Source organism: Ursus arctos, unplaced genomic scaffold (genome assembly GCF_023065955.2).
Source record: "Ursus arctos isolate Adak ecotype North America unplaced genomic scaffold, UrsArc2.0 scaffold_3, whole genome shotgun sequence".
In the NCBI taxonomy this organism is placed as follows: domain Eukaryota; kingdom Metazoa; phylum Chordata; class Mammalia; order Carnivora; family Ursidae; genus Ursus; species Ursus arctos.
The window spans coordinates 12134846-13288278 of record NW_026622985.1 but is presented as its reverse complement, the minus strand read 5'-3'; the positions used below and the strand labels follow the sequence as shown (position 1 = coordinate 13288278).

General features: G+C 39.3%; 3 protein-coding genes, 1 non-coding gene and 2 pseudogenes across 14 annotated transcripts; 4 read left to right on the top strand and 2 right to left on the bottom strand.

The window, feature by feature from the left end:
* The first annotated feature begins 7819 nt into the window (after positions 1-7819).
* On the top strand, positions 7820-8132 carry LOC130542078 (10 kDa heat shock protein, mitochondrial-like; annotated as a pseudogene).
* A 42105-nt stretch (positions 8133-50237) lies between these two features.
* CDK13 (cyclin dependent kinase 13) lies at positions 50238-168753 on the top strand. 3 transcript variants are annotated; one of them, XM_026502864.4, is made up of 14 exons: positions 50238-51648; positions 78027-78686; positions 84991-85161; positions 86559-86698; positions 88162-88332; positions 126047-126236; positions 127458-127514; positions 145748-145849; positions 145946-146023; positions 155018-155134; positions 155705-155836; positions 162018-162223; positions 164524-164796; positions 165731-168753. In XM_026502864.4, exons 1-14 carry the CDS (start codon positions 50435-50437, stop codon positions 166579-166581), a joined length of 4362 nt encoding a protein of 1453 aa, XP_026358649.1. In that variant the 5' UTR covers positions 50238-50434; the 3' UTR covers positions 166582-168753. The 3 variants fall into 3 exon arrangements, with proteins under 3 accessions (XP_026358649.1, XP_057160138.1, XP_026358639.1); XM_057304155.1 differs by having other exon boundaries at positions 164353-164796; XM_026502854.4 differs by having other exon boundaries at positions 164344-164796.
* A 27494-nt stretch (positions 168754-196247) lies between these two features.
* On the bottom strand, positions 196248-203362 carry MPLKIP (M-phase specific PLK1 interacting protein). The gene is made up of 2 exons (XM_026502839.4): positions 202736-203362; positions 196248-201679 (listed from the first exon to the last, which is right to left on the bottom strand). Exons 1-2 carry the CDS (start codon positions 203198-203200, stop codon positions 201479-201481), a joined length of 666 nt encoding a protein of 221 aa, XP_026358624.1. The 5' UTR covers positions 203201-203362; the 3' UTR covers positions 196248-201478.
* Positions 203363-203469: 107 nt separating this feature from the next.
* SUGCT (succinyl-CoA:glutarate-CoA transferase) lies at positions 203470-959926 on the top strand. 9 transcript variants are annotated; one of them, XR_006409930.3, is made up of 24 exons: positions 203512-203664; positions 225387-225438; positions 226481-226554; positions 233190-233275; positions 233808-233858; positions 238368-238488; positions 288476-288567; positions 321257-321400; positions 366020-366115; positions 487893-487964; positions 494324-494421; positions 537255-537357; positions 787707-787770; positions 883614-883934; positions 885043-885153; positions 886394-893407; positions 907538-907786; positions 909527-909708; positions 913845-914005; positions 922581-922711; positions 933204-933275; positions 934660-934877; positions 935164-935348; positions 956999-959926. XR_006409930.3 is itself a non-coding variant. In XM_026502829.4 (14 exons), exons 1-14 carry the CDS (start codon positions 203565-203567, stop codon positions 883775-883777), a joined length of 1317 nt encoding a protein of 438 aa, XP_026358614.1. In that variant the 5' UTR covers positions 203470-203564; the 3' UTR covers positions 883778-885039. The 9 variants fall into 9 exon arrangements, 5 of the variants coding, with proteins under 5 accessions (XP_026358614.1, XP_057160134.1, XP_057160135.1 ...); XR_008956284.1 differs by having other exon boundaries at positions 885043-893407; XR_003317135.4 differs by lacking the exons at positions 885043-885153; positions 886394-893407; positions 907538-907786; ... (5 more) ...; positions 935164-935348; positions 956999-959926 and adding an exon at positions 884728-885039 and having other exon boundaries at positions 203498-203664.
* On the top strand, positions 415489-418707 carry LOC113258171 (E3 ubiquitin-protein ligase RNF13-like; annotated as a pseudogene).
* Positions 737136-737238, bottom strand: LOC113267482 (U6 spliceosomal RNA). Its single transcript, XR_003320828.1, has one exon. It is a non-coding gene; the product is annotated as a U6 spliceosomal RNA (small nuclear RNA).
* Positions 959927-1153433: the final 193507 nt, after the last annotated feature.

Genomic DNA, 1153433 nt, shown 5'->3' with positions numbered 1-1153433 from the left:
CTGCATGCCCAGATGCTCTTATTAAGATTTATATGAATGAATAACTATTCTCTAATAAGAATCCCTCCCAAGACATTTCTTGGTGGTTAAATTATTTTATTTTTGGAGCGACAGGGGTCAGTTAAGTGTAGCTTCTAGGCTAAGTGGTAGTAACATAGGGAAAATTTGAGATACGGTTTGCCCTAAAAAATAATGAACATGCACTGTGGGATAATTTTTTATTTTTTATTTTTATTTATTTATTTTTAAAGATTTTATTTATTCATTCGACAGAGAGAGACAGCCAGCGAGAGAGGGAACACAAGCAGGGGGAGTGGGAGAGGGAGAAGCAGCCTCATAGCGGAGGAGCCTGATGTGGGGCTCGATCCCGTAACGCCGGGATCACGCCCTGAGCCGAAGGCAGACGCTTAACTGCTGTGCCACCCAGGCGCCCCCCCCCTTTTTTTTTTTAAGGATAATTTTTTAATTAAGACCTGGAGGCAAAGCCTTCGGACCTGGTGGATGTTTATCAAAACAATTCCTCTGGTCTGTAATGAGACTATCCAGAGTTGCCAGCTGGAATTCTAGAAATTGATTTTGACCACTTGTTTTATTTTAAAGAGGTTTTAGGAACTATTTTGTCCCGTTCTGTTTCTTTTTTACTTCAAAATTCTTCCACATTTTAATCCAGTTTTACAGAAAATAAAATATAGGCCCCAAATAATGGGTTCCAAGGCATAATTGCTGTTTAATTTGGGATAAGAAATTTTCTGGAAAGGTAGCCAGTATCGCTTCAAAGCCTCAGCTGATCTTCCCATGCCCCATCAATCTGAAGTCAGATCGATTGTTTTTAAAGGAATAGGTCATCTGTCTTCCCTTTCTTTTCCTAAGGCTTATCTTCCCTATTAAGAAACAGCCTCAAGTTTACCTTGTGTTGGGTGAAGAGAGCTTGGTCACAGGAATCTGCCTTCTTCCCTTCCCCTCTCAAAAGGAATAAAAGTATCCATATGAAAGGAAACATTTTATCATTATACTAGGGAAATTTATACGAATAACATCTATCCGGGCAATCTGAATTATGAGATCACAAATTTACGGTTATTTTTTTCAGGAAGACGCCCTTTGTCACTTCTGGGAATTATGACTTTGGTACTAAATTCTGAAGTTTTTGGGTTTTTGTGGGGGTTTTTTTTATATATCATGGTCCAACTTCCAGAAAGTATCTGTGGCTTGGCTGTGGTTACACAGCCACCTTAGGACCCAGGTGTCCTGTGTCCATATCCCAGGGCTCATGCCCCTTCCCTGCATCCTCTAACACCTCCCTAAAACACTCCTCTGCATTTTTCTCCTTCAGATCTACAAGAAGGGAAAGATGCAGGCTAGATCATCACTGAGTTTCCTCTGTTTAATATTTGTCCAATTGTTTTTTTGGTTTTTTTTTTAAGTATTTATAATGATTTTTTATTTTCTTATGTTAGTCACCATACAGTACATCCCCGGTTTTCGATGTAAGGCTCGATGATTCATTAGTTGTGTATAACACCCAGCGCACCATGCAATACGTGCCCTCCTTACTACCCATCACCAGCCTATCCCATTCCCCCACCCCCCTCCCCTCTGAGGCCCTCAGTTTGTTTCTCATAGTCCATAGTCTCTCATGTTTCATTCCCCCTTCTGATTACCCCCCTTTCTTTATCCCTTTCTTCCCCTACTGATCATCCTAGTTCTTATGTTCCATAGATGAGAGAAATCATATGATAATTGTCTTTCTCTGCTTGACTTATTTCACTTAGCATTATCTCCTCCAGTGCCGTCCATGTTGTAGCAAATGTTGAGAACTCGTTCTTTCTGATGGCTGAGTAATATTCCATTGTATATATGGACCACAACTTCTTAATTATTTGTCCAATTGTTGATTAAGAATGGAGAGATACTGGTTTAAATTGGATTCTTTTGTTTTGTTTTGGTTTGGTTTTTTAAGGTATTTCTGAACTCTGTTGAGTGGAAAATAAGAAGTTAATTACGGAAAATAAAAATGAGTACATTCCTACATCAAGGAATGGTAGGACTTTTTGATGTTTGATGACTACGGGAATAAGATGTGTGTTCTTCAAAGTACACTAACTACTTAGGTTCGAAAAATATTTTCCCAAATACTCTTTGGATGTAAAACAAGAGATCCATTTGTCCTGGTGCAGATACATCTGGGAGGGTTAATGCTTCTGGGCTTAAAGAAACTGTCCTGGGGAGCACAACTTCCATAGGGTCTGTTATGATGGCAATTGATCATTTAGAAGCTTTACAATCCAAAGAAAAACAAGCATGAGAAGAAGTGTGGAACAGCCACAAATCATCACCCTACACCAAGAGCCCTCTAGTTTCTGTGCAAGATGAAAATCCTCTGTCATTTGCAAAGGCAGGAAAATAAACATTCTAACAATGACAGTTTGTTTGTTTGTTCTTTTGTGAAACTGAGAGAAAAATATCTGCAAGTTCTTTTAGACAGATCACAGTTTCAAAAAGACCTGTAGGTTAGAACAACAACAAAAGCAAAAACTGGGCTTATGTTTATTTACTTGAGTAACATTTAGTGAAATTATTTCAATTATTTTTCAATTATTTTTTAGTACATACTTTGCAAAGGTAGGATAAATATGCAATTTCCTACTGCTACCTAGAGCTGAGAGTTAGTTCAGCTGAAAAATAAAACAAAATTAGACAGACCAAAATATCTCTCAGAGTAAGTGGTGCTACAAATAAGAGAAGAGATATTAAAATATTTACTGCATGAACATGAAAAATTAGGTGGGGATCTACCTATGTTCTGGTTTTTGTTATCTCTCACTTTCACCACACATGGTAGGCATTTATTGTTTTGGTATGTGTGACCATGAGGCACCCATTATGGGGAGAATGTATTGGATATTTGTTGCTGTTTTTGTTGCTTTCATCCAGTTCTATTCTGTAGAAATAGTATTCCAATTCTGCCGTGGCAAACCAGCCCGCCCCCCAGTCTGAGCCCAGCCCTGAATACAGCCATGGGCTCCCAGGGAGTGATGTGTAACCCAGGCTAAGCTAATCAGTACTGTCTACTTCCCCTGACAACAGTAATTGGTTCAGGAAAGAACACATGACCCAAATTGGACCAATCAGGGCATAAAAGACTCAATTCAAAAAAATTGATGAGTGACCTGGACCTTACTGGATTCTTTCTCAGAAGATGTGAATGGATAAAGATGTGAATACACACACACACACACACACACACACACACACACATATGCAATGGAATATTATTCAGCCATCAGAAAGGATGAATACTTACCATTTACAGCAACATGGATGGAACTGGAAGGTATTATGCTGAGTGAAATAAATCAATAAGAGAAAGATAATTATCATATGGTTTCACCCATATGTGTAATATAAGAAACAGCACAGAGGATCATAGGGGACGGGGGGAAAACTGAATGGGAAGAAATCAGAGAAGAAGACAAACCATATGAGACTCTTGACTCCGGGAAACAAACTGAGGGTCGCTGGAGGGGAGGTGGGTGGGGGATGGGGTAACCGGGTGATGGACATTAAGGAGGGCACGTGATATGATGAGGACTGCATGTTTTCCACAACCATTGAATCATTGAACATTACATTAAAAACTAATAATGTATTATATGTTGGCTAATTGAATTCAAATAAAAAAAAAGAATAGAGCTACTGTTATCATGCATTGCTGGTGAGAGTGCAAGATGTTCCAGCCTTACAGAGGGGAATTCAGCATTACCTAAAAAGACTGACAACAGGATGCAATTTATGATCTGTGGTTTTCTTTGTCTATAAAAGATGTTACCAGGACAATTAGTGAAATTGGAATAAGGTGTGTGCATTAGCTGATATTTTATCAACTTTAATATCTGGATTTTGATCATTGTATTTTGATAACTGTATTGAGGTTGATATCCTTATTTTTAGGTAATACACACTGAAGTGTTGGGCATAAAGGGTTATCACATCTGCAACTCACCCATGGTTCAGGAAAAATTACCTTATACACACACAGACACGCAGAGGTAATAGATTAAAGTTGGGGACAAGAAAAAGAATGGTAAAGCAAAGGGAATAAAACGTTAGCAGTGGAGGAACTTGGTTAAAGGGTGTGGTGTAATAAGAGATACTTTTGGTCTTCATCCATGGTTCCTGGGACAGAATTCTGAAAACCCACGGCATTTTGTCATTCATCACAGGCCCCTCTTGAGCATATCTCAGTTTATGCTAAAGAGCTGACTTAGGCTGGGCCCCAAAACTAGCCTGAGGATGGAGCTGGTCACCAGAGAGACCAAGTAATTAGAGGGTTGGAAATTTCAGCCACGCCCACCAACCTCTGGAAAGGTGAGGGGGCTGAAGATGAAGCTCTATAAAAACTCTTGAACAACAAAGCTTGAGGAGCTTTAGGGTTGGTGAAAGCATCCATGGTTTTGCACCCCAGTTCCACGGGGACAGAAACTCTTGTCCTCAGGACCCTTCCAGACCTCACCCTATATATCTCATCATCCGGCTATTCATCTGTATCCTTTATAATATCCTTTATAATAAACGAGCAAATGGAAGTAAATGTTTCTCTGAGTTCTGCAAGTGACTCTAACAAGGTGATTAAACTTGAGAAGGGGGTCATGGGAACCTTCAATTTATAGCTGGTTGGTGAGAAACAGGTGAATCGTGATTGACACGTGAAACCAGGGAAACAGTCTTGTGGGACTGAGCCCTTCACTGTGGGATCTGCCACTCTCTCCAGTTAGTGTCAGAATCGAGTTAACTTGAAGGACACCCAGGTGATGCTGCAGAATTGCTTAATGTGTGTAAAAACTAGCACACCTCGGTGTCAGAAGTGAAATGTGGGAGTAGTGTCGAGAGTAAAGGAGACACACAGGAATTGAGTCTTCCTTTACAGAGGATATAAAGGGATTCTTTCCTATTCTCATGACTCTTCCGTAAATCTGTAATTATGTCAAAATAAAGTTTACTGAAGGAAAAGAGGAGGGGGGAGAGGAGGAAGTGGCGAAAGAGGAGGAGGAAAAAGAAGAGAGTTGCCATTGGCAACCACACTGGGAAAGGCTGTCTCAAAATGGAAAAGACTCAGAGGAAGCAGAGCCAAGAGGTGGATCTGGGTGACTTTGCTGGAGCCCCACGTTAAGCTTTAAATCAGTGAATCAGCTCTTCCCCTATACTTTTCAGCTTACATGAGTCAAAAAATTCCTTTTTCTAAGACTTGCTGGTGAAACGTAATAATTCACCAGATTGCAGTTGGAAGCTACTGCATTTCTATTGCTTTCTTCTATTTTTATTTTTTAAGTTGTTTTCACTCCTAAATAAACACTGAAACTACACAACAGAGTTCAAAGAAGCTACACGCTTTGCTGGCAAAATATGAAAAACTAAAAAAAAAAAAAAGGAAGAGGAGGACAGAAATTACTTAGAGAGGGGCGCCTGGGTGGCTCAGTCAGTTAAGCGTCTGCCTTTGGCTCGGGTCATGATCCCAGGGTCCTGGGAATTGAGTCCCGTATCAGGCTCCCTCTGCCTCTGCCCCTCCTCATTCCCTCACTCTCTCTCTCAAATAAATAATGTTTTTTAAAAAGAAATTACTTAGAGAAACACGACCATCAAGAATAACATGGGCAACTCAACAGCAACAAAAAAGCAAACACGTGATTTAAAAAATGAACTAAAGACTTGACTAGAAATTTCTCCAAGGAAGAACGGCCAACAGATACATGAAAAGATGCTCAGCTCATGAATCGTTAGGGAAATGCACATCAGAACCACAATGAGATGTCACCTCACACCTATTAGGATGGCTACTATTAAAAAAGCAAACAAATAAACAAACAAAATAACAAGTGTTGGCGAGGATGTGGAGAAATTGGAATTTTGGGGCACTGTTGGTGGGACTATAAAATGGTGCAGCCACTACAGAAAATAGTATGGCAGTCCACCCCCCACCCCCAAAAAGCCACCAACATAGATGTACCATATGACCCAGTATATACCCCCAAATAACTGAAGAGGTACCGAGTAATAGAAGAGTGTGCACCCCAGCATATCAAAGAGGTATTTATATACCCATGTCGGTAGCAGCTGTGTTTACAATAGCCAAAAAGTGAAAGCAACACAAGTATCCATCGATGGATGCATGAACAAACACAACGTGTCATATCCATACAATGGAATGTTATTCCGCCTAAAAAAAAAAAAAAAGGAAAGTCAGACACAGCTACCATGTGGATGAACCTGGAGGACATGATGCTGAGTGAAATAAGCCAGTCACACAAGGACAAATACTGTGTGAGTCCACTTAGATGAGGTACCTAATGTCGTAGAAAGTAGAATGGTGGTTGCCAGGGGCCAGGGGGAGGGGAGATTGGGGAGTTAGTGTTGTTTTTTTTTAAAGATTTTATTTATTTATTCGACAGGATAGAGACAGCCAGCGAGAGAGGGAACACAAGCAGGGGGAGTGGGAGAGGAAGAAGCAGGCTCATAGCGGAGGAGCCTGATGTGGGGCTCGATCCCATAACGCCGGGATCACGCCCTGAGCCGAAGGCAGACGCTTAACCGCTGTGCCACCCAGGCGCCCCTGGAGAGTTAGTGTTTAATAGTACAGGTTTCAGTTTCGCAAGATGAGAAAGGTTCTAAGAATGGATGATGGTGGTGACTGCACAATGTGAGTGAACTTAATGCCACTGAAATTTCGGTGCTTCTTTAATGCTTAAGATGGTAAATTTTATGCTACATGTACTTTACCACATTTAAAAAAAAAGAATTATAAAGACAAAGAACTTGCTGTAGGACAGACTAAACAACTTACATAGTTTGGGCAGAAAATGACTACAGTGAAAAAAAAATAGGTCACCGAAAGGAAGTTTATCAAAGTTTCCGAAAGGAAAATTTATCAATCCCGAGGAAAAGTAAAATTTCTTGTAAAAATCTAAGATAAATCTACATAGAAAATGTAGCAGAAAATCAGGAAAACTTTAACTAGAAGGGAATTTGACCCTAAGACATTGGTGTTATGAGATTATAAGCAAAGGATTACTAAATAGGGATCACTGGATGTGGACTCTCACTTCTTATTCTAGAAGCTCTGAGAGAGATTACCTCTGCCAGCATACTCCCCCAACCTTCTCACTGATGCCTTCCCTTTCAGTCCTTGAGGTTTATTACTTTGGCTTAAGGCTTTTTTCCTCTGTCCTAACCTTGGTCCTAAATTCCAGCACTACATTACAAAAGCTTATTAAACACCCTCCACCGGTTCTTCAAACCAGTATGTCTAAATGTATTATCTTCTCCTCAGCATCCACTCCTTTAGATCTTGCCATTTCTGCCTATCACTCCCCCTTGCCTCCAAATCTTGGAGTAAATTTTCCCTCCCCCACCTCCTGTGCCCCTGTATCCACGTGGTGATTCCCTCCTGGCATGTCTCCCTCCCTGACTCTCCTTTCTGTCTCTTCTTTCCCCCCTCATTGCCCCTACCCTACCTTCTATTCAGGCCTAGGTTGCTGTAGTAAATCCAAACTGGCTCTCCTCCTCCAGCCTCTCCCCTGCCCCATAGGAGAAAGACTAAATACTTGTTGACAAGCCCCAAGAAAGCAGGGAGGAAGAGAGGGAAGGATGAGGGATGATAGGAGAAAAACAATATCGGAAAAATTTCAAGAATTTGAAGATAAAATCAAAAGACTCCTCGTGGGACTTTTTTTCCCCCACATTTGTGTGGCCTGAGGGTCAGACTGCAGGTCTCGTTGACCTGGCACCTCCAGAGACCAGAGTACAAACTGCGGAGGCTGCAGTCATGGCAGGACGGGCGTTTGGGAAGTTTCTTCCCCTGTTTGACCAAATTTGAGTTGAAAGCCATGCAGCTGAGACTGTAACTAAAGGAGGCATAATACTTCCTGGAAAAATCCCGAGGAAAAACACTGCAAGCGACAGTAGTAGCTGCTGGATCGGGCTCTGAAGGAAAGGGTGGAGAGAGTCAACCAGTCAGCACAGAAGTTGGCGATAAAGTTCTTTTCCCAGAACATGGAGGCACCAAAGCCGTTCCAGACGACAAGGATTATTTCTTATTTGGAGACGGCGACATTCTCGGAAAGTACGTACTGAAATAAATCACTGAAATGGCAAAAGTGAAGCTGCCCACTCCAGTGAAGCTGTGAAATCCTTCCTCATGTAAATAATTCTCACGACTCTCCTTTATCCTAAACCAATGGTAACCAAAGAAACTTCATCACGAGAAAAATATAAAAGCTATGTTCCTTAACAAATTCCATTCCTCAGACACAATCCTTGTACCTATATTTTTACATATTTTTCCCCAAAATTTCCTAAAGAAAATAGTAGATACTTCCTAGGAGTCCAGCCAGACCACAGTTTATGAATCGTTATGATTAAATAAAGCCTATAAGAATCAGTCCTAATATATAGAACATAGTGTGTTGAGTCTGGGATTTTGTGTCAAAAAATCCCTCTAAGAATTACCAGACTTTTAGAGACAGGGTGTCTTAAGAGGGTTATTATTATTAACAAATATTATTGTTTAATAATAATTTTCCAAGTTCTGATCTACATTTGTTCTCTGTATTGCCTCACTGACCCTTAGGTAAAGCTTGAGGGAAAGGGAGTTCAGCTCAATGCAAGAAAAAAAATCAACAACAATGATGTCTACGACAGAATGAGCTGACTCAGAGGAAAGTAATCTGCCCCTCACTGGGGGAGACAAGCTAACACAGGAGGAGTGTTTGTTAGGAAATTGTAGAATGGATTTAAGCATTAATTAATGGATTTAAGCATTAATGATGGAGAGAAGTAAAGGAACTCCTTGACCAATGGTTCTCAAAAGAGCCAATCATCAGGATCACTCGGAGAGCATGTGAAAATTCAGATTCCTTGGCTCACTTGTAGAGATTCTAATTTAGTAGGTCTGGGATAGAGCCAGGCAGGTGTATTTTTACAGAAATCCCCAGAAGACTCTAACATAAAGCCAGCTTTAGGATCCACTACCTTATGTTGGTTTCTCAAACTGGGAATACATAGTCTCCCCCAAATATGCACCCCTCGCCCCTGTGTCTGTAGCCCTCATTTTAAGAAATGTTACACCAGGGGCGCCTGGGTGGCTCAGTCGTTAAGCGTCTGCCTTCGGCTCAGGGCATGATCCTGGTGTTCTGGGATCGAGCCCCGCATCAGGCTCCTCTACTAGGAGCCTGCTTCTTCCTCTCCCACTCCCCCTGCTTGTGTTCCCTCTCTCACTGTCTCTCTGTCTGTCAAATAAATAAATAAAATCTTAAAAAAAAAAAAAAAAAAGAAATGTTACACCAAATGTCAAACCGAAACAATCAACCTGCATTTGTGATTTTTTTTTTTTGGTGGAATTATTTTATCAGTTATAAAGACAAAACATATTTTAGAAATAATACACAACTGAAAGTTTTATAGATTGCCTTTGATTTCTTGATGTGCTGTTTTCCCAGCCTGAATATTCTTAGCTTCATTCTATATAGTTATATTTTTTCTTTTTTTTTTTTTTAAGATTTTATTTATTTATTTGACAGAGACAGCCAGCAAGAGAGAGAACATAAGCAGGGGGAGTGGGAGAGGAAGAAGCAGGCACCTAGCATAGGAGCCTGATGCGGGGCTCGATCCCAGAATGCTGGGATCAGGCCCTGAGCCGAAGGCAGACGCTTAACAACTGCTCCACCAAGGTGCCCCTAGTTATATTCTTTTTTTTTTTTTTTAAGATTTTATTTATTTATTTGACACAGAGAGAGACGGCCAGTGAGAGAGGGAACACAAGCAGGGGGAGCGGGAGAGGAAGAAGCAGGCTCATAGCAGAGGAGCCCGATGTGGGGCTCGATCCCAGAACGCCGGGATCACGCCCTGAGCCGAAGGCAGACGCTCAACCGCTGTGCCACCCAGGCGCCCCTAGTTATATTCTTTTTTAAAAAGATTTTTTAAAAATTTTATTTGGGGGAGAGAGAGAGCACGAGCAGCGGGAGGGACAGAGGGAAAAGCAGACTCCCTACCGAACAGGGAGCCCTGTTTGGGGCTCGATGCCGGGACCCTGGGATCATGGCCTGAGCTGAAGGTGGTTGCTTAGTCAACTAAGCCACCCAGGGGCCCCTATAACTATATTCTTAATAGTGAATATATTTCCTATATTCGGAACCCAAGAATATAGTTGGAGAAAGTGCTTTGAGGAATATTGTACTAGAAGTTATCCCAAGACCCTGAGATTCAACAATCTGGTAACTGGAGTTTCTGCTTTGGGTTCAATTAACTCCTAAAAAAAGTTCTTAGGTGGGAGCTGGGGGTGGTAGTGCAAGAGTGGGTAGGGAAGGGGGCAGGTGACCCATTAGTCCTTGAGGACAGGCCCTGTGGCTTTTAACAGCCCGTTGCCACAGCCCTGGGTAGTGCCTGGTACAGGCAGTCAATAGATATTTGCTAAATGAAGGGGGGAAGGCAGGAGGGGAGGACAGACATGTTTCTCAAAACCGGATCCTTTGCCTGTATTTGTGCCTAAGCTAGCCTCATAAATTTATAAAAAGCCATTTTTGAGATAATCAAGGAAATTTAAATAAAGATTGGAGTATTTCCTGTTATTAAATTATTATAAATATTATTCATATTGGTTTATTTGTTTAGATGTTACTAATATTACTTTTGTCAGGTGCAATAATGGCAGAGTGATTATGGATTTTTTTTAATTTTTAATTTTTATTTTTTTAAAAGGAATTTGGAAGCATTTCTGCCTGCTTCCTTTTTTTGGAATTATTGTTTTTATTTTATTTGTTTATTTATTTGACAGAGAGGGAGAGAGCACAAGCAGGTGGAGCGGCGGGCAGAAGAAGAGGAAAAAGCAGGCTTCCTGCTTAGCAGAGAACCCGACACAGGGCTTGATCCCAGGACCCTGGAATTATGACCTGAGCCAAGGGCAGACACTTAACCCACTGAGCCACCCAGGCACCCTGACTGATTACGTTTTAAAAGATCCTTTCCAGTGAGAGATGTATCCTCAAGTATTTACAGGTGAAAGTTCATGATGTCTCAAGGAAGGGATGAAACAACATTGAGAAACTGTTGCTAATTGTTGGAGGTAGGTGGGTGCATCCAGGGTTCATTCTAGTTCGTATACATTGTTCTTTCTATTTCTGTGTATGTAACAAAAAAGTGAGTAGACTCCTGAGAGAATCCAGGATATTTTGCTGTCCTAAGGCATGTGTGTGATGAATTAATTTTGCTGCTATGTATCCAGCACGTTGAGAAAACAGTCACTCAAAAAAAAAATTTTTTTTTAGATTTTATTTATTTATTTGACCGAGAGAGAGACAGTGAGAGAGGGAACACAGGCAGGGGGAATGGGAGAGGAAGAAGCAGGCTCCCAGCAGAGGAGCCTGATGTGGGGCTCGATCCCAGGACCCTGGGATCAGGCCCTGAGCCGAAGGCAAATACTTAATGACTGAGCCACCCAGGCGCCCCTCAGAATATTTTCTGTATGGCTTCCTCCTCATGGGCTGAGAAAGTTGTAGAGAGTTCTAAGAACTGTAATCTCACAGGAACACCCCGTTAGGAAATGGTTCTAAGAACTGTAATCTCACAGGAACACCCCGTTAGGAAATGGGGAAGCGGAGTCAGGGCTTCCTTACCCTCTCTTTGGTTGCGATGAAACACCTGCCCTTCTTGCTGTCTCGGACAATTGGTTCTGCACCATCTGAGCTTGGTGGCTTTTGACCAAGGCCAACCCTGGGGGTTAGGGACCAGGGAGCAATGGAAGGAGGATAGCTAAGGGCTACTCTCTGGACGCCTCTCGCGCGTCTCTGTTCTCTGATCCGAGGCCCCTATAGAACTAAGCCTCATCTCCCCGCTTCTCTCCTGTCCCTACAGCTGCACGTATGCCTTTCAAGATTTCCTAACCGTGCCTTGGGAGTTAATGGACAGGTTTTGTAGTGGAAAGTGCCGGCAAGGACTATGCAGCCGGCAAGGACTATGCAGCCGCCACGGACCTGCTTTCCTATCCTTGACCCCATGACTCTGGCTGTGTGATCTTGGGCAATTACTAACCTCTCTTGGCCTCAACTACTTCTGCTGTGAAACTACGGCGGTACCACCCAACACGTTGGAAGGACCGAGTGAAGCATTATATGTTCTGTGCCCACCGGATTGCATGGTACACGGCAGGTGCCCAACGAGCTGGTGGCAAGGGCAGGGAAAGGCTCCCGTGGCTGCCTCTCCACATCCCCCCATGGCCACTCAGACGTCACAGGATGATGTGCAGCTTGGATGTTAGACGCCGATGACTGGCTTCTATGAAAGTCAGGGCAGAGAAGATCCAGGGAAGGGTTGGTATGCTGATGGCAGGGGTTTAAGTGAGGAAGATGAGGTTGCTTGCACACTGGCCAAGGGCAAATGCGGGGAGGGGAGGCGGAGCAGGAGAGAGGGATGCTCCAAGGGGCGCAGGTTACCCGTAATTATGAATATATCCTACAAATAAGTAGAAGAAATTTAGATAGTGCTTCCTGTATGCTGCAGATTATTCTAGGTCCTTTACACATATTAACTCCCATAAACTTCCCAGTGACCTGTGAGATAGGTGCTATTATCCTCTTCATTTCACACACAAGCGACCCTGGGCAAAGAGGGTTAAGTAACTCTCTCAAGGTCCCCCAGCAGGTAAGTGGTTGGGCTGGGCTCAGACCAGGCAGCCCCCACTAACATCCTCCCACCAAATCATGAAATTGGTTTTTGTGTGATCTTGTGGTGAGGATAGCACAAAAAGTCAGGATTTGTTCATCTTTCTTCCCCTGAAAACTGAGTCATCCTGACAATCCCCTGGTTCACTCAGCAGGGACACGCTGAGTCTCCAAGATTTTTTTCCTCCCTGAGCCCCGGTTCCTGTACCCCTCCCGGCTTCTCCACTATCTGTTCTTAGATGGGATGTGTTTGTGTTTCAGTGTATCAGTCAAGTTTCCAGGTAATGATGGTGCTGCTGGTCTGGGGGCCACACTTTGAGAACCATTGGCTTTTTGGTTATCACAGGCTTCCAGGTCAGACTCAGTGGGGTGGGCTCCCAGTTCACCATCCATGGTGTGACCTTGGGATATTCACTATCTCATGCCTCAGTTTCTTTCTACGTAAAATGAGGATAATAATGGCATCTATTTTGGGGGGGTTATGGTGAGGATTAAATAAGTTAATCCATATGACGTATGGGTACTGTATGTAGCCATAAAGTATTTCATCCACAAAATACTTTATCTGCATAAAAAATGCATATGGCATACAGTAAATACTCAAATGTTTGTTATTATTTTAATTCAGAATTCATTTTGTGAGTCAGTGATTATACTGCAAATGCCTATTATAAAATATGCCAGATCCACAGATCTTTCACACTCGTAAAGGCTGAGTCTAGAAGAAATTGAAGTTTTTAAATTTAATTTCTTAGTAATTAGTTGTGAAATTTTCATGTCTCTTTATATTTGTCTTTTCCTATTTCTTTAGTGATGATCATGGGGCTTGCAAATACCAAGCAAATGAATTAGGAAAACAGTATTATGAAAGAAATATACCAAGTGCCAGCTCTTTTACAAAATACCATTTTATCGGAAAAGCCGGCTTTACAGACCATGCGAGTTTAATTCCCTAGTTGAACAGAAGATGGCAGCACTACACGGGAATTTTGCCGGAGACTATTGCTCTGCGCCGCCTGCCCCGCCCCCTGCCTCAACGCCACGAGGCCAGCTTTTTGCATTTTGAACCCCGTTTCCTGGGTCTCAGACCCTTTCTTATCCTCGTTTAGGCTTTAGACCATCAGCGGGCCGAGACCCCTTCCTAGTGGGGACTCCAGTGTCAGTTCATGGGTTAAAAAAAGTTTCACCTCGGCCGCCAGTCTAACCCGAACAGGTCCCTGTGCTGCTCTGAGCCTCGGTTTCCCCTGTGTGAAACGAGAACACTGGAAGAAGGACTCTCCGAGGTCAACAGCCCCGACAGCTGGGGGTTCCGAGTTCAGGGTCAGAGTTTGCAGGAGGTGGCCAGCAGGGGCGTGGGTTCGCGTTCCCCAGCGAGTCTGGGCTGCAGGAATCCAGGCTGGCGGGTCGGCGCCAGTGTGTGCCGGGCGACCAGCGTCCTCTGGAGCATCCTGTTTACTGGGCATAAGGGATGTAAAGCATCATATGCTACATTAAAACAAACCAGGAGATTCAGTGGAAAGTTACACCAATTTTTAACACAACACTGATGACATCAACAAAATTGCATGCCCTCAGGAGACTTTTAAGGGGCCACCTGTCCGCTCTCTTCTGTTTTTAGGGTTATTTCCGTGGAGACTGTCCCTTTGGGCAAGTATTTTATTTAATTGAAGGCTAACGGGTTTTAGGCAACAGAAATTTCTTTTGGAGAAGGATGCTCTAGCGCCCTCTGGTGACGCATCCCAAGTAAGGCATCACTAGCCTGACAATGCCTTGGTTTCAACCTTTGACGCCAAATAATCCAGTTTTTGCCTTTCGAGCTCTATGTCACTGGGCTTCTAGACTGTTAATTCTACAGCTAATTCTATGACCCTCCAAGATTCCACTTTGGTAATATGGGCTGCAAGCAGCGTAGAGCAGAAGCAATCATAAAGTAACTTGGTGGAACGGCCCAGTCTTTGGTGTTGGCTCATTTCATAGGAAAACAACATGCCTTCCAGAGCCCATTGTGGGTCTAGAGGGGACAGCGCACGTCTGAGAGGAGCCTCGCATTTTCTGGGCTTGTGGTTTAGGTAGCTGGCTCTCTGGAACCCCCTTGCCCTTATCCCTATCTCCCATCTCTGGGCTCTCCAGGATGAGTAAGCGTCCACCTGACTCTATGTTTGAGATCCCAGTTCCTCACAGGATGGCTCCTCTTGGGCCCTGACATCTTTCCTCGCGGTCTTGGTGCGTAAGGGGCCAGATCCTGCTCCTTGTGCCTGGAACTGTTGCTGGCGATATCAGTATTTCTCCAGGGACCAAATGCATCGGAGTCTGCTGGGGTGCTGCTTACATTCAGACTCCTGGGGTCCAGCTCTGAATTTACTCCATTAGAATCTCCGAAGGTAGAGGGGACACCTGGGTGGCCCAGTCGGTCAAGTGTCCAACCCTTGGTTTCAGCTCAGGTTCTGGTCTCAGGGTTGTGACATGGAGCCCGTGTGCGGCTCCGCGGTCAGCATGGAGTCTGCTTGAGATTCTCTCTCCCTCTCCCTCTGCCCCTCCCGCCTATGCTCTCTCTCTCAAATAAATAAATAAATCTTTTTAAAAAAGAATCTCCGAAGGTAGAGATTAGAATTATGCGTTTTGAACCAGATCCCTGAGTGATCATTAGGCCAGCCAAAATTTAGGAATTGCTTCATAGATATGTGACTCATCGTCATGATGTCCTCTGTCCACATAACAAATGTGTGCGTTTCTGCTGCCACTTCCCCACCCTGATGCCAACAGGATTGTACCTTCTTAGATCTGAGCCCCAACCAGGCTGCACAAGCCTGAAACTCCGGGCTCCCACCGGAGTAGATTTCCCTGCTCTTCCCTGGACCCCACTTTCCCTTCATCAGCCTGGTGATTCTGAGGTGGCAGCGAGATGCTTGGCTGAGCAACTTGAAGTTATATGCCTAACGTTAAAATAAAAAGGGGCGTCCGGGTGGCTCAGTGGGTTAAGCGTCTGCCTTCAGCTCAGGTCATGCTCCCAGGGTCCTGGGATCAAGTCCCACATCGGGCTCCTTGCTCAGCAGGGAGCCTGCTTCTCCCCCTGCCCGCTCCCCCTGCTCATGCACTCACTCTCTCTCTCTCCCTCTGACGAGTAAATACATGAAATCTTAAAAAAATAAGGTGTCAAGGACTAAGAGATTACAAAAGTTTACGTAATCTGATATACACATAGACACAGAGTCATTCATATTTCAGCAAAACAAAGCTACTAGCCAAAGCAACCGTGTGCTTTGCTCAGGTGAGGCCCCTTTTATCTCTATTTGTGTGTATGTCTGTCTTTCTGTCCGTGGTAAGTATGGCACTGACTTCGTGCACTTGACATTGAGCACCTGCTGTTTCTGTTAGAAACAGTGAGGTCAGGGGCCTGAAACCCACCCTAGGCTCAGGCACTCGGCGTCAGGACCGACAAAGCCCAGCTTATTTTCCAGGGCAGCAGTCCGTTCCCCGCACACTCACTCAGGGGACAGTATCTTAGACGTCGCAGCTGTTGCCCTTGGACCTGTTTTCAGGTATACTTTTCCTCTAGCCCAAGTGCTTCCTTGCCCACGGTAGCCACAAGCCACATGTGGCCATTGAGCCCTTGAAATGTGTCTCACGCGAAATGTGCTGTAAGTGTGAAACACACACCAGATTCTGGAGACCTAGCAAGAATGCAAAATATCTCATTAGTAATCATAAATATAGATTGCATGTTGCAATGATGATATTCTGGATATACTGGCTTAGATTAAAATATATTATTAAAACTAATTTCAGTTGCTTATTTGTCCTTTTCAAATTTGGCTACTAGACAGTTTAAAATTACGTAATGTGGCTCAGACCCTGCTGATCTGAGCCTGTGGTATTTCTCTGATGGTCCCTACTGTCACTAACCTTTTGGGGCTTAACCACTTCCCTAAGCTGTGTGATCTGTCTGGTTCCTTCTAGTTCTTGCCCTTGTGGCCAGCCCTATCCTGTTGCCCACAGTGTGACACATGACAGCTCTTGCTGGAGACCTTGCTGGAATGCCCCAGGTGGCTCAACGCACAAGTCTAGCTGTCAGGAGATTCTTTCATAGATAAGCTAAAATATGCTTCCCTGGGACAGCTTGCTTGCTTGCTTGCTTGCTTTCTTCTTTCTTTCCTTCCTTTGAGGATTCTGTTTATTTATTTGACAGAGAGAGAGAGCGCGCACAAGCAGGGGGAGCAGCCGAGGGGGAGAGAAGCAGGCTCTCTCAACTAGGAGCCTGACGCAGGGCTCAATCCCAGGACCCCAGAATCATGACCAGAGCCAAAGGCAGATGCTTAACCAACTGAGCCACCCAGGCACCCCCTGGGACATCTTTCTAGAGAATAAATTGAGTCATGCTTAATGACTAGATAGTGACAATTTATGCCATTTCTTTAACCAATTCCCTGTTGTGAGTTATTGAGTTATTTTCCGGTTTCTTTTTTTTTTTTTTAAAGATTTTATTTATTTATTTGACAGAGAGAGACACCCAGTGAGAGAGGGGGAACACAAGCAGGGGGAGTGGGAGAGGAAGAAGCAGGCTCCCAGTGGAGGAGCCTGATGTGGGGCTCAAACCCAGAACGCTGGGATCACGCCCTGAGCCGAAGGCAGATGCTTAACCACTGCACTACCCAGGCGCCCCTATTTTCCGGTTTCTAAAGTTGTCTTATGATAATCATCCTTGCAATCAAATCTTTACACATGTTAGATGATTTCCTTTGGAACAATTCGTATTAATACAATCTTAAATGGTTTGACACCATTCTGTATTATATGAACACCATTGGGTATTATGCTTTTTTAAATCCTTGTAATTCTTATAAAATGGTCATTTTTGTGAAAAATGTTACATGAAAATGGTTTAAAATGAGTTTAAGATGGTAAATGTTTTCCTTTGCTTTATTGGTACGGTATTTTACCTTTCTTTGTTTCGAACTTTATTTCTTCTCAAGCTCCCGTTCTGTTGGTAGAAATGAGATAGAATTCATATATCAGTTTCTTCTAGAGGCGTCCACACATGGTCCACACAAAGCTACCATACGATACACATTTTTCTACGCCCCTCATTTTCGTGTTTTTTTTTTCTTTTTACCCCTCTTTAACAAATGTCACCTGTTATTTTTATCTTGTAACAACCACAGGAATCACTTTAAGCAGAGGTTTCCTTTCCTTTCCTTATTTTTTTTTTTACATTTTATTTTTATTTCCTTTATTTTCATTTGTCTTTTCTTCAGGTGGAAGAGGAAGCGGTTGGATCCTGAGTATCCGGGGGACCCATGAGGGACAAGTTTGCTCACCCTGGAAAGGGAGACACTGAGCCCCTGAATCGAGCTGCAGACCTTTCTCCTTCAGCTAAGACCTGCTGGTGGAGGCATCAGATGAGAAACGACCAATTTCTCCTTCTTACAAGTAAATCCCAGTTTCTCCTCCACGAGCCCCTAGGTCCATTTCTTTCTTTTATTTCTCTATCTTGGTCTAACAATACTTGTGTGTAATCAGCTCTATACAAACGCTTGTGGAATGAATGAATGAATGGATGAATGAATGAATGAAAATAGCAGTGGGTGAACACTAACCCTGAAATCCCTGGGTAGGCTTGTTCAAGCAGCACCGAAGACTGTCATCCACGTGAATGGCTTACCGTGAAGGACCAATGACAGGGTTGCACGAACACTATTGGGATATTATGGAATCCTATATGGTTAGAGCTGAAAGAGGCCCTTGAGCTTTTCATGTCCCAAAGTCCCAAACTGGTAAACACCATTAGACTTCGGCTGGCAGACTGTTTATTTTGCCTGCCTAGTCTTGCTGCGGCTGATGTTGGTTACCAACATATAAATGTTGGGGGGGCGCCTGGGAGGCGCAGTCGTTAAGCATCTGCCTTCGGCTCAGGGCGTGATCCTGGCGTTATGGGATCGAGCCCCACATCAGGCTCCTCTGCTATGAGCCTGCTTCTTCCTCTCCCACTCCCCCTGCTTGTGTTCCCTCTCTCGCTGGCTATCTCTATCTCTGTCGAATAAATAAATAAAAATCTTTTAAAAAAACATATAAATGTTGGAAGATTTCACAGAAAGCATGTTGGGGCTTTTCTATTTTTTAGCTGGAAAATCTGGCACCCCTGGGTCCGTAGCTATACGTAGCCCTTTGCCCTTTGTACACACCGCCCGTCGCTACTATGGATTGGATGGGTTAGTGTGGCCCTCAGATCCGCCCCGCCGGGTCGGCCCACAGCCCTGGCGAGCGCTGAGAAGACGGTGGAACTTGACTACCTACAGGAAGTAAAGGTCATAACAAGGTTTCCGTAGGTGAACCTGTGGAAGGATCATTAACGAGAACGCGGCAGCGGCCGGCCAACAATGAAAGTCTGATAAGAATCCCAAAAAACTCTTTGTAGAAAGTGCCAAGATGGTTCTAAAATTTATCCAAAAATGCGTACAATATAGAATATCCAAAACAAATTTAAAAAAGAACAAAATTGGAGGACTTACGACTTCAGTACTTAGTACAAAGCTTCAGTAAGGAAGACAATGTGGTATTGGCATAAGGGTAGACGTACAGATCATTGGAACAGAATGGAGACTTGAGGAATAGACCATATATGTAGAGTCAATCGATCTTCCCCAAGGCAATTCAGTTCTACCGGGTGCCGGCATGAAGAGAGTGCAGAGGCGTGTACAGTAGGAACTTCCCAGGGTCCCAATAGGAAACACATGGCACGCGCAAGTTGGGATCATTTTAGATTGGCTTAATAAAGGGACTACTTAAAAGATGATGGAAGGGACCCTCTGCCAGCTCCAGGCCTTGAACCTTAAGAAGGTCCGTCAGCTTCTGCCTTTGCAATTTGGGGAGCCCTTGAGTCACCAGGTCCAGCTACTCTGCTGGAGAGACCACGGGAAAAGAGCTTGTGGTGGGCGGTACAGAAGGGGCAAGGTTCTTGACCGCTTGGGGAGAGAGAGAAGTTTTCCCTTCCCAGAACCCCTGCTGGGCCCAGGCTTCCTGCTGTTCCCACCAGACAGGAGAGTGTAGACATCTTGGGTGTTCCAGCCCCAGCCGCTATGTGACTGCAGCTCTGTGAGAGACAACTTGTGAGACCACTGGAAGAATCGTTCAGCGGAGCTTTGGTCAACTCCCAGAATCATGGGAAACAATAAAATGGTGAAGATTCTAAGTCAGTTGGTTGTGGTTTTTTTAAAGGATTTATTTATTTGAGAAAGAGAGAGAGAGATCATGAGTGGGGAGAACGGAGCGGGGCAGAGGAGAGAATCTCAGACTCCTGTTAAGAGTCCAATGTGGGGCTCAATCTCACCACCCTGAGAACACGACCTGAGCTGAAATCTAGAGCCTGATGCTTAACTGACAGAGCCACTCAGGCATCCCTAAGTCAGTCAGTTTTTTTTTTTTAAATAAAATATTTTATTTATTTACTTGAGAGAGAGAGCATGAGCAAGGGGGGAGGCAGAGGGAGAGCAAGAAGCAGACTCCCCGCTGAGCAGGGAGCCTGAGAGGAGCTCGATCCCAGCACCCTGGGATCATGACCTGAGCCAAAGGCAGACGCCTAACTGACTGAGCCACCCAGCTGCCCCAGTCAGTCAGTTTTTGATAGCTAACTACAACAGCCATGGCAGCAAACTCCCCGAGAGCGATCCTGGAAATAAACATTTCAACCTCACTCTTCTCCCTCCTTCTAATCTCCTTATAGGTGTTCCCCATAATTTGAATTTAGTCAGAAGCAGAAGGCAAGGGAGGCTTCCATGCTTTCCATAAAGGTTAGCCTCTTAGAGCACAGAGCAGGGGAGAGGAGAATGGAGATTGGATCTGGAGAGGTGAAAAGAAGATATTCAGCAGGGTCCAACCCCTCCCCCTTCAGTGTCAACTCTTGCTCTTAGTGCAGGTGAAAATTTGTCTCCCTGTTACAGTAGATGCTCAAAGTCCTTCGACTTCCATGTTATGGGAAAATGTCTGTTCAGTCATGGTTCCACCTGAAACCTGAAATATTAGCTAACACTGGTGTTCTTCACATCAGATGGCTAGGATACAGGTGTGGAAATGTAACTAATTAATATGAAACATAGCTCTTACCAGCTTGTTTCTGTGACTGGATATGAGGTCTAAGCAGGGGGTGATCATATCTGTTTTCTTTCACATTCACTTTGTGTTTCTCTTATCCTCTGAGGGCATCAGCTGGGTGGAGTTCTTTTCCTGGTAGGGGGACTCAAACCCTCATTCTTATGGGACTTGAGTCCTTCGTGGTCTGGTTTTATTTGGTGGCTACCACTTGGACACCTGAGTACTAGGAAGCACCCAGCAAATCCTCCACGCTCTTCACAGAGTTCTCGGCCATCCTCAGGAAGCAGCAACCCAATTTCTCCCTGGTCACCAGGATCAATGACCCATTCTTCGCTTTCCTCCCTTGGGCACTAGGATCTTTAAATCCACAGAGGCCAAGGTCACAGGGACAAGAAGCAAATATTCTTCAAGTGTATCATGTAATAGTGCGAGAGACCACTTCCAGCTCCAACCCCTGGTTCCCAAGCCTGTGCATTCTGGTTAGGAAAGAGAAGACACCATATATTAGGCACTGGCTGAAAGTATACGTTAATTTATAGGTCAGCAGCCCTACCTCACAGGGTGATGTCCCCCAGCTGGAGTCAGGACTAAGCTTTCAGCAGGCCATTCCACTGTTCTGTCACACCAACTGCCTCCATGTCACGGGGCACGTGGCAAGACAGTGAAGTTCATGGACATGGAGCCCATTGCTCCACTTCTTTTGCCATAAAACGCACGGCCTAGTCCTAGGCAATTGCTGTGTGGGATTTGATGGTGGTGGATAAGGTGTTCTGAGAATCCAAAAACTGGTGGAACCGGCAAAAGCACTGAGATCTTGCCACTGATTTTCCAAAATCAATCTCTCCAAGTCCCTGACTGATAGAGTTACTGTCCCTGTATCACCATAGCTCTGTACCTCAGGCCACCTCTTCTTCCAGGTGAAACAGACAATGAGATGCGGCATCCAGAGCTCTGTACCTAGGGATTCGTCTTTACCACGGTCTTTCTGGGCCACCCGTTGGCAGACGGAGAGGGTAGCAGCCACCCGCTTCCAGCAGGTGGTGGTGTAACAGGTGGCTCCAGCAATAAATCCAGCTTCTGTCTTTTTCCTCTATTAACTGGCCAGAGGGAACTCCTCACAGGGCCCTGGCGTAGGCTGAGAAAGAGGCAACCAACAGCAGGAGCCATAGCATGGGAGTCTATGCCACGAGCTCATGCAGGTGACTTGTGTCTTCCAGACCTGCTTCGGAGACGGAGCACACCCTTCTTAGCTCATAAGAAATCTGCTGTGCATGTCTTATTTTGATGTTTTGATGGAATATATAACACCCGGTTCGTGATGGGCAGTTTGGGTCCTAGGGGACAGCCAGGGCCCCATAGTAATCTGAAAGATGTTTGTTTGTTTGTTTGTTTGTTTGTTTGTTTGTTTGTTTGTTTGTTGTTAAATAGAGAATAGTTGGAGGCCTTTCCAGAGCTGAGTCCTTCCAACAAGCGGTGCAGCCCATGGTGACTTCTTAGAGAGGGAGCTGGAGGAGTAAGTATCCTCACCTCCCTCCCTCCTTCCCTTTGATCTCCTTCTGGGTTTGCCAAGGGCTGAGCCCCAGTGGAATGCAGACAACAAGGGGTTCGTTGAAGACTGTAGACCATCTATGTCTGGATCTAGAGGGGCAAATGAAAGACATCTTGCCGCAGGTGAATAGGGTAAAGGGAGGAGCAAAGGAATTAAAAATAAAGTGATATAGCATGACATTGAAGCAGAAGGGGGGATGGGGCGCCTGGGGGCTCAGTAGGTTAAGTGTCTGCCTTTGGCTCAAGTCATGATCCCAGGGTCCTGGGATCGAGCCCCAGGTCAGGCTCCTCGCTCAGTGAGGAGTCTGCTTCTCCTCCCTCTTGTGCTCACGTTCTCTCTCAAATAAATCAATAAAATCTTAAAAAAATAAAAACAACAGGATAAGGGGGTTGATGAGGACACGCGAAAAGGAGGAAAGCCAGGAGAGAATGCAGGACCCGTGCCTATGGGTCCCAATGCAGGTCACAGGGTAATTAAGTGAAGTTACTAGAGCAAGTTGGAAAGATAGAAGGCGCCTGTCCGAGAAGGGAGCTGCTCAAAATAGAATTCTGTGTGAAATATTGGTTTTAGTTCAACGGAATTTCTGCAATGATGGCCATACTCTACATCTGTGCTGTCCTGCACCCGAAATGTGACTAGTGTGATGGAGACCCTGAATTTTAAATTTTATTTAATTTTAATTGATTTACATTTAAATAGCCATGCAGGGCTAGCAGCTACTGAATTGGACAGTACAGGCCTAGTGTAGGATCATATCAACTGTTTTTTGGAGGGTGCAACCCTGGGGCAACAAAGAGCGATAGAAAGAAAAAAGGAAGGAGGGGACGCAAACATAACGTGGTGAATTCCTGAGCTGGTCACAGCTTCACAAGCAAACACACCGGTGGCATGGCCACACGGAAGTCTCTGGTGATGTCATGTAGCACTGTCAAATGTGGGGACAGCCCATCATGGGGAAGAAGGGAGATGCACCCGTCTACTGGCCCCTCGCCATCTCCTGCCTTCCACTGTCCAACACCCTCCATAGGGCATTAACTGCCCCATTACAAGTTGTGCAGGGAAAATGGCACAGGGCTTCCTCTAATCTGGGAATGGCGGGAAAAGCCAGTTGGTGGGTCAGTTTGGACTTGGGTGCTGAAGCTGCTGCTGCTTCATGATTGGGTATGAGGGAGGCCAGGAGAAAGCCAGGCCTTCCCCCTGGGGGAGTCTGAGTCAGCTGGGATGTTAGGAGATGGGGCCAGCTCATTGAGCAAGAGGCCGAGGTTGGGGTGTGGGGTCAGAGGAAGCCTGACCTGAGGTCTGGGGTGGTGCATAAACTCAGTTTGGAATCTGATAAGTGACCTTGGGGATATCACATGGCACTTCAGACTTCAGTTCCCTCTTCTACACAACGGGTAACAGGACCCACCTCACATGTGGGCTCACACCGTTCATACGTAGCGCCCAGTATTATTACAAGAACTTTGCAATAGGGCGCCTAGGCGGCTCAGTCGTTAAGCGTCTGCCTTCGGCTCAAGTCATGACCCCAGAGTCCTGGGATCGAGCCCCACATCGGGCTCCCTGCTCCGCGGGAAGCCTGTTTCTTCCTCTCCCACTCTGCCTGCTTGTGTTCCCTCTCTCACTGTATCTCTCTCTGTCAAATAAATAAAATCTTTAAAAAAAACAAACAAGAACTTTGCAATAGTAGGTGAGGAAGCTGTCGTTCTTGTCATATCACAGGAGCGAAAATCGAGGCTGAGAGAGATTAGATGAAAATACTTATTCATGACAGAACCAGAGTACATCTGACTCAGCCTCTAAGTCCTGCCACCTTATTCCAGTTTCCCTAGAGATTTCATCAAAGGACTAGATTTCAAAACTCTAAGAGAGAAAAAGTTTCAAGTATGAAAGTAAGTTAAAAGTTATACACGGGTGCAGATACGATAAAGGGTAAAATGTTGGGGGGGGGCAAAAATCAATCCTAAAATGTCTTAATTGATTTTAACAAAGTAAAGATGTGCCTTGAGAGCAGTTTACAGGGATAGTTTTAGAAGGATTCCAGAAAGCGTTTGTTTTGAAATAATTTCTTTCTGTTGAATTGCAGTGATCTGTCGAAACGTAAAATAGAAGACTCAGTGTTCCAAACAATTTTCAGGGGAACCGATCTCCTTTGCCAGGCAAGCACAGCAGGGGAGCAGCTACCAGTGAGATCACGCGCCCTCTGACTTGTCAAGACCTACCTTCGGGCTTCCTCCTGCCAAGGAACAGGCTCAGCTGTCGTGACCTCTAATCCCTTGGCCTCAGCTGCCTCTCAGACTGCGAGAGCTGAAGTCGCACAGCTCCCACTGCAGCAAACCTCTTGCAGATCTGAGTTCCGAGGAAAAGAACACCAGAGGAAAGATTAATTGTGCAAAAAACAAACAAACAAATAAATAAAAAATAAAGTAAAATCCTCCAGACTGCTCTGTGTAAAACCCAATAATTACAATGAGCTGTGAATGCTTTCATTTTTTGCAATTCATGTAAATCCAGAAGGAAGTCAAGACTTTCTTAAAAGTAGGGTAGCTGCTTTCTAGCTTTCAAACTCTCGGAGAAAAGCGATCCGGGGGTGACTTTACTGTGATGGATCTAGCCAGAACTCTTCAAGAAGCCTGCTGGTTCCCTGAAGCACACAGCAGAGACGAGCCCTTTCATAACGGAAGGCTTCTGTACATTGTACGGCTTTCCTAAGGCTAGGGAAACGAAGCCGGCACCTCTGAACTCATGTTCCTGCCCTGAGAAGCTATTGCTGGGAGGGATGAGAAGGGCATCCAAATACCAAGCTGAGTCGGGTGTCCTGAACACCTAGGGCCTCCTCACCATGAGGGAGACAAATGGGGATTCTGCATCTCCAACCTGACTCCCCTAGCCCTAGACCAGAACGTGGTGTGGCAGAGCCAAGAAGTACAATGATAATCAGTATGCTAAGAGGTACAATGGTAACCAATCAGCTTTGCGGGGAGCTGAATGGTGGGCTACTACAGATGTGAACACCCCCAAGAACCATCTCCAAGGCTGTTTTCAGGGATAGGGAAGAAGAGTCTCGATGACGCTATATTGTGGGACGGTGGAATGCTGTGTCAACAAATTTCAGATCAACCTTCCACCCAAAGAGATGGAAGTAGGACTCAACAAATCTTTGTCATCAATGCTGGTAATAAAAAGGCTTGATTAAATTAAAAAATCTATCCTGGGCTTTCCAAAGAAATGATCTGTTTGCCTTTCCCTGTCGGTGGTCAGGGGATGAAAACGTGTCTGCTTTGACTTTGCATTATCTTGGGAGGCCTTCGCTGGCTGTCATTTCACAAACAGCTGTGAAAAAATGTTTCAAAGCCCATTTGCCCTCTTTAGACTATCATTTCATCTCCTCTCCTTTATCCAGCATTTACAAATGTCACTTGAGGTTCTGCTCCTTGCTGGGTGTGTGACGTTGAGAAAATGACATCATTTCTTTGATCTTACATTTCTACATTTGTGAAGCAAGGATGATAATAATATTAATACCTATGTCCCAGGAGTGTTCCAAAAAATGAATGAGCTATTGTCTGTGAATGTCCTTAGGAGGGTCCTGATGCAGTGTAGCTGTTCATAGCACTTTTGGATTACCAAATGTGCAAAAATGACAGTTAGGTTTTATCGATGCTAAAACAATTTCTCTTTGGACTTTGATGTGGATATCAGCAGGAAAAGAGATCGGAGCAGGAAATGTTCGGAAAGCACTTTTGATAAAGTCAATGATGTAGGACCGAAAACTCTTCTCAGATTTAGGCCAGTTCTGCCTTTTCTGAAAATATGGGCAGTTTGAGTTTCCTTTTGTTTTTGGAGAATTTTTATTTAAATCAAAGACCTTCATACATCTGGATTCTTTTCAGAGCAAATACTAAAAAATCATCAGGAAAAAAAAATTCTGCAGAATTTCTGGGTCCACCTGGATCTAAATTGACACATTCTAATCATCTGTTTTATACTTTTTTGTAAAATGGGGCAAACTGTTTAACTTTCATGAATCCTGTCATTTTCAATTAAAATTTTGTGCAAAAAAAATTTTTAAAAACCCTCATGCAATGTTTCTGCTAAGTCCAGAGATTGATGGAAATCAGGTCATTTGAAAGATCATCATCAGCAGTAAATATTTAGTGATTGCATCTCATTAATGCAAAATGCTACACGATAAGACATGATTCAAGCCTCTAGGAAACTTATATTCAAATCATTCAAAGGGAAAGTTAGGAGAGTTGATTATGAATGCATTATACGATGAGAAAACAATCCTCTTTCTTTTTCTTTTTTGTCTCTTTTTTTCTCTTTGTATTTTTATAATTCTGGTATTAAACGGGGATATCTGCCGTGGGGAGTGGGAAGAGGACAATTGGATGTGAAGGGATCTGGGGGTAAGGTTAGGCAGGACAGGCAGGGGCTGGCGTATTCATCTGGCTTGAGATCTGTCTTTTTTATACATGAGCTAAGAACTAAAATCGTTATTTAGAAACAATCCCTCATTAAACCCAACTTTTATGGTTATAAGGTGACAAGTCCACTAGTGAAATTAGGGTCAGGAGAGAGGGAGTGAACACACCAAGCTGTGATGAGTTATCCAACAAGATCCTGTGGAAATACCCAAGACAGCATACAACCCAGCTGTGCAGGGATGAAGAAGGCCCCTTCTTGGAGGAGGGGCAGACCTAACTTGAACTTTCATGGATAAGTAGGAGTTAGCCATAGGAAAGAGGGTTGAGAAGGGAAGGAACTTTGTATGTCCAGAAGCTCAGATCCAAGGACCAGCAACTACCACGTTAGGATTGGTTGGAGAGCTAAGAGATGAGGCCAGAAAGGTGAGCAGAGGTGAGCTCATGGAAGACCTTAACTGTCATGAAGGCAATGGAGATTCAGTTAAGGATTTAGGTTGAGGGAAGGCCTTAAGCAGATTTGCCTTTGCGTAAGGACCTTTGGGACTGGTGTGAACAGACTGAGGGACATATTCTGGCTATTGGCCCAGTTTTCCTACAGTGTTTCAGAGGGAAGAAAGTGACATATAATAAACCTGTTTCTCAAGTTTAATATAACTTAAATTTCTGAATGTTGTTCTTAGAAGCAATTCAGAGATCTCAAATAACTACTTAACTATATAAATTCAACTTGTGAACTTCATGTAAATATATACTGAGGGTGCGTTGGTAGGTTTTTATAGAAACAAGAATTTCAAGATAAGCTGGGTGTAGTTCTAGAGATGATTTTCCCCTTGTGCAATCTCTATGGTTTGGTTCCTTTGATTTATCATTTAAAATCATTAGTCATGTCAGATGTCATGAACAGTTGTATAATTAGGGATCTATACTCCCTCTTTGAAGGGCACAAACACCTCCATGAAACACAGATGGTACCTCCAACGTTTTTCCTAGGTGATTCAAAAATGAAATCAGAATGGGGCGCCTGGGTGGCTTAGTTGGTTGAGTGGCTGACTCTTGGTTTCAGCTCAGGTCATGATCTCAGGGTCCTGGGATTGAGCCCCACATGGGGGCTCCATACTTAGTCGGGCTCTGCAATCAATGGGGAGTCTGCTTGTGGATTCTCTCTCTCCTTCTCCCTCTGCCCATCACAAGCTCACTCTCTCTCTAAAGTAAATAAATAGATAAGTTTTTCTAAAAATGAAATCAGAATATATTTTTAATTATTTAGTTTCCCAACATTGTAAAGCGTAACAGATTACATTACTCAGTGGTTTCATTTCCATAGTTCAAAGTGTGGAAACATATGCATTCTTTCTGTTCTTTCAAAAGTGCTAAGACCTATTTATCTCCAGAGAAAGGCAGGGCCTTTCGTTACAACTCCAAACATTTCTCAGCCAGTGGCCTCTTCTATTATTCCTGGCAGAAAAATTTAATCCCTCACTTCTAGACCAACTTCTTAGCAAGCCCAATGCCAACCTTTCAAAATCAAAGAATATAAAAGAACTTACAACAAAAAGTAGAAGTCACCTGCCCAAACCCCTGCACATTTTCCAGAAGCCACTAGTTTGCATCATTTTCTTACTGTTTCCTGATTAATCAACTTTAGACATTTCCTTTTTACTTCCTGCTGTGGCAGATGAGGATTTAGCATATTTATGCCCCGTCTCAGTTCATTTTACCTCCGTTCTCATGCTTGTTAATCATATCCCTTTACTGTGTTTAGTTTCTTTATGGTAGAAGTTGCAAATGGATAGCCTGGAGGCTAGATGCATTTTGTTTGGATTCCCATTAGTTTAAAAAAAAAAAAAAAAAAGCAAAGAAACAACACAGCATTGAAAAATTGTTAAGATTTAACATTTAAAAAAATCCAAATGTTTAGCTTCTCACAAAAAGTCAGATGGGGTGGCCTAAAACAATAGAAATTTATTCTCTCACTGTTCTGGAAGCGAGAATTCTGGAATCAAGGTGTTGGCATGGGCCATAATCGCTCTGAAAGCTCTAGTGAAAAATCCTTCTTTGACTCTTTCCGAGCTTCTAGTGGTTGCCAGCAAACCCTGGTGTTCCTTGGTTTGTAGATGTGATCACTCAAATTTCTGCGTCTGTCTTCAAGTGGCTGTCCTCCCTCTGGGTCTGTGTCTCTTTGTCCAAATCTCCCCTTCTTGTGAGGATACCAGCCATTGGATTTAGGGACCATGCTGATCCTGTGTAACCTCCCTTAACTAATTATATCTGCAAAGACACTATTTCTAAGTAAGATCACATTCTGAGGTTCCAGAAGGACATGAATTTGGTGGGGGTCCGGGTGGGGGGCACAAAGGGGTGGTACGAACCCAGTACATGGCATATATGACCCCGTTGTAAGAACAGAGTAAAGCTGGTCCAGTGGCTGAACTCTCCAGGTGGGGCAAGCACCCACTAGTGGGGCAAGCACATATGAGTATGCCAAAATTTTCATCACATCTATGAAGCAAACACTTGCACCAATACCTGAGCTCTGTTTCTCATTTATGTTACCTGCTTTGCTCCCATAAACAGCTGTTTGCTACCTGTGCTATTGTTTACCTTTCTAACTTCTATCTATCTATCTATCTATCTATCTATCTATCTATCTATCAGCTCCATAGGCTCCATGACCAATGTGGGGCTTGAGCTCTTGACCCTGAGATCAAGAGTCGCATGCTCTACCAGCTGAGCCAGCCAGGTGCCCTTTATAACTTTTTAATCATATGCCAAAACTCCTATTTCATGTTTTATAAGCTTTTGTCAGTATCTCAAAGCTCCCTTCTTGTTTTATGAGACCAAGATATGGGTTTTTTCCACTTTCCCCTCTCTCTTCTAGTCCCTTTCCATCTCACAGATTTTGTCAGAAGCACCTTAATTATTGTTATGGGTTGAATTGTGCCCCTCTCCCAAATTCATATGCCAAAGTTCTAATCCTCAGTACCTCAGAACGTGGCCTTATTTGGAAATAGGGTGATTGCAGCTATAGTTCGTTAGGATGAGATCATAGTGAAGTAGGGTGGGTCCCTAATCCAATATGACTGAGGTCCTTAAAAGGGGGAAATTTGGAGACAGACATACCCACAGGGAGAATGCCAGGTCAAGGTGAATGCAGAGATTGGGGTGATGCATCAGAAGCCAAGGAATACCAAAGATTGCCAGCAAACCACCGGAAGCTAGGGGAGAGGCATGGAAAAAGATTCTTCCTAACAGCCCTCAGAGGTAACCGGCACTACTGACATCTTCAGCTCCAATTTCTAGCCTCCAGAAACCCAAACGTCACTAGATGATCTCACTGAGCTGATGAGTCAGAGATAAGGACTTGGGGAGGTGGGATGGCTGTGGTCTGTGGGGCAGAAAATCAAAGGGGAGGGAGAGATGCAGAGAAAGAGATCCAAAATCTCTTGGATTCCCTTCTTATTTGACAGAATAGTCATCTGAACCTATGTAAGGTGAAACTACATGGGCTGAGCAAAGTACACAACCTGGGAGCTATGAGCTAAACAGTCCTGCAGCTCAAACAGGTTAAGAGACACAATTGCCTCCTAACCATGTAAAGAAAACACGAAAAACCTGAGGTATTCAATAGAGAACCAAGAAGTGTTATATCTTGTAGAGGGACTAAATAAGCATTAGACTAAAAGCTACTTTATTTTTTTTAAGATTTATTTATTTATTTGGGAGAGAGAGACCAAGAGTGAGGGGAGGGGCAGAGGGAGAACTCCCCAAGCAGATAATCCTTGATCTCACAACCCTGAGATCATGACCTGAGCCGAAACTGAGAGTCAAACACTCAACCAACTGAGCCACCCAGGTGCCCCAGAATAAAAGCTACTTTAGATCTGCCTGAACAAAGCTTTATTTTTTTTAAAGATTTTATTTATTTATTTGTAGAAAGAGAGAGAGAGAGAGACAGAACACAAGCAGGGGAGCAGCAGGCAGAAAGAGAAGAAGCAGGCTTCCTGATGAGTGAGGAGTCTGATGTAGGACTTGATCCTAGGACCCCGGCAACATGACCTGAGCTGAAGGCAGACACTTAACCAACTGAGCCACCCAGGCACCCCTGAACAAAGCTTTAAACTAGGTCTTGAAGTAATTAAGCCAATCCTCAAGTAACTAAATTGCCTACCAAGCAAATTTAACATTCATTAAAAGAATACAACAAAACTCAAATATTCAACATAATAACATTCATAATGTTCATAGTGAAAAATCACTAGATAAGTGAAGAAGGTAAAAATATGACCTCTAACCAGGAGAAAAATGAGCCAATGTCTCTTTCTTTCTTTTTTTAAAGATTTTATTTATTTATTTATTTATTTATTTATTTATTTATTTATTTGAGAGAGAGAGTGCAGGGGGAAGAGCAGAGGGAGAGGGACAAGCAGACTCTGGGCTGTGTGTAGCCTGAGATGGGGCTCCATCCCACGACTCATGAGATCATGATCTGAGCCGAAATCACAAGTCAGACACTTAACTGACTGAGCCACCCAGGCGCCCCTGAGCCAATGTTTCTAAGAGCTGTTGTCTGTTTCTAGACTCAGAAATGACAGGTGTGATTAACAGGCAAGGAATTGAAAACAGCTATTATAAATATGTTCAAATGTTTAAAGGAGAAGAAAAATAATAAAGAAAAAATGGAATGTATAAAAAAAACTAAATGGGTACATCCAAAGGTTAAAAAAAATACAAAATGTGAATCGAAAATTTCACTAGATGAATTTAATACCAGTTTAGATACTGTAGATGAAAAGATCAGTGAACTTGAAGACACAGAAATAGACATCATCTGTATGGAAAAAGATAGAGGAAAAAATTGAAAAATAATTAATGGAGCCTCAATGACCTGAGATAATTTCAAGAGGCCAAACATATTGAGGTCCCAAAGGAGAAGAAAGATGTGGAGAAAAGATCTGAAGTAATGGTAAAAAAATTTCCAAATATGATTAAAATTATTAAAAATCCATAGATCCAAAAAGATAAATGAAAGTTGAGCAAGAAAACCATTGCAAGGCACATAATAATTAAATTGGTAAGACCAGTGACAAAGAGAACACTCAGTTTTTAAAAAGATTTTATTTATTTATTTGACAGAAAGGGAGAGAAAGAGCAAAAGCAGGGGGAGGGGCAGAGGGAGAGGGAGAAGCAGACTCCCCACTGAGCAGGGAGCCAGCTCGATCCCAGGACCCTGGGATTATGACCTGAGCTAAAGACAGATGCTTAACCAACTGAGCCAGCCAGGCACCCTGAAGAGAACACTTATAAAGTAAAGTAGCAAGAAAAAAAGAAAAAATTTTCATAGACCTCTCACTAGAAACTGTGTAAGGCAGAAGACAGTGAAACAGTTTTCAAAATGGTGAAAGAAAAAGACTGTCAATCTAGAATTCTATATTTTAAAAAAATGCCTTTCAAAATAAAGAAAAAAATCAAAACTTTTGGACAAACAAATCTAAGTGAATTTGTTGTTTGCTGACCTGTACTACAAGAAAGGGTAAACAATATTCTTCAGGCTGAAAGAAATGATATCAAATAATCTTGGATCTACACAAAGGAGTCACAAGCTTCAGAAATGATAAATATATGGGTAATTATAACAGATCCTTTACTTAATTTTAATTTCTTTTAAGAATGTTGATTGCTTACAGCAAAAGAAACAATTTGGGTTCTGTTAAATATGTACAATTAAAATCGACAAAAACAGCACAAAGGATGGGAGGGGGAAATGGAAGTATATTGTGGAAATGTTCTTTTTAGAAAAAAAGAAAAAGATTTTAGTTATTTAAGAGAGAGAGAGTGTGGGCATCAGGTAAGGAGCAGAGGGAGAGGGACAAGCAGACTCCATGAGGAGCACAGAGCCTGAGGTGGGGCTCCATCCCAGGACCCTAAGATCATGACCTGAGCCAAAATCAAGAGTTGGACACATAACTGACTGAGCCACCCAGGTGCCCCTTGTGGTAAGGTTCTTACCCTAAACTCGAAGTAGTATAATATTATTTGAAGGTAGCTTCTGCTAAGTTAAAGGTGAATATTGCAAGCCCTAGAGAAAGAACACACACACATACACAAAAGAGGTACAGTTAACAAGCACAGTTAACAAATAATGGAGATAAAATGGAATACTTCAAATAAAAACAGACTGAACACTCTAATTAAAAGTAGGGATTGTTGAACTGGATTTTTTTAAAAAAGCAAGACCAAAATAGATGCTATATATAAGAGATTTGCTTTAAATACAAAGACACATATAGGTAAAAAGGATAGAAAAAGATACAACATGCAAAAAATAATCACAAGAGAGCTTACTAGCTGGCTCTAGTAAGAAAAAGTAAACATCAAAACAACGAATTTGCCAGATATAAAGAGGGACATTTAAGTATGAGAAGGGGTGGAGGGTTAAATTCATCAGGATGATATAATTTCTAAATGCATATGCAGCTAATAACAGCATTTCAAAATACATGAAGGACAAATTGGTAGAATTAAAGGAGAAATAGAACAATCCACAATTGCAGTGGAAAGATTTCACTCAGCTCAGTAATTGATAGATTAAGTAGGGAATCTGTAAGAATATACAAGACCTCTAAGCCACATTGACCCACTGACATTTATAGAACACTTTTTCCTTATCACGGAACACTATACCCAACAACAGAAGAACACACATTCTTTCTAACTGACTTAGAATAATCACTAAAATAGGTCATATATTTATCAAAACAGGTTTTGATAAATTTAGATGTACTGAAATCATAGTGAGTAGGTTCTCTGACCATAATAGAACTAAATTAGAAACCAGTAGCTGAAAGATATATGAGAAGAGTCTAATTATCTGGGTATTCAACACATTTGTCATTAACTAATGGATTCAAAAAGAAATCACAAAAGGAATTTTAAAATGTTTTGAACGAACTGATAACAAAATTACAATGTATATTTGTGGGATGCAGCTAAAACAGAGCTTGGGGGGAAATGCATAGTTTTTAATGCTTATATTTTTTAAAATGAGGTCTAAAATCAATAATCTATGCTTCATCTCAAGAACTTAGTAAAAAAGGAGTAAATTAAATCCAAGGTAAGTAGAAGGAAAGGAATAGTAAAGAGTAGAAGTCAATGAAATAGAAAATGGACAAACAAATATGAATTACCAAAAGCTGGCTCTATGTAAAATATCAATAAAAATAATAAGCTACTAGCTAAGCAGGTAAAAAAATAGAGACAACATAAATTAAAAATAACAGGGTTGAAAGAGGGGAGATCACAACACACACTGAAAGATAATAACATGATACTATGAAGAACTTTATGCCAATAAATCCTATAACTCAGATGAAATGGACAAATTCCTTGAAGGACAAAAATAACTAAAATTGCATAAGACTTAATAACTATTAAAGAAATAAAATTTGTAATTAAAAAACTTCCCACAAAAAGATCTAGTCCCAGATGGCTTCACTAGTCAAATCTATCAAATATTTAAGGAAAAAAATAATACGAGGTCCCAAAATGGAGAATGAGGGGTTAATTCCCCTCATTTTAAGAAGCTAGTGTAGGGGCACCTGGGTGTCTCAGTTGTTAAGCCTGTGGCTTTGGCTCAGGTCATGATCCCAGGGTCCTGGGATCCAGCCCCGCGTGGGGCTCTGCTCTGTGTGGAAACTGCTTCTCCCTCTCCCACTGCCTCTGTTTGTGTTCCCTTTCTCACTGTCTCTCTGTCAAATAAATAAATAAAATATTTTTTAAAAAGGGAGCTATTGTATATATGATACCAAAACCTAAAAGACATTGTTTAAAAAGAAGTTTATAGACAATATCCCTCCTTTACTTAAGTGCAAAAATGCTTAACAAAATACTAGCAAATCAAATAATGATATATAAAAATGATAATATATGCTGACCAAACAGGGTTTATTCAAGGAATGCAAGGTTGGTTTACCCTTTGAAGAGCAACTGATGCAATTCATCATATTAAGAGACTAAAAAAGAAAAACTGTATGATTATCTCTCTCTTTTTTTTTAAAGATTTTATTTCTTTGTTAACAGAGAGAGAGATAGCCAGCGAGAGAGGGAACACAGGCAGGGGGAGTGGGAGAGGAAGAAGCAGGCTCCCAGTGGAGGAGCCCGATGTGGGGCTCGATCCCAGGACTCTGGGATCACGCCCTGAGCCGAAAGCAGACGCTTAACGACTGAGCCACCCAGGCGCCCCTATATGATTATCTCAATCAGTTTATTTAACCATGTTAGTGAAATTAATGATAAAAAGCCCATTGCTCTGTCAATAGATGCGAATAAAAGCATTGAGAAAATCTGCACTCATTAATGATAAAAACATACAGCAACTCAGGATTGAAGTGGAGCTTCATCCAACGTATAAAGAATCTCTATGAAAAATATACACCTAACATCATAACTTAATAGTGAAAGACTAAATGTTCTTTCCCTAAGATTGGGAACAAGGTAAGGATTTGGCTCTTACCATTTCTACTCAACACTAGAGGTCCAAGCCTATCAAAAACATAAGAAAAAGCAATAAAAAGCAATGCAGAATGAAAAAGAAGAAGTAAAACACTTTATTAGTGATAGCATAATCATATTTGTGGAAAATCCTGAAGAGTCCATGAAGAACTTAATAGAACTAATATGTGAGTTTAGCAAGCTAAAAGAATAGCAGGCCAATATAAAAAAATCAGCTGTAATTCAAATATTAGCAATAAACTGAAGAAATGAAGTATTAAAAAACATTTTATATAACTTTCATGGAAATTAAAAATCAATTGCTGACCAAATATTAAAATACAAAACTATAAAACTTCCCGTTGGAACACAGGAGAAAATATATTTGACTTCGGGTTTGGTGATGAATTTTTAGATACACCAAAAGCATGACCTATGAAAGAAAAAATTGGTAAGTTGTACTTAATAAAAATTAAAAACATCTGTCCTGGGAAGACAATCAAAATCAAGCCTCAGATAGGCAGAAAATATTTGGAAAACACATATCTGATAAAACACTTGTATGCAAAATATACAAAGAATGCTTAAAGTTCAACAATAAGAAAACAACCAAAATTATATAAAGGTGCACCAGATCTAAAAAACAAAACAAAACCAAAAACTCCCCACACACATCAAAGAAGACATACAGTTGGCAAATAAGCACATGAAAAACGCTCAATAGCATGTGACATAAGGGATCTTCAAATTAAAACAACAATAAGATACTACTGTACACCTGTTAGAATTGCTAAAATCCAAAAACTGACAATACCTGTTGCTGGTGAGCATGTGGAGAACAGGAACTTTCATTCATTGCCGGTGGAAATGGAAAATGGTACAAACATTCTGGCAGTTTCTTACAAAGCTAAAAATAGTTTAGACATATTATTATATGATCCAGCAATTGCACTCTTAGGTTTTTACTCAATTGATTTGAAAAATTATGTCTACACAGAAACCTGCACACAAATCATTATCTCAGCTTTAATCATAATGACTGAAAATCGGAAGCAACAAAGATATCCTTCGATAGGTGAGTAGATAAGCAAATTGTGGCACATCCATACACTGGAATATTTCTCAGCGATAAAAAGAAATTAGCTGTCAAACCACAAAAAGACATGGATGAATCTTAGATACATATACTGCTAAGTGAAAGATGCCTGTCTGAAAAGACTACTGTATGATGACAATTACAAGTACATTATGGAAAGGGTAAACCATAGCAATGTTAAAAAGATCAGTGAGTGGCCAGAAGCTTGAGGGGAATGGGAGAGGGTTAAATAGGTGAATCACAGGAGATTTTTTTAGGGCTGTGAAACCATTCTATATGAGACTCTAAAAGTGGATACGTGAATGTAATAGTTTTATACATAATAGCTATTAACTGGAAACAACCTGAATGTCCAACCACAGGTGAATGGATAAACAATGTGGTACAACAATACAATGCAGTTCCTGATAAAAGCTACAACATGACAAATCTCAAAAACATTACATCCAGCAAGAGAAGCCAGTACTGCATACTTTATGATACAATTCATCAGAAATTCTAGAACATGAAAACTCGTTGTCAGGCGCGGGGTAGTGGTGGTAGTAGGGAGTGACTGCAAAGGGGTAGGAGGAAAATTTTTGTTTTTGTGAATGAAATATTCTTTGTGCGGTGGTGATATGCCTTATACATTTGCCACTATCTATACCTAAATTGATTTTACAATGAAGTTGATTTCATTTTTTTTTTAAAGAGGCACCAATGAGACTGACTGGATGATTTGTACACAAAGGAGATTCTCAATGGATAGGGATCCCTTGAGACTACAGGTCAAGGGCTGGTTTTTATGATGGAAACGTCTCACGTGCCAGAAGGAAGAGCTTTTCTCTTCTGTACCAACTCCTTCCTAGCAAGCCTAATTCTCTCTCGGCAGTTCTCTAGAAAGGAATTTCTCCTCCTAGAGGAGATCCTAGAGGAATTCTCCTGCCCCACCGCCAGGTGTAATCCACCTGGCTGGCAACTATTCTCTTTCACAGATGGTCTGTTCCCTGGACTCCTTGAGATCATTCTGATTCTGCCTCCCTTCTTTCTTTCCCTCTGTAATACTTCCTATACCTGAGTCTGAAACCTCTCCAAAGCCCTACAATGCCAGAGTTGTTCATGTGTTCTTAGGATTTTTATTTTGTGATGTGTATCCATTGTTTTAATCCTAGTTGAAATGCATTGTATTCGTTATCTATTGTTGCATAACAAATACTGCAAAATTTACGGGCTTAAAACCACAATAAAAAGGACGTGAGGATCATTGGGGTTCATCTTGGGGGCTGGCTAACCCTGTCAGTAAATACTTTCTTGTGTGTTTATGTCTATCTACTTCATTTTTATTCCCCAGGATGTTTCACCTGCCACTCATGAAGAAAATGCCGATCAGTTTTCATTAGTATGATAGATACTACGATAAACATAACTAAGACATTTATAATATTTCAAAGTTACACTTGTATGTGCCTCTCTCTTTTTAAAAAAAGTAATAGACTTTATTTTTTTTTTTTTTTGAGCAGGAAAATGGAGCAAGACAGAGAGTTCCCATATACTCCTCACCCTCTGGTTTCTTCTATTAACATCTGGCATTGCTGTGGTATGTTCATTATAATTAGTGAGTCAGTATGGATTCGTTATTGTTAATTGAAGTTCATGGTTCACATCAGGTTCACTCTTTGTGTTGTACATTCTATGGATTCTGACAAATGTATAATGGCATTACCTACCTTTACAGTATCATACAGAACAGTTCACTTCCTTAAAAATATTCCTTGCTCCACCTATGGACATCCCACCCTCCCCCAAGAACCTCTGATCTTCTTACTGTCTCTAGTTTTGCCCTTCCCAGAATGTCATATAGTTAGAATTCTACAGTAGGCAGCCTTTTCTTTCTGTTTTTTAAAGATTATATATATATATATAATATATATATAATATATGTAATATATATATTATATATATATGTATTTTAGATTATATATAATATATATATTATATATATATATTTAGATTATATATATATTATATATATAGAGAGATTATATATATATATACATATATATATATATATATATACATATATATATATATGTATTTATTGGAGAGAGAGAGAGCACGGAAGGAGAGGGAGAAGCAGACTCCCCCTTGAGCAGAGAGCCCAAGGTGGGGCTCGATCCCAGGACCCTGAGATCATGACTTGAACCAAAGGCAGAAGTTTAACTGACTGAGCCATCTACATGCCCCTAGGTAGCCTTTTCAAATTGGCTTCTTTCACTTAGTGGTATATGTACCTATCCTCCATGTCTTTTGTGGCTTGATAGCTCAATTCTTTTCATTGCTGAGTAATATTCTATTGTATGGTTGTACCACAGTTGGTTTGCCCATTCACTTATTGAAGGATGTCTTGGTTGCTTCCAGATTTTGGAAATTCTGAATAAAGCTGCTATAAACACTGATGTGCAGGTTTTTGGGGGGACATGTACTTCTTTTTCAACCCTGGTTCTTCAGGTTTATGCTAAACCTTTTTTTCTCTTAGGTGGTTCATTTCTTCCATATCTGAGAAAAACCCTTCCTCTTGTTTATATGAGCCTGTATCCTTGTTGGTTCTCAATAAGTATTAATCACTGCAAGTTTTCCTCAAAATTCAGACAGACATTTTTAACTTTGTTGCGTGATTTTCAAAGTCCTTGGGCTTTCTAGGCTCATGCCTATTTCCACAGAAAGGTAGAACTGTTGAGAATGGAGCAGGAAATAACCTATGTATAATGCGACCCAGAGTACTTGAAGTTCTTTTCAGTTGCTGTTTTACACGTCTATTTTGTGATTTCTCTTTCTAACCTTAACTGAGCTCTTCTTTAAGTAAAACTTCGAGCATAAACACATCTGCATTACTGAATATTCCATTTGACAACGGAACAAAGATTATGTTTCTCTGAAAACATCACACTCCATTCTTGCATTTCATTACTTTTTAAGCTATTCTAGGGGCCCTAAATGCACACATGACACCAAAACAAAGTACTCTGTACGGGAACACATACTTTGCTTTAGTTCTAGACAGCTGTAAAGGACAGCTGGACTTGCTTGGCCGCACCGTAACCATCCCCGCTTCCTGTTTGTGGGAATTCCCTACTGTCTTGTTGAGAGCCAGGCCCTCCTCCCCACTCTGGAAGTGGGAGGGGCCATATCCCCTAGCGGCCTGCATGGGCACAGGAGCATTAGCCAATGGTCATTTTTTTTTCAGAAATTTGAATCTTAACCCAGTGATGCACAGATAAAGAGGGAATGAGATTTAATTGACTGCGGTGGGAAGATTATCTCCAACAGCAGTGCCCTGAGACAAAGATGGCTGGGTCCTTCCACAGCTATTCCTGCTAACATTTTCCGGCTTTCTTGCTGTCTGGACTTATCTGGGCCTTTAGCTACTTTTCAAGCCTTGGTATTAGAGCTTCCTGTCAATTCGTGAGTCCTTTACATGTCTCCAGTAAGTTCCTTTGTAACGTAAGATTTTTAGAGTAGCTGTTAACTTTCAGTGGAATTATTTTAATGGATAAATCAGAAAAATCAATCTAACCATTCATTAATTCTCCCCATATTCATTAAGCACCTACCAGGTACCATAGGTAGTGTGAGCCTTGAGGATAGGATGGTGAGTAAAGTAGACACTGTCCCTACTATCTTGGACCCTACAGTCTGTTGGAGGACATAAATGAGGAAAGAGATGATTGCAGTACAACCGTGGTAGAGAAGGACACTATTCATCAGCAACATACAGGAGGGACATTTGCCCCACTCTTAGTGATGGGAGGGGCAGGGGGTGTCAGAGAAAGCCTCTAGGGATATCTAAACTGAAATTTGGATATGTAAAAATTAGACATAGTTGAGAGGTAGGAGGTGGGGTGAGTATTCCAAATAGAGTGGAGAGCCCATGAGAAGGCCCAGAGTTGAGAGAGGTGCAGGACTTTCAAAGAGCTGAAAAGAAGTTGTATGTGACTGAAGTGCAGAGTTTGCACAGAGATAAAAAGATAAATGTGGAGCAATAAGTGACATTCAGATCATGCAAAATAATATGAATCCCATGAAACCTTCTCATACAAGCAGTTTGTTTTAAGGAGAAGGGTTTTATTTTATTTTTTATTTTTATTTATTTATTTATTTATTTATTTATTTATAAAGATTTTTATTTATTTATTTGACAGAGACAGGCAGCGAGAGAGGGAACACAAGCAGGGGGAGTGGGAGAGGAAGAAGCAGGCTCCTAGCGGAGAAGCCTGATGTGGGGCTTGATCCCAGAATGCTGGGATCACACCCTGAACTGAAGGCAGACGCTTATTTTTCATTTTTAAAGACTTTATTTGTTTATTTGTCAGAGAGGGAGCACAAGCAGGGGGAGCAGCAGGCAGAGAGAGAGGGAGATGCAAGCTCCCCGCTGAGCAGCGAGCCGCGGTGGGGCTCCATCCCATGACCCTGGGATCATGAAAGAGCCAAAGGCAGCGGCTTAACCGACTGCGCCACCCAGGCATCCCAAGGAGAAGGGTTTTAAGCAGAAATCTCATATAGCAACCCGATGCCTTGGTGCTTGGGAATATTGTGTAAGAAAAGGTTGCAAAATTTAGGGGTGGGAGCAAAAATCTCTGTTATTTCAAGACTTCAAAACAAATTTTTTTAAAGAGCAATGATACCGTATTTTCTTTTATGTGTAGAAATGATAGTAATGAGTTAAAATTAGCAGACTTATTGAGGATTTTTTTTCTACGGTGGTAATGGATTTTTATGAGTCACTTATATTCTACAGAGGATGGTCTATAGCAGTAGCCTTCAGGTTTTTCTGCTTGTACTTCCTAAAATAATTTTGAAACCCTATATACCTTCCCACATTTTATTATTAACATTTAAGATTCTTTTCATTATAAATCAAAATATTGGCAAAGGAGGCAATTTTCTGTTGTATTATAAATATTAACATTTATTTTTTTAAGAGTCATTTATTTTAGAGAGAGAGAGAAAGAGAAAGAGAGCTGGGAGAGAGGCAGAGGGAGAGGGATAGAGAATCCCATGCAGATTCCCCGCTGAGCATGGAGTCCGACCTGTGGCTTGATCTCAGGACCCTAAGATCACAACCTGAAACTAGAAGTTGGAGGCTCAGTTGACTGAGCTACCCACGCGCACCTATAAATATTAATATTTACAAATAAAACTATTAGATCACTTTCTGTATATCCAAGACTGTCAAATGATAGCTATTTGATACCCACTATCATTCTTTTGTTTGTTTGTTTTGTAGGATTTTCTTTTTAAGTAATCTCTACACCCAGCGTGGGGCTGGAATGTATAACCCCAGATCAAGAATTGCATGCTTTACCAACTGAGCCAGCCAGCCGCTGCCCCCACTCTCATTCTTTTAGAAAAACTGCATCAACCTTCAATAGGCAGAATTTTACAATGTTCCTTTCTCTTTGAATTTGTATTTGCATTCAACTTCTCTCACGTAATTTTATCCTAATGTAATATACTAACATACATTTTTGCTATAAAGTTTTTAATTGATCACCTTATCTTAACACGCTGCTATAGAAATATGTATTTAAGTAGAAATTTATGAATGCAAATAATTTTCTCCTAGTGTGAGGCAAAATTTCAACTATCAGTAATACACAATTGACCAAAACAGAAAAAATATTTCATGTTCGGATTAACCATTTTTAGACTAGTTCATATGCCCTCTATTAATTCTTGTGTCCATAGAAATATGTTACCGACTACTATAATAAGACAGATTGTTTTTATTTAAAAAGCCTTCCTCACACTAGTGTCTTGATTTGTGACTTGGTTTGTCTTTGTTCTTACACTTCTGGGCAACGTGTCATTAACATTAGAGAACGAGTGTTGTTGTCTTTGTTTTGTAAAGTGGAAGGAGGAGAACCCGCAAGATACCTTTGACCACAAGAACATTCTCAAGCAGATCAATTTTAGAAGTATGGAAGTTGAGGATTTGACCACTAATTTCTCAAAACTTTCCCAGCACATACGCCCCTTGGAACGTCTTTGAGTACCACTAGTGAGTTTGAGAACTGCAAGTCTGATGTAAAAAGAGTACTGGATGGGAGACCAAAAAAACCTGGATTTCTTATACAAAGTAGTAGTAGGACCTTAAACAAGACCTTTCATTTGTGTAAATCTCAGTTTTTCTTTTTTTTTTAATTTAAAGATTTTATTTATTCGACAGAGATAGAGACAGCCAGCGAGAGAGGGAACACAAGCAGGGGGAGTGGGAGAGGAAGAAGCAGGCTCATAGTGGAGGAGCCTGATGTGGGGCTCGATCCCATAACGCCAGGATCACGCCCTGAGCCGAAGGCAGGTGCTTAACCACTGTGCCACCCAGGCGCCTCAAATCTCAGTTTCTATCAATGAAGGCAGTATGGGGGGATTGAGTTGAACTTTAAAGATTCTTTCCAGCTCTACAATCCCTTGATTTCCACTGGAAATTCTTAGCTATGCTCAGGTCACTGAGTAGAAGGCCAGGCATCAACAGGAGAGAAGAAGAAGTAATGGATGACATTTGTGTGGTCACTGAGGACACAGTAGAGGAAAAGGAAAGGATTACGTGGCTATACAGCAAAAAACACTGTCTTAAGTGTTTTTATTTGTGTTTAGAATACATTTTGCAGTGGGGCACCTGGGTAGCTCAGTTGGTTGAGCGTTGGACTCTTGATTTTGGCTTAGGTTGTGATCTCATGGGTTGTGAGATCGAGCCCCACATCTGGCTCCCTAGTCGGTGGGAGTCTGCTCTCTAAAATAAATAAATAAATCTTTAAAAAAAGGAATATATTTTCCATTAACATTCCAATTTCATGGTATTGTTTATGTGGCTGTAGAGACTTAATCTCTTTGAGCTGTACTTTCCTTAACTGTTAAATGGGAATAATACTGTCTACGTTGGGGTGCCTGACTGGCTGAGGCCATGGAGCATGCAACTTTTGATCTTGGAATTGTAAGTTTGAGCCCCACATTGGTTAGAGAGATTACTTAAATGCAAAATTTAAAAAAATACTGTCTACTTTGTAATTTGGGTGACAATTAAAAGACAGAAACTAAGGCTTATTTTGGCATAATGCTTTCAAAGTTCATCCATGTTGTAGCGTGCATCAGAAATCCATTCCTTTTCATTGCTGACAAATACGATATTGTATGACTATGTCACATGTTGTTTTTCCGTTCTTCTATTGATGGACATTGGGCTCTTTCTACTTTTTGGCTATTAGAATTATCCTGCTATAAACATTCATGTACAAGCTTTTCCATAGAGATATGTTTTCACAACTCATAGGTATATACTTAGGAGTAGAATTGCTGGGTCTCATTGAAATTCTATGTTTAACATTCTGAGGAACTGCCAAACTGTTTTCCAAAGCAGCTGTACCATTTTTACATTCTTACCAGCAATGTATGAAGGTTCCATTTTCTTCACATTTTTCAACAGAACTTGGCTATTGATGATAGCCATCCTGGTGTTTGAAGTGGTATCTCATTGTGGTTTTTATTTGAATTTCCCTAATCGCTAATGATGTGGAGCATCTTTTCATGTCCCCAAATCATCATAGAAGTTGCTCCAGGACAGGCATGAAACAAGGTTTAATCGTCGGTATCTCTCTGACCTGTTGGTAATGGGCCTCTGAACCATGTGAGAGATGAGCATGGGAGCAGCACATCTATTACTTCAGAGTTTTACTAGTGAAATTTACCTTAACATTTTATCACAAATATTATGTTATTCTGAAATACATTACCTCGCTTTGTCTCTCCTAGGCTTCTTTAAGAACAAAGTGATGACCGATGTATACATTAAAATCAACAGCATCACTGAACTTCACCTTCCCTCCAACCAATTCCTCAAAACTCCTTGTCCCCACACCCTTTGTGTTCCCAATTCCTTTCTTAGTGAATGAAGAACTTAATCCCAAAAGCCCTGGTATAAACCCCAGGGTTCTCTTCTCATAGCTCTCCCCTCTCCTCTTTCCCCATTCCTGGGAGAGGGCAGGCATCTCAGGTTGAATGCATGGGGGAGCCCAAAGTAGTGATAGACACACAGGGAAAGGGTCTACCCTCAGGGAAAGGGATCGAGGGGTACAGCTTAGAGGAGTGAGGGACTTAGCCTGGGGTACCAAAATCAGGCCCTGGTGCTACAGAAAGGGATACTGGTGATCCTGAGATAGGACACCTGCAGCCTCAAAATCCTCTCATCCGGAATAGTCACTGCTAAATTGTTTGCCCTTCTGGTGAGGGCTGCAGAACCACACTTGGATCATGTCCTTCTCAAGCCCGAGCTGCTGGGCAATGTGGCTGATCTGCTCCTGTGTGGGTTCCAGGCACTTATTTTGAGATGGAGTCTGAGGCTATATTTAGAATGTGCCAGCAAGGAGTGCTGTCATTAATTAATGATATCCATCGTGAAAGTGGAATGAACATGGGGTCACACTGCAATATTTAGGAATTTAGTTTGACTATAATAAAATTGGAAAAAGCAGTGCTTAAACATATTACCAGTTTTATGTCTTTTTTGTCCAGGGTTGCTTTGACACATGCACAATGTCCTCAGAGAGACAAGCCCCTCCGGCCTCCCTTCACCTAGTAATCCTTAGCACATGCTTGCTCCTTTGCAGTCACAACATGGCTGCTCAAACTCCAGGGTTGCATTTGAATTCCAGACGTAAAGAAAAGTAAGGATGAAGGGCAAAAGGCACAGGGCAGTTAAATTTGCCTTTCATTTTAAGAAGCATTTACAGAAGCCTCATCCAACAACTTCCACTCGTATTTCATTGGCCAGAACTGCATAATATATTTATGTCCTTCATCTGCAAGGAGTACTGGGAGATGTAGTTTTTAGCTAGGCATATTTATACCCTCTGCAAAACCAGTGTTCTGTTACTTATGATCAGGGAGAATCCATATTAGGAAGGCCTCTAGCAGTTTAGTTCACCATTCCTGTTCTATAAATAGATACCCTTCATCTTTATTGAACCAGAAAGAACTCTATTCCTCCCCACATCCCCAAATCCCCACATGTGCTCACACACAGAGGCAGCATTGCTCTTCTGCAAACGATTGATAGCCAGTACGGGCTCTAAACTGTGTGAAAGATGAGCATGGGAGAGGCACATCTTTTATTTCTGAGTTTTACTAGTGAAACTGATCTTAAAATGTTGTCATAAATTTTGCATTATACATTTTTTTTAATTGGGGAGTTTATTACTATAGTTGTGTTCAATATAAATTTCAGGTGTGATATCACTGTAAAACATCTTGTAATTTTTTTTTTTTTTTTTTTTTTTTAGAGAGGGAGAGAGAGAATCCCAAGCAGATTCCATGCCCAGGCAGGTGCCCAATCTCACAATCAATGAGATTAAGACCTGAGCCAAAATCGAGAGTCAGCTGCTTAAACAACTGAGCCACCCCGGTATCCCAGGAACATCTTGTAATTCTTAAAAGACTGGACTATAAAGCTAGACAGATTTGGGTTAGGATCCCAGATTCATATTTACAAGTGATGTACTTTGGGCAAGACATTTAATCTATCAATGCCTTGGTTTCCTCGTTTGTAAACTGTGGATAATAATTTTTACAAGTAGGATGATAAGAAAATTTATGTCCAAACTGGAAAACTTTAATGTGATGGAAAGGGGATAATATTAACAATTATGCCTGAACAAGTGGCATAAGCCCAGAACTGTGGTCACCCTATTTCTAGGTACTGATGAGAGGATTAAAGGAGAAAATAAAGCTCTTAGCACAGAGCCTGATACACAGCAAGTACTCAGTAAATTTTAGCCACTACGTTTTTATTATTGAATTGAAAAGTTCCATTGTTTCAGCTTTTCTAACAATAATATGCTGATAATCTTCCTTATGATAAAGAATAGTGGACTGACATAAGAAGAGCTTTATTTTTTTCAGGTGGAGAAAAACCTAATTGAAAGTCAAACAACCAAATTCTCCGGAGGAGGAACAGTGTTGAAAGACACTGCAGAAATCATTAGAAGCATGAAGCAGAGAATCAGATTTTCAAGATTTTGGGTCTGAAGATCCCTTTATACTCTTAAAATTTTTTGAGGACCACAAAGAGTTTCATTTATGTGAGTTTTATCTATTGGTATCTTTTTTTTTTTTTTTTTTTTTTTTTTAGTTTGAACTCTATTATTAGTATTTCAATGTATGCAGGCAGGTATTGTTGAGGAGCTCATAATGCTTCATTTCTTCCTCTTCTTTCTATCCTTCCCAAGATAGAATCTTTGCAGAAATATGCGGGCAGTAAAACCCCACTAAAAATAAAAGTGGAGAAAATTAAAAAGTATTCATTTAAAATAACAATAACCCCATCATATATTAACACAGTGAATACTTAAATTAACTATCTTTACAAACAAAACAACAAGAGGATTAATGTTTCTGCAAATCTCTTTATTGACTGGTTTAATAGCACTGAAACTGATTCTCACGTCTGCCTTTGTATGCAATTTGTTGCAATATGTTGTTTCGGTGAATACATGAACGAGATAGGTTGTTGGGAAAGGGAATATTTTAATAGCCTTTAACAGCCTCCAGATATCTGTGGTTATTTTTTGATACTACACCAAAATTCACAGTTTTTTAAAGGTTAGGTGTAAACTGGAATCTGAAATCTTATCAATGAACTTTTTTGTACTGTTTCATCAAAGCCCATTGGTCAGTCTTGCACTTTGAATGAATGTTTTACTCAAAATTTTGTAACATCATCCATTGGTCACTTGGAGAATATTAGTTCATTGAGTTATGCAGATATTCCAAATGTTTACACGTTTGAGAAACCTAATACAGTAGAACATTCTAGAAAACATATGAACACACAAGCACACATTCTATTAGCCATCAGAATGATGGTGTCATGTTGCCTCTGGAAAACTCCACTGTACATTTGTGAAACAATGAGAGTGATAAAGACAAATCATGACTTATTAATATGAAAATAGTTTTGACTGCATTGAGTCACTGAATAGGTTTCAGTCTCAGGCCACACTTTAAGAACAGCTGATATAGTATGATATGACCATCAGATAAGTAAAGAAAGCAAAAAACTTACCACCTGCTTTTTTTTTCTTTTAAAATCAGGAGGCAATAGGTTATAACACACCAACAGCAAGATACTAAAATATAGTCCCAAGTGGAAATTTCAAATGTTTTTATACAAAGAAAAGTAGACAAGCTTATAGAAATAGATGGCTTCTAATTCAAAGGTCTTCTCATTTTTTTTTTTTTTTAGTTTGAACTCTATTATTAGTATTTCAATGTATGCAGGCAGGTATTGTTGAGGAGCTCATAATGCTTCATTTCTTTCTCTTCTTTCTATCCTTCCCAAGATAGAATCTTTGCAGAAATATGCGGGCAGTAAGACCCCACTAAAAATATTTTAGTACATCTTTTCTGTTTGCAACCTGGCCCGGAAGCTGCCCATTTATTATGGGTCAAAGTCGCTTTTTGTTTTTCTGCAAGTATAGATGACATTCTCAAGTGAAATTGGTTAGAGACTTGAGAAACTGCTAAATAAACCTCTTATTTTGCTCTCCTCTTGTGTTACTCCATGCTTTTCAAAGTACAATGATAGTAGAGGTCAATCCTATTTTTTGGAAAAAGCCACTTGCTAAATGGTCTTTAGCAGGCTATAAGATCTTCACTAAGTGTTACCAAGGAGACATTTGTTTTAGGCACCCTGCCCCTTACTTTTCTATTCAGTTTCCCAATGCCCTTACCACTTCCTGCTGGCTGCACACTAGGCCCCACTGTGTGGCCCACCCAGGTCTACCTTCCTGGGCAATGCTTTGCCTCCTCCTTTATCCTTCAGCAAACACACACCCTTTGCACTCATTCTTTCACTGAAGTCTGATTTTTCGATTAGTCCAGTCTGAAATACAGTGTTAGTGGATGTCAAGCCAATTAAAAATATTTACACTAGGGCATGAATGATGGATGGTACCAAGTGTTTAGGAACTAAGAATCAACCGATGATCTGAAAAAATAAACTTGCAAAGGGCTTCCTGTATGTGGTCTTTGAGTGGACTGCTTAGATTATCTTTTCAGGCACATGAAAGCCACCTGGCTGGCTCAGTTGGTAAAGCACTGGCCTCTTGACCTCAGGGTAGTAAGTTTGAGCCCCATGTTGGGTGTAGAGATTACTTAAAAATAAAATCTTAAAAAAAAAAAGTAAGATATTTCAAGCATATTAAGAGCCAATAACCCTTTTAAACTTTAATCCAATTATCCTATGAGCCCAGTCTATCTCTGAAAGGTAAAGCTTGGCAAGGCAAGAAATGAGACAAGAAGTCACTGAATGGCTACGTTTAGTGGTTCCACAGGTTTAGATATTAAGGAGAAAGCGGGTGAAGTGTGGAGAGGGCAGCCCCCATTTGAGCAAATATTTTGACTTGAAGCTGCTGGTAGTAATTCTGGGATTTTCAGTTGTCCTTTTTGACGTTTCATTTACTCCCCGAATTAAAGGCTTTTTCTTTTTTTAAAGTGAATTTCAGTGTTACTAAAGCTCGAGACTGTGATTCCCAAGTGTGTTTTTAGATTAAGATGGAGCCTCAAACTTGAGTGTAGGTAAGACAGCTTAACCAATGCCACCTCCGCCTTCTTTTGCGGGGTGCCCTCTCTTCTCCCCGGGGTTTGGCAGAGGGCACATGATGGGTAACTACCCAGCCCAGAAGGCCCCTAACGGCATTATTAATGAGTCCCCAAATTCTTGCTGTTGCCGTGACCTTTCAACAGGCGGGCGGTGCAACTGCGCGTTGCACGCAACAGGCACGACCGGCGTGCCATCACTGCGAAGAGACTGAAGCGACAGCAGTGGGCGGTGCACGAATCCTCTCCTTTCTTTAACCCTTCTTCACACATAGTCCCATCCTCACCGGAAGTGAAGCCGTGTCTACGTTACGCCACTTCCGGCCCGCACGCCCGTCTCTGGCGGGAGCGAGCACGGTGGTGCGCGGCAACTTTGTTCCCGCCTCCTTTGCCCCAACACCACTCACCTTCGGCTTTCTCGGAGCGTGACGTGCGTGCGCGCCCCCGGCCTTGCGTCAGGGCCGAGGGGAAAGGCCGAAAGAGCGAGGCGAGAAGGAGGGGTTGTGGAGGTTAGGGCCCAACCAGCAAGTCCCGTCGCCCTCCCTCCTCCTGACGAGGATCGGAGAGGGAAGGGGAGGAGCGAGCCGGGGCCGGCCGCGCACACCAGGAGCCTCCTCGTGGAGGGGGGGGGGGGGAAGCAGAGGAAAGGGGAGCTCCGCCACCTCTATTCGCGGCGGCGGCGAAGGAAGAAGAAAGTCAGGGCCCGTACCCACCGCCACAGGCTCAGAAACTTCCCCCCCGCCCCTATCTCCCCGGAAACAGCCCCCCGCCCAGCCCCGCACACTCGCTGCCCCAACCGTGAGCCGCAGCCCGGTCGCCCCCGCCTCGCCCCGCCCCGCCGCCCGTCCCTGCGGGCGGCAGAGTGCGCGAGGCCCTAGGCCGGGAGTTGTTGTCAGGCCCAGGCCACTTCCGAGGCGCCCGCCGTGTGTCGCCGCCACCACAGGAGGACGACGTCGACGCGGAGGAGGCGGCGGCGGAGGCGTGTTGTTGTCTCGCCCACTCCCCTCCCCTGAACTCGCACCCAACGTCAGGGTGCGATGGAGTGAAACGGAGACGAAGGTGGTACTTCCGCGTTGCGCTGCCCGAGCCGAGAGCGCGGCCGAGGCCGCTCCCCCACCCCCGGGGGCACTTGGAGGACTCCGGACTCCCCCGCAGGTCAGCGCCCGGCGCATCTGGTGTTTTTGCTGCTGAGAATAGGACGACGAGCACGATCGCGAGCTCTGCCACCCGGATTCCTGCTTCCCTCAGGCCCGGAGGCCGCTGCATACCCGACTGTGACCTGGAACCCAGGGACCCGAGTCCTGACCCGGATTATCGTGGCGCGTCTTCTGGCCAGCCCTGGTGCTCGGTGTCCCTCCGCCGCCGCAGCAGTTCCCGTTTCCGGCGGGGGAGATGGCCAGGATCTGACCCGGGAGGAGGCCGCACCCGCGCCGCGCTCTGCGGCGGGCTCTAGGCGATGCCGAGCAGCTCGGACACGGCGCTGGGGGGAGGCGGGGGCCTGAGCTGGGCGGAGAAGAAGTTGGAGGAACGCCGCAAGCGGAGGCGATTCCTGTCCCCTCAGCAGCCGCCGCTGCTGTTGCCGCTCCTGCAGCCGCAGCTCCTGCAACCGCCGCCGCCCCCGCCGCCTCTGCTCTTCCTGGCTGCTCCCGGCACGGCCGCCGCCGCAGCCGCCGCCGCCGCGGCCTCCTCCTCTTGCTTCAGCCCGGGCCCCCCTCTGGAGGTCAAGCGGCTGGCGAGAGGCAAGAGGCGCGCAGGAGGGCGGCAGAAGCGGCGCCGCGGGCCCCGCGCCGGGCAGGAGGCGGAGAAGCGTCGGGTCTTCTCGCTGCCCCAGCCGCAGCAGGACGGCGGTGGCGGTGCTAGTAGCGGCGGGGGTGTGACCCCGCTGGTGGAATACGAGGATGTGAGCTCCCAGTCCGAGCAGGGGCTGCTGCTGGGGGGGGCCAGCGCGGCAACGGCGGCGACGGCTGCCGGGGGAACGGGGGGCAGCGGCGGGAGTCCGGCCTCCTCCTCCGGCACCCAGCGGCGCGGGGAGGGGTCGGAGCGCAGGCCCCGCCGGGACCGCCGCAGCAGCAGCGGCCGCAGCAAGGAGCGCCACCGCGAGCACCGGCGGCGGGACGGGCAGCGCGGCGGCAGCGAGGCCTCCAAGTCCCGCAGCCGCCACAGCCACAGCGGCGAGGAGCGGGCCGAGGCCGCCAAGAGCGGCAGCAGCAGCAGCAGCGGCGGCCGCCGGAAAAGCGCCTCGGCCACGTCTAGCAGCAGCAGTAGCCGCAAAGATCGAGACCTGAAGGCCCACCGGAGCCGGACTAAGTCGTCCAAGGAGCCGCCTTCGGCCTACAAGGAGCCGCCCAAGGCCTACCGGGAGGACAAGAGCGAGCCCAAGGCCTACAGGCGGCGGCAGCGGTCCCTGAGCCCGCTGGGAGGTCGGGACGACAGCCCAGTGTCCCACAGGGCCTCGCAGAGCCTGAGGAGCCGCAAGTCCCCCAGCCCGGCAGGAGGTGGCAGCAGCCCGTACTCTCGGCGGCTGCCGCGCTCCCCGAGCCCCTACAGCCGCCGCCGCTCCCCCAGCTACAGTCGCCACAGCTCCTACGAGCGGGGCGGCGACGTGTCCCCCAGCCCCTACAGCAGCAGCAGCTGGCGCCGCTCCCGGAGCCCCTACAGCCCCGTGATCAGGTGAGTCCGCCCCCCTGTGCGTTCGTCTTTTGCTGCGCTGGCCAGATCCCCAGGAGGCAGGGAAAGTAGTGATTGGCCTCTTCAGAGCTGCCGAAGTCTGCAACCGGCGCTAGAAAACCCAACTTCAGACCGGGCTTCAAGCGGGAGAGGCGTTTTCGCGCGCCCATGACACCTTTTAGTGAGTTGGAGGGACAAAGCAACAGGTCCATCAGAGTTGTTCTCCTCGCTCCGGCAGGGAAAATTTCGAAGAAAGAGTTCAAAGTTGTAAACTTGTTGCATTAACATACTAACAGGTTTCTCTCAACTGCTCTTTGCATTTCCAGCAGTTTCTTTGGGTAAACCTAGAGGTGGTTTAATTTGTCATAATTTTGAAAGCTCTCTGAAGAGGTTTCATCTTTGGAGACTTAGGAACGGATCCACATACTGTAAAGGAGAATCGGAATCACTTGCTGATGTCAGAGTTAGATGTGGATTGCAAATGTTGCAGGTGATGAATACAGCGTTTGAAAAAGCAGCTTTTCTGTAAAGTTTATTCTTTTAATATGTGAAAAAAGCTTATGTGGAAACTTATAGTTCTAAATTCTCAAGATAAGGAAGATGCCCATTTTGTGATATTCTTGTGTGGAATGGTTTTTTAAGTGTTAACAAGAGAAAAATGACAAGATTGTTGTTTCACTGTGGGTTTGTGATGACACCCAGTTGCTAATAACGTATAATTAATTGGTGTAACCAAGTGAGTGGTCTAGTACATCCTCACGGTATTACACTGTTTACTATTATATTAAATTATTATTTACATTTACTTTAAATTTTGCTATATTTTTAAATATCACGGTCTTTGTTTAGAAACCTTTAAAAGGTATAATTTAATCTAGTGGAATTGGAGTAAATCTTTTCTGTAGTTGTTATACCTTGCTTGTTATATAATTCTATTCTTCAGAAAAAGTGTGAGCATTGATCTATGCATACCTGTTAAGCAAAATGAATTAAAAATAACTTTTGAATATTCGCAGGTTCTATTCCTTGAGCTGTCTGGAAATTCTAGGTCTTAGAGTTTAGGGTATTGAACAACGATGTTTTCGTTGGTTGTGTTTTTCTTATTGGTCTTAGTTTTCAGTAATGCCAAGTGGATGCAAGTACCTCTAAGTAGAAGTTACGTTGAATCTCAGTACATATACCTGTAAAATTAGCAGGTCACTTTGAAGTGTCAGCCTAGTAAATATTTGTCAAGACGGGATTCAAGTAGAGATGTGGGTGTGAGTTTGTCCTTAAGTGAAAGCAGCTGTACAAATCTCTTTATTCTTACAGTGTGTAGGCACACTTAAAATGCTACTTGATGCTTTAAGCAAAGGTCTGTCAACGCTGAAAACTCATTTCACCAAATGCAGTTTCTTGTAAGACCTTGCCTTTTACTTTTAATTAAAATATTTTAGGTTTGCCAGAAGGTTTGCATTTTTGTTATTGTTGTTTGTTTTTTGCAATTGACATTGTTTTTGAAAACTGATTAGGTTAAGTTTCAGGTCTTCAGATAGCAATTTTGAGTGTGTGATGCAATTTTAAGAATCAGGTGTGTGTTTATCTGAATTTTTAGTTGCTGGATACTTCAGCAAGGTCCTGTCCTTAATAGTGCTATGTTATGTGTGTGTGTGTGTGTGTGTGTGTGTGTGTATATATATATACACATATATATATATACATATATATAATGTAGTAGTGATATGTATGATTAGTATTATTTGTATTACCAAATATTTACTCAGCATATCATATGCCAGTAACTGTTCTAGGGACTGGAATAGATCAGTGAAGGAAGATGAGGTCCTTTGCCCTCATGAAGCTTGCATTCTAGAGGACCATTCATTACTGAATCTTTTCATGGTTTTTATACTGACCACCGGTATTACTAAAGGATCGGATTTGGACGAAGCTTTAGAGCATCTTGGCCAACATTCCAGACAGCTGTCCATTTGGTGTGTGCCTAAATACATCTAGACGTGGAAAGACATTACTTTGAGATAGCCTGTTCCATTAGATTTGGGACTTGAGTTCCAGACCTCCTTTGCTCAGTATCTTAGCAAGACCCTCCCTTGGAGACTCAGTTTCCTAAACTATGACAGGGAAACAGTTATTTTTTTGGATTATTTCAAGGATTAAGTGAAAATTTATGTTTTGTAAAGTATGGGAGTAGTATAGATTATTATGGAAATGTAATGTGGTTGAATTATTATTGAATAGTTTGAATTATTAGAACTCTTCACATTGACACAGAAATCTACCTTCATATAACTTTCTACCCACTGCTTCAGGTTTAACCAGAGCAAACTTGTATGTTACTGCCTCTTTAAAATATAAGACACTTGCCATGTCTTCTGAGTCTTTTCTTCTCTGGGCCAAAAACTTCATTTGTCATGAGGTATGGTTTTCAAATTTTTCACATTATACCCGGTTTGTCAACCATCCTGCTTAAAATACGGGGCCCAGAATTTACACCTAACATAGTTGATTGGAAAAATTTAAGATTTTTAAATACAGCGAATATGTTATTACTGTTTAGGAACAGTTAATTGAACTCACTTTTTTTTTTTTTTTTACTTACTTTTAGAATTTAGTAATGTCTTAAGTAGTCCATGTTATTTAATGAATAGACTGCTAGATTGTGAGCTCTGTGAAGGCAGCTATCCTGTCTTAACGCACCATTGTATTCCTAGTGTTCAACGGAGAATTTGGCACAAGTTGTCGCTTAATAATTGTTGAATGAAGGGATGATGGAGTTTACTGAGCATATGAAATATTGTGGGCCTGGATTGCATAAGTATTTAATAGAGACCATGTGTTATGCTATAAGAAAGAGCACTATGATCTTTTACTCGCCCAAATGGACCTTATGTATTAATGAATTGTCAGCGTAGCTATTTTAAGGAGATGCATGCACATTGAAAATAGTATTCAAACCGTAGTATGATGATTTTTCTTGGTGTTAATTCCTAGACTGAATCCTCTCCATTCTATGGAGTTTTAATCACTGTCTGTTCTAGGCCTTCGTCTGAATCTTCAGTTTTCTGTTCATGCTTTTCTTTTCATCAGTCCCTCCTTAGTTTTACATTTCTTCTGTATAACCCGTTTACCTTATTTTCTTTACTCTTTGACTGTTGGGGTCTGGGAAGTCACATAATATTGCCGATTGACCCTACAATGTGAGAGTGTAGTAGAGCTGTTTTTAAAGGGAGGGAATGTTACTGACATTGGGTTTTACTATGTGCCAGGTATTGATAAATACTTAACAACATACATTCACCCCCTGCATTTCTATTGATAGATTGGGAAGCTGAAGCTCTAAAAAGTTATGTGATTTGTTCCAGGGTCAGTTTGGATTCAAACCCTGGGCTGACTGAAGTAACATGCTCTTGATATTAGGTATTGATACTGTCATAGCATGTCGTGAGCTGACCCCCTCATGTAGTGATCTGTTTGCTAAAATTCATCTCCTGTTTGGGTATTTATGTATTGATTTCTTTTCCCCAGCCGTTCTTTGCAGCATTTTCAGGATTGTAAAAAACAAAGAGATTCTTTTGTCTCATTAACTTGTAGCTTTTATGAATATGAGTCTAAAAACATTCCTTGAAGACTTTAATTATACTTAGTTATTGACAGGTTTTTTTGCAATGGGATATCTTGATCTGAAGTCACTCAAGTCAGATCAGTTACAGTCAGGACAATAAATTGTTAAATATACTGTTAATTGGTTCTCTCTGAACTTGTGGAGGTTCTATTCCACTGAGGAGCAGCAGAAGCCTCCGTTATGGAATGGTATAATGACCCTGGGAATCTAAAGATGGGTGGACCAGTAGTTGTGAATAAGTGAAGTTACTAGTATTTACTTGTGTATGATATGGGGTACCTCTGTCATGGTTAATTTAGTGTAATTTTCCTAAAAAACTTTTTTCACAAATATGTAAAATGACAGTTCAGAATAATGAAAAAGCTCCTGTTAACTCATAAAATGATACTGATTTACTTTGTACTTAATAGAAATAAATCATGAATATCCTTAGATGAATGTAATACTTAAAATGCTTTTAAAAAATATCAGATATATAGGATACTAGTATAAATGCAGAAACACTCAGAAGGAGTAGAAATTTAGGTGAAGTCTTAAGTCTCCAAACCTGTAATCACTTATTCTCTAGCTGGCCTTGTGGTTTGCTCCTTCTCTGACCAAACTTTACCCAACATTTACATCTACTAGTCTTTATCATGTATTTGTTCTAACACTAATATTTATCCCATTTCCATTTTCAGCACCTCAGTTCAGGCCTTTGTTTTTTTTTTTTTTTTAAAGATTTTTATTTTTTATTTATTTGACAGAGAGACAGCCAGCGAGAGAGGGAATACAAGCAGGGGGAGTGGGAGAGGAAGAAGCAGGCTCATAGCGGAGGAGCCTGACGTGGGGCTTGATCCCACAACGCCGGGATCACGCCCTGAGCCGAAGGCAGACGCCTAACCGCTGTGCCACCCAGGCGCCCCCAGGCCTTTGTTTTTAATCAGACTTCCTATTACCATTCTTTTCTTCCCCGTTCTTCCATTCCTTTCTTCCCAATTCATTCTTTTTCAGGAGAATTTTCTTAAAGTCTTGGTCAGATTGTGTTATTTCCATTGTATAGAATTAAGTCCAGACTTGGCAATGCATTGTCAGGTAATGCCTTTTATGATCTGGACCCATTCTATCAGAATTCTATTTTAAGGGGCACTTTTATTTCTCTATATTTTTACTCTTGCTGTTCTTTTACCTTGAAATGCCCTTTCCCCCCCTTTTTTCTGCTTCGGACTTTGCATTCAAAACCCAGCTCCAATTCAACCATCTTGAGATCTTGCTCCATTCATGTAGAAAAAGTTCATTCTTATATTCCTATGGTACTTTGCTTTATCTTTGTTACAGAGCTTTAAAAAATTCTATTTAATATTCTGATTATTTGACGGGCTACATTTGTAGTTTCTCTACTAGACTGTAAGCTCCCGGAGGACAAATTTTAATGTGTATTTATTCATGGTTGAATTAATTTAAATAGTATTTTTCTCCACAGATTAATGCAGACCAACTTTGCACAGTTTGCAGTTGCATCTCTGAACTTACTTGCTGTTTTGGTTCACATATACTTTAGGATGGGTGAAGTGATTGTTTTGTAAGGAGAGAATTTAAGAACCTCCCCTTTCCAGCTGCTGCTTTACTGGAATGAGTTGAGGATGCTGGGAGTCACTTTTAGTGTGAATAGAATAAATTCAGACCTAGTGTTTATGTCTGCACTCTGCTGTACTAATCAAGATAAGTGATCTGTTTTTCTTGGTGCAAATTTTTTGAAAAAACCGTACACCAAGTTTTATTTCCTAACTCTGAAAAATTATAGCTATTTCTAGAAAAATCAGTTGAAAATTAATATTGCTTAATACTCATATTTTAGATCATTTTAATCTCTTATTCTATACTTTTTCTATGAATATCACTTAAATTTTTATTTTTGTTGTTTTTGTTTTTGTTTGGCTTTGTTTTATAGGTAGATATTTATAAACTTTAAAGTGGATGTTAGAAGCAAAAGTATCAGGCTAGAATCAGAAGTATTAGTTCTTTGTGGTGATTTTTGTTCCTTGAATTTCTACACATCTAAATTGTGAGAGAATCTAGTTTTCTTAGTATATGTGGAAAACAAAATGAATGTAGATTAGAGGATTAAAAACTGGAATTTATTTATTTATTTATTTATTTTAGTTTTTATTTAAATTCCAATTAGTTAACATACAGTGTAATATTGTTTCAGGTGTACAGTATAGTGATTCAGTGCTGCCCTGCAACACCGAGTGCTAATCACAGCAAGTGCGCTCCAATCCGCATCACCTATTTAACCCAAATCACCTGTTAACCCATCCCCTGACCCCCCTCCCTCTGGTAATTATGCTTGTTCTCTGTAGTTAAGAGTCTGTTTCTTGGTGTGCCCCCCTCTCTCTTTTTTTCCCTTTGCTCTCTTAAAAACTGGAATTTATAAAATGGAAATGAAAAAGGTAGTGAGAGGAACTGAAAACTGAAAGTATAATGGGCTGCATGCCTCCCCACTTTTCTGTTTCTGCATTTTCAGTTGCATAGGGGTACTTTCACTGAGATATTTTATTGACTCTCCACACTTATTTTACATTAAATCAATTATTTCATCTTTCTTGGAGTCATTTCTTTTTCCGATATTGCTCTTCATTATTTTTCATCTGTTCACAAAGATACTGCAGGCTCAAGGTGGAAGTTTTCAGTTAGTACAGAAGAGTGTGAGAGATTAAAAGTCCTCCTGAATCCAACCACCTGAGATGATTATCTTTGATGTTTTGAATAACGTTCTTCTGGATTTCTCTCTGCACATATGCATAGGGACAAAAGATTTTATGTGAATCTTAGGAATTATGGGAACATATTACAGTGCTGCTTTGGATGCAGTGCTCTGTAATACATTCTTCTTGCTGGCTTCTGGTAGTTTGTTATACGCATGTACTGTAACTTGTTTGGCTAAGTCCATTTTACTAGATTCTTAGTTTTTTATTTTGAAAATTTTTGAGATGTGTATGTATCTGTTGCAATTAGTTGCTGTGCACATTTGTCCCATTATCTCCTATATATTGGATTTCTTGGAGGTAAAATTGTTGGGTCAAAAATGGTATACACATTTGTAATTTTGATACATTGTCATATTGCCCTTCAGAAAGCTTTTACCAATTTTTTTTTCCCAACAATGTGCCAGTGCTCATTTCCTCAGTCCCACTATCACTTAGAGTTGTCAAATATGCCATATTTTTCATTTGCATTTCTTTAATTTAAGACTGAATTTATTTTAATTTGTTTATTGAATGTTTTAACTTCTTGATTCATTTCTGTTATTAATTTATAAGAGCTTTCTGTTAGAGGTATTAACTGTTTTTGTGGCATAACAAATATTTTTCATGAGTTTGTCTTTTGTTTTTTAACATTGTTTATGTTAATGTTTGTTTTTTTATTTTATTTTGTTTTTAAAGATTTTTTTATTTATTTACTTGAGAGGGAGGGAGGGGGAGAAGCAGACTCCCTGCTGAGCAGGGAGCCTAATGCAGGGCTCCATTCCAGGACCCTCAGATCATGACCTGAGCCGAAGGCAGACGCTTAGCTGACTGAGCCACCAGGCACCCCCAAATGTTTTAAGAACTGTTGACTTGTGCCTATGTTCATGTGTTTTAAGTGACAGTAGTTGCTCCCAGGCACCCAGTGCCAAAACTTCAGTAATACTTATCTCTTCTCCTTCCCTGGTTCTTGTCAATTGCTTGTTCTATTGGTCCTTTTGCAGTGGTCTTTATTCTTACTTAGTTTGAAACTCCTTTGTTTACATTTTTATTGTTGGGTCTGATTGCTTTGGGTTTTTCCTCTTCAAGCCTCTCCTGTTTTCTGCATTCAAATTAATTTTAAGATACCACTTTGATTCTATCATTTTTCTATGAAACATACTGAAAGAATCAAATTCTTGAGCTGGGCACTTAAGATTCCTTACCTGAGACGGACCCAAACTACCCTTAATTCTCAGTATGTATGCTGATCACAGTGCAAACTGGACACCTTTATTTTAAAAACGTGGAATTGCAGGAGCTCTACACTTTAGTTTATGCCCTTCTCTCAACTGGCTAATCCTACTTGGCCATTCTTCCAGCCATATTTGAGGTTTCATCTTCATTCATCTCATCCAGAAATGATTTCTCATATTCAGACTTGCATTAATTTGAGTTGTCTCTCCCCCCTCCCCCCGGTATATTGACATGTTTCATTCATTCATTTAAAACAGTTTTATTAAAGTATAATTTACCAATTTTAAGTATACATGTAAATGGCTTTTGACAAATAGATATACTTGTGTAACCACCACCACAATCATGATAAAGAACATTTACATTACCCCAAAAAGTTTCCTGTGTCCCCTTTGTAGTTTGTCCCCTACTGTACCTGTGGTCCTTGGCAACTGCTACTCTGCTTTCTGTCACATTAGTTTTACCTTTCTTAAACTTCATATCAATAGAATTATATGGTATGTAATCTTTGGTGTGTGCTCTTCACTTAGATTCATTGATGTTATTGCATGCTTGAGTGGTTTCATCCTTTTTATTGCCAAGTAGTATTCCATTTCCTTATACAGTCCATGGATATACGGTGATTTGCTTGTCATTACCCCATTGATGAGCATTTGAGTTGTTTCCAGTTTTGGGCTATTACGTTCGAATCTGCTGTGAATATTTGAATATAGTTCTTTTGTTTTTATTTCTCATGAGTAAATTAGGAGGGGGATTGCTGTGTTGTAAGTGAATTTTTGGCTTTATAAGCAGCCTGTTTTCCAAAATAGTACCATTTTGCATTCTAGTCAACAGTCTGTGAGCGTTCCAATAGCGTCACATCCTAACTAAGACTTCAGTTTTTGTCAGTCTTTGTTCTTAGCTGTTCTGGTGGATGTATAGTGGTACGTCATTGTTGTTTTATTTGCAAATGCCTAATGACTGATAATGTTAAGCATCTTTCCATATGCTTATTTGCTCTTCATATCTTTTGTGAAGTGTCTTAAAATGTTTTGTCCATATGCTTTATGAATTGGGTTGTTTTATTGAATTTTAAGGGTTCTGTACATATTCTAGATACAAGTTCTTTGTCAGATACAAATATTTTGCAAATGATTCTTCTCATTCTGTGGCTTGCCTTTACTTAACAGTAATTTTGAAGAGCAGAATTTGATGAAGTCCAGTATAGCACTTGTTTTCCTTTATGATGCGTGTATTTTGTGCCACCCCAAAATAAGACTAACTCATGGTCACAAAGATTTCCGTTTTGGTTTTATAATATACATCTTTAATTTATCACAGTCAAGATCTTATCATATGACAAGAGTATGCTTACATTTTTTCTTATGTACCGTTTTGTGATATGTCTAATTTCTATATGTATATATGTATATTTATATATGACTTATGTATGTTATTTATAGACATGCAATTTAAAAATGAAAAAGATCATTTATATCTGCTTTAATTTCTACCTTTTCAAACACTTCTCATTCCTTTATGTAGATCCAAGTTTTGATGTAGTATTTTCCTCTAGTGAGAGAAGTGGCTTTCAACATTTCTTATAATGTAGCTCTGCTGTTTTATTGGTCTGAAAAAGTCTCCATTTTGGAAGATATTTTTGCTGGGTATGGAATTCTACATGGACTTTTTTCCCCTCTTTAGTACTTAGATTTATTCTGCTTCTGGCTTGTGTAGTTTGACGAGAATTTACATAATATTTTGTTTTTGCTTCATCCACTGGATTGTAAGTCCCATGGGGTTCTTTTTTAATCTTAGGGTCTCTTAAGCACTTACCGCAGCATGTGATAGGAAATAGATACCCAACAAATGGTGTTAAATAAATTTGTATAAGAAAATGTCTAGCACCTTAGACTTTGGGGAAAAAACTTCTGATATTAATAGGGTCTAGTATTGGCTTATGAATACATTTGTAATGACTGGAGCTGGACCAATCAAAACAATGTGCTTTGGTGCAGATAAAGTATTAAGCCTTTCCTGTACTCTTTTTACCATCTTTCCTTTTTCTCTCTTCAAAAACACGTATCAGGGCATGGTTCAGTGATACCTGAAGACAAATACAGTTCATGTGCTCAGTGGACTAGAACTTGTTTGCCTGAGAGAATCTGCAAAAAGTCAGTCATGACTCTTTTATTTCCTTAACTTTTAGTGTTTTACAAGGAATATAAAGGAAATAAACACAAGCATTTCAGTTTTATGTTACTTAATTTTTCTAGTTTTTAAAGTAACATCTTTTTTGAGATATAATTCACCTACCATGCCATTTAATTTTAACTGGTACAGTCAGTAGCCTTTAGTATATTCAGGGTTGTGCAGCCATTATGATTAATTTTAGAACATTTTAATCACCTCAAAAAGAAACTCAGTGCCTGTTAGTAGTCAGTCCCCATTCTCACCTCTGCACGTTTCTGGCAACCACCAGTCTACTTTCTATCTCTCTGGATTTGCCTATTTTGGACATTTCATATAAATGGGATCATATGATTCATGGTTTTTTATGGCTGACTAAATTCATTTAAGCATACTGTTTTTAAGGTTAATCTACGTTGTAGCATGTGTCATCAGTTATTTCTTTTTATGGCAAAATAGCTAGTATTCCATTGTATGAATATTCCACATTTTATTTTCAGCTGATGGACGTTTCAGTTGTTTTCAGTTTTTGACTGTTGCGAATTATGCTTCCATGAACACTTATGTTTAGTTTTTGCATGAGTTTTTTTTCATGAGATATGTTTTTATTTCTCTTGAATATACATATATATATATATATATATGTATATTTCTCTTGGGTGTATATTTCTCTTGGGTATATATGAGTGGAATTTCTGGGTCATATGGTAATTCTGTGTTTAACATTTTAAGGAATTGCCAACCTATTTTCCTCAGTGGCTGTATCACTTTTATATACCAACCAGCAATATATGAGGGTTTCAGTTTCTCCATATCCTTGACAATGTCTTCTTTATTATACTTGTTCTGATATCTCCTTGTACTTTTGATTTGCATTTCCCTAGTGACTAATGATATTGAGCATCTTTTCATATGTTTATTAGACATTTATATATCTTTTTTTGGAAAATGTTTATTCAAATCCTTCACCTATTTTAAAATTGGGATTTCTTCTTGTTGTTGAATCTCTAGAGTTCTTTATATATTTTGGGTACTAATATGCCTGTGACATTTCTTCTAGAAAGAAGAACTCTTATATTTGGGAGAGTCAGTTTTAACTTAGTGCAAAAATAGACTCTAACCTAGGTAACTTGTTTGTAACCACTTAGGTCATTCTAACAGTGTAAACTTTGGACAAGTCACTTAGCTTTTGAGTCATTGTCTTTGGACCCATAAGAAGAAAAAAAGGAAAGAATTTTTAGGGTGAAGTGTTTACAGAACAACCAAAAGACTCCTATCTAGTTGGCAGATCTTCTCTCTTGGGTTGACTGGGTAAATATCCGCTCTAAAGGAAAAAGCAAAGACTAGAAATTATACAGATGTGGATTTAGGTATGAATTCTGGTGCATTCATACCAGAGCACTATTAAGCAATTCACTTATCCTTTTTGAACTCTGGTCTTTCTGCTTGTAAAATCAGAGGAATGATGTCAACCTAGTTAAAGAAAAAATCTGGGAACAACCTAAATACAGTGACTAGGGAAGCAGTTAAATTATGGTACAGATAGATGACTTGCAAAAATTTTTCCCATTGTATCTCTTTGTTGACATCCATTAATGCACAGAAATTTTTAATTTTGATGAAGTCCACTTTATTTTTTCTTTTGTTGCTTGTGCTTTGATATCATATCGAAGAAGACTCTGCCTAATCGAACATCACAAAGATTTATTCCTATGTTTTCTTCTAAGAGTTTTATAGTTTTAGCTTTTACATTTTGGTCCTTGATCTATTTTAAGTTAATTTTTGTGTATGGCAAGAGAAAGTAGTCCAACTTCATTCTTTTGCATGGAAAGCCATTTATGCCAACATCATTTGTTAAAAAAAACCTATTCTTTCTCCATCGAATTGTATTGGCATTCTTTTTAAAACGCATTGACCATAAATGTGAGGGCTTATTTCTGGGCTGTCAGTTCTAGTCCATTGATTTACATGTTCATCTTACGCCAGTACCATACAGTCTTGATTATTCTAATTTTGTGTTAGTTTTTGAAATCAGGAAGTGCAAGTCTTTCAACTTTGTTCTTTTATATTGCTTTGATCCCCCCCCCCTTTTTTTATGGAGGGGGTGAGGGGTCCTTTGGATTTCTACATGAATTTTAGGATCAGCTTGCCAAATTGTGCAAAAAAGGCAGCTTGGATTTTCACTGGGATTGTACTAAATCTGGAGATCAATTTGGGAGTATTGCCGTCTTAATGATTAAGTCATCAAATACATGAATATTAAATGTCTTTCCATTTATTTATGCTCCCTCAATATTTTCATTGGTAATTTGAAGTTTTCAGGGTACAGTCCTTGAACTTTTTTTGGTTAGATTTATTACTAAGTATACATTTTAAGGCTCTTGTAATGGGAATTGTTTTTGTAATTTCATTTAATTGTCCATTGCTAGTGTATGGAACTGCAATAGATTTTTCTACATTGATCATGTATCCTGCCATCTTGCTTACTTGTTTATTAGTTCTAGTAGTTTTTAGTTGATTTCTTAGGATTTTCTATGTACAAGATTATGTCATGTGCAAATAGTTTTACTTCTTCCCTCCCCCCCACTCCATCTGGATTCCTTTTATTTATTTTTTCTTGCCTAATTGCAGTGGCTAGAATCTCAAGTACAGTGTTGATTAGAGGTGGCAAACTTAGACTTCCTTGTTTTGATCCTGGTCCTATAGGGAAAGCATTTTAGTTTTTTTTCCACAGAATGATGTTGGCTGCGAATTTTTTTTATAAATGCCTACTTTTATTTTGGTTTAAAATGATTTCCAATCAGGGTCTAATTTTTGGTATCAAAAAAAACCCTCTAGATGTTTTGGTTGACCCTAATACATGAACTGGTGTAATTATTCATTACTGTGCTAGGGTCTAGGAAAAGAGGAGAATGTATTTTGTAGTTTGTGTAATGATTAGCTATATTGATTTCCTCAATATGCATGAAGAAACATTTGAAAAGTGTTTTATTATGAAAACTATATGCATTCATTTTTTTTTAAAGATTTTATTTATTTATGTGACAGAGAGACAGCCAGCGAGAGAGGGAACACAGCAGGGGAGTGGGAGAGGAAGAAGCAGGCTCCCAGCGGAGGAGCCCGATGTGGGACTCGATCCCAGAACGCCGGGATCACACCCTGAGCCGAAGGCAGACACTTAACGACTGCACTACCCAGGCGTCCCTATATGCATTCATGTTTATAGTATTTTTTAAATTAGTGTTACTTAAGTACTCATGATATTCTAAATTTAATTTTTTAAGGTTAGCAGTTGATATACTGGAGTAAGAATAAATTTGTACAACCTTTTTTATTTTTATTTTAAAAAGTAAGATTTCTTCGTACCATACATTTTGGTTTGTTGTAATTTCTGGTGTTCATCTTTAAACTTTTCTGTTGGTGTTTATTTTTTTGATGAGTTTTGAGTATTATATTGATGTTTTGGGTTTTTGTGTGTTTTTTTTTTTTTTTTAAGTAATCTCTGTGCCCAACGTGGAGCTTGAACTCATGAACCCAGGATCAAGAGTTGCATGCTCTACTGACTGAGCCAGCCAGGAGCCCCTGGTGGTGGTTTTTTTTTTTTTTTTTTTTAATTTATTTATTTTTACTAGCAAAAGTGGATTTATTTGGGAATAACAGAGTAGTAATCAGGGACATACAGGCTACGACAGAACCATAGGCAAGTTCTGTTAGTGTTTATTTTTAAACTTTACTGTATTTTTGAGTTCTCTACAATGAAAAATTGTGTTACGTTTTTTTAAACCCATACTCTGTATTTAAGGGTTATATGCAAGATGCTTGAAAACAGTACAGAAGCATACACAGCAAGATGTGAAAACTACCCTTTATGTCCTTTTCATTCCTATTCCTTTTCAAGTATATTACCATGTCAGTAGTTGGTGTTTATCCTTTTTCTGTGTATGTGCTTATATACAAACATACATACATACACATAAACATTAAGAATATTACTATGCCATAAATTTTTTTACATGCTTTTTTTGTTTAGCAGTAGGATTTGAAGATCTTTCCAAATGACTACATAGAATTATAATAATGAAATGTTTCAGATGTTTTTAACTATCAGATGTTGGGCACTGTTTTTTCATTTTTTCTGTATTACAGCCAGTCCTTTAAAGAATATCTGTGTAGTAACTTTTTGACAACATATGGAAGTGTTTTTGTCGGATATGTGCTTATAGGTGAAATTGCAGATCAAAAGCATTTGATAGATATTGCCAAATTTCCTTTTTAAAAGTCGGTGTAGGGCACCTGGGTGGCACGGCGGTTGAGCGTCTGCCTTCGGCTCAGGGCGTGATCCCGGCGTTGTGGGATCGAGTCCCACATCGGGCTCTTCCGCTGTGAGCCTGTTTCTTCCTCTCCCACAACCCCTGCTTGTGTTCCCTCTCTCGCTGGCTGTCTCTCTGTCGAATAAATAAATAAAATCTTAAAAAAAAAAAAAAGTCAGTGTAATTTTATATTCCCTCTGATAATTTATGTAAGTGACCATTTTTGTGCATTCTTATGAATAATTGATATTTTCAAAATTCCTATTTTTGCCCTTATGATGGATACAAATTTATTACCATCCTTTTATTTTGCCTTTTCTGGTTACAATAGAGAAGGGAGCATTTAAATTTCTTTACTGGCCATTTGTGTTTCTTCTGTGACTATGTATTTTTCTAAACAAGAGGACCCTCTAGTTATTAAAAATAAGAAATGAAGATAGTTTTACAATAGAAAAACTAGTTTCAGTCATTAAATCCCTGTGGGATAAGGATGTAAAATGTTTGATTGTTAATAAAAATAATAAATTCATCTTAATGTTTATATGAAGAAGCTAATTAGCTAAGGGTTATTTTGTCTCCTAAGTCTTTTTAGTTTAAGTAGAATTTTTCAGTGGACCTATGCCTATCAGTTAATTAGCTGGATAGCAGTTATACAAAGCACTCTGCTAGTATTTGCAGACAGCATTTAGAAAAGTAGTTAATAACATGTTCTTTGTTCTTTTGTTCATCAATTCAATAAATATCTTTTGATCTAGGCACTGGGGATATAGTGATGAACAAGACAGTGGTGGGAAGAGAGGGGTGTATGATGTGTTCATTTACCTTTCTGATGAGGGAGAGCCTCACTATGGGGTTGATAAATAAATAGACCCCTGAGTGACAAGAAAGAGCAGCTATGTGATGATCTAAGCATCCCAGAAAGAGAAAACAATTGCTAAGACATCAAGTCAGGAAAGAAGCATAACTTTTTGAAGAACTAGAAAAGAGGCTAGTGTGGCTAGAGCCTAGTGAGTGAAGGAGGGATAAAGATGAGAGGCAGTTTGGGTCTTGCAGATCACAATAAAGATTTTTATTTTTATTCTAAATGCAGTGAGAAGCCATTGGAGAGTTTTAGGCAAAGGTATAGCATAATCCAATTTATGTTTTTAAAAGACAAAGACATAAAATACAAAGCAGTATGTCACAAGCGTTATGGGATTTTAGCAAATGGGGAGTTTATAAAGGAGATGGGACTTTAACTTGATCCTTAAAGACAGATAAGAATTAAATAAATGGAGGGGAAGGATATAATTTGATGTGGTAGCAAAAAAATAGTGCCTGGCTTTGAATTGGAAGACTTGGTTTTCATATTGACTCTATCTCTTTATAGCTCTTGAACTCTAAATAAATTTCTTAACTCTCTTCTTAGTTCCCTCATCTCCTTTCTGTATACCTTGTTGCTATGAAGAACAAGTCAAATGAAAAATGTCTATAAAAGTGTTTTGTAAACTGTGAGGTTTACTGTATGTTTGTTTACTCAGTAAAAGACTACTGTCTGTATGGTGTTATGCTAAGGGCTGTGGATAGATAAAAAAGTGAGTTAGACCTAGTTTCTGCTCCTCAAAGAGGATATAGTCTAATAGACAATGTGGTAAATATCTAAAATGCAAAGTTATGAATAGTTAGATCTTAAGAAAGATGCAGATAAAGCCCAGTGGGGGTTCACAGAAAGGGAGAGCCTTCTTGGAGGTGGTGGTAAGGCTTTATGAGTAAGTAAGAACTCTTGAACTACATTCTTGAAAGATGGATGAGACTTCAATAGAAGATGGCGGGAAGAGAATATTTTCAGTAAGTGAGTTTGTGGGAGTCAAGGCATGGTAGTGTTAGACAGAATCAGAACTTGGTAAGGAAAGGTCAGTTAGAACCAGGAAGATCATGCAGCACCTTAATATTAGGCTAAGGAAAGTGAATTCTGTTCAGCAGAGATACTCTCACCAGTGTCCTTAATTCTACAAATATTTATTGAGTATCTGCCTTTGCCAGGATTGTGCTAGTCAGGGCTATGGAGATACACTGATCTCAGTCTAGTTGGGAAAGACAGATTATATAATTATTATTCTAATGAGGTATGAACAAAGTGTAGTAGGATCATAGGACGAGGAACATCTCCAGCTTTCATAATGAGGGAAGGCTTGATAGAGGTGTGGTAGACATTGTGCTATGATATGAAGTATCCCTGTACTTAGCTAGATAAAAGAGGTGAAGAGAGGAATGTGAGAGCAGCTTTCTATGCCTGATACTTTGTATGTTTTGGGCTGGCTGGACAAGGTCTTTGTATGCAGTGCAAGGTTGTCAAGAGCTTTGGTAGAGGGGTAACTGAAAGATTCAGGTGGTGGTAGGGAGAATAAACTGGAAAGGATAGAGATTGGAGGTGGGAAACACAGAGAGGAGACTGTTGAACTGGGCCAAGTGAGAGATGATATAGGACCTAATGAGAAAGAATAGCTTTGGGGACAAAGAGCCTGGAAAACTGTCGAGATGCTTAAGATGTTAAAAATAGCTGGACTTGGACATCAGTTGGATATGGAAGAAGAAAGGGACCATGTGGAATATAGAAGGATTTCTGGATCTTTGCTATTTCAGAATTTTGGAATCTGCCCTTGCCTGAGAATAGGGTATCTTTAAGAAGAAAAAGGATGGATTTGGAGAGGAAGCTTAATCGTTTTATCTGTATTGTGTTGAAGTTGCATATAGGATAATTGGGAGCCGGGAGGATAACTTTGTGAGGTAATCAATGTTTAGGTGATAATTTAAACCATTCATAGCATAATTAGACTCTTGTGGGTGGATGAACTTAGTGAAGAAGAGGAATCTTAAGAGAGCACTGAGAAAATAGCCATAGAAGTAAGAAAATAATCAGGAAAAAGAAGGTACTAAAAGTGGTTAGGAAGTGTTTTTAAGGGTGTGGTCAGCATTGTCATCGCAGGTATTGATATTTCCCCCGACCCCAAAGATAGGTCATTGGTCACCTTGGTAATTTCAGTGAGGATACAAGCCAAATTACTGTGGTTTGAGGGATACATGGGGTTGTGTATGTATGAGAATTTGGCTGTAATTGGAAGGAGAGAAAAAGATAAAATATCAAAGTACCATTATTTGCTTGTTTTTTCTTGTCTGTTTTACAAGATCTTAGAGACTTGAATGATTTAATCCTTGCAGGGAAATAGTAAATGGATAGCAAAGGGTTGAAGTCACAAGTAATGGAGTAGTCATAGAGGAGCCTAGCATAGTGCATCTCAAACTTCAGTGGGGATCTTGTTAAAATGCAGATTCTGAATCGGAAGGTCTGGGTTGGGGCCTGAGATACAGCATTTCTGACAAACTCCCAGATTAGACTGATGCTGCTGATTTGTGCCCCACACTCTTTGAAGTAAGATCTAGAGGGGCGCCTGGGTGGCACAGCGGTTAAGCGTCTGCCTTCGGCTCAGGGCGTGATCCCGGTGTTGTGGGATCAAGCCCCACATCAGGCTCCTCTGTTGGGAGCCTGCTTCTTCCTCTCCCACTCCCCCTGCTTGTGTTCCCTCTCTCGCTGGCTATCTCTATCTCTGTCGAATAAATAAATAAAATCTTTAAAAAAAAAATGAAGTAAGATCTAGAGATATGGCAATTGATAGCGTTATATAAGAGTTAGCCCTGGATAGGAAGAGAAACACCTCTATTCTGAGCTCAGGTAAAATGTGAAGTAGATGGAGATACAGATTAAACTTGCAGGCAGGAGACATGCCTGATATTTTTTGTGTTTTGTTTTGTTTTTCTGCAAAATAGAAGTAAAGTGATGTTAAGATGACTTTGGAAATTATTAACTTGAAGACAGGTAGAAAGGTGTGGAATAACTTGTGAAGGTTTGGAGCAGCTATTAAAAAGAGAAGGAAAGTGAATGAATTTAGGGCATGTAATAGTCACTGAACAGTGAAGATTAGTTCAGTTATAGTGTCTATAGAAATAATTGGAGCAGGGAGAGACTAGATATGAAGATTTTTAAGACGATAAGGTAGCCCTGAGGGGAGATAATGAGGTCTGAAACAGAACAGGGGCCTTGAGAAATGGGAGGGTGTGCTAGGCTAAATAATGGCTCCCCCAAAGATGTTCCTATGAACCTATGAGTATGTTACCGTACATGATAAAGGGACTTGGTAGGTCTGATTAAAATAGGGATCTTGAGGGGTGCCTGAGTGGCTCAGTCGTTAAGCGTCTGCCTTTGGCTCAGGGCTTGATCCTGGCGTTCTGGGATCGAGCCCCACGTCAGGCTCTTCCGCTGGGAGCCTGCTTCTTCCTCTCCCACTCCCCCTGCTTGTGTTCCCTTTCTCTCTCTGTCGAATGAATAAATAAAATCTTTAAAAAAAAATAGGGATCTTGAGATGGGGAGATTATCCTGGATTGTACAGGTGGGTGCCATGTAATCACAAGGATCTTTATAAGAGGAAGCAAGAAGGTCAGCAGAGTCAGAAAAGGGCATGTGAGGATAGAAGCAGAGGAAGAGGAAATGTGATAAAGGAAGCAGAGGTCAGATTGTTGGAGGACTGAGAGCCAAGGCATGGACCTTTAGAACCTGAAAAAGGCAAAGAAACAGATTTTCCCAGGGGACTGCAGAAGGAACAAAGCCCTAGTGATGTGTTGATTTTAGCCAATGAGACTGATTTTGGAATTTCAACCTTCAAGAACTGTAAGATAATAAATTTGTGTGGTTAAGCCATTAGATCTGTGGTAATTTGTTACAGCAGCAATAGGGAACATGCTTAGAAGCATGGATGTAAGGGAATGTAGGGTTAGAACTAATAAAGTGAGACAATTGATAGGATGTGGTATGGGCTTCAGGAATCTGGGAAGATTTCTAGCCTGGGTAAATGGGTGGAGGAGAGTGGTGAAATTAAAATCACAGAATTGCAGGGAGTCGATTGTTAGAGGAAGGTGTTCGTTTTGCATTAAGTATGGATTAGATAGGGTGAAGGAAGATCTGAAGCAGGGAGATGAATTTAAGAGGCTGCCATAGTACTGTTAATAGTTAATTGAAAAAATGGAAAAAAAAAGTCGATCGAGCTGTTCTAAAAGCAAAAATGGCAAATTACATAGGAGTGTTTAGAATTTTGACTGAGAACGTAGAAAAAGGGGTGATTGAGAAAGGTTTTTGAAAAAGTGTTACTACTTTATTGTTCTTCAGTTTAGAAAGCATTTTTTCTAGTTTTATTAAGATATAATTGACAAAATTAGGGGCACCTGGGTGGCTCATTGGTTGGGTGTCTGCTTTTGGCTCAGGGGCTCAGGTCATGATCCCAGGGTCCTGGGATAGAGCCCATTTTTCTTGCCCCCCCTTTCCCCTCCCCACTGTGCTCTCTCTTGCTCTCAAATAAATAATCTTTTTAAAAAAGATATAATTGACAAAATTATATTTAAAGTGTCAACTTGATGATTTGATACATGTATGTATTATGAAAGGATTCCCATAATCAAGTTAAGTAATACATCCATCATCTCATACATTTACTTTTTTTTTTTTTTTTTTTGGTTTAAATTCTGTTTTTTTGAATTTCAGGTATACAGTATTACCAACTGTAGTCACCATGTTACACATTAAATTCTCATACCTTATTAATTTTATAACTGAAAGTTTGTATCCCTTTTCCCCTTTTCCCCTCCCTCTTAGCTCCTGGAACTCACCCTTCTATTCTCTCTATGAGTTTGACTTTTTTAAGATTCCACACGTAAGTGATACCGTGCAATATTTGTCTTTCTCTGGCTTATTTCACATGGCATAATACTCTTCAGGTTCATTTCTGTTATCTCAAATGGCAGAATTTCCTTCCTTTTTAAAGCCTGCATGGTATTCCATTACACACACGTATACACACACACTACACTTTTGTTTATGCATTCATCTGTTGATGGACACTTAGGTTGTTTTTTTTCCTTGGCTATTGTGAATAGTGCCACAGTGAACATGAGAGTACAGGTATCTCCTTGAGATAGTACTTTCATTTCCTTTGGCTTATATACCCAGAAGTGGGATATCTGGATCATTTGGTAGTTCTATTTTTAACTTCTAGAGTAATCTCCATATTATTTTCCATAGTGCTCTATCAGTTTACATTCTCACCAACAGTGTACAATGGTTCTTTTTTCTCTGCATGCTTACCAGCATTCGTTATTGCTTATTTTTTTGATGATAGACAGCCTAGCAGGTTACCTTTGCAGAGCATAATTTTTTAGTTTGATGAGTCCCACTTGTTTATTTTTGCTTTGTTTGTTTTGTTTTTGGTGTCAAATCTGAAAACCATTGCCAAAAACCATGTCAAGGAGCCTATGTTTTCTTCCAGGAGTTTTATGGTTTTGGGTCTTACGTTTAAGTCTTTAATCCATTTTGAGTTGATTTTGTGTATAATGCAAGATAGGGGTCCAATTTCTTTTCTCTTTCTTTCTCTTTCTTTTGCATGTGGCTATCCAGTTTTCCCAACACCATTTATGAAGAGATTATCTTTTCGCCATTGTATATTCTTGGATCTTCTGTTGAAAATTAATTGGCCATATATATATGGATTTATTTCTGGGCTCTCCACTGTGTTTCATTGATTTATGTCTTTTTTTTTTTCCCAATGCCAATACTGTGCTTTGTTGATTACTATAGCTTTGTGATACAATTTGAAATCAGGAAGTGTGATGTCTAAATTTGTTGTTCTTTCCCAGTTGCTTTGGCTGTTCTGGGTCTTTTGTGGTTCCGTATGAATTTTAGGGTTGTTCTCTCTGTTTCTGTGAAAAATGCCATTGGAATTTTAATAGAGATTGCATTGACTCTCTAGATGGCTTTGCATAGTATAGACATCTTAACAATACTAATTCTTACATTTCATTAGCCCAGAATATCTTTCCATTTGTTTGTGCCTTCTCCAATTTCTTTAATCAGTTTCTTTCACTTCCTTGATTAAATTTATTCCTAAGTATTTTATTCTTTTTGATGCTGTTATAAATAAGATTATTTTCTTTCTCTTTTCAGTGGTTTGTTGTTAGTGTATAGAAACACAATTGACCCTTGAGGAGCACAGGTTTGAACAGCGTGGGTCCACTTATACACGGGTTGTTTTTTTTTCCCCCAAAAGTTAGACATAGTACTGTAAATGTATGTCTGTTTTCTCTTCTTTATGATTTTTTAAATAAAATTTTTTCCCTAGCTTTTTTAAAGAATACAGTATATAATGCATATAATATACAAAATATATGTTAACCAACTATTTATGTTACTGTTAAGGGATCAGGTCAGTGGAAGGCTATTGGTAGTTAAGTTTTTCGGGAGCCAAAAGTTAAAGGTGGATTTTCAACTGTACAGAAGGCCTCGGGCTCTCGTAATGCCTGCATTGTTCCAGGGTCAACTGTTGATTTTGTATCCTGAAACTTTATTGAATTTATTAGTTCTAACATCCTTTTAGTGGTATCTTTGGAAGGGTTTTCTACAAACAGAAGATTTTACCTCTTTCTGATTTTGATGCTTTTTTTCTTTCTTTTTTTAAGATTTATTTATTTTAGAGAGAGTGCACGCACACACACATACACATGTGGGGGGGGCTGAGGGAGAGGGGGAGAAATACTCAAGCAGACTCCCCACAGATTGGGGAATTGTTGCAGGGCTCAATACCAGGACCCCAAGATCATGACCTGAGCCAAAATCAAGAGTCAGACACCTAACCAACTGAGCTCCCCAGGTGCCCCAATTTCTCTTGTTTTTTAAAAAAATTTTTTTGCCTAATTGCTCAGGTTACGACTTCCAGTATTATGTTGAATAAAAGTGGTAAGAGTGTGTATTGTTGTCTTGTTCCTCATCTTAGAGGAAAAGTTTTCAGCTTTTCATTATTGAGTATAGGATGTTAGCTGTGGGCTTGTCTTAAATGACCTTTATTATGTTGAGGTATGTTCCTTCTATACTTTGTTTAGTTTTTATCATGAAAGGATGTTGAATTTTGTCATGCTTTTCCTGCATCTACTGAGATGATCCTGTGATTTTTATCCTTCATTTTGTTGATGTGGTATATCACATGTATTGATTAGCGTATGTTGGACGATCCTTGCATAGGAAGTGGTTTTTATATCCTTTTGGGGAGGGTAATCAACAAGTTTTTGAAATGGGTATAACCGCTGTTAGCATGTGAAATAAGCAGGGTAGGGGTGCCTGGTTGGCTCAGTCCTTTGGTGTCTGACTTTTGATTTCAGCGCAAGGGCTCACACTGGGCGTGGAGCCTGCTTAAGATTTTCTTTCCCTCTCCCTTTGCTCCTCCCCCTTCCCACTCACATGTGTGCTTGTTCTCTGTCTCTCAAATAAAATAAAATTAAAATACTCTTTATCAATACTAAACCCCCATATTAAAAAGAAAAGAAATAAGCAGGCTAAAAAATGTTGAAAATAGTGGCTACAATATCAGACACAACATATATGGAACACTGTCATTCCAGAAAGTTCTTTTGGATAGCACTGTTCAATATTGTTTTTTATAATAAGGGATTAGATCTTATAGTAAAATTTTTAAGAATCAGTGTTTGCTAATTATGCACCATTTCAGAAGACCTGGACTCTTGGAGAGATTGTGTGATACAGTTGAGTGAATAGTACACCATGCTCTTTCTAAGGAACACTAACCTAATTAACAATAAGCACTAACCAGTTGAGTTTCAGGATACTGAGTTTTTATTGTGGTTCTGCTTTGTGTTACATGAATTTGGAAACTTGAGAAACATAGAAAGTTCTCTTAACTTCTTAAAAAGATACTATCATCTCTTAAAGACATTGGGACGCCTAGGTGGCTCAGTTGGTTGAGCATCTGCCTTCGGCTCAGATCATGATCCCGGGGTCCTGGGATCGAGTCCTATATCAGGCTCCCTGCTCAGTGGGAAGCCTACTTCTCCCTCTGTATACTGCTTCCTTTTCTTGTGTGCACTCTGTCTCTCACACAAATAAATAAAAATTTTTTTTAAGATTTTTTATTTATTTATTTGACAGAGAGACAGCCAGCGAGAGAGGGAACACAAGCAGGGGGAGTGGGAGAGGAAGAAGCAGGCTCCCAGCGGAGGAACCTGATGTGGGGCTCGATCCCAGAAGGCTGGGATCACCCCCTGAGCCGAAGGCAGACGCTTAACGACTGAGCCACCCAGGTGCCCCCAAATAAATAAAATCTTAAAAAAAAAAAAAAAAAGCTTAAAAAAAACATTAAAAACAGACAAACAGCTAATACATATTTAATGCAGATTTGACAGTATAGAAATATTAGGAAAAAAACAGTTTTAGAAAGAAGAAAAATCTTATCTTTAAAAGAAGGACTTGCATGGGGCACCTGTGTGGCTCAGTCATTAAGCATCTGCCTTCAGCTCAGGTCATGACCCCAGGGTCCTGGTATCAAGCCCAGCACCATGCTCCCTGCTCGGTGGGAAGCCTGCTTCTCCCTCTCCCACTCCCCCTGCTTGTGTTCCCTCTCTCGCTGCCTCTCTCTCTCTGTCAAATAAATAAATAAAATCTTAAAAATAAATAAATAAAATAGAAGAAGGACTTGCGGGGTGCCTGGATGGCTCAGTTGATTAAGCAATTGATTCTTGGTTTTGGCTCAGGTCATGATCTTGGGGTTGTGAGATTGAGCCCCAAGGTGGGTGGGCTCCGTGCTTAGTGCAGAGTATGTTTGTCCTCTGTGTCTCCCTACTCTCGCTCATGCTTTCCCTCTGTGTCAAATAAATAAATAAAATCTTAAAAAAATAAGAGGACTTGCTATCTACCATCCATTTCAGTTCTTTTACTAAGACTTCATGACATAATTCATTATATAGTCTTAGAGTTGCACTTCTTTCTTACCCTCATAACTTTATATGGCTGAAGTATAAGGTCATTAGTAAAAATGACCTAAACTTGAATTTCATGATTATATTTAATTTTAGGTTCCCAAATCATGTTATGAACTGTAAATATATCATTGACATTTATTAGTAAATATGCACTATGTGAGAGAATGCTTGTTTACTAGGACATGAAGTTAAAAAGTTAAGGAACTTTTGAAGAGAAACAGAAGAACTGGAGAGGAATGGAGGGTATGTCAAAATTTTAAGTCTTTGCTGGTAATGCTTACCCAGATTCTTTCCAGAAAAGAATAATTTAATAGGCCAGAGGAATTAATTGTGTTGGGATTTTACCTAGTACCTTTGTCTCTCTTTCTTAGGTGAGACAGTGGTCATAAATCTTTCAGTTAAATATAATTTGTGTGTCTATATGAATTGGGTGACCAGAATCTTGCTTGTGTAGGAAAGCTAATTTAACAAAAGTTCTGTGCTGTTACCTCTGATGAAATGATAGTCTCTTTGCTTTCCTCCTGCTCTGTACCTTTCTGCTGCTCTAGAAGCATGGTCAGACTTGTTTTGAGGTCTCAGTCTGAAGGGAGAAGAAATAAAAAATGTGGCTGAGTATTTATTTCATATTATGACATTTTTGGTTCTTATACTGAAGTTAAGATATATACCACTTTATATTTAACAAAACATTTCCTCTCATTTCCACAAATAGTTGTAAGCTCTTTGGTAATTTTAATGAATATTTAATGATAAGCAAGTGTTAGATTTGAATGTTTTCTAAACAGTGTTCCCATTAATCTAAAATAGTGTTACATAAATACTACATATAAAGGATGAGGTTTATATGAAACAGTACCTCAGTGCTAAACACAAGTTGGCCCTTAGTACATTTTGAAATCTTTTTTGAAAGAATACGGGAGAAGTTGAATTTGTGTTTGAGTTTATCTTAAACCTAATCATCATTTCGTTTTCATACTAGAATTGTAGAATGTTTCCTCCATGCTTTATTAATGTCAGATATAAACAGAATTTCCAGTGCTTCCTTTTCTCTCTGCCCATTTTAATTATGGGTTCTTAGGAGTTTCTTTGCTGTATTTACCCTCTCCCTGTAACTTTACAAAATTTCAGCAGGAGCTGTCTCCTTCACAGTGTATTAATTTGTTTCTTGTGTTGACCTACCTACTTGACAGACAGAAGGTCTGGGTTTAATATGGCATACAACTAGATCAGGCAAGGTTCTAGAAGGAAACAAATCCAACTGAGATGGTGCAAGAGACTTTAATGAAGGATTGCAGAGGTAGAGGTGGATTAAGGGAACCCACAAAGGATGTTTTCTGTAGTTACAGAGGGAAGGTTAAAGAGGCAAGGAACATATAATGTTATTAGAGCCTGGGGAGATCTGTGGAGAAAGGGGTGCCTGACAGGGGCCATGGTGGTAGGGTGACAAAGCTTCTGTCAGAAAATGTGACCAAAAGGAGGGAGAGTGCTGGGAAGGAATAATCCAGCATTGTTCTACCTTCTGATCTACCAGTGACAGGGAGCACTGAAACCCAGAAGATGTGTCTGTTAACGTTAGCCTCCTTGGGCACAGAGTTGGGCAGAAGAGTATTGGAGGAATAGGGTAATGGCAGTAAGATAATTACCAGTACAACTACCGATCAGTATGGGATTGATTTTAGGTAACATAGTATTTTAGATTAAATTTCTAATCTGTAAACTTTAGATATATCACTCCGGTTGGTGGGAGCATTAAAACGAGACATGGCAACCATGTCAAAGTAATATCATAGTGCCTTTGGTGCAGCTTCCTTTCACGTGGCGCTGTGCTGCATTTGTTGTATAGGAATTTTGGTTGCCACCATACTTTCAAATGTATGATAGTTTTTGTGTTTTCCAGTAATTTTGGGGAGGTGAAATACACAGTTGTTATTAAGTAGTTTCCAGAATTTAGAGATTGTATTTACTGTCTCATGATAGACATTTATCTTTTTCACTCTTACTTTGGACAGAGCACTACTGACTTCTGAACTTGGGAGATGAGGATGCTTTTCAGGTGTGGAGATGGTCTCCCTGGTGAATGATTGGTCAGACTTGACTCTGCTACTGCTGTCATTGGTGTGTCCTTGTTGCATACTTCTGTTTTCCAAGACAGCAGGGACGCCTTGTCACACTTTTTCTCCTAACCGTACAGTATTTCTTCTCACAAAGATCTGCTTTCATCCATTTTCACCTTTGAGCATTCTTAGGCTAGACCAACATCAAGATAATCAGTCTATTTTCAGGAAACCTGTAGCTACCAGACAATAATCTGCTTAAAAGCATTTTCTGTTTTTAAAAAATCCACAAACTGTATTATGATTTTGAAATCAAATAAATTTCTGTTTGATTTCACAGGCTTGAGTTTGCAGTTTTTATAAAGTTCAAACTGAACTTTTCTGAATTACTGACTAAATCTTCATTATTTTCCACCAGACGTTCTGCCAAATCCCGAAGCAGAAGCCCATATTCATCTAGGCATTCAAGATCTCGTAGCAGGCACAGATTGTCTAGATCCAGAAGTCGTCATTCTAGCATTTCTCCTAGCACACTAACTCTGAAGAGTAGCCTGGCAGCCGAGTTGAACAAGAATAAAAAAGCCCGGGCTGCAGAGGCGGCGAGGGCTGCAGAGGCGGCGAAGGCTGCAGAGGCGGCGAAGGCTGCTGAGGCCGCTGCCAAAGCTGCCAAAGCTTCCAACACTTCTACGCCTACGAAGGGGAGCGCAGAGACCGGGGCTGGCGTGTCACAAACCAACCATGTGAAGGATGTGAAGAAACTGAAAACTGAACATGCACCTTCTCCCTCCAGCAGTGGAACTTTAAAAAATGACAAGGCAAAAACAAAGCCACCTCTTCAGGTAACAAAGGTGGACAATAACTTGATTGTAGATAAAGCCACCAAGAAAGCAGTTGTGGTTGGGAAGGAGAGTAAATCTGCTGCTACAAAGGACGAACCAGTATCTCTTAAAGAGAAAACCAAACCACTTACACCAAGCTTAGGAGCCAAGGAGAAGGAGCAACATGTGGCTTTAGTGACCTCTACATTACCACCGCTACCATTGCCTCCCATGCTGCCTGAAGATAAAGACGCTGACAGGTAGGTTCCAGAAAGTGTTGTCACCAGCAGTTTAAAGAAAGAAAGAAAAGTTTGAAGTGAGAAGTTATCTGATCCCCCCAAATAGAAAGGTTATTAAAAAATCATAAGTTATCTTTATTATGTACACCTTAAAATGAAGCACATCCTTGTAGGATGACAGAATTAACGTTTAAGAATTCCAGGAAAAATTTGCTGTTGCCTTGGGATACAATGTATTTTAGCTTGGGAATTAGAAATGCCCATACTGTGTTTTCTTTAGCTTAGTGTTCCTTAATGACACTATCAGAAACGGGACAATTTATGAGAGAATCTGCCCTGGGTGATAATAGCAGGTGTGTTGGTTATTTCTAGGTTTCTTCAGTGGTCTTATAAATTTATCACTCTGGGTAGCTTTATGAGTTTATCATTTTTTAGACTTTTCTTGAATCTTAATTTTTTGCAATTGGAGATTAATTTTATGTTACAGAAAATCCATAATGTGTTTATGTTTTCCTTTAACATGTTTACAGATTTGTATTGTGAATATTGGGGATATGAGGGTTTTTTTATTTTGAAACATTTTATTTTTTAGAGGATGAAGGTGAGTGTAAAGTAAGTGCAGTTCTAAGAATATTTCTGAAATGTATGCTAGGATAGAAGCATTATGCTATTGTGTAATATCTATTATACCACTTAACCTTTTTCATTTTTATTTTTACGGAGAAATTAGAGCTGTTTTCCCCTCATTTTCTGTTAAAAAACAACTATATGAGTAGTTCTCCTAGCTGACATCTTTATAGAATTCGAAAACAAGTGGATAAAAATGCTGTGTGGGTAGTCTTTCAAGTGCTCACTTTGGCTGGCATTATGAAAATTTTATAATTTAAAACAAAAAAAAATCATAATTCTTGTGTTTCGTGCCCTCTATAATGTCTTTTTTCTACAATCATTAATGTTGCCAAGAGATCTCATCCAAGAAGTATTCTCCAATTATACCACTCTAATTGTGGTATTTACAGGTTTGACTGTTCTCTAGGAACACTGAAGGTTCATAACAGAGTAGTGATCTATAATTTGATGAGTCCCGGAATGGGCTTCCATCACAGAGAGGCATGAATGCAGAATTGAGTCACTTCATTAGTAAGAGAATAACCCAGTTGCCAAGAATCCAGTGATTCTGGGGGTGCCTGGATGGCTTAGTCAAACATCTGACTGCAGCTCAGGTCACAGTCTTGGGGTCCTGGGATTGAGCCCCAGTCAGGCACCCTGCTCGGTGGGAGTCTGCTTATCCCTCCCCACCTTGCCCCCCCCCACTTATATAAACAAGTAAAATCTTAAAAAAAAAAAAAGAATCCAGTAATCCTGGGCCAGTGAGACTTGTTGTTTTCTACTTTATTCTTCATATATGCTTTGGAGATAAATTTTAACTGGTGAAATTTTCAAGAACTCCAGATACATGCAAATGAGTGCTTAAGGAGGGTATTCTTTGTGCATCTGTTTTTAATGAGATGGTGGTACATGTCATGCTTATCATTAAAAAAATTTTTTGACGCACCTTCTTTTTTGTCTCTTCTGCTTTTCTCTTCTGTTGTGTTTCTGCTCTTCTTTCTTTGAATGTGCTTTGTTTGTATGTTTCATGGATATAGAAATTTTTAAGACCCCTGGGTGCTACTACTAACATGTGTGGCCAAAGATCGATTCAACACCAGTCACTCTTCTTTTTGACGCTCTAAATGTCCTTGGCCAGTGGGAACTCCTTTAATCCGACTGCTTTGTCCTTTTGACATGACCTATTTATTTTTGAGTACTTCTGGCCAAGTAATATCTTTTAGGCTCACTTTGAACTTTACTTCACTTCCAGACCTGGAATTTATTATTCTCCAAAAATTACAAGGTAGACTGTTAACTATATGCTTTCATATAAAAAATGGTTTTATTTTTTTTTTAATTAGGATCTTACTATGCAAAATACTCCTTTACTTGTTTTTTTCATTAATGTGTTGGACATCTTTCCATGTTGGTGTATAGATAGGTTCAATATTCCTATCTATAGGAATGGATAAATCATGCTCTTATTAACTATTCAGCTGTTGATTAAGGGATACTTAGATTTATAATTGTTTGCTATCAAATTTTGTATTGGTATTTTATGTATATGAGAGCAATTTTTTGTAGGATAGTTATCAGGTTAAAGTATATACATTTATTTTTTAATTTTTATTATTTTTTATTTATTAATTTTATTTTTAAAAGATTTATTTTTTTATTTGTTAGAGAGGGAGCACAAGCAGAGGAAGTGGCAGACAGAGGGAGAGGGAGAAGCGGGCTCCCCGCTGAGCAAGGAGCCCGATTTGGGACTTGATCCCAGGATCCTGGGATCATGACCTAAGCCAAAGGCAGACACTTAACCGACTGAGCCACTCAGGCATCCCAATTTTTATTATTTTTTAAAGATTTTATTTATTTGAGAGAGAGAGTGCAAGCAGGCAGTGGGGGGTTATAGGAGGAGAGGGAGAAGCAGACCCCCTGCTGAGAAGGGAGCCCAACGTGGGGCTTGATCTCAGGACCCTGGGATCATGACCTGAGCTGAAGGCAGATTTTTCACCAACTCAGCCACCCAGGCATCCCCAAATTGTACTTCAGTAAGACTGTTACCAACTTATATAGTCTTTAAAATATGTAATTATTTAACTTTGCATTTTTCTGATTATTGAGATATAGCATCTTTCTGAATACTTGTTGGGTATTTATTTTTTCCAGTGAACTACTTGTTCATATCTTATGCTAGCTTTTCCTTAATACTGTTTTCCTTCTTCTAATTGATTTATAGGTGCTCCTTATGTTAGGGATCTTGATCTTTGCTTACCGGAATTTTTTGCTTGTCTTTGACATTTGTTTGTTTTGTTTTTGGCTATATGGATGTTTTTCATTTTTAAATATAGTCAGATCTAATCATTTTTCCTTTATAACTTATGGGTTTTTAAGTTAAGAAGATCAAGTCAAGTCATACAAATTTGGTTTTGGCTATTATATGAAGAAGAAAGATGCTCTCCCCCATCACTCTGTGGATTGATAGATTCAGTTGTTTCTAACATCATTTACTGAATATTCCATAATGTGTGGTGCCATATATAAAAATTCTTATAGATACCTGTATTTCTGGACTCTCTTTTCTATTAACATGTTTTGTTATTTCTTTGCTGGTACTTTTTTGTTTTAACTTATTTAGATGCATGGTAAATTGGTTCTCAGACTCAAATTTCTGCTATGGGGTAGGCAGGTAATACAAAAGTGAAGGGATGGGGGGCGCCTGGGTGGCACAGCGGTTAAGCGTCTGCCTTCGGCTCAGGGCGTGATCCTGGCGTTATGGGATCGAGCCCCACATCGGGCTCTTCCGCTATGAGCCTGCTTCTTCCTCTCCCACTCCCCCTGCTTGTGTTCCCTCTCTCGCTGGCTGTCTCTGTCTCTGTCGAATAAATAAATAAAATCTTTAAAAACAAACAAACAAACAAACAAAAAAAACAAAAGTGAAGGGATGGAATAAATTAAGGATTAGTGAATAGCTCTGCTATTCAGTCTCAGCTTCAGTGCTACTGAAGCCCACATAAATTTGGGCCCAGTGTTGCTAGAGTTTTTAATTTTTTTTTTTTTTTTAGGAAGCCTGAAATCCAAATGTTTATGTAAATCTTCTGATTTAAAAATATTGGCAATTTAATTCATAGTTTTTTTTTTTTTAATGTTGGGTAGACCATAATACATATTCCTTGACTTCAACCAATCTTGGGCTTCTGATTTGGGATCTTTTAAAATAAGTTGAGCACATAACAGGGCAAATCGTACTTTTACTCTTTTTCAGAAACTTTTTGGCAAATTTTTGCCTTTATGCTTAGACAGTCTATAGTCAGTCTGCTTGTCAAGTTATATTAAAGTTGTTTGGGACTCAACCGAAGGTGGTAGATTATTTTGGAGACTGATAGCTTTACAGTATTACAGTTTTCCATACAAAAACATGGTTTCTTTCTATTCATTCAGATCCAGTTTTATGTTCATCAGTCATATCTTTTAATTTTCTTCTATTGATCTTGTACATTTCTTGTTAAGGCATTTTATTGTTTTTGTTGCTATAATACATGGAACTTTTAAAAATCACACTTTCTATTTGGTTATTGTAAGTAGTCAATTAAAATAATGATGTTTTTATTATATAGTGTTATTCTTGGAAAGTTAGTATTTCATTTCTCTGAAGTCTGGGAGGCTTGCTGAATTTGGTAGTTCATGTAAAAATATATATTAATTTAGGCAGTTTTTTAATTTATAAATTATAAATAAAATTAAGACTTTTAGTTTTTTCCTCTAGAAATGTTGATTTGAATGTTCAGACAAATGAGAATTTTTTACTAAAACCTTACAAGTAACAGACTACAGTTTTCTAAGTAAATTATGGGAAATAGATTTATTTTCAGGCACAGTTCAAGTGGTACCTTTTTTAGAAAGAAGCCTTTACGGTCTTTCAATTCTGATTTAGCAACCCTTCAGCTGCATTACTCTAGGAACTCCTTTGTGTAGTACTTTATCCTGCTGCTTATTTGACTGGGTTCTCCAAAAGACTGTCCAAGCTTCTTTCTGAGAGTTCTGTCTTAATGTATTTGTTATTGTTTTTGCTGTTAAACTCCAGTGCCTTACCTAATACCTAGCACATAGAAGCATAAAATCAATGTGTTGGATGGACAAACATTAATACTGAAAAGTGAGCTGTGTGATACTTTTTTTTTTTTTTTTGAGAGAGTGAGTGTGGACGCATGCGTGAGCATTGGGTGAGGCAGGGTGGGGCAGAGGGAGAGAGAGAATCTTGAGCAAACTTCTTGCTAAGCATGGAGCCCCATGTGGGGCTCAGTCCCACCACCCTGAGTTCATGACCTGAGTCAAAATCAAAAGTCGGTTGCTTAACCCATTGAGCCACCCAGGTGCTCCCATATCATTACTTTAAAAATAAAACTGCAAACCAATTTCCTTTTGAGCATGTTTTTGCTGTTAAAGAACTTCTGGGGCCCCTGGGTGGCTCAGTCACTTAAGACTCTAACTCTTGATTTTGGCTCAGGTCATGATCTCGGGTGGTGGGATCCAGCCCTGTGGGGGCTCCGTGTTCAGTGTGAGTCTGCTCTGGGTTCTCGCTCTCCCTCTTCCTCTGCCCCTCCCCCTCCTCACTCGTTCTCTCTCACGAGTGCTTGCTTGCTCTCTCAAATAAATAAATAAAATCTAAAAAAAACCCCTTCTAGTGAGTAACATGGGGTTCTGAAGAAAAAGCACAATTTTATTATAGTTATTGGTAAATGGTTTTTATCAGATGGTATTAAAATGTGTTTGTACAATATTAATGTTCAACATGAATTGAAGAAGTTATAATTAAAATGAAATGGTTTACTTTGATAATACCATTTGTAATTTGTGACCCAAGTGGTGTAGTCTCTCTAAACTTTTCCATTATGCGACTCATAACTGCTATGAAACTGTGTGAAGTCCAAATTCTATTATCGTTATAAGATTCTCTTTCAAGAAATATCTTATTATTAAACAGGTTTTTTTAGTAACTGGGAGGCTCATTACCTATTTAAGATACACTTTTTGCATTCAAAAAAGTACAAAACTAACTGAAAAATTTTTACCTGTAGTATCGGTAAGTTAAAACCTTAAAAAAAATTTAAAAGAATCGTTGTCCACTTTAAGAAAATTAACCCTGAAAAGGGGCAAAGCTAAATTATTTGTTTGTGGTTATTTAAATGGGCAAGATAAATAATAACGTGTAGCGTTATTTCTTGAAAAACCTCTTTATGTCTCTCCAGTAGAGTAAAACAAAATGCTATCACAAAACTAAGGAATTTTCCTGTGAAGCATAACAAGTTGACTTTTTTAGTATTAATTTACAGTTTTATAGTAATTCTGTATCATCTTTAAAAGTATACTCTTTAGAACAGTTCTAGATTTGCAGAAACATAATGATACTACAGAAAGTCCCCATATACCCTGTAGTTTCTTAATATCTTATATTAGTATGGTACATTTGTTACAATCAGTGAACACACATCAATACATTATTGTAACTAAACTTCACACCTTGTTCAGATTTCCTTAATTTTTATCTAATTCTGTGTCATTTTTACCCCCAAATTTTGTATTTTGCAATTGAATATAGTACCTTATTTTAGCCGGAAAGTAAAGAAACTTAGTTCGGTATTTTGCCTTTGCCACTCAAGTTTAAGATGTGGCTGCATTTTTATTTCTCAAATAAATGTTTGGGTTTTATTTGTGTGACTCTCTTTTGTTTTAGCTTACGAGGAAATATTTCAGTAAAAGCGGTTAAAAAAGAAGTAGAGAAGAAACTACGATGTTTACTTGCTGATTTACCACTGCCCCCTGAGCTACCGGGAGGAGATGATCTCTCAAAGAGTCCAGAGGAAAAGAAAACAGCAACACAGTTACATAGTAAAAGGAGGCCTAAGTATGTGCTTGCTTTCTGCCTGCTCTTATATTGACCAGAAATGATTCTGGGTCATCATAAAATCCTAAAACAAAAAATTAAGATTTAAAATAATAAAAAGTATATTTATTCTTTAAACTTAAGTATACGAATAAATTCTAGAGTTTTGAAAAAATTTAACAATTCCCTGCATACCTATTCAAAAATGACTAATAAACCGAATTTAATTTTCTCTCAGTTTGTAATGTATTAATTTCTTGGGTTATTATATGTTAAAGATAATTTCTATAATTAAGATGTTTAAATAACGCAAACACTGAAATTGGAGAAGGTGGAAGTCAGCATTCAGTGAGCCCAAACAAAATTAGTAATGGGCAAGCTGCTATGTTTTTCTTTGCTTTTTAGCTCCATTTGCTCCCATAATTAAATGTATTTTTCATTCTGCAAGAGGTGGAGTGGAAGAAAGTTTAAAATCTGTATCCTAAATTAGCTTCAAGTAAGTGCCTAGAGATAACTCTTTCCCTTGAAACATGTTTGTCAGTTAAAGGGGGAGAACATTGATTGTTTTTTTTCCTTCTACTTAACCAAGGGAAAGTGTGAGTAAGACTTTGAGTTAGATCTGATTTTAGAATTGCTGTTCCGGTGCCTAGTGTGAGTATGAGGTGATTTTTCTAGTATAGAGTAGAAAACTAGAAAACTTTTAAAATCATCTTTCTGAGTATTGTAGCTTTATTCCTTTAGTTGAATTTCTGTTACATACCAGAATATTGAGAGACTACAGAATTACCTATTTTTTTGAGGAATGTCAAATATTTGTCATATACATACATATATATGTATATATGAGACACACAGACACACATGCACAGTGTAGATTCCTGAGAGTTGATTATATTAATACTCTTGTACTCTCTTGGACTAAAAATCTTTCTTGTGTTTTCATTTTTAAGGTAATTTCATCTAGCCATAAGTCTAAATTTGTCAATAAGCTTTATAGTGAGACTTTTAGTAATGTTCATTATCAAACTTGTTTTTCAAAAAGTGAGTGACATGTATATACAATGGATGGAAAGGAAAACTTCCTGGAGTTTGGTTAGAGAATTTTGACTCTTTGTATTAGTGTTGGTTTTATCAATTCATTGAAAATTACATTTTATTTTTGAAAGTTCTTCATACAAGCTTTACTTCTTTTTCTCAGCTTGTTAGTCTGTAGAAGAATTGGTGTGGAGAAATGATGCCTTGACTTTCATGATAATTTATAATACCAAATTACAGTGTTACTTGTCTTAGTGATCACAAATGTGCAAGGGTGGGGGGAAATAAAGGATATAAAATTGGGGGAGGGTGGATATTAAATATTAAACAGTTTATTCAACTTGCTTGATTGTATATAAAAACTTCAGAACTATATTTGATAGAATATGTGGGCCTCGCTATGGTGAAATCAAAGAAAAAGATATTGACTGGGGAAAACGCTGCGTGGATAAATTTGATATCATCGGAATTATTGGAGAAGGTACCTATGGACAAGTTTATAAGGCCCGTGATAAAGACACTGGTAAGTATGTCAACTGCTGTGGATCTATAGATCTATTGAATGTACTTAATTTGTTTTTCTCTTCAGATGTGTAATTTGAGGTGTTTTGTTTTTTAAGTTAAATTTGAATTTATCATGCTTTTGTTTCATCTTGTTTTTTGTTTTATATGTACACTTAATGTAAGATATGAGTACATGTAAGTGGGTATGTAAACATTTTTAAAGTTTTTTTTAGTATTTGTGGTATGGTGGGATTTAGGTTTCTTTAATTGTGAATAAATTCTTATGTTGTTAGTAATCAGGGAACAAAAGTATCTTGACCGTCTTAATAGTAAATTTTGTTATATTAAGCATTATGTAACACTTTTTCTTTTACCCAAGATATTCTTTTTTCTGTCGAAGTTACCCTTTTATTGGAAGCTAGATTTAGCAACTTAATCTTCTAGAACATAATCAGGAACCTGCGAGAAAGTTTCAAAAGTTTTTACAGCAGAGTAAAAAGTAACTGTGTCAGAAGCTATGTATTTTACCAAATAATGGGTAGAGCCAGTGCTTAATCTTTACTTATAATTCCTTGTTAAAATAAACCAGTAGATTAAAGTAGCAGAGCTATTTGAAGCCGTTTAATATAAGAAAACTCTGGAGGGCATTATAGCATACAGTAATAATATTTATAATGACGATTCTACATTATCAAAAAGATTAAATTATAACTTTTAAAAGCTGTTTATTAAACAAGGAATCATACTGTATTTTAGACTTCCATCAAAAAGAAACAAGTAAGTTTTGATAATTAAAAGGATAAACATTGTTCTTCGGAAAATTTGTAAGTACAGAGTTCCTTTTTTCTCCAAAGAAGTGGAATGAACAGAACTTTATAATAGTGAATTTTTTTCTTGTAATAGGATTTGTGTTTCTGTGTTGTATTTAATAGTTAGATCTTATCTGATCAGACTCATTCATGTCTGAATTGTGAAGCCATTTAGTGTAGTGGGAAGAGCATATACTTTTGAGATAGCTAAACCAGATTTTGAATCCCAGTTTCACTGCTAGGTAACTGGGCAGCTTTGGACAAGTTAATATGTCTGAGCTTATTTTCTCACCTGCACAATGTACAGAATCTTCTCATCTGTTCAGAGATTTTATGCATGTATAAGCATATTGGGTAAATTTATCCTACCCTCCTTCACTTTTTAAAATTGGTAGTGTAATGCATCTACTGTTCATCATCATCTTGCTTTTTTTTACTTAATATATCTTGGAGAGCATGAAATAACAATACCCATGTACCTACCCCATCCTTTTTAACAGTTGTATTACACAGTTTGGATAAATATCTTATAATTTTTATTTAACCAGAGACTTAATTTCTTGAACTATAAACATTGTAATTTCAAGAGGTAGGAACAGACATTATGAATTAAAATAAAATTAAAATTAAGAAAAACGTCATTTGGTAACTTGATTTTATTTAATTTTTATAGGAGAAATGGTAGCCTTAAAGAAAGTACGTCTAGATAATGAAAAGGAAGGCTTTCCAATTACAGCAATTCGAGAAATTAAAATTCTCCGGCAGCTTACCCACCAGAGTATTATCAATATGAAGGAAATAGTGACTGATAAAGAAGACGCTTTGGATTTTAAGAAGGATAAAGGTATGCATGCATATTTACATAACCAGTTCTGCATAAGCATGATGTTGCTAACTTGCAGATTTTGTCATAGGTATTGACCAGTTGAGTAATTACTAGGTACATAAAACTATTACATTAATGTCATACTCTAATTTTAAGTGTAGTTGAGTTGAAGAATTATTTATTTACTTACGTGATTTTTAAGTCACAAAAAAGCATATTTGTCAGTAGTAGTGTTTGTTTTTGAGCATCAATGCATAATTTTTAGTCTGCATTTTTTAGTTATTGAGAAATAGTTTATAGTAGTATAGAATATATTTACCTTACGTTTTTAATATGATGCCTTAACATACAAGGAAACTTTATGGTAGACATTTATATTATTTTGGAAGGTGTGGAGGCAAAAATCTTACCTGAAATTGCCTTTAATGAACTATAGTGGCATATGCTTGACATTTAGCAGAAAAGCTAAAAAGAAATTAGCATGCTTATTAAAGTAGTTATCAAAAGGCATATGGTGGGTGAAAGGCTCTACTTCTAGTAGCTTTTGGATCTTCAAAGTAAGATTTTTGGAACCAAAGTTGACTCCATTATAATCTGTGGTTTTCAAAGAGCAAAATTCTTTTTCAAATTAAATCTAAGATAAGAGAGTAAAACAGATATGTTCTATTGAATGTGGTACTTAGCCCCCTGCCATCCCCAACTACACACACACACACACACACACACACACACACACACACTTACTCTTCTGGGGAACAGTATAAAAATGATTGACATAATACATGGTAATTTGTGGATAGAAACTTTTTTTGACAGTATTCTGTATGTACTATGAAGATAACTAGAATCATCTTTTTAATTGGAGTCCTTTCCATTAGTTTTTGTCCATTATAATGCCCATATTCCTTAGCTTGATTTTTAATCTAGTTTGTACTTTTCACCTTATTTTTCGTTGTTCCTTATTGCATAGTAGAAAGGTTTGACTTGTGTTGCAATGTCTGGAATTTGTGACTTTGCTTATGAACAGTGCAACCTTATTAGGAAGGCCTTTAACCGTTACTTTTGAGCCTGTGACCTCTTCATCTATTAAAGGGAAACATTATTTCTCTTACTTTGTAGTAAGGATTAAATTACGATCTTATACACGAGGATTGTGTGTAATGTTTTTCATTAACCTAGTACTGTAGTCAAATTAATATATTTGTTCTTCAGCATACCCTGAACCTCCTGCTTCTTTGATCTTTGGGATCGTGTCCCTGCCTTTTTCTTTAACCCCATCTCTGCCTTTTTCTGATTGTCCACCAAGCTTCAGTCATATAGGTGTTTTGAGTTGTCAGATATGCCAATGCACTTCTCTGTCTTAAAAGTCTTTATATATGCTGCTTCCCTGGGCTTAAACCTGTCTACCCCCAACAGACATGCACGCGCACAGACACACACGTGTGTGTGTGCACACCGTTTGAAAGGCTGCTCTCATCCTCTGGGTCTCAGACTGAATGTTACTTTATCAGTGAGGCCTAACAGGACCACTTTCTGCTCTGTGTAGACACATGCAATTTAAAAGCCTTATTTTGTAATTCATAACTTTTTTCAGAATAATTGTACTGATTCGTTATTTATTTGTTTCTCCACATGAGGATGGGAATCATACCTGTTTTATTCATTCTTATAGCCTCTACGTAGCTCAGTGACTAGGCCATGGAAGGTCCTATGAGTAACTAATTGCTGGATGAGTAAATTAGCTCCACTTAAAAGTAACTTTTTAAAAGACTGTTATCTTTGAACATAAAAGTATTCTTTTCCTTGTATTATATTTATGGCCACTGTTTATTTTTCTTACTATATTATAAATTCCTTTGAGTCCTTTATTTTTTGTTTTGTTTTGTCTCCCACACAATGCCTAGCACTACAATTTTACAAATTGTAGATTTCATATATTTGCTTCCTCATCTTCTTTTTCCCCACCATAATCCTGTTTGTAATTATTGGAATCATGATAAATAAAGTGTTTTACTATGTGAGAAGTTACATTTAGATGATAGGTATTAGTTAAATATAGTACAGTATGTCAGGGAGTATGGAATTTAAAACATAAAATCCTCTTTCAAAATAATTTATTTTATTGAAATATAATTGACATAATATTAGTTTTAACAACATAAGGATTTGATATTACATATATTGTGAAATGAGTACTGCAATAAATCCAGTTAATGTTCATCAGCACACCTCGAAGTTTTTTTTCTTGTGATGAGAACTTTTAAGATCTCTCTTAGTAACTGTCAAATATCAATACAGTATCTTTAACCATAGTTACCATACTGTGTATTACATCCTCATGGCTTATTTATTTTATAATTGGAAATTTATACCTTTTGACCCCCTTCATCCATTTTGCCCACCTCCTATTCCCTGCCTCTGGTAACCACCAATCTGTTTTCTGTACCTATGAGTTTAGAGGGTTTTTTTGTTCTTGTTTTTGTTTTAGATTTTACGTATAAGTGAGATCATATGATATTTTTCTTTCTCTGTCTGACTTCTTAGTACAATGCCCTCAAGGTCCATTCATGCTGTTGCAAATGACAAGAGTTCCTTCTTTTTTATGGCTGAATGATATTCCACTGTATATTTAAAATACATTTTCTTTACTCATTCATCTTTCTTGACAGACATTTAGGTTGCTTCCATGTCTTGGCTATTGTGAGTAATGCTGCAGTGAATGTGGTGGGTGCATATATCTTTTTGAGTTAGAATTTTATTTCTTTTTCTTTTTTTTTTTTTAAAGATTTTATTTATTTATTTGACAGAGAGAGAGGCAGCCAGTGAGAGAGGAAACACAGCAGGGGGAGTGGGAGAGGAAGAAGCAGGCTCCCAGCGGAGAAGCCTGATGTGGGACTCGATCCCAGGACTCTGGGATCACGCCCTGGGCCGAAGGCAGACGCTTAACGACCGAGCCACCCAGGCGCCCCTAGAATTTTATTTCTTTTGGATAAATAACCAGAAGTGGAATTATTGGATCATATGGTAGTTCTATTTTTAATTTTTTGAGGAACCTCTATACTGTTTTCCGTAATGGCTGCACCAATTTACATTCCTACCAACAGTGCACGAGGATACCTGTTCTCTACATCCTCACCAACACTTACTATTTCTTGTCTTTTTGATAATTGTCATTCTAATAGGTGTGAGGTAACACATAATCCTTTTTATATGACTCTGTTAATTTTGATGGGAACCATGATGAGGCAGCCTGATTTGGTGAAAAGGGAACTAGATTTGAAGTCCTTGGGTTCTAATCTAGCTCTGTGCCATTATACTAATTGTGATTGCTATCCTGGAGCAGAAAGACAGTATGGGAACTTTGATTTAATAGTTCATATTAAAATTCATAAAACTAGGAAAAATAAAATCAAATACCTAAAACAATTTAAATATGAAAATTATAAACACACATATGAAGTAACATTGCTAGTATGAAAATATAAACATTTGCATTATTATAACACAAGTTTTTGGCTATATAAGAATAACGCCATAAAGAATTTTTGAAAGCTTGGCTCTACGTAAAAATGAAAAAAATTAATTACAAAAAATTGAAAAATTGAAAATAAAATACCATTTTGTTTTAAAAAAGAAATCATCTTTAAGAAAACAGGGTTAAGTAGTATCAGTAAATCAAAGGTGGATTTTTGTGCAAAATCTTAGAGAGGCTGATGAGCTTTCTCTGAAGTAATCTGGGGGAATGGAGGAAGGCTAAACTAATTCTCAGTTTTTTCCTAGTATTCTTTATCATTAGACAGTCCCATCTTTTTAATAGCTGAGGGGTTCTTTGAACCTTTTTGTCTGTTTTTCAGTATTTTTATTGTTAGCAAGGGAGAGCTTTTGTTTCAAAGGAAACATTTTCTGGACCTCTAGATTTTTAGTTGATCTTCAAGGATGGAAAGAGAGTGGGATGCAATTATGGTATTAATTTTAGTACTCTAGTGTTCATATTTCACTGTTCATCAAATGTTTGAACTAGAGTGTGAACTATTTTGCAGTAGAAGCTTTGCTTTTATTATTTTCTTGCCCCCGCTGAGGATTATGAATTTATAGAAAGATACTTTCTGAATGAATGTAATTATATTCAATTAAAAAATTTAAAGCAATTTGGGGCCCCTGAGTGGCTTGGTTGAGCATCCAACTCTTGATTTCCACTCAAGACCGTCATGGTCTTGGGATTGTGAGATAAGCCCCATGTCAGGCTCCACATTCAGTGGGGAGTCTGCTTGAGATTTTTTTCTCTCCCTGTGCTCCTTCTCCCACTCACACTCACATGCTTGCTCTCTCAAATAAATAAATAAATCTTTTTAAAAAAATTTAAAGCAGTTTATAATTCTCTGGGTAGAGAAGACTTTTTGTTTTGCAGCTATATGCAGTATAAGATAAATCTGTTGTCATTGATCTCCATCTCAAGATGTAAATATTTAGTATTCAGATTTTTAAAAACCCCGATTCTGATATCATTCCAACAAAATACTGTTTTGGTACTTAAAATTAACACGATATCCTGGACAACCAAAAGCCAGTATTATAATTGCCATGTTCAAATTAAGTTAAGCTATAATGCTTTCAGTATTAGTATTTGTTTAAAGAGGGAATTTTAATTTGGAATTTTCCTAAAAATGAGGGGAAAAAAATCTATAGTAAATGCTTATGGGAAAGTGTCACTATATGGTTGAGGGGAAAAGTCTCAGTGTCACTCTTCTATAATCTGTGATTCTCATATGGTGCTCCCTTGCGCTTATATCGCATGTTATAGACCGTTCTCTTAGACAGTGGAGTCAGATTTCCTTCCATTCTCATATCTTTGTACATAAAACTCTTAATCACATTGGATTATTCCCTTAAATAAATTAATATAAGTAGGACTACTAGGTCAAAGGATTTGAACTTTGAAATCTCTTGACACATGTCACCAAGTTGTTTTCCAGAAAGGTTGTGTCAGTTTATAAGGCAGGAATAGAAAAAACTAGAAATAGAAGGGAACTGTCTCAACTTGATAAAGGACATCTATGAAAAACGAGGATGTCTACTCTTACCATTTCTGTTCAACATTACCAGGACAATTAGGGAAGAAAATTAAATAAAAGATAATCAGATTGGAAAGGAAGAAGTAACTGTCTCTAATGTGTGTGGTGCACATGTGTGTATATATACACACTTTATAGAGAATTCTATAGACTCCACTAAGAAACTCTTAGATTTAATAAATGAGTTCATCAGAGTGGAAGAATACAAGATCAGTACCCAAAAATCTGTTGTAGCTTTTTACACTAACAATGAAGAGTCCAAAGTGAAATTAAGAAAACAGTTTAATTTGTAATAGTCTTAACAGGAATAAAATATTTAGGCATAAATCAACAGAGAAATGTAAGGTCTCGTACCTTGAAAACCATAAAACATCATTGAAAAAAATTAAAGAATACCTAAATAAGTGGAAAGACATTCCCTGTTCATGGATCCAACAAACTTAATATTACTAAGATGGCAAATTGATCTGTATATTCATTTCAGTTTCTATCAAAATCCCGGCTGGCTTCTTTTTGGAAACTGACAAGCTGATTTTAAAATATATATGGAAATTCAAGAGAGGTAAGACAGTCAAAAAATACCATTAAACAGAAGAACTCAGACTTCCTGATTTCAAATCTTACTATAAAATTAGAGTGATCAGACTGTATAGTACTGGCTTTAGGGTAAACATAAGATCAGTAGAGTAGAATTGGAAGACTAGAAATAAAACACTAACATTTTTGGTGGTCAGTTGATTTTCAATGAAGATACCAAGACAATTCAGTGGTAAAGAATAGCGTTTTCAGTAATCAGTGCTGGCTCAAGTGGATCTCCATATGCAGAAGAATGAAATTGGGCCTCTTCCTTACATCATACATAATAATTAACTCAAAGTAGATCAGTGACTTAAATATAAGAGCTACAACCTTAAAATTCTGAGAAGAAAATATAGGAGTAAATCTTCATGACCTTGGATTAGCTAAAGCTTTTTTTTTTTTTTTAAAGATTTGATTTTATTTATTCGACAGAGATAGAGACAGTCAGCGAGAGAGGGAAACAAGCAGGGGGAGTGGGAGAGGAAGAAGCAGGCTCACAGAAGAGGAGCCTGATGTGGGGCTCGATCCCATAACGCTGGGATCACGCCCTGAGCTGAAGGCAGACGCTTAACTGCTGTGCCACCCAGGCGCCCCTAGCTAAAGCTTTTTTAAGACATCAAAAGCAGAAGCAATAAAGGATTAAGTAGATAAATTGAACTTCATCAAAATTAGAAACTTTTGTGCTCTAGTGAATATTACTGAAGAAGTGAAAAGACCATTCACAGAATGGGAGAAAATATTTGTAAAGCATCTATCTAGTAAGGAACTTATATCTAGAGTATATAAGGAATTCTTAGAACCAAATAATAAAAAGACAACCTGTTTAAAAAGTGTACAAAGGCTCTGAATCAATTTTTCCAAAGAAGATATGCAAATGACCAATAAGCACCTAAAAAGATGTTCAGTATCATAGCTATCAAGGAAATGCAAATCAAAATTACAGTGAGATTCCATTTCATATGCGTTATAGGATGGCCATAAGAAAAAGGGTAGATATTAAGTGTTGGGAAAGATGTGGAGATTGGAATATTCAAACATTACTGGTGGGAGACTCACACATTACTGATGGGGTTGTAAAATGGTACAACCATCTTGGAAGACAGTCTGTCATTTTTTTCAAAATAGTAAACACAGAGTTATCATGAGACCTAGAACTTCTACTTTTCGGGGTATATCCAAGAGAAATAAAAACATATGTCCACACAGAAACTTGTATACTAATGTTCATAGCAGGATAATTCATGATAGCCAAAAAAATGCAAACTCAAATGTCATTCAGTCGATGAATAAATAAAATCTGGTATTGCACATACAGTGCTATATTATTACGCCATAAAAGGGAATGAAGAATTTAAACCAACAAATTTGATAACCTGGATGAAATGGACAAATTCATGGAAATGTACAACCTACCAAGAATTATGAAGAAATAGAAAATCTGAACAGACCTATAACTGTAAGGGAATGAATCTGTAACAAAAACTTCCAGCAGTCACAACTAATAAGTCCAGGACCAGATGCTTTCACAGGTGAATTCTACCTGTCATTTAAAGAAGAATTAACACCAGTCCTCTCCTGACTCTTCCAAAAATTTGAGCATGAAGAAACACTTTCACACTCATTCTATAAGGCCTGCATTACCCTGATACCAAACCCAGGCCAAGACACTTCAAGAAAAGAAAACTATAGGGGTGCCTGGGTAGCGCAGTCATTAAGCGTCTGCCTTCAGCTCAGGGTGTGATCCTGGTGTTCCAGGATCGAGCCCCACATCAGGTTCCTCCGCTGGGAGCCTGCTTCTTCCTCTCCCACTCCCCCTGCTTGTGTTCCCTCTCTCGCTGGCTCTCTGTCAAATAAATAAATAAAATCTTTTAAAAAAGAAAACTATAGACCAATATTTCCGATGAATATTTATGCAGAAATCCTCAGAAAACACTAGCAAACTTGATTCAGCAGCATATTAAGAGGATTATACACTATGACCAAGTGAGATTTATTCCTGGAATGCAAAGATGGTTCAGCATATGAAAATTAGTCAGCGTAATACATTACATTAATAGAATGAAGGAAAAAATTCACACAGTCATCTCAGTAGATACAGAAAAGCATTTGACAGAGTTTAGCACTCTTTCATCCTAATGACACTCAACAGACTAGAAATAGAAGGAAACTATGTCAACATATTAAAGGCCCATATATGAAAATTTTCACAGTTAATATCATACTCAACTGGTGAAAGACGGAAAGCTCTTCTTCTAAACCAGTGAGAAAACAAGGGTACTTAACTTTTGTCTCACTGTTCAGCATAGTGAGAGCAATTAAGCAAGAAAAAGAAATAAAGGCATCAAACTTGTAAAGGAAGAAATAAAATTATCTTTGTTCATAGACAGTATGATCTTATATGTAGAAAGCCCTAAAGACTCTACCAAGCCAAATGTTAGAATTAATAAATGAATTCAGCAAGTAGGAGGGTACAAAATCAGTGTGCAAAAAACATGAGTTTCTGTATTCTAACAGCAAAAAAATCTGAAAAGGACACGAAGAAGACAGTTTCACTTACAACAGCATCAAAAAGAATAAAATATTTAGGACTAAATTAACTAAGGAGATGAAAGACTTGTACATTGCAAATTACAAAACATTGCTTAAAGAAGTTAAAGACACCATAAATTGAAGACATCTGTGTTCCTGTATTAGAAGACTTAATATTATTAAGATGTCAATACTACCCGTAGTAATCTAAAGATTTAATGCAGTTCTAATGAAAATCTCAGCAGTGGTTGTTGCAGAAATGGAAAAATTCACCCTGAAATTCATATGGAATTTCAGAGGACCCCCAAATAACCAAAGCAGTCTTGGAAAAGAACAAAGTTGGAGGTTTCACACTTCCTGATTTCAAAACTTATTACAGAGCTACAGTAATCAGACTGTAGTACTGGCATAAAGACAGATGTATACACCAGTGAAACAGAATTGAGAGCTCAGAAATAAACACTGGAATATATGGTCAAATGATTTTTGACAAGGGTGCTAAAATGGGGAAAGGTAGTTTTCTCAACAAATGGTGTTGGGAAAACTGGATATCCATATGTGAAACAATGAATTTGGAGTCTTACCTAACACCATATTAAAAAAAAAAAACAGCAACAAACCTCAAAATGGATCAAAGACATAAATATATGAGCTAAAACTAGAATACTCTTACAAGAAAACATAGGGGGGAACTCACTACATTGGGTTTGGCAGCCATTTCTTGGGCACGATGTCAAAATCACAGGCAACAAACCCAAACTAAAAAAAAAAAAAAAAAAAAAAGGCAATTGGATTACATCAAAATTTAAAAAACCTTTTTTTAAAAAGTAAACTCTACACCAAACATAACGTGAGGCTCAAACTCATGACCCTGAGAAAGAGTCACGTGCTGTACCAACTAAGCCAGCCAGGCGCCCCAAAATTTAAATGTTTTGTGGGGGCGCCTGGGTGGCTCAGTCGTTAAGCATCTGCCTTCAGCTCAGGGCGTGATCCCGATGTTCTGGGGATCGAACCCTGCATCAGGCTTCTCCACTGGGAGTCTGCTTCTTCTTCCTCTCCCACTCCCCCTGCTTGTGTTCCCTCTCTCGCTGGCTGTCTCTTTCTCTGTCAAATAAATAAATAAAATCTTAAAAAAAAATAAAATAAAATGTTTTGTGCATCAAAGGACATAAGAGAGTAAAAAAGCCACTCATGAGATAAAATATTTGCTAACCATATATCCGATAAGGTTTCATATTCAGTGTAAGAACTTCTACAACTCAACAAAAATAAAAGGGCAAAGGACTTGAATGGATTTTAAGCATATGAAAAGACATTCAACATCACCATTAGGGAAATGCAAATGAGAACAACAATGAGTTACCACTTCATACCCATTAAAATGGCTATTATCAAAAGAACAAAAACAACAGAAAACAAGTGATGCCGAAGATGTGGAGAAATTGGAGTCCTTGTTCTTTGCCAGTGGGAATGTATAATGACGAAACTGCTGTGGAAAGTGATACAATAATTCCTCAAAAAGTTAAAAGTAGAATTCCCATATGATCCAGCATTTCCACTTCTGCTTATATACTCAACTGAAAGCAGCATCTTGAAGAGATAGTTGTACCTTATGGTCATAGCATTATTCGCAGTAGCCAAAAGGTGGAAGCAACCCAGAGGCCCTTGGATGGATGAATGGATAAGCAAAATGTGGCATATACATACAATGAAATATTATTCAGCGTAAGTCTTAAGAGGAAAGGAAATTCTGACACAGCTACAACATGGATGGACCTTGAGGACATTATACTAAGTAAAATAAGCCAGTCACAAAAGGAGAAATCCTGGATGATTTTACTTATGGGAAGTACCTGAGGTAGTCAAATTCATAGAGAAAGAAAGTAGAATGGTAGTTACCAGGGAGTAGAGGTGGGGGTGCAGGATGGGCAGTTACTCTTTAGTAGGTACAGAATTTCAGTTTTGCAAGATGAAAATTCTGGAAATGGATGGTGGTGACTGGTTGTGCAGCAGTGTGAATGAACTTAATGCCACTGAACTGTACATTTAAAAATAGTTACTGTGGTTGATTTATATATATTTACCACAATTAAGAATTTAAGGAAAAAAGAAATGAAGAACTGATATATATTATAACATGCGTGAACCTTAAAAACAATGTGCAAAGTGAAAGAAGCTAGTTAAAAAAGGCTATGTATTGTATTATTCCATTTATATAAAATGTCCAGAATAGGCAAATCTGTAGGAAAAAATAGAGTGGTGGTTGCCAGAGACTTGGGGAGGGGCTGAAAACGGGGAGTGACTGCTAATGGGTGTGCGGTTCTTTTTGAGGTGATTCATTGTGGAGACGGTCGCACAACTCTGTGAATACATTAAAACCCAATTGAATTGTATACTTCAAATGGGTGAATGTATGGTGTGTGATCTCAGTAAAGCTGTTATTTAAGACAAAAGCCCAAAGAGCTCCCCCAGATTCTTTATTTGGATGAAAATACTGTGTAAATTGAGAGGGATAAGTGTAGTGGATAGGGTGGGTGGGTCAGTATAGAAGATGAGGCTGGTGGGGCGCCTGGGTAGCACAGTCGTTAAGCGTCTGCCTTCGACTCAGGGCGTGATCCCTGCATTATGGGATGGAGCCCCACATCAGGCTCCTCCGCTGGAAGCCTGCTTCTTCCTCTCCCACTCCCCCTGCTTGTGTTCCCTATCTGGCTGGCTGTCTCTCTGTCAAATAAATAAATAAATAAAGAAGATGAGGCTGGAAAGGTAGGTTAGGATAAAAAATGGCGCTTGACCTTAAATACAATGCCTAGGTACCAAAATATTTTTTACTTTCTTGAGAAAAAATAACACCGAGCAATGATTTTGTTAGATCTTTGACAGTTTGGATAGGTAAAAAATGGTATCCTGTGTGTTTAATGTGTTTCCAATAATTATTTTCTTTATTGCTATAGAGATTGGACAGTTTCCTGTGCTTACAGGCCATTTATATTTCTTTATGCATATATTGCCTATTTTTATGTCCTTTGCCCATTTTTTTAAGTTAGTGCATTTCTAGTGTTACTGTTTTTCTTAATTGATTTTGATTGTATTTGTAACATAGTGAGAATGCTCGTCTTTGGAGTGATTTATATAAAAACTATCCAGGCATCTGGTTTCCTTGCTCTGTTTGTTATGTTAGTGCTCAGTAAATGTTTGAGTTGAATTGAGGAGGAAAATGTTTATAAAACAGATTGTAGTCTGTTCCAGAATAACCAAATGAACCTTTCATGATTGTGAATTTTGCATAATCAGTTAAAGGATATAGGAAAGTATTTAATGAAATATAGCATATAATGTTTTTAAAGGAAAAAATGTAAAATCTTAATTAGGAATGACTCTCTTCTCAGGATCACAGGGAAGTATAGAGTTAGCATCTTGTGTTGAAATTTATAGTTTACTTTCATTTATTTATTTTTTTTAATTAAGGAAGCTCTACGTCCAATGTGGGGCTTGAACTCACGACCCCAAGATTAAGAGGTGTGAGCTCTACTGACTGAGCCAGTCAAGCCCCCCTGAAATTTAAAGAACATAGAGAAATCAGAATGTGTAGTTGCCCATCAGGAGCTGATTATGGCAAAAGGATTGTGGAGTTTCAGGGACAAGGTATCTGTGGGAACGTTGGGAAGGAGTAGATGGGCATGGAAAGTGGGGAGTGCCTTTCTCTTGGCAATATTTCCTGAGCAAGAAGTATGTTCTTTTAGGGCCGATGTTATAAGGTAATAGTAATGAGAAATATGTGTAATGGTTAAGAATATACTTTGAATCCATGCTTTTCCATCATTATGTACTTTTTGGTTTCCTCATATGGAAGATGGAGTAATAATGCCTAATTCATAGGTATGTTGCATTATATGAAATAATGCATGTGAAGCACTTAAGAATATTGCAAACAGTAAGCACACAGTCAAGTTTGTGTTTATTATAGTTTGATAGTCTATTGTTTATGAGGGCAGAAATAGATCAATAATACAATAATTGTTTATAATTGAGCAGAGAAGATGGAGGTTTGGGAGAGCTAAATATTTTAGTTTTAGTCCTCTAGTGAAATTTTATTATGTGGAGAGCAGATCCAGAAATTAAGAAAAAGAAGCTTTTTTCTGAAAGCTTAAAAGTAGTCTCTAATTATTAATAGTAAAAGTTGTCAAGAAGAGTGAAAAACTTGTCACATATGACTAGCTTTAATCGACTAGTTAACCTACCAGAAGTTAAAAAGTGAGCTCCTCGGTCGGATCAAACCCAGGCCTAGAAAAGGAGGTCATAAGAATGAAACAGCAACAGGGCATGTAAAACAGATGCCAATTTCAGAGGCCGTGGTATCACTTTGAAATGGAGAGTAGAGGGGGAAGTGAAGAAGCAGGTGATTGGACATTGAGAATACTGTGGCCATTAATAAAGAGAAAGAATTCTGCACTTGAATTCTGCAGTGGGGGTGGTTAGGGGTGGAAGTAGTAGAGCACCATTTAGGGGCATCATCACCATTAGAGCAGTAAACCAAAAAGTTCCAAGATTTTTCATGTTTTTGCTATTTCTTCTGTGAATTGCCTGTTTCTTTGACATTTGCTTACTAACTAGAAAGATTTATGACAATATAAATGTTTTATGTGTTTTACACATAGATAATTTTTCCCATTTCCATTGTTTGCCCTTAACTTTGTTTTTCTGTGTTCTTTGTTATTCTGAAACTTGTATGTTGTCATATCTGTCAGTTTGGGGGATTTTTTTGAGGGAAGGTGATTTGTCTCATGCTTAGGAAGGCTCAGCCCTCTGGAAAATTATAAGAATGTTTTTTAGTTTTTTAATTGATTAATTTTCAGGTATTAAAACAATTTAATTTAAAAAATTTTTAAAGTTTTAATTTAAATTTCAATTAGTTAACATACAGTGTAATACTAGTTTCAGGTATACAATACAGTGATTCAGTACTTCCCTACAATACCTAGTGCTCACCACAAGTGCGCTCCTTAATTCCCATCACCTATTTCCCCTATCCCCCCACCTCCTCCCTCTGGCAACCATCAGTTTATTCTCTGTAAAGAGTCTTGTTTTGGTTTGCCTCTCTCTCTCCCCCTTTTTTTCCCGTTTGCTTATTTGTTTTGTTTCTTAAATTCCACATATGAATGAAATCGTATGGTGTTTGTCTTTCTCTGACTTATTTCACTTAGCATAATACTCTTTAGCTCCATCTATGTTGTTGCAAATGGCAAGATTTCATTCCTTTTAGTGGTTGAGTATTATTCCGTGTGTGTATGTATGGGGGTGTGTGTGTGTGTGTGTGTGTGACATCTTTATTCATCAGTCGATGGACACTTGGGCTGTTTCCATAATTTGGCTATTGTAGATAATGCTGCTATAAACATCAGGGTGTATGTATCCCTTTGAATTAGTATTTTTGTCTTTGGGTAAAAGCCTAGTAGTGCAATTGCTGGGTTGTAGGGTAGTTCTATTTTCTGATTTTTAAAAAATTTCTATTTTAGTTTTTAAAAATATTTAGATATCTAAATCTTTCTTATGCTATTCTTTCATGTCTCTTCTATATAAAATTTGTACATGTTCTGGGCTCTCCTGTTCTGTAGATCCTTTTGCATGTCCTGCTGTCGTACATTGGTTTAATTATTGCAGCCTTATGTTACATTTTAATTTTTGTTAAATAAAGGTCTCTTCCCCAATGCCACTTAAAAAGAGATCTTGCTTATTTTTATGCATTTAGATGTTTATGAATTGTGAAAACTTAACAATGGAGATTTCACTGGCATTATGTTGAGGTTTATTTGGGGAAGGGCAAGGATTTTTTTAAAAAAATTGTCAGTGTAAGAAATCATAGGTAAATTCATGTAATGCTTGAGAGTGAAAATTGGTACAATTTCCATAGAGTAGGGCATTGTATGGTGCCTGGCACATATTAAATGTTATATAATATTTAATGTTGATATTATAATAATTTTAAAATGTCATTTTTAAGACATTTAACTTAGCATTTCCATTATTAGAAACACAGAAGGAAGTAATCACGAGTTTACATAAATACAGGTATGAGAATGTTCTTCATAGTATTGCTTATAATACTAAAATGTTAGAAATAATTTAAATATCTAACAACAGGATTATTGAACAGAACTATGGTATATTATTACTGTGGAGTACTGTGTAGCCATTAAAATTGTGTAAAAGTTCAACGATAAGGAAAATTGTTCACTCTATATATTATGAACTGGAAAAAGTTTACAAAGGAATATATAAAATTTAATCCATTTTTTGTGTTAAAAGTGTACTCCAGGAGGACAAGGAAACCTTTTGAGAGTGATGGGTATCTTAGTTGTAGCCATAGTCTCACAGGTGCATACCTATATGAAAACTACTTAAATTGTACCTTCTAATTTATTATTGTCAATTAACACATTGAAACTGTAAAACATTTTTGTTCTGTTAAAATACAATAAGCTCAAGTGAAACTATTGAGTTTATTACTTCAGAAATAAAACCAATAGAATATATGCATATATAGAGATTTAAGAAACTGGGTCATACAATTGTTGAGGCTGGCAAGTCTGAAATTTATAAGAGTGGCTAGTAAGCTGGAAATTCTGGCGGGAGTGTGTGTTGCAGTCTTGAGTTCAAAGGCATTCTGGAGGCAGAATTTCTTATTTGAAGGACCCCTGTCTTTTCTCTGGAGGCCTTCAGCTGATTGGATAAAGCCTACCCACATTATTGAAGGTAATCTGTCCTCAGAGTCTACTGACTTGAGTGTTAATCACATCTAAAAATACCTTCACACTGGTCACTATCGCCTGGTCAAGGTAACACATTGAATTAACTATCACACTATCGGTGATTTCAGCAGAGTGACAGAAAATTCAGTTGAAATGGTTTAAATCACATGGGAATGTATTAGCTTGCATAAGTAGTGGTCCAGAGATAGGGCAGGCTTTAGGGTTAGTTGATTCAGTGGCTTAAGGATGTTACACCATCTATAGTGTCTGTTTCATTTTCACTGTAGGATAGCTGGAAGAGGCAGCTGTTCTTATCTGGTGAGGGGGGAGCCTGGCTTCCCATGGCTTTCTAAAGTCCATGAAGGCTTCTCTCTTAGGGGCGTTCCTCAGCACCTCAGTAGGCCCAAATCTGCTCTGCCTGCACATCTGTGAACCAGTCCACCAGCAGGAAGGTTATTAAGAATCTACTTAGGGGGGCGCCTGGGTGGCACAGCGGTTTCGCGTCTGGCTTCGGCTCAGGGCGTGATCCTGGCGTTATGGGATCAAGCCCCACATCAGGCTCCTCCGCTGTGAGCCTGCTTCTTCCTCTCCCACTTCCCCGGCCTGTGTTCCCTCTCTCGCTGGCTGTCTCTATCTCTGTCGAATAAATAAATAAAATCTTTAAAAAAAAAAAAAAAAAGAATCTACTTGGGGTGCCTGGGTGGTTCAGTTGGTTAAGTGTCTGCCTTCGGCTCAGGTCATAATCCTGGGGTCCTGGGATAAAGCCCCGCTTTGAGCGTGTTGGGCTCCCTGCTCAGCAGGAAGTTTGCTTCTCCCTTTCCTTCTGCCCCTCCCCCCCCACATTTCTCTCTCTCTCTCTCTCTCTCTCTCTCTCTCTCTCAAATAAATTAATAAAAATCTTTTTTAAAAAAAGAATCTACTTACCATAAAATGTACTGGAATTAGAATATAATTAAAAGAAAAGAAACTAAGAAAAGTATCACTTGCAGTACTCAGGACTTTGTCAGGAGGGAGGGAGATAGCTGAGTCGGACAGAAGCTGATTCTTGGCTTTATATGAAATCTGAAGACACTGCAGTAGTACAGAAGATTGAGAAATACCTACTCTGCCGTGCAAGTAAAAAAGTTACTCAAACTTTCTTCTGTTCCAATTAGTCTGTGTCTCTAGGACAGGTGGGAATTGGCAGCCAAAATTCTGAGTCCTAAAGTTAGTGGAATTAGTGATTGTTTTTAATTTAGGATATAGAAAGTTGCATCGATATTGTCTTTTAATGTTATGACTTCAGTGTTTTATTTTAGTGAATGTAGTAATTATTTCCTGACTGGTGCTCCTATCACTGAGCTTGTTCATTAGGGTTTATGTTCATTTCACTCTTGGGTTTTCAGGTACCAGACTTTTAATTTGGGGATTTTGGGTCATTTTTGTGTATAACAGGATTTTCTAACAAATGTGTAATTGTAAGATTTGTCCATTAGTACAGATATTTGGGGTAACAGGAATTGAATGAGTTTTGCATTTCTCAGCTTTTTTGTTATTGTTTCTGGGTGTAAATGAGTTTTCTGAAAGTGAATTGGAATTTTACATTTTGTTCTAGGTTTAATATAACCAATAAACTTTTAAATTCCTCAAGTTCAGATTCTTTTATCACCTCAGGTAATTTCTGCAGCAGCCACTTTGCCAACCTGGACTCCCTTCATTGATACATCTGCACACTTTTACTCTTTTATTTTAAAGCTGTTCCCTTTCCCCCAGCGTATTCAGTTGCATAAGAAAGCCTGGACTGGCATGCTATCCCTAAAATGCTGATTATATTTGTCCCAGAATGTAATTGAGGTTGCACAGACTTCTCACTGTCCATCCAACTCTTAACAGCAGAAGCTGCATTAAATGATGGCAGTTTAATGGAGCACTCATGATTAAGGTAAATAAAAGTTGCTTAAACATAATAAAGATACTTTTTAAGGTGGTGACAGTGTGGCTGTGGGTAAACAGGTGGTAGGTAACATTTTTAAAAAGCAAGGCAACTTTAGAGATAAGATTACTTTAAACATATTGAGATGTTATAAATAATAAAGTTATAAATTAAGTTAATCTGAAATTCCCAAAGAGCAGTTGATGTCCTAGTCTTCAGAAATGATAATTTTGACTATGTGAACTTTAGACAATTCTCTTCGAGGTAGATAAAAAAAATTAATTATGAAAACACCACTAAAAAAGTAGAGTGAAGGGGCACCTGGGTAGCTCAGTCAGCTTAGGTGTTGAACTCAGGGTCATGAGTTCAAGCCCCGCCTTGGTCTCAAGGCTGGGCTGAAGCCTACTAAAAAAAAAAAAAAAAGTAGAGCCAAATACATTTTTTGAAAGTTAATTAGAAAATTAATTTACCAAATCTGAAAGTTGAAGTAGTGTTTTATTTAGTAATAATAATAATAATAATTATGCTTACTGTGGGCCAGGCACTATCCTAAGCAGTTTATAAATATTAACTCATTTAATCCTCATAAAAAATCTGTGAGGAACAGAGAAGGAAATGAGATACATGAAAAGTCAGAATCACTCTCTGATACACACAATACCTGATATTTGAAAAATAGTGACTAGAAATACTCCTTTTCAAGCAGATAGTCATTTCACTTGGTTTGATTTTAGTAGGATGTGGGAAAAACTGTGATGTGTCGCAGTGTATTTATGGGGAAAGACATTAGAAATACAAATACTGAGGCCAGATACACGCCTGTTTCCTCCCATTCCCAGTTGTGCTGGCAGTAAATGGATTTCTCCTCTTTCTGCTTCTATTACCTTTCACATAGTGTGAGCATGTTTCCTAACCTGGCTCACTGTCACTGGTAGTGGCCTTGGAGGCCTGAAATGAGGAATGGAGAACCTCAGGTGATGAGCCAGGAGCTCTCAGGTTTTCAGAGTTGGAGGCTTTGGGCTCTTTCTTGATAGAAATATCTCTGGATTTGAGGTATTTGCTTTCAGGCTGGCATAGTCATCAAACCCTCTCTCTTCTGCCATTTCAGAACTGATCTATTTCTCTTTTGATTGCTACTGACTGCCACTCTCAGCCACAACTTCTTGTAATGTAAAATGTGTATATATCTGCTTTTTGTTTTCTACCACTAATACCAATGAGAAAGAGTATCATTGTCTGTCAATACCCACACCCCATCCCCTACCCCCAGACACGTTTTTCTGTCTCTTTGGCCTATGGGAAATGTGAGTTACAGAAGTGACTTTTAGGTAGATAAAAATGCTGAGATAAATTGTCTGGATACTTTTAGAAGAGATTACTTAAATATTTGTTGAGTACCTGTCATATACCATACATTGTTCTAGGTGCTAGGAATAGGCAGTAAATTAGATAGACAGGGCTCATATCTTATGGTGCTTACGTTCTAGTTGAGTAAGACTCTGGCCATTTTGGATATTCTACCGTAAGAACTGAGGATTGGGGTTAGGCTGGGAAGGATTTAAGGGAATAGGGAAATGAAGAAGTTGTTTTTCTCTGCTCCAACTTGGAACAGAATACAGAATCAAAGGAGAGTGGAGGAATGTCCCCCCTCCACCCCCAGTAGTACTATATGGCTTGGGATGCTGATGTTAGGTTAATTACTTCCTCCTGTTAAAGCTAGAGATGTTTTCTGACAATTACAGATTAAAGGCAAAGATGACCACAAGAAGAAATATTTTTGCTTTTTTTTCTTTCTTTGCAGATTTCAGGCAGAAATGTTTTTGAATTTTGTATAAATGTCTTGAAAATTAATACATTATGAATATTGAGTCTGTATAATTCTTTTACTTGTTTTAAGTAAAGAACAGTGTACTTCTTGCAGTCCTTAGTTTTACAGTCAGAACTGTTAAATCATGTCCATTAACTTTTCTTCCTTAATTATTTCTGATGTTGTACAACTTACACTTTTTGATTATACATTTTCATAAAGTAAAGATACTTCATTCAAGTCATAATTACTGACTTTGGTCAGGAAATTCCTGCCTCTTGATTTTTGTCCTTCTGTCATACCTGTCTCCCCTAACCTTCAACCTTGATCACTTTTTTGATACTAAAGTGCTTGAGAAAAATCACACAACTGTAAGGGTTTTTTTTCTCCCCAGATTTATGGTTTGTATTACTGGGACTTCAGGGCTCCTTAGACAGTCCTTAGCTCCTCCTTCGATTCTACATAGCCACGTTGATTCCTTCACGTTCCTAGGATCTTAGTTGCATGTTATCTCTTTTATATTTCATCCTTTTCCCTCTTCTCTGGCTCCTTTCTTTCAGCAGCACTAAACCTACTCAAATCTCTTCTATCTTGACCAAAACAAAAAATCTTTCTCTGAGTCTACTTATGACTCCATTACTCTGTCCTGTTCCTTTCCTTTGTTGCCAGACTTTTGGAAAGAGTAATCAGCAATTGCTGTCTATACTTCCTTACTTTTTCATTCACAAATTGGAGCTGAATTTTCCTTCCACTTTGTTAAGATAAGGTCACTAATGATCTCTTGCCAAGCCAGTGGTAATTTTTCAGGTTTTTTTTTTTTTTTATGTGGGCAACATTTATTATGTTGACTTGCTTCTTGAGTGTCTTGGCTTGTCTGAAAAATTCTGGTCAGATATGCTTTTCTTCTTCTCTGTAGCTTCATAGCCTAATTGTTGGCACTTTCTTTGTCTTGTTCTTAAATGTTGGTGTTCCTTGGGTTTATGTCCTTGGTGGTCATTGGCTACAGTTGTTATCTTCATTGACTCTATACCATTACCTTGTAAAATATTTCTACACCTGAGCTCCAGATAGTTACAGGCTATTCACTAGATATCTCCATATTGACATTTCACAAGCGTTTCTCAAACTGAGCATACCTCTTGCACCCATCAACCTGCTTGCTCTTAGCCCTGAGTTTAAGCCCAGCTTAAAATGTTTCTTCTTGATTCCCTAATGAGGAAATTTCAGCTGCATTTTAGGCCTATCAGTTAAAGCATTGTAATATTATTCTATTTGCTTAATGTCTGCAGTGCTACCTTATTAGGCTCTTGATGTCAGCAGCTCTTAGTCATCTTTGTACTTGTAAACAGTAAACTTCTGTTGACTATTTTATTGAAAAATGTCTCAGAAAGGTAAAATTCTAAGACGATTGATATCGTGTAAAGAGCTTACATAAAATATGTAATCTAAAAAATAATTTAAATTAAGATTTACAATTGGAAACTTGTAGTTTCTCATTCATATTGACCATTTCTATTCCTTGTGTTTGCTTCCAGGCATTAGTGATTTATTAGCCTTGAACATGTAGGATCTAGGTTAGTACAGATAATTTCTAGAATGGATAATTGAAAGTAGATTGGTCTTTCATATTCTTTCTTGAATAGTTTTCCCTATTAGGAATAATCTTACTGTAAGAATTTTAAAACATTTTTATAAATTGTGCTAGATGTGATTTTTTTTTGAGAGAGAGAGAGAGAGTGTGCATGCATGGGGTAGGGGAGGGGCAGAGGGAGAGGGAGAGAATCTTAAGCAGGCTCCACACTCAGTACAGACTGGGGCAGGGGCTGGATCTCCAGACCCTGAGATGATTGGTGCCCCGCCAATTATTTTAAATAATACTTTATTTTATCTAAAATTCCCCAAGGTGCAGTTGGTGGCTTAGTCAGTTAAGCCCCGACTCTTGATTTCAGCTCAGGTCATGATCTCAGCGTCATGGGATCGAGCCCCCTGTCAGGCTCTGCCCTCATCGAGGAGTCAGTGCCTCCCTCTCTCTTTCTCCCCCCCCCCCCCAATGCACTTGTAGGCACTCTCTCTCTTTTAAATCAATCGGTCTTTTTTAAAAAAAGATCCTCTCCCTCTTGCCCTCTCCCACCCCACACACACTCTCTCTAAAAATAAAATAAATAAAAATAAAGTACCCCCAAGTACTATCATTTCAACATGTAGTGAATATTTAAAATTATTGAAATATTTTACACATTTTTGTACTAAGTCTTCAGAATCCATGGTACATCTTGTGTCATTGAGTCTAGCCACATTTCAAGTGCTCCATAGGCACTTGTGACAGATGCCTTTGAATGGACAACAGAGTTCTAGAATGTAGCTTGATGTTACCTTTACTTTGGGGTTGATACTGTATTTGACATGTTTTGATGTCTCCTACCACCAACTTACCCTACTTCTTATATACCTTACTTTCTGTAACAGCTGTGGGCTTTTTGTTTTTGAGGATCCACCTTTTACCTATTCTCAGTTCATGTAGCTGTAGAGCTGACTCCACTTCCAGCTCTTTAGGGGCACATCACTGGCCAGTTACAGTAAGGTTTTCCTGTTCATGAGATTGAGACTTATTCCTAGGATTTCATGCATAGAGCGGGGTGCTCTTACCTGTGAGGTGTAAGCCTGAGAGCAAGAAGGAGCTGTTGCTGCAACAACCACCTTGTGACAGTATGGGTTCTGAGTATAGAGCTAGCCCTGAGAGGTAGAGAGAGGGAACCTGGACTTCTGCCATATGACTTTGAGAACTCTGTTTCACTTTGTACCCGAAACAATGCTTAGAAGATTGATAAATTATCTCTTTCGTTCAGGTCAGTGTGCATTGGCTTGTAGGTATGGATTAGGGAGGTCCATCTTAAAATAGCCTGTGGTCTTAGAATGCCCTAGTAGCATAGGGTTGTTCTGGGATCGATTGGAGGGTTTCCACCAATTATAATTCAAGTCAAGTTGTGATTCCCAGGCCTCAGATTCTTGACTTCTTATAAAGGGTTGTTTCAGATCTTTTGGTGGGGCAGAAATTTAAGGATTCAACCCAATTACAATGAATAGTAGTGACTCAACTGTCTATTCAGTGAAAGGTATCAGAAATGCAAGTAATACATAATTTAGTCCCCCCAATTTATTTGTTCTCCTTATTGCATTTTATTGCTTTGCCTGTGAGTGTAGAGCTTATTGTGATTTGCTTTTACTGAATTTAAAATCTCTTGTATTTTAAGGAATTTTACCTATAAATTCTTTATTTAAATATTCTTTTGAAAATAAAGTTCTATAATAAGTATAAAAGTAAAAATGATTTTATCCTAATCATTGAAATAATGCAAATATATATAAAGAAAAAAATTAATTTCCTGGTTTTTTTTCTTGTTACTTCCCAATCCAGGGTTAATAGCCTGTTACATATCCTTCAAGACCTTATGCTTAAAAATGGAAATAGAATTAATAGAAAAATATATTTAAATATATAAATTGAGAGAAAGAGAGACAGAGTCAAAGAGTCAGTGAAGCAGAGATACAGAGAACCCAACAGTTTTGATAGAGTCTGAGAGAGAGTGATAGAGACACAGAGAAAGAGAGACAAAGAGGCACAGAAAGTCTCACAGACACAGAGAATTTAACAGACCCATGCAGAGAATACTTTCACTATCTTAAAAATTTACCCTTGTGTTCCATCTGTTCATATCTACCTTTTGAAACTCTGGCAAATACCGATTTTATTTATTTATTTATTTATTTATTTATTTATTTATTTATTTATTTATTTATTTCTGTCACCATAGTTTTACCTTTTCCAGAACATCATTATAATTGGAAACATACGGTAGTAGCCTTTTCAGATTGGCTGCTTTCATTTAGTAATATACATTTAAGTTTGCTCCGTGAATTTTCATGGTTTCATACCTCACTTCTTTTTAGTGCTAATATTCCATTGTATGGATGTAGTGCATTTATTTATCCATTCATCCACTGAAGGACATATTGGTTGCTTCCAAGTTTTGGATAATTATGAATAAAACTGCTGTAAACATTCACATGCAGGTTTCTGTTTGGATATAATTTTTCAGTGTCTTTAATTAAATACCAAGGAGCACGATTGGCGGATCATGTAGTAAGAGTATATTTGGTTTTGTGAGAAACTTTCAAACTGTCTTTATTTTTTTTAAAGAGAGAGAAAAAATTTCATTAGGTAACAGGAAAATAAATAGATTCTACAAAACAAAAATGATGGCATTCTGTGTAATAATTAACCACCCAAAAAAAGAATAGACTGGGAAATGACATCTCACAAGAATAATTGACATCTTGACAATAATAATTAAGATCTGGTTTAGTAGTCACAAACTCCTTTAGTCCTTGTTTGTCTGGGAAATTCTTGATCTCGCCTTCGATTCTGAATGGTGCCCTTCCTGGATAGAGTCATCTCGGCTGCAGATTTTTTCCCATTCTTTTTTTAAATTAATTAACATATAGTGTATTGTTAGTTTCAGAGGTAGAGTTTAGTGATTCATCAGTTGCGAATAACACCCAGTGCTCATTAAATCAAGTGCCCTCCTTAATGCCCATCACCCAGTTACCCCTTCCCCCCGTCCATCTCCCCTCCGGCAACCCTTGTTTGTTTCCTGTAGTTGAGAGTCTTATGGTTTGTCTCCATCTCTGATTTCATCTTATTTTATTTTTCCCTCCCTTCCCCTATGATCATATGTTTTGTTTCTTAATTTCCACATTTATCTGGAAAACAGTACAGAGTTTCCTCCAAAAGTGAAAAATTGAGCTACCCTACAAGCCAGCAACTGCATTACCCAAAGGATACAAACATAGTGATCAGAAGATGCACCTGCACCCTAGTGTTTAGAGCAGCAGTGTCCACAATAGCCAAACTATGGAAAGAGCTCAAATGTCTATCAACAGATAAATGGATAAAGAAGGTGTGGTGTGTGTGTGTGTGTGTGTGTGTGTGTATGTATGTGTGTGTATGGATTAGGGACTGTTCCTCAACCATCAAAAAAATGAAATGTTACCATTTGTGATCAGAGTTTTCTTCCAATTCAGCACACTGAATAGATCATGCCACTCCCTTCTGGCCTGCCAAGTGTCTTGTAGAGAGATCTGCTCCTTCCATCCTCGTGTTCATTGGATCAAGTGTTTCCCATCTCAGTTGTATTTTTCATTTCTGACTTTTTTTTTTTAAACTCTTTTAATCTCTGTGGGAAGGGCTTCCCTGAAGTCCTCCGTTCTTTTCTTAATCCCAGCGAGTATCCTTAGGATTTTTGCTTTAAATTCTCCATCAGACGTGTTACTTCTATCTGTCTCACTTAGATTTCTAGCCATTACTTTCTCTTGTTCTTGCATTTGGGATGAAGTCCTCCATCTTGGCATTTTGTCTAAGTCTCTGCCTTCTTCTGGGTGCAAGAAAAGTCCATTTGTTTCCCACTTTGGAGAGAAATGGCTTTATGAAGCAGAGAGTATGTTGTGCCCGGTGTCTGGCATCTCTGTGAGTACTGTGTGCGCTCTGCTGCTGTGGTTTGGCTGCTCTAGCCTTCAGGCCGGTCATCTGCAGAGGGTCTCGCAGCTGCATGTGGACAGTGTTTGGTCCCGGCCAGAATGTGGCGGGCGAGTTTGCACTAGGTGTGCTCTGCTCTGCTTGTGAAATGGGACCTGAGGCCGCTTGCACAAGAACTGCAGCCCCGCAGAACTCTCTAGTCGGGACGAGGTATATGTGGGGGCTTGTGCTGCTCTTCTGGGCAACGGGCCAGCCACTCTGGGACTGAGGCAGGCTTGACTGAGAAGGGCAGCTCTGCTAGGGTACCAGGGTGTGGGACTTGGCATCAGCAAGTTAGGCAGCCCGAGTCCTTGCTGTGCTGCTTACAACCTCAGGTGGCTCTGTGGCAGGGGAGGAAAATGGCACCAGCCACCTCCCTTGTCCCTGGAGAGCAGTCTGCCTCTCAGGAAAGCTGAGAAGAACAAATCATCTCCTCCAGGTGTGTCCCAGGCCTTTTCCAGATTGCTGTTTCCAGGCCATCTGCCCCTGGCTTGTGGGCCTGCCTCCTCACTAGGAGTGGCGCAGTGCTCTGTGGGGTCTCTCCCAGCCAAGCGTGCTGACTTTTCAAACTCCAGGCTTTAGGGATATGATGTGGGCAGGGGCCTGCACTGGTCTTCTGGGGGAGGGTCTCACTGCGCTGGGCCTGAGGCAAGCTTGACCTGGAAAGACAGTCTCACCAGAGTGCAGGAAGTGGGGTTTGTTGGAAGCAAGTGAGGCAGCCTATGTCGTCTCAGTGCCGCCTCCTGCTGGTGCATCCGTGTTTTTGCTGAAGGGTGGGGAGAGAAATGGTGCCAGCGGTCTCCTGTGTGTCCAGTGAGGCCTCTCCAGGAATACTACCTCTCTTCGATGACGCTAGGAAGGGCAGATCATCTCCCTGCCATGTGCTACAGGACTCTTCAGATGGCTGTTCCCATGCCCTCTGCCCCCAGGGTGTTTGTCTGCCTTCTCTCCAGGAGCAGGGCAGCACCGTCAGGGCTCTAGGCCAGCCCAGCCCACCAACCTTTCAAACTCCAGGCTCGAAGCCCTACTGGCTAAAAGAACTCACAAAACTCAGCCCCTCTCTTTTTCCCAGCACATGGCTTTGGGGAAGTGTTCTCCTTGTGGGTTCCCCTGTGTGCTCCTCTGTCTCTCTTGCTCGCTCTGTGTGTTTCTCTCTCTCATTTCCTCGACCAAGGCTCCCCCTTCTCCACAGCAGTCGTGATCCCTTTCTGCCCCAAACCACACCTCCGCCCTTCCTACTCTCTTTGATGAGGGTGCTTCTCTCCCTTTAGTTGTAGAGTTTGTCTGTCAGTCTTCAGGCCTATTTCTGGTGTACTCAGGATGAGTTGATAGTTACCTCATTGTGTTCCACGGACAAGACCAGCCTAGGGTCCTCCTGCTCTGCTACTATTTTAGCTCCTCCTCAAACTGTCTTCAGAAGTGAGCTGTATCATTTTGCATTTCCACATGTAATGAATGAGAGTTCTGTTGTTACATATCCTCACCAGCATTTGGTGTTGTCGGTGTTTTGGTTTTTTGCCTTTGTAATAGGTATGTATGGTACCCCATTCGTTGTTTCAGTTTGCCATTCTTTAATGAGATGTGATGTTGAGAATCTTTTCATATGTTTATGTGCCATCTGTGTGTGGGTTTTTTCTTTTTCTTGATGAGGTATCTGTTCACATCTTTTGCCCATTTTTTAATTGGCTTGTTTGTTTTCTTACTGTTGAGTGCAACGACTTTTTTGTACATGTTGTATACCAGTCCTTTATCAGATATGCCTCTCCCTATGAACTGTAGAATCAGGTTGTCAGTATTCATAAAAGAACTTGCTAGGATTTAATTGGGATTGCGATAAATGCATAGCTGTGGCTGGGAAGAAATGACATCTTGACAATATTGTGTCTTCTGTGCATGTACATGGAGTATCTCCATTGGTTTAGATTTTTGCTTCTTTCATTGAGGTTTGTAGTTTTTCTTATATGGATCATGTACATATTTTATTAGATTTATAACAAGTATTATTTTTGTTCCTAATGTGAATCATATAATGTTTTTAATTGGAAATTCCAGTTATTCATTGCTGGTAGATAAGAAAGCAACTAACTTTGTACATCAGTTTTATATCTTACAACCTCGTTATAATTGTTATTAGTTCCAGGACTTTTTTTGATAACTCTTTGGGACTTTTTACATATACAGTCATGTAATTTGTGAACAAAGACATTTTATTTTTTCCTTTCTAACAGTGTATACCTTTTATTTCCTTTTCTTGTCTCACTGCATTAGCTAGGTCTTACAGTATGACAGTGAATAGAAGTGGTGAGAGGGCTATTCTTGGCTTGTTCTTTATTGGTGGGAGCTCTCTCACCATTAAGTATGATATTAGCTGTAGGTTTTGTAGATATCTTTCATAGAAGTTCTGTATGTTTGGTTTGCTGAGTTTGGGTTCTTTTAAATCATTAGTGAGTGCTGGATTTGGTAAGATGTTCTTCCTGCCTCTGTTGCTATGATCATATGATTTTTCTTTGTTAGCCTTAATGTCATGGTTACATTAATTGATTTTTGAATGATGAACCTGGCTTGCATACCTTGAACTAAATCCCATTTGGTCATGGTGTATATATTTTTTCATACATTGTTGGATTTGATTTGCTTAAATTTGGTAAGGATTTTTTTTTAAAGACTTTATTTATTTGAAAGAGAGAGAGATTGCCAGAGCGATTGGGGGGAGGGGCAGAGGGAGAAGCAGACTCCCTACAGAGCAGGGAGCCCCACATGGGATTCGATCCCAATCACGACCTGAGCTGAAGGCAGACGCTCAACCAACTGAGCCACGAGGCGCCCTGGTGAGGATTTTTACATCTATGACGATTTTTACATCACAGACGAGAAATACTGGTCTGTGTGATTTTGGTTTTGGTATTAAAGTAATGCTGGCCTTATAAAATGAGTTAGGAAGTAGTCTGTGTCTCTATATTTTCTGGAAGAGATTGTAGAGAATTGATGTAGTTTCTTTCTTAAATTGTTGGTAAAATTCAGTAAGCCCATCTGGGCCTGGTGCTTTTGGTCTTACAAGGTTATTAATTATTGATTCATTCTCTTTAATAGATACAGGCCTATTTAAGGGTGCCTGGCTGACTCAGCTGGTGGAGCACGCAACTCCTTTTTTTTTTTTTTTTTTTTAAGATTTTATGTATTTGAGAGAGACAGCAGAGAGAGAGAGAGCCAGCATGCATGAGTTGGGGGGGGGGAACAAAGGGAGAGGGAGAAGCATGCTCCCCGCTGAGCAGGGAGCCTGACCCAGGGCTTGAGCCCAGGACCCTGGGATCATGATCTTAGCCGAAGGCAGATGCTTAGCTGACTGAGCCACTCAGGCATCCCAGAGTGTACAACCCTTGATCTCACAGTTATGGTTTCAAGCCCCCCATTGGGTGTAGAGATAACTTAAAAATAAAATCTTAAAAAAAAGACATAGACCTGTTTAGATTGTCTATTTCTCCTTTTGTGACTTTTGGTACATTGTGCCTTTCAAGATATTTTTCCATTTCATCTACATTATCAAATTTGTGGGCATAGTATTGTTCATCTGTTCCTTTGCTATCCTTGAAATGTTTTGTTTTTTTTTTAAGATTTTCTTTATTTATTTGACAGAGAGAGAGACAGCCAGAGAGAGAGGGAACACAAGCAGGGGGAGTGGGAGAGGAAGAAGCAGGCTCCCAGCGGGGGAGCCCGATGTGGGGCTCAATCCCAGGATTCCAGGATCACGCCCTGAGCCGAAGGCAGACGCTTAACGACTGAGCCACCCAGGCGCCCCTATCCTTGAAATGTTTTTGAGAGAAATAGTGATGTCTTCTCTTTCATTTCTGATATTAGTAATTTGCACATTTTCTCTTTTTTCCCTTCATTATCCTGGCTAGAGGTTTTATTTTACCAAATTTTATTTGGTCCTTTCAAAGAATCAACTTCTAATTTTCTTTTTATTTTCTGCTTATTTTTATTTTAATTTGCCCCTTTTCCCTGAGGTGGTTGCTTAGGTTCCTGATTTTAGATCTTTTGTAATATATGCGTTCAGTGCTATAATTTCTCTCTCAGCAGTATCTTTGCTTTCTGAGGAGAAATTTGATACGATTTTTGTTAGCTTTGCTACTTTATAGGTAAGGTGTTTTTTTCCCTTTGGTTTCCCTCAAGATTTTTCTCTTTTTTTCTTTGATTCTCAGTAGTTTGAATGTGAAGTATGTAGATGTAGATGTTTTTATATTTGTCTTCCCAGATATTTTTTGAGTTTCCTGGTCCTGTGGTTTGGAGTTATCACTAATTTGGGGAAATTTTAGCCATTGTTACCTAAGATATTTTTTGTTTTCCCTTCTCTCTTTTTTCTGTTTCTAGTATTCTCTTTACATGTGTGTTAACACCTTTTATAATTGTCCCACATTTTTGGGGCATTTTGTATTTTTCGTTCTTTATTTTTCTTTGCATTTCAGTTTTGGAAGTTTCTTGATATCTTCAGGCTCACAGATTGTCTGCTCTGCCATGTCTCATGTACCGATTAGCCCATCAAAGGCTTTCTCTATTTTTGTTACAGTGTTTGATCTCTAAGTATTTCCTGTTAATTCTCTTAGAATTTCTGTTTCTCTGCTTAGAGTATCCATTTGTTCTTGCATGTTGTCTGCTTTACCCATTAGAGCCCTTAGAATATTAATCATAGTTTTTAAAATTCCTGGTGTATTAATTTCAGTTTTTCTGCTGTATCTGACTCTGACTCTGACAGTGCTTACATTTTCTCTTCAGACTGTGTTATAGAATACCTTGTAATTTTTGTTTGAAAGCCAAACACAGTGTATTGGATAGAAGGAACTAAGGTAGATTGGCTTTTTGTGTTAGGTTTTATGTTTATCTTCCTAGTGGTTAGACTGTGCTTATTATTAGCGGAAGCTCTGTCAGAGGCTAAGATCTCCCCTGTTGTCTTTTGTGTTCCCTGGAGACTTCTTAAAATGTCTGGGATGTGTAGTTCTTTTAGTTGTATTCTTTTGTTATTATACAGGAGCCCTATTTATATGGTGGTAAGTTATGGAGGGGGAGGGAAAGTATTTTATACTCGTATGATTTGGTCTGTTAGTGAGCCTATAGTATTGAGCTGTGTCCTTCAGAAGTGTTTTCTCAGTTTTCTTGCTTTTTTCCCCCCTCAAGTAAGACAGGAATACTAAAGGATGCTGCAGTGGAGTATTTCCTTCCTCTGAGTCAAAGGCTAGAATGTTCTGGAGTTGGATATTTTTTTCTCTGTCAGATCACAAAGATTCTTGTGGAATCCCAGTCGGTTAATCTCTGGTAATAAAAATTTCTCTTGAAAGCAGGCTGTGTTAAGAACAGAATGCTCTGGGTGCATTTCATCATGACTGTTTTCCCCCTCCCCTTACCAGAAGCACAGTACGATTTTTCTGTCATCATCAGTGTGATAACCTGGTAGGTTTCCTGGTGGTAAAACTGGCAGAAGTATGGGAGCCTATCTAAGGCTGGATCCCCTGGAGTTTTTAACTGTCAAACTTGTTCACACAGAGTATCCAGCAATTCATCAGTTATGGTTTGGGCTTTCCTACCCTAGTAATAGTTCCTATGGAGAGTTGTGTTCCTGGGCTTCTGCTTTTATGAGTTGTGACTTTTGTATCCGCCTGTCTCACTCACTAATTTGGGGGGCAGGGGTTTGCTCTGTGACCTCAGTTCTCTGTGGATCTAAGAAGAGTTGTTGATTTTCAGTTTCTTCTCCTATTTTCTTGTCACGATGATGGGTATAGTAACTTCCAAATTCCCTGCGTGTCAGACCAGAATCAGGAAGTCCTGGTGCTAATTGTTTTTTTACTCTGTATTTTACTTTTCTTATTAAAGAATACAACATATCTCTAGGTGATAAAATTTTTTCACATAGCTCCATAATGTGCCACAGTATGAATATACAGATTTATTCAACTATTTCTTTATGAGCATTCCATTTTTCCCATTGTTTTTTCCATTACAAACAGTACTGCTAGAAATGGCCTTATACATGTATACTTGCATACTGGTGCTGTTAATTCCTTTGGCTTATTCCCAGATGTGGGACAGCTAAGTCAACAGACATTTGTATTTTTAATTAACAGGCAATCAGGTTATTTTGCCAAAAAGTTGTAGTAGTTGTGAGTTTCATTTGGAAATCACTGGATATTGTCAGTCTGATAGGTGAAAATGTACTGTCCTGATTACTAGTGAGGTATAGAGCATCTTACGTGTTTAATCATTTTGATCTCCCATGTGCATTCTTTGTGACATTGCCATTTCTTTCAGTTGCGTTATTTGTTTTTTTTCCTTATCAAATTGTATATTAGACATAGTTGTTAATATATTTAAAAATCACTGTTTGTGTTCCTCGTAGTAAAGTCAGAAAATGGCAGCATAAGAGGAAAGTAAAAATCACCCATCTGCTCACACAGAGATAAACTGCTCTTAGAATTTTGATATTGGACATTTTGCTAACTCTATGTATTTATATAAGTTCCTACCAAAATGAAAGTTTACTTGCCATGCTATATTTTAAAAAATATTACCACATATGATTTTACTACTGTTTAAATACAATGTAAGGAAAAATAACATGTAATAGAAAAAACTTCTTAAAAATACAGGTTGTGAGACACCTGGCTGGCTCATTTGGTAGAGCGTGCAACTCTTGATCTTGGGATTGTGGGTTTGGGTTCCACATTAGGTGTAGAGATTACTTAAAAATAAGATCTTTAAAAATAATAAATAAAAATTAAAATGTGGGTTGTGACCTACTAAATTGATTTCATGACACAGTTTGAAGCGTTTGAAACGATTGGAAACGTTGACTTTGAAACATTGCCTAAAATGATATAAATATATAACCTTGATAAAAATAAAACCGAAGTTAAAATATGGGAAGAATATATCCATTAATTCTGGATAATTTGAAAGCCTACTAACATTTTTATTTATTCATTTTTGTTTCAGACATTTATTGAAATACTCAAACATACTTAAAAATAAAGAAAATGGTGTGATGAACCCAGTGTTGCCTTTTCTCACATTTATCTTTACCACATTTTGCTAAACTTGTTTCATTTCTCTCCCTACTTGTTTTTATTTTGCTTGACTATTTTTAAGTGAATCCCAGGCATCATATTGTAAACATAAATACTTGATTAATCATCTGTCTGTAATAGATGATGAAATTGTGGTTATGTTAAAAAAGAAAGAGGGCCTTATACCTAATAAAATACACAACAAATTTGTGATATTATCTAACAGTCAATGTTTACATTTACCTAGTTACCTTAGAAATATTTTTTATAGGAGCTTTGTTTGACTCTGGATGCAAACAAGATCTATATTGTATATGGTTAATTATCATTTTAGGTCTCCTAGAATCTGTAGTATCTTCTCTTTGCTTTTTAGAAATTTCATTCCACTTTTTGGATTTGGCTAAATGCTTCCTTTCCTTTTAGCTTGTTCTTCTAACTCACATATTTCCTATAGATGGTAATTAGATCTAGAAGCTTCTTTAGATATAATCCAATTCTTTGGCAGTTATACTTCAAAGATGATGCTGGAAGCTATTATCTCTTATGGTTTCTATGGGCAGGGATTTGGGAGCATCTTGGCTGGGCAGTTTTGGCTCAGGTTCTTTCATGAGGTTGTCATGAGATGTTATTAGGGCTGGAGTCACAAGGAGGCTTGCCCAGAGTTGAAGAATCAACTTCCCTCACATGACTGGCAAGTTGTAGTTCCATTATTGGTGAGAGGTCTCAGTTCTTCGTCATATGGACCTTTCACCGGAGTTGCTTGACTATCCTGATAGCTTGGTGGCTGGCTTTTCTCAGGGAAGGTTATCCAAGAAAGTAAAATGGAACCTGCAATGTTTATGTGACTTTGCATTGGTAGCCAGTGACATTATCACTTCTGCAATACTTTGTTGGTCACACAGACCGTCCTGGAATCTGGGAGGCCATAGATACTGGGAGATAAGAAGCATTGGGGGCCATTTTGGTGGCTGGCTACCATAGATGATTTTTTTTTTTTTTAAAGAAACTCACTTATTTTTTATTTTAAGTAGGCTCCACAAGCAAAAATCCCAATGTGGGCCTGGACTCACAACCCTGAGATTAAGAGTCACACGCTCTACTGACTGAGCCAGCCAGGCACCCCTACCAGTGATGATTTTAATTTAAAAGAACAGGGTTTATATTTTTTTGATCTTATACTTGTCTTTTAACTAAAAATCTTGATTCCCAAGATATTAACGTAGTCCTACAATATACATATAATTTTAAGATAACAATACTAATATTAATTACTAAGAAAACCACCTTATTCAGTAGTTTTAGATTTCTTAGTCCCCATTGGGGATAGTTAGTCAAAATACTGTGATACAGACCATATGCAGCCAGTTTGATACACATTTAGGTTCATCTGTTTCCAATTTTTAGGCATTACTTTTTTACCCTTTGTGGTTTAATGATGTATATTAATCATGTAAAACATTACATGAGTCCAAACTCAAAACCTTAATATAGGCCACATTCAGAATAGTCCCAGTTCCATTTTCTCTTATTCTTGTTCTCGCCCTTACCTATGGGCAACTGGGTTTTATTTTTAAAACGTTCCATTCATCATTTTAGTTTCTTTCCTATATATTCACCCTCCCCTCTGTGTATAAAAGGAGCATAATAGTAAATGCTGTACTGTACTTGGTTCTTCACATTTAATCATGTATCCGGAAGATTACTGTATATCGGAAGAGATTGTCGTCATCCCTGTTATGGCTATACAGTACTCTACCGTGTGGTTGTGCCACAGTTGATTCTGTCAGTCTCCTACTGATAGACATTTGCGCTGTTTTCAGTATTTTACTGTTAGAAGTAATGCTGGGGACGGCTGGGTGGCTCCGTTGGTTAAGTGTCTGCTTTTGGCTCAGGTCATGATCTCTGGGTCCTGGGATTGAGCCCCACATCGGGCTCCCTGCTCAGCAGGGATTGTCCTTCTCCCCCTCCCCTTGCTGGTGTGCTCTCTCTCTTTCTCAAAATAAATAAATAAAATCTTAAAAAAAAAAAAAAAAGAATGCTGCATTGAACAGCTCTGTGCCTACATCATTTTGTATTTTTACCGTGAATTTTGGGACAGGTTCCTAGAATTGGGCTTAAGTCAAAGGGAAATGCTAAATGTGATTAAACTAGATATTACCAGATTCCTAGCAGTGTATGAGAGTGTTTCTCACAGCTTCTTCAGTAGAGTCTGCTGTCATTCTTTTGGATTATTGTCAGTTTGTTATTGTGGTGAAGTTTCAGTTTGAAAAATAAATTTTTCTTATGAGCAAGGTTAAGCATCTTTCCATTGATTTAATGGCAATTTGCTGTACCCCCCCCCCCCCCCGTGGGTTATCTGTCTTCTTTTGCCCACTTTTCTGTAAGGTTGTTAATCTTTTTCTTTCCAACTTAGAGGGACTTTTTATAATGGATATTAATTTGTTATCTGGAATATAAGTTGTAAATGAGTATTTGCCAGTTTGCTTTACTCTTCTAAATTTGTAATGTTTTTAGCCATGCAGATTCTTATTTTTACATAGTCACATTATCAAAGTGTTTTCCCCTTATTTCTTCTTGATTTGAATCCTAGTTAGGAAAGTTTTCCTCACTCTGAGGTTATGAAGAAATTCATGTTTTTTAAAAAATGTTTTCATGATTTTATTTTTTATATTTAGCACTGGTTCATGTGCTTTTTTATTGCTGGTATATGTTGTGAGGAACAGATCAGTTTTATCTGTTTCTTTCTCACTATTCAGTTGCTCAAATATTTCTGATTAATAAGTCCATCTTTTGTCCCAATGAATTGATATGCCATTTTTATCATATATTAAAGTTCTATACGTGTTTGGGTATATTTCTGGATTTCTGTTTTATTTCATGTTCATGTAGTAGTATTACACTTCTTAGTTAAAGACCTTAATTAATATCTGGTAGAGCCTCATGCCAGATTCCCTTTTCTCTTTTAAGTGTTTTCATTGCTCTTCTTATTTATTTATTTTTCTATGTGGATATAACGTCAACTTTATGTTTAATTGTAGGAAAAAAAACTCTATTTTTAAAAATTGAGCTTGTGGGGGCATCTGGGTGGCTTAGTTGGTTAAGCGTCTTACTCTTGGTTTCAGCTCAGGTCATGATCTTGCGGTCGTGAGATTGAGCAAGCCCTGCATGGGGCTCCGTACTCAGCACAGAGTCCCTTGAGATTCTGTCTCCCTCTTTCTCTGCCCATCTCCCTGCTTGAGTTCTCTCTCTGAATAAATAGATAAAATCTTTAATAAATAAATAAATAAAAATTGAGCTTGTGCTTAATTTATAAATTATTTAGGGGAAAATCGACATCTTATCATGTTGAGTCTTCCTATCTAAGAATGTATGCATTTTTTTGTGTATAGGTTTCTGTCTTATATAAGAGTGTCTTACTAGTGTATCTTTGAAGGATTTGGTACATTTCCAAAGTTAAAAAAATTAATCTCTTATTAGAAATGGATTCTTCCCTTTTGTCTTTTAACCGGTAGTTATGTTAATGACTACTGTATATTTTATTTCCGCTATTTTTCTAAATTGTGTTACTGTTTTTATAATTTTTTCGTTGAATGTTTATGTCTTTTTCAGGGACCAGAAGATCATGTTATCTGCATAGAGAGAGAATTTTAGCTCTCCTATTTCAATTCTTATACCTCTAATTCAGTTCTAATAGAAACAGAATGCAAGCCATTCTATTTTAATTTAAAATAATCTCATAGCCTCTTTTAAAAAAAATCAGTTGTTACGTATTTTTATTTAACCCAGTATATCTAATAGATCAATGTAATCAGTATAACAAAGTATTGAGTATTTTATATTCTTTTTGTTGTTGCTGTAGTAAGCCTTTGAAATCTAGTGTATGCTTTACACTTCCAGTACATTGGTCTAGCCACATTTCAAGTATTCAATAGCCCCATGTGACTTGTGGCAACTGTATTGCACTGTGCAAGCTCTAAATACGTTCTCTGTTATTTAATACCATCAAAGATAGATCAGTCAAGTACCTATTATTTTATAATCTGCTTTAACTCAACATCAGTAATACATTTCCACATTGATATTATACCTCTACAGTAATTTTCAAAGTGCATGGTATGGTGTAGATATACCATAATAACCAGGTTTTTTGTTTTGCTTTTAAATGTTTCATACTACATTGCTTTTAGTGAACATGCTATAGCTGAATCTTTGCAATCTTTATTTCCTTATGCTAAATATCTATTAATGCACTTGCTATGTAAAAGGATATGTAATTTTTAAAACTTTGGTGTATATTACCTAATTATATTTTATAAATCTTCTAATTAACTAGCACTATATAACTTTATCTGTTTACCTCACAGTATTGTTAATACTGTGTATTTATTGTCTTTCTTTTTGAAATCTTTTCCCTTTAGTTAAAAGTGTTATATTACTTCGAATATTTTGGTTAATAGTGAGATTATTTTCATGTATTTTGGACAAAAATATCTTTTATATATTGACAGTTCATTTTATATCTCATTTTCTCTTGTGGGATTGATGGTCTTTTGTACTGATTTTTAAAACTTTGTTTTATACTAAGGATATTAATCCATTTTGTAGCAAATGTGTTTCTCCAATTTGTCATTTACCTTTCCCTCTCTTCCATATTGTTTACTTATGTATGTGATTCTAAATTTTTATTTAGTAAAATCTGTTGGTTTTTTAATGGGGTATTGTTTTGTCTTTGGTATAACTCCCCATTTTCCTATGGTGTTACACATTTGTCCCATTACCAATTTTGCCTCTTTTTTTTTCTTCACTGATGGTTGCTTTCATAATTATTAGATGTGTATTTAGGCTCTGTTTTCTGGTGTATATTATATTACACTTTTATGTTGTCCCTACAGGTCATAGTAATCTCTGGTAGATTAATTTTCAGAAACATTTTAGCTGGTACTTTGGTTCTTGTTTTCTTTAAGGTGAACTTTAGAATTGTTCTGAGAAGATAAGTATCCTCTCAGCAAAAGAAAATAGAAACAAATCCTTGGTTCTTTTATTGAAACGTTTTAAAATACAGAATTTTACAGTTTGGTATTTAATGAATTTGTGTACTTGTTAAAGTTTATTCCTAGTCCCTTGTAGTAATTTTTTTTTCCTTTTGTGGAGTTATTTAAATTTTATTTTCTAAGGAGTTGTTACTTACATGTAGGAAGTCTTTTGCTTTTTATATATGATTTCCTCTAACCCAGGTACTCTGTTTTTATTCTGTTGGATTTTCAAGGAAGATAGTCATCTTTATCAATAATTATGTTTTTCTCTATTTCAGTGTTTATATATTGTCTTCAATTTTGCTTACTAACTTCCAAAAAAATAATGATAATTTTGCTTACTAACTTCTTAGAGCATTTACTAGTAATGAATGTTTTTGTCGTGTTTTACTGGCATTTTACTGTTCAGTAAGACTTGGTTGTTGATTTGAGAGAGGTACCATTATAAACTTCTAAAAAAAACCTTTTATTTAAATTACTGTTAGTTAACATACAGGGTAATGTTAGTTTCAGGTATGCAATTTAGTGATTCAACACTTACATATGCAACGGTCAGTGCTCATCATAAGTGCACTCTTTAATCCCCAACTTTCAAGAATCATTCTAAGTTTACTAGGGGTGAGATCTTTGCTTTTAACTAGGAACTGATTATTAGCTTTCTTCAGATGACTTTTTTGGCATATTAATAGCTTTTTTCTCTGATAGATATACTGAATGTTATTAGGTTTTCCTTCCTTGAATTGATAAATTAAACGTAGTCTGATTGGAATATTTTTGGATACAGCTTTGGTTTCAATTTGTATGAGCTTCAGTAGGATTTTTGAATCTCTTACAAGTACAGTTGTTGTGTATGTGCTTTGTGCTATTTTAGGTTTTGGTAGCAAGATTAAGCTGCTTTTATAAAATAAAGTTGCAGTTTGTGTGCTTCCAAATGCTCTGGAGCTGTATAAACAGAATAAATTATATGTTTATTGAAGGCTTAATAGAAATCATCTAAAGTCCCAACTGGGCCCAGACTCTTTTTTAATTAAACACAATTCTTCTAACATTTTCTAAATTTTCTTTGATGAACTATACTGATTTTCTTTGATGAACTATACTGATTTTATTCAGCTTCTGCTGAGAGACAGTTTGTTCAATATATAAAACAGTTAATTTATCTTATATTAATCACATCCAGAAACTATGCACTGTAGGGTTGATTTGATATCTTAACAGTTTTCTTCTGAAGAAGAAGAAAACTGAGAGGTTTCCTTGGGATGCATTTGATACTAAATTCAGAGAGAAAGATGAATGTTATTGAAGTGACAAAGTAGTACTATTTTTCATGGAATAATTTCCTCCACAGCATTTTGTTTTTAAAAATTTTGAACCTATAGAAAAGTTATAAGAATAAAAAATTTTAATGAATTAATTATTCTTGTTCTTAGGTGCATTTTATCTGGTGTTTGAATATATGGACCATGATCTGATGGGACTACTGGAATCAGGCTTGGTTCATTTTAATGAAAATCACATAAAGTCATTTATGAGACAGCTCATGGAAGGTCTGGATTATTGTCATAAGAAGAACTTTTTGCATAGAGATATTAAATGTTCAAATATTCTTCTAAATAATAGGTATGATGTCAGTTTGATATATGTGTTTAAAATGAGTGTTATATAATGTATACCTTTATTCTGTTAAAAAGACTTAAAATTTATTATATTGCTCAAACTGTTTTAACATAATTAGCAATATTACTGCTTGAGGTGTATCTGAACTTGTGTTAAATATACTTTAATTAATTTCCTGTAGTAGTTTTTAATGTACATAAAATAATACTTAGTTGATTGTCTCATTTGATATTCTCCAAATAATGTGAATAGATATTCTAGTAATTAATAATATGATTTCAGCTTCAGGTTAAGAATAGATCTAAGAATTTTTTTTTATTTAGAAATTTTTTTACACCAGTATCACAGTTTTATGGTGAACTTTTTTGAGGTGTGTATACACATACATATGCATAAGTAGATTTTTTTTTTTTTAAGAGAACGTGCAATTGGAGGGCGGGGAGACAGGGAGAGGGGGAAAGAGAGAGAATCTTAAGCAGTCTCCACATCCAGTGCAGAGCCCGACACGGGGCTCGATCTCATGACCCTGAAATCGTGACCTGAGCTGAGATCGAGTCGGACACTTAATTGACTGAGCCACCCAGGTGCCCCTACATAAATGGATATGTAAAATGTATGTTAAAATCGTTTTACTGAGAGCATAACATGAGCTCTGATAATTCTGTTGTAATTGGTGTTACTTGTTAGTTTAAGTGAGGCATGCCTGGTTCTGATTTTAGTTAGGCGAAAGGGTTCTATGGACCTTGCCCATCTAAGAACTGAAAAGTTTAGCATAAATTTAAAATGTTGTGGTTTGGTTCTTTTGCATTATTGATTTGAATTGAACAAGTAATATGTCTAATTACTAAGCAGAAATGATCTCAGTTTATTTTCATTGAAAGGTACTTTTCTAAATAGGAACTAAGTAGTACTAAAATACTGTTAATACTAGTACAATAAAAATAGTAGTAGTGGTGGTGGTGGTGGTACTAGAATAATAGTAGCTCAAGTCACCAAAGGAAAAGTACTAATTTTTTACTTTGTTATGAGTTTATCTATTTAAATGCCTTTACTTGTAGGACTTAGGGTACTGCTGTGTGATCAAAGTTAAAGTTTATATACTTGTGATTAGTTTCAGGAACAGAATATGAATGTGTATCATATGATTAGATATCTATGAATGGATACAAATATGTATGATTTCAGAGTAGACTAATACTTTTTGTTCATTTTGTCTTCTACCAGAGGGCAAATAAAACTTGCAGATTTTGGACTTGCTCGATTGTATAGCTCAGAAGAAAGGTAAGAGTACTTTCAAGTGACTATTATAGACAATAGAGACCACTTTTAAGAATACCTTATTGATAGTTTATTATTTTAAGAAAGGGGAATTTACTTTTCATTGTTAAATATGTGAAATAATGTAATTTTCTACCATATTAGATTGACTGTTTTAATTACAGATTTTATGCATTTATCTCAATTTAAAAATAATTTTTTTTTTTTGGCATTTAGAGGTAAATGTAATTTCTTTTAAAAAACTCATACTTAAATTTCTAATGCAGACTCAGATATAAGATGTTTGTGATTTTTGTGTTTGGTGAAAAATCTTAGTATATGCTTTTTATATTGCATGTGTAAACTTACAAACTTTGTTTTAGTTATTATTTTGGACTTCTGTTTTTCTAAAACTGTAGTTTTAGCTACAATTACATTTGTTTTAATCTCATTAGAGCCTTTTATTTAAACTATTGTGAGGAAGTTCCATTGTATAATTTCTCTGTGTGGAGCTTCTGTGGCTGAAGTTGGCATGTATATCCCATTTGGCTCCTTTGGGCCTGGTGGTAGTGAAATATGACTTGTCTTATTAGAACTAATATGGGGGTACCTGGCTGGCTCAGTTGGTAGAGCATGCGACTCTTGGTCTCAGGGTTGTAAATTCAACCCCCACGTTGGGTGTAGAGATTACTTAAAAATAAAATCTCAAAAAAAACCAAAAGAACTGATAGGAATTTCAAAATAAAACACTTCTGTGAAGCACTGGGTTTTATGTAAATATACTATGGAATTAATTGGGTTTAATATATCTCTAGGGTGGCCCATTTCTTTCCTGTCAAACAGCACTGTTCCTTTGTTTTCAGATGTATATTCTGAAATACTTTGTCAATTCTGTAATTTCTTTAGTGTAACCATAATTTAATATGATGATGCATCAGTTAATTGAAATTCTTAGAAATAGGTATTTACTTTCACTGAATGTTGACCAGTTTCTGGTTGGTTGATAAAATCCTCTTGTTTGAATTTTTTACAGTGAAAAATTTGTTTATTTTTGAATCTTGCCAAGCCTGTCCTGTCATTTTGAAAATTATTTTCATTATTTAGTGTGGAGAGGTTTTTAAATGATGTGTTTCAGATCCATTAGAATTCATTAAACTTCTCAGAAACTGTGGTTTAGACCAGTCGTTTTGGACAGGGCTCCAGCCCCCTATACTTCCTTTAGCCAGAGGTTTTCCATTTTTATTTGTTTTACTTGCTACACTTCTAATTAATACTTTAAGAAAGCATTGTTTTTTTTTAAGTTTAAAACTGTTCTAAAGCTTAAAAGCTGTAACCCTCATTTTGCATTTGAGAAAACTGAGACCCAGAAAGGGTTGAGTGACTATAAAGATCAGAAAATATTTGTTGGCAGAGTCAAGAGTGTATACTTTGACGTTTCCAACTCACAGGTTGCCCCGCCCCATACTATATAATAATGCCTCTTGGTAGAAATTGAAGGAAAAAACAAACTGGCCAAATATGCACTTAATCCAAAACTTCTCTTGATGTGTATTTGTATATCTGAATAACTAAATTTTAGTGAGTGTTCTTTAGGGGGGAGATTCTGCTTAATTAAGGATTCTGTCTGCGTATAGCTGGTTGAGATTTCACTGTTTAGATCATCCTTTCTTAATACAGGTGTATGTGTTTGTCATACTTGAATGTAAATCCCTTTCTTCTTGTTTTCATGTTAGGTTTCAGGGGAGATGGAGAACAGCTAAATTCCTATTTTCATCTTATAGATTCTTTTTATGCTGATATTTATTCACATTGGAATAGATATGTTTCAGAAATACTGACTGTAAAGTAAGATTTTACCTATCAAACTCCATTTTCCTATTTATTTTACCTTTTAAAATGGAATGTTGGGTTTCAGTGGAGTGCCAGGGGTGTGGTGTGTTCACTGAGCCATTGTCCCCATTGCACTACTGAATTGATACAGGGATTTTGAACTTACAAAAGTAGAAAATTTAAAATTTGCATCTTCAGGTAATGTATACTAAATTTTTCTGCTTAACCAAATTCATAAGATAAAAGCATGGTGTGTTATTTTGTTTTGTAAGCTTTTAGGGGCTTGGGTACTCCCTTAAAGCTTTTCTTTTTCCGTTTTGAATAATTCCCGTTTCTTTAAAATCAAAGAAGTAGGCTTAATTTTAATGGAATGACTTTAAAAATACATACATTGTTTTAGTAAATTTTAATAACATACCAATTTTTACCATACTGCGTTTAACAGATTTAATACTGTCCCAACTTTTCTAGATATTTCTTGAAATAAACATGTAACAAATGATTTTTCTTTCATATTTCTTTCTTATTATAAGCAGGAAGTCAGGTAAGGCTTTACCGTAAAAACACCCATCCAAATGTTAAGTCACTTTGAAGTATTTTCCAAGCAATTAGCTATTACAGATAGAATAACCGAAGTGTTCAAGAAATTATTGCAAGGTTTCTTGTTTGTTCCCAAATAGAACACATTTCAGCTAGCCACTATAATAGCTTCAACTACATTCTCACTTATTTGGTTTCAGGATATCTTTTTTGATTTTGAGGAGAGCTTGATGGAGTGATAGTACTTCGGAATTGAGGATGGGGATGGTGTGACAAATGAGGATCTCCTCTGTCATGTGTGCTAAGTGAAAGAAAGGAGAACCACTGGTTTAAAATTAGGGGGAAATGATTTCTTTAAACTTCAGTAATCATTTTCTCATTTTGTGTATCAGTATTTATACTTCATCCTGTTTGGTTTTGAGAAATACAGAACTTGAGACCAGAGGTTTTTGCCCATTTCTTTACACCTGTTCATTTTTTTCAGTAGCTATTTTAAAGTCAACTTTTTCTGAAACTTTTAGCCATGATAATATACCCACTTCTGAGTTTTTATTTTACCAAGTCATTGCTCCAGTGCTTTCCCAAATGACGGGATATCTTTTTCTCGTTATGTGGCCATCCCATATGAATAAATATGTGCTTTCCATATAAACTAAAGATAATTTCATTTTCTAGAGGAGAAACTGTAACTTAGCACATTTACTTTTTTAATGAAAGGTACACCCTTTTTTTTTTTTTTTTTTTTTTATGAAAGGAACACACCCGTAGGGCTCAATCAGGAAGACTTTGGCTCTAGTCCTGGCATTGCCCATTATTTAATAGTCTTGGGCAAGTCACTTAATCTCTATCTTCTTATTCTCAACTTTAAGAAGAAGGATTTAAAATCTCTAAAATCCTTTTTTAAAGAGTATTGGAAAACATCTTTTATGGTTCTACAGGTTACTGTGATCAAAATAAGTTTCTTGAAAATTTTTAGGGCAATATCACCATCTAGTGGCTTTTCATAAAATTGCCATTAAAAGCAAAACTAAATTTTTCCTGTATATAGGAAAGCTATATATAGCTATCAGTGGAAGAGGGAGAAAGTATTACCTCTTGCAGTTTATCCAAGGACTAGATGAAATTATATCCATGACTTGTTACTTGTGTTCTTGTCTTTACACTCAAGCTCTAGAATTCTAGTCAGTTTAAAGACAGGGACCATATTTTAAACGTTTTTGTTTTTTATGCCCTAAAGTTTAAAACACAGTCACAGTAAGTGCTTGATCAATTCTGATCCAAGAGAAGGTCATTCTGATCTGGAGGACCCTCCTGATACAGATTAGTGCAGGGTGCTTTGGTAATTGTAGATAATACAAAGGATCTTCTGGGAGACCCTGGGCCAGTATTAGAACCATAGTAATAAGATCCTTAATAACAAATTAATAACAGTGTGACTAAACAAGCTTTAGGAATGGAAATCTCATTTAGGTTGCTGACCTAATCATAAGATCAAGATTAAATTGTACTTCCTTTGGCCCTAATGGAGTAGCTTACATTTTTGAGCATTTAAAATGGGAAAGGCAATTTAATTCTCTAGGGTATGCTGTGACCCCTCTTCATGTAGGGGAAATCTCATCCATTCCCTTAATGCTGAAGATTTACAAATCTCAATTTCAAGCCTTCATCTTTCTTTTGATCTCTAAACCTGTATGTTTACTGGACAGCTCCACCCAGGTGATGTAGGTACTTTAAATTAAACATATTGTTACAAAGCCTGTCTTCACATTCCCCAGAAAAAAGTCTGCTCCTTTTCCTTTATTCTCTATTTTAGTTGAAGGTATCCAGTCATTCTCACATACAGATATGTCTCCTATAGACCACTGTAAATAGAATTATATTGATTTTTGTGCCTCTGGTCTTTTTCCCTAACATTCTTTTCTTCTGCCATTCTTACTACTGTCCCCTGCCTGCCGCCCCCCTGCCCCCCCACCCCGGCCCAGATAATAGCAGTGTTGAACTATTTGAACTATTTGTAGTTCCCTAAACAAGTTAAGCTCTTAAGTGCCTTTGTGAGTCTACATAAGTTGTTTCCTTTTGTATGGCGTTATACTCTCCATTATCTCAGTCTGACAAATTTGTTTTTTTTCCTTCAGTTCAGTCACTACCTCCCTTGAAAAATTTACCCCGAATCCTATAGTCAACATTGGGCACATCTTCTTTATGTGTCCAGAATACATTATTCATTAATTTACATAGTACTTAAAGTTTATTATTATAATTTCTATTGCCACCAGACTTTAAGGCTTTAAACAGCTCTAACCATGGCTTGTTGGTTGGCTCTTCATTTGGTCCAGCCACCTCTTGGTGCTTCGTGCAGTACCGAGCTCAGAGTTTCAGTAAATATTTGTTGTTTATAAAGAAGGAACAAACATAGCTAGCATTTGTGCATGGTAATTTATTATATATAGTCCCATTTCACAAGAAGTATTTTAAGGGAAAGAAGTTCTCTGAAACAGGTGGTGTGGATATCATTTTTATATACATTTTAAAGATAGTGAAACTGAAATTTACAAAATTTTGGTGTATTTTCAGGATCACATAATTAGTGGTAGGGCTAAGAATCAAACTTGAATCTTTTGACAGAAAGGCTTTTTATTTTCGTTATACTGGAGTGCTTCTTTGGTAAGACTCTAGATCTTGATTACCTAAAAGGATGTTCTTTTTAAATTTCCCACTTCTTAAAGTATCTTCTAGATGCGGAGTTCTAGGGGCATCTAGGGTCTGCTTTGGAGGTACCATTAGGCTGATGGCAGGTTTTTACAGTTGTTACAACAAACAGTCGCTGAATTTTACTGTCTCTGTTCTCTTGGCCTTCAAATAATATATTTAATTTTACCCAAGGAAGGCTACTTATTTAGTCTTCCAGCAAGTTGTATGATATTTCCGTTTCTGAATCTCCCATAAAGCTCCTTAAATAACAAATTGAGAAGGCTATAATTGAGAAATATTTTGATAACATCAGATATTTTAAATAATCTTAGATTTCACATGAAAGTTTTATTATATATAAGCCTGATGTCTTATATCTTAATGTTTTGTTGACCACATTAAAGTAGGAGTTTTGAAAAAACAAAACAAAGGAAGTATTGTTGTTTTTAGAGTGTTGTTTTTTTTTTCCTTTAGCGGAAAAGAAATAGTGTCTGCTTTCTTTTCAAAAACTTTTAATAAGATTTACAGGTGAAGATATTTAGTAGAAATTGAAATTCAGAATATTTAACATTGAGACCTTTATTTCTGCATCTTTAGTTTTTACTAAAAATAATAGCTTATTGGAATTATTGTTTGGTTTTTTAAAATTTAATGGCAGAGGGATTTCGCGTGCACATGTGTGTGTTTTGCTAGGTTATGAAATTTATTACTTGGATTTAACTTAATTATGGGAGTAAGTGGGGTTGTTTATTTTCTGTGTTTGTTTTCTTTTTTTTAAGACTTATTTTAGAACGTGCAGGTGGGGGGAGGGGCAGAAGGAGAGGGAGAGAGAGAATCTCAAGCAGACTCCCCAGTGATAGGGGATCCCGAAGCGGGGTTCAATCCCAGGACCCCGAGATCATAATCTGAGCCAAAACCAAGAGTCAGATGCTTAACCAACCAAGCCACCCAGGGACCCAGGTTGTCTTTTTTAAAGTGTATTTATTCTGTACTGTTTAAGGACCTGTTCGTTTTCAGTCCTGTTTCTTTTTTCATACTAGTAAATTCACTTTTTATGGAAATACTGGGTAGACATCTCAAGAATGTAATTTTTTAGAAATTCATGAAAGAAAAAGCATCATATATGTGGTGTCACATTACTTGCATTTTCTCTTAGTGAACTAAGCAGGACTATCTTTATGATGCTGATAATGGGTAGCTAAACCTAGTAGGCAAATGTGACAGGTTCATTTTTGGAGATTCTGGATATTCACTTATTTGTCTAATTTTGAATGATCTATTTTTATATTACAACAGTACTTTAGTTTTCTTGGGATTTAAACATCCTAGTTTCAGATCATAGTTACCTTTATTTTCATTGTGTTTGTAAAAATGGTTTCATGATCATAACATGAGGTGTTTTCTTGATTGTTTGTTAATAATCATTTAGTGAATTACGTGATTTGAAATAGGCTTTATTTGCTAACTCCATCTACCTTGGAATTTGCTCTTAGGATTAAAGTCTTTTTCCGTCTGTGTATTCTCTCAGTGTTTGCTTCCTTCTCATTTAGCACTAAGGTGGAAAGTGAGGCAGGACACCTGTTTTGTAAAATTCTTGAATAAATTACGTGTTTTTTCTTGACTTTAATAAAACCATCATTTTCATTATCTTTTGTCAAGTTAACTTTTAAAAGTTTATTACAAACTACTTTATTAAGAGCTTATTTAAAATGTTTATTTAAAAAATGCTTATCTCAAACATTTAAAACATAATTGTAGCACTGCTGTCTTTCTTGAAAGTTTTCTTGCCAGCTCTGCTTTCTCCCTGGCTTTTTCTCCTAGCTGTAGAAAAAGTATTTGCTCAACCTCCTGAGGAACTGATAGTTCAGTGTGGTTGGAGCAAGAACCAAGTAATAAAGATTTTTATGGGCCTTGTGTGCGTATTCTCTAAGAGGCAGCAATGTGTTTTAAAGGTATAACATATTGACATTTTATGCTGTCACTTTGTATTTTGGAAAGTGGATTGACCTTGCAAGTCCGGAAGCAAGGGCAACCAGTTAAAAGCTGTTGTAGTAAACCTAGGTAGGGTGATGATGGTTAGAATGAGGGAATAGGCATAGATGTTAGAAAGACAGATGAATCATATCATAAGATATGAAACTGTTAGAAAGTGATGTTTGAATATGTGTTGTTAGACCCATACCTGCCTGTACCCCTACTGTAAGATTTCTGCTTAAGCAACTGGCTAAGTGGTTTGTTAGGGTAAGGTAAACTTTTACAACAAACAGAACCTCAAAATTCAGTGGCTTAAAGAATACAGAATTTATATGTATTTCTCACTTAATGATCAGGAGTGATTGTTGCTTACCTCGGTGGACAATTAAGAGTATTTAACCATCTCATAGATCAGGTGGTGTCATTCAGGGATCTAGGTGGGAAGATCTGCCATCTTCACATGCCTTCCAAGGCTATCACCACCTCTTGTCAGCCAGAAACTAGAAAAAAGGAGAGAGGAATGTTATGAGCCAGACCTAGAAATGGCACTTACCACTTATATTCATATTCCATTGGTGAGAACTTGGTCATGTGATCATACCCAGCTGTAGTGAGGGTGGGAATGTAGTGTAGGTGGGCAGCTAACATTGAAGAAAAGAACAGATTTTGGAAGACAGGTAGTAGTCTCTGCCGTAAGTGGTGATGCTGTTTCCTGAGACAGGAAACAGGCAGCAAGTGGGTGGCGAAAGATGATAAATGTCCTTTGGATGTGTTAAGATACAGGTACTTATAGGACTGCTAAATTTATATGTGTCGTAAAAACAGAACAGTATTGTAAGATGATCTCAGTTGGGGAAAAATTACTTTTGTTTCTGTGTAGCAAAGACAGACAGGGTCCCTGGTCCCATTTACATGGTGATGAGAGAAGGCAGACAATGAACCTGTGGAATAAAGAACTTAAAATACTTAAAGGCTACAAAGCAGATAATATAGTGACTGTAAGGTCACTCTGGGCATGTGGGTAATTTTTAGCTAAGATAGTTAGCATAGACCTTTGAAGAAGTAAAATTGAGCTAGGACCGACCTGAGTGATGAGAATGGGATAATTTAATGAAGACAGAGGCCACGAACATTGCAAATAGAAGGAACTCAGCAACTGCAAAGCTTGGGAATAGACTTGGAAAGTTTAAGGTCCAAAAAGCTGCCCAGTGTAAAAATAGGAAGTGAGACACTCTGGAATATGGTCTTACCAACTGAGGTAAAGTTTAAATGTTATGTAGTTATAGTGATATGATCTGGTTTTATGCTTAAAAAAAAAAAAAACAAAAAAAGTGGGGGAGGAAGGCTAGGGACAGATATGGCAGAGAAACTAGTACCAATGAAGAGATAATGATGGCTCAGACTAAAAGATAATCTTGGCTTACACTTTTTTGAACTTATGGAAAATTGTTGGATTTAGTATCTGTTTGGATGTAGAAATGACAGAAGTTGTTGATAGATCAGATGTGAGATTTGAAGGAAAGAGGAATCAAGGATGACAGAAGATTTTTTACTTCTGCGTAGGTGTTAAAAACAGATCCCAGATTTGTTTTGTAGGTTTGGTAGGTGTTTCTGCAGTAGATTGTGAGGGGAAACATGGCATTTGTGCATATGATGAATTTTGTTAGCTGAAAGCTCTCCATGTTTTTCTCAAAAATATAAGTTATAGTCTAAAAGAAGTATAGACTATTATATATGTTGAAAAAATGAAGCATTTTAGAGCAGTTTAGGAATTTCCTTTTATGTAATTCTTTTTATTTCTTAAAAGGGTCTTTAAGAAAGTTAGTAATTCTGGTTTGTCTATTTTAATTATCCAGAACCTCCCAAGTACCTCAACGGCCTAGGATCTTGCTCTGAGCATTTGCTTTTTGCCTTTTATCTATTTAGACCAGATGGGAGGCTGAGCCAGGCTGCCAGCCTGGGGACACACCCTTAAGATGGTGCTTTTGTTTGTTGGGGATAAAGGTAGGGAAGACCATAACTGTTTCTCACCTCTCCTCATCCACCCCAGTCTTTTGAGTTCCTGGGATTATCTAAGGACAGAATGTTGAGATCTGTCATTGAGCAGATAGTCATTGATCTCTATTGATATGTCATTGAATGTAAAGAAAAATTCAATGAAAATTCAGTGATGGTACTTTTTTAAATAAAAACTACATATCTGTCTGAATATTTTATTCACTTTACAAATGAAAGAATTTCCCCAGCTTTGAGATATTCATGTTTTAAAATTGAACTTTCTGGGTGCCTGGGTGGCTCAGTCTGCTGAGCATCTGCCTTCAGCTCAGGTTATGATCCCAAAGTCCTGGGATCGAGCCCCCCATTGGGCTCCCAGCTCAGCGGAAAGCCTGCTTCTCCGTCTGCCTCCACCTGCTGCTTCCTGTGCTTGTGCGTGCGCTCTCGCGGGCTCTCTGTCAAATAAGTAGATCTTTAAAAAAAATAAATAAAATCGAGCTTTCTATGTCAGATTTTACAGTTGAATGTTTTTTCTCTGTCTTTACCTAGTTCTTCTGACAGAAACTCAGAATTTGGAAATATTTGAAAAAGCCATTAATTGGTATACGTGAAATATTTTTGCCATATACTTAAAAGTACATTTCATCTAGTTTTGTGTTTAACCATTTTTTATAATATACTAAATATTTTCACTTCTGGGTTTGATAAAAGAGTTAAAAAATTAAGCTAGTCTTAATTTTAGCTGCTAAAGATGACTGTGTTCTAAATGTTGCCTAGAACTTGATACATAGTATATAAAATCTTTTATTTAAATATTCTTTTCAATAAAATTTAATAACTTTAATTTGTGTGACTTTTCTACATAATTCAACTTTTATTTTTTAAAATATATTTAAAAACACTTAAACATAAAAAGATAAAGTATTAACTGTTTACAGATAGATTTATATTAATTTAAACATTTTCTTGAGACCATAGGTTTCCAGTTACACTTGAGTTAACAAGACCATAGGTTTCATATGCTTATAGATCCTTGAAATGTTTTTGAAAACTGGTCTTTATAATTTTCACAAACTTTGTTCTCCCACCCAGCTAATTCATGTATGTCAACTAAACTTACAAGGCCATATGCATTAGTGTCTGTCCTATGCTCATCGTTCTTGGCTTTGTGTGTGGGGTTCATAATAAAGAATGGTACCTGAGGTTTTTTGTCTTCTGGGGAAGATAGAAAACATAAAATAGAATATAGTGTTAAGTATGATATAAAAAATAATGTGAAAATAAATCCATTGATAATAGAGTTTATGGAGGTTGGTCTTTCACTATGTATTGAAGGAGGTATAGGCTTGAATGAGAAAAATAAGGAGGGGATTTCAAATTTAAAAGGAGTTAAGGCATAAACAGGTGAACTTTTTAAAATCAAGATATAACTGACATACAACACTATTAGTGGGGCGCCTGGGTGGCTCAGTCGGTTGAGCGTCTGACTCTTGATGGTCGTGATCTCAGAGTCATCAGGTTGAGTCCCATGTTGGGCTCTGCACTCAGCACAGTCTGCACTGCTCTGCTGCTCTGCTTCTCCCAGCCCCCCTCAAATAAATTAATTATCTTTAAAATAAAGATTTTATTTTATTTATTTATTTTTAAAGATTTTATTTATTTGAAAGAGAGACAGGAATAGCAATAGAGAGAGAACACAGTAGGGAGGAGCGGGAGAGGCAGGCTCCCTGCTGAGCAGGGAGCCAGATGTAGGGTTCCATCCCAGGATCCCAGGATCATGACCTGAGCCACAAGCAGATGCTTAACTGACTGAGCCACCCAGGTGCCCCAAAATAAAGATTTTAAATAAAATCTGTAAAAAAACACATATTAGTCCCAGAATGTAATGATTTGACAGTTGTATACACTGTGAAATGACCACAATAAGTCTAGTCATCATTTGTCACTATAAAAAGTTACAAAAGAAAAATTTCTCTTTTATTCTTGAGACGAGAACTTTCAAGATCCACTCTCCTGGCAACCTTTAAGTATGTACTGCAATACCATTGACTGTAGTCACCATTCCACACACCACATCCCTATGACCTGTTCATTTCACGATGGGAGGTCTGTGCCTCCTGACCCCCTTTCAACCATTTTCCTCCACCTCCTTCCTGCAGACACCATTCTGTTCTTTATGTCCATGAGTTTTTATTATTTGTTTGATTTTTAGATTTCATCTGTAAATGAGATCATATGGTATTTGTCTTTTTCTGTCCACTTACTTCACTTAGTATAATACCTTCATGGTTCCCTGCATGTTGTCACAAATGACAAGATTTCATTCTCTTTTATGGCTGAATAGTATTCCATTGTATATACGTAGTCTCCCTGTCTGGGTTTTGTGTTCCACAGATGCAGATTACTGTGATTAACCCAGATGATTAGTCCAGAACCAGATGATCCTTCTGATGATAGTAGTCAGTAGTAGCCTAACGTTACATCACAGTGCCTACATCATTCACCTCACTTCATCTCATCACATAGGCATTTTATTATCTTACATCATCACAAGAAGGATGAATATAGTACAATAAGATATTTTGAGGGAGAGAGACCATATTCACAAGTTTCATTACTGTATGTTATAAATGTTCTATTGTTGCTAATCTCTTATTGTCTAATTGATGAAGTAGGCTTTATTATAGTTATGTATGGATTAGCAAAAAACATAATATATATAGGATTCAGTACTATTTGTGGTTTCAGACATCCACTGGGCATTTTGGATTGTATCCCTTATGGATAAGGTACTATGTGTACCACATCTTTTTTATCCATTCATCCATCAGTGAACACTTAGGTTGTCTCATATCTTGAGTATTGTAAATAGTGTTGCAGTGAACATGGAGGTGCAGATTAGTATTTCCAGTAGTGTTTCCGTTTTCTTTGGATAAATACACAGAAGTGGGATTGCTGGGTCATATGGGATTTCCATTTTTAATTTTTTGAGGATCCTCCTTACTGTTTTCCATAATGGCTATACCAGTTTACATTCCCACCAACAGTGCACAAGCGTTCCTTCTTCACATCCTTGGCAATCCTTATGATTTCTTGTTTTTTTTTGATAACAGCCATTCTAACAGGTATGAAGTGATCTCTCATTGTGGTTTTGCATTTCCCTCATGATTAGTGAAGTTGAGCATCTTATGTGCTGTTGGCCATGTGTATGAATCTTTGGAAAAATGTCTCTTTGGATCCTATGCATACATTGTAATCAGCTTTTGGGGTTGTTTTGCTATTTGGTAGTATGACTTCTTTATATATTTTGGATATTAACCCCTTAGAAGATACATGATTTGCAAATATTCTTCCATTCAGTAGGTTGCCTTTTCATTTTGTTGATGGTTTCCTATGCTATGCAGGAGCTTTTTAGTTTGATGTAGTCCCAACTTGTTTATTTTTGCCTTTGTTGCCTTTGCTTTTGGGGTCAGATTCAAAAAGAAAAAAAAGAACACCAAGACTTGATGTCAGGGAGCTTGTTGCCTCGCTTTTCTTCTAGAAGTTTTATAGTTTCAGGTGTAGACATTCGAGTCTTTAATCCATTTTGAGTTAATTTTTGTGTATGACATAAAATAGTGGTCCAGTTTTATTCTTTTGCATGTGGCTGTTCAGTTTTCCCAGCACCATTGATATTTAAGAGATTGTCCTTTCCCCAATATATATTCTTTTCTTTTTTTTTTTAAGATTTTATTTATTTGTCAAAGAGAGCACAAGCAGTGGGAGCAGCAGGCAGAGGGAGAAGCAGGCTCCCCGCTGAGCAAGGAGCCTGATGTGGGACTCAATCGCAGGACCCAGGGATCATGACCTGAGCCGAAGGCAGATGCTTAACCCACTGAGCCACCCAAGCGTGCCTCCCCAATGTATATTCTTGCCTCCTTTGTCATAAATTACTTGACCATATATGCGTGGGTGTATATCTGGGCTCTCTATTCAGTTCCATTGACCAGTGTGTCAGTTTTTATTCCAATACTGTACTGTTTTTGATTACTATAGCTTTGTAAATTTGTTTGAAATCAGGGAGTGTGATGCCTCCACCTTTCTTCTTCTTAAGATTGCTTTGGCTATTTGGAGTCTTTTTTGGTTCCATACAAATTTTGGGAGATTTTGTATTATTTTTGTGAAAAATGCCATTGGGACTTTGATAGGAATTGCATTGAATCAATAGATTGCTCTGGGTAGTATAGACATTTTAACAATACTTATTTTTCTGATCCATGAGCGTGGAACATCTTTCCATTTATTTGTGATTTTGGTTTTGTTCATCAGTGTCTTTATGGTTTTCAGCGTACAGGTCTTTAATCTTCTTGGTTAAACTTCTAGGTGTTTTATTCTTTTTGATGCAATTAAATGGGATTGGTTTCTTAATTTCTCTTTCTCATGCTTTATTGTTAGTGTATAGAAATGCAGCAGATTTTTGTATGGTTGATTTCGTATCCTGAAATTTTACAGAATTTGTTTATTACCTTTAACAGTATTTTGGTGAAGTCTTCAGGGTTTTCTATTTATAAAATCATGTCATCCACAAATAGTGAGTTTAATTATTCTTTTTCAGTTTTAGTGCCTTTTTATTTTTTTATTGCCTAATTGCTCTGGCTAGGATTTTCAATACTATGACAAATGAGAGTGGATAGAGTGGGCATCATTGTCAAGGATTTTTATCTGTATTCATCAGGGATACTGGCCTGTGATTTTGTTTTTTTGTGATATCTTTGGTTTTGTTATCAGGGTAATGCTGTCCTTATAAAATGAGTTTGGAAGTGTTTTCATCAATTTTTGGAAGAGTTTGGGAAGGATAGGTATTAAATCTTTCAGTGTTTGGTAGAATTCATCAGTGAAGCTGTCTGGTCCTGGACTTTGTTTGTTGGGAGGTTTTTCGTTACTGGTTCAGTCTCCTTACTAGTAATTGGCCTGTTCAGATTTTATTTTTCTTCATGATTCAGTCCTGGAAGATTATGTGTTTCTAGGAATTTTTATTTGAGCACTTTCCCTTTTTTTTTCATGTTGAGTATAGTTAAAGGTTTGTCAGTTTTGTTTGTTTTTCAGAGAACCAGCTCATGGTGTCCTTGATCTTTTCTGTTGTCTTACTGGTCTCTAATTTATTTATTTCTGCTCTGATCTTTGTTATTTCCTTCCTCCTCCTACTTTTGGGTTTTGCTTGTTCTTCTTTTTCTAGTTCCTTTAGGTGTAAAGTTAGATTGTTTATCTGAATTTTTGTTTTTTTGAGGTAAGCCTCTGTCACTTTGAACTTCCCTCTTAGAACTGCTTTTGCTGCATCCCATAGATTTTGCTAAGTTGCATTTTCCATCTTCATTTGTTTTGAGGTATTTACTTATTTCTCCTTTGATTTCCTCATTGACCCATTGGTTGTTCAGTAGCATAAAGTTTAATCTCCACGTATTTGTGATCTTTTTTTCTAGTTTTTTCCCGTTCATTTCTAGTTGCATACCATTGTGATTGAAAAAGATGCTTAATGTGATTTCAGTCTTCTCAAATTTATTGAGAACTGTTTTTTGGCCTAACATGATTTATCTTGGAGAGTGCTCATATGCACTTGAGAAGAATGCTGATTTTGGATGGAGTGTTCTATATATGTCTTTATAAACCATCAGGTCTGATTGGTTTTTTAAAGCTGATGTTGCCTTATTGATTTTTTTGTCCACATGATCTGTCCATTGGTGTAAGTGGGGTATTAAGTCCCTTGTATTATAGTGTTGCTGTCCATTTCTCCCATTAGGTCTGTTAATATTTACATTATCTAGGTGCTCCTACCTTGAGTGCATAAGCATTTAGAAATGTTATATCCTCTTGTTGGATTGACCCCTTTATCATTATGTAAAGGTCTTCTTTGTCTCTCTCTCTCTTTTTAAGATTTTATTTATTTGAGAGAGCACATGCATGACTGGGGTGGGGCGGGGGAGAGGGAGAAGCAGACTTCCTCTGAGCAAGGAGCCCTATGTAGGGCTCAATCCCAGGACCCCAGGATCATGACCTGAGCCAAAGGCAGATGCTTAACCGACTGAGCCACCTAGGCATCCCTCTTCTTTGTTTCTTATTATAGTCTTGGTTTTAAAATTTATTTTGTCTGATATAAGTAAAGCTGCCCCTGCTTTCTTTTGGTTTCCGTTTGTGTGAAACATCTTTTACCATCTCTCTCAGGCTATGTGTGTTCTTACATCTGAAGCAAGTCTCTTGTAGGTTGCAAATAGATGGGTCTTATTTGTTTTTTTGTTTGTTTGTTTTATTCATTGAGCCACTCTGTGTCTTTTGGTGGGAGAATTTAGCCTGTTTACATTAAAGTAGTTATTGATAAGTCTGTACTTATTGCCATTTTGTTCATTGTTTTGTGGCTGTTTTGTAGTTCCTTTCTTCCCTTCTTGCTCTCTTCCTTCGTGGTTAGGTGGCTTTCTTTAGTGTTATGCTTAGATTCCCTTCTTAATATCTTTGTGTATCTCCTAGAGATGTTTGCTTTATGGTTACCATGAGGCTCACACATAACAGCCTATATATATATAACAGTCCATTTTAAGTTGATAGCATTTTAAGTTTTTTTTTTTAAGTTTTATTTTTTTTGGAAATAGCACATATTCAAGCAGGGAGAGGGACAGAGGGAGAGAGAATCTCAAGCAAACTCTGGGCTGAGTGTGGAGCCCGATGCTGGGCTCCATCCCCGGACCCTGAGATCATGACCTGAGCTGAAACCAAGAGTTGGACGCTCAGCTGACTGAGCCACCCAGGTGCCCTAATAGCAACTTAAGTTTGAATGCATTCTAGAACTCTACATTTTTAGTGCCCCCACATTTTATGTTTTTGATGTCACATTTTACATCTTTTTTCTTTGTATATCCCTCAACTGATTATTGTAATTACAGTTCTTTTTACTAATTATGTCTTTTAACCTTTATAGTAGCATTATGTGATTTAATCCACTGCCTTTACTCTGTCTTTACCAGTGAGATTTATACTTGCACGTTTTCTTGTTACTAATTAGTGTACTTTTTTTCTTTGCAGCTTAAAGAATTCCCTTTAACATTTCTTGTAAAGCCAGTTTAGATGATGAACTTCTTTAGCTTTTACTTGTCTGGAAAACTCTTTATCTCTCCTTTAATTCTGAATGATAACCTTACCGGGTAGAGTATTTTTGGTTGTAAGTTTTTTTTCTTTCAGCACTTTGAATATATCGTGCACTTTCTGCTGAAAAATCTGCTGAAAGTCTTACGCAGGCCTGGGGGCGGGCAGCGGGTCCCTTGTATGTAAATGTTGTTTTCCTCTTGCCTCTTTTTAGATTATCTCTTTATCTTCTACTTTTGACATTTTATTTTTACTGTGTCTTGGTGTGGATCTTTTGGAGTTCATTTTTATAGGATCTTTTGGGCTTCCTGGATCTGGATGTCTGTTTCCCCACATTAGGGAAGTTTGCAGCCACTGTTTCTCCAAAGAAAATTTCTTCCCATTTGTCTCTCTCTTCTCCTTCTGGTACCCATATAATGTGGATGTCACTCTGCTTGATGTTGTTTCATAGGTTCCTTAAGCTATTTTCACTTTAAATTTTTTTTCACTGCTCTGTCTTCTAGATCACTGCGCTTCCCTCCTGCTTAATCTAGTCTGCTGTTGAATCCCTCTAGTTTAGTTTCTTTTCTTCCCCCCTCCCCCCCACCCCACAGATCAGTTAATGTCTTCTGAATTCAGCTTTGTGACTTCTCTTTGGTACTTTCTTGTATTTTCCGTCTATTTGTTTAAGTTCTCACTGTGTTCATTGATTTTTCTCCCAAGTTCGGTGAACATCTTTATGACCATTATTTTCACTCTATCAGGTAAATCAGTTATCTGTTTCATTAAGTTTTTTTCTTCTGAGGTTTTATCTTATTCTTTTGTTTGGAACATTTTTTTCTGTTTCCTCATTTTGCTTGACTGTGTGTTATTTCTATGTTTAGGGAAAACAGCTACCTCTTCTAGTCTTGAAGGAGTGGCCTTGTGTAGGAGATGATCTTTATCTTTCACCCTTGCCCTAGCTCTTCTGTTTCTCAAACCTTTGTGTTTGTCTAAGCAGTCTGATTTATATTTGATAGGAACCAACTATTGAGGGTGTTCCAGGACCAGTTAGTATTGCAAAGGCAGGGATCTCGTTCAGCACCTGGAGTCAGGTTGATTGGGAAGCCAGAACCTCAGGCAGCAGCTTTTAATGTATGCAAGTGTATGTAGTCATATGGGACCACAGTTGTAAATCCTCTGGCCTGCAGACCAGGTGATCTGGAGATATCCCTTGGGCTACAATTGGAAAAGTCAGAGCCTAAGATGAGTAAAAAGCTCTTTTCTGGGATGTACCAGTGAGTTGTAATGAGGGTCAATGGAGAGCACAAAGATGGTGTCCCCTGCCCTACATTCCCTGAGAGCATCTCTGTAGACTTTAGATGTGTGGCAAACAAGTCTGTCCCCTAGGCTGAAGCTATAGGACAAGTAAATAGGCCTTCTTCACAGAAAGACTGGGAGTATGTTTCAGTCTGTGTAGTGCCCTGGGTATGGTAACCTGCCATTCCTGGGATGGGAATGCAGGCCCCCTGGGCCACCAGAGCCAGATGATCAGGGAGCATCTCCCAGGTGGAGTGTGTGTGACCAAAAGCTTCAGTGCAGCTGTGGGAGAGTGCAGGGCTGGGGTGCACCTGCCAGCTTTAGTGGGGCCACAGGAGAGTGCAGTGGTGGAGTGCACCACCGGTGCTGTCGGAGTAGAAGGAGAGTGCAGCAGTGGCACCTGGCAGCGCCTTTGTCCCGGGACAGAGTCCCAACAGGCCCCTGCCCCTCTTGTGGATGGTTTAAGATCAGCAAATGAATCGTCCTCACTGCAGTCTGGTGGCTTTTCAGACAGCTGCTTTGTGCTCATCCCTGGCATGAGTGAGTCTGCATGCAAGCCTTTTTAGAGAAATATCTCAATTCCCTACAGCCTGTTTGGTCCCCTGGTTCTAAGCCCCACTGGCAAATACAGAGGTAGCAGTTTGTATATATTCTATCTTTTAGAAGGTGACAAAAGAATCATCTGATAAAGTATCATACCAATTGCCAGTGGTTCTTTGCAGACTAGACCTCAACTACTATAGTCTACATTTATGCACTTTGTATTTGCATACTAAAGTGGGGTTGCAATCATGTTCTAACAGTTACTAACTCTAAAGAGAGCTTTCTGTGTTTTTTAGCCGGCCGTATACTAACAAGGTCATCACTTTGTGGTACCGTCCCCCTGAACTGCTGTTGGGAGAAGAAAGATACACACCTGCTATTGATGTGTGGAGCTGTGGGTAAGATAGGCTTACTTACTGGTTTAATTTACTTAAAACTTTTGGTCATGAAGTAATATCGTATCATTTGGTAATGATGGATATTTTTTCCACTAGATGTATCCTTGGTGAACTCTTCACCAAAAAACCTATATTTCAAGCAAATCAAGAACTTGCACAGCTAGAATTAATAAGGTAAGCTCATTATTGTAATATTTGTTGGGGGAGTATAGTACTTCATAGAAAATTTTAAGTCTTTGAGGTTTGTGTTTTTAGGAGAACAGCATGGTTTTCTTGAAGGCTAATGATTGCTGAATGGAGGAGAAACTAGAATGTGGGTACTTTGATAATTGTTCTAGTAAAATTAAGGATCTTGCGGTCCCTAGATCTTTTTTGAAATTAAATGAATGGGGGGGGGGGGCAAAAAATAAGACCAGGAAGAAAGAGTAAATAAATATGAGGAAGGAGAGAATAAATGGTACATAACTTTTTTTTAGTATGGCAGGATGGAAGAATTAATATTTTGGAGTACTGTAAAGAAATGCTCTGTTTTATATACACTTATGCGTACATGTTTGTATGTGCCTGTTTATACACGGAAACATGTGTATGTACCCACAGGCATCAGTCTTCATTATTTGGAGCCTATTGTAGGGCCTAGGTCATAAGGACATACATGCTAATCACCTTTCTTTTCATGTAATATTTTAAAATAATTCTTTTATTTTTTAAAAAAAGAGCTTTGGCTTTCATATATAATAATGTCAATTTGCAACTTCTAAGCTTTGTGTGTGTCTCAAAATATGGATGAGAACTTTTAGGAAACATACTGGTATGAGGCACAGATACCAGTATACTATGAACCTTCCCTTCAACACACTTATTGGATTAATTGATGCTCTCCAGTCCCTCTGTAAGTAACAGTAGCTTGATAACATGGCAGGCTGAGTGTTTGCAGCTAGTAGGCTACTACTCTGTAGCAAGACTATGTATTTATCCTAGCAATTGAAGCGTGATGACTGACAGGTAGTTGTTTCCAATTTTGTATACCAACTTTTTATTATTATATATGTGTCCTTTAAATATGCACAGATGCAGTGCTTTGCAAAGACTTAACAAAGTTGCTATCAAATTAACTGGGTGGGAGGCAAGTTACTTTAAGTTAGAAAGGTAAGTCATAAAAATTTAGAAGAATTTAGTACTCAGATTGCTTTAAATCCTTGATAATGTGGTTTGTTCAAGAAAGCTAACACAGAGTTCCATTCAACGAATGCTCTGTTCAAAGAGAGGCCTTGCCCTGTGTCAGAATATTGGAGAATAAATGTACATTTAAAATTTTTCAGTTATAATAAAATGTTTAAATTATGTATCTGTGTTTCTTTATTTTTTTTTTTAATGATTCCCTCTTAACCCATTTTTTCAGTTAACAAAGCATTTGTCCTGATTCTTTGGATACTGGGGCTTCTATTAATGATAAGTTAACTTTTATGTACTTTATACATGATGCAAGCATTTATAAGAATTTCACCCGAATTAGTCTCAGTTAAGCTTCATACAACCTTCTGTCTTCTTTTTATAGTTAAGAAAATGGAAACGTAGAGAGTGAAGAATTTGTCCAGGGTCATATAACTAGCAAGTGGCAAAATCGAGATTTGAATTTAGACAGTTTTACCATTGTAGCTAAAGTTTTAACTAATTCTCTACACGATGTAGGAAATAAGACTTCCTGGAGCTTTTTAGGTTTGTATGACACACACGTTCAGTAATTGACAAAACATCCTGAAAAATTTCTACAGAATATCAATCCAAAAATTCTAAAGAAAAGATTAGCCAATTATATCTAGCTTTTCATTAAAAATCAACTTGCTGAGTCAAGTAGGACTACAAGACTACAAGAATATTTCCGTTTTAGGACATCTGTTATTATAATTCATCACTTTGGAAATAAAGTAATTTGTTTATCTTGGTAGGTGTTGAATAAGCTTTTGCTAGAATACAAACTAAGTGTAAAAGTATATTTCTTTAACATGATGAAAATACGTATTTTAGACTAATAGCCAGAATAATAATTAGTGGTGAAGTACTAGAAGATATAAGGCAAGAATGATACAAAGTGTCTTCTAGTATCATTATTTTAAGAGTGTTTTAGAAATACTAACCAGTTAACTGGTAAGTGACCCAGTAAGAAGAATAAAGAGTGGCAGGATGAAGGCAGTAGCATAATTTGTATATATGAGAGCATTGCATACATCTATACAGGTAGCGTGCAAGGGAATTACCTGAAACACCTTAAGTTAAAGAAGAGTCTGATAAAATGACAAGTGTTGAGAAAATGTGTGTGTGTGTATATTTGTGTGTATACATCTATGCACACAATATCCTAATATAACATACAAATACATATATACTTAAAAGAAATAGCTTCTTAAAAATATGTACCAATAATACCCAGTTAGAAATGTATGTGAGGGAAAAGATGCCTTCAACAAAAGCACCACCATATATACCCCAGGAATATTGAAGACTATAATATCTCACTGAAAATCGTAAAGCACATGTTAAAATCACTATTGGGAACGGCATATCTTGTTTCTGGTTGGAAGCCTTAACTTTTTTAAAGGTGGCAGTTCAACCTGTACTAATCGTTATGTCCTAATTCAAATTTCAAAAGACGTTCTCCCTCCAGATAAACATTAAAATAACCAGACAAATTCTTAAAAAGAAGGAAAATTTGGCATATCGTATGTTAAAATCATAGCAACTAAAACCAGTTTAGCACAAGATACGTAGATGAATTGGTGGATTTATATGGGAAGTCCAGAAATAAAGCAAGTATATATGGACCTCCGAATATAATACAGAAGTCATTTCAAGTCAGGGGGGATTAATTGAGCAAGTATCGATTGGCTTCTGGTTGTGTGCCAGTTCCGAGGCACTGAGGATACAGTGAACAGTGGGGGGTTGTATCCTCAGTGCCTAGTAACTATCACACAACTTTTTCTAGTTTCTAATTGGGAGAGAGAAGACAAAACAAACAAATTAATAAAATATATCATGTGGCGATAAGGGTAAGGGGATAGAAAATGATAGGAAGCAGTGTTCTAGAGAGAGTCTAGGAAAGTTTCTCCCAGAAGGTATCATCTGATCAGGGATCTGAATGAAGTGAGGGAACAGCAAAGTAATAAAGATCCTGAGGCATGAGTGTACTTGGATTATTTTATGAACATGTGAAGTCGGTTAGTGAACCATATAGGAAAAGAAAGAAAGAAAGCTCAATCCATCCACTTGGTGACATACTGTATAGGTATTAAAAAGGAAATGGTAGATCTGGAGATGTTGACATAGAAAAGCAACATCGTTTCATGATGAGCCACTTTACAAAAGGCTGTGTTTGGTTTGATTCCATTTAGGTAAAACGAATATATCAAAAAAGAGTCTGGAATTGTTATGTGAGCGTGCATTTGTGAGAGAGCTGTGAAGAGGGCTATTTTACATTCCAGTTTATAAATTTCAGAATGTTTTTGTTTTGTTGGTAAAATAGCAAATATTTATAATACTATAAAAAGGTGCTGCAATTTTGATTCTGTGGCATTAAGTATTTTTAAAAGATGAAGAAAAAAGTAAGTTTCTGACAAAAGAAACAGTTGTCTCCCTGTTAGGAAGGAGGCAGCAGAGTGTATTAATTGAAAGGGTGGGCTTTGGAATCTTACAGACCTGGGTTCTAATGCCAGCTCAGCTACTTCCTGCTCTTGGCACTTAGGGTAAGTTCCACAACGCTCTCAGCTTGTTTCTTCACAAGTAAAACAGGACTAATCATATGTTTAAGGTTATAAGAGTTAAATAAATGTAAGTTTCCTACATACTTCTTCCCCTCACTTTACTGACAGTAATGCTGGAATATATCCCCAATCTAAAGTCTCAGGAATAATGAGTTTTAGTCTGCATTGTACAAAAATATGTATGAACTAATGAAAGGTGAGAATACTAATCAGAACTGTCTTAAAAATTTTCTCACAGCAGTGGTCAAGTTATTTGTACTTAGCCTCGTTCCAGTAAGGCAAATTATATGAAGTTTTTTGATAGAAATAGTGTGGCCTTAAAAGAGATGGCTAAAGAAAGTGAAAAACAGGTGATGAGAAAACGGGATGAATGAGGGCAAAAAATGTTTTTAAACATAAGAGTCACACTTTTAACCCTAAGCCTTCTAGCAGCCAGAAAGAACCTTTAGATCACACAGTGTACATTGCTTATGAAATAAAAAAACAGAATCATGGAAAAAAAATTAGAAGTAGATTGGAATGAAAAGAACTCTGCTTCTGTCCAACCTCCACCCCTCCCCCACCCTACACACAAAGCCTAAGGCCTAGATGGTCACACGGGTGAGATTTTTAGAACTTTAAAGGCTTAGACTTTGATTGTTCTAGAATATAGGTAAGGAAAGGAGGCTCCCACATTTTAAAAAAACGAAGCATGTATATCTTCATTGATCAATAGCATAAAAAATCCTATAAATTACTTCTTTTTGCTCAAAGAATTTCTCTACACCCTTAAAAATTATGAAAGATCCCAGGAGCTTTGTTTATGCTAGTTGTATCTGTTGATACTTATTGTACTACAAATTAAAACTGAGAAAGTAAAAATATCTATTTTAAAACAATATGTTAACATTGTTTCATTATACAATGTCTGTATTTTCCAAACTGAAATAAATGTTGGTGAAATAAGTAGCACTGTTTTACATTTTTACGTCTCTTTTAATGTCTGGCTTAATAAAGTAACATCTGGATTCTCCTCTCTGTGATACACTGTTTTCAGTAGTCTTTCAGATAATTGTGCATTTTCTTGTTTGAAACTACACTAAATAAGTGGTAATTTTTTTATAGGTTAGTCATAATGTATAGTCTGAAAACATGAAGGGATGTTTTATATTCTAATATATTAAAATCCATTAGTCTATCTTGCACTCTGGATCTGTGATTTTGTAACATTGGTAATATGGAAAGTAGTGGATCACCTATTTTAGCAGATCTTCTAAATGTAACATTTCATTATATGATATTGGTTATCACCACTAATCTCATCAGAAAAGCCTATAGGTATTTATCGTGAAGCTGTCAAATCCATGGCCATAGATATAAGCTTTCTACTATTCTCATTTTCTCCTGAAAACTTGGATATTTTATAATTGAAAATAAATACTTCAGTCGTCTTCCTTGAAGTAACAAGCTGACTTTGTTCGCATGTGAGAAAATGTCTGGCAGATACCCAAGTCTGAATGGCCACCGTGTTACTTGTTCATATAGATAAAAATGACCGTCCATGAAAAAAACGCAGCTGCTTCAGCTAGCAGCTCAGTAATTGCACAAAGCGCTTCTCAAGATAACTATCAGAATTTCTTGAGTAGCAAAAGTGCTTTATGGAGTATTTTCTGTTTCATCACTGAGAATATAAAGCAGATGTATACTCTTCTAAATAGTGTTAGGGTTTAATAACTAACGGTTTTTACTGCTTCAACAAGTACATTCTTAAGTGAAATGGCTGGTGTGTCTCTCCCCTACCCCCACCCCCACCCCGGAGATGGTATAGTAGTGATAGTTTGGTGCCACTGCCTTGAATCATGCTAAGGTGCCGGTCGTTCTCCTCACTACTGGCTTTGTACCATCAGTGCAAAAATCAGCACATTGAAAAAGGCAAATAATGTCTTAGTAACACCTTTCACTTACCAGACCCCTGAAGAGTCTGTGAACCCCATTTCTGAGAACTGCTCCTGTATACCAGTCTCACATAGGAATACTGATGCAAAACGTCTAAATGAACGGGTAGAATACAGCATTACACTAAAGTGACAGTACTACTGGGACCAGGAAGTGCTCCTCTATTGAATGTAAGGATGAGTATTAGGAAAGCTCTTAATATGATTCATGCCATTAGTTACCCAGGGGGAAAAATGCAGATGATGATTATAATAGTTTCTAAAAATGAAACTAACAAAACTAAAGTATCCTTTAAAAATTTAAAAGCCACAAAAATAAAACCCATAGTAAAAAGTAACAAATTAATGCTTAACAGGATAAATGTGTGAATTTGTATGTGTGTCTCTGATTATCTTTATTATGTTTTGTTTTTCTCAAACCAAAAGTCATAATCCCTCCCAGTTGTAAACAATGAGAGTACACCCATTAAAGTCAGAAACCAAACGAAACTACCCAATGTTGTGTGACATCATTATCATTGTAACATTGTTTAGAAATTGCCACATACCATACCATATCATGATAAAGAGGTATGCATGTTTGAAAAAAACAGAGAATTCTGATTATAGGTGATAAGATTGTAAACCTGGGAAGGCTCAAAGAAACAACTATTAAAACTATAGTAGGAGCCATAGGATCTCAGTTGGCTATCTAAAACTTTGTATATCATATGTAAAATGTTCTCTTTAACGGAACTTCCCTGTTTACTGCTTGGGCAATACAATAGGAATAAGAATACCTTCAAAACAAAAAATATAGCTGATAATATATAAGATCTAATTGAAGAAACGTAAATATAAAACTGAAGGAAATATAAAAATTGGATATTTCTGGGATAGAAGTATTAAGCCTTCTGAAGATACCAGTCCTTTCTAAATTAATCTATAAATTCAGAGCAGCAGTTGAATCTGAACAGATTCTCTTACTTTTGGAGTGTGACAGTATTGATTCTACAGTTCATCCGTAGGAAAATTCTGAGGAGAGTAGTTAGAAGGCTTTGTCCTGTTGGCCTTGTAAAAAATAAAAAGTGGACCATATGGTATTGATCCCAGAGTACATAGATCAGAATAGATTCCCAAAGTAGACCTCAGATATTTGACGATTTAGTGTATGATGCATCTCAAGACCTCTTCAGTAAGTGATTTTGAGATAACTGGCTGGCCATCGGGCTAGTTTTTGCTAATACGCCGTTACCATCAATTGCTGTCCTGTCTGCTTCCTCGTTTCTAGTAACTTTCCCTGCCTCAGTAGGTCTGTGCCATCCTGTGTGCTGCTACCAGCTAGATAACTACTCAGCTATCTTCCCACAACACACAGAGTAAAATAATTGAAACTCTTGAGCTAAGAGGCAATGAAACTTACTTTTATTAAAGGGCCAGATGCCAGCTCATTTAATTTCACGGCTCCAAAGTAAAATGAATCTCTCTTTTACAAAAGAAGAAACATTCTTCAGCAATGCGGTTTGACCAGTGTCACAGACAGGATTCAGTTTTAAAGTTTGTTTTCAAAGTCTGTCTTCATTACAGTTAGGCATATTGCCTTTTAAAACACTGTGTGGCTCCTGTCTGTGCTCTCAGCTAAACTTCCCTGAGCCCTAAATTCCAACTGTTTCCTTCATCTTCCTCCCGCATGTCTGTACTTGACTACTTTCGTGCCTCTGTTTATGCACTTCTCTTTGCCAGCAACATTTCTCTTACTTCCCTTCCACCTGTCCGTGGTGTACTTATCCCTGGAGCTGTACCCAAAATTCTGTGCCTCTTCCGTAACTTGAGTACCTGTTCTTGTATTTCTGCAGTTGAAAGTATCCTTCATTTTTAAAAATTTCAGTATACTTCCTACCTCTGTAAGAACACATCAGTCTGCCTGGATAAGTATATTGATATACTTACTTGGGGAAGTACACAAAAGTGAGAGACACGTTTCCTAAACTATTAATTTAGTAAGTGAAACAAGCAGGTAAACTAAGATACAAAGTGACATGAAATATGAAAGAGTATCAGAAGAAGCAAGTAGAACGCAGAGTGACCCTTCCAAGTGGTCATGGGGATACAGAAGACCGCACTGAATAGATGACTTTTGATCTGAATCTTGAGAAATGAAAAAGATTCTCCGCTAGTTAGAATCTAGGAAGAGAGGATATGATCACAGACACAGAAGAGTTCGGTTGGTTCGTGGGGAGAGATGAACTGGGGAATGAGACTAGGAAGGCAGTTTGAGACCAGACGTAGAACCATCCTCCCGGGCTCAGCCTTGTTTCCTAAGGGAGGCACTGCATTTTTGAGGAGGTTGTAAAAATCCAGTTGCGAGGAAGAGGAGACTGGCAGTGTACAAAGAATAGGCTCTTACTACCTTTTTAGAAGCTTGTGTTTCCAAAAATTCTAAACTGTATTGAAACCAAAAAGTACATTTCAGTGACATAGCTTAAAAAACATGAGAAGTTGTCTTATGTAAATATATGTGTTTCTGAGATAGCATTCTACAGTTCAGCTAAAGGATGGCTGACAACGTTAGTCATCCCTTGTTTATACGCATTGGTGCATGCATTTCTATTTATTATGTACAGAACATTTCTTTTTTTAACCGGTGATGCATGGACATTTCTTCTTCACATGTGAAGGTCAGCTGGGGATTTTATGTTCAATGTACATGTATTTTTGAGATTCAGTATATGCAAGTTAAGCATATTTAACAAATTTTTCTCCTGCATATTACCAAATGAGTTTTTAAATGTTTACCAGCTGGAGTTACCTCTGTTATAGCCTTTCTTCTGCAAATTACTGTAACAAGGACTTACTCGTTAGTACAAAAATAGGGTTTTCAAGCTACAGGTAAGCAGAGAGTAAAGCAGTTAAAATTTATATATACCTTGGAATCAGTGGCACTACTTAAGCTGAAGAACTTCTGTGTTTCAAGAATGTTACTTTGAGGGTCCTCCTGTTGATGGAATGTAGCAGCAGACATGACAATATAGGTCCCTTCCTGGGTGTAGGAAATTCGTTTTCGCTGTTCTCACAAACTTCATCATATTCATGAGGAGATGTAATGACAGGTATACCTGTAAGACCAGAGAAAGACATAAAACTAAACTCTGGTTCCTTAATTTATTGGCATAAAATTTTTTATCTTGATTCAAGATATGGTCGGCATATTTGGAATGTTACCTGTGTTTTAAAACTTGATTTTGCAAATATGAAGGTTTTCTTTTTAGGAATTGGAATGTTTGGAGTGTTCGAAATATCCGCTGGAAGAAAATTGGTTTCTTAAAACAAGTAATTAAGTTGGGATGCTAAAATATTTAATGAAACTTTGTATATATTGTATGAAGACTCCAACTTTTCTGTGTTGAAGAATGAGGTGATATTTTATATAGCAGTTGTCTGCGTGATTTTTTTCTGTGGAGTTTATATTGATATACCTCTTTTTGTGTGTTGTTTAGCCGTATATGTGGGAGTCCCTGTCCTGCAGTGTGGCCTGATGTAATCAAACTACCATATTTCAACACCATGAAACCAAAGAAGCAATATCGTCGAAAGTTAAGAGAAGAATTTGTTTTGTAAGAAGGGGATGCTTAAGTGTCCATATCGCATTGAAATTTTTTTCTTTTTTTTAGTTATTTCTTGAGAATTCTAAATGTCACTCTGTCCTCTACTGACCCAAGGTAGACCTATCACAATTCTTCTATGTCCTTTAATTTTGAATTTCCCTTTGCTACATGCAAGTTACCATTTCATGGTCATTACGGTATCATTGATTTAGGGCTGCGTGTTTCATTTGGAGCTTACATGACCGAAGTTGAATGCCATTTCAAATTTTAATGAAGCAACTTTTGTGTTATTTGAGCTCAGGTTTTTATTTTGTTTTAGGGGAAACTACTGTTCGGCTCTTAATTGATGTTATAATCGCTAATTTCCAACAGAGTAAGAAAATACACTATTGTTGGCCAAATTTCAAAGATTTAGACTAATAGGTAAAGATTATGTAAAAATGACTATTTCTTCAAAGGAAAATTTGGGATTTATTGGAATAAAGTAGTGCAAACATGTTATAAAACGTTAGTAACTTAACAGAAGCATTAAGCTTGTGTCAAAGACCACGTATGACTCTTGTCATCCTCTCACGCCAGTATTCCTGCGGCCGCGCTAGACTTATTTGATTACATGCTCGCCTTGGACCCTAGTAAGCGCTGCACTGCAGAACAGGCTCTCCAGTGCGAGTTCCTCCGGGACGTGGAGCCCTCAAAAATGCCTCCACCAGAGTAAGTGGCTTTTTATTATGTCAGCTCCCATCTGGACAGTTTTATTAGCATCTTTATAAAATGATCAGAAGCTAGTCCATGATTAGTTAAGTCAAAAGAAATAGCCTAAATCAAAAGAAATAGGATAGTAGTAATACACATAGTTTGCACATCTAGGATGCAGAACCTTGCGTCACGTTCAGCTAACCATAGGATTAGTAAAAGCAGCCTTCCTCTTTCTAATTTTATTAATAGATTTCAACCCTAGGAAAATATTCCTGCTGCTAGTACTATTCTAGGACTACTTCTGCCAATACTAGTGTTTATACTGCTACTAGTTGCTATAGTTAAAAATTTGAGTGCTATGCTAAGCATCTTTCCTGTATTACATCCTATCAGGTGGGTATTATTATTGTCACGTTCTGCAGAGGAGGAAGCAGGCTCAAAGAGGTTAAGAAACTTGCCCAAGAATACAAATCTAGTGAAGGGTGGACCCAGCAAGTTAAGTTAGTTCTGTAAGAAAAGAGCAGTTCTGAAGTACTCCTTGGCAGACTGTCCAATAGAAAATCCTTATCATTGGATAAAAGAGCATTAGTAACAAAAGCCAGTATAGAATGGATTTATTGTATGACTCAGAGAAAATGTATAGAATTTGGGAGTCAGACTAGCTGGGTTCTTGATCCTTCATTCCCTTGTGGCTCCTATAATTTCTCTAGGATTGATTTGGGGGGGAGGGAGGGGACAAAGCAGTCCATTTGGTTCTTTTTGATAGGATCTAGAAACTTTGTAGGGATTTCCTTTGTAACCTAAAAAATTATGAGCATTGTAAAAGCAAGCCTATTTCTATAATAAAATGTTTCCATGTAATAAAATTAGCATATTGTGAATGAACAAAAATGGGCTTTGGAGTTCAAATCCTGGCTCTTCCACTTATCACTTAGATTGGGCTTATTATATTTCTAAGACCTTCATATTCAGCTTTATTAAGTTTTTATTGAACTATATATGAATTGCCATTTGGGATGGTTTGAAAGACAAAGGATCTGTCATCTGATATGTTGAAGGATCTGCATCATTCACTGTTGAATTAATTGTTCCATGGTGGGGTTTTTTGTTGTTTTGGGTTTTTTTTCCTCATCAGCAGTCTTGAAACTTTGACTCTAGTACCCCTTCGAAGAATTCTTTTCAATTTTTTGGAAACATTTCACCTCTACAGAAAAATAGGAAGAACAGTACAATGAGCATTCGTATATCCTTCACCTAGATTCAGTAGTTATTAACATCTGCTTTATCACTATATATAAGCTTTTTTTCCCTGAAATATTTGAATATTATATTGTGGGAGTGACACAACATTTATGAATAATTTGCTGTGTATCTATAAGAACGAGGGCTTCATAACTGCAGTACCATTATAAAGCATAAGAAATTTAACATTGCAGCATCTAGTAGACAGTCCATATTCAGATTTCTCCAGTTGTCCCAGTAATTTCCTTTATAGTCTGGTTTTTTTGGTTTTTGTTTTTTTTTTTGTCTTGGATGAAGAAATCATTCAACACTCACACATTTCATTTAGTTGCAATGTCTCTTCAGTCTTTAATTACTCTTTGGGTAGGGCTTTTATGACATTGACATATTTGAAGAGTTCAAGCTAGCTATTTTGTAAAACATTCTACAGTCTAGCTTTAATTGCCTTCTTGTGATCAGAATTAGTATAACATTTTGTGTGTGTGTCAAGAATACTTCTTAGGTAGTGAGGTGTGCTTCCTGCTTTATCCTATCAAGAGAAATATAAGGTTATTTTTCTCCCATTATTGGTAATACTAGGTTATCTCTTGGTTTAAGTGGTCCACATGAAAGAATTCCAATAAAAGCTATATCGAGCACATTTTTAACTGACATTTAAACTTTTTTAAATCAAGGGTTGAAATAGTTGCAAAAGATGTAAATTTCAGTGTCTGGTAAGTGTTGACACTTTTAAATGGGGTAGTTACATCACTCTTGTAAATATATCCAGTGGGATCAAAATATCTTAGGATTTTGATATTCACCAAGAGTCACTTAGAAAATACAAAGCTTTTTTTCTTTTTGATCAAATGGTCTTTGCAAATATTACTAGTATGTATTTAAGTTTTAAAAAGGCAAGAAAATTATTGAATCACTATGTCATACCCCTGAAACTAATATAATGTTGTATGTCAACTAGAATTCAATTAAATTTTTTTTTTCAAAAAAGGAAAGGAAGGGGTGCCCAGGTGGCTCAGTCAGTTAAGTGTCCAACTCTTGATCTTAGCTCAGCTCAGGTCTTGATCTCTGGGTCATGAATTCAAGCCCTGTGTTGGGCACCATGCTGGGTGTGGAGACTACTTAAAAAATTAAAAAATTAAAAAATAAAAAATATATATAGTAGTAAATTTGGTTGGAAATGCAACCACCCAGGTAATTTTAATATCTGTCAGTTAATAACTCCTTATTCTAGAGTGAGAAAGTCCCACATTAATTGTAATTTTCTTTTTTTATAAGTACCCTTGTAAATAAGCCTTTGCGAATGGATGGACTTTTGTCATAGTTTTATGTCTGAGTTCTTTGCACTCCTTCCACATTATGTGCAAAAATCCCGTGGTGATGATGTGTCATCAGAAATTATTTTAATGACCTTTCAGGTGTCAACTTTTCTCTTTTAATTTTCTTGATAGTAACGAATTGGAAACCACGTGACTTGAAAAGATTTTTTTTAATCCAGTAATTAATAATTTGAGGAAAAAAGCTAAAGAAGATTAACCAATACTTATTAAAGGACTTCTTGTTTTTGTTTGTTTTGTTTGTTTTTTTAGAGGAGGGCATACAAACCAGGGGCAGGGACAGGGGGCTGAGGAGAGGAAGAGGGAGAGAGAGAAATTTTTTTCTTAATTTTAAGCTTTTTATTTATTTGAGAGAGAGAGAGAGATCCTAGGACCCCGGGATCATGACCTGAGCCAAAGGCAGCCGTTTAACTGACTGAGCCTCCCAGGCGTCCTGGAGAGAGAGAATGTGAAGCAGGCTCCACACCCTGCGCGGAGCCTGACACAGGGCTCGATCTCACAGTCCTGAGATGATGACTTGAGCCTAAATCAGGAGTTGGTCGCTTAACCAACTGAGCCATCCAGGTGCCCCTAAATGACTTCTTATACTTGGTACTTTTTCTTTTATTAGTACTTGTTTCATCCATTATACTTAGAAAAGTTTAGGAAGTCAACATGTAATGTCAGTACAACTTTGCCAGTCCATATGTTAGATTGTTTTTTTTATTACATGTTTTTGTGAAAACCTTGAAACTGCAGATACATCCCATATAATTAATGGGAAATGTCTGTCACGTAACCTAATTGGAAACTGTGTCCATATTGTCAAACACATCACCTAAATTCACTTAAGTTTTATCAGAACACACCTGACTGCATTTCTCTATTAAAAATAAGGATGTTAATGCACATTTTGGTGAACAGGCTGTAATCCAGTAATAAATTAGGGATACATCACTGAAGCAGTCAGGTGAAGTTATAATGCTGTTGATTTAATATAGAAATTAAAAGTTATATAAAGACATAGTTTGTAATATATAATGGGTAGTTAAAATGATAAATTATGAGGCGAGGACTATGAAGAAAAGCATTGGTGTATGGTATTCCATTGGGAACTATGTGTATGTGTTAAACTCTTGTGATCATTTTTTTCAGAATAATCAAATGAGAATGAGGTATTAAAACAAAAAACCAAAACAACTACGTTAATTGTATTAGATGTGGTGTCAAATTTTTCTGATGTATTTAATGAAAAGAAAGCTTATATTGCTAAAAAGTGAATTAGAGTGACAGCTAGCCTATAATTTTATTTTTTCTTATATAGCCAGTGAAAAGCACTGAACAACTTATAAGATAAAATGTGATCAACTGTAATTGGAATAAATATTTCATGATGTGATTTGATAAAAGTAATTTTAAACTGTCGTGTTGAATGATGATAAATGGTATCAAACATGAATGTAGTGCCTGCTCTGTGAGAGGCACCGTCCAGCACTTACATATATGTTAAACATATATTACCTCTACCCCATAAGCTAGATTGTATTGCTAATCTCATTTTTAAAGATAAGGAAACTGAGGCACAGAGGTCAAGTTACTTGCCTAATGAGACACAGTAAGTAAGTGGCTGAGCCAGTATTTGAACCATCAGAAAAGCAGCTAAACATTGGGTCACGCTGGAAAACATTGCTGGTGTATCCAGAGTCAGCATCACTAACCTGTACGTTTCAGCTATTTGTTGGGTAATGTTTATCTGTCCTAGAGATGAGTGTTGAGATAATCCATAGAGGAATCTCTTAGCTTAAAATTGTGGGAGGGAACAAAAGCCCTAACAAAATCCACTAACAAGTGGATTTCTTTGCTTGCCTCTCACGGGGCTCCCCCGCAAGAGCATCAGGGGAGAAGAAGTCACCGCAGTTCCCCTAACTGCAGTCCTGCAGTGAGTCTGAATTCAGAGTATCCCCCCCGGGGCTAAGGCCACACGTCTTACGACACATACACACGCGCACACACAGAAAGGAAAGTCTTTGGCGGGTTTATGATGCCTTAAAGCTTCCCAGTATCAATATTTCAAATTGTACCTTTGTTTGTTACTCCAGGAGGTTTTTACACGCTGAGGCAATGCACCATAGTAAGATGGCTGAGAGGTATGCCTTTGTTTTGTTTCTGGACCTCAGGTGCATAGACTTGGTTTAATCATAATCCTTGTGTCACTCATCATTGGTCCATGCATGGCTCTCTTTTTTTTTTTTTTTAGTTACTTAATTAGTTATTTTAAATGATGTTAATAAGCAGCCATGAACCTACCAAATAAAAGCTAGAACCTTGAAAATAACCTACGTTAGTCATATCATACCCTCTCCCCACCCCCTGCCCTACGACCTATCCCTTTGCCTCCCTCCACCTGAGGTAACCATCATCCCTGTTTTCTTTTGTATATACTTTTGTTGCCATCTATATGTACTCATAAAAAGTTATATTTAAAATTTTTAGTTTTTAATTTTATAAAAGGGTGTCATGCTGTTTGTAATCTTTTGGGAATGACTTTTTTTACTTAATATTATATTGCTAAGATTCGACCATATTGTTGCATATGCCTTTACTTTATAACATGAGGTGCGAGTAACTGCGAAAGAGGAGGTGTGAACGAACTTGCTGTGCAGGCCTTTCTCAGAGATCGATTTCAGCAAAGAGGACATAGATGTGAATTCTTTTAAAACGGTCTCAGGTGTACCCCCTTGGGAAGCATCCCTAAGGAAACATCTCCAGGTTGAAGACGGCAGATCTATCACCAGGCTGGGGCCGCTTCAGGGCACTTGTAGTTATTCTGGGCAAGTTTATTAACCTTTCCAAGCCTCAATTTTCTCATCTTTAAAATAGATATAATAGTAACTTCCCATTGGAATTTTTATTAGGATAAGAAGAAAACATTTATAAATCAAACATTTAGGTCTTCCTTTAAGCAAAAGTTACTCTGCAGTGTTGTCATTTTTATGAAATCACGTTAAGGCAGAATTGTTTCAGAATCGTGGGTAATTTTGATAGTTGCGAGTTATTTCAGAACTCTGTTGATGGGTAGTCATGAGCCTGGATTACCTATTTTTTGAAACTTCTCTGTAGCATAGTTTAATTTTAGAGCACTTGATTATGGAAGTAAATAAGAGGGTATTAAAAAAGTAAGGAGTTTTGACCAGAAAGTTTTTCACAGACATTATCTCCTAGCTTTTACTATTTTTTAATCCTGTTTCCATTTTCTGCAAATGGCATCTTTTTTTGCCTTTTTTCCCATGTCCTATTGTATGGTGTACTGTGAGAAGAACTGGCTTTAAAAGATTGCACCAAGGATGATAGTAACATACTTTTATGAACCTGTGTTCTTTGTTCATAGTTTTACTAAATGATTAGTTACTGATTCTTCAGAAGTCATGGAAAAATAGTCCGGCTGTAAAGGTGAAGCCCTGAAGGAGGGGGGCATCAAGGATGATTTTTATTGAGGAGCTCACACAGCATGTGTCTCAAGTCTTCAGGAGCAACTGGCAGGGGCGTTGGGGGTCAGCTTTGGTGCTCTGTAGTAAATAGTAACAGTTTTGGGGTGTGGTTAAGAAGTAACGATGACACACAATTTGATGCTTTTTTTCCAGCCTTCCTTTATGGCAAGATTGTCATGAGCTGTGGAGTAAAAAGCGAAGAAGACAGAAGCAGATGGGCATGACTGATGACGTGTCCGCAATTAAAGCCCCCAGAAAGGACTTGTCTCTCGGCTTAGATGACAGCAGGACCAGCACACCGCAGGGTGTGCTGCCGTCTTCACAGCTGAAACCTCAGGGCAACTCGAACGTAGCACCTGGTCAGTAATGCTTCACGCGTGGGTTGATTTTCTTCCCTTGTTTTGTGCCTCACGGGGATTATATTGCTCTAATGTTAAAGCATTTGTGGCTAAAACATGAAGATTTATTCGCCGAACTTGACATTTCCCTGTTAATGGCTTGTGCCAGTGCTGACGCCTCACTGCTTCTGGCACCGCAGTGTGAGGCGGGCTTGAGGTAAGATGAACTTGCGGAGCAAGTGTCAGGTCACATATGCTTAGTGCGTGTCAGGTTTCTCTCTCCTTCCTCCCCTAGTACAGGAGTTAGTAGAAAGATACAGGGAAACGGCCGAAATTCTAATAGAAGCTCTTCAGTACTGTTTGTAAAATGTCCTCAGGTCACTCTTAATATACTTCCCATTATATTATAGAATCTCAAAGATTGGAATCTTCTGTTGTGCCAGAGAAGACTTGAAGTATGATAAAGAAGGATATCTGGGGGAAAACAGATTTCTTCCTCTGACTCAATCTGTTACAAGAGTCGGCTTCTTCATGAGAACAAAACCTTTTCAGTGTTGTCGGAAGTGTTATTAAACTCATTCTGTCATTTTCTTTCAAAGATCAGTTGGTTGATTCAAACAGATCTACTGATCAGATTCAACTTTTGGTGGTTGAGTATAAATATAGAGTAGATTAGCTGAGAAAGCTTGAGAAAGATTACCTTTAATGCTTCCCCATGTAATCTGCAAGCTCATACTTGACCTTGGTCAGACCACATTAAAGCGCTGATGCAGGTTACTTTACAAACCAAACCAATTGTTATTTGTTGGTCAGAGTTTCATTTTATTTTTTGTTCCCCCCTCTCCTTTTTTTAACTGTCACTGTTAAGAAGTGAGAGTTCTGGTTTTGTGAAATAGGAATGAATCCTCTCTGCTCCATTTTCATCATCATCAGGGGTCTTAAAATAAGAAAATTCCCTTTCTGTAGAGGATTCGGCATAGTTACAGAATACCTCTGCTGATAGAGACATGAACTGGAAAATGAGGGAAAGTGGCTCTTAGCGTGCAGCAAACAAGCTTGGCTCCTTATTTATTAATGGCCGCGGGTCACAAGAATTTGAAAAAGTCTGTTTCGAGTTAACCTAAAAATAACTAAGAAGTAATAAAAAGTATCTCAAGTTACATCAAGAGAGAAAATAAAAGGATAGCGTTAATCACCAGTCTTTCATCTTCTTGGAGCTTCTCTTCTACTTGCCTGTTACGCTTATAGAAATTGCTTATCGGTGTATTATCACTGAACTTACATAGTAGCACATAGCCTCGGGCCTTGTTGTTACAAGTGACTCGGAGAAGCTTGCACAAGAATCTGTGTAAGCCGTCACAAGTCTAAACTGAACATGGAAAAAAACAACCGCATCTGTTTTGCTGGTGACGAGTTAATACCCTCTTGTGTGCACATGATAAGCATGCTTCTGTAGGAGTTCTAACTCACTTCCCGAAGTGAGTTAACTTAAAAACGTGATTTGAATAACATACATTTCATGAAAGAGTCTGCAACATCCAGTTGGAATTTACTGCGCAAATAAGGTGAAGTCCTTAGAAAATAAGCATTATTTTAGATGAGCTGTGCAGTGCGTAGAGCCCCGAGTTTGGAATCAGAGCATCTGGGTTCTGATCTCAACTCAGTCGCTTACAGAGTGTGACCTTGGGCGAGTTAGTGTCTCTGGATGTCCGTTTCTTCAGTAAAAAAAAAAAGGGGGGGGGATACCAAGAGCATGGCTTACAGGTTGTTGTGAGGAGTAAAGGACATGAAATGCTTAGAGTGCTGACTCTAGCTGTCCTTCTCCTCCTCCGTTCCCGTAGCTCCTGCTTCTGTCTAGGGGATGGGCTTCCAGACATAGTCTCGAGTTTCTTTTTTGAAGTATTTACCCCTGAAGAGAACTTCTTCAAAACGGGCCACAGTTTTTGCCGTTGTTTTAACTTACGTGCAATTCCATCTTAAACGTCCATGAAATTAGAACTAGACTGAGATGCCTTTTTCACAGTGTTTCTTAAACACTGTCCCACAAATGTACATTTGAATATGGTCACACAGGGCCGTTTTGGGGGACGGGGTGTGCTATGAATTATGGCAATTCTAATTAATACACATTTTGTCTTTAGTAAAAACAGGCCCTGGACAGCAGTTAAACCACAGTGAATTGGCAATCCTACTAAACCTCCTACAGTCTAAAACAAGTGTTAATGTGGCTGATTTTGTCCAAGTGTTGAACATTAAGGTAAACTCTGAGACTCAACAGCAGCTAAATAAAATAAACCTTCCTGCTGGAATTTTGGCAACAGGTGAAAAACAGACAGATCCATCCACACCACAACAGGAGTCTTCGAAACCCTTGGGAGGAATTCAGCCTTCTTCTCAGAGCGGCCCGCCCAAAGTGGAGACGGACGCTGCGCAGGCCGCCGTGCAGAGCGCGTTTGCGGTTCTGCTGACTCAGTTAATAAAGGCCCAGCAGTCAAAGCAGAAGGACGTGCTGCTGGAAGAGAGGGAAAATGGGTCAGGACACGAGGCGTCGCTACAACTCAGGCCACCCCCAGAGCCTAGCACTCCGGCGTCGGGTGAGTGTGCCCACGGCAGACCTCCAGCACTGGTGCTCCCACCGTCCTCTTGATGTCGAGGGGCGTCCGTGATGCGTATTGTCCAGCGGCGTTGCTAGTGGACAGGTTCCGAGAATTCCGGGGTCACCGGATATAGGTTGTTTTCTTATCCGTTTATTCCTAGGAGTAGATTCTCCATGTGTGATATAGCTCATTATGATCGCCATAGCGCTTCCTCATGGAAGCCTGTGGTTGAGAAGTAGTCTTTTCCTCCAGCTGCGACAGACGGTATTGACCAAGGCAGAAACTTTATGTGTACAGGAGCTTGTGTTCTTCAAGCAATAAATAGGTAGATGTGAGATACCTTTGAAAGGTCCAGTGCAATTAAAGTTTTCAGTTACCGTAGACTTAAATGGTAGCAGGCAATATTAGTACTTAGGTCCCTTTTTCCTTCCTCCCTTCCTTCCTTCCTTCCTCCCTTCCTTCCTTCCTCCCTTCCTCCCTTCCTTCCTCCCTTCCTTCCTTCCTTCCTTCCTTCCTTCCTTCCTTCTTTTCTTTTTTCTTTTCTTTTTTTTCTTTCTTTTCTTTTCTTTTCTTTTCTTTTCTTTTCTTTTCTTCCTTTTCTTTTTTTCTGGAGATGGAACTTCTAATGTTCTTTACAACCACCCATAGGAAACATTGACTGTTTTGAACATCTAGTTTTTCACGATAACTTTTTTTTTTTTAAAGATTTTATTTATTTGACAGAGAGAGAGACAGCCAGCGAGAGAGGGAACACAGGCAGGGGGAGTGGGAGAGGAAGAAGCAGGCGCATAGCGGAGGAGCCTGATGTGGGGCTCGATCCCATAACGCCGGGATCACGCCCTGAGCCGAAGGCAGATGCTTAACTGCTGTGCCACCCAGGTGCCCCTTCACGATAACTTTTAACTCTCTTTTTTGGCTTTGTTTCACTTAGGGCAAGATGACCTCATTCAGCACCAGGATATGAGGATGTTGGAGCTCACACCAGAACCAGACCGGCCTCGTATTCTGCCTCCTGATCAGCGACCTCCGGAACCACCTGAACCACCACCAGTCACTGAAGAAGATCTGGATTATCGGACAGAAAACCAGCATGTTCCCACCACTAGCTCTTCGTTAACTGACCCTCATGCCGGAGTGAAAGCAGCCCTGTTACAGCTGCTCGCTCAGCATCAGCCCCCGGATGACCCCAAAAGGGAAAGTGGTATTGATTACCAGGCAGGAGACACTTACGTACCCACTTCCGACTACAAGGACAATTTCGGATCCTCTTCTTTCTCTTCCGCTCCTTACGTTAGCAGTGATGGTCTAGGAGGTAGCTCTGCTCCACCGCTGGAACGACGCAGCTTCATTGGAAACTCAGACATTCAGTCTCTGGAGAACTACAGTACTACTTCATCTCATTCTGGTGGTCCGCCTCAGCCTTCTGCCTTCTCCGAGTCATTTCCCAGTTCAGTAGCTGGATATGGAGACATTTACCTCAATACCGGTCCCATGTTGTTTAGTGGAGACAAGGACCATAGATTTGAATATAGCCATGGCCCCATTGCCGTCCTGGCGAACAGCAGTGACCCTACGACGGGGCCAGAGAGTACTCATCCTTTGCCAGCAAAGATGCACAACTATAACTATGGTGGTAACTTACAGGAAAACCCGGGCGGCCCCGGCCTCATGCACGGGCAGACCTGGACTTCTCCTGCCCAAGGACCTGGATATTCACAAGGATACAGGGGACACATTAGCACATCAGCTGGCAGAGGTCGAGGCAGAGGGTTACCATACTGAGTATCTGTTTTTCCTCAGGCACATCATTTTTATCTGGAAAGACTTTTCTAGCTGCAATTTAAGGCAGCAATCCAAGAGACTTGAATAATATTAATTCAACAACAGCTTTATTTTTATGTGGAAAAGGGTCTTGCATACAATAGTTAAAAAAAAAAAAAGAAAAAAAAACCTTTGCTTAAATTCATGCTGTTCTAAAAACTAGATCTGTTGATTGTACATCTTCACAAATTCTAGTTAACAATTTTATTTTGTATTCTTGCAGTTTTCAGTGGATGCTATTCTTAGGGACATAAGAGTCTTTTATGGCCCTCTTGCAGATCTCCTGAACTATGCACATTTGTGCTTTCTTTGTAAGTTTGGACCAACTTTTATGTAACAACCAACCAACCCCTCCCCCCCTCCAGTTTTACAACAATCAGAAAGGGCACTGATTTATTTGGTATTTTTCTTTTTACAAAGCTACCTTAGTCAAAGGTCACTGTCAGTCTTTGCACCTGCTTTCAGTGTTATTGTGAAAGGTGTACTTTGTGCTCACTTCAGAAAATAAAACACAACCTTTCTCTTGATGCAACAGTTTTATAAAAAAAAAATGGTCAACGTTATTTTTGTTTTATTTTGCAGATTATCATAGCCAAGCAAAATGCATTCAAATGAAATAGTGGGTTTTATATGAAAAATATGGGGAGGGGAGGGTAAGTAAGTGCCTTAACAGGTAAGCTTAAGGTCTGAAAAAGCAGTTAACCTTCACACCCATTTGTCTTCTAAAGGGAATCAATACACTGTATTGAAGAGGCAGGGAGCTCTCCAGTGTTTCGGGGCGGCCTTTTCAGTTCCTGCTAGATCCATTCCCTCTGCCTATCCCACTTTCTTCTTTCCTGCCTGTCTTGGGCTGTGTTACCTTCCACTATCACCTTGTCTTGACAGGAGAGTGAGAGCAGAGAAAGGGACTAGAACTCCAGTCAGGACCTCGTTACTTCCAAGAAGTTCTACAAAGTTACGTCATTTAAGTGGGTGAAAGTAATAGCTCAATGAGAATTTCCGAGTACCATTTTTTTCGGGCTGCCATCCTGTCCCTGTTTCCTTTTGCCATGGATCATTGGAGGGCAGTAATGTAGAGGCAAGGCTTGAGAAACAGAATTTGCCAGATTCTATTAAAGTTCATGGAGGGGGAGGGGTGGCAAACATCATATCTTAAGTTATGCAATTGCCATTTTAAGAAAAAATTAACTAGAAACATTGCCTAGATTGAATTTATTGAAGCAAAAAAGAAAAAGTAGTGAGAGAAAACCTCTTATCTTCCCTCCTCTACCTTCTGTGAGGTTTATTACGACTTCTGCCAGACTTAGAGCAACTTTAGTTCATTTTAACATTTCTTTTTCCTTTTATTAAAAGCAACAGAATGACGGACTAACCCTTATGTAAGCTGTAATGCTGTCAAGTCTAACTAACTTTTTGTGCACGCTCACGCACACACAGAATTATAATAATTCTCGAAAGGAACCAAAGGTGTAGAACCAGTGTTTCCATTATCACTAAATGGAAAAATAAACTCTGGAAATGAGAGTTGTGCCAATTAACCATTTTGTTTTAACTGTTCTCCTGGTAACTTACTTTTTGATTGGAATTGTAAATTGGAAGAACTGTTTTAGAACGGAAATTGCTCCAGTTCTGAAGTCAGTCTTTTAACCCCCATGCCCTCTATCTGACTTGTGAACCTGCATTTCAAAACAGTATATGGGAAGCATTATAGTTTGGTGACAGTAAGGATATTTTAAAGTGGATATTTTACCATTTTACTGCTATAAAATGAGTTGATGTCAGTTGATCATTTTATTTTTTCAATGGAATTTTTTTCTTGGGGAGAAAGAAATGAATGGAAGAAAAATTATTTTGCTTTTATTTGAATATTGAGTACTAACAACTTATAATAAAACTACATTGCAGGAAGTGAAATATTTTGAAATTTAGCAAAAATAGCTACAGTATTCAAGTATCTGAAATTTTAATATGGTGAGTCTTAGCGCTTTAGACTTTCCTATAAGTGACAGTATCTAAGTTATTCTTAATAGTCACAGTCGGTAATTCTGCTGACCATAGCAGCTAACCTAAAATTGAAGATATTTATGTGACATGAATAGCCTGTGTTTTAAAAATTAAATATTTTATATAAAATTGAACTGTGTTTGGATAGTTTTTCCAACATTTCAGTTATATATTTATGCTGGGCGAGTGGCTGGGAGGACAGGGAAACTGTTGGCTTGAAATTGGAAATTTGAACTACAGCTTCTAATATTACCCTTAGACATCATTGTGAGACATACCAATATTTTACACACCACTTAGAAAAAAAAGTTGCCAATTAAACAACAACACAATGCTAAGATGCATGAATTGTAAGATACTTCCCAAATTCAGAGATGTTAGTCTGTGAAAGAATCAATGAAATCGATAGTAAAAATCGTAATGCATCCCTTCCATACCATTTAATACTTGAGTAAATTTGGGTTCATAAAAAGAGCAGGGTTGGAAATCACTAATTCCATAGGTTATAATTGCAGTAATCCCGGAGTATTCTTGAATGAACTCTAAGGAACATAAAATATTACTTAAGTTTTGGGGAAAGAAACAGGTAAGTCAGATGGCAACTATGAAGATGAAAATAGAAGCCTGACCTACCAAAAGAAGAGATTTTATTGTCTCCCATGGGAAGTTCCCTTTGGTATTTCCTGACCCAGCAAGTTCTTCTGCATGCAACTCGAACCTTCAGTCCGTTATTGGTTGGAGAGTTGTAATCACCCATGCAATTTTAAGGGGCTTACTGATGAAAATGGTTTGGGGAATGTGCAGTAAGACAATGCTCTAGCTGTGACTCAGGGCTTTGTTCTGTCAGTGAATATACATTCAGCGCCTGCCGAGTGCCAGTACTTGGGACCGGTCAGTACATGCTAGTACTCGGATACGTCAGTAACCGCGAAAGGCATTAAATCATACGTGCAGTGGGCTGACAGGCTAGCGGTATTTGCTACTCAGCTGTATCTAAATTATACTTAAGTCAATGTAAGAGATGAAAATGTGAATGTGAAATTTTAAAACCAAATTTGAATAGAGAAATAACATCCCAAAAGAAATAGAACAACTGGAAACTCCCACGACAACAAATTTTAAGTTGCAATTAGCCAGTTTGTAATAGGCCGATCTGTAGGAAATACCACCATTTCTTAGGAAAGGTGGAAGGTAAAATGGGTTAAATGCTTCCAAACGATTCTCACAGAAACGTGTTAGTCAAAGTTTTGCTGTGTTTGTTGGGAGCGTAATCCAATTTTACACAACTTTTCACCATAGGTCCTTTTTTTTTCTTTTTAAATAAACCTGAAATACAAGTTCTGCATGAAGATCTGATCCTTGGGGATACTGGTTTTGGTATTTTTAAAGTCTGAACAGGATGTTCTAATAATCTAATATCATCTGGTCTGTCCCCTCACTTTTATAGCTAAGAAAAAGATTTAGAGATGGGTTGCCTGGACTGTCCTGCTGAGCCTTACCTGAATTCTGCAGAAAATACTTAAATTTTTAACAAGAAAATAGACTTAAAATAGTTACCCGTGTTTAAAATAAATTTAGAACACTCTAACACAAATGGCTTTAAAAAGTCAACTTTAAAAGCAAAAAATAGAGAAAGAGACTCAAAACTCCAGAAAACTTAGAACCCTATACAGGATGGATAGTTTTTAAAAAGGAGGCTCCTCTTTTTTTTTTTTAAGACAGTAGTTATTTAAATCCTAACAAATTAGGTAGTAAGACAGAATCTTTCATTTAAATTTGTTTTCCGTTTGTAGGAGGAAAGTCAGCAGCAGGCCTGCAAACATTGCTTTTAAATTCTTTCAAGGTTTTGTAATTTACAGTGGTGTTACGAGGGAGCGACGGTTTCTCATTTACCAAAGCCTCTCCAGATAATTTCTTAAAGTGCTTTTAGTTTAATTAAAGATAAAAACAATTAAGAACAAATTAATAAGTTATCAAGGGATCCAGTTGAAGATGGAGAAAACAGAATTTTGACCATAATGGAAAGAGCTTGTCCTTTGAATCATGTAGACCAACAAATTTTGTGGGTCTTACTCCTTTCGCTGTGTCAAATGTCCTATTAAAAAAGAATTTTTAGGGGCGCCTGGGTGGCATAGCGGTTAAGCGTCTGCCTTCGGCTCAGGGCGTGATCCCGGTGTTCTGGGATCGAGCCCCAGGTCAGGCTCCTCCGCTGGGAGCCTGCTTCTTCCTCTCCCACTCCCCCTGCTTGTGTTCCCTCTCTCGCTGGCTGTAATAAAATCTTTAAAAAAATAAAAAAGAATTTTTAGTTCTAATTGCATTCAAAATGAGGCCCTGTAAATGAATCACCCCTTGATTTTTTTTTTCAGTTAGTTTATTGTAAAGGTGTTGTACTTTTTCGCAAGAACTTTTAGTAAAGTCTTGTAACTGTGAAATCTGATGTGTTTAATATAAGCCATTTGTTTAAAAAAAAAAAAAAGGCTGTATATGATAGTCTGTAAATAAACTGCCGTAAGAATTCCAGGCCATTTTTAGCCTTGTTTTATTCTTGCTTATATCCAGAACAGACTTTCAGGAATAATCTTATCTGACAAAGAGGACTACTTGTTACCCATTGTGCCATGTTTTATGGACAAAGCTTAAAACTCAGAACACTTAATTTTCCCTTTTTAGCCTGGTACACATTTGAAAATGTAGGAACACATCCAGTCATAACCATTAATAGTTAGCCTTTGATGGGTGTATATAAATGCGTATCTAATCTGGCAACTATGGGTTTATATCGCCAATAAGTTTGTGGCTGATTTTTTTCAAGTGATAATACATTGTGGACATCCTTCTCACTCAATAATTACATCCTGCCCTCTTTTTAATGGCTGTAAATTATCCCTTTATAGAAGAACCGTAACTTAAAATTTCCTTATTGCTGGACACAAACTATTTCTAACTTTTCTGTTACAAGTAACAACACGCTGAAAATCCACATAAATACACAAACACACATGACTTCCTTGGCCTTGGTGGTGGAAGGAGTGTACTTAAACCCCTGCAGAGTCCGATGAGCCCAGGAAAGCTCTGCAAGTTCTATGTTCATCCCTATTACTTTCCACTTAGCTCTGTTCAAACTTTAAATCGGCCATTTGGACAGGTGATGGATCATCTTAATGTGTATTTCTTTGATTGCTAATGAAGTTCATTATTATTTCATGTTAGCCAGGGATCTTTTGTTTTAGTAACTATTTATATGTTTAATTACTAGGTGTTTATCTCTGTCGCTTTGAAGAGCTCTTTGTATGAGGAAGATAGCCTTACGTAAACCCTAACGTTAAAAGTACTGTATGGTGTGTTTTGAGGTAGAAAAATTTAACAGTGGTATATATGTAGTCAATTCTCTATTCCTGTGGTTTCTCCTTAGAAAAGATTTCTCCAAGATGATTTTAATTTTCACATGTTTTATTTTACTTCTCTGGCTTTCTACTCTTACACTTTAATATTAAACCATTTTAGAATTTAGTGGATTAGATGTTGGGAGGTAAGGGTCCAACTTTGTGCTTTCTTTGAGTGGCTAACCTAATTACGCAAACAGCACTGGTGAACAGTACATCCTAGTCCTGGTTTGTAAATACCATCTATGCCTTATTTGGGTCTATTTCTGGGCTTTCGGTTACTTTCCACCCTGATTTCTTCTGTTACAAGTTTGCTTGGATTATATCTTCATAAATTATGCATCTGCCATTGTAGTCTTTTTATCACTGTACTTTCAATTCTTAGAACAGTGTGTATAGCACGTTGTAGACAATACTATTGTTGTAGGACGGAACTTAAGTGTCCCTTTTGTGAAGTTTTCTATTTTCTAGTCTTGTCTGTTCACTTTCCCCTGTGACTATCAGAATCTTTTTGATCACTTTCCCATGGTGTCCTGTTGGGATCTTAACTGGAAACATTGTTTAAATTTACTTTGAGTCTTTCTATTGAGAGCATAGAATTGGGTTTTTTGCATGTTCCTCATTAAAAGTTCCAAAATTTTCTTTACCATAGTTCTGATATGTTGGGTTTTTTAAAAAGTTTCCAAAAAATATTTTTGTTGCCTTTAGAAATGGCCTCTTCATCTTATTGTAAGTACTGTAATATTTTAAACGAATCACTGCATAAATAGGAAAGCTGTCATGTGGTTTTTTAAAAAACTGGCTACATTAACTTTATTATGATTTTTAATAATTTTCAGTTGATTGAAGACGATGGGCATTCTTGTTTCTGATTTTATGAATATCTAATTTTTAGTATTTCACTCCTATGTATAATTTAAAGTACAGATTAGAAATATAATATTATGTTAAGAATATGCATGAAGCCCATTTATTAGGATCAGACGTTAATTTTTTTTTAAATGACTTTTCATTGTCTACCGTTATATTTATATAGATTTTCTCCTTTGAGCTATTGACAATAGATACCAACTATGTTAGTAGAATCTAAAATTGAGCCACTTATTTAAAATGCTGCTGTATTCTATTGACTAGCCCTGTATTTAGGATTTTGTTTTTATGTTTATGCATAAGAGATAAGTCTGGTTTTGATTAACAGGTTTTGATAGCTTTGCAGAATAAACTGGAAAACTATCTCACGTTTTATTTGATTTAGAATAGTTTATATATTGTGAGAATTATCTGTTTATTGAAGTTGACGCTGTTTTATTTATAACCAGGTATACCTGACTCTTCTGGAAGGTGATTTTTTTCAGTTTTTCTACTTCGTGTGTTCTTGCTCTATTCAGGGTTCTGTTTCTTGAGTACATCTTGGTAATTTTCCTTTTCTGGAAATTCATCATGTGGTCTACCTTGTATTTAAAATATTTTCATGGGGCGCCTGGGTGACTCAGTCGGTTGAGCTTGTGCCTTTGGCTCAGGTCATGATCCCGGGCTCCTGAGGTTGAGCCCTACATCGAGCCCCTCATCAGCCTCCCTGCTCCGTGAGACTGCTTCTCCCTCTCCCTCTGCCTGCTGCGCCCCCTGCTTGTGCTCTGTCAAATATATAAATAAAATCTTTAAAAAATAAATACATAAAAATAAAATGTTTTTAGCATAGGGGCGCCTGGGTGGCTCAGTCGGTTAAGCATCCGACTTCGGCTCCGGTCATGTTTTCCAGGTCCTGGGATCGAGCTCCCCCCCACACACACCCCATGCCTCTCCTTGTTGGCTCCGCACTAGTGGGGAGTCTGCTTGTCCCTCTCCCACTCTCGTGATCTCTCTCTCTCGAATAAATAAATAAAATCTTTAAAAAAGTAAAATGTTTTTAGCATATAGTTGCACTTAATAATCTTCAGTGTTGTAAATACATATCTATTATAATGTGTCCTTTTTGTGTCTTCTCTTAGGCTGGCGAGGGTTTGCCCCATCTGCCTCCATCCTTTCACCACCAGGGAAGAATGATCTAGTACTTACTTCCCATTTTTTTCCCAGCATTTTGACTTTGATTCCTTTCTTCTATTTCCCTTACTTGTTCCTACCTCTTGAGGATCGATTATTGATCCACACATTTTTCTTTTCCAATTCTAAAACCATGTTAATGTTATGAATTCTCTGTTTTCTTCGGCTCCATTCCATAGGTTGAGAATGGTGTGCTTTCATTATTGTTTTCTAAATATTTGGTGGCTGCAAATTTGATTGCTGGTTTGATCCGACGATTATTTAGTATAGTGTGTTTCAATTTCCAGGTGGCTGGCTGGATATTTTTTATTTTTTACTTTAGTTTTTTGTTAATGACTTACAGTTCCTATTACATATAGTCAGTGCACACAGCCTGCTTTTGAGAATTTATTAAGGATTTATTTTTAGCCTGATAAGCAAACACATTTTGTAAATACTTCCTAGTGCTCTGGTACAGGGTATGTCCTTTGGTGCAATTTGTCATATAACCATTAAATCAATATTATTAATTGAATACTGGTAAGATTCTCTAGGTCTTTACTATCCATGCTTTACTTCTCTCAAGAAGAAATGTAAATTCTCATACTGCTCTTATGTATTTTTCCTTATATGTCCAATCCTCTTTGTTTTATATATTCTGTGCTCTATTCAGGACTTACAGGTTCCTAAGTTCTTAATCTTTGTTCCATTTATTCAAGTTTTTAAAAACCTTTAATTCTACTAGGTCCAGTTTTAATATTATCACAATTACTTGGTCTTTTGTCAGTTTATTTTATACTCTCTTCTTACCTTTTTTTTTTTTTTCACATGCCATCTTGCTGGCTTTGTTTTTAACCTTTTGCTAACTTTCTTTTTCTCACTTTTTAAAATTCGTGTTTGGGGGCCTTCTGTTGATTTGTAATGTTCTTATTCAGCTTTAAATATTTGGAAGATGAATGTAAACCTATTTTTTGGATGAATAACCTCAGGTATAAAGGAGTTACTATAGACCATCACCTGTATAAAAAGAAATTGGCCCACTTTCTCTATATTCTAGCCTTCTATTTCCTTCTGCATTTTGGATAGTAAAATTCAAGATTTTAGACTCATTTTAAAAAATAATGATGTTTCAGTTCTGTTACATAACTATTATAATCATTACCTAAACCTAATGTCACATAGAATATTTTGGGATAGAATGTTAGACACGCTCACTTTAAGATCAGGAATGGACAAAGACGCCCATTATTAGTTACTACTCGGTATTCAACATTTTGTGGCAGATCTTTGTTACACAGTTAACAAAGAGCTGGGAAAAGGGAGGAAGGAAAAAAAGTAGGTTTGGAAAGGAAGAAAAAGCACTTAGTGGCAGAATGTAGGACACCAAAGAGAATCTAACAGCATTAATGTGCCATTTGAGAAAGTTGCTAGAAACATTTATACAAAAGAACAAAGGGCCAAGAATAGCCAAGGTAATTTTGAAGAAAGAAACCAAGAATTTGGATTTGCTCTACCAGACATTAAGTTTGCTGGGACAGTTGGGTATAGACAAGTACAAATATTAAAGTCAAAAGGAGCAAATGTTTAAAATACACATTTTTGTGGGTCTGAATAACAAAAATTAAAAATACTAAGGAAGGGAAAATGCCCTTTGACATAGCAATTCCATTTCTGGGAATCTGTTATTCATAAATAATCTCATTATTTATAATGTAATAAGCATAAATATCCCAAATATCCATCTATTGGAGAAAAAATATTGTTACGGATAAAAGTATAGTAAGATTCCATCTGATTAAAGAAGCATACAGTGTATAGAAAAAGATTTTGAAACCTAAAACTGTGGGTTATTACACAGCACAGTGGTTTAAAAGGCAAGCTTCTAAGCCAGCATCAAATTCTGGCTTTGCCACGTATTGATCTGTATAATCTTAGACAAGTTATTGAAACTCTGATTCTCAGTTTGTAACACTCGTGAAATGGGTACAATACTGAAGTTTGATGGGTTAAGTAACTGGATAGTGCCTGGTATATAGTGAGTGCATTATGAATATTTGGTCTTGTTCCTGACAGGCTGAGTGGGAGTGGTGAAGGGCTGACTTCCCTTCTTCATTCATGCTGGCTTTTTATCTTTCTTTTTAAGATTTTATTTATTTATTCGACAGAGATAGAGACAGCCAGCGAGAGAGGGAACACAAGCAGGGGGAGTGGGAGAGGAAGAAGCAGGCTCATAGCAGAGGAGCCCGATGTGGGGCTCGATCCCATAACGCCGGGATCACGCCCTGAGCCGAAGGCAGACGCTTAACCGCTGTGCCACCCAGGCGCCCCTGCTTTTTATCTTAATATCTTCTTGTAATAAAATAAATTTTAACTTGGAAGATATCAAGTTCAGTCAACAAATAATATCCACCCTTGAGGCTTTCCACAGAATATAAAAACTATCTTGAAGTATCTTCTGTCTGGTCTCATCTTAAACATCAGAAAGAAGTGATAACGGAGAACTGTGTGTAGCTCAGCCATTCTTTGTCCTTTAAACACTAACGTTTACTATCTTCAAATTCAGAGAAATGATTTCTTTCTCTGTCTCCATTGGAAGAGATAAGAGTTGGCTATGTTTGCTACAAGGAAATGGTCTAAGTCTTCCTACACTGGAACCACTCGCTTTGAAAACCGAGGTCTCCATCAGTGCTCGGATTGGCTGTCCCAGGCCACACTCGAATACAAAAGTTTCAGCCTGGGGTGGGCATCAGAGTTACACGTCAGTTTTAATTTCACATTTAAACTTTTATGTAAATATAAGATGGATACATTAATAGTAAGTGCATCCAATGCATTTATTTATATATGTTTACACCATGTAACCACCACCCACATCAAGATAGACATTTCTATCACTCCAGAAGGTCACGCTCCTTCCCAAACAGTACTCCTAGGAACTCCTCACCTAACTTTCATCACCTTTGATTAGTTTTGCCTGTTCTTAAGCTTCATATTAGGGGAGCCAGACATATATACTCTTATTAACAACTTTGTTCCAATATATTTGATAAATTAGATGAGACCATAACAGTTTAAGACCAGCAGAAGAAGAAATTGAAAAGTCTTATTTCTATGAGAGGAATTGAATCTATAATTAGAAACTTTTCCCCCCCAAAACAAAACAAATATAACTGTAGGCTCAGAATGCTTTGTTAATGAAATCTTCCAAACACGGAAAAAGCAGTGATTCTACACTACTCTTAAAAATTAGACAAGGAATATGGTCCAACTCATATTATGAGTTCAGCATAATTCTGAAAACCCAAACCTGACATGGACTTGACAAGAAATGAGCAAGCCAATACCGCTCATTGAATGTCCCTAACACAATGTTAGAAAATCTGTATTTAAAAAAACAAAAAACAATGATGGAGGTACGATGACCAAGTGGAGTTTACTCCAGAAATGCAAGGTTGAGTTAAAATGCATAAATCAATGCAATTTACCACATTCACGTAAGAAAAACTGTATCATCATCTCAGTAAATGCAGAAAGCATGAAGATTAAACATCCATTTATGATAAAAATTCTCAGAAATAGAAGAGAACTTCTTTAATTTGATGAAGGGTATCTATTTAAAACTAAAGCTAACATACCTAATGGAGAAACAGCAAACCCTTTCTCCCTGAGGTCCAGACAAGACTAGAATGTTTACTATCACATCTGCTGGTCAATATTTTACTACAGGTCAGAACCATAAGACAAGGGGGAAAAATGTTAAGTTTGGAAACAAAGAAACAAGTATGTCTTTATTGGCAAACAGAAAATACAAAAGAAACTACAAACAAGTTAATTTAGCAAGGAAACTGAATAAAAGATCGAGATGCAAAAATCAATTGTATTTATATATACTAGCACAGTTGGAAAATTAAATTCAGTGAACACCACTAACATTAATATAAAAATTCAAATATTTAGAACTAAACCCTACAAAAGATGTACTTCTTTTTTTTTTTTTTAAAGATTTTATTTATTTATTCGACAGAGATAGAGACAGCCAGCGAGAGAGGGAACACAAGCAGGGGGAGTGGGAGAGGAAGAAGCAGGCTCATAGTGGAAGAGCCTGATGTGGGGCTCGATCCCAGAACGCCGGGATCACGCCCTGAGCCGAAGGCAGACGCTTAACCGCTGTGCCACCCAGGAGCCCCATACAAAAGATGTACTTCTATACTAAAAACTACAAAACAGGGCACCTGGGTGGCTCAGTCGTTTAAGCATCTGCCTTTGGCTCCAGTCATGGTCCCGAGGTCCTGGAATCGAGCCCCAAGTAGGGCTTCCTGCTCAGCGGGGGAGTCTGCTTCTTCCTCTGCCTCTGCCCCTCCCCCCTGCTCGTGCTCTCTCTCCCTCGCTCTCTCTCAAATAAATACATGAATAATCATAAAAAAAAAAAAACCAACTACAAAACATTGCCAAGAGAAGTTAAAGGAGACCTAAAAGTATGGAGAGAATGAGCTAGCTTACCGAAAAATATATTAAGCTCACAGATTGGAAGCCTTAGTATTATTGTATCAAGTCTACTCATACTGGGCCATCTATAGATTCAATGCAATTCCAACCCCAGCAGAGGGATGTGTGTGTGTGTGTGTGTGAGAGAGAGAGAGAGAGACTGAGAATTGACACATCGGCATGAAAATTTAAGGGCAAGTGGGAGAGGAAGGAGGATGGCCAAGGAAACCTTGACGAACTTACACTTACATCAGATCTTCAATGCTTAATGTAAAGTAACAGCTTTTAAGACTGTGGTATTGACACAAAGGTAGACGTGGACCAATGGAATAGAATACAGTCCAGAAATAACCCCCATATATGCATTCACCTTCATGTAATTCAATGAGATAAAATAATCACTTCAATAAATGTTGCTATAGTAATTGGTACCCATGTGGGGAAAAAAATGAAGCTTGAGTCCTGTATCATATCGTATTCAAAAGTTAATCGAGATAGATCATAGGCCTCAATGTGAAAGATTGAAAAAGCAAAGCTTATAGAAAACAAGAGATTTGTTGTGACTCTGAACAAAACACAAAAGCACTAATAGTACTTCATTAAATTTAGGAAGAAGGTCATGTTTTCTTGTAGTTACTCTAAGTGGTATCCTCAGATCCAAGTAGAATTAAGAACATTTAAGTACTTCTACTGTCATCTTGATAGTTCGTAGAATGGCCTTAACTAATATTTTACTGGTGACTTTCAGCTTTTTATCAAAAGACACTATAGGAAACACTCATGAAATTTTTACTGCATTTGCTGTAATTGATTCCTTAACCAACACTACGGTGTCTACTGTGTTAGGCACGGTTCTAAGCCCTTTCTAAATATTAACTTATTTAATCCAAATAAGTCTTAGGAGCTGGATACTAGTCACAAGTACATTTTACAGAAGATGATGCTGGTGAAGAAACATTAAACAAATGGCTCACGGTCACATAATCTATTATGGGCAGGGTTGGGGTTTAAACCAGCCATAACAGAATACCACAGGCTGGGGGCTTAACATTTAAACAGAAATTTATTTCTCCCACTTCTGGAGGCTGGAAGTCCCAGATAAAGGTCCAGCAGGTTTAGTTTCTGGTAAGAGCTCTCTTCTGACTCGGAGATGGCCACCTTTTCCCTGTGTTCTCACATGGCCTTTCTCTGAGTGTGTGAGGAGGGAAAGAGAGAGGGACAGAGAGAGAGAGGGAGCTGGCATGCAAGCTCTCGGGTATCTATTCTTATAAGGACACTAATCCTAGTGGATCAGGGGCCACTCTAATGACCTCATTTTAAACCTTAACTACTTCCTTACTCCGTATTTAGCGTCACTGGGCGTCAGGGCTTCAGTTTATGAATTTGCAGGGGGTGGGGTGATGGGGACACAAACATTCAGTCCATAACAATCAGTCTTGCTCCAATGTCCACATAGAACCACATAAAAACATTTTCTTGAAGAAACTGGTGCAGGGAGAAATTAGCATAGTGAGCACACTCTCCTCCAAAAATGTGTGTATGTTTTTACAGTTCAGTAACAGCATGGGAACACAGGTCCCCGTGTCCCAGAAGTTTTTAGAAATTCTTGGAAGATAGAAAGCAAACGGATTTGGAGAAACTTGAATAGAAAACAGTGAAAACACAGCGGGAGACCACACGGTGAAAAATTTCAGAGAAATTCCAAGCTCAGAGCCACTCAATACAGATCCTTCTGATGCCAGTGGAATTGGTTTGGCAGAGAACTACTCACAAGGAATCTACTTAAAATGGCGCGGGGGATGGATTCTATAACGGGAAAGAAATTTTGCCTGGTAACTGATCTTTAATGATTATGAAAGCTTGAGAATAAATGGATTACATTTATAGCTAACAAAATCCATTATAATGGCAACTACACTGTTTTTAAAAGGATACCAATGGAATTGCTTTGTCTTTTGTGATGTAATATTTCTCAGGAAGCAGTGTGGCGACACAATGAGATACCCTTCATTCCAGGCTTCATTTTTGAAATCTCTTCATCCCTCTGACTTTCTCCTTCATGATATCTGGCCTTCAGGCAATTTGAAACGACAGCCTTGGCTAGGAAGGAATCATTCATAATCCCATAGTTTTGAGAAAGGCATAGTAGAGTCTATCTTTTTTCCGCCATCTTATCTCGTCCTACATCTTCCACCTCCTGGGGCAGAGACTCCAGCTTTTCAAGCCGCGGGGTCTTCACTTAGATTGCTGGCCGTACCTAGAAAGGACTTGTGCTTTTAGACAGGTCATCTTTGGCTGGACGCAGCTCTTTCCTGTGGGCTACAAGAAATAGCCAACATATTCCAACATCCTAATTTTTTTTCCCTATCATTTTCCTTAATACTACATTTCTGTAGGTGCACAATGAGTGTCCCAATGTGTAAGGTAACAACCCAGCCAAAGGCAAGGGTCATCCAAACCTGGAACAGGGGGGATCACGTTGTTCAATTTTCTACCTCCTTCACCTTGCCAGTTATATACACTACAGGAGGTGCTACCTGAAGCACCCCACTTCCTTTAACCACATTCTCTACCAGGTCCGCACGTTTTGGTTGCACATAACAGAAACTCCAGCTCAAAGCTGCATAAGCAATAGGGACATTTATTTTCTCACATAAATCCAGAAAAGGTTAAGCTTCAGACATGGTGTCAGGACTCCTTTATTTCCTTGTAGTTTTCTTGGTTGTGTCCTTCTCTGTGCATTGGTTTCATTTTCAGTGGGGTCGCAAGCCTGCTGTGGCTGTTCCAGTATCACAGTCAAACAGGAGCAGAAGGATCACTCCTTAAGAATTACATCTCATTAGCCAGAGCTGAGCTACATAGACACTGCCAATTCAACTACTGAAAGGAGCAATGAGATTACCATGGCTAACAGAATGTTGAAGAGTCACTTCTTACTAAGCATTCATTAAAAAAAAGAAAAAGGCGGAGCCTGGGTGGTTCAGGCGGTGAAGCTTCTGCCTTCAGCTCGGGTCATGATCCCAGGGTTTTGGGATCCAGCCCCACCTCGGGCTCCCTGCTCAGTGGGGAGTCTGCTTCTCCCTCTCCCTCAGCCCCTCTGCCTGCTTGTGCTCTCTCTCTCTAAGTAAATAAAATCTTTAAAAAAAGAAAAAGAAAAAGGCTGACAAAAGTAAGAATCAGAGTTCTTGACTGTTAAAAACATGATTGTAAACAAACAAAAAAGTGGATGGTTCTAGAACTGAATCTCTGCAGCTGAAGATCAAATCAGTGAGCCTGAGTATCAAGCTGGGAAAGGCTGGGGATGAACCTCCCCAAAATTCACCACGAAAAATTTAAATGAAGAAAAGTATGAAAAAATTGAGTAGGAATGTAGATAAAGATATCCTGCTATTCATCTGATAGGAATTCCAAAAGGAGAAAACAGGGAGAATGGAGAGGAGGAAATAAGCAAAAAAAGTATTAGAAGAAAATTTCCCAGAGTTGGAAGAGGCAGGAGGCTTCTAACTGAAGAGGCCCGGAGCAAGACTTTTGGTAACAGATTCACACGTGAAATCCACCAAAGTAATATCTCAGAATTTTAAATTTTATTGGAACTTTAGATTATTTATGTTGAGGAAATAACAGAGACTGTCAATAAAAGAGAGAATCAGCCAGCCGTCAGATCCCTCACCATTAACACTGATGCTAAAAGCTACAGCCAAGTCTAAGGGAAATAACTGTGACCTAAGAACCCCATCCTTGGTATGTTCAGGTGTAGTTGTGTCCCTGGGCCTTCCTGCTCGGACTGACGCCTGGCTCTTCCAAGGACACCGACTGCCCTGCCACCTTCTCAAGTGACGGCTGTTTTCTCTCCCTTGTACCACTGGGCCTGGGATCTAGTTAGGTTTCCTTCTTGACCTTCATGCTTGGTTTCAGACTGCTCTTGTTGCCACCTTAGGACGACATGGTTTCGACTCATGTCATCAGACTATTTCACTTGATTCTCCCATCACTGTTACTTTACTGACCTCTGAGTTATTCTTCCCTTCTCACCCTCCCCTCCCCACCCCACTCCATCCCCTACCCATTCTTTGAGAATTTTAATTCCTGGCTCACTCACTGTTGCCTATTTCTATCTTGATTTCAACACATGGACAATCCGGCAAATCTTGGCTTGTTTCTTGACCACTTCTACGGTCTTATCCTCTACCTCATCTTGTGACTCATACCCTTGTCACAGACTAGGCTTTATCAATACCAATAATATGATCAACCCCCCCCCCCCCATCTCGGTTTCCAGCATACTGCTTACACTGCTCTTTGAAACCCCTCCTAAGTTGCTGCTCACTCCCCCCTCGTACTGGGGCTCTGGCCACCTGCTTCACTAGAATCTCTCCCTCTTCTACCTCTTCAGCTGCCTTGGGCACCCCCTTGGTTTCCTGTACTCACTTGAAAAAACAAAAACTCTGTTTAGACCCAAACTGCAGAAAAACTGTTTAAATTCACTCTGTGCCCGCATGCATGCAGCTGAACATAGTCGGAAAAACAAACCATGCTGACCAGTTTCACTTTCCTTCATGATCACATCTCACTGTGGGCCCGTGGGGCTCTCCTACCATGTAATCAGTTCTACAACACACACATCTTCACAGTAAGTATCTCCAGAATGTGGGTGTGTCTTACGGGTGCCACTACGACATGTCATGCTTTAACTGGCGGGGTTTTCCTTTTCTGTGGTTCATAAAATATTGGTGTGTCTTTCAATGAGTGGCATTTAAGATTTGATGAAGTACAGCCTGATTCTCTAGTCCTTCCACATGGTCACTTTGCACTCCCCTCCGCTCCCCTCAAACCGCCAGTACTTCCTCCTATATTAGTTGCTGGAGCTGCCAGCACTGCCTTCTTGCCATGTAATCACGTGGTCCTTCTGTGTGTGCCCACGTGTCATACCCATGTGCCCAAATCTCCTCTTATCTGGACACACGTCATATGATTAGGGCCCACACTGACAACCTCATTTTAATGAAATCACCTCTGTAAAGACCTAATCTCCAGATACAGTGACATTCTTAGGTACTGGAGGTTAGGACTTCAACATGGGAATCTTGAGGGGACACAACTGAGCCCATAACACTCTCCCATTCTCACTTTCAGTTGATGACATTGTTCCCTATTTTACAGATACAGAAATGAGAAATTCCTAAGTTCCTACCACATCACCTCCACTTTTCACTAATCACCCCCATTTCATTAACTCCTTTCCTGTTACCATGGATAAACTATCGGGACTTCCAGAAAATCTCTTCTTGCCAAACCAGGAACTTCCCTCCGGCTCACCTCTCTCTCCTGCGTTATCAATTTTTCCCCATATAAACTCTGAGGGTACCATTTTTTGGTGTTGTTTTGTTTTCTTGTGTTCTTCTCTATTTCCAGCCTCTAGAAATCTGTCTGGCACACCATACAAGCTCAACATCCAATGAACAAATACTGATTTTATATGTAAAAAGGAAACCCTTCACCAGAAGTAGAATTATAACAATATATCAAATAAGACAATAAAATGACACAAAGTTAAGTCAGTCCATCCAAGAAAGAACACTTGGTAGGGAAAAAGCCTCTGTGTTCATCTCAGATATTATTTTATACCAGAGATAGGAGATTCAGAGAGAACCACGGCTGATGAAAAACATCACTTTACCGTCCAGATAGAGACCTTGCTATTCTTTTCAATTAGGGTATGTTATATGTGTGTTTTCATTTCTTTCCCATCCTAATGGAACCCTTCCTTCCTCTCTTCCTCCTCCTCGCTCCTCTTTCTCTTCCTCCCTTCCTGCCTCCCTCCTTGGTTCCTTCTTTCTGTCATCCTTCTTCATCTCCTCCTCTTCCTCCTTCTAAGTGTAAATAACCTGTCTCCTTTCCACCACTGCACATCGAGCGTGGTGAATTGGTTAGGTATGTGATTCAGTCTCTTTGCCATAAGGAGTTGTACTGTATCAAACCTGAAAAGAGAAATACAGATCATCCAGAGCTTTTCTGAACTTCAGTATGAATGAATAAGGACACAGAGTTGTCTCTATAAAAAGACGTGTTTTGTCATATATGGTAGCTACATTTTATCAGGTGTGTCTACTTTAAAAAGCGTGTGTGCTGAATGCAATGAATCCTGAATTGGATCCTAGAACAGAAGATCGGTAATGGAAGACTGATGAAATCCAAAGTCTGCAGTTTAGTATTCTTAGTCTTGACAAATGTACTGTGGTTACGTAAGATGTTAACATCAGAGTTGTGTGGAGTGTATATGGGAACTCTCTGTCCTATCCTTGCAACTTTTCTGTAAATCTAACATTAAAAATATAAACCCAAAACAGTGTATGTATAAAGAAACCTATATATGGCAACTGGGCTGCCGGGAGATGGAATGTCTTTTCTTACTTAGCATTCATTTTCCCTTTGTCAAGAATATTCAGCCTTCTATTAGGAAGCTATGCATTCCTCCGCTCTCAGTCTTCATGATTCAGAGCCACTAACTGTCCTTTGCGTCTGCAGATGGCGAGTGCCCCAGGTGTGACCTACAGATCAACACCACATTCTCTGAGTCACAGTTACGGCTTCAGGGATGGACATGTCACTCAATCAGTGCCTGTGAGACTCAATTCCAAGACTCTTGTGAAACTGTTAAGAAGGTAGGATCTCTCCTTTCCACTGGGGTTGCTAAGGGTTGTATCAGCCTTGCTGTCATGAAGCAAGTCTGCTGGAAAATGGCACCAACACAGAAAAGAGCAGAACAACTAACCAACGGGAGCAAACCCAAGAACTGGTATAATTATCTAAGCTCCTTTATCCAGCCAGCCTTGGACTTGGTCAATAAAGTACATTTGCTGTGTAGGTCAATTTAAGTTGGATTTCCTGAACCTTGCAACTTGAATCCAGACTAGTATAAAATTGTCTAACTATAGTGGGTTAATACTAACCAGTTCATCTAGTACAATACCTTTTTAAAAAAGTATTTGTGCACATAAAATCTTTGGAAAGATTTAATCCGCTAACTGGATTAGGGTCACAAGACTTTTACATCCTGCTTTACACATTCCTAAATTGTTGGGATTTTTCATAAGGAACGTATGTTATTTCTGTCATCAGAAGTAGCAAACATTAACCAGAACTGCTGTCCTATGAAGTATCTATGATAAAGAAAACAAAATAAAAAAAACTCAACCTTAGTTATTTTAATTTGCCTTGTTCAGTTAGTTTAACCAATTCAAGTCATAGACTGAGACACTAAAATTTTTTTGTTAATAAATGCCATACAGCTGAAAGTGATAAACACTTTGCTCATGATAGTATACAGAAGTTTGTATAGGCATGAAAAACATGTGGCTTTTGGGAAAAAACTCTAGCAATGTACAAACTTTTATTTTGTTAACATCTATTCCCTATAGCTTTGATTTTTGGTCCAATTCATTTTCTAGGGTTATGAATTTAATAGCATAGTACATAGTACCAAAATTTGAGATGAAGTTTGTCATTGTTTTAAATTCAGGATTCATAATACAGTATTATCCTTCAACGGGAATTTCATCACACATTCTATAGGCTCACGTCGTGATGTTAATTACATTAAAGAAAAAAAAAACCCATCACAATCATCCGTTAAACTTTGTTGAATTACAAAATTGGTCCTAACGTGTAGAATGTTAACCAACAAGAATTTCTTTATATCTACATATCTGGGGAATATTTAGAAGAGTTACTTAATAGATTCCAATCCTAGCTTAAAGAGTGACCTCCCCCATCCCTGGCCCAGCATTTCCTGAGTGACATTAAAAGCGTTTACTAAGGGACAACATGTATACATTTCTCTGCTAATCACTCAGAACAAAGGTCACAAACTGATGAGCCAACGTGGGGATTCAGCTTACACGTGGTTTTCTTTTACTCAAAGTGTTTACACATTTAAAGAATTAGTTTGAAACTGGGAGGGTTTTTGTAAAAAAGTCCAGATTCTAGGAGTCATTTGAAAAGTGGGAAAACCTGGCGTCATTGCATTTCTGCATCAGGCATTAAGTACAAACTTACAAAGCGATTAATTTCTCAGCTTCTATCACATGTAAAAGCAGGTCAGAAAAAGATGGCATGAGAAATGGCTCCTCTTCTTGCCCCTCCCATCCTTTCTCTCATAGCTTAATGTCAAAGGTGCTTCAGCAACACAGAGCTCACTGTTCTACAAGAAGTATTAGGGATTCTGACTTCCAAAGGATTAATAACAATTTAAAAGATCAAAGGGAATGGTAATATGGACTATTTATTTAATGTTGTTTCAGCAGCATCAAATTACAGATCTAGTATGTTTAAAGGTCATTTGATAAAATCAAAACAAAACAAATGAAAAGCATGCCGATACTTTCTTATGGTGAAAGCTTACCCTAATTATAAAATAAAAAAGAGGAAATGAAATTTGAGTACTAGATACTAGGTATTTATCCAAAGGATACAAACATAGTGATCCAAAGGGGCACATGTACCCCAATGTTTATAGCAGCAATGTCCACAATAGCCAAACTATGGAAAGAGCCCAGATGTCTGTCGACAGATGAATGGATAAAGATGTGGTGTATATATACAATGGAATGTTAATCAGCCATCAAAAAGAATGAAATCTTGCCATTTGCAATGATGTGGATGGAACTAAAGGGTATTATGTTTAGGGAAATAAATCAGAGAAAGACAAATACCATATGATTTCACTCATATGTGGAATTTAAGAAACAAAACAGATGAACATAGGGGAAGGGAAAGAAAAAATAAGATGAAATCAGAGATGGAGACAAACCAAAGGAAACTCTCAACTATATGAAACAAGGGTTGCTGGAGGGGAGGTGGGTGATGGGAATTAAGGAGGGCACATGATGTAATGAGCACTGGGTGTTATATGCAACTGATGAATCACTAAATTCTACCTCTGAAACTAATAATACGCTGTATGTTAAATTGATTTAAATTAAAAAAAAAAAGAAATTTTGAGTGTTAGAGTCATGAAACCCCACCAAGTATATTTACCCCAGACAATATGCTCACCTAAAGAAAAATAAAATTTTGAGTTTCCTTTGACTCTTGTTACTCTAGCCTCATAGGCATTGGTTTTTGGTGCTCTTTCTTCAATAAGTCTTAACTATTAGAAAGTTAGTGACCTATCAGGATTTGGATAATCTATGTGGCCCAGACATTCACTGATACTGTATGGTGAGGTAATGAAAGTTGCTCTGTATGTAACAATTTCAGCCTTGCAGGATTATCTATCTGTTCTCTTCCCATTCCTCATTCCCCATTACAAGAGCAAACTAAGAGGGATTTCCAGATAACAGCAAAACTTTACTTTTAGTATCTCTACGGATTGTGTTACATCTAACCAATCAGAGTTCAAGACATGAAACAAAATACACTGTATTTATTAAGTGGGAAGGTTCTCCTAACACCACTAGACACCTGAAGGAACAGGACCTAAGTTGGGCCCTGGAATGCTCTCTGAAAATACAGAAGTCGTCCATAGGGAGGTTAATGCACTGAGGGCAGACTAGAACTGGAGACACTACCAGCAGCAACTGCATCTAGATAACAGGAAGCCAACTGCATCCAGGCCCTAGGGAATAAGATAGAAGGCTGGCAAATGAACCTTGGAATCTTCTCAGGAAAACCACAATCTTTCTAAATAGTGGCACGCTGAAGACGACTCTGGCTTACTTCTGCTTCCCAAATCTTGGGCAAGAGTATCTAACTGGCAAAACCAGATTTCAATTCAGAAACTGGGTGCAAAAGAGTCGGAGTATTTAAAAAAACAAAACGGCTTTCCAACAACAGAAGGTGAATGAAAGTTGAACGCCAGTTGAAGTATTTTCTATATACATGTTTATAATATTTAATTTGTGTTGAATGATTTTTGCAAATGTATATTTAAAGGTATAGAGAATTTAGGTGTTCCAGTGACAATTCAATTCTAGGCATTGGCACTTAACACAGATTATATATAAGGTAATGGGACTGAGAGAAAAACAAAGAAGAAATAATACCTTCTCTCACACAGAAGTAAGCTGTAGGACTAATACTATAAGCCTCCTTATTCCTGGAATCCATCCATTTTCAGCTCCCCTCTCACTTTCTTAATGCAATTCATGACCATCTCTGACCCTGATTATCTCAGTGGCTTACTAAATGGTCTTCAAGAATCTATGGTCAACTCTGTTTTCCACACTGAAGTCAAAGTAAAAAAATTTTTAAATTAACAGACTTTATTTTTCTCACTTGAGGTTCACAGAAAAATGAGTAGAAAACACAGAAAGTTCCCACATACCCCCTCATCCTCCCTCTTTCCCCATTTCCCCTGCTATTAACATCTCGCATTAGTGTGGTACACTTGTTACAGCTGATGAGCCATTATCAATACATTATATAACATATAAGGTCATAGATTAGAGTTCACTCTTTGTGCTGTACACGCTGTGGGTGTGGGTCAGTATATAATGACACATTTCCACCATTAACAGCACCATACAGAATAGCTTCCCTGCCCTAAAAATCCCGTGCTTCACCTACTCATTCGTCCCTCCACCTGTCAACCCCTTCCAACTTCTGACCAGCGACTGGTCTTTTTAACTGTCTTCCCAGTTTTGCTTTTTCCAGAACGTCACGTTGGTGGAATGATAGGATGTGTAGGCTTTTCAGATTGACTTCTTTCAGTTACCAATATGCTTCTAAATTTTCTCCTTGACTTTTCGTGACTTGGTAACTCATTTCTTTTTATTGCTGGGTAACTCCATTGTATAGATGTACCACAGTTTGTTACCTATTGAAGGATGTGTGGTTGCTTCCAAGTTTTGGCAATTATGAATAAAGCTGTTATAAATACAAATGTGCAGGTTTTTGTGTGGAAATGTTTACAGCTCATTCGTGTAAATACCAAGGAATGTGATTGCTGGATCATTTGATATGAGATCGTTTAGTTTTTTACGAAATTGCCACCATTTTGCATTCTCCCTAGCAAGGCATAAAGATTCCTGTTGCTCTATGGCCTTGGAAACATTTAGTGTTGTCAGTGTTTTAGATTTTAGCCATTGGATTAACCACTGTAACAACAGTATCTCATTGTTTTGCAAATGTTTTCTCCCCATCCATGGCTTGACTTTTCATTCTCTGAACACTGTCTGGCAGAGAAATTTTCAAAGTTAATGAAGTTTAACTTACTTTTTCTTTTATGGATCATGCTTTTAGTGTTGTATCTGTCATCACCACAGCCAAGGTTACCTGGATTTTCTTATGTTATCTTCTTTTATAGGTTTGTTTTACATGTAGGTCTATGATTCATTCAGTTAATTTTTTTTTGAAAGGCGTACTTCTAGATTCACTTTTTATGGCCTGTAGATTTCCAGTTGTTCTAGTGCCATTTGTTGAAAGACTGTCCTTTCTCCACTGAATTGCCTTTGACCCTTTATCACTTGACTATATTTGTGTTGGTCTATTTCTGGTGTCTGTATTCTGCTCCATTGACCTGGTTGTCTATTCTTTCACCAATATCACATAGTTCTGGTTACTGTAGCTTTATAGGAAGTCTTGAAATCTGATAGTGCCAGTTCTCCAACTATGTTCTTCTTTGATATTGTGTTGGCTATTTTGCTTTTATAATTAAAATTTACAGTCTTTTGCTTATTAAATTCAATTAAGCTTTAGATTGATTTGTCAATATTTGCACAATTATTTCTTGGGATTTTGATTGGGACTGCACTGAATCAATAAATCAAATTGGGAAGAACTGGTATCTTGACATTATTGAGTCTTCCTACCTGTGTACATGGCGTATCTCCATTTACCAGTTTTGCAGTTTTCCTCATAGAGATCTTGTATATATTTTGTTAGATTTATACTTAGTTTTGTTTTGGTTTTTTTTGGGTGCTAATGTAAGCCATTTTGGATTTTTAAAAAAGATTTATTTATTTATTTGGGCGGGGAGTAAGAGCAGGGGGTGGAGGTGGGTAGGCAGGGGGAGAGGGAGTCCCAAGCAGATTTAGTGTGGAGCCTGACTTGGGGCTCAATCTCACAACCCTGAGATCACAACCTGAGGTGAAACCAAGAGTTGGCTGCTCAACTGACTGTGCCATCCAGGGACGCCACCATATTGGATTTTTAGGTTCAAATTTTAATTATTCATTGCTGTATATAAGAAAGCAATTAACTTTGATATATTAACTTTGTATACTGCAAGCTTTTTGTAATTGCTTACTTCAGTTTTTGTTTTGTTTTGGGTTGTGATTTTCTGCATAGACAATAGTGTCATTTGTGAATAGGGTTTATTTTCTTTTCAATTTGTATGCCTTAATTTCGTTCTTTTTTTTTGGGGGGGACTTCCAGTACATTGAAAAGTGATAATGAGAGGCGATATCCTTGCCTTGTTCTTAATCTTCACTGAAACCTATTTTCTCACCATTTAGTAGGATACTAGTTGTAGGTTTTTGTAGATATTCTTTCTTCAATTGAGAAAGTTCTTTTTATTCCTAGTTTGTAGAAAGTTTTAATCATGAATGGGTGCTGGATTTTGTCAAATACTTTTTCCGCATATATTGATAAGATCGTATGATTTGTCTTCTTCAGCTTGTTAATATGATGAATTACATTGATTTTTGAATACTGAATCAGACTTGCATATCTGGAATCCCACTTGTTCATGGTATATAACTCTTTTAATATATTGTTGGATTCAATTTGCTAATATTTTGCTGATGATTTGGTATCTCTATTCATGATAATGGTGTTCAGTATTCCTATCTTGCAATCTCTGTCTGGTTTTTGTATTTGGGTGATTCTGGCATTATAGAATGAGTTAAGAGGTCAGAGTGCATTTTTTATTACAAAATATTTTGAAGAAATGAGGAAAATAAAACAAACATGTATACCTCATAGCCAGTCTTAATAAATCTTAGTATTTAGTACTTAGTAGCTTATAATACACACCCACCTACCCAGCCACTGAAATTCATTTGAAGCTTATATCCCCTACCCCAAAATTATTACTATCATGAATAGTATTCCTTACTCTCATTCATGCTTTTATACTACTTTACTTTATTGTTTGGCAGACTTTTAAATTTTCATGTAAAGAATATTAAGAATATCACTAGCTTTTATTTTTTTGCTCTTCTTTATGTAAGATTATTTTGGATTTATTAATATTGTGTCATGTAGCTCATTAATTTGATTGCTGAATTCTATTATATTTTGCGAATTTACAACTTACTTAAGTAACCTTTTTCATATTGATGGTCATTTAAATTATTGCCAATCTTTTGCTCTTACAAATATCACTGCACAGAACATTCTCAAATTTATCTCTGCAAAGATACAAGAGCAAGTATTTTTCTAGGTTATATATTGCAGAAGAAAATAATGTTCATGTTTTAATTCTCTATTTTATTTGCAAAAATAATTTCTGCAAAGAGGTTTTCAGATACTTTATTCAGTAAGAGATTTAAATATATTTTTATGTTGAGTTCATTGTAAAGACAATGAGATCATGGTCAGCAGGTTATTATGTAAAGTTTGTGAGCAAATCCACCTACCACAACTTTAGGTAAATAAACATAAATTTTATGCACTAATATTTTTAATAGTTAACTTTTCTATAACCTCATGTTGATAGGTAATAATCCTTGGAGGACAATAATAAATACAAATCTTAAGAATATTATAGGAATGTCTTTGGTCTTCTGAGTGAACAAACACTTAACATTTAACTTAGAATTTATAACTGCTATGCAAATATTCTCTAACTTTTAAAAAACTTTTCTAAACATATTTGTATTCTCCAAAGTACTTTTGACAGTCTCAGAAAGCTTTCCTATTACAACCTTTTCTGACTTTGGCTAATGACCTCAGTTACAATTTTAGACAAGTTTGAATTACACTAATAATAATGATAATAATCTTGTTCCACAATAGCTAGATGTGGATTTGCTGGGTTTCAGGGCATTGAGCATCTTTAGCTTTGCTATATCACCAAATGCTCTGCAAAGTGGTTCTACCATATTATACTTTTTGTGAGAACTTGTGTTCATGCTCTGACAACTTTGTGTTGCTGTTAAAGTGTGATGTGATAGCTCACTGTGACTTCATTTTATATTCTTATAATTACTGGGGACTCATGTACTTATCGTCCATAGGGATTTGCTCTTCTATAATTGTCTTTCTTGGCTCATTGAGTTTCTTGACTTTTTCATTGAATTGTAGGAATTCTTTACATATTCTAGATATAATTTGCTAGTTATGTGTGTTGTAAAAATCCCATTTTTAAAAAAGATCTTATTTATTTATTTTGGAGAGAGAGTGAGAGAGAGCAGGGGGAGAAGCAGAGGGGAAGGTAGAGGGAGGGGGAAAGAATCTCAGGCAGACTCTCCACTGAGTGTGGAGCCCAATGTGGACTTGATCGCATAACACTGAGATCATGACCTGAGCTGAAACCAAGAGTCAGAAGCTTAATCAACTGAGCGACCCAGGCACCGCCCCCCTTCCTTTTAAAAAGATTTTAGTTATTTATTTTAGAGAAAAAAAAAATCCCATCTTTTAACTTTGTTTATAATGCCATTTGTTGAGTTTTTAATAGTCAAGTTTGTCAACATTTTATATGGTTTTCCTATTTGCTGTAAGAAGTCCTTCCCTGGGCCGCCTGGGTAGCTCAGCCGGTTAAGTGTCTGCCTTTGGCTCAGATCACTATCCCAGGGTTCTGGGATCAAGCCCCGAGTTGGGCTCCCTGCTCAGTGGAGAGCCTGCTTCTCCCTCTCCCTCTGCTGCTTCCCTGTTTGTGTGCTTGCTCTGTCAAATAAATAAATAAAATCTTGAAAAAAAAAAAAAAAAGAAACCCTCCCCTCTTACAAGGTCATAAAAAAAAAAATGCTTCTGCTTATGTTTTCTTCCAGTTTTTGTGTGTGTTTGTTTTACTGTTCACATTTGGGTCTTTATTCTATTTGAAAATTTGCTTTTGAATGGTGTAAGGATCCACTTTTACTTTTTTCATAAGCCTAAATATTTGACTTGTTAGCACTTACTGTCTGTCCTTTCCCCAGTGACTTGCAGTGCTATCTTAACCATATATCAAGTTTCTATAAATGTGTGAGTTTCTGAGGTCTCTATTTTTGTGTCATTAGTCTGTTTATTCCTGCGCCAGTCATTAGTTTTTTTTTTTTTAATCTGGTAGAGCAAGTCTGCTTACATTTTTCAACATTACTATGACTAATCTTGACCATTTCTTCTTCCATATAAATATTTGGATCATTTTGCAAGGTCTATAAGGATTATTTTGAGATTTTTATTGGACTGAATTTATAATTTAAGAATGGGCATATTTACAGTATTGTCTTTCCATCCATGAATAAACTCTCCATTTAGCCATGCTTTTTAAAAAGTTCTTCGAAAATGCTTTTCAGTTTTCTCTGTAGTTTCACCCCTGCAAGATTTATTGCAGCTTGCTATGGACAATGCGCCATTTTTACCTACTGTCTTCTTTGGTTGGTGTAATGCTGTAACTGTGTATTGCTCTTGGATCCAGAGCAATAGTTTAAAAGTTTGCCTCCCTTGGAGTTGTACACAGACATCATCTGCAAATAGGTTTGGTTTCTTCTCTCCCTTTACAACTCTCATACCTCAGATGTCTTCCGTTCCCACTTCTCAAAGACTTTTGTGTAGTTTTAAGAAATGCTTTGTCTTCACCTAGTGAGTTATTAGTATAGATCCTCTCCTTTAATCAGGTGTTAACATAGAAATAAATTTCCAGATGCCAAAACATCATTGCAATCCTGATACACACACTGTTAGCCTTTTCTTCACTTTTCTTTTGTTGGGTAATTGCTGAATTGTGATCTTATTAACGATTTTTGATGATTATATTCATAAGTTAAAGATTGTAAAATTTCCACATATAGGTCCTTGGTCAGGCTTCAGATCAAGTTAATATGAAGATTGTAGGCTACATTGGATATTTCTTTTTCTTTTAGTAAGTTTTTGTGATACAGGCATTAAGAATGATTATTAACTCAGTATCTATCATGGCTATTTGTTTATTCTGGCTTCCTATTCTGTTTGAGTCAATTTTGATCATGTCCTTTTCTAAAAAATTTTTCATCTGTTTTCAAATACTTTGGTCATACTATGTTTGAGTGACTTTCAAAGCCTCTATCAGTAATGTAGTTTCTTCATCTTAATGCTCAGTATACCAGAAAAAAAATAAACATCATTTGCCATCTGGGTTCAAAAGACCCTTTTAATTTTTAAAAGTACTTTAAGTTTAGCAAAATGTACAGAATAAAATATAGTGAGATAGAACATTACTAGAAATTTGAATAAAAATATAAACATAGCAAATCCAAATTTTTGTTATTTTCCTGGTTTTCACAGTATTAATATAGGAGATGTTAGGTAATGTACCTCAAATGCAATGGACATTCCTTAACTGCCATGAGCCTAAATCCTATTCAACTTAGAAATCTTGACTCCAGATTTCAAGTATATCTCTAATGGGCTCTGAATTAGTATTCCTTCTGGTTCTTCTTACACTTGAATCTTCAAAATGCAATATAGTTTAAAACTTTGATGTCACATTTTGGTAGAGGATGGCTATCCTCTGTGCTTCATACTTGCAAAACATTTTCACTTTTAGATTTGTAAACACCAATTAGAATGGCCAGTCCAACTGATTTTTCACTTTTATATCATTTATTTCATTTCAATCACCTTTGAATATGCACCTGCCTTTAAAATTTGTCTCACAAACTCTACCACGTAAATTACGATGAACAAACACAAAAGATGTTCTTATGACACAGTATTGTGTGAAGTCCTTTCTTCATTCTTGGATGACTAACTAGATGAGGATGTATTTCCTTTTCTCCTTAGAAATGTATGTTCACTCATTGATTCCTGAATTTGAGAAAAATTTTCTGGGATACTGACATCTGAAAATTTATAGGTAGGGTTAGAACCCAGAGTGCTCATTTGTCTACCAATCATGAAACACCTGTTTTTTCTTTGTCATATGAATGCAAAATAAAAAAAGACAAATTCCTAACTGTGCTCAATGGAAGCTTAAAAAGTTTACATGGATAGTGTCTCTGGACTTCTTTTATACCTCCTTAAAATATGATCCAATACTTGGGGCAATGGAATAAAAAAAAAAAATAAAGGATGATAAAATAATGAAGATTTCTTTCACTACTGCATTATCCTTCTTGGTGATTCCATCAGTATTCTTTTCCTACTATAGTCTTTTTTTTTTTTTTGGATTGTTTCTGATGTAATACCAAAGGTTAATATTGTGTATTTTTTCTTCTTTTTCCCCCCTTTGTCAATTTTCATTTAGTTTATCCAAAGAATAGGCTTTTGCTTTCTTGACATTCTCTACAGTTTGTCTTCTGTTTCATGGACTTATTTTATTTTTTTGACAGAGGGTACTTCTTGTTTTTAAATTTTGGTTAGAAAACACGGTCTGCATAGCAATCAAATCTTTGACATTTGCAGGCTCTTTCTGATTTAGAACACTTATAAAAATTATTATATGCTGTGTGTACCTGAAAACAATAATATGCGTATATTGTCTATAACTCTGTTTTGTGCATCATTTCCATCCTTACAAATTCCACATCTGTTTGCTATATCCATGTCTGGTGGAGATGTGCTATAAGTCCCCTCTGTGAATTTGAATCTTTTTATAACCCTTATTTTATAACCTTTCGTTTTACTTTTTATTTTCCTTTTTTGACAGAGAGCACATTTGGGGGGAGGAATAGAATCTTAAGCAGGCTCCATGCCCAGCGTGGAGTGGGGGTTGATCTTACGACCCTGACATCATGACCTGAGCCAAAACCATGAGTCAGTTGCTTAACAACAGCCACCTACACACCCTTATAACCCTTTATTTTAGATGTATCTTTATAAAACCAGCAAATAGATGGATTCCATTTTCCTAATCCAATCTGATGTTTCTTTAAAATGAATTTTTATTTTTCTTAGATTCATTGTAGATCTATTTGGACTTACTACTGTCACTTTTACTTTTACTTCCTTCCCTGATTTCTTTTGGATTTATAGTTTACTATATTCCCTTTCTTCCTTCTCTGCTGGAGACCTTTAAAATTTCTGGTCATATATTCTCTAAAATAATTTTGAAAAGTAATATACACTCTTATAATGTTCAAGTTAATATAAAAACATTTTTACCTAATCTTAAAAATTGTAAAGAAGTCATTTCTGTAATATTGAAATTTTAAGCTAAATCTAGTACATTACTAAGGTATCTAGCTGAACGATGTATCGCAGCAATTTGAAATTCACCATCACTCCTTAAAATAGTTATCAGAAATTTTATGCTATGTTATTCTTAATTCATATCTCCACTGTACTCTCCCATGTAATTTTATCTCATTGCAATAGTGTATTGCTTCAAAGTCTTCTGATACTCTATTATACATCTGTCTCAAAATACATGAAAAACATATATACTGAAATATTTTTAGAAATTAAAAAAATACATTTCCAACAACTAGAAAGCTCCAAGTGTTGAACATTATTGTCTGTATTATCATTACTATTCAAAAGATGAAAAAAAAAACAAAGGAAGTCTTATTGGAAATGTATCTCAATGAGATGGTAGTGCTGTATTTTCACATATTCACGGATCAATTCTGCCACTGCTAGAACACATCAATTTTACTACTATTTTTTATGTATAGATATAACTGCTGAGAAAATGCACTTATATAGTAAAAAGGGACAGAAAGAATTCTGTTATAGTGATGCCATTCAATTCTTGGACTCTTTTTAAGTTATATGCCAAAAATTATAAACCGAGTCTGTCATCAAATTATTTTTAATGATTTTAATTGACAATCTGATTGAGCTTTCTTCAATTCTGAAAGCAAAGAATTGAAAATCACCCTCACTAAAGACCTTGTTGTTCAAGCCATTTTCCTTAATTCTTTAGAAAGTTAACCAAAGATTAAGTTTAGTAAGACTTATTTGTAACTCTTTCACTTAGTCATCTTGCTTATGGAACTTAAAATTAAGACACAACTGAGTAAAAATGCCCCCCACAGAACCGGAAATCGCATAGATTACTTGAGGATAATTCTATATAGATTAGAAATTTTATGTTTGAAAAACAATCATGTTTTTTACAGAATTAGAATGTAATATAAATATCTGGAAAGGAAGAATTAATCCTAACTAAACTGATTTTCTAAAATTAAATACACTCTGTCCTAGTGTATATTTTGGGGATATTTATTCCATTTACCTATACATGAGTATATGTTCTGCTTTTATGATTATTGTTTATAGTATTTTATCAAACTAAGATACCATTTTAACATTTCTGAAATTGGGATGCATCTTACAATTGATGGCATATCATAATTTAATGGGCAGTGATTTTACTAAGTGGTATGTAATAGTGAATCATACACTAGTGTCTTAGATTAGATGAAAAATTAGATTGCAGAAATTAGGAGCAAAAAAAGATAATGAATCACTAGCAAGTTCAGGAAACATGCAAGGTATATTGATGACTATTATGTGTTTTATTTACAATAAAACCCATAATATGTTTATGTTAACTTAAACCTAAATACATGTTAAGAATGAAAAAGTAGGAAATAAGAAAGAAGAGTTGGGCCAGCTAAAAAATTAATATGGATTTACAGAATCTGATAATGAACTGGTAAAGGTTAATAAAAATGTTTCTCCTAAGAATCTGAAAAATATACAATCATGAACTTACCTTTGATATGGGATCTTTTCACTGGAAAATCTAGTATTAGTATGTCAGAAACAAACATGGAACTTCTAACTTCTTCCTCCTTGAAACTATGCTAATTATGCTGAGACAGGTTTGAGACGTATTTATCAGGCTCGTCACTGTTAGGGAGAATGGTGAAAATAGTTTGCTTGACAGCATTCACCAAAACCCATCATGCTTTTGTACCAATTTTGAATATTCTAAAATAGATAAGGCAAATAATCTTATCATTCGTTTGTTGCCTAAAAATAAGGTAACTTTACCTTCATGTTATGTTCTTGCTCTCTGCTTTACTTTCACATGATTCACCCACAGGAAAAATGATTTTTTGAAGTCAGGAAATAAAAAAGGCAAGGCCATTAAACAAAAAACTGTCATCATACTATCTCTTACTTGACAACACATCTGAATTCTGAACATCTCCACATGGGCCAATAAACCCACTTCTAAGACCACACTTCACTCATAATGAAAACGAACTTCCGCTGTACTTTCTTAAATTGGGCAGTCAGAAAGGTCTGTTCAGAACAGGTTGAAAGGGAAGGGATGTAACTCCACATCTTGATGGGATAGTGCAAAGTTCTGTAAGACTATGTGGGACCTGACGTATTGTTGGGGTTATTTTTATAAAACACAAGCTTGCCATAGTTTTCTTATGTAAAGTGGGAGAGGGTGATTATGAAAAGGCAGAGGGTAAAAAGGAGAACTGGCATAATCCACTGAACATGGAAATGTTCTTTAGACAGATCATTTTAACAAAGAGTATTTATGGGAACTGAAGATCTGGAAAGGTTTCTATGCCTGCATTTCCCTTGAAAGGCTGAAGACTCCCAGAAGTACACACACCCTTGTTTGAAGACCAACTTCTGTTCTTTAGTTACCCGAATACTTAAGATGCATACTTAACTAAAAATTTTTCTAAAAATTTTCATTTCTATGGAGGTAAAAATGTGTATTTTGGAACACTAAAAAACAATTATTCTCATTTTAAAGAATGATCCATTCATTCAGCTAAACAAAGATAGACTAATAATAGAAACAAACCAAATTATCAATGTCTCAAGAATTTGGATAACTGAATACACTACCAACTAGAGCCAAACAGTAATGCACCTTTCCCGAGGACAAAAGTTTCTCTTAGGAAAGTCAGAGGTCAGCTCTGGAAGTGGATGTTGGTGCCTTGGCAAGAAATTTTATATTTAGTTGTTTAATATTATACTTACAGTGAAATAAAATGTATGTAAACCATTAGAACTGTTACAATTTGTGTATCTTCCAAATACACTATGAATACATTGGCACAAAATCCTTCCTAACTTCCTTTTTCATCTTTGCTAATAACCCAGTGATCTCTAAGAGGTGGTTTAATAATTATTTCCAAATGCCATTTCCTAAAGATAGTATTTCTTACCTATAAAATTCATTAAAAGGTTTACAAAAGTATTCTACTTTCATCACACTTCATGACCTCAAATCATCTGGGAAAGACAAGATGTTAGAGAATAAAGACATTTCCTTTAAAATATTGGGGAAAATTACTAATTTACTATCCCTTTTATAATAGGAGACAAGGCAGAGCAATACAGTAGTTATAATCAGAATGTCTGCATTCATTCACCAAATATTTATTAAGCACCTACTATTTCCCAGACATCATTCTAGCAGCTGAGGCTCTATAGGGGTGAATGAGAAAGTAATAGCTACCATTTATTGAGTGCTTACTATGTGCCAGGCTCTGGCCTAAGAGTTGCACACATATAAACCCTTTTAATCCTCAAACACAACACCTCTATGACATGGGTACTACTTTCATTTTACATATGAAAAAATTGAGGCATAGAGAAGTTAAATAACTCATCCAGCTTTTAACTGGTAGAAATAGTCCTGGCTGTCGCGGAGCTTCTATTAATCTGAACTCCTTCCCTTCTCCTTTTCTTCTTTGCCACAGCGAGTGACCTAATAGATAAGAACTGAGTATGGCTCAAATAGGTAGTGTGACCATTTCATTTTTAGAGGTTTGTTTGGGAATGTTTAAAGAGAATTTTAACTAGCTCTCTCTTCATGATGTTGTGATCTCAAAATATCTAACAAAACTGAATGTTAGAACACTTAGTTTTGTTTAAAAATTTGGGGAGAAACAGTTAATGTAGGTATACACATGTAGCATCTCTTCCTTTGGAAAACCACTTTTCTAATCCAGGCAGGCATAGCGGGTCTAAAGATTATGAGACCCTGTCTCATTATAGGGGAGATTCATAGTTCAAGCTAGGCCTCAGTGCCTTGGGCAGTTATTGGTTCAGGACTACAGAAACATGATGCAGGCATGGACAGTGTTGGGAGATGTTTCTTGGGATGGACAGTGTTGGGAGATGTTCTCTTCACAAAGGAAGTGATTTCAGACTGCTGGTACCCATCTTCCTTGGCTCAAGAGAAAATGACTCCACAATACTGAGAGATGTTGAGAAATTCAGATACAGAACACTTTAACCTTGCTATGCAAGAAATAGGTCTATTATTGCCCTTTCCAGTTAAATGAGTATAAAAAGTATAAATACCCTTTAAGTGGGTTTCTGTGACTTTCAATTAAGTTTCAACGCATTTACAAAAGCATTACATAAAATGTGCACAAAGAACAATGGTTATAATAAATATGAATAGAATTCTTTTCTGTTCTCTTCCTTTACCCTCTTTCCCTGTGAACAAATATAGAACTGTCTACAGCTCAAAGGATGGTTTATTTCATTTTCAAAAGTAGTATGCAAAATATCTATGAATTCTAAGCAAGTGGTTACAGGCATTATTTTAATAATTCTACTTCTTTAGCATATGACAAAACCACAATATATCTAGAAAGACAAAATGTTTTATTTTAAAACATTGGAAAACCATTGAAAGACAAATGTCCATTATATAACCATGAATGTTAAGTATTTGGAAACTGTAAATCTTCTAAAATGTGATAGGCACTTCCAAAGAGCTAAATACTGCAAATTATTCTACTGTATGTCTTCTCTAATATCAACAATACTTGATATGACGAAAAATACCAAGAAGACTCAACTAATTATTCAAAGTCACCATCTTAGGGTTCAACTTAATTACATGAGTAAAAGTTTTGTCCAAGATGTTCCTGACACATGAAGCTTCCGGGTGAATTTCAGAAAAGTTAACAAAAGTATCTTCCTTTTTTGCCTGTGAATGTTTGAGTACTGCTGTATTGTTGGTTAATATCCACTACAGATACTGGTTCTAGGCCAGCCCAAGGGTCTTCAAGCATTGAAGGCTTGAAATAATTTTCCAACTCATTAGACATTCTTTTTTCTCTACCACGCCCTGATCCAAATGGTGTAGATGTCCTTGGAGAACCCTTTAGAAAAAAAATCATCAGTTAAAAAAATGTTTTGTAGAGATAACTGGCATTTTTAAAAGCTAGTGGGGAATCACATTGTTAGTTAAAAGTTGCGTTTTGAACCCAAACATGTTCAACTGCAAAGTCCATTCTTCCTTTAATCTAGCGTTTTTGTTTGTAAAAGTATTTAAGCCAATTTGACATACTCAGTTACTGATAATTCCATGTCAACTGTCAGCTCAAATACTTTTGGATTTCTAATGTAATAACTTTGCAGAACTAACGACTGGCGATGAAATAAGAAATTATGTTTCAATTTTTCCTCAAAATTTCCACCTTTTTTTCTGGAGGGGAATTAAAACTTTTTTTAAACCCTACAGCTTCAAAATTTCAAGAACCTTTCCATCCTATTATCTACTTAGCTCCAGACTCAAAAGGGGTGGGGTTGGTTTAGCACAACGAGAAGTAGAAAACCGTGCAAGTTTTAAACCACAGAAATCCTAGACACACCAGAAATACTCCCTTGGTCTCCTGTGTTCACTCTCACTGAGAGGAATGGGAAACTTCCAAAATCACCGATTTTTCCTTAAGACTTGGAGCAGAAGCCAGTGTAGTTTGAAGCTCCTCTCCCCATCCCTTCCTCCCAGGCCCCGCCCTCGCCAAAAGAGTGTGCCAGTAGTGGGAAAATTGCACCAGTCTATAACCCTGTAACTCAGATGAGCTCCACGCTGGGGATTCGTTCGCTTTTTTACACCTCGGAGAATAATTTACTCAGACGAACTGGCAAGGTCCCTGGCAAAGGATAGGGAATGAGGGAAATCTGTGTAGGAATGGCAGTGTGCTAGTTCAAAGCAGGAGGGCTCTAGAAACCGAAAGCACAGCTCTGCTACTTAAGGTCACCTAAAGTAAGTTACTTAACTTCTCTCTCAGCCTCAGTTTACTCATCTGCAAAACAGGGCCAACAATAGTATCTCACCTCATAGAGGATCAGACAAAATAATCCATGTAAAGGGATTATTATTAGTACCATGCCTGCCATACAGTAAGAGCTCGGCAAACGCTGGCTATTATTACCTGGGGGTGGGTCTGCTGCTGCCCTGGGGAGTAGCCGAATTGCTGCTGGGACCCCGCGGGGGACTTGGAGTAGGAGCCAGGGTAGCCGCCAGGGGACGGAGACCCGAATCGGCCCCCCGGGAAGCTGCCGCCGTGTCGCGGAGAGTGGCTGCTCCCGTAGGGCCTAGACCGGGGCCCGTACGGCGGCGTGTGGTGCGGACTCCCGTACCCGTCCCGAGGGGAGGGCGGCCGCGGTCCGCCTCCGCCCGGGGTACCCCGGAAGCTGCTCCCGCTACCCCAACCTCCTACACCCGCGCCGGGGTAGGGAGGAGTCGGGGGTCGAAAATTCTGTCGGTGCATTTCAGGAGACGAAGACGAAGACCTCACTGCCGCGTTCTCCCGCCGGAACTGGCCCGACCAACCCTTCCCACAGACTCGGTGGTCCTCTGTCAAAACGGTCCTCTGGCCTCCAGCGCAGTACAGCATATTGGTTCCGGCCTCACAAGGGTTCCGTCAGGCGCAGGGTAGAAGTGGGTTACTGAACTGGGTAGAGATTAAGCGGATTTAAGTACAGGCAAGAGGAAGAAGAAAGACAACAGAAAGCCCGAATACTCGGCTCCAGCAAAGGCCTTTATGGTCTTGCGGTGCTTGCTCGGGACGGACCTACGAGACGACTGCACGGACTAGAACGCACCGCCCGGAAAGCACTGCGGGACAAGCACAGCCCGTCGGGGCCCGGCCCAGTGGGCGGGGCCTGAGATGCTCGCGGGCGCCCCCTGCGGCGGCGGGCGGAGCGCGCGCGCTGCGCTCTTTCCTCACGCCGGGACCTAGGATATATGAGAGGCGCGCGATGCTGGCGAAGCTGGCGAGGGTCGCGGCTGTGCGGAGAACCCGCCTTCTCTTCCGCCTGGGCGGCGGGAGGGGTTTGTGGACCGGCCGCCCGCAGTCAGGTACCCTCCGAGACGCGGTCCGGGCGGCGAAGGGGACCCCGGCCCCAGTCTCCCCCTCGGGCGGCGCCATGGGGCGAGCGCCCGCTCTTTCCCGAAGTGTCTCCTGGCACCGCAGCCCACCCTTCGGCCTTTCCCGCCTCTAGCGGCCCTCGCTCGGTGGCCCCGCGGCCGGCCTGACCCCGCGCCCCGGCCGCCCCGGGGTCACCCTGCTCGGCGTCCCGGCCGGGGGCCGAGAGCTCGCCCCTGCGCGGTCGTACTGGGGGGACGCCTCGCCTCTGTCCCTTACCCTACCCTGACTCGTCTCCCGAGTTTAACTCACTTTGAAAAGGTACCCCCCGGCTGCATTTCAGAAAGGATTTCAGAGTGCAGCTCTGCAGAACTGGGGGGGGGGGGGGAAGAGGCTGTGGTAACTAAGCTCGGACTTTACTCCCTTCCTTGTTCTTGTTAAATGGAAGCGGGTTAAGGAGATGGCTTGGCTCCGAGGCAGAGATGCTGATTTTTCAAAGAGCACACTGACCAAAGCTCTGAAAATCTTGACTGTTCCACAGACTTTTGGTTATAAAGAAAAACGTGCTAATCCAAGCATGACGCCTAATGTCTAATAAAACGCTTTTGTACCAGACACCTGTCCCAGAATTTTATTAAGAAGATGTGGCTTAAATTTACCACCGTTTATAGAACTTTGGTTACTCCCTCAGAGTGTGGGAATGGTAGTCCGCTATGACTCGTGAAATCAGCTCGTGGGAAACAGAATCTTAAAGAACTTTAGGACTCCTGAAATCACAGTCCAGCGGGTGGCCGGGACCTGAGCTTGTACACCTTGCAGCTGCCGTTCCTCACTGCCCCTGTGACATGCCGGGTGACAAGGCTAGCCGAAGTGTGATGTCCTCTCAGTTTGCATCCTCCTTGAGGAGTGGAGACACAGATGACTTTCTGTTATTTATTCTCTGGGAATTCTGTTCGCCTAATTTCTCCTTTAGACACAAATGTACAATCAGTCAAGTCAGGATAATGCCATCAAGGCTTAGTGATGCAGTGAAGGTGTGAGGACCCCAGATGATCCACTTGAATGTGTATTTCTCTGTCTTGGCCAAAAATTTAGCTTTTGGGCGTTGTCTTTGGTGCTTAGCTTAATGTCTGGTAATTGGGCGCTCAAATATTTATTGAATGAACGATTGCGTTGGTCGCATCATTATTGTTCAGTGATTCTCACTTGTTTTATCTTCTATATCATCAACCAGTCTGCTTGTTTGGGTAGAGGGAGCAGAAGAATGAGGGCGGTGGGGACCAAAATTACCTTTGATAATTTTTTTTATAACTGGCAAGTGATTTGCAGAATTGATTAAAATACTGTATTGTCTTTTTACTTGGCTTACATTTCTAGAATGTTCTTCCCTATAGTGATGTCTTTCTTGTTCATATGTCTACACATATGAACTTTCATTAGAAATGGGGGAAGGGAAGAAATACAGTGCAAAATTTTTGACAGGTAGATTATACATAACAGTGTACCTTTCATCAGGTTTGCAGGTATATATGAGGGTTGAGGGAGAGTTAATCCTTAATAATTGTATGAAAACTCCAGATTCCACTTGGGTCACTTCTGAGAATAGGCCATTTGCCCTTTTAGGGATGAGAAATAGGCCAAGAGAAGTTAAGTGACTTGCTTAAGTTCACATAACAAGCAGAGGTGCAATCAGAACTCAGGCTTTTTGAATCTCAGGAGATTTTTTCCCCCCCTAAGTAAAGATAAATGAATTGGCAATCAGTCTGTCCTATTTTTTTTTTTTTAAAGATTTTCATTTATTTATTTGAGAGAGGGGCGGGTGGGGGGGCCATGAGCGGGGAGGAGGGGCAGAGGGAGAGGAGGAAGAAGCAGACTCCTTACTGATCAGGGAGCCCAACATGGACTCCATCCCAGGACCCTGGGATCATGACCTGAGCCTAAGGCAGATGCTTAACCGACTGAGCCACCCAGTCTGCCCTTTGAAAAATGCAATAGATAAATATTGTAAAATTTTGAAAGTGCTGTATAGCATATTATTTTAGATTTAGAGATTAGCACGTATAACCTTAATATTGAATCTTTGTAAATGTCGTTAGAGTCTTCCCATGTCTTAGCGTGGGAATTGCAGTCTGTGTGCCTGAACTGTGGGTCTGAGGCATGTTTGTATTGAATTCCTTTTTATGGTGGTAAGTTCAGCGGAAGAGAGGTGAGGGGAGGGGTAGGAAGTTTTATGTTGGGTTATCTGAAAGTAGAAAAGTGAGGAACTGGGATGGTGGATATGAGAGTATGGCGGCTGCTCCCTGAAGTCTGAGTCCTGTAGAAAGAAAAGGGCACGTCTTATATTTGTGAGCAACAGAGGTTTTGGTTCCCTCCAAAAGAGAATTACAGCACTGTTCAGGGAGGATCGGTAGTAGAAAACAGGGTACTGGATAGGCCATTGCTTTCATTGGAAGTGTTTAGGTACTTTTTTCAAGTGGCATTGTATACATAGGACATCAACAGACAAGAACTTTCTGAGTACCTGTGAACTATATGGGGAGCCCCAGAAATAATTGGTTAACTTTGTGGTGGTGGGTGTTTTATAGGTTTCATATTAATGCAAGTAAGAGCACCAAGCCAAGGAAATTTATTTGTAAATGTAAATGGAACCATGTCTGTTTCTATAAGACAAGATTTTTATTTAGGTTGCCTAAGATTTTTTGGTGTTTTTTTTTCTTTTTCTAGTGGATTTCAATTTTTTTTTTTTTTTTTTTTTTTTTTGGTTGTTGAGTCTTATCTTCAAAAACCCTTATTGGAAGCCCAAATTTTGAGAGCAGATGGGCTGTATTTGAGGCAGGAATTGGGGTTTCATAGCCCTGCTCACTCTGCACCTCTAAATGGCCCTCTGAAAAGAGGCTTCTGGGGCACCTCTGAAGAATTCCCAGAGCTCTCCAGAAAGGGTGTGAAAGCCAATATTTCAGGAGGTGTCACATATTAACAGGGGCTGCAAATATAAATGTTTTGGTTTGTTTTACTGTGTACTATCAAAAAGTGTATATTTTCATGTTTCTGCACGGGCACAGCTTTTTTAAGCCAACAAAACTGGAACCTGGGTTGAAGGGCAAGACTTGGAAGTTAAAAGATTGTTAAGAGATTAGATTGTTAGAGAATGCCCAGGAAGCTTGTTTCTTTTTTCAAAGGGTTATAAAACTCAGAGCCTGGGAGACATTCAAGATGGAGATTGTAAACCCTGTGAAGTTAATCTTCCCTGGGAGACATGTATTTACATTCCAAAGGGTTAGAACTCTGAGACCTTCCCTTTTCTAAGGAGAATTTGCTTACATTAGGAAGATTGGCTTTTTTTCTGCCTTTCTTAGGGAAAGGTAGCAGTTGGTCCTCTATAATATACATACTTCCAGATTCATACTTTTGGGGACCTTCCTGTGGTTTAACAACCCTCTATGTATAGGCCTAACCAACTGGCTCTCGTTATGATGCCTGTGGCGTATTAGGTGTGGGAAAAGTGGTACATTTCTCGGTTTAAGTAATAATAACTCTGATCTCTGCTCCAGAACCTTGCGTTTACTCTCAGGCTAAAACTGCATAAATGTAAATATTAAAAACATACGTTTTTGATGTAAAACACTTTGTATTACGGGAGAATATATTTAATAATTTTTATGTATAGAGATGTTTGTATATATACTTAGAGTATAAGCTTTACCTTAATATTTCCTAAACTTTCAGATTATCTCTGTTTTTCTTATAGAGGTCCTGTTATTAGCTGTTTCATGTTAAAGACTTCCAGTAGTGAAAAAGTCAGTATATCTCTAGGATGTGATTAGTTCACTCATTGATAGGGTTAGGCCTATACTGAACACAGTAGATCACTTACCTATAACCTGCATAATATTTTCATTGACAAAGCAAGTATTAGAAGCAGCTTGTTCTTAGGACTCTCTGAGAGCCAAACTTCACTGTAAATCATCTTCTTTTCAGCTCTAAGCGTGTTTGCATTGTCGGTGGTAGTCAAGCATGGGTGAATTGTTTTATACATAATTACTTCTTTGTAGACTAATATTCTTTTTTAAAAATTCATATATTTTTAAAGATTTTATTTATTTATTTGACTGAGAGGGAGAGGGAGCACAAGCAGGGGGAGCAGCAAGCAGAGGGAGAGGGAGAAGCAGGCTCCCCACTGAGCAGGGAGCTGGACATGGGGGCTGGATCCCAGGACCCCGGGATCATGACTTGAGCTGAAGGCAGACACTTAACCGACTGAGTCACCCAGGTGCCCCTGTAGACTAATATTCTTTATTCAGGTGTAACATAGGTGTTAAAGCATTAACTCACACTTAAAAAAATTTTCATTGAGAATAAAATTGCTGACAGAGTACTTCAATATGAAGGAAAATGTAAGAGAGTGTAACTATTGTTTTCAAGACACAAATTTTTATCTTGAAATTAGAAAATTTTAATTTCACTGGAAGGTGTATTTTCGTATTTTTCCAATTATAAAAACAATACGTACATTTTGTAGGTAACCTGAAGTGTTAAAAAAAAACAGAAAGCAAGAAAAAATATTAATTGCTTATCGAAGAAGCAAAATTAATATTAATATTGAAATAGAAAAAAAATAAGCGTTAGGTAGTTTAAATCTTTAAATAGGAAAATAAAAGCTTTTTAAATGGGAAACCCACCCATACATAAGCATTTGTGTAATCTGGGGTTGCATGGTACCTGTGCAGAGAAGAGTTAACATAGCAGGCCTCAGGCTGCTGTCTTTATTATTACTTTTTGAAATTTTTATGTATTTATTTATTTTTTGAGAGAGAGAGTGGGAGCGGCAGAGGGAGAGAGAGAATCTCAAGCAGGCTCCACACCCAGTGTGGAGCTGGATGCTGGGCTTAATCTCAGGACCCTGAGATCATGACCTGAGCCGAAATCAGGAGTTGGATATTTAACCGACTGAGCCACCCTGGCACCCCTCAGGCTGCTGTCTTTAGAAGGACCATTTTAGAAGTTTAGACCTTGGATGGCATCTGGGAACTTGGCCCTTGAACTGCTTCCTAAAATAAGGGTGCCTAGATGGTTTGTACAATCCTCGTGATTTATGGTGAACCTCCTTTTGCTCTGAGTCTGGAATTTTGGTACATGGGAAGCAGAGCATGTCTTTGTGAATAGCCCTCAGTAAAAACCTTAGATTCTGAGTTTGTAACAGACTTCCCAGAGCAGAAGCATTGGACATGTTGCTCTTTTTTTTTGTTTCTGGAGAAAGAAGCTACTTGGCGTGGCCCCTCACAGAAGGAAGAGAACATAAGAAGCCTGTGCATGGATTTTTCCAGACTCTGCTTGTCTTTTTCCCTTGCTGATCCTGTCATATATCATTTTACTATAATAAACCTTAGTCACGAATACAACTATATTCTGAGTATTGTGAATCCTTTTAGCAAATCACTGGAAGTGTGGGTAGTCTTGAGGAATCCTGAAACAATACCAGAGGTGGCAAGTAAAATGATTTTTTGAAAGCGAAGTTCCAGTATAACTCAAAAAGCAAACAAGAGATAGGGAAAAGTTACTTTCACAAAAAGTGAATGATAAAAGGTTAATATTCTCACTGCACAAAGAATCCATACAAATTAATAATAAGATAAATGTGCCTTAACTATATGGGGCAAAATAATTTATGAGAACTTATAAGAATAATTTATAAGAAAAGACATGAAACAAGAACATATATGAAAAACTATTTCAGAATTTAATTTCAGAAGTCATTAAATGCAAATTGAAATGACAGTGACATGCAAATTTTGAACTGTCAAATTTGCAACAAAGAAGTAAAAAAAAAAATTCCCACAAAACCAAGAGATCATATCCAGGGTTATAGAAGATGGTGGAGAATAAATACCATTTTCATACACTGCTGGTACCAGTATATGTTAATACTGCCTTTCTCATGAACAATTTGATAATTGGTATTAACAGTATTAAAAGAGTTTGTAACATGAACACACCTTAAGGCCTCCCTCTATACTCGGAAACATGCTCTTTGTTTTACCTTCTCCATCCTCCAAAACTCTAAAAGCCTTCAAGAATAATTTTTTCCTTTACTACTTGAAGAGAAGTTTTTGGGAGGGTTCTGTAGATCCTCACACAGAAAGCATCCTAAATTCTCTCTAGACATCTCTCCTGCTCATAAGAATTACCCACTGGAAGCTGTTAAAAACAAATCAGATTGTAAAACATGTTCTTTTTCACGTGCATATCCACCCCACACACTTCTTTCAGGCTGCCCCTTCCTGTCCCTTCTATTCATTTCTCTTAGTTAAATATTTGCAGCGTTCTGTAAAATAGGACTCAGTACCTTTTTTTGTGTCAAAAGAGGGCTCATCCTGTTGACAGTCTAATACTGCAATACCCTTCCCCCCACTCCCTGCATACACACATTTTCTTCTTTGCTGTGATTAAATTATAATTTCCCTCAAGTATTTATGACCACGTTTCATCAACAACCTAGAGTAAGCACTGTTTTGCCGGTTTCTAGAAAGGACGGGTTTTTCTAATTCGTGAAAAGAACTTACCTTTGGTTAGTCTTCTTGTAGAGGACAGCCACATCACCAACATTGAGTTCAAGGAGCATCTGGGGTTTGTGAGCACTTATATTCAGCAGTTAGTAACTATCATTTGCTCCACCAGTTCCTGGTTCAACCACTTCTGATCATCTGAGTAGTTAACTTCAGGATGGCCCATTAAGGAGTCCTGAACATCGAATTTTTTTCCTTTTGCTTGCTGACTTTTGGTTATAAATTCTATAACTCTAAATTGATTTATAAAGTCTGTAAATTGGTGGTGTTCCATCTTTCCACATACCAATCTGTAGTAGTGATCTACCTCCTAAAAGACTTGAAAAAACAATCCATTGCATATTGGTTGATATTTAAAAGTTTTTATCACTTAAATACATTTTATAATATGAACTAAGGTGAGAGTAGGCTTTGAGATGTGTGAAGAATATGCTTTTCCTTAGCCTAGTGGGGAGAAGGGTTATGAAAGAAGGCTTAGTCATAGGCTGATTAGTTGTAGGAAAGAATATGTATGGAAGTTGAAAACCTGGAAATTGATTTCTTTAAAATGATTCATGTATCTCTTAGGAAAGTCTTCCATGTCTCAGTTTGAAGACTGCTGCTAAAGGGACAGTAAAACAATCTCCCCCAGAAAAAGACTTGTCAGTTGTTAGCTTTGAGGCTGTGATATTGCTTAGAGGCTACCATTTTTCTCCTCCAATGCTGGGTGTCTCTTGTGGTCATGATAGACTTGGTTGTGCTGCAGTACAAATTAGCCCATGATCTTAGTGGCTTAGTACAATAAAAACATCTTTTTTGCACGTCTAGCTTCACTCTTTGAAACTTGCAGCCTCCAAGGTCACTGTAGTAGAAGAGAAACCTGGATGATTTCATGGGATATTTTTAAGGGTCAAGCCTGAATTGGCTTATGTTACTTGTGCCTATCCATTTCATTGGCCAGACCCCAGGCCAGACCCCAATCTGACTGCAGGAGAAAGCTGGGAAGTAGGAAGAGCAGAGGGATTTTGGATGAGCACTGACTTGTATTTTGTTTGTGGTGTGCTTTACTCAAGACTCAAAAGCCCCCTGTCGATCTTTTTACATCATTCTTCATATAAACTTCTTACATTTTCGTTAAGATAGTGGCTTCCAATGGTTCCAAAACCTGTTAGAGTGCAAATCCCACAGTAATAGCCAAGTTCTTATAGGTGAAGGACAGTTGTTAAGAAACAGGGTGTCAGCAGAGGTGGATTATAAATTATTGTAAGTTTTTACCCATCTAACTATTCTCTGGTTGTCTCTAAATGGTATGTTTGTGTTGTAACTTGAGCATCACTCCCACACCACCTTTTTACAGCTCAGAAATTCTACTTGCCCTGGAATGTCTTCCAGTGGATACTAATTTTTGAAGTACTCCAAACTCCTGCATTTACCTGTCAAGGTATACTATTAGGAACAGAGCTTTTTTTCAAGACTTCTAACACATGCCAGAAAGAAAACATCTTGCTAACTATTCTAAATAAAGCTTCAGCAGATTAAGAGAACGTGCTTTGAGAAGATGTCCATCTCTGCTTTCTCACTCCTAAGTTCTGGTAGTTAAGTTCTCTGTAAAATATCAAATTAAAAAATCCTTTTAGTGTATATTACATGTTCTATTTGATACGATATTTGATCAGTTTGTTTAATGACTTGGCCTTTTTTTTTTTTTGATGTTGGCTAGTACAGTGGGGAGGGATGCCATGATTGCTGTCACACAAATGAGCCACTGAGGTGGGCATCTGTCATTTATGTCTACTCTAGTGTTGCTCATGTTTATTTGTGTCCTGGAAACCTTAGGGCCAAATACCAAGGGAGTCTTAGAAGCGGCTCTGGCAAGCATAGAATTGATGGTGCCTTCATTATAATTATACTTCTTTGCATGATTGCTCAGCCATATCCTTATAATAGCTTTTAATCCTAGAGGCTAAATAAGATAGAACGATATCCAAGCTGCTCAATATATCACAACAAATTAACAACTGATGCCCTTTCCAACTGTTTTTCCTCCTATAATCACCCTTTATTCCCATCCAGTTTATTCTTGTCTTTCACAAATTGGCAAACTATGGATGTGCAGATATCCTTCTTAAGTATAGAGTATTGAGAGTCATTTTTTTTCTGTTCCTTAAAATATCATTTTTTTCTTGTTTTAACATTTGGAATAAGTTATTTACTTTAGTAGATGGTGTGACTATGTAATACATATATGATAGTGATAATAATGACAAAAAGTAAACTTTTAGTAGGCAATTACTGTATGCCAAAAAGTATGCTGAGCACTTTACATGCAACATTTCATTTAATCCTTGCAAACTCTATGATTGAGGTGTTTCAGATGAGGAAACAAGCTCAGAGAAGTGAAGTTACCTTGAAGGTCAGTGGGGAGTAAGTCCCGGAGCAGGAAATCGAATCTTGTCAGTCTCCAGAGTTCATGCTCTTCACTGTGTAAAACTCATTCATTGATTTTGACTTCAGTGTGCTCTGGAAGTTCTTTCTGGGTGTCTTCTCAGATAATACAAGTAAAATTCTATTGCCTGATGTGAAATGAATTCAGTTTAAAAGTTTGTGCTTCATTAAACAAAGTTTTACTAATTTATTATGGCTGTGAGATGGCATTGGTAGTGAAATATAGACTTCTCTTAATAGATTTGTAATGAAAAGAAGTTTATGGGATGAAGAGACCCCTAAATGTATTTCTTTTTTTTTTTTTTTTAATTTATTCGACAGAGATAGAGACAGCCAGCGAGAGAGGGAACACAAGCAGGGGGAGTGGGAGAGGAAGAAGCAGGCTTATAGCGGAGGAGCCTGATGTGGGGCTCGATCCCACAACGCCGGGATCACGCCCTGAGCCGAAGGCAGACGCTTAACCGCTGTACCACCCAGGGGCCCCTGTTTGTATGTTAATATCATATTTTAAGAATTATACTCTTTTTTTTTAACCTTGTAGGCTAAATATTCTTCCCTCCACAAAAAAATTTTTCTGAGCTATTCTTGATCATATACTCATTAAGATGAATTTTAGAATCAATTTATCAATCCTTCTTTACCTTTTCTTCCCCTATGTCCCACCCTTCTAAACTGTGTTTTGATGATGGCATTCAGTTTTGTTTCAAAGCTTCCAAAGGCTGGTCAAGGGCTTCCTCGTTGAGCTAACAGTGATCTTTCTTTTGCCTCTTTTATACAGTTAATTCTAGTTACTAGAGGCAGTTATGTTCTACAAACTGAACACGTGATTAGTGAATACCAAACCATTGCTCCTGGGGGAAGTAGAGGACTAAGTTCCTGCAGATCTCTGGTCACACATTTTTCACTACTGATTAGGACACATAATGTTGTTAAGTGTGTGTTTCTGTTTAAAGTCACCTTATTTAATATATATTGTTGTTTCATTCACATTGAACTCAGGGCCATAGCATTATAACTTCTATAGTTATAGTCATGCCTAAACAAAGCTCAACTAACACATATTTTCTCTACAAGGGGCACTGGGTGGCTCAGTCCGTTAGGCATTTGCCTTGGGCTCACGTCATGATCCCAGGATCCTGGGATGGAGCCCTGTGTGTCGGGCTCCCTGCTCAGTGGGGGAGTCTGCTTCTCCCCCTGCCTCTGCCTCTGTCCCTACTTGTGCTCTCTCTCTCTCTCTCAGATGAATAAATAAAATCTTAAGAAAAAGTAAAAGGCTCATCATAGTTGTCTTGCATTTAAGAACACGAGACAGCACTTTAGCCACTACTCTCAGGGGTCACGTTAAATGGTGAAATCACCAAAAAAAGCACAGAAATGTGAAAATGAGACACTAAATACACCACATAAAGGACACTTGTTTATAGTATGAGATCTGAAACAAGAAGGCCAGTGCGTTGCCTCCTTTAACTTCGGGTGGGAACATGTGCATCGAGTTACTGAAATATTTCTGCATTCAGTGCATGTCCTGGGATGACGGCAGAAGCACTGCAGTATTGATTTTGGAGTTAGCGAGTAGTTGAAATCTCAAATATAGAATCTGTGAATAATGAGACTAGACTGTGATTTCCCTCTGAAGCTGCTGCAGTGTGTGCAAATAAAGAATCAGGGAAAGCTTCAGGGTGACAATATTTATCAAAACATTGCGGGGGGCAGTACAGCAAAATGATACTTCACCTGTTGCTCATGAATTTAACATAACTTCTTTATTTTTTAATTTTTGAAAATCCAGATTTTACATATGCTTGAGATCTGTAAGGTTAATTATGTCTCTCTGCCCCTTTCCATTTCCCAGGGACAATGAATTTCAGTTCTTTCAGCTGTTTCTTTCAGTTTTTATCTCCAGATCTCTAACTAATGTGATTCTAATGCTACTATTTGGTTTTGTTTTTAGGCATTATCTATAGTGATAAAGACTTGCTTTCTTTCACCACCATTCCAACAATTACACATCCACTTTCCGTCTTACCAAATAAAAAATTTTGCTAGACCGGTATGCAGTATTTATATTGTTATGATTATACAGTTATTCTTCATACTTTGATTACATTGCTGCCCTTATACACCTTTTGTTTTCCCTTGTGTTAATATTTGTCTGGCTTCTTTATTTACTTTCTCAACATCTTTCCTTAATTCATTCCCAACTGTACCATAAGTATAAATATTTCAGCTATTGTGTTATTTTCTTTACTGTCATCCTGAAGATTCCTTTCATCTTTCTCCTCCTTTAGATCCTCCATTTTCTGACCCCATATTTTCTTATTTCTTGTTCTGTTTTTGGTGGAGCATATCCTCTAGAAATAATTTTCCCAAGAAAGGATGGGAAGGTAAAGTTTTTGAAAATTTGCGTGATTGAAAATATTCTTTTTCTACCCTCACACAAGACTCATGGCTTGACTGGGTTTAGAATTTAAAAGAGAAATATATTTTCCTCTCAAAATTTTAAGGTTTTTGTTCCATTTTTATGTTTCAGTTTCCAGTACTGTTGAGTTCAAGGACATTCTGCTAGCCAGTCCTTTGTATATGCTTTTTTCTCCCTAGAAAGTTTCCAGATCTTCTTTTGGCAGAGGAAAAAATCTTATTGTTCTAAATTCTTACATTGATGGGTCTTGGTGTGTGTCTTTTAATATAGTTTTTTAGTTTTTTAAATGTCTAGCACTTTGTCATTTTTTAATTTTTTATTTTTTTATTGAAGTATAGTTGAAACATAATGTTACATTAGTTTCAGGTGTATAATATCATGATGTGACAACTCTATATATTATGCTATATTCACCACAAGTGTAGCTACTGTCTATCACCATACAATGCTATTACAACACCATTTACCGTATTTCCTATGCTGTACCTTTCATTCCCATGAATTATTCATTCTTGGTGTGTGTCTTTATTTTTATTAATTTAATTAAATTAGTTTTTTAAATTTTAGTATAGTTGACATAAAATGTTCCATTAGTTTCAGGTATACAATATAGTGATTTGACAATCTGTGCATTGATGCTATGCTCATCACAAGTGTAGCTACCATCTGTCACCACACAATGCCATTATAATATCGTTGACTATATTCCCTGTGCTGTGCCTTTTATTCCCACAACTTATTCGTTTCATAGCTGGAAGCCTGTATCTCCAACTCCCCTTTGCCCATTTTGCCTATCCCCTCTTCCCTCTGGCAACCATCAGTTTGTATTTACAGGTATGATTCTGCTTTTGGCTTGTTTATTCATTTGTTTTATCTTTTAAATTTCATGTACGGGTGAAATCATAAGTAATTTGTCTTTCTGTCTGACTTATTTCACTTAGCATGATACCCTGTAGATTTATCCATGTTGTTGCAAAAGGCAAGATTGCATCCTTTTTTAAGGCTGAGTAATATTCCAGTGTGTGTGTGTGTGTGTGTGTGTGTGTGTGTGTGTGTGTGTGTATCACATCTTCTTTATCTGTTCATCTCCTGATGGACACTTGGGGGGTTTCCACATCTTGGCTGTTGTAAATAATGCTGCAGTATATATAGGGGTGCATGTATCTTTTCAAAATGGTGTGTATCTTTTTAAAAATCTGTGCAGGGCATGCAGAGGGCCCTTTCAGTATGGAAATTCATGCCCTTCAGTTCTGTGAACTTTTTCTGAATTGTTTATTAATGTTCTCTCTTCTGTTTTTTGCTGTTCACTCTTTGAGAAACCTGTATTATCAGAATTCCTGGGCTTATTCTTTATTTTTTCTCCCTCTTCTCCATTTTTCACTTTTAATATTTCTTTTTGTTCTGTCTGGGTGATTTTCTTATCTTTATATTTTTTTTAAAAAGATTATCTATTTGAGAGAGAGTGTGTGCAAGTGTGTTGGGGGAGGGGCAAAGGGAGAGAGAGAGAATCCTTAAGCAGACTTCCCACTGAGCAGGGATCCTGAAATGGGGGCTCCATCCCAGGACCCTGAGATCATGACCTGAGTTGAAATCAAGAGTTGGCTGCTTGACCAACTGAGCCACCCAGGTACCCCATCTTATCTTTATCTTTTTGCCTTTCTCTTACATTTTCATTCTTCTTTTTTTAAAGTTCCAAGATCATGTTTTTATTCTCTAAAATTTTTTTTACAAGTATCTTTTTCTGTTTTATAGGTGCAAGTTCTTCATGTTTCTGATAATATTGATAATTTTTTATGGAGGTAAAATTTGCATACAGTAAAATTCTTTTTGGTATATACTTCTATGAGTTTGAACAAACATATAGAGTCATGTAATCATCACCATAGTTAAGGTATAGAACACTTCCCTCAGCACATATCACATGGAGCACTGAGTGTTACACGCAAACAATGAATCATGGAACACTACATCAAAAACTAATGATGTACTGTATGGTGACTAACATAACATTAAAAAATAAAAAAAGAACACTTCCCTCACCCCTCAAAATTTGCAGTCATTGTCTCTCTTCATCCCTAGTCTCTCCCAGCTCTTATCTGTCTCTCTTGTTTGCCTTTTCCAGAATGTCATATTGATGGAATCATAACAGTAGTTTTAAAAAATTCTTTTACCTGCCTTATATGAGTTTGCTCTGAGTTTCTTTTTCATGTTTGGTTTGGTCTCTCTCTCTTTTTTATTTTAAGAATTTTTATTTATTTTTGTGTGCGTGAGAGAGCACACAAGCAGGGGGAAGGGGCAGAGGGAGAAGCAGACTCCCCACTGAGCAGGGTGCTGGATGAGGGACTCCATCTGAGGACCCTGGAATCATGACCTGAGCCGAAGGCAGCCGCTTATCCAACTGAGCCACCTAGGTGCCCCTCTTTCTTTCTTGATATAGGTTTTCCCTGTATCTTGCTGATTTTGGGCTGTTCTCCTACATGATGAGAGATAGATATTAAAAGAATTGATTGGAAACTGCATGCATGGGTAGAGCTTTGTTATGGGCTGAATTGTGTCTCCCCAAATGCATATGTTGGTGTTCTCACCCCCTACACCTCAGAATGTGACTGTTTTTGGAGGTAAGTCCCTTAAAGAGATAATTTAAGTTAAAATGAGGCTGTTCTGGTGGGTACTTGCTGATTGGTGTCTTTATAAGAAGAGGTTAGGAGAGATATCAGGGATGTAGTGCACAGAGGGATGACCATGTGAAGAGGCAGCAAGGAGGTGGCCATCTGCAAATGAAGGAGAGAGGCTTCAGGAGAAGCTAAACCTCCTGACACCTTGGTCTTGGACTTCTAGCCTCTAGAACTGTGAGAAAATGATTTCTGTTGTTTAAGGCCCTCATTCTATGGTATTTTGTTATGGCAGCCCTAGCACACTAAAATAAGGCTTCTTGATTGACAAATTTCAATATAGGGTGATATGGCTGGACCTTTATGTATGAATGGCTACTATCAGTATTTTTAGTTATTTTCTCTTGGGTTGATAAATTCTTCCCCAAAGAAGGATTTTCCAATGTTATTTGACATGAAAGCTAGAGAAGAAAGGGATTTGGAGGCTTATCAAGTGGAGAAGATTTGCAGTAGCTGTTTTGGGAAGAGATGGTTGTTGGGTAGCAATGAATTTGAAGTTAGGCATCCTGATTTTATAGGGGACAAAACTGAATAGCCTCTCTCCATCAGCTTGATGTTTATGTTGCAGTGTGTTAAGTGACAAGGATGGTAAGGGTGCTTGAAGCAATGGTGTGTAGACTCATTAAGGGAACTGAATTAAAATGGGCAAAAGTTTGAAGCAGATGTTTAGTAAAAAAGATATGATAATGGCCAATAAGCTCATCACCACTTGTCATCATGGAAATACAAATCAAAAGCACTTCGAGTGTATTACCCAGTTTCCAAGATGGCTGCAATGATCCTTACCTCCTCATACACCCTTGTGTGAGCACTCCCTAACACTGCACTGTTAGGCCTGTGTGACTGATAGCATATGGCAGCAGTGATAATATGTCACTTCTGAGATTACGTTATAAAACATTGCAGCATCCATCGTGGTCACCAAGAAACCCTACTTATAATTGCTGCAGTGGGACTACATGTATTTTTTATAATGTTCCATTATGTCAATCTATTAATACATTGTGGCAAAATGTGAGGACTTTTCCCCCTCCTTTCTGTCCTTTCTTTCCTTTCACAAACATTTATTGAGTTCTTACTACATATCAGGTGCTGGTATTCGATATTGGAAATATAAAGTCTCTTTTCTCAAGAGTTTATCATCTGATCAAGACTAACTAGTAAGTCATAATTCAGAAAAATGCTATTGACAAAGACTTGCTCAGGTTGCTGTGATGAGCAGGAATACCTTCTAAGAATGCTGACTTATGAAAGATGGAAGGACTTGTCTAGGTGAGACAGGGTGGAGGATTATTACAGTCAAAGGAAAGAGCATGTACAGTGGCCCAGAAGTGTGAGAGATTTGGAAGAGTATGGCTACTAAGACATTTCTTTTTTTGCAGTTTGAAATAGAAAAGGTGGACAGGAGTGAAACCATGAACAATAGCTTTGTTTGCAGTTTTAGAATAGACTGTTAGCTTCATGAGGGAAGGGACCATGAGTGAATGTGTGATTGAACAAGAGAGTGGCATAACGGGTTCTTCATTTTGGAAGATTACTCTGGAAGCAATGTTGAGAATGAATTGGTGGGGACAAAGGTTAGGCAGAAATAGGTTAAGATGCTTTTGCAGGCAGTTGGGACAAGAAATGACGAAGGCCTGAGTAGAGGCAGTACCAGGGAATTGGGGAAGAAGAGAGCAGATTTAACAGAAAATTGATGGCTGATTGAATGTGGGGAGTGAAGAAGAAGACATGTCTGGGAAGATGATGAAGTTAATGATGCCATTAGCTGAGATAGGGAAGAGAGCAATGAGAAACAGATATTGTTGCAAAGATTGGCTGATTTACATTTTGAAAAGTAATTCTGGCAGCATTATGGTGGGTGCTTTTTCTTTTTCTTTTTCTTTTTCTTTTCTTTTCTTTTTTTTTTAAATGTAGGCTCCACGGCCAGTGTGGAGTCCAATGAAGGGTTTGAACTCATGACCCTGAAATCAAGACCTGAGCTGAGATCAAGTTGTATGCTTAACTGACTGAGCTACCCAGGCCCGGTTTTGGAGGTTGTTATGAGGAGAGCCAAGATCGAAGCCCGGCAGAAGAATTAGTAGGTTGTTAGAGTAATTCAGGAGAGAGTTGATGGTGACCTGAGCTATAATGGTGGCAGTGAGGATGAGAGAAGAGAAGCAAGTCAAGAGATATTTTTCAGAAAGAATATGCAATAAGTGGTTCTTTATTAAATTTAAGGGGTGCAAAAAGAGAGAGGGCTCAAGAATTTTGTTTGGGTTTTTGACTTGGGTAACCGAGTGGGTAGGAGTGCCATTTACTGAATTAAGGAACATAGGAGCAAGTTTGGGGAGAAGATAGAAATGATACTGACAGTAGCTGACATTTAGTGAGCACCATGGCTAAATGCTTGTAAAGCAATGTTTCATTTAATTTTTTAGTATCCTTATGAGATAGGTGCCAGTATTATCCCTGTGTTACAGATGGGGAAATCAAGGTGGAACAAGATTACGAGTTAGTAAATAGAGTAACATTTTGAACCTAGGGGTAGTGCTCTTAATCATAATAGTAATTGTATGTTTCAGTTTTCCCTGGTAGATCTTGGAGTACTTGAGGAGGAAGGGATATGATGCCTCTCATGCTGTATCTTCATAGAATGATTAGCACATAGTAGGGACAAAGGTTGTTTAATGGGAGCTTTTACTTATGTCCTACCTCGTGTACCCATTCTATCCACTCTGCCCCAGCTCCAACTCATCCTCTTTTTAAAACTCTTCCCAAGAACCACTCACACAGGGCACCTAGGTGGCTCAGTCTGTTAAGCGTCTTCCTTTGCTCAGGTCATGATCCTGGAGTCTCGGGATCAAGTCCCACATCGGGCTTCCTGCTCAGCGGGGAGCCTGCTTCTCCCTCTGCCCTTCACCCTGCTTGTGTTCTCGCTCACTTGCTCTCTCTCAAATAAATTAAAAAAAAAAAAAAAAAAAAAGAACCACTCACACAAGGTACTTGGGTTTGTGCTAGGCCTTACTGAATTAATTTGGTAATTTTGGGTAGGTACCACATGTAATGTAAAATCTAATACTAACTCTTTGTAGTATATTATAAAAAAGGTCTGTTAGCTGTCTCGTTAATGGAAATTTTTTCCTGGTAGTTTTTCTTCTGCCATTTTTCCTCAGCTTCTTCTCTTTCTCTGTCTGATTTTCCTTTCCGTTCTAGCTGCTAAGCTTACCTGTACCTCCAAATGCCCATTGAATTCTTTGGCAGAGCATTTTCACTGTGTTTTTGTTTGACAGTGACCTTTTCTTTTCTTCTCTTTTTTCTTTTTTTTTTTTTAAGATTTAGTTTTTTATTTTAGGGAGAGAACATGAGAACAGGGGGAGGGGCAGAGGGGGAGAGAGAGAGAATCTCAAGCATACTTCTCGCTGAGCGCAGAGCCTGTTTGGGGCTTGATCTCACCAGCGTGAGATCGTGACTTGAGCCGAAATTTAAGAGTTGGACCCTTAACCAACTGAGCCACTCAGGTGCCCCTAACTGTGTCTTTTCCTACCCTATTCAAGCCCTGTCCGGTTAGAGAAAAATTAGCTATCTGGCTTTGAAGATTCTGGTCTCTTTTAATGATCTTAGTAAGTTTGGGCTGCTATAATAGGTGATCACAGACTTAAACACAACAGACAGTTGTTTCTCATGGTTCTGGAGGCTAGAAATGTGAGATCAGAATGCCAACATGGTGGATTCTGGTGAGATCCTCTTCTGGGTTGAGGACAGCTGACTTCCTGCTGTGTCTTCGCATGGTGGAAAGGGCGCAAGGAAGTTCTCTGGGGCTCATTATATAAGGGTATTAATTCCATTCATGACGGTTCCACCCTCAAGACCTAATTACCTCCCAAAGGTCCCACTTCCTAATATTATAACTTTAGGGGTTAGGATTTCAAGTTATGAATTTTGGGGGGGACACAAACATTCAGTCCATTGCAATGATTATATGAATTATTAAGTATATGAGTTCCTCCCTCCCTCCCTCGCCCTTTCCCAGTGTGACCCTTCAACTAATTCTTAGTGAGTGCCTACCGTGTGCCAGCCACTGTTCTGGCTGGAGATGCAAGACAGACAAGTTCTGCCTTCATTGAGATCACATTCTAGTGGAAAAGACAGTAAGTAGTACAATAAATAAACAAATGTATAATGTACTGTGAAGTAACAGTAGGTGTTATTAAGAAAACTTAAACCATACTGAGATCCAGAGGGGTGCTGTTTGAGATAGGATGATGAGGCAAGGTTTCTCTGAGAGTGTGGTGTTTGAGCAGAAATTTGAATGAAGTAAGCAAGACATGCAAATGTGTGGAGGAAAAGAGTTCCAGGTTTAGAGAATAGCAAGGACAAAGGTCCTGTCATGTTTTGGATTCTCCAGAAAGGAGATGTTGGGACAGTTGGAAGGACAAAGGATTTACTGGGGAGTCACACCTATGAAAGGGAAAGGAAGGAAATAGGATTGGGCAGAGGATCCATCAGATGTGCTTGCACCTGTCAAATTCTTTGCCAGCCCAATGGGGAGTCCCAGAGCAGTACACCAAAGAGAGCTGATACAACATTCCACATTGGGTGGTAGAAATGACCAGGCCTTTCTGCCCAACTTTGCTCGGTCATTTGACCAGGGACTGTCCTGAGAACAGAGTGCTCCCAGCTGAGGAAAGCTGAGGTGGGCCTTGAGGAAGCTAATACTGGAGTTGTAAGTTAACCAGGCTTCTTGTAGGTTGGGCAGAAATTCCTTTCTTTGAAGGGGAATTCAGGGTGGTCCATCTCTGTTTCTGCCACAGGCCTTAAAATAGAAGTATGTTCGGCGTGTTGAAGGAACTGCAAGAAAGCTAATGTAGCTGGAGAAGAGTGGGAGGGAGTGATAGGGGTCATGGCTGGAGAGGTAGCAGAGGGCCACAGCAAGCAGCATCCCGGGCTGTGGGAAGATGTTGGATTCCATTCTAAGTTTGGTAGAAAGCCTAAGTTAGAGGACTTCGAGCACGGGAATGACATGGGTTTTATATTTTGAAAGGATCGCTCTGCCATAAGCCATTGTATCTGTTTAGCTATTGCTATACAGCAAACCACTGCAAAACTTACTGGCTTAAAACAACAGTGGCTTATTTTTCTCAATTCTGTGAGTGTCCTGCTGGACTCACCTGAACTCACTCAGCTGGCTGGATCTGGGTGTTCTAAGATGGCTTCACCCACATGTCTGGACCTCACCTGGGACAGCTACAGACTTGGGATGGCTAAGCCTCTCTCCATTTGTTCTTTCATCTTCTGCTTCTTCATCTGAAGGTGGAAGTGTTCCAAAAAGTCAAGCCCTACTGTGTAGGCACTTTTCCAGCCTCTGCGGGCATCAAGTTTGCTAATGTTCCCTTGGCTAAAGCAAGGCAGACGTCCAAGGCCAGAGTCAACATGGAAGGGGAATATACAAGGGCGTGGATATCTGGAAGTGTGATTCCTGGAGGCCATTGCTGGAACAATTTACCACATTAAACATTGTTTTAGTTACTTCCCTTTTTCTGATCCTCTGCTCGTCAGTTTATCCTCTGCATATTATTTAGTTTCCTACATCAGTGTTTCCAAGAAAATAATGCACCAGTCACATAGACTTCACATATTTCCTATTGCTGTGATAGCAATTTCTTATTGTAAAAGAATAATTTGGCTGGTTTCAAGGACAAAATGCCTGCTATCTGGACTTTGATTATTTCTTACTAGAGAAGTGTGGCCTGGGGACCCTCCTAGTTAAGAATTATTGTGCCACTGTGATCCTTCTCAAGACTCTAATGGTGTATGTGTAAATCTGTGACTTCTGTAACTTCCACTGGTGATGCAGCTGCATTGAGATTTAAAAAAAAAAATGTATTGAACTGAGGAACTCTCATTCATTGCTGGTGAGAATGCAGAATGGTACAGCTGCTTTGGAAGATGGAGTAGAAAACTAAACATACTCTTACCATATTATTCAGTAATTTGCACTCCTTGATAGTAACCCAGATAAGTTGAAAACTTATGTCCACACAGAAACCTGCACACAACGTTTTAGCAGCTTTCTTCATAACTGCCAAACCTTGGAAGCAACCCAGGTGTCTTTTAGTAGGTGGAAGGATAAATAAACTGATATATCACGGTAATGGAATATTATTCAGCACTGAAAAGGAATGATATATTGAGCCATGGAAGAAATTTAAATGCATATTACCGAGTGAAAGAAGCCAATCTGAAAAGGCTACCTGCTGTTTGATTCCAACTATATGATGTTCTGGAAGAGGCAAATTGTGGATACAGTGAAAAGATTGGTTTCTGGAGTTCTGAGGGGAGGAAGGGATGAAGAGAGCATAGAGGATTTTTAGGGCAACGATTCTGTATATAATAATGTTTGGTACGTGCTATTATGTGTTTGTCTAAATCATACAATATACAAGACCAAGAGTGAACTCTAAATTATGTGATAGTGACGTGTCAGTGTAGCTTCATCAGTTGTAACAAATGTATCACTGGTGAGGGATGCTCAAGGTGGGGGAGGTTGTGTACTTGTGGGGAGGTACAGAGGAATTCTTTGCACTTTCTGCTCAGTTTTGGGGCTGGAATCCAAAACTGCTCCAAAAGATAGTCTATTTTAAAAATGTATTGAATCAGTAGTTCATCATTTCCTCCCCAAAAAGTCAACTTGATCTCAGTCATCATGATCTAAACTTTGTAAGCCATTTGGCAAGAATTTAACTTTGTGATTTAATGTTGATGTTAAATATTTTTAGTGAATTAGTGATATAATTATTGACCTATCTACCTATATTTATAGCTGGTGGGTGAAGAGAAAAAGGAAATACACATATGATTGTAAATTGTTGAATAAACTTTTTAAAAATTCGTATGGTCTCCCTGTCTTAAATGTAGGACAGATACTTGGAGGTCTTTGTTTTTCCTTTTTTGTTGTTCAGTTCACTTTTTATTTGTTTATTATTATTATTTTTTAAAGATTTTATTTATTTATTCGACAGAGATAGAGACAGCCAGCGAGAGAGGGAACACAAGCAGGGGGAGTGGGAGAGGAAGAAGCAGGCTCATAGCGGAGGAGCCTGATGTGGGGCTCGATCACATAATGCCGGGATCACGCCCTGAGCCAAAGGTAGATGCTTAACCGCTGTGCCACCCAGGCGCCCCTATTTGTTTATTTTTTTAAGACTTTATTTTTTTTATAGCAGTTTCAGGTTTACAGCAAAATTGAGAGGAAGGCACAGAGATTTCCCATATATCCCTTGCCTGCACACAATCCCCCCTTATCAGTAGCTTTCCACCAGAGTGGTGTGTTCATTTTAATTTGTTACAACCTATATTAACACAGTGCCCTAAAAATCCTCTGTGCTCAGCCTATACGTTCCGCTGCCCGGACAAGCTATCTTAAGTGTAGCTGTGGACTTTATTAATTAGATATTAGCTGTTGTAATTTTTACACATTGACTTAGCTGGATCAGGTCAAGGTTTCTGTGTTACATAGGAAGCAGAAATATTATGAAGGAAAACATATGTTTTTGGTAGTAATACAGATTACTTAAAACAGAATATGAAGAATTCTGCATTCTTCCTCCTGAAAATTAGTCATCAGTACTCTTCAAATCTTTTCTGTGTTTTGCCAGATACTGACAATGTGAAGCCATTGGAGGGTGTAAAAATTCTGGATCTAACAAGGTTTGTATTAATTTAACTATATTTTGGTGATTACATTTTCCCCTTCTTTCAAAAAAACATGCATTTATTTTTGGATTATAATGCTTACTATCAAAGTTTTAGAAAGAAAAACAAGAAAAAATTTTATAATTTCATTATTCTAAGAGACAATTAGTATATTTATGCATTTTTTCCAATCTGTATATTTATATATAAATTTTTAAAAAGAAAAATTAGAACCATATTGAAATTACAGTTTTAGGAGCACCTGGGTGGGTGGCTCAGTTGGTTAAGCATCTGACTTTGGCTCAGGTCATGATCCCAGGGTCCTGGGATCGAGTCCCACATTGGACTCCTTGCTCAGTGGGGAGTCTGCTTCTCCTTCTCCTTCTGCCCCTACCCCTGCTCATGCTTTCTCTTGCTCTCTCAAATAAAAACTAAATTCTTAAAAAAAAGAAATTATGTTTACTGACATTTAAAAGATAATGTTGTATTTTGAGTATTTTTCCATGTCATTCAAAATTTGATAAAAATGTAAGATGATATTTTATTATATAGTTGTCACATAATTACTCATCCCCCAATATTCCACAATTATAAATTAGGTTTCCTTTTACATAAATCTTTGCCTCAGGAAATCTTAGGATTTCTTCCTTAGCATAGAATTGTGGAAGTGGAATTACTGCATCAGTGGGAATATACTTTTTTTTTTTTTAGAGATTTTATTTATTTATTTGAGAGAGAGAGAGAGAGCAGGTGCACATGGTGGGGGGGGGGCAGAGGGAGAAGCAGACTTCCTGCTGAGCAGGGCCCTTGATGTGGGGCTCAATCCCAGGACCCTGAGATCATGACCTGAGCTGAAAGAAGACGCTTAACTGAGCCATCCAGGCACCCCAAGGGAATATACTTTTCAGACTCTTAATACATAATGCCAAATTGCTATTCTGAACAGTTTTAATAATTTTAATTCTTACTAGCATTATATCAGCTTATCTATGTTAAGAGCTATTAAGAATATAAAAATCTTCAAGGTGGTAATTATTTATCATTATTAATATTGTAGAGTACTGGCGGGACCTTTTGCTACTATGAATTTAGGAGATCTTGGAGCAGAAGTTATAAAAGTGGAAAGACCAGGTAAATCTATTTCTCCCTTTAAAACATAGAAACTAATACAATTTTTTTCTTTTTTAAAGATTTTGTTTTTAAGTAATCTCTACACCCAACATGTGGCTTGAACTCAAAACCCTGAGATCAGGAGTCACATGTTCTTCCAGCTGAGCCAGCCAGGCACCCCAAATTAACGCAGTTTTTAACTTTTTTTTTTTTTTTTTAAAATAACCATGTATCTATACATGGGATGAGGAGAGAATTGAAATGAAATGATTGTTTTTTCTTCTCCATTCCTTATTTTCCTCTGAACTTGTACTAATGATTTCTTCTTACTTTTTATAAGCGCCAAGGGCTAAGGCTTCAGCCAGGCCATTCACATGTACCTGAAAGCCTCCAGTAGAGACTGAGATGCACCATGTAGTAACAGTGATGCTAAGTTGCACTTACAGTGCCAGGCACAGGTCTCAGCACTTTGCCTATATTTATTTAGTCTCTGCAACAACCTTATGGGCTGACACTTTATTATTCCTAGATTATAAATGAGAAGACAGAGACACAGAGACATGAAGCGATTTGTCCAAAGTCACACAGCTGATAAGGAATATCATGCACTCAGCTGTAGTCCTGGCCCTCCTTATCCCCACACAAGCCTTACCATTGAGACTGAGTTTAGAGTTGGCCTGGCCACACTGCCTTGCTGGGGGATGAAGGGAAGGCCAGGAGGAGCGGTGGGTAAAAGGGAAGAAGTAGGATACACATGAAGGAGAGAAGGAAAAGGAATCAGAGTCCTTCCCAAAAGGAGCCCAGATACTCCAATCTAAGTCATTCTTTTTTGTTTTTAATAAAAGAAATGTTTTCTCATTTTATAATTCTAAAGATTTTGTGGGAGAAACACTGATGCTGAGATCAGTTCTTTGTTTTTGTTTTTCTTTTTTAAAGATTTTATTTATTTATTTGACAGAGATAGAGACAGCCAGCGAGAGAGGGAACACAAGCAGGGGGAGTGGGAGAGGAAGAAGCAGGCTCATAGCAGAGGAGCCTGATGTGGGGCTCGATTCCATAACGCCGGGATCACGCCCTGAGCCGAAGGCAGATGCTTAACTGCTGTGCCACCCGGGCACCCCTGGTTTTGTTTTTCATTTGACATCTTTCCCATTTTTCTTTCCCCGTTGTCCACCAAATTAATCTATTCTGTGTACACATTTCTCACTTTTATTTGGTATCTTATTAGTATTTTGGTGTTTAGCTAATGCTGTTATTGAAAGTTGTTTAGACCAGTGTCATGTATGCTCTTTCTCGCCTACAAGAAGGTAAAGGGCAGAGTCCATGTTCTCCAAATCATCCTATAAAGAGCTTCAAGGTTTCAAAACTTAGCATTATTATTTATTCTTTAAGTTGGATCCTTATGGATAGGGAACAAGATTACTAAATCAGTGAAAATGGTTCTTGACCCTCAATAGTGTGAGTCTTTCTAGAATACTCATAAAAGACTAGTTTATAATTATATCACCTTATTAATTTCCCATAAGTGATTAAATGCTATGAAGTAGAATACATGGTATAGAAGAGTCAACTTTCTGCTAAATAGATTTCTTTGGAGGCCAAAGCAATTAGCAGAAGATTCTCTGATCAGTATGGGGAATATTATATATTATTATATCGTATTTATTTGACACTGTGTTTTATCAGGCTCCAGATGGTAGAAGAGCCTGGCAAATCCTGCTTTCCAGATATAATGAATGCTTCATTTACCTAGCCAGTGATGTTTATGACTTTTGGTTGTTGTGTGATACATGCTGAATAATATTTATTTTCTGGCTGAATACCTTTTTTTCTTTTCCAGGTTTCCTAAAACTTTAATTTCTATGTTATTGTGTGAATTCAACACCACGGCACTTTCTAATTTCAGCCATTGGGTCTTCTAATCCTAGACAGAGTCTAGTCTAATTTCTCTTGCTATTTCAGTTGATCACTAGTCTAAATATTTGTATTTATATTAATTTTAGAGATCATTATTCCCTATTTATGTAGGCCTTATTTCTCCTTTATACTTTTTTGTTTCTTCAGTAGGGGGTACCTTCCTTTGTCTAGGCTTTTATGTCCCATAGTGATACACATGGTATCGAGCTTTGTTCCTAACAGGTTGTTGTTCATTGTTTTTTTCCTGATTGCTCTCTTTCCCTTAACCCTTCTGCATGATGCATTTTAGTGTTCATATTATGTGTTTAACTGTTTTGGATTTTTGAGATAGTTATTCAACACAGATCTAAGGAAAAGTGAGTTGGCAGGATTTTCAAAGTTCAGGAGAGAACTAGTCTTTTTTCATGTCCACTTCTCCAGTTCTTTTTACTTCTCTTCCCTTCCTTTCTTTTTTAAAGATTTTATTTATTTATTTGAGAGAGAAAGAGAGAGAGCATAAGCAGGGGGAGAGGCAGAGGGAGAGGGAGAAGCAGACTCCTCCCTGAGCGGGGAGCCTGATGTGGGGCTCAATCCCAGGACCCTGGGATCATGAACTGAGCAGAAGGCAGATGCTTCACCAGCTGAGCCACCCAGGCACTCTTCCAGTTTTTTAATTAAGTAAAATTTGGTTATAGTTTTCTGACTTGGGACTTAGACTATTCTTATTTTTGTAATCAAAGAGCACATAAATTTTCTTTTTCTTCTTTCTGTAGTAACCTAGCTGAGCAACATGGACTAGGGAGGGCAGCAAACGATGCTGCTGGTACTCGTGGATTGTGCCCCAGAGGCAGGGATATGAGGGCAGGGGTGTGGTCTTTCATTCACTGCTGTGTCTGCTCTTCCTAGAGCAGTGTCTGTGACATGGTCAGTGCCCAATAAATATTTGCTGAATTGATTGAATATGTGGAAATATCATTTAAGAAAAGCAGTCTGAAATCTTTTAAAGATTTTTTTTTTTTTAAAGATTTTATTTATTTATTCGACAGAGATAGAGACAGCCAGCGAGAGAGGGAACACAAGCAGGGGGAGTGGGAGAGGAAGAAGCAGGCTCATAGCAGAGGAGCCTGATGTGGGGCTCGATCCCATAATGCCGGGATCACGCCCTGAGCTGAAGGCAGATGCTTAACCGCTGTGCCACCCAGGCGCCCCAGCAGTCTGAAATCTTATATGAGATCTCCAGACTTTGAAATCATGGCAGCTAGTTAAAAACTTTAAATTGTGTGTGGTTCAAATAAAATATCTCTCAACTGCCAGTTTTCCCAGTTTGTGACCTTTAGTCTTTATTTCTTGTCATGTGCTATCCATGCTGATTCTTTCCAGAGGCCACTGATCCTCTCTTAAGCCTTGGGTAGGAAAGCCATGTAGGCCTCCAGTGAAGTTTCCTGACATTATCTCCACCTGAGAGATGAATGTAAACATATTAAATTATCTAATTTTGACATTGCTTTATTTAAAAAAAATTAATGTATTGGAAGCTTCAAAAAAATGGAAGTGGCTAGACTTTCTCTTGACTGTGAGAGGTCCTGTCTGATCCTGAAGATCCAGACTTACACCTGCCTTTTCCGGGAAGCCTCTTACTAGTTTATTACTGGAAGATTGCCTTCCTGGGATCTTGTAGTTTGTTTTTCCCCCTGATGTTTTGGGCATGCCATTCCATTTGGTGCTTACCATTGATTGCTTTTGTTTTGTTATTGGTTCATTTCCAGTTAGAACTAATGCTGCTACTGCTGCTTTTTTTTTTTTCCCAAAGATTTTCTTTATTTATTTGAGAGAGAGAGAGTAAGAGTGCATGAGTAGGGAGTGGGGGCGGAGGGGAAGGAGAAGCAGACTCCCCACTGGGCAGGGAGCCCACTCTGGGACTCTATCCTAGGACTCTGGGATCATGACCTGAGCCGAAGGCCGACCCTTAACTGACTGAGCCACCCAGGCACCCCTAGAACTAATGCTGCTTTTCTCCTCTGCCCTTTCTCTTGTGAGGTTGTTTTGTTTTTTTTGTTTGTTCTTTAAAATAAATGAGTCTATTCTTTGGCCTCTGTTTTGTTTTCCAAAAGGCTATGTCTGTTTTTCTTGATCAGTTTCAGTGGTAAAATCTAATGGGCTAATAGCTTAATTATATTATTTAGATGAGATTATAATTTAAACTTTAACTCATATTTACAAGTAGTCTCTTCTTGGGGGCTAGTGATAAATATTTTAATTGTAATTACTCATATAGTGATGTTTCAGATATCAATACTTAATCAGACCTTATATTATAAAATTCTTAAGATACTATTTTGTGCCATTTAATCATTGATTGATTTTCTGAGCTCTGTCTACATTGTTTGTCAGTTGCTTTTTGTGCAAAGGAAAATTTTTCTGTAACTCTATAGTGTTGTCTTTGAATCTAACACAAATATATCACTTGAAATAGATGTCCAGAAAAAAACACCCTATATTTTTATGGTTTTAAACTTTTACTTTGAAGCAAGACCTAGTTGACTAAAATTTTATTCTAGAATAGTATTTGAAATTGAATGATTCTGCTATTCAATAACTTATTTTGCCTTTTCTGATTTGTTGCTATAACACAAAATTTTTTCCCAATTGTGTTGAGAAATAATACATACATCACTGTATAAGTTTGAGGCACATGACATGGTGGTTTGAGTTACGTACATTGTTACGACATTATTACCACAATAGCTAACATCCATCTTCTCATGTAGATATGGGAAAAAGAAAAGAAAGAAGAAAAGAAAAAAGGAAAAAAAAATTCTTGTGATGAAATCTGTTAGGATTTACTCTCTTAACAAATTTCCTATATAACATACAGTCATCATGCTGTACATTACATCCCTAGTATTTAATTTACTTTTTGACTGGCAGTTTGTACCTTTTGACCACCTTCCTCTAATTCCTTCTGCCCCCACCCTCCACCTCTGGTAACCACAAGTCTGATGTCCTATTTTATGAGTTTTTTTTTTTTAAATATTCCACATGTAAGTGAGATCATACAGTATTTGTCTTTGTCTGACTTATTTCATTTAGCATAATGCTTTCAAGGTCCATCCATGTTGTCATAAATGGTAGGATTTCCTCATTTTTTATGGCTTAATAGTATTCCATTGTGTATATATACTACAGCTTTATCCATCAGTGTACACAGGTGTTTTTGTATCTTGGCTCTTGTAAATAATGCTGCTATGAACATAGGGGTGCGTATCTTTTTGAGTTAGTGTTTTTGTTTCCTTGGGCTATTGTCCTGGAAGTGGAATTCCTGGATCATATTGTAGTTATCTTTTTAATTTTTTGAGGATCCTTCATACTGTTTCCCACAGTGGCTGTACCAATTTCCATTCCCACAGCAGTGCACAGAGCAATGGGGTCTCCACATCCTCACCAGTATTTGTTATCTCTTGTCTTTTTTTTTTTTTTAATGATTTTTTTATTATATTATGTTAGTCACCATACAGTACATCCCCGGTTTCCGATGTATATCTCTTGTCTTTTTGACAATGGCCATTCTAACAGGTGTGAGGTGATTATCTCATTGTGGTTTTAATATGCATTTCCCTAATGACTAGTGATGTCAGGCTTCTTTTTCTGTACCTGATGGCCTTTTGTCTTTCTTCTTTGGAGAAACGTCTTTTTGGGTCCTTTGCCCATTTTTTGATTGCGTGGGTTGTTTGTTTTTATTTGAGTTGTGTGAGTTCTTTATATATTTTGGTTATTAACCTGTTACCAGCTATATGATTTGCAAATATTTTTTCCCATTCTATAGGTTGTCTTTTCACTTTGTCGATGGTTTCCTTTACTGCGCAGAATCTTTTTAGTTTGATGTAGTTCCTCTTGTTTATTTTTTATTTTATTGCTTGTGCTTTTGGTGTCAAATCCAAAAAAGTCATTACCGAGACCCATGTCAAGGAACTTTGTTCCTGTGTTTTCTTTTTGGAGTTTCATGGTTTTAGGTCTTATGTTTAAGTCTTTAATCTTTCTTGAGTTAATTTTTGTGAGTGATTAATGGCATAAGATAGGGGTTTAGTTTCATTCTTTTACATGTGAGTATCCAATTATCCCATCAACTTTTGTTGAAAAGACTGTCTTCTCCATTGAGTGTTCTTGGCTCCCTTGTCATATATTAGTTGACCATATATGCTTGGGTTTATTTCTGGGATTTCACAGAAATTTAAAGATTGATTGATTGATTGATTTATGGTGCCATTTTATTATAAAATCTTACCATTATTCTGATTTAAATAATAGTTAACAAAAATCTTTTGCAGACTCAGCATTTCTTTGCACATTTAATGCCAAGAAACACAGAAAGAGCTGACCTAAACTGCCAAAGCTTTTTACTTTTTGACCTAAACTGCCAAAGATTTTTACTTTTTGCTTGCCAAAAACTGAGAGTAGTTTTTTTCTTTTAAATTTGCCATTTATTAAATCTAAAGCCTGCTAATAGGATATTTCTTCCTGGATATTGACTTTCAGGGTTGGAGTCTAGTAAAAGATGCTATGAAAAGATTTAGTGAATAACATGAATGGGTAGAATTTGGACAGTTCCAACAAGTTCTTATGGCCCCTCTAGATTGCTAATTCCACTGAATTGAGCTGATTTTGTTTAGGCACCTGTGAATGTATATGATGGATGAATGTTGGTTTGAATGTCTCATGATGTTTTGGAGTTAAAAATTAATAGTTCATACTATTATTTTCAGGAGCTGGTGATGATACACGAACTTGGGGGCCACCTTTTGTGGGGACAGAAAGTACTTATTTTCTCAGTGTTAATCGAAATAAAAAAGTAAGACTTAATTTCTTTCTTTGCTTTTTTTGTGTAATTCTCTTGTAATAACAAAACTTTTCATATCACCTTGGCTCATTCATTTCTATCCTTTTTTGTATATATAATTAATATTTAAAATAAGGTGAAATCTTATTCATTCACCAGTTACCAAATAGAAACAAGAGAGCATTTTACTAATCTTCCTTCTATACTAACTTAAAATATTTCATGAGAATTTATAATGGTTTATGATGGAAATAATTTTATTAAAGAAAGAAATCATTTGATTCTTTACATTTTATTCTTTCGGAGATTGCTAATTGCCTAACATTTGGTATTGTTATTTGAAAAATTTTTACTGTAATCCTTGCTATCATCCTAATATATCTATATTGCAAATAAAGTCAGTAAAGATAATTTAAATGTTTCTTTATAAGGAAAATACACTTGCTTAAAGTGAAGAACATTGATATGAATGGCTCCCTTATTGAATGTCCCAAATATGAAAAACTTTATGATAGTATTTTAATATATATATTTTAATTTTTAGAGTATAGCTGTTAATATCAAGGATCCAAAAGGGGTGAAAATCATCAAAGAGGTACAGTATGCTCTATGGAAGACATCTAACCACCTGGGTTGTAATTGGGGATTTCAATATCAGAGTAAAAGTGTTTTAAAACTTGATTTCATTGGCAAGCTCTAATTTTGCTGTAAATACCATTTAAGAATTTAACTTTACATTTATTATAAGTAAAATCTGCTTTCTAATTTCTTGTATGTTGTGTATAATATTTCTCTACTCTGTGAAAGTTTTCAGTTATATCTACTATCTACTATTGACTGAATGCCTGCTCTGCATCAGATCTTAGGCTTAGGCACTTTTCCATATATTATCTCCTCAAATCCTCAGAATTTGACCTGTAAGTGGGTATTAGAATCCTCATTTTCATGGGAGGAAAATGAGTCTCATGGGGCTCAAGTAATGCTCCGCAGATTACAGAGCTGGTAAAGGGAAGAACTGAAATTTGAACCTGGTGATGTGGGTCACATCACTGGAGAGCCCTGGCTTTTTCTAACCTTTATTCAGATGGTTAATATATCCATCCTCAGCATCTTTCCTTGAGGGGCAAGATTGTGTGTAATAGTTTGGTGCACACCCTGGTGTTCCACTGCTGAGATCCAAATCCTGCCTTCTCTACTTAGTAGTCTTGTGACTTCAGGTAGGTTACTTACGTTTGTTCTTTTGATTATTATTTAACTTCTTTATGCCTTAGTTTCCTTATCAGTAAAATGGGGATAATAATAATACCTACTTCTTAAGGTTGTTGTTAGAATTGAGTTAATATATGCAAAATGTGTAGAAGGGTGCCTGCCGTAGTTAGTACTCAGTCAGTATTAGCTGTTATTGTTGTTCCTGATACCCATAAAATTGGATTTATCATGTGAGATAAGACTTGCTCGTCATCTTTGTTAAAGTTTAAAATCTTATCTAATAGATGTAAGTGCTAAATACCCAAATTTGTTTCATATCAAAGCATCAACTTTAACATCATTGCCCTTACCTATCTGGCTGATTGAAAGATTAGAATCACTGACCACCCACTTTGGTTCTCTTGGGTCAATCCAGCAAAGGTAGAATTTTTATTTACTAGATGTATTTTGAACACAGAGCTTGATAATTGTCTTGGTCTTACTGCCCTGTTTTCATATATCTTTCTGTAGTGTAACTTAGATTTGTTTGTTTTTGTTTTCTTTTTCAGTTGAAACTTAGTTTGATTTTTCTAAAATTTTCTCCATTACTGTTGCCCTGCTCTGTTTTTCTGCAATTGTCTACCCTCACTTTGGACCCAATTCCCATGGTCTTCATTCTCAGAACATTCTTTTTATATTCTCCTCAGTGGATATTTCGTTTTATCTAATTATTTTTAGGAGATTGTTCTTGCCTTAATTCTCCTCTTTCTGTTCTTTCTCTGTTTCATCTTCAGTGGTCACAGTTCCTGCTTCTTTGCTTCTGTTTCAGAGCATTCTGATATTTTATCCTAAGTAGTCAAGGTTTCAGATTTGATTGAGCAAATACTTTGCAGTTTCATTAGAGCTTCTCAATGGGGCAGTATTAGGTGGAATTCATAACTCTTGCTACTAAGACAGAAGTGTACAGTTGAGTATTTTAGGCCTGCATGTGTAATTCTGACCAAAGGAAACGCATCTCCAGGACTTCTTTCTCACTGTCCTTGGATCTTGCCAGTCTTCTACCATGTTGCAACAGCTTTCAATTAACCTTCATTATGGGCCTGATTTCTCTTCATGTTTGAATGATAATAATAAAGTACATTTCAAGTCATATTAAACTTAAATAGATTGTATGAGGACATTATTCATGTCTGTTTCTTTTAGCTAGCTGTATGTTTTTAGCTTTTAGCATGTTATATATCTTATTGCCTGGGGGGAAAATTATTTTTTATTTTATTTTTTTAAAGATTTTATTTATTTATTCGACAGAGATAGAGACAGCCAGCGAGAGAGGGAACACAAGCAGGGGGAGTGGGAGAGGAAGAAGCAGGCTCATAGCCGAGGAGCCTGATGTGGGGCTCGATCCCAGAACGCCGGGATCATGCCCTGAGCCGAAGGCAGACGCTTAACCGCTGTGCCACCCAGGCGCCCTGGGAAAATTATTTTTTGCCTAATCTTTTTAATCTTTCTGGCATCAATTTCTCCTTTAGTTTAAGAGTAGCAAAACAACCTCCGTATTCAGACCATAGTGGCCATGATTGCTAATATAATGAGTTTAGTTTATGGAAGCAGTTCCAAAGTAGCATACAAAGCAATCAGCTGGATACATGAGAGCTTCAAAAAATATGACTGCTTTGTCTCCTAGGCTAACCAAAAACAGCTTGTGAAAAAAACAAAACTCTGCTTAGAAAATCTATGTAGAGCCTGGGATTTTCATAGCCATATGATTTGGTAACTTTCTGACACGTCATCTATATTTCAAATAATTCTCTATGTTAATTAGCAGACAGTCACAATATCCATATTGTGTGCACATGTTATGGTCCACAGCGCAATGTCGTGGATTTTATTTTCTTCCAACATTTTATTATGAAAAATTCAAACATACAAAAGAGTTGAAAGAAGAGCATAATGAACTTTCTTTAACCCTATGTCTAGATGCAATAATGTTATTATTTTGCTATATTTGCTTATCTACATACGTATAACTATGTGTGTGTTTGTGTGTGTATTTTTGAACTATTTTATATATTTTATTCTTTTTAAGGTTTATTTAATTATTTATTTATTGAGAGAGAATGAGCAGGGGGAGGGGCAGAGGAAAGAGGGAAAGAGAATCTCAAGCAAACTCTACACTGAGTGCAGAGCGCAGTGCGGGGCTTGATCTCATGACTCTGAAATCATGACCTGAGCTGAAACCAAGAGTCGGATGCTTAACCGACTGAGCCACCCAGGTGCCCCTTGAATTATTTTAAAGTGGAAGATATGAAACTTTGTGCTTAAATTTTTCAGAATACATTTCCTACCAATACTCATATTCTTTGATACAACATTTAAAAAATTACTTTATGATTTTTTAATTCAAAAATGTGGCTAAATTATTATCACTTTCCTTTCTACTTCTGATCTCCACTGTTCTTAAATTACATCTAATGAAGAGAACTCAGAATTAGATACTCTATATTTCAAATAATTTTAGTTCTTATTTACTACTCTGTGACTAGATGGAAGATTTTCTTTGTTCCCTTTCAGAAAGAAAAAGATAGTAGCTTCTCTAACTCATACAAAATTGTGCTTGCTTTTTATTCTGGGTCAGATTCTAGAACAGATTTTTTAGATGATTTGTGAGCACTTGGATGAGGAAGAGGTAATCACCAATAAAACTGGAAACCAGACTTCTTACTTTATTTCCTGGTAGATTATTGTATCAGGGGAAATGCAGTAAACACTTGGTCTCCCCTGAAGTAATTGTCATATATGACACTTGTAGTTAGAGTGAAGAGCAATATAACTCAGAGGGAGTTTCCTGATGGCTGAAGATACTTACTGTTTGACCTTTTATGGAAAAAGTTAGCCCACCCTTTATCTAGAATCTTATCTATTATATTAGTTTGTATGTGTGAATATATCTAAATTTATGTCAAAAGGGCAATTAAAAATTGTTGAATAATTATTAGGCACTTGAATATGTTCAAAAATTACTGCAATGGGGTTCCTGGCTGGCTCAGTTGGCGGAGCGTGTGACTCTTGATCTTGGGCTTTTAGGTTTGAGCCTCACATTGGGTGTAGAGATTATTTAAAAATAAAACCTTAAAAAAAAAGAACTAGTGTAATGAATTTCTCTGGGTGAAATAGTATAACTTTTGGATGACTTTAAAACAGACCTTAAAAGATACGCAGTCACAACTGAAATTTAGAAAATAATTTTAAGGTTAAGGTTTGTGTTGGTTCATTGTCCTCCAATTCAGATAGCAGTGATCTGGGAATCACTGGGCCTTGTTTCTGACTTACTAATTCACTGGGTTACAGTTTAATCGTTTTTTTTTTTTAATGGTTCATTAAATACATTTAGAACTCTTTGGGAAGAAAGCATCTGAAAAGTATGAAAGCATTTCCGAATTAACGTTTACGTGTTAAGTACCTATATGTGCAGGTTGTGGTGAGGAATGTTACATAGTAAGGATGGAGAATATCAAAGACATTGTATTTAGTTTTTTTGTAAAGGGTTTAAGATGTTTTTCATATGTTTTTATACATACATTTTAACTTTCCTACCTAAGCTTCTTGAGACTATATTTGGACCATGTAACCTAGATATTTCTTACATTTAATGTAAGCCTATCCACCTAACACCGTGATATTTGCTGGCTGTTTTAATGGCCATTGTTTTATTGGCAGCAATACCTCAAGTAGTTGACCGGAGCCTTTATGTTCATTTAATTCTACTTTATAATTCTACTTTTCCTGTGATTTTTCTGGACTATTACAATGTGAGGATCAACTGTGTTTACTGAAATTCGAATTGTGTCATGTGGGGGTTTGTTGCAAGTTTGGAAGTCCCTTAAGAAGTCTGACTCATCTTCCCCTCTTTCCTCAGCTTGCAGCTGTTTGTGATGTATTTGTGGAAAACTACGTCCCTGGCAAACTGTCTGCAGTGGGCCTGGGATATGAAGATGTAGACAAGATTGCTCCTCACATCATCTACTGTTCCATCACAGGTATTTTGACCCCACGCCCTTGTCAGTGAGTAGATTTTCCAGTTATTGGGTTTCTTTGTCCATGTAAGAAACCTCTTGCTAGTGTTGGTTTTCTTGAAGTCATTCTGTTCTCCCTAGCCCTTGCCCTCCAATTAATTGTTAAAGAATATTAACCGAAATGAAGATTTTTCATGTATTTATTGGCTATTTGCATGTCTTCTTGAATTGTATGCCTGTGGTTTTTTGACAATTTTCCTATTGATATTTTACAGACATTTACAAAGTACAGTTATTAATTCATATATAGATTGTAGGTAAAATATTAATGGGCTTTAGGGTAGCACAGGAAATCAACATATCCCTTTAATTTATTCAAAAGTGTTAAGCCAGGCGAAGGAAAAGAGTTCCATAGTCTTCCAGATTGTTTAGCTGGGGAATATTGTGGGTGTTTGTGTGTGTGTGTGTGTGTGTGTGTGTGTTCAGGTCCAAGGAAAAAAGGTTATCATATTAGTTAGTTTAACCCATTTTTAAGCACTTAACTATTAATTAGGGATGCAATATTATAAAAAAGTGGTTCTGAAAATTCTGAGTTACATTAGTCGTTTTTATCAGAAAAATTCACAATATTTTCAGTCTTTATTCATTCATCTACAAATATTTACCGCAGGCCTATGATTTGCCAGGCTGTATTCTAAGCTTCTGGGTTGTGGCAGTGAATAATGCATATTTATGCTGTCATAGAGGTTTGCATTATAGGTTAGGGAGATAGAGAATAAATAAATGAATATATTCTTTTGTTTTTTGTTTTTTGTAACTGAGCCAGGTAGTGATAAGGGCTAAAGAGAAATAAAGTAGGGCAAGAAGGAGGGGGTGAGGAGGAGCTATTTTATACTTGGAGATAAGAGAAGGTGCCCTTGGGGGTGTGGCACCTGGGTGGCTCAGTTGCTGAAGCGTCTGCCTTTTGCTCAGGTCATGATCCTGGGATCCTGGGATCCAGTCCATGCCGAGCTCTGTGCTCAGCAGGGAGCCTGCTTCTGTCTCTTCCTCTGTCTCCCCTCCCCCTCATGCTTGCTTTCTCTCTTTTAAATGAATAACTAAAATCTTAAAAAAAAAGAGAGAGAAGGCTCCCTTGGTTGTGAAATATATGACCTTTGAGCAGAGACCTGGATGAAGTAAAGGAGTGAATCGTATAGATATTGGCAAAGATGGCTTCAGGAAGGAGAAATAGCAAGTACAAAGGACCTAAGGCAGGAATGTGCTGGGCATGTTTGAGGACCATCAAGGATGGCTGAAGCACAGTGAGCCAAGGGGAATGTAACAGGAAGGAAAACAGGGAGATGTTGGTTAGCAAGATCATGAAGAGCTTGTTGGCAACTCTTAAGGAATTTGGCTTTTACTTTGAATATGTTTATTAGTTAATGGAGTGTTTTGAACAGAAGAGTGATATGATCTGACATATTTCTAAAAGGATCACTTTAGCCAGTGTGTTGAGAATAGACTGTAGAGGACAAGGGTAGAAGTGGAAGACCAGTCGTGAAGCTGTTTAACTACTGCAGGCTAGAGATGCTGGTGGCTTGAATTAGGGTAGGAGTGGTGGAGGTCATTGGGGAGCGATAGGAGTAAAAGTGTTTCTTTATTAGTCATAAAGTAATAATAACCAAAATACTTCTGTTTCTATGCATTCAGGTTAACTGAGATATAATAATACTTTGACTATGACATACTACTTTAGTATAAATAATGCTTTTCACAGTATAATTATGTGGTCCTTTTTTTTTAAGATAAACTAAGCTATAACTGCAATATTTGGTTGATATTACTTTAGAAAGGATGAAGAGCCCAATGATCATTTATTTCTCTACTGAATCAGCATGAGAGACAGGGTCTGTGCGTAGTAGATGACTCTTTGCTGCTAAATCTGACTCTTTCTTAGATGTACTATTTTATAGATATGTAATCACACTTCAATTTTTGTATCTATGTGTCAGTATTTATATGTGTCAGAGAGAGGGAAAGATTTTTCTTTAAAATCTCACAGTCCAATGGAAATATGGAGTTCTAAATTATTAAAATAAGTAAAATATCTTCCAATTACCTTGTTATCAAAAAAATGCTACATAACTAGCAAATGCAAAATCTGTGACAGTAAGTATTTATTTCTCATTCCCGTGAATTTACACTGGCTGAGGTTCAGCTGATCCAGACTGGTTAGATGTGGCTCCAAGTTTCAGTTTGGGGGCCTGGTGTGCTTTACCTGTCTCTTCCACTTCTTGGACCAGTGGCCACCAAATGCATGTTTTCCTCATACTGAAAGGCAAGAGTACAAGAGAATGAGCCTAACCTCACAAGCACATTTAAAGCATTAGCTCAGGGGCGCCTGGGTGGCACAGCGGTTAAGCGTCTGCCTTCGGCTCAGGGCGTGATCCTGGCGTTATGGGATCGAGCCCCACATCAGGCTCCTCCGCTATGAGCCTGCTTCTTCCTCTCCCACTCCCCCTGCTTGTGTTCCCTCTCTCGCTGGCTGTCTCTATCTCTGTCAACTAAATAAATAAAATCTTTAAAAAAAAAAAAAGCATTAGCTCACATCCCATTTGCTTACATTCCTTTGGTCAAGGCAAGTCACTCAACCAAGCCTAATACCAATGCATGGTGAAATATATTCAACTCTCATGGCAGGAACTACAGAGTCACATGGCAAGGTGTGGATTCCAAGAGGGGTAAAGATTAGGAATAATAATATATTTTATCACATCCCCCAGCCAAACAAAATGCTAATCCACTTGAGGGGCCCCTGGGTGGCTCAGTCGGTTATGCATCTGACTTCAGCTCAGGTCATGATATCAGGGTTCTGGGATGGAGCTCCATGTTGGGCTGTCGGCTCTCCACGTGGCAGGGAGTCTGCTTCTCCTCTCTCTCTGCCCCTTCCCCTGCTCCTGCACGTGCTCTCTCTCTCAAATAAGTAAATGAAATGAAATAATAAAAAAAAAAAGCTACTCTACTTGGGAAACCTCACAGTTCCCAAAGTTGCACATCTATAACCAGCTATAGTTAGAGCCAGCAGTTCTTCTGGGTCTTGGCTTGTGGTTAGAGAATCTCTGCATTTTCTTCCAGTTCTCAGATCCTGTATTAACGTTTTAGTGTGTCAAAGGGCCTTGGAGATAGATTGTATAATGCAGAAGTTCTCAGCTATGGGGAGAGTGGGGATTTCTTATGCTTTTCAGTGATAGGGATGGGGGAATAAGTAGGTGATGGGGAGAGGCATTTGCAGTCTGAACAAGCACCTTCCATAATTCTGTAATCCTCTACATCCCTATCTCCTGACAATCATGAGAAAAACATCCATACAGTTCATTCTCTTTTATTTCCTGATAAGGAAACAGGTCCAGAATGTCCAAGGGACCTCTGGTCACACAGCTGTTTAATGGCAGACGGCTTTAAAACTCAGGCCTCTTGACTAAATATTAAGTGTCTCTATGCTTTCCATATTTAGACATATATCATGGTTATATGTTACATTGTTATAACTTATATTGTTAAGTGATGACATGGACTTTGTGATTACAAGACACTGAACAGCTTGACTTGAGAATAGTATATTCTTGCTCTTCTCTTTCATTTGTTGTTAATCATATTTACTCATCAGGGAGTCTAAATGTCAACAGAGTCTTTAGAAGCAGAGGTCATTTATGAGTCATGAATTTGTAGTGTGTATATAAAATAAGGTCCATCTCTTTTTTAAAAGTTTGGTATTCTTGGTAATCAGTGTTTGTTTTTGATATTTTTTAATAAGACTGATTAGATCAGTCTAAAGTTGCACATGTTATGATTGGGATCCTAGACTTTCCTTATGTTTCCCAGTGGCATTGCTGTTCTGTCAGTGCTGTCCAAGCCCAAATAATCTGTTCTCACTCACATGTTGGCCTTATTGCTGATGAGAGTAATCTTAGAATGGTTGGGAGATTTATTTTAATGCACTCTGACAGTTGTGTGGTTGAGATTGCCTCAGTCTGTGAAATCTGGTCTGCAGGACAAAAATGCTAGACTGATCACAAGGGAGGAAGGACCTGATTATTTTTGTTAGCAAGGTTCTCTTATCATTTCAGAGTATGAACATTAGGGGGCAGTGTTTAAAAAGCTATAATTCACTAGGAATTACTTTTTGAGAAAACTAGGGTTTCCTCTGTACCAGTGGGTAGAGAAAATCTCTGAAAGGGCATATTTATATTTTTAAAGAAGTTTTGTTTTTTAAACTGACCATTCTCTACCTCTCTATACTTTTAGAAGTATAACGATATTCTCCATGGCACTTTAATTTTAAGTTGTACCTTCTTTCCTTTGTTTCTTCTGAGCATGTTATTAATTATAAAAACTTAGTAATAAAAATTCTCTCTACCACATTTTAAAATATTTACTCTTTTTCTTCTTATTAACTTCATTACTCTTTTTTCCTAGAAGGATAAACATTGCATTATATTATTGAGTCAGACTAATTTTGTGGTAGGGACATTGTGTATACCCTTTAATAATTTTTTTTTTTTTTTTGGGTTGGGAAGGGGCTTTGCAAAGTACCTTTTTGATTTTTGTGAATTCCCCAATGGCATTTTCTTAATCTCTGTCCTTGTACAGACAGATTAAAGGTTTCTACTTGAGGATAGGTCCTCAAGAGGGACCTCAGAACTCATATCAAAGAGACTATTTTAAAGAGTTAGACACATTCTTTAGTTTTAAATAGGAAAAAAGTCTGAGAGCTCTACTTATGAGTTAAGAATCGCTAAGACAGCTTTAAGGAAGAACCTGGTAGGCAGATTTGCCCAGTTAGATATAAAGACTGATACAACCCATAGTAATAAGACGGAGTGGTATTAGTATGAGGATGAAGAAATTGATCGATGGAACAGAAGAGAGAGCTGAGAAACATGCTGGCATATGTATGGAAACATGTTTTTTTAGGGCTTATACTTTAGTTCATTAAAGAATAGAATATGCAATAATTGATGGTAGAACATTGGTCATCCTTTTGGGGAAAGGTAAAATTGATCTTGAGTTTATTCTGTACAGTGACATAATGTTGATTTTTGCCCTAAATATAAAAAGTAAAACTTTAAAACTTTTAGAAAACAATATAGGACAATGTCTTATGACCTTATCGCAGGGAAGAAATTTGTAGACAGCACATGAAAAGTATAAACTACAAAGGAAGGGATTGATAAACTCGACTACTTATTAAAATGAAAAACTTTTGTGCACCAAAAGCCACCATAAAAAAGCAAGGAGATGAGTCATAGAGCCTTAGAAGGTAACTGACACAGGATTAATAACCAGAATATATTAAAAATTCTTTTAAATCAAATAGAGAAAAAGAGAAACAATTCAATAGACAAATGGGCAAGCTCCAGAAAAGGAAACCTGAATGGCCATAAAAAGTTACTCAGGCTCAGTAGTTTTTAGAAAAATGCAAATTACACTGTATGTTAACTAACTAAAATTTAAATTAAAAATGCAAATTAAAACAAGAATAATATTCCACTTCACACCTAAGAGATTGACAGACATTTAAAAGTCTGACATTACCAAGTGTGGATGAAGCAAAGGAATCCGTGAACATTGCTGGAGGACTGATACCCATGTTGGAAAATGATATCCACGTTGGGAGCGATTTGGCAAGCTCTTTTGAGATTGTACACGAGTCTACCCTGTGATCTCCAGTTTCACTTTTAGGCACGTCCCTATAGAAAGTCTTGAGCATGTGCATGAGGGGACATGAAGAATGTTCATAGCAGCATTTGTTTGTAATAGCAAAAAGGTGAAAATATGAGATGAAGTATATTTCAGTATGAAAATGGCTAAATGTGTAATATAATGAATGGGATACCATTAAGCAGTGGAAAGAGTAAGCTGGAACAACATGAAATCAATTAGATGAATTTTCCAAACATAAAATTCACTGAAGAAAGCAAGTTACAAAAGCTGATATGTAGAGTTAAGGTAATAAAAATTGTATATATTTTTTAGTAATTCACTGAAGTATAGTTAAAATATAAAGACATGCATGGTAGTGAAAAATACTAAATTTAAGAGAATGATTACCCCTGGGGAGTGGGAAGGGACATAGGCAGGACTTCAACTTTATTTGCCAAATATGCATGCATATTTGTTAGATTATTCTGTATACCCTTTTATGTTCAACATAACAAAAGATCCAGAAATACCCAAATATTTCCCTCCCACCCACCCACCCTCCCTCCCTCCCTTCCTCTGTCTCCCTTCTACTCCAACGCATATTTCTTGAGCTTCTGTATTTCCTGGCTGTGTTGCGTGTACAGGGTGAACAATGCAGACATGATTTCTGCCTTTAGGAGCTTACAGCCTAGTGTTACAGACATTTTATGAAGAAGTTAAAGAAATCGTGTGGCATGTACTAATAAATTGTGTTGTTATGAAAGAATCAAACAAGGTACTTGACAGAGATTAATAGAGGAGCGGATGCATAGTGTAAATGGGATGGTCAGAAAAGGCCTTTCTGGGGAGTTATCATTTAATAGACCTAAAATATGAGAAGGAACCAGCTATTCAAAGATCAAAGGGAGGAGCATTTCAGGCAGAGAGAACACTATGTGCAAAGGCCCTGAGGTAGGAAGGATCTAAATTCCTTTAAAAGCCTGAGAGAAAGCCAACGTGCCTGAAATACCAAAAACAATTAGAATGCTTGAGAAGACACCGTATAGGGGTGCAGATGCTATGGCATACTGGGCAGGATTTGAGCAGTAGAGGGATATGATCCAAATTACATTAAAAATAATCTTTAAAATAGGTAGTAATCAAATACTGATTAACTCAGAGAAGAACTTCATTATAAACATTGGACATAGAATTACACAGCCATAAGAAAGGATGAGGTCTGCCATTTGTGATATCATGAATGGACCTAGAGCATCATTATGCTAAGTGGAGTAGGTCAGAGAAAGACAAATACCATATGATTTCACTCATATGTGGAAGCTAAGAAACAAAACAAAACAAATGAATAAATAAACAAAAAGCAGAATCAGACCTAGAAATACAGAGAACAAACTGATAGTTGCTGGGGGTGAAGAGGGGATGGGCAAAATAGGTGAAGGGGAGTGGGAGGTAAGGCTTCCAGTTATGGAATGAATAAGTCATGGGAATAAAAGGCACAGCACAGGGAATATAGTCAATGATATTGTAATAGCATTGCATGGTGATAGAAGGTAGCTACATTTGTGAGCATAACATAATATATGGAGAAGTTGAATCACTGTCTTGTGTATGTAATGTGTGTCAACTATACTAAAAAAAAAAAAATAACTGACAAACTTCTAGTCATACTAACCAAGATAAAAAGAGAGAAGATACAAAGTTAATCAATGTCAGGAATGAAAGAAGGGCCATCACTTCTGACAACAAAGACATTAAAAGGATATCATTTCTGACAACAAAGACATTAAAAGGATATCAATCAGAATATTACAAATAACTCTATGCCCATGAATTAAAAAACTGAGATGAAATAGAATAGAATAAATCCTTAGAGAAGACAAAGTACCAAAACTCACTCAAGAAGAAACAAGGTGAATTGTGCTATATCTATTTTTAGTTAAAAACCCTTTGGAAAAAACTTCAGGCCCAGATCAGGTTTCACTGGTGAATCTTACCAAACATTGAGTAAGAAATACTATCAATTTTACATCATCTCTTCCAGAACAATAGAAAAGGAGGGAATACTTCCAAACTCATTTTATGAGGCCAGCATTGCCCTGATTCCAAACTAAAGACATTTCAATAAAAGAAAACCAAAGACCAATATCCCTCATGAACATGGAAGTAAAAATTCTCAACAAAATATGAACAAATTGAATCCAGCAGTATATAAAATGATAATACATCACAATCGAGTGGGCTTCATCCCAGGAATGTAGGCCAGGTGAACTTTCAAAATCTGTGCTAACCATATTTGCGCACAAAAGAACGACATATGAGAAAAGCTGCATAACCTTTGGCTTTGGCTGTGACTTTAGACGTGTGATGGCAAGAACATGATCCATTTGGCTATCAAAAGGAGTGTAGTCCTGATTCATACTACAGTGTGGATGAACCTCAGAAACACCAAGCTGCATGAAAAAGGCCAGATGCGAAAGGCTAGGTATTGTCTGATTCCATTTATATGCAATGTCTAAGAAAAGACAAATTTATAAGCTGGAAAGCAGATCAGTGGTTGCCTAACGCTGGAAATGGGCGTGGGGGATTAACTGCCAAGAGGCATGAGGAAACTTTTTAGATTGTGGTGATGTTTGTAAAACTCTATACATTGATTTATGGACTTTCAATGGGTGAATTTAGTGCTGTATAAATTATATTTTCATAACGCTTTTTAAAAAAGTCCCAATGTTCATAGCAGCAACCCAATGTTCATAGCAGCAATGTCCACAATAGCTAAATCGTGGAAGGAGCCGAGATGCCCTTCAACAGATGACTGGATTAAGAAGTTGTGGTCCATATATACAATGGAATATTACTCAGCAATCAGAAAGAATGAGTTCTCAACATTTGCTACAACATGGACGGCACTGGAGGAGATAATGCTTAGTGAAATAAGTCAAGCAGAGAAAGACAACTATCATATGATTTCTCTCATCTATGGAACATAAGAACTAGAATGATCAGTAGGGGAAGAAAGGGATAAAGAAAGGGGGGGTAATCAGAAGGGGGAATGAAACATGAGAGACTATGGACTATGAGAAACAAACTGAGGGCTACAGAGGGGAGGGGGGTGGGGGAATGGGATAGACCGGTGATGGGTAGTAAGGAGGGCACATATTGCATGGTGCACTGGGTGTTATACACAACTAATGAATCATCGAGCCTTACATCGAAAACCGGGGATGTACTGTATGGTGACTAACATAATATAATAAAAAATCATTATTAACAAAAAAAAAAAAAAAAAAAAAAAAAAAAAAAAAAAAAAAAAAAAAAGTGAGAAAAAATTGGACATTGAAAGAAAGTTCATGTTCCAGAAAGTAGTGATTAAGATAAAATTTCTTGAGATTACTGAGGAAATCACCATGCCTCCGTAGTGTATCAGCGTCAGTAGCAGAGGCCCATGAGCCCAAATGGCTATGGCAAATCATCCAGCGACTGCATCCAACATTCATATCATGGCAACGACAAGACAAAACAAAACACTGCTGCACTTGGATTCATAGGGAGTGAGTTAGCCTGTGTGTGTGTGTGTATGTGTATTCTCATCATTTTCTGCATATTACCACATAACCGCATCTCTTTAAGAAGAGTAACTAGAAGCCTGCCTGCACTGTAAATCCATAAAGATGTTGAAGGTGAGGAAGAGAAGGAAGGAAGGAAAGGAGTGAGGAATGGATGGAGGGAGAGGGGGATGGAAGAAAGAAGAGAAGGAAGGAAAGAAGAGAAAGACTCAGAACTGAGTCAAATTAAATAACAATGGGCAAGTTTTTGTTGTTGTTTAACCTCTAAAAATTGTAGTCTAGTTTAGTTCACATGACATTCACATGGCAGTAAGCATCATTCTTAGATTGAATAAATAATCAGTATGGATATGACATTAAGAGGGATCCTTACAGTCAAAATAATTGGAAACTACTGGTCTAAATTGTGAATGTCTCAGTTGCACCCGGTTCTCTCAGGAAATGCTTTTTTCTCCAGAAATTCAGAATATTGTGGCCATCTGTCCAACTTTATAATCAGTGATCCCCAGCAAAAGTGTGGTTTGACATATTTACCATTTCATACCAAACTCATTATTTAAACAAATAATGACACCATCTCTGCAGGGGAAGAGAAACTTAGCGCATAAATACAAGATTTCAAAACACAGCCCATAAAGCTAGGGACTGAGATGATATTTTGTCTGTAGAGATGGACTGACTCCAGAAAGTGACTTTATGCCTTTATTTTATCCCCGAAGGGAATAACCTTTTTATCTTTAAATACTTCTTTTTACCCTTACACATATAACAGATGTGTTGTACAAGTTGGACTCAGTGGAGTAGAAGCAGAAACTTTATTCTCTCCCACCCTACCTCTGCAACCTGCACTCTTGACTCATTTTCCTTGCTCGTGGATGAAATCCCAGGCAAGTCCTATAGATTTTTTTCCTGTTGTTTCACTTAAAGTATTAAAAAGTCCAGCCCAATCTAAAGTCATAACTTCAGACTCTTGTGCAGTTTATGACCTTTCCTTTTCCCCAACTTGAGTCTGCTTTTTTGGGAACCCGGGGAGAGAAAAAGAGTCGGGGAGGGGGAAGAGAGAGAGAGGGAGGGGAAAAAGAGAGAGAGAGAGAGAGTGTGTGTGTTGGAAGGTGATAGTCATTTTCTTCATTCTTCCATGATTCTTCTCTTCCCTGTTGCTAGCAGTTTTGTGTAATTCCTTCAGAGTCAGGCCTTTTTAGGGAAAGGGAGTTGAGTTAATGGGTACACAGAAAGCCTTTAGTTGCCTGATGTAGTTGGAGCCCTGCATTGGAGACTTCTTTGTGCCTGAAGCTCAGTTGGTGGCTTTTTGTCTTGTGAGGAGCTTGGTAGGATCCTGAGACCTCAGACTGTGGTTCTTCCCCTTCAGCGCCTGTCTTTTTGTGGTCCTCTGTACACAGACTAGCTATTTAGGTCACATGGTCCTAAGGCAGCCCTTATGGGTAGAATTCCTTTTAAATGAGCTAGTTCTGCTCTTCTGATGGTCCACTTGGCTCATTGGGCAAACTGCCCCTTTCTCTTCATCATCATTGGTGGGAGTGCAGTTTACTTCCAAACCTGTTACTTTTGCTGCGTTTAACTGATGAAACCATAATCTCCTGCTTTTGGTATGTTTTTAGGTAAGAGTCAAGTCCTTAGGTAATTTCAAGTTCTCAGAACACAGGCCAAGATCTCAGATGTTTTTTTTGAAGTTTCCCTCAAGTGGCTTGAAGTAAGGGGGAGGCAGTTTGCCCCTCCCCTGTGGCAGGGTAAATGCATAGCATGCTGACAACTCTTTCTAAGGAAACCCTTGCTAAAGGTCTTTTTGCCTCCCTACCTTTTCTTGCATACCTTCAAATGGATGATAAGCTAAGGGCAGCAAAAGTGGTTTCATAATATTTTAGCATGGTCTACACTGGTGTTCTGACAGATACGGCATTTTTTGGGGGGTTTGAAGCTTCAGATGAACTGGGATGAGAGTTCCATTTAAACATTCTTTAACTCAAATTTTGTTAAAGAAATATGTTTTTCGGGAGGTAATGAATAATACTAAATAGAACAAACCTGAGATCTCTGTCTTTAAAATTTTAAGTATGAAATGATAATATTTAATGATAAAAGTGTTTTGATTGATTTCATATGCATTTTCAAATATTTAAACACCAGTGCAAAGGTCACGTTTTTCCATATACATAATTTCTAAATAAAGATCTTTCCCCAATAGCAAATACTGCTTTAAGCTGATACTGAGTTGTTACTGGATATAAGGAACATTATGATAGTTTCCCTTGGGAACTCTTTATGAAGCTGTGAAATTAAGAAAATCTACTGGACTGGACCATGAACAAAATGACTTCCCATTATGTTTAAAGAGACAAAATTGCTCTTCCTAAAAGAGTTCTGCTGGGTGTATTTATGGATTTGCAGTGAGTACTATCTCATGACACAATTTTATACATAAATGTATGTTTGACCTACTTCAGTCCCCAGTTACTTTTTTTTTTGCATATACTATTGATCAATAAAAGAGGAATTCAAGACTTAAGAAGGAGGTTGAGCTGTTTTCTCAATGCTTTATAATTCCAGAAGCAAAGGGATAGGCTGGGCCTAGCAATATGGTGTAAATCTAGAATCAGTTGGTTTTACCTTTGGTCTCTGATTTCTAATATATGGATAATGGTTCCCAACTTAAAGAACTTCTTGGGGTCTAGAGACCACCAGGACGGAAAAAGATGACAACGTTAGTTCATGTTAAAGTAGTAGTTATTTCAAAACCTTCACAAATCGAATGATTCACGGATCGTGCCAGATAACACACGTCAAGACTTAGCCATCATTCCAAAACCCTGTCATCGAACTGAATTGTTTCCCTTTATGGTAACAGGCCTGGGAAATAAATCCATAAATTTAAAGAAGTAATGCTAGATAAGAAGAAATGTTATACTTAAAAGGATGCAAAGAATAAATGTTAGATAAAATTTAGATAACATTTATTTCATGAGTGCTAATGGTATTTTTTCCATTCCTTGGATGGTCTTCCAAGCCAGCCTTAATGCAGTACTACAACTTTCAGTCCTTTACTTGAACTGCAATATTTTTAATCACAGAGCTTTAAAGTATGTGGAGTAAGTAATAAGCACGCAATCCTGAAAGATCAGAGATGTTGATAGAATATCAGATTGTGGAATCAGTGATTCTGATTTCTAAAGAATGTAAAACCCGTAAAAGTTTATCAAGTGAAAAAATACCAAAGTTAAAAAATTTAGCAAACATACTTGGGTATAAGGAAAATTAGTCTAACAAACAGGCCAATTAAAAAATGGGCAGAAGACCAGAATAGACATTTCTCCAAAGAGGATATGCAAATGCCAATGAGCACACGAAAAGATGCTCAACAGTACTAATCGTTAGGGAAATTCAAATAAATACCAAAATGAGATACCACCTCATTCCTATTAGGGTGGCTACTATTAAAAAAACCCACAGAAGTTAAGTGTTGATGAGGATATGGAGAAATTGGAACGCTCGTGCACTATTGGTGGGGTGTGTATACTAATGTAAGCCACAGTGGAGGTTCCTCAAAGATTTAAACGGAATTACCATATGAGCCAGCAATTCCACTTCTGGGTATATATGCAGAAGAATTGAAACCAGAGACTTGAACAGGTATTTGCACGTGTATATTCATAGAAGCAGCATTATTCAAAATGGCCATAAGTTGGAAGAAACCAAAGCGTCCACTAATGAATGGATGAGTGGATAAATAAAATGTGGTACATGCATACAATGGGATATTATTCAGCTTAAAAGGGAAGGAAATTCTGACATGTGCCACAACGTGGATGAACCTTGAAGATGTTACGCTACGTGAAATAAGCCAGACACGAAAGGACGAATACTTACGATTCCCATTTAGAGTAGTCAGATTCATAGCGATAGGAAGTAGAAGGGTCGTTCCTGGGGTCTGGGGGGAGGAGAGGGTGGGGAGATGCAAAGTCTCAGTTTGGGAAGATGAAAAGTTTTGGAGATGGATGGTGGTGATGGTTGCACAACAGCATAAACGTTACCACACTGTACGCTTAAACCTGGCAAAATGGTAAATTTTATGTTGTGTATGCTTTATCACAATTGAAAAAGTAAAAATTAGAATGAAAAAATAGAGTAAAAGAAAACATTTAAGTAAAAAAAATAGTTTAAGGTACAAGGTATACTGTGGGAAAAATTGCAATTACTATATTACAGCTGCAAGAAAATGTTTCGCTATATCTGGAATAGTGGTATGCAAATATAAGTACTTGATGACTAAGTATTGAATATATAAAACACTCCTTTGTTCAAGAAAAAACTGATTCTTAAGTGTATAAATTAAAAACCCTTTATTTCAAGGATTTTGGGTTTTGTTTCTTTTCAGTCTCATGGGATTAGCATATACTTGTAAATTAGAATATACTTGTAAATTTGCTTAATACTAAATACTGGCCAACATTCCATTTTTTTGGGGGTCAAAATCCTATTCCATAATACTACTTTTATGTCTTTAGATTCTTATTGCTATTCACCCTGTATTTATCATTCTGTTGTAAATAATTTATCATTCCTAACATTGTCTAGGAAATACTGAAAGGATTGAGGCAAATATTTATTCATTTAAATGAATACTTTCCGGAGAGAAGAATTGCCTGTTAGGATAAATAGTTATAATCATGAGTTATAATCTATGAGAGTTGCTGGTCTTCTTCGAAATAAAGATAGAATTACTTAAATATTTTCAACCTGACAAATGAAATTTTATGCTCCCAAATATTTCCATTTCTGCTACCCCAGCCAGAAATTTCAATCTTGTTTCTCACAGCTCTCCAAGGAAAGCCAAAATGGTAATGGGGGACCTACCTTCACCTCAGTTAGAAACACCCAGAATTTTATTTGTTCTCTTACCATCCTTACATTTTGAATCTTCTACTCTTCTTCCCCTACAGTGTCTCGCATGCTTGGGTCTCACGTACTCTCGGTTCTGTTTCTAACGCAGCGTATGGATGCAATGATTCCACTGAGCCGTACATCGTGTCCACACAGATACCCTCGTTTAGGTCTTCTGCCTATCAGTGTTTAGTTGAAGGTGCTCAGGATCATTTATCAGCAACAGAGTGTTCAGTGTTTATCCTTAGTGCTTCTGTGGGTCTTTGCTTCTTTGGATGGGATGCTGTATGCTTCTGTCCTCTATTCCGACTACCATTTCAGGTCTGATCTTTCCTTTGACCTTGAACTGTTTCTTACGTCTGGAGGCCATGGGGATTATGGACCTAAGCTGTTTGGTCCTTCTTTTTGACTGTCTTGAGTTACTCAGTCTTAAAAACAACCAGAGCTAGTATGAAAGGCATAGAATCACTGACAGTGTGGCCCAAATACTTCTCAGGTGAAAACGGGGTGGGGAAGAGGGATAAGTCACAGGAGGAATCTCGCATTGTGAAACATAGGTGTGGAGAGGCAACTGTTGAAATATATTTCCCTCTTGGGCAGCCTACCACTGCGCTCCCAGCATTTCACTGGATTCTTTGCATTTCCACAATTCAGTTACATAGAGTGGGGGCCTGGAAGGGCCTGTGGGCCAGATTTGTCCAATTGTCATTTTTTGAAAATAAAGTTTTATAGGAACACAGCCATACCCATTTGTTTATATGTTATCTATGGCTCTTTTTGTGTTGCAACAGCAGAGTTGAGGAGTTCAGCACAGAACATTCCATCCCCAACCCCCCCAACTCACAAAACCTAAAATATTTACTATCTGGTGCTTGACAGAATTTGCAGGCCTCAGAGCTAGAGCATTTGGTATTCATGTCCTGAAGGCAGGATGACCCTACAGGATGAAGAGGAAGAAACCCACCCTTTTGTTTTTATTTTATTTATTTGTTTCCTTTGGCTCCCTTTTTTTTTTTTTTTTGTCATGGATCAGCGTTTTATTTTTTTTTATTATTATTTTTTTAATAATGATTTTTTATTATATTATGTTAGTCACCATACAGTACATCCCCGGTTTTCGATGTAAGGCTCGATGATTCATTAGTTGTGTATAACACCCAGTGCACCATGCAATATGTGCCCTCCTTACTACCCATCACCGGTCTATCCCATTCCCCCACCCCCCTCCCCTCTGTAGCCCTCAGTTTGTTTCTCATAGTCCATAGTCTCTCATGTTTCATTCCCCCTTCTGATTACCCCCCCTTTCTTTATTCCTTTCTTCCCCTACTGATCATTCTAGTTCTTATGTTCCATAGATGAGAGAAATCATATGATAGTTGTCTTTCTCTGCTTGACTTATTTCACTAAGCATTATCTCCTCCAGTGCCGTCCATGTTGTAGCAAATGTTGAGAACTCATTCTTTCTGATTGCTGAGTAATATTCCATTGTATATATGGACCACAACTTCTTAATCCAGTCATCTGTTGCAGGGCATCTCGGCTCCTTCCACGATTTAGCTATTGTGGACATTGCTGCTATGAACATTGGGGTGCATATGGCCCTTCTCTTCACTACGTCTGTATCTTTGGGGTAAACACCCAGTAGTGCAATGGCTGGATCATAGGGTAGCTCAATTTTTAACTTTTTAAGGGACCTCCACACGGTTTTCCAGAGTGGCTGTACCAACTTGCATTCCCACCAACAATGTAGGAGGGATCCCCTTTCTCCACATCCTCTCCAACAGTTGTTGTTTCTTGCCTTGTCTATTTTTGCCATTCTAACTGGCGTAAGGTGGTATCTCAGTGTGGTTTTGATTTGAATTTCCTTGATGGCTAATGATTTTGAACATTTTTTCATGTGTCTGTTAGCCATTTGTATGTCTTCATTGGAAAAGTGTCTGTTCATATCTTCTGCCCATTTTTTGATTTGTTTATTTGTTTCTCGTGTATTGAGTTTGAGAAGTTCTTTGTAGATCTTGGATACCAGTCCTTTATCTGTAGTGTCATTTGCAAATATCTTCTCCCATTCCGTGGGCTGCCTCTTAGTTTTTCTGACTGTTTCCTTGGCTGTGCAGAAACTTTTAATCTTGATGAAGTCCCATAAATTCATTTTATCTTTTGTTTCTCTTGCCTTTGGCTCCCTTTTGAGTCAAAACTCTGAGGATCCTTAGGATAGAAAATGCATTGTGATGTTAAAGCTGGGGATCTGAGTCCTGTGCCTACATTTCCAGGAATTATTTCCAGGAAATAATTCTCCACAACGAAAGTAATTACAGACGTAATAAGAAATGGAATCAGGAAAAGATTTACATTTAGTTTGGCTATATAAAATAATACCTAAGATTTACTGAGCATTTATTATGTGTTAGGCACTGTGCTAAGCATTTATTATGTATTATCATACAAAATAGCACTAATTGGCATAATTTACATTTAGGCAAATCTTGTAATTATGATATATTAATTGCTTATCAATTATAAAAAATACCATGCAGCATAATCCAAAAAAGCTCTCAATGAGGATTTATGAGGCTTGTATTAGAGTGTCTGGTGACCTTAGGGAAGTCATTACACTGATCTGATCTTAAATGTCCTCATCTCTAAAATGGAAATAAATCTGCCTGCTTACCTCATAAACTTCTAGTGGAGTCTGAGACTTAGTTCACGAAAGTTCCTTCAGAGTTGTAAATTATTTTAGAGATATTAAGGACATTGAGTCATTAAATATGTTTCAGATAATGTTATGTAAATTTTATATCGGGTATAATACTGGTCATACCTAGAACTTTTTTTTTATGTGACTACATAATGGAGAGCAAAGGCTTAGGGGTTGGAGGACCTGGGGTGAATTCCCAGTTCTACCATTGTGGTTGTATAACTTTTGTCAAGTTTTTAATCTCTTTTAATCTTTGTTTTCTGGCTGTAATATAGGAACGTTGATGCTGGTGCCTCCCCCAGCAATGTTATTATAAGGATTAAATAAAAGTGCAAATGGAATCCATAAAAGTGATACAATCTTCACATGCAATGTTATTCTCAGACCTGAGTCTTCTACTCCCCCTCCTCCATAGTACTCCAGACATTTCCTGTCCACCTACCCTCTGCTCTGGCATGTGGACAGTGATACTCAAAACTGAAGGAAGCTTCTCTCCAGCTACCATTTCTCAGAGCAGAGACTGAACTAGATATGTTAATCCTTACATTCTAACATTTCTCATGTTCTTTGGCTCGATGCTGTTTTCTGTGCTCACTTAGTTGTATACTGTATTAAGATGAAGTTGTTTTTGCTTTGGTATATGAGCCAAAATTAAAAAAGAATACAAACAGGGAATCTTTTCTAAGTTAAGAAAAAAAGAAAATAGGAAGAATTTGTGGAACCTCTTTTGAGGTGACGGAATAGCTATCCATTCAAGAAATATTTATTGATGTAGATACTGTGATACCTAAATGGGGTGTCTTGATCGGATGGGGCCCCCCAAATGTGAGGCAACGATTGGGGAAGCTGGTGGTGCGGGCAGTGAAAGGATTCACCCAAGGCAGAACAAAAGAGATAGAAGTTTTTGTAATACACCACCAGGGAGCAGCAGGCAGGACAGCAGAGGAGAGAAACTGTCTGCCATGAGGCAGTGTGTGGGGCTGTTTTTAAAGCGGAAAGATGAGGAAGTATGGTGACATATGGAATCTTCCCTTTTTTGGGAACTGTGCCTAGTTGCAGGTAGCCCATTGGTTAGTTAGGGCCTATGGATATTTTGAGGTGGGTCGTCTGATGGGGCCTGCCTGTATTCAGCCAGATGGTCACTGTGGGCCCTTTCTGCATTCCATTGCTCAAGCCTGTTCGCCTAAAAGTGGCCTCTACAGATATTTTGATAGGTACCAGGAGCATAAAGATTAATAAGACACATGGGCGGCCAACAGTCCCTGGGGAAGGAGATAGTTCATATGGAACCCAGTAGTTACAGATCAATTTAAGGAATGGATAGAAGAGCTATGAAGCACAGATTAGGGGTTGACTAACTCCATGGTTGTGGTGGGAAGTGCTAGGGAAGTCTTAACAAAAGAGGTCATAATCAAGTTGATTTTTGAAATATGATTAGTTTTTTTTCCCCCCTAGGCAGGGAATGGAGGTAAAAGACATTTTAGATAGTAGGGTTGTTTTGGCCGAGGAATTGAGACACAACTGACATGGTGTGTTCAAAGAACAGTGCAGAGGCCTGTGTGGATAAAACGTGAGGTAGAAGATGAAGCTTGAAAAGTAAATTGAGGCTACACAGAGGACTTTATATGCCAGATTTTCAAGCTCAGTCTCTATCCTGTTATTAATAGGAAATCATCAGAGATTTTAAGCAAGGAAATGCCCTGCCTGGTCAAATCCATTTTAGGAAGATAATTAACTGCAGGTAGAGAATTGCATTTAACCAGAGTATATCCTGACAGCAGTTCACTAGTTATAGTAAAATAGTGGGAGAAACAGTCTAAACAAAGCAGAAGCAGTGGGGTAGAGTGGAGGGGGTGAATCAAAGAAGGATTTAGCACATGGATTGAGTGACCAAAAGAAAGGAGAAAGAAAGGAATTGAGGTGATTTCAGATTGCCTAGCTTGAGCCATTCTGGGACCTGGGAGAAATGAAAAATTTAAATAAGTTCAATACCGGGGGCCATGGGAAGAGAGAATTTCAAGGGGAAGATAAAATGATCAGTGTTAGTTACTGTGCAGAGGACATTTTTGACCTTGTAATTTCATAGCCCCTTTTATACTCTTTTGATAACATTTATTAGATTGTATTTATTCATCTAAATATGCATGCATGCATCCACTCATTCATGCATCCATTCATTCAGCAAAATAAGTGTCGTATCTACTCCATGCCAAGCAATATAATGTAATTCTTATTATTTTTTAAAGATTTTATTTATTTATTTGACACAGAGAGAGAGGGAGAGAGAGCACAAGCGGGGGGGGGGGGGAGGCAGCAGAGGGAGAGGGTGAAGCAGGCTCCCCGCCGAGCAGGGTCCCCGATGTGGAGTTCGATCCCAGTACTCTGGGATCATGACCTGAGCCAAAGGCAGATGCCCCACCAATATAATGGTGCCCCAATATAATGTACTTCTTTAGCTGACTTCCTTCTCCCCTCAAGTATGAGTCTGTGATCACCTTGATAGCATTACTGTGTCTTTTTTCCTATGTGCTCCCAATACTAGCATGATGTCTGTAATGCAGAAGTAATTCACACGGGTGCCTGGGTGGCTCAGTTGGTTAAACATGTGACTCTTGATTTTAGCTCAGGTCATGATATCAGAGTCGTGGGATTGAGCCCCATGCTCAGCATGGAATCTGCTTGTTCCTCTCCCTCTGCTCGCCTACCCCCACTCGTGTTCTCTCTCTCTCTCTCTCTCTCGCTCTTTCTAAAATAAATAAATAGGGGCACCTGGGTTGCTGAGCTGATTAAGCATCTGCTTTCGGCTCAGGTCATGATCCCCCAGTCCTGGGATTGAGCCCCACGTTGGGCTCCCTGCTCAGTGGGGAGTCTGCTTCTCCCTCTCCCTCTGCCTGCTGCTCCCATTGCTTGTGCTCTCTCTGTCTCTGTCAAATAAATGAATAAATTTTTTAAAATAAATAAAAATCTTAAAAAAAAGAAACTAGTAATAGCTTCTATTTATTGAATCTTACTATGTCATCAAAACTTTACATGCATTACCTCATTTGGTCTTCATAAAAATTAACGTGGTATACTAATTATTTTTATTTCAGTGATGAAGCTGAAGCCTAGAGTCTTGTCCAGAATCACAAGTCTGGTGCCAAGACTCAATCCTTAACACTAATAAATTACCTCAACTTTTTAAAATAGAAAATTGCTGTAATAAATAGCTCTAAAATCTCAATGACTTTATACATTAGAGGTTTATTTTTTTGTTATGTCACAGTCTAAGCTATGTCAGTGGGGGCTTTGCTCATTCAGTCATTCAGGTAGCCAGGTTTCTTGACCATTATGGTGAGTTCAAAAAGCTAAAGTATTCTTTGAAAACTGTCAGTGGGGAAGAGGGGTTAGGTAAGGCCCCATAGATTGGGGGGGGGGTGGACATTGGAGCAATGGCCTGAAGGAAGAGAAGGAATGCATCATATAAACTTGTATCTAGAAAAAGAATGTTCTAAGCAGAGATTAGTAAGGGCAGAGGTATTCAGGTAGATGTGAGCTTGCCTTGTTCAAGGAAACTTGAGGAGTTCATGTGGCTGGCTCAGAGTGAGTGAGTGGACAATTAATGAAGTTTAGGTTAGAGATGTGGTTGGTGATTGGATCCCATGGGGCCTTGTGGGCAGCTTTAAGGACTTTGGCTTTTACTCTAAGTGAGATGCCAAACCCATGGGGGATTTTTGAGCCTAGGAGTGATATAATCTGTGTTTTGAAAGAGTTAAGGAGTCCAGTTAAGAAAGGGCTGCCTGTGAGAGGCTGATGGCCTTGAACCAGGAGAATAGGAGAAGTGGTCAGATCCTGGACTTACTTCCTGTAGAACTGACAGAATTTCCTGAAGGATTGGATGTGGAATGCAGGAGAAAGAAAAGAATCAAAGTTTTTTGCCTGAACAGCTGGAAGGATACTGTATTGATTAGGGTAGGTAAACTGCTCTAGTATCCCCAAATCTCCATGACTTAATTATAGTTTATTTCTTTCTTGTGTCACAGATAGTATGAGTTAGAGGCGGCTTTGCAATGATATAATCATTCCAAGGACCCAGGCCCTTTCATGTAGTGGCTTGGCTGTTACCCAGAGCGTTTGAGTCTTATGTCAGATCCTTTGAAACCAGCTTCAGATGAAGAAATAAAGTGTGTGTGTGAGTGAAGAGGGTCACTCTAAATGAAGCAGGATAAGTGGGAAGAAAGCCTCATCGAGGCACATCAGAGCAAAATTATACAAAATCAAAGACAAAGAGAGAATATTAACAGTAGCTAGGGGAAGGGGAAGAGAGATCATGTGGCTCAGAAGTAGACAATATTTTCATTTTTTGGATTTTATTAATTTTAAATAGGCTCCATGCCCAATGTGCGGCTCGAACTCAGGATCCTGAGATCTAGAGTCACTTGCTGTATGGACTGAGCCAGCCAGGCACCCCAACAATATTTTCATAGCCATAATAAATACCAAAATTTGCTATATGACTATATCATAGCCCTAATAAATACCAAAATTTGCTATATGACTATGATATAAAATCACAAAATCCACATCTTCTGTTGTAGAAAGCTAATATTTAATGTCTGAAGTTGAAATTCAAGAAATAGTAATATGGATATCATTTTTAAAACTATTAAGGTAGGGGCGCCTGAGTGGCACAGTCGTTAAGTGTCTGCCTTTGGCTCAGGGCATGATCCCTGAGTCCTGGGATCAAGTCCCACATCAGGCTCCTCCGCTGGGAGCCTGCTTCGTCCTCTCCCCACTCCCCCTGCTTGTGTTCCCTCTCTCACTGGCTGTCTCTCTCTCTCTGTCAAATAAATAAATAAAATCTTTAAAAAAAACCTATTAAGGTAAATACTAGAAGAACTAGCTAAAAGAGTTGGAAATGGTTGTCTTTGGGTAGTGGGATTCAAATCTAGGGAAGTGTGAGATTGTGGTTTTTTGTTATAAATCTTGTAATACTATTTAACTTAATGAACTAAGTGTGTGATTACTTATATTTCATGAAAATTGTATTAGAGCAAACCTGAAGTTAGCAATGAGGTGTTATTGACATTTGCGTTAAATGTCTCTAGCACTTCTTGTTGGAATTGGTGATAGTAAAACTCCTTTGTGGTTTTGTCTCCACACTTGCTTGCTGCTGCACAGGTACAAGTTGGTACAAAGTTGAGATCCGTGTTGTTCATCCACACCCAAAAGGAGTACGGTACTTACTGAAGTTATGCATGATGCAATTTTGCCAGCGCTTTCCTTCTTTGAAATTACTGCAAAACGTGTTTTTGAATAGCGCACCATGACATTTGGATTCCTTTGGAACAATAAACTTGGCTGTAAACACATGGATGCATGCTTTGAAATTCTGGGGTAGTGCTTAGTTATGAAGTTGTCAATTAGATGACTAGAATATGTTGGGGTTAATTATTTTGGGGGGTTATTATTGAATTGAAAATACAAAATTCAAAATTCTCTAAGAAAACACTTATCTGTGAGAATATTTGCCAACCCTCTGCTGCCATCTTGGGTTTGAAAAACATTAACCTCTGCTCTAGTCCCTATATAATAAAGTCCTAAATCCTTAGGATATTGTTAGATCTTTTATAGGGCTGGTTTGACCTTGAGTTCAGAGATTTTTTGATTTAGCGGTGATGCATTTAACTGGTGGGCTTTCGGAAAAACTAGGCAGATACAGGATTTTGGATTGTCCAAGCTACCTTGTCTCAGCCTGGAAGGTTGCAGTAGGGTCCTACTTGTCTCTGCTGCTGCTGCTTTTTTTTTTTTTTTTTTTAAAAGATTTTATTTATTTATTTGACAGAGAGAGTGACAGCCAGTTAGAGAGGGAACACAGGCAGGGGGAGTGGGAGAGGAAGAAGCAGGCTCCCAGCAGAGGAGCCTGATGTGGGGCTCGATCCCAGGACCCCAGGATCACGCCCTGAGCCGAAGGCAGACGCTTAACGACTGAGCCACCCAGGCGCCCTTACTTGTCTCTGCTTCTACTGCTATATTCTCCAGATAGCAGCCAGAATGACTGCAAAGCAGATCATGTTACTCTTCTGCTTTCCACCCTAAGGTGGCTCCCTCAAAACCCCTCCCAAACCCCTCACTATGGCTTGTAGGACCCTTCCTCTATCTATGACCTCATCTTATAGTGTATTCCTCAACCCCTGTCACACTGGTGTTCTTCTTGTCCTTCAAACTTCCAGCTAATTCTCAGTGCAGGACTTTCGTGGAGGACTTTTATGCCTGGATTTTCTTTATCCAGCCCTTCTAATGTGGGCTTTTGTTTTTTCATTCAGGACTCAGGTAAATCTGAGAGAGAGCTGAAGTAACTCTCTTTCCAGCTCTCCTATCCCTGCTGTCACTTTGCTCCTTTTTATTATTTTGAAAGCACTTACCGCCTATATTATGCATATTTCTGGTTCCACGTCAGCTCTTGTCTTTTTTCTATGGCCTTCTTTCCCCCAATATTTCCAACAATTTCCAGGAGTACTTACATGTGTGGTACAAGCATCCCTCTGTTAGTGGGTCCTGATTAAGGTCACTTTTCCTCTAAGAGAGCAGTTCTTAACCCTGGCTGTACATGAGCATTACCTGAGGTCACTTAAAAAATACTGACGCCAGGCTCCACCCCATTCAACCAGAAACTCAGAGAGGGTAGGGTGAGGCCCGCCTCACATTTGTTTCATATGTTCACCAGGTAATTCAACTGTGCAGCCAGGGTTGAGAACCTGCCTTAGAGGTAGTGGAGGTATTAGTGGGAGGAGGAGAGAAGGGAGGACAGTGCTTTTTGTCACATATAATCTGAGCTGCTGCCCGAAGCTTTCCAGGCCTGCTGGACAGGGGTCCAGACAGACAGGGGTCTGTGGGTATTACTGTTCCTAGTTCTGTTGCTTTTGAGGCTCACTGGTTTCCACCAAATGTGATCTACTAAGAGAAAGCCTCTAGGGACTCCACCTAAGCTTGAGCCAGTCTGTTCTAGACCACTGGGCCTTAGCCCTTGCTTCTCTCCAACTTAGGTGGTCTGTTTATTTTCTAACACTTACTGGCACTCTGTGTTAAGGATATGATAAGTCCTTAAAAAATTTGTATTTTGGCATAATTTTAGATTGACGGGAAAGGAGCAAAGATAGTGTAGAGAGTTCGTATATGTTCTTTGCCCAATTTTCTCTAATGTTAACATCTCCTATAACAAGGGTACATTTGTCAAAATTAAGAAATTAACATTGATATGATATTTTAAACTCTAGACTTTATTCAGATTTTACCAATTTTTCCACTGATGTCTTTTTTCTGTCCCAGAATCCATTTCAGGATATTGCATTGCATGTAGTTATTATGTTTCCTTAAATTTCTCCAACCTGTGACAGTTCTTCAGGCTTTCCTTATTTTTCTGTTCTTGACACTTTAAAAGAGTGCTTGTTAGATGTTTCGTAGAACGTCCCTCACTTTGGGTTTATCTAATGTTTTCTTATTCTTAGCTGGGGTGATGGGCTTTTTGGGAAGAACATTACAGAGGTGAAATGCCCTTCTCATGGCATCGTGTCAGGGATACACAAAATCACCATGACCCATCACTGATGATGCTAACTTTGATGTCCTGGTTAGAGTGTTGTCTGCCAGCTTTCTTCACTATAAATTCACTACTTTTCCCTTTCTGTACTGTATTCTTGGGAAGTTCAGCCTACTCCCAAGTAAAGGGGAATTAAGCTGTACCTTCTAGTGGGGGGCAGTATCTACAGATACTTGTAATTCTGAAAGGAGGATTTGTCCATTCTTCCTCATTTATTTGTTTACTCATTCATATTAGCACAGGCTCATGCATATGTGTCTTACTCATTCGGTTATAGTCAGTTGCTATTGTTATTTATTTTGTTGCTAAAATTTCTGCAGCTTGGGGCACCTGGGTGGCTCAGTTAGTTAAGTGTTTGCCTTCGGCTCAGGTCATGATCCCAGGGTCCTGGGATTGAGTCCCGCATCAGGCTCTCTGCTCAGCAGGGAACCTGCTTTTCCTTCTCCCTCTGCCCCTCCCCTGTGCACGCTCCCTGTCTATCTTTCTCTCTGTCTCAAATCAATAGAATAAAATGAAATAAAAAAACTGTTAAAGTTTCTCCAGCTTTGTCCATGGGTTGCACTTTTAGGTTGGATTCTGTGTCTTCCTGACATATCTCCATCTTTTCCTGTCTTTTCCTCTCTGTTGCTCTCTCTCTCTCCCTCTCCTCCAACTTTTCCTCTTCCTCCTCCTTTTTTTTTTTTTTTTTAAGATTTTATTTATTTATTCGACAGAGATAGAGACAGCCAGCGAGAGAGGGAACACAAGCAGGGGGAGTGGGAGAGGAAGAAGCAGGCTCATAGCAGAGGAGCCTGATGTGGGGCTCGATCCCACAACGCCGGGATCACGCCCTGAGCTGAAGGCAGACGCTTAACCTCTGTGCCACCCAGGCGCCTCCTTCCTCCTTTTTTTTAACATCATTTTCTGGCACTAGGACATGTTCATTTTGTATTTTCCTTGCCTTAGTCCTGCAACTAAGTGCTTTTTTAGATACATTATCTCACCGAATCCTCAAGATAGCCTTCTGAGGTAGATAGATATTAACTCCATTTTTACAAATTTTGAGGCTGAATCCATGTAGTAAGTGGCATAGTGAGAACATGAAACAGCACTGTTTGAACCAAACAGAACCATTTTGTTATTGACCACTGAGATATATGCCGCCTTCTTCTGAAAAGTTCATTCTGAGACAAATCCATTGAGAAAACACTTACTGGTATGGTGCAGACGTTTTCCCACAACCCTTCTTCCTCCTTCCAGGCCTTTCTGTCCCTGGGAACTCAGCAATGAACTAAACAGAGAAAAATCCCTGCCCTCATGGAGTCTACACTGTAGTGGGATAATAATAGCAATTACTGCACATAAGGAATGTTAGATACTGTTTGTCACTTCATACATATTAAGAGAGAACTGAGGCACAGTGAGGTTAAATCCCTTGTCCATGATCCGTCGCCTGCTGGTTCAGTGACTTGTCCAGGATCGCTGCTGGTTCAGTGACTTGTCCAGGGTCGCCTCCTGGTTCAGTGACTTGTCCTGGGTTGCCCTGCTAGGAAGCAGTGGAGCCAGACTTTGAACCAGGCAGTCTCGCTGTTCTGCCTTTACCACTACATACTCTCTACTATTGCTTTCCTGTGAGAAACGGAAGCTTATGAGAGTGAGTTACATATCTGTACTCCAGACCTGTTGAACATAGGTCTAATCCCATTTGAATTATATGTAATAGAAATTCCTAACAATTTGGAAGCCACAGCTACAGCAGTTCTTTGGTTATTTCTGTCAGAATGGGGAGAGCTCACTATCTGTGCCTGGAAACCCCTTGGATATTTTTAAATAGGGTTGTGATCTGTGACGCTTTGTGTGTCAGAACTGTGGACTGGGAGCCAAGGTTGGGGTTACAGTGATGTTCTTCATTAGGCGTGTCTTGGGTCTACACTGAGACTTGAAGTGGAAAGGCTGTATGGAGATGAGGGAATGTGTAATCTAGGAGATAATTCAGGTGTCAAGTTTATAGGCCTTGATGATGTGGGGAATGAGGTAAAGGACTGAGAAAGATCCCCAAAGTTTCCAGCATGGGCAGATATTTTAGAGTCGATCAGAGTTAGTGATGTTTCCCTTTTTCTGGGCTATATTATATGTTGATATTTTTAACCACAGCAATGCAAACTTTTCAGATACCAACAAACAATAACTGGTCAAAGAGTTTTGTGTGTCATTTATTTCCTATCAAATGCAAATAATATTTAGAGGTAGCTGAGGGTTTGGGACTTTTATGTTTTGAGTGGCTCTGGATTTTGGAACAGCTGTTCTCCACTGGTAAGTAGAGGTAGGTGACCACAAGGCACAGCCCAGACCTTTTAGGAAAGAGCTGGCTATAATTATCTTTAGTAGGATAGAGCTATTGGTCCAAAAATGAAATTTACTTACAATTTCCATCCATAGGAATGCCCTATTCTACTTTCTTTACTTGTTTTGTGAAACAAAACTGTTTAAATTTTTTTTTCATTTTTCTTTTCTTGGTGCAGATACACAGATAGCTTGCAAGAAAGTATAAGGGAGGTGGGGGGGGATGGGCAAAACAGATAAAAAGCATTCAGAGGTACAAACTTCCAGTTATAAAATACATAACTCACGGGAATGAAAAGCACGGCATAGGGAGCATTGTCAATAATATTCTAATTACGTTGCATGGTGACAGATGGTGACTTGTCCTGGTGAGCATTGAGTAATATACAGAATTGTTAAATCGCTCTGTTGTACACCTGAAACTAATATAACATTGAATGTCAATTGTACTTAAATAAAAAAGGAAGCATGAAGGGACAAGCTGGCTAAACTTGCCTCAGAAGGGTGTTGTAATTTATTTGTACCCTCTTTCTGTAAGGAGGAGAGAAGGATGACAGGGCACTGGGAGGCCACATCCAAGGATATTGCTGGTAGAGTGTTCTCTTCTACTCTCTCCACTTGGATGCTGGTGTCTCCTCTCTCTCAACATTAGATTGCATGGCTGATTGTTCATAGAATCCATTTATGAATTTAGCTAGAGGTTTGCAGCGCTGAGGTTTTTAGTCTCTTGCTTTTGTTGCCTGATACTATGATGTAGCTAGGGCCACAGATACCATGTGAAGTCCCCTCCCACCCCATCCCCAGCCAACTTCCTAACCCTGAATTGCTTCCAGAATTACTCTTGTCTTTACTCCTGCTCACAGTGCTTTTGCTCAGGTATCAAAGCATCCTGGTATCCTGTCCATCTACAGTCCTTATGCAATTTCTCCTCTGTTTTGTACTAGGAAACAGAAAAGTTGAATGAGACTGATGGAGGACCCAAATTCTGGTTCTGGAAATCTTTCGTTTTTTTTTTTTTTTTTTTTTTTTTTTTATGTGCAGTTTATGGATTCTAGAATTACTGACTGTGCCAGGGTACTCTTGGAAAATCTTGCATTTGTGGACTGAGATGTTTGGCCACTTGCTATGTGATAACCCTTCTGGAAAAAGATGGCCTTGAAAAACTGTCACTAGTGTCCCTCGAGTTGGTTATGCATGGTTAGAGAGTTTCATTCCAAGAGGAAAGTTCACACAATTTAAAAGAAAGGGAATGAAAGCAAGAGATGCTTATTTTACTGTTCAGGGAACTATGCACATGTACTACTTTGTGGTAGTAATATTTCTGTTACAGAATAGAGGAAGCCTGGCTCCTGATGTTCCAAATGAGAAAAAAAAGGTTTGTAATTGGATATAACTCATTAATTGTCATTGGATGATCAGTCATCACAATTATAAACATCAGGTCACCTCGTCTCTTGGAGAGGCAGAGACCAGGCCATGTCTGTGGAGATTTTCCATGGGTGAGCCTCTATACACCAGACATGCTGTTTGTAGGGGTGGTGACTGCTGTTTGCATGTTTAAAGCAAACATCCAGCAGACACAATAAAACAAAAGTAAAAAATTAAAAAGTCCTTATCTGCAAAGGACTGAAAAAAACCATTGCAGATAATAACTTAATGTAGAAATTAAAAGGGACCTTATTAAAAAAATCCCTTTGACCAAACTTTTTTCCTTAGAATTCTTAATCTTCTCTTCACTGCCTCATAAAAAGTATCAATTAATTAATTAGGACCTTGTAAAGATAAGGAAGTCTACCCTAATCTCTGGCTGGTTTTCATTAGCATAGGAACATGTGGGGGAAAACCCTTTTTTTCCCCGATTTATTTGAAGGTGGCCTGTATGGTTCTGGTTCAGAATAGTGTGCATGTGATTATCACTCAAGAATGTGCTTCTTAATCCTTTGCACCAATGATGCTTTTAGTGGAAATTCTCCACTAAACGTTGGTGATGTTATCTTCCCTTCAAAGTTTTTCTCTCTCCCCCCACTTCCCGCCCCACCCCCCTCCCCTTGTCCACCCTGCCCCTCCCAGGTTTTGATCTTTATTCTATCTTTCCATAGGTATTTTGATGGGATGTTGAGAGAAAGCATACTGGCCTTGGTGTCTGCTGCCTTGTTAACTCAGAAGTTAGAAGAACCCTGATATTTCATCTGGCTCTAATGATATTCCCAGAGTGTTCCAGATATTTATTTACATCTGGTGCAAAGATAGTGTTAATTAAAAACATAAAGCTGGCTTTGGAACTTGACTGTATCAGGAGGAAACTTGGCATTGGTTCACAACTTTGTGATAAGTCTGTTACCAAGTACTTTCAGGCTATGGGACCATCAGGCCAAGTGATAGTCCCTGAGTGATGATGGAGGAACAAACTGCTTAATCGAAGTTGCATGTGGAGATGACAAAATCTGAAAGTCTTTAATCACTTCATTAAGGACATTTAACTGAGGGCTGCCACAGAGGATATTTTTATGCAGTGATTTTTCATATAATTTGGGAAGTTTTCTGTTCCTTGCACAGTTCCATAAATAAATAGAAATACCTATTTCCTACAAAATAATGTTATCCTCACCTTGGTTTCTAATTCTAGCATGATAAATTCTTAATTATTTATTTTTGGATTATCCACAGAAATATGTTGAACCTGGGCTGACTCCCCTGATATAAAATGTTGGGAATCATCTTCCTTTGCCCTTGTTTGGATTCTTGAAAGAAAATGTAATTCATCTTAATGTGAGTTTAGTTCAAATAATGAGGAAGATAAGTTTATTGATATAAAATCATAGTTTTATAGTGGGAATACAGTACTGGACTTTTTTTTTTTGAGTCAGTGTCTTCACCATTGGTGGAGATACCATAGATGAGTATAGTTAGATCTTATTTTGACATTTGCCATGCACTTAGAAAAAAAAGCAGCTTTTCCTTTAATATTGGGAAGTATACTTTAAGACTATTGTTCATCAGGCATCTAATTGTAGAATAAACCAGATATTTATATTATCTATGTTTTTCTTTAGTTAAAATATCTGTTATTGCTTTTTGCCAGCCACAAAAGGAATAAATGTTTATTGTGGGAAATTCTGAAAATAGAGGACTATAAAAAAGAAAATAATTATGACTTATAGTGCTACCACCCTGAGATAACTATGTATGATTTTGGTATATTTCTATAATCATTTTTAAATTAAAAAAATTTTAATCTAACACTTACAGTTTCAAAAGAAATAGTTCTGCAAATTTATAATCTTAAACCAAAGGAAAAGACCTTGAATTGGACCTCTGGGAGGATTTGGTGTTTGTTCCCTTGAGCTTGGTAGATAAGTGGATTGATATGTGATTCATGCCTGAGATATTTAGGGAGACAGAGGATGTCTGGAGGGCTGCGGTTTGGGAGCCACTGTGGTCTTGCCAATATTTCCTGTGGATCAGAGTGAGAAAGAAAAACACTGTGTGACTGCTTTAGATCCTGTCCAAGGGGGCAGAAGGAAGCTGGTGGTGTACTGATGATGTCTGGGGCTGAGGGGGGAACATAAGTGATTATTAGCTGGAAAAGAGAGATTCTCCAGTGTAAAGAGGCCCTGGAGGTGAGAGACCACCGATGGAGTAAGGGAGGTCTTTGAAGAAGCCATTAAAGTACTCTATGAAACAAGTAGGCTTTTAACCCCTGCCAAGGCTAGATCACCATGATAGTACCAATTAACTAAGACATTCCCTGCTGACTGTACTTCTCATTTTCCTCCACCCCCACCCCTTCCGGCATATGCCCAACCATTGATGCATTAGAAACTATGCTCAGCAAATGGGGAGGCTACATACAGTTGGATTCTGTTATTATTGGACACCAATGGTTTTTCTTAAATGCTACTGATTTTCTTGGAAGTAAAATTTACACATAGTAGATATTTATCAATATTGGTGGAATAAAATGTTGTAACTGATTTACTAGAAATTAGATGACTATCCAGGTTCCTGTTTTGAGCACTGTGGTGGGTGTTCTCTTCGTTCCTGAAGTTTTGCTTCAAAGCACTGGACTTAGCTCGTCCTGACCTCTTTATAGCCTTGGTCTTGTGTCTTCACAAGTGATACTCTCATTGCAGCTTCAGGGAGGTATCTAGGAACATTGTGAGGGAGAACAGTGTAGTATAGTGTTTTAAAGTTATTTAGCCTTTTCTTCAAATACCTTATCTAGAAGCCTAACACAGATAAAGCTGGAAGTGCTCAGATCAAAGCAGGGCAAAGAGAGCAGGGGCGTTGTCCACTATACAGTAGACTGTTTGAAATGTTGTCTCTGTCACTTACTGCTTATGTGGCTTTGGATAAGTTACTTACCCTTTCCAAGTGCATTTTTCTCATCTGTAAATTTTAGGGTTATAAGAAAGGGTTATTATAAGGGTTAGTAAAGGGTTATTACAAGGAAGTGTTCAGGAAATGGTAGCTGTTCCTCCTTTGCTGCTGCTGCCTTCCTCTCCTCCTCTTCCTCTTTATCTTCCTCTTCTTCCTCAAGCACAGGGGCAAGTTATGTGGTGTTCAGGTGTGTTTTAGGACTCATTACTTATAGTTTATTATCCCATGTACTTGGATATACATATACTTTTACTTTAGCCTTCTTTCTGCCTCTGTCTATCATCTATCTATCTATCTATCTATCTATCTAATACTCTATCATCTACCTACATTTTTTATGAACACAATAAGAGTAACAGAAGTGTCCCTTTCTATAACAGGGAAGATCTTTCCTTTTCCTTTATTTATATCAGTGTTGACTCTTGAATTCATGTTTTATTCAATCAGTTCCAGTCCTTTATTATCATTATTTATTTTGCTGCTCAGATTGCCCCAGATATGGTCAGTGGGAATACCTTCAAGATGTCCCCTGTGTCCTTTTGATATGTCCTCACCATTCTTTGAGCACTTCCTAAATTTTTGGCATGAGATGTTCCAGGTTATTCCTGTTTTATGTCCCCCTTCCTCCCCTGTCCTAGTCCTGGAATCGACCATTTCTCCAAGGAGCCCTGGTTCCGTTGAGTGGAGAATTGTATTTAAAAACCAAGGTCTGAGCTCTAGATGTGCTCTTAACTGCAAACTTTTTTAAAGCTTCCTTCAGTTTATTCTACAATGATTATTTTCACCAGTGCCATTATATGTTATACACTATTTGTCCTGATTTCTTGTTGCTTCCCTGCTTTTGGATTTGTTGTATACACATGTATAATACTACGTATTTCCTTGTTTAGGAAACATTGCTTGCCTAGAAGTTTGCACTTTTGGAAAGACTTCAATTGCTCCCAACTTTGGGCAGTTCCAGGATTACTGGATTTTATTTGATATCTTTCTTACTTGGGTTACTGTTACCCTCTTGTTTTATTGATCTCTATTAAATAAAGATGTAGACTGTACTTAATTGAATATTTTTCTCTTGGCAATGAAAGAAGGCTAAAGGTGATTCTTGCTAATTTGTTACTCAGTCGAGTTACCCATTTATCTGGATTTGATTTGAGATGATATTTAGTCTCTCAGAGAGGTCAGTACTGAACATTTTTATGTTCTTTGCCTAGAATGTTCTTTCACAGTCTGACGTAGTGCTGCTATTTGGGGTGTGGGAATCTAACTATAGGGAATTGGTTTTATGTGAGAGTCTGGCTGAATTTTTATTTTCTTTTCTACTCAGAGTATGTTTTATATTTCTGACATTTAAAATTTGATTTTGTACCTGAAAATGAAAAATACATAGCAATAGTCATTCTATTATTCTTTAATGATTTTATGGGACATTTATCAGAATGTGAGCTGCATGTGTCTTATAGAAAATGTTGACTCTTGGGATATAGATATTTATAACTGCTAATATAATTTCTTTATAATAGATCCCATGAAAATATATTTGAATTTTTTTTAAATTCTTTTTTAAGAGATTTTATTTATTTATTTATCAGAGAGAGAAAGCACAAGCAGGGGGAGCAGCAAGCAGAGGGCGAAGCAGGCCTAGGACTTTGGGATCATGACCTGAGCCAAAGGCAGACGCTTAACTGACTAAGTCACTCAGGCGTCCCTGTATTTGAATTCTTACTGTGAGGACAAATTCTGCAATTTATTTTCATTATATAAGTCTTTATAATAGTTTTTTTCGTTCTCTACTTGAATAAGTCTTCTGGGATTTAGGATAATTTGTGTGTGTGTGTGTACAAGATTGCAGTGTAGTTAAAGTGGCTTTTAGCAGGATGCATTGACATGATCATGGAAGTCTTTGAAATTGTAGATTCCAGTTCGATGATGGAAGTATTGAAGAGTTTTAATTACTTTTCCATAAAAACATTGTGTATATTATAGACAAGAAAGTATCTTGATACCCACTTATCCCTAACTCCAGTCAGTCCTTTAAAAACATTTATTTTGATAGTTTATGTGAAGAATATCATAGGCATGCATGAAATACTATAAAATACAAAAATATGCAGCAGTCAGGTGACAAATGTTTACATTAAGTGCTTACTGTGTGCTTATTGTTATGTTCACTAGTTGGGGAAACCGAAACCTATGCATAAGGAACAATTCTTAAACAAACATACTTTTATATATTAACATCATCAAACTGGATATTGTAAAACGAAGTGGTAATTCTGTGATAAAGACAGACATCATCAGTGTAAACCTTTTTTTAATTTTGTATTTTCTTAGTATGCTTTTGCCACATGGCAGAATACTGCTTAACTTACAAATTTACTTGCCCTTTCTGACTAGGAACATATGCTTATTATTATTATATTTTAGATGCTTTAGATGCTGTACAATTAGTCAACCAGTTTTGCTGCCTGTCTGTGATAGAGAGTGAGGGGTCACATTTCAAAGGTTATTGAGACAGCAAACCTAATGATTAATGTATCACATATTTGGTCTTGGAACAATGTATGAACTGTTGATACTCATGGAAATATTTTGTAAAAGTGGTTACACAATATTGAGTGTCCACAGTTTGATAATGACTTAACAGAATCACGGTGAGTAGCTGTGTGACCTTGGGTGAGGCACTTAGTCTCTCATAATTTCATTTTTCTCCATAGTAATTAAAATACCTAATGTACTTTTCGTGAGACTGCCATGAAGTGATACATACAAAGTTCCAGTACAGTTCCCACCAGCACACAACAGGTGCTCTGTACATGTTAATTATTATTCTTGAATTAATCGTATAAAACAGAAATGGCTAAGAAGGTTCTTCGATAGAATAAAATGCTCCTGTTCAGATGAAGGAGAACCTGATAGGGAAACTGAAATCTGGAGTGTTTGTTCTGGTTTTGCTAATGATTGGCTTTATGACTTTGGACAAGTCACTTAACTTCTGTAGGCCTCAGTTTTCACATCTGTAAGGCAAGAATTTTTACACTAGACCCATTCAGCTTTAATATTCCTTGGTGTACTTTTGGACGTACAAAGTGAAATTTTCATATCATTAAAAATTTATTTTTTGACATTTAATGTAGTTACAGGAAAGTAGAGAGAGTAGTATAATGGTTCTTGAGGTACATGTACAATCACCTCATGGCCAATCTTATTTTGTCCATAATCCCACATATTCTCCGCCCCCCCTCCCCGATTACTTAAAAGCAAATCTCAGGTTTTATATCATTTCATTTCTAAATATTGCAGTATATATCCAAAAGGACTCTTTTTAAAACATTAACACCCACTGTGATCACATGTAAATAAAAAATGACTGTAATTCCTTAATATCATTAAATATGCAGTTGGTATTCAAATTGTCCCAACTCTCTCCCTCTTTCTCTTTATAGTCATTTTGAATTGGGATCCAAATGAAGTCTAGTCATTGCAGCTGATTGATATCTATATATATATATATTTTAAGATTTTATTTATTTGAGAGAGAGAGATGCATACAAGCAGGGGGTAGGGGAATAGGGAGAGGGAGAAGCAGACTCTCAGCTGAGCAGGGAGCCTGATGCGGGCTGAGGACCCTGAGCCCAGGACCCTGAGATCAGACCCGAGCCGAAGGCAGATGCTTAACTGACTGAGGCACTCAGGTGCCCCACAACTGATTGATAAGTTTCTTAAATCTTCTGTAATTTATATGGTTCCTCCTCAGTCTCTTTTTTTCTTGTAACTTGTTTAAAAAAACAGTTTATTGTCTTGTTGAGTTGAATTTTGCTGATACATTCCCATATGTTTAATTTTGTTGTTGTTCTTCTTTAAAAATTGACATCTGTAGGCTTGCTCAGATTTTGTTTTGTTTTGTTTTGTTTTGTTGTTGTTAAGAATATTTCGTAGAAGATGATGTGTAGTTCCACTAGGGGGCACATAAAGGCTAGCTGTTGCTCTCTTTGTGTTGTTAGAAGTCTTTGATGATGCTTGCCTAGATCTATTAATCCATTAAGAATTACAAAGTGGTAATATCCTAATTCTGCCATTGCTTCTTCATATGTTGGTTGGAAAATTTCTATAAAAGGATATCCTCTCATCAACTATTTGATTAGCATTTGATTAGTAAAGGCAAGATAGATGAAATTCTTTCCCTTTATTTAATACCAGTTGTCATAATAATGAATTTATTCCCTCTTGTCTGCCAAGGGTGACTGATGATTTAAAAAAAATATCATTATGAATTCTCAGAATTTAACACATTTGTTGTGTTTCAGTCCATTGTAGCTGTTATTTTTATTCATACTCAAAATGATCTTATCTTTGGCCATTGTGGGCCTTTTCAGGTATGGATTCTGCATTTTTTTTGACATGACCAGTAGTCTTTGATAGCTTCCTTGATTTCTGATATAATAAGATATTCTAGATGAATTTTGTATGTTTCCTGCCCCATCCTGGAATCAGCCATTTCTCCAAGGGATCCTAGTTCCTTTTAGTGGGAAATGGCATTTAGTGACCACAGTCTGGATAGAGGAATGCTCATTGCCACTGGATAGCCTTTTTGGTTCTAGGCCTTTCCAGTGGACAGATAAGAAAATATTAAAAAAAAAAATTAAATCCATCGGGGCGCCTGGGTGGCTCAGTCAGTTAAATGTCTGCTTCAGCTCAGGTCATGTTCCCAGGGTCCTGGGATTGAGCCCTGCATCAGGCTCCCTGCTCAGCAGGGAGCCTGCTGCTCCCTCTCTCTCTCCCTCTGCTGCCTCCCCTGTTTGTGCTCTCTCATTCTCTCGCTCTCTCTGTCAAATTAATAAATAAAACTCTTAAAAAATTAAATAAAAATAAAATCCATCAGTAGTTCATCTTCTATCATTTTAATTCAGAAACATTTTATACATGAGAAAATGAGCAAAGAGAGAAACAAAGTCCAGATTCACTGGACCTTGAAAATGTGGGGGTTAGAGGTGTTGACCCCCCATTGCAGTTAAATCTGCTTATAACTTTTGACCCCCAGAACTTAACTACTAATAGCCTACTTTTGACTGGAAGACTTACCAGTAACATAAACAATCAAATAGCACATATTTTCTATGTTCATATGTATTATATATTGTATTCTTAACATAAGCTAGAGAAAAGAAAATTTTATTAAGAAAATCATAAGAGAATCATATATCTATGGTACTGTGCTGTATTTATTAGAAAAAATGTGTGTGAAAGTGGACCCGCATGGTTCAAACTTGTGTTGTTCAGGTGAACTGTATTTATATGTATTTTGAAGGATTACTTTATTTATTATAAAATATTTTATTGCCTTCTGATCTTCTTTCCGGTAAATAATCTATTGTTGGAGTTTCTGTAGCTGCTGGAATAGTAGTATTACCTATCTAGCGAATAGCATGCTGTTAGCTTTAAACATACTCCTGTTTTGTTTTTGATTTCATTAGCAGGATAGATAGTAGTCCTCTTTGAAACCTCTTTCTTTATTGTCCATAATAGCCCATTATCGACTAAGTCTGTATCTTGAAGGGGATTATCTTTACTAGACAGATGGGGGAGGTGAGAGTCACAAGTAAAATGGCACTTACAGAGGCCCAGAGGAATGAAAGAGCCTTGCGTATTTGGAGAGCAGCTATACTAAGTATGAGTTGCTTTGGAGGACTGACAGGAGATAAGGTGTATGGGGTAGTTAGGGGCCAGGTCACAAAAGACTTAGTTTGTCATACTAAGGAATTTTTATCCTGTAGGGCAACTTAATAAGAATTTAATAAGGGAAATGACTTGATCAGAATTACATATTTGAAAGGTCTTTGTAGCCCTGTGAACAATAAACTGAGGCCGGGGGACCAGTAAGTAAGCTATTTCAAGTCATAAGGGCTTAGATGGATTTGAGAGTTATTTAGCAGATCAAAGAAAGAGTCCGTGACCAACTGGATATGGGCAGGAACTGAAGAAGAGTCCAGGATGACCCTTAGGTTTCTGGATTGTGCAGATGTGTGGGTGAAGTTTCATTCAGTGAAGCAATTGTGGAAGAAGGAGCAGTCTGGATCGGTGGCCTGTGAGGGTGACTGAGGTGGGATGATACTTTCTGTTTAGGGCATCTTTACACTTGTGGTACTTTGGATTTTTTGGTAGAGATGTCTGTACACACACAAGCAAACATCTTTATGTATAAGGATTCAGACTTGGGTTAAAATCTTAACTCTGCTACTTCCTATCTGTGTGACCTTGGACAGGTCACTTAACCTTTCTAAGCCTCAGGTTTTATAGCTGTAAAAAGGGATAATTGTACCTAACTCATAAGGTTTTTATGTGAATTAAGTGATAGAGTGGACAAACATCTACCACTGTCTAATGCTTAATAACTTGATAACTAGTCATTATTATTCTAGATAGGGTGTTGTCAGTATCTTGTTTGGGGCTGTGATAAGGATGAAATTCATTAGAGAGAACACTGAGGATAAGAGAAGGGGCCAAAGATGTATGGACTCTTAGGAAATGTCAGTGGTTAACCCTGGGAAATTTAGTTGCCTGGACCTTCCCATATTGTTCTTCCCCCGAGCCCCAGACAGTTTATTTCAGGTATTACTAGAGGAAGTACAATTTAATTTTTGTTTTATAGCCAGTGGAAGATGTGTTATTTCTATTTCCCTAGCTTATTTATTATATTCATTCCTTTAATACATACTTGCTGAAATACCGTTAGACATTATTCTAAGTGCTGAAGATACCACAGAGAACATACACCTCCATCACAGCTAACATTCTAGAGGAGAGACATATATTCACCTGAAAAGTTAAGTATCAGATGGTGATAAGTACTTCAGGGAGAATGAAAATATGATAAAATGCTAGGGAGTTCCTAGAAACCTATGTTAGATTGGGTGATTAGGGAGTGCCTCTTTGAAGAGGGTGTGTTCAGGATCACATAATCAGTAGTAGCCAGCCGTGTGACGATTGGAAGAAAGAACATTCTAGGTAGTGCAGAGTCTCCAGGATGGAAATAAGCTGTGGGTGTATTCAGAGAACAGCAGGAAGACCAGTGGGACTCAAGATAAAGGGCAGTGGGAAAATCGATGACATTAGTCCAGAGAGCAGGCATGACTAAGACACAAGGATAAAGAGTTTGGATTTACTCTAGGTGACTTGGAAAGTCTGTAGAAAGCATTAGTCAGGAAAGTAGTACACTGATTTACATTTTAGGGAGATCACTGTGATCACAAGAGGCAAGCATGAGGGAGGGAGACCAGAAGCAGGAGGCTAATGACAGAGGCTAGATGAGAGATGCTTTATTTTGTTCCCTGTTCTCTTTTTATGATCAGGCCGAAGCTCCATGCTAGAGCTCTCATTTGCTTGGAAGCCTCACAGCTGTCCTTGAACTGATCCCCCTCAGGAGAGTTATGCTGATAATGGAGGTGCTGTGGGCCTGGAGTGGACAGAGACAAGCAGTGATTGCTTGGTGAGGTCCTTGACCTGCATCCTCAACAAGGGTGCATGAATGGGATTCGAAATATGTTCAGTTATTTTCTTCGGGGGAGAATTCATAGCTTCCTGCCAGTTTGTTGAAGGGCTATTTGGCCCTCAGAAGGTTAACCTTTGATATCATGTTGAGCACTGTGGGAGCTCCTGCTTTCTAAGCGCTTAGGTTAAGGAGAAAAAGAAAGCACAGTTAGACATAATTAAGAAGAAAGATGAGTGAAGCCAGGAGCGAGAAGGCCAGATCATCTGGTATTCGGGGCAAATATTAAAAGAAGAAATCTTTTCCCTTTAGTTTCTTTTCCTCACAATTTTGCTTCTGCCTGTGAATGTTTTGCTTTATAGTCAATGTTCATAAATGCCACAAGATGGCGAGGTTGCTCCTTAAAATGAATGTGAGTAAGGGGGTGGGGGGGAGAGAGAGAAAGAGAGAGAGAGAGAGATTTACTGAGACACACAGAGAGGAGAAAGAAAACGAGGGAAAGAATGAATGAATGTGTAGTGTTCCTCTCTGATTTTCCTTAACCTCCTTAATTTTCCTCACCCTGTTACTTGAACATACAGTAGAACTGACATGCTTAGATTTTTTCTCTTTAATTTGGATTTTGATCATGGTTGTATTGGAATTGTAAAGCTAGAATAACATTAAAAAGAACTATCTGGATCCCATGCTTACAATTTTTTTTTAGCTCTTTTTTTTAGGGTGATTATTGATAAATCACCCTCACATTGCCAACAGAGTAAGCTTTACAAAATAGCATTTGACAATATTAGTTCCCTGCTTTAAAACTTCTATGTATTGTCAGAAACATTTTTGGATAGTCCTGACAGTCAGCATTCAAATAGTTAAGGTTAAGTATAAGATGAATAGGTGGAATAATTTTGACTCCTGTTGTTGTGGGATGGTCAAGTACAATGGTCAAGAAAGAATTCTTGGGAGGTTGCGTGGTGCAACTTAATTACGTTTATTTAAGTAGCACGGGGACAGGACCCATGGACAGAAAGAGCTGGACTTTTTGCTGTATGAAGCTGGTTGTTATATGCTTAGTGCTCAAGGGGGAGGGGACGTGCAGGGAGTATTAGATCATAAATGTCTTCTTCGAATTACTACTTGTAAAATAGTTTTAAAAGATTTCTCTGGTGCTTATCATTCAGCTTGATATGAACTATCAGTGAGATGTACAAGCAGTCATGAGACCCTTTAAGAATGTGGTAACCAGCACATATTTAATCCTTATAGAGACTATGCAGGCTATAGGTCAGCCTTCTGGGCTAAAGACGAATATTTTTCTGCTTCTATCTCTCATCAGTATTATAAAATACACACACACACACACACACATATGTATGTATGTGTGTGTGTGTGTATATATATGATTAATTTATTTTATTGTCAACTTTTTCTCTAAAATGAACAAATACAAGTTTCCAAGTACAAAAACTTTTAATTTTTATGTGTTATTAACAACATAATTGCAATGCTTAGAATATTTATTCTCATCATTTCAACATACCTCAAGGCAGTTTCTTTTTGTTATTCTCCATATTTTGTGGAAAGGGTAAGCTACTATATTATTAGTATATTGATTAATGCATGTTTATTAATGAAGTATATTTAGCTCTCAAAGTAAAATGCGCTTTGCTTATGCTGTCTTATCAAGTAAAATCCTCATAAGAAATCTACGTGATAAAAATTGAATATTGCCATTTTACAGATGAAGACATGGAGGAGGTTCAGGGAGATCAGATAAATTGTCAAAGATTTAGTAGTTCACACAGCAATAATTTGAATCCAGGCTTTTTTCAATCCTGAAACTCATCCTTATTCACTGTGCCATACTACCTCCATGAGAAAAACTATATTTCTTTTTATTTTTAAAAATTTAATTAATTAATTATTTTCGAGAGAGATAGTATGCGCACACCTGAAGTAGGGGGAGGGGCAGAGGGAGAAGGAGAGAGAGAATCTTAAGCAGGCTCCACGCCCGTCCAGCGCAGAGCCTGACGCTTGATCTGACGACCGTGAGATCATGACCTGAGCGAAATCAACACTCGGTTCCTTAACTGACTGAGCCACCTTGGTGCCCCTATTTCTCTTTAAAAGAAGTACTTGGAAGTTGTAATTTAAAGTAATTAGGTATTTATGCCTCCTCTTTGTTGTAAACTGAACAAAAGAATTTGTATCACAAGGCAACTATTATGGTGTACTTTTATTTAGCAAGTTGTTTGTTTTTCTGAGCATTTTTTCCTGCAGGCCTTTATTTAGAAGACTCCCTTTAGAGTTGTGCTGATGATGAGGGGCCTGGATTTATCCCCTTTGAGGGATTTGGGCTCCTGGCCAGATTCCTGAGCACCTGATTTTCCTCTCTGAGAGCGGACTGAAACTTAATTCCTTCTCTTGACTTCCTGTTGAGATAACAGGTGGTTCGCTGAACACAGGGTTCCTGTATTATGGTGGAGCTTTTCTCTGCTCCAGGGGGCCTGTTTAATGCTGGAGATACGGGTGGTTTAAAAACTGTTGTGTAGAATACTGGAAGCTTAGTCTAGGGTGCCCTTTACAGTTGTAAACTAGCTGCCCTGGAATATGAATTCATTCCTAATGCTTGGTTTTTAATTTCTGTATTTATGGAGAATGTTGCCTTACACTTTGTTTCCCATTATGTTCCCTTCATATCCCATTTTTGCTTATCTAAAGATTTAAAAAGTAACAGTTCAGAATTTACAGATTTTGTTTTTGCAATTGGAATACAAACATGGCAGAATCTAGGATTTTGTGTGACTGTTTTTACCTGAATCAAGACTTTTTTTTAATGGTTTTACTTTGTTTTTCATACAATAGTTTTAACTGAAAAATAAATGTAGTGGAAAGAAGATTGTCTATGAATAAATAATTATGGAAGTTGCTAATGGATTTATTATATGATTTTCTCTACTTTTATGTGTGAAACTTTCCATAATAATGCATAAAGGAGATGTTGTGACATCTTTTCTGTCATCGGTAATGATAAATATAATTTAATCTTGAACTGTTTTAATTTCTTAATGCTAAGTGATAATTTTATCTGGGGATTTTGTTTTAATATCTTTATTTTTTTCTTTATTCCCAAGCTGCATGAAAAATAAATGACAAAATTGTGTATATTTAAAGTGCACAACGTGTTTCTATATCTATGCTATTTTGTATAATGCTACAGTGAATATAGGAGTCCAGATACCTTATGGAGATACTGATTTCATTTATGTGGGATATGTATACCCAGAAGTGGGATTGCTGGAACACAGGGTAGTTCCATTTTTAATTTATTTTATTGAGGAATTTTCATAATGTTTTCTGTAATAGCTATACCAATTTACATTCCTACCAATAGTGCTCAAGAGTTCCATTTTGTTCCATGACCGTGCTAACATTTGTTATCTCTTGTCTTTGATAATAGCCATCCTAACAAGGGTGTGGTGATATCTCACTGTGAGTTTGATTTGCATTTCCCTGATGACTAGTGAAGTTGAGCTCCTTTTCATGTACCTATTGGTCTTTTGTTATGTCTTCTTTGGAAAAATGTTTATTCAGGTCCTTCACCCATTTTAAAATCAGATTATTTGATTTTTTTGTGCTATTCAGTTTTATGAGTTCCATATACATTTTGGATGTTAACCCCTTATCACATACATGGTTTGCAAATGCTTTCTCCCATTCTGTAGGTTGCCTTTTCATTTCTGATTGTTCCCTTTGCTTCACAGAAGCCTTTTAGTTTAATGTAATTCCATTTGTCTATTTTTGCCTTTGCTTTTGGTGTCATCCAAAAATTATTGCCAAGGCCAGTGTGAAGGAGCTTTCTCTTTATGTTTTCTTCTAGAAATTTTCTGGTTTCGTATATTACATTTAAGTCTTTAAACCATTTTGAGTTGATTTTTGTGTATAGCGTAAGATAGGGATCCATTTCATTCTTTTGCATGTGGATATCTGTTTTTTTCCAGCACCATTTATTGGACAGACTGTCCATTACCATTGTGTGTTCTTGGTACTCCTGTTAAAGATTAGTTGACCATATATGCATGGATTTATTTTTGGGCTCTGTATTCTGTTCCATTGGTCTATTTGTCTGTTGTTATGCCAGTACCACATACTGTTTTGATTACTGTAGCTTTGTAATATTTTTTGAAATCAAGAAGTGTGATGTCTCCAGCTTTGTTCTTTTACTTACAGTAGCTTTGGCTGTTTGGGGTCTTTTGTGGTTTCATATATATTTTAGGATTATTTTTCTAATTCCATAGAAAGTGCATTGGGATCTTCATAGAAATTGTGTTGAATCTGTAGATGGGTTTGGGTAGTGTTGACATTTTGACAATGTTAATCTTCCAGTCCAAGAGCACGGTAATCTTTCCATTTAATGTGTCTTCAGTTTCTTCCGTTATTGTCTTATAATCTTCAGTGTATAGATATTTTATCTTTTTGGTTAATATATTACAAATATAGTTTTTAAAGATATTATTTATTCATTTGAGAGACAGAGAGAGCACAAGCAGGGGGAGAAGAAGAGGGGGAAGGAGAAGCACACTCCCTGCTGAGCTGGGTGCACGATGTGGGGCTCGATCACAGGACCTGGAGAGCATGACCTGAGCCGAAGGCAGATGGTTATCTGAGCCACCCAGGTCCCCTGATATTTTATTGTTTTTGATACTGTTATAAATGGGATTGCTTTCTTAATTTCTCTTTCATATAATTTGTTGTTAGTGCATAGAAATGCAACAGATTTTTTAAAAATTTATTTATTTGATAAAGAGTGTGAGAGAGAGCATGAGTGGGTGGAGGGACAGAGGGAAAGAGAAAATCTCAGGAAGACTTCCCACTGAGCACAGAGCCCAACATGGGGCTCGACCACAACCCAGAGATCATGACCTGAGATGAAACCAAGACTCAGATACTCAACTGACCGAATCCCTGAGGCACCTCAAATGCAGCAGATTTTTGTATATTGATTTTGTATCCCGAAATTTTACTAAATTTCAGTTTTTTGATGGAATCTTAAGGGTTTTCTATATGTAGGACCATGTCATTCAGAAACAGACAGTTTTACTTCTTCCTTTCTGATTTGGATGCATTTTATTTCTTTTTCTTGCTTAATTGCTTTGGGTAGGTCTTCCAATACTGTGTTGAATAGAAGTGGTGAGAGTAGGTACTATTGTTTTGTTCCTGATTTTAGAGGAAAAGCTTTTAGCTTTTCTCCATTTGGTATGGTGTTAGGTCTGGGTTTGGCATATATGGACTTTATTATGTTGTGGTACATTCCCTCTATACTCAATTTGTTGACAGTTTTTATTATAAATGAATGTTGAATTTTGTCAGGTGCTTTATCTGTATCTACTGAGATGATCATATGGTTTTTTCCTTCATTTTGTTGATGTGATATATCACATTGATTGATTGTGGATGTTGAACCATCCTTGCATTCCTGGAATAAATCCACTTGATCATGGTGTATTTAAAAATGTTCTGTTGAATTTGGTTTGCTAATTTTTGCTGAGGACTTTTGTATCATCAGGGTTATTGTCCTGTAATTTTCTTTTCTTGTAGTGTCCTTGTTGGTTTTAGTGTCAGGATAATGCTGGTCTTGTAAAATGAGTTTAGAAACATTCCCTTCTCTTCTATTTTTTGGAAGTATTTGAGAAAGATTGATATTAAATCTTCTTAAAATATTTAGTACAGTTCACCAGTGAAGCCATTTGGTCTTGGACTTTTGCATTTTAGGATGTTTTTGATTACTGATACAATCTCCTTACTAGTAATTGCTCTATTCAGATTTTATATTTCTTCATGATTCATTCTTGGTAGGTCATATGTAGAATTTATCCATTTATTGTAGGTTGTCTGGTTTGTTGTTGTATAGTTGTTCATAATAGTCTCTTATGTCCTTTTTATTTCTGTGGTATCAGTTGTAACTTGTCTTTCATTTCTGATTTTTCTTATTTGAGTTCTGTCTCTTTTTTTCTTAATTATCTAGCTAAAGATTATTTTGTTAATTTTTTCATATTTGTTCTGATCTTTGTTATTTCCTTCTGTCTGCTAACTTTGGGCTTAGTTGGTTCTGTTTTTCTAGTTCCTTGAGGTGTAAAATTAGGTTGTTTGAGATCTTTCTTTTTTTCTCATTGTAGGCATTTGTCACTATAAACTTCCCTCTTAGAATGGCTTTTACTGTATCTTACAAGTTTTGTTAAGTTGTATTTTCATTTTCATTTGTCTCAAGATTTTTTTTGGTTTATCTTTTGATTTCTTCTTTGATCCATTGGTTTTTTTCAGGGGCATGTTGTTTAATCTCCATGTATTTGTGAATTTTCCAACTTTCTTCTTATACTTGATTTCTAGTTTGATACCTTCATGATCAGAAAAAGTGCTTAAGAAGGTTTCAGTCTTCTTAAATTAATTAAGACTAGTTTTGCAACCTAACATATGGTTTATCCTAGAGAAGTTTTCATGGATATGCTTGAGCAAAATGTGTATTTTGCTGCTTTTGGGTGGAATGTTCTATAAATGTCTGTTAAATCCATCTGGTTTAATGTGTAGTTCAAGTGCAATGATTTCGTACTGATTTTCTTTCTTTATTACCTACCCATTGTTGAGAGTGAGTTATTCAACTCTACTGTTAATGTATTGCTCTCTATTTCTCCCTTCATGTCTATTAATATTTGCTTTAAATATTTAGTTGCTTCTATGTTAGGTTCATAAATATTTACAAATATTATATCCTCTAATTGGATTGACTTTTTTAATCATTATGTAATGCCCTTCTTTGTCTCTTATTAGAATCTTTGGCTAAAAGTCTATTTTACTTGATATAAATATAGCTACCCCTGCTTTCTTTTGGTTCCATTTGCATATAATATTTTTTTCTATCCCTTCATTTTCAGTCTGTGTACTTAAAGCTGAAGTAAGTCTCTTGTAGGCAGCATGTAGTTGGGTCTTTTTTTAAAATCCATTTAACTACTCTATGTCTTTTGATAGGAGAATTTAGTGCATTTGCTTTAAAGTAATTATTGATAGGTATGGACTTTCCTATGTAATTTTGTTAATTCTTTTCTGGTTGTTTTGTAACTGTTGTTTCTTCCTCTTTCGTTTTCTTCTTTTATGATTTGATGATTTTCTGTGGTGGTATGCTTAGATTTCTTTCTTTTTTGTATATCTGCTATAGGTTTTTGCTTTGTGCTATCATGAAGCTTATGTAAAACATCTTATAACAGTCTATTTTACTTTTTCTTTTCTTTTTTTTTTTTTTTAAGATTTATTTCTTAGAGAGAGAGAGCACACAGGGGCAGAGGGAAAGGGAGAGACAGTCCTAAGGAGATTCTCGCCGAGTGTGGATCCTGATTCAGGGCTTGATCTCTTGACTCTGAGATCATAACCTGAGCTGAAACCAAGAGTTGGACACTCAACTGACTGCTACTCAGGCACCCCATAACAGTCTATTTTAAGCTGATAATAACCTAACTTGGGTGTATACGAAACTTCTGAATTTTTACATTCTCCCCTGACATTTTAAGGTTTTGATGTCACAATTTACATTTTTTAATGTATCCATTAAGAAATTACTGTCATTATGGGAGTTCTTAATAAACTTTTGTCTTTTAACTTTTATATTATAGTTATATAAGTGACTTACCCACCACCATTACAACATTAGAACATTTTGAATTTACCTATATATTTACCTTTTCTGGTGGGTTTTATACTTAGATATGTTTTAATGTAACTAATTAGCACTCTTTCATTTCAGCCTGAAGAACTCCTTTTAACATGTCTTATAAGGGTGGTCTAGAGGTGATGAGGTCCTCCAGCTTTTGTTTGTCTGGAAAATTCTCTATCTCTTCTTTGATTCTGAAGGATAACTCTGTTGGATAGAGTGTCCTTGGCTGGCAACATTTTTATTTCAGCACTTTGAATATCTCATTCCATTCCCTTCTGGCCTGCATGGTTTTTGTAAAATCTACTGATAGACTTATGACAGTTTTCTTGTATGCTTTTCTCTTGCTGGTTCTCTCTTTGTAACTTTTGACAATTTAATTATAATGTGTCTGGGTGTGAATCTCTTTAGATTCATCTTATTTGGTACTTTTTGGGCTACCTGGATCTGGCTATCTTGTTTTTTTTTTCAGATAAGGGCAGTTTTGAGGCATTTCTTTAAATAAGCTTTTGCCTCTTCCTCTCTCTCTCTTCTTCTTCTAGGACCTCTTTGATGAGTATATTGGCCTTTTTGATCACGTCCCATAAGTTCCTTAAGCTATCTTCACTCTTTTTCCTGTTTGCTCCTCTGATTGGATATATTCCACTGCCTGTCTTCTAATTTCCTACTTTTCTTCCAGTTGATCTAGTCTGTGGTTGAGTGTCTCCATCGAATTTTTCACTTCAGTTATTATATTCTTCAGCTCTATGATTTCTGTGGTACTTTTTAATAATTTCTCTCTCTTTGTTGAAATTGTCACTTTGGTCATGCATTGCTTTCCTGTGAAATTCTCACTTTATTCATGCCTTGCTCGTCTGATCTTGGTAAACATTTTTGTGATTGTTATTTTGAGCTCTCTATCAGATAAATAACTTATTTCCATTTCCTTCAGATCAGTTTCTGGAGATTTACCTTTTTCTTTTGTTTGGAATTCCACATATTCCTGTTTCTCCATTTTTCTTTGATTCTCTGTTTTCTGTGTATTAGCTAAAACAGCCACCTCTCTCAGTCTTGGGACTGGTCTTGTGTAGGAGATGAATCTCATCAATCAGCCTGGTCTGAGCTCCAGGTTCCCTCAAATCTTTATGATTGCCTTTGTTCTTAGTGGCTTCTAGGGGTTGAGGGTGTGCCAAGATCCATTAATGTCCCCAGGGGGATGATAGCAGTTAGCACCTAGGTGCAGGTTGATTAGAAGCTGGACCTTAGACAACGAGCTGGGAAAGTATGCAGTCAGACCCTTCTGGGGAGTAAGTGAGAGACAGGTGTTTTTGCCTTCTTCACTGAGCCCAGATGTATAGCCATGGAGTTTGCTATTCAAAAACTACTACTTTGTTTGGTATAGCCCTGTGGGACTTGTGAATGCAAAACCCATTGTCTGTCGGAGCCAGATGATCTGGGGTCCCATCCCTTGGGCAGTAGGTGCAAAAGCTGGTGTGCCAGACATGTGTAGAAGCTCTTTCCAGAGAGACTCTGTTGACCTGGTATTGTTGGAGTGAGCTTGAGTGTGACCCACCAGCTCTTTTGGGTTCCAGGTGGGATTGTAGTCAGCACCTAGGTGTATGTTAATTACTGTCCAAATCCTCATGTAGCAGCTTGTAAAGTATGCAGTGAGACCTTTGGATGGATGGTTTTGTCTGATCCTTCTGTGCTGATCCCTGGGAAGATAGCTGTGGTTAGTGCTCGTGTACCTGTCAACAACTTCTTTTTCTGTTTGTTATAGTCCGATGGGACTTGTGAATGTAAGCTCTGCTGGGTCTCAGAGCTAGGTGCTTTGGGGGCCTGTCCCTCAGGTGGGAGCCTTAAAAGTTGGGGCACCAGATATGTGGTCCAAACCCTTCACTCCTTGAGGAGAAGCTGGGAGTTGAGGGTTCCCTCCTGATTTTATAGTGTTATGCCTGGAGTGGGGTTTAAACACCTATTTAGATGTGGGTATTTTCTCTATCACCAAATTATAGGAGTCAAACAACTAGTTCTGGATTTTTCTCAGAGGGAGTTGCTCGACGTGGAGCTATACATTTGTTGTGTCTGTGGGAAGAGAAAAATTCAGGAACCTCCTGTATTGCCATTTTGGTAAAAAACAAAACAAAACAAAAACTTCTTTAGTTTCTTTATTAATTTAGTTGTTGTAGATTATTTGTTTTTTTAAATTATTTTATGTGACAAGTATTTATTCATTTATTCAATGAATGTTATTGAATACTTCTCTAGATGCTGTGAATACAGCAATGAATCAAATAGAAAAAAGTTCTGGAGCATACATTTTGGTAGGGGAGGAGACAGAAAATAAATCAGTAAAACACATAGCTGTATTATGTATCTTGTAATAAGTGTTACAAAGACAAATGTAGTCAGGTAAAGGGGATTAAGAGTGAGAAACGAGAGTGCTCTTTTATAAAAGTTCTCTGGCGAAGGTCTTTCTGGTAAGGAAATGTTTGAGTGCAGATTTGGAGGATGTGAGGGAGTGTGAGGTGTGTGGATATATGGAGTGAAATAGAGGGAGAGTGTTCCAGGTGCCTGGAGAAGCAAGCGAAGGCCCGGAGGCACCCCTTTTTGATCTTTCTAAAGTGAGGTATGTAGGAAATTTCAGCTAATAGCTGATGGCTGTGGAAGGTTTTTCATGTATCCTATCTCTGGTTGATAACATAGGATACGGGGACAGATTCGTGTAGTACCTGAAATAACCTGTATTGTTCAACAATAAGTGCCAGGACTGAGGGGAGCAGGAGAAACCATTGTGTTCTCTTGATTTTTGTTGATGGCAAAAAAAAAAAAAAAAAAGAAAAAAGAAAAAAGAAAAATACCTTCACCTTCTTTTTGTAATCTTAAAAAGCACTGTTAGTTCATGTAATCATATTATTTATGTTCAAAAATTTAGTTGGAGCGCCTGGCTGGCTCAGTGGGTTAAGCGTCTGCCTTCAGCTCAGGTCATGATCCCAGGGTCCTGGGATCGAGCCCCACATCAGGAGCCTGCTTCTCCTCTCCCTTTGCTCCTCCCCCCCCCCCCCCCCCCGCTCATGCTCTCTCTGTCTGTCAAATAAATAAATAAATAAATAAATAGAATCTTTAAAAAAATTTATATTTCTATCTGTCTATCTATCTATATATCTGAGAAAATATGTGAACAGAATCCAGAGAGACACTATTTTATTTTACTTGGTATATTGTTTTGTATAGAACAAGAGTAGTGTATATGAATGGAGTCTGGGAGGTAAGATTAAATGAGTGAATCAGGCATAAAGTAGTAAGAGTTGTGGAGGAATGACAAGTTAGAGAATTTATTTCCCTGTGTATAGGGAAGAGCTGTTACTTAACTCTAATCGTTTGTTGTGTGGGCCTAGTTTTGAACTTATTTTCTGAATTTTCAAGAAAAGCCAGAAATTTGCATTTTATGTGCTATCTCCTGTTTTTTAAAATGTTGGAAACTAAATAAAAATGAAATTCAGGACACTCTTCAGGCCAGACAGAACATTCATCCAGGTGGGATCTGGCCCTCAAGTTACCAGTTTGCAACCTTTTGGGGCATAAGATCATAAATAATTTTTATTGCTTCCTTTTCAAAGGATGCCATCAATCTCATAGTAATAAATTGCAGCAAGATTTCTGGCCACAGAAGATTTTAACACATCATTGTACTCTTGCTCTCCCTGCATGATGCTGACTATGTCTATTCATCTCATTTTAGGGTATGGTCAGACAGGTCCACTGTCTCAGCGAGCTGGTTATGATGCTGTTGCCTCTGCTGTTTCTGGTCTGATGCATATCACAGGGCCTGAGGTAGGTATCATTCTTTAGAATATTCATAAATTTCCTCCTGTTTATTCCAAAGGGATTTTCCTATTCACTAACCTATAAGCTTAAATTTGAGTTGATTTTAGAAAGAAGCTAGGGGAAGTGAATTCTTACCGAAAATGGATGTGTTTATTACAAATGTACTTGAGGTTAAATGTTAATATGGCCCCATGGAAAATAACAATTTTTTTTGGCCCCATGGAAAATAACAGTTTTTTTTAGCAAGAAGCAACAGATCAATTAATGAACACTTGATCTGTTTTGGTATTATAATTTTGCATTTGTATCATAATTATTCAAGCTTGGTATAGGCACCTGGGTGTGACTTCTGAATATTCCTTCTGTGAAGTAGAATGGCTGACTAGAGCAGACCACATATGCCCATTTCTATCAGAGTACCTCATGTGTACACAGTAGAGGGTCTCATTTCCCTCTGGAATATTAATAGGTAGTTATGGGTTTTAAAATTTGTTACTTAAAGCCTCAGGCGGATGGTGTCTGATTGTTACATACATTAGGTCCTGACAGTGGGAGAATTATTTGATTTTAGAGCAATCCTTCTTTATTAATAATAGGTTGGGAATTTCTTAAGAAATACACAGATGGCTAAAATGTGTTTGCTTATTAGATTGAAGGCAGACTCTTAGGAAACGGACTCTTCGAGAAAACGGTGAGAATGGCATGAAAGTTAAAGAAAAGTGTGATTCCCAGTTTGTTTCTCAGAGTCCATAGTCTCTCGTGGTTCTGGGGGCTTCAGGAGTAAGGGGGTGGGGGACTGGGATAGGCCGGTGATGGGTATTAAGGAGGGCACATATTGCATGGAGCACTGAGTGTTATACACAAACAATGAAGCATGGAACACTACATCAAAAACTAAGGATATATTGTATGGTGACTAACATAACATAATAAAAAATTAAAAAAAAATAAAAGTGTGAGAGCCTAATAAATAAAAATAATAAAAGACACCCATTTCCAAAACAGCTTGGATTGGTAGGCGTAAAACCTTTTTCCACTTAGGTGTTCCTTCCCTGAATCACTTGCGTCAGTGAGTTCTTTAGGAAATACGGCTGCAGTTCTGGGATGAATGGAGACAGAGTGACCGTGAGTCTTTTGCAGCCTTTACTTCTTTTTGTCAATTTTAAAGCAGCTGGTGGGATTTCGCTGACTTGAAATACAAGTATTTGTACTTTCATTGTCTGTTTCATTTTCATGAGTCTAAGAAGAAAATGTGTGACCTTTCCTTAAAACATTTAAGGGCACCAGCTTTCTTTCCATCCGCTGGGAGAATGGAGCATGGATCTCTCTCTCCGCTCTATTCCATAGAAGTGTTTGTGTGTACAAAACATGATTATTGTGAGTGGTTTTATTTTAAGAGTTCTGAACTCAACTGTGAATATGTGAAAAGATCTCCAGGCTATTCAATTTGTATATTCACATGTTAAAATGAATTAACTCAGAAACCACTGTTGAGAAGGATTACTGTGTTTCCTTTCCTGTGCTGCACTCTACTCTCACGGGGATAACCGCACAGCGTGTGCTCAACCCCGTCATTTGTCAGCCACTCATGGCCTTTCTCTCTTCTGTTATCCTACTTGGGAGATTTTTGTCCTAGCTAAGCAAATGATAACAGCATTGATTGAGGGCTTACTAGGTGCCCAGCACTATTTCATAGACTTTACATGTATTAAGTAAACTTAACTTCCGTACACCATATTTCTTTCACGTGAACACACCCTTATGTCTTAATTCTTCGATCCAGTGACTGGTTATTACACATACTCCTGTATGCTGGGAACTGGCAGGCACTGGTGATACAGTGGGCGACGGGGTAGGCACAGTTCTTAAGCGGAGAAAACAAACATTAACAGAAAGTAAACTTTAGATACAAATAAAGGGAACTCCGGAAAAGGGCTCGATATACTATTAACATATGTCACAGTGTGCCTCAGACCATTTTCATACTTCCAAAATTCTCTGCAAAGTGCGGTTTGACAACCAGGGATAAAAGCAGAAGTGAAGAGAATTGGGCCATGTTGGGAGTTCCCCTTAAGAGAACTCCCCATTATCAGCAATGTATTATAATCCTTGTGGCAGAGGAGGGATCACTTCTGAAAGTCCTGGCTAATATTGTCAACTAGCCAGTGCAGATGCATTATTGCCAGTTATATCACGCTACTGGGGAACTTTTATCGACCTGCACCCGTGTGTATTTGTGCCATAGCGTAACTCCATCTTGTCAGATGACTGATTGAAACCCAGGCTTCTCCATCATTATCCTGAGGCTTCTCCACATCACCCTGTACAATCCAGCCCAACCTTGCCAGAATGGATGGTCGGGGAGGGGTTCTCTGAGGACCAGATGTTTAAGGTGGGACCCCGTTAGGCATTAGGCTGGTGACCAGAGGGTATCGCCATGCATGGTGTCTATCTGTTGGACAGTCTGGTAGGTTTGAGGAGCCAAAGGAATGCCAATGTCACTGGGTTGTTGTGAGCTGGCAAAGAAGGGAGAAAATTAGGTTGGAGAGGTAGGTCGTGGGAGCCGAACTTACTGTTTAGGGACTTATTATATTACTTAAAAGTTTGATAAGAGAAGACACATTAGTATATATACACATTTTTTTAGTGACGATCTAATATATTTCTGCCTAGAAAATGAGTGATAGTACCACAAATAGACTAGTATCATGAGGAAAAAACCCTCAAAATTCATGTTTGTTTGTTTTTTTATAACAGGATCATATTGTAGTTTTTATCCCAAAGGGGCATCATCTAAGTAGATAATATAGGATAAAATTTGTGAAAGCAGTCTTTATGATGAAATTTAAGCAAACTAGTGACAGTTGACTTCCATTAATCTAAAATCTAGCCTTTTAGGTTAGGTATGTTGTGGTGTTGTCAGGTAAGATTCCTATTTGATTATGGGGAAAGAGAGAACCAGTAACATGGGCCAACACTCTGCTAGACCCATGCTTTATCCTCGCATTGATCCTTCCAGATAGTTATTGATGAATTCTATAACTAAAGCTTAAAGGCTTAGATAACTTGTCCAGAGTGCTGCCTTGGTATATAAAGCACTAAAGCCAGACTTTGAATCCGGGTGTGCTCTACTCCTTATACCCTGATGCTTATATCCACACTCCATATTGCCTGAAGAATGAATCCTGATTTTTATTGTATTTGCATCTTGCTTATGCATGTTGCATGAGCATGATATGATATGTTACAGTTAGTGAATCAACCATTTGTTATCGTGAGAAAGCATTCGATTAAGAGTCTGGAGGCCTAGCTCTATCTAATTTACTCTTGTTGTGTGTTTACTGGCTGCCTAAAATGCACCCCAGGAGAGTATAAGCTTCCTAAGACCATGGTCTTTGCTTGGTTGCTGTTGTATCTCTATGCTTAGAATAGTCTGGAGCTTAGTCAGCAGTCAATAAATTCATGTTGAATGAATGAATAAATGCATACCTGGTATGTGATCACGGACATGTCATATAGTCTCTGTATTTCAATGAAGTGTATCTGGAAGTGTCACATGCTTTCTCTTCAAGATATTGTAATAAGTGGGCGCCTAGGTGGCTCAGTTGGTTAAGCATCTGCCTTTGGTTCAGGTCATGATCCCAGGGTCTTGGGATCGAGTCCTGCTCGGGCTCCCTGCTCAATGGGGAGTCTGCTTCTCCCTCTGCCCTTCCCCCGGCTCATACTCTCTCTCTTCCTCCCTCTCTCTCTCTCTTGCAAAAATAAATAAAATCTTAAAAAAAGATATTGTAATAAGCAAATAAAATGTCTTTTGTTAAACATAAAAGGACACAATTGTGTATAATGCAAGACAGTACACAAAATAATCAGCCAGTGCTTGATATCTGCAGATTTCTCAGCTCCACTCTTGTGGGCTTTAGCATTTTACCAGAGTTCATAGTTTGAGAGTCAGTCCTCTCAAACTGTGCCATTGTTTTATCAACTAAGGTTATGTCATATTCTAAATCTATTTTAGTCATTTCAACAGTCTTCACAACATCATCATCAGGAGTAGATTCCATATCAAGAAACCACTTTTTTGCTCATGCATCAGAAACAGCTTTTAAACAGATAAAACTGTTAAAGTTTTATCATGAGATTGCAGCAATTCAGTCACATCTTCAGGCTCCAGTAGTAACATCAGAGATCACTGATCACAGGTCACCATAACAAATATATAATGAAAACTTCTGAAATATTGTGAGAAGTACCAAAATGTGACACTGAGAAACGACATGAGCAAATGCTGTTGGAAAAATGGTGCTGACAGACTTCCTTGATGTAGGGTTGCCAAAAACCTTCAATTTGTAAAAAATACAATGTTTGTGAAGTGTAATAAAGCAAATTGCATTAAAACAAAGTGTGCTTGTAACAGAGATATGGCTCCTCTTAAACCCACAAACACAAACACATACTTTCCTTTTTAAAAAATTTTACTATACTTGATCATTGGTTAAAATATATGCTCCTCAACATATTGTTTTTATAACACTAGTGCCTAGTGTAGAACTTTGTACTTACTAAATATTATAAGGATTGTGAGTTCTTAGGCTCATCAAGTGTATTTTCTTATTTTGTGACTCATGACTCATGCCAGGATAATATGTTTCCTTGATCTTAATCTTATTCATTACTTATGAATATTAATATATTAATAAAAGAGATTAGTCTATATTAAATAATCAACTTGCCCTTAATTTATGTACCATTCTAAGGTGACACTGCTTAAATATAGCTGATCATTCGTTAGAGTTAGTGGTGAAGTAACTTGTAAGTTTTATTTATATTTTATTTTAAATTATTTTAAAAAGTAACTGGTTTTTATAAATAATATATACTCATTATAAAAAGTTAGTCTGTCACCACTAAAACAGCCTTCAAGAAATATTAAAGGGGACTCTCTGAGTGCAAAGGAGAAACCAAAAGTGGCAAAGACAAGGATAAGAGAAAATCTCTAGAAACAATGACAAAACAAGTAATAAAATAGCAATAAATACATATCTATCAATAATTACTTTCAATGTAAATGGACTAAGTATGCCAATGAAAAGACATAGGGTGTGAGAATGGATAAAATACCAAGACCCATCTTTATGCTACCTATAAGAGACTCATTTTAGACCTAAAGACACTTGCAGATTGAAAGGAAGGGGGTGGAGAAAGATTTATCATGAAAATGGGTGTCAAAAGAGCTGAAGTACTAATACTTATATCAGACAAACTAGACTTCAAAACAAAGACTGTAAAAAGAGACAAGGGCACTATATAATCATAAAGGGAACAATGCGACAAGAAGATGTAACAAGTGTAAATATTTATGCACCCAAAATGGGAGCATCCAAGTATATAAAACAATTACTTACAAACATAAAGGAACAGATTGATAATAACACAATGCCAGGGGACTTTAACATCCCACTTACACCAATGGACAGAGCATCTAAACAGAAAATAAACAAGGAAACAATGAGTTTGAATGACACACTGGACCAGATGGACATAACAGATTTATTGACAATGTCCCATCCTAAAACAACAGAACATAAATTATTTTCATGCATACACAGAACATTCTCCAGAATATATCACATATTAGGTTGCAAAACAGGCCTCAACAAATACAAAAGATGGAAGTTATACCATGCGTCTCTTCTGACCACAATGCTATGAAACTGGAAGTCAACCGCAAGAAAAAATCTGTAAAGACCACAAAGACATGGAGGTCAAATAACAGGCTACTAAACAATGAATGGAAAACCAGGAAAACAAAGAAGAAATAAGAAATATATAGAAACAGATGAAACTGAAAACACAATGATCTAAAACCTTTGGGATGCAGCAAAAGTGGTCCTAAGAGGGAAGTATATAGCAATATAGGCCTACCTCAAGAAGCAAGAAAAATCTCTCAAATACAACCAAACCTTACACCGAAAGGAGTACAAAAAGAACAACAAATGAAGCCTAAAGCCAGAAAGAGGAAGGACATAATAAAAATTAGAACAGATATAAATGATATAGAAACTGAAAAAAAACCCCAATAGATCAGGGATGCCTGGTCAGTCTGTTAAGTGTCTGCCTTCAGCTCAGGTCATGATCCCAGGGTCCTGGGATCGAGCCCTGCATCAGGCTCCCTGCTTTTCCCTCTCCCTCTGCTGCTCCTGCTGCTTGTGCTTTCTCTGACGCATGCTTTCTCTCTCTCTTCCTCTCTCACTCAAATAAATAAATAAATAAAAATTTTAAGAAAAAACCCCCAGTAAAACAGATCAATGAAACCAGGAGCTGGTTCATTGAAAAAATTAAAAAAATTGATAAACCTCTAGCCAGACTTATCAAAAAGAAAAGAGAAAGGACCCAAATAAATAAAATCACAAATGAAAGAGGAGAAATAACAATGAACAGCACAGAAATACAAACAATTACATAAGAGAATATTATGAAAAACTATATGCCAACAAATGGGACAACCTGGAACAAAAGGACAAATTTCTAGAAAATATAAACTACCAAAACTAAAACAGGAAGAAATAGAAAACTTGAACAGATTGATAACTAGCAAAGAAATTGAATCAGTAATCAGAAGACTACAAGCAAACTAAAGTCCAGGGCCAGATGGCTTCACAGGCAAATTCTACCAAACATTTAAAGAAGAGTTAACATGGGGTGCCTGTGTGGCTCAGTCAGTTAAGTGTCCGACTCTTGATTTCGGCTTAGGTCATGATCTTAGGGTTGTGAGATTGAGCCCTATGTCAGGCTGTGCAGTGAGTGTGGACCCTGCTTAAGATTCTCTCTCTCCCGGGGCGCCTGGGTGGCACAGCGGTTAAGCGTCTGCCTTTGGCTCAGGGCGTGATCCTGGCGTTCTGGGATCGAGCCCCGCATCAGGCTCCTCCACTATGAGCCTGCTTCTTCCTCTCCCACTCCCCCTGCTTGTGTTCCCTCTCTCTCTGGCTGTCTCTATCTCTGTCGAATAAATAAATAAAATCTTTGAAAAAAAAAAAAAAGATTCTCTCTCTCCCTCTCCCCTCCCCTCCTCTGCTTGCATGCTCTCTCTCTCTCTAAAAAAATAAATAAATAAAGCAAGAAGAGTTACTCGTTATTCTTCTCAGACTATTCCAAAAACCAGGAAAGGAAGGAAAACTTCCAGATTCATTCTATGAGGTCAGCATTAGCCTGATACCAAAACCAGATAAAGATTCCACCAAAAAGAAAACTATAGGCCAATATCCCAATGAACATGGATGCAGAAATTCCCAAAAAAATACTAGGAAACTGAATCCAACAATACATTAAAAGAGTCATTTCTTGATCGAGTGGGATTTATTCCTGGATTGCAAGGGTGGTTCAGTATTTGCAAATCAATCAATGTGATACACCACATCATTAAAAGAAAGGGTAAGTCCATATGATCATTTCAATAGATGCAGAAAAAACATTTGACAAAGTACGACATCCATTCATACTAAAAACCCTCATAAAAGTAGTTCTAAAGGGAACATACCTTAACATAGTAAAAGCCATATATGAAAAACCCTCAGCTAATATCCTCAATAGGGAAAAACTGAGAGCTTTTCCTATATGGTCAGGAACAAGACAGGAATTTCCACTTTCAACCCTGTTATTTAGCATAGCATAGCATTAGAAGTCCTAGCCACAGCAATCAGACAACAAAAACAAAAGGCATCCAGATTGGCAAGAAAGAACTAAAACTTCCACTATTTGCAAAATGACGTGATACTACATATGGAAAACCCAAAAGGGCTCCACCAAAAATCTGCTAGAACTGTTGAATGAATTTAGTTAAGTCGCAGGATACAGAATCAACGTACAGAAATCTGTTGCATATCTCTACACCAATAATGAAGTGGCACAAAGAGAAATAAGGAATCAATTCCACTTACAACTGCACCAAAAACAATAAGGTACCTAGGAATAAATCTAACCAAAGAGGTGAAAGACCTGTACTCTGAAATCTATAGAACACTGATGAAAGAAATTGAAGATGACACAAAGAAATGGAAAGACTTTCCATGGCCATGTGTCGGAAGAACAAATATTGTTAAAATGTGTATACCACCCAAAGCGATGTACACATTTTATGCAATCCTATCAAAATACCAACAGCAGTTTTCACAGAGCTAGAACAAACAATCCTAAAATTCGTATGGAACCACAAAAGACCCCAAATAGCCAAAGCAACCTTGAAAAATAAAAGCAAAGCTGGAGGTGTCACAATTCCAGACTTCAACTTATATTACAAAGCTCTAGTGATCGAAACATATGGTGCTGGCACAAAAACAGACGTGTAGATCAATGGAACAGAATAGAAAACCCAGAAATGAACTGCAGTTATATGGTCAATTAATCTTGGACAAAGCAGAAAAGAATATCCAATGGAAAAAAGACAGTCTCTTCAACAAATAGTGTTGGGAAAACTGGATACCCACATACAAAAGAATGAAACTGGACCACTTTCTTACACCATACACAAAAATAAATCCAAAATGGATTAAAGCCCTAAATGTGAGGCCTGAAACCATAAAAATCATAGAAGAGAACACAGGCCGTAACCTCTTTGACATCAGCCATAGCAGCTTCATTTTGGATATGTCTCCTGAGGCAAGGGAAACAAAATAAAAAACTATTGAGACTACATCAAAATAAAAAGCTGCTGCACAGCAAAGGAAACAATCAACAAAACTAAAAGGCAACCTTCGGAATGGGAGAAGATTTTGGTAAATGATATATCCAACAAAGGGTTAGTATCCAAAATCTACAAAGAGCCTATAAAACTCAACACCGAAAAAACCAAATAATCCAAGTTAAGAAATGGGCAGAAGACATGAATAGACATTTTTCTGAGGAGGACATCCAGATGGCCAACAGACACATGAAAAGAGGCTCACCATCACTGATCATCAGGGAAATGCAAATCAAAACTACTATGAGACCTCACCTCACACCTGTCAGAATGGCTAAAATGAAAAACGCAAGAAACAGCAAATGTTGTCGAGGATGTGGAGGAAGAGGAACCCTCTTGCACTGTTGGTAGGATTGCAAACTGATGCAGCCACTCTGGAAAACAGTAGGGAGTTTCCTCAAGAAGTTAAAAATAGAACTACCCTACCATCCAGCAATTGCACTATTAGGTATTTACCCAAAGAATGCAAAAGTACTAATTCAAAGGGGTAGATACACCCCAGCATTTATAGCAACATCATCTACAGTAGCCAAATAATGGAAACAGCCCAAGTGCTCATCGATGGATGAATGGGTAAAGAAGAGGTGGTATATATACATGTGGAATATTACTCTGTCATAAAAGGAATGGAATCTTGCCATTAGTAATAACATGCAATACTCGAGCTAGAGAGTATCATGCTAAGCGAAATAAGTTAGTCAGAGGAAGACAAATACCATATGATTTCACTCATATGTGGAATTTAAGAAACAAAACAAATGAGCAAAGGGAAAAAAAAAAAGAGGGAGACCATCTAGGAAACAGACTCTTAACTATGGAGAACAAACTGATGGTTACCAGAAAGGCGGTGGGTGGGAGGAATGGGTTAAATAGGTAGTGGGGATTAAGGAGGGTGCTTGTGATGAGCCCCAGGTGTCGTATGTAAGTGTTGGATCAATATATTGTACACCTGAAACTAATAATACACTGTATGTTAACTAACTGGAATTTAAATAAAAATTTAAAAAAAGTTAAGCAATGCAGGAAATAATGGATTAGAAAACAACAAATTATCCTAATTTCACCACTCAGAAGTTACTAGTAATAATATTTGGTGAGCATCATTCCAGACATCTGTTTATGCTTTATAAGTGGACATATTCACAAGGCATGAGGAATGGAAATAATTTCATAACAACAAGATCATAATATATCTTGATCATAATATTCTTGTTAATTTAAAGCAAATAAGTATTAAATTTAGTTGAATTTAACAGGGGAACAATAAACTGAAGTGAAATGGAACGCATTGCTCAAATTTTGCTAAATGCTTCTTTATAAAAATAATTGTTCATAACAGATCCTTTCAAGGTTGAGACGAGAGATTATGAAAACCTTTAAAATGACGCTGGAGTGATTTCATGCTTTGTTAACTACCTTCATGTTCAATTTTAAACATTATGTGTTGATTTCGTGCTATGAGTAATTATTAGCAGTCTTAGATTTCTTCCCTCTATCTCCCTTTCGTCACTTTCCAATTGTTGCTGATTAGTAGTTTTACTTAGTCAAAGTTTAGTTAGTATTTATACTTAAGTGCTTTTACTTACTCTCTTTCAGCTCTAAGTCAAGTTCCAGCACTGAAGTTCTGGAATACAACAGTCATTTCTCCAACTTGGAGTTGCTTGAAGAATAGGAATAGGAGTGGGGTGAGGTTGAAGAAAAGGTGTGGTGTGAGGCCAAGTCTTGCAGGACTGCAAGCTTTACTGGGGCTTAGTGTTGCCTTCTTTCTTAGACCCCAACAAGTGCACAATGCTAAGCCTGCTTCAGCCAGCTACGGGTGAATGGAACTCACATATGTATGGACAAGGATCCTGGTGGCACTTTTTACCTTGGTTCTGGGCCTTAGATTTTCTCCTTTAAGGTTATTTTTTAAAAAAAGATTTTATTTATTTGAGAGAGAGACAGAGAGTGAAAGCACAAGCTGGGAGTCGGGGGTGGGGGGAAGGGAGGAGGGAGGGGGAAAGAATCTCAAGCAGACTTTGAGTTGAGTGTGGAGCCTGACATGGGGCTCGATCTCACAACCCTGAGATCATAGCCTGAGCTGAAACCAATCAAAGTCAGATGCTTAACCGACTGAGTCACCCAGACACCCCTCCTTTAATGGTATTTTGTTAACTTTTCTGAGAGTTTCTTTTTTTTATTCCCCCTTTCATTGTGCTTCTTTCCTATTAGAGGTTTTTGATCTGGATTCTTAGGATTTGGTCAACTAAACCTATCTTTCCTTAATACTGTCTGGGCAAGGAAGAGAGGAGCTATACCTCATGGGTGCACCTCAATCTTTGGCTCTTTTCATGGCCTCTGACTTTCAGAGTTATCACATAAGTTTTTCCCCAGTCCTTCTTTGGTTGGTAATAGGACCAATTTGTATGACCTAGGAAAAACAAACAAGCAAACAAAAAAACCAGAAAAACCACACAAACAAGATGATGGGGAAAGTATAAATGGGTTGGTAGAATTGTGCTTTAATGTGTCTGTTCACTAGCAGAAAATAGGAATTCCAATTGTACTTGTATTTTTCTGAATGAAACGATGTGTAATAACATTTTGTTTATTAAAATTATAACTCTGTAGGTCACATGAGATTTCAAGATTACAGATACCCTAAGGATAAATCATACATTGATAAATCATAGTTTTATTATAATAAATATTTTGGGATAGCATGCAAACAATGGAAGATGTTTTGTGAGACACAGCAAATTTTAGTAAGAATTTTCAAATATTACTACAGAAGTTATAAATAATAATTCTCAAAGCACTGAATTTTTAGAATTAAGAGCATATCATTCCTCTCATTTCCTAACATCTCTCAGGAATATAATGTATCAGAAGGATTTGATTCATTAAAACTTATTAAAGCTAGTGAATATTATAACTGTGGTAAGGAACTGTAGTTTGGAAACAGTGAGGCCATTTTGATCCATATCAGAGCAGTTGTGTTTTAGTGCAAAGAGCATGGACTTGGGAGTTACAGAGAGTTTGAATGTAGGCTCTGCTATTTCTTACCTAAGTAATTTTAGACAAGCTACTGTGAACCTCCATTTCTTCATCTGTAAAATGGTAATAACATACCTATTTTTCATGATGGTCATTAAGATTACACCTATTTTGTGTCTAAATAAGAGTATGGGCTCAATAAATGGAATACTTGAATTAGTGTCCTATTAAGTAGAGTTCAGTCCTGAAAGAGCAGCAACCCTTTTAGCTTGTCCACCCATCCTACAAGATTTCCAGTTACTCTCCAACGCCTTACCCTCCTTTTTTTCTTCATCATCATTTTTGAAATGTGTGAAGTTATATTTCATTCTTATCAGTTTTATCATTACTGTCTGTTTTCACCTTTAAAATGTAAGCTTTGTGAGGTCAGGAACTTGCTGTTGCTTTACTGCCCGAATCTATGACAATGCCTGGAACATAGCGGGCACTCAAATATTGGTTGACCAAATGTAGATATACATTTACATGTGTTAAAACAACTAGATCCTAGGTCAGTTCAATGACACTGCAAATAAATTTAGAGAAAAGAAATAATCATGTTTTCTCCCCTTTGTACAGCTGATTTGTTGGTTGACTTACTGACTATTCAATTTAGTTTAATTAGTTTAAGTAGAATTGGATTTATTTATTCATTTCTTTCTTTTTTTTTAGATTTTATTTATTTATTTGAGAGGGTGAGAGAGAGTGAGCGAGAGCACAAGAGCAGGGGGAGGGAGAAGCAGATTCCCCACTGAGCAGAGCCCAACCCAGGACTCCATCCCAGGACCCTGGGATCATGACCTGAGCTGAATGCAGATGCTTAACTGACTGAGCCACCCAGGAGCCCCTACTCATTTATTTTTTAAAGTGTTATTTATTTATTTTAGGGAGCTCAAGAGAGCATGAGTGGAAGGAGGGGCAGAAGGAGAGGGAGAGAGAGAATCTCAAGTAGACTCCCTGCGGAGTGTGGAGCTGGACAACCTGGGGCTTGATCTCATGACCTGAGAGCATGACCTGAGCCTAAATCAAGAGTTGGAGCTTAACTGACTGAGCCACCGAGGTGCATCCCAGAGGAACTGACATTAACACTACTGATATTTATTACTGAAGCTTATATGATATTTTAGCCATTATTCCATAGAATGTATTTGACAATGTAGTTTTGATTTGCTTTTCTCACATTTGACCCCTAAATGGAAGTAAACACAAAGAAAGACAGAGTCATCTGTGAAATTAATGAAAGAATGAGAAAATCCTCAAATTCCTCTAAAACAGAGTTGTAGTAAGAGATTTCACACACATGCATGCATAGACACACACACAATCCCAGTTTTTCAAGAAATGAACTGCATTTCTTTGGGGAGGAAAGGACTCCTTTATTTGAGATAAGGGTTTTCTTTCAGAGAAAGCATTTCGTTTTGGAAGGATTATGTCTTATTCTGAAATAGCCAACGCTTGCTAAAAATTTCTTTATAGTATGAAAAGTCATGCAGTCTTCTATAGCTTAAGATGTTAAATTTATTCGCTATCACTGTTTCTTTTTTCTGTAACTCAGATGCTTTTAAAAATGTACCTGTTCTTTTTTTCTAGAAAATTCCTTTTTCAAAAATTTAACACATGTACGTTTAATGATACCTTAGTTTTCATAGGATAAAAATCAAATATTTGCTTTAAACTTTGAAAGAGAATAGTAATAGGGATGTCCTTCAGTTTGAATTTACCCATGAATTGCAATAGGAAAGAAGGAGGTTTAGATAAGGTGTGATTTATTTGTTTATTTTACTTATTTATTTTGGGGGGTGCAGAGGGAGAAGAAGAGAGAGAATCTTAAATAGGCTCCATCTCACAACCCTGAGATCATAACCTGAGTCCAAATCAAGAGCAGATGCTTAATTGGCTGAGGCACCCACGCACCCCAAGATGTGATTTATTTTTGCTTCGTTCCATGAAAGAGTTAAAAAGGAAACAGGCTGAGTAGTCTGCTTATAGTCTGTAGGTTTGCATTATTTTCTCTTACTCATAATCTCATTTTCCCCTGACATTTCCTTTTGATCATCAGTTTAAGATTATCTCATCTAAAAAATTGTATGTTGGGATTACGTAGACTGAGGAGTGAGAGTTTATGTGTATCACCCTTTTTTGGGGTGAGGAAGTCTCAGCAACTAGCCTGTTTGCGAGTGAGGATTCTTAATGGTCAGTAGTTCTTGTTATAGAGGCTGTTATTGTTACCATCTTTCTAAACTGTCTAGTGAATACGATCAGAATTTGAATAAGTTATTTTTATTTAGCATTTTACTCAACCAAATTATTTATGTTGATTCTTTTGATATTGTCAACATCATTTTGAGCTCCATCCACTTGTTTCACATTGCAGAGCAAGAAGATTATTATAGTTTATCTATATATAGCACTGGTACTCCTGGAATTGTAATACTGAGTTGATTTGTAAACACCAAAAATGCCAGAGAAATGTCAACAAGTTGGAAACATCCCAAAGAAATGTTAAAAAAAAAAACTTTTTTTTTAAACCAGGAGGAAAGACTAAAGTAAATATAAACAGTTTATTTAAATGTTGTAGGACAGGAGGGGCATTTATTTTTTATTTTTATTTTTTTAAATTTATTTATAATGATTTTTTATTATATTATGTTAGTCACCATACAGTACATCCCCGGTTTCCGAGGTAAGGCTCGATAATTCAGTAGTTGTGTATAACACCCAGTGCACCATGCAATACGTGCCCTCCTTACTACCCATCACCGGCCTATCCCATTCCCCCACCCCCAGGAGGGGCATTTAATACCAATATAGAAAGGGATTATAGATTGGGATAATTCTTTTGAAATATTATTTGTGTTATGTATGAGTAATATTTACTTTTTTCAAATTCCTCTCAATTGGAGGATGGTCATTTTTGGATATTGCACCTTCTGCAAACTTCAAGCTAGGGGTGGTGTCCCAGTCTTCTTGCTGTCCATCCCAACATCTAGTCTGTGGTTCTACAATGTAGGCCAACACTCACTCCACTTCCAAAATCTCTGCTCAAACTCTGTTTCCCATGCTTCCAGCTTCAGTCATCCTGGTCTTTTCTCCCTTCTGCCATGTTATCCAGGAACTTGACTTTCACAGTTGTCTTGTCAAGTCCAGTTCCTGTCATTGTCTTGAACAGTTTTTAACATCTTCATTGATGACCTGTTTAACACCTTCATTGACTGGTGTCAGGAATTAGAAATCTGGGTTTGAATGTTCATCCTGTCATTCAGTGTAACATTAGACATGTTGTCTGCATTTAGTTTCTCCCTCTGTAAAATAGAGAAGACATCATTTTAAAATGGTGGTTGTAAAGTTGTAAAGTGATGGTAGAAACATCACACAACTTATAGGTGAAACCACACTGTAGTCTTGCTCAGTGCCTGTTCTAGAGTTATGTTTACTCAGTGACAGTTTGATATACCAATTTATATGTTCACATTTTATATTTTGTATTATATATGAAGATTCCATTTTGGGTGGTATTCTCTGATTGCATCTTCCATACCACAAATTCCTTGACCATATTATCACGTAATCTTTTAAGCCCTTCTCCCTGTTCATTTAGTCATTCACCTTTCTTTTACTTCATTTCCTCTGCTGCTGTCCACAGCTAAGAATAGGATGATGAGTCTCTTCACTGTGTCGGTTCTGAGCTTGCAGTATCCTGTGCTCTAGCAATGGTTTTCATTTGGGGTACTAGTCCCCACCCCTATGCCAGGGGAGTTTTAAAATGACATGTGAGGTATTTGGGTTGTTATTAGCATTTTAGTGCTTGGAGTTGGAATGGGTAAACATCCTTAATATATGGGATGGGCTCACGAATCTAAAATTCTCCCTCCAAAATGCCAGTGGTGCTCCTAGGTATCCAGGACTTTTGTTCATCCTTTAGTTACTTTCTTACCTTTCTTGGGCAAAACTTGCCACTTCTTTCTCTATGTTCCTATATAATTTTCATTATGCTGTCTGTCTCTGTCTTTAGAATATAAGGGGCATAATTCAGGGAAGATGTCTTAAGGACACTTACTTTTGTATCCTAGAGTATAATACAGATCTCCTACATAGTTGGTACTCACTGATGGTTCGCTGCCTATGAATTGGAATCATTGTTCCAGGAGGGATTCAGCTTTCATTTGATAATAAGAGGTTGATAGAGTGTAGCAACCTCTGTAGCATTTGAGTTTCTTTCTGAGGTTCTTTAAGAGACATAAAAATAAAAAGAGAATCTTTCCAATTGGGTAGACCACTTCATGTAAACATCTCATTCTCAGAAAATGTGAATAAGAGAATTTTTGGGTTGTGACTGTTTGGAAAAATATGGTAAAAATATTTGAAAAATGTACAGCCTGAGGTAAAGATTAAAAAGTATTTAAACAAGTTTCTTTCTAATGTTTTTGTTTTTGAATCTTATAATAGAAAGATCTTTCCCCTTCTTTTTTTTCCTGTCTCAGTAAATGGTTACTTTTGAGAGCTTTGTGTTTATTTTGAGTCATCATGCTTTGAAAAAGTTTATAATCAGAGAAGATCCTGAAAAGAATGACCAAAATTATCCCAGGGATATAAAATAGTGTTTTTTGTTTTGTTTTGTTTTGTTTTTTCTCAATGAAAGCCTATAGGGACTGTATTTGTTTACTGTATAGGGGAAAGCAATGATTTGATTTCTGTTTTTATCTATGTTTGGGGAGAGAATGTGGAATAGTTATTTTCATTGTTCATAGAATAGTAAATAAGAGAACGTAAGCTCACATCAGAGAAGAGATTTTAGTTAGCTGAATGAAGAGCTTTCTAGCCATTCGGGTGTTGAACAGTACAGTGCCTAAAGAAACAGGTTATGCCCTTTCTCTTAGCATGGTGGGGTGGAAAGATATTGGCCTTGGGACAGGAATCCTAGCCACACTTAACATCTCTGAACCTCATTTTTTTTTTTTTTATTTGTAAAAATGAGACTACTAAAGCCTGTCCTGAAAGATGTCCTCAGATTAAATGAGATAATGTGTAGGCAAGCACCTGGGAGGTAATGCTAGCTCCGTTCCCCTTTCCAGCGAGTGCCTGGTATGTACTAGATACTCAGTAACGGTTCTCCTTCCTCTGGAGATCTTTAAGGAGAGGAGGATGAGCATCTCTATTGAAAAATCTAGAAATGTACCTGTCTAAAGGTAGCACGTTAGACCTGATGCGCCTTTGACAGTTTTTACAGCTTTAGGAGTCTTTATTTATTGTTTTAGTTTGGAAACTAAGTAATAGATTTTTTTTTTAAAGTTTTTTTCTGGAAAAGATTGACCAGTCAAGGATGTAGTGTTTGATTCATACTGTAATTATACACTGTAAAAAGAAAGATGCAGAGTGTCTTGAATTACCTTTTGAAACATACAGAATTTTGTTGGAAAGTTAATGAGAGCTTAAATTTTGAGTTAGCCTCTCCCCTTAGAGATTGGGCTGCAGGGCAGAACACAGTATGCGTTCTGCACCCTGGCATTTTTATCTATGGAAGATCAGGGTAAAGTGACTATAAGGGAGTTTAAAGGGGTCCCTAAGGGGCAGTCTGCAGCTTTGAGGAAATAAGATTTAGCTTAGTTAGTCTTAGTTCTGAACCACATTCTTTTTACCCATTGTTGTCCCTCTGAGTGGCTGTCAGGAACCATAACCCTGTTTGGTGGGAACTGAGGAATAGTTTCCACATTCATTTTTGAGAGGGAAGTTTAATTTTCTCTCTTTTACTACATGTTCAAAGAGGAATGGATACCTGCATTTTTGGCATGAAAAATTCTAAACTATTAGGAGGAATGATACTGAAGTCTGCGTCAAAAGCAGTACCTTTCTGTAGAGTCAAATGCGATTTTAGTCAAATGCTGGAAGTAGTGTTCCCCTTTATAGGTTGAGGATAAACAAGTGCACAAGTATTAAATACTGGGCTTGTAGTCAAAGTCACTGGAAGAGAGAACTTTGGATTTTTAATAGAGTTCACATTTGTGTTAGTAAATCATACTTCCTCTCCTGACAGGTAAGGGAGGTTAAGGAACTGTCACCAGAGAAGAGGGTCAAGAACTACAGCCATATCCTGGTGCTTCCTAGGTGCTTCATCCACAATGTGTGCCAGTTTTCTTCTTGTTCAGTTGAAAGCCCTGATTTCTCTTCTGCTAACAATTGCTGTGTAATAAGTCACCCCAAAACTTAACGACTTCAAACAGGAACAATTATTTTATTAACTCTCATAGTTTCCATGGGTCAGGAAATTCGGAAGGGCTTAGCTGGGTGGTTCTGGCTTGAGGTTTCTCAAGCAATTGTAGTAAAGCAGGAACAGTGGGGGCCGGAGCAGCTTGGGGCTGCCAGGCATCTCTCCATGCAATCTCAGGGCTTCTCCATGTGGACTGTTCATGTTGGGGCTCAGGGCTCTGTTCACACAAGTGTTTCAGTGAACCAGGCAGAGACACCATTTACATGTATGTTTTGTGATGTAGTCGTGGAAGTCACGCTCTAAGCATTTTATTGCTTCTCAGCATGTCACAAGCCCACCCAGATTCAAGGATCAGAAAGTGGCAAGGTACTAGAAGGGCATACGGAATGGGAGATATTGCAGCCGTCTCTGGGAAGTACAATCTGCCCCACAGTCTCTCAACATGCCGCAATGCTAGGTAAAGAGCAGGTGGGATTTAGGCGCAATCTTCCCACTTTCTGGAGAAATCTATTAGAAACAATGGACTTTTTGTAACTTTAATTGATCTTTTTGTGGCTTTGTCTGTGGCAAAAATTGGTTATGGACTAAGCTTCAACGATCTCAATATAAACCTTCTTTACTGTTAGTGTGGTTATTAACCTAATGGCCAAAGAAGGAACCGGGATGAAAGGAACAGAGCAGTTATCTCTTGACACATGAGACAGCAGTTTTGAGCCGGTAGAAAGGATAGTTTTCACTATTTATTCTTCACCTTTTATTTATTTTTATTATTATTATTATTTTTTTAAAGATTTTATTTATTTGAGAGAGAGACAGCCAATGAGAGAGGGAACACAAGCAGGGGGAGTGGGAGAGGGAGAAGCAGGCTCCCAGTGGAGGAGCCTGATGTGGGGCTCGATCCCAGAATGCCGGGATCATGAGCCGAAGGCAGACACTTAATGACTGTGCTACCCAGGCGCCCCTATTCTTCACCTTTTAAAACTTGTGTCTTAATGACTTGATAATCCATTTGGATAAAGCAAATGCACTGCTATAGACAGCAGAAAGATAAATTTTTTTTAAATAAGCTATTATTGTGCACCAAGATTGGCCATAACATGCTACTGGTTCTATCTAATTTTTGTCATGATTAATAACGCTAAAATAATCATTTTCACCAGATTATTTCATGCTTTTATTTGGCTTATTCTAGCAATTCCATGCATGTGGAGGGTTTAGGAAGAATTATATTGGATAACTTGTAGTACTGATGTAGAAAGATTTTTCCATCAAAAGTAATTGCACTCAGTGTTCATAGCGTGGGTCTTTGAGACATCACTTATTGATGGGAAATGAAATTAAATGAAATAGGTAAAATCATAGGACAGGAGAAGCCCTCAAGAGTTCATCTGTTTTGTTGCTTCTAGGTATGGCTTACTTAAATCGTACCAGCTATAGACTGCTCCTGACTAAGGTCTGGGGTGGTCTTGAGCCACTTGCTGAAATATAATATAAGACTGTTCAGAGGAGGTTTGTTAAATGTAGATTTGATTATATGCAGATCTTAGTGGATATGAATGTTATTTCATCTCAGAAGTTAGAAACATTGACTTTTAGTCTTCTTAAATTTATAATATTTGTTATGTCTCTTTTTATGTGATTTGACCAGGGAATTCTTCTGTGTGTATGTAGAGAAAACGTGTATTCTATTTTTCTTGGATGGGATGTTTTATCTGAATCTTTTAGAACCATGTATTCTGAAGTATGCTTCAAGTAAAAAATGTTCTTGTTGAAAAAAACACTTCGAGGGTACTCGTTTGAAATAAAGCTATCAGAGGGAGGTGGGTGGGGGGATGGGTGAAATAGGTGAAGAGGATTAAGAGTACACTTACCACAATGAGCACTGAGTAATGTTGTATAGAATCGTTGAATCACTGTCTTGTGCATCTGAGACTAACATAACATTATATGTTAACTCTACTGGAATTAAAATAAAAAATTTAATATAAAAAAGAAACATTGACTTTTAGATTTGTTTTTGCTTCTCTCTGATGCATCACAGAAAGCTATAACACAGAAACTATTCTTGAAGAACAACATGGAAAGAAGTAAAAAAATTTCCAAATTATTTCTTAGTCCATCTCTTAAAATATCACAATTCCCTAACCATCCATTCCATTTTCTCCCAGTCTTACCCTATTTAAACTCCAGAGGACAGCCAGGCGGGGTGATATTTTGGGCATCTCACTGTGGGAGTTAACTCAAAATGATTTAGATGGTATTTAATCGCTGGATAAGAAAATATTGTAATTGGTATGTTAAACATTTTTGAAAGTTTGTAATTTTGTCTATGTTTTAATTTGGTGGGCTCCCAATGAGTGGATTTTTCTAATTTTCTGAAGAACGTCTGGTTTACATTTTTCACACTGGTAAAATCACATTTTTCTCTAAGCGCATTAGATTGTTTGCAATTCACTTGAATTGCATTGAACAAACCATCCATATCAGGACTGATTACTTCTTAACTGTGGTTGTAGAAATGACAAATCACCTCACATCTTTAAGATTTTTGCTCTCTGGTTATTGTCTGAAAAGGAAAGATGATGAATATTGGAATTAGAAAAATGTATGGAGGCACGATGGCTGTGAAAAGAACAGAAGCTTTAGGGTCAGAATTGGAGAGTTCTAGTTCTACCACTTGCTTTCTTTGATTTTGACAAGCTCATGTGTCATCTAAATCCTTCCTTCCTAATCTGTAAAATGGAGATAATATTGGTAATTTGAGGATTATTGTTGAGAGCTAAATGTAACAGCATATGTTGAAGCATCTTGAAAAGCATGACATTTTATATAACATCGTAGATATGCAGGAGACTTGAGCTTCTTACTGGCTTACCAAATAGAAGATAGTTAAGAATCCAGACCTGGTCGTGAATCCGTAAGGAAGACAGTTGAATGCTAGCACATTCATCAACTACATGATTGTAATATCTTACAGTATTTAATTAACCTAGCTGTTCCTCAGTTCCTTCTGTAACAGGGATTGCTTACTTCCAAGGATTGTGCAAAGAGTTAGGTAGATACTGATTCTAAAGTGCACTATAGAATGTTATAGTCTGTAAATTTAATACCTCTAAGTTATACTTTTAATGTTTAGAAGTACAAAAAGTTTTAATTTATTACCAGAAAGAAATTTATAATGGGTAATGAAGCATTCACAAGCGTCCAGAAAATGGCATGAAATGGTTTGTTACATTTTCCCTTGAGCTGCCTGTCTGCTATGAACTCTCTGATCTTCTCTCCCTTGTCCTCTCAGTTTTTCTTTTTCTTCCCTCTTTCCGGGGTCCCAGTTTGTTGTAATTTCGGCTTCTGATTCTGTGCTTTGTCAAGGCTGAGATGGAGTTGTGGGGATGATAGATGGGTTGGAACTTCAGGTCTTTTGGTTTCTGATGAAGAAATAGGATCTTCCTGTTCCAGTCTCGAGGTGAAACATATGAAGATTTTTCTCTTGTTGGTACTGTCCACCCCTAATAGCCTAGATTTAATGTATTACAATTGGAACACTATTTTCTCTTTCTTACTGGGTATCTGTTTGCTAGTAAGTAACAACTATACACTTTCCTGCTTTTCCACCTTCACTGATAAGGGGACTGAACTATTAGATCCTTTCAACTTCTAAAAAGATGTGATTTAGGCTGGCGGGCTCCGTAGAGTCTGTGAGGCACGTGATGGTAGATTTTGTTGTGCCTGTTTATTGGTGGGAAGGTGAAGGCCCCTAGGAGTTGTATCTACAGCTCTGAGTTCAGTGTTTCAGCCATTATATGCAATTTCCTTCCTGTAAGGGAAATACTGCTTTGTAGAAATTTGTGTGTGAATGTCTCTATAAGCATATTTTTAGCTTCAATGAGTGGTTTGAGTTAGAGTGTGTGTTTAGAACAGATACTGTGTAATTCCAGAGTCTGCGCCCATGAAATGTGAAGGCCATGACTATAGTGACTGTCTGCATTCTTGTGCACTAAAGTACTTGTTTGATCTGAGTATAGCATTTTTTTGTTCTCCACGTTGCCCTTTGTACTAAAGATATTTTTCCTACTAGTTGGGGCTGTAAGTCATACTTACAGTGGTTTTCATAATCAAAATATTACTTTCATATTAAGAAACTTAATTTCCTGTTGATTGTTTTTCCAGATTAATTTAATTTTAATCTTTCTTTTCACCTAATCAGTAGTCAAAGTCTAAGAATTCAAATTTATAAGTATCTCTGGAGTCAATGCATGCCCTCTTCCTTAATTGAGGTTCGCTTTGGCTCTCTCCCTTGGACTATTGCTAAATGTTTCTGATGGGTCTCCTAGCACGACACCAAGTATCTTATAAAAAGTCACATTTGTGCATAAAGTGCTTTTATATACCTTTTCTTATTTAATTCTCATACATACTGATGAGGTAGGTTTTATCTCTACCTACCTTTGACAATTGGGAAAAAAATAGAAAGGCTAAGAACTTTTCAGAGGTTACACGGTTAGTAAATGGTGGAAGAATTCATATTTCAGAAAATAGGTCACTAAAAAATCCATGGGCCCCAAGGTAGAAACAAAATTTTCTGTAAATTGCGTTAGTATAATGAATGACTCAGTTTGAAATAAAAGTATGACATCTAGACGGATACATTTAAGGATAATTTTTTTATTTTGGAAATGAAGACAACTATTTTAAAAATAGTTTTCACATTTTTGTTGTTTTATGAAGTAATTAGGTTGAATAATATAACTAAAAAGAAAAATGCTTGCGTGACTTTTCAAATTCATGCCACTTTATTGAACATCTGCCAGAATTGATTTATAGTTTCTTACATATTTTTTTTCCAAACAAGATTTTAAATAATAACTTAGAAAAACACATGATTTTTCTTTCGCCTACCCTTCTTTCCTTTCAAAAATCTATTTGGTAAGCTCTGAAAGCAGTGGGAATAGATATGGAGAAATAAGTGAAAATATTATACAGTCTTAAATCATGCATGGGAGATAACCTTTTAAAAATCACTGTGATGACCTAAATTTCTATACCCTTTACCAATACCCTTACCTATACCCTATACCCTTCAGCCCATACCCTATACCATTTTGTAATGTTAACACTTTACAGAACTGTAGTACAATGATCAAAACTAAGAAATTAACATTGGTGCAGTACTAGTACCTAAACTCCACTTTATTCAGATTTCACTAGTTTTTTTTTTTTCCCCTAAACTAATGTTCAGTTTTGTTTTTGAAATGCATGAATGAATGGGGATGAGGGAGTTTAAGAAAGCAACATTGGTAACAGTGAGAGAGCAAAAATACATGAATGAATATGAAAAGTGACTAATTGGGAAGACTTAATTTTAGAAAGATTTTTAAAAATTATTTATAAAATTATTTATTTATAAGATTTTTATTTATTTATTTGAGAGAGAGAGCTCACAAGCAGGGGGAGTGGCAGGCAGAGGGAGAAGCAGGGTCCCTGTTAGAGCCCTGGGATCCTAACCCGAGCCAAAGGCAGATGCTTAACCGACTGAGCCACCCAGGTGCTCAGTGGCACACTGTAAGTTATTGTTACCAAACAATACCAAACAGTACCAAACTATTGTTATTTTTGAATGAAATGTAACTTCTAGAGAGTCCACCAAATACGTGTTCTTTAGCAGGACTTTAAAAAGACTTTTTAAAAACTTAATTTCTGGGGCGCCTGGGTGGCGCAGTCGTTAAGCGTCTGCCTTCGGCTCAGGGCGTGATCCCGGCCTGGGATCGAGTCCCACATCGGGCTCCTCCGCTGGGAGCCTGCTTCTTCCTCTCCCACTCCCCTGCTCTTTTCCCTCTCTCGCTGGCTGTCTCTCTGTCACATAAATAAATAAAATCTTAAAAAAAAAAAACAAAACAAAACTTAATTTTTTTTTAAATGATTTTTTATTATATTATGTTAGTCACCATACAGTACATCCCCGGTTTCCGATGTAAAGTTCGATGATTCATTAGTTATAACACCCAGTGCACCATGCAAAACTTAATTTCTAATTATTTCTATTTTTTCTGTTTTGTTTCATTATCGTCATTATAATGGTGTTTTAAAAAAATGAAACAGCTTTATGGACGTATAATTCATGTACCATATAATTCACTCATTTAAGGTGTACAATTCAATGGTTTTATATTCACAGTGGTTTTCATATTCACCAAATGGGGCAGCCATCACCATAATCAATTTAAAACATCTTCATCTCTCTTAAAATAAAAACAAAACCAAAAAACCCCAGACTCGTTAGCAGCACTTCCTGTTCCACTTCCTCTCAGCCCCTGGCTCTACTTTACCTCTCTATGGATTTGCCTATTCTGGACATTTCATGAAAGTAGTATCGTATAACGTGTGGCCTTTTGGGACTGGCTTCTGTCACTTAGCATAAAGTCAGCATGTATCAGTACTTTACTTCTTTTTATTGCTTAACATATCCCATGGTATGGCTGTCCCACACTTTATTGGTTAATGGACATTTGCGTTCCTTCCACTCTTTGGCCATGATGAATAATGCTGCTCTGAAAATTTGTAGGTAAGTTTTTTTGTGAGGACTTATGCTTTCATTCTTTTGGGTGTATTTCTGGAAGTAGAATTGCTGGGTCATATGGTAACTTTATGTTTAACTCTTTAAGGAATTGCCAGATTGTTTCCCACAGTGAGCACAGCATTTCCAATCCCACCAGCAGTGTATAAGAATTTTTATTTTTCCACATCCTTGCTAACACTTGCTATTATCTCTCTTTTTCATGACAGCTATTCTAGTATGTGTGATGTGGTATCTCCCTGTGGTTTTGATTTGCATTTCTCTGATGACTAATGATCTTGAGCACCTTTTCATGTTCTTATTGGTTATTTATATGTCTTCTTCGGAGAAATGTGTGTGTAAACCCTCTGCTCATTTTTAAATTGGGCTGCCTTTTTGTTGTTGGGTTGTAAGCTCATTGTGGTTTTCATTTGCATTTCCCTGATGGCTAATGATGTTGAGTGTCTTTTCATGTGCTTATTGGCTATTTGTATATCTTTTTTTTTTGAAAGTGTGTCAACACTCTGCTCATTTTAAAATTGGGTTGTCTTTTTATTGTTGGGTTGTAAGCTCATTGTGGTTTTCATTTGCATTTCTCTGATGGCTAGTGATGTTGAGCGTCTTTTCCTGTGCTTAAAGACCATTTGTGTATCTTCTTTGGAGAAATGTCTATTCAGATCCTTTGCCCATTTAAAAAAAATATAGGTTATTTGCCTTCTTATTATTTGAGTTGTAAATTATTGAGTTTCTTTATAAATTCTAGTTATAAGTTCCTTATCGGATATATGACTTGAAAAAACTTTCAAGTTTTCTATTCATTTTCTTGATGGTTTCCTTTGAAACACATATGTTTTTAATTTTAATGATGTTCCATTTATCTGTTTTTTCCTTTTGTTGCTATTGGTGTCATAACCAAGAGATCACTGCCAAATTTAAGATCATGAGGGTTTTACTTCTATATTTTCTTCTGCTTTATAGTTTCAGCTCTTATGTTTACGTCTGTGATCCATTTAAAGTTAATTTTTTTTTAATGTGGTGTAAGGAGGAGTTCTAACTTCATTCTTTTAGATCACCATTTTTTGAAAAGACTATTCTTTCCCCATTGAATGGTCTTGGTATGCTTGTCAAAAAAGAATTGAAAGTATACCTGAGAATTTTCCATTGTCTCTCTATCTGTCTTATTCTAATACTCTGCTGCCTTATTTACAGTAGCACTGCAGTAAGTTTTGAAATTGGGAAGTCTGAGTCTTTCAACTTTATTCTTTTTCTATATGGTTTTGGCTATGGTCCCTGGTATTTCCATATGAATTTTAGGATGAGATTTTATTTCTACAAAAAAAGGCACCTAGCATTTTGGTGGGTGAAATTGCATTGAATCTGTAGATCAATTTCGGGAGTATTGCCATATTAACAGTATAGTCCTCTGATCCATGACAGTGGATGTCTTTCCATCTATTTAGGTCTTCTTTAATTTCTTTCAACAATGTTTGATAGTTTCAAAGTATAAGTTTCTATTTCTTTTGTTAAATTTGTTTCTAAGTATTTTATTCCTTTTGGTGATATTGTAAATGGAATTGTTTTCTTAATATCATTTTTTGTTTTTTGTTACTGTGTTGGAAATACAGTTGATTTTTATATATTGTCTTGTATCTTGCAAACTTACTGAACTTATTTGTTAGTTCTAAGAGTTTTTTAGTGGATTCCTAAGGATTTACTATACGTAAGATTATGTCATCTGCAAATATGGTTTTACTTCTTTCTTTCCAGTCTAGATTCCGTTTATTTCTTTTTCTCCCCTCACTGCACTGGCTAAAACCTCCAGTACAACGCTGAATTAAAGTGATGAGAGCAGGCATCCTTCTCTTATTCCTGATATTGGGGGAAAGCATTCAACTTTTCACATTTACTTACGATGTGACCTTTTTTTTTTCACATATGTCCTTCATGAGATTAAAGAAGTTCACTTCTCTTCCTAGTGTGTTGAGTATTTCATCATTAATGGTGTTGAGTTTTATCAAATGTTTTATCTGCATCTGTCGAGGTGATCATTTTGCATTTGTCCTTTATTTTAATGATTTGGTCTATTGATTGATTTTCAAATGTTAAATCAACCTTGTTCCCGAGAAAATTGATCCCAGTTACTCATGATGTATAATCCTTTTGTATATTGCCAGATTCAATTTGCTAGTATTTTGTTGAGAATTTGTTTGTGTTCACACTCATAAGAGATATTGGCCTTATAGTTTTATTTTCTTGTGTGGCTTGACCTCATTCTTTGTGTGGCTTGACCTCAGTATATTACTGGCCTCATAGACGAAGTTGAGAAGTGTTCTTTCCTCTTTCAGTTTTTGGAAGCATTTATGAGGAATTAATGTTAATTCTTCTTGGTAGATGTATGATTTTACTCATAAGTGGAATTTAAGAAACAAAACAAAGGAGCAAAGGGGAAAAAAAAGAGAGACAGAAGCAAACCAAGAAGTAGACTCTTAACTATAGAGAACAAACTGATGGTTACTGGGGATAGGTGGGTGGGGGGGGACAGGTTAAACAGGTGATGGGGTTTAAGGACCGCATTTCCTATGATGAGCACTTGGTGATGTATGGAAGCATTGACTCACTATATTATACACCTGAAACTAATATTATACTGTATGGTAACTAACTGGAATTTAATTAAAAACTTAAAAAAAAAATGCGTGGTAGAATTTTCCAGGGCTTTTAAAATCTTGTTGGAAGCTTTTTTAATTCCAAATTCAGTTTCTCTAATTGTCATATATCTATTCAGTTTTTCTACTTATTTGTTAGTTAGATTTATTTTTTACTTTTTTTTTTTAAAGTTCAGGTACAGGGGTGCGTGGGTGCCTCAGTCAGTTAAGCATCTGCCTTCGGCTCAGGTCATGATCTCCGGGTCCTGGGTTTGAGTCCTGCATCAGGCTCCCTGCTCAGTGGGGAGTCTGCTTTTTTCCTCTGCCACTTCTCCCTGCTCATGCTCTCTCTCTCAAATAAATAATAAATAAATAAATAAATACATCTTAAAAAAAAACAAATTTCAGGTACAGATTTGTCACTTTTATTGATCTTTTCAGGGAGCCAACTTTTTTTTTTTTTGCTGTTGTTGATATTCTCCGTTGGACTAGTATTCTCTATTTCATTATTTCCTGCTCTAATCTGTATTATTTCCTTCTTTTTACTTGCTTTGGGTTTAGTTTGCTTTTCTTTTTCCAATGTCTAAAGGGAGAATGCTAAGTTATTGATTTGAAATATTTCTTCTTTTAAAATATAGGTATGTACAGCTCCAAATTGCTCTCAAATAGTTTTAGCTCCATCTCATAAATTTTGGTATGTTGTACCTTTATTTTCATTTGTCTTTTTTTTTTTTATAAAGATTTTATTTATTTATTTGACACAGAGAGAGTACAAGCAGGGGGAGTGGCAGGCAGAGGGAGAGGGAGAAGTGGGCTCCCTGCTGTGCTTCTCAGAGACCCAGAACCCTGGGATCATGACCTGAGCCGAAGGCAGGTCTACTTTTGTCTACTGATGGAAATTTACGTTGCTTCCATAGCTTGACTATTATAAATAATGCTGCAATAAATATAGGGGTGTATATATCTTTTTGATTTAGTGTTTTTGTTTTCTTTAGGTAAATACCCAGTAGCGGAATTATTGGATCATACGATAGTTCTATTTTTATTTTTTGGGGGAATCTTTATATTTTTTTCCACAGTATGAAGTGTACCAATTTACATTCCCACCAACAGCACACAAAGGTTCCTTTCTCCCCATGTCTTTGTTTATACTTGTTATTTCTTGTCTTTTTGATTTTAGCCATTCTGACAGGTGTAAGGTGATATCTTATGGTGGTTTTGATTTGTATTTCCCTGATGATTGGTGATGTTGAGCATTTTTTCATGTGTCTGTTGTCCATCTGTATGTTTTCTATGGAAAAGTCTCTACTGAGGTCCTTTGACCATTTTTAATCAGATTATATCTTTTTTTGGCGGTGAGTTGTGTAAATTCTTTCCATATTTTAGATACGAACTCTTTATTGGATATATCATTTGCAAATATCTTCTCCCATTCATTAGGTTACCTTTTGGTTTTGTTGGTGGTTTCTTTTACTGTGCAAAAGCTTCTTATTTTGTTGTAGTCCCAATAGTTTATTTTTGCTTTTGTTTCCCATGCCTTAGGAGACATCTCTAGAAAAATTTTGCTACAGTTGGTGTTAGAGAAATTACTGCCTGTGTTCTCCTAGAATTTTTATGATTTCAGGGCTCACATTTAGGTCTTTATTCTCTTTTGAGTTTATTTTTGTGTATAGTATTAGAAAGTGGTCCAGTTTCATTCTTCTACATGTAGCTGTTTAGTTTTCCCAGCCCCATTTATTGAAGAGACTGTCTTTTCCCCATTGTATATTCTTGGCTCCTTTGTAATAGATTAATTGATTGTATAAGTGTGGGTTCATTTCTGGGGTCTTTATTCTGTTCTGTTGATTTATGTGACTGTTTTTGTGCCAGTACCGTGCTGTTTTGATTACTACAGTTTTTTTGTTTTTTAAGATTTTATTTATTTGAGAGAGAGCAAGAGAGTGAGAGAGAGAGAGCATGAGCAGGGTGAAGAGCAGAGGGAGAAGCAGACTCCCTGCTGAGCAGGGAGCCCAATGTGGGACTCGATCTTGGGGCTCCGGGGTCACTACCTGAGCCGAAGGCAGACAATGACTGAGCCACCCCGGTGCCCTGATTATTACAGGTTTGTAATATAACTTGAAATCTAGAATTGTGATACCTCCAGCTTTGTTTTTGTTTCTCAAGATTTCCTTGACTATTTGAGGTCTTTCGTGGTTCCATATAAATTTTAGGATTATTTGTCCTATTTTTGTCAAAAAACACCATTGGTATTTTGATAGGGATTGCATTGAATCTGTAGATTGCTTTGGGTAGTATGCACATTTTAACATTATTGATTCATCTAATCCATGAGTATGAAATATCTTTCCATTTGTTTCATCTTCAGTTTCTTTCATCACTGTTTTATAGTTTTCAGAGTCCAGGCCTTTCATTCTTTAAGTTTATTCCTAGGTATTTTATACTTTTTGGTGCAATTGCAAATGAGGTTGTGTTCTTAATTTCTCTTTCTACTATTTTGTTATTAGTCTATAGAATGCTACTGATTTCTGGGTATTAATTTTGTATCCTGCAACTTTACTGAATTCATTTGTTACTTCTAGTAGTTTTTTTGGTGAAGTCTAGGATTTTCTATGTATAATATCATGTCGTCTGTGAATAGTGACAGTTTAACTTCTTTTTTTTTTTTTTTAAAGATTCTATTTATTTATTCGACAGAGATAGAGACAGCCAGTGAGAGAGGGAACACAAGCAGGGGGAGTGGGAGAGGAAGAAGCAGGCTCATAGCGGAAGAGCCTGATGTGGGGCTCGATCCCAGAATGCCGGGATCACACCCTGGGCTGAAGGCAGATGCTTAACTGCTGTGCCACCCAGGCGCCCCGACAGTTTAACTTCTTTACCAATATGGATGCCTCTTATTCATCTTGAGGTATTTCCTAATTTCTTATGTGATTTTCTTTGTTACTCATTGGTGTTTTGGGATTATGTTGTTTACTGTCCGCATACTTTTGGGTTTCCACAATATGCCTCTGTTAGTGATTGTAGTTTCATTCAGTTGTTACCTGAGAACATATTTTGTATGAACTCACTACTTTTAAATAAATTTATTTTAGCTTGTCTTAAGGACTATGATATTTTCTGTCCTAGAGAATGTTCCATGTGCACCTGAGAAGAATGTGCATTTTGTTGGATGAAGTGTTTTCTGTTTTCTAGATATTAGATATACTTGGTTTATGGTGTTCAAATCTTTCTTTTTTGATTTTCTATCTAATTGTTCTATTCACTATTAATATTTGAGTTTGAAATCTCCTTCTATTATTCCCGAAGTGTCTGTTTCTCCTTTAAAATCAGTCACTTTTTGCTTTTTGTTTTTTGGCAGCTCTGTTGTTGGGTGCATATTTGCTTATAGTTGTTGTATCTTCCTAGTGCAATGACCCCATTTTCTCTTTTTATTTTCTCTAGTGACATTTTTGTTTTGTTTTGTTTTAAGATTTATTTTGTCTGATATTAATAGAGCCACTCCAGCCTTCTTATGGCTGTTGTTTGCATGATATATTTTTTTCCCATGCTTTCATTTTTTCAGCCTATTTGTATCTTTGAATGTAAAGTGTGTTAGTAAGCCTGTTTTAGTTGGCATTTCACTAAAATTATTTGGCACAAATTGTCACTTTTAAAAGTGATAATGTTGTCTCTAATATATTGATGAGTTAACATTTATTTAATGCTTATACATCTCATACTGTTATTCTGGGTAATGTAATGATGTTTTTGGAATATTAATCAGGAATAGTTTCCCCTTTTCAGGAAGTTTACATATAAGATAATGGATTTATTTTCTATTTTATTCCTATTGGTCTGAGAAGTAGAGCAGATAAAATATGAGTTTATTCATTTTATAGTGTAGAAATGTGTCTATAAACTTAGATTTGAACTTGTCTCTCAGTTTTAACACTATAAATAATCTTAAATCCCAATGACAAATTTAATTTTAAATTTACTGATTCAAGCCACTACAAGTTTTTCCTATCATAATAGGTAGGAAACAGCCAGAGGTTTCCAATTTTCATTGCTATATCTTCCTTGAAATTGTGTTGAAAAGCAAAGAAAAAGTTTAGTCATTATATATTCTCATTTACTTGGTTTTAACATAATTTGGCGCTCTCATAATTGACATAGTCCATGTATGGATTGCAGGAAAGGAAAAACTAGCTTCTGAAAATGATTAAATAGCAACTGGAATTAATGAATAAGCAAGTGGTTGAGTGACTGTATCAACCAGATGAAATGTAGGCTTTTTTTAGGTATTCCGTGTGATGGAAGGGTTAACAATTCAAGGTAGTGCAAAATAGAAACTCTGTCATATAACAATGACTGATAATAATGTTAATGATAGCATTAGCTAAGTTTTATAGGATACTTATTGTTTGCCAGGCACTGTTCTAATATCTTTATATATAGGTCAACGATTGGATTGTCAAATCAGACTGACATGAATTGAAGATGTTAATCAGTATTAAGCTTTACTTGTAATTTTAAGGATTCAAGGAACCAAAAGGCACAGGAAAAGCAGACAGACGTCCTGGACATTGAGAGAGGCCCCCAGATTTTTTCTTCCCACAATAAACAAAACTCTCAATCCCAGAGCAGTAGATATGATCTCTAATAAAGTACATGTATTACCTCATACAACAGGGAACAATATAGGCTGTGAAACATTCCATTTTATACTCTAATAATTGCATAGGTGATGTCCGATTCCTTATAAACCTATAGATTCTAGGTCGTTCTCCACAGTAATTCTAAAACAAGAGTATTCTGCTAAAAGTCTTCTATGGATAAGTACTCTTCTTCTTTTTTTTTTTTTTTTAAAGCAAATACCATTAGTATATTTGTCAGTAATTAGCGTGCTTCTAAGGAGAATAGACCAGGTCTTCTGCCTTCTTTTTTCCTGGGAGAGCCTCCTACCCAACAACAACAAAAAAAACACAACTCTCTTTCATTTTCAGTAGATTTACTCATTTAAATTCAAATTCAATTATTTATTTTTTTTAGGATAAACAAGGTAAAATATTTTAAGAAGGAACTTCAGACATGTTTTTTTTTTCTTTAAGATTTTTAAAGATTTATTTGACAGAGAGAGATAGCGAGCAAGAGAGCGAGAGCACAACCAGGAGGAGCAGCAGAGGAAGAGGGAGAAGCAGGCTCCCCGCTGAGCAGGGAGTCCAATACGGAACTCAATCCCAGGACCCTGGGATCGTGACCCAAGCTGAAGGCAGACACTTAACTGACTGAGCCACCCAGGTGCCCCTAGACATGTTTAAAAATATTTGATTTAATTTGATTTGATTTGGTTTAGTTTGGTTGGTAGGAGATGGAGTGAGAAATACAATAAATATAAATCTATTCTTCCCAGCAGCAGATACACGCTGTGGCAGCTTGTTGTATTCTTTTTGTGTGTTTGCAAGCACATGTCAAATACAATTCTTTCTTCTGTTTGATCTTACAGTATTTGAGAAATCATATGATGGTTTCAATTTTCATTTGTCTCTGTTTTTCTCACCCCAACCCAGGATGGAGATCCGGTTCGTCCAGGAGTGGCCATGACTGATCTCGCTACTGGCCTCTATGCTTATGGAGCCATTATGGCTGGATTGATACGAAGATATAAAACGGGAAAAGGCCTGTTCATTGACTGTAACCTACTGTCATCTCAGGTACCAATCCAAAGAACATTTGAGATTGTGGTGTAAAGACATGTATATGGGTTATACTCGTTCATATCAAATCCTATGGTCACATGTGCAAAAACAAAGAAGAACAAAACAGAAAAAACCCACTAACGACAGCAGCAAAGCTGTTCTGTTTTGGTGTACTTAATTATTGTTAGGTTAAAATAAATAGACCATGAAGATTTTGTTGTATGTAGACATTTCTATTTGAATTAGAATTTTAATCTATTTATATTAAAATGAGTCTATTACTGCTTGTGAGACAGGAGTACATTTGGTTCTATTTTATTGTCATATGAGTTCTTTTGACCAGAGTTTCTTGACCTTATTTGTACTGTGGACACTTTGAGTAGTCCGGTGAAGTCTATGGACCTTTCTCAGAATTATGTTTTTAGATGCGTAAAATGATATACTTAGGATGGCAAGGGAAGCCAGTTATATTAAAATGCGGTTATTTCAATGTAAAAACCAATTTTGTATTGTAATAACATATATGATTTTTTACTAACACATTAAACCATAAGATCTATTATTGGGCTTAGTAACTATTGCAATTTTGAGGTAATGTTGAACATAAATGATATTTTACGATATCTGTAGTAACTATAATATGATGTGAAAATATGTGTAATATTTACTGGTGATCAAACCATAGGTACTACTAATACTCCTGTGGTTTGTTGCTGACATTCATAACTGAAGAAAATGCTAAATTTTAGTCAGAAGTTGGATGGAAATAAAGATACTATTTTTTTCCATTCAAGTTATTTAGTTCCCAGAATTCTTTCCACAGACTCCAGGTTAAGAACCCCTGGTTAAGATGGTTATCAGTTATGTTATGCTAAATACTAAACTGGTGGAATAAAAAGGGTAGACTAACTCTCAAATTGACATTTTGCCTCCTTTTTATTGGAGCAGACCCAGATGCTGATTCAGAATAGATAATTTTTCAGGCATAGAAAAAAAGAAAATACCGAATTTGTGTAAGGAGATATTTTACCAAGGGAAAAATTACTTTATAGATGGAGACCTCAGTTAGGAATTTCAGATTTAAATGGCATACATGGGAGACTACTAACTTGGAAAACTGCTTTAGAGATTTGTTCTCGTAGACAAAATTAAGGAGTTGTCTAGAGGTAAGAAAAACATCCAAATGGTTGAAAGTAAAATACTATGTATGGGGTTTCAACATTAGCTTTGAGTCACAGTGAGCATTTTAATGGTTATATAAAAGGGTAAAATAATTCTCTCCAAATGAATGAACTGTCTTCTAAATAGAGAAACACAGATGTTAGTTATGGGAAGAAGCTGAAAGCCTTTTCTTCCCTCCTCTAATTTTATAGCTGTAAGGAATGTGAGGTAGGGTAAGTGACTGGCTACAAGTTACGCATTCAATATGGATGGAAGCCAGGAAGGTTTCATGGGTGTTTGACCTATGCAATCACAGAAGGTCCTAGGCTTTGTTTAAATTCTTTGTTATCACTGCCTTGAGATTCTTACTTATTTTTGAATGAGAGGCCCTACATTTTTTTTCACTTTGCACTATTACTTGCTAATTATGTGGCTGGTCCTGGATTTGGGACTCTGTTTAAGTCTCCTGATCTTTACCTAGACTGCTTTACTTATATGTCAATGATTAATTAGTTTTGGAAGAAATTCTCTTGTAGCGTATGGTAGCGTTTCATTCTCCTCCAACACCTAACACAATGATTCACGATGTGGAGGTGTGTGGTTTCCTGGGGATGGGAGTGGAGGGGGGTGGTGTCACTGGTAGGGCTGTTTCAAAGTGAGGGTACAGTAAGTACAAACTCATGCATGCATACACACATACATGCATTCCAGTCCTTTTGGGTATGTGTCCGTGTTTGTTGTTCATGTTGTCCCCTGAACCTGTAAGTTCTGTGAATGCAGGAATAATGCTTGTTCCTGCATACAGTGGTATCCTCGAGGCCCAGCCTAGTATTTGTCAAATAGCGGGCTCTCCCAATCTTTTGAGATCAATAGGAGATTCGCTGTTAGCAATGAGTATGTGTTTTGGCCCTTAGGTTTGCTAGGAAAGGTTAGGAAAAAGTAGAAAACCATGGAGTTAGGATAAGTACTTGATAAACAACTAATGATAAGATGATTTGCTTTTAGCAAACCTGGTAGCAGTGATTTAGCCTCTTTGCTGTAGCTAATTTAGTCAAAGGTTGCTGAAGTTATTAGTGTGTTTAAGACTCATTAACTACCTTTTTTAAAATTGAGGGAAAACTGACATATAATATTATATTAGTTTCAGATGTACAACATAATATGATATTTCTATATATTGCAAAGTGATCACCACAATAAATTTGGTTAATATTCATCATGATGCGTAGTTGCGATCTTTTTCTCCCATGATGAGAACTTTTGTGATCTACTCTTAGCAACTTTCAAATATGCAGTACAATATTTTTAGCTATAGTCACCATGCTGTACATTACGTCCCTGTGACTTATTTATTTTATAACTGGGAATTTGTACTATTTGACCCCCTCCACCTATTTTACCACAGGATTTCCTTCTTTTTTTTTTTTTTTATGGCTGAGTAACATTCCATTGTGTGTGCATATATGCACAACATTTTTTTATCCATTCATCCATTGATGAACACTTAGATTGTTTCCCTATCTTGGCTATTGTCATTACCTTTCAACAATAAAAATCGATTAAGTCTTATTTTGGAGCTATGGATTTTCAGATCTACTGTTTTATATAATCTTCATATTAATCACTTGAGGTTAGGTAGGGTAGGAATTTTTAAAAAGATTTTATTAATTTATTTATTTGAGCAAGAACACGAGAGCGAGAGCAGGGTGAGGGGCAGAGGGAGAGGGAAAGAATGCCAAGCAGACTCCATGCTGAGCGCGAGTTTGGGCTCCATCTCCTGACCCTAAAATCATGACCTAAGCTGAAATCAAGAGTTCGAGGCTCAACTGCCACCCAGGTGGATAGGGCAGGAATTTTTATTCCTATTTTACTTACAAAGAAGCTGAAGCTGGGAGAGGTTGATCTGCTTGAACCGCAGAGTTACAGCAAGAATTCTGGATTCTGATATCCTGACTGGTTCTCTTTTCCCTGCGTCATAAAGACAAAGCTTTGCACCAGGGACAGGCAAGATGCAGCTTTCCTATGGTGATGCTCCAGGGGAGAAGGCAAATTTAGTAAGAGGCAGAGGAAGCAAAGGATCACTCAGTAACAAGGGCACACATAACAAGACTGGCCCCCCTGCCCCCACCCTGCATGCCAAGAGCCAGAATAAGACAGTGTGACAAAGTGGACCCCTCTGGAGCATTATTTAATCATGTTTAGATCCAATTAGTGAAAACTATCACGGAATTTAACCTGATGGACGGGTGTTTCTGTTGAAATATGAGAATTTTGAGAAAGGGAACATTTGGAGTGGGTTTTTTATGAGCTATCATCAACTGAGGACTCACTGTGTCCCAGGCGCTGTGGTAGCTCGGTTGGAGTGGGAGGTGACACATCTGTTCAAGGCTTAGTAGTAGAGGCGGCTGTGTCATACGGGAGAGCTGGAGGTGATGCATAGTTCTCTGTAGGATAGGGTTTTAGGATACAGTTGGGCCAAGAGTATTAAGGGCCTTGTATGTCATGCTTAGGAATCTGGACTGTAACCTCTCAAGGCCTCTATTTTTTTATCTAGCAATTCCATTGTTGGTGGTCTTTTCAACCAAAGACATTGTCTCCTTGGATACATGCTATTGTTGTCATGAGCAGAATAGCGTCTGAGCTGTGAACAGTGCTAAGTTTCTAAGGGCAGTGGTACAGATAATAGTTTATGTTGAAGCCAGTCGGAAGTGCAAGACAGGGGGTGATAAGACCATTTTCATTCTCTTCACCCACTGCCGCCCAAACTCTATTCATCTCTTTTTGCCTCTACCCTATTTCTTGACTCTGTGTTACTTCTTTTCTTCTCATCTCATGTGTGCTTCTCGAGCCTTGGGCATCTCTTTTTCTCTGTTTGTCTTTTTCCCACCTGTCTTTCTTTACTTCCCTGTTTTCACTCCTATCCTGCGCTGTCTGCCTTTTCCAAGTCCCCTTTTCTCCATCTTTCGTTATGTGGAGCTATCGTTGAAGCAGCTCTGGTTCCAGATCTTATATCTTTATACTGTACCTTGAAGGAAACTTACAGAATCTTTTAGCAGTTTCCATGGAAGAAAAAGGAAGGCCTTTTTTGTAGAAGTCCCAGAAAACAAGACCATATATTTCACTGGGTTAAGTGACCATTCCTGAACCAATTAATGAGGACTAAAAATTATGCTATTTAGCGTAAACCGTTCTAGGTACTAAGGATGGAGTTAACTCTCTCTAAACAATATGACTGTAACTGGGGAGATATGATGTGTGGTTATTTTTTGGCCAGAGGCAGGGGAAATATTTGGGGGGCCAAATTATACTAACAGTACTGGGTTGTTTTGAGAATCTAGTGCACAAAAGGTTGTGAAAAAAATCTTTGTAAATTAGAAAGCATTCTGATGACTAGCATTAATTTTATTAGGTTATTGAAAAAATATTTTGTAATGTTAGAAATGTGCTGAGATTAAAAAGGTGGTTATTGACATAATTATTTTATCATAATTATTTTAACTTTTCATAATAGAGAAATCTTAACTAACTTTACTTAGTCTTTCAATTTAAGATAATATTTATAGATTCTAGATCCAGATACCAAAGCACAGAATGATTAAACTCTGCTTTATGTAAATGCGAAGTGCTATTTGTAGGTACTTTTCAAAGTAACATAATAGGAAACTTCACCTTTTAAAAAATGTGTTCATTTTCTTTTTTTATATAAATGTTCACCTGCATTAAGCAGATAACATTTGAACTTAATTTCAGCTGCTTGGAAAATGACGGCGATTTCATGCAGTGGGCAAAAAACATACTTTTCTACTCATTTTGATTGCATTACATAGGATGACAAATGAATGATTATAACATTCAATATCAGTTGCTAAAAATGAAATTTTGTACTCCTTCTCTTAAAAGTGATCTAGTGTACAATTACACAAATTGCACTTGATTTGAATAGTAGCTAATTATTAACTCAGAGTTGATTGCCTCAACCACAACAAAACCATTTCATTGTAGAGACACGACAGTTGCCAGGATGTGGTTTACAAGTGGGCACCAAATTTTTCGTAGTTTCAAGGCTATGAACTTTTAACCCTTGTCATAAAATTCTTTGATTTTTTTTTTTTTAGTCTTAATACGATTTAAAGTTGTCAACTGAAGATTGTCTAACGTCAGCATCTAAACAGTATTCTTTAGATGATATTGGTAAATAACAAGGAAGTGGGTTTGGATGTGGTTCCAATTATTCTCTTGCTCTTATTCTTCTGTTGTGGCTTACAGAAATATCTTTTGGAAGTTTTAATATCCTTCCTGTACTTAATTGCAACCAGGCTCCCCTAATTACTACTACAATGAGTTTTTTTAGCACCAAACTTCCATAATTATTTTCACATATAGATTGTTTTGGCATTTTTGATGTCATTATTCTTTCTCCATGTTCATATTTAGGGTAGATAAAATTTCAGCTGTCATTATTGTAGCACACTTCTATGGATAAGTTTCTGAATTTCAAACAAGGATAGTAATCTGAAATTCATCTTTTTGTGTCTTTAGATACCTGTGTTTCTACTTTTTAAATTTTATATCTTTTCTAAAAACAGCTTTAATGCAGTATATTTTTTGAAAAATATTTTTATTTATTTATTTGAGAGAGTGATAGAGCACTAGTGGGATGAGAGGCCGAGGGAGAGGGAGAAGCCGATTCCCCACTGAGCAGGGAGCCTGACATGGGGCTTGATCCCAGGACCCTGAGATTGTGACCTGAGCCGAAGGCAGACGCTTAATCGACTGAGTCACCCAAGCTCCCTAGTGAGGTATGTTTTGCACATCATAACATTCACCCTGTTTCAAGGGACCATTTAATAATTTTTAGTACAGTTAATGAGTTATGCAACCATTACCATAAATCAGGTTTTGAAATAAATACTCATACAGTCACTTCTGGTCTGGGTTGTACCCATGAGGCTAGAAAGGAGCAGGTTTAAGTGGGGAAGGATGTAGGGCTGGGTTGACTCAGAATTCGGGGCCCATTATGATTCTGTGGGCCTTAGATGATTTTGCCTTTGTGGGTCCTTTCCTCCATAAAAATACTAAGAATTATAGCTGCATTGGTATAAAGATGAATATAATCCATTATCATGTATTATTATTGTGTTAATTTTTTTCTCATTCTGAAATTAAAATTAGAACATTTTGTGTACCTCTGAAGTATGGTGAACACTATGCCTAATTGATAAGTCAGCCCTGGAAGAAATCCCTTAAGAACAGTCTGTAAATGTGCCAGATTTGTGAGGAAAGAAATTATACATCCAGGAGGGAAGTGGAGGTTGAAAGTTAAGATTGTGCTGAAGGGTGAACAGAGGGTGGGAAGGGAGAGAAGCAGCAGCCTATGACCAAGGAAGTTGACAGCATGGAGCAGGGAGAGGAAGAAAGAGGAGCTAATATCAGAAAGCTTGAGAAATCAGAGAACTGTGAGTTTGCATTTGAACCTCCCTTTTCCGGCAAGCCTGTTGCGTTCCTGCCCTGAGCGCCTGTGTCAGCCTGATTATCCTTCCTTCGTTACTTGAGGCCAATTTTTAATCCTCGCTCAGTTTCCATTCTTTAGCCTGCATTCTCCCTAAGGCATCCCACTGCTTTATTAAAGTGCAGGGGATACAAATAGATACTAACATTTATGATATCAAGATGACTTAATTAGGAGGGTAAAGACACACCCAAAAGTGAAAAATCAGATGACTTCCAAAGAAAATTAGAATTTTTGATAATCTATTATTTTATGTTATTATTTTATACTATTGGTTGGATTGAATACAAGTTGCCTGCAACAGAAAACATGGTTTGCTGTTTTTTTTTTTTTTTTTAAAGAAAATCCAGTGAAATGTATGTGTGTTGGGAGGATACTCTGGTTTTGTAGAACTGAAATCCTTCGTTATAGTCATTGGCATTGCATATTTTTATATGACATGAACCACAGTGAGGGAAACTAGAGCTTTTAATTTGTAATAATTGGTAATTACTAGTGGGAGAATATCTCAAAGGAGAAAAGAATAAAACAGGACAAATTTCATTGTGATCTAATTTAATTCTCTTATTAAGAGACTTTAAAATAATTTGGTGCTTTCAAAATGTTCTGAAAAATAGAAGCATAATTAAGATCAAGATATAAAAGTGTTGAGGAGAAAGATCCATTGGTGTTGACAAATATTCACCAAATTTAGATTTTGTCTTCGCAGAATCTTGTAGAATAATGAGTTTAATGGACTGTTCCTAAAGGTGGGTTTAACAGTATAAGAATCACCTATATTCTCTCTTACTAGAGTTAGAACAATTTGTTTTTGTTGCTGAGTTAACTGATCTACCTTCATCCTTGTACTTTCTGGGGTTTGAAAATTTTATGTGGAATAAGATGTTGTAATCATATCCTTCTGTGTTGGCTGATTAATAGTGGCTCTATACCTGCCGTAAGTTATGGACCAACCAATTCCTAGTGGAACATGTCTATTTGGCCCCAACTATTATGCCATCATTGTAGCTAAAGGATAAGTAAACCACTAACATTAAGCATAGTGGCTGAGATTTAATTTCTAGGAAAATCACGTTAGTTCTTTACAGAATGTAGATGAAGTATAATTGTAAATATTTTTTATAGCCTTAGAGCCAGTACATGCCAGCAATATATAATAAGGTCTTGATTAGCTCAAGCACTTGGCAATTTGGATATTCTGGTTGATTTCATTTTCTAGATGACTGAAGGCTAAAAGGAAACTATTTTGGTTTCAACTATTTTCTTTCTTTCTTTTTTTTTTTTTTTTAAAGATTTTATTTATTTGACAGAGAGAGAGACAGCCAGCGAGAGAGGGAACACAAGCAGGGGGAGTGGGAGAGGAAGAAGTACGCTCCCAGCAGAGGAGCCTGATATGGGGCTCGATCCCAGAATGCAGGGATCACGCCCTGAGCCAAAGGCAGATGCTTAACAACTGAGCCACCCAGGCGCTCCGGTTTCAACTATTTTCATAGAAAATCTTCTGAAATGCTTTAATTTACCTTTCTGTTGTGGTAAATGCCATATACTAAATATATTCTCACCTTAAAAGTTATTATTCACATCTCTTTTTTAACCTATTGATACTCCCTTTAGGCAGTAAGAAGTGAAGTTAAATCTGCACTAACAGAATCTATTTGTCATCCGTCCATCCATCCATCCATCCATCCATCCATCTGTCCATCCCTGTTTCTCATCTGCTATATGCCAGAGTATACAATAAATGATAAGTAAACCAGCAAGTTCCCTGCCGTATCGAATTTACGTAATCACCGAAGATGTAGATAAAAAACAAGTAATAAGTAATACATTTGCAGATGGAAATAAACAGTGTAATAAAGATAACAGGGGCATTTCTGTTAGGCAGGGCAAAATTATTCCAGAGAGAGTGGACAATAACTGCAAAGACCTGTTGCAGGACAGGACTTGGCATGCTCTAGGAACGGACAGAAGCTTGATGTAACTGACTGAAAGACATCCCTTGAAGTTGACACTGGCACTAAATCTGGCCATTTTTTAAATAATCATCTGAAGAATAAACATGGGTTGTGCCATTAATAATAACCCAATAATCTATAGTTAGGAGGCCCATTAGAAGTTAGGAGTCAGTAACAGAATCTTTTTTTAGTGGGGAAGGAATTTATTGGCAGGGCGCTAGGTCAAGCCCATAGGGTAAGAGTTGAGTTCTGGTGCTGTTTTAGTGGGATGATAGTAGAAACAACACAGGACTGCAAACAGCTTTAATCTTTTCTGCCACTTGGGCTGATTGGAGACCAGTACTGAGAAGATTGAGACAGGACTGTTGTGGTTATTAACAACAGTGTCTGCCAAGGTGCAACTCTGGGAAAATGCTATCAACTTGCTGACCTTGGTGTGGACGCTGTATTATGTGGGCTGTTGGTTTTCTCCAAAGTTGAATTATTGAGAATGTCTTCAATAACATAGCAAAACTTGTATAATGTCTACTTTACACTAGACACTGTTCTAGGCACGTTGCATATATAAACTAATTTATTTCCTCAATGGCTCTATTCCCATTTTACTGAGGAGGAAACAGAGGCACAGAATAATACTGTAACTTGACAGTGTCACAGCCATTCACTAAGTGGTAGAGCTAGAACCTCAACTCGGTCTGGATCCAGACACTGCTACACTTTTACTCTCAAGTGTATAAGTCCCTCCCGGTATTCATTAATTTATTTATGGACTTAAATATTTAAATGTCCAATGCTAGTAATACAATGTTATGGCAAATAGGGATGTTTGGGAATATGTTTTAGCTATTCCAAAGGGTATGCAAAGATAATAAATCTTGACTTGTCTTTTGGGAGAATTTTTTAATAAGTACAGTGATCAGCACTGAGCAATAGAACTTAACATGATTGTGTATTGATCTCATATCTTGCAACCTTGCTGGGCTCATTTTTCTAGTTCTAAGTGTATTTTAGTGGATACTGTGGGATTTTCCATATACATGACTACATCATCTGTGAATAGAGATAGTTTTACTTTTTCCTTCTCAAAATGGATGCCTCATATTTCTTTTTCTTGCCTAATTTCCCTGGGTAGAAAGAACTCCAGTACAATGTTGAATAGAAGTAGCAAGAGCAGGCAACCTTTTCTTTTTCTTTATTTCAGAGCAAAGCATTACCAGTATATATGAGGTGAGCTGCGGTGTTTTCATTGATGCTCTTTAACAGGTTGAGGAATTTCCCTTTATTTTTGGCTTGCTGAATGTTTCTTTCTTTCTTTTTTTTTAAATCAGAAAAGGTGTTAGATTTTGGCAAATGCTATTTCTGCAACTATTAAGATCATGATTTGGCTTGCATCACTCATCCTGTTAATATGTTATTTGATATTGATTGGTTAACATTGATTGATTTTTGTTAATGAACCAATTTTGCAATCCTGGGAAAAATCTCACTTGGTCATGTTGTCTAATCTTGTATATATGTTGCTGTATTCAGTTTGCTAGTATATTGCTAAGGATTTTGGGGTCTATTCAAAAGGAGAATTGGTCTGTAATTTTATTCTTCTGGATTTTTTTTCCTGTTTTTGATATCAGGTATATCTCAAGAATGAGTTGTTCCCTTCTCTCTTAGTTTTTGGAAGAGTTTGTGAAGAATTGGCATTAATATTTCTTTACTTGTTTGGTAGAATTGATCAGAAAAGTGAAAAAAGCCCTGATTTTTAATTTTTTTGGTAAGTTTTATGAGTACTAATTCAATCTATTTGTTATATATTTATTTAGTTTTCTGTCATTTAGTTTCAGTAATTTGTGTCTTTGTAGGAGCTTGTCATTTTATTTAGATTACTTAATTTATAGGCATATGATTGTTCATAGTATTTTCATATAAACCTTTTTACTTCTGTTAGGTGAGTAGAGATGCTCACTCTTTTATTCCTGATTTTAGTAACTTGAGTCTTCTCTCTTTTTTCCCCTCAGTCTCCCTTAAGATTTGTTAATTTTAGTGATCTTTCCAAAAAACTAACTTTAGATTTCATTGGTTTTCTCTATTGGTGTTGTCCATTCTATTTCATTTATTTCTGCTCTTTATTATTTCCTTCTTTTTGCTAATTTTGGGTTTAGTTTACCCTTCTTTTTTTGGTGTCTTGTGGTGGTAAGTTATTGATTTGAGGTTTTTTTATTTTTAAATATTGGCGGTGTCAACCATAAATTTCACTCTAAGAACTGTTTCACCTTCATCTCATAAGTTCTGGTATGTTGTGTTTTCCTTTTCCATTATCTCAAATTACTTTCTAATTTCCTTTTGTGATTTCTTCTTTGATCCATTGGTTTTTAGGAATTTGTTGTTTAATTTCCACTCATTTGTGAATTTCCCAAATACCCTTCTGTTATTAATTTCTAACTTCATTCCATTGTAGTTGGAGAACGGTCTTTTTTTTTTTTTAAGATTTTATTTATTTACTTGAGAGAGAGAGAGAACATGAGCAGGGGGAGGGGCCCAGGGAGAAGGACAAGCAGACTCCCTGCTGAATGTGGAGCCAACTTGGGGCTCCATACCAGGACCCCAAGATCGTGACCTGAGCCGAAGTCAGATGTGTAACAAACTGACCCACCCAGGCATCCCTGGAGAACATTCTTTGTGTGAATTTCAGTCTTTGAAAATGTACCAAGGCTTGTTTTTGGCCTAATGAATGGTCTATCTCAGAGGATATTCTGGGTGTGCCTGAAAAGAATGTGTGTTCTACTGCTGTTATGGGGTGTTACATAGATGTCTGTTAGTTCTGGTTGGTTTATATGGTAATGTTATGTTTAATATTTTGAGGGCCTGTCATGTTTTCCCCTAAAAAAGCAACATGATTTTAGAGTCTCACCAGCAATTTATGAAATATCTAATTTTTCCTGGTTCTTGCTACCACTTGCTATTCTCTGTAAGTTTTACTTCAGCTACTGTAAAGTGGTTTTGATTCGCGTTTATACCCTTCTGTTTCTCTGTTGATTTTCCACGTAGTCATTCTATCCATTACTGAAAGTGAGATATTTAAGCCTCCATCTTTTACTGTTGGATTGTCTCTTTCTTCCTTCAGTTCTCTCAGTTTTTGCTTCAGGTCTTTAGTGCTCTGTTGTTAGGTTCATATATGTTTATAGTTGTTATGTCTTCCTGATAAATTGACCATTTTATTGTTGTAAGATGAATTAATTTGCCTCTAGTAACAATTTTTTGGTCTTAAAGTCTATTTTGTCTGTTTTTTTGCTACCATTTTCATGATGTATTACTCCCCGGGGCTATTATAATAAAGTACCATAGACTGGGTGGCTCCAACATTAGAGATTTATTTTCTCATAATTCTGGAGGGTTGAACTCTGGGGTGAAGGTGTTGTCAGGGTTGATTTCTTCTGAGGGCCATGAGGGAAGGATCTGTTTCAGGCCTTTCTTCTTGGCTGGTGGATGGTCATGTTTACCTGTGTTTTCACATCATCTTTTTTGCACATCTGTGTCTGAATTTTCTCTTTATTTTTATTTATTTTAAGACTTTATTTATTTATTTGAGAGAGAGAGGAGAGAGCACATGAACGGGGGAGAGGCAGATGGAGAGGGAGAGGCAGACTTCCCCGCTGAGCAGGGAGCCCGATGCAGGGCTTGGTCCCAGGATCCTGGGATCGTAATCTGAGCCAAAGGCAGACACTTAACCAACTGAGCCACCCAGGTGCCCCCAAATTTTCTCTTTTATAATAAGACATCAGTCATATTGGATTAGGACACATCCTAGTGACCTCATTTTAACATAACTGCCTCTTAGAAGACCCTGTCCAAATATGGTCATATTCTTATTTATTTTTTTTAAGATTTTATTTATTTATTTATTTATTTATTTATTTATTTATTTATTTATTTGAGAGAGAGAGTGCAGGAGACTGCAAGTGGGGGGAGGGACAGGGGAGAGAGGGGGCAGAGAATCTCAGGCAGATTCTCTGACTGAGCCATCCAGGGACCCCTCCAAATATGGTCACATTCTGAGGCACTAGGTTAGGACTTCAATGCATGAATTTTTGAGGAGACACAATTTAGCCCATGACACATGGTATACCTTCTTTCATCTTTTTAGTTTGACCTCTTTGTGGTTTTGAATTTAAAGTGTGTCTCTTATAGACAGAATATAATTGGATCCATTTTTATATGCATTCTACTAATCTCTGCTTTTTTAATTTGCCATTTGCTATTGACTTTATATATCTTATGTCTTTTTTGTTTCTTTGTTCCTTCATTAGTACTTTTTTTTTTTTTTTTTGGTTAAATAGATATATTTTCTAGTATACTACTGTAATTCCCTTAATATATATGAAATATATATATATTATTTTTTTCTTTGTTTTTAGGGCTGCTCTAGGAATTACAATTAACATCTGAATCTAAAACAATCTATTTTGGATTAGTATCAACTTAATTTGAATATTATATAAAATCTTTGCTCTAATATAGCTTTCTTTCCTTCCCTCTTCCTTGTTTTTATTGCCATACATATTACATCTTTATACATTGTATGCTTATCAACACAGATTTACCACCATAGGCTCTATTCAGTTTTCTTTTAAATCAGGTAGGAGAAGAAAGATTTATAGGCAAAATATATTTGTACTGTCTTTTATGCTTACTTATTTTAGCTAGCTCTACTGGTGCTCTTTATTTCTTTGTGTGGATTTGTGTTATGGTCTAGTGTGTAGGTTTTTTTTTTTTCTTTTCATTTCTGCTTGCAGGACTCCCTTTGGTATTTCTTGTGGGGCAGGTTTGCTAGCAACAAATTCTTTCCTTTTTTTGTTTATCTAGGAATGTCTTAATTACTCCTTTATTTTTGAAAGATAGTTTTGCCAGATATAGAATTTTTGATTGACATTCTCCCTATCCATAGCACTTTGTATATGTTACCCTATGGCATCTGTGATTTTTAGTGAGAAATGAGGTAAGAAATCTTGCTGCTTTCAAGATTCTTTCTTTGTTTCTGTCTTTTGACAGTTTGTTTCTGATGTGTCTAGATTTGGATGTCTTTGGATCCTGGTTGGCTTTCATTGAGCTTCTTGGACGTGTAGATTAATGTTTTCCGTCAAATTTGGAAAGTTTTTGGCTATTGCTTTAAATACTTATTCTTCTACTGTATTCTTTCCTCTCCTCTGGACTCCACTCTTGTTGTCATTCTTACACTTTTCTTTAATTTTTCAGACTGGGTTCTTTCAGGTGTTTGTACATAATAATAGTAGCTGATTTAAAGTCTTTGTCTAGAAAGTATAACACCGGGACTTCTCAGTGATAGTTTCTATTGACTGCCTTTTTTTTTTTAACCTGCGCTTGGCCATACTTTCCCATTTCTTTTCATATCTCATAATTTTGTTGTTGAAAACTGGATATTTTAAATAATAGAATGTAGAAACTATGGAGTTTGAATTTTTCCCATTCCTGAGGGTTCATTGTTGTTGCTGTTGTTTGTTTAATGACTTTACCAAATGAATTCTATAAAGTCTTTATTCTTTGTCTTGTGTAGCCACTGAAGTCTGTGCTTAGTTAGTTTAGTGGCCAGCTGCTGATTAGGCAGAAAATTTCTTTCTTGCTTTTTTTTTTTTTTTAAGGAAGTTAGAAGTTTTTTTTTTTTTTAATAATTTTTTATTATGTTATGTTAGTTACCATACAGTACATTCTTAGTTTCTGATGTAATGTTCCACGATCCATTATTTGCGTATAACACCCAGTGCTCCATGCAATATGTGCCCTCCTTAATACCCATCACCGGCCTATCCCAGTCCCCCACCCCCCTCCCTTCTGAAGCCCTCAGTTTGTTTCCCAGAGTCCATAGTCTCTCATGGTTCATTCCCCCTTCTGTTTACCCCCCCCTTCATTCTTCCCTTCCTTCTCCTACCGATCTCCCTGCTATTTCTTATGTTCCATAAATGAGTGAAACTGTATGATAATTGTCTTTCTCTGCTTGACTTATTTCACTTAGCATAATCTCCTCCAGTCCCGTCCATGTTGCTGCAAATGTTGGGTAATCGTTCTTTCTGATGGCTGAGTAATATTCCATTGTATATATGGACCACATCTTCTTAATCCATTCGTCTGTTGAAGGGCATCTCGGCTCCTTCTACAATTTAGCTATTATGGACAATGCTGCTATGAACACTGGGGTGCATATGGCCCTTCTCTTCACTACATCTGTATCTTTGGGGTAAATACCCAGTAGTGTAATTGCTGGATCATAGGGTAGCCTATTTTTAACTTTTTAAGGGACCTCCACACTGTTTTCCAAAGTGAAGAAGATAGAAGTTTATTGAATATACTGCAAGGGACCTGCAGGCAGGACAGGAAAGGAGAGACTGTTTGCCAGGTAGTGATGGGGGGTGATAGTTAAGAGGGGAAGTGAGGAGGTATGGGAATGTGTGGAATTTTCCTTTTTTGGTACCTGTGACCGGTTGTAAGTAACACATTAGTCAGCTAGGGCTTATGGATATTTTGAGGTGGGTCACCTAATGAGCCTGTTTGCTTCCAGCCTGGTGGTCACTGTGGGCCCTTTTACCTTACTCAAGCCTGTTGCCTAAAAGTGGCCTCTACATTCCCCCTGACAATGGCAAATTTTTGGCATTTGGGTGGAGGTCTCATCTTTAGTAGCTGGTTCATGCTGGTTGGGGGTGGGGGCAGCCTGTCTCTACCTAAACTTGTTGATCCATCAAGGGTTCTGTGCAGTTATAGACCAGAGCATGGTTATTATATTAATGTACTGGTAGGCGATTTGAATGAAATTCCTTGGTGGCCAGGTCCATGGGATTTAGGGGTAGGGGGTCCTCTGATGGTATGTGCTGGAATCCTTGTTGAATCATCATTTGTATATGGAATTCTTGGATTCACTCCAAACGTGTAAGGATGTATTTTGCCTGAGATCAAGGTGGTGGCTGGATCCTCAGGAACAAACGAAAAAAGGGGGGCCTGTAAGAAGTAAGGCAGCTGAGAGTCAGCCAGCATCAGGAAGGGTCCTATCTGAGTTCAAAATGTGTGTGGTTTGGCCCTGGACAAGCTTCTGCTGGCAAGCGCATCACGTGTTGGGAACGGAGGCCTCAGGGGGATAGAGTGGGAGAGGAAAGGAAAGGGGTTTTTAGTCCTCACAGGCATGGGCAGTCTGACTTGTTTGTCCTCAGACCTTCAGACCACACCGGGGAGCCAACCTGGCCAGAGATCTTCAGTTGTCTGAGGAGAAGTAGGGTTAGACTGCTGAAGGTAGGCAGAGCATTTCTTAACTGCCTTTAACCAATGTATCTCTTAGCTTTTGCTCTGTGTGTGTTGGGGTAGAGTTCAGAACTCTACCTTAGCCTTCACTTCATGTCTGTGCGGAATCTGAAGGTTGGCTGTTAGTGAAGCATTAGGCCTTCTCAGGTCTATCTTGTTCATGCACATGGCCATGCACATGCGTGTGGCCTTCTAGAATCCCAGGGAATATGTTGGAGCTTTTGGATATTCCCTATGGACATCTCTTTACCCAGCGTTTCTTTTTAAGTTTTTGGGTAGCCTCTTGTTTGTCACCTCAGCTAGCTGTGATATTAACCCTTATTGCTGATTGTTTTTCACAAATGTCCTCAGGATAGGGCTTTTTGTACTGAGTAAGCTCTGAGGCAAGTCAAATTAAAGCAACCCTGAAAATGGGGCTTTTCCAGGGCACTGCCAGACAGGTTAAATAGTGACAGTTTTCTGGTGGTGGGGCTTTTTCATAAGCTTCAAACTCTTTCTGCTTAATTCTGTGGCTTCTCGGTTGCTGGTGTTCTCAGCTACCCGTGAGGCTGTTGATTTTCAAGGTTGCCTCAGAACTGGTCGAGGTGGAGGGAATTATGGCAAATTAAGACATAAAGCTTACTGTTCTTAGTTGAAAGCAGTCATTTTTCTTGAATAATCATTCATCAGTTGTTCCAAGGCTTTGCTTAACTTCCAGGTTCTGAAAAAGTTGATCTTGAGAATTTTTCCAGTGTTTTCATTTTGGAAGTTGTATTGATTGGAGTTCTCTAGAGAAAAAGACCTATAGTGTATGTGTATATGTGTATAGCTACACACTATACATAGTGTGTATACGCCATACACACACTATACATAGTGTGTATACGCCATACACACACTATACATAGTGTGTATACGCCATACACACACTATACATAGTGTGTATACGCCATACACACACTATACATAGTGTGTATACGCCATACACACACTATACATAGTGTGTATACGCCATACACACACTATACATAGTGTGTATACGCCATACACACACTATAGCTATATATATATATATATATATATATATGATATAGCAATGCCAATAATGTAATTCAGTTCAAGTCTGAAGGCCCAAGAGCCAGTATCACTGATGTCCAGGGGCAGGAGTAGATGGGTGTTCCAGCTTAAGCAGATTGGATGATGGATTGGATTGGATGATGCCAGCTTGAATTGGTGAGGTGATCTTCATTTGCTCTTTATTCAAGTGCTGATTTTCTCTAGAAACACCAGAAATAATGTTTTACTAGATATCTGGGCATCCCTTAGTCTGGTCAAGTTGACACATAAAATTAACCATCAAAGAAGTACTACTTCCCTACATAGGTAATTAAAAATCTTCTAATAGCCACAGTAAAAAAAGTAAAAAGAAACCAATGAAATTAATTTTAATTATATATTTCATTTAACAAAATATACCCAAGATATTTTTATTTCACACTGTAAAATTGATACAGAATTAAGAAGGAGATAGTTTACATTTTTTGTTCTGTCCTAAGTCTTTCACATTTGATATGTGCTTTATACTTACAGCACATCTTAATTTGAAATATCCTCATCAAGGGCTCAATGGTCACATGTAGCTAGTGGCTTTTGCAGTGGGCAGAATAGTCTTAGAACTCTGGAGAATGGGTAGATATGTTGAAATTCTAGTATTAGAAATTCTAGTAAAAGAAATCCTTTGCCCACTTGTGTTAAAAGGGAAAAGTAATGTTTAACCGTTTGCTTCTTATCTGTTACCATCTATGGTAGACTGAACAATGGCCCTGAAAGATGTCAATGTCCTTATTCCCAGAACCTGTGAATATGTTATCTTCCATGGTAAAAGGAATGTTGTGGATGTGATGAAGTTAGGAGTTTGAGATGGGGAGATTATCCTTTGTACTTACAAAGGTCCTTATAAGACGGAGGGAGGAAGATCAGAGTCAGTAGTTTGAGATACAGCAGTGATAGCAGGAAGGTCGAGTGGTGTGAGGAAAGAGGCCACACGCATAAGGAATGCAGATGGCCTCTGGAAGCTCTGAGAGGAAAGGAAACAGATTCTCACCAGAGAGCCTCCAGAAAGAACCAGCCTTGCGGGCCCAGTGACAGTGATTTTTAGACTTCGGACCTCCAGGACCGGAAGATGACAAATTTGTGTTGTTTTGAGCCCTTACATTTGGGGCCATCTGTAACGGCAGCAATAGGAAACTAATTCACCACCATAGCAGGCACAAGTGACTGTGGCAGAAAGTTTGGTTTTATGTATAAATTTTTGTTGATATTAAAGAACTCATGTTCTGTGCGTGTGAAGGTCCGTATCAATTCTGAGTCAAGCTTTGCATCACCGGTTATGGTACTCATTTTTAGTTTCAGCAGTATTATATTTTAGATGACTTTTCACAAGGGCAGAGGACTTAAAAAACATTGCTGAGAGACAATTGCCAGAAATTTCAGGGTAGCTCTGGAATCCATATATTTATCTCTTAAATTCCAGGAACACTGTGTCCTCTTGGTGGGATAGTTTGTTTTCAGTTCAATCAATTCTTTGTGAAACTGAACCACACTTACAGGATAGATGATAATAGAAATGTATTCTGAGGTTTTCTCTAAAGGAAGCTGCAAAAACTTAAAGCGTGATTTGAAATCACATAAATCATCGAGTCTTTTCTGAAATGATGACTTCCTTTCCACCAAATAGTTCTATAATTTTTTATATTTTTGATTTTATTGAACTCAAGCCAGGCCACAATAGTAAGATGAGTACATTATCTTTTTGTGTTTGGTTCAGTCTGTAGGCCCAGTTTGAGCCTGAAATTTGCACTTCTTTGGGTTGAAATGTGCTTTTTAAATTCTGTGACTGTAGTTTTCCACTGTGTTTGTATATATTGTCTCAAGTTTAATAACGTGTTGTCTTGTAAGCCACTGAGCGAAAACCAAGTGCGTCTGTCAAGTCTTTTTAACCACAGAAAAAAGATTTGACCTGAGAAATCATTTTATTTCTCTGACATTGGTACTGAATCTAATATTTAGTTTGTTTTCATACACATTCTGCTTCAGCATCTTATAAATATCCCCAAACAGTTGCATATTGATTTGTAACAGTGTGAAAAAAATGTACAATATTTGTCACTTCCTCCATCAGTTATGTAATGAAACTGATTTACAATATTCAGAGCATAAGTTTTCTGTCAATGAAGGCTGGACTTAATAAGTTTCCTTTTTGTTTGGCTCAGACTGTTGAAAAACTCCCCCCCCTTCTTTGTATGTTGTCATATTGGTAATAAGTATTTTTCCATGTTTAAACCATACTTAACATTTTTTCTTAATGGCAGGGTGTTAGGTTTTATTTGTTGCAACCATGACTAAGTGGGTATTAAACATTTTTTCTTGTTGTTATTGTTAAAAACTTTAAGTTGAGTGTGCCTAGACACCAAGGAATACTGAATTTGGTCTGTGAGCTATCCCTTCATAACCAGTGCTCACACTTGGCTGCACATTGGGATCACTTGGAAATTACAGAAGTGCTGCCTGTCTCCCACCCTCAGAGAGATTCTGGTTTAATTGGTATGGGATATGGCCTGGGCATTGGGATTTTTTTTTTTTTTAAGATTTTTTAAATTTATTTATTTGACAGAGATAGAGACAGCCAGCGAGAGAGGGAACACAAGCAGGGGGAGTGGGAGAGGAAGAAGCAGGCTCATAGCGGAGGAGCCTGATGTGGGGCTCGATCCCATAACGCTGGGATCACGCCCTGAGCCCAAGGCAGACGCTAAACCGCTGTGCCACCCAGGCGCCCCGTGGGCATTGGGATTTTTGAAAGTTCTCCAGGTGATTCTAATGTACAGCAAAGTTTGAGAACTGCTGCTCCACAGACTGATTCCCAAATTTAGGCTGTATGCAAATCATGAAGGAACTTTTTTTTTTAAATTTTTTTTTAAAGAGTAGTTTTAGGTTTATAAAAAAGTTGAGAGTAAAGTACAGAGTTGTCTCATATACTTCTTGCTCCTACACTGTTATCAACATTACTCTCCAGAATGGTACATTTTTTACCAAGGATGAATCTATACTGATATATCATAATCACCTAAAGTCTGTAGTTTAACTTAGGGCTCATTCTCGGTGTTGTACATTCTGTGGGTTTACATAAAAGTATAATGACATATATCCATCATTATAATATATAGAATATTTCCACTACCCTAAAAATCCCCTGTATTTGCCTACTCATTCCCTCTCCACCCCTGCAACTGCTGATCATTTTGCTCTCTCTCGTTTTGCCTTTTCCAGGGTGTCATATAGTTGGAATCATACAGTAAGTAACCTTTTTAGATTGGCTTCTTAAGGTTTTTTCATGTCTTTTCATGGCTTGGTAGCTCATTTCTTTTTGGTGCTGAATAATATTTCAATCTCTGGATGTAGTGCAGCTTTGGTAATTATGAATAACCAAAGTTTTGGCAATTATGAATAAAGCTAAGGTTTGGAAATTATGCATAAAGCTATTATAAACATCCACACACAGGTTTTTGAGTGATGTAAGTTTTTAAGATTTTTGGGTAAATAACACTGAGTGTTATTGCTGGATCGTATGGTAAGAGTATATTTAGTTTTGTAAGAAACCACTAAGCTGTCCTTTTTTTGTTGTTGTTGTTAAGATTTTATTTATTTATTTTAGAGATTGAGAGTGTGAGTGGGGGGAGGGCCAGAGGGAGAGGGAGAGAATCTCAAGCAGACTCAGCACTGATCATGGAGCCCAATGTGAGGCTTGATCTCACGACCCTGAGATCATGACCTGAGCTAAAGCAAGAATCAGACACTTAACCGACTGAGCCACCCAGGCTCCCCAAAGCTGTCTTCCAGAGTGGCTGTACTGTTTTACATTCCCACCAGCAGTGAATGAGAGTTCTTGTTGTTCTACATCCTTGCCAGCATTTGGCAATGTCAGTGTTCTAGATTTTGGCCATTCTAATGGCTATGTTGTGGTTCTGGAGAGATTAAAAAACAAACAAAAAACCCAAACAGATTCCTGGGCCTCACACTCAAGCATTCACTTCCAGTGAGTCTGGGGCAGGACTCAGGAGCCTGCATTTTTTTTTTTTTGTTTTGTTTTGTTTTGTTTTTAAGATTTTATTTATTTATTTGTCAGAGGGAGAGAGAGAATACACAAGCAGGGGGAGCAGCAGGCTGAGGGAGAAGCAGGCTCCCTGCTGAGCAAGGAGCCTGATGCAGGACTTGTTCCCAGGACCCTGGGATCATGACCTGAGCCGAAGGCAGATGCTTAACTGACTGAGCCCCCCAGGGTGCGTCCCAGGAGCCTGCATTTTGAAGCAGCATCCCAGGTGACTCTGATGCAGTGGACCTGTGTGTTATAATTTTAAAAGAAGGTGTGTCTTAGAGTAAACCTGCAAGGTATATCTCTTCCATATATCATCTTGATACTCTTAAAGTTAAGTGGCATTAAAATTCCCCCAAATAAATTTTTTAAATAAGATTTTATTTATATGAGAGAGAGAGGGAGCGAATGCACATAGGAGCGAATGCACGTAGGGGCAGAGGGGGGAGGGAGAGGGAAAGGGAGAGTATCTCAAGCAGACTCCTCGCTGAGTGCAGGGCCCTGAGACAGGGCTTAGTCTCACAACCCTGAGATACTGACCTGAGTGGGAACCCAGAGTCCGATGCTGAATGGACTGAGCCACCCAGGCACCCTGATCCCAAATAATTTCTAATGAAAACACGAGTCATACCTGATGTAACTTTTTTGGCTGGCCTGTGGGTTTAGTTACAGGCATCACTGTACTTCAGATTTTTGCTCTGCAAGCTTCCATGGGACCTTTAGCTAGACAGGGAACTAAAAGAACATAGAGTGGTTTAGAAAGAACCTTAGTTTTCTGACCGTCAGGTAAATTGAACACAACTTTAGGCAATGACAGTGTGGATTAGCTGAAAATCAGTCGCTGACTGGTCACTGTGACTTACAGTGTCTAGGAGTGTGGGAACTCTTCTTCATTCTGAACCCTTGACTTAAAGGAAAACAGCTGGAAAGAGGGACATTCCAGGGACCACAGACATGAACCTCAAGTCAGACTCCACTTCTCACATACTGGTGACGAGAGTTCACATATTTGTCTTTTTAATCATGTTTACACCCATAGACATGTTATCAATCATGGCATTTTAAAAATGAGAGAATTTAAAAATCTGGCTTAGCTAGTAACTGGGAAATATACTCGACCAAACAACTAGATTTGTAAGTAGTTCTTTGTTATTTGTTATTTTAAGCAAAAAGCTGAGTTTTAGAAGTGTTATGTGAACATATCAATTGCATAATGATTGAAATGTATAAGGGATATATAGAAAAGAGAGATGAATGTCTTATTAAGGGCTTTTTCCTGATGACTGTAATAGAGTGAGCACAGGACTTTTCCACACTTTCAACAGAAGAAACATTCAGAAAAAATGTTAAAAATATACAAATGTGTATAACTTAGTAACTGGAAGTTTTTTCAAATTCCACTCCTTAGCAATAACTACTATTAAAAGTTTGGTGAATATTTCAGGGAAAAAAAGGTTTTATTAAAAGAACTCACTAATGAATTTTTCTTGAATGACTTCCAGGGACATATATAATTATTTTGTCTTAGGATATAACCAGCTATATAATATGGTTTTAGATGAAAACTGAACTTTAGAATTCAGTGAAGTCATATTGCAAACATTCCTGGTGGGAGAATTTTTTAAAAATAATTACCTGTCTATTTAAGTCTGTTGATAAATTTTGCCTTGTTTGATGCTTGCTCAGCTCCTCTCCCTGCACCTCTGTCTCTCTTCCACCTCTGTGTGCTACATCTGCTTCCTTTTGGAGGTCCACAGTGCAGGTACTGCTGATGGGGTCTCCCCGCAATTGGCGTTGCTCTTTGGAGTGGGTGTTTCAGCCCTCGGCCCGGACTGGTTCTGAACTCCATTATCCACGAATTGAAAAGTTATATTGAGAGGCACTGCAGTACTCTCAATGGTGACAGTATTGTAATGTGACTGAGTGACAGATGCTATGAATAAATAGTTTGAATGATTTCTTGAGGAAAATGAAGTACTCTACTAAATTACCAGCAACCTTTCTTACCCCTCAAGTTAATAGTTTGGGTTGTTCTTGTCAAAGTCATATTGTGTTTAATTAAGAAATGAGTGGGGGGAAACTTAAATGTAAGGGTCATTTGGCAAAAGTTATAGTAAATTAAAAGACAGGTATTACTCATGTAAGTTTGCTTTTTTTGTGTGAAAATTCTGGATTAGTTGTACAAAAAGATTATGGTAACCTGCAGAAGACGATGGACATGTGATTCACCTACCTTATCACTGGATGGCACTGTGGGCTCAGGAACTGCACTAGAAATCCGCTCTCTTTGGTGTTTGAAATCTTGTGCTCCCATCTTTCTGGAGAAGGCTTTTTATATGCATTTCTAATGTTTGTAATTGCACTCGTTACCTGTTGCCAAATACACATTACAATTTATATTGTGTTTATCAGGTAGAACATTTAAATTTGACTGCAACATGTATTCCTTACAAGGTAACGTCTCAGTTCTTGTTTTTTTTTGTTTTTTGTTTTTTGTTTTAGAACTTAAATTTAAACTTATTGTTGAATTAACATCTCTCCATTTGGTAACCTTCCTATTTAGACTATGGCTAGTGGGTAGGAACATGGACTCTCCAGCCAGGGTGCTGAGATTTGACTCCTCAGTGTGCTACTAGTAGCTGCCTTGGGCAAGTCATAAAATGGCTCTCTGCCTCAGTGTCCTCGTTCAGTAAATGGGCTAACAACAGTTTGCCTCCTACGGTGGCTGCAAAGATTAAAAGGCATTAATGTACGTCAAGGGCTTCCTGCAGGGCCCATTACATAGGAAGCACTAAAGAAGCGTTAACTTTTATTATTATATTATCAGTATTACCGTTGTCTCTACCTTAGTTTTCCTGTTTTGTTTCCTTTCCTCGACCCCTCTTCTGCACACTCACCGTATTACTGCCTTCCTTAACTTTGCATGTCCTGACATTCAGGAGCATATTGGTTGCAGCAGAGGCCGATTTTTTTACCCAAAGTCTTTACTTTTGATTAAGTCTTACGGTTATTTAGAATATAGACATTGAAAAGTAAAAGTCGTACTTTGCTACTGCCTTTTTTTTTTTTTTTTTTTAAGTTGAGGGAATGTGCATGCTACAATGCCTCAACCAAAATTACACTAAAAACACTGATGACGTATTGCTTCTTGTCGTTATATGCAGCTGAGACCCGCGGATGCTGGCTGGAGCTTAGTCTAGGCAGAGGGCTGAGATCACTTGTTCTAAGTCCAGGAGATACTTCCTTACCAGTTAGCTGCAGTATAAAACCTGAGAATTTTGAGTGGAAGCACTCAGGCTCACCTTGAGTTCTTGTAGTGACAGAACTCAGTACATCTGAAACTGATACAACACTGCATGTTAACTATACTGGAATTAAAATACAAAAAACCAAAAACACTCCGTTAATCTTATGGTAACCGAGGCCCAGGCCTTTAGCATCGTATCAGTGAAAATCAATAGACTGAAACAAAGCTCGACATAAATTAGTACAGCTAGTAGAAATTACTGAATGTAGGTAAAATTCGTGCTCTTTTTGTTATTGTTTTGCTTTGTTTTTGTTTTTGGCAATATCAACAAACTCCTTTTAAGTGTAGCTGGATCATTTCCTGAGCTTTCTTTTCCATTTCCCATACTGGAGAATGTCCCACATATGGGACATGATGTCGAAAATCAGAGGCAAAACGTTTTTCACAGTGATCAATAATAATATTTGGATTCTACCCCAGCTCAAAATTTATATTAAGGGTGATCTGCTGCTTTCCCTCTTCTTTTTTTCATCTTGGTCCCTTTCTTTCATGTTACCTCAAAACACGCTTTTGTCTCTTCTTTGCTCTTCCTCTCTGTGCCTCCCACCTTTCCTCCCTTTCTATTTCTTTCCTTTCTTCCTGTTTCTTTACTATCCTTGATTCGTTGCTACAGTAAAATTGAGCTTATTATAATTTTGGGGGCTAGGATAGAATTCCAAATACTTGTTATTTTGGGGCACCTTGAAAAAAAGAAAAAGGCCAGTGATCATGCTAAAGTAGATCTGAGGCTGAAAACAAGTTTAGTGGGGAGTACAGGAGAGGAGATTGAATTTTAAAAGTGCTGCACTGAGGTGAGACTCCTGACAGATGCCCATATTGCCCCTTCCTTATGGTGGTGGTGATTATTGCTAGGACAGTATCCAGAAATACAGAACCTCGGTGGGAACTGTTTTGGGAACTTCCATTGGTCTGTGTTCTTTCCCAGATTTTGTCTTCTGTCTTTGTTCTTGGAACTGTGGTAGTGGTTTCTGGAAAATGCTTTTCTTCTGGTGGGTAGGACTCTGATGCTCATGCCCCAAGGGAAGGCAGGGATAAATGAAAGCATTATTGTCTTTGGCAGCACAGACCTATGTATTAGGGCAGGAGAAGCAACAGTCATCTGTGTGTGAACCCACGTAATGTGACATGAAAGGGAGTTTTCCTGACCACTATCATATCTGATTTCATGTTCAGACATTCTTATCGAGAGTCATTTAATCAGAGGTTTGTCTTGTGTCAGAATTTTCCTGCCCAGGTTTTCAAGATTTCTGTCAAATAGCCATTTGTCTGCAGACAAACCGAAAGCCTTCATAGTTTTGTGAAGCAATGATGATCTTTTCCCCCTAGAAATAAAAATTGTTTTTCATTTTTTGTTTCTTTATACAACTAAACAATATTCTTATTTAAAAAATACCTATTTTTGCTAACTGTTTAATTTATGACTTGAAAATCATCACAGTGTTCTTTTTTGCCTAAACAACACCGTGGTTAGAAAAGGGAGAAGGAATCTAAAGATGGTGTTTCAGTTTGTCCAACAGTATTGAATTTAAGCCTGGTCTTTGTTTTTAATTATCAAGCAAGCATAGTGGGTTAGTTTTTTTTTTTCCTCCTTTGTTATCATCTAAGAGGTTTTTTTTTGTTTTGTTTTGTTTTTCATCTGAGAGTTATTTTGAAGAGAGTATGACTGTAAACCAGGAGTTGCAAAGGTAAATACTAAAATACGCCAGACAGGTAATTAAAATGAGTGAACTCACCCTGATAAACAGTAGGGAGTGGTGGTGGAGATGGGCTAAGGAGGGCGTCGTCACCACTCACTCCAGCATTTGCCGCCATGTGAGATTGTGGTCCCTAGTGTGGCATATGCTTGGAAATGTTCCACTGGCTTTCTTCAAGAAAAAAAAGAGCTGTGATTTATAGCATTTGATAGTTCTCATTTGTGTAAATTTTTCCACGTAGCTAATTTCAAGCCTCTACTGGAATTGTTAGTGAACATGTTTGGAGGAGGTATTAACAGTCAACTCTGCGGAGCCAGCATAAACTAGTTCTACCATACCACTGCCCAGTGTAGCCAGATTTCTGATTTTTGAAGTAAGAGGTTTGAATTTTTATATAAAACTTTTCAACTTTGGAAATAGTACTACATAGCCCAAACAAAATACAGTGGTGAACTGAATCATGCTCATGAACTGCCAGTTTGCAACCCCTGGCAGTCAGTCGCTGATAACTTGTCTTAGAAATCTTATTGGAAATCATTTTTTGCTACTTTATAGTCCAACTGCAAATTTAATCAATGGCTTGATTCAATCAAACATTATTTTTTTTTAATTTTTAATAATATTTATTTTGTTATATTAGTCACCATACAGTACATCCCCAGTTCTTGATACAATGTTCCATGATTCATTACTTGCATATAACACCCAGTGCACCATGCAATATGTGCCCTCCTTAATACCCATCACCGGCCTATCCCAATCCCCCACCTCCCTCCCCTCTGAAGCCCTCAGTTTGTTTCCCAGAGTCCACAGTCTCGGGTAAACGTTAATTTTTAAAAAAAATTTTAATTCCAGTATAATTAATATACAGTGTTATATTCATTTCAGGGGCAAATGTTGATTTTTAATCAACAGTTCCACTGGTAGTTTTCTGAACCAACAGCGTTTTAATGTGTGCTTAATATTTGTAAAAGTTAAAAAAATTTGCAGTTCAGAAATTTCTTTCATTAATAAAAACAATCAATATACTTGGAATTTCTAAAGCTGACTAACGTGTTTTGCCATCTGTGGAAATTGTTTTTCCTAGATGGATTACTTGTATTCATGAAAGATGGGAAACACCAATCTAATTCATAGAAATTGCTAAATTGTTATATAGTAAAACTCCATGTTAGCTGTTTGGTCTGTGTTTGCTTGGATCAAATATATTTTTTTAAAGGATAATTTTTCATGATTCTTCCTTTTGCGTACTTTCAAAGTGCTTTTACAATGTTATCCTGAAATCATACAAACAGAGCTGTGAGAAAGTTGGTTATGTTTTGCAAACTTGAGTCAGGGTTCAGAACTCTGTTGTGAGGAGCTAAGCTGAGACGGAGACTCAGGATCCAGATTTCTTTCTGCCAAACTGCTGAGGATGTCAAAAAGAGTCAGAGACTCTGCCCTCTTCAGAACTGTCTCGCCCTCCAATTGTGGTTAAGGAGTAGGTGGAGGATGTGGCTAAGAGAATGATCATTGTCTGATGAATATGAGAATTGACACAACAAAGCAGAGTGGCTCCTTAAGGGTTCTATCATATTACAGTCTTCTAGCATATAAAAACAGATTTGTGGCTATGTTAGAATGCAGATCATATGCAAATGTCCCAAATTAGGGGCATACGAGAATATGGATATATGATACAGTCTGTCATCAAAGGCTGATTATGTCGGTGTACCTTTGAGGTCTCTTAGAGGTGATGTTGAAAAGTCCAAACACGTCCACAATTTGCAGCTTAGATCTTAAAACCCATCCAGCTTCTGCCACGTGGCCTGTTGTGGATGAGTTCTGTCTGTGATGTAAGTTAGCAAAGCTCTGAAATCAGTTTCCTTGATTTTGATCTCTGGTGAGATGTTAGCAAGAACAAAGATGAGATTGTGTTTGTATAGATCGCGGAGTATTCTTGTTTCTGTTTCCGGGAAGTGACTCTCAAATTAGTAAAGATGGCTGTAATATGGCAGTTATATTTGCCAAAAGCATTTTGTGTGTTGGTGGCAGGAGGAGGCAGGGAAGTGTGAAAAGACTGTGGTTCTCATGCAAAATCAACTTCGAGACTAGTCCCCGAGGCCTGCTTCCAGTCAGATGGCTGCCCCCAAAGTCTTCACTAGACTTTACGTGTTTAACAGGTCTTCTCACTAGATTCTGCGTTCCACGAGGACAGAGAATTTATCTTTCATGACTATGCTTCCAGCACCTAGCGTGCTGCCTGTAACAAAGCAGTCACTCAGTAAATATTTGCTAAATGAAGCAATGAAATGTAAATTCAAGATTAAAGCTTTCGAGTTAAACAGAATTAGTATATAAAATTTTAGAATGTGTTTTTTTCTCCTTAGAGTTGTTTTTTTTTTAAATCACTGAGTTGGTTTTGTTAACTAACATGGCAGTCCTTGGCACTGTGTACCTATATTCATTGCATGAATTTTTGCTTGAAGTGTAATGACATAACACATATTTTACCTGCTGAATCATTTGGTCACTGACATGATTTCTTGTCCTAATTCACACTGGGCTTTGAGCCTTTCCCTTGAACTCCCATGAGGACACTTCAAGAAGAGTCACCACTAAAGAACTTAATCAGGTAGTGCGTGCAGGTGAGTCTGTTATTCTGGGAACTGTTCCACAGAAGCTCAGGAGAGCAGTGCCACGCGACATGGCTAGAGAAGAATCATCATCTGAATCACCTTTACATGCTTGGATTTTAATCAGTGAGATGGATCAGATGTAGTCAGAGTGTGTAAATTAATTTCTGTTCTCATGTCAGGGCTGGGTTGATAAGCTGTTGTTGTATGCAGGGCTGTTTTATATAGCTCTGCGACTTAGAGGTTTTAGGAAAATGACTCAATTATAAAATCTTTCTCCCATGAACTTGGGGGAAATGCCTGAAATTCCACTAAGAGAGATTCATTCCTTTAGCTCTAAGGCTTTTGTGTCTTCATTAATTTTCTATTAAAGTCTATATACCCTGAAAAAGGTAAGCTCGCGAGCAGTCTTCCCTTGACACCATTTTTGGTAATTTGGCTACACATTCCAGCTATTGTTTTCTTTCCCCCTTTCACTACCAAATTTAGTATATTATTTGTATTTGAGTTTTCTGTTTTCTACCCACTTTTCTTAATCCTTTGCATTATGATATCCACTCCAGTCACTCTTCCGACAGATACTGCCTTTGAAGGCTGATTTCTTTTTGCTGAGTCCAAGATTCTCATTGTCCTCCTTCTTGACCTCACTTGGCTATTTGACACACGTTCAACACTATTCCTTCTAACATGCTTCTCCTTTGGCCTCCAGACACCGCATCTTTCTGTTATACTTACTACCTTTAGATTCCTTACAGTTCTCTTATATTTTTTGTTCCCTCCTTGGTTGACTCCAGTGCTGTGCCCTTGTCCTCTGCTTTCCCCTTAGTACCCAGTGTAGTCATCTACTTCGATGGCTTCAGCCTTGTATTAATTCTCTATTGCCACATAGGAAAGTAACACAAGTGTGGCTTGAGATAGCAGAGCTATCACCTCATAGTTTCTGTGGGTGAAGAGTCCAGGAAAGGCTGGATCATCTGCTCAGGTCTTAAAAGCCTACAGTCAAGGTGTCTCCTGGTCTGTGGCTCTCACTTGGGGCTCAGAGTCCTCTTCTAAACCCATTCAGGTTGTTGGCAGGATATAGTTCCATGGCTGTAGAGCTCATGCAGGCTATGTTGTCAAGGCCAGTGGGAGCATGTCTCCCTGAGCTTAACTTTAATTAATTAATTAATTATTTTTTAAGTTTTTACTTAAATTCCAGTTAGTTAATATACAATGTAATATTAATTTCGGGTGTACAATATAGTGATTCAGTACTTCCATGCAGTACCCAGTGCTCATCAGGACAGGTGCCCTTCTTAATCCCCATCCCCTATTTCACCCATTCCCCCCACCCCCTCCCCTCTCGTGACTATCAGTCTGTTCTCTATAGTTAAGAGTCTGTTTCTTGGTTTGCCTCTCTCTTTCTCTCTTTTTTCCCCCTTTGCTCATTTGTTTTGTTTCTTAAATTCCACATATGAGTGAAATTACATGGTATTTGTCTTTCTCTGACTGAGTTACTTCACTTAGTATTACACTCTCTAGCTCCATCCATGTTATTACAGATGGCAAGATTTCATTCTTTTTTATGGCTGAATAATATTCCAGTGTGTATGTGTGTGCACACGCACTAGTGTGTGTGTCTCTGTGTGTGTGTGTGTACCACATTTTCTTTATCTACTCATCAGTTGATGGAACGTGGGCAGTTTCCATAATTTGACTATTGTAGATAATGCTGCTGTAAACATTGGGGTATGTATATCCCTTCAAATTACTGTTTTTGTGTTCGTTGGGCAAAAACCTAGTAGTCCAGTTGCTGGATGTAAACCGCCATACTGTTCTCCAGATTGGCTGCACCAGTTTGCTTTCCCAGCAACAGTGCAAGAGGGTTCTCCTTTCTCCACTTCCTTGCCAGCACCTGTTGTTGCCTATGTTGTTGACATTCTGACAGGTGTGAGGTGATATCTTGTAGTTTTGATTTGTATTTCCCTGATTCAATGATGTTGAGCATCTTTTCATGTGCCCGTTGGCCTCTGTCTTCTTTGGAAAAATGTCTGTTCATGTCTTCTGCCCATATTTAAAACCGAATTATTTGTCTTTTGGGTGTTGAGTTTGATAAGTTCTTAAATGTTTTGGATCCTAACCCTTTATCAGATACGTCATTTGCAGATATCTTCTCCCATTCCACAGACTGACTTTTAGCTTTGTTGATTGTTTCCTTGCTGTGCAGAAGCTTTTTATTTTGATGTAGGTCCAGTAGTTTTTTGTTTGTTTGTTTGTTTCCTTTGAGACATATCTAGAAAGAAGTTGCTATGGCCACTGTCAAAGAGGTTACAGCCTGTGTTCTCTTCCAGGATTTTTATGGTTTCAGGCCTCACCTTTAGGGCTTTAATCCATTTTGTTTATTTTTGTGTGTGGTGTAAGAAAGTGGTCCACTTTCATTCTTCTGCATGTTGTTTCAGTTTTCCCAGCACCATATGTTGAAGAGACTGTCTCTTTCCCATTGGATATTCTTTCCTGCTTTGTCCAAGATCAATTGGCCATATAATTGTGGGTTCATTTCTGGGTTTTCTATTCTGTTCCATTGATCTACATGTCTGTTTTTGTGCCAGCACCATACTGTTTTGATCACTAGAGCTTTGTAATATAAGTTGAAGTCTGAAATTGTGACACTTCCAGCTTTGCTTTTCTTTTTCAAGGTTGTTTTGGCTATATGGGGTCTTTTGTGGTTCCATACAAATTTTAGGATTGTTTGTTGTAGCTCTGTGAAAATGCTGTTGGTATTTTGACAGGAATTGCATTAAATCTGTATATTGCTTTGGGTATTATATACATTTTAACAATATTTGTTCTTCCAATGTCTTTCCTTTTCTTTGTGTCGTCTTCAGTTTCTTTCATCAGTGTTTTATGGTTCTTAGAGTACAGGTCTTTCATGTCTTTGGTTAGATTTATTCCTAGGTATCTTATAGTTTTTGGTGAAATTGTAGATGAGATTGATTCCTTAATTTCTCTTTCTTTTTTTTAAAAGATTATATTTATTTATTTGAGAGAGAGAGTGAGTGAGAGTGAGAGAGCATGAGCAGGGGGAAGGGGCAAAGAGAGAGGGAGAAGCAGACTCCCCGCTGAGCAGGCAGCCGGCCGCAGGGCTCCATCCTAGGACTCTGGGATCATGACCTGAGGCGAAGGCAGACGCTTAACTGACTGAGCCACCCAGGAGCCCCTTAATTTCTCTTTCTGATGCTTCATTATTGGTGTATAGAAATGCAACAGATTTCTGTATATTGATTTTGTATCCTGTGACTACTGAATTCATGTATTAGTTCTAGCAATTTTTTGGTTGAGCTTCACCTTATTTTAAAAGTTTCTCTGACTAGATCAGGCCCACTCAACATAATTTTCCTTTTTTATTAACTGATGGTCACTTGATTATTAATCTAATCATGGAAGTGACATCCCATCAGAAGAGGATAGGAGTTCTGGTGGCTGTCTTAGAGTCATGCCACCGAACATCTGTGGCTTTCTCTCACCATCCTCCAGGCTCCGGCAGCTGGATATATAACCAGCCATGGGTATCTCCACTTGGACATGCCAACCACACCTTAAAGTCACTATATTTCCCTCCCAAACCCCCCAACAAACAAAACCCCAGCCTGGTTCTTCAGCAGGAAAGCCATTTCTGTAAGTAAATTCACATTCCTTTTAGGGTCCAGGCTGAAACCACTGGGGCTTCTTTGTACCTTCTTTTCTATTCCCTGGAGTCTATTCCCAAACCTTGCAATTCCTTCCTTCAGATATCTCTCAGGCTTGCCATTTCTTTTGTTCTCACAGCATCCACACCTTAGACCCATGCAAGCCCGTCTGCCTACTTGCAAGGAAGGTACACAGTCTGAAGCATGCCTGCTGTTTACTGTATTCTGTGCCTGCGTAGGCTTGTGCTCGCCTCCCCTTTTTAGGTGGATAATACATTATTGAATAGTGTTGAATAGATAGTGACACAATTTTGGTGAAGGTCACCAGGACAGAAAGGCAGAGGTAATCAGAACTAGAGGAAAATTGTGGCAAATAGAGAATTGGAGAAGTTACCCTGGACTAGCACAGCTAAACAGAGTATCTGAAGCTCTTCTTAAAAGGAACCACAGCTTTCTATAGAAGAACCAGCATCTTGGGCTCCATGGAACATTAAAAAAGTTTTTTTTTTTTTTTTTTTTTTAAGATTTCACTTATTTATTAGAAAGCACCATGCACAGGAGGGGGATTGGGGCAGAAGGAGAGGGAGAAGCAGACACCCTGCTGAACAGAGAACTGATGCAGGGACTTGATCCCAGAACCCTGGGATCATGACCCGAGCCGAAGGCAGATGCTTAACCAATTGAGCCAGCCAGTGTCCCCGGGCTTTATGGAACATTGAAGGAGATCAACCGGGTCAGTGGGAGTCAGCCGTTAGTCAACTTCTTAGCTTCTGAATTCCCTCCTAGGACCTCTTGGTACCCCTATTACAGAATCACCCCACCCCCCACTCCCAGGCTAATTCTACTCACTTTTAGCCCAGTGAGGTCTTGACTCCTGAAGATTCCCTTTTTCTCCCTGGGCCACTTTTGTTGTTTTCCTTACCCTGAAGGTGAGGCCTTGGGCCCTGACATGGCTCTTTAACTGAGCCTCTCTGCTTATCCATTTAGTACATGGTAAAAGAATGATTGGATTTATTCTGTGTGACTCCAGTGGGCAGAGCCAGGGTTTAGAGGGACAAAGAGGCAAATCTCAACCTATTCTTTGCGTTCTATGAAGATGCCTCCTACTCTTCTGCTTTCCTGTGGGGATTGCATCCAAATTTTCTCTTTTTCATTTGAAATATTTCTTCATCAGGGGTGCCTGGGTGGCGTAGTCTAAGCATCTGACTCTTGGTTTTGGCTCAGGTCACGATCGCAGGGTTGTGAGATTGAGCCCTGTGTTGGGCTCTGCAATCAGCATAGAGTGTGCTTAAGACTTTCTCCTGCTCCCTCTGCCTCTCCACCCCCCACCCCCCAAAATAAATAAATAAATCTTAAGAAAAAAGAGTCTTCTCCAAAATTAGAGGAAAACTGTGTAATTCACTCATTTTCATGAGTTTAATAATTACTGAGGGCCTGCAGTATCTCTCAGGTAGTGTTCCTGCTGTTGGGGAGAGCAGCAGACAGATCACACAAGTCCTTTCCCTCATGAAGCCTCCATCCTAATGGACAGAGAGCTAGAAGAGGAAATGACTGCTGCTGAGTCATTATTTAGGGAAGACATCACTGAGAGATGACATTTTAAACCATAACCCCTTCACTCATATTTCCTTTCTTATCCTTGTCAATCTTCCTTAAGACTCCACACCTTCAATGATCCCTTGTGCTGGCCTAATTAAATGCACTTCAGGTGTTTTTTTATCTTCAAAAATAAAACCTTCATCTTCCTGCTCAAACTGTGTGAGCTGCTGTCCACTCTCTCTCCTTCCCTTCTCTTCTTCTTTACATAAGCCTCAAAAGTACTCTCCAGGCTCCTGTATTCTTTTCATTCATTCCTTAGCCCCCTTTAATCTTGCTTTTGTTCTTACAGCTTTCCTGATATTGCATCGTAATGAGCACTAATGATCTCCTGTTCATCCAGTTTAATGCCTTATTTCAGTTTTTATTATTCATTCATTCATTCATTCATTCATTCATTCAAAAAGAACCAATACTTTTCTGTCTCTGCCATGACTTTGCCTCCATTATTTCTTTCATGTGAAAGGCCCTTTTCCTTGTTTTTACATGACTACATTCTCTTTATCAAAGGGTCAGCTCAAGTGTCATTTTTTATCTCTACTTGATTTTTTTTTAAAGTCTCTTGTAGGGCTGATTATTTCTATTTTGGATTATAGATTTTAACTGTATTGAGAGAGAAAACTCTCTTTTATTGATTTTGGGATCTCTGACTGTACCTGACAGAGTGCTCTGCATGTAATAAGGGCTTATTAAATATCTGTGCTAAACGCATGAAGGAAGCAGTAAACAAAAGCGACTTTCATTTCTCATAACTTCTTTTTAAAACTAGTGTTGCAGGACAATGTATTACTTTATTCTAAAAACAGACATTAAAAAAATATTTGAGTATAGTTGACATACAACGTTACATTAGTTTCAGGTGTACAGCATAGTGATTCAACTTCTCTATACTTATGCTGTGTTCAACACAAGTGTAGCTGCCATCTGTCACCATATAGTTCTGTTAAAATATCATTGACTATATTCCCTGTGCTGTGCCTTCTATTCCTGTGACTTACTCATTCTGTAACTGGAAGTCTGTATCTCCTACTCCTCTTCACCCATTTTGACCACCCCCTATTACCCCTTCCCTCTGGCGATCATCAGTTTGTTCTCTATAGGTCTGATTCTGCTTTTTGTTTGTTTATTCATTTGTTTTTAAAAACACATACTTTAAAGATTTATTTATTTATTTGAGAGAGAAAGAGAGGAGTAGGTGTTGGGTGGGGGAGAAGGAGGGGCAGAGGGAGAAAGAATCTCCAGCAGACTCCCTGCTGAGTGCAGAGCCCAACATGGGGCTTGATCCCAGGACCCTGAGATCATGACCTGAACGAAACCAAGAGTCAGATACTTAACTGATTGAGCCACACAGGCGCCCCAAATACAAATATTTTAAAGAATGAAGTTATTTAAAATGTAAAACCATATTTGAAGAAAACATTTGAAACTGAAGACATCACAGGACTAAATAAGTAAACCATGTCATTAAATGTTACTTTTCTATATTTCCACTTACTCATCACATTTTTTTCTTTTAGTTATTTATAACCACTTTTTGAGTGAAATGATTGACTGGGTCAGTGGTTAATGGTAAGAAATATGTTTGATGTGTTATCCTAAACATGCTTTTGAAATTCTGTCTCTCTGTGTTGTCTGGTCTTACCTTCTGGCATTTGATATCTAGTTTCCTCATGTCTGATTTTGATTCAGATGAATTGGCAAAATTATTCTGAATATAATGCAAATATTTTTTTCTTTTGAGTTCAGTACATAAACATCAATATGATTTGACTACCATTAGTGATAGTTCAGAGAAGTGTGAAATATGTATGTTCCTTTCATTAAAAAATTGCCATGAAGAGAAGGATTTGATATTATGTTCTTCCTTTGCTAAACAAATAAAAGTAGAGATTTTAAAACTACGTAACAGCTCTACTGTCTTTTTTCAATGTTTACTGGTAAAATGTTTATAGGTTGAAGTTTATTTCTAATTACGTTGGAATAGAAGCTAAGACATAGTTGCAGCAAAGCAGAAATCTTTGAATCTCAAGTATTATGTAATAATTAAGGTCAAACTTATCTGTAGAGGTTTACCTAATAGAAAAGGAGGTTTAATGGCAGATTTTTCTTTACCAAGGTAGGACAATCCCGTAAAACTTTCCCAGGATCATGGCCATTCAGAAATTTTGAGTCTGATTCTATATATAATGTAGTATGAATGCCAGAATCTAGGCTAGCTGAATTCAGGTCCTGGCTTGTCCATTTACTAGGTACACATCCTTGGGCAGATTCTAAACTGTTCTGTGCCTCAGTTTTCTCATTTGTAAAATGGGTTCATCATAGCGCATCCCTCATACAGTTGTCATGTGGATGAAATGAGGTAATTCACATAAAATGCTTAGAACAGTACACAGTATGTGCTTAATAAGCATTAGCTTTTATCATCAGCTTCGAAGCTTGAAATGGTAAATGTAGTATGAATAGGTAGAATTCTTATTCTTTTTTTAACATGGGACAGCCAAAATACCTTCTCTACTCCTGAATGTTTTTCTTCCTCAGTGCTAATGATTCTGAAGGACTTGTTTACCTTAAGCTGTGAGGGACAGAGTGTGGTGGATTAAATTGCATAGGAAGTTTTGACATGTAAAGTAATGGTGTCAGGATGAAAAGGATGTCAGATCTTAACAGTTCTTTCTGATGGGAGGATAATTCTTAAAAGTCTTCATTTCTTTTTTTAGTGTATTTTCCCAGGAAGATGTTTTATAATTAGTGAATGAGTGAAGTTCAGCAGAAGAACAGGAGGAGAATTATTGATTCAGTTAGTGATGTGCTTTCTAAGCAGATGTGGAGGACAACTGAGTGATTGTGTAGGGATTCCAGTCCACTTGAGTGATCTGGGGGCCTGTGCAGGGAATATAGACTGTGAGGCCAAGGATATGATGAAGGATGCAGAATGTGCAACCAAGCATAATGAGGGTGAGAGAGTGGGAGCCGAGAGTCTGTGAAGAGAGAGAGAGAGAGAGAGAGAGAGAGAGAGAGAGGTAAGTGGTGTAGGGATGGATTGGAGAGTAGAGTGACCTGCATGTAAGTCATAATTCTGCCGTTCAGCAACTCGCTGTTTGATCTAGGTGAGATACTGAATCTCCGTAGCCTTAGTTTTCCCATGTGTAAAATAAAGGTTCTAATACCGACCTCATGTGAGATAATTTGGTTGCCCCCTTTATATTCCATATAACAGCCAGCTGATCCAGTTCTTACAATCAGTGGCTTCCCATCACACTTCGAATCATATCCCAGATCCTTCCCCAGGTCTGCAGAACCTACATGCTCTGGCACTTGCATACTTCCTTACCCTGTCTGGTACTACTGCCTCTTCTACTTACCATGTTTCAGTGCCAGTGACCTTCTTTCTGTTCTGAACTATGGTAAATTTTTACCACAGTAAAGTCTCTTCATTGACATTGTTGCCTAGAAACATTGCCCTAGATTTTTCACATGCTTTCTACAGGTCTCAGGTTAAGTTTAATATCTTCCAAGAGGCTTTTACTGCTAGTAACCTACTAGTCTAGAAAAGCCCTATTATCATTTCTTAATATTTTCCTGTTTGTTTATGCCTGAATGCACCTTACCCTGGAGTGTAAGCTTTGTGAGAGTGCAACCATGTCTGTTTTGTTCATGGCTATATCCCCTGTGCCTTGAACAGTTCCTGGCACATGGTAGGTGTGATATCAAGATTTTTGAATAAATGAGTGAATGAGTGAATGAATGAGGTGCTGGTTAACACTAAAATAAATATTTATAATATAATATATATTAATATAATATAAATAAAATAAACATTCCCTTTCTTTACCTTATGACTCCTCTTCTTTTTATGCTTTCCTATAAGACTGGAACAGGACATTTACAGATGAGCCTGGGGGCGACTGAGTGGCTCAGTCAGTTGGGCCTCTGACTCTTTGTTTCAGCTCAGGTCATGATCTCAGGGTTGTGAGATCGAGCCCTGCATCCAGCTCCATGCTTAGCAAGGAGTCTGCTTGAGATTCTCTCCTTCCCTCCCCCTCTCTCTCAAATAAATAAATCTTAAAAAAAAAAATAAAGATGAGCCTAGAGCATTTTGTAGTGCCACAAAAAAAGGAAGTGCTAAAAAGGGACAAACCTCATAGTGATGGGGGTGTATGTCAGAGGGACACAGGACCAGTTGTGAAAGAGCTTCCAGTGGCCAAAATGGAATGATTTGAGCAACAAAATAAAGTAGTATTGGATTATAACCCAAAGTATAAAATAAATACCCATGACTCTGTGCTGATACAAATAAGGGATTGAATAAATAAATAGGGAAAGAGACAAAGTTCCCGTGCAGAATTCTAATAATTTGTGGGGACAGTTCATTCTCAAGAAGGAGGAGTATAACTCCCCACCCCTTTGGTGTGGGCTGTGCTTGGTGACTTCCTTCCAAAGAGTACAGTGTGGAAAAGGGGAGAAGAAAAAAGAGTGATTTTGCCATGGAGATACCTGATAACCACCACTCAGGCAGGTGATCAAGGTCAACACCAACAGTGATAAGTCCTATCCATAGTTTGTACCTTTGATATAATGTGATGAAAATGGCCCTTTACTTTTGTGGGCTTTCATCCAAAAATCCCAACCCCCATAAATCCAAACCCATAATTTAATTATGAGCAAAACATACAAAAAAATCCCCATCGAGTAACATTCTCCAGAAATATCTTATCTGTACTCCTCAAAACTGTTGAAGTCATCAGAAGGAAAGAATGTATGATAAACTGTTACAGTCAAGAGTAGCTTGAGGAGGCAAGAACTAAATAGGGTGTGATAGGTACCCTGAGTGGGATCTGGGAACTGGAAAGAACATTAAAAACTAAGGAAATCTGAACATACGGGTTTTAATAATAATGCATCAGTGTTGGCTCTTTAATTGTAAAATATGGATCACACTGAGGTAAGATTTAATAGTAGGGGAATTGGGATGAATAAGTCATGGGGATGAAAGGCGCAGTAGGGAATATAGTCGGTCGTGCTGTAACAGCGTTGTATTGTGGCAGATGGCAGCCACACTTGTGGTGAGCACAGCATAAGTATAGAGAAGTTGAATCACCATGTGGTACACCTGAAACAAATGTAACATTGTGTCAACTAAAATTTCAAAAATAAATAAAAAATACAATCAAGCAGAGAAAAAAAAGAAAAGTAATAGGGGAACTGGGTGTGGAGTATATGGGAACTCTTTACCATCTTGGTAAGTTTTCTGTAAATCTACACCTGTTCTAAAATAACAAGTTGAAAAAAATTGTAAACGTTTCCCCACATGGTACTCTATTCTTCTGTTGTATCATTTGGAATGCCTGCTTTGTCTGCTATTACATATGGATATCGTAGTTTAACTTACCCCCTGTTTGGGGGTATATTGGCGCTGGTAGTTTGTACTTGCATCATTAGCCATACCTATGATTAGAGGAAGGGCTGTTTTTGACATGGAGACTTATCTTCTTTTGCTTTATCTTATTTCTGATTTCTTCTCTAATTTTCTCTCTCTATTTTCCCTTAGGGAATGACTTTAAATACTTTCTATATGCTGATGACTCCAGCCCAAATGATTGTCTCACAGGCATCTCCAATTCAACATATGCAAAGGTGGATTCTTATTTTCTTTCCCTTCACCTTGTTCCTCTGTCTGACTCCCTTTTTTCTTTTGTTGCCTTCAGAGCTCACCCAGATATTCAGGCAGAAACCTAGGAATTAAGTGTAGCTCCTTCTTCTCCCTCACCATCTTATCTGCCCTCCTCCTCTCATACAGTCTTTCTTTCACATGTTCTGTCCATTCTGTCCCTAACATATATCTTAAACCCACTAATTTTTCTATTTCTACTGCCACCACCCTAGTCTGAGCTATCATCAACTTATGCCTGGACTGTCACAGTCTGCATAACTGGTCCCTTTTCTTTCTTGTCTCTGTTCAGTCCATTCTTTGGATTTAATTGCAAGTGCAGTGGGAAGCCCTATGAGTTTTAAAAGAAGGATGATGTGCTATAATTCTTGATTTAAAAATGATCATGGTGAGAGGCACCTGGCTGGCTGAGTCAGTGGAGCATGCAACTTTTGATCTCAGGGTTGTAAATTCGAGCCCCACATTTGGTGTAGAGATGACTTAAAAAAAAATAAAATGATCATTCTGAAAGGTGTGCAGAGACATTTCCCGTCTTTTTCTTGTCATGCTTCCGTTACATTGGTCTACTTTCAGATTTTTTTCCTTTTCCCTTTTTTTTCTTTCCTGTATGCTACTCTCTTGCCTGAGGGCTTTCACCCATGTTATTTTTTTTTGTTTTTAAACTTCTCCCCATGGCAGTGCCTGTAACGGGTTAGTTGTCTTCTCCACTTTTCTTGAGTCCAGAGAGGGCAGGCCTGCATCTTTCCATTTACTTTTGCATACTCAGTACCCAACACAATGCCTTCTACGAAGCAGCATTCTATATTTGTTGAATAAAGAAACTAATAATTATTGTTTTCATTTGTGTGCTTAAAAAAAATTAGTGTAGAAGCTCTATGTTAGGTACTGTGAGAACGTATGAAAGGTTTGCAGTACACAGTTCTTACCCTGAAATAGTTCCAATTTAAAAGGAAGGATAGCATCGGCTATGAATAATATTGTAGCATGGAGGACACTGAAGTTGGAGTAGTTTAAAGTTCTGTCATTCGCCAGCTGTGTGACCTCAGATAAGTTATTTCCTTCTCTGTTTCTTTCTTTATCCTTCTTTAATATTAAGGGGTTTGGCTAGATTTTCCTGAGGTTTTTGGTTCTCACATTTGGTGTGCAGTGAATGATGCGTTGGTTAAATTATTTTTTTTCCCCAGGCTCCATCCCTGGAGAGTCTGATTCACTAGGCCTGGGGTGGAGTCCAGGAATTCTCTAGGTGATTATTATGATGCATGGCTAGGTTTAGGAACCAGTGATCGAGGTCTTCTTAGCTTTGCCATCTTATATGTGTAGTTGTAGTACAGGGTAGGCTATGAAGGTACAGCTGGAATTAGGCAGGTTAAGGTGTGGTGTTTGTTCAGAGGCGGGGAAAATAGTTTTTTGCTTTGGCGATGAGAGGGACTTAATGGAAATGGTGGTGTTGAAAATGGGCTTTCAAGAGTGGATGGAAAGATGGGCAGGTGCAGAAGTGAAGCATGACTGGTGTTCAGCCCAGTTCAGTTGGAGGCCAGACTATGTGCAAGGGAGCAGGAGGGAAAAATCCACCAGTTATGATGTAATGCACCAGAGTTCAAGTGTTGTTTTCCCCACTTGTCTCGTCATAGTTGATTGTCCTTTTGGAGATGAAAGATTCTATTATTGCAGCTTGATCCTCTTTTGGTGGAAGTGAGACATGGGGTGGCAGACAGCATGGGGCTGCCTTGGGAAATAATTGGGTGTATTCTTCCATGATCATGTCTTTTGGGGCTGTGCCCTTTGAGATCCACTTTGACCACCCCATTGGTTTTCTGGTTAGACACACAGAATACCGGGACCCACTATGTTATCTAAAATAATAGTTTTGCTGTCAGAATGATTATTATTAAACCAAAGTTGGCCTTTTTGTTTAGATGAAACCATATAAAGGCAACATTCTGAGTAAATTATATAGCGTCCACATGATGAAATAATGAGCCTAAGTTTAGGGGATGAAAGTAATGATCTAATGCAATATTTAGAATGGATATACAGTATGTAGTTATTAACCTAAAAGTCACATCCTGCATTCTTTTGATTTGTGGAAAATTTGTCATTAATTGCCAGGAAGCCTGATTTTTCATACATAATCACGTCATAGCTGTTGACTTTCTCCCCCTTCTTCTGCCTTAAAATACTTCATTGTAAATAGTAGATTACTCTCAGATTTGCAGTGCCCCTTTTAAACACTGGGTTGCTAAGTTTAACCCTGTTGCTCTCTTTTTTATTAAAAATAGAATTCTCCCCCCACCCCCAAATTTGCCTCTGAATAGTTACTGACAAATCATGCTTTGTTTTTGGGTGGCCCTGGCTTAAAATCTTATCTAACTTTTCTGCCCAGTGGGAGCCTGCTAGTTCTGAAATGCTTTTTTGTTTTCATGAGTTACCATTGTGTGGAGGAAATTGATAGGGCATCTCTATGAGATGAGTTTTGGCTGTCCATTCAGACTTACTCTAAATAGGGCTACTTTTATGAAATAGTTGTCAAAGATACAGCTTAGCAAGGTAGGGTCAGAAACACAGAAGTCAAAATTGAGAAGAAAGAAAGAGGTCGTGGATCAGAAATGAGGCAGTCAAGCTGATCTCCAGCCTAGAATCCAGCCCATACCTACTCCTGTCAACCACCTCAGATCAATCTAGGATTCAGAGGTTAACCTGTGATCATCCAGTCAGTCCTACCTTTTTTTTTTTTTTTTTTTTTTAAAGTTTTTATCTATTTATTTGAGAGAGAGAGCAGGAGCAGAGAGAGGGGCAGAGGGAGAGCAGGCGGGGGCTCGATCAGAGGACCCTGGGATCATGACCTGAGACAAAGGCAGAGGCTTAACTGACTGAGCCACCCAGGCGCCCCAGTCCACCACCTCCTGCAGCTATGCTAATGTTGGTCTATTGTCTATCAGTTGACTTTGAAATTAAAAAAGTAGGAATCCCAAGCCTCTTTTGATTCTTTGCTTGCAAAGAATTACCTTTATTAATGTGACTCCTTGGCCTCCAGTAACACCAGAGCAACTTGAAGAGTGACTTTCACCAGAACTTATTTGAAAGGAACAACCCCCACCCCCACTCCTAACAGAGGTAGATCAAAGAAAAACCTTTCTTAGAGAAAAATCTCAGACTTGAGAACATTTCCCCAATTTCAGGAAAAGCTTTTATGGGAAAATGACTACAATTGCATCCCTGGTACCTGCCAGACTATTAAGAACAGTACTCAGAGGTGTAGACCTTGGAAGCAGATGTAAGACTATTTACTGTTTTGCAAATTGTGTTCTGTGTTCATGCCACCCAGGGGGACATCGGAGACCTGCTTCTGCTTCAACCAGAACACTTGGGGTATTACCTGCTCACATTTTAGGATTTCATGCATTATTCGGTTTGATACAGGAATTCTGCTTTAAAAAAAAAAGAGATAGAAAACCAGCCGTTTTGGTCAAATGCCCAAGATTTTATAGAGAATGTGCCTGAAGGTCAAAGTAGTTCAATTAAATACCTACAGTCGTACAACTACTTGGAGTTGACAGAAATGAAAAACCATGAAACCCCACTTCCCATCCAGTGCATTTTTTACTACAAAATGTTGATTTGATTTTGCATTTTGGAAGACACAGAAGTGATCTGTGAAAGGGTGATTAGCACTAGGCAGCCCCGGGCAGCCCTGGAATGCTCCATGGTTCAAATGCCTGAGACCAGATGGAGGTCCAGAAGTGGATGACTCAAAGTTTATTAGTTTTGCCACCTGGGCAGTACAGCCGAACCAGCTGCCATAAGGCAGTTCCAATTTCAACAGAGCAGTAAATGAACATAAAAATGAGTGTAAATCCCAAGAATAAAGTAAAGGAGAATGTCTGCTGCTCTAAGGAGATTCATGTAGGCTGAGCCCAGTCGATAGGGCTGTGTGGGAGGCAAGCTGCCGGGCCAGGTAGAGGCCAGTCACGGGTTGCCTTCCCAAGCCCTGAAAAACCACCCCTTGAGTTGTTCCAGGAGCCAAACTCAGTCTGGGATCTGTTTGAATTGCTGGCTTTGGAGACTCCCCATCACATCTGATGATCTAGGATGGGAAAAATGAGCCCATGGTAGATCATGATTATGTTACGAGGCCAGAAGCTTTTTCTCTGGAAACTATGGAAGGTTGTTATTAGGTTTGTCTTTCCACAGTTTGGGACCCTTGGAGGCATGGATATTTGTGGGAACATAAGCTCCTTGTGGTGGGTCACCGGGAATCAAGTTCATTATCCTCCTGTTATCCTCATATGGAATTGGATTATAGGTTTTCAAGCTATGTGTATGAAATACTGCAGGAGTCAGAGGTTGACCCTAAGGTTTTAGATGATCCTTTTAATAGATCTAGGTCTTTTGAACTGAACTAAGTATAATAATGAGGGTGTGGGATTAGGACTAAGTTGAGAGAGGTAAGAGCACTTTTTGTGTAAATGAGGATGATTCACTGGGGAATTTTAACAAGTCAAATAATTTGGATCCTCTGTGTCAGTAAGAATGCTTTGGGCAGCTAGTAACAGAAAACTTGACTGAACTGACTTAAACATAATAGAGGTTTATTATTGTTATTTTTGTCATGAAATGAGAAATTTAGAGGAATATGGCTCATGACTGGTTCAGCTGCTCAGTGATGACACAGGCTCTTTTGTTGTCATCTTGACAGTAAGTAAAAGGACGTGGGTGAGGAGGGGAAAGGAATGTACTGACTGCTGATGTATTTTGCCATAGTTTTGATGCTAACGGCTGGCCCAAGGTTTTATCTACTGGGTCAACCTGTCTTCAGGTGATCTTTTCGAGTGCCGAACGTTATTCATACTTACTCTCACGCAATAACGTAATACTACTCTTCCTTTCTTTGTATGATGATGGAGTTGTTCCTCTCTCTCTCTCTCTTTTTTTTTTTTCAGTGACATGAAATAAATTCAAATGAGAACTTTCGTAGTATAATCTTCTGCTTATGACTGTGGCTAAACTATCTTTTTTTTTTTTTTCCTTCTTTTCTCCTGGCAGGTGGCATGTTTGACCCAGGTAGCTGCTAATTATCTTATTGGCCAAAAGGAAGCGAAACGTTGGGGCACAGCTCACGGCAGTATTGTTCCTTACCAGGTAGGAATGATACACACAACATAGGGTTGGGCTACTCTGATCTGCAGTTTTGGGAGATTATTTCCCTTTTTTAGAAAAAAAAACCTTTCAGGATATTCTGTTATATTTCTTTGTCTGACTACAACAAGGTTCTGTTGTTCATTTTAAATTCTGTGTTTTGCACATTTCTTCATCGGAAGATTAGTAACAGGACACTTAAATGGATCAAAGGAACTTGCTGAAAGTGAGTGACTTTTGGCCTCATATGATGGTTTGTTTTTTTTCACCCCAAAGAAAAACTGATTGTAGCCATTTTATAAAGCATGGTTTGTTCACCATGTCAATTATAAACCAAATGTTACCTACCCCAGCTGACAATAATATTCTCACAGGGTTGGAGTAAAATGAAAATTTGCATGTGACGGATCTTTATTTTCAGAGCAAAGCAGATGGTTCAGGAACTGCTGTTCTTTATTAAGTGTCTAAACTTGTCCTTAGAAATTCTTGACGTTGGCTAGTGTGAGTGAATATGTGAAGGAACTGTGATCCTTCGCAAATGAAAATGAGAACAAAAACTCCAACTCTTCTTCCAAACCCCTAACCTTTGGCTTGACTCAGTTGTATTATTTTGCACTGTATTTACTGATATATCTGTTACGTCTTCTGTCAGATGTTGGAAGTTTAAGAGTAGAGTGTCTTTTTCATCACTGTATCCTTTCTCACATCCCGCAGAATTATGTACCAGGCACCGTATTAATATCTGTTGAATGAAGGAGTGAATTTTACTGTGGCCATTTTGGAGCGAGTGCTCTTGACAGAACACATCAAAGCCAGCATTTCCCATTTACCAGCAAATCCATCAACACTGCTAATCATCCTTTTAGTCTTAAGAACATTATTGCCTTCGGCCAGACTAGTTTGCTTCCCATTTTTTTAAATACAAATTTGAGCAATTCAGTGACCCAATATGAGCCTAGAATTTTTCTCTATTTCTATTTATGGTCTCTTTACACGTCAGGCGTTACTATGATTTCCCTGTAGAACTGCCTTTTGACATAGTTACAGTTGTAGAACATTTTCTTTAGTGCCTGCCCTTTTTTCTTCAGCAGCGCGTTTATGACCAGCATTGGTGACATTTTGGTTCCCTACTTCTGAGCGCTTTGTGGCTAACCCTTACACTTCTTAGCCAGACCTACCACGCTTCACAAAATTGACAATTTTGTACTTTTTAGAAATCATCAAATTTAGCCTTCTCACTTCTCAGATAGGAAATTTGACACCTGTATTGAATACATGGATGCCAAGTCTGATCTGCCTCCTTGTGGACTAGTCTTTCAGATACTGCTACCTTTGACAGGAGGGCGCTGTGATTCCAGTGCCGCCTTCTACTCCAACCCACACCCTCCCCATCAGACTTGCTCCTAGCTAAAGGGTTGCATCAACTAACTGAGCCTCATCATTGACAATGGAAATCCCATTCACAGGCATTTTAGCAGAGGGAAACGTTGGAACCCATGGGAATTCATCGCTAATAATGGAAGTCCAGCCTTAAGTTTTTGGTGTGTGGAGAAAGTGTTTTTGACTTGGAGCTCTTTCTGGTATAATTCCACATCACATCACGTGAGAGGTGTTCACTATGTTCTAGTATAAGGTTTATAGTTTATTTTTTGCTTATTTTTTTTTAAAGAATGTCTTTTAAAAAAGTTTGTCGTAGACCTCTGCTGTCCCTCCTGAATGTTCGCACCAAGAGCGCTGACATCTTGGGTATGCTCTCAAGTATTTCACTGTGAGGTAAAAAGAAATTTAGAATCCTTGGCTTTTATTATGCTAGGCAAAGGATATGGGAGATTCTGTGTGTGTGTGTGTGTATGTGTGTGTGTATATTCTTTAAAGACAGAACGATACTTTTCCTGCTTGAATTGTCCCAGTCACATAAAGTGGATACTGTACTTATTTGATCTAGTTGATTGCAGCTTTATTATCTGTAAGAAATAAGAGAAGATCTACTAGGGTCTTTCCTCAGGAACTCAGAATTAATTTGTTTCCTCTTGGTAGAGGACTGGTTCAGCACTATGATTAAGGAACAAATGCAAATTCAGCTTGAATGAAACTAGCATACTAAGATGGATCCTAGATATGCTTCTAGACCTTGGTCTGTTTTTAATTTTTAAAATAGATTTGGGAAATATTTTTATGGGTGAGTGCCAGGATAATTATAATTCAGTTTTCTATAATAATTATAGCTTTGCATCTAATATGAGTTGTCTGAGTTTTGAGCTGAAAGTCTGTAATGGAAGACCCTGATGGTCTCAGGAATTAGTTCAGTACCCTGCTCACTCTCCTTAATTCTTGTTGAACCCCATCTGAAAGATCACAGACCTTGAATGCATGAATGTAAATTTCTGAAAAGTAGTGATCCTTGATTTGTGTGTTATTTTACATACATGCAATTTTTAATTTCTCAGATTGATTATCCACTTGTGTTCTTTCCTCACTATTCTTTGCCAACCTTTGAAAATGAGTAAGCTAAACAAAAGTAGACAGCATTGGGATAGTCCTTTTGCTGCTTGTTGAACATATTGGTGGATGCTTTTCAGATTTTTAGATTTTATTTATTTATTTATTTTAGAGTGGGGTGGCGTAGAGAGGGAGAGAGAGGGAGAGAGCGAGCACAAGGAGGGGGAGGAGGAGGGACAAGCTGACTTGGAGTATGGAGCCCAACTTGGAGCTCGATCTGACAGCCCTGAGATCATGACCTGAGCCAAAGTCAAGAGTTGGATGCTTAACCAACTGACCCACCAAGACACCCCGTGACAATTCAGATTTTTAAAAAGAACTTATAGATTTCAGTGCTTCCATTACCGTTGGGCATTGCCCCTGGGAAACACAGAGCCCAAGGGATTAATAATTACATAATGTTCATGTAAATATATATATATATATATATATATATATATATATTTTAAAGAATTTATTTATTTGAGAGAATATGAGCAGGGGGAGGGGGCAGAGGGAAAAGCAGACACCCTGCTGAGCAGGGAGCCCAACATGGGGCTCTATCCCAGGACCCCAGGATCATGACCTGAGCCGAAGGCAGAGGCTTAATCGACTGAACCACTTAGGCGCCCTGAAATGTTTCTCAGCCTTTCAGACAATTATATTTATGACAGGAGGGTTGTGGGGGATGGGAGAGGAGAGTGCAGAGAAAGCAGTTGGTGGGTCTTTAAAAAGAATATCTTTTATTGTGTAACATCGTTATCAGTGGGGCCACTCCCTTTTACATATATGGTTAACATCATAATCCCCCTACTTTCATAACCTGCTTTTATCCAAAACTCTCTCTCAGATTTCTTCAACATCCTGGGAGCCTGTAATCTGCGTGTTCTCCTCTGTTTTGTGGGCTCATGATCCTCACTGACCTCTAGCTCTCTCCAGTATCATAAAAGATCCACAAATATGTTCATGAAGAGAGGAGACTATACTGTATATTTTCAAGGAAAATGGGGGAGATTTTTATAGACGAAACTTGTACAGCCCCAGATAGGAGGCCTCACCTTTCTTAACCGTATACTTTGGCTGCTACTAGGGAGTTTCACTTTCCTGAAGAGCATATGAATCTCCCCATCCTTTCTGTTCTTCCTCTTCCTTTTTGTTTTCTGCTTCTCTTTGAGGTCAATGAGTTTCTCTACTCTTAAACAGAATTATTGTGTTTGCTGGGTGGCCACCTTTATCCTAGATGCTTAACGATGTACTTACTGCTTCTGTGCCCTAAGGAGCATGCTGGCGTGCGGTTCTGATGGCAGCCTACTCAGCTCTCTCTGTGTTCCTGATAAGACCATCTCTCTCCCAGTCTGTGCTGCTTGCAGCAGGCCCTCACGGGGAGCTCACGGGGTTCTGTATGCTCCTCGTAAAACCACAGCCTCTTCAGTGACAGTGTCGCCCTCGCGATTGGTATAAACTGCCCAAGAGACCCATCTGGAGGAGGAGACAAACGCAACTACCTCCTTCCCTTAAAAGAACAGCAGTCCCAGCATCCTTTACACATTTGCCTCAATCACCACCAGGACTCCAAGCCTTCCAGGTCACCTGTTATGACCTGGACAGTCATTCCCATATGGCTCTGTGCATCTCTTCCTTTGACCCAGTTATTTCTTCTGTCAACAATCTTGGTGGCTTTACAATCCATGTAGATGACCCCAGCGACAGCCTGGCCTCTCATTTCTTTAACCTCCTGTGGCTCTTAATGATTTTTCTTGTTTTCACTTGGCCACCACTCAGGTATTTCTCAGACTTTCACACGCATCTGAATCTCTAAATAGAGATCTTGTGAAGATGCGTTGCCTGATTCCAGGTGATATTGATGCTGTGCTAGGAGCAATAAGGTTCCCGATCGAGACTTTATTATTCTTAGGGACTATACCATCTCCTTTGTATTCAGCAGGCAGAATCCCACTGCCGATTAAACTTAATTCTCCTTCTATTCCATGCCCACAGTCACGTAGTGTATGGCTGGTGGAAAACATAGCTACCACGTTGACAATCTCACGCTCAGTTCATGACCGTCTTTCTCAAGTGGTCCCTCAGCCTTACCCACAATCCTGGCACACTACCTACAAATGTATTTTCTCTGAGATGACTATTTCACTTCTTTTCCCTCCTCAGATCTTCCCCTCCTCCTCATCCTTAGCCAAAGATGGTTTCTTGTTTCACTGAAAACGGATGCAGTTGGAAGAGAACTATTTCATCTCTCCTCTGCCATACTCCCCAAGCTCCTACTTGTGTGTTCACTTCATTCCCTCCTGTCACAATGGATGACTTGTACTTTTCCGTATTTTCCCTACTTAAAACTCCCATATTTTCCCTCTTGCACCTTATCTCCTCTAACACCTGCATTATTTATCAGTGGGTAATCATATGACCATGTCCTTAACCTTAAAAAAACCCAGCAACCTTCCTTAGACCCCCAGGGCATCTTTTTCCATCCACCATCCCATTTCTCCATGCTCTTCTTTACAAAATTCCTCAAAAGAGTTTTGGCTGTTATCTGCTGGGAAGAGGCACTAGTGTACAATTTACTTGTACCTCACAGGCCAAGAGATGTTATAGTCCTCAGTCCTCAGCAGTTTGGGTGCTGTGAAGTAACTAAGGGAAGTTGACTTTCTGAGCAGTTCATTAACATGACTCTTTTTATGCTTTTTCTTGAGCCTTTCAGATGGAGGGCCTTCAAAAAGAATTATTCCTTTAAATGGCCTGATAATTCACATGGCAATTTCTTTTAAACCTTTTTCTTTTTATTTTTTTTCTTCCCTGGAGTACCTTCTAATTCAAGAAATTGAAGAAAACAATTATTCAGATGATTAAATAAAATCATGTCTCCCTTCCCTCAGTTTGGGCTCATTCAACCAAGGAATAGAACAGGAAGCTGTACTGTGTTATTTCTGGTATGGACATTATACTGTATATTTAATTTGGCACAAGCAGAGACTCAGACAGGCAGTAAATTCCAAGTTTGAAGAGATGCAGCACTTTGCTATCATTCCTTAGAAAACGTTAAAATACTGTTCAATCATAACAGATTAGGTAAGCTTGGGAATCTTTTTTTTTTTTTAACCTGTGTTAAGGATTTTTCAAAAAGTGAAAATGTAAATGATATACATGTGCCTCTTGTGTGACTTTTTTTTTTTACCAGAGTTACACTATAAACCAATCACCGAAGTTTGAAAGTATAATTTGAATGTATTGCATATTTAATTTAAGTGATACCTTGGTAATAACAGTAAAATAATGATGCAGGCTTCCATTGAACATATACTCTGTCACCATTTTATGTACATATATATATATGTATATATATATATATATATATATATAATTTTTTTTTCTTATTTTATATTGACAAAAGGGAGACCAAGAGAGAGAAAACAACTTTGCTATGGCCGTAGGTAGAAAGTCAAAGAACCTGGATCAGAACCGTGGTTTTAATATTTCAAAACTTGTTTCCTTTCCTGCCATATCCAAACTTGTAGTTCTTTTGGTGCTTGATACATTGTGGATGCCTGTCTTTTAGTTTCTTTGATAGATGGTAGAATTCTTTTAATCTTTTTCCATCATCTCTTTGACAAATAACCTATTTATTATGATTCTAGAAGGTATCAATCCTTATAAGTGACCTGGAAATATATTTTAATTCTGAGCTATGGGACAATTAATTGTAGGTTTCTGTCCACCACGTTTTCAATTTATGCTTTCAAATGACTCTTGATTCTTCATTTAAGCAACAATTTCTTGAGTCTCACATGGAGTAGGCAGCGGTTTAGTTCCTGAAGGCTTCCAGGTGAAGAAGAACTGGGCGCTTGATCTCAAGGAGTTCAGAAGCCCTACAGCGGGCGCAACTGGGGAAGTGTGAGCTTTGGAGTCAGACCTGGGTTCATAACTTGGCTCTGCTACTTACTGACTGTGATATCATGGACAAGTCTTTTAATATCCCGACTACTAGTTGCTTCCTATGCGAAAAGGTCAATAATGATGGTTGTTTCCATGTTTTTGAAGGAATTAAATGAGATAGCGTATGCTAGGTGTTTTGTGCCGTACCTGACTCTTGTAAGAATTCAATGGAAAGTGGCTTCTATTATTATTTTTGTTGACTTAATGATTATAACTTTGTAAAATAGTTTCTAGGAAGCTACCAAATAATCTCTATGAAAACTATGCATGGCAGCTTAGGGGCAGAGAAAATAAAGAATAAAGATACGTAGCTGAATTTCTTTCTTAAGGGAATTTCTACTTCAATTTCTTTTTTTTTTTTTTTCTCAAATGGAAAGGAGAGCAATGTGCTGTGGTATTTTTGTTTGTTTTAAAAAACTGTTCTTAGATCATCTTTTAAAGAAATTATAGAGTTGAGCCATTACCAAAATGTAGCATTCTTTTTTCCCTCAATTTTATTGAACAATAATTGATATACATCACTGTGTAAGTTTAAGGCATATGATGTGATGGTTTAATATGGTTCACATATATTGTGAAAAGATTACTACAATAGCTTCAGCTAACATCCATATTTTCTTATAGTTACAAAGAAAAAAAGAGAAAAAGAAAAAAGGAAAAAAAATTCTCCTTGTGCTGAGAACTTGAGCTCTCTTATCAACTTCTTGAAAGAAATATAGTTTGAGGAGAATTGTATATACCAATATCACCTAGTTGTCAAAGAGAATAGGTCTTCTAGTTTACTGAATTATCTAGTTATTGGGATTTAGTCTAAATTCATGGCTAACAAAATGAAGCATGGCAAAAATGATTTTCAGAAGTAATCTCTGAGAAGCCCACAAGATGGGAACCTATCTCTATAGAAGATACATCTCCCTTTGAGAGCCAAAAATTGTGGCAATTGGTCCCCCAGTTTTAAAAAGTGAGAGAACTACAGAATATTTTAAACATCTCTTCTTGTAACCTTAAGACTGAAGTGAACTTTGATAATGTTTACCCAGTAAAAAATACCTAGAGATTCATTTGAAACAGAAGTGCTGATGATAGGGAAGACATTAGATTACATCTCACAGGTTTCTGAGAACTTTTGGATTACTCAGAACTGACATGTTAGAATATTCACAAGTCTTTTTTTTTTGGTAAATTAAGGCATGAATTGTCTGAATTTCTCCCATCCCCCTTTGTTCTAAAGCTTTTGACAAGGTAGCTTTTGAATATTTGTTATGAAGCTTATGTGTGCCTCAGGTCCTTATGAATTTTGGATTCTTGTTAAAACAAGACAATTTTTTTTTTTTATTTGAAGATTCTGGTTACTTTGAAGTCAAGTGGCCAGGACTTTGGCACAGTCCTAAGAATATAGATAATTGAGCAGTGTGGCAGGCAGATAAAAAAGGGCAGATATGCCAAGCTGCTGGCATGATAGCTGCTACCCTCTGGGCTTCTCCCAAGAGAAAGTTCAGCTTGCTTTGATTTCAAATAAAATTCTTAAATTTAAAATAAATTAGACAATATGATGTTTAAGGAGAACATACTGCACAAAGAATAATCATAGTTATGACTGTTCAAAAACTAATCTAATTTTTAAAAATCAGAATTGCCTCCAGCTGACAACTGTGTTTTTTTTAAATGCATTTCACTAAGAGGTGAACTAGAAAGAGACACAAGGACAGGCACTGTATGTTAAGGAATATATCTGAACTTCGTTTAGGATCTTATTAGCTTCTCTTGCATTCTCAGTATTCCCAATACATATGCAGAATCGATGGGACTGTATGTTGTTTATGCCTCTCAATTTTGACTAAAATTTGATGGTGGGAATGCAAATTGGTGCAGCCACTGTTGAGGACAGTATGGAGGTTCCTCAAAAAATTAAAAATAAAATTATCATAAGATCCAGTAGTTCCCAAAGACAACGAAAATACTAATTTGGAAAGATATATGCATTTGGAAAGATATATGCAGCATTATTTACAATAGCCAAGATACGGAAGCAACTCAAGTGTTCATCTGTAGATAAATGGATAAAGAAGATGTGCGTGGACACACACACACACACACACACACACACTGGAATATTACTCAGCCATAAAAAAGAATGAAATCTTGCCATTTGCGAAAACATGGATGACCTAGAGGGTATAATGTTAAATGAAATAAGTCAGAGAAAGACAAATACCAGACGATTTCATTCATATGTGAAATTTAAGAAACAAAACACAAATAAACAACAACAAAAAAAGACAAACACAAAAACGGACTCTTAAATACAAAGAACACACTGGTGGTTGCCAGAGGGGAGGTGGGTGGGCAGTGGGTGAAATGGATAAAGGGGATTAAGAATTCACTTATCTTGGGGCGCCTGGGTGGTGCAGTCGTTAAGCGTCTGCCTTCAGCTCAGGGCGTGATCCCGGCGTTATGGGATTGAGCCCCACATCACACTCCTGTGTTATGAGCCTGCTTCTTCCTCTCCCACTCCCCCTGCTTGTGTTCCCTCTCTCGCTGGCTGTCTCTGTCAACCAAATAAATAAAATCTTTAAAAAAAAAAAAAAGAATTCACTTATCTTGAGGAACACTGAGAAATTTATAGAATTATATTGTTGTACTCTATACCTAAAGCTAATATAACATTGTAGGTTAATTATACTTGAATATAAAAAAAGGAATAAATCATACCTAAAAATATTTGGCTACAATTATCCAAGAGAATCAAATACCATTTTGAATATTCAGTTAAAGAAGAATATTAATAAGTCATTATTCTTAATAATATTGAATTAATAATTGTAATCATCATTAGAGGTAACATTTATTGAATGATGACTCCGTTATTAACTACCTTGCATATATTAATTCAGTCTTCACAACAGCCCTGTGAATAGGTATTGCTGCTGTACTCACTTTCAGATGAGGAGACTGAGGATAGAGGTAACTCACTTGCCCCAGGTCCCATGTAAGTGGAGTAACTGGGATTCTAACCGAGGCGGAGGCTCCCTGGTATGTTGGCAAGTGATGCTATGCTACTTACTGAAACTGGCATGTTGAGTTTCATATTCTATCTTCGTCCCCCTTTTGAGAAAGAATTCTGTGACATTTTCCTCTACCTATTTTCCCCTTTAGGACTGCCAAGAGTAATTGAAGAGGTATAAACAATTCTGTTGTTTACTCATCACAGAGATCCTTAATTATGACTTAAAAGCAAATTTCCATCAGGAAATCAGGTTGTACATCTTTGGAATAAATCCTTTGATTGCCAATGCTAAAACTGTTAGCAACATAACTAAGTTGAGTTATAGTGAAACAGGTATCTCTAGCTCCATCTGGGTAATGAAAACAATATTGTCCTTGAGTGATAAAGGAGTTTGGGATAGTTTTAGCTAGTGTGAGACCCATCATTTCTGATTCAAACTGGGTGGTAGGGGGGGTGGGGTTTAGGGTGGGAAGAAGTGTTTGGGGCATGAAGAAGGGCATTCAAGGGTGTGGGGCGAGGGGCAGCCTGGGGGAGAAATCAAGTAGGCAGATCTCCAAGTATTCCAGCTCTGTTTCAGCCAAAACAGCTCCACTTTGATTTGTTTGCTTGTTTGAAATAGGAATTCCACTGCTTAAGAAAGGATCGTCTTAGATCAATCCACGTGTCCTAAAGGGTTTTACTGGACTAGAAAGCGGGTTTTGTACATGTTTGCGTGCGTGTTTGGAGAAAGAGAGACTGATTTTCCTCCCTGTTGATGGCTCCCAGAACTGTGACCTAGAACCAAAGACAGGGTCTACCGTGGCTGAGGTGGAGGCTCTGGAGCGAGGAGTCCGAATGGGGCCTGGCAGAGCCCCTCTGTGGAGCAGCTCACACCTCACCTTACAGCGGAGAGTCTAGCCTGCTGTGCGTGGAGGTCAGGGTTCTCTGGCTCAGATAAATCACATAGGACTGGATTCTGAGAAACGGCTGGATTTGGATGTAGTCACACATCCTGTTCTGTTCTTTGGGGTGTCCACAGCAAATGTTGCTGAAATTCTGAGTAGGTGTGCTCGGCGCTTGGACAATACCCCGATGGCTTCCTGCTCAGGTGCAGGGTACCTGGGGGAAAAAGAACCGAGTTCTGATATGGTACAAATTACTTTTTTTTTTTTAAAGATTTTATTTATTCATTTGAAAGAGAGAGAGAGACAGCCAGTGAGAGAGGGAACACAAGCAGGGGGAGTGGGAGAGGAAGAAGCAGGCTCCCAGTGGAGGAGCCTGACGTGGGGCTCGATCCCAGAACGCCAGGACCACGCCCTGAGCTGAAGGCAGACGCTTATCGACTGAGCCACCCAGGCGCCCCGGTACAAATTACTTTTATATTATAATTCAGTATTGGGCAAATAAAATAATAACAATGAAAGAAAACTTGCAAGGTGTTAAGTTCTGAAGTGATCCTGTGTTGGGGACTTGAGCAAATCATCTTACAAATAAATGTGGCTGTGAAGGAAGGTCTTTTCCTTCTTAGTTTTTTTTTTTTTTTTTAAGATTTTATTTATTTATTTGATAGTGAAAGAGAGAGAGAACACAAGTAGGGGGAGCAGCAGGCAGAGGGAGAAGCAGACTCCCCGCCGAGCAGGGATTCCCGATGCGGGGCTTAATCCCAGGACCTCGGGATCATGACCTGAGCCAAAGGCAGATGCTTAATGTCTGAGCCACTCAGGCATCCCCTTCTTAGTTTTGTTTCTGGCATTTAGGACAAGGAATACTGGTGTCGGGACTCTGTGCAGGCAGAAGATAGTAAGTGTGCATGCTGAGTTGGACTAGTCAACTAGGAACTAAAAAAAAAATCACGTTAATTCATTTGGCCTAATTTTAACCTGGAAATGATTCTCAAATGTCCTTTCCCACTTTTCTTTCCTGAGGGTAAAAGCAGGTGCAAAATGTCCTAGGTCCTTGCCACTCTTAAAGGTTCAGAGAACGGTGGCATCAGCATTACCTGTAACTTGTTAGAACTCATAGATTCTCCTTTATTCTACTGAATCAGAATCCACCTTTTAACAAGATCCTCAGGTGATTCTGACTTCCCTTTAGATTTTGAGAAGCCCTCGTCTGACGTCCATGTGAAATCCTTTCGGTCATTGCATTAAGAGTCCACTAGATGTCACTCTTGTAACCTGATAATGGGATGGCACTTTTCAATGAGGACTTGGAAAAGATCTGTGAATAATGAGCACATTATTAGGTGATTTCCTCCCTATCCTTAGAGCTGCTGATGTTCACATTGATTATTTAAGGTAAAGCTACCTTTCTTTTTGGTTCAAAGTCCTGGCGAGTGATTCCTGGGGTTGATTTTCATTTTGTTGAGTTAGCACTCATGCCTTCCATTTCCCTCCTTTGAGGCCCCTGTTGCTTGGGCCAGTTCTGTCATTATATAACCTTAGCACAGAATATGCTGCAGTTGCTCGGACTGACTGGCTTACGGAAGGAGCAGCATCCTGGCCCACCCAGCACAGTGATGCAGAATAAACGTAAAGGTTTGATTTCCGTAGAAGTGATTGAGAGCAGAAAGGAAGCAAGGCTGTATCCTGAAATTAGCATCAATCTCTATGTGATTGTGGGAGGAAGTCCAGACCTTTCTGAATTCTTGGGGTGTCTCAAAGGTGGTTTTACAAAAAAGATCGAGTTCACTTCTGCTTAGAAAGACATGTCCCAAGTATAATCTTGTAGGGCATTAGTCCAGCCATGAAGATGAATATAAGGGACATTTATGGGTAGTTTTTACTGTAGAGTAGACTCCACAGGGAGATGACATACTTCCAGAAACATATGAGGCCTCTAGGACAAGTCCTGTTAACAACTGGTTAGGTCTGCGTATTAGGAAAGGGGGTGAAAAGGTTAAGGACTATGCTTTACAGTATCCTTTTCTTTTTCTTTTCTTTTTTTTTCTTTCTTTCTTTTTTTTCTTTTTTTTTTTTTTGCCAGATGCCCAGCTTGAGAAAAGTTAGTTCTTGAAATAAATCAAACCCTTGCAAAACTCTCCTCCCTCTGAGTCTGATGTGGTTTTTCATCTGTTTCAGTTAACAAGGGTAGCAAACAACTCATAAAGTAGCAGGTGTGTGTGTGTGTGCTTGGGTATGTTTGGTGAGTCTATGTTTCCTCTTCTCGGTCTGTGGGAGGGGCATTTAATTTATAATATTACCATAGAAATGCAGAATGTTTAATTGGATTGATTTCAGTCAAGTAAATATTTTTATTGATGTGAAAACAACATGGTTCTAGCTTAAACATAATTTTTCTTTTGTTCAAAATAAGGTGGCCGTTATATTCTAAGCTTTCGAGTTCTTTTTGCAACTTCATTTATTATGATGTGATTCTTAATGACAAGGAGCAGAAGGAAGCATTCCAAGCATTTTACTGAAAATCAATTTCATTTTTTTTAAGCAGTATCGAAATTATGGAAAACAAGCCCAAAATGCTCATTCCCATTCCTAGCCACGGTCCAGATTTCTGCTTCTGCAGGGATAGGATTTTCCACCACCATCTCCTTTACTGTTGAATTTCCTTCCCTCCTGTCTTTTTAATTGTTGCTGCTGAGACATCAGATGCTGCCAGATACAGCAGCAGACTTCAGATGTATTATTTAAAATCCTGGGCTTTGGAGTCAGACCTTGGGCAAACTGCTTCCTTTCACTGAGCCTCAGTTTCGTTTGTAAATTGGGTTAATATTTCCTGCCTCGTGGGTGGTGGTGATAATTCAGCAAGACAGTGCGTTTAAAGTATGTGGCATAGAGTCTGGGACATTCATGGTTAGTTGATGGTAGCTTTTATCATCATTATTGTACCCATCCCACAGACCCCAGAGCTGTGGCTTATCCCCAACTCTCACCTCCACCATCTGTGGCAGGAGCCCCCGTTCCTATACTTTGTCTCTTAGACAGCTCCAAGTCAAGGAGGAGTCTTCCTTTCCTCTGCCTGGCAGATGTGTGTGTGTGTGTGTGTGTATGTGTGTGTGTGTGATGAGGAGGTGGGTCAGTGGGGAGCAGATCAGTAGGGTAGTAGAGTGATGGGGAGGACGTGGATCCTAGGACTGCAGCAAGAAGAGAAGTTCTCCCCACAGCCTACACTGCAACTCTCAGTGTAACTTTCCCTCCATGTCATAAAATGGTGATCGAGTTTGGCAGAACTGGGAGCATTGTTAGGATCCTGAGTCGGTACATCCACGTGACAGGCTGGCCCAGGATCCTGTTCACCAATTTAAATGTTGTTTCTTTTTTTTTTTTTTTTAAAGATTTTATTTATTTATTCGACAGAGATAGAGACAGCCAGCGAGAGAGGGAACACAAGCAGGGGGAGTGGGAGAGGAAGAAGCAGGCTCATAGCGGAAGAGCCTGATGTGGGGCTCGATCCCATAACGCCAGGATCACGCCCTGAGCCGAAGGCAGACGCTTAACCGCTGTGCCACCCAGGCGCCCCTAAATGTTGTTTCTAATGGACAAAAACCCCTGAGATGCAAACTGCCAAATCTCCACGTATTTCTGCAACATACGTTTTAGCTTGCTTGCTCTTTATTGGCTTAACTGCTTTGGAATGACCTTTGTGGTCCTGGAGCACCTCTGGACCGTGGGGTCACAGGGACATGACCTGGTTAGCAGCAGCCTCGGTAAGCTGCTGTGTGGAAGTCTGAGGAGATCTTTCATCCTGAGAACATCCTTGTAAGAAGAGTCTTTGCAATTGCATTGTAAGCCGCCCTATGGTTTCATTTGATAATATCCTGTTGATGAAGAACAATGGAGATTTTGATGTAACATAACTGTCTGAGTCTGCTGCCTCAAGTAGGAGAGGATTTAAAATATTAAGAATCATGAGCATGATGCATCTTAAAAATACACTGCCACGTTTTTTGGTAGACTTTTGGGATCTGCATTGGATTATTTTTTACATAGTTAATTTTAATATATATTTTTGGTAATTGTTTAAGATGTGTTCTCAAAAAACCTGATAAAGGGCTCAGAACATTCTTTTTTTTCCCTCCCATATCATTTCTTGTTTCCATTGCAAGGAGTCAAATCAGTAAGTTCAGTCCGGTTCAAAGAAGAAGGGGGTAGGGCACAAAACTTATAATGGTGTTACTGTGTAGATTGCAAAAGAATCTGAGGTTTGTTCAGCAAATATAATGGTGCATTGAGGTGTTGTGTTAATGTGGGGGGCCAGAAAATGAGCTCTGTGTGTAGCAAATCTGTTAAGTGGCAGTTTAGCGTTTAACCTAAAAATTGGGAGAAAGTTGATAAGTGCAGAGGAAGCATGAGACCCAATTTGACACAGACCTTGCTAGGGCGATGCTGGTGGGGTGGGGAAGGAGGAGTGAGAGGAGAAGGGGATTCTGTGGTGTGTTGGATGAAGATGGGATGGCAAAACTATCCATCCGTATAAACGGAAAATTGACAGTTTTGTAGAGAAGCAAAGCCTCAAGTATTTAAATGCATACTGGATATATAAACTCCAGAAGTATAAAAAAGAGTTGATAGAATGATTGGTAGCAAGTAAGGATCCCAATTCCATTTTTCCCCCCTTAGGCTTGGTAGAAGGAGAAAACTGATAGAAACTGGAGAAAACTGGTACTGTAGGGTTAGGAAATCTATGGGAATATAAGGGTGGGTGAACCAATGGGGTTATAACATTTTATATACAGAAATAATGAAAACAATAGGTATAATAAAACAGTAATCAACAATGTACACAATAGTGCTGGAGAAATAAATTCTCTGTGGATGAGAAATTCATGCTCAATAATTATATATTTGGGAACATTGTGGACCAGTGGCTCTTAAACTTCTTTGTTTGTTTGTTTCATAATTCCTGAGAGAAAATTGATGAAAACTATGGAATTCTTTGTCAGAAAAGTACACATTCCTATAGACATACATGGTTTTGCCTATGATTTCAAGAGCTTCTCAGACCTCCTAGAACCCATCCCTGGACCCCGGTTAAGATTCCCCACCAAAGACCAACCAATTAGGGTAAGGATATTGAAATTCTGTAGATAACACTGGAAAATTAGACCAAATAATAGTTATCAGGGAAATCATAACCTGAGACTGGAAGATCTCACACAAATACCTGTTTCATAAGGCAGGAAGTTTTGGAATTAAGGAAGGAATGGAATTATACTGGACTTGGGCCTAAGATTAGACAGGGATTGGTGCAGGAAATTATCTGTGACTATTGTAATAATGCTCACAACTCAATTACATTCAACCTTCTGAAGGGGAGTAAAAGGCAGAAAAAAAAATCCTGTCACATTATTATTCAGTTTTAGAGAATGGAACTATGATCAAATCAATGTGTGCATGAAGTTAACATTGAAAGTAATATTTTAAAAAGTCTGTAACTTGTAGGAAACCTGGAAATGCTTTAAACACATTAATGGAAGGGCAGGAAAATATGTCACATACCAAAGATTAGGAGCTCATATAAAAACTTTTGCATCCATCTCATGAAGTGTAGAAGAAGCAAAAGTAGGGGTGGGGAGGAGAAGTAGGCAAAAGATCGTTCAAGTGAGAACAGGGAAGGCCTCAAAGTGTGACAGGTCAGGTGTAAATAAGTCAGACTGTAAAGGAATTGAAGAAACAGCACAAAAAGGACCGTCATCCAGAAATAAAAGCTTTTTTATACATGAAAGACAGAAGGTCAACTGGGGAATCAGTGGGACTGCTTCATGATCAGGGTGCGAAAGATGTGCTCATGGGGAAGAAAGGAGATCTGGAGCCTCAATGAATTCTTTGCTTTGGTCTTTGTTGAAACATAGAAATTTCCACTGTCATCATGTCTTTTGAAGCAAAGAGGCGAGAGATGTAGTATTAGATCAAATGGCAGTAAGGGAACCGGATGTTCCACCTGCTTGGTGTGCTCGATATAAGTAAATTGCTGAAACTTTGTGGCATCCATTATAAGGGTCTGAAGAAACTCAAGGGAATAAATCCCCAAGTGTAAGATAAGTTACTGCACTTATTTTTCACTATTAGTGACTTCCACTCTTGTTTCCATTCTAAGGTAAAGACCCTGAAGTCTACTGGTGAATCTCATTTATACTGGTAAACTCCAAAAATTGTAGGATCATTGGCCACTTAGTGTAATGAATGGAGAAAAGCATTCTGTTTTCTAGAACATGTCTGAATTGTTGGAGGAGACACAGAAGCACCAGGAAAAGACAACAAACGTAATTTGTTTGGACTTTCAAGGAGTCAGTTACAGAGTTTTACAACAAAGCTGTTCCAAACTGTGTTGCAGTGGTATTAGGAGGACGATTTTGTCACACATAGGTATGAATGGAGGAAATGAAAAAAGATGTGTGAGCCTGCAGTTGATGGAGACGTGTAAACAGGGAGGCCCCTCCAGGGATTTCTGCTGGGCTTCATTAGTAAACATGTTTATAGATAATCTGGAAGAGTAAGCACGCAATGAAATTTCAGAAGGTGCAGTACTGCGCTCTTTTGGCCAGTGAAGTTAGAAATCAACAGGAACGAGCTTTTAAAAGATCGTTAAGTGGAGAAGAAGGTGGCAGGGAGGCTCTGGTCCCGTGAGAAGTGCTTCCCAATTAGGGAGAAACCAGACTCAACTTGTAAAATTGTGGGCTCCGAATGATTTAGAAACCTGCTGTCATTTAGGAGCCAGGAAGGGACTTTGGCGCCACTGTCATTTCATCCTTATGAACAGGCTACGTGTCGGAGGATCCCATGTGAAGCAAGACCATTGTGTCTGTGCAATGTTTTGGTTTTGACTCTCCAATCTTAGAAAGGAGCATGAGATATACCTGGTTTCAACTCCTGACACAGTCCTCAAAAGATTGTTACGGGGACCAAATTAAATATACGTAAAATTGCTCAGAACCACAGTCCATGGCAACTCTTGAATGCAGAGTCTCGGAGGGGACCTGATGACATCAGACCCACTTTGTTGGAAGAAATCACTCATTCTCTCACCTGGCCCAGGATATGCCATTCTGGATGCTGACCCAGCTTTTCTCCAACTCCACTATAAGGAACTCCCTTCTTACAAGGAAGACGATTTAATTTTTAAACAGCTCTAATTGTCACTAAGGACTTTATACTTAGTTGAAAGCTACCTTTCTGTAAGTTATAGAATAGCAGAATAACGGAGAAGAAAGACCAGAGATGTCACTCCTTGCTTTGTGGACGAGGGTGAGGAACGTAAGGTGAAACCAAATCTCAGGGAAGTACATGAGAGACAGATAATCAGTTTCTGAACTCTGATTTTTCAACAGAGTAATCAGTCATTAAGGTCCCTCCACACAAACGTACACACCGCTGTTTCGTTAATAATTACTAGATGTTTAACTCAGAGTGGTGGGCCCTGTGGAGAGTGTATAGAGTACTTGGCATTCATTCTCAAGAGCCTTTAAAAAAATGTCTGGGCAACTTATTACCCGTATCAACACCTTCCAGTCCCAGAATATCAGAAGTTAAGAGAAGATCCCAGTATCTTAATATTTGGTCTCCCTTAGTCTTGAAGCGAGGTAGCCTGAACTATCTTAGTGGTTTTAGAAGTATGGCATATAAGAAGCTTTCTATGTGAAGTAATGACTGTTGATAAACATCTTTGTTTGTTTGTTTAAAATCAAGGCTAAGCAATGGAGTGATTTCCATAGTTATATGCAAGTACACACATCTACATCAGCTTTTCACTCTCATGTTTATCTCAACATGTTATCCTAATTCATCTGTTAATTCCTAAGATTGTTATTGTTATAGTTATTAGAGATTACTGTTAGCTCCCTAACTCACAGCTATTATAATTACTTGCAAAATATAACTTAATTTGTGGACTGGTAACTCATGATACTTATCTATAATAATTACCAGCATGCCACCTCATAGAATGTTTCTGGGCAGGGTGACAGCAAATGAGACAGACTTGGGACTTAAATCCAGATTTTTCCAAAGCCAAGGAATCGGAAACCTCTTTGAAACTGTGACTGCTGTTTCAGCCATAGAATCTTTTAGGAAAAAAGAAAAAGGAAAGGTAACCATAGATACCTATAGAGATGATGGCATTTCACAAAATTTATCAAGAGCAGAATCTCTTGGGCTGATCCTCAAACTTGAAAATATATCTTTTTCTTCCGACCATTCCTGGCCCCTTCTTCACCTATAAAAATTTCTATTAGTAGGAAGTCTGATCTCTTTCTCCTCCCCACCTTCCATGTAAACCTCACGGCTGTTTCCAGAAGGGTGAATAGTGGCCACTCCACATGCTTGTATTAGGCCCAATGCAACTGTGGTTAGCTACATTCTGGTTCAATAATTGCACTCTGTTTTCTTTCTTACTTCCTAAAGCTCAGAAAATTATAAATTTAAATTGCCAGCTTGGGATGTGTTTCCCCACACATGAGTTCCCAAAACATTGCCTTATTGACATTTTTGTTTGCATTATTTATTAGCATGTATATTTTATTTTGATATTTACAAGCTCTTCATATGCACGCCCATCTCGCCCTTCCACTGTTTAGCATTCATTATGAGCTCCCGGTACTCATCCTGCCTTCAGGTTGATTTAGTTCATTTCCTGTATTGCAACAGGCAGTCCTTTGGAGCAGGGGTTGGCAAACTATGGCCCATGGGCCAGATTCAACCTGTGCCTGATCTTATGTGGTCTTTGAGCTAAGAATAGTTTTTACGTTTTTAAATGGTTAAAAAAAAAAATCAAATAAATATTATGTAACACATGAACAAATGGATAGTATGTAACACATGAACATTATGTGCAATTTAAATTTCAGTGTTCATAAATAAAGTTTTATTTAATCACAGACATGGTCATTTGACCATGTATTATCTATGGCGGCTACTATGCGACAACAGAAGAGTTGTGACCGAGACTGTATGCCCTGCAAAGCTGAAAATATTTACAGTGAGCCGTTTATAAAAAAAGTTTGCTGACCCTTTCTTTCAAGTGTCTCCAGGGCACCTGGGTGACTCGGTTGGTTGAGTGGCCAACTCCACTGTGGCTCAGGTCATGATCTCAGGGCCCTGAGTTTTAGTGTCACATGGGTTAAAAATGATGATGTGATGAACGGGCATTTATAGGACTATCAAAGATTTTTAGAAGAGGAAATTACCCACTTGGTTTTCCTAGCATTTTTATGGATTTGATTATTATGTTTGATTATTGTCACTTAGGACATTGAAAAGCATCAAAAGTACATCTTTTTCACTTGAGTTTAAATGTAAACTCCTTAACATGTCATAGAAGGGATGTATCCTGTTCTTTCCTATTTCAAATTCTTAGTATCTTGTCACTCTCTCCGCAGCTGTCATCAGCACCTGCTCTTTGTCTTGTGCTCTAGCTCAACCCTAGAGGTTTATATGCTCTGCTTCCTTCACCTACACTACCGTTTTTCTGTTGGTTATTGGTTAGTAAGCTTATTTGCATTTCTTGTTCTGTTAACTATTTGTGGAGTTAATCTGTTCTTATTGATTTGTAAAACTTTTTATATGTTGAAGGTATTAATCTTTTGATACGTAGTTGCAGTATTTTTCTTTTTCTTTTTTTTTTTTTTTTTAAAGATTTTATTTATTTATTTGACAGAGATAGAGACAGCCAGCGAGAGAGGGAACACAAGCAGGGGGAGTGGGAGAGGAAGAAGCAGGCTCATAGTGGAGGAGCCTGATGAGGGGCTCGATCCCATAACGCTGGGATCACGCCCTGAGCTGAAGGCAGACGCTTAACCGCTGTGCCACCCAGGCGCCCCTGCAGTATTTTTCTTATTCACATGTGAATTTTATATGTGGTGGCTTTATTTATATGGAATAGTTTGGTTTTTAAGTGGGATCAAATCCATCACTCTTTTAAGATTTATGTTTTTAGAGTAATTCTTAAGATTACTTTCATAATTTTGTTTTCCCATTTTTTGGATTTTAAATTCACCTGCAATTTATTTTGCTATGTAATATGAAGTAAATTTTAACAGTATTTTCCTCTTAATAATATGCTAATTATTCCAGAATATTTAAATAATTCATTATTTGTCCACTGTTTAAAGTGTTAATTTCGTCACATATTAAATTTACGTATGTTGGTCATTTTCTGACTTCTCGATTCTGTTGATTCTACTGATGTCTCCTCTCAAACCTGTGTCACGTTGGGACTCTATAATGTGCTCTAATAGTCTATGGTGAACATCTGCCCCTTGTTTTCATTTTCATCATTTACTTAGATTTTTTGTTGATGATAGCTTTCAAAATAGGTAAAAAGTTTTTTTCAAGTTAAAAACCCCTTTCAAGGGGCGCTTGGGTGGCTCAGTTGTTAAGCGTCTGCCTTTGGCCTAGGGTGTGATCCCAGGGTCCTGGGATCGAGCCCCGCATTGGGCTTCCTGCTCCGCTGGGAGCCTGCTTCTTCCTCTCCCACTCTCTCTGCTTGTGTTCTCTCTCTTACTGGCTGTCTCTCTCTCTGTCAAATAAATAAATAAAATCTTAAAAAAAAATCCCTTTCAAGTTTTCTTAGGAATTGCACTGAAGATACAAATTTTTGGGCAAGAATTTTCCCTTTCACTTACTAATTAATGCGTTAGTGTAATAGATTTCTTAATATTGAGCTATTCAAATATTTCTGGGGCCAATTGTATCCAGTCATAATTTATTTTTCTTTAGTATGCTGCTGATCTAATTTGGTAGCATTTTACTTAAAATTTTTACATCTATTTTTCTAAGTGTTGAGTCTTAAGTTTTCTTTTTTATGTTTTAGGTTATAGTTTGAGGGCAGTGCTAGATTTGGGAATCAAAGTAAGTTTTCCAGTTTTATGAAGCTTTGAACTTCTTTCTTTAAATCTTTTTATATTATTAGGATATAACTGACACAGAACGTTGTATAAGTTTAAGGTATACAACACATTTATTTGATACATTTGTACATTGCAACATGATTACCACCATAGCATTAACTAACACCTTATTATGTCACATAATTATCCTTTCTTTTTTTTGTGGAATATTTAAGAGCTAGTCTCTAAGCAACTTTGAAGCTGACCTTTATGTAATAGGAGAGGTATGTTTTCTTTGAATGTTTTGTAAAAAAAACTTTCCTAAAATCTCTGACTCCGGGGCTTTTTCTTGGGGAATAATTTTTAGTTCATTGTAGTTTCTTGTCTCTTCAGCTGTTCAGATTACTTTGTGACCGCTGCTCTAATTTTGTAATTTTTCTTATAGTTTTATTAATTGCCTTTATTTGTCACCAGGTCTTTGTTCTAATTTTGGGTGTTTAATTATTGCTCTTATTTCAAATAATTCAAGTTTAGTTTTAGATTTTTTATAAAAACAAATCTCATCTTTGATTTCTCAAAATGATGGGTTTTTTTTCCCTTGGAATTGAAATTTGCAGCAGGATATTTTTATGTTGGTCTTCATTTGGTAATTTTTTGGGTCTTTAATTTACAAACCTGTCTTTTTTTTAATTAAGAAGATGTGCTTCCGTTATCTTTTTATCTCTTCTTTAGAAATACCTGATTATCTCTATATCAGGTGTCTGTCTGTCCTCCATATTTATTATGTCTCCTCAATTTCATTCTTGTTCCTTTTCTTCTTCATTCTGGAAGAACTTTTGAGGTTTGTCCCCTACATGGCTTACTCCAGTCTCTGCAGTGCTGAAATTTGCTTTTTGCTTTTAATATATTTTGTCATAGTATTCTTATCTGCCTCTACTGTAATTTCTTCTGGCCTCTCAGCTCATGCTATTGTCTCAAAATCTTATGGCTTACCTCCTATTTTGGAAAGACCACACATTTCCTTGAATTTTGTTGGGCGAATAAAGCACATGCATAAATAATTTTGAAATTTTTGTCTTTTCATGTTTCTGGAGTTTTATGTTCTTTTTCTTCTATGTTGTAGAGTATATTTTTAAAAAGATTTATTTATTTATTTCAGAGAGAGAGAGAGAGAGAGCACAAGCAGGAGGGGCAGAGGGAGAGGGGGAGAGAATCCCAAGCAGGCTGTCTACCGCGCTTGGATTCCCCTTGCGGGGCTCGATCCCCAAACCCTGAGATCACAACCAGAGCCAAAACCAAGAGTCCCACACCCAGCTGACTATGCCACCCAAGTGCCCCTATGTTGTTGAATATTTTTAGGACCTCTCCATCTCTCTTCTGTATAATCCTCATTGAGTGAGTTCTCATCTGTATTGTCTGGTGTTTGCTGGCAAACAAAGTAGGTGGCTTCGCTTCTCTTTAGTGCTCATCACTATCTGTTCTTTTTCTTATTTTAAAAATCATTTCACTGGGGCCCCCAGGCTGCTCAGTTGGTTAAACGTGGGGCTCTTGATTTCTGCTCAGGTCGTGATCTCAGGGTCATGAGATTGAACTGCCCATTGGGCTCCACGCTGGGCGTGGAGCCTGCTTCAGATTCTCTGTCTCCCTCTGCCTCTCTGCTTCTCCCTGTCACGTGTGCATGTTCTCTCTCTCTTCCCCCCGCCCCCAAATATATATATATAATAAAAAAATCATTTCATGTGTGTAATAATACATCCACTCAAATGGAGGTATGGGAAGAGTAATAGATAATACTTTACACTTTTCATAAGTTACACATTGTTTAAAAAAATCTTTGCTTATTTGATAGATGAAACATACTCTTTACTGTTTTGTTTTTATTTGTTATAGTAATAATTTTGAATGTTTTTTCTCAGCTATTAAGTGTGTCCTGAATTGACTGATTTTTGAGTGTTGTGTAGTCAGTCCTCTCACGGGCTGGCTGCGCCATCAGCAATACCACTCCCATCTCACAGTTGTTGCAACTGCTTTTTTCCTCGCTTGTTTTTTGGCTTTGTTTCCGTGTTTAATGTATAAAATGTTATGCTTAGGTATTACATTTAATAATTTTCCTTTGGTGACCTTGCTGTTTTTATGCTTGAAAAGTATGTTCCATCCTGAAATATGACAATAATTGATTCCCTTTTGCCAAATTTTTATGATTTCCCATGAAAATATTTTAATATTTATTTCCCTGTTTTAAAAAATAAACCAGTTATGTTCCTATTTCCTTGAATGTATTGCTAGATTCATTTTGGGATTCCATATAATATTCTAATAATAGTATGTATTTTCTTCCACTATCCTTCCAAGATTCTCCAAGCCTTTACTAGCATTATCTCATTAATGCATACCACACCCTTGTGGGTTAGGTAATAACTGTGATCAGAGTTCCGAGGCTGTTTTTAGAAAATCTCCAGAACAAATAAGGCTTAATTTTGTCAACAAAACATTTATAAGCAGTCTTTAATGACTGCCTGACATCACGTTTAGAGTTTGGGATAAAAAGCATAGTTCTAGTTAATGGCAGCTTTGCCACCTTTTGTTTTCTGACTTCATTTTTTAGTCTGTGAAAAATTTGCTAATCTTGTACATCTTTCTTAAATGATGTAAGGTGGATTATGATTGAACAGATAGTTTAATTCTAGACTAGTGGTTCTCAATCTTGGCTTTACGTTAGAATTATCTGAGAAGCTTTTTAGAAAATACTAATACTCAGGTTTCACCCCCCAGAAATAACTGTTTGATTCTTCTGTGGTGGGACTGAGTATTAAGAGATATTAAGAAGCTCCCCAGGTGATTCTAACCTGAAGCCAAATAGTGGTTTTGTATTTGACATCACCGGTTCTCAAAGTATGGTCCCCAGACTTGCTGCATCACCTGGGAATTTGTTAGAAATGTAAATTATCAGGCCACATCTCAGGTCTGTTGAATTAGAAACTCTGGGGTTAGGACCTAGCAATCTGTGTCTGTGCGCGTGTTAACTTTTTGTTATAATTGTAGATTCACATGCAGTTGGAAGAAATAAATAGAGATCCATTTTTACCAGCTTAACATACACTGGAGTGTGTGTTTAGTTAAATGAAACTTTATGTGTCCTACCACCAGAGTCAAGATACAAGAATCTGTGTTTTCTCAAGCCTCCAGGTGATTCTGATGCAGCTAAAGCTTGAGAAAAATCACATAATAATAAAAAAAATAAAAAAATAAAGTGAAACTGCAAGAGCAGGAATAGACAGTCTAACTATTCAAGACCAGCTGTATAGGTCTCACCAGGGAGCTTGGCAGAAATGCAGAATCTCAGGTTCCATCTCAGACCTAATGAATCAGAGTCTGCATTGTACCAAGATCCCCAGGTGATTTGTGTAGACATTGAGGATGAAGGATACCTGACAAGTGGGTAAAACAAAAACATCTCAAACGAACAAACAAAAAATTCAGTTTTCAGAGATTAGGCTCAAATATTTATTTTTGTAGTAAATAACTCTTGTAGTAAAGATAGTTTCTCTTGTAGTGAAGATAAAATCAATTTTTAAAAAAGGTATTAATTATTTATTTGTGTGAGAGAGAGAGAGAGCGAGAGCATGAGTTCGAGCAGGGAGAGGGAGAGGGAGAGAATCTCCAGCAGACTCCATGTTCGGTGCAGAGCCCAATGTGGGGCTCCATCACATGACCTTGAGATCATGACCTGAGCTGAAATTGATTGTCAACCTACTGAGCCACCCAGGCGCCCCAATAAAATCAATTTTTAAGCCAAACTAGTATGTTTTTCTGCTTTTATAGCCTAATCATTCCAAGATTCTATTATGCTGTTGCTTTTGTCTGATGGAGTTGAATTTTTTTTTTACCACATAGGATATAAAATTTGAGATTTTTTCATTAATTAGTCTTAATATTATACCATCTTAAGTATGAGAAATATGACACCCATCATCAGCTTCAATATCAAACATGAATGGGTCTGAACCTCTTTCCCCATCTCTCTTTCTCTCTCTTTTTCCCCACTCCTTTCCCCACTTCCTCTCTCTTTTTTTTTCAGTCACTTCTGATAATATTGAAGATTCTGGGTTTGTCTCAGGTTCATGTTGCAGCTATTTTGATGACTATCACTATTTTCTGCTTTCATTTTTATAATATTTGTTTTGAGAGTCTGAGAAAGTATTTTAAGGAAAAAGTGCTACATTGAGGAAAACAAGTGAGGTGGGGAACCCTATCGATAGGCCATTATTTTAGGCCATTTTCCAACTCCCTCTGTCTTGCTCTCCACCCAAGAGTAAATGAAGACATTTACGGTTTTTCCTTGTCTCCTCCCTCTCTTTTTCCACATTATATAAGGTGCCAGAGATTAATCAGTGAGCAAGGTATGATTCTGTTTCTTAAGGAGCTGACATTCTGTTGGGACATGTAAAACCAATCACAATATGATGAAGTATGAGAGGAACACCAACAAGGGAGTCCTCACAAAAAGTGTTGCTGAATAGGATTTCATTGAAGTGCGTCTGTGCAGGCCGAGTGTAGAAGGCTGAATAAGAATTTGCTAGGCAGATTTATCAGCCAGGGGGTCAGCAGGAAACAAATTCAGCCCTGACAGTTTAAATGCAGGTACTGCATGTGACAGCATAGGCAGAAGGCAAAGAAGGGATGGAGAGGCACACAAAGTGGGAAACCATTCCCTCTTTATACAGCCAAAGGGACAAGAAGGAAACAGAAGTCCTGAAGCCCAGTGAGAGCTGGAACTGTGGCGGAGGGGCCCCCTGGTTGAAGCTGCAGTAGCAGAGGCACCTGGCTACTTCCAGAGATACAGTGCCTAAACTGGGAGGGAGCTATTAAGAAATTCCTTGATCTCTTCCTCTTCCCATTGGTGCCTCCCATTGGTCAAATCTAATTAAAAGTCAGCTGGCAAGGGAACTGGGGTCCTGCAGTCCTTACGGTCAGTTGTCAAGAGCACTTAGCAGGACAGAGCACACTGGGAATGGATGGAGCTTGGACAAAGTACAACAATCAGGAGATAAGGCAGAAATGGCAATTTCAGGGAGAAGGAACATTATGTGCTGATGCACAGAAGTGCAAAAGATTGGCAACTCAGGAATAACAAGGAGCACAAGAGGCAAGGAATGTGAAAGGAGAGTAGTAACAGATGTGGCTGGATAAATATTAATAATAGCTGATATTTTTGGTCCCAGGCACTTAGCTAAATACTTTCTATAATTTATTCCATTCAGTTCTCACATGGCTAGGAAGTTGGCCATCTCATGTACAACTATGACTCGTGTCCACAAACACGTATGCATTTTTTTTTTTTTTTACATTGACTCAAACTTGGCTGTGAACCTTTAACCCATCTTGGGAAATTGTATCTTAGTCGTTATTTTGGTGCTTGACCTTTTAATTGAGTTGCGTGGAAATCCAGGAGATTTGCATGGTGCCCAGATAAATAAGGAGGACTCCAATTTCCAGGCCACTGAATCCTGCTGACTTCTTCCTTGTTACTTGACTTCCCTGGATTCTCAACTAGGGACACCAAGCATCTTTGTGGAGGCTGTGGGCCCCAAAACGGAGTCCAGCCTCTTCATAGGTTCTTTCTTCATCATTCCTGATGTGATAATTTGTGTCAGATCTTTTGGTAAGAATCTTAGGAGGTAGGTCATAGTTCATTCCTCTTTCAGACAGGTTATACTTAAGGACTTTTGATTTATATCAATCATGGTCTATGACAATTTTTTATTTTTATATTTTTGTAACCTATTCTGTTTTGAGGAAATATAAACAGCTTATGCTCCTTGAAGACTGTAACATGCTCCATTTTACCATCAACCTTTTTTTTTTTTTTCTTAGAGAGTGAGAGTGAGAGTTGGGAGGGGCAGAGGGAGAATTTTAAGCAGATTCCACATGCAGTGCAGAGCCTGATGCAGGGATCGATCTCATGACCCTGAGATCATGACCTAAGCTGAAATCAGGAGTTGGATGCCTAACTGACTGAGCCACCCAGGTGCCCCATCACCAACTCTTTTGAGCAGGGGTGGGCAAACTTTTTTGGTAAAGGGTTAGATAGTAATTTAGGCTTTGCAAACCAAGAGGGAAAATTGAGGGTATTATGCAAGTACTTCTACAATAAGAGAAAAAACAAATTTTCACAAAATTTTGATTAAATAAGAAATAAAATAATTGAGTACAGTTTTTGTTTGATAAAACAGATTTGCTAATGAGAAGAATGGAATTCTTTTTTTTTTTTTTTTTTTTTTTGGGAAGGTAACATTTTTATTTAGTTGTGGTACAAATTTCATGTTCCCTATCACCAGAATTGATTGCAAATGTTTTCCCCTTAATGTTGATCTCTAGTAAGAATTTACATGTTTTGTCTTTGAGAATGTTTTTTGTTCATACAGAAAAGTGCTGCCAAGTAGTGATATCAATCCACCAGCAGCTGATTTTAATCGAGTGTATTCATTGCCTGGACAGCATTTGTAGAATTTAGTAGATTTTTCTCCTGGTCCTCTTCTTTTACATGTTGTGATATTGCAGATTAATCACTTAAAATTGAAAGTCAGGTGGAAGGTCTTCAATTGAACAATTAAATGGATTTTGAAATGTGGAAGTGTCCTTTGCAATTGGCTGGAAGTCTGAAAAACACTGCTATAGTTTGCACTCAGAAAACATATCCATTGCAAGTTTGTGTGGGAATGGAACTCTCACTTTTTAACTTTTGCCAGCATGGAAAATACATAAAGCAAGCTGACAGTACTTGTGATGCAAACATTAGTTATCAAAAAAATGACTTTATCACCACAAAAGTTTTGCATGTTAGTTCTGTTTTGTCTTATAATTTTGGGTTGAATTCATTAAAAAGTATTATCAATTCTGCAGGAAAAGCTAATTTCCAAAGCTATTCAGTGTTCATTTATAGTGGTTAAGGGTAGTTCTTTTTATTCAGAAAAGACTCATTCTTGACCCTCAGCTTAAAAAAACCCACAAACTTCACCATTGTTAAGCCATAGTACTGCTGTGTGGGAGAGTGGGTCAGGATATTCAGCCTCTTCTTCTTCTTCTTCTTCTTCTTTTTTTAAGATTTTATTTATTTATTTAGGGAGAGAGTGCAAGCAGAAGGGAGGGGCAGAGGGGAAGGGAGAGAGAGAGAGTCTCAAGCAGACTCCATGTTGAACGCAGAGCCTGATGTGGGTCTCAGGGGCTCTCAGAACCCCGAGATCATGACCTGAGCCAAAATCAAGAGACTGAGCCACCCAGGCGTCCCTATTCAGCTTTTATTTTTGAGAAAACTTCATGAGACTAACTATGGGTAAGGCTATCAGAGCAAATGAAAATCACCATTGACACTGCAGGTTTAATGTCACTTGATAGATTGAAATGTTTTCCTCAGCTGTACCTGCTGATGAATAATACAAGAAATAGCCCTTGGCTTTAAACACCGGCATTTTTACAGAGCTCTGCAAAGTTGTCCAACTAAGTCTCTTTTTGCTCCACACATATTTTTTACCACCCTAAGTCGTAACACATCTTAGCGGATTCCACTTAATAGCTTAAGTTGTATTGAATTAGTGCTTTTTCAGCTTCTTTGGAAATATTCTTGTTTGTAGTTGTGCCATGTGCAGCCTATTCATAGAGGCTAAATTTTCAGTCACTTCAAAATCAGCAGAACTGACTCTTTTTATAAAGAACAACTGAGCAGTATCCATAACATCTGTCAATTCATCAAAGCCAAGGAAAACCACTCAAAATAATGTGCCTCATTTTTAAATTGACTATTGATATTGCTCCCAGTGTCTTCAACTCTTTGAACAACTGTTCTTACCAAAAGATTAATAGTCCTAAACAAGTTTATTTTCTTTGGACACATTGCTTTAGCTGCTGCAGTCAAACACAATTTAATTAGCTCACCATTGGTAAAAGGCTTTCCTTGCTTGGCTAACACGTGAGCCACTCAGAGACTGACTGTGGTTGCAGTCTCATTTTTATTATTGTATATTTTTGTGAAGAAATTCTGTGTTGAGATACTCTGTTTTAAATTTTATGATTTTTCTGACCACTGCTTTTCCTATGAGTTGGGAATATGGGGATGAGCACTTAATTGTGTATATTGTATTCTTCTAGCATGGATGTAATATCACTGAACAATAAACAAAATACTTTGTTATCTAATTTAATAAAAAAAGAGTCCATGTTCCAGTGTGTGCTAAAAGTATGGCACACTTCTCCTCTTGATTTGTTTTGACATGATGGGTATGCATTGGTCATAAAAAATTGTGGTAAGGTAAGACATCTGAAAAGCTGTGGAGTTATAGCTGGATCCCTGTGATTTGTAGTGCTCCAGGCAGGTGTGCAAAGCCATGAGAGTGAGAGTGCCATGTGGGGTCATTGTCACGACCACTCGACTTCTATAGTTCAAAAGCAACCATAGATGTGAACAGGTGAGCATGGCTGTGTTCTAATAAAAATTTTATTTATGAATCCTGAAACTGAAATTTCATATAATTTTTATCTATTATTAAAGATTGTTTTTCTTTTGCTTTTTGCATTTAAATATGTAAAGATAATTCTTAGTTTGTGGATTGAACAAAAATGGACAGCAGGCTAGGTTTGGCCTGTAGGCCATTGTTTGCTGACTGCTGATTCTACTGATTATCTTAGAATCTCAGAGACAATGAAAAATACAAATGTTTTGGCACTGTGTAAGACTTGACATACAAAGTTAGGAAAAGCTGACTGTCTTGTTTAGCATTAAATCTCCAGCACATAGATGCCCAGTAAGTGTTTTTTGATTAAGTAAGTGATAGACAATTTCTGGCATATAAAAGCCTATAATAAGTCTGTTGAATGAATGATTTATTATATATAGTACACATATATGGAATCAGGTAATTCAGGTGTGCAGGAGGTATAGCAGGTATGCAAAACACTCTGTAGACTATTTCAATTAAGACTCTTTACCATTAGGTATTATCATCAAATCTCTTAAAAATGTTATGCAGACTCTATCAAAATTCCAGTAGCATTTTACACAGAACTGGAATAAACAATCCTAAAATTTGTATGGACTCACAAAAGATCCTGAATAGTCAAAACAATTATGAGAGAGAAGAACACAGCTGGAGGTATTACACTCTTTGATTTCATACAATATTATGAAGTATTAGTAATCGTAACACTGTGGTATTGGCATAAAAGAAGACATAGAGATCAATGGAACAGAATAAAGAGACCAGAAATGAACCCAGGCATATATGGTCAATTAATTTATGACAAAGGAGGCAAGAATAGATAATGGGGAAAGGACAGTTTCTTCAAAAGATGGTTCTGGGAAAACTGGACAGCTGTATGCCGAAGAATGTAACTGGACCACTGTCTTACACCATACACAAAAATTAACTCAAAATGGATTAAAGACTTGAATGTTAAGACCGGAAACTGTAAAACTCCTAGAAGAAAACATAGGTGGTAAGATCCTTGACATTGCTTTTGGTGATATTTTTTTGGGTCTGACTACAAAGGCGGTGGCGACAAAAGCAAAACTAAATAAGTGGGACTATGTCAAACTAAAATCCTTCTGCACAGTGAAGGAAACCAACAGCAAAATAAAAAGGCAACCTACTGAATGGAGCAGATATTTGCAAATCATGTATCTGATAAGGGGTTAACATCTAAAATATATAAAGAACTCATATAGCTCAATACCGAAAACCCAAAGGGTCCAATTAAAAAATGGGTGGAGGATGTGAATAGACATTTTTCCAAAGAAGACACCCAGATGGCCAGCAGACACATGAAAAGATGCTCAACATCACTAATCATCAGGGAAATGCAAAACAAAACCACCATGAGATATCACCTCACACCCGTCAGAATGGCTATTTTTAAAAAGACAGGCTGCAACAAATGTTGGTGAGGATATGAAGAAAAGGGAACCCATATTCACTGTTGGTGGGAATGTAAATTGGTGCAGCCACTATGGAAAACAGTATGGAAGTTCTTCAAAAAATTAAAAATAGAACTACCGTATGATCCAGCAATTCTATTCTGGGTATTTATCTGAAGAAAACAAAAACACTAATTTGAAAAGTTATATGCACTCTGATGTTTATTGAAGCATTATTTACAATAGCTAAGGTATGGAAACAACCTAAGTGTCCACTGATGGATAAATGGACAAAGAAGATATGGATGCACACACACACATGCACATACACCCCCCCCCCAAGTGTCCATTGATGGATAAATGGACAAAGAAGATATGGACACACACACACACACACACACACACACACACACACACAGAGGAATAATACTCAGCCATAAAAAAGAATGAAATGTTGCTATTTGTGACAGTGTGGGTAGACCTTGAGAATATTATGCCAAGTGAAGTAAGTCAGATGGAGAAAGACACATACCATATGATTTCATTTATATATGGAATCTTAAAAAAAAACAAATGAACAAATAAAGCAAAACATAACTCACAGATACAAAAAATAGATTGGTGGTTGCCAGAGGGGAGAGTGTGAGGGATGAATGAAATCGTTGAAGGGAATCAAGAGGTAGAAACTTCCAGTTATAAATAAGTTATGGGGATGTAATGTGCAGCATGTGGCTATAGTCAATAATATTGTATCATAAAGTTGAAAGTTGCTAAGAAAGTAAATCTTAAAAGCTCTCAGCACACACACAGGAATTGTTTTGTAGCTTTGTATGGTGAGGGATGGTAACTAGGCTTACTGTGGTGATCATGTCACAATGTATACAAAGGTGGATTCATTATGTTGCACACCTGAACTAATATGTTGCATGTCAGTTACACTTCATTAAAACAAGTTACGTAGAGAAAAGGGAAGAATTTTCAACAAGGAAAGAATTTCAAGCCAAAGAAGGTAGTAGCTAAATGCATTTTCCAGGAGGGTGAACTAAGTGTATTTTAGCTATTTAATATGCTAGAGTATTTAATTAAAGTTCCCCCTCCCCAATTAATGTGTACTTTCAGGAATGTGGTTTGACTCTAGGATACAGGTAACTGTGACAGTTAGCCAAAGGTGTACTTTATGCTATATTTCAAACTTATTTAGATCACATGCAAGTGAAGAACTCAGTCAGCTCTTAAGCTTTGGCATGGGGCTGTGTTCCATGGATATGCACTATATTATCAATCCCGCATCCTTAACTTTGTGTTCTGTTACTAGAGCAAGATTAAACGTGACATCGCTATGTAAGTACAAGTTTCCTGTATATAAGAGAAGGGTTGCTATACTGGCTTTTTCACATCCTGTGTTCTGTAGGCAAGGTGCTTACCCTTATTGAGCCTTGGTTTATTCCTCTGACAAGTCGTAATATGATCTACTTTAGAGCTTGATTATGGAGATTAAATGAGACAATATGTGTCAACTGCTGAGCACAGTGCTTGGAGAATGGTAATGGTAGCTATTATTTATATTAAATGACAGATTTCATACTTTAATATTTCTTAATATGAGATGACTAGGTGACTGTTGACACTGCATAATACAAGGTCATTATGGGCAGAGTTAAACAGTAACTACTTACAAATGTTGGGTAAATGAACTACAGCCTTTTAATATCCACAGGGTAGCCCATGGGTCTGCCGTACATGTGTGTGCAAGATTTTTTTTTTAACTACTGTTTTCCTTGTATTCTAACTTTTCTTGAAGAGAATTAATGCTAATTTTGATGAGATTTGTGAGAAGGGATGCCAAGGGCTATTATTAAATAATTAATTAATTAATTGTTTATTTCAACAATACTGAGCACCTGCAATGTGCCAAGCACTGGGTGACAGTGAAGAGTAAGACATTGTCTCTGCTCCTCAGGAGCTCACTTGTAGCTGGGAAGACAATCAAGTTAGTGATTGTTGCAGTAACAGAGTAAAGCGCATGATGATATGGGCATGAATGAAAGGGGCACCTAACCTGGTCTTGGGAGACAAGAAATTTCCCAGAAGAGGAAATCTGAAGCCAGGTGAAGCAGTGATGGGGGCATCCTGCTAGCAGCAGAGGGAGCAGTGAAAGCATCTGGAGAGGTTTGTATGAGCGTTGTAAACCGTGTTATGAAATGCGAACACTATCCTGGGGGCAGGAAGGTTTTATGTACACAAAGACATTTGCGTTTAGAAATACAATTTTGGTGGTAGTGCAGAACAAGTAAAGATTGTGGGTAAGAAGAGCAGTCAGGAGGCTGCTGCAGTACTCCAGGTGAGAGGAAATGGTGGGTGGGGGGATGGAGAGAAAGCAAACAGATAGAAGACCTGCGAAAGAGTTAGAAGTGATATTACTTGGTCTCTAATTGAAGGTGAGGGTATATGAAAGATGGAGGATTTAATCATGGTTCCTAAGTTTTTTACTTCAGCCTCTGGGTAGATGTTGGTGTCATTCATCGAGATAGGAAACATGAGAGGAAGAGCAGGTTTTGTCTGGGGAAATGGGGAAATGATGAGTTCTTTATTAGACACATTGATTTTTTTGTGTGCTTATGGGATCTTCAGATGGAGACCCCCCCCCCCCGCTCCAATGTCTGCAATTTAGGAAAGGAATCTTAGGAAAGGAAAGGAAAATTCTAGCATGTGTCTAATTTCCTGGCAGGCATTCTAGTCAATTTTTTTGGGAAACCAGCAAAGCACAGGCACCTCACACCTCAAAAAAGAGAGAGAAAATTAGAAAAATCTAGAAAGAAGTTACTTAAACTTGAGCATACTTTTAAATTTTATGTTAATTTAAAAGCAAAATTTTATTTTGTTGTTCAGTGTTTTTTTTTTTTTAAAGATTTTATTTATTTATTTGACAGAGATAGAGACAGCCAGCGAGAGAGGGAACACAAGCAGGGGGAGTGGGAGAGGAAGAAGCAGGCTCCCAGCGGAGGAGCCTGATGTGGGGCTCGATCCCAGAACGCTGGGATCACGCCCTGAGCTGAAGGCAGACGCTTAACCGCTGTGCCACCCAGGCGCCCCTGTTCAGTGTTGTTTTAATTTGAATGGTGAAGATGTGGGAACCTGAGATACAGATTTGTGAGTCATTGGCATAAAGATGCTAATTAAGGTGACTGACTGTATGAGATTATCTAGGGAGGGAATGAAGAACATTCATTTTTTCCTGACTGCACATTGGAATCTTTTGGGGGAACTTTCAAAATATTCTGATGCCTGAGACCTGTCCCTAGAGATTCTGACTTCACTGATCCAGGGTCGCCTGGGTCAAGGTTTGAGAAGCTCTGGCTTAGAGTGAGAAGAGATCCCAGACCATAACACTTAAGAGTCAGGTCACAGAGGAAAGTAAAACAGGTGGTCTGACTCAGAGTCCAAGGAAACAGTACTCTTCAGGGGCATCAGGTGTAGCTGCATCATATGTGCTTGATTCAGATGGTTGAGTTCAAAGACCAACCAACCAACCAAGCAACGAATCAATCATCGTAATCCTCGAAGGTCTCCATCACTGCCAACTAAAGTATCCCTGCTGAGATGTGTAGGATGAAAATGACTAACATGGTTAAAGACTTGGGTACTAAGTCTGCGTGCTAGAGAAGGGAGCTTGGCAAAGGCATTCATATGTGTATCTGGCCTCAGTGTGTTTGTGTGTGTGTGTGTGTGTGTGTGTGTGTAGTTATCTTTTTCTGTTGTCGTACTATATAGCCATAAGTATTAATGATTACATCACACAGAGAGGGAAAGTTGAAAGTGGAAGCTTAAGTCTGGAAGCAATAATATAGTTTTAAAAATTGAGATATAATTCCTATACAATTAAATTAATTCTTTAAAAATGTACAATTCACTGGTTTTTTAGTGTATTCACAAGCTTGTGTAACTATTACTAGTATCTAATTCCAGAAAAAAAATGTAGTTTGGACCTATGTGATAGGATAAGAATTTGGTTTTAGTCATTTTATTTGTAAAATATGATTTAATCTAATAGTATATGAGAACAGTTCTAGTTTCAAAAATTAAAAAGTGAAATGTAAACAACAAAAAAGAAACCAAAAAAACCCAGCCCATATAAAAAACTGCTGGCATTGAGATATTTGCTAAAAGTATATCAACTCACTAAACAACACCAAAAATATCCCTTATTTAAAAAAAAATGTTGGGGTGCCTGGGTGGCTCAGTCTGTTTAGTGTCTGATTCTTGATTTTGGCTCAAATCATCATCTCAGGTGGTGAGCGTAAGCCCTGTGTCGGGCTCTGTGTTTGGTGTGGAGCCTGCTTAAGAGTCTCTCTCTCCCTCTGCCCCCCCACTCCATGCGCGCGCGCGCGCGCTCTCTCTCTCTTTCAAAAAAAAAAACAAAAACAAAAAACCAAAACTGTTTTACTTCCATGCAGTGAAACCCAGCACCATTTGCCACAAATAGGAAGGCAAGAGTAAGAATAAATATAATGGAAATTAAGAACGTAAGATTTAACTAAGGTAAAGATATTTATATCCAATGTCTCTCTCAGATCTCTCCTGTTAACGTCCAGTTACCTCCATTGTTGCTGCCCCCACTCCGCTCCATCATCCCTCAGAATACTGCAGATTCTCATTGTTCCCCTCCTTCCACTATTGCCTCACAAGCATTGAAGAGCCAGTTTTTAACTTGGCCTTCCTGGCTGGCGTGATCTGTCCTTGCTTCCCTGCCCTTGTTCATTTCCCATCATTCTCTTCCATCTTTACTGCACTCCATGTAAACTGCCTGCTCATTTCCTCACATTAGTCACTCTTCTTTCAGCCTCCAAGCCTTTCTTCCTGACATTTTCCATCTCCCTGGAACACTCTCTGCCTCCTCTCCTTGCCTCATAAACTCCGATTAATCTTTTAGTCACCTCCTTAGGAAGTCTTTCCTGACCACATTCTTCCTACTGAGTCAAATCTCCCTTTGTAAGACTTTATATATATGTGTGTTGTTTTTTTGTGATTATTTGTGTAATGTTCATTATCTGTCTTAATGGATCATAAATTCAGTAAGGGCTCAAGGGCTTGATCTGTTTTGCTTATTCTTGTATTCCCCTCACATAGCACATTTTTTGGCACATAGTAGGTTCTCAGTATATATTGTCTTGAAAAAAATGAATGAATAAGTAAACAAATGGATCCATTGTGCTTGACTGCTTGTGTTCTGAGTTCTGTATTCTTTCTTATTCTCTCTTGACTGGATGCTTCTCTTCCATTGAGCTGATATGATGATGGCAGAGAGTTGTCATCTTTGTCTGTGGTTGTCTGAAGCTCAGACTTTAAGGACAGTATATTCATTGGCTGCATATCCATGGCTGACATTAGTACTGATTCTAATTTACCACTACTCGGAACTGGGCAATCACAAAATTGAAGAAAGTCCATTTTCCTATAATGTATGGATTCACCAATTTTCTGCTTTTCAATATCATCTGGAGACCTTTTCAAAATGTAAATTCCTCTTCATGGGAGATTTGTGGGACTCTAAACTCTACCTGCTCCTCTCTGCACACATATTCTTCTAACTCTGCCCAATCTAAAGGAGCAAGAGTAATTTTCCCCCAAAGGGGTAATTGCTAAGTCTCTCTGTATGAAGTTGATTGCTTTATATGTAGCTGGGGCTACAGGCTGAACTATACCTAGGGATCCTCACCTGTAGGGGTTCTTTTCACCATGCTTAGGATGGGTGTAGAGTGTAAAATGAGAAAGGGAGAGAGAGAGAAAGATAGAAGGAGGTGGAGATATACCTAAAGGTTAACTGTGGTTATCTCAGTTTTAAGATTTGGGGTGATTTTCATTTTTTCTTTTGGATCCAAGTGTTTTCTAAACATTTCTACAATTTATGTATATTACTTTTTAATAAGAAAACAGTGTTTTTATAAAGTACCTCAGCTATAATTTGCATCTGTGCAAAAATGTGAACACAATTTGCTTTAAACCAACAAATAAGAAGCTCCGTGCTAGAAGATATGAACAGACACTTTTCCAATGAAGACATACAAATGGCTAACAGACACATGAAAAAATGTTCAAAATCATTAGCCATCAAGGAAATTCAATTCAAAACTACACTGAGATACCACCTTACGCCAGTTAGAATGGCAAAAATAGACAAGGCAAGAAACAACAATTGTTGGAGAGGATGTGGAGAAAGGGGATCCCTCCTACATTGTTGGTGGGAATGCAAGTTGGTACAGCCACTCTGGAAAACAGTGTGGAGGTCCCTTAAAAAGTTAAAAATTGAGCTACCCTATGATCCAGCCATTGCACTACTGGGTATTTACCCCAAAGATACAGACGTAGTGAAGAGAAGGGCCATATGCACCCCAATGTTCATAGCAGCAATGTCCACAATAGCTAAATCGTGGAAGGAGCCGAGATGCCCTTCAACAGATGACTGGATTAAGAAGTTGTGGTCCATATATACAATGGAATATTACTCAGCTATCAGAAAGAACAAGTTCTCAACATTTGCTACAACATGGACAGCACTGGAGGAGATAATGCTAAGTGAAATAAGTCAAGCAGAGAAAGACAACTATCATATGATTTCTCTCATCTATGGAACATAAGAACTAGGATGATCGGTAGGGGAAGAAAGGGATAAAGAAAGGGGGGGTAATCAGAAGGGGGAATGAAACATGAGAGACTATGGACTATGAGAAACAAACTGAGGACTTCAGAGGGGAGGGGGGTGGGGGAATGGGATAGACCGGTGATGGGTAGTAAGGAGGGCACGTATTGCATGGTGCACTGGGTGTTATACACAACTAATGAATCATCGAGCCTTACATCGGAAACCGGGGATGTACTGTATGGTGACTAACATAATATAATAAAAAATCATTAAAAAAAAAAAAAAAAAAAAAAAAAAGAAGCTCCGTGCTAATTTATCGAGCACCTGTCCTGTGTTAAACACTTCATCTTAAGTAACTTCTAGTAACATTGTGCAACATATATTATTATTATTTTACAGATGGATAAACTGATGCTGGGAGAAGTGACATGACTTGCCCAGAGATTTTTGTAACAAACGGCACAGAACTAGATAGTCCCAACTCAAAAGACCATAAATGTTTCTTTTATGCTAATTGTTTTGTTATTACAAACATTCATAAAAAATGCCAGAAAAGAAGAATCCATTTTGACCAAGTTCTCAGCTGTGGCTTATTCAGTTTGCATTTTCTCTCTCTGTCTCTCAGTTACTTGAAAACAGTTTATTGCTATGTAAGTGCTCAGTAAATGTTGTTTGGTTACTTTTCATGACTCCAGAAGGCAAATACAGTGCAGGATGAACCAGGAACTCTTTTTTTATGCTTTGCATTCAGTGCTTTGTTTGATTTGTTATTTTGATTTCTCCTACAGCTTGTGAGGACATAGACAATAAGCAATGATGCCAGTGGAGAAAGACTAGGAAAGGTTACTGCACCAAAACAGTCAGTTGTTAACCTTCAGGAATGGAGGTGTGGAGTCAGATGAAGGCAAGGCATAATTTCCTACGCACTTCAAATTTCTAAAGTAATTTAAAAAAATGTAGATAATGAATTCATCATTTTTTGTTTTCTTTCTCCTGCTGAGTATGTTTGGGAACTTGACAAAATATTACACATTGTTTAAAAATATTACTAAGAAGTCTCAGCTATGCACCAGAGATTCATTAAATTTAATATTTTTAGAAGATATTTATTTTCAGTAGTTAAAGACTTTTGGTATTGTTTCCTTGGTACCTTAATCATCACTGCTCAGAGATAACATTCAGCATTGTACTGATATTCAAAAATATTATTAACAAAACTTCCATTTCATTTCCTGAGGTATGGGAAGAAAAGAATCTTTTGATTTTCTCCTCCCTAATTTAAAAATCATGTTCACAGGAAATTCTTTATAATTCTTTTAAATAAACAGGAAACATAATTATTTGCTTGGGGGTGTATATATGTGTGTGTTAAAAATAGTATAGGTTGAGGAGTACAATGTGTTTTGTAAAAAAATCAGGATTATGTAACATGCTTCAAATGAGATCCAGGGTTGTGTGTGTGTTTTTGACATGGTCTTACTGGCTCGAGGGTTTTTTGGTTTTTTTTTTTTAAGTTTTGTTTTTGAATTTTCTTTTTCTGACGCTCTTCCTGTTTTCTTATAAGTCCAGCAATGGAATAAGAGTTGAAGAGCTGGTGGATTCACATGGAGACAGTTTTTGTAACATCATCTGTCAGGTGTCTGCTTTTTTCTTATTAGTCATCTGGCATTTTGAAGACTGATTGAGGCCATTACAAAATGTACTGCAGATCATAGACCTTACATCTTTAATTAATTAATGTTCACAAAGCACTGTGCAATTGATTAATAAAACTGACTGTTGAAACATACTGAATGGTTAACTCTTTTCATATTTTTCTCTTATTTCCACACCAAATGCATGAACTGATTTTTTTTTTTAAAATGAGCCAAAGCTGATCTTAGACACTTTTTTCTTTTGAGCTCTTTCTACATTATTTACCATGTGTATAGGGATATCTTTCATAGTTTTGCTTCTTCTGATTTTCCTGGCACATATATATTCCTGATGGATATAGATTTTTCTCAGCTGGAAAACACCATTCAAATATTATTTTCATTTTTAATATAAGAATTAATTTTTGATGCCAATGGAAAAAAATCTGTAAAATTATTCAGGCCACTAAACCAACATCTATTTAAACTTTGAAAGAGAAAATTAACAGTCATAGGGAATGCTTTCTAAGAAAAAAGAATATTCCATGAAGAATGTTTATTTACAAGAAAAGGTACTATTCGTTTTAGAACACAGCAATAAATGTAACTATAAGGAGCAGATATATCATGAATCAAATAACTGAAAGATTCAGTGCAAATAACCTAGATATGCTGTTCTCTAAGAATTCATAATCTCAAATCCATATTGATTTTTCATAAAAATAAGTTGTAACACAAATTTATAAAGACAGAGAGGATTATTAGTTTGCAAAAGCCAACTCTAAAAGTAAAAATTTATACTGTATATAAAAATTATGTCATGTGGCTTAATTGTATGTCATAGCAGTAATTATTACTAAATAATTTCAGAGAATTCACAGTGGAAAATACTATCAGTGAAACCCGAAGGAGTAAAACTGTAATAGTGTGAATTCCTTGGTGATGTGATTTGAAGTTAGAAAGTCCCATTTTTGTCTCCTTTTACTTTGTATGGAGAAATTAAATGATTCTAGAAATAACAGGTATTTAATTCTGTGGTTTTCCACTTCACTATAATAGAGTAAGATTTATATCACATTTAGATTACTGAAAGGTAATCCTAAAGTTTTACAGATTTTATCCCTGTAAAGCATTATGAGATTTTAAAATGATTTTTAAGTTAATAATATGCTCATAATCTGAGCATATTAATTTCGAATGTGAGAATTGTTCATTGGGAGAGTATGTAGAAAGAATATAATACAAGGAAGTCCTCATATTTAAATCAGGAAGATACAGAGTGTCCATGGCTGTCAGTCTGTCTATATGTGTGTATTTCTGATTGTCCTTGATATTGGAAGTCGAATGCAAATTTATTTTTGTAAGTAACAGCAGAGATAGACAAGTGATTTATCTGTGATTGACTCATTCTGTTTGTGGCAAATCACTTTTGGAAAGTATTTTCAGGGGTTTTGACAAGATAACTGGTTTTAATAGGAATGAGTCAATGACAGGAGTAATAGAAATCTGTGAGGATGTTTCAAATATTCTGTAGATAAAAAGTATATGCAAGTTGAATTCATTATCATAAAGAGTTCACATGGGTAGGTACAAAATAGCTATATTAATTTTTTCTTTTTATGTCTGCAGTTTATCGGCATATATACGTAGGCCGCTCTTTGTATCTGGTCAAATACTAAAATGTTCTGGTAATTAAAAAAAATTTTTTTTTATGTTTTACTGTGAAGTAAGACTTGAAGCTCCTAGTGAAGCATCTGAGTCACATGGCACCATATTAGAGATGCATGGTGCTACCATATAAACCATAAGACAAAACATTAATAAAATGTGTCGGGTACTTTGCTGGGCAAGTGTTTATACAGGAAAAGATCCAGGAAAGAGGGATATTAATTAATCTAGCCCTAAGCAAAAGCTATTTCTGGGTTGAGGATGAGGAAAATCAACAATTGCAGTTTGAATTAATATTTATATGGTGATTTTTGCACGTATTTTATTTTTTAAAATATATTTTTATTGACATATATTATTTGTTTCAGGGTTACAGGTCTGTGATCCATCAGTCTTACACAATTCACAGCGCTCACCATAGCACATAGTCTCCCTGGTGTCCATCACCCAGCCACCCCATCCCTCCCACCCCCCCTCCACTCTAGCAACCCTCAGTTTGTTTCCTGAGATTAAGTCTCTTATGATTTGTCTCCCTGTCTGGTTTCGTCTTGTTTCATTTTTTTCTCTCTTTCCCTGTGATCTTCTGCCTTGTTTCTCGAAGTCCACTTATCAGTGAGATCATATGATAATTGTCTTTCTCTGATTGACTTATTTCGCTTAGCATAATACCCTCTAGTTCCATCCACGTCATTGCAAATGACAAGATTTCATTTTTTGTTGGCTGCATAATATTCCATTGTGTATATATATATATACCACATCTTCTTTATCCATTCTTCTGTCGATGGACATCTAGGCTCTTTCCACAGTTTGGCTATTGTGAACATTGCTGCTGTAAACACTGGGGTGCCCGTGCCCCTTTGTATCACTACATTTATATCTTTGGGGTAAATACCCAGGAGTGCAATGGCTGGGTTGTAGGGTAGCTCTATTTTCAACTTTTTGAGGAACCTCCATACTGTTTTCCAGAGTGACTGCACTAGCTTGCATTCCCACCAACAGTGTAGGAGGGTTCCCCTTTCTCCGCATCCTTGCTGACATCTGTCGTTTCCTGACTTGTTAATTTTAGCCATTCTGACTAGTGTGAGGTGGTATCTCATTGTGGTTTTGATTTGTATTTCCCTGTTGCCAAGTGATGTTGAGCAGTTTTTCATATGTCTGTTGGCCATTTGGATGTCTTCTTTGCAGAAGTGTCTGTTCATGTCTTCTGCCAATTTCTTGATTGGATTATTTGTTCTTTGGGTGTTGAGTTTGATAAGTTCTTTATAGATTTTGGATATTAACCCTTTATCTGATATGTTGTTTGCAAATATCTTCTCCCATTCTGTCGTTTGTCATTTGGTTTTGTTGACTGCTTTGCTGTGCAAAAGCTTTTTACCTTGATGAAGTCCCAATAATTCATTTTTGCTCTTGCTTCCCTTGCCTTTGGCGGTGTGTCTAGGAAGAAGTTGCTGTGGCTGAGGTCAAAGAAGTTGCTGCCTGTGTTTTCCTCAAGGATTTTGATGGATTCCTGTCTCACATTTAGATCTTTCGTCCATTTTGAGTCTATTTTTGTGTGTGATGTAAGGAAACGGTCCAGTTTCATTCTTATGCATGTGGTTGTCTAGTTTTCCCAATGCCATTTGTTGAAGAGACTGTCTTTTTTCCATTGGATATTCTTTCCTGCTTTGTCAAAAATTAGTTGACCAGAGAGTTGAGGGTCCATTTCTGGACTCTTTCTTCTGTTGCATTGATCTATGTGTCTGTTTTTGTGCCCATACCATGCTGTCTTGTTGATCACAGCTTTGTAATATAGCTTGAAATCAGGCAACGTGATGTGCCCAGCTTTGTTTTTCTTTTTCAACATTTCCTTGGCAATTCAGGCTCTTTTCTGGTTCCATACAAATTTTAGGATTATTTGTTCCATTTCTGTGAAAATAGTTGATGGTATTTTTTTGATTGGGATTGAATTAAATGTGTAGATCTCTCTAGGTAGCATAGACAGTTTCACAATATTTGTTCTTCCAATCCATGAGCATGGAATGTTTTTCCATTTCTTTGTGTCTTCCTCAATTTCTTTCATGAGTATTCTGTAGTTTTCTGAGTACAGATTCTTTGCCTCTTTGGTTAGATTTATTCCTAGGTTTCTTTTGGTTTTGGGTGCAATTGTAAATGGGATTGATTCCTTAATTTCTCTTTCTTCTGTCTTGTTGTTGGTGTACAGAAATGCAACTGATTTCTGTGCATTGATTTATATCCTGCCACTTTACTGAATTCCTGTATGAGTTCTAGCAGTTTTGGGGGTGGAGTCTTTTGGGTTTTCCACTTAAGGTATCATATCATCTGTAAAGAGTGAGAGTTTGACTTCTTTGCTGATTCGGAAGCCTTTATTTCTTTTGTTGTCCAATTGCTGAGGCTAGGACTTCTAGTACTATGTTGAATAGCAGTGGTGATAGTGAACATCCCTGCCATGTTCCTGACCTCAGGGCAAAAGCTCTCAGTTTTTCCCCATTGAGAGTGATATTTGCTGTGGGTTTTTCATAGATGGCTTTTATGATATTGAGGTATGTACCCTCTATCCCTACACTGTGAAGAGTTTTAATCAAGAAAGGATGCTGTACTTTGTCAAATGCTTTTTCTGCATCTACTGAGAGGATCATATGGTTCTTGTTCTTTCTTTTATTAATGTATTGTATCACATTGATTGATTTGCAGATGTTGAACCAACCTTGCAGTCCAGGAATAAATCCCATTTGATCATGGTGAATAATCCTTTTAATGTACTGTTGGGTCCTATTGGCTAGCATTTTGGTGAGAATTTTCACATCCATGTTCATCAGGGATATTGGCCTGTAATTCTCCTTTTTGATGGGGGTCTTTGGTTTTGGGATCAAGGTAATGCTGACCTTATAAAATGAGTTTGGAAGTTTTTCTTCCATTTCTATTTTTTGGAAAAGTTTCAGAAGAATAGGTATTAATTCTTCTTTGAATGTTTAGTAGAATTCCTCTGGGAAGCCATCTGGCCCTGGGCTGTGGTTTGTTGGGAGATTTTTGATGACTGCTTCAATTTCCTTGCTGGTTATGGGTCTATCCAGGTTTTCTATTTCTTCCTGGTTCAGTTTTGGTAGTTTATGCAACTCTATAAATGCATCTATTTCTTCCAGATTGTCTTATTTGTTGGCATATAGTTGCTCATAATATGTTCTTATAATTGTTTGTATTTCTTCGGTATTGGTTGTGATCTCTCCTCTTTCATTCATGTTTTTATTTATTTGGGTTCTTTCTCTTTTCTTTTTGATAAGTCTGGCCAAGGGTTTATCAATCTTATTAATTCTTTCAAAGAAACAGCTCCTGGTTTCGTTGATCTGTTCTACTGTTCTTTTGGTTTCTCTTTCATTGATTTCTGCTCAGATCTTTATTACTTTTGTTCTCCTGCTGGGTTTAGGCTTTATTTGCTGTTCTTTCTCTAGCTCTTTTAGGTGTAGGGTTAGGTTATGTATTTGAGACCTTTCTTGTTTCTTGAGAAAGGCTTATATTGCTATATACTTCTCTCTTAAGGCTGCCTTTACTCACCCCAAAGATTTTGAACAGTTGTGTTTTCATTTTCATTTGTTTCTGTGAGTTTTTTTAGTTCTTCTCTAATTTCCTGGTTGACCCATTCATTCTTTAGTAGGATGCTCTTTAGCCTCCGTGTGTATTTTAGTTCTTTCCAACTTTCCTCTTGTGTTTGGGTTTGAGTTTCAAAGCATTGTGGTCTGAAAATGTGTAGGAGATGATCCCAATCTTTTGGTCCTGGTTGAGACTTGATTTGTGAGCCAGGATATGATCTATTTTGGAGAATGTTCCATGTGCACTAGGGAAGAATGTGTATTCTGTTGCTTTGGGATGGAATGTTCTGAATATATCTGTGAAGTCCATCTGGTGGTCCAGTGTGTCATTTAAAGCCCTAATTTCCTTGTTGATATTTTGCTTAGATGATCTGTCCATTTCAGTGAGGGGGGTGTGAAAGTCCCCTACTATTATTGTTTTATTGTCGATGTGTTTGTTTGATTTTGTTATTAATTGACTTATATAATTGGCTGCTCCCATGTTGGGGGAATAAATATTTACAATTGGTAGATCTTCTTGTTGGATAGACCCTTTAAGTATGATATAGTGTCCTTCCTCATCTCTTATTAATAGTCTTCGGTTTAAAATCTAAATTGTCTGATATAAGGATTGCCACCCCAGCTTTCTTTTGATGTCCATTAGCATGGTAAATGGTTTTTCACCCCCTCACTTTAAATCTGGAGGTGTCTTTGGGTCTAAAATGAGTCTCCTGCAGACAGCATATTGATGGGTCTTGCTTTTTTTTTAATCCAATCTGATACCCTGTGTCTTTTGATTGGGGCATTTAGCCCATTTACATTCAGGGTAACTATTGAAAGATATAAGTTTAGTGCCACTGTATTGCCTGTAAGGTGACTGTTACTGTATATTGTCTCTGTTCCTTTCTGGTCTATGTTACTTTTAGGCTCTCTTTTTGCTTAGAGGACCCCTTTCAATATTTCTTTTTTTTTTTTTTTTTAAGATTTTTAAATTTATTTATTCGACAGAGACACAGACAGCCAGCGAGAGAGGGAATACAAGCAGGGGGAGTGGGAGAGGAAGAAGCAGGCTCATAACGGAGGAGCCTGATGTGGGGCTCGATCCCATAACGCCGGGACCACACCCTGAGCCGAAGGCAGATGCTTAACCGCTGTGCCACCCAGGCGCCCCCCCCTTTCAATATTTCTTATAGGGCTGGTTTGGTGATTGCAAATTCTCCTGTTGAATTCGCACGTGTTCAGAATGGTTTGATATCTAGCTGAATTCCTGGTCTCCTACTCCTCTGCCATCTTGCTAGCCAACTGCATGTATCTTTTGATTTAGCCTTCAAAGTGACCACCTGAGGTAGGTGTTATCTTATTTTACACATGAGGAAACTGAGGGTCAGAGATACTACCTTCAATCACAGGTGAGCACGTGAGTTTAACTCAAGTCGTCTGGCTCCATATTCTTTACTTTTTCTTTCTGTCAATTGGAGACAGAGACAGTGTTAGTCCATATTAAAGGGATCAGCACACATGTTATGGGAGAGGCAAGACTTGAAAACCTTAATGGAAAAGGCAAAATCTAGATGTGTGGAACTAGGGATGTCACATACTGCATGAGTGATCCATTAACTGGATTCAGCCTACAGATGCGTTTGGTATGACTAGTCTGGTGTTTTTTAAAAAGTCTGAATTTGAATGCCTTCTGTAGAAAAAGCATTTTCTAGTCTCAGTCTTCATTACTCTCCTATCTAACTGCACTCACTTATAAATGTCTGCTCAGACTCTGATGTCCTTTGAATATGCAGTCCTGAGCTGAATGAATCACATGAACAAGAACGTGGAGGAAAACATGAAGGTGAACATAGAGAGCAATTACCTGGGCTGAGCATAGGTTTTTATTTAGGGAACTTTGGTAGGAAATTGTTAAGGACCGGATTATGGATGCTGTTTGTCCTTGTATATCCCCCAACTGCTCCCACCTCTTCCATGAAATCTAGGTTGGATGAGTTGGCCACAGTCCCAGTGAGTAGGAATTATATTGTGTTCTACGAGGCTGAGTTCCTGAAATTTCAAGCTTAATTGAGGTAGGTCCAATTTCTTGGGACAGCACTAGTGTAGACAGGGTCAAAAACCTGTCTTCTGAGCTTGGAAAAGGAATCATAGTAAGTGAGGTAAGGTCCTGAGTATTGTTCTGAACATTGGCTGATGTTACTAGTACACTTTTATGGGACACTGGAAGTATGTTATTTTATTGATAAATTTTTTAAGGGGCAAGAGAAGAGTAGAAAGGTACAATCAGGTTTTTTTTTTTTTTTTTGCATATACGTAAGATTGTTTCCTGGGATACCTAATTAAGGCACAAGTCTCTTTGATTGGATACTTTGTGGGGGACATTACTTCTTTTCTTCCAATGGACTTTTGAGCCTTTGGAGGAGAAATAAGGTTATGAGTAATTACCTATGTATATCTATATCTGTATTTATATCTATATCTGTATTTTGAAATTGTGGACTTCTTTTCCACCTCAGGGCCTTTGCACATGCTTTATTTCCTGCACAGAATGTTCTTCTCTGATGGAGAAGATGGAACTGATTTGTTTTTATCCTTTAAATTCTTTACCTATCAATACAACTATCCCTCCTTTGAGAGGTTGTATCTGACCCATCTAAAAAGTAAGTTCCTATCTAAGCCCTATCTAAAAAATAAGTTCCTTCCACCTTTATTCTGTTTTTTATCTGTTGTTAATTTTCACCACAGCATTAATCAATTCATAATTATTTTGTCTACTTACATATTTGTAGTAACATTCCCTCATAGTAATGTACCTCACAGTATCTTCAGAGAATGTAAATTTTGTAAGGACAGGGATTATGAACCCAGAATCTAGTTCCACAACAGAATGGATCCTTAAATAAGTATCTGCAAATGAATAGATAGTTGGAATAAATTGAAGGAAAAAATACGATGGGTATTGATAAGAGAATGTACCATAGATTCCCATGTCAGATGAAGGGTATGGAAGATGCTTTTAAGGTATGTACTGTAACAGGAATTTAATGTGTAATAGCAACAAGGGATTTCATATATATATGATATATCTATGTATATATCTGATGAAAGTTTCATACTGCCGAAGTAGAATATTAATTCTTTAAAAAATTGTATAATGAATACACTTTGAAGGTAGAAAGTTTAAATGACAGAAAAGACTGTAAAGAGAAAGTAGAATTTTTCCTTCCCCCAGTTCCATTTTTAATCACTATTAATACATTCTTACATATTTTTCTAGAAATTTTATGTGGTATATATCTGTCATTGGTTTTATTTATCTTTTTAGATAGTTAACTAGTTATCTGCTTGTTATCAAAATTATTTTGATTATAATAGAAATATGATTCTGCCATTTGCAATTTTCATTTAATATATCTTGAATACTTTTTCATGTGAACCCATAATATCTTGTTTAGGGTGGTACATGGGTTAGGTACAGTTAGGCATCTGACTCTTGTTTTTCCGCTCAAGTCATGATCTCAGGGTTGTGGGATCAAGCCCCCTGTAGGGCTGTATGCTCAGTGCAGAGTCTGCTTGTTCCTCCCCCTCTGCCCTTCCCCCAGCTTGCATGCACACACACAGTCTCTCTCTCTCTCAAATAAATAAATAGAATCTTAAAAAAAATCTAGTTTATTTATTTATAGCCACTTCATTTCAATATTTTATAAAACTTTGTTTCTACAGCTCCATTTTCTCCATATTCCTTTTTGCTGTGATTTTCATACAAATTTTATCTTTATAATTGTATATCCATCAACATGGACTTATAATTATTGCTTTATGCAGATGTCTTTTAAACCAGGAGGAGAAAAAAAGAGTTACAAATGAAGATACATTTATACTGTCTTTTATATTTGCTTATGTAGTTGACTTACTGGTATTCTTTATTTCTTTATATGATTTTGAATTACTCTCTAATGTCCTGTCATTTCAGTTAGAAGAACTCTGTAGTATTTTCTGTAGGGCAGGTTGCTTCCAATGGATTTTCTCATTTTTTATCTTAATTTATCCTTAATATTTGAAGGATAGTTTTGCCCAATACAGGAGTCTTGGTTGACATTTAACTTTATTTTTAGCACTAATAAACAGGTCATCCCACTATCTTCTCGCCCCCATGGTTTCTTATGAGAAATCAGCTGTTAATCTTATTTAGGAGGTCCTCTATGTGATCAGTCTCTTCTCTCTTGCTGCTTTCAAGATTCTTTCTTTGTCTTTATCTTTTGATTGTTTGATTATGATATTTCTATGTGTGGAACTCTTGATTTAACCTACTTGGAGTTCACAGAGCTTCTAGGATGTATAGGTGGATTTTAAAAAAATATTTTCATCAAAGATAGGGTGTTTTGGCTATTAATTCCTTAAATTTGTTTTGTTTTCTTTCTCTCTTTTTGTTTCTTCTTCATCTCTTCTTTCTCTCTTTTCTTTCTTCTCCTTTTTCCTTTTGGATTCCCATTATGCCTATATTGGTACACTTGATTATGTTCCACAGGTCTCCGAGGGTCTTTAAATTTTTTTTTTTCATTTTTTTCTCTTTCTGCTATTCAGACTGGGTAATCTGAATTGACCTATCTTCAACTTTGCTTTATTTTGTCAGCTCAAATCTACTATTGAGCTCCTCTAAGTGCATTTTAATTTATATTATTGTAAGTTTCAACTTTAGAATTTCTATTTGGTTCTCTTTAAAATTTCAGTTTCTTTATTGATATTCTTTATTTGGTGAGACATCACTTTCATACTTTAGTTCAGAAGCCATGGTTTCTTTTCATTCTTTGAAGATATTTTAAATAGCTGATTTAAATTTTTGTAGTGGGCTGAATGGTGGCTTTGATGATATATTCATGTCCTAATCCATGGAGCCTACCTTGTATGGCAGAAGAGTAATATATGGCAAAATATGTGAATAAGTTAAGGATCTTGAGAGATGGGAGATTTTCCTGGATTATCTGGGGTGGCTCTAAATATAATCACATGCGTCCTTATAAGAGATAGGGAGAGGGAGTTTTGAGATACACAAAATAGGAGAAAACAATGAAGATGGGGACAGGGATTGGAGTGATATAGCCTCAGGCCAAGGAGTGCTGGCAGTCATCAGAAGGTGGAAGAGACAAGGAAAGGAATCTTCCCTAGAGACTCTGGAGAGAATGTGGATGCCAACCTCAGTTTCAGACTTCTGAGCTCCAGAACTATATGAGAATAAATTTATGTTGTTTAAACCCACGAAGTTCCTGATCATTTGTTATGGCAGCCATAGCAAACTAATCAAGTCTGTCCAGTAATTCCAATGTCTGTCCTTCCTCAGGAATAGTTTCTGTAGACTGCTTTTTTCATTGTGAATGGCCATAAATTTTGTTTCTTTGCATATTTCATCTTCGTTGTTGTTGTAAATTGCACATTTAATATACTATGTGGCAGGTTTGACTTTTGCTGAGTCCTGGGGATGATGCATGTCAGGCCCAAAGTGCTGTTGTCGACATGGCTCCCAGCCAGGTGACTGGGTTCTTGCTTTCAGCCTTTGGGCTGCTTGTATCTCTAACAATGTGACCAGGATGCTATCTAAGGCATTGGTGGGTCTTGGTTCTATCCATCTGGATCTCAGCCTGGACACCATGCAGAGGGGATGAGGTTTCATTCTCGTCCCATTAGCCGGTCTGGTGATTTTAGTGAGATGCTGCTCTCTATAGGGATGCTCATTCTGTCGGGCACTCAAGTCTATACCATCTTGACTGTCCAGCTCTTTGCATTCTTAAACCTACTATCTGTAGAAGCAGGTATTTTAGCATATAGTTTTGAAAATACATCTAGGATATTTGATGACTTTCCAGTAAGATTTGGTTATAGACTTCCAGCTGAAGGTTTAAAGGGTTTTTTGATTAACTCAAAACCAGAGAATGCCTAGGAACCCATAATGCCTCCACCACTGAAAGACAATTCACTGGCACTTTCGTTGTGTTAATTAGAAGACTTGATTATAATTTTGATGTAACGGTTTTAAATGCACAGAGAGCAGGATACGAAGCAGCCATAGTTCACAGTGTTGACTCTGATGACCTCGTTAGCATGGGATCCAACAACACTGATGTGCTAAATAAATGGACATTCCATCTGTCTTCATAGGGGAATTATCAGCTAATTCCCTGAAAGATGAATTCACATATGTAAAAGGGGCCATATTTTCTTAGTTCTAGAATTTAGTCTTCCTTTGGAATGCTACCTAATTCTTTTCTTTATTGTAGTGCACATCTGTCTCAGCTTGATAGTCATTTTCATGAAGTAGGTGAATTAATGTTAAATATATTTAAAAAATAGTATGGATGGTTCTAAAAATCATTGTATTGAGTGAGAGGAACCTTACATAAAGGAGTACATATTGTATGAGTCCATTTATATGGTTGGGTCTGGGAAAGGTAAAGATAACCTGGGTAGAAAAATTGGAACAGTGATTGCTTCTGGGGGCTAAAAAAGGGTGAGGGATTTACTGAGAAGGGTATGAGGGAACTTTTTGGGGTAAGTCATGTTCTGTATCTTGAGAGAGGTTTAGATTTCTGTATACTTAAATTTTGTGCATTTCACTGTATAGAAATTTTACCTACGGGAAAAAAAACCTAAAAAAACATTAAACTCTAAGTAATGATACATATGCTAAAGTATTTGAGGGGGCAGATACTGATTATCTGCAACTTGCTTTGAAGTGCACTATAAAAAATGAAGAGGAAAAGAGGTGTATCGATGGGTAGATAAAGGGATGGATAGGTGGGTGATAAAAATGCAGTACAATGCTAATTGTAGATTCTAGGTACTGAATATATGGCTATTATAAACTTTCTTCAACTCTTCTCTGTATTTGAAATTTTTCATGTTAAAATGTGAATAAAGGATAGATTGAGGACTTGAAAAAAAATGTTTTGTGGCAAGTCTGAAAATCAGACTCTTCTCTCTCTTTAGGATTTGTTGTTGCTGTTTGCCTAATGGTTTTTCTGAGCTAAATCTGTAAGGTCTGTGTTCTTTGTTGTGTGTGACCAGTGTTAGCCAGGTGACCAGTTAATGATTGGACAGAGATTTGCATAAATGCCTGGAACCAATAAGTTTCCCAGTTCCTGCTGAGGGGATCCGTGTGTGTGCTGGGCCATATGTCTTTCACACTCAGCCAGGCAGTTGACAAGTCTGCCTTCCTCTTCACTTCCTGCTTGCACAGAGCTTCAAGGTCAGTCGCAGCTGAGAACCAGGGTCTTTTCAGCTCTTTTCTGAGCATGTGCACAGCCCTGGGCAAGCGAACAGCCTTATACATGTGAATGGACCTTTTAGATTTCTAGGAATATTTTCAGGTTTTTCAAAGCTCCTTATGGACATTTCATTCCCCGAATTTCCCTTGATAAGCTTTTTGCTTAGTCTTTTGTTTGCCCTAATTGTTATCCATTGCCTCAGTCAGCAGTGATGTTACACAATTAACAAATGCCCCAAGAGACAGGGCTGTTCACACTGAGGGAAGCCTTCCGTAAAGGGTGCACTTGTCGTGATGAGCAATGAGTAATGTTTACAGTTGTTGAATCACTATCTTGTACACCTGAAACTAATGCAACACTGTATGTTAACTATATTGGAATTAAAATTTTAAAAAACTTAATAAAAAAGCCTTCCAAATGGGGTCTTCCAGATAGGTCAAATACAATTATCTGTTAATGAGGCTTGGAAAGTTCCAACCCCATTCTGTATCCCCTAGTGGCTGCTACACTGCTGTTTTTCACCGTGATTGCAGACTATTGATTTTCAAGGCTACTGTGTAGCTGGGAGCTGGGGGATGGGAACAGGTCAAGTTAAAATGCCATAAAGCTCACTGTTCTGTGATTCAGCTGTTTTTCTGGATTGCCTCAAGCCTTTCGTTAATTTTCAGAGTCCTGAAAAAGTTATTGACTATTTTTGCCAACGATTTTATTGTTATGTGGAGGAGAGGATTTTTGGGGTCTTTAGCCTTCCTTTTTTTTTTTTGATGTCACTCCAACATGTGGCTTTTGGTTAAAGTGGTTTTTTTTTTTTTTTAAAGATTTTATTTATTCATTTTTTGAGACAGAGAGAGAGAGCGAGAGAGCGGGAGTGTGTAAGCTGGGAGGAGGGGCAAAGGGAAAGGGAGAGAGAAAATCCTTAGGCAGACTTCCCGCTGAGCAGGGAGCCCGACACAGGTGATCCCAGGACCATGGGATCATGACCTGAGCTGAAACGAAGAGTCACGCGCTTAACTGACTGAGCCACCCAGGCGCCCCTTAGGTAAAGTGTGTTTAAAGGATGGAGGGGAGAGACCTTCACAATAGTTTCACCTCATGACTCCACTATAGTTTCAGCATGATTTCTTTTTTCTTTCTCTTTTCTTTTTGTAAATCCCTGTTTCTGTTCCTTTTTTGCGGTAATGAAGAGTGTGTAGCCTGCCTCCTAAACAGGGGATTGCCAAATGGCGCATCCTTTGAGTCACGCTTGCTGTATTTATGGTTTACTCTGGAGGGACTAGATGCTCTGCTTTCGAGTGGCCTTTTTACTGGCCTTTCCTCCACCCCCCCCAACATTCCTACTGGCCTTTTCTTTGGGTTGCATCTCATCCCCTAGATTCTATTTCATTCCTGATTGGGGAATATCAGTAAGAAGTTTCAGAATTTTCTGGATTCAGTTTCTCTCATCTCTACAGTGCTTCTTGACAATAATGAAAGGAGCTGAAGGTTGATATCCTAAATCTTCAGTCTCTGGTCTCTGATGGCACTTACCAAAACCCGTGGTGTTATTGCTGTCTTCCTCCATTTGACTGCTGCTTGCACATTTTCATTCTTTTTCCTTTTTGTATTTATTTTGTTAAGTTTTAGGGATAGAAGTTTAGTGATTCAGTTTCTTCTTTGTACTGGCTTTTTGAAATGATACAGAATTATTTAATTTAAAATAAATAGCAAATGTCTGTCAAATGAGAATTTGGGTTTTAAAAAATAAATGTGTGTGTAGCCTTTTCTTTCTGGTTGTAGTTTGTTAGTGAGGCCAGTTGCTTGCTGTAGTCACACCTAATTTGTGCCTCTGAGGCAATGCCATCTCCACGTAGGATATACTAATATTTCTTCTCACTAGGAGGAGTGTAGTGGAACGTGTTGAGAAAAATGAGAGATAGAATCCATTTTGTATTAACTCTTTACATCAAGCCATTTGATTCTTCAAGAGTCAACTCGATTCTTATAATAGTATTATGCTGCAGGTCTGTATGACCCTGAATGTGGCTGGATATGTAATATATAAATAATAGAAATAGTAGTAGTAGTAATAATAATAGCAATGAGAAACTTTTGATAATATGTAAATTGTATTTTTAGTTCACTTGTGCAGGAATGTTATAAGGCAGTTGTATTATTTAGATTTGTTAGCCCAAGTCCTATAGTACGTTTTCTTTTGTTCACATGGATAAAATATTAAGATGGGAATATGTCATCTTTACAATTTTATGTTCTTTTAAACTCCAATTCCTTTAAAAAAAACCCCATCTACAAAACATTACCAGTTTTGCTTTTGTAAAAAACAAAATAACCCCCTCCCCACAAGAAAACCCTAAATTTATTGATTGGTTGTTCAGAAAAAATAAAATTCAGTAATTTTTAAATCAGTATGATATTATTTCCATGTCTCAGGAGACACCCTAGACCCAGTGGTGTTGTCCTACTGTGGATGTAATGAAATGTAATACCTTGAGGATTATATTGGCAAGTCCGTAATATGTCATTCCCCTGTCTCTCTCACTGTACCAGATATCCTAATTATTAAAAAATCACACAAAAATTCCATCAAATCAGATAACTACACAACATCTGGAAAAATGATTTTGGTTAAGGAACAAAACAGTGAGTGGTCTTTTTTTCATGCTAATCATTTGTGTTTATATTTATTTTACATTTTTTTCTTTGGACAGATTTATTTATTTATTTATTTATTTATTTATTTATTTATTTATTCATTTTAGAGAGAGAGAAAGAGCGCACATCTGAGGGGAGGGGGAGAGACAAAGGGAGAGGGAGAGAAGCAGACTCCTTCCTGAGCATGGAGCCTGACACAGGGCTTGATCCCAGTACCCGGTGATCATGACCTGAGCTGAAACCAAGAGTCAGACGCTTAACTGACTGAGCCACCCAGGCATTCCTGGACAGTTATTTTAGAAGAGGTTGATGAACTGAACTTATTCATGTAACACATCATGCAAGTGCTGCTGATTACATAGACCTGGAGTAACTGTAACTCCTACCATCAAGGGGGGGCGGGTATTGTATAACCCTAGAAATTTCTTGAGTCTGGTAGTTAAGATATGGACTCTTATTTAATAGTGGTGGAATTATTTTTCAAAAAACACCTAAGATATTTTACATATAAGCACTGCCCTGTCGTATATTTACTTTCATATGTCCCTGGGTAGCCTGTTCTAAGAGTTTTATGGGCATGTGGCTTTTCTGATAGACTGAATACATTTTTCAGGATCTTGCATAATCTAGTGACTCTCAGAATTATGTTGTCAGGAATAGAATTTTATTGCTTGTAGGTTTGCTCTTCACATGTTTATACTCTTCATATATTTATGATTAAAAAAGTGAAGAGCTATTTTTAGGTGGAAGGAAGTGAGCTTAGCTCATCTTACGTTGTCCCTTGAGAGAACATCACTCTCAAGGATTTGGCACTTCACTCCACTTTATTGGATAGGAAGAGGTCATGGGTTACTAGTTTCAGTCAGTTTCTCCATTTTATGGAAAAGAATACTCCCCAAGTGTTTAGAAAGGAACATGTGAAAGAAGATACAAAGCTTTGACTTTGTGTCTAAGATCATACCTTTAACTCATAATTATAGTGCTAACGGTAATAGCTTATGTGGACATAGCGAGGAATAAAGTGTTACAGCTTATTAAGTCTACTATATTTGTGTTAATTCAGATATATTCATGAGATAAAGAAACCAGTAAGTTTCAAATGTTCATATCAACTTGAGCAATTCAAAGTTTATTTCCTACTTCTTTCATTAGCATTTTGTCCTTAAGACAAATTGTAGTCTTTCCTTATTATTCACATAAAAGATTTGCATTTGTAAAAGGTGATTTCATTGATATTTCATTTAACTAATTAAATCTGTTTAATTTTTATTTGTTGATTTAAAAATCAAATATTAGGGGCGCCTGGGTGGCACAGCAGTTAGGCGTCTGCCTTCGGCTCAGGGCGTGATCCCGGCGTTCTGGGATCGAGCCCCACATCAGGCTCCTCCGCTATGAGCCTGCTTCTTCCTCTCCCACTCCCCCTGCTTGTGTTCCCTCTCTCGCTGGCTGTCTCTATCTCTGTCAAATAAATAAATAAAATCTTTAAAAAAAAATAAATAAAAAAGTAAAAATCAAATATTAAATTGTGGCTATTTACAAAGAAACCTTTTTGTTTTTATTCTCTGCTTATAATAGGGGGTTTACTTTCTGTATCATACATAGAATCTCTAAATTGGCATTTTTACCTAACGATCCAAGAATACACATTTAATGAGTTGTTTTATAGATACATTTCTTTTAAATAGAGAAAAAATACAGATGAAAATAGCAAAAAGCTTGAAATAAAACAAAAGAGAATTTAATTTAGGTTTCATGCTTAGAAATGTCTGAGACCATATTCTTTGAATATATAATCTTTGATGAAATGTCAAATTAGATGCTTTGAAAGCTACATTAACTCTTTGAAGTTGTGATCACCTAGCTTTTGTCCATCATCTTTGAAAAGTATTTAAGTGCTGAACATACATGGTTAATATAAGTTACAAAGAAAACGACTGAAAAAAATACTTCTTTGTAAGATTGATATTCTAAGATAGATTACACTCATTTATTCATTTTATTGAATGTAGAGGGGATATACGGGGATCGACTTTAATTAAATAATACAGAAACGAATAAAAATGGTCGCTATCTTAAGACCTGCAAAGTGGAGATTTATAGCGCTGTGAGAGCATTAGGTGAAGGGATTTGATGTAGTCATGGTCATCAGGGAAATTTCTCTGTGGAAGTGATGATGGGTTGAGCTCTGAAAAAACACTGAGAGTTACTAGGCAAAGGGTAAGGAGAATTGTATTTCCTCTGGTTGGAATACATATTTTATACTATATAATATATTGACATGTTTGTATTGAGAGAGCTGCTCTAGTTCATGTCCTTTTTCAGACAGGGAAACTAGAACCCATGGAGGTTAAGTAACTTGCCTAAGATCATAGCTACTTTTGAGAAAAATTGAACTAGGATTTATGATTTATGATTAATGCCCTTTCTATGAAACCAACTTCAAGACATAAGAATAACAGAACAAAGATGCGCTTAGCTTCTTGTTTGTTCATTTATTTACTCAACTTATGAAGCACCACTGTGTGGAAGAGTCTGTGCTACTTGCTGTGAAAGATACAGAAGTGAATAATAGGTGGCATTTGCCTTTAGGGATCTTATCATCTAGTAGGGAATATAAAACAATATCTGAATTTATAGAGTAAAATTACACATATCAACAGAAAAATACAGATAAACTATGGGAACTGAGATGAGAAAGAATTACGTCCATTTGGAATGAGTTCGTGAAGGCTTCCTGGAGGGAATGATAATTGAGCTGGGCTCAAGCATGAAAATGAAGGGCATTTGGTGCAAAATGAACTGCATGAGCAAAGAAGAAGGTTGTCAGGACATCAGCAGGTAGTTCTCTTTAGATGATACTAAAATGGGTCAAGGGAGGGATAGATAGTGGGAACTAAATTTGGACTAGAGTTGAGGCCTGATTGTGTATAAATACCAAGATAAAGGAGAGCCATTATTAAGAAGGGGCATAAATAAATCGTAACTGTAGGTCAATGCTATGGGCACTGGGTAGAAGATAAAGATTGAATGCATAGGTGTTTAAGGGGTGCCGGGGACACAAAGATGAATACATGCAATTTAAGAATGGAAGTAAGTGTGATGTAGGCAATGTGGAGAAAACCAGGTATGAGAGTTTCACGCCACGGTTGGGGGTATAGCCATTAGTTCTCCTGGGAAGAGTTTTCAAAGGCTTTGTAGTTAAGTGGAGTTTCAGTTGTTCATTTCTGCTCTCGTTTTGTCTCTTTGGATCCAATGGAGTCTTACTGAGCCAGGTGTTACTACTATACCATGTGTCCTTTAGCTTACAAGGCTGCCCTGGCTCCTTCAATTATTCATTCACCAAAAGTTTATTGAGAGACTACTATGTGCCAGGCACTGTGATTAGGTGTTGAGAGTCCTGTCCTCAAGGGTCTTGTGTCTGGCATGATAAACAAATAATTAAAAATACTGTGTGATTAGTGTTAATGATAGAGGAAGGGTACTGGGAAGTATGGAAGGTAAAGCCAGGGCTCTTTTCAATGATCATAACATTTTAAGGAAATTGAAAATAGTCCTATTAGTCCATATTTTGGTTGTCAGTGCCAGAGTCTTTGATGGCCACTAGGAAAAAAATCCATATTAATTCTGAAATGCATGAACTCTTCTCACTAAGTGAAGGGTAAAGAGAGAAGGAGGACTCATGGCTGGGAGCATGGCTTTGGAGTCCAACCATCCTGGCTGGATTTCAGTCAGTACTTCCTTGCTGGGTGACCTTGTATAAGCTACTGAATGTCACTCCCCTCAGTTTCTCCAACTGTAAAATGGGGAAAATCAGATCTACCTCTTAGACTATAGTGAGCTGAATATCTGAAGCATATTGCCTTTTATATACTAAGTGTTCAATGAACGACATCTTTTTACAAAAACACAGTGCTTGTAAGAGAATGGGATCTAATTAACACCTTAATCTCCATGTAGTATTTGGATCCCACCTCCACTGATCACTATCCTTGAGCAAGAAACCTGAACTTGTGCTGCTTCTCCCATATACAGAAGGGATTGTGTTGCCCCCTCCTTTTTAATGAAGGCATAAAGATTAATTACACCATATAGTATTTTTTTTCACTTTTAGAGAAGGTTCTACATCAAGAGTGTTTTATTCTTTCCCTCAAATTTATTTTTCTACAAAAGTTGAAAATGCTTCATGTCTCTTTCTAATCTTATTTTTTTTTTAAATGCATGTGGCTGTTTACAGCTTTTAAGGTGATGTGTGGACATTTCTCACGAAACTAATAATTTGTGTCACTTTATAAAGCATTGCCCAAGTCCTTTCTTGCCAATCTTCTTGTGACATGTCACAATTGTTAGGTGGGATGGATGCATATACAGATGCTTAACCAGATTTTATTGATTATAAATAAAATAGCTTAAAAATAAAACTTTAAAAATATAATCGCGGCTGCCATTTTCACAAGAAATTTAGAATAAAGAAATATGGGGTGGTCCCTTAGGGACAGGAACATGGCTTGGTTCTTACTTCATTGCGCTTAGACATAGATGCAATCTGGAAAGCCATTTTCAAAACCATTACAGTACAAAATAGAGTCCAAAAGAAGTGTTCAGAAGACAGGATTGAAGTTGATCATGCTTTCAGGAAGACCTTGACAGTATACTCTTAAAAAAGGGCATATCCGTCTTCTCAGTAAGCGCCAGTGTTTGTAAGAAATGCCACATTACTTATTTCTTTTAAATAAACCTAAATCCAACTCTGAACTCCCATCCCACCAGCTGAAAGGGAATTTAGTTTCGGTCATGAGGGCACTCCCTCTCTCACTCACAAAGTTATGGGATTTGTTTCCTGGGGGTGTTGCACAGAACAGTGTTCAAGGGTGATCCTTGGTCTTTTGGTCTAGGTTAGTTTCCACTTTGATACCCATTGTCCACCAGTTTCTCTCAACAAAGTGGGACAGTTTTTGTGGTGTTGAACTGTCCAGTGCCCTGTAGGATGTTTTTGGCATCCATAACTCTCACTCATTTTGACAACAACGACAACAAAAGCCATCCCTACCTTTCCAGAGCCCCTTAGTTGGGCCCCCCTAATCTGCCGACTTTTATGTCCCCAGGCAATCCCTTGGGATCTGATGGTGTTGTGGCTACTGTGTCACCCAGCACGTGGGGACCTAGAGGGCTCAGGTGCTCTGAATGGAGACTTGTGTGGTCCCCTTGCCGGCATTTCCTGTGGAGACCAAACCTCTTTCCTGAAACTCTGGAAGGGGGATGCTATAGATCCCTTTACTGAAGATCCCACAGACCTCCAGCCCTTCTTAAGCTTGGGACAATCTTTTTATTCCTCTTCTGCTTGTGCCACACCTGTCTCCACCTTTATGTGTGACTCTTACACAGAATGCATTAGCAAAACTCTGGCAAGGAAAGGAGGTTCTCTTCAGGCTACTTCTGTCTCAGCCCTGCAGCCCACACTGTGGCAAGGGAGTGCGGAAGGCCTGGTCATCATTCTTAGAAGGTAGGAGTGGAGGGGTGCCTGGGTGGCTCAGTCGTTAAGCGTCTGCCTTTGGTTCAGGTCATGATCCCAGGGTCCTGGGATCGAGCCCCGCATTGGGCTCCCTGCTCAGCAGGAAGCCTACTTCTGCTTCTCCCTCTCCCATTCCCCCTGCTGGTGTTCCCTCTCTTGCTGTGCCTCTCTGTCCAATAAATAAATAAAATCTTAAAAAAAAAAAAAAAAGGTAGGAGTGGAGTATAAGAAGGCCAAATCGAAAATAGAAACTACTTAATGTTGTTTCACTCTTTTGCATCATTCAAGAGTAATAAAACCAAAAATCTAGTTAATATCTCAATGAATTATCCCACCACATACCTAAGTATAGATTTTTATATCACATCCCTCCAAAATGAATGTTCCAGACCTACCTTTCTGGTCTGATTTCTTTACCACAGGGAATCAGAGCTCTGTAACTTGGGTAAATAGGACCATGGCTGTAGGTTAGGCTGAGGCAAAGGCAGAGAATAATTAGATAGGGTTGAGGGCATATGTACTTTTTCTATTGGAGTTTTTCAACTGAACAAGAGAAAGCAGAAAACTGTTTGAACCGCTATTATTCACAATTCTCCTGTGACAGGAGATTGACAGGAGAGAAGTTAATTTGTTCCATGCAATGGATGCCTTAGGGCATTAGGATTTATTTTTCTTGCTGAACCCTTTGGAGTGGTTAGTGCTAATCCCATTTATCTGGTCCTGTTGTTCTGTGAAATAATCGGAACTGTGGTTTAGAGATGGCTTATCTGTTTAAGGAGGGTGATAATAGTACCTACCCCACTGGGCTGGTCAAGCTTAAAGGAAGCAATGTATATCAAGTACCCAGAACACTGCCTGGTACTCAGTAAGTGCTGTGTAAGGGGATCATGTCTAGGTGTCCTGGCACTATGTCCTTTACATCTTTGGGCATTCTCATTTACACTCCCTAAACCTTCCTGCGATGCATATCCCCATTCCACAGAGAAGGATATGAGGCTTCAAGAGTTTTCTACTTGCCCAAGAAAACACAGGCTGTGAGTGGATGAGTTGGTGTTGGTTACAAGTACAGAAGGAAACATCCTCTTTGCATATGGGAGGTGGAGAGTGGCTCGCACCCACCATACTGTCAAAGCTTCCATCAGTGTTGTGCTGAGTTTTGGTTTCTACATGCCTGCACCCACTTTTCAACTGAAAGTAGAAAAATGTAGTAGAAATCTAATCGGGACTGTCCTAGTGTTAAGACTGAAAAAAAAAAATGAATCTGGTTCAGTCTGGAGAGTAACAGAGTTTGCACCTGGAATATATTTGTTTGAGTCCCCCTTACACACTACTGAAAAATATGCTGTAATGATAGGCATTTAATGAAGCAGGCTAGTGGGCACGTTGGTAATAGGTTACATTTTATTTTCCTTAGGGTAATTATAACAGGCTTATAATATAATGAAAGAATTCTGGTTTTGGAATTGAAATTAGTTTAAATACAAATCACTGGAAAAACACAAGTCAGAACATTTTCACATTTTAAAAATTAGCAGATGTTCTTGTAGAACTTCACATTTTATATTTTCACATCATGCTCTGAAGTAAAATAAAAGCAGGATCTCTTATTATTTTGGGTGTGGATAATTCATAATGATTTAGTTATAAAGGATCTTTTTATTCCTCTATAAAAAATCCTCCATGGTTCGTAGTGTTCGTGTTTTTACCAATTAAGAACTTTAAAAATATGTTTGAGATGTTCATTTATCAATGAGAAAAACTATGCTCCCCTGTCTTTTTGTTGACAGGTTATCGTCAGACTTTCCTTCTTGTTATTGTTTTAATATGTCTCAAGATAATTTCTTTTTGTAAGGAAGAGATATTTGTGACCACTATTAAAACTAACTTGAGATTAAAATGTAAAAATATTTTGAAGAGTCCTTTGTAAAAAGTAAGACTACTGAACACATGCATCAAGTTTTGGGTTCTGGCTTTAAAATCAACAACAAACGTTGATAATAACTAAAATTCTAATTTGTTGGGTCTGTACTCGACGCCAGGTTATAGCATTAACACTTTATCTCATTAATTCTTAATGACAAAGCAATAAGGAGAATATTATCTCCACAGTACACATGAAGGAGCTGAGGAATTAAAGATGTTACATGATTATGTCAGGTAAGAATGTTGACAAATGGTGGAGCAGTGGTTTGAATCCAGATTTCTGTCATTAGCCAGTTTCCTCAACTACTGCATTATGGTATGAGTGAGAAACACACAGGCTATTATGGACATACAGAGGTAGACACTTCACCAAACTTGGGAGACTTGAGTCTTAGAGTACATCTATGAGCTTAGGGTGGGGAGGTGGGGAGAAGAAAGGAATTCCAAGTGGAACATTCTGCAAGTAGGAGAAGCTGTTGCTGTTACTTGCAGTATACTAAGAATATTAAATGAGACAGGAGATGATGCCAGAGAGGTCAGGTCCAAATTGTGGAGAAATCTGTGTTGAAGAGCTTAAGCATGTTCTTATATGATAGAGAGTCACTGATAGTTTTCAGGCATATAACTGCCATGGTTATATTTGTGTTTTAGGTAAATCACTCTTAAATGGGTGAGGAGATGGTTTTCCTAGACAAAACTAGAGGTAGGGAGACCTGTTTCAGTCTTTCCTGTGAAGATGATGAAGACTTTGGATTAGGTCATTGGTCCTAGAGGATCCATTTAGGAGGTAATTAAGATGCAAATTTGCAGTATTTAATGGTGCTTAGCTCTGGGTGATGAGGGAGATGAAGAGATAAAGAGTTAAGTGCCAGATTTCCAGCCTATATAACTGAGTAGATTGTAGAGTTACCGGTTAAAAGTGAGAAAAAATAGAGTAAAAGGGTGAGGGAGAGGATACAATGAGTTCAGTCTGGGACATGTTGGGTTTGATACAGCTAAGTGATAACAGTCAACAGAAATTGACTATATGAGTCTGACATTGTGGGCAGGGATTTGAGGTAGAGACAGGCTTAGGGATCATAAGCATTTTATGGTAGGTGCATCTATTACAGTGATCAAGATCGTGGTGCAAGTGAGAGTAGTGAGCTATTGATGGGCTGCTGGGGTACCTGCGTTGGGTGAACAAAGGGGAGCCTACTAAGGAGACAGAGCAAGAGTAAGCAGAGATATGATGAACCAACAGTATGTGGCATCAGAGAAGTAGAGTTTCAGGAGAATGATAAGCAGGTGTACTGTGCTGTAGAGCGGTGTTACAAGAGTTGAGAAACATCGACTGAACAAGACAATGGAGATAACTGGTGACTTTTGCAAGAGGAGATCTAATACAATGGTGTTGACGGAAATCATGAAACATTGGTTTTAGACATAAATGTTAGGCTGGCAATTGAGATGGCAAGTTAGGAGTTTTCTTTCAGGTATTTTGGTTGATAAAGGGAGAAGATTGTGTAGTAGCTAAAGGTGAATATATATATGTGTGTGTGTATGTGTATATGTATATGTATATGTATGTAATATGCATGTACATGTAGTGTTGTTTTGTTGTTTTTTTTCCCCCCCGGAAGGGAGGGAATAGAATTTAGCAGGTTTCTAGGTTGTGGGTAAAGAGGCCACTGAGAGGGAGAGATTAAAGACATAGGAGAAGATACGACCAATGTGCAGGCCCCAAATGAGGCCCTAGGGCTGGATTAAAGAGATGGGGACCTGGTATGCGATTACAGGGCTGTTCCTTTCCTGGAGGAAGGAAGGAGAGGAATGAAGATGGGTGTACTTGTAGATCACTTACAGGTGATGTGTGTTAGTCTGGTGGTAATGCAGCTGACTGGTTTCAGCCATCTGGAGGAAGAATGAAGCAATGACAATTCTTGAAAATGAATGTGGTGAGAGATGTAGAGTGTGGCGAAGCTTTGTTACTAGTCTTGAAGGGCTGTAGTTAAGAACAGCAACAACAAACACAGAGGCTTGTGCTCGGCATTGTGTCTTAGCTCCTAGTGACCACAATGCAGAGGGTCATGCACGAATAAGCTGTGAGTTCTTGACCTGGACTTCGAGCTTTGACTTTGGTGACCTTCTCTGTAGGTGCTGAGACATGGCTTCGAAGGGAATATTTCCTTTAGACCGGTGGCTTTCAAACCTGACTGCCAATAGGAGTCACTGGGAGAGCTTTCAAGAAATAATGACACCAGCATCACCCTCTTAGCTTCTGGATTGACTGATTTTGGGTGGTACATGGTCACCAATATTTTTTAAAGCTGTGCAGGTGATGTGACCATGCAGCCAGTGTTGAGATAGACTAGTGGTCAGCAAATGTTTTCTGGAAAGGGCCACATAGTAAGTAGTTGAGACGTTGTGGGCTCTACAGTCCCTGTTGCAACTACTTGACTCCGTCATAGCTCAACAGAAGCCATAGATGATACGTAAATAAGCTAGCATGGCTGTGTTCCAGTAAAACTTTGCTTCTGGACATGGAAATGTGAATTTCATATAATTTTCACATGTCACGAAATATTCTTCTTCTTTTGAAACCCACTGCCCTCCCCACCAGCCATTTAAAAAATGTAAAAACCATTATCTCATGGGCCATATGGGTGTGGGCTGCAGTTTGCTGACTCCTGCTTTACCCTCTATGCTCAAAGTGTGGTCCTGAACTAACACTGGCATCACCTGGAAGGTAGTTAGAAATGGACAATTTTGAGCCTTGACCCAGCTCTCCTGAAGCATAATCTGCATTTTAACAAGATTCTCAAGTGGGTTATATGCAGATTCAAGTCTGAGAATCATTCATCTGCTCCAGGCCATCCTACTCCCATTTCCCAAAGCCAGCTCAGAAAATAAGGGAGGGTCTTCATCCGTCCAGTTGTCTCAGCGACCTTTTAATGAAAGCTAAAGAGCATTTGAGGAGAACTCTGTGGCGAGAAGCTGTCATCTGGGTGTTCTGAATTGCTTAACAATTCAGATAGTCTTACTTTAGGTCTTAGAACTTCTAAGTGGAAAGTTAATATTCTTCTATGAAAACAAGGACTTTAATTTCTAGTCTAGCACATATGGAGGATCTGTCTTCCTACAGAACAGACATACTGTGGCTCTTGGAGGCAGAACCAAACTTTTCTTTAAGAAACACCTTGAATTTATTTAATAGCCTCTAACAAGATTTTTTTTGAAACTCCAGAAAACTACATCCAAGAGCCATATAAGAGGTCATCTTAGCCTAGCTTTGTGGGAGGAAAATCATGGAAATCACAGATGAATATTAAATGTCTTGAAATTAGCCTGTACACTCATAGTGAGGCCATTACCCAAAGAAGTGACCCTCGCCTTTTTTGCATTGCAGAGATTCAAAAAGCAAATTATTTAGCAAATAATACTTCCTACTAAGACTCACTTCAGATAAGTTGGAAAGAACATTGAAGTGGGACTCAAAACACCTTTTAATCCAATCCTGACCTGGGAGGCTCTGAAAAGTAAGAATGGATTTTTCTGATGTGGATGAGCTCATGCTACTGTGTGTTTATGAGTTGGGCTAAGGCTGTGTATTTGTGGGTTGACAAAACAACTGTTAGGATGGTCCAGAACAGTCTTCAGGCTGAAGTATTTGTTCTGTAAGAAAGAAACAATTTCCTTTTAGCTTCAGTTATTACACTTCAGCAGATTTACTTCCCATTTGACTCTGGTAAGAGTAAGATTAATAAGGGAACTGTAGCAAGACTAAAATGTTAATTCCCCCAGGATGTGGAGAAAAACCACATGCATACAAATGTGTTTAACATTGATTCCCCACATTATTTACTTTGGCTAATTTCCTTTTAAACTCACATATATGTGTAGATTTGGACACCTGTTGAAGAGAATATTAAGCCTTGACTTATTTTGTTCATTCATCTTTTTTTTTATTACCTCATTCTAACTCTTTTGTAAAACAGTGACCATCCCTTCTTTCTTTAGGTAGTATTTGGACAAACAGAGATAAAAAAGATCACAGACCCTTAACTTTTATGCCATCCTTATATGATCATCAGGGAATGACCCCCTCTGACTTCCTATATTTCCTTTTGACAAGTTTGATATTGTAGACATTTTACAATGTGAACACTAACCTGATTTAAAAAAAAAATGCAGCTGATTGACCTTACCACCAGAGGCATTAATATCACGCCACTTTGAGGAGTTGAAAGCTCTGGTGATAAATTACTGAAATGGTTAAAAATGCATGCAGAGTGGTCTTTTCCAGCCATATCCTCAGCACACCTCTGTGATATGTACATTATGCTTCGGCCAGACCAGACTGTTTCTCAGAGGAGTGTGCAATTTTCTGTGGTTGGAGCTTTGCTTATAATATTCTCTATATTTAGAAAGCCCTCCAGCCACCTTTTACTGACAAAATCCCATCCATCCTTCAAAGCTCAGCTCACAAGCGCCCTCGTTCACATATCCTTCCCGATCCTGCCAACTGGTTGTGATATTTATCTCCATTGAGCCCTCAAAGCACTTTGTATGTACTTCTCTTATGGCACTTAGCTCATTCTGCCTTATGTTTTAGTTATTTGTGACCTTGATTTCTTCCGTGCGCTAGGCAGCTGGAGAGCAAGGACTATGTCTTCTTTATTCCTGAAACTCTTGAAAGTTAATGCTCCTGTTTCCTCAAGAAGATCGTTCTTGAGGAGCCTAAGGACAGACTGGTCAGAAAAAGGACAGATTATATCAAGCATAAGTTTCTTTTGTCTTTTGGATAATATTGATCAAAAGGGAATAGATTATATTTAATATGAGTTCTGTATCTATGTTAGAAGTAGAAATATGATGATTTGTGAAGTAGTGGATGAAGAGGCTCACGGAGACTGTAGAGAGATCCACGAGACACTGAGGAGGAGACAGAAGAATGTTGGTGTTCTTGTGATCACAGAGGTGAGGTGGCTTGAAATGTGCGTAACTGTGTAACTGATGCTGTTGATGTCTCACTCCACACAGCTTGCATCTGCTTCTAAGTTTTCCTGCAGTGTGGTCACAGCTGGCCTCCCATCTCAAGCATTTGTGTCTGCCTGAGGGTTTACTTCCATGTCATAGTTGCTTGCTTAACCCACACAGGCTAGCTCAGAAAGGCCAGGGAGTTCATGCCTCCATGGGCAACCCTCAACCAGTGAGGGATGACTGCCAATGGTTATAGATCCCATCTTGTCCCTTCCCTGATGAGACAGTTTTGAGATAGATTGTCTGTGGTTTGCCGGAAGGGCCCCAGTGGGATTGAGTCTCAGCTGGCCACAGCATTAATCTGATCATTATCTCATTTTTTATTGGTTCCTCCGTCTTCTTGATCTTACTTTTATGTCTCCCTAACTTTGCTGCCCGTGATTACACAGTAAATAAAGTCTTCTTTTGGGTTAGCCCATCCTAAGACATTCTGACCAAGTAGAGCTGAGGTTTTAGAAAAGAATAAATGACTTCAGTTATGAGGTTCAATCTTTATATTAATAATGTCATGGGGTGCCTTGGTGGCTGAGTTGGTTAAGCATCTGACTCTTGATCTCAGTTCAGCTCGATCCCAGGGTCGTGAGTTCAAGCCCCGTGTCGGGCTCCATGCCCAGAGTGCTTTAAAAAACAACAGCAACAAAATAATGTTTTAATGACAATAGCCACAGATACAACAAGTATAGGGTAATCAGAGTGGGAAAAGTGTGGCTTAGATAGCGTCATTTTGCATAAGGATTTTTGTAGGAGTCTAGGAAGAATTTGTGCAATGAACCAAGGATGGACTTATAAAGGGATGTACTGGGGCTGTGGAGAAAAGTAATTGTTCTGAGACTTCATGCTTGAAAATGCAGTGTGAGCTATATACTTCTCATATCTCCTGTTGAATTTGGCCATAATCAGTATAATTAAATCCGTTTTATACATCTACACTGCACAAATCTGCCATGTCTGGGTGCCGTTCCACTGCTCTTGCAATGAGGAAAGTGAATCCAAAAGTATCGCAGATGAATCTACATTGTCAACCTTTGGAAGAGGTTTAGGGAGGATTGGCTTTGATTCACCAGTTAGAGATTAAAAATTTTTTTTCACCATATTGCATTTATTTTTCACACATGTGACAGGATAATATTTTTTATATACTAATTTATGTGTTATTTTACCCATGCAAGGTGTATTTAGAGTCAACCTTTGGGGTAGAAAAAAAAACAGCAGGAAAAGAATTCAAAAGTCTAACCCCTGCGGGGATTTAAGATATGAAAGAAGATATTAGGGGAAAAAAAAAAGACTCTTAGATGATAACCCACATTGGCTTAAGCCAAATAGGGAATTTATTATTTCATATAGCTGAACAGTTCAGGGATAGAACTCCTCTCAAACCAGAGTGATTCATGATTCAATGTCCCTACATCATTTTCAGGGCCTGCACTTAATGGGGTAGTTCTATTCACAGACCATGAGGTGGACCCCAGATACTTGAGAGTCTCTTCACCACAAGAAAAGATAGCATAACAGAAAAGAGAGTTCTTACTAAAAATCAGGAATTGGACCTCACTAGCTTGACTTGGGTCGTATGTCCATCTCCAAACAGAGGCCATGACAGTGAAATGAACACACCAGCTTATTTGGCTTTCTGTTTTCTAATCTGTATGCCAGTCGTGTCTTTTTCTTGAATTGTTGCTCTGACTAGGTCCTCCAGTACAATCTTGCATAGAAAGGGTAAGAACAGGCATCCCAGCTTTTTCCTGATATTAGAGAAAAATGGTTTAGTGTTTTACCATAAAATATGATGTTAGTTATAGGCTTTGTGTAGATTTCATCTATCAGATTGAAGAAGTCCTCTTCAATTCCTAGTTTGCTGAGGATTTTTAAAAAAATCATGAATTGGTGTTGAGTTTTGTTAAATGCTTTTTCTGCATCAGTGGAGATGATTATGTGGAAGTTCTTTTTATCCTGTTAGTATGGTGAATTATGTTAATGGATTTTACTTTGAGTACTGTCATAAACCCTGCAAGGTCATGGATAAGTTTTGTAAGTTGCTGAATTCAGTTTGTGTGTGTGTGTGTGTGTGTGTGTGTGTGTGTGCTTAATTTTTATGTTCATGTTCTCGAGTGATATTGGTGTGTTGCATTATTTTGTGTAATATCTTTATCTGATTCTGGTATCTGGGTAATGCTGGCCTCATAAGATGAGTTGGGAAGCGTTCCTTCTTCCTCTCTTTTCTGATAGAGTCTGTGTAGGAAGATTAACTTACTTTAATTCATGATCTTACTCTGATTCTCAAGGAGTAGAGTCAGTTTTACCCAAGTGCATAAATTGACAACGGGAAAGGGATGGTTCCTCTGAAAAAACGTGAGGTCCAGTTGCCACAAGGAAGAAGAGTGGGAAGCTGGGTGACAGCTTTAAGGTGCAACAACTGGACATTATACCCAATGAGGCAGAACAGGGCTTCTCATCACCAAGACTAGATAAGATTCCTTGGTGGGGCAGAAAGGAGAGAGCGGGGTAGAAGGAGGAACTAGTGCTCTTAATAAGTGGTCATGAATAGGAGCAGACTTAGTTTCTAGAGGTTGCCCAGTGCCCGCTGTGATGGGAACCTCTTGGGAGCCAACTTGAGTCTCCATCTGAGTAAGAATTTATTAATGCCTCACCTGTGGCAAGCATGTGATGAGGTGCTCTTCTGGTTGGCATTTGGTGAGGTCTTCACCCCCTGCCAGCGTGGCTTTCATTGATTTTCAATGATGTGATGCATTTTTGTGCCTCCACATTTTGCTTACTTCCTACCCTACTCTCCTAAGTGGCAACCCCCCTTTCAGTGTCCTTGTTATGCACACCCCCTTCAACCCAATTCTCACAGGTAGAGCATGAGCCTATACCCCAGAAAAGTGGTGGGGTGTGAGGCGGCAAAGATTGCCACACCTGTAGTTGGATGGGTTTGCACAGAGCCCGAGGAAACTTTCTAATACAAGTAATCAAAAAAAGCTGTTTAATTAATCTCTCTGAAGCTGTGAAAATGCTCTTATTTTATGCCATTTTTTTCATCTTAATGTTAATCTATCTGTGATTCACTCCTTTGTTGTCAATCCTGAATTATTCTTCTTAACTTCTGAGATTGAGAAAGATAATTGGCTGATGCTTTTTCCTTCTGGACTAGCCTCAGATATACTTTTTTAAAAATTGCAGTCTCAGGGCGCCTGGGTGGCTCAGTTGGTTAAGCATCTGCCTTCGGCTCAGATCATGATACCAGGGTCCTGGGATTGAGCCTGGTGTTGTGCTCCCTGCTCTGCGGGGAGCCTGCTTCTCCCTCTCCCTCTGCCTCTTCCCTCTGCTTGTGCTCAGTCTCTCTTTCTCTCAAATAAATAAATAAAGTCTTTTAAAAAATAAAAAATAAAATAAAAATTGCATTCTCCAGTCTTAAAAAGGAGAATTTCCCCTTATTACCAGCTGGTTAAAAAATCTGCTTGGGATTTTATTACACTAAACCTAAGAAATTGTAATATGACAACACAGGTTCCGGTAAAGCCCTGCTCATTTCACTTCATTTTGCTATGGGGTGTATTATATACCAGGTCGCAACCGGGCCAGACCTTGGGATGATGTAGACAAAAGCTCTGCCCTCCGGGTGCTCTGCAGCCCTATAGAGTAGAAGTGGTGGGCACTGAAGACTGGATGAGAAGATGGAAGTGGAACAGAATGTGAGAGGCTGCTGGTTTATTAACTTCATGCAGCACACTGTTAGGGGCCAAGCAGAGAAGAGTCAGTTAAATTTGTGAGCGTTCTAGAAAGGTAGGTTAAGGACTCTTTATTCTTTGGGGTTTGTACTTCAATTTTGCAGTTTGGGAGTTGGCCATTCAGTTAATCTAAGGCGTGATTAAGCCCTAGGGAAAATGTACACAATGACCAAATTCTGATTTTAGCTAGAAATGAGTTTAATAACTTAAAATAGCAAATCCTTCTTCCTAGAAGGGAAGTTTACATAAGACCAGAAATAACACGAGCTATAAATCAAGAGAAAGCAACCTGGTGAATATATACTATTTGAATAAAGAAGGATCCCTAAGGAAAAGCCGATCCCAACTCTAGAGTAGTCTAGTTTAGCTAGGGTTCCTCTGTCCTTAACCATGATCCCATTTCTTTCCGCTGATCTTTCAGAAATGCTCCAGGTTGCTCCCTTTAATATTTTTGGTTACAACAATGATTTGTTTTTAACCAAACATTCCAAATTGCCCCACGAAAAGCACATTCAGTAAGCACACATAATAATAGCTGATATTTATTGAACATTTATTGTGTCTTGGTACTGTTCTGAATGTTTTCTGTGGATTATCTTCTTTATCCCTTATGCCCAATCTATGAAATAAGTGCTCTTATCTACCCCACCCCCCAGCCTTTTTCTAATGAAGAAACGAAGGCTTGCGGAAGAAAATAAGGTGTCTTATTTTCACACTGTTAGGGAGGGTGCTTCCAGAACCTGTGCTACCGAGCATCTCCGATCCTCTCAGTCTTTCTTTGGAGCTGGTTGAGACATTAGAGATGATTCATTGTGATCTGTGTTCATTTTTAAGATGAGGGAATAGAGAAGGATTTGGGAGCGCAGTTTATGGCTGATGGACAAAGTCAAGCTGTCCTGTCTTACTGTGCTTTCTGACATCCTATGGCCTGGAAATCAGCCGCTTCAGTTACGAAGGGCAGTTTGTGGCAGAAGAAGCAGACATTCTCTTTTTTCTTTTTATAACCTTCCTTGGAGCAAAATCGATAACACAGGGAAGTAAAGCCCATGAACGATGTACTATCGCAGCGACGGCGGGATTTTTCTTTGTTCTGTAGGGACTCTTTATTCACATCCATCTTCTTGCTGCTCTTTCCGAAAAATCCACTTTCGAAAGTGTGTCTGACTTTTCTATTTTCGGCCTAAATGTGTGGGGATGGGAGTTCCTATTTGTCGTTTATGAAGCGCTGCAGTACATGGTTTTGGAAATAAAGTCTCTCTCTCCCCTCTTTCAATCTCTTTCTCCTCTCAACTTTCGAAAGTCCTCTTCTGTTGCGTCATCCTGACTGGGGAAGATCCACCCTTTTTAGGGTGAGAGGAAGTTCAGTCTCCAAACGGCTTAAGCTTTGGACTCTGCAGAGCAAGCACTGCCAACTTGGTGATTGATGTGTGGTTTTAGTGATGAGGACTACTGTCTTCCATGGATTTAGGTGAGAACACCAGAGACTTTTTACTGGAAAATTCATGTTGTACTTCACTTCATTGCCAATAGGTTAGGGACAGCTTAGTACAGAATCATATGTGGGGAGGCATTATCTGGTCTTGGTAAATGGGCCACTTACTACGTTTCAAGCTGTGACCTTATTCCTCATGTCCTATGTTCATTCTTACATATAGTTTTCCATTTTCCTTCTTTTGCCTTTGGAGAGTAGATAACTATAAACTATATGTTAAACACAATGATTTTCTTTTTTGCTGTCATTTTCCATAATTTTATTAGGTTTTATACAAAAATGCAAGGGCCTTAGCTGCCAACCCAGCACAAAGATAAGGAAGTAGAGAAGCCAAACAACATAAAAATCCTTCTGTCAGTAAATAAAGAGTCCCATGAAAGTTTTGTTCACTAATAGATAGAACAAGACTTGTCATGCTGAATGAAGCTGAGTAGGGTTTTAATCACCACACACTTGAATATGGCACAGTTTCTTTATCTTATTGTATTAAAAACATGATAACACTTTCAGGAACACAGACTTTTGCTGGAGGGACTGCAAGATTGAAGGGAGTAGCATTTGCAAAGATGAACTAATACCTGTATTTTTAACTGTTAGTGTGTTGGGCAAAAGAGGAAAGTTATACAGGCATAAAAATGGAGGATCCATTGTAAAATTCACAAGACATGTTTACATAACCTGAACATGTTCTGTGACCGGAACACAGGTCAGAGTAGCTGAAATGTTTAATCTCAGTCTGAGACTGTCCTTGTCTCTGGCTTTGATGTGCTCAGATGATTCATAACTTATTTCTACTCAATTTCTTCATAGGAGAATGGAACTAATTTGATGCAGTTTGATGGCAAGCATGTTTTTGTTTTTTCTTTGTCTATATGGCAAACAGGTTGAGTTTACAGTGTGAACATGCCTTTTTAATCTCTTTGAAGATTAATTTTGGAAGCAGCATCTGCTCCTGGTGATTCTTTCTGACTGGCTCTCTAGTTGATGAAATGTAATCAGTCTTGATGGAATTGTCATTCCAGTCTTGGCCTCCCCTCTTCTCTTCTCTTCTCTTCTCTTCTCTTCTCTTCTCTTCTCTTCTCTTCTCTTCTCTTCTCTTCTCTTCTCTTCTCTCTCTCTCTCTCTCTCTCTCTCTCTCTCTCTCTCTCTCCCCTTCCGTGTGGGCTTTCTTTCTCAGTTTTTAAGTGACACAGGAAAAGGAGATAAGGCAGGGATCAAGACAGGAACTGTACGGTCTTCATGCAGGGAGCAAACACAGTGCATGGGTACGGGTCACTTAGGAACGGAAGCAGACACAGGAACACTGCTCTGTGCAACAGGAGGGCCCCTGCCTGCATCTCAGGAAGCTCTTCTCTGACCAAATGACCTTGGGCAAGTTGCTGCATTTCACTGGGCTTGAGTTTTCTCATCATTGAGATGAATTATAGCTGATGAGTTTCCTTGCAGAGTTACCGCTCCACGATTCTAAGTAGAAGAGGGAAAGTGACATTGGCCTTACTAACTAGGAAGCTAGGCAAGGCCCCTGACACCTTTCACAAGAGTGTGTACCGTGGCCATGACCTCTGTTGTCCTTTAGCTTCCTTGGTCTGAGGTCTGAGGAAGATGTTCCTTTGGAGAGGTGCCTAATTGCATTTGTTGCTCTATCTCTGTGCATAGAGGAGTTCCTGATGTTCTGGCATTTTGGTAACATAGCTTCTTGTAGAGAAAAGTACTTTTTAGGCCAGTGCTTTGCTATGTCTGTACTGCTGACAGAGAAACGTGCCCTTGTAGTGCTGGGACTAAGTGGTTCCTATTCTTAATTCTAGTGTCTTGATGGAATTAGTTGGGCTTTAGCTTGAAACACCACAGCAAAGCTCCCTGGTATACCAAGCTGGGTTATGTGGTTTAATTTCTGGGCTTCTTCCTCACCTAACACCAAAAGCCACACCTAAACCTCACTGCCTTCCTGCAAGCTGCGTAGGAAATAAAAAATGAGAGCCCCTCAGTAGATCCCCAGAGACCAAAAGAACTGAAATATCCAGGCCCCCTCCTGGACTGTTGGGGCAAGGCTGTGACTTCAGTTTATTGATCTCTAGTCACATAGCTGGAAAGAGTCCCCTTAAGTGAGTCCCCATTAGTGAGGACACAGTGACCTCATTCACACCAGTGTTTGATGCTGGTTTTAAAGAGGTAGGAGATGTAGGTGTGGTAGGAAACTGTTTTAACTGTTAGTATGTTGGGCAAAAGAGGTTACGTGAATATGGACCTCAATTTCTCCATTTCTGTAATGACGATAATGTCTTTTCTTTTTTCATTATCATTAGGTAATGTTTCCTGCTTTAAAGTTAGCATTTGAGTATGTGATGTTTTACATTTCATTTTATGACAAAGCACATTTGACTTTGCTTCTTATAATGTCAATGTTTCTTATTATAGAAAATAGTTCATAAACTTAGCATTTTTCACAACAAGGAAATGTCCCTTTCAATTTCTGAAATCCTGTAATGCTGTCAGAGCAGATTTTAATTGTGATGCTGTTAGGGAAGTGAAGTAGCTTATTTGTGTTGGAGAGCTAATCAGTTCTGAGCTGGTTTATACAAATCTCTTTTATTCAGAAAGTTGTAACTTAGTCGTAAAGAGTAAATAATACTGCTTATTCCTATTCATTGACAGCTTAGAGAATTCTGAATTTTTACAATGATCATTTGGCTTGGGAGTAGAAACAAAAGTTCCTTCTCTTTTTATTTGCTATTTTTGCTAAGCTTTAATTTATGCATGTAAACAGAAAACTGGGAAATATAATGATAGCCTAGGTTCTTAGTTTAAAAACATGTTGAAATGAAGTTCAGCTTATAAAAATAAAACTTAAATACACTTTGTTTTTCAGTAGGCTTCAGATATGTATGTGAGATTGTTAAATACAGTTTTGGGGGAGAAAAAAAGAGTTCCAAGGTCTTCCTTTAAAAGTCTACAACAAAGAAAACAAAATATGAATGAAAATAAGGATTCATGTGCACAAGCTCATAGAAAAATACTTGCAATGGGTTTTGTCGTTATAAGATTAACTTTTGCTGTCAACACCTGTGTGTTGATTGAAGACAAATTTTCCCCTGACTTACTTGGCTCCCTGAATAAAAATATAATAAACGTAGCTATGTAGTATTTTAAGAGCTGGATGAAATGGCTTTTAAATCTAAGAGCAATTCCAGTTATTTTGTTTCATTAAAACCAAATAAAAGTCAGAAAGCATTTGTCAGAATATTATATGAAATGAAGGTAAACATATTCACCTAATTGTAGATCTTTTGATGAAGTTGATAAAGACATCAAATTTTGTGTGTACTACTAATGTGGCAAAAATTAAAAAACAAAATGAATATCATTATTTCTCATCTGATATATATGTTTGAAAGTAGTCCAATTTAAGTTGTAAAGGATAGAAATAGCTTCAGAACTTAGGAGGATCATGCCAAAAAAAAAAAAAAAAAAAAAAGAAAAGAATTGAGCTCAGTCTGTAAGTATTGAAGAATAAACGCCATGGACAATACTTTGCTTTTGATCTTTCCTCATTCAAGTTTGGCAGTCCTCACCAAAAGGATTTGGCAAGTCTGAGCTTTTAGAAGGCTTTTTAAGGAGTATATGTAATAGGAGTACCTTTTTCTTTACCCCCCCCAATTTATTTCTCAATGCACACAGATTTTGGCAACATAGACTTGAAGAGCATTTTCATTTATATTCGATCTAAACTAGACTATCTAAGCTTAAAACAGGACACATTCTCTGAAATAAGAGCCATCTGATTCAGTCCCCAAAGAGGCTGGGATAGTTTTCTATTACCGTTAACTCACTAACCTACCCCTGAGTTCAGATGTTTTCTTTAGTCCTGTTTTACCTATTTCCCTTGGAAGGATATTAATAACTTGTTGATTTGGATGCCAGCAAGCTTTTCCAAGTCATTCAAACCAACTGTACTTTTCTATGATCTTTTGGTGGTCATTATGTCAAAAAATTTAATAGGTAAATTGAAGGTAGTGCCTTTTTGAAAAAAAAAAAATGACAATGTTCTTAGAGCATTCCTTCCAGTTATCTTCTTTCTTTTAAATGACAGGCGCTCCTGATTTCCAGTGTACGATGTGTGTGTGTATATCCTATTCCTCATGTATGTTGGAGCCACTACTGAGAACCTGCTCTTTAGTGAGTTTTTCTAGAGATGCTCGTCTACCTTAGTACTAATTTAGAAAAAATAGTCACTTTCATTTGACTGTTTTTGTTTGAGAAACCTTATTAGAAACAGGACTCTGCCAACTGAGAAGGATGGGCTTTCTTTGATGATTTCTATATTTCTCCTGGGGGGTACCCCCTTCCTCCTCAGAAGGTGGCCTCACCGAACACCTTTCTGACCTGGTTCTCACTGCAGCCTCTCCCCAAGCCCTGCTTTTCCAGGGCAGGGCCCAGGTCACTAAGGCGATTTTCATCCCGTTTCTCCTTCACACATCATCTGGGTTATAGTTTGTTACCAAATCTGTTTGTGTCCCTCAGTTGCCTTTCACTGTGGAAGGAATCTCAAGTTTATAGGATTAAAACAACATATTTTTCTATTCTAATTACAACTCTAATTGAATCCACACCATTAAAATAACATTCATGAGGTTTTTCTAATTACACAATTAAAACCTTCTCCATGTTGGAAATTTGGAGAGCTCAGGAAAATATCAAAATGCTAAGGAAAGGCAAAACAAACAGAAACGCAACAAGATGAAAATTATTTGTAATTTTACTGCCTAAGTCCAGTTCATATTTTTATGGATTTCCTTCAAATAGTTATCTCATTAACTTATAACCACTCATTAACTTAATCCTTCAGTGATATGAACTAATTTTATGAACACACACACAGGCCCATGTAGTTCTGGACTTTATGTTCTGTTCCATTGTCTCCCAGTTAAACTCTATTATCATTATTTTAGCTTTATAACAGTTTCAGATTTATGCTTTTTTTTTTTTAAGATTTTATTTATTTGAGAGAGGGAAAGTGTGTGTGAGAGAGAGCATGAGCAGTGGGGAGGGGCAGAGGCAGAGGGAGAAGCAGACTCCCTGACAAACAGGGAGCCCGATGCGGGACTTGATCCCAGGATCCTGAGATCATGACCTGAGCCAAAAGCAGACGCTTAACGGAGCCACCCAAGCGCCCCAGACTTCTACTTTTATAAGCTTTCTAGCATTATTCTCTTTCAGTATTTTCTTGCCTGTTATTATCTGTGTATACTTTGAGAGAAATTTTGAGTGAAAATGTCAAGTTAAAAACATTGTTTCAGATTTTGATTGGAATTGCTTTAAGTATAAAAAATTAATTTGGCTAGAGTAGACCTGTTAACCATAATTGAATCATCTCATCCAGGAACATGACACGAATCAACTCTTATAGTACACCCCTCAGCCAGGGTTTGCATATTTTTTTCATGTTAAGTCATATGCTTTTTTCTTGTCTGTTCCTGGATATCTTACATGTTTTGGGAACTGTAGTGGGTAGAATCTTTTCCCATTATGTTTGCCAGCTAGTAAGTGCTTATGTTATATATGGCTTATAGCTGGCTACGTCACCAGAATCCTTTATTATTTCTAATTAGCAGTAATTCAGATCTTGAGCTGTATATTAACTTCCCCTCATTCATCTAGTTATTTTAAATTATTTTTTAATTTGATTTCATATTTTTTTATCCTGAATTCTACAATTTTTGTTTGCTTGTATGACATTATTTTATTTATTTGGTATGACTTGGTCCAGAAATGAAGGCTATGGGGAGACGTGACAGATCTGCAGGGGTCATGTTGAGTCACACCCCTGTCTAGCTGTCAGGCAGCAGTATTGTGACTATCGTGTGCTATGGGGCCAGACTGTCTGGGTTTGGTCATGGCTATGCGACTTACTACCTGCTTGACCTCAGGCAAATTAATTAACCACTTTGTACCTCAGTTGTATACCATCTATAAAATGGGGATGTTTTAAGGATTTCAGTCAGTAACTAGATGTAAAATGCCTGTGATGGTGCCTAGAGCTTTCTATACACTATCAGTATTTGCTATTATCATTTTTATTCTTATATATACTTTAAACTTCTTGGAATAATTTTGATTTAGATATGTCTTTTAATATATAATTTTTAAATGAATGCTTATATTCGTATATTACCAATATAGTTGGTTCTGCTACTTGGCATATAATTTGAATTAAAAAAAAAAACCTAAACTTTTCTGTTGTTCCCTTTGTTTTGTGTCTTCTGAAACTTTGCTGTATCATTCTTCCTTTAAGAAAGAGTTTGGAGGGTATATATTTGCTTTAAGTTTTACTAGAAATTATTTTGTGTTAAAAAACTTACTTAAAACTATATTTTCCTAATACCCACCTTAAGAAATAAACTGTATTGATTGTTTCTCTTGATAGGAGTCAAAGGAATTTGTATCTTTTTTTTTTTTTTAAAGATTTTATTTATTTATTTTGACAGAGACAGCCAGCGAGAGAGGGAACACAAGCAGGGGGAGTGGGAGAGGAAGAAGCAGGCTTATAGCAGAGGAGCCTGATGTGGGGCTCGATCCCATAACGCCAGGATCACGCCCTGAGCCGAAGGCAGACGCTTAACGACTGCGCCACCCAGGCGCCCCAGGAATTTGTATCTTTTGATTTTCTTCCCCCTACAACTTCCAGATTTCTGTTTGCATATTTTGTTACTTTTCATCTCAGTTTTCATCTCAGTTACTGCTTATTTTTTTTAAAGATTTCATTTATTTATTTGACAGAGAGAGACACAGGGGGAGAGGGAACACAAGCGGGGGGGGGGGGGGGTAGGGAGTGTGAGAGGGAGAAGCAGACTCCCCGCTGAGCAGGGAGCCTGACTGAGGCTGATCCCAGGACCCTGAGATCATGACCTGAGCTGAAGGCAGATGTTTAAGAACTAAGCCACCCCGTTGCCCCCTGCTACTTGTTTTTTTTTCAGTTACTACTTAACTCATGTACTACTTAACTCATGTATCAGTTCTTTCAATAATTATTATACCATTTTATATTTATATTTTAGTAGCAATGTAGGTATAATTATGAGGTATAATTCCCATTTCTTTCTTAGGTTAGTTTGCGTGTTCATGGGGGTTTTGTCTTATTTAACCTGTCTATGACTGAAATATGCCTCCAAGCATTTTTTTCCCCTCCATCATACATAGCTGGCATATTTTATAAGCCTTTGCATATCAGATAATATATTTCTGTTGTCTTTACAAGTGAGTGACAATTTGTATGACTATAGAATTCTTAAGCAATCTTTCCCCATTAAAAAACTATTTTATTCCATATGTTGTATTGTGAACAAGTGATCTAGACCAATCTACCATTTAAAAAAAATACTTAAGGACTATTTATCTTTGAAAAATATTCATCAGGGTTTTTCTAGGTCTAATTAGTTGTATCCTGTGTAGAGTGAAGCTTTCTGGTCAGATTTTGATTTTTTATTCAGCTCAGTAATCTTATTTTTTATGGAAAAACTGTGATTAAGCTGAAGAAAGAATATAGCCTTGGCAAAATGGCTTATTTCATTCTTCCCTAACCCACTGACATAAGCCAGTGAATCAGGCGTGTAAAAAAAGGAAATTTATTGAGTGTGGTGAACAAAAGAATGTGGTAGGGCATTCTTCCTGCCCCCTTCAATCCACCATCTTGCTTAGTAATCCTGATCAGGTGCTGAAATGCTCCTCTTCTGGTTGGGCATTGTTGACAGCAAATATTTTGGAAATGAATTCTGCTTGAGAATGGAAGTCAGAAGGCGCCAGTAGGGTTTCATATCTGTTCATTCCTTTTATAGTGTTCTGAACCCCCCAAATCTTGTTTGTTAGACCAGAGTTGCTGCTAGTTGTCCATAGTCCTCATCACATCAGAAGCCACTCTCCTCTCATTGACTTATTTTCTACTAAGTTTGACTCACAAATGGAGTGCTAAATTCTTATAAGGTGCATTTATTCTATCCTGTTAGGAAGACAGGGTTTAATTAGGAGCTAAGAATTTTTGGTGGCTGAATGTGCTGACCAAAACAACATTCTTATTACTGCTCAGAGGCATTGTAATTTGTAAAAGTAGCTGATGCTTGTTCTTTCTTTATTCTTCCAAGAGAAGATTAAACAACTGTTCTTTTAAGAGAGCTTTATCATGCAATAGTAGATGTTTTTGTTTCTTTTGTTTAGATTTTTTCTTTAGTGAAATACATTACTTTTATGTGGAATGTCCATTTTATATCTTCTATCTTTTTATCATTTTTGGACCATTTTAATATTTTGTCCCTTTCTTTTTCAATCTTGGCTAAGTATAAAAGTTCATTCTTCTATGACTTATTAGATTTTTTGCAGTATAGATGCTGACCTTTACAAGTTTTAGTTTTAGTGCAATTTTAAATTCTATTAAATCGCTCTCTCTTTACTCTGTTGATTTTCTTTTCCTATAAGGGTTTTTCCTTAGCTCATCTCTACTCTTTTTTGTTTGGAAAGTCCAGAACGTTTTCTTTAATTTACTTGAGAGCATAAATAAGTGCTTTCTAAAATTTACTTAAGTTTTCTGTCATATTTACATTAAAATATGCTCTTACATATTTACATTAAAATATACAGTACCTCTTACATGTTGTATTTATTTTCTTTTATAGGGCATAACATGTTTATGGGTATCATTTCATCTTTATATCGATACATTCTTAAGTGAAAAAGATGTATTCTGACCATGTATTTACCAATAAATTTCATGAATGGATTTTTGGGGGTGTCCTTGACAATATTCTCTCATATAATATTAAGATTCTTGCCTAAGCTCTACAGCGGAATGACTTTATGGGGTAAATTTATATTAGTGACCCAGCAACCTGGAAGAAGTTGGAGACATGGGACACCCAAGCTGGGAAATTTTCTCTCTGTGTGGTTTCTTCTCTAGATGTAGGGAAACTGCAGTTCTATAGGCCAGCTTTGCATAGCTAGTTTCTTTTTCTCCTGGCTTCCCCTCAAATAGACTGTTTGGCTATGTCTGTCCTCCTTCCTGGAGCTCCTGCCTGCTGTTTCAGGCAAAAACCCTATTTCAATAGGAGAATCAGATTCCTAACTCACTTCATCCACCAAAATAAACTACATATGGATTAAAGATTCACATGTAAAAAAATTAAAACTCTGTGAGTACTCAAAGAAAATATGGGAAAGCATTTATATACTCTTTGGGTGGCAATGTACATTTTAAGTCCAATACAAGGACAAATTAAATTACTGATAGATTTAACTATTTGAAAATGTATAACGTCTGTATGTGAGAAAACTCACTCCATATACACTATTATATGGTAAATAAAAATATTTACAACATAATTTGATGGTCGAGGAATAGTGCTTATATGTAAAGAATTTTTGCAAACCAATAAGGAAAATACAGAAATCCTAGTAGAAAAATAGCAATATTAAGAGAGAACTCATACAAAAGAAAATACGAATGGCTAATAACAACATGAAAAAAATCTTTGCATGTCATTAATAAGTAAGTGTAAATCACAGCACTGAATTATATTTTCTTTATTATATTGAAAAATGTGAAGAAAAGGCAGTAATAGCTATCCAGTAATAATATTTATTGTGGAATTTCATTTTTAAGATCTTCTTTCAAAGAGTTGCATAATTTTTCATGGCTTGGGTATAACATGATTTATTTCCCATTGATGGATAATATACTGTTTCCATTTTTTTTGCCATGATAATAAATGCTGTAATAAACATTCCTTTAGATATAAATAAACTATGGCTATTATATACACACGATAGGTTATCAGGAGTGGGATTGCTGTAACTAAGGGAACGAAGAAACAATTCACATTTTTACAAACAGAAAATGAAAATTCTCTTGTCCTACCTCTAATTTTTTCTAATATTGGGTATTATCACTCTTTAAAATTTTTGTCAACCCTAATGGGTAAGAAGTTGAAGAGCAATGCTGTTTTAATGTATAATATTGGATGTTTGTGTTTCCTATTCATATTTTTGCTTGTTTTAATATTTTTTCTTATCAATATGTAGGAATTCTTTTTATATTGGTATTTTCCCATTCCAACTTTCATCTTTGACTGTGTTCGTTTTTAATCTAGTCAAATATGTCTGATTTTTCTTCCAGAACTTTTGGGCTTTCTACCTTTGATTAAAAAGGCCTTGATTAAAAGATTTCTCAACATTTATTTTCTTTTTTTTTTTTTTTTTTAAATATTTTATTTATTTATTTGACAGAGATAGAGACAGCCAGCTAGAGAGGGAACACAAGCAGGGGGAGTGGGAGAGGAAGAAGCAGGCTCATAGCAGAAGAGCCTGATGTGGGGCTCGATCCCATAATGCCGGGATCACGCCCTGAGCCGAAGGCAGACGCCCAACCGCTGTGCCACCCAGGCGCCCCCAACATTTATTTTCTTAAATTTTATTCCATTTTTGTCTTATTTTTACATTTGTATCTTTACTCCATATGAAATATGTTTCTTTATGTGGTGGGAAGTAATGTCCAACTTAATTTACTTACAGATGAACAGCTACTTTTGACAGTATTGTGACTGAATAGTTTTTTATCTCTGTCATATTAAATCCTTGTATACATTGGAACCTACTACTGATTCTCTTCCATTTCACTGAATTATTTATTTCTTGTTTGACTAAGATGATGTTATAGTGTTAGTAGATGGTCGGCAAGTCTTCAATGTATTCTTATTTTCATATTTTTTCTCTTCTTACACATTTATTCTTCCATATGAATATTAAAATCATTGAACCTAATCAAAATGATTATGATTCTAACTGGATTGCTTTCAATTCAGAAGAAGTGAAGAAATGAAACATATATACTTTCAAAGTATATGCATTGGGAGGATATATATTTATAATAATTTGGTATCAAATCTTCCTTTTCAAGGACATGGTTTGCCTCTTGACTTGTTAAAATCTTATTTTGTATTTGAGAATAAAATTTAATACCTCATAGGTTTTTTCACTATTGTGAATAGCAATTTTGTTTTCTTATTTTAATTTCTTATGTTTGTTAGACATAACATGTTGGTTTTGCATATGACATACCTAGTAACCTTATAAAATTACTTTATGAATTGTAGCAGTTTTCTTTTTAGGGTCTTGAATTTTCTAGGTCTGATTTTCTAGGTATGTTAGTTACTTTATTTCTTATCTTCATCTATTAGAACCTCAAAACTCAATTTTGGCTAATTGTGATAAAGGGTCATCCTGATTTTAATGATGTTTGTCTTTTTATATAGTCTTTACTGTATCTATTTCCCTTCAGTTTTACTTGGGGCTCTTAGTAGAAATTATTGCTGAATTTTATAAAGTGACATTTAGTACCACTTATAGAATCATACATAAATATGAATTTTTTTCAAGTTTGGGATGCAATTCATTTGTTATATTTCTTGATCGTCTTTGGTTTTCCTCTTTGATCATAGCATATCATTATTTTGAGATACTGCAAATATTGATAGATTATATTTGGGATAATTTAAATAACATTGGAATTTGAGTCCTGTTGGTGGGAATACAAACTGGTACAGCCACTCTGGAGAACAGTATAGAGGTTCCTCAAAAGGTTAAAAATAGAGCTACCCTGTCCAGCAATTGCACTACCAGGTATTTGCCCAAAGGATACAAAAATACAGATTTGAAGGGATACATGCACCCTGATGTTTATAGCAGCATTATCTACAATAGCCAACTATGGAGAGAGCCCAAATGTCCATCAACTGATGAATGGATAAAGAAGATGTGCTATATATATACAATGGACTATTACTCAGCCACCAGAAAGAATGAAATCTTGCCATTTGCAATGACATAAATAGAGCTAGAGTGTATTATGCTAAGTGAAATAATTCAGAGAAAGACAAATACCATGTGATCTTATTCATATGTGGAATTTGAGAAAGAAAACAGATGAACGTATGGGAAGGGGGAAAAGAAAAAAGGAAGAAAGGGAAACAAGCCATAAAATACTCTTAACAATAGAGAACAAACTGAGGGTTGATGGAGGAAGGTGGATGGGAGATGGGCTAGATGAGTGATGGGCATTGAGGAGGGCACTTTTTGTGATGAGCACTGGGTATTGTATGTAAGTGATGAATCACTGAATTCTACACCAGAAACCAATATTGCACTGTATGTTTACTACCTAAAATTTAAATTAAAAAAAAGTACTGGAAAGAGTTCAGTTGTAAATCTAACTGGGCCTAGTGCCTTTAGAAATAATTAGTTTTAAAATTATGATAATTTAATTGCCTTCATAATCTTCATCATTAGTGGTTTGTTCAGGTTTTACTCTTTCTTTCATTAGTTTTGATAGTTTATACTTTTCTAGAAAATTAGCCATTTATGTTAGGCTTTCACATACGTTCTCGGAGCTGCATATAATATTTTCACTTTTTTCTAATTTCCTCTATATCTGTTATGTATTTGTTTTTATTTCTTTTTTGTAGTTTATTTATCTTTTCTTCTTTATCAGACTTGTGAGAATTTATGTATTTTTTTGGTCTTAGCAATGAGTCAGTTTTTTATTTTTTTCGTTATTTTTCTGTCAAATATTTCATCAGCTTTTTCCTTTGTTAATTTCTGTACTCTTTTTTCTTTTAGTTTATTTTGTAGCTTCTTTTTAAATATTTAAAATATATACTTGGTTCCTTTATTTTCAGTTTTTATTTATTCATTTTCTGTTATTTTTCAGAGAGAGAGAATGCGGGTGTGAGCACATGCATGGGGGAGGGGCAGAGGCAGAGGGAGAGAGAATCTTAAGTAGGCTCCACACCCAGCGTGGGGCTTTCTCTCACGACCCTGAGATCATGACTTGAGTGGAAATCAGGAGTTGAAGGCTTAAGTGACTGAGTCACCCAAGGCGGCCCCAGTTTTTATTTTTTAATAATAATAATTGTGTCTGTACATTTTTCTGTAAGATACAGTATCCCAAAGGTTTTGATATTACCTACTCTCTCCTTTTCATTGTCCTATAGATAATTAGTAATTGCAGTTTTCATTGATTATCTGATCTAGGGTTTACTTAGGAAAATAATTATCAATTTCCAAAGAGATTTATTTTTATTAACTTTCATTATGTTTTTCTGACTTACTGGTTTATAATCAGAAGTGACCCATACAATTTGTCATGTTTTGGATTTTTTAAGATTGTGTGTGTGTGTGTGTGTTCAAGTATGTGAATTATTTAAAAAAAATGTTCTGTGGACATTAAGAAATAAAATGTTCTCCAGTTATAGTATGTGAAATTGTATATTATGTATTTATATAAAATTCTGTTTTCTGTTTATATTATTCAGTTTTTCTATTGATTATATTACTTAATTTTTCTATGTGCTTACATATTTTTAATGTACTAGCTCTATGGTATTTTGAAAGATTAATATGTCTCTCTGATTGTGTTGTTTATGAATTTCTTGCATTTCTATTAGCTTTTGCTTTATTTATTTTGTTTTGTTTATTTTACTTCTGAGTTGCTTTACTTTGTTTATTTAACATTCTTGTTATTTAACTTTTAAGTTATGTGTTTTTGAAATTAAACCTTCCTTGGATAAATCATGTTTTGTATTATTGTGTAATGCCTTTCTCTGTCATGTTTAATCCTTTTAACTTAAATTCTGCCTCATCAAAGATTCATATTACTACTCCTGCTTTCTCTATGTTTGCACTTGATGATGGTTGTTTTGTTTTTCTTTTAATTTTAGTCTTTTTCTGTTATTTTTAAAAAAGTATTAACATTGATTTATAAAATATGTTAGTATAGAATGCATTTAAAAAAAGAAATTGCTAGGTAAAATTATCTTCATTTTATGACCTATATTATATAATGAGTTCTTGTGGGTTGAAAAGAAATACATCAATAGAAAAATGATCAAAGAACACGATTTACATTAATAACAATACAACCTATGCATAAATATAGATAGGCTATTTCAGTCTTACTAGTGATTAAACTAATGTGACTTTAAACAAAATCTTTAATTTTGCAACCTTTAAATTCACAAAAAAATAGATAATACCTTATGTTTTAATGAAGTTAAATAGTTTCGCATTGCCTTGGCCTTGTATAACTAGGTAATCTACTTTTTGAAAACTGCTTGGCAATGCCTTTCAGGAAACACATGGTGATTTTATATTTTGGCTCAAAATTCCCAGTCCTGCAAATTTTTCCTGAGAAATTATATTTATGGCAATAACTAATAACAAATCTAATATCTAATGGAGCATGGTATTTTAAATTATGATATATCAACTTGATGGAATCTTTAGGCACTGACACGTAATAGACTGTATTGGGAAAGGCTTATCTCATTTGCTTCTGTGCTATGACAACCACTGTATAAACATAAATACATGATCTATATCTATTTATCTATCTATCATCTATCTATCTGTCATCTTTCTGGATGATGAATGGAAAATGTTATGGAGAATATTTATCAGTCTTGCCTTGGGATTATGGGATTTGTTCTTTTTAAGATTATTTTTATTTCCTTTAAAGGTGTTAATTTCATAAGAACATTTTTGCAGTTTGGTAATCTGTATTGATTTTGGCAAGTGAGAGTGTATTTTGTGCTAGTTTCAGCCTATCAATAACCAGTGTTGTGGTTGGTCCATCCCTTTTGGTTCTTATGGGATTGCAAGATACCCTTCAGCAACAACCATCAAGAAACTTTAAAAAAGTAAAGGTTTATCACTTACAAGACCTAGAAATTACACAACACACCTGGGGCCATAGTGGGATCACAGGTAGAGAGAGAAAGAGCAAGAGTGGGTGGGCTAGGGGTTCTGCTTTTAGTAGGGTTGAGGGTGGAGGCGTAGGGTTTTGCCACCTCACTCTGTATTGGTGAATTTAAAATATAAGAGGGGAATTTAAAGTGAGGGGAAGAGAAAAGATGGGTGGCCAGATTTAGAAATCTACTAACATCTCTAAAAGAAAAGTGCCTTGGGGGGTTGGTGGTGGTGGCCTGACTCTTTAGTTACTCCTGTGGCTGGCAGTGTGTTTATTCAAGAAAGCCCTGTTTGGGGCACCAGGTTGGCTCAGTCAGTGAAGCATCTGACTCTATATCTCAGCTCAGGCCTTTGACCTCAGGTTCGTGAGTTCAAGCTCTGGATTGGGCTCCATGCTGGGGGGGGGGGGGAGCCTACTTAAAAAAAAAACCAAAAAACAAAAAAAAAACCCAAAACAAAAAACCCTGTTTGAAGTGGATACCTCTTTGAAATAGGTGCCCAGGCAAGCGAAGATTACCGTCAGCACTTACCCTACCAGGGTGTCTGTATGGGACTTTGCATTTTGAACTAATATTTCTTCATAATTTTCTGAAGGCATTTCCAAAGTAGAAGAATTTTGATTAGCTTATTTTGCAAACAGAAAAGGGAGAAGCACAGTACTCAGTGATAATTGTCTGAAGTGGTAGACAGAATTAGGAGATGAACCTCAGTGGTCCCATGCCCTTGTCTGATTCCCTCCCCCAGAAAAAGGTGGAACTTAGGTCTTGCTTCTCTAGCTCACAGAATATTTGGAAGGCAATGGGGCAGTCACTGCTGTGAGTATGTTGCAGTATATGACTCTGTCTGAACGGACTAGGGTGCAAAACAGTCTCTTGATGGCTATAAAGAAGCAAACGGCCATATTGTGACCTCCTTTTGTGGAGGTGTGGCCTCTCGCAACCGGTCCTCCAACCACACGGAAATCAATCAGCCAACTAAGGGAGCTTGGAAGGGGATCCTTTCCTAGGTAAGCCTCCCATGGGAACACACCCTGGCCGTCACCTGGATTTCAGCTGTTGAGACCTGGAGCAGAGAACGCAGCCGAGCTGTGCCCAGATTTGCCATATAGAAACTGTGAAATAAGAAGTGGGTGCCAACTAATATAACAAAATAAAAATTATTAAAAAAAAATAACAACAACAACAACAAAAAGAAGTGGGTGCCATTTTAAGCCACTAAGTTTATAGTAATTTATTATGTAACATAGAAAACCAATATATCTAATAAGCATTTCTATTTCATATGAGCCCCAAGCTTCACATGATGTCAGCTGGTTTAGGACAAACCTGTATTTTTGTGTGTGAATATAACCCCAAAGTTGTGTATTTCTTTCGATGTTGGAAGAGGAGAAATCTTCCTTTCTGTTACGTTTTTGAATTTTACATTTTGTGAAATAGTTTTTTTCCCCTTAATTCTGAAATAGCGATACCAGTTATCCAGTAGACACCATATTAGAAGTCACTGTTTCTGATTGCAAGCAAAGAGCCACTGAGTCAAAAGTTGTTCGTTGTAAGGACTCACAGATTGGAAATCTCAGGAACTGTGTCTTCTCTAGGAACTGGTCTCTCTGCCCGCTCTGCTTCTCCTTGGATGATACTGTGATCTCCCAATGTTGGCTTCCTTCCCAGTGACTCAGTATTGTTTTTGCTCCTTCTTTATTTTGGGGTGCATGTGTTATTGCTTTGCCATGTCCCCGAGTCACTTTCATAATGTTTTTTTTTTTTTTTTTTTTGCTACGAGCTTCACATCTAATGACCCAACATTTCCTTTTCCCAGTATCAGAAGTTTGGGAGAATAATGCAATTGGACCAGTCCAAAGTTTTGGTCAGGAAGAGGCCACTGTCTGGCCTGTCGAGCTGCCACTGCTCATCCTAACTCCCAGGGACTATGGCAGGAGAGGGCTTTCATGGTGGAGGACTAAGCCACTTCCGGTACAGGAGGTATAAGTGGGCGGATTGTGGGGGGTCTGGGTAGGCAGTGACAGCATTACTTGTATAATCTGTCAGTTACCAGGAGGTTCTTTAAATGAAGGGCATGATCATTTTCTGTTTTTCTCATTTGTAAAATAGAGGAAGTGACATTTTCCCATTTGTCCTCTGCATGTTGAACAAACTTAATTTTGGAATAGTGAGAAGAAATTAAAATGCCTTATTAAGCATCAGAATCCATAAACTGTAATGTATTTATATTCAGGATTTAAGATTCATTAGGGTCCTGAAAGAATGCTTTATTTTTTTTTCTTACTCCCTGCCTAGAGTATAATGCTATAAATGTATTTGCAAGTTATTATGGCAAGAGATGTAATTGTAAAGAAGAACATCAGTGTAAAGTATGTTAACTAAGTTTTTGGTGTAATGAAATGCAGCAGAGTCATAAAGGAATGTGCTCGTTTATGGGGCAGTGAGTTCCTGTGGCATGGAGCAAAAGGCAGAGCTCATGTTTATGTATTGTACATGGATACTGTAAATGGATAGTTCTTCATGGGTTATTGATTGAATTTCTTTGGCTGATGACAAAGTTACTAAAAAGTAGTGCAAATAGAGATCTGATAGCAGGCATTCATTTTTCCCCCCTTTTATTTAATTAACCACATCCACTTTTGTATATTGCTAGCCAGCTCTAACCCTAGACAGAATCCCCAGTATACTCATGAATCACTTGATTCATTACCAAAGGGGGAAAAATAATTTTTTGGCTTGAATTAGAAGGAAAAGGAGGAGAGTTATAATTATTAATCAGTAAAAAGCTACTTTCCTCCCATTTTTTTTTTTCCTGGCCACAACGATACACTAAGTTCGGTTTGTACTCCTGGTGTTCCCTTGTCACATTTTTTCTTGTCTGATATCTGTGGGAAGAACTGGCCAATTGATTCAAGAGCTTGGTATCTCTCTGTGAATTTATCATCCCAGTCCGCTGTTGGGGGAGGTTCACTGCCAAGAGGCCTGTCTGGATGGAAGGGGGTTGAGAGACGAGAGATCTTGACAGAAGGTCTGGTTCTTATCCTTGACTTTGGTGGTTACCTTGGGCAAGTAGCCCGGTCTGCTTCATTGTTTAATCTGCAACGGCAGCAAAGGTGTCCATGAGAGAGCTGTATGAGTGAATGCTTCTGCCACGCCAGTCACTGCTTTAGTCCGTGTCCAGGTGCAGTCGTCGTGTGACATAGGTTTTACATGCATTTTGCAGAAGAGAAAGGGGCCCGAGGATGTTATGTGAGTGGTAAACTGCAGAAAAGGAGCCTGTGCTCCTAATCTGTGTGTTCAATTTCCTTTCCCTGTGATGGGTTGTGGTTCCAGGAGGGAGAACAGAAAACGTGAATCAGCACCTCCTGTGGGGCACGGACTGAGGCAGACAATGGAAGGCTGCTGTGGGGGACACAGACTGTGGGAGGTCAGAGAACTTTGGGAACATCAGAAGCTGAGGTGAGGTTGGAGGTGTGAGAATAAAGAAGGTGGGGAGAGGACATTCTGGTGACAAGGAGTAGCGTTCTGTGAGGTTCCGTGGGTGGGTAGCTATGTGAGCTGCATTACTGCTACTAGTGCAGAGAAAGGTTCCTGAGAGCTGTGACGGGACGCAAAGGTTTAGAAGAAGGCAGGAGTCAGATCCCATTACGTAGTTGCTTTTTAGGAATGTTATGTGTGTACATTTCTTTGAAGTTCCTACGTGGTACGGGGGAGCTTCTGTTACTGGCTCTGTGCTGCCAGGATTTGCATCTCTATTTCCCTGGACACAGCCCTAACTCACTGGCTCAGTTTTGTTTGCCTGGACTCCTATACAAACTTTACCTTCTCCCTTCTTTTTTCTGATATAGACTCTTTAACCTGGAAGCAGAGCTTTGGTCAGGTCTCTCTCCTGCTCACAGACTTTGCAGAGGTGTGTGAAAGGTTTATTGATTAAAATCCAGCTTTCATAACATGGATGCTGTCAAAGGCTCCAACCCATTTTTTGAACTGACATTTCAGCATTTCCTTTAACAAGTTAGGTTCTCATTAAATGCATTTGTTCATGTTCTCACGTCGTGCTCTCTCACTGAATCCCCTTCTTTACCTTCCCACATCTTTGGATCTTCAAAGTCTTGTCCAGCCAGGTAGAGAGTTGTAATAGATGCCTCTTAACTGATTTCTGAGACCTCTGGCACCATCCTTCAAAGACCTTTAGGAGCCGCCCTCTGCAGCTCTGGGGATTTTTCTAGTTTCTACCTTCCGCTTTCCACTTACATCTAATTTCCTGAGTTTCCATCTTATTGTCCAGTTCCTGGAGATCTGTTGCTGTCTTTTCCTTTGTTTTCTCCTCCATACCTCACCTCTTGATCATCAACATTTGCATTGACAGGTTGTAGGGCGAGTGACACCTCTCTCCTTGTCCTGACCAAACCAGGCCCTAGGATACTTTAACAGAATCCAGGGCTAGTATTCCTACTGCCCTCTGGTCTAGAAGGATGGTTGGCCCTGATTCCATGGGCCTGTTCATTTCTCTTGTCATTGATTCCTTCAACAAATATTTAACAACTACCTGCTATGTCCCAGGCACTGGACATAGTGATAAGCCAAACAATAGGATGTCAGGTAAGGCTTCCTTGAGAATTCCCCAAGGCTAGTAGTTGTCACCATCCCTAAGACTATGCATTAACCCTGAGCTGTTAGGGTTAAATAAACAGTTGTCAGAAAAGAGCTCTGTTCTCCCAGCTTTGAGCTCTTTATCATGCTCCAACTCTTTTCTTTGGATATTAAAATACTGACCATGTTTTGGTGAATTCCAATATCTACCACTTGTGTCATTTGTTCCCAGATCAAGACCAGGTCTGGGTGACTGAAGGAAATATTTGTACTTTTTAAAAATTTGATCCTAGAAGTCTGTGGAACCCAATTAAAATGGATTTAAATGCTTCTAAGTTAGTCTTAAATTTATAATAAGCATGTGATATAGTGGGAGCAAGTGGGGGGTTCTTTGTTTATGTTGATAGTATGTTGTTAGTAGTTAGAATGAGGTGTAATTAAATTTTTAATAAATAAATAACCGATTGGCTAGCAGTTTTAGTGATTAGTATGTGGCAGGCACTGTGCTGAAAGTTACCATATGTATTATTTCATTTAATCCTTTGGAAAAACTGTCAACACATCTTTCACTGAATCATGTGTAAACACTTTCTTGGGCTCTTCACAATTTGGGTTACACCTTGTCCAGACTCACTTTTTTCACTATCTTTGAATCTTTTGTGACAATTAAACATATTCCTGGCTGTTTTATGTGTTCTATTAATGAATGTTTTTTCTTCTACCTAGAATGCATTCTTTTCTCTTCTTGCGAGTGAAAATCTTATACGTGGAGTTGTTACCTCTTTAAGACATTCCAGTCAATCCAAATTGGATGTGATCTTTGGTACTTCCCCTAAATAAAGTAGGGGCTCAGTGAATATTTGTTGAATTAAACATCGGCCGCTTTGGGTAGTTTTGCTAATTTCTCTCATTTAAACCAGGCAGATGTTCTTTAACGGCCAAGCAATTAATATGATTTGAAATGGTTTACTGTTCTTCATCCTGCCATCTTAGAGAACTAACCAGCTGCCAAAACAAACATCCTTTTTAAAACATATAATCACTAAGAATTTCTTCATTTTGAGCAATTTCTATGATTTAAGAATACCTTTTACTGTAGTTTAATAAAGGAAGTCCCAGGAAGTCTAGTTTGTAACCGTTTGCCTCAGTAGGTGCTCAGGTTTTTGAATGAGTGGGTCCTATGCGACATGTACTATTATTATTATCAGATTAAAAATGTGGCACGGGGCGCCTGGGTGGCACAGCAGTTAAGTGTCTGCCTTCAGCTCAGGGCGTGATCCCGGCGTTACGGGATTGAGCCCCACATCAGGCTCCTCTGCTATGAGCCTGCTTCTTCCTCTCCCACTCCCCCTGCTTGTGTTCCCTCTCTCGCTGGCTGTCTCTATCCTGTCGAATAAATAAACAAAATCTTTAAAAAAAAAAAAATGTGGCACAGAAAGATTAGATAGTTTGCTTGGCTCACATAAAGTAGCCAGTGGCAGAGCTGACACCGATGTGTCTTCCCAACTGTGTCAGCAGTTTTCAGGAGTATAATTCTAAGTTGAGCCTCATTTCACTTTTAATTCCATTATTACTCTTTGTTATACCACCTTTCTAGGAATACCTGGACTCCCAAATACTATGACAAGGTACTGTAGAAAAATATTAATGTTACTGCTGATGCATGTCGTATCTGGTAAAATAGTACATGTCAAAGTGTCTGAAATCACAGATTATTTTATAGGAGAAGAGAAGATTTAATTTATTTGGCAAAAACTTCCAAAATATATTATAAATCTAATTGCCAAAAGTTATTTATTTAGCTTTCCTATACGGTACCCGTTCCTCAAAATGATTGAAAAAATCTTCCTCCAAATGGTCAACAGTTGCCTTTTTCCCCCTACACAGATGCCAGATTTCACTTAATTGCGTTTTTATGTGCAGTCATTAACTACTGAAAAAAAGTAGCTTAAATGGAAACACTGACATAAACCTCATTACACTGGCTCCAATGTGTTGCTATCATAAAGTATCCATCTTCTATATGTGTATGTTTTCATAGGATGCTATTGAAAAGGTAATGGAAAATTAATGTTGCAATGGAGAATTTGATTCTGTGTATATATTTTTAAACACTCTAGCACAGTGTATGTTTACAACATCAAGGGGTTTATTTGGAATTAAAGTTTATCATAAACTTTATGATATTTAAAACATATTTTACTACTGGCCATATATTATTTATGCTCCCCATTTTGAAGTTTTTCTTGTTTCTTTAGCAAAATATTTCTTACGTTTCTCTCTGTAGGCTGAACAGACTGTGTATACTGAATTTTCAATAAGAAAAAAATAAGCCTTAGGATTTCAGAGTGATCAGTTACACTTTCTCTCATAAGTTCTTTTTTGACGTTTAAATTTTATTTAATTTTTAAACATTTATTTGTTTTATATATATAGAGAGAGAAAGCGTGCAAGGAAGCAGGGGGAGGGGCAGAGAGAGGGGGAGAGAATCAGATTCTCCACTGAGCGTGGAGCCCAACACGAACGTGGGGCTCCATTGATCTCATGACCTGAGATCATAACCTGAGCCGAAACCAAGAGTTGGACACTCAACCGGCTGAGCCACCAAGGTGTCTGGATGTTTTAAATTTTAATGTGTATTCTGCCGTGGTGGAGTACTGTGTCCAATGATAGGAATAGTTGAGTATAAAATAATCATTTATAAGAGATCAATGTCATCATTGTCATCATCATCATCATCTTTGACTTCACTGGTATAGGCACAGAAACTTGCCCCACATATTTTTCATAAAGAAGGGAACCAAGGGGACGCCTGGGTGGCTCAGATGGTTGAGCATCTGCCTTCAGCTCAGGTCATGATCCCGGGGTCCTGAGATCGAGCCCCACGTTCGCTCCCTGCTTAGTGGGGAGCCTGCTTCTCCCTCTGCTTCTTCCCCTTGCTCGTGCTCTCAGTCTCTCTCATATGAATAAATAAAATCTAAACAAAAAAGGAACCAAGGTGTGGGGAACTGAAGCGATTGTGGAGACAGAGTCGAGACTCCGTGATCATTTTCTTGTCAGTCTAATCATCCTAAGTATCAAATTGTAAAACTCGAGAAGAAACTTGGGTAGTTTTCCTTTAGAGCTTTCCCACATGGTAGGCACTTTGCAGGAGGGGTTTGAGAGCAACCCCTGGACAAGTTGCTTACCTTCTCTGTGATCTAGTTTCCATACCTGTAAACTGGAGATGATAATAGTGTCTAGCTGTAATGTTGCTGGGAGGCTTAAAAGGGTTATTGCACAATAAGGATTCAATAAATTTTACAACTATTATTATTTAAATAGTGAACAGATTTATTTTGAGTTATTTTGAGGCAGAATGGCAGAGCAGAGCTTGACAGACTCGGGTTCTCACCTTGGTTTCTTATTTAATGGTGTTCAGCTAAGCTACCGAATTCTCTGAGGCCTGATTTTCTTCTGAGTAAAGTGGGATAATAATATTTGGCAGTCTTTTGGAAGAATGAGATTATGTATGTAAATTACCAAGCATGGAGTCACACCCAATAGTGGGTGCTCAGTGAATGGAGCCATTATAATTACTTACAAAAAACACAGTAATAATTAGATTGAGTGCCTAAGGACACTATGTCTTTACAAAATAGCATTACTTTATTCAACAACATAAAGAACAAAGGTCAGTGTTCTGAGAAACTCATGTAGTTGAACATTACCTCTCAGCCAAAAGAAATATATTATAGAGTAAGTGGTTGTAAATGCTATGTTCTATTTATACACGATGAGGGTGTTGTGAACTCTGGAGCCACATTTTAAATATCATGTGTGAGGGCTTTCTTGTTTCTTACCTTATAAAATGTCCTCATTTTAAATGTCTGTAAGTGCATATAAACATATATAAAATAGCCCCAAACACTTGCTTTAAAATAAGCAAGATCTTCTAGACCAGACCATTTTCTTTCTTTTTCACTATTTTATTGCAATCCTCCTATCAGGATATCGTGTTTGATCTTAAAATCACAGATTTTTATAGCTGGAAGGGACCAGTCCAACACCCTAAATTTATGTGAGGAAACTGTGACCTGACAAGTTTAAGTGACCTGCCTAAGGCTATATAGTAAGTTAGTAACACAATCTTGGTCTCTTGTCTCTAAGCCAGAACGTTTAGGGAGGACAAATGACAATGGCATTCAGACAAAATTGAAGCTTTTTATAAACTTAGGGCAGGTGGTTTTGGGGTCCTACAAAGTAACCATCGGCTCTATGACATACAGCGTATAGCTGAAGGAAAAGGTGGGGGAGGCTGGTGCTGGAGACCCCTACTTGGTGGCAGAGGCTGGCCCCTGTGAAATTACCCGGATGGAGCCATACTCCATTTATGAAGGATATTTCAATCTCAGGTATGTTCAGGTAACAATTACCTAAGGATGTCAGGTTGAACCAGAAAGTCAAGCACCATGTAGACATCAAGTAGTGGGGAGGTAGATTCAAAGTCAGAAAAGCAAGAGCACCTAAACTCCAGGGAGGCTCTGCTGATGTAGGTTGAGGAAGTCACTTATCTTTCTCAACAGTAAATTTATAATAATACTTACATCTTACGGTTGTGCTGATAATCAAGCAAGGTAATTCATGAAGTGAGTTTAGCATAGTGTCTGGCAAGTATAGGAACTGCTTAGTAAATAGTAACTATCACTACAAGTCCAAGTACTCAGTCTCTCCATGGTAGAAAATCTGATATAGGAATATGAATTCTACCACTTGAGAAAGTGCCTTGAGAACTTACCTACCATGTTCTCAGGTCCTAACAAAGGCACCCACAGTTTAGGATAGCATTCTAGTCTGAACAGATAAAAGGGGTACTTAGTAGAGAAATTAAGGCAGAAACCTTTTCCCTGAGCTGGATAACAAGGTGCGTAATTAGTATTCTTAGGGACTGAAGCATCTGGAATATGAGGTTTTCCAAGATATACAAGTGAGCTGAATATACCTCAGATTCAAGAGGATCTGAGTCTAAGACACATTTCAGTGTTTTTATTCAAAGACTCAAAGATCACTGGGGAACTCTCTTCCTCCATTATTTTAGAAAGATGACTTTTAAATAACATCAGGTTAATAGCTCTTATAATTACCTACTTTAAAAACTGACTAGCAACTAGTAAATCTCTTCTTTTAGATATGGCATTTTCTAGTGTGTGTTTGTTTTTTGCTGCTGCTCCAAAATGAGTCGTCAGTGCTGTGCTGACTGGCTACAGCTCTGTTTAGGGTTGAGTCTCTAAAATGCTACTCCAGGTTTTGATAAACCCATGTAACAACCCATCTCAACCTCAAAAATATCAGCAACAAATTTGTCCCAACCATAAATTTCTGATGTATCCCAAGACCTGAAAATATATGGGTTGTCTTAGCTGTTTCTGTGGCTTAATTTCTGTCTGTTGATCATCGACTTTGATGGCAAATATGTGCAGCCTGCAGCAGCTCGAGTGAGGAAATGATGTGGGCACATTACATGCAAACCTGTGCACTAAAGATTAATAGAATGGATGTAAATAAATTTACAGTGAATAAGAATCACTTATTTGTACATTAGATCTTTCCAGATTCTTCTTAGAATGCAGACATAACTATTGCAAATTAAAGCCAAAAAACAACCATAAAAAGAAAATGTTGAAACAAATAAGACAGAAGACATTTTGTTTTTGTTAGCCCTCACATTTCTCCCTTTCTTCACTAGATCACAAGCTTTTACATTAGACTTCTTGGAAGTATATTATTTGAGTTTGTATTCCCAGTGCCTAATGTGGTACCCAGAAGATACAGTAGGTGCATAATAAATATGTATTGAATGAATGAATGATGGGGCTTGAATAAATAGTCCTGGGACAAGGAATAGCCTAGCAAATCTGGAGAACTTTTGGATGTTTCCCGCTATGTGTAGAATACTCTCTTTTAGGTCTCTTAGTAGGAGAACCTGTTTGATCAAATAAAATAACATATATGAAAATTCTTTATAAATTGCAACATGCTCCACCAAAAGTAGGCCTTGGCAATACTTTGAGAACCTGGAAAGACCACACCCTCTGAATAAAAACCAAGGTCTATGAGTAAGGAAAATACTGAAACAGACCAACCCTAACAAAGGCTAAAGCTTTTGATAAGATCATGATAAGATCAAGGTGATCTCTCAAGTAATTCAAAATGCTTGTCCTAACAAAACTTAACATAAGCATCCTGGAATTTTATAAGAGGGTAACATCAGTCAGAACCTTAGCCATATGTTCTTTATAATGTTTAACCCACGACTGAAAATTTGTGGATGTGAAAAAGCTGGAAAAAAATCACTAATAAGATAAAATCATCAATGACAACAGAAACAGAGATGATCCAGATAAGTGGATTTTTTTTTATTTTACTGGGTTTTATTAATCACGGTTAATGTTAAAAAATAAGAGGAAAAGATGGACAAAATAATGATAATTAAAAAGGTAGGCTATTTCCACAGAAATGTAAAATGAATTAAATGGACATCAGAGAATACCAAAATATATCTGAAGTTAGAACTCATAGTTGGATTTTAACACAGACTACACACAGCAAGACAGAATTGATGAATTTATGGACTAGTCAATAAAAAAACATCCAAACTGAAGGTCAAGATAGAAAAAAAGGGGCACTTGGGAGGCTTAAGTGGGTTAAGCATCTGCCTTCGGCTCAGGTCATGACCCCAGGGTCCTGGGATCGAGTCCCGCGTCGGGAGTCTGCTTTTCCCTCCGCCCTTCCCCCCATTCGTTTTCTCTCTCTCTCTCTCTTTCTTCCCACTTCTGCCAGCCCATGGAATTATCTAAACAAATCAATCACAAGGTTCTGTGGGAACTAGAGGGCACTCTTCCCTCTTGATCCTGCAAAGCCTGCTTCCCACAGCTCCTGGTTATTCACCCTATTCCTGAGTACAACCCCCATACGACCCTGTGTGGTGTGCACTACCCTCCTCCCCTCGGCTGTGGGTACAAGTGACTAATAAATAAACTGTCGTTCTTATGTGCCCAGTTTTAGGTATTATGTGCTTGACCATACCCTTAATACTAGCGCAGGGGATCCCTCCTTCTCCAGTGGGGTGAAGAGGAGGCAATTAAAACAGTCTTTCAACCTGTGATGCTTTATTTTGTACAAGGAATTATGCTAAGCGCAGGGGCAAGGGTACTGATAAAAAAGAAATCATCTCTTACTTCAAAGAGCTTATGATTTGGAGGGATAAAAGAGAATAATCAAAACCTTAGAACCAGGATTATTTAATTAAAGCAGGATAGTTGGGTCCTGCGATCAATTCTGGAGCAAAACCTGAAGAGGAGTAAGTTAGAAAGGAGGATCTCGAGGTTTAAAGGGCTTAAAGCAATACCAGGAATGTTTTATAAAAATCGCAACCCCTGGCCCCGACCCTTACCCATTCTGATCCTGTAAATATTTAAAAGGCTTTCATGTAAAGTGTTACTAGACTTGTTCTACAATTAAAAACTACCTGAAGGAAGAGCAAGCCACAAAAAGACTGATTTGGGTTAAAAAATAAAGTTACCCGTGTTAGTGGCCCGAAATACCTGTGTAAGGACTTGGTGACTTTGGCTGGTACTGACTTTTGCATCACTGAAGTGTTACTGCACAGGCAAGACAACCACCTTGCGGGAATTCTGGAGTTGGATCTCAGACTCTTAACGTTTTAGAACACTGGAGAATATCTGGGTTTATGATCAGTGAAGGTACATGGAACTAGTGGGTGCTAAGGTGTGAGTAGGAAGTATGGAAGTAGGAAGACGTTTTTTCTTTAGAGAGTGCCACATTATAAATTTCGATCAAATCACACAATGTGTGTCTAGGAGTTGTGAGTTGGGAGATTGAACGGGCGGACTTGGATTAAACTGTGGGATGTTCCAGATGCTGCTAAGGATTTGGGGTCTATTTGATAGATAACTAACAGGTGATAATAATAATAAGGATACTTGTTTGGTCTGAATGTGTCCCCCTCCTCCCAAAATTCATATGCTGAAACAGTCTCTGAGGTGATGGTATTAGGAGGTGGGGCTTCTGGTCATTAAGGTGGAGCCCTTATGAATGAGATTGGTGCCCCTAGGAGAGAGATCTGAGAGAGCTCCCTTGTGTCCCCCTCCGTGTGAAGAAGCTGCAAGAAGTTTGTGACCTGGAGGAGGGCCTTCACTTCACCATGCTGGCAGCCTAATCTGAGACGTCCAGCCTCCAGAATTGCAAGAAATACATCTCTGTTATTTATAAGCTAACTGATCTGTGGTATTTTGTTCTCGCAACCCAAATGGCCCAAGACAATCCCCTTGGAATAATCTGCACAGTATTCTAGAAGGTGAATATTAATTTTATTTTACAGAAGAGGTCACTGAAGTTCTGTGATTTGTCTAGAGTCACACTGCTAAGTAAGTGGTAGAATTGAGATTCAAACTCAGCTCTGTCTGATTTTACTCAATGCACGTTCCCCTTCAGGAGTGTGGACACTGTCTACTCTGTTTCTACATTTTATCTTTCGTAGTTAACTTTTTGAAACTTTATTACTATCTCTGCCTGCTCAGATATCAGGTGCAATGATTTAACTCTACCCATACTCACTGTTTATGTTATTGTTGAATATTGAGTTTTACCTAAACCCCATAATCAATCACTGTGTCAGTTCAAGTCCTTTCTTTCCTTACTGATCTTCTGTCTCGACGTTCTACCCATGATAGATATCAGGGTATTGAAATCTTCTACTATTATTGTGTTGCTCTCTGTTTCTCCCTTCAGTTTTGTCAATGTTTGCTTCATTCATTCGGGTGCTCTGAGGTTAGGGGCATGTACATTTCTGTTAGATCTTACTGGTGAATTGTCCCTTTTACCATTATATAATATCCCTTTTTTTATCATTTATGAAACTTGTTGACTCAAAGTCTGTGTTTGTCTGATACAAATAGATTTATCACTGTTCACTTTTGGTTACCATTTGCATGGAATGTCTTGTCCATCCTTTCACGTTCAGCCCACGTATGGACCTAAATCTAACGGTAGTCTCTTGTACATACTGTATAATTGGATCTTGTTTTATTATTCATTCAGCCACTTTATGTCTTTCATTGGAAGGGTTTAATCTATTTTTGCTTAAGGTAATTACTGATAGGGAAGGACTTGCTGTTGCCATTTTAACTGTTTTCTGTCTTTTTAAAAATTGAAGAATGAGTGACAATTTTATATTAGTATCATGAGTACAGTATGGTGATTTGACATTTGTATACATTGTAAAATGACCAGCACACTGAGTCTCATTACCATCTATCATACAAAGTTAATACAATAATATTGACCGTATTCCCCATGTACATTATATCCCCATGACTTACTTATTTTATAAGTAGCCGTTTGAACTCACTCTTGATCCTCTTCTCCCAATTCAACCCCCCTTTCCCCTGCCCCTGGAATCCCCATCCCCTCTGGCAACCACCACTCTTCTCTGTATCTATGAGTCTGGGTTTTGTTTTGTTTGTTTGTTTAGATTCTACTTATAAGTAAAATCAAGTGGTACTTGTCTTTCTCTGTCTGACTTACTTCATTTAGGATAATATCCTCAAGGTTCATCCCTGTTGTTGCAAATGGCAAGATTTCATTCTTTTTTATGGGTGAGCAATATTCCAGTGTGTGTGTGTGTGTGTGTGTGTGTGTGTGTGTGTGTGTGTGTGTGTCTGTGTGTGCTTTTGTATCTTGGCTATTGTAAATGATGCTATAATGAACATAAAGTTACATGGATCTATCTATCATCTATTTTTAAGTAGGCTCCACGCCCTGAGCCTACTGAGATCAAGACCTGAGCTGAAATCAAGAATCAGACACTGAACTGACTGAGTCACTCAGGTGCCCTGAGCATCTTTTAATGTGTCTGTTGGCCGTTGTATGTCTTCTTTGGAAAGATGTCTATTCATGTCTTCTTCCCATTTTTAAATTTGATTGCTTGTTTTTCTGCTTTGAGTAGTATGAGTTCTTTTTATATTTGGGCTATTTGCCCCTTATCAGATATATGATTTGCAAATATCTTCTCTCATTCAGTAGATTATCTTTTTGTTTTGTTGGTGATTTCTTTCACTGTGCAGAGGCTTTTTAGTTATTCAGTTTATTTTGTATTTGCTTTTGTTGCACTCACCTTTGGAGTCAGATCCAAAAAACAATGCTAAGATGGATGTCAAGGAACTTACTGCATGTTTTCTTCTGGGAATTTTATGATTTCTGATCTTATGTTGAAGCCTTTAATCCATTTTGATTTAATTTTTGTATGTGGTGTAAGAAAGTGGTCCAGTTTCATTCTTTTGCATGTAGCTGTCCAGTTTTTCCATCATCATTATTGAAGAGACTGTCCTTTCCCCATAGTATATTCTTGCCTCCTTTTTCATAAATTGACAATATATGGTTGGGTTTATTTCTGGTCTGTTTATTCTGATCTACATGTTTGTTTTATGCTAATACCATACTGTTTTGATTACTACTGCTTTGCAGTATAGTTTGAAACCAGCAAGCTTGATACCTCTTTTTTCTTTCTCAAGATTTCTTTGGCTATTTGGAGTCTCTTATGGTTTCATATAAATTTTAGGATTAATTTTTCGGGTTCTGTGGAAAATACTGTTAGATTTTATAGGAATTGCATTGAATCTGTATATTCCTTTGAGCAGTACGGACATTTCAGCATATTAATTCTTCCGACCCATGAGCACAGAATATCTTTCCACTTATTTGTGTCTTCAGTTTCTTCCAGCAGTACCTTATAGTTTTCAGAGTACAGGTCTTTCGCCTCCTTGATTAAATTTATTCCTAGATATTTTATTCTATTTGATGCAATTATAAGTGGTATTTTTTTCTTGATTTCTATTTCTGATAGTTCATTAGTAGTGTATAGAAATACAGATTTTCTATATTAAATTTGTGTCTGGCTGCTTTACTGAATTCATTTATTAGCTCTAATAGTTTTTTGATGGAGTTTATAAGATTTTTTACATATAGTATCATGTAATTTGCAATTAGTGACAGTTTTAATTCTCCCTTTCCATTTTAGATGTCTTCTATTTTATTTCTTTTTCTTTCCTAATTTTTCTGGCTATGACTTTCAATACTCTTTTGAATAAAAGTGAGAAGAATGTGGGCATCCTTGTCTTGTTACTGATCTTAGAGGAAAAGCTTTCTGCTTCTCACCATTGAGTATGATATTAACTGGGGTTTGTCATATATGGTGTGTATTAAATTGAGGTACATTTCCTTTATATATACTTTGTTGAGAGTTTTTTTTTTTAAATAATAAATACACATTGAATTTTGTCAAATGTTTTTTCTGTATATATTGAGCTGATCATGTATTTTTTTTTATTTTTCATTTTGTTAATGTGGTTTATCAGTGTTGATTGATTTGTGGATGTTGAACCATCCTTACATCCCTGGAATAAATCCCACTTGATCTTGGCATATGACCTTTTTAATGCCTTGTTGAATTTGGTTTGTTGAAGATTTTTGCATCTATTTTTCTCAAGGATATTGACCTGTAATTTTCTTTTTTTGTTTGGTGTCTTTGTCTGATTTTGGCATCAGGATAATGCTGGCCTCATTAAAATGAGTTTGTAAAAGTTACCCCTCTTCAGTTTTTGGAAGAATTTGAGAAAGATTGCCATTAATTATATGGCTAATTATATTGGTATTCTTTATGTGTTTGGTAGAATTTATCAGTGAAGCCGTCTTATCCTGGACTTTTGTTTGTTGGGAGGTTTTTGATTACTGATTCAATCACTTTACTCATTATGGGTCTGTTCGGATTTTCTATTTCTTCACAGTTCAGTCTTGGAAGATTGTATATTTCTAGTACTTTATCCATTTCTTTTAGGTTGTCCAATTTGTTGGTGTATAATTGTTGGTCATAGTCTGTTATGACCCTTTGTATTTCTGTGGTATCAGTTGTAACTGCTTTTATCATTTCCTATAACACAGATCTAGTGGTTATGAACTTTCTTAGCTTATATTTATCTGGGAAAATCTTTATTTGCCTTTTATTCTGAAGGATAGTTTTGCTGGAGATCCTGTTCTTGGTAGTCAGTTCTTTTATTTCAGCATTTTGAATATATCATCCCATCTCTTCTGGCCTGTAAGATTTCTCCTAAGAAATCTTGCTCATAGTCTTATGGGAGCCTCTTTGTGTGTGATGAGTTGCCTTTTTTTTTTTTCTTTTGCTGCTTTCAACGGTCTCTCTCTCTCTTTTTTTTTTTTTTTTAAGATTTTTTATTTATTTATGTGACAGAGAGACAGCCAGCGAGAGAGGGAACACAAGCAGGGGGAGCGGGAGAGGAAGAAGCAGGCTCCCAGCGGAGGAGCCCGATGTGGGACTCGATCCCGGAACACCAGGATCATGCCCTGAGCCGAACGCAGCCGCCTAATGACTGCGCTACCCAGGCGCCCCCCAATGGTCTCTTTTTGTTTTTGACTTTTGACATTTCGATTATAATATATTTTGGTGTGGACTTCTTCTTTTTTCTTTTAAGATTTATTTATTTACTTGAGGGTGAGGAGAAAGAGAGAGAGAGTGCATAGAGGGAGAGAGAGAAGCAGATTCCCCACTGCACAGGGAGCCTGATGTGGGGATCTATCCCAGGACCCTGGGGATCACAACCTGAGCTGAAGGCAGACACTTAACTGACTGAGCCACCCAGGTGCCCCTTGGTGCAGACTGCTTTGGGTTTATTCTAGTTGGATTTCTGGGGAGGAGTGGCTTCTTAAATCTGGATATCCATTTCTTCTCCCAGATTTGGGAAGTTTTAGCCATTTTTTCCAGTAATCCTGATCCTTTCTCTGTGATCCCTCTTGGGATACTTGTAATTGTATATTGGTCTGCGTGATTGTGCATCATAAGTTCCTTATGCTTTCTTCATTCTTTTTTCTTTTTTTCTTCTGAGTGAATAATTTTAAAATGACCTATCTTTGAGTTCACAGATTCTTTCTTCAATCTGTTCGAGCCTGCTGTTGTTCAATTTAGTGAACAACAAATTCTTTGTTTTTCAGTTCAGTTATTGTATTCTTTAGCTCCAAAACTTAGTTTGGTTCTTTTTAATATTTTCTTTGTTTTTGATGTTAGTCTCATGGTGTTCATGCATAGTTTCCCTGAGTTCATTGAGCATCTTTATGATGGCCATTTAGAATTCTTTATCAAGTAACTCATACATACCCATTTCTTTAGGATCAGTTTCTGTAGATTAATTTTATTTCTTTGATTGGACCAATATGTCCCTGTTTCTTCATGTACCTTGTAATTAACTTAGTGTTGGGATTCATGTACTTGAAGGAACATAGCCACCTTTCCAGTTTTTATGGGCTTGCTTTGTACAAGGAAAGACTGTTACCAATTATCCTGGCTAGATATTCTAGGGATTCCTCAAACCTTTTTGGTGGATGCATATTATCTTGACTGGTTTGTGTAAATTTATAATTAGAAGGATTTGCCAGTTTTGTTTTTCAGGAGCTCATAATCTTTTGCTCCCTCTGGTGTCTGTCTGCATTACTGCAGGTTCTCTGGAAGTAACACAGATTCCCAGCAACCTTTTATCCTCATCCCACCTCCCCTTGTCATCCCCTCGTCCCCCCGAGCCCTAACCCCAGGTATCTAGTGTATGTTGTGCTACATCAGTGGTCTGAGACTGGAGAGACAGAAACGAGTTCCTTGAGCAGCCCCTGAGGTGCCAGAATATTAAATGCACACTCCATTCCTCTTTCCCTGCCTTTGAGTGAGAGGCCACTTCACTGTACAACACTCTGTCTGTTATGCTGTGATTCCTCTGAAATTGTAGCATGCTACCCAAGTCTCTTTTTCAGTCTGCAACCCTAAGACATCTAGACTATGCTGTGTCCTTATATGTGTTCTGAGACTTGCACAACAGAAACTCGTCCCTTGGGCAGCCCCTTCTCCAGCTCTTTCCAACACATTCTCCAACTCTTTCCCTCCCCAAGAAAAAGCCAGGACTTGGGAGTTTTCTTTCACTTTTTCTGCAGTGAACCAGGAGGAGGGACTATGGTGAGAGAGTGTGTGCTAGTCCACACCCTCACCTTTGTTCTCAGCAGCCCACAACCTAAAATCCTTTCTTGTTAGCACTTAGACTCAGGCAAGACAAAATCCAGTTCCTCAGGTAGTCCTTCAGAAAGTCTGCATATTGGCCATACATTTTGGTTTTTTCTTTCTTTCCTCAAGGAAAATTCAGCGACTAGGGAGTTTTTCCTCAATAGTGTCTCCCTGAGCTGGTGCAGGGAGGGAATATGGCAAGTGAGTGCCACAAATTTTCCTACTGGATTTGATGTGGTTGGTTTCATACTCACTTGGGGTGCACGAGGCTTTTAACCATTTTATGAATTTTTCACAAAGTAAATTGATCTATGTTTTGTTATTGAGTCAGTGTTTCCATGGGGGGAAGGGCCTGGGGCTTCCTGTTCTGCCATTTTGCTGATGTCACCTCACATCAGGTTCTCTCTGTAAGGAGATCTTAGTGACTCATTTCCATTGCTGCCATATTGCCACCACCTCTACCACCACCGCTACTACGATTACTCCTTCCCCTCTTCTACTATCCCCCTTCTTCTTTTTTATATTAGTGTTTTAGATTAACTCATATATATTTTGTGTTTTTTCACCATCCCTTTTTGTATCTCATTCCTTCTAGATTCAGTTTCTTCATAAAACATATTTTTTAGAAGCTGCTTCAGTGAGTATTTGTTGGTGATAAAGTCTCTCAGATTTTGCTAGTCTGAACATGAGTTTATTTCAAGATCATTCTTTAAGAATATTTTAGTTAGGTATAAAATTTTTTTTTTAGAGTTATATGTCAGTTTTATCATCTAACTTCTATAATTGTTATTGAGTTTTGTCATCTAACTTCTATAATTGCTACTTGTATAAATGACATGCTTTACAGGTATTCTGCCCTTTCTGTTTGGATGATTTTAATATGCCTACTTTGGCTTTCGTAGTCTTCAGTTTTACTATGGTTTATCTAGTTGTCCATTTCTTTTTGTATGTCCCACTTGGGATTCACTGAGTTTATAGAATTAATTAATTCTGGATATTTATCAGGCGTCATCTTTTATATACTGTGTTTCCCCCATTCTCTGTGTCTTCTCCATCTATAACTGTAATTGGATATTTTCATTTTAACCTCCTTGTCTCTTAATATCACTTTAAAATTTTTGATCTCTTATTTCTGCTTAATTCTATCTAGCTTATTTTTCCAAATCTCTCTTTCAGGCAAGAATTCTTATTTCAGCTTTTTTTTTTTTTTTTTAAAGATTTTTTCATTTATTTGACAGAGACAGCCAGGGAGAGAGAGAGAACACAAGCAGGGGGAGTGGGAGAGGAAGAAGCAGGCTCCTAGGGGAGGAGCCTGATGTGGGGCTCGATCCCAGAATGCTGGGATCAAGCCCTGAGCCAAAGGCAGACGCTTAATGACTGCACCACCCAGGCGCCCCTTATTTCAGCTTTTTAACATGTCTGCTGAGTTTTAAATTTCGATAATGTTTTTATTTTTAAAAATATTTTGTTCTTTCAAAAATGTACCTTTCTTAAGGGTAACTTATACTTTTCTCATATGTTTGAATCTATACTCCATTAAAAAAATCTTAGCTATGCTTATTTTATATTCTGTTTCTAGAAATACTGTTATTTGAAGATCTTATGATTCTATTCTGCTTTTCTGATTCCAACTCTGGCTCATGGTAGCTTATTTCCATGTATATTGTATGATGTCGGATTATAGGCTCAAATACAACAGGACTATATCAGTGAAAATCCCATTCAATTTGGGGAGGGTTTCCTTCTAAGTAGGATTTATATTTGCTTTTTGCATAGTACCCAAAGGCAGTAGAAAGCAGGGACCCATTTTTTGTTAATTTTTTGGCTTTTGCAATCTATGCCCTTATGATAAATTTGAACCACTCTAAGGAAAAGCCATGATTAGGATTATTCAGGGGAATATTTTTTTTCTCTCCCCTTTTCTTATGAGTGGATCTTTCTCATTTACACTTTACTGGTAGAGTAGCTCTTTATGTGTCCCAGCTTTATGTGGGTGTTTCCTTGGTGCAGTTTCCCAACTTGTTCCTGTCCTGGTTTAGATAGTAGTTAAGTAGTTGCATTTTGATTACCAACTTTGATTAGTTTAGTACAAGAGCTTGGAGGTGGGTCAGTATTAGAAAGAGAATTATATAGAAGTTATGATTGAATCTCTGCGAGTGAGTGAGGTCACAGAGCTGAAGCACAGGAGGAGGAAGAGAGGTCAGCTGAGGAGAAAAGCTCAGGAAATCCCACAGAGTGGGAGGAGTTGGAGGAAGTAGGGTGGGGCGTTTCTCCCTAAGGTAAAATGGGAGGTTTGGGGACAAGGAGATAAAGAAAGGTGAGGACTTAAGAAAAAATATTACGATTAGGATGTCATTTCAGAGTAGTTTTGCTGGTGTTCTGGGACAAGCGCAACCCCAGGGATGGAAGGATGGAGTGAATGGTAGGGAACTGGAAGCAGAGAGGGACTACTATCTGATAAGCAAAATAATCTATTGTACATAGTGTAGATAATTAGAAACTAAATTTTATCTTATTATTTATTATTTATTTTAGTGAGATATAATTAACATAGAGTGTTGTATTAGTTTCAGGTGTAAGACATAATAATTCAGCAATTCTGTATATAACTCAGTGCTTACCACAATAGGTGTGGTCACCTGACTTTTAATTTTGTAACGTTTAGAGAGGTTCCTGAAGAATTTAAACTATTTGGTCTTTGCAAACATCATTTTCTGTTCACCTGATTTACAAGATTTCAAGGTCATTTTTTAAAAACATCTTATCTAAATAATTAGCTATCATGTTAAAAAAAACAGAGCTTATGGGGTGGAAAATACGGATTAATGTAAAATAAGTTATAGCATTTTTCTTTTGGCATTTAACCAAAGCCTTTATCTAAGGACTTGTATAAAATTGCCAACATAGTTTATCTGTTAGGGGGTGATATTAAATCAGACTTCACGTGAATCAGTTAATTTGTGAAACTAACCTAAAGTTAGCTTCCAAACTAAAGAAAACAAAAGATCACACTGTAGATTCTTCTGGATGACAGTAGGGTCTTTGCTACTATATAAATCTGATGGGTTCCCTGACCCTTTTCAAATGCCCCATGTTTCTCAAACTTATTTAAGTGAAGAAATGAAAAAGTTTGTGTGTGTGTGTGTGTGTGTGTGGTGCTGAGAGAGAAAAATAGAGAGAAGGTTGTCATTAACACTTTATGGAGCAGTGTTTTGTGGAATTAGTTTAGGAAATACCAGTTTAAAATCTCTAGTAAAAAAAAAGTTTCAAAGAAGTATGAGGACGTCCTGTATATGAGGCCCTGTGGTAGGCAAATGGACATTGAGTCCATAAGATATAGACCCAGCCTTCTTGTTCGCTGCTCCCAAAAACTCTAGTTAATGTAAGGGAACTCTAGTCATATATTGATCCTGAATGTCCATCATATAGCACAGTTTAGGAAATTGATGATTAAGTCTTTTTTGGTTCTAACAAACAGAAATGCAGTTAAACTAGTTCTGATAGAGATGAGGTGGATAAGGGGGAGGTTATTGTAAGATTTTACAGAAACAAATGTATAGTCTGGTTTCATGAGAATCAGGCTACCATCAGACAGGGAGCAGTTGCCTCGTCTGCACTTGTTTCTTTTGTGTAGTCTGGTCTTTTTTCTCAGTTGTAGTCTTTCTGAGGCTTTCTTACTTACTTACTTAAGCCTAATATGGCCATCTCAGCCCTACCTCTACATGACCTTTTGAATTCTCAAGTTGATGTAATTGACTCCCGTCCAGTGAATCTGTTAGTTGGCTTGCGAATGGTATCCCCTCTATTCTAGTCAACCAGGGATGAGGAATGGTCAGCCACATGAAGTATAGAGCTGCTTCTTCAAGCAGGGTTTGGGATGGAGTGGAAATTAAACATATTTAATGCAATTAGGATGAAGGATTGTAGTGTTTGAAGACACAGGGAATGGTAAATTATTTCAGCACATTCTGTTATTATGCATAAAAATTCTTATGCAGAATAAGTTTCCACCTTCATTACAGAACATGAATCCCAGAGGAACTAAAATATAACAGTTATTCAAATAGATAAACTCTAAAATAAAACAGAATCTCTTGCTACCTTTGACTTTTTAGCTAATATGACCTGTTAATGTTGGCAGGGATGCACGGAAGTACCAAATACCTTCTCTATAAGTGCTTATGGAGACCAGAAAGGAGTTATTGCTTTCTTCACCTTTTGACCTACTGGAAGGACTTACTGAAAATTCTTTCCAGGTTGTTTGCAAGAATGCTGTGCTGTTAAGTTACTTTGGAAGGGACAGCCTCCTATTTGGTCTAAATTTTGATGCAAAAGAACCTTGCATAACACTCCCATGACCTCAGTCATGGTGTATGTGCCCATGTGAATACAAATTTTTTGGGTCAGCGGTGACTGGAACAAGAATGTGCAGAATAATATTCAGAGTGCGTCTTGTTTCTTCCTGTGTGAGTATTTCATGAAATGTAAATGGTTAAGGGACATTTTGAGAGCTCTGTTCTCTATTAATTCAGCCTGACTTCTTCTACTGAACAAGAAGGCTCATTTCCCCCTGTTTCTTATAGCCGCACACGGAAGACTCTACTGACCTTTCCATTGACAGATTCAGGCTTGACTCAGTATTCAGATGCATGAAGACTTGAGACAAGAAGTAATTCATCCATGCTCAATTCTGACAGTTTTGCCTTTTGATTATTAGTTTCCCAGAGAGATCATTTATTGAACATTTAGTCTTCAAAGATTCTGGCTTCTAATATGGTTCTTTCTTTTACAGTGGCAATTCATCATCCTGGTGTCTACCTTAATCTCACATACATGTTAGATGTCCTGGGTCAGGCTTTCAGGTCCCAATCACCCGGAGAAGGAGTAAGTCCTTTAAGGGACTGGTCCAGAACTTGTAGCAGTCCACGTTTTCTATCACTTTCCTTAGTTAGAAATGTCTACAGATATTTAAGACAGAGCTTTCCCGTGTCCTTTAATTGACCCTTGAGTTGATTTGTTTTAGATACTTGGTTATCCCATGAAGACTACATTTTACCTCTTCCCTGTGAGTTAGCAGGGCCTTCCTAAAGTGCTTATTCTCCACTGTGTAAGCCGAGTAGCTTCCCATTATCTTTAGGCCAACCCCAAAGATGTTTTGAGAAGCTGCAGAGTTTGATTCTGAGCCTCTGTATAGGAGCCCATTTTATTGGATGGAAAATAAATTTCAATTCCAGTTCATGTCCAATAACTTGGTAGTAGCTATCTGGAGGGTTTGTTGGAAAGAAATCTAAGGATGATCCTATATATGCTCTAAGATGGAGTACCAGAGTTACATAACAGCCTCTGCCATGGATACTGGACTGGGGTGATGATGATGGGATTGGTGGCTGGAGGTAGTGGTAGTATGAGTGGATCCTTGCCTAATGTGAAATGCTAGGAGATTTCTCCTCACATCCTATAGGATAGCAACTTCCTTGCCTCCACACATCATGACGGGTTAAGAAACCCTTGGCTATGAGTATTAGGGAGATAAAGGAAGAGATCTTTCAGCCAACTAAATGGCCTCTGAAAAGGGACATTGTGCATGGGCTAAATTTTGACCATAGAAAGAAGGAGAAGTCCTTAATTAGGGGGATTAAGTCCCGCATCGTTCCAACTATAGAACCTATATTCTTCAGCTCCCCTTAAACATAATCTTCACCTTTAAGTTCAGGCAATCATCTGTGAGGAGGGAAGTTTGTTGTGGAAATCGATGCTTAGTATGTTTGCCATTCTCAGTACATGTCCATCTTTTAGTCCTTGACACTTCCTCATCTCTTCTACTCCCTGCTGCCCAGTTTTGCCACCATGACTTTTCTATAGTAATAGTTCCCGAATTGCCTAGTTTGCTGTGATTTAGCATTAATACATTGGCCTTGATTTAACAAAATGTATGAAGTACCCGTCATGCCAGATATTGTCCTTGATGTTAGGTGTAACTACAGTGGGTTCTACATTCTTATCTTCTAGCCAGATCCTAGTCCTACTGTAGGACTTTCAAGAATTATTCTGTCAGAACTTCTCACCCTGTCCCCCACCTGTACCCCCACACTTTATCTTGCCGACTGCTTTCCTGAACCATGCTTATTCAAACTTTCCATACTCTGGGCTGAAATTCTGTCACTGGACCTGTACCCCACTGCCTCTTCAGGTCTGGTGGGCAGGTCTAATGTTAAGCCTCGCCCTAACCCTGTTCCTACTGTGGGTATCCTATGTTTTGTCACTGATAAATACTGAAATATGATGGAATTAAGCTATGTTTGGAAAACCTTATTAGCAAGCCACTCTATAATTAATCCATATTAGAATATTCTTATTGTACTTATAGTTAATATCCTTTTGTAGCTTGAATTTTTTGCTTGAAAGTGACATCTTGAGTTAAGTTCTGGTCTGTGAATGCTTTGAGCTAGTCTGAGATCAATATAGGCTTGTTGTCAGAAATAATATTTTCATGGATGGTACATAACTAGTATGCGACTGTGGTTGCTATAACATGTTTGATACAAAACAAAGAGCACTTTAAAAATGCTTAACACAGGGGTGCCTGGATGGCTCAGTCAGTTAAGACTCTGACTCTTGATTTTGGCTCAGGTCATGATCTCAGCATTGTCAGATTGAGTCCCAGTTGGGCTCCGTGCTGGGCGTGGAGTCTGTTTGAGATTTTCTCTCCCTCCCTCTCTGCCCCCACCCCTCTGCTCTCTCTCTCTCTAAAAAAACAACAACAACAAAAATGCTTAACGCAGTCAAGGAATTTTTGCCTTGAAGTACTCCTGAAGAATCAATATGGACTCATCCGAGATTTTTGTTTCTTGCCATTAAATGGTAGGCACTTTTGGTAGGCTATTTCAAATAATCTGGCTTATTTTCCTTTATAATGAAATCAATTCAGGATCATCAAATCCAGTATCTGGCCCATACCTTCCAGGAAAAATAACACCATGTGCCATTTTCCATTGTGTCTGAGATGCATGATGACTGCCTTTTTGAATAACAGCAGGCTTTCATGACAAAGGACTTCTTTTATGAGAAAAATAATACCCATTGACAGTTTGTGAAGAATATAGAAACATTGAGACAGTTTCCATTTTCTTCCTTGCTGTTGTCTCTGTATCCAGTATCAGAAAGTGCATGATTGAAGTGTTTGATTTGAAATGAGATTGAACTGATTTGAAGAACCTCAAGTATATTTTGAACATTCAGATTTCCTGTGGAATTGGAAAATCCCGGCCTGGATCTGGGGTTGCAGGAAATCAGCCCATCATGTCTCTCTCAAGGCTATTCTAAAATTCAAGGCCAGGGCTTGTATTTAGAAATAGGTCTTCAAAATAGTTTGTTCACGATGATGAAAAATGTACAGACAAAGCCAAATGGCAGGCGAGATGAGGGACTCCTGGCCTTGCTTAACCACTTGTTGCCTGGTCCCATCCCATGGAGGACACTGTTCTTGAGTTGTAAGCAGTTTGTGCCTCATTGCCATCTGGCTCAGCCAGCTTCGGCACCATAAGGTGAACTGAGCTGTTTGTGGTAGGAAATAGTGCTCTATATTTGTCACGATGTTCTAGCACAGACCCAAAGTCAGTAACTGCTTGACATTCCAGAAAACATTCTCATGGCAGTGAGTTAAACTTCAGGGAATGTCTTTTTCCAGTGGATGATGAGGTCATTTAGCAACAGTTACCTTTTGTGGAAGAAACTCTTGTTAAAACTTAGGTAGCCCCGGGAGCCCTGGAGTTTGTGTTCTTGTTTTTGAAGTAGACTCCCTACCCATTGTGTGTACATTATTTAGACCAGAGGAAATACTGATACATCAATATGGTAGCTTAAGAGGGTGACACAGAAAGGTTCAGTTTTATTTTATCTTTTCATTTTCCACCTGACCACTGGATATATTGAGTTGCTGCAGAACTTCTAGAGGTCCTTCTGTGGTTTTATCCGTAGCCAGCTCAATAATTAAGATCATCCATCCAGGTTAGCATTCCTGGAAGCTCGGAAAGCAGAACATCTAGGAAGCAATAGAAACTTCCAAGAGCAATGGGAATTCCAGATTGACCCTCTTATTTCTCTGACTTCATGTCTGCTCAGTATTCTCTACTCCTGTATCTTATATCGCCACCCCTCAGTCTCTCAGTGGGGTCCCTTTTTATACTTGAAACTGCTCTAACCAGAGGAACTGAACTCTGACTCCCCATACCCTCTTGTCTTTATATTTCCCGAACTGCTTGTAAGTAGTGCAGTTTTGTTGGCACGGCTAATCCCCTGACCCATCAATATTTTTCTAATCTGAGAAACACTCCTTCCCCAAGAAAGGAGGTACATCCTGACTAGAATATGAAAAAAAAAACCCATGCAGTTTCTGTGCGATCTCCCCTACCAGTGACACTTGTCACCTTTGAATCAGCTCAACCCACAGCAAGGAGCATTTCTTTTCTTGGGAATAATAAATCTGGTGTCCTAAGAGGAATGGCTTGGGTTTGGCCTCATCCTTTTAAAACTGTAGATACTTGCCCCTGCTGCCCTCTCCCCATCATTTCATTCAGAAGCAGTGGTTTCTTTTCTCCTGAGACCTGAACTCCTTCTAAGAGAAACATGCCAACCATGAGAGTTTGTAGCTCAATTAGATGCTTTTGATGTGAGTTCTCTGTGATGGAAAGCCTGCTAGCAGTCTGTATGCATGGAATGTTGTCACTTGCTTGGCATGGAGAGTGAGACAACTAAGGGAATAAGAGGGGAGAGAGAGGGGAGTTGTTTGCAGAGTGAATGAGGGCCCAAGAGTCAGGATCTAAGGGCTTAGACGTTCACTTTAGGTAGATGCAGTGTATTAGTAATTATTTAATAATAATGATATTTATTGAGTCCCTACCTTTTGGCAACAAGTCTATGGATCTCATACTGTGGCTCTCACATCCCCCTGGATCTGCTTCACTTCAACAAGCACCGAATGAAGCATTTTCCATTCTGACCATCCATGGTCTCCTGTTCTTCCACCTTGGATGTATAACCATTTCCATCGTGACTGTTCTTTGACTTCATTAGGATTTCTTATCCACTGACATATTTCCCTTTGCCATATCCATAACCTCCTCCCATCTTCACTACCTTCTTCCATGTCCAGATAGTCCATGGCCCATCACCCAGTAACATTCTGGCCAGTTTTCTGATTTTCCTGCATCTGTATCTTTTTGTTATTTCATCTGACAGAACCCCAGTAAATGCAAATATCCATTTATTCTTGTCTGTGACTGAGAGATGATGGAGAGTATCACTCAGTGGGGCTTTCAACACAACTATGTATATTTGATCACTCTCTCCCCATTCTCTTCAGTGAGATGTCAGAACTTATCCAGTCTTTTCAGTCTTACAGTCTCATATGTCCCAACCCTACTCTCAGGTGATGACCTCACTCTTTATTTCCTAAGAAAGTAGAAGCATCCAGTGGGAACTTGTCAGCCTCCCCCAGCACCACACCACCATGGTGCCTGTGCGTGCTCAGTCTGTGTTCTCCGTGCTTTGCTGATTCTTCTCCTTCACAACCAGATTTCACAAACAGATGTTTGCATGTGCTCTCCCCATTCCCTAACTGGTACTTAGTCCCTGATTCACTTCAAAGTTCATTTGGTCCACATTGTGACACAGAACAGGATTTTCTGAGGGAAGGAAAGACCACCTTGTGGGCATTGTTCAGTCTTCCTCTTACTCCAGTGGCTAACTCCTCTTCTGCTTGGACTTGAGATGGGGGCGACCTTCAGACTCATCCCTTGGCTCACCCCCCTTTTTTCCTATTCTACAGTTGACTTCAACTATGTGATGGCTTCAGTTGTAGATTATAATGAACAACTCTCAAGTTTTATCTACAGTTCAGATTTGCATCTGGTCTCCAAGTTCTGTTCATTTTGAATTTCCACAGGAGTATCTCAAAGGCTGGTCACCATGACATCTTGACCATGACATGTCAGCTCTCCCCCAGTCTTCAGCTCTTGACCATTACATTCAAGTCATTACCAACTATAGCAGATTTTACCACCTAAATATATTTTTTGAAGTTTTTAATTTCGGTTAATTAACATACAGTATTATGCTAGTTTCGGGTGTACAATATAGTGATTCAACAACTCCATACATCAGCTAATGCTCATTACAACAAGTGCATTCTTTAATCCCCATCAGCTCTTTCACCCATTCCCTCACCCACCTCCCCTCTGTGACCATCAGTTTGTTCTCTACAATTAAGAGTCTGTTTCTTGGTTTGTCTTTCTCTTTCTCTCTCTTTTTCCCTTTGCTCATTTATTTTGTTTCTTAAATTCCACATATGAGTGAAATTTTATGGTATTTGTTGTTCTCTAACTTATTTCACTTAGCATGATGCTCAGTAGCTCCATCCATGTCATTGCAAATGACAAGATTTGATTCTTTTTTATAGCTGAATAATCCATCCATTGTGTGTGTGTGTGTGTGTGTGTGTGTGTGTGTGTGTATCATATCTTCTTTATCAACCCATGAATTGATGGACAGTTGGGCTGCTTCCATAATTTGGCTATTGTAAATAATGCTGCTCTGAATATTTCTTGACTCTATTTTTTTCCATCTCTGTTGTCAGGGCCCTAATCTAATACACCATCACTTAAAAAAATTAAACTTAAAATTTTTTTTTTGAGATAACTGTAGATTCACGTGTATTTTAAGAAATAATAGAGATGGATCTTATGTACCCATTACCCAGTTTACTCCATTGGTCACATTGTACAAAACTATAGTGCAATATCACAGTCAGGATATTGATATTGATATAGTCAAGATACAGAACATTGTCATCACGACAAAGATGATTCCTGCTGTCCTTTTTTAAAAAAAAACATAAATTTTAGTTTTTAGAGCAGTTTTAGGTTCAGAAAAAAAATTTTAACAGGAGGTACAGAGATGTTCCATATACCTCCTTCACTACACATGCACAGCCTCCCCCCATTATCAACATCACTCACCAGAGTGTTACATTTGTTATAACTGATATACGTACACTGACATAATATAATCCTCCAAAGTCTGCAGTTTACATTAGAGTTCACAACACATAACTTGGTGTTGTGTATTCTCTGGGTTTGTACAAGTATATAATGACATGTAGGCATCATCATAGTATCATACAGAGTATTTTCACTGCCCTAAAATTCCTCTGTGTTCTGCCGATTTATTTCTTCCTCCTCCCAGTCCCTGGCAACCACTGATCTTTTTACTGTATCTATAGTTTTGCCTTTTTCAGAATGTCATATAGTTGGGATCTTACAGTATGTAGTCTTTTGAGCTTGGCTTCTTTAATTTAGTAATATGCATTTAAGATTCCTCCATGTCTTCCATGGCTTGATAACTCATTTCTTTTTAGTGTGGAATAATATTCCATTGTCTGGATGTTAATTTATCCTCTTACCTACCGAAGGACAATCAGTCAGTCACCTGGCCACACCCTTGGTGTTTTCTTCTGACCATGCTTTCTCATTTTTTACAATATGGATAGACTGGGAATTTTCCAGATTTTTAATTTCTGCTTCCCTTTTCCAGAACAATTCTGTCTTTAAGTAGTCTCTTTTTTTCACATTGTACTATAAGCAGTCAGAAGGAGCCAGGTTGCACCTTCAACATTTGCTTAACAGTATCTTCAGCTGAATACCTAATTTCATCACTTGCAAAGTTCTACCTTCCACAAAAACTGGAGTATAAAACATGATTCAGCCCAGTTCTTTGCCGCTTTATAACAAGGATGGCCTTTCCTCCAGTTTCCAAACACATGTTCCTTATTTCCATCTAAGACCTTATCAAAATGGCCTTTCCTCTCCATATTTCTAAACATTCTGTTCAGCATTCCTTAGGTATTCTCTAAGAAGATTGAGACTACTCTCTGCAGCTCTTTCCTTTTCTCTCTGAGCTCTCAACAGCTCAGAATAGGCTGTTCACAGCAGTGTAGACTTTTTCTAGCATGTACCTCAGATCCCCTCCCCCCTAGTCTCTACCCATTACCTGTTTCTATTTTTTTGAAAAAAATATTTTATTTATATATTTGACAGAGAGAGGTAGAGAGAGTGTGAGAGAGCATGAGCCAGGGGGAGAGGCAGACTCCTCGATGAGCAGGGAGCCCAATGTGGGGCTCCATCCCAGGACCCTGAGATCATGACCTGAGCTGAAGGCAGACGCTTAACTGACTGAGCCACCCAGCGCCCTATTACCTGGTTCTAAATTGCTTGCACATTTTTAGGTATTTGTTACAGCAGCACCCCACTTCTCAGTATCAATTTCTTATTCTATTCGGGCTGCTATTACAGAATACGATAGTCTAGGTGGCTTAAACAACAGACATTTATTTCTCACGGTGCTTGAGGCCGGAAAGTCCAAGATCAGGGTACAGGCAGATTTGGTGTCTGGTGAGGACCTACTTCATGGTTTGCAGATGCCCATGTTCTTGCTCCTGTTAATCTTAAAAATAAAATTGGCAGTTATTTTTCCAGGAAAAATGGGTTTATTTGGGAATAACAGAGAACTTCAACTCAGGATGTGCAATCTATGGCAAAACCATAGGCAAGTCCAACCAAAAAGGGGGAGAAATGTTATTTTATGGAGATGAAGGAGGAAGTTGGGAAGGTTTGTTTTGAATAAGCGTCCATAGGAGAAAAGCAAGAGTTCAGGGTGATGATGGCTTCTCATTGGCTGAGCTGCAGGTGCAGTTGATTTCTTGTAGACGATTCAGTGGACAGGTGGCCCTTTTTCAAACCTCGACACGGGTTTGAACTGTACAGGTCCACTTATACTTGGAAATTTTTCAATAAGTACAGTACAGTACTATAAATGTATTTTCTCTTCCTTATGACTTTCTTAGTGACATTTTCTTTTCTCTAATTTCCTTTATTGTTAAAATATGGTATATAATACATCTAAGATACAAAATATGTTGACTATTGATGTTATTGATAAGGCTTATGGTCAACAGTAGCCTATCAGTAGTTAAGTTTTTGGGGAGTCAAAAGTTATACACGGATTTTCAACTGTGTTTCAGGACATTGGTGTGGTCCAAGGGTCCACTGTACATCTTTTCCTGTGGGGCCTCTAATCGATTATTCTTTCCTGTTGATGATTCTTCTGTTTGGGTCTGTAATTGACAGTTCTTTTGTAATTGACACTGAGAGGTACCAGTTTTCCTTCTAGTCTCCTGACTGCACTTTAGTGAGGTTTCCCTTTTTTAATTTCCACACTCATAAGACCATCATACTGGGGTTAGGATTTCAATATTGAAACTTGGGGGGACATAATTATTTACTCTTCAGCCAATAGTATTTTTTTAAGTTTTGACTTAAAATATATTTTTTAAATAAACACTGGAGCAATAGTAACAAGGAATAAATAAATAGTTTAAGAACTCAGTCTTACCTTCATCCTTATAAATCTATTTGGTGATCTTTAATTGTGTTTGGTGGCTCAGCTACTATTCAATCTTCATTTTCCTATGATCATTAACTAGTTCTCTGTGCTCAAAATTTTGCAAATTGTATATTGGTAAACTTATATTTCATGGTATAGTTAAGGCTTAAGGAAAAGCACTTCTTCATTAATTAAAAGGAAATGAGGATCTCCCAAAATGTAAACTAGCTAAATATCATGTCACTAATCTAAAATTTTGAAAATCTTTTTTCACATTATATTGATAACACACATTGTTATTTCACATCACTTATCCACTCCCCAACTCAGTTTTTCCCTGCAAAAACAAAACAAAACAGAACAAAACACCCAAGCAAACAGACAACGTGCGTACCTTCATAGTTATTAACTATGTTGTTGAGACATCTCTGCTCAAAATCCTATGCCCCTCACTCACAGCTCCATTGCAAATTTCCTTTCTATAGTTTGAGAAACACTAATGCGTTATTTGTAACACTAACTTTGCTTTTGCCCTGTGAACAGGGAATATAAACATTTAAAATAGTGTGTTATCTTTTTAGTAGCATTCATTACCAAGCCAAGCAAAAATTATAGAGTAAACCACATTATAGGGTTTTGCTTGAGATCCATTTTAGCCACAATCCTATTATATGGAAACAGTTATCTGAGAGATTCATTACATTTTACAACCACTTATTCAGATACCATATTAGGCCTAGTAGGTAGAATAAAAAGAAAACCGACAAACTACCAGCTTCAGTCTTCCGGCACTACACAGCAGGACTTTCAGCAATGATGGAAATGCTCTCTATCTGTGCTGATATGGCAGCTACTAGCCACATGTGGCTATTGAATGCTTGACTTGTAGCTAGTGTGTCTGTGGAGCTGAACTGTTATTTAATTTTTCTTAATAGCATCTCTATTGAGATATAATTCACATGTCATATAATTCACCCATTTAAAGTGTACAGTTCGGTGATTTTTAATGTATTCAGAGTTGTCCAGCCATTACCACAACTTTGGAACATTTTCATCACCCTCACAAGAAACTGAGTACTCAGTAGTAGTTACTCCCCAAATTCTCACAATGTTCTCAGCCATAGGTGGCCACTAAGTTTCTGTCTCTATGGATTTGCCTATTTTGGACGTTTCATACAAATGCAATCACAATATGTGGTCTTCTGTGACTGGCTAATTTAATTTTAGTTTAATTAAATTCAATAGCCACGTGTTAGAAGCAAGTGTAGTGAAAGACCACATACAGATCCTTAAGGAATGCTGAAGGCTACGGAGAAGAAACTCCTGAAAAGAGGGCATGAGGAATACAGGTCAGAGAGATTGGAGATGAACCCAGATGGAGCCTAGAGATAAGACGGGTTCCTGGAGGAAAGGATGGTTAACAGTGAGACGTAACACAGAGGGGTCAAGAAAGAATAGTGTCAGTGCAGTGATGGGATAAGAATCCTGATGACAAAGGGCATTAGAAAGTGGGGTTGGTGAAGAAGTATAGGCAGCTGGAACTTTTATGTCATTTAGAGATGGAGGAAAGGAAGAAAATTTCAAGATAGCTTGAGAAGCGTGTCACGATTGATGGAAATTTTGTTTTGTTCCTGTTAATATTTTTAGTGTAGGCCTGAGCCTAATTGTAGGCAGAGAAAAAGGACCCAGTGGGAATGAAGAGATTAAAGATGATTGAGCAGGGTTCTGAAGGATGTGAGTGAAGATGGGACCAGGGTTAGCATAGGAGCAAGCCCTGGCAAGGAAGATAGAGATCATCTTTCTCAGAGGCAGCAGTAACTGAAGAAAAAGTAGGTGAAAAGACAGAACAATTTTTACGTAGAAAGGAAGGCAACTAAAGGAACTCGTTTACTTAAGGAAAGGGGGAATGAGGCCTTCTAAGGGTAAATTTTGGTTCCTCCAAGCAGCACTGTGATCAAATGTGGAGAAGGGAGTTCTCCAGAGGGTCTAGGGCTCTGGGAGGTGGGGGGTACCAGTTACTTACATTCTTTTTGCTGCTCCAATGAATATGTCTCCTAGAAGCAACAAACATTTTTAGGTACATAAAACCACAGGAGGTGTGGAGATCCAGATGTGTCAATTTTCACTTATTGAAAAGTGGTGATTGTCCAAGAGTTTACATTTGAGATCTTCAGAGATGAAATGTATCAGCTTACACATCCTCCCTTCCCCCCTCCCGTTCCTCCTTCCTTCCATTTCTTCTTCTTACACTTTGTAGAAAGCAGTATACCCTCTTGCTCTTTGCCCTCCAAGGAAAAATGGAAACAAACAAAACACAAAACTTTGGAAAGGCCAAATATTAATCCATACTGTAATGAATACAGAATTTCATGTTATGCATTTACAACAAAACTATTTTAGTTTAATTTAGAATTTTCTTTATTTTTCCAAGCTCCAACCCCCCATGTTACAACAGTTAGTGGAAGAATCAGGAAGTGCTTTGAAAATGCCAAATAAAAATAACTATGCAAATATAAGAGCAAAATATACTAATTAATTGATATGGATTTAATTAATAATGTTGCTTTAGAGCATGCTTTCTATGTAGAAGTTTTAGAAATTAAAGCTAACTTCTGTGGTATTTTCAATATATAAAATTATATATTTATGTATTTTTTAATTTATTTTAGGCTTTTAAAACCAAGGATGGATATCTTGTGGTTGGAGCAGGAAATAATCAACAGTTTGCTACTGTGTGCAAGGTAATCTGTAATCACTGGGATGGGCAGATGATCTATGCAATAACTTGTTTTGTAGAAAGCCAGGAAAGTTCAGTTTCGCCTAGAACAGTGTTATTAGTTCTATAGCCAACTCAAGACCTCCTGCCTTCGCCCCTAACCGTGTGCCATTTTTATACTCACAAATGCCAAGGACATGGTCTGAATTAGTATTCTGTTTTTTTTTTTTTGGGGGGGGGAGGGATGGGGTATCTGGCTGTGTTTTGAAATGAACCACAGAACATAGTAGCCTAAATTATCCACCAACATGATCTGGACTACCAGTTCAGTGAAAAAAGGGAAAGAAAAAGAATTCGTTTTAAAGGGATTTTTAATGCCAGGATATTTTTCTTCTCACTTTCCTTTTTTTCCTTTTCTTTGTTAACAACATGAGACCTAATTAGGCCCAGATACAATGTAATACCAAATTTATTGTTTTAGCCACTAGAAAACTAAACATTTTTTTTTTTCAAATTGGCCTTTGTTTAATGAGTACCTTTCTGCAGAATTCATGTTTTAAGTTTTAGCAATTAAGGTTATATTAAAAATGTTGCTCCCTCAACAAGATTTTTAAAAAAGGCCTTGGAATCATTAAGGATAATTTTATGTTGAAGATTTTAAGTTTTTGGCATCACTTGGATATTTTTTTTATTTGGTATTTTTACTACTACCTAGATTTCGGGGTTTTTTGTTTTTAGTTAAGTCTTTAGGTTCCTGTTCACTTTTTCCAGTTCTCATCCCAGAAATATAATCTAGCTATAAAAATCTGTGTTTAAGTTTTTGTTTTAATTTCTCTTACAGGTAGGGAGAGGCCTCAGCTGTTGAGCATGTGTTTCTGATGGGGAATTTATTTTCTTGTACTAATCATAGATAACCACTCACTGTGAGCTTTCAGTTTCATTAAAGATGCCTATGACTTCCTTAGGGGAACCTTCTCTGTTGCCGTGAACTTCTTATGTACAAAAATTATTTATTACTGTGGCTTTTTTGTACGAGAGGTTAATGAGCACAGCGAAAAACCACAGCAAAGGGGTGGGCAGTACCACGGAGAAGGTGACAAATGGAGACAGTTCCTATTGCAGGAAGGGCTGGAACATCTGAGGTGGGAAAGAGGGGAGCTTTCTTAACGGTGACTCTGAGTAAGCGGAGAGAAAATGGATTCAAACATTTGATCTAGGATCAAAGAATCTTTATTATGAACGGTCAATGTTAAAAATATGAAACATACGGAAGCCGTTGCCTGTGAAGTCATTTGCGTACTCTAGCTGCAGAGATGTAAAAGCCAGTTCATTGCTATAAATGAGTACAGATTTTCTTCCTGGGCCATATGTTTTGGAGTTTTCTCTCTCCAGAAAGGGGGCTGGGGGGAGAAATTACTGGTTGACATATTCTTCACTGTTGAAAATAACTGTACTGAATTCTTTTTATTTTTGATTCATTACTGCTGATCAGTTTGAAACTTTTGAACTTCCTCATAAATATCCATAAGAACATTTTTTGAAAAAGACTTTTATTTCAAAGCAGAATATTTGCCATAAGTTTGAGTACTAAAATATGACTTATTGTGAGGGTGTGTTATGATACATTTTTTTAAAAGGAGACCATCAGAGGGCCTTTGGAATGGCATACTTGACCTTGTTTTTCCATATGTGAGTTATGAATGGTAATCCCTGTTATGAGCCCTTAAGACAATGTCTATCAAATTCTCTGAGAAACTCATAAGAAAAGTTTTATGTGTAGAGGATTTTAATGTTATTTACATCATTTGCTAGGCATCTTGAGCAAGCCTTGTAATCTGATTGACTTTTTATATCCTTACATGTAAACTTACTCTAAAAACCTTTTAACCTAAGAAAAATGACCTGTTTCCTTATTCCATGTATAGTGGGCTTCTTCTAAGCATTTTTTGTGTAGATTTATCTATTATTGAGGGGCTTGTCATTCAAACTGGCCTTGTAGAAGATGAGGTCCCCAGTTTTTTACAGTAAGCCCATCAATTGTTCTTTTGCCAAGTAAGGGCCATAATGAAAGATAAGGCAGCTCTACCTCCTAGGGAGAAATATAGCAGTATTGTCTGTGATGAATACGTAGAATTTACTTAGGCCTAGTTTCTTTCCAAAATGGAATTTGATATACTGGCTGACTAATACTTCTTGGGGACGGGTCCTATTAAGGAGCTCTTATTGTCAGGAATTAGAGTGGGAACAAGAGCAATGGACTCAAGGCTTGGGCTTCAAAAATCTTTCTGCATGTAAAGTGAACCTTGCTTAGAACAAATCCTATTTTATGTCTCTTAACATGATACAGAAGAGTAGGGAACATGAGCATATGTAAGCTATTTTAAGCTGATTGATGCCAACACTAATGGGTATTCCTATTTGAAGTACATTGACATCCTTTTAAAAGTCATTTAGACCGAAAGTTTCTTTTATTGGAGGCAATATGCATTGGTTCTCAACTTTAGCATGCATAGGAAACCTCCTTGAGCTTCATTCCCAAAGTTTTTGACTTAGTATGTCTAAGGTGGGTTGACTTAGTATGTCTAAGGTGGACAGGAAACTTCAATTTTCATAAGCATTGTAGTTGATTGTGGAGCAGGTGGTCTGAGGACATTATAGCATAATTCTTAGGCAAACTGTCAGTCTTGAAACTAGCCAGGTGACCTCTGGCAAGCCACTTAATCTTTGCTAAGCATCTGTGTTCTCACAATAAAATGAAGATTACAATACATAACTATCCTAATATATAACTTTTGGAGTTTTGTAGATTGGATAAGTGAAATACTCAGTTCAGTCCTGGCTCAGAGTATGCACTTCATAAATGACCTCTATAAAAATTAGGTTTGGAGATTCTGGTTCTGGGTAAGATAGAGTAAGCATACTTCTCCCTATCTCTTCCACTGAACACAATGTTAAAACCTGGATAGAATGCATGGAGTATCTCTAAGAGGATGCTGAAAAGTAAGTAGTAGTAGGTGAACTGGGGAAGAACACCAGAATTTACAGTCCCTCTAAAAAAAAATAAAGTACTTCCAAACCAGCAGTAAGTTCACCGGTTTTCTCTACAATGATTTCCTTGCATGGATACAGTGGAGCCTAAAACATGGAAGTGGGCACTAGGAAACAGAGCTGAGCCCTAAGAGATGCCCTTCGTTCCTGAAGTGAGGAGCACGAAAGTGAGCTCTAATAGCAGAGAAAGTGTGGAAATCCTGCGTCTTTGCTTCCTGTCTGTTTTCTCATGCCCTGCCCTACAGACAACCCTGTAGTGGCAGCAGCCGATGAACAGGAACTAAAACTCTGAGGAAGGAGAATTTTCCTCTTTATCTCCGAGCTGTGATTCCCCAAAAAGAAGGGTCAATCCTTGTGGCTTTGGCCTCGACCCTGGAAGAATGCTGGGAAGTAGGCTAAAAAAGGGGAGCCCCAGGGAACTGGACAGAGCCTGCAGAGAGGGATGAGCTTTGGAAAGTGAGCCTTGAAGGTGTTTGTGAACTCCTGCTCTCAGCCCTGAGCTGCACGTTTGCTGATCTGATCCTAACCAGCGCACCAAAGAAGTTGCAAGTGGAGGTAACACACAGATGACTGCCCAGGAGGCAGCCTGACCATAAGTGGGGCACATGCGGGACAGATTCGAACAGCACTGCAAGGGCTTTGAGAACTGAACTAACACTAGAACCGAAGCACACGGAAGGTGGGTAGGGGCTTGCAGCCTGGACCTCACCAGATCAATTGCTTGCTAAAAACAATAACAATAAAAGTTTGCTGTGGGATTTAAACAAGACCCAGAGGCTCATAATAAAATATTTAAAACGTCCAGGATACAATCCAAAATTACTCAGCATATGAAGAAGCAGAGCTTGCATGAGAAAAGACAGTCAATAAATGCCAATGCCAAGAGGACACAGATGTTGGAATTAACTTACAAAGACTTTAAAACAGCTATTATAAAAATGCTCCAACAGGCATCACAGATACTGTTGAAATAAATAGGAAAGGAGAAATGTCCAGCAAAGAAAGAGAAGATGTGAAGAAGAACCAACTAGAAACCGTAGGACCAAGAAATACAACCACCAAATAAAAAAAGAAACCCCTCACTGGATGAGCCCGATAACACAACGGAGATGACAGAGGAGACAGTCAAGGAACTTGAGGATAGATAAATAGAAATTATTCAATCTGAACAACAGAGAGAGGAAAAAAAGATGATCCCCTCCCAAAATATGAGAGAAAGAAAGAACAGATCTTCTGGAGCCTGCAAGACAGTAACAAAAAGTCTAACATTGATGTCATTGTAAGGCCAGGAGGAGACGAGGAGGAGTACATGCTGCAGAAATATTTGAAGACATAGTTGCTGAAAACTTCCCAAACTTGGTGAAAGATAAAAACCTACAGATTTCGTAATTTCAGCAAACCCCAAATAAGATAAACCTGAGTAAACCCAAGTCTTCCCACTGAAAATGAAGGACCAAGAAAAAAGTTTTGAAAGCACCTAGAGGAAAATGATATATTACCTGTGTGGGAACACGGACTCAGCTGACTGCAGATTTTTTTTTTTTTTTTTTTGTCAGAAACTGGAAGCCCAGAGCCAACCGGCACCAAACTGTCAACCCAGAACTCTATGTCCAATAGAAACACTCGTAGGAAATGAAGGTTCATTCAAGACATTCTCCCTCCCCTCCCCTCTTTCCCATCCTTCATCTTCAAACAAACACACACTTCATTATTTCTTTGGGGGGAAATAGCACCTCGTTGGACTACTTCACATGTATTTGGTGCTCAATGTGTCAGGCACTTTCACTGACATTGTTTCATTCCACCTCAGGCAAACTGTTTCAAGCACGTAAGGGATGGTTGTGATCACAGCACTGGAAGCAGTCTCTCTAGAAGCACTGAACAACAGCATGGCTGAGGACAGAACCATAATTACTCTGACCCACTGTTTCATACCAACTTGCACAGAGAACAGAGGTCTGATGAGTCAAATTCAGAGAACGACATCTGAGGGCGCCCTGGTTACCACTGAGTCCAATCACTGAACAGCTTTTTATGCAGCTTATACTATTTCTGGGTGAGGCCAGATTTACAGGTCTAACCTGTGATTTGGTGAAGGCACTTGCTTCTTCTGGAAATGACTTATTCACTCTTAGGGAGGGGAGGGCAGGTTTCTGTTCCTGGACAAGCCTGGAGGCTGCTTCTGGGATCAGGTGTGGTGACAGGGAGGTTTTTAGAAAGGGCGCTCTATGTGATGTTGCTTTTTAAAATCTGGGGGAGTAATGCTGTCTTTATTACTCCTTAAGGAAAGGAGTAAGTGAAGCCCGCGAAAGAGAAATGACACAGCGGAGATGTTCTCTTTACTCCAGGGGACCTCCTTCACTTCTCTGTCCTTTGTGAGATGATTAATGGATTGATTTTATTTAAACTGTGAGAAACAAATGAAACCATTAAATGTTTATATTTCAAGCAAATACATTATTTGAGGTAGTGAAGCTTTCTGTAGGCCACATGGCCTGCCCCGAGCCCATAAATGCTGCTTCTGACTTTCCAACACAACTGCCAAACACTGCCTCCACACATTCTTTATAAAACTTCTTTTCCATTCCAAATCCACTTGGTACTTTCATTATGATCTTGTTAAAATCACAAGATGTCCAAAGGGATGTGCAAGATAGATTTTCTCTTTATTGAGGAGGAGCAAAAGAGGAAGTATATAAAAGCATTTCTATTTGTTATTCCTTCAGGGAGACATATTAAAGAAAAATAGTGACACTTCTATAGGAAGAATATCATTTAATTTGACATTGTTTTAATGGTGAGCATTTGGGGCAAATGTGTATGCTTTTCCTTTATTTTAGCACCTTGTACAACATCCTGGGTAGGGCTTCTGGGACAGATATTATTATTTTATTTACATGTGGAACAAATAAGTGGATGTACCTACAAGATATATGTTGATTATGGGCTTCATATAAGTGTAGACATGTACTTATGATATTGGTTCTCAGAACTAGGTCAGTTTTATCCAGTTTTGTATCTCTGTACGTACTCTCTCTAGACAGGACTTATTATGGGGATCTGATAACTCTTGTTCTATGCTCCCATCTGTAGGCGCATACTTAACTGTAACGAAAACTTCTCGTAAATGACAAACTCAGTCACAGCATTACCCATCCTGACTGTGTGATCTTTCCATCTCTATTCCTTTGTTGCTCCATATGCCTTTGTCTGGAAGCATACAGGTCAGCAAGGAATGATCCTGGGGAACGTGTTGGTAGGCCCTGAACACTTGCGCTCACAGGCAGGTACACGAAAAATGGTGAATTATACATTAAAATCATTTTTCCCTTTTAGATCTTGAATTTGCCCGAACTGGTTGACGACTCCAAGTATAAAACTAACCACCTTCGTGTACAGAATAGAAAAGAGCTTATCAAAACACTATCTGCACGGTAAGCTTGGGTCTACTGTTGGTACATTTAAGAATGAATGTGTCATTAGCATTTGCCTGGTTTGTGTGTGTGTGTGGGGGGTTTGCCTATTTTAGATTAACTTGTAATTCTCTTCCATTTCACAAAATGGTTTGATGGAAAGGTATTTCAAAGCTATGCTTTTTCTTTATTTGAAAGTATTTTACGTGTCTTAATAAGTACTGATGCATAACAATGATATCAATAAGAAAAATCACAATGGCTTGAATTAGATCTCTTCTCTACAGCATGTGTTTGGGTTTAGTCTATTATAAATACTAATAACAACGATACTAATAAAAAATAATTTAACAATTTTTTTTTACCTTTGCTATTTAAGTACTCTACATACCTGATCCCATTTAATCTTTACAGTCATCCTGTGAGGTAAATTCTATTCCCATTTTACAGATGAGGAAACTGAGACAAAGAAAGGTTAAGTCAAAAGTTCTCCTGTGAAATTTGTCATGATGATGTTTTGAAATTGCCAGATTGAGTTTTGGGTCATAAAGGATTAATGTTAATCAATGAGAGTATTTGATTTCCAGATTATTCCGTTCATGTTAGGTTATGCTTTTGTTAAAACCTGCATCAAATCTTCCAAGTTTCCCTCAGAAAAAGGGTACTGATTCTTAATCTTTCCTACCAGTTTCACTTTTGTTTATGTCTAAACTTCTCCATCCAAAGAGTAGGCGTCGTGGTTTTTGTGGATCTAAATGCCCACATGAGCTGTTCTTCAGCGAGGAACATTTTTGTTTTCCTTATGATGCCCATAAATGAAGTCCTTTTGTTCCAATATCATGTCTTGTCGTTTGAAAGGGCCCTTGTCTTCCTCTGGAGTGTGTATCAAAGTTCTTAGACAATAAAATTCTGCTACTGTAATTTTTATTTCTGTCCCCCTGGGATTTGGGCTTCTCTGGGTGGATCAACAACATTCATTACGTATTTGCCCTTCCCTGGACTGGGAGCACTTCTCTGAACTGCTTACATCTCCTCCTTGTGCCCCAGGCCCTTTGATCAATGGGGGCTCTGTGTGGGGCTGATCCACGGAGAACACGGGAACGAGGATGGGGCTCCCCTGTCCTGGTCGTTAGTGAAGTATCAGTCTGATTCTACCAGAGAGCCTAAGAGCCCTCAATCATTAACCTTTCCCCACATGAGAATGGGTCATTTATTTCTGCTTTTTGCCTCTTTGCCTCTCCAGCAGTTTTTAATCCATTTAATTCATTGATAGGACTTTTTCCTTTCACACCACAGTTACCCAGTTTCAATAATAGGCATTTGTGAGAGCCTTATCAAAAGCTCTTTGATAGTCTAAATAAATCATATCCATGCTGTGAGAAGAGTGGACCCAAGAAAAATACAAAACCTCGGCAGATGCAAGTGTCATCTTGTTCTTTAGATGTCAGCACTTTTATAACTTCAAGAACCACAGAGTTAAGTATTGGTGTCCTAGGCCCTTGAAACGTTTATTTCTGGCTAAACTCTGTCCTAGAATTCTGCTGTGGAGAGATTTCTAGCAGCGTCTAACCGATTAATTTCTATTTTCTCTCTTTGGGGTGAATTAAATAATTTGCCATGTCTTTCTTTATCCTCTTCTATATGCGTAAGTGGAAATTTCATCATTTTGGAGCCCTTCAGGTTCTTATGTCTTAATTCAGACGTAACAAGGACTAAGGAATTGATTCCTATGGAAGAAATGAGGAGTAGCCCGAGGAGAGGAAATTTATGGGGGAGGTCACACTGTCCTAGGGTCTGCTGTTCAAACACAGACCACAAGGAGCCCGTGCTGCCCAGAGGTTGGCTTTCCTGCTCTCTGGTGCTAGCACGTTAATGGTTTTTGGTGCTCTCCTGTGGTCCATGGTTCTTCACTCTCTGCCAGCTCAAGTCTCTTCTGCCTGGTGGATCAAACAGTGATGAGCAGGGGAGATTAGGATGTGATTCGTTCCCATTTACAACCCTGTCATGTGTTTTCCTGAGCAGATGTCACTGGATTCATTAGTACCTTTCAGTGCTCGGCATTCAGAAGTGTCTGTGAAAGTACAAACGTGTATCCTTTTCATGAGATGAGTCTATGTTTCCAATGAAATATTCAAAATGTTTAGTGGCTCTCGATTATAGGATTAAGTGTGGTCTTTTTAGTCTGACATCATGGTCTTCCACAGCCTGACACGATCTTTTCTTTCCTCCGTTTTCTCAGCCTAAAACCCCTGCTAGGGCCACACTCCCATCCTGTGTCTTCTGTTCTCTGTCTGGAATGCTTCCCAGACTTACTATTATTCTGAAACACAGTCGTGCTTCAGGGTCCATCCCGTAGCTTCAGGAAACCATCCTCAGACATCTCTATTTGGTGTCCTGGTCAGACGACAACACTTTCAGAAAAGAAGATGTCCTTCCTAGCCTCAGCTCCAGTCTACCAGTTATCTGACCTAAACAGGATCCGCTTTACCTGCTGGGGATGGTGCTGTTCCAGGTGTGCAGAGCACACTGTTCCTTTCATTGGACAGCCGTCTGAGGACCTGTGAATCACAGACACAGTAATGCCCAATCACAGAAAGGATGCAGGGAGAAAGGAAGGGGAGGAACCAGCATTTATTAGATGCCTTGACTTATCAGAGAAGCGTTATTATTCCCACTTTACAGATGAATATTCTGAAATGTATGGAGGTTAGTCTCAAGGTTCCACACAGTGAATAGTTAGAATTCAAAAGGCTGTGTGTCTTTTCCATATGTCCTATTGCCTCCCCACAGAGGTACAGGGAATGTTACTCTGTTTATTTACTCAATAAATATTTATTGAGCACTGGGGATAGAGAATTAAATGAGACAATGTAAGTTGGTGACAAATAATGCAGGAAAGGAAAATGAGGAGTACCAAAGGTTGGTTGTGAGGCTGGCTCTTCCATTTAAGCTGGTCAGGGAGGTCCTCTCTGATAAAGTGACATTCGAGCAGAGTCCTGAAGGAGGTGAGGGAAAGGGCCTTCAGATAACTGGGAGAAGCTTTTTAGGCAGTAGGTACATGGGTGGGAGTTTAAGGAGTAGCAAAGAGGACATTGAGCCTGGAGCTCGGTGATCCAAAGGAAGAGTGGGGGGAAGGTAGGTCCAGAGAGAGAGAGAGGTGGCTCCAGGGAGAGAGTGTGGAGGGAGGTGGGTCCAGGGAGAGAGAGGTGGGTCCAGGGAGAGAGTGTAGAGGGAGGCGGGCCCAAGGAGGGAGTAGGCGGGGAAGGGGATAAAGGAGGGTGGTGGTGGTAGGGGGAAAGCAGGTCTAGGGAAAGAGTGGGGGGAGGCGGGCAGCAAATCATGTTGTAAAAGTTATGATAGACTTTATAATAAAGTAGTTTCTTAAACTTGTGAAATAAAGGAATTATTTTCATCATAAAGTGAGTTTGCTTCTCAGCAACCACTATGTTCTATCTAGCCTGAAGATAAATTTTTTAAAAAGATTTTATTTATTTGAGAGACAGAGAGAACAGAGGGAGAGTGAGAGGGACAAGAAGGCTACCTGTGGAGCAGAGAGCCCGATGCAGGGTTGATCCTAGGACCCTGCGATCATGACATGAGCCAGGGGCAGACACTTCACCGCAGAGCCACCCAGATGCCCCTGAAGACACATTTCAGTTTTACTGAGACATACGTGACACACGACATTGTATAATATAAGGTGTGCAACATAAAGATTCGATATTTGTATATATCGCAAAATGATCTTCGCAATCAGTTTAGTTAACATCCCTCACCTCACATAGTCACACATTTTTTTCTTGTGATGAGAAGTTTTATTTTTATTTATTTATTTTTTTAAAGATTTTATTTATTCGACAGAGAGAGAGATAGCCAGTGAGAGAGGGAACACAAGCAGGGGGAGTGGGAGAGGAAGAAGCAGGCTCCTAGTGGAGGAGCCTGATGTGGGGCTCGATCCCGTCACGCTGGGATCACGCCCTGAGCCGAAGGCAGACGCTTAACCGCTGTGCCACCCAGGCGTCCCGGAAGTTTTAAAATCTACTTTCTTAGCCTTTCAGATACACAGCATTGTTAACTACAGTCACCTTGGTGTTCTCCTATGAAATCTCTAGACTTTGTTTGAAAGCCTACCAGAAATGTCAGCCACTTACCTCACTTTTCTGTTATTCTTGCCAACTGCGGTCTAATGCTCCTTTCTGAGAGCAGCCAGGCTTATTCAGGAAAGCATGTTTTTGTCATCAGCTGAGTTGTCCACGGCCAGCACACACACAGTTCCCCTCAGGTGCTCTCAGGTGTTACTATTCCCCGACCATGGCCGTGAACAAGTTTTTTTTTTTTTTTCCTTTCTTTCTTTTTTTTTTTTCACTTAAAGGTGAGGACTTTTCCCTTGAGCTTGCCATTTTATCCAGGGTGTTGCAGAAAGTCTGTTTACCCAGCTGCGAAGACTGAAACCTATGCAAAGCTAAAGCATGTTAAAAGTCCCCAGCTTAAGCACAGACGAGGTAGAATAGAGACTAATCCAGGGCCCGTTAAAACAAACCCCTTCTTTGCAATGCCAAGGAGCAAGGACTCTGAAGCCTGTGCTACTCACGCCCTGGATCAGCATTTTTGCAATTGTAAGGGCCTCAAGGGAGAGATTGAAAATCATGGTTTGCGTTGAAACCAAGAAGAGAAGTATAAAGATGTAGTGTTGGGAGTTGGGGAGAAATAATAGGAAGACATGAAATGAGGAGGAAGGAAATGAGAAATGATGGAGAAAATAGAAATACAATTCGTTTTATTTCTCTCCCTTCCTTTCTCCACCATTACTGACCACTGACCATGTGCACTTGTCCTGCAGCTACAGAGGTGGAGGAAGAGATCTGGGCTCTTGAGGAGTTCATGATCTAAGTAGGAAAATAAACAAGTAAAGCAGTCGTTTAAGTAGTATGTGCTAAGTGCCGTGGAAAGCATACAGAGAAGGGACAACTACTTCAATGTGGGTAAATCAAGGAAGGCTTCGTGGAGGTGGTGCCACCTGAGGTGAGTCTTAAAGGACAAACAGAAGTAGGTGAAGGAAAAAAAGATACCTCAAAGGAGGAAATATTGGATGGAGTGTAATTTCGTAGGGAGAAAACACAACATGTCGTAGGAGAAGAAAAATAAAGTAGCTTGGAAAGAAACTGATGACAGCTTTTAAATTGCTTTTTGAAAAATGCTACACGTGTTCAACAAATGTATGTCAGTATAGTCCTAGTGAAGGCATAACTAAAAAGTTGGCTACACTAAGATGATATAAATAAAAATTAACAGCGTCAGATAAATTTACCTTTTAAAATGCTGTGGCCATTCCTTTGATGAAATAAGTAATTCTTTTTGGTTTTGAATGATCTGGTTTTTCTTAAGCTTCTGATATGTTATTGAATATTTACTTATTTTCAGAGTTTACTGTATTAAAATATTGTGAAATTAAATGCCATAGTTTACAGGCCTTCTAAAGGGAAGTGCTAAACAAATATTTGTTGAATTGAATCAAAGGTTTATTAAAGAGCTCCATCTTAACTGATCACTTCCAAAAACTTGTTGTCAAATTAGTTTTAATTGGCCTTTTCAGAATTTTGGAGAGTTGGACCTAGAGCATTTTTTGGCTGTTGATAGAAGGATTGTAATGTCAGAGGTGCCTAAATGTTAATTTTTAAAAACTGACATCTTGGGGTGCCTTGGTGGCACAGTCGTTAAGTGTCTGCCTTCGGCTCAGGGCGTGATCCCAGCATTCTGGGATCGAGCCCCACATCAGGTTCCTCCGCTAGGAGCCTGCTTCTTCCTCTCCCACTCCCCCTGCTTATGTTCCCTCTCTCACTGGCTGTCTCTCTATGTCAAATTAATAAATAAAATCTTAAAAAAAAAAAAAAATACCCTGACATCTTGGTACCAGTCACGCAAATTTGGTCTTTCTGCTTCCCTGCCTAGGTCTTTCAGGGGGTCTCCACAGCTTTGAGGAGAAAGTTTAAACTATTTACCTTTTTTTTTTTTTTTAGATTTATTTATTCATTTTAGAGAGGTGAGGCGGCAGGGCAGAGGGAGAAAGAGAGAGAGAGTCTCAGGCAGATTCTGTGTTGAGCATGGAGCCCGAAGTGGGGCTCGACCCTATGACCCTGAGATTATGACCTGAGCCCAAACCAAGGGTCAGATTATGCCACCCAGGTGCCCCTATTTACCTTACCACACGTAATCGCCTCCCACCTTGTTGCAACTCCTTATAATGTGGCCTGATGTTTTAATCCTGTGTCTTCTCATCTGCTCATTGCTTTTCACTAAGAGGGTGAAGCTTCTTTATCTCCCTGGCTGCTACCTTCAAAATGAACACATGATTCGGAGTTGTTCCTGCTTCACTTGTCTGTTGTAAGCAGCCCCTCTCGTGCTGCTGCGTCCAAGCATCTACTGTCCTCAACTATCATCTGTTGTCCTCCTTGACAAGACAGTCAATTTCTAAATTTCTTAATCGTGGAATTTCTTAATTTCTTACTTTTTAAAGACTGTGTTTTTAAGAGCCAGTTTAGGTTCACAGCACTATTGAGAGGAAGGTACAGAGAGTTTCCATGTGACCCCCGCCCCCACCCGTGCACAGCCTTGCCACTGTCAACGCCCCCACCAGAGGAGGACATCTGTTGCAATTGATGAATCTACACCAACGCACCATAAGAGACTATATCTTTTTTGATTTTTATTTCTAATGTCTCTTAGGGCTTCCAGCACTCAAAAAAGAAATGTTCTTTTATTTAGTGAATGTATGAACCTAGAAGGGGTAAAACCATCCAAGTTTGGCCAAAAGGAAAAGGGAAAATTCCCAATGTCAGGTCTAAATAAAAAGAGAACAATGATGGCCGGAAACACGAACTGTTTCTAAACTAACCTAAGAGGACTGTATTGTGATCACAGAAAGTCAAAAGGCCTGAATGTGAGGCCGGAGTCTTCACTGACTAACTCTCTGGCCTTGAGCTGGTCCTCTGATTCCTCTGAGCCTTGGGTCCTCCTGTGAATATGACATGCATATAACAATTCCTACATCATCCTGAGAATTAAAATCCAGAACACACATGAAAGCAGTTTCACAACACTTAGCACACAGCAGAGCTGTCTGTTTTAGGAGAATCTCAATCCCTCAGCATCCTAAATCACAGTTCCTCAATTTTTTTTACCGTCAAATTTCTCCTATATCTTTTTTTACTCATGAACCCCCCTATTTTTGAGAAATTTTTCTCTCCCAATGAATTCCACAATATTTATTTAATAAAGTTCTCTGTAAATGCCAATCAAATCCTGATCAGGATGCTTTAACAAGTGTTAGTGTACTGATTTAATTCCAGTGACAGGAAAGCATGATATTGTGTAGTTGGCCTTTGTGGCCTTGTTGCAACTAAATAGATGATTTCTGTTAAACTCTTCTGAAATATTAAAAATAGCTCACAAGTCCTGGAATACATTTAACTTTGTACTACATTCTTAATAAAGATTATTAATAGTGCTTAGTTTTTTTAAACCCAAAGTAGACCTTAATGGCTCATAGTCTATTCCCTTTCAAGAGACACTTGTTTCTCAGTGTGGGCAATGAATTGGAATTTGGGAAAACTCCACTTAAGTTATTCCTTGCATTTGTGGCTGTACCCTCATAAAGAATGAGACATTTTGTGTTCCTTCATTGCTATGTGGTATTAATAGCCCCTGTGAAAACTTCAGCCGGGGCCTTTGAACTCGGAAGTAAAATATATCCATGAGTTCCCCTGTGTCATTTTTATGGTTAAGTTTTTCAAAGTTTTAATGGATATTTTTGGCTTTCCTGAAAGCTGTTGAACTTAATTTTCTGCTAAACAACATCTATAATTTCCTTAATTTTTACTCTTAGTAGAAAACGAAGCTACAGTTGACCCTTGAACAAAACGAGTTTGAACCTCACAGGTTTGCGTACTTTTTTTCGATAAATACAGGACAGGACTGTAAATGTACTTTCTCTTTCTTGTGATTTTCCTAATAATGTCTTCTTTTCTCTAGCTAACTTTCTTGTAAGAATGCAGTATATAACACATGTAACATTCAAAATGTGTATTAATCAACTGTTCGTGTTATCAGTAAGGCTTCTGGTCAACAGTAGGCTATTAGTGGTGAAATTTTAGGGAAGTCAAAAGTTATACACAGATTTTCAACTGTGTGGGGGGTTGGTGCCCCTGACATCTGTGCTGTTCTTTTTAAAAATTTTTATTTATTTGTTAGAGAGAGAGAGCACAAGTGGGCAGAGAGGCAGAGGGGCAGAGGAAGAGAGAGAGAAAGACTCACTGCTGAGTAGGGAGTCCGACATGGGGCTTGATCCTAGAACCCTGGGATCATGACCTGAGCCCACGGCAGATGCTTAACCGACTGGGCCACTCAGTTCACCCCTAGCCTCTGTACTGTTTAAAGGTCAACTCTACTTTATATTTAATTTCTAGCAGCTGTCTATCATTTACTCCTTCCCCCTTTCTTAAGTCCCTATTTTAGTCCTTCCTCCTGTCTTCCTTTCCTGGCTCCATCTTCCTATCCTTATCCTATGTTTTACAATTTGAACTGTTTTAAAACGAAACTACAAATGGATATTATGGCACCTTCCTAATTGGATTTCGCTTATTTGCATGAAGGCTTCATTGAATAAGTGGTTTGCTTAGAAAACAGGATTTTATCAGTGCTCACCTAGAGGATAGAACTTAGAAGGACTGGAAGGAACCTCTATTCCATAGAATATAACCCTTTCTTACACATAGCTTGCTGATTTCAGGGGTTAGGCAATTATAGATTTTTAAAAAAAGATTTATTTATTTTAGAGAGGTGGTGGGGAGGGGCAGAGGGAGAGGGAGAGAATCTCCAGCAGACTCCCCACTGAGCACTCTTACTCCTTAGTGTAAGTTTTCTCAGACTTTCTCCTCCGACTAGATTTCACTGTGGAGAAAGTGGAGAAATCATTAAATCTCAGGCTGTCTAAGCGAAGCGAAGAGCAGAGTGAAAGGCTGAGAGCAGTCACAGTCAGGAGCCCCAGGGATCAAGTTCCCCTCGCTGATACTTCTGCCAGGGCTGGGAGGCTGGGGAAGTCTCTTTTAACTCTGATTCATTCCTCCCCTCTCTAAACCTGGCAACCTTCGACTCTCCCATGTCTACATGTTTTTAATATATATAGATAAACTTATTGTTTGCTCCCTCTGAAACTCTTTGGTTGGTCTACTATTCTCTTTCCCATATGATCACATTTTTAAAATCTTCCTGCCAGCCTTCCCCCACCCTGACTTCTATTAGTATCTTATGAGGCTGCATTTCATGTGATTTATGTCTATCCTCAACCTACATGTTTAGTTTATTGCCACTTCCCCCCCTACCTCTTATAATGCTTTGAATCATATTATGGTAGGTTTATCTGGCATTCACTGCAGAAGGCCGATGGGGATAAATGGATCTGATGTTTTGGTGAGGGTCACATTTGTTTTTTTATGCATTCCATGGCAGCTTGGCCATTATCAGCTAATAGATGGTTCCTTGTAAAATGTCTATATTTTATGTGGTACATTTTCTGAATGTTGGTTCTTTGGAGATAGATTTAAGTGGCTCTGTGTTGTTACTATAAAATCAGGCTGGAGGGAAAAAGAATGAAAGAAACACAGCCCTGGAATGTATCCTTTTGGCTTACAGGATGCTAGGGGAACTACTGCAACTCCAAACAGGCTCCTCGTGACCAGGGCGCTTTCCTTCCTGTTAAGAGAATTCTTTGTGACTGAGAATCAAATGATATCTTTAAGTGAGTCAGGATGAAATGGAATGTCATTTCCCTCCTCCCCATCCCCCCCCTTTTTTTTCTTTCCAGGAGGGCTGTAAACCATTCCATGCTGCCTTTTAGTAGAAAGAATTAGATGGTAGTGGTGGGATATTTGTATGTATGTGCGGGGGCGGTGGGGGGCAGGGAGGGGGCGATGGTGGTGGGAGGGAGTCCAGTAAACTCTGTTTCCCTGGATAAAACATTTAATACCCTCGTTTCTCCATTGGAACTTAATGTATATTTTTAGATTTATAGAATGTTAGAGTCCTAAACACTTGGGGAGCTGGATAGAGCTTCAGATACCGTTGGACTTAACCCCTTCCTAAGAGTAGGAACTACAGTTTAACAGCTTCATGGCTAGAGGCTCTGTGCTATCCGGTGGGAGACTCCACAAAGCTAACTCAAAAGGTCTTCCTTTTGGGAGGATGTAGGTACAGTTCTCCAGACTTTTCTGGCTGACCTTGTTTTGCTCTTGACTTTTGAATTGGACAGAGAATCTGGAGTTTGACTCACTCTCTTGACACTCTGGTTTGCTCCTCAGATTCCCAGACTCGTCCCTGCCCTGCCCGATTTCCTGCCTGCCTTAGACTCAGGCTGAGTTCTGTTCGGCAACTACTTTGCCCCTGCTTGCATTCTATTCTTATCTCCTCTTAGCTTTGGTGCTCTAGCATAGGCCTTCCTCTGGTCTTTGATCTTGCATTAACTGATGTTTCTAGTAAGAGCTGACTCCACCTCTCCTCCAGCGCTGACAGCTGACATCCCTGCTGAGGCTTGATTTCCACCAGCTGTCCAGCATCCTGGACCATTTCCCTGGTGACCAGCTGCTCCTGACCGCGTTCACCTGGACAGTCCACAGTAGTCCTGGCAAGCTGCTCACTGCTCTCCATGTCAGACTAAACCTACCTTAGTTCTAGTTTAACATGTTTTGGCCAATAACGCACAGCCCATCAGTGAGGCTCACATTGGCGATCTCCTGATTATCAGTGCCTTTTCCATAGTACAAAGAGAATAACTACTTTTTCCTCTTTAACTGTAAATGTTATATTTAGAATAATACTGGCCAGGGAAAGAAAATAAGTGGACATTCTGCACCTCACCCCCACATTGACAAACACAGACGCAGACACACACACACAACTTTTAATCTTCGAATTTATAAAATTTACATTTTCCATTCTTAATGATTTTCTTCCCTCTATTGTGAATTGTTTTTCTTCTCATTTGCTAACTTTGGAAAGAAAAATCCAGACATTGGAATGTCTGAGTTTATTTAAGTCTCAGTACTCTGTTCAATTTAATGAAGGGAAACAAAAAAGGGAAAATCAGAGTGCTGGCCTGGATCTTCATGGCCCTGCGGTTGACCCTTTCTGGTGGTCATTGATATATACTATATCTGCAAAATAAGAGTAATTGATTGTTCCAAGCTATTTTTTTTAAAGATTTTATTTATTTATTTGACAGAGATAGAGACAGCCAGCGAGAGAGGGAACACAAGCAGGGGGAGTGGGAGAGGAAGAAGCAGACTCATAGCGAAAGAGCCTGATGTGGAGCTCGATCCCACAATGCCGGGATCACGCCCTGAGCCGAAGGCAGGCGCTTAACCGCTGTGCCACCCAGGCGCCCCGTTCCAAGCTATTTTTAAACGTGTCAGGGTATAGAAATATACTCTAAAATATGGAAAGTTAGAACTGTTAGAAAATTAGGAATTGTGAGAAACTTAATTTTTATAATAATTTAACATGCTATTTTCTGAAATACATTAAGAGAGAAAAAGAGGGCTTATTGAGTGAGATGGAAGTAGTAGATCTATGTCACACTGCATACCCAGCGAACAGAGAGCACAGCCTTTTCTAGTGTCTATGGAACATTTACAAACACTGATGATAGACTAGGCTACAGAAAAAGAAAAAAAAATCGTAGTAAGTTTCAACAAAGAAAAGCCAACTACAATGAAATATTCTAAAAATCAATAATAAATTTAGAAATACAAGCATAGATAAAACTATAGAACACAGTGTATAAGTAAACAAATTTTAAATAGGATTAAAATTTTAAAATCTTAGTTAACTGTTGTGGTATGGCAAACCATCCTAAAACTTAAGGCTTTAAAATGAGTCTGCAAACTTTTTCTATAAAGGGTTAGATAGTAAATATTTTTGGCTTTTGGGGACTAAATGATCTCCACCCCATCTGCCTTAACTCTACCACTGTAGTGAGATAGCAAACATAGACAAGACCTCAATGAGTGAGCATGACTGTATTCCATAAAGCTTTACTTCTAGATACTGGAAGCTGCATTTCTTTTTTTTCCTTCTTTTTTTTAAGGTTATTTATTTATTTATTTATTTGAGAGAGAGCGAGAGAGAGATCACGAGAGAAAGTACATGGGGACGGGCTGAGGGAAAGGGAGAGTGAGAGGGAGAGGGAGAAGCAGACTCCTTGTGAGCAGGGAGCCTGATGCAGGGCTCGATTCCAGGACCTCAGGATCATGACCTGAGCCGAAGGCAGATGCTTAACCCACTGAGCCACCCGGGTGCCCCTGGAAGATGAATTTCATATGGTTCTCATGTGTGATGAGATATTCTTCTTTTGATTTCTTCCAACCATTTAAAAATACTAAATCCAGTTTATTGGTGTATATCTGTTCATAGTAGCCTCTCATGGTCCTTTGAACTTCTGTAGTGTTAGTTGTAAAGTCTCCTTTTTCATTTATAATTTTGTTGATTTGGGTTCTTTCTCTTTTTTAACTTGGTTAACTTAGCTAAGGGTTTGTCAGCTTGTTTATCTTTTCAAAGACCCAACTCTTAGTTTGGTTAATCTTTTTTAATGCTCTTCATTTCTCTATTTCATTTATTTCTGCTTCAATTCTTATTATTTTCTTTCTTCTGCTTGCTTTTGGCTCAGTTTACTCTTCTTTTTCTAGTTCCTTAAGGCATAGGATTAGGTTGTTTATTTGGGATCTTTCTTGCTTCTTCTTTTTTTTTTTTTTAAAGATTTTTATTTATTTATTTGACAGAGAGAGAGAGACAGACAGAGAGAGAGCACAAGCAGGGGGAGCAGCAGAGGGAGAGGGAGAAGCAGGCTCTCTACTGAGCAGGGAGTCCAATTCAGGCCTCCATCCCAGGACCCTGGGATCATGACCTGAGCCAAAGGCAGATGCTTAACCGACTGAGCCATCCACGTGCTCTTCTTTCTTGCTTGTTATGTAGGCCTTTATTGCTATGAACTTCCCTCTTAGAACTGCTTTTGCTGCATCCCACAAGTTCTGATATGTTGTGTTTTCATTTTGTTTGTCTCAAGAAACTTTATTTCCACTTTAATTTTCTCTTTGATCCAGTGGTTGTTCAGGAGAGTGTTGTTTAATCTCAATGTATTCATGAATTTTCAGTTTTTTTCTTGTCATTGATATCTAGTTTAATGCCATTGTGGTGAGAGAAGATACTTGCTATAATTTCAATCTTCTTGAATTTGCTAAGACTTGTTTTTGACCTAACATATAGCCTAATCTAGAATATGTTCCAGGTGCACTTGAGAAGAATATATATTCTGCTGTTGTTATATAGAATGTTCTGATATATATCTTTTAGGTTCGTTTGGTCTATAGTATTATTCAAATCTGCTGTTTCCTTATTAATTCTCTATCTGGATGATCTATCTGTTGTTGAAAATGGAGTATTCAAGTCCCCAAGTATTATTGTGTTACTGTTTATCTCTTAATTTAGCTGTGTTATTTTTCACTTTATCTGTTTAGGTGCTCCAATGTGGGATGCACATATATCTACAATTGTTATGTTTTCTTGATGGATTGACCCCGTTAGCATCACAGAATGACACTGTTTGTCTCCTTTTACCATTTTTAGTTTAAAGTCTATTTTGTCTGATATAAGTATAGCTAACCCTCCTTTTTTTTTTTTTGGTTACCAGTTGCTTGAAATGTCTTTTCCCATCCCTTGCTCTCAGTCTACGTGTGTCTTTAAGGCTAAAATGAATCACTTGTAGACAGCATATTGTTGGATCATTTTTTTTAATCCATTTAGCCATTTTATGTCTTTTAATTGGAGAATTTAATCCATTTACATTTAAAGTAGTTATTAATAGGTAAATAAGGATTTTTATCTTTTGTTGATTGTGATTTGGTTGTTTTGGAGATCTGTTGTTTTTTGTTTCTTATCCTGCTGTCTTTTTGCGTGTGTGTTTTGATGTTTTTGTATTAGTATGCTTTGAGTTCTTTATTGTGTTCTTTTTAAAAATTACTACAGGATTTTCCTTGGTGGTTACCATGAGGCTTACATAAAATGTCTTAATTTTTTAATACCCTGTTTTAAACTGATGACAACTTCAATAGAATTCATGAACTTTATACTTTTACTGCTCCTACCTCTCATGTTTTTGGTTATTGCTGCTAAAATTTACATGTTTTTAATACTGTGTAGTTAATATTGTAGTTCTTTTTACTGTGCTCATTTTTTAAAACTTTCATACAAGAGTTGTAAGTGAATTATGCACTACTCTTAGCATATTGCAGAATCTAACTACGTATTTACTGTTATCAGTGAGATATACACTACCTTTTATGTTTTTATGATGCTAATTATCATTCTTTTACTTCTACTCTAAGAACTCCCTTCAGCTTTTCTTGTAAGGCAGATCTGGTGATAATGAACTCCCTCAGCTTTTGTTTGTTTGGGAAAGTCTTTATCCTTTTTTCATCTCTGAAGGACAGCTTTGACACGTCTATACCTATGTTCTTGGCTGACGGCTATTTTATTTCAATATTTTGAATATGTCATCCCATTCTTGCCTGGCCTGAAAACTTTCTGTTAAGAAATTTGTTGATGGGTCTTATGGGGGTTCCCTTGTATGTAACTTCTCTCTTTACTCTTGCTGCTCTTAAAATAATTCCTTTGTCTTAAGACTTTTGACAACTTAATTATAATGTGTCTTAGTGTAGCCTTATGTGTGATCAGCCAATTTGGGGTCCTTTGGGCCTCATTGATCTGGATGTCCTTTTCTCTCCTCTGGTTTGGGGCATTTTCAGCTATTTTTGCTTTAAATATACTTTCTGTCTCTTTTTCTCTTTTCCTTCTGGATTTCCTATAATGTATTCTTTTTTTGTGTGTGTCTGTGACTGGATAACTTCCAATGTCCTATCCTCCAGGTCACTGATTCTTTCTTATGCTGGCCGAGTTTCCTTTTGAAACTCTGTTGCATTCTTCAGTTCAGTTATTGTATTTTTGAACTCTGAGATTTCTGTTTGTTTATTATTATTACTTTTTGATGGCTGCTGTTTTCTTGTCAAACTTCTTATTTTGCTTCTGCATTGTTTTCCTAATTTCGTTTAGTTGTCTGTGTGTTCTTATAGTTCACTAAACTGCTTTGAGAGGATTATTTTGAATTCCTTGTCTGACATTTCATAGACCTCCATATTTTGAAATTAGTTATTAAAGCTTTATTGTTTTCCTTTGCTGATGTCATATTTACCTGTTTTTCATCCTTGATTCCTTATATTGGTATCTCTACATTTGAGTAATCAGGCTCTTCTTCCAGACTTAACAGGTTTGTTTTGGCAGAGACATTTCTTCACCAGTCAGTTTGGGTTTCACGTATATCTCCCAGAAATGTGCTTGGGCAGGTAGGGACTGTTATTATGATTTATTTTTGGACAAGGCAACTGTTGAAGCTGTGAGGATGGGCATGGGGGTGCTTTGCCAATGCCTGAGGACAGTTGCATAGGACTGCTGGCGGGGTTCCCTGCCCAAGTGAGGCTTTAGGATAGGTCCACGGTTGCCTGGATTCTCTGGCAGGCTTACTGGATGGTAGGGATTGGGTACTATATTCAGTTGTTGGAGCTATGATTTCGCCTCCCTGCCCTGGTAAGGCAGCAGGACAGGACGCAGTGAACCTGTATAGCTCATTGCCTGGGGACCCAAGTCAGGCTAGGGTATGCACTAAATTCCCTGGTCAGGTGAGGCCAGTGATTTTGCTCTGCAGATGGGGAGGCCACAGTCTGTGCTCTCTGTTCAAGTGCCACTCTGTGTAGAGCTGTTGAATGAGCTCTGTAGCTTCCTGGGTGTTTTGGTTAGGTTCCCTGGTTGAACAGGCTGAACACTGTATTCAGGGGTAAGGGGGACTATGAATTAGAGTCCTGCCTGGGTGCAGTAGGAGAAGCAGCTCTAAAGCTGGTAAAGCTCTTTGTTTTCTTAACTCAAGCCAACGTGCCCCTAAGATCCTTGGCCAAACAAAGCTATTGGCTTTGTTCTCCGAACTATGGGCTCTGCCAGGCCACCTCTCCACTCGAGTCCCCCTGGGCTGCCCAGCTTCTAGGAGTTGCTGTCTGCCCTTCTGATCAGATGGGACTGAAGGACACTCCCCATAGTGGGTGAGGCTGTGTCTCACATCCCTTGCATGGGTGGGAGTAGTCGGGGGAGGGGCTATTCCTGGCTACTCTCAGTTTCCCAAACAGGCCATCTTATTGCATGAGGCTGGGAGCTGCCATCAGCCTTCGCTATGAATTAATCTTTTGCTTGTATGTAGCATGGGAGTGTTTCATGCCCAGTTCTAGCTCTGTTCTGGGGTGATTATCTCTGCCCGCCTATTTCTCAGCCTGAGCACCACTGGGCAGCATAGGCATCAGGAGCTGTCATCAGCTCTTTGGGTCAGATGGGGCTGGAAGACACTCTCCAAGGGGTGGGGCTGTGATCAGCTCCTTGCCTGGGCCTGAGCAAATCTGGCTGTAGGGCCGGCAAAACTCCTTGTTTGAGGATCCAAAATCAGGCAGATCTGCACTCCACTAAGTTCCCCGGTCAGAGTGTGCCCCTGATATGATTCTGTAGATGAGCAAAACCACTGGTTGGGATCACTACTTAGGCAGTACAAGTATGAACTGGTTGTTGCAAGTACCTCCCCTTTTCTACTTCAGGGTCAGATCCCCAGTGATTGCTCTCCGCAGATGCCCCTATAATCCCTGTGGTCTGAGATCAGAGTAGGGGTTCCTGGAAAGTGACCCAAAATGCTGGAGAGGGGTCTGGTTGTTCCCCTGGGTTCTCTTTTGCCCCTGGAGGAAACATAGTCTTGGGGGAGACCTCTGCCTGTGGCACTACACTGGCCTGGGTTAGGAGCAATATGGTCAAGGTGTAGCCACTTCTCTTAGACTTCTAATGCCGTCTGTTATGATCTGTGTGGGGCAGGGGGGTGCTTTAGCCTCAGCCCCCTGTTCTAGGATTCTCTCAGTGGTGTCTTGTTCTTAAATAGTTATTATATGTTCTTGTGAGGGTAACAAAATCAGGAATGAAGTATGTTGCATCTTGGTGATGTCACTTCTAAAATCCATTTTTAGCTTGAGGGTTGTTTAAAAGCAGGTGGACTAAATGTGGCCATGGATCACATTTTTGAGTTTTTGAGCCCCTGTTTTAAAACAACAGTGATTTATTACTTCACATGATTCTGAGGGTTGGCTTGGTGGTCCTCTGGATTTGGGGGCCCACTTAAGTGGTTGGTTTTAGCTAGTGGGTGATTTGGGCTAGAAAGTTCAGGATGGCCTTACTCAACTTGTCTGGCTGGTGCTGGCTGTTGGCTACATGGAGTCACTTCGTTCTCTTCCTCATCTTTTTAATCCTTCAGGCTAGAGAGACTTGCTTATATGGTGGTCTTTGAACACTGCTGAGGGGCAAAGGCAGAAGCAACAAGACTTCTTGAGGTCTGGACTCCAGAACTTGCGCGGTGTCCCATCTGTCACATTTTATTAGTCTAAATGAGTCCCCAGGCCAGCCACCATTTAAAATGAAGACAAATATTTTATTTATTTTTTTTGGAGAATTCCTTACAAATTAATATGCTGATGTATATTATGAATCTCTAGGGAGAAATGTAGCAAGCAGTGATTTCCAAACTATTATGGCCAAAGAAACTTTTTTTCTCCTTTCTACTCTACTCTCCCCAGCTCCTATCAACATATCAAGGGGTGTGAGCATGCTTTGGGATGTTAGCATGCCTTGAAACAGTTTGGAAATCAGGATATATAATCTAACATAATTTAGGAAACTAGATACTGAAATAATATCAGATAGAATATAAAAATATATTAAAAGAGTAAACTCTACAATTAAATAGAGCTTATCTCAAGTATTAAAGTTATAGGAAACCTAGAAATGAATTTGCACAGGGGTTCTGACTGTTACTGTTATATTGCAGCTGAGTAGAGTGATGTAGTTCTTAGACTGAACTGGATTATTTTTAACACCAGAATGAAAGGACTGTGCATTCATTACCTAAGACAGATTGGAAAGCCTACAGGATCTTTCCAAGATTTTATCCAGGGTTTGGAAAATACTAAATCCAGAGAATGGGCTGAAAGTTGGGAAAGAGAATAAAATCAATATCTGAATGCACACTAATAAATAAATGCACACGAAAATGATTATATTTGTCCGATGAAAAAAAGTAAGTATTAAAAAATGATTTGCATATTATATTAAAGGAATAATACTTTTAAGAAAAATTTACAGCTTAACAATAGAGTTAGGCGTGTGATTAAATACAAAATCAATGTACAGAAAATAATACTTTCCTATATCATCGAAAATGTAATGAAGGAGAGATTCCATACATGGCTAGCAATAGCAACCCCAAATATAAAATACCTAGGGAAAAGGGTAATAAGGTATGTATGGGAGTTACATGGGAAAAAAAACTACAAGAACTTACTGCTAGGAAAACTAAATATTGTAAAGATGTCACTTTTTCCCATTATTAATAGTTTAGCAAAATCTGAACACCATTTCAACAGGGTTAATTTTGGAATTTAGCAAATTCTAAGATTTGTCTTCAAGAATCAATAGACTAAATGAATTTTTTAAAAATATTAGAGATGACAATCCCTACTCTGTATTAGAACAGCTCTAGATTTAACACCATAAATAAATTGAAAGAAAAATGAAGTGGGGAAAATATTTCCAATGGTAACTACAGATAATGGTAGTTATTTTACGAAGAGAACCATCACACAGAGTAGAAAACAAACAAACAAACAACAACCTCAGCAGATTAACCTGAAGAAATAGCTCATAAAAGCTGAAATCCTAATGTCAAATTAATACATGAGAAAGCATTTGGTCTTACTGTTAATTAAATATAAGCAGATAAAGATGGCTCAAGTATGTTTTTCTTTTTTTAATTGTTTATTTATTAAACATAAATAATAATTAATGTGTCCTAACACATAGTAAGACATAGAAATTCATACCATGCTGAGGAGAAAGCAATTGGACAGTAGTTGTAGAGAGCATTGAAGTGACTAATCTTAGTGACTTAGTAATTCTATTTTAAAATAATCGTTCTTTATGTTCTGGTAAATCTCATAATGACACTTGTGGAGTTGTTCACAATAATGAAATATGCAAAGCACATGAACATCTAGCATTAGGGTAATAGGTAAGTACTTACTTTAGAATATTGTACATTCACCAAAAATTAAATTTAGTGATAATTTGTTTTGGAAGGAAATGCTTATTATATAATATTAATTTAAAACGGCAAAATTATAAACTATGTTAACAACAAAGGAAAGGCACTAAGAGAAGACGTATTAGTTAATATTAGTCATGGTTGTCTGAGGAGAGAATTACAATTTCACCCATTTTAAGAGAGCAAACAACATAACATCAAATATAAAACCAGAAAGTAAATTCTGTGCTCTGACCTAGTTGGTAAACATACCAATAATTTTATTACAAGTGTTTGGTCATTGAGGGCCAAGAATAGCACAGAACACAGAGGTCAAAATAAAGGTAGAAGTTAATGCTATTTAAGGAAATGCTTTCTGTCATTAGTTCATGTTCTTAATTTCACTTGGTGTGAATATCAAAATCAAAGGTATCTTTGATTTTTTTCTAACCTTAATGTTAATCTGGATAAGTAGCTAAATTTTTATGAGAATGTCCTATACATTTTACTTGTTTTCACGTGTAGTTTTCTTCCTTATAAATATCCCAAGAAAGTTGTATGTATCCTTCGCTTTGACTTATGGGAAGGAAAGTGTAAAGTTGGTTAAGAAGGGAAAGGACCACGTCTTTTGTCTGCGTGCTACAAAACTTTTCATTTTTCAGTGGGGAAAGAATATTTTGATGAAACACAGTCCACCAATGAATTCTGCCATAAATAGCAGAATCTCCTAACAATTTATGCAAGCTTTTTGTGGTTGTTTACGGTGTTGTTCAATAAAACTTACATATTTGTTGTAACAGTAACCATATGAAGTATCTTAAAGCAACATGTACATGCAAAAGCTGTATATTTGAGAAATGTCAATAATTTTATAGGAGCGGGTTACCTTATTTTTTCCATGCAACAACAGCAGTAGAAGACAACTTGTAATTATTAAAATATTATTTTTCAGGAAAATAAAAAAATAGCTACACAGTAAGATTGCAGTTAGGACACCTTCCCAAGCGGCCTTTGTTTTTCCCATTCCCAAGCTGTTCCTAAGTCTGATGTTCATTCTCTAAGATAGCAAGACCCGAGCATTACTATTTATCAGTCACAATTCACTGCCTCCTAAAAGGTGCCTCCTGGGGGAGGGGGGCAGTACTCCTGGAATTAGAAGAGTAGGACTGTGATCTATAAACACAGTAACAAATGGTGGCATGATTTGGTTTTACAGTTTGCCAGCTTGGGTTGATCTATTTTTTTAAGTACCAATTTGATGTTTGAGCTTATCCAAAAAGAAAATGATTTCAGGAACTCATGCCTCTCAGAAATATTCCTGAGAATGAGGCAGTTCTGTAATTTGGTACTGGGAGTCCACTGGTGGGTGTGACAGGGTGGGCAAAGGCCTACATTTCACTTGAGTTATAGTGATTAAGTTCAAAATTCCTGTCTCATATACCTCTTCCATTATTTTGTCATTTTTCCTTCCCTAAAGCTCTTATTGGGTTTAGTTGGTAACCTAAAAGAAAATCATGCTAACCCCTTTTAGTTTCCCCCCAGACATGCTCTAATTTAGCTTATAACATAAAACAATCAATGTATAATGAATGGCAGAGCTATCCATGGCATGATTAAAAAGACAAATTACTTAAATTCTTAAATTAAGTAATTAATTAATTACCTGAAGTTAGTGGAAGATTTAAGAGTGCTTCCGAAATAACCCAAGGTGGTATCTTGGTTGGGTTTCCCCCAAAGCAGACCCTGAGCAAGGACTTGGGTACAGGTAATTTATTAGGGAAATGATCTCATGAAACACAAACAAACAAGGGGAAAATAAGACAGAGAAGGGTACTGATGAGCAGGTTGCTGTTGTGGGCAGCTGGGGCTCAGTCATGCTGGGAACATTGAAAACAGTGTAGAACATGCTTCAGAATCATCTCACCGGAGAATGGGGATACCCATCCTTTATCCACCATCTCGTATCCCTAGTACTTGAGGATTGCCCCTGGGGGTGCGGCCCGGCAAATTCCTGTGCTGTTGGAGAAAGCCCACATAGAAGGAAAAGGTGCAGGCATTTGAGATAGGAAGCCGTCCGCAGGCTGGAAGTCTCTTAAGCAGCAGCTGAACTCATGCTGGTCAAGGGCACGTGGCCTGGGGCATCCACGGCCCCTGCAGCCATGAGTGTCCGAGGACTCGAAAGGCCGAATAGAATCGTGGTTAACATAAGTTGAAGCTGGAATTAGACTGCTCAGCTTTCAACGCTTGTCCTGTCCTATTAATTGTAAGATATTAGGCAAATTGTGTGACTTTGATAGTCTAAATTTTGGGGGATAGTAATAATAATCCTTACCTCTAGAATTGTTGAAAGCATTGAATGAGCAGATCTCAACACAATGCCTGGCATATGGCAGACCTTGTAGGTACGGGTCAGGCAGCAGTATCCTGGCCTTGTAGTGAGTTTGTTTGGGGGTAAGAATTCTGTTGCTGTCCAAATTTTCACTCTTACTTGGCAGCCCTGTGGCATGTTGACTCGCATTAAGTGACCACAAATCGCCTTTAAAAAAAACAACAACTAACCTCTGGCAACTATTAAGCCCTGTTTCTCTGTGCATTTATTATTTTTGGACTTAAAAAAAATTAAATGTATTTAATTTTGCTTAAGACAAAATTGGCTCTATTTAAACCAACTTGATTGCTGTCTCTACCAGCTTCTTGTTATGCACAAATCTAACCAACATGACATCATCCTGATTCTCATTTTGGTTCAACAACAGAAACCACCCTTACTACCCAGGATTGAAACTGAGCTCTCTGAGTGTATGGTCATCTGGCTTCAAATTTACACATTATGTCATTATGCAAACTACATATCTCCATCTTATCCACAAGCGATATTTTCAATGACCGTGTGAGTAGCTTTGGTGGAATCCAGGAACACTGCCCACAGTATTTCTCTCACAGACCTGTCTAGAACCCAATCAAAAAAGAAAATAGATTGACTTGGTGGTATTTGTCTCTAAGAAAACCATATTGGCTGCTAAATCTACAACTTCTTTTTCTAAGTATTCAAAAGTTATTTTAATGTCTTGCATTCAACAAATATACGTTGAGCTCCTGCTCTGTGAAGCGTCATTTTTGTGTCTTAGGGTGAGTTTTCCAAGATTCCACAGCAAGTGAACAAAACCCACTTTCTTCAAATTAACAAAGGGGCAGTAATAATGCATCCTTGCAACGTTGCTCCTATGATTTAGTGAGATAATGTATGAAAGCTCCTGGCACAGCCCAGAGTGGAAAACGGGTTTAATATGCCAGTTGCCTTTCTCAGGTTCCAGAGAGAGTAAATGCAAATGATTTGTCAGTCAGTTGATCAATCCATCGATCCATTCTTCCATACATATGCATATTCACCCAGCTATTATTGCTCACCTCCTCATTTAGTAAAGTGATACAGCACAGGCGAGGGGTGGGAGAAGCAAGGATTCTGGAGCTCATACTATCTGGGTTCTCATCCTGGATCTTTTACTGACTATGACGTTGCCAAGTCCCTTAAACCTCACACTGCCTCAGGTTCCTCATCTATCAAATGGGGATGATAATAGTATTTATGTTACAGGGTTGTTGTATTAAACGTGTAACCCATGTAAAGAGCTTAAAACAGTGTCTGGCACATAGAATATGCTATATAAATGTTGGCTTTCAAATGGCAGGCTCTATTCTGGTATAAGGATACAACAGAAAATGAGCCAGGCCCTTTTCCTGCTCCATAGTACTGAACGGTTAGTGGGGATCCCCATATTCTTCATGAAGCCATGAGACCACTTTAATCATCCTGGTTTCTTTTAAGGATTTGAGAAATTTTGAAGAAAAAGAGAATACGATGAACATTTAGTGCTATTTATATCTTGCCAAATTGTTTTGTGGAGTTTTGTTAATGTATATACATAATTAGATATAATTATATGCACATACAATTGTGAGTTCTGTGTTTGCATTTCCTAAAGTATTTTTGTGTATATTGTATAAAGTATTTAGTGTATATTGGCTATATATTTACTTTAAATTGCTTATGTACTAACCTGTTGTATAAATATTCTGTAGTATACAAAGGCATTTTGCTGTTTTCTAGGCATTTAAGATATTTTTACTTTTTTACTGCATTAGAAGCTTTTGATTTGAATATCACTGTACAAATGGAATCATTCAAACTGCATGAACAGATTTATAGTTCTTATTACTTCTTAACAGATTGTTTTCAAGAAAATCTGAGTTAATTTGTAGGACCTCAGTAATATGTAACCATACTTTTTTTCCCACTTCTTACAGTGTATAATGGTACCTCAAATCATTTAACTTGCATTTCTTAAATTACAAGTGGGGCTGAGCATGTTTTTCTGTGATGATTTATTTTCATCTTTTCCCTTTGAATAAAATGTTTTTCTCTACTGATGGGGAGGCTATGAATTGTTTAAATTCTTTATATATGCCAAGTTGAGGAGTAGATAAAAGATGTCAGGGTGTTTAACTTAGAGAAGAGAGAACTTGATGGAAGGCCATGATCTGCTGTTTTAAAATATTAAGTGACTGGTGTGAGGCTCCTCATGACTCAAAAAGGATCAATGGGAAGATGTTTCCAGAGGCAGATCCTAGGATGGATGTGAACAGTTGTGTTCTACCATTTGCAGCATTGGTTCTCACCTGGAAGGAATCTTAGGCTCTCCATCCAGGAAAGGAGACTGGGGTGGGTGGAGCTAGGGAGGATGGGAAAGGAGCAGAAAGATTGGGAAGCTAGAATTCTTATTCAGAATTTCCAAATGTGAAGTGAGTTCCTTCTGAAAGTACTGTCTTCCCTGGCAGAGAACCTCCTGTACTATTGACATGAAAAGCAGGTTGGATGACCACTCTCCTGGGTTCTAAGGCTTGGAGAACATTGTCAATAGAACTCTTTCTACCTCTGGGATCCTTTGGAATAAAAAAATAGCATTCTGTATCCTATAACTCTTAATCTTCATATCATTTTCATGTCAGTGTGTTGTGTACAGTTTCAAAATAATGTGCCCTTTCCTAAGGCTAGTCATTCATGGAAGATACCAGTTGAGAAAGTGGGTAAATTTGTGAAGTTGTAGATTTTCATACTCCATTTTAAAATATCTTTTGTTTAGTGAGTGTAAATCAAATTCAGAGAGATGTATTAAAAAACAGTGTTTTGAAACAGGAAAATTAAGAAGCAGTTGCAGGCTTGCATTTTACGGTGTGTTGCTTTCCATTACCATATACCTGGATTTAGGGTATGTTTGATATGATGCTGCTGGTTTAAATGTGTATTTTAAGTGAGTAGAGGAGGTGGACATCATAAATCACAAGTCACTTGGATTATACATTTTAATCCTGTGCAGGACTAGAAGCAAGTAATGAAAAGACGCCTGTTGGTCAGGCGATAAGAGGTTGATCTTGGCCAGGAAAAATAAAAAAAATCGAATCGTAAATGAGTTTCTTTGCAGCTCAAAATGGCACCTGACTTGCAAGCTATAAAGAAGCTTCTCCAAATTTTTTAAGAAATAATACCCTTGAATTTCTGGGAACATGGTGGTGGCAGTGGCAGCATTGTTTTTGGATCTCCCAAATCTCTGCATAAAAACTGAATTACTAAAGAACAAAATGAGAAACATGGAAAACATTTACAACAAAAGGACAAGGAATCTTCTTGAACTCCAAAGAACCCCCATCAAAAGCCATGGGACCTGAAAAATAGCAGCATCTCTCTGTAAGGGAAAGAATAGAAGGTAGCACTGAGGCCTCTCTCATAGACTTGAGCACAGGTCCAGAATAACCTAGAGGTATTCTTCAGAATGGGAAAGAGCAGTTTTGAAAACAGCAACTGAAACTAGGAACTGAGTGCAAGGGGTTCCTGATAAATTCTGAAGAAACTAGGGCAGTATAGCTCCTATGAATTGTTGAAAATCACCCTCCAGGAGAGGGCGCCACGCTGAAAAACTGCGGGGAGTAAAATAAAAATTGAGCAGGATATGGACATGAGAGATAAGGACAGAACATACAGGTAAAAGAGAGGAGAACAGAGCCAGGAAATTTTGGAAAACAAGCTATCCTGTATATTTTTTTAATACTACACAAAAAAACCGAAGAAGGAATTCTTGAAGTTAGGAAGGCTATTTAAACCAAACCTCCTTCTAAAAGTTTAGGAAAACTAATTTTAGATAAAAAAGGAGAAAGTAACAGGAAAGTGCTGAGATTCAAAACCTATACAGAGTTATTATAAAATTTAAAAAAGAGACGGAGACGAGCCATATGAGACTTGAATCTGGGAAATAAACCGAGGATTGCTGGAGGGGAGGTGTGTGGGGAATGAAGTAACTGGGTAATGTGCATTAAGGAGGGCAGATGATGTGATGAGCACTGGGTATTATATGCAACTAATGAATCATTGAACATTACATCAAAAACTAATGATGTACTATACGTTGGCTAATTAAATTTAAATAAAAAAGGAGAATAAGCAGAATCATATTCCTATAGGCAACAAAAATATGTCGTAAAGACATACCCATACAACAGATAAAAATGAAGTAAAAGACACTAAAAATGATAGAAGATATGAAAGAATAACTTGACTAAGAATTCAAAACACACAGAAATTAAGTGAAAGAACTCAGGAAAACATTAGGTACAAAAGAAAAAAATCAAGATTAAATTAGAAGGAACACAAGAGGAAATCAACACAGATAATTCTCCAGGAAAATAGTGAAAATAAAGAAAATTGTAAAAATTAAAAAGCAATGAAAAAATATATTTCAAACAAGAATTTGAGGAAGCACCAAATGTTGAAGATGTTGGGGGAAAAAACCCTAAGACATGGCTAATAGGAGTCTCTAAGGTATAAACCCAAAGTAGGGGAAAAGAACAAACATAGAAACAACAGGGTGTTTATAAAGTTTGGAAACACAAACTAATATACATCGTGTCATAAAAGACATTTAAAAAAATATAGGTAAGGGGCACCTGGGTGGCTCAGTTGGTTAAGCGTCTGCCTTTGGCTCAGGTCATGATCCCGGGGTCCTGGGATAGAGCCCTGCATCGGGCTCCCTGCTCAGCAGAGAGCCTTCTCCTTCTCCCTTTGCTGCTCCCCCTGATTGTGTTTGCTGTCTCCATTCCCCCACCCATGTCAAGTAAATAAATGAAATCTTTAAAAAAAATAAAAAAAAATAAAAAATATAGGTAATATTTATTTAAATGTTAAAGCAAAATAATTAATGAATTCCCGGAAAAGTACCGCTCATTCAAAACCCAGAATGTGAGTCCACCTGTGTATTACTAAACTGTGTCATCTTCCTGTTGCCCCCTGGGAGGAAGGAGCAGCTACACTGAATTTTGTGTTCATTTCCTTCGTTTCTTTATGTGGTTTCCTCACATATTTGGTAGCCTCAGCAAGAGGTTGTTTAGTTCATAAAGGACATTTTTAATATTTAAGAACATAATAATATCTGTTCTCAGACTTTTGAGATAGCTATTATAATTGAAGAAAATTTCCTGGGGTTAAAAAAAATGATTTGAAGCTATATATTGAAATAGCTTACCACGTATCTGAGAGTATTGACTTTAAAAAACAACACTAAGACGTAGTAAAATTATTGGACTTTAAAGAATTAAAGAAATATCCTTCAAGTCTTTAGGCAAGAAGAATACATAATTTATAAGGGAAAAAATTTAAGTATCAGACTTTTTTTTTCAGGAGCGCCAGAAAAAAAGTGAGTAACATTTTAAAGATACTCAAAGAAAGCAAGCTAAGGATATTCATATCCATTAAATCTGACGTTAAAGTAAAAAAGGATACAAATTGTTAATAATTATGCAAGAATTGAGTATCATCTACTAAAGACTGAGCTTCAGAGAACAAAATTGACTGTAGAGATAGTGACCTAAAGGCTGGTGGCAAGCCTCATTTATGTGAAATATATATAATATAACCAAATGAGAGCCGAAGGGAAAGAGTATAATATGCAGTGGCAATGTATTCTGACTATATAGATACAGAGATACAGAACATTAAACATGGGGGTGGAATTGGGGCCACATAGTCAAAAATTTTTTTTTAAATCTTATTTGTGGTAGGATTAAAGTAGTTATTATGAGATTATTGTGTATGTGATGTAGGATAATGCAAATGAGTAATTATGGGTTCTTCTAATTCTATTTTCACTTATGTCCTTGAGAATCAGAATTATTCTAAAAATTCTGTACATTTAAAACCACCATAGAGGGGCATCTGTTGGTTAAGCGTCTGCCTTCGGCTCAGGTCATGATCCCAGCGTCCTGGGATTGAGCCCACATTGGGCTCCCTGCTCCGTGGGGAGCCTGCTTCTCCCTCTCCCTCTACCTGCTGCTCTGCCTGCTTGTATTCTCTCGTTCTGTGTCAAATAAAAAAATAAAATCTTTAAAAAATAAAAGAATCAAAAAATAAAGAATAAAAACCACCATAAATAAAAGTTAAAGGTAAATACAAAACTTGTCAAAACCTTTGGATTAATAAGAAAGAGGAAAACCCAATAGAAAATTGTTGAAAGAATATTATCAGGCATTTTGTAAATCGAGATAAACAAATAATAAAAAGCATTAGTAATTAGCAAGATGTCTTTTTTTTTTTTTTTTTTTTGGCTTACCAAGTCGGGAAACATAAAAATAATACTGAATTTCTGAGTTTCCGTAAGAGAAACTGTTCATTCAATGCATGTGACAACATTTATTCTTTTCATTGAGACCTTCTTAAGTCATCCTATTAATGGTATAACCACTCATGGAAGGGGTTTATTTTCTGCTTTATTTTTCTCCATAGCACTTCCACAAGTAATACAGAATTTACTCATTTATCCTGTCTCCTAGGCAAACCTCAAGAAGATGAGAATTTTTGTGTTTTGTTTACTGCTATAACCCTAGACACTTCCTCGCACTTAGGAGGAACTCAGTAAATTCCTGTTCAGTGAATGAAATATAAAAATGTTCTGAAATTATGAACATTAAAAAATTTTTCATTTCTAGGAATGAATCTTGAGGAAATAAGATCATGTACAGTGATTTAGCTGTGAGGATGTTTATTGAAGCAATATTCACACACTTTAGGAAAATACAACACAAATATCCAAATGCCATGGTAGGTGACTCTTCCTTGACCATTGGACATATGATTGCCAGATTTTAGATGGTTACAAAACATTGTGAACCATTTATCCATCCATGGACACTTGGGTTGCTTCCACGGAATTTTAATGATTGTGAATAATGCTACTACAAACACACATGTACAAATACGTCTTTGAGACCACGCTTTCATTCCTTGTGGATATACACTCAAATGTGGAATTGCTAGATCACATGGCAATTCTATGTTTAATTTTTTGAGGGATATCCATACGGCTTTCTAGGTGGCTATATCATTTTACATTTCTACCAACAGCCCACAAGAGTTCCAGTCTCTCCACATCCTTGCTAACACTTCTGGTTCTGTTTTTGTTTTGTTTTGTTTGTTAGTGTTTGTTTTGGGTCGTAGCTGTACTAGTGAGTGTGAGGTGGCATCTTTTTGTAGTTTTGATTTGCATTTCACTAATGATTAATGATGAGCATCTTTTCATGCGCTTTGGAGAAATGTCAGTTCGAGTCCTTGGGCCCATTTTTGGATTGTGTGGTTTTGTTGTTGAGTTTTTGGAGTTCTCTGTATATTCTGAATGTTAATCCCATGTCAGATATGTGATTTGCAAATATTTTTCCCATTCTGTGCATTGCCTTTTTACTTTATGAATAATGTCTTTTGATGTACAAATTTGTAAAATTTTCATGAAGTCCAATTTGTCTTTTGTTTGTTGTTGTTGTTACCTGTGCCTTTGGTTTCCTATCAAAGAAATCATTGCCAAATCCAATGTTGTGAAGCTTTTGTCCTATTTTCTTCTAAGAGTTTTATTGTTTTAGATCTTACATTTAGGTCCATGATCCATTTTGTATTAATTTTTTTATGTGGTGTTAGATAAGGTCAACTTCATTCTTTTGCATCTGGATATATAGTTTTCAGTTTTCCCTACACCATTTGTCAAAAAACTGCCCTTTCCCCCCTTGAATGATCTTGGTACCCTATCAGAAATCACCGACTGTAAATGTAAGAGTTTATTTCTGGGCTCTCTATTCTGTTCCATTAATCTCTATGTCTGTCTTTATGCAAAAACCACACTTTTGATTACTGTAGCTTTGTAGTAAATTTTGAAATCAGGACGTGTGAGTCCTCTAGTTTTGTTTTTTTTCAGGATTGTTTGGCTATTTGGGGTCCCCTGATATTCCATATGAATTTTAGAATGGGTTTTTCTATATCTACAATTTTCTATTTCAATAGGAAGTGCACTGAATCTATAGATCGCTTTGAATAATATTGATATTTTAACTATATTAAATGTTCTAATCCATGAACATGGGACATGTTTCCATTTATTTGGGTCTTTAATTTCTTTCAGAAATGTTTTGTAATTTCTAGTTAGTCTTAAAAAGGAAGGAAATTCTGCAATATTCTTCGACATGGATTAACCTTGAAGACATTATGCTAAGTGAAATAAGGTAGTCACAAAAAGACAAAGACTGTGTGATTCCACTTATATGAGGTTACTCAGAGTAGTCAAAATCATACAGACAGAAAGTAGAATGGTGGGCCAGGGCCTGGAGAGGAGGAGAGATGGGGACTTCGTGTTTAATAGGTATAGAGTTTCAGTTTTATAAGATCAAAAGAGTTATGTGCATGAATGATGATGATGGCTGCATAACACTGTGAATGTATTTAATGCCACTGAACTGTACAATTAAAAATGGTCAAGATGGGGGGCGTGCCTGGGTGGCTCAGTCGGTTAAATGGCTGCCTTCAGATCAGGTCATGATTTCAGGGTCCTAGGATCGAGTCCCACATTGGGCTCCCTGCTCAGCAGTGAGTCTGCTTCTCCTTCTCCCTCGTGATCTCTCTCGCTCTCACTCTCTCTCAAATAAATACATAAAAATCTTTAAAAAAAAGGTTGAAATGTTAAATTTTATGTGTATTTTAATACACTAAAAAAGAAAAAAACAAACCCATTATGATCCCTTTTAAATTTCTCAAAATGTATATTCATACAAAAATGCTAAAGGTTATGTATAAACTAAAATTATTTCTGTGTGGTAAGGTTATCGATTTTTATTTCTTCTTTTGTGTCTATTGATATTTAAATATTTTCTTCTACAATAATTGCATATTGCTCAACTAGTGGTTCTTCATGAAGAGATCTCTATTCAAGAGGCTTACTTTTTAGTATGAGAAGCCCTGGTGTAAGGTATCACTGTACCTTGGCAATGTGGGCAACTTCCCTGTATCATGTTTGCAGTGATGCTGCTTGGGCTGTGTGGACAGTCACAGCAAAGGCTATCAAGTTGTTGTAACATATGACCCGCACTTCATTTAAAATCTGTACAAAACAGAGTATGTTTCTGAACTGTGAATGATCATTCGTATGGACCAGTGTGAATGTGGTAATAATTAATGTGAACCTTAAGAAATAGTGGCTACTCAGCCTACTACGTGTCTCGATGTGTTTAAGAGCAAGTCATAGGAAAAGTTCCAAGTGACCCTGTACTGGAAGGCAGTGACTTGATTCCCCAGATGGACTCTTACTCCATCTTTTGTGTGGCCTGTGGCTTAACATTCAGACAAAGGAGAGAGCTAGTGAATGCTAGAGGGGAAAAAGGATAATTTAACCATAATTTATCAGTAATAGTAGAGATAAATTCCTAAGAGGAAATAAGGTCTGAGAAGATTACAGGAAATATTAAATCTGTGGTTCTGTTTACCGTAGAAACGCCACCCAACTAATTCCAGCTGTTTCTCTGTGGGTTATAGAAGTGTCACAGGCCTGTTTATAGTTACTGCATTGTAGACTTCAGCCTGGATCTTACGGAATCCTATTGGTTTGGTTTGGGTTTGCTCAGATTTGTCCAAAGAGACATTATCTGTAGGCTATCCATTTATGAAATGTAGCCCTGTACCAAATTTTTGTTTTCAAAACTTCTAGTTTCTTCCCCCTCCTTGTCAACCGTTTGCCTTTCCAGTGGTGTCAGTGTAGTTTTATTTATTTAATGTAATTTATGTAGCACTGACTTGTACCACACTGTTATATACGCCTTTACATTTAATTCCTCATGGCAAACTTACAAGCTAGATACTACTTCTTAAGTCAACATGAAAAGCAAAAACCTTACAGGACAAGAATCATGATATGTCTGCATTAAAATTAATAGCTTCTGTATGAAAAGGTAAATAAGGCTAAAAGATGAGCTAGAAGAAATTTAAAGTGCATAAATAAGTAAAAAAAAAAAAAAGTCCAACTGAGAAATGTGCAAAAAATACAAAGAGGAAAGAAAAGAAAAAACAAACAAACAAACAAAACCCATCTAATAGCCTTTAAACTTGTGAAAAGATGTTTAATTTCTCCAGTTGTGAGAAATGCAACTTAATTTAAAGTAACCATGTGATACCATTTTACCTCTACAAGATTGACAAAACTTTAGTCTGACAACAAAAATTGGTAAGAATGTGGAGCACAGAAGAAGCAAAAATTGGCACCAAGCTCTTTGGAGAACAGTCTGACACAATCTAATAAAGCTGATGATGTGTCTACTTTATGACTTAGCAATTCTGCTTCTCCATATATACCTTAGGGAATCAATCCTACTGGAATAGACAGAGAAAAGTATAAGGTTCCAGTGAAGCATTGTGAATAAGAGTAAGAGACTGGAAACAATGATGGACCATAAATAGGAGAAAAGATGAACTGTGGAATATTCACACAGGAATGTGCCCAGTGGATAAAACACTTGAGCCAAATCCTTATGTATGAATACAGATAGATCTTAAAATTAAAATGTTCAATAAGAAAGCAAGTTCCGGTATAAAGTTTAAAAACCCACATGATACCTTATATCACTTATGGATTAATCCAAACAGATGTAGGATGGTGTTTCTTCTGAAAAGAAGAAAAAGGACAGTAAGGTAAAGGATAGGTACAAAAGGGGCTTCACATGTGCCAGTAACATTTTGTTCCTTAAAGATGTGAAGCAAATATGCTAAAATGTTAAGATTCTAATGATGTGGGTGGGCCACATAAATATTTGTATTATTCTCTTTTCTATAGTTTTCTCTTTCATAGTTTTCATGCACTTTTTCGCATTTTTGAAACATTTTACAAGAGTAAAATAAAAAATAAACTTAAAAATTTAAGAACTAACTCTAGTGGAAATTTTCCTGAATTTTCTTTTAAAAATCTGAGGGAAGCATTGCTATGATATTGAAATAAACTCTTCTGAAATCTTTTATGTTATGTGGACAGCATATCTTTACAAAGTTATATTCAGTTCTTACTGTCTTCCAGTGTAGTATATTTTGCAATTCTCCATTGTTTTTGTTAAGGCTCTGCAAGATATTTACTTAGCTTTCTGTTTTTTTGCAAAATTACTTGGAGTTTAAAGGCACAGTCTTTCATAAATCAAGAAGGTGGAGTGTGAAGAGAAGTTTCTCTCCACTCTTCTGGAAAGCCACCCTTAGGGGAAATCCACAAGTGTATTTATATTTTTTTATATAAGGGATGTAACTAATGTGTACAAATTTTAAAAGATTATGGGTTCTGGGTGTATAAATACCGAAACTTACATTCAGAAAACCATGGTTGACAAATCTACAACTCTACTGTAGAAACAGTATAGCAACAAGACCAGGTATACTTTTCTACTTATGCAAAAATATGAATTTTTTTTGCAAATTGATTCATATTTCCAATTATATGAATAAATCATTGTGTGTGTTGAAGATTGCTTTTACAACATAAAGTTGTATTCCAATGTTAGTTAAGTTACATTTGGATTTTCATATAAAACCTCTCTGAAAATACAACTAACTAGAACCCCAAAATAACTTACATTTTTGAGTCCTGAATTTTTATGTGGAAAAATGATTGAGGGGATTCAAAGATTTAAAGTCTTGTCACAAAGTCTCTGTATATAGTTTATCCTTGAAATACTTTTCTGTTCTGACCCAAAAGTGGGGAAAAATTCATGAAACCAATAGGGATATGATTTTACTTTTGCCACAAATCTTGCCATATTCTTAGCTCAAGAAACTCTGAAAATCATGAAGAAAGTATCTTTGAGCATCTCACAAAGTCTAGTGGGAAGTAAGGATAAAGGGCAAAGGCTCCAAGTTACTATCACTGACTTTTAAATCACCAGATTTGGTCCAGGGGCACCTAAGGACCTCTTAGGGAAATGAGACCTCACATAGCTATGGACACAGCATGACTCCCAGTAGGCATTCTCTTTTATCACCAACAGGAATTGAGACTTTGGACTTCCTCTGAACCACTAGGATGAGACAAACGAGACAAGATTTAACCTCTGTGGCTTCTCTACAAGCTATATTGATGTTGGTACCTCTTTAAATTGTTTCAACTCTCATGGTTGCTAGCCTGGTGAAATGTGTTTGCTTTATTACTCCCTGCTTAGCTTGAAATCTTTGCATTGTCACTAGCTACTATGGGATTTCCAGGTGTAATAAAGACCAGTGGAGATTCCTGACGCTGATGTCATCACCGATCCCCTAGAGGCTTCAGTACAAACACTGATATTTTCTAGAAAAAGAAATAACAACAAAGTGCATGTATATACATTTTAGAAGTCACTGACTTTGACTTTTTGTTTTTAAAATTAAAAAATAATTTTTGATTGAGATATATAGTTGACCATTGAACAACGTGGGGGTCGGGGTGCCAGACCCCCACACAGTTGAAAATCTGTATATAACTTTTGACTACTCCCAAATTTAACTAGTAATAGCCTACTGTTTACTAGAAGCCTTATTGATAACGTAAACAGTTGATAAACTCATTTTGCATGTTATATGTATTATATACTCTATTCTTACAATAAAGTAAACTAGAGAAAAGAAAATGTTATTAAGAAAATCATAAGGGGGGTGCCTGGGTGGCACGGCGGTTAAGCGTCTGCCTTCGGCTCAGGGCGTGATCCCAGCGTTATGGGATCGAGCCCCACATCAGGCTCCTCTGCTATGAGCCTGCTTCTTCCTCTGCCACTCCCCCTGCTTGTGTTCCCTCTCTCGCTGGCTGTCTCTATCTCTGTCGAATAAATAAATAAAATCTTAAAAAAAAAAAAAGAAAATCATAAGGAAGAGAAAATATATTAACAGTATATTATTTATCGAAAAAAAATCTGTGTATAAGTGGACCCACACAGTTCAAACCAATGTTGCTTAAGGGTCAGCCGTAATTGATGTATAACATTATATTAGTTTTAGGTGCACAACATAATGATTTTATAACCATAGAATATCTTGAGAGATGATCAGCAATAAATATGATCTGCTATATAAATTGTTAAAATTCCTTCCTTGGATTTGCAATTTTAGACACATTTTATTATTGTTATTTATTTTTAGTGTACGTGACATTACTACTAAGTGAAATAGCAGTTATTGAATGCTTACTATGTGCTAGATGCTGTGTAAAGCAATCTACAACTATAATTTTCTTATAGCGGATGACAAAATTGGAGCTCAGAGAAGTTAAAGAACTCACCCACCATCACAAAGCTAGGTGAGGTTAGAAAATTAAAAAAAAAATTTTGAAAAGATCAGATTGGAATATGGTGGTCAATATTATGAGACATTGTAGGACCATAGAATTGATCAATGGTCAGTGGAAAAGAAATTGGGATTATTGGAGCCTAGGTGACTCACCCAGTACAGGGTTAACTTCCCTCTGTCCCCCAACTCTGATTTGCCAGTGGCCTAAGGGTGGCACTGTGTGCTGGACTTGATTGGGTTGATGCTAACTTCTAGCAGGTCTACCTTACTGAACGAGTATAGAGAACGAGACCAGTTCAAGATCCCACCAGCTGGCAGATTTGAGCTGATAGATTTCTCTTACATATACCTCCCTACTTGGCTTTTCTATGCCCTAATTCTTTAGTCATCAGAATCACAAAACACACCTCACAGTATTATGTTGACTAGAAATAATATATACAAAGTTATTTCTTATGGTGTCTAGTACCCAAAAGGTTCTCAGTTAATAGTAACGCCAGGATGCTAGGCTTCAACTATTCCTTTTTAAGCCCTCTGGGACTGGTCTTTGGCAGCACATGACTCAGAGAGCTCTGTCTGGTCTGCTGTCCTGGACTTTGCTACCTAGAGTCAAGCAGTAGGAAGTGATGGTTAGCACATGGGCTTGGAACCCAGGATAGACTTCCAGCGTGACTACTTAATGTTGATATGACTTAAAAAGGTTACTTAAACTCTCTAAATCTTGGTTTGCTCATGTTTAAAAGGAGCATAATAATGATACCTCTCTCACAGAATTGTTTTGAGAATTAAAATTTTGATTTGAAAAATTTATCTGATATTTTTATTAAGGTCATATAGGTGGGAGGTGCTGGGGCTGTGACTCAAACCCAGATCTATCCACATCTCCTGCCTTTTCTATTGGAGCACACCTCCTATGTTTGAGTACTTTCAGTAATTGGGCTGCTAGTGTGCTCCTTATTACTAGAAATATTTTCAATATACATAACAGGATGATTTTGTAGGACACAAAAAACAATAAATAATTTTTTAAAGATTTATTTATTGACTTGAGAGGGAGAGAGAGAGTGCACGAGTGGGGGAAGGGGCAGAGGGAGAGAATATCCAAGCAGACTCCCCCTGAGCATGGAGGCTGATGTGGGGCTCGATCTCCTGAGCCAGGAGATGAGCACCTGAGCTGAAACTAAGAGTCAGATGCATTATTGACTGAGCCACCCACGCGCCCCAAACAATAGATTATCTTTAAGGTCTTTAGAATTCCTAAGATCTTATGATTTTCTGGATAACATAGTCCCTAAATGGAAATATTATGTTTATAAGTTAGTTGTTGGGAACTTGAAATTTATTTTTGATAAGACATATCTCTATGAAGAATTTAGAGACCAGTGTGGAAGAAGAAAGAAAAGAGGAGATACTGTGATATTACATTTAAACTGAAGACCCTCAAATTGTCTTCCTTCTCCCAACCACATGTCTAAATAAACATAGTCTCAGGAATATTTGGAGAGAAAGGAATCCACCCCACTTATTCAAGCTAATGTGACCGAGACCCTCTAATTCTGACCAATTAGTCATATATTCATTCAGCAAATATTGAGTGCCAACCCTGTTCTAAGTTACGGGGGTATAGCAGTGAAGAAACAGTCTGTTTCTCTAGTGTGAGAGAAGATAGTAATCCTTGGGAAAGAGAGAATTGGACAGATTTGAGACATAACTAAAATTCATTTCATTGAAAGGAGGAGAATTGGAAGCAATAAGTTTTATTGTTTAAATTTAATTTAATTTTATTTACATTCAATTAATATGTTATGTATTATTAGTTTCAGAGGTAGAGTTCAGTGATTCATCTGTTATATATAACACCCAGTGCTTATTACATTATGTGCCCTCCTTAATGCCCATCACCCAGTTACCCCATCCTCCCATTCCCTTCCCCTCCAGCAACCCTGTTTGTTTCCTATGAATAAGAGTCTCTTTTGGTTTGTCTCCCTCTCTGATTTTGTCTTATTTTCCCCTTCCTTTCTCTATGCTCCTCTGTTTTGTTTCTTAAATTCCACACACCAGTGAGATCATATGATAATTGTCTTTCTCTGATTGACTTATTTCACTTAGCCTACTACCCCTCTAATTCCATTCACGTCGTTGCAAATGGCAAGATTTCATTTTTTGATGGCTGAGTAATATTCCATTGTATATATATACACCACATCTTCTTCTTCTTTTTTTTTTTTAAGATTTTTATTTATTTATTTGACAGAGAGAGTGACAGCCAGTGAGAGAGGGAACAGAGGCAGAGGGAGTGGGAGAGGAAGAAGCAGGCTCCTGGCAGAGGAGCCTGATGTGGGGCTTGATCCCAGGACTCTGGGATCACGCCCTGAGCTGAAGGCAGATGCTTAACGACTGAGCCACCCAGGCGGCCCTACCACATCTTCTTTATCCATATATCTGTCATTGGACATCTGGGCTCTTTCCATAGTTTGGCTATTGTGGACGTTGCTGCTATAAACATTGGGGTGCAGGTGCCCCTTTGGATCACTGCATTTGTATCTTTGGGGTAAATACCTAGTAGTGCAATTGTTGGGTTGTAGGGTGGCTGTATTTTTAACTTTTTGAGGAACCTCCATCCTGTTTTCCAGAGTGGCTGTACCAGCTTGCATTCCCACCAACAGTTCCCCTTCCTCTTCATCCTTGCCAACATTTGCCATTTCCTGACTTGTTATTTTAGCTATTCTGACCGGTGTGAGGTGATATCTCATTGCAGTTTTTATTTGTATTTCCCTGATGCCGAGTGGTGTTGAACATTTTTTCATGTGTCTGTTAGCCATCTGGATGTCTTCTTTGGAAAAATGTCTACTCATGTCTTCTTCCCATTTCTTGACTGGATTATTTGTTCTTTGGGTGTTGAGTTTGATAAGTTCTTTATAGATTTTGGATACTAGCCCTTTATCTGATAAAACATTTGCAAGTATCTTCTCCCATCCTGTAGGTTGTCTTTTGGTTTGTCGACTGTTTCCTTTGCTGTGTAAAAGCTTTTTATCTTGATGAAAGCTCCCAATAATTCATTTTTGCCTTTGTTTCCCTTGGGAGGCAATAAGTTTTTAATCAAATATCACCATAGTCCCAAGTGTGAAGAACCAAGGGCCTGAATTGGGACAGTAACAGTGGGACTAGATAAATAAAACTGAACTGTTGAAAAGTTGATTGTACAGGCCAATTATGTGTAAATTATAAGAGATGATGAAAAGAAAGAGTTCCCAGTTTAGCCAAGAGTGTGAATTCAGGCAAGGGAGAAATACAAGGTTTATGGGGGAAATGGAAGTCTTAGTCATCCAGGGGCAGGTTGTGTTTCCAGGGATGATAGTGCATCTGGGTAGAAATATCCCATGGTAATTAGGAAGAGGGACTTGGGGAAAGGTTAGGGCTGAAAATAGATTGGGGTATCATCTGCATGGAGATGACAGGATTACTTAGATGAGTGAGAGAACAAAGGATATTGGTACTGGAAGGAAAAGGTAAAATAATAAAAGAAACAGAAATGTCCACAGAGATATTAAAAATCCAATAAGTAAAATAGCATAGGATATAAAGATAAGATAGTCAACAGCATCAAATGCACAGAGAGCGGATAGGTTGAGGACTATGAAAGCAGTATTGGGCAGCAGTCCCTGAAGACTCTTGGTGATGGGGCAAGAAAAGTTGTTGGTGAACAAGTCAGATTTCAGAGGCTCAGGCAGTCGTGGCCGACTGGAAATGGATAAATAAGATAGGAACAAAAGGGGTAAGAATGTCAAGAAAACTTTTTTTTGAATAAAAACTTGTTTATTATTGTTGTTATTCTTATTTGAAAGATCTTATTTATTTATTAGATAGAGAACGAGTGGGGTAAAGGGCAGAGGGAGAAGCAGACTCCCCAGCTAGCAGGGAGCCCAATGTGAAGCTCGATCCCGGAACGCCGGGATCATGACCTGAGCCGAAGGCAGATGCTTAACTGACTCAGCCACCCAGGCGCCCCAAAAACTTGTTTATTATTGATAATAACATGGAAGATATTGATAGAGGGGGAGATTTAAGATGCATCAGAGGGAGAGAGTCTGTTGCCTCCTGTCAAGTTTCTTTGCCTCTGGTCTCATCTGTATCCTTCCGTTCCCTGTATTAATGCTGATTATGTCAGCCCCCTGCTGAAAGACCTCTCTGGGTGTCTCATGGCCAGTGGAAATCCAAAATCCTTAGCATAGCAGACAAGATGCCTTGCACTCTGGTTCTAACCTTCTTTTCCCAGTTCATCCTTCGCCACTCAGAGCACAGGAGATCTTAGATTCTTTCCAGGTTGGGTCTTTGGACACATTGCTCTCTCCTTTCCATCTTCCGCATGGAAAATACTACCTCATCCTTCAGCATCTGGCTCAGATGTCACCTGGCTTTTGAACTCTTTCCTGACTCCCCAGGCCCATTCAGGTCTCCTCCTTTGGTCCTTCAACTGTAGGCTGTACACTCATTTTTGTCTCGGCATCTTGCATTGCAAATCATCACTTTCCTTAGCTGTGTTCTCCATTAGACTGTATGATCTTTGATAAACAGGGACGTTTTTATTGTTGTAATCCCCACGACTGGGACAAAACAAACTCTTGCTAAAAGCATCAGGAATGAATGAGTGAGTATTAATATAAGGAAATGTATCTTGAGGTATAGAGGATGGAAGTGAAGAAGCATTTTAGTGCTAAGTGAAATAAGCCAGACACAGAAATACAAATACTGCATTGATCTCACTGATGTGCAGAATCTAAAAAGTCAAACTCACAGAACCAGAGTGTTGAATGGTGGTTGCCCAGGACTATGGTATGGGGAGAAATGGGGGAGAAACTGGGCAAAGGGTACCAGCTTTCAGTTATAAGAATCAGTCATTGAAGGTAATGCTGTATTTTATACTTAAATGTTCTTAAATAGGTCTTAAATGTTACCCCCCCACACACAAATGGTAACCATGACGTGAAGGATGTGTAAATTAATTTGATTGTGCTAATCTTATTATGATGTATATGTATATTAAATCACTGCACTACACCGCTCTCTAAAAAACCATGGTGTACAAAATAAATATATACAATTTTTATTGGTCAGTTATACCTCAAAAAAGTTTGGGGGGAAAAAGCTTTATGAATTTGAGCAAGTTAATTTCTCCAAACCTGAGTTTCCTGTTGGTCATACGAGAATAATACTTCCCTTACAGTGTGCTTGTGAGGAGAAAACCTGCAAGATATCCTAACCAGCATTTAGTCATCATTAGTGTTAGAATTATTTCTAGCTCCACCTTCATGGCCTGTATCTCTTAATTTCTCTCTTGTCTTGGATTTGCTGCAACTTCAATCCATTTTCTAAAGAAAAGTTTTTTGTTTGTTCTTTAAGTAAAATTTTGATGCTAAGAAATTTAAACTCAGGTCTATCTTCACGTACCAATGTTTCATCTACCGAAATGATTCAATCGACAGTAAGCGAATTCAGCAAAAATCTAAAATTTAATATATGGGTTGATTTAGTAAGTTCGCAATGAAGTCTGAATTATTTTAGGAGTTTCCAGGTAATTCCCAGAGGAGGCTGTAGCTTTGAGGCTCCCTACACTGCATCTGAGGACACCCTTCCTGTCTTATCTTCAGTACTGTTTTGCCCTAAGTGATTTAGAACAACTCTTTGCATTTTTTTAGCAGCATTTTTGTGGTTAATAAAAACATGCGCTTACAGCTTTTTTGCATAGATAAAGGAAAGAATTCCACATCAGATTTAGATCAAGAGATAGATTTTCAGAAGAAAATGATGGATGTGTCCTCTGGGAGCAGCAGAGTGCCGCAATGTTCCTTCTCTGAACGCTGGAGTGGAAGGCATTTATGAACACACCCACGCCCACGCACAGACACAAACAGTGGTCACCACTGCCGCTCCAGACACGGCTTCCCTCCCCAGTCTCATTTCCAAAGTGCATCCGTTGTTTTCCATAACATGAAATAAATCCCTCTCTTCTGCCCAGTGGTGAAAAGCTTATATAAATACTAAAACTTCAACTATTCCCCTGAGTTTTCTGTTGGCAAGCCTGTAGCTATGGGTTTGTTTGGATCTTGACATGCATTTTCTGTGCAGATCTTTGAGGCCACTTGGGTGAGTCTGGTGGTGATAAATTCACTTGTCTTGAAAACTTATCAGGTTAACCACGATAACGCTCTGCTTATGGAAACTTAAATGATTGACACCCGGATTGTAAAGGCTCCAGGTTCAAAGTATCTCTTTTATTCTTTCAACATATATCATTTTGGTGATGTATGTGTCTTAGGAAGTCTTGGCTAGGAGATGATTTTAACAGTCATTGAAAAGAAAAGAAGGATGCTAAGAATCGATTAATGTAAGACATTTCATCCTGCATGGTGGTGTTCCCATGAAAGAAGATTTTTCAGGATATCGAAGTGAAATATTTCATTGTGTACTAAGTAGGGATAGTTAACATTACTGGCTATAATTCAAATGGACAATGAAAAATCTTTATTCATCAAAATGGTGACATTAGAAAAGTATCCTCAAAGTATTGATATTGTTTTTACCCTTGTTGTAAACAGTGGAAGAAGTAGTGAATTCTCCAATATAATTTCCCATGGAATATGCAAACCTAAGATTAATTCTTAGCTATGTCTAAGATTCCTGAGTAGAAGTCCATGAATACTATTTCTACTATATTTCCACTTGCCCTCCCTTAGTAGTGAAGCCTTCTGCTTGCTGCCAATAATCTATTTTACCTAGATAATCTATTTACCTAGATAACCTACCAATAATCTCTTTTCACCTAGATTATTAGTTAACTGGAAATAGTTTGCTATTTTAGCAATTAGTAATTATAAATTCTTCATATATTACAAATTATGACTGTTGAATTGTCTTTGAGGATTCAAGATTTTATTTCTGTTTCACTGTCTTAACAAGAAGAAATATAAGATGGTGAATCTCATTAATGAATTGGGTCCTCTTTACACCTAATAGAGAAAATAAAGGCAATCAAATAAGCTTTTATGTCTGTGAAGTTTAATTGTAAATTATAGAAAAAACAAAACGGAGGTAAAGGACTTGGCTGGGTTTGAGTGCTGCTGGCTAAACTGATATATCAGTCTTCACATGCCTAGATTTGTTCTGATTATAAGTCATAGTGCAAATAAGTAGCTAAAGTTGTGCTTAGGCCAATGGTAGTGGCTGATAATTTTGGTGTATTTTAAATATAATGGAGGTGGAACACACAACTTTCTTTTTTTTTTAATTTAAAGATTTTATCTATTTGAGAGAGAGAGAGCACAGAGGGTGAGTGAGAGGGAGAAGCAGACTCCCTCCTGAAGAGAGAGCCCAAAGCGGGGCTCGATCCCAGGATCCTGAGGTCATGAGCTGAGCTGAAACCAAGAGTCGACTGCTTAACCAACTGAGCCACCCAGGCATCCCAAACATAGCTTTCTTTTAAAACAACTACATTTGTTTATTTTTTGTTTTGAAGAATAATTTAGTACATCAGTCTACCTTAAACTGATGTACTATGCCTGACACCTGAAAAACTTTGCACAATGACATTATGCTCAGAATTGCATTTAATTATATTGTTATATTTATTAAGTGCTAAATACCACAAGAATTAAAACTCAGTCAAACCATTTCCCACATAGTCTGTCTTCTCCAAGGGACTCTCTGTCAAAAAACACACAGGGACAGGAATAGGAGGGATGATATCTCTAATGGTGGACCTTCAAACAATGGGAGCTGGGTGGCTATTCTTGCCACTTCTGGGCAAGTCAAGTTGTTTCAGTTAGTCAACATTCTCAAAGAAAGCCTAAGAAACATATTTTTGTTGTTATTGGTTGCTTCAAAAGAGAGCCATATGAGAAAAAAAAAAAAAACGTTGTGTTATGCTCTTTGTAAAAATGCATCTTTTTTGGGGTCTGTTCCTAGGTTTGAAAAAGAAATGACCAGCAAGTGGTTATACCTCTTTGAAGGCAGCGGGGTTGCGTACGGCCCAATCAACGACATGAAGAACGTATTTACAGAACCCCAGGTTTGGTTTTTGAAGTTTTTAGTACATGGCAGTTAAAAACACAAGAAATTGCCTCTCTTTCTTTATCCAGAGTGATTCACATAAATACACGGTGAGCCATTGGTCTTGAGCTTAAGTCACATAACATGATTTTTGACGGTTACGTTAAACCGTGGGTCTGAAGTAAAAAGAATCAGTTGAGAACAGGCTGTGTATAATCATACTTTTATGTCCATCACATCTAACATATTTCTGCAGCAGTGTCTACATAAAGTTTGCAAGGTCAGGACATTTGTTTCTCCTGAAAAATGCGAAATGTAGACAATTGAGAGGTTGGGCTCAGGTCCTCAGAGTTCATTCTCTGTAGAAGGAAGTCTGACAACTTTTATAGTTGTAGCCCTCATCTCACCAGATGGCTATCTTAAAGTGTACAAAGCAAGTCATAGTTAATTTTGCAAATGAGAGGCTTTTGTATGTTTTGATTAACAAAGTGCATTATTTGTGAAGAATCAGTTGTATTTGAATTGAGATTTGTACTGTACAATTCTTATAAGCTTCTTTTCGGGCGCCAGGAATAAGGATCACCTAAACGTAAGTTTTTTTCTATAACATTGTTCAAATTATTATTTGTAGATGTTATCAAAATAGTTTTTGATTTATTACTTTAATCAGTATCACTGCAAGCAATTTACTGTTTCTCAGATTCGAATATTAATCCCGATACGTAAAGGAATACCATTTTTTCTATGAAGCTTTCACTATGATTATTCACATATCTTGTCAGCTTCCAACACTTCAAATTTATAGGTCTAAGAAGATTCTTTCTACTGCAACCGCTTTTTCTTTCAAATGAATTATTGAAAATGGAATATGATTTTTCTAAGGGGGAAGAACTTTGTTGAAAACTGACCTACCTCTTTAACTTTGGTACCTATCTTTTACATGAGTATCTGCTTCAAGGAGACTTGACGTATTTAATTCAGTGTTTATAATATTTACTGGAGAAAAAAAGTGAATGGATTCAGGAATTCTGCTTTGTGATCTCTTCCTGCCAAGAATATGGCAAGGCTTTGTCCGCAATAAAACAATGGCTGATAAGTATTTGAGATGAGGGGGCCTCCTGGATCTGTACTGAGTTTATGTGTCAGGGTCCTCGCTGCGTCAGTGGATTAATGCCTGGTGATTAATGGCTCCTTGGCGACGAGGTAGCAGTGCGCACACTTTGAAATGTACTAGACCCGAAGGACCAGTTTTCTCACTTCATAACTTCAAATGAGGCCAAGCTTTGGCTTTAAGTCGTCGTGGGGGAATGGGTGGGTTTTACTATTATTTTCCTCCTTAAAAGTGGTACCGAGATGGGTAGGAGTTGGCGTTTGACTTGATTCAAGGGCACATCTCTGTAGAGATCATTTCTGAGAGTTTTATCATCAGCATTCCTGTCGCTCCACCTGTTTCTTCAGGCATAAAGACACCAAAGTAAAGAACGTTATTTTAGGGGCGCCTGGGTGGCTCAGTCGGTGAAGCATCTGCCTTCAGCTCATGTCATGATCCCAGGGTCCTGGGATGGAGCCGGGCATCAGACTCCCTCTCACTCTGCCCTTCCCTCTGTTTGTGTTGTCTTGCGCTTTAAAAAAAGGAAAAAATATATATATATGTTCTAACATTACCCATTTTCTAGGTATTGATGAACAAGGAACCGAGGTTCCACCCTTCAAATTGTTCACCTAATGGGCTGCTTCAGATTGAATATAGGATAATTAGGTTTTTCATTCCCAGTTTAATTGCTTTAATCATTCTATCTCAACTCTTTTGGACCCACATGAAGTTTCTAATATTGGTCTATGGCATTTTTTTTTTAGTACTTTAGTCATTTTTCAAATGGAGAAGATTGATGTTACCTAAACCAAGATATCAACTTTTGCTACTACCCCAGGAGTCTCTGAAAATTGCCTTCTTATCCACCAAAACGTAGATCCTGTTACCATTCTAACATCAAAAATTCTTAATCATCCAGTGATAATTACTGACAATTGTACTCTGTCTGCAAGAGTAGAGTTCGTCTCTTTTATATATAATTTCATTCTTTGCAGTTTAAATACCAAATGTACACAAAATTTATCTGGAGTTTTAGAAAGACTAGAGAGCAATGTATTACTGTTACATTTTAAAAATTAGCGCAGACGACTCAGGCAATTATATGTAGGACTGTTTGGCATGAGAGCTAAGGACACTTGGCTCTTTTAAAAAGAATTCCATATCATTTTGAGTTTTGAAAGGAATGTAAAATGTGAAAAAATCAGGGAGTTGTGTTTTAGGACTACTTTAAAAAGTTCCTCTGACAAACCTTTATTTTACTAACATACCAAGGGCTAGGGATTTAGCATGAATTTAGTAATTCTCTTCCCTTCTGAACAAATAAATTTAAAATCGACTTAGCAGATATGCAGTAAATGTTGTTGATGTATGAATCAGTGAATGAATGAGTTGGTTAACTCTGCCAAGCAGAGGTTTTCCAAGTGATCAAGGGGCTATTGTGCACCCCTGGGTGGGGCTGACAACCTCTCTCTATAGCCTTTGTTTGGAAAGCGCTGCATAATGGTTAAGACCACGGAGTCAGAATTGTTGGGCAGTTCTAGAAACTTACTGAGCTTTAGTTTTCTCAACTGTGAAGTGGTGTAATAGGTTCTTTTCTCTATATTGTCGTGTTACATGAGATAATGTTTATCAAGGCAGTAGGGATTGCCAGAGGTAAAGGCTCAAGACACCGGATTAGCTCTGATTACGATGGTACCCTTTAAAGTAATATTTTTGTTAAAAAACACCTTCTTCAGTGGAGACCTTTGTTAAAGGTTATATTTTTGTTAAAAAACCACCTTTGTTTGGTGGATACAAACAAATTCAGTGTGGCTGTGGGGATGGGGATCCCTAGCTTAAAAATCAAGCTGTAATATTCTTTTAAGGAAAGGCATCTGCAAACTCCGTGCCAAGAACTTCTGAACCCTTCATCATTTCTGATTGCTGACACTCCTCTTATTTTTTATTTTCCGTTAAAGTATCATTTCCGTTTAAGGTGTCCTCCCTTGTTTTTCCCCTGATGAGCTGTAGACTTTCTTGGCCCGGGGTGCGTGGAACTGGCCACTTGTGCTCAGATGTGGGACCGCGCCACTGGCGCCCGTGGCTGGCTCTCCACGCGCCCCGTGCCAGCACAGCTGCTAGCTCAACTGAAAACTGATTTGGGTGAAGTACAAGGCCTGGAACATGGAGCCGGAAGTGAGGCTTTGATGAAGTGAAGAGGGGTATGTCTAACCAAAAAGAAAAAAAAAAGTCAGAAGCATCAAAGCACAGGAGAGGATTTTCTGGGGGCCTGCTTATCAAGTGGACCATTCACATCTCATCTGTGGTTTGAGCTCAGTAGACAACAAAAATGGTCTTGATTGTAGAAACTATTTCAAACCTAAATAATTTCATCATGGCCTCATGTTCTGAGGAAACTTGATTTTTTTTTTTTTTTTTTTTGACTCAGCTGAAAGAGCAGATGATTTCTTTTCCCCTTGGGTAGATGCAAGGTTGTCTGCCCTTCAGCCTCTGATTATCTGCTGCAGACACTGCCCAATTGAAGGAATCCCCCAAGCATCCACTGTTAAGGCAGTCAAGAATACTGTGGGGGTTTTGGTCTGTATTTACAGATCGCTTAGAGAAATTTTGATCCAAAAGCCTTTTAGTGGTAGTTTTATTGTTTTTCTCCCTCAGTGATGAATTATCTGTGGAAAACTCTGTGTATGCTATAGAAGTGTAATATGGATTATCTGCATATAGATTTCAAGAGTCATTTTTTAAGTGCTTTCTTAAAATATCTTTTTTTAATCAGGCCAAGATTGTGCAGTACATTAAAGGAATTCTTAAAAAGTTTAAAAAACTTGCTAGATGACCTCAGTATGGTCCTATTTAACATACCCTGGGGAACATGTGCATGAAATACATTGTGGTTTGAGGTTTTCCAACCCAAACAAACTTAAAAGAAAATGCAGCTTTTAATAGAAACTATACAGATTCCTGCAAAAATAGGTATGGATCCCACCACCGAGAGCATTTAACAGCATCATTATCTACCATGAGAATCAAAAGAGATTGTGTTATCCTGTTTTTTTTTTTTTGTATTTTGCTTAAGACCGTGTATTTGGCGATTCTAAGTGTATTCTATGAACTGTGCAATTAAAAAATATATAGATATGGATGACCAAATCTGTGGTTGATTTTTTTTTTTTTCTCCTTGATGCCATGACCCATGGGTGGGGAAGAGAGGGCAATGGGTGTTGCCAGGCTGGTGTTATTTAACAGAGCCTTCACATTTCTACCACACAAGTTGAATCCATCAGGTGTAAGACATCACCCCGAAGCATCACTTCTGAGAACTATGGGGAGGGAAGTATCAGAACTGAAATATCACAGCTGGCCCTGATTTTAGCTGGTGCCAAACACCTGCAGGCTAAAAGGATACCAAAACAAAACCCCACCCCGTGGCAGCAAGCCATCCCTTAACAACCCTTACTTAACTTTGTATCACTATCAAAATTAAATTAATATTTTCTACAGAAACCTTCTTCTTCCTGTCCCAGAAGGCCATTACAAGTCCTTTAACAAATCTTTTCGTATGGGATAAATAGGTCATAGAAGCAAGCAGAGCGAAGTATTGAAATATTTGATAGCTTAAAATTATCTGTTGTTTTCATATCATTATTTGTGGAAGCCTGTGAAGTTGGAGGTTTTATTAATCTCTAGGCTAGCTCATATTCTCCAAGCGATTTGGTTTTTTAGCACATTCTGGCAAACTATCTGAGCATCTGGAAAAAAAAAAGCTTTCAATATTCATATAGTAAGTGTCAGAAGCACCCCAAAATACAAAGCTGTTTTTCAAGCCCTTTCTACACTCATGCATGCACGCGCTTCTGCACGCGCACATGTACACACTCACACACACACACACACACACACGCATTGTTGATGCATTTTAAAGATTGCCTTCTCCATGACACTAGCTGATATTTATTGAAATGCAGTTCTATAGTCCTGGAGGGCTTACGCACCTCAAGCACAATTATATCCTTGTCTCTAACACTGCTGGGGAATACACACATACAGTGCTCCCTGCAACTGGAAAACAGTCGATGAAGATCTAAGATAAAACAGTATGTCTGAAAATAATTCCTGGTAGACAAAGGAGATAAAAAAATAAATTTTGTGTGTATCTCTGAACATACATGACACACTTTAGATGGTGAACAAATTCACATATAGTATGTGTGTGTTTGTCTTATGATACCTGGGGATAACACTTTAAATTTTTGAAGAAATAGTGTGCTTTAGGCTTAAGTGATTAAGTGAAATAAAAATGGAGCGTTTAAACCTTCAATTTTATATTAAAATATAAAGTATTAGGCAGCAGTGTCTAATTTTATTTTGTTGAGTTTCAAAGAATCCTAATGCAAGAAGCCTCATCTCTTACTATGTAAGAGGAAACCCACTGAAATGTCAAATAAAAATTAAGGATGTGTAGTATAACATTACTGGCATTTTATGTTCATTTTTTAAATATAGCTAAGAAATTTGGAGGCACCAATTTCTTTGAACTATAACACAAATATACTTAGATATCCAACTGGAATGCCTTGGACGTTACTTGATTGATGTTGATGGAAATAAGATTGTAGAATTTATGTTAAAGAAAAAAGCCTTCTTTTGATCTTTTTATGAAAATGTGAGAGGCATGGTTCAGGGCAAAGGAAAATGTAGTTGCTTATTCACTCAGACATTCATTCACTCATTTAGCAAATAGTAATTGATGGCTGTCACGTACTTGCCCTCGCTCTCTCTCTCCCTCCTTTCCTTTCCCTCTCTCTGTATGTATGTATGCATACATATATGTAATGCATGTACTACACAAGACTATATTATGTACAGTATATTATACATATAGTCTTGTATTAGGTATTTGGCAAGGGGAGGGTATGATGGAAAACAGTGAATCAACAAAGATAAAGCTGTTCAGCATGCAAGGAAGTCCTATAGTCCACCTTAAGGTAAAGTATGTCCAGTGTCACAGAAGAGTTACACATAAATGTTCTGGGTATTTTAGCAGTGAGAAGTAATAGGCATAAAGAATCCTATTTAATGAATTAACAAAAGTTTAAAATCTGGCAAAGAGTTGCAAAAATGTCTTAATCACTTAAGCACTATTACAATCCCACTGACTATATTCCTACACTGTACCTTTTATTCCCATGACTTATTAATTCTGTAACGAAGCCTGTATCTTCCAACTTACCAAAGAACTCTTTATCCTTTTAAATACCTGTTGTAATCAGTTTGTCATATTACTAATAAATCCCTTCTCAATGATTAAGAGGAATTTAATGGAGGATTTCCACTTTTACTGTTCAGTGATTTTGAAATGATTTGTGACCTGAGAATATTGGAAAGTTTCCTCTTTTTTTTTCCTTTTTTTTTGTACAGTTATTCTCTCTGTATGTGTTTTTCTTTCTCTTACAGCCAGTATTAAAGGCTATGATTTTACAGATTTATTCAAATGAAAACATTTAACATTTTCCTTACCGTTTTATTGTAGTTATTACATTAAAAAGCATTTTAGTTGTATTATTGGTGGTACCGAACATGAGCAATGATTGAGAGGGACTGAGCACCACTGATGTTTGAAGAACTTTTCTAAAATGATGAAGGAGAAAGAGATACAAAATGGTGTATTCAAGGCCTACAGGGACCTTGAAATGGAGTTCTACATTCTTTAAGAACTCAGCAGTTAAAAATGGAGCCTGAATTAGCAATTTGTCTCTTTTACTTTGATTACCTGTGCTTTAGGTGTTGTACTAAGAAACCATTGCTTGCCTAAGGACATGGATATTTACAGCTATATTTTCTAAAAGTTTTATAATTTTTACATCTTACATTCAGGTCTATGATCCATTGTGTGTGTGTGTGTGTGTGTGTGTGTGTGTGTGTGTGTGTATGCTCATGCTATAAGGTGTGGAGTCTAACTTCACTGTTTTGCATAGGGATATATCCAGTTTTTTTAGTATCATTTTATCATTTGTTAAAATCACTAATATTTTCCCCGTTGAGTTTTCTTGGCACTGTTGTTCAAAATCAATTAGCCATTAATAAGGGTTAATTTTAGAACTTTGGTTATTTAAAAGTGTTTTTATTTCTTTCCACATTTGTATGTATTTCTCAACCTTTCTAATGTTGATTTCTGATTTCATTCATTGTGTTTGAAAAACATACTTTGAATGATTTCAGCTCCTTTGGATTTATTGAGGCTTATGTTATGTCCCAGCATAGGATCGATCCATTCTGCAGAATGTTCGCTGTATTTTTAAGAATGTGTATCCTGTTGGAATATGCTATAGATGTCTGTTAGGTCTTGTTTGTTTTTACCATTGTTTAATTCTTGCATTTCCTTGTTCATCTTCTGCCTAGTCTCTATACAGATTGAAAGTTGGGTGTTGAAATCTCCAACCATTATTTGTGAATTGTCTGTCTCTTCTGTCAGTTTTTGCTTCATATATTTTGGACTCTGTTGTTACATGCATATATGCTTACCACTGTTATATCATCTTTAAGAATTATCCCTTTATCATCATAATAAGGAATGATTCTTTATCTCTAGTAAGATTCTTTGTTTTAACATCTATTTTCTGATATTAGTGTAGCCACTGCATTCTCTTTTATGATTGTTGTTTTCATTGTACATCTTTTTCATCCTTTTATTTTCATCCTATTTGCGTCTTTGAATATAAAGTATCTCATATGTAGACATAAGAGATAAGCTGGATCCTGTTTCTTTAATTCTATCTGAAAACGTATGCCTTTTGATTGAATTGTTTAAGCCATTTATACTCAGTTACTATTGATGTGGCTGGATTTACACCTGACATTTTGCCTTTTGTTTTCTATGTGCCTCATGTCTTTTTTATTCCTCTGTTCCTTTCATTGTCTTCTTCTGTATTAAGTAGATATTTTCTAGCATAATATTTTAATTCCTTTCATAACTTTCAATGACATTTTGAGCTTATTTTTTATTGGTATCTTTAGGGCCTATAACCTATACCTTAACTTATCAGAATTGACTTCAACTTCTTTTTATTTGAGTATAGTTGACACACGATGTTACATTAGTTTCAGGTGTACAACATAGTAATTCAGCAACTTTATGGGTTATGCTGTGCTACAAGTATTGTCACCATCTGTCACATATAGCACTAGTACAAAACCATTGACTCTATTCCCTGTGCTGCACCTTCAATTCCCATGACTTATTCATTCCATGACTGGAAGTCTTTATCTCCCACAACCTTTCTCCCATAATTGCACTATTGGGTACTTACCCAAAGAAAGTGAAAACACGAATTCAAAAAAATATATGCACCCCTCTGTTTATTTCAGCATTATTTATAATAACTAAGACATGGGAAGCAACTGAAGTTTCCATCAATAGATGAATGGATAAAGAAGGTCACACACACACAGACACACACACACACACACACACAGAGGAATAGTACCCAGCCATAAAAAATATGAGATCTAACCATTTTTGACAACATGGATTGACTTAGAGGGTCCTAGAGAAAGACAAATACCATGTGATTCCACCTTTATGTGAAACCTAAAAAAACAAAACAAATGAATAAAAAAAACAAATGAAAAGCAAAATCAGACGTGTAAATACAGAACAATCTGATGGTTGCCAGAGGCAAGAGGGGTGGGAAGATGGTCAAAAAAGAATTGACTTCAGTTTTATACTGATTTAGTTACAGTGAAATCTGGAAACTTTACTCTTATCTATCTATCTATCATCTAACTATCTATCTATCTATCTATCTATCTATCTATCTATCTATCTATCATCTGTCTATATTATAAACTCAGCAATACACTGTTATAATTATTAGTGTATATAATGTTATATTAAATCTTTTAAGACAGCTGATCAAAGAAATGAGAGCAAATATATATTTATAGAATTTTTATATTAATCTTTTTATTTTATCTTGTTTTCCTAATTTCTACCTATGGATTTGAGTTAACGATTTGAGTTGGATCAGATGTCCTTTCCTTAATCCAGTACACCTTTTTGCTGTTATCCACTCCCCATGTGCTATTATTGTTAAATACATTACATTTATATATTATAGGTCCAACACTACATTTATATACATATTGTATATTGCAATAGCTTTTTCAATCAGCTAAGAGAAGAAAAAATATGTAATTATATCATTTTTATAATTGCCTCTGTGATTATTTTACTGGTATTCTTTCTGTGTATCTGTGTGTGGATTCATCGTGCTGTATGGTATCATTTACTTTTAGTCTGAAGAACTTTCTTTGATGTTTATTAAAATATAAGTCTGCTACCAACAGATTCTCTCAGTTTTGGTATAACTGGGATTGTCTTTAGTTTGCTTTCATTTGTGAAAGGTAGTTTTGCTGGATACAATATTCTTGTTTGGCAGTCTTTTACTTCTAACACTTTTAATATGTTGCCTTCTGATTTCCATGATGTCTGATGAGATGTTATATGTTAATCTTATTCAGCTCCCTGGTATGTTATCAGTCATTTTGCTTTTGCTCCTTCCAGGGTTTTCTCTTCGTCTTTGAACATTTTGAGTATTATGTGTCTGGGTGTGTGTGAATCTCTTTGCATTTACCATACTTAGAGTTCACTGAACTTCTTGGATGTATAGACTAATGCTTTTCATGAAAACTTAAATGCAAGTTTTAAGCCATTTGTTCTTCAATATTGTTCATCTCTTTCTCAAAATCTCCTTCTGGTTCTGCTATTTATGTGTGGGTTAGTGCTCTTAATGGTGTTTCACACGTCCCTAAGGCTCTGTTCTTTTCTTCCTTTTTTTCCCCTCTCTTCTTCAGATTGCATAATCTCTATTCATCTATCTCTAAATTTGCTGATTCTTTCTTCTGACAATTCAAATACATGGTTGAGCCCCTCCAGTGAATTTTTCATCTCACTTATTGTACTTCTTGGCTGCAGAATTTCCATTTGGTTCCTTTTAATAATTGGAATATTTCTATCTCTCGATTGATATGATATCTTTGATGAGACATTGTCCTCATATCTTCCTTTAATTATTTAAGCATGGCTTTCTTTTGTTCTTTGAACATATAGCTGCTTTGAAGTTTTTTGCTGCTAAGTCCACCATATGGGCCTCTTCAAAACGTGGTTTCTATTGCAAGCATTTTCTTTCTGTGTATTGGTCACACTTTACTGTTTCTTTGCATGTCTCATAACTCTTTGTTGATATCTGGACATACTAGATCCCCTTCGACCCCAGAGGCTGTTTTGTTTGTTTCTTAACAGGTCTAACAACAGTGACTTGGCTGCACCAATTCTGTGAAGCCCATTTTCCTTGCAATGCATAACCCCTGAGGTCCCAGCTCAGATGGTTTCCACTTGCTTTTATCTTTTACCTGCGGGTCTCTCCTGAGTTGACACAGGCCACTGATTGGGCAAAGGTCGTTCTTAGCCAGTTAGATTCTTATCCTTTGTAGTTGGTTGTGTGTGTGACTTGGAAGCTGCTATCACAGTAAAGGGAATTTACTTTTGTTTTTTTTTGTTTTTTTTTTTTTCTTTTTTCCTCCTTTCAGCGAGGGACTAATAGTTCGGGAATATCCTCTGTGATTTGCTTCTGAGAGAGCACAACCTTGGACACTCACACAGTTGCCCAGACTTCCAAATATAAGTGTGATATGATATTTAAGCGTAGCCTCCTAGGCATCACCCCTGGGTCAGAGTAGCTTTACCTAAGTCAGTGTTTGGTCAGAGATTGAGCCCGTGCTAGTGAGGCTTTTGATGGATGGGTCAGAATGCAGCCTGGTTAATGCTTTCAGATCTGTCTTTACGTCTTGCTCTGATTGCTCCTAGTGGGCATAGCCTGGCATGCACGCACCCCTTCCTTAACATGAAGAGTTGATTGTGATCCCAGGGACCTTTTCCCAAAGGTCTCTTTCCCTGGTTCTCTCTTTTAAATTTTTGGTGATTATCCACTGTTTTGCTTGTGTTCTGGAGCTGCCAGCTTTCTTTTCATTGCTCTCCACAAAGATCCCTCTTGTTTTCAACAACCCCCTTAGGTCATTAGGCACGGAGTTTCCATCCTCTCTTAAAAAAAAAGGGCCAGCCCCCTCAGGGAGAGCAGTGGAGCTCTTTATTTTTATGATCTACTGTGTCCTTCTGGCTGTGCCTGCCTGGGATATAGCTTCTGCAGTGCAGGCCAGGGGAAGTCATAATTACAGTCGCCTGTCCCTAATGGGATACAACTATAGTCCCGGAGTGAGAGCTGGGCAGAGAGGAAGCTCCCATTATCTTGGCCTCACCTGCTTGGAGTAGAATGCTGGGTTAAAGTTTTCATCACATGGAATTCTGGAGCTTGGTGGTGGTGGTGGAGAAGGGGATGTCAGTGGAGTGAGCCATGGCTCAAATGCCAGACTCTCACTTCTTTCTAAGATTGAGTAGATTTTCTTGAGAGAATATTTCTTCATCTGCTGTCTGCCCTTAAAATAATTTCTGGGGATTTGAAATTATTTTTAACAATAATTTCCACAACCCAACTTGCTGTGTTGTTGAGAAAAGGGTCTGCTGAGCAGTTTACTTCATCATTTCTGAAGTCCTACCCCCTTGCATTCCACTCTGCCTTTCCAGGATATCCTGAAGTTCTTTACCCTATTAGAATATCCATGTGCTAAATTTCTTTTACTTTGTACTTTGTGCTCACCCTCTTTCCACTTATAGTTGCACATTTAAGAAGGTCTGACTGTGCTCGGCTGGGCTTCTTGGTCTCCTTGTCCTTACCTTGCTAGGTTTTGTCTCGCATTCATTGCTCCTTTTGAAAGACAAGCGTAAGAGTTTTATGGTAGTGTTTTCAGAGTTTTCTCCAAAAGAACACCTGGCTTAGAATCATCCAGGGGCCTTGTTAAAATTCATATTTCTGGAGCTAACCAAGCCCAGTGGTTTTTAATGTCTTTGGATGAGGTTCAGGAATTGGCTTATGTAGATTTCCCAGAATTATTCTGGTACAAACTGTATTTTGAGAATCATTATAGGGGATGGTAGAAGATTAAGTTGGAAGTGTAACTTGGGTCCTAATCGTGAAACACCTCAAATATTACTCTAAAGGACTTGGATTTTCCCTGTGGGCTGTGTTGGAAACAAAAAATGGCCTTATATATTATATATATAGTACTAAGTATCTTCTGTGTCCTCTCACCTTTCTTGATGTATCTCCTTTTCTGTTACAGACATTTTGTGTGCTCCTCACTCACTCACTAAGGACTTAGGGTCCTCATCCTTTTTTTTTTTTTTTTTTAAGATTTATTTATTTTTTTTATTTGACAGAGAGAGAGAGAAAGAGAGCATAAGCAGGGGGAGCAGGAGAGGGAGAAGCAGGCTCTCCGCTGAGCAGGGAGCCAGATGCAGGGCTCAGTTGATCCCAGGACGCTGGTATCATGACCTGAGCCAAAGGCAGACGCTTAACTAACTGAGCCACCCAGGCAGCCCTAGAGTCCTCATCCTTTATTAGTCTATGTCTCCTCTCCTTTCTTTGCCTCTGACTCCCTACCAGCTCAGCATTACCTCATCTACCATTTCCCTCAAAGCTCTTAAAGCATCACTTTGTTTCTTTCTCTTTCAAATAAAAACTTAACAGACTATTTCAGAAATCCAAATGAATTTCTAAACAGATCTTGTGTGTATAGAGTTATTTTTAATGTGATTGCTTCTTTTACCTGCTTCTCTGTACTGCCTTCCACTCGTGTCACAAGAAAAAGGGACAATAACCTTGTATCTAAATTCTGAAATATTATCAACGTCTAAAATTCTTGAAGATTGTCAGCCTAATATAGGCATTGATTGAAAGTGAAGACTTTTCTAACAAGGCTGTGTAAATCAAAAACTTCATATGTAGGAAATATTAATTTATTTGCCAGGTGCAAGATGATTTGATGGATGCTTTTAAAACCGCAGGAAAGAAGATCTTCTAGAAAGCTTTTGCCATAGATCAATTAGAAGATTATGTTGCTGAATGATTCATCTAGGCATCACATTTTAAAAGCCTGAACTAAAATGATTATGGTAGGTCTGGAAAATAAGAGATAAAAGCCACACTAAAAAGAATTGACCGGACTCAGTGACTACTTGTATATTGGTAACCCTACAAGTTAGAGTCAAAGATACCATAAGTATTTAGTATCCAGAATATATGCAGAATTCCTACAGCTGAACAATGAAAAGACAAATAACATAATTAAGAATGGATAAAGGATTTAGATAGACACTTGTCCAAAGAAGATATACAAATAGCCATTGAGCACGTGTAAAGATGCTCAGCATGATAAATTACTAGGGAAATATAAATCAAAATTATAGTGTGATATAACAAGTGTGACTGTAATGAAAAAGACAGTAACAGGTGTTGTTAAGGGTGTAGATGAATTGGAACCCTCGCACAGTCCTGGTGACAATGTGAAATGGTATAGCTGCTTTGGAAAATAATTTGGCAGTTCTTCAAAACGTTAAACATGCAGTTATCATTGGACCCAGCAATTTTATTCCTATGTATAAGAATTGAAAAAAATATGTTTGTACAAAGTGTGCCCACATATGTTCATGGAAACTTTATTCATAAAATCTAAAAAGACACAAACAACGTGAATTTTCAACAGCAGATAAATGGATAATCAAAATGTGGTGTATCTATACAATGGAATATTATACATCCATAAAAGTATGAAGTACTGATACATGCTACAGCATGAATGGCCCTTGGAAACTTTATGCTAAGTGAAGAGAGATTCACATAAAAGGCCACCTATTGTATGACTCTATTTATGTGAAATGTCCAGAGTAGATAAAACCCATTCAGAAAGACAGAAAGTACATTATTGGTTTCCAGGGACTGAGGGAAGGATGGGGATAGGGGACTGGTTGCTAAGGAGTATGGGGTTTCCTTCTGGGGTGATGAAAATGTTCTGGAACTAGATAGTAGTGATGGTTGCACAAACCTGAGAATATATTTAAAGTCACTTTAAGAGGATGAATTTTATGTTATATAAATTAAATCTCAAAATAAAAACAAAAAGATACCATAAGAGGTTAGAAATTCATTGTCAAAGCACAAATTAGTGTTGGGAGGGTTTAATTTGTTGTATGGGGTTGAGCACGGAGAATAGTCTGAGTTAGGTCATGAGTTTTATGAAAGAGTAGGATATCTCATATACTCCCTAAAGCTGGTTCCTTTGTGTTTATTGGTCTTTGTGTCCCTAATTACAAGCACAATGTAGACCTACAATGTAGTTGTAAACAGGATGAATAGAATATTCACACATTCTTATTATTGTCCCACAGATTGCTGAGACCTTGTCGTTTTCATTCCACTCTTTTTCCCTTTTTTTTCACATGACTTTGGTCATTTCAAGGTGATTGGGTTCAGACTAAGTTCTGATTAGCCTTTGAAGGGAAATGGTCCTAATGTCAGTTCAATTTTCTAACCTTTTGAAAAGCTGTCCAAATCTGGGGGTGTATATATACCACCTCATAGCCAGTCTGGGTTCTGGGTGGTGTATCTGTTAATTCAGTTCTCAAAGTGTGATTTGTTGAACTTGACTTATGCATGTGTCCAGGTGTTCCTAAGTAATGTAATGCAGTTATATTCCCAAGTTCTTCTCTCAAGATCTCCTTGGTAATTTCCAGTTTCCTGGGGTGCCTCTTTTTGGTCGTCTGGCCAGGTACTATGGCTTTAGTTATGCTACTCTCCTGTTCACTTTCACAACTGCACCTGTCTTTGGGGCCAATTGGCAATGGGACAGTAAGAGAAAAAGTACAATCAGATTTGAGTCCATCCTTTGAAACTACAGTTCCATCAAACGTCAAGGAATGTTCCCTTCCCTTAGGATTTTGGCTTTTGCTGGCTCCTATTGCCTCTGCTTGTCAAAGCTACTGCTACCCTGTTACCACAGCATTGCCAGGGAGCTGGGGGGGTAGGAGAATAGATAAAAGAAAGAGAAAAAATGGGGGGTTTCCACACTCTTGTTGAATGTGCATTCCCTTTCCCATTCCTTGAACCAGAACTAAAAGGCTTCTCCCTGCACTTTCCCAGTTCACATCTATCCTAATCCATTCAGGCTGCTGTAACAAAAATGCCATAGACTGTGTCGCTAATAAACAACAGAAACTTATTTGTCACATTTCTGGAGGCTGGTTCAAGATCAAGATGCTGACATATTTGGCATCTAGCGAGAATCCACTTCCTGGTTCATAGCCCGCTGATTTTATGCTTTGTCCTCTCCTGTCCCCTCCTCCCTCCAAGAGGGAGCTCTTGGAGGTCTCTTTTATAAGGTGTTAATCCCATTTTTGAGGGCTCCATCCTCCTGACCTGATCCCCATCCCACCCAGGACTCCACTTCCAAATACCACCCATTGGTAGACTAGATTTCAACATAAGAATTTGGGGGGGGGCATGGGGGATGGGCACAAATGTTCAGTTTATAGCAAAGTCCTGTCGCTCACTTCTTTGTTTCCTATGTGACAAGTTCAGACCAGGGGATACAGCAGTAAAAAAATGGGTAAACTTACTGCTTGTATAGTGGTATTTGAATTCTGTTCTTCCCCAATCCATCTGCTGCTATTTACTTTTGAATCCTCAAATAGCTGCTCCATGTATTCTGTCGAGGTTTTTTAGCCACATTCAGTGGGAGACAGTGTAGAGTATACTTATTTCTCTGTAGTACCCAGAACCTGAATGTTTCAACGTTAAAGCAAAATTTCTTACTATTTTTAAAAGAGTTCCTGAATAATTTTCCTTGGAGAGAACCCTAACATAGTTAAGTAGAAGTGCTCAAAAAGTTAATATACTTTGTCATGCAAATTAGGATTTTCACGAAATGTGTGATCAAAACAAAATATAGAAATAAATTGAATGGAAAAGGTCATTAAATAACTGGAAGTATAATATAGAAACCCAGTTTTTATACTGATTGTAAGGTAAGCAAAGGTCATAGTCTTTAACATTATATTTGTATAAATATACTTATACTAATGCACTATTTCTTTTGAGTGCTTTATATATTGGGGTTTTGTTTACTTTTTTATTAAAATAAAGGGTTTTCTGCTAAAGAGAAAGAAAATCTTCTGACCTGTAGGAATGAATCGCTAGCTTGTCCTTAATCCACTTTCCATAAATATCAATTTTCTGTGTCAGGCATTTGACATGTATCCAGCACTTCTTCACTGTTCTCTGGCAAATGAAATATTTTAGAGTGTGAGGGAAAACAGAATTTTCAGAAAGGGGAATAAAGTATCAGAGCCAGCAATGGTCAGAGAGACTGAGGAAAAAAAAGTCAATTTTCTTGTTTCTGAGCAGTACTGAATCTTAAATCATTCACCCAATTTTTCACAGCAAATACAGTATAATTCATCGTGTGGTGACAGTGAGGAAGTGCTCACAAAATGATGGGAACATGGAAGAAGTACAAAAGAGCCAACTTCAAAGAGTTTCCAAGGGTCAGAGTGGGACAATCTGAGTAACAAAATAAATACAATGTAATTATAGTAATGAATTGTAATCCATAGAATATCCATGAGTCCATCCTCAAATAAATAAATAATTGAATCAATAAATAAATACAGAAGAATGGAAAGAGCTGGTCAGATTTTAGGATCCCGTTTAATAAACACAGAAGGAATGAGGGAAATGGAAAATTACCTTTAGGTAAACAACACAGTAGAAACCGTTGCAAGAAAGAACCAGTGATGGATGCTAAAATTACAGTGAAAAAGCGGGTATTTGCAGAATCTTAAAGTATCTCTCCATGTTCTCAGTCACAAAGGAAAAACAAATAACTATGCTGAGAGAGTCTTACTGATACCAATTTAACCAAGTGAGCCAAGTTAGTATCACCAGTAATAAGATCTATCAGCATCAGGACGCCTGGGTGGCTCAGTCAGTTAAGCGTCTGCCTTTGGCTCAGGTCATTTTCCTGGGATCCTGGGATCGAGCCCTGTGTTGGGTTCCCTGCTCAGTGGGGTGTGTGTTTCTCCCTCTCCCTCTGCCTGCCACTTCCCCTGCTTGTGCTCTCTCTGTCTCTCTGACAAAAAAAGAAAAGAAAAAGAAAAAAAAGGTCTATCAGCATCATGAGTCCTTTGAAATGATTCATAACATCACCTTCTTGCCCAAAATATGTAATTTTAATCTAATTGTGGGAAAGTATCTGACCAACTCAATTGGAAAGACATTCTATAAAATCCCTGACCAGTGCTCTTCAGAAGTGTCCGGGCGATGCCAGGCAGAGCCTGAGGAACTGTCCCCGATGGGAGAGCACTAAAAAAGGTATATGGCAGGTGCATGCAGTATGTGGGATCCTGGATTATCTCCTGGTCCAGAGAGAATGGCCAGTGTGGTCCTTGTCAAGATTCAGTTTCTCGGTTAGTAAGTAATAGAGTACCCATGTACTGTGTTTGGTTTTGATAGTTTTATGGTGGTTAGGAAAGCTGTTAGTGGGAGAAGCTGGGTGGAGCAGTATTTGAAGACTGTGCTTTGCAACTTTTCTGTAAGTCTAAAATTATTTCTTAATAAAAAGTAAAAAAAAAAAACCCACAAAAAATTCTGATTTCAAATGCCTCACATTCTATAGCTGCAAAAACAATGGGGCTTGCGTTAAAAAAATTAAAGTATAAAGGGACAAAGGGGAAGTCTTCTCGAAACATGCAAAATAAAATTTCAAATTTCATTGCCTTTCTCTCAGATTTCCGTCACTTTAAAACAATGCTTATTTAACTGTCAGAGGACTGTTTGATGCCATTGTTTGTGTTTTCTCACATTTCAGATGGACCGATTATAATAATTCTCCCTTTACTGTTTCAGAGACATGAAACACTGAGTAGTTGAAGCCCGAACTATTCCTGATATTTCTGCATCATAGTTGAGATTTTATTTCTGATGCCTGAGGACCACTAAGACAGCCATGCACTCAATCAAATGTTCAGATCTTCTCCACCCAATTGTAGTTGATTCCTTGTCAAAAATTTAAATGAAAGATAATTTAAATTCATTTTTCTTTACAAAACAGATTTTTGCTAATTTATAAAATGTAATTAAAATGTTACCAGAATGCAGTTACTCTTGGAAATACTTCTCTACAGATTCTCAGTTTTGCAAAATAGATATGTCTCATTTAACTTTTATGAAAAATGGTTAAATTTTCAAAATTGGTTTCAGATGCTGTCCAATTTCTTAGCGGTGCGTGGAAGTGTCAATAGTTGTTGTAAGCCCTTATATATTGTCAGGCAGTGACTCTCAAACAGGATAGTCATTAGTCACCTGGGAACTTTTTCACAACAGAGATCCTGCAGGCTCCAGCCACAGGGATTCTGATAAGACAGGCTAGTATAGAGTTAAGGATATCTGGATTTTTAGAAGATTCCCCAAGGATTCTATTGTAGAAGCACAGCATGCTTTGGAAGGCGGAGAGTGTTGTTTATGAACATGGTCTTTATAGTTGGACAGAACTGGCTTTTTTTCTGGCTCTGCCATTTCCTCGTGGAGTGACTATGGGCACCCCTCAACCTTCCCATGCCTCAGCTTCCTCCTCTGTAAAATGGAAGTTTTAATGATTTCTGCCTTATTAATTAAAAAAAAAATACTTCAATGAGATAGTGCATGTGAAGTACTGCAAGGGAAGGCACTTTTTATTAATTCTTTTTTTTAAGACGACTAGATGTTTTCTGGAAAATGCAATGGTGGACGGGTAAGTACGTCAGACAGCAGCATTAACCAAGCAAAGAAATGGGCGATGTGGAACTGCCTGGGGGGTGGGTGTGAGAAGCTCAGATGGTGGGTCATAGCTGGAGCATGGTGTGTGGAGGAGATAAGGTAGGAGATGAAAATGGGGAGCCCGAGAGTCATTTCATGGAATACTTGTACGCCGTGCAAGGGTTCGATCTGTATCCAAAATGTCAGCCCATGTAGTGTGATGCCAGCTACCGGAAGTGGAGCAGATGAACTCCTACAAGCATGCTGGTGATCCTGGGTAGCAGTGAAGCCCAGGCCCATGCAGGATGTAGACGTGCCTATGGACAACCATCCATGACATATGCAGAGTTTATCAGTTTCATGGTAGAAATTCAGGATAGAGGATAGAATTCCTTAGGTCCAAGTCGTATTTGACAGAGCCTACCCAAAAACACGCGTCGGAGTTAGTAGAAACTTTTCATTCCTTGTTTTATATCCTGTCAGCCAGAACTCTGGTCCTGAACCTCTCATAAACTCTAATTCTGCTAATAATCCAGCTATAGATGACCAGTGTGTGAGCATTGTGAAGAAGTACTCTCCAGGTAATAGGAAATCGGCTACTTTAATAATTATAGGTATTTGTGGACGTCTTGGGGAACAGTAGTATTCCTGTGTTGCAACTGGACTAACAGATCTCATTTTAAGCCCTATTCCTAGCCATCTCGGATTGTAAAATCTGTTTTAGAGAGCTTTCTCCAGGATATGGTTCAGTTCCTAGTCTCATGGAGATCCATCTTACTTATCCTCGAATTATCACTGCAGCAGGGGAAGCCGGGACACCTATATGCAGGAGCATATAGTAGACTAAGTACTAAGATGCTGCTCTATACTCTGGGATCCTCTGACCCAAGGCACACAATGACATTAGGTCATTATGTTATTGAAAAGGTGGCTTTTTTTTTTTTTTAAGTGACTCTTATCCCAAACAAGTTGACTAATGCAACTAGGGCTTACGTAAGTTAGGAAATTCTCCTGGCTGGTGATGGGTAGTAAGGAGGGCGCGTATTGCATGGTGTACTGGGTGTTATATGCAAGTAATGAATCATGGAATATTACATCAAAAATTAGGGATGGACTGTATGGTGACTAACATAATATAATAAAAAATATTATTAAAAAAAGGAAATTCTCATGCAAATAGTGGCAATTGCATGGTCTTTAGGCTCAGAGAAGTATATTTCTGCAAACTATAGTAGAAGTACAGTGAAAGAAAGACTATTTTTTCAGAGACTGAGAAATTTATATGTGGAAAAGAAGATGCTTTGGGTTATTGTGATGTGTCATTGTTGGTTCTTTATTTGTAATGATGTAATTGGTGGCAGATGTTGATAATGGGCTATGCATGTGTGCAGGATGGGGATATATGGAAATTCTTTGTACCTTCCTTTTAGTTTTGCTGTGAACCAAAACTGCTCTAGAAAATAGTCTTTAAATATGCAAAAAGGAAGGTGCTCTAACTAGAGATCCCTGTTTCCTTTAGATGAGGCTTCACAGTAATGAAATGGAGCTACCACAGCTGTTTGCTGAGACCTAAAGATCACAGTTCATTCATTGTCAAATATTTCATGAGTTACCTGAGTGTCATCTGTGTGTAAAGCAGTGTGCTGAGTGCCAGGGAGAAAGAATCACAATACTAGGTTGACTCTAAGCATAGGAGACTAATCAATAAATAGGAGTACCAAATAATTTCTTTGCAATGAGGGATGTATTTGCCTCAAGCCTGAAATATGTTATATCTATCTATCTGCCAGGGTGTCTTTTTCAGGTATTAAGGAACTTGTTGAGAAGCAGGTTAATAATTAGGACATTGTTGACAAATACTGGATTCGAAGACCATTGATGGTTTTTAAAATATTTTTTTGACTTTTTATTTAGAAATAGTTAGATTCACAGGGAGTTCAAGATGATAGAGAGGGTCCTGTGGACTCCTCACTTGCTTCTCTCAATGATTACATCTTACTTACATAATTATAGCGTAACAGCAAAACCAGGAATCTGACATCAGTAGAATGTGTATGTATATAGTTGTAAGCCATCTTATTACATGAATGTGAGGATCTATGTAACCATGACCACAATCCAGGCACAGAACTGTTCTGTAACCACAGCGATCTCCCTTCTGCTGCCTCTTTCGAGTTACCTCGACCACTGCCCCATTCCTAATGCACGGCAACCATGAATTTTCCTTCCATCTCTATAATTTTGTCATTTCAAGAATGTTAAATAAATGCAATCATATGGTGTGTGACCTTTTAAAAAACTAATAGCTTTATTGAGATATTATTCATATACTGGAAAATTACCCTTTAAAGTATGTAATCCATGGTTTTCAGCACATGCACAACATTGTGAATTCTATCACCACTATCTAATTGCAGAACATTTGTATAACCCCTAAAATAAGGCCCATTAGCATTTCCTCAGCATTTTACCCTCTTCCTAGCTTCCTGTAACCACTAATATACTTTCTGTTTTTATAGATTTGTCTATTCTGTACATTTCATATAAATAGAATCACTCAACATGTGTCTTTTTGTGAGTGGCTCTTTTACTTAGCATAATGTTTTCAAGATTCTTCCATGTGATAGTATGTACTCCATTTCTTTGTATGGCTGAATAATGTTCCTTTGTATAGATGCACCACATTTTACTTATGCATTTATCAGTTGATGGGCATTTGGTTTATGTCCATATGCTGTCTATTATGAATCGTGCTTTTATGTAAATTCATGTACGAGCTTTGTGTAGACATATGTTTTAATATTTCTTGCGTATATGGCTAGGAGGGTCATATGGTAACTCTGTGTTTAACTTCTTGAGGATCTGCCAAACTATTTTCCAAAGTAGCTGCCCCATTTTACAATCCCACAAACAATGCGTGAAGGTTGCAATTTCTTCATGTCTTTGCCAACACTTATTATCTATTTATCTAGCTACCCTTCTTTCTTTCTTACCATCCCCTTCCCTCCTTTCCTTCCTTCCTTCATTCTTCTCCTCCCCCTTCCCTCCTTTCCTCCTTTATTTTTTCTTTCCTTTCTTCCTTTCATGTTCATAGTAGTGGGTATGAAGTGGTATCTCACCACGGTTTTGATTTGTATTTCACTAATGATAATGATGTTGAAAATATTCTAAAGTGATTATTGGCCATTTGTATGCCTACTTTGGATAAATGTCTATTCAAATGTTTTGCCCATTTTTCAGTTGGGTTATTTGTCTATTATTATTGAGTTATAATAGTTCTTTATGTCTTCTGGATTCAAGTCCCTAATCAAATACATGACTTGCAAATATTTTCTTCCATCCTGTGGTTGTCTTTATATTTTCTTGATGGTCTCTGAAGCACAAATGCTTTTAATTTTGATGAAGTCTCATTTATCTGTTTTTTTCTTGTGTTGCTTGTGTTTTTGATGTTGTATCCAAGAAACCATTGCCTGATCCAAAGATATAAAGATTTATGATTTTGTTTTCTTCTAACAATTCTATAGTTTTATCTTTTACATTTAGGTCTCTAATTCATTTAGTTTAATTAACTCCATGAGTTAGTTTTTGCATATGGTGTGAGGTAGGAGTCTACCTTTTTCCTTTTACATATAAATAACCATGGCCCACCACCATTTATTGAAAGACTGTTTTTTCCACATTGAATTTTCTGGTACCCTTGTTGAAAATCAATTCATGGTAAATGTGAGGGTTTATTTCTGTTCCATTAATCTGTATGTCTATTCTTTTGCAAGTACCACACTGTCTTGAACTGTGGCTTTTTCATAGTTTTGAAATGAAGAGTACCCCAACTTTGTTTTTCATTCAAGATTTTTTCCCCAGGTCCCTTGCATTTCCTCATAAATTTTAGAAGTAGCTTGTCAGTTCCTGCTAATTAGTTAGTTGGGATTTTGATAGAAAATGTATTGAATCTGCAGATCAATTTGGTAGTATTGCCATTTTAGCAATACTGTCTTCTGATCCCTGAAGATACTGTCTTTCCATTTATTTAATCTTCTTTAACGTATTGCAAAATGTGTTTTGTAGTTTCAAATGTGCAATCTTGTATTCCTCTGGCCAATTTTGTACTTGAGTATTTTACTTTTTGATGATATTGTAAATGGAATTGATTTCTCAATTTTACATTTGTGTTTTTAATTACTACTGCATGGAAATAAAATAGATTTTTCCTTCAGTCATGCTAAATTCACTTATTAGTTCCAAGAAAATTTTTTAGGGGGCGATGTGGATTCCTTGGGAATTTTCTGTATATAACATCATGCTATCTTCTTATGTAATCTGGATGGTTTTCATTTCAGTTTTTGCCTGAATTCCTTAGGTAGAACCCCCAGTACTATGTTGAATAGAAGTAGCAAGAGCAGACATTCTTGCCTTGTTCCTGATCTAAGGAGCAAAGCATTCAATTTCGCACTGTTAATTATAACATTTGCTGTGGTCTTTTCATAGATGCCTTTTGTCAGGATTGAGGAAGTTACTTCAGATTTATTGTTTGTTGAATGCTTTTATCAGAAAAAAGTGTTGCTTTTTTGTATCTGTTGAAATGATCTGTATTCTTTGTCTTTTTTTATTGATATGGTGTATTACTTTAATTGATTTTCAGATGTCAAACCAAACTTGCATACCTGGGATAAATTTCAGTCAGTCATGGTGTATAATCCATTTTATGTGTTGCTATGTTTTGTTTGCTAGTATTTTGTTGAGGATTTTTTTTTTTTTGGTCTATTTTCGTAAAAGTATGTATGTATGCATGTAGTGTTCTTATGTCTTGTTCAGTTTTTGCTTCAGGGTAATACTGGCCTCATATAATGAGTTGAAAACTCATATAATGAGTTGGTCTCATATATGTATATGTTTAATAGGATTTTTTGTATTTAGTTAAGAGAAGAAAGAAGAAATGTACATTTATTATGTCTTTTACATTTTGGTAAAATTAATTTACTCATTTTTCCATATGGACTAGAAGAACTTCCTTTAATGTGTCTTATAAGGTCTATTAGCAACACATTCTCTCAGTCTTTGTTTATCTGGGCATGTCTTTAGTTCATTTACATTTTTTAAAAAAGGTTTATTTATTTATTTATTTTAGAGAGTGGGGAGGGGCAAAGGGAGAGGGAGAGAGAGAATCTCTAGCCAACTCCCTGCTGAGCATGGAGCCTGAGATCATGACTGAGCTGAAACCAAGAGTCAGAAGCCTAACTGACTGTACCACCCAGGCACCCCAGTTCATTTACATTTTTGAAAAATTTTTTGAAAAATAGTTATTTGACAAATAATTTTGTAAGATATATGTATGTAAGATTCTTGATTGACAGGTGTTTTTTTTTTTTTAATTTAAAAACTTTTCAATATAACATCCCCTGCCTTCTGGCCTGCATTGTTTCTGATAAGAAATCATCTGCCAATCTTATTGGTGTTCGCTTTTTGTTCTAACTTGTTTTCTCTGGATTTCAAGATTTTCTTTTTGTCTTTAGTTCTCAACATTTTGATTAAGATGTCTCTGGGTGTGGATCTCTTTAAATTGATCCTTCTTGGAGCTCATTGAGCTTCTTGGGTTTGTAGATGAATGTTTTCATCAAATCTGGGAAATTTTTAGCCATTTTTTATTTAAATATTTTTGTGCTCCTGTTTCTCCTCTTCCCTGGTACACTCACTATGCCTGTGTTGGTGTATTTAATGGTATCACATTTTTCTGAGTCTATTTTTCTTCATTCTTTTTTCTGTCTGTTTTTCAGACTGTATAATCTCTACCAATTTATCTTCAGGTTCACTCATTCTTTCTTCTCCTATTTCAAATTTACTTTTTGGCCCCTCTAGTGAATATTTCATTTTAATTATTGTATTTGTCAGCTCCAGAAGTTTCATTTGGTCCTTTTAAAATAATTTCTTTCCCTTTATTGATATTCTCTATTTGGCAAGACATTTTCATCATTCTTTCCTGTAATTCATTAGGCACGGTTTCCTTTAGTTCTCTGAATATACTTATAAGGCTATTTTGAAGTCTTTATCCATTAGGTCTGACATCTGGATACTCTCAGAAGTAATTTTTATTGCCTACTCTTTTTCTTGTATATGAGTCACATTTTTATGTTTCTGTGCATGTGTCATCATTTTTGTTGAAAACTGGACATTTTAGATAATGTATTGTAAGCAATTTGGGGTACAGATTCCTTTGCCACCCCTCTGCAGTGCTTGTTGTTTTCTCTTGTTTATTTGTTTAATGACTTTTCTGGTCTGATTCAGTGAAGTCTTTCCTCCCCCTCCCCCCTTACAGTTTGAACCCTCTAATGTTTATGTTCAGAAGGTGTCGCCTCAGGCATGTGTAGTCTCAGCACAGGATTACAGTGGTTTTAGCAGAGCTCTCTTTGACTTTCCCTAATCTCTCTGTTAAATTGTCTGCCTCAGTTGGTACCACATCTGGGTGTTAGTCTCCATTAATTGCCAGGTTTTTCTGTATTGTTTTTAGCAATGCCTTTGGGCAGGAATAGCCCCATAGTTTGATCTAACTAAATTGGTTCCTCCTTGCAGGGATAGTTTTCTGAGGTCAGTCTTTGTGGTTTGTTCTGACCCCAAGAAGGGGTCTATTTAGTTTTCTCTTTCTCTGGTTCTCTCTGATAAATAAGCTGGCCTCCAGTTTACTTTTGTTTTGCTTTCATATAGCTACTAGTCTCCTGTTAATTGCTCAGAACTGGGTGGAAGAAGACAGCCCTATACCTCTAAACATTTCTTGCCTGAAATAGAGACTTTGCAGTCCTGAGCTGGGGGGTGGGGGAGGGTTGGTGATGAGAAATGCTTTTGGCCTGCACCTTCTGGAGAGATACTGTAGCCCTTGCCTGGGAACTGGGTGGATTGGGAGCCCTGTGTTCTTGGAGGCACCACTGCAAATAGAGCTTTTATTCTGCTGATCTCAGGGGTAGCAAAGAGAGGGGGATTGTGGAGGGGGTTTGGTGGAGGGAGTCCCAAATGCCACAGACTTTTACTGTTCTTACTGAGATTTAGTAGATTTTATTGAATAAATATTTCTTCTTTCACTATATATCCTTAGGATAATTTACAGAAACTTTAAATGGTTGTTCTTAATAATGATTTTTTACCATCTATCATTGTTTCACTGAGGAGTGAATCCATGGAGCTACTCATGTTATCATTCTGGAATCGCCAAACCACCATCCCACCCCCGCTCCCACCACACACACATATCAGGTACATTTTAAGTTCATTTTGCTATATGAAAGCAGCCAGGCACAGAAGACTGCATATTATGTAATTACATTTATATTGCATTCCTGAAAAGGCAAAAATGTAGAGTTGGAAAACAGATTAATGATTGGTAGTGGTTAAGAGCTGAGGTAGAAATTGATTACAAAGGGGCACACATGAATTTTGGGGGGTGACTGCACTGTTCTGTATGGTACTGTGGTGGCCAATACAGAACTTTATGCATTGGTCAAAACCATAGCACTCTGTAGTATGAAGAGTATGTAAATTAATAAAAAACCAACCAGGATGTCAAGAAGACCAAAGATGCGCTCTTGATCATGACACATGAATGATAAACTACACCGTAAGGGAAGGAAGGACATGACGTAAGTGACTTTGGAAACCAGTTTTTTGACTGGATAGTGTAAGGCTAAAGACAAAAATGATGACACACAATACAGTGTAGTTGGTAACTTTGTTTTTCAAGTGGGCATGGGTTAGCGATTCTGAACCTAGTTTACTCGTATGATAGTGTTGAACAGATAGGCAGATCGCCTGTAGATAATGAAAGCTGTGTTTCTTTTCTTGTCAAAGCTTTTATAAATAAACATAGTAAGAATAATAGAATGAGCCCTTTGGTGCTAGATTAGAACCAGAGATATCAATATCAACCATGTGTTTTTTTAAAATATATACAGATACATAAATACAGAAATAAATCAGATATATGTGCATGCACTAGAAGGTATTCATACATGTGAATCGTATGTGATTCATAGAAGCAGTGATTCAACGGTAGTCATGAACATACTTAACTCCCAGGTCTTGCTTTCTCAATACTATCCTCTTATTAATTAGTATTGAGAGCTTCTTGGAGTAATAGTTGACTCCAGGGCTTGTGGAGGAAAAATTTGAGATATGTCTGGACATGGGGTGATGCCAGAAAATATGGAAGTACTAAAAAAAAGTGTGGGGATGCACCGAGAGGCTATAGGAGCTAATCTGAAAGAACTTTGAATGGCCAGAAGTATAACAAATGGTATAACAAATGATCCAAGCAAGAGCAGAAGAACCCAAAGTATTTGAAATACAGCTCAAATAACAAAATATTTATTTGTTCACACTGACCTAATGAATGGTTAAATAAATGAATAAGTGAGACTAAGGGACAACTTTTTCTTTTTTTTTTTTTTAAAGATTTTATTTATTTATTCGACAGAGATAGAGACAGCCAGCGAGAGAGGGAACACAAGCAGGGGGAGTGGGAGAGGAAGAAGCAGGCTCATAGCGGAGGAGCCTGATGTGGGGCTCGATCCCATAACGCCGGGATCACGCCCTGAGCCGAAGGCAGACGCTCAACCGCTGTGCCACCCAGGCGCCCCAGGGACAACTTTTTCTTACAGAAATATTTCAGTTAATGCATGCAGAAGGAATGAAGGAAATAGATCACCATTAGAACATCATCATAGTAATTACTGTAGGCAGAATCCACCAGCAAATGCTTACAATGGTGAGTGAATGTTTAATGAGAAGCAGAATATTTTCAGTACGTCTCCATCCTTCCCCAAATATTCATTAACTACAATAGGAAGAATAATAACTTTACAGCAGAGAAAACCAGCAGACATGCTTTAGCTCTGCAGCCTGGTAACATCACTGGTGATGATGAAGACGATGTAATCCTGAATTAGATCCTGGTATAGGAAAAGGACATTAGTAGAAAAACTAGTAAAATCCAAATAAAGCAAAGCTAGGTAAAGAGTAATAGTAACTCTTTGTAACTATTTTTTTAACCCTTCTCTATGTCTGAAATTATTGCAAAATTAATAATTGTGATAATAAAACAAAAAATACAGTGAAATAACACTGTATGAAAGATGTAATGAGGCATGTTGGGTGGCTCAGTCAGTTAAGTGTCCGACTCTTGATTTTGGCTCAGGTCCTGACCTCAGAGTCATGAGATCGATCCCCTAGTCAGGCTCCTTGCTCAGCAGGGAGTCTGCTTGAGATTCTCTCCCTCACCTTTCACCACCCCCCCGCCGTGCTCTCTCTCTCTTCCAAAATAAATGAATAAAATCTTAAAAAAAAAAAAGATTTCACAAGATGTTTTATGTGTAGTAGATACAAAAAATTCCTTGAGCTGAGAAAAGGAAAAGGGTAAGAAAAATCCTGACAGCATATATATGAATTAAATCTCTGAAACAGGTTGCCAGAAGAGTAGAATTTATAATAAAAAGTACCGTGATGGTGCCAATTCATAAAGAAAAGACAAGCTATTGATAAGTTTCATTAGCTTATAATAGCAAACAAACAGAGATTATTTTTGCTTAGTAATACAAGTGGATCTTCCTTCCAGTAAGCGAATCTTATGTTGCCAAGACAGAATCAGTGTGAATTTGAGGGAGCTGTAGTGCAGAATTAGAATAATTTATAAAGTTGTCCAACAAAGTTCAACTTCGTTGAAAAACTCATTCAATTACTTATTTATTCCAAGTACTGTGTAAATGAGGGAGTTACCGAAGCATGTGACTCATATTACCTGATACTTTGGAATTTGGACCATCTTTAAAAAGGAGAAGCTGAATAAGTTCTAAATTTAAAGTTTGGAAGACTATGGGAATAAACAGTGGGAAATGGGTTTAATCAAAAGGAGATAATAAGGAATTTTTACACTGAGCTAAAGGAAAAAGAAAGGTCCAAATAAGGGTTGGCACCCAATTCGTATATAGGGGATACTAATAGCATGTTTCCTAGACATGTGGAATATAAACAAAATACTAAAAAACACATCATATCCTTACAATGCTAGAATATCCATAATTTTCAACATTGACCTTGGTGAAGAGCCTCACTTTTTTTAATTTTAATTTTTCTTTATTTTATTTATTTAAAAGATTTTATTTATTTATTTATTTGACAGAGAGAGAGCATAAGCAGTGGGAGGGGCAGAGGGAGAGGGAAAAGCAGGCTCCCCGCTGAGCAGGGAGCCCAACATGGGACTCATCCCAGGACCCCGGGATCATGACCTGGGCTGAAGGCAGACGCTTAACCTACTGAGCCACTCAGGCGCCCCAGAGCCTTACTTTAAAAAACTAGGGTTTGGGGTTTTTTTTTTTTTTTTTCCTTAGCCTTATTGATAATGTAATCATGTCCTTTCTCTGTTTCAATTTCATCTTCTGGTTCCTGTTCTTCTTTTAGAGACACGTAGAATAGTGAGAGATTGTGTAGGCTAGAATCAAACATATTTGGGGGAGAGTTCTTGTTCTTCTGGTTTCTTTTCTGTGACTTGGGGCAAGTTACTGAACTTCTTGAAATTGCCAAAGCTCTCTAGGCTTCAGTTGTCTTATTTGTAACCTATCACCTTCCTCTCCTGAGTAGGTATAGAACGTGAAGATATTTGTGTCCCATGTTCATGCTCATTAACGGCTCTCAGGCAAACAAAACGACACCTTGTTTTTTATGGATGTCAGTAAGCCTCTTTTCTCAGCCACCCCAGTACCTGCTCAATGGGTCCATGCACAACATAGCCATGATGCAGGGACAGAGGCTGTGGATGGGCTCGACAACATAGATTACTACTCACCAAGGCTTAGTGCCTTGTTTAGTGCCTACCCTGCCAATAGCAGAGACTACTTCGTGGTGGGTTGATTATTTTGAACCCATTTGTCCACCACCACTGATATGTAATCCTGATACGGATTTGCCTTCCCTGCCCATATTGCCTTTGCCAGCACTGCCGTCCGTGGAATCACAGAATGTATTATCCATTGTCTTGGATTTTGCACAGCACTGTGCAGCGTGTCACACAAAAATGTGCAGCCTTAGGCTCCAGCCGATGAAATGAACTTGTCTTACCCCTTGTCTCATCACTCGGAGGCAGCTTTCCCAGTGGACAAATGGACTGGAGACAGCAGCCGGAAAGATGGGTGCTGTCTTCCAGGATGCACTGCCTTGAACCAGGAGTCTCTTGTCTGGTGCAGGCTCTCCTGTGGCCAAGACCCATGGGTCAGGAAATCAAGGAGGTAGGGATGGCTCCCTGAATTGTAATGCTGGAAAGCCCATTCTTGGAATTTTGGCTTCTCTCTCTACAACTTTAAGCTCTGGAGGTTCAATAGCCACATTCATAAGGAAAGAAAGCCTCTACCAGGGACGCAGTACCAGTTCATTGACTTGAAGACAAGGCCACCTGACTCTTCAGAGATTCAAATGCCACTGCAGCGACAAGTAAATAAAGGTGGTTCCTGCCGGCTGGAGTAACTGATCCTGATTACCAAGGAAAAATAGGGCTGGTACCACACCGTAATGGCGGGGAGGACCGTGTCTGAAACCCAGCACATTTTCTTGGGAGCCTCGACCTAGTACTTCCATGTCCAGTAGTAGAAGTTATAACAAAACCGGATCCAGACACGTCAGGAATGAAGGTTTGGGTTGCCTCACCAGGTAAAAACACTGACTTATTGATGTTTTGGCTGAGGATAGAGGAAACTTGGAAGAGATGGTAAAAGAAGGAATTTATAAATGTCAGTGACAGCCTCGAAACCGGTTGCATAAATAGCGTAGCAGCTATGTGTATTTTCCTCTCTGGATCTTACAGCTTTTTAGAGATGATTTTCCAACTAGTACTAGGTAAGAGAAAATTCAGATGGGACCGTGGCCAAATTTGGGGAGTAGCATTGCGTAGGGATAGATTACCAAAATTGTTGAGATTTTTGTCTCCATTGATTTTGAAGGGAGGGTATCTTCCTTTATACTAATACAGCATCTCTTGTACTAATACGAATTCATTTGCATCTTGTTATGTGGAAGCAGAGCTGTGTTGCTGCTGTTTATAGGAAAGGGTATCTGTGGACGTGCATCGTCGAAGGGCTGAACCAGTTGCTAAGTTGTTTCTCAGCGGCATATCCGTGCTTTTGTGTTGTGCTCTCTGATGTTGGAGTTGGGACTCTCAACCACAGTGCTGCTTTGCCACCTGACTTCTGTTTTAATCTTGCACAGGGGAGGCACTAGAGGGAGTCAGCAAGGTGGGAAGAGGAAGAAAAGAGTTTCTCTTGCCCGTTTTTCTGTTTTCTTCCCATGGACTGCAGTTCACTTGGGGTTCCTGTGCTCATCACGCCAGCAACACCCCTCTCCCCTGTGGCAGCACAGTTTTCAGGTGGCGGCAGCCAAGTCCAAGTTCAAGTTTTTCAACACTTGCAGAATTCACTTCAAAATGTCCTATCTCAGAGAAACCAGCTCTCCCTGGCCAGCACCTTCTCGGAGATCTGAGTTTCAACTCCACAGCTCCCATCTCTAAGGGCCCAAGTTTAATAATTCTGACATTTTCTTTTGTTTCCCCTGGTCCCAGAAGGGCTAACTCCTTCCTGTAGTCACTACGTTTGTAATACCTTAGAGTTTTCTTATCTGTTCAGTTACCTTGCTACCAACTTTAGGGAGAATGCTTTTTATTCGATTATCTCTGAAAAAGAGAAATGGTGTGATTTCTGCTTCTTGACTTGACTCTAACTAATACTGAAAGTCTCATAAAAGCACTTTAATTCGGAGAAAATTTTGTGTAGGAAATGTAAAATAAGCCACAAAGGAAAGCATCTCATAAATATTTGAAACTTCCCATCAAGGGAGTAACTAGACTGAGTTGTCCCGTTTCCTCTTAGTTTTGGCTGATGAGGAGACCTACTTGCAGTCACTGTTGGAGCAGCCCCGCAGATTACAAGATAACAAACTTCTTACCATTTGCATATTCACAAATCATTTTCTGTCTCTGCCAACGAGGGGTTCACACGACTGTTGTGAGGCCCTAACACCTGTGGACAGTGCCAGCAAGTCTCTTCCCCAGTAGGAAATTCTCGTGTGGTTTATTTGTTAAATTCCATTGAAGAAGTTCCACTAACACAAACATTTTGCTTACTTTCTAAAAATTTCAGGATTCAAAAATCGATTACGTAAACTATGTTTTATGCATAAATGCTCAATAATGTATTATAATGAATGTCTGCCAAACTCTTTTTTTTTATTATATTATGTTAGTCACCATACAGTACATCCCTAGTCTTTTGATGTAAAGTTCCATGATTCATTACTTGCGTTTAACACGCAGTGCTCCATGCAATACGTGCCCTCCTTAATACCCATCACCAGCCTATCCCATTCCCCCACCCCCTACCTTCTGAAGCCCTCAGTTTGTTTCCCAGAGTCCATAGAAAGTGAACATCCCTTTATCCCTGTTTTAATAATAAATAATTTCATAACATCATCTATAGGACTCAGGAAGACATAAAAAATGCCCTAATAGCAAAGACTGAGATATTTAGGACAAAGTTGTAAATTTATTTACTTCCAACCAATAATATCCAACGACCAAGATCAATTTTATATAGCATGCAGATGTCTACAGAGTTCTAAAGTGACAGTATCAGCAGATATAATGAAATTATGCATAATTAAAAAGAATCAGAAAGTCTTATATATTGATATTTAATATCTATCTGAAGAATTATAATTTGTATCTATTTCCTCCACTGGAAGGACTGTGATCTCGAAGGCAAGAGCATATGTTAGTGTTTGTATCACCTGATACAGTGTCTGATGGTATTAGTTTTCTATTATTGCTAAAACAATTTTTTACATAATGGCTTAAAACAATACACATTTATTATCTTATAATTCTGGAGGTCTGAAATCCAAAATAGGTCTCACTGGTGCTTTCACTAATGTGATTCAAAAGGAGGTAAAATTTGCATTTCATAAATGTTAGCACAAGTACTTTCATTTCCTAGATTAAAAATGAGAATGAGAATTTTTTAGGTCTGGTTGTCTTAACCGTTAAAATTCTTTGCCTATTTATCTATTAGATTTTAAGAAGTTCTTACTTTTGTATATTATGGATTTTAACCCTTTTTCTATTCATAAAGAGTAAACTGTTTTCCCTGAGTGATGCTTGCCTTTTAACTTGATGCTTTAAAAAAAAATTATTTATTTATTTATTTATTGCCCAACAGGACATTTTAGTTTTTAATGTAGTCAAATAAGTCAGTTTTTTTTTAAATTCCATTATGGCATCTGAGCTTTGTGTCTTCTGTAAGAAGACCTGCCCTCTCAAAGTAATTAAAATAGCTGTATTCGCTTTCTTTGACATTTTTATAGCTTTGTTTTTAGCTCTTTATTATATCAAAGACTTTTTTTTTTTTAAGATTTTATTTATTTATTTGACAGAGATAGAGACAGCCAGCGAGAGAGGGAACACAAGCAGGGGGAGTGGGAGAGGAAGAAGCAGGCTCAAAGCGGAGGAACCTGATGTGGGGCTCGATCCCATAACGCCGGGATCACGCCCTGAGCCGAAGGCAGACGCTTAACCGCTGTGCCACCTAGGCGCCCCTATATCAAAGACTTTTAGTCTATGATGTGAGATAAGATTGTAAAATAACTTTATTTTTCTTTTCGAACCAGGTAAAATGTCATGGATCCCAATGGCATTGATTATTGATTATTGTTAGTTTTCTTTTTCCTTCTGGTTTGAAATAGTACCATTATCAATGATAAATGTCATATATGCATGGATCTTTCCCTGGATTCTCTATTCTGTTTACTGTTCAGTCCGTATATCTCTGGATTAGTTTCTTGCTGATTTTTAGTTACCCTATTTGCATAGTATGTTAGGCCAGATTTTTTTCTTTTTCAAAAATGACCTTGCTCATTTCATGAATCTATTTTATATAGATTTTAGAATGACGAGGGCTTTCCTTTAATCTATAAATTAATTTGGGGCAAATTCACACTCTTACAATATTGAATCTTCCTATCCAGGAACATGGTGTTTCTCTAGGATTTAAGCCTTATTATATGTCCTTGGTAAGATTGACAGTTATTCTAAAAATACCTTTTGCACATTTACTTTATCTTTATTCTTAGTTATCCTGAGTGTTGCTTGAATTCTGAATGAAATCTGTATGGGCTTCATCTTCTAATTTGTGATTGTTAACATGTGAGATAGCTACTGATTTTTATGTTGATATTGTTTCCATCTGGCTTAGTAAACTCATATGTATTTTAATAATTTTCTAAATGTTTTGCTGGACATCACACTGTTGGTAGAGAATGCTAATTTTGTTTCTTACACTACATGCTTGATTCCTTATGTTTTTTTTTTCTTAGTGTTTTTGCCAAGCCCTATTTTTTGTCCCTTTTATTCTACTCTGAGAGACTTCTTATGATCTTCCAAATCACTAATTGAAATTTTTCTCATATGCATATCCACTTTATTATTTACTCATCTGTTGATTTGTTTTATTTCAGCCACATTGTTTTTAATTTCCAAAAATGCTGATTCTTTCCTTCCTTCTCTTCCTCCTCTTTCTTCCCCTTCTTTCTTATCAACTATTTTTTTAAAAGAATGCAATATTTTCTTTAGTCTCATTGATTATAATATAGTCCTTTTAAAAGTTCTTTTTATTTCTTTCAAAAAAATCTTACTTTTTAGGGATTAATTCTGTTTGGAACCCTTTAAAAAAAAAAGATTTATTTATTTATTTGAAAGAGAGAGAGAGAGAGCGTAGAGGAAAGGGGCAGAGGGAGAGAGAGAAAGAAAGAATCTCAGGCAGGCTCCACACTGAACGCGGAGCCTGATGTGAGTCTCAATCCCACAACTTTGAGATTATGACCTGAGCTGAAATCACGAGGTGGATGCTTAAGGGGCCCCTGGAACATTTTTATCACTCCATTGGTTTCCCTTAGATGTTGGTGATTCTTGTTAGTTTTTTAATAGAGTTGAAGGACTTGGTTGAATGGTTTTGGTAGTTGGACAGTTATTTCCTACGGATGAATAGGAATTCCTATTCCTCCAGCAATGAATTTGGTCAGATCCCAGGAACCTTGGCTCTAGTGGTGCTTCTGTGGAGAGAGGAAGGAGGGAGCTGGGTATTTGCCTCACATCATGACTGTGAACCTCTGGAGCAGAAGCTTTCTTCCTTTATAAACATTTTTCTCTCTGGCATCTGAAAGCGCAGGTTTAATATTTAACCCAAATGCTGCCAGATAAGCTAACCAAAGACCTGTGTTAAACTTTAGGATCTTACTATTTTCTCCTAACGGTTATAAATTCAATGTAGCAGAATAATGAAATTGGAAGCACTAATCTGTAATCAAATCCTGAAGAGTCAACAGACATTAATTTATTCTGTGCTTTAATGCCTGTTTTCGCTTTGTATTTTGGAACCTTTATCTTTTGTCTGAAGCTGTGGAGAAGGATAAAGCATTGCTGGAACATCCGTGATGTGCTTTGGAGACGATGAGTATAGAACTGCCATTTGGGTTTAGGATTCACATCAGGAGCCCACTGGAGATAAAGCTGGAGCCAGGCTGCGAAGATGCTTACGTTTATGTGTAGGGAGTTTGGACTTTACCTTGTCACCAAGGGAGTGTTCCTGATGGGTTTTGAGCAAGGAAGTGTCATGATTAGAAGTGGCTTGGAGGCTGGTCTCCGTGCTATATGAGAAGGAGATTCAGACACCATTGTGGTGATCCAGGACGAGATCATAAAGGCCTGAGATAAAGTAAGGGAAATTGGAATGGAAAAAAAGTGACATATACAAGAGTCTGAACAATATAATTTTAGGCTTTGGTGATTTCTTGGATGAGAGAATGAGGAGAAAGGAATGCTGAAAAAGACCTCCAGGTTTCAAGCCTGGGTCACTAAACGAGGTGGTAGAACTAAATAAGGGGACAAAAAGAGGCTGCTGGGTTTTTTCCCCCCCTGATTTTAGCTGTCATTTAAACACTTGGACCCCATCATCTTTATCTTTATTTTCATCTAATTTTTTCATCAGATGATTCATGCTTCGAAGTGTCAAATGATCAGAGATGAATTATTTTGTTTTCTGTCCACCGATGCTAAGAATATCCATTGATTTCCTGAGGCTGGGGGGCTGGCAGCAGGGATGGAATGTGCTGGTACCTGCCATTCTACTTTCCACCAACACTATTCAGTGCGTCTGGCTAGCTGGACTCAGTCCAGATCCCATTCTGGACCAGAAAGAAGGCTATTAGAATGGCATCATTTCAAGAAGTTGATTCATGGAAATCTAGACCTTGACCTGTTCGCCTTTCCAAATAAATTTCAAAATTTCCTGAAAATTTTTGCCAGTGAAAGTTGCTTCAGAGGTACATGAAAATCCTCTCTTCGTTCCTTGGTTTATGCCTCTGTTGCTCTTGGTAGATCTACATTCAAGAAAACCACTGTCCTCATAAGAGCACTGTTTTTTCTTAGGAACTTAATTTCGCTGTGCCCTGTTGTGCTAGTGGGTGGCATGGGCATAGCAGCTACAAGGTTGACATGAGGGTTAAATGAGTGAATATTAGTAATATGTCATGCAGAGCGCTTTGAGTGAGTAGGTGAGGGAGTAAGTGTAACAGTTAGTACCTGCTAACTGTTACAACTGTTAGGATTCACAGACAGAGGAAGAGCATCTCTACTTTTCAGTGATCATGTTGTGACGTTTAAGGCCGTGGATCTCCAACTTCAGCATGAAGATCATCTTTAGGATTTATGAAAGCACAGATGAGCCTGCCTTATCCCCAGAGGTTTGATTCAGCTTAGGTGGAGCCTGAGAATCTTCATTTCGAGCGAGTCCCCAAAAAATGTTCCTGTGGCTGGTTGGGGGCTACGTTTGTGAGAACCGGTGCTTTGGGTGTTGGGATGCGGGTAATGCGATTTGTATTTACAATGGAGTCAGTTACTTTGCCGCTAGGAATTCCGTTTCTTTTCTGGCTGTACATTCTGAACCCTGATCTGATGTGTCTTTGTTTTCTAAAGCAGCAGAAACCAGTCAGCAGGTGACAAATTTCATTACTCTCCTTTCCTTGAATTTTCCCAGGGATTACTATGTATACCACTGTTAGTGCTGGCACTTTTCTGTTATTTTAAGGATTTGTTGGTTTTTCCAAGGTGGTTTTCCCTGGATGCCAGAAGATGTGAATAGGAACCGTCACACAGTGGTGCTTGGGTCTATCTTGGTATTTGCCATCCTGTAGAATTTATATGTTTCACTTAATATCAATTTTAATCCATGCTTTTCTTGCTCACATCCTTTTAAATTCTCATTTAATTAGTCAGAGTTACAAATGGCATCATTTATAAACATCCTTGTGTAAGCAGAGCAATGTGGCTTTCGGCATCTCTGTAATGAAAGTTTAAACTACTTGGAACTTGAGCTTACATTCCTTTAAGTCTTTATGATCTAAATATTCTTTTCCATGATGCCAAAAAGGTTCTGTGTGATCATCTAAAGTTTGAAATTCGTTTTCAAATCAAAGGCACTGCCAAACTCAGAAGCAACTGTGTGAAGAAAATGTGTGGAAACACCAGTCATTACAGGTTGGTTTATAAAAAGAGTTGCAGATTGATCGGTCTTTGAAAAATGTTTGGTGACACGAAACTCTTTCAATCAGTTCCAAATCTGGCAACTCTCTTGTTGCATTAGATTTTCTTTCCTTCACTTTTCTTTTCTTTCTAACAGAGACAGACACATCCCTTTTCCTGCGTCCCATTTTAGATGACTGACGGAAAAGTAAACACCAAATATGAGCATGTGGGGATGGTTTATTTCTTTTTACATTGACTAGAAGGCAGTGTTGAAAGGGAGACACTGCTGTCATTTCACAATGTAGGAAATTTAGAAAAGGTGTGAGAGCTGTTTTAAATAATTTCTATTTTTGGATTATGCCATTCATGAGGGTATGTAGTCTTTCCTTTAGAGAAGGAATTTGTTTAAAGTATATCTGAGATCTCTTGGTGACAAATAAACAATGTGTTCAAAAGAAAGCCCTGTAATTTTTTTCATTAGATGATTCATGCTTAAAAATGTCAAGTGATCAGAAACGAAAGACCCAATGATCGGGTCATTTGAAACATATGGTTCTGGGAATTATTACGCGTGCCAACGCTAAATATGGGATCTCGGTCCCTTCTTTTGTCCTTATAAAGACAGCAGAGTCCTTGGTGCCTCTTTTCTTACACCTCATATTCAGTGCCCTCAGTTTCCCTTACCTGTGCGGCAGTGCCACGTTGTGGTTAGACATGAAGACTTGGCGGTGAGTTTGCCAGAGTTCAAATTCTGACTCTACTGCTTAGCCTGTGAGTGGTGTTGAGAACTGTCTCCCTTCCTGTGCCTCCATTTCCTAATTTACCAACTCAAAATGAGTATACTTACCTCAAAACATTGCGGCGAGGTGCCCTTATAGCAGTTCCTGGCACATAATAGCAGACTCAGTCGATGTTAGCTTTTATTATTTACTTTGGTTGGACTTCCTGGTGTGATCAGTTATTTCTCCCAGAGAAGGAAGACTGTGACAGCCTCCCTGTAAATTGCTACTTGGGATATCATTTGGGAATGGTAGAGAGTTAAAATCGCGTAAGTATTATAAATTCAGAACCGTCTTTATGAAAATTGAATAAGTGGTATTTTGGTCTTGAGTTCTATTTCTGCATATTAGAAACTGTATTCGATTACAGTAATTGCCCCATACCTAACAACGGGAAATTCTTTTCGGCCAACAGATTTCAGATTCTTTTGTTTAGGGAGATCTGTGATTTTTATTTCTGTTCTGTTTTCTCTGATGAGTGAAAAGTTTGTACAAAAAACCCCCATGATTTGTTAATTCCATTGAAACCATTAAGAATGGTTCAAGTTAAATAACTTCACAGAAATGAATTCTTCTGAATATGTATATATATTCAGAGGGGTGTATATAGTGCTTTTCCTATAAATCAGAACTTGGAGGAGGACTCGAGGAGCAGAGCAGAGCACAGATCAGCATCCATGGGAAGTTCCCACGGCATGAGAAGGAGCAAATGTCCCAGTGCTGGAGGGAGTCCCTGAAAGGGAAGTAGGTCAAGAAAGGGGACAGAATACCTTTACTTCCACATCCTGCGACCTTCAGGAGGGATCTTGAAACTGGGAGGAGAGAATTAAATATTAATAAATCTGTCTGAATTCGAGAACATTGAAAGTCAGTACTCCCTTTCACTGGGGAAAAGCATGGGAAGGTTGCAGACCCTGCCTTCATCATGGCAAAATGTCCCGCAGAGAAAGCAGCTGAAGGCTTCTTCCTCCCTATGCCCTCTCTACTACCCCTGTTCTGAGAGGACCAGTGGACCAAAGGAGGATGCGGAATGGGGGATCTCACCGCCAGCCACAGTGGCGAGGTTCATGGTCATCAGCAGTGGGTGCCAGCCAGACACCATGATGAGAAATCCATCTCACTAGCAGAGGTGTCCCAGCAGACGGCAGATCGCAGGACATCTCAGCGAAGCCAGAGAGAACCCAGAGGCTCCGGGAACCAAATGCTCCTCTTGACACAGACAACACCATCTTGGGAAGAAGGATGAGGTGGGGGAAAAAGTCTTCCTTTTAATGGTCAATTTAAAAGATTTTTTGTTTGTTTTGTCATCAGTAAGACTGAGACCTGTAAGGAAAACATGATCAGGAACAGAAGGCAAAGTAGGTGAGTTTACAACAGAAATTTCACCCCACCACAGAGAGTATTAGTCGAGATCATCATTCTGTGTTCGAAAGTACATGAAAGGTTGAGTTTTCCAAGGCCTGGAAATGCAGCAATAAACACAGCTCATTCAGCCCCACAGTGGACCACAAGTCCCCAGGATCCCACTGTTTGGAGGTTTTTAACCTAATTGCTCACCTGACTCCAATTTCTCTCCTTTAAATTCTATCCTGCATGTTTCTGCCTCTTTTGGAGTAGTTCCTTAGCTTAGGAACCCCAGGGATGCATGTGTTTGTATAGGTATAAAGTACTGTGATTCACTCTTAAGGTTTATTTGTTTCTTGCTTTATTGCTATTTTTTGTCTCTTTTGAACAGTTCTAATTATAACATATCAAGTTGGGAGTAGTTCTGTAATTTTTAGCTACAGAAAATGACTATTTGGAATCAGTTATCTTTCTTTGCCATTACTGCTATTTGAAACATAATATGTACATTTTGGCGTAAAGATATAATTGTTCTAATTAGCAAGCATATGGACCAATAGCAGGAGATCTGCATAACCCTTCAAATTCTACTGCTAAGCAATTGAATTCAGTGACCACACTGAAACTTGAGAAAAGCATGCTTACCATTTGGCTTTGTGGTATATTGAAGTCTTGTATGTCAGTTTTCCTGTTTCATGGGATTTGTAAGCTGAAAGACCTTGATGCTAACTTAATACAAACAAGATAAAACATTCTTAACAGAGTGTGCTGACCATATGTGGGGTTCATTTGATGGTGATTTTCATTTTCTTTGGAAAACATCTCAGGAACACTAGCGGTTATTGTTCCGAAGTTTAAATCGCAAGATGGGAGGGATATCATGGCAAGCATAGACTCCATCATCTCTAAGGGCTTAAATTTCAGATTGTGCTAACCGAATCTGAATCTGTACTGTATCACAATAACCAAGCCTGATGCTTTTCTGCATGTTATGCATTCATTTAATTGTTCATCCACTTCCTGCCCTCCACCCCCCACTGTGGGTTAGCCATGTGCTAAGTACCAATGATGAGATGGAAGGAGTGGAAGGCATAGTTTAGTAATTTGAAGAATGTAGAGTGTGGTCAGGGCGTTAACCAATAAACAGGTAAATATTACATTTAAAAAAAATTATTTATTTGACAGAGAGAGAGAGGGAGAAAGCACAAGCAGGGGGAGTGGCAGGCAGAGGGAGAGGGAGAAGCAGGCTCCCTGCCGAGCCCGATGCAGGGCTTGATCCCAGGACCCTGGGATCATGACCTGAGCCAAAGGCAGACACTCAACCAATTGAGCCACCCAGGCGCCCCTAAATATTACATTTGTGCAGGTTGATCTTGGGGCCCAGAGGATGAGCTGATTCAACTTGGAGATGGTCAGGGAAGGGTTCCTTGAGGGTGGTTGAATTAATCCATATTATCCAAACAGAGGAAGAAAGCTTTCAAAACAAGGGAAGAATTCTAAAGGTTCTCACCTTTAGAGAACCTTGAGGAGTTTGGTGTGACCAGAACATGTTGCATGTTGAGAAAATATAAGGATATTTCAGTCTAAGGACTAAAAATTAGGGTGGAAGCCAAGTCATGAATCATCTAGTTTAAACCTCATAAGAACTCTGTCTGGTAGGCAGTGTTATGTGTGTTTTACAGATGAGGAAACAGACTTGGGGAGTTTAGACATGCTTATGGCCACACGATGAGCAGGAGAGATGGGGTCTTCTGATCACAAATTCAGTGCTGTGGCCGAGGAGTTTATTGGATTTTTTTTAGTCTCTTAATGGCTTCTTCTGTTTTTAACAATATAATCAGCCATAAAATGTGAGAAAGTATTAAATTAAAATTGCTTTGTGCTTGTGAATAATGCTATTTAAAAAATTAAGCTACTGAAAAATGCGTTAATAATAAATAATATATAATAATAGTAATAATAATAATTCTTGCTCTTATTGTAACAGGCAAGAAGTTCCCAATCACCTCCACGGTTGGTGTGCTCACAGTTTGTACTGAGTGTGAGCATTTTAAAAATACTTTTCTGCCACGTATATGGAACAGTGTCTAGCTCAGTCCTTCTGAATATCCACCTGTCCAGAAGCCTGAGATCTGAGATCATGTAGCCAGGGGAGCAGGCCTAAGGGATGGAACATACTGGAAGGGTGGCCTCCTGTGGATTTGTATGTGAGCTTGGCTAAAATCATTGCATGGTTTCTTCAGGAATAAGGATCCAACACTACCAAATGGCTTGATTTCTTAGAGTGACTTTACCACAGCAGAAACATTATAATAATTTATTTTAGGGCACCTGGGTGGCTCAGTTGGTTAAGTGTCTGCCTTCGACTCGGGTCATGATTCCAGGGTCCTGAGATCGAGTCCAGCATTGGGCTCCCTGCTCAGTGGGGAGTCTGCTTCTCCCCCTCCCTCTGCCCCCCACCGCCTCCCCCCTCCCTCCTCATGCGTGCGCTTGCTCAATCACTCTCTCTCTCTCTCTGATAAATAAAATCTTAAAAAAATTATTTTAGAACTCTTATAATGAAACAGAACAAGTCAAAACAAAACTAAACCATATCTTATGATCCTTTGGGGACCACAGAAGGAAAATCATCTTTTTTGAAGAGAAAATTGACTAACCTGGGGCCCATTTTCCCTAGGAGAGATCCTATGTTAGGCTTTAGCCATGGATAGGTGTGTATATAACACATCGGAAATGGAGGGAAGGAACCTGTAGGATTCCTTATGTTCTCAAAGGGACCAAATAAATCAGGAAAGATTAAGAAACACTTCAAGTGTGACACCCCAAACTGAGTGTGTGTGTGTGTATTTTGGTGGGGGTGGCCTCACATTACTTTTAATTTGTAGTATTGAATTCTCCAGATTTGATCCTAAGCAGGCAAGAGGTTTCAAAAGACATTTCATATTAACATTTGACAAAATAAGGTTTTATTTTTTAAATATTGAGTGATTTTCGTAGAGTAACATACTGATCCCATTATCTCATCCAAACAATAGTATCAACATTGTTCCACAGCAGTAAAGCTTTTGGACCTATAAACGAATGTTTAATATGTGAATTATAACAGTGTTTTAATTATGATGAAATTAAATCAATACCACATCATCCGTCTCTCAGCTCATATGAATGAATGGAACAGTGGTCTTTACGTTCAGTAGAGTTGGTTAACAATTCCTGTTTTTTAAAATTTGTGACAGCCTACTAAATCTCTTGATAAACACTCCCTTCAACCTCCAAGACTTTTCAGATAATTCAGAGTAGACTATGAGTTGCTATAATAACTGTACAAGCTAAAGTAAAATACCATGCAGCAGCTATGAAATGCGGGGTGCGTTATTGTGAAGTTTGTATTAAATAAAGAGCCAAAGTGCGTGAAGGTAATTCAAGCGTACAAAATTTAATTTTATGTTATCGATAAAATTAAAATCTGGGAATCATGCTTGTGTCATCTGTAGGGTTTTTGCACATCCTCAGTTAAGTTTTTATTTCTTTTAAAGAATAGCTCTTTCATTTTGCTCAAATTATTAGTCTCAAAAGGTGGATTTAAGTTGAATAATATTGCATCCAGTTAAGCAATACATATTTCAGAATAGTAATTGAATATCAATATTTATCTTTTTTATGAGAGCTATGGAGAAATACATAAATAAAAAAGCTATAATCTTGTCTTATTTGAGAAGGTTTTGTTGATTTTTACATGCTTGGAGGATATTTTTTTATATGCTTTCTACTCTTTTGCAAATCTATTTTGAAATGTAGGTGAAGAACCACTTCTATTTTTGAAAGTAAGAAAATGTCTATAATTCTGTTTACCCTTTTCAGAAAGAAGTCTTCTAACTCAGCACATGATAAAGAAATTTTGAGTCTAGTGTAAATTCAGATTTGCCCAAGAATATTACCAAACCCCTTGATTTGTCGGCCACCTATTTGTTTGATTGAAAAATCATTTTCTACAGCATCCAATGTTCTCATAGCTTTTGGAATGTTTCGATCACACCTAATAATGCACTATGGTGCAAGTACAGCATGTTTTTAAAAATTATGTAGCTTCTTGCACATTATTAATCTCTACTTGATGATATTTCGAAAGATGGCCAATCCTTTTGCAGATGCATACAAAGAATTGCTAGTTTTGGGAACGATTTGCAATTCTTTAATTGCCATCTCCTCTGAGAACTTATCACTTCTAAATCCGAAAGACATATAAGACAGAGGAAATACACTTATATTTTGCAGCTAAATGTCTACATGTGTTCATGGCATGATATTAGATCTGGTTTAAATGTTTAGGAAAATAATTTTGAATTGGTACAATTAAAAAACATCTTATGTAAGATGATCCAACTGTTTTCCGCAGTCTTCCTTTAATATGGTTTCTGATGTCAATTGCATGTATCTGATACAAATAGATTATGTTTTTGTGGTGGACCTTTTGTCCCCTCTGATATTATTGATGAGACTGAAGGACATTAAATCTCATTAACAGTATTTGATACAAATTTGGTTTTTGTTCTACCAATGATTTTATATGGAATCTAGGCAAGTTTGTAAGAATCAAAGACGTAATTCTTAAGTTAATAACAGTTTTCTTTATCTTTCATTCTGGTTTTCAGTAATTTCCAAAAGCCTTCAGTCACAGTTGAAAAATTATTTATGCCATCTTAATGGTAAACATGTTTTTAAGAAATAAGATGTTTTCAACCATAAGTTTTGCCTACTCTCTGTTTTTCTTAACATGTTTTTATAATTTATGGGTGACAGTTGATCACAAAGGGATTCATTCCAAAACTACAACGATTTTAAATATAATTATTTGTATGACTTATGAATATTTTTAGTATTTTGTGAGTCACTCTTCTCTATAGATCTTTGATGGCAGGACAAATTTCTATTGATTTAAATGTAATATCCTAATTGTCATTTATCTAAATATTGAGATGTTTTAAAATATGTATATATTTAAAATTTTTATAATTTAGAGATAATTGTATGCATACAATATCACTTATTTTTATGCACTTCACATTGTATGCAGAATCCAGGTTAAATACAGCACCGTCGTCTATGAATACGTTGATGGCAGTTCCACATTAACAAAATATTTCAGTTGTTTCATCTTTTTGCCATTAGCATTATGACTTGACTTCCCCATTTTAATGAAATATTGTAACACAGACTTTCATTTTAACGTTATTGCTGAGTTAACTAAAGTTCAGAGGAACACTGCATCAGTGACCAGACATTGACTTCTTAATGTTTGCCAAGTTGTACAAGTGCTTGACAGGTGTTGTTTATGCAGAGAGATTTCTGGGGAGTGGGAGAGGCCGAGCCCCAGTAGCGTAGGTTTAGCTGTTCATGGAAGGGAGTGAACCAGTTAGATTGATCTTTCCAGGAGCTTGGCTGTGAATGGAAGGGCAAAGGGACGATTAAAGAGAGACGTTGGATCAAGGATGGGAGAGCCTTGCACTTCCCAGAAGGCGTTACCATCAGAGAAGAGGTTGCATATTCTAGAGAAAGAAGGAACAGAGGAAGTGGAATAAGATCTTGAACATGCAGGATATGGGAAGGGAGAAGAAAGAGAACCAAGGAGAAAGGCACTTTATGCCCTGAGACTGGCAGGAAGAAGGGGGAGATGGGTGGTGTGAAGGTGAAGGGATAAGAAGTAGAGGGAGTTTGTGCTTTGTTCATTTCCTCACTCCAGTGGAGGCAAAATGATTTGTGAATGGTAAGAGGGGAACACAAGGCAATTGTGAGGAACATGAGAATGGAAAGTTTCGGATGGTTGTTCTCAGAATTGGAGGTGAGCTAGCCAGCCAGGGCCAGGCCAGTAGTTAGCTGTGAGATGCTGAGACCCATTAACTTAATAAGCGTTTCCCGAAGGCGTGCCACATATTAAGTACTTGGTTGGGCTCTGGGGATACGGAGATGAAAGACCTGGTCCTAGTCCCTAAGGAGTTTACAGACACTTAAATCACTAGTTACCATGCGGGTGCCGCTGTGGGAGCTGAGAGAGGGATGTGTTTCTCAGCCTGCGGAGAAGAGAGAAGCTGAAAAATTTTCTTTTAAAGGAGAGTTTCGTAGGCTCTTTTATGTGCTTGGTTAGCTTTACTTTATGCATTTCAAAGAAGATTATCTAGTTTTCAAGCAAATTAGCAGCAGAAAATTCTAAGGTCTAAGTTATGCTCTCAATGACATCTGACAGAACAATAGGAAATAAGCCACAAAACCTAAAAAAATAAGTACCAACATCTTAGACTCTTTAATTGGTTAGTGACCAAAATCTAATTCAAAGTGGATTAAAGAGAAAAGAATGAAATTAGAAACACATCATTGCCAAAGTCAGGGAGGCACTCCTGGTGTCAGGAATGGCTGCATTTAGGGGTTCAAATAACATCAGGTCTTGGTCTTTCTACAGTTTTTGAGAAAGGAGCCTCTTCTTTATCCCAGCAATTTCACACCATAGTACCGTTAAGCCTGCGTATTTCTCTTTGGGAAGGAAACATTTCCCTTTTGTGTAAGCAGTGCAGCAGACCCTTGAGCCCCAGGTTCAGGAAAGCTGTATTTCCTATCAATCTGGGTCAGTAAATCTGATGGGGAGTTTTTGCCTTCCTGTGACGGTAACAGAAAAAGATATTTTTTAAGCTGTTATTCATATTTTTGTTAAAGCTAGGGATAAAACTATAAAACCCACCATTAAACTTATCATGACTTTTTTACCCTTTGTGGATTACTTGAGTATTTTTTAGGCTTTATTCATTAATCCTGAAAGCTTCATCTTTATTAACCAAGTAGCCAGTAATTACTTCAGTCTAATTCTGAATACATCCCGTGTGCAGCTCTGGTGTTCAGAGAGGGGAATTTAAACAGTAGAAAACAGAAATATACATTAGAATCTTAGATGTAGATGTAGACGAAATCGTATGTGCTTGTCTGAGCAATAATTTTTGTGGTTATACAGCTCTGAATAAAGCATGATACAATCTTTACTGTGGGGTCCCCTTTACGTTCGGATGTACTGGCCTCTTGACAGAGATCTTAAGAGTTTTGAACTTAATACCATCCAAATGACTATTAAGCACTTTTCCTAATAATGTTTAATACAGATAGGAAACTATCAGGTGGTGAGAATTTAATATTCCCGGAGATGATGAAGAAATGTCAAAACACAGTAGCATAAGGCTAGTTTTAGACTGACTACATTATGAGCGAGGGAGTTTCTATTTGGGGATGTTTAGAAAATAACATATACATGCTTTATGTAATTAATCATTATGAGTCACTTTAGTGCACCCCATTACATCTATTTGAATTTCTCTACTCCTTTGTTGTTGTTGTTGTTAGAATAATAACCAGGGATATCTACAAAACACTCTTTCCTTTACTTGATTTCCTTTAACCCTTTTACGTCCTCAGTGGCATTCATTTGTAGGTCAACTTAATTTGATTATTGGTGTTGCCCTTATAAAAAAATGAAGTAAGAAAATGTGTCCATAGTGAAGCAGACTGTATTGTGTTTTGGTAGTTCAGTTTTATTACTATGCTTAATGGCAATGATAACTATTATTATTTTTGTATCATTTAGCATTGATATTTTTTGATGTAAGAAATCATCCCCACCTATTCGTCCACTTAGCATTAATAATTTGCAATGCTTGGATTTTGAAACTGTGTGAAAGCAGTTCGAAGGATGCAAATGTTAGGATTATTACCACTTACCGAATAAATGTCCTATAGGAGGTATTAAGCAATATAAAAAGTTTAAATTTTGTGCACAGCCTACAGTGGAAAGTGAAGGGCTATGATTTGATCTTCGCAGTAAAAATAATCCTCTCCCTCCTTGCTAAAATATACTGAACCAGATAAGATTACAGTTTTGTTCCCCGAGCTTTTTTTTTTTATTAGAGCAGGACATTCTGCCCTCTAAGTTTCCAGGCGGAGGTTGAAGCTATGTAAAACAAAATAAACACCATTGTTATATAAGCACCGCATGTAGACAAGGCATGTTTAGCTTTTAAGGTACTTTAGAATATTAAAGACTAGAATATGAAAGCTGGTAAGCTAGGTAAGTGTTTGAAGAAATCTTTCTCAAAAAAATCCCAAAGTTTAAATCTCAGTATTGACAATATGAAGGAATGACAAGAAGCAAGCATTGAAATTTCACTGAGACATTTTCTTGAGTAAAGACAGAACACAGAAGACCCCTCCCACCACCCTTGCCAACCCTGTAAAGTGGGTGTGCAGGTGAAGAAAGACCGAATGAGATGCTCTGGGATGGCCCAGGGGCAGGAGGAAGACACACAGATAACAGATAGTGCTCTCCTACCAAAGATTAAAGTGCAGCCTCCAGACTCGCTCCTCCCTAGTCACTGAGATTGTCCTGTTTATTTACTTATTTAACTTTCTTCCTCAAGAAGATAAAAGAGCAAGTAGGAAAATCCGGGCAGAGAAAAATATGTGTACAAATAATAAAATATGCCTGGGAAGGGTTGAGAACGCAAAATCCTAAATGCTGTGTAGTCCAGCACATTCAGAAGTGACCTCAAATTTTGGTCTGAGACTTCTAGCCATCAGAAAGAAGGGAATCAGATCACTTACAAGCATCACCATTTTCATAAAATAAAAACAAACCATTGGTCTAGACAAGCAAACTTCTTCACTGGCACTATAAGAGAAACATTTCTCTTGTTTGTCCTTATAGAGTTAGGGAAATGGTGGTTCCTTGTCTTTTGTCTCAAATGTTAGGCAGAATCTTCTCATTTACCAAGTACTAAGTAAAAGTTGAACATCTCTCAATGATAAGGTAAAAGGAAAAGGATATGCCAACATTATTTCATTCCTAGAAAAATGCTTCTGACATTTTGAATCATAGAATAGGTATTGTTTTAGCACTAACTAAATGCCAGTAAAAACTAAGGTGCTGTCAGACTTTGGAAATTATATTAACATATTTTATGCTATTTTGCAAGTTGCGAAAGGGCTTTTGCATTCATTATGAGATCCAATTTTTGCAGTGTCTCTGCGATGTAGATAATATTATCTCTATCAACAGTGGTCTGCATACTGGTTTGAGGTTAAGGGACTAACTTGCTTGAACTTACACAGCAAGCAGGTGGTATAACTGGGACTCAAACTAGAACCAAATTTTCCTTTCTGAAAATAGTATATTTTCTCCATGCTGTATGTGCAATTCAACTTTGCAAGAAAAACCTCCCACCGAATTACTTCTCATAGGTACAGACATTTCTTTCCAATACTTATTTCATATATTATCAGCATACTTTCATCTATTGCTTTAATCTTGATAATGTGGAATAGCCTGAGGAAATAATAGGCATAATAAAACAGCCACAATTTGTCAAGCGCTATACCATTATTTCATTTGGTTATTAAAATAGCCCTATAAAGCCGCGTTATGGTCCACATTTTGCAGATGACAAAAAGGATGTCAGAAGAAAAAAAAAGTAACATAGCTGGTATGCAGCAGTCAAAATTCTAACCAGGTCTGTTGGACTCCAAAGACCTCGTTTTGATCACCATAATGTGTCACTTGGCAGGTCTCATCATGTACATCCAACAAGTGTTCCTGAAGGAACTGTGAGACCACTGTTGCTCTATACTTATCAGGGGAGTTCTAGAAAGTCAAGCTGTCTGCACTGGCGACTGGGTAAATGCCGACTCACTCTCTAGGACATACTCATCTTGGCAAACAGGGCATTTTTCTTAACCAGTCTTTGTGCCTGTGTTTAAGAGCAGGGCTTTGGGAGTTATCAAGATCAAGCTGCCAGCCTAACTTCCATTAGGTCCTTAAAGTGAGTAGTGAAGAGAATGTGCTTGCACTCTGACTGGTATGCGTCACAGTAGAATCCCCACCTTAGAATTCAGCACCTTCTCTTTCCCCTTCTCTCCCCGTGCTGCCGTTTTCAGCTCAGCGGCCAAGGAAAATCATGGCTTTAGCAAGAAGAGAGTGAACTGTAGCCAAATTATTTTAAAATTCAAAGTACTCGTTTTTCTCTGTAACTTTTCCTATCCACTCATATTTCTGTGCTTTCAGTTTGGTTTTGTATACATATTTTGTCTCTCCTCAGGTGCTGTGGTAGGCAGTGCAAAAATGAGCAAAAAACCAAACTGAAACAAAACAAGCCCACTGTAGAGGAATTTATGATCTTGCAGAGGACAAGGAGAAACAAGCAAGTATTTTAGTTAAAAAAATCTCCAGGGTGTGTAAGCTAAATGCCCAAGAAGAATAGAACCATGAAAAATAAATGCATTAGTAAGCAGAGAGATGCAAATGAAAACAACAATGTTTACACTGAATAAAGTAGCAAAAATTAGAAAACTGGATAGAGCCAAGTGTTGACAGAGATGCGGGTATATAGTGGCTAACATGTGCTTTTGGGAGAGTGCACACTGGGGCAGACATTCTGGAGGACAGTGTGGCATTGCTTAGCCAATTTCCTGTGACCTTGCAATTCTTCTGTTCAGTCTATATCCCAATAAAATTCCCAGACAGGTCCACAAGGGGTCACGTAGGAAGATGTTCATTTCTGGTGGACAGGAGTATATTGTCAAAAGTATAGGTGAAATGTGGGCGGTACACATCAGGGAGTATTTTTTTTTTAAGATTTTTAAAATTTATTTCTTTGAGAGAGAGAGAATAAGCAGGGGAAAGGGGCAGAGAAAGAGGGAGAAGCAGACTCCCAGTGGAGCAGGGGCCCAACTCGGAGCTCGATACCAGCACCCTGGAATCATGACCTGAGCCAAAGGCAGACGCTTAACTGACTGAGCCACCCAGGCATCCCACGTCATGGAGTATTATGCAGCAGTTGGAAATACCGGCTGCAACATGGAAGGATCACAGAACAACATGGAACAATAAAAGAAGCAGGATAAAATTTATCGTGGTATCCATTTCAATAAATTAATATGCATGCATAAAAACAGGACATATTTTCCAAGAATGCTTCATAAAAAGATATATATTTAATATATTAGGATGGGTTTTTGTAGGAAGAGGAGAATAGAAATGGGAATTGGGAGAAAAAGGGAAAATAAATACAACCCAAGGACTATCCATTAGCCAGTCTTTACAACATGACATTCAACAATTCGGTGCTCTACAACAGGAAAAACAAACATCATGGAGATTCAAGGTGGTAAGAGGTTACAACCTGAAGAGGTGAGGAAATACTTCATAGAAAAGTGGCATTGGACTTATGTCCTAAAGGATGGCAAAATCTGGACAGAGGTTAGGGAAGATGGGAAGCAAGTCCAGGGGGTAGATACTGGGATATATGAAAAGAGCCTTCCGGAGAAAATAGTCCCAGCAAATGCTTGGCAGTACGGTGCCCAGGGGCCAGAGTTCAGTGAGGAGGGAAGGGCTCACTCTGGCTGGTACATAGGGTACAGGTTGGGGCACTGTAATAACAGGTGACATTTAGCACGAAGTGTCAGTCTCAGTGCTGAGTCCTTTATGCACCTTACCTAATTAATCCTCACGATGGCCACATGACATCGATAGTCTACTCCTAACCATCATCAGTCATCATTATTCACCTTACTGGTGGGGAAACTTTATCTTTAAGAGGTAGGTCACTTTCCAGCCTCACGTCCTGTGATTGCTAAATTCGGGATGAAAAGCCTGTGTCCCTCACCCCCACGCTCGACTCCCTTTTGAGGGAGTCTTCCATCAGTGTAGATGCAGAAGGGCCTGGTAGTGAAGTGGTTAAAATAGTCAAAACTCAGCCCTATGCTGTGTATGGCTTTAATTATCCCTTACTACTGATTAGTTTGATAGCAAAAGGATATTCGAGAAGGAAGCTGCCCATATTATAAAGTTCTGCCTATATTGTAAAGGCCTTTCTGCTCATGTGTCTCTCATTGACATGATGGAAGGGCTCTGCCAACATTAAGCTAAATAAGGAGAAAACATTTATATGCACCCTTTTAACCCTGTTGGGGCTATGCATTCTGAAATCCCTTCAAGTAACAAGTGGGTAAGCACAAAAGGGGTAAAACTGGCCCTTTTTAACTACAAAGACTGAGGTTTAAGCTTTAGAGAACCCTGTTTACCATGCTGCCTTCATTAAACTCCAAGCTTCTATGCAGTAAAGATGGGAGAAGTGGCCCCATCTATACGGTACAGTTTTGAGTCTTGGCATGCTAACCTGGAATGCAGGACAGATCATTCAGGTCAATAGAGGAATAGAATTTGGTTTGTTGGAAATGAATGGCCTGATAAACATTTAGGCCAATTACTATGACAGTTGCCATGTTTTGGGAAGTGGCATTTGCAACCTGAGAAGCAGTGAGGTATAGAAGCCCACCAAGGGAAAACAAAAGCCGAAGTGTTTAGAAAGGGCTTTTAGTGACAGACCCAAGTGAACTGAAGTTTCAACAGGTCTGTTTTTTATTTATGCCTTCCTCTTTCTTGCATCCCCACCCATTTCTCAAATTCTTCCTTTGCTATTTGCACATCAAAACATCTGGGATTGGGCTCCCAGCACCTGCTATAGGAAGTGGAGATTTTTCCTGTCGAAAATATACTTTTCAATGGCAACATTTAAATTAATACTCCTCATTGGGTTCAGAAAGAATAAGTTTTAAGGTCTGGTTCTAAGCAAATAACGTGGCTTAAGAAACAATAAGAACAACCCAATCATCTTAACAAAAGAAATACCCAAACCTGAAGATCTTGATAAAGGCATAAAACAAATGGAGGATTCAACACACAGACTGAAAACAGACTCTTCATAGTTTAGACCTGGAAGACTCTACGGTACATCTGTTTAGCATCTTGCAAGCTGAAGAACTCTGCCTTGAAAAACCTTCTGTACCAATGACACGCAGAATGAAAGGTTATGTTATGACTTTCAGATGGAAACCTGCAAAAGTTTATCTGCTGGACGGGACCGTTAACTCTTACTACTTCTGATTCCAACTGTTAAAGAGATTTTTCATGTGTGAATTCTAATTAACTTCTTAAGTTTATATCAGAAACACCAGAAAGAATTTTTGCTTGGAGAGCGCGAACAGGCCGTGGACTGAATAGAATGTTTTAGTTGTGACGTCCAAATGGAACTGAAATCCCCCCAGTAGGGATTTTATAGAGTGCGTTTTAATAATAAGCATAAATGTCTGTATATTGGGTTGGGAACAGAAATACCATATTTGAAATACGAGTGTGTTACAAAGCCTCTATAACTGGTAACAGTCATTGAAAGTTTTGTTGAGATAAAGGAGTCTATTTGTTTCCAAGTGTGGGTGCAGAAAAATGCCCTTATGTTGATGTGGCAAAAATCATACTTGCCGGGGAGGTACTGTCATTTGTAATTAAGTCGTAAAAAAAATAGAAAAATATCCTCTTGGCGATGAGTTGGCTACCAGAATTGTATTGTCTTTGTCTGCAATTCACTTGACCCCAGGTTGGGGGGAGGTGGGTAAAACTGAAAAAGAGCAGCTTCTATACACACCAGGTTCTCCCCTGCTTAGCTGTCACGTGGATGTGCATTTTCTTGACCCGCAGGGAGAAGATACTTTCTTCTTCCCCCAGCCACACAGGAGGCTCACCGTCAAGCCTCTTTGCCTCGGTACCCCCAGCGTCCAGCACACACATCTCAGATACGCTATTTGAAGTTCTCAGTGTGGCAAGGGGGTGTGTGAGCGAAGGAGAGGTATCATTTCCTTCAGAGACATACACACCCTCCGACCCAGACGAGGGAAGAATGCTATGCAGCAGGCTTGCTGCGAGGGATTTTTCCATGTGCATTTTATTATGCTGAAGCTGACTGTGGTGACAAGCTACACATTAAATAGCTATCTGTCTTTTCTGAAATTTCACATTCTCTTCTCTTTTGTAGGGAAAGTGATGTAATACTCTATTGCTTGTGTAAACAATATCATTTAATTAGAGGGTGTCTGTTTTCTCTTGCATACCGTGAAAGCTGCATTCTCCTCGCTCGGATGCCATCATGCACTTGGTTGCACAGCGATGACCTGTGCTCTTGGGGACAGTGAGGTGCGCATACTGACACTGTTAGTAGCCAGAAGTTTTCACTGGGGAAATAAGTTTAGGATACTGTTATTAATTTGGTTTAGAAAATTGCTGCGGAGCACTCAGATGAATAAGACGTAGCAGAACACATGGTCTTCGTTATTCAATAACTATCCCTCTGCAAAGGAGACATGGTCTATTTCCCATTTGAGAAGGAGCTTACAACAAACTAGTAAATATGGAAAAAGGGCTACACATGTACTATAATTTTATTGAAGAGTTCTCCTTGTGCACTTATGTAGCCCTCCCCCACCCCGACACACTCACACAACTTGTCCACATCGATGTATTCCCAGCTGGTATTAGCATAATCATTACCACATTATAAACAAGCCTGTGGAAACATAGCTTGAGAGGTTTAGATGGCTTGTTGTATAAATGAAGGCAGGTGGGGATGGAGAACCAGATATTTTGGGAACAGATTCTTTTTTTTCTCCCTCTTTAGAAATAATAGGTTAGATCTCACAAACCTCAATTAATAGCATGGACTGAGGAGGTGGAGTTGAAAGGAGTCATGACACACTCGGCATTCCTGGATCAAAGTCAGCGAAAGGCTTACCGTGGAGCCCCTGGAAGAAGTTCTTGTTTGATGATGGAAACGTTGAGCCTCCCTGTTTTCTTTCCTATTGGAGCACAGTGGAATACTTTTCCCTGGTTTCATAGAGTTCCTGTTGGTCAAGGTCTCTGGCTCTTTCTTTCTTTCTCTATTGTACTTTTTCCTGGAGTTGACCAGATGAGAAATCTGGACTTAATAGCTAATTCCAAGTTTACTGCCAAGACCAGAAATAAAATATGATGTAAAATATGGCCTTACCTGAAAGCTTCAGGACATTAAATGCTGTTAGATCCAGGTTTAATTGTAAAAAGAACCCAAGACAGAGGAAGGAAACGAATTTTATGAAAGTAAGAGCTGGTCCATGTGTCCAGGTTCTAAGACATCAGACAACAGGCTGAAAAGAGATTTAGCATGCTCTCCTTTTTTTCTTCTTTCTCTTAATGTATTGATTTTTACAGGTATACAGAGAATAAGTAAGTATGCTAGCCACAGAAGGATCATGGGTATGTTCTTTCAAACTTCTGACCGGAGCAAACCTAGAGAACTGTACAGTTAGGATATAAGATGGCGGTGTGTGCGGTTGAGGCAATACCCTCTCTGCGGGCTTATTACATCTTCTGTGGCCTAGTGATTTGTTTGTAAGTTGCCTTAATTTGATCAGATGGGCTTAACCATCTGTACCTATAAAACCAGAATCATATATAATAAGGATCACATGAGTTTCAACATCCAGGAAGTTAATATTCGAGTATAGTACTCAACTAAGTGTCTCTCAACTTTGATTTCTCATTTATGAATAAAGTTAACAAGGCTCTCTCTTCCCAGGCTGTCTTAGACTCAGATATAGGTAACCACAGTAGATAGCAGACCTATGGGAAAGGAATGCCCACATATCAGACTGGCATGGCCGTCTGCTTTACTGGAACCTCACTTAACCCCCGTGCAGTATCCTCAAATTGCATCAAGTGCTGAAATCACTTAATGTTTCATTATAAATAAATTATCTGATATGAAATGCGTTATTCTCATAAATTGGCGTTTTCCATGATTAAGAAAGAGAATTAGATTAAAAACGGGCCTGTTTCAAAGCGACATGGCCAGTTTTCCTTTATATGTTTGCTAAGTTAATAAAGTAATTGATATTGCAAAGACTTTGCCAAAAGGCAGGGCATTTTCAGGCCTTACAATTAAACCATCATGTCCAAAAGAGCTTGCTTAATGTATTATTTATGGAGCACTGATGGGACATTCAGTGTAGTGTAAGAACAAAGTGAAGCCAGTGTATTCGCAGTGTGAGTAAAAGCATCTAAGTATTGTTTTCTATTGATAATAGAAGCTTAGATTTATAGAACAGAAAAGGACCCTGGAGGATTTCTGGTAACAACTCGTTTTATAGATGAAGAGGCAGAGGCCAAGAGAGGGGGGGAGTGACTGACTTACTCCAGGGCAGAATAGCTCAGCTGGAGTGAGAACTCAGCCCTGCTGATTCTCGGAGCACCAGAGCTGTCCTCTGTTGGTGGCTCCACCCCAGGCCGTCCCCTCATCTTTTTTGCCCAATTTCTGAATGATTTCTGAAGCGTCTTTGTGGCTGGATTTTGAGCCTTTGGCCTTCACCCCCTGCAGTCTGTCTTGCATACCAGTATAAGATGAACCTTCTTTAAACCTTGTTCTTATCAAGAATCCCTTCTGGATTAGGGTTCTCCAGAGAAACAGAACTGGTAAGGGACACATGTATGTACCCTTGGGAGGAGGTGTGGTATAGTTCCAGCTGAGTCTGCAGGTCTGGAAACCAGGAGAGCCAATGGTTAAGTTCCAGTCTGAGGGCAGGAGAAGACCAGTGTCCCAGCTCAAACATGCAGACAGGTGAAGCTCCCCTTTCACTCGGTGTCCTTGTTCTATTCAGACCCTCAGTTGACTGGATGAGGGCCACCAGATTAGGGAGGGTGATCTGCCTTATTTAGTCTGTGGATCCAAATGTTAATATCATCCAAAAACATCCTCACAGACAGCTGCCCATTACTATTCGACCAAAGATCTGGGAACCTCATGGCCCAGTAAAGTTGACACATAAAACTACCATCATACTTTCCTTAAGAATGTATAATGGCTATGTCTTCTTCTTTTTTCTTTTTAGCTGAGATTTTTATTCATTTCTTTCTTGGACTTAATCTTATTATATCATCTCTTGGACATGGACGGAAGAGGAGGGAAGACTGACTTTGAGTGCCAAATTGCTCTGAGGCACTACGAAAGTCTTTTAGGGTTTATTTCTGTTATAAAATAAATACATATTTATCATAAGAAATGCAGATAATAGAGATAAGCAAAAGAAGGAAATAAATGTTTTCCTTAATTCAAGAGGCAGAGGTAATCTCTGTAGCTTTTCAGACTTTTCTGTAGGTAGTTTTATAAAATATATAATACTCATTCTCAATATTATCTTTTTCATTTACACACCCATATACCTATGAAAGGAATATTTTTCATCATTTCACAGTATTTGCTTTATGAATCTCCCATAATTTGTTAACTAATTCAGGATTGGATACCAAGATAATTTCCATTTTATGCTGAGACACCACTTTGTACATGCAGCCTTGCATACATGTCTAATTATTCTTTTATTAAAAAAAACACAGGTGAATTTTTATTTTCCTGATCACATCAACTCTAAAACCATTTTGCCTTGTTTTCACCTTCTCATCCTATGTTTTCTACAACTTTCTAATACAAATCTTTTATTTTAGTGACCTCGGTATTCTTTACCTTTTCACATGTATTATTTTAGTACTCCAGAGAAGCTGTCAGCTTCTTGAATGGAAGAATCATATTTTATATTTTAATATAAAGATATAAACAAATAATCATGAAATTGATTGGAATTGTTAATGAAACGTACTGTGGGTTGTTAGACTATTTTTATTAGTTCAATAGTCTAAAACCTAAAGAAATGATCTTATAGAGTTCCTATCAGTTTTGAAAATTTGGGAGCTCACCACTTAAATGTAAATACTGAGTTTCTCAATCTTTCCATCGTTTGACACGTCTTACTGAGTACTTTGTGTAGATTATTGCAATGGTCATGTTTGAGAGTTCAGTGAAGCACAAGAGACTGTTTATATATCTAAAGATATAGCGAACACCTTTGGTCATATACGATAGATAAAATATTATTCTGGGCACTCTTGTGCTTCCCCTGGTATGATGTTCTATGAAGAAATTATTCCATTTAATGAATGGCATGGAAGTTGCCCTTTGTGAATATGACATTCACTGTCACTTTATTATTTGGGTTTTTATTTGATATTCAGACTGATGATCTAGACTTTCTATAGACTTGATTAATAAATTATGGATAGAAAATATTATTGCATTCTGAAAATAGAACTCTTTTTCGGTAATTATGAATACACACTAATAGGCCTTGGAATTGTCACTAAATTTAAATTGAGTATGAAATTAGAACAGGCATTAAAGAAATGCAAGGGGAGGCTGAAACTTTTTTTTAGGAGGAAAACACCTGATGATAAGACTCTGCCTGAGGAGTTTATTATCCAGGTGGAGATTTGGACACATACAACTGTCTAGTATGTCAATTTCCCAAGATGATGCAATTAGGCATCAACATAATTCAAGTATATATAAACAGGAATTATTACTGTTACTAAGAGGATCAAGGAAGGATTCATTGAGAAAAAGACACAGGAGCAGGGCCTTGAAAGATAAGTAGAATTTGGTGTGTGAGTAGTGAATTATAAGTGTTGGGGATAGCATGAAGAGGCAGATACGTGAACATATTTGTTCCTAGAACATTAAAGGGTCTAGTGTAGGGGAAAAAAGATGAGGGAGGAGGAAAATGGTAGAAGAAACAAAAATGGAAATGCAGATTGGGGGGTCTGACTCTGAGGATTATTCAGTGTTGCTCTAAGCAGTTCAGAATTCATTCTGTAGGTATTGGAAGGCAACTCTGGGACAGGATTTTAAGCAGAGAATGACATCATTGGGTTTATTTCTTAGGTTCATACTCTGACTTTTTCACGAAAGATAACTTGCAAGGGCTAGACCCTGGAGATGAAAGAACCGTTGAGAGTCTACACACAGAAGTTCAGGATGACTGTCCACAATTATGAATTTTTGTTTATAATAGTGGCTCCATCACCTGATGAAGAGATTTTTTTAATGGGATTTAAACTTGGGGCGCTTGGGTGGCTTTGTCGATTAAGCAACTGACTCTGGATTTCGGCTCAGGTCATGATCTCAGGGTTGTGAGATGGAGTCCCGGGTTGGAGCCTGATTAAGAAGATTCTCTCTCTCTTCCCGCCCCCCCCCCTAAAAATAATACAAAACAACTGTCTTGGATGTTATCTGTGACTTTGGATCTTCCAGCGCTCTTATGAGATATCAGCGCCTTTCATCTTCCCTTCTGCTATTGGCCGTATCTCTTTATAGGAGGCCATGTTTGTATTGTCTTAGGTGGTGCTAGTGGTTCTCAGTATTCCTGATCTCTGGCAGTCCAGATTTCATCTTCCCTTCAATACCTAGTCTTTTATGAGCTCGATTTGCTCTGGTGGACAGGTTCTTCTGTCTTCTACCTCTGGTCTCTTTTGACAGGAAGGCAGGAACAGAGCCAGCCAATCAGGAACCGTCCATTCCTGCTTGGGTGGAGAACAGCTACTGCTCACATTTGTTAAAACAATATCCTCACGGGGTCTTAGCCTGAGACTTAAAACTAACACAGATTTATCTGAGCAGCATGTAATCATACACGGTGGAGAAAACATTAACTAAATTTATGAAATGATGGTATGAACATTACAAACAAATACAAATCTACCCATACACTTCTTCTTGGCCCTCAGGTTGAGTTTACTGGGGAAGCTCTCCCTCGTCAGAATAGCCATGGCTCTTTTCCCTTTCTGTTAGTCTCACGCTCTCTTTTCTGTCCTGCAAGGTGCTGTAGATATCTTGCGAGGTTCACATGCATTTCACCTCTGTTCTCAGGACCCATATACTATATTCCTAGCTAGAGTGCTCCTGGCTAGGAAGTCTTACTGGGGCCTTTTCCTTCTTCCTGCTTTCCTTTTTACTCATTTTGCTTGTTTCCTTTTTCTCTTCTGTGATTTTTCTCCTCCCTTGGCAGTCTGCTCCATGCCTTTTCATCAGCCACAGCGTCCTGTGTCTTTGCAGTGACTTGGTGCTTGGAGACCCTCCCCAAGCCCTTCTCAGGCTCCCTGCATTCAAGTGGACAGGCTCTCTGGCTAGCGGGTACCCCTTGGACCCCCTCCTGATTGTTCTCTCGGGCCACTTTTATTTTTATGGATTACAACTTCCTTGTTCTCCTGTTCCCCCCTCCACAACTCCCCTCTGCCCCCCCCCCCCCCCAGTGCTTTGGTTAAATCCTCAGCAAGGGTTCTGGCCTTTGTGTTGAAAGCTGCTTTCTGGTATAACAGATAACTCAGTTTCTGCTGAATATAAAGTTTTATTTATTTTCCCTCAGAATATACTGTCTCTTTGGAGGGAGAGAATCGACTTCCAGGCTGAATGGTCCTAGGAATACCATCACCTCTATAAATATGTTCAAAGTATACTCACATATAACTTTAAAACATATTTTATTTTATTTTATTTTATTTTATTTTATTTTATTTTATTTTATTTTATTTAAAAGAAGTGGTTTAGGGAATTCATGAGGAAGTATACAATGTAAGCCAGAAAGAGAAATAAATATATACTGTGCTAGGTCATAATAAATATCGACAGTCCAGACTGAAGTATGTTTGTTTGTTCACAGAATACACACCAGTGGAACATCGTGTGTGCTAGGTTCTGTGGATGTGAGGCAGTAGAAGGCATACTTTCTGTCCACAAGAAGTCAGTGTGGTTGGAGGGACAAACACACATGGGATGATGACAGTGTGGTAGGGTGAGTGCTGTGAGACAGACATGGGAAGTAATCTTGAAAGCCCAGATAAGAATGTAAGTTATGCTCTGCAGGGCGGGGAGAGGGGTCAGTTAGCCAGCCTGAGAACCACAGAAAGAATGGAACACAGGAGTGTTCACAGGCCAGCATCACACCTGGTTTGCAAGCCGTGAGACGCCACTTCCAGCTCAATTACAGAGTTTATCAGAATCGTTAAAGTTGAGCTACGCGATCTTGGAGAGCTTTCTCAAACTATAAGGATCCAGATTGTCCAGACAACAAAAGCATCTATGAGATGCTTGAGAGTTGTTCTCAAGAGGTCATAGGTCGCTGTTTCCCACGTCACATCGACACTTTCCCTTGACAGCGTGATAGCAAAGCAGTACCATCTGTTTCGGAGCGACTCTGCTGTGAGTACATTGAAGGGGACAGGCCAGGGTTCAGGGCAGTCTGCGACTTGTAAGGAATTTCATATGGAGAGAATTTGACTCTGTGGTTCTGAAATTAGGGTGAAGAGGAAGTTGCTTTTATTGCTGTGGCATAAAAGGCCCCTCTGCCCTCGATTTCTCTTTCTTTTCCTAATTTGTAACCATTTCCTGACTGATGTTCACGTTGCATGCTTTCTCGCAAGTTCCCCGATGCTTCGATCAGTTAGTTACTGGCCGGGGCTGCACCAGGCAAGCCCGGCGTCCCGGCACCTGCACTCAGACCACGAAACGATCACATGGGGCCTGGTGCTGGCCGGCCAGGCCAGATGGAACTGTTCAACCCTGTGTCCTCCGCCACGACCATCATGCACGGGGAGCCTGCCCGGCTCGCTCCTCTCATTTTCCTTGTCAGCATGACTAAGATCAAAGTGCAAGACGGCTGCATAAATGATAACCTAGAACTTGGCCCAAACACAGAGGCTGCTATCAGGGCAACGTCCCCCATCACACTTTCCCCAAAGGCACGGAAGGAAAAGGGCAAATTATGTTTAAGTATAGCCTTGCTCACACAGCCGCCTCCAACCACCCCCCACCCTTGCTTTGTTTCCTGAACCCATCAGAGTCGTATTAATCAATTGGTTCAGGGATTTGAGATTTCCTGACCTAATCACAGGATTTGGGACATACTGATTTCTGTTTATATGAAGCTGTGGCCGTGATTGCGACGTCTGTACCTGGCTGAGCTCACATCTGTCCTTCAATATTCAGGGATTGAGATGGTTCTGGCCGTTCTCCTGAAGAGTGGGGGTGAATAATCTCTGCTTGTGTTGGGAGCAGAAGATAATTTACTTCCAGAGTACGTTTTGTTTAAAACAATATTGACAAGCAATGTTCATAATGGCAACACTAATTCGGGGAAGTGATCAGACAGGTAATAAATTACCTTTGGGCTTGTGTTCCAGATTTTTAAAAAAATACCTTGCAGTGCTTCTGAGTTTACTTATGTCATGCTATACTTCCTCTCTTCAAGTGAATATTGGTGCCTTAAAGAAAGGGAGACATGGACTGGGGATATAGCCTAAAGTTAGGGAATAACTGGGAATTGACCGAGAGGAGTCATTCTTTTAGAAAACTAACACAAGTTTCAGTTAGCAGAATTTCTAGGCTTGTTCTCTAGGTGGACGTTGACTTTAAGATAGAGCATCATGTGAAATAGGCCTGGAAGGTTCAGACTGAATAATGCTGCCCTTGCTTAATGCCATCGTAAATGCTCAGTGTTCTCTTTATCAATATGATTGATTATGTTTTATAACAGATGACAATTCCTCCCTGGAATTCCAGACATCCCGGCTAGTCCATGTGATTATTCTCATCCTTTTCTGAAAACAGGTCTCTCTATATTAATCTCTATATAGAGCTATATAGCTCCGTATATCTACTCACACCCACACAGACCGATGTAGCATTAACTGGTAGTAGAAAGCTAAAGTGTAGACACTTGCCACACTCCTGTCATCTTTACTAAGCTGTCACGTTTGTGCATGTGTGTGTATGTATGTGCATGTGCTCACGTGCACACACATTTGATCTTGAATGTATCTTCACTGCTGTCGGCTAGGCCATAGTTCAAATGCTCTGCTTTCTTTCTCAGAAAATGCTGGTATGTTTTGGAAATACTGAGGATGATCCCAGTCAGTAAGCACCATCCCAGGTAATGGGGCAGCATGGCCCCGGGACTCAGACAACTCGGGTTAAATCTTTCGGGTGGGTTCTTACTGAACTGGACACTTCACTTCTCTGGGTCTCATACTCCGTACCTGTAAAATGGTGATACTAATGAGTACCACAAAGGGTTTTTAAAAGGATTAAATTAAAAGATACAATGTATGAAGAGGCATGGCTTTAGTGCTTTGAATTCTGGCCCTGGAGTTGGCATATATTGATTTGCATCCTGGCTTTGCTTCTTAAAAGCTGTGTAACCTCAGGCAATTCATTTAGTTCTCTGGGTCTCAGCAGGAAAAAAAAAAAAAAAATATATATATATATATATATGTGTGTGTGTGTGTGTGTGTGTGTGTGATGTAAAGAACAGTGCCTGGCACATGGTAAGCACTCATTAAATGTTTGCTATTATTATTAAATTATAACAGCTATGCAGATGTTAACTTTCTTATGATGGGCCGATAATAAGACACTGTTTGACCCTGAGGGTGAGTGGTTTTTCTAAATCTATTCTAACAACTGGAGATCTGGAGAGTTTAGTGGCATGCCAGTTAGCATTTTGTTGATATAAGCGGAGAACTTTGTGAGGGAGGGAATGCATTTGTAGGTTTAAGCTAAAAGATCACATGCACGTGTCTCAAGGACCCCTGGAGTCATTCACCTTGTCCACGTTTTAAGAACCCTTCGATGGTGACTAGGAGAGTTCAGTAGCATTGGTATGGTTGCAGCTTCTCTGTGAGGATTGTTTTAATGACTGTTGTTCTGCAGGTAAGAATGAATTTGTTCATTCAGAAAAAAAAAAATCAGATGTTTGTAGAGGAGTCCTATCACATTAATTGATATCTGCAGTCTGCAGGAAAATGTTCCCTTGTCTTTCCTTAGTTAAATATTTGCCGATTTTATCTCTAGAATTTCTCGTATAGTTTTCTACTTTTCCACAGTTCTACTTCTGAGCCTCCTAAGAGATTTCCCTTCTGCCAGGATATCTTCTCTCTAACTCTTTTTGCATACCCTGTCAGAAACACTTACCTAAAGCTCAGGCTCGGTTCCTTGCATGGCCAGGCCTAATGGTTCCTCATCCTCACTTAGGATGCCTAGCCCCAAAATCATATTTCCATGACTCCTTTCTGCATATCCTGTCCCACTGAACTATGTCATTCTTTCCCAAAGCATAATTTTATATATTATTATTGTTGTTTTGGGGGGGAAGAGAGAAAGAGTGGGGAAGGGGCAGAGGGAGAGGGAGAGGAAGACCCTCTAAAGCGGGACTCAACCTCATGACCTTGAGATCATGACTTGAGTCAAAATCAAGAGTCAGAAGCTTAACTGACTGGGTCTCCCAGGTGCCCCCATACTTTTATATGTTATATATTTATGGTCACTTGTAAACCATTTGTTTATAGGAATTATCTGGTCTTTCATACAGTGTTTGATATACAATTTCAATCTATAGTGGTGCTGCCAGACCTTGTCTCCTGTTGGCATAAACGGTTAGCCTGTCATTTTCTGCCTATTTTGAGCCCCTGGAGCTGCCCCAGTCCCCAAGGAAAGAGGAGGAATAAGAACTTCTAGAACTCCCGGGAGATGGAGAGGGAGGATGGCCCGGCCTCCATAGCAGTCCACTCTCTTCCCTCTGATCAGCAAAATTGTTCCTGTGTCATTTTTTTTTCATCGAATTGGCTTCTTGGATTTCTGTATCAGCTGAGCATCGAGCTCATATGTCACAAAAGCTGCTCTCCTGCGTGGCTGTCTCTTCTTCTAGTATGAGATTCACTTTCATCCCTTGCTGTTATTTGCTCAAGAGAGGGAGTGGGGGAGCGTGGTGCTGGGCAGGCAGCAGACTCACCAGCGGCCTAGGTCACCTGCAGCTCAGAGGGGCTTCCGCAGGGCGGAAGTCAAGGTGGTGGTAGAATGCCTCCCAGCACCTTGAGTGTGCCTCGGAGTCACCTGCACGGCTTACTGAAATAGAGTGCCCGACTGCATCGCCGAGTGTCTGATTCAGGGAGGTCTGGGGCAGGGGCTGAGATTTGGCATTTCTAAACACTTTTTTGGGGAACTTGTTATATTCGGATTCGACGGTTTTGCTGAACACTGCCTGATCGTGCAAGTGCTCTGTACGGTCATTCCTCAGTGTGGCTGCACATGTGGTTTGATTGACCTTGAAGGCTCTCCCCAGAGCTTGCTGTTTGTAACACTCAGGTTAAATGCCACCTCTTTAGCGATCTTTTATGAGTCCTTCAGCCAGGGCATAAAACAGTTGTTGTATGGTCTCTTCTCTCCAGTTTCTTAGCAATTTATTTGCCCCTCATAGTAATCACCACCACCTACACACTATGAAGTAGCCATGTCTTGACTTTGCTACTTGAAGGCAAATATATTAGTCTCATTTATCTCACTCCTTCAAGTGTTCGCTACGGTGCTTTACACATACTGAGTTCTGGTGGTGTGCTCTGCCCACATCTCCTTGATCTCCTTGAAGATTTACTCTCTCTGTGTATCTATCCTCTAGCTGCTGTATATTTTGTTCCTACCAACTTGAATTTCTAGCTTTCGCTAGAGGATTAACCTTGAGCTCCTAGAGCCACTTATCTCAGACGCATGAAGAGCTAGAATTGTCTGGAAGTTTATACCCCCAGCAGAGTGACCTGCTGCTCGTGCTGTAGTACAGAAAGCCTTGCCTTGAGCTGGACGCACACACACTCCACGGCTCTCACAGGATCAGACTGAGACAGGGACCTCGCCGGAAATCAAACTCTTGTTTGTCATCTTCTCCTTTCCTATCTGCTTCTTACTCCCTCAGTGGGTTTCTCCTGAGAGCACGTCCTGAATAATGGATACTGATACATGAACTCTTGTCTCGGGGCCTGCTTCTGGGGAACTGGCAGGTATTGTGTAAATGCCTAATGAATGAGTGCTTGAAAAAGACTATAACATCATAGCTGGAGCTTGGACTCCAGAGCCGGACTGCCTGGGTTTAAATCCCCGTTCTGCCATTTACCAGCTCTGTGACCTTGGGCCAGTTATTTAACCTGTTTGTGTTTTAGTTTCTTTATGCATAGAGTTAAAATAGTTCTTTATGGGAGTGTTAAGAGGATTAAGTAAATTAATACTTATAAAACACTTAGATAGGATAAATGCCAAAACCACTAGGATAGGGTAAATGCCAATTAAGTGTTTGTAAAAACAAATTAAAAAAATGGATTTTCATTTCCTTCAGAAATTAAAGAAAACATAAGTAATTCAAAGACATATTATGTTCAATGATAGGAAGGCAATATTAAGATGACAGTACTACCTAAAGTGATTTATGGATTCCATATAATCCCCATCAAAATCCCAATGGCTGTTTTTTAGTTTTTCTTTTCTTCTGAAGAAATCAAGTCCTAAAGGGACTCTGAATAGCCAAAATCATCTTGAAAAAGAAGGATAAAGTTAGAGGACTCACACTTCCCAGTTCAAAACTTATAACAAAGCTATAGTGATCAAAACAGTGTGGTACCAGTATAAGGCTGTCCCTCACATATGCAATAAAAACCCTCCTATATGTGACCAGATGATTTTCAACAAAGGTCCCAAGACCTTTGGGAAGCAGTCTTTTCAACCAACATGTTGGATAGCCACACACAAAAGCTTATACCATATAAAAAAAATTAACTCAAAATGGATCAGAACCCTAAAATGTGAGACCTAATACTATAATACTGTTTGGGGGAAAAAAAAAAAAAACGGGAGAAAATTTCCATGACTTTGGATTTGGCAGTGATTTTTTTGGATATGACTCCAAAGTACAGACAGCAACAGAAAAAAAAATAGATGAAATGGACTTCATCAAAATTAAAAACTTTTATACATCAAAAACCACTATCAAAAGAGTGAAAAGACAACCCATGGAAGGGGAGAACATATTTAATAATCATATATCTGATAAGGGATTAATATCCAGAATATATAAAGAACTCCTACCACTCAACAACAAAAAATCCAATTCAAAAATGGGCAAGGACTTGAATAGACATTTCTCTGGAGAAGATATACAAATGGTCGATAAAGCAAATGAAAAGATGCTCATCATCATTAGTCATTAGGGAAATGCAAATCAAAACCACAGTGAAATATCATTTCACACCCATTAGGATGGCTAGTATAAACAAACAAAATAGAAAATAACAAGTGTTGGTAAACATATGGAGAAATCGAAACCCTTACGCAATGTGGGAATGTAAAATACTACAGCTGCTGTGGAAAACAGTTCAGCAGTTTTTCAAAAAGTTAAACATGGGTAATCCCATTTACAATTACACCAAAACCAATAATATATCTAGGAATAAATTTAACCGAAGAGGTGAGAGACTTATACTCTGAAAACTATAAAACATTGATAAAGAAATTCAAGACAATGCAAAGAAATGGAAAGGCCTTCCACGCTCATGGGTTGGAAGAAGAAATATTATTAAAATGCCTACACTTCCCAAAGCAATTTACAGATTTAACGCATTCCTATCAAAATACCAACAGCATTTTTCACAGAGCTAGAACAAACAATTCTAAAATTTGTATGGAACCACAGAAAAACCTTGAATAGCCTAAGAAATCTTGTAAAAGAAAAACGAAACTGGAGGTATCACAATTCCAGATTTCAAGTTTTATTACAAAGTGTAGTAATTAAAATGGTATGGTCCTGGCATAAAAATAGACACAGAGATTAACGAAATAGAATAGAAAATTCAGTAATAAACCCACAATTATATGGTCAATTAATCTTTGACAAAGGAGGAATGAATACGCCATGGGAAAAAGACAGTCTCTTTAACAAATGGTGTTGGGAAAACTGGACAGCTACATGTAAAAGAACGACACTGGACCACTTTGTCATACTATACACAAAAGTAAACTCAAAATGGATTAAAGACCTAAATGTGAGACCAGAAACCATAAAAATCCTAGAAGAGAGCACAGGCAGTAATTTCTCTGATATTGGCCATGGCAATATTTTTCTAGATATGTCTCTTGAGTCTAGGAAAACAAAAGCAAAAATAAACTATTGAGACTATATCAAAATAAAAAGCTTCTGCACAGTGAAAGAAATATCAACAAAACTAAAAGACAACCTATGGAATGGGAGAATATTTTGCAAATGACAGATCTGATAAAAGGTTAGTGTCCAAAACGTATAAGGAACACTACAACTCAACACCCCAACACCAAATAATCCAATTAAAAAGTGGACAGAAGACATGAACAGACATTTCTCAAAGAAGACATATAGATGGCCAATAGACACCTGAAAAGATGCTCAACATCACTCAGTGTCAGGGAAATGCAAGTCAAAATTACTATGAGATATCACCTCATACCTGTCAGAATGGCTAAAATCAAAAACAAAGCAAAACAAAAACAACAGATGTTGGTGAGGATGTTGAGAAAAAGGAACCTTTGTCCACTGTTGGTGGGAATGCAAACTGGTGTAACCACTGTGGAAAACAGTATGGGTGTTCCTCAAAAAATTGAAAATAGAGCTACCCTATTATCCAGTAATCACACTACTGAGTATTTACCCAGAAAATGCAAAAACACCAATTCAAAGGGATACGTGCACCTCTATGTTTATTGCAACTTTATATATAATAGCCAAACTATGAAAGCAGCTCAAATGTCTGTTGATTGATGAATGGATGAAGAAGAGGTAGTATGTATGTGTGTGTGTGTGTGTGTATATATATATATATATATATATATGCATATATAGAGAGAGGTGGTATATATGTGTGTCTGTGTGTGTGTGTGTATCTATAATGGAATATTATTCAGCCATAAAGAAGAATGAAATCTTGCCATTTACAATGATGTGGGTGGAGCTAAAGAGTATAATGCTAAGTGAAGTAAGTCAGTCAGAGAAAGACAAATGCCATATGATCTCATTCACTTGTGGAATATAAGAAAAACAAGGAAGCAAAGGAGAAAAAAAAAAGGGACAAACCAAGAAACAGACTCTTAACTATAGAGAACAAACTGATGGTTGCCAGAGGGGAGGTGAGTAGGGGAATGGCTGACATAGGTGAATGGAAAAAGAAAAAAAGATAAAAAAGTTACACATGGAATTACCATATGGTCCAGTAATTCCACTAGTAGGTACATATCCCAAAGAAATGAAAGCAAACACTTAAAAAGATACTTGTATACCAATGATCGCAGCAGCATTATTCACAATAGCCGTAAGGTGGAAACAACTCAAGTGTACATTACAGATGATGTATGAACAAAATGTTATATACAATGAAATATTATTCAGCCATAAAAAGGAATGAAATTCTGATAGATGTACAACATGGCTGAACTTCCAAAACATGATGCCAGGTGAAATAAGCGAGACACAAAAGGACAAATATTGTATGATTCCACTTAGATGAGGTACCTAGAACAGGCAAATTCATAGAGACAGAAAGTAGACGAGAGGTTATGGGGGGAGGAATGAGAGTGGAGGGTTATTGTTTCATGGGTACCAAGTTTCTGTTTAAGATGATAAAAACATTTTGGAAATAGGTAACGGTGATGATTGTATAACATTATGTATGTACTTAATGCAATTGTATACTCAGAAATGGTTAAGATGGTTAATTTTACATTACACATATTTTACCTGAGTAAAAAGAAAATGCATTAATTCTAGTCTTTCCTTTTGCAATTTCTATCCTGTCTTTGGAACTTTGATTATCTGTCTCATTAATGTTTCTTTTCTCTCTCATGAAAGAAAGACATGTGACTTGTCTATGGCCATTTAAACAAACTGCTTGAGTAGCCATGAATTTTTAAACATCCAAATAAAAGTGGAGAAGTGAAAAAACATGGTGGATAAACATGAATAAACAAAAAATAGAATATTTGAAAATTCTGTGGGTTTAGTCAGAATTTGTTATAACCCCATGAGTACAGTGAGTCAAGTTTAATTATCGATGCCATAAAGTAGTCTGAGTCTAGAGTTTTCTTCAGCTTTACCATTTATGATTTTATAAAGCTGTCCATATGGGTCCACTTGGTTTGGGCTCGTAGGCAAATTGGTCTCCAGCCAGGTGCTCCATCTTCTTACGTATCACAGAGAGCTGAAACGTTCCCCTGAAGAGAAACTTTTAAAAATCCCACAGACTCAAATTTAGATTTGGCAATCACTGTGCCGTGATGTTTAAGTGTTTTAGGCTTAGCAATAAATAATGTTTTCAGGTTTCCCATGTCCCGTGTCTTAGTTGCTGTGCTGTTTGTATCTATAAGCAAAAACACTAGACATAAGAGTAAATTAAGTCTAATAGGGTCTCTCATTGGTCAAGATTGTTCTTTCCACCTCATCATCTCGGATCCTCCTCATTTTTATTATGAATGGTGAAGTGAAATGAAAGAAGTAAGGAGGAGAGAAGTTCATTTGTTCATGAGATAGCGTTCCTCAAGGAATCAGTTACAAGTTTGAATAACCTTCATGATATTTACTCTGATATATCTTTGTCTTCACCTCTTATACTTTTACATCTTTATTTTAAGACTTTCTGGCCTTCATCTGGCAGGTCCAGTGTTAGGGGTCTGTGGGACAGAGGACTGACCCATTCAAATATATATTATCTTGCATCCAACTTAATCAGAAGGGATACAATAGGAACTAAAGGCCAAATGCCATTTAACAGCAACTTTCCCGATTCAGCCAGTCTCACACTTAATTCAAATGAAACTACTCTAAGTCCTTTCTGGAACAAGACAAGGCATAAAGAAACAAAACAGTAATATGTGGAACTATTTAATGCAAAAAACATGAATATGCAATAGTATATTTTTTATCTTTGCTCCTTGGATTCAGATGAGCTCCTCTTTTGTCATTGGCCTAGGGTTCTTTGGTGAAAGGGGAGTTTGTTATAAATTAGCCTGTTTAAAACATCTTGATGTGTGTTACTGTTCTCAGAGAGTATAAATATAATACATCTGTTCATCCACTGTGCATGGAGTTAACTGTGACAAGACATAAGTAGCCGGGAGTACGTAGCTAGGTTGACCAAGTGAGTACTTAGTCAATACCCAGTGGTTGAAAATCTGAGCATTTGGAAAGGGACACACACACACACATATGCACACATGTATATCCACGTACACACAATACATACAGGGGCAATTATGTATATGCCCCTGACAGTGACATGCCCAGTGGACAGAGAGACAGAAAAAGCAATGGGCACAGGGCGGAGGGCAGCATTCATTAAGGCTTTACTTGTCAAACTAATTTCTGGGGGTTCCTTGCTCTCTCCACACAAGGCAGAGAATTATTCTCACAGAGTTAACAGCATCACAGCATGCTCCCTTATGGCAAACACAGAACTCCTGGAAAGTCTCTGAGGAGTGATATATCTTAAGTTAAGTGGAAATCCTATACTCCAAAGATCTTCGATTCCTGAGTAGAGATTACACTGATAGAGACAAATTGGTTATTTCCACCCAACCCTCCAATCCCCACTGTTCAGCTTAGTATTGAAAATCGAAAGTAAACCTTTATTTATTTACCTTTACTGCAAGACTTGCTTGGTGGAAGTTTGTTGATGTGCAGCAAATCCCTAGTGGGAAATTACTAGAACTAACAAGACTAGGAATATTTGTTTTCAAATGGATTTTTAAATTGACCTTGATAGTTTTCAATGTTTCTTAATTAGTGTTTGCAAATCTGCTGATTTTATGAAAAATCTGTTTCTTGCTGTATTAGAGTGTAGCATCACAACAAAATTAGCATTCCATATGTTGTTTTGTTAAACATACTTGGTGACTTTCTTTAAAATCCCTTGGGAAATGTTTTGAAATTTGTTGAAACAAATATGCAACACTTGAAATTAAATGGTGATTATCACCACATTGTTCTTTCTTTAAAGCATCGCCTGTGTTTGGATTCATTTAGGAGTGCTATCACTGAACACATACCCTCCAGAAATTACTTGTGAATGGGTAAGGCTTAGATACAAGCCTTTCGACCTAGCTAAGTACAAGCAGCTTGCTACAGAATTCTAGCAATGCCATGATGCCATGATGAAGGCCATCTACCTTACCAAAGGCTGGAGTGGCAAAAATCCACCATAAAAAAGACTGTATTTAGGTTTTCTCTTCTCTAAGTGGAATGAGAAAATTCAGTTCCATTTTCCCAAAATTTCCTTCAGAACTCTGAAATAGAAACAGAGGTTGATATTTCATCTGAAATTGGACAACAGGGTTGCCTCGCATTGGTAGCACTGATCATTAACATTCAATCATTTATTGCATCTGAGGTACGGAAGGAGTTGTCATGTCCATGTCTTCATTTCAGACTTAAAATTTAGCCAACGAACAAATTGAACATCTACTATGTGCCAGGCGTTATGCTAGGGACTGAGGTTTCTGATAGGAATAGCACACAGTGGGTCAATAGCTCTAATATCAGGGCATCACAGTTTAACAGGCAAATAATGGGCCTCATATTAGGGCTAGGGGGAGGTGCTCAGAGATTTCCCAGGGGAGTCGGTGTTTAAGCATAAAAGCAAATGCAAGTTTACCAGATAGAAGAGGCAGGAAAGGGTCTTCCAGGAGGAGTGCCTGATTCATATGAGGCACCAAAGTGTAAAAGTTTGCAGGTTGTTGGTGACGGTGTGATGGCCATTCGTTCAGTGTGGCTGGAACATGGGGGTCAGACTGGGCCTGGGGGTGGGGGAAAGCATTTGAAAGGTAGGTGGTGGGTGTGTTTTTCCACCATGCTGAGGAGTTTGGATATGGAGAGATTCCAAAAAATTTTAAGGGACAGATATTGATGAGTTGTATGAGACAGAGGTGAAGAGTCTGAACACACTGGAAGTGAATCCTGTAACAGTGGGAATTAAAAGCTCTCCTTTTGGGGCGCCTTGATGGCTCTGTCAGGGAAGCATCTGCCTTTGGCTCGGGTCATGATCTCGGGGTCCTGGGATCAAACCCTACCTCAGGCTTCCTGCTCAGCAGGGCGTCTGCTTCTCCCTCTCCCTCTGCCCCTCCCCCTGTGTATGCGCTCTCTCTCTCTCAAACAAATGGATAAAAAAAAAAAAAAAACAACTTTTTTAAAAAAAAAAGGTCTCTCCTCTTTTTAGGTCTGAGAAAGATTTAGGAAGACCCGATTTCACTTGAAGGAATGAAGGTCAGAGAGAAGGAGTCTTGATGAACTCCAAAGTTTGTAGTTGTGCTTACTGAGGAGATCATGGTTAGGGATATAGTAGAGGTTTTGAGGGGAAGGAAATGAGTTCTATTTTGGACATGCTGAATTCGAGTTTAGTGTGGAATGTGTAGGAGGTACGGATCTTTGCCTTGGCTCAGATAGTGGAGCGTTTCCTGCCTCCCTGTAGCTCCCCGTAGTGGTTAGGGCTTTTCTTCCAATGAGAGGAGGGCCCAGGCAAGTGAGAGGGGTTAATGCTTGCCCCTGGTAGCAGCTGAGCGCCACGTGCTTGCATGTGCCACTGAAGGGGCTCTCTCTAGCCTCCTGTCCTTTGGCCACCCATGGAACAGAGCTTGCTAGTGTGTGGACTCCTTTCCTGTGCCTTCCAGTTATCCTGTCATGCTCGCTCATGGTCAGACTTGAAGAATTTGTTAAAAAACTTTATCTCTTTGCTTTGTAGCAGCATTTACGGCAGTCATCTCTTCTTCCCACACTCTGCCAAAGGTGAAATACTTCCTGTGCTCCACCTCTTCCCTTTGGACTTTGGTTCACCTGGTTGCCCTGCTTCTTTAAGCTCTAGGGTGTGCTCAAGAGAAGTCATGGTGTCTAAATTATTTGGCTTTTTCTCATTGGTAGGGTAAGAACCTCTTGTGGCTTTCTGAATTCTAAACGGAAGCGGTACTCCCTCTAGAGGATCAATTTTGATAATTAAAGAGCTGGCAATTGCTCTGCAGCATGATCTGGAAGGACAGCTTCTGGCAGGTAGTCACGGTAGGACCATAGGTGTGCTGGAGGGGCTTTTCTAGGTTCTTGCCCAAATCAGAGCTGTTTCCATTAGTCTGCTTTTACCTACTATTTCTCTTACCCCTCAGCACCTTGAGGATACCACCTTGCAACTGAGGGTACATAAAGCAAAAAGCAAACCTGAACCCTAAACCTCTGATGATTCAATATGGACATATTGGTTTGGAAACTCAGACTATGGCAGTGAAAAATCTAACCAAGGCAAAAGAAATATGGAGGAGGGGATAGTTGGACTCATACATTGGATTTTTCTTCTGTGAGGTAGATGTTGGGGTTGGGTGGTCCACACACTTTCTCTGTAAAGGGCCAGCCAGACTGTGAAGATTTCAGGCTTTGCAAGACTTAACAGTCTGTCGCAGTCACTCTTGCAACTGAACTCTGCCATTGAAAAAAGCAGCTGTGGTTAATACATGAATGGATGTGGCTGTGTTCTAATAAAACTTTATTTATAAAAACAGGTGGCAGCTGGATTTGACCTCAGGGCTACAGTTTGCTGGCCCCCGAGTTATAGAATTGATTCAGAAAATTTGGCACACTATGTCACCATTTTGGTCACGACAGTCTATTTACATCACATGCTTTTGCAAGGAAACTCATTGAACCAAGGCCTGACCTAATGTAATGAGTCGGAATATTTGCCTGTGAGACAGGATTCCCTATGCTATAATGTGTGTGTGTGTGTGTGTGTGTGTGTGTGTGTGTGTGTGTGTATTCATTTATATATATAAAACAACTGAAAGGAAGGAAACATACCAAAATATTAATCTTTCTTAGATTTGAGTTGTTAAATTGTAGGCAATTTACTTGTTAACAATAAGCAAAGTTTCAAACAATAAGCCTGTATGACTTTTATCATCACCCAAAAATTATTTTAAAATAAAATGACACTAATATATGAATGATGGGGGAAAGGAATGCACTTGAAATTGTTCTGTATGTAAGAATTAATGTTAATCTATTCTGTTTACTTTCTTCAAATCATTAATCGGAGTCTCCGTTTTTGTTTTTGTTTTTTTTTTTTGCTAGAGACTTATCATTCCTTTAGACTCTGCTTTAACATCTGAGAGTGAAGATAATTTTGTAATATAAAAAAGGCTTACTATTACTAAGCCCTGGGCCAGTGGTTCTTGTTAACATGGCCTGTCATAGGGGCTGGGCTTAACTTCCTGTACCCAAGGATGGAAGGACTCAGATCTCTTTAATAATTAGTTTTCCTTTCTGCTACTGAATTGGACACCCTAAGAGACATTAATTAATAAAGAACAGCCTTTAGTATATTAGGAATGAAGATAATTTTCCAACCTCCAAAGGGCCCAATATTAGTCTGGTCTAGATAAAAGGCACTTGCTAAATATATTCTCTTAGAAGTAGAACCACATCCAACTTCCTGTGCCGTGGGAAGAATGATGCCCTTTGACTAGAAGCCCTAGATCCTACAGAAGTAGGGTGGGCACTGGAAACACGTTGTGGATGTGGGCAGGTATCATTATCAGGACTGGCCTTTGGGCAGTTGAAAAATAGGCAGGATTCCTTGTTACTGTCTTCCTACTTCCCTGTTCTGTAGTGTTCTCCCGATTCTGTATTACTATTCAACCACTATTAAGATCTAAGACACAGCTTTTGTCCCCTAGATCTCTTTTTTTATTCAGAGGCTGATGAAGCCTGCTTTCTGCTTTTAGTCACACTGGGCAGAATCTGTTAGTCCACTAATTCATGAAACACACTGTTGACTTAAGTGACCAAATTGCGATTCTGCTCAGGTGTATTCTGCAGTGTTAAAGGGAACATGGTTTTGATGGAAGGAACGAAGGTCTAATGTAATGGTGGATACATTTCTGGGCCTAGTCTGTTACTGCTGTATTTGCATTCCATCTTTATGGAACGCTCTTTCTACAGACAACCTCGGGGATTCCTCCCTCATTCAGGGCTCTACTCAAATGTCACCCCAACAGAGAGGATTTACCTGACATGGTGCTCTTCCTTTATTCTCTGTTCCCTTTCCTGGCTTCATTTTCATCATATTACTCATCAACACCTGGCTTTAGATATAGATTTGTATTGTGTGTGTGTGTGTGTGTGTGTGTGTGTGTGTGTGCATGTGCGTGCGTGGGTGTGTGTGCACGTGCGTGCGTGCGTGGGTGTGTGTGCAGATGTGTGTGTATTTGTGTGTGTGCACGTGTGGCCTTTCTCTCCACTAGAATATAAACGCCATGAACTCAGTTATTTTATTGTGTTCGTGGTTACGTTTCTAGCACCTAGAACAGAGCTTGGGCATAATATACAAACAACAAATATCTGTAGATCGTTGGGTGACTGCTTCACTTGGAGCACCTACAATGCAGTCTTCTTAATCTTGGGTTCTTGTCTCCTGCCCAGCACATAATCAACTAAACAAAGAAGGAATAGCATGACTACACCAAAAATACTTACTAAGGGAATTCAGTCATAAGTCCCAGTCACTTACCAAAGACACAACTAATATTAGATCCACAAGTTCCTTTCCTAGAGCCTTGTTTTCAGGACATTTGGCCGTTGTGACTTTGGTTTGGCTCTGCTGTTATTTTTACATGGTGTTAATGTGTTCCTGACATATTTCAGAGACCGGGCTTGTCATTTACTTTGAGGGGTCCCATGAATTTCTCTCTTACACTTTTGAAATGAAATTTCAGAATTGACTCAAATTTATTGTTTCAATCAAAATGGATTTGATTTACAGATGTCTGATCCCTTAAAAACAGATCTAAAAAAAGAAAGCTTCCATCAACTTCAATTCTTGTTTTCTTGTCTCCTCTAAACAAGAACTCAGAACTTTCTATAAGACATTTTCTATAAGACTTTATTGTGTTAAAAACATCAGTGCATGTTAAATCAAGTACATTATATTTGCTCATGTTTTAAGGTTCGTTTCATCAGGGAAGTAGTATAATCCACTAGCAAGTTGTGTATACCTTTTCAGAATGTGATTATTGCTCATAAAAGTGGTTTTAATTGAAAATTTTATGTCATGGATAGCCTATAGCAGTCTTAGAGCCACATACCTATATTTATGTGTCTATAATTTATGTTTTAAGATTCCCTATACAACACTCTTTTGAAATTACTAAAGGGGTTTTCTTTATTTTTTTGTTATTCATCTGGGTAACTTAAAAAAAATATTGCTGTTATGTTCAACTGTTGGCACCGTTGCAGGCAACTAAAAGCTTAAGAAAATCATTCCCCCTCCTGTCCCCTCCCAAAGCCACATCTAAAAAGGTCACAAAAGGAAACACACAATTCAAATAATCTCCATGCTGTATCTGAGATTAACTTGGACACAGATGTTTTAACTTATAGTTTGATCTGGCATAATATATACATTTAACAAAATCCTGTTTTGTATTGCTTCTATAAACACTGAAGTCTGATAAAAGTGTATTGATTTTTCTGCTATTTAAGAGCTTTTGAACCAGTGCTTAAAGTGGGTTTTCTCCAAGGCCTAAATTAACTCTTTCAGCTTTTGACTATGGTTTCTGTGTAGGGGTGTGTATTCATGCAAGTATGTGTTTGTTTATGCTTGAAATGGATTAGAATGGCAAACCATTTTGTGGTCTGCAATATTTTACTTGCTAGGGATAATCATTAGACTTTGTTCTTGATTTTTTTCTTAGAAGATGAAATGATTCAACACTGTTCATTACTGTTCATTTCCTAACCACATTGTAATCGTTATAGGCCTGCCTATTATCTGAAATGTCACTGAAAATATTAATGCAATGTGAAGACGGTTTGCCTCCCCCATTCTGAACATTTAAATATGGACATCATATTTCCTTCTCCTGGTCCTCAGGCCTTAACATGCAGGCTCTTCCGGAAGTGACTCAGGAGACATCAGTCTAGTTTAAGTCTGTCTTGCTTTCAAAGCCATTCCCACGTCTCTTCTTTCTTGGCCCACATTCTAACACCTCACAAGGTCAGCCTCCCGCCTCGTGAGGAGCACACCAACTGCCACAACCAGACCAGAATTGTGACCTTGGTAACTCCTGGGGAAAAAGATACCCCTAAATTTAAAAGATGTGGAAAGAAATGTCACATCCAGCAACACCATGACCGTCTGAAGCTACAGAGACTGTTGCTAAGTGGAATCTCTTATGGTATGAAAAGATAGGTTCTGAGTTAGATAAGACACTGGCTAATTAATATGAGGGCTTACTAGACATTGTCATTTACAAAAGGTCTTCACACGAATGACTGTAGTTGGGCCAGAAAGTGTAACTTTCTGAAGTAGGTTCTTAGCTATCTCTACATTGCAAATGATGACATAGTCCCAAGAGGGGGAAAGTGGTAGACGAAGAACCTAAATCCTGCATTTCTTTTATTTCATCAGATAGAGGGTATAATGGACAAACAAGCATTTAATTCAGTGGAAAGTTAGGCAAATGGCGATTTTGCTAATGCTAAGTGAAATAAGTCAAGCAGAGAAAGACAATTATCATATGGTTTCTCTCATCTATGGAACATAAGAACTAGGAAGATCGGTAGGAGAAGAAAGGGATAAAGAAAGGGGGGGTAATCAGAAGGGGGAATGAAACATGAGAGACTATGGACTATGAGAAACAAACTGAGGGCCTCAGAGGGGAGGGGGTGGGGGAATGGGATAGGCTGGTGATGGGTAGTAAGGAGGGCACGTATTGCATGGTGCACTGGGTGTTATACACAACTAATGAATCATCGAACTTTACATCAAAAAAAATTAAAATTAAAATTAAAAAAATTTATTTGCCTTTTTTAAAAATAAGGGACATATCAAAAAGAAATAAGCAAAAAGATAAAATCAGGGGCATATCTTATTGTAAAATAATAATTAAAGCTATGAAAATAAAGAAAAAACCAAATGCATAATCCCAAACTAGAAACTATAAATTTTTTTTGTAAAGGATTCTCTCCATACCTTAAAGAGCTTTCTTGAACAAGACTTACAGAATGTAAACATCTATTTCAGTGATTGCCATAAAAACCACTGTACAGAGAACGTGCCTCTCAGCTACCAGAGGCTGGCTGCTTCCCTGGGACAGAGCTTCCAAGCTCCCTTAGGCCAGGGAGCAGCATTGCTCATCACTTCATTACCTCTGCAGTGTAAACATGAGGCGTGGCTTATCCACACATGGGCTGGAAGGTGACATTGTAGGCATGTCATGGCTCTTGGGAAACCCAGAACACTGTCTCAGGTGAAGTTATTATTTACTGACATCAAGATTGCAGAAGTGTTTAATGTGTTTGTGGAGATTTTCTTGAACTTCCGTTTATAAAGGAAAAATATCTTCCTTTAGTAGCAAACATTTAATAACTTCCTCGGTGATCATGGGGGTTCTACTGGCAACAGGGGAAGGCAAGAGAATAGTGTCGTTCTGAAGGGTGTGGGTTTAAATCCTGGCCCTGCTACTGACTAGCTGTGTGATCTTGGGTAAGTGAATTTTCTCTTTGAGCCTCCATCTTTCTCACCTGCAAGACGTAAATAATAACATCTACCTGGAAGGGTTGTTTGAAAAATTGTAGGGAACGTACGCATTGGCCCAAGATGACTTTGAAGAAATCACGTATTTAATTTATGGGACGAATGGGACTTTGGCTCATGAAAAGTTTCATCACGGGACATATATCCTACCAAGGACCTGTAACTCCATGACCTGAAATGCCAAATGAGGGAGATGAGGGTAGGGGGCTGAAAGGGGAGATTGTAAGGAACAGCTGAACCCTCAGGAGACGCGTAGTGACTCCCCTTCCTCCTGTGGTTGCTGAACCTTTTGCGAAGGCAGCAGTCATCAAATCAGTAGAGTGTGAATGTCATCCCTTTGCTTAATATCTCTTCCCGTGTGTCTTTGACTTATATCGGCTCATTTTATCCACCAAATTTGCTTTTATTATCTTCGGCTCTGTAGAGCCAGCACATCTCTGCAGGAATGAGCTGGATCTGCTTCTGCTTCTCACAGCCCTGACAGAACTGTCAGCTTCATTTCCATCATGAAATCTTGGTAGCTCGTCAGGGTGTCAGAACTCCGTGTTTCCCGTCCCAGGTTGAATTGGCACAGCTGGGGCGGAGAGGAATCTTCTTTAGACTTGTGAACTGAGCAACTTGGATTAGCGAATCATTGAGAAGATAAAAATGTGGGCTTGAATTTTTACTGTAAAAAAAACCCTCAATTATCTGAATGTCAAAAAGATCATAAAAATGAACTTGGAATTAATTCTGTGGGTCGTTGAAAGTTACATTATGCAAAATAATCAGACCCTCTGATCCCTTTGAGAGACCTGTGGTCTATTCTGCACATATATTTGCCTTAAGAGGCTTTTAATCTTATTAAACCTTGAGTCCTAACCCAAGTGATAAAGTTGATATCAAAAGTAAGAGGCAGAAATGTAGACAGTTCTTCTCCCACCAAAATATGAAGTACGGCATCCAGAGTTGATGATACGTAGCTTGCTTCCACAAAAGCGAAGGCTGCGTGGCCACATTGTTATCAAACTTCACTTGCGTGGAGTAAGGAAAATGTAGGTTTCAAGAGAAGTGACTGCATTTGGGTAGCAGCTCAGTGGTGTTGGTAATACATTTCAGGAAACAAGAATTTTTTCTAGTTACCTGAAGTTGCTACTGTTTTTATTCTTTTTTTAGATATTATTTATTTATTTGTCAGAGAGTGCGCACACGTGCAAGTGAGCACAAGCAGGGGGAGTGGCAGGCAGAGGGAGAGGGAGAAGCAGGCTCCCCGCTGAGCAGGGAGCCTGATGCAGGACTCGATCCCAGGACCCTGGGATCATGACCTGAGCCGAAGGCAGACGCTTAACCAACTGAGCCACCCAGGCGCCCCTCTACTGTTTTTAATCTTAAGACTGACTTATTTTAAACATCATGAGTAGATGTACAGTTGTGTATATTTCACTCTGTATTTTTTAGCTAGAATAGACTAGCGATAGCTTTTTCAGAAAGACACAGAATTAACATTATAGATATTTATTCTTCCATTTACTTATTCAACAAATATTTGCCTAGTGACCATCCAGTAACGGTTGCCATATAAACCTCATCTTGAAGAAAGGACATGGCCCTGTGAAGCCCGGGAAGGAAAAGGTTCAAAGCAGAGACAGCCTAAAGGTGGGAAAGAGCTTGGCAGGTTTGCAGAAGCGAAGAGCAGTGTGGTTAGAGCTCGGTGAGAAGGAGGAGGAGGACGGGAGGAGCAATCGCCTGAGAAAGGTAGACTGGAGCACAGTTCAGTCTTGCGGGGCTGTTAGTGGAACACGTGGAGCTATCGCCCTCAACTTGCAGCCACCAGGCTCCTGTACGTCATCACATGCTGGTGATGTTTTTATTTTGTAATGCTTCTGAGGTTCTTTCCTCTAGTGTCTTCCTTTATTATTGTTAATTCTTGGACTTTGCAGCAATGACTGCATTTGCTGCCAGGGTTCATCTTCTTTCTTTCTAATTCACTTTCTGTTGGGTCAAAGGGTCAACCAAACTAATTAGGGCTATATCTAAGGTAAGAGTGACAGAGCCATGAATTTGAGGCAGAGACAGTCTCCTCTGGGCAAAATCTATAAGGCTTTATAAATGGACCACTTTCTTCTAGACCTCAGTGTCCCCTTCTGTAGAAGCTGGCTAATGAGCAAAACACCCCATACGTGTCCTTGCAGTCTGTAATTTGACCTACAGTGGTTTTATAAAAGATCTTTAAACATTAATTGCATTTTGTTGTGCTTACCATAGTTAAGCTTGCCACATCTTAATTGTCTGGAAGTGTTAGCTATTTCTTTAAATAACAGCACCTGCGACGCATTCATATTGACTACGAGAAACTAAAAAATTCAAGTGTTGAGAATCTAAGTGTCCAAATGAGGATTGGTATTGAATTATAAATCATCTCTCTGCTTACATTTTTCTTCATCTCACTACAAAATGGATTATGAGAGAGTGTGAACTCATGCGCACATTAGAGCCTAATGATTTCCGCATTTGGGAATGTATGTTGTTATTTTCCTATTTTGAAACTCTAGATTCTAAACTTTTTGTGCACAGGAGTGTGCAGTTGCGCGCGGACACGCACTATTAACTCTTTGAGGGGAGAAGCTGGCTCTTCTCTTTTCATATCACTGCTGCATTGGCCTCAGCATTTTGAGCAGATTAGATGCTCAAGAAAATGCTTCTTGAATGAATGCATAAATGAGTAGAATCCGTTGGCTTGAATCCGACTTAGACTTTGCTAAATGTATCAAGAGTTAGCACTCAGCTGCTTTTCTGTCTTCAGAAAAGCTTTTGTCAGGCACTGGTTTCTTAAAAATAAAGTGTGAATATGTGGTATTCTAGAATTCTCTGGGATTATGTAAGAATGTGTAAGATGGTCTTCAACCGTCTCAGGAGAAAAGGGTTAGTAAGAAACACTTACATAGAAATCAAATAGTTTCAGACAGTGGTCAACCTCAGCAAAATATTTGCAAAACAGTCATCAAGTGACTTTTTCCCTTAGCTTTTGGAATGAGAAGCTGTCCACTTACCTCCAGATCTCACGCCTGGCTAATTGCAGGGAGGGATGAGCGGAAGGCAGGGTGCTGGACAAGTGCTGACATGTGTCCCGAATGTGGCATCTTATTTCCTGCAGGCTCAGGTCTGCTTAGCATTACACAGTGCTTAGCTTTGGTCAGGATGTGGTCAGTTTGTTGGAAGGTGCATAATATGAAATTGGCTTTCCAGGAGGAAAGCTCCCGAAAATTTACACTGTGCATGCAAATTTTTGTGTAGAAAATTGTCTGTAAAAATTCAGGATGCGGGGTGGCGGGGGAAGGGGGGTAGAAAATTGGTTTGGCAGCAAGGAAAATATTTCTTTTGCCTCCCCCAAGAAAAAAATTCCATAGGCTTATCATCTATATTTGGAGAGAAATAAATTCATCCCTGGAAATATTTTGGGATCACTGGCTCTCACGTGGCTTGGACTCCATTCATCAGTGGTCAGATGATTCTGGAGAGCTTTGTGGGGGTCAAGGAAGGAGACATGAAGTGGTGGGCTGGAGGGCCTTGCAAGGATGCAAGGTTACCCTTGTGTTAGAACAACCCTTGAAGATCATGAAGAAATAGTGGGAATTATTTATTGAATTAATCTGTGCCTCAACTTAATGGGGATTATCTTTAGTTTGAAGAGCAGTGGGTGGAAAAAGGCATCTGGGGAGAAACTTTAACTTCTGGAAGAAATTTATGATTTTAGTCTTATCATATTACTGTATATTTAAAGTATTAACTCTTCCTTAAGAATAAGCAGCTACATTGATGATGTGTGAGGTCCCCACCAGCTTTAGATGCTGGGATTAATAAAGAATGAAGGGTGTGTCTGAGACAGACCCGATACGTCTCCTTATTTCTAAATAAAATAGTGTCATTGGTTGCACTCATTGTGGCATCAAATTCTGTGGAACAAGAAGAGACAAGACATAAGCCGTGCGGGTAAGTGATTCATGCTGATGAAGAGATCTGTCCTCAGAATTGTTCGGAGAGTTGGCTGTGAAATCCGGGTGTGAGGAAGATGAGAGGAACAAAAAAAAAAAAAATGCATCCTATCAGAACGTGTGAGCACGGACGTTCACTTTTTCTTTCATCTTGAGCTGTGACCTCTCCAGACTGCTTGCTCAGTCTTTCCTTGTACCGGAACAACTTAAAAACAACTCCCCCCCCCTTTTTTTTTTAAACCAAAAACTGCATAAAGCAGCTCCTCTGGGTCTCTGACTTTGACAAGATTCATTCTGAAATGGTCCTGCGGTCCACAACCTATACAGAAAATTTGTTACTTTTATAACAGAATAATCAGACAAGATTTTCCAGAGTCCAGCTGCGGATCCTTCGATTGTCGTCATGTTACTCAGAACAGAACAACTGTTTGAATCGAAGCCAAAGATGTCCTTGAATCATTTGGTATCAGGGCACTAATGAGCTCTGCAGACATTTCAAATTCCTTTTCCTTCCCTTCTCTCCCTCCCCTTCCACCTTAACCAGGTGTGACTTAATCCAGTCTACTTTTCCCCTAAGTAATAAACTGTAATAACACACACGCACGCACACACACACACACACACCCCTACATGCATATGTGTATGTATACACATAAGATTTATGTATAGACAGTTATTTTAGTGTGAAGGGAGTTTTCAAAACAATGGGTCTCTTTTTTTAAATAAGCACTAGATACTTTATTGATGTGTTTCATGAACAGGTATATAGAAGCAGAGCTTCAATTCATTGTTTCCTAGGGTCTTTAGAGGTGACAGATACCTTAACGATCTGGTAAGCCAACTCGGTTTTTGGAGATGAGAAAACCGAGGCTCAGGGTTTGAAGAGATTTCCTCATGATCACTCAGGTAGTGGCTGGTAGAGCTGGACTGGGGCCAGCCTGTTGAACTCCTGTGCTCTTTCCTCTTGAACACATGATTTGAGAGCTTCGTTCATAAATCTCACCTCTCCCATTTTTCTCCACTTAAAATTGTCTGCCAGGCACGGGCCAGTTTTATTCACCTATGATGCTTCCTTTTTCTTGTTTTTCATGATGAGTTTGTGAAATTATATGATACTCAAGTCATATGTTATGTGAACACCTCGAATTTCTATTTGTCTCGTATGCTCGCTGCTCCCTCCCCTTTCTCTCACCTCATCTGTCTGATGAACTCCCACTGATAACCAAGGCTCAAGTCCTCTGCGAGTCTGTGCAGAGTGAAACCTTCCCCAGACAGCTGCCGCACCTCCCCCATCCCTCACATCTTGCCAGCTTCCCCTTCTCTGTGCTCTAGCAGCCATTTGTGTACATGACCATCCACGCTTTTGACATGGTCTTATATTGATTGATTCATTCATTCACTTCACTCTCTTTATCCCCAGTTCCACAGTATAGAAAGTGGAATTCTTTGCAGAACAGACCTCTAAATAATTTAAACCCTTTTAACCTTTATTTCTCATTTTGTTTCTGAACACATACGTCATCTCAAAGGGGGTCCTATTAGTTTTGTCTCATAGGTTGTTGGTACATCAGCTTTTACCTTCAATTAACTGACATTTATTGAGCACTTACTATTACAAATAAACATAGGAGTTGCTCCTATGGACATTCCAGTTCAATCCTTACAGCAGTCATAGGGAGGTAGGTTGTCATACTCAATGTATAGCTATGGAAACTGAATTGCAGAAACTACGCATCTTGCCCAAGATCCATTTTGTGGCTGGATCTGAAATTAATTCAAACCCAATCATTGGAACCAGGGTTCAAGTATTTTTTCTCTTACCTCTGTTCTTATCTCATTCAGCACTTTCTTCAGTACGCCTGTACTTCAATAAGATGTAAGAGTGGCTTTGGGGAGGGAAGTTGAGAGAAGTTTTGGAAATGTGGGGAAAAATTCATTGAATTATCTGCCTTGTATATATTTATTCAAAAGTCACCACCACCAAAGTGAAAAAGGTTGAAACCGTTACACTTTTGAAAGAAGGGGACTAAGGCTCCCTCAATCTTTTCTTTGCTATTATTGCCTTTAATTTCTGTTTATAACTTGTCTGGTGTAATTTCTGACCACCAATAACATATATATATATATATTTTTTGAAGATTTTATTTATTTATTTGACAGAGAGAGAGAGAGACAGCCCGTGAGAGAGGGAACAGAAGCAGGGGGAGTGGGAGAGGAAGAAGCAGGGAGCCTGATGCGGGGCTCGAACCCAGGACCCTGGGATCGTGACCTGACCTGGAGGCAGACGCTTAACGACTGAGCCACCCAGGCACCCCAGAGTTGCAATTCTTTACTCTAGATAAGCTATACATATTATTTTACTGTCTTCCAGCTTTAAGTGAGAAGTCTGATCCATGTCTGATTCTTTTTTCTTTTGTAAGGAAATCGTTCTTTCAATCCAGAAGATTGTATGATTTTGTTTTTAAATCCTTGGACTTAAGGATTTTTTAAAGTCACATGTGTCTAAATGTATTTTATCATCAATTCTATTTAAAACTCAGTGGATTCTTTCAAGTCTTTCTTCCTCTTGGAAGTTTTTTTGTTTGTTTGTTTTTTTGTTTTGTTTAATACTTATTTTTCCTCTGTTAGTTCCTCCTTCCTACCTCCCAGGGTTCCCACTGTTTGGATGTTAAGGGCTCCTGGATTTATCCATAGTTGATTTTTCTTTTTCTCATGATTTCTATCTTTTTGCATGTTTTCTCTTTGACTTCCTAGGCTATTAATTTGACTCTCGATGAGACCAACTTGTCTTTCAGTTTTTATAACAAATTTTTTTTTTACAAATTATGGTGGTTTTTGGTTTTGTTTTTTAAACACTCTGGTTAGGGTACCACAAGCAGTTGTGGTCATGGGGAATGGTAGAGGGCAGGTTGTCTCTGACCTCAATGCAGCCACAGGTGGATGGTGAGCCTTATGTCCAAACACCAGAAATCTTCTCTGTTCCTTGGTTTCCACACCATCTGTCAGCCTCAGTGGGAGAACATGCAGCCTACCTGTTCAGTATTACTCAGTATCTTGGGCTCCAAGGACACCATAGGCCCAGCTTTTCAGAACCAAGTCCAGAGACGCTCTTTGCTTGGTCACCAGGGAAGCAAGAAGGTCCAAAGGAGAGCAGTCCCTTTCATGTATTCCTAATATGACATCCCTTAGGTCTGTTTGACAGCCTGTTGGCCTCTCCACCTGCTTGGCCCAAGACAGTTGCTTGGGTTGGAGTGGATTTTGGGAATGGAGGAAAGAGAAGTAGGTTAAGCCACCTCATTTCTAGCACAAAGGCAGCCTTGATGATAAGACAGAGCATTTGTCAGTTTTTAATTCTTTAAGAAGAATGTAACAAGTACACGCTTTTTGACTGTGAGTAGTTTTCTTTTGGCATTGTATTATCAAGGTACTCTGTTCTGGCAGTTTCATGGTAGTTTGAGCCTTATGCTGATTTTTTTGTTGTTGCTTCTAATTGTTTAAAAACTCTAAACGTGTTTTATTGTTTGAGCACAATATGGCTTTCCAACAGCTTATGTGTTCATAAATTTCAAAGAGCCTCTAATATTTATCCCCAAGTAGAGGCGTTATGAAAAGATAATCCGGATGAGTTCATTCATTCATTTGTCCCTTCCTTCCTCCCTTCCTCCCTTCCTCCCTCCCTTCCTTCCTTCTTTTCTAACCAGTGTCTACTTCTTTAACCTTATCTCTATTGTAGACACAGTTTTCTTTTGCTCTAACATAGTGGCTCTCAAATTTTAGCCTACATCAGAATCATGGGGAGGGTGTTTTAAAACACAGATGGTACCCCCACTAGCATTTCTGATCCCCTAGGACCAGTCTTTGAGAATGACTTGTATAACTAGTTTTCAGACAATTCCAGTTTTAGCACTAAAGGCCCATGTCCCTGGAAGCCCCCAGTCCTGGCAAACCTGGATGACTGGTCGCCTTAAGTGGAACACACTTAGTTGTCTATTTCAGTCTTCTACAGAGTCTTCTAGAACACCAATGCTTGGCCTTCACTGCTCCATAGTCTGTATTTAATGGGTTTAGGGTGTGTAATGACATCTGGATGTTTAAGACCCTCTAGATGATTCTAATCAGAGGTTTATTAATCATTGCTCTAATTACAAGCCTCACTCCCAGATGAAGACTTTTGTACTAGCAGTTTCTTTGCCTGGAATGTTCTTTCTCTTGAGTGGCTCTCATTCCTGGGTGTCCATTAGAATTGGCTTGGAAACATTTAAATATACCAGTGCCCAGGCCCCACCACCTAAGCCTGGTGAATCAGAGTCTCTGATTCCTTAACTCCCCCAGTGGTTTTCCTGGGCAACCACAGTGGACAGGTATTGTGATCTCTTGGCTGGCTCCACTCGTTCAGTGAAGAAGACCCCTCCTAGCACCTCAATTCAAATTAGCTCCTCAACCCCTCACCCTGACACTTCTCAGTAGCACTTACCACTTTCTCATATTTTCTTCTTTATTTAATTCTCTATTTATTTGTTTCCTGCTTCCTCCCCCCACATACAAGCTCCCTGAAAGCAAGAGTTTTCTGTTGTTGATCTCTGTATCCCCAGATCTCAGGACAGTATCTAGAACATGTAAGCATTTAATACTAATTCATGCCAGCAATGTGCTAGGCACTATGTTAGGCCCCAGGGACAGTACAGTACTAACAACAGATGAAAAAAGTAGTGCTTTCTGCCTTCATAGAACTCACAATCTAGTGGATTACTGGTTTGTTGTTGTTGTTGTTGTTGTTGACATTTTATATTATTCTGTTAGAACCTCAGAAAAGTAAATAGTAAAATAAAAGGAAACATTCCACCACTTAAAGACTCTTACTAGCACCCCATCTTCTCACTGTAACTATCAGCAATACATTTACACCATTAAGTGGACTCAGTGATTTATAGAAACTGAAATGACATTTCAACCCTGCCTTCTAGCAACCTGAGCCATGGTTTCAGGGGCTCTGATTTCTTCTGCCTTCCCTTGCACCTTAGTGCTCTTGAGGAGCTGTGAGACAGCACAACTTCTCCCACACGGCGGGTCTTCGGCGGGATCCTCCTGGTGGTCTGAGACCAGAGCCGAGCCGTCCTGCTGTGGTTGGGCTGCAGGAAATACTCTGTAGTCCTTCAGTTCAGCTGGACAGACACATGAAAGGGCCCAAGAACACACACAGAGAAAACACATAAACAAGTGCACACGCACCCATTTTTATGGAAACAGACATAAATGGTGTGGGTGTGCTTTAGCACGTGGCCCGTCTAGACTCTAGAGAGTTTAGTCAGGAGACAGTGACTAAATCTTGACAGGAGAAGTTTCAGGGAAGGGGGAGCTCGTTCGGGGAGATCAGAACTGGATGGAACACGCAGGCCAAGCGAATACATGTGCCAAATCTAGGAGGCTGTAGCTAACACACCTCGGGTGAGGCCAAAGTAAAGTCCCTTTACCGATTGTAGAGTTCCTGCCTGCACTGAAGCAGGATGGTTCAGGGATGAGGTAGACTTGGAATTTCTTCATGCTGTCCTTCCTTCTGAGAGAATTCACCTATCTGGTCAGGTTTATTACAGACAAAAGGGATAATTGTAAAGCAATTTATTCATCCATTTGAAACAATCCTCAAGTCAGTCTAGACACTATAGGGAAACAAACATCAACTTTGACTAGCTTATCTAGATTTATTATGTCTTTAGTTATGACGGACGCCATTAGAACAGCTTAATCTAGGACTTTGTGTTTGCAATGCAGACGTTAGACAGAAATCCTTTAGTTGATTGAAGCATAAGGGTGAATAAGAAAAATTTTTCCGTGTACAGTATATCTACTCTATATACATATTATATATATTGTATACATACTATATTATGTATATAGTATTTATATGTCTATCTATCGAAATGGGATGACAAACTCTTGGTTTTCCAAAAGGTAGTGAATATTTTACTTATGAAAATATGTCCTGTAAGCATTTAAAATATTTATGTTTTCAGTGAACAAAGTTTTTTAAAAATGCTAGAAGACTTGTAGCTTGTTCAGGCATAACCTCTGCCTAGGTACATTGTTTTGTAGATTGCTGTGTGGGCCAGATACCCAAGCCACTCTGTCAAAGGCCACACCAGAACCCCAGAATATCCTAGGCAGTGTGTGTTGCTCTGCCGTGTACTTTGTGTAGAGTTAAGTAAGGAAATCAGCCCCCATGACTCCACAAAACGAGGGCATTCAAATGCAACGGGTCAAGAGGAGGCACATGACATTTCTTGATTCGTTTTTGATTGTACATTTGTGTGAAAATGTATTTTCTATGTACTAGCAAAGGATAGTGCAAGTATTTTATGACCACTGTATTGTATTTCTTTAAACAACTTCCTTTAAAAAAGCCTGTTGTCTGTTTTACTGCTTATTCAATTATTAATTCAGAACATTATTCATTGAGTATGTATTATATGTCCGGGTACTGTGTTGGCCCTGGGTATATAATGGTTACAATTTTAGAAGTTTACTATTAAGTGGAGGAGGCAGGGCTTTAAAAACTCTATTATGACAGGTGTGGTCTTACTTAAATGAAAATGGGCTATGAGACACTGATGTGGGGAATACAGTTTATATGGGAGATGGGGCAGCTAAGTGACATTTAAGCGTAGGAGGAGTTAGCCAGCCAAAGAGTACTTCACATTTCAGGGTTTCCACAAAATCTTCACCTTGACATATTTTGTTTTCCTTTCTAAACTAAAGGAAGAAGAGGGACAGTAACTTATTTTAGTTTTTATTGTATTTTTGGAGAAAGATATGGAAATTAATTTCCCCCCTTAAATATGGTTATTGTGGAGGAAGCCTAAACAAGATTGCTTTATTTTTGTTTCAGAATTGTGATTTTTATCCCACACATTTAATACCCTACCTCCCGAATGGTGTGTGTGTATGTGTGTGTATAATCTTTTTCCTGATACATATCAAGTGAAAGACTGTACTTGCACAGGAAATAAGAAATTGGAACACCCACAGGCTAGAATATTTGAATAATTTCTGCAAGATGTAGTACAAATAGGATCTAATTTAGGGAGGTTCTGCTCAGCCTTCCACTTATAGCCTGGGAAGGAAAAGGCCACCTCAAAGTAAGTGAAGAGAATCTCAAAGAGTTGCAAATCACCTCATGTTTGTAAAGACTCATCTATGAAACTAAAGACAGGAAACCAATGGGCACAGAAGTTAATGTTCCTCCTCCCACAAGACTAATTTGGGGAAATAGAACTTCAGGAAACATAATCTTCCTGCTTTATACTTTGGTACCACGAGTCTGGAATAGGGACACTCACGCTCTCTCCCAGATTCCATTATAAAGTCCAATCCTGGACAAACATATACCAACTCTTACAAGGATAGAGGGAAAAGCCACTAGGAGAGATTGCTTTAGGGAAACAAAGTAAGTATAAAAACATCCTCATTTTCCTCACATGGAAATTAGGGTCATCACAGATTCTACACCTACACTGATATTTGGGTCTGGAACTAGAGTCATCCCCTTCAAAATGTCCTCACTGGAAGGATTATGAAGTGCACGCATCACTGCTATAACCAATATGTTGTTTCCTAATTGAAGATATATTGACAAATTGTGTGATGGTCTTGGTGTCTCTCAACAATGATGTATTTTTTTAAAGTTTTAAAAAAATGGTGTATTTTTTTTTGTTTTTATTTAAATTCCAGTTAGTTAACATACAGTGTACTGTTAGTTTCAGGTGTATAATTTACACTTCCTACAACTTCCCTACAGCCCCCAGTGCTCATCACGACAAGTGCCCTCTTTAATCCCCATCTCCTATTTCCCTCATCCCCCTACCAACCTCCCCTCTGGTGACCATCAGTCTGTTCTCTATAGTTAAGAGTCTGTTTCTGGGTTTGCCTCTCTGTTTTTTTTCCCTATGGTCATTTGTTTTGTTTCTTAAATTCCACACATGAGTGAAATAATATGGTATTTGTCTTTCTCTGACTGACTTATTTTGCTTAGCATGATACCGTCTGGCTCCATCCATGTCATGGCAAATGGCAAGATTTCATTATTTTTGATGGCTGAGTAATATTCCAACAACAACATATTTGAATTCCCTTATTGTGTTTCACAACCAGAACTAAAATTTACTCACTATTTGCCACTAAAGAATTCTAATCAAGGTATAGGGTCTAAAGTTTTTTTTTTTTTCATTCCTGAAAGTGCTATAAACTTTATTCATCATTTGGTATTTAGTAGTGCTTTTTTGGTGGATGCTAGTTTTTGATCTGCCCTGAAGATACACTGTGGTCCACACTTTGAGGTAGAATTTGTTTACAGTGCTGTAACAAATGACTTTTATCGAAGGCCTGCCCCTTCTCTGCCAGTTACTGCTGCAAACACAAAATGAGATTGCTTTGTGAGAGCAAGTGCTCTGGAGTCAGACGACTCCAGCTTTTTCTAGCCACTTTGCCTTAATTCCTTGTCTGTACATCCGGGAAACTAATAGTCACTCTTGTGTTGAGTGAGCCCTGAGCTCCATGCCTATCACAGAGCCCATGCTCAGTATATATTAGCTCTATATCCTAAAAGGTTAGGAAAACATGGTCTAATAATGTCAATAGATGGCATTGAAGTTGGAATATTACTTCACCTCAGTGAAGGTAGCTCTGCTTTAAAAAACTTAAAACCCAGTAAAGCCCAAAAATGAAAAAAATAGCCCTTGAATTCCTGTAATAAGACAATATAAAAAGTCTGAACCTTAATGGTTAACTTAAAGTGAAAGAGAGTTTTTTTTTTTCTTGAATGTAGAAGGAGATAGATTTTCTTGTGCTCTATGAATAAAACTCTTTTGTTCCACATTGATAGATCTTTCCTTGGTTCTTCTAATAAGCACATTTTAGCATTACATATTTCTCTTAAAGAGATCATTAAAGGTCAAATACCCTTGCCGTTGTTAATTCAAAGTAAATCTTCCAAAACAGATCTTCCTTGGCATTGTCTGGTGATCTTTAGTGACACTGAGTCAATGTTTTTTACCTTTACAGCCAGACAGTTCAGCTGAAAGTCAATTCTTCAATGTGCAAAATCAGGGAAAAAAAAAAAAAAACAACACAAACAAATCCAAAAACTGTTTCCAAATTAAACCAGTGGCTCTTTTTGTATCTGCAGCATGCTTTAATTTCTACCACATATGCGTAAATTGGCAAAGTACCTTACGGACTATAACAATCCTGATGGCTTAGAATCAGTGTTTTACCATCATTGAACAAGTCCTGAGTCCATCTTCCCTGAATCTTTGCGTAAAGACAGAACTCCCACCCGCCGTGCACCTGGTCAAGTTGTGCAATGGTGACCAATGAGCAGCTGCTAACAATAAGGGTATTGTGCTTATGTAACACAGTTCAGGATCTGATGTTTAGTCTCTTGATAAATGGTAAAACGCTAGGGAATTCTCTCTTGCCAGGATGCCGGCTTCATGGAAAATACCGTGTCTATGTTGAACTGTACCCTTAAATCTACTCTCTATGTGTGTTGGTGGACTAGGATTCTAGAAGACCACAGTAACCTTCCCAGTTGGTCTTGAGGGGGTTAAGGATCTCTCAGCCAAGAAATGGCCCTACAGTGTGGCAGCGAATGTAATTTTAGGAACTGTTTTCTGTATACTTGTTTTACCATGTTAACAAAAGTCTGTATTATGTTTCTTCCCATTGATGTGGGTGTGTCCTTGTGTGTGTATTCAAGAGAGGCTTCCGTTTGTTGAGTGATCTTCATGCAAACATCTTGGAGTGCTTTACAAAAGAATTTTAAAAATTAAACCAAACAGGATATGAAACTGTGCTGCCAAACAAGTAAGTCTTTAGGCATGATTTAAATTTAGTTAATGACATAAAGAGCTAAATCTGTGAAAGGAAGCAAGTTCCTTGGATCAGAGAAAAAGAAGCAGAAAACAGATACTCATATTTGTGTAAGTCTTCATTTGAGTAGCTCCAAAAATGTTCTTTTAGAAGTGCAGTTGGAAAACCCCAGGCTAAGTGAGTTCCAAGGCACAGTATTTTAGGGAAGAAGACCAAATAATAGCTCCCATGTGCATAGCGATGTACAGATTACAAAGTGTTTTCCCAGCCATTATCTAACTGGATTGTCACAACACCCCACCAAAGCAGTTAAGGAATGTGTTGTCCCATTTTACAGATGAGTACACTGATGACAAGACAAATGAAGGTGTTCCACTGAGGTCACCCAGCTACAAGGAGAGAGAGCTAGGATTCTGATGTGGATCTTGATCTAAATCTGGTGTGCTCTTTATAGGTCCCCAAGTCTGTGGCACCTCATTTATGCTGGACACTTTTCTCCTGCCATTACAGTTCTCTGTGCCTGAGATAATACTCTGGCTTCCCAGGATAACACGGCATTCTGCGTGCTCTCGGGAGGAACTGCTGGGAAACTAGAGAACCAGGGTCTTCTACTTCAAGTGCATTGCCAATGATAATGTCATGGATTAACCCTTTCACAACATTCAAACTGACCTCGATGGTTTGCCTTTTACAAGTCAGCCCCCACCCCCCCCGCCCCTGGGTCCCAGAACGCTCCCCGAGGAGATTATGATTGGAAGGATAGGGGCACCGGTTCCTGCTGTTATAGGTAGCTTCTTGTGGTAAGAGATTGTCGTGGGCAAAGTGGGGAATTTTTAATGAGCTTCCTGTCCCTCGCTGACTCGGGCCAAGTGTGGTTATTCTAGAAACTCTGAAGATTATAGGAGCCTTGTGGTTTTAGAAAGTGAGTCTTGGCCTCATGCCCGAGGAGTGGGTGATGTCGTATCTGGATTGGGTCTTGAGACTTACAGTGTCTCTTTGAGGCAGATCCCTCAGAAGGGACTGGGCTACTGCTGGCAGGCTTCATTGTTGTTGTGTTGCCTTTTCCTCTAAAAACACATTTGATTCTCATCCAAGCGTTGGACTTTAGAAAATTTACATTTTCATTGATACTCAGTTTGCTTCAGACAAGCTGGGAAGAACACTGTTTTGTGACTCTAGATCTTTTGGCAAAACACATGTGGTGGAACCCCACAAGCAACAGAAGCCATCCATGTCTCTGGAACCAGCTTCTTGAGCAAGTCGTTTGAGCCAAACATAAGCCCATGAAGACAATGGAAAAGTGGAGGGACATCATCAGGGCAGCTAGGGCCTCGAAGGAAGCCAATAAACTTAAGGTTATTAATTTTTACCTTACATTTCCGTGGAGTTTGTGTGTGTGTGTGTGTGTGCGCGCGTGCAGATTTTTACCTTTATGCTTAATTCAAAAAATGTTAATATAAAGGCTTCAGCTGTCTTGCCATTAGCCAATACACATAGCGTATCCAAAAGATTTGTATGTCTTCCATATGTCATTTGAGCATCTGAGACAGGAAGACAAGCCATCCCATCTGGAATTCTCAGGGATAAAAGATAGCTGGAACAGCATTCCCGAACTGGCTGCATTCCCCAGCCTGGCCTCGTGTATGGGCACCCATTCTCTCTTCCTTCGATCTCTTAGGTGATGAATTATTTCTGGCTGCACTGTGCTAATCTTTGGACACCAACTTCCTCCTGTGTTTATCTCAGTATCACTTTGATTGCCTGTTCTCTTTTCATCTGTTCATTTTTTTTCAACTTGACATGACTTTGCTTCTTAGCCCCTACCTCTGGATTTGCTCTACACACACCTTTGCCAATCTGCCCTGAGTTTGATCTGCTTTGAGCATCTGGTTTTGGGATGCTCTTTACATGGCTGGCTGTCACATGCCACCCTCTGTCACGTGACTATATTTATTTCTGTTCCTGATCATTGGGTTCCTCCTTGTCTCTGTGTTAGTTATGACCCAATCATTGGATATAGCACTGTGCCTGATGCTCTGGAAAGAATGTAGAAAAGTAGAAGATAGGGTTCTGGCTACTTTTTACGTACCTGGAATATTCTTTTTCATTTTTGTCCTAGATTTTTAATGACCCACTTCTTTACCAGCCAGACCTTGGTAATCATTTCTTCTTTTAAATTCCTTTAGTATCTTCCAGATGGCTCAGCATCACCTAAAAGATATTCTATCATTGTTTGCTGCTGGCGGTTGCTGAAGGCTGGGCTGGCTATGACAATTTCTTAAAATAAGACAACAGTGAACTTTGCTGCATCGATTGACTCTTCTTTTCAAGAATGATTTCTCTGTAGCATGCGATGCTGTTTGATAGCATCTTACCCACAGTAGACCTTGTTTGAGAATTGGAGTCTGTCCTCTCAAACCCAACTGCTGCTTTACCAATTAGGTTTATCTGCTATTCTAAATCCTTTGTTATCATTTCCACAGCCTTCACAGCATCTTCACTAGGAGCAGATTTCATCTCAAGAAACCACTTTCTTTGCTCCTCCGTCAGAAGCAACTCCTCATTCATTAAAGTTTTATCATGAGATTGCAGCAATGCAGTCCCATCCTCAGGCTCCACTTTTAACACTTCTGTTGTTTCCATCCTGTCTGCATTTACTTCCTCCACCAAAGTCTTGAACTCATGGTCATCCATGAGGGTTGGAATCAACTTCTTCCAAACTCCTGTTCATGTGGATACTTTGACTCTTCCCACAAAACACGCATATTCTTAATGGTATGTAGAATGTTGAATCTTTTCCAGAAGGCTTTCAATTTATTTGGTCCAGATTCATCAGAGGACTCACTACGGTAGCTCTAGCCTTATGAAATGTAAATGATAAGACTTGAAACAAGTCAAAATTGCTTCTTGGTCTTTGGCTGCAGAATGGCTGTTTTTAGTATAGGCATGAAAACAACATTAATTCCATTGTCCATCTTCATCAGAGCCCTTAGGTGACCAGGTGCTTTGTCAATGAGCAGTCATATTTTGGAAGGAATTTTTTTTTTTAAGCAGTAGGTCTCAATAGTGGGCTTAAAATGTTTAGTTAACCATGTTGGAAACAGATGCACTGCTATCCAGGCTTTGGTGTTCCATTGATAGAGCACAGGTAGAGTAGATTTAGTATAGTTCTTAAGGTCCCTAGCATTTTCAGAATGATAAATGAGCACTGGCTTCAACTTAAAGCCAGCAGCTACATTAGTCCCTAAGAGCCAGTATGTCCTTTGAAACTTTGAAGCCAGGCATGGACTTCTCTCCAGCTATGGAAGTCCTAGATGGCATCTTCTTCCAGTAGACAGCTGTTTTGTCTACACGAAAATCTGCTGTTTAGTGCAGCCACCATCACTTAGTATCTCAGCTAGATCTTCTGGAGAACTTGCTGCAACTTTTGCATCAGCATTTGCTGTGTCACCGTGCACTTCAATGTTGTGGAGACGGCTTCTTTCCTTAAACCTCACGAACCAACCTCTGCTAGCTTCAAACCTTTCTTCTGCAGCTTCCTCACCTCTCTCGGCCTTCACAGAATTGAAGAGAGAGAGAGTCAGGGCTTTGCTCTGGATTAGGCTTTGGCTTAAGGGAATGTTGTGGCTGGTTTGATCTTGTCTCCAGACCACTGAAACTTTCTCCATATCAGCAGTAAGGCTGTTTTGTTTTCTCATCATTCATGTGTTCACTGGAGTAGCACTTTAAATTTCCTTCAAGAACTTTTCCTTTGTATCTATAACTTGGCTAACTTTTTGGTATAAAAGGCCTAGCTTTTGGCCTGTATTGGCTTGTGACATACTTTCCTCACTAAGCTTAATCATTTTTAGTTTTGATTTAAAGTGAGAAGCGTGTGACTCTTCACTTGAACACTTAGAAGCCATTGTAGGGTTTTTAATTGGGTCAATTTCAAGATTTTTGAGTCTCAGGAAATAGAGAGGTTCAGGGGGTGGGGGAATGGCTGGTCAGTGAAGCAGTCAGAACACACACATTTATTATTAAGTTCATGATGCCCCAAAACAATGACAATAGTAACATCAAAGATCACTGATCACAGATCACCATAACAAGTGCAATAATAATGAAAAAGTTTGAAATATTGCAAGAATAACTTAAGTGAGACAGAGACATCAAGTGAGCAAATGCTGTTGGAAGAATGGCACTGGGGACAGTCTTGCTCAGTACAGGGTTCCCACAAACCTTCAATTTATGAATGACACAGTAACTGCAAAGCACAGTGAAGTAAAGTGAAATAAAATGAGGCATGCCTGTATCTTCGTTGTCCAATATGGCAGCCACTAGCCATATTTTCAAGGTAAGCACTTGAAATGTAGCTACTAAGCCTGAGGAATTGGGTTTAAATTTTAAACTGTAATTAATTTAAAATTGAAAAGCCACATGTGGGTAGTTGCTGCCAGGTTGCATAATGTGTGCTACAGGAATGCGGAGAATGGAAAGTTAAATGTGGACTATGGATTAGGATGTGTGGCCTTCCTGATGGGGGAAGATGAACTTGGGTCTTGAGGATGGGAAGCAGAAAGAAGGGGTGATGTGTTTTAAGTGAAGGGATATAGTGGAAGCTCTGATGTGGTTGAAGATGTTATGTTTGGGATCAATTTGAAGACTAGAAGTAAAGCAGAGTTTGAGAACTAGAGATAATAGATTAGTCATAGCAGCTATTAATTAATACTACAAGTCACATACTAATTTAATCTTCATAGCAATATTATGATTCAGAAAATACAAGTAATTTGCCTAAGGGAACAAATTAATATATGGCAGACCTTGGATTTGAATAAGGTGTGTCTAGCTCAAAAACCCAGAGTCTTAACCACCATCCTATACCATCTCATGCTTTGACATGTTAAGAAAGACTGACAAGTAGAAAACAGACCAAATGTCCTTCATCTGGTAAATGGGTAAACAAATAATGTGATATACCCAACCAATGGAATACTCCTCAGCAATATAAACACTTACGGAATTATAGATGAACATAACAATATGGATGAGTCTTAAATGCATTATGTTCAGTGGAAGAAGCCAGATATAAAAGGCTACATATTGTATGATTCCATTCATATGACATTGTAGAAAAGGTAAAGTTGTAGAGACAGGAAACAGATTAGTGGCTGCCATGAGCTGGGGATGAAGGGTAGGGATTGACTATAGCAAAACAAGAGAATTTGGGGGCATGCCGAAATATTCTATGTTTTGATTGTAGTGATGGTTACCTGACCATGCATTTGTCAAACTCACAGAAACCAGAACCAGAAAGGGTGAATTTCACTGTATGTGAATTGTACGTCAATAACGTTGACTGAAAAAGAAGGAAAGACTTACAGATAGATCCAAGTTTATTTTCACAAAGGCAGGTGGGAATATGGTTGGTTACTCTAACTCAGCTATTTTGGAAAATAAATAATTCTAATTTTTCGTGTCTAAATATATCTTCATATTTATCGTATATGTGTGTATGGTGTGTATATACACACATACCACACACACACATACAACAGAAAAGTGATGTAGGAATTTAAGACTCTTAAAAGAGATGTGTGTATGTGTGTATGTCTCTAAAGCAGTTAAATTTATATTTAACATGAATTGACACAGTAAATGTTTATTCAACTTGGTGTTTATTTGCCATTGGCATGGGAAAGAGGCTGGAGGTGGAAGAGGAAAAGATATTTTAATTAAACTTGAATGGTAAGATGTCATATGATTTATCCCATTTTCTTTTTATTTGTTTAAGTGAAGAATAACTACCACATGAGGTCACGAGCCCCTTTGAGAGCTTGCCTTAAAATTTCCCAATACATAATGAAGTTCTTGTTTTTACAACAAGCCACTTATATGAGACAATAGTGTAATGGATATCTTTTTGCAGATACTGATTTCCTCCTTTTATATTTCCAAGAAAGCTGTCATGCAGAATTGATTATCTAAAAGGCTTACATGACTTTGTCTTCATTCATGTTGTTGTGTGTTCATAAAACCATAGATACATGAAATATTTAGGCAGAGGGAATGTCAAAATATTATATGGCTCAGTCTGTTGTCTGTGAGCAGATAGGGGTTGTTATCTCTGTTTTATAATTGAAGAAATTGTTTTGTACCGGACATAAAGAGTAATTAAATAACTTTCCCATGATCACATTTCTAATGCATAGGGTTTTATGCTTAAAAAGTGATTAATCTTAATAAAGAACTGTAAACAAGATTAATTAATGATTATGATTTAAGCATTTTCTGCTTTAAGCATTCCTCCAGATTCAGGGTTTATTAACATCATGTATAATAATCCTTCAATAATCCTGGTTAATCTTAAAATAGTCTTCTTAGGGAAAGTGTAAATTACAGGATATGTTTTTTTTTTTTTAATAATTCCATCTACTCATGTAGAATTTGAGGTGATGAATATGAAAACACTTTGCTGGCTACAAAGCCCTGAATGAATGTTATTTTTTTTTTCCTTTGACTTTATCTTTTAGTCTCGTACTTGTTTTTCCTAGAATCCTGAGTGGTATAATGCATACATTTGCAGAGAAAACTGACATCTGATATTTTTGATAGCTAGGAAATATTTCTGTTGCAGTACATATAAATAAATAGTTAATATCTACATCTATATGTAATAAAATTTCCAAGAGAGATCTAATTAAAATAATGTAAATAGAAGTGCTTCTTGAACTGATACAAACTCAGTAATTGGTGTCACAGTGGCTCATCACTCCGTTTAGTAATCTTGTATATTATTTAGATACATAATACACCTGTGTGTGTGTGTGTTTGTGTGTGTGTGTGTGTGTGTATCCTTACAACTATGATCCTAGGCAGCATTTTCATATTTACCCCCTTTATTTTTCTCCTTGTAATTGCATTTTAAAGATATATTTGGGGAAAGAGAAAGATGTAAGTAGGGTCAGAGAACTTGTCGACTCTTAATTGTGTTAAGGCAACGTTAATATCTCCGTGGCAAAATTCTTTCAACAGTTAATGAAAACGTCAAAGAACAAGATAGTAACTTTGTTGATCTCATGACTTCTTTTTTAGATCTTCTACTAGATTTAAAGCATTTTGGAATTTAGTCTTTTGCCTTTTCTACTCATTTCTAGTTATTTCTTTTCACAAAGTAGAGAAAAACTACGAAAGGACAGAATTATTTAGCTGGCAGGAGGTATCAAACTTACATTGGAAGACAAATCGTTAGTAATGTTGAAGGACAGGTGCAAACACTTGTTGAAAAGTTGGGTTTGATTTTCATTAAAGTCACTTTCTTTTTTGTGAATTGCTCATTGCCATACTCATGAACTGGACCAGGTTAGCTACTGATAGCTATGATCTGAAAGATAAGGATTGGATCCCGTTATCTCTGTCGTTCCCTTTCAGCAGAGATTCAGATAAAATAATGATGGATCAGGCTTGACTATGTGAAGTCTTACAGTCACTGGTTGTCTGGAAGAGACACGTTGACCGAGTCTGCAGGCGCTGGCAGAGGAGTGGTGGGTGGAGAGCTTGCAGTGGAGAGCTAGTAGAAGTAAGAAGGTGAGGCCCCGTGTACACTCTCAAATGTGAGGTTGCTAACCTAGGGAGATGCAGATGGAGTGGAGCCCGGTGTCATATTTGGAAAAAGTGTAGTAAACTTAGAAGGAAAGTTGTACTTGGGGCTTTGCAATTTGATTTTAGATTCTGTATTCAGGTTCTGCTGATGAGGCACTTGCCTTGAGTTAGGCAACATTTTTAATTTGGTTTTAATGGAGATATTTTGACGTGTACCAAAGACAGAGAGAGAGCCCATGCAAGGTGGTAGTCATTCACTAGTGTTATCCCAACACCAAGGAGGTAAGGATGGTCTTCAACTCAACTCAGGACTATTCCTCATCTTTAGGTGTTGAGAATGGCGACTAAAATCACAGGTGTCTCTTGCACACATTGCTCAGTTATAAACAGTGATTTTTTTCTACTTGTATTTGCATCAGAAAGCTCTCCAAAGAGCTAAGTGAAATATCCTGCTTGGAATTAAGGTCACAAATAAGAGCCAAGTGATCAATCTAGATCAGAGCCAATGAGAAAAGCATAGCTGTGGACCAGACTCTAAGTGACTGAATGGCAGAAAGAGGAAGAGGACAAAGATCAGAAGGACATGGCCAGGTGAGAAGGCAGAAGGCTCCTGGAACCAGCTCTGCCCTATCCTAGGCCCAGGGTTCAAGAGATCCAAGCAGGGGCCACTCTTGGTTTAACTCTTTTTTCTCTCCCCTGCCTCTCCAAACCCAGACCCTCCCTTGTGCCCAGCAGCCAGCATCAGAGAGGTAGGAACAGTTAAAGTGTATTATCCCCAGATGCTGATTTCAGGGCCTGGAAGTGGATTTTGATGGTGACTGGAAAACAGGCATTGGCAAAGGGGAACGCGCAGAGTTATCACCCCAAGAGTATAGCCTGTCTGAGTGGTTCATGGGGGAGGAGGTTTGAAAACAACATTCTGGAATAGTAGTAAAAAAACATCTTAAATGGGGAAATTTTTGAGTTTAAAAAAATCTCGAAACTATTTTTTCAAATAAAATGTTGGGCAAAATATTGTCACCTCTAGCAAAATTGTAAAATATGATCACACTTCCTTTTCATACCCAGTTGTTATGGCAGTAGCCTCTACTTGCCAAACGGCTGAGAATTAGCCTATCTCAAAATGTTCTCAAGCAATTTAATTACCCCACTTGGGATAAGTGACTTAACCTCCTTATGCCTCAGATTCCTTCTTTGTAAAATCAGGGTACCTAGTAGAGTTCTGATAAGGATTAAATGAGTAAATAATTGTAAAGCACTTCATGCTTGGCACATAAAATGCCATGGAAGTGTTAATTTATTATCATTTCTTTCTGTTTCTGTGTCATGTGTGCCCAAGAATCAGCACCTCCTTCTCCCTGTTGCCTGTTTATCCAGCTCAGGCTCTTGAAGTCACCAAATCGTTGCCTTGGGAGAGCATGCTAGGTGAGGCGCCTTCTTCCAGTGACAATGACTGACACTCCACAGTTTGGTTTCCAAAGAAGGACATTGTACTACTTTTCTCCAAATGCGGACACAAGCCCATCAGAACTTTACCGTGTCACTTCGTATGAGACACATCTGAGATCTGGAGGTGACAGAGGGAGAATACAGCCCGGGGAATGACTCTTGGAAGCAGCACAAATCCAGACCCAGCCCAGATCCTTTCTAGGCCAGCACTGACGTCGCTTAGCCTCCCCCACAGGGCAGGGGCAGCTCATCCTCCGCCACCAAAACCACTCAGCCTCCAGCCTGGGAATCAGGGCCAGACCTTGGCCCCAGATGTGCCTGCCCTACTCTGAAACTTTCCCAGGCTTACTCACAGTGAGAACAGCTGTTCTTTTCTGGGGAAACGCCTTCTCCCTTTGCAGGACTATAGCTTGGTGTGTGGCAGCAACAAGGAAATGGTATCTAGGCCATCATTGGTGCATTTCCTCATTCTGCCCTTATACATGGTCAGGATAAAACAGGGCAAAGGACAGCTGCTTTGGTGGAAGTAGGTCAAGAAACCCAAAGTCTTGTCTGCTTGGGCTTCCCCAGCCCACCTCTCCAGCCCCGCAGGCCACTCTGCTGGGTTTAGAATGAAGATCACACATTTAATGCATCCTTTCTCCTAGGAGTAGTTTATTGACAGTCTCCTCTTTCTGTGTCATCATCGAATCATTCCCGCTTTGGACTCGCCTCCTGCCTGGATAATGAAAAAAAGAAGGATTTTTTTTTTTTTTTTTTTTGGTCAGATGCGAGAGAAAAGAATGTTCTCCATATACTTAATGTTGTATAGAAGAAATAACTTTAAATATCTTATCTTCGATGCCATTTGCCATAATTCTGTGATGAAACTATTCTCCTCCACATTATGGTTGATGAAAATGAGCTCCTAAAAAAGGTGAAGTTATTCGGCCTAGGTCATAATGCTGCAAAGTGATGGATCTGTATGACGCGAAAGGCCGCATTCTTTCCATTCCCCCGTTCCATCTGTGGACGCTTCAGGAAATGTGTTGTGCTCCTTTAATTTCTGCTATAATATATTATGATGAGCGTTAATGCCTTGGGCAGAGAAGCAAATGGAGTAGAGCCCGTGAACCTTGAAAAACATTTCATAGAAAGTTGGGAGTGGTTCATTGGCAAGTTGAAGACTGACAACATGTTAGAGGCAGAGGATGAGGCTTCCTATGACTTCTTGAACAGAGGCACGGAAAAGGAGAAACTTCAGGAACTTTCAGTGGATCCCTTTATGTTGCATATCTCCATGGGCTACTAGATACACTCCTTATTACTTCTCCTTCCCTCCCTCCCTCCCTCCCTCCCTCCCTCCCTCCCCCTCTCCTTATCGCTCTCTCTCTTTTTCTTTTTCTTCCTTCCTGCCATAGAAAAGAAGAGTACAGTGAATTTTCAATGTGTGTGTGTATATATATGTATAAAACATAGCCTATTCACACCCGTGAGCTGTGTAGGATTTAGAATTTGTACCAATAGTTGGTAGCTTATGATCTTAAATAATTTATATTCATCAAAAGCAGTTACTGGTACCTTCCCCCTGCCTAAAGTTGATGGAAAAAAGTGCCCTAAATAGGACAAATAATTGGAAGGAAAATCATCTTAAAATAACACTAAATCTTGGACATGTTGAAGGGCAAATAGTCACATTCCCATGTAGTGTGAAATCTTCATTTTATTCAGAACATGACTGACATGTTTATAAGCTAAGGTCCTTTTCAGTCCCGAGAATCCTGCAGATGTCTCATCTGGGAGGACTTATGGGCTGTGTGACTTACTTTATTGTTATTGTTAATAATAAGACAAATGGTTTAATTTAGAAACCATTTCTTATCCTTTTTATTGCTTTTTGCACATTTTCTTTGTAGCTTTAAAAGGATCCTTTGTGTTTTAATAGTTTACTCACTCCTTCCAATAAAAATAGCTAAAAAATAAAACTACAATAGGCATTGGGAGTACACCAAGTCCTTGGAAGACACATTGGTACTACCAATATTAAAAGGACCGCAGAGGCATGGAGAAAATTCTAGAACTGCTTTTGCAAAGATATAGGGAACATTTTGGTAATGTGGCATGCTGCTACTGCAGTGTAAATCTCTGTATGTCATTTAGGAAATTGGGGTCTTTAAAACAGAGACAGATTGTTCTAAGTTGAATACCTAGGAAGTCAAAGGAGAACGCTTACAGGCCCCATGAGCTAGCCAAGAAAACATGAGGCTTCACTTCCATGAATGGACCACAATGATAGTTTGACTTCATGTACCTTTTATGTGGACCTATGTTTCATTCCATGCTGGAGGTCCAGTGGTTGGGGATGGTTGAAGATCTCTCAGCTGCTATACAAAGATGTTAAAGTGTTCATTTGCCTCTTGTATTCCTTTCTTCCCTATCACTTATTTTTCCTATTATCTCCCTTTAGGGGCTTATATACGAGTGCATTCAACACATCAGCGAAATTCGTAGTAATTTTCATCGGATGCTTATCATGTGTGACCACATTCTATTATTTAGAACCAAGTGATTTCAATCACTAGTGGTAAATAGGTTATACAATTCATGAGGTCAAGGATCATGCATCTTTTCTCTCGGTCTCTCTTACCAATGAAATTATGAACGAAGTCCAGCCAAGTGCATGTACTCAGTGGATGTTGAATGAATATCTGATAACTGGATGAAATAATGTTATCTGTATCTGGGTAGAAACACTGAAGTACGTAAGCTTCTGAGGCTCTGAAGTTAAGCAGCAGGGAGGTGGAAGATGAGGAACTTGTAGTTCGTAGATTTTTGCCATTCTAATCGACCTTTGTTTTCCATCAGACTGCTTCCTTTAAAAGGAAATTCTTAACTCCTAAAAATCTGACTGTTAATAACTGGATTAATTTTTCCCAATGTATTTATCAAACAACAGGAGCTGGTCTGAATAGGCTTCCTTAGCAAAGTCCTTTAAGATATAACTGTGCAGTTGTGCCACTTCAGGTTCCAATAGATTTTTCTAGAATCTTTCAAACTGGATGCAGAGACTCTCAACATCTATGAACAATGTGCATTTTATTCATTGAAATTAAATCAACAGGAAAACCTATTTCAGTAAAATACCATTCAATTTATTGTAACAACTGTGATCTACTTTACAAGCTTGGGGTACAAATAAGGTCATGTGGTAGTCATCAGCGCTGTTTACCAAATATTTCCAGCTTTCTGCCTTCTGGCGATATGGTAGGACTGCACTTCTTGGCTCTCCGACACTGAGATGGGACTGTGTGACATGATCTGGCCAACGTGTTGTGAACAGAGGGCGTATGTCATTTCCAAGCCAAAGCATTTAGCATCGGGCCCAAGACCCTACACAGCTCTCATCCCCTTTGGCATGGTGGACTGGTGAATGGTTGAGATGGTAGCTTCTCTGTCAGCCTGGGTCCCTGAGGGACTAGAAGGAGCAGAGTCTCCTACTGACCCAAAGTTATTATATAGCACGTGAGAAAAAGGAATCTTTGTTGTTTTAAGCCATTGGGATTTGGGGTTGTTCCTGTAGCATCGTCTAGCCTATCCTGATGGATACAGGTAATATTTCTCTTCTTTTTCCAGCTAACCTTTGGAACGCTCCAAGACTATCATCTGTCTTCTGCATCAAATTGTCCCCCAAAATTCAGTATTTTATTTTATCCAAAAAGATCATAAAAGGACTGAAAAGTCTTCATGTCTACTGCATAGTGTGCCCACGGGTTCTGACAAAGTGGCTTTTTTGTCCTCTAGAGTGATAATACTCTCTTGCTGGTTCAGCTCTCCCCAGAGGTCCAAGTGGTACCACATGCCAAGGCATCAGCTACTTTGATCCACACTTACATTCTTTTTTTTTAAAGATTTTATTTATTTATTTACTTATTTGAGAGGGAGGGAGAGAAAGAGAGTAAATAGGAGGAGGAGCAGAGAGAGAGAAGGACAAGCAGACTCTGGGCTGAGCTCAAAGCCTGACACAGGGCTCGATCTCATGACCTGAGCTGAAATCAAGAGTCGGGCACTTAACTGATTGAGCCACCCAGGTGCCCCAATCCAAATTACATCCTGAGCTGTCGCCCAGGTATAGCAGTGTGAAAGGGTAAGTGGGCCACAGCGCTCACTATACTGAACCCACATCTGTCCTAAATATGGGGCCAGAGCAGGTCCCTCTCTGGGCACTTGGTGCTCTAGTCTGTTCGTAGATCATAGTTAGAGGCGTGATTCAACAGGGAGGTGCCAGTCATCTTGGCCACCAATGAAGAGGAAATCAATGCCTTGATCCTTGCTCAGGGAGACAGACAGATACATACACAATAAATTCAAATGCACATCAAGCTGTGTAATTATTACAGAGCCAGAAGCTCTTGTGAAAGGTGATTGGAGAGAGGCCTCATAGAAGTGATAATTAATTTGAGTCTCAAAGTATTTGTTTTTTTTTTCCTGGTAGAAAACCGGAGAAAGATCCTATGGCAAGAGCGTCTGTTTAGAGACACATGAATGCATTAAGGAAATGGTGAATCCAGGGTGGTTGGCACAGACGCGATCTCATGAGACGTACATCTGGAAAGCAGTTTGTTGGGATGCGTAGTGACCGAGAAATAACTGTGGGATATGATTTGGAAAATCAGATGGAAAAGCAGGTGATAGAAGATGGTAACTTTGACTGGTGAAAGACACCCGCCATTCCAAACACAGCATCTTTGTATACAGGCTGCCAATTTCCAAACTTCTCACGTGTGATACGTGACTTCTAGAATCCAGAGTATTCTCTTTAAACTGACTTGGAAAGAGGGAGCATATTGGATTTTCAAAATACCGACAAAGGAATAGTGATTTCTAAGATCGTCTCGTTACCTCCAAGACTATATATATATTTCCATCCACAATTCTAAACGTGATGGTGGCGGCAGACATGGAGTTGTGAGCAAAGCCTAAATGCAGCTCACCTTCCTCCTCACTTCCCTCTGAATAAAATGCTGTCTCTTGTTTCTGCTGCTCATTTCAGAAGCCACAGGAGGCAGCTCTGCTTTGTGGTCAGATGCAAGAAAGGGAGGTTGAAACCAATCCTTCCAGGGAAGCCTCAGAAGCTGGTGCTTGAGCTGGGCTTGCCATGTTGTCCTTGCCGTAGGACACCACAGCGTGGGGGGAGCGTTTCGAGAAGTTTGTGGGTAGCTTGTGCATTCTCATTAATTAGGAAATTAGATTGTTGACTATAAATCGGAGGGTTCGGAATGTCTTCATTTAAAGTTGAGGAAATGAAGCGTGGGAGGTTAGATGATAGCTGTGCTTTTTGCACCAAATTGCAGTGGTTTACTTGCTTTTGCTTTGGGGGTTACATTAACTTCGGCACCAAAGCTGGTCCATCAGAAGGCTGTTCAGCTCTCCTCTGGACGGGTTCGTTTTACAAGATTTCCTGTGTGACCGCGATCTGAGTCATCTAAGTAACCTTAGATTATTGATTACAAGTCTTTTTTTTTTTTCTCTTCCCCCACACTGCCCATCTGATTTTCTTAAGACTCTCTTACTCTTTCTAGAAACAAAACTTCAAATCCAACGGTTTTTGATTTCTAAACCAAGTTTCCCTAGGCTTACCGGCTTGTGGATAATACATAATAAACTGAAATACCATGTCCACTCAGTAGCATAATTCCTGGCTTCTAGTCCCACTCTTATTTTTCCCACTTCAGCCACCAATGCCCTTGCTGGGGTCCAAACCCCCAGGGTCAGTTAGGGGTAGGACCTTATGTGGCCACCAGGGCCCGCTCTAGCAATCCTGGTGTCTGGATGAAAAGAGCTGGCACCAAGGCTTTTCAAGTTCTTTCAAGGTGCCCCCCTGGTGCTGGGGTCCCGGCATATCTCATTGTGGGGAAGCCATACTGGGTTCTGTCACAGTCTCTTCCTGGATGTGTACACAAAATTGTTTTACTATTCATTTTCAGGAACCTGTCCTCCGAACAAATAAAAGCAAAAAATTCCAAAGACTAAGGCATAAAAGCCAGAGTTCTTAGCCATCCGCTGGTCAGGTGTGTGTAAACCCCCATTTAGATTCAAGCTGGATTCCCCCACATCTAAAAGTTACCTGGTGCAAGTCATTTTTAGCCAGACGGAGGAGGACATGCTGAAAAATCCCTTCACCAGAGTCCAACCCGTCTTTGTTGCTGGATGAATGGGTTATCATTTGTAGAGTATCATCCAAGGTATTAATTTTGCAAATCACGAGCTTTATCAGGGAACCTCTGTGCATCAGTTTACTCCCCAGAGCTTACGCAGAAGTTTAGGGGAGGAAGTCGTAACAATCCCAGTTCCTTTTGCTCTCGCGGGACACACAGAAGACTTGGTGCTTGACATCCTAGGTGGTTCGAAAAATCAAGCCTCGGGGCACCTGGGTGGCTTGACTGAGCGTTAAGCGTCCAATTCTTCATCTCAGCTCAGGTCTTGATCTCAGGGTTGTGAGTTCAAGCCCTATGTTGGGCTCCACACCTGGCACGGAGCCTACTTTAAAAAAAAAAAATCAAACCTCAAATACTTTGGGGAAAAGTGGAATTCGTTAAAGTAAATCACTTTTCTTTTCTTGGTCAAGGGGGCATACGCATTCAGAATTTCTAAAGAGTCAAGGCAGAGATGTTTTTCCTAACTTGTGGATTAGATTCAATTGAATGGGCATTCGTTGTGTGTAAAGGAAGTAGATATGCCCATGGGGTGAGCATGGGACACAGGATTTTCTAATTAAGGACAGCTTTTTTGTTGTTGTTTTGAAACCATCTTTACTTTGATATTATGGGTGGTATTCAAGTACACTTTTTGGTACCTGTGTTCTGTACCGTGTTCCAGTATTTTTCTGAAACATGGACTTCTGTCATTCTAATAGCAGCAATCATGGATTCTATGAATCTGGTGCCCATGCCAGAAAGAAGGAGGAGAACGAGACTATGTTTTTCAGGTCATAGGTTTACATGAAATACAGAACTGCACATGTTAGTAGGGAAACAAACAGTTCCCCGCCTACATGATACAAAAGGAAACAAAAAGCTTCCAGGGTAATAAAGGTACAAGTCAGAAGCACGTAGTCTGTGGCATCTGGATATACACTCTAAATAGTCCTCGTTATTCAAGTTTATCTTCCGTCTTGTTGTGTTCATCTAAAGCTCCTGGCCCATCTGATCAGGAACCAAAGGGAGAGATTGTGGGCCTGCAGATACCAGGCTCCCCTGTGGACCGTAACCACCCAGTACACGTGTCTTTACCACAAATCGACGTGCTGCTAGGGTAATGGATTTCTGCGTGATAAACTAATACCGCTTGGAGGCATTTTCTGAAGCTTTCGAGTGTGTTACGGAAGTAATTATGTGAACCACACCATACCCTGGCTTTGAGTTGTGATTCATGAACACGAAATTCCATGGTGTAGACTTATCACAGTATCTCTCTCTTCCCCCATCCAGTGTTGGATGATAGCAGCTCTGCTGCAGAAAGCCCACACCTAGAAAAGATCACACCAAGTCATTTCTCAACATTCCAATGGCCAAATTCCATGTGCATTGGAAAATCCAGAATTGCTTTCTGCGTGGAAGTTTTCATTTCAAAGCATCTAGCATATCCAATTAGAAATAGACACACGATTTTGATTTTGCACGGAAACAAAAATGTTAATATATGTCATTATTTTGAAGGCCCCCCGAATGTAACAATATTGGGATTTTAAACATGGTTAGTAGTAAATAATCTCAGCTCAACTTTGCTGAGTGAAATAGATTTCCTCTGTTCCCTAATCCTGTCTGCTATCACATAGGGTTAAATTGTAAGTCTAGCCTCTAGCTATGGCTCTATACTTACTCCAGGCATGGGGCAAACAGACAAACCCAAAAATGAGAGTTACTGAAACAGTGGGAAGTCCTCTTGGCCTAGTGAGAACATGCTAGAACCATTTCCTTCCTTTGTGACCTCTTCAATTCTTTTTGTCATCTGCTTCAGTTATTTCTGGGTGCACTCTGTCCCCCTTCCAGGCATTAGCAATCCCATCCTGGCCATTATTCATAGTAACCCCATCATCCTTTTCAACAGAACTCATGCCCTTAGGGTTTGCCCACTTGCTTCCTGAAAATGACAGAAACTTCCCCAAGGCCCCAGGTGGCTGCTTCTCAGACCTGCAGTTAACCATGGGATTTTGGAGTGGGTGGGCTGGCATAACCATTTTAAGCATAAATGGGTCAGAGGGAACAAAAGACTCTCATCTGACCTTGGGAATGTAAATTTTAAGAGGAATTAGGTACATTTTTCACTTCTAGTTTCAACCTTTTCTTTTCTTTTCTTTTTTCTTTTCTTTTCTTTTTTAATATCCAGCCTCTGCTTTTAGGAGAAATACAACTTAAAGATATAGGAAAAAAATATTGATTTAAATTTGATTTTTCTAAATTCAGACTCTATGTTCATGCTCAGAGAATTGGGTGTTAGAGACCGGGCTTAGATACTTACGAATGCATACAGATGCACAATGACAACAAAAAGTGCTTTCATTGGTATATTTATTTGCCTTAAGGTAACCCATAAAAAAGTGTTTTCCTCTCTACTTGACTTGAAGTAGTCTATGAGTTTCTAGAAGATAGAGATTGCATTTTATTACTCTTAGAGTTCCCAGCAGTCTAGTACAGTGGTTTAACCTAGTAGCAGCTCCATAAGTATTTGTGAAATTAAATTAAGTTCCTGTCTAATAAATACTACTTTTCTAATTGGAAAGTAGTGTTGCAAGTTAGGTCACTTGAGATTTTATTCTGAGTTCAACTGGCTCTAGGCCTTGTGGTCTGCAAAAATGTGGCCCTGGGTGTAGGGTAAGGCTAGTAGACTAGAAATGGGAGCATCTCCCCATTCTTATTGGGTACATCCCGGTTTTCAAAAATAAATTTATGCTCTTATCAGAATTAGTAAGCATGAAATTTAACTTAACACTTCATATTTGATATGCATAAACTCGCTCCACTGTCTTCTATTTCTAGAGTGTGATCTTCCCAACATGCAAATCTGATCATGTCACTCTCCCTGTTTAAACCTCTCCAGTGGTTTCTTCTGGCATGGGGATAAAATCATACCCATAGTATGACTTGCCATGAGCTACAGAAAGCTTGTCTTTCACTCCTCCCCGGCTCCCCACTCTGTTCCCAGTCAGGAGCACCTGTGGGCTCCCAACAGTCATTCCCCATTCTGCTTCCTGAGCCCGGAGCAGGGGGACAAATCTTTGTAGACCCCTCATATCTTCCTGAGGTGTATTTTGAAGGAAAAACACGATTTTTCGCATACTCTTTCTGCATATTAACAAGCGGTCCTTGCTGTCTGCTCCTGCCTAGCAGGTTTTGGGGTTAACAGAGCAGACAAACAATCTCCCCATTAGGACTGATAATGTTCCTTTGTTCTCCTCGAACAAATCACTGTGGGGGTTCCTTGAGAGCTACTCAAATCTGTTCAGTTTATTTTTTGTCTTGCCTTTCTGGATCACTGGCCCTTACTCTTAACAACAGAAGCATCTGTCTCTAGAATGTGAGTTTGTGATACTCTTTCTCCTCTTCCACTAGTTAACCCTCCTAAAATGTGAATATCTATTTAGGGGAAGGAGTTTACCCCCCTCTCAGCCTTTTAATAGCCTGATGACCTTAATGTTACACTGCTGATGCCTCAAGCATCTAAACCAAATCACTAAGAGCAGGAAATAATTTTTTTCAAGTTGGGGGAGGGGCATCTTGAAAACCACCTCTCTGTTCCCTTTCTCACTCTTAGCATGAAGGAATCAGTATGCTGTAACCGGCGGAGGTTGCTTTTCTGTAGCTGCCCTGCTAAGTAGGAGTGAGTTAAAAGTGTTCTTTTCCAAGAAGTCATCACACTGCTAAGTGAACAGCCTCCCCTTTGCCCTCTCCCATTTGCTCCAAACCCGGTGTGCCTGAGATCTGCAAGTTCACTGACACCTCATTGTGAGCGGGAAGAACAGAACAGAGCGCCAGGGAGCAGGCAAGGACAGGAGGTCGGCGCACTGACCCGCATTTGGGGGCTTGGGTTTATTGAACCACTTCACCCCGGCTCCACCGGTTTTGCGAACCGGTCTGGTGAGGTATTGGGGGCTGTGCGCCCTCTGCTGGGCAGAGCAACACATGCTCTGCTCCACAGCACCTGGCTGGAGGAATTGCAAGCTTTTGCTAACGGGGGGGGGGGGGGGGGGGGGGCGGGCAGATTTTCTTCTCAGGTGTGATGCTCTGCTGGTGTGAGATGATGGTCATGAAAACAGGGACTGGAGTTTTTAAGGGTAATTTTAAGTCTAGTCTGAGCAAACAAACAAAAACTCATTCTGTGTTCCACCCTGGTCAACTTCATACTCACCCATTTCCTCCCTGTGCTGAACGTGGCTTTAATCATGTTGTAATGGCATTGAGTTCAACGGCACAATACATCAAAGTATGTCTTTGTGCTCAGAGTAAATAGAATCACAGGAAGAATCACTTACTCACATTTTCTACTTAGCATGTCATATTTGGGGGAGAGTGGAAGATTTTGACATATGTGAATGCTTTCCCTTATGTTTAACTTAGCTCTTTCTAAACATTAATATTCCAATATCAGGACTTAAAATTGTATTTGAGTGCCATGCGTTATTTTTCTAGTCATTTAACAAACATTAGTGGGCCCTTATTATATAGCGGGCACTCTGCAGGCTGGTGTCGAGCACTAGGAGAGAGAGAAGAGACACCTAGAATCTCAAGATGCTCGGTCTACAGAGGGGGCTTTTCGACTTGCAGCATAAAAAGGTATTAAGAAAGAAAGGGGTCCAGCACGCCGAGCAGATCAGATCCTACACCTGGCGATGGGGACATTATAACCAGGAGGCGGAAGCGACTGCTTTTCATTGTGGAAATATCTCAGGAAGGTAGAAGATGGATAGAGGGTGGGGGAACCTCAAAGTGTCAACAGGAGGATATTTAAGAAACTGTTGGAATAGAAAAGAAAAAAAAAATGAGAGTGGGAATCCTGGGAAAACGATTCAACCGGACAACTGCTTAAGAGCTAGGACGCCTGGGTGGCTCAGTGGGTTAAGCGTCTGCCATCAGCTCAGGTCATGATCCCAGGGTCCTGGGATCGAGCCCCGCATCGGGCTTCCTGATCAGCAGGGAGTCAGCTTCTCCCTCTGCCTGCAGCTCTCCTGCTTCTGCTCTCTCTCTCTCTCTCTGACGAATAAACAAATAAAATCTTAAAAAGAAAAAAAAAAAGAGCTGGACCTGGATGTGGAGGATGAGGAAGATGGAAGAATGAAGGCATCTTTGCTCGTGGATGATACCGGGCTGAGCAGAAAAGTGGTGTAGCCGGAGTGAGGCATTCAACTTGGGGCATGTTGAATTCGAGGTGACTGCATGTCAGGGTATGCCCTAAGTAGCCGGAAATACAGATCTTGAGCTCTGAGAGGGGACATGGCTCACGGGGGACCTGGGGATCCCCCAGCTGGGGGCCTGAGGAATCAGTGCGAGTGTCCAGGGAGTCTGTGTGGACAGAGGGAGATAAGCAAAAATGCAATGTCTCACATGCCTCTTTTACTTCATTGAGTTAGGTAACTTTTACCTCATTGAGTTAGGTAACAATTTCATTACCTGCTTTTTAAATATTAAATGCTGTCGAGCTTGTGGATTTGGGTAACTTTTTCTCTTAACGAGAAACCTATTTAAAAGTTAAGTTAAAAAAAAATTGTGCTCCTACATGATCGAGTCCTCATTATGGAGCCTGTGAGCTTTCGCATCTAGTGCATGTGCTCAAAAAGTCATATTAAATCAGAGATGACTTAAATCTTGATCTGTGCAAGTTAAAGCCAGGATTAAGTTATATACATGATAAAGCATCAAAGAGTCAGTTTTTTTCGGGTGGGCTTTGGAGTGGGAAAATGGAAAAAGATCTGATTTGTTCTGATCTCAAGGGGTGGGGGGATCAATGTTCATTTCAATCTCTATTCATATGCATAACTACTTCTGGAAAATGCCTAGAATTCTAGCCTCTCGAGGAGGGAAGGAATTTAGAGATCATGGTGTAAAATGGTATGTTTTACAGACGAGGACACGGCACAGTAAATTTAAGAAGCACTGCAGGCTGGATCATCATCTCATTAAAGGCTCTGAGAAGTTCTGCAGGAAGGAAAATACTGATTTTGTTTAACTTAGATTTCCCAGTCTTATTGGATGACCAATATTTCCCAGAGTTTGAACAGTGGTACTTAGAAGGTTTCCTTTATAATTAGGTAGACCAATGTAATGTTTCCAACCCTTAGCCATAAAGCTCAATTTAGTTAGCAGACATTTATTGATCCTTTAATATTTAGGGACACTGTATTAGGTACTCAGGGCCCAATGATTATTCATAAAATAACAATAATAAATAATGATAATAATCATAGTTAAAACTTGTGAGTGCTCACCAGGTGTCAGGAGATTTGCTAAATATTTTACAGATACCATCTCATTGAATCCTCTCAATCCTGTGAAGGAAGAAGGTGAAGGGATTTTCCTAGAATTGTGGACCTACTGAATTACAGAATTGGTATTCAAATATAGTTTCTATCTGATTCCACCGCTTACAGTCATAACTACCATAGTTTTCAGAGAATTTTCAGCCTAAAGGGTGTCCCTAAACATCCCCAAGATGGGCTTCAGGTGTTTGGGCTTGAGCTTCTCCAAACTGATGTCCAGTGGGAACCCCTGACATCGCCTTGACATTACTCTTGACAAGTCTATATTTACCAACCAGGGTAGCCTCTTTCTCTCCGCGTCTGAAGCTCTCGGTATCAAACAGCCCTTTGTGGGGCTTTAGTATCTCGTTTCTTCTGCATTACATAATGCAACAGATATGAAGTAGATCAGGATATAGCTGATTTACAGCTTTCCTGTATGGTTCCTGAATGCTCCTTTTTCTTTTTTTCTTTTTTTTTTGTTTTTTTGTTTTAAGTGGGAAAAATGAGCACTAGATTTTAAATCTTCTTTATACACTCTAGGCAATACTTAAAACATTTAACTCTTAGCAATTTGTGTTTTTAATGGAATAAGGTTTTCCTTTTGGGTCATTTTCATAGAGTAACTTTGGTTGTCCAAACATACTCTGAAATACGTTGGGGATTATGGTTTCAACACATGTAAGCCTAAGGCCAAAGTATGAGTAACACAAGATATTTTGTTACATTTCGTGAACAAACCACTGTTTTGTGGTATAATACAAAACATAGCTAAGTAGTTTAGATCACTATCAGGCATTACAAGGTTAGGTTTTCAATTTATGTGATTACTCAAAGCTCATTAGAAGTATATTCTCTAGCTCTAGGGAACGTAGCCTAGAAAATTGTGGTTTCCCTTGTGAAAATGGTATATTTTTAGTCCACTTACTATGTTTTTAGTTTATCTCAATTATATCCCTTTGTACTTCTAGTACAATAGTTGAATTCACAAATAAACTTACAAAGTCTAGTTACCAATGAGCCAAAATGGGTAAAAAACAAAAAAAGAGAAAGAAAATACATTATTTTTGTTTCTGAACAAACAAGCGCTGTCTGAAGCGCTGTCTTCAGAATGTCACGGACTCTCTATCAATGAAACCGCTATTCCAAATTCTTCTCTTTAGATCATACCAACTGTGATATAGTAGAAAAGTTCCAAGTTCTAGTTCTGGCTCTCACACACACTAGAAAGACAGCTTGACTTTTCGGTTTTTTGGTTTCCATACTTAGCAAATGGGCTTCCTATCATGCGCCCTCCCTGTGAGAGAGTTCTTCTGATGTATGTTAGAAATAACATGAGCTTCGCAACTACCAATATATGGGGGGAATACTGTTGCTGGCTCTGTGATCTTGAGTGAATTTTTGAATCTCTTTGAGCCTTGGTTTCTTCATTTGCAAAGCAATGATAGTGATTGTATCTACTTGATAGGATTATTGTAGGGATTAAATTAGGTAATATACATAAGTACCAGAGACCAGGATGGTATATTCGGAGTGGTTTCCCACTGCAGGTTAAATTCTTCCCCTTCCTCCTTATCATATACACATTATTATGATTTTTTTCTTTTATAAGCTTTCTTAACTTTATTTGTATATGAATACTTCTAAAATTGCGGTTAAAATCCTTAATAAATCACATGAGAACAATGACTGTGGCTTATGATTATACTTGAGGAAGTACGGCTAATTTGAGCAGTTGGAGCTCATCTGATCCAGGACTTTTACTGAGCTTTTGCTGGGCATAGTACATTGGACCAGCGAAGGAGACCTGATCTCTTTCTCAATTCTTGGTGAGTCCACATTTCAAAACTGGGAGGATTTTTGTTTTGTTTTGTTTTGTTTTACATTTAGCATAACGAGAATGCATTATTGGCCATTCCTTGGTCATAATCCATTTCCTTGGATTAAAATAGGAACATTGACCATAGTTTAAAAACTGAAATTCAGTTGTTTGTAGAGACCTTCCTTCTAGAGTCTAGAGGCCTTTCTGCCAGAAAAGGCTGCCGGATATTCCTCTGAAAGAGACACGTGTGAAGGAAACGTTTTTGTTAGCGTGCATCTGTGAGTCTTTAGTAGACACACATTTGTTGAAATAGTCTGACCTGTAATTTTGAAGTAATCATTTAAATCTGGCTGCTTATCTTCAGTCCCTTTACCTTCATTCTTAGAGACCTTTTCTTCATTTGCTTTGACCATCAGGAAGCTTAAAATCGAATCTGTGACCTGGTTATACTCACCTGTGATACTTCAGCTTGGGTCTTCTTTGGCCCTGACTTTTAGAATTTTTTTTTTTTTTTTTTTGGTTTTCTCATAAATTTTGTTGAGTAAGAGAAGTATTAACATAATAAATAGTTACATACATACACACATAAGAAAAAAAAAAAATCTAGTTGAACCTTTTGTTAGAAGAGATCTAGTTCCCAGAGGAGCCAGACATTTGACTCTGAATGGGTAAGAAAAACATGGGTCAGCTTACACCTCCTCTGCTCCCTTTTGGAAAATGCAAACCCCAAACTGAGTGTTTGGAAATGGGGCATTCTTAGATGAGACCAGAAAATCCCCATGATTCTGGACTGCCCTAGGGATCAGAGTGCTGGTTTGAACAGTAATCCTGATTTTTAACAGCTAATTATACGTGGCTCTACTTTGCGCCAAGGGGATTTATTCGTGCTCATGACTTCAAATTCCAGCCGCGAACCTCCATGTTGCCCCATGTCAGTTTAAGATTAATTATGGTAATTCTCAAGGCCACGGAGTGCACGGCAGAGTTTCCATCTGGATCGACACTCCTCCTCTGATCCAGAACCCAGGCTGGGGAAGCTGGGAAGGCTGCGGAGGCTGGGGAGGCTGGGGAGGCTGGGGAGGCTGGGGAGGCTGGGGAAGGAAGTAGACTTTGGGGAAAGACAATCATTTCAGACGTTTCTCCTGAGTATGGTTGGTTCCAGGGGCGTGAGGCTCGACTTCCCACGGTGAATAGTATAAGCGGGCACTTTCATGTATACTTCCTGTACATTTCCTGGCTCTCTCATACATTTTTATAGTCAGGATACATCAGATTTAATAATAAAACTCCAGAATGACCATATGCTTTGAGGTGCAGTTCCTTTTCCAACATAGAAAATGAAAAGGCAATTAGGTGGTGAACCTGTAAACAGTCATTCTCCTGTTCAAGTAAAATAAGTTAGCATCAGTAAATTCAGTTTTCCTTAGAGTGCCATTTATGTCTCCATGCTGTATCATGAGGGTTGGTAATGACTTAAAAATAATACCCGAGGAAGTTTTCCATGTTAGGTTGCCAAAGGTGAGATGATTGCAAGAGGACGCAAATACCCTAGGTGTCATTCCGTGAACTTTAGGAAATAGAGTTCTTGGGTCTTCACCTGGAGCGCTGGTTTTCTTTTAGATCAAATGCTATCCCTACATCCCAGGTGCTCCGTTGTTTCTCTTGGGGCAGTCATTCTGTGAGGGAAACAAAATTACACGATAGACTGAGTTAGGTGGTAGAATCGCATTACTACTATACATACCTGACTTTTTTTGACTATCTGCCCAGCTTTTCTCTAATACATTACATGTATTATCTCATTTAAATATCACAATCCTAGAAGGCAAACATTATTATTATCTTCATCTTACAGGTGAGGAAACTGAGGCACAGACAGTGTAAGCCACTGGCCCAAGGTCACATAGCTAGTAAATAGTAAAGCTCATTTTCTGATTTGGGCAGCCTGTATGCAGAGCTGCTGCTTTTATTTTTATTTTCTTAAATTTTATTTATTTATTCCTGAGAGACAGAGAGAGAGAAAAGCAAAGGCAGACAGAGAAGCAGGCTCCCCCTGGAACAGGGATCCTGATGTGGGACTAAATTGCAGGACACCGGGACCTGAGCCGAAGGCAGACACCTAACTGACTGAGCCACCCAGGCGCCCAGAGCTGCTGCTTTTAAACCACTAGCACAGAGCTGTCTCCTTAGTCACCTGTTATTGTTAATGCTTTATACATTTACATGCAATAAAGCACTGCTAGAAACCTAGATTAACCCCCTTTTTAAAAATCATATGCCACAGATTTGTAGCAGCATCACTGTGGTGCTGTTAGGATGATGATTAAGATTATAATGATGTGTTATGAAGTTTGAGTGTATGGGCATCATGGGTCTGATAGACATTTATTTATGCACTTTGTCAGTCATTGTTCAAAGTTCTTTACCTGCATGAAAACGTTTATTCCAACTATTACTTAGGTATCATTAAAGATAATAACTACCTACTTCGTAGAATTAAGTATATTAATATATGCAAAGTGTTTGGGATGCATGGCATAGATACGTGCTCAATAAATTCTAGTTATTATCCTTATGTTACAGATGGGGAACTGAGGTTAGACACTTGCTCACAGGCACACAGCTGGTTAGAGGCAGAGCGGGGCTCTGAACTGAGGCTATCCTGCTCCAGAGCCCATGCTCAACCCCCAGGCAAGCAATAAAATCAGGACATCTATGAATTATACTTTGTTTTTACTTGCGCTGATAGCCAATCAGAACTGAAGCTTTTATTTTACTAATGAGAGGCAGCAAGGTATCAGGAGTCAGAGGACAGGATCTAGAGTCAGCCTGTCTAGATGGAAAGATCATCTCTATCCCTTGATAGCTGTGCAACCTTGGGAAATTTATCTAAACTCTCTGTGCCTTGGCTTTCTTATTTCTACAATGGAGATAATTCTATCTCACAGGGTTGCTGTGGAAATTAAATGAGAAAAACCTCTCTAAAGCTCTTACTGTAGTTCCTGGAATATGGTAGCATCCGAGTAAGATTAGTTAACATTATTACGGTTATTAGAAATGAACTTACATTTGCATTTCACAAGTATACTTTGAATTGTAAAGCCACAGATTAAATCCTGGGAGCCCAATTCAATGAATACTTTCAATAAGCCATCCCAGACTCTGAAAGTCTGTGTGTACCAACTGTCTTACACTGAAAGTCAGAGTGCGGGCTGTTAGAAGAGGGCTTGAGGGGGGAACACGGTGAGGCTGGAGTAGCCAGTGGGGCACTGGCTGAAAATGCTACAATGATCCACATTGTTACATTTCTGTTGGGCACTTAGAAACTGTGTTTAGACAGTTTATTCTCTGGTTGTATGGGGAGTCAGAATTCACTTAGTCTCAGTCATGACTATTTTCCAGACCTGAGAGGAGAGGAGAGAGAGAGACAGACAGACAGACAGGCAGACAAAGAGTGTTTAAAATGACTTTCTGACGTAACACCTTCCCCATCTTTGATGCCTTTATTCTTGGACAATAAGGCAAGTGGTACAACCTTCCTGCAACAGTCAGCACCCACATTTGGTGTTCCCTTCCCGTCTGACCATGCACCCAGCGTTTCTAAACAGCACAGTAGTGCAGGCTTATACTTTTGATTTCTATTAATTTTTCAGTTTTTTCTATTGGGTTTTGAAGGTCTTATCTGCGCTAATTCATACACCTAAGATTATTTTTATGGTCCTTGCTCTCTGAAAGCCTACAGTTTCGTTCAGGGAATAGTTCTGGGAAGAGGGGAGAATGATAAATCAAAAAACCATAAACAAGCCCAAGGCAGTGTTTGTTTCAAAACCCACTCCATTATCCAGCTGACTTTGAGGGATGTTGCTTCATTTTTCTTGCTTTCTTTTAATTTCGTTGAGTTCTGCATTCGAGAAGACAACACATTCCCATGTGGCTAACAGTCTACTTCCCCAGTCTGTTTACAATGGCAGTTCAGAGGATATTAATAGATGCTCTTTAATTGCGTGGACTGTTGTACATTTGTTTGGGACGCACTGGCTTGTACAACAGAACTAGGCTTCTTCTCTGCTGGGCTTTGTAGAGACTTTGCGAGCCCAGGGTACTCATCCATCTCTAAGAGCGGATGACCCTAAGATGTGTTTATTTCACTGTGGCATCTTTATTTCTTGCATCGTCTTAGAGTTGGGTTTGAGGACCGAGCTTTGAGAAATGCTGATTTACATGGTCATCGTTTTTCCAAGAGGACCTACTTAGGGAAAGTTGCCAGAGCTTAATGGTACCTGTGCTATTATTTTTTAAGGATTAAATAAATGTCATACCACAGTTTATTAAAACTATGAAAATCTTGAATTCAGAACTCACTGGAGTGTTTTCCCCCAACATCAAACTTAAAAAAAAGAAAATGACAGAAAAGAAAAATAGAATTAATTTAAAAACACACTCTAATTCTCTACCAAATCCTGACTCCATCAGCAATGTAATCGAATAGTGTTCATATTCTGCCCGCAGTCAGAGTGTTGAGAGATACCCAGGGTATCACAGGCCCCCCAACCATCAAAGATGTTCTTGCATTTCCTCCTCCACTTCCTCCTCTTCCACAGGTGCAAGACAGTACAATACAGCTTAAGAAACCACTGATAATTTTTTATAATAGAGATTGAAGCAAAAATATTTCTGGACTCCCCCAGTGACCCAGAAAACGTTTTTCCAGAATCTGCCAATCCCAGAATAGTAAATGGGATGATCTGTTGTGATATTTTAATTTATGCCCTTTAATTCTTAGGTGGGAAGAAATTCACTTGTTGCTATCATGAAAATCAGAAGATAATAATACAGAAAATCAAAAGGTCTTGGTGACCTTGTTGAGTTCAGATCCCAACACACACAGGGCCTAATGCAGAGCAGCCACCTCACGCATGTCTGTGGCATGAACTTCCTCTGCTGACGTTTGGACTTCCCAGCTGTCCAAAGGAGAGGTGGGGCAGAATCCGGGACCTCGGAGGTTCCTTAGAGCGTGGAAACGTGGGCTCTATGTACTCTGGGGCTCCTAGATTGTTAGGGAACGTGCAAATGTCATTTGGAGCAAATGCAAACCATTTTCAGTTTGCTGTATACAATAAGAAGACGAAGTATATGCTTTATGTTAAAAATTGAGTCTTCCTGCTTCAGCTTTATCCTATTCATTGTCTGTGACACCCTTCCCAATGTGTAGCGGGAGCCCTCTTCTCTGCATAGAAGGTAAAGCAAATTGTTGTTCCTGTTATTGTATAGAAGAGTCTACTCTCAGTCTTGAAAGTCACCCACCATTTAAAATGTTTAATACATCGTTGGGACTTAATTAATGCAGTTAATTAACTCTTGGAAACAGGAGCGGTTTCCTTTCCCTCCAAGGCCTCTTTTGTATACTTTTGATTCCTCGATGACTCTCTAAAGTGTCAAAAATATAATAAAGAGATAACTGCAAAATGCAGTTATGTGTTTACTGAATGGCTACTAAGTGCCAGACAGCACAATATGTTTATGGATTTATATATACAATCTTCCTTTTTCTTCAAAGAAACCCAAGTACTTCGTTTTGAGAAAATCAAGGCTAAAGTTCAGGTGATTTGCGCAAGATCCAAGAGCTAGTAAATGATGGAATAGGAGTACAAACTTAGTTATCTTCAGAGAAAAAGAAAAGTATTTTGGGAATAAATAGTCCATTTCCAGCATGTGATGGACTGTGTAAATGTGGGATAAGTAGGAAGAGGGAAGAACCTGAAGGTGGCAGTGGGCTAGGGCCATTATGGCCCCCAAGCAAGAGTCTTCCATAGAAGCGGGATGTGATCCCCTCTTCCACCTTGCACCCTGAGGAGAGCTTGAACCTTAAGAGGCGTTCCATTCCAAATGGTGTGGGTGCTTGAGGTCAACATATTTATCAGGATATATTTATTTGCTTAAGGTTGGTTGTCCTGGCAAAGTCTATTTTCCATTTGCATATAAATGAATCCAGATAGTCAATAAAGTTTCCAGTTCAAATATGAGAAGTGTAACTTTAGTGAATTAAAGGTCAGGAATAGTTATGACTGTTTTTTGTACCATACTACGAGGCAAGTGAGTATTATGTCTTTTCTTTTTAACTCATACTTTATTTTTCACCTTTATTTTACTTCTTGCTTGATGTTTGAGAAAAAAACATTCCAAAGACATTTGCCTCTACTTCTCACTATTTTGAAGGACTCATTCCTAAAGACTGAGTTATGTCTTTGAAAGATGGATGAACACCATTTTAATGTCCAGCAGAACACCTTTGTCCTATGGGGGCTTAATGAATGCTCTTGGATGATCAAGGGTAGATGAAAGCATTAGAAGGCCATCTAGTCCCAGGCTTTGAATAAGATCTCCTCCAAGGTTTCTGTTGGGCTTGAAGCTTTATACTTTTATGCTATCTGAAGTTTGCCCATGAAATGTGTGCTTTTGACATATTTTTAAAAGAAGAAGTTTTGATTCTCACAGTAAAAGAGCTCAGATGTCCAGTGAAATTCTGATATAAATTCACCTGGATTTCTTTTAAAAAAATTATTCTTTAATAATAATAATAATAGGGAAGAAATAATAGGTCCATTTATACTGACCTTTTCAAGGAAGAAAGAAAACTTAGCTACTTAAAACAAGTCACTGTAGGTCCTCATGAAGGATACCACACATAAAAACAACCCTTAGTGGTATTGAAAAGTTAAGTTTTCAAATCTGAGAAGATTTAAATCAAAACACCTCAGAAGTTTATTTACTTCAGACCAATGCCTGTAAGTTGATTCTAAATTTTGAAAACCAATAACTACATACATATCTCTCATGGAAAACAATGACTGTGCTTTCTTGGTTTCAGTGACAAGCCTCCTGTGCTACTTAAAAAGAAAAAAGCCGAGTAAATTCTTATTTCTTACTTTTTACCAATTTTTGAAAGTCATGTCTTACTTCAGGTTTTTCATATATATTCCATCAGACTATCTCAAATGATATTTTTCTTCCTGTTTTTAGTTGCCTTTTATGTATTTAAGACAAAAAATATATTTCTACTTTATTATACATTTGCTCTGTAATCACATTGTGTATTTCCTGTAATCCATTTCATTCTTTTGCTCGAAGCCATTCTTGGAGGTTTCCACTGATTTCTGTGTTTTAATTTTGGCCAATTGTTTTCTAGGCCTGTTGCAAAGCTAACATCCCAAGAATTATTTTCAAAGGACTCTTGAATTGGTTTCAACATTATATGCCACTGATGTCTTTCCTTTTGGTCTTGTTAATTCCTATTTTGTTAGAATACTACTTGACATCTCCTCTTAGATGTCTAATAAACATCTCAAATTTAATTCATCTTCACTCTAGACCTGTTCTGCCCACAGTCGTCTTCATTTTTCTTCGTGATGGCTCCATGCTTCAGTTGCCCAGGCCAAAAATCCTGAAACCACACTTGACTCTTTCTCTCGCTCTCCATGTCTAATCCAACAGGAAATGCTTCAGCTTTCCTGCCAAAATACGTCAGACTCTAACCAGACTTCTGCTGTGACCACGTGCATCATTGAAGTGGTAGGCAAACTGCTCTCTCAGAATTGTAATGACCAAATGACTTTGTTATCATTAACAAACTGGATCATTTAGGCAGGGACAGCTAGCCTAGTAACATGTCTTGATTCATTCTATTTTGAAATCCGAACCGCCTTGCCTGCCCCTGAAAAAGCCCTTGGTGGCATTCGGTAGCTATTTTTAAATAATTTAGGGACTGTCAATTAGTCGGAAATAGTAAGAAGTAATTGTTGAGTTCACGTCATCCATTAATTGTATAGCGACTTACAATCTATAAAGCACCTTACATAATTATATCATTGGATCTTCATAATCTTTCTAGGTAGCTTTTTATGTCATTGTTTTGCAGTTGGAGAAACTGGCTTGGAGTCTAAATGATTTGATCTCAACCCGCTAACAGTGATGACATCAGAATTGAAGTCCGGTTTTTGTGTTTTTAAATCTTACATGCTTTCTGTTGCTCTGCTTCTTCTGGGAGGCATAATTAGGATCAGTTGTCTGAACTTAGACATTTTCACTGAGCAAAGATGGATGCCCTCATAAATGGAGCTGTCCAACACCAGACCGTGTCGCAGGGACGGCGGGTTTGCTCTCTGTGGTGGTGTTTAGATGGAGGTGGATCACCCCCACTTCCCCAACCTCTGCTACCTCCACTGGCTCTCCCACTCTGGCCAGGGATACCATGGGAATCCCATATTGGTTAGGTAGCTTTTGGGGATGCCTTCCACACATCCTTTCAGAGGTGACATTCTGCTATTTATAAGGACCTATGAGCACATCTGCTTCTATAGGAACCCATGTGTCAGAGATATTCCCAGGCCTCTTGTATTATAATTTTTAAAAAATATTTTATTAATTTATTTTGAGAGAGAGAGAGAGAGAGAGAGAGCAAGCATGAATGGGGGAGGGGCAGAGGCAGAGGAAGAAGCAGTTTCCCTACTGAGCAGGGAGCCTAATGCGGGGCTCGATCCCAGATGCTTGGATCATGACCTGAGCCAAAGGCAGACGCTTAACTGACTGAGCCACCCAGGCGCCCCTGTATTCTCATTTTAATAGAACTATTTTTATCAAATTATTCCATCTGCTAAATTATTAGTCATGACTGCTTCTGCCTTGTCCGTTAATTCTTTAATATTTAATATTTGTCGTATTTTCTTCCATCCTATAGTCGGCCAGTATATCCACAATGAAAACTAAAGAAGTTCCCTGACAAATAGCTGAAAAATATATTCTGTATTTCGTGTTGCCAAATGATATTCATCCATTAATTTTTCTTCCTCCAGGGTACTTAAACATTTTATATTAAAACCTAGATGCAGCAACTCATTCTGACACTTTTATTATTTATTGTTTTTGTGTTGACCAGTTTTTAGGCATTAGTGATAAATGACCTTTCCATCGGGTATATGACTTTTTCATTTTGAAATTTTTGATGGATATGAGATGTATTTTCATGATATAGGTTTTAAAGTCTGATAGAGAAGGAAGATTTATTTTATTTCTATGATCATACCTGAGATAATTCTTACCTTTTATTTCGCAGATTTTGTCAGCCAGGCAAAGCCTTTTAAAAAATCCCTTCCCTCACATTCATTTGTGATGTATCACCAGGCTAATGATTGTTGTTTTTTAAAAAAGATTTATTTATTTATTTGAGAGAGAGAGCATGAGCAGGGGGGAAGAGCAGACTCCCCGTTGAACAGGAACCCTGATGTGAGGCTTGATCCCAAGACCCCGAGATCATGACCTGAGCCGAAGGCAGATGGTCAACTGACTTAGCCTCCCAAGTGTTCCTAATGATTGTTTTTAAAGTCCGTGTTGGAGATCTATCTTTTTTTTTTTTTTAAGATTTTATTTATTCATTCGACAGAGATAGAGACAGCCAGCGAGAGAGGGAACACAAGCAGGGGGAGTGGGATGTGGGGCTCGATCCCACATAGCGGAGGAGCCTGATGTGGGGCTCGATCCCACATAGCGGAGGAGCCTGATGTGGGGCTCGATCCCACAACGCCAGGATTACGCCCTGAGCCGAAGGCAGACGCTTAACCGCTGTGCCACCCAGGCGCCCCTGGAGATCTATCTTTACTCCAACCAGCTCTCTTCTTCTTGGGCATCGGCACTTACGGACGCTGTAGGCTCATCTTTCAGAATGGAGAGATGCGTTTCTCCTCTCCCTTTCATTACTAGTCACGAGGTACACAGGTATTGGAGACACTGGCTTGAGGTGTAATTTTAATAAATGGATATTGGAGTATTTTGGAGAGTAACAAGTCAAAGACATTTCAATTGGGGTACAGATGAAAAGAGAAGAGGAAAATCTCTGATGTTATAATTGAGAACTGAGTAGTATGACTTTGCGCTATTGGATTAAAACATTTGGTTTTGAAAAAAAAGCAGTCTTAAATAAAGAAGCTGGGCCCCGTGACAAAAGAATGATGATATTTCCCATTAGTAGACTTGTCATACTTTATATGATTTTTTTTGCTGTATTACTTCCAATTCAGCCTTCAAAGTTGTCCACAAAGAGTTTTCACTTTTTTTTAAAGATTTTATTCATTTATTTATTTGACAGAGAGTGGGAGAGAGAGTGAGAGAAAGCAGAAGCAGGGAGAGCAGCAGAGGGAGAGGGAGAAGCAGGCTCCCCACTGAGCAGGGAGCCTGAGTTGGGGCTCAGTCCCAGAACCCTGAGATCATGGCCTGAGCTGAAGGCAGACGCTTAACTGACTGAGCCACCCAGGCGCCCCAAGAGTTTTCACTTTTAATTCTAACCTTACACAATAACAACAGAGTAATTGTGTGCCCTTCCTCTATATTTTACCTTTTCTATTAATGAAAAAAGAATCTGACTCCTACAAATCATTTGGTACTCTCAGGAGAGAGGCATGGCCAAGGTCCCGTTTCCATACTTACAGGATCACAGGAATGGTGCAGTGGATGACGATTCCACTCTCTGAATAAGGCTGGCCAGGATTCAAGCCGTAATGTACGGGAGCCCATGCCACAGCTAGGATGTCACTGTGCCCATCCCTTCCCAGCTCTGTGCTCTATGACATCTCCTTGGCAGCCTGAGATGCCTTGCTGGGAGTATTTATACCATGGGAACCAGCAAATATTACAAATCAGAACTCTTCCCTGACCCCAAAGAGTGGGTTGGTAAACATTTACCAGCGCAACCCTGGTTGGACGTGCTCAATTTATGTGACTTTGCTCAAGCTATTTGACCTCTCTGAGCCTCATTTTCCATCTCTGTAGAGTGTGGGAAGCTAGTACCTACTTCATAAAATTTTTGAAAAATTTAACACGAGATAACTTAGATGGCATGGGACTTAATTAATGGCTATTCTAATGACGTTTGATAAAAATAATTATTTCAAATGCAAATAGATCATTGGTATTAATTTGCAGGGCTGCCTTACTCACTGTTCGATAAGTAGCAAGAGGAGCAAGGTTGCCAAGTATTGGGAGAAATTTGTATTTTTAGGTGGACAGAGTCTCCGTGAGCTCTTTCTCTTATCAGTCTTTAAACTTTTTTGATTTAATTCAGCATCTATTTTCAGTATACATCATATGGCAAACCACTATGGTAAGTATAGTGAGGAGTATGTTTTGTATTTTGCAGTCTGTTTCCTTTTGCTATTCTGAAACAGTAAAACAGTTCTAGAAGTAAGCACCAACAATTTATCATGTGTTTTTATTCATTCTATCTTCTAAGACATTTTTATTGTATTTACTTATTTATATTGGTAATACATATTATATACATTTTTGTTATTCTGTTTATTATCATAGCAGGTTGAGAAATAAATGGGAAACAAGAAATTGAAGATACACAAGGAAGTCAGCAATGATAGCCCAGGGAATGCAATAGAAAGAACAATGTGAACAGGGAGCTTTTCCATGTTTGTTACTTTGTTTTTTTCCTGTCTTTCTCCTTGTAAGGATCAGGGATAAAAATGGGCTAGTGTGGATACTCTTACATCAGCTGGAGATGCTAAGCTGCATTTTGCTCTCTGGCTTGTAGTTTGAGAGGACAGAGGCTCAAGGGTGGAGTGGGTGGACACAGGTACCTAAGGAGAAGGAGCTAGGCTAAGTCTCTGGAGCCTTTGCCTATACGGCAAAGAGCAGGGGAGGGTGGTCTTGGCCTGCGAGCCAGCCCTGAGGCTGTTCAGAAAGGGCTAGAGTGAGGTTTCCTGACATGTGGAGCAGTTAGAAAAATTTGGGGGTAAAAGGAAGAAGGGTGTTTCAATAGCTTAAGGAGAAGGTAATAAGCAAGAGAAAATCAGAGATGCAGGATGTGAAATGAAATGATGGAACTTTCCATCTTAATGTAGACCATCTGGTCATCTTATCTTTAAAGCAGTGATTTCTCAGACATTTTTCATCTTATATCACGATGTCCATATGTCCCAGATTTCCTAGGATGGGCCAGATGTCAAATATTTTTGCCATTGTTACACCATTGGTCCCAAATCAGGATTGGAAAATGCGATCACTATTCTTACATCCTCCTCTCCCAACTTTTGTTTACCTTTATCACATTCTGTTTCCAAGTAGTTAACACCCATCATCAAGGAGTTGTCCAAAGCAGTGGTTCCCAAATCAGACTGTGTATCTGAATCATCTGGGACGTTTGTTAAAATGCTGGTTCCTTGGTACCTGCCCCACCTTGGTAGACCTGCAGAGTTAGATTCATTAGGATCTGGAAGATACTCAGATGTCTGTATTTTTAACAAGTATGCTATGTGGTCTTGAGGCAGCTGGCTTATGGACAGGATTTTAGAACCCGCCAACCAGTCAACACCATTCACACCTTCCCCTGAGCATTGAAGAGCCTCTTACAGCAGGGTTTCTCATACAGGGGGTCCTTTGACTTCTGGAATCTTTGAACTCCTGAAATTTTAATACTAAATTTGGAAGTACGGGTCCATAAGCAACTTCCCAGGAGAGGACCACAGCTTTAATCAAGTTCTCAATGGCGTTAATGGTCAAGAAATGTTGCAAACCCAGGAGTACAAGATCATTCAGAAGATAGAAGGCACTTTCTTCAATGATCTTAGACTTCACTGCGCTAATGTTTTGTTTTGCTTTGTTTTGTTCATCTTCTAATTAACCATATCTAATTATTGATCTAATAGGAGTCTCTTTTCTGGGTCTAAGGAAAACACACACACACACACACACACACACACACACCAGTGAATTTTTGTAAAACAATGATTCTTCTTGCAGGCAAGTATCTTTTAATTTATCAGCCAATAACGTTTGTTAGTGTGTGCGTGTGTGTATTGGTGTGTGTGTGTGTGTGTGTGTGTGTGTTGCAGGTGATGGTTTGTTGGGTGGGGTGATCCAATCACCTAAGTTAACCTCCCTGTTTCCTTGGCCATCCCTGCCCAGCCCTCCTTTGCTTGCTAGCTTTCCCTCTGTGTCCACTGAAACAGATTATAGATCTGTGATCCAGTGAAATCCTGTCTGTTTGAAACCTCGGGGTTAATATTCTCCAGCTGTGTTGCCTCAGCTCTAGGGAGACTTCTTCCTTGACAAGATCTGTGGTTTAAGGAGCCAAGCAATAGACTGGAAACTTCAGGGCTATGAGTTCTAACTCTGGGTCTGCCCTGACTCAGCGTGTGACCTTGGGCAATTCATTTGATCTCTTTCCAAACTCTCTGATGCTTGATAACAGGATTTTCTAGAAATCTCCCTGCCAATAAAGACATATGGAACCACTCCTTGGTTCCACAAGGGAAGGCTACACTTCATTATCCTTCAGGCTTTTAACTCTCTTTCTCCATTTGCCCGCTTCCCCATGCCAGGGACTCCTGAGTCTCACTGTGGCTCTTTTCCCAAGTCTTAGAAACTACTTTCTTATTTTTCTTTCCAAAAATGCGTCAGCTATGCTCCTCTATTTCAACCCATCCCAGGATGCCAAACTTTGTCCCCAGATGCACACCCCACAAAACGAAATTGCCCAGACAGCCTTGGCACAGTGCGCGTTCAGCGGAACCGGACTCCACCCTGGATTTCACGTGGCTACTGTGCGTACAAGTGAGCTGAGTTTCCCTCTCATCTCCTGCATTCTGCAAAGGACAATTTATTGCTTTATGAGCCTCCACAAATCATATTTATACTCCCTCTACTTTTAACATCTCCTTTTATAGAAAATGATTAAGTTAATAAGTTTTATTAAAAGCAATGCAATTCCAAGAATTTTTTTGGAGAGGGTAGAAACTATGCACTATTTCAGCTTTTGGACTTTGTTAGAAGATCATTTACTCCGATAATATGTGTCTTTTAAGTTTTGGGAACACACACATACGCATACATATTCCAGTGTGTAATCAAGAGTTTTGCGGGGTGGCAGAGGAGAAAATGGTGTTTTGTAGGGAACTTTGAGATTCCTGATAATGAATCTCCTTTTAGAATACAGCTGGAGCAGTAGAATTGTGAGTTTTTCTTTTTTGCTAATATCTTGCTAATATCCTGCCTCAGGATACCATTCCCCTCTAGACTTTATTTCTGCTCATGATAATTAAAGGTCCTTGGACCTAAATACTAAAAAAAGAGTCAGCATGTGATTTGAAGGAAATCAGTCAAATGGATTTGAGTTCCCCAGTGAGTGGAGTAACTTTGTTGTGTGCTTTAAGTTAGACACCCTCTGACTTGGAGTGGTAATGGGTGCCCCTCACTCTCCTCTCAGTCTGAGGCTGCCCCAGAGCCTCCCCCGCCCCCACCGATGTGTCTCCCTAGTAACTTCCTTCTGCTATGGCCCATCCTCTTTGTCTCTCCAGTGAGATCTTTTTGGGGTAATTGCCAACCTAGAAATTACTTGATAATCTAATATCTACATATTATTTCCTTGCTAAGGAAGTATATTAAAGTAACAATAATAGTTAATGTCATTTACTCTGTGCTAAGACTTTTTACAGTACTTTATGTGTAACTTTGCATTTCGTCATCACAATAATTCTGTGAGGTCTTTTATACACCCATTATCTATATGAAGAACAAAAAAGTGTTAAGGTAGTTTGCCTAGACTCAGTGAGTAAAGGCAATCTGATTGGAGACCTTGTGTGCGTAACTAAAGTGCTCCCTCTTTTGTATTTCCTTATTATTTATTTATTTATTTATTTATTTATTTATTTATTTATTAAGTAAGCTCTATGCCCAACGTGGGGCTTGAACTCACGATCCCGAGATCAAGAGTCGCTCAATGGACTGAGCCAGCCAGGCGTCCCTGAATGTGCTCCATCTTTGAAAAATAGCCAGGTGCACTGTTATATGTGGCTTTAAAACTGGGATGGGAGCCCCCAGTCACAAGAAGAGCTGCTCTATGGGGGACAGGAAAGTGGACAGTGGAGGAAGCAGGTAGATAGGGCTCTGTCCCCCGCCTTCTCTCTCTCTCTCTCTCTCACACACACACACCACGCATGTGCACATACACCAAGCTGAATAGATATTCTTTTATCTGTTTTCACAATGGACTTCCAAGCCATGTTTCATTTGAAGTGTTTCTCTGTCAAATACAAACAAGCTTTGAAAAGGACTGCTTTCTACCATCCCACTTATCACAGCGCAGTCTTATCTTTTACCCCTGATCTGGAAATGCTAATGTAACTCAGATGGTAGCTGAGGTCACCCATTGTCTCTGAGGTCACCCTGTCCTTTGAGATTTAAATAAAATTGTCTGTAGCCCCCATTTCTTATCTCCTGCAAGGTTCCAATGCCATCCCCCAGATTGCTGCACGTTCTCGAACCTGTTTTCCTGGGCAATGTTTCCCGGTTAAACTCTTGACCTCACTGTGTCTTACCTCCCACAGCTGCCTTTTCCTCTGTGTTCCTTGCTGACCAGAGGGGAGCTCGATCCTTTTTCCTTAACTTGCCCCCCCACATCGTCCACAGTTCACTCCCACAAGGAACTGTTCCATAATGAAGACCAGCAAGCCACAGGGGAGGGTTTATATCCCAGCAAAACATTTAAATGGAATATTAAGCGTCCTTGTTCTTAAACCATGCTAAGTTACTTTGCCACCAGGAATTCCTAATTGACTGCATTCCTGTGCACAGCAGGTCCAGGCCTTCTCACTCTCGGTTCTTTCCCCCTACCCCTCTCTTCCCCCACCTCCCACCCCTCCGCCCCTTCCTTCACCCTCCTCTTCCTCCCTCCCTCCCTCCCTCCCTCCCTCCCTCCTTCCCTCCCCCTATTCCTTCTCTTCCTTGCCATCCCTCAACTCAAAGTCCTTCTGCATTTCCTCAGCTAGGTTTTCCTTCCTGCCTCTTCTTCACCATGTCTCCCAGAACCTCACCTTTTCTACCCCAAGCAACAAGCGTTAGGGTATTTTTGTAGGCAAAGATAGTTTTCTCTCCAGATAAACTGTGGTGCAAGCCATTGAGAGGGTGTCTCCCCAGGTCCATGAACACAGGGTAGCCCTATTGGAGGGATGGAATCTAGCAGCCCAGACTGAGGCTGACGTCAGCCCTTACTGAGGAAGAGTCAGGAACCTGCGTCAAGGGTGGTGAAACAAGTAGTCTTTTTCCTGAGCAGTTAATGTGGAGTTATTACCAATTATTAGGCAGATTCTCAGCATCAGGCACCATGCTAAGCACTTCACATATTCTATCTAATCGAAATCTCACACTGTGTGAAGTATATATTTCTATTTCCTTTTAACTAGTGATGGAGGTGAAGCACCTTGCCCCACGTTCACAGTTAGGAAGTTGCGCGGCCTGCCTTGGGCCCTGCACTGACATTCCACGCTCTGAACCGCAGTAAGACGCCATTCAACCACCTAGCGGTCAGAAGAATACCTTGTTTTCCTGAATGTTTCAGTCCACCTTCTGGCGTCCCTTGCTCCCCACGGAAAGTTCCTCAGACTCCATGTCTTTTTCCTGCCTCCTGAGAGACTCTGAGGGATGCAACTATTTTCGGCTCCCTTCTGGGAATATGTGCTTTTTCCAGTATACGGCAAAGAACTGAGCTTATCTGCAAGTCATGTTAACTGTATATTTAGATATCTGTATCTCTAAATGAAATGTGCTAAGTAAACTTTTTTTTTTTTTTTTTAACAATAATGACAGAGCTCCTGGGGAAAGGGCCCAGACAGTCATGGGCCTAAATCCTGGGTTTACATCTTGTACGTCCCATAGCAAGTTGCTAATCTTCCCGTAACTTCCATTTCTGTGTCACATGTGCAGTAGTACCTCCTTCCCTGCCGAAGTGCTTGACCCTCAGAAAATGCTGAAGAAATATCAGTCCCTTTCCATTTCTATTTCTAGTTGAAATTCTCATATCGGCATATGTACTCCGTATTTGCTCAACATACCAAGTGATTTCAACATTGAAAGTTGAAGGAAGGTGATATATGAATGTGTTCTATTTTTTCAGTTTTCCTTAACTATTTATAGGCCTTTTTCTTATTAAAAAAATAAAAATAAAAATAGGGGCGCCTGGGTGGCTTAGTTGGTTAAGCATCTGCCTTCACATGATCCCGGAGTCCAAGGATCAAGGATCCAGGCTTGTGTTAGGCTCCCTGCTTGGTGGGGAGTCTGTTTTTCCCTCTGCCTCTGCTCCTCCCCCCTGCTCGTGTTCTCTCTCTCTCTGTCTCAAATAAGTAATCTTTAAAAAAATAAAATAAAAATAAAAACAGAGGTATTTCTGAGTGCTGACAAGAGAAGGCCTGTGATCCAGCTCCTACTTTTGGCGAAGACTGAAAGGCACTCAGACAAAAAGGGGGAGGTGGTTGGGAACCCCAGGAGGTGGAGCTGCCTTTGTTGGGGCTCGGGGCTGGCTGGCAGTCAGGACAGCTTTTGAGTTGCAGGAGTTGAAGATGGTTTTCATGCATCACATGGAAGTGCGGTGCCTGCGTTCATTTGAATATAACGATTTACCGGCTCTTTGGGATTTTTACGTGATCGGCATTTACTATTTTGAGTGATTCTATTTCCAAATTTACTGTAAATGTTTGTTATTTAAATGGCCTCATTCAAATGCAAGGGGCTCACTGCAGCTGAGTTGGGTGGTTTGCACCCAGCCAAGGATCTGACAAGGATCTTCTCTCAGTAACCAGGAGCGCAAACTATCTACACCATACTTGTCTAGAACCACTGATCAGGCAGATATGGTTCAGTCGTCGGACTCTGCCATTGGATTTCTCTTTACCTGGGTGGTTCCCAGCAGGTGAGACGTCTGTGTCGGGCCCTCTGGCCAGGGCGGGCACACCCAAGGGGCCTGTCATCTTCAAGGCTGAGATTTCATCTGGCAGCCAGTCCTGCTTCTGCTCAAAATCAGGAACTGCAAGCTGAAAGGGGACCCGTGTCCGAGATGAAGTGTTCATTCTCCCTTCAGCTTCTAAATTATCTCAGAAAATGAACCGTAGTAAAACATTTGAAACTAGCCCTCTGTTTATGCACACTTACGCATTGGTTCTCAAACCTCACTCCCCGGCACGACTCAGATTCCTACGTGCCGCTCCTATAGGTTCTGATTGACTTAACTTGGGGTGCAATCCAAGAATCTTGACTTTTCAAAGCATCTTTTTTTTTTTTTTAAGTTTTTTATTTTATTTTTTTATTTTATTTTATTTTTTTTTAAGTTTTTTATTTTAATTCCAGGATAGTTAACCTACAGCGTTAGGTTAATTTCAGGTGCACAATATAGTGATTCAACGATTGTATACATTACTCAGTGCTCATCGTGATGAACCACACTCTTAATCCCCATCACCTGTTCTTCTTGAGTGTTTCTGTACAGAGTGCCTGTCTTTCAGTTAGCTACACTGCAGTCAGTACACGCACATAGCTGCTACTGCTCCGTTTCTACCTCTGAAATACCTCTCTTTTTCCGCCTTCTCCTCCCTCTGCCCAATCCCATGTGGTTTCTTTATACAAAGTTGTTTTATAAATATTGTTGGGTTTCCATGGGCTCTGAAGTGGAAGAAAGAACTGCAGGGATAATTAGCACAGATCCCTCTCATGCAGGGATCTCAGTAAGTCTGATTTGCCTAAGCAGTGACTGGATTCCTGTCCACAGCTCTATTTAGTCTGCTTGGTCGGGGAGGATTCCGTTGCAGGTGGCAGAATTGATTGCACCACCTTTCCGCGTCCTTCCAGAAGCCTGCCTCCACCTCTGCAGGAAACTGATGATAAAGAAGCTGTTGCTACCAGAATTCTGCTTCCTCTGCTGCCCTAGGCAAGTCACAGTGGCTGCTTAGCCAGGAAGAGCTGAATTCAGGAACAACACAGTCTCTGTCCATGTGACTCGCTATTCGAAATCAAAATTTCATGTAAGTTCCTCTGATTGGTGGAAACTAAGTCTTGCCTGAAACCCTAGTTACCAGAGTGTCTTGGAGTTGTGTGTGTGTTTTTTCTCCCCCCAAATTTTAACTCTCCAATCTCTTGCTAACTAGAAGGGAGCTAGAATAGATCTTGGACCAATATATTCCCAGCATCTGCTAATTCCCTTGCAGCTTGAATGTTTTCACTTCATTTTATTATATTTTCAGAAGTGTCATCATTTAAAAGTTAATTTGGGTCCTAGAATTCTGCGAATACTTTATTATAGTCATTGTTTCTGTGAGGGGGAAAAAAACATTTCCAAGATCAAAAAACATTCTTATCAATATATTTTTAGATTGAAGCTCTTTATAATGCGGAGACTGCCTGTTTGGAGAAGGTTTCTTGTTACATATATGTATATGCGTATGTATAGGTGTCTCTGTGTACGTGTGTTCTATTAATGCAAATGACCTTGACCTAGTACATAAGCTATAATTGTTATTGACGGCCCTAATGGTCAGCTGGAAACCCTGCCAGATTCTGACGTGTCATAATAATTATAGTAGACGTAGCATTTGTTGAGCCCTGACTTTGTACCACAAACCATGTGTTCTTATATTTAAATTCTTGAAATTCTGTGAGTTAGGTGTCATTATTATCATCCCATTTTACCAAAAAGGAAACAGAAACAGAGAGATTAAGTAATTTGCCAACGATCTGTAGCTGGTAAGTGGCACAGCCGGGACTCGAATCTAGTATTCAAATCATCCAACAAAATTCATATTAGTATAATTTTAGTATAGGTGTTTCATTTTAATCTAATACCAGATGGCATAATTTGTTCTTTCTCTCTCTCTTTCTGCCTCTTCGCTAGTGCGTGTGTATGTGTGTGAGTTCAGTTTTGGACATGTTAAATTTGAGGTCCTACCCGGAGAGGTGGGGGCATTCTTTTATCTCCCCATCTTTGTTTAGAATGAGATTTGAGATAAAAAGTTTATTCAGCTACAGTTCCAAAAGAAATACTAACCCACATTTGTCCAACTGGTGAGCAGGAAAGGAGAATGTATAGGTTCACAGCTCATCGGAAAGTAGAGCACTTGTGATACTTCACCATCTGGTGGTCAGAAACTCAAGTGAGCCATCTGGGCACTCACTAAACAAAGACCATGTTATTGAGGTACCTTCTTACTTAGCTGAGAATTCTGTTATAACTTGGCCATTAGCCAGTTCCAAGGACTGCTGGCTCGCTGTCATGTGAAAGTAGAATTCTCAGCTCCTGCTCTAACCCATGCGGATCTTAGCATATCTGCCAATCGTGTGCGTTCCTGCACGCCACTGTCCCTGATCCTGCACCACTCCGCTGCAAACCATTTCCACGGAGGCCATCTAGGACCTTCTGGTCATACCCAATTGTATTTTGCACTCTCGGCCACTTGCCCTTTCTAAATTCTATCCTCCCATGACTTCTGGAAGTGCACACCCCCTTCTAGTTTTCCTTCTGCCCCTTTAGTCTTCCTTCTTAGGCACCTCCTTAAAAGTTCCTCTTGTTTTGTTGGTCCCTAAAATTTAGTTACATATCAGGGTCCTGTTCTTGGCCTTTTGGGTTCAATGGGGAGCTCTCGGCAAGTCTTAGTAACTTCTGACCCCTAACTTCATCTGCAAGGAAGAGGGATAATTAAGTGGGATCAAGGGCAATGGCATTTATTTGATCCAGGTGCAGGGGATTCTCTCTCTCTATATCTCTTGATTATTACCCGTATACAATCCCTCTCTTCCTCCCATGAGACTGGGAGTGATGTGGATTTGGGGCCATTTGTGCCAGGGAAATACCTTATCCTGAGAATTCCTTGGTGCCTGGATTAGACAGTTTCTACCGTAGACCATGGGAAAGGTCCCTGTTTTGTCCTCCTGTTTACTTCAGTCTGCTTTTCCTTTGACACAGGTTTCCTTGACATTGCAGTGGTCAGGTACAGAGGACTGAGACTTGTGTTTCAGTTTAGGGCAAATGGACTACACAGCCTTCTCAGCCTACTTGTAAGGTTGTAGATCCTTTGTTTCGGGCCTTAGAGCAGGGGTGGTCCAGCCTCACTCACCAGGGCACTTTGCGTAGTGGTGAAGGTACAGCAGAGAAGGGTTACAGTGGTACAGCATATGCTTTGACCTGGTCTTAGTTCTTGACCTCTGAGCTTGTATTTCCTTGGGGAATTTGTAATGGGTGTTTGAGGGCAAAGGGTAGAGCTTGGAAATTCTATGGCAAGACGAAGTGTAGGGTTCTGGTTTCTGAATATCTCTTAATAGATTCCCATCATAGTCATAGCTAAGAAAACCTGCTTCTCATTCTATATATCCTTCTTTTGCTTCTAAATAGAACTCAGCTACCATGTACATGCTGGCTTTTCCAATATTCTTATCTTTAGTCGAATTATCTCTACTATATGCCAGACACATATAATCCTGTGCTACCTGGAAATTCTTCCTTGGACACCCCCCAGGATCTTAAACGTGTCCCAACTAAACTCAGACCTTTCCTTCCCTCACCCCCTGAATTTGCCCTTCCTCCTCTGGCTCAGCAATAGCAGGCACCCCAGTCAGAAACAAACCTGGCTGTCTCTTAGCCCCCACATCCAACCTGGCATTAAGTTAGACAGAGAGAACACTGAAAGTAGCTCTTCTGGATCTGACCTCTCTTCTTCGCTCTTGCTGCCACTGCCTTACTTAGGCCTTCTTCATTTCTCACACGTTTTATCGCAGTCTAAGAGGTCTCCCCCTTCCTGTCAGCACCTTACAGCCCCCAGGTATACATGGGATGGAGTCACCTGCTTTCAGGTTTTTGTTTTTTTTTAATTATGTTCAGTTAGCCACTGTATAGTACATCATTAGTTTTCGATGTAGTGTTCATTGATTCATTAGTTATGTATAATATCCAGTGCTCATCACAACACGTGCCCGCCTGAATACCCATCATCCTGTTACCCTCTCCCCTGACCCCCTCCCCTCTGAAATCCCCAGTCTGCTTTCCGGGGTCCGTAGTCTCTCATGGTTTTTCAGAACAAGACCCGAAGCCCCCATCTTGCTCCCCTGCTGTCAGCTCTGTCCCCTCTCTGCCTGTGCTGTGTTCAGCTGCACGGCATCCTATCCCAGAGTGTGTGCTCTCCACGCATTTCCCAGGGAAACGGGAGCCCAGCTACTGCAGCCAGGCCACTGCTCCCTCTGCCCCTGGTGTCCTCACCCCAAGGACACTGCTGCTGCTGTAGCTACTTCCTCCTTTCTTCCTGGCCTCTCTGCTTTGGACTTGTTCCTTCCGTACCATCACTTAGCACCTTTTGCTTTTCTCTATCATAGTACTTGCCTCCTCATATTACAGTTTTCCATTTACTCATCTGTTTATTCATCTTCTACCAAACTGTGATAGCCGTAAGATGAGGAGCTAGGCCTTTTTCATGTTTGCCTAAGCCCAGCCAAACACACAGCCCGGCAGTTACTAAGCGTAATGTATGTAGTTCAAATCAATGAATGATATATTTATCCAGAAAAAGAACTTGTGTGCCACTCCTCACGATATGTATTATCTAAACATTTTAGCTCATCATTTGAAATCAGAAAGTATCTCATATAGAGAAGAAGTAATAAATCAAGAGCAGAGAGAAAATTCTCTCTTCCTAAGCATTATTAGAGTGGTCAGGGAGAGCCTCACAGAGGAAGACCTTTGAGGATGGCCTTAGAAGTAGACTCAATTTGCCAGAGACACAAGAAGTAGAGGGGCTTTCAAGTTATAGTTATCAAGATGATGTTTGCCTGGCTAGCACAGTCAGTAGGGCGTGTGACTCTTGATCTCAGGGTCATGAGTTCAAGCCCCACATTGGGCATGGAGCCTACTTAAAAAAAAAAAAAAAAAAGATGATGTTTGTCGACCTCCACTAATCCTCGTGATTGAAATAGAAGGTAAGAGTGTCATAGGAGGTGGGGGTCAGTTTTGAAGGACCTTGAGAGGAAGAGTGTGTAATTTGAGGCCACAGAGTCTGTTAGTAACTAATTTGAGAATTGAGTTATTTGAGAATGAGCCAGGAAGGGGACTGTTTAAAATCAGTGATCAGAGTTAAAGGTGGCCTCATCCATCAGATTATATATCATGAGCTATCAATCTTGTGAGTCTGTATTATATATTTTATCCAAATATAAAATTTGCATTACATGTTAAATATCAAGGGATGAAAATATTCATGACCCTTTAAAAGATCTGTCAATCCATAAGCAGAGTTCCATTTGTGAGCTTCAGGGTTAGAATGGAAGTTAGTTTGCAAAGACACATCTCCGTTTTTGAGGTCAGCTTCAGTGAGGGAAAGCAAAACCCAACACTTCCAGAGAAGAAGGGTTTCAGGGGCAGCCCGCTTATGTTTCTCCTGACTTTTGACTTCCTTCTCCCCCCACCCTTTTTTTAAAGGATTTTATTTATTTAGAGAGAGCGAGAGAGAGCACGAGCACAATCAGGAGGAGCTACAGGCAGAGGGAGAAGCAGACTCCCCACCGAGCAGGGAGCCCCATGTGGGACTTGATCCCAGGACCCTGGGATCATGACCCAAGCTGAAGGCAGGTGCTTAACCAACTGAGCCACCCAGGAGTTCCTGACTTTCTGCTTCTTGATTGAAGTCTATACTTAGGCAGAGAATGCCCCTTACCTCCTCTGTCAATGAGCCAGCTGGGGCCTCCACTCTGTGCTTGCCAACACTTCCTCTACCCACTTCCTCCAGGCCGCCAGCTTTCCTGGCACAGCTCCCTCACTGCACCTGCTCCTCCAGAGACTGTTCCTCCGCCCAAACCCGGAGTCCTCAGATACCAGCCACCTACCAAGTCGCATGGAAGGCGGAGGCCCCTGTGTGGCTCCCTGTTGGCTCCCGGGAAGTGGGGAAGTAGATCTTTTCCCTCGTTTCTCTCCCACTTCTTCAATTCACACTAAAACGCCTTCTATCCATTCGTAGCTGCTTAACTCAATATCTGAGAACAGCGACGCTATTCCTTAGGAAAGAGTAAGCACAAAACAAGGACAAGTAGACACTCGAAATAGCAGACCTCTGACTGTCACATCATTTGTGGGAAAGAGATTTCGCTCGTGCACACTCGTAACACTGGGACTTAGGTGCCGTCTTTCTCTTGTTCTCGCTTCCTCTCTTAAACGGAGACGAGGGCCCTTGTGACACGAACACAGTGAAGTTAGAAAAGCAGACAGAAAAGAACATGTTTTTGAGTACCTACTCTATGCCAAGAACTTTCTGAACCCTCATGACTGAAAGATGATAAGATACACGTTCTGTCCCCGAAGAGGTCTCCGTTTAGTAGAAGTAAATTTGTAACAAATACTTAAGTGTTATAATAGAGTACACACAGGATCTGAGCTAACAGAAGGGGAATTGGTTAACTGGTGACTCTGTGTGTGTGTGTGTGTGTGTGTGTAGAGAGAGAGAGACAGTGAGAATCTCATTTGTTCCATATGAAAATCCTGTGAGATAGTTATTAATATCTCTGTTTTATAGATTAGAAGATTGAAGCTTGGAGTGGCTGTGTAATTTGACCCAGGTCACGTAGTAGGTGCTTCACTGGACATTCACACAGAAATCTGTCATGACTCCAAAGTCCCAAGTTCTTTTCTTTCACTCCACTGCCTCCTGTCTCCTGTGTTCTAGGATAATAGAAAAGAACAGCTGGATGAAAACAGCAAACAGTATTTGTTATCACGAGTACCACATTGTAACATGTGTGTTGCATAGCCTTATTCTAGATGGTTCTGGGTTTCTCTTGGCATTATTTCTATGTAACAAGAAACTGGTTAGCCTTCAACATGTATTCCCGATTTATGTTTACTGACGTCTTTCTTCCTAACTTTGGCTGCATGTGTATGGTTATGGATTTTGAACCTCATATGCACCCAGACGGGAGTTAAGATTACCATGGGACCTTGGTTGTCCCTGTCACCAAATGTTTAGGTTTAGTTTTACAAATCCAACATCTGAGAGTTTATTTTTCGGAGACCTAAATCAGCAGGTGCCCCACAAGGTGTCAAAAGAGCCCTTTCGTGATCTGAAACACTGTGCCCCAATTGGATCGGGATAACTGTAGTAGGAATTGTAATCAGGAGGGTAACACCACAGGTTTCTCGGATCACATCCTTCCTGTAAATGCCCATCTCTCCTGAGACATAAGACCAGTTCCATCTCAAAAGCCCTACGTGGAGTATGACAGACACAGAGAGAAGACCACAGAGTTGAGATTCCCTTGATCACTGGGAGCCCCCCGCCCCCCACTTCTCTAGGAGAATAAAGGTCTACTTTGTTGCTGTACAGATCTGCACATTCTCCTTTGAGAACCTAGGGTCATGCCTCACATCTCCACTCACCTTCGACTTTTAACCCAGCTTGGTTTTTGAAGTTACTGGATTCTTTCTTTGGACTCTGACCTTACCCCCTGGAGACGCTCCCAGTCCCAGAGCTCTTTCTGTTTTACTGGAATGCCAGCTCCATGGACAAGGGGCCCCCTTTCCCACAGTGTGTCCACGGCATGGAATGGTGTCTTGTGTAATATGTGTGGCATGAATTGGCCCTGCTAGACACTCAGGATGACCCATTCTTGTCTGAGCTCGTTTTCTTCCTAGAAGTTCTGCTCCAGTCTTCATTATACAACATTACAGCAAAAGCCTTTAAAAGTTTTTTTCCAGTCTTATTGAGCTGTAATTGCCATATAACATTGTATAAGTTTCAAGTGTACAACATAATGATTTGATATGAGTATAAATTGTGAAATTGTTACCATAGTAAGGTTAGTTAACACCCATCACCCCCACAGTTACAGTGTTTTTCCTTGTCGTGAGAACTTTTAAGATCTACTCTTAATAACTTCCAAATATATAAAATAATATTGTTAACTATAGTCATCGTGTTTTATATTACATCTCTAGGACTTATTTATGTTATAGTTAGAGGTTTGTACCTTTTGACTCCCTTCATCCAATTCTCCCACCTGCTGCTTCTGACAACCAGAAATCTGATCTGTTTCTATGAGTTTGGTGTTTTAGATTCCACAAATAAGTGAGATCACACAAATACTTGTCTTTCTCTGTCTGACTTACCTCACTTAGCATAATGCTCCTAAGGTCCGTCTCTGTTGTCTCAAATGACAGAATTCCCTTCTTTTTTATGGCTGAATAATTTTCTATTATATATATATAATGGGAAAGATATATATAATGGGAAAGAAAATGTGAGATATATATATACACACATATATTGATATTCTCACATTTTCTTTATCTGTTCATCTGTTAATGGACTCTTATGTTGTTTCCAGGTCTTGGTTATTGTAAAGAATTCTGCAGTGAACATGAGGGTGCAGATCTCTTGAAGATAGTGATTTTGTTACCTTTGGCTAAATACCCAGGAGTGGGATTGTTGGATCTTATGGTAGTTCTATTTTTAATTTTTGAGCATTCTCCATACTGTTTTTCATAGGGGCTGCACCAATTTATATTCCAACAGTGCACCAAAGTTTTCTTCTCTCTACATTCTCACCAACATTTATTATCGTTTGTCTTTTTGATGATGGCCATTCTGACCTGTGTGATGTGATATCTTATTGTGGTTTTGATTTGTATTTCCCTGATGATGGCGATATTGAGCACCTTTTCCTGTTCCTGTTGGCCATTCAGATGTCTTCTTTGCAAACAACTTGAGATACTCCTTAGCTTGCCTTTTGCTGGAAGACGGGAGTTGTGCTCTTTTATGCCAGGCATGAAGCTTATGGCTAGAAATGCCAGACTTTCTTATCTGAATCACCTGCCTCTGAGTCCCCTCCTAAGCAGTCTATGATCACTGTTCGGGCATCTGTCCTTCCACACTTTTCATTTCCTAGTCAGCCTCACTCAGCATGACAGTGACCTGGGGAGATATGAAAAAGGAATATGGAGCCACCCCACCAATTTCCTTCTTCCGACTCTCCTGCCTTCTATGCCCGGGCAAGAAGAAAAAGAATAAGTGATATAGCTGTTTCCATATAGATGGGGCAAAATCCTCTTTATTCGCTTAAAAAACATTAATGAGTATTAACTCTATGTCAGTCACACACATTTTTGAAAATATAATTCATTTTTCTCTGTAATTTGAAGAGGGTTTTTGAGCATATCAAAGTTTGCCCGTAATGAACCAACAGGTAAATGAGTGTTTAAATGAAGTCTATTGTCCGTGTGTATGTGAAGGCATCTGCACCTTCAACCAGAAAAATGACAGCTTTTAGCAGGTACTCGGTGCAAAATCAGGCAATCAGAACTTGTCTTTGAAAATTAGAAGAGCTAAAGAGCCAGCTCTCATTTAGCTAGAGTGAAATTCAGTAACTCAAAAATATAGAGGCTCCTCAGCGGAGTTATAGAGATCTACAAAAGGTTGGTTTCCCCTGTGAGGAGTGTAGCATGTGATTTTCTGCATATCTTCTGCTTTTGCATAAGTATGCACATATATCTAGAAGTTATATTCTTTTGGTAGTGCTCTCCCTGAATCAGATATTCGTCAGGCCCCTGCATTACCTATAGGACTTGCTTCATAGTGTTCTTCTCAGTTCTTTATTATAGCAAATCTATCATCTTCTGCAGTGGCAGACTTAATTGACCTCCTCTTCATCATAATAAAGATGAAAATTTTAACTAGGAAAATCATAGAGATTTTCATGCAAAATCAAGGAAAAGAAAAGAATTACTTTTATTCCAGGTTTTTTTCTGCATTTGAGACGGCAGAGTGGGTACATGTGAGTGTACCTCCCCACCCATTTGGGACACAGAAAATTAAAAAAAAAAAAAGAACTTTACAAAATTGGGGAGTTTCCCTACTAAAGCAGAATTTAAAATAAAAGTCTCTGATGAACGAAAAGAGAATGAAAATCCATATGGCAGGGAGGAGCTAGCTGAAATACCCAGGGCACTGAGACTGGAAAGTGGGAGCAGGGGTAGCCATCCAGGCCCCACGAGGGATGAAATGCATCCACCATGTGAGTCACAAGGGCCCAGGCTGTCTATGATGTCAGGGGCTGTGTTAGAATGACCTGGCGAGGAGCAGCAGAGCGACTCATTTATTCCAGAGGATTTTCTAATAATGCCTCCATCTCTTACCGCAGTGACTGGAACTGTGGGTTCCCCATTGGGGAAGGGCCCAAACTACTCATGTAAGACCTTGTTCTGAGCTGTGGACTCTGGGGTTAGGCTGAGGCAGTCGGGAAACTGCCCACTCTATGGAGGTGAGGTTAGGAAGAGATAAAAACAAAGAAACAAAACAAATGAAATTTCCCGGGCAAGAAGAGCTCAGAAGCCTGGCTTGGGAACCCATGTGGATAAATATGGAGAACAAATTGATAGTTGCCAGAATGGAGGGGGGGGATAGGCAAAATAGGTGAAAGAGATTAAAAGGAGCCGACTTTCAGTTATAAAATAAATAAGTTACCTGGATGAAAAGTACAGCGCAGGGAATCTAGTCAATAATATTGTAATAACTTTGTGTGGTAACAGATGGTAACTATACTTATCATGGTGAGCATTTCATAATGTATTTAATCGTCAAATCACTGAAACTAATATAATATTGTAGGTCAACTATACTTCAATTAAAAATTTAAAAAGTTTTTTAAAAAGAACATATGTGGACATTCAAGACTATGAATGATAGGCAATTTCCCCAACAAGTGGGAGGAATTACACTTAAGGATTTAGAAATAATTGTCCCCAGGTCCTGGCACAGAGCTCCTAAAGCCCTTAGGAGTTCCTAGAAGATAAGTTATAAGAGTGCTTTTGTTTGTAATAAACCTCTTTCAACCATAAAAAAAAAAAGAAATAATCAAATATTTGTCAAATGATTTCAGTAACATTATTTTTTAAATCTTTGAAAGAATTAAAAAAAAGCCTCATATCCAAATTGAACTGTAATAAGAGATCGTGAATAAATTTTTTTTTGAAAGTAGTATGGATGAATGTAGGAAAGAACCTACTAGAAATCTTGCAAATGAATTTCTCATATAGATTAAAAATTGAAAAAAAGACTCTAATAAAGAAGATAAATAATAGATTGGACACAGTTAAAGCGATAGTTAATGAAATGGAATTAGAACTGAGTGACACAGAATGTTGAAAAAGAAAAAAAATGTGAAAAATATAAAAGAAGAGTCAGAGGATGAATTGAGACATTGGATATATTTCTTAGAGTTCCAGAAAGATAGAATGAAGAAAAGATGTTAACAGATGATAATAGCTGAGAATTTTCTAGAATTGGAGTTCTCAACCAGAAAAAGCATGAGCTGGCAATCAGTGTAAATTAACACAAGACAACAAAAATCTGCCCACGGAAACTTTTTACTGAAGCTTTACATTAAGGTAATATTTTGAAACACTAGTTTTTTGTTTTGTTTTGGTTTGGTTTTGGTTTTTTAGTGCTATTGTTGCATCACCTATTAACCTATTTTTGTCATCAATATTTATTAAGTGAAGGGGCAAGCAATTAAAGTAGCCAAAATCTGAATTTTATTTTCTTACCAAAGAGAAACACACTTTGGTTTTGCCAGTGTTACATGTGTCCATCAATAATATTTTTTTATCTTATTTTTTTTTGTAGTTGACACCCAATGTTACATTAGTTTCAGGGGTACAGCATAGTGATTCAGCTTATACATTATGCTATTGTTACCCAAGCGTGGCTCCCATCTGTCCCCATGCAATGCTATTACAGTACCATTGACAATATTCCCTATGCTGTGCCTTTTATTCCTGTGACTAATTCATTCCACAGGTAAGAATATTCACTCCCAAGGTATGACCATTACTAGCTATTACTAGCTATTATGCGGATACTCAGGTAATACTGGTTGATTCAAGACTGTTGATCTCTTCTTGCCTTAACTTTCATCTAAGTTACTATGTCTTCCAGATTCCCTGGAATGGGTTTCTAATTTTTTTTTTTTGCTTGTTCTATTCTATGAGATACATAGAGGTCTGATATTCAGCTAATAGAAACCTATGTGTGGCCAGCATTGACCCTGAATGGTTGTTATGTCAATGATCAACGCTACATAACAAACTACCTCAAAATTTAGTGACATAAAGCAATTGCAGCAGTCATCTTGCTCATGAGTATGACGAGTACGACGTTTGAGGAGGGCTCAGTGAGGCCAGCTCGTCTGTTGCATGTGGCATCACCTGGGGTGGCTCCAGGGTTGGGGGCTGCAGTTACCTAAAGGGTCACTCCCATGTCTGGTTGTTGATGCTGGCCATTGGTTGGGACCTCGGTTAGGGTTGTGGCCAAAATACGTACATTTGATCTTTCCATGTGGCTGCTTGGCTTCCTGAGACTATGGTGGCTGGGTTCCCAGGGTGAGAGAAGAGAGGAAGCCAGGGGAAAGCTGTATCTTTTTTTATTCTAGGTTTAAAGTCATTCAGGGCCCACTTTGACCTCATTTTATTCATTAGAAGTGAGTCACAGGGGAAGAGAAATTAGACTTACCCTTTGAAGAGCAGGAGTATCAAAGAATTAGAGAATTAAAACCACTCTAGTCCTTACACGGGGTACATAGTGAAGGCACATTCACAGAGACACAAAATACAGCAGAGGTTCCCAGGACCTGGGAGGGAGGGGGAATGGCGAGTTCTTGTTTAACATGTACAGAGTTCCTGTTTGGGGGGATGAAAAAGTTCCGGAAATGGATGGTGGTGATGATTGCATAATATTGTGAATGTACTTAATGCCACTGGATTGTACACTTAAAATGGTTAAAAGGTAAATTTTAGGTATATATATTTTACCACCATAAAAACCACAACTGCAACATGTAGTCTACACACTCATTCTAATGACTCAGTGCCTTATTTTGGTCTTAAAGTATCTTAAATATTCCTCTGAGTACATATATGTCCCAAAATTATTCTGAAAGGTGTGGACTCCTCACTCCTCCCTGTCCTGGCAAGGATGTCATGAAGGCAGAGGGGAATATTACTAATGAAAGGAGTGGTGACTTTTGCTAGCTCCATGCTCAAGATCCACACAGATTTGGAATAAGCCATTTTATTCAGTTAGCTACCCAACTGGGGAGCTCCTATTAATAAATGAGATGACTGATGAAGCGCACGTTTTCCATTTGTGTTTGATGCACTCGGAATTTCGTTTCACTCCAGGGGAAACTCACTAAAAGGGAAGTTCTAATGGAGATTTTCAACTTCTAAACCCAACTTCCTCTTTCTATCCGTCAAGGGAAGGAAAAGCCACATAATCCTTAATGCCTCCCAGAGTTACACTGGGACTTGGTGAGAAGTGTGTTAACACTGACCACCTAGAGAGCATCAGCCACAGGACCTTTGCATTCTTGTCACGCCCCGGGCCTCCATGAAAACGTTGGAATTCAGTGTCTGGTATCAGGGAGGAGTGTGGCTGAGTCACAGGAACCAGAGTCTCTGAAACGTAGAAGTGTTTAATTGCAAACAGCGGGCACCGAGCCCTGGGATCGTCTTGTACGCCATCAGACTCCGGGCCACTCCCACGAATAGAAACGTGTTTCTGGTATACTTGTGGTCAGTTCTTTAACATCAGACCTTAGTCAGAAAACTGCCACAGCACATGGCTCACTGGCCTTAGAAAATTGGCTGCCTACATTTCAGCGTGATGGCCTTGCTTTCTGTAGGAATCCCAGAGCCTGGTCTCTTTGTGTTTGGCTGCTGACTGACAACCCCCACAAGTGTTCTCATATACTTACCTCTGTGGTTTCTTAGTTTTCTAATAGTGATAACATTCCCACACTAACTAATTGATTATTATGGTAACAGCACAAATGTACTCCTTTGAGAATGTAATATGATGGTTAAAACAGTCTTTAAAAGGAAAGGTTTAGTCGATGTAAAACTTAACACAATCAGCCCATGTGGACGGAAAGCTTTGGGCTTGGCATCATCATGTTTCTCATTTTCACTTTTATGGGGTCTCTGGAAATATTTGATAGCATTATTTTTAGTTGTGGTGATACTGCTTGAATTGTCCAGAAAGTGCTGCAGGGTAAATGCTTGCACATATGAGGTGGATTTTATCAGACCTGCGCATGACTTAAGATAATGGGTCATAAAAAAGGCTCGCGTGGGTCTCCATTTTAGTAAACAATGCTTTGCCTTAAAAGTAAGGGTCAGTTAGGAGAAGGAAGGGGAAAATGAAGGGGGAGACGAACCATGAGAGACTAGGGACTATAGGAAACAAACTGAGGGTTTCAGAGGGGAGAGGAGCGGGTGGGTTAGCCCGGTGATGGGTACAAAAGAGGGCACGTATTGCATGGAACACTGGGTGTTATACGCAAACAATGAATCATGGAACAATACATCAAAAACTAATGATGTCCTGTATGGTGACTAACAATAATAATAATAATAATAATAATAATAATAATAATAATAAAAGAAGGCAAGGTTACTACCCATTGTCTTCAAACATCTTGTGGTAATTTTTGGTGGCAGGTTAGTAATCACAATGCCTTAATCGTGAGGTGTCTTGTAAAGCATAGAGAATCACTTACTACAAGTTAAATGAAATTTTAGAGGAATTTATTAAAAATAAATTAGAGCAAATTCACGGTTTTCTCTTTAATCCTGTCACTCCGCCTTGCATTCAGAAATGCTTTCTGGATGGCGGAGAGTAGGTGGGGCTATGACTAGATCACTCCATGTCATCATCCGTCATGTGGATGTTAAAGAGTTCTGGCCCGTTTGGCACTTTGTGTTCATCTTGGCACTTGGCTTAGGTCTGCTTTTGAAAAATCTCCAGCCCCAAATGACTGAGCACATGTCCCAAAGTGGTGAAAGCTGCCTTAGAGTGCTTCCAGAAAAGTTCTCACTTTTCTGCTTAGCGTGAAGGAGGAAAGGACAAAGGTACTGAGAATGGTATCACTTTGTCCTATCCCCCTGTGGGACATGTTCGTTCCTCACGTGCAGAGGTCAGCAGCGAGGAAGGGAGAAGGGGCGTGCATGAGGAGAGGGATGGCGTAGGGATGCAGAAAGATGAAGGTGGCATGGTCGAGGGGGGGAGAGGGAGTAATGGATGGCTTCAAAGATAGCATTAGGCCACATAGAGGAGGTGACAGGGAGGAGGGCATTATAAAGACTTAAAACCCAAGGAAAGAAAAGTTGATTAGTCTTTTGTTTGCATTTAAGAGTCCTTCCAGTACCTCGGTTCTTATTATTCTGTTTGGCCCCTTGGAAATCTCAGTCAACCAAGGAGCACTGATTGGATGATGTCCATTTTGGAAACATCAAGATACTGAGATTGAATCGAGTGAGCAGTAGGATGACTTACAGTTTTGGGGGATGAATGTGAGGACTCCGTAGGTATTTTTCTGTAGCTTCTTGTGCAGCCTGCAGAATTTGTACCATCTGGCCAGGTCCAGTGTGTGGTCCCTAACATGCTGGACTGCCTGCTAATAACTCACATTTCACTTACTAGTACTCCTTGTGTGTCTACATTGTGAACGGCGAGGGCAGGACCCCATCTACACCACTAACTCCTGCATTCCCTATACAGTGCCTGGCAAACAGTCATTGCTAACTAGATATTGGCAAGGAGGAAACATAATATAGAGAAAAGACCACGGTATCTCAAACCAGATGAACTTGAATTTGAATTCTAGATATATCATTTACTTAGCAGATTTCTAACTTGAGCCAGTCACACGAATCATTCTTTCAGCCTTTTTTTCTTTGCCTGTAAAATGAGAGTAATAGCATATGCTTTATAAAGGTATTAAGAATTAAAGACGGTGTTTGTAAAGGACTTCAGTTTCTGGCTCTTAATAGGTGCTCAATAAATGCTTTTTATTATTTTTAATAATAACATTAAAGTCACCTTTCTCTGGTATTTGTTTTATTGAAGAAGAAGCATCACTGTGTTTGAAAACATACGTGAGAATGTGCAAACCATCCTTGAGATGCTTGCTAGAAATTCTTCATTTCAGAAGACTATAAAACAATGCTTGCATCTTCTTCATGAACCCTCTCTTCAAGCTTCTGGGGGCTGCCTTTCTCCATTAAGCCCAGTAAGTCAGAAAATCAAACAATGAAACCAAAAAAGCGAAAACTAACCATGGGAAGTGAAATAAATATTTACACGTGGCTTCCATAAGCATGATATCTGTTTATACCTTTAGTAAGTCTTGATTTGTGTATCCTACCACCTCAAGATGTAAGCTTCTAGCAGCTGGGATCCTTATCCTGGATGTATTTTGTTTGCTCTTTTTGTATCTAATGACTTCAGAGTCTACTGAGAAATACACTAGACTTAGTGTGGATACATACCTTGCTAATTCCTCAGGCAAGCATTTTTTTTCTTCTTCTTCTTCTTCTTCTTCTATTTTTTTTTCCCCAGCAAGCATTCTTATCTAAAATGTTGTGTTTGTGCTTGGCTGCTGTATCAGTAGACTCAAAGACTCAGCTACAGCTGTCCTTCGAGGCTATCTATAAAAGTGCAGGTGTTCAGCATTAGAAATAGTTCTTATTATATGGATCGACTTTTGGCAGCTAGTAACGATGTTTCCTGAGATTGAAAAATGATTTTCTACCTTAAACAGTGGTTTCACATTACTGGAATGCCGAATTACCGAAAAAGAAAAAAAAAAAAAAAAGCCACACAAAATTCCTCTCATCAAATAGTACTGAAACTGTTTTTGTTAGTTGTATACATTTCATGATTTGTATATTTTATAGTAGAATGTAAGCCTTTCTTTTTAACTGTTGTGGTTAGGTTTAGGTCCTTTGCCAAATGAAGCAGACTATGAAGAATTAGGAAGGGTAATGCATCCTGGGGTTCTGTTCCTGGTAAAGAGGACCAGGACCTGGCTGGATGCCAAGGAAGGACCTGGGTGGGAGATGTTTTTGAGGCTTTAAAAATATCAGGGCGTTTTTGTGTCCCACGACAGGAGACTTGATTTTGCATCATCAGATATTAGCAGATGGTCTTTTATCCGCATTTACAAGGAGTTCGAATGCCCTTTATGATGTCACTCTTACCCTTCCTGTACCTTCACCTGAAGGTCATGGCTGTGCAGAACTTGAGGATCTTGTTGAGAAATCCTCTGTCTGCAGTGTCTGTTTCCTGTATGCCTACCTAGTGCTTAAACTGGAGGACGAGCTATATGGCTTGGTGTCTGTTAACTTCGAGGTCAAAAACACAAAACTAAAAGCTGCAAGTATGGGGCAGAGACATTGTGCTTTTGGAATATTGTAGAAAAAAATAGGAAGATCGTTTGCAGAGGGTTAACGAAGCTTGCATCTAGTATTTGAGCTCTTCACTGCCTGTTTGGGAGTTTGCGGAGGCAACAGAGAAACCTGTTTGGCTAAATAATAAATGACACGAGAGTGCTATTAGGTGGATGGAGTTGGGGGCCTCTCACTGAATTGATCTTAAGAAAGGCTGGTGCTGTTAAATAAGTAATTTTCCTTCCTTTGGCAACACATCACTGACTTTTTGGAATCTTGACAAGGCAGGTAAGCCTTGATATTGAGGAAAACCAAACAAACCAATGTCAGTGATACTTTAGCAGACTTTAGTTACAGCCCGTAGAGGGAGAATTCAGAAACGTTCCATGTGCAAAGCCTTCCCCTTTGTCATCTTACCGTCCCTCTCCTTCAGGTCTTTGCAGTGGAGTGCGCTTCAGGGTTTTGTCCAGCATATGAGAGGCTCAGTTTCAAAGGCTGGGGTTTTCACATCCATGTCAATATCACAGATTGAAATGTGACACGGGTACCTGGCTGCATACTTTCTTTAAACCCGAGCCATTCGTACCGCAACATGTGAGGGAGGCACTCTTTCATCTCACACTTTAAAGTGAAAGGTTTGTTGATGTAACCCAATTTCCAGTCTGCAGAGGTCACCCTGTAATGTAGCGCAATGATGATAAGCCCATCAATCCTGTTTGATGTTCGAATTCCCCTTCCCCTGGTTTCACCCCCACTTTGTTTTGTAAAGTTAAGTTTAGTAATGGTGATATTCTGCCTTGCCAACATGTGATGATGTGATTTCCCCCGACACTCACAGAGTGGCCTTTTAAAGGCATATACTTTGTAGGGATTGTATGCTGGATATGATTATGAGAGGGAGAATAGAAATAAGTATGTTCCTACAAACATTTGGTAACGTTTTTGGGAAAGGTAAGTGATCAAATGCCGAGATACTAAACTCTGGTTCCTGGCTCTCTTGTAACCTCTGACAGGGGTGAAAGTGGCTCTGCGTTGTAAGCATTCAGCAATCGATAGGAAATCAGTTGGTGGTCTCAGGGCAGCCACTTTATGGTGTGGGGGTGTGGGCGTGAACTGAGGGTAGAAGGGATGAGGGGAACAGACAGGAACCAGGGTTAGGGAGAGGGAAGGCAGGAGGCAATGCCTATGACATCCTCAGTTGCCCTTGGTGGAACATATGTGACCTAAGGTCAAAGGCCACACCACCATTTCTGGTCCCTGTCCTAAGTCAAGAAACAGAATCAGGGAGAAACACAAACCAAACCCAGCATACTGGAAGGTCCAGGTTGGTTGGGGACCAGGCCAGTGGAATAGAGGTCAAAACATGTAAGCGAGTCAATACTTGGTCATTATGATTTATATATTAAAAAAAAAACATATGATGCAGTGTTTCCATTTCATTTGATTTCAGTGATTCAACCTAATGCTGTCTTCAGTAGCCAGATTGGTTTTACCCTTCTGGCGTAAGAACACCCCCCTCACTACCTCTTTCTCATGGAAGACCAGGGCTCTAGTGAGGGCAGTAGGTTCCAGTCAGCAACTGCCTGTTGTGACACACATGGTTACCCTTGTTTTCGGGTCTCTTTTGGATAGGAGAGACAGCAAGACACCTTATTCAGATTATAGTGCTGGAGGTCACCTGGACAGCTCTGGGAGTTTATCCCATTTCCTCCCTGTCGAACCATCCCGATCATTATTTGCCCTTTCGTAAAGATCTGCAATGGCAGCAATGGCAATAAAGAGTGTTCACCACTCTTCTTGGTGATACTTTTCAATGTGAACTCCTCAGCCACATGCAGCCACCTCTAAGACCTGGGGGCATGACTAGATGGGGTGTATGGTAGTCAAAAAAGAAAGGAGACCAGTATTAACTTAGTCCCTTGAAAGTGAGTTGAAACTTTCTGTGTTGCTCTCAAGCCCCTCTCAGGTGAGGATTTCCATGATGGTTCCAGTAGCCCCCATTGTCACAGTGACTCAGCTACACAATTTGGCTTCGCATTTTTCTTAGTAACTAGGAAACGTCACTTCTCTGGTTAGCATTTTCCCAGCACCAGAGGACTATTTCAGAGGTTTAGAAGCTGGAGCTTGAAGTCCTTAGCTTCTTCTGAGTTGCCTTTGGGTGGCTGCTGAAGATGGGAGGGCATCCTCGTGCATCCCCGCCTGGGCTTTCCACACCTCTTATCTTTTGCTCCTTTCGGGCAGAACAGCTCTGTCTTCTGTGTTTTACATCTGAATAGTGGCTTCAACAACTGAAAACAAAACAAAACAAATTGAAGGCCACTGGAACACATGATTGTCAGGTCTTCTAGCTCATTGAGAAATTAGAATTTTTCTCGTAAATATCAAAATGTGCAATCTGACAGTATACGCCACTACAATGCAAGGAGAATGATTTCCTTCCTTTTCCAGGCATCCCTATGGAGGCTCATAAAATAGAAACATCTGTCCTTCTGGAGATACTGGGAAGAGAAGAAAGTTTCAGGCTTTCTTCCCGCCCCCTCCCGAAGGAGAGGAGGACTTCTTTGATTGCCTATTTTGGGGAAAGGAACTGACTTGGTGTGGCTCAGCAGCCACCCCCCTCCCCGGGGTTTTCTTTCTGTCAGCCCAGTGTGCCTGCAGGCCAGGCATGTTCTTTCCTCTTGGTGGGAATCTCACAGGGCAGGCGGTATGTCTGCCTCAGGAAAACTTGCAGTTTGGGCTGGGGTTGGGGAAGTAGGGAGCCTCACCGGGACTTCAGCACTAGCCGCATTATCTGAGCCAGCTTTACTAGCAATAAAGCTGATAGATTGATCCCTGTGTGACTCTTGCATCCATTTCGCAGTTAAGTTCTGAACCTGGAAGGGTGGGAGATGGAGGAAGTTTCCTTGGAGAAACTCCAACAGCTCAATTCTCATTCCCTGGCTGTTGATTCTAGTCCCCCCCCCCGCCCCCCATCTACACAGCACCCCCCTCTGGCACTCTTGACCTCTGTGATGGTGCCTTCCATGTCTAGACCAATCACCTGTCCTTGTATACGTCTTCTTGCCCGGCCACCTGTCTTATTGTGGGCTTTGTCCACAATGACTGCTCATTGGGTTCTTGAGAGCCCCTCTCATTACTGACCACACACTCTCTTCTGTCCCAGTTCCTTGCTTTTCCTCGCATTGCCTCTGCAGTTCAGCTGAAGTCACGGCCCTGTGAACTACCAGAGGTGGATCTGGTTTTCACAAGAAAGTGGGGAGCTCAAGATTGAAAAGAGCCCCAGCCAACAAGAACAGTCAGCTCAGCCACAGCGTTATGTGCTCAGACATGCCCAACGCTTTCATCTTGGGATCCCTTCCTCTGTTCCATGGCAAACTGAGCTGCCTGTCAGTTGCAAGCTGGCAGAGCCTTGCAGCCTGGCGTGAAGTTTGCACCTCCAGGAGAAAGCCCGCGTCATTGCTTTGTCTCTGTATTTCTCTCTTGGGCGGGCCCCGTGTGGCCCTTGCCCTCAGACCACTTCGTGGTGTCCACCAGGATCCCTTTGTGGGTCCATGCTCATCCCTGCACCTGGGTTCAGGGGGAAGGCAGATCCCATGCCTTTCCTCAGTTGCACTGCTGCTGGGTTTCTGTCTCAACTTTTCTGTGGTGCTACAGCATGATACATTTCAAAATGCGTTTCCTGCCCTTCTCCCATTCCTGCCCCCTACTCGTGTTCCACTCCCACAGCCTGTGCAATGTACTCCCACTGACCGAGTCAGCAGAGGCAGGGCGTTTCATCCATTGGAGCAGATATGAGTCAGCATCACCCTGAAAAGCAGGTGCTGCTGTTCTCCACACAGTCGTGCTCTGTGCCCTGCTCTTTTCCATCTCTTCCTCGGCACCTACCTTACTGTCGAGTACATACCCGAATTTCTGGTGGCTCCCACACAGGCTGCGGCTCAATGCTGTGCCTTCCCTTCTATTGGGTGCTCTGCCCAAAATACCTTCCCCACCCCTACCCCCGGGAGATGGACAGTGAGAACAGGGAGCCTCTGATCTAGAGGACAAGTGAGAGGACAGTCCTAGAAGAACTTCGGGGCCTGGTGCCATTGACCATGGCTCTCTCCTCTCTTCTGGGCTGGTGCATGTTGTGGGAGGACCAGCTGTGGCCTGTTGGTGTGACCAACAAGGGCCAGAGGCTAAGTGGACATGACAGAAATGCTCTCAGGGCTGTCTTTCTTGTACGTTCCTCAATTCATGCACTTGAGCATGCAGTAGAACGCAAGGCTCTCTGTCCCATGATTTTTTTCACCCTCACTTCTGCAAAACACTGGGATTTATCTTCCTTGGAGACACACTGCCTTTCCACTAAGACTCATTTAAAATAAGTAAAAGTACCTGGTAGAGCACAGGTGCATTGTCCAGTGCAGGCTAGATTCAGATCAGAGGAGGCAGATTTTGGTTCTGGAAGTCTGGCAGGAAATATCTAGGTCATTTTGGTCTAGATGTCAGACAGGATCCCAGAGTAGATACCAAGAGTAGACCCCGATCTCCTGCAGGGTCCCTGCCTCAGGGAGAAGAAGTAGGTGGGAGTTCGGTCCCTCAACCAACCAAGCTGGGGTTCAGGCCAAGGCTCCAGTTAGAGTGGGAACCACCTCACAAGGTCTGGGCAGTTCTGACCCTGACCAACTTCCATGTTTTCATCTGGAGCTTGGACCTACATATCAGTTCCAGATGTGTATACCCATCTGCCTCCTTTCATCTCCATTGGGGTACTAGATGTCGACCAGATATTTGAAATACAAGATATTTCAGAAATCACATGGAGGACTCAACTCTAATCCTCATTTTCTACTCCAGCATCACCAGCTAACCAACAAGATTTTCTCCACGCCTAGCCTCCACATCTGTGGCCCTACATCCAGCCATTTGCTCGAGCAAGAGTCCTGTAAGATTTCTTCTTCCTCATACACAGTGTGGTAGCAAGCTCTACCATGTCTTTCCCAACAGAAAACTCAAATGCACCCAACTCCCTGCCTCCACACTGGTCCACGGCCCCACTACACTTCTCCTGGAACTCTTCCTGGCCTCTCCACTGGTCTCCCCATTTCCACGCCCTTCTACCTTCTCTTTTCCAGAAAGCAGCCAACGTTATAAGAACATCATTTGAATAATTGTTGTTCCTTTGCTTGAAACCTGTCATTGCTTTCTCAGTGCGTTAAAACAGAATCAGGATGTATTTCTTACTGCGTCCTACAAGACCAAGCTTTGCAAGGGCTGGCTTCTGGTTAGCTCGCCCATATCTTTCCTCTCTCCCCTGGGCCTTTGCACCTGCTTTGTTTCTATCCTTAGCATTTATCTAGCACTTTTGGCATCAGGACCTTCATGCAGTACTCCCTCACCTGGGTCACTGTCCCGCCCTCCTCTTTGCCTAGACTGTTCCCCTCATCCTTGGGTTTTGAATGATCTGTCATCTCCTCAAACAGGCCTTCCCTGACTTCCTAGTCTGATTAGGTCACCTCTTCCTGGCCCCCCCCCCCCCATCTTTGCACACACTTATTTCTTTCATGCTGCTTATTAGTTCTATATCTATTTAGTTCTTTAATTTACTAAGCTCAGGAGGGCGGGTGCTATTTTATTCAGCCTCTAGTACAGGGCCTTGTATTCAATGGATATTTGTTACATGACTGAATCATCTAACTGCATGGGTCTGGGTGAGCAGGATGGTGAGGCCAACTAGAAACTGAGCCCACCTGCCAGCAGTTAGTGCAGGGGCAAATCCCAGCCTGCTGTGCTCTTGGGGAGAGGGCTCTGAACACAATGCCCAGGGTTCAACAGGCTGCTCTGGGTGCACACGAAGGCCATGGACCTTGAACCCCTGCAGCTTGAAATGGCAAGGCAGGAACAGATGGGAACTACTAATACGAGGGCCGTCAGCATCCTCTGTGGCCTGTTTCACTGGGGGCTGAACAGGTTACTATAAGTCTATAACGTCAAATTATTACCAGATCAAGGCATTTGAAGGACATAAAATAAAACATGGAAATGTATCATTCTTGCCTGTGTCTTTGGTAGGGGTGGGGAAAGAACCACAAGCCAGTCCTCATTTGGGTGCCTTGAAGAGCTCTGTGCCTTGTGTACAATTGAAGTCGTCATATTGCATTTCAGGGCAATGCACTGAATCAGAATATACATGTGGAAATTTAGAAGGTATGTTATTACTACCACCACTTCTATTCCTACTAATACTACTAATATTAGCAATAGGAATTTCATACACCATATGACATTGCTGGTACCTGAAATTTACCTTTCATACACCATATGAAATTGTCAGTCAAATTGTAGGTAAAAATAGTTGCCCCATCATTTCTGTTAACTATGTGAGCAAAAACATTGCCAAAACAATATTCTGAGGCAAGCCCTATTGTATTTCCAGCTTACAGATTAGGGCAGTGAAACACATAGAGGTGAGGTTTTGTACAAGTTCATGCAGCCAGGAAGTAACAGATCTTGACCATAAACCCAGGTTATTGGTATGTGATCTTAACTAATATGTTATGTGTAAACTTACAACCATCTCAATCCCATACGTTCTTTGTGCTTTATTGAATTCCTTCAAAAAACACCAGCATATCCACAACTGTCAGAAGGTGGGTATGAAACACACATTTTACACGTACTGTTATAAAGCAAAGGCTATGAGGGTCTAAAAAAAATTCTAACTGTAAGAAAATGTTGCTGGTATAGCAATTATAAAGATGATAATAAAAATCACCTTTAATCCTATCGACCAGTGTTAACCACTATCAGTATTTTAGTGTGTTTTCTCTGAGACTTTTTAAATGCATATTTATACATAGATTATTTGAGGTCATTACATCTTTTTACCTACTTATCTATTTATATTTTTAATATTTTTACTTGATATCCTATCACTACCATTTCCTTGCATATGAATTATTCTTCTGCACCTGATTTTTAGTTGGTTTTAAATATTGGATTATGTAGATGCATGCCAACTTGTTTCTTTATTGTCATATATATAAATTGCTTCTGGATATATTGCAGGTGTCCTTTTGTACATAGTACATCGCTGTTGTGGGTTGAATTGTGTGCCACAAGAGCCATGTCGAAGTCTTAACCCCTGGGACCTCATTTGGAAATGGTCTTTGCAGATACGACTGAGTTAGGATGAGGTCATCCTGGTTGGGGTTGGTCCTAAATCTAATGACTGGTATTCTTGTCAGGGGGGAGAGATTTAGAAGCAAAGTCATGCACGCACAGAGAAGGTGCCCTCAGGGAATGGAGGCAGGTGCCTCTGAAGGGAGGCCATGGCCTGCGGGCGAACACTGGCAGCTAGAACGAGACATGCGAGACATGCGAGGATTCGTCGCTAGAGCCTCCAGGGAAGCGCAGTCCAGCCAATACCTTGCTGGCCTCCAGAACCGAGAGGGAATACGTTCTCGTTGTTTTCAGCCCCCAGTTTGTGGCAATTTGTTTCAGAAGTCCTAGGACTAACAAATTCAGTTTTTTGACTGAATTTGAGAAATATTTTTCTCTAAAAAGTGGGAGGGCTTCATCTATTTTCCTTTGTTACTCTCATAATTTAGTCTAACATCTTTGACTCATTTGATTTTTTTATCTACTCCTTTAGGTTACTTTTTGGGGGGGTCTTTTTATTTGTTTATACTTCTCCATTGTTCTGAAAAGTATCTGTTTTTCTTACCTCTATACTTTTCAAAACCATTATTTGTCTTATGTTTTTTCTAATTGTCGGAATTAAGACTGAAACAGCAGTATCTGAGTTGGCTATACTTGAGATGGGGAGTTGAGCAAATTTACTTTTTCCTTTGTTTCCACTTTTAGCTCTTAAAATACAGTGATAACACCTCACATTTTCTGAACAGGTATCATGCTATTGTGCTAATGTTTGCATGCAATAGCATGTCTCTGCTTCACAGATGAGGAGACTGAAGCATTGAGAGATTATGGAACTTGCCCGAGGTTACTTAGGCAGACTTGGTTGGCCCAATGCTCAAACAGCGTCTTCTACTTCTGGAGCTGTGTTCCCTCTGACCATACTATCAGGCCTTCCAAATAAATTCTGGGGCTTTAGGCCTAAATCGTAATAGATTATGGTGATGTACATTAATAATATCTTCTATTTTAAGACATTTTTGGAGATTTTATTTTAGTATTAAAGATAGATTGATTGAAATTTAAATAAAAACTTATAAAGATAGATTGATGGATGGGTTAATTGATTGATTAGCTGATTTCTATGTCTGTGTAGCCCATGGCCAGAGACTTGATGGGATTTAGCGTGTGTATCAAGTGCTTGCTCAGATCAGAGGTGACTCCCATCTCAAGACCAAGACTGATTTTCAGCTATTTAAAAATAGGCCATATGGTAGAAATCTCAGAACACCAAGTGACCCAGAAACCAGTTAAAGAATTATGTTCTATCCCCTTATTTTTTACTCAGTATTAACATGTTATATATTGGTTAACTATTGCTTAATAGTAAACTACCCAACACTTTAGTGCCTGAAAACAACAAACATTATTATCTCAGAGTTTTTGTCTCAAGAGTCTGGGCCTGCTTTAATTCGATGCCTCTGGCTCAAGGTCTTGCACAAGACTGCAATCCACACGCTTGCCAGGGATGTGTTCCCATTTGAACGTACAACTAGGGCAGCGTATTTGTCGGCAGGGTTCATTTCCTTGTGAGTTATTGGACTGGAGGCCCCAGTTCCTCCCAGGTCCTTGGTGGGGAGGCCTCTTTCAGTTCCTTGCCATGTAGGCCTCTCAACTGGGTGGGTTACAACATGGTAGCAAGGGTTTCTGGGGTGACGGGGAGAATGAGAGTGCTCAAGGCAGGAGCCACATTCTTTTTGTAACCTAATCCTGGATGAAACATTCTGTTACCTCCGGCACATTCTATCTGCTGCAAGAGGATAACTAAATTCAATCCACTCACAAGGAGAGGGGATTACACAAGAGCACGAATACCAGGAGATGGGGATCGTTGGAGGCCATCTTGGAGGCTGCCTACCACACCTTGGTTTTAGCTCTCTGCTCCTGTGATAACATTTTACAATCACACTTCTGATGTGGGGGTTTGAATGACCTGAGATCTTTTAGAGGCAGCTGATACTGAGAGTTTGGACTGCTGCTGGACACATGCTTCTGGGGGAATGTTCTGCCACCTCTTAGCAATCTGTTTCAGGCAGAAATGATTGACAGTGATCACATGGACATGCTTTCACCAAATTTCAGCAATGAATTAGATGTTCCTTCATTGTCATTTTGTATGTAATGTTGCAAAGGATATTGTTAAGAGGGATCAAAATTGGTTGCTTCGTATTCTTGAACTTGGGAATTTCTCTCACTTAATTTTGTGCGTTGGGATATGCCCAGGCCTGCACTTTTTCACAGATTTTTTCTGTGAACTATAAGCTGTCAACCACTGCAGTCTGCTTGCACAGGCCTTTCTTCATCTCAAGAAAACTTTTTCCTCTTGTATCTTTGATTATTGCTGGTTTTCTTTTATTTCATTCTTTTCTTCAGAAACCATTTTCAGCCTCAAGTTGACTTTATAATTTTCATCATAGGTAGCTCTCATTTCATTCTTCCTCCTTAGGGTTTTCCTTTGTTTTAAGAAAACTTCTTTTTTTTTTAAAGATTATATTTATTTATTTGACAGAGATAGAGACAGCCAGCGAGAGAGGGAACACAAGCAGGGGGAGTGGGAGAGGAAGAAGCAGGCTCATAGCAGAGGAGCCTGATGTGGGGCTCGATCCCATAACGCCGGGATCACGCCCTGAGCCGAAGGCAGACGCTTAACCGCTGTGCCACCCAGGCGCCCCTGTTTTAAGAAAACTTCTATGCCCACCATGATGGATTCGAGTTTTTGTATCATTGGTTCTGCCTTCACTTCAATACAGATATTAAAGATGTTGATTCTAATAGCGTGGTTTTCCTGTCCTTACCATTGGTTCTTCATTTTATCTTCACCCTTTTAATTCCTCCTTTTATTTTTCGCTTCATCCTGTTATTTCCTCAAGATTATTCGTTCCTATTTATAGTGACCTTGTCTTCTTGTCCTTCATTGAGGAAAACAAATATTTTCTTGAAATTCTTCTCAGTCCTGAAATAATACTACGAAGTGTTTTATTCGTCCCTGTCTGCTGAATGCTATTTTTTCTTTTCTCTTTTTTTCTGCAGATTATTTTCTCCATGTCGGTTTTCTTTTTACTCATCTTCAAACAAGGGTCCAGACTCATTATTTTTCAATAAATAAGATTCGATTGACCTTTATATACCCTGAGACTGAATTACTTCCTTGGTTGTGCACATGGAGGCAGGTTTATGTATTTGTCTCCCATTTTACAATAGGCTTAAATTATGCTGCATCTCTACCCTATTGAAGGAACAACTCGCTCCTTCCCCAGCTTCTTTCTCTGGTTTGACGAATTGATTAAATAACATTAAAAACTTTAACATTGTGATCCCAGGGCCGTGTCTATAGCACTGTCCCAAAATGGACCACACTATATCTCTAGGCCCTTCTCCCTCTTATTTACTACCCAATGGCTTTCTGGCTTTCTGTCTTGGGCTGTAGATAAAATCTGGGAGAGATGTTAGGTAGTTCGGCTCCACCCATCTTCTAATTATTGTCCGTTTTCCTAGATTCAGGCATTATTGATATTGGTTTTTGGTGTATTTTACTTTTTCTGTGTCTTCATGGATGTTTGAGCAGGAAGTTGGGGAAATTGCATTGGGGGCTCTTACCAAACACTGTTTTGAAAGAAAAATCTGTATTGATAGAATAATACTTGACCTCTCCAATCTGTTTGCGGCAGTGCTGCTTAAAGATCTTTGTAAAAGGCATAGATCATGTCACTCCCTTCTCAGAGCCCCTGAATGTCCTTCCTATCCAAACTCCTGTCACGGAATCTTCGATCTGCAAAATCTCGTGTCGGCCTAAATCTCCAGCCTTATCCCTCACACTGTGTTCCAGCCCTCTGTGCTTTAACTAATGGCCTTCCTTCTGTCTATGTTGTCCTTTCTTCCCAGCTTGTCTCAAACGTGATTGATCAAGATAGCTCCAGCTTCATTTCGGTGAAGAGGGGACTTGATAATTCCAGTTCTGTGCTTCCGTCAGGCCCCAGGCATGAGTTGATCTCAGTACTTCAATCTCCTTATCACTTTTACCTGGCCGTGGCAGAGCAGAGAAGCTTTCTAGTTTATTTGTATCCCCAGAACCCGATACCCATTGTCTGGCCTGATACGGACCAGATACTGTCTGGTCTATCCAATACAAAACGTTTAGTACACATGAAATGCCTTAAAAGAATGGTTTCATACACAAAGAAAACTTGGAAGTACATTTCTTCTTGTTCCCAGTAAAATAAAAAGGGATAAATATGGGGGCTAGTTCCTCTGTTTAGGTCCTCTTATCTCTTAAGCATTTACAATTCAATTTTTGAGGTTTTGTTGTTATTAAATTAAAATGAAAACCTCTTCTCCTGTAGAAAAAAAAATCATAAGCTGCATTGTGATTTTACTGCTTGTGACACCCACTCTGACAGTCGGGCATATCCATCCTCCTACTGGAAGCAATGGCTTTAGGAGGGTAGCCAACTCGTAAACGGACATTCCCTAAGTGCATTTAAAAATCTGAATCCAATCACCCCATCTCCTTGCCCCTCCCTTTCAGTTCCCACTTTACTCCTTTCCAGGATTGTTTATAGTTTAAACAACCAGAATATTCTGGGAGTCGCCTGGTCAGCTGCATGGAGCCTCACGTTGGCGTTGGCGCAGTTAAGCTGTAAATCCCTGAGGAAACCATTTACTCCTGTAGGTGTCTCACCTTTAACCTCTGAAAAACAGGTTGACCTGGTTCACTGGGTTGTTTCACATGCAATCCAGCTATTAAGTAGCACAGAAGTAGTGTTGTTTTTCCCTTCCTGGATGCTAAAATTAGTTTTTGTGGAAATGATTTAGTTGTCGCTAACAGTATTACGGACTCCTGTGTGACACAGTAGCAAGTACACATCAGCTGTTAAGAAACAAAGATCTTGCTTTCCTACTGGAGACATATGGTTAAAACCACAACAACAACAATTACAAAAAGTACCAAAAGGATATTTTGCACACACTGAAAAAAATGCAAGAGAATTAGCTTTAAGTCATCTATCACCGACTTTTCCTTGAAGTATCAGTAGCTCATAAACACTGAATAGCATTGATCTGATTTTTGAAAATTCAATGTTAAATTAAGATACGAGTTACTTTAGCAACAAGGAGATGGATCGAGTACGTTAGGGAGTGAGAAGTAGTCTTTTGCTGTTGTCACTTATGAGAATTAAAGTATAAGAAGAGCTCAGGCAAAAAAAAAAAAAAATTCTAATTGCAGTGCAATCCGCAAGTTTGCACATCCTATAACAAGAAAGCTCCTTGTTAGCTGCCAAAATCTGCCATCCAATCTGTCTGCTAGTTGATTTCATTATTGCATTTTGATGTGCCCTTGACAAGCTGTAGCACACAGAAACTCAACACCTCCTCTTGAACCCTCCGGTACCAGAAAGATCATGGAGGGATGACAAAGGCCTGTGCTTGGCTTTTCATTATTCACATAGCTGGAGTGTTTATAAACAGAACAGAGTGTAACGAGAGCAAAATGCTCAACTCCATCAAGCGGCTCCCTTGCGTTGCATGCCATTTAAACATCGACTCTCTCTGGTCCTGCATTTTGTGCTTCACACACACAAAGACCCAAACTAAGTGCCTGAAAACTGTCCTTAAGGGTTTAAAACTGTGGACAAACAACTCTTCTTTTCTTTCGGTAATTCCGATGCATTGTTCCACCACTTTGGGGCTGTGGCATCTGGTGTTTTTGAAACCATCTTTCCATGTCACCCTGATCTGCACGGTTCCAGCAACAGCCCTCGGCCCTCTCAGGCCCTAACCCACCCTCAGAGGTGGACTCCCGCACCGGGACTCACGTGCGGGAAATGGGGATTCAATATTACTATGAATTTTATGAAATACATTACAGACCTCAGAAGAACTTAAGGGAAAGGCAATAAAAACCACCAATGCCACGGTGCCTTTGCAAATGTAATTATAGCCTCCCTCTCTCTCTTTTCCATTTACTGGTGTTAATGTGATATAAATGCTTTGGCTGAGTTTCATTTAAAAGGTCATAACCTGCTCCTCGGGAGTAAAATGTTGCTTTCAGCATCATTCTTAGCTACACTAAACTTCTTCATTGCAAAGCAGAATTCTCTCTTACACTCTGGGCAGAGAGTCAGTTGACAAACTTGTCCGTAGGTAACTGTTAGAGAGATTGGTTACAAAAGGGATGACACACTCTGGCCCAGGATGTACTCTAACCCCAGGGTGTCTGACTGTCCTGATTTTAGTGAATTGAGATAATGGTAACTATTGACTATTTTGGGGGGAGTGGGGGGCAGTGGTGAAATCATAAATGTCCAATTTGCTACAATCACAAAAATATATGTCAGGGCATACATTTCAGGGAGTGCCTTTAACTACGACGATGAGCTTGTCTGAGCTATCCAAACGAGAATACTTTCAAATCCATCAGTACGTTTAATTTCTTATACTCTCTTGTGCTATCCTGCTGACATGTTAGGTTGTAGGGTACATACAGCTTCCTGTCTCATTGTATTTGCCAAAAATATATTGCTTTCAGAAAAAATAAGCTAACAAAGAAGAGAGTCAAGAGAGTTAACATTTGTGGAATACTTTCTATGGCCACACAGCCTCATAATTGTTGTTTTACATATGCTATATAATTTAATATATAATCAGAACACAGATCTCATCCAGATAAGAATTATTCCCATTTCCCAGATAAGAAAAAGATAAAGAAAGATTAAGTAACATTCCCAAAGTCACACAGCTAGTAAATTAAAATCTAGGTCAGTCAGATGCCAAAACCATGCTTCTCTTTCAGCATCTTTTCTTTTAAAGAGACAAGATGTCTGAACACCTAGGTTTGACCCTAACACACAGACTTTCAGGCAAAATGTGCAGCTCAAGGGGACATTCAAAAATTTGCCTTAGCTGACGAACAACTGGTAGGGACCACTTATGGATCTAGTCCTCACAATTCTGGTTGAAATAAAAAGCAAATATATTCATTATCTAGCGGTGGCCTGTTTGCATTTGAGATGAGCTGGAAATCCTAGGTTACTCTTTCTTGTTTTAAAAATGTAATTAAACTGACTGTCCTAAGAAAACTCTTCCTTCTGTTCCACGTATAACCAATTCCAGATGTGAAACCGCTTCCCTACAATAATTGGTTCGCGTTTTTCTTTGACTGGTCTGACCTTTCTTGAAACCTACTCCTCTCTCAAACTCATTTAGATGCTGTTTTCCAGACCGAAATCAAATTTGGACCCTAACGTGAGGAATGTCTGCAGCCTGAAAATTCCAATTTAATTCACACACTGTTCTCGAAACATTAGAAGTTGAAGGGAAGGAAGGAATGATGATCTCCCCAGGACCAAAGATCTGGTGTGTTCCTGTGGCGTAGCCCCTCTTCCAGGCAAGACCCTCGACTGGGGCTTTCTTGGCTTGGAGTCATTTTGCTGCACTTAGCATTTAGTTCACACATCATTAGGTGAAGCCCCAGTTACAAAGATACACTGCTCTTGTCATGGCAGAAGTATGCTGCATGCACCTGCAGTTTGAAGTTTTTGTTGAGGGAATAGACTGAAATGAATGAAAATATTGAAACCATTTACTTTTTTTGTGACTCCACCTGCTGTGGTATATTTTTGTTGGACAGGATAACTGGAGGTGTGTTTATGGCTTTAGGGAAAGGATACATTAGGGGTTACATGGTTTTAAGGCTATTTTTTTCTTTAAAGCTATAAATCAAATTTCCATGAAAACAGTTATACGTATATAACTGTTATAGATTTTGTGTTTGTATGTACATATGTATCATACCCTTTCCCCCACTTTGGTGAGTCAGAAAGGAATCATTTCCATCGTGGTTGTCAGCCCAGGCATCATTTGGTCGTGGTAGTGGTGTGTGGGTACCATGTCTGCGTTATATTTGATGCTGATAATGAGGTCAGAATAGAAACTAGCCTACCACCAATCCTTATAAATTTACAGTTATCAGACTCTGCTTCTAGGGTCTTTCAAGAGAACACATTTTGTAACAAGTGTCCAGTTGGGCCCTGCTACATTTCATGGGTAATCTCATCAAGTGGATTTCATGATCCTCACATTCCAGATGAAGAACCTAAAGTCAAAGAAGATAAGGGACTTGGGAAGCTGTTGTAACTCTTAAGTGATAGAACTGGGCTGAAATACCCGCTATTAAAAACCAAAGTCCCAAATGACAGTCAACACCTTGTCCCTCTATTAATATGTGTCAGGCCTTCTGTTAACCCATTCATTTCTGCCTATGACTTCTCAATATTCCTTCTACATGGCATTTCAATTGTCAACCTCTAAATATTTACAAGTTAGAATAACTATATGAAATATAACCTCTGTATTGAGGGGTCTCAACTCATTGAGACAGAGACATGAAATGGTCTTGATGTTTACTAATTACTGTTTTCAACTCAGTTATGTCGAACCCCCCCCCCCCGACCCGTTCCCAGCTCCTATAACATTGGTGTGACTCCATAAATTTCCAGTTATTTTAATATCAGGTCAGATATTGGTCTAATCCCATGCTCGTTTTAAAGTCCCCTCTTTTTCCTACCAAAGGCTTGATATCTCCTTCAGAGTGGAGGCGTATATATGTCCTGGCTCTGATTCCCCTTCTTTCCATCCTCTTCAAGACTTAGATCCTTATTTGTTGGGGTCAGGCAGGAGGAATAGCACAGGAAGATACCTTCTTTTCTTTCTCTTTTTTCCCCCAAATACATTTTCCCCCTAGACCTTTCTACTGAGATATAATTGACCAATGAAATTGTTATGTATTTGAAGGGCACCATGTGATGATTTGCTGTACGTCGATGTTGTGAAGGTATACCCACCATCAGATTAATTTAACGCATTCATCACTTCACATTATTTACCTTTTTTTTGGCTTCGGGTGATAGGCCCCACCACTCTGTCCTGCTTCGACACACTGTACTACTTACGAAGCCAGCAACTCACCTCTCACCTCCTCGTAGTCCTCTCTTCATATAAACTAGGGAGGAGGGATGTGGGGTAATGCTTCGTGGGTATAACTACTAAATTACATCTTAGTAATTTTTGGAGGAGGGCCTGGCTTTAATTATGAGACAAATGATAGATCTATTAATTAAAGTAGTATTAGCTGGGAAATATGTAAACCCTGAAATTTCAGTGGCTTATTCAAATATAACTTATATTTTTCTCACGTAAAGCCTCCTAACCAGGAGAGTTGCTCTGTATAGTCATTCAGGCCGAGAGATGCTCTGCCGTATTCAGTATGAGGCCTGCCATGTCACCCTGACCTTGACATCCAGCCAGTGAAAGAGCCAAGACAGAAAGCGTGGAAAGTGTTTGCGGGCCAGGCCTCAAAAGGCAATTATCGTCCTTGTTCACGTCTCATTGGCCAGAACTTCGTTACACCTAATTCCTGCCTCCACCTAACATCACAGGGTGATGGTGGGGGAGGTGGCAGCTGGAAAATGTAGCCTTTGGTTGGGAAGCTGTCTACACTGAGAAGGAATAGTTTGAAACTTTGCTGGATAGCCAGTTATCGCTGTCCTAGGGTGGCATTGCAAATGTAACGTGACGCACCCATGGGGCCTGACACACAGGACACGTGTTCGGGGAGCGAGCCCCTCCCAGCAGGGATTACCCGGCGTTGCCTCGCTGCCACAGGGCCTCCCTGAGCTTGCCAGTCACTGAGTGCGCAGACTCAAGGTCGGTCCCAGCCGTCCTCCTTACGTCCTAGTTCCCTTCGGGGCTCCCCACCTGCCGCTTCCCCTCCTGCTTTGTGACCGCCCCAGTCATATCCCGTTTGCCACCCCCTACTCTCTCATGCTCCAACTCCCCCATCATGATCTCCCCTCAATTTCCCTATGCCCTCCCCCTTTCCACCCGTCACTTTCTTGCTCTAACTATAATCCATCCTGGCCGCCTCTTGAGCCCACGGCCTCTCCTGTAGCCCTCTTCCGTGACAGCCATGTGGACTTCCTACTGGACAGAGCTCAGGGCTAGGTGGGGATCCCTTGCTCTATTTTCTGCTTCTGAATTGCCTTGCCTTCTTCACTCTTTTGACATGCACATCGTCAGACTTTACTACCCTTAGCACTTCCTGTCATCATCTCTTGGCCTCCTGGCCTCTTAGCTGGCGATGATGTCAGCATTTGGGTGATTATCTCACTTTTGACCACCCTTCCTTTCATTCTTGGCAGTTTCCGCATCCACGCAGATAATTCAGATGATACCTCTGCCCGGTGGTTCTCTGATCCCTTTGGCGTCCATGATCTTCTCTACCACCACGTGTCGGCAACTCCTTCAGGCAGGAATATCTGAGATGTTTAATCACTGGTAGTTATGCCACCTCACAAAACTTGATTTAATAAAAGCAACCCAGAATGACTATCACCTCTTATATGTCTAACTCGCTTCCTCTGCTTCTACCTTTCCAGGGGCTCTCCCACTAATCTTTAGCTGTGTCTCTTTTCAACTATTCATCATTTTCCAGGTGCCCTTACTTCTCTGCCTACTGGCCTGGATTCCACTGCTCTGCACTTGCAAACTCACATTCCTTGCTCCTCTGTCTTTTTGTCGTACTTGACTGGCAAAACCCCAAGTCTAGTTAAATCCAACTCTCTACTTAAGCCACACATGTATCTGTGCAGCTGAACATTGCTAGTGAAAAAAAAAAAAAAGCATACAACTTTACTGACTGGACTCATTTCAAATTTATGACCAGAAATCTCAAATGGGCAGTAGTCTGTGTTTCCATATATAGAACACGAGAAGATTTTACTACTTTAAATGACACTAATAAAAATTTCAGCTTAATGTCCAAATAATGGCAAAACATTAGTGTACTAGTATATCTCCATACTGCAGTAAAGAATTACTGTCCTCTTTTATGAAGATAAACAAAAGACTGGTTAATTTTAATGCTTTTGTTTGTTTAACTTTTAATTAAGGATAATTCTTTTATAAAAACAACATTTTTCCCTTTTCCTGCTTATTAATGTAATACATGAGTATTTCTTAAAATTCAGAGAATTTATATAAAAAGACAATTTTATAAAAGTATTACTTATTTTTAAAGCCATCAAGAGAAAAGTATTTATGACTTTTTGGTGTAATGTATATGTGTGCTTAGTTATTTAAAGTACCCTCCCCTTTAGTCTCTCTTGGAGGTCCTCTGTGAGCCGGGTGGTCTCTTGTACACGTGTTCTTAAATTAATCTGTACCATAGCTATGACCAGTAACCCATTTCTAGCACTCTGCCCACCGGTTGGTTATCCCTTGGGTAGTTTCAAGGCCATTCATCTATAACAGGAGGGCTTCAGTTCCACCCAGTCTTACGCATAGGAGACATATCAGTAGAACCTTGCTATTCAAGGTGTGATCCATGGACCAGATCACTGTCACCTGGAGGTTTGTTAGAAATCCACATTATTAATCCCCCCTGGTTTGGACTGAATTGTGTCTCACCAAAATTTACATATGAAGGCCTAATCTTACCCAGTGATATGTCCTTTGGAAATACAGTCTTTAACAAAGTAATCAAGTTAAAATGAGGTTGTTACAGTAGGCTCCAATTCAATATAACTGGTGTCCTTTTTAAAAGGGGAAATTTGGACAGGGTTTTGGAAATTTGCATTGAGGGAAGATACCATCCATAAACTAAGGAGATTGGCTTGGGACAGACCCTTGTCTCAGAGCCTTCAGAAGAAACCAGCATTGCCAATATTTTGATCTTGGACTTCTCTACTCCAGCATTTTGAATACATTTCTTTTTTTTAAGCCACCCGGCTTGTGGTATTTTGTTACGGTAGCCCTAGCAAACTAATTCCCACTCTAGAGCTATGAATCAGGATCTGCATTTTAACAAAATCATCAAGTGATTTTTATGCACGTTTAAACATGGAGTTTTATGCACATTGGAAACATGGAGTTAGAATGCTCTCAAGAGCAAGTAAGGAAAACCCTAACTTAAGTAGTCATCAGCAACAGAGAGGATTGGTTGAAGTGGTTCAGAACCTTGTGGCACATTAGAATCACCCGGAGAGCTTTTAAAGAATATGACTGCCAGGGCCCAACTCGGAACACTTAAGTAAGACTCTTTGGGATGGGTTTCAAGTATTGGTAACCTTCCCAGAAGAATCTAAAGGGCAGTCAGGAATAAGAACTACCAATCTATCGACTTAAGTAACTGAAAAGTCCTTTATGGTATGGGCCCTGAGTGTGATGAATCAGGGTTTTGACTTTGAATCTCTGCTCTCCATGTTTGATTTGTCCTCAGATGACTCCCTTCCAGGTCATGAGCTGGTGGCAGCAATCATGGCTACATGCTTCTTCAGCCATCTCCAGAGGAGATGGAGGATGCTTTGCTTTAGCTTGACTGGGCCTACTTGTGACATTACTTGTCCTTGAACTGTAGCTAAGGCCCAGGGAACACTAGGTACTAGAAAGGTTTGAGCCTGGTTTGTGTGCCCATTCCCAAATCAGTAATGATGATGAGGGCAGAGGAGCCTCTGTATGGCTTAGACCAAATGAAACTAACCTCTGAAGCTAAAGGTTGAGCCACTGCCCTCCAAACTTCTGGGCTTTCACAGAGAGCGGGGGGGGGGTGAGGGGAGAGTGTCTTATATGAGATCTCTTTGTTTTAATTATTCATTTTAATTCTCCATGTGCCAATAAATACATAAATACAGTAAATAGGTGGGAAGGAAGGAAGGTGGCTCTGCTGAATCAGAGTTCAATAAAGCCAGCTAACACAGAAGGTTTAAATGAGATCCAGAGCCTCATAACATAATACTAAAACTGGGCAGGTTTTAATCACTCATCATACCAAGAACTAGGAATACCTCAAATTTAACAAAAAACGACAATAAATGGATGCTAAAACTGAGATGATAGAGATACTAGAATTATCTAACAAATATTTTAAAACAGTCATAATTAAAATACTTAAACTAGCAATTATAAGTGTGCTTGAAACAAATGAGAACAATCAAAAGCCTAAGTAAATGTCTCAGCAAAGAAATAGATGATGTAAAAAAAAAATGAAAAATACAATTTAAAAAACCTCAAAAACCCAAAACTCAACAAATGGATTCAAGAGCAGAACAGAGGGGACAGAGGAAAGAATCAGTACACTTCAAGATAGAACAATAGAAATTCCCTCATACAGACAACAGAGAGAAAACAGACGGGGAAAAAAGAACAGAGCCTCTGGGATCTGTGGGATCTAACACTCCTATTACTGGTGTCCTAGAGAGACAAAATCACAAGGGTGGGGCTGAAAAAGTACTGGAAGAAATAATGACTAAAAACTTCCCCAAATTGGCAAGAAACATAAATATAGAGATTCAGGAAGCTGAGCAAATCCTGAAAACAAACAAACAAAAAAAATCCATGCCAAAGCACATCATAATTCTGAGAACGTCTAAAAACTAAAGACAGGAAAAAATCCTTAAAGCAGCCAGAGAAAAATGACACCTTACCTATAGAGGAAAAACAATTCAAATACCAGCAGATTTCTCATCAGACATCATGGAAGCCAAGAAAGAAGTAGCACAATATGATTCAAGTGCCGAAAGAAAGGAATTGTCAACCCAGAACCTCTATAAACAGCAAAAATATGCTTCAGGAATGAAAGGAAAAATGAAGACGTTCTCAGATGAAAGAAAACTAAGAGAATTTGTCACTAGCAGACTAAAAGAATGGCTAAAGGAAACTCTAAATAGAAAGAAAAGGATAAAAGAGGGAATCTTGGAACATAAGGAAGGAAGAAAGAACATGATGAGTAAAAATATGGGTAATTACAATAGACTTTCCTTCTTCTCTTGAATTTTTTAAAATCGTATTTGAAGATAGAAGCAAAAAGTCAGACACTGATGTACTTCTAAATGTATGTAGGGGAACTATTTAAGACAATTATAAATAAGGGAGGATAAACATGTAAGAGGAGGTAAGGTTTCTGCACTCCATTTAAACTGATAAAAAGTAAACTGGTAAAATGATGATATCAGTGGATAGTTATAAAATATGTATATATATAACATAGAGCAATCTTTTAAAAAGCTGTACAGAGGTACACAGTTTGAAAATATGATACCTAAACCACAATGGAATTTTAAAAAGTATTTGAGTAACCCACAGGACGACCGGAAAAAGAAAAAAGCAAGAGAAACAAAATACAAAACAGCAGACTTAAAGTCTAAAATTAAATAAAAACTACATTATAGGTAAATGATGTACATATATCAATTAAAAGATAAAGATTAGCAGAGTGAATTAAAGAACTTGTCTCACTTATATACTCTCTACTAAGAAACTTACTTCAAATATAATGGAATTGGTAGGTTGAAAGGAAAAGAATGGAAAAAGATCATGAAACATTAATCAAAAGACAATGGGATTGACTGTATTAATATCTGATAAGGTAGACTTCAGAGATAAGCTAATTATCAGAACAAAGGTGGATACTACATAATGATAGAAATGTAAATATATCAAGAAAAGATAGCAAATTCTACATGTGTATGCAGCAGACAACAGAATGAAAAATGTGTGACTCAAAACCAATAGACTCAAAGGGAAATTCTCAAATTCATAATTATAGTTGGAGATTTCAACACTCCTCTCTCATCCACTAAGAGAACAACTGGAGAGAACATCAGTAAGGAAATAGAAGAACTCAACAACCATCAGCTGACATCCAACAACAGCAGAATACATATTTTTTCCATGTGTCCACAGAACATACAGCAATATAGATCATTCCCTGGGCCACAGGAAAAACCTCAACAAATTTAAAAGAGTGAAAATCATAGAGTGTACTCTGGCCACAATGGAATTAAACTAGAAATCAATAGCGGAAAGGTAATAGAAAAATCTCCAAAAGCTGGGAAACTAAACAACACACTTATAAATAATTCATGGATAAAAGAGAAAGTCTTAAGGGAAGTCAAAGAAACAAAGAAACAAAAACTAACCTAACAGAATGAAAATACAGTTTATCAAAATTCTCAAGATACAGCTAAAGCAGCAAGGAGAGGGAAATTTTTAGCACTAAATGAAAATACCAGAAAAGGGAAGTCTCAGGTCAGTAAAGCTACTCTCCCACCACAAGAACCTAGAAAAAAAGCAAAATAAAACAGATGTAAACGGAAGGAAGGAATTAATAAAGGTAAGAGCAGAAATCAAAGGAACTAAAAACAGAAAAGCCAATAGAGAAAGTCAATGAAACAAGGAACTGGTTCTTTGGAAATATTGATAAAATTGATGGGGTAACTGGGTGATGGACATTAAGGGGGGCACGGGATGTAATGAGCAGAGCACTGGGTGTTATGTGAGACTGATGAATCACTGAACTCTACCTCTAAGGCGAATAATACATTATATGTTAATCAACTGAATTTATTTATTTTTTATTTATTATTTTTTTGTAATAATTTTTTATTATGTTATGTTAGTAACCATACAGTACATCCTTAGTTTTTGATGTAGTGTTCCATGATTCATTATTTGCGTATAACACCCAGTGCTCCATGCAATATGTGCCCTCCTTAATACGCATCACCAGCCTATCCCCACGCCCCTCCCCTCTGAAGCCCTCAGTTTTGTAGAAGTTTGTCAATTTAAAAAAAAAAAATGTCTACAAAAACTAAAAAAGATTTAAAAAAGAAAGAAGACAAATGGACAAGGTCAGTGATGAAACTGGGGGTATTACCAGGACCCTGCAAATATTCAAAGGATAGGGGCGCCTGGGTGGCATAGCGGTTAAGCGTCTGCCTTCGGCTCAAGGCGTGATCCTGGCGTTATGGGATCGAGCCCCACATCAGGCTCCTCCACTAGGAGCCTGCTTCTTCCTCTCCCACTCCCCCTGCTTGTGTTCCCTCTCTCGCTGGCTGTCTCTCTCTCTGTCAAATAAATAAATAAAATCTTTAAAAAAAATATTCAGGGGCGCCTGGGTGGCACAGCGGTTAAGCGTCTGCCTTCGGCTCAGGGCGTGATCCCGGCGTTATGGGATCGAGCCCCACGTCAGGCTCCTCCGCTATGGGCCTGCTTCTTCCTCTCCCACTCCCCCTGCTTGTGTTCCCTCTCTCGCTGGCTGTCTCTATCTCTGTTGAATAAATAAATAAAAATCTTTAAAAAAAAAATAAAAAAAATAAAAAAAATATTCAAAGGATAATAAAGAAATCCTATGAATGACTATATGCACATAAATTCAACAACTTAGATGGAATGGATCATTCCTCTGGAAAACACTAACAACCACGACTCACCAAATATGAAATATTTAAATAATCAAATAAATAATTTGAACAGCCCTATAACTATTAAGGAAATTGAAGTCATAATTTTAAAACCTTCCCCAAAGAAATATTTAAATCAATTCCACACAATCTCTTGAATTTAAGAGATTAGAACATATTTTTTTAGTTCATTTTATGAAGATAATATTACCCTGATATCAAAGCCAGAGAAAACAACACAGAAAAGGAAGCCACAGACCAATATCCTTCATGAATATAGAAACAAAAATCTTAAATAAAAGTTGGTAAACAGAATTCGGCAATATGTAAAAAGAATTATATGTTATGACAAAGTGGAGTTTATTGCAGAGATGCAGGGTACAATATTTGGAAATCAAAGCTTGTCTATGTCCTGCTGGGATTACAACAGGAATTGTGTGAAACCTATTTATCAAATGGGGAGAGTCTACATGTTTCCAATGTTGAGTCTTTCAGTCAATGGATTACCATAGATTCACCATATTAATAGGCCAAAGAAGACCAATGACGTGATCATATCAAACAATGAAGAAAAAGCACCTGAGAAATATTTAAAACCCATTTATGAAAAAGCTTTCAAAAAATAGGAATAGAGGAGAATTTCACCAACTTGATAAAGAGCATTTTCAAAATTCTGTAGGTTCTAGCCACTGCAATAAGACAACAAAAGGAAATAAAAGACATACAAATTGGAAAGGAAAAAATAAAATGGTCTTTGTTTGCAGATGACATAATTGACTATACAAAAAATCCTCAGAAATCTACAGAAAACGCTTAGAAATAAGTGAGTTCAGCAAGGTAGCAGGATGTGTTACCAAGATCAATTTTATTTCTATATACTGAGGATGAATATGTGGACAACAGATTTAAAATACAGTATTATTTATATTCTCTGAAAATAAAAATGAAATAATTATGTATATAGGACTGGTATTCTAAAACACAAAATGCTGAAAAAGGAAATGAAAGAGGATTTAAATAAAGGGAGAGACATGCCATTTCTGTGGATTGGAAGACTCAACATCGGGAAGGTGTCACCTGTCATATTGATAATACAGGTTTAATGGAATTCTTAGCAAAATCCCAGCAAGATACAGATAAGCTTACTCCAAATTTTACCCTATGCCTAAATTCTAGGCAGTTCTAAGACTTATATCAAGACTGTGGAATAAGAGGGCAGCTAAACATATAGATCAATGGAAGGGAAGACAGAACTCAGAAATAGACTCCCACAGATATGCCCAACTGATTTTTGACAAAGGTACAAAAGCAATTCAACAGAAGAAAGATAGCCTTTTCAACAAATTGTGCTGGAGAAATTGGACACCCATGAGTGAAAAACAAACAAAATAAATCTAAGACTCACACCTTTTATGAAAATTAACTCAAAATGTATCACAAACTTAAATCTAAAATATGAAACTATAAAACCTTCAAAAAACAGGAAAAAGTCTTTGGGATCTAGGACTTGGGAGAATTATTAGACTTAATGCAAAACACGATCCACAAAAGAAGAAAATGATAAATTGAATTTCATTAAAATTGAGAACTTTCCTCCATTTGAGTACCCTGTTAGGAGATAGAGGGGGAGAAAATATTTGTAACCCACATTATCTGGCAAAGGACTAATACTCCTGGTTTAAAAGCAAAATGATGTGCTATCTGTTGGCTAATTGAACACAATAATAAAAAAAATAAAAACCAAACAATATCACAGTAAAAAAAATCTGACTAGAAAATGGGCAAAAGATATGAACAGATATTTCATCTAAGATGATATACAAGTGACATGGATGTTCAACATTTTAACCATTAGGGGAATGCAAAGTAAAACCACAATGAGATTACTACCCACTTATCAGGTTGAGACATAGTAGCAATGCCAAATGCTGTTTGTTTCTTATGGATGGGAATAAAAATGGGTATGGCCACTCTGGAAAACAGTTCAGCAGTTTCTTAAAAATGAAATATTCAACCACCACATGACCCAGTAATTGTACTTGGGGGCATTTATCCTAGGTAAATAAAAAGTTATGTTCATATAAAAATCAGTATTTGAATGTTGGTAGCAGCTTTATTCTCAATAACCCCAACCTGGAAACAGCCCAAGGATGAATGAATAAACAAACTGGTATACCCATACTGTGGAATATTACTCAGCAATAAAAAAGAATGAACTATTAAAGCATAGGGAGAAGACTTCATGATGTTGGACTTAGCAATGGTTTCTTGGATATGACACCAAAAGCACAACTAACAAAAGAAAAATAGACAAGACTTCATCAAACTTGAAAACTTCTGCACAGCAAAAGAAACAGTAAACACAATGGAAAGGCAACCTATGGAATGGGAGAAAATATTTCCAAATCATGTATCTGATAAGAGACTAATATCCACAATATAAAAACAACTCCTATAACTCAACAACAACAATAACAATAAAAATAACCTGATTAAATGGGCAATGGACTCGAGTGGACATTTCTTCAAAGAACATATACAAATGGCCTTGTATACATGTACATATCTATATAAAAATGCATATGAAAAGATGCTCAACATAGGTAGTCATCAGGGAAATGCAAATCAAAACCACAAGCAGATATCATTTCACACCCTTTAGGATGGCTACTATCAAAAAAGGGAGGAAGGAAGGAAGGAAGGAAGGAAGGAAGGAAGGAAGGAAGGAAAGGGAAAGGACAGGAAAGAAAAAGAAAAGAGAGAGAGAAAGCAAGCCAGCCAATAACAAGCTTTGGTGAGGATGTGGAGAAAGTATAGTGTTGGTTACTAGGGGCTGGGGTGGGGATGGGGAATGTGGAGCTATTGTTCAATGCACATAGGATTTTCATTTTGCACGATGGAAAAGTTCTACTAGAGATTTGTTGCAGAGCAATGTACATGTAGTTAACACTACTGTACTGTACACTTAAAATGGTTAAGATGGTAAATTTCATGTTATGTGTTTTTATCACATTTTTTAAAAAGCAACAAACTATTGATACACACAGTAAGCTTTATTGATTGCCAGGGAATTATGTTGAGTGAAAAAAACCAATCTCAGAAATTTACATATTATATCATTCCTTTTAAATGTACATTCTTTTTTTTTTTAAGATTTTATTTATTTATTTGACAGAGAGAGACAGCCAGTGAGAGAGGGAACACAAGCAGGGGGAGTGGGAGAGGAAGAAGCAGGCTCCTAGTGGAGAAGCCTGATGTGGGGCTCGATCCCAGAACACTGGGATCACGCCCTGAGCCGAAGGCAGACGCTTAACGACTGTGCCACCAGGTGCCCCTAAATGTACATTCTTGAAATGACAAAAATTATAGAAATAGACACCAGATTCATCATGGTTGCCTGGGTTAAAGGAGAAGGTGGGGACAGGAATGAATTGGGTGTGGGTATCAAAGGGCAACAACAGGGATCCTTGTGGTTTTGAAAATGTGCTGAGGGAAGGTATCTTGACTGTATCAATGTCAGTATCCTGGTTTCGATACTGTACTATAGTTTTGCAAGATGTTACCATTGGGGGAAATTGGGTAAGAAGTACCTAGGATCTCTGTGTGTTATTTCTTACAACTGCATGCAAATCAACAATGATCTCAAGATCAAAATTTTAGTAAAAGTAAACTTTAGGTAGTTTACAATACAGTAAAATGCATTTTTTAAGTAATCTCCATGCCCAACATGGGGCTCAAACTCATGACCCTGAGATCAAGACTTGCATGCTCTCTTGACTGAACCAACCAGGTGCCCCTAAAATGCATTTTTTATGTGTATAGTTTGATGAGTTTTGACAAAGGTACACAACTGTATAGCCACCACCACAAACACTTGGGAATCTCTGTCCTCCATATCTGCTATTTTCTTTCTTACATCATCTTCATTTCTTTGTTTCTTTCCTCTATGTGATGAAAGAACTTTTCATCTCTGTCCCCTCCTGTAGAGTGGCATGATTTTCAACTATGAATATAGATTTGGATACTGCTGTGTGCTTAAATATTTCCTAAATACTACCTGTGGTTCCTGCTGCTCATATTGCTGTTCAGATTTGAACCTCCTATGCCCTTTTACAATTTAGTTTCTTCTTGGATGCTATTCCATTTCTGCCAACACTCCTCCTGAATCACTGAGTCACTTCCTCTATTTAAACCTTGCATCAAAGCTCTTTTTTCCTTTTTTATTTATGAATGAAGCTCTCTGTGAGGAATTTTGTGATTCTATTTAAGGGCACTATGTAAAGCCGAAGAATATTATATAACCACCCATAAAATGTCTGTGACTGAAATAAAACATACAAATGGAGGATATACGATTCATAAACTTCTTTTATAGTCACCTATCACTTAATAAGTGTAAAGAAATTGTATGTAGCACATTTTTCATGTTGTTTTTGTATAACTAATCTTTGAGACCAAATTACCTGTGCTTTGGAGCCAATTTTATGTTTCATGGTCAAACTCTGTATGCATTGTGAATTTGCTTATCTCCCTCACATTTACAAGGAGTTTTTGCTACCTTAAAAGATACTGCAAATATCTAGAAGCCTCTTCAACCCCCCAAATTCATTTCCTGCCAAAGTCACTTAAAACAACACACAACCACAACCACAATAACAACAATGAAAACCTGGCCCAGATTTTAACATTTAAAAGTTCAAAAATTAAGGTGGAGAGGAAGAGTAGATTAACAATTAAACTGAATTATTAAGGAAATAAATGTAAAAGACTTAAAATGTGAGACTGTTCTTTCTCTTTTTTGAAAGAAGAAGTTTGTCATACAGTACTAAATGGTATTTCTTCCTGGAAAGAATGAATTTTCTGTAGGGAGTAACTGCATGGAACAGAGACTTTTACCACAGGATATAGTCTATGGAAACTTCATATACCTTGTAGTGCAAGCTCCCTATTACAGCCTATTGCTTAATCTGATACTTCGCTTCCAAGAAATTCGGCTGGCTTGTGCCAGCTGAGACAGAAGAAGTCCTATGAAGGGCAGGCAGGGCCTTTGGGTTCAGAATGGCATCATATTCATATTTCATAATGTGCCCTTTCTTAACTTTCTGTTGAAAGACTTATGAAGACATAGGAACTTTTATAGTTATGAAAAGAATGACAATAGTGAGCCATTTGATAGCCGCTAGAGGAACTCCATCAACCATAGAAGGAAAGAAACTGGATGGAGACCCAAATCTGTGGCCTCTGCATGCATGCTTTAATTTCTGGAAAAGGGCAACTTCATGCAATGAGAAATTTAAAATTTTTTAAAAATTAAAAATAAACTAGGAAATTAGAAAAATGACTATAGTTTAAAAATAGATAAGGGGAGATCCAGATAGTTGTTGTTGTTGTTGTTGTTGTTGTTGTTTTTAAGAGAAGGCAGTTGATATAGGGATAGTCTGCAAAAAAATATTTAAGTATATAGCAATATTAGAATCTAATTGGTGATAGTAAAGAATTATAGAAAATCAAACCAGTGATTTAGTAAAGAAAGATAAGAAGTTCCCTCATCCATGGATTAGAAGGGGGAGGTGGGTGTAAATATTAGGAAAGCAATTTTTGAGTGAATCTAGTCTACTCAGAGAGTAAAGGGATGGTAAAGGACACTGACTAGACTGACAACACTCTAAAGTTGAAAGGGAATCTGTTCTGTTAAGTAATTATGTTTAATTATAGATATATATATAGAGAGAATGTTCTAATATATAATTACATGTCATACAATATATGTATAAAATACACATCATTCACATGTGTAGAAAATGAGTGTATTTTATGAGGAGAATGAGCAATTAAATGTGCAAGTTTAGTTAGACCAGGCACTTGGGTTCTTTGTTGTGTCTGTGAAACTAGCAGAATATTGTCTATAATTACATAAATGTGGGTAGCATGCAGTGTGCCAACGAAGTTTTACTGTGATAATTTGGTTCTAGTTGTGATATAAGTTAATGGACAGAACACAGTTTCACTTTTATTCCTTAGAAATTGTCAGCTCTTTAGAATAGGTTGTATCTTGACCAATTTTGATTTAAATGAGCATGCAGACTTTTTTTTAAAGAATGAACTGAACGTATATTGAACACTGGGAGCACAGTGATGAAAATTACTTACAAGAGTCAAGCCAAGAGAGAGAGAAAGACAAAACAGTGAGGACTGAAATTTAGAGAAGCACAGGGTGCTTGAGAAGTAAAGTCTGAGATGAAGGATGTGTGGGAAGTCGCCAGGCCAAAAGAGTTAGAGAAAGTGCCCAGGCAGAAGGGGCAGTCTGGGACAGAAAGCAAGATGGGATTGAAAGCGAGTGGAAGCGGGAGGACACAGGACGAGCTGTGAGAGCTAGGAGGTGGAAAGAGGTGTCAAGACAAGGAGGAATGCCGGGAGCTGAGGCTGGCGGGCAGGGAGTGGATGAGTGACACAGAGCTCCGAAGTGTCACATCAGGGAGTTTTGACTTGTCTTTAAACAACAATGTATAAACAGGAGCAAGTATAGACTTGAGAAGGATGTCTGCGGCTGCAGCTGGATTGGAGGAGAGCCAGGGACACCAGTGAGGGGGTGGAGGCCAGTCCCATCAGGAAAGCAGACAACATTGAGGAATATTCTAAATAAATAATTAACAGAAACATTCGGAGGCATTACAACATAATGATATGAGCAAAAGCTCTGGAGCCAAACGAGGCTGGGCTTCCTTTGTAAGCATTCTCAGTTTTCTCCTTTGGCAAAGTGACTGTTGTTGTGAAGGTTACATAAAATAATGCATATAATGTGCCTCAAAACCTCGTACAGGCTTGATATGCGGTTGCGACTACCCTTCTACTCTATCATAGGACAAAGAGTGAAATAAACATATTTCATGAGATCTTAGGCCTGCCAACTTTTATTTCCCATTTGTGGGCTAACTGGGAAAAGTATATATCTGAATCTACAAAAGGTTTTGCTTGATTGTTATTTATCAAAGCAGAGGAAAGACAAAAGGAGAAAAATCTTTTATGGCTTGAAGTTACCTGCTTAGTTTCATACAATTGTTATGGGAAACCAAACGTACAAACCCAAAGCCTTCAGAATGACTACTCAGTGTGTATGTGTCCTCTTTGACCTGCCATGCCCTGAGGTGCCCACCAAAGTCCTTTGCCTCCCTGTGTGAGTTTCCAAAACATTCCAAAACAGCCAAAAAAGGTGTATGGAGAAAAGACTGTCACAACCAGTTTTTCTACATTTTCCCCTAACACTACATCTTTTTGTTTCAATACGTAGTCTCTGTCCCAGCAGGCAACAGTTGAAACAGATGCTTCCCCACTGCATGTCCAGGGTAATCTTTCCAGAGATAGTTGAACCTCATAGCCTGATGTTCTACCTCTCCCCCTCAGCCAATTCTGCATTTTAGGGTCTATAATATAAAGCACCCTCTCTTGGTTCCAAAACCTGCATCAGTGAAAAATGCTGTCGGCTGTAAATAATAAAAATCCCGACTAATAGTGGTATAAAAATTGGGTTTATTTTAGTCACTTTCCAAGGTGGGAGGATGAAGCTGGCACCAGTTCACCTAGCCAGCAGTGTTGTCTGGGACCTAACCTCTCTCCTGTTTACTCCGCGCTCCTTTGCCGCATCCCAGCTGTAAGATAGCTGCCTCAGCTCCTGACATCTTTATATTCAAAGCAGAAACTTGGGGCTCTTTGTTTGTACCTGTTCCTTTTCCAAGACAGCTCCCTTAGTAGGCTTCCCCTTTGGTCTCATTGGTCAGAACAGGTTCTATGGCCACTTCTAGCTACAAGAAAGGCTAATAAGAAATCAGTATCTTGCTTTTTAAAACCTCTATGATAGGAGACTTTCAAAAGAGAATGGAGTTGAAAATGCTATAGGCAGTTCGTTCCCTATTGCTATATAACAAATGATCCCCAAATATAGTGACTTTAAACAAAATAAGTGGCATATTTTCTTTCATGTTCCCTGTAGGTCAGGAATTCAGGAGCAACTTAGCTGGGTGGTTTTGCCTTGTCATCTCTTACGAGTTTATAGTCACATGTTGGCCTTGTCTGCAGTCATCTGAAGGCCTGACCGGGGCTGCAAGCTCTGTTCCAACATGGCCCACAGTCATGGCTGACAAATTGGTGCTGGCTCTTGGTGGTTGGCTTTAGTTCTTCTCCAGGAAGCCTCTCTCCAGATCAGAGCAACTGGCTTCCCACAGAGCAAAGGGTTCAAGAGATCAAAGCATAAGCTCCAATACTTTTTATGACTTATTCTCGGAGTTCTCACACGTTACTTCTGTAGAATTCTATTGATCACACAAGTCAGCCTTCTTCCGAATATGAGGAGTCTGCACACATGCAAGAGTACTAGAAAGCAAGGATAATTGGTTGCCATTTGGAAACTGGCTACCACAGCAGCAAAGATCTAAGCTATTGCTCCTATTTTATCTTTCGCCTCACAGTGTTTTCTTGGCAGCCATGGTGACATTTTTACAGTTTTCTCTCCTCCTGATCTGTGAGCAGGAATGAATGAATGTGTGAAGTAAAGAGGCTTGATCTAGAGTTACATTTAGCTGTCAAGAGATAATTAGCCATACCTCCTCACTTCACCAGAAAAATCCTTCTGAACTGCCAGTCATCAAAAGAAGGAAAACAATCCACAAATAAGGCATGCATGGCAACTCTTGCTTTCCTTTTTTGAGTAAATTCACTGAAAAAAATTCCACTACAGTAACTTAGAGTGGGTGGTGTGAATTGTTTTTCCAGGGGTGATTAGTTCACATGGTATATGAGACACAGGGGCAAAGAACTATGACATTTTTAATATTATTTTGGACTTTTAAGACAGATATTGCTTTCTTACATGAAGAAAATATAGGTACTTTGATTCAATTAACCCCGCGTTACAACCAATTTGGTTTACTTGCCCCAAGTTTTTAGGAAAGTCTCTTGATTGCAAAGGAACGTTAGCCAATTGGCTTATCCATAAATTTTAGGTCCTTTCTGATTGGTTTTCATAGCTGCCTAGAGTCCCAGATAGTGGTGACCAACGATTGTTCCAATCAGAGGCTGGATACAAGACTTCTTCAGGGAGTCCGGGCCACCATTCTGAAGGGTACAGGCTATTGGGCTTACCAGATTCCTAAATGTCATTTATGTGATGGTAGAAATGCCCCTACCATGTTTCTATTACATATTTTGCCACTAATATAATGATTAAGGAATATTTCTAGGGGCACCTGGGTAGCTCAGTTGGTTAAGCCCCCGACTCTTGGTTTTGGCTCAGGTTATGATCTGAGGGTTGTAAAATCCAGCCCCACATAGGCTCTGCACTGGTCATGGAGCCTGCTTTGGGATTCTCTTTCTCCCCTCTCCCTCGGCCCCTTCTCCCCACCCCCACCCCTCACCCCACCCCTGCACTCATGCCCTCTCTCTCTCAGAAAAAAAAAAAAAAAAAGAATATTTCTAGTATTCACTCTGTTAATGAACAAAGCTCCTGGTGTTTATCAGGCTTGAGGATAGCTGAAGACTATCTTGTGGTAACTGTGTCTGGAATTGGCTTTTTGATTAAGACTTTTCCCATGCTAGCTCACCACCCCTGGAATGTGTACTCCTGATTAGTGCAAATGACCAGCCCAAGGGGATCAATGAAAGCTTACATGCATAGATATGTCACTGTCTATCCTGGAGTATTTTAAAGAAGGCTACAATCTTATAACAACCACTCGTTGAAAATCTGGACAAGGTTGCATCCCACTGCACACATCTGTACTATCTCAGTCCTTCAATGAAATCAAGATATTTTATTAACGAGTCAACTGTAGGTAACTTTTTCCACTTTGTTCCTGTTTTGTTGCTTTGACCCCTGACTTGGTGGCTGGTAGCAGAGACCACTTTGTCTGGCATGGACAAAAGAATATAACTAGTTGATAAAATAGTGATAACCCTGGAAAATTTATGGGGAAAAAAACCCAGATGTTAGGGTAGAGTCCTGAGTCCAAGGCCAAACCCCTCATGAATTAAATTGTTTTGCTTTTGTTAAATTTCCCCTCCCTTTTTCCAATCTCATTTGCTGTCCTGTGATGGATCCCCTCTTACTCACTCCAGTATTCCCTCTTGATTAGAATTTCATATCCAGGCTAGACAATGCCCTTAGAGCCACTTGCCATACCATACATTTTATGTCATGATAGAAGGATACAGTATTTCATTTTTAAGCCAGTATTGCTAATATGTGTTTCTCCATCCTAAATTAAAGGGGTAGGAAAAAAAATGTAATTCCACATTTTGGACCCTTTGGCTTTTTAAGGACCAAGTCCTCATGAAGTCATGTCTTAATCTTCATAGAAAGTTTATTTTTACAGAGAAATACAACCTTTTTTTTTTTTTTCTGGGACAGATAGAGAGGAAGGATTTACTGTCAAAATAACCTAAATAAATAGAGCTAATTTTTTTCTTTTTTTTTTTTTTTTTTGGTTTGGTAATAGATGGATTTGGTTCTTTAAAAAATTAAAGTCAGCTGTTTAACACCTGCAAAAGATTCAGGATATATTATGTTCAATAAGTGTTAACTTTTTAAAAGGGGAAAAAAATCAGCAAACAAAAAAAAAATTCTTAGTACAGTAAATGTTAGCATCTGAGACTCTTTCTTTGGCTTATTCATGAGTGTTACTTAGAAGTCTGTCTGAAGCTCATTAGGCCATTTAAAATCACAGGTCTATCCATATGTAGACCAAATGTTTAAGAAAGGATTGCACACCCACAAAAGAAGTAAAAGAAAAATAAAAGGCCTAACAGTTTTGCCTTGAAAGTCCCAGGGTACATTCTATTGTCAAAGGTAATTATATTCCCCACCCCCCTCCCTAGGATGTTCCTTGTTTCATGAAGTTTTATAGGGAAAAAAATCTATATTTCACATTTGCAAAGTCCCAATCTTGAGGGAATTTTGACATCATTTATGACTGGAAATCACATAACTCTCTGCGTTTTCTATGCTCTCTTTGGTTATGGTGACCATAGTTTCCAGATCCAAATCAAGGATGTGTGGCCAGTGTAGCCATGGTCATTCTACCTGGGGATGGGGATCTATTAAGTAGTAGTGTAGAAAGTGAGACTCTAGGGATAGTAATGAGCAATGAGATGAAGCACTATGTCCAAGTCATTACCATGATCCATTTCAACATCAGACAATATCCACATTTCCATGAGGAAAGCCCATGAATTTCCTTAAAACTTAAGCAGAGGGGCGCCTGGGTGGCACAGCGGTTAAGCGTCTGCCTTCGGCTCAGGGCGTGATCCCAGCGTTATGGGATCGAGTCCCACATCGGGCTCCTCCGCTGGGAGCCTGCTTCATCCTCTCCCGCTCCCCCTGCTCGTGTTCCTTCTCTCGCTGGCTGTCTCTCTCTCTGTTGAATAAATAAAATCTTTAAAAAAAAAAAAAACTTAAGCAGAACTTACACTTTCCACTAGCACAGGTCAACTGAAGACTTCCTTTGGGACATCAATCTCAAAACATCCTGATCCCCCTTTGTAAATACACTTTAAGTACTGGGGACCTTGAGGAGATTACACAGAGGCAAAAGACAAAAATCAATCCCCTTACTCTCTCCCCAGGGGCAAGGAGAGAATTTCATATTTTATTTTTTGTACCTAGCTTGAAAACAGTCTTTATTCTTTGTTCACTTAGTGAACATGGACATAAGTCATACCCTTCTTATTCTATTCTAATTGTTTGATGTCTCCAAAAGAAAAGGATTTGAAGAATATCTGTAGTGCAAGAATTGAAAGGATCAATTCCATTTGTATTATTGCTGTTCTTTCAAAAGGTTTTGGGCCTTGTGGCATGTCTGTAGTGGAAATAGGATTCCCTTTGTATTTTGTAGTTTGTCAATTTATTTTCCTTGCTTTATATCAGTAATTTACTCTTCTAAAATTTAAAATTAGATGCCTTTTCTGCTTAAAAGAACCTAGACTTTCTGAGTAGAAATTATAATAAAAACAATTTCCCAATTATTCTGCGTAAATTTCATAAGGCTTTAATGTTGTAGTAAGAAAAGATCATGAAAAAGTTCCCAACATCACAATCAACAGGGAAATGCAAATGATGGTATTACCTCACACCTGTTAGGATGGATGGCTATCACTGAGAAGACAAGAAGTAACAAATGTTGGCGAGGATGTGGAGAAAAGGGGATCCTGCTGCACTGTTGGTGCGAATATAAATGGTGCAGCCACTGTGGAAAACAGTATGGAGGTTCCTCCACAAGTTAAAAACAGAGCACCTTTATATGATCCAGCAATTCCACTTCTGGGTATTTATCCAAAGGAAATGAAAAGAGGATATCAAAAAGATATCTGCACTCCGTGTTTATTTCAGCATGATTTACAATAATCAAGACATATGGTATATATACATATATCCTCAGGAATATTACTGGAATAGAATATTACTCGCCATGAGAAAGAAGGAAATCCTGTCATTTGTGACAACATGGATGGACCATGAGGGCATTATGCTAAGTGAGAGGCCAGACAGAGAAAGCAAATACTGTATGATCTCACATATATGTGGAATCTAAAAAAGACGAACTCATGGAAGCAGGGGAGAATAGAATGGTGGTTAGCAGGGGCTGGGAGGGCGGTGGCAGAACTGAGGAGACGTGTATCCAAGGGTACAAACTTACAGTTAGAAGATGAATATGTTTTGGAGATCTAATGCACAGCATTGTATCAACAAGACTGTATTACATACTTCAAAGTTGCTAAGAGACTGGGTCTTGAAGTTTCCACCACAAAAAAAGAAGCGATAATTACACTACAGGATGGAGGTGTTAGCTAACACTATGGTATTGCAATGGGAAGGCAGGTAGGAAGGCTGCGTGTTGTACACCTTAACATACACACTGTTATAGGATAATTATATCTCAATTTAAAAAGACGTTTACAACAAGAAAAAAAAAAAAGAATGATCAGAGCTATTTTCTTCATTTGCTGGCTCTCAGGTTGAAGTAAGAGACAGTTTGCACCTTTAGTTAAACAAGATTTAGCCCTGAAACTTTCCTAATGTTGCTATAGAGACAGCTGTTTGAGCAGGTTTTCCACATGCTCACCTGTGCTCAAGACTACCTTCTTCTTTTTGTGGTGCTTGCTTGTGAAGTCAGAGGCTGTGCTTTTATCTTGGATGTTTACAGATATTTGTATGCCACCACAAACCCGTCCCCCTGGTTTGGATGCACTTGATAGGAATGGCTCTAATAGGAGAATGTGGAAGAATTTTGGATGTTTGAAGCTTCCCTTCCCATGGTGGGAACCTTCAGACCTCTTGGCCATGGTCAAAAATATTGATCAGTGCTTGATGGGTAGGTGGGTCCTGCATTGCTTGGCTCACAGGTGACCCTAGTCACTTGTATTGAGAAGAGATTTTAAGTTTATGGATTTATTAAGCCTATTGAATGTCCACATACACTCTCAGACTGCCACTCAAGGTTCTCCCATCAGTAGTAATTGCATGGGTTGGTTTAGGAACTGGCATTCTGTTAGTTTGCTGTTGTTGCCATGACAGATGACCACAGATGTAGTGGCATAAAGCAACACAACTGTATTATCTAATAATTGTGTAGGTCAGAAGTCTGGCATGGGTTTCACCAAGCTAAAACCACAATGTCAGTAGCCTGTATCCCTCTGTGGAGACTTTATGGGACAATCCATTTCCTTGTCCATCCTGCTTGTTAGCAGAATTCGATTCCTTGTGGTGTAAGATCAAGGTCCCCATTTTCTTACTGATTGTCAGCTGAGGACTGTTCTGCTTCTTCCTTGGCTCGTGGCCCTCCTTTTTCAGCTTCAAAGTCCAACAAGGGTGGGTTGAGCCCTCTTACGTTGCATCTCTCTTGCTGCAGCCAGTAAAGGTTCTCCACTCCTAAGGCGATGTGATTGATTGGACCACTAGATAATCCAGGATAATCTCCCCATATTGAGGCTCGCAACCTTAATTACATCTATATTTTTCCTATGTAAGGTAACATCATGGATTACAGGAAATAGGACATGTCATGTTTGGGGACCTAACAGAGTCCGTGTGGCTAGGGGATAGAAATGCAAAGAATATGAGCTTTTACTTGGAGGCCAGTTCTGAGACTCTAATCCACCCTTTTATAGTTCTTCCTTGTAATTTTCAAAAATCATTTTATCAAAGTAATACATATACATGGTTTGAAAAAACAAAAAGAACTCATAAGTTTATAGGGAAAAGCAGCATCCCTTTGCCCCACCATCTCCTCTCCAGGTTCTTGTTTTTGAAAACTCTAAAACTCTTAAAGTTGTTCCTTCTACTAATTACCTCCACATTTCTAAATAACATAGTCCTGCTATCTCCTAACTTCCTGGAATTGTAGATTGATATTCATTCTGTCCTGTAGACAATGAGGATTTAGCTCTTTGGGATCATCTCCCACACGACTTACAACTTGTTTTTTCCTTCATCCCTTTCCAACATAATTGGTTACTGTTTTTGGTTAAATCAATAGCCAGTGTTTACATTATTATGAGTAAGTAAATATTTCTCACAATTGAGACACATACTGTTTTATGAATATATTGTACTTTTTAAAATTTTTTTCAAAGATTTATTTGTTATATGAGAGAGAGAGAGAGAGAGCATGCACACATGAGTGGGGGAGAGGGAAAGAGAGAATCTGAAGCGGGCTCTATCCCAGGGCCCTGAGATCATGACCTGAGCTGAAATCAAGAGCCAGCCACCTAACTGACCAAGCTACCCAGGAGCCCCTACATTTCCCTGAATTTAACAGATGCCCTATTTATCCATTTCTGTTTTCTGTGTTTATAGTAGTAATTCGTACTTAAATTCTCCATTGGAGTTGTAAAACTCCGCTGTAAGATGAACAACAGTAACAACAACAAAAGATGATTATCAGTGTGTATTTACCTAAAGACATCCTTCCTATTGCTCTGATTTGGATTAATTCTCTCTAGTTCCCTAGTTCTGCTGTCAAATGACTTCTTGAAGCTTCCCTGCATCGTCAGTCTGGGGCTATTTTCTAGAACCCTGTCTTCCTATCTGCAAAAAAACACAAAGGACATTATTTTGTTGAGACTTTGCATGTTGGAAAAGCTTTTTATTTTACTTTCACCTTTGGTCGATACATGGCTAGGTGCCACTCATTGTCTTCTGTCTTTCAGAGTTGCTGTTGAGATGCCTAAATGCCATTCCACATGCTTACCTTCTTCGTGTTTACTTTCCTCCCTAGAAACGTTCAGGATACTCTTATATTTGGTGGCTGAATATTTATCAGTGGTGTGTCTTAGTGTGACTCTTATCCTTTATTATGCTGATTGGATATTCACAGACTCATTCAATCTGGAGGTTTTCTTGTATTATTTCTTTGCTAATTTCATAGTCACAGCTTACTCTGTCTTTTCTAGATAGATCATCTTACTTTTCTCTCCTGTTTTCTGTCTTTGTCTTTTACTTCTATAATTCTATTTTATAACTCACCTGTTGAATCTTCTGTTCCCATATTCTCTTGTTCTCTGAATAAGAGAGCATCTTGGTGTTTTGTTTCATTTTGTTTTAAATGGATGCAATGAGTAAATTGAATAAATGTGTTATAGTTGATTTACACTTTTCTTTTGGCCCCTGGTTGCCTGCTTCCATTGTTTCCCTGTTTCCCTGGGTGCCTCACTTTGTCTCTACATTTATTTCAAGGTGGTATAATGTAGAGATTAGAAACATGGGCTCTGGGGGCGCCTGGGTGGCTCAGTCCTTAAGCGTCTGCCTTCGGCTCAGGGCGTGATCCCAGGTTCCTGGGATCGAGCCCCACATCAGGCTCCTCCCCTGGGAAGCCTGCTTCTTCCTCTCCCACTCCCCCTGCCTGTGTTCCCTCTCTCACTGGCTGTCTCTCTCTGTCAAATAAATAAATAAAATCTTTAAAAAAAAAAAGAAAAGAAAAGAAACATGGGCTCTGGTTCCAAATTGAAAGATTGTGAAACTGGCCACACCACTTCATAGCTTGTGACCTTGAGCAAGTTACTTAGTCTTTAGGTACCTCAGTTTCCTTATTGAGAAATGAGAACGATAATGGTACTTACCTTATAGAGTTGTTATGATGATTAAATAAACTTACATGTATATGTGCAAAACATTAATACTTTATGTAAAGGATTAAATGAATCAATTTGTGTAAAAAATCAAAATGGGCTTTGAATGATGCTTTAGCACATAGAAAGATAGCACTTGGTCTATTCATATTGAAGAAGGTGACACTAAAAGTCTGGCTGGAAGCTTATAGGTGAGGGCAGGGCTTGTGGACTGATTGCTTCTTGAGTGCAGGTCGATAAAAAGGCTCTTTCTTTGCGGAACCCCAAATATCAGCATCTACACATGTATTCTTTTGGTCTGTTCAGTTCTCTAGAGAGAAATCCTACAAATCTCTGCCTGTGGGGGTTAAGCCTGGTCGTCTGTGTTCTAGGAGTCAAGTTGGGGACAGAGGCTAGGGAATCTCATGATTACCATGCAGAGTTTTACTTAATTGTCTGGTTTCCTGCATGGAATATTACTTTTGTCCTCAGCTGTGGATCGTGTTCAGCCTCTCCAGAAAGTTTGGGGAGGGGTAGTCGACATCAGTTATCTGCAAATGCTCACTTTCAGGTTTACCCTGCACCCCAGCCTTCTTGAGGTTGCTGGCGCCTCTCATTTCAGGGTTTTGCAGCTTAAACTGGCTTGCGCCTCACTGTTTCACCCTCCAACCCATAGTTGCAGCTTTTTTCCCCCCATCTCTAAGTTAATGACAACTCATCCACTGCATTTTCAGCCTACAAAATGTTGCTACTGTCTCTCATCTTCTGTCACTTTCTTTCTTCATCTCTTAGTCGTTTTAGGTTTATCCTTTGGAAAACTTCCTTTCCTGTATTTTCATGGAGAATTAGAAGGGAGTAACAATAAATAGTTGTGTTCAACCTACCATGTCTAACTGTCCCTTTCCAAGCAAGGCGTGGCCTCATTGGTGGAGGACGAGGGATGGGGAAGCAGAGATCTGACCTCAGTGGACACTTGGTTGTGAGCAGGTATTCCCATTTCTGGTTCTGTCTTGTTTTCCCAGACTTTGGTAGACTCTGCGGATGTAGTGTTTGTGATAAAATAAACAACCACAGAATAGGGTATTTATCAGTTAGTATTTACCTGAAGACATCCCTCCTGGAGCTCTTTATCCCATTGCTCTAATTGGGATTAATTCTCTACAGTTTTGCTCTTCCGATGACTTTTTGAAGCTTTCCTTCACCATCAGCCTGTGGTGACTTCCAGCTGTAGCCCAGCTCCCACTCAGAACTGCAGGTGAATTTTCCTTTAGCCGTACCAGTAGTTGATGATGCCGCAATCGCTTTTCTGCCCCACAGCTCATGCTCCTCTTCTGACTTCTGTGTTCCTTCTTGAGCAGCTCAGGAACAACTGAGTTCTGCTTTCACACCCTCAGAGGTCCATGGGGAACTGGAATGGGGATGCCCATGCTTTTTCTTCCCACAAACACTATGTTATACTACAACCACTTCATGCTCTGTTGGCATGCTGCAACGTGACCTCCCTCCTTCAGTAATCTCTAGATGAGAAGCAAGCTCTAGCCTCTACTTCTGATTGTTTTTACCTACACATGCCTCACAAGACTTATGTTGAGCCCCTTAGGAATGCTGTCCTGAGGAGCCTCTTGAGGGCATCTTCAGAGAATCTTCTAGCTTCTACACATCAGCAAGTCTCAAGCAAAGGAGAGTTGGTTATACCTGAAAATGGTGAAGATAAATTATTCTTGTTCATTTCTTTTGTGTGTATTTGAAATTACAGGCTCCAGATATGTTTTGGACATATCAGATATGTTTTGTCCATGAACTTATTTACCAAGGAAGTGATTTGGTAATATAGAGCTATTCATCCCTCAATAAAATTTATTGAACATTCCAGATGTTAAGACCTACCTGGCAGGTGTTATAGGAATGTAAAATCTGTATTCTTGGTACTACAGTGAGTAAATGTTAGTGCTATGTAAGTATAGACCTTTGGCCTCCCGTGGCACAATGACTCTTGGTCCGATGGACTTGACCTTCTTGTTTATGTCCATGTGGCAATATGGATGCCATTAGAGACCCAATATCCCTCTCTTACCAAAATTCCAGCTGGATCTGCAGAGTCCAAAGAGGTCTCTGTTGCCAAAGATCTAAAGTGAGATGCTTCAAGATCTACTAGCCATTGGGTTTCTGAGTTCCAGTTTGTCCCAATACAGTAAAAACTAGCTATTGTTCCCAATTACTGGAATGGTTGCTATGGCGCTTTTATTTATCTTGAAATTACGTTTTTCCCCAAGATACCATAAATAATAAAAAATTAAAAACAACTACCAAAGCCCCAAAGCAGTTATATCTAAATAATAGGTTATCATCAAACCATTAAACTGTATATAATATTTCAGATATGATAGCAAAATACAAAATTTCTAGCGTACTTTGGTCACAATTGTAGTAAAAGTAATATACAAAATAAAAAATTTTGGAGAGAAAAAAACCTCAAATGCTAATACTAATCGTGTTTGGGAAGGAGATTCTGGCTAGATTTTCTCCTTTTAAAAATTTTTCTGGGGTGCCCGGGTGACTCAGTTGGTTAAGCGTCTGCCTTCGGCTCATGTCATGATCCTGGGGTCCTGGGATCGAGTCCCACGTTGGACTCCCTGCTCAGCGGGGAGTCTGGTTCTCCCTCTGCCCCTCCCTACCATTCATGCGCATGCTTGCTCTCTCTCTCAAAAATAAATAAATAAAATCTTATAAAATTTTTTTCTGCATTTTCCAAATTTACTATAATGAAATTTTATTCTTTTTTAGTTGAAAAATAATTTATAAATAGATATTTCATATGTAATATAATGTATTATACTATCATATAGCAACTTATATGTAATATATGTAAAGTACTATATTATCATGTAATAATTCATATGATAAAAATACATTTACCTTAAATTAAAATTGGCATATTTATGGATGAGATTAAGTATTTAAATTCTTTATTCATATTTTCAATAACTTTGGGGGGAGTAAACATTCTAGGGTCACACTGTGGAATCCTGTCATATGGATTTACTTAAAAGCTAACTTATGGGACTGTGGGGCTAGAGTGGGAGTTTTATACATTGTCTTCTTCTTGTATCGTTCGTCACTGAAGGAAGGAAAGGAAGAAATTTACTTAATTCTATGAGGCAAAAGACCCCACTTTACATTTCTTTAAAACTTACTGTAAGCAAGACTTTCTCAGAAAGCCACAAACTGATCCTTACGTACTCCGGTTCCCACCACCCCGCATTTTTCTCTCTGTGTTTACTCATTTTAAGCCTATCGAGTAATTGAAAAAGCAGACTTTGCTAGAGCACACATCTCATTGTTCTAGAGAAGATCTGAATGTCCAGTTCATGGCAAGTGATGGGTCCCCAAATTCTGGGGAAAATAAAAATAATGGGAAGGCAGTATTTTTAATCTTCTTCTGTCTGCATTCACACACACACACAAAAATCATAGATTTTCAAGCAAAGAAAGAGCAGTATAGTTTGTTTAGAAGGTCACTCTCAAAGGATAAGAAAGATCATTATAAAAAACTTCCTAATGAAATAATTTAACAACCTTAGTGGAATAACTATCCTCTGATTTTAGGCAGACCCTTTCTGCTGCTGGCTTGCTGGCCCCCCCTAAAGACAAAACTTTCCCTTGATCTGTAGTTCCTTCCTTCTCACTGTGTGAAAGGCATCATATAGTAAAAGCAGGGGAACTTCTTGGAATCGTGATATGAATGATATGAAACCATGGCAGAAGGATCATTTCTTATAAATAGACCAAGTCTGTTTGCTGCAACTCACATTCTTGTAGCAAACTCTGCCAGACATTTCTCATTTAACTGAGTAGCTGGGGGTGCAGTGGATGGACTGGAAGGTGAGGAAGTGGGTAGGGAATTGGGTGGAAGAGAATGATACAGAGTGAATGATGAGGATTTGCTGTGCATATCATTTTACTCAGGGTACTTTCTTCCTTAATTCCCTTGGTCTACCCCTGTGGATTTTCCACATTTAAGCAATAAGTAGCCACTGTAAATTACCACTTAATAGGATCTGTTCCTCATGTCAGAAATTTAAAGTGTTCCAACAGAAAGGGAAGTTAATATTTTGCTTTTACTTTCCGAGGATTGGTGCATATGGTCACCATACTCCAAAGAGTTTCAAATTCCTATTTAGATAAATGGATTTGTTCTCTTATGCATTTGGAATAGCAACAAAAGGGAATCTTCATAGTCGAGGCCTTATTGTCGAGTTAAAAAAAAAAAAAAAAAAAAAAAACTATGCCCAAAACATGTGGAGCTTGGGACACGGGCCAAGATGGTAAACATAATGGTTACAATTTGGTTGTCTGCGACTGTTGCCTAAAAGCTCTTTTTAAAACTTGTATTTACAGTATCATTATATGTATGAACAAGAACATTTTTGTGATGTGAGCTGACTTCTGTTCAAAAGAGAGTTTAAAACAAGAAATGTTTTAGGCTTTAGATTTTCTATCCACTCTCCTTTAAATAAGCTCTATGAGTCAAATATTATGGTTCTTAAGTACTGACTTCTTCCCCATGACTAATGAAGTTACATATTAATTATTGAAAAGCTACATTTTCATAGGTCTTACTGTAAGTCTCATCAATGAACTAATAAGAGAGATTCATCCAAACAAACGTTTAAGCTGGAATCTTTAGGACCTAAAGATTGTGGCCAGAAATCACCAACAAGGTCTGTTCCTCCTCCAACATCAAAAACAATAGTCCATCAAGACCAAATATACCTTTTGCATTTGGTGCTCTGATTTTTTCTTGGAGACAGAAGAGGAGGACCTAGGAAAAACTGAGATTGGAACTGCCTACTGTTAGAGAACTGAGGATCTCAAAGAATACCAATGAAATCTGTAGGAACAGGAGGGAACACAAAGCTAAGTGACGTCTTGGGGTGATCTGGACCTCTCCTCGAGGATGCCAGAAATCATGTTTGTGTTTAGGTCGATCAATATTGTCTCGTGTAAGATAAAATGTCTATGAGCTTGTGGTAGACTCCAGAAAACTGATTAATTTACTTGAGCGACTTACTGAAATAAGACCAGAAGTTTTCTTCTGACGGCCAGATCATCATCAGAAGCCATGCTGTTTCCTGATTGTGAAATATCACAGCCATAGGGGTCTGGAAAGAGTCAAATCAGCACGATCTATAATTCTCCCCAGAAGGCAGGCCCAGCTTTCTGGGGAGAGTGGAATCAGAAAAATCATGTTAGATGTATTAAAATTTTAATGGAGCCAAACCAAGATAGCCTGCTATATCTACTCCGTAATGGTGATGACTTTGTCGGTGGGCCCAGAAATATTTAAGTCCATTGGCCTATGATCCTACACCCAGGGGGGCCTGGGTGGCTCTGTCAGTTAAGCATCTGCCTTCAGCTTAGGTCATGATCCAAGAGTCGGGATCGAGCCCCGTGTCGGGCTCCCTGATCAGCAGGGAGTCTACTTCTCCTTCTACCTCTGCCTCTCCCCCATTTCATGCCCTTCCCCTTAAATAAATCCATAAAATCTTTTTTAAAAATCCTACATCCATCTCCACACTAAGGCTACATTTGATATCACGTTTGTGGTATCCAAGTCAAGCGGTTATCTCCCTCTCTGAGACTCTGCTCGAAGGGATTCTCCTAAAACCTGTCATTATAACTCTCTTTTACCCAAACTTTCAACAGCTACATTCCTCTGTTCTAAGAAGAAATAGTGTGTGGGTCGAGGAGGAGAGGAGGAATATAAAGAGAAGAAAATGTATGCAAAATTTAAGAGAGATCCAAAAATTTGTCAGATGTGCACAGTGTAGCAAAGATGTTTATGCTCCTTTCTCATTTACTTCTTGTAACAATACTGTCTGTTTCATAGGTCAAGAAACAGAGGTTTATAGGGGTCTTGTTTATGGTCACATAGCTAGGAGGTAACAGAACCAGAATTAGATCTAGATCCCTCTGACATCAAAAATTATACTCGTTCTCACTACACCAGCTCTGCCTCGCCTCCGGCAGTCACCTTTTAATGGTTCTTCTCAGTAAACCCTGTCGAGTGGCTATTACATCTCAAGACTATATTAGGTGCTGAACAGAGAAAGATTATGATATGGTGTGCGATAGGATCATGAGAAATTGAAGAATGCAAAGAAGGTAACAATGTTGCCTTGCAAGGGGACACAGATGTTCGTGTGGGCTAGGAAAACTGCAATGAAGTGTGGCATTTGTCTTCCCCTTAGGGAAGGGGTAGGAGTTTTTCAGGTTAACAGGGCAAACAGCTGGGGGACAGGATAGGGAAAAGGAGAAGATATTCGAGGTCTCGAAAGAATAGCAACAGCAAACGTTGGAAAGCTTGAAGGTCCTGATTCTATGGGCTTCCATGGTACAGTCACTGAAAGTGCAAAAGGTGTCTTTGAACATGTACTAAGAGGATGGGAACCATCACTGAGGGGAAACTGGATGAGAAAAATGGAGCTGTTAAATTTGTTGATGTTGTGGACGCTTTCACTGACCCAAGAACAATACAGAGAGCCTGGATTCCTGGTAGGGATGGTGGCAGAGGACGGAGGGTCCCAGGAGAAAGACAGGTACAAATAGGGCTCAGGCACCAACACTTTTTAAAATCCTGCGAGGACTTGCTAGGTCTCTTTGCCTTCACCCAGAAGTCAATGGAAATTCACTCAGGCAGCAAAATTCTACCAATAACAGACTTGGTGGTGATGAGAGGTGCACATTCTTGGGAAGGCTGTTGGGAAGGAGGAAGGAGAAAGGCTTTCAAATATTCATGCTTTGTGCTAAGTGTTAAGAGGGTGACCTGATTAAATTGAGGGCAGAAAAGTTTTGATAGTGATCATCTCTGTCACACCCCTTCACCCCTGTTGTAGGGGCTTTGGGGAGAGGAAGGGAGTTGCGGATGCCCCCTAGAAGGTTATGGAGAGTTACTTCCTGGACTGGGAATTTTCCTAATTTCTGCCCTAGCAGCTATTTTCTTTAGTAGGAGAGACCAACTCTTCCTCTTCACAGTCAGATTCCCAAATACATGATATAGTGGAGCTTGGGCTTTGGCCTGAGAACAGGTTATTTCAAGTACTGGCTTCACTACTTATGAGCTGTCTGTTCTTGAGCAAGTTAATTTACCTATCAAATCCTCACTTTCCCATCTGTGATACGAGAATGATGGATAGTACTTGCTTCACACGGTCTGTGTGAGGATGCAATTAGATGAGGAGAGCCAGAATTGATGGAAGGCTTAAAATATTTCAGGCACTGTTCTTTCAAAATGCTTTGCAAGCATTCACTCATTTAATGTTTGATACAATGACCCTGTAAGGCAGGTAAGGTTATTATGCCCACTTAACAGATGAGGAAGCTGAGGATCGGAGAGGTTAAATAAGTTTCCCAAAGTCACACAAGTATCAGAACTGGAATTTGACCCCAGACCTTTGGACTGCAAAGGTCACACTGTTTGGCTACCATGTTTATACTGGCTCTCAAAGAGTATAAAGCATTTGGGCACATGTTCTGGAAGATATAATCATGGAATAAAGACGAACCAGCTTTTAGAGAGCCTGGCTTTTTACTTGAGCTTGATGTCCAGCATACTCCTCAGGATCAGAATTTCGAAGCCTTCATCTTACTTTGATGACACTTTAACTGACACTTCCTCACAAATCCTAGCTGCTATATGCAGGTAAAATATTTATTCTTTCCATGATCTGGAGGGATCTAAGGAGTGGTATACCTTTCCATCACTGTTTTAAAGCAATTTCATTCCATCCTGTGGAAAATAGAAGTAAGCCTGTCAAGCCTTCACAAAAACTTTGCCCTGCCATGTTTTCACCACACTTTTTGAAAACGGTTCCATGGCTCAAACAAATTGAAGATGTCATTTTCCACGGTATAACCAACACATTACCTGGATATTTCTTGGGGGTGCATATTCATATCAGTACCCGTCCATTCTGGTTTCATCAGCCATTTTCCTCAAAAGCGACCTCCAGATGTTGTAAACATTAGAATCTTGATTTTGACCTGCTGCCATTTTTGTTTTCCATTTTGAAAATTTCTGTCAAAGGTCCCAAGTGTGAATGAGGAAGATTACCTTTCGTCCAAAACCTACCCACTTGTTTCCATGCTGCAAAAAGCTGACACAGAGAAAGCTCAGCAAGGATGTCAGGTTCGCCCTCACATATCTATCATGGTTTGCAAAGCATGTGAGCCGGCTCTTGGCAAAACCCCGAGGAGGGGAACTTCTCCAGCTGTAAGCTCTAGCCTGCCATCCCTCTCTTGAACTTGGCACTTAATGAATCGGTCTTTGGCTTGTTTGCATCTCGGAGTTCAGGCTGGAATAAGCTTCATTCTCAATGTAGGGCTTTTCAGTTTTGTCTCTAGTATTTCCTTTGCAATCGAAATTTTATTAACATTCATAAATAAAGTTTTCCGCATACTGTCATCTATCTCTCTTCCACCTAACTTATCCCAGATTTTCTGGGGATTGTCTGAAAATGATTCACATTGTTAGTGAACAATTTCCACATTGTTCTTCCTGGTCTCTAAACAGAACCCTGCCCTTGCTGAAGTCAATGAGAAGGATAGGAATTTGTCCTCTTTTGGTCTCGTTAAACAAACAAAACAAAGGAGACATTAAATGATGTTTGCCATCCGTGGCCAGATCTCTCCTTTTAAGAAGGCATCACTGCCGAGGAAATGGTGCGGCACTTTCTAAGATAAAATTAGCTCCTGGCCTCAAGAAGTAGCAGGATGACCTGGACCGCATCCCAAGAGACATTTTGGGGGGATTAGATTGTCCGATGCCACTGGGTCACTTGGTCATTTAGTGGCTTTGGCTTGAAAGTCAGATACATTTGTGCTGACCAGCCCTTTGCTTTCTGACATAAGCCTTGGTTTCAGGAAAGGTGGACATCAGCATTGGGTGCAAGAGGAGTACTTACAGGGTATTACTGGGGGGGGGTTGTGAAATTGCCATCTGCACTCAAATAGCCCATACAGAATCGCCCCCAGTTACCAACCACTGCATCAAGGGGATGATAAGACAGGCCTGGAGAGGTTGAGCAGCTTTCTTAAGGTCTCGCGGCTGGCAAGTGGCGGAGCTGGGATTATAGTGCTCTCCTGAGTACAAAGCGTTCGTCTGCTGCCTGACACCACGCCTGCATGCAACAATCCTCTTTCTTCTCTCTTTTCTGTCTGATATCGTACATCTAATGGGCATTTGCTTAGTGTCCTGTATGCACACCTGCATGCACCCAGGCCCAGCACGTATCAGTTAATATTTCAAAGCACTCTCTCTCTCTTTTTAAATACAGAGCACTTCCGCATTTATGTGCCATCCTTGCGCAGGGACCATGCTAATCTCTGAATTGTTCCAATGGTAGGATATGCACTGCGGAAGAAAGTACTGTTTCAAAGCACTCTTTAAGTAACTTTGCGTTGCTTCTTAGACACCATCAGACGGGAATTGTGGAAAACGAAATTTACACTTGTGTCATTACAGTAGTCATCCCCGAGCCAGTAGGTACATTTAAGTGGGTCACAAATATGAGTTCAAACTCGGAGTCCCCATTGCAGGCAACCCCTCATTTCCTAGCGGGGCTCGGCTTATCACCGCCCAGGCTGTATCTCTGGTTTGGACTCACAGACCATCCCAGTCTCCAAGGGATAAATTAAACAACGGGAAAAAGCTTCTTACCCATGCGCTGTGGTGAAACAGGAATGACACACAGAGCCCTGACGAGCCAATTGTATCTTCTGTTTCCCTTCCCATCCTGTAGTCATTATCAAAACCTCCAGACTCCGGGGCTTCAACCTCTTGTCTGAAACAATTAAGCCTCCAGGAAGATGTGGGAATGCTAATAGATTTAATGTTGTGTTTCATTCACTCCCGACTGTTGACATCAACTCTTTATGCTCAGCAACATTTTCTTTGTTACTTCATAAACACATGAATATTTATTACTGTGGGGGAAAACACTCTACTGTTCACAATGACTGCAGCTGAAAAAATGGTAATAAACATGAGCGATTAACAGGACTCGGGAGAGGAAGCAGTTCAGGGATGGTAAACCAGGGTCTGCGGAATGTGAAAACCACTGTCATCCGAAGAACAGCTAAAATGTGAGAGATGTGCAAGAGGACGTCGTGTTGGCAGAAAATAACCAAGGGGAGTTTTAGATTATAGTGTGTAATTAGTGTGTAATTAGCATTTGCATAAATATTCATACCAGCATATTTTGTGGATCGTAGTAGCACGGATCCAAAACACACTCGGGCACGCGTGCACACACACACACGCACATGCACACACACAGGCTCAAACAGGCTCAAAAAAAGTATATTTGTGTATTCATCAGTTAAGATCTGTCTCCACACTCATATCCTTGGCTCAGTCTTCCCTATTTTCCCTACAAAGAGCAGCTGCTTGTTCCCTCAGATCTGTATGACTCACCTCTGTTTATAAATCTATTACTCCTCTTGACTCCAGACCCTTCCAGACCCTCGGTTTAGCTGGTTATTTCTTCCACAATGCCTGGAGAATGCGTGTATGTAGTAGACGGTCAACACATGATGGCTGAATGCATAGAGATTGGTCAGGGGAAGAATTACGTGGTTCAGTGTTACTTAACTAACTGGTAACCTGCCCCAGGCGCTGTGTTAGGCACTGAGGAACATCTCAAAGAACGTTTGACCTTCTCTTCCCGGTACTCCGAGGTCATAGATAGGACCACACCACCTTATTGCAGTAGATTCATTCAATTAGTCAGTCAGCAAGCACGTTCTTTCCTTAGTTCTCCCATGTTCCAGACATTTGCCAGACCTCTGAGGTCACAAGTAGAGACGTTAACAGGAATTCCTCTGCAGTGTCATTAACATTGTGCTTGATGTATGTTCAGGATTTTTGGAAAACAGAGGAAGGGATTCTAACTCAACCTGGAGGTCAGTCAAGACTTCCCAGGTTGTGTAGCCTGAGTCTTGAAGGGCAAGTGGGAGTTCATGGGGTGGGCGTTCGAGGCAAAGTACAGCATGAGCAAGTTTTGGAAATGGATGGAGAGCCGTGACAGGGAGTAGCCAGTGGTTGGTTGGCATGGCTGGGACAGGGGTGGCTTTAGGGCTTAGGGGCCACTGGGGAGGGAAAGGCGGTGTCCATCAGATGAGTCATGCAGGTTTAGGTGGCCTGAACTGAGGCTGTTTGAGGGGCCAAGGAGGAGGAGACGGCAGGGGCAGAACTTAGGGGCTCAAGGTGTGAACTACAAAGGCTGAAGCCAGGGCATGGGTTCACCCCTGACCCAAGTCTCCAGAATCTTCAAGGACAGAGTACAGACGCTTTAGCATGTGTCCGTCTGCAAGCAGAGCGCAAGCTCAGGGCTGAAAGGGTGCTCGGGATGCAGTCTCCTTCAGGGTTAGACCTCCTCACATGGTCCCCATCAAAGAGGAAGCAGTTGGTTATTTGCATGGAAGGTTCACAGGTGCTTTGAGTTACACATATCAGGATATCAACATCATCTTTTTAGAGAGCTTACTCTTTTTCTCTTGGACTTGTTCTTTGATTTCAAAGTCAACTCTGTCTAATTGGTTGCTAAGATTGTCCTTAGCATTCAGTTAGGGTTGAAACATTACATTTTACTATCCAAATAATTGGTGAGTTAAAAATACTTCCAACAGTTTATGACTCATACTTTTCAACTCATAGATGAGGAAAACCAAGGTGGGTGACTGTGAATGCCTGTGATTTCGGTACAGGCTGAAGTTCCAGTGAGTTCTAAATGTGATTTCTGGCCTGCTGGGAAGGCCCTGACACTCCCAAGTCATCCCAGACTTTCTGGCTGTGCCTGAAATTAATCAGAGCCACATTCACCGGATTCAAGTATTACCTGCAGTGATATAAAGCATTTTAAGTTCCTATCATTCATACAGTTTATGTGTTTGAATGATCTGGGAGTATAGGTTTCAACTGGCAGGAGTTGAGGTTGAGAACAAGGCATTGCAGGATGAAGGGCGATGCACAAGATTTACCTGCTTTGCAGTTTTATCGGATTGATTCAGTTTGGTTTAACTTGCGAAATATTTACAGCCCCTTGCTGCATGCAAGATGGATTCAGTGCCGTGTCCTCGGGCCATCAAAGATGGGCCTCCCCTGCTCCTTGCCTTTAGTGAAGTTTCTGGCCTTGAGGGTCACTAAGATGAGTAACAAGTAATGGAGATAAACTTATCACATGATAAAACCAGCTGCTAAGGGGTACAGAGGGTGGAGAGTGAGTAGGTCTGTGTGTTCGGGTAAAAGAGGTCATAACTTGGGTAGATGGGGAGCTCAGGCCACATGGCGTGTTCACTGAGCAAGAAGGCTGCGCTGACAACAGCTCGGCCAATATAGAAATGTGACCTTTGGCAGGTTAGGCAGACCTCAGACTTGGCTTGCGCGTCTGCAAATTAGGGATGACAAAGTTTCCCCTTCTCACTCAGAGGTTTGTTATGAAGGTCAAATGAATTATCTAATGTTAAAGAAGTTGAAATCCATCAAGGGTGTATTTCATTATTTAATCATTAGCAGAATCAGAATTGGTACCCGGGTTATTTGATTTAACCCAGGAGCCACTAAAACTCGGAGCCTTTCTGAAACTTTTTTTCCCCGTTTTTGTTGGACTTTGCTTCATTGGAGAACTCTTTGTGGTTGCTGTAGGCAGCTGCGTGTGTCTCTTGATTTCTAGAGGAGGGTAGAACAAGGACAAGGAGGATGATGACACTGGTAAGTGTGGGTGAAGAATTCTAAACGTTGTGAGTCAAATACAATTCCTGGAACTCTGAAGATGCGTGGAACCTCTTGAAGACCGCCTTACACCCTGCGTTTTAAATTGCACAGTGCACAATCATTAGCTCCGTGGGCCTGCTCTCACGTGGCCAGTCCCACCTTAGGACTGGAAACGCTGAAAACATTCAAGAGGACTTCTCTTCTTCTTAGGGGATGGGTCTTTTAGGCCTTGCCTGCACGGGATCTGACATTGCAGGATTTAGGTGGTCATGAAATGAGAGACCTAAGCATTGACTCCATTCAGGGAATCCATCATGGGAAGCATCCCCCAAAATGCTATGGTTTGAGCAACTTGGAAAGCTGATGGAAATAGGCCAGTCATGCTATCTGAGTATTTTGAACAGTTTTCCATTTGTTCTGCTTCAGATCAGTTGTTCATGATCTTTGTGGTGACTGAAAATGGACAGGTGTCAGAGGAAAGGCTCCATGACTTTCCCTTGTCCCGGAAATCACAGGGAAGAAACACGTGTATCGACTGTGTCAATGGTTTTATATCTAAGTTATGGCCTGTGTCCAACTAGATTCTTGTCCTGATTTCAAGCAGCAAGAATTCATATAGCAAGGGCTCCTTTCTGAGCAGGGAATACGTTTTGTCGGAGACCACTGGGAGGTGTGGGATGCACAAACAGATTCCTGTTTAACTTCTTCAATCTGTCTGTAGCGGGAATGTGAGAGGACGAGATCTGACGACCTCCAGCCCCTCACTGAGGAGAAAAGAGCTACCACAGAAACAAACCCACAGCTCACATCCCCTCTGAAAAGCCTCCTGCAGCAAACCCAGCCTGAAGCTTACAAGCCAGGGTCGGGGCCGAGAGAGAAACTTCTCTCCCCCTCTTCGCTTTGGTTGGTAGTAGCCTGCTAAAACCCTGGCTCCTTTTATCATTCCTTCCTTTTATAGTTTCTTCAGGAAAGCCCCGGGCCTCTGAGGCTGCCTTCCACCCCCATCGGAGATTTTAAATGTGAGGACAGGAAACGTTTGCTCGGCTTCGTCATTTTATGACACTGTTGCCCACTCCCCCTCCCACACACCCTCATTTGGTGCCTCCTGAAAAGTTCTGCCAACGTGAAGCAACCATCTTTTAATGTGGCTTTGGCTGAACTCGTACTCTAGGAAGTGAGTGTGGCGGGGCACCCCTGTCTCAGCCAGGCCAGCCACTTCTGAGAGCTGAGCTCATCCACCACGCTGGCACCCAGCAGCCCAGCCGGTGTGGGCCGTCTGTGACTGGTGCTGGGCGGCCCGGGGGCTTGGCGCGGGGTGCTCCTAAGACCAACACCGCCATCTTGTTAAAATGCCCCTAAGCAGTTCTGTGCAGTAGGCAAGTGGGGCCTTCCCCCTACGTTTCAGTGGAGGAAATGGAGTTGGAGGGAGTTGAGGTGCTGCCTGGAGTCAGACAGCAAGTTAAAGGGAGATGGACGGGTTCCCAAACTTGAGCCTCAGGCGTGGAGTCTCTGGTGTGCCTCTGAGCCACTGTGAGGACCCTTCGCCGACCCAGGCTTGTCAAGGCCACGTGCTAGACATGCATAAGAGACTCAGATGAGTGGGAGACCCACCTGGCTTATATCATCACAGGATGTGATTCTCACTTTGTCATCAGCCAAGCACTAGCTTCCCAAAATAACCCTCACCAGCACCGGAAGCCGGAGCCTTCTGCCGGAGGCAGGGCCATGTGAAAGCAGCCAGGTCTCCCTGGGATTGTCTAGGTGGCAGTAGAGAGATAGTTATCAATGACCAGATTTCTTCCGTGTCTTTACCGTTTCGCTGGATGGGCAGGCAGGCTGTGGAGCAAGTTTAGAAGACACTTAAAATCCAGTTTCTAACTGTTGGTTCTGTGGAGCTAGTTTTCCTAATGTGAGAGCAACTTGGCACTGTTTCAGATGAGGGAAATAATAGAGTGGAAAACATGCATTTTCATGTGACTTTTCTGTAAAAACAGCAGAGTGAAGAAAACCACGTTAAATCATTATTCATTACCTCTAAAAGCCACAAATTGCCTTCTCAGCTTTTTGGGCTGTGGGCATCTATCTGCCTTTTCTTCCCCTGTGTGCTCAGCATTGCCGTCTGGAGCCTAAGCCGTTGGTATGTTAGATTTATACGTATTTTAAAGGCACTGTGTCCACCTCACTTTAACCTTCTTTGCTTTCTGGGTCAACCTACTGTAAAGTGACTTTTGGTTTGGTGGTGATCTGTCCACACGAGTGCCCCATGTTTTCAGGGTTGAGAGAATGGTGGAACAAGGTGTTCTTATGAATGCCCTGCACGCGCCCGTGTGGGATTTCCAGCCCCATAAAAGGTCACTGAAAGTCTTTTCCTGGACTAGTTTCTTATCCTATGGGGCCCTCACCTATAAACCCGAGCTAAACATGGAACATGTTACTGTCAAAAGCCATGTTACTTTCAAGCCAGCCCACACGGTGTGCAAGAATTTTGGCTAGAGGCGTTTTTTTTTTTTTTTCTGTATGCTTAACAAAGCCATTCTACCATTCCTGCCCCCGTTTTGTGATTCCAAGGAAAAACATCGAAGTAATATGTACATAGAGTATTATAATAAGAGAAATATGCATTGTGTGTGGGGGAGTGGAGAGAGAGAGAGACAGAGACACAGAGAGGTAGAGACAGAGACACACACACACACACAGAATAAATGTGTATGCATATCAGTGTCTGTCTGTCTTATGTTCCATGAGTGCTGTTGTTGCCCAGGCCCAATGTGTGTATGTGTTGAGCCCTCTCCTCTTCCCACTTACTCTATAAGTACTCAAATGTCTTTGGAGAGTGGAAGGATGGGAGGTGCTATCTTGCAGTAGATTTCCTGAAAAGTGATAAATTCCTTTCGTGATGTGGGGAAAGAGATCCAGTATAGTTTAATCACTTGCTCAAGATCACGATGGGTAGTCATTTTATGAGAATTCCATTCTTAGCTCCAAGAGCTAGCAATAGAGCAAATATTCTCTCTTCCTCGGGACCAGGGTAACTGATACTCAGGTCTCTAGACTCATAATCCAGGTGGTCAGTCATATACACAAAAGCTTCTCAAATAGAAATGTGGACCAAGTCTGCCTTTTCAAGCATTGTTCCAGATCAGGAGGCCAACAATCTGAAGTTAGAGTCCACTGTACTAGTTGTTTTGAGTGGATACACATAATGACAACATGTGTTCCCTGTATTCTATGAGCTTCCCACCTATTTGAGGAGACAGAGCTCTAAAGTGTCTTACAGAACACAGAAAGCAACATGTGCTCACACATAGAGTGCGGCCTGTCAGAGCAGTTGACTTGCCAAGACGAGACTTGCATGGTTAAGTACTCCTATGTGGAACACTGACAAGAATCAGGAAGAAAGAAGTAAAACCTGTCAGGAGTCAACAAAGTTGTCCAAAAGCCCATGCTGGAAAAATGGGGAGCCCCATTGATCCTTATTAGGAATCTTAGCTTAGACATGGTGTCTACAATGTGGGTCAGAGGGGGTCCTATCACTCTGGAAGTATCCAGACTTTTGATTCAGAAGAACTGGTTTTGAGATTAGGTGCTACTACTTGCTGGTTGTGTGATCTTGGGCAGTCACTGACTTCTCTGAGTTACCTTCTCTTCACTAAGTAGGGATAGTCATAGCTACCCAACAAGGATGCTATGAGGATTAACAGAGGTGTTGCATGGGAGATGACGACAGTAGATGCCAGCACAAGGGGCTCTCATGAACATCCCGTTACCTGGTTACAGTGGACTTGAAGCACCATTAGATGGGAGGCGGGTTGAATAACCTCAGAGGTAGACGTGTTGAAGAGAGCAAGGAATTCTAGCTCACAGGTGAGCACAAGGCTGAAGGGCTGCTTACCACAGATCATCAGCTGTCAGGATAAATTTCCAGGCCTGACTCAGCATGAGGATATCATTATATCAGGCCAGAGTGTCCAGAGTTATCAAGAATGAGTTTATCCCAGTCAGATCCTGAATATCTGAGAGTCTGGCATCACGGAAGGATTTATATATTTTTAGTTGTTGTATTGAATTGTAACAATTATAAGAACAACAAATAATTCAGCTAATACTACATGTGTTACTACGCTTCAGATACTATTTGATTATTAGCTCTTTTAATCCTTGCACCAGCTCATTGAGGAAGGCACCATCCCTATCTCACAGATGGTGAAGCGAAGGTAACTTTCTCAAGGTCACATCCTATCAGCTGATAGAGCCATGATTTTTAATCCAAAGATTCTGGTTCTTTCGACCGGAGTCCACACTTTTAACCAGGATATAAATGACACTAAATTAACTAAACCCTCGTTTGTCATATATGTGAAAAACATCTGAGTATCTGCCTTTCAATTTTATATTTTTGGACATTAGAAATTTTTTATTTATAGGTGTTAAATGTATCAATTTTAAAAAATCGGATTCCTCCTTGGCCATGCCAAGTTCAGCTATTCAGTTTTACTATGGTCTATCTCTTTTATGATTATATTTAAATTTTATTTTGACGTTTTATTTTGACATAATTATAAGTTCACAGGAAGTTGCAAAAATAGTAGAATAGTCCTGTGTACCCTTTACCCAGTTTCCGCCGATGGTTATGTCTTATGTAATTATAATACACTATCAAAGTCAGGAACTTGAGAGCAGTGCAATGTGTGTGCTTCATTCTAAGCCATTTTATCACCTGTGTAGATACATGTAATGATCACTGTGATCAAGACCCAGCACTCTTCTATCACCATGATGATCTTTATGCTTTCATTTTTATTCCAAACTTTGTTGGTTCGTCTGGAATTTAGTTTGATGTTTGAGAAGTAAGGAAACTGTCTTCTAATTTCCAATTTCCCCAGCCCCATTTATTTGACAAATCATCGTGTCGACACTGATCAGAAATGTCGCTCTTCGGTTCCTGTACTACATGTTTACGAACCCCACGTCCTCAGGCCTCAGAGCCATGTTCCTTCCAGTTTGCCACATTACCTCCTAAAAATTGGGTCTTGGCAGCAGTGGTATTTGATTGTCATGCCATCAGAAACAACAGAGCTTACATCAGGGTCTTGGGCCACTTAATTATACTGTTGGTGTGAAATTATGGCCTTTTTCCTTCAAATTTACCCCTGGGTCTCACTGGGACCATGGGGAAGGCTACCCACTGGTGGCTCCCTTCCAGGGCACTATATCTCAGAAACTCAGAGGGGCCTGGGCGTGAGATCAGAGTCACAAAACTCCAGGTCCCATCACTTTTTGTAATTTTCTTACTTCGTCATCGGCTTTAGTCTCCTCATCTGGAAAATGAGGAAAATTATATCCAACTCAGAGGGCTGTGGTTTTTATGAGGATTAAGTGAGGTAATATGTTTAAATGCACAGCCTAGGGAGGGCTCAACATAGTCGAGTATTTTTATGATCATTATTATTTCTAATAATATAATATATCCTTTATTCTATGGCAGATATATTATGATTATTTATATTAATGTGTGCCTTCAGTCATGAGGGTATTTCTTATTCCCTCTTGAAAAGTCAGTGTGATAGTCTTAGAATTGAGGAAATGTGGTCATCGGAAGATTTGAGTACAAGTTGATGACCAATGTCTCTGTCTGTTGAGGCTGCTATAAAAAAAATTACATTAATTGTGTGGCTCATAAACAAAAGAAATTAGTTTTTCACAGTTCTGGCAGCTAAGAAGTCCAAGATCAAGGTGCCAGCAGACTCAGTGCCTGGTGAGAGCCCACTTCTTGTTCATGGACTGCCATCTTGTTGCTGTGTCCTCACAGGCCAGAAAGGGAGAGGAGCTCTCTGGGCCTCTTCTGTAAGGGCATCAATTCCATTCACAAGGGTTCCATTTTCATGACATAATCACCTCCCAAAGGCTGCACCTCCAAATGCTATCACATTGGTGATTGGTTTCGACATATGAATTTGGGAAAGACACATTCAGTGCGTAGCAATCGATAAGTGGGAACATCCTCTTTCCTTCATGAGTGGTGTTTTCATGGCAGTGGCTTCTTTTGGCAGTAACATTCACTCAGCAGCTTTCTAGAGGCTGCTGTGGTGTAGGGACAACTAGGCTTGCTTCCAAGACCACCGCCCGTGGGTAGCTGTCTCTAGGGACCTTGCTAAGTCCTAATCTAGAGGAAACCACAGCATTGCCAAGAGTCTACAAGATAGTTTTGTATGATAATTTTGTGTTCAGGAAGCAAGGCTACGTAACTCAGCTGCCCCTTCCTTCTTCCTCTTGTGGACACAGCCCCAAAGACCCTCACTTCGGGCAGAAGAACAGACCCATTCCTTAAAGGAGTCATCACGAAGACCGCGGTCATCTCACAGCTTTGACATGGAACACTCCCCACCCTCATTGTCACCTTCACCTTGGAACACAAGAGTACTTCTGCGTTAGCGTGTTCCAACAGCGGCCCTGGGTATCCCATAATCGCCTGGGGTAGACCAAAACTCTACTAGTGACTCAGATTACATAAATCTACATCTAACACTAGGAAGAATCTGCCTTTAAATGAGGGGTGTAGATGGGAAATCCCACTGTAAGCTCTGAAGATACAGCAGCAGCTACTATTTTTTTAATAAGGAGGGCCAGTTTGGGAAAAAGGAGAACATTTCTTTCCTCTCCTTTCTCAGCTTTATCCTCATTTTGTTTTGAAAGGTGTTTTGCATGTGTGAATGTGAACATTGTGCGTGTCACCAGAAAACAGGAGAATGATGCTGTGATTACCATTTTTGAAAGAGGCACTCCTACAGGAAATTGGGCTGCGAGAGAGGAAAAGTGTGTGTTTTCCTGAAGGAAGTGCTTGTCGAAAGCCAGATCTGGGAAACAAATCATGGAGAAGGTATAAATAAACTTCTGGCCCTTTGTATTTTGAATGGTGAGATAGTACCTTTGGCCCCAAGGGGAGCAATTTCTTTTGGACATGATCCTTCAGGCACGTGAAAGATTCAGGTTTAATTTTAAAACCAGCACCTTCATTCTTTCCATTTTCCCTAAACCGCCTGACCACAGGCACATTCTCTGCAGCCACCAACATCGGCAAACTTACAAATGGGAAAATTGAATTCCACTTAGAAAAGGGGTATTAGAAATCTCCGTGGATTGAAGCCTTAAATATTGTTTCAAAGTAAGCTCTGGTGGGGTTTTGTTCCTTTCGAAAGAATTGGCTCCCTATGCTAAAACTTGCTTGGGTTATAAATTGTAATTGAAATCTTTTTTTCCATGCATTTAAAAACTTACTGACAGTAAAATTTTAGCAAAGAATACATTTTATTGGGAGCAAAAAAACGAAGTAGAAATTTTTCGTTGTTAGCATAGATGATATCAAATGTCTTCTTTTATGATATTGTTTAACAGCGTTATTTACACACTTCGAATAAAATGAAATGGAAAAAAAAAAGTGTTCCTTACATTGTGGCTTTAGAGAATAGAACTTGTTCTCAGTAAAACTTCCCAGATCTGCGCAGTACCATATAAAACAACAGGAAGCAGGGAGCTATTTCATGGAACATAATAGTACTAGTGTCAAAGTGGGGATCCAGGATTGAAACACTTCCTTGGTACTCTGTGCAGTAATGACGTCTACACCTAAGGCAGTCTGCATGTCTGAGACTCAGTGCTTTCATAAATCCTTCCTTCCCATTTTAGGTTGTGATAAAGCCAAGAGGGAAGGAGAATTGCATAGAGTATGCACATGACCTAGGGCCCTTGGAGCTCTCACTGGATTGAAGTCCATTAGTAGGGGTGCCTGGGGGGCTCAGTCTGTAAGGCATCTGCCTTCAGCTCAGGTTATGATCTCGGGTTCCTGGGATCGAGCCCCACGTTGGGCTCCCTGCTCAGCGGGAAGTCTGCTTCTCCTTCGCCCTCGCTCATGCTCTTTCTCTCTAATAAATAAAAAAATCTTGAAAAAAAACAAAGTCAATGAGTATATAAACAAGCTTTCCTGGGAAGCCCTTAATTAGCTTCGGCTCATTCTTGCCTAGTCTATGGCAGTATCCTCTTATCTGTGGTCTTTGATTCTCTTGCCCCACCTACAGTCTCTTCTCTATAAGGATAAACTTTTACAACATAAATCCAATCATGCCACTGCCTGCTCAGAATGCCTGCGGGCTTCCCATCACATCCTGTTGGCACTGTGACCTACCAGCCCCTACATGGTCAGGGCCCTGGCTACCTTCTGAACTCATCTCTTGCCCCTGGCCCCCTCACTAACCAAGCCCTTGTCCAGAGGCTTTATGCTTGCTGTTTCTTCTGTCTAGAACACTATTCTCATGACTTTGCTCACCGCTTTTAAGTGTCTGCTCAAATATCACCTCCTCAGTGAGCTCCCTGCCCCCGCCCCATTATCACTCTCTATCCCCTTCCTCTGCTTTACTTTTCTTCATAATATTTCTCACTCTTGGATATCAGATGACGCATATTCATCTGTTTATTGCCTGTTTCCCTCATCAGGATGGAAGCTCTCTGAGGATAGAGACTTCGCTTGTAAAGTTTACTATGGAAGCCCCAGGGCCTGGCACTTAGGAGCTCAACAGACATTTGTTGAATGAATTGTTTTATGTTAGCGAACATCAGTATCTTCCCATCTTCCCCTCGTGGGACTTCTTGTCCTTTCTTCTCATAAAATGGAATATAAATAAAATTGTATATTATTCACTACCAGGGATTGTCGTGACCTATACATTTCAGAATTTGAATGGTCAATAGACATCACCTAGCCCATCAGTTTTCAACCTTTATTTTCACCTTGCTGAAACACAGAGTAGAGTCTGATACACTTTTGAGAAGACTCCTGTGGGCATTCCCGTATTTGGGAACTCTTTTCCTCACCAAACAGTAACTATGCCCACCCATCATTGCTCTAAGAAAAGCTTTGCAATCATTTCTCCAGATATGTCCCAACTATTAACAGTGTCATAGTCTGGTTGTTCTCTGCATGTTCGCTATAAGATGGGCCACTTCTTTCCCATTCCAGAAAGTGTCGTAGAATACATGACTGCAAACATATCCTTCTGTTTGCTTTCGTTTACAAGGAAACAAGGCATGTGTGCATTTTTATTCTACAGGTCTTAGGAACAAATCACTTAGGATCTGCCTCACAGCCTCTGTTCTGTAGCTAATGAGTGAGGGGCCCTGAAGGGTGAGGCCTCGAATGCTTTACCTCAGAGTCTTTCTCTTTGGAGGTTTTCTTCTACCTCGTTCCTCCTCCGTCCTCAGTTTTCTAGATCTTGCTTAAAAGGGATAGTTTTAGGGATAGAGAGAGAGAGAGAGAGTGTGTGTGTGTGTGTGTGTATGAGAGAGATTGAGAGAGATTTCTAAAATCATGCCTTAGGAAAAAGAGAAAACAAAAACAAAAACCTCTTTACTGACATTAAAAACTAGTCCAGGCAGGGGGAAAAAAGTGCTAAAACTAGATAATTTTATTTGAGTGGACATGTTTAGCAAATAATCATCAGTTTATTGAAAGATCAGCCCAAATGTTGATCGGAGGTTTTGTTATCGTTTGATTATTTTTTTCCCTGGGATCTTAATTTAAGAAAACTTCCTCTAAGAGTTTTAACTTGAAAAGATGCCATCTAAAATTAAAACTCCAGGTTTGCCTATCGTCTCTCTGTGTTTAGAGTGTGGAATGCGGCCCTCGAGATGTTGGAAGGAGGGTTCTTGCCAGCGGAACGGGGTAAGGAAAGGGATGGGGCACAGTCCGTGGTTGCCCAAGTCGGCCAACGTTCACTTAGGTTAGGGTCAGTGTTAATGAGGTTGGTGAGACTTCTTATTTGGAGATGAGATTCCCAAATACCTACTAGGGCCAGTCAGGGAACACAGATAAGTGAAGCCGGAGTGGGTAAGAAATGCTAATGGAGAGGAAAGCCCTGTGGTGACCCGGAGAGGGCGACACGTTTCCTCCTCTGAGGCCAACACAGACTCAGCTTCTGCCTTTAGAAGAGAAGCTGCACCAAGATTTTGTTGTGAAATCTTCTAATGGAGCCATACCGATTCCTCTTTTCGTACCCAGACCCCTCCCCAAGCTCTGTTCTCCCACCCTCTGGAAAGCCATTGCTCTAACTCTCTGAGGCAACTCGTTTGAAATTTGATACTGTTTTGTGAAGTCTGTCTTTATTTGGACGTTTGAATCCCTCTGAAAATGTCTTTGTGTGTCCCCAACTAGATCGTAAGCTTGTGAACTCTCTGAGCACAATGTCTGGTCTCACGTCCTTGTCTTCCCTGGAGTGTCTCATCCCCTGACACGTACGGAGCAGGACTGCGGGCGTACGTGTAGGTAGTGCTCGCTTTGTGTCCTTACTCTTTCAGTCCTGACCATGACCCTCTAAGCGAGGTGCCCCTTGGAAACAAGGAAACTGAGGCTCAGCAAGCCCGCCTGACCTGGCCCAGTCATAAAGGGAGGAGCTGGCACTTGAGTGCCTTGACTTCGCTGCCCGTTACATTACAGTCTTCATCAGTTGGGGCCACCATGACAGAAATACCATGGAGTGGGTGACTTGAACGACAGACATGTATTTCTCATAGTCCTGGAGGCTGGAAGTCCAGGGTGAAGGTGCTGGCAAATCTGGTGTCTGGTGAAGCCACTGGAGGTCTGCGGAACATTCTTCTCATTATATCCTCACTTGGCAGAGGGCACTGAGGCAGGAGCTGTGCTCTTCTTTTAAAGGCACTAATCCATTCAAGAGGGCTCCACCCTCATGACCACATTCCATCCCAAAGGCCCCACCTCCATATACCCATCACACTGACGGTTAGGACTTCAACCTATGAATCTTGGTGGGGTGGGTGGGGTACACAGACATTCAGTCCATCACAATTATATAGACTATAGCTACTTGCTTGGTAAATTGGTATTTTCAGCAAAGAATCTGTGAGTATTCCAGTTATTTTTTATACTAATGGCCAGATTACAATCATCTTATAACTTTTAGGATACGCTATTTGTTAAAGGGGGAGTAGTAACAGAGAAGGAGGTAAGTGAGGTCTGATCGAAAATAGAACCTACCTCCTTTTAGCCACAAGTAATTTTATAAGAACAGATCAGCTGTATATTCTAGCCAAATAAAGCATATTGTGTTTCATCAGGCAGAGCTGGAAAGCAATGTGTATGTCACATTATATTATATAAGTAACTTGATTTCTACCCATAATTTGTTGTATGTTGCACAAACCCTCCCACAGCATAATGCAGCATGAGGGAAACTACCACTTGCCTCTGTAGAGAAAAGGAGTTTAGGATCATATAAAACTTGGTTTGAGTATGCAACCCTTACTTGTAAAGAAATACCGACCATATAAAATGGAAGTATATTTGTTTCTTTTCTTATATTTATTAGAACTACTAGTTGTATGCTATCTTTGCAAAGAAGGACGTTGCACCAAATGTTTCCACACGGATCCTCTGACTGAGCCGCAGGGCAGGGTAGAGTCTCTGAGCTGGAGAGGTGGGTCCCCTGTGGGGCTCTTGGTATAGTCAGGCCTCACCTCTCCCTAGAGTTGAACTTAGGAGCAGGTTTTAGAGGATGCTGACAATCCTTCATTCATTTTAAACCTTTGGATTTTCTTGCTGCTGGGTCTTGGGAAGATCCTGTAACTTTTGCAGTGAGCTGATTACAGATTTTTCCCACATCACTTTCAACTGCAAGATTCATCTCAAATGTAGTTCATATGTCAGTTACAGTGGAATCATACAATGTCAGAACTTATTTTAAAATGAAAGCTCTTATTTCCCCCCAGCCCAGGCCCACTTCAACTCAGAAGTCTGCAGTGAGGGGCAGAGGAGGGGTACACAGTTGGCTTCCTTTCCATTTCCTTATTTGTCTCCCTCCCCTACCCATGCTCCTTAGCCCCGGCCTCTGAATCCTGCCAGTAGGATAAACCTGGTTGGTCCTCCCTTCCTTCCTTCCTTCCTTCCTTCCTTCCTTCCTTCCTTCCTTCCTTCTTTCTTTTTTCTTTCTTGCTTTCTTGCTTTTCTTGCTTTCTCTCTCTTTTCTTTCTTTCAAATTTTATTTATTTATTTGTATTTATTTGTCAGAGAGAGAGAGAGAGAATGGGCACGTGGGGGGGAGGGGCAGAGGGAGAAGCAGGCTCCCCGCTGAGCAGGGATGCAGGACTCGATCCCAGGACCCTGGGATCATGACCTGAGCAGAAGGCAGATGCTCAACCGACTGAGCCACCCAGGCACCCCCCTCCCGTCCTTTCTTGGGTGTCTTCTCCAAGCGGTTCTTGGAGGGAGGATTCTTACGTGGTCAGAGGGTGTCATTCTAACATGCTACCATGCTCCAACATGTTCACACTCAGGAGGTGGATGTGGAGTGAAGGGTTACAAAACCAATTTTCTCCACCTCCTTGCAAGTCCTACGAAGGTGATCTAAAACCACAGCCACCTATTATTTTGTGTTTAACCTTTAGGCTTTTGTGTTTAACCAAAACAGAGGTGGCAGTGATTCTGTTTTAATATCCTATAGCACTTGTAAATCCTCCTCTGGACCTAGGCGTCTAGCAGGGGTCACTCGGAGTATTTGTCTGGGAAGTATCCGTTGTGTGTAGAATTGTTTGAATTATTCTTTCAAACAATTATTCTTTCAGACTCCAGCCCCCACCTTCTCCAACCCCTGCCCCCACCCCCACCCCCTTGCACCATGCTTTACACCTTCCCTCACATTCTCTTCCCTCTTTGAAAGGAGGCATTTTGACCACATCAGGGGATATCATTTGGTGTCTACCTCGCTTCTGTCACTCAGAAAACGATCCAGAGTTATTAAGAAATATTCTAAACTTCATATCACTCTCCACAGTGATACTGTTTAGCTAACATTAATTATTCAAAACAAAGCAAAACAGAAAACAAAAGAAACACAACTACTCACTCTCCCCCCCACACAAAAAGTCAAAAGATTTCTGAGATTTGTCATGTACTGAGTTAAGTGTCTCTAAAACTGAGAACTACCCAGGTTTGCTGGAGTTTCTGCTTAATCTCCCAGTTTTGCCTGAAGCCATGAAGTCGACCTCAGAGCAGAGCCTCTCTCCAGCCCTTACTGCCAAAATGAAAACCATGTGCCTGTGTGGGGTTTCTTTGTTTTTCTTTTTAAAGTTCTTCTCCATTATTTAATGAAACTATTTAGTAATGCATAGGTCTTAAATAATAAGGTTCACATGGGCTGTTATCAATTAAGTCACATTAACACAAACACTTGTTCTCAGAAGCAAATTTAACTCTGGACATGTTTAAAGCTGATGGTAACACCCTGGAAGAGGGGAGAAACTCTTTGAATTTTTCCAAGTCAGACTACACAGGACAGTACATAAAAATACTATGTGTATGAAAGACTTAATCCTTGCACGGCCCCCATCCATCCTTTCCTCTTTTCAGGAAGGCAGTTTATCAATCTGATGGGTCCTGTTACTTCTGACCCTGGTTTAGTGGTAGAAGAATCTAATTCACACTGGAGTTTCATCACATCCCAGAAGTCAGGATGCAAATCACAGGTCTGCACCCCAAGTGAGTTGTGAAGATGTCTCTTCCTTCCACCTGCCAGAAGTTAAGATTGTCCAGAAAAGAAAAATTGCAAGGGTATGATTTAGATGATGAAAACCACCCTTTTAATTCTACTGAAAAAGTATTTCAAAAAATAAATTCCTTTTTTATTTGTTTGTTTTGAAAACAGACCAACCTAGTACAGATAGGTCATTCTTGAGTATCATTCTTGTGCAGCAAACACAACCGAGGTGTTGATGGGGGTGAGAGGGGGAAATTTTGCCTCTGTGATCGAATCCATGTGATTGCAAACAACATTTGGCCTTTGTGAAGCCCCTTCTCCGATTTCCCGGCATCCCCGTCCCCTGCCTTTTGGGAACCAGTGCCTTCGACTTCAAGATGAAAGGAAGGTCACTCTATAGCATGCTCCAATGATGAACTCTCCTTAGTTCCCACAAAACTAACAAGCAAAAGAGCTCAACTCTCATTTCCTGTCATTGCTCTCACCCGGGAAACCAAATGAACGAAGGCCATTTGCAGTTGGATGTGATTGAGTCTCCTCTGAGCTCCAGATTTGCTCATATCCAGCTGTGAGCTGGCATATGCACTGGGCTGTACCCACCAACAGCAGCTCCGTCCGTGTGAACAGACTTTCCCTCTGCCCTTCTTCCTGTGTTCTCTGTCTTGTGGCTGGGCACAGGCATGTTGCCAAGCAGACAAGCTCCTGAATGGCTCGTCCGCCCAGACTTCTTGTCCCTACCTCTCCAGGGTCAACCAGTTGTCAATTCCTAATTTACCTCCTCCCTCCATCCCTACCTGATTCTTGTTCAGTTTCCCCACACTTGTCCCTGGACGCACTCACTGCCATTTCAGTACCCGAGCCCATGGATCTGTTTACTATTTCCTCACCCAAACAGGCTGCCGGTGCACACACCACAGCCCACTCTGCGTCTTCGATCCCCTGGATTCTTCAGATACCTCTTCCGTGTGGTTTTCTGTCCTCCCTTCCTCTCGGACCACTGTCCCCTTCTTTGTTCTCTTATTGCTCTCCCACCATACACGCTAACCTGAGGATTGGATTTGATGGCATTTTGCAATCGACTTACCTTTTTCCTCCCCTGGCTGGTTCTCTGAGGGCAGACGCATTTCTGTCCCCATCTGCCTGTCCTCAGTGGGAGGCACAGTGCTGAGCTGGGTGGGGGAGGTATTCCTGACTTGAGCCCGGGTGGGCTTTCAGTAAATTCCTGTGGAGTTTCGTTGAGTACTGAACGCAGAGACTCTCCAGCCCACCTCCTTAGTCATCTTGCCTCCCTGCTTCAAGCAGGCCAGAAGGATGGTTACCAGCAATGAGAAACACTGGCTTTTAGCTCACTGGGTCCCATTGTATGTTACATGGCTGAAGCAGGGATATGTCAGGAAGCCAGAATAGCCTTTCCCCGCTAAAACTAGAATCCCTTCAGAAACCCTGAACTGTGACACCAAAACCTTAACTTAGGCCAAAGTCTACAAATTGTTCCTACAAATGGAATTAATCAATCAATGGAAATCTATCAAATGCTTGTTCTGTGGACACTGAAATAATTGGGATTACTAATATTTAAACAGAATAAACTTTAAACGTGATACGTGAGCAAAAAGAATTGCTCAATGAATATTAGGGTAATTGGTGTGTTCATTTGAGAAAAAGTAACTTTCAAGTTTATTAAAGAATTAAGCATAAAGTATAATAACAGGAGGAAACATAGGTGAATGTTTATTACATAAAATTAGAGAAAGCATAAGCATGACAGCTAATGAAGAAACCATTTGACTATATAAAAACTAAAATCCTCTAAAATCCTCTGTGTGTCTATAAACATAGCCACATAATATAAAGGCAAATACCATATTTTATGGCATTTAAGACATTGATTATATGATACATCACTGTATTATCAATGTCATTGAGAACAGGAAAAATAAAAAACCACCAGTTAAAATATGATATGCCATTGATTGTGAAACATGAATTTTTTTAAAGATGTTACAATGGAGGGGGGGGATTTGTGCCTCTTGGAATCAAGGAAGTGTGGTAGCAAACCAGGAAAAAAAAGAAAAACCATGACAGAAAAATGTCATCTACTCACCTCCAACGGGAATATAATTTAGTACAATCTTTTTGGATGTAATTTAGCAGTTATGCACCAAGATTTTCAAAACACGCATCCTTTTGACCCACGAATTTTACTTCTTGGAATTTGTGCTGAGGAAATCATCAAGAATGTGTAGAAAGATTAAACTACATATTTGTTCACTGCCATAATATTTATAAAACCAAGACATTGAATCACTTAAATGTTCAGAAATCAGTGATTAGTTTCTGCAACACATTATAGCGTATCCTTATCAGGGCACCGTCTTCAGTCACATTTAAAAACGATGCCGTAGATGAAGATTAACTGGCATGAAAAGATCCTCACTGCATGTTTTGCTTCTGTTTCTCCAAGAAAATAGCTATAGATGTAGCTCTGTAGATACGAATACACGAGGAAAAAGCTGGAACTACATTTAGGTGAGAAGTGATTGCTGAGGGTGGTGCTATAATACTTTCTTTTATTGTTTTATTCATCTATTTTAGTTTTAAAAATATATAATCTACACTAGCACAATAATGAAAAGTTATTTGCTATTTAAAATGAAAATCTGCCTTTCATAGATGTAAAAGACTTGGATGCACGAAGGGGAGATTACAAATGAAAATCATTGAAGTAAGAATATAAAGTGTGCCCTTGATTTTAGTCATTTGTGTAAAATCATATTTCATGCCAAGTAATGAGCATTTTGTATAAAAACTAGTTTCTCCTGTTTTATTGCTATTTTGAATAATAACAAGTCAAGTTCCTATTTGTGTCTCGTGTGTATTAAGACTCTAACCCCTGCAACCAAATTCAACAAAACCTTGTGAAAAATTTTAGAAACGATTCTTGAGAAGTAACCAGGCACTTAAAAATTAACAAGTATTTGGTGTAACCTGACCTTGACTGTCACATTTTAACATCTGTTTTTCATGTTGTGATACTTATTTGAGATCTGGTGTTATTAAGTAACGAGGAAAATATCTGACTGTTACCATAGGTAACAGGGCAGTAATTTGAGGCGGATGGATTGGCATGCTTTGTCTATATAATGTAATTCAAATAAAGTCATAACATTATGGCTATAGCCTTCATCCGTCAAGCATTTATACATTTTTTTTTCTCTGATAAATGAACTGCTAGGCTTTATGACTGGTTAATAATAGTCCAATAAAAAGGAAGAGAAACAGCCTTTGGCTTTCCATTTAAAATTGCCATCAGCAGCTTGGAGATTTAGGTATATATACGTAAACATTTTTAAGTGATTCTGCAGTGGCATTTTTTTTTTCAGTGAAGGAACTTTGAGTATTTTAAATAATACTTATTGAAATGGATTCCACATACTTGTGTCCGAGCCAGTGTCCACACTATTGCCACAAACTCTGGGAACAAGTTCTTATAATATTAGAGACTGCAAAAATATTTATTTATAGTCTTTCTTCCCAAAGACTACATAATATAAAATTTTCTAAAAACCCACAGATACTAAAGGAGACCACTTTGAAAAGGTGATTGAATACAGCTCCTTCAGCTATTGAGACTGATCTGGAGATTTCCTAAGCAGCATTCCTAGAGTGGGGATTCATCGAGTCACTGCACACTTAAACTTTCCAGCATCTCTTCGTTGTCCTTAGGATAAAGCCCTAGCCCCCAACACAGCTTACATGTGATCTGGCGCTGGCCAGCCTCCACACGTCATCTTTCCCCATGACTGCTTCTCACTCTCCCCTGCTCCAGGCAGCGCTTCCTTTAGGGCATGGCTGTACCTCGCCCTCTGGCCCATGGGCCTTCCCTCACGCTGTTCTTTCTGAAACCATCTGGCGGTTCTTTCCCTCGCCTGCTCTTCCGTCCTCCATATCCCCATCTATTTCCTGTTCTGTTCCAGGCTGTGTGCTTCATCCTCTCCTCCTCCTCCTTCTTCCCCTTCCTCCTCCTCCTTCTTCCCCTTCCTCCTCCTCCTCTCCTCCTCCTCCTCCTTCCTCTCCTCCTCCTGTTCCTTCTTCCTCTTCTTCTTCTCCTCCTTCCTCTTCTTCTTCCCGTCCCCCTTCTTCTTCTTCGTCCCCTTCTCCTCCTTCTTCTCCTTCTCCTCCTCCTCCTCCTCCTCCTCCTCCTCCTTCTTCTTCTTCTTCTTCCTCCTCTTCTTCTTCTTCTTCTTTTTCTTCTTCTTCTTCTTCTTCTTCTTCTTCTTCTTCTTCTTCTTCTTCTCCCTCTTCTTTCTTCTTTCTTCTTCTTCTTCCCCTCCTTCTCCTTCTTCTTCTTCTCTCTCTTTTTCTCCCCCTCCTCCTCCTTCTCATTTAACTTTCTCCCTGCTCTAGCTGTCTGGTGTTTGCAATAGATTGGTCTCTTTAGTGTTGATTCCCATCTCCCTCAGAAGCCTTTGGTTCCACCTGCCCTTACCCCTTTGATCCCGTTGGCAACATACACAGTGTAGCCAGCCCTCAAGAGCAGCTCAAGCCGACCAGAACTGGGTCAAGCAGAGAGTTACCAAAGCCCACGACAGGAAATTCAAGAGCAGAATGAGGTTGAGAATTGGGTGAGCATGAAGGGAGAATTGGGGTGAATAAGAGAACCTGGTGGGCAGTGTGAGGCCAGAGGCAGCAAAGCTGGAAGGCATGGAGAACCAGTGCGAGAACACGCAGGCTCAGACGCAATGTCCAAGGCAGCACCTGGCACACATGACTCCTGTGGGACCATCAGACACTTACATTCCAGTCTCTCTCCTGCTCCCTGTGACCTTGGGCAAGTGCCCAAATTTCACATGATGTTAGAGTCGTATGAGTTGGTGAAGCCACAAACTCTCTGGGCTTGAGTATTCTAATCTATTCTAATCCAACGGAGCAATTTGGGTGAGACCTGTATTTGCCAATTTTGGCACAGATATACCCAGAGGTGCAGGGGGCTATGGCAGGGATTCACACAGCCCCAGGATAAAATGTAGCACACTTTCTTGGAACATTCATTGTCTGTAATGGTGCAACATTAAGCATCATTTTTTTAAAAAATTTAAAACTGAATTAAATTAATTTATTTTGAGAGAGTGTGAAATAGAGAGAGTGTAAGTAGAGGGAAGGGGCAGAAGTAGAGGGAGAAGCAGTCCCCACTGAGCAGGGAGCCTGATGCGGGACTCGATCCCAGGACCCTGGGGTCGTGACCTGAGCCAAAGGCAGACGCTTAGCTGACTGAGCCACCTAGGCGCCCAAGCATCATTTTTTTAATTTATAGAAAAATGGACATGTTGTGGAGTCAAATACAAAATTTAAATACAGTTTTAAGATACGCATGAGATGGCAAAGAAATTTTATCCATGGCCTCTGTGGGCTTCCCCCCAAATCTCTGAGGGCTTCCCTACTATTTGGGGCCTTCCAGTGGGCATGTGTGTGAAGACTATAGTATTACGCAGGCTTCTTCCAGTTCAAACAAGAACTGTTGTTTGTTTTTTGTTTTTTTAACTAAATAAAGAAGATTAGTGAAACATGTTAAATATGAACTTTGTCAAGAGCAGTTTTCTGCCTTTTTGAAATAAGTAGCATAATAACCTTCATATGACCAAATGCCACCTGTGTCCTATTTTTGTTTCTGGAATGTATGTATCTTGTATTCAAGCACACCTTTTACATATCATCTTTGAAATAGGGCCGGAACCTACATGACATTTTGACAACACGAAGGAAACTCTACCACATGTTACATAAAAGATTTTAAGACAAAGCTGTATTTCCTTTATACAGTGTCTTTCTAGGTTCTACCTGCGTCGATAACGGGAGGATTCCCAACCCCTCCTGGTCTTTATGAGCCTTATCTCTCAAAAGCACACCTAAGGTTAATTTCCCAAATACTCAAACAGTGAGTCCGATGACAGTAATTGGGGTTTTAGATTTGCCCACTTCCCTGACTTGTTTATGCAAGAGCCCCAAGTAGGCAGTTTCTGGAGCCAGTCTGTGGCAGCTCGCTTCCCCCTGAGAACGTGCTGCTGGGTTGAAGCAGAGCCCAGACAGTCACGACCTGTCAGTTGCTGAGTGAGTGAGCACCCCTTGATTTTAAAAAGACGGGGGGTAAATCACGGTGCTGGGAGGGAGCAAACCGGATTAGCACGAACAGAGCTCCCATTTACCCTCTCCCTCACTCAAGTGGCACTCCTTCCGGTTGCCTTTTTGTTTTTCAACCCCGAGAGGTATTGTGGGCTTTCTTCACTGCGTGTTATGTTTAAGGCCTTTGAATAGTTTGCTGTCTGCAACGGCGGGTGGCGGATCAGGAATGCGATCAGCGTAGCTCCCCGGGAGACATGAGGGTGAAATGCTGCAATGCATGGAATTTTATTTGGGCCTGCAATTTAATAAATGATGGACTATCTCTGGGTCAGATCTAGTCCACATCAGTCACTACCATCTGTCACCAAGCTACAGCCAACTGGCAGCTGGTTGGTGGCCATTATGAAATCCATTGGTAATTTCAGTTCACTTCTTAATTAACAGACAGACTTACGCACAGAACATTCCATAATTGACCATTTTCTTAAGTGGCTTCATTCCGTTCCTATAACCTGGACGTTCTTGGCCTCTGAGGAGTGTCCTCTGGGTGGTAGTTGCTAGAATGGAGATAGAATTTCACTCACACGTATACAGTCAGTGCAGAAATGGTAGGTTTGGAAATTTTGGTTTACGTTAGAAAACAAGATTCCCAACCGAGACTTCCTTGTAGAGTTGGAAGCACTTCAAGGCTGCCCTTTCGTGAGGGCTCTTCGTGCCACATCTACGTTCTGGTCCTGGGTGAGAGCAGGTCTTACAGAAGCTGTGACAGGAAAAAAAAACGTATCTGCTGAAATCGGAGGCAAGCTGGCCGTGTTTGGGGCGCTTTTCCCTGTCAGTTTTTGTTTTATCTGAACAGTTCATCCACCACAAATCGACAGAGTAGAGAACTGCCTCTTTCCACCGTTACCAGCAAGCACACTTCGCTACCAGTAAATTCTCCTAAATAATAAGCACAATGAATAACAACCGATTGGGGGGAAATTTTTAACTTAAGCAAGGCTGACAGCTGTGAAAACAAAACAAGCACGCAGCTCTTCAATTTAAAGAAATCCTAGCTCGCTTTTATACTACAATGTAGCAGAGTCTCTTGGCAGAGTCATATTTTTGCTCTATTTTTGTATAATAAATACACATATAATCAAGTGAAAATAGACCTTGGTACAGTGCTCAGCCGTTCCTAGGCTGTGACGATATAGCTCATTTAAATGCTCCTTGGGAATGTTGGCTCGTTCAATGAGAAAACAGTCAGTTTTAGACCAAATATAGTCAATTCCAAAAAGCAGTCAAACCAGTAGCATGAAAATGAATTTTTCGCTTCTTCACTGGTTGTTTTGGCATCACATCGGCACAGACAAGAAGATGGAATGAACATTCTCAAACCGCATTGTTTATCCACTCTAGATATGGTGGCCCTCAAGGATGTCTGGTGAATCCACATTCTCTGAGGATGCTTGTGGTCCTCCAAAGAGGACCTTCCGGGGAGGGATGAGAGGGGCTGCTCTCCGGATCTGTTCCGTTGGAGTACAGAGGCTCTGAAGATCCTGGGCTGGGGCGGTGGCAGAGGGCCAGATGGTGTTCTCTTCCCCACAACCCCATGCACAGAATTTTCACCCCTTGTGTGCAGCTGATGAGTCTGGAACGCAGGCTATGTGCGATTCTCCTGCCAGGGCAAAAGTTTCTCCTTACAAGGAATTTGCTTCATGAGGAAATTAAGTCAGATTTGGGGGCTAACCCTTGATTTTGTACCTAAGGCTCGATGCTGGCTCTGTTCCAACAAGTAGCACTTGGGGAGACACAACTGTGCACGGGATTGTCACTCTTTGTGACTCACTCTCCGTGCTTCCTGGCCTGGCAGCCAGAGAATGCTGGGCAAGACTTACTGATGTGTTCACTGATTCCTTTATCCAGTGAATGAGATGAAGAGAAGGTTAGGGAAAAATCGAATCCAAGTCTTCATACCATTTTCAGCCTTCCAGAACTCATGTGCATGGATGTGAGAACAACGCACCAGAGTCCAAGTCGGAGTGAAATGTGGAACTCCAGGCAAATGAGTGCAGACAGAGAGCTAGCGTCTGTCTCTAAGGGGCTCTGGTGTTAGCCTTACTTAAACCAGCGGTCATCAGGTTGGCACTCAAAACACAAAGCAAAACGAAACCACCCCAAATCCTCTTAGTGTTGCGAAAGCCTCCTCCAGGCAACCTAAAATGGATCACAAATCCCTGAAAGGTTTACACTTTATGTCTCTCGTTTGGGAAACTGGTCAAACAGGCAATTTAATCTTCCTTTTTAGAAAGTCCACATCTTGAAGTTTATTGGCTCAGAGAGGAAAGAAACTATAAAAAATCAAAATAATGTCCATTTTAATAGTCTTGTACACTTTACAGAACTGTTGTTTGTCCGTGATCTGTCATGCCAACGAAAATACAGAAAAGTAGGTATTCTGGAAGATGCTTGGCCTCTTGTTCCAAAAAGCTCACATGTGGAAATCTGCATTAATTTGATTGTATCCATTCAGATAAATAATATAGTAACTAATTTCCCTCGTGTGGAAGACAATGTATTTTAGCAAAATTCTGGTCTGCTGAGCCCCCGTATTTGAGTGTAGCCTGAGATTAGAAAAAAATATAGGGAATAAGTGAAGAATTCCCACTGAATTAGTTTGTAACGTACAGCTTGCCCAAAGGTAGTTTTTTGGGTTTTGTTTCTTTTAAAGATTTTATTTATTTATTTATTTATTTATTTATTTATTTATTTATTTATTTATTATTTTAGAGCAAGAAAAAGTGAGAGTGAGTCGGGGGTTGGAGGGAGGAGCATGGAGGGGGAGAGGGAGTCTCCAGCAGACTCCCTGCTGAGTGTGGAGCCCAACACTGGGCTTGATCTCAAGACTCTGAGATCATGACCTGGGCTGAAACCGAGAGTCAGACGCTTAACTGAGCCCCCCAGGCGCCCCCCCCAAGGTGGTTTTTGAAGAGGGGTAACCACATATTATCTTTTATACATTTTATTGTTAAGGGTTTAGACTTCTTAGAAGGATATATAGTGTATATAAATAAATCAGTGGGTTTAGAAACACATTATACATCCAGAAGACATGTCTAATACATTATTAAACATCACACATATGTAAAAGAGACTTTCTTTTAGTTTGAACACAGAAACAATCAGGAAATAACTATTGAATGTGTGAAGGAATATAATACATTTCCATATAATGTTCAATACATATAAATTAATTCCCTAAGCTCAATTACTTTGCTTTTCCGAGCTCATCTTTTTAATGTGCCCCTTTGAAGTTAGGTATCCCCCCCACACACACACACACAGACACACACAAACACACACTTTTTTGGTCAGTAAAATGTGCATGTTGCACATTAGGGCAATATCCTTCAATCTGATAAAGTTATTTATAAGCTGTATACATCATAAACAACATCTGTACTTTCAAGTAATGTTTGCCATCTGACATGAATCTGCCAGTAGTGCTGTGTAAGTGATTTGCTTCCCAGATCCGCTAGCTTGGGGTCCAAATACAGAAAGCAAACTGGCAGAGTTTTCTATGACCTTCTTATAGGACTAGTGAAACTTCTAGCTAACTAAAATAATAAAATGCTTCCAAAGTATGACGGGAAAACTGGGGGTCATGCCACGTTGTAAGCACATGGGGTACATTTCCGTAAGACTGGACCTCGAATGCTCACGTAGTACTGGATCCAAGATCTCTGAATTTTGCGGGAGGTAGGTGGGCCGAGTTCTCTCTCTTCCCTTCCCAGCAGACATAGGAGCTGCTGCCTTTTCTTTTCCTTTTGTTTCTATTTGCTGAAAGATATTAAGAGCACAGATACCTCAAGTGCTCATTGGACAGGTGGGCATATACCCTCTGGGATGTCCTGTTGCCTTGAAGTCATCGTTCTCTGAAAGAACGAGGGTCATTTTGATTTTAACAAGAGCAGCTTCTGGTACTTATTCCTGATAAAGGACTCCTACTTCTGATTCTGACTTCCAGTTAAATTATAAAACTACAGGAAATCTCTATTTTTTTGTAAGATTTCATTTATTTATTTGAGAGAGGGCGAGAGAGAGAGAGAGAGAGAGAGCATGAGAGGGAGTGGCAGAGGGGGAGGGAGAAGCAGACTCCCCGCTGAGCAGGGAGCCTGACAGGGCTCGATCCCAGGACCCCAAGACCATGATCCAAGCCAAAGGTAGTCACCCAACCGACTGAGCCAACCAGGCGCCCCACTAGTTTGGTTTTTAAGAGGAACTTGTTGGCCAAAAAAACTATTGACTTTCCAGGAAACAGAGTTACTTATCTTACTACATCCCTTTAATCCAGACACATATTGAAGACGTTGAGCTCTTAACCCACTACCTGCTCTAGTTATCTGTATTGGCTGTTCGAGTGTTCACGAGAGGAGATCTTAGTCCCCCCCATCCCCAGAGACACTCAGCAGCTGCTGCTAAATCCACAAATATATCAATATTTATATATTTCCTGTCTATTTCCTAACATGATTCTAGGCACTTTGTAACAAAACACATGTGAAACAGAACAATAAAGTTAAGCTAAGAAAAAGTTCAGATACCAGGTGACGAAAATGGAAAGATATTTATGCCAAGGGCTAGGGACTGGCATAAGATCACTAAAGCCCTAGACTTAACTCTTAACTGAGGCAAAGAACAAACACCTGATTAACTGCATTGTTTTCTTAATCTGAGAACCCAAAACACAAGGAGGATTTCATCACACGGGGACACCAGCAAGAGCGAGGACACTGCAGATGACTGTTGCCACAGTTGACCCTTGTTGTGTCTGTCGGGCACAGTTGGTCACTCCTGTCTCCCACAGAAAGATCTGAGGCTGACTGTAGACGTGGCCTGGAATCTGAGATCCAAGAACAGCAAGTGGCTGACCGACCTCTCCTCTAAAGTCAGTTCAATGCCACTTGAATACATATTACATAGGTAATATATGTGCTTATTGCATATGTGATATGTTACATGGAAATATATATACACATTTATGCATACAACTTATATATGTATGTTTATCTCATATGCACAAAAGCCAGATTTCTATTGAAATCAACCCTATATCCTTTATTTTTTTGAAGAAGGACACATTGGAAGCAGATAAAACTTTAACAAACTTATTTTACTGAAGGTTTGAAAAAACAAAAGGAAAATCCTTTTAAAGATCTTTGGAGCCACCACAGAAGGGGCCTCTGGCTGCTAAAATAGGTGGACATTGAGGATCGGAAAGGATGTCGGGTGGTAGAGACCTCTGCTTGCTTTCCCCACAGCCTTTCCAAGCCTTCCCATTTTTTTTTTTTCTTTTCGTTCTCCTTTAACTGTTGGGATTCACTAGAACTTTCTGTTCTTATGCTCGGCTCATATGCTCCCTCCTAGAGATAATCTCTTCAATCCTATGTCAATTGCTTGTGCCTACCTTAAAATCTTGTTTCTCAGCAGACTTGATCCAAGTTTAGTTCCCAGAATTGTATGCTCTATCAAGTCCCAGACTCTGTCTATGTAGAAATTGAATGTTGCCCGATTTCTACTGCTTTAAATCCTTTGACAGCCTTGATTCGGGAGGATACATTTTTTTTTTTTTTTTTTTAGACGAGGAACCCGCCAGAGAGAGTAAAGAGAATGTGGAACTTTATAGAAAGCAATTCATGAAGAGTAATAGCTCACTTTATGGAGCGCCTGGCTGACTCAGTCGGTTAAGTGTCTGACTCTTGGTTTAGGCTCAGGTCATGATCTCAGCGTCGTGAGCTCGAGCCCGGTGTCGGACTCCACATTCACTGCAGAGTCTGCTTGGGATTCTTTCTTTCCCTCTCCCTCTGACCCTCCCCATGCTTGCGCTTGCTCTCTCTCTCTCAACTAAATAAATTGATCTAAAAAAAAACAATTATAGCTGACTTTATAATCAGGAAGGCAGTAATTAGAAGACCGTGTTGAATGGGGGTTGTCCTGGCGGCAGGCAGTCCCAATTAAATGCCAGCCCTGCCATTTAAACTAGTGGGGTGACCTTGGCAAATTACATAGACTCTATGCCTCAGTTTCTTTGTTTGTAAAATGGGGCTAATAGACAATGAAAGGAAATCATCTGTAGAAAATGCTTGGCACACAGTAAACATTCCTTAAATATTGCAGTTATAATCTAATATATACTAATCTGTATGCTCGAGGCACTTAACTCTCAGATGTCCATAAAGACACCGAAGGCATTTGGGCATAGTAACTCATGGAGAGAAATTACATGTGGGGCAAGATGAAAGAAAAGGGGAGGCTTCACACTGGTGCGGTAATCTAGCAGCCAAGTCACCAGGGTTTGATCTTGGAGGGCGTCAGCAATGGGCGGGCTTCCCTCCACCAGGAAGGCACACACTGTCACTGAGTACGCAGGTGCAGGTGCCGTTGGGACGGGCATTTTCATGCGAGGAGCCAGCTTGATTATCAAGGGAGGGGTTAGTGCTTATAGCCAAAGGGCTGTGCACTAAGAAAACAAAGGATGATATATAAACAAGGCACAACACTTGCGTGGCAGGTGAAAGATGAATGAGGTACTTAAGCAAGGCTCTCGAGACAGAGCAGTGTGTGTGATTGAAAGGCTGCACTGACTATGTATATTGTGTTTGGAGAAACAGGTGAGGACCCCGTGGGCTGTCAAATACTGAATAATATATTAGGAGGAATGGTATCGTGTTATTGTTAGTGACTCCTCGCTCACCGTTAGCTAAGGCAGGAACTTTTTCTCTGCGCAAGGATTTCGTGACCTTAGAGAGTTCTTTTTTTGCCTCCACAAGTGTACTTTTCCAGGCTTTATACAAAGATGTCATGATTTCTTTAGGAGAAAATCTATTATCGGTGTCCCCTGGAACTTATTCTTTAGCTTATCCAAGAGATACGAGTTCACTTGTGCATTTCCCAGTCACAGTGGTTGGCTCCCTAGTCTCAGGGGCTAGAGAAGCTGCAGGCTTTGGGGAACTGTTCGCCAAGCACCCTTCCTCATCTTCAGCAATAGAATCTAACCCACTGGACATTTTCCTCTCTTGGAAGCGCTTTGCATGAGGTCAGTCCCAAGGGCTGCTATCATCCTGTCTCATCACACACTCATGCGTCCTGACAAATGTAGACCATTCCACCGAAAATACTCGCTTATGCCTTCATGTCTGATAGTGGTGCTGGGCTTAGCGAGAAATCCTTCCGTGTACCTGTGGTTTCTTCCAAAGTAGTCAACCTGTTCAGATTAGAACTCAGCTTTTCAAACTTTGATTCTTGATGAGCAATGTCACTATCCATTTAATAGAGACTTTTTGGCTAGTTCTGAATGCACGCATCATGAAGATGAAGTGCTTAGCTACTCTAGGCAGAGAGAGGATTTTGCCTACCTTAGAAATGTTGTGGTTCTAGATGCCTACCTACCAAAATAAGTGATGTGTTTTCCTTCCATGTTTTTTTCTTTCCCGTATTTGGGATTATCTTATTCATACAGATTTGTATCTCGAATTTTTTTAAAAGATTTATTTATTTATTTATTTATTTATTTATTTATTAGAGAGAGAGAGCACACATGAGTAGGGGGAGGGGCAGAGGGAGAGAATCTCAAGCAGACTCCCCGCTGAGCGTGGGGCTCAGTCTCACAACCCATGAGATCATGACCTGAGCCAAGATCACCAGTCCATCCCTTAAGTGACTGAGCCACCAGGCACCCCATATCTTGAATTACTTAGTAACTTTCCTGCATTGTCAAATAAGTTTGTGAACATAATTTTAATAGCTGTTTAATGTTCAGTCATGCATTTGTATTGTTATTTATTTATTATTCTATTTTTGGACACTTAAGTCACTACCAATTTGATAATGCTACAAATATGTGGAGATGAACTTTGTTGTGTATGAGTCTTTATCCTTTTTAAAAGGGATTTCTTTAGAATTACTTGGTCAAAGGTACATATTTAAAGTTATATACATATATAGTATAATTATAATATATATTTATATATTAATATTTTATATTTATATATAATTTATAATATATAATATTTATATATTAAATAAAATATATAAAGGGCCTTTATTTCTGAAGGCCCTACCTATGGGAATAAAAGGACTTCACAACTTGTTTGAATATATATACTTTTTGCCTCATATAAGTAGAGGGTGAGATTTAGACTCCAGCTGTCTCACTTGAATGCTGTTCTGTAGGTCCAGTTTGTGGGTGTGTTGTACAAGGGAGATTTCCTGATATAAAGAAGGCTTTATATAACAAAATAATAATAATAATTACAGCTAAATGTATTAATGCTAACTGTGTGCCAAAAGCTGTTCAGGACTTTATAAATGTCTTATATAATCATCTCAGTAACCTTTGAAGCAGGTACTATTCGAATTGTCATTTGCAGATTATCAAACTAACTTAGAAAAGATACTTAACAAACACTGAGCAGTTGGTAAGCAGAAGAGCTAGAATTTGAACCTAGAAAGTCAATTCGAGAGCCTATACCCTTGGCTGCTACACTATGATTTTCTCTCTTGCTAGGATCCCAAGTGGAGTTTACTCATATTGAACTTCAGTCTGTGATGCCTAATACTGTTTACTCCAGTTCAAATAAAATTTATTGAGCACTTGCTGTTTGCCAAATTGTGGATAAGCACCTCAACATATAGATATTTTTTAGACCAATGCTTAATAACACCGATCTATACCAGGTGCAGGGGGTAGGGATATGAAAGAAGTAGGTGGTCTCTTTTCTCAGGGACTCGATTATATGTCCACAGATGATTAGAAACCAATGTGATACATGATTTAACAGCATAGGATTAGAAGAGGAAGCACAGAGTTGTTCTGGGCTGCAAGATGAGATGACACAAATAGTGCCATCTAAGTAGTCTTATAGGATACATATTTGCAAAGAAGAAAACACTAGGATGTGTGTGTGTTGGAGGTGGAAGCATGTTAAAGGCCAGGGTGGTTTGAAAGAATGTGACGCTCAGGAATCTGGAAGTGTTCGTGCTATCTTTTGGTGAGATGTGACTGTAAAAGCAGTCCGGGGAAAGGGTGTGAGGGTTTTTAGACTTTATCCTGTGGATCCACCTGCAGGTGCCAGGTGGATAATCAGACCAGGTAACCAGGAGTAAGGAAAACAGGAAAGCAAATGCTACAGCTGAAGACAATCCTTTTGCTTTTCTTGAACATTCTTAAATTCAGATGTACATGTAAAATCTCCATGTTAATCATCTTGGCCAGTAAGATTGAAAATGATGATGATGATGATAAAATATCGTGCAAGCCAGAGAACGATCTTGGGTGCACTCCCTGCTAATGCAGAGGGGCCATGGAAGAACATAGAGCAGGGGAGCACATGGTCAGATCTGAAGTCCAGAGACTCAGTTCTGATGGTTGGTGCTGGTGATGATGCATGAGGCCCATGGGGAGACCCATTCAGAGACTCTTTAGTGGTCCAGGCAGGTGGTTCTGAAGTCTTGACTTACAGCTGTCTTCAAAACAAAAAGGAGTGAAGGGACACATTTGAGAAGTGGTAGAACTTGGTCATGAATTTAACTCTGCTGGGAGAGAGGTGGCCGGGTGTAAGATTGGGGCAAAAGTCACGGAGACTTCTCAGTTAGAAGATATGCGGGGCTGAGCGGGTGGGGATTTGGAGAAATAGGTTTGAGGTAGGGTGAATGAGTTCTATTTGGACTCTAGTGAACTTGGGAATCTTTCAGGGCATTCAGATAAAAATAGTTTAATTCATCCAATTCTCTTAACAAGGCGATGAGGTAGATCACATTAGCCTAGTTTTTAACAGTGCAGAAGTTGAAGACCAGAGAGGTGAAAAAACTTTGTCCAAGTCCATAGCCGGTTCGTGGCAGAGCCGAGATTGATCAGTATTCCTGTCCCTAGTCACCATGGCTTCAGACAAGATCAAGATCTTTTGAAATACCTGCCAAATGTTCATCATTTCCTTATTGGAGTTTCTAAGTACTCTGACATTATAGGGAAATACCGATCATTCACAAAGCATGCCTTCACATGTTAAGGAAAAACTTGGGAAAGTCAAGATTCAGGAGTCATCAGAAAATAACTGTATGCTACCAGTGAGCCAAACTAGCGAGCATGCTGTGTATCTTCATGTATACGATGCTCACACCTGTCAACCTGAACCTGAGCTCAGGTCACTTGCAACAACAAATCACTGAAGTGGAAGACAGAAAAATTTGATGGGAAAACAGGAGTTGGCTTTTTAAGTGTTTACCACTTTTTCAGTGTTATTACTGAAAATGACAAAGCTGGTTCCAAACGAGTGTGAAATAGGATCGAAAAAGAATATTCCTTCATAAAAATAATTTCAATAAAGTGCCAGCTAGTTGACTGAAGTCTGCATGGTACTCAGAACATCGCTGTCTCCCTTATGTAGGACCTCTGAATCTCATTTGGATTTATAAGATTAGGCAAGCAGTTTTGGGGGGGGCGGGGTGGGGGATGTTTCTTAAACAGGGGTACATGAACTATACAGAGAATTCTAGCTCCTGAGCATCTATCTGGATGTAATGGGAGAGCTAGATGACCACAAACTGGATGGCTTAAAATGACAGATGTTTCTTCTCTGACAGTTCTGGAAGCCAGAAGTCCAAAATCAAGGTGTTGGCAGGACCCTACTCCCTCTGACAGCTCGAGGGGAGAACCTTCCTTGCCTCTCCCAGCTTCTGTTGGTTCCAGGTGGTGCTTGGCTTGTGGCCACTTCACTCCATCCCCAGCCTCTCTCTGATCACACCGTCACCTCCCCTTCGGTGTGTTGGTGTTAACTTCTCTTGCCTGTGTTTTATAAGGACACTTGTGATGGCATTTGGGGCCCACCCAGATAATCCAGGGTCATCTTGGCACCTTGAAATCCTTAACTGAGTCACATCTGCAATGACTCTTTTTTCCAAATAAGGTAATATTTGTAAATTCTAGGTATTAAGGCTTGATATCACTGGGAGGCCAGTATTCACCCTTACTACATACAGTATAATGGTCGATTCAAGGACTAAGCTAAACAAGTTGTGTGCTTGACCACAGGGCTCAGGTCTAAAGGAAAATCTTTATTGTGAACAGAAGCGAAATGTCCAAATCAGACTAGTGGTGCCAGGTCCAAAAGATAAAGCACGGTTATAAATAGGAAGACAGATCGCACAGCTAGAACTCAGAAGCCAGTGTTTCCCATGATACCCAAGTGAAGCAAACCAGAGGCAAGAACCACTTTTCCAGCTGCTCCATTGAGATGTGACACTACCATGACTATCCAGGCTGAAAAATGTGTCTGTAAGGGAAGTCGATAACATATGATTGCAATTATGAGCCACTGGATGCAAAAAGTCAGCTGGGAAAATGAATGTGTCTGGAAGGGGCTCAGGCCCAACTCTTAACTGGGTTCATGTTTCTTTCTTCTGGTTTCTGTGTATCACCAACCCTACCCTCCACCCCATATCCAACGAATTCAAGCCACAATCATATATACATGACTCAGCCCTTTCTGGCTGATAAAATCTTTTGGCATATCCAAAGGGTCACTTGCCCACAAAGTTATCAGTGACCCTGTTCATACTTGTCGATATTATCTCCCGCACCCCTCGTCATACAGACTCCTTCCTAAAATACTTCTCCTTATCTCTTGCCTCAGAGCAAACCGGCATCTGCCTCCAACAAGCCAAGTATTTCCCCACCACCACAAATTCCCCCTGAAAACCAAACCAAAATGTAAAATGAAGACACAGAACTTATTCAATATTTTAGAATCACAGCCTTAAGTGCTTTTGTCTTAGAAACATGCTAATTGTCATAATGGTTCTGTTCTTTACTGGATCTGAGCAAATTCTGTGACTGATGAATCAGATACAAGAGGAGATGGTGTGCAGTGTCCATGATCTGTCCATGGCCACAGGACTGTCATTGGATTGTCTCTTGGGTGGTTATCATTCTCTAGAATGGCTGACATAAAGTAAACAAATGATATTGCTTCCTCGTGGCAGAGGACTGCGTAATCATCACATTTATCAACTGCTGTTCCGCTCTGTGGCTGTTCAGATGTCGGGTATGTGCCACGACATCACTTCCTCTGTGGTTTCCTGATGCTGGAAATCTTTCCTGGTTAAGCTGATATCATACTGTATCGAGAGTGATAACGAGTCCAACATATTTGGCATGCATGACTTTATTCAAGAAGAAATTGTTAAGGAAGCAGATGTCGATGCTTTGTTACATCCCACTGTCCTTCATGTTCCTGTGGACTTGGTAAGGAAAAGCTTTACTACACTGAATAAAGAGATGCCTTATTGTAATTAGCTCCCAAAGGAGATTTGATCTCAATAGAGTTTACAACACACTACCATCAAAGAGACAGAAAGGAGGCCCTCCATAAAATATTGCTTGCGTCTCACTCGACCTGAGCTTCCAGGCAGCACTCAAGCCAACAGAAGAAATGACAAATGGTTAGTGGCAATCATTTGGAATATTTGGTGTCCCCCGTGATTCTTTCTCCTTACATTTGTGTTGCACTCAGGTCAGGAACACTAGAATCTTATTATAGTGGAAAAGGGTACTGAACACTTAAGAGACGGCATAATGTGGTAGAAAAAATATATGCTCTGCTGTCAGAGAAGCATGAGGATGCCACTTTTTTCCCTCTGTTAATGATATTAAAGTCATTTTACCTCTCCAAGCCTCCTTCTTCATCTATAAAATGGAAATAATACCACCCACTTTCCTGGGCTTCTGTATGGATAACATGAGCCAAGGCGTGCAGATTGCCCCGTGGATGGTAGGCAGGTGCTAAGCTCTCACACTCACCCCATCCTTTCTTTACATTCACACTGGCTAGGCTGTTGAACCCTGACACATCACTTAGAACACTGTGCCCACTCAGAGAGTCCACGTAGAATTTTTTGTTGCTGTGCTATATTTTTATCCAACTGACTCTTTTCCTTGTCACACTTGTTCGTTACTTTGGTCCCTTGAAGAGTAGAGTGGTTGGCAGTGATTCACATTTAAGTGATGATTTCTTGACCAACAAATGAATGTTAATAAGAAGTATGATGATTTCCATGGCTCCTGAGAACAGTCAAAAACGATTCATTAAATAAATTAGATCAGGTAATGCACCTTAGGCTGAGCACCCAAATCTTTGCCTGATATCTTCAGAGTGTCCAGGAAGAAGAGGACTGTATCCAGTAAGAGAGATGACACATTTCAAACCTCCTGACCTGGGGCACCTGGGTGGCTCAGTTGGTTAAGTGTCTGCCTTTGGCTCAGGTCCTGATCTCAGGGTCCTGGGATCGAGACCTGCTTCCAGCTCCCTGGCTCCCTGCTCAGCGTGGAGTCTGCTTCTCCTTTCCCTCGGTGCCCACCCCTCCCAACCCCTGCTCATGCTCACGTGTCCTCTCTCCCTCTCTCAAATTTAAAAAAAAAATCTTTAAAACCTCCTGATCTGTCCTTAGAACTAATCAAAACTCAGTTTTCCCACTGGAAAATTGGGAAGTTCCTAAGAACAAAGGAATTAATTTGGTTCTTACTATGTGAAGACAGCACACGCAACCACCCTGCTGACCACTTTTGGGAAAGGCTCCTTTCCCAGGGCTGGAGGGGAACAGATGCTTTCTCAAATGCCACCAAAATTTGTAGCAACTGGGTCTGGGATAATTTCATTAAAGGCCCCACTGCCAAGGAGGATGGAGTTAAAGATGTAAGTCTGGACTTCTAGTGTCTTGACTTTCAAGTTCATAAATCACCTTTACATTTCACTGGATTCTGTTGTATTTCCTCTTCCATTTAATAGTTGTTATTTTTCTTATTCCTGGGGCTAATTAATCTTGGGAAAGTTGGAGCACCAAATTGAGTCTGAAAAATGTAGCTTAGAGAAGATACCCAGAGGAATGTTGCACAGTGACATCCAGAGGATGGATGACAACAGAGGACCTCTGTTTCTGTCAATGTGGAGGATTGTGTGACCTGAGAAATCCTGCTGGTACAAAAGTCACTAGAAAACATGCACGCAGAGAAGCATGCTCTGGACCAACACTGGTGAATACCTACCTGCTTAGAACTTGGACTTGATGGGCCTTAACAAATGGGGATAGAAAAGAAATCCTGAAGCATACTCTAGATGGGACATTGGACTTCTGAATAAGAATTGGACATCCCAAAGTCAGCATTCTCAGTGGTGAACTAGGTGAAAAACAAAACAAATTAATTTCAAACCCTTCACTGACTGAAGAGGGGAACAGTTGGGAGTCTAGCCTGTCTTGACTTTGGCTCTTGGAGGAAAGATATAAAGAGAAAATCTCCCATGAACGTCTTCACCACAAACCTACCGTTCTGCATATAAGGCAAGAATTAATTCCACTGGATGACCCAAAATACACAGCATAAAATTTAATTTAATGTTCATGTTGCCCCTGAACACTGACTTGGAAGAAGCAAATGCAAATCATCTTTAGATAAAGCACAACGGCATGATAGACAAATTAAATCGCAGATGAGATGTAGCATAAGAGACGTTCATGATTCTGGTCCATAGATATGAATTCATTAATTAGAATTCACCCAGAGAGACAGAGAGAGCAAATGTAAAGAGATGCAGAGACCTATAGAGTGATCAAGTTCAAAGCATAGCTAATGTATGTCTAATATATATGGAATTGGAGTTCCAGGAGAAACTTGAGAGAATTGGTAGAGGCAATATTTGAATGTGCTTGGCAATTTTTCCAGAGCTTGTGAAGAACTAAGTCCTCAGAGTCATGAAGTACAAAAGACAAAATAGAGTACATAAAAATGGCAAAGCTTTCATAAAAAGCAAGTGAGGCTGAGATTGATGGTAGAAGACCAAAAACACAGAGAGGATGTTTAATCAGTCAGTTTTCCCTACACAGGCATGACCATAGGCTGTAGCTCACTTCTTAAAAGCAACAACGCAGATCACTAGACTGTGAAAGAATATCATCAATGTGCCAACAGAAAAGAACCTTCAGCTTAGGAATGTATGAACAGTATAGACATCATTCAGAATGGGGGCAAAATAAAGTAACTTCTAAGAAGATAACAAAGAGGATTTACTATGAACGGATGATTAAGGAAATTCTAAAGAACATCTCATAGTAGAGGGAATACAACTGCTGGAGGAAGGTCTATGGTTAAAAAAAAAAGTGAGCGGAAATATGGCAAACATGTAGTAAGCTGAAAACCACTGACTTTGAAAAATGATATTGATAGTGTCTAATTTTTGAATTAAAAAAAGAGAACCCAAATATTGAGCAACAAGAACTTTGAATTGTTGTTCCCAAGCTATCTACTGAGGCACCCACAGCATCCTAGTGAACACGCAGGGGAACCAGAAGTTACTAGAAGTTTCTAGGGAGACACAGCAGCATTTGTTGGACGCAGCATGGAATGCTAGCTCAAGGCAGTTCACGGTTTCAAAATTGAATTCACTATGTTCCTTTCGATTACATCTTATCTGTATGAAACTGAGTTTTCCGATGGAGGTTTCCATGAAAAAAAAAAAAAGTGAATACCAAGAGAAAATACATACTTAACGAGAAATAAGGGCGGAAGTACATAATTGTATTCCAAGATTTGAGAAATCGTGTGGTGCCTAACGAGTTTGAGAAAATAATTGTGGTTATTTAAGAATGAAACAAAATTATTATTTCTTCTTTCAATTTACGTCTATTATTTTTTTCAAATTGCTCCTAAGTTATTAGGGTATAAATACATGATAAGTTGTTTGGACCTAATTATTTAATAAACAAAACAAAATTAGTTAATAAACAAAACCAAAGGTTCTTCTTTCTGCCTAGGGGCACTGTGAAGAAATTAGTGGGACGCTATGAACACGGGGAGCAGAGAAAGTTTGGGAACATCCAGAATATAAATTAGCATGGGGATAACTGGATAGCTATTTATCCAATTTCTATTTTATTAATTTAGATGGGCATGTTAAAATTTGTAGACGAAAAGCATAGATGTATATCTTCCAAAGTAGTAAATGTGGGAAAAATTGAATGTGGGAAGACAATCTCAACCAATCTCAAACAAGGCAGGATGAGATTTTTTTTCATAAGAGCAACAAAAAGAAAGCCCTAAATAAGATGCTAGAAATGAATTCAAACGTATTAATAATCCTGATTCGTATAAATGCACTAAATCCTCCAGTTAAAAGACTAGCTAAGTCCTGTAATTTTCTATTTTCAAGAGACACACCTAAAACATAAAACTTAGAAAGGTTGATTATAAAGGCACAAAGTGATACATGAAGACAAAACAAACCAAAATGAAGCTAATGTAGCTTTAGAAATGTTAGTTCAGACTTTAAAACAAAATGCATTACTATAGAAATTACCCCATAATAGTAAAAACTTCAATTCACCGAAAAGATACAATAATTCTAAAATTGTGTAGTTAGTAGTGAACAATTTTAAGACAACAAATTTGAAAAGTTAGTGGAATAGTTAAACTCCTAGAAAATATGCATTATCGAAACTTACTCAAGAAAAAAAAAGAAAATCTAAAATTCCCTATATTGATAAAGAGGATAAATTGATAATGAAAAATCTTCTCACTAACAATAAACAACAGTCCCATAGAGTTTGCAGGTGAGTTTCCACCTGTGAAGGACCCGATATTCCAATCTTACAGAAATGCTTTCAGAAAATAGGAAAAGAAGGTTTACTCTAGCTCACTTTATGACGCAAAGATTACTCTTGTTACTAAGACTCAACAAGAGCAACACAAGAAAGGAAAATTGCAGGCCATTCTCGTTCATGAAATAGATTCAAGAAAATGTTAAAGCATTAGCAGACAAAACTCAAAAATAATTTTTTTCTTGAAATATAAGATTGATTCAATATTAGAACATTAATTCATTCCTCATGTTAACAGATTAATGGAGGAAAATTATGTGATCCTCTTGAATAAATGGATAAAAAGAATTTGATAAAAGCCAATGTCTATGGAAAAAGTTCTCAACAAACGAGGAATAGATTCTTTAGCCTAATACAGTGTGCCTGCAATGCTTTGGTGCAAAAATAATGATGAAACATTAAGTATATTTCCTTTAAAATTGAGAACAAGATAAAAATGTTTTCTGCCAACACTATCAATGTATTGGTAGTCCTAGCCGATGATATAGTATAAGAAAACAAAATAAAAGGTATAAGATTTGGAAAGAAAAACAGAATGATACTTGTTCAGAGATGATATCATTAATTTTATAGAAAGCCAACGGAATCTACAAATGAGTTATTAGTAAGAATGTTTGCCAGATATAATTTTAAAGTAAATTTCATTTCTATATGCTAGCAATAAACAGCAAGTTTTATTTTTTAAAAAAAAGATCCGTTTTACCTTAGCAGCTAAAATGGACTGCTTTTGTAGGGGATAAATCTAATGAAAAATATGCAGAGCCTTTATGAAAAATGCTAACACTTTGTAAAACATATTAAAAATGACTTAAATAATTTGAAATTATTAAAGTAAATGTTTAATGTGTAGTGTGATAATATTGTAATGATGTTATTTCTGCCCAGTAGGGTTTTCTGGAACCTGACAGGCTGACTTTAAAATTTATAGAAGAGTAAAGGGCCAAGAACCCCTGAAGAGAAAAAACAAGGCAGGGGTGTGGTGGGGATCTTGCCAAATGAAACATTAATCCTTATGATGGAAGAGAGGGATTTGGTCAGTGTGGTATTGGCCACAGGGTAGACAAATGTACCCACAGGACAGAACAGGGAGCCCAGGAGCAGCCCTGATGTGTACAGAAATGATCTACAGCAGAGCTGGTATTACTGATTCATGAGGAAAGGAAGGACTGCTCCACATTGTTCTGGGGGGGAAAGCGAAATTGAATCCTTTTTCACATCATACACAAAATTCAATTCCAGTTTTTCCAAAAGCAAAATACAGAAGACCAAAATTTAAAAAATATATATATAAAACTTTATTTTTAAGATAATTATAGATTTTCATGCAGGTATAAGAAATAGTACAGGGATCCCAAGTACCCTTTACCCAGGTCCTCAATGTTAACATCTTGCCAAACTATCTTGCATCGTAACAACCAGGGTAGTAACATTGATGCAGTCAAGATACTGACAGATCCATCACAAAATCCTTCCTGCTGCCCTTTAAAGCTGTACAACTGCCATCTTTCCTGAACCCTCTACCTCGAATCTTTGTCTGTTTCTGGAATTTCATCACTTCAAGAATGCTGTGTAAATAGAATCAATCATACACTATGTAATATTCAGGGATTGGCTTTTTACACTCAGCACAATTGCTTTTTTTTTTTTTAAGAGTCATTTATTTTTTTTTAGAGAGAGAGAGAGAGTGAGCATGAGCTGGGGAAGTGGCAGAGAGAGAGAGAAAGGGAGAAGCAGGCTCCCCAGTGAGCAGGGAGCCCGACACGGGACTCAATCCCAGAACCCTGAGATCATGACCTAAGCCGCAGGCAGACACTTAACGGACTGAGCCACCCAGGTGCCCCTCAGCACAATTCCATCAAGATTCATCCAGGCTGTTATGTGAATCAGTAGCTTGTTCCTTTTTATTGCCTAGGTGTATTCCATACTATGGCTGTCCTGCAGTTGGCTTCATGACCCACTGGTTGAAGGACATCTGAGTTGCTCTCCATGTTGGGCTATTACAAATAAAGATGCTATGAACATTCATGTGCAGATTTTTGTATGAACATAACTTTTCATTTATCTGGGATAAAGGCTCAGGAGTGCAGTGGCTGGGTTGTATGCAACTGTAAGTTTGGTGTTTTGTTTTTTCTTTTCTTTTTTTTTTTTTAAGAAACTGCCAAAGTGTTTTCTAAAGTGGCTGTACCATTTGACATTCTACCCAGAAACGTGTGAGTGAGCTCTTTTCTGTTCGCTAATATTTGGTGTCTCTTTTTAAAACTTTCGCCATTGGTATTGTGCCCTTATGCTTTTAGTTTACATCTCTTTCACGGTTAATGATATCGAGCATTTTCTCATGTGCTTATTTGCCATCTGTATATCTTCTTTGGTGAAATGTCTGTTTATGCCTTTGCCTATTTTCTAATTGGATTTTTTTTTTTTACTGTTATGAGAGTGATACACACACACACACACACACACACACACACGATACTAGTCCTTTGTCAGATACATTGCTTGCAAATATTTCTCCCATTTTGTAGCTTTTTTTCCCATCCCTCTAACATGATCTTTGCTGAACAATATTGAAGATTTTTCCTAAGTTTTTTAGAGCTTTAAATTCTACATTGAAGTCCATGATCCATTTAAGTTAATTTTTATATAAGGATTGAGATTTTAGGTTGAGATTTTTCTTTTTTCTTCTGATTGTTCCAGTACCATTTGTTTAAGAGGCTGTCCTTCCTTTGTTGCATTTGCACCTTTTCCAGGATTATTTGGGCATATTTTGTGTGGATATATTTCTGAGTTCCTTATTGTATTCCATTACTGTACTCTCTAAGTACTATATGATATATAGCATCTATCTTGTATACCTTAATATCAGGTAGACTGATTCTCTTTCATTTTATTCTTATTTTCAAGATTGTTTATTCTAAGGTCTATGTCTTTCCATATAAATTTTAATATAAGCTTTTTTACATCTACAAAAAAAACTCTGCTGGGATTTTGGTAAGAACTGCATTAAACCCATAGATAAATTTGGGGAGAATTGGCATCTTTAGTATGTTGAGTCTTCAAATCGGAGAACATTGTGCAGTTCTCCATTTATTTAGGTGGCCTTTGATTTCTCTCATCAGCATTTTGTAATTTCCATCATCCAGAGTCTATACCTGTTTTATTAAGTTGGTATCTAAGCATTTCATTTATTTTTAGCAATTGTTAATAGCATTGTGTTTTTCATTTTGGTTTCCTCATGTTTGTTATTGGCAGAAACACAGAAATGTGTTTGGTTTGTGTGTGTTGATCTTGCGTCCTGGGACCTCATTTATTAATTCCAAAAGTATTTTTGTATATTCGTTGGGATTTCTATGTGGACCATCATGGCATCTGTGTGATTTCTTCCTTTTATTATATTTCTTTTTATATTTCTCTCTTGTACATTTACTTGTTTATTCTTTTTCCCCTTACAATCTGCATGCCTTAAGCAGAGTATGCCTTTTTTTCTGGATTTATTTTCATGGCTAGAACTTCTAGGAATATGTTGAATGAGAGTGGTGACAGCAGACATCCTTGCCTTGTTCTCAGTATTAGAGCAAAAGCTTTCAGTTTCTTACCATTAAATATGATGTTATCTTTAGGGGTTCTGTAGACAGTCTTAATCAAGCTAAGGTAGTTCCTCTCAACCCTTGACTTGCTGTGAGCTTTTATTATAAATAGGCCCATGTTTTAAAAATTTAATTGGAAAATTTAGGAGACTATCTGTGTCATCTAGAGTAGGGAATAATTTTTTAAATATGTCATAAAAGATACAGAACATAAAGGGAAAATTCAATAAATTTCAGAATGCTGAAATGAAAAACTTCTGTTCATCAGAACACCACAAAATGAGTGAGAAATAAAGCCATAATATTTTCAATTTATATTCCAGTGAAGGATTCATAACCAGAATACATAAAGAACTCATGAACCAGTAAGAAAAGATAATTAAGCAAATAGAAGAAATGCAAATGACTTGAACAAACATTTCATTGAAGGGGAAATAAAAAGCAGGGAAAATATATTCAATCTCATTAGTAATCAAGGAAATGCAAGTTAAAGCTTCAGTAAGATAACCATCACAAAGTGATTAGATTGGAAAACCCTTAAAAACTCTGATAATATCAAGTTTTGCTACTGTTGTAAAATAACTGAAAATAATATTCACTACTGATAGGAATGCTATTACCTAATATTAAAGATACACGTACCTGGTGTCTAAGTATGTGCCCTAGAGTCATTGTTGCATGAAGAGACGTTTAGTATGACAGCAGTGTTTATTGTAGTAAAATAACTGTGGAAACAATGTAAGAGCAGAGTGAATTAATAAATTATGATATATCTATATAACGGCATAATTTACATTAGTGGCCGTAACTGGCCCATGGCCACATACTTCAAAATGGAGAAGTCTCAAAAACAATGTGAAAGAGAAAAAGCAAATCAGAGAAGAATACATACACATGATTTCATTGATATAAATCTTATAAATGGGTGAAAACAGGCACTGAATTCTTAGAGATATAAACATATAGGATACAAGGATGAGAAACAGGAAGGAAATAATAAAAAAATTCCAGGAGAGTGATTATTTGGAGATAGAAGAGTGCGAAATTGGGGCAGTCTTGGGGCTGTGAACACTTGGGTAATGTTCTTAAGTTTTTGTGTGTACTCATTAAACTATACATACATGTTAGAATAGCTCTTTGAAGGACTGATTTTCGTGATTTTTTGTTAGAAAAAGGAGGGAAAAGCCTGTGTCATGTGCATTAGCTCCAGAGTAAGTTTAGTTATAGCAATTGTTTCAAAACAAATAAGAAAAACAAAATGTCAGCACTTAAATCTGCTCTCCATGATCTAAATAAAGTTAGGATTTTACTTGTTCATTTTTTTTTCATGAATTATGTGTTATCTTTGCATTTTCTTTTGTTTTTGGGAGAGTTGAATTGACTTTTATCATATTAGTTGTATGTTAGGCTTTCCGTTATGTAAGTGTTCCAATATGAGTCCACAGCTGTTCTCCTATCAAGCTACAAGAATGACTGAGTGATAAAGGACAATGCAATAAATGAGATCACTGGAATGCTTTGTTGCTTTCTAAGATATTATTGCATGTTTTGGAAATGGTTTTCTGAGTTTTCCCAGTGAGGATGAATGCTATGATTATTTTCTTCAAGTGTGGTAGATGCACTTCACACGTATAGTGCACGTGCCCATTGTTTCCTCTGAATTCCTGAGTCCCCCTTTCTGGCTTTTCTTTGCTCTTAATGACCATGGTCCTCACGGAGCTTCTCAGCTTGGCCTCTGCAATGTTTTCAGATGTGTGCACTTTATCTAGGGCAGATTCCAGATACTTGGAAAGCTTTAGGAAACTGAGGGACTTGCAGCAAGTCAACACTGGAACTTGATAACTAAGTTCCTACAAACGAATATATTTTGGGAAGCCAGTAAAACATTTTTGTGTCTAGAGAAATCTAGGGATTTATTAAAAGCTTAAAAGAGACAACACCCTCCAATCCTGCCTCCCCCCCATTAAGTAATGAAACCAAAAGGAACCACTTGCTATGTAGTTAATTCAATTTAATTAAATAATTAAATAAATGAATAAATAAATGCAGTTAAATAAACCCAATGAAATATTATTTAGCATCTATCGGGTAGTGCCAGATAATATTCAAGGCCCTGGGGATAGAGCAGAGAACTAAACAGATATTTTTAAGTCCAGTGGATCCCATTTAATTCAAAACTCTCCCTTATAGGACTGTAAACTTCAAGGTCAATGTCAAGGACCTTGCTTGTTCTGTGACCTAGTTTTGCCCTAGCACTTAATAATGCCTGGCACATATATGCATTTAATGCTTATTATTGATTGTTAATCATTATTGTTCATATGTTTAATATATGTTTGTCACAAGAATGAATGTACCCTAAAGCCCTACAGCTTACCCTTGGTGGAGCCAGAATGTGAACCCAGTCTACTGATAATGATAATTAGTTGCCATTAATTTTGAGTTTACTCTGTCCAAGGCACTGTGCTCACTGTTTTGTATACTTAATCCTTACAAACTCCTTAGAAAGAGGTATTATTGCTACTTTTTACTGAGGAGGGTTCTGAGCCTCAGAGTACTTAAGTGCCTTGCCCAAGGTCACCTGCTGGGTCTGTCCCCTTCAAACTCTGAGCTAGGCTAGGGCCAAAATCCCTCCTCTTTTCACAGCCTTTGTATCTGTGGTAGCCTTGGCTCCCTACAAGGGAGCAGTTCAGTTTATTAACTAATTGGGCTACATGATGCCAAGCAATCCGTTTGGCTGATTTTCTTTCCCCAGTGAATTGACTAATTTGTTTTACAGAATTGACCACATCAGCTAGTTATTTTAATGGTAAATCAAATTATGCTTGACTTTTTTTTTTCTTTTACTGAGTCCCCAACTGGCTAAGAGGTTAGGGTCAGACACACCTTAATTATAATCTGAAGTCAACCATTTATTAACTGTGAACCTTGGGCAAGTTCTCAACCTCTTTAGGCTTCCATCACCTTATCAGTAGAAATGCAGATGCGGTAATTCCTATGTAGTTAATGAGAGGACTGGATGGAGACAACTCTTTCCCTTCTAACACAATGCCTAACCCTTAAGGAGTTTTGTTGGGCAATAACTGCTGGTATTATATTTATCCTTGCAATTGCTAACCTAATGTTTTATTTCGATACTATCTTTGTGCTATGCCTTTTACTGAACTCCTTGACCTACAAGGTTGACAAAGTTCCTTACTTGTTACTTACTGGATTTTGCTCCTTCATGTGGAGCTTAAACTGCTGTAAAAATTGGCTCAGGTCTCTTATTCCCAACCCTCCCTTCTAATTACAGGCACTTTGAATGCAAGTTCATTCATCTTTTTACTGCCAGCCCCTTCCTATCGTCTAGTATATAGGTGCTCTATGATGTCTGACTGTGGAATAAATAGGTCGTGTCTCTATTCATAGTTATGGATAGGTCAGTTCTCTGTTGTGCAACATGGTTAATGTCATTGGTGGTATTATATTGATTTTTAATACGGACTGTACACATACCATTTGTTTATGTCACTTAATGCTGGCAGCCTGTCTCTTTTCCTTTGTATATGCTTTGCTACTTCTACTCTTGATCCAGAGCTCTTGCTTTCCTTAGAGATTTGTACCACCTATAGAGTGGGTATCGATTTTTTATTTTTTACCTTTCTTTTCTTGTTAGTGCTGTATTACACACTTGGTCTGCCATTCCTGCCATAGGACTTTATCAAAAGACTTTCCTACTTTCACTTAAACTTTTATTTCCCACATCACTTTAAGGTATACATTTTTCTCTTCTCCCCACCCCCCCCATCATTAATACATTACCATTTGACTCTGTCATTAGGCTGTCAATCTGTGAAACTCTTGAAGAAGAAAGAAAGACCTTATTTTAAATTGGCCTGATACTTGCTAAAGAGGTTGGTGCACTCTCTACAGTTCTATTCTTGTCAGGAATAGGCTTTTGAAATTATAAGGAGAAGAAATGAAATTTAGAAGAGCTACCCCAGCATAAGAGATCTAAGGAGAATAAGATGAGGAAAAGAAGGACAAAATCCACTACAAAGTTCTAGGGAAGGTTCCTTGCCTCATTTAAAAATAACTAAATGTGTACCCCAAACGCCTCGAACGGCCAGACTGAGGGGTTCCAGGCATGACATTGCCTTAAGAGAAAATGGTATGGGAGGTCCCTAGAGCTGAGGGCCCCGTTCCATTGTTAGGGGTCAGAGAGTGAAACACTTTCAATCTGAATTTCTAGGTTAAGGTAACAGAGCTTGGGGTGTTGAGCCCGGGTGAGAAAAGGAACGGGGAACATTTAGTAACTATTCCCCAGGAAATGCTATACAAATGTTGGTGAGCGCCAGGTCCTCCGTTTCCAATGAAGTTCGGGTGAGACAATACGCTTGAAGTGCAGCAGGAGAGATTTATGCTAAAATTCAGACAGACTGCCTGGGTTCTGAGATTCTCGAATATGTTACTAAGCAGAGCAGGACTCGGCCCACAAACAAGGCTGGAGAGTTTTCCAAGATTCCGAGTCATTAGGCAGGGTTTCCAGGGACAGCAGAGCTACGGCTGCAATTGTTCCCCAAGATAATCTGACCTGATTCACGAAGAAAGCCTATGGAATTGTATTGACTTCAGATTTTACGTAAAAAGGTGGGTGGTGACCAAGCAGGGGAATAAGTCCGGGCTTTCTGAAGATGGGGGCGCAGGCCAGCCCATTTATTTCGTGATTGTACAAATGCTATAGCAAATGAAAAACTGCAGTGAACTTCCTGTGCCAAGCATGAGAACAATTTATATTTCTGCTTGAAACTGAATGATTTTCGATGCAAGGGAAGTGGGGAGGCTAGATTAAAAAGTTTCATATTGGGAAGATCATATACAGACAGTAATGAGGGTAGGGCCGAAGGAAGTACGTTCTGTAAGCTGCTTCCCTGAAAAACTTCAATCAGCTGCGAGCTTTTGCTTCACAAAACTTTGACATATGTCCCTTGACCTTTACCAACTACCCTTTCACGTTTGACACTTAACGTTTCCTCCACGATTAAAATTCAGCGTTAATTAATTTCAACAGTATCAGTTAAGTTATATTTAGCTAAGAACACTCACTTTTGTCTTTTGTGAGTAGCACTGCAGTGTTATTACAAAGAGGTAGTCAGGAGGGCAACAGATACGAGAAGAGAAGAATGATTCAGTGTGCAGATAATTGTTTCGAGTGAAATTTAGCTTGGTATTTTTGTTCCTGTCCTCAGTAGAACTGAGATTTAGCACCTCGCCTTGGCATTTAGCCCCCACCCCCACATAGGAGGAGGCTGTGCTGGGCGGGTGCTGAGAACGAGCCACACCAGAGTTCAATTATAGCTCAGTTCTAACACTGGCAAGAATTTTCTCTGGCCAGCTCTTGGATGCAAAGCTGGTGATTCCAAAAGAGAGGCAAGGCATCCCTAGAAAGGATCTCCATATGGTGTGGCATCACCCTCGCTGAGGGGGGTTGACATGGTTGTTTAAAGAGCGTCACCCCAAAGGTGGTGACCGTTCCCAAAGAAAACAGTGGTGCCCCGGAATATTGAGACGAAGCAGGGTTATATTTCTAACCTTAAAATGTCACCTGGGAGGTGGTCTTATTGGCTTATTCCATAACGTGACCAGAAAGCTCACTGGAAATGGATAGAGCCCAAGAAATTTGACCTCTTTCCCTGGGTTTTCCAAGTGAGAATATATTTTTATTAGTTTATATATTCCATGCTCTTTTAACTCTGTGTGAAAAGACTAGGGTAAGGGTATGGATATGCAAATCTGGTTTTTACCCGAAGCTCAAAATGCTGTAGAATCATTACAGCTGCTGCTCTTTGGGACATCAGCATGGAATCCTGGTCCATAAGTTTAGTGTGCCACTGAAACACTTCTGCCCTCTGGGTCCCTGTGCAGAACAGGAAGAGGGAAGCTCTCCATTTGGTAGGCAGTACAGGTGAAGTAAAGTCATATATATGTTGCCCATATATGTCTCACTGAACATTTAATAATAGTAATAGTAAATTGAATTTTGACTTCTTTGAGGCAGTATACCCAGGTAGCCTCCAGTTGTTAAAAAACAAAGGAAAACAACTTTGTAGCATTTTTCATTTGTCTTTGACCAAATGTTTTGCCTTCCATAATTCAAATTTTAGGTTCTAGAATCTAGTTCCATGCCCTCGTCTCATCCTCTACCTATAGTTGGAGGACTCTTAATCCTTGGCAGATTGTGTGTTCCTACCAACCCCATGGGAAAAATGAAAAATGAACGGATTTAGGTATCTCTGTTCCAGTAGTGAAACAATTCAACATCAAGTCACATTTCTGTTACTCAGGTCCTGATAGAATGTCCTTGTCCTAGTAACTGGTCTTCAGTCAACCCTGAGGTCAAGTCTACTTTGTGCTCTTGATGGGACACCAAATACCTTGGTCCCAGTGCATGGGAACCTAAGCAGCCCTCTCGGATGGGGTCTCTGTTGTTGTTGTTTCTTTCTTCAGTTTTCTCCTTGCCAGCTCCCCACCGACTCCTCATTCTGAGATCTAGTCTGATAATTATGGTCTTGTTACCACAGAAAACATGTCTGGTTTCAATTTCCTGCTCAAGCCTCTGACCTGAGTCCACTCTGGGCTCCAGGCTCTGCTTATTGCTGGTCACAGCAGCCCTGAATCTGTCCACTTCCAGCAGTCCCCGGGCCTTCTAGTTACTCTGATTCACCTTTCAAACTGGACTGACTCCCCACACCTTCCACTGAATAAATTGCCGGGAACACATGTACCCGTGGGCTGCTGTGTTCCAGATCCTGGTTCTTCTCCCATTCTGTCCTTCTGCAGTTGACTTTGGCCATGTCCTGCAATGAGGTAATGCAGGAAGAGGCCAAGCTTTAGAATTTAGAGGATCAAACATAGATGAAAGGGGGGAAGTCGTACCTTATATTTAAGAGCAAATAACATTTTTAAGAGTGGGAAGACTTTATAAAAAAATGTAGTTTGCTATTCCTGGAACCTTCTAATTCTTTTTGGCTTCACTTGGTTTAATAGAAGATGGAAATATTTTTCTTTAAAATATTTACTTCCAAATTAAAATTCCAAACATCTCTGTGTTTTGCAGTATCTTTTTCTCAGTGGTTGAATAGGTGGCTTTTTGAACTCCTTGAGATTAAATAGTTCTATTTTGTAACTTATTTTCCTGTCTGGTTTTACATTTAAAGGTGTTACACAATGGCCTCATTATGGAGATGAAGCATCCGACTGTGGGGAAGATATCAGTGCCAGGTTTGAAATTTTTGTCATTTTCCTTACTCCCTTCCTTCATGAGTTGTTCCCTGTGCAGATCACTGCAGGTAGTCGGTGAGTCCCCCAAACAGTTTGTAGAGACGTTATCCTACTTCTTCATTTGGATGAAAGAGAAACCCTAGGATCACACCCACGAGCACATATGCTGAGGCTACATGTAGAATTGTATTTTGGCTTGAACGAACGTCCGATTGCCTTGGTGACCCAAAATGCTCCTATTATCTGACTCCACTTCGTGTAATCATGTGCTCGCAGACATACATAATTGCCAAAGAGAGATAACCGTAGATATGGCGTCTGTTATGAAATGATACGCAACCCATACACGAATGAGAACAGAAGCCAGGCACCATGGCGGTGGTGTCTGTGGACCGCTACTGACTACTCAGGCCGGGACATTTTCCTTTTATACTACGGTTGACAGCCCGGGTCTCAGCTTTGTAGACAAGGAAACTAAATGTTTTCACTTCACTCAGAATACATTGAATTTTTCTAACTTGACTCATACCAAACAAACTCACTAAGACATTTTGGTCTAAGCCAAAATGCCAACTTTCACTTCTGGGAGAGTTCTCTTTCCGGAAGCCAGAAGCCTCGTGCCTACTCTGACAGCATCCAAAGTGTCGTGAGAGCTCATGACCAACCTACCACCCCCCACAGACTTCATTTCTCTAGTGATCATAATGTTACCTTTCCTCAGATCTGTTGTCTCTTTCCCCGGGGCACTACTGGGAAAACACGCCACATTCTTGCTCATCGGGTCCCTATTTCCTAGATTATACACAAACCAGACACTTATCTCTGTCTCTTCTTCTGACAAAGGGTGATGAAATTACTTAGGATTTTGGTCATTGTTTACTTGAAACTATATGCTGGTTACCATGCTTGAAATTTGGGCATTCCCAAAAGCCCTCACTCACCTCAGACAAACAGCATAGAGCATTTACTTCTCTAGGTACTGGATCACATTAATTGAGTAATTGCTATTGTTAAGTTCATTCTAGGTATAATCTAATTTTAAGATTCAGGATCAGCTTCATAGCAATGTCCCAGAACAGATCAGATCGTGGCCCTTGCTGCGAAAAGAATAAGAAGAGGGAAGTATGATGAATAAAGCAAGTTGAAAGAGAAAATTCTGAAGTGTAGGGGTATAAGGAACACCGTACTATGAATTAAGGAGGGTAACTAAGAGAGAGAGGAGGTGTGAGCATGTCAGAGACTGGGACCATGTATTAACAGGGAAATGTTGTACAGCATAGGCAAGTGGTAGTGAAAAAAAGGCCTATTGATAAAAGCTAAGAAAGTCACTTATTCATTCATATGATTGAGGATATACCATGTGCAATGCTTTGGGTCCTGGGAATGCAAAAATGATGGAGCTCATACTCAATGAAAAGTCAAATAATGAAAGTAGCTAGCGAATACCCCTATAAATGTAAGTCATGGTGAGTGCAAAGAAGACACAACTGATGTGTTGTCACGGAGAATAATGGAGGCAGATGGGACCTATATTAGTTTGAGTGATCAGAGAAAGCCTGGTGACTTATCAATGGAAAACTGGAGGATAATAAGAAGTTGACATGTGAAGAGGAGGGGAAGAGTGTTCCAAGCAGAGGGACCAGCATGTGAGAAGACTCTGAGGCAGAGAAGAGCTGGGTGTGTTTTAAGCCAATATGGCAGGTAAGGTAAAGGGCAGGAGATCAGACTGCAGAGAGGCAGGGCCTGGAGACCCCACCAGATGTGGTTTTACTCGAATTTGATGCAGGGGAGTGAAATGGCATAATTTATAACTTAACGCAGGGATTCACATAAGGAAGTTGTAACGGGAGTTGAGGTGATTATATCCTAGGTTAGGGTTCATGGCAATAGTGATGAAGGGATGGTAGTGGCCAAAACAAAACATTTAAGCACACAGTGTTTTCAGTGTGAGGAGGTATTAAAAAACATTTTATCTAGTGGTTTTTAATTTTGCTTTTTAAGCAGGGGAACTGACTTTCCAAGTGAAATCTCAATATTCTCAATACCTAAGACAGATTAAAGCAGAGTTTTGCTGGTGGACAGGTTAGCACTCCAGCTGTTCAGAGTTCCACCTCTGCTTCTGTCCTGCTGTCTCCTCCAAACACCTGCTTGGAACCATGGGACCCAAAGAACATTCAAGAACCACTGGTGTGATTTAAGTCTACAAGTTTACAGATGAGGTCACAGTCATTAATATTCCCCACACATGAGAGGAAAGGGTAAACATTTGGAACTTAATACAATTGTTGGTATAGTAAGGAGAAAAGTGAGTCAGCGGCCAACCTAGAAGGAACTCATTGGATGTAACACTCTCTAGATCAATCTGACGTGAATTTGCCGACTTTCCTGGTAAATGAGTGAACAATCAGTCTTGGGAAGAGAGAAACATTTTTTCAGATTCCTAAGGGAAAAGCAGACTCTTTTTCTCATTTTAATGTATAAGCGATCACTTAGCTATTGTCAGAATAATGCCGTGTAACAACCGCAGAATCTCAGTGCCATTCAAACAGAGGCGTTTATTCATTCCATGCATGTACAGCAGGTAGACAATAGTCAACCAAGGCCGGGCTTGCCTGGATGGCTTTGCTTCGAGGTGCAGGTCTGGCCGGGCCTGTGAGATGGACCCAGCTCTGCCCCATGTGTCGCTCACATTCTTCTTGTGGCAATGGCAAAAGAGCAAGGAGGCAAACAAAAACCACCACGCATAACTAACAGACCCTTCTGTCCACATTCCACTGGCCAAAGCAAGTTTTAGGCTGTGTCCCAAGGAGTGGAGAAATCTTTCTCTCTTTTTAAAAGAAATAGCAAAACTATATGGTGAAAGCGTGGACACAGGAGGGTCAAATACCCACAGTCATAAATTCAGTTTACCACAGTAAAATTCTCAGATCTACAGCTGTCTCTTTGTTATCTGTTATTTTTGTCTTTATTTCCCTTTGGGAAATTCTGTTTTTGTTTATTTAATTTCTATTGAGCTTAGGCTTTTGGTGTATCTACTTTATTGACTTACCTTATATTCCTTTTATAGAATTGTCAATAAAGGAAGTCTCAGATTTCAGGTGACATGGATATGTTTAGGTTATTTTTGGATTTAGCATCTGAGTGTCTCTCGAGAGCTGCTGGCACAGTGGGCTCTCCAGGAAAGGGGAGAGAGAATTCTGCTTATGGACATCAATAAATTGCTATTGTGTCTCCTAGTTCCCTGTGTCCTGTTGAGAGGTCACTCACATATTAAATGCCGAGGGGATTTATCAGTAAATAATTAATTTTTTTCCTATGGATTTCCCCTCTCACTGATTGTATTTACCTATGATGGTTCTGCCTTTCTTTGTAAGGGATGTCCCCATTGGAGACCTTATGAATGTTGTAGAAATGACTGATTCTCCCACAATGCCTCAATGAGGTGAATCTGCTAAAACGGGAAACCCAGAGTGGAGTTAAAAGTGATACTTTGCTACATTGTGTTCCAGTTAGCTAGTGGAGACATATTTTTGAATTCATTAAATGCAGTTCTATATATATGTGTATATACACACACACACACACACATATATATATCTACATCTTTACATTTACAGTAAAAATCCTTGTTAATGTTGCTTAAAACTACTTATTTATATTTCCTTCATTATTAATGAACTTCTTGTGACCTTTACTGACTTTTCCATACATTGCACTGATTTCCCTGAAGCCTTTTCTATCTTAGTCATTTCTAGAAGCTTGTCTCTTGAAGAACAGCAATAATTCTTATACAATATTTATTGCACTGTTTTCAGAGATGTGTAAAATCCACACCATTCCCTCAGATTCTCAGTTTAGAGCTCCCACATAGGAGACTGCTAATTGATTGATACCTTAAAACTACTGGTCAATCAATGTTTAATATACATTGAACAGGGATGGGAAATTATTAACCTCTTCAAAATTCCTTTTGGCCACTTAAATAATTATTATAAGTACTTAATATATTGTTCCAATATTTATGATCATTACTGATATTAAAGTGAGTAGTATGACCTAAACTGTTTGCTTTATTAATTTATATCTATTATAACACCCTCCCTTTTCCTATTATTTCCAACCACCTCCCATCTATAGGAAGTAATTAAGGAAGAAATTTCATTTGTGTTTATGCACGTCCTTGATAAAGCATGCAAACTAGTTAATGCTCATGAATTCTTTCTATGAGTTGTTGTTAGGGTAATACTATTGTTCTTTATTTCATACATTGTTCATTAAACTAGTCTCTCATTTCAACCTTAAAGCCTATTTGACAGTTAAAGGTGGAAAGAGACTAAGAAAAAGTAGTTATGAGTAGTGGGGGTGTAAATGAGAAAACGTATCATATCTCTTTTTGCCAGGCTTAAATATTCTGGTGTTCCAAAGAGTCCCCAGGAGGGCAGCAGGCCACCATGAATTTAGTGACAGAAGTATCAGCACAGTGGGCACAATGTACTAATTTGCTCATAATTAACTAATGTAACTTGAAGTATGGAGTTGAGTAGTAAGACCTCAAGCACATAGCCTCAGCTGCTGTCTTCCCTATGCTAGATGGAGCTCTGGCGATGGAGCTGTGCCCACTCGGGCCCAGTCGCTCACGGGGCTACTCTTCACCAGGGAGGGCAGGGTGAACTGTAAATATGGGAAAGGGTATGAGCGTTTCCATGGAGAACCAGAGGCTACAGCAGGGTGCTGGGAGAGCACAGACCAGGGAGGCCTCACCCAAGGTGTGGCCTCAGGAAAGGCTTCCCTGAGAAGTGTCGTGTGAACAGACACTCCAGCAATGGCCAGCTGTCAGTTGGGCCAATGTGGTGTGAGCTGCGGGGGCAGCGAGGAGGCTTTGTTGGCACGCCGGAGGAGCTGAGGAAGGGCTCACAGGGAGAAAGCGCGAGGGCCAGGCTTACCGTCAGTCACCCTGGAGAGGCAGGTGGAGGCCAGAAGAATAAGACCTAACACGGAGCTAATGACCAAGCCGAAACCAAATCAACATGTAAAGGGGGTGTATGCTGAGCTCTCTGAGGTCCCTACTCCCTAGAGCAGAAGGTGCTTGGAAGAGGAGCTCGGGTAGGAGCCTCGACCTGGTTTGGCAGATGTTCTCACGGATGGCTTTTAGGTGTAATTTCTAAGATTCTGTGTAAAGCTCCTAGTGTCCTGATGTCTAAACTGTGAAAGTGACAGCAATTTGTGTTCATTCGTTACTAAGTTAAAAGGTACATTACCGTTCCTACCACAACCTTTCGTCAACCAGAGATTGGCCACTATAGAAACATCGCCTTATTTGTGATTTTAGTGGAAAGATCTTCCATTAGTTATTATATTGCAAAGGACTGCCAGTTTCCACTGAGCCATTCGCCATTCGCATCTTCTTCTTTTAATTCTGCTGCCCATTGGCCTATTAGCCAGAGAGGAACACGCTGTCCTTCCATGTACCCTGTAGGTGCCAAACCGCCTTGGTTTTGAGTTCCAGACTTCAAAGGATGTCACTGAAATAGAGTTTGATGTGTAACTCTTAAGTTTCTCACCATAACCTTTTTCCAGCGACTTCCCTGTGAATGTGCATGGCTGTTGCCCATTCCGGCAGCACTCCTGGGAAGTATTTTCGCGGTGAGTGTGTCAGGGCTGTGAAAGGGAAGCCGTCCTCTGTGCATGTGAAATGAGTTGAAATGGAGTAACCCTTGCCTGCTGGGACCCTGATCTGTGTTTTTCAGCAAGCAGCTCTAAGTTTTTTCCAATAAAATTTTCGTTCAGTCTTTTCCCCATAATATTTTAATATTCGTATTTGGAATCTGCACACCATGTTTAGCTAGTCGGTGTTGGGTGCTGGGAGGAGTCGCTGCCGTGCGTAATGTAGCATAAACCAGCTTACTGGATGGTGGAGGTCTGGATTTGATGGTGAAGTTTTCAAAACTTGAATGTACTTCTTTATTGGATTACCTGGAAATATTTTTTTTTTTTATTTCTGAATGTTTTGCAAGACTTTTTATAAATGATGAACATCTTTCTTTCATAAGCTTCTGGAAGACAAAGATACTATCCCTTTAGGTCAAACCAGCACCCAGCTAAGTACTTCATTGACATTTTCTGGATGATGATTAGAATAAAAAACTGTTAGAGGAAAAAGAATTAAAACATGATTTGTGACCATTTTAAGCAGCATGCATTTTTTACGAACAGACCGGTTACCTGTGGAAGTTATCTGAAAGAGATTTATTTTACTTCTTCAGTTTGTTTGCAGTTTGAAGTACATACATTACGTGGAGTGACCTCCTAGCCTCTCGTGTGGTTCCCAGTCTCCCTCTGCTAAGCCTTCTTGCTGCCCTGATGCTTTGAGCTCTTTTCTCCTTCAGATAGAAACTAGTGTCTCTGAAATCACATATCCTCAAAGTGTAGTTAAATTTCTATAACCATAAACAGCAATGGGGAAAGCTGTCACAGATCTCACCAGGGAGAAAGAAAAATTAAGAGGAACCAAAGTTTCAGCTTATATCCCTCGATAAAGTTTAAAAATGTTGGTCCTCCTAAGGAATTCTATGTAAAGCCAATCTGAGAGTGAAAGGTGAGATAAGTTTTTCCTTCCAGGTAGAAAAATCTTTCAGATGACAACAGGAAGAGTGTGTAAAGTTTTCACATTGTGCGTAGTACTCAATCTATCTTCTAGAAAGCGCATACTCCTTCAGGGACCAGGTTAAGCTGTAAAGAGAGGAAAGAGATGAAAGCAAGGTTCTACAGTCTGTCAACAGAATGAGAGAAAGCTGGCAGGGAAATGAATTTTCAAATAGACTAGCCATGGTACTTCCCAAAGTTCTCCATTATGTTTAACTTTATTAAACCCTGAACCCATAGCAATGTACTGAGAGTTAAATAAATCAGTGTATTCCCAGATGATTTGACATTGAGTGCCTGCAGCCTTCTCTGGCAGTCCCGTTACAATGAGGCAGGGTCGTAGACATTGTTATCCTTTAGTGAGAAATGAATAGCACAGTGACTTCCCTTCCTAGGAGAGCAGGGAGGAAGCAGGGGAGGAGTGAATCGCATCTCCAGGAATGTCTTTCCATCAGGAACTGGAGAAGCCCTGAGAGCCAAGTTACTGTCGCTGATATGACTTAGGGATCTCCATCAACTATGCTTATCTGTGCCATGAGGAAGAAATATTTCGTGAGAGCTGGGCTTTCATGCTCAGGGAATTCATGTTCCTGTTAGTTGGGCCTGGGAAAGTGGCCAAGATCTCACTTGCTCCTCCTCAGCGTGTCCTCATCAGTCTCGACACTAAGATAAGTGAAGCTGTCTAATGGACGAGAAACTCTTGTTGCAAGGCAGTCCTAAGTTATCAATAAAGTCCTGGGATGTGGCATTGTTTTCACTATTAGAAAGTGAGATGTGGCCGAAGAATTTTTCTGGGTGAATATCTCATCGGATTTACACGTTGCTTGAGGTGCTTGCTCTGATATATCACTGTGCGGAATGATCCTTGAGGTGAGAGGTGTTTGAAATCATCTGAGAAGACCACTGAATGTTGAACCAAATCTAGAAATCAGAACAAACAAAATAAAAACCAAAACGAAAAGCCACAGGAAGAGTGGAAGTCTCACTGATGGTAAAGCATTTTTTCTTATTTTATCCTAAAAGGTGGATAAGACACTTTCTGGGATCAGTGTTTGAGTCCTTGCTGTCTCAGCTGCAGCCAACTTTCACAGGGCACCCACAAAAGTCTTTTTCTGGGTCAAATTTAAATACTGACTTTATGATAGGTCTTTAGAGAATAAATTAAATGTAATTAGGCATGCACACTGGCTGGAGAAGTAAAATCAGATGTCACCTTAATAGCTAAGCACAAAAGGGTTAAAATGATCTTTTGGTTTGGACTTCCATGATATGGAGTTACCTTGGATAATCAAGAGGTGACATTATTTTGCCTCCGAGTGGGCTTCAGCCAAGAGTGAGTTGCTTGCCCTCATTTCTGGGTTTATTCATGGTTGGAGAGCTAGTCTTCTCTGGAAGAGGAATGGCTTTGCTGTCCTCTAACATTAGCAGGTAGAAACTCTTTGGTCCATGAAGAGATGGCAGGTGGGCTGGATCCCACAGGAAATTGTTTTCTTTAAATATCCTTCCTTAGAGTGCCTGGGTGGTTTAGTTGGTTAAGTGTCTGACTCTTGCTTTCGGCTCAGGTCATGATCTCAGGGCCTCAGGGTCGGGAGACTGAGCCCTGCATGGGGCTCCACACTGGGCATGAAGCCTGCTTAAGATTCTCTCTCTCTCCCTCCCCCCCCCCCCGGACTCTCTCAAATTAAATAAATAAATAAATAAATAAATAAATAAATAAATAAATAAACAAACTTCCTTAAGATGTCAAGATATATTCCTGCTAAGAAGAGTTAGCCAGAGGGACACCTGGGTGGCTCAGTTGGTTGTGTCTGCCTTCGGCTCAGGTCATGATCCCAGGGTCCTGGGATCAAGTCCTGCATTGGGCTCCTTGCTCAGCAGGGAGCCTGCTTCTCCCTCTGCCTGCCGCTCCCCATGCTTGTGCTCTCTCTCTCTCTCTGACAAATAAATAAATAATTTTTTTTTACTCTTAAATAAAAAAAAGACTTAGCCAGAGAAAATATCAGTGGAGTAAGCCATGTTTTTGTTAAAAGGATTATAGTTTAATTTTGACCAGGCGCACAGTGCTGTGTTGATATTAATGGGAAGTGTTGGAGGTGAAGAAGTGGTAGTAAAGGGCTAAATAAGAACCACCAGCTATCTTGACGCAACTGATAGGTCATGTTGCAATATCCCATTTATCCCATTACCTCCAAGCTGTAAGGATTTATTTGGCTTTGAGCTGGGTCTGTGGGTTCATTGCTTATCTCTTTCTCGGCAAGCGCAAATGCTGTCTCGTGTGTGTCAGTATGTGTCAGCTTCTATGGAACCGTATTTCCCTGTGGTCGTATCTCTGTCTGCCATGGCATTAGCAGTCAGTGTGTCTCTGGTTCATCCTCTGAGTAAGATGAGGACCCTGCGTCGAGGGGGAAGGAATGAGGGACCTTGGAATGCTTCCCCAGCTTGTCCTCCATCAGAACATCAGGTGAGGCACCGCGGCCACGTGACTGTTGGAGTGGCTGGCCCATTTGTCTAACCCACTCAGAACCCTGTGTCTGTGCAAAGTGTTCCTGTGAACCCTGTTCTCCAATTTATTACAAGAAGCCACGTGCTTTCAAACAATGAAGCAAAAGCCGAATTTTAATTAACTTAAAAATGCAATGAAAAGTTAAGATATTTTAAGGATTTGGGGAGCATGTATGGTAAAGTACTGACAAACCAGGGAAGCACTATGGCATATAGATTTAAAGAATGTCCTCAGAAGCCCCCATAAACTCCTCAAAGACCCAACCTACCTACTCTTTGTGGCTGGCCCTTCAAGTCTGCATGTGACCTCGAGTAACGCACTTCGCCTTTTAGTGCCTTGTCTTCTGTCCCAATGGGATTGATCTTTGCATCCTTTCGATTTAAAGGAAAAATGCAGTTCACCGTACTACATGCAAATATATGTTGTGAATAGATTTTAATGGCCTCCTTGCTGTGGAACATTCAAATTTGAAATGAGAGAGTACAAGTGAACGTCTGTCGAGTCCTTCTGTCTATATGGTGGGTATATGAGCACTTTGTAGACAGTTTGTTTAATCTCAAGACCATTCAGTAAGCCATTCTTTATTATGTCCATTTTTACAGATGGGAAAATTGACACTCGCTGAGTGTCAGGGGCCAATGGGAACCCACGTCTGGGTATCCCTGAACTCTGTCCTCTTTTCCCTGGTTACTACCATCTCCTCGAGTTGAGCCAACCATGGAGTTTTTTGCCTTAGAACTTTAGTCCCCAATCTGAAGGCCACTTAATGCATCTTTAATGTTTCATTTAAAGAGCAGCTCAGCAATTTATTTAAAAAATGCTTAAACTTCAAGAATTTGAACTTTGATTGAGTCTCTTTCCTTTGGGGATTAAGTTTGGGGATTTTTTTTGTTTTTTGTTTTTTTTACCCAGTATATAATTATGTTTCTATGAAAGACTAAAAAGCCATTGGAAAATATATTGTTAGGCCATTTTGATATTCTCAAGAGCATGTGAGTGTAAATGCACTAAAACATGTGGATTACATTTCCCTCAAGTTGTACTGTTTTCACACATTAACAGAAAAGCAGTTTGAAAGGGGAAAAAAGAGAAATGTTTGGGATGTAAATGCAGATTTCAATCATCAAAAGACCCAAGATGTTAAGCTGCCACCCAGACTTACCCAGATTTGCCATCTTTCCCAGGATCTGACCATAGCCCTGTGTGGGCAAATTTCCTCTTGCTCATGGGGGACCGATTTTGTTTTAAAGTTAGAGCCCGATTCCCTTTGAGTAACACTAATTAAACTGCAAACAATGTGGTGTTGGTATGAGAAAGTTAGGATGATTTTTTGTTGTTGTTGTTCCAGTGAGTGGTTGATACTATATCCAGAGCAAGAATTTAAACATTAACTATTGACAGATGCTGTCAGATACCTCTGACATGAAGTACCTAGAGTAGTTAAGTTCGTAGAGACAGAAAGTGGAAGGGTGGTTGCCAGGAACCAGGGGATGGAGGGTTGGGGAGTTCGTGTTTAATCGGTTCAAGGTCTCCGTTGCAGATGATGAAAAGTTCTGGAGATAGATGGTGGTAATGGCTGGACCACAGTGTCAACATCCTTAATGCCACAGAACTGGTCAGTAACATTTATGTTACCAATACTTTGTCACGACAAAAATGTGATTACTAAAACAAAGTAGCTAACTTCTGAGCTGTTTTCCTGTGTCCATGTGGTGTATCTGTGCAGTGTGGGTGCGTACAGGACGTGGAGAGTGGAGTGCACGTAGGTTCAGCCAGTGAGACCTGAGTTCAAAACCTGGCTCTGCAGGTCACAGCTGGAGATAACAGACAGTCTTCCTCATCTGTCTCACTGAACTGTCTTATCTGTAATACAAAACTCAAACCCTGCAACTCACAATCATTAAATATTGACATGGGCCAAGGCTCAGCACACAGGCGTGAGTGGAAGCACATTGTAGATCATTAATAAACTCTGAGCAGTATCTGCAGTAGAAGTGACTCTGGGGGGGACCTCAAACTAGCCACATTATTATCTGTCAAACATTAATGATGGAAACAATCATGGCTATTTCTCCAGGATATACAGTAACACAAATCATTCTTCTGCTTAACGAACATTTATCTAGTGTCTACTCTGGGCCAAGTGCAGGCTGACAAGGAACTCAGTCTAAGGGGGCATTTGACAGTGACCAGTCAAATGACACGCAGTGGGGACAGGGAGACCCGGGTCTGTCGCTGCCAGATGTGTGCGTTAAGCCAAAAACAGCCTCTTTATTCGTCTTCTAGCTAGGAGCTCTCGGATAAGCATGTTGTGCATAGAGTCAGTGGAGACCATGCATCGTGAAAGCATCCTCCCCAAACAGCATTGTTCCCTGACAGAACATGCAGGTGAAAATAATAATTCAGGGGTCACAGATGAGAAAGTAACAGTGTGCTGAGGGGAAATTAGAGACGCCATGCAGCATTTCCAAAATAGACTCTGCAGACCCACGGTTTCTTGAAGTCCTAATAATCGTCCCACCGAGAAACGGCTCTTGTCAAACAACTTTGGAAAACCTATGTTAAGCAAAGGCCAGTGAATGTCCTTTACCTTGACGTTTCTCAGAGCTGTTAACATTCTAAGATATGTTTGGAATCTCTAAGAGGGAGATACTGAATGCCATGTTTCCTTACGCTATTGGACAGGGGAACCCTTTTTTTTTCCCCAAAGCTCCTACTGAGATCCCATGGAAAAGCATTCTGTGGGTCACCCCACTAGAAACATGTGTCCCTTGGAGCCGCATGGGATAGGTTGTAATGGTCCTTTACTGGAGAAATTGGCTAGTTTACACTAACAAAAGGAGGGGAAGCCAGATAAGAAAACTGACCATCCTCAGAGGGCTAGAATATTCTCTTATTTCTTAGCTCAAGGGACCAAGGGTCCTGAGGAATATTAGAAGGTTTTTTTTTTTCTTCCTTTTGTGAGGGTTGAACATCCAGAAACACTGGGCAGGAGAGGGTCAGCCAGGAGCAGAGCCATGGGGGTGTGAGGGTGGCCAGGAGGCTGTAGTGTGTGTGTGGGGGGGGTGGAGCACCTTCCCTCCAAGCTGGCTCAGCCCCCACCAGCGAGAGCCACATTCGGCAATGAAAGGCACTGGGCATGGATAGAGGGCAAAGCTGAAGTGCAGATCAGGAAGAGCTCACACGGTGATGCTCTTGCACTAGGAGCAGAAACTATCCTGGGATCGAAAGAAATCACTTAAGGAGAAACACTTTCTCTTCACTGCTCCTCGGTAAAGCTGCATTAGGAGAATTCTGCACAATTGTTCGTACGCTAGCTTGGAAAATGGAGTTGATTAAGTGGAAGGAAAATTTTTAAATGTGACAAAGATGATGAGGTGATTAAGGGGTAGAACTGAAGTGGCAAGATGTGGAGAACTGAAGATGTATGAGTGAGTAGCTGACAGTGGGGTATACGATAGCTGCCTATAAATACCCAATTAATTGCCTAATGTGGCAAATGAGAAGAAACAGGCTTTAAGCACAAAAGGGAAGCTTGAATTGAAGTCTGTTAGGGAAACAGTATTTACCAGTAAGGGTGATTTGACTGCCATCACACGGGAAGTCGGTGGAGTTTTCTGGAAAGAGGTTCAGGATGATACTTTTCTTTTTCTATAATATCCTGGTGCCAACAAAGTTTCTTTCTTTAAAACGAATGCATACATGTTTATGTTTCTTAGGAGCAGAAATTGAAGAATAGAGAAAAATATTTAATTGGCAGCCGGGTCTTATGAGCCAGGTCTCTCCTGGCCTCTAGACATGTTTTCCCTTAAGCAGAATTAGATAGTAATATTCTTGGTGGTAAGAATCCTAGAAAATTTCTGTATTGTGTTATACTGTGTGGGGAGATACAGCTTGTAATGCAAAGCATAATAAGAATAGTTCCTTTAGGGAGCACCTGATAAAACTTGCCTACAGTGAGTGTGCTTATGCATGAGGTGCTTTCCACAGATAGTCTCCATCATATCGACACTCTGAGGGAGTCATTAGTATCCCCATTTGACAGATGAGCAAACTGAGCCTCGGAGAAATTAAATAACCTGACCAAAGTCACACAACCAAAAATTACAGACCCGGAATTTGCCTTCAATTCTGAGTTACTCCAAAAAATCCCTGTCCTTTTATCGCGATGTTATGCTGCCTCCTGAAGGCATTTTTGATCATCGCTTTTATACGCATTAGACCAATGGCTTCATGTGTATGAAGCACTCGTGAGAGCGAAATGGGCTGCTCGTGTTTGAGAGCGCGTGGTCACGAAGAATGTTGCTCACAGCGCAGACAATGCTATGGCGTGGCTGGCGCAAAGCACTTGCACGGGGAATGAACTAGACGGGGCTGGAGGAGAGGACGGTTGGCTCCCGCTCCCCCAGCAATCAGAGCTGGTGTGTGGAGCTCTGTCAGATCTCGAAAATGGCATCCAGATTTGATTATAACTTCTCTTTGTGGTCTTTGAAGATTTTTTGTTATTTCTTCCCTTGCTTCATGGAGTTCAGATATATTTTCACATAAACAGAAATGATTCCTCCTTTCTGAGCACTTCATTGTTGGTGGCATTGTGGAATGTCCCAGGAAGGGGAAATGGGGCCAATTAGAAAGGAGAAATTCCTCTTCGGCTTGCATGTTTATATGAAAATGCCAAAGCCACCAGCTGTTACAATAGAGGCCTCGGAAAGCCTTCTTTTCAACTGCCCTTCAGTGTGCACACAGCAGGGGGAGACCATTCCGGGAGACTCGGGTAGAAGCCGGAGAAAAGGCGCCCCCCAAAGTATCATCCTGCATTCCTGAGTTTTACAGGAACTTTAGGAAGTCTGCACTTCGATATACTTTTTATTTCCCACATCATAAGCATGGAAGTGACAACTCAAATTCTAACCCCTCTCTCAAATACCTCACCACTAAGGAGGGAGTGTTTTCCTTGAATAGAGGGAATGTAGACTGAAAAAAAACTAATTTCACATTCCTATTTATAGGACATTTGAGACCAACAGCCCCTCAGGGTGACCGTTCCCTCATTCACCTCTTTTCACCATCAGGACTGACTACTTATGTCTTTTACATCCGTGGAACACACTCAAATCTCAGGAATTCGGTTGCATAGCAGGACCTTAGCAGAGATGATATATAGCATCTTATTTGGCTATCTTTATAATGCTTTCTTCTTTTCTTGAAAAAAAAAAAACCCACATAAATGGTATATTAGTACTGATGGAAAAACCAGATCGGACAGGAAGGTTGAAAAAAAAATAAGTTGCTTAAACAATTCTGGAGTCATTCAAGACAGTCGGGTGGAGTAGACTCCAGAAATAATATAATCCTAAAGGTTACCTTTTTTTTTTTTTTTAAATGAAGCTTCATTAGAGCTGTTTTACCCTATTAAACTTGGCTGAGGCATCTTCCCTCCCTGTCAGCACTCCTGATCAAGGTAACCACAGTCCTGTTTCCTGCCTCTGCCACCTAGTGTCCAACGAGAACCATGTATTTCCTGGACAGTAGAGGGACTGCGGCTGGGACACACCCAGCTCTACACGACAGGCCACCCTGGCATGCTCTTTCCATGGAGAGAACTTCTCCCTGGCGGTGCTGGAGGCTCCTCTTTCTCTCCTACTACCACTTTAAGGGTCCTCTGTGTGTATGGTAACTCAAGTTATCATCAGAATGGTTTTTCTCAGCTCCTTTGTCCCTGTGCAGCCATGGGGTCCCCTCAGGCCTCAGAAAGCCCAAGTGACAGCTTCTTCCAGGCTTGGCATTTTAGCTTCAGCAGTTCATTTGTAGTGAATTACAGATACTTTCCTTGCTGGTTTATTTTTCTGCATCTTAAATTGTGAAAATTTCCAGTAAGATAAGGAAGAGAGGAGAAAAAAAGAGGTATCACTTAAACACATTTGGTCTTAAATTAAAACTATAGGAATTCCAAACCAGAGGTTGCCATTCCAGTTGAAATACCAAGATATTTTCTGTGGAAACAGATTTTTTTCCTTCAAAAACAAAACAAAACAGAAACAAACTTTGCTGGAAGCATCTTCTTGGGCTCTTGCTTTCAGTCATCCCCAGACGCCCTGCCTGGGATCCACAGCGTCCCATACAAATGTTGTTAGGGGCGTGTTGTTTTAAAAAAGAAAACAAAAATTGTGTCCTTCCCTTGGAATAGAGAGTAACCAACTTATTTTCAGACCTTCATGTCATCCCTTTGAGTATTTGAGCCAAAGGAAAAATCAGAGAACCAGAGGTTTCCAAACCAATACAAAAAGCAATCATTTGTGTCCTTTGCCTTTATTTAAAAGGGCATAGGAGGTCATGACCAAGAAGACCAAAGGAAAGCAAGCCAAGGGGGAGAATGGAATTTATGGGTGAAAAATACAGAGTGAATACTCATATTTGAACAGTTTTGAAATGGCCTAAATCTTCCCCTCTAGTCGACCAGCACACCTTCTCTGAAACGCAGGAAGTCCTCCAACAAGATGGCGGCTTCCTGTGAGTTCCTTGAATATCACATCAGCCCCCTGCGTTTTTAGGCATGGATATTATTTTCTTTGGACTGCTCTTTTTACCCCCATTAAGTTCTTCACTATACAAAAAGAAATATCAACATTTAACCTTTCGTGTAAGGTGGGAAAAGGAAAATGTTTATTTCAACTCTCTTCCATTTGTTTTTGCAGTCCTGTGTGATTAGGTTGAAACTATGACCCCAAGAAAAGTATAGAAAGAAGCAATACATATTGTCTGTACACAGATCCTGGAGTCAGTTCTGGAGTTACAAGAAAATTCAACTTTATATTTTTATATATGGGTATTATGCTTGTTTCTTTCTCCCCCAGATCCAAATTCCTGCAAATCCCAATGGCAATTTATTTTTGTTTCCTAATAAAAAATGTAAATCTTAGTATGTTAGTGATAATTAAGCCTTTGAATTAATTTTTCCCTGCAACACTCTATTAAGGTAAATATAGAGAACTTCTAGACAATTTGAAAAGCAGCCAGTTTTAGACTTTACCAGACACATGGATGTTTAATATAAGCAGCCCAATCCTGTCCTTCTGGCCTTATATGCACCTTGATGTGTTTGTATGACATATTTTCAAATGTCCTGCCAAATATTGTAAGTATCATATAAATGTCAGTTATTGCTGTCACTGTATATGTGCCGTGGGAAATTTTATAATGTGGGATGGAGGTGATGGGTTATTGGTAGCGGTGTCGGCATAAAAACTGGAGTCCATACATAAGGAGATCTTGTTCTAATGATGATGATTACACAACAGCAATATTTCTACATCTCACATAAGAAATGTTTAGACATGTATTGTCTGGCCTGTTTACTTATTAGGTGCTTTTGAAAATGTTCCAAAGACTTAAGACCTTTAAATCTGTATTTAAAAAAAAAAAAAAAGATTAAAGTTTCCCTAAACTACAAGACTAAAACCGAATAGACTAGTAGGAATTAACCTCCTAATTTTTTTTTTTTCTTCTTAGTAACGTAGGTGGTCTCTTCATTAGACTTTTCTAATATTACTTCCTGTACTTGGAAAAAAACACCCTCATATACTTGCATGTGCAAAAGGTATGCTATAGAATAGAAATCATGTGATATAAAAGCAAACTCGATGGCATTTCAAAACCTTAGCACTCCAAAACCTATCTTATTGGGGTATTTTTCAAAATATCATTAGTCTAAAGGATCACTCATGGGATTTCCTGGAGGTTAAAATCCTGGGAGTGACAGAGTTGTTTCCCCAGCAGGAAGGAGCAGCCCAGTTAGGTGAAAACTCAAAACTAGAAAGATATGCTGGTGTGGGTCAGAGGGATGGTAGGGGACAACCTGCCCACTGGCCATGGAGAGACTGCCAGCCCATCAGGTGAGGCATGATAACTGGTAAACATGGGTCATATTTACCAAGAGACAGCAAGGTGCCCTGACAGGCAGGGGTCACACTGAGATTGTGGGCTCAAGGAACATCACAGAAATCTGAGCAGTGGACCTCAGGCAAATCCTTCTGCTTAGCAAGGGTTGGTATTTAGGAGAACTCAACTCCTGACTTAAGAAAGAAAAAGGCAAGAGCAAGATGGCGTCATTGATTTTTCCATATCTTGGAAGGACCAGGCTGCCAGGATGGTTTAAGGGCAGAACTGAGTCTCAGGAAGAAGGCAGAACCTACTTCTCAAAACTTGACCGAAAGGCAGGAGTTGGTCTGGGGGCAAGGTAGAGCACCTGACTGGGTCTGAAGTGTGCAGTGAGCACTGGACCAGCCCTGTGTCTTCTGAGTCCAGTCCTGTGCAGGAGGCTCCCAGGCTCCCCAGAAGTGAGGAAGGAGTATCAAGGGGCAGAGAGCCAAGCTGAATATTGCCCAGGGAGTCTTTTCCAACTCAAGTTTGGGCTTTTTCCTCTCTGTTCAACAGATGACAGTCCAGAGGCAATGGCTCCAAGCTGCTTAACAGCCTGTTTCTCAGAAATTTGCACAGCTGCTCCTGGAGGGATCGTGACAGTCAGTCTGAAGGAATCTAGGCTGCTCCCCTGCCCGGACAACCCTTTAGGAATTTCCTTGGGTCCCTGATGGCCCCACAGACTGTCAATCTCTATTAACACCATCAGGGTTTTTCAGCTTCTCTAGGCCATTTTGTGGGAGTCCCCTTTGGACCAGCAGGAATCTGTTGAGTTTATGGGGACAGCTAGATGACAACAACCGACATGTTTTAAAGACCTCACAGACGCACCCACCCATCTTTCCATCACCATTTCTAGAAAGCAGGTATGTTCAACATGATCAACACCAAATGGTGCTTTTCAAAAGAATATCGGCTATGAAGACCATGCTGGATTTACTTTCAAATAATGTGTTTTACTATATTGCAGTCCAGATGCTTTCATGTTGTGGTTGATGCTTCTGGTGACACTTTCATAATACATCTAATATGTGTATGCCTTTTTATTTTTTTTATTTTTTATTTTTTTAAAGATTTTATTTATTTATTTGACAGAGATAGAGACAGCCAGCGAGAGAGGGAACACAAGCAGGGGGAGCGGGAGAGGAAGAAGCAGGCTCATAGCAGAGGAGCCTGACGTGGGGCTCGATCCCATAACACCGGGATCACGCCCTGAGCCGAAGGCAGGCACTTAACCGCCGTGCCACCCAGGCGCCCCTGTGTGTGCCTTTTTTAAATGTAAACACCAAATCGAGCATCCAAACAAACATCAGCACCCTGTTCTGTCAGACTGCCATGCAGCATATCTTGATGGGGGAGGTGGGTGTGATGAATTGTTCTTCTTCAAGGAGCGAGCAACAGCAGAGTGAGGCTCTTGAGATCATGTCCTGCACGGGGCATACTTATGAGAAGTCTCGGAAATGGTGGGTACTTACAGAGGGATGTGCCTTTGTAGGACTGAACTAAGAATAATAGATGTTATAGGGAAGGGAACTGGGCTCAGAACAAGGAGGAATTTTCTTACACATGGAGCAGTAAAGGGAAAGACAGGGGTGGGGGGAGTGTTGATCTTCCTGGCAAGAGGGTTCAGTGGAAGTAGACAGTGGGTGGGCGCTTAGCAAGGAATGTTGTGTTTATGTGTAGAGAAGGGAATTGGCTGATGTAGCTTTTAAAGTGAGTGAGCGAGAACCAAAATTCTAGTTTCCCAATTTGTAGTCTGGAATTCTTACCTGATTCCTTGCTGTGATCAGCTGAAAACAGTCCCTGGAACACATGAATGTTACCTTCAATGGCAGGAGGGACTTGGCAGTTGTGATTCAGTTCAAGATCTCAAGTTAGGCAGATGACCCGGCTCTTACGAGCGTGTAATCCAATAGGAAAGAGAGACTATACTAAAAGTTGTAGTGTATCGCAGTATCCACAACTGAGGGGCACGGAGAGAATGAATGAATGAATGACCATAGGAACTGAGGAGAACATTTCTTCAGAGTATTCTAAGGAGCACCTGCTCAGATTTTCCCACTACCCTCTACCTCAAGAGTGGTTTAGAGGACAATTAATGAGCATGGTATTTTTCACCCTGCTCCTTAAAACAAGGGTAACCATTGCTTACAGTGTGCCTGGGACTGTCTCCATTGGTGCCTCTTGTGCCTCGTGGATATTCAGCGTGCCTCTCTCACATCCCGGGCCGGGCAGCTTAGAGCCTGCTCTTCCAACCCCAGCAGCATGTGCTCTCCCACACTTCTTTATTCTTCTTCACGTTCCACACCCAAGCATGGAAGAGCAGAAAAGGAGGGCAACTTATTCTCCTGGAAAGCTCGGCTTCTGGCTCTGGTTCTCATCTTCCTGTTACCACTTGCTGAATATCAGCCTATCTTCAAGTCTTGCAGATTTGTGTCAAGTTCCTGTGGGTTGTGGAGAAAAGCCTTTCTTCTTTGGTGGAGATGTGCTTCTTGATTTAAAGGGGAAAAAAAAAAAAGGCAGATTTCCGTGTTTGAGCTCCAAAGTGTTTCTTTAGATTACTGTAAGATCATCCCGTGCTGAGTATATACCCTTTCTCAGATTGAATAATTGGATCTTCTGCAATTAATTTGGCATTGGGCGTGTACAGGTGTCTTCTTCTGAGGGAATGAGTTTTTCCAAAAAGGTGACTGTGGTATATGGATCGATCAGTTGTAGGTAGGTCACCAGAGCTTACCCTTCTAAGTGCTAATCCTTTAGAAATGTTTTCCTTATTTGATGGAACTTTATAAAATGACTTAAATACCTATCTGGTTTTCTCAATTTATGTGTATCAAAGAAAACGAAACATTGTCTGTTTTCATGATCATTAGACATGTTAATAGAAATGTTAATTATTCTTTCTTTTATATAATAAGTGATGTCCTCATGGACTGTGGAGGCATACGGGGTTGTTTGTCCTTTTCCTATAATTTTTGAATTAGTATCCTTTTTATGTGAAATTGTTCTAGGTTTATTGCCTCTGTTCGTCCCTCTTTCTCTCTCATGATTTGTTTCTTCTCATCTGCTGTAGGCTCAAAAAAACGACATCAGTGTAGTGATCAGGATTGTTAATGAAATCAAGGTAACTTTGCTCTCAGTGATGAGCCACTCTCCGATGGGGAAAATCTATGGGTTTTTGTGACATCACTTTTGGCTGCACAGATAGTTTCTTGCTTGCTTTTTGTCTGCGTTCCAAGTAGTGGGGTTTGTCGAATAGTTGACCTCTAGATAAGTAAAGTGTTTTTGTAATTCTATTTGAAAATTAGTGTGGAAAATTAAGGTGTGCACCCCTATGGAGAAAGTTGAGGTCAAGTAATTCATTCCTGAAGCTATGCAGTCATAAAGATTCACATACTGGGCTCAGAACTAGTATTAACCAATCAAATTGCTCCCAGAGGGGTGCTCACTTCCTAGGTCAACTCTTAAAACACTCCACAATGCCGTTTTAGGCTTCCAAATGCTTGCTTGGTGAATGGACAGAGAAACAGGAAATCAGAGTGAAAATGGATGCTATAAATCTGTTTTGTACAGAAATGTGTTGAACAACTTTTAGGGAGGGCAAATGTACTACATCAGATTTTAGGATTCCACAACGCTGCCTAATTCACCTGGGACACGAAATCTTTCTTTTGTTCCCCTAATTTGAGACTCACCAAAATTGTGGAAACCTTGTGGTTATTTCAGAGTTTTAGAAGTCAGTCTTCCTTCCCTTTTATCAAGGCTTAGAAAACAATTCTGTGGAGGAGATTTAACTTATCTAGTGAAAGGCCAAAGTTATTATTGCCAAAAGAGTGCCTTCAAAAACTAAAACTAAGATTTGCTCTAATTTACATAAAGGGAGCTCAACATGTACCATAATATTTATGTGTCTGTTGCTTTCCTTTTAGGAATAGATGCTAAAAAATGACCCTGAAAAGTTCTCAAACACCAGAGTCCCAAGAAATTAATCTGTCATTTTCTCGTTATCCATTGTGGACATGGGAAGACAGTTGATCCTGTGGATTCTTTGCTACATTTTGGTTTTTAGAAGCTCAAATAGAATCTGGAGGCCAAAGACACTGTAACTTGTCTGAGTGCAATTATATTTCCCAAAAGTTATTTCTGGTGCTGATGATATTTGTATACAGATTATTATAAAGACCTGGAAAGACTTCTGGGTTTTGGTTTTATGTTGACTTTTTCCACAAGTTACATATTTTCAGTCTACCCCTCAAGTACTGCAGTTGTGAAATATAATAATTAAGGCATTTTCCTAATCCCAGAAATTTATTCTGAACGTTAAGATATAATGAGTTTTTGTGGTCATTAATGCTCTTCCATTAGTAACATTTAGGTAAAAAGAGGGAAAAGTTGTTAAAATGATTCACATTTTTAAAAAAATTGTGAAACAGCAACAGAAAACCCTTTAAGAGGGCCAAATGCTTATAACCGGAATATGTATATTTTACAGTAGTATTTAATACTTATTTTTGGTAACTGCCTACTATACCACGCAGTTTAACTGTGATATCACTGGGGTTTGTTTCTGCACAGAAGAGATACCAAAAACAAAAAAGCAAAGAAACAAACCAAATAACAAAAACAAACTTATAAAAGAGTTGCCTGAATATTTCTGAAGGTTTTGAAAGATAAGCATACTTTACCATCTGCAACCATTAACGTAGCTTGTACTCAAAGGAGGTGGTCTTAAGGACCAGCACATCCCAGTGAGCTCTGCTCATAATGAGCGGGGTGTCTTTGGTGCAATTACATACCCTGACTTACAAGTAGATGTATTTTGTTTCTGGACTCAGCCACTGACTTATACCTGAGGTCTTTGTCACGACATGGAGTCCCACTTTTCCCTTTTGGAAAAGTAAGCATCCTCAAGCACCGTCAGTTAACAATACTAGGAGGTATATCTGCAGGCTAATAGTTGCTATGCGTTGAGTGCTAACTCTGTCAGACACAGGATTGCAAGGTGGATACTATTTTGTCGGCTTTGGAAAACCAGAGTTCAGATTGATTTAAGGGCACACAGCTGGTGAGAGGCAGGACCAGTGTTCCAACTGATGTGAGTCTGATTCTAAAATCATTGCACTTTCTTTTCCTTTACTTCACCAGAGAGGAGAATCTTGTCTTATTTTAGATGGATGTGCTTTATGCCTTTTATTTTTTTTTTCTAAGAAATGTTTATTTATTTGTGAGCACGAGCAAGGGAGAAACCATGAGCAGGGGGGAGAAGGGGGAGAGGCAGAAGGAGAGAGAGAAGCAAATTCCCTGCTGAGCAGGGAGCCTGATGCGGGACTCGATCCCAGGGTCCTGGGATCATGACCTGAGCCGAAGCCAGACGTGTAACCAACTGAGCTCTCCAGGCGCCCTGCTTTATGTCTTTTAGAGGGCAAACTTAAGATATTAAACTGTCTTTGGCTTCAGCGTAAAGTGAGTGGATTATTTCTGCATTTTATCTCACTCGTGGAAGTATAAATAAGTCAATATAGATGCAATCCTCCAAATTCCTTTAAAGAAGCAACAACATAAAATCAAGTCTGCATATAGGATCAGAGGGAGGCCCTCCATATGTATTTGGAACACAGATGAGGCTTTCAGAAGTGGTTCGGTCTCTGGAATTAGAGCCTTTCTTTTCCTGTTTCTGAAGTTTCTAAAGAATCTATTCAGTTGAGATGTATTGCCCTTCCATGTCAGCTAATCTCCTGACCACTCACCTGAGCCCTGCCTGTCAAGAACCTTGGCCAGTCTCCTGCTGGGCCATATTGCAGTCTGAAGGGAGGTGCCCAGAGGTGGCCTGCCCCCTGTCGTTGGGAAAGCTAGCAGGGGAATCCCTGTGTCTTGAGGGCTATAGCAAGTCAGCTCTGAAGCAGCTCTTTTATTCTCTGTGCCCAGAATCTGCTGTTGATTCACTTTGGGGCCTTTGAATCAGTTTTTCCTTTTCACTCTGACTCAGTTTCTCAACTGTCAACATAAGGAAAAACAAAAAAGCCATGTTCTGAATGGAGAATCCCACCTTATCTAGATTAAATCCTCAGAAGGATTTTTGAGGTTTTTTTTTTTTAAGGATCTGAGCCCCTATTTATTATCTCATTACTGTTTGTTGTTTTGTTTTGTTTTTTTCATTTTTGTTTTTGACTGGCATGTCGTTCTTTCACATCATGAGAAAAATTCTACTTCCCAGATTTGAGGTTTCATACTCTTCGGGAAGTTTCAGTTGTTAATTAGTTACCGTTACTTTTTCAAAACCTAGAGGCAACAAATTTTACATCAGTATTATTATCTATATATTATTTTAGTGTTCAGTGTCAACACCTCTATCAAAAAGGGATATTTGAAGCTGAATCGTTTTGTGCTAAGCTCAGAAATGCAGTGTGCTGGGGCGCCTGGGTGGCTCAGTCGTTAAGCGTCTGCCTTCGGCTCAGGGAGTGATCCTGGATTTCTGGGATCGAGCCCCACATCGGGCTCTTCCGCTGGGAGCCTGCTTCTTCCTCTCCCACTCCCCCTGCTTGTGTTCCCTCTCTTGGTGGCTATCTCTCTCTGTGAAATGAATAAAAAAAAAAAAAAATGCAGTGCGCTAAAACAAATACTTGCTTATACATTAAAGCTGTGAACTGAAGTTGGCCAGTACCTAGCATTCTGGCTCTCTTCCCTCCCATGCCTATGGCAGACATTGCTAATCAATCCTGGGCTCTTTACCACCAAGCAAAGGGGCCACTTGGCTTTCAAGAACCCTTCTTGGCACAGGGCTCAAACAATCATTTGGAGTTGGCCTGCAGGATAAAATCAATTTGCCATCCATGGAACAATGCCCCATGTAATAAACACCATGGCAAACAAAGATTTTTCTCCTCGGGAAGCACTTTGAAAACTTAATGAAAAGATATTTTGTAGTGGAGTACTGAACAAGAGAGAAAGCCCTAAAATTCTTACAAGCTCTATGAGAGTGTAATAGACCCCTTCTATGAAAAGTACCTTGTGAAGAAATGAAGTTTTGAATTAAAAATCCCACGACCAGAGGCAGGGGGTTGGGGGAGAGAATTTGCTCTCCTTCTGTAGACAGTGATAATACTATACTTAATCTAGAGAGATTGTTCGGATTCATGTTCACCAAACACTGATGAGACTTCTTGTGCCTTGGCCCAGATATGAGTCTCTAGGGATGGTTCCTACTTACTTTTTTCTCCTTAGTTGAACACGTTCTGGAGGCATGCTCAGAAGGGCACTCATCTTTTCTATGAACATTAGGATGAACTCCTTGCAATGAGTTAACACATTCCTGTTCATTAAATGTTTGAGCAAAAGACATCACGGCCAAACTGAATAGCCATATTTCTGTTTCTGTTTCTGTTTCCTTGGTGGAATTTCTTTTTTTTTTTATCATCTCACTTTTTGGGGTCCCATTTTAATCTAAGTGCAAGTAGTTGAAAATTGCGGTGATACTTCATATTAATTTTGGAGGAAGAAATGACCAAATTACTGGAAGTACTCTAATCGACCAGGAGCTGCTCTAGGGGGCGCTCTCTTCCAGGAGTCCTGGCATTGCTATGGGTTTGGGAAGAGCTGTATGTGCCTGGGGCCGCACATTGCAACGGTTGGACTACCCCAGAAGGTCTTTAATCATTTCCTTGGGGGCCTTTGTTCTTCTCAAGGCTCTTTTGGTTACAAGAAACAGACATGCACTTAAGTTGCCTCATGTGAAAGAGGATTTATTGAAAGTTTGTGTGTGGAGAAGCTGAATGACCAGCTTCAGAAGGGCAGAAGATAAACCACACTGCCCTCCTAGCTCTGTCTCTCAGAGCCGTGGTGCCCCTGCCTCCCTCTCCTGATTTCCCACCGGGCTTCTTCTTAGCACTCAGAGTCACTCCCTTCTCATGAATCCAACCCCCGCTGGCCCGCAGTGGCCCCAGCTCTGCCTACCTCTACCTGTTAGCCATCGTGGCTCCAGTGAACTAGCTCCATGACTTCGTGTCCCGGTTCTCAATTCCACAGAGGCCACTTGGGCACAGCTTCTCTTTCCAAGCCAACCCATCGATCGTGTCACCTAGACGGAAATCCAGGGGTTAGCTGTCCTTGAGTCGGGGCCCTATTGGCTTACTCAGCTATGGCCAGAGGTGGCCGAGTGAGACTGCACGCATCACAGCTGCCCTTCTCTCCCTCAGTCTGTGGGCAAGTCCTGCCCTGTTGGAGGTCTGAGAAGATAATCACCAAGGCTGAATTAGAATCACAAGAACCAGCAGGAGGTACCCAGGGACTAGTGTAACAAGGCAGTAGCCACTTCCAAAGCTGACAATAGGTTTAGCATTACATTTAGAAATTTAAATGTGACATCTGCCCTGTGTGAAATTTATATCCATCTTCACATCTTTTTCTGGCTGAGATAGATTCATTCCAGAAGCACTCCTTTTTTCCTGTAATTATTGTCATTGGCTTATTTCATAATTTCATGACCTAGGAAAGCTCTGTCACCCAAAGGTGAGGTGAGGCTACAAACTTATTTTTGTGCTCTGCGCTCTGCAAGTGATCAGAAATTAATCAGAGTGTATCACAGGCTGGGAGGCTGAGGAAGCTGGGCTAACGTGGACCCACTTGATGTAGAGCTTACGCTGTTCTTGCACTGACATTTCCAATTAATGAAATATGATGTTAGCACCAACTTGGGATCAGACCTGAGAGCCTTGAAAGAAAACATTTTGTAGAATCATATTTCCTCTTGGTAGGTGAGATGAGGCGGAGACCTTTTGGATAAGGAGATTTTCCACTTTACTCTTATTTTGTGCATGGCTTTTACCAAGTACAAATCCAGCCATGATTAGAGGCTGTGTATCCAGCCTTTTCCTTCCAGCCACCCCAGAAATGTTAGCATGGACCTTGACCAACACTCCCACCCCCAGCCTTGGAAAGAGGAGGCAGGTTGCATCCTGAGCAGTGACCTTGGAGAAAAAGATCAGGCAGGATGTCTCAGGGGTCTGAGATCCTGCAAAGTCTTTCCCTGTTCTCTCTTTGTCCTCGACCTGGAAAAATTCACCCGATCCCTTTCCAGGTCTCATTCCTCATCTTCAAAATGGGAATCCGTTGCCTTCGAGGACCGCTGATGACCATTGCGAATTGCGCTTGTGAATGATGCTAAGAACGCTTGGAACTTATAAATATTTCCTAAGAAGAGCTGGTATCTCTCTGCTTGCTATAAGATTGGAGGAAGTATGCAGCATCTCTTCTGTTCATCTGTAACTTAGTCAGCTTGTGTACAGACCGCATTGCATTAAACGCTGAACTCCGATCCTGGTGTTTAAACATATTAAATACAAAATATGAGTAGTATAAATTGTGTGAAACACTTTGGTCTCCTACTTGGAGGCCTAACAAGATTTCAGTGCAGGGTCACCACAAACATTATACAGACACTGCTAACTAAGAGTAAGTGGTAGTCTTTTAGACCAGGTGGCTGGAGAATAGTCTTACAGCAGAAGTCGGAGAAGCCCATCACTGGGAATTTATAAGTGGGTGCAGGAAAATTGAGGGGAACCAGTCTGCTCGGCTCATGGGTGGGCAGGGACGAGAGGTATTTGTTTATTTTATTTGCACATTAACTTTTATAATGCTATTGCTCTGAAGAGCGCAGAAAAGCTTTACAAATAACAGACTCCAAATTTTAAACTCTTCATCCCCCAGCAGCTTTGCAGGGGCTTGCTGCTGCAATTAATCAAACGGAACATCCACCTATTTCTCCCTTTAGAAAAGTAAAACTTGAAGACAAGGGCGTTTTCCACTAGCGTTTCAGGAGAGCGGATAGCACCTCGTTTCTTTTATTTCTGAGATCTCGGTTCCAGATTTTCATTAATAAAAATACAGGGAATTTCACACACCAGATATATCAGTGGGTGCATGCTGCCACGGGGGTCACCGTGGAGAACCCAGTGGGGAGGATTCTCATCTTCTGTCGCTGAACTGCAGCTGTAATGGTTTTTGTCATGCACAGATCCTTTAAATTATGCATTTTTCCTTCTTTCTTTTTGCCAGAAGAAGTGGTCATGTGTTGCCCTCCTTTGCTTTTATGTTTGGGGAGTGACTTGCAAGCCTCTTCATTGCTACAATTGTATTTCTTCAAAGTCACATTGGAAATGGATCAGGTACCAAGTGAATGTTTATGTCGCAAGAGAAACGTGAAGCTCCTTGACCTTTTCCTTTTTATGTCCCGCTGTTTTCTGTTTTGTCCTGGCCTGGGTTTTTCGATTTTACTGTAACAAACTGAGGTCTTTAATATTTTCCTCGGGGGCAGAGCCCAAGAAGCTAAGGAACTCTGTGCTGAGTGGTACAAACTGTTGATCAGGAAAAGTTTGCAAATGACCGTGTTTTGTTGCCGTTTTCGAAAACCGTAAGCCGACACGGAGAAACCTCAGCAGCTATGCACACCGGCCGATCCCTGTGTCCTCTGAGAAGGGAGAGATTTATGGAATCCACAGAGGCTAGGGCCACATAACCCAGTTTGAGCTTAGAAGGCGTTAGTTCCTTAATGCCAAGTAAATTTTGGAAATGATTCTCCTTTGCTGACAGTACCCTCATTACTGATTGTGTAGAGTAATTTATCAGGCATTTCTTAAAATAAACCGTTCATTTATACTAATAGGACTTGGCAGGAAGGAAAAATTGGCAGGACTTGGAGTTCCTAGTGTGGGTTTTTTCTTTTTCTTTTTCTTTTTTTTATTTTCTTGTCTTTAAAAAAAATTTAAAAACACCAACATTGAAAAGTTTTAAACATTTTGAGGATACAGTTTTTAGGCGCCAGCTTGAAGTGCCTTAAAACATAAAGAATTGCATCATAAATCTTCAAGTGGAAGAAAGGAAATATTTCCAATGACGAAGTTCAGCAAAAGAAAGAATAAGGATAATGTCACTGATTTTTATCTTTCTGCGTTCTTCAGGCATTGGGTTCCTCATGTTGATGACTTTGTTACTTATTTTTGGTATCACACAGGCTTTTGAAGAGAGCTCATTTCACTTTTTCTCCTCTGTGTACAGTCTCCTTCTCCTTGAAGTCCGTATCAGCTGGCTGAAGTTTCTCTTTAGTTATGCACGTGATGCAGCAGTGTTGTTTATAAGTACCCAAGACAGTTAGCCTCGGGGCTTTCTGATTATCTGCATGTTCTTAGCCTTGGGCCTTTGACAATACTTTCCATCTTGCATTCCTTTGGAATTAAAAGGACATCAGCAGGATTGGTAACCTTTTCTCCTGAATAAAAAGATAACCATGTAAATCATAATAAAACATAAGTTAACAATTGAATCTTCAGGCTCAGGAAAAAAAAAAATGCTTCAGCTCCCTTACCAGCCCTGGGGATGAGCAAGGTCTGAGAAACAAATTCTGAAAAAATGCCCCACCACAGGAGACCTATACCTATATCTACACATACACATATGCACGTACACATAGGCGTTATATAGAAATACACAGCCATATAACATAATATACTCGAACATATACACACATGTGTGTATACACACATGTGTGTATATATTTTTTAATAATGGCGTGTGGAAGTTACAGTGTTAAGAGGCATGCCAGTAAGTTATGTGACTTCAGATCAAAACAGAAAGAATAAATGTTGTTTTTGAGAATGAGCAGAGTTCTTAGAAAGTCCAGGGGTCCATTGATGATTGAATCAAACTGAAAAGGGTAACGTGGGCCAAATGGAACTTACAGTAAGGGGTGAGCAATTGTTATCTACCACTGAGTTAGCAGCTCGACCAGCTTCTTGGGCAAGAGGACATCCTTGGGTGACTTTTTAACATGAAATGGTTCTTTGTTTCCATCCTCTCTCCTATCAAGATGTTAGAGCTGGCTGTTTAAAAACCCAACTTTTACATTGTTTTATAATATTCAAGCCTTTGCATAATTGATATTTGAGGTTTGTGCCTCCTGAAAAAAAATATCTGGAAGGAAATCCATCAAAATATTAATAATGGCATTATGACATTAAGAATATCTTTCTGGGTGGCAAGATTACAGGTAATTTTTACCTTCTTTATTTTATGTAGTATTTTTCTAAATTTTTTATGGTGTTACTTTAATATTTAGAAAAAAAATTTCCAGAAAAACAAGGAGAAAAGGCATGTACCTTATTTTTTAGGAGTACAGTATAAATAGAATTTTTTCCCTAGAAAATGTAAAGTATGCTCGTTATTTTTTCTCAATATGCAAGTCACACTGTATCTTATGTGTCCTTATTTTTTTATAGGCACACTTTTTAAATGTGCCTGACAATGCATCAGTAGCTTCTAATTGTCCAGTTTTCTCATCCTTTCATTGCCGATGTTTCCTTTCTCATTACTTTTAGACAGTCTATTAACACAAGTGTGTGCAAATATTTGAGATACGGTCACCAATTTGTTTCGATTTTTACCTGTGGCCTATCATATGCAGAGGTTAGGTGGTCCATACACGGGTTTTGTCAGTTTCCTTTTCTTCTTAACCAAAGATTACAAACAAAACTTCCAGCAGAATTACTCCTGCAGCCACCAAATTGAGATCATTGCCTTCAATTCCAAGCTGAAGGACTGTCTAGAGAAGTTTGACGGCAGCCAGCATTTGGATCTGCACAGAGTCACTGAGTCTGAAAATGACAGGAGAATCCAGGAAAAAAGGTCATTGCTGTCAAGGTTGCAAGTAATGCCACAGGCCTCGTTCCTTGCCCCTTTCTGGATGAAATCCGACTCATGAAATTGTCAGTGTTTTTGTTTAGCAAAAGCGACAGGAGAACAGGACGAGCACAGTTACTGATCGGGAAGATTCACTTTATCACAGGGATGCCCAACAAACTCAGGAGATTTCACTGCCCCTTATGTAACTTTCCTGGCTTCCGGTTGGTTGGTTGTCTTTGCCTTCCCTAGTGTGCATTTGCGGGGATCCGAGTCTGCAAGAACGAGTGAGGGGCTCACTCTGCCTAGGTGAGTGCCGTGTGGATACAATGTTGTGTAAGATACTGGGCTTCGGCTGGCGCTGTGCTGAGGAAGGGTTGTCCTCTGCATGGGCTTCTTCCTGGTATCAACCATGGGTCAGACTTGCAGCCAGAAATGGAAATGGAACTCGTGTCTTTTGTTAAAAATGCTGGGTGGGGACAACATTCTGAAGCTTGCCATGGGAGGGGGGGCAGCTGGTGCTAGGAAGGGGTCATCAGCCTGCCCTGCTGGTAGAGTTACCAGGTAGATCTAGAGGGTAACGGCCCAGTTTTCAGGGAACCCCATATAGAATGAGATTGCCCCATAAGCTAACTCGCTTTGATAGGTCAGAAAACTTTTCCTAATTAGCTTGCCTGTATATGTAATATTCTCCTTAGTTCCCTTTTGTTCTTGAATATTTAATAGAGAAACTTCTCAAGGTTTCAGCCAGTTTCAGCTTAAACTAATGAACAAAACCAATTTGTTTGTTTGTTTGTTTGTTTGTTTCAAGATGCTAATAGGAGAGGCAGTAGGGGCCACCTGGAGGGGAGTAGGAATTGGGGGAGGGAACTTGAAAAGGGAGATAAATTCAAGAGGAAAGACTGAGGGGTGTTTGCCCAGATGTCCCTTCCTGGTAGATTCTCTTTCTGGTGCTTAACTCTGAAGGTCCCTAACTATGTCTTATGAAAGGAAAATGATGGTGAAATACGAGAAAGTGTACCAGTGCTGATATGGGTGTGACTGAATGCTGGAATCTTTAGGTTGGGGTGCTAGATTTGCTCTCACCTTGGAACTTCTCAGGGATTTCCCTGTTATTCCAACTGGATCCCTATCATCTACTCACCCAGGAGGTTTTAGGCCTTCTAATAATTGATTCATGCCCTTTAAATTAATGTAAAACTAATTTGCGCTTGAAAGCCAATTAGATTCTGAGCTTGTAAAGGACAATAGTATCTTTATCATTTTTGATTCCTGAGTATGAGCATGGATGTGTGACTCAATCAATGCTTGCTGAATGAATCTGTACTAAAGTCAATGTATGGGAAAAGCCTTTTACCATGTCTAGAATATTTCTGCCCTTGCCAATAGTACCTTCTTGGTTTAAAAGCATTGGATGGCAAGTTGGTATTTGCAAGACAGTGTCAGCCTGGTCTGAGGGCAAGTGGAAGCAGGTGGGTTAGAGCAGTCACAGGGGGAGGGTGGTCTCAGAACTTTGTGAAAGATCATTTCCGTTCCACTCATCAGCAAATCTTTGCTGTTATCAGAGACTTGAGCTCCTCTGATGGTGTCTCCCCTGGGCAGGGCAGACAACATTCTTTTCATTCTCATTTTCAGTGTTTCAAGTGGGCCGGTCCGAACTGCTCCGGCCATTGTCTTCTCATAGCTATTTCTAACACTTTTATAGCATTAAAATCCCACATTACCGGGATTATATGCAGAAGACTAGCTTCCCTTGCTTCTGGGAGGAACTCTCGTGGACTAATCCCTTATTAATACCCTGTTAATTCCTGATTCTCTTGGGCCAGAGAATGCCCCTTCTTTGACCTCTGTCTGTTCTATCTTTTGTGTAAGGACTGGGGAAGAAAGTAAATTTAAAACAATTATAATTGTTTTAGCAATGCTAAAATGACTTAAAAATTCCTTGATAATGGTTTGTACAGCATTATAGGCATACCTCGTTTTACTGGGCTGTGCTTCTGTGATTTTGCAAATTGAAGTTTTGTAGCAACCCTGCCTCAAGCAAGTCTGTCAGCGCCGTTTTTCCAACAACATTTCTCACTTCGTGTCTCTGTCACATTTTGATGATTCTCTCAATATTTCACAGTTTTTCATGATTATTGTATTTGTTCTGGTGATCTGTGATCAGTGATTACAACTCGCTGAAAGTTCAGACGTTGGTTAGCATTTGTTAGCAATAAAGTATTTTTAATGAAGGTTTGTCCTTCTTTTTAGACATAATGCTAGTGCACTCTAAGTAGACTTTTACGTGCACTGGGAAACCAGAAAATTCATTTGACTCTCTTTATTGTGATAGTCTGAAGCCGAACCCACACTATCTCTGAGATATGCCTGTATTAGACACAGAGTATATGCAAGTACTACTCAGATGATGGCCAGATGCAAAGGACATTGAACTAAGAGTTAGAATCCAACTTTTCTACTCTGTGTTTGGTTACCTTGAGCAAGTCACTTAATCACACTTCCTCACATTAATCACATTTCCCCACTTCAAAGTAAATAAAACTTTACTTACTACCAGAAAGAAATAATACTGTGTCTCTTTCTATAGGATCCATAAATGCAAGGTACTGTTATTGCATATAACATCTTGATAGCAAATATCCTTGGAAAGACCACTTATAAGGGGACATTCACATTTCTGATCATGGCCAATAGCTAGATGGTGTAGTCTCTTAATCCCTGCCACCACTATTCTCCCTTGCACACCCTAACATTTATAAATTTTGCATTTTTTGCATACACTTTAACATGGAAATTGCTTTTTAAACTGAACCAGGGGTTGCTGGCTAGCTCAGTTGGTAGAGCGTGCAACTCTCAATCTCAGGGTTGCGAGTTCAAGCCCCATGTTGAGTATGGAGCCTACTCAAAAAAAAAAAAAAAAAGATAATAATAATAATAATAATACATAAAGTGAACCAGAATGTATACAAAATTGAAATCAACTGTTTTTCTATTAAGAAACATAAACTGCTGGATTGTCCATTCTTGAAGAAAGCTATTCTCAGACTGAGTTGGTCTGACTACCTGTTTTTCACCAATTCTTTATGGGTAGGAACCATGACTAAATTAGCTCAATATGAAATAAATTCTGACCATCTGGCAGGCTTCCCATATCTAGTAACCCAATCCTTCACAGTAGCTTCAGATATGTCAGCCTCACGTATCCCTTTAAAAGAAGCTTAGTCCTAGTTAAACAGGGTTAGATATTGAGATTTCTTGGGAGTCAGTTGCTAACCAGGCCCTCGAGGTAGATCCCAGAGCAGCCTCTAAAGTCTTGGTCACAATGGCGGGAACTAGTAATGTATCTATAATGCGTTTCCTTTCCCTCGCAGCATGCAGCACCATTTCCAAAGTAACATACGAAGAAAAAAAGAGTTAAGGCATAAAAAAATTGCATGCAATATCCTATCAGTTGGTCGGCTTCAGAGTGAAAAAATACGAGGAAGTGGAGATTTTGCCACTGCATGACAATTTAGCAAAATCATTAATTAGGCTTCGGTTTGTAATTTAGTTCAAAGAAAAATAAGCTAGCTTAATTAATGCCTTGAATCTCCCTGTAGAAGTAAATATGTGAATTATAAGTGAATAAGTGATTAAGGCTGGTAGTAAACATAAAACATAATATTCTCCTGTGTTCTTGTGAAATTTGAACACATTATCTCAGACAAGCATAATGGCGATAATATACTGAGACCACAGTTCAAGGAGGAAATGATTACAGGGAATAATAGGAAAATAAAGATGGCCACTATTAATGACTTTGCAATGATTATTTTCTGTAAGATGTGTTAGAGAGTGTTCATAGTTTCATCTATTCACCATAACATTTTTGATTAGTAAGAGAAAATTATCTCAGCAGTGAGGTTAGCCTTATCAGAAGTTATTTGGCTTAACCTGGCAATTATGTCTGATTTTAATTATGTTAATAAAAGGTAAAGATATTCATAGACTAGAAATTAAAATAGGGCTCATTAGCAGAAACAATTCTGAGTATTTTTGCTAATTATATTGTTGCCTATCACCCAAATAAATGAAAGAACCATGCCAAACAATTCTCTATGGAAATAACCACGAGGAAAATTTAATTAATTCCTATAATAAAACATAAACTGGGATATGCATAGCTCAGGTGTACACAGGAGTGGTCAAAATATTTAACAATAGCTGATCTTGGGCCCTCACCAGAAATGATAGGATGCTAGCCATGGCATCATCCTGACCAGCTGTTAGCCCTTTATATATGTATTTTTAAAGATTTTATTTGTTTATTTGAGAGAGAGACAGCATGAGCGTGGGGGGAGTAGGGGCAGAAGGAGAAGCAGACTCCCAGTGGAGCAGAGAGCCTGACATGGGGCTCAGTCCCAGGACCCTGAGATCATGACCTGAGCCAAAGACCTAACCGACCAAGCCACCCAGACACCCCAGCCCTATATATTTTGGATCATTAGAAATTTCAGTGGAATCCCAGGGTGGACACAGGGAATGGAGGACAACAATTAGTTAATAAGTAATAAATCAATAGGTTAGTAACCAATTTGGATATACCAGTGCACACAAACTGAATATCAACCACGGAAATAGTTAATAACCCATCGGAAAACTTTCGATTCATTTCCCATTAAACTTTACGAATGGAATCTGTCCTGATTCTATGGCCTTCATTGTCAAAATTAATTTGTAAGCCTGGGGCAGGTAACAAAAGACGAAAATGCTGTGTGAACACCCATAGGAGAGATCTGAGAGTTCCATTTCTGGTAATGGGAAGACTAGTGTTTAGCACAGCAACCTCTCAGCAAGAACAATAAGAAAAACAGGATAATTTTTAAAGATCTGTTCGAAAGCACTGAGGAACTACCAAGAAAGCTAAGATTCAGGGGCCAAGTCCCAAAGAGAAGGAAAACACTGAAGTAGGGAAATGGGACCAATAAATACACTGCTATGCTTTCCCTCACGGAAAACAGTACCATTTTTTGATGCACAGCCTCCGTAGTGACTTAGAGCATGCATCATTCCGCTGGGTTTGGGTTTAGGTTCTGGGGTACCTAAGGCAGCCAGGACTTGATGGGCCAAGATCTGAGAGGAAAAAAATAGATATTAAAAATAAACATAAAAAGACTCTGAAACATGGAGAGAATAAGGCAAACCAGCTAGGGATCATGGTACCCAGGGACTGACATGGCACTGAGTTCCTTGGGTTAGTTTGGGTTTTTCTCCCCCCCCCCCCCCGCCCACATGTCACATGGATATTGGAGAAGCTGGCGACCAAAAATTCCAAGACCAAAAACAAAAAAAACAAAAAAAGCTCCAAGAAGTGCCTGTTCTCTCTTGCCAAAGGACCGGGAAATATGCAGGCTAGAAAGGCAGAAGGCTTTCGTCAGTAACCTCCCTACTTGAGTCAAACATCACAGGAAAACACTGCAGCCCCACTCCACCTCTGTCAGCAAAGATGCAGTAGGGAGTCTAGACTTCTGCCCTTGCCTTGCTGAGATGAGAGCCCCACTCACCCCACACCCATACTCGGGTACCATCAGAGAAAGCCAGGTGGGGGTCTGGACTTTTATTTCCACCTGGCAGGAATGAGGACCCCCCCTCCCTCCCATGGTGGAAGTGGAGACGCTTTGGGAGAATGGACTTCCACTCTGCCTCCTACCCAGTGGTAACAAGGCATGTGACCCCATCCATACTGGGTGGTACGAGGGGTGGCTGAGTGGAGAGCCTAGATCTGCATCATCTTTCAGTAATGACAAGCCACCCACTCCACCTGTTGTGTGAGTCGAAGCCATGTGAGTAGGAGTAACCAGGCACTCCTCTCCCCGTGAGCCAGGTTAGTATCAGCAGAGGCTTGGTGGGGAACCCGAACTCCCATCTTGCCTGGCAGTATTGAGAACCCCCCCCCACCTCACCAGCATAGGATGTCTGTGGGGACAGAATGGAGACACTGGGTTTCCACTACCACCTTGCAGCGATGAAATAGCTCCCCCCCGCCCCAGGCCTCATCCCCGTCCCCAGCCAGCAGAGTCAGAGGAGTCCTGCCAAAACAGGTGTAAATAAGATATGGATTGATAATATACCCAAGCTGTCTAGGATCTAACTGAAAATCACTCTTCATACTGAGAACCAGGAATTTTTTTTAAGATTTATTTATTTAAAGATTCATTTATTTAATTGAGAGAGAGAGAGAGAGAGAGAGAGAGAATTAGTGGGGGGAGGGGCAGAGGGAGAGAATCCTCAAGCAGACTCCCTGCTGAGCACGGAGCTGGGCTGGGGCTCAATCCCAGGACCCTGAGATGATGACCTGAGCTGAAACCAGGAGTCAAACATTCAACAGACTGCGCCACCCAGGCTCCCTGAGAAAAAGTCTATTTTATTTTGAAGATTTTATTTATTTATTTGCCAGAGAGAGAGAGAGAGCACAAGCAGGGGGAGCAGCAGGCAGAGGGAGAAGCAGACTCCCTGCTGAGCAGGGAGCCTGATGTGGGGCTCGATCCCAGGACCCTGAGATCATGACCTGAGCCAAAGGCAGATGCTTAACAGACTGAGCCACCCAGATGTCCATATTTTATATTATAATTCTGTGCATTAAAATAGAGAAAGAAGCTAATTTTTATTGTGTACTTATTTTGCTTTCAAACCACTATACTAGGTTTTATAATCATCAACTCATCTAATCCTCATGAAACCCACCTCAGTGAGTGTGATGCCCACATTTAACAAATGAGTAAAGAAGATTAGGAAATGTGTCCAAGTTCCCTTGACTAGTAAATGCCAGAAGTAAACTTCAAGGTCTGAAATGGCTCATCACAAAGACTGCCTTTGAATTAAGATTTATCTGTACATACATGAGGTAGATAGAATGTGATACAAATAATAATTTCTCCATCACTGGCTTGTCACTGCTGTGGTACAACATCTAGATATATGCTAATATGAGAAACCAAACACTTGGTAGTGAACCAACATACAAAGAGGAGAATTTTATCAAAATATCTTTTTTTTGAAGGCCTGATTCAGATTTAGCAAGGAAATTCCAATGGATAAGAAAATAATAAGATGGTCTGTTGAAATTATTTGCGGGCAAATAAAATTAATTTCAATGCAATAGTGAAATAATTCAGGAATACCATGTCACCAACATGTTTCCTTATGTGCATGTAATCTTGAAACTCTGATCCCTTTACCTGGGGAAAATAGAAATTTGAGGTATTACTGGTGAGTTTTTTAGAAACACCCTTTAAATTATAAAGGGATGAATAAATATTTGAGTGCGATCTGTTTAAGATGAAGTATTATACTCTGTCCTTAGACAATGACCGACGTTCATTATTTCCATCTGTAGGCAATGAGTTAAATTGCTTTTTTGATGCAGTCCTTTTATTTGCTAGTCAAAGAATATTACGAATGATTGAAAGGATTTATAAAATGAGGTGGCTGAGATTTGTTCTTATTTGCTTCCAGCTGAAAGCATAGTACACTTAATGTTTTCAGAATATGGAGGAGCTAACAGATGTCAAAAGAGCAGAGAAAGCTATTTCACTAAAGATTGTTCAAAAGCCAAACAAAAACCTTTTCTTTTACCAAAGTCATAAACTTTATTTATCAGACATTAATTATATTTGACATAAAATGCATTTGCTATTTACCTAAAACAGATCTTTTTCCTTTTCAATTAAGAAAATAAAAGTTGTTATGATCAAGGTAAGACCACTGGATTAAAATTAGCAAAACATAAGTTTGTCTTCATCAAATAACCATTTACTGTAAACCTTATCTCTGTAACTCTTTACTGTCCATAGGATACAGACAAATAATTTTGCTTAAAGACGAAAACAAAATAATTAAAAATCAGAGACTGTTTGAACTCTCTATTTTGCTTCTAGCTGATCTGAGTTTCCAGGATTTGCTTTAGGGATCAGAGTTCTGTAAGGCTTGCTAACGAGGTCAACTTGGTAGATTGAAAGAACAACCATAGTGTTGCACGTTAGAATTTTAAGAGCAAGATGGTAGTTTGAAGGAATAAGTTGCTTAATGCTGTTTCCATAGGTCCCATGTAAACAAACAGTAAAAGGTTGGCAAGTTTTTGCAATCAAGGCCAATGTTTAATAAAGGCAGGAATGAATAAAAAATGGAAATATTATTCCTGGATTTACATTTTGCCTTACCTCCTGTCCAAATTCTTACTGTTAAAACAATCCAAAAATATATTTAAGATCTCACCTGGGCTGCCACCCTGCTCTTATAAACATGCTATTTTAATGAATTGGTTTGTTTTTGACAGATGCTCCTTTTGAAATTAATCAAGAATACTATGAATACAGCAGCTGTTTGGCCTCACAAACTTCTATCTTCTTTTCCTCCTTTGTTTTCCTAGCCTCCCCCCTCCCCTCCCCCCCCCCCCCACTGCCCCAGGGAAACTCCTCCCGCACACATGGAGATCATGACCATTTTGGTCCTGCCCCTCTGGCCATGCTTGATTATTTGGGGGTTGACCTAGGATAAACTGGGTAAATACGAGGCTTCACCACAGAAATTTTGCAATTGTAATGGAATAAAGAGTTTATATCCATTGGCTGGAGCTGCTCTGAATTAATTTTTTAAAAAGTCATATTAAATCTATACATCTGTCTTAAGACACATCTTGACGTTAGAAATATGAACATGTGCTTGTGTCTCAGAATAGAAGGAAACAGTGCATGTTAAAAAAGTTTTAATCTGAAGCAGGGCTAGAGTGCTTAGCTAAGTGTCATCTGTGCTCCTCCCAGTCCCATCCAAGTACCGTCAGCCCCATCATCAGGAGGCTCCTGAGGCAGACGATCTCATCCACGGGGCTGGTTGTTGTCAACGCACATGCATATTCCAGTCTTGTTGAAAACCATCCCTTTGTGGGAAGGCTATTTCAAGGGATCTTTCATTTATCTGGCGCCCCTTGTCCTGATTCCATATTCATCAGCAATCTGCTAATTCCCAAGAAGAAAATATGCTGATGGAATATTCTAGACTTAATGTAGCTCTCTGGTACACGTGATAATGATTGCTGATGTGAATTGTTGAAGTCTCTTCTTGTAACTATGTTTTCATGCAGTTGACTATAGGTGGAGATGGGCCAATCATGTAAACATGAATATTTGTGCTTCACATGACAGTTATATATGTTAAGGAGTGGCATTCTGGTATCTATTTCAGTCTTCAAGGCAGTTTGATTTTGAGTGTATCAGCTTTCATGGGACCAAGAGCTGATAAGAACCAGGTTCTGAGTCTTTGAAGCACAAGGCTAGATCTAGCTGGAATTCTCTTAGACCATAGTTCCCAAACTTGTCAGTGTGTCAGAATCACCTAGAGAGCTTTTTGTTAAAGTATAGATTCCTGTGTTTGAGATGCTGATTCAGTGGCTCAGATATAGTACAGCTATTCACATTTTAAGAAACTCCCCAGATGGTTCTAATGCAGAGCCGTGTTTGGGAACCACTGCTTTAGACTCTATTTTCATACGACATTCAGATGTGCTTTCTTTTAACTGATTTTTTAAAAACCATAATTAGATTTAGTGAGTTGCTAGATTTGCCTGCACTCTACTCATAAATTTGGCCCTAGTTGGAATTCCTGGTTGAGCAACCATAGCACCCATTTCTGAATTTGTAGGAGAGGTGGAGAGAGGGGACACAAGACAACACACATGAGAAGGAGCAGTGACTTCTTAGATGTGGTAGAGAGGCAGCCGGGCTCACTACTCCCTTCCCTACAGACTTCAGTTCAGGAATGATTAGTGATGGCTCTACCCTCACCATATGGTATCCTTTTTCTAGTTACTCATCTAATTGGTCAGATTCTGATTCCCTTTGCTTTGTTCTCATAACTACAGAATATTAACAAGGCCATTTGCAAGGACTAGTAACATCCATACCTCTGGCTTCATGTTTGCTGTGGGGATGTCAGCTGTCTATCTGATTATGATCCTGGTGGGCAGAATTTTTCCTTTCTCTGTCTGTTGCTCAGTTGAAAATTTTCTCCTGGACTTCAATCTTTTTTTTTTTTTTCCTAATTTACTGAGATGTGTCTGGTTATAGATTTATGGATATTTTTATTATCTTACTTGGAAATTGTTAGGCTTCCTGAATCTGAGAAGTCATGTCTTTCATCCACACTAGAAAATTCCTCAAATGTGAACTCTCTATTTTCTCCTACTGGAATTCCAGTTGGATGTATGTTAAACCTTGCCACTCTATCTTTCATGTGTTTTAACTTCTCTTTCACATTTTTCAACTCTTTGTTCCTTTTATTGCATGCTGAGTAGTATCTGCAGTTCTGTTTTGCGATTGACTAAATGCCTCTTCAGCTATGTCTGATATATTTAGACTTTCCATTGAGTTTTTACTTTAATGATTTTATTTTTTACTTCTAGAAGCTATGTTTTCAGATATTTCTGATTATCCTAATAGGCTTTTCTTTTTTCCTTATAACTTTGATGCCTCCTTTTATTTCTTTAAACATATTTATATACTGGATCTGATCATCTAATGTCTGAAATATTTGAATATCTGATTCTTTCTTTGCTTTGCTCTGTCTATTTATGGTGACTTATTGCAAGGTACCTTATGTTTTGTGTGTTCTGTTCTTTGGAACTTTGTCAAAATTCTTCATGCCTAGATTGACAGCATATTCCTTTGTGCTGGCTTCTGGTAGACATCTATGACACTTCCACCCTGATGGCTCTTTAAAGGAGTTCTCCTTATAATTTTTGTGACTATCAAAATGAGGTGAATTCAAGCTCCAAATCTGTATGAGGACTGTATATGTGGTTATATATTCTCAAGGAAATTATTTTGTCAGTCTTCATCAGAATCAGAGCCAGGCAGAATTTTTCTTGCCACTGTGCCAATCAAGGTGGATTTTATTTGTAGTTCACCATTTCACTGAGGTCTCACATTTTTTGAGGGGGGGACATCTCAGCTTTTTATGGGGTTCTCAAATATGACTTCTCACCTTGTATAACCCATAGGCTACGTCTTCTGTTTTCCACAGCTGTAGGTCAATAAGCATTGGTGGATGGTTTTGGGGCACCCACTCACTTCAGAACTTGCTCAATTAACTTTTTATGATCTTCTCTCTCTGTTGGGTCCTCCCTTTCCTCCCCCAACCCCTCACCACCACCCAAGGATTTCTTTTATTTTCTTGTTAACTCAGCCATACATTTAAAACATTTACAAAATATATCCTAACTTTTTAAAATGTTCCAGATCAAGAGGGTTTTTCCATGATAGTTACTCCACCATATTTCCATAAACAGAAGTTTCATGTTCTCTCTAAAATGTAATTGAGAATTTTTTTTTCATTCTCCAATTCTCATTTCAAGCCACAGACATTTTTAGCAATCAAGCAATGCAAAATTTTACAGGCATCTTAATATATGTTTTTCTAATACCCTCCTCTTTTTTTCCTGATGAGTAAATGTATACCTGGAGTAGTGTTTCCCGAAGTGAATGCCATAGAACACTCATTTTGTAGTTACGTAGTGCAATAAGCTTGGGAAATACTCGTTTAAACAAAGTTACAGATTTCTTCACTGACGAACTTGTGCCACCGGTGTGTAGCATGTTGTGCATCTCTGAGAGAGGGATAACACAGGACTAGGACACTTCCCTGAGGTGCACTTGAGGAAAGCTGGCATAGAGGTAAAAATGGCTTCCCTAAGACCATAGAGGTAGTTAACAGCAGAGCCAAGACTAGAACATGGTTCTTCTAACTCTCTCTTCCTCTTTATCATCACAATGAAACATTTTGTAAATAGCTCCTTGTGACACTATTTCCAGTAGTACCCCATCCTCAAATTGAAATGCGTTTGGAGCCCGTCTTCTTTCACTAAATGAAAGGGAAGTTGGCTTCTCTCCCAAAAGCAGTTAAATAGGAAAGTTCCAGAAGTTCTTCAAGGAAAATAAAATCTGAAGTAGAAAAGCAAGGGTTCCAGATCTTGACCTGACATAGAAAATCGATGTTTTCATAGGGCTTCCATCCAAATCAATGCAGAGACCTAGTCATCTTGTCTGATTTTTAAGAGGGTTTTTACTCTCCCAAAAAAATCATAGTTTTTAGTTGGCAGGGAACAAACTCCCAAGAACAAGTTGTGACAGAAAACTTTTTTTAAAAACTACTTTTGGATTTCAACCAGCAGAATGTGCAGTTTCTGACTGTTAGTGTATTCTTCCCGCTATTGCCCAGAAAATGGACTGTGAGGACTTGGGAAGGTGAAGCACAATGTTATTTACATTTTTGTGCCAAAACATTATGAAGGGAAATAGTCAAACACGCTGGGTGAGGGCAGCATATGAAAATTAATAGGAACATTTTGAATATGTGATATTTTACTTGAAAACAATATAAATGAAAAGGGTTCTGTTGAGGTACTTTTTTGACCTCTTTTAGATGTTTCTTTCTTTCTTTTTTTTTTTTTTTAACACTCTCAGTTGGTTATAATAAAACTCTTTGGATCCTAGACCTCAAAGTTCTTTTCTTTTAGAATTTCCTTTTCTCTTTCTGTGTACAACAAATACCTTTCAGAGAAAAAACCCAGTGCCTTGAGTCCTCTAAATAGTCAGTTTCATGACATCTACTAGCATTGAAATAGGACGGCAAGGGTGAGTACTGGGTTTGGAATCCAAGTGTTGGTGTCCCATTTAGTCATCAATCCCTGGAAACCAGTGGATATATAGAGATATTCAAAGAGGATGAGGACATTATAGATATTTTAGGGCAAGAACTTCTAATTGAAGGCTAAGGAGCAAGCTAAGCATTTCTGAGATGGTGCTTTAGAAGATGGCAGATTGACAGAATTTGCACTAGCAAAAAGAATATTATACAGAATTCATAATAATGAGAAAGTGGAAGAGGAAGAGAAGAAGAAATATTGAGCTTTTACCCCCTGTCAGATACCAAGTTCGTTACTGTACACGTACTGTGTTACATTTGTACCTCAAAGCTGGGAGGCAGCATCTATTATCATCCTTATTACAGGTGAGGCTTAGGGAGGGAACAAGTTAAGATAATCTGTTCAAGATCTTACATTAGAAATAGCAGATCAGGAATTTGAACCCCATTTTTTTTCTGACACCGTACCCCTGGCCTTAATTGCTAGGCTATATTGCCTCCTACAGCAGCTGTAGCTATGGGTTATATCTTCAAAAGAATTTTTTTTATTATTGAAGCATAGTTGACATACAGTGTTATATTAGTTTCTGGCATATGACGACATGATTTGACAATTCTACACACTATTTAATGCTTACCCTTTCAAGATAGTCACTATCTGTCACCATATTACCAAGATTATATTCTTTTTTTTTATATCTTCACCATTTTGGAGAAAGGGTTTGACTTTACGCAGTGAATCCAAACCAGTGGAAGTCAAACTGGTCACCCCAGTGGTTTGGGCACAACCCAAGTGCTGACGAGAGGGTGGCAGTGAATGGATGTGAACAATAGATGAGCCTGTGGCTGGTCCCTGGAGACAAGCCAAGGGCAGCCTGGAAGCTGAATGTCCAAGGAGCAAGGCAGGGTAGAGCCAGGGTTAACTGGGATATGAACAAGATAGTAAGAGGATCAGAACACTTCTGAAAAAGCATTTTCTCGTGGGCATGGACAACTTTCCTCAATCTGTGGTCTCTAGGGTATCTGGAGGGGCTCTTTTGAGCCTTGTGATGATGCCTTTTCACATGTCTAATAGCATGGAGAGGACAGTAGGTGTTATATGGTTTAATCCCATTCATTTTAGGTTAGTGTTTATGAAACAGCACATCATGAAATGATTTTTTTAACCACAAAACTGACCTTTGATCTCAATATTTAACTTAAAGAACACAGCACTTCATAGTTGTAGTAATAACCCAAGTTGAAATATTTGCCCTATTTTCTCACAAAAAAACCTGCCTATTGAGCAGTTATAAACCAATTTTTCATTTAGAAAATATGACTACTCTCTTCATGATACACAGCTCTTTTATTTCAATTTTCTAACTCAAGGTCTCTCTGACTGTCTGTCCTCTGAAATCTCTTCCTCCTCTTGTGTTTACTCCCTGAATTATTGGCCCCATCAGTCACTGTAGCTGGAAACTTAGCAGTCATCCCTAAGGTGTTTCTTCTCTCTCATCCACATCTGTCTTGTCAACAGAACCCTCCATTCTAAGTCAGATATGCTCTTACACACTCTTAAATGTATCCCTTCCTATCATTTCCTAAATTCCCCATTCTATCTACCTTATGGGCCAGTAGGCTTTCTCGTGTCCAATATTTGGGTCAGACACTGATTCTCAGCCTGGCTTTTCATTGTCAAGCTTGTGGGGTCACACGATCAAAGGCATGGAATCCAGAAGGAATGACCAGGGGAAAATGCTTTGCTTAGAAGGGGTAATGTGGGTGGTAGGTATTTTTAGGGTTCTGGGCCTCTCGATATTAGATTTGTACCCTGTATGGCCTTTCCATACAGATCAGAATTTAAGTTCCTGGAATACGAAGACTTCACAACTGGGACCCCATCAATCTTCTCTCTCTTGCCCCACTCCCAAACTCACACCATATGTGTAGGCCACTTACACATATTGCTGCGTTATGCTCCTGAGCTTGAAGTGTGCACCCCTATCATGTCCACCAAAAAAGCCCTAATCCCTCCTTCAGAATTCAGGCATCAGCAACTCCGATGGAATCTCCAGCCACACACACATTCTACAAACTGCTTTACGCCCCTATGTAGGTACATTTTCTAGCATCTATCAAAATGTGTTATAATAATAATTTGCTACTATTTCTCCCCCTTTACCCAGGGACCTTCTTGAGTATAGACTCATATTTTACTTATCTTTTATCCCTAGTCCCTTGCATAAGACCTGGGTCAATGAATGCATATGTTGAATGAATGATTGTGCTAAGATCAATTAATTATGACAAAGAAATTATGCTGGCCCCTTTGATAAATTTTGTTGTGTTCTGTGGTGCAATCCTTTTTGTGAGATACTTTGAGAACTGTATACCTGATTCAATATAAGTAAAATAAAAAGATTTGTTTAAGACTTCTGAGTTAGAAAATCAAAATATAGAAAAGACATGGGAAATGGTTAAGTTAACAGTAATAAGAGATAAAGTCAGGATTCATTGCTTGCTGACATAGCTTTAATCAAAATAAGAAGTGAAGTTTTAACCAATTTTAGCATATAATATATCCTCCTGCTAGTGCGTAGTATTTCAAAGTATATCACCATCTTGTATTTTAAATAAAAATATCATGTTTTCTTTAATGCTGCAAGTTTCAAATGCCACCAGTTATTTTCTCTGTATTCTTTATGCCCTGCGCATGCTACTTAACTTTTCTGAGCAACATAATCCTTACCTTAAAGCATAGAAAATGATACCTACCTCACATAATTATCACAATGATCCAAGGAGGTAAAATACCTAAGATCCCAAAATACTGGCTGACATAGTTACCACTTATCAATAAATGTTGATTTCTTTCTCTCTTTTTTTAAGTCATTTTTGTTAGATGGTCTCTATCCTAGAAATTTAGGTTCACAAATACATAATAACTTGTTTCTAATTATAAGTTACACTACATTGCACCGTTATAAATCCCTGTAGATCATTGCTTTAGGAAGATTGTGGTAGACTCCATGGATGAATCTCTTTGCTTTGCTGGAGGCCAGTATTCTGGGCTGAGGAAGCCCTCAGCCACTGTGGGCAAAGAGACTCTGTCAAGGCAGAGTTGGCCCTAGGCCTACACACTTCTTTAATCACATTTAAAAGTCCTGAAAGTCCACCAGAACCTCTTCTGTGAAGAGTGTCTTGAGCCAACCCTCCTCTTGTGCACCATGAGCCCCTTTGGATCCCCTAGAATAAATAAGAATCCTCTTATTTAGCTAAACACTCAAATCAAGCCTTTTTTTTTTTTTAACTAACATCAGGGTTGTTGAAAAATATTGATAGTTTTGGTTAGGAATAGCGTACTACATTTGAAACCTTCTAAAGAAAGCATATTAAAAACATTCTATACATTTTCTTTGAAAAATTGACAGAAGTTTTGTTTCTGTTCTTGGTGTTTTTTTTTTTTTTTAAGAAAATTACCCAAACAACTAGAAGAAAAGACAGAGCAAGGGATGGAGAAGGGTTGGTTGGTTGATGCTTGACATGTGAAACCCTTTACCATTCATAAAATATCGAGGTTATTTGAGCTGAGGAGGAAATTGCTAAGGATTAGGCTTATAGCACTTGACCATGTCTCAGAAGTGCTGCTCTGTACAACTTGTCAAAGGCTGAAAAAAAAAAAAGAAACCCAAAAACCAAAACAAAACAAAAAACCAAAAAGCAATCTCATTAGGGAACCCGGGCTTTGCATCCTGTCATTTATTAAATTTGTCAGTTGAAGCAGTAAGGATTATGGCGGTAGATTTATTAATTTTCAGAAAACCTGGCATGGAGAAGCCTTCCGGTTGGCACTGGGCTGGAAAATGCGGAGAAGGGAGTTTAGTGAAACAAGCACAACGCTGAGTACCTGCTGTGAGAAAGTCATTACCGTAACAAACCTGTCACTGAAGGAGCCAGGTAACAAATTTTGGAAGGGTGACCTCCCTGAAAATCAGCAAGGTTTTATTCAGAATCTTTTTGTGCAAAGGAAAATCCTTACGTAGCACAAGTGCTGTGGTGGGTCCAAGAACCGTGGGCCTGGAAAATGACCTTGTGCTCGGGGAGGATGTTTGTTTTCATTTCTGACATTCAAGACTCGATGTCGTGAACGTCCAGATTCATGCTGGCCTACCCAGCCAAAACGCAGGACTTACTCCTTTCTCTTCTCAGAAGGATGGGCGCCGCAGGGCTCTGGGATCCTCTCGCTGACGTTCCCTGCCCTGGGTGATGAGAGTGGGTACGGTCTGGGGCAGGGATGGCCAAGGGGGTTGTACTCTGACCTTTTGAGGTCTTTGTTGATCATGATGGATACCACAGAGACCAATTTTTCTATTTTTTTCTGCCGCTGCTCACCATAGATCCAAGTTTCTCTATTTCTTTTTTTTCCTACCCAGGAAGGTAGACCAGATATACAGAAAGGCTTCTATATTGTGTCCTGAAGTCAGTGTCCACAGTTATAAATTGTTGTTTGCTCTATGTCAGGCTTTATTTTCAACACTCAGATATTAATTAATTGAGTCTTGTCATCTTCACACTAGCCCGGAAAGTAGGTGCTATGATTACTACTATTTGAGGTTTGAGGAAATGGAGACAGAGACAGGTGGCTTGGCTAGGGTCACAAAACGTAGTAAGTGGCGGCTGGCTTCAGGTTCAGCCACTTTGCTAAGCTGATCGAGAGCGGTCACGCGGCGGTGGCAGACAGTGTGGTTCACGTGCCAGATCCACTTGTCCATACGGAGCGGCGTTCCATTCTAAGGACAATTTGATGAAAGGAGAAGACAACGCATGGAAGGAAAGGGACACACAGTAAAGATTTGTAAGCGCTCTCCTGGATAGAGCCCACAGGATCAAAACCTTAGGTGCTCTTTATCGTGCATACACATCACCTGAAGTATTTATTAATTTTCCCCTCATCTGCAGAAATTTCTGATCCGTCAACCCTTGGAGCTTTGAGTCTGCATTAATGTAAGCACTCCCAAATAATTCGGAGCATCTTGAGGGTGTCTGAGAAATAGTTCATTAGAGATTTGTGCCTTGTTCCCACAGACTTGGGGTTATTTCAGAGAGGATAGAAAGATACTAAAATTTTTATCCTGAACGTCTCTCCTATCTTATGGATGTGTCCCAGGTAAGAAACTGCAGAATTCAAGTTCACCTTCACGGGCAGGTTTCACCTGGGCAATGAAGAAGGGCTTTGGAGAAGCTGGCAATAGTGAGATAGAATAAGATCTTAACCATGAATATGAAGACTTGATTTTTTTTTTAAGGAGACGTTGCCCCTTCTTCTGGAAGGTACAGCAGATGGCAGTGTACTCCTCTGAGGAAGTAGGTTTAGAAATAAAAGCTTGTGGGACATTTCAGATAGGGCTGAACTTTGAGCTCCTACTTATGCACCTTGGACACAGGAGTAGGGAAAAAACAACCCTGAAGATACTGTGTCGTCTGTGGCTTATCAGATGCGCTTAAGTCCCCTGTGGGCCAGGGTGGATACAACTAAAAATGCCCTTGCAATTTTACTGGATGGGAATTTGACCCCACAGACCAGCCAATCTACTTCTTTCGAACAAGAAAACAATCCGCATATAGTCTTGCGTCACTTCAAGCAAATGTTAGGCATGGCTACAGATGATTTAACCCAATCATTAAAGTGAAAAGAAAACAGAAACTGTTTCCTATGACATGAATTTAAAGAACAGACAGCCTCCCCCCCCCCCGAATAGAAACAGTGAATTGAAGTGGAGTAAAATTAAGCTAAATAAGAGGAAACAGTGAAATTTTGTAGACTGTGGAATGGTCTCACTGGGAACATTTTGGAAGCCCCATCACTTAGTCATTTCAAACTAGACCAGACAAATGACTTGAAGATATGCTCTAAGAGGCAGGGTTATAGAGAATGGATGAAGGAATTTTTTTTTCTATCCCCTGTGGAAATTTCCTCAGTGGTGTCAGCTGGCATTTTCTCTCTTTCTTTCTGTCACTCACACACACATATAAACACAAACTCATATTATCTCCTTTCTGACTTTTCAATTAGATCATCACCAAAACAACATTTTAAAACCTCAAAAGCCTCCTTCTATTTCTGGGTCTACATTTACTATCTATTCTGATCCCCTTTTCCTTCATTATGGATGAGGTTTTTCTGTTCAGACTGTAAAATCCTTACAAGTTCCCCCTTTGTCATCTTTAAAGCCTTGTAAACACCTTTTCCAGTGAGTTCTGGTGACTGCAAGTAGCAAGCCGGGAACTTTCTCTTTGAGACTCATTGGGGAACAGAAAGGATCACCCAGTTCCTATCAAATGGGGGTAAGCAGAAGCTGTGCATGTCACCAGGCTCATGGAATGTACCCAACCAGAAAACTGCCAACCATTGCTTCCATCCCTTGAGCAACACAACGCTTTTCATGGATAGCTGGTAGAAATCACAACATGGAAGAGCCAACTTCTTGCAAATTTGGAACCGAAAGTGGGGATACTAAGCATAACCACCCCCCTTTCTTATTCTTCAGAGTTTAGCCTGTTTTGTTCCAGAAGTTATATAAATGACTGGATTTTATTTACTTTTTCATTCCACTTTGTGTTTGCTACAATAAGAAATTTGAATGAAATTTAGAGTACTTACGATTCCCTTATGCTTCTATTCCCCAATTATGGGAAATTGGAAATTGGTTACATGTTTCTTTTAAAAAAAAAAATCTATATTTACCTATTCCAAGTAGTTAACCATAGTGAAATAGAATAAAATACAGACTTTTATTTTCCATTGTGATTTTCTTTTTTTTTTTTTTTTTTAATTATAATTCATTCCTTTTCTTCTTCTCCTTGCCGCTCATGGTCAAGATCAAGCAAGATTCTCCATCTGGCTTCATGACATGTAAGAGTGAAATAAAATTACAATGATAGTAATAATAAAAAACAGCAACCATTTATAGAGTACTCACAGCTATGTCAGACCTTGCATTAAAGCATTCATAGGTATTGTTCCATTTTATCCTCATAACAGCTCTGGAAGTAAAATGTTCCCATTTTACTGATAGGAAGATTAATCTTAGAGAGTCTCATGTATGTTTAAAATCATACAACTAGTGTGTAGCAGGAGTCAAGCCAGTTTTTTTTTTTCTGAATCCAAAGCCTGTGTCTCTAACTATCTGCCTATAAGCCTCAGAAAGACACATTTTCCATTTACATCTTAAGAAAATCATTGTATTTCCTGTGATCCTCCCTTCCTTCATGCTGTGTCTTCTTATTCCATCCTCCAGAAGGAAACGAGAGTCCATCTTCCAAAATGATATTTTTGAACCATTAAAAATAGTAGACACTATTGTTATTAATTTTGGCAACTATTAAAAGAGTTACACAAATAAGGCGATCATACAACTAGGGATGGATTCTTTGGGTAAGCTGAAGAAATAAAATAGTGGTTCTGAAGAAAATCAAATGGTAAATGTAAAACCATTTCTGGCATTTGTGCTATTGCATTTGGTATATTTTCAAATGCTAGTTTTATTCAAGAGTATAAAACATATTGTTGCAATCCATAGTGGGAAGGGTGGTACACTGATTACATTTGCTTTTGGAAGAAGAGGAAAAGAGTGATTTATATTACGTCTTCTATCCATCATCTAGAAAGATCAGCTATACGACACAAAGTTTATTCACTTTCCACATGAAAAGCAGTCCATCATAGTGGGGTGACGGAATGGAACATGGGATTGTGAGTTGATGGCATTTTATTCATTGTTTCCAAGATGCTGATCGTAATCACCTAGGAACTGATGACTGCCCCAGAGAGAAAAGCGAGTAGACTCTTCCTGTCTTCCAAAGGCTTACGAATGTTGGCAGCGTCATACACCTTGTGCATAAATATAACATTGGACATAAAACTAGAGCAGGTGTTTAACAAAAATTTTAAGCAAGTGCATAAATGAACAAGAAAGTATTGGTGTATTGATTTTCTCCACTCCAGATAGAATGACAGCTCCATGAGAGCAGTCACTTGGCATTCTTAATCAACCGCTATCTCTGTAGCACCTAGAAAAGTACTTGCCACGTACTAGATGCTTAATAAGGACTTCTTAGATAATGTGAACTTTAAGAGAAGGAATCAAGGGAATGCTGCACCTCTCCCGGCATCCATTTCTACATCCATGAGGGGGAAATAGTGGGATTGTCCACTCTCCTCTTAAGACTATCACCATCTAGGCCATTGCTCTTCTCAGACAAAAAAAACATTCATCTAGTGTAATCAATATTGCGGGTGATTCAAGGACTGACTATCTTAAGTATGAGCATCTGTTAGAAAACATGATAAGGCACTCAAGGACAGAGTCCTTGTCATTTATATGTTCTGAATGATGCCCAGCTTCCCATGGGTAAACAGTGAGTCCTAAATTGCCATAGTAAAAGATCAGTGCCATTGCCATAGAAGTGCGCTGTGTTTCTCCCAGCTTGAGCGCAGAAAACAAATGTTGGCACCATGGGATGGATTTTGCACCCACGTGGAATAATTTAATTCCACTAAAAATGCTAGAAATGTTAAGAAAACATTTTTAGGGAAAAAAGCAGCAGAATATGGGGGCATGCAAACCCAGTCTTTTTCATCTGAACTCCAGGATCCATTTGTTTTCCATTGTTTGCTGTACTTATTCTGGATCTGTTTTCACTTTTATTTGTGGTCAGCCTGATATGTCTACACAAAAGCACACATCAGAAGTAAAATGACTGTGTCTTTTTATAGTATGACTTCAGACAGTTGGACAGTTTTAGGACTCACTGGCTCCTGGATCAGTTTTCCCATGCCTGCTTGAAGCATGCTAGTTAACATACTGCAGAGAAAAAAGGCATGGTCTTTAAAGGCACATGAATCCAACCCACTGAGCCAGGCTCTGGGCTCAAACCCTGCCCTCAGACCTTCATACATAGCCACCCCCCACCCCTCCGCAGCTGAATTTTACTCCCCCGAAATTCTTCCATAGTTTTCATTGACTACAGTGGGACTCATCTGGGTGTGTCCAAGGGCAGAGTCTGGTTGGCTGCATGTAACATACTGTTTGAGTTGGGGTGCAAAGCCAAAAAATCATTGTTTACTATTTATATGGGCCTTCACCAATCTCTGGATGCCAAAAGCGATGAGCTCACTGCTTCTGAATAACTCATTCATCAAACCAGACATGAACAGTTTTCTTCCTTGGGTTTCGTTAGAAAGAAAATCATTTGCTGGTTCATTGCCTGGAAGCCAAAATATGTTTGGGGTTCTCCACTTCAACCCAAGCTGACAGCCCACAAGCTGACAACACCTCAATGCAAGATGACTTGCTTTCGTGTGGAGAGGTGTGTGTGTGTAAGCTGTTATGGCCATGAGGGTATGAAAAAGACTCTGAGATGGACCTGAACCTTCTCGAAGCTTTCCTTTGAAGTTCAAGTTCTTGGAAACCATTTGGGGAACCATCGCTTTGGTATCAACCGAATATGAACCCAGCCTAGGAAACTGTTAATGCCTCCACTGTCAGAAATCAATATTTCTTCTGTATAGTTGATTTAATGGCAGTTGTCATTTGTTTTATGTCCTTGTAAAAAGAGTATATATTCCTTTGGGGTACTTTTTAATATAAAAATGCTAGTACATTGCTTTTGAACATATTAAATGATTCCATGTGTGTTATCAAGCTATTGGAGGATCATGAAATGAGGGTGTTGTTCTGCCTCGGTCTAAGATCATTCTGTGTGTGTGACACATCATCTAAGGAGCCTGAGAGACAAACACCACAAACACAGCAGTGAGAAGAAAAGGCTTCTTAAGTACTGCATGCATCTTGGAAAGCACTTGGGGAAAATCCTAGAAGCAATTGATAGATATACTTCCAAACCCTCAAATATCAAGCATCCAAATATATTGAGTTTAATGAGATCTTTTGTCTGTAAAAGAAAACTAAAAGGTTAAAAAAATTTCAAGTTTACAAGTACCTACAGCTAGATATTTTGAACCAAATTCCAGCTTTTAAGAAGGGGGATGTCTAAACCCTACAACACTGCTGAGGTTTTGTTCTCAAAGGGTTCCAGGTGGTCCTGAGTAGCCAGTGCGTTTCATCAAACTTATGGTCAAAAGTTGCAGATGTTCAACTCCAAATCCATCCTGCTTTAAATCTACTTTATCCTGTCCATGCTTCTATGAATGTTGAGAGTAATTTCCTCCTGGGGAATTCTTTGAAGACTGAGATTCCATTCAAGACAGCCACGGCCTTCTCTAAACCATCATCATTGTAACTTCCCTCTTCAACCTGATTTTCCTCTTCGCTCATTGCTGTTACTCTTCTCTATACACTTTATAAAATTAGAGAAACTCTGATTTAATGCCCACCCTTGGGGAATTTTAACCTGGTTTTGTTGCTCCCTCCCCTTTTATTTGTTTTGTTAGGAAAAACATCATTATGAACGTTTACCTTGAGATAGGGTTCTAATTTCCACAGATTTGGACTCAGAGAGGCTCCACCACTTAACCAAACCATTTTTAATGTCATGGAATCAGTGAAAAGTGATAATATTTGTACAAATGCTGGGATAAGAACCCTGGAGTAAACGAATGGGGCCACTTGAGGCAGGGGCCAGAGGGTCTGGAGCAGCTGCTGCAAGGAGTGAGATGATCAGAAGACTCATGACCTGTTCCCCATGTAGTGCCATGGCACAGCAGTTGGAAATCTCTGGCTTCAATTCTGCATATATCAATCTCTTGATCTATAAAAAGGAGGTAAGAAAGAGATCTACTACCCATTTCTTATAGTTGTAAAGATTAAACGAGTTCATACATGTGAAGCCTTTAGCACAATGCCCATCTCCCAGAAGATACTCATCAGTAGTGGCGATAGTAGAAATAGTAGTAGCTTATCGGCTGTTACAATAACTTCGTTTCTGTATAATCTCGTGAGTTGGAGAGGATCATCGACAAGCCATAGGCCAATCCTATATACATCTTCAAAGATCAAGTATATGATTTACTGCTTAGTGGTATAGAATCTGAGATCTTGATGTGAGGCCTCACATGATAGATCCTCAATAAACCCAGACTAGTGAGGAGGGGGAGGGCAGGTTGCCAAGGCAGGTGGAGTCTGGAGGAAATGACTCCGTTTCTTACTAGAAACAAGCAAATTGCCCAAGGACCAGGCCATACAACTAAAACTTAGTCAATAAGGTGAAATTTAGGAAAGGAACTATGGGCCCTTGAGGAAGAGTCTACAGGAGGAAGCTGCACAGCCCGACAGAAGCTCAGTAGTCTGATGAGGCTAACTTGGGGGAGTTTGAATGGTGATGGAAGGGCTGTCTGGCTACATCTCCCTAGGCCACCCCAACCTTACCCTGTTTTCCAGCCAGAGAAGCACTGGAGTAGGTGGGGGCAACACAGGGGCTCAATTCACAGAGGCATTCCAGGCCAGAGAGCTGGTTGATTCCCAAGTGCATCTGAAGACTGGCCCCTGGCATCATGTGCAGATAGAGGACATCAGATATCCAGCAGCAGAGGCCTAGGCAGTCTGAACAAGTGGGAATGGCCATCTGGAAAACTAAGAAGCCTTAGATTTGTAAAAACCATGTTCAGCCAAGTCTGGATTATCTGCACAGAGGCGTCTCTATGCTGGGGCACGTCTCCTCCCTTCTAGCCCAAATGGTCTACTTCCAGCCATGCTCCCCGGGGACATTGACTCCATTCCCCAAGCCTTACTCTTCTGCAGTTTCACAAAGCCTCCTTGGTTTAAATTCTTTGCCTTCCCATTGTCCAAGCCTAATAAGGAAGTCAGTCAGCTGTGGGTTGGGATAAGAAGCTGGTGGTGAGGAATAACATTCCTCCAAGGGCCTTTTGATCTTTAAGGGGCTATAAGTGGCCCAATTCTCTGCTTTTATGCAAAAATATCTCTTGTATGTGTCATTCAAACAGACTGTTTTCCTTCCCATGAATGTAATTGTTGTCTCTTGGAGATTTTATAAGAAACAGAATGCAGGCCCATCCCAAAGTCAAGCAGAAGAGGAAAGCGTATGACTTGACTTTCCTCGCCTTCTAGACCTGTCTTTTTATTCACTGATATCTGTCTTTAGGAGTCAGGTATTTCAATGGCAAGTGAAGAAGCCCCATGGTAATTCTTGCCTAGTCCTGACTCTGTCTCTGACCAACTGTGTGCCCTTGGAAAAGTGGTTTCACACCTCTGGGCCTCCGTTTTCTTATTTGGGAACTGAGCACATTGGACTTTATGGGATAATTTCGTAGGCAGTGTTATTACTGTTAAAAAAGTGATTTTGACAATGAATACACCTGATTTTAAATCCTGGTTCTGTCACTTTGCAAAGGTGACTCAACTACCTCAGAGCCTCAGTTTTCTTATCTATAAACAAGGTTGTTATAAAGATTTTTAAAAGATAATGCTTATAAAGCACTTACTAATGCCTGAATATTTTGAATGCTGAATAAATTTTAGCTCATATTGTTTTTTCCATCTGTGGTTTTCCTTCTAGGTGTGAATTTTGCATAAATCTATGATTTTCTACCATATATGCTAATATTTCTTTCCCTTAGTTTGGGCACTTTAAAATGAGCAATGGTGACACTTTATTTTATTATATATATATGTACATTTGTGTATGCACATGCATTCTCTCTCTCTCTCTCTCTCACACACACACACACACACACACACACACACACACAGAGACAAAACGAAAAGATAACTGGATTTCCTCTCATCAGCAGAACCTAGGCTAAGAGCTATCATACCAGCATTTGGTTCCTTAAGCTCTTGCACAGATCCTTCCCTTTGAGTCAATGGCTTATGAAGATAGCAGTTTTAAAGCTGAGGAGGTTGTTAAGGGCAATCTTCAGCAGCCCCATTGTGTGCAGAAGCAAAGGCCCTCTCTAATATGGAATGAACAGAATCCTGATGACTGAGGTCATTACAACTCTGCAGTACTAGCTATGTCCATTAACCTCAGAGCCAGGGCCTGTCTTGGTAGAAATATACAAAAAAGAAGTCAAATAAGAGCTGTATGAGGGTCTTGCAGAGAAGGAGTCCGAGAAGGCAATGGGAGTGGAGTGAGGGAGAAGTGTTTGTCCCTGGCATCTTTTCAGAAGAGAGGTTCTTTTGACAGGAGAGGTTTGGAGATTATGAACCAATACCTCCATCATTCAATATTACATTTCCCATAAGTGGAGTGGGTTTTGATGCAATTAGGTAGCTGGAGCGTCTTCATTTTTGTGTATGGCTCAGGTAAATCTAACTTTTATTTATTTATTCATTTACTTATCATCTATTCAAAAAAAATCAATATGTACCTGTAATTGGCCATTATTATGCTAGGTGGTAGAAGTATAGATGTGACTAAAACTGGATCTCTACCCACAAAATCTCACCGTCTTGGAGGAGACAGAGGAAAGCAGCACTCTCAGCATAGTGGGTTGGCACTGTGATAGACGTATACAGAAGATACCATATGAGCACAGAGGAGGAGCATCAGAATCACTGGGGAGGCAGAGAGGGAGGATCTAAAGAAGGTAGCAATGGAGGAGGGCAGTGGTGGAGACATATTAGAGGGACCTTAAAGCATGGAGTAAGTGGACTTAGAGTCACATTTTTAATGGGGGCTATTAAGCTAGCAATGCTACTATCCACTCCTGGAAGGATACAAGACAAAGAACTGCTTGGTGCAAAATAATGGTGACTTTGGGGGGTACCCAGGTGTCTCAGTTGGTCAAGTGTCTGACTCTTGATTTTGGCTCTGGTCATGAGCTCAGGGTTGTGAGATTGAGCCCTGCATCAGGCTCTGTGCTGGGCATGGGGCCTGTTTAAGATTCTCTCTCTCTCTCTCCCTCTCCCCCTCCCTGCTCATGCTCTCTCTCTATTAAAAAAAAAAAAATGGTGACTTTGGTTTTAACCTTGTGGAATTTGAGGATGTTGTGGAACATGCCATGAAGATAAGGTGTCCAGAAGACAACTGTCATTTATGGAGGTTGAAGCCATGAATGTGTATGTACTTCTTCAATGAGAGAGTATATAGATTTAAGAAAAGTAGATCATGGTATACCTGGGGAATACCCATTTTAAGGGTTGAGAACGGGAAAAAGAGATGATGGGAAAGAAAGAAAAGGAATAGCCACATAAAGAGGAGGAATACCAAGAAGACTTGTATCACCTGTGCCAAGAGACAGAGACCTTCTGGAAGGAGATAGTGATCAGCAGCGCCAAATATCACAGAAGTAAGATGATTGCTAGGTGTCTCTATTACTCATGTAGGTTTTTTACTAGCAAAGAATATGTTCATTCAAGTTTTCTTAAGCAATAGTGGCTTTATGGCAAGTACACACTCAGAGAATAAAGTACACAGGAACCCTATTCATGCAGCCGGGTTTGGGGAGAATAGGAACTTCTATTCCTTATAGAGTATGGAATACTGTTTAGAAACCAGAAGCTTGTTCAGGTACAACACAACTCTTGCAATCAGGATATCTTGTTGCCTCTTGAAGGTACTACGAGAACACAGAAGAGGCTTCATGATCCCTCTCCAGGCTTTCTGCCATCAGCCCTAACTCTTTGTTTCTCTATGGAGGTCTGCATGCTTTGGCTCCACAACCATGTTCTATCTCTACTGGTCTTTCAAGGAGAAAATCCAACCGGCCTAGTTCATCCCATTTTTGTAAATGGAGAGGGACCTCATAGTCGATAGATTGTGGAGGTCTTGGGTCACTTGTATATATCTACCCCTTGATTGCAGTCAGCTGTAGCCAAGGAGGAAAGGCAATATGGCACCCAGACCATGATTACTGCTTCATAAAGAACCACCAAGGACTTCTTTCCTCCACAAGGGCCAGTAGCCTTGGAAGATGCTTCCTGTTTTAAAGCTTCTTCTTTATTACCATGGACATGGGTAATATGGAAGTCTTAGCATACCAGGAAGAGCAGTTTCAATGGAGTGGTGGAGATGGAAGCCAGAGTTTGAACTTTAGTAGATTGAGGATAAATGGGAAGCAAGCTAGTAGAGACAGGGAATATAGACGAGTCTTTGAGGGAATGTAGGTAGGAGGTATAGTACTGGAGCTATTGGACATTTGCTTCCAAGACAAGATTGTACTATAAGATATAAGATACTTCTGCATATATATATATATATATATATATATATGAGAGAGAGATAAACATAGGGTATGTATGCACAGGAGAGCAAGATTGATAGACTGGGGTCCCTAAAGAACTGGAAGGAATCTAGAAAGAGCGCCATCATTCACTTTGTCCATATCTACACTTGTCATTGGGCTTCCCTATCTGATATTGTTGGGTGTGTAGAAATTCTGAGAGAGAGATGGAGGACTAAAATGACAGTGAGAGCATAAAGAAAATGAGGGAGTACTGTGTGTGGGTAGCTAGAAAGACCAACAGGGATAAGAAAAGAAGAGTGGGAAGGTCAAAGAAAGTGTAGAATTAGTAGGCAGGAGTTTGACCAAATCCCCAAGGGACAGGTTATGGGTCTTCTTGGATGTTCTGATGAATCTAGGGGTTGCATTTTTTTCTCTGGCTGCAAGGAGAAAGACAAAAGCAGGCCTTGGTTATGATGTCTCTCATAACTCACTACCATAGCAGGCAAGTCCCCAGATATTCTAGAGCTTTTTATTTTGCATCAATAAATATTTACTGCTGTTGTATCACCTTAGTGATGATTTTTACCATACATCCTGTCTGAATTTCTTGGAACAATCCCTTTAAAAAATTTTTAATACCAGAAATAATCCCAGTGGATAAGCCAATTAGGTCTTAAAAATAGAACCTTTGTTAAAAAGCCATTACAATTTCTCTTCTGGCGTTGGGCTCTGTCATTGATAAATTGCCCCCAGGCTCCTCTCTTAACGTCTTAGGTTAAGACTGTCTCTAGTACATACATATACCAGAAGCACTAAGATTTGTTCATTTAAAAATAGATCCAAAGGCAAACATATTTCAAGTGGATTTCCTACTATGGGGATTTCAAAAATTAACACTGGAGAATGAAGGTGGGAATCGTAGTTTTACATTTGTACTTAGCAAATACAAGGCCTGCTCCCGTACTTTCTCCATTTCCTCCACCAAACTCTGCTACACTGCTTACTATAAATATGAGTTGTAAGGGGCAGATTTTATAAGCATTTGAGACCTCTGTTTTCTGCTTTGAAAGGAAAATGGTCCTCTTAACAAGCTTTTCTTTTCTTTTTCCTCTCCTCTTCCTCCTTCTTCTTTTGAGGCAAGGGAAAAATAAGTTATTTGCAGGTGAATATTTATATTTAATATTTAATTTCCTTTAAGTATCAGATCTGGGATTCCAATAACCGTGGACGAGAGAGGGGCCAGAGAGCTGTCTCCGTCCCATGAAATTGCCCTAATTCCTCTTGACAGAGTCAAAGCCGATTCGTTTCCTGGTTTATAATCTTATCACTAAACAATAGCCAACATTTTTTGAGCACCTAGTAGGTGCCAAATACTGAGGATAGAAAGGGAATAAGCATTAGTCCCTTTTCTAAAAGCTCGTGCGTTAGTGGTGACTACCGAGAGGTTGCTAGATTAATGCCCCAATTCAGGCGGAGTGGACGCTCAAAAGAAAGAAAGTGACAGACAGCAGTGGATATAAAATCTCTCCCCCTTATTCATTCAGGCTTATGACGAGCAGCTAGCTATATCCTTGACTTCACTCTGTGACTGGAGAGAGCAAAATATATTCCATGCTCAAAAAAATGTTCCCGAAGGAAAGAACTTTACCTGTAGCTATGAAGCTGATTGATGTCCTTAAAGCCCAAGGGGTCTTCACTGACAGGCCTGCTTGCCGTTTCAAAACCAAAAAAGGGGGCGGGTAAAAGGAAAGGGGTGTGTGTGTGTGTGTGTGTGTGTGTGTGTGTGTGTTGGGGAAGCAGGGACAAAGGGGAGAAACAGCAGGTAGGGAGACAGGAGAAGCATCTGTGCAGATGAACTATTTTCCTAATGTTTACCTTAAATGACAGCTATGGGTGAGGCAGGAAATAATCAAGAGAGAACATATGTGATTTAATATAGTGTAAATTAGTTGGGGTCAGTAATGCTAGCTGCTATAACAAGCAGCCCCTGAATCTCAAACAATTATTTCTTGCTTGCCCATCACAGTCCAATAGGGTCATGGGGAAGGGGACATCATCTGGTGCAGTCTTCAGGTACCCACAAGCTTTCTGCTGTGATGCCACCATCATGTGGTCCCAGGGTGACTGAATAAGACGCAGAGATCTGTAATTGGGCAGGAGGAGGGAGGCTGTGGCCGGGTCTGGAAGTGGCATACAGAACTTTGCTTGCATCCCACTGGATGGAATCCAGGACTCACGGCCCAAAACTAATTGCAAAAGAAACTGGGAAATGTAGTCTTCCTGTATGCCCAGAAGGAAAATAAATTGTTTTTGGTGAACATATGGCATTGTCTCTGACATGTGGTAGTACTTTCATCAAGCTAAAATTGACAGTGATGAGAGTCCTAAAAAGCATACAACAAGTGAGGTCTTGCCCTTGTTGGAACACTGGCTGCCTTGTTTTGAGCATTACTTAGAAGACTTTGAATCCATATACTTATTATTTACATCCCTCTATGGCTTGTGTGAAAAACATTTCTGAGGTTTCAAATTTTCTGAGGAAATCTAACTTAAAGCGTGTGGCATAATCTAAAGATTTTCTTTATCCTTCCTTCCTTCCTTCTTCCTTCCTTCCTTCCTTCCTTCCTTCCTTCCTTCTTCCTTCCTTCCTTCCTTCCTTCCTTCCTTCCTTCCTTCCTTCCTCCCTTCCTTCCTCCCTTCCTTCCTTCCTTCCTTCCTTCCTTCCTTCCTTCCTTCCTTCCTTCCTTCCTTCCTTCCTTCCTTCCTTCTTCCTTCCTTCCTTCCTTCCTTCCTTCCTTCCTTCCTTCCTTCCTTCCTTCCTTCCTTCCTTCCTTCCTTCCTTCTTCCTTCCTTCCTTCCTTCCTTCCTTCCTTCCTTCCTTCCTTCCTTCCTTCCTTCCTTCCTTCTTCCTTCCTTCCTTCCTTCCTTCCTTCCTTCCTTCCTTCCTTCCTTCCTTCCTTCCTTCCTTCCTTCCTTCCTTCCTTCCTTCCTTCCTTCCTTCCTTCCTTCTTCCTTCCTTCCTTCCTTCTTCCTTCCTTCCTTCCTTCTTCCTTCCTTCCTTCCTTCCTTCCTTCCTTCCTTCCTTCCTTCCTTCCTTCCTTCCTTCCTTCCTTCCTTCCTTCCTTCCTTCCTTCCTTCCTTCCTTCCTTCCTTCCTTCCTTCCTTCCTTCCTTCCTTTCTTCTTTTTCCCTCCCTCCCTGCCTTCCTTCCTCTCATATTGATCACTATGTCCATTCCATGCAAAAAAGGGAAAAGAGAAAAAGAGAAACCCCACTCTTTTAAAGTACTAACACTCCACATGAGTAAGGGAAAAGGGAGGGTGGCCTCAGAAGTGTCCTCTCCGAAGGAGATACTTCCTCCCAGCTCTGTTGGAGTTAACTCAGCTCATTAAGCAGCTAGGAAGGTGCTCCATCCGTGCCACTGTCCAATGGGTCAAAATAGACAACCGTGGCAGCTAGAGGGGCTGTCTTCTTGGATTCAAATTACAAAGGTACTTTCATTCCCAGCTTGAACTTCCCATAAGCCCCCCGGCATAGGAACCTACCTTTCTAGTTTAGCATTGTTGTAGAGATTACTAAATGACTATAGTAGAAAAAATAAGGAATAATAAATCACACAGAAGTTCCAGCAGTATGTTCCTTTTCCCTTAAAACTTTATTAAGTGTTACAGATGATATGATTAAGGAGACTTAAGCTCAAAATGTAAAACCATAATAAACAACCCAAACACTGTATATTTTTAATTCCTCAGATGGCGCAGCGAGTTGTCTCTTTAAGTTTTAAATGGTAGTTTCTAAAGCCTACCATCAAGGATTACTTTTAGCAAAAATCACAGCTGGCTTTGAAATTAATTTGAAAATGAACATAATCTATAACAGGTACATATACAAGAGGTGAAGTAATTCCTGGCATCCTTCAGCTGATACACTATCTTAAAAGTTTAGGGCAAGGCATTTAGTATTCAGGAAAATTACACATCAGATTGTATTTTATGATTTTTTTTTCCCTGGGAGTGTATGAACAAGCATTACAAACATGCTATACACCTGTAAGACCGAGCATTATGGTGGGTAGCTAGGGAATATCCACTACACCAGAAAGAAGTCTGCACAATGAATCAGGCAGAGAACAGCTGGTGGAGAAATCAGATGGAGGATCAGAGTGATCTGTGGAAGGTATTTGAGTTCACTATAAACATTTTGCAAGCATTGGGTGAAGAAGCTACACTTCTGGGCCTCACAACCCAAGCCCCGGCTTGCTGCAGGCTAGAGAAATGGTTCCAGAAAGTACACAGCTCAAGACAAAGAGATACCATGTTGGGTTTTTGTTTTGTTTTGGTTGTTTTCCTGACTCAGGTGGTTTTGGAACGACTCACAAGGAGTCAGTCTTTGGAAGAACTGGCCCTGGGTTTCTAGTGCCTGGCCTCTTGGGTGCCCTGTCTTTCCACTGCTCCCAACAAGTGCGTTGGCAAGAGACAAAGGAAGGGTATTTCTTTTAAGTCTTAAGCATGTGCTGAGCAGGAAGGAGCCTTCGCCTTTTCCTTAGGGCAAAAATAAGAGCACTGTGGTAAGTAACCGAGAACTTGGCCAAGAAAAGAAATATGTCTGAGGTTAGGGAAAGCGGGATGCTAGTTTGCTTTCCTTCATCTCCAAATCCACTAGATTTTCCATCTTATTTTTCTTTGGCACCTTTTACCTCTAATCTTTGCGTCATGCATAGTTAAAACAACAACAACAACAAAAAAAAAACCCAGATGAACTAAAAGGAATCCCCCTCCCCCATATAAACAAGGGAAGATGCTCCGTGAGCTGGGGCCTTAGAAGGAAGCGTTGGGCAGGGAACGGGAAGCACAGGAAAGAAAAACACAAAAACAGTTTCTGGAGTGAACTCAGAGCACAGGATCCAATGGAAACCCACAAATGCAAATGGCAAAGGATCAAAGGTGAAGGGGTGTGTGGGTGGAAGGTGCTGCCCTGCTCCAAGAAGCATTCCTAGGTGGAGAAATTCCTCAGGACTCAGGCACCTGCTGCTTTAAGTTCCGAGCCTCAGGATGGGGGAGAGAAGCCTAAAGTGGTGCAAGGGGGTGGGAGGTGGGGGAGCAAAGAGGCTGCAGGCGACACCTCTGAGCTGCCCCCACTTAGAGGCCAAAGCATCACTTCTCTGCTTCCCAGCTTCAAGCTGATTCTCACGTGGGGCCTCCTGGCTCTTCTATAATCGCCTGAAATGTGAAAAGTGCTTTATTCCAGGGAAAAGTTAGGCAGAGGGAGCTTCGCTCTTTTACTCACCTTGAGGACCATTCCCCCTCCAGAGTGGGTTCAAGTCCGAAGCTTCAGGCCTGCTCTCCCCTCCTCAACGTAGCCGGAGGACTTGAGCTTTAAGGCTTTTGCCCACGCTGGGCAGTTCACCATCCATCTCTCCTTCGGTCCTGAGCAAGGCTGTCAGAAGGGGAAAAGCCGTGGAAATTAAATTTCACAAGAGCAGTAGCATCAACACTTCCCTCCCCCCACCCCAGGGAAAGTGACCCACCACAGAGGGCCGGCTGGTCTCATGGTGGCCTTGCTTCAATACCTCGAGCCCACAGGTTGCCATCCTGCCACACCCTGGCAGCCAGGTCTTGACAACCAGTCCCGTCCTCCAGCTTAAGCTCCACGAGGACATTGGTCAAATTGCCACTTTGAAATTCACGCCTGGATCCTTATGTGGAATGTGCCCTCTGTCTACCCTCATCTCTTTGGAGCTTAAATCCAAACATTGCCTCTTCTGTTAAGACTCTGAAATAAAAATAAAACAGGTAATTGGACTACGAGAGAGCAGGAAAATAACAGTAACCAGCAAGTATAGCATCTATGTTGACTTTTCACTTTGCTCTTAGAAGTGAATGTGTCTGTCAGTTCATTAATAAAATGAGGCTGCCCAGCATTCTAAACTCCTTGGGGGTGAGGACTTGTCACCCACTTTCAGCTCCTTGTTGGAGATCAAGCAGCGGAACGAGCTGGGGGCTATCAGACCAGATGGTCTGCGAAGCTAGCGTTTAATATTGCTACAACACTGAGTGCGCCCGGCCTTCCCCTGCCCTAGCGGCACAGGCAAGCAGCCAGGTGAAGGGGGACAGGATAGAGAGGGGCTTGGAGAGCAGGTGTGTATGCTGGGACTTTCAAGCACCCCCACCTTTCTCTCTTTGCAGAGAAAAGAGAGTCTATTTTCTCCCCCATTACTCTTACTTTCTAAGCTGTGTCGGACTCAAGAGAAAAATTTTGACACTTCAAAAACACAATATTGAGTGAAAACAGCCAGGTACAGAAAAATATAGTATGAAAATTAACCATCTATGTTAATTTTTTTGAAAAGGTAGAAAACTGTACAGTCCACTGTCATGAAGATCCATTTATGTAATACAAACTAGAAAATGCATGAGGATGTGCGTCAGCCTGATAATAACAATAACAGCCACGTCTACCATGACCACAATGCCCGACTTCATTGAGAACTTTCCATTTGCTGGGTGCTGTTCTCATTAGCTCACTAAAGCTGCTGGGAGGGAAGGGAGGGAGTGGGCGTGAGACTTCAGTTGTATTCAAAGTGAATATAGCAAAATGGCAAAATGGTCACAAATTACAAATTTGGGTGGAGTACGCTTTATTTTCTTTTCGGTATTCAGTGTATTTGAAACGTTTCCTAATTAATTAGAAGAAGAAAGCAAAACCCATAACGAAGGGAAACATGCAGACTTTGGGTTAGAATGTGCCTCTTCGGCCTAAGCACATGCCCTCTTAACCTCCACCCTTGGAATGTGTCCCCACTTACCTTCACAGTGCTGCTGGGGCTGGGTGGAGGGTCCGTGCTTCTCTATTCTCACTCCCCAGACACTGCATCTGGTCCCACACCTTTCGGAGCCTGTCTGATGTGTCTTGCAAGTAGCTCCTTAGTCCATCCCGGAAGAAGCATTCTTAATCACTGGGCCCCACTGAGGCCTCCGCAGCATGTGTCCCGGGCCCGTGTCCTTCTGTACCCCAGGACCTGCCTTACATCACACAGACACCCAAGGGCACATCAAACCCAACCTGCTCCAAAGCGAACCTGACTCCCCAAAACTATTTCTCCCACAGTAAATCCCTACTCCCCTTTGGAGTGAAAACAGCCACACTGATTTGTTGTCAGCTCCCTTCTTTGTGTTGCTCTCCACAACTCACCCATCAGCAAAGGCTCAGACGGGCTCCAGTAGCCTGGCCTTTAGTCTTACTCTTCCCTCTGCCTGGACCCCTCTTTACCTAGCTAGTTTCATGGCTCGTCGCTTTCTCTTCGCTCAGGGCTCTGGTCGGATCTCATCACCCCATTGAACATAACAGCCCTGTCACTTTCCTTCTCCTTGCTGGATTCATTCTTCTAGAACAGTGCCTGACCCATAGTGGACACTCAACACATATCTGTTGAAATCCTGAATTAATAATACTTCTCAAGCACCAGCTGGTCCCAGGCATTCACACACACATTAATCCGTTTAGGACCCACCAAAGCTTTCTGAGGAATCCTATCTGAACAGCACAGGTGACCGACCCTTGGAGAATGTGCACGGGCTCTCACTGGTGCCGATTCTGTGCTGAAGCTCAAACCCCCTCCTCTTTGCTCCAGTCTTTCCCCCGTATGACACTGCGACTCTCAAAGGAGGAAAGCCAGGAGGAACGACATTCAACTGTCTGCTCTGTGCTGCCGGGGATGGCGTGGGTCACATGAACAGAATGATTTTCTTCTTCACAAACACACTCAGAAGTTAACAGTATCTCCATTCTAGAGATCAGAAAACCGAACTTTCTGAGAGGTTAAATAATTAGCTAGAAATCGCCACTTCTACTCAGTGACGGAATGTGCCCAGCTCTGCCTTTTCCACGGCTCGTGCTCTCTTAAAGATATCCATCCTGCTTGCCTCCAAGTTCCATTTTAATTCCCGTAAAAGGCTTCCTTCCCTGGAGCCTGTCCACAGCACAGGCTTCCCAATCCCTGCCTTCTCGTGAATGATTCCAACTCTGTCTCCTTCCCTCTCCTCACTCCCTCCCTCTGCTGCGGGGACCTTTCCCTAGAACTTTCACCCTCCACTCATTGCTTACGCCTGCTGTAGTCTCAAAGGAGCAATCATTCTCACGGGCCACCCAGAAGTTGGACATAAGAAAACAGGTTAGGTCGAAGAGAGCGAGTGGGAGAACATCCAGTGCTAGAAAGCAGATGGTGCCCAACTTGCAAATGGGTTTGTTTGCTCGAATTTCTTTGGAGGACAGTCATAGGCAACTTGAAACACATTTTCCCATGGAGACAATATTATCAATGATGAATAGGGTCTTGGGGTCATCCATGAAGCCCTGAATAATGTCACTGTCTAATCAAGATACTACTAGATACTCCTAGAATTATTGAACCTCACTAGCAAGTCAACATCCGTCACATGGATTCTGTGGAAAAATGGGATTTGAGTTCCAACTGGGGACACCAAGAACACTTCTGCTCACATTATTCATCTCATGCTCCTGTCTCTGTATGAGATTCTCCTTGCTGTGTGCCCCACCCCAGCTGAAAGTCTATAGGGATGGCTGTTGGACTCAGGTAGTAGAAATTGCTGGGCATTTGAAGGAGGGAGGAGAGAAAGAGGGCTCCCAGAGTAGGGGGTCCTTTGACAGGGACCTGTGCTTAGAACCTGAATGTAGTAGAAACAGTTTCCGGGCCCCATGCATGTGGGGAAGTCTTCTGTGACCAGTAATGACAGGACGTTAGCAGCAGGGAGACAGTCACCACTCAGAAGGGGCAACAAGTACAGTTTGTGGCTGCTCCCTTTGTGTATCCTGATGTCTTTGGAGAATACGGATGAACAGGTGGCCGTGCCCAGTGGTGAAAGTACCCAGAACAGGAATCAGTAGGCCCCAGTCCTTGCTCCACTTCCTTAGCTGAGAACTCTAGGCAACATATAGCCTCTCAGAGCCTTATTTTCCTTTCATGTTAAGTGGGAAAAAATCCCGTTGCAGGGTCACAATGACCATCTCTTAGGATATGATTGTGAAAATGCTTTTCTAGCTCATTCAATGCAATAGTAGTATTACGCTTAGCATTATACAATAGGCCACGTGCTCTCCAAAAAATTAATATTGTTTGGTACAAAACCACTAAGAGAAAGACATATAAAAAACTTCCATCTATTCATTATACTTTGCCTTTTTTTTTTTTAACACTCCTAGCAACTGAGAATTATCTAAAGAGGGAGATTTCAACCCAGACACCCATTTTGTTCCAGACTGAGAACTGGCCATTCCTACTCCTTGTCCTCTGTGTCTGTTCCCCTTCATCCCCTCTGACCATGCAACTTAGCACTCTGTGTGGCTTCGTGTTCTCCCTTTAGAAGAATTTAAAGGAGCCCATTTCTTTCTTTTGTTGTCCTGCTGGAGAAGAATCTAATCAACAATCCTTTTTTAAAGCCTAATAAAAATTGAGTAGATCACATTTTAGATGTAGATTTCTGGAGGGAGAAACAAAATCTTTATCCAAACCCACATGTAGGACTGTTGAGATGAGATGGGCTGTATTCCAGGACCCTGCATGTAACGAGGGGACATTAACAGCCCAAGGAGAGTTCTCTATTTGGAAAGCATTTTTTCCCCTACTTGTTGAATTATTTCTCCCCAGTTTGGGACACAACATTCCTAAGTGGAAAGGAAGCATTGACTTGACTGACTCCTTTTAAATGTCTGTTTTCTGTAGCGCAAGTCAACCTATTTAGTGCTTTGCCATTTCAACACGCGTTCATAAACTTATTAGTCAATATGTCTAATGCTCTGTTTTAAAGTCCCAAACTGTATTGCACATTTGAAAACTGAAGCCATGGACATAAACAATTTTCAAGTTGGAGAGACATTAAAAACAATTACGTCCTGCAGTGTTTCTCTAGAACGTTGCCTTTCAGGATCTTGGCACCTGCTACATCATTACTGTATAGCCACCTGCTTTGAGATCAGATGCTGCAAGTTTTCCTCTATTTGTCTCTGGACTGATGAGTCAGCCTTAAGACTTGGTTCTAAAACATCCCAGCTGGACAGTAGTATAGGCAGCGTTTAGAACGCTGAGTGCTTCTCTCCCAAAGTCAGTTCCAATAGTTCTGTACAAGAGGCACAGGACTGTGGGCAATACCAAACTCATTAGAATTCAGGTAAGTAGGACTTCACCTGTACTATTGCTTGAAAATCAGAATCATTAGAAAGGATTCTCAGCATTGCTTTAATATAAAATTCTAGAGTTGCCCATCAGGCCATGCCAAGAATCTAAGTGTATCCTTAGTTCTCCAGGGCCGATGAGTTATTTTTTCTGTTTTTCTTTCTTTCTTTTTTCTTTCTTTTTCTTTTTCTTTCTTTTTTTTTTTTTTTTGTATTGTAAAAGCCTTCCTCCATCATCTTAAACTTAAAAATTTCAGTATCTGCTTTTAGCTTTCTCAGGAATATGAACTATGTTGTAGGAAATTCAATGAAATCTAGATGACCGGGTCTGTCTTTGTGGGTAAAACAGAGAAGCAGGGACTGAATACTACTATGGCTGGACTGACTTGAGAATGGTTTTAGCCACACTTTCATGATTATTGGGCTGGAGGTAAATGGTCGTGAGAGTTTTCCAAGGACTTGGAAAGCATCCTTGATTTCTCTTGTCAACATTTTAATACTTCTACTGGGAAAGATGTAGAAGGTCATGCATTTGCATCCAACACAAAACAATGTTAATGAACTTGCCACCTGAAATACTGGAAAGTACACTGGTGATCCACTTCATAGACACATTAGTAGAAATAAGACACAAAAGATGTCCATTGGCTGCAGCAGTGGGACATATTAAGCAGGGTTTTATTTGACTGAAAACTCTTTGCAAATATATTGATTGGTGGGGTTACTAAAAAGACACCCTGTAATTTCAGTCTGTAAAAATAGAGATATAATGTCTCAAACAAAGGAAAAGATAAATCTTTTATACTCCAAGCACCTGAAACATGCACTTAATTTTGGCACTTTTATGCCCTGAGCATCTTAATAACATGCACAGATATTTGATTAGAGAGCTGGATAAATTGGAATGCAGAGTTGTATCCAGGAGAGAACAGCCAGAATAATGAAAGACCTAAAGCCATAGAACCGTTGCAAAGCACAGAAATATTTCTTTTGCCCTGAGAAAGAATTAAGGAAATAATCATTACTTGCTGCAGGAAAGGAAACATAGACTTGGACCACCAGAAAGATTCAAGCAGGTGACCGCTGTTTTGACATGATGGTGTTAGGATCTTTCCAACCCTGCCCTTTAAGGCTGCCAGGGGTACACTTCTGTGGAGGTGCCATTTTATAAAATTGTGTCCTTTTTAAATAAAAAAAAATGTTTTGAAACTTTGTAGTATTTTCCTTAATCATCGTGATTGGGGCTGCTCAGTACTTTATCGAGGTAATGGAAATGTTTTCTGTAACTGTCCAGTACAACAGCCACTGGCCACATGTAGTTAAGGAGAACTGGAAACTTGCTACTCCAACTGAGGAGCTGGATTTTAATTTTAGTTAACTTTAATTTTAATTTAAATACCCACATGGGACTGGTGGTTATGGTCCTGGGCAGCGTGGGTCAACATATTGCCTTTCTTTTCCATTTCACCTTGCTAACAGCTTTGGCATTTGGTCTTTTGCCTCTTCTAGATTCACCTAAATGCTTAAAAGCAAGTGAGTAAAAGAATTAAAATCTAATATGCAGATTACTAAATGTGAACTCTTTCTTTTTAAAATTCCTTCTAGCTATTTCCTAAGTTCCATATCTAGGTTCTTCGTTTTTTTTTTTTTAATCAAGTGACGTCTGCTTCAGAGCCCCTTCCCCCCATTCCTTGCATGTTGAAATATTGATTGCAGAAATTAGGTTCTGCCAGAGCCTTCCTTTGGCAGCACTTGTATTCTCTTGCAAGTTCTCCAGAAACGGTGTTTTTCAAAAGGACTTGCCTTTTCTGCATTCAGCCCAGTGTAAACTGATTTGTATGACATGGTAGGCACTCCCCCAAGGTTTGCCAACAGTGTGGCAGGAGAACGTATTTGATGGTTGTATTTTATTTTCTCATTTGGTTTCAAAACTTTAAAAACATCATTTTTTTTTTTGAGGCAAAGTTTATTCTTGGTTTGATGCAAATCTTCTTAACCCATTAAGTCCTCTGGTTCAGGGGCGCCTGGGTGGCACAGTCGTTAAGCGTCTGCTTTTGGCTCAGGGCATGATCCCAGCGTTCTGGGATCGAGCCCCACATCAGGCTCCTCCACTAGGAGCCCGCTTCTTCCTCTCCCACTCCCCCTGCTTGTGTTCCCTCTCTCGCTGGCTGTCTCTGTCAAATAAATAAAAAAAATCTTAAAAAAAAAAAAAGGTCCTCTGGTTCAGGAAGATCACTTCCCCAAATCAATACCCCAATTTCAAGATCCATCCAGTTAATTTAGGAAAATACTCAGTATCTTCTATTTGGAAGAAATCATTGATATCTTCCATTTTCTTGAGATGAGTTGTTCAGTATGGAACAACTCTTTTGTAATAAAAAAAAAGAAAGGAATTAATTAAACGTAAGGTATTGCTTTTGTTTGTTTTTGGCCTTTTTTATAGGTTTTTAAAAACTTTTTATTTTGAGATAGCTGAATGCAATTATAAGAAATTATAAGAAATTTTAAAGAAATAAGAATTATAAGAAATAATTCCTTCACCCAGTTCGCCCAATGGTAATACCTTGCATAATTATAATACAGTATCACAGACAGGAAACTTGTATTAATATAATCCACTGATCTCATTCATATTTCTCCAGATTTATATGACTCATTTATGTGTGTACTTAGTTCTATGCAATTTTACCACACATGTAGATTCATGTTAATACCAGAGTAGTCAATGTATAGAACAGTTCTATCACAACGATCCCTCATACTACCCCTTATAGGCAATGTTTGTTCCCACCATCCCACCTTCGATAATCCTTGTCAACGGCTGATGTTCTCCATCTCTATAATTTTGTCATTTCATGAATGTTATATAAATGAATTCATATAATTTGTAACTTTTTCATTCTGGCTTTTTTCACTTAGCATAAATGACTTAAGATACATCCAAAGTGTTGCTTGTATCAATAGTTCATTCATTTTATTGCTGAATAGTAGTCCATATAACAACGTTGAACCATTCACCTGTTGAAGGACATTTGGGTTGTTTCCAGCTTTTGCTATTACAAATAAGACTGCTGTGAACATTTGTGGACAGATTTCTGGGTGAACATCAGTTTTCATTTGTCTGAGATAAATATCCAGGAGTACAAGAGCTGGGTCATATGGTAAATGCACATACAGTTTTGAAAGAAACTGCCATATTCTTTTCCAGTTGGGCTGTAAATTATATTCCCACCAGCAATGTTTGAGTGATCAAATTTCTCTGCATCATAACCAGGATTTGGTGTTATCACTATTGTTTATTTTAGTCATGCTAATTTTAATTTACATCTCCATGATAGCTAACACGATTGAACATTGTTCATATGTACTTAATAGCCAAGTATATATTATATTCAGTGAAATGTCTGTTAAATCTTTTGCTAATTTCCAATTGGATTGATATTTCATGTTTTTTACTTTGTTGAACATTTGATTTACAAACATTTTCTCTAGGTCTAAAATTTGTCTTTTAATTCACTTAACATGATCTTTCACTGAAAAAAAAAGTTTTTAGTTTTAATAAAACCCAATTTATCAATTTTTCCTTTTATGGACCCTGCTTTTGTTGTCAAGTCTAGAAACTATTCACCTAGTCCTAGGTTCCAAAGATTTTTCTCCATGTTTTTATTCTGAGTTCTGTAGTTTTACATTTTACATTTATTTCTATGATCTCTTTTGGGTAAGTTTTTCATAGGGTGTGCAACTTAGCACAAGGATAGATTGCCTGTGGATAGTCAGTTGGTCCTGCGCCATTTGTTGAAAGGCTATCTTTCCTCTCTTTAACTGATTTTGCACCTTTGCCAAACATATTGAGTCTTCCAATCATTAACCCAGTATATCTCTCCATTTACTTTGTTCTTCAATGATTTCTTTCTTCAGCCTTTTGTCATTTTCAGCATACTTATTTTGTATAAGGTTTGCTCATTTTCTATTCAGGAATTGGAAATACTGTTGTTTGTAATCAGTTTCCACTTTTTCCTTGTTAGCATATAGAAATGTGATTACTTTTTGTATTTTTATCTTGTATTCTGTAACCTTGCTGAAGTCACTTCTAGCGAGTCAACCTTACTAAAAGGTGTTCGTTGTTTTGTTTGTTTGTAGATTATTTGGGATTTTTTTTTTACATAGTTATGTGATCTGCAGAGGGACATTTTAATTTTTTTCTCTCTAACTCATATGCCTTTCATTTCTTTTTCTTGTCTTATTGTAGGGGCTAGAACTTACTGTACTTATTGTTGAATAAGAATGGTAAGAGTAGACATCCTTGCCTTATTCCCAGTCTTAAAGAAAAGTATTCATTCTTTAAACACTAGGTATGATGGCAACTATTGGGTTTTGTAAATGCTTTTTATTAAGTTAAGGAAGTACCCTTTATTCCTACTTTGCTGAGATTATTTTTCATAATAGATGTTGGAGTTTGCCTAGTGTTTTTTCTACATCAATTGATATGGTCATATGATTTTTGTTTTTCAGCCTATTGATAGGTGGATTGAATTATTTGATTTTCAAATGTTGAACCAACTTTTGTATAAATGGACTATATCTCACTCGTCATGTTGTATGCTTTCTTTTTACACATTTAATTTGCTTATATGTTGAGAATTTTTTAGATTAAAGTTCATGAGGCATTAATCTCTATTTTCCTTTTATGTACTATCTTTGTCTAGTTTTGAGCTCAGGGTAATACTAATCTCATAAAGTGAGTTTGGATGTGTACTGTAATTTTCTATATTCTGGAAGTGATTATGTAGACTTGGTATTAATACTTTAGATGGTAAAATTCTCCAGTGAAACCATCTGGGCTTTTTCTGTATCTATGGAAATGATCATATGATTTTTATCCCTCATTTTGTTTATGTAGTGCATCACAATGATTAACTTGCAGTTGTTGAGATCCATTCTTGCATCTGTATAGTAAATCCCACTTGATCATGGTGTTTGATCCTTTTATTGTATTGTTAAATTTGGTTTGCTAATATTTTGTTGAGGATTTTTGCATCCGTGTTCATCAGGACCTGTAATTTTCTTTTCTTGTACTTTCCTCCGTCTGCTTTTGGTATCAGGGTAATTCTAGCCTTATAAGTTAGTTTGGAAGCATTCACTCATCTTTAATATTTTGGAGGAGTTTGAAAAGGATAGGTCTTAACTCTTTAAGTGTTTGGTAATACTCACCTGTGAAGCCATCTGGTCCTGGATTTTATTTGTTTGAAGGTTTTCAATTAGTGATTCAATCTCCTTACTAGTAATCTGTCTATTGATTTTCTATTTCTTAATGATTCAGTCTTGGAAGATTGTATATTTGTAGAAATTTATCCACTTCTTCTAGGTTGTCCAATTTTTTGACATAGAATTGTTCATAATAGTCTGTTATGATCCAGGGCTCCTGGGTGGCTCAGTCGTTAAGCATCTGCCTTTGGCTCAGGTCATGATCCCAGCGTTCTGGGATCGAGCCCCGCATCGGGCTCCCTGCTCGGTGGGAAGCCTGCCTCTCCCTCTCCCACTCCCCCTGCTTGTGTTCCCTCTCTCGCTTCCTCTCTCTCTGTCAAATAAATAAATAAAATCTTTAAAAAAAATAGTCTCTTATGATCCTTTGTACATCTGTGGTATTAGTTGTTAACTTCTCTTTCATTTCTGATTTTATTTATTTGAGTCTTCTATTTTTCACTCTTAGTGAACTTAGCATAAGTTATATCAATTTTGCTTATCTTTTCCAAGAAACAGCCCTGAATTTCATTGATCTTTTCTATTGTCATTTTAGTCTCTATTTCACTTATTTCTGCTCTTATCTTTCTTATTTCCCTCCTTTTATTAACTTTGGGTTTCATTTCTTCTCCTTTTTCTAGTTCCTATAGGTGTTAAGTTAGGTTGTTTGAGATTTTCTTGTTTATTGAGGTAGGCCTGTAATAATCACTTTTGCTGAATCCCATAGATTTTGGTATGTCATATGTCCATTTTCATTTATTTCCACATTTTTTTAAATTTCCACTTTGATTTCTTCAATGACCCATTGGTTGTTCAGTAGTATGTTGTTTCATCTCCACTTTTTTTTTCAGTTTTCTTATGAAATTAATTTCTAGTTTCATACCATATGGTTAGAAAAAATGCTTTATGTGATTTTAATCTTCTTGAGTTTATTGAGACTTGTTTTGTGGCCTAATGTGTGAGCTCCCCTGGAGAATGTTCTATGCACACTTGAGAAGTGTGTAGTCTGCTGCTTTGAAGTGGAGTGTTCTGTATATATTCATTAAGTTCATCTGGTCTAATATGTTGTTAAAGGCTGATGTTTCCCTATTTTTTTATTTTTAATTTTTTTAGAGAGGGAGAGAGGAGGGGCAGAACGAGAGCAAGAGAGAGAATCTTATGCAGGCTCTACCCCCAGCGCTGAGCCTTAGGCAGGGCTCAATCTCACGACCCTGAGATCATGACCTGAGCCAAAATCAAGAGTTGGATGCTTAACTGACTGAGCCACCCAGGTACCCCCTGATGTTCCCTTATTGATTTTCTGTCTGGATGACCTATCCATTGATGCAAGGGCAGTGTTATAGTCCCCTACTATTATTGTATTGCCATCAGTTTTTCCTTTTAAGTCTGTTTGTATATACCATACATATTTATAAATGTTGTAAATTTCTTTACATAATGTCCTTCATTGTCCTTTAGTACAACTTTTGTTATGAAATCTATTTTATATCAGATGAGGATAGCTGCACCAGCTTTCTTTTCATTTCCATTTTCATGGAATATCTTTTTTATCCTTTCACTTTAATTCTCTGCGTCTCCTTACTTCTCCAATGAATCTCTTGTAGACAGCATATATATGAACATATAGTCTTTTTTTAAAATCCATTCAGTCTTTTGATTGGAGAATTTAGTCCATTTACATTTAAAATAATTATTGATATGTATATATTTATTACTATTTTATTAATTGTTTTTGGTTGTTTTTGTAGTTTCTCTTTGTTCCTTCTTCTCTTGCTCTCTTTCCTTCTGATTTGATAATTTACTGTTATGCTTAGATTTCTTTCTCATTTTTTGTATATTTGCTATAAGTTTTTACTTTGCAGTTACTGTGAGATTCAGATAAATTGCATGTAACAGTCTATTTTAAATTGGTAGGAACTTAAATTTCAACACATTCAAAAACTATACATTCTTACTACTCCCCCCATTTTGTGTTTTTGATGTCACATTGTACATCTTTTTATTTTAAGTATCCCCTAACTAATTATTGAATTTTTAGTTAACTTCACTACTTTTGTTATTTGATTCTCATACTAGCTTTATAAGTGATTAATCCACTACTTTTACTATATACTTTTTTACAGTGAGATTTTTACTTTCATATGTTTTTTGGTATTAGTGCCATTCTTTTCAGCTTAAAGAAATCTCTTTAACATTCCTTATAAGGTCAGTTTGTTGGTGATGAACTCCTTTAGCTTTTGCTCATCTGGAAAACTCTTTATTGTTCCTTCTATTCGGAATGATAACCTCACCAACTAGAAGAGTCTAGATTTGGAGTTTTTTCCTTTCAGCACTTCGAATATGTCATGCCACTCTCTTCTGGCCTGAAAATTTTCTGCCAAAAAATATGCTGGTAGCCTATGGGTTTTCCCTTGTACATAAAAAGTTGTTCTTCTCTTGCTGCTTTTATGATTCTCTCTTTAACTTTTGATATTTTAATTATAATGCATCTTGATGTGGAACTCTGGATTCTTCTTGTTTGGAACCCTCTGGGCTTCTTGGACCTGGATGTCTTTATCCTTCCCCAGATTAGGGAAGTTGTCAGCCATTATTGCTTCAAATAAGTTTTCTGCCCCTTCCTCTCTCTCGCTTCTCCTTCTGGGACCCCTATAATGTGGATGTTATTCTACTTGATGTTGTCTTATAAGTCCTCAAATTATCTTCACTTTTTTTTTATTATGTTATATTAGTCACCATACAGTACTTCCTTAGTTTTTGGTGTAGCGTTCCATGATTCATTGTGTGTAACACCCAGTGCTCTTTGCAATATGTGCCCTCCTTAATACCCATCCCCTCACCCCCTTCCCCTCTAAAACCCTCAGTTTTTTGCTGGAGTCATCTTCACTTTTTAAAGTTCTTTTCTTTTTGCTACTCTGTCTGGGTGAGTTCCATTGCTTTGTCCTCCAGCTCACTAATCCATTCTTCTGCTTCATCCAATCTGCTGTGTATTTTTCAGTTCAATTATTGTTTTTCAGCTCTGTGTTTGGTTCTATCTCTTTGTTGTAATTATCACTGTGTTTAACCATTCTTCTCCTAAGTTTAGTGAGCATTTTTTAAAAAGACTTATTTATTTGGGGGCAGGGGGAGGGACAGAGGCAGAGAGACAGAGAGAATCCCCAAGCAGATTCCCTGCTAAGTGTGGTGCCCAACAGAGGGCTCAATCTCATGACCCATGAGATCATGATGTGAGCCAAAACCAAGAGTTGGGCACCCAACCAACTGAGCCACCCAGGCAACCCCCAGAGAACACTTGTAGAACCATTCTGTTGAACTCTTTATCAGGTAGATGACTTATCTCCATTTCCTTAATGGCTTTTTCTAAAGGTTTGTCTTATGTTTTCATTAAGATAATATTTCTCTGTCTCCTCATTTTTCCAGATTTTCCATCTTTGTTTCTATGTATTAGATGAAAGAGGTACTTCTTCCAGCTTTGTGGGAGTGGCCTTGTGTAGGAGATGACCTGTGGGGGCCACAAGTGCAATCCTCCCTTGCCACCAGAGCCAAATGCTCAAGGTGTATATCCTTGTATAGGCTGCACATGTCCACTGGCCATGACAGGTCTGCAGCTGCAGCAAGGGGGGTGGGTGGAGTGCCCACCTGGCTGGCTCTGGTGTGGCTGTGGCATGGGTTGGGAGGCTGGGGTGCTAGTCTGGATGGCTCGCGTGTGGCTACAGAGTGGGGGGTGAGGCATGCCCAGCAGTGCTAACAGGTTAGAGGGGTCTTGCCAATACGGCATTTGCCTGTGCCCAGGTTAGCAAGGTAGAATAAGGTAGCAAAAATGGTGAGAGTCCCCAGTGAGAGTCCTAACAGGTTCCTGTCTCTTCAGCAGTCAGTTTAAAATAGTAAGTAGGTCTTTACATATGGTCTAGACATTTTCAAAATTACTACTTTTGCACTGGGTCCCAAAGTGAGTGAGTCTGTGTGTGAACCCTAGAAGTGGATTCTCCACTCCCTACACTTATATTGATGCACTCCCCATTGTTTTAAAAACCAAACATTTTGGGGGTTCATCTCTTCAGTGGAGGACCCAAGAGTTGGGATGTCTTATGTGGGGGGCAAACCCCTTGTTCCTCAAGGAAAACTTCCATATTTTTGAAATCCCTCCTGATTGTGGGTTGACACACCTGGCGTAGGATTTTTGGTGCCTCTCCTACCTGTCTCAGTGAGGCCCTTCTATCATTTGTTGTGGATGTGCTGTTCATTAGTTTTCAAGACTTTTTCAGAGGAAATTATTCCATATGTGCTAGGTTTGTTGTGTCCATGGGAAGAGGTGAATTCAGTATCTTCCTAAGCAACCATCTTGAATTGCCTTCCTCTACATACATTGAGCACCACATCAGATGGTGTTATGATTTTTCCTTCAATCATCAAATATAATTTTAAAACTCACAAGAAGGATAGTCTATTATATTTACCTTTACTTTTACCCATTATGATGTTCTTTCCTTTCTGAAGCTCAGAGTCTGCTTATTTTACAATTTCTTTTCTATTTAGAGAATTTTCTGTTTATGAGGTAGGTTTGCTATCAACAAATTCTTCTGGTTTTACTTTGTCTGAAATATCTTGATTTCTTCTTCATTCCTGAAGGCTATTTTTGCGAGATATAGAATTCAGAGCTGACCATTCTTTTCTTTCAGTAATTTAAAAAAGTTCCCCTTCCTTCTGCTTCCATGGTTTCTGATAAGAAATCTCTTGTCATTTGAATTGTTTCCCCCTATAAGTAAGCTGATGTTTTTCTCTGACTGCTTTCAAGATTTTTTTTTTGTCTTTTGTTTTCAGAAATTTAATTATGATGTGTCTTGGCATAAATTTCCATTGGCTCATCCTATTTGGAGTTTGTTCAAATTCTTACAACAGTACATTTATGTCTTTCACCAAATTTTCTGAAGTTTAGTCCATTTTTTGTTTAAAATATTTTTTCAGAAAGTCCCACTTTCTCCCTTTCTTCATCTGAGACTCCAGTGATAGACATGTTAGCTTTTTCGTTATTGTCCTGATTCTCTGTGCAATTATTATTTTTTCAGTCTATTTTCTCTCTTTTGTTAGACTGCTAAATTCTATTGACTGGTCCTCATGTTCATTGACTTCATTATTTGTAATCTGTGCTATGTTGTTGAACACATCAGTAATTTTTTAAATTTTAGTTATTGTATTTTTCAGTTGTATAATTTCCATTTGTTTCTTTTTAATAATTTCTATTTCTTCTACTTTATGTTAAAATTTTATATTTTTTCATTTGTTCCATTTGTTTATGAAGCATTTGTATGTCTGCTTTATAATCCTTGTCAGATAATTCTAACAACTGATTTATCTTGAGTTTGGCACCTGATGATTGTCTTTTCTCATTCCAGTTGTGATTTTCCTGGTTATTGCTATGATGAATGAATTTCAGTTGTAGCCAGGACATTTTGGATATTATGTTATGAGTCTCTCTATCCTTTTCAATCTCCTTTTTTTTTTTTTTTTAAGCAGACAACCCTCTTCTTAGCGTGTAGCATGAAGTCTAGCTGGGTCTTTATGGTTAGCTTTCTACTGGGCTCCCTAAACCCACTCAGCTCACTGCTGGATGACCATGACACTATCTTAGCAGGGTAATTAGTGTACCATCTTTTCCATTGGATGGGGAATGAGGTATCTGCTCCCTATTTTGGTCCTGCTGACCCCCCCAGGGCTGGAAAACCAGAGTGCCATGGCCTGCTTCTGTGGGAGTGGGTTTGGAGTGATAAGCTATAAGATCAGCTCTTGGCTTGGCTGCACTGAAACCACCAGGCAATAATGGTAGAGAGGTCTTGCATTGGTGTTTGCCCAGAGTATGGCAGATATTAACAAAAAGATTTATAGTTCAGTTAGGCCACCCTTTCCTGGATCTCTGGCTTGGAGGAACAAGCTTTTCTTGCCATTTATTTTGTGTCAGGTTGTCGTGCCCTATCCAGGATGTATAAGAGGCAACAAGGAAACTCAGAACTCTCCTCAGTGGAGTTCCTCACGTTCCAAGATCCCTTAGCAATCATCTTTTTGTTTCAACTTCTCAGAATTTTCCTATGATTTTTGTTGCCTCAGGTCCAAAGATTTTTAGTTGGAACAGGGAGGACTTGAGAGGAATGGGGCTACTTCATCTTGGCCAGAACTAGAAGTCCAAGGTATTGTTTTTTATGTAACGCTTTATTAAGATTTCATCTTTTCTAATGGTAAAATAAATAGCCTCATTTCAGAAAGAGTCTCTGTGCCCAGATTTCAAACTAGATCCTAAGCATGAGTTTGAATCACTGCTGGTCATCATGAAGCAGGAACTCAATTCTATTAGCTCTTGCCCCTAAAACCCTGTAATGTTAATTATAATAAGAAGAACGAGAAGAACTAACAATTCTCAAGTGCTTAATATATCCTGGGTTCTGGGTTAAGTACTTGCCAGGCATTTTTAAATTTAATTTTCCAAAGTAGTGCACGAATCGGATATGGTTATCACCCTCATGTTCTAGATGAAGCCACTGAGGCCAAAAGAGGCTAAAATATTTGACACCAAATCCACATAGCTTGGGAGTGGTAGGACTTTTCCAACTTAGTAATGCAAAAACGGCTAATGTTCGTATTCAAATCCAGATGACTAGCCTTACTCCCAAAGATTCTGATTTGGTGGGTATAAGGCCAGCCCCAGCGATATGTAATATTGACTTGGCAGGCTAGAAAACTGAAGTAGGAAGCCCTCTACACACACTTTGACAAACACCTAAGGCACTGAGGCATTTGCTTCATCTTCGGTAAGATGGCTCTCACCAATAAAGGATGAAGAAAAAAAGCAAGTTTGTCTGTTTTAAAGAAGACAAGAATTTGGGGATGCTCTTCTCTTCTGGGTTTTGCCCAAGAAGATGTCCAGGACTTCCTAATACACTCTGCGGGGTTTACTGCACATTCACTGTCATACCAGTGGGCGGGGCAATCGGACTCACTCCAGAGTGGTCACTTAGATGTTTCTTGAATATTCTGTTTCATAGGAAACAAAATTGTGGTTATCCTTAAAATATATATCATGTGTTTGGATGTTTTTGACTTTATAACACTCTTTTTATAGTGTGCCAACTACCAGATCCTTTTATAGTGTATAAAAATAGTCACTTTCCTCACATAAACTGTTTTATACATTGTCATGTAATTTTAAGGTACAAAAACTTCCAGAGAAAGTTTAATCCAGAGAGGACTCTTAATTTACAACACATTATTGTTATAATACTTACCCTTTTTCTTTCACATGATTCAAAATGTCATGTAGAAAACTTCTACTTAGAGTTTTTCTTATTTACTTATTTTTGTTAAGAAATTGACATTTGACAACTTATCCCTGAATCACTGCTCATCAAAGACTTTCTAACTCAGGATAATCTATAATCGGGGACCAGGTCTTCTGGTTTTATGGATCTTGTGAATTTAGAGACCTAGGCATAGTAACATTTTAAATTTGGTTTTCATTAACTTGATGTATGATCATTTAAATGTTTAGATGATCATTTTGAGGTTTATCTTTGTGCTATCTTGTTAAAGACAAATCCCTGAACAAATTATTGGCTTAATTATGATTACACAGGAAATGTTTCAAATGTTCCTAAAAATAAGCATGCTAAAACACAGAAAGAGTAGCCTTGGTAGGCAAAGAACTGATTTGCTATTTAAAATCCACTTGTGTATATTATTAAGTTTTCTTATGGATTTACAAGACATCTCTGGTCTAGTTTTATTTATTTGTAAGAAATGATATTTCGTATTTTTCATTTGCTTAAGCTGGATTATTACTCAGGCAAAATTAATGAAATTCCAATGTGGAAAGAATGTCTTCCCACTCAGCATGGATTGAGGATATCCTCACACATTTCAGAAACAACAGCCAACTCTACCCTTAGCAGAAGAAGAGAACCAAGTTTGTGTTCTTGTAAGCTGTGCAAAGAGCTTTATGTGGGATGAGAATATTGCCCATGCATTTAATTAACATATAAAAATGTAAATGACCATCTTCAAATTTACAATGTAACTGTGAAAATGAAATCAACACTTCAGATATTTAATAGCCCTTTTTACCTTATGTGTTAAATACATTTAAATAATTCAAAAGGTACTAGGAAAGAATAACCACAGAATTAATGTGCAAGAGAGTCAGCAGGGCATTTTGTAAGCACCAATCTAAATAGCTAACAAGGAGAATGTGCGAAAAGAGAAGAATCAATAAGTAAGAAAATGTTTGTATATCACAACAGGCGTGTATTATTATTATGTGAAATTTAAAACACCCACTAGCAAAGAAACATGGGAAACAAAATTAATGTGCAATTGTAAAAATTATAGTCTCATATAAATATAACCAAGACTTATGTTTTCCAAATAGAAAAACAAATAGTCATTAAAAATCCAAAGACCTTATGTTCTTCCAAGAAGGAATTAACATTTTTTTAAGTCTGACAATGTTTTCATGAGCTATTTTACATTGTTCCTAGAGTCCTACATATTATTGTCAAAATAAGAAATTAACTTCTAAGCAAATGAAATTAAGGTAAAATTTGGTATCATTGTACCAACATCCAGATGGCAAAACCTTTCTTTGTATGAACAGCAAAATTACCTTTCACTGCCTTGTTTATTTCTGAAAATATAGGGGTCCTTCTTCTTCATGCATACATTCATTTAACGAATATGTCTTGAGCATCCCAATTTACTGGCTGCTGGACATACGGTGCAAACAAAACAGATATGATTCCTGCCCTCATGGAGCTTTAAAGTCCTCCCGAACACTTGTTTTTATCCAATCTATGAAATGAATCTTGATACTCAAAAGTTCTGCACAGTTGTTGGAATGTTTCATCTTTGGAATCTTGCAGGTGTCTCTCCTCGTGGGTAGTGTAAGCTTAAGTTGTACAATTGGATAAAGCCAGACGTAGTAAGGACAGACACATTGCATTTAACACTTTTCTGTTCATGTGTAACTTTTTGGCTCATAGTCAACAACAGGGTTTTACTTAGCTTTGGGGTCTGTTTGACAGGATTTGTTTTGCTAGAATCTTGAGGTCTGGGGCTCTGAACACTTTTGAGTTTCATTGTTTTAGAACTCTGAGTACTGAATTCAAAACTTAGTTGAATGAAGTCACTCCCTCACTCATTCACTCACTCACCTTCAGCAAATACTTGGTGAGGAAAACAGACAATGCTCCCTGCATTGTCAAGTTTACATCCTCGCAGAGAGAGACAAAGAACAGTAGACAAACATGAAAAGTACTATGGAAAAAAGAGAAAGTAAAACAGAGTAAGGGAGATTGGAAGTGGCAGGGTCGGAATGGCAGGTGGAAATGTTAAATGTGGTAGTTAGGGTAGACCTCATGGAGCAAAGAAGTGAAGGATGTAGATATCAGAAAGAAAAATGTTCCAAACAGGGAGATCAGCTGGGACAAAGGCCCTACGGATGAGCAGGTTGGCGAAGAGCAGGAAGGCCAACACTCCTTGAGCGAGGGGAGCAGGAGTGGGGAGGGCAGGAAGGGAAGCCAGAGGTAGCTTGGTGGGGAGGCAGGCAGATTCTGTAGACTCCCAGAGCCCACTGTCAAGAGTGACACGAGGAAAGCTTCACAGAATTTGGAGTAGAGGAGTGATATGATGTGACTTAGGGTTTTAAAAGGTGACTCCAGCTGCCTTCTTGAGAATATATTGCAGGGGAATCATGCGGGCAGGGAGTCATGATAGGAGGCTCCCAGAGAAATCCAGGCAAGAGGTGATGGTGGCTAAGACCAGGACGTTTATAAAAAGAAGTTGGATTCTGTATATATTTGGAAGTAGAGCCAATACGATTTGCTGATGAATTGGATATGGAGTGTAAGAGAAAGAAGAGTCAGGATGACTCCACTTTTACACCTGACTCCATTTATACACCGTATAAACAAGCCTTAATGTTTCTTTACTTCTGTGTATCATGTATTTTTAGTGGCCTTGTTTCCTTATCTAAGATTCTAGCTCCATTGCTTTTTATCCCTTCTAATCCTGTAGTTATTTACCAAGCACTCACCATGTAGTAGGTGCTATGAGGGCTACAAGATGAGCAGAACATTAATTCTAGTCTCAAAAAAGATCTCGAGAGGTAATACGATTAGAGATTGAGATACATTAGGAAAACAGAGCAAATGTTGTAGGGAATCTGACAAGAGAGATGTTCCTTTGAACTGTGAGGAAAAAAAGGATGGCTCAACATCAGGTTAGCTTGAGCAGAGCTTCAGGAATAACATGGGCTTGAGGACTGCCGTGCTGAGGTGCATTCCGGGTCGGCAGAGGGACCGGCACAGTGTCAGGTCCGGGCGAGAATGAGTGCAGTTTAGCTGGCTGGAACAGCTGGGAATAAAGTTTAGGCAAGCTGTCCTCTTATTTCAGAGTGCTTTGGCCCAAGGAGGTGGCAGGAAAGATGAGAAGTGTGGGAATGTGTGAGAGACACTACAGAGGTAGCACCACTGGGATAGCAAGTGTCAAAGGCCAGGCTGAGGACGAAGGCGCTGTCATTGAGAGGATGATCCTGCCAAAATAGAGATAGGGACATGGGGGGAGGCATTTCTAAAATCTCTCCATCCAGACCTCAGAGGTAAAGTGAAAGGGAAAAACTAAGATCAATTCTTACGGCAAATCATTAACACCTCCCTCTTTTCCCAGCAGCAAGTTTGGGGACCTATTTTTCTTGATCCTCTATTTGCTTGGGCTATGATTGTGGTTTGTGTGATCTCAGCCACTCTTGGGAAAGCAAAGAAGAAGATGGTAAATATAAGGCCGATTCCTTTAAGATAGAGATTAAGAAGCACAGAAAATTTGTATTAAATTATAAAAGACGTTCAGAGGCTTACAGAAGAACTTTTCAAAGCTCATCTGTAGCAAGAGCCACAAATAACCACCTGCTCCAACTCTGTTCAGTTCCTCCCCTCAAAACTGAATCGAAATGCAATCTGGCTTCTCTGACTGGAAACTTCTTCCGGTATTTTCCTTAATGGAGCACAGAGGCAGAGGAGGTGAGGAGAAGGTCACTACTTTGAAGGTCTATGAAGCTTAAAATGTTCTGGCTACAGATTTCAGCTGAACCGATTTTGTTTTCCATGGTGAAGTCTAACCAAACAAAATCCTGGGAATGCGCCCAAAGAGCTTGTATTGGATACTTGAATTTTAGAAGGCAAAGAAGTGGGAGAATTGATTATTTTGGCAAAGAACACATTGTCAGCAAGGTGTTTCTTCACCCTTTTCAGCATTTTCAGAAGTGTTGAAAATAATTAGAAGCAAACACAAATGTTGGAAAAAAGCATTCAGGGGAGTCCTTCCTCGAGTCCAGCGTTTTTCGGAGACCTCAGCCTCAAGTTTGAGTAGCACGCTCCGAGGGGAGATGGCATGTTTGCTAATGAATGTGAATAGCATTTCCTTATGGGCCATATATTTTTCCAGCAGGAAATGGATAATCTACTATGACATTTCAGTGGGTTGGAACAAGATAGATAAATCAAATGCAAGTTGCCCTGTTTCTTTTTCAAATGAAAGATAAATGCCTTAATGGATTAGCAATCATGAAATATATAAGTATTTATAATACGGTGCTGCTTTATAACACCATCTGCCAAAGAATGGTATTTATTCAGCCACTGATATGAGAACAGATTTTCTTCCACATTATGCAGGGAGGAAATACATCCTAGTGTTAACGAGCATGCACTTTGTATTTAGCCAGCCTAAGTAGTAACGAAATTCTTTGGTTGACTGGCTGTGTAATTTTGATAACATTACTTAACCCCACTTCCCTTGTTGATAAAATGGTGTAATAATAATCCTATTTTTTAAAGTCATTTAGTCTATCAAACAAGGTAATATATGGAAAGCATTCCACCAAATGCCCAACACATGTAAGTACTCAATGTATAATAGCTGTTATCATCATTCCAGTGGACAAAATTGGCTCCGCACAAGACAAGAGTTTCAAAGTATTTGGACCATCTGAACTGAATGTTTTTTAAAGGGGTGCTGAGGGGCTGGGTTAAGGAGTCCCTCCTTTGGTCCCAGCAAATAGATCTCTGTATTAAAGTTGAGGCAGATAATCAGTTTTATAATCAGTCTTCATAGGCTAGGTTATGCTGTAGTAACAAACAGTCCCCAAATAACATTGACTTACGACAACATAAATGTGTCTCTTGCTCACAGAAATGTGCATCATGGGTTGAAAGGGCCCCAGGCTGGTGGAGCAGTCACCATCTCACACACTGCCAAGTCGCTATATCAGAGAGAGCTAGAGGGTCTTAAATCAGCAATTGAGTGTTCTGGCCTGGAGGTGGCGTACACAGCCCTTCTGTTCACAGTGTGTTGGCCAGTCACGTGACCTCATCCACCATCAGTGGGGTCAGGACAGGTAATACCAGCGTGCTCTGGGAAGGTGAGAACTGGAGATTTAATGGACCACACTGATGACTACCACAGGGCCATAGCCATCATTGAAAATATACTCTCCCCTTACAGGTAGTGGCTCTTGAGGACTTCTTTATTGAGTTACAAAATAATTACAATTTGCTACAGCAGTAATGACAAATGGTGCCTGTGAACTCTGGATGAGACTAGGGTGATCCTTCCAAGCTGGTGGTACATACCACATGTTTGCCTTGAGTTTCTGGGATGCCTGACCACAAAACAGTGCCACAGATTGAGTTCTTCTGTTAAAGAGGTCCAAAGCCATTTTGATGCTCTGTGGCTTTTTCCCACCACCCATGCGAGTTTAAATGGCTTTATCTGTTTTTATCTCACATCTAATGGGCTTAATGTGTTCTAACTGTGTGGCTCCATTTGGCGCCTTGGATGCTATGGCTGAGAGGCGCCATATAAAAAATATTGTTATTGTTATGATGATGAGTTCAAGCACTGGAGGGGAAATTGTGAAATAACTTGGTACTGGAGCTATCATTATTTTCAGCAAAATGAAGTTTGGCTTCTTATTACACTAGTAAGCCTTGAAGATTAAATGGTATCTACAACATGTATCTTAGCGATGGGCCAAAGAAGTCAAAATAAAAATGTTTGATATAGCATTTCATATATTATAAAACAGATGTTTGCTTTTAAGTATTCTTGATATTTTTAAAAGTTGACACTGGTATCAGACATTAAAAAAGAAAAGAAAAGATTCACACACTTAGTTTTAATTTTCTTCATTCTTGCTTCCATTATGATCAGACAGGCCAGCTATGTTAATTAATTTAACCCTTAGTGTTGATTATTTGCCAGTTTGCTGTGAAGTTGAGCAATGGATTATTTCATTGCTTTAGAAATGCATCATCAAGACGGGAGGTGCATGGAGTTCTGGAAAAAAGGACTGTTTAGGTCCCTTCCCTCATGATGATGTGATATTATGTTCCCATTACTTGAATATTCATTATGGTTTCCCACATGTTTTTGGCTACCTCTGTTTCCTGCAACTGTTTACATTATTAAGTTGGTCTGGATTATAGAAATGTAGCTTGAATTCTGTATATACTTAGAGGACCTTGGGATGTTTGCATAGATTGGGTAGATTCCCTTTTTAGCCTGAGAGAATCATGGAAGTTTTCTAAAAGGAGATGAGACAAAATAGTCAGGGTCTTGTTACTGAAGGGCCTCAAACCACAGATGGAAAACACTACAGGGCTTGTCTGAGGAATTCTCTGGCACACCAGGAACTGGCCCTCCCTGTGCCTTGAACCAGATAACTTTCCACAGGGAGCACAGGGAAGGCTTCATTCCTTTTGGGGCGGGTAGAGGGGAAAGCTTTGGAATACATTGCCTGACTCAGGAACATGGGAAATTGGGAATGTATTGATGGTGCTGTGATTCCAGGGATTCCTACAAGGAAATAAGTGGCATATGACAAACTAATTTGAAAAGATGAGGTAGTAATGAACACATATTGCAGAAGTTATCTGGTAGAACTGTAATCTAGAAAGACAGAGAGAACAGACTGGTCAGAAGATGAAATGTAAAGCTGTTCTTGGCATGTTCTACTCCAAAATGCCTGAGTTCGGTTTCAGACTTAGACAATCCCCTCTTCTTAGGTGCCTCGGTGGCTCAGTTGGTTAAACGTCTGCTTTCAGCTCAGGTCATGATCCTGGCATCCTGGAATCGAGTCCCTGCATCAGCGGGCTCCCTGCTCAGCAGGGAGTCTGCTTTTCCCTGTGCCCCTCCCCCCTGCTTCTGCTCTGGCTCTCTCTCACTCTCTCTCTCTCTCAAATAAATGAATAAAACCTTTAAAAAAATCCTCAGCATCAAGGATGTTGGAATAAATACAGTTGCCATGAAAATATGGTGTTTTGGAATGCAGACATTTAGATGGTAAGTGACTTCTAAATTTATATGTCCTGGCCCAAAATCTTTCCTGAATTCCAGACTTGTATAGCCCACTGACCTCTGTCCTTCGATATCTCATAGGTGCCTCAAACAGCATATCCAAAAGAGAATTTGACTTCTGCTTCCACCAAAACCTGTCCATATACAATTTTTTTCAGTCTCCTCCATCTGGCAAATGGCCCCACCAGTTTTCAACCCAGATACACAGGATTCTTTTTTGATCCTTTCTTTCCCTTCACAGTTCCCCTGGCCCATGTAATCCATCAGCAAACCGTGTCATTCTATCACCAACATAGCTCTCAAACACATCCATTTTTTTTTCAAACTCTCCAGGCACCATCCCAGTCTGGGTCACCACCATCTTTTCTGATCTACCCACAACAGCCTCCAATAGCCTCATTCTCTGCCCAGCAACACGAGTGTTCGTCACTGCTCTCAAAGCTCCATGGAACTCAGAATAAGATCCAACTTCACTACTGTAACTTCTTTATTTTTTAAGATTTTATTTATTTATTTGAGAGAGAGAGAGCGCGCGCGCAAGCAGTGGGGAGGAGTGGCAGAGGGAGAGCAAGAGAGAGAGAGATCTCAGGTAGACCCCATGCTGAGTGCAGAGCCTGATACAGGGCTGATCTCATCCCCCTGAGATCATGACCTGAGCCGAAACCGAGAGTCAGATTCTCAACTGACTGAGCCACCCAAGCGCACCATCACTACCACACCTTCTAAATTCCTGTGCATTCTCTGCTGTCTCTCCCTCCAACTTCATTTAGAACCTCCCTTCTACCAAATTCTGTTCTAGCCACATTGGATCTTTTTTGAGTTTCTTGAACATCAAACCTGTTCATGCTGCCTGGAATCTTCTTTCCTCCACTAGTTGTACTGATAGCTCAGTTTAGAGCTCAGTTTAAGGATTACCTAATCAGTTTGGCCTTATCATGGATGCCATCTAAAACAGTCCTTTCCTGGCACGCTGGCTTCTCCCCGCTCTGCCTAATAATGTTCTCCTCGTTCCAGCTAGATTTTAAATAATTCTGTAATTTCTATAAAATTTTAACTATTTGTTGACTTGTTTATTGTCTCTCTCCCAAATCAGAATATAAATTCCATGAGAGTAGGGTCCAGGTATATTTGCTAATACATACCTAGGTCATACAGCCAAGATCTTGACACAGGGATAGATACTAAAAAATTATATGTTGAATTAATTAGTGGCTAAATTAATTAATTAAAATGACATAAATGGTTTCTATTCAAATATCTTTAATTGTTAGCAATCTTGGGGCACCTCAGTGGCTCAGTTGTTTAAGTGGCTGCCTTCGGCTCAGGTCATGATCCCAGGGTCCTGGGATCGAGCCCTGCATCGGGCTCCCTGCTCAGCAGAGAGCCTGCTTCTCCCTCTCTCTCTCTCTGCTGCTCCCCTTGCTTGTGCTCTCTCTGTTTCTCTCTCTCTGTCAAATAAATAAATAAAATCTTTTTAAAAAATTGTTAGCAATCTTTAGTTCGACAAATTTGTGTCAAATGACAGAGCATGCACCATGGAGTCTGAGGTACAGGAGATCTTGTCCAGGTTCTATTATTTATTTAGCTGGGTAACCTTAGACACACTAACCCTTTAAAGACCTCAGGTAAAAGGCCCAGCTGAGGAAGCTGTGCTTTCTTTTCTGCGTGGCCACCAAAGGGGAAGGGTGCATGAGGCACCATTGACCAAGCCTGCTGGGCAGCAGAATCTGCGGACTAGTCACTGGGCTCTTCAAGATGCAACAGAGCCAATGAGGTGAAGATGAATGAAGGTCCTTCTGATGTTTTCCAGAAACCTCTCAGAGGATGGCTGTGATACCCGGTGATGGGTATTAAGGAGGGCACGTATTGCATGGAGCGCTGGTTGTTATGCGCAAACAATGAATCATGGAACACTACTAATGATGTCCTGTATGGTGACTAACATAACATCATAAAAAAATGTAAAAAAATAAAAAAACACTAGGAGCACAACTGCACATAATGAGCGTATAGGTAACTGCAGATGAATATTCAAGTCAATAACTATCATGGTTGAAATTCTTCATTGCCTCAAAGGCATGCAATTGGAAGGAAAAATAAAAAAGGTCAAGAGGACATGAATTGAAACATGATGAAAATTAATATTTAACATTGATCACCTCACAATAAGTTATATAGAAAAATACATGTTTGAATACTTGTAATTGCTGGGCAGTAAAGTCTATTATCTTTAAAATATATCAAATGTTTAAACAGCTCTATTCTTGTAATCACTAGTCAGACTTGTTTTTAACATACTTTAAGGATAGCATGTTCTTGTCAATAACTAGCTCATTTGTGGGATGTGCCCCCACTTTGAGGGGACAGTCAGCTGGGGAGACATTCTAGTACCTCCAGTTCTCTGGCCCTTTCTTGCCTTAGGGGATTTCAGCCAACTAGATAACCGTGGAGGGCTCCCCTTCAGAACCTGCTATGATACCTACAAAACAAGTATTTGGAATCTCCTAAACACCTTAATGAATTATCCCTCAGTTTTCTGATCCATAAAATGAGAGTTATTATGGCCTATGGGGAGGCTAGGTGGCTCAGTCAGTTAAGTGTCCCACTCTTGATTTTGGCTCAGGTCATGATCTCAGGGTTGTAGATAAAGCCTCACATCAGGCTCTGTGCTGGGCATGGAGCCCGATTAAGATTTTTTCTCCTTCTCCCTCTTCCCCTCCTCCCCCCACCCACCTCACCCTTGTGTGTGCTCTCTCTCTCTAAAAAAAGAAGAGAGAGAGAGTTACAATGGTCTATTTTATAAGTTCAAAGGTCCAATGAGATAATGCAAGTAAAAAACATGATCTACACTCATCGCAGTTGTTTAAGAAAAGATGCTTGCCATTATCTTCATTTTGTAACACAGTGAAAAGCATTGAGGGCGATTAGCAAGCACAACTGGCATTTTCCTGCCCTTATAGGAGATACAGACACTTAAACAGACAATGTAATACACCATGCTTAGTGCTGCGATAGAGGATGCACAGGTTATATGCACTTGAATGTTCTTGGCATCGAGGTCAACTGGGATTTCTTTGTTTAAATTCCATCAGTTACTTAAAGTCTTGCCACATTATAATTTGCTTCGTATTTGGATCTTTATTTTCTTATGCAAATTTTGTTTTTTCTAGAGTTTCTAATTATTTTTTCTTGCATAATATAATTGCATTACTATATTTTTCCAATCTTCAAGTTATTCTTAGTTATACAGTTCAGGCTCTTTTGCTCTCTCAGACTCCCCTTTCAAAGGCCTCTGCCCTCTTCCATTTCTACCTTGTTGACTCTCCAGGTCTGAGTTATCATCCTGAGGTCTTCCTTCCCTGCACTCCCTGGTTGGTTCTCACCGTGTACCAAAGTTCTATCCTTCTATCATTTACTCCCATGTTTTACTGGATTTAACATCAAGAAACTTACTTAGTAAACTTACTTAATCTTTGAAAGTTTGAACATGTCTTCATATTTGATTAATCATTTGTTTGGATATGCAATTATAGGTTTAATATCATTTTCATGTAGAAACTTGAAAGCAAGCCTCATTTTTCTTCTAGTTGCTAGTACAAACTAACAGGTTAGTCTAAACTGACACAATCAATCCTTTTGCTTTCTGTCCTACTTCTCTCCTAAGACCTGTCTCTCTCATAACCACTGATTTTAAGATCAGAACCTCTTGGGGGGTGAAATGGACCATTAACACCCATTTCCTCTCAGTCTCCTTGTAGAATATTCTAGGCTTCAGCTTCCTCTCTCTTTTAACACATCAGCACTATCATGTCCATGTCATTCTTAAATTTGTTGAAATATGTCATTCATTAGTGATGCTACCACCCATTCTCTTCACTCATGAAGTTTTTTATGTTTGTTTAATTTCTAAACTTTTATGTCAGTGGTATTTCAAGAGAGAGTGATTTGTGTTCAAAGCCCCCCAAAATACATTGAAATTACTGTACATACAGGTTGCCATCATTTAAATGCACTGTAATTTATTTAACCAGTGCTCGAGTTTTGACACATTTTCCAAATATTTTTCAATGTGGTAGCTACGTGACCTCTTCATCTGGAAGGAAGGGGTAGGATATAGACCTGTGGGCACAGTATGTGAAGGAATGTGTTGGTAAACACCTAATCCGTAACAAAGTAACTTTTGGAAGCTAAAAAAATTTTTTTTTTAAATGTACAGAATAACACACAAAGAACCCTTACAGGCTATAAGTTAGAAAACTGTGTGGGAAGGAAATAGGTATTAAGAGTATTGAGTATATTTCGAAATTTGTATAGATCCTTGCCTATGGAATTTGTCAACATCCTGATTAAACCCATAGAAGAAAATTTTTAAAGCGTTATTTATCCATTCAAGTGTGGGGACACTTTTAAAACTCTTCATAATTAGTTGACAAAATTCCCGCCAGGAGGACTGTACCGATTTATACTTCTACCACTAATGACCTCTTAAAAACAAGCCAAACTAGCCACAAGATTTGCTAATTTTATAAACAAAATTGTACCTTATCATTATTTTCATATGTATTTCTTTGATTATTACTGATATTGAATATCACCCATATTATATTACTCAGATGCTCAAACCAACCCTCAGTAGGTATTGTCAACCTCATCTTAGAAATGTGTAGACTGAGGCTCAGGGACTTTAAGAATTCTCGAGATCACACAGCTTGCAAGTGTTTGAAAGCATATGTGAACATAGATGTTACGTTGCCAAAAAGTAATTTAAGAACATGTGACTTATCTGCTCATCTTTTTTTAATGGAAGATCAAATTATTCATTCTTTCTGGACCTTAGATGCAAATAATTATGCCAAACATTTTGTGCTTCTTGAGACAAATGTATTTTAAAAGCCCTTTATTCCCTTTGTGCAAAGCCTTCACTGGGAGGGATGTCCCTGGTACATAGGATTCTTGCACAGGGCTGCAAGAACAGGAGATTTCAATGGACTTATAAGAACTTAGCTTTCTCTGGGATCCGGATATCACTTTTATTTGTTCCATTGCATATATATATATATATATTTTAAGAGACTATACATTTTGGTTTTTTAATCAACCACATGGCAAAATAATACTTTATTTTAAAAAGTATAAAAATTACAATTTGAAAATTGCCAGTACAGTACATGTATATACACTATACTTTGATCTTAAATTACATGAACGAACCCCAGCTTCAGAATCTTTCTGAACTCAACTCTATGCAAAATACCTGGTTTCTGAAGGGGCTCAGGGAAAAGTATATACAATTTATTAAACTGTGATATGGCTTCCTTAATAACATACAATTATTTAGAGAAGCATAAGCTTTCCAAAGATACAGTATTTTCCAAGTGCCTTTATGCTAGCAAGTCTAAAAACCAAGCAACACCATTCTAGTTCTTTAATAATACCATTCTAGTAAATGGTAATTAGTACTACCACTCTAAATTCTTTAAGACTTTTTTTTGCGCGAAATGTTCAATTCCCCTCATCTGAAACTGGTGGCAGTCTTCAGGGTAGATCTGGAAGCTACCATGAAAGCATAGTGTGTAGTGGGAGTAACACAGGTTGAACCGCCCTTTAGTATGGCTGGACCTGAAGATTCCCTCCGACCATCACCTCATGGAGGCTCAAAGTCCAGGTTCTTAGTACCGATCCATGCCGCGAGGTGGATGGATCTCCAACATTATGCAATGTGAAAGAAGCCAGACACAAAAGGTCACATATTGTATGATTCCATTTATGTGTAATATCCAGAATAGATCACTCCAGAGACAGAAATAGGTTCGTGGTTGTTGCCAGGGGTTCAGGGGAGGGCCATGTTGAGGGAAACTGCTTCAGGAATAGAGAGTCTGCCTTTGGAGTGATGGAAATGTCTTGCAACTCTTAAATAGAGGTGGTCATTGCACAGCATTGAGACTGTCCTAAATGCCACTGAATTGTTTGCTTTTAAATGGTTCATTTTCTGTTATGTGAATTTCACTTCAACAAATTATTATTTTGCTTAAAAACCCAAGTTCTTGAACCCAACGAACTTGGGAACTGATTGTCAATTCCCCCTTGTGTGATGTTGGGCAGGTTTTTCTCATTCCCTAACCTGAACCCTCGCTCTAACCCTTGTACCCTAAGCCTCCTTGACCTTCAGTGTCTGTCCGGGGTTATTGTGAGGGTTCTCAGACACAATGGCTCAGTGGCTGATACATCCTGAGTTCTGACAAAATGGCAGCTGCTGTGCTGGGACCACCAGCAGCACTCCCAGCAGCATTGCCCAGCCCAGATTCTCGGTGTAGTCAAGCAACTCTTTTCCAGGTGGGAGTCTCAGTCCATGTCATTCACTTAGGAAAAATCACATGACATTGATTCTCTCAGAGGTATTCTTTTGAAAGACACGTTTTAGATTAAAACTATTATTAATTAATCTCAAAATTGGAACTGACTTTGGGAACAGTGAATAAGGATCACATCCCTAAAACATCAAATTATTAGCCTTTTCATGAGAACAGTGGCCCCTGCCTCCCAGTGTGTGCTCCTTGACTGAAAAGAGACCGGCCAATGAAAAAACAGTCTGCACTGGGGCATTTAAAAGAAAGTGTGAGCTTCTATGCAGATTCTTTTTTATTTTTTTAAAGGTTTTATTTATTTATTTGAGAGAGAGAGAGAGCAAGAGAGAGCATGAGCAGGGGGAGAGGGAGAAGCAGACTCCCCGCTGAGCAGGGAGCCGGATGCGGGGCTTGATCCCAGGACCCTGAGATCATGACCCGAGGGGAAGGCAGACGCTTAACTGACTGAGCCACCCAGGTGCCCCTTCTATGCAGATTCTAAAGATGAAACAAACGAATAAACAAACAAAAAGCAGAGACAGACCCATAAATACAGAGAATCAAACCGGTGGTCACCAGAGGGAAGGGGGAGGATGGGCAAAATGGGTGAAGGGTAGTGGGTGGTATGGGCTTCCACATAAAGAATGAATGACTCAGGGGGATGAAAGGCACCGCACAGGGAACATAGTGGTACCATGCTGCTGTGTGTGGTGGCCGATGGTGGCTACACTTGTGGCGAGCAAGCATAATGGATAGACTAGTTGAATCACTGTGTTGTACACCCAAAACTAATATAACATTATGTGTCAAGTCTACTTCAGTAAAAAAATACAATTTAAAACAATAAAAAGAAGGGTGAGGAGAAGAAATGCATTTCACAGAGCTTCAGAGAAGCAAAACTTTGGCTATCAGTTGAACGTTGCCATTTGTCCATAGTGGATGGTGTCTGTCACACAAAAGTGTGGCTTAATAGACTGGGGAGGTCTGTGTCCTCCCTCTCTCTCTCATCAACAGTGGCTTCGACAACGGTACTTTTTATTAATGGAGTTCTCCGTTGAGCTTGAAGCACATTTGCTGCTCTACTCACTGACATGGTGTTACCCACACGCGCTTTGGTTTTGCGTGTTCTTCCTTGTGCGCCCCAAACCAAGAGCAAGCTGGAAAAATTTTTATGAGATAGAAATGCACTGTTTTGTAGTCTTCTTGTGACTATCTAATTTGTTTTCCCGAAGCCTAATCAAATGACATGTGAGGAACAGCCAACATAAATACCATTTATTGAGTGAGGCAGCGAAGGTAACAATCTGCTGAAACAACATGTTCCCCGGCGCCCAGCCAGCCTCTCTGTGCAGGAGTGGGAAAGAAGGAGCAGGCAGCTAGGGTTATAGAGAGTGCAAGGCCCTCAGTGTGAGGCTGTTCGACTAGACGTGGAATGGAGCCCCTGTGCTATTAGTTATTAGCCACGTGACCTTGAGCAAAACTTGAGCTTTTTGGGCTTTTGTGTCCTTACGTGAAGAATGAGGATCATAAAATCCATTTCTAGCCATTGCTGAAAGTACTGCTTGAGTTACCCTGTGCACAGTGGCAGCGCTCCGCAAACAGCTGGCTAAGTATCCCCTCCGCCTTGCACTGCACATGCAAACCCAGATCTCCCTGACCATGAAACACAGACACATCACCTATTCTCCCAACAAAAGGCTTCAGCAGGGTCTGGCAGAGGTTTAACTGATGTGTGGTCTGTTGAATTAAACGTTCCAGTTTATATAGGAGACGCTGAATGATAAAGGTCTGGATTACCTTCACCTGGGATCAGAGTTCCAGCTGCAGAGAGACACTAGGTACATGTGGTCATGGTTCTTTTGCATCCAGAGAATCGACCCAGCTGAGTGACTGAGCCCTGAGAGTCTTGGCGACAGGACCGGCCACCCCCACCCCTGCATGGGCAGGTCAGATGACCACGGCACAGTCGGATGAAAGCGAGTCAAGAAAACCTCGTGTAAAAATACATTTCTTTCCAACATTCACCACCATTTTGTAACTGGCAGTGATATTCTTGGCATTCATTGAAAACAACCCAGGCTGCTGGGGTAATGAATTTCCTAGGGTTAGTCATTAACAGGCTTCCTGCTTTCCTCCTCTTTTGACAGGCCCAGCTGTGAGATACAGTAAGTTCGAGATGTCAGAGGCCAGGCCACCCCCCCTGCTTGGGCAGCACACGACGCACATCCTGAAGGAGGTCCTTGGATACGACGACAAGGCCGTTGGGGAGCTGCTCGGTGCTGGAGTGGTGACCCAGCACAAAGCCGAATGATGAAAAATGCTCTTTCTCAACACCACAGTCTGAACGTACTTTGCTAGCAAAGGCAATCGTCTTTCTGGACCCTTTTCCCCAGTTCTGATGCCTGCCTCTGCAAAGAAAAGTTAGAGTAATTCCAGATTTCCTGCCTGGCGCCTCCAGAATGGCTCTGGTATCAATGCATCCAGTACTTTCTAAATGTACCCCACCTTCTACTCCTTACCATTCTCCCCCCGACCCCAGATAATAGATTAATTGTGGATTTGTGGGGTTTTTTTTGTAAAGATTTTTTTTTTTCCTGGAAAAATACATTCCTCATTCTAATTACATTAATAGCCTAAACGTTTGCCCCTCCAGCCCACGCAGGTCTGAAAAAGAGCAGATCTCTTGACGTTCTCTACTTGCACATAAAGTCTTCATTTAAACCTTTGTTAGGAAGTCAAAGCAATAAGCAGAATGACAGTTTCAATGATGGATTTTAAACAGCATAACTTAATTTTGAGCTCATGAGTCCTTTGTTAATCTGTAATTTAAACCATGGACTTTGCTGATGTCCATTAGGAAAACTGAGCTTCATTCTCCCCATGGGGGTAAATATTTGCTTCATGTTGTATTGCTCTGATTATTTCATGATCTGTAGCAGAAAATCAATTTCCATTGCTTCATTTTGGGGTATATGGATCTATCTGCATCAGGGGGTAAAGAGTGGCTCTTTAATCAGCACCTTATTTTGAGCCAAGTACAAATGCAATAGGTTTTTAAATGAGTGTCAAATGACTATCTAGGTACTGAATAATGTTTAAGTAAGAGGAGAATGAAAGGAAAACATTCCTTTGTAATCCGAGCACTCACTGAATATATCATGCCTTAATATTAAGTATTTGCATTTAAGTATTAAAGTAGTTGTCGGAGAACTTAAAGTATAGAAAACAGAAGGTGACAACTGATTTGACTCTATTTTCTAGGATAAACTGTTGCTCAGGCTACCAGTCCCCCAAGCCCAGGTACAGACCAAGGCAGCAGATGACGTCATGATCACTATCCCGACATGATCTGAAGTCACGACTGTTAGGCACACATTTTGCAGCCATGTCATGAGAAACCACGTGGCAATTGAAAGTTAAGTTAGAGGTGTTTATCTTTCAGACTGTGATTTAGAGCTGGTTTTCCTTTCATGTTCTTTTTGATTGGGATAATTTGAGCCATTTATCCATGCTGTAAGCCCAATATATTTCCAGAATCAAGGATTGCAAATAAATAGGATATGTGTCTTCTCACAGGGCCTCGTGGGACTTTTTAGAAGAATGCCTACTAATTCTTGGAAGAGCTATTGTCCCCCCTGCTTTGCTCTTTGTGGACACATTATTCTGAGCCACTCCTGCTGTGATTCCGTGAGTTAGACTTTCATTGTACAAGGGTAATGCCTTCTGCAGTGCTCTTCCCCCAATGGCTAGCTCACAGATATACATTTGGAGACGTTTTCTTCAGGCTGGATATCTAAGTGAAATACCTCCATGTCTACACAATCAGTAATGAAAATGGCAAAAGAGGAGATGACAGAGAATTGGCAAAACCACATGATCTTAAAAACCAGAGTCATCATTTCTCCTACTGGTCCAAGTAGATATCTTGAAATGCAAATGACTGATCATTCAGATGGGGTCACAAAATGCCTTAAAAACCTTGAAATCCATCAAGATTGAAGAAGAGTTATCACCAGAGACTGTCTCTAGTATAATTGTGTATCCAGATTCCCACCCACACAATTCAGAATGATCCGAGAGAACTTTGAACCTGTTCATCACCCAACAGAAAGCATTTATTCTCCTGACTTAGTGAGAGAAATCATTTAGAATATATTTCAAGTTCAGATCGATAATTAGTCCTGAAAGAAACATTGCGCTGGCTAAAATTGTTAGCAATATGCCCAGATCAAGTTATGCTTATAAACAAATGTGCTGTTTTAATTATCAGGGCCTATTTTCTTACACATTCCCAAAGCTGAGCACACTACTAAGAGACCATATGTTCAAGTTCAGTGTGTGTCAAGGCCCTCCTTCTGGCAGGTTTGTGTCTGAGGTTGACTTAGAAAATTCTTCGAAACTTAGTGGGTTAATCATTATGGAACTGAGGGTGTGTCCACAAGCAACCAGTCTTCCTTCTCTTGATTTTTTTCCTTAAATTTTTTGCTGCCATGGCTTTCTGGTTAATCAAGCATGATATTTTCCAGCATTTGCTCTGATATTCTGAATGTTTCCCTAGGAGAAGAAAAATGAACACTGACCAAGTGTGTGTGACTACTCCAGTTACTTGAACTAGTCTTTTGTCTTTGGTCCATCTACTAAGAGTTGGAAGTACAATCTTGATTTTGAAAACCACATTTCATATGAGGTCATTAGACTACCTCACCCACCAAGCCCCATACTGGGGGGCTTTTCATGAAGATTTTGTGACCCCTGCTTTTAGCTTTTTTCAGGGAACTTCACCCCATTCCTATGTCACCTAAATTTGATATTTCACCACTGACTATTTCATTCGGGGACATTAGCATATTGTCTACTTGAAAAGCTTTGTAGATGTGAGTCTTGCTTGTCACTCTCCCACATGGCTCAATGCTGCCTTCATCCATAGGACTCTGAGAAAGAATGCCAGCCCCGAGATGAACAGACCATCCAGATCTGCCTCTCTTCTGACTGCTCACCGTGGATTCTGAACTGGCAAAGGAGATGAGTGGAAACAAAGGCACATCACTCACCCTCCATACCCTGACCCTGGGCTGATCATATTGAAGCTTGTTCCCAAGATTATGAGATTCTTCTTACATTTACCTCTAGTTATGGGAGGCTATCTGCTATAGTGAGCCCTTATAATTGATGAGATTCTTAAGATGCGGTGTGCCTTTAAAAAAAATGGTTGTTCACCTTGAACACTGTAGTATCAATGCTCCTTAGAAGGCCAGAATATCAAGTTCACTTCTTCTCCTTCTTGATTCTGAGGTACTAGGACTGGTATATTCATCATTTGATAAGAAAGATGAAAAAGTTCAGAAAAAAAGTTACATACTTCCATTCCAAGCAGCAGTGAGGAAAAACAAAAAAATACATCACAGAGGCTGTCATATTGGTGTGTAGAAGTTCTCTCAGACATCAGGACAAAATTGTATTTCTTCTTACAATTCTAGTATAGCAATACCAGGGTTGAATGTTTTATAAATTGCTACTCTCATAAGATACTTAAATAGTTTCTCTATATAGACATACCAAGCTATCTTCTGAGTACAAATGGCCCTGAACTTTTAAACCAGGCTGGCTATATGCAGGACGCGTTAATGTGGTGGGATTAGTGGGCTGTAAGCAATGCCAACAGACACGTTTCCCCAATACCCAAACGCAAGTCTTCCAGAATCACTCCAGAAGTATTATAGACAAATGAAAGCAAATACTTTGCACTTATATATTTATTCCACACATTAGGGGGGAAAAGCACACAAAAAGGGAGAGTTTTGAAAACAAAATGAGAGTTAGAATATGTCAATTCGATTAGCAGAAAAGGCAAAGAGAAAGCGTGCCCTGGTCAGACAGACCCAAGGGCACATTTGTTCTGGAGACTCTGGTGAAGACGCCCAGAGGGAAGGGCAAGCTCTGGAAGGAGCTCAAGCACTACCTGGGAAATAGACTTCATCCACCTCAGAGTTTTTGTTGAGAAATATCTTTTCCCCCCTGTTCCTTAAGACCTTAACATTAAAGGGCCTGCCCAATCTCTTGCCTCTTTGCAACATTCTTAAAGAGAGGCCTGGTAGGTAGAATGGTGGCCCACTAAAATACCTATGTCATAATTCCCAGAACCTGTGAGTATGTCACTGTCCTTGGCAAGAGGGAATAAATGTTAATCAGCTGACTTTGAAATGGGGAGCTTATCCTAGATTATCCTGGCGGGCTCTGTGTAATCACAAGCGTCCTTCAAATGCGGAAAAGAGTCAATGTCAGAGAGATGTGATGTAAGAAAGACTTTAAAAAACTGTTGCTGGATTTGAAATGGAAATGAATGAAGGAATGTAGGCATATTCTAGAAGATGAAAAAGGGCAAGAAAAAGGGACTTTCCCTTTGAGCTTCCAGAAGGAACACAGCACTACCTCATCCTTAGCCCACTGAGACCAATTTTTGACTCATTCTGGACTTCCGATCTCCAGAACCACAAAGCAATACATTTGTATTGTTTGAAGCCACTAAATGTGTGATATTCTGTTATAGCTCCAGTAGGAAACTAATACGGAGGCTGTTCTGCCTTTGTTTGAACGTCTGGTGTGACAGAAAAATTACTTCTTTGCAAAGTGATCAATTGACACCTTGTAACTCCCTTCTTTCTTCCTTCCTTTCTTTCTTTCTTTCTTTCTTTCTTTCTTTCCTTCCTTCCTTCCTTCCTTCCTTCCTTCCTTCTTTCTTTCTTTCTTTCTTTCTTTCTTTCTTTCTTTCTTTCTTTCTCTCTTTCTTTCTTCCTACCACCTTTCCTACCTTTCTTTTTTCTCATTCTTTGGAGCTCCTGTCCTTCCTTTCTTTCCCACTGGTAATAATATCCTTTCTTCCTCTTTCTGCAGAGTTCTAGATCCCCATTACACAAACATATATCTCCAAACCTGCAACTGACCTTCAGAAAACTAGGACTAGCTCAGTAATTTGGAAGGTAACTTGTGATAATTCTGGCCATGACTTTACCTCCAATAGCAATCCTGAATTAATCTCTAGTTGGGGTGGTTCTCAAATAACTGGCTGCCCCCTTTTTTTCCCTCAAACTCAGGAAAGGAAATGAAGGAGTGATCCAGATGCTACTCTGGGCTGTGGCAGAGCCCTCAGGCTTACTACCTTTCTATCCCATGTCCTCAGTCCTGAGAAAAAAAACTAAAATAAATAAAATACAATATAGAGCAGAGTTTAGACTGTGTGACAGTCCGAGTCCTGCCGTAGTTACTGAACCTTCAGCAGAGGAAGGGGAGGGAGGGCATGGTGGTCAGTGGTTCTGCTCCAGCAACTGGGCTTTGGCTTTTGTTTCTTGCTCTTCCTTAGAAACACTGGGCTTACTCAGTCCTCAGGTGGTGATAAGTAGTTTGTACCTTGCCATTTTAGTCCAGAGGAATGGTGCCTTCATCTCTACCTTGGTTTTGCCATCTGTTAAACAGGGTGAGTGAATCCTCACAGCAACCTTTGCTTTCTTCTTTCAACAGGATGAAAAACACTTTGACATATCCCTCCTCTTGCCCTTTCTTTTTCTTTGCAAATTAACCACATGAGAGTCTGTTCAACTCAAGTTGGTTTCTTTGGCTTCTGACCACACAGATGGGAATAACAATGTTTTCCTGCTCCTCATCCCATTACCGGCACCCTTTTCTCTTGCCCAGAACTGCACACGTGCTCACCATGAAGCAAGACACTCAGCTTCAGGATACACAACTGAATTGTTGAAAGAAATTAACGCGAAACTGCCATAGGAAAATATCTTTCTTTCCACCCCTTTACCTCTTTGCGACCCCCAAGGAAAAGCTCCTATTTCCATAGCCTCTCTTGGTTTGAAACATGGCAACATGTGTAACACACATTCACCCTGAGGGTCTTAGATTTACGTTTTTAGATTTTTACAAAGAACTTCCTGGCTGTTCTTGACAGAAGCTTTGAAATATACTATTAATGAACATTATTGTGTTCTTCCTTTGGAGAGGGTCAAGAAAATTGTAATGTCCATTTTGGGGGGACTGTTAATGAATCACTATTCCTGGGGATAGAACAAAGAAGTATATTTCCACAGCTAGGATTGCTCATGTATACTGCCATTTTGGCTTGTAATGGCATTGGCACAGTCTAGGGGTCAGAACCGAAGTGCAATGACCCACAGGTCACCTCTGGAAACAGTGCCCAGTGATTAGAATCTTCTCAGCCCGATTTGCTGAACTGTGCAATGGGAAAGGTCTGAGATGAGAGCAAACTAGTGTCCCATTCTTAAAAACGTGACAGGGTTAGAAATATCCAATCACTGAAGCTTCCCCTTCTGGGCCCATGTTTCTCATCTTCTGAGTCTCAAACATGAGGTCTGGTTCTCCAGCTTTACTTTCTGGGAGAACTTAAGTGAAGGGATGTGGGCTCAGTGTGCACGCAGAGGCGGTGCTCAATTAGCTGAACTCACCGACAAAACCATGGAGAGATGATGGGAACGGAAATGCAATGTTTTGGACAGCTACCCTCGTATGACCCCAGTGACAGGTGAGACGAGTATGATGGGTCTCTGCATAGCACACTTCTGGGGGAAGGTTTATAAATTTGGCAGCACGGTCACTCAGATCTAGAATAGGCCCAGTTGGGGGAGGAAGAAGACTGCCACTAGTCAGTTTTATCTTTAATTTCCTGTACAAAATGGAAGCAGATTTGCTCTATTCATCCCTGTAAAATAAGAACTCTTAAGGTATTCCTTTTTTCTCTCTTAGGATACATAGCAGCTATAGTTTAGCAATGCTGGCAGATCTGTTCATGAGTTCTGTGACTGGGGTTAAATTTGATGCTAGTAACATCTAGTAAGCATGGCATGTAAAGCACTGTTCTAGGTAGACTTAAATGTACTAACTTACTTAACAAACATGCCTGGGAGGGCCTGATGGGTGCCCCTGAAGAGGGCACCATGTCATGTGGGCCACCCACGTATCCTCCAGTGCACCATATGCAGTGGGACTAAGTGATACCTGCTGTTATTACCATGATGCTACCCTGGGATCACGTCCCTCAAGCTCATGGGCCTGGGACTTTTGGAATCTTCCAAGGGGTGAAGGACAAACACATCAGGAGCAAAAAGACCCTAGTCCAAAGCTTTTCAACCTTTGTAAATGATCTAAAAATAACAAGGTTTCCAAGAAGATCAGCTGAGCTCAGACACTGTCAGCAAAACCCTGACAAAAGTCTTCTCAGGTTGCCACCTCAGGGAGCTATTACAGTTTCTCATGGGTTAAAAGTCCTAAGAAGATACACTTCTACAAAATAGGACCTTAAGATGTTTTCCCCACCCCAGCAGATTTTTCTGTGTGTAAGTTTACAGATACAAGCTGCCATTTCTAGTTTTTTTTAAAGGTTAAGTGGAGTCATAAAGTTGGCTGATGAAATAGGTCAAGGCAACTCTCCCAAAGACCACTGCTGAGAACAATGAGAGAACGTAGAGCTCTTGGATTTAACCACTTAAAGGAGCATCACTTGTGCTAGACAATAGCCAGCACACTTTTGAAATCTAAAGGGACATTCCAGTGTAAATAAGCCATGACTTATCGGAGATGGTTGGAAAATGAGCAACGCATTTCCAGTTCCATTTCAGATTCTTCTGGGAAAAACGAAAGAAGTATGAGAGAGGTCTAGAATGATATCGATGATTCTGGCGGGAGTTAAAAATTATATTAGTAGGAAAATATTCATTTGTGTAAAAATCTACTCAATCAGCAAATTCAGTGAAAAATGTATTCCCCCAAATGAACCCTGGTTCACGGCCATGAGCCCTGAAATTAACTTCTTTTGGTTTGGGGCATTTTCAAAGTATTAGAGTGGAGGGAGGGAGGGAAGTACATCTCGGTGTTTGTCTCTTGACTGGTGAATGAAGCTTCTTCTGATCTTCGCAGTTGGAAGTGAGCCCTGCATCTTGTTCACCAACTCAATCCTCTGTATTTATCTGACCATAAGAGTTATCACATCTGGGCTATAATTACTGGTCACCAATTGCTCTCTTCCATTAAACTACAATATCCTTGTGGGTACCTTCAGCACCATCGTCTCTCCAGGGATTATCACGATGCTTACTCTGTAGGAGATCCACAGTAAATATCTGTTGGATAGACATTCTCTCACCCACCAGATTACATGTTCTCTGAGAAAGGAACTGGTCATATTCATTATTTTCATTACTCATGGTGCCTGTAATAGGTGATCTGCAAAGATGGTCATCATCAATTCCTCCTTCCCTATGTGCACGTGCCTCTGTTGCTATCAAGAGATGCACTTTAGTTCCCTTTTCCTGGAGTCTGGGCTGGCTTGGTGGCTTGCCTTTTGTTGTTGTTGTTGTTGTTGTTGTTGTTAAACTTTTTATTTTAAATAATTTTAGATTTACAAAACCTTTCAAAAATAGTACATCAAGTTCCCACATACTGTTTACCCAGTTTCTGCTAATGTTAACATTTTATATAATCAATGTACAATATCTAAGGCAGAAAATTAGCATTGATATGGTACTATTAATTAATCTACAAATGCTCAAATTTTACCAGCTGTCTCACTTTGGCAGGCAGAATTCTAAAAGATTCCCTAAGATTTGTAGTCCCTGTTGTACACACTCTCTCCTGGTTATTCATTCAAGCACTAATCTAAGTGCTACTATGGAAAGGTTTTGTAGCTATAATTGAGGTCCAAAACCAGTTGACCTTAAGATAGGAAGATTATCTGGGTGGGCCTGACCTAATCACACAAGTCCTTTGAATCTAGGTCTAGAGGTCAAAGGCATTAGACCAAAGATTTGAAGACGTGAGAGAACTTTCCAAAAGGGTATATTTTCCCACAGTGACTCACTTTGATCAATACAGTGAGGTGGAAGTAATGCTATGCCGATTCTAGATGAGGGCTTGAAAAGGTATAACATCTTCGTCTTTTGCTCTTGGAAATCAACCACCGTGAATGAAGTCTTACTATTATCCTCTGAGGAAGCCCATGGCCATTGTCCTCAGAAAGAGAGGGGCCACTTGGAGGAGCACCAAGACACTGGACACATGAGTGAAACTTCCGTGGACCTCCTGCCCACCTCTGCAACCACATGAATAGAACTGAGTAAATGACCACAGCCAGTGCCACATGGAGCAGAACTGACCAGCTCAACCTTACCCCAATTTCTAACCCACATAAACTGATGTTGTTTTAATCCACTCTTTCAACGTGGTTTGTTGTATAGCAATACGTAAGTAAATGTCTAACTCAGAGAAGGATCTCAATAAATATTTGATAAATAGAGCTTGATGAATAGTTTTCATGGAGTCTTGGCTAATTAAAATAGGAAGCAATATGTTATACCTTATTAATTATTTTTTCTATTGAAAGAAGGTAACCCCAAACCTGCTTTTGTTGAAAGTTCTTCTAAACTGAATCGGCTTACTATTGTCACTTAAGGGATGGAGTAGGTTGAATTATTTTGGTTTTGTGGTGCCTCAGGATCATTGTTCTGATGAGATGCAAATCCCTTCCCATCTTCAGGTGAAACTGAGGACACTTAGGTCAGAAATTGTCATGTTGCTGATCTGGGAAGGGGTTAAACTTAGGAAAGTTTGAGGTTATTGAGGGGTTTCCATGGTAGGCAGCTTCTAAGATGGCCCCCAATGGGCCTCACCCCTGCTTCAGACTTTTGTGCTGTCCCTTCTCACATTGTACCAAGGCTGTGGAAACAATAACGTATAGAAAAGGTGAAAACTGAACCTTCTATTCTTTCTCCCTCTTTCCTTCTCTCTCCCTTTCTCTCTCATCCCTTACTCTAGGGGAAGCCAACTCCATGGAGTGAGCAGCTCTATGCAGAGGCCCACAGGACAAGGAACTGAAGCCTCTGGCCAACAGCCAGTGAGGAGCTGACGTTTGCCAAGAGCCACATGAGTAAGTTTGGAAGCAGATTCTCCAGCCTCAATATAGTCTGGAGATGTCTATAGTCCCAGGCAACAGCTTATTGACATCTCAGAGCCATGTAGCTAAGCTACTCCCAGATTCCTGGCCCTCAGAAACTGTGTGAAGTAATAGGTAGTTGTTGTTTTAGCTTTATTTTTAATAGATTAATTTGGCTTCAATTTGGGGCAATTTGTTACACAGCATTAGATAACTAATATAGTTCTCTATTGAATTATGACAAAAAGTTATTTTTAATATATGACTTTCTGTTTTGACCTTCAATGTTGTATTTTTTGTCAGTTATATCCACTCTTTGCTAAGTATGACACACCTGTACAGTTTTGTGGGGGGGGGAGGATTACAAACAATAAAGGACAATGTTGCCTCCAGGGTTGAAATTACAGCAGTAATGGTAGAGTTGGTGGAGTGGGGGAGTGGAATACAAATACTGATGGTAAACCTCTGACAGGACTCCTCAGAATAACCTCCACATCCACAGTGGTTCTAGACCCAGTGGTTCTAAAGGAGAGGGAGCAATTTCTCACCCACGGGACATTTGACAGTGTCTAGAGACTTTTTGGTTCCATAACTGGAGCAGTAGGGGGGACAGTTTGCTACTGGCGTCTAGTAAGTAGAGGCCAGAGATGCTGATAAACATGAGTGATACAGAGGATAGCCCCACAACAAAGAATTATTCAGTCTAAAATGTCAACTGCTCCCAGAAATGCTGTTCTAGAGAAAGCTGGTCCTTGAAGCAGAAGAGCAGGTGCCTGATTGTCACCTCTATGTCCTTTTTTTTTTTTTTTACATTGTGTAAGTTTAAGGGAGAAGGGAGGTGGGCTTACTGAGGTATAATATAATCCCTAGATGAAGCCTACAATTTTTCCATGGAAATGTGAAATCTATTTTGACTTCTTGTGGTAACTGTGTTTTTAAAGGGGATGGAGCAAAACATTCTAGTTAATGGTGGGAACTCGTTAGTTGTTTTTCATAGCTACAGTTACATTAAAGACATAAATCAAGTTGTCGGAACAATTTTAGTCCTTAATATAATCAGAGAACTATAACATGCCCAAGTGACAGTGGCCAGGCCACATTCCCCTTCTGGGTTGTAGTTTATTCTGGAAAGTTAGGGACTTTGATGAGATAATTACTGAGATCCCTGTTTTAAATTCTTCCACTCTATGGTTCTTTCATTTAGGGTCATTCTATGGATGCACATCGTATAGACAAACTGTTGGACAGGTTTGAACAATACTATTTAAAGGAGAAAGACAATTTAAATGAGGAATTAGGAGTATCCCTTTGGGTATCTGGTATTCCAGAAGGATAAGGAAGTAGAGTGTCTGAAAAGTTAACAAATAGCAAAGGGGAATATCCACACACTCCTTGGCACATCTTCCTACCTCCTTGACATATGCACTTTGCAGATGTCTGCTCTGGAGAAGAGTTGGGGTGTGGTGGAGGCTAAGCGTCCTGCCTGGGAAGGGTCTCAGGTCAGCGCTAGTGGATCAGATCTCAGTTGGAGCCTCAGCAGAATCCGGCTGAGCCCTTGATGAGCACATGCCCAGTAATTCCCCCCACATCTCTGAGAGCCTGCAGGTCTGGATGTGATAGGATCGTCTCTATAAAATGGAACTTTTGAGGGGGATCTGAGGACATGAGGAGAATGAGCATGTGTGCAAAGCATTAACCAACACTTGCAGTTCTGTCCAATTGTTCTGACAAGGTTAAAGTAAGGACCAAAAATCTCACTGACAAGCTCCCACTGGAAAAAGTTACCTCGCCAAAGGAAATGATATTTCAAAGAATTGAATGGAAGAAGAACGTTTAAAGGTCATAAGATAGAACTTAAGCCTAGATGATGACTTTTTCTTGGCCCTACTTGTCAACTCTATAGACCTAAGCAAGTTACACCTAGAAGATATGCAAAGGGAAGGGCATCTGGCATCCAGACTTTTGTACCAGTTTGTTGATTTTATTCAACTATCAGAACATGGCCAGGCTCCCGGATCCACCCATCCCTTTCCATATCCACAGTCACCATGTTAACCCTCACCCGTCTTGCTTCCTCTCCTACTTGACATTTCTGTCATTTCTGTCCTTTCTTCCAACCCTAGTTTAAAAAGACACCTGCCTAGGAAGCCTTTTAAAATTCATTCTAGTCCATTCTGATGATAACGGATTACTCCCCTAGTCTGCTCAATGCTTATGCCTAGTTTTATTTTGCTGTCTGCAGCAGCATCACAGATTTTGTGGTTGTGAAGCTTCGGGCAGGTAGAGAGGATGGGAACAGGCATTTGACATCAAGGAACTGGAAATCGAGCTGGGAATATAAGACATGTATAGAAACTCGACGAAGAATAACTCATGGTACTACATACGAATGCCAGTGCTATGGGAATTCCAAGGAAGGAATGATCTCTGTAATCCGGTGTGTTTAGGAAGCAAATTATATAGGAAGCAAACCTTCATCTTCAAACAAGAGTAATATTTAAATATGTGGAGGCAGGAAGAGTGTTGTATGCAGGGGTGAGCAGGCCATAGAGGCAGGGAGGCCACGCCTCATTTGGAAAGAGAGAGCAGTGAAAGAAGGCTGTTCTCTTGGCAGTACATTGGAAGACTGGAGAGGAGCAGACATTAGAGCGTGGTTGGAGGCCTTGACAGTCAAGAGGGCAGTTTTTCTGTAGGGGCTGAGAAGCCATTGTAGATTTTCCAATGAGGAAGTGACTTGCTCAATGCCGTACTTTGGGAAGGTAGCCCTGAGAGCTGTGGTAGAGCACGCCGCAGTTCAGGGACTGGAGCCAAGGAGACTGACTGCCACAATCTAGCTGTGAGTCAGTGAGGGCCTGGAGAGAGATCAGAGTCTTGAATGTTGCTTTATACATTTTGTTCCATGTATCTATGTTGTATTAGTTTACCAAGATTATAAATGCCTCGTAAACTAGGAACATTTCCCCCTAGTTTCATAGCATGTTCCTTCCTGCCTACACCATGCTAGGGATTAAGTGTCTGGTGGTGAGTCAAAGTTATTGTTATTATTATCCTATACATTTTTATCAGGCTTAGCTGCTCCACATGGGTTATAAACACACAGCTTTGGTATGGCAATCATGTAAGGACTGGTGACAAACAGTAAATTCTCTACATAATATATTCTCTAAGGCCAAGGGTGCAGAGCCACTTAGATCCAGTCAATCACGTTTGAATGTGAGTCCTCAGGGTTGGTGGAAGATGGAGCCTTGGGAAGCCATTCCACACTTCTAGAGCTCTAGGAACCTACCTTCTCATCAGGCTTTAAGACTGATCCTCCTCTGGGAGATGTGTCTATACAAGGTCATGGTCGTGGTGACAGTTAGCACATGGGAGAAACTGATGCTAAGTCTGAAAACCAGCGAGGCCACCTGTCTGCCTGCTCCATGGGAAGTATCAGTCCCTATTGTAGATTTGGGCTGAGCGTGCAGACCAGTCTGCAGAACGGTGCTGCCGTTAATTAGGGGATTCTCGCTGGTCATTTTAGTCATGGCCAATTAAAATGGCTGTGGCAATTTTCTCAGGCCATGAATTCTAGGTTGTCTTGTCCTACTGTTTAACACTTTACTATCCACATGCTTTATTTTCAGAGGTACATTGGAAGTTTCTTAAGGATAGAGTTTATGTCTTACACAAGGAACCAGCTATAGCTGGTTGCATTTTTGGAAAAACTTCCTGAAGACTGTAAAGGGCAACATAGTGTGGACAATGATGTTAAAAAGAGGTCATCCCTACTGGGTATTTAAATGATCTTCCTCTACATCCATTCCTCCTCCAAAAGTGAGTCTATGCCAGTCCTGTGACCCTCTTCTACCTGCAGTGATAATTGTAGAATGGGCTCGTGACCTAATTCTGGCCAATGGGATGAGAGAAGTCTACTGGAAAGCTTCTGGGAAATTTGCCTTGCCCTTTCTTATTGAATATGAATGAGAAATAATGTAGTCCTAGGGGGCCACGGGAAGCCAAAAGGTAACCAGGAGAAGGCACAGCTTTGGGATAAATCCATGCCAAGAGTAGCATATGAGAGAGGGAAAGAACCTAGGCTTTTGACAACCCATCAAGTTGTCAATTATTTCGTGCAGGAGGTGTGCTCTTCCAGATTCCAGCCCATAGCAATCACACATTTACTTATTGTGTTAGCCAGTTTGAGTTGCTGCTTTTTTTGTTTGTAGGCACAATACCTCTGGACAGGGGAATATCCTAACTTCACAGGGATTATCTCAATTGATCCTCATAGTAGCTCTGTATGGTTGACACTATCTTCATCCCTATTTCTCAGGGAAGGACACTGAGGATTAGATTGTGTAAGTGACTTTCCTAAGGTTCTGGGACACTTATGCATCAGAGCTGTCATTTGTACTCAGGAGCACACACTCTTAAATGGTGGAGTCAAGCTGTCAACTTATTCCATGGAAAAAAACCAAGGAGTATAATACTAGGAAATGTACAGGGCATGTTGAAGTTTCTAGGAAGTCTTTTCTAACACATTAAAGGAAGGGGGATTATGTGTCTTTACCAAGTTGAAGACATAACTAAGGAGCTAATGACCCCCTTAACTTAGAAGTGTATGTTCAGAAAGTGTTTAAGTTGGTTTCTTTCCCTCTAGCGGGCCAGAGCTATATTTCAGAAGGAAGGAAAGCTTCACCACCATAAATCAGAGGTTCCTCTCCTAACTCCACATGGGTCGTCTCAGGCCCATGGAAGGTGGAGATGGTACTCTGGGGTGGTAAAGCCCTATGGGGTGGGTTAGCGAATCATTGTGCTGAATGAGTAGGTGTGTGTGTCCCACCCAGGGCTGCCACACTTGACAAATGCTGTTCAGCACCACAGCTCCCACTGTGAACAGACACTGTCTGTGCTACTGCTGCTCCTGGAGGGGCCTGTGCAGCCTGGAGCCAATCCAGGCTTCCATATTACCAGGGTTCAAATTTCCCCTGGGATTAGCCCTTCCTTCCTTCCTTCCTTCCTTCCTTCCTTCCTTCCTTCCTTCCTTCCTTTTCCTTTCCTTTCCTTTCCTTTCCTTTCCCTTTCTTTCTTTCTTTCTTTCTTTCTTTCTTTCTTTCTTTCTTTCTTTCTTTCTTTCTTTCTTTCTTTCTTTCCTTCTTTTGACAGTGCCCTTCCCCAGAATTCATAATAACTTTTCTCTTCTTCAATATATACATGGATGTCCTTGCTTTTTTACTTAGAACCTGGATGAATTTCAAAAACGTTTAAAGTTGAAGTCTGCTTATGATTTTCTTGAAGGAATATCTTCCTTTTGTGTATTGATCACTTTAACCCACTTGAAGCCTCCTTTTATCAAAGGATGCTCTCAGACAAAGTTTCTCTTGGATTATGGCTTGTAATCAAATATTCAAATGATCTTTTTAAAAAATATATCTATGTATTTATTTCAGGGAGAGAGTGTGGATGCACGAGCAGGGGGAGGTGGGGGTGGAGGGAGGGGCAGAGAGAGAGAGTAACAAGTAGACTCCATGCTGAGTGGGGAGCCTGATGCAGGGCTCAATCCCAGGACCTTGAGATCATGACCTGAGCCAAAATCCAGAGTTGGACACTAAACCAACTGAGCCACCCAAGCCCCCTCAAAACTAAAATTGATCTTTAGATAAAATGTGATAAACAATTTCACAAGAGCCTCCTAAAATTATCTGTTGTGTTATATTCAAATGCATGTCTATGTCTGTATGTGTTTACTAGAAATCATGTTCATCATTGTTTAGCTTCCACTAAATCGTTACCATGTGGATTGTAAGCACTTTGACAAGCATTTTTAGACATTGACTCTGTGAAGATGATTTTGAGATAGTTTGTAGATTTTCAATAATGTACTTGCAGGCACTGATGTGTACCCAGTGAGTGGAGCACGTGTGGGTGGGAGTTAAAGTTCTTTATCTTTCTACAAAAGCTTCAAACATAACTCATCAAAAACCCACAAACTTTTGAGACTAAAATGACAGGAACTTCTCTAGGGGATCGTCTTTACTGTGAGAGAACTTCAGTGTTTTGTTTGTTTGTTCTTGAAACTTTAACCTTTGCTCACCAAGTGCTGACAGTATAGAGACTAGACTTTGAGATTTTTGGTTCTGGAAATAAAAGCCTGAATGAGTTATTAGATACTTGAGGATTTGCCTCTTAGGACGCTGAATCATCTTTGGTTTTACATTTCTAAAACATTCTTATCACATCAAATTGTTTCTGCACATGTGAAGGTCATATATTCTGAAAACGCATGGTGATGAAATCAGACATGATGGAAAACTGACGATCAAAACAAAGCTCTAGTGTGCACTGCCCCTCCCCTTGCCCCTCCCCCTGCCCCTCCCCCTGCCCCTCCCCTTGCCCCTCCCCCTTGCCCCTCCCCTTGCCCCTCCCCTTGCCCACTCAGTTCACTCCTCTTCTGTGTGCGCCTAATCCCTCCATCACCTTCCCTGGGATGAAAAATATCCTAGTTCCTTCTCTTCTGGTAGGACCTGAATTCTCTTCTTTTATCTTTTCTTCTTTGTTTGGATGGGACAGAGTGGAGGTTGGGACTTAATTTTAATTTCTAACAGTACTTTATCTTTGATTTTTCCTTTTCTGTAGAATCCTATTCTTTTTTTGGGTGCCATCTCATTTCAAATCCCTCAGAATATTAATTAAAAGTTTTCCCCTTTTCAAAATATTTTCCTCTGTTTCCTAATTATTTGTGTTTTCCCCGGTGTCATTTTTCCTTTGTTTTGCTCTGTCACATTGCAGACTTCCTCTAATTGTATGGTGATCCTCAGCAGTCCATTCGCATTCAGCAATGGAGCAATGGTCACCTGGCTGGCGTTCCTCTGTGGGTGGGGCTGATTCTCTGGTAGGCTTTACTTCAGGGTGAACTTGCGGGGAGCTGACCATTACATTAAAACACCAATTTGGGGAGTGCTTTGCCTTGGGTGTCAATGCACAGATCAGCTGTCCTAGTTTTCCCAGATAGATTTTGTTTTGTTTTGCTTAAAAAAAGAAAAGCAGTCTGCTTTTTTTCACCTGGATGGCAAACATTTTATTGGGCATCATTCTGTGTGTAGGTGGGTGGATGGGGGGATGTTATAATGTCAATGGTTGGTTATACAAACTTTCATTTACACCCATTGTTGTCAGTTCTGTGCTATGTTCTACAGGACAGTCAACACTCTTTTTAAGGACACTGTCCCCTTGTAGACCCCCAACACACACACACACACAAACACATGAGAATGAAACTTTCTCAATCTTACCTTCTAAATGACCCTTCATCCAAACACTGGCTCTTCCAGAAATTTTGGAATTTTCTTGTCTGCTGGTGACTCCCATTATATCCTATTTGTCATTGTTTGTTAATGCCTTTTAATTTGTTTGCTATAATTTATAGATTATTTATAAGGCAAATTTAAAAACATACATAAAATTAGAGATAATAGTATAGTCAGCCTCTCTGTGCTTAAAGTCCAGCTTCAACAATTATCAATATTTTGTGACACTTATCCATCCTCTTACTCTTTTCTTGAAATATTCAGAAGAAAATTCAGACATCCTGTCATTTGACCCATACATACCTCACGATACATCTCTAACTGAAAAATACATGTGTATGGGAGCATGCTCACACCTGACAAAACTAACAATAACTCCTTAATATCACATAATACACAGACATTATGCAAATTGTTTCAAGTATCCCAAAAGTGACATTTTAAGTTTGAATTGTTTGAACTGTGGTTCACTATCATGGTCCACAACATACCTTCAATGGTCACATTGCTAAAGTTTCTTTTACTTTATAACAGTTCTTCTGTGTGTGTGTGTTTGGGTGGGAGGAGGTTCATATTAAATTTACCAGCTTTGCTGGGGTAACAGATGACCCCCAAATCTCAATGGTATAACAAACAATGTTAATAAAAGTTTTTATTTCTGGCTCCCATTGCACATTGTCTGCAGTTTGGCAGTGGTTCAGCTCCTTTCCATGTGTCTTCTTATTCTGGGACTCAGCAATTTGTGTCGGGATGTTCTTGCCACAGAAATAAAAGGGCAGCAAAGCCAGTGACGGGATGGTCGGCAAAGCTTTCTTAGATGTGGCCTATTCTCACTTACTCACCATGGGGCAAAGCAAGTCATGAGGCCCAACTGGTATCAATGGGACAGGAATGTACACAGTTCCACTGGGAGAGTGCCCATCCAAAAGGCAGTAGGCACAAACGTATGATCCACTTACGAATGAATAATCCTTCCTCTTGCAGGAAGGGGAATGAATAATTGGGCAACAATAAAATGCATTGCACATGCCTTTGATCAATTACAGAAACTAGGTCATTTATTCTGTAGACTGTCCCGTGTTCTGAATATGGCTGATTGTTTCCTCATGGTATTGTTTGATTTGTTCTTTTATGTCCTGGACGCTGGTATTGAAACCTAGAAGAATGACTGGGTATGAGTTTGATATTTCTTAAGGCAAGAGTCCCTCATGGATACTCTTCATATGTACTTCCTGTTGTACCCCCTCTGAAGCCACAGTACAGTTGATTAACCCACTTGCAGTAATGCTGTTTGATCAATGAGCTCAGTTGGTATCAGCCTGATCCTTCCATTAAAAAGTCTCCTATCAACCATTCATCTTAGGGTTTCAGCCTCCATTCATGATTATTGCCTGGATCCATTGTCTCATTAGTGACTGCAAAATGATGATTTTTTTTTTCTAATTCAGTCCATCTTTATTTATTAGGTAAGAATAATGAAAAGTTATGATGAAACTGCCATATTGAATCATAGCTACTAAATTTATTTTATATTTTGGGGTCTGAGTAAAATTTCATTTGAAAAAAATTCATTTAAGGCAGTTCAGAAATCACTGAGCCAGAGGATCTCTTGGGGACATTTTAGCTTTAATGGTTTATGATTCAGTGACCTGTGCTGAACCCATGTTTCATGACAGGACAAAGAAGAACAGCTGGTAGAAGTTCTGTTGGAAGTGTGCAAAGGTAGCCAGTTAAATTCTCCCTCTGGCCCAAGGAGGCTGGATTATGATGAAGCCATGGAGGGATCCCCTGAGCAACAGCTTCTTGTAAGGTGGAGGGAGAATGACCTTCAAGCCTTCAGTCCTTGGAAGCCATACCAAATGATTATCTTGCCAAGTTGTGCATGTAGATGTGCCTCACACCAATCTATGATAGAAAGCTGCAGTTAAAAAGCATAGCAAACACAGCCTTGATGCTTATCTTCTCCCCATCCTCCACTATAGGACCTTTCATATCCTCTAAAGTACCCTGGGACTACCCCCATATTTTATGGGATGACACTGAGAAACACAGGGACATCCATCACTAACCTCTTCTCATGGCCTATCACCCAAAGCCTTGGCTGCTTTGAAACCATCACCTGCCATGACTGACGTACACATCTCTGCTCTATTCTCTGACCTCCTTTGAAGTAGGAAGAATGCCTCTCCATATTTATGTTCCATTTCATCACATGCATAGAAAAGTAATTCTCTTGGGCGCCCAATGATTTACAGAGATTTTAGTGGAACAGCCCTCTAAAGTTGAACCCACTGCTTCTTCTCTTGTGACTCACATGTTTATGGGACTTAGGAGCATGAATCATCGGAGTGACAGCCACTTGATTATCACATATCAAATGCTCCTTCTCTTGCTTCGGCTAGGACATGCAGGTGGCCCCGTGTCCTGATATAAATGAGGACATTGTTGGGCCTTTTCTTAACACGAGAGCTGCAGTGACTAGTTATGCCAAGTAAAGCAGCAGGATGGGAGATTACCTCAGATCTCAAGTGCAGTGACATCCTTCCCCATGTGGATGTTGACACTGGCTTCTGCCACATAGGGTGGTCCTGTAGAGAGTCAAGATGGAACCTTGCTGATAGAAGGATTGTGTTTATTCTGAGGTCCTCGCTCCCCTCTCAGGGAAAGCTGACTGCAGAAGGAGCAGCAGGAAAAACTGAATGGGAAGCCTTGGGAAGCGGCCTGATCTACGGCAACGTTAAGACCAGTGTAGAAAAAATGTACGTGTAAAATCCAGCAGACAAAGAGGGTCACTTGGTTTGCTACGTAAATCAACATTGGCTCTAATGGTCTAAATCCCTAAGAAAGTTTCCTGTTCTCACACCTTTGCTTGCTTCCAAGTTTCCTTTTAGACAAGTCTTGGAAGCTCTGAAATGTTCTCATAGACATGAAAGCAACTCACTAATCCCGCCACAAGCAGGAAGGTCTCCTATTACCTCCCAGGCATCAGATGATGATCCATCAGGCTGAAAATTATGGAAGGAAAATTCTTTAATTTATGAAGGTTATGACATAGTGAACACTAAAGTTTAAGTTCTTGAAGTCTGGCCAGTATAAACAATTTTACATAAAACTATTTACTCCTATTCAGAAGCAGCCAAAATGACCCAGTTGTTTGCGACACATGGGGCCCTGGTGTTTATCATCAACTGATTAGACTTCTTTACAGTCAGGTTATAAGAGGACAATCGTCACCCCCTTAGCCGCTGGTACAAATGTATCCTCTTTTCCCCTGTAGAAGGCAATACCCAATGATCACTATAGAATTTACAGTATTTGTAGCACACATCAAGGGCATGTGCGTGCGTGTGAGCTCTCCAGATCCCCAGAGTCACTAACAAAAGAAAAGCATAGATGTGCTCAGTGTTAGAACAACAATAAGGCCCTTAGAGTGATGCTCACACTAAGTGCTTTTGAAGTCTGCTTCCCGTTGAATTTGGGTTAAAGCTGACTTACAATAATAAAGATGCTGCGGGTAAACATTGGCCTTTCAGAAAGTGTATAAATTCAGTTGCTTAAACAGAACAATAAAGTAAGTCATTGACTTCTTATTTCAATTTCAAAGACAGGAAAAAGGAGTGATCAGAACTGGTATTCTATCACGTAGAACCAGATTCATCTTATTTCATTTATTCTAGAACCAGCAGTTTGTCCTTGGTATTTCTTAGAATGATTTGCTGTGAGGTGGGGGCTCAGAAAATTGGACCCACATCTACCTGTCCCCTTTGTACACTTCCAGAATATGTGGATCAGCTTGCTTTCCTTCTTCTTTCTTTACAGAACTCTTTCGCTGCCCTAGCCCTTGGTTCTTACAACAACAGAGTGTCCCCGTGTTTGATGGAGAGTTTTCTTCACAGTTCACTCCGGTTCTCCTCCTCATGGCTCAGTCGCCTGCCCGGCCTAGTTGAAAGCAAGAGATTCCACTAAGGCAAACAGAACTTGGTGTTCCTGACTTACATTGGTGTGGTCAGTTCACCAGGCTTTCTTTTTAATAATTAGGTATCAGCTCAGTTCATGAGCTGTACGAGGTGGAGATCTTTCCCAGGTCTATCTTCCCAGGTATACAGTCCCATCAAAAGCAGCCTGCTTCTGATAATTTGGTGTGTTGGCCCCCGTAACCCAGCAATGATTTATTTCTGTAGTCACCTCCAGGGTGACTTTGAAGACCTTTGGAGTTAGAGGATGTGGAAGCGGCAATTCTGCTGGGATTCAGTGTCTTTTCTTTGACCCATAGGTATCATTACATGGAAGTTAGTGGCAGGGGCCCTGGAGTCCAACAGCCTTCAGGTCACATCTTTGTTCTGACAGACATTCTGTGGGAATTCAGAAAAGCTTCAGAACCATTCTGGGTCAGTTTTATCTATAAAATAGGGATAATATTTATCTCCTAGAATCATCATGAGGATTAGTGAGGTTATGGATGTAAAATGCTTCAGGCAGAGTAAGGTCTCCTTAAAAGTTAGCTGCTGTAGTTGTTATAACTAGTATAAGATTAGTCTTCTGGAAGTTAAGGGTGGGGCCTCCCAGGATGTACTTCACCTGTTTTAATATTTCAAAATGCAAATGCCTCGAATGGATCCTGTAACGTGAAGTGCATTTCTCTAGAAGCAGTTGATAGAGCTTCACCTCAGTTGAAGGAACAGACCCACCTTGTCTGCCTCCTGCAGGGAGTAGCCCACAGAACCCGTGCCCCAGTGTGGGAGCAGGACCTTTACCTGCAGCCACAGACAGGGTTTCCTGTCAATTCAGTTTCCAGGAGCTTAAACAACAGAACTCTCTGCAAGTTTGTTCCAGAAAGAGAAGTACTATGATCATGGCTCATAAAATCAGGCTGGGCTTTCCTTTCACATTCCCTGTCTTGTAACCCTAGTGAAGAAAAAAAAAGAAATCCGACCATCAAGCAATCCCTACTCTAGGCAAGATTTATGTTCAGCCTTTCTGACATTTGGTTCTTTTACTGGGATCAGGCTCATTCCAAGATGCTTATGTTCAGAAGAGTCCCCTGGAAAATTTTCCACGCCAGCAACAGGAGACGGCTACCTGGCCGATCCGCTCCTCAGTTGCTGGCAGAGACAGAGAAAAGACTCAAGAACCTTCCATGGATGTTTACCTCCCTGTCAGGTCTGCTTGGGCATTAACTCTTTGTAGTTTGTGACTTAAGGTGACATTCCAGGTTCACCTGACTCACTCATGTTTCCCTTGCTTCTAACCTTCTGGTGAGGGAACACATGCCTGAGATTCTTGGAGGGGTGGGCCTTCCCTGTGCTGCGTGTCCTGAGCTCTGGGTGCCACGAGGCAGGCAGATGGCCTTGGGCCTAGTTCAGTCCTCACACATTAAGATTTGGCCCACATCTCCTGCTGTGCTAGATGTTGGGGAGCTTTTGTGAAAGAAACGAGTTTTCCTCTGAAATTTTCAAGCAGAGGTCACAGTGGGCTGCTGGGAAGGCAAGAATGGCCATGACGATTTAGAATAGAAGAGATATGGCAACCACCTCTTGCTTGGTAGAGGTGAGAAAGGGAGCCATGACCCCCAGGGAGAAGAATGATAATAATCATCCCTGATTCTAGAGAGTACTATGGTGTCACTGAACATCTGCATGAGCAGATGGGGAGAAGGGGCTGTCAGTGAGCTGGAGTAGGATTGGTCTTTGCTTTATGATTTGTTTGTTTGTTCATCTGAACTCTTCTGTTCTGCCCCAGAAGGACTCTTCCATCTGGCACAGTGGTCAAGAGCACAGCCTCGGTGTTAGATATGCTAGGGTGACCATTCCAACTTTGCCACTTATAAGATATGGACCTTGGTCAGGTTGCCTGAACTCTCTCATTACTAAAGAAAATAGCTCCTGTTATAGAAATTAAATGAAAAGGAAACACAAAGCTCCTAGAATGGTACCTGCCAAGTAATGCGATGGCATTAGAGGGTAGCTAGTGGAGGTGATGGGGGCAGAGGTGGTGAAGGCTGTGGAGAGATATGGTAATGGAGGTAATGCTCTTGGTGAAGTGTGGTGAAGAGGGGACAGTAACACATGCGGGCTCTAGCTTTTCACCACAGGATTCAGTGGTTCTCCACGGGTGCCACAGCAGGTGTGCTGGCTTGGAGAGGAACCAAGGTTTGTTGGCCTCACCCCTCTACTGCTTTCTCCCAAGTACATTTTCCCCCCACTCTGCCTGCCTTAATGGAACCAGACTTACTAATAAGATGGTTCCATATTCCTGACACATGCCTCACCTGAGCCCCTCAGAGACCTGGCAGTGAGCATTTCCTAAGAGCCCTGGGTAGAGACTGACCTTTGAGTATTACTCTCTGGGGAACCCTGTCCCCCCTCCTGGATCCCCAGCCAGACAGGCTGGGCGTTTTTCCATGCCATCAGACTGAGGTCAGATTCAACCTCATTCCTCCAAGGGAAAGGTACCATTTCCTTTCACCAATCCCCCGGAGCCAACCTTCATCCTGCGATTGGCCTTCTCCCAGAGTGACTCATCAACTCGGAGTCTGGCCTTGTGCTGACCCCTGACGTCTTCCTGAGACAGGGTGAGACCTGCTGGGAGGAAAGGCAATCATTATATCATCCCAGAGCCGAGGCCACATAAACACTTCCCTTCTCTAATGAATGGGCTCCAAAGGGCAGACTGACTTGTCTTGGTGTGGCCCTCTTGGGCCAAGGGTGTGGATGAGAATTTAAGCTAATGTTGGTGTTGAGAACGTTTAGATATCAATTTCCCGACTTTTTCCTCATTATAACAGGATGCTAAGGCTATTGTTGAAGGACCTTCACCCTTTTTTTTTTCCTTTTAGAAGACTTTACAGAAGCAGAATAAGAAACCACACTATTAACAGTGCATTGTCCAGAACGTGTGGGTGTACCATACGCTGTGGAGGCCGACGGCATGTGAGGATGAGTCTCAAAGGCTGCAGAGAGACAGGCATGCTTGTAAATGAGGAAAGTAGTGCCACAGCTGAGACGCCTGATAGAGCCGGGCCGAGGTGGGCTTGAACTGTGACAGAGAACGTGCCACTGTTTTCTGAGCCTCGGCCTCCTCCTGGGTGAGATGGGGAGACTCATGGTGCCTCCTTCATAGACACCATGCTAGGAATGTTAGATGAGGCTTATAAACTGCTTAGCCCTGTGCCCGATGCAGGGCTGACGCTCAGGCCATGATAGGACGGGCCAGGCACCATTAGTGGGAGGTAAACCCCACACCACGGAGCCCTGAGCGGCGACACTAGGCTCCGGTTGGAATGAGCCTCTGGATTTAAGATGCTCCCGAGCCAGCATTCCATCTGGACCTTGAAGGAGAGGGTGCCATCCATGGTGGCGGAGGAAGTGGCTTGGCTAGAAAATGAGCAGGGAGCTGTGGAAGATAGATTCATTAGACAATGGGTGGCATCGTGGGGCAGATGTGGGGTGTGGGGGGCTGGAGTAGTGAATGGAAAACCGAGCTGGGTGGACATGTTGGCGGGCTTGACTAGCATAGTAAGAAATTCGTGGGAAGGCTCCATGGTGGTCCGTTCCCCAGCCCTGCTAACTAGCCAACTCCCGGAACTGTGAACTCCAAGAGGCTGTGGGCATCCCAGCATATTCCAGGCTTGTTTCCACCACAGGAATCCAGACCGACTGACAGCTTTGAACTATACCCATGGCATCTCTTCTGTTTCTCATGTACTTATGCCAGAGACCTATGTTGGATAAAAGCCCTATAAACAAGAAATGGGAGGAAGTTCTAGGCCAGTGGAATTGTGCCTGCAAGGATCTTGAGGAGGGAAGGAGGACCAGTGTCCCTGTGTGACTAGGATATACCCAGTGGTGGGGACAGTGGCATGGGATGAAGTGCTGGGCAGAGTTGGCCAGATGGTGAAGAGCATCCCGAGTCCGGGAGAACGGTTTGAATTTAATTCTATGTATACTGGGCAGTTACCGGGGTTGGGGGTGGGGGTGGATTAAGGCACTGAGTGACCTGGTCAGATTTGTGAGTGAGAAAGAGCACCCTTGCTTGGAGAGTGTGCTGGGATGGGGGCGGGGGGGGCGGGCAGCAGGACTGGAAGCTGGAAGCCAGCGAGGAAGCTATGCAGGGGTTGGAGCGGGGGGTGGTAGTGATCCGGATGGCTAAGAGGGGTGTGGGGTCCCAGACACAAGTCTCCATTCGAGTTTGTTTTAGATACAGAACCCTGGAGTTCAATAACGGATTAGAAGGGTCGTGAAGACAGGAAGGTAGAATTGAGAAAATGTTCAGTTTCTGGCTTGAGTCACCAGGTCTGGAGTGGAACTATCAGGGGAAATGAAATATTCGGGGATGAGGAACCTCTTTGGCCGGGAGGCTCAGGAGTTCTGTTTCTGAGAAATGCAAATGGAGTCTCAAGGGGGCGTTTGTTTCTCAGTGACCTGTTGGTGTTCCGGGGTGGGTGGGGCTGGGAGGTGAGGGGCTTGAGCCTCCCGAGGGAGAGGAAGGGGACGGGGCTCTGGGGCTCACGCCCAGAACCCCGAAGATCTGGTGGTTGGCAGGAGGAAGTGGAGTGAGCACAGGACGTTGAAAGAAGTGGCCCATGAGCTGGGACTGGGGCCTGGGGACGTGGGGACGTGGGGATGTGGGACTCTTGGAAACAAGGCAGGCCTTGCTCAGCAGGGTCCGGCGCCCTCGGGGACGGCACAGGCAGACAGGTGCTAAGCAGTCTACACCGATCCCGATCCCCAAGTGGCAGAGTGGGGGCTGAAACGCACACCTGTCTGATTCCAAAGCGGATGTCTCTTCTACTCCACGGTGCTCTTCACACATCTTTATTCTGCAGGTAAAGAACTGAGCGTCAGGGGACGAGGCGGCTACCCAGACCAGCGGGGACTCCCATGGGGCTGCAACCCAGGGCTTCTCTTCACCCACAGCAGACTCTGTCTCCTACTCTGCGCCCACCATGGATTGAGACTCCGGGAATATATGGAAATGGCTCCCCCCGAAGAAGATGTAACCATGAAGGTAGAGACACACTTGACATGGGGGGGTCAGAAGGGAGAATCCAAGTAGGTTTGCTTTGCGTAGGAAACAACAACGAATGACAGTCTTAGCTTTGGGCTTTAGAGCAGGGACGTAGGTTTTCTGAGAGCTGGGTCACAGGATCTCTAAGGCCGACATCTGAGCGGGAACGCGTAGGGGGTGTCGGGTGCCCCTGGGGGTTCTCACCTCGGCGGGGAGAGCTGACAGCCCGCGGTGGACAGGCACGGCCCCCTGCCTCAGCTGCGGCCAGGAGGGCCGTGGGGGGGGGGGTGCCTCGCTGGAAGCCGGAGCAGAGCCCGCTGCCCCGCCCCTGCGTGGGGGTTGGAGGGCTCAGTGCAGCTTGGTGAGGCAGTGGCCACCTCTGTTTCTGGAACCGTGGCCCCGGCTGCGGCTCCGGGGGCTGCTCTGCTCGCTGAGCTGTCAGAATCAGTTAGGCTGAGACAAACAGCCTGTGGCCTGATGCCTCGTGATTGTGTTTTATTTGACTGATTTTATTTTGACACAAAGGCTGCAGGAGAATGCCAACGTGCTGGAGCTTGACTCCGTCGGATGAAGCGGGGGATCCAGGAGTTAAGCTGTGCCCTGAGGCAGGTTGATGGGCCAGACGGGCAGGGTGGATCCCGGCGGTGGCGGTGGGAACACGGCCCCGGAAGATGGGTGGGTCGGCTGGCCACCAAGGCTCCAGGGAGACGTCTGGAAAGTAGGGGGCATCCATCTGTGGCTTCTAGCTGAGCTGAGCAGTCTGCAAGGAAGCGGCCTGCAGTGCTCCCTGAGGGGACAGCTACTTTCAAAAGTGGAGCCCTACGCACTCTGTGGGGCCACCTCCTCGATGGGAGGAGAGGAGCCTTGGAGCAGGGCTAACTTCGGGGTGGACCTGGAGACCCACCCGGGGAAGCTCAGGCTTCACCTCTCTGCTCCTGAATCCCAACTAATGCAGCTCCCTGAGGCCTTTGCTCTGTCTGACCACACACCTTCCCTGTCTTCAGGACGGGGGAAACAGCACGAGGTCAGGCCCTCCCAGACCAGGATCCCTGGCTGTGAAATCCGGAATGCACCTCAAGGAGATTCCTCTATCGCCCCCCGTCTCTGAGCAAAAAAGCGTACTGCAGACAACCTAAGTGTCCAGTGATAGGTAAATGGATAGAGGAGTTGTGTGTACATCCAGCGGAAAAGGAGTCAGCCATGGAAAACCAGGAACCCCTGCCATTTGCCACAACAGGGATGGATCTCGAAGGCATGATGCTAAGTACAATAAACCAGCCAGAAAAGGACACAAGACACATGATCTCACTTACACGTGGAATCTAAACAAAACAGACAAAACCCCAGACTCAGAACAAGGGATCGGACTGGTGGTTACCTGAGGTGGCAGGTGGGGGAGGGGGACTGGAGGAAGGCGGACGAAGGTGTGAACTGCCCAGCACGAGGGACGTGAGCACCAGGGACGTAATCTACGGCATGACCACAGCGAGCTCGGCTGTGTGATATACGGGAAAGCTGTTAAGAGAGTAAATCCTGAGAGTTCTCATCACAGGGAAACATAGCTTCCTTTTTTTTTTTTTTTGATTGTATTTACCCGAGAAGATGGATGTTAGCTGAACCTGTTGTGGCCATCATTTTGCAATATATGTAAATCAGACCATCACGCTGCATGCATTTAACTTACACAGCGATGCATGTCAATTATTTCTCAATAAAACTGGGAAAAAACACACAGCAGAGATTTATTACTAATAAGCCAACAAGGAGACAAAAATGAAACAATAAAAAATACTCATCAAAAGAAGACACAAAGAAAGAGGAAAAAAAGCAAAGAACAGATAGAGACAAAGAGAAAACAATAAACAAGATGGTAGGTTCACATCAGATTATATCAATAGATGTAAATAGCCAAACACCCCATTTAAAAGGCAGATTATCTGACCAAGCGAAAAAAAGACCCAACGACAGGCAACCTCCAAGAAATCCACTTTAATTATAAAGATACAGACAGACGAAAAGTAAAAGGATGGAAAAAATAAACCATGTAACAGAAACCGAAGATAGCCACAGCGGCAATATTAATATAAAACACAGTGAATCTGGGGGTTAAGAGTATTACCGGGAATAAAGAAGCTCATTTAATAATGATAAGGGTTCAATTCATCAAGAGGACATTCCAACCCTAAATGTTCATGCATTTGATACTAGCGCTTTAAAACACCTGAAGCAAACGCTGATAGAACTTCAAGGAGAGAGAGACAAATCTACAACTGTCGTCAGAGATTTCAGCTTCCTTCTCTCGATCATTCATAGAACAGGTAGATAAAAATCACTACAGGTGCAGAAGACCTGCTGCTTAACCGGTTTGGGGGTCACTATCTTGATTGTGGTAGTTTCACGAGGTGTACATTTATGTCAACGTTTGTTTCGTACACTGTGAGTATATGCAGGTTTTTAAAAAAATACAGCTAACACCTCAATAGGGGTGTTAAAAATGTAACTCGAAGACTTTCTGGAACGTTTCCAATCACTTAAAACCCAAAGTTTAAAAAGGGAGGGGCGGAATAGAACAGATAAGAAGTAGGACTTCTGGAGAACCCTGGAGGTTGGGACTGAGAAATGAATGCAACCACAAAAGGGTTGTGCTGTGTTCTCCTCTAGGGTTTTGATGGATTCATGTCTCACATTTAGGTCTTTCATCCATTTTGAGTTTATCTTTGTGTGTGGTGTAAGAGAATGGCCCATCAGAAAGGATGAGTACCCACCATTTGCATGGACATGGATGGAACGGGAGGAGATTATGCTAAGTGAAATAAGTCAGGCAGAGGAAGACAATTATCACATGGTTTCACTCGTATGTGGAACATAAGGAATAGCACGGAGGATCACAGGTGAAGGGGGGAAAACTGAATGGGAAGAAATCAGAGAGGGAGTCAAACCATAAGAGACTCTGGACTCTGGGAACCAAACTGAGGGTTATAGAAGGCACGTGGGTGGGGGGATGGGGTAGCTGGGGGATGGGTATTAAGGAGGGCACGTGTGGGGATGAGCACTGGGTGTTATACACAACTAATGAATCGTTGAACACTATGTCAAAAACTAATGAGGTACTATATGTTGGCTAATTGAACATAATTAAAAAAAAAAAAAAGAGGGAGCAGGGTTCGGGCCTCACAACAGTGAGCTTTCAGCAAATGGAAAGCCGCCCCATCCACGGAGAAACTGTCCCACAGAAGTTCATAATGATGGCAGAGTATACTGGAAAAGGTTTTATTTCGATTGATTGATTGATTGAGAGCACTAGAACATGTGAGCGGGGGGAGGGGCAGAGGGAGAGAGAGAATCCCAAGCAGAGTCCATACCCTGCACAGAGCCTGACATGGGGCTCGATCCCAGGACCCTGAGATCATGACCTGAGCCGAAACGAAGAATTGGACGCTTAACTGACTGAGCCACCCAGGTGCCCCCGGAAAAAGTTTTAAATAACAAGTAGCAACATGCTACAATGTTTTCAACAGTGCAGTACTTCCTAAATGCAAGATTAGCTACAGATTGACTCCCCTTCTACCACCATTCTCCACACAGCCCCAAAGAGCTCTTTTAAAGCAGGAAAGTAGGTCACACCCTCCACTTGCTTCCAACCCTCCCACAGCTTCCCACAATGAGAAGAAATCCGAGAACTCCCACCCTGCCTCTGACCCTGCCAGCTTCCCCGCCCACATCTCCTACTTCTCTGCCCTGCCTGGACGCTACATCCTTGGATCCCGTCCCAGGTGCTCACCTGTCCAGCCTCTGCCCAGAGTCCTGGCCCCGCACCCTCTACAAAACAGCCCCACAACTCACCTTGGTTTCTGCAAATCCCCGCTGGCCATACGATTTGTGCATTTGCCCTTAGGCCCCTTTTCTCCTGCAGAATGCAAGTTCCACGGGGTTCTGCATCTCTCATTCAGCATTGACAGCATTCCTGGACCTAATAGTTGCTCAATAAATACTTAGTCATTGACTGAATAAAGGGTCCACGTGGTTGCCACATGGGGGGTGATGGGGAGGCAGGGGAGCAGCTGGAAAGTAAGTAAGGCCCAGAGTGTGTAGGCCTTGAGTGCTGTGTTAACGTATTTGGGTTTTTTATCTTCTAGGAGCTGGGCGAGCCACAGAAGAGCTTTCACCTCGGGGAAAGGAGCAAAGTTGTGCCCCGAATGATCACTCCGTTGGCTGGCGAGAGTGGCTTGTCTCCCAGAAGCAGAGAGATCCCCCTGGGGGGTCTTTGCAGTGCGCCCCCAGGAGCCTTCAGTGAGAGGTATGGCTTCCAGCGGGGCCTGAAGGATTTCAAGAGGAGGAAGGAGGAGAGGGGATGGGGAGGGTGTGTGCGGGAGGGGACAAACTGAGCTCTCATGGGGCCATGAGATGGTTCGTTTGCGGAGTGTAGAGTTCCTTCAATCAGGGACAAACTCTTCAAACAAAATCACGTCAGAACTTCCACAAGGAACCGTCTAAAAGTGGGGTGGCTCTCCCTGGGGCTGGGGAAGGGGCCCAAAGCCAAGCCCTGTGCCCCCATCCATGGGCCCCCACAGTGGCCTCGGCTTGCGCCCCCCCCCCCCCCGCCCGGGGCTAGGCGCTCCAGATGTAGGAGGAGAGAGGGTCAGAACACCTGGTGTCCTTGCCGTGCGGCTAACAGACCGGCCCCGGCCACCCTCCCCACCCGCCACCACGCTGGCGGGACAGAGGTCCTCTGTGGAGGCCACGGGTGTGCTCCTGGGAGGCCGGGCCCTTCATTCCCCACCCCTGCCCCCCACCGCCCTTGGCACCTCTGTTGCTATAAATACGCCCCATGGAGGTCATTCCGCCAGAGAACAGAAGTGGCTCCGGAGCCCGTGGCTCGGGGCTATTGTGTCGGCAGCACTCCTGTGCGAAGCACGTAAAAAGACAAGCAAGTCAGGCGGTGACGCGGCACACGCTGAAAGGGAGAGGAAAGGTTGTAAGGAAAACACAGCAGCACAACTCATAAGCCCACGTTATGAGTATTCCCAGGAGAAGGAAGAGGCTCCGGAAAGGCACCCCAGTCCCTGGAGCACACAATATGGTTTTTATAAACTGCCATGGCTCCCTTCCACCTTTTTTTTTTTTTTTTTTTTTTTTACCATTTCACCCCTACAATACACTTTTTTCTTAAGGAAATTAAACACAAAACACCTACTGTATATTTAATTGAAAGAGGGGGAAAAAAAACCCAGAAACCCGCTCAATGTTGAAATGTCATTAAGGAGGGTGACGCAAAGCCGAGAGGCCAGGAAATTTAAGCTGCCACCGGGCGCTGACGCACCGCCGCACTGCGCAGGGTTCCCTGGAGAGAGGGAGCTGGATTCTGAAGATGCAGGCGCCCAGCCCAGGGGCACTTGGGCAGCCCAGGCAGAGAGGTCTGGGTCGCACAGTGACCGTGGCCACCTTGGGTGTGAGGCTGCCTCCAGGCATCCACAAGCCTGCATAGGACAGCCTGTGATTTCCAGCTCTGGAATGCTGGCTCCAGCTTCTTTGGTACCCCTGTCTCTGCTGGCCTCGAATCCTGCTGTCCCTCCAGGTCCAGCAAGCACCCTGGGCTCCGCGCAGGCATCTCCAAGCCCCAGCTTTTCTTCCTGTGGCCCCTCTCTGCCCCCCGGGGACTTGTGGCTGGAATTCTGAGTTCAGGGTCATGTTCTGCCACGTTGGACAGATTCCCTAAGCCTCTTTATGCTGCCTTGTCTGTAGCTGAGCTAGCCGTGTGGATTAAGTGAGCTTGTGCCTGGGAAACACTCAGCACGGGGCCTGGCCTACTGCCTATTATTGCAGCCAGTTAAATGCACCTGAGCTCCTTCGTTCTGGCGTTCTGCAGGCGCTGGGGGACCAGGCGGGGGCTCCACTGTGAGGGACTCGCAGCCTCTTGGGGAGGCTGACCACTTACTTGCTTTTCTTCGGTGCCACAGTCACCTCCGTTCCTTCCACTGATTGTATTTGGCACTCCCTTTCCTTCCAGAAGGGTTGGGTTTATCGCCCCTATTTTGCAGGTACAAAAACTGAAGTCCCTGAGAGATTAACTAGCCTGCGGAAGTTCCTGCAGCAAGGGACAGGTGGAGCTAGGACACCCCCGGCCCCACTCTCTCAAGAACTCAGCCTCTCATTGATTCTCAGACTAAGAGTTTGGATCTGGGCAAACATCAGGTAGTGCAGGACCACTGATGAGTGTACTATCATGTCTGAAATTAGAGTCTATGAAGCTACTTTGTGCCTGAGGTTCAGTCATGTGTTTTCATAGCAAAGGAGAAACTTTGGTTTTCATGAATAAAGTAGTTCCTAAGTTTTCTCCATGTCCTGCCTACGTGAACTGTGTTAGAGGTTAGGGTTTTGCTCATCTTCCAGCTGTGAAGAGGAAGTGACTGATCGGAGCTCACACTGGGTGTTGGCTCTGGCCTTGGTGTCAGCTCCCTGCCTCCTGCCAGGCTTTGAGGGCATCAAGCTTGGGGGCAGAGGTGGCCTCTTCCAGGGAGGGCCATACCCTCCAGGCTGCCCTTTATCCTTCACCAGCGTAGCTGGGAAAACCTGGCTCAGAATTAGTGGACAGCTTGTTAAACCTGCAGACTCTGAGCCCAGCCCAGGGGTTTCTGCATCAGGCCTCGTGGGGGGCTGGGAATCCCCACGCTTCACCAGCCCCCTGGTGGTCTGGAGCACCCCCAGGAACACACTGGTGTTCTCCAGGGAAAGTGGCCTTGTGCTGGTGTCTCTCATTCACCACCACCTTGCTCAAGGCCCTTCACTCAGTCACTCAACAACCACTATTTACACCCTACCTGTGGGCACAGTGATGTAGGAAGAACAGCAGTTTTCACTCCTGGTGGTCTCCAGAGGTCATTCCGCAGATCTGGCTGGCTGAAACAGTAGTGCTTGTTTGGTTATCAAAGGTATGTTCTGGGCCCAGGCCTGGGCTGCGTGGTGCCAACGGACCCTGGGAAGCATGCCGAAAGCAGGAGTCTCCTCATCCCCGAGGAGCACAGACACTCAGGGAGCTACCTGTGTTTAAGAAACCACAAGACAGCATAGAAGCCACGCTTCCACAGGGAGCTTCGGGGACAGAACGGACTGAGAACATGTGGCTGGAGGGAGGGGGCCTCTCAAGAAAAATCGCACCTCATTAGTTTTTCATTCATGAAGTGATTGATCTGTACATTATTTCTTCTCAAGGCATTTTAGGTGATTTTCAGAAAGCACATGCAATTCAAAATGTAAGATAAATAAGGGCAAAGATAGATTAGTGTAATAGAATATAACATAACATAACATAATGTAGTATAGTATAGCGAGTCCAGGCCCATTGAGCATAAAGGAATAAATAAGTTGGGGTGGGGGTGTGTGTGTGTTGCAGGAGTGGGAGTGGGGGAGAGTGTCCTGTCTGAGCTGACTCTTTGAGGTCCTTCATCTTGTGATTCCTACCTACTTGGCTTTAAGTCCATTGCAGAGTAAATATTCCAGACAACTTCCAGCTCTAAGCAGAACTTGGCTACTCAGGATTCGGAGTCACCCATGGACCTTAGGAACCAATGGCCACAGAACGGACAATGAAAAAGTGACTCAAGGAGAGGGCTTGTGAGGAAGAAGGCAACCGCTCTCTAGCTTGTCCTAAGTCTCCCGCTTCCTCATCAAGAACCTTGGCCACCTCGTTGGCCAGGCAAAGAGTACTGTCTGTTTCAATTTGCTGGTAATTGTCCAGGAGCCTGGCCCTCAGTCTCCTTTTCATGCGGAAGACTGATTAATTACATGAATCTTCGTAAGACACGCTGTTCAGCAGCCATCACCTTAGAGTACTGGACTGTGCCATTGGTGTGCATCCTTTGAGAGGGTCACCCCGAGGTGTTCTGGAAGCTCAGGCCCCTCTGGACAGGGTTTCCAACCTGCCTTGATTTATGGTCATCTTCAGACAGAAGATCAAAGCACATTCCCAATCCACATTAACTGCGGGGTTTTCTTGGCACATATGTACCAAAGCAGAGGATGCCAGGCCATGAATCAGGAAGCAGAACCGAAAAACAAGCACAAGGAGGAGCAAGGGAAATCTGATTCTGATGGAAATAAGTTGGATTACAGTCTTAAAAATCACTTAAAATAGTGCAGAAATGCTAAATGTGAAAAGGGTGGATGGATTTTTAAAAATTTTATTAAGATGATTTTTTCTTTTTTTCAGTTTTATTTTATTTATTTATTTTTATTATTATTTTTAATAATAATATTTTTTATTATATTATGTTGGTCACCATACCATGATTTTTTTAAGGGGGTTTTAGTTTCGCAGTGAAATAGAGGAGAAGATACAGAGAGTTTCCGTATACCCCTGCTCCCACACATGCTTAGTCTCTGCCAATATCGATGCCTTGTGCCCGAGGGTACATTTTTACCCCTGATGAACCTACAGTGACACATCTGTCACCTGAAGTCCTACTTCACATTATTCGCTCTTGGTGGTGTCCATTCGATGGGTTTGGACACCCGTGTAGTAATATAGCCCCATCATTATGGCTCCACACTAAAGATTTTCACTGCCCTAAAACTCCTCTGTGTTCCATCTCTCCCCCACCCCCCAAATCCTGGCAACCTCTGACCTTTTTTTCCTGTCTCCACAGCTTTGCCTTTTCTGGAGTGTAATGTAGTTAAAAATCACACAGTATGTAGACTTTTCAGATGGGCTTTTCTCAATTAGTAATATTCATTATGTTTCCTCCGTGCCTTTTTATGGCTTGATACCTCGTTTCTTTTTAGCACCAACTAATATCCCATTGTTTGGATGTATGGCAGTTTATACACGCATTCGCCTTCTGAAGGAAGACGCCGTGGCTTCTTGAAAGTTTTGGCAATTATGAGCAAAGTACTGGATATTTTAAAAATTATAGAGTCTCAGAATCAGTTTCACGACTTGGTAGGGATTCCTTGGTCGTTTTGTACAGGGGTGCAAGAGCAAGGAGTATGGTAGAACGCATCAAGCCTAATTCGGGCAGATGGGAGGGGGGAAGCAGGGAGGGCCTGGCGCGCAGTGGAGTGCCATCATCCTGCGCCATCGACATTTATTATCGTCCTCACGTGGGCCGCAGACTCGGTAGCACGTACCAAGGCACAGAATCACCTTCACCTCTAACAGCCGGCATTTACTATACGGGATGGCTTTGCAAGGAAATAAGAATGTGTTTTCTTTCCACGTAATAGAGACCATGAGATCCGTGTTCAGGCCAGGGTTTCTTGTGAATCCAGGCATTGTAGGCAAACTTGTGGCCAGAATGATAGGTTTATATTTACTATACTTTTTCTTTTTCAAAAAAAAAAAAAAAAACCACAGAGGATTAATAAAAGAGCATGTTATTTATCTAAGTCAGCTCCTTGTATTTTTTAGAATAATTTAATTTTGATAAATCTCAAATTAAATGATATTTTCAAGTAGGCCTCTAGGTTCTGTCTGTGTCTCTCTTCATCTCTGTGTCTAAGCAAAGGCCCTGACCGAAAGAAAGGTACTCTTGTATCCAGTCCTTCTCTGGCCTCGTCTTTCTGAACGGTTAGAGAACTAGGGGCTCTAAGAGATACGCTCCAGCTCAAAACTCAGAACTGTTAGAACTAGAAAGAACCTAGAAAGAGTTTAATCCCCTCATGTTACAAAGGAGGATGCAAGCCAGTAAGAAAATTCTTTCCCCAAGTAGAGATCTTCTGACTCCTAATCAAGGTATTTTCTGTTATCCTGGGGCCTGTTCTGTGGCAACGCCAAGGTGGGGTAGCCATTTTGTTTAGTCAAATTCTCCTCCTCTGAAGGGCTGCTTAGCTGTGTCTGGAGTGAGAGGCAAATCGAAGTGGGCTTCAGCCAGAACTAGTGTCACCCGAGGGACAGCTCTCAGTGCAGTGGGGGTGGTGAGACCATAGCTTTGCTCAGATTCTGGTCTGTTGAGTCAAAGGTCCATTACAGGGCTTCCCTGGTCATCTTTGGAAGCCCCTGCAGCAGAAAGCAAGCCTACTGATACCAGCTAACTTCTGGCCCTGAGGAGGCCACCTTTTGATTATACTTCCCCCACCTCAGAATGAATAAAAACAACCTCCTCCTCACTTGGCTAAACCTTCCTCCAGCAATTCCTGGAGAAAGGAGACCTGTTTTTTTGCCACATACTAGGTAAGAGATGGCACACTACACTTTCAACGAGAACTGTTTTTAGCATGAAACGGTCTCTATCTCTAGCCTTCATTTCCAAATGTTATCCCGTTTCTTTCCGCCAAAACAAAGATCACTGTTGTTCAAGGGACTTGAGTATCTCGAAGAGTGTCTCTGTACCCCCAACAAAGCTGAGACTGATGTTGAGTCCCTTGGTTAATAAACCATTAATCCATCAGCATTTGACATGGCTGGGCACTGAAGATCACAGGAAAGATGAACCTCTCGAGAGCGATACCGGATGGCCATGGTCCAAGCTTTGCCCAGCTTACATCATACATACCGTCCTTTGTGGCCAGCCGACCATCCTTGGCCTCTCTGACGATGTTTGCGCCAGCGGTCATTATGACTTTATTACAGCCCTTTCAGCAAGTCATGAAGTTTTACAGCTAAATTACAAGTCTGTTTACAGTTAAGTGGCAGCAAGTACTTTTAAAGCAAGTACTGTAGATATTTTTATGACTGAGTTTGCACCGTCAGAAACACACAAAGTATATAGGCAGGACCCATAATGCCAGTGAGACTTTTAGGGTTCAGCTAAATAGGATAAATAAGGAGGCTTTGTATTTGTCTGACCGAGGCAACTCTGCGTCAGGCCAAGGCTTGGATTCCATTGCAAAACCATGAGGTCTTTGTATACACCAATGACGGGTTGATCCTACAGTTGGGGGGGTATAATTTGCTTGATTAACAATACTAAAATTAGGATAATTACCTTGCAATTAAAAAGATTATTTGCTATTGCATGATTCTACTTATATGAGGCATGTAGAATAGTCAAATTCAGAGACAGAAAGTAGGATGGTGGTTGCCAGAGGTTGGGGAACAGGGTGAAAGGAGAGTTATTGTTTAAGGGGTACAGAGTTTCAGTTTGGGAAGATAAAAATTCTGGAGATGGACGGTGGTGATGGTTGCACAACAACATGAAGGCACTGAACGATCCACTTAAAAATGGTTAAAATGGTAGGTTTTATGTTACGTCTATTGTGCCGCAACAAAAAATTTTTTAAAAGCTGAAGACATGTGCTATTGTCTTCAGGTAGAGGATTGGGGGTTAGGAATCCCTTTCTTTTTTTTTTTTTTTAAATGATTTTTTATTATATTATAAGTCACCGTACAGTACATCTCCGGTTTCCGATGTAAAGTTGATGATTTATTAGTTGCGTACAACACCCAGTGCGCCATGCAATACGTGCCCTCCTTACTACCCATCACCAGTCTATCCCATTCCCCCACCCCCCTCCTCTCTGAGGTCCGCAGTTTGTTTCTCATAGTCCATAGTCTCTCATGTTTCATTCCCCCTTCTGATTCCCCCCCTTTCTTTATCCCTTTCTTCCCCTACCGATCTTCCTAGTTCTTATGTTCCATAGATGAGAGAAACCATATGATAATTGTCTTTCTCTGCTTGACTTATTTCACTTAGCATTATCTCCTCCAGTGCCGTCCATGTTGCAGCGAATGTTGAGAACTCATTCTTTGAAGCACATGTTTAACTTCATCTTCTATTCTTTAGAATACAAGATGTCTAGGGTTAGTATAAGAGGATTAAAACATTTTAGCATTATCACTTCAGCCAGTGGATGATGGTATTTTTATTTTATTCATTTTTATTTTACTTTTCAGCCTTTCATCATCTTGATTACTAAACAAAGATAATAATAACCATATTTAAATTTTTTTAATTTATAAGTTTTAAAATTTATAATTAAATGTAATTAAAGTAGAGCCAGGCAATGTTAAATGATGGATAAAGATATCCTCGCTTAAAAAAAAAAGGAATAAAGGTAGAATCATTGGATTGAAGCATTTATGATTTTATCTAATATATTTTTTCAACAAGCCTAATCCAAAAAGCAAAGGTTAAAGACAAAAATATATATATTTAGAAGGACTAAATATTTTAACTATAAATATAAATAATTTAAAATATAAAGATCATGCACTATGAATTTTCTTAGAAACTAATTTGAAAAATATCAGAATATTAAAATTAAAATTTTAAGCATATGCATATTATATTATGTATTATATACAGTATATATACTGTACTCCTCTCGCAAATGTTGAAAATTAAACAGAAAGAATGGATATGGAAAAAACTGAGGACATTAAAAAGATGAGCATCTTTCTTTATGCTAACTCTCACACTGATAACTGCAGTGTATAAATCTCCAATAAACTTCAGACTCACAGATATTTCCCTCCTTGACACCTCCATTTAATGATTCATTGCCATTCTGAATGTAACATCCCCCAAACTGAACTCTTGATTTCTACCCTGCAAACCTGTTCCTCTGCCAGGCTCCAAAATCTTTTCAATGAGACACTTAAACCCATTTGCAGTAGGCCAAATAATGGCCTCCCAAAGGTGTCCACATCCTTATCCCTGGAACGTGTGACTATGTCACCTGACATGGCAGAAGGGAGCTTGCAGATATTTCCTGGGCATGTGAGAAAAGACAATATGAAGTACGGAGGGTAATAATACGTGGAGAACAGAGGGGGAAATGGACAGGATTAAATGAAAGGTGAAGAACGAGAGACAGAGACAGACAAGAAGAAAAACAAGGAGAAGGAAGTGGTTGAACATCTGGACTAGACATATAGGTATATAACCTGATGCATTCTTATTTTGCTTATGAAAGTTTGAAATGTACTTCTCTTAAAGGACTCTAAAACACGGAGTCAAGTACAAAATTGATGCTTGGATGTGAGGAGTGTAAAGTCATGCTTGGATGTGAGGAGTGTAAAGTCATAGACTGGAGATATTAATGCAAGTGACAATTACACCATGCTCAGGTAAGAACTGTTATTCTTTTTCATATAGCAGTCCAGAGTCTGATCAACAGCCATATATTTCATCTGAGGACTCGGCTGGATATTTAAATATTGTAGTTTGTTGGCTACTTTTCTGGCTTTCAGCAAGAAAGAGGTATGTTTTGGCCTAAGTTTGCTCATCTGAAAGCAAAAATGAGACTTTAAGTTTCTTAAATGGATCCTTTCTGCCCATGAATTGCCATATATGTGTATATGTATACATATATACATATGCATATATATACATATATATATAGCATTATTGAGATATAATTGACATATAACACTGTGTAAGTTTAAGATGTGCAATATGTTGATTTGATACAGACATATATTGCAAAATGTAATTACAACTTTTTTTTTTCATGTGCCTGTTGGCCATTTGTATGTCTTCTTAGGGAAAATGCCTATTTAAGTCTTTTTGCTCATTTTTAAAATCAGATTGTTTGTGTTTTTATCGTTGAGTTGTAGTTCTTTATATATTCTGGATATTAATCCATTATCAGAATGTCATTCGCAAATACTTTCTTCCATAATGTTGGTTATTTTTTCACTCTGTTGACTGTGTCCTTTGGTGTACAAGTTTTCAATTTTGATGAAGTCCAATTTATCTATTTTTTCTTTTGTGGCCTGTAATTTTGGTGTCACACCCAAGAAATTTTTGCCAACTTCCATGTTGTGAACCTTTTCCCCTGTTTTCTTTGAACAGTTTTGTATTTTTATATTTAGGTTCCTGTGTAATTTGTCCTTCATGTGACCAACAAATAGGGTATCACTTCTGGAAAGGCTTAAAAATTAATGAGACATAGTGGGCTGGATTGATGAAAGCAAACATTTTTGGAAGACTTCTATGGAATGCTTGCTACTCAACTCTCATTTTCAAGCCTTTCTATCATTTAGTTTCACTTTCAGAAGTTTCTCACGTCACGTCCACACTAAATCCAGTCAGCCAATCCATCTAAGCATTACTCTATGAAATGCTATTGTTATTCTGTGAAGACGACAAGAAAATTGATTAAATTCTCACTACCAAAATCCTCCACAGGCTTGAAGGAAAGATATGTTTGCAGAAAAAAATGAACTTTAAGGAATGCCCTCTGTATGAGAGAGTTGGAGTTGCATGGGGCCTGGCAATAAGTGGCTCTGAATGCAAAAAAAATAATAAGAAAATTTACTCCACCAGGAGGATGAAGTTTCTTGGCTCTGGTGCAAACAAAAAGCTGGCTGACCAGTACATGAGGCCAAGGCAGGGAACTTTTTGATTGGTTAGCACCTTGAGAGCATCTATGGATTATACCTTGTATGAAATACAGATATTAAGGAAAATGGCTTAATGTAACCATCTGAATCTGTGTCATTTATAGTTATCTGAATATATGTGTCATTTATGCTTCACTGAGTATATTTCTCTAGATTTCTTATTTATCTCTTTGCTTTCTTCAAAACTCAGATTCCATGAATGGAAAAACTCCTGTCTTATATTGCTCACGTATGATAACCCACAGGTATCGACTACATTAGAAACACTAGGGAAGCTTATTTTAGAGTGTAGATCCTGGTTCCTGACCTGGAATTACAGAATAGAATTTTGGGAAATAGTGTTCAAGAATCTAAGGTGATTCCGATGTTGTGTTCAGTTTGAGAACCAGGGTCCTCACTATGCCAGAACATCTATTACTCACTTGATCCGGTTAAAAATAAATCACACTGCCCGTAGGATATTAGCAGGTGCCTAGATCTGAATTTCTCCACACATCTTCCAAAAACATGCAGGTTAAAAAGGAATATAAATAACATCATTCATAGTCCACACTTAACAGTATACTGTGAGGCTGAGATTACTACAGATTTCAATTTGTGTGTAAGAGGGGAAGAAGCACCCAAACTCGAAGAGTTGGCTCTGGAGCCGATCCTGGCCTTGAGCATCAGGCAGATGCTACACAGGCAAAAAGGGGGGGGGACAGTGATGGCTAGTGTTGGTGGCTGTGTTAGTTTCCTCGGCATCTGTAACAAATTGCCACAATCTAGGTGGCTCAAAGCAACATAAATTTGTTGTCTCACAATTCTAGAGGCTAGAAGTCTAAAATCAAGGTGTCATCTGGTTTGGTTTCTTCTGGAAGCTCTGAGGGAGAATCTGTTCAATGTCTCTGTCTCCTCTTCTGGTGTTTGCCAGCAATCCTTGGCATTCCATGGCTTGTAGCTTCGCCATTTCAATCCCTGGCTCCATGGTCACATGGTTGGCCTTTTTCTCCATGTGTTCTCATGATCTGCTTCTTTCTGTGTATGTCTGTGTCTCTCTTTCTCCAAATATTCCACTCATTATAAGGACACCAGTCCATTGCATTTAGGGCCCACTCTAATCCAGCACGACCCCATCTTAACTTGATTACATCTGTAAAGACCCTATTTCTAAATATGGCCCCACTGATGGGATCTGGATGGACATGAATTTGAAGGAGACACTATTCAACCAGAGAGCAGTATTACATGGATATGGAACACCCAGAAAGGCAGGACCCACCCTGAGTGAGGAAATACTGAGACTAGGTCTGAGATCTGGTAAGTGAGACTACTGGAGATTGAAGAAATTAAGGAAGGAAGGTGATGTGAGAACTGCAGGGGGCAGACACAGCCACCTAGGAAAGCCCCACTTCCAGGGGAGATGGGCAATTTGGAAAGGGAAGGAGCCTTTGCAAGTTTAGTAGTAAAAAGGTGAAAAGTAAAGGCATTACAGAAATAAAAGCGAGCTACCAAGTCAGCAGTCATAGTAACCCCTCTTGCAACCCCCAAAATATCATCTATTGAAGAAAGTGCACCTCACACCATCACCCTAAGAGGGGCCTCTCAAACTAAGGAACCTAACAAGCCGTTCCTGTCTGCACGGGATCTGCTACTGCTGATGTAGGAAACATTTCAAAACGAATAGAAAATGACAGGCAACACCTGAACACAGTTAGTGTAAGAAGTAAACCTAAAAAGAAAGAAAACATTTCAGCTCATGAGGAATCTTTTTTTGCCCCAAAATAAAATCACAAAGCAGAAGGGAACTATAATACCCCGACCTGAATTAGACATCTGTAAATGGGCATTTGTAGATATGAAGAACTCCTTGAAACAAAAATTCAAAAACTTGGAACAAAAAGGAACAAAAATCAGGAGCATATGAAATGGAAAGAAACCAAGCTCAGGAAAGAAATTTAAGAAAAGGATAATATTGACTAAAAAAAAAAAGAAAGAAAATTTCAAGGCACCCCAGGGAGAATAGATTTGACTAAAAATATAATAAGGGGCATTAAACAGAGACAGAGGAAGGAAAAGAGCCAAGGGAATGAAAACACAGTTTTAAAAAGCAAGTAAAAAGAACCAGAGACATGTGACAAATACCGAAGACCTGTAAAGAAGAGTTAGCATTACATAGTTGAAGTCCCCAGAGGAGAAAAACAAAACAGTGAATAAGAACTAAAAAGAAAATTCTAATTCAAGGAAACTTTCCCAAAACAAAGACCTGGATCTATAGGTTAGAAGGGCCTACAATATGTCTGGGAAATTATGGAATAGTCAACTCTGAGACATATACCAATAAAACTACTACACTGTAGAGGTAAATTTAAAAGTCCTCTGGGCCTTAAAGCAATTGAAGGAATTAGGTTTTACATCAAATTTCTCAATAATAAACAAGATCATAGTGGAGAACATTTTCAAGAAATTTAAGAATGTGATCCAAGGATTATACCCAGCCAAGCTATCCTTCGCCAGCTTTGAATACGCATAACTCAGGCCCTGCTGTACTCCGAGCCCTCCCTGAGGGCTATCCAAAGAGAGAAGCTTCATCCAAATCAGAGGGGCCTGGGGAAACTTTGGCAGAAGGACTAGCAGTGAGCCTTGGATATATTTAATTGTAGATCTAAGTCTAAAATTAATGTGGAGACAAGGAAAGAAAAATAGCATAACTTTTATTATTCTGACAAAGTATAATGACACATCTAAAAAACTGGAAGGAGGAAAAGAGGAGAGAATAGAATAAGCACATGGACTGCTGCCTAAGAAATAGGTGGGAGTCAAATTTAAAAACTGCTACATAATTTAGAGTTGACAGACAAAGTAACAAAACGTTCCCAGAGACGGAGCTATTCCTTCAAGCATTAGTGGTCTCGTATAGACTCAAGATGGTTCTCTTTTTCTATCATGAAGGTGCTGGTGCCAGGAGCCATGGGCTTACCTGTTTCTTTGTTCTTATAATAGGACAGGCTTGAGTTCAGGGTAGAAAACTGGAGGAAAGGATCTATTCCTCAGGAGAAATATCGGTCCTAAGTATGAGTGTGGGGCAGGGAGTGGGGGTGGGGGTATGTGAGGGTAGACATGGTTGTGTAGACTTGTGAGGGTGGGGACTTGCTTTCTGACTCATGATCATGCGCTTTCCTGGCTCATGCACTCCTCCCGAACACACTTATGATTAACCACTGTCTCAGCTCAGAAGTGCAGTGTCCGCACCCTGACTTAGCCTACCTCCTATTGTGTTGGACGTTGCATTCCCAGACAGAAATCAGCCTCACCACAGGGGTGGTGCTTAATCTAGCTCGTACCTCCCTGGGCTCCGAATTCCTCATTCTAATTGTTAGAGTCCATGAAGAACAGGTGTAATAATACTAGCTTAACACAGCCAGCACTTATGAAGCGATCATTCTATGTCAGGCGTTACGCTCGTAAAGTGGTGCCTAAATGTAGTGAACATGTAGCTCTTATTATTTTTATATGTGTTGCCTCATCTAATGCTCACAAAAGACCCTATGAAGTAGGCGTTATTGCTTTTCCCATTTCACAGCTGCAAAAACTGAAACTGAGATGAAGTCTGTATTATATTGCCCAGTGTCACATGGCTGGTAGGTCGCAGAGAGAGCTGGAATCCAGCTTTGATTCACATCACAGCCCGGTCACTTCACCACGATGTTATTTCTGGATGGGATCTCGGACTCCGAAGTGTGTAGGGATGAGGAGAGCGTGTTGACAATGCCTGAGACCCACCACATTTTACAGCTGTAATCTAAGATAAAAGTCTGACGTCACCCTCACCCAAACTGAAATGGTAAAACAAGAAAAGTTTGTTAATTTTTTATCTTATGGGGGAGGGCCATTCTTTACTTTATAATTCCTACCTCTAGTAAATAGAGATCTAGTTTCATTATTTTATATTTTCAAAATGTTCAAAAGTAACTTCTGTTTTTTTGTATTAGATATGTATACAAATCAGTAAGGAAAAAACTCACACTAAATGTCCATGCTACCCAGAGCAATCTACACTTTCAATGCTATCCTGATCAAAATACCAATGACATTTTTCAAAGAACTGGAACAAATAGTCCTTAAATTTGTATGGAACCAGAAAAGGCCCCGAATTGCCAAGGAACTGTTGAAAAGGAAAAACAAAGCTGGGGGCATCACAATGCTGGATTTCGAGCTGTACTACAAAGCTGTGATCACAAAGACAACATGGTACTGGCACAAAAACAGACACATAGACCAATGGAACAGAATAGAGAACCCAGAAATGGACCCTCGGCTCTTTGGGCAACTAATCTTTGATAAAGCAGGAAAAAACATCCAGTGGAATAAAGACAGTCTCTTCAATAAATGGTGCTGGGAAAATTGGACAGCTACATGCAAAAGAATGAAACTTGACCACTCTCTCACACCATACACAAAGATAAACTCCAAATGGATGAAAGACCTCGATGTGAGACAGGAATCCATCAAAATCCTAGAGGAGAACATAGGCAGCAACCTCTACGACATCAGCCAAAGCAACCTTTTTCATGACACATCTCCAAAGGCAAGAGAAACAAAAGATAAAATGAACTTGTGGGACTTCATCAAGATAAAAAGCTTCTGCACAGCCAAGGAAACAGTCAAAAAAACTAAGAGGCAGCCCACGGAATGGGAGAATATATTTGCAAATGATACTACAGATAAAAGACTGGTATCCAAGATCTACAAAGAACTTCTCAAACTCAATACACGAGAAACCAATAAACAAATCATAAAATGGGCAGAAGATATGAACAGACACTTTTCCAATGATGATGTACAAATGGCTAACAGACACACTAAAAAATGTTCAAAATCATTAGCCATCAGGGAAATCCAAATCAAAACCACACTATGATACCACCTTACGCCAGTTAGAATGGCAAAAACTGACAAGGCAAGAAACAACAGTTGCTGGAGAGGATGTGGAGAAAGGGGATCCCTCCTACATTGTTGGTGGGAATGCAAGTTGGTACAGCCACTCTGGAAAACAGTGTGGAGGTCCCTTAAAAAGTTAAAAATTGAGCTACCCTATGATCCAGCCATTGCACTACTGGGTATTTACCCCAAAGATACAGACATAGTGAAGAGAAGGGCTATATGCACCCCAATGTTCATAGCAGCATTGTCCACAATATCTAAATCATTGAAGGAGTCGAGATGCCCTTCAACAGATGACTGGATTAAGAAGTTGTGGTCCAGGGGGCGCCTGGGTGGCACAGCGGTTAAGCGTCTGCCTTCGGCTCAGGGCGTGATCCCGGCATTATGGGATCGAGCCCCACATCAGGCTCCTCTGCTATGAGCCTGCTTCTTCCTCTCCCACTCCCCCTGCTTGTGTTCTCTCTCTCGCTGGCTGTCTCTATCTCTGTCGAATAAATAAATAAATCTTAAAAAAAAAAAAAAGAAGTTGTGGTCCATATATACAATGGAATATTACTCAGCTATCAGAAAGAACGAGTTCTCAACATTTGCTGCAACATGGACGGCACTGGAGGAGATAATGCTAAGTGAAATAAGTCAAGCAGAGAAAGACAATTATCATATGATTTCTCTCATCTATGGAACATAAGAACTAGGAAGATCGGTAGGGGAAGAAAGGGATAAAGAAAGGGGGGGTAATCAGAAGGGGGAATGAAGCATGAGAGACTATGGACCCTGAGAAACAAACTGAGGGCCTCAGAGGGGAGGGGGTGGGGGAATGGGATAGACCGGTGATGGGTAGTAAGGAGGGCACGTATTGCATGGTGCACTGGGTGTTGTACGCAACTAATGAATCATCGAACTTCACATCAGAAACCAGGGATGTACTGTATGGTGACTAACATAATATAATAAAAAAACATTAAAAAAAAACCTCACATTCAACCAACTAGAAAAATGGGAAAGGCATCACCACAAAAGTCACTTAACACATAAGTATCAAAGAAATACAAATTAAAGCATTAATAAAGTAGCACTTTATTCTATCAAACTGGCATCAATTCTTAGAGAAATATTGCATAATATTGGGCACAGTGTGAGGAAAGAAAGACATCATTAGAACTAACGTGGAGAGCATTTTGCCCAATAGTATCAAAATCTGCCTTCTTTTGACACAGCATTTTTTTCTTCCTCTAGAAATTCCTAATACAACATAATTTTTAAAAATATAAAAAAATATTTAGCAGTACTGCTACTTAGAACCAGAATTTTCATTGTAAAGTCTAATAAGGGGATCAGCTAAGTTAATTTTAGAAGATCCCTACAATTAAATATCAAGTAGCTGTTAAAACAAAGCGGACTATTTGTAGCTTTAGGCAGCCACAGTGAATTAAAGAAAGAAGACTTTACAACATAATAGGGATTTTTATGAGTTGTACATTTATATACATTTTTCTGTATATATGTATTTATATTTTTTAAATGAATATGGATACTGTGGTTCCATTTTTGAAGAATATGAAAGGATATCTTATACACAGAAGAAAATCTTTGGCATGGAATACTTAAGATGCCCACAGAACTATCTCTGGGTGGCCATTTTTGGTTTTCTCTTCTCTAGTCTCCTTTCTTTTGCTAAAATGAACATCTACCACAAGCACGGCAGTAACATTTTATTAAGTAAAAGAGAGTGCCGACCCAGTCATCTGCTGTGGCCGAAATACAGCCCCGACCCTTTCCAAAGTCAACATTTCCTGCGCAGGTCACCTGGGCCGGAGCGCCTCCAAGGCGGGCCGAGGTCTGGAAAGCAGTAGATCACTTGGGAACAGCCCCACAGACGCTGGTTGGGTTTCCGAGTGTGGCTTGTCCAGCATGGGCCTCTTCGACTTACTACCCCGCAGTGCGGCTGAACGTCGCCCGGGGTCACTCAGCTCCTGCTCGCGGGCCGCGGGCCAGTGCTCTCTTGCCGAGTGTTGGTTTATTTTATGACCGTCAGAGCTGGTCACCGAGGTGCGTGCTGCTGTCTTCCTTGCGACATCCCGGGGAGGAAAGCGTGAGACGGAGATCTATCCTTCAAGAGTTCTTTGCCAATGGTGGCCTTTGCTTGGCTTTCCTTTCTGTAGAACTTCATCTGGGATTCTGTTTTCTCATTCTTACCTGCTTCCAGATCTGCTTCCAGATGTTTCACGAGAGATTTCAACGAGGCCGCTTCTCTGGTTATTCTGGCACCTTCCAGGCAGGCGGGCTCCAAGGTTATGAGGTAGTTTGGACTCATCTAGTGGCTTTATCAGGAAGGTTTTCAGAAGACTAAACTAGTCTGTATGAAATTCCTACAGAGTGGCGGCTTTTAGAGCCAGCGTGTCTGAGTCTAAAAACAGCAACTTGGTTAGACAGGGGTCCACCCAGGGGCGTCTTGCAGGGATGTGCTCACGTTACCAGCTGACTCCTTGAGTCAGGGTTCGACAGGTGAACTCGCTTTTCATTTTCCTTGTTAGAAGCTGGTGACAAGAGGGAGTTGGAAAATTTCAATCCAATCCAGCTGCTCCTGCATTAAATTGAACGGGGGTAGGATTTGTTCTGTTTTGTTTTGTTTGCTTTGCTGTTTGTGTTTTTTTCATGTTTGACATGAAAAGTGCTTTTCCCAGTCCTATTGCCCTCAAGGGAAAATTCTGTGAAGAGCCCATTGAGTAGACGGAGTGTCTGAGACTTGAAGCTATCATAGGCTTAAGAAATGTGTATCAAGCTGTAGAAAGGTGATTAAGACCAAGGATGATGAATGTTAGGGCCAAATATGATAAAGACGGCAAAATGCCCAGTCTGAGAAAATTAACATTTACTGGAGAATAGCAAGAAGTATAAACCTAAGTTGGTGCTTGCTATCTGCAGGAAGTAGTTAACCTATCATGTGTTGAGTCTAAGGGACGGTGAGAAGCCCGTCTATAGATGCCTATAAGAGTATGGACCATTTTTATAAGGAGAGATAAACTTGATCTGTATTTACAGTGTGGTTGCAGTGCAAACCTAGAGGGGACATAATGACATTTAGAAGTGATGAGAAGTGCGGATGGCCCTCTGTGTGCCTAAACACCAACCGAGGGATTGACTGCCCGATCTGACCAAAGCCAGTTTGGGTGAATTTGGAAATGGCGTCAGCCTTTGCTGCATGCGGCTGCTTAGTTCACTCACCTCTCGGCCACCTAGTGAGCGGTGCTTACTATTTACCTTAATCCCATGTTGCCTTTCGTGGAGAGCAGAAAGCACACTTTCTTTGTGTCCAAATACCCAGTGCAGTCCACGGCGCACAGTAGATGCCAACCATATTTCCTAATTTGGCATTTATTTAATGATTACCTTTGACGTGTAGAAATTATGAGGCTCTAGGAAAAGTCAAAATGGCTTTACAGAGACATTTGTAGGGTTTCATTTGTTTGTTTGTGACACTGACCATGCTGACACTGGATTGTGATTTAAGGAAAGAAAGAGGAGGAGGTTCTGATAATAGACTGCTAAAAATAAGAGTAAGTCTGGGCTTTATTAATACATATCATTGTGCCCCCTCCCCTTCGCAACCTCTTCCCTGGGGCCATGGCCCGCAGGCCCAACTTTCCATTCTTCCTGAACACTTCCCTCAAAGTAGCCACTGGTGACTCTTGCTTCAAGATATTGCTTAGGGGCGGGGAAAGGCCAGGAGACCAAAGACGATGAACAACAGACAAAGCAAAACAATGCAAATGAGCAAACAATACAGCCCACTGAAACCTTTCATGAAGCCCTAGGTTACTTAGATGTTGTGATTGCTTTTTTGGAAAATAATCTTCTAAACTGCGGGCCATCGAGGCCGAAAGTCAATGACATTATTTTACAGTCTTCTATTCATGAGCAGCTACGAAAACAATTGCATAGCGATCGTTACTAACACTTGGAGTCCTTTAGTTACCATTAATATGATACGTTCAATACAAGAAGCTATCAATAATAGCAATTAGTAAACAGTAAATATTAGCTGAACCCGTGCCTATTGTTTTTCTGGAAGACAGTAAATGAAAGGAAAGCAAATTGACCAAAACCAAGCAAACGTCAGCCCGGGCACCATCCACTTCCTTCTTCCCTCCTTTCCTTCTTTCTTCCTTCCTCTTTCCATTCACTTGTTCATTTATTTCACATATATTCATTGAAGCACAAAAATGTGCCGGGCACTAGACTGGTATCACAGTGACGAACAAATCAATCAAGTTTGTTGCTTTCTTTGCAGGTTAAGGGTGGCTGGGCTGCTGCTAAGAACCACTTCCTATCGAGCAGCAAACAGGTGATCAAGAATTATCAGGTAAGCCGAATGGCTGAATCCACATCTTTTTGCTACAACACAAATTTTTGTGTAAAGCGGGGTTTTCACCTTTGGCCCCGTTGACATTTCCAGCTGGATAACTTCTTGTAGGGGCCTGTGCTGTGCACGGCACGGTGTTCAGCAGCATCCCCAGCCTCTGCTCACTAGAGGCCGGGAACATCACCCCATGGGGATAACCAAATATGTCTCTAGACATTCCCAAATGTCAAGAAAATTTATGTTTAGGTAAGAACCACCAGCATGAAGGAACCATGAAAAGGAGTTTTCTTGAGTGTTGTTTCTCACATCCCTGTGTTCGGGGATGGACACTTGAGGAATTAAATTATGACTCACGCAGGACAGAGGGTGTGGGTGTATGTACGCATGTACACACAGGTGCCGGCTAGTTATATATGGAGATCGAGGGAAATGTCGGCAATTTAAATTTAAGGTCTAGTGGTGTTTTGTCCTAAACACCCTTCCCCAAGGTCTTGCATTTCAAGAAACAATATTGGCTTTTACTGGACATATTTACAGCACTGGAATTTATTGAGGAATAAAGAATGCATCAGTTAAATTTACTGTGACAGCTTGCTTTTCTTTTCTTGGAGACTTAGGGCCATACACATCATCCCACAAAAGTCTTAACTCGATGTTTACAACAGTTATTTTTCTATTAGTTTGGGATTGGCCAAATTTATGATACATTAAGCTTGTATTTTATGTATTATTGGTAAATTCTTGCCCATTTTATGGCACTGGGATCATAATTTTACTAATTCAAATGATTTTGGAGGTTTATGGTTGTTGTATCTTGCTTGTATGACACATTGTTGGTTATATCTATGATTTATTTCTTGCTGAGTCCTTGGTCAGGAACACAACCCCCAATTATCCACCCAATTATAATATCGTTCCGTGGGAAAACCTCGGCGGCTGAAACTGTTGACTAACTGCAATCAAACAGAGCAGCTTAATATCTGATAAACTGAAGCTAAACTTTTGTTTCGGTTGACAATCGCCAGCGTTCACAAGGTGACAACCGAGTAACCCCATCCATCATGGGTTTCTGTGGTGTGGTTTCCCATGCTGGACGGGACCACGCATGCAGTTTTTTTTACTGTCAAGATGGCCATTTGATAATAACTGTTCTGAACGATTTCCAAATAAAAAATAATTGCTTTGTCACTACATGATACAGTAATCTGGGTTCTGAAAAACCATGCATTCAGGCAATTAGGCACATCCAAGAAAGGCTGACTTCACCCACACCGCAGTGTGGACTTCACTGTTTAGCTTTCCCAACAGAATACGACTTCGCTTGACTCAGTTAACTCATACTCTCTCAATGTTCCATATTCTGCTTGGCCACTTAACACACCAGTCGGCGAGCACGACCCTCATCGGCTCCTGTCCAGCCAAACCCTGCGTGTGCCTCCTGACTTCTGAACGGATGGACGGCAAGACCCACTGAGTCTACCTTTAAAGGACACACGACTGAGGGTGGGGCCGAGGATACGGAGAAACTACTATCCACCAACGAGGCCTCATGCACACTGATTAAGAACACATCCTGGGACAGAAATGTTAGCGTGGAAAAAGGTACCTCTTAGAACTGAGAATATCCCACCCCCCCCCAAAATCTGTATTAGCCCACCCAAAGTAAACAGACCTTCTAAATAAAAACAACGCCCTTGCTCTGTACATGCGACTTCAAGATAATTTCTTTCGTGCTGTATTCGTGCATTTAGACAGAAGTTCTGCATTTACAAAGACATTCTGGAGCATCTATAGCAAAAACGTCTTCATAAGTTGTTGCCAAAACAATGCGGCCTGACAATCTCAAAACTCAGTAGCAGCTTCAACACAAGCGCTTGTCCTTTTATAGTCACGCAGGCGGCCTGCAGCTCATCTCGAATGGACTCATCCAGGTGGCTTGACCTGAGGTCGTGGACTGGAGTCAGATCTGCTCTATGTGGCCCATCCCGGGACCCAGGCGGCCCTGTCTGCAGCCTGCTCGTCTGACGGCTCACTACCAAAGCGCAAGGGCCAAGGCGAAACGCACAAACGCAGGTAAGGCCGCTTCACGTCCTGTCCACTAACATGCCATCGGCTAGAGAAAATTTTCGGCTAAGCTGAGCATCAGGGGGTCAGGAAGACAAACTTGACTCACACAGGGAAAGGGAAGGAATAAATATTTGCTTAATAATAATCCAAACTATTACAAAAAAATAAAAGACATTTGAAAACGAGACTAAAAGAGCTGTTGAATAGAGATTTCTTTTTCCAGTGTTTTGTTGTTGCTTATTCTTGAGTTTGCTCAGGCCACGTTGCTTTTCCTACATAACCAATTTTTATCGAAGGATTCTCCTCTCCTCCTCCTTCAGTCGTGAGGGTCTGGGTGGGGTTCCACACTCATCCCAAGGGTATAGTACATGGCCCAAAGAGCAAGTTGCGTCCCCTTTGCCACAGTGATTAGTGTATCTTTAGACAAGGCTGCTAACTACTGGGACAAGGACTCTCACTTTGTTTTGTAAAGTCACGTGCAAAATCAGGTGTATTTCTGGACTCTCAAGTTTTGTGAGTCAATTAGTGTCTATGCTTGACACCCCCTATTTAGGAAGTCTAGCACAGAGAGGATCTTGACTTACACACAAATCATTAACACGCGTGTGTCTAGTAGTTGACCCTAAATTATGACAATGCTAAGCTGAGGGAGTGGAGTGGAAGGCATTGAGAAGTCCTGTTTACAGCGTAGCAGTTGGTGAATCAAGTTACTCATTGCTGTAGCCATGTCCCAGACTACTGTGTCTTAGACCTTAGACCGTATGCCTGCAAACGCTGCTGTCTTAGGGAATGTGGTAGGAGACGTTCAGGATATTGGAACATGTGGAACCACTTTTTGTGGACTTCTAAAAAAGATAATAAAGGCCCCGGCAGCATTAAATAAGCCTATGTTGAAGCTGGCACATCTGAAATCAGAGGAAGAAGAGTACCATTTTGTGGAAGGTTGCCCTTTTACATGAAAACTGCAGAATAAGAAAGTTGAGAATTAGGTGATCTGGATATTTGCAGGGTTGGGAAAGTGTATTTTCTACCAATTGAAAGTTAGCGCAAACCAAATCAGGAAGGTAGGATGTATCAGAAGATACTAGAATATGGGGGAAACTTATTTTCATATCATTGCCAAGTACCTCCCGTTATGTTTCCTACATGACAAAGAGAATGATTACCCACATGGGGTACACAAGGTTGCTGCCTGAGTGCCAGATGGGTCTTCTTACCTCAACCATTGTTTCATATTGCTCTGGGGCAGTGCAAGGATGAAAGTCACTAAAGGAAGGACTTCAGGGATGTAGAGAGCACCTATCCTATTACTGAGAAACAGAAATTCTTCCCATTGGAGAGAGATTAGTCAGATGGTGATCGCAAGGGGAAGTGGGAAATGCCTAGCCATGAGCTGAAGACAGCAGAATGAAATAGGTGGGGGCAAAAGTCTTTATCACGTACCCCATCCCCCGAAATCTTTAATGAGAAAGGGGAAAATATGGGAACTCTATTAACCTACTAAAACAAGAAGGCTATGCCTACATGAGGAGACCCAAATTAGCATGGGGATAAGTTACCTGTTTTAGAGACATTGTCACTTGTCAAGCCTTATAGCTGTTCTGCAGGGTGGAATGCATAGCACCCACTGAATGAGACCAGAATCCTGGGTGAGGATGATTGGAATAAAAAGATGGAACAAGAATGGAGAGAAGAGAGAATGAACTCCATGATGTCCATCGTGCCTTCAAAAGTCTTTATGCCTGAAATTTCATTCTTAGTGGTTCTTCTCTTGGTATTAAAATACTGAAGCAGCCAGAGTCCCTTAGAGTCTAAATTTCACAAGGAGAGGTAATGCTTAAATTCTTTTTATTATTATGTTCAATTATCCAGCATCTCATGCTTAAATTCTTATGCTATTGTTTGATTCCAGTGTTTGTCATTGGCCAAAAGATCTGGTGCCTGGGGGAACTCTGAACAAATAAAGAAATCCCCTCAAAAGTGGTGATGGGAGAAAGGTTATCCTAAACACTCTGATTTACTTCATAGGAATGGAGAGCCACCCACTTTAACTGTTGGGGTTTTCCAGAGTTTGTCTTTCCTCTCTCCTCATTCCTGAATGAGCTCATTGAATTACATACGTTTACCCACCTTTTAGGTATAGATGACTCACACGTTCATTTCTGTTACCGTGACCTTTCTTCACGCTCCATACTCATATGGCCACCCAACGCCTACTAGACACCCCCACCTGGATGCGCCACAGCCACTTCAAACTCAACCCACCTAACACTCCTATTTCTCTCAAAGTGAGCTTCCTCCTGTTGTTTGTTGGTGCAGTTGTCAACTGAGTCACTCCAGTCAGATACCTGGAAGTTACTTTTGAATCCTATGTCTCCATTTTCCATTTAATCACTCAGAAAGTCCTATAAATTTTACCTCACAAATAATCTCATCCCTAGGGGTTTTTAATTCAGTTTTTATGATCTCTTAGCCATAATATTTTAATAACTGATTGACAGGTCTTATACCAGTTTTCTCCTTCTATACCACCCATTCCCCCAAATTCATTTTTCAGATTGTTCTTAGAAGATTCATCACTCCCTTGTGTAAAACTTTTCAGTGCCTCCCTTTTGTGTAACTCACAAAGCCCTAGACCTATGAATGTATTCGGGCCCCCCACAACCTGGCTTCCTTGATTCTCTGAGCTCATCTCCCATAGCTCTTCTATCGGTCCCTTTGTATCTTTTGTTCTAACATCACCTCTAATTCCCAGAACGTATCCTGCTGACCAATTATTTTTGCTCATGCCTCTCCCTTTATCCATAGTTGTTCTTACAGAGTCCCCTATTTGTCCTTTATAACTCAGCCTAGGAACACCTTCTCTAGGAAGTCTTCCTTGACTACCTTCTCCCACTTCCTCTGTTGGATTAAAGGTTCCTATGTATGCTCAGTCTCCTATACATTCTAGAATTCATCCATTATGACCTAGGATTGAAAATGTTATATGTCGGGGCGCCTGGGTGGCACAGCGGTTGGGTGTCTGCCTTCGGCTCAGGGCGTGATCCCGGCGTTATGGGATCGAGCCCCACATCAGGCTCCTCTGCTGTGAGCCTGCTTCTTCCTCTCCCACTCCCCCTGCTTGTGTTCCCTCTCTCGCTGGCTGTCTCTGTCTCTGTCGAATAAATAAATAAAAATCTTTAAAAAGAAAAAAGAAAAAAAGAAAATGTTATATGTCTAGCATACCTGCTAGACTGTTATTTTCTCTGGGGAAGGAATGGTGTGTTGGTCACTCTCATTTCCTAAGTGCCCACATCTGGCATATACCATGCTGTTACAAATATTTCTTTCTTTGATTTGGCCTCATCTGTGAGGAGAATACATCATTTGAGGATATATGGTAACTGTGAATGAGATTAACCAGAATGTCATGAGAAGCCTTGGAAAGTTCCACATTTGTTGCCACCTGCTCTGTACCTGCTGATATTGCCAAATAGAAAGGGCTGAAGGAGAGGATAGGGCTTTTCCTCAGGGATGGCCGGAAGGATGCACTCTCACTCAGTCCACCTGGCAGCAACTTCCTGTCTGCAGGAGCTTATGTCAGATCCTTAAACATGAATTGTGGTTTCTTTTTCTTGTCCTCAGTTGGCTGGTTCATTGGTTTGGTTTCTTCTTTCTTCTCCACCATTGTTGCCCTGCAAGAAAATTATCACCCCTGATTATTAATTGGCAAATCTTGTTTGGCCTTAGGATGTCCCTAGATTCCCAGATGAAAGAGAAAGGATAGGTCTTTATAGTTGTTATCAGAGACAAAAGGATAAATAGTGTGAGAGGATGTGGCCAAGAGGTAAATGAAAGATAAGTGGCTTTAAGAATTAAGTACTTAGTACATTTGTTATCTGAAAGCCTTGTAAGATAATTAAAAAAAAGAAATGCACAACATGTTTATTTGGATGGTTGTTGAATTATAGTCCTGTTGCAGCCTTGCTCTGAGCCCCCCTTGAGGAAAGAACCCAGGCTAGAAGTAGATAGGTTGATGCCGACCCCCAGGGTAATGTCCCTGGGTTGGGTGACCTTGGGGACCTCTGTGCCCATGTATCCCAGTGCAGGTTGGGCATTACTGACACCTTCTGCATTTGCCAGTTCTCTAGAGAGATGGAAATGCACTAACATATACAGAAAATAGTAATGTTGTAAGACTTGCTTTAGCAGTGCTGGCAAGGTGAAATTTTAATTTTTTTTATTTTTTCACAAGAGAAGATAACATTAAGAAGAGTGTGGGTAAATATGCACATGGACTACAGGACCTCCTAAAGGCAGGGAGACTCAGGTCCCTGAATCCAGGTTTTCAAAGTTCCAAGTTGTTGAAAGTCATCTGGGTGGAAACGTCCTGGTGAAGGGGATTTACAAGATCTCTGAAACAGAGTATCAGTGGGGTGAGAGAGGCAGGGGTAGGTGGAACCTTCTGCTGGGGTGAACAGTTGTTCTGAGGCTTGGCAGGGCTCAGGTTCAAGGCCTCAGGGAGAGGAGGTGGGCTCTGAGAGACCAGGTTTGGTGTGGGCAGCAACGTCATGTCCAATAGCCGCCACAGCCAGTGGAGAAGGGCCCAGTCAGGAAAGGCGCCAGCAGCCGCCTCCACATTTCCCAGCCTGCTGCCAAGGCCGCTGCTGCTTCCAGAATGACCGGCTTCTTTCTGGGAGTGGTAGTTGTATTCTCCTGTCTCTCAGGGGCTCCAGCTGGAAAGTGAGGTTGTCCACTGTGCTTTGAAGGATTGTGTGTGTGCCTGTATGGCTAATTATCACAGGAGGGAAGACTCCCGACTGCAGAAAAGGACAATGTCACAATAAGGGGGTGGCAGGCCCACCTGCTTATTTGGAACGTCCCACATGATATTACCATCTTTTTCTCTCCACCTGGAAAAAGTTACATATATCCAAAATATTAATATAAATCATATTAGAGTCAGTTAATATGCAGATTCAAAGAAGATTCAAGGTATTCCTATATTTGCTCAGATATGTTAAGAAGAAAAAAAAATCTCATCATCACCTGGATTGTTTCCTCAGGGTTATCCATACCTGTGAAGGGAGACACTTGATTTTTTTGTCAGGGTTTTGAGGGGTGAGAGGCTCATGGATGATAAAGGTTTAAGCGTTTCTCTGATTTGGATTGTGAATTGGTCTCCCGGGGACCCCTTTTGGACTTAGTAAAATGACTGCCACATACTCCAGTGCTTCTGTAGAATTGACCAGGGGAGAAGACATCCCACCTGGTCTCCCTGGTGGACGAGGCACCACAGCCCAGCCCTGATTCACAAGAGGAGATATTGTTAGGAAGAGTGGTGGGTGAACGCTTCATCCCTTTGATTGTGCCTGCTAAGACTTGGGCACTTCTGGAAAAAAACACCTTTGTTCTCCATCAGGTGGCTCTTGCAACCCACCTTAGAGTTCATGTCTCAGGAGTCAGACCCTGACTCACGGGGCACGGTTCTTGATCCTTGCCAAGGAGCCCAAGACAGCAGCCTCAGGCAAAACTGAAATCACAAGCATGCTTGAAAAGAAGCAACAAAACACTGGCTCTCCTCACTGAGTATCCAGGTCCACCCCGACTGTCTCTTCTCTGGGAAAAAAAAAAAACAACAAAACCACCAGTATCTTTAATTTCAAAAATGAGCCGTATTCAAGGAGACTCTTGGTGAGCTTTGAGTTAGTAAATAGGTGCCCTTGGCTCTTACCTCAAATTGGAGTTAGCAACTTTATGATAATGGCGAATGCAATTTACCTTGCAGTAAATGTCACAAGTAACTGACTTGCCCCAAACAAGTTTCTTTATAGGCCTCTACCTTTTCCCCTCTGTGTTTACTGCTCTTTGGCTGCTTTATACAAGCAGGCACAACGTGAATAATCACCAATGGGAGATTGGGCCCCTGAGCTGTCTTGAAAATGCCCAGCTCTTTACCAGACAGACCCCAGAGTGGGCACTCTGGTGCAAGGACATTCCATATATGCTCCTGGGAAGGTTGGAAAGCTGAGCGGGGGTCGGGAGGTAGATGTCATAGCAAACACATCTGAGATTCAGTTGAGTCTCTAGGATAGGAGTTTAAGGAGACCCCTTAGCCTGTTACGTGTGAAGAAGGAGAAGAAAGAGATGAATAATCTTCCATTCAGAGTGCACATCCTGTACGGCTTCCATAGGAACTCATAACCCCTGATCCCTTGCCTGGTTTTAAAAACCATACTTGCTTGGCAAGAAGTGACTGCCGGAGGACATCACAGAATTGTCTGCTCTGTATATTGAAGATACTACATGCAGGAGATATTTGGTGGGAAAAATGCCCTTGGACAATCAGTAAATCAAGGTCATAAGAAGTTTTGACCAGAAGTTTAACTCAAATTGTGATATTAGTTTGGTCATTAATAATAATTAACCACATTTTTGTACCATTTGTTCATTCAGAGCACATTTACACATTTACACTTAGCCAGAGAATTATCGCTCAATAATTATGTGATAATCATTAGTGCAAATGAAGCTTGCATTTTTACTTTAAAAAGGTAGAAAATAGTTGCCATAATTTCTAACTTGGTTAAAAATATGCAGGCCCCTCAATCTGTCCTTCTCCAAGGTACAAGCATTGGTTGGTCAAAATTCTTCTCTGGGACCACCAATCTGTTCTCTAAATCTGCAGTTTTCTCCAGTCCATCATTGCCTGCATCCTTGGCGTTGTAGACCCCATTCTAAGTTATCTTCTCTGAGTCCTCACAACTCTTCTAGACTACACTTCTTCAAAGTCAGTTGAGTCATCCTTGAGGTCACAGTTTTTTATCTCTCTGAACCATGAATGGAGACTTTTCCCTGCTGCGAATGAACTTCCACATTTGGCCTTCAACTAAGGTAGCTTGGTTCTTTTAGTTTTCTGTTTAAACTGTGTAGGAAGACTGCCCAGTAGATTGGAGGATTAGCCCATCAGCCATCGGCCTGGGTCCAAGGATCTCAGCTCTCTGCTTTATCTACATACCCGTTACAGGGCACACTTCAACAAGGGACTACCACCTCTGGGGGTTGAATATAAGGCTTTGAATAAAACAGTCCACATGCCCAAGAAATTCATAACCTGTTTAGGTGGTGAGAACAGAGGAAGGAAACATAGAGGGTGGTGCCTGTTAATTATTAATTCTGTATCATCAATACTTCAGTAAAGGTGAACTTCTTTCTTCACTCACATTCTAAGATGCTTTCAAGTTGTTGTGTGCAACTGCAATACAATTATTTTTACCACAATATACCACGCTACGGTAATGTCATAATTTATTTATACACTGTCCAGTCACATGATTACACTGCGATGCAGATTCGTGGCCATGGCTCGTAGCGCACCGTATGTAAGTTTCTCTAAGTTTAATGCTTATGTCCAGAACTCTATGTGGTCTGTGTTTCGGAAGGAAGAGAACTGTAGCAGGTCACAGTTTGCAAAGCTTAGTGATGTCTCTGGGTTATAAGAGGATGCCCTTGATTGTTCTCTTAGAATGATTTTACTTTTTCTTGAGTGAATCTTGACTTTTTACTCTTTTTGGACTTTTTAAAGCTTTCTGATAATAGCTAAACGCCAACATTCACATTGAGAATGGCTTCTCATAGGATGAGCCTGCATGGTATTCCTCGCATGTAAAAACTGGTTTCTGCATGACGCCTTCAATTTGAATCCCTTCAGGGAGAGGAATGAGTCTCTCTGACTCGCTCTTTAGTATGTGCAGAATGCAATCAGTGCATTCATCTCTGCAAAGCCCCTCAGAGTCCCAGAATTCACTCCCTAGCAAAGGACCTTCTGGGCTTGTGCTTTGCAAAAGACTCAATAACCTCCAGTTCAGAGTGGAGAGGAGGAAGTAGCTGAACCAGACGTCAAGATAAGGAAACTGGACAGTTTCTTATCACCTCTTAAATGGCATCTTCACAGTGCAACTTTGGTGTTTTATTTCATGTACAAAATTCATGGAGCCTAACAGTCGAGCCTAATGAAATGAACATTGGACCAATCGTCACTTGAAACTTTCCACTGCACTGCTCATGCTGCTAAAAGTACTACTGATGCTGAGTAAATACTATCTAATACAGTTTGATACTTTCTAAACAGGACCGTGCATGTTACTTAATATTTCAATAATAGAATCTTGAGCCTTCTATTTCTTAGTTTATAATGGAAAACAGAAAAGAGCTCTTCAGACTTGAGTAATATTGTCTTTGTCTTAGACGGTTTGTTTGGTGTTAGTTAGCCAAACATGCACAAAATTCCTTCCCTCAAGGAGAAATGGGTTCTTCATGGACACCAGATCAGGTGATTTCCTGAAATTGCTGTTGGAAACCAGAGGATGCTTAAAAAAAGAAAACAAAAGAAAAAAAAAGAAACTTTGGATAAAGGTAACCAGAGCGTTTCTAGATTCAAGTAGTTTGTTTTGTGTCGTGGACTGAATGTTTGTGACCATCCACCCCCCAAATTCATGTGTTGGGGCCCTAACCCCCAATGTGATGACATCTGGAGAGGGGGCATGTGGGAGATAGAGTTAGATGAGGTCAGAGGGTAGAACCCTCCTGATGAGATTAGTGCCCTTATAAGAATAAACACAAGAAAGCTTGATGGTTTTCTCTCTGCGGTGTAAAGACGCTGAGAAGGTGACCATCTACAGGCCAGGAAGCGAGCTCTCTCCAGGAAATGAATCAGCTGGTACCTTGATCTCAAATTTCACAGCATTTAGAACTGTGAGAAATACAATTTCTCCCGTATAAGGCACATGGTCTATGATATTCTGTTAAGGCAGTCCAAACAGATTAATACATTTTATTTTTGGTTTTGTTTGTTTTTCTGTCAAAGACAAATACTAGTTTGAGCTCAATGTCAAGTAATGAAGACTGATTCATTTTAATAGAGCTTCTGGGTCTCTTGCAAACCTGAGTGTCCTTACAGTGCCTGAAAGTATAATTGTTTAGATTTTGTGGATAAGGAGATCTTATGCAAACTCTCTATGGGGAAAACGTATTTTGTCACAGGAAAATAATGTACAGAAATACAATTAATGTTGTATATGATCCTGTGTCTTGCAAACTTGCTAGACTTGTTTATTAGCACTAATCCTTTTTTTATATGTGTGGATTCCACAGGATTTCTAGAAAAAGATCACGTCATAAGCAAATAAAATAGTTTTACTTCTTCCTTTCAAATCTAGATGTCTTTTATTTATTTTACTTCCCCAACCTCCTTGACTAGAATCTCCAGTACAATATAGAATAGAAGGGGTAAAAGCAGACATCCTTTCCTAATCCTAAATTATCAGGAAAGCTTTCAGTCTTGTGATTTTTTTCGTAGATGCCATTTATCAGGGTAGGAACTTCACTTCTATTCTTAGTGGAGTGGGTTTTTTTTTAATCATAGACGATGTTGGATTTTGTCAAATGCTTTTACTATAGAAGCAATCATATGGTTTTTGTCCTTTATTTTATTCATACGATGCAGTACATGGATTAAATTCTGTATGTTTAACCAACCTTGCATTCTTGGGATAAATTCCCCTTGGCCATGATGTAGAATTCATTCTACCTGTTGCTGCATTGTGGTTACTGATATTTTGTTTAAGATTTTTGCATCTTTATTTATAAGGGTTACTACTAGTGTGTCGTTTTCCTTTCTTGTGATGTCTGCCTGAGTTTGGAAACAGGAATGCTGGCCTCATAGACAAAGTTGTTAAATGTTTTCTTGTCTTCTGTTTTTTCAAAGAGTTTGTGAAGTATTGCTAATAATAATTTTTTTGATAGAATTCACCACTGAAGCAATTTGTATCTGGGAGTTTCTTTGTGGTAAATTTTTGTTACTATTTCAGTCTCCTAACTTTTTATAGGTGTAGTCACATTTTCTTTCTTCTTGACTCAGTTTTGATAGTTTGTATCTTTTTAGGAATTTGTTTACTTCATGTAGGTTATCTTAAATGTTGGCATACAATTGTTTACCGTGTTCCTTTAAGATCCTTTTTTGTTTCTCTAAGATCAGTAGTAATGTGCCTTCCTTCACTCCTGATTTTAATAATTTGAGCTCTAGCTAAAGGTTTCTTATAATTGTTGATCTTTTTTAAAGAACCAACTTTTGGTTTTGGTGGTTTTCTCTAATGTTCTTCTATTCTCTATTTCATTTATTTAGTTTCTAATATTTATAACTTGTTTCTCCTTCTCCCTTTAGTTTAGTTTGCTCTTCTTTTCCTAGTTTCTTAAGATGGAACATCAGGTTATTAATGTGAGACTTTCTTCCCTTTTAATGTATATTTGAGCCATAAATTTCCCTTCTATACTGCTTTAGCTGCACCTCATATATTTTGACATGTATTTTAAAAAATTGAGTATAACTGACACACGGTTCTACATTAGTTTCAGGTATATAACATAGTGATTCAACTTCTCTATATGTTATGCTATGCTTGCCACAAGCATAGCTACCATCTGTCACCATTCAACACTGTTATAATATCATTGACTATATTCCGTATGCTGTGCCTTTTATTCTTGTGATTTATTCATTCCGTAACTGGAAGCCTGTATTTTGGTTTTCATTCATCTTAAAGTATTTTCTTTTTTTGTTTTCATTATTTTTTTAGAGACACAGTGTGTGCATGCATGAGCAGGAGGGGGAGGGGGAGAGGCAGAGAGAGATAATCTTAAGCAGGCTCCATACCCAGCCCAAGTGGGGCTCCATCTCATGACCCTGAGATCATGACCTGAGCTGAAATCAAAAGTTGGACACTTAACTGACTGAGCCACCCAGGTGTCTCTATTCATCTCAAAGTATTTTCTAATTTCCTCTGTGATTTCCTTGTTGACTTATTGATCATTTAAGTTTGATTTCCACATATTTATACATTTTCCAAATTTTTCTGTTGATTTCTAATTTCGTGTCATTTTATGGAATGTTAATCTTTTGTACAATTTCAATTATTTTACATTTTTGATACGTCTTTTATGGCCTAAAATCATCTATCCTGCAGAAGTCTCTATGTAAACTTGAGAGTAATATGCATTCTGCTGTTATTAGGTGGAGTCTGTTGGTCTAGTCAGTTTATAGTGTTATGAAATCTTCTATTTTCTCATTATTCTTTGTAGCTGTTCTAACCATCATTGAAAGAGCTGTATCAAAGTCCCCAATCATTAGTGTTTAATTGTATATTTTTCCTGTCATTTCTGTCAGTTTTTGCTTCATGTACTCTAGGGCTCTGATATTAGGTACACATATGTTTATAACTGTTATGCCTTCTTGATAAACTGACCCTTTTATCATTATAAAATTTCATTCTTTGTCTCTAGCAGCAATTTTTTTCTTAGAGTTTATTTTTTCTGTTATCAGGCTATCCATTATAGCTCTCCTTTGATTACTGTTTGGCTAGTATTATCTTTTTCTATCCTTTTACTTTCATTCAATTTGTGTTATAAATCCAAAGTGTGATTTGTAGAGGGCATATAGTAGGACTTTTTTTTCTTTTTCAAATCTTTGCTCTTTGATTGGATTAATCCATTTACATTTAATATAATTGTCAATAAGGTACATTTGCTGTTTTCTTTTTGTTTTTATACATCTGATATCTTTTCAGTTTCTCTATTCCTCCATAATGCCTTCTTTTGTGTTAAAAATTATCTAATGTATCATTTTAATTCCCTTGTCATTTCTTTTATTATTTTTAAAATTATTGTCTCAGTGGTTGCCCTGGGGATTATAATTAACATTTTAATTTTTAACAGTCTCATTTGGATAAATACCAACTAATTCAAATAATGTACAAACCTTTCCTTCTTCCCACTCCTTTGTTTTATTATTCTCATAAAGTTAAATCTGTATATCATATGGCCATAAAGACTTGTAATTATTTTTTATGTAATTTTCTTTTAAATCAGAAAGGAGGAAAAACATGTTATAAATAAAAAATACATTTGAACTATCTTTTATATTCACCTATGTGCTTATCCTTATTAGCATTCTTTGTTTCTTCATGTGGATTTGATTTACTCTCTAGTGTCCCTTTATTTCATCCTAAAGAGCTCTATTTGGTACTTCTTGTAGGGTAGGTTTACTTGTGACACATTCTCTCAACTTTGTTTATCTGGAAATGTCTTCATTTCTTCTTTAATCTTATTTTTAAGAACAAAATCTGCTAGATATAGAATTCTCATTTTCTTTCTGTACTTTGTGAATGTTATCCCAATGTCTTCTGGTCTTCATGGTTTTTAATGAGAAATTAGCTATTAATATTATTTTTTAATGTTTTTTTACTATATTATGTTAGTCACCATACAGTACATCCCTGGTTTCTGATGTAAAGTTCGATGACTCATTAGTTGCATATAACACCCAGTGCACCATGCAATACGTGCCCTCCTTACTACCCATCACCAGCCTATCCCATTCCCCCACCCCCTCCCCTCTGAAGCCCTCAGTTTGTTTCTCAGAGTCCATAGTCTCTCATGCTTCATTCCCCCTTCTGATTACCCCCCCTTTCTTTATCCCTTTCTTCCCCTACCAATCTTCCTAGTTCTTATATTCCATAGATGAGAGAAATCATATGATAATTGTCTTTCTCTGCTTGACTTATTAATATTATTGATGATTCTTCCAAGTATGAGATAAATTGCTTCTCTCTTGCTGCTTTCAAGATCCTCTGTTTGTCTTTGCCTTTGCCAGTTTTTTTTTTTTTTAAGATTTTATTTATTTATTCGACAGAGATAGAGACAGCCAGCGAGAGGGGGAACACAAGCAGGGGGAGTGGGAGAGGAAGAAGCAGGCTCATAGCAGAGGAGCCTGATGTGGGGCTCGATCCCAGATCGCTGGGATCACGCCCTGAGCCGAAGGCAGACGCTTAACTGCTGTGCCACCCAGGCGCCCCTGCCTTTGCCAGTTTGATTATGTGTTTTGATTAGGATCTCTGAATTTATCCTATTTGGAATTTCTTGGATATGTAGATTAATATTTTGCATGATTTGGAAAGTTTTCATACATTAATATTTTCAAATATTCTTTCTGTCCCATTCTCTCACTCCTCTCCTTTTGAGACTCCCATTATACATAGGTTTGTACTCTTGATGGTATCCCATAGGTCTCTGAGACTCTTCATTCTTCTTCACTCTTTCTTCTTTCTGTCCTTCAGATTTGGTATCTCAGCTAACCTATTTTCAAGCTTCCTAATTCTTTCTGTTACTGGCTCAAATCTGCAGCTTCTCCCTTCTAGTAAATTTTTCATTTCAGTTACTGTACTTTTCAACTCCAGAATTTCTATTTGGTTATATTTATAATTTCTATCTTCGTTGATATTCTGCAATTGATGAGACATCATTCTCGTACTTTTATTTTTTTAGACATGGTTTCCTTCAGCTGTAAGGGCATATTTAAATTATCTTATTTAAAGCCTTTTTCTAGTAAGTTCAATGTCTGGGCTTCCTCACAACTTCTCTTGACTACTTCTATTCCTGTGGATGAGCCATAGTTACTTCTTGCATGTCTTATATTTTTTGTTGAAAACTAGACTTTTTAAATGATATAATGTAGCAACTCTGGAAATCAAATTCTACCCCCTCCACAGAATTTGTTGCTAAATTTTATTATTGTTCCTGATGTTGTTAATGACTTTCCTAAACTAATTATATAAAGCCTGTATTCTTTGTCATGTGTGGACATTGAATTTTCTGTTCAATTAGCTCAACAGTCCACTAATTACTGGAAAGGGCGTTTCTTAAATGCCTCTTTACCATTCTTTGCCAAGGGCCTCTCTCTCTGTCTTGAGGGATATTGTCAATGCTCAAGTAGGCAGTTTACAACCTGCCTTAGCCTTCACTTATTGCTTGTTCAGAGCCTCAAGTGCAGCCATCAGTTTCTTGGTGAAATCATGAAGAGTATCAGCAGGAATGGTTGAGCCTTTATCCTATCCAGTATGCAGCAAGACAGAGTCTCTCATTTAGCTAGTGAAGTCTCCGTTGCCATTTTGAAGACAGCAAAGAAATGACTAATGCTCTCTCATTATGTGTTTGGAAAACACAAGACATACCCTTAGGCTGGTTTGTTTCTACAAAGAAACTTCATGGATATCCTGGAGGTTCTTGTGTACTGTGTCATTGCACAAGTAGCTGAATGCCACACAGAAAATAATTTTAACAGTTTAGTTATTTATTTGTTATAGTCATGCCATTTCCTCTATGTGTGAAAATACCAGCACAGCTATCTTAAAAAAATTTGCCACCCGTGATTGCGTTCCAAATTGGTTGCAAGATAGATCGCTAAATCAACATTTAGTAGATGACTTTCTCCATCATTCCATGATTCATGTCACTTGCACTGGAATGTAACCCACAAACAGATTTAGTGTCAAATCTGGCAATGGCCCTGCTCCCCCAGAAACCTTTGATGCTATATTGCCCATCTGCCAATGATGACCATTAGATTCTGAGCCCTTTGTGAAGTGGAAAAAAACAGCTATCCACAAAAGGGCATAGCACCTCATTTGCACTCCATGCTTCAAAGTTGTTTCTCATAGTGGTCTCTGAAATTTTTTTGGAAGCTGAGACTTGACAAATATAGATCTTATGTTCATGTCAGTCTTTTGTTCCCACACAGGTTTATTCTTACAGCAGTCATTGAACATAAATGACATCAGCATTTGCAAAGAGAGTCCCATTAGTGCCATTAGAAGGATGCTCCATTTTGCTTCCAAGTCCAAACAAGAACATTTGAAACCAGAGTAGGTCTTGCACAATATATAAGCATTCCAGCTACTGTAAATACTTTCAAATGCCCCATGAATCTAAAAGATGTTGGAAATTTAGAGGCCTGCACTTTCGTGGCACTAAAAATACATTTTTAAAGAGAAACATTACACATATATGGCACATCAATTTGGTAAAGTTTGAAGTGTCTTTTTTCATTTGTTATTCTTCCAACCTTTCTCATGCCTCTAAATATTTTTTCCCCAAATAAAATCTTTAATATTACATTTCATTTTATATTTCTTGTAATATATCCTAGCATACCAGCACATTACTTCTCTTCCAGAACCTTAATGCATCAGTCCACGAACATATATTTCTGTTGCAGTGAGTGTTCAATAGCAACTCCACATGTGACTGGTGATATGACAAACTCATCTGAACAGACATATCTGAAAAGTATTACCATAAGGATTTTTGAAGTCAAATGTTTATTCTTGAAAAATTGGGATACTCTCTTAAAAAGGGGAAAAAATGCTGTGTACATGGAGATGATATTATGAAATAACACTATCATGGTTGACTGTAACCAGATGTGAATTCTCCCCTTCCCACCCATAGAAGGTTACTTTAAATTACATAGTTGATTCAATATATTTAAAATATACTTGAATAATCTTGAATGTTTTCAAACTGCAGTAAAGTTTACCAAGTCCAAGTTAATTGCCTTTTGAAGGCTGAACTTCCTGTCTACACATGGGCGCTCTCCAAGTGAAGGCTCCGAGGCAGATAGGTTCACACACAGAAACCCACCCTGCTCTCCAAACAGGGTGATGGAGTGTAACCAAAGACTCCTTCATGTTTCCGTGATGCTTCCAGGACTCTCATCTGTTTCTTGCTTTTCTTCTTTGTTATCAGTCACTCCACCCCCTGGTCTTGGCTTCTGCTAGGTTGGACTTTATCTTCCACCTCTTACTGATGAAGAGAGAGGGAAGAACTCAGAAAACTCCAGTTTTTCTGTATTCACTTCATGCAAAGCCTAAGAAAGAACAGAGGTAGGGTGCTTGATGTCCCCCTTCCTCAAGTGGACAATTTGTGTCCCTATGTTTCCGATTGAGTGATGTCCATAGTTCAATAGACTCTGTTCCCCAAGACTCCCAACCCCTATTAAAGGGATCCCTTCAAAGACAAATCATACACAACAATAACAGCAATAATGAACTCAAGAAAATAGTGAGTTTTGGCTAGACAGGCAGCACACTGGCAGTACTAGTAAAGAATTCTAAGTTAAAAAGTCTTCATCAATGTCATGAAAATAGTATGCAATTCAATGGGAAATAGGTGGGTTATTTGGCCTTTCCTGGACAGATCACACATTGGCTCTAGGTTGACTTTTGATAAGGAAAACAGCAGAATTCAATGTGCTTATTAGATAGGAGTGTCGTGGATCAGCTTCTGGAAACTTTTCTATCCTAATCAGCCCCAGCCTGTTTATTTTCAAATCTATGTATCTCTCTGTTAGGCTGGTTTCCAGGTGTATCATCTGGAGATGAATGTATTTCTAGTACCCCGCCCTTAGAATAAGGGCAAAGCAGCAGCTGACCAAACCAAAGAGACTGTATTTTAAGCATCAACTGTACCTTTCCTGCAAATTTCAATAAATAAGGGCGCAATACAGCTCCAGCCTGTGCTTTCACAAGTTCTCTCTTCTGAGTTATACCATTTCAAAATTTACCTAAATATTATGTGAATTATTCCCACAGGCATGTATTATGCTTATTTTATTTTCAAATATTTTGATTTTTGTACCTAGAAGTAAGAGACATTTTGGCAGATGTAAAAGTATTGTTGGCTGCCCAACTGGAGACTGTCACCAAGCTCCTCAGCTCACTGAACAAGAACATATCCTATCCCAAATCCGCTTTCCAGTGAGATAGAGATGTTTGCTGATTTTTACTCTTCCCAATGCAACTAATGCACTGTCTGCTTGGATATTAGACTCCAGTTAGATAGCTTTTTAACATCAATTTTGTTCCTCTGCTTTTAGAAATGAAAATAATTGTCTCCAGAAACCTGAACAGCAGGATATGTTTTCATGCCTTACCTGGAGCCAGTTTGTACTAGGAAGAATGTTTTCATGTTGCTCTCCTTAAGAAGAGCTGTGTTAAATTAAATGAAATATTTCTTTCCAAATTTATTTGCATGCAAAATTTAATAATGTTAAATAGCACTCTATGGGATAAATATGGGGAAATACTACCTACATAATCAGTACTTTGGTTATACTTACATATATCAATATTCTAGTCACTGTTATATGCAACCATCAGTGTGCACTTATTGTCTTCATTCTGGCAGGGCATACACATCTAGATGATCTAGAAAGTTCCAAATCATCAAGATATGTTAAAAATAGCTCAAACATAGCAACATTTTATATTATTCAATAATTTGATCCTTTGAAAAGATGTCAAATGCAGGTTTGGATTGTGCATTTGCATGAAGCTGACTTACCCATCTAGCCTGATTTGGACCACCATCAGGAGGGCTATCTTGGACTTTTCAAGAACAACTCTTTTTCCTTCACTTTAACTCTTGAAGTGATGTCTCTCAGCCCACTGAATACTGAATTGAACAAACGGTATTAGTTTCAGAAAAGTTTTCATACTTTATATAGTATTCTTTGTAGTTCTGAAGATACTCAAATGTCTTTTTAAAAAAGATTTTATTTATTTATTTGTTTGTTTGTTTATTTATTTATTTATTTATTTATTTATTTATTTATTTATTTATCAGAGAGAGAGAGAGAGAGCACAAGCAAGGGAAGCAGTAAGCAGAGGGACAAGCAAGCTTCCTGTTGAGCAAGGAGCCTGATGTGAGACTCGATCCCAGGACCCTGGGATCATGACCTGAGAGGAAGGCAGATACTTAATGGATTGAGCCACCCAGGTGTCCCGATACTGAACTGTCTTATTAACCTTCTCTCAAGAAGGACATCTGTATTTCCTATCAATGAATCATTTATAAATTGAAAAAGATTTATCTCACTGTGTTTGAATAACCATGGACCTTGCCTATCTAGTTCCTGGTTGGGAAGGTCTTTTTGGGTAGAAAGAGAGCCCCATTTAGGTCAAAAGGACAGTATATGAGAGGAAAGAGAAAGGAACTTGCTAAAATTTAAACTTAATTTTAAATATTACATTATATTCTAAAAACAGAAGTACATTCAATCTCTGTAGGGACATCAGCATTGACTGTGCTGATCAGTAACAGGCCTGGTTCTGAGACCCAGATTCTGGAGAAGGGTTCAGGAAAGCACAATCTAGGCAAGGGTCATAGGCACTTGGCTTCCTCTGGATGAGACCCAGTCACACCACATCACAAAACTCACATTATAAAAATCATCAGTTGTTTGCAACACTGACTGAGGATGCTTTGTGCCCCAGAGCCATTCCAATCCCAGTCTGCGCAGCTCCACGGGGATGATCCCCACTGGGTAGGTCCTAAGTATATAATCTTCTCTGTTGCAGAAGGTGCATTTTCAATTCTCTATGTGCTGGAAATAACTTTAAATAAGCCGTGTCTGTATTTACCTCCAGGTAAAAATAAAAAATAAAATTAAAAATAAAAATTAAAAAAGAATACAGGTCTGGGGGAGGTGGGAGAGCCATCAATGAAGAGTGTAACCACTGCTCACCTGTAGCTTGGTTGTGATAGATCCTTACGCTGTGGTTGAGTCTCTTGGTCGAGAATAATGGATCTGCTTTCAACCATTTCATCATACCACTGGCCTTCTATGTCCCCTCTGTAAAGGCAACATTTAAAGTGTCTGTTACAAGCCTCAACAAAAGAGTAGTCTAAATGTTAAGTACTCCATTCATGCCCCCAGTCGAGCTGGACTCGCAGAAAGCTTCATATTTGGACTTAAAATTGCCTAAACACAGTTGCACTTTCATTTTGTGCCCTTGATTTCTAAGAGGGGCTCCGTGTGGTGTCCTTGCCTGAAGAACTCCAGTTGAATATACTGTGTATGACATCACTCAGTGTTTCCTGTATGAGGCCCCGTCACTGTGATTTCCTTGAGAAATTAATACAAGAAAAATACACTTGCTTTCCTGAGGAACTAGTGTGTTTCTTCTTATCTAATAATAAGAACTGCATAATAGTCCATATCTCCCTTGTTTTGCTTATGCTGTCAGAGTCCTTAGAACCAAATTTAATGTTTGCAACTACGTAAGTTTATATGGGCTGTGTATTTATACTCTTTTATCATCCTCGCTTCTTTTCTTTCTTTTTTTCTTTCTTCATAAATTCATTTGTTTTAGTCTTACCATCATCAATTAATCTGAGAAAAGAGGCAGAGAATAAATAATAACAAGAAAAAAGAACAACATTTGGTAATTTTCAAAATAAAAGTTGTTTTACTTCAGCATGATTATTGGCCAATTTCTAATGACAACTCTATGAATCATATTAATTGAGTTGCATATGGTGTTTCTTTTAAAGTATTATATATTCACACTAAAACAAATGAAACAAAACAAATACTTTTGTGTTTTGGTTGATTTAAGTTCCAAGAATTTGTCAATTCTATTTCTGAAAGATAATTTAGCCCGTTTTGGGAAAACTGATAGAGAATCAATCTGAGCAGCTATTACCAGAGATTGAATCCTTCATTTAAAAATGGATAATGACAAATAAAAATGAAAGGTATTTACATTAGCTGAAGAACCTCACTAATTTGCAGATACCATGACTGAAAGAAGACAGCTGATTGATAATCCAAAAAGTTGTGAGAATTTAGTCATGGTAATGGCCTAATTTCAAATGCCACAAAGACAGGATTTTTCTCCATTGTCTTTTCCCCCATATTCTCTTCTTCTCCGGCCATCTCTCAGTCAGGAACTTTCTTTTTTAAATTAATCAGAGAATAGAGGTCAGGTTGTTTTTGCACAGAAGATCAAGGCTATGCAATAAGAAGTGGATAATATTATCAAAGTTTTGTCATGTGTATTTTAAGTATGAAGAACCTAAAGCCACTTCTTTTTAAAAAAATTTTTTTTTATTATATTGTGTTAGTCACCATACAGTACATCCCTGGTTTTTGATGTAAAGTTCGATGATTCATTAGTTGCATGTAACACCCAGTGCACCATGCAATACGTGCCCTCCTTACTACCCATCACCAGCCTATCCCATTCCCCCACCCCCTCCCCTCTGAAGCCCTCAGTTTGTTTCTCATAGTCCATAGTCTCTCATGCTTCATTCCCCCTTCTGATTACCCCCCTTCTTTTTTTTTATATATTTTTATAATGATTTTTTATTATATTATGTTAGTCACCATATAGTACATCCCCGGTTTTCGATGCAAGGCTCGATGATTCATTAGTTGTGTATAACACCCAGTGCACCATGCAATATGTGCCCTCCTTACTACCCATCACCGGCCTATCCCATTCCCCCACCCCCCTCCCCTCTGTAGCCCTCAGTTTGTTTCTCATAGTCCATAGTCTCTCATGTTTCATTCCCCCTTCTGATTACCCCCCCCCCTTTCTTTATCCCTTTCTTCCCCTACTGATCATCCTAGTTCTTATGTTCCATAGATGAGAGAAATCATATGATAGTTGTCTTTCTCTGCTTGACTTATTTCACTTAGCATTATCTCCTCCAGTGCCGTCCATGTTGTAGCAAATGTTGAGAACTCGTTCTTTCTGATAGCTGAGTAATATTCCATTGTATATATGGACCACAACTTCTTAATCCAGTCATCTGTTGAAGGGCATCTCGGCTCCTTCCACGATTTAGCTATTGTGGACATTGCTGCTATGAACATTGGGGTGCATATGGCCCTTCTCTTCACTACGTCTGTATCTTTGGGGTAAACACCCAGTAGTGCAATGGCTGGATCATAGGGTAGCTCAATTTTTAACTTTTTAAGGGACCTCCACACTGTTTTCCAGAGTGGCCGTACCAACTTGCATTCCCACCAACAATGTAGGAGTGATTACCCCCCTTCTTTATCCCTTTCTTCCCCTACCGATCTTCCTAGTTCTTATATTCCATAGATGAGAGAAATCATATGATAATTGTCTTTCTCTGCTTGACTTATTTCACTTAGCATTATCTCCTCCAGTGCCGTCCATGTTGCAGCAAATGTTGAGAACTCGTTCTTTCTGACAGCTGAATAATATTCCATTGTATATATGGACCACAACTTCTTAATCTAGTCATCTGTTGAACGGCATCTCGGCTCCTTTCACGATTTAGCCACTTCTAAGTGTAAAGCCACTTCTAAGGATAAATAGGACTCTATAGATTTGACAGAGCTTCCAAAGGTGGTGAAGCTAAATGGGACAGCTGGTTGGGAGCCAGGGTTCTAGGTGGAGGGAAACAGGACATAAAGACTATGAAGGGAGACCAGGAAAGAGAGGACTCAAGAGAAGGATTCTGCAATAATGGGAAAACTGAAAACTAATAAACAAACCTGTTTTGCCTCATCCTCTAAATATATATTAGTGATCCTATGATAGCAATATTTCCTTTTTGATTATGGATTGTCCTCTTTTCCCTCTTTGGAAGTTAATAATTCTATCAAGTGGTGATTAAAATCTTGCCTTAACATAGAGCAGTAGACTGCCATGTTGAAAAAGATTCACAGCTTGGTTGAAAGAGCTTGGAGAGGAAGCATGTGAAACTGTTCTAGAGGCTGTTTCAACCAGTCCAGAGATGTTAGCTCCTTGTCCCCTATTCAGAGAGACGTACACACGCATCCACCATATTTCTTCCATCTTTTGGAAATTTGATGATTACCAGCACAAGACCCTGGCCATGACCAAATACATCCTTCTCTGGGTTCAGTACCTATAAAGCACAACCTAGGAGTTACTCAGAAGATCCCTTTTGTTGCCCAGATGGGGTGAGAACTGACATGCCCTGTGCTTTCTCTCCCATTACTACAGAAACCCGTGCTGCCCAGTAACTGCCACTTCTGCATGGACCAGAGTACAATCTCACTGGCGTGGGAAAGGTGCTGCTAGGCTCCTGGGGGCGGGGATGTTATCCTTGTCACAGCTGGAAAAGAGCAAGTTGAGATTGGATCATGAAGTGTTATTGTAAGTCACTAAGTTCATGTGTAAGTAATGAGAGAATCACAGAATCTTGATTTAATGACTAAGACGAGCACAGAACCCCTCAGCACGGAGTGCATTTCATAGGAAACTGATAACCAGATCCTCCCACACCCAAGCAATTAAAATAAAATAACCTCCTCCCCATTTCCCAATCTCACACACTCCCACCCTCAATCAAAATGATGTTGATGATGTACTTGTTTAAATTCTGGCTAAGTAGCTTTGAATGTCCTTTCTCAAATTTTGGGAATTTCTGGAAGTAAAACAATGGTTTCTCATATAGAAATAAATACAATAACCACAAAAAGTCACTTCTTCACTATTTCTTCCCAAATATAGAGCCTGATACTGAAAGCAATGAAGAAAAACTAAACGTGATGAATATTTCCAATCCGTGGGGCATAATTTTAATAACAGATGATACTTAATAAGTTTCTATGTAACCCACCCATTTTTCTTTTATTTTTTCATGAACCTAAGGAAAGTTCCAAATGAAAAACATACTCATTCTACCATTCTATGATAAGGTTTGGAAAAAATTCCTTCTTTTGTCCATATATTTGAGTCTTATTTACATACTTTTATAAAACTATAAAGAATGAAATGTGACAATCTGGATATCTCTGAAATATTTATGAAATAAACCATTTTTTTTACACCAAATCATTTACAACACCCATAGACTAAGTCACAAACTGAACCATACTCGAGACTTTGAATTGAATAATAGAACTGCATTTGCCTAGTCAGCTGTGAGAACTGCTTCAAGACAGCCTCATCCTATTATCAGGGCTAAACTAAGACCTGGACTGGGCACAGTAAATCATAACCAGTTGATTATGCTTCCTCTGTGTATGTAATTTGGTGGATGGTTCTAGCTCTGGGAGGCAGAGAAACTGATGTAGTTTCCAACCCTGATCCAACCAGTTCAGAGGTGGGAGTCAGCTTCTGAGGCTAGAAGTGACATCAAATAACACAACAAAGTTCCTTGGGACTGTTGGAAAAGAAGTCAAGCCGATCACAAGATAAAAAGTCTGGGCTGGCTAAGAGTATGAAGATGACATAGGGTTTAATAATTAATAAGCCATAATGGAGTAATCAAAAGCAACTCATGAATGGGAAAAGATATTTGCAAATCTTATATTCAATAAGGGGTTAATATCCAAAATATATAAAGAACTTATGCAACTCAACACCAGAAGACCCCAAATAATCTGATTAAAAAATGGACAGAGGACCTGCATAGACATTTTTCCAAAGAGGACATACATATGGCCAACAGATACATGAAAAGATGCTCAACATCACTAATCATAAGGGAAATGCAAATCAAAGCCATAATGAGATGTCATCTTACACCTGTCAGAATGGCTAAAATAAAAAATACAAGAAACAACAAGTGTTGGCGGGGAAGTAGAGAAAAATTAACCCCCATGCACTATTTTTGGGAATGAAAACTGGTGTGGCCACTGTGGAAGACAGTATGGAGGTTCCTCAAAAAATTAAAAATAAAAATATCATATGATCCAGTAATCCCACTACTGGGTATTTGTCCAAAAAAAATAAAAACATGAGTTGTGAAAAGATATTTACCCCTCTATGTTTATTGCAGCATTGTTTACAGTGTCCAGGATATGGAAGAATCCCAAGTATCCACTGATAGATGAATGGATAAAGAAGATATGGTATATATATACAATGAAATATTACCCAACCAGGGGCACCTGGTGGCTCAGCTGGTTAAGTGTCTGCCTTCAGCTCAGGTGGTGATCCCAGGGTCCTGGGATGGAGTCCCACATTGGGTTTCCTGCTCAGCAAAGAGTCTGCTTCTCCCTCTCTCCCCCTCAGCCCCTCCCTACCACTCATTCTCTCTCTCTCTCTCTCTCTCAAATAAATAAATAAAATCTTAAAAAAAATAAATATTACCCAGCCATAAAAAAGAATGAGATCTTGCCATTTGCAGCAACATGGATGGACCTAGAGGATATAATACTAAGTGAACTAAGTTAGAGAAAGACAAATACCATATGATTTTAGTCATATGTGAAATTTAAGAAACAAAACAAAGGACAACAACAACAAAACAAAGGAAAAAGAGCCAAACAAAAAAACCAGACTCTCAAATACAGAGAACAAACTCATGGTTGCCAGAGGGGAATTGGCGGGGATGGGTGAAATAGAAAAAGAAGAGAGTACATTACCTTGATGAGCACTCAATAATGTATAAAATTGTTGAAAAAAAGAAAAAAAACCCAAGAGGAGCAAAAGAGTTCTCTTAAGCAAAGCCTCAAGCAACAAGAAAGCTGTTGCTGCATTTGTAGAAGTCTGGGGTAGACCTACTGCGGGGTACATGCTGACTCTTACTCCAAGTGCTGCTCTTACCTATAGACCTAACAGAGTTCAGAGCCCTCCTCTTGAGCCCTTGTGATGCGAGTGTCCAGAGGGCCTGCTTCTAGCTATGTGGATGCTGGGTGAGCTCCGAAGACCCAGTCCCTTCCAGAAGACCCTAAGTTATGTTTTTACTCTAACTCCTTCTCTAACCAACTGAGTGAGGCCAACTCAGGGTGCTGAGTATCAGGAGGAGAAAGAACCTTTAATGACAGGATGGCTTGTCCTGCTTGTGATTTAAAAGATAGCTCTGTAAACGCCACTGTTGCTAGTTGTTCCAGAGCCTTTCTTGGCAAAAATCTTCATGTTAGAAATAGCTTATCAAATCCTATCATGTTATGGGGTCTGTCTCGACATTTCGACCTTGTGGTAAACACCTTCTTTTTTTTTTTTTTTTTTAAGATTTTATTTATTTATTCAACAGAGATAGAGACAGCCAGGAGAGAGGGAACACAAGCAAGGGGAGTGGGAGAGGAAGAAGCAGGCTCATAGCGGAGGAGCCTGATGTGGGGCTCGATCCCAGAACGCCAGAATCACGCCCTGAGCCGACGGCAGACGCTTAACCGCTGTGCCACCCAGGCGCCCCTTGGTAAACACCTTCTTATGCCTTGCTTAAGGTAAGGGATCATACTGAAGAAATAAAGAAAATTCTAAATTTACATTTAGATCTATCTTTTAGAGTCCTATTCCAAGTGAGACATTTTATTTATTTTTTTTAAAGATTTTATTTATTTATTTGACAGAGAGAGAGAGACAGCCAGTGAGAGAGGGAACACAAGCAGGGGGAGTGGGAGAGGGAGAAGCAGGCTTCCCAGTGGAGCAGGGAGCCTGATGCGGGGCTCGATCCCAGGACTCTGGGATCATGCCCTAAGCTGAAGGCAGACACTTAGCGCCTGAGCCACCCAGGCGCCCCCCAAGTGAGACATTTTAACTGTAATACAGAGGAGCTCCTGGGTGGCTCAGTCGGTTAACCATCTGCCTTTGGCTCAGGTCATGATCCTGGGGTCCTAAGATGGAATCCCAGGTCGGGCTCCCTGCATAGTGGGGAGCCTGCTTCTCCCTTTGTCCCTCCCCCTGCTCATGCTCTCTCGCTCTCACAAATAAATAAATAAATAAATAAATAAATAAAATCTTTAAAAAATGGAGTATAGAAACCTGATATCTAGATTCAGTCCCACATCCTATTGGATCAGTCAGGGCTGAAGGCTTTTACTGTTTTTTTCTACATCTGCTTTGATTTTCCCGAGTTCACATTTGTTTCTGTTCTTCAATGTTTTCATTAATAAATTATAGGAAAAGCTTAGAGTATTTTAGCGTGCTCTGTTCTATATGATAATCTTATAAAGCACACAGCATATGCTATTGCAGTGTCAGTTCTTCCTGCTGGCTCTCCTCCCAGGGATGTGGACATTCCCAAGGTGTTCTCTCTCCAATGGCAGCAGAGGGGGCTGCCCTGTGGCAGGCAGGACAACTGTTTCCAAAGCAACATTCTTTGCAGGTGGGAATCATCCACTTTATGCCTTTTGGGGCAGCAAAATATTGATGGCAACACATTCAGACTGTCAGGAGGGGTTGTTAACTTGGAACTTTCAGAATAAAGGTTTTCTAACTAGGACTGAACCAAGACTCTTAAGTTTTGACTGTATTTTTTAGTTTATGCATAGATGCTCTCTTTTGTGTCAGGAATAGGACTAGATATTGATAATATAAATACAATTCAGATATATACTCCTTTCCTCAAAGAGCCCACAAGCCAATGGGAAAGAATGGTATGAAACAAGTGAAAGCAAAGGATGGTAGGTGCTTTGATTGATTTGCATATGATCTAGTTGGGACTCCAAGGAGGGAATTCAACTTGGGGAGGTGGTTATGACACATTTCCTGCAAGAGCTGAATCCTGAAACCAGCACTTGCCTGACAGGGTCAGGGTGAGGGCATTCTGTAAGGAAGGGGCAAGAAATAAATGAGTCTAAGGAAATTCTGTAAGGAAATGAGCAATAAATAAATAAATAAATGAGAGCTGGGCACAGAGGACAAGAGAGAAGTGTGGTGAGACAGCTGGAGCAGATTACTGTGGGCCTTGCCTGCCAGACCATTTTGTTGGTCTTTGGGAGGCATGGAAGCATTTGAGGCAAGAGAGTGACACTCTCTGATGTGTTGTTTTAATCACGTGTCAGCAGTTATAGATAGTCCAGAGAGATGGGAAGTAGAGACAGACCAGTTCAAAGATTGTAGTGATATCCAGGAAAATGATGGGGGAAGGCCAAGATTCTGGCCAGAGCAGTGAGATGAGCTGGAAGGGAGGAACCTAAGAGATTCAAAAGGCATACAAGTAGAGATGAATCAGCGAGATTGAAGGCCAGCCTCAGACTTCAGGTATAAATTATGGTATAACTCATAGATGTGACAGATTGTCTTTTTGTTAAATTTTAGCTTCGTTGAGGTGTAATCGACATATAAAATTGTAAGATATTTTCAATTATACAATACAGTGTTATCAACTGTATTCATCATTTCACATGAAATCCTTAGACCTTATTCATCTTATAACTAAAAATCTGTACTCTTTTACCAACCTCTCCATATTTCTCCCCACCCCTCACCCTAGCCCCTGGCAACCACTTTTCTACTTTCTATTCTCTGTTTCTTTTGACTTTTTTTCTTTTCTTTTCTTTATTTCAAGATGCCACATGTAAGTGATACCATGAAGTATTTGTTTTCTCTGTCTGGTTTATTTTACTTTGCATAATGCTCTCAAAGTCCATCCATGTTGTCTCAACTAGAAGGATTTCCTTTCACATTGCTGAATAATACCACACTGTATACATATATACCACATCTTCTTTATCCATTTACCCATTGATGGACACTCAGGTTGTTTCCATATCTTAGCTATTGTGAATAATGCTACAATAAACATAAAAGCTTCTGTACAACAAAGGAAACTGTCAACAAAATGAAAAGGCAACCTACAGAATGGGAGAGAATATTTGCAAATCACATTATCTGATAAGGGGCTGATATCCAAAATATTATAAAAATGTGTATAAGAACTCATACAACTCAAGAGAAAAACCCTAAATAATCCAATTTAAAAATGGGCAGAGGAACTGAATAGACATTTTCCCAAAGAAGACCTGATGTCAAAAGGTACATGAAAGGGTGCTCAAATCACTAATCATCAGGGAAATGCAAATCAAAACCATAATGAGATATCACCTGACACTTGTTAGAATGGTTGTTATCAAAAAGACAAGAGATAACAGGCATTGGTGAGAATGTGGAAAAAAGATAACCCTCATGCACAGTTTTGTAGGAATGGCTGTAGGAATTTGTAGGAATACAAACTGGAGCAACCACCAAGGAAAACAGTAGGGAGGTTCCTCAAAAAATTAAAATGAGAACTACCATATGACCGAGCAATCCCACTTCTGGATATTTATCCAAAAGAGATGAAAACAGGATATTGACAAGATGTCTCCAATCCCATGTTGATTGCAACATTACTCACAATAGCTAAGACTAAGATTGTCTCAATATCCATTAAAATACTAGGCATACTTAGGTAGATTTTAAAAAGTAGGTTCTGATACCCATCTTTCATGTTCTAAGAGGACAGTGTCTAATAAAGGACTTTTCCATTACCTCTCTTTCAGGCTCTGTGGTTTATCATCTGTACCACATGAAGACCTATGTCCTATCAGGAGCCCCCCCCCCTTTTTTTTTTTTTGGTACTGTCCTTGTCTTTTTTTTTTTTTATTTAAATTCAATTAGCCAAGATATAGTACATCATTAGTTTTTGATATAATGGTAAATGACTCATTAGTGGTATATATCATGTGCCCTCTTTAATGCACATCACGCATTTACCCCATCCCCCCACCCCCTCCCTTTCCACAATCCTCAGTTGGTTTCCCAGAGTCAAGAGTCTTATATGGTTTGTCTCCCTCTCTCATTTGTTCCCATTCAGTTTTCCCTCCCTACCTCTCCCCTACTGTCCTCTGCACTATTCCTTATGTTCTACATACGAGTGAAACCATATGACAATTGTGTTTCTCTGATTGACTTATTTCACTTAGCATAATACCCTCTAGTTCCATCCATGTCGATGTAAATGGTGGGTATTCATCCTTTCTGATGGCTGAGTAATATTCCATTGTATATATGAACCACATCTTTATCCAGTCATCCGTTGAAGGACATCTCGGCTCCTTCCAGTTTGGCTACTGTGGACATTGCTGTTATGAACATTGGGGTGCATGTGCTCCTTCTTTTCACTGTATCTGTACCTTTGGGATAAATACCTGTAGTGCAATTGCACTACATAGGGTCATAGGTAGCTCTATTTTTAACGTCCTGAGTACCTTCCATACTGTTTTCCAGAATGACTATACCAGCTTGCATTTCCACCAACAGTGTAAGAGGGTTCCCCTTTCTCCGCAACATCTGTTTTCCCTGTCTTGTTAATTTCAGCCATTCTGACTGGTGTAAGGTTGTATCTCATTGTGGTTTTGATTTGTAGTTCCCTGATGTCAAGTGATGTGGATCATTTTTTCATGTGTCCATTAGCCATTTGTATGTCTTCTTTGCAGAAATGTCTATTCATGTCTTCTGCCCATTTCTTCACTGGATGATGATGATGATGATGATGATGATGATGATGATCATTTGGTGTTGAGTTTGAGAAGTTAAGTCCTATTTCTATTTGCATTTTTCCTCTGTATTTGCATATTATTTGTTCACAGTTTGTTTCAAGAACAAGTATTTTATCACATTTTTTTGTACAGCAGTTCTTTTCTTTCAATTAATATTATTTTGTTACACAAGTAATTCATGTTCACTACAGGAAATAGACCATACAGATGAGAAAGTAAAACTCATTAAGTCTATCATCTAGAGAAAGCTGCAGTTGACATTTCTTTTGTATGGAACCATCCAGAAATTTTATGCACGACTGAAATATATATGTGTTTATATAAAGGTGGATCTTCTATACACATTTCTTAGTTACCTGCTTTTTTTTTTTTTACTCAAAAATATACTGTTATATTGTCTCCATGTCAATAAAGATACAAACTGAGATAGTTTTAAACATTTTTTGTATGTTTGTACCATAATTAATCAACGCTCTTCGGAGGCCATTTAGTTTCATTATTTTTACTAAACAATGCTGCTTTAAGATTCAGGTTGGGGATTGATTTTATCCTACTTGCCAGCTCAGAAATAAGCCAAGTACTATGTTGTGGGTGCTGGCAGACACAAAACTTCTGGGCATCTGCTTGTACACTGGTTCTCCTGGCCCCCAAAGCCCATAGCAGCGATTCGGTGGGCCCAGATGGATGCTGTGCACACAGTGAGGTTAGGGAATCAATTTCTATGTAAGCAGTAAGAAAGCCTGCTCTTTGCCCCAGGCGATGTAACCTCATCCTTTAAGGTCACCTTCCTTAAGCATAAGCCTGAGAAATGGCCTGGGTAGAGTGGTCGATGTTGCCTTCTTGGCAAATGCAGCAAGATGTGTAGGAGCAGAAGGGCTCTCTCCTGATAATACATATCTTGCCTATACATTTTGAAATAACCTTTGGGTACATTCCAAGGACTGAAATCACTCAACCAAAGTGTTTGCATAGTTATAGACTTTCCATACATGTTACCAGATCATCCTTTAGAAACTTATTCTTGCATGTTTGCTTTCTCAATTGTGTTCTGTAAAATGACTATTGCTGTTGACTTGCTAGCAGGGATGACTTCTGTCATTTGAGTGCTCAGACCATGTTGGTGTTCTCTTTTCCAGGGATATGTCTCATTTGTATTAACAGGGAGGGTACTGTAGCAGAGCCATTTTCTGATTGGTGTCAAGCTAAAAACAGGTCACATGCCCCAGGTTGGTGGGAACAGGAATGCTAAACATAGCATCGCCTCTCCCCTTCTGCTGCAGCTCAAGTCTCTTCCTATTCAGGAGGCCCAAGCCCCTGCCTTCTTATTTGATCTAACACTATGGACAGGTGGTATGTTGTATCTGTGTGCTAGTAGGTGAATTTTAATGACATTTCAAGGCATTCTGAAAAAACTAAGTAATTCTTTGGATTGCTTTTGTCAAAGAATACAATTATTTGACATAAGTCTCATTGAAAACAGATGTGGAAACATGCAATTCTGACTTTTTTTACTATACTTCCTTGAGGGGTCTTGGCTTATGCCAATCTGAATTTTAATGTTGAAAGTTTCAGTCTCTTTTTTTCAGGTATGTTGCCTTTAATACATAGGAAATCTTTGGGAGAGGACCCTTGAGCAGTAGCTAACACTGTTAAAAGCAAGACTGAACCATCAGAGGGCTAAATAAAGGGAAAGATTTGTCCTTAGACCAAGGCCTCCCATAGGACAGGACTGCCGTGCATGCATCTTGGTAGTGGCTGGGGCCGGTGGTTTTGGGCTTGGGAAACTCTGTTTTTATCATAAGCTCTTCCTATGACCTGGCGTATTCTCTTTTTGTTTTTTTTTTTTCTGTTAAATGAGAATGCAAATAACTGACCCTGACCTCAATTTGAGAATCACCTGAAAAATCCTTGTTTTTATTTATGTGTGTTGAGACCCAAGTATAGATCCCAGGCAGCATTTTATATCCCACCTAGAGCCCCGTCCTTTATCCCCAGCAGTGGCTCTCCATGGTTCACCCATGGGTTTCCTAGCACTGGAAACAGATCAGTTGAAATGGATTACCTGCTGGCCATATATGGTGTCTCCTTGAAGTGAACGAGCTGGGTGTTTTGCAGAGGAAGAACCTGACTACTATAACCTCCAGGTGTAGTATTTTTGTCCCCATGCCAGGAAAGCATGTCCTTTTTTACTAGAATGTTTGATGGAAAATCCAAAGTGTCTAAAGAGCTGAATTAGAACGAAAGTGTCCCTAATTTTCTTCCTGATCTTGTGGTAATGTTCATAAAGAGTATTCTCCAGGCAGGCAGAATCAGTCATTCTTATGGATAGAAGTTTGTTTCCCTCCCTTCTCCAAAATTCATATATTGAAGCTCTTCACCCCCAATGTGAATGCATTTGGAGATGGGGCCTGAGAGGTAATGAATGTTAAATGAGGTCATAAAGATGGGGCCCTAATCTGATAGGATTTGTGCCTTTAAAAGAAGAGAGATATCCAAGGTTTCTCTCTCTACTGTGTGAAAACATAGCAAGGAGGCAGCTGTCTGCAACCCAGAAAGGGAGTTCTCACCAGAAACTGACCATGCCAGACCCTGACCTGGACTTCTAGACTTCAAAACTGTGAGAAAATATATTTCTGTTGTTGGAGCCACATGGTCTGTGCTATTTTGTCATTGCAGCCTAAGCAGACTAACGTAGTCATGAAAACACTCCAGCAACAGCCACTATGACTGGGCAGGAGGAAATCCAATCACCTTTTGAGATGACCTGTCAAATGTGTCCAAGAGCAGTATTTCACCCTGACTGGTCTCAGACCAATCCTCTCAGTTCTTTTCTTGGGAAAGCACAAATGCTAGGTGAACAACAACAGAGCAGATTACTATTATTTTTTGTTCTTAGCTGTGCTGAGTTATTTTTCATTTTTCTGTGAAACTTCTGTGGATCCCAACTACCTAGATGTTCATCAAATTTATAGGAAGTGCTTACTGAATCAGGTGCCTTGAGATCCATATTAAAGTTTTCTGAAAGCAGATAAATCATATTTGCCATGGAATATGTGTACCTGGCATTATTATTGGCATCCATAAACATTTGTTGCATGATAGTAAATGACTGCTTTGTAATAAATGGAATCTGAACTACTGTGGTGTCTGGTCAATATTCCAGATTATTCCACATTTCTTCTATCTTTGCAATAACCATCTTTACCCAAAGTTTTCTATACATTTTCCTTCAAATAACCTAAAGAAGCCTGACCAGGATACCTTCATCCAGTTCCAATCTGTAAAGGATGGAAGATTTAGAAGTGGACATCTCAAGGACCATCCTTCTTACATGTACAGTGTAGTCCTCTGGATCTCTATGTGTGAATGGTTTTCTTAGGCCCCTTGTCACAGATGAGATGTTCAAATCCTTTAAATCAGTTTCATATGCTTCAAAGGAGTGCAATATTCTACCAGTTCTAAGCTCAAGAAGTCACATCTTTTGTTGGGAAATATCAGAATACTCAACTCACAGAGGCTTAAACTAATAGCTGTATCTTTCCTTTTTATGTATGTTACAAAGTCTAGACATAGGCTGTCCAGGGCTGATACCCTGATTCAGTGATCTTTCGATTCTGTAGTTTTTTGGTCTTTTTAAAAAAAATGTTTTCCAGATGGCTTCTGCCCCTTCAGGCATAACATCTGCTTTCCAGTCAGCAAGAAATGGGAAAGGCACATCTTCGCTTTTTTATTTTTGAACCCGTACTCAAGCCCAAGGAGTTATGCCTTTGTCTCCTTGGCCAGAACTACATAGTATAGCCAGTCTTACATGAGGAAGGCAAGGAAGAACTTGGTTGAAAATGTGTGTTGAATGAACTAACCTCACATATCTTCCGTATTATCTTAAGTAAGAAGAGGAAGATGTTGGAGAACCCCAAATAAGACTTGGAGAGGTAGAAAGAAAAGTAACTTCTGAGAGTTCAGCAACAAGAGGTTATGGGCATTCCTCTCATGGCCCCACTTAACTTAGCTCCATAGAGGCTCAAGTCTGTGTTTGTTCCAATCTGAATGGCCAACCCAAGATCATCAGGTGCCCCTTCATATGTGAACCAATCATGACTGGGGGTCTGCTGGCTTAAGGGTAAGGGTTGGGTAGTTCAAATGTGGGTTCATATAACTGACCTTTAGAAGTGGTTTTGGAGACCTTGGAGAACAGACCTCTGGTCTAAGCATCCAGGTCCGTGCTATGACTTTGGGCAAATCATACCTTAGACTTCCATTATTTCATCTGTAAAGTAAGAATAGAAATATCCATAGATTAAATGAGAAAATGGAATAAGCACTTTCTGGCAGGTGTGAAGCCTTGTGTACAAAGGTGTTACTATGATTTTTAGAACAGTGCCAAGATGTCACTGCCTTTTCTGGTCATTGATATGTTTCATGTCACTGAACATCTCATGAACATAGGCAATTAATATTTACAAGAGTCCTCTTTGCTATGGTCCATCCTTAGATTTTTCCAGGCCTATTGTCACCTTTCCCCAGCCAAATTCTCTTTCATGAGTGGGTGGAGAGAGATATGTATGTGTATGGGGTATGAAGCAGTAGCCATATCCCGGATCCCATCTGCAGTGGATGGTGAATAGAGAAGGCAAAACCTAATTTCGTCCTGCTCACTGGAGATCACACAGAATCCAAAGGGTTAAAAGCAATATTCACATGAGCTGCACAATGAAGTCCCTATAACACCGTCCAATGAGATAGTCACTTGACCACACCACATTCAGTGAGGTAATGGTCCCACACGCATCCTCTTCTCCTTGGTGGTAGGTGCATAAAATATAAATAAATGATCAAGTTACAGTATGAACTCTGAATGACCAATTTCGGTTCAAGTAAAGGCCTTCTCCTACCTCACAGTTCCCTGCTGATAAATCTTTCAGCAACAGGTTGATACCTCTCAGAAACAGACCGTCTAGCAATGTTTTCACCTTCTGTACTTGTCAGGATGGAGTGAGTGCGAGCTGGAGGCCCGAACACACATGCAACCACAGACTAATGGCCTTGAATGTGTTTCTTCTTCCAAGAGCCTTTGGTCAATGTTCTGGCTGCCGCTGGGAGGGAAAGGAAAGTGAACAGGTTGTAATGTCAATAGCAAATGCAATAGACCATCTGCAAAAGGGAGCTACTGGTCTGACTTCCACAGTGTGCCAGCTCCAGAATTAAAGGGACAGGACAGGGCTCCTATGACTAAAGAGAATGGCAATATCAGCTTCAATTTCTCCATCCTCTTAGTTTTCCCTTGGGGTAGATTATTTAAAGTCTGTCATGAGTCTTTGCAAATTCATAAAACAACTTGCATGTGCTACCTCATTTTACTCAGGTCGATCTGCATTGCATGGGAAAAGGAGAATGAATTAGGGCTTCAACATTTCTCAAGGGATTCTTGGGTGACAGTCTGCATGGGGTTGACAGGGAAGGAAGTGGACATTAACTTATAAAGCTGGTGCTCTGACCGTAAATGGAAGCCACTCTTTCCCATGGGAATGTTGGTTTTGATAAAGAAAAAGGACAAGGCTATTCTGCTTTGTCTTATTTCTCTGGTTTCCCTGGTGTTTGCTTTTCCCTCCAAATTAAGTAAAGCCAAGCTGCATTAAGGTGACCAGTACATCCCTTCTTAGGCAGATATTGTCTGAGTGCCACCCACTCCTGCTCTTGAGGGAGGCTTTAGTGTTGGATCTGGCTAATGGCCTTCTATGATCCAAAGGCTGCCTCAGAGGTCCAATGGGTTGGCTACTTGATCTGTAAACTTCAGCCATCCTGGGCCTGAGACTCAAGTTTTTTCTGGTCATCACTGGCTTGGAGGTCTGCACTCTCCTGAGTTATTGACAGGGTCCTGGATAGCCCCTACTGCACCTTTGTGTGAATTACCAAAGGCTCCCTGCTCTTGGCACACCAACTAGAAAGCATGCCTCTGCAGACTGACAGTTGAGGCAGGGTACATATGAAGTGTAGGCTCGTACTCAGCCTCCAGGTGTACCCCTCTACCTTCACACAGATACATGCTGTGGGCCTGGTTGGTGGCAACACCTTTCATCTTTCTCTTTGCTGAAGTGTCACAAAGAAGTTGGCCGCAGGGCAAGTCAGGCAGTGGTAGTTCTCCAGGCTCCTTTGACTTCTGCATCAGGCAATTGCAACATCTTGGCATGGACAGGGACAGCTCAGCTCTCGTCACAGAGACTTTAAACTCATTAATTCATTCAACAAATACTTATAAAATACCTCCCAAATTCCAGGCACATATAACGGGGTGGAGCACAGACATGGTCCCAGTGCTCACGGGCCTTGTAGTCTAGGTGGACGACAGACAAAATAATTTCATAATGTATGAGTGCTAAGGAAGTTATGACAGCAAAAGTAACGTCAAACCAGGGGGTGAGACTTGGGTTGGAGAAGTAATAATACCAAAAAGGATAAGACTAAGCCAAGGTCAAGAGGATGAGCGGTCTCATCTGAAAGAAACCCTTCATACGTCAAGGCTACAGGGCAAAAAAAGACAGACACACTCCAGGAACCAAGGGGAGACTGGTGTGAGGGAATGAAGCTAGAAAAGGAGAGAAGGCACGAGATTAGGTTATTGGAATGTGCACAAGACAGATCATTGCAGGTCAGGTCAAGGCTTTTCAACATTTTCTTCATGTAGTGGGAGGGATTGAAAGGCTTTAAGCAGGACAATGATGTCATGGCTTCATGATGACATGAAGATTGCATGGCTGATAGCTGTAGTTGTGGTATGTTGTGTTATCTGCCTTGTGTAGCTAGCTGAATGATGAACCTCCCTGACTGGAGATAAGTGTAGGGGTGGTGGACCCCACACATTTAGGGTCTCTTGTTCCCATGCCTTTTTCATCATGGCCCTTTGCCTATGTCTCCACGAAATACTAAATCCTGCATCTACAAGGGGACCTTCTTAACTTGGGTTTCCCCTCTTAGTGTTACAGGATTTTTTTTCCCTTTGGTGCCCACATGTTCTTGGTCACATCACTTCAAAGAATGAAGAGATAGACCAAAGAGTGGTGGGGAGCAAAGCTTATTGAGTGATAGTACAAAGCTGCCTAAGAGGGAGGGGACCTGAGAGGGTTGCCACTGGAGTTATCTAAGTCTAGGGGTTTTTATGGGCTTGTTGGTGGACGGTTTTAATCTGATTAACCCTCTATGCGCTTGTCATCCAACCAGGTTTTGTCATCTATCATGTGGAAAGGGTGAAGGGCTCCTTCTAGTGTGGTGTAAAATCCTTTTAAGGCTGGTTTTTTTCTTGGGGGAGGATGGAGGGGGGCTTGTCCCTGCCTGCCTTTCTTCCAACTATCCATCATTAGCATTTCCCATTATCAAGCTCCAAGACATCCATATGCAAATGTCCTTGGGAGCTTTTTCCCACATATGTGAAAAAAGTGTGATTCGTGTCACTCTACTCTATAACCAATCAGTTAACTCTTCACCAAGATTCAAATCTGATCTCAAACTACCTGTGAACTTGATACATTGTATGTGTTAAGCTAAAGACCAGAAATGCTATTGCATTTACCTTTATGTCGGTACTAAGTATGTGTTTGTGCTTTTTCCAAGTGCTCCGTTCTTACCAGACCACAGGAGGTCAGCACACAGTGGCCTGATGAGCTGCTTGGAGTGTGTGTCATCGATGGGCCCTCCTGGAGATGCCGTGGCTGTGCAGTCCCCTCAGGGGCAAGGCTACATCTGGTATAACTTCATTTCAACACAGGTGTTGATGATATGGTCAAGTCATGTAGAAATGAGAGATTCAGTTGCTCCTTCCCTTGGTGGCCTGTCTACACAGCTTCATGAAGGGAGGAATGGAGAAATTTCTGTCCCTCCATTCAAAGACATTTTAAGAAGGAAGAATAAATCCAAGCACCTGGAACCTTCAGTCAAGTCACATTTTTATCTATTCCATTGGTGTAAGGGGAATGTGAAAGACTAAAACATACTTTCAGGATAAAGCTAGCTGTCTAGAGATCTTTTAGAGACAAAAGTTTTACTGAAAGTGTAGTATAGTCACAGGAAAAGTCCTCAAATTAGACTTATGGGTTCAAATCCCAACACTACCATTTCCTAGTTATGTGTCAGTCTGCTTGGGCCGACATATCAAAATACCATAGACTGGATGGCAATATATGGTAAACAACAGAAACTTATTTCTCATAGTTCTGGAGGCTGGAAGTGTGCAATCAGGGTGCCAGCATGGTTGGGTTCTGGTGAGGTCTTTCTTTCTGGCTTAGCTGATTGTTTCTCAGTGTGTCCTCACATGGAAGAGAGAAAGCATGCGAGAGAGAGAGAGAGAGCACCCCGCAAGCATGAGTGCCCCAAAAAGTATAGTCAGATGCCTCTTCTGATAAGTGTACTACTCTCATCATCAAGTCCTCACCCTCATGACCTCATCTAACCGTAATTCTCTTCCAAAGTCCCCATCTCTAAATACCATAACATTGGGGTTCAGGGTTAACACACAAAATTTGGAGGGACACATTTAGTCCACAGGATTCCTCTACTGGACCCTCAAAATAATGTTTTTATCATATGCAAACTATTCACTCCACCCCAACATCCCCAAAAGTTTTAACTTGTTCCAGCATCAACTCAAAGTCTAAAGTCCAAGGTCTCATCTAAATATCATCTGCATCAGATATGAGTGAGGCTCTAGGTATGATTCATCTTGAAGCAAAATTCTTCTCAGAGCGAAACGGTGAAACCAGACAAGTTATGTGCTACCAAAATACAATGCTGGGACAGGCAGAAAATTGACATTCCTATTCCAAAAGGGAGGAATTAGAAAAAAAGGAAGGGGTGATGGGCCCCAAGCAAGTTAAAATCTATCAAGGCCAATTCCATTAAATCTTAAACCTTGAGAATAATCCTCTTTGATTTGATGCTTTGCCCTCCAGGCCCACTGGGGTGGCAGCACAGCATCCAGGGCTCAGCCAGGTGGCCCTGCCTGTGCAGCTCTCTGCAAGGGTGGCAGTCCTGACCTTTGAGGTTGAGGCAGCCATGCCCCCTGGGCATAGCCTTGTCCCCTGGGCCTGGTGGGAGTGGCAGTTGTGATAATCTCTGAGTTGCCTTCGGAGTACTCCTTCCTGTTGCTTGAAAGACAGTGCTGCTGAATAGCTCTGTGGTCCCATTCTGTTTAAGTAGAATTCAGGATCTCCTATCAAATGGCTGTTCAGCTACACCCTTAGTGTTCTCTTCAAAACAGGCTTTCTCATTTTTTTTCAGTATGACTGAGAATTTTCCAAACTTTCAAGTTCTGGTTCCTTGGTGCTTAGAATTGTTTCTTCAGTTTACTCTCTCCTTTCTTTTTACTTTGAGAGGTCAGAAGGAACCAAACCACTCCAACACTTTGCTTAGAAATCTCAGCTAAATAATCAATTTCATCATTTGTAATTTCATCACTTTCCTCTACCTTCCACAAAACACTAAAACACAAACACAGTTTGGTCAAGTTCTTTGCCACTTTATAATAAGGATCACCTTTCTTCCAGTTTCTAATAACATGTTCCTCATTTCTGTCTGTGACCTCACCAGAACTGCCCTTAATGTCCACATGTCTAGCGTGTACCTCAAAACTCTTCCAGCCTCTACCAGCATTCAGTTCCAAAACCACCTCCACATATTCAGGTATTTATCACAACAGCACCCACTTCTCAGTACCAAAATCTATCTTGCTTAGTCTACTTAGGTTACCGTAACAGAATGCCATAGTGGCTTAAACAACAGCAATTTAATTTTCTCACAGTTCTGGAGGCTGAAGTCCCAAGATCTGCCCTCAGCAAGCTGGTGACCCAGGAGATGAGGATTGATGGTGGAAGGTCAAATCTGACTCCAATGGCCTGAGAACCAGGCAAGCCAAGTGTGCAGGTTCCAGTCCCAGGCCAGGGAAGTCGATGTCTTAGCTCAAGCAGTCAGGCAGGAAAAGTTCCCTCTTACCAGCCTTTGTTTATATTCAGGTCAATTGATTGGATGAGGCCCACCCACATTCAAGAAGGTAATCTTCTTTACTCAGTCTACCAACGTAAAGGTTCATCTCATCCAGCATACCCGGAATAACCTTTCACCAAATGTCTGGATGCCTCATGGCCTAGTCAAGTTGACACAAAAATAACCATCGCAAGTATGTGATACCCAAGATTCTCATCCTTTCTGTTGATCGGTTTCTTATCTGTAAAATGGGGATGGTAATAAAATCAACCTCATAGAATTTCTTTAAAGAGCAAACTGTTTAATGCATATAAAGCACTTGGCAGTATCTGGCCTACAGTGAGGGCTCAATACATGATGGTTATTCTTATCACTGGGTTGTATACATCACCAGGTAACAAGTCTACCTAGGAAGTTGGAATTTTCATAGATGAGTTCAATTCACTCCTGATCATTCATAATACTATAATGCCTAATGTCTAGTCTCAAGCCTATTGTTCTAGGACAACACAACCTGGTACTATACCTATTGAAACTAAAAAACCTTACTTGACTCCTTTGCAATTACTGAGGAATGCTACCTGCATTAGAAGCACCTTCAAGCCAGTTAAAAATACACATCTCTGGCTCCACACAAAAAGCATTAGAGCAGCACCTTTCGGGCAAGAGGTCCAAGGATCTGTATTTTTTAACAAGAGCCACCGATAATGTACACAAAATGTTGAGAACTACCGCCATGATGGAACTCTGCACAAGCTACTGACTTACTACTTCCTCTTTTTTTTAAAATTAAATTTATGTGAATGTGCTTTAATGTTATGGAGCCACTTGAGTTTCTGTTAGCATTTTATCCCTCTTATATTCCTCTAGTTGTATATTGTATTCCTTTAGGGCGGGGGTCAGGGCAGGTTTCTGTTTCGGTTGTTGCTTGTAGTCCAATGCCTCCTCACCCCCACCTTGCTTACTGCAGCTGAGCACATCATCCCCTTGCCACCCTCAACCATAACAGACTGTCCTGCCTACTCCCTTCTGATTTAATTCCGTATTGTAGTACCTTCCCTTCCCTTACCCCCTTGTTGATTCAAGGAGCTGTTTTTATTCATTTTAGAGCCAACACATCTGTCATATATTTCCGTCCAACATAAAAACATCAAAAAAAATCACTGGTTACTGAACACAAAGTCATGCCTGCCCTAGATGATCATTTCTTTTGTAAATGGCATTAACTTGATGAGCCTGGATTTTCTGGGCTTCTACTCTCTGACACTCCTTTGCTGCCATTTAGGTCAAGTCCCTAAACTCACAGTAGACAGAGATGCCTCTCAAGGCTAGGTTTGTGTATATATTTGCTTAACCTTGTGAATTAAAGTAAACTTTGTGGTTCATCCACAATTTCCGATTTTTATAGACTACTCTTTCACCACGAACACAGGAAATTAAGCTGTGGTTATTACTGAGGAAGTGATATAGTGCAAAGTGTGGTAACAATGGACTGTGAGTAGATTGGAAAGGATTTTTCTATTAGAATTATATAATGAGTGTCTTACTAGTCAGAAATAGTAGAAATCAAGTTTATTTAACCTAAACAAATAAGGAATCTGTGGGAAAGCTCCCCAAAATGCCAGGCTCGGAGCACATGCAGGAACTAAGGGAGGCTGTGAACCTAGTCCTCGGCAGAATGCAGGCAGAGCAGGAGCCTGGTTGGGTGTGGTGTCCGTGCAGCCTGTGACTTTCACATTCAGAGCCCCAGGCAGGAAATTCTGGCTGGCTGACCAGGTGTTCACTCCCCTGCGGACAGTTGCTACGGTGGAAGGTGAGCCTTACTCTTCCCACGGTTCTTCCCAAATACTAAGAACATTTGGATGTTGTAGCTTCAAATGACAGAAGTCTACCTCAAACATGATTCCCACTGCAATAATAACACCCATCAGTTTTTGAGGACTTCTATTTTTTCAGGCACGGGGCTAGATGTTCCTTATGTAGAATCTTTGCTCCTTACCACAACCCTCTAAAAAAGATTGTAGTCTATTTTTTTTTTTTAACAGTTGAAGAGGTTAAGTAATTTCCCTATGGACATAGAGGTGATTAAGCGATAAACCAGGACTTACCTGATCCAGAACTGATGGCCTGTCCACTCTATCACAACACCACCTCTGTGCATTATCTGCACTTGAATATTTTCCCTGTATCCCAAATAGGTTATACAAATAGGGCTTGTTTTTTAGGCCTTACATCCACATCTGCATAAGAAAGGGTATTAATAAAATAACCTCTAAGGCTTCTTCCATCTGTGTCAATCTGTGTTTCTAGAACTATACTCTGATGGCTACTATTTTAAAATGGCTTTAAGGATATAACTACAGAGCAGATTTGGAAGATGTTGGTGGACCCATTATTGCTATCAGGTGTTAGGCTGTTTTCTTTGGTCTTGTGCAGCTTTCCCTGAAAGACTGTTCTTCCCCCGCCAAGTCAGGTCCCTGAAATCTGTTTGGAAACTAAATGCAGGCCTGTATCCCTGTGGAAGTGGCTGTCAAACATACAATTCTTGCTGTCTGGCTGGTAACATGCTAATCACCCTTTGTTCTTCTAAATGAACACATCTCAGCAGAGACTCAAAGAAACTTTCAAAGAAGAAAGGGTTTATGTTCACCATCTTTATGGGGACAAAGTGAGGGGTGGTTGTTCAAGCAATCACTCCTGATATTCTCTTGGGTATATGTGGTTTTAACTAGAAACTGAAAGCTACTTGGACACTTTTGCAGAACCATATCACTGGCTTCAGTCTGGAACTCCTGTCTGAAACTACAACTAGCAAGAGGGCATTAAAAGGCATGAGCTCTGGGTGTATTCCTTCTTCATGGGGAGCAGTTTGTGATTCATTTATTCAAATATGTTATAAATGGACATTTACGGAGCACCTGCTTGGGGTAAAGATTGTATTAGTGTTGAGATTTTACTTGCAAAAAAAGACAACATTCTCAGCACAAGAGGAAGTAGACATTAAAACAAATAATGAAAATTCAGGGTGATGGAAATGTCATGTTATGAATGCCTGGAGAATGTACTGTGGGAGCACAGAGAAGGGAATTACTAGATATTAGGGGGTAAGTTGGAAAAAAAAATTTCAGAAGAAGTTGTATTTGAGTGGAGTCATAATGAAAACAATTTTACCCAGAAGATAAGGGGGAGGGTATTTGAAGACTGAAAGACAAAAGCCTTCAAGTGTCAGGGCATAGGAAGTCTGGGTGATTGTGAGTTACATAAGAGGGGAGTAACAGCTGAGTGAAAGGAAAATTTAAAAAGGAGCTAAAATAGGCCATGGTGTGAACAGTCATATATATCAGGTGAAGGTGTTTGGATTATGTTAATAGGGGACAACTGAAGGTTTTACATGGGAAGGTAATGTGATCAGATTATATTTTAGAAAGATCACTGTTGACAGCAGGATGGATTAGAGCAAGAAGGGGAAATGAGCCCTTACAGATAGTCAAATTACAGGTACAATTTTACTGTTTTGATAGGAATTTACAGAAGTGAGGGTAGACTCATTATTTTTTCATAGTGTCTTCAAAAATACGAAAGCCATGAAGATCTGATATGAAAATGTGTAGTATTTTCATTAGGAAATAATTACAGTGCTTATTTTCTTTTACTGGCCTGAAACCTTAAACAAAAAAAAAAAAGAAAGAAAGGCAGTGGGTCAGCACAGTGTACCTTGACGTTTTATAAGTTTTATATAGCATGAGTCAAATTTTGTTCTCTCATCCATAAAATAATTACCAACAAAATCTTCAATTACAGTGAGTTAATAAGTTATTAAAGAATACTGTTTCTTATATGAAAGCTTTCCCACTAGTTGTTTAGCCACTAAAAGTGCTTGCTTAACATTCAATGCTATATTTAAGACCAACTTTCGAACATCTACCACGTACCATTGAACTAAATCAGAAGATGTGAATGTGCACTGCTTTAAGACATGTCAAAATGAATAAGTGCTTTAGTAAGCTGTTCTATTTCTAATACCAGGCAGTGAAAAAAACAATGAGCAAGTCTCCAGTGTTAAGATGGGAAAGTACGAAAACCATCCCAGCTTGTCCACTCATCACCATGGTTTCATCATCTATTACACAGTAAAACAAACATAGCCACTGACTATAACCCTTAATGAGCATATGTGACTCTGATAATATTTATCAGGTTTATTTGTTTGAGGCCAACTGAAATGAAAAGAAAACAGTACAGCATTGGGTCATTAGTCTCTTCTGACGTGTGCTGTAATTCTAAGGAAAACATTAGTAGCTTATTTTTAGCAAGTAGCAAGTACCTTCATCCACTGAAGTGATAATGGCCCAAGGAAAAATCCCTGGGATGGAAAACAGAAATTCTCAGAATTAAACTTTCTTGCTCATCTGTGCTATGGTAGTAGGAAATCTATCAGCATTGTCATTTCTTATCAGGATCAAGGAACATTTTACTTCAGACCATTATACAATTCTCCCAAACTAGACTGCCTTTCACCTTCACTTCTGATAAGTCAAGGTCCTCACAGACAAAAGAAATGAAAAATGTCACCTCCTCCAGGAAGCCTCTTTACCTAAAAATGTCATCACTTGTATCTTACATTATTTTCACTTACATAATCTGTTTATTCTGTATTCTTTATTCAAAAATGTTATTTAAATATTCATATAGATATGATAGAAGCAAGACACTGTTCTAGGACCCATACTGATGTTATATGGGAAAGACAGCAGATAGATAAAGAAAATACACTTTCCTTCTTATAGGGGTAACAAATCCAGTAGGAGAGGTAAATGCAGATAAATAGAATAATATCAAGTGGGGTAACATTTCCATTATGGGGGTCCCAGAAGGAGAAGAGTCAGAAATGGGCAGGAAACTTATTTGAAAAAATACTGGCTAAAAACTTCCCTAATCAGGGGAAGGAAACAGAAATCCAGGTCCAGGAAACCTAGAGACCCACACCAAGGCACATTATAATTAAAATGTCATAAGTTAATGATAAAGAGAGAATCTTAAAAGCAGTGAGAGAGAGAGAGAGAAAAACAAAACAAAACAAAACTTATTATATACAAGGGCAACACCACAGTGCTATCAGCAGATTTTTCAGCAGAGACTGCAGGCCAGAAGAAAGTGGCATAACATACTCAAAGTACTAAAAGAAAAAAGTCCAATAAGAATACTCTGCCCAATAAGGTGTCATTCAGAATTAAAGGAGAGATAAAGAGTTTCCCAAATAAAAGTTAAAAGAATTCATCACTACTAAAGTAGTCTTACAAAAAAATTTAAAGGAACTTCTTTTAATGGGCGAGACCATAATTAGCAGCAAGAAATTAAGAAAGGAAACAATTTCATGAGTAAAGCAGCATATGGTAAAGGCAGTAGAGCAAACACTTATAGAACTAGTATAAAGGTTAAAAGACAAAAATAGTAAAATCAATTATATCTAAAAAATTAAAGGGACTCAAAAATAAAAAGATGTAAAGTATGAAAACATATATATAAAACATGAAGGGGGAATACAAATGAAGTTTTTAAAAAATATGTTCAAATTTGAGCAACATTAACTTAATATACACTGCTGTATACTTAGGATGTTATATATAAATCTCATGGTAACCACAAACCAAAAACCTATAATAAAGAAAGTCATTAATCACAAGCAAAGAGAAAAAGAGAAGAAGAAAGGAACCGAGAAGAAATACAAAAACAACAGAAAACAATTAACAAAGTGGTGATAAATAAATACCTATCAATAATTACCTTAAATGTAAACAGTCTAAATGTTCTAATCAAAAAGATATAGGGTGATAGAATGGAAACAAAAACAAGACCCATCTACATATTGTCTCAAGACACTCATTTCAGACCTAAACACCCATGCAGACTGAAAGTAAAGGAATGGAAAAAGATATTCCATGCAAAAGGAAGTGAAAATAAAGTCGAGTTAGCAATACTTATAACAGACAAAATAGACTTTAAAACAAAGACAGTTACAGAGACAAGGGCATTACATAATGATAAAGATATCAATCCAACAAGACGATATAGTAAATGTAAATATTCATGCACCCAATATTGCAGCACCTAAATCCATAAAATAAATATTAACAGATGTTTATATCTGTTACAAGGGAGAAGTTGACTGTAGTACAATAATATTAGGGGACTGTAACACCCTACTTGTATCAATGGATAGATTCATCCAGGCAGAAAATCAATAAGGAAACACTGTTTTTGAACAACACATTAGACCGTATGAACTTAGAACATTCCATCCGAAAACAACAGAATACACATTCTTTTCAAGTGCACATGGAACATTTCCCAGGATAGATCACATGTCATACCACAAAACGAGTCTCAATAAATTTAAGAAGATTGAAATAATATCAAACATCTTTTCCAATCATAAGGGTATGAAACTAGAAGTCAATTACAAGAAAACCTGAAAAAAAAACCCACTATCATGTGAAGGCTAAACAACATCCTACTAAACAACAAATGGGTCAATGAAGAAATCAAAGAGTAAATAAAAAAATACATGGAGACAAATGAAAATAAAAACACAACAGTCCAAAATTTTGAGAGACAGCAAAAGCAGTTCTAAGAAGGAAATTTATAGCAATACAGGCCTTAAGAAATAAGAAAAATCTCGAACAATCTAACCTTATCCCTGAAGAACCTGGAAAAAGGAAAACAAACAAACAAACAAACAAAAACAACAACAAAACAAAGCCTCAAGTTAGTAGAAGGAAGAAAATAATAAAGATCAGAGCAAAAAATAGAGACTGATAAAACAGTAGAAAAGATCAATGAAACCAAGAGGTGGCTTTTTTTTTTTTTTAAGGTTTATTTATTTACTAGAGAAAGAAAGAGAGCACATAGTGGGGAGGGGGAGATGGAGAGAGAGAATTCCAAGCAGACTCCCCACCAATGTGGAGCCTGGCATGGGGCTCCATCTCACAACCCTGAGATCATGACTTGAGCTGAAATCAAGAGTCATCAACTGACTGAGCCACCCAGGCACCCCAAGAGCTGGTTTTTCGAAAAGATAAAATTGATAACACTTTAGGCAGACTCATTATGAAAAAGAGAGAACCCCAATAAATAAAATCAAAAATGAGAGAGGAGAAGTAACAACCAACACCACAGAACCAAGGATCATAAGACACTACTACAAAATATTATATGCCTATGGACAACTTAGAAGAAATGGATAAATTCCTAGAAACATACAATCTTCCAAAATTGAGTCAAAATGAAATAGAAAAACTGAACAGACTAATTACTAGTAATGAAATTGAATTAGTAGCCAAAAACTTCCAAGAAATAAAAGTTCAGAACCAGAGAGATTCACAGGTGAATTCTACCATACATTTAGAAAAGAATTAATATCTATTTTTCTCAAACTATTCCAAAAAATGTAAGAGAAAAAAAACTGCCAAACACATTCTACAAGGCCAGCAATACCCTGATACCTAAACCAGACAAAGACATGACAAAAAAAGAAAACTATAGGCCAACATCCCTGACGAACATAGATGCAAAAATCCTTAACAAAATATTAGCAAACAGCATTCAACAGTACATTAAAGGATCATTTACTAACAATCAAGTGGAATTTATTCCAGGGATGCAAGTATGGTTCAATACAACAAATCAATCAATGTGATAACATCTCATTAACAAAATAAAAGATAGAAATTATATGATCATCTCAAAGAGATGGAAAAAAATTGATAAAATTTGTCAGCCATTCATGATGAAAACTCTCAACAAAGTGGGTTTAGAGGCACTACACCTCAACATAATAAAGGCCATATACGATAAACTCATAGATAATCATATTCAATGGTGAAAAACTGAGAGCACTTCCTCTAAGATCAGGAACAAGACAAGGATGTCCATTCTTGCCACTTTTACTCAACATAGTACTAGAAGTCTTAGCTACAATAATCAGACAAGAAAAAGAAATAAAAGGCATCAAAATTGGCAAGGAAGAACTAAAACTGTCAGAATTTGCAGAGGACATGACATAGAAAACCCTAGAGTACATCAAAAACCTATTAGAAGTAATAGATGAATTCAGTAAAGTTGCAGCATACAAAATTAATATACAGAAATCTGTTACATTTCTATATACTAGTAATGAAGTAGCAGAAGGAAAAATTAAGAAAACAATGCCATTTACAATTACACCAAAAAGAATAAAATACCTAGGAGAATAAACTTAACCAAGGAGGTGAAAAACCTGCATTCTTTTTTAATTAATTAATTAATTTTTTATTTATTTTTTATAATAATATTTTTTATTATATTATGTTAGTCACCATATAGTACCTCCCTGGTTTTTGATGTAAAGTTCGATGATTCATTAGTTACGTATAACACACAGTGCACCATGCAATATGTGCCCTCCTTACTACCCATCGCCAGCCTATCCCATTCCCCCAACCCCCTCCCCTCTGAAGCCCTAAGTTTGTTTCTCAGAGTCCATAGTCTCTCATGCTTCATTCCCCCTTCTGATTACCCCCCCTTTCTTTATCCCTTTCTTCTCCTACCTATCTTCCTAGTTCTTATGTTCCATAGATGACAGAAATCATTGGTAATTGTCTTTCTCTGCTTGACTTATTACACTTAGCATTATCTCCTCCAGTGCCATCCATGTTGCAGCGAATGTTGAGAATTGTTCTTTCTGATAGCTGAGTAATATTCCATTGTATATATGGACCACATCTTCTTAATCCAGTCATCTGTTGAAGGGCATCTTGGCTCCTTCCATGATTTAGCTATTGTGGACAATGCTGCTATGAACATTGGGGTGCATATGGCCCTTCCCTTCACTACGTCTGTATCTTTGGGGTAAATACCCAGTAGTGCAATGGCTGGATCATAGGGTAGCTCAATTTTTAACTTTTTAAGGGACCTCCACACTGTTTTCCAGAGTGGCTCTACCAACTTGCATTCCCACCAACACTGTAGGAGGGATCCCCTTTCTCCACATCCTCTCCAGCAATTGTTGTTTCTTGCCTTGTCAATTTTTGCCATTCTAACTGGTGTAAGGTTGTATTTAGTGTGGTTTTGATTTGAATTTCCCTGATGGCTAGTGATTTTGAACATTTTTCATGTGTCTGTTAGCCATTTGTATGTCTTCGCTGGAAAAGTGTCTGTTCATATCTTCTGCCCATTTTATGATTTGTTTCTTTGTTTCTCGTGTATTGAGTTTGAGAAGTTCTTTGTAGATCTTGGATACCAGTCTTTTATCTACAGCATCATTTGCAAATATATTCTCCCATTCCGTGGGCTGCCTCTTAGTTTTTTTGACTGTTTCCTTGGCTGTGCAGAAGCTTTTTAGCTTGATGAAGTCCCACAAGTTTATTTTATCTTTTGTTTCTCTTGTCTTCGGAGATGTGTCATGAAAAAGGTTGCTTTGGCCGATGTCGTAGAGGTTGCTGCCTATGTTCTCCTCTAGGATTTTGATGGATTCCTGTCTCACATCGAGGTCTTTCATCCATTTGGAGTTTATCTTTGTGTATGGTGTGAGAGAGTGGTCAAGTTTCATTCTTTTGCATGTAGCTGTCCAATTTTCCCAGCACCATTTATTGAAGAGACTGTCTTTATTCCACTGGATGTTTTTTCCTGCTTTATCAAAGATTAGTTGCCCAAAGAGCCAAGGGTCAGTTTCTGGGTTCTCTATTCTGTTCCATTGGTCTCTGTTTCTGTTTTTGTGCCAGTACCATGCTGTCTTTGTGATCACAGCTTTGTAGTACAGCTCGAAATCCGGCATTGTGATGCCCCCAGCTTTGTTTTTCCTTTTCAATAGTTCCTTGGCAATTCAGAGCCTTTTCTGGTTCCACACAAATTTAAGGGCTGTTTGTACCAGTTCTTTGAAAAATGTCATTGGTATTTTGATCGGGATAGCACTGAAAGTGTAGATTGCTCTGGGTAGCATGGATATTTTAACTATGTTAATTCTTCTGATCCATGAGCATGGAATATTTTTCCATCTTTTTGTGTCTTCTTCAATGTCTTTCAAGAGTGATTTGTAGTTTCTAGAATATAGATTCTTTACATCTCTGGTTAAGTTAATTCCAAGATAACGTATGATTTTTGGTGCTATTGTAAATGGGATGGATTTCCTAATTTCTCTTTCCTCAGTCTCATTTTTCGTGTATAGAAATGCAACCGATTTCTGAGCATTGATTGTGTATCCCGCCACATTACTGAATTGATCTATAACTTCTAGTAGTTCAGGAGTGGATTCTTTTGGGTTTTCCATATAGAGTATCATGTCATCTGCGAAGAGAGACAGTTTGACTTCTTCTTTGCCGATTTGGAGACATTTTATCCCTTTTGTTGCCTGATTGCTGTTGCAAGGACTTCTAGTACTATGTTGAATAATAGTGGCGAGAGTGGGCATCCTTGTCGTGTTCCTGATCTTAAGGGAAAGGCTTCCAGTTTTTCCCTTTGAGAATGATATTTGCTGTAGGCTTTTCATAGATAGTTTTTATGAGATTGAGGAATGTACCCTCTATCCCTACACTCTGAAGGGTTTTAATCAGGAAAAGATGCTGTATTTTGTCAAATGATTTTTCTACATCTATTGAGACGATCATATGATTTTTGGCTTTTTTCTTGCTGATAAAATCTATCACACTGATCGATTTGCGAATGTTGAACCACCCTTGCATCCCAGGGATGAATCCCACTTGGTCATGATGGATAATCCTTTTAATGTACTGTTGGATTCTATTAGCAAGGATCTTGTTGAGAATTTTGGCATCCATATTCATTAGGGAAATCGGTCTGTAATTCTCCTTTTTGATGGGGTCTTTGCCTGGTTTGGGGATCAAGGTAATATTGGCCTCATAGGATGAGTTTGGTAGCTTTCCTTCTTTTTCTATTTTTTGAAATATCTTTAGGAGAATAGGTATTATTTCTTCTTTGAATGTTTGGTAGAATTCCCCGGGAAATCCATCAGGCACTGGTGTTTTGTTTTTTGGAAGGTTTTTAATCACTGTTTTAATCTCTTCATAATTAATTGCTGTGTTTAAAAAATCAATTTCTTCCTGTTTCAGTCTTGGTAGTTTATAGGTTTCCAGGAAGGCCTCCACCTCTTCCAGAATGCTTAATTTATTGGCATAAAGCTGTTGATGAAAGTTTCTAATAATCCTTCCAATTTCATTGGTGTTGGTTGTGACCTCTCCCTTTTCATTCATAATATTATTAATTTGGGTCCTTTCTCTATTCTTTTAGATAAGTCTTGCCAGTGGTTTGTCAATTTTATTTATTCTTTCAAAGAACCAGCTTCTAGTTTTGTTGATCTGCTCTACTGTGCTCCTGGTTTCTAATTCATTGATCTCTGCTCTAACCTTGATCAACTGCTTTCTCGTGCGTGGATTAGGCCTGTTTCTCTGGTGCTGTTCCAGCTTCTTGAGGTGAGATTATAAAAACTGCATTTTAGATTTTCCTATTCTTTTGAGTGTGGCTTGGATGGCTATGTATTTTCCCCTTAGGACTGCCTTTGCAGTGTCCCATAGGTTTTGGACCGTTGTGTTTTCATTCTCGTTGGTCTCCATAAATTGTTTAAATTGATTTTTGATTTCCTGATTTTTTGAATCATTCTTGAGCAGGATGGTTCTTAGTCTCCAAGTGTTTGAGTTTCTTCCAAATTTTTCCTTGTGGTTGAGTTCCAATTTCAAAGCATTGTGGTCTGAGAATATGCAGGGAATAATTTCAGTCTTTTGGTATTAGTTGAGACCTGTTTTGTGACCCAGAACATGGTCTATTCTTGAGAATGTTCCATGGGCATTAGAATAGAATCAGTATTCTTTGGTTCTGGGGTGTAGTGTTGTATATATATCTATGAGGTCCAACTCATTGAGTATGGCATTCAAAGCTCTTGTTTCTTTGTTGATTTTCTGCTTAGGTGATCTATTGCTGATAGTGGAGTGTTGAGGTCCCCTACTATTAATGTATTTTTATCTGTATGTCTCTTTATTCTGGTTAAGAGTTGGCTTGTGTATCTTGCTGCTCCCCTGTTGGGGGCATATATATTTATAATTGCCATATCCACTTGTTAGATACATCCTTTAGGAATAATATAGTGCCCTTCTGTATCTCTAACTATAGTCTTTAGTGTAAAATCCAATCTGTCTGTTATGAGAATTGCTATCCCAGCTTTCTTTTGAGGTCCATTGGCATGAAAGATAGTATTCCATCCCTTTACTTTCAGTCTGGATGTATTTTAGGTTCAAAATGAGTCTCTTATAGACAGCAAATGGTTGGGTCATGTCTTTTTATCCAATCTGCAACCCTGTGGTGTTTTATGAGAGCATTTAGGCCATTTACATTGAGACTGATTATTGAGAGATATGATTTTAATGATGCCATGTTGCCAGTAAAGTCTTTGTTTCTATCGATTGTGACTTTCTGTTCTGTATCACTCTTGGGGCCTTTTTACTTTTATAGAACCCCCCTTAGTATCTCCTGTAGGGCTGGTTTTGTGGTTACGAAATTGGTCAATGACTGGCGATTCTGGAAGGTCTTTATCTCTCCATCAATTCTGAATGACAGCCTTGCTGGATAAAGGATCCTTGGCTGCATGTTTTTCTCTGAAAGAGCTTTAAAAATGCCCCCCCCCCAACCCTTTCTCTCATTCCAGGTCTGTGTAGACAGGTCTGACATAATTCTGATACCTTTGCCTTGGTATGTGAGAAATTTCTTTGCCCTGGCCACCTTCAATACTGTATCCTTGGATCTAATATTTGCGAATTGCACTATGACGTGACATGGCATAGTTTTGTCGTGGTTGAGCTTGGGAGGGGTCCTCTCTGCCTCTTGGACACGAATTTTTGTTTCCCTTGCTAGATTAGGGAAGTTTTCAGCTACAATTTGTTCAAATATCTCTTCTAGACCTCTGTTTTTCTCCACCTCCTAGGGCATGCCGATGATTCTGACACTGGAACGTTTCATTGAGTCAGTAATCTCCTGTAACCTACATTCTTGAGATTGGATTTTTTTGAGCCCAGATTCTATTATAGCTTTCTCTTCTACTAACCCAACCTCTAATTCACTGATACGCTCTTCTGCCTCATTCACCCTGGCCGTCAGAGCATCTACTTTTAACTGCATTTGATTCATAGAATTTTTATTTTCTGCCAGATTCCCTCTCATTTCCACCCTTAGAGATTCTATATTCTCATTAACGTTTTCGTTAATACTTTTTTCAAGTCTACACATCATCTTGACCATTGTTACTCTGAACTCCATTTCTGATAATTTGGTTATATCCATATCCATTAGTTCTATGGCAGAGGCCACAGACTCATTTTCTTTTCTTTGTTGGGGGGGATTTCTCCTTCTCGTCATTCTGATGAGGAGAGGTTGCGGGGTCGTCCAGAGCCCAAATTATTGACCAGGACCCAGGCAGTGTGCACTTGTTTTATAGGGACCTTAGGGATGTGGGCTTCTTGATTTTTCAGCCTGACTTCTGGGGGAGGGGCCTGCCACCCCCATCCTCAGGCAACCCTGTTTGGGTAGCGTCTCCCTATGCCCTGTGAGGGGGGGATGGGGATGGGCACACTGTGAGCCGGTATTTCCAGGCTTTTGTTCTCTGGCGGCTTTCCCTGGCAGTTTGCTGTGCCTCCTCTGAGAGTCGGAGCAGCAGTAGCTGAATCTCAGACTCTGTCTCAGAACAGAGGGATTGCAGACAGTTCTCCACTGGGCCCCTCTGGCCACTTTAACTCTGTTTCTGTTGGTGCTACTAAACCCTACAGTGTCCCTGGATGTGCGACCCACAGCCGGCGTCCCAGCCCTCACTTCCAGGGCTGGCGCATCTCTGTCCTTTGTGTTTCTAACACCGCCAGCCACCAGCCGCCAGCCGCCCCCCCCAACCCCCGCACGCTCCGGAGCTCTGTTTCCATGTGGTTCGCGCACTCTGGAGCTCCAGTTTTCAGACTGGTCGCACACATTCCCTGGCTCATGGTCTCAGTCTGCTCTCTCGTGGGTGCCGGTCCGCAAGTCCACCCGCTCCCCCGTGCAGGTGGCTACCACTTCCCAGCACCCGAATGCGGCGGCTCCCTCCCCCTTCCGTTTATCTTCCGATATCTGTGTTCGGCTTCACGGCTCCCCGCTTTGTACCTCAATACTCAGCGCTGGAGATGTTCATTTGTAGAGATCCAGACGTATCTTCCTGTGTCTCAGGCTGATTCCGGGGATGTTCAGGCTGGTCTGGTACCTATCCAACTCGACTCAGTGGACCAGCTGAAAAAGGGGACCCCTACTCCTCCACCATCTTAACTCCAGCTTCCATTCTGAAAACTATAACACTGATGAAAGAATTGAAGATGACACAAACAAATGAAAAGATGTACCATGCTCATGGATTGGAAGAATTAATGTAGTTAAAATGTCCATATTGTGTAAAGCATTCTACAGATTTAATGCAATTGCTATCAAAATACCAATAGTATTTTTCACAGAACTAGGACAAATAATCCAAAAGTTTGTTTAGAGCCACTAAAGACCCCAAATAGCCAAAGCAATCTTGAGAAAGAACAAAGTTGGAGGTATCACAGTCACAGATTTCAAGATACATTACAAAGTTGTAGTGATCAAAACAGTATGGTACTGGTACAAATATAGACACATAGATTAATGGAATGCTACAGAGAGCCCAGAAAGAAACCCATGCTTATTTGGTCAATAAGTATTTGACAAAGAAGGCAAGAATATACAACAGGAAAAACACAGTCTCTTCAATAAATGGTGTTGAAGAACTTGCTATGTGCAAAAGAATAAAACTGGTCCATATATCATGTATGTAATAAAAATTACACATACAAAAACAAACTCAAAATGAATTAAAGACTTGAATGTAAGACAAGAAACCATAAAACTCCTAGAAGACATAGGTAGTAAATTCCTTGACATCAGTATTAGAATTGTTTTCTTTTATCTGACTCCAAAGGTGAGGTCCACAAAACAAACAAAAGGGCAAAATAAGCACATGGGACCACATCAAATTAAAAGCTTCTCCACAGTGAAGGAAACCATCAACAAAACAAAAAGGCAAGTTACTGAATGGAAGAAGATATTTGCAAATCACATCAGATACAGAGTCAATACCCAAAATATATAAAGAATTCATATGACTCAATAAAAAAACAATCTGATTTAAAAATGGACCTGAATCTGAGTTTCTGTGTTTCTAACTAGCCCCCTCCTCTTGGTGATACTGATTACCTGGTTTGCGGACCACTTCGGTAGCAAAGCTCTAGATCACAAATGAGGATGGACCTCATCATCCTTACTTTCATTCCCTAGAAGCCCTCTCTACTATCCATTCAATGTCAGTTCTGGATGTGTTCAGGATCTGTGTGCTGTGTTTGCTACTACATAGAGGAAAAGGCTTAATTATGGCAGGTGACGGGGATGCGCCATCACCTCTGCTTATCCTGTGCAGCTTAACTGGAAACTCCTTTACAAATGGAGCTGAGCTCATAAGTCAGAAAGCATTGGTGGAATCATGGCCAAGGCCTGGGTGGGGGGCTTCTAGGGAGGGAAGGTAGGAAATGAAAGTTCTTAGTGTCATCAATTCTCACCATTTTTGGATGTTCACATCTCACTGCACAGGAAACAACTTCATATGCAGTTTCCTTCATGAGTCCAGGAAAATCAAATTACTCTTTGGGTAGAAGGTAGGTAAGAAGACTTGTTTCCTGTCAGCAAGAATTTTATATGTGGCCAGAATCCAATCCCAGGGTTCTGCACATTTGAGCTTTAATTGAAGAGTGATAGCTTCACACTCAGAAGAGCTGCATGTCACTCAGAGCTCTGAAGTTACCTGCTCAGGTTCTCGGAAAAGCTACCCGACCTCCCTGAGTCTCATATTTTACACCTGTAAAATCCAACAGCATAAACTTTCTAACAACCCTATCACATGGAACATGTGAGAAAATAGATGGAAGAACTTTGAAAAATAAATAAAACATTATACAGGTGTGAGGAACTATAGGGAGAAGACTTCTAAGGCAACTTAGCTATCCAATTGCCCAACTGTAAAATTATGGCTAAGACTTTATTTTTTAAAATTTTTTAAAAAAGATTTTATTTATTTATTTATTTATTTATTTATTTATTTATTTATTTGACAGAGAGAGAGTCAGCGAGAGAGGGAACACAGGCAGGGGGAGTGGGAGAGGAAGAAGCAGGCTCCCAGCGGAGGAGCCCGATGTAGGGCTCAATCCCAGGACTCTGGGATCACACCCTGAGCCAAACACAGACGCTTAACAACTGAGCCACCCAGGTGCCCCTATGGCTATGACTTTAAAAACCCATTAGGTGGGGCCTAAATACACCAGAGGAAGGGGCAAACAGAAAGGTACAGAAGGTGCTCAGGAAATCTATCACATACAATGGTGTTTCACATCCAAGGTCAGGATGCTGGTCAGGACAGAACCAACCAAAGCAAGACTCCAAATGGTGGACTAGATGGCTCCCTGGAGGTGTGCAGTATGCATTCAGCTTGAAGCTAAAGAGCTCTTACTACTTTAATAAAGCACATTTGAGTAAGAAGATGGAGTTGGTTTTTTCCATACTATTGATACTAGAATGAGAATACCCCCAAAAATCCAATGTAAGGAGGAAAAAGAACAGAGAAAGTATCCACACCTCTCCTCTACCAAAGAGTTACACCCATTCGGAAGCCTTCCAACTCCCTAATATTCTTTCCTACCTCCTAGATCTGAATTAACAAATCCCACGCCCTTATTCTGAAGAGATTGGAGCATATGCTCTGGATTGGTTTCTTGATGTTTTTGGAAGAAGCATGAATAACTCAGAAACTACCTGGCATACAGAGCAGGAGATCTGGGACCTGGCCAGAGGAAGTCACAGAAAACAGACCGGTTATAAACTCTTGTTTCTTAGTCTGCATGGTCTAACGACCAGAAGATGTTGTTTCAGACTTCATGAACAGTATGATTCTGATGAAACTGAGGATACTGGGCTGGGAAAAGAGAGATGAGCAAGTCAAAGAATCAACTCTGTCCAAAGAATGACTCTTCCATCTACCATTGGATTCTGCTCAAATGTTTTCTTCTAGATGTATCTTTCTCTGACACCTATTAAGCAAATCAATACCCACCCAAGGCATATACACACCTTGCATCCCTTTTCCTTCCTCCTCTATCTCAGCACTTGGCATCCTGTGTATTTTTTTTTCAGTTTTCTCTCTTCCTCAGTATATGGTAGTTTCATGAAAATTTGATTTCTTTGTTTACTATTATATACTCAGCACCCAGCACAGTCTGAAAATAATAAGTGCTCAGTAAATATCTCTGAATGAATCATGCCCTGATATCATGTCCCTGAACAGTTCCCTCACCTTATAGTTTTAGATTCTTTTTTTTAAAGATTATTTATTTATTTATTTATTTGACACAGAGAGAGAGAGAGAGAGAGAGAGAAATAGAGCGCGCACAATTAGTACAAGCAGGGAGCCTGATGCGGGGCTTGATCCCAGGACCCTGGGATCATGACCCGAGCCAAAGGCAGATGCTTAACCAACTGAGCCATCCAGGTGCCCCTTATAGTTTTAGATTTAATTCTTATGCCTCCCCCCCATCATTCTTCTTAGGTCCTTCAATATTTTTACTAGCCTATTTTACTCATCATCACTATCATCATCAGATAAATTTTTCTGTATTTCTATTTTCTATTTATTTGTGGAGAATTTGAAAACCTATGGCTTTCCAAGGCAACAGCCTCCTGACAATATATGCATTGGGCATAGGAGGGACCAACAATTGCATTTCAAGTTAAACATTTCTCAACCTCCTTTAGCAGGTTGCTTCCTTTGTGAAATCCACTTCTTGGGGTATGTTTCTCTCCAGGGCATTTATGAAAAGCAGCTAGGATAGTTAGATAAAAGGAAGTCATAAGATCACTTTCCTGGTGATATCATAAACCAGGGGCAAATGGTATGCCAATATTCTAACTCCCTGAATTGCACAGTGATTTCTGAGTGGCAAGAAACATATTTCTCTAGTTTGAGAAATTTTGTCACAGGCAGGAAAATATCCTTGGAAAATGTTTGACATACAGTAAGCACTCAAAACTTTTGGAATGAGTGTGTGGATGAAATCCCCCTGGATGCTTCCTTTCTCCTTCCTATGTTGGTGGCTTGAATATGGGGATTTGTGGTAGAATTAACTACATGTCCATACTTTTTTCTCCAAAACCCAGCTGTCCCTGTGTAGCCTCTGTCTTCCTGTACATAAAACATTCTCTGTGCATCTGGAGACTCAGAGAAAGGACCCTGCAAGTCTGCACATGAAATTTGCAGCACTCAGCTTCTGCACCTGTGGGCTGAGCGATCTGGAATATATTTGTGTTTCCCGGTCATACTTGGAGCAGTGAGATCTGACCTTTAGAAAGCAGTGGTTTGTTGAGAGCCTGCTCTTAGTTCTTTTTAAATCATGTACACATTGCAAAAGTCGGACACCTCTGCCTACCAAAGGCTGAAAGAATGTGCCTTGAAGCCAAGTCTAGACAGAATTCCAAGGCAGGGGAGTCAGTGGGACAGGGAAATCACCACAGGGTCTATGCCAACTTTCTGTCCTGCTATTTTACCATTTTTGTGTTTCTGGATTTTAGCCAACATGAGAGGCCTTTTGTGCCAAGAATGACCATAACAAGTGGGTTGGGGTTTCCACTGAAGGTTAATTTAAATGTTCCACCTTCCTTCAGCTCCTCATTTAGTGTGTGTTACTGTTCCCGAGGCAGCCCCAAGACTTTCCAGGCCTCTGGTTTACTGAGGAAAGGAGCAAAGGGAGGCCAAGCTACTCTGTCATTTCTGTTTATAGACACCTGTAATCAATCATCAGATGAATGGGGATTTACAAAAACAATTGAATTAGGAAAGTACTAATCCCAACTGTCAATGTGATGAGTAAAATACAGAATGAAGGTGAAGAAGACAGGCAAGATGTTTCTGCTGCACTTTCTGCAGATGTCCAACCCAATTTAACAACTCAAGGCTGTGCCATACCTGAACCACACAGCTGGCAGCCTATTAAAAGCTGGCGCCCCAAATCTTCATGTGGTTCATGATCTTTATCTTAAACTGCCTGTCCCCACCTATTTCAAACTCCATGTCCTGAGGGTAACATTCTCACAGTGTCTGGCTTTCCTTGTTTATAGTCTGCTCTCTCTCTCTCCCTCATCCCACACATCCAATCCATCCTGAAATCCTGCTGATTTTACTCCTCGCCCATTCATACCCACCTCTACTGCCACTGCTCTGGTGCTGGCTCTACCATCTCTCACCTGGACCATTGCAGTCACCTTCTGCTCACCTTCCTACAGCCATATTCTCTACACAACCCCGCTCTCAAACACATTCTCCACACTGCACAGTACCATGAATCTACCATATGAATCTGACCTTGCTCTTTCCTGCCTAACATTCTCATCTTTGGTCATAGCAGACCGTTTATAATCCAACTCATACCGCCCTCCCCACACACCTCTTCTGTATCATAACTTATGCCTTTGCCCTTGCTTTACCCACTTCCCAGGCACTCCTAACTCATGTCACTAACATCTACTTCTCAAGACTTGGATAAGGTTATATGTTCTAGAAATCTTCTCAAATGACCTTTCTCACTCTGCTCATAACTTTCCATGTAATTTGAAATTATTTGATGACATATATTCCCTAAACTCTCAAATCCCACAAGGTAGGATTATACCTGCAACGCCTGGTCCAATACTTGGGACACAATAGGTACTCAGGAAGTCTTTGTTCAACGGAAATGATTAGCTTCACTTTCTTCTCAAATCAGTTTTCTTGGCATTGATCTCTTGACTTGGCTTTATTTCTGTCTTGGCAATGGTTTAGACTGTTCTTCTGGTGATGCTGCCTCTGGTGTCTTGGTGAAGTAGGACCACTACTTCTAGGTAGGACCAATACTGCTAGGACATCTCTCAGTGATTCAAGATCCAGTTTTGGGATCTCTCAGTGGTCTCTTTACAGTTCTAAGAAGCTTTTACAATGAGGATTTAATTCCTCAATGACTTTGAAACTAGGTTTGGTGAGTTGAGTATATGATTACTGTGAAATTAAAAAGTTATCTCAGAATAAAGTCATAGAGGAATAGGATTATATGGAAGAGGTAACCAATGTATAGCATCCTATAGACACAAAGGGCTGGTCATCTTATCTGGAGATGTACTAGACCTAGTACCCAGCTGGTAATAATGTTTCTTTCCTGAATTCTAGCTGCATATCAGCATCACCTCGGAAGCTTTTGGAAAAGCTGAGGGCCAGGTAAAATCCTAGAGACTCAGATTATTTGGTCCAGGTAGAGCCTGAGTATTTACATCTTCTAGAAAGTCCTCTAGCGATTTTTTGAGCATCCAGGATTGGCCTATAAAGGAATTCTTCCCATTAGCTTCTTCCCAGCCAGAGTAAGTCTTGTTCATTGTGCCCCTAATAATAGTGGATTTCACAAAAGCTTAGCACAGCTTCAAATGATTCTTCAACCTGGAATTTCACTATGAGAGGCATTTGTTGGAAAAAAAAAAACTACAAAAGGATCACATTTATGTTTTTCTCACAGTTAATTTAAGCATTGATAGACACTTGCACATATAAATATATATTCAATGCAAATGTAGCGCATCTTGTATATACACAGAATGTGGGAGGACAGGCATTGCTGTGCTGTGACCTACTGAAATAATATACTTTTAACTTTATTTGGAGAAAGTCTGGAGACTGGCCTTCGTGAATGTAGGTGGGAAGACATTACAAGGAAGCAAAATTTGCCATCCCAAAATGTGTCCCTTTGGCATGTGGATTAATTCGGGCTGATTATTTTGGAAAAAAAAAAAAAACAACCAAACAAACAAAAGACTTAAGAAGCTTTTGTTTTTGCCTATCCCTAATTGCCTAAAAGAATTTAGATAGAGGACCTATTCCAGGAAGGGAGCTATCACCATAGATAATTACAGTATAATATGAACTAGGTAGGGGAGACAGGGAGGAACCTAGCAAAGCCTGTCTGATAAAAAGTTCTATGTTTCTGAATGTTTACTGAACATTTATTCTTTCCATTCTTCCTGTGAATTGTCTTCCCTCTGTGTGAAGCCCGCTATTCCTACCCCCTTCTCCTTAGTCCAGAATGACAGATATACCTCATTTTGCCTGACTATCTTTGAAATCTCTCATGTTTACATGGATTCCCTGTACATCTGTAATTAAATTTAATTTTCTTCTATTAATCTGTCTCATGTCAATTTCTCAGACCAGCCAGAAGAATATTAAAGGGTGGAGAAAAGTTTTTTCCTCCTTAACACTATCTTTCAGGGTGACGGGGCTGCCTGAAAGACAAACTCTCCTGATGCTCACAGTTTTTATTTATTTTATTTTTCTTTTTAAAGTATTCTTCATGTTTTCCTGAAGGAAGACCAACCATCATTGAGAGGATTAAATAGTATATCAATCCTTGGCACTTAAAACTTAAGTTTTAATTTTTTTTAAGTTTTATCTTATTTTTTTTTTCATTTTTCAGGTATTTCATACATCCTATATTGGAGTTACAAGTTCACAAATTCTGTGCTCACATTTCTTTTGATCTTTGAAGAACATCCACCTTGAGAAGGTAGGGTAGCAGAGGTTAAGCAAATGTGTTTGATACTTGTTTCATATTCATTGAGGAGACTGTAGATAATATGGCTTAGTGATTATAAAGCAATTAGAGCGGTGCCTTGCACCCAGTTAGTCATATATAAGTGTTTGTTAAACAAAAACAAATAAATATAGTGGAAAGCTGCTATTTTTGCTTCCTGAAATTCCCCAAACTTATTATAGAGAGCAAAGCTTTGAAGAGCAGGGCCATAGTAGGACATTCAGGTGTGCCTTTCTAGCACTTTTATCTTCATTGATTCCTTCCTAATAGTCTGATAGCAAAGGCTTTTACTTTGCTAGTTCTTTTCCTTTCCAGGACAATTTAGGAGTGCTTTGTTTTGTCTCTGAGATTTGGGAGCAGGCAGAGTTCATAAAGAAATTATAAGTCGAATTTAAAGCAACTCAACAAGTTCTTATTAAGTATCACTATGTTTGTGTGTGCATATGTATTTCTCATTATACATCACACACACACACACACACACACACACCCCAGACCTACTGGTTTTGGATGGAAGGAGTTTGTGATCTAGCTGATATGTCCGTAATTTATCCATATCTCAAATGTTTTCCTGCAAAGAGCCTGACATTAAATGGAATAATTTTCTTAGGCTATATAATGACAGCTCTTCAATTGTAAGCAACTAAGTTAGACTCTGGATAACTTAGGTTAAAAAAATGAATTTGTTGGAAAGATAATGAAGAACACTCAGAATAAAGGAAAACTTCATGATTATTTTTCTTAAAGACACTACACTATATTGTGTTTTGTTAGACAGGGTGAGAAAGTTGGATTTAATTACAATGAAAAAGGAAACCATCGGTGGATTTAAGGGAGAGAAGTGGTGTGATCTGATTTATATTTTCAGGTAATGGCTCTAGCTGCTGTGTGGCTAATGGATTGTAGACATGGGAGATTGGATCAGGATAACAAGTTAGGTTTTCAGCCAGGTGAGAAATGATGGGGCTCTTGCTAGTGGGAAATATCCACATGGAGAGTAATGAACAGAGTGAAACATATTTTTAAGGTTAGAGAAGGGAAAGAAGCATCAAAGGCTCCTCATCAGAGGCTCTAAGACTTCTGACCGGAACAACTAGGTGAACAGTCATGCTACATACTAAGAAGAAAGAAACTGAAAAAGAAATATGTTTGAGGATGGCATCGAAATTATTGTTGTGTCAGTTTGAGGTGCCTATTTTATATCCACATGGAACTGGTAAGTCAGAAGTAGGTATCAGAGTCTGGAGTTTCAGGGAAAGGTCAGGGCTAGGGCTATCTCTTTTCAAGTTTTATATAGGTGAATTTAAAGTGGTGGGCATAGATGAATGTTCTAAGTTAAAGACAGAGAGAGAGAATAGAAGAGGGCTAGATGGCACTTCTGGGTGGGCACTTCTACATTTAATGGTCAACCAGGGGAGGCAGGTGAGGGAGGAGTGAAAGCAGGAGAGTGTGGTGTCACAGCAACTCAGACAAAATCCATTAAATCTTGCTGAGAAGTAAGGAGAGGAGAGAGAGGCTGTCAATGGATTTGGTGATGGTGTAGAGGTCATGGGTGATTTTGACAAAGGCAGACACAAGGGTATGGTAGACACAGAGGTCTTATTGGAATGATATGTTTTTCTTCATTCTACCTAGCACAGTGGGAAGCAGAGAATGGGATGTTAATTGGAGGGGGTGTAGCCTCAAGGTGGGAATATTTTAAGTTTTCTGATGGCAGTGATCCAGTAGAAAGGGGGAATGTGATGATTTAGCAAAGACTGGAGCCAAGTCTTTGAAAAGACATGAGGGCATGAGATCCAGGTGTGTAATTGGAACAGTTACTATTTCATGGGAATGGGAACTTCATCCCTTAGCAAAAGGCAGAAAGCAGAGAACAGGTGGTCGGCAAATATGGTGGAGGAAAGATGAAAAAGCTCTTACCTACTTGCTTGTTTTCTCGATAATGAGGCAAGGTCATCAGCTGAGGGCGAGAGTAGCCTTGCTGTAGAAAATATGAAGACAATCAGGTTGAAAACAGTAGTTTGGGGAGTCTAAACGTGCACATAAAAGGGAAATATATGTAGAGCTGTCTGGTACTACTGAGTGTCCATTTCAGATTTTGGACATGAAGTTTGAGACCTGTTGGTGTAATGGGGTTTTTGTCCACCAATATTTAACAGCAGTGGGACAGGACCCATGGCTATTATTATTATTAATAATACTAGTTAGCATCTATTGAATGGTTACTTTGTATCAGATACTTTTTAAAGCACTTTACAAGTGCTTACTTTATGATGTATGCGCTATTACAGGTAAGGACACTGAGGCACAGACAGATTAAGTAATTTGTTCAAGGTCACACAGTAAGTAATGGCTAGAGCCCATTACAGACACTAGCAGTTAGGCTCAAATGATCACATAATTAGCACCCCATAGCGTTATTACTAGGAAAAACAAGCCAATGATATATAAAGCATCTAGTATAGTGCTCTGCCCATAGGAAACATTCGATGAATTTTAGCTAATATAATAGCAGCACTTAGAGATTACTCCATAGAAATTTTGTTAAGTTTAAAAAAGCTGACATGTATGAATTCTGAGACTAGCACCTGGAACTTATAAAAATGTTGGTGCACTTCTGCTCTATCCTCGCCCCACCAACCTAGGTAATCAGACATCTAAATGTAGTCATTTGATAGCTAAGAACTGCTGCCAAGGGAGGCCACTAGGTGGCGCCACCAAAGAGCAAGCCTGTTTGATTCACCTTCCGGTCTTTAATTCAGATACAGGTGGGCAAGCAGAAGCCAGACCTTGACAACCAAAAGAAGAGTTCTCATAAATAAATAAATGGACAGAGAAGGGATAGAGTTGCATTTAAAGCATATATCTGGGCAAGCAAATAAAACAGAGTATGTATATCCAAAGAAACAGTTATTTGATAGGCCGGCAACAAAAGCCAATGCAAATTTCTTGTGCTCGCAAGCTAAATAAGAGAGGAATCTTGTCTACTTTCTCCAAATCAAGCTATGCTCCAAAACTGTTAAATCCATGGGTCAGACAAAATTTCAAACAGTGGGCACGGATGTAAGCATCTTTCCTTTTCGTGCCTCCAGCACAGGTAATTGAAATGCAGAGTTGTAACTAAGTAAGGTCTGTGTTCCTGACCCCACCTTCAGCCCCGCCCAACCCACAATCTGATAGCTATCTCTCTAGCTGGCAGCTCCATCCATGGGCAACAAATGAAAACACCTAGTGTTCAAGGAACCTTGCCTCAGAAGGAGACTATTCTAGGTATCCTCGTTTGGCCAACACCTGCATTCCAGTCATTTCTTTCTGAATGGCAACAGTCAGCCACAGAAACAGCACAGCATACTTTCCTTATCTCTGTTTCCCTCAGAGCAGTGATGTAATGTGATGGAAATCTCTGCCTGTTTATTGTATCATCCGCAATAGCTCTATGACTACATAGTATTCTGAAAAGGGCACAGATACAATTAAAATGTAAGTAAATTAAAAACCCACCTCACCACATTATCATGGCCTTTGGGTACATTTTCCGAGTTCCACCCTCCCTAGTCCTGGCCATGTTCAAGTCTTGGTATTGTTTCCTGGATTGTCCCACTAAGGCCATATGTATCTGCTTGTAGCCAGTGCAACTGAGCTCCCCAAACACAGATTCCCATGAAAACGGAACAAAAGAGGAGGGAGAGGCAGAGCATGTTAAATGTCTCATTAGGCCTTCTGTCTGATTCTCATTAGATTCGCTGACTGCTTCTCATTAGGCCCATTGCCTCAACTTCTTGCAGGCCCTGAATATGTAGGCCAGTGCTTATTGTCATGGTTCGTCCAGAAGATCCATTTCATTTATTCACAAATTGAATGTGGCTTCTGAAAAGTCCCGGGCAATTTTTTTTTGGCAAAGTTAAGACAGGCTTATTGTTGTTATTTGCTATTTTTCAAGCAATCCTAAGCAGGGTGGGCAGGAGAAATAATTTAAAGACCCAGCACAAAAACTTCAAACTCTGCTGCAGAATTGGGATACTGGGAACTAACCGGCCAGCCCGAGGTGCAGACATCAGCAACGGGTGACATTGTGGGCAAAGTCACAAATACCACTGGGTCAGATAATAACAAGATGCCCACGGGCAGGGTATGGGGGAAGATAGCGTTGGGGACCATCGGTGAGCTGCAACTCCTGTCCGCCCTGAGCTCTGGGTACATTTGCACAGTTGTTGAATTAAGAGCCAGATGACAGAATGGAAAAGTCACCATACAGTCAAGTATTCCACAAAATATGTGTGTAGTGTGAAAAGAAATCATTTATATCTCAATATTCTTCTCACTAAAACAAGTGGCTGCTTCCTTCTACTGGGAAGAGAGTTCCCAAGATATGGTGCTGTTGGATGACACCAGTGGACATGGCCCTGAATTATTCCAACTCATTGGAAGAAACAGATACAGATGAGCATTTACTCAAAAAGTGGCAAACAAATGCCTACTTTCTATGTTCTCTCTTTACTCTTGTTTTCTGTCTTGATGTTTGAGTTTCTTTTTTTTTTTTTTTAAAGATTTTATTTATTTATTCGACAGAGATAGAGACAGCCAGCAAGAGAGGGAACACAAGCAGGGGGAGTGGGAGAGGAAGAAGCAGGCTCATAGCGGAGGAGCCTGATGTGGGGCTTGATCCCAGAACGCCGGGATCACGCCCTGAGCCGAAGGCAGGCGCTTAACCGCTGTGCCACCCAGGCGCCCTGATGTTTGAGTTTCTTATTGGATGAACATGATAGGGATGCAAGATGGTTTTGAGAGTCATCTGGTACCCGAAATCAGAGAAGCGATACTCACAAGGAATTATTTATTATTATTATTATTATTATTATTATATTATTTTTTTCCTAGACAGTCGGGTTCGAAGGAGGAGATTTGGTAACTTCACAAAGCAAATGTTTCCCTCCTAACTGATACATAATCTGGGTTAGATGGAGACCTGTAGAGGAAAATCAGACTGCCCAAGAGAAACATTTGTGAAATTAGATATCAATATAAGATTTGATAACTTCTTCCTCCCTTATGACCCCACACAGAGGGGAGAGAAAAGGTGCCTCCACAGAAAACCTTGTCCTCCGACAGGAAGTAAGGCTGGTATTCCCCAAGGAAGGAGGAGGGGATGACTCACCGAGGAGGCAGCGGGTGTGGTCCATTTTAGACATGCTCCAGCTGCTCCAGGAGTCGGAAAGACATGGTCACTTCTCCTTTGTGGATTTTTGTCTGAGGTTGCAACGTCCCGTTTCCGAGATGGAGCTGAAATCATATTTTTATCCTATGTTATATGAAGAATTTCTGTTTTGGTACATGACCTATCAATGCAGTTACATATTTTTAAGGTTACTGCCTTTGTATCAGGATAAGTGGTCAGTCTTAAAATGATTCTGCATAGAGAATAGAACTTGCTTGTGTGAAAGGGTATGACCATTCCAAAGATGCCTCTATGAAAGTTTTTTTTTCCCCCTTCCCTCCAATATTGACTTCTAAGCAAGTTTCAGCATCTTTGGTGTGCTGCCCTCATCCTTTTGTAAGTACTTTCCCTTTGGAGGACTCGACTTCTGAGCATTCCAGGAAATATGTATCCCAGACTGCAATGTTCATTCACAATATTCCTAAACAAAACATTTTTTTCTCCTAATTGGCTCATGGAGTTCACTGTTTTATGAAGCCCTTCTAAGATGGCAGGTCTCTGTGCATTAATATCTGGAAGAGACATTCTTATTGGTGCCGTGGGCCATGATTGTGGAGATGACATAAAAATCTTGGCTCTAAAGCTCCTTAGCAAAAAGCTCAGTTCAGAGACAGGCTAGAACAATGGGCTGAAAATGATCTTGGCCTTTCAAGGGCTTTATCCTATCCAAAGTTCCAGCAGGAGAACCTGATCTCGCAGAAAGTATTTCTTTTATTGCCAACCATAGAGAATCACTGACAAAACTAATTAAAGAATTTGAACCTCATTCTATCTTTCCTTAGCTGACCCTCAACCAGGGGCTGGACTCAAAACAAAGACACAAGATATAGAATATGAGGCTCTCACCAGGGTAAAGAGGGCTGCGTGCTCTCATTTCCCTCTTTGAAAGAGCTACTTGAACGCAAACATACCTCACTTTTTTTTTTTCTTTTTTACAATGGAAAAAGCTTTGGGTTGCCATCAGAAATGATGAAGTTTGAAGTTCCTGAATGTTATCCGTTTATTGGACTCGACTTTCCACCCTTTCCTTGAATTCAAGGAGCCAGGTCAAAATGGTGAGTTCTCATGGAAAATTAAGCACTTTTGCAAAGGTGCTTAAAGAAATATGGTTGTTTCAGGTTTCAGACTCCCCAGGGGATGATGGTCATTGATTTCCAGGCTTAAGACAATGATAAAGACTTCCAGATATGAATGGACTTATGTGGAATCTGGCCAGTCTACCTGAAAGGCCTCCTGCCATAAAATACTTGGTCCTGTCCTGGCTATTCACCCCTCTTGCTCTTTATTTTTTCCCTACATTTTAAGATTGCATAGTTTGGCAGTCATAGCAATGATCACATGGAATGGCATTTATTGATTGAATATCTTGGCTGATTAAAGAATAACTATTTTAAGATTGTGAAGTGATTTCTGAAAGCTACATAATTATCCACTGAAGTGAAGGGATCTATTATAACATACATCTTTATTAGTTATATAGCTGATATAAATTTGAAGAAGAGGGGCCTGAGGGAGGCTCCTAGAAGAATTTTTCATTTTATTGATAGGGAAAAATACTAGGCTTAGAGATTCATAATTCATTTTTAAAATTAAAGAGCAGAAACACAAATGCTATTTTATTTTAAAATATATTTTCTTTCTGTTCTAGCTTTGGTTAACAATAAAACAAAGGCTTTGGCTCAAGAGTCATGATATCAAAATAACGGGTGGGTCTCCTTTCTTGACTTGTACACTAACTTGACTTACTGTGACCGCACTGATGACTCTGCACAATACTGTTTGATCAATTGAGATTGCCCTTGTTGAACAGGCTTTTCCGAAAGCATTTTACATCAAGTCAAGGCCCCCTTAATCCAGAGTAAAGCTATATATATACAAGAGTGGCTAAATATAAACAAGGGTAGATTCAAGCATGTGTTCCAAATGGGAACTCATGTGCTCCTCTCTGAGTCTGGCTGGAGTATTGTTCCTGCTGTGTGCACGCCTTAGGAGATCACCCAGGGAACCGGATGCAATGCTTTGGCACATCATCTAATCCCCTCACTCTGGAGACCTAGTCTTCAATGCCAGATAGATTCTCTTGCAAATGACCAAATACTTGACTTTGAACTTTTGATGAAAGATTTAATGTGGGGTGATCAATGAGTGAAACTACATTATGCAATCCCAGAAATATGCAAAAAGTAAGAAAATGAAATGGGAAATTAACATTCTTGGATTATTTGACCATGAGAGAACAAAAATTGCTTGGAGTAAAGGCTTTTATGACAATGGGATCTTGAAGGAATTGCAACTGAAATCCAAAGAAAAATGAAATAGTTGCATGTATTTTTTAAAGTTTCTGTGTTCGATTGTGCTATGTAGAATCCACTATTTTCTCTTCCTTTAACAAAATCTTGGGTGTATTCCATAACTTCCTGGTCACATTTGGTAATTAAAACTTAGTGTGGCTTAATTTAAACCCTTAATTGCATATCCAATTTACAGCTAGAGCTGTGACTCTGACTGCTTACAAAGAGGGTGGGGGGCAAGATCTGGCTCTGGATCAATACTATCCCCTCCCTCCTCTAGACCCAGCTCCTCGGGCAGACTGAAGGAGGGCTAGGGACTCAGAGAAATCCTTCCTCAAATGTCCACTTGCCCCTGGGAGGAAGGAACCTTTGGACATTGTTGTGATTCTTTCTGGTTCTGTCTACTACTAGGGGTGTCACATAGGTGGCATATGTGTGTTTTTAAGCTGGCTCCACTCTCCCCAAAGCAGCCTTGTCTGCCATCAACCCTGTGTGGACGTTCCAGCTGTTCACTTGGCGGCTACTGGCAGAAACTCATGGCTCCAACTCCTCCACTAATGTTTGAGGTCCTTTAGGTAGAGCCAATGAAAGGCTGGGGTTCCCTTTCACATCAGGCTGGGATGAAAAACAAAACAAAACTAGGTGGGTTGGAGATCACCCTGCCCTTTCCAGGTATTCCTGCTGCAGTCCTTCCGAGTTCTGATATTCATGCTTTCAGAAATTTCTAGGCTGAAAGAGGGTCACAGATTGCATAATTCTTGTATGCCTGTGCCATGCCTCATGGGTACACATCGGGCTCCCCCCAAAAGTCTGGCACCTATTCTTCTATGGAAACATGTTGAGGGAAGGTCTGCCAACTTTGGAAGCTCAGGAAGCCTCCAGTTGGAGAATGAGATGTCAGTTTCCCTTTATTGCAGATGCCCCCGTCACTATGAATGACTCTCTAAGAGCCCCCTCAATTAGTTTCAAGGGAGGAAACACATTTTTCCTTGCCCCTCGATTAGGGGTGACAACATGCACTGCAATTCCCACAAGGCCCTTGCTAAGCACCTCACCTCTCCTGCCATCTTCCCCAGACTATGGAGGGCCTGGTAGGATGGTGTTTGCTCAAAGTGGGACCCTCCTATTGCCTCTCAGTCACCCTGAGGGGTGGTAATGTCTGGTCCCAATGCACAGTGGCTTCTTGAGGATCTTGTCAGAATATGGGGCTATCTTTGTCTCCAGTGGTATTAAATATCTTGTTATAACAGCAAAATTGGTAAAAGTAACTTATTCAGGAAATATGTGATTCTAAAAACGTAACTATTTTGGTGGGCAATTGAATGAAAGATTACATTTCACACAGTCTATTTTAATTATTCATTCTCAAAATGATTTTTATACCTAGGGCTCAAAGAATAAGCATTTGCTTCATGACAATCAGAGGAAGGAGATGGAACTAAGCTTATCTTCTCAAATCATAGGCTCAGTGCCACAGCACGAAGTTAGAGTCATAGAGCCCCTGTTGTATCATACACCCACTTGCTTAGAATCCTCTTGTGAATCTGGCTACTAACTTATAGCCTAAAAATCTTTGGGTCCGTTCATGTACCCATCCTTCCTTCTGGCCACCCTTCCTCCCATGCATTCATTCATCCATCCATCTCAGTGTTCTGATTATAGCTTAAAGTTTCATTATACAGTCCAAGGGTCAATTGCACTGGAACACTTGGGTATGCATTTTAAACAAGTGCCCCAGATGAGTCCAATTAAGTTTGAGAAACTAATGAGACATTGAAGTTTCTAAAACTCAGCTACACTGAAGAATACAGAAAAGCACCTTTTCACCCATGAAATTGATCACCATCCTCCTCTGTGATATTTTTCCAGACATAACTGGTCTCAAGAAGAATCTTCCTTTGAGACATGTTCAACATGTTTTATCCACATGCAAATTCTGATGTGCGTATCTATGAATTCAGAGTGAGTATTCAGACCAAAAGTTAGCTGACTCCCTGCTCCGTAGCCTCAGAACATCCAACAGTAAGTACTTCCTCACCATCTGAAATTATTGTTCATTTATGTGTTTACTGCTCATTATCCACCTTCCCGAACCTGAACGTAAACTGTTTTGATATTACGAACCTTGCCTGCTTGGTCCCTGTGATCTGCAGCACCTGGACTAGTAGCCAACCCAGAAGAAGCATGCTGTCACTGTCTGTTAATGACTCAGTGAGCCACATAAGTAAACATGACTAAAACACATTTTTTCCCCCAAAATAACTGAAGTAAACTAAGGACCACAGTGTGCCAAAGAATGGATGAGATTAATTTTGGAAATATTCCTAAAGGTATAGATCTGGAACTAACATCTGAAAACCCTTCTGAAAGGTGTAGACAACGAGGGGCAGGGACTTGTTTCTCCTCTATAGACCAGTTCAGGCAGAGGCCTTGAGGCAGAACTTGAGGAGAGGGTTTTGAAAAAGAACAAGCCCAGCCTCCTTGGAGCAGAAAGACCCTGGAGAAGAGAAGTAACAAATGAGAGGAACACCAGGGTGGGGTAGGTAGAGGAGAGTTGGAATCAATGGTCAGAAGTTTCTATTTGGTCCAGATGGTAATAGGAAGCCACTGGAGGGCCATGTTTACACATTTTCAAAATCCAATTAGGATACCACATGTTTTTATGGTCTAATCACCCATTTTGGACCCATTAAATAAATTAGTTGAAAGAGAAAAACAAAGGGAAAAAAATAAAACGATGTGTCATTTGATAGCATTAGGAAATCATGGGATAAATGTGTGAAGTTGGAATGTTTGACCTGGAACCAAATTAATCCAAATATGGTCTTCACGACTGAGTCTCGAACTGAACCAGACCCATGCTGATGCTTGAAAATGTGAACAGTTAAGAAAATACAAAAGAAAGGATGGTGGTTTGGGTGAGGAAAACGGGCCTCTCTCCCCCTTTGAGTGGTTTAAACATTTACTTACTGAGGGTGGAAGCCTAGGGCAGCTGATTTCTCATGCTCGATTCCAAGCTCTAGATTCTAACCGTTCTATAAGAACACTGGTGGCTACACATGAGGAGGAAGCAGCTGTTTCAGTGGAATTCCCTCTGGAGAGGAAGGAAGGCCAGCCATCCAGATGGAATCAGGCGAAGGGAGGAGGGAATAGGGGAGAAACAGGCCTGGGAACAGGCCTGGGATTTGGTGTGGCACCTGCTGTCCATCCTGTCCTCAGCCTCAGCCACAAGTTAGAACATACAGAAAATGGGGTGTAGTGACAAAACAGAAGTGTTTTCTTGGGAGAAAGAAACCATCCTCATTCTCTTGTGCTAGGAGGATTTTATTTTTTAGAACCCCGTGACTCCAAGTGTGGTTCCCCGACTAGGGCATCCACAGCTGCTAGGGGCTTGTTAGAAATACAGAAACTCAGGCCTCAACCCAGACTTACCAAACAAGAATCTGCACTTTAACACTATTTCCCAAGTGATTCATAAGCACATTAAGTTTGCAAAGCACCGTGTCAGAGGGTTTAAAGCAAACTAGATAAGATAAAATGAGGTGAGAAAAGTGAGAGAATTATAATCCCATGGGACAGAAAACAATGTAAGTAGTCCCCCACCTTGCCAATTGAACCTGGACAGGGTACAAGAGCTGCTACAGCCCCACCGACATATAGCGAACCTTGAAGACAAGCTCACAGATGTACATTTGTGGACACATAGGAGGCGCTGGGAAGGCACTAGTGGGAGCACGTCTGCCGTTCCAACCCCAAACCAGCTTGTTTTTTCCCTTTACAGTGTAACTTTGAAAGCACCGTTTTTCCTCTGAATTACATCCAGTTCCTTTCATGAATTATATTTTGTTCTTTCCCTGTTTCACTTCAATTCCACTCTTGTATCTTTCTTGAGTGCAGCCCCAGGTCAACCAATAACCGAGGAAGCCAAACTGAGACTGTTAGAATTGTAATCATTTGCCATTCAGCTGGCAGTTTCTCAGGTGTGGAAATTTCCAGAAACCAGCCTCTTTCCAGGGCCCAGGGACCCTCCCTCATTAGTTCCAGTGAACTTTCTCTCACTCTGGAGTATTTACTTACACTCCTCATGAGGTTCCAGACTTAATTAGCTCACACTCTGCTGTGCTTCTTCCCTTCACCTCGCAAACTCCTTCCTGCTTTCTTTTCTTTTTTTTTTCTTTTCTTTCTTTTCTTTTCTCTTTTCTTCTTCTTCTTCTTCTTCTTCTTCTTCTTCTTCTTCTTTTTTGGGGGGGCAGTTTTTAAGTCTCTGTAAAGGGCAGTGTACTATAATGGCTTAGGGCAGCAGTTCATGTCTGACAGATCTAGGTTCAACCCAGCTCCACTACTCTGTGATCCTGGTCAAGTTACTCAGTCTCTAGGAGCTGTGGTCTCTTTACCTGTAAAATAGGAATAATAACACCAGCTGCATAGAAATTTGTCATTATCAGAAAGACAATGTTACCTAAAGTTGTCAGCACACCACCTGCACAGAGCAAGTGCTCAAAAAATGATAAATGGCAGCTATTTGAGGCCCTCAATGGTGAATTCATTAAGTAATACTGATTTGTAAGAAATATTATATCAAATAGCCTCATTTTTGTGATTACTTCCATTCTCTCTAGACAGGGCTGCTCTAAGATTCATATTAAGTTTTAGGTGAGGAGACTGCCACCCATTCATTCAATTACACTAATCTTATATCCAGAGAAACTAAAAGAAAAATTAAAATAAAGCAGAAGAATGCAAAACCAGGAGATGTATCATGCTAGAGTGAAGGGTGTACTTTTCGACTCTCAGGATCTATAATGAAAATTCTAAATGAAAGGCAAGAGAGCTTGTCCTTATATAAGTATTTCCACATTCAGAACTCTTGTAAATTTCTGTGTGAGTTACACAGTTGTCTGAGCAATAACACCATCTGCAAGTCACCATTGATAATCCAAGTAAAGAACCTCTGATAAAATCTTATATTGTTATTTTTTTTCAAAAGTTACTTATGGGTTTGCAGAGAGTTTTGTCCCACGCAATCTACTGTGCTGTTTCAGAACAATGATAAATACAAATGGCATTTCACTTCAAACTGCGGAAATAATACATGATTTCTGCTCCTTTGGCTGACCAGTCATTTATCACAGGTCATTTACATAGAGCAAGATGGCTTGGTAAACGAATCACTAAGCTCTTTCATGTGGTACTGTGTTCTTCTTAGTACATCATGTGAAATTAGTTTGATGATTTCAGTTCCTTCTCTTGGGATCCATAACCCAGTTCATAGATGAACCAAAAACAATTTGGCTGAACCCACCAGCCTGCATCCACATTGGGGACTGTTGTGTCTTGATGCTGGATTCATTGATAGCCAGTGAGTCAGTTCTGACTTCTGAGAAAGAAGCTTTGGCTGAGGACATAGATAAAAATATAATAATAAAGAAGTGGTGTGTATACATTTGTATGTGTGTATGTTGTGTATGCGTGTGTGTGCGTGTGTGTGTCTGCAGCGATGAGCTGATTTAGGAGGGCAAATATTCTGACAGAATTTCAAGTGGCTACTTGATAAGATTTTGATCATGACATATTTAGTTGCTTAAAGAAAGGAAAACATTAATTTTAGGTTTTCAATAATTTATCGTCCTAATCTCTCATAACAAGATTTCTGGTCTTGCATGCTCTTCTATAACTTTGCTCTTCTTCCATCATAAAGTGAGTCTAAATCCTCTCTCCGAGAAATTGCGAAGGCCTTTGTGACTGGCTGCAATGAATAAAATATTGCGGATGTGAGGCTGCATGACTTCCAAGGCTAGGCCATAAAGCGTAGCTCCTCTCTCTCTGTCTCCCTCAGTTTCTCTCCACAAGTACCTTGGGAGCCCTGAACTGACATATAAGAAGTCCAGCTTCCCTAAAGCTCTGTTGGAAGCATCCTGGGGAGAAAGCACATCTCCAAGTGAGACAGTCATGCCTGAGCAGCCCAAGCAGCCCAACCCCCAGCTCTGTAAGTTTTTCCTGCAGAGCAGGGCAATATGCTTGTGGGTGAGGGGGTTTTCGGATGATTTCAAGTCCCACCCCCACACTGCCCTATCCCTGCCAGCCAAGTAGAGCCAAATGGAGACTTTTAAGCCTTCCCAGCTGATATGGAGTGACACAGTGGAGCAGAGAGAAACTGTCTCTACTAAACCCTGCCCTAATTGCAGACTTGTGAGCAAAATAAATGTGATCTTTTTAAGTTACTACATTTTGAGTTTATTTCACAGCACAGATAACAGAAACATACTTCATATGAAATTAGCCTTGATCATTTTCCTTTTTTTTTTAGAGGTGGGGGGACAAAGGGTGAGGCAGAGAGAGAGAATCTTAAGCAGGCTCCACACCCAGCGTGGAGCCCAGTCTCACAATCCTGAGATTGTGACCTGAGCCGAAATCAAGAGTCGGACGCTTTGGGGCACCTGGGTGGCACAGCGGTTGGGCGTCTGCCTTCGGCTCGGGGTGTGATCCTGGCGTTATGGGATCGAGCCCCACATCGGGCTCCTCCGCTGTGAGCCTGCTTCTTCCTCTCCCACTCCCCCTGCTTGTGTTCCCTCTCTCGCTGGCTGTCTCTATCTCTGTTGAATAAATAAATAAAATCTTTAAAAAAAAAAAAAGAGTTGGACGCTTAACCAACTGAGCGACCCAGGCGCCCCTCTTTTTTTTTTTCTTTTTTCTTTCTTTCTTTCTTTCTTTCTTTCTTTCTTTCTTTCTTTCTTTCTTCCTTCCTTCCTTCCTTCCTTCTTTCTTTCTTTCTTTCTTTCTTTCTTTCTTTTTTGATCATTTTTTCATTCAGGATTTTTTTTTCTTTGTGTAACTATAAACCAATTCAAAGACAAACCAAAACAGTTGACTGAATCTACCACTTGATTTGACTTGTGTTGGGTTCACACAATAAGACAGTTATGACTTAATGTTGTTTCAGTTAAAGTCAGTGAGTCAATATGGCTTCTGAGAAGGAAGCTTTGTGTGGATAAGCAGATAAGATTTTTTATTTTCATTCATTCATATTTTTTCATATGTGTGTAATGTATTATGTGTACTAGGGCCTATAACCTTTGCAGTCAATTAGCAAAATTTCTAAATTGGAAAACCCTAATAAATAATGATAAAAGAGATCTGAAAAGTATAAGAGAATCCCAGCCTCTGCTAGTGAGTTCCAGTTTCTTCCAGGGAACTGAGAGGATGTGGGGGTGTGATTGCCAGCCTGGAGCTGATAATCACTGAAGGGGAAAGTACCAAACTTGACACTAATCCTAGCAATCAGTTTGAACTGATTACTAAAGACGTGGTTTTTTAAACAAGGAAAAATGAAACTAGGGAGAATTGTATAGCAACATAGGATCCCTAAGAAAACTTCTACTAAACTCCTGAATTCCAGACACAATACATCAAAGACACGGCTTTTACAGCATCTGTAGGAACAGGTTGGAGAAACTGAGGATGATCAAATGAAAGTAGATAGCATATGTTACTCCATGTATAGCGTATGCTGGTAATCCATTCCTTTCTCAAGAAGTATTTAAAATTGTGATCTTTTTAAAACAAAAAGAGAAGTTATTTTTGTAGCCTAAACTTTTTTTTTTAATTAAAGGAGGATACAATTGTAGGCAGGAGATATTGATGTGAATCATTGACCATGAGAAGACTTTTTCTCCCCAGTAGTCTGGTGGTCATTGAAGGAGTAACGGGTGAGAGAAGGGACAATGGAACAGAGGTGGAACTCAGACAAGAGGTTCTCATCTCAAAAAAAAAAAAAAAATTAATAGTGAGTGAACAGAGACTTTTTACTTTGCATTGGTTTGATTGTGTGTGTGTGTGCGCGTGCGTGTATGTACATGCTAATTTTAAGCAATTGATTCAGTGAAATAAATTAGTGTATTACTAATTAGCGTGTCAGACTACTACTGAAAGTGGTTGTAAGCAGAGGTTTTCAAACTTGGGTGATTATTACCTCCTGTAACACTGAAAAAAATATAGATTCTCAGGCCTCATTCTAGACCTGTGAGTCAGAATCTTTGAGAGAGTGTAAGTGGGAGGGGCAGAGGGAGAGGGAGAGAGAATATGAGGCAGACTCCGCGCTGAGTGCAGACCCCGACGTGGGGCTCCATCTCACCATCTGACCCAAAATCAAGAGCTAGGCACTTAACTGACTGTGCCACCCAGGCAGCACCTCCCCCCCCAATTTCTTTATTTTTAAGTGCTCTCCAGATGACTCTTACTATCACCCAGGTTTGGGCTAGGTAGAAATAAATGGATGTTTCCGTCTCCCATCCTTCAGGTGACACTGGCATCAGGTCATTTCTTTTCAACTGCATTGAGGTAACATGACTGTTCAGGGGTGGCTCCTGGCAGGGCCTGTCAGACAATGAACTCCCTGAGACATGGCAGACTCAGTGTGAACTCTCCACAGTATGGAAAACACATTCGGAGTGACTATTTCTAGATTTGCCTGTTTTAACCTAAGAATCCAGTGACATATATTCCCCAAATACCTTTCCTGCTTCCTCCCTTGAATGACAACATTCACGACACAAAAGGTCCCTAGGCTGGACAATGCATATGTGTGGAAGTAGGAATGGGGGTGCACCAAGAGGGACAAGCTCAGGAAAGACCCCTTATCAGCATGGTTTCTGCTTTCAGTTAGAACAGCACCTCATAAATGGTGTTGAAGGTCTGGTGTTTCAGGGAGGCCTTGGCCTGGAAGGACTTGCTGAAAGGACTTGCTGAAAGGAAGGGATACTCATAAGATTGGCTCTCTCTTTGAAAACACCCTGACTGACCAGATTGACAAAGGGAGTAGGTAGGGAGTTTTCCTGGTAGATGGATTTCTCGCCATATTGTGAGCAGCAGAGTTTCACCCTGATCCCCTCTGTGTTACTGAGGGAAGATTCACTTCTGTTCCTTCGAATCCCCAAACCTCAGTGGCTTCACATAACAAAGGTTAATTTCTCATTCACATCACAGTGCACTGTAGGCCACTTAGGGCTGTGCTCCACAGGGTCATTCAGGGATCCAGCACCTGTCTTTGTTACTGCTCTACCATTTCCTAGGTATCAGATTCTCCACTGGAGTCTTTGCCTTTGACCAGAGTGGGAGGAATGAGCAAATAACGTGGAAAATCCATGGTAGGTTTGTTGTGGGCAAAGCTTAAGAATTCTGTTAGCCAGAACCCAGTTTCATGGCCTCACTAACTTTAAGGGAGGATAAGAAATGTAGTCTAACTATATGCTTAGGTAAAAATAGAAACAGGTTTTGGTGAACATACAGTGTTTTCCATAGTTTGCCACTATCTCCTTGGCAGCTTTAAAGATGTGATGAGAACGGCACTTTTATTTCTGTGGTTTACCCCCCCAAACCCATAAGCCCTATCTAATCATGAGAAAACACCACACAAACCCCAACTGAAGAATATTCTACAGAATGCCTAATGAGTACTCCTCAAAATTGTCAAAATCATCAAAAACGAGAAAAGTCTGGGAACTACCATAGCCAAGAGGAAGGAGCCCAAAGAGATAGGACAAGTAAATGTAACGTGCTATCCCGGATGGGATCCCAGAACAGAAAGAAGGCAGTAAGTAAAAACCAAGGAAATATGACTATAGTATGGAATCCCATTAATAATAATGTACGGATATGGATATTTGTTCATTAATTGTGACAAATGTGCCACATTAGTATAAGATGCTAATAATAGTGGAAACCAGGTCTGGGGCACATGGAACACTCTGTATTTCCTTCTAAAATTTTCTATAAATCTAAAATTGTTTTAAAAGAAAAACTTTCAGGTTTTTTTTTTTTTTTTAAGTGAGTGCCAAAAAAACCCTACTACCCCTGTTTTCCCACAACAGCCATGGGGGGAAAAATCCAAAATGCTGTCTACTGAGAATTTGCTACTGTAGTCTTCCCCTTTCGCTCATTTTTTCCCTTGTATTTGTTGCTTTGTCTTGACTCATCTCACAGGGATCATTCCTCAAGAACCAGTTTGTGTCACCTTTTTAATAACATGCTGCCAGCTCCTTTAAGATCATGAGCCAAAACATGGTGATGAACAATGAAAAAACTAAAAGCTATTATGTTCTTGTATTAAAACACACACACACATCCTTAGCTACATATGCACATGCACACACACACACACACACACACACACACGATCCAGGAAGCTTCTCACCCAGTTTTCACTGGATCACCATTTTCAGACTTTTCATATCACTAACTCTACTATTAATATCAACAGGTTATACGAAAACTTACTTTCATTATATTTTGCCCCCCTTCCCATGTCGCTCCAAAATGTTTTGTACACTCTGTCAAATATACTTGAGTTTCACCAAATGGGAATAGAGTAGAACTTTGGAGGAATACTAACTGAGGGGAAATTTCCCATTTAAAAACTCTCCCAGATGACTTTGAGAAATACAGTACTCCATAATATAATTCTGGAGACCTACACAGGAATGAAGAGTCTGAGAACTCCCACAATAAATAAATTTATCTCTTTTGGTTTAATACAACATTACCCAAACTTCCTTGACCTGAAGCTTTATTTTGTTTTGTTTTCATTTTTCTTTTTCCCCTTCTTGCCTCCTATCCATTAACCTCATGCACAATGTGAATCTTCAAATACCTTCTCGATAATGTAACACTCAAAAGTGCTAAGTTAAATAATTTTTGGTTTCTTCCTCCCATTCATAGAGAAGAGGTGAGAAAGAACATATCTTTTTCCAGTCTTATTTCCAAAAATTAAGCAATCATCTTGAAATTAGAGAAAAAAATTTGGTCCTTTTTTCCTACCTGTGCCTTTGGTTAAGTTATCTTATCTGAACTCGGACTTCTACATTAAAATGGACCAATAATAATTCCTGTTTGGGGAATTTGTCTGGCAGAGTTAATGACAAATTTAGCCTATATATAATCATTCCTCTCCCTGGCTGGGCTGGGAAAGTTTTTTGTTTTGTTTTGTTTTGTTTTGTTTATTTGACTTTGGACTTTAAACAAATTGCAGAGAATGGAAAAAAATAGATTGACAGAAATCAATATCTACAAATGCACTCAGAGATACACTTTTGGTGACAGAAGAAACTTAAGCATACGCTGGCATCTCAGAAGCAGTTCTCAAAGAGCTTAGCTTTATTTTCTTGGATTTTAAGAATGGCTAAGATCCTCTCCTTCATCCCTGATCTTCGGAGCCAAATAGTCCATGAAACATCTCATATCAGCAATTTTATAGTCTACAACAAGGGATACATCTGCAGACATACTGCAAAATAGTGCAAAATATCTGGGTGACCTGGAAGCTCAGTATTGACTCAAAAGGCTGAACCTGAAGACTTTCATTAAATCAAGAACTCCCATCTTGGACAAGAAACAGTGGTATTGGTTCCCGGTAGTCAACAAGTGAGGTCCCACAAAGGAAACAAGTTGGCAGGGGTGGCAGATGGGGATTTATATGACAGCAGGGCTACATGACTTAGTACCAGTCCTTAGAGCTGACATTTAGTGATCATTACTATGTTCTGAGCACTGCAGCAAGTGCTTTGCACATATGAGCTAAGCTAATGTTCATAGTAACCCATGAGACAGGTCTTCTGATGACCTTCATTTTATAAAAGAGAGTAGTTAGGAAACATGTTCTTGGTTAGTAAATGGCAATGCCATGATTCTAATCCAGGTAAGCAGATTTCAGAGCTCAACCTCTTACTACTATATTATCTGGGCATCATCTTTATTTGATTTTTTTAAATCAGATTGAAAAGGTGACAACTCTCTACTGTTCTCCCCTTACCTCTCCTGGGAAGCCTACTTTCCTGACCCAAGTCCATTTCCCAGGAGGAGACAGGGCACTAGCACATCCCCTCCAAGGCTTATATTTCTGATCAAGGTGGAGGGATGGAAATTTATTATTTATTTTTATTTTTTGGTAAGTACATTAAGTGGACACGTTAACTAATTTTAGAGACTGATATACATTTAAACCAAAATAGAAATCTATTGTTCTACATTTTGAAATGTAATCGCTAGCAGGATAGCACATTATAGCTAGGATGAACTTGCCAAGGTGGAGCCCATGGATTTCTGTCTCCTTAACTCACCTGATTCGGATTCATAATTTTTCTTTTGTTTTTCCCTTAAACTCAAAATTGTTTTTTTCTTTTTTTATAATAATTTTTTATTATGTTATGTTAGTCAAAATTGTTTTTTCTAATTACAGAAACATGGCAGAAAACCTAAGAAACATATATTAGTAAAAAAAAAGAAAAAGAAAATAATGATTTCTTGTAATCCCACCATCTAGCAATAACCACAGTTAACATCTTCCAGACATTTTAATATGTATACTTATATGTATAAGCCAGATGTCAAATGGGTCTCTCTGCTCCTTATTATCTAGATAAGATGCCTTGGTCCTTCATTTCATTGCTCTTCTCAGGATTCTGGCAACTTCCCAGAATCTCACATTCTAATGATCACCTGTGACTCTGACTTCCTGTTTCTTCTGAATTCCATTCTCTACTGTTCAGCCTACAGCTGTGGCTTTATTTTGCTCTGGCCATAGACCCAAATGTGGAAATCAGGTTCGTTCTTTGATTCGACAGTAACAACAAATCATCCAAATGAGGAATTTTTTGATGTGTAGCCCTCTTCACTTCAGGACGTGAAGACTATTACATTTAAATAGTAGACATCCTTTTCCTATGATTTTTTTTTCCAAGCCGTGTTACTCAGCCATGCACTTTCTCCCCCTTCCCATTCTGTTTTTGCTTTTTCCCTGTTATAAGGAGGAATCATATTCTTCACTTTTTTTTGCCTTGCACAGCAATTCGGATATATAATACCTTGCCCACAAATTTAACTTCAGGAATTCCCTTTCTATACACAAAGTCTCCCCCAAAGCATTGACACTGCCCTGATCAAAAAGTCTGGAGTTACTGGGTAGGGGCCATTCATGTCCTCATATGTGGCATGTAGTTTCCACTAAGATACAGAGATGCAATACATGGCAAAGACAAAGGAAGTTGAAAACAATACATTCCACATGGTAGGAATTTCAAAGGAGATGTTAAAAGATCAGTTGCATAGTTCTTAGGGCCCTCCCTCACATCAGGGTTATAAAAGCATGAATAGGGATTAGGAAAGGTTTTAGAAATATTTCACTGAATGGAGCAGTTAGTGGGATATAAGAATTCCCATTCCAACCAGAAAGAGATGGGAAGTAGGATGCTTTCCATTCCACATCCAGTTGTTGGTTAAAAGGGAGAAGCTTTGGGATGCGTGGGTGGCTCAGTCAATCGGTTAAGTGTCTGCCTTTGGCTCAGGTCATGATCCCAGGGTCCTGGAATCGAGTCTCATGTCGGGCTCCCTGCTCAGCGGGGATCCTGCTTCTCCCTCTTCCTGCCACTGCCCCTACTTGTGCTTTTTCTCTCTCTCTGACAAATACATAACATCTTAAAAAAAAAAAAAAAGGAGAGAGAAGCTTCAAGGACCACTCATAATTGATTTGATACATGTTCTCCTTAGTTGCGGAGACCTAGTAAATTGATGACCGACTTCTGCTTAGAAAACTTAAAAGCTGAGATGGGCTACTTGCACCAGGCTGCGTCTGCCTGCCCTCAGGGGAAAAGGAATGTGGGTGTTTCCTATGGGCCAGATGTGGCCTCACAGACAGGGAGAACTGGTGGAACCATCTTCAATGCACCCCAGGAGGATTTTCTGGAGGGCTTGGGACTTACAGAGTCTCTGTCTAGTGAGCTGCTATGAGGATGGTGCCGTATTTTAGGGAATACGTGCAAAGTCATGGAAAATGCAATCAAATGAGTCCAGAGGGGAGCCTCCAGAAGACCAGCGAAGGGCCTAGCAGAGAAAGAAAGCTTCAACCTCCAGCCAGACCCCAGGAGCATGGTACCTCTCATTACAGAACCATTCAAAAAACTTTCTTGCTCCCTTACCTCTCTCCTCCCCCACCAAAACCCTGAGTCAGAGCCACAGTTTGTAAAATAGGAAAATGGGGGAAAGGTGAGGAAATAGAGAAGGGCATGAGGGGGGCATAAAGAACCGCCAGCCCTTCTAGACCATCTACCTCCAGAGGGCTCAAGTTAGATAGAGAGAGACGTTTTCTCTTAAAACCAAGTTCTAAGTTTAGAGAATTACATGCTACGAATGATTTTAAAAATGAAACAAAATATAGGGATCCCTAAGTTTCCCTCTAGAGGAATTCCCTCTACCTGATAAAGTCTGGAGAAGCAGTAGTAGACAAAAGTAAAGAGGCTAACGGATGCATTTTCCTGTGTTGCACGAACTATTCTATAAATTTGTTTAGTAATTATTGATAGTTATAAATAATTATTAACAGTTACTAACAATTCTTTAACCAACCTCATTGAACGTGGGTTATTTTTTTTTTCCCTATAGACAGCACTGAAATGATTACTTCATATATTCTTAAGTATGTCTTTTGGCTGGATCAACGTTTAGATCCATGCTTCAAATTTTAGCAATGAATTGCCGAATTTACATCAACTTACACATCATCCATGCATGCCTTTGCCACAGATATATCAGAACCATCAGTTCTACCATATTAAAGTGACTTGGTTCTCCTGACCCTAATCCCTTGTGGGTCGATTTCTAATGTAACTCTCAAGGGACAAAATTATTTCCCAGTTCCTGAGATGGTAGTTCACTTCATTCCTGTTCCTGTACTTATGAATGCATTTCCGAAATCCAACCTGTTCATGTATTAGTAGTGGCCTTTATAGTGTTTTCATAGTTTTTATGATGATGAGATAGAAGATCCACCAAAAATGCACAATTATTTATATACCTTAGATAGACAGCTTACCTATATTTGGGTTGGGAAAACAAATTCAGCAGATCAAATTTTCCAACCTCATGTTTTCGTTCTGAGAAGGCTGTGTTCATGCTTCTCCTGACCTCACAACCTCAGCAAAAGCTGTAATTAGAGTTGATTCAGTAAATACAACTTTTGCCTGGGTGGGTGGGGGCGGCGTTCTCCACAACAGCTCTGGTCTTGAACAGAGCAAGGAGCAGGACTACTACAGGTTTTCTGGGGCTTTGGCTATAGGGAAAACAAACAGTTTAAAAAAAAAATCTTAAGAAATATTCCAAAACAGGATTTCAAGAGCAGTAATCCCCTCTGTCTATAGTTGGCTATGAAGTACCTTCCCATGAAATATAATTCCTAGCTGGCTGTCACTTGTCATTTTCCCTGTGTTCAATATTCACCAACATACAGGTCCTATTTTGCCAACTCCCAGCACTTAATTTTCATTCCCATTCATTTTACCATTTCTCTTAAAGTGAAAATAACACTCAATTGTCAAGGGGATTGAATGAATTGTAAATAACAAATGTTATCTTACTCCCTGGAACTTATCTCATGCTATGTTATGGATTTACCAGGTCCCACAAAATATCAGATATACGAGCCTTAAAGGGGAAAAGTCTCCATACTAGTATATGAAAAAATTCCTAAATTCCAGAAGGGTGAGTGAACAGATGGATACTTTTGGGACATGTGTGTGTGTCATTTTTGTTTTACATTTCCTTGGCTCTGCAAGAGAACGCATTTTCTACAAAGTATGGTAGCTGCAGTGAAGGATAATATTAAATTAAACCTGGAAACAAGAAATGAGAAGTAAATAGTTTAACAAAAATGCTGTTCCATATGTTAATTTTGAAAAGTTTCATTATTAAAACACAGATTTAGAACAATGTGGCCACGACTGAGACACAAAAGGTAAACAGTGACTGATGTAATGGAGAACAGTTTTCTTACTTGGGGGTGTAGATACCATTCTAACACATTCATATATGTATTTCCAAGTTTTATTCATGGAGGAAATTCAATATTTTAATAAACTTCCATAAAAGTAATTATAGATTGGTGATGTTTTTCCCTGAGTGGTGATTTCTTACATAGAAAGTAAAGCTCTGAGGGGTTCCAGCCATGGGAGCCCTGAACTATTGCACCTCTTGCCACAACATAAAAATTCTGGATAAGTTAGAACAACACAGCAGTTTATAAAACACATCTGAGGGGAAAAGTAAATAGAAGGAATCTCCAGTTGTCAGAAATGAAGAGTGAACTCCTGGCCAGTGCACAGCGATGATAGCGGGGTAATTCAGACTTAGCTAAGTGTCCCACAATTGATGGGCTGAAGGACTAACACTCACACACTGACAGGAAACATGGGCTTTGACTCCACAAGGCATGGTGCTTGAACTGAGGCTGGTTAGTCGCTCTGTGAAAATACTCTCAGAGGCAAACCACCGGGACCAACCTGGCAAGCTGCAAGAAGATTGCTCTAGCCAGGGCTCAGTGAAGCCTAGAAAAAGAAGCAAGTCTCCAGCCTGTCACATGCACAGAGTGACAATCAGAGTTGTAGTGCCAGCTAGCACAGAATCTCAACTCGGTAATTAACATGAAATCTGGTCTCAGACAGGTGAAATCCTTCGGTTCCTCGAACAAAACAAAACCATTAGGGATTCAGAGCTGGTGACTTAAAGACAAAAAAAAAAAAAAAAAAAGACTTATTTTTTCCCCTCAGACATGTTTTAAATACTGGTCTGTTGTTATAGTTCATCCAACTCTTGTGTGTGTTTGCAGCTTGTAGTGGAGGTCAGTGACTAAAGCTTTGCTAGATCAGACTGTGAGTTACTTTCTATGAGAGATCACTGTTCAGGAAAAAAAAAAAAAATGCCAGTCTGAAAAATGTCAAGATGAACTTGCAGGAAGAACACTGCAAATGATAAAAGCAATTAATGACTCACCATAAGAGAGAGTCAATACACACAATCAATAGGAAGATGACGCCCCCTCCTAAGAACTAGAACAGAACAATCTGAAACCAGGAAATGAGACTATCTGAAATTATTATTTTATTTAAAAGGAACAGAAAATGTGTAGAAAGGCATGACACTGTGTACAAAGAATAATCTAATTAATCAAAAGAACTAAATTAAGCCTCTTTCCACAAAGAAAAAAACTGCAATTAAAAAGCCAAAGGATAGACTATAAGTCACATTAAACATAGTGGAAGAAAAAAATCAACAACAAAAAAATATAAAATCTGGGAAATAACCTGGAATGTAGCATAGGGTGATATATAAATGGAAATGTGAAAGAGAAGGTAAGCACAATGCAGGATAGACTTAGTCTAAAATCTGTCAAATTAAAATTTCAGAACAAAAAGAGTGATAAGAGAGGCAACATTCAAAAAGATGATGGCAGAGAATTTTCTAGAATTGCTTAAAGCATCAAGTCTCAAATGTAGGAAGCTTGATGAATTTTAAGCAGGATAGATTAAAAACAAAATCCTCACATGGACACATTGCAGAGGAGCTATGGAACACCAAAGACAAGGAGAAGGTCTTCATAGCAGCTGGGAAAAAAAGATATTGGAAGTACAAGAGTGATAATTAGGCTGATAATGAACGCATCACCAAAAATGGAGACCTGAAGACAATGGAATGATATCTCCAAAGTGCTAAATAACTTTATATTGAAGACAATGGAAAGCGTAGGCTTCTAGAAGTACCTAAACTTCTTTTCAAAAAAGAAGGCAAAATAAAGACATTTTCAGACAAATGAGTGGAAGTTACTTCTTTAAATATGCTTGATTAAAGATTGATTTGCTGTAATTAAATTAGAAGAAAATAAACCCTGCAATGAGCAATAGGACATAAAGAGCAGTAGTGAGCAAATGATGGTTAAAATGGGTGATAATTCTGAAGAGTATTGACTGTTAAAAATAGTTTTTAAAAACTATTTCAAGAAATAGTTTTTACTTAAAAGCAAAGTGGAACAAAATGTTAGAAAATAACACCACAGACAATGGAGGACGTTTCATAGACTCACTATATTTTGAGTCCCTTGTGATATAGAAATACTGGTTTGCTGCATTCAATGAACTTATTAAAATTTAAAGATAAGCAAATATAAATAGAAATTGTATATGGATTCTTTACCCCAATAAATGAGAGGAAAGGAAATGGACAAGAGAAATAAAAGCAGGGTAAGTAGAAAACACAAATTAGTCCATATACCAGTATTCACAGTAAATATAATATAATATAATACAATACAATATAATACTTACTAATTAATATAGGCTCCCACATTGAATTTTATTTTAACAATTTAAATATTAGCCATGGTAGTTATTAATGTAGTTCACTAAATATTTCTTATTCTCATTCTGGACTCATGGTTTGGATTTCACTCACCTGCTCCTTGGTGAGATTTGGCTCTGGAAGTTGTTATGACCAGTTTTGCATAAGCTGAAGTGAATGCGTGTCACAGGGGGGTGGAAACACTAACATCCAGGGCAGGACATACCAAGTTTTTCCTCTCTTTTGCTACGCCCACTAGCAATGCTACAGAGAGTGGCTGCTCTGGACCCAGGGTAAGAACCAGGTGGAGCAGAGCCTCAAGGCTCGAGAGAGAAAGAAATCTTTGCTGTGTTAAGCTGCTGAAATATTAGAACTGTTTATTATCACTGCATAGCATGGCCCATCCTGACTGATACATACAAGAGAAATACGTACAACATAAAGAGATATACTTTGAATGTAACGGGATGGGAAAAGAGATACGGGGACGTATTGGCCAAAAGAAAACCAGCATATTAGTATTAATGTTAGGCAAAATAGTCTGTAAGACAACAAAGAATTATTAAGGAAAAAGAAATAAGGATGGCTGTCCGTCACACCCAGGACAGGGCGACGACATGTAAACAGAAATCCCTAGAAGGGCTTCTGGGAAAGGAGTCTTCTTTTTCCCCCCCTCGGATCAAAAGCAAGGGATGTCTTTCAAGTCTCCACCCTTCTTTCTGTTTTTGAATGGGATTTCGTGAGAAAGTGATGGTTGAAGGAGCAGTAGCCATTTCCCTTCAGACTTCTTATTACACGGTATTTTATAACCCCCCACTTTTTATGCCAGTATTAACTGCAACCCAAAGCATCCTCACAAAGCATGAGGTATCAATATTCATGATCAAGTTATGGCAATGAAAGCAGCACGGTGTTAGTGAAGAAACAAACTGACCGAAGGAAGATGAACTTGACAGGTGACAGAAGTGGCCTTACAAATAAGTGGAGACAGAATGTGCTATTATATAATGATCTTGAGAAAACTCCATTTGGAAACAAGGTAAGTTAACATCCTACTTCAGAAATATTAGCATCCTACCTAATACAAATGTTACCTATTTCTGTAACATAGAACATTACATTCCAGGAGGATTAAAGACATAAATATGGAGTCCGATACTTTAAAATATTTAGAAGAACATATTGGAGAGATGTTAAATTTTATGTTATGTAAATTATACCACAATTTTGAAATATATGCTATGTTCAAAGACCTAATTATCAATACAACATTATTAAGTTAGATTAAAAAATATGTTGGAGAGTACTTTTATAAGCTTGGACTAGAGAAGGATTCCCTAAATAAGACACAGAAACAACAAACCGTATAAACAAAGAATGATAAATTTCACACATTACAATTAAAATCTTCTGTATAACAAAAGACCATCCAAAGTGAGAAAGTAAGCCACAGACCAGAAGATATTTGCAATAATTTAACTGGCAAATAATCCACACCAGAATGGATAAAGAACTACCTCACAGCAATACAAGAAAGACAAACAATCTAATTTTTTAAATGGCAAAGGATATAAATAAATGCTTGGCAAAGAGAAAACCCTAATGTCCAATAAACATAAGGAAAGATACTTGATCCTATCAGTGACAGAAATGAAGATTAGGGGGCGCCTGGGTGGCACAGCGGTTAAGCGTCTGCCTTCGGCTCAGGGCGTGATCCCAGCGTTATGGGATCGAGCCCCACATCAGGCTCCTCCGCTATGAGCCTGCTTCTTCCTCTCCCGCTCCCCCTGCTTGTGTTCCCTCTCTCGCTGGCTGTCTCTATCTCTGTCAAATAAATAAATAAAATCTTTAAAAAAAAAAAAAAAAAAAAAGAAATGAAGATTAGATCAGCAATGAAATGTCTCTTCACAACCATCAGTATGGCAAAAAAAAAAAAAAGTCTCATAATAAATGTGGGAGGGGATGTGGGATTTGGGGACTCTCACATACTGATTGTGGGGTTTAAGTCAGTACAGCCCTGGATGGATACAGTCAAGCTGCTCCCAACTTGCAGATGTTCAAACTCTACAACCCATAGCTCTGAGAAATGTATCCACACGCATAAGGACTTGCATACCAGGATCTTCACTGCACGATGTTTACAATAACAAGAAACCAGAAAGAAACAGAAAGATTCATGCATGAGGCATGAATAAATTATCCTATATGCATATAGGGCCTTACTAAACAGCAGTTAAAATGAATATCCTAGATGTACTGTATCAACATAGATCTATTCTGAAAGTGTTGAGGGAATAAAAAAAAACAAGTTGAAAATGTATTATATAATTTGGGTATTATGCTAAGTGAAATAAGCCAGACAGAGAAAGACAAATACCATATGATTTCACTTATATGTGGAATCTAAAAAAAAAAAAAAAAACCAAATGAATGAACAAACAAACAACAACAACAACAACAACAACAACAAAGAGAGAAAGACTTGTAAAACCAGAGAAAAAACTGGTGGTTGCCAAAGGGGAAGGGATGGGGGGATGGATGAAATAGGGAAATGGAAGAGCAGAATAGGTGAAACTTTAAGTTGTAAAATAAATAAGTCACAGGAATGAAAAGCATAGCATGGGAGATATAGTCAATAATATAATATAATTACCGTGGTAAGCATTTCATTATGCATGTAATTGTTTAATAACTATGTTGTACATCTGAAACTAACTTAACGTTGTATGTCAGCTATATTTCAACTAGAAAAAAAGAAAAAGAAACTATTACATATTTATTTATGTAATATGTTTTGATACTTAAGTATCAAAGTATGATACATAAAACTATTGATGGGGAAGTTAAAGAAACTTCAAGATTATGGTTAATTCTGGAGTAGAAGGGAAAGGAGTACATGGAATATTCAAATATATATGTAATATTTCTTTCTTTCTTTTTGTTTTTTGTTTTAAGTAAGCTCCATGCCCAGTGTGAAGCCCAACATGGGGCTTGAACTCATGACCCTGAGATCAAGACCTGAACTGAAATCAAGAGGCTTAACCACCTGAGCCACCCAGGTGCCCCACCCTGCTTTTTAAAGTTTATTTATTTAAGCAATCTCTACACCCAATGTGGGGCTTGAACTCACAACCCTGAGATCAAGGGCCACATGCTTTACGGACTGAGTCATTTCTTTCTTAAAGAAACAGAGCTGAAAGAAATATGTCAAAATGCAAAAATTTATTAAATCTAAGATTAGATATGCTGGGATGTCCATTACATTTGAAATGTCATTATTTTTGCATGTTTGAAGCATAATAAATATTTTAAATAAAACATGAATGACAAGTTATAAAATAGACAAAAAATTAAATTAAATGAGTTAGTTATGAATAAAAGTGGAGAAAATTTAAATATCATGGTTGGAAGACATGCATAGTGTTTTAGAATGGGAAGAAGAGAAAGGAAGATGTGTTGGGTCTCTACCTTGAGTCCCACAGTTATGTGCTCCCACAGCTTTCAGAAAAGCTCCTTGCCAGGTTATGGAAGACTCCGACGCAGCTGAGCTCAGAAGCTCCGGACAGGTTTGCATTTTGAAGTCTGGGAGCTGGTGGAGGTGGTGGAGTGCTGGACTCCGGGAGAGGCAGCATAGCACGTGGCCGTGGAAAGCTGACCCCTCAGCCCAGGCCACCGCCTACAACATCCATATGGGGTCCTGCTCTGGGTTTAGAGACCTCAAGAAGAGAGCAAGCTCCAGTCTCTGTGTCCTGCTGCTGTCAACTTGGTCCACCATCCTCTCCTGGCTAAGGCCATCTTCATGGGCCCCTGACCTGTGCAATCACACGCTGCCCTGCACTCAGAAGGGCCCCATGCTGGGTGTGATGCTTGGCTGGTCCTGTCTTGACAAAGGACCTTACATTTGCATTTTGCACTGGGCCCCTCGTATCACATAGCTGGGGATGCCAGTGGCACCAAGAGAGGAGAAGTGTCCTCTGTTAAAGGGTCTGTTCCTCTATCCCCACCTGTCACCACTGCTCTCCACACTTCAGTGGAACCTCCCACTTACACCCATGCAGGCAGCTACATCAGCTGCCTCTATCTTACAGCTCTGATCTTGGGGATCCATCTATGCATCACCTGGAGAAAAGCTGCCCTTTAGCCACAGAGCTCTGGGAAACTTGAGGCGTCCAGGGCAGAAGGCCATGTTCGTCTTGATACTGACATGTTGGTACTAATTCCATTTATATTCATCAAAACTAACAGCCACAACTTAAAGGAAATGTGCAATAAAAAATGTAGTTATGGTATCTCAGAAATGATTATTTAGGTTGTATTTAGGTAAACACAATATGACTGTATTTACACAGCATGAACACACACTCCTAGGCGGCAAGTCTTATACAGTCTTTACCCATATCAAAGGCACCTGCCCAATGCAGGCTCTCATAGATGTTGAGTATGTAGTTCTTAGCATTCATATTTTTAAAAAATTCTTTTTTAAAGATCAATACTACTTCTAGAACCGAGACAGAGACGGTTAATTCATTTATTTGCTTTTGGAAGCTGAAGCAATTCTGGAGAAAGTTCAGTCCTTCTGCCTAGGACTTCAAGGGCTGGTCCTCTAAAATCTCTAGGCCACACCCTGTGTCACTGTCTTCCGCAGACTTCTCAGGGAATTTTGAGGTAGGAGTCCCAAAGAAAAGATTGCTCTGGGTGCTGTGAGTGGTGGGACCAGCCCTTGGAAAGAAGACTTTGTCCAGGGCAGGGTTAAGGTTGGGCCAAGGGCTTTGGCTGTTCCTGTTCCCCATGGCTCTGTGGTATCCATGAGCAGAAAAACGGTAATCCCATCATGTCACTGACTAGGTTTGAGGCTTATAATATATTGGGGTGAGGGGGAATTCCCCTTTTAGAAACCCTATTAACTCCTAGATATACATAACATCCTGTGGTGTAGGAAGCCTGGAATGGGAGGGACAAATATGCAGGAAGTTTGTATGTCCATTTTATACATACCACCATCTGTGGTTATGAGCGAACCAAAGGTATTCAAGGAAATGACATGCTCATTCATGGCATTCCACTTGACTCTTGGGGAATATAAACCAGTTGTCTCCAGTGGAAAAATCTCAAGCTCCCACTGGGAAAATATTGGGAGAAAATAGACATAACAGGGACATATCTGATTTTTTGATGTTATGTAAAGACCACAAGAGTCTGTGATATGAAAGACTCAAATTCCTGTCTGGTCTACTTAAGCTGAGTAGTCACCACATTATCATGACACGCTGGGGCTCCAAGAGTCCAAAGCCACACTGTTGTCATCTCAACACTGCCATGCCTTCTGCCTCTACCCAAGTCCGCAGGCATCTCTGAAGTTCACATTCCTCCTCCGTAAAATGTGGGTGACGGTGAGATCTTCGAAAGGTTTTGGGGTTTAGATGAGATCCTGCACGAAAAAAGCATAGTGTGGTATCCAGCACTTGGAAAGCCCTTGGTGGATGAGAAGGATGATTATTAGCTGGGGCGGCCAGGGCGTCGGGCAGGGCCTCTGCTGTCTGGAGCGGATCTCCTAAATTTAGGGCAGACGGTACCTATGTAATGGCAATAGAACTGGAAGCCAAGAGATAAAGGAGACAAGTTCCTGTTCTTCTAAGGCTGAGGTCCTGGCATGTGGGGAAAACTAGCATGGAATAAAGGGGGACCCAGTAGGTCTCAGGAAGGCCTAGGGAAAGAAAAGCACTAGGATCTCCTGCCTGTGCTGAACACTCAGGAGTCTCTGAGACGACCGTGAGCATCGGTGGCCATGCCGAGTTACTAATGTAGAACGCAGCATGTTGGAGCGAGTCAGCTGTCCAGCTCTGCAGGGGGGAGGTCCTGGGTCCTGTGTGCTCTGGAGGGGCACTTCAGGCCGCTCCTTCCACATGTGGCCCAGGTCTCCTTCCCTGGGCTACCAGTCATGCCTCCCTTGTGGACTTGCTGGAGTGTTACACATTCCGTTCTCAGGAGCGTCAGCCAGGATTCTTTAAACATGTCTCCAGAGATGAGGAGACGTGTCCTATGTTTAGAGGACAAATCACAGTTTTGGCATGTCTTTCAGATCAAAAGTTTAGCATTTCTGAGTGTTCACAGCCTGGTTCAGTTGGTCTCTCCCGTTGCCCTCCTCCCCTGGTGTCTCCAGTGATGTGGGAGCCCTCGTGAGGACTTCTCAGCCAGCCAGCCCACATGCCGTGCGATGACCTGAAAACTCAGTCATCTGAAGAGTCTTATGTGACCATGAGTCACCTCAGTCTAAAGGTTACACTCTAGGAGGACAGTGCTACTTGTTTGTGCAATGGGCCTAAGCTATCAGGATCACATCTCCTTGAAAATTCCTAATCACATACTAGTCAGACTACACTTAAATCAGAAGGGAGATCCCACCTCTAGATTTTGCCTATAACTTATGGACTCTGGAGTCAGAGGTGGTAGCCACACCCCTCCAGCTGTCTGGCAGGAGCCAGGTGTGCAACTGAATGCTTGGGTCTCCATGAAACAGCCCCGTCTGCCCCGTGAAGTTCCCACCTCTGCCAGGCCCACCACAAGCATCTCAAACTTCCATGTCTTCCTTCCAGGAAAGACTCATGCCAGCAACTCTTTTTCATAGACCTCATTTTTCAGAGCAGTTTTAGGTTTTCAGAAAAATTGTGTGGAAAGTACAGAAAGTTCCTTTACACTCCCCTCTGGGTTTCTCCTATCATTACATGTTGCATTAATGTGATACATTTGTTACAACCGATGAACCAGTGTCAATACACTATTATTAACTAAAGTCCACAGATTACATCAGGGTTCACTCCCGAGGCTGTGCATTCCATGCTCTTGACAAATGTATACCACCATGTACCCCCTATTACAGCATCATCCATAATAGTTTCATGACCTTAAAAATCTCCCACCCCCCCACCCCTCTCCCTAACCTCTAACAACCACCAATCTTTTCACTGTCTTTATAGTGTTGCCTTTTCCAGTATGTCATATTATGTTAAAATCCTATGGAATGGTGCCTCTATCAATTGGCTTCTTTCAGTCAGTAATCCGCACCAAATGTTCTTCCGTGTCTTTTTGGGGCCTGACAGCTTGTTTCTTTCATTGCTGAATAGTATTCCACTATATGGACGTACCACTCACTGGTTTTGCCATTCTCCTATTCGAGGATATCTTGGTTGCCACTGATTTTTGGCAATTACGAATAAAGCTACTATGAACACTCATATGCAGGTATTTGTGTGGACGTAAGTTCTGTGTGGACAGAGGATTTTCAGATTGATCCCGGGTCTTCTGCTTCTCCTTGGTTGTTTGTAGAGAGGACACAAGCTGGGATTTTCATTTTAAGGTCTTTCTTACCAGGTGGGCTGGTGAAGTGGGGAGCGTGGGAGTTCATCCTTCAGGAGTTCGCTGAACCTCTCTGAACTCGAGCTTGCTTGTCTACTGGAGGAGTGCTAACATGAAGGCCGGGAAGTACGTGTGAAGATGATGGTTACACAGTAAGAAGTGGCCAATAAATATCTTCTTTATGTATGTCCTTGCACTCGTTACTTCCTTTCCCCATTCTCGCTTCATTATTTGCTAAGAAATTCAGAAAAGTAGATTTCCAGATGATCTTCTGCTTGAATTTTCACACATTTTAATTCAGTATCTGAGGATTTTCAATACCACCCTGATTTCCATCCTTGAGCAATCACACATTATAAATCCTGAATATATGCTGACATTTCTCTTTGGGGTCTGCACTTAGGATAAAAAGAGAAATTGGGTTAATTCCAAGGTGAGTCTTCACTGGCTGGAAGTAGTGGTTGCCTGATGACTTGTGGGAGGGCCTGGTGGCCTGTGAGGGAGCCGGAGGACCGCCGAGGAAGCACTCCAGGGCTCACTCACAGCTGAGGATTCATTGGAGCATCATAGATCAGGGAGTGGGTTCTAGGCTCAGTTTATGCCAACTCTGGATGGCTCGGGACATGGCTTTAGACGTCACGGGTCAGTGAACACATTAGCAGTGTGGTCTGGCTGCTCTGATTCACAGGTTTTGGAAGCTGTGTCTACACGGTACTGCCATAAAAGACTAAAAAATAAAGTGGTCTGTTTCCCTCCCAGTTGCCTCACCAGATAAAAGGAAAACCATTAGAATGGAGTTACCCGAGCTAAAGAACTGAGAGAGATTTCGACATGACCTTCTGTGACCATCCTGACAGCTGCTTCAGGCTCTTCACTGGCTCCCTGTGCTGTCCCAACAAGGGCATCGTGATCTGACCCTTGCCCATCTCTCTCCTGATGGCTTTTCCTTGTTTTGTGCCCTAGATTTCAAGCATGCTGCACCTTCAACATTTTCAGGAGACCAACACTTTCCTCCCAGATCCTTTGGAACGTGCTGGCCATTCTTCCTTGACTGGCCTGCCCACCACTGGTCTCCACTGCCTTCCTTTTTCATTACTCTCTGAGCAAGCAGCTTCCCTCACCCGCCCCCTGCAGTGGATCTGGCACCCTGCCAGATCCTGTGCCCTACTGCATCACCTCCTTCCCTTATCACAGCACTCGTCTCTGAGCTGTATTTATTTACCTGCTCTTGCGTCTCCCTCCCTCTACTGGCATGTAAGCTCCGTGACAGCAGAAGTCAGCCTCACTCCATCATGCCCACAGCACAGGGTGGGGGGAAGGGGGGGCTGGTGCCTGACACTGGGTGGGGCCTCAACAAATGAATGAATAAATGAATGGACTTAAAACTAGACACAAGAAGCTCTAGGTACATGTTAAAAGCTGGGGAACTATGTGAAGAGAGAAGGAGCTTAGCACCAGTGCTACTCATACCACACTGTAAGGACAAGCAAATGCATATAACAAAGGAATCATCTTCCCCAGATGGGCCAAGGGCACATCTCTAGGCCTGGTCACTCACTGCTCATTACCGAGCTAGTATCCGTATGTCTCTTGTTTACTAATACCATCCCAATTTTGTTCAAGGAGACAATGTTCCAAATTTTTAAAATGAAAGCTATATTTATCATATTCTCTTGCAATTGGAGGTAACCCTCTCAGATAATTATTACCAGTGAGAAGCAGAAGATTTCTGGGGTTTCAGGAAACGTTTGGTTTTCCTGACAGAAATCTCGTCTTTCCCCCTTTTGCTTCCCTTTCCCTCCTTCGGCCTGGAATGCAGAGGAAAGGTGAGGGTACAACCGCGGCAAGGAGGAAACTACATTCTAAGGAAGGCGGATCAGAAAGACAGAAGGAGCCTTGGACTTTATAAAGGCGGTGGAGCCTACCTTCAGATGTATTTGAGTGAGAAAATAACTGGCTGAGCCATACTAGACTGATCTGTGCTCCATGTAGAATTCACTTTTGAAATGACACCAGGCTTCATCTCTGGGCTCCTGCAGTGAGTGCGTTTGAGTGCAGGGCGGCGGGAGGGGAGAAGCTCGGGATTGGAGCTCCTGTTTCCTACGGCCAATGTGTACAGGGCAAAGGAAAGAAGTAGGGCCCACACATTTGGTCACTCAACACTCATATCAGAGGCGGCTCAGGCACCACCCATCCTGCCACCATGGGGACATCAGAATAACACTCATGTTGACAAGTCGCGGGCAATCAGATCATCAAGTACAAACATGTTCCCCACTGCTCCTTCCTAAGGTTATCTCCCTTTTTAGTATCCTTTTCTCTTTTTACTCTCTTAACATACCAGCTTTCATTTCTGGCCTTTGTATGATGGGCTATGGCCATTTCAACTTGGCTACTTCTCTGCTGGTTTTCTGCTGAAGGAGCCATTGATTCCTGGATGGGAGAAACTCACATACAGGGAACTCTGTTATCAAACATGTTACGTGTGTCTCAGCCTACATCAACTCTTAGGGTGCTGTCCTAGAATCTCTCAGTCTCTAGGGTATACAAACTGCTGTTAGAGCCTTTGGGAGGCCAACTACTTTACCTTAGTGATGTGTGCATGTGTCTGCGCTTGTGTACGTGTGTGTGTGTGTGTGTGAGTGCGTGCACACACATGTGCACATGCATAGCAGTTACCTGAGAAACTTACTGAAAATGCTTGTTTTTATCTCCCGCTCCAAGAAACTGTGATTCAGTTGGTGGAGCCCAGGAATCCAAACTGTTTACAAGCACCTGCCTGCCCCCGTGCAGGGGGTCCTGGGTCAGACTTGAAAAGACACCAAATTATATCGGGCCAGAAGAGGCTCTGCCTGAATGAGCTGATCCCCACTGGAGCACAAGGTTGTGAGGAAGAGAAAACTAGGAGGGGGCCTGGTGGTGCCAAGTGGAGAAAGGACACAGGAAAAGCAAATGGACACGGAGGAGGGGAAATGATACCAGAACAGAAGGACGGAACTGTCACAAGACAACGTTTCCGTCTTCACAGAGGTCTGGTCCTGTCAGTGCTGTCCTCGTACCTTACGGTGACAGAATGTTAGCATCAAATTGTCTGTTTAGCTTAACGACTGCATACTTATTATAATAGGTTGTTAAACCAATAAAACACAAGAGGCATAAGCAATTTAATTACGCTACTCATTCTGTTTAAAGCATTTCAATTAGGCTGTGTTGACATGGTCCAACTTCTTACTCAGAATCAGATCATCTGAATTCAGAAGAGTCTACGTGTAAGCGTGTGCAAGGGAGATGGAGTTTGGTGTGTCTTGATTCATGTAATATCTGTGTGGTCGAGAGAATTCTCATTTTAGAGAAAAATGAGACAGATTTAGAAAGAACACTTCATTACCTCTGGACCACAGTCTCTTTTTTTCTTGGGTCAAACGAGTGAGCGTTTACAGCGGAGTCTGAGCCTTGAGAAAACAAGATTCACAATAGGGCTTTCGGACCCAGGAACACAACCCGAGCTGGAGCTGGAGGGGCCAGAGCCGCTCACATGTAACCCCACTGAAGCCGAGCTAATGAGGATTAATTGGGCCTTCCTGTGCACCAGGCTGAGGGTAATTGGGTCCCTGGACACGCTGACCTTTTCATTTACTCCCCATTTAACACGAGCTCTTGGCTACCGTGTTTGGAGCTTAAACAGTGGTACATTTAAAGCAGCAGCCACATTCTTCTGCACGTCCATTCTTCCTTCCTCCCTTCCTCCCTTCCTTCCTTCCTCCCATCCTTCCTTCTTCTGGCCTTTGGAGGGAGGCGGAGGGGCCTCTGAGGGGCATTGTTCCGCCACCGGGAGACACACGTTACTTGCTGTCTGGCCCTCTCTCTCTAGGGGTGAGGAGGGGCGTCACTGAATGAGGCCCCAGGCTCAGCAGCGGAGCTGAGAACTTGAGCATGACTCTGCTCCTGGTTGGTGGCTCCGGCTGCCCCTCCAAACCCTCTCAGCGTGGTCTGGCCAGACTGCCCACCTCCCTGCCCCACAGGCCAGCTGACAGGCTGAGAAGCGAGTGCTTGCGCAACGGGGGCAGTGACCCTGCCTCTGCACCTCGGTGGCTTTCTTTTTTTGCCACTAGCTGCCTGCTGGGCTCGCTCAATCTGTTCCTTCAGCCAGTCAGTGGAGGCCTGAAGTACCCAATCCACACAGGCCAATGCTCATTTGCATTTAGCCTGGACCTCTTGTGGCTGCTGCCTTCCTATTGCTAAGATGACAAGGTTCCTAAAATTATATCTCTGGCTATTTCGTACAACCAGGTGGCCTCATGGAATCCGAATAAGATGAATAGCAGGTGGATTCCTGCTTGCTCTTTTAAGCTTTCACACCACCACTCACGGTGCAGCCGGCGTAGTCCTACACAGGGTGACTTAACTTTGCACCCAGGAACCTCCAGGGCCTCCTGTTGTGAAATGACACGCAGAATACCACGTGTGAGCCTGTGTGCTTGTGAGCACCCTGGTGCCTGGGGAGGATCCCTATTTCCTTTATACTCTCAAGTGGTCCCAAGTCTTGGAAGCTTAAGACCCACCAGTTGGATTCTCCCTTTTATGCTCCGGCCCAGGGTATTCACTCTGTTATGCACATGGCAGATACACAGATGTATCTGTGTATTTTAAATTTTAAGGTCTTAGAAAAAATAATTAATTGCGGAGCAAAACAGCAATTTTGTGGATTCTTAAATTTGAAGCTAGATTATTTTTAAATAGTTGATTTAAATAAATATATCACTGAAATAATTATGCAGATGGCATGCTGATATCTCAAAAATCAGGAAGAAGGCAGCTTCTTGCTCTTCAAGAACTCACTCTCGCCACTCTGGCTTCTTTGTGGTTCCATGGACTGCCCCTGCCTCCTGAGCTCCAAGCCCCACGGGCTAACACCACCTAACACTGGCTCATCTCCTAGACTCAGACTGGGCCCCTTCCTCTCTGAATCTTTTCTGACCTTCAGGAAGAGCAACCCCTCTCCCCTGGTGCCTTTGGTGGTTACACAGCCTTCTCTCACACTGCCTTCAACAGATAAGTGAATGTTTTTGTGGATTGTCTATTTCCTCGGAAGTAGAAAGCTCCTTCGGGGTGGAATTGGGTCTCCTTCACACAAGGATCCTTGTTGTCGAGTTCCTTAGGTATGCTCACAAAAATAACTAAAACAAACAAACGAATGAATGAGCGCATGGATGAATCAAGAAGCTCATATATTCACCTCATCAGGAGGATAATCAATTAAGGCCCCTTTCTAAAAAAATGTTTGTATCTATCAGACCTTTTGTGGCAATTTATGTCAGAAAAGTTTCTACGTCTGGAAACATAATATTTAAGAGCATGCAATTACGAGACAGACAGACCTGGCTTCTAAACCTGGTTCTGACAAACTAGCTTGATGGCCTTAGACAAGTGGCTTAACTAATCCCGAGTTTCCTTGTTGTGAACTGGAGGGAGAAACAGCAACAATGCATCCTGGGAAAATTAAAACAGCCCACGTATATACTAAGCATAGTACTGGGCACATCGAGAGTGTTTGACAAAATTATCCACTTAAGTTGTTTTTTCTTAGCATGGACATTCCTGTCTTCACTTATGGAGGATATCAGATAGTATGTAACTCGTGCTTAATTATGTGGTGTTTTCAATGGGAACATCACATATCTAATCCACTTCTCTTGGCATTTCGCTGTCTCCTCCACAGATATCAGGCCACCAGATGTCATTTTTCCTACAATCCTACCTGCCGCTGACACCTTCCCACCATATTTCTTCATGCCTGCATATCCTTTTTGCGGGTTTCTATTTTCCTCCCTAGCTCCACATCTCACTCACCGTATCATGCGCAACACAGAATCCTGACACGGGTTTCCCAGAGAACATGAGGACAAGCGTCAGGATGGTTCCTCATCTCCTGAGGGAGCTTCAGATTTGTCTGCATCATCTCTTATCTCTGCATGGCTGACTTCTACACTGCTCCCTCTGGGGTTCTGTTCCTTCTCAAACTTTCTGCCTCTACCTTAACCCAGAACCTTCACTTTTCCACTGACATCCTGCATGCAAACATTCTTAAAAATCCCCCACCCTGAAACAGACCAACCAACAGAACAAGACAATCCTTATTTCATCCCTTAAAAGCTCAAGACTCAACTCTCCCCCTGCATTCATAGTCAACTTTCCTGACATCTTTGCTTTCTTATCCTCACTTTCCTCCTTGTCAAGTTCTCCTCTGTCTTCTTACCTCAGGACTAAAAGTCATGTCTCTGAAAAACTTCTCATTGCCAGACTGAATGGCTGCTCCCCTGTGTAAGCTCTTGGCAGTATTTATGGCATTTATTGACCCCGCTCATTCCTTAAAAGTCTCCTCCCTCATGGTTTCCGTGATTTTACCTCTCTTTCTGCGGCTTCAGCCACATTCCCCGTTTGTTCTGTCCATCTTCGGATTCTTTCCATTACCCCAGGATCCTATCTATAGCGCTTTTTCTCACCACACACTTGCCCAGGCCAATCTTACTCTCACACTTACCTCAACTCTCACCAATCTGCCTGTGCTTCCGGATCTCTCTCCAAACTCTCTTCGAATCCTAGATCCTTATTTCCAGCTAATCTACTGTCACATGTACCGCAAGCATGACATTCGAAGAGCAGAACACATTACTCTCCCCCCGACCAAAGCCTGTCTGACTCAAGCTAGAGCAAACCTTGATTCTCACTCACAGACCATGAGTGAGATGCCTGAGCAAACCCCGCTTTACTGAGCTGTAACTGTGGACAAGTAACTTTGTCTCTTGTTGCCTCACTTTCCCTACTTGTAAAAAGGAAAGATTAATTCTGAAAGACCTGAAACCCACTTGCACGTGAGTGGAGGAACTAAGATAATGCATGTAAAATCCAAAACACAAAGGAAGCCCCCACTCTCTGGGTTGCCTTATTATCAGCCTTGTCAACCAGGATCATTTATCTTTGTCATTTTTCTCTGATCTGTCCTGACGCTCTGAGCAGAACCTTTCCCCCCCACATTGACATGCCCTTCCTTGAGGCATGGATTCTGAACTTCCATAGATCTCAGTTTGCATGCTGTCTTTCCCTTTGCTTTGTGATCTCCTGAGTTCATACTGAGTCTCTGAATTCTCACATCGTACCCTCAGTGAACCAGGCACGCTTAGGCATTCAACATATATTAGGTGAATTGCACTAAGTTGAACAGAGCTTTTAAAAAATTATATAACACACAATTTTCAATAAGATTCTAGAAAGAAGACAGTAAAGTCCATGTCCTTAGACTCTTTGTTTCAAAGTGCTGAGTTCCAAAAAATTGAGTTTACTGACAGGACAACAATACAAATTTCTTAGGTAACCTGGCTAAGTTCACTAATTAAAAGGCCTATTTCAACTGTAATCCCAGGAAGCCTTCTGGAGGCAGCTTTGGTGTTCTTGGCAAATCTCTGGGCAAACTTTCCCATCCAACGTGCAAACTGTGGAAATGCCTTAGTTATCAGTTCACTGCCGGGTATGTACTTTTTTTTTTTTTTTTTTTGGAAAGGTAGGTTAGTTTCCCTCCAACTTTTCTTGAGAAAAGCTGAAAAAATGGAAACTTCTTAAGTAATTGATTTAGCTTCCCTGAAGCTCCTGGTTCTTGGCAGGTCAGATATTGGAAACTGCAATAAGATTCCTTTTCTGTTGTGTTTTCAACATTTGGTTCTTAATCCATATAAAAGTGCAGTTGCTATGAGAGAATGTTGTTGGGTCACTCAGAACACAGGAAAGGCAAAGAATGATCTTATAACACATACACACCCTGCAAGTAGCGGGGAGGGATGGGTGGTTCTTCTTATCTTTCTTGTATTTTTCTTCCTGAGAAAGCCTTGAATTAGGGGGTGGGGACAGGGTGTGAGAAGGCCTTGTGACGTAGACAGCTCGGGTCAACAGAATGTCTGCCCACTTGTTGCTGGACAGGCAGGAGGGGAGGCACCCCTCCTCCCCTCATTCTCCTACTTCTGCTACTGGGTACAAGCAGAGGGTTGCTGCAGGGCTGTGGGGGGACTCTCTTGAGACTTTCCACTGATGCCTTCTGCATGTGGGCATTTCCCTTATTCTCCCCTCAACTTCCACCATTCTGCAGGCAGCAAACTGAGGCCCTGAGAAGCTAACCCTACAAAATGGCACCCTGGCTGAGAGCTCCAGTGAAGCCTCTCATCTCTTACGGTTCAGGGTTCACTCCACAGGCCTATTCCTGTTCATACGTGGGATAGATGCTGCTCTAAACAGACCAAGTAGCTGTATTTTACTCACTAGTAATGTACCCAAGTCTTGTGTGACCAGTGGGGGTTTCAGAAAGGGGAGGCGATGAATCGCCTCTTGACAATGGGGGAGTGCTGTGCTGGGTGACCGCTTTGTAAACCCAGACTGACATTCCCAAATGCTGGGTCTACCCACAGAAGGGGAGCAGATTAATCAAAGGGGGGCACATCTCTCTCTCAGACCCAACCTCAGAGTTTCCGTAAAGCAGAGCATGCGGGCCCTCATCTCCCTACTCTTGAGTTTCAGTAGGAGCAAACTGAAGATGGGAACGCCATTGGCCTCACGGTGCCGTTACCAGAATTAGCCAAGATCGTACATGTGCCACGCGTCCAGTAGAGCCTAGTGAAGAGAACGTGCTCTATAAACCATAATGATTGTTATATTTCTTTTATATGTGTTTTATTATCTTGTTTTACCCCTCTCATTTTACTAACTTCTCTGTTGGCAACTCTTTCTCCACTAGAGCCCCTTTTTCTAATTCAGAGTCCCCTATAATTCCCTTTTCTATCTAAGGGAAGGTGTCATGAGGCTACCTCTCTAACAAGTGTTTGCCCCTGAAAGCCAATCTCTCAGGATCTCCTGTGTAGGGACACCAGGCCCTCGGGAGCTGGCACTCCTGAAACAGCCCCCAGGCAGGGAAAGAAGAGTCCAGTGTGTGTGCGTGTGCACGTGCACGTGCACATGTGTGTGAGGATGTGTGCACACGTGCATGTCTAGGGTTTGTTAAGAGTTGAGGTGGGAGGAGTTGGGGGTTTGGATGGGGAGAGTTCATTTAAAACCCAAGGATTTCTTGGAAGGAGAGGCCACTGTGGTGACGATCAGGGGATATCTGAGAAGAAGAGAGCTCCAGGGCGTGGGCAGAGTTATGGAAAGGAGTAAGAGAAGAGGACTCCCTCCCCTGCTCCCCACTGTTTGCTCAGACTACCTGAGGAAGGCTGCTGGGGCTTTAGGACAATCCAGGGCTAGCAATGGGGTGCTGCAAAAATCTCTCCGCTCACTCACCACCTGGGTTTCATTTACTCTCATCGCTTGTATTCTTGTCTTTTTGCTCACGTTTTCTTGGCTGTGGCATCATGACAGGTCTCCAGACTCCCATGGACCTCTCGCCACTCTCTTCCAATGTGCTAACAATACTGTCTTTTCTCATATTTCTTGTTGATTGTATCTTTTTTCAAGAAAGGGAAAAAAGGTTTCCATATCCATTCCACATATCCAGCCACAGTGCCTTGGATTAAATGAGGTATTTCCTGCGGAATTTGGTGTTTTTGTTCTGCCAGGCTCCAACCCTCTGCCACTAAAATAAAAACTGGAGAGGACACTCCCCTTTCTGAATGGTCTCAACCTCTATGGGGCTTCTATAAATCTTACTCTATTTACTGCCCTGCTGCTCTAGGACTCCTGATTTCCAGGCTGTGAAGACAGCACAACTTCCCATCTAGAGCAGCTCATCTAACCAAGAGACTCGGCCAGGATCCTGCGCTGAGTGGCTAGGGGACTAGGGAGAAGACAGGAGATGATGCATAGCTAATTCTAAGTCAGCTGACCCAACTTAAGAAGGAGGGGGCAGACATTTTAAAATTCTTGTAAAAAGTAATGCTCTCAAACTGGAAGACTGTTCTGGCACCCACACCGATTGTTCTTAGGCAAGCCAGTTTTGTGTGTTTAAGAACTCCATTCCAGGGGCGCCTGGGTGGCTCAGTCAGTTCAAAGTTAAACCTTCTGCCTTCAGCTCACGTCATGATCCCAGGGTCCTGAGATCGAGCCCCACGTCAGGCTCCCTGCTTGGCGGGGAGCCTGCTTCTCCCTTTCCCACTCCCCCTGTTTGTGCTCTCTCTCTCTTTGTTAAATAAAAAAAATAAAATCTTAAAAAAAAAAACAAAACAATTCCATTCCATTTCTGCACTTCAACAGTCTTCTTTTTGATTATTTTGAATCTCCCCTTCAAAACAGGTCTTCTGATGGCTAAAGCAGTCTTGAAGAAGAACAGAATTGGAGGTCTCAGACTTCCTGACTTCAAAATTTATTACAAAGCTACAGTAATCAAAGTAGTGTGGTACTGGTACAAAGACAGACATACAGACCAATGGAATAGAGCGTAGAAGTAAACCCTTGAATATATGGTCAAATGATTTTTGACAAGGGTGCCATGATTATCCCACAGGGAAGGACAGTCTTTTCAACAATTGGTGCTGGAAAATAGGCACTAGGAAAAACAACCTAAAGTTGGAACTTACCTAGCACCATATACAAAAATTAACTGAAAATGGATTAAAGACCTAAACATAAGACCTGAAACCATAACACTCTCAGGAGAAAATATAGAGGAAAAACTTCATGACATTGGATTTGACAATGATTTCTTGAATATGACATGAAAAGCACAAGCAATAAAGTAAAAAATTAAACTGGACTACATCAAAATAAAAAACTTCTGTGCATCAAAGGACACAATCAACAGAGTGGAAAGGCAATCTGTGGAATGGGAGGAAATATTTGCAAATCATATATCTGATAAGGGGTTAGTATCTAGAATATATGAAGAACTCCTACAACTAAACAACAACAAAAATAAAGTGATTTAAAAACAGGTAAAGGATTTGAATAGACATTTCTCCGAAGAAGAAATACAACAAGCATACGAAAAAGATGCTCAACATTACTAATCATTAGAGAAATGCAAATCAAGACCACAATAAGATGCTACTTCATACCCATTAGAATGGCTACTACCACAAAAACAAAAAAGTACTGGCCAAAAAAAAAAAAAGTGTTGGCAAGAAAATAGAGAAACTGGAAGTTCCGTGCACTGTTTTTGAGAATGTGAAATGGTGCAGCCACTATGGAAAACAGTAATGCAGATTCCTCAAAAAATTAGAAAATAGAATTATCATGTGATTAAACTATTCTACTTCTGGATATATATCCAGGAGAATTTAGAGCGGGGTCTCAAGCAGAGAGTTGCACACTCATGTTCATAGCAGCAGTACGCATCACAGCCAAAAGATGGAAGCAATCCAAGTGTCCACTGATAAGGGAATGGATAAATAAAATGTGATATATACATACAACAGAATCCTGTTTAGCCTTAAAAAGGAGGGACGTCCTGATAAATGCTACAGCATGGATGAACCTTGAGGACATTGTATGAAGTGAAATAAGCCAGTCACCAAAAGATAAATACTGTGTGATTCTACCTGTATGAGGTACCTAGAGTAGTCAAATTCATAGAAATAGAAATAGAGAGTAGAAGGACGGTTACCAGGGGCTGTGGGGAGGGAGAATGGGGTATTGTTATTTAATGGGTACAGAGCTATAGTTTGCAACATGAACAAGTTCTGGAGGTGGGTCGCCCAGCAATGTGAATGTACTTAACAATATTCAGCTGTATGCCTAAAAATGGTGAAGACAGCAAATTCTATGTTTTAAATATTTCACCATAAACAAACAAACAAACAAACAGGTCTTTTGGCGAAGCAACAGTTGGGCCTCAAACAGGCCAGGATTGAATCCTGACACGTCACTATGTTAAGCAAGTGGGTCGACCTTGGTTAAGCCTCAATTCCCTCATTTGTTAATGTAGGGGGTACATTTTCCCACAGGGTTGCCGCAAGGATCAAATGGGATATTATTTGTAAAGCACTCAGCATGAAGTCTATTACATAGAAGCCGCTCAATAAATATTGGTTCCCTTTACCTAATATTCACGAGTACACGTCAGTGAGGGCCCATTGGACTGCAAAGGAGAAATGAGGTCTACACAGAAGGTCTCTTGTCAAGGAGCAGCTATGGGCACCTTGTGGACTCTGTCTCTGTTGTTCTGCGGGACAGAAGGGGTTGATGTGCTGTTCACTGCTGATTTGACAGGCCGGTGATGTTTGAAAGCTGTGTTTCCGGTGCTTCCAGGGGGCTCTCCCAACTGATGTGGCTCCTTATCTCTGCTGACAGGAAGACAGAAATCCTCCCACACAGGTTTGCTTATTTACACTGGAAGTGCAAGTTGGGTAAGGGGCACAGAATTATTTATATGTACGGCCCACATATTGCCTTTTCTTCCCATCGCTGGAGTTTCCCAGTTCCCCACAAAAGTTCTCATTATGCTATGGCTTTTGCTGGAATACTGGTGGTTTCCCAGAAAAGCTCAGCTTCTTTTCTAAACCCTCACTCGGCAATCTCATGATCGTTGAGTGACAGAGTTGGGCTAGGGTTTTCTGTCCTTGAACTCTGACATTAAGTTTGAGGAATGTATTTGAACTAACATCAGCACCATCTTGTCTATATTGGTTGGATGTCAGATGAAATGATGCTTTGTCTATCACAGAAGGGTCAGTCAGAGCTGTCTTAGGGTGCTCAGGGTAGCACTCTTCCAATGTAATGAGGTGGGGAAGGTTGTGGGGAGGGAAGAGGAAGAACAGATGAAAAAGGAACTTGAATTTTCTGGTATTCATGGGCCAAGTGATGGCAGTGACCTTTAAGCTATGTAGAAATATTGACTATATTTCTTTCATTAGCCAAGAAATTCTGAGATTTCCAAAGTCACCTCACCAATGAAAGAGGTATGAGTTCAAAAGTATTATAAATCCTTCCTTCCTCTAAATCTTTTTACCCTTCATGACCTAAAGTGCCTGAAATAATTTCTACCGTTGGATTTTTTCTCATTTATATTAAGCAATAGGTAGTAAATTAACGGGTTATCTAAAACTTTTCCTTGGATGAGTTTATCAACTTCCTGTCTCTGAGACTAGAATTGCTTGAGAGGCCCCTGGCAGGAAGAAGTAAAGGCTCAGAGTGGGTGTGTGAAGTGACATAGCAGAGAAAGGCAGAATGGCCCAGTGCTGGGGGCCCCACAGAGTATTCTTGGAACAGGAGCACCACCCAAGGATGTGAATGCTTGGACCCTCCCCAGACCTTCCAAATCAGAAACTTGGGGCTGCGCCCAACACTCTGTTTTAAGAAGCTTCCAGGTGATCCTGATGCCCCCGTAAGGTTAGAAACACTCCTTTACTGGTCACAAATCCCCAGTTTCTGTGTGCCAAGTACACGCTGTGCTCCTGGTTTTGTTTTAGACGCTTACATAATTTTATCTACTAATTACAGCAATATTTTGAGGTTGAAAAGCCTGGCAGTAACCCCTTCCTGCCCAGAGAAGGAGGGACAGCCCCGTGCCAAGCCAGTGATTTGAACTTTTCTCCCAGGACCAAATAGAAGTAAAGAATGAGTTATTCTCACAACCTCTGTATCCTAAAAATGTCACTTGTTTTCCTCAAGGCCCCAAGGTATGCAAATAAGAGCATATTGTCCACATAGCCTTTGCACTGATTGATACCACATGTGATTAAGAGAGGAGCTGGTTAATTAATACCCAGGATACACTTAGCATAGTGCATGTTCTGAACATACGAAACTCTTCCCTGTAATTCTCACTCCCCCCCCCCCCCCCCAATTTTTATTCCTAGGTCTTTTTCTCTCTGGGCTACTTCTTTCTCACTAAAATGTCATTTCTATACCACTTCCTTCATTATAGATATTACCCATTTTTTCAAGTTCAGCTCCTCTAGAGCTTTCTTCCATCCTCGCTTTGGAAGGTTCTCATTCTTCCCTCTATATTCCCACAGCCTTTTATCTTCACAAATCCACAAACCCCACGATGCCCTCAGAGAGTCCAGCACATCACAGACAACCAAAATCACTTGTTAAATGTAGAAACAAATACCACATGAACAAAAACATAGGCATTCTAGAAATATCAGTTTCTCTTATTATTGTCACCAGATGAGACGTTCTGACTATCTCATATTCTTTCTCCAAGTACATTCAGAGATTTTTTTAATGGAAAAAATATGCCCCTCTCTAATACATTATGGCTATGTGTTCGTTTTACTCTTCATTGTCAACTTTCTCTTCAAAATAGTCTACAAATACAGATGATCCATAGGTTCCACCTTGTGTGCCCAGCCAGCAGGCTGGTTTGGAGGGCTACAGTCCTTTGTCATCTAAACTCCACTCCATCTCTGTGGTCCTGCATGACGTCTGCCCGGGATGAGGGCGCGAGGAGCTGTCGCCCAACTACTGTGGGTCTGCTCATCCCTTGTCTGAATCGCCTCAGCTTTCTTTGATTTATTGCTTCTTTACCTCTTTCCTCTTTTTAACTACTCACTATCATTAATTTATTCATAAATTCCCCAGTGGGAATATAGTGGCTGCCTAACCTATGTGACGGAAGTTTCCTGACTGCTGGGGTAAGGAAGTATAGGCAGAATAAAGCCCGTGAAGAAAGGCAGGGGCATGAAACCTTCAAAGAGCTCCCATTGCCTACCGTGCCTTTGCCCACTCAGATGCCTGGAAATACCTGCTCATCCAGTCTCAGAAGCCTTCCTGATGCCTGCAGGTGGCACTGACCACCCACACTATGTCACTGTACTATGCTTCATGAGACCCAGATCGTGCTGCCATGTAATTATGCATGTTTCCTCACCAGTCTCTCTGCTACCACTCCGTCAGCCCATCAGTGAGGAGAAGTATGTCTTCTGCATATCTGTCCTCTGGGTCTCCTCTGTCCAGCAGATTGGCACTTAAATATTTTTGAATGAATATGGATGGACTGTTGGATAAGTAAGTAAACGAATTTAATAAGTTTGAGGGATATGTATCATGTTTATACATTTCTGTATGTTTATACATTTCTGACGTAATCCACCATTTTGCTTGAAAACCACAGAGCTGAAGAATTGTGAGTTGGGGACAATGTGTGATTCTTATTTACCAAAGACTTACTATACCTACCTGATTTCAACAATTGACATTCCAGGGGTTATCACAGGAAGTTAGGAAGAACAGTTTTCTTAGCTGTTTCAGCCAAATTTTTAACCAACCCAAGAGTAGCCCAGCGCACAGACACATATCATGAAGGCATGGCCTTCTTCTGGAAGGTGGAGGGAAATGGTGCTTTTGGAAGTAGGATTTGATTTCAAGTAGCAGCTGAACCTCAGTGATGGCCCCTGGCTCTCTGTGCTGGGAGAGAGTTTAATGACTTACAAGAGAGCAATGGGCCCAGAGAGTGAGTCATTTCCTCCTTCTGGCTCTCTGTGGGGTTGGCCTGCAAGACTGATTTGGAATGGATTTGGAGTGACCCCTGATGTGTTCTTACCCCCCACAAAGTAACCTAAAAAAATATCTTTGTGCCTAACCGGATGTGAGTTAAACTAAAAAATGACTCTGTGCTAGCCAGTAACATAGGTCATCAAGCTAAGGGGTGGGGGTGCAGCTGGTGAATGATGTTTGTGTTGTCTCACCAAAAGTGCCTCTTGGGGAGGGGAGAAATGTCAGGGAGGACATCCTACTAAGAGGGGCAAGCTTAGCCCTTGGCCAAAGTTTCTTAGAACGGCTACTGAATGAGGCTGTATCACTCTGATGACTGAACTAGTGGGACCCATGGGAAATGTGGAAGCTTGCAGGAGAGTTTGGACATACACACATACGCACACACACATGCACACACACTCACATGCACGGACACCCCAGGGTGGGTGCATTTTGTAAAGGGATTCTTTCGCTGTCAGCACCTGACAAGTGCTGAACCTGAAGATTAGCAGGGTCAGAATGGCTGGGTGGGGGGAGGGGGTGGTGGGGGGGGGGGATGGATTAAAAGCACCTGCCCCCAAACACATTGCCTTGGTGACAACAGGCCTTGGTGACAATGCACAGACTTCCTAATCAGCTGAGCGTATCTGTGGGCTAGGCACTGAGTGCACTCGGGAGAAAGAGCCAGAGGAAGAGAGGGAGCCAGCTCTAGTTTGCTAAAAGAGATATTAAATTTCAACCCCCGGAGGAAAACAAAAAGTGAAAACGAAAAATGGAAAATGCTAAACCTCGGGTTTATTTTTAGTGCTAATTTTGTTTTCTTAAAAATGCATACCTGTCTTTTGAACCCTTGCAGAATGACAGATACACGTGTCTCAATCATGGCTGCCTGGGTGCCACCTGGGGCCATGGGGCATCTCCCTGACTTTTCTTTCTGGACAGAGTGGTGACGAGGAGAGGGAAGCCTGACCCTCCACATTCTGTCTGATCCAGCACAGCTGCATTTTCTCATTCCTGAGAACCGGACGAGTTTCCTGAGCCCTGGGCTGATATTCTGTACCATCTTTGGTGCAGCTGTAATTTTAACAGGGGGAGCTGACTTGAACCTCTCTAATCCTTACTCCAGACACCTTGAACTCCTGAGACTGGTGTGTATGCATGCATGCATTTTTTTAAGAGTTTTTCAGCTGTGCTCCTGAGAAAGTGCCTACATCCAAAATTAAAAAAAGAAAAGAAAAGGAAAAAAAGGTGGGGAGTTGGTTAGTGACACAATTGCCTGATTCTGACCATGAGATATTTCTGTAGCTTTAATGTTTACAACAGCAAAAATAACGTTATTATCCTCTGCTCACCTAGTTGTGTCTTTCAATTCCTGTTTCTTTTTCTGCGGCTGAGTGATAGATACCATGCCCCCTCGTCTGGTCTGAACCGTGTTAGAATTAACCCAGAATTAAGAGTATGAGAAGCATTCAGCGGGGGAAGGGGGGAGAGGGGCTTGGAAAACAATTGCAGCTAGTCGTAGAATTGCACAACCAACTTCAGGGTTTTTTTTTCCTCCTCAAGACTTATATTTTGGGAAGTAGCTGTTTTATGAATGGATATAGGCCTGACACACAAAATGCGTGGGATCCGTCTGAGGGCCCCGTCTGGGTCAGCTGCGACATCTGGCTCTTATGAATCTGGCATATTGTGACTCACGGATACACAAATAGTAATCCTTGATAGCGACCACTTGTGACTGCTGACAAACAACATGAAACGCCAGGGGACTTGCTGTGGCCACCTCAGCTGAGACGCCCAGGCCACTGCTGCCCCTGCTGCTGCCAGGGAGGAGCCAGTGGACCCCAGGGCTTCTGGCCCTGCTAGGACCCCAGGCGGCCCCTCCCACCCCTGGCTGCACAATTTACAGCCTGGCAGGCTCCAGGCTCCGGAGCTCTCCTCCCCGAAGAGATGGGTGCAGGGCATGTGGCTCCGATGGCAGATGGCCTGGACTTGAACCCTGGCTAAGCCAGGCCTCAGCTGAGAATGTGGCAAATTTTTTAACTTCTCTGAGTCTCTGTTTCTTCATCTATTAAGCAAGAAAAGTAAGATGTAATTAAAATAGCTCACACTTACTGAAACTTCCCATGGGCCAGGCACTGTCCTAAGCATGATAGAGGCACTATTTCAGTTAACAATTTCTAAAATACGTGTGGTTGGCACATTTGCCAGTGAAGAGACCAGCGCACAGCTGCAGTGATAGTAAGTCTCGCAGCTAGAAATCCGGCGCAAGTGTCCAGGACAGCCCGGGAGCACCCAGCCCCAAAGGTCAACAGTGCTCGGGTGGAGAAACGCGCCCTGGAGCCTGTCCTCCCAGTCATCACAGCCACTCGAGAGCACACCTACCAGGAGGGCAGTGGGGAAGATCGAACGGGAGGACGCATGTAAAGCACCAAGTGCAATGCCCAGCACAGAGCGCTCCATCCATTCAAATCGCCATTGTTGCTGCCGATGCTGCTACCTGCTTTTCATCCACAACCTCTTTTCTGTTATTAGCAGTGTCTTGAAGGACACCTGGACCTTGGTGTCCTGTCCCTTTGCCTGAATGGCCAGTGAGATATCGTAAAAGAAAGACATATTTCCTTTCTCTTCCTAGTGCCTGAGGCTGTTGCTTTTCCCACCAAATGCCTTCTGTGGTCAGACCTTCAGGCAGATGTGCTCCTGGCTTTACCTGGGACCCACAGCCTGAACTTTTGTTGGAGAGGTAGCTCTCATCTAGGTTTCCCGTGAGAATCCCCTGGATGGGCTGGCCTCGATCCTCCCAGTGATGGAGAACTAGCTGGTTCGTCTAAGAGTGGGTAATGCCAATGGTCCAAGGGACTAGGAAACTGGTTTCATAAATGAAGACTCATAAATGAAGGATGCCTATGTTTTCCTGTTACATGTCTGGCCCCTGTTTATTTCTAGAATATCTTTAAAATTCTCTTCTTCCATGGAAGTTGGGAAGCTAGGTAGGTGAGGAGATAGGGGAGAAGTAATGACTTGAAGGATCAGCAAATGTTGTGCTTACTATAAAAGGTAACCTGGGGTGAGTGGGAACGGCAACTTGACTTTTGTTCGTACCTCCTTCCAGTCCTCTGGGAGAGCAATTTTGAGCCCCAAGTGCATAACTGTCATTTGCTGAGAGCTGCCTGAGAACCTGTGGCTAAAATACTCATTGTTCTGTAGACAGCCATCAGTGAGGCCAGCTGATGGCTGGTTCCAGATTCCTCTGGGCTACTCCATCAGCCATCCATTGTGTCAGAGCATAGACAGCTGTAGGCCAAGATACTTCCAACTCCACAACTATACTACATTTCGTGAATGTCTACTACGTGCTTGGCACTATTCTAGGCACATAACATGTATTAACTGATGTAATTTTCATAATAACCCAATAGGACAGGTTCTAGTTTTGTCACAATTTTACATATGGGGAAACCAAGTCACAGAGATTAAGCAGTTGGCCCCCAGCACAAAGACAGAAGGTGGCAGAGCTAAGAAGATAACCCAGGCAGCGCAGTGCCAGAGGCCACATTCTCGAACATGAGGATGCACAGCCTCTACCTAGCAGGAGTCAGACGGCTTCTAGCCAAGGCAAATGTTCCAGAGCTCAGCAAATCAAGGAGGTCCGGAAGCAACATCAATAACTGAAACATCTAAGGGACCTATATTCTTTATGAGCTTTTTAATATTTTGCAGAAAGGACAGAAATTGGTGAGGGGGTACACCTCGTTGTGGATGAAAGAGCCCAACATGAGCATGGTATCAGAGGTGAGGAGAACCAACCAGAAGCTGTCACCCTGATCAGGATATGGGGAGGGCATCTGGGGTGACAGGGTACGGAGTGTTGACCTTTAGCTGTGAATTCCAAGTAACCCTAGCGGGGTACTCGCAAACGCACACCTTCCATGAATCACTCAACATGCACGTTTGGTGCTGCGTGGAAGTGGCCAGCGCACATGGGTGCGTCCATGGAGAGGGACCATGACGGCTACAGGAGGCACTCACCACATAATCCCAATGTCCAAGTTAGCCTGTTCAGAGAGATGTTGTTAAGTACAGAATTGCTCTATAATTCTGTCACATGTTAGAGCTGTTTCATCTACATGTTAAAGGATTCAAGGATTGGACACGCTGTAGGGACTGAGTTAGAGAAACTGAAAGCTGAATCAATATCCCTGAAAAATCCCTGCACACAAGTGGACCCTGCCCACACCTCTAGGGGCGCCTGGGTGGCTCAGTCGGTCAAGGTCTGCCTTCGGCTCAGGTCATGATCCCAGGGTCCTGGGATCAAGTCCCACATCGGGTCCCCTGCTCAGTGGGAAGCCTGCTTCTCCCTCTCCCACTCCCCCTGCTGGTGTTCCTTCTCTCGCTGTGTCTCTCTCTGTCCAATAAATAAATAAAATCTTAAAAAAGAAAGAATATAACTTCTAATTAAACTTCTGATGCCTACTACACTGTAATTAAGAGACTCTTGATCATTTGATTACATCATCTGTCAACTGAATATGCTGGTATTAGTTGGTATTTACCAACCTGCTACCCACTAGACAGGAAAGGTTGGTGAGGGAGCTTTATAAAGGCATTGATGTTCTTTGGATTATCATGCTTATATATCCATCGGTGTGTATTGGTCCTTAAAATTCTTCCCTTAATATGCTGAGAAGAATCTGAGTCCTTTCCCCATTCTTGGGGCGCTCACACCAGGCCACGTGCATTGTGTTTTAGGGATAATGAGATTAGACTAGAATGCTCTTCTGTATTCTGTGCATTTCCTAGGAGTGCCCGTGGCTTTGCCTTTCACAACCTCACAAGCTTTTCTCATCCCTTTTGTAACCAGAGGTCATGCGGTTGCAGAACAAACACCAGGATTAATGCGATGATCTGTGTGGTTCACCCACTGCCACTTCTGCCTCAGAGGTTCGCGCACAGCCTTCTGCCCTCCCAAACCCCCCACCACTGTCTTTGCCCCCAACGCAGCACTGCCACTGTCTGGGAAGAACCATTATTTTGCGAAGTCTGGTGCACAAGTACCAATCCTTCTCTTACTGGACATCTACATTATTTGACACAGGTGCTCGTTCACCTCTTAATCTTCTGTCTTTCGCTTACAGATTTTACCCCCTTCTCTGACATCGTTCTTCTGCTCTCCCTATGCCTTCCAGCAATGATTTCTCAGCTTCCGAGGGCTCTCCAGAGACAGCTGCCAGCTGGGTGAATGCATTCCCACAGTAATCTCAACTTCATTTGCTCCTAGCTTAATTCTGTTTCTACCCCATCCTCATATCAATGCCATCTTCCTAATAACCTCGTCAGATGCCAGAGACTGAACTGAGACTCCAAACTTTTCTTATTCCCCCAATCCTGGGAACTACCAAGCCTGACCTCCACCTTTGAATGTATCTGGACCCTACTCCCTTTCCACAATCATTGTCTTGTTAAGTCCCCTGTCTTTTCACTCTTGCACAACTGCAACAGTGTCTTTTGCTGCTCTTGCCTCCGTGTCTCTCCTTTCGAAACCATCCTTACCATGGTCAGTCACATCTGGGCTACATGCTGTCTTTAGGTCAAAGGACCTTTCATTCTAGATTCCAAAAAAATGTCAGGTTGTTTAAAGTAAAGCGTGCTCACAACATAGGATCTGAGGTAGTTTTTTGATGTGTGTGTGTGTGTGTGTGCGCATGCCGCACACACGTGCCCACACAAACGTGTATTCCCCACCTCAATGACTCAGGATTTAAAGTGTCAGTTTGCAAGTTTCTAAAAGCATATTGTGTGTGTGTGTGTGTGTGTGTGTGTGTGCGTGCGTGTGTTTTTCAGAGGGGGTACCCTATAGTAGAAATTGAGGAAATCAGACAGGCAGTTACATGGAAATTAAATTAAAATTAAATTACATTAAATTAAAATGTAAGCTCCTTAAAGACAGCTGCTCATGGTCCCTTGTTACGCCTCACAACACTTAGCAAAGTACCTTGTTTAATGTGATTGGGTTCAGACCCAGGAAAGAGAGAACCTGAATTAATCAAAAGCAGATGGGGCAGTTGAACCTCTACAGGTTAAAATATGTCAGCCTTAGAGGAGAAAATGGGAGTGGATTTCAGAAGCAAAATATTTGTGTGTAATGAGTTGGAGTTTGGGTAGCTTTAATTTTTGTGTGGTTTTAGTTTAGTTTTGTTTTTTGTTTTCTTTCTTTCTGTCTTTCTTTTCTTTTCTATTTTTTTTTTTTTTTTTTTTTTGAATGGAAAAAAAGACGCCCAAAGGAGCCAGGGAGACGCTAATGGATGAAATGCTTTGCACATATGGGATGGAAAATTGTGCTCAGTTAAGTCAAAAAGCAGCTTCTGAAGAACGTATTGTGGCTGCGGCTTCACAGGTGCCTGACCCGCTGGCCCTGCTACATCACTGCACCATGTGTTTGGCGCTGGTCCTCCACTCCAGCCGCCATGCGGGAAGATCATATTCAGTGAGGCAGAAACTTCTAGAACTGCTTGGAACCGCTGCTCATGCCAGAGACAATCCCCTCCTTCTCACCCTTTTATCCACACACAGGAGCATTAAAGAACTAAACAGCTCTCATCTCAACTTCCTCCCAACCTCACTCTTGGCTCATCCTCCTCTGAGGAGCAGCTGTTTTTCAGCTGATGTTTAAGCACACACACTCTAACTTAAATTACTCAATTTCTTCATAAAGGAAAGAGCTCCTTTTCTCTGGTTTGTTTTAATTTCTCCTAAATATCATTCCTATAGGAGTACCTCACTTTACACATTTTTAACTCTCCTCAGGAACATATGGTTTATGCGCTGCGGTACAAATCCAATATTTGCAAATTAAATCAGGGTTGAAATTCACCAAGAAAGGATGCCACTTAAAGAGACCATGTGGGGAACCCTTAAAAAAAATTTTTTTTTTACTGTTTTTTTCTTTCTTTCTTTGTGCTTTTTTCCCCCTGAAGCAAAGAATCCTTTGATAATGCAAATGATTGATTCTCTTCACTCTTTTCCAGAAAACTACACTCTATTTTTACAAGCTGAGCAGATTTGATTGATGTGCATTGGGACTTCTCAAATGGGACACTCACTTGTTCCCAGGCAAGTAGTCACTCTTAGGCCAGGGGCTAGCTCCATATGTTTCTCCTCATTTTCCCAGTTTGGTCTTCCTCTTCAGAAAATGGTGACTGTGTAGAAATGTGATAAAGATATTAGGGTTCATACATCTACACAACTGCCATCCCCTCCAAGTCATCATGTTGGGACAACCTAGAATGTTCTGGCACTGAATTTTGGAGTTGTTTTTAGTTCCAGTTTGGAAATGACCCTAGACGGGCAGTCTACAGAGCCTAGCATCCCAGCATGCCGGTTCCAGGGACAGCTGTGGTTCTCCTGAGGGCTCAGGCCCTGATCATCAGAAAAGTCAGTCTTCAAGACCCTCAGCCTCTTACCCCTGGGCCCCTACCTCCTCAGTGGTGCCCTCCCTCCCACCATCCTTTTGTCTCTGTCTTTATTCTCCTTCAGCAGCATTAGCAGGGCCGACTATACGCAGGCACCGTGCTCGCCAATTTACATACACCAACTCATCTGCACAGTAACTCGATGTAAGAGGTGCTCGGTCAGCCTGTCCGTCTTGCACAGAAGGCTCGGGCACAGAGAGGTGTAGGCCACACTGTGGCAGAGCTGGGACTCCAAGGCTGAATGAGCATGTCACATGGCCACGTCTAACCCCACCCTGACCGTGAGCAGTGTCAGCGTGTCCGTGTCCTTCCACAGCAACAACTCATGTTTACCTTGCACTTAGCAGATACAGGGCTTCACTGTCTTATTTTATTTAATGCTTGTAATATTCCTTACCATCCTTGCAATTATCACTGTTTATAAATGAGAAAGCTGGGTTATGTCCAAGGGCACAGAGCTATCAAGTTGGAGGAAAGGGCATTTACTCATTAATTTTACCCACTATGGTGTGTATAGTTAAGCTGAACAGAAGAAAAGGATCAGGCCTCCATTAAAGGAGTTTCAGAGTAGCAGGAAGGGTAAGAGGGTTTTGACGTCAGGGTTTAGAAGCACCTGAAATTTTATCATGCAAATCTGACTCTTCTTATTGGAGTCACCTCCTCTTCCAACACACACACACACACACACACACACACACACACACACACACAGACATGTTCAGACACATGGATGTGTACATCATGTATGGGCACACTGATTGATGTGCACACACACACACACACATGCATACATTCCACACCCATGCACACACACACCCCAAAAAGCTGATTCATAACATAAGACTCTCCATTATAAAATGCGGAACTCTTACAGCAAGTTAGAATAAGCTGAACAAAACTCCCTGCCCACGAAGAGCCCATTAGGATTCCCCCGCCATGAGGCAGTGCTTGGCTGGCTTAGGTGCAAGGTGGGTGGAATTATAGGGCTTGTACCTGTTGCTGGAGGGGGAAGTAGCTTGTTCAAGCACAGATGAAGGAAATGCTACCTGGAGGGCATGGCTCCTGCTCCCTGCCTTTGAGAGCCTCAGGAACATCACAGAGGGACCAAGAATCAAGTCAACCCCCATCCCTCAGGGATGCTCCTTCACACGCTTCTGTGTTCTCTGTGCCAGCAAAGGGGGTCTCCCTCCTCCTGAACATCTAGAACCTGAGCCCCACTGTGGTCTTCACTTCGAACTTCTTACTTATCCACATAGCCCTCAGGTCCCTCCCTCTGTCCACTTGTTGGCACTCTGCTGCCATGGGTCAGACCTTTGCCTGGACTTACCTGTCAGCAGTCTCCCCATGCTTTAGCCACTTCGATCCTCCAAACTGTCTGCTCTTAGACTTTTTTTAAAATAAGGGTTTAGGCTAGGCTTCCTATTCCATATGAGAACCTGTCCTAATTCCTTGGTTTAGCACTTGGGGTCTTTTCTAGTCTATCCCAAACTTAACTCCCCAGTTCAGTCTACTGCACTTTTCTGCCACCTGCCCTCTTGTCCCCTGTGTGACTTAATTAACTTTAAACGTGCCAAGAACTTTTATTTATTCCTTCATCACTTTGTACTTGCTGCTCCTCTGGTCTCCAGTTTCTCGGCAACGACTGAGTTCTTTTGTCTGAGGTGTGACTTACATGTGCTTCTTCCCTGAGGCCTTCCCCAACACTCCACCTCCCCCCTCACATTATCACCTGAAAGCCCTTCAAGACAGATAAGACACAATAATAACAGTTACAGTTCACTGAGTGTGTGCCAGGGCCTCTTCTAAACACTTTACACCTATTAACTCTTTTAATCTTCGCAACAGTCCTGTCTTCATTTTATAAATGAGGAAGCAAAGGCCCAGTCAGGTAATGGACCTTCCTCAAGATCATATGCACGGTAAGAGGTAGAGCCAAGAACTCAAGCCAGGAGGACTGGTTCCGCCTCATCCTCTTTTTTTAAGGGCCTACCCCAGGATCAGCTAGTATGAAGACTGGGGAGGGCAGGAAATGTTCTGTATTGAGTCTTGTACCTTGTAGCCCCTTAAGCAAGGTGTTTTGGGGCATGCTTATGACTGCAGGAAGGTGTACTGATGCTTAATACAAGTTTATGAAATAACTGAAGGAAGATTTCTGGATGAGTCAGATCATTCCAGTTCCTGCTGCCTCAGGATGGGAGAGAAAAACCAAAGAGGGGAATTCTGTTCTCAAGGATAGCTTATGTCTGACATTTACTTTAAATCAAAGAACACTGATAGAAGACATTATTATGACTTTTGGAGTCTCTATGAAAACAGATCTAAGAGTCAGTTTGAGTTACATGAGGCCTCTTCAAACCTCATTCCTTAATTTCATTGTAAACCCCATTCTTAAAGCCCTGCAGGACCCAAGCGAGCTGTCCATTTCATGCACACACCTCTTTCACCTTGGCATTTCCAGGTGGCCCAGGTCATAGCAGAACCTCCAAGGTTCACCTGGGTCTTCCTGGACGGTTATAATACAGACTGTGCTTTGCATGTGTGCATTGTAAGGGGCTGAGGTGATGGTAGGCCCAGAGGGGACTTCATCAGTCTTTATTTCACTGCATAGAAATAATCTAGCCAGAATATTAATACCGTGGTAATTGCGTACTCCTTTCATGTTTACAGAGAGAGAGAAACAGCTGGGGTGGCTGACATCTAAAACAGGAGCGGCTGATGGTTACTTGTGCAGCAGATGGGCTTGGGTCATGAATAAGCAGCAAATGTGAAAAAGAGATTCACAGGGCTGAGCCAGGCTTGCTTCGTGCAAAACCAGTTAACCCTTGCTGCTTGCCACTTGTCCAAGGTTTGGACTGCTAGGCTGCCATTTTTTGTGGTCTGAGACCTGGTCCCACTGGAAGGGGCAAAACTGGACTGGGAAAGTGCAAGAGAAGAGGTGAACAAATGTGAGGTCAAAACACAACACACACCCTGCTCTGAATGAATGGAAATGAAGCCCCTAGGCCTGCTTTCAAGCTCCTGACAGGTGTGTAAATCAACACCTCGGAGATGCGGTGGCCCCACAAGGAATAGGGAGTTCATCAACTGGGGTCCTGGACATGAAGTGATTTAAGAGATGTCAGAACATTCCCATTTCCCAACAACCCCTCCCTAACTTCTCATTAATGCCTATACTTTTATATTTAGGAAAGCATTTCTTCATATCACATAACTGAATGAGGCTCATTGAAATGCAATGTCCTTGAGAGTGGTGACATTTTGAAACTTATCAGTGTTTAACATTACTGTATGCAAATTGGTTTGTCAGATTCTTTCCAGACTTTCTCATTCCCAGCTCTCAGAAAGCAGCTCCCTCTCAAGTTGGACAAATGATGGGAACGGGGTTGAACTGAAGAGGGACCTGAGCATTATGAATGCCCTCAGCATTTGGTTTTCCCTGGCTCTGCTACTTACTAGCCATATGCTCTTGGGCTAAGAGTTGACCCTGGGACATGTAACCCAGCCAAGCTCCAGGATCCTCATTTGAGAAAACATCAGAAAAATAACAGGTACCATGAATAGGTCATAGGACTTGTGCAGATCAAACAAGGCAGAGATTGTGAAGGCATCTTAAAAACCACGAATATACAAGGGTAAGGCAGTAGTGGTATGGTGATGATGGCAGGAGTGACAGTGTGGGTAGCAGGTTCTTACAATGGGAGGCATGGTGCTTTTCAACAACTCCACATAATATTTGGTGTGTCGGAGTGGAGGCGACAGGTAGAAGAGCTTGAAGTCTCTTTATGGCTTAAGTAACCAAAGCCTTCACTATAGGAGGCATAAAATGGCTAAACAGAAGCAACTCCTGAGTTGCAGTTATGGAAGGGATACTGTCACCATTACACAGAAAACGGCATCAAGTTCATATTTCTGTTTAATATCAGGGGGTGCTCTGATCTAATCCTAATCCAAGTTAAATCCAGATTTCAACTCCTTCCATGGCCACCAAGGGCAGGGAATCACAGGGACAATTTAGAACCACACAGAAAGAGGAAGAGCTAGAGGTGAAATAGGAGAGAATGCCAATCAATGCCAGTCAATATTTCCAGATGGCACTGGTAGAAAGCAAAAATTACAAGCAATTCCTAATAAAAACTGTCATTAAAATTAACTTTGAGCACCTTTATTAGCAAGGATGATGAGGAAAAGCTCTGATTCAATAAAATGAGGTTATGAGGGAAGATCTACTAGTTAAGAAAAGCACCACCCAGGTGGAGAGAAATCAGCACAACTTGATGGAACACAGAACAACACTAGATCATTCCCACCATATGAGTTCCCAACAGCTTCTAAATGAGAAAGAACTGCAAGTTTATAGCAGAGTTACTTCTTTTTGATCAGTGATGATTACATTATATATTAATTTGCATTGACATATATTAAAATAGTCTACTTCCACTTCAATAAACCATTTATCTTCGTAAGGTATTGAGTAACGAAACACTGGCAGGTATTTTTACAGGTAGATACGAGACCTGGTGGGTTGGTCTGACCATCATAATCAAGAAGTTCATGTCCAGAGTGCACAATTGCTAGCCAGCAACTCAAGTAATGGATATTGCTTCCACTGGGCTGGCAACTTGGTTTGCTTCACAAGACACAAGCTTACAGCCTGAGTTCTCTGTCAATTCTAGCTCTAAAGCTCTCACCATTTCTACCTCAAATCATCACTTGATGGCACTTTCCTTGTAACTCCACTCTTGCTGGCTCCCCACCTGGCATGATGTATATATGGCCACTTCAATCTCTTAACTGCCCTAAGAATGACAGTAATTGCTCTTGGGTTGGGTATTATTTTGGGGAGATAAATATATATATATATATATATATATATATATATATATATATATATATATATATATATATATATTTATATATATTTATATATATAAATATAAATATATATATATATAGTTATGTTAGTATCTTTCTAAAACTCCTAAGTGAATGAAATCTCAGAATTGCCTGCTGATTTCTGCACATTACAAAGCTGAGATTCTTATCCCCTAATTTATTTTTTTTCTTTCCCTGCTTCTTTCCTTAGGATTTTTTTTTTGTCATTTTCCATATCATAGCACATATTTTAATGGATTCTTTTGCACCTGCCAGTTTAGGGCTCCAGTCTTTTCCAAAAGGTCCCACAACCAAGTCTTAGAGTCATCAGAGGGGGGTGTCCATGCATTCTTATAGTCAATTCTCTTCAATTCTCACCCAGCATCCTCCCTCTCCTGCTTTGGCCCCTCCAGTGTCACCTTTCATTCCCTCTGATCCTTCACAGGAACCACACTCACCCTTGAGGTGCTGAGATCCTTGGGAGTGCTGAAGCTTAGCTCTGTGGTGAGTTTTCCATATGCCAAAGCTGCTCAGAGTTCCTTCTGGGAATTAGAAAACTGCTCCTCATCTTACTTTTGAGTTATCTGAGAGGAGAACCGAAGCCAAACTTTTGGTGCCTCTAATTATTTAGAGTATTTAGTAACCACATGCCCTTCTCCAGAAGTGGGCAAAACATTATGCCAAGTGCCTGCCACATCCATGACCCCAACTGAGGCCATCAGCCATGGCAGTCCTTCATGCACAAATCAAAATTCATCATTCATGTGATCTCCCTAGCTGGTCACACCTGTGGGCCAGCGATGGGCATCAGGGCCAAAGGCAGCCATCCAGACCGAAGTCAGACAACTGGCAGATTGGGGAAAAGCCCTGGTCTACAGGGCACTCTGTACTAGACAGTGACTAACTACATCATTTCTTGGGGAGTTGATGACTTGACTGCAGAGACACGAAGAAAACATAGCACCACAATCGTAGAGCCCTGGAGTAGAGGAAACCATGGGCCTGCTGCTCAGGGAACACCAAACACATCAGGCAGCAAGGTCTGTGTTTTGTCTTATTATAATATTTCAGTTCTGGTAAAGAATGGCCCCTTCCCTTTGCATCCTTATAAGAAGCAGCTCCCAACTAAAGTAAATGGAGTACAACTGCTCTCATGTGAAAGATTCCAAAGACCTGACTCCTCTTCCATTATCAATGAAGGAAAGCCAGTGTGCCCTTACCCACCCTCCTGCTTGAACAACAAGGCTTAATACGTCCTCAACTGGGCTGCTCCTGGAAGAGAACTCCTTATTTCCTTAATCCCTTTGATACCAGAAATTAGAACTCATAGAGGAAAATAAAAGCCTCAAACACACCTAATGCAAAGCTAGTCCCAGCCCAGGTACCATCCCTAACCTCTCTATGCAGGCAAACTCTCCACCAAAGCCAGGGAACCAGGAACTTTAGGTTTTAAGTAATGACAGCACAATTGGGCCCAAGCTGAGTCAGCCGAGGCCTTGGCATATCCCCAAGTGAAAGGAAAGGCAGGTTGAGGGTTACTTAAGATAGGAACGCTTTAAATAGTTTCCCGTTGGGGATGCTTTGACAAGCCAGCCAAAGTGCCTCCTTTCCCTTGCCCCTCCTCATCCCAGCAAATGACAAAGTGCAGGCTGTTGCCTCCAGGTGAGCAGAGTTCTAGGGAAACAAGGAAAGCAAACAAACACTAGATGTGGTTGAAGGGTTCCCAGGCTCCATTTCAAAGGCAGTCCCTTATGGCTTTGTTTGCTCCTGTTTTTCCCAGCATAGGTGTTTGATATCACACAGGCCTATTCTGAGATTTCCAAGGAGAGGAGTATTTAGTTTACTGTGGGTAGCCAAGAGTTTCCTAGTTTGAAAAGGGGAATAAGTTACCTGTCCACTGGGTATATTTAAAAGCCCCCAATTGTGTTGATATCAAGGTACTGATGGGACATGAGAAAGTTCGAACCAGGTATCTACAAAAAGAACCTAATGCAATGACCTTCTCTGAGACAACTTAGCACTATCTGTCCTTGGTTGACAGGCAGCCTCCTCACGGGGACATCACTCCCCTTTCCCAGCTTCAGATGTGACAGGGGAAGGGCAGGCCATGAGGTGATAGCCTACACAGGTAAATTTGGAAAAGACTAAAATTTTAGAGAAAATAGAAAAGGTGAGGTTACTATAATATTCCATGTATGATTGGGGCTGGGCAAAATTTGGAAGAACACTTCCCCACAGACATGATTAAAGTATCAGGGAAACTTTTATTTTTGCTTCCTTAACTCTAGCCTAGGCAGGTACCAAAACATGCAAGCATGTTATGAAGGGAACAAGAAAATCCATCTTTAACCAGGAAGAATAACATTTAAGGAAGTTTTGAACACATATAAATGCCCCTAGGGCCTTCTACGGGTCACAAAGGGACAGAGAAGAAAGGGGTGGAGGCCCCAGAGAGGGGATGCAGGCAGAAAGACCTACGCTGAGGGTCCTGTGCTGCCCAAAGCAGCCTAGGGCAGCCATCCAGGATCAGAGGATGGTCTTAAGTCACTTTCCTGCCTCTCTCCTCAGTAGTGGGCTGCATCCTCACCATTTCTTTTTTGTCCAGAGACCAGCACTGCTCACCCCAGTAAGCCTGCTCTCAGAAATCCTCAGGAAGGTAGAAACAATGGAGAGGGTATGGTATATCATTTGACCACCCCTTGGGTATTTGTATTTAAAAGAGGAAATGATTTTATCTCTAACTAAAAACGGTGCCTCAGTTTGAGGTCTTAAAAAGGGACTTCTAGGAAAATAAAGACAACATGGACAATGGTACCTGCCTAAAGATTAGCTTATGAAGGTACTTGGTTCCTGGAATTTGAGGTAGCATTGTTAGCAAAAACTTTCTTTAAAAAATCGAATCAACTAGAAGAAAATAAATTCCTCCCTTCTGTCTACCAGCCAGCTCCCCAACAAAGCCCAAGCCCAGGCAGTATGCCTAGGCTTGGGTAGGCAGTATACTATCAGTTTAATACAGCACCTTCTAAACTTTACACTATTCCAAACTTTAGGCCATCATGAAGCACGGCTGACAATGGCAACCAGGGTGTGAACTGTCTTCACATACACAGGCCTTGTGTTTGAGTGATAGACAATACCTCTGCATTAAGCGTGGGAATCCCTTACCTACTACTGCTATCAGTAAATAATTCACAAGGCCTACAAAGAAATACATTTCTAACCATGTGGCACACCATTAGAACCACTTGGATAGATACCTCTGCCCTGGGCATGTCCAGGTAATGCTCTTCTGAAGTAAAACACAGCCCAAGCAGAGGGTGGAGACCATCTGGGAAGTAGGCCCAGCCACAGAGTTGGCACCACGCCCTCTACTTGTATGACCTGCAATGTGGGTCTACCATCAGCCACGGATACCAATGAGAGCCAACAAAGCTAATGTCCACAGTCGTTATGTGTGTGATCACTCTTTTAGGGGCTTTATCTTGATGGTGTCACATAATCCTCATCTTACAGATGATGAAACGGGCTTAGAAAGGCTAAAGCATTTGCTTAGCTATACATACTGATGGAATGAATGTGCAATAGGGTGGCAGGTGTTAAGAGGGTTAAAAAGCAAAAGAGAGAGACTTAAATGCATAAGAATAGCAGCTGATTTCAGGGGCGCCTGGGTGGCACAGCGGTTAAGCGTCTGCCTTCGGCTCAGGGCGTGATCCCGGCGATATGGGATCGAGCCCCACATCAGGCTCCTCCGCTAGGAGCCTGCTTCTTCCTCTCCCACTCCCCCTGCTTGTGTTCCCTCTCTCGCTGGCTGTCTCTATCTCTGTCAAATAAATAAAAAATCTTAAAAAAAAAAAAAAGAATAGCACCCAATTTCAAAGTTACAAAGCTTTAATTTGTTCCCCCATAGATGTTGTCTAAGCCCAAGAGACCAGTGGAAGAAGAGTGATTTCCCTCAACCCCCTTTAGAGTTAAGGTGACAAGAGTAATCACATAAACAATTCATGTCCAACTAAATTTGGTGGTCCTATCTCAAACTATGTCTCTGAAAAAAAACTTTTTCAGTTTGAGGTGAACTTTAAATAAAATATATAGAAGTACAACTATGTGTATGTTTAATAAATTCTATTTATTAAAAGTAAGAATGTATGTAATAAAAATTCATGTTTATGTATATTCAATATATCATTTGATTAAAGAAATAAAAAATACTGACACTTTTAGGTTGTTATGTTAGTAGGAGACAATAAATAAAATGACTAACTACAATTCAGCCTTTCATTTTCCTTGCTGACCTTCCTTTAATAAAAAAATCAGACAAACTAAAAAAACTTCTATCAGTAATACCAATAATCCATAACTCCATCACCTACACTGAACAAATAACATTGCTTATCATGTTCAAACACTTAAAATTTTCAAAGGTTGTTGGAAAATACCTTTGTGGTTTTTAACAAATTAGAACGGTTGTATTCAAATTTACTTATTCAGCTGGGTCAATTTTTGTTGTTTTTCATAAAGCTGGTGTGAACAATCCTGTTTTTACTGGTGTATTTATACCTCTGAGTGTGTCCTCGGGATGCACCCTAGAGCAGAATCACTGGGTCAGAAAGCCTGAACTCTTTAAGGTTCTTGACACTTATGATCTAATTGCTTTCTGGAAAGGTTTAAACAGTTTGCTTTCCCATTAGCAGATTGCAGGAGCGCATGTGTCCTGTGGGGACCATTTGCAACTTCTTTCTTGCCCTGAGAATGATCGAACTATCTCCTTTAGTTAGAATTCTGTTAGTAAATAAGTATTTTCATTTTTGAATTGGAAAAAAATGTTAACATGTAAAGACTATTAAGCTTCAGATATCTGTTGTAGTTTTCTCCCCCAGTCTGATGTTTATCTTCATGTTTTCCTGAGATGTGTTATGTATAGTCCAGGTAACCTACTCATCATCTCTTACGTAATATCCCCTTACTTTTTCTTCCTTTTTCTTTTTTCTATTGCTTTTAATTTTGAAAACTGTGTAGCCAAGATCAGCTACATATTACATTTTTAATAAATAAAAATTCACTTCATTTCCTGCCAAATCATCAATTTCATAAACTACATTTACTGAACAATTCCACTGATACACCGATTTTTACACCAGTAATTTACCACTTGCGTTGTTGTTCCACTAAAATCTATCTTAATATCTTTTAGCAGTTCTCATCTACTTCTGAACTTTAGAAGCATTTGGTCAAGTTCCAAGAACAAATGAAGAAATAGAATTCTTTCTGGAATTCATGCAAGTATCGAATCTATAAATTATTGGTCTACCTACCTCTCTGCCTGCCTACCCAGTTTTGTGGCTAATTTTAATTAGAATGCCTTTACTATTTCATCACTAAGTATGATATTTAAAATAGATGTTCCTGATTATGATAAGGAAGTAGCCATCCATTCCTACTTAAATCTTTTATTTAAAAACATCACATATGGTGTTGGAGTCTGTCCAGTGCATTTCAACATCTATTGAGATGATCATATGGTTTTCTCATTACTCTCCTGTATGGACTCTTATTCTAGTTAAATTAACCTGTTTGCTCATTTTTTAAGTTTTACACTTTTGGGGGTAAGTCCCTCCCCCACCAAGTTTAAAAAACTTGATGCTATTCTGTATTAGTCAAGATCTCTAGATGCAAGCGATGGAAAAACAACTGCAACCAGCTGAAACAGAAAGGGAAATATATCTGATCACTTAACTGAAAAGTCCGGGAGTGATGTGGAGGCAGGAACCCAAGGGGTGTCATGAAAGCAGCTTTGTCTTTCCTCATCTCTGAAACTTCAGACTTCCATCATCCCACATGCAAGTACAAGGGGAACAGATCATTTAGTTTGCCAACAGCTCCGAAAGAGTCCTAAGTAGTTTTCTCTTTGATCCCAAAGTGCTCACATGCTCAAGCCTGTACCAATCATGGTGGCCAAGCAAAGCTGATTGACTGAGGCTCAGGAAACTTGTCTACACTGAGGCTGGGAGAGGGCAGACCAAGAGTAGGAGAGGGTTTCCACAGGGAATATTAAAGTGTTATTACCAAAAGAACAAGAATGGATTCCAGATGGATATACACATTTATTGTCTGCTATCTACCCTTCACAGCTTAAAACCTCTAACGATTGAAGATAAGAAGTTACTGCCTGGATATCTTCTGACCAGGCTGTTTCTCTATTCTCCCCAACCTACTGGGCTTTCACCTCCTTTTAGTGTGATGGCAACTCTCCACCAGTCATGTTATGAAACTACGGGTCCCAACACCCGAGAGCTCAGCCTGATTTTAGCCTGAGTTCTCCTCTGGCTCAGGGCTTGCTTGGCATTCCCCTTAAGCAGGTGCCTACTGTGAGTAGGTCCTTGAGTGCTGTTGTTCTCCACACAGGCTGTGGAGTGGGGTATAGTCTCCTTGGCTTCTCCACTCAGTGCTGTTCCCATAGACAAATGCTGGTGTCTCCTTCAGGACAAGGATTCAATTGCCGATCCAAATATAGGCATGAGGGACATAAAACCAGAAGAAGGTTACACTGGTTCCCACGAAATCCTTCCCATTATGGTTCCTGATTCATGGTATTGATGTTCTTTTTGAGGTAGTAGATTGCAGTTTTCCTATTCTTTTCTGAGCTAAGTACTCCCCAGACCTTTTTCCTTCTGCCACTACTTTGCCTGCCTCCACCACTCTCCACGAAAGCCCCACTCTTTTGGTAAGTCTCAAAAGGGAAAGAGAAGGACTAAAGGGAGTGCCTCACAGCCTAGACTGGACTTCATAGCAGTAATAAGAGCTTCTCTCTGGGGACAGCCACTTCATGGGGCTCCTACCCGGCTTAATCATTAAGGGCATTTCTAAGGGTTAAAAAGGGAAGCCTGATTGGAAACCCTTCCAGTCACATTTAAAACATAAAAAAGTCAGTTAGAGATAAATATGTTATCCACCTTATAAAGAAGTTGCAACAGCTAGAAATTTAGATTTAGAAGCCAAACAGGCTTTCCTGGTAGACCAATCATTCACTCCCTTCATCAATCAATAAATCAATGTGGCAGACAGAGGAGTATATTAAAGTTAAAACTGCCCTTTGAAAGAAAAAGGAGTGTAACTGCCAGAGATGATGACATCCACACCAGCGAAGTGACATAGCAATGGGGAGAATGCTACTTTGTGTGGCTGAGGGTAGGGCTGAGGTCAGCAGCTCAGAAGCAGTTCGATGCCTGGAGGCTATGGGTGGGGAAGGAGGTAGCGAGGGCTGGTGGAGTAACCCATGTAGGTTTGCCAAGGTTCTGAGCAGGGTTTGGCTGCTTAGGTTAAGACTGCCTCAGTCCAGTGCTAAGAAGTACAATTCCTTCCTTGTGAATCTATTTGTCTTGCACTGAAACCAGAAGAGGGATTTGGCGGTTGTCGGCTGCCTGGAAACCAGTAAATATTCTTTACTTACTTAGTTTCTCTTCTCCCTTTCATCTTTTGTCTCTGCTTTTCTTTTCCTGAAGGCTTGTTATTCCTCAACCAATCACCACTTCCACCAGGATGAATTTAGGGTTGTAGGCAAAGTGCAGTTACCATGTTGGCCCCACAAAATAATCACTAATGGCATTTCCTACTATAAAGGTGCACAGTGGAGGAAAAGGAGCATCCCTTGATACCATGCTCCACCTGCAGAAAAGACAAACAATCTGAGCTGATTCTATGCCTTTTTGAACCTGCTTGTCTTACTCTATCTTGAAATAAATGTATAGTCCTCTCCTATGAAAGGATAAAAATGTAATGTTGTTGTTTTGCATAAGTAAAAAAAAATCTTTGGACATTTGGTCTAAGATGCTGTGTAGTTTAAAAGGTAGTTACATAATGTTTTATATTATTATCTAGCTGTCCAATCTGATCATTATTTGTCTTTTTCACCACACTTTCAAACCAACAAACATCATAATTGTTACTGCACTCTCTTAGGTGAGAAATGCTAAGGGAATATGGCCTACTGAAAACATTAGCTCAAGCCATCTTAACCCTGCACGGCTGGGCTTTGTCCAAGGTGGCACTACTGTCCATCCTCACTGAAAGCTGAGAATTCGGTGTGTGTGAATTCCAGAATCCCATCTGACACATCACCCTGCACGACTCCCTCCCCTCTCACTTTCTATAATAGGAGAATGTACAGATAGCAGCCATGCCAGAGGCTTCTCTAATACCTTAAATGTATATGGTTATTAAATGCCCCCAGATCCTTTGAGGTATTAGGTGCCATTGGCACAAGAAATTCGATCTGATCTGGAAATGGGCCATGAGTTCCCTGTTCCCTCCTCTGTAAACTCCTCAACACAGATGTTATGACAGAGAATATTAAAAGCACACACTGAAAGATAGCATTTGTTTAAAAGTATGTAGAAGCTGTTCATTTTGAATTTATACCATTTAAGTAAAAATAAATTAATAAATAATGGGGAGGGACTATAATACTATTCTCATTGAGCCACTGTCCTTTGCATTCTTCCAAGCAGTGAACACATGGGGATCCTTAACCAGTAGGCCACAGGCCCCTTGGAAGGCATAAAATAATCTTGGAGGAAGGGAGATTTAGTTTGGGAAAAAGCCCATTCAGTAATGTAACATCATTTTATATTGGGCAAGTGATGTTCTACAGTTCAAACTGAAGAAAGTCAAGTTGGTCAAAATTGTCTAGCCAACTGGAGATACACAGAAAGTAAAGGGATTCACAGGCTGTGACCTGACAGAGTCCCAGTAGTGGTCTTGTGAATGTGACAGACACAAAGAGACAGAGAACAAGAGACAGAAAGTGAGACACAGAGAGGGAAGAGTCTATATGGTTTTTAAAAACTGCTAGAATAAGTAGAAACCTCTGTTTCCTTCTTAGAGTTGTTAACTTTTCCGGAACTGCTGACAAGAAAGACCCTGTGTTGTGGTATTTCTCTGGGAAAGGACATATATCTATTGTATGTGCATCTGTATGCACCCCACACAGTCCTAAGTGGCTTATTTTACCATGACAGTGGTGCAGGGTAAATCACCGCTCTATGATAATTTATAGACAGTGGTTTGAACCAAAGGCTTCTTTTCCTTGTTTGGGTGATGGACTCTTGGATATCAAATTTCCTCCGTCTGCACTATTGTCCCATGAAACTACTTGATTCTAGTGAATGCAGAGCTTGGCAGTCCTTGATGAAGCATATTTATGAGTTAAGTCCAAATGAATCCAAAACATATGGATTAAATTTCCCTTGAAATATCTAAATTAAAGGTGGAAAGCACTTCGAAGAATGCATTGGGGATCTGCTGTTCCTCAGGCCAATTTTAAAGGTTGAGCTATTTTTTCCCAATCAAGGAAGTTTGCCCATGTGGCCCAGTACTCAAAGGTCTCCATCTTGGCTCTTCTGTAGCTACTGTTATCCAGGGCAGATGGACCTTGCTATTCTAAGAATGACTCCACCAAGATTCAGAGGGCCATGCATCAAGCTGAGCAGGGAATGCTTTATTGAGTGATACGGCTTAACTTCTCTTCCGGGTTCCTGCCTCATCCAAACCCTTAAGCACGATTAATGCCAAATGTATAGGAATAAAAAGAGAGTGAGGAAGGCGTCCAAAAAGCATTGTGAGGCAGAACCAAGGTGGTTCTCCTTCTCATAAACCAAAGTTTTAGTAAATGTAGCTCAGTAATTTTTAAAAAGAAAAACAAAACAAGAAAAGCTATTCAGTCATCATAGTTTCTTCATTTACAGATAAGCCAATCTCCCTTAATTTTGGGGACAATTATATGATAGCTGAATATTTTTCCCTTGATGGTACATTTGCTTCACATTTGACATCTCAAATTGTAATAGTAATAACTTCAACTAAAGGCATTTCAATTAGCTCCTGAAGTTTTTACCCCCTCTCCCCCTTTTTTCCTTTGTACATACTAAGGATCGTTCAAGGATCTCAAACCATTATGAATCCGAATAAGGTTACTTTTAAAATTGCCAAACCTTTTCTACATATGTTAGCCTAGGCTTGAGAGAAAATGCTTCTTATATATCTTCTTGTCATCATGGGGACTGTTTGTTTGTTTGTTTGTTTGTTTTTAGGAGATTGAAATAATTTTCTTTCTGGTCTTTGGTCTCAACAGAATATTCCAATGAAATTCTGGCCTGTCTACAAATGAGTTGAAATTTGTAAATTGATATCTGGTAAGGTGCTCTATCTAAGACCAAACAAAGAGAGTGATTATGTTTTCACCACAGAGTCTGACTCTCCTGAGACTAATGCCCTCTTCATCGAGGCTAGTGGATCATCAGAAAGCAATGTTCTCAAAATCAGACCAGGTGCGCATTTATCAGAATTGTAATACTGTCTTTGGAATCAAGCAGAATCAAGTATTTTGGGCACCAAAAATGCTCAATCTGGTCAGTGCTTGGCCCATGCAATTGCAACTGGCTCAAAGCAACTGGTTATAATTTTAAATACTTAAAGGAAAATATTTTTTTCCCTCTCACCTAAAGGAAAGGGGAAAAAATGTCTGCACTTTAGTGACATTTTTTTTACATCTAATCTTAACACTCAAAGTCCTTATGGATCTACATATGAATTTGGAGAAGTGGATTTTTAATAAACCGACATTGCAGGGTAAACAAATTTAGAAAATTTTGATCAGAAGACATGTTTTATGGCCAGAAATATCTGATACTTTTGTTTGTATCCATCAAATGAGCAAGGTAATAGCTAGCTGTTCACTTCTCAATGTAGTCATTACCCTTCTGTCTAGATTTTATCCTGGTCAACACTGAATACAGGGGAAATTATGAAAACAGTGGAATAGATGATGCCCTTGTAATGTATTCCCAGTGACCCTCAAGTAACAGTTCAGATTTTGGTCTAGAACAAAGCAATACCTCTCCTGAGTCTAAGAGCTTCCCCAGAGAGCCTGAATGTTTTAATAAGAAGAGGTCATCCCAAATAGAGATGCTAAATGTATGATGACTGTTTAGGGTGTATCTGTTCTGTGCAGATATTTCCCCCATCCTGTCATCATCATCCAGGCTCTCCAGGCCAGACCTCCCTGTGCCTTGACCCCCCTGGCTCTCTCCCACAGGCTTTAAATCTGGCTCAGTCTTGCTCTCTGACTGGAGGGAGCGAGGGGATTCTCCATTATGTATTCAAGCCTCAACATCTGGCTTTTCCTCCATGTTTCTCTAATCAAGTAATTGAAAGACAACTTCTAGTGACAACCACTCTCAGAGAGAGTACTGACATTTCTCTATTTCTTTTTGTCACACGCTCAGCATTATCCTTTGAGAAAGAGGAGGTAAGATAAAAATGATTTCTCCCCCCAAAATAAAAGACTCTATGTTTACATATAGATGTGAGCCGGAAGAACAGTGAAGCCTTCTTTTCACCTCATGCCCTTTGTTCCAAGTACATGGTGTGTGTATATGTCTTCATTATGGACACAGCTTACTTTCTTCTTTGTACCACTAGGCCCAATTACTTTAATTTGGTCAACATAAGAATAATTCATTTTATTTAAAGCAGTAAATGTCATGAACAAAATTGGCTATATCAGATGGAGAGGTATAATAGGTAAAACACCAGACTGAAGGGTTTATTTTGTTTCTTTCCTTTTCACACCTACTTCTTAAGATTGGTACTTGATCCAAATAATCACATGTGATTCTTTTTTTTTTTTTAAGATTTTATTTATTTATTTGACAGAGATAGAGAGAGCCAGTGAGAGAGGGAACACAAGCAGGGGGAGTGGGAGAGAAAGAAGCAGGCTCATAGCAGAGGAGCCTGATGTGGGGCTCGATCTCGCAACGCCGGGATCACGCCCTGAGCCGAAGGCAGACGCTTAATTGCTGTGCCACCCAGGCGCCCCTCAAATAATCACATGTGATTCTAGTGTGGACTTCAATGACAGACATAATGTGCACGGCAGAGCAAGAAACCATGGTTCAGACATTGACAAAAGGTTCAAAGTTTCTGTCTTGGTCAGTTTGTGTGCCTTTGCAGAGATTCAATGAGTTTATAAAACAGGGTGATAAAGTCTGTGCCTTGTCATTAAAATTAACCATTGTTGACTGCTTTTTATCCCTCTTATAGCCTCCAGGCAGCACTTACTGAACAAGTCCAACAACTCCCGTGGCCTTAAGTCTGACTCATGGTGGCCACACAGACAAGTATTAAGTACTTTATTCTTGAGGGTAACTGCAGTTTCCCAGGACAGAGGATGCTGAGTCCTCGGGGATGTATTACAGAATAACCAAAAGTGTTCAGAGAGATGTGGATTAAAAGTCTGCCTCCACCCCTATGAGCCCTGCGATCTGCACTAAGTTCTAGCCACTTCTCTGAGACTCCATTTTTACCCTTGACAAACACCAATCACAGTATCTGCATCTTGAAGTTGTGATGATGATGAAATGAGACAAGATGTGTAAAGAGCTTGACCAAAAGTAGGCTCCAACACATGTTCATCAAACTTCTCAGCATTGGGGGACTAATTCCAAATCTCTTTGCTTAGCATTTTATTCTCTTCCGGTATGATGCAGAAAGCTTAGGAAAGGTATAAAGTTTCTGTTGTTGCAGAATTTGTTTGATCTCCCTAATTTCACCAGGTACCAAAGATTGTTTAGGGCAACTTTTGTAAGTCTGGCCTACCTTGATAGGGACAGGAACTAGCATCTTTAGGTTTGCACTTCTTCAAAGAATTAGAAAACTTGTTCAAGAGATTGGAATGGGCAGAACCATTTCAAATGTTGTTATATCTTGTAAATATATAATTGTACTCTCCACAGATAAAAATCACTTGATCTAAATATGCACACTTCTAGAAGTGCACATAACCAGATTGGTAGCTTTTCATATTGTCTGAAATAAGGAAAGGCAATTCCGAATATATTATACACAGTCAGTGAACTATTCTATTGTTCCCCCCATAAAACCATCGCAATCCAAACTGAAAGGCTTTTGTGAACTTAAACCAGTCAGAACGCATTAATCCCAAAGCCATATTCCTTCTTGCACTTGAATCAGCCCTATTTGAGTAAATGGAGAAGGGTCACAAAAGCACTCATCCAATTCTGTATTACACACCAGTGACAACACTGATCTCATATCTTCATTTTTCTTTGACCAGTGTTATCAAAAAATGGGGCCAGGGGTAGGAGATTTCAGGAAACACGGTAAACAAAAAGATCATACAGTATATATTTGCTAAAATCTCACAAAACAAACTCAAAGCGAGTACACAGCATCAAACATGCACAACCTTGCAGGGGAAAAAAAGGTACGCTTTTCAATCATAATCTTTGAAAAGTTATGAATCAGCAAAGAGAAAGACAGATAACCAATTTGGGAAACTGGTGTGCCTCTTGACTATGATCCTCAGAATCAGTCGGGGGGGAAAAGAAGTGGAGACTCCAGAATAGACTTTCATGAATATCCCCCAACCAGGGAGGATTTAGACAAGAGGAAGTATGTAGGTCTTGGGCAGGAAGTGAGCAAGAACAAGGAAGACTCTCAAATCAGGAGCCGCTTTTTAACACCTCAGTAAACAAAGAGCTAGGCAAGACTTCTCCCTAGAGAATTAGAGTCACTTTGAGATGGAATCTCCAAGGGTAAACACGCACTTAGCTGAAGACAAAAGAGAAAAGAAACAAAAACTCAGAGAATGAGTCCTGAGGGAGTGAGATGCCCTAAGTAGAAAAGGCAAACAGAAACTCAGGTAAGGAATTGTTTCTTCTACTTCTAAACTAGAAGTTGTGGTCCACAACTATGGGTTTTATTCATTTCGTCCCTGATTTCCTGGGAGGGGAAGGGGACAGCTGCTTAAGAGCTGTGGGTGAAGCAGGGGAAAGGAACACCAGGAGCAAGTTATGTAACAGTCTGGGGATGCATTCTGAATAGGCATGGGAGGAGGAATTCCTATACCTGAAGGTCCCCAAACAGGACAGAGAGACGCCCTGGGCCAGGTGAAGTGAACTCTGGCACACACCCCTTAGCCAAACTGCGGAAGGCAGTAATCAGGCCCTCTAAGCACACTGGCTTATTAAGGTAGAAAAGTGCAGCCTTCCTTTACTCCCTCCAAACATTTGGGGAAAAGAAAAGTTCAAGAAAACACACACCATCCCGACTCCAAAATGAAGCTCTAAGGAGGAAGGCAAGTCAAGATGACAAATTCCCAGGAGAATTCATCTGAATGTTATCAGAATAAAGATCTAATACACTTTATGGACTGGCTCATAACATAAACCTGATGAAAAGAAATATTATGGTAACTGATTATATGGTATCAATATTATGGTAACTAGGATTATGCTGGTAAATGTATAACAAGCTGGGGGTGGGGTGGGGGGGAGGTGTGCAACAATTTGTTGCATTTGCCAATTGCCAGAAGGTAAATACTCCCACCATAGCCAATTTCAGCCTACCAAGGTGACATAAGTGAATGTGAAGTTGGGAAGAGATTTAAATATTTGACGCTCATGAATCCACTCCAGCACACCACTGATGGTAACTATGCAAAAACTCCACTACAGTAAGCATGCAGGGAAGGAAGAGTACGCATAAGACAGATAATGTTTACATTCTGTAAAATGATATAAACCAGGAAATGGAAGGAAATTCCTTGCAATGTGGTTTTTTTGTTTTTTTTTGTTTTTTTTTAGAATTTTGACAGAACAAAAAGCTTTAAAGGAAAGACATCAAGAATAACACATTAAAATAATAGAACACAATTTCAAGGCTAAGGAAACAAATTCAGGATCAAAATAAAACAATTACAGAATGACTAAATAAATTATAGAAATATCAAGAATTTAACTGAAAATTAGTAACTAAGGAAAAAGGCTTTATATCAATGAAAGAATACAGAAAAAAATAAGACTAAAACAATTTTAGAAATCAATGACTATATAATATAAAGATGTTTGATACATTTGAAATAGAAAATTCAAGATACGGTAGAAAAAATTTACTCTATGGATCAATTTCATTTATAAATATGAAATCAAGGATCTTAAAAACATTAGCAAATAAAATTCAGCAGCACCTTCAAAGAAAACTACTACATAATCTAATAGGTTTTTCTCAGGAATGCAAAGATGATCCATTTCTAATAAAGCATATAATTCATCATAAATAGATTAAAAGGTAAAGGCATACTTATTTCAAATATATCAAAACATAACAATAAAATTCAGCATCCACTGCTAACTTAAAAAAAGAAGCACTGACATAGAACTCAGTGGATACTTCTGTGACATTCTGTGTCTGTATACATGCATGTGTACATATACGCAATGAAAAGCCGCTGCTGTGTTAATGATGAAGCACTAGAAACATTTTTCATTAAAGATCAAGAGAGGGATGTCCTCTATAACTACTATATTTATTCTTGCTCTATAAAAACTAGACAATGCAACTGAGGAACACCTATAAGGCAGGTATAATTGTAATGCAGATGCAAAAATTATCACTATTGAAAACCTAGAAAACTCAAGAGAATCAATTAAAAATTATTAGAATGATATAATTTAATAAGAAGGTAGTTACAAAATTAAAATAAAAATAGCTGGGATGCATGGGTATCTCAGTCAGTTAAGCGCCTGTCTTTGGCTCAGGTCAGGATCCCAGGGTTCTGGAATTGAGTCTTGCATCAGGCTCCTTGCTCAGCAGGGAGCCTGCTTCTCCCTCTGCCTTCAGCTCTCTTCTGACAAATAAATAAATAAAATCTTAAAAAAAAAAAAAAGTCAATAGCTTTCCTATTTGCAAACAATATCCAATTAAAAAATAGATTGGAAGAACATGTTTCTTTACACTGTAAAAATAGGAATTATATATTTTTTAATGTAAATTATGTATATATAAAGGACATGAAAGAAAACTTACATGTTAAACTATATTATGTCTTGGATAGAGATACTGAATTTTGAAATACTCATTTATTCATTCACTCACTCAGAAAACATTTATTGAAGGCCTATTATATAACAAGCACTGTTCTAGGCCTTGGGGAGATAGCAGTGAATAAAATGGACAAAAGTCCCTGATTATAAAGGGGATCTAGTGAGGCAGACAGGCAATTTATCATGTGATATGATGAGCTTAAAAGTTGGATAAAAGTGTGCTCTTTCAAAGAGCAGAGCTGGAGGGATGGTCAGGGAAGTTTCCTTGACAGGGGCCATTTAAAGCTGTGTGGCCTGAGGAAATAGGGATGCAAACTATGTGCAAAAGTCCTCCAAATGGGAGAGGATTCAGGTATTTAAAAAGAGCAGGCAGACCATGTGGTTGATGTGGAGTAAGAGAGAAAGTGATAGGAGATGGGTATAGAGAGAAAGCCAGCACTGAACACATTGGGTCTATTGGCCATTGTAGGGCTCTGGACTGCACTGTGAGGTGGGAGCTCTTGTAGATTTTGAGAAACAGACCTGTTCTGACTAGATATTTTGTTTATCAATAAGTTTATTCATAAGTCTACAAATATGGCCATTACTGAACACCTATACCAAAGCTGCATCAGAAATGGAAAACATTGCAATCAAGGGGGAGTCTTATACAAAGCCAAAAAATATAAAATCACAGAGCAGGCTATAAATCATTCATAGATTATAAACATAGCAAGTCTCTGATGTTATTCAATTACTGGAAAGGTTTTTTTTCTGCTTATATTTTATAGGGATCATTTATTTTAATAATCTTAATACTCAACCTATCCAATTAGATTTATTTGAATTACTCACAGTTTGAAGTATGTTTTTTCTAAGAAAAATAAAAAAAAATGATATCAAATTTCATCTGGAAAAATCTAATGTGCAAGGGTAGTCACCAAGATTTTGTAGAATAAGAGGAAAAAGATTATTGCTCAAACTATGCGTTAACCATATCATGAAGCTATCATAATTAATACATTTTGATGCTAGAGTAGATCATATAAACATGTGGATTTCAAGATTGGGTAATTCTGGAATTCACAGTGGTGAAAAGATAAAATAAGTCAATAAATAACGTTGAGAACAGGACAGACATTTGAAATCTTAACAAAATACTTAGAGTCTTGTGAGGTCTTACATCAAAATAAATTTTAGTTCTTTAAAAATACGTACACATAAAAATAAATTCATAAAAGATCTAGAAGACAATATGTGAGAGATATGTCTACATGTGTGTATATGTGTGTATATTAGAGTGCAAACACCTTAATTTTTAAAAAGATTTATTTATTTGAGAGAAAGAGAAAGAGAGAGTGTGAGGGGAGGGGCAGAGCGAGAGGGAGAGGATCTCAAGCAGACTCCCCCCTGAATGCAGAGTCCAATGCAGGGCTCCATCTCAGAATCTTGAGATCATGACTTGAGCCAAAACCAAGAGTCGGATGCTCAACCAACTGAGCCACCCAGGTACCCCATGTGCAAACAATCTTTATAAGTAGGAATCCAAATCATGATCCTATCAAGGAAATAAATAACACATAATAAAAATATAAAAATGAATTTAAAAGATAAATTTAAAAAAATTCTAAAACATACATTATTGACTAGAAATTTACTTGAAATAGAAAGAATATGAAAAATACTAACAACCTATAGAAACCAAGACACAAATGGCAAATGAATATGTGAAAATTTGTTCAACAGATACATGAAAAGATGTTCAACATCACTCATCATCAGGGAAATACAAATCAAAACCACAATGAGATACCATCTCACACCTATAAGAATGGCTAAAATTAACAACACAAAACCAACAGATATTGATGAGGATGTGGAGAAAGGTGGGAATGCAAACTCATGCAGCCACTCTGGAAAACAGTATGAAGCAAAAAGTTAAAAATAGAACTACCCTAGACCCAGCAATCGCACTACTAGGTATTTACCCAAAGGATACAAAAATACAGATTGGAAGGGGCACATGTACCCTGATATTTATAGCAGCATTATCAACAATAGCCAAACTATGGGAAGAGCCCAAATGTGCAATGACTGATGGATGGACAAAGAAGAGGTGCAGGGTGTGTGTGTGTGTGTGTATGTGTGTGTATACAATCTATATATACAATGGAATATTACTCAGCCATCAAAAAGGATGAAATCTTGCCATTTGCAACAATGTGGATGGAGCTAGAAAGTATTATGCTAAGTGAAATAAGTCAGTCAGAAAAGACAAATACGATATGTGGAATTTAAGAAACAAAACTAACGAACATAGGGGAAAGGAAGGAAAAATAAAATAAGATAAAAATGGAGAGGGAGGCAAACCATAAGAGACCCCTAACTACAGGAAACAAACAGAGCTACTGGATGGGGTGGGGGGATGGGGTAACTGGGTGATGGGTATTAAGGAGGGCACGTGATGTAACAAGCACTGGGTGTTATATGAAACTGACGAATCACTAAATACTAACCCTGAAACTAATAATACACTATATGTTAACTAACTTGAATTTAAATAAAATCTAAAAAAAAAAAAAGAAAATTTTTTCAACTCACTTTTGAATGAAAATATTAAAATAAGAAAGCCAAAATAATATTTTCCAACTAGTAGGCTGCCAAAAATAATTTAAAATGACTGATAGGGGCGCCTGGGTGGCTCAGTCGTTAAGCGTCTGCCTTCGGCTCAGGGCATGATCCCGGTGTTCTGGGATCGAGCCCCACATCAGGCTCCTCTGCTGGGAGCCTGCTGCTGCTTCCTCTCCCACTCCCCTTGCTTGTGTTCCCTCTCTCGCTGGCTGTCTCTATCTCTGTCAAATAAATAAATAAAATCTTTAAAAAAATTTTTTAAATGATTGATAATAACCAGAGGGGTATGTGTAGGAAAATGAGAGTTACACATTTATCCATCATTTCCATAAGATACATTGGCAAAATCTACAAAGATTTTCAATATGTTTACCATTTGATGAAAATGGTATATAAGAATAACAATACATATCACTAAAACAAAATAAATACTAAAAACAGATCCAGAATTTAATATACAACAAATAGGCTTTCAATTCAGTGAGGAAAGGAGACTTCTATTTAATTAATAGTATTTGAAAACTGGTCATCAATCTGGAAGAAAACAACACTGGATCCCTACCTCACAGCTTATCAAAAATAAATTCCAAATAGATTAAAATTTCAACTGCTAAAAGTAAAAAAGTGATTTAAAAATGTATTTATTCTTTGACTCTATGATCCTACTGCTAGATATTTACCACTAAGATGAGATACATTAACAAAAATTTTCCAAACATTGTAATAGAAAAAAACTGGAAACACCGAAATGCCAGTCAATAGGAGTCTAGTTAAGGTTTTAAAAGGTATATTCATATAATAATATGCTAATAATATGTAGTTATTAAAAAAGAATGAGATAGATTTGTATTTCCATGGAAAGATCTTATTTCATTTGATGAAAAAATAAAGCAAAGTTAAAAACACCATCTTTAGTACATTTGTGTAAATGTTTAAAAAGGAGGTCTACATAAATGATAATCATATTAATAATAATAATAAAACCCAACACTTGTTTAATTATGACTATGTGCCAGGTACTATTTTAAGCACTTTACATACTTAAACAACTCTAGAAGATAGGTGCTATTAATAGGCCCTCTGTGAGTCAGAAAGCCAAGGTAAATTGCCCATGGTCCTAGTAAATGGTGGAGCCAGGATTCAAAACCAGGCAGTGTGACTCCAAATCTTGCACCGTTAACTGCTAATCACTGTGCTGGGGAGACACACACACACGCTTAGTATGTGGTACAGGAAAAGTAGTAGCTGTAGTTACCAGGCGTAGAGAAATAAAGGTCGGGTACTGGAATATGAGAAACCAACAGTCATTTTATAACTTTCTGTACCTGTTTGAATTAAAAAATACATATATATATAGGTTTTAATTTTTCTTGACTAAACAACTAAGGAAACTTAAAGGAAGTGGGGGGGGGGGGGAAGGAAGGGACGCCAAGCATCTTCTGGAACTCTAGAGAAAAACGACCCCAGCTGGCACAGAGAATGAAACTGGAAGTCACTGAACTTGAGAGCAGCAGGCTTTGCTTTTGCATGCCCTTTTCTGAGCGGGTGCATGGGACTGACTTGCTGGAGCAGAATGTGGGCGCCACTGTGTTGCATTCCCTTATCAGCAAAGAGATCAGAGAAGGATGCTGCTCTCTCTATCATGTCTCTCCTATCAATTGATCGAATTCTCTCCTTTTCTGTATGCCTGACACTGTGATACCCAGGAGCTCAGAGAGTGCTGCTGGACCCCAAACAAGCAACAATGCCGCGGGGTGCTCATTTATCGTCCCATGGGAAGGACGGCCTGAGAGCCAGCGCCGGTTGGCTACATCTCTGGCACACGGGCTTGGTTTCTTTGGCAGGGAAGAGGTCGCCATATGTCTCCAGGCACCAGCTAGTTGGCCATCTCCAAAAGAAGAGTTACTGTATCCATCACTAGAGGACTCAGATGTCAAGTGTGCTGGCAAGCTCCTGGCTGCTACCTGAAACCTCCAGAACGCTGTATTGTTCTTTTCCAGGTTCTGAGAGGGAGGGTAAGAGAGGCAACCAGGCTATTATTGTTGGGCCACAGAGAAATAAAATCAGCCCTTCTGCAAGTCCACAGTTGGTGTGAACTGATAAAGTGTCTGGTGCAAATGGCAAAAATAAAAGAACTTTCCAAATCTCTCTTCCTCTGTGTACTGTTCAATAGAGGTTTCCCTGAATCTTGCCTTATTTCTCCAGTGATACAAGGAATGAGTGCAAAGCTCAGTAATCAGAAAAGTTACAAGTAGAGAACACAAAATTATGTTCAGAAGTGTGTGTCTGATTGTGTATGAATACAAAGGAATTACCACATTTTCTTCTAAGAGCAAGGAACTGGAGTGAAGGTAAGTTACTTAGAAGTATGGGGTTTAGGAAAGAAGGTGCAAAGGCAGTTTACAAGGACTCACAAAGTACTGGGAGGGGGAAGGCGGATGATGCTGCAGGAACATGAAAGTAGTTTTTTCAGATGCCATTGTTCTGGTTGCTTCACAAACAACATTTCCTTAAAGAGCTAAGTTAATTAGACTCATATTGGGTTTCCTTTACAAGAAATTATTTACATTGGTCTAGATCAGTGATTCTCAAATTCTTTATCTTTAGACTCGGTACCACATAAAAATTAAGGACCTCAAAGAACTTTTGTTTATATGAATTATATCCATCTATATTTATCATGTTAAAAATTGAAACCAAGAATTTGAAAAACATATTTTATAATTTACTAAAATAACAACAAACACACCAACACACATAATATATATTCATGAAAATAACTACATTTTCTAAAACAAAAATAAAATTATTGAGCAGTGACATTGTTTTCCATTTTTCCAAATCTCTTGAATGTTGGCCTTAATAGAACATTGCTGAACTCTCCTATCTGCTTCTGCATTCAATCTGTCATGCCACTGGTATTACTGTGTCCTCTGGAGAACTACACTGTATTTTCTTAAGAAAATGAGAATTTAAAAAGACAAATAATGCCACATTATGATCATGAAAATAGTTTTGACTGCAAAGACCTTCAAAAGAGATGCAGAGACTCACAGGTATCTCCAGGCCACACTCAGAGAACCACTAGTGTGATTAAATAATCGAGCATGGGGAAGGCCCTGGGGTAGTCGGACTGTACTGCTAGCACTATTATTTCCACTGCCAAAAAGCTATGCACTGGAAGCTGAGTGCTCTGGGTTTGATGAAGTCCAATTATGATTTTGAAAATCAAGCCATGTGAAGTTTCATTTTGAGGAAAGCATGTAGGAGAAACACATACCAGTTAAACAACAATAACAATCCAGCTACCCTCATACCAAGGCCATGACTTCATGACTGTGCAATTTGACCCTTTTATGATTTCAATAATTGAGAATTTGGGAACTTTTAGAGATTAGGAATCCAGTGGCTAGAGAGAAGGTGAGTTGGGGGATGGGGTAACTGGGTGACGGGCATTAAGGAGGGCAGGTGATGTGAGGAGCTCTGGGTGTTATATACAACTGATGAATCACTAAATTCTACCCCTGAAACTAACAATACACTATATGTTCACTAACTTGAATTTAAATAAAAAATTAAAAAAAAAAAAAGAAGAAGAAAGGAAACCCAGTGGCTTTTTTTCCCCTTAAAGTAAGTGCTGTATTTGCAGTTCTGTGCCAAGGTCATTTTGCATAAATGGCACCACAATTGTAATTCAGCCACAGGTTAAAATGGACAGGGCAGGTCTTTGTCTTTTGGTTGGAAGCTCCTATTTATCTCTCACAGATTTGTGGGGAGATGATGAGGAAAGAGATGGAAAAACCTACTCAGAAGTTAGCACAATAAAATATAAAATTTGTTTGTTTGTTTCTATGTTTGTTTGATTTTTGGAAGGGTCTACATTGGATAGTCCAAAATCTGGCCTTCAGGGAATATATGGACCACACAGAAATCTGACCTTCAGGGAATATATGCACCACACAGATAGTTAAAAATAGGAATACACAGTAAGAAGTTTAATACATTCAAATTCAATAATAATTACTCACAAGGTCATTAATACTGAAAAACACAAATTGGTTTATTGCAAAGAGACCCAAAAAAGCTTTCTGACATATTAGATTTTTTGCAAAAGAAATTTATTTCTCTGGTACCTAGAGAAATTACTATAGATGAGGAGAACTGTGGGTTTGCAGCACAACAATCCGAAGAACAAGAATGCACACACACACATAAATACACATACACATGAAAGGACTCTAAGTTTAGAACTTAGAATCAGCCTTGCTTCTAGATTCAGAATCCTGAGATACCATTTTAGAGATTTCTGATCTTTGCTGATGAGCATACTCTAAACCAGGTGTAAAACCTTTGACAAGCTACTTAACCTATAACAGATCGATTTTATCATAACATAGATATAATATATTCTTTGCAGAGTTGTAAGGGTTCAATGAGACAAAATAGGCACAGAGCCTAGCTCATTGCCTGGTGGTTAGAAAATACTCAGAAAATTCACTCTACCCCTACCCACCCACATGTAGTTCAAAAGGGCAATCTGCAATTTTAAGGACCTTAGAACTCAGTATTTCAGCCTATTAAAAAACTAACTTGCCAGAACAGCGAAGCTGTCACGTAGTTTAGGGATGGGAAGAATGCTGCAATTGTACATAAGCATTTGTAACTGATATAAAAAGTACAAATGTAAGGTTAACTGTGTGAAAGCAAGTCAGACTAAATTTATTATTGTGTATCCAGTTAAGCAAAAATCTGCTTTTCTAAAAAGTCTTAATAACCTACAAAGAGAAGTAAGTTCGGAAAACACACACACACAAATGAATTGGGTGAATAAAGATTTGGATTACACAAGTCTACAGAAAAGAGCCGAACTCCAGTTGCGCTAACTACAGTAGGATGGAATTACCGAGGGACCCTGTCTGAGGGTAAAGGCCAGTCAGTATGGAGTCTGGAAAGAGTGCTTCCCCTGCCTCAGCACAGGGCTTGAGAAGGACCAAAAAGGCGATGCAGTGGCACCTTCACTTGAAGGCCAGAAGTTCAGACCCTGCTGGTGACCAAGGAACAGTGCACATGTGTACTTTGTTGGTGGATTTTCTCTTTGTGTGCCACAATTAAAGTATAGACAATATTTACTATCCTTGAGTAGCTATAAAAGGGACGTATAATGCAAAGGAGTTATTATTTTTCTTTTTTTTAAAGTTTGAGATTTCTTATCCACAAGGAAGGACAGACTACCATTTGGGTAAAACTTCTGAGTCTGTTTGGAATTGGATGGGGACCTGAGGATGAGAAGTCAGACTTGACCTTCAGACTTGATTTCTCTGCTGCGGTCACCTCTGCTTCTCTGAAAACAAGGAGGATGACCCCGGAGGCTACTGTGTTCCCACGGCTATATCAGAGTAGAGCCTCACGTTAAGGAGGAGAGCAGAACAACAGCCACACCTACCTAACCTGTCATTAACAGACACTTCCCATGGCCGAGGATGTCCCATGATAATATTGTGATGGCCACGTTCAGAACAGCACCAGGTCGGGCCTCCAACACTAATCTGAAGTTCCCAGAGGCTCCTTTATTTCAGCCTTGTCTTTCTCACTGTCTAATTCTTTCTTTTCCCCGTGTCTTTCTTTTCCTATAACTATCCAGATCTTTTTCCACATTATCTTTTTCTATTTTTCCTTTGTTCTCCTCTCTTCCCTTTACCTTCTTTATTTTTTTGTATTACCTGATCATAGCATGAACAAGTATTTAAAAATATTTCTATCATAATATGGCAAATCTGGCATTCTCTCTCAATCTACCTTTACTCCAGTATGTTTGAATACAAGCCCTCTATAATAGCCTGTGTACTTCCCAGATTGCACAGGTTTCTCTTTCTTGAACACTCAGTGCCTAGTCACATATTGGAATATTTTGCTGGAAATTTCCTTTCTGACATCTCTGGCTACTGGCATATTATCAGTATTTCAAGCCTCAGTTCACTGTCACTTTCTACATGAAGCTTTTTGCAATCCTCTTAGGTACTCTTCTTTAGATGGTCTCATTTGGGGATCTAATCCAATCTCATAACTTCACGTACTACTTTTAATGTGAATAGCACTCCAATCTATCATCTTAGATCTAACTTTAATTCTTATAAGTCTATCAACTACTTATTAAATATCTCCTCGTGGGTGACCGGTTTATCCTGGAGGACAATAAATTTCCAATAATATGTCAGTAATTTCTAAATTCACATATATGCATGCATGTGTATACAAACATGCATGTGTACACACATACACCAGGATGCTAATGGACATATTTTCCCATCCCATCCTCCAAAGCAATTTGGGTGACCTGGTGTACCAATTATTTTTAAAAAACTTCTGTTGCTGGGGCAAATTGCTGTTTTCTGAGCTTTTCCTCATTCATTGCTTTACCCTCTTACTAATACACATTTGATCCATGGTGCCATCACGTGACCAATCCCTGAGGTCCCTGCCTGCCCCAGGTTCTAAGCAACCTCTCCTGGATGTTCATGAGAGCCTCGAGCTATACATCTGTTGAATGATGTGGGCCTTGGTAAGGGAGCATGAAGTGTGGGATGCTCAGAGATTCTCCTGACACTCTAATAATGTCTGGAAAAGAGGCCTGCGGCTCACTTTAAAAACACTCCTTATAAGCCAAACTATCAGAAGTACTACAGCCACAAGACAGATGGGTATATTTTCCAAGCCCAACTATGTAGGAGACTAAAGGACGAGGTCAGACCGACACATACATTTAGCACCTTCCAGATACCACAGAGAAAATGGTTTTTTTGCTGGAAATTGCCATGGTAGTTTCCACAAATAGAGTATATGCATTCATATGTTGTTTATCAATACGGCTACTTATGTTTTAAGAATAAGACTTGTAAGCCAAAGGAAACTAAGAAGTCTATTATGTCACTTCTCCTTTGTCAGATAGTTTGAACTATAAAAGGATTACTTATTGATCCCTTAAAAAAGGCATTAAATTATGTAATTAAACTTGAAGCATTAATAAAAGATTTAAATTTTCTACATTGTGTTTATGCCCTATAAATTTAAAGTTAACTATGAGTGGATGCACTTCCTTCAATTACATTAAAAATTAAACACACAAATACATCCTAGGCACACATAAAAAGTAAAAACAGTTATTTACAGATTTATCAACTTGACCAGTAGTTCTCAACCCTGTCATACAACAACTTTGGAAGGAAGAAAATTAAAAAAAAATAGCCCTTGATGGATTTGTATTATTAAAATATGTGGGGGAAACATCAGGAAAGTTGAGGATGAGAAGTTTGTTTCATCAATGCATGTCACAGCTCCTTGCTACTACCTTTAAGCTACTTGCTGGATTTCTGAGAGTCATCTTTTTCCTTCACAAACTCCCCACATAAACCAAACCCCAACTGAGATACACTAGATATAACTAATTATTCTTCCAAATGAAAAGCTTAAAGCTTTTAGTTTATATAAAAATTCATAGCTGCGTAAGAAAATAATGATTTTGTTCTCAGTTTCCTTTCCTCTATGAAGTAGAGAAGCCAATTTTATGAATAACTCATAGTAATGCCCAAGTTAAAATCTTCTGGTGTGTTGGAAGCTAAAACCACTGATGAATCATCATATTGATGAATGGCCACACAAATTCAGACCACACAAGACTTCAAACTAGGCCTACAGTAAGTCAAAAAATTGTCAAGCATTTCAATTTCCTTTAAAAAACTTATTGTTGAATTAATATTTTAAATTTATAATCTGGAAGAAATGACATGACTTAAAAGTCTCTTCATGGTCTTTTTCTACTCTTTGACTTAATTAATAATTGGATTCAGTTAATTGACATGATACTACAGAGTTGTTTTAAAAGTAAATTGTTATTTAAATTAATTCAACTTTTTCCTTTCCTCAAAAAAAGTTTAAAAATGTTGTTTGACTTTTATATTTATTATATTTCATTTTTCATTAAAATGATTTACAGACTTTTAAAATCCCAAAAGTAAACTATACACTGAAAATATACATAATGTTGTAACATATAAGAAGGATTTTAAAAATGAGTGACCAAGCTACTGAGATCCAAATTGTCATTTCTGAAGATATGTCAGGTTATAATTACTCTACCAACTATAGTTTAGATCTTACTACTTCTAAACTGGAAAACACTACTTTTAAATTGTATTCTAAAATGTTTGACTATAACTTTTGTTTTAGTGAAGTGTTCGTGAGTCAGGTTATTGATTCCAATACATCACAGTTAGATTTCCTTTATCATTTGTATGTAGTTGTATATGGCCCAATCACAATTTGTTAACTGCTGCTGGTTATTGCTTTTTCCCATGATACCTTTTTCCAGTAAGCTTAATCCCAAACTTCACAATAGGGCAAATAAGCACTTCCTAGATTTCAAGGAAGGGGTGGGGGTGGGGACACTTGTGGAGGGTGAATCCTGTTTCTCCTGTCAGTGTAAATCATGTATAAATTTTTAATAGACTTTAATTTTTACAGCAATTTTAGTTTCACAGCAAATATAAATAGAAGATACAGATTTCCCATATACTTCCTGCCCCAACATATGCACAGCTTTCCCCACTAACCACAACCCCCACCAGAGTGATACACTGTGGGGGGTGTGGGAACATCCAGACCAGAGTGGCACATCTGTATAACTGATGAACCTACAGTAATACATCCTTATTACCTTAAGTCCATAATTTACATTAGGGTTCCCTCACGGTGGCATACATTCTATGGGTTTTAACAAATGTATAATGACATCTATACATCAATATAATGTCTTACAGAATAGTTTCACTGAACTAAATGCCCTTTATGCTCTGCCTACTTATTCCCCCCTCCTCTGTAACCCCTGCAAACCACTGATCCTTTTACTGTTCCCATAGTTTTGCCTTTTACAGAATGTTATATAGTTGTCATATAGATATGTCACACAGGAATCACGCAGTATGTAATCTTTCATATTGGCTTCTCTCACTTAGCAACATACATTTCAAGTTCTTCCATATCTTTTTATGGCTTGATAGCTAATTGTTTTTAGTGTTAAATAATATTCCATTATCTGAATGTGCTATACTTTATTAACCATTTACCTGCTAAAAGACATCTTAGTTGCTTTCAAGTTTTCGAAATTATGAATAAAGCTGCTATAAACACTCATGTGCAGGTTTTTGGGGGATATAAGTTTTTGACTTGTTTACATAAATACCAAGAAGCATGATTGCTAAATCATATGGTAAGAGTATGTTTAGTTTTGTAAGAAACTGCCAAACTGTCTTCAAAAGCGGCTGTGCCATTTTGAATTCCCAACAGCAGTGAACGAGAGTTCCTGTTCCTCTATATCCCCGCGAGCATTTGGCATTTCTAGGATTTCAAATTTTGGCCATTCTAATAAGTATGTAGTGAGATCTCATTTTAATTTGTAACGCCCTAGTGGGATGAATTGTAGTATCTTACCATATGCTTATTTTCCATCTGTATATGTTCTTCTATGAGGTGTCTGTTCATATCTCTTGCCCATTTTAATTTGATTGTTCATTTTCTTATTGTTGAATTATAAGATGTTTTTTACATTCTTGGATTAAGAGGCCTTTATCAGATGTGTCTTTTGCAAATATTTTCCCCACTCTATGGCTGGTTTTCTCATTATTTTGACAGTATATTTCACAAAGCAGGTTTTTAATTTAAATAAAGTCCACAGCATCAGTTATTTCTTTTATGGATTTTACCTTTGGTATTGTATCTAAAAAGTTATCACCATACTCATGGTCATCTAGATTTTCTCCTATGTTATCTTCCAGGAGTTTTATAATTTTGTGTTTTATAGTTAGGTCTGTGATTCATTTTGAGTAAATTTTTTGTGAGGGGTATAATATCTGTGTAGAGATTAATTTTGTGTGCATGTTTTCTGTTATTTTTTTTTCACATGTGGATATCCAGTTGTTCCAGCATGATTTGCTGAAAAGATTCTTTTCTCTATTGTATTGCCTTTGATTCTTTGTCAAAAATCAGTTATCTATATTTATTTGGGTCTAGATTTATCAACTATTTACTCTGTTCTATTGATCTATTTGTCTATTCTTTTGTGAATACCACTCTGTCTTAATGATTGTAGTTTTATAGTAAGTACTAAAGTCAGGAAGTATAAGTCCTTCAATTTCATTCTTTTTCTTTCATATTGTGTTGGCTATTCTGGGTCTTCTACTTCTTATAAACTTTATAATTGGTTTGTCAAAGTCCACAAAATAACTTGCTGGGATTTTCACTGGGATTCAATCAAAATCTATGGATTTAAGATTCTTAATCTACAAATTAAGAAAAATTGACATATTGAAATGTTGGGTTTTCCTACCCGTAAACATGAAATATCTCTCAATTTATTTATTCTTTGATTTCTTTCATCAGAGTCTTGTGGCTATCTTCATATAGATCTTAGACATATTTTGTTAGATTTATACCTACGTATTTCATTTTAGGGGATATTAATGTAAATAGCATTGTAATTTAATTTCAAATTCCACTTGTTCATTACTGATATGCTGGAAAGCAATTGAGTTTTATATATTAACCTTGTATCCTGTAACATTGCTATAAGGTCTTACTAGTTCCAGAAGTTTTCTTCAGTTCTTTCAGATTTTCTACATAGATGATCGTGTTATCTGTGCAGAGTTTTATTTCTTTCTCAATTTCTATATCTTTTACTTCCTTTTCTTATTGCATTAGTTAGGACTTCCAATAAATGTTGAAAAGGGGCAGGAAAGAAGAAATCCTTGACTTGTTTCCTAACTTAATGAGAAAATTTCTAGTTTCTCGCCAAAGTATAGTATTAGTCATAAGTTTTTTTTTTAATTTTAATTTAAATTCGAGTTAGTTAACATATAATGTATTACTAGTTTCAGGGGTAGAATTTAGTGATTCATCGGTTGTATATAATACCCTGTGCTCATTACATCAAGTGCCCTACTTAATGCCTATTGCCCAATTACCCCACCCCCCTACCTACCACCCCTCCAGCAGCTCTCAGTTGGTTTCCTATAGTTAAGAGTCTCTTATGGTTTGTCTCCCTCTCTGTTTTTATCTTATTTTTCCTCCTCTTCCCCTATGTTCATCAGTTTTGTTTCTTAGATTCCACATATGAATGAAATCGTATGGTATTTGTCTTTCTCTAACTTATTTCACTTAGCATAATACCCTCTAGTTCCACCCATATTGTTGCAAATGGCAAGATTTCATTCTTTTTGATGGCTGAGTCCTAAGGTTTTGTAGGTTTTTTAAAAATCAAACTGAGGAAGTTCCCTTCTATTCCTAGTTTGCTCAGAGGTTTTTTTTTTTTTTTTTTTTTTTTTACTAGGAATGGATGTTGGCTTTTGTCAAATGGTTTTTCTGCATCTTTTGACATTATCATGTGGGTTCTCTTATTTAGCCTGTTTTGATATGATGGGTTACATTAACTGATTTTTTAATGTTGAATCAGGCTTGTATACCTGAGATAGGTATCATTTGGTTGTGCTGTATAATTATTTTTATATATTGTTGGTTTTGATTTGCTAATATTCTGTTGAGGATTTTTGCATCTATATTCATGAGAGGTATTGGTCTGTAGGTTTCTTTTCTTGTAATATCTTTGTCTGGTTTTGCTATTAGGGTAATGCTTTCCTCACTGTATGAGTTAGGATGATTCTTTCTGTTTCTATCTTTTAAAAGTGATTGTGGAGAATTGGTATAATTTCTTCCGTAAATGTTTAGTGGAATTCACCAGTGAACCTATCTGGGCCTGGTACTTTGTTTTTGAAGGTAATTAAATTCAATTATTTTTTCAATTTCTCTAATAGATACAGTCCTATACAAATTGTCTATTTCTTCTTGTGTGACTTTTGGCAGTTTGTATCTTTCAAGGAATTTGCCCATTTCATCTAGATTATTTGTGGGCATTGAGTTGATCATAATATTCATTTATTGTCATTTTAATGTCTAAAGGATCCGCAGTAATGTCTTCTCTTTTATTTCTGATATTAGACATTTGAGTCTTTCTCTTTTTTTTTTTCTTAGTCTGGCTAGATGCTTATCAATTATATTGATCTTGCCAAAGAATCAGATTGTGGTTTTGCTGATTTTCTCAATTGACTTCCTTTTTCCAATTTCATTGATTTCTGTTCTGTTTTTATTTTTCTTCTGTCTACTTTGGACTTAAGTTGCTCTTCTTTTTCTATTTCCCTAAAGTAGATGCTTAGATTATTGATTTTAGATTTTTCTTCTTTTCTAATATATGTATTCAGCTTTTTAAATTTCTCTCAAAACACTACTTTTGCTGCATCCCACAATATTTGATAGGTCATACATTTCAAAGTATTTCAAAATTTCTCTTGAGATTTTTTTCCTTTGCCCATGTGTTATTCAGAAGTGCACTGTTTAATCTTCAAGTTTTGGGGGTTTTCCAGCTATCTCTCTGTTATTGGTTTCTAGTCTAATTTGACTATGGTATGAAAGCAGACATTAAATGATTTCTATTCTTTTAAATTTATTAAAGTGTATTTTATGGCCAGAATGCTGTCTATCTTAGTGAATGTTCCATGTAAGCTGGAAAAGAATATGCATCCTGCTGTTGTTAAATGAAGCAGTTAGCAAATGTCAATTATAGTCAATTGGTTGATGTTACTATCGACTTAAACTATGCCCTCACTGATTTTTTTGCCTCCTGTATCTGTCTATTTATGATAGAGAGGTGTCAAAGCCTCCAATTACTACAGTGGATTGATCTACTTCTCCTTGAAGTTCTATCAGGTTTTGCTGTATATATTTTGACCTTCTGTTGATAGGTGCATACACATTAAGGATTGCTATACCTTCTTGGAGAATTAACCTATTTATCATTATGTAAAACCAATGTTTATCCCTGATAACTTTCCTTTCTCTGAAGTCTGGTCTGTCTGAAATTAATATAACTACTCCAGCTTTCTTTTCTTTTGATTAGTTTAGCATGGTATATCTTTCTCTATTTACTTTTCATCTATATGTACCTTTACATTTAAAGTGGGTTTCCTGCAGACAACATATAGTTGGGTCTTGTTTTTTGATCTACACTCTGACAATCTCTGTCTTTATTTAGTATGTTTATACCGTTGAAGTTTCAAGTGATTATTGATATAGTTGGATTAAGATCTACCCTATTTGTTACTGTTTTCTATTTGTTGCTCTTGTTTTTTGTTCCTAATTTTGTCTCTGTTTTTTGGCTTAATGTTGTTTTAATTAAGATTTTAATTTTTTTTATTTTATTAAGGTTTTTAATTCCAGAGGTGCCTGGATGGTTAAGCATCTGCCTTCGGCTCAGGTCATGATCTCCAGGTCCGGGGATCACACCTCGCATTGGGCTCTTGGCTCAAGGAGGAGTCTGCTTCTCCTTCTCCCTCTGCCTCTCTCCCTTGCTCATGCTCTGTGTATCTTTCTGTTTCAAGTGAATAAATAAAATATTAAAAAAAAAGTTTTTTAGTTCCAGAATAGTTAAGTGTTTTATTAGTTTCAAATGTATAATATAGTGACTTAACTCTCTCTCTCTCTATATATATATATATTCACTGTGTATAGATTTAATAATATAACTCACTCCTCCTAAGTCAAATCAATAATCTGTATCTCTGGCATGCCTGCTCTCTAGAGCTTTAACTTGTATTAAATAGCTCTGCTTTGGTTTACGCAAGTATCACATGCCACAATATCATAAGCTGTATCAAAAGCAACATCACTCTTGTTTCTCCAAACTTCTCCTGTGTTCTCCTTGTTTAATTAGATTTACTACCTTGTCATCTAAGTTAGGAAAATGTTATCTTTCACTCCTCTAGCCCCCTAACACCATATACCTAATTAGTAAACAAGTGCTGTGAATTTTGCCTCATAAGTGTTTCTTGATTTCTGATATCAGTATCTATTCTCACTGTCAAGCCTGAGTCCAAGCTCTCAACATCATTTTCTTTGACTAGTACAATAGCTATATTGAGACCTCACTCTCTCTATTCTGCTTGTAGATTATGTGACTCTGTTTAAATACTTAATAGTCTCCATATCCTATAGCAACATTTTTCCAAATGCTAATTATGATACATGAGTGATCTTAAAGTCCATTTAATGGGTGCATGCATAAACATACTCATAAACATGGAAAGAAAATTTTATGAAATAATACTAGCCCTAGGGCGCCTGGGTGACTCAGTTCAGCGTCCGACTCTTGATTTCAGCTTAGATCATGATCTCAAGGTTGTGAGATCCAGCCTGTCGTCGGGCTTCTTGGTCAGTGCAAAGTCTGCTTGGGATTCTTTCTCTCCCTCTCCCTCTGCCCCTCCCCATGTTGGCACACTCTCTCTAAATAAATGAATAAATAACATCTTAAAAAAAAAGAAATAATACTATCCCCAGTATAGGTACTGCACTCTAATATTTTTACTGTATAATTTTGTATTCTATTTCATTTTTTAAATGATAGTCATGACCCACTAACAAGAAATCTAAAATGTGGGCTATGGACAAAATATCTGAATAATACTATACTATAAGCACAGCACCAACACACTTCACATTCTATCCTCTATCCATATTGCATATGTCCAGCTTCACTGTACTTCATATCCTTTTGTTTATGATTTTCCTTTTTCTGTGATGCTTTTGCCTAGTGCTCTCTATTTTCTGTATCTTCTGTAAGATCCCATGCAAATGTTTCTTTCTCTAGATACTCTTAAAGTAAAATTAATCATTCCTTATTTTGTGTACATTTGACATAGCTTTTTGTGACTTAAAAAAAACACACAACTTTGATGTAATGTTTATGTGTACATCTGCATTCCTCAACATGGAACTTCTTGAGACCAAGACTTTTATTTACTTTTATATCCTCAATATCTAACATAGTGACAGAAAATTAGTAAGTGCTTAATAGATTATTAGTTGATTATTATTTTTTTCATTTTTTTGAGAGAGAGAGAGGATGAGTCGGGGGTGGTGGTGAGGGCAGAGGAAGAAGGAGAGAGAGAATCTGAAGCAGGCTCCGCGCCCAGTGTGGAGCCCAAAGCAGGGCTTGATCTCATGACCCTGAGATAAGAACCTGAGCTGAAATCAAGAATCAGAAGCTTAACTGCCTGAACCACCCAGACACCCTTATTAGTTGATTATTGATTGAATAACTGAAATGGTATTCAATAATCCACAGCAGCAAGAATTTTGAAGGAATGGTTGCAGTATTTACTACCCAGAAGGCTTATGCCTGGGAAAACTACCTCAAGGAATTAACTTCCCAGTGTTGGTCTAATCCCTTCATGCTCATTATCAACAATAGGTAGGTATAGGTTTAGCTTTTCAAGAAACTACCAAAGTGTTTTCAAAGTGTTTGTAGCATTTTATACTCCCATCAGCTGTATATTATTGTTCTAATTGCCCTACATCCTCAGAAGAACTTGATAAGTCAGGCTGTTTAATTTTAGGCATTCCAGTCATTGTTGTTTCAGTCTACATTTCTATAATGACTAATGATGTTGAACATCTTTTCATGTGTTTATTTTCCATCTCTCTCTATATTCTCTAAGGAAGTGTCTGTTTAAATCTTTTGTCCATTTATTATTGGGTTATCTGTCTTCCTATTATCAAGTCATAAGAGTTTTTTATATATTCTAGATACAAATCTTTGTTGGATATATGTTTTGAAAATATTTTCTCCTACTCTGTGGCTTACCTTTTCATTTTTCATGTCTTTTGAAGAGCAAAGTTTTAATTCTGATGAAATTTTACTTATTAATTTTTAAATAATTTGCACTTCTTATAGTCAATGAATCTTGGCCAAACCCAAGGTCACTAAGCCTTCTGCTATCTTTCTTCTAGAAATTTCATAGCTTTAGGTCTTACATCAGGCATACAATCAATCTTGAGTTAATTTTTATATAGGGTTAAGGCAGAGATACAAGTTCTTTCTTTCTTTCTTTCTTTCTTTCTTTCTTTCTTTCTTTCTTTCTTTCTTTCCAATATCAGTCAATTGTTTCAGTTTCATTTATTCTTTCATGGTTAAATTGCCTTGCACTTTTATTGAAAAGTAACAGAATGTATGATTGAGTCTAATTCTGAACTCTCTGTTTTGTTTTATTAATCTATTTGTCTATCTTTATGCCTATACCATGCCGTCTTGATTACTATAGCTTATACAAACAAGACTTTAAATCAGGTAGCGTAACTCCTTTAAATTTGTTCTTTGCAAAGTTTGTTTTGCCTCTTTTTGGTCCTTTGCATTTTCATATGAACTTTAAACTGGTATGTCAATTTGCCCAAAAGCCTGATGGGATTTTGATTGAGACTGTATTGTATTTACAGATCATTTTGATAGTTTTGGAAGTTTTATAATTTGGAATCTTCTGTTCTGTGATATATATTTATTTTCCATTTACTGATATTTAAAAAGTTTCTCTCATAAATGTTTTATATTTAGCTTCTATTTCTGAAAATAGTTGGGCCTTGGTTTTTTTTTGGTCCAATCTGATCATCTTTTTTAGTAGAATGTGTAGACCAGTTACACGTAAGGTGATTAATGAGGTGGTCTGGTTTAAATAGACGATCTTGTAATTGCTCTTTTTATATTTGTCTTGTTTCTTCTTTTTTGTGCTTTCTCTTGTATTCACTGAGCAATTTTCTAATTCTGTTTTATCCTCTCTGTTAGTCTATTAATTATAACTTCACTATTTAGGGGTTATAGTACATATCTTTAACTTAGCACAGTACACAAGTAATATTACAGAACTTTAAGAATAATAAAAGAAACTTACTTAACAATATACTTCCATTTCTTCATTCCTGGCCTTTGTGCTATTGTTGTTATATATTTTATTTTTATGTATGTTATATAGAACATACATCATAATTCACTGTTATTACTTTTGTTTTAAACAGTCAATTATAAATAGATTTTTATAATAAAAAAATTATATATTGCATCGAAAAGAATAAATAACCTAGTAATAAATTTAACCAAAAACATAAAAAATCTGTACCCTCAAAACTATAAGACATAAATGAAAGAAATCAAAGAAAACATAAATAAACTGAAAGGTACCCCATGCTCATGAATTGGAAGAATTACTACTGTTAAAATGTACATACTACCCAAAACAATCTATAGATTCTATACAATCCTTATCAAAATTCCAATGGTATTTTTCACAGAAAAATGAAACAAAAAATAATTGTACAATTTGTATGGAACCATAAAAGACGTCAAATAACCAAAGCAATCTTGAAAAAGAATAACAAAACTATAGGCATCACACATCCTGATTTCAAAATATGTTACAAAGCTATAGTAATTAAAACATTATGTTATTGGCATAGAAATAGACACACAGGTCAATAGAACAAGAGAGCTTAGAAATAAATCCATGCATATATGTTGAAGTAAGTTTGGATAAAGTCTCCAAGAATATAAATGGGGAAAGGAAAATCTCTTCAATAAATGGTGCTGGGAAAACTGGACAGCCACATGCTAAAGAATGAAATTGGACCACCATCTTACACCATAAATAAAAATCTACTCAAAACAGATTAAACACTGGAGTGAAACTTGAAACCATAGGATTCCTAGAAGAAGACATGGGGAGTGAGCTCCTTGACATTGGTCTTAGCATGATTTTTTTGTTTTGAAACCAAAAGCAAATGCAACTAAAGCAAAAATAAACAAGTGGGGCTACACCAAAATAAAAAGCCTCTGAACAGCAAAGGAAACTATTAACAAAATGAAAAGTCAATTTATGGAGTGGGAAAAAAATATTTATAAGTCATATTATATAATAAGGGATTGATACACAAAATATACATAGAATTCACACAACTCAATGGCAAAAACAAACCAAAAAATTAGCAAGCAAACAAAAAAATAACGATCTGATTTAAAAATGGGCAGAGGAACTGAATAGACATTTTTTTTTCCCAAAGAAGGCATACAAATGGCCAACAGGTACATGAAAAGGTGCTCGATATCACCAATCATCACGGAAATAGAAATCAAAACCAATTTGATCATTTTAAGACTGATTTTTAAGATTTAGAGGTGGGAGTAGTGCAGCCTTTGGTCTAGTGCTATTTTTTTCCTAGGGCTAAGGTATATTCTAATTATCTAGTGTCATATGGATATTTCCATAAGAGTTTTCCACTCTGGATGTATGATTTCTGTGGATAGTTCTCTCTGCTTCTTTCATCTGCTTCTTCCCTTGCTTTTGGGAATTTTTTTCACATGCATTATCTAAGCAGTACTCCACTGAAAAGTTGAGAGGGCAACTTGCCAGAACTCTGGAGATTTCTCTTGATGCAGCTCTCTCCTCTTTGGTATGGTATTCTATAAAGCCTAACTGCCTTGCTTCCTCTGACTCCAAGTTCAGAGATGGCAAGGCTCTTCCTGGGTGTCCTTTTCCTGAGCTATTGCCTAAAAATTCTCTACAGCTTGCATATATCCCCCTCTCAGGAACCACTGTCCTGTGCCTCCATATATTTAATATATGAACACCACTATTTATATAGTTGTCTGTTTTTTTAGCTGTTTCAGATGGGATATAACTGTTACTCTATCGTGGACAGGAGTAGAATTGTTTTATGACTTCAAATAACAGATTGTGATTATGTAAGAAAAAATGATTTCATAATTACTTAAAACTGTTACGTGTAAAACTAGTATTTAGTTCTGCTAAAAACAAGAAAGATCAAGGTATCTAATATATTTCAAAATTAAGGAGTGAAACAGAGATATACTTAGTGATTGATTGATTGATTCATTCATTCATTCATTCATTCATTCTTCCAAAAAAATACTTACTGAGTTCCACGCACTGGGGACACAGGGAAAAACTAATTGAATAGGGTGTTTAGATCCTAGTTGGAGAGACTGACACTAAAATAAATAAAGAGATTATAATCAGTGCTAAGAGGAAGAATAGGACAATCACTGAAGATTCTCTGAAGAGATCTTTGGGTCTTTGGTTAAGACCCAAAATATGAAAATAACCCATTCGTAGGAAGAACTATGGGAAATAGTATTCTACGCAGGGGGAATTACAGGTCTAAAGGCCCTGAGGTATAATAAGCTTGTTGCGCTTCAGGAATGGGAGGAAAACCATTAGGTTGAAATGAATGTGCTGGGTGGTGGTAGAAAATGAAACTAGAAAGTCAAATCCAGGTTGGCCTTATGGGTCATGATACAGAATTTGGATTTATTCTGAGTATAATAAGAACCTATGGGGGCACCCGGGTGGCACAGTTGGTTAAGTATCCGACTCTTGGTTTCAGCTCAGGTTGTGATCTTAGGGTCATGAGATTGAGCCCTGTGTCAGGCTCCACGTTCAGCAGGGAGGCTGCTTGAGTTTCTCTCTCCCTCTGCCCCCCCCCCTCAAATAAATAAATAAATCTTAAAAAAAGAATCTATGGAAGTGTCACAAGAGGATGGATGATCTGATTAAAACTTAATAAAAAGAAAAAAAGCATTACCCAGATTCTATGTGGAGAATGGATCTTGAAAGGTAAGAATAGAAACAGAAGGGTAAATTAAGATGCTGTTGCTGCAGGCCAGGTGAGAAATTACAGGGGTTTGAATAGGGATGGCAGTAGAAGTAGAGAAAATTGGATATTTTTGAGATAGCTTTTAAAGGCAGAATTTATGAGATGTTCTGATGTATAGAAGAATCATGCAAGACTCTTCAAGTTTTGGCTAGACTAACTGGGCATTTCATAGTGCATTTACTGAAAGATGGATAAGATAGAAGTGAACAAAATGGGAAATGGACAGAGGAAAAACAAAAAAGTCCATTTTAAAAATACTAATCTTGAAATTCTTCCTGGATGTATAAGCTAAGAAGGAAAATACTTAAGTATACAAGTCTAAAACTCATGGGAGAAATTCAGATATTAATTTGACAAACATCAGCAGATAGATGGTATTTAAAGCTATGACTTAAGGTAAAAACAGTGAAAATGTGGATTAGAAAATAGGGTCCAGAACCCTAAGCCCTGAGGATTCCATTATTAAAATCAAATAGAGAAGAAGGAACCTGCAAGAAACCTCTAGGATGGTTGGGAAGGAGGAGGACAAACAGGGGAGTGAAAGAACCTAAGGTTAGTGCTCAACTATGTTGAATGATGCTAACAGGTCAGAGAAGATAGCAAAGCTTTACTAAATCAGAAAAAGGACAGAAAGTACCAGAGCTTTACTGAACCAAAAAGAGATAATACGGATGCAAATTAGGGCCACCTGTGAAGCACAAATAAATCACTGAAAAATGGTCATAATAAAAATATTCAAGAAAGGAGACATACGGATTTTGATGAACCTTCTAAAAATGGCATTCTACACAGACACGTTTAAATTCTGCTCTCTGGAAGAATGATGCCTGGGGAGAGCAGGTACGTTTCAGGAGAGATCTTTACATTTGCCCATGAATATATATATATATATATATGGCATGCTGTTCCCTTTGGAGAAGGTTAATTTTCTGTTGACTTGTTCTAAGTGAGAGAGAGAGAGAGAGAGAGAGGGAGAGAGATGGAAGGCATTGCTAGGAGGGGGCATGTTTAAATGTGTTCTCTCAGAATACTTTTGCCCAACAAAAGTTATTTGTAATAAGGTGATGAAATTAAAGAATTAGGTCCCTACAGAGGAGAAGACCAGTGATAAAGTTCAGGATGATGTGAAAAGACTAATAGAAACATACTCTGGTAACCGGCTGATGAAATTCCATGTGAAGAAATGTCAAATAATGAAGACAGGGTCAAAGTTCTAGAAAAGGAACTATATAAAGCCTAGCAGCATCAGAAGGGAGAGAGTTCTGAGGGACTGTAAAAATAAATTCCCAAGTTGCCAACACAGATTGAGAATAAACAGTATAAAGAGAACGCTAGAAACCAGAAGGAGGGAGTCTGAATGAGTGCAAATGGAAGGAAATTACTTCAGGCCCCTATACGGGATTAATGAGGCTACATATAAATTATGGTTAGCGTTTCTTGTCATTCCATGATTAACAATGTGTGGAGATGGCGAAGGATGAAAAGGGGGCCTGAGGACTGTGAAATATTCAGTTAGGTCAGAGAAAGTACAGCATCCTCCTGACAGGGCTGGATCACATTCCAGTCCTTGAGTTCCTTGTCCAGGGTAGCCTGTAAATGCTACAGTGAGTAATGCCAAATGATGACATCGTCCATTGTGGAGCACTTCCGTGGTCTTTTGGAAATTTCTAGCAGGGGAGGGGAGCAGAGGACCATATAATTATAAAGCCTGAGGTGGACAGCAGAGGTGGTTGGTTTGGATAATAATTGCCTAACCCTTTTAAAACTTTTGTGGCACTTTCTTTCCTGTCTCCTTGTCACCCCTCCCCACCTGGGAGTTTAGCATAGAATATCTTTCTTTGTTACTGTGTTCACCCAGGCTGTGTTTACCCAACACTACTGTTACGTTCCTTGAGGATCAGAGAGTTTGTATGAGTCATCTTAATGTCCACACAGTTAAAGCTCAGGATCTTAAATGTACAAGAAAATCAGCAAAATTTGTAGGCTCATCCTTCACCAAAATATGAGTGGTTTTTCACTGACGAGGGTTTCAACAGCCTGGAAGAAGTCATTTGAGGTTTTGGATGTGCTGAATCTACGTTTTTTAGACACTAAAAAAGTACAAGGTCAGTCTATTTTAGGCACTACTCAAGATGTAGTCATTATTATAAGACATATGTTTAAAAAGATATTTTCTAACATTTCTTTTTGAATATCTATTTCAGAGGTGTGTGTCATTGTGGCTAACCAGTATTAGTATGACTGACTATTACTGTTATTCTGTGTACGTGTGTCCTTATATGACTGTGGAGAGGAGTCCGCAGACTACCTAATTAATGCATTTGAAAAGTAATTTCTCCTAACACAAGAAAGAACTTGTTCAAAATTACAAAGAAATAATCTCATAAGAAGACCAGGATTCCTTATTGAAGCTCACCTAAAGAGTGCCTATAAAGGACTATGTGCTAGAGAGTGATCTTTTATTACACTATTTCCAAGTGGTCTTTTTGGGTCTTTCCACTATCCCATTCAATCTTCAAAATAATCTCAATTTATTTTCCTCAAGCAGTAGATGAGGAAACAGGGTCAAAGATGTCAAGTTCCATAGGATATTACTCCGAGTTAGCTGAAGAGCTGGCATTCAAAGTCAGATTTTTTTAATAATATTTTTTTATTATATTATGTTAGTCACCGTACAGTACATCCCTAGTTTTTGATGTAAAGTTCCATGATTCATTACTTGCGTGTAACACCCAGTGCACCATGCAATACGTGCCCTCCTTAATACCCATCACCGGCCTAAAGTCAGATTTTTTAATCTCAAACTACATCCTCTTTTTACTCAGCAATACTAATTTTTCTTGTAAGGATTTAATAAATACTCAATGAAATGAATTCAACAATCCAAATATAAATCAGTATGTGAAAAGTCATGACCAAAATGCAACTAAAATGTAACGAAATGCAAATTTGTTTTGTCTCCTTTTGTTCCTTTGAAGTGTGTATATGGGTATGGGGTTGTTTTTCCCACCTCCAAGATAATTCTAGTCAACCTTAGGTCACAGACAGACCTAAAATCACTTTAAATTACAAAGAAGTCATTTGAGAAATTAGTGTGTCCAAGTTAATATAACAATTATAATTTCAATTTTCATTCCAAGATTAGAGTCCTCCTTTCCTTTCCAGCCGTGGTAAGCCTGTTTTAGACAGCCACCACCATCTTGGAAGGGGTATGTTTAGATTTTTCTCTGTTCTCCCCAAATTTTTATTGGGCAAGTGACTAGTAAGTAAACGCCCCTCCTCACTCAGATGCTGGTCCTTTACACGCCATTTCTCCTCTGATCAATCTTCTTCCTTCCAAGTATGCTCTCAGGTAGGATTTAAAGAGCTCTGTGACTTCCCTTTTCTATTTGGTCCATGAGAAAAACACATAACCTTTGCCCTGCCATGGGTGTGAGGTTAATTACTTCCCCAATTCAGTCCTCTAGTCTCTTGTCCTGCCATGGACCACTGTAAACCTTCTCAGGCTCCCCATGTGGCTCTATACATGAGGCAGGGTAGGTAACAACAACTCATCCCCAGGCCTACTCCCCAACAAATCTTCTGAAGATCGGAAGTGGCTCACACACATAGCAATTTCCTTCAAAGAAAACATCTCACAACTCCTTCTCTACATACTGCTATGCTTTTCTGGCTTTAGTCTGATGGAAGTTTTGTGGGGTTGGTTCTCCACCTTTCCTTTGTGAATCCTGCATTTTGGTGCAGCCGTTCATTCTGAGATTCAAAATTGCATTTTGACACTTCAGTAGTAATTTTAGTCTTAACATCCTGTTCTGCAAAGGATGTTTACATTTTATTCTGGAATGGACTACATTAATAGGAAAGTGCTGCCGACCTGTTGACATCGAAGTAGAATTTAACTTAAAAGAAGTTACTAGTTATTTTTATGAAATCATTAGCTCTAAGAATTGAGGGAGGAATCAGGGTGACAACAGACTTGAAAGGAACTTTGGATTCACATTTCATTTGGTCATGCAAGTCTACACAATAACTCCCTGACTCACGTCCAGAATTTGCAGATACAAAAGGATGATTTGGTTGAACTGAAAAACTATACCACTGTGCTTTTGGAAGTCATGGCAATCTGCAACACAGAAGAGTCCTAAACTTTTATATATTCTAAATGCATGCCATTTATTGGTTTGACAAGGTAGACTTGAAGGAAGGAAAGAAAGAAATACAATTTCTAAAAGAAGGTACACAATTTTTTTCTTACTTAAAAAGCAAATTGTAAAAAAAAAAAAAAGTAAATTGCAAGAGCATTTCTAAGAGTCTAAAATTGGGAAATAAGTGCACTATACTTCTTTTGCCTGCTCAATTCTAAGGAACTGAAAGTTTGGGCATTTTTTTGGTGAAAAGTATTCTGTGGTAAAACATGATGTTTTCTTTTTTAATGTAGAATAAAGCAAACCTCAATTTCTACTAATAATAAGCTTGTCTGTTGTTATAGGGAGAAGAAAAGAAACCTGTCTGATTATTGTATGCACATGGGGCTAATCTTAAAGAACTTGAAATATTCTTATTCCTTATATAGACCCAGAGATCAGATGTCTATGTCTAGGTCAATGAAGACCCACCAACTTTGATTTTGGGGCTCGAACAGTGCCGTAGGCCCCCAACCCAATCAGCTCAAGCACAGTAAACTCAAATAATCATGAATTTGTTTTAAGACACTTGGAGAAAAGGGACAAATTTAATTTTGGGAAGAACTGCATATATAATATTTTTTGTATAGAAATGAGGACATGGAGTATCTTTATTATGACTTATTTCAAATTATAATTTCCCAGAATGCTAGAGTTCTCTAGAGGTTATAGGAGAAACTACCTGAAGAGCTCAAGTCAGCTTTAAGTAAAAATAATTTCAATCTTACTTGTTTTATATTTTGATTTCTAGTAACAACATAAAAAAAGAAAAAGAGTTCCACTACTTAAAAAAAAAAAAATCCCTACCAAAAATCACTTCTCTAGGTGCTAGGAATACAAAATTTTCTATACATCTACTTGGAATCAAACACATAGTTAAACCTGAAATCTCAACACAAGTGTTATATATTGTCTCCAATTGGAAAGACCAAGTGAGCTGAATGTGGAAACCAAGTTCACAGATCAGAGACCACATGAAGTGCTGTGACTCCCTTGCAAACTGATGTGCTATGGAGTTTCAAAGGTCATGTTATTTCACTAGAGGGAGTGGTCCACCTGACTCCTCTGATATGACCCATTGAAAGGACTTTTCCTGCTTCAGGTGCTAGAAAAAGAGGCAAAAAATAATAGTATCCTCTTTTAGGTTTAGGAATCCTTTTGGTTTGAGCACCTCTGATGGAGCTGATGCAATTGAAACTTTCCCACTTAGAAAGGTCTCCAAATACCTCTGGAACTCTTTTAAGAGGTAGGAGACACTCTGTGCCATCAATATTTATCCTACTCTAGGATCCAATGTAAAGATGAGAAAAGGATTTCCCTGACTTTCATATATGGGTAAATTGTATGGGGAAATGCTGGAAGTCTCTTGGTGTCCCTTTCAAGCTTCTGATCTACTCAGGCAAACAAGATCTGGCATGCATCAAGGTGGCAAGTAGAGGCACAGATTGCGTCTACAGGACTACATTTTGTTTGGTAATACAGTAAGTTACAGGGCAAAGCAAAGATTAGTGATATGCCCAGTACTGACTGGTGTGGATATCAAATTTAATTCTGTATCAGATTAAACTCAGTATAGACATCAAATTCAGAAACTGTAAGAAGTCAGAGGAGCAGGAAGACCTTGCTGAATTTGAAGAGACAGTAACTTAGTGGCATCTGACCACTTGAAAGGACAAAATGCTTGACTTCCTAGCAGTGCTAGGGACTATATTAAAAATACCACTCAGTGGCCAACGAAATCAGGAATTATCAAAATTATGAGATAAAGAAGAAAGACATTATGAAGTTAAAATTGGCAAGACTTAGCAACTGACTGCTTTGGGAATGGGGGGGCAGAATGAATGAAAATTGGTAGTAACCTAAATGTTAGTAGAGTGATTAATTGGACTGAGGAATTGCAGGATCTTGGCTATTTGTGAGGGGAATGTAGTTTGGGATATGATAAATGACAGGAAATATAGAGATGGAAATTAAAACCTGGAAATCAGAAGAAAGGGTAAATTTGAGAGTCCCATTGTAAAGGTGAGACCTGAAGCCATTGCTTTGGGTCACTGAGAGAGGATAAACAAAAGAGGTCACAGGAAAGGACCTTGGAATTGAGTGGATGAAACAAAGCAAGAGAAGGAAATTGAGAAGAGGCCAGGAGCGAAGCAAACTTCTTACTTTTTATAACATATAACAAAATACAGCAGAGTCCCTCTGTGTTGTATTAACTATAAAATACAATTAAACATAAAGCAAAATATAAAATACAATTAAACTTTTACATAACCAAATAATGTCATAATTATTTGATTTTTTTTTAAGAGGGAAAAAGAGGTGGGGGGTGGGATGGAGCAGAGGGAGAGGGACAGAGAGAATCTTAAGCAGGCTCTATTCCCAGCACAGAGTCTGACACGGGGCTTGATTTTACAACTCTGAGATCATGACCTGAGCCAAAATCACGAGTCAGACCCTTAACTGACTGAGCCACCCAGATGTCCCAACTTTTAGAAAATTTTGACTAAGTTTATAAGTATAATTCAAAGAGGCTGGTTTTCTGGGCAGATAGCATTGGCAGATTTTTATTCTTTCCAGATAGACAGATAGACAGAGATGTAATCCAGTAGCCGACTCAGTTTTATGCTTCATGTTTCCATATTCTTTTGTTAAAAGTTACTGTTATAGGGTGACTAACAATCAGTGTGCTCAGAACTGTTCCCTTTTTAGCAATTAAATACCCACATTCTGAGAAATCCCTTAGTTCTGGGCAAACCAATATGTTTGATGACCTTAGTTCTGGATACTAATAGTACCTATAAGAAACCTGGAAGCAAAGGGAAACAGCACTTAGCTCTTACACACACATTTTCTTATTTTCTTACTTTTAAAACATGCTTATTGTAGGAAACTTGCTAAATAAATGATGAAACATACAAAAAAAAGCATAAAGTCACTCATAATCTTGCTATTTAGACACAAGTTTCTTAATTTTTGGTGACTTTTCCATGTGCATCTTTTCTGACTATATTTTTTATTGTTCTCTTTATTTTTATTATAACACAAGCATTCATTTTTGATGTTAACATTTCTTTGTAAATATAGTAGTTGATGACTGCATGATATTTCACTGGAATTTTGGGGGATATTCCTCTTAATTATTGAAAATATAGCCTATTGACATTTTTTCAAAATGACTATGCTGCAATGAATAGCTTCATTACTTAAATTTTTGTGTCCTTTTTATTCTTTCTGAAGATTTATTTTCAAACAGAGATTATTAAATGAAAAGGCTTATGATTATGCACACAACTGGAAGATTATTCTCTTTGAAAGAACTATTCTCTGACTAATCTGGCCAACCAAAAAATAGCTGTAGGAATATCGACACACTTGGTTTTCCTAACAAAGTGAAGCTCAAAGTCAACATGAGCCCACACACATTCTGAAAATATAACCAGCATATTAGTTTTTCACCTTTATCATGAGTAAAATCCCAAAAACTATCAAACAACTAAAGAAAGCACAAAAAAGCAACTTGGGAGAAACAGACTATGCAGGGAAAAGAAAAATAAGTTTATATTAATATATATACCTATGCACACACACATATATACACACATATACATTATACATACAGTCAATTCTCATTATCCACGGTTGTTATACTCTAGAAAGTCACTATAAGACTGAATTAGAGAATATTGAACCATTGCTTCTAGGAAGAAATATAAGGTTACATTCCTGTGAGCTTCTGGTAACATTTTCATCAACTGTTCAATACACGACTCAAAAAGAGTACAAAAATGTGGAAAACGTAGCATGAAATATACTGTAAGTAGGACACTTGTTTACAGTATGAGAGCTGAAACAAAAAGACAGAGCATAACCTTGCATGACCTCAGCTGGGAATGTATGCGTCACTTGACTGATATTTTTCACAGTTCTACATGTCTATGAATGCTCATGGAAATGTCACTACAAAATCTGTGAATTTGGGAATGAGGAGTATATGTGTATATATTCACAGAACAAAAGATAGCTCTTGGAAATTAAAAACATTACAGATAACAGAAATGGAAAACTCAATAGCAGCTTAGAAAATAAGGTTAAGGAACTCAACGAGAAAGAACAAAAAAGAAAAAGATGGAAGCCAGAAAAGAAGGTTTAAGAAAGTAAAGAGCAAAACCCAGAAGTCCCAACATCTGAATAATTTTTCTCTGCTGAAGGAGACAAACCACAAAATGAATTGAAGAAAATAATTTTTTTTTCAAAACTGAATGACATGAGTTTTCAGCTTGAAAAACCTACAGTTTCTAACACAATAGATGAAAATTCCAAGAAACATCATTGTGAGATTTCAGAATGCTAGAGGCAAAGAAGCAATTTTAGAAGTCTCCAAGAGAAAAAAAAAAATATATATATATATATATATATAAAGGACCAAGCATCAAAATGGAATCTGACTTTTTAAAGTCAGACTGAAAGCAGGAAAGTGATAGAGTAATTCCTTTAAAATTTTGAAGGCAAAATAATTTCCTGGTAGGATTCTATACCTAGCTAAATTATCTATCAACTGTAAGGGTAAAATGAAGACATTTTTAAACATGCATGGTCTCAAACATTTTTGCCTCCCTTGTATCCCTTTTCAGGAACCTAATGGCAGATGTAATCTGGAAAGAGGAAGACAAAGGATTCAGAAAACAGGAGAGTCAACACAGAAGAGTAGCAATGAGATCTTCAAGATGAAGAAGAAGGGAAATTCCAGGATGACAATAGTATCCCAGGAGTTGAGGGAAATCAGCCCAAATTGGACCATTGTGACTCAAAAGACAAGTATATCAAGGGCTGTTACCATCATGATTTCTGCTCCAACATATTTTTAATTTGACAGAATGGCTAAAGGAATTGCTCCTTCAAAACAAAGAAGTAGGGGCACCTGGGTGACTCAGTCAGTTAAGCGTCTGTCTTTGGCTCAAGTCATGATCTCAGGGTCCTCAGACTGAGCTCTGTCAGGCTCTCTGCTCCGCAGGGAGTCTGCTTCTCCTGCTCACTCTCCCTCTGTGCTCTCTCTCTCAAATAAATAAATAAAATCGTAAACAACAACAACAACAAAGAAGTATGTCATTACAAAGGGAGTCATAAGGGACACTAGGGCACCCAAATAAGGAGAAAGGCAAAAGGAATTTAAGTATGATGGACAAAAGGAAGTCCCAGGATGACAACTATGAAACAGGCCTAGAAATGTCTCAAAACAAAACAAAATGGAAACAAGGAATTGAAGGATTACTGATGTGATTTGTGTTGTGAAAAACTGGCAGGTTTTTGGAAATTGTTTAAACAATTAACAATACTTACAAAGAAAAATAAGTAAGTAAAAAATAAGACATGTATTAACTCCAGGAAAAACAAAAGTAAGGAAGGATACAGAATCACAGTATATCATAATGCTCAGCTGTAAATAATATTTTCATAGGCATTATAGTGCTAATACTAAATATTGATTCAACCTCTAAATAAACTACTATAGGGAGAGTAGACACAAAGAGAATGCTGGTATTAGAGAGTTAAAGCCTAATCTATCAATATAGAAAGTCAACACATAATGTCTAAAATTGATGAATCAAAAGAGAATAGTATATAACATCACTTAAGAAATTTGCAAATGCATAAAATTCAGAAGTAATAAGTGACAGAGTCAAAAGTGGTTGCTTTGGGGCAAAAGGACTGGAGCAAGTGAAAAGGAGTAGGTGAAGGAACCCCAATGTTTTTCAATAGACCTTTCAGTAGGATTTAACTTCAAACTTTGTACATTTATTATTAGATTGATTAATAATTCAGTTGAAAATATTGTACCAATTCACATGTCTTCCAAAAGAGAAATCATTTAAAATTGTAAATATGGCAGATTGGATTGGTAGTGTCATCTGGTCCAGCAATTTTGACAAAACTGATTGCTTACTCTCCAGGTACTGCAGTTGCGCCTATACCAAGAGTATAACAAAGGAAACTTTCTAGAGCTGGATTCCAGCTACCCAGACCTCCCAGTATTTTGGCTAAGAATGCCTTTCACTTAACAAAGAATTATGACCAGAATTACATTGCAATAAGTTAACCTTTAATTTAATTTAATTTCTAATGTTAGATTGGTACTAAAATCTATTTATGGGTTTTTCCCTTTTCTACTTTCTTCCAGGAACATTATCTGGCATTCTAAATTTGAGGAAAGTCTGTATAAGGAACCTCTAAATCTTGGCAGAAAATATAAGTTGTTAGAGGTCTCCTGAGTAAAACCAAGCTGTGGGATGTTTCAGATTGACCTTCAAGATCATCTTTTCCAACCCCCTCATTTTACATGTTACAATAAACTACAGCCAAAAAGAGCTAAGTTGATTTATCCAAGGCCATACAACTATTAATGGCACAGAAAGGATGATAACTCAGGTCTCCTGACTTCTGGCTACATTATACTATACTTCTAGCTACACTACACCATACAACACAACAAAACATTGCTCTATGCTACACCGTGCTACCCTACCCTACCCTACTCTACCCTACATTATATTACACCACAGGAGAATGTATTATACCACAATCTACCACACTACAACAAATCACATCATGTACTACATTGTACTATACTATATCACACCGCATACTACTATGCTACTGTGCACTATTTTGCACTATAATATACCACAGTACACAGTACACTACACTAAACTACACAACACTATATTTTAAAGAACTACCTGAATGAATTTTAACCTCTGATCTGCTAGGTTTAATCCACAAGAATCCCCTGAGATCTCCAACCTGCAAGTTCAGTCCAGCTCCAGTTCTGGAGATGATACTGACTCTATCCTTGTCCCACATGTCTCGTGACTCCTGCAGCGAGCTATGGGATTCAATTACCTTCCATGTAGCAGACTTCTCCACTCTTTTCTTTATTTCCTGGATTGTGCTGGATGATAATCCAGGGTTACTGTCCCAGGGCTGATCTGTGGTCTCCTCTTTTGTTATCTATCCACCTGTGCTGTGCCCCATTTTGAAGACTGGGTTCTGTAGTTTATAAAATAAGTAAGAATTGGGGATAAAAAGTACAGCGCAGGGAAGATAGTCAATAGTATTTTAATAACTTTGTATGCGACAGATGGTAACTACACTTATGGTGAGTATTTCATAATGCATATAATTGCTGAATCACTATGTTGTACACCTGAAACTAATAAAATATTGTATGTCAACAATACTTCAATTAAAAATATTTTTTTAAATGACTAAGTTTTATAAATGACTCCCTGTGCTCAAGTCCCTTCCCTGTGCTGCAGTTTATAGGGCGTGGTTTAGCTTTTAGTGCCCTTTCTAACAACTGAGCAGCTCCCCAGCTCCCTCTTTGGACTAAGAAGAAGACCACACCCTTGCTATCATCTTTCCCTCTCTCCTGCCCCAAGGATTGAAGTTATGCAGTAGGAACTTGAGCCTAGAACATCATCCCTATCCTCGGTAGCAGCAACAGTGGTGGAAAGGTGGCATTGTCATCAGGGAAGAGCTAGACTTTTGATAGGGAATTTACATTTGGCTAAAATCTTGGTCCTTGAAGTCAGTTCTGGATTTATCACTTACCACCTGGTGACCTGAATATGAAATGGGAGATAATTAGCGACACTGATCCCATAGACTTATCTTGAGAATTAAATATAGTTATGCACGACAGGCTCTTTGCATGATACTTAACATATAGTTAGTGCCAAATAGAGGTTTTCAGCTCATTCTTAAAAAATAAAAGTTCTGATAACATTATCTGAAACTGAGTTTCAGAAATATTAAGTAACTTGTCTATAATCATACAGTTACAAGTCGGGGGAATGAGACGAGGAGCCCATGTTCTAACTCCTTCCACATGCTGCCCTTTTGATAATCAAGCCCCCGGCCAGTCTGAATTTCTGAGCAATGCTCTGCCCACCTGTTGGGCGGCTCCAGCTTGGATCCCCCCTGGTGCCAGGCGTCTGCCGGAATCGTGACGGGAACATGTTGATCCCTGTTGGACCTGTGCCTAGCCCACCCAGCAGTAACTTCCCCGCCAGCCTCTGCAGCAAGGACAGCTCTCTCAGCTCCCGTTCCAACCTACGGAGCAGGGCTGGTGCCAACTCTGCTCCTGCCCCAGGCCTGTCTGGCTGCAGGTAGGCTGTTCTGAGTCACTGGAGAATCCTGAGTTCTGACTAATCCTTTGTCTAATGTCTTTTGCAGGGTCAACATGAGAGCCAGAAATGGAAGGGAAGCAGGGAAGAAAGGAAAGAGGAAAAGGAAGAAAGTTTGTGTTCCCTATCAGCCCCATGAAGTCAACAGGAAATGGCTCAGTGTGGATCAACCATCTTACTGTCCTGGGTGAAAGGCAAGGATGATCTCTTCCTGAGTGACTGAAGAGTTAATCACAACCCGGGGCAAGAGTTTATCACCCAGAGTTCCACGTTTGAATTTTGGAGAGTTCCCTTTGTTTCATCTCAGCACATTCACTTCAGTGCCTGTGTCTATTTTAATAGCCTGGAATGCAATTCCCTTCACCCATTATTCTCTTTCACTATGGGTTTTTCCGACCCTCAGGGTAGATTTATGCTTCTAGCTGAATGATTACTCAGTGAATCTTCACTAAGGGATGTTCTGTTCCAAGAATGACACATCTCTTTGGGGATGACTCTCTACCTAACAGGGGTGGGTGGGAGGTCAGGGGAAGCCCCTACCCAAGAGAAAATAGTTTCTTTGTGTGCTTGAAGAAAAACAGTCAGATGATGAACAGCCTGATTTGGGGGCTGTGAGTGGGTGAGCCACTCCAGTGAAGTCGTCCTCAACGCTCCCTCATGAGAAGAGATTATGAATTTAATGAGAAGAATTCTGACAAGCCTTAAAGCCAAAGGCAATTAGCAAAGGCTGAATTACTTGAATTCCTTGCAGTTATGAAATCACCCCATCCTAATGAAATTATATATGCATATATGTTTACAATATATTTTATCTATAGATCTATATCACACATAAGGCTATACAGTATCCTTTCTCTAGCCTTTATGAGTATTTCCTACTGTGTTTTTAGTGGCCCTCTAGTCCTAGGAAATGCTACATGAAAGATAAATGCCATGGTCAAATCAGACTGGAAATGCCATATGTTAGAGACCCCCCCCTCCATACTATGCACAAAAGACTAACACTTCACATGTTCTGAGAAATCTTGCAATAAGGATTTCATTTAATTTTATTGATTCCAGCATTCCAAATATGTTCAAACATGAACTCCTTTTCTCATCCGAACACCTACTACCTTCCCAAGGAATCAATGCACCATGCAATAACTTGAAGAAATGCTGATATATTGTGATATGACAGTTAAGTCATGGAGCGGGCCAAAACCCTCATCTTTTTGATAATGCCAATGCTTAAAATATAACTGACACTCATATTTTACTCTACTCATGTTGCTTAAAGATACTATAAAAAAATTAGATACTATGAAAAAAATTAGCTTTCGAGGTCCTTGTCAAAATTCACAACTGAATTATTAGACCATCTGCTGGCCTGGATCCTCCAGCTCTGACCTTTCCCTGCTTTAGTCTACATCCTCACCAGATCAATCTTTCTAAATTCAACGATAAGTGGCCCCTCTCCTTAATCAAAGCCTTGGGTGGTCTCAGGTCAAGTCTTCTCCTGCACTGCCTGGTTTCAAAGGTCTTCCAGAATCCTCATCCATTCAATTTATTTTCTTCCACCCGCCCTCCCCCGACCCCCAACATTGCCAGTCAGTGTTCTTACCATCTCACAACTTCCTAGTTCCTTCCTGTCCTTTTTGATTGCCTGAAATATTCAACTTTCCCCCTTGAACTGATCCCTAAATCTTTAAGACCTAATTTTTTTTCTTACTTTTTCAAGCATTTATTGAATATGCATATATTCACCGAAGCAATTGTTCTTTAGGTGCCTTCAAAATTTCTGAGCTATCTCAATGGTGATCGAATTTCTAATCTAAAAATTAAAATGTTTATTCTGATGAAAAGGGACCTAAGAAAGAATGGCATGAAATATTAAAAATAACCACAATTCTGGAATGTGTGACATATTCTGGAATATCTGAGATAGTCTCAGATATGTGTGACATGTTGTCATGTGACACAATTTGGGAAAGAATCACTTACTCCCATATAAATTCATATTCCTGACTCTCAACAGCACTGCAAGTTATTAGATGCCAAAGAGTCATAGTTTTTACTCCTTCTACTTTCTCTTGTACTCAACACATGTGCAAGCTTCTCAGATCTTTTCCAGTATAACAAAGAATACAAAATTAATTAAATTGCAAATACTTTCTAAAAATGTATCGATCATTTTGTATTTCATAGTTGCAGTGGGAACAACAGAGCTAGGCAGTTTCTGCTTAGTTTAATGTTTTGTCAGTTTCTCCATTTCCACACCCTATCTTACAAATAAACACTTTCCTCATTCATAGATCCCATGCATAAGGGAGAAGCACACGGTGACTTGTGCAATTCAGGAATCCACTTAAATGGTACTTTCCCCAAAAATGATAAATCAGGGTGATGCAAAGAAATAAGAATGCACAGGCTCAAGCCCTGTCTATTTCCATACCTGGCTATATCCTTCTATACTATTCACCATATTGCTCCAAGGGTGTGAGCCATGACTCCTCTCTGGAAAACTCCACATTATGTAATGTGTGATTGAGCCCCTGGCAAACACTCGAGACACAGGGCAGTATTTTATGTGAGGAGGATGAAATATCAGTGGTTTATCATTAATTGCAACTGGATCATGAAATAACATTTTTTTTTACCCCACATTCTATCAATATTTCCATTGTTATCTTTTTAGTAAATTAACTCAATCATTATTACAAAATTCTAGTAGACTGTCAGACATAATGGCAGATCCTAGGTTTTGCCCAATTTGCTTACACATTTAGAAACAATAGGCTGGTGATGGGTAGTAAGGAGGGCACGTATTGCATGGTGCACTGGGTGTTATACGCAACTAATGAATCATGGAACTTTACATCAAAAACCAGGGATGTACTGTATGGTGACTAACATAATATAATAAAAAATATTATTATAATTAAAAAAAAAAAGAAAAAAAAAAGAAACATTTCAAAAACCGAACAGGCTTGTCTGATCATTTCTCTCCATGAATCCCACATTTCCCATTGAAGACAGAAGTCACAGAATTTGAGTAAACTTTTCCAAGACAAAGACCTACATGTGTGTTAAGATTAGAACCGAACAGAACACATTAATAGAAGGAGCACTTTAGTCCTACTGCATAGAGTCTAACACTGAAGAATACTTTCTTGTTGCTGTTATTGGATGCCCATATGCTCCTACAGTGCTACAGTGACCTATAAAACCTTTATCCTGGAAAATGTAGTTTTCGACTGATCTCTCAGGTTTCAGAGGCATGCACACTGAATTGGAAGTGAGGGAAGAAGAGGACAGACTCCAGACTAGTCACAGCAATCATCTGTAAAATGACTACCAGCAGAATATTACAGGGCAAAGCCAGATTGATCTCTTACCCTGGTCAGCCAGTTTCTCAAATTTGTAGAAACTTGGAAAAATCAATATGATTTAAAATGCCATCTATTTTTATCCATCTATCACTAAGTCACTAATATAGAAATGTAACAAGAAAAATCAAGGACTATGAATGTTTTTTTCCTGAACAGAAAATCTTTATATACTGGGTTACTACTATACAATTTATCTTCCAAATCAGGCCAATTTTAAACAGGAAAGGGACGTTTGTTGATATTTATGCTGGGTTAACAGCCACACGTTGGGATATTATTCTAAATCAGAATTTAGAATGTATCCTGAAAGGTTAAAATTCAGATAGTACTTAAAGGAGAACATGGAATATAATGAGATGCAAGATGAATAACAAACAGATCACCCCAAGGTGCTATTGGTCTTGGATATTAAAAAATTATCCCCTTTCTTTGAAGTCAAGATAATTTTTTAAAAATACATCTTGTTAAAAAAGCAATCTTGAGATTGGCAGCCCCATGATAAGTCCTAAGTGTGCACAGATCATCAGCTACGGTGTTTCTCACAAATGGGGTAAAGGAAGACCCCAGCTTTGACTCCACTAAGACCTTCTTTTCCTCTTCATTGGCGATTAGTCATGCCGTGGTGTTTAAAACTGAAACGTTCATTTTAAATACTACAAAAATGTGGCACAGAGCGCAGGCAAGGCATCTGTTCCAGCAAAATGTTATGTTTTGATCATTTTCAAAAATGATTTTTCTGTTTTTAAAGAAAGTGTGTGGACATGAAGATGAGTCAGTCAATCTGAGGGGTACTGTATGCTGGGTTATTTTGAAAGCTGTAAAATTTAAAAATACATGGAAAGAAAATAATTTTCCTTAAATATTATTTCAATTTTATTCTTTGACTTAGTATTTTTTTCTTTTTTAATCTTTCCATAGCATCAGATTCGTTGCCAGAGGAAAAAAATGTCATCTTGAAGGCAGCTATAGATTCCCCATCATGTGGAAACCTAGATGCAGGCCTACAAAAATGGTTATACTTACAATCACAGGTCTAGGTTTATTGGAATAGAACGGTGTATATGATGTGAAGGTGATTTGTTTACGTATGTAATTACGTTTATTTTTAAAACAGTTCCTGATTATGTAAATATTACCAAAAATCAATCTATTTCCTGACTAGGGCTTTTACCACTTGGATATTAGATCTCCTACTCAAACATAATTATACAGAAAACTGTATCATAACCTCGGTGTTTTCTATCCCCATCTACATACCCCTTAATTTTCTAAATGAAATGCGTTTAGTGTATTAACATTGATTGATAGCCTGAAAAAATAGGCCATTCTCCGGAATGAGAATATTTGGAAACTTCAATGTACTACACAGGAAAACAGGATTTCAGTAAGATTTTTCTTACGGTTGTTTTGTTTTTGCTTTTGTTTTGTTTTTTTTTAGTTCCATAGGGCTTCAAAAGTAAACTGCAGTTTGCTGTCTGTGAATACTTATGTGTAGTTTGGTCTCACTGTGAATATTTGAGGCCCCACTGAGCAAGTAACCCACAAGTTCTAGGAGAGAATGAACACCATCTTGCTGTGTTTTTCCCAAAGCGAATCATGTACTTTCAATGCCATTTCTTCATCTGAAGAACTGGAGAGAAATAACAATTATCTACCTCCTAATAGGTCACAAATTCTGAGATGTCAGAAATTATTTGCGTTTGTAAAGCACTTATCAGTTAGAGGTCACAACACCAGCATATCAGTTGACACAAATCAGAACAGCTACCTAACCAACTATTTTTATCTTGATCTGTTCATTCGGGCCATCCTAAAGCAGCACAATCAATTGGACCAACCATTCTGAGATACAAATTGGCTGCTAAGAAAGCCAAAACACCAGATTGGCTGCTTTTTTTAATTGGTGTTTTTCACGATATGAAAATATTGGGTGAAAAATGGAAAAACTGAGTCAAAGATCCAGATGTTTGATCCTCCCGTTGCCAAATAGCCACACATTTTGTAGCATTCAGATTTGCAACTGAATTTCTCAGCTTTCACCAGAAAGCCTGTCATCATATAGATATAGCCTTAGAGGAGCTGTAAACATGAAAGTGATATGGTCCCAAGAAAAGCATCTCTTTTACCCGAGATAACAGTTGCTTGTGCATCTGCTGTTTTCTCCTCACTAGGCAGCTTCCTGGACAGGAAGGGCACAGGATCCATTGTTCAAAATCCTATAGTGTTCTCTTCTTTATTTAGGCCTAAGGCTGCTTAGAAAGGAGAATACCTGCGTAAGCCAAATAACAGCCTCGACAAGAGCTTCTTCCCCAAACTGGTCCACTTCGTAACTCAGATTTGGATACAAAAGCTATCATTGCAACATCGGGATGGGTTTGACCCAGACCCACATTTTCTGGATTGGTTTGTCTCCTTATGTACTGACAAGGGCATCAAAATGGTGTTCATCAAGCTATTCTACATATCCTAGATCCAGTCTGCTAACAACACTCATGGAGTTCAAATGAGCTTAGCAAAAGTAGATTCTATTAGCCTTGAGTTTGTGTGTCAAGGGAGGTGGAGTGGAGAATGTCACAAGCTAAATGTATCGTCATTTTGCCTATTTTTGATGGCTGACATTTGTTTGCATTGCTTCTTCTGCACCCGGGCACACATTAATTCAAAGCCACGACCACAGTGTGTATTATCTGCAATTTTTCTTTTTTCCTCCTTGGATTCACTCCTCTTGAAATATCACATTTTAATTATGTGCATAGCAATGACTTCATTGCTTCTTAACTCAGCAGCAGCCAACTCATTTTCCCCTGATGGTATGATGACCTGTCCTTGTGGGAGAAACCCATCTGTTTATATTCTTTAAGCTGTATCTACACAAGGAACAGGTTTTGTATGTTTTGAAACCATCTTTCCTCATTTCACTACTCATTGCTTGCCTAGAAAGGAGAAACCAAGGAACTAAGAGGAAAGCAGTGCTTTCAATAAGCATTTCTAACAAAACCAATAAACAATGAGCACACATGTTACAAAGAACATGGCCTGAAAATTATCAAAAGCTATGAATTTCAACGCATTTAAGTATTTGATCTCAGTGTCAAATATGAGCATAAGCCATTTAACACAAGGTTGGGCATACAGCACAATAAATAGTAGTTATATTTTTCACTGGGATTATATATGAAGGGACAAGGAGATAAAACATTTGTCTCTCAGTAATGGGTGAATGTTAATGAAAACTTTTTTTGCAACCTGGTTGTCCACCTGATGCTAATAACAGGTTAATAAAGGAAAGTGATTCTATTTTTCTGGCATAAATTTCTGGCTTGACAGTAAAGACTGTTCGAGATGTACTTAATAGAGTACCTTCAAAAGAAATGTTATACTACAACTTACTTTTGCAAGTAATTGGGGAAGATTGTTATCAGTGATTACAAGAAATCTTCCCATTAAAAGGATTTATTCCAGGAAGAATGCAATGTTCATCATGCCCTTCCATATAGTTTCCGGATTCTACTATGAGTAGAATGATCTTTCTTAAGGATGGCCCATAGTTAATTCTGGGAATTCTATATAATGAAATAATATCTCAGATTTGTATTCAGAGCAAAACTTAGGTTCAATCTTGGGACAGAACTGGTATAAAACTGGAAAAGTCTCCTTTTCAATCCAGAGGGAGGGTAGATCTTCATTGGGAAGAATGAATATAATTCCCCTACACAGAGCAGCTTATCAAGAATTTAGGTAAAGACCTATGAAGATACAAATCACTGCCTAATCTAAACAGCTTCAGATTTAGCCCAACTCCAGAATCCCATCATGATACTCAAGCACAACCTTAAACACGCCCAGTCCTGGAATTAAAGCAAATTCAGATTGGCAGGATAGCCTTCGGTTCTTCCTCCTGAGCAGGTAGGAACTGGAGATAGTTTACTAGCGTCTTCTCCCTAAGGTCCAAGAGGTGGAGGTGAGTAGGGTACTCAGTGCTAGTGGGAGCACTCTGTTTTCGTTTCACTTCCCAGTCCCACTGTGAGACGCAGACCACATGGCTAGCGCTTGAGCTCAGGCTACAAGTTTTCCCCCAATTCCTTCATATTTCCTTCCAGTTTCTTCCCCGGTTCAGAGAGATGTGAGCCTTGGTATGGACCCCAGCCACATTACAAGGCATGTCACCATTATTTGGAAAAGAAGAAAAAACGTAGTAAATGTACTACGGCAGAAAAATCACTTTAGGCTGGAAATTCTCCCAGAGGGAAAAGAATATGTGTTGGGTTTTGAAGGTGGACAACAGCTGAAAAAGACATTCTATGAGGGCGAATGATGAAAGAGAAAGGAAAATCTGAATTGCAGGGACCAGACTGGAAATGACTAATTACAGCTAGAGCTTGGGAAGTTGATTTGGGGCCATCGAATACAGCATCACATTGACCCTAATGGAGACAAATGACTAGTGCTTCCCGGGGGAGGAGTGAGACCTAGGCACCTCTACCATTGCCTGCAGCAGTCTCATGAGGCCAAATTTTCACTGGAAGAAGGGAAACAATTGTTAACTGAACACCTACTCCCTTTTAGGGAATATGCTTAGACTTCTCAGTTATAGTCCCCAAATCCTCCGGAAGCATAGTTCATTACAGATTGTGCCCATTTGTAAACTGCTGTCCCTCAGCTTCAAACCCACCTCTACCATCAGCTCTGTGTTCTGGGCCAGGGACACTGACAGCACATTTCTGCCTGTCAGAGGCCTCCTTGTCCCGCTCTGCCAATAGACAGTGCCAGAGGGAGACGGCGGGACCTGTTCCTCCCCGTCTGTGCGCAGCACCGGAGCAGTGCTTCCTCCCCCCAGCCGTGACGGTGCCTTCCCGCAACAGCAGCTGAATCTCTCTAGCTGGCTGGTTCTCCTACAATGACAGAGTCAGTCTCATGAAACCGCCTCAGAGGGACGGGCACCCACTGAGGACACCTTCGCGTACGCCTGGGTCCCCGCCCAGCGAGGGGCTCCTCCAAGCCTGGCAGTGTTCATGATTCCAACCTCTTCCCTTACTTTCCCCAGCCCTGTGGGTGCCGGCTGTTCCCTGCAGTTGTTACTTCCATGAGACCTTAGGATTCTCCTTTTACTCTTTCAGTTCTTCCACACATAACTGACAGTTCTTTATACTGGGTTCTCTTTGTTAAGTGAACTGGAGCGGTTTCTGTCTCCTGACTGAATCTAAAACTTAAATCGATTACTTCATCAGTTAACTTGTAAGTTCTCACAACCAGCTTGTAATGTCTAGATAAACTAGAGTTTACCTGACTAAATAAATCTCTTACTCCTTCAGCCCTCACTCTAATAAACTCCAGTTAGACACCTGCAGAGACAGTTTTTTTTTTCTTTTTTCAACTGATTACAACTCACTTGAATTATTCAAGACATTTATGGTTTTAGGTGATAGAAAACTGAATAGAACTAGATTAGGCCAAAGAGAGAATTCCTTGACTCGTACCCATACATGGAGAAAGAGAATTCAGCTGGGGGATAGCCAGGCCCTAGAGATATGTCTGGAATGAGCGAGTCTCTCTGTCACTGCCTCTACCCCTCAGCCCAATATATACATGTGCCCACATCTCTGCTTCCTGTTCATTTTCTCAGATTGTAGGAAACCTCCTGGCTGGTTTATATGTTCCAATTTCACCACCACAGAGAGTTCAAACTTGCTTTTTCTCTCTCTGATCCGAAGCTCAAAATCCCAGGAAAGGGCTTTATTGGTACAATATGGACCAGGAGGCCATAATTTCATGGAATAGCTGGAGGGTGACAAGAACATTGTTCCAGCATGGGTTATATGTCTTCTGTTGGAATGATAAACAGTGGTTAAGGGGAACGGGTTTATAAACCAAGAGAAGCTTCTATTTAAGCCCCAATGTTAAAGTAGAAGAAAGATGTCCCAGCAGAAGTATGTACGTTAGTCCAGGAAAGTGAAACAATAGATATCCACTGCCCTACTCTTAACCAACAAACTTTAGATTCGTATTCTGCATGTCTATAGTACAGAACAGCTCACTCTCCTATGCTTTGTAGAAATATACAGTCAATCATTATTAATAAAATTTGCTGATTGTTTTGGTAAATGGGTAATCCTAGAAATATAAGATTTGGAAATGTTCTCCTTTTTTAATAATATTGTTATGGAGTTGTACTGTTTAAATGTTAAAGTGAAATTTATAGTCATAAACCTCAAACTTTAAAGATCTTCCAGTCAGTATTTCTGGGGCTAACTATGGCATTCTTCAGGATGGAAAGAATTTACTTTAAAATAAATTAACAAATATTAAGCACCACATCCCAGGCACTGGCTTTGGAGTTTTATAAACATCCTATTTAACCCCCACAATGACCTGTGAAGTGATCACTATTATTCCTTTTTCAGAAAAGGCAATTAAGACTTGGTGAGATTAAATAGTTTATCCAAATTTATGAAATAAGTAGTAGATTCAACACTATACCATAGATCTAAATGAATTAAAACCCCATCTTCTTTTCACCACATTAGTAGTTTCTCCGCTGAGCTCTGTGAAGTGCTGTTTGGCAGAGCCTACCTGGGGCCACCTCCTGCCACAGTTTGCTGGCCTCATACAACTAATTCCACCTTGCTCCCTCCTCTCATTCAGACAGAAGCCCTCTCTCCGTATGGTGTTCATTCCAGGCTTCTCAAAGCTCCTCTTAAAATAAATTGATCCATGGCAACTCAAATTAGCAGCATCCTTGCCCTCTACTCACTAGATGCCAGAAGTATTCCCTTCCCTAGTTATAACAATCAAAAATGTTTCCAGACATTGTCAAATGTCCCTGGATGGCAAAATTGCCCCCAGTTGAGAACTACTGCTTTAAACCTACCTGTCCCTCACCTGATACAAAGGCCAGGGATGCTGTTAATGGGTTCTAATAATGGCTTTTCAAAAAATTGGTTTTAAAAAAATGGAACCATGATCTCCTAACATGCTCTGTCACATAAACATACAAGATGATGCTAAACATTGTTGTTTTTGTTGCCACTTTTATCTGGGTCATTACATTTCCAAAGCTTTAAAATACTACAAACACTGAGAAATTATCTCAAGCGCTAAGACATTTGCTTCTAGTTTGTGGCATTTGATGTAGTCCTTCATTAATATCCAGGCTTGTTTAGAGAATAAGAGCTTCTTAGCAGAAGGAACTGGGAGAGAAGATCTGTGGCACCACTCTGCCCGCAAATCAAAGTCTGAACCATTCATGGTTCATAGGTCAGTGCCAAAGAGCAGAAAATTATGGGCAAGTGGTTTTACTATCTAATTATTGCCAGAATGAAAAGTTATAGACAATCTCTCCTGAAATGAAAGTTCTTTGATGTTTAACTGACATATTAGCAATCCAATTCAGCAAGCTACCTCATATACTTACCTTGATGTAATGCTCAAGAAATGCCCCAAATTAGCCCCTGGTCAGGCATCCTCTAGATGCTTTATCAAGACTGTTTCATGGTGAAGGTAAACAATCTTTTCACTTCTTTGAAGCTTTTTAAGACAAACTATTTTGATCATACAAAATGAAGAGAAGATTTGGGACCTCAGTGGTTAATCTTTGTAAGTTTTAATGAGGATTCAAAAATTATAAGGATGATTTTTATCCTGGCATTAAGTTCTTTTTGTCTCCCTTCTCAGTTAAGGTAGGATGGTCTTTCAGTTAGGTACGTGTCCTCAATCAGTGACTTGGTGTTTCATCAGATGACATTATTCCTGCTCGTAACCCGAGTGGTAAATGGGTAGCAAGACACAGGATTCTTCTTTCACTGGGACCACAATATTTGCATTCTAAGTACATAAGGGGAAAAAAAAAAAAAACATATAGGAAGGATTTCCTGAAGATAGTTAGTTCATTCCCCTATAGATTCTTCAACTGTGAGGTCCTTGCGTTTTAAAAGGTTTATGAGTGACAATAAATGGAAAATGTTTGCAAAACTGCGTTGAATTTTGAAGAGGTTAGAAACTGGAGAATTTCTCAGATGTCTTAGTTAAAAAGTATTGCCTTTCTAGATCGAGTCAAAGGAAATGAGAATTAGATAATCTGGGCCAGGCTCCCCTATAGAATTGCACTTTGCTGATATGCCATCAGTCATTAAGGCATAATCTATGATACTAAGAGTTATTCCTCCTGTGGAGATATTTATTGAAGATGTCTTCCGTTGCAGTTTACTCTTTATGGGTGAATCCTTTGGAAAAATTCTCTTCTGGTTTAAGTGTGAGGAATAGTTATGCATCCACTAACCAGCTGTCTGGTGTTTATTTTATGCGCAGAAGATACTGTGCAATAGGCCAATTTCTCTCCTCATCTTTGCTACTAGAAGGCTTAAAGCTAAATTTGTGGCCTAATTATTAGGGTATACAATTAGGCCTACCCGAGTGTACTGGACCCTATAAAATGCACTGTTTGCATCAGTCTCATTCCTGGTTTCATTTCCAGTCCCCAGGGCTGGTGTTTTTTTTTTTTCCTCACTCTTTTTTTTTTTTTTTTGCAAAATCTCATATTTATATTATTATGTTATGTTTTATAACTGTTTATAAGCTCTTGTAATAGTAGTAAATAACAAAACAAAAAAGAACAGAGGAAAATGATTAATGCTGTTCCACGGCTGGGGAAGAAGCTGATGGTAAAATGAACTTTGACATATGACGAGTAGGAGTCCATCTGCTAGAGCAGGGAGAAGGTGAAGCATGGCAGCAGTGGCAACTGCAGTAGCAGTGTCATTAGACGAGCTTAACAAGAGTGTGGCCCTGTTCACATGGTTAGAGAATGGAGAGAGGAGGAGAGGCACGAAGGTTTGAAAGCCAAGTTAGAGTCAAGGTTGTTAAGTGGAGAATGATTAAGAGATTTAAGTCACAAAAGTGGCATGATCAGAATGTGCTTTAGGAAGATAACTCTGGTGTCCCCGAAGAGGAAGGAATGGAACTAAAGGAGAGAGAATGAAGGTGTGAAGACCTGTACCACTGTAGCCTGGTCTGGCCCTAGTTGAGCATCTGTAATTAGGCTTTTCACTAACTCAGAGCTTGGTTTAATAAAAACTAGACCAGGCGATATACTATGAGTCTCCTTGCGTTCAGAAAAGATCCGAAAATATCCCGCTGTCCTGATCCTGGAGTCCTGTGCCCACGGGAGCCTGGATGTATAGTCTCCCCGTCTACCTTCCTCCCACATGACCCATCTGTTCTTAAAATCTCTGTTTAGGTTCTAGGTGTCCATTCATTTCTTTCTACTCTTTAGTACTCATTTCACTGTTCCAGCCCATCAGCTAAGAACAGTAACTCCATTTACTCCTGTCAGTTTCTTTTTATCCAGGCATAGACCATGCAGCCTGTATTCTCACATCTTTAGTTTGAATGCCTTTTCCTGGCTTGCCAAATCAAAATCATCACATACCAAGAGTAGCTGCCACCTGGAAATCTGGATACCACACCCAATTTTTCTAACTCTCATTAACCACTGAGTATTGATCTCAGTAAGGCTTAGACCTAAACGTGATAAGCCTCCTTGGACATGGTTTTGGACTGTTGGGTTAATGGGGCTAGAGGGTCGTAGTATTCTGGTTTGTTTTCTTCAGTTCTGACCTCCGTTAATCCTGTGATCTTAGCCTATTTAATTCCCCTGAGTCTAGTCTGTTTACTGATTGTAAGGAATTTAATGAAATGCTAGCATTAAGATAATTTGAGCTAGAACTGTGACAACAGAGAGAATAAATGGAATTGAGAGGTCTTTCTAACAACTGAAATTGAATTGAATCGAGATTCTGTTGTTAGGATTTTATGATTGAATAGTAGATCAAGAATCAAAGAAAGTTCTTTGTTTTGGAGTGTGGCTAATTATGTATCGATGATGGCACTGATTTGGCTCAGCTTTAGCCCTCCCTCCTTGCTCTTTCTCTCCAAGCTTCCTGGCTATGCATACTGAAGTATCCCCTTTATTTCCTCCCATTCAATCTTTACTACCTCCAGTCTGTATCTCCCTTCTGTCTGTCTTCTTCCTTCACCTTTTCATTGAAACTGGTCTTGCCAAGATAAATGGAGACCTCCATGGTGTCACATCCCATCTCAGGAGATGCCTCAACAGCATCGGGTACCATTGATCACTCTCTTCTTTGTCAAACACTGTTCTCTTGGCTTTTGTAACACAATCCTCTCTTGGTTTTCTTTCTTTTTCCATGACCAATCTTTTTATTCATTGTTATTTTTAAAATATTGAGTGATTTTATAGTCTGCATCAGGCACAGTTCCAAGAGGTGGGATACAGTAGTAGTAAACAACACTGACAAAAACTCTAACCTCACAGAGCTTGCATTCTGGTGTGGGGAGACAAATAATAAAATAAACACATAATATATATAGTATATTAGATAATGATAAATGTTGCGGAGCAAAGAAAATCTCTCACTGAAATGACATTTGAGCAAAAAGGATGGAAGGGCCATGTGAATAAATGGGAAGAGATCTGTTCAAGCAAAGGGAATAGCCAGAGCAGATGCTCAGTGTCAGGAACATTCTGGGCTTGTTTGAGGACTAGCAAGAAGGCTTAGAAGGCAACATTAGGCAAGGAGGTTTGGGAACTAGGTGGGTGTTTTAGGGCTTTGGCTTTGTATTCTAAGTGATATAGGAATATGCATAATTTTGAGCATGCAAGTGACAAGATCCAACATGTTTCACAGAATCACACTGGCTTTTATCTTTTTTTTTAAAGATTTTATTTATTTATTCGACAGAGATAGAGACAGCCAGCGAGAGAGGGAACACAAGCAGGGGGAGTGGGAGAGGAAGAAGCAGGCTCATAGCGGAAGAGCCTGATGTGGGGCTCGATCCCAGAACACTGAGATCACGTCCTGAGCTGAAGGCAGATGCTTAACCGCTGTGCCACCCAGGTGCCCCTGGCTTTTATCTTTTAAGCTTTATTTATTTGTTTATTTATCCCAGTGGGGGAAGGAGCAGAGGGAGAGGAAGAGGGAGAAGGAGGGACACAGACTCCCTGACGAGTGTGGAGCCCAATGCAGGGCTTGATCCCACAACCCTGAGATTATGACCTGAGCCGAAACCAAGAGTCAGATGCTTAAACTGACTGAGCCACCAGGCACCCCTACACTGGCTTTTGAATTGAGAAGAGTGTTTAGGGGCAAGGTAGAAGCAAGGAGGTAGCTGCAGTTGTCTAATCATTGGACCAGGGTGGTAATGGTAGATGTGGTAAGAAGCATTTGGATTATGGAACTACCTGGAGGTAACAGATGCTGGTATTTCTTGAGTTAGATGTGAGTGTGAAAATCAAAGTGAGAAGTCAAGGATGACATCAAGGTTTTTGACCTGAACAAAAACAGGATAGAGTTGCATTAACTTGAAATGGGAAGGATTACAAAACAGGTAGGGGAGTGGGGCGCCTGGGTGGCACAGTGGTTAGGCGTCTGCCTTTGGCTCAGGGCGTGGTCCCTGCGTTATGGGATCGAGCCCCACATCAGGCTCCTCCGCTATGAGCCTGCTTCTTCCTCTCCCACTCCCCCTGCTTGTGTTCCCTCTCTCGCTGGCTGTCTCTATCTCTGTCGAATAAATAAATAAAATCTTAAAAAAAAAAAAAAAGAAAAAACAGGTAGGGGAGGATGATCAGAGTTTTGGTTGTAGAAATGGGCGTACTTGTGTAGTTGAATATTTGAGCTGGGAGAGATTGTCAAACTAGAGAGATACTAGTATCTTTGAGAGAAGCTAGTATATGGATGGATTTGAAACTGATGATATCAAAGGAGATCACCAAGAAAATGGGTTTTGATAGAGAAGAAAAGAATTCTGAGCCCCAGGGCACTCCAAAGTGAGGTGATCTGGTTGATAAGAGGAATATCACTGGAAACTGAAAGAAAAGACAATGAGGCAGGAAGAAAACTAGGAGATGTGATGCACTGAAAGCCACAGAAGACAAATGCATTAAGGAGAGAGTGAAAACCCTTGTCTACTTCTGCTAATCAATAGGGAGACCACAGGTCTTGGTTTACCTAGGAATTCTTCAATCACACCTGTTCTCAGCACAGTTGTTAATAGCACCAGCTCCCATTCTCGTAAGTGAAGTGATCAACTGATAGGTCATGTAAGAGCAACTGATAATTGACTATTAATATTCAGAAATGTGAAAGTTATTAATGACTTTGACAGAATCGATTGTGGTGGAGGGTAGGGGGTAACCTGCCCTGAGTAGATGGGGCTCAGGATAGCATGTGAGCAGAGGAATCAGCAATAATAAAGACCACTGAATTAAGAAGTTCTGCTTAAAAAGGGAGCAGAAAAGTAGGTTGTAACTAGAGGGCATTTTGCTGTCAGTAAAGGATGGTAAGTTTTGTTTGTTGTTTTGCTAAGATGGGCTTCTGCATCTCCTTTTCAATTCCTCCTCCTTTTTCCTCTAAATGTTGGGCTTCATAGGGATAAGTCGTAGTCATCTTTTTATTTTAAATTCTCTTCCTCGGTGACCTTATCAAATTTTCATCGCTGTAAATACAACCTAAATGTTGATAACTTCCAGACTAAAAGCTCTAACTTCTCTTTTGAGCTCAAGATCTGTAAATTCAACTTCCTGATTTAATGGCTCCTTAAATATACATCTAATGGACATCTTAGACTTAACTGCTCCCAAACTAAATTTTTTTTAATGCTTTTCCTCACCAAATCTACTTCTGTCTCATGTCTTCATCATACTCATATGGTACCATTTCTTTTTTTTTAAATTTTTTTTATTATATTATGTTAGTCACCATACAGTACATCCCTGGTTTCTGATGTAAAGTTCGATGATTCATTAGTTGCGTATAACACCCAGTGCACCATGCAATACGTGCCCTCCTTACTACCCATCACCAGACTATCCCATTCCCCCACCCCCCTTCCCCTCTGAAGCCCTCGGTTTGTTTCTCAGAGTCCATAGTCTCTCATGCTTCATTCCCCCTTCTGATTACTCCCCCTTTCTTTATCCCTTTCTTCCCCTACCGATCTTCCTAGTTCTTATGTTCCATAGATGAGAGAAATCATATGGTACCATTTCTTAAGCCAAAAACCTAGTGATCATTTTTGACATTTCTTCCCTGCTCATCTGCCCACATCTTACGTATCACCAAGTCATGTTAATTCTACCTTAAAATACAGGTATCATAACATATCAGTCCTGGGCCTATCTGCATTCAGATTTATTCTTTACCTTTTATCTTCTCTGTTCTATAATATAGGAAACTAAGCCCTGAAAAGTGTGTTTCCAGGCTCCCATACCAGATGGCTGCCGGCTGTGTTCCACGAATGGAGGGGATTGATAGGACAGCAGAGAATGGGAGGAAAGGAGATTTGAAAAGGGTATTTCTTCCTCCACTCCATTTTAGGTAATTGTCTTTGCAATGGCTCCAGGTTCCCCTGAGTGACTCTAGCCCAGGAGCTCTTGTGGTGCCCCCTTCCTTCTGCTCTCTCCAGCAGAGAAGGAAGAAAGTGTCTTGTTTAAGGTCGAGGTTGTCTCATCCTCCCCTATTAGCTTAGCTCTTCCATCATCTGACTAGCAATTCCATAAATTAAATTTCCTTTATTTTCCTCTACTTTAAACAGAGGGCTTTCTAGTTGCTTCCTATATTGTACCCTTAGAAACATTCCTCCTCATCTGCTTTTCTAGTCTTCATGAACAACTATTTCCTAAGCTACCATTATCTCTTTCCTATCCCACTACATGAGGTTCTCCACCTCTAATCTTTCCTCCCTCTGATCCATTCACACAGTCTCCACAGTGATCTTTAAAAAACTCAAAGCGTCTCCTTTAATGGGCTTTCAACTCTATGTAGAATAATGGACTAACCTTTTAGGCTGCCTGTAAGACCATGAACATTTTGTCTTCTCACTATTTCTCCAACATTATCTCACACATCCTATCCTATACCCTTCTCCCTCCACTTCCTACAATCTTACTCTTTTCGTCAATCTCCTATTCACATGCCATATAAAATTTGTCTTATCCCTCTACCCTGTTATTGTCACTTTTGATTTTCTGGTCTTTTCCTTCATTTGCTGTATCGTGATTTATAATTATGTATTTATTTACGTGTTTACTGTTTTTCCATTTTCAACAAAAGCTTCAAGAGGTCAGAAAACATGACTAAAATTTAACCAGTGCCAGGCACAGTGCCTGACTGGTCATGTTCCTAGTGGTAGTGTTTGAATAAACAAACAATTATTCACACTAGCATTTTCTTCACTAATAGGTTACAATGGTCCTTCTCAGATGTATAACTAATAATCGAATCAGTTGTGAGTTATATTTGGAGTCACTAAATGGATCAGGCCCCATTCCACTAGATAGTTATTGGCTTTATGGTTGAAGGTGGGAAACTAAGGAAGTTCTGGTTTGGGGAACTAGAATTTAAAGAGTCACTAATCCTTTCCCTACCTACCTTCTACTCTCCACTAATCTTATTTCTTTCTGTAACTTTTTCAAATGTGCTCTATGTTCCAAAGGAAAATCCAAAATTCTTAGCATGCCAGCGTCTTTCCATATTCTTGGATGACCACTTCCTGTGTCCGTAGCCTGTCCTCAGATGTTGTCTCAGAAGACCCACTATTACACAAGTGGGCTCTTCTACCTCTTCATCCATGCCATTGCCTTGTTGCTTCCATCCCTGAGAATGTTCTCTCCCCCTTGTCATCTGAAAAACCCTGACCAATCTCATGATCCAACAAAAGTAACTTCTCCTCTGTTGAGCTTCCTGTAACCCTCACCCTCTTGGGTCAATCTTCCCTCTGTGTCCCTATAGCACCCGGTATTTCTCTTTAGGCAGTTTATCACATCACATTTTAGTTCTTTTTTAAAGTTTTCACCCACGTGCTAGACTATGCACATGGACCATATTCTGTTCCCATTTGTATTTCAACATATACTGTAGGGTCTGAAAGGTGTTTAATAAGCTTGTGTTAAGTGGATGACTGGGGAAATTATGATTTGGCTTTTGTACACTTTCATCATCTCAAGGAATAATTTTGCCATGGAAACTTCTATTTGTTTCCTCTTTCCTTTTAGTTCCCAAATTACGCTTCTTAGTGGGCTGTTCCCCCTTCCTAAAACTCTTCATTTGTAGCTTTGAGCCCAGCCACCACCTACCCATCTGCTCCCCCTGCCACCTCGCCTATTGACTCTGCCTCCTGTTCTCACTCTGCCTCCCTCCCTGCTCGGTGGCAAATCTGGCCCCAGTGCCTCTACTTCCCAGTTCAGGAACACAAAGAAGCTGTGTCGGGCCATGATCTGGGTTTTAGGGGTGGGAAGGCACAGAGTGGCCCTGCCACCCACTGCCCCCCTACCCGCCCTCTGCCCATTCATCTTCCTCATCACTAGGAGCAGTTCTGGGGCTTGATGAGTGAAGCCACCTCACCTCAGCCAGGAGAATACAGTGGGAAGAGACATTCTGCAAATGAAAGAAATTATAAGAGACTCATGTACATGCACTATCGATTTTTGTTCCAGGACATGTTAATAGCAGCAAAGAGTGAGACCCTCAGACCTTTTTATTCTGAAAAGCAACGCTTCTACCTTTTCAATTCCAGCAGTATTACTAGAGATGATCGTGGCATTTAGTTAGTGAGAATTTGCAAGGCCAAATTCCTTTCTGTGGAGTACTCTCGATGAACTCTAACCTTTCCTAATGAGACAGGCTCTTAGCTTCTTCAAAATCATTTCTTTTAAGGTGGACATATAGCAACAGTACTTTTTGTATGTGTATCACTCTATTTCTATGACTGGTACCAGAAATTATCTGGTTTTCTTTCCCCAGTGTTCTTCCTCGGATGAAAGGACTAAGAGAAAGCCCTGCAACCCCACGAGTCCGCCCGTTTGTTGAAATCAGTTCAAGATCATCCAGGTCTGCAAAACTCGGCTGAAGCAGCTTGTTGCATAATTTACCAGAGAAAAGAGGGCCATCTGGAGAGCCAATCTGGAGAACTAAGCAAAGGCAGAGTCTTTTTTTTTTTTTCCCTCTTAAGTTCTCCTGATTGACTCCCTGCCTATATTAGGCCTCAGCAATCCTTGGTCTGCAGCCTGAAAGATGGTGGTCTAGGTCAAAGGTCTTGGCCTTCTGGCTTTGAACCCTGGCAAAGTATTACCTGGCCCACAACTGCTAGCAGCCGCAGCCACCATCGCTGTTCAAGGTTCTCAGTCAACTCCCCCCAGTCTTACTCCATGACACTGTGGGGGCCTGTGTCATTCCAAAGGACAGCTGGTTTATGCATATGCAGAGGAGGCAGCTACCCACAAAGAGATGTGGGAAAGCTCTACCAAATTAAAAAAATAATAATAAAAATATAAAAGGCAAGAAAGAAAGCTGCCTTAACCTCTAGTCAAGGAGTAAGTCATTTCTTCCACAGATTTAAATCCTTTGCTTTAAAGCAATCTATTTCTTTTGAATCCAGAGCGTACAAATGATTCTATGGAAAGGTGAACACAGTAAACTACGATCTCAATTATTTAGGTGATTTTTTAAGGGATGTAAGAATTTCCTGTAGAATTGCCCCTCCACAGGGCTGGGAAAGAGGCTAGAGACCAGGAAGCTCCATCAACCAGCCCCTGCCTGTCACCTCTAGAGTTCCACCCTGCCATCTGATCCTTGCGATCCTGGTACTAGGTGTCAACTACCTGCTAACTCCAGGTGATCTATAGTAACTTCCTTGAATGATTCCTTGGGCAGGTTTCTGGGCCAGAAAGGAAAAACGAAAAACAAAAACCAAAAAACAAAACACACATACAAAAAATACAGTTGTCAGTTTATGAGGCCTGCCATAGGAAAGGGTTGAGAGGCTGCATCGGGTATTTTTTAACCACATCTTCATCACTTTTCTTAGTCTGCATGTTCTAGTATGATCATATACAAATACAGTCAATGTTCATCCTAGAAGTCAGCCAGTTAAAATAAATACTTCTAATTTTGACATTGGACAAGTTATGTAACTTTCTAAGCTTACTTTCTCATCTGTATAATAGAAATAATATTTATTTCATTAGATCTTTAAAAATCTAATACATATATAAGTCCTGCCATATAACTATATGTTCAATTAAAAAGTGCTTATTTTCTTTTCCTTTCTTATGTGGTTTAAAATGTATAGATTTAAACAGGCCAATTTTACTGGTCCAGCAGTATAGAATTTCTTCCATGTGTCCCTCAAGGGTACTAAAGTTCAGGCTCTGGGGCTCTGTTTCTTGAACAGCAGTGCACCTTGGGCTTCCTTCCCTGCCAAAACCTTGAACTCGGGTGTGTGGGGCAGGGGGAGGATTTGTGCAGTCTTGCATGAACTTCTACAGTGCCTCAGCTGAACAATGTTTTAATTATGGCCTTTCAGTCTCAACTGCACCTGCCCATTTCACTATCAGAAAGAAAAATCTCTCTTTTCTTCCTTGCTTCTCTGTTATACTTTAAAACCATGATTGTTTTGCCGAAATAGATATTGACTAGAGAAGAACAAACCTCAAAGGGTTTGGATTAAGTTCTTTCTGATAAACATGATGGAGTTTGAATGCTCCAGGGAATCCTATTCAAACTATCTTAACTTTTGGAGCCCATGAAAACTGTAAGAAAAATTTCTTTCTTGCCACTTACTTTGGTTTGCTACCATCAGAGGAGACCAAACTGCACATCACTCTAAAGCTTTAGCAATTGTTTTATAATGTGTTTTGAGACCCTAGGAAGGCAATGTTTTGTGCACACAAAATATGATTAAGAAACTGGTCTTTGTGACCTATCAGTCCTTAACCTTTTTAATTTTTTTTTCACCCTTTTGGACTGTCAAGGTGACAGTTTGGTAAGGTCTCTGGATCCCTTTTCTAAATAATATTTTTAAATGCATAAATGAAAACACAGGATTTAAAGAACAGCAATTGTATTAAAATACGGTTTTCCCTGTGAGCAAATTAATTCCTCTTGGGATGCAGAAAAATTTTTAAAAGTAACATTTGCTGACCTTTTTGTTATAAAAAAAATACAGCTCATTATTTGGTGAAGACATAAAATTAGGTAATTATAATAAAAGTATAAAGAAAAATTTAAAAATCACCCACAGCTTCATTTCAAAAGAATATTTGAACATCGATTCATCTCTGATAGGTAGTCAGATTACAAAAGAGAATTGTTTATTTGCTTTAAATGCTCAAGACGTAGTAAAGGTACAGATGAATATTGAGCACAGTCTCTGAGAAGTTTTCAATTGACACCTAGTCCTAGAGTTTTTGAGTTGAATGGGACACTGGAGCTCATCTATTCCTGGAGTGCCAATCCTGGCAGGAGTATCAGATTCATCTGGGAAGATGTTTTAAAATTTAGATTTTCAGGCTTTATCCTAGGCCTCTCTCTAGAGACAGGGCCAAGGAATGTGTACATTTAAAGGGTGCTTAGGAACATCTGATTATCACCAAGTCCTGGGAACCACTGATAATCTAACCCCCTATTCACTGCAGAATGCTCTCCAACATGGTCTCCAGACACTTCTTCCAAAGCACATTTGGGTTTGGAGATCCAGCCCCAGCACAGACGGTCCGAAACCAGTAGCAGCCTGTGACAGTAACAAAAAAACAGGTAACACTTCAGGCTCTAAAATCATGATTTCTGCCGAGCCATGTCTTTATCACATAGCTCCCTTCTATTTCCCGTGCTGGAGTACACAGAGGAGGGGGCAGGCTGGCTGGCCCCAGCATGTGCTGGACAGAGTGAAAGCTGCATTTGAGGGGGGACTGGTGTGGGGGACTGATACTTGGAGTGACTCTCTAGATCTGGATCGTAGGCTTTTTCATCCTCGTGAAGTCTACGTGCTGCGTTTTATTCATTAGCACCTACAAGGGACTAATTGCCATCAGGCATGTAGGTGGAATTCCTGGCAGGGAGCAAGAAATGGAATAGGTTTGATGACAACCAATGATCTGCCAAAGCCCTGTCAGAAGGAGAACAGAGTCTTGCTGTCACTCATCCACCCCTTTAAATTCAAATGAAGATGCTTCTGGGTGGAGAGGGGGAGGGGGATGGCACCCATCCAACTTTGCATTGAAGATACTGTACATTTTTACTGTATATGTGAAAGTCCCTGCTCCTGGTGGTGCTGTTTCTAAAATGAGAGAAAGAAAGAAAAAAAAAAAAAAAGAAAGAAAGAAAGAAAAAGAAAATGTGAGGCCTTCAGTCTGGCCAGCTACATTTGCTCTCTTCTGTTAACGTCAGTGGTGGAAGGTGACTCAGGCACTCAGGGATGGGCACCAAGGGGTCTGCACAGTTTCCTGTGTATTATGTCCACAGCGGTCCTTATTTTCTCAAGGAGGTATGTTCCCAAACGACGAAGAATCCTTGTCATAGAATACCAAGGCGGTCGTGGGACACTCGGAGGTCACAGTCACACAAACTGAACCAAGATCCCCTGGCAGGAAGAATTTCAAGCTATCAGTAAAGTCCCACTGATCTAAATTGCAGTTTTGCATGTAGCAGTAATTTCACAAAATTATACACAAGAGGCACGAGCTGCCTGGGTGTGGAACCACATCCCCCAATGACAGTGGGTAGTAGTAACAGTGGGTGGCAGTGCTCATATATTTAAATCAGATCAAGTTATCCCTGATAAATGCCAAGCATGTTCTTAACTCTTCCAAGTAATAAACTTCAGCAACTCAAGTAAAACTCAGCCTTTTCCACAGGGGGTAGTCGTACCTTTCCTTTTCCTTCGTGCAGCCCCTTCTCCTCCTCCCTGCTATTTTCTGCAGCAAGGAGGGAGCAGACCAGTTCCAACCTCTGCAGTGCAGATCCACTGCTGCTACTGGGGAAACTCAAGGAATGACTCAGCTACCTCGCACTGTTTTACTGAAGGAAGCTGCAAAATCTTTGGTCTCAAATATGTTTAGCAGAATGATAGAAAACTATCTAGCTTGGGTTCCTCTACGTTGAAGAGAAGAAGTTCAATTAGATGACCCCATGAAAGTCTGTTCAAGTAAATAAGTCAGTGGTGGTTTAAAATTGTACCAAGTTACCACTAAATTCTATGTAACATTATGGGATTTTTCAGCAAATGTGCTTTCAAGAAATGTACTTACTGAATTATTTTGCTATTTAATTCACAAGTACTTTGTTTTTCCATGCTTGGAAGGACTACATTTTCTTAAGATGACCACAAATATTATGCCAATGTCATCTGTAGGTGGAATCAAATAGCATTAATTAGTTTTATTGAAGAGTTTCCTGACTTTAGCCTGTGTGTCAGTAACAAAGACACAGTGTATTTTCCTTAGGTTTTAGGAAAGGGGTATGTACTCCTTAGGGGTTTCTAGTCCTTCCTGGCTCAACATGTTATCTTAAACCATCTCTACCTCAAACCAAAGAAATACATCAGTAGCAGAGAGCCCATGTGAGAAAGGTTCACTAGAAGAATTGGTAGTTAATGAGCAAGTTTATCCTTATTCTATTGGAAAATGTCCTTATCCAGTTCCAAAATGGTGTCTATGAGCATTATATTAATCAGCTGAAGCATACACATTTCAAAAAGGGGTATTTAAATATCCAATGTTAGAGAAAGTTCTATTAAAAATAACCAGGGTTGGTGGAGATGGGTAAAGTAAAAAAAGGTGTGGAGTTAGGAGAGGAAAATGTTAGACAAGGGAAGTTGTTTCTCTCTATACCATTTTGTGCCCTGATATTTGGACAAGAACACAGCTTCATCTTGCTGTGTTATCTGTAGCTCAGTGTTGGAAGCAGGAGGGAGATGGAGAGAGAAAAGAGAATGCAAAGGAAAAAGCAAAGCCAGGAGAAGTGCCCATATAGGATTACACCAAACTGGCGACAATCTGAGTTTATCTGTGGGACCAGAGAGAGGAAGGACAGGAATGTGTAGGAATGATCCTTCAAAAACTCTCTTTGAATTCTCTTTTAATCCATTTCCACTCAGTGGATGAACTATTCCTCTGATTTTCAACTACATGAATGGTGGACTGGGATCCAAGCAGAGCCTCCCAATCTCATGAGTTTTATGAACTGAAAGGGCCTTGGAAAATGTGATTTTTCTAATATCTGTTCAGTTGCCCAATCCTATATTCTCATTTCAATCCCTGTGGGTACTAACTGTGCATCAGAACTCACCTTTTTCTACCCACCACTTGATGACATCCCAGCAGAATTCAGGCAATGTCTCATTTTTAATTACTCCCCAACTTTCTTTTCTTTCAAAATCTACCCATTCTCTTTCTTATTCCAGCAGGCTCCTGCTTTCTGCTTGTTTGAAAGTAGGCAATGTTGTCATGACTTTAAATTTGATACAACAATCTGTAGTCAAATTCCGAGTTGCTCTTAAAGCCAGATTTTACTAAATCGGGGGAAAAAATGGCCATCTTTACAAATTACCAAGGAGGAAATATGATGGGCAGAGATTTAAAGCTTTGGTGATGTATTTTTCAGTAAGTCTCTAAATAGCTCAAAAGCTTTAGCAGATCCCTCCCTTCTCATGAGGTCAGTGAAAGGTGCTCCAAGTAAAGTGAACTCCCCTCCCCATATGGATGCATCAAAGGGAATCTGAAGACCTGCTCCTCCAGTCAGCCCATTCTATCCGGTTTAGGATCTTTAGTCAGCACGCTTCGCTACAGATCTTTAGCTTTGGATTTGCTCTTATTTTTTGCCTCCCACTGTAAACATGATGTTTCATTTACTTCATCCCTCTGTCTCAGTTGCCCATTCTTCGACCTAACCAGCCCACTACCTTTCTTGACGTCAGTTTCTAAGATTCAGACTCATTGGGAAGGGGTGATTAAAACAGGTAGGAGTTTATTCAGCACTCTTCAAATTATATCATATAGGAAGGGATTGATAAGGATGGAGAAGGAAACAATATTTAGTACGTACGAGGTGCCAGATATTTTGCATGGATCATTTCAGAATCCATACAACCAATACTGCAAGGTAGTTATTATGATCCCCATTTTGAACACTTAGTGAGAACACTAAGACTTAGATAAAGTAAATTAAGTAATTTCCCAAATTTATACAAATAGGAACTAGTGAAGTTGGGATTCAAACTTAAATCTGATTTCAAAATACTTGCTATTCCTAACACATTAACCATAGTCTCATGAAAGACACCAGCCTACCTTCTTGCCGTGATCCACGTGCAGGCACCTACATATATTATATTACATATGTTACTATATTAAGCAAATTAATTACTCACTCAAGAAACACTCAACATACTATAGGCATAGACATTACACAAACCTAAAGAACAAAAATGTAACAGTCCCTTCTTTTAAAATTCCCTCATTCTAGAAGAAAAAAAAGTTAAGTAAGTAATGATAATGTGGTGTAATATAAAAGTTGTCCATAAAAATGTGAAGGGGCTAAGAAAGGATTTATTTTGGAAGTTCGGATGGATGTGTTCGTGGAAAGGAAAAAAAAAGGAGGAGAATTTTTTGATCCAGAACTACTTCTTGAGTAAGGATCCTCTAAAGAAATAAGATGAGACAAAGGTTCCAAATGGAGGGAAATCATGAGTAAAGGTACAGAGGCAAAAAAGTGCCTGGAATATTCTGAAACCTGTGAATAATCAAGCATAGCTAATGAAGTACTTTTCAGATACCTATTCTTAAATATACCTACAGAGTGGGGTGAAGGTTTTTATGCAACACTGGGGTGAAGATGGAAATAATCCTACCACAGCAGAAATCCAAGTTTTGTTCTTGTTAAAAAATTAGTATCAGGAATTCTATTCCAAACCATACCAGTATTTGTTTATACATAATGTTTTAAAATAGCTTACCATGTGAATTAATGTTTCCTTGAGGAATATCTGAAACCCCAGGAAGATATATCAAGTGCATGCTGTGTCTTTGTATGTACGTGTTTTAGTTACCTCGTGAACTAAATCATACACTACTACCCCAGAGTTATGCCATTCTATCTCATTTCAGAAACACGGACTCAAGTGAGTACATATGGCGAAATCGTGTCTAGAGGTGAGGCTGAAAATGGAAACTGGACTTAGTTTATGAAGAATTCAGATCAATGAAGTAATGGGATCAGATCAAGATTTTTACAAATTTGTCAAAATAATCCTTTCCTGTGATATGTGTTTTGAGATACAATCTAACTATGCAAAGTGATAGATAATATAGAGAAAAAGATCAACATTTTCCTAATGATAATGATATCATCTTTGTCTCCTCTAGCCATTAAATTTTCCTCACTAATGTCTCTATTGCTTGCACACATGCAGCCATAGCTGACTCAGATGTAAAAGCACTCCTTGACCCCTGTCTTTAGTACAGGTGCCTCGCCTAATCAGGGGCCAGTAGAAAGGATGATCGATGTCACTTTGAAAACACAGAAATGCAGGGTGGTTTGCAAAACAGTTTTCCTGGATGAAATTAGTGTCTGTAACAGGAAAGACATAAGTCAGAATCTGACTTTCAGCCTGCCAATTTCATTCAGCCTGCAATGTTTCTATGAAAAAAATTCAATCGTACCAAACTCATCCGTATTTGTTAAGTTTGGCTCAGATTTTTTTTTTATTTTTTTCCCCTTGGACTCCTTCAGCTCCTGTCATCAAGGCTGACCTTACCCCTAGGTCACTGGAAAGGCCCTCTGCCCCCTCTCCCACCTTCAGTGATGCCTGAAATACTTTAAGTAGGAGACCAATCAATCAATTTTGCCTCCACAATATGAGTAACACCTAGACCTAAATTCATACAAAGAGATGAAAACTAAAATCAGACATTTCCTAAGGCAGCAAGTATGGGTCGATAGAAGGAAAGAGAGCACACAGGGGTGCTCGAGGCCAGAAGGAATACCAGCTGTACCAAGTTTCAGAGGAAGAAAAAAAAAAAAAAGATGAGGTTATGAATAGCAAAGCCAAATGTCACCTATGCCAGTTTTACCCAAGGCTTGTGCTAATGAAACTCTACAATCTACTCCATGACCCCATGATGTAAAACATGCTTCTTATGCTGGCAGCTTGTGCTATTAAAGGTTAAAGACATTACAATTATAATCGAATATACATTTCATAAAGATTCTAATGAGAAATTTTCGTTCAGACTCCCTGCAATCAAATTTAAACCATCACCAACAATCAGTCATAAATGCCTAAAAACATCCTTAGGTTTGGCTCAAAACAATAAAAAGCCCCCAAAACAAGAAACATTAACAAAATAATAAGAACACAAATCAAAATCATCTTTCAGAATGCAAGTGAATGGGACTATATGCCACAAGTCTTAAAACTCAAATCATATTTTACATTTTCTCTAAGTACATTAAAAATGACAACGGTGAGAGGATACGTGGTTACCATGCTCCCACAGTGTACACAAAGGGTTAGTCTGATGACTCTTGTAAAGAAGCAAGTAATTAGGATGTGGGATGAGATTAATAACTATAAATAAAATCAGTGAGGAATCAAGTGTTTTGTACAAGAAATTTTCATATCTTGAGGCAAGGACAATTTTGTTTTACAAAGCAAAACGAGTTTATTCTGTCTACTGATGTTCGTTTGTGTTCTAAAGGCCGCAAATGACTCTAGGAGAAAAAATACTACCTAGATGTCATAAGGACACTTTATAAGCAGCTAGAGCAATGATAATGAATTTACCACTAGTTTGCATTGTCTTGCCCTTAACTTTTTGGAGGGCTATTTGCTACAATGTATACCAGTGGAGGAAACATACACCACTTGTATTAGTCTGTGATAGGCTAGAAACTGAATTTCTGGAGTTTTCCTCAGCTATCCAAAATTGGGCATCCCAGGACCTATTTATATCATTGAGGCATAATCTTTGAAATCTGGTTTCAATTGGCAAAAGTCTCACATTGTCATCACTTCTTTCACATCTTTCTTTCTGGTACATCCTAAGAAGGACAGAAGTTGGCTTCCTTTTCAGTTCCTATGCTTCTAGCTGTCTTTCACTTAAGCTGTGCCTTTTCAAATTTTTCTGTTCTGTCAAACAAGGGTGGACTTAGAGAAAGAATAAAGCACTACCTGGAGTTTCTCCACTGTGTGTTAGATGCAAAATGAAGAAGGTGGTAGAAGAAGAGAAGGAGAATCATGTTCCATCTTCTTGCTGTCTTTTGTGACACTGAAAATAGATGAAATTCTAGATAAGTGGAATCTTTCCAAAATAACTTCAGGAACTCTTAGACCACAATACATCTTATTCTGTCAAAATATTCTATACGGTATAGATCTTTTCCCCAAATTTTCTGACTTAAAAATGGGGATTAATATTAGGAGACACTGGATAAATGTATTTTGTGGTGTTTCTAGCTTAGAACCAAGATACAAGAGAGCTACAGAGAATGAGCTTTTGAATATAAGTCGTTTTTTCACTTCCATGAGTTCACCACTTTAAATCACTCCCTCCCCAAATATTTTTTATTGGAAACTTCCTAAAATGTGTTAAAATTATTCTAAGCATAATATAACCTATTTTTAACGACTCAGAAAAAAACCGTTTGGTATTTGGTATTTTTAGGTGTTATTGATGGATAAATGGCTACTTGCCCTTAAATTCAATGTCGTCATGCTTTTTTTGTGAAATGCCCTATCTGCTTTTTATGGTTGTCCTGCATGGTTAAACCCTATCAGGTGCCGACCTGACTCTACTTACATCTTTTGGCCTTACCCTCCTAAAGTACACAAACTCTAATCTACATGGGTTAAGAAACCAGGCTCTCAAACTTGTTGGAACTGGATTTAAAGTAAGGCTAAATAAATGCTAAGTGGGGACCTGAAAAAAGCATATGGACTTTGTGCTAGTTATCGACCACCTTTTTGTTTGATTTCAGATTTTTGTTCCTATTCCAAAGATCTGAAATGTTAAATAAGTGACCAGTGGACAAGTGAGATAATAGAAGTTTTCGCTATAATTTAGATAAAGCACTCATATTTTGCAAAAATAACATGTCATCTCATTTATGTTTCAGGTGTAAAAGATACTCTATTTTATTTTATAACAATGATCTGCTGAGAACGATTACCAAATGCAGAAATCTCATGAGTTTAAAAGTCTCAGGTTTTCCTACAAAGGCTAACCTTGTCTAGGAATATAATAGTCCTTTTAGTCTTTCATATGCCTGAAGCAATTAAAGGAAACACTGTGTTTGAATTTGCTAATGCTGTTTATGTTGTTGGTGTTGCGATTTCATCATGGTTACTGGGAGGGGTCAACAATGCAATTTTTTTTTAATGAAAAATAATTTTTAGTTTTAGTGTAGGGGGATGACCAAATGTCTGATAGACTCTTTGAGGTTAACAAAATGGGGCAATGCCCAGTTTCAGGACAGAAAACAAGACACAGAAATGAATGTGATATGTCATTTCCAATGGGGTATGTCTGTGAAAACAGTCCACTTTTCTATTTTGGTGTTGATTATAAACAGGAATTGCAACTTGCCAGGCTTACATGTATCTGACTACTTGTACACACAAGCCCAAAGACACAGCCTTATGTTACAGTACCAAAACATCTGCATTTACGTTTGTAGAATTGGTTTAAAAGTCATTACTGGGAAAAATTGTTTGAATTGTCCTAGAATACTCAGTTATGGATTTTTAAATAAAACATTAGTGCTATTATGTATTCTAATTTTTAAAATATCCATGCATACACAAGGAACAAAATTAAAATGAAACTGTATTTTAGGAAAAATGTGTACCATTTATTAGGTAACTAAAGTTATGAAATCCCTACAAAACAAACTAGTTCCTAAAGAGAGGACAGTTTGACCACTGCCATACTTAAAGTTGCTATGCCACTGACTTCCTGAGGTTTCATTTTATTTAACAAATACATTTATATAGCACTTACTGTGTGTACAAGAGAGCATTCTAAACACTTCACAATTATTAACTCATTAATCCTCCTAAGAACCCTCGGAAATATGTAATATTAGGATCTTTGTATTATTGGAAGATCAACTGAAGCATGGCCAAGTAACTTGCCCAAAATGGGTTTTGAATTCAGCAAACTGGCTCTAGACTCCTTGTGCTTAATCACTAATGAATGTTACCTCATTAATTTATATTCCCATAGTACCTAAGGCTAAGCCACTGTTGTGAGACACACCCAGTATGCTACCCTAGCTGGATCACAGGAGTCAGGATTCAATCACAGGCTGCATTCAGTCCAACCTCTTTACACAACAGACAAAGTAGGCTCTGGCCTTTAGTCCGGTCTTCAGTCCAGCCTTCAGTCCATACTTTCATCCTAAGACCTCCTTTTGTCATTCTTTTAGGTTGGGGAGGGGTGAGGCACATGGGAAAGGATTCGTTTCCTGTTGATGGACTTCATTTGCATACACTGAAAATCATTCAGCAAATATCTAATAATATAGAAACTCTTAACAGAAGGAGTTGTGGTCTCAAAGCCTTTGTTTCCTGAAGGTCCTTTGGTCCCTGTGCAAATTCATACCCACCTCTTTCCAGCAACCAGCTCTGAATAAAAGAAGTATTGAGAAAGATATCATTTGTCAAGCTACAACATCTGTGTAACAACTTGCCTGTCCTTTTCATAATTTAGAAAGGCCACTCAAGTGATGCTTCCAACTTAGACCCAGCATTAACTGGCAAGTTATATGTCGATCAGTCAATAATAAAAACTTAAAATCTGCTTAATCAGCCAACTTTTCCCACCAACATATGCCAGATACAACAAGAAATATTCTAGTTAATAATATCACAATTTCCTTCAATTACCACAGCCATTCATGTCAAGGCTGTTAGAAAGCAAACTCTATGTGCTGTTAAGTTTTACCTCTCTCTCTCTCTCTCTCTCTCTTTTTTTTTTTTTTTTTTTTTTTTTTTTACAACATGGCTATCATTTACTAATCCTTAGAGGACTGTTTTAGGAGGATACAATAACAAAAACAATTGATTTGATTTGGGACATTTTGATTTGGAAGTGTTCGTAAGAGACATCCATGAGGAATAGCTCTAAGGCATTTGGAAATGTTGGTCTTGAACTCACAAATTGAAGTAGCTTAGAGACATAAAAAGTTTTCAATCATTTTCACATATTTAAGTTGAAAAATTCATTGGATCAAGTTAATTTGTGGCCAGATTATGAAGGTTCTTAGATAGTAATAGCAAGAAACTTGTTATTTTATAACTGAGGGATATGAAGCATTTCCTCTTCCTGCAGAAACTGACTGTATCTATACTTTCAAAAGACAACTAGTAGTTTTAAAAGGATGTGAAGAAGGGGCTATAAGAAAGTCTGAAAAGATATGATGAGATCTAGAATCAGAACCATGGAAGCGGAAATTGATATTTACAAGTAAGAACAAAGGAAGGAGTGTAATGTCATTTATAAGAAAATAGAAACAATTTTTTGGTTTTTCAAAGAGAAGGTTTTGCTGTTTTATTTTGTTTACTCAAGACAGAGAGGTAGAAGAAAGAAATCTAGGCAACATATCAGGATGTTGGACTGAATTTGAAAAGCCAAGGATTTTTTTATGAGCATGTCTAATATTTACTTTTAAGTGGTTTGTGTTCCTGGGATATTAATGTGGTGGATTTAGGCTTGTGGTTGTTTATTTTGTTTGCTTCTCTGTGGAAATAAAGGAAATAGGCTGCGTTTGACAAAGGAAGAGCACATAAGGTATAGCACTGATAATCTGTAAATCAAAATGAACCAACAAAATCCAAGCTTTGTCTGTATGTGGTTTAGGATTTGATTCCGTTTCTTCCTCGTGTCTCAGAAGACAGGTTTCCTTGGAATACCTGGACTACTTGAGTTTTGGGACAGCAGGACTATGTGTGCTCTTGGCTTGAGCAAGAAGAGGAAGAAATATATACTATCCCACAGACTAATGGAACTCTCCAGCTACGCTTGCCAAGCTGAGTACATAAACACCAGCTAGAGAGAATGTAAACCTGACACTAAACCTTAACCCTCTGACAAAACATAAATTTAAATGTCCAAACACTGGCTGCTGTCAGTCCCATGACAAACCATTGTTTCCTTGTAAAAGGAGAAAGGGTGTTTCCAATCTTCGGGCTGTAGGTATAACACTGCTAAGGTGCCAGGTGACCTCTAGCCAGACACAGCATTCAAGAAGAGATACATAGAGGTGAAGAACACACAGTTCCTATCCCTCTGAAGTGCATGGTCTAGTGAGAGGAGAGGCTATTTCCCTATAGCAGGACAATGGTGAAGTTACGAGTTGAATGATACAGAATACCACAGAGGACTAACTGACTCTTTGTGGGGCCACTATTTACTTCCTCTTACCCTACCAAGGTCTCCCCTTCCAAAAAGGACATTCAAGAGATGAAGTTTTGACTCCTGAAGTTTCAGACATCAGACCTCTCGGGAGGATATATTTGCAGAAGATTCACATATGTTAAGGCCAGCACTGTCCCAGAGGGAAAAGGAACCGCAGCATTCTGCTAGCTGCATTAGATATATTATTTTATGTAATTCTCCCAACAGCTGTATGAGACGGGTATTATTATTGCCACCTAATAAATGAGGAAACAGGAGCACAAGGTCTGTACTAGTCCGAATTCAAACCATTATCTACCTGATTTCAAAAGTTCCCTTTCCCACTATGTCAAACTCAATTCCCCAAAGTTGTATTATTACACATATCCTCATTGTTGAAGACAGTACATATATTGCAACACTCACCTAAATATATACATAGATGTAGATCATCATTAAGCACAGATGCACATACACATATATAAAGGATCATTAGTCATTAGGCAAATTCTAATTGAAACGACAGTCTGATATCATTACACACGTAGAATAGCAAAGAAAAACAAACAAAAACCAAAATACAAAACCTGACAAAAATACAAAAATCCAAGTGCTGATGAAGATTTGGAGCAATTATAATGTTCATACTTCGCTGGTGGGGATACAATAATGGTTCAGCTACATTGAAAAAGTCTGGAAGTCTACTATAATGTTAAATACACAATTACACAATCCACTAACCCCACTTCTAGGTATTTTATATAAGGTAAATGAAAACATTTGTCTACACACAGACATGTATGTGAATGTTTAGAGTAGCTTTCTTCATAACTAAAACTTAGAAATAACTCAAAAGTCCATCTGTTAGTGAGTAAATAAATTGGGATATACTCATACAATAATGAATGCATGTATATATCTACACAATGGAACTATACTCAAACATAGTAATGAATAAACCATTGATACATGTAAAAACATGGAGGAATCTCAAAAGCCTCATGTTCAAGGAAAGAAGCTAGATTAAAAAAGGGAGGCGGGAATCAGATCAGTGGCACTAGGCACTAGGGTGAGAGAAGAGAACTGACTACAAAGAAGCATAAGAAAACTTTTTGGAGTGATAAAATATCATATATCTTGATTTCGGTGATGGCTACACGTCTGTTCACGTTTGTAAGAAAGTGTACTATTCACTAAAAAAGCATGGATTTTGCTTTATGTAAGATATACCTTATTTAAACATGCATTGAGCTGTATACCTATAAAAGTGAATTTCTCTCCATGTAAATTAATCTCTGTAATCCTTATTTTAATACAGAGCTAACTCCCCTCCCCCTCCCACACACAAGCATGAAGGTCTTTCTAGAAAAACATATATTAATACAAAACCAAATGTGTGTGTTTTAATCTCTTTAAGCCATTCCTGTTTTGCCCTTTTTACAAATCCCACCCACAAGGTACCATCCTTTATGGAAGATTTTGTAATGAGTAAGGATGCCAGAAAACAATAAGATAGTAATTTGTTCCATCCACCATCACCCTGTTACAGATGCAGACAAAGCATGTGAGTGTGAAAGGATTCGAGCCTGTTACCAAGATTAATGGAAACCCAGATGGGGGACTCCTGAGGAACTAACAGCTTCATCTGAAATCCAGTGGAAAACAATTGTCTTAGAGTCATGTGAAATGCTATAAAAGTTAAAACTTATAACTAAGTCCTACTGCCCTCCAGCACTGCTTGACAACCCTGTGGGGTCTGAGAGCAGAGGCCTGAGAACAGAGATTTATGCCACAAATTAAGCTCCTAAAAACCCAGTGGAATATTTTCTTAGCCCCTTGGCCATATGTAAGTGCACTGCTAACCATCACTACAAGAGAACGTTCTAAAAACGAGGTGGAATGGGGTGCAGGACAGGGAGTATTTAATTGGGGGAAAAAAAAAAGAACAACCAAACTTTGTAAAAATAAAAATAAAAATTTAAGAGCTATTTCGCAATTCCTTAAAACTTGCCTCATGTTCCAATGTCTAAACATGCTTGGGGCCATCATTTAAATTATTTTTCTCAGCCAGTGGGGTGTACTTTTTAAATTACTGAAGATAGTCGTGTTTTTAATCTGTGAAAAATGCAAGACTTTTTCTGAGAATTTCTACTTGCCTTACCTATTACTCATTTTCTAAGTCAGCTATGACTTTTCTGGGTAAGGGGTATAAATAAATAAAGACACCGAAGAAACTTAAAATGAAGAACAGGACAGAACCCAAAATTTTCTCCCGAATGTGTCTTAACAGAACCACATATGGTATCCAATATTATTGATCAGTTCATGCGTTTTCAATTCACGATAATGTTTTCCCTCTGTGCTCACAAGTTGTTCAACAAGGTCAAGTAAGCTAGCAAGAGGAAACACTTATTTAGAACCCATTTGAAGAGAAAGAATCATAAACAGCGAATAAACAGGTGGATGCAGGTATATAACCATCCTTCATGCATTTGGAAGTATATATCAATAATGAAAAGGCTTTCTCTCTACTTCTAAGGGCAAGACTTCAAAATACAGGCTTTGCTGAAATATTTTTCTAATTTCTCATCACCTCACTAAAGCCAAATGCTAACCACACAAATAATTGTTTCATTAAAACATGCAGTTCTAGCAATTCTAGCAGATCAATCATTCAGATATATGCACACACATTTATGTCCCCGTTGGCTACACATACATGCAAAACAACAGTAACAAAAAAAAAGCTAAATAAAACACAGAAAAAGTAGGATGGGTATGACAAGAAATTCCCACTATAATTGGTTCCTAACTTTCCACCCTTAGTAAATACTACAGGCTAAATTCATATGAATGGCTGTAAAAAGAGTCAAATGTCCCATGAACACATACAGTAGAAAGACTAGTACAGTTGGCCCTTGAACAACATGTGGAATTTTTTTGATACAGTATTATCAATGTATCTTCTGTCATGAGTTTCCTAATAACATTTTCTTTTTTTCAGCTTACCTAACTTTAAGACTACAGTATTTAACGCATATAACATAGAAAGAAAATATGTGTTAATCGACTGTTTGTGTTATCAGAAAGGATTCTGGCCAACAGTAGATGATTAGTAAGTTTATCAGGAGTCAAACGTTATACAGGCATTTTCCACAACTGACAGGGGAGGGGTGTTTGGCCAACTGCATTTTCTTTGAGGGCAGAAGCAAAAAGTTTCAGAGGAGACTGGGAGAGGTGCTTTTTTTATGCAATTTGTTTCTTGGACTCACCTTGCTTACTTTTGCTTATCTGGTTCCTTAAACTTGAAGTGTACCCTTTTCAGTCATTTTCATTTCTTCTCCAACTTTTTATATCCCCATCTCATTGTATAGATTGGTAAGTTATGACCAAGAAGTGCCAAGTGCTTTTCAAGATATTAGTGTTTTCTAGAAGCACTTTTGAAGAGGATAAATATATGTACAGAGGCAGTGGAGGCATGGCTGAAGTATTCTCACAGTCAGGATTGTCCTTTTGTCACTGCTGCTCAGTCTACACTACCCCACAACTGTCCCAGTATTTCTGTCCCAAGATGTGAATTTGGTGTTATCTAAGAGCTTCCAGAAGAGACCAGAACCTATAGAAAATGGCTCCTCCACAGCCCCGTGGTCCAGAGCAGGATGTGGATCAGCACCTGTTTCGGGGCTCCAGTCTGCTTCAGCACCACTGATGACAGTTTCAAGATACTCGCACAGTCACCTTCGCCAGGGACTCAGAAGCACCGTGCGGCGCTGGAAACCTAGGCTTCCCCCAAAAATAATTCCACAGAAGCTTCAGTTAAGTCTGTGGCATAAACCTCTGTTTTCATGACTCTGCTCTCAAAACCCACGAGTCCCAGAGCTTCGAGGTTTCATCCAGTAGTAGCCAAGGCATGGCTCCTGCCTGGGTCCGCAACCGGCGGACGCCTGCCCGCAAGGGCGATGGACCTGGCCTGGCTCTGCAGCCTGAACACAAACAAGGCCTCCGCTCACAGTCCGGGTGAAAGCAGGGCCTGTCCAGCCGACTTAGCGCAAAAGTGGCCCCACATGGTGCCAAGACGCCAAGAAAGACGCAATCCAGCTAGCCGGCCGGGCCCTGGCCACTCCAAGGACGGACCACGCAAACCCACCTCCACATCCCGACAGGCCCTGCGCACGCAGCGTCCCGGCAGGCACCGCGCGCCGGTGAGGCTCTCCCGCATGCGCAGGGGCTGCTGTTCCCTTTGACCTACCCTCGCTCAGAGCAGCCTGCCCACGTGACGCCAGCTTTCCCGGGGAATGAGCCAGAACCTCTGGAGGTGAAGTTGGGCACCGTGGGCGCCCTGGAGGCTGCAAAGTAAAGTAAGGTTGGTCTTCCTCCTCCCCGCCCAGCTCTGCCTGCTTGGCTTCTTCTCACGGTTGCTACAGTTTTTTGTTTTGTTTTGTTTTTTATTTTGTTTTTTTTTTCTTGAACCTTAGATTATCCTGATCTGAACGGTGCCCATAAGGATAAGCTCACATTTCAAGGTGGTAGTTGGTGATCTGAACTAGGGCAAAGATAAGACTTTGGTTTACTTCCACCAACCCACGTAGTAGAAACAAGCCCCCTTGTCCAGGATTGAATGCAGAGCCTATATATTCGTGCTATTCCCATCGCATTACCCCAACTCAAGAAAGCAGCGCAGACAGTGAGTGAGTGAGTGAGGGCGTAATGGTGTATTTTATCGACAGTCTTTACTTTAAATATCACTTATAAATTGCTTGTGCTTTACTTGAAAATGAATACAAATGAGACTGAAACCCCTGCTCAAAAGTGTCCAGCCTCTGTGGAATCACTGTGCCATCAACAGAAATCCTAATCTGTTTGATTTTTTTTTCTATTTTTTGTCCCCATAGTTGTTAATTCACAATGATTACGCAAAGAACATAGTTTTACTCGTGTTAAAACAACTAAGAATGTAAAGATTTTCTCTTCAGTTATTCCCCCAGAAGAAAGAAATGTGTTTCTCTGGAGTTGGCAATAATTTTGATGTGTTTAATAAGACAGTTGTCTTAACTTTGAAAGGAGACACAAATCTTCGGTTTTGAATTTCTTACTTGGTGCAGGTTCTTTTATGTAATTTCCGATACCTAATTTTCTTTTCTCTGCTTGAACACCAAATGCCAATTGTAGGGGAGTCGTGACAGAGTTGATGGGTCAAACTTGGGGGAGCCTGAGGGATAAATAATCATTGTCAAGGAGAGAGAAAATCATAGCTGAGAAGAAAAAAAAAATACCCCAGTTGCTTCAGATATGAAGAGCAGGGCAAGGACTCAAATGATAGCGAAGATCAAAGGTAATAAGAATAGGAAACTAGGAATCAAAATGTCTTATTTTAGTTCAGCACCTGGCCTCTACTGAAGGCCTAAATAAGAGGTCTAAGGAATGATGTTGAACTGAAGGCTAAAGAGAGAATGCATGATACCTCAAGGCATCAGCCTTTGTTGTATAGTTTTGACACCTCTATTGCCAATGTATAGATTTCTGATTTCTTATAATATTTTTCCATTTTTCCTAGTTTTGCCACAGAGTGAATCTATCCTATTAACATGTGACTATTTCAAATACCAAGATCATCTAGCATCTTTTAGTATTCTTCAGTGAAAACCAGGTTCATCAAAGATTTCAAATACAAAAAAAAATCTGTAGAACTTTGACTATCCTGGTCCTTTTTCAGTGTTTCAGAGTTTCCTTAAAAGCACAACCCCAAATTTCACAAAGTACTTCAATGAGTCTTGAAAACCATAAACTCCAGGAGTTCTATTATCTGGACTGTAAATTTATATTAGTATCAAAAGTATATGCAATTATGTTCACTTGCTTAACAACTGTACTGTATTATTAGCTCACATCAACTTGAGAGAAAAATATGTGTGGCAAACTGATCAAGCAGGTCTTAAATTGGAAATCTGTGGAGGAAGGTGAATTACAACCTAAGATATAGAATGGGACATTGAACTGCAGTTCTCGGAAGTGCTATAGATCATTTCTGAGCAGTATTCATAACTTCATCTGAGCTTATAGGGAATCATGTGAGTACTCAGTCATTCTGGAGTAAGAGTACACCTTAAAAATTGGACAGAGCAAGGCAATAGTAAGGTGGCTACCTCAGAAAGTATCTGATTTGTTTAAATATCTTGATTTCCTTAATTTCTCTAACCAATTCGGACTCCTGTGTTTCCTATTTCCTTCTGACTTCGTAATTCCCCTGAGACCTCAACTTGTAATGACACTGTTTTCCCCAGTTCATCTTTGTAGCCTGCTGCCCTAGCTGTTTGCTCTTCTCTTCACCTTCAAAGATGCACCCCTTATTCTCTTAGCTACCCCTCCCCACTTGTGGTATCTAGCCCTGTGCTACTGATTCCATCTTCTCTTAGAAATATTTTTGCCTCCTTACCAGTACGTGGCATTTACCTTATGCACCTGTATAACCTCACAGAGTCTAAATTATCCTTTGGGGATTTGACATGAACCACTCAGCACCTGGCATTTGATTAATATAGTGGATTTTACAAAAGTAAAGTCTATACAGGGATAGCACAAAGTTTTGTGGGATGAGTTTTAGGGATGTAGAACAGGAGTGGAAAAGGAGATGAGATCTGTCTTAAAGGAAAGAGATCTAATGTACAAAGTGGATTGTGCATTAAAAATATACTGATGTATTAAACAGTATGTTAAAAAGGTTGTTGACAAATAAGAAAAGAAATAAAATATATGATGTTGCTGAGAGATACCACAGAGTGCTCAGAGAAAGAGAGGATACAACTGATGCTTTCCAAATATAGATTATAACTTGAGTATTCAGGCTATTAGTGTCAGAAACCTTATCTTTCTCATCTTTGAATCCCCCTTAGATTCTAGCAAAATGCTTTTTGAATTGAAATTAGTCTTCTATTGGCAGTGTCTTTCTTCTAAATGATGAACAGTTGATATATTCTTTTTTTAAAAAGATTTTATTTATTATTTGAGAGAGAGAGAGAGAGATTGAGAGAATGAGTGGGAGGAGGGGCAAAGGGAGAAGCAGACTCCCTGTGGAGCAGGAAGTGCAATGCGGGACTCGATCTTATGGCCCTGGGATCATGACCTGAGCCAAAGGCAGACACTTTGAGCCACCCAGGTACCCAACAGTTGATATATTCTTGGTGTACCCAGAAGAATCTTTTATGACTGAAGAGCCAGGAAAATCCAAAGGGGAATGGTTACTCTGGCCTTTAATCCAGTCAGCAAAATGGGGATAGAAGAGTTAACATTCATCACACTCTTCCAGGCATTCTGCAGCCATCATCTCATTGAGTCTTCTTAAAATCCAATTTATGGAGTATTTATTAGCCCTATTTTTCAGATGAAAAAATAATGACTCAGATTAATAACTGTGTGATGGACAGTAATTATTAACGCAGGAAGTAAGAACAGAAACTCAGAGTCCATACTGTATTGGATCCACTAGGCTGTCTTTCAGTGACTGATGATTAGAAAATGAGGAGAACCTTGGGAAATAAATGCCATTCCAGCGAGAAGAAAGCAGAAAGATTATTTGAAGCATGTGGCTTCTGGGAAGAAAATTTTCTTACGAACTCAGATTTTAAAAAAAAAGTGTATACTTAACCACAAAGGAAAGCTAAAGAGTGCCATGTAGCCCTAAGGAAGGTACCAGGAAAAGCTCAGAATAAATGCATATTTTTACAGCTATTAAACACAATCAAATAAATAAATAAATAAATAAATATATATATATATATATACACACACACATATATATATAAACACAATTTTTGCACATATGTTTGGTATGAGAAGGTGGGCAAAGCATGGATAGCCCTGTTTTTCAGAGAATGTATAACATGACACAATTTAAAGATAAGAGAATATGGTTTGTTTTTATCTTTTTCACTGTTTAAAATGAAGTATTATTATTGCAAAGTACATTGCAAGCATTTTTAAGCTATTGCAATTCAGGGTGAAAAAGTAGGATAAGCAGCATAAAGGTAAGTCTTGTAAGTTTTGTGAATAAAACCTGTATATGTGATTATGGGATCATTCTCACTATAAATGGAGATGACATGGAGAATTGAGAGTGGGCCATAAGAGCAAAGAGGGGAAATGTGGTACTTAAGGAATGGAAACCCCAGCTGTACTTAAGAGAGGGAGGTGGGACAGAGTGGGAACTGTGTCTTTCCTTTTTTTATAATTTCCCAACACTGGGCACACAGCCTAGCACCTAATGGCATTTAGTAAATGTCTTTTTAGTTCTAAATGGGAATAATTTCCCAATTCAAAACCATGTGAAACAAGTATAATGTATAGTTGGTAAGGTTTATAGAGTGCTTTCAGTTTATCAGAGAGATGGCATTATCAAACTAAGATAGCAGGGTAAACCCCAAATGTTACTATTATTATCACAATAATATATTTTCAATCCAGCTAGTATTTCCCGTGGTTGTCATTTTCCAGATGCTGTGTGAGGAACTGAGATGCAGAGGTAAATTAAGCATTCTGTATTTTCAAGTTTCCCACTGTTTTAAGCTAATGACAACCAGGCTGTAACTTAACAGAGATCTTTGTCTTTAGGAAAACATGTTCATGAAGAGGCAGGACAGGTGTCCTAGGCAATATCTAGCCTACTTACTGATGAAGGTATGAATTATTATGATATAAAGAGAGAGGCAAGGGAGGATTTCAACTGTGAATCCATTAAAACATCAGAATCCTGGGCCTTGGAGCTGCACATATTGCATGAAACAAGACAGAGAAAAGCAAAGGAAGAAAATGTTGCCTGTTTGTTCTGTACCACCCACTGTTCTAAGAATTTATATGCAGTACCTCATGTAATGCTCACAATGACAAGGTAGGTACATTGTTTTCATTCCACAAATGAGGAAACTAAGGAATAGGAAAAGAAGTACTTTGCCCAATATTACAAATACAGTAAGTGGTAGAGCCTGGTTTTGAATCTAGGCAATTTTGCTATATCCCCATAATCTTACGTTTGACAGTAAACCAAAATATAGTTATGTGCTAAATTAGGAGAGCCAAAGAAAAAATGGTGAGCCGCTCTCACTATAGACTTTGTCTTTCTTTTTTATTTGTATCATCCATTCTCTGTTCTAGGTACATAGAACTCTGAGCCAAAGGGGCATAGTCTAATAATCTTATTCATACTAAAGTATTAAGGGTCCAGTGTTAGCTCTGCCCCCAGAGACTTGTATTTTCAAAAGAGGATATCAAAGAGAGGGTAATGTATGACACACAAGAAGAGTCTTTAATAATGAAAAATTAAGGAATGAGAGAGAATCTGGTGACTTTAGAGGGTGTGGCTCGCACTCCTGGGAGTGCTGTCAGTTCTCCTACCTGAGAATGGTCAATAGAGTGAGAAGTATATTTGCAGAATATTTAGAAGATCGTTCTTTAAAAGACGAGCTTTGAAAAGGTCATGAAAGAAGCAATAGGTTTGGATTCTCAGAGCAGGAGAGCTGGAAGCCATCATGATCCCAGGAAGAGCAAAAGAAGGCAACAGAGAGGAGGGTTTCTGAAATACAAACTTGTGTCTGATGAGCCCAAACAATCCTGAAATCAGTGAGTACATTCTGAAATTTATTTTCCGAAGGTATAGTAGGTGAATACTTAGTTCTCTCCACTAGCTTACCTTTTAAAATTGTTTTCTATATACAAAAAGCAAATTGTGAACAGGTTAATATAGGGCCACAATTAGTTTTTCAGTATTTTTTCCCTGGAAACTAAACTGTTCTATCTCTTACTTTTAAAACATAATGTTTCACGTAGAAGGCCTATACTGGACTTAATCCAAGGGGACTTCTTTACTAAAATCCCCAAATTTCTATCATGCAGCTTAATTTTAAGACAGATTCTTGTACATTAACATGACCTGTGGCATTTTAACATTATTAATTTGTAGAAGAATTTCATAGGCTCACAAAATAATTATAGTGTATGCTTAATTTGAGAAATAAAATACTCCATGATGACTGCACATGTATAATAAGCTGCAGTGGTTTTCCAAGTTCTCTATCGAATCTCCTTCTTAGTAAAATGATAAGACCCTCTTGTGACTCATTCTTTTCCCTTATTTTTCAATTCTCTAACTTCCTGGAAGCTCCTCTGTTCTGGTGGTCGGATAGAGAAGCATTCACCCAGAAAATGAACTTGACTCTCCCATGAGTTCTTGGTTAACTGTTTTGTTTTGTTTTTCCCATGTACTTTGCCTTGAAAGAAAGGCCAGAATGAATAAGACAAGCAATAGATGAAACTAATTTTGCTGTATTTGTCTAGAATGTCATAGGCCAGAAAATTAGTAAGTAAAGGGATAGGTTTTTTTTTTTTTTCTTTCTAGAACTGCTCTTAAAGTATACATCTGCATATCATTCCAAATGTGTGTGGTAGGTTTGGGAGAGAAATTAAGAATGCTTTTCCACTTAATCAAAATAGTAATACCAGTGTGTCAATGTTTACTCCTTAGTGAAGTAGAAATTTGATTAGAACTTCTTTAAGGAGTGTTCTTCCTAGTAGTCATGGATGAAGCCATATGAAATGTCTATTTTTCTAGATCAAAACTAATTAGATATTGGAAATTTCATATAGTCCAATGCATAGATACATTAACTAGTTAATTCCTTCAACATTCAAGGGATAGATACAGGAGGCTGGCTCTTATTCTTATCAGAAAATGTGACAATTTCTTAAATAAAATAACACTCTATGAGAATAAATATATATTGAAAATATAACTTAAATTTCCGAATTTTGATGCCTTCAGCTTTGCTTTTCTTTTTCAAGGTTGCTCTGGGCATTCAGGGTCTTTTGTGGTTCCATACATGTATTGGTATTTTTTGTTCTAGCTCTGTGAAAAATGCTTTTCGTATTTTGATAGGTATTGCATTAAATGTGTAGATTGCTTTGGGTAGTATAGGCATTTTTAAAATATTTGTTCTTCTAGTCCATGAGCATGGAATGTCTTTCCACTTCTTTGTATCCGCTTCAATTTCTTTCATCAGTGTTTTATAGTTTTCAAGTCATATTACAAAGCTGTAGTGATCAAAATAGTATGGTACTGGTACAAAGTAGACACATAGATCGATGGAACAGAATAGAAAACCCAGAAATCAACCCACAACTATATGGTCCATTAATCTTCAACAAAGCAGGGAAGAGTATCCAATGGGAAAAAGTCTCTTCAACAATGGTGTTGGACAACTGGATAGCAACATGCAAAACAATGAAACTGGACTACTTCTCACACCATACACAAAAATAAGTTCAAATAGATTAGAGACCTAAATGTGAGAAATGAAACCATTAAAATCCTAGAGGAAAAAAACAGGCAGTAACCTCTTTGACATTGGCCATAGCAACTTCTTACTAGATATGTCTCCTGAGGCAATGGAAACACAAGCAAAAATAAATTATTGGGACTTCATCAAAATAAAAATCTGCACGGCAAAGGAAACAGCCAACAAAACTAAAAGACAATGTACAGAATGGGAGAAGATATTTGCCAATGACACATGTGATAAAGGGTTTGTATCCAAAATCTATAAAAAACTCACAAAACTCAACACCCAAAAACCAAATAATTCAGTTAAAAAATGGGCAGAAGACATGAATAGACACTTTTCCAAAGAAGACACACAGATGGCCAACAGACACATGAAAAGATGCTCAACATCACTGATCATCAGGGAAATACAAATCAATACAATGAGATATCACCTCACACCTGTCAGAATGGCTATAATTAATAACATAAGAAACAACAGGTGTTGACAAGGATGTGGACAAAAAGGAACCTTCTTACATTGTTGGTGGGAATGCAAACTGATGCAGCCACATTGGAAAACAGTATGGAGGGTCCTCAAAAAGTTAAAAGTAGAACTACCCTATGATCCAGCAATTGCACTCGTAGGTATTTCCCCCAAATAATGCAAAATTACTGATTCAGAGAGATACATGTACCCCAATGTTTATAGCAGCATTATCTACAATAGCCAAACTATGAAAACAGCCCAAGTGTCCATGAACTGATGAATGGATGAAGATGTGGTATACGCACACACACACACACACACACACACACACACACACACAAGAATATTACTCAGCCATCAGAAGAATAAACTCTTGGGGCGCCTGGGTGGCACAGCGGTTAAGCGTCTGCCTTCGGCTCAGGGCGTGATCCCGGCGTTCTGGGATCGAGCCCCACATCAGGCTCCTCTGCTATGAGCCTGCTTCTTCCTCTCCCACTCCCCCTGCTTGTGTTCCCTCTCTCCCTGGCTGTCTCTATCTCTGTCGAATAAATAAATAAAATCTTTAAAAAAAAAAAAAAAGAATAAACTCTTGCTATTTGCAACAATGTGGATGGAGTTAGCATTATGTATGCTAAGTGAAGTCAGTCAGTCAAAGACAAGTACCATATGATTTCACTCATATATAGAATTTAAGAAACAAAACAAAGAGGAAAAACGGAGAGAGGCAAACCAAGAAACAGACTCCTAACTATAAAGAAAAAACTGATGGTTAAAAGTGGGGAGATGGGTGGGAGGATGGGTTAAATAGGTGATAGGGATTAAGAAGTGCACTTGTGATGAGCACTGGGTGTTGTATGGAAGTGGTGAATCACTATATTGTACACCTGAAACTATTACACTGTGTGTTAACTAGCTGGAACTTAAAGCATCAAAAATATTTTGAGAAAATATAGATTTTGCTTATAAATAAGAAAGCCTTAAATGAAACATGAAGAAATAAATAATAAAATGAAAAAAGTGATCCACCGTTATCAAGTAAAATATATCCAGTAATACAGATGTTTAAATGTAAGAGACCCTATTAATACAATGCAATCTGCATAAAGGTACTATAGATGCCTTGAAAAATTACATATACATTCCTAAAAAGCATTGATTTCAGGTAATTACAAAAGCATTTTGACTTTATTTTTTAATAAAAGCAACAAAATCTTTTATAAACTACTAGCCAAATACTTGTCCAAATATGTCCAAGTTGTGCACAAATATTAAAGGTTTTCAACATGGAAGGAAATGTATCTATTAGAAAAACCTGGGGTAGATTTTAGTCTCTGTCAAAATAGCAAACGAATGTAATCCTCTGATTTCCTTCTCAACTCAGCCCTGTAAATGCTGCATATGTACTGATGCCATGGAAACAAGAGTCATATTGCTACATCCTGAGAAACCCCTGGAAAAGAAGGTAGGATTGCTTGAAGGATGATGCAGCAACCCAGAGGGAAGAAAGTCTAGGGGTCAGGGCAGGGTAAGACCTTTTCATGGCCTGCATGTATGTGTTTTTGTAGACCCCCTATGCTGCACACATTACTGGATGAACCATGGTCCTCTCCCATTTCACTGTGAGACAGAAAACAAGCCACATTTCCCAAGAGCAGTTTAGAGATTGTTCTCTACAATGTCAGGTTAGTGAGTGGATTACAACAAGTAGCCCAGTCAACTCTTGCACATTCCTTCCTTCATTCCTCCCCTATCCTCCTTTAGACTCAAAGTCTAAGTGATTATAATAAGCATGGGACATAGCTTTACGGAAGAAGACGTACCCAGGTAGGAATACAGGGAGATTTTTGGTGGTCAGGGCCATTTGTTGAGGGTTTGTTTAACCAAGAACAGTGAAACACAGGTTGTCATGA

Bases quoted from the DNA above. Each gene is read 5' to 3' on its own strand.
- CDK13 (XM_026502854.4), top strand. From the start codon at position 50,435: ATGCCGAGCAGCTCGGACACGGCGCTGGGGGGAGGCGGGGGCCTGAGC. The intron at 51,649-78,026 runs GTGAGTCCGCCC...ATTTTCCACCAG, and splicing joins CCCTACAGCCCCGTGATCAG to ACGTTCTGCCAAATCCCGAA. The intron at 155,837-162,017 runs GTAAGTGGCTTT...CTTTTTTTCCAG, and splicing joins TCAAAAATGCCTCCACCAGA to CCTTCCTTTATGGCAAGATT.
- MPLKIP (XM_026502839.4), bottom strand. From the start codon at position 203,200: ATGCTGTACTGCGCTGGAGGCCAGAGGACCGTTTTGACAGAGGACCAC. The intron at 201,680-202,735 runs GTAATAATAGCC...TTTTTTCTAAAG, and splicing joins AGCAGCAGACCCACCCCCAG to GGTTCTCCAAGGACATCTAC.
- SUGCT (XM_026502829.4), top strand. From the start codon at position 203,565: ATGCTGGCGAAGCTGGCGAGGGTCGCGGCTGTGCGGAGAACCCGCCTT. The intron at 233,859-238,367 runs GTACAGTATGCT...CTCTTTCCTCAG, and splicing joins GGGTGAAAATCATCAAAGAG to CTTGCAGCTGTTTGTGATGT. The intron at 787,771-883,613 runs GTTTGAAATTTT...CTCTTTTGACAG, and splicing joins GGGGAAGATATCAGTGCCAG to GCCCAGCTGTGAGATACAGT.